This window comes from Aphidius gifuensis, linkage group LG2 (genome assembly GCF_014905175.1).
Source record: "Aphidius gifuensis isolate YNYX2018 linkage group LG2, ASM1490517v1, whole genome shotgun sequence".
Taxonomy (NCBI): Eukaryota; Metazoa; Arthropoda; class Insecta; order Hymenoptera; family Braconidae; genus Aphidius; species Aphidius gifuensis.
This window is the reverse complement of record NC_057789.1, coordinates 27823794-28648454: the sequence shown is the minus strand read 5'-3', so window position 1 is coordinate 28648454 and position 824661 is coordinate 27823794. Positions and strand designations below refer to the sequence as shown.

Below are 824661 nucleotides of genomic sequence, written 5' to 3'. Positions count from 1 at the left end.
TTCAGCGTTGTTATCCATGCATCCAGACCAATTTGACAAATTCAATTCAGTCAATGTATCAGCAACATTTAACAATGAATTGATTAAAGTAAGAGGTATATAAGTACTTGGAAAACCGGGACTTGGAAAACATTGAAATATAATTTTTAATACTTTTAGTTTGGGAAGACGTGTAAATGTATTATCGAATATTGCGTCATTCATATATTGAATTCTTATTCGAAGTTTCACGAGATTTGGACAAGATACATTGATAACTGGCACTATGATACAATGGTTATATGCTGTCAAGTCTAATTCTGCTAAATAATGACCAAATTTATTGAGCAGTGATTTTAAAAAATTATATTGTCTATAGATTGATGAATAATTTTTAACTAAATAATTTGGATACTCATCATATTCCCAATGAGTTAGTTCAAGTTTTTTGACATTAAACCAAGAAACATCAAGTGCTCTTTTCCATTGTTTGCATACTAAAAAAATAAATTAATTGTCATTACTAATTAATTTTTTTTAATTAAATAATTTATCTTATGTGTTAATATTACCCAATGCAATTTTTGGCCTTTCACATGCTGGAAGATACATGAATATTTCAGCCAGGCAATCATCATTAACATGGTCAATTGTCATTTTATTTTTGGCGTATGAATCATCATCATGTTGACAGTTTATCTAAAAAAAATAATCAATATTTATATTTAATAACAATAATTTAATATTGCAGTTATTTTAAACTAACCTTATTATTTATTTCGCTAAAAGCACGTGTTGAAACTTGACTTGTAACTTTATATTTTTTTACCAATTTTTTTTCCAACTCTGGTTCCCGAAATCTTTTCCATTGAGTCATATTTGATAAATGTGGTATGCACAATGACCAAATTATTGTTTAATATTTTTTTATTTTAATGTATATTAAAAAAGATTTATTTTTTTTTTTAGTTAGCTAATTTATTTTGCACTGCGAACTTGTTTGTTGACTGCAGACTGATTGACGTCGTCTAACGTTTTGACTGGTCTTGATGATTGCGACTGATATTTATAGTGATATATCGAGCGCTATATTTTTTTTTTGTTAGAAAATACTACTTCAAAATTTCAAAATTTTCAATGGTAATTATAAATTAACTTGAATAACTTTTTTAGGTACTTGTAAATAAATATTTTGAATATAAATATATTTTTTTTTTTTTTTTTAAAAAAAGTAATTATAAAGTATTTGAGTTTGTAAAAGAAATCTAAATATTCTTGAACGACAAAATGATAAATTAAATGTACTAATTATTTTTTGTTGAATAAGTATTATTTTTATTTGAAAATGAAATAATTTTTATACCAAGTTATTTAATAAGTGCTCCTTATATATTTGATCCAGTCGTGATGATTTAGAATGTCATTGTTTTATTTATTCTTATTGAAATAATACCATGTAGAGCTATTGCAAGAGGTAGCAAATAGGTAAATAATATAGGTAAATAATTTAGTAAATAATTCAAATTCTTTTTTTTTTTTTAATAGAAATGAAATTTATAATTATATATTGAATTAATATTATCTTTAGTAAAAATTAATTTAAAATAATTGTTGACGGTTGATAAAAATATGTAGTTAACGATAATTATGCACAAGGTTTTTTTTATAACAGTTACATTGTTGAAATTTTCAATTAATCTAGTATTATATAGAAGATTATTAGTCAGTGATTATTAATAGCTTACGAATTATCTATAATTTTTATTTCGTCGTTTCTTTATTATAAAATAAGATAGTGTTAAATATTCATATTTATCATTTTCGTTAGGCTTAACATCTCCAGCAGCTACTGTTAATTTTAATTTCAATTGTTTTTTTCGATTCTTCGATATCTCATCTGCTTTTTTGATTAATTCAGAAGTTACACCTGTGTTAACAACGCCAAGATAGTATAATCCTGGTGAATTTTCCAGAACTTGAATTGTTGATTTATCTGTAATTTTCTTGCAGAATGGTAAGTTTAATAGAAACAAATTTTTTAGCAATTTAATAGAAGAATCAGTGATGTTATTATTATGCCCGTGAAGATCAAGTATTTTTAAATGATTCATCTTTGAAAATGCTACTATACCAGCATCAGTTATCTCATCACAATGAACATGTATTGTGTGTAAATGTCTCATTTGATTGGCAACATTATATAAAAAATCATCAGTAACTCGGCGTTTTGTGTTATATAATTTCTTGATTTTTTCAAAAGTTCTTGCGCGTTCAATTTTATTTTCCTGATATTTACACTCGTCATAACGGTTTATCACTTCAGGACTTCTCGAAAGCAAATGATCGACGAAACGTTTGGAACAGTCTATGCCACCCATTTGAATTTTTTTCAAGGCCTTTAGTTCAGAAACCACCTGCAAAACAAATACTTCATAAATACCTATATATGTAAAGAATAAAGATAATATTTTTTTTTTTTTTTGTAACAGATATGAAGTTGAACTTACACTAGTGATTTCATCTGGAAATCTAGTATTGTCTGCCATGCATCCAGACCAATTTGATATATTTAATTCAGTCAATGTATCAGCAACGTTTAACAATGAATTGGTTAAAGTAACAGGTATATACGTACCGGGACTTGAAAAACATTGAAATATAATTTTCAATACTTTTAGTTTAGAAAGACCTGTAAATGCATTATCTAATATTGCATCGTCAATAAATTCAATTCTTATTCGAAGTTTTACGAGATTTGGACAAAATTCATTGATAACTGGAACTATGTTACAATGACCATATGCTGTCAAGTCTAACTCTTTCAAATAACTACCAAACTTATTAAGCAGTGATTTCAAAAAATTGAATTGTCCATCGATTGTTGGATAATGTTTCATTAAATAATTTGGATGCTCATCATATTCCCAAAGAGTTAGTTCAAGTTTTTTGACATTAAACCAAGAATAATCATCAAGGACTCTTTCCCATTTTTTGCAAACTAAAAAAAATAAATTAATTGTCATTACTAAATAATTTTTTTTAATTAAATAATTTATCTTATGTGTTGATATTATCATACCCAATGCAATTTTTGATCTTTCAAATGCTGGAACATGCATAAATATTTCGGCCAGGCAATCATCATTAACATCGTCAATTGTCATTTTATTTTTGGCGTATGAATCATCATCATGTTGACAGTTTATCTAAAAAAAATAATCAATATTTATATTTAATAACAATAATTTAATATTGCAGTTATTTTAAACTAACCTTATTATTTATTTTGCTAAAAGCACGTGTTGAAACTTGACTTGTAACTTTATATTTTTTTACCAAGTTTTTTTCCAACTCTGGTTCACGAAATTTTTTCCATTGAGTCATATTTGATAAATGTGGTATGCACAATGACCAAGTTATTGTTTAATATTTTTTTATTTTAATGTATATTAAAAAAGATCTATTTTTTTCTATTTAGATAAATTATTTTGCACTGCGAACTTGTTTGTCGAATGCAGACTGATTGACGTCGTCTAACGTTTTGACTGGTCTTGACGATTGCGGCTGATATTTATAGTGAATCGAGCGTTATATTTTTTTTTTTTTGGAAAATACTATAAGACTATAATAAAAAGTACTTATAAGTAGAGTAAAAATTTTATTTATATTACAGAATTAAAAGATGTCATTGAAAAATATTTGACGACTGGTGAAATTAATGCTAAAACTTGAATTTTTATTTTCAAACAAATCAACAAAAATAAATAATTATTTAAATATATATTTATAGAAAATGTTTTACAGTATTTATATATATATTATTTACATTTGGTTACATTTATCTTTCAGTTTGTTGACTCATTTATTCATTGTTTATTTGGTTATTTATTTATTTTTTTTTTTAAATTTTACAGTAGATTTTATTTTGTTTAGATAATGCTATAATTTTTTTATAATTTGGGGGCAGTCTTTTTTTTTTATAAAATGTTATTTTAAATTTTTCAATGATAATTAAATTAACTTGAATAAATTTTTTCGGTACTTGTAAATAAACATTTTGAATATAAATATATTTTTTTTTTTTAAAGTAATTATAAATTATTTGAGTTTGTAAAACAAATATAAATATTCTTGAATGACAGAATAATAAATTAAATGTACTAATTATTTTTTGTTGAATAAGTATTATTTTTATTTGAAAATGAAATAATTTTTATACAAAGTTATTTAATAAGTCCTCATCATATATCTGATCCAGTCACTGTAGTATGATACACGTGTAAAAACAAAAGTCTTTGTTTTATTTGGTATTCTTATCGAAACAATACCATATACTGTATTATGATAAATCATTCCACCACCACCATCACCCTGTTGTAAATAAAATACAGTTATAATTTCAAGTGTCATATTAATTTAAAGTTAAAAAAATTTTTAATAAAAATAATTTACATTTGAAACCCAGTTGGTTGGTGGAAGACCATTCGCACAGCTTTGTGAACTACTCATACGTAAACTAAAAGACTCCAAATGTTTTCGACATGTTTCGGAAGATAACACTCTTACATCAATAAAGTGTAAAAATCTTGTAAATTTTTTACCAGCTTTATCAGTTCCCCAGCCACTGACTTTGAATCTCGAATTTGTATGATAAAAAATCGGCAACTCAACACTCTCACGACTGCTTGAGTATTCAATTGCTTTTGTTAATTTTAAAATGCTAAATAATAAAATAATAAAATTAACAAATCAACAAAATAAACATCTAAAAATAAATAACTTGATGTATATATATTTTGTGTTAAATTAATTTTACCATATATCATTGATCCAAGTAGCTCGTGGATTATATTTTGGATGATAAATAATATAAGCAACTTCACTTATATAATCAGCATATTGTATATCATGTTGATCATTTGTACCACTTAAAATTTTGATATTTCCTATTGTACTACCCAGCTCAGGTACCACACAATTAGCTGCTGTTAAAATATGAGCTGGAGAAACGATTGTTCCACCACACAAACGTCCTCGTGCTGTGTACAATGATACTTGACTTGGATAATTTTCAATACCAGTTCTTAAACCTCCAGTTACTTTATTCATCTTCCTTCCATCAACAACTACACAATAATTTTAATTACATTTACAATTTTATTCAAAACATTATTACTTACCCAATATGTAGATCATCAACAGCATGTACAATAATTTCATCATTGTAATACGTTGTTTTATAAACTAAATTTCAATTTTACAACACGCTAATTTATATATCATTTTTTTTCTTGATATATACATATAATTTATTAATATACAAATATTTTACATTGATATTAGATTTAAAAAAAAATAATTTGTGATTAATTTATGACTATTTTTTGGGCTACATGCCATAAATAATAATTATCAAAAAAATTAATTTGTTTCATCATGTACAATCGTTTATTGACAATAAAACTATCATAAATTTTGAACAAATAAAATTTAAAAATTAGATAAGATAAATTACATATACAGCTAAATTTTGATGATAATTATAAAATCATTTTTTCAATCCAATCAACGTGTTTCCATACTTGTGTAAAAATAAACATGTCATTTTCAAATGGTATTCGTAATGAAATAATACCATAAACATCATCCATATCAATAATTCCACCACCTCCATCTCCATTTAAAATTCCTTCATTTTTTTCCGTCATACATGCACAACTTTGTGAATTTGTTAAATATAAAAAAAGCTGTTTTAAATATTTGATACATTTATCATAATTTAATACTTTTGCATGGCTGTATTTTAAGTATCTTGAACTTTGTTGATTACTTTGATCAACAGAGGTATCACCCCAGCCAGAAATTTTAAATACAATATTTGAACTGTGTCGTTTATATGGTAAATCACTGTTCAATCGAAATCGTGAATATACTATTGGCTTTGCCAATTTTAATATGCTAAAATTGTAAATTAATTAATAATTAATAATTTTTTAATTTTATTTTACATTTAGTAAATACCTGATGTCATCGATCCATGGTGTTCTTGGATCATAATCCGGATGATTTATCAGAAGTGAAACTTCACTTAAATAGCCAGGATTGTAGGCATCAAGTTGATCAGCAGTACCACTTAGAATTTCAACATTAGATGCGAATGTATTACGTTCAAAAATAATACAACTTGCTGCTGTTAAAATGTGCATTGTTGATATTATTGTTCCAGCACATAGATGTGTTTCTTGCCAACGCAATGAAACTTGACTATAAAACATTCCAATTGGAGCTCTTTTACCTCCAATTAATTTATTTTTTTTCTTTCCATCAACAGCTAATTTTGTAACAAGTTAATTTATTCAATTAATATTATTTTAAATTTGGTTTTTTTTTATTAAATAACTTACTGAAAATTATTAACATTGTTATCATTAATAATAAATTCATCTTGAATGCTTTTTTTTAAACTAGATAAAATTTTATTTTTCATGGCATTTTATATTTTTTTCAAATGAAAATATCATTGTGCAAATGTAAACTCTATTATCGGTCAATTTAAAATTGTTTTTTTTTTCTTTAAAATTACGAGATTTGATGATTTTTTATTTAATGTTTACATAATTATACTTGTGATATTAAAATTTATATTTTTTATTTCCGGTTTTGGTAGTTTTGTATTGTAACATTGTGTAAATGATAATTTTGATAAACATTTATTTGAGATTAAATTTTTCATGTCGAAATATTAACATCTTCTTGACTTTAAAAAAAAAAAAAAATCTATCATGTTATTTATTTTACACGTGTACAAATTAATTTATAAAATATAAATAAAAAATTTAATTTTATAAAAAGATAATTTAGTGATAAAAAAAAAATGTTTTTTATTAAAATATTATTTATTTTATAATCAATTATTTTTTAATAAAATAATAGAGATATATTTAAAATTATAGAGTGTTGATGATTGAATATAACATGATAAATAAACAATAAATGTGTAAAAAAATATTACAAGATTAAAAATGAAAATTCTCACTTGAGTAGTCACGTTTTTGCATAAAATTTTTCCGGGTGTGTGATTAAATTTTTCAACATATTTACGTGACTTAATTCACCTGATGGAAATAAACATGATTGCGCACGTTCAATATTGTTTACATATATATATAATTTTATTTTTTTTATTGACAATTTGTCCAATTGATATGTGATTTAAAAATTATTGAGAAATAGAAAATACATTGGCAAATAATTCAAACAACAAAAGAAATAAGAAAAAAAAAATAAATAAAATCTGCAATAATAAATTATCAAAAAAATATTAACACTCAATTTTGTGATGATAAAAATAGCTGTTAAATTTATTTATAATTTTGATAATTAAAAAAATTTACAAACTTTACATACGCATTTTTATAATGACGTTAAAATTACGAAATTAAATATTATTAAAATACAAACAATGTCACAAAGTAAGCAAAAAAAAAATTATAAATATTTATTGTTATTTAAAAATGAAAAAACAATTTGTAAATTAATTTTTTTATTTTATTTTTTAATAATATATTTTTTAAGAGATAAAAATATATCTGCAATGATTTTTATTACACTGCTAATAAAGAAAATTAAAAAGGAAATTTTTCATCGATGCGATAAACCATAAAGATAAAAAAAAAATTTCAAACTCCATTATGCGATATAGGTATAAAAAAAATTTAAAAAAAAATTGATGGAATATTCGTGAGAATAGTAAAGCTTGCTTGAGGGTTTTTTGTCTGTCAAGTTATTATATTTTTTATATTTTTAATGATAAATAAATGAAATGGAAAAAAGTAAAAAAAATATCAAGTGAAAGCGAGGATGGGTCATATCGTCTCAACAAGACTTCCATTTACGTTGATCTTACAATAAAAAAATTAAGTGTAAAAAAAAAAAAAAAACAAGTATATGTAAATTATGAGATGTAATTTTTAAGCCAGCAATCTGGAACGACATAAATATAATATATTTCCACCTACATGAATAGGTCATGCTATTATTTTCATCGAAATAACTATCAGCTTGTTTTGATATTTTTAAACTACAGGTGAAATTTTTTTTCCTCTTTGTTACTTTTTTTAAAGATTATAATAAACCGAGAAAAATATATATTATTAAATTTTTTTAAAAATTAATTATTATTATTAAAAATTTAATATGAAAAAAAATTTAATTTTAAATAATTTTTTTCTATTAATTATGAATAATTATTTAAATAATTAAGTTATTTAAATTTTTTAAATTTAATTATATTATTTATACTAAAGTATAAAGAAAAATAAAAATTTTTTTTTAAATAAATTATTATTTGTTTAATATTTTCAATGTCGCAATGTTAATTACATTTTTTTTTTTTTTTTTTTTTTAATACGTTTCGATTGGCAGAATTTTATTGTTTTATTTTTTTTTTTCATTGTCATTTTGCGGTTCCAATATTTTAGGTCATTTATAAATAAATAAATGAAAAAAAAATTAGTTTATTTATTATTTTATTCAATGGAAAGTAACAAATGCATTTCCGATTTTGTGTATATTTATTTTACCACTTTCGCTCGTGAAATAAATTAATAATTATTTATTTAACTGTTTTAAATAAATATATATTTTTTTTTATGAATATATTAATTTATAAACTATTTTCTGGATAGAATCAACTTAACACTAGACGATTTTAATCAATGAAAATAAATTAAAATGTAAAAATAAAATAAAATTACTATTTGTAAATTGAAAAAATATATTTCTACTTTTTTATTATTAATATTTAATAATTTAATATTGATGATTTTTATTATTTTTTTGTAATAAACAATTCAAATTATATTTTGTTTTAATTTCTCTGAGAATTCATCAAGAAGAAAGTCTAATGGAAATTATTTTCCAATTGATTAATTACGATTGTCAATGTGTCAGAAAATCGTGTTTAATTTTTTAATTTATTATAATTTTTCTTAGCTAAACAAACATAATATTGTTCATTGATAATTAATTATTTATTGTCCTTGAAATTTAATTCCCATGCGCTAGTTATTTAAATAATTCTCATGATATTTTTGCATTTTTTTAAAAATGAAATTAATAATTAAATAAATGTTATAATTATCATAATTAATTTTAAAAGATAATAAATAAAATACACTTGATAGACATTTAAAAAAATATATATCATTATTATTATTATTTGTTTAAAGAAAAAAATAATATAAATAAATATCACGATCTCGAAAAATAAATAAAAAACTTTTCCTGTTGTTTTGAATAAAAAAATTATTTAAAACAATAGCAAGGTTATTTTTTATTTAAAAAATAATTTTTATTTTAAATTTATTTATTATAATTTTTTTATAATAATACAATTATTATTTAAACAAAAAAAAAAACATAGATTTATAAATTTTTTTAAATCCAAAATCAAATGTGATTTTTCATAATTTTTTTTTCCATCAACAAATGATAATTATTTAAAAAAAAAAAAAAAAATATAAACTTCATAATAACAGCATAATAATAAGTAAAAGAGGATAATTATTAATATTATTTTTTAACTATAGAAAGTGTTTAAAAAATAATAAAAAGATGAGAAAAATAAAATAAAATATATTTTTTTTTTTTTTGCAAACAAAACTTTTTTTTTTATGTACGAAAAATATTTGCTTTCATGTACTTGTACCAATACTTAAGTATGGGACTTTTTAATTTTTTCCCCCTACTTAAACATTATTGATAAAAAAAATGAAAAAATTGTGGGGAGAAATAAACAGGCCAGCAGTCCCCGAGTCTCAATCGACATTCACTGCTAGCTCAATCGTCGAGCAATCGGCGTCATTATTTCGATTTAAAAAATTACTACTAGAAACAATAAATATAATTTAAAAATACAAAAAAAAAAGTGTTAAATATTGTTTATTAATTGTTTAATATATTTATACATTTGTTTATGGTAGATAATTAATTTCTCTAAATTAATTTATCAATTTCGTTTGAAAATGGAAAAAGAGCAACTTGATTCTCTAGCAACAGTTGCTGTTGGTTCTGAAAAAATACCATCTCATCATTATGCACCAAGTGAAGTTTATTCCTCATCAGAATCACCACCGGTAAGATTAATTACTAAATTACTAATTAATAATTATCATTTATTTTACTTTGTATTTTTTTTTTTCAAAACTTTCTTTCGGTTGTCTTTGTTCCATCAACATCCGCTTGACTTTCTATATTCTATGCACGATTGATTAACTTCCAGAAACTTCTATAAATTTAAAAAATAAAAAAAAAAAATTACGTAAAACAAAGTTAAGACTTGTTAACTGAAAAAAAAAAAAAATTCATCAAGATTAAAATCTCAAATCTACGCAGAAAAAAAAAGAAAAAAAAAAAAAAGTTGTTTATCCAGTTTTAGTAGCTTATATTTTTTTTTTTTAAGATAATAAAAATATCCTTTATGGTATTTTAACCTTGCTTAATGTTAATATGTAAAAAAAATAATATGACGCATTTGTGTTATTTTTAAAAAAATTATTTAAAATACATCGTAGAGGTCGAAAAAACATCGAGATTTTATCTCATCTTCCTAATCCGGCGTTGAAGTTACCTGTCTAACAATAACAAAATAATAATAATAATATTATAAATTTACCGTTTTTAAATATATCCATATGAAAATCATCCTACAAAAATATTACCTAATAATATAATATCACAATTTTATATTTTAAAAATTAATTTAAATGCTTTTTTAAATTGCTCATCAATTAACTCCAATTTACAAGTGTCCCAGCTAGTTAAAAATAAAAAAAAACAAATGGCAAAAATATATATTGCGTATGAAATGATACCTGTTTTGATGAAATAAAAAAAAAAAAATATAAAAAAAAATTTAAACAAGGAAATACGGGTCCTCTTACATAAAGCCAAACAACATTCCTCAATTTCATTAATTTTTCGAAATGATTAATCGTAGTAGAAAAAAAATAATAAATAAAAATTATATCTGGTTTTTATATGAATTTTTTAAAACAAGAAACAATGAGTATTAAAAAAAAAAAATGTAAATTTGATAATTTTGTTTAAATTGAGATGATTATCTATAAACAAATATAAAAAAATTAACTTGCGCATGGCAACAGTGTTTACTTTATTGTCGTTTATAATGAGAATTAAATATGTGTATCATCATGATGATGATGATCATCATACAGCAAATGAATATATGGCCTACTATCTCTTGATTTGAAAAAAAAAAAAAATAAAACACCTCTCACCAATGAAACCCATCGTGAACATCCAACATCGAGGTCATTTGAAATATCGCGTGCAAGCCTCACCCATTTTGCTACATCAACTATCTTCTAGCTATCATCCTCATCTTGAATCACAATGTTTCCATGCACCAGGTTCATTTAAACATTTAACCAATATTTATCAAAATTTTTCAATATTTTATATTTTTATTTAAATTATTTTAACCGTTGGGTTTAATTTAATTTTTCTTTTTTTCTTTTCTTTTTCTATTTGATTTTATTTATTGATTTATTTTATTTATTGCTTAGATAAAAAAATAAATAAATACAGTTACGGTACATAGTGAAATAAAACTGGAAATTTCATTTGAAGATTTAATTTTTTTTATTTTTTATTTTGTATACAAATGTTGTGGGAACATGAAGATAGAACCGCTATTTTAATTTTTTTTTTTTTCTATTGTAATTTAAAAATTATTATTTGCTGTTTAAAAAAAAAATTTATAATGTTTATAAAATGTTATTAAATTTACAGTAGTTTAACATGGAAATAATAAATACTTTTTGCTTTTTATTTTGAATTATATATAGAAGAAAAATATGTATGGAAAATTTTCGACTTTCATTTTGATAATTTTATTTTATTAGTGCTTATTTTTTTTATAATTTTTATTATTCATTGAGGATTTAGTTTTTTTTTTTTGTTAAGGTGTTATGAAGGTTTTTATAATTTGATGGAAAAAAAAAAAATATAATGAATGATGACAAAAGACCTCGACTTGGTTGGGTACCAAGCGTAAAGCTGGTACGAATGTGTGTATGTAAAAAATAAAATAAATATTGTTGGCTTTGTCGTGTGATTTTAGCTCGAATACATATGTTTAAACAATCACGTATACATAGGATATAGTGTTGTATTGACTTTATTAAAATGACACTATTAACTGTAAATATGAACAGGCACTATATTCATCAGCATAATAATTATCTACAAATAAAAATAACAAAAAAATTATACAACAGATGTATAGATAAATTTGAAATAAATTACAGAAAAAAGAAAAAAAAAAATATATTTTCCTCTAAAACACATCAATCTTTATCTTTAAATTAAATATCCATTAATAATTAAATTATTTTCAAAAAAGCTCCAATTTTTTTGTCTATTATTTTACATTAAAAAGCAAAAAAAAAAAAAAAAAATCCACAGAAATTTAAACAAACTGGTATTTCAATAATTAAATTACAATTTAAAAATTAATTTAAATAAATTATTTGTTTATTAAAATATGAAAGTTATACTTAAGGATATTATTAATAATAAATAGTTTTTTTTTAAACAGGCATACCGACCTTCAATGAAAAGTACTGCTGTTCAAATAACAAAAATAATAGCAATAACACTAATTGCTGTATCATTTATCATTGGAGGTTTTATTTTTGCTGGTGCTTGGATCCAAGCAAGATCATCATGCACACCAGAAGCAATTGCTTCAATGCAAGTTCAACATGAAATGTTCAAGAAATTACAACCAGAGGCCCTGATCCAGGTTAATAAATTAATTACATAAATTTTATTCTTTTATATTTCCTTTTACAATTTTTTTTTTCAACAATAATAATAAACAAACAAAAAACCATGACACTAATATACCACACAGATGTAAATTTGCATAGTACAACCTCCAAGAAATTCTCATATACACTTGGTTTTATTTACCTGCATTAAATCATCATCAACATTAGCAATATTTCAGCTATTTTTTCGTGACAATTTAAAGCTATTTTAATCCAAGGCAAACAACTTTAATATTAATAAAAGAAACTCAATGGCTATTATCCTCATTTTTTCGTTCTGTTAATAATTTTTATTATTTACTTTTTGTCAACGACCAAGTAATCATAATTATCCTTGATGGAAAGTTACATTAAAAATTCTGTAATTAATTTTTTTTTTTTTTTTCTTTATTTAGAGAAATTCAATTTGTTATTAATTTATAGAGAAAAAAAATATAAATACTAGTTAGATAATTTAATTATAATTTTTTTTTTTTTTTTTTCAACTATTATGATGTGTTTTTTTTTCTTTTAAATTTCTCTTTTTGGTAATAAATTAATCATCGACGACATAAACGCTTAGCTTGTAAATTTTCAATGAAACTTTGGTGATGATTTTTTTTTTTTTCTATTTAATTTTTTGTCACCAATAAATGTGTTTACTTTCTATAAACACGTAACAAATCAGGAAACGTGAATTGCACATGAATAGTCGTCTTCATGTTTATCTATATTTCTCACAGATATTATTATGTATTTTTTTTTTTTTTATTTTTATTCAACTATGAATCATGCTAGAATATAATTTACGCAAATAAAAAAATATCTGGAAAGTTGATCTATCTTATTAACTCGATTGAGTATATAATAAAAAATAGAAAAATATTGCACGAAAAAGATTGAGTGAGATCTTCAAATACGCTTGGCGATGACTTGATTTTCGCTTGTGGTGAAACGAAATAACACGTACAAAAACCACAACGGAAAGTGGGTTGCCGATGTCGGTGTTGCCATGAGGTGAATGTACGATATTTTAAGATTTTCTCTTTGTCGATTAACTGTATTGTCGCTGAACAATAATATCACAATATTGTCAACTAATCTCGTTTCGTTTTTGCCCCCTTTTTTTATTACTTTTTTAATTCTTTTTTTTTTTTTTTTTCACTCAATCTAGATTTATATTTATTAATCGATAAATTATTAAAATATAAAAATTTTTTTTCCATCAATTGATTAAGATTTAATTAAATTTTAATTGAATTTTTTTTTTTTTTTTAAATTAAATTAACACTTGGATGATTTTATATTTATTTTTATTTCCAACTGAAATAACAAACTTTCACGCGAGTTTATCGCATCACTAATAATTTTCCTCATTGCTCATCAAAAAAAAAATATATTCTTTTATTAAAAAACGTGTATAATTTTAATTGACATTTATTTATTATAAATTTTATATTTAAATATTTTATTTTCATATTTTTTTTGCATAAAAAAAAATCTTTTTTTCTTCGAGTTTTTATCAATTCAAGTGAGAAGTTAGAAAGTTGACAGAATGTACCAGTCACCATGATGCATTGAGGCAATAAAAAAATATTAAAAATTAAAAACAACAATAAAAATAAATACATTTAAATAATGACATTGAATTTTGCATTGTAATTTTTATATTTCGTAAATTGAATTTGTAAATAAATCTTTTTTTTTTTTTATGTAATTTATAAATATAGTACAAGTTATTATAAATTTTTATTTTTTTTATTTCGTATCAATTCAATGCACGTATTTATTTATATTTTTTATTGCATTTTTTTTAAATATTATTATTCCAAGTTGTTGATGTTTGACGTAGTGAAAGTGAAAACTGATGAAACGTTTATAAAAAAAAAAAAAAACTAATATGAAATGAAATTCAAGCGAGTGTTGTATCTTGTGATTAATTTAAAAAGCTGATATTAATTTTAATGTAAAATTACAAGTTTTCTATTTAAAAAAAAATAAACGGAAGTTTAGCAATTATATACAATTGATTATTTAAAAAAATTTATTTAATATTTAACAGACTCAGCCAGAGGCTAGAGATAGTCTTCAGAGTCTAGATGTTATCGAGCCAACAAAAGATCAACAGCCAGATACAAAAGATATTAAAATTCATAAAGATGATGATGATGATAATTCAAAAACTGACAATGAAAGTGGTGATGAGAATGAGAACGATGATGACTATGATGAACCAGAATACACACCAATTCATATTAAATTACCCCTACAACTTGATCTTGATGATCTTGCTGGTGTAAGTACTATTATTATTTTTCATCTATTAATTTTAATAATTAATAAGTGAAAGTTTTTAAAATACATTTCTTTTTTTTTCTTTTTTAATATTTAGACACTTATGCAGCAAGCAAAAAATCTTGTATCATGTGTTGTTGAACGTCGTAGATCTGATGATAAAGAACAATCAAAAAAACGTAATGGTGAACGTGTATCAATTATTTGTGAATCAAATGAACCACGTCGTCAAGAGTATGTATATTTTAAATTAAAGTAAAATGTATTTGTTAATTAATTATGATTAATAATATAATTAATTTAATTTTAATATAGACAACAAGAACAAGAAATGTTAACACCAATTATTGTACCACTTGGTTCAATGCATATGCCAATGCAACAACAAGATCATGATTATCACAGATATCAAACACATAATCAATATCCAATTGGTGATAATAATCATCGTCATAATTTTATTAATTCACGTGGTATTGTTAATGACATGGCATCACAAGTATTACAAAATATTCCACAAATGATGGAACAACGTATGAGAAGCCAAGGACCATTTAATCAACATCCAGTAAGTTATTATAATTTATATTATAAATTTTATTTAAAATAATAAATTAAATATATATATTATTATTAAATTAAAGATGGGAGGTATGAGACCAATTCCAATTGAACTTCGTCGTATGCCAATTGAAATGATACGTGGAATGAGACCACCAATGGATATGGATCAAGTTTATCAACAAGCTAAACAACAACAAGCATATCAAGAACATCAAAAACAACAAGCATTCCAACAACAACAACAACAACAACAGCAACAACAACAGCAACAAGCTTATGCACAAGAACAACAAGTCCAAGGAATGATGCATCCACCACCACCACCATCAGAATCACAAGAATTACCACAAGAAAATTCACAAGATGTACAAGTACCACGTATGATGACACCAATGGTTATACGTGCACAAATTGAATCAAGATTACCACAAACAGATGATAGCTCAGAAAGACAATCATTATTTCCATTTCAAGGAATACAAATAAGACGTCTTATACAATCAATACCAAGTGAATTAAAAAATATATTTCAACAAGGTAATGGTGGTGAGCCAAGACCAATGGTACCAGAAGGTGCAAGACGTGAACAAGTTGAAGAATTTAAACCATTTCCTGAAACACGTACAATATCATTAGACTCATTAATGTTACCAATTGAAATACGTAATGTTCTTGAACATGGTAATATTGAAGGTCGTCGTCAAGATGATTCTGAAGAACAACAAGAATCAATTAAACCAACAACACCACCAGCAACACCAGCACCAGCAACAGCTGATGAACAAAATAATAGCAATGATGATGAAGAAAAAAAATTACCAGCTGATATTAAAACATTTATACATCAAATTGTTGAAGGATTAGCATTTCCAGTACCAATGAATATAAGACCAATTGAATCAATGGAAATACCAATGGAAGTTAGAGCACGTGTTATGGGTACAGTTGAAAATGATGATAATAATAAAGAACATCAAGATGAACAAGAACAATCACATGCTGAAGAACCAATTGTTCAACAACAAGTATCACAACAAAATCAACCACAACCAATTCAACAAAATAATCAGCAAATAATGCAACAAATTCCACAACAAATTCAAGCTCGTGTTGTACCTGTTCAACATGATCAAGAAAGAAATCAATGTGAGTTAATTATTTATATACCTTTTTTTTTTGAATAATAAATTAAATTTTAACAATAATTAATATTTTTTTCTTTCATAGATATGCAGTCAATTCGTACAACTCGTCTTATGCCAGTAGCATAAGCCCAGAGCTGCTGATTTTTTAAAAATAAAAAGCAGAAAAAAAAAAAAAAAACGTATAATAAGAATCTTTTATATTTTCATTGAGGCAAATTAGGCTTAAATTTTGATTTTTTTTTTTTTTTTTTAAATGGTGAAAATAAATAATATTATAAATGATATTAATGTAATTTTTTTTTTTTTTTAAATGTCAAAATTTGAAAAATGTTGATCAGTTTCATATTTTACAAATAAAAAATATGTAAAAAAAAAAAACAAAATTAAATTTCTTGTCTGTTAATTTTTAAATTTAAGAACTGAAATAATTTTAAATCAACCTGATAATCCATCATGAAATTTATTAAAAGATGTAGGACAAACAACAAGTTTGATGAATCATCTGGGGATTACATCGCCTTAAAAAAATTATCCATTTGATTTATCAAAGTATATAAACTCATTATCATTTACTACCAATTAAAATAATGATTTTTAAATTCCAAAAATGATTTTCAAAATTATTGGCATCACTGAAATTCAATTTACATTAAAATAAAAATTCTAAAGTTAATTTCCAAAGCCCCCAATAAAATGTCAATATATAAAATTTAAAACACTTGTTCTTTTTTAATTTAATAATTTTTCTATATTTAAAAAATACGCGCCCAACGATTGTCGCGAAATCTATTTAAATTTTTACCAACTACATCAAAACCCACACACAATAAAAAACATCTCACACACATTCACGTACAGAATCTTTACCTTAAAAAAATAATAATCAGATAATCTCACCACTTGAATCATCATTTAAATAAACTTTGTAAACAATAATAATTACTATTTCTCAATTAAACACAATATAAAATAATCATCTGTAAGTATAAATAATAATTTCCCTGATAATAAATTATTAATTACTCCAAAAATATTTATAAATAAAATGAGATAAAAAATCATGCGAGACTGGAGACATAAAAAACATAACCTCAAGATGATGGAATTTTTTTTTTTTTTAATAATAATAAATATTCGATAAATAGATGAATTAATTTTCAAAATGGCGATTAACGTGTCTCGATAGGATGAGACGTAGTGAAAGCATTGTAGGAAAAATTAATTCAATATTTTTTGTTTTTTTAACTTTACCTGGTGACGTGGTCATTTAAAGTGCTTATGCAAAATTAATTTATTGTTAATTTATCAAAAAAAATTAATCATTATTTTACATATAAAAAAATATTAACAAACATTAAGTTTATAATTTAATTGACATAATTTAATTAAATAAATAATAATGCAAGAAATTGCACTTGCTGCTTTTTCTTTTGTCTCCAGTCTTGTTATTGTGATTGTCCTCGTCTTGCTGGGTATGTTTAATTAATAATTTATTATCAATGTTAATCAAGCAATTATTGTATTATTAATTAATAATAATTTGAATATTAATAGAGTACCGTTTTTAAATTACAGGATGGTTTTTAGTTTGGAAATTTTTCTTGTCGAGATTTAGATTTGTTCGTGAACTTCTTGGTGGCATGAGCGAATCATCATCAGTTAATGATTTAAAAAACGGTAGATCAAAAATTAAAAAAATAAGAAAAGATTAAAAATTCATATATTTAATCTATCATTATAATTAAATAAGATAATTTATCATTTTGTTGAATAAATTTCGATATAAAAATGGCGATAAATATACGTTGTGCAACAACAAATGATTTATTAAACATTCAACATTGTAATCTTCAATGTTTGCCTGAAAATTATCAAATGAAATATTATCTTTATCATGCATTATCATGGCCACAATTAAGTTATGTTGCTGAAGATGAAAAAGGTAGAATTGTTGGATATGTTTTGGCTAAAATGGAAGAAGATTGTGAAGAAAATCCACATGGACATATAACAAGTCTTGCTGTTAAACGTTCACATCGTAGACTTGGTATTGCACAAAAATTAATGAATCAAGCATCAAGAGCAATGGTACAATGTTTTGAAGCAAATTATGTATCATTACATGTACGTCGTAGTAATCGTGCTGCATTAAATTTATATACAAGTAGTTTAGGTTTTGAAGTATCTGAAATTGAACCAAAATATTATGCTGATGGTGAAGATGCATATGCTATGAAACGTGATCTAGGTAATTTTCTTAAAGAAAGAAAACCAGTTAAAAAAAGTATAACAAGTGATGCTAATACATCACAACATACACATACTGGAAGATGTTGTGATCATTCTTAAATTTAATCACAACAAAAAGTAAATTTATCAATTAAAATTGACAACAATAATAGTCCCACAACAACAGTCTCTATTTTTTTTTTTTTTTTTAAATCCAAATAATTATTTTGTCATGTGAAATTAAATTTCCTGATGTTAAACACACACTTTATCATGTAAAAAAAATAAATAAATAATAATAATCCAAAAGAATCATAAAAATAAAAATGTTTTTAGAAATGAAAACAGAAAAACAAATAAATTATTGTGTTATTTTATTTATTTATTTATTATTAATTATTGTTAATTGAGTATCGAATTTTTATTTAGTCATTAATTTTTTATACTTATTTTATTTTTTTGTTTGTTGATAATCTGTTGGTGGTGGAATTGGCTCGTCTAAATTATCAACATCAAATTGCTTGTAGAGATCACTTATTGACAAATCACTAGCTATAAATTGTTGAGAAGTAGATGGTAAATTATAACTATCAAATTGAAGGTGATAATTACTTGCTGATGAATTTGAATTTGTTTGTTGTAGTAGAGCAGTACCAGGTGGTACAACAACATGATTGCTTGATGAATTAAATTGTCCATAATCAGAATTTATTGGAAATATTATTTGTTGATTTTGATTCTGTTCTACTTGACTCATCATGTTGGCTTGATTATTTTGTAATTGATCAACTGCATAAACTTGTTGACTATGATCCTGACATTGTTGAGTAGATTGTCCTGGTAAATTGTTCATTTGACCACTTTGTGGTCTATGATGAATAACAACACTTGGCTTAGGTGATCTTGTACATAATGAACTTCGAATATTATCATCAAAGCTTATTGGTAATTCTACTTGTTGAATTTGATTGGGTACCACGTAATTTAATATGTTGGCTTGATTATTTTGTGTGTGATCAGCTGTATAAACTTGTTGACTGGGAGCTTGATAATAATTTTGATCCTGACTTTGTTGAGTAGATTGTCCTGGTAAATTGTTCATTTGATCACTTTGTGGTCCATGATGAATAACAACACTTGGCTTAGGTGATCTTGTACATAATGTACTCCGAATATATCCTTCACTATTAATATTATCATTAGAGCTCATTGGTAATTCTACTTGTTGAATTTGATTGGGTACCACGTAATTTAATATGCTGGCTTGATTATTTTGTGGTTGATTAGCTGTATAAACTTGTTGATTATGAGCTTGATGATGATTTTGATTTTGTTGAGTAGAATTTTCTGGTAAAGTTTTTATTTGATCACTTGGTGGTCTATGATGAATAACAACACTTGGCTTAGGTGATCTTGTACATAATGAACTTCGAATATTATCATCAAAGCTTATTGGTAATTCTACTTGTTGAATTTGATTGGGCACCACGTGATTTAATATGTTGACTTGATTATTTTGTGTGTGATCAGCTGTATAAACTTGCTGACTGGGAGCTTGATGATAATTTTGATCCTGACTTTGTTGAGTAGATTGTCCTGGTAAATTGCTCATTTGATCACTTTGTGGTCCATGATGAATAACAACACTTGGCTTTGGTGATCTTGTACATAATGTACTCCGAATATATCCTTCACTATTAATATTATCATCAGAGCTCATTGGCAATTTTACTTGTTGAATCTGATTGGGTACAGCATGATTTATTGAGCTGGCTTGATTATTTTGTGATTGATTAACTGTATAAACTTGTTGACTGGGAGCTTGATGATAATTTTGATCCTGATTTTGTTGAGTAGATTGTCCTGGTGAATTGTTCATTTGATCACTTTGTAAATCATGATGAATAACGACACTTGGTGGCTTTGGTGATCTTGTACATAGTGAACTCCGAATATATTCTTCACTCTCAATATCATCATCAGAATTCGCCATTTAACAATTAATTCTTGACCTTTTTAAAATAAAAATACTTGTTATTTATTTAAACTATTAATTTCATCTAAAATATTGTAATTATTTAACATTTGATTATTAATTTTATCAACGTACCTTGTGGTTCCAATAAAACTTTACAAACTGATAAAATAAATTTCAATATTTTATTCTTAAAATTTTAGAAAATAATTTTTCAAGTTTTCCCAATGACTATGTTATTGTTTTGTTTATTTTAACTTATCAAGAAAATATAATATTTCAAAAATATTATTAAAATAAAAACAAAATAAATTTTCATTCAAAAAAAATAACTATCATTTTATTTTTAAATATTAAATAGAAAATTATAAATTAAAATTTAATAAGGAATATTTTTCTTTATTTATTTATTTTTTTCTTTCTAATTATTTAATATTTTTTTTTATTTAATTACTACATGATAATAATTATTATAATATATGGTATATTGTTTTTTTTTTATGTATAAATAATATTTACATTGTATAATAATATTAATAATAATTTTAAGTTTTGTTTACCATTATTTTATAAACTATAATTTTCCATTGAAATTTTCATCAATTACATCAATTAAATTATTTTAAAATTATTTTTAAACATATTTTATAGTGAGTCGAAAAATCTACATTACATCACAATAAACGACTCTTTTTTTTGTTTAATTTAATTTGTTTTTAATGTAAATCAATTTTTAAAAAATAATTTTACTCAAATTATTATATTATCATCTCGAATACGAGATTTTATAATTAACATTTAAATAAAAGGCAAATTAATCAATTATTATTGTAAAATCAGTCGGCTGCAATTTTATAAAAATTCATGCAGATGTGCGTCATAGACTTCTTTTTATTCAAGTCTTTTTCCATAAAAAAAAAAAACAATAAAAAAAATTCAATTACTATTAATTCGACAATAAATTTTTATAAAAAAATTTTTCTTAATTTTGCATAATACGTTTGTGTTTTTAATTTAAATTCAAACATTTTTTTTCGTTTTTTTTTTTTGGTTCTTTTTATAATAAAAATTTAATATTATTTATCTATTAATTTTTTAAAAATTTATTATTTAATTATTTTTATATACTCCCAAACTATTATGCGATTTTATCACTTTTTTATATCGAAAATGATTACATTTTATAAATCTACCTAAAAAAAAAAAATAAAAAATACTAATTTAAAATTCAAAGCATTTGTTTTTCATAACTGCATTTAATAATAATTAATTTTTTAAATATATTTTAATTAAATTAATTTATACGCATAATATGCTTTGGCAGTATTTGACGCTGTAATTAAATATTAGTTCCTTTGGCCTCGTAAGAAGGACGAACCATAATCATCTTCGATGAGGTATAAATTTTATTAAAAAAAAAAAAAAAATAATTAAGGTTGTTGAGCAGCATGTATCATTGCAACTTTTAAATCTTTAGCAATATGTGATATATCAACAACACTATCAACCATTTCTTGTACAGCTGATACACTTGGAAAAAATTGAGCTGCTTGTTTTGTTTTAGCTACTGTCTGTGCAAGTGCTTCACTCAATAAATTTGCACATTGTAATATCCGTGTTCTAACATCATTACGTGTTACATTTCTATGTACAGTATCACCAATATGTACCAATCTATGTGCACTCAGTACAACAAATTTACCATGTGCCAAAAATACCTTAAAAAAAATTCAAACAATTATATAAATTATCATTTAAATTAAATTATATTATAGTAATGATTAATGACATACCTTTGGTGGTTGATTATGTTCAACTGTTTGTAAAAATGCATCAATAGCATGTGTTAAATGTGCACCATGTGTTATAACTTGAGCAGCATAAAATGCAAGTAATTGTTTGTCATTTGGATCCATTGGTGTTGGTGTTGTTTGTGGTATTTGTATTGCAGCATTATCAGCTTCAGCAACAAGAAGATCAAAATTACTACGAAATTCTTGTGGTAATGCTGCACGTAATTCTTCACGTTGTTTAACAACTGTCTCACGTGAATCAAGATTAACATAATCATAATCTTCAGTATTATTTGTATTTGTTGTTGATATTATTGATGATCTTTTAAATAATAATGTTGAATTACCCTGTATAAATAAATCAATATAGTAAATCAATAAAACTTGTTGATTTGCTTTGATTTGCTTTGTTTGTAGCTTACAATAAAATTACAATAAAATTTAAATACCTGAATAAAACTAGCAATTTGTCGTACATCTTCAGTTAGTGCTCTTGCACACGCAATCAATTGATCAAGTGGATCCGGTTGTAATGTTGGTGTTGTATTTGTTGGTGTTGTTGTATCACCTCTTGATAATTTAACAGCGTCCCATTCAATTTGATCTAATTCAGTTGCTGCTTCTTGTACAAGTTTATCAGAATCACGTAATGCTTTAACCAATGGACGAAATTTATTTGCTAATCCTTTGTCTTGTGCTTTACTTGCATTACCAAGTGTACCTATTACAAGTAAATAAATAAATAAATAAATAATAATTATTAAAAATATTTAAATATAAATACCTTCAGAAAATTCAGCAAGATCATGAAGTGATGTACGTAATCTTAATGCAGCAAGTCTTAAATCCATAAGTGTTGCATCAAGTTTAATTGGTGTTCTCCATCCAGGTGTTACAAAACCAAGTAATTTTGTTATTGCAAGTGATGCTTCATTTTGTAATTTTTGTAAACCTTCAAGTGCTGAATCAAGTTCTAATGGTAGCTCTTTATTACTTGGTACATCATATATTTGTTGTATTGGTGTTGGTGATGGTGTTGTTATTGGTGTTTCTAATATTGATGTTGTACTGTATCTTGATGATGATGATAATAAACGTGGACGTGGTATATCATAATCTGGTGCTGTTATACTTGATCTATTTGATCCACTTAATGAAGAGCCATCATTTGTAAGACTTGATGCTGAACTTGATGGTGTTAATGGTTGATGTGGACGTGGTACATCATAACAATCATTTGGTGTTATTATTGAATTTATTGAACAATTTAATACTGGTGTACATGATGTTGGTGGTCTTGGTATATCATAACATGATGGTGCTGGACTTGGACTATTTGTTGGTGATGTTATTATTGGTGTTGCACGTGGTGGTACATCATAACAATCATTGACATCTGAACCACTGTCAATTGAACTTTGTTGGCCTGATGAAAAACGTCCTTGAAAAATTTAATTATTATTTTTATTTATATAAATATACTTTAATATTATTTTTATCATTATATTTACCAGTATGAAGATGATCATTTGAATTTAATGGTGAATCATGTCTTAATGAGGGTGCTGGACTTCCTCTGTTTGCTGGTAAATCATAGAGATATACGTCGCCACATTTTTGTGGTGTTACCACCTGTAACAATAAAATAAACATAAATTAAAAATCAATAAATAAATATTTAAAAATTTATAAATTTAAATAATATATTGTTGAATATTATTTAGGACACAGTGACCACGCCTTGAAGATATTGAAATAAAAAAAACTCCAACAAGTCAATATCACTTGGTTTATCAACAAATTTTTTTGTTCTATTATTTCATTCGATAATTAACGCATTTGATAAATTAATTATGAAAAATTTTGTGGTAATTGGATAAAGTATTTTTGATAATAATTTTTAACATCATGAATTTATATTTTTTCATTTGTTTCATTCAAGTATCACTCAGTGGGGTCATGTGTACGAGAGAAATACTCATATTACCTTCGTGTTGAACAAAAGAAAAAGAGAAAAAAAATAAAATTAAAAAAGCCTTGACGTCACTGGGTAAAGAGAATGATGAAGAAGACAAGCGACCGTGAATTAAACACGCTATTTTACTATTTCATCAATATAATAGTAATAATAGTAGTAGTAGAAAAAATTAAAATGAAAAAAAAAAAAATTCTATATAGAAGTGGTTTTATATAAAGAGCACTTTCAATGAGAAAATGTGAGGGGTAAATTATTTTAGGCATATAGATGAAAAAAAAAAAAATAGAAAAAAGAGAAAAAAAAAAAAAAAGGAGTCGACGTACTACTACCACCCGGAAAAGTTTGCTGGGGGTTGAGGTCGGTCGATACGAAACGTCGCGACGTATATACTATCGCAAAAGGCGTATGACCTGAACGCAAATATTGCGTGGTAAAAAGAGATACATTGAATTGTATGAAAACGGAAAGTGTATATATACGAAAGAGAGAGAAACAAATTTTCAAATAGAAAAATAAAAAGAAAAAAAAAAAAATAAGAGCAGGGGAGATGATAGAGAATACAATAGATAAAGAGAAAATCAACAGTTTCCATGGAAACGAAAAGTACTCTCTCGTTTCTACAAGCACCAAGTTGAATCTTTCTAGCCTTGAGCATATTCACTACCTGTTATCGAAAAAAAAAAATCGTATTTTTAACACACGTAAAATAATTTATTAACTATCAAAAACAATTAATTAATTTATTTATATTTTACTCCAAAAAAAAAAAATAGAGAAAAATATTTATTCTATTTATTCGAATAGACAATTTTATATTGTTGTTATAAAAATATAATAATTTTTATTAATATCGAGGGCGATTAGAAAGTACAAAAATATTTGCAAAATTAAAAATTTATTATTACTGGAAATCGCCTACACAATGTCATCGATACATACGATTGGTTAATTAATAATATTTATTTTTTTAAAAAACGCAAAGTGGTATATCTCTCACGGATTTGAGTGTATTATACATACAGCTTCATGACAGACAAAGTCATCAAGTGTTTATTCAACTTGAAAAAAAAATATCCCACGCAAAACAAGTTACCAGTTCATTGATACTGTATTTTTAAAAAAATAATTTTTTCTTCCTACACATGAATTTATACCAAGTTTATCATTTATACAATGTATTTACGTATTTATTAACAATTGTTAGCTTAAACATATATTCAATTGTTACATTGACAGATCAATATGTGAAGAGGCGGTTTTAAAATAAGCATCTCAATTCATTTTTCAAAAAAATATTATCTGACACTCTTGTTGTAAATAAATTATTAAATAGAACTTTTTAATTTTTTCTACAATACAATGATGTGTGTATTTTTGTATTCTCTTTTAAATCATCAACTGTTGGATCTGTTGATGAATTTAACAACAGATGTACATGTTAGTTGATGCATTTTAATTCCCTGTTTCATTTATCAAAAACCAAGCGATGAAATTCCACATGAAAATGACTCTGCTGACTCTGCAAGTCTGTTGATCTTGTCATCTAATTGTTTTTTTTTTTTTAAATAAATTTATTTTTATTTATATATGCTTTTTTTTCATTTGAATTTGTTTCTGTATATGGAAAAGCAATAGTCAGGTATTTGTGGTTTTTTAAAACGTTTGGAAGAGACTGTCGCACGCTCTCCTGTCTCGACACTGTTGGCCTCAGATCCACTACTTATAAGGATGGTAAAAAAGTTAGACTCGTGATGGGTCGTAGTCGTTGCTGTTGTTGTTGTTGTTGTTGCTGTTGTTATTGTCGTTTTCTTGGCTTGAAGCAGAATGAGATTCTCTTCAACAAGTCCATAAAATTCCAGTTGCAAACATTCATCTCCAAGTTGGTCTCAAGTATTTTTTTTTTCATTTATATTTTGTTCAAATGTGTTTTATTTTTTTTTTCTTTCATCTTTACATATGAAATGAAAATAAAAATATTTTAAACATGCATAATTATCAGTTGATTCATATTTAGCTGTTTTTTTTCAAACACTTTTGAGTCATTCATGTTTCATTGACCTTTTGATGCTGAAATTTTTCACTTGGTTTTAAAATTAAAGCCAAGACAACATATCTTATTTCCGTCTCATCTTGATGTGTCATACATGCAGTGTTGAAAATTCCTCAGGAAATGTATACATTCATCAAGACAAATGATGAATGTACAAGTGAAAAATGATTTTCAAAATGAAAAATAATATAAAAATAGTTTAATTTATAATGTGGTAGTTGTTATTTAGTCTACAAAAAAAATATCAAGTATCTAATGAAGAGTAAAAGGCACCATTGAGTTGGAAATAAATTGCAAAGTTTAAAAGGACCCTAAGACTTCTCAATAAAGGATAACTCAAATGAGTCAGCTGACTTTTATTTTTTTTTATTTGTTTATTTACTTGCTGTTGGGGTCGATGTACAGAAAAACCAATTCTAGTGTATAATTTGTATATACAGAGAGAACGTCATATGGGTGTAAATAGTTTGAGGGTGATATTTGAAATTAAGCCAGAGCTATACACCACCAACGCACTTGGAATGAATAACGTCTGTATGTGGACACACAAACTAGCTAATAAAAATCACCCTGATATGTCCAATAATGTCATTCAATCCAATTGATTTGTTGCCATCAAAATTCAGATGGTATTAAATCCCATCTGTCATTTAATTTCCCTTTTTTTTTTTTCCAATCAAATTTTAATTTAAAAAAAAAGAACCAATTCAATCATCATTTAAAAACCGTGAAAATTTATTCTTTTAAAATTTTAATTAACTATAAAAATATAAATTGTCTATTTATTTTTCAAAATAACGGTCAGTTTAATAAATCAAAAATTCAATTTTAAAAAATATACATTTAAATAGTAAATAAAAAAAAAAAAGTCATTTTTAAAAAATCATAAAATTAATATTTTCTTGTGTACGCCTAATAATCACTCCCTAAAATTTAAATTTTTAGTGTTATTTAAAAATATATTACCTATTACCCTTTTGATTTTTATTTTCGTTAAATATTTTTTTTTTTTATTAATATAAAATATAAAATAAATTGTTCCACATATTAATCATGATCAATCGATTTTTGCCCGCAGTGTGTTTAATTTCAAAGTAAAAAAAATAAATAAAAAAAAAAAATAATAAACATAACGGTTTTGTGGTTCCATACACAATGATGAAAGTGAGTTTGTTGAAAAAGAATCGTTTTTATAAATATCCGAGTTCTTTGACTGAAAAATAATATATATAAAAGGATTTGTCAGGGTTTCAAAAAATGAAAAAAAAAAAAAAAATTATTTTCCCTATTTAGAGACCAACATGAGGGTGTGGCAATTCAATGCGGGCACGTGTAGACCTCTCTCTTCCTCCAGAGGAACACCCCACGAATATGATCAACTCAGCTGTTTCCTGCCTCGCCTTATTACTCCTCTCAACTCTTTTTGTTTAAATAATATTTTATACATGAGTATAAATTAATTTACCCAAAAATCAATTAATAATTTTTTAAAAAAACTGACCCTGTTTGGTTGTACATGCCAGCTACGTCGTTTTCCATGACGTTGCACTCCATCGTCATTCAGAGTAAGATCACCACGACTATTTCCAATGCTACCACCATTTCCATTGACTTCATATTGACCAATTAATAATCTCAATCGATTACCTGGACATATTCCCTGAAAAATATTATAACAAATAATAAATTATTTTGCTTTTTGATCACGTGTCAATAACACGAGTCATGAACAGATGCAGAAAGAGATAAATGAATGGAATATAAAATGTCAACAACAACGACGGCTTTGTAGATTTGTTGGCGACTGTTTATATAAAGGGTCAATGTGAACAATTGTACAAAGAAAGCTAAATGAGAATGCCAGATTGTTAAGAAAGGATAAATGAAATAAATGGTGAACAAAAAAAAGGGGAAAATTGAATGTAGATTCATTACCTGTCTACCCCTCAAGGCACATAGCCACCAACCCTCAAGACCAGAGGTATTTTGTTCGAGGACAGTCAGGATATCACCCTTGCGAAATGCCAATTCATCTGGGGCTTCAGCAATATTGTCATAAAGAGCACGTGCCTTAACACATTTCTGAAAAAAAATAATAAAATTTATAAATACATACAAACTTATATAAATGATATTTTTTAAATTGAAATTAATTGTTGAAGCTTGCAAAAGTGAGTCATTACAAGCAATTAAACAAGTGTATTTTTTAAATTGAAATAATAAAAATAGTATATGTTTTTTTTTTAGACAATTGAAGTCAATTGATTTGTTAAATAATTATTAATTTTATTTACTAAATTTATCATTAAAAATATTTTATATTTATTGTGTAATTATTCAAGAATTTTTATATTTAATTATTATCATTTTCGCAAGATGAAAGTTTATTTTTTTTATGTGATAATGAAATTAGCTGATGTTATTCAACGAAGAAAATTAGCAGCAAGTTATCTCAGTGATTGTTTAAATTTGTGCCTAATGTAGAAAAAAATTGAAATAATAATGAATAATTTTGTTGGAAATTTATTGGAGTAATGTTACAAAAATTTTGGATATTTTTTTAGAATGAGAAGAAATTTAGTTGGATTATTTATACGAAAGATTTTCTTTTGTAAAATTTACGATGAATGAGAACACCCTTGGTGGTAAAGCAGCAGCTGCGATTCAATAAATTTTCCTCAGCTGACAACCAAAAGTCTGATTAAAATTGAATAAATCTAATTTCCATAGTGGAATTACAAAAAGAGAGAAAAGAATAATAAAATTATACTAAAAATTGATGGAAATGTTACTAATATTTTAAAATTCCAAGAAGGTATTAACTCGGACACAAGATTAAAGTATCTTTTGATCTAGTCTTTTAGTTGATAGAAAAATTTTTTCTATTTTTTTTTTTCTACTGTATTGCATCTTGATGTATTTTTTTTATCTATGTCATTTTTAGTGTCACTGTCAAATCGTTTAAAAACATGAATAAAACATCAACTAAATTTTTAATAAAATATCAATTTGTTATTGATATAAATTAATAATTTAATAATAAATTTAAATTTTATCACTGTATGTTTAAAACATCATTTATTATCATTAACTAAATTTCTTTTTTATGAAAATATTTGTGACACTTTTGATTAATGTCTTTTTTTCATAAAATAATTTTTATCTCAATAATCTTATATGTGTATCAAATTTCTATAAAACTTTTATTAAAATTCATTTTATTCCCCTACAGAATTGAATAAATAAAAAGAGAATATTTATTCAAAAATATAAATCGACACTTGAATTTTTAAATTTAAATTTTTAAATTTTGTGTTTAAAAAATAACAAAATTAATTTGATTGATTAAATGTTAATTAATTATAAATAATTATTCATTTTGAATTTTTTAATATAAATTTAACTTGCTTATTTTTTAATCTTCTCGTTCATTATAACGAGCATCATCATCTTTTGAATCTTCAACACAACATGAAGATGAGGAGAGCTTCTTGTGAGGTCTCTCCCTTGCCAATTTTTCAATATTTAAATGATATTAATTCGAGAGACAGGTAATTAAAATATTTAATTAAATTAGTTTAATTAATAAAATGAAAAGCAAAAAAAAAATCACATCAAATCTGTTGATGACAACAAAATTAAAGGGTGTTTTTTATTTTCCTATGAATATTGACAACCAAGTGGCATTGTTTATCCTTCACTCACCCTTTAAGCTAAATATATGTTATGCTTGGACAACTATCATGACAACTAAAAAAAAAAACTAATTTATATTGTTGTTATAATAATAATAGTATTTTTTTTTTTTGAATTAATCCTCAACAAAGAGATTATGTTTATAATATCCGCTCGACATCAAATCTACCATGAAGAAATTACATTGACGCCCCTTTATATTTCTCGTTCAGTCTAGCGAAATATGAATATATATAAAAATATACATTTAGGGTTGTTGTACTGTGTTAAATGGGGTTGGCTTTGATAGTGGTCACATAAATCTAACACGTGTCTATTTTTTATTAAAAAAAAAATCTTTGTAATAGCTCTTTTTTTCTTGATATTTATTATTTAAATTTTAGTTTTTTTTTAATGACTGTTTTTATCATTTTTTTTATTAATAAATAATTGTTATTTGTTTATTAAAAATTAAATTTTAATAATGTTTAAATTAAACTAGTAAAATATTTTTTTTTTTCATTCTAATTTTTGTATTTTTAATGTATTTTAAATTTTAATTATCGATTTATATATTTTTGTATCTTTTTTTTTTTTATTTTTTGATAAATAAATATGTATAATTATTTATTTAAAAATATAATATAAATAATATTTATTTTTCAATTTTAAATTAAATTTAAATTTGATAATTGAAAATTTAAATCTCTGAATTTTTTGTTAAATAAGTATATACAATTTAATATTTAAAAATTCAACTAAAATAATATTTAAAATTTACATTTTTAAACCAACAATAAATGAATTATTTGGCGACAATATAAAAAAAAAAAATTTCTCAGAATACTTGACTTTACATAATAGCTCATTATACTTTCCTGTGTGAACAACAAATGACAGGGTATATTTAATACGTTGCAGTTATCTCAGTTCATAGAACATTTCCTGATATGGTAAATACCATATGCGATACAAAAAAAATGATAAAACAAAAAAAGCCAACTTAACTGTAATTTAGGTTAAACAAATTATCACACGCATATAAAATACTAAAAATTTGATTTAAAAAAACAAAAAAAAAATAAAAATAAATTATTTATCAAACCACGAATCAATTACAATCTAATCATTTCTGCGTAAAAAAAATATCTACTCAAATAAATAATTTCTTGCAACTGCAGTAGTGATACAAACTTAAAAATAAAAAAATATATTTATCAGTCTGACAATAAAGATAAAAAAAATATTTATTTATTTGAAGACCTACTTATAATCATGATCACCCTTTTTAAAAAAAAAATATATCCACTCTGGATTGAGTATATTTTCTAGTAAAAATAAAATACAGATATTTTCATATACAATAATCAGTACCACACCCACGTTGAAAGATAACTTGATATAAAAAAAATTAAATGAAAAAAATAGTATATTTTCTTTCGACATTTTTTTTTATATTGCCAGATGATGTTACTTTGTTATTTAATATTTAGTTATGTATATATTTTAGAAGTACATAGTGTTGATGATGATATTAAAGCGTGGGTAATCCAGTTATTTTGGATTACTCGTGTTCAGTGTAGTTTGCTGTTGGGGTTGACAGGTCATTCAGTCTCTTTACAGCATCATCAACAACATCAACAACAACATCAACCAACCCTGCTTCCAGTATTTTGTATAATGTCACTTGATTTAAATATACTAATGGGATTTCCATTTGTGCATCAAGCGCACAAGTACTTGTTCACAAAAAAAATATATAATATATATCTAATTATATTATCATCATGTTGAGAGTGTTCACTTGATTAGACACGATGAAATTTAGATGTCTGGATTTTTAATAATAGTGAGGGATTTATTGTTGATGTTAATAACACCTACGCTCATTCAAACAACAGTCTAGACTAGTGATGATGTATTGTATTTTTAAATATTATTTTAATCTTGTTGCTTTTTTTTTTTATTATTCATTGGTTATATTTTAATTTTTTTATGGAGCATAAATATTTAGAATATATTTAAATTATTTATTTAAAAAGCTACTTTTTTTTGGGAGGTTTTTAGTGTGTTTATAATCCAAGACATCTTTCAATTGGTTATGATATTTATACTATTTTTAATTGAGATTATATTTCAACACTCAGTCATCATTAAAACCGGATGCTTAATTTATAAACTTCCTGGTGCATAAGTTGTCATAAATTTTCTTATATTTAAAAAAATAAATAAAAGTTACAAAAATATTTAATAATAAATATAGCAAATTTTTAAATTTTAAATTAAAAAAAATTATTTAATTTATTTTTTTTATATATCTCTGTGCAATTGTTGATAAATAAATAAAATAAAATTTATTATAAATTCAAAAAAATAGCCTATAAAAAAAAAAGAAACATTCTATAAATTTTTTTAACTGTATTTTTCCTCTTTACTTTGATCAACCAATGACAATAAATTGATGGTCATGAACTGCATCCGGGTAATCCACTATAAACCACCAATAAAAAAAAAATCTCATTTCAATATCTGCCAAGTTGTTCGAAAGAAAATATACACACAGATATATCGACAATCATTATTAAACGTATTTTTTTTATCTCTCACCATATCGAGAGAAAATCCGCCTTGCAATATATAAAATTTGATATTTTTTTTTCCATTATTATTATTATCTCAATATGTGTTTCAAGATGTTTTTTTCATATAATAATGTTAACGTGTGTAGGTAGATGATGATGCTGATGGATCAAAAAGCAACCAGTGCAAAATGTGGCTCACAAATGGAAAACATATAAAATATCATGGAGACACCAAGGGACAGTAGAAAAAAAAAAATAAAATAATAATAATATATAGATTGGTTTAAATTTTAAAGGCTGTTGGATGTTGCTCACGTGTGCAAGCTAAATTTAACGATAAAAATGAAATAAATACTGACAAAACGATTTGCTGTTTAGTTGATTTTATATTTTTTTTTTGGATGGTTTATTTTAGTGACCATATTCATGTATTTATTTCAACATGCTGGTTGATACAAAATAAATATGACCAAGATGCAAGTTTTTGGAGTCGTTTATATTTATTCTTGGAAGGTTGCATATATGTATCATGGTGTCCTCGACAAAAGGCGGCCTACTGTTTCATCATTTAGATAAATCTTGTCGATGGAAAACTGGTCTTAAAAAATATTTTAAAATTATAAAAGTCACTCTATTTAATACACCACGTGCTCCATAAATAAAAAAAAAATATTAACTTTTTATTATTTCTTTTTTACCGCTTTTTTAAATGGTTTTTTTTTTTTTTTTTTTGAATTTTAAATTTGCAATTCAAATTTATATCTTTTTTTTTCTGTCGGGAGATTTTTTTTTTTTTTTAGACTATTTTGTTGTTGTGTGCTTTGTCTACCTTGAAAATTGCATTTTATATGTACTTGTTTATTTTATTTTTTTGCTGTCGTATATAAAAAAATATCAAGTAATTGTTTTTATTCATTTTTTTTTTTTAATGGTAATTATACAATTTTTTCTAGCGGAAAATATTAAGAGTATAATTATTTAAATTTATGGTAGATATTCGCTCGCTGTTTACTTTTTTTTTTAGACAGATAGGATTTATTTAAATAAAAAAAAAAATGATATTTGTATGAAAGAGATGTATCTTAATTTAAAAAAGAATATTTAGAATAAATAAATACCTAAATTGTTTAAATAAATTGCATAATTCAACAAGAAAAAAAATTTTTAAAAACGATCAAATAATAAAAAAAATAATACTATACATTTTTTAGCAATAAAAATAATAATATTATTTAAATGAAATAAATTGGTAAATTATCTTTGCAATATAGAAAATAATATTTTCCAATAAACGAGCATTAAATTTACTTCACTGGAAAAATAAAAATATATTTCAAATGATAATAAAAAAAATGTGGTCAAAAAAAATTATAATAGATAAAAATTTTTTATCTAAATTATTATTATGAATTTTTTTTTCCTAGAAAAACATAAAAATAAATAGATCAAAGTTTTAGAAATTCATGTTGAGACATCTAGGATTACAAATTGAAAAAAAGCCGACACTTTGATGCAACATGCCAGATGAAATTCTTTGACTGTAAAAAAAATATATAAAGTGAAAAAAAAATAGTAAAGTTACTTTCATGTAATTTGGTTGTGTAAATACGTGTTTATATGAATTTTATTCATGATGATAATACCAACATATGTAATGACTAAATGAGTAAATTATCCATGAGAAAATTCTCTTGTATAATCATCATAATTTCTATACAAAACATTTAATTTATAATATAAAAAACAATTAAACATATAATTCGACACGCGTGCGACTTTTTGTATATTTATTTTTATCTTGATTTTAATTCACCAAGTAAATTTATTGCTAGACAATAAAAAAAAAATCATGATAATGACGATGATGATGCGGGTTGCTATTTAATTATATAAAATAATATTACACAATATTTATTAAACAATAAATATTAATAATATCAAGTTACCATAATGACTATTTTTTTTTTTATCATTTTTTTATTTTTTTCAACATGATAAGTCGAATTTATAATAAAAAAAAAATTCTAAATTTAAATTTTTACTGAGAATTATTTAAAATTTATTAATATTTAATGATAAAATTTTGTTGTTCTATTTAATTTATTTTTTTTAAACTTGAAAATTAAAATAGAAAAATAATTAAAAAAGAAATTTTTAATTTTTTTATTTGCTTTATTTATTATTTATAATTTGGTTAATGTCAAAAAAAAAAAGAATTATAAATAATATTAAATTTCTATTGAAACAGTAAATAAATAAATAATAAAAATATCTTTTCTATTAATTTTTCAATTTGTTAAATATTCAAGATAATGAGAGAGAGATTATAATTACAAAAAACAATTTTTTTTTTTTTTTGGCTGTTGTGTTTTATCATTTAAAAAAACAAAAATATATTAATTATTAATTTGCAAATAATGTTTGTAAAGCAATCCAAGTATTTATAATGAATTAAATAAATTATTGTGAGAATGAATGTGACACAATTTTTAATATTTATCAATGATTCATAGATCATTAAATTTGATGAAATAAATTTTTAAATAGGTCAAACAATAAATGAACCAATAGCCTATATATTTTTAAACTTGAATAATATTTTTCATTTAATATTAATATTATTGTCGAGAGATGCCAAGAATCCAACCCTTTTTTTCATATAAAAATTCAAATGTAATCTCGAATTGCCTGAGGAAAGTCACGATCAACATTTCCTTCATCGTCATGCCAATTCAACCAAGAAAAGAAAAACAAAATTAATCAAGAAAAATGAATAAATAAATTTGCTTTTATTAAATTTTTTTATCACAATAATCATATTATTTTTATATCAAGATTTGAATTTATTTTTTTAGAAAAATAAAAACAAGTAAATTTTAAATGCAATAAAATGTGACACAAATAGCAATTAAATTCTCAGAATATCGTAGATAAAATTATATAACTGTATATAATTTAAATATAAAAAAATATATTTATAATAATAAAACAAGTTATTCAAGATTTAACATATGTTTGTATAGTGTTCAGAGAAAAATATTTTAGTGTGTATTTTTTACATTCTGACATTGACCACTTCACCATGTGCATTCCTGATGAAAACCATGTCTCAAGAGAGAGAGTCACCATGCATAAACATAATTTATATAATAATAATTTAATTCAAAGAAAAACACTTATGCTCTTTGCACCTTTTTTTTTAAATTTATTTCTCGGACTTGAGCTTAAGTGCGCTTGCATTTAACAAGTTGCACTATTATTTTTTTTTTAATATCGTAATGTTGGGTTGAATTTTGTGCTCTCATTTTGAGTCACCACTAACATCACTTGACTATTTATATGTGGATATACATTATACACACAGCCATATAATAATTTTATCAGAATATATTTTATATTTTTTTTTTTTATGTTTGCATGTGTAGGTTTAATGTGTCACCAAGACTTGAGTGTTTTATTTTGCCGACTGTTAATTGGTACTTTTGAAAGTTAAGTATTGTCTAAGTACTTTGTCAATATGTGCATTTAAATATTTTTCAAATGATTGTTTCTCAACACGATCGTGGTAAATTAAATTAAAAGTAAAAATTTGCTCTAATTATTTTATCATTAATAAAATGTTTTTTAAAAATTTAATTTTATACTCAATAATATTTTATTTTGATGTTTTCTTTTCATAGAAAAATATCGAAATAGTAAAAATATTTTTTAATAATTTAATAAAGAGAAAAAAAATTAAAATTGAGTAATTTTAATTGAATTTTTTTATCCCAATTCATAAATAATTGATTCAACAAAATAAAGAGAAAATGAATAAATAAATTTTCTTATTGAATTTGTTATAAAAAATTGAACTGTAAAAATTATTTTTAATTAAAAATTAATTAAACAATTTCTCTTAAATTAAAGTGGAAATTAATGAAGGATAAATTGTCGCTGAAATAATTGTTCCAAGGCTGGAAAAAGAGCGACAAATCGATACGACGATATGACAAAGTAATCTTATCAAATTGTCAATCGTGCCTGACGGGCTCTGTCTCTTCCCACCTCTTTCAGATAATAACTAACGATAGATTAAAAATAACACGTCGTTAAAAATAAAAACACCAATATACAAAATAAAAAATGTATTTTTAAAAAAATATTAAAGCCCTCTTCTCCATCATCATCATCATCATCATCGTAATAACAACTTTCAAAATTTATATATTATCATTAAATTCATAATTAAGATCAAATGAAAAAATAAACATAAAAAATTGATTGCATTTAAAACATTCAATACACATTAATAAATACATAAACGTTGTATATTTATAAAAAAAAAAAATATATATTCATATTATTTTTCGACATTTCGAATCATGCAATTTCACTGCATGTCCATCAGGTTTTAACCGTGAGAACCAGATGCAAAAATTGTGTGTGGTTAAAGTTGAATGGGACGAGTGGTAATTGTCTTTTAAAAATAAAAAAATGATCAAAATAAAAATGACAAGTAATAATAATAAATACATATATAAATAACAGACAAATTAAATAACCAAGTGCGTGTTAAAACGTTGTTATTATCAATACCATGTTGTCAGTATTTTTAAAATTTATAAAAAATTTATTTTTCATATTTAAATATATTTAAATATATAAAAGAAATCATTGATGTTTTATATAAAAGAGGTAATATATTATTATTATTAACTTTCATCTATACCGGTTGACACGGTAGCCATGTTACTGATTTGAAAAATAAAATTTTAATCAACAACAACCATATTAAATATTTATGTTATCAATGTTGATAAAATTTTAAATGCGCGTGAATTTTATGTTTTTTTAGATTTTTTTTATTGCTTTTTTAATCAAATAATATTGTACTGGTATTTAATTAACATTATCAATTATTTTTTTTACTTGAAAAATTAATTTTCAAGCTAAAAATTATATAACTTTTATTTTTAATTAATTATTTCTATTTGGTTTTTTTTTTTTTCGATTTCTTTGGATATTTTATTTCGAAATAATTAAGCTAGAAAATTACTAATTTTATAAAAAAATTAAAAATGAATATTATTAATTTTATTGTATTTTATTTTTTATTATATAATTGTTATTGTTATTTATATTTTTATGATAATAAAAAATGTAAAACAAAGCCAGTAAATATTTTTTTATCGTTTTTTTTTTTCTTGTAATTTATTTCTATGAAGGTCTTTATAATATTGCAAGACGATATATAATATGTACTCAACAATAGTCGGCGACACTTGTGATATCAGTAAAAGACATTTTGATTTTTTTTTTTTAATAAACATACAATACACCTGCTGTTGATATGTCACACTCAGTCGTTGTTGGTGGTTTCATTCCTCAGTCAAACACAAAAAACACCTTTTTTTTTTATACTTTCTTTCTATTCATTTTTCTATTTTTTTTTTTCACTTTTATCTTTCTCATTCAGCTCTTTTCTTTTTCTATATATCCCTTAGATATACATTTCTTTTTTTTTGTCTTTGTGTGATGTGGGGGGGCTCTGTCCCTCTTTGGCAAGAATAGAAAAAATAAAAAAACATAAAAAACAAAAAGCAGATCGAAAAAAAAAATTCCAAGAGAGCTGAAAGGAGGCATTGCATGTTGCATCAAGTTAAATCTTGCAGTTATTTTATTTTTTTTTTATTGTTATTATTATTTATTATTATAATTTCATCCCCCTTTGGATCAATTGATGACTGAATTTTTTCTATCGCCCTTTGATGATAATCGAAATGGCCAATGTCAGTCGTAAATTAAATCAAAAATATTTTCATTATTTTTAAATGACTGCAAAGATGTACTGTCATTGTCATTTAAAAATATAATTTTATATTTTTATTGTTAAATTAGAGTCAATTCACAAAGACGAAGAATTTTTTTTTTTTTAAATTTTCTATATAGTGAAAGTTTAACCCTGAGGAGTATCGTGAAATAATATTTAAAAATAAAATCAAGTACACAAGATAATGATAAATAAATAAAATAAATAAAATAAACAATAATGCAAGATGACGTATGGATGGAGAAACACAGTGATGGATCAACTTGGAAAGCGGAACAAATAAAAAAAAAATATATGAGACTTGTTTGCGACAAGAACTCGATTGCAAAACTTGATTGCCAAAAATGGTAGTGAATTTTGTATTTTATTTTTTTCTCTTGAAGAGAGAAGAAGAAGAGATTTGTAATAAAAAAAAGCCTGGAAATTTTTGAATTGTAATATGCTTTTGAGGGTTGAGTTGATGAATTTTTTTTTGAGCCAAGTAGTTGCCAAACTTTCTCCAATAATTTTGTAGATTCAAAAAAATAAATTAACATTCATTTAGTCTCACGTAAATTAGCAAATGAATAATAATTAATAATTTTTTTTTTTGAATAATGAATTTCGTCGTCATTTGTATTGTGATATTTTTTGAATTTTAAAAATTTTACATTCATCAAAAGTATCCTTACAAAGTCACAAAGATTTTTTTTTTTTTTCTGAGTAATTTACACTTTTGAAGAAGAACAATGTCATTTATATTATTTTTTTTTTGCAATTGTAACACTGTGTCAGTGTTTACAAATGACGCTAAAATAACTAAGATCAATTTACCTTTCTCTCAGGTAAATTGTAACTGTCGGTTAACGGTAAATTAGAACGTAATATTTTTTTTAAATAAATAACTTTCATGTAGATGCAAAATTTCTTGACCAATTCGTCTAAAAATAATCGGTCGAAATAAATTATTATCCCCAATTAATAAACAATAAAAAAATTAAAAATTAATAAAAATAAATTCTCTATATTTAAATTGAAATAAAAATATTATTTTTTTTTTTAAATGTCATGACAATTAAATTGACAGTAGCCAAACATGACAGCTAATGAAATTTTTATCTTTTTTTGTTTTATTTTCATTTCCATGTTTTATTTATTAATAATTAATATTTTTTTTGTTTATTTAATATTTTAAATTTGATATTATTTGGAGAATAAATCTCCAGGAATTTTCACCGATGACACACAGTGAACGTCACTGAAAAAAAATTGAGTCATGCGAGAAATATTCAAAGTAAAGAAAAAAAAACTTTGCTCAACGAACGGGAATTCCATTGATCATCCTAGCACATAATCCTTGGAAAATATTTTCACCTTTAAATTAGAAAATACCACGCTCCATTACACATTGAACAAATAAAAAAAACTAATTGTTTAAATAATTATTTATAATTTAATTTATCATTGACAAATGAAACGAAAAAAAAAGAAAATTTATTCAAAAAAAAAAAAAATTCCGTTAAAGTGAATCCGTGACAATCGTGGCATTTTATAGATTTACATGATTTTTTTTTTTTCTATAAATAAATAATAATAATAAATATTTCGTGAGAAAATTTAGTATTTTTGGATTAATTTTTAAAGATTATACGACCCTTTTAATAAAATTTACATTTTAAATATATCGTCTCACGAAGTTTACAATGTTTCGATTTGATCGATTAATCTGATCAATTTTATCTATCAATTTATTTATTTTTTACCTCAAAATATTAACCTTCAAATGTGTTATTTACAAATAAAATAAAATAAAATAAAACCACATGATGATGATGATCATCACATGGTCAAATAAAAATAACAAAAATACAAAAAAATTTTTAAAAATTTTTTATTTAATTGTTATTTTAATAACTTTTGGGTTGTTATTGTTATTATTATATAGGGTTTTTTAATCGATCTGTTTAATCATGAATAATAATTATGAATTTTTTTTTTTTTAAATATATATCACCTTGAGTCATCCTGCAAGTTACACGCGAGCATCATACAACATCACAAGGCGAGTTTAAATATTGATACAAGTCTCATCGTTATATTTTTTTTAATTTTTTTTTTTTGTGTACTCAACTAGGAAGTTCATTGTATTTAATGTTGATATTATTACAGCTACATACATACCAAAACGTCATTTAAAAAAATAAAAAATAAAAAAAATTTTATAAATATTTTTAACAAAAAAAAATTAATAGAAAGTTAAAATAATATTATTATACAGTTATTCATTATAATTTAAATTAATATATTATTTTTAAATATATAAATAGGTCAATAAATATGAAATTTAATCGACTTACTTGATTTAATGTTGTTGGAATTATTTCTGGTATTTGTGAGTGCATTTTAACACCAATCATCATTAATCCAAAATAAATCAACACAAAATAATTATCATAATAAATATAAATAATTTATAAAAATTAAAAAAAAATCACTTTACTCATAATTAAAAACACAAAGTACAAGATGCGAAAAATTTCATCAAAAAATATTAATTATAAATATTTTATTTTGATTTTTTAAAAAAAAAAATAAAATAAAAAAAATGTTTTTGTCTAAAAAGTAAATGGATAAACAACACAAATAAAAATAAATAAACACTAATTAAAAAATAAATTAATAATAAATATTGATAGTTATATTGTTAATGTATTTTTTTTTAATAATAAAAAATAATTTAATAAATATTATAACAACAACACAACCGAGAATATCCTTCCTCGACGAGATGGTGCGCGGGACTGGTTCCAATGGTCCGGGCGGTGTTGGTTTCTGAACGAGATTGTACGAATGATGACGAAGCCAACCGAACATATATTTCAACAAAAAAAAAAATAAATAAAATAGTACTATTTCACGTAACGTGATTCAATGTATTCTCCCACTATTAAACACACCTTACTTTACGCCATCAAATGTCACATGTAAACAATTATAATTTTTTCAAATTAATATCACGAGCTGGGGTCTCGAAATAATGCCTCAAAATATTCTTAATTTAAAAAAAAAAAAACCCCATTAATTAAAAAATTTTGGAGTAAATAAAATGAATATAATAGAAAAAAAAAAAATAATTTTTTTCAAGTACTTTTTAAAGGAGAAATTAATTTGTAATTTTTTTATTTTAAAATTATCAATGAAATTTTTGTAGATTGTGGACTCATCATCATCAGCTAAAAACGTGACGAAATTGATGATAAAAAAAATAACAGGATGATGACTCAAGTGTGAAAAATAATAAAAAAAATTATTTTAATATTTGTGAGATCATTGATGAGTAGAAAAATAGTGATTAAAAAAAAAATAGTGAGAATTTGTTGACTGGTTTTTAATGACCTTGATATTTATCATGTCTTTTGATGGTCCATCAAGTTGTCCATGTAAAAAAAAAATATATTCCACTTGTATTTTTATATTTTATAATAAATGGATAAAATTAAACGATACGTGTAATCGTTATTTCAATGATTTATTTATTGATTATTATCAATATTATTGGAAAGAATGTTTTTTAAAAAATTTGCAATATTGTGACCTCGGCGCCAGAAATTCTAGACGCTCATCAATAAAACATGATAGAATCTTCAATATAAAAAATAAAAAACCATCTAAAGATACTTCACACTTGTATATAATAAAATAATAATAATATCTCGATTATTTATTAACAAAAAAAATAAATAAATAATTAAAAAAATTTGTTAAATTTAAATTTAAAAAAAAAATATTTAAATATTTAATTTAAAACGTTTATATAATATTTATACAGCTTAATAAAAAAAAAAAGAAAAATTAAAAGTTTAAATTTAAATCATTCAGGTATATATTTAAATAATAATAATTTTATAATATATTTATATATCGGCAAAATAATTTGATGAAAAACAGCTGTTAAAATTCCAATGGAAAAAACCAGTTTAGTTATGATTGAAGAAAAAAATAAATTAAATATCTAAAAATAATAAAAAAAATATAGAGTGTAATTTTAAATGTCTGTTGATGATTCACCTGATAGTTTATTTGAAAATTTGTAAATTGCCTGAAGGACATAATTTGATACTTGTTAATTCTCATTTAGCTGACGTCAACTGGATTTTTTTTTAATAAAATTATTGAGATACAAGTCACGTGTATTTCGAATTTGTATGATACTGGTATTTCAAAGGCGCCATCGATATTGCATGCCGAAGTTATACTTCAAGTAAAATATATAACCAGTAGCAGGGTCGATGCTTGCAATATTCATTCTGAATTATTGAGGGGTAAATTATTTTCTTGATGGCAAGGTCGCGACTGTCTGGCGTCTCTTCACTACATTCTTCTTCAACTTGAATGTTGAAAAATACATTCCCCAAGACATAAACAATCAATAGGATTATTTAAAAATATTTTTTTTTCCTTATTTACTATCACACTTGAAATTAATTCAAACGAAAAAAAATACAGACACTTCTAACTGTCACATAAATTAATTTACATGATGACCAATTGTGTTGTTGTTTTTTTTTTTTCAATTGATATAATAAAATAAAATTTATCAACAAATGTTAAGGACAATATCAATAAAACAGCCACAAATTTATCAATTGTATTTTGTTTTTCTTTATTTTTAATATGTATTGTTAATTGGTAATAAAAAAAAATCATTTTTAAATTGAAAAGAAATTGTTTGTAAAAAAAAAAACAAAAAAAAAATTGTAGTGGTTATTTTATTTCGTAGGCTAATGAGTTTACAATTACAGTAAACTTCAAGTCTTCATAAATTCAAAGTGGCTTTATTTATTTTTTTTTTAAATTAGTCAATCATCATCATCATCATCATAAATTAAATATCGTATTGTTGATTATTACAATGAAGCTAATTTGTAGGGCTTATTGTGATTTTTTAAAAATGCATTATCACGATTTGCTTGATTATTTTTTGAACACAAGCAATTGTTGAAGCTAAATTTTAATTTACATGATTATTGAAGAATCAATGCACAATAATTAATACTCGGCAGTTTTTATTTTGTGTAAAATAAATTTGATTTTAAATTAATTATGTTTCATCAAATTTTTCAAGATCAATTGGTTTTATTTTTTAAAATTTAAATCAACGATTACTTCTTCTAGTTGTTCGTAAATTTTTTTCAATTTCAAATTGTCGTACATCAGTACGTTGTAAAAAATCTTGACGTTCTAAATATCCATCCTTACCTCTATTATGATTTGTTATTTCTTCATCAAGTTTTTCATCACGTTTAAAATTATCCCAATCTAGTTTTGTTTTTTCTAATGTACTTATTTTTGTTTTTTTACCAATGTTACTTAATATTGATGATAAACCACCAAGTCCACCACGTCTACCACCACATATTGTTGAATTATTACCAATTTTTTTAGCTGATGAATTTGATGTTAGCTCAGTTGTTGATAATTTTAAACGTGCCTCAGCTGAATCAATTGGTACCTCCTTTTCAACTTTTATTTCTTCACCAGCAAATTCAAATATTTTTGTTATTTTTACTTTTTTTTCTTCAACTTTTGGCTTTACTATTGGTGCTGATATTTTTTTTTCAACTGGTTTTGGTGTTGTTGTTGTTGTATCTTCTAATAAAATAACAACAATTATATTAAATCAGAAAAACATTTAATTTTATCAATAAAATAGCTTTGAATTTATAAACAAAATAATTACCTGAACCTTTCATAAAATCAGCCCACAATAAGTCTGCTCTTTTTTTCTCTTCTTCTTCAGTTAATTCTTTAGTTTCGTTGTCATTATCATCATCATCGTCATCATCAGCATCATTTGAATTAACTTCAATTTTTTTACGTTTTAAATTGTTACTTTTTTGTTTATTATTACGTCTTTTTTTAGTATTATTTTTAGTTAATTGTTTATTCTCGTTGTTCTCATCATCTGGACCACTTTCAACATCACCTTCCGATTCAGCTTCAGATACAGGTTCTTCTGCACCTTCTGGTACATAATCTTCATCATCATCATCATCAGTGTCTGATGGTAATTCGTGTTTTTCAGACATAACCTTATTTTTAAATTAAATTAGTTAATTATTTATTATTAAAAATTGTCATGTTTATTTATTGTTGTTAATTTTTACCTCAATATTTTTTTTATCAATATAATGTTTTTGCTCACCTTGAGATATTATTTTATTCCTATGGTTTTAATTGTAAAAAAAATAACAAATCGATAAGTTGTTATTCGTGGCGTCAATACTTAAATTTGAGTGAATTTTTTTTTTTTCTCTTTTTTTTGCTGTATTGATTAGTTGAGTCACACAAAAAATGGCAATATAATTATTAATATTTAAAGGTGTTTATATAATAATTTTAATTGAGTAAATTATTCAAGTATTTTTGTATTAACTGTGAATTTATTATTAGAAAATTAGGATCAAGTGTGGAATTTATTTTTTTGGCAATAAAATTATTAGATTTTTCATTTTTTTTTTTTTTGTCTCTTTTATTTTAGAGAGAGAAATGGTTGTTGTTGTGAAGTGTTTCATCATTTTAACACTGTAGCGTTAGTTGAATTATAATTGTGAGCAGCCATTTTGTGTCGATACAATTGTAAACAGATGTGACCGACTGACCCCCAAGTATATAAAGTATAAACAAAATATAATAATAAATAATATAACAAAAAAAAAAAAAAAAGAAAAAAAATAAAAAATATTGAATTTAAATTTTAAAATTTTTAGGATAATTATATTTATACGTTGTCTGAATACTAGAAGAGAAATTTCATGAAATTTATGCTTAGAACTATTTTTTTTTCAAGTGAAATCCATCGTCGAAATTATGGGATTTTTTCTATTGATCCGGAAAAATTTAAAATTGAACAAAAAATAAAAATAATTGAATTTAAATTCTAAAACTTTTAGGATAATTAAATTTACATGTTGTCTAAATTATAGAAGAAAAATTTTAATAAAAAATATGCTTAGAAATATTTTTTTTTCAAGTTAGATCAATCGTCGAAATCATGGAATTTCCTCTATTGATCCCAAAAAATGTAAAAACGAAAAAAAAATAGAAATAATTGAAATTAAATTCTAAAACTTTTAGGATAATTACATTTATGTGTTGTCTAAATTATAGAAGCATAATTTCATGAAATTTTTATTTAGAAATATTTTTTTTTAGCAAACATGAACATTTAAATTTCGAAAAAAAGTATCGAATTTTAGATATTGCAAAAAAAAAATAAAAATACCTAAATTTAAATTACAAAACATTTAGGAGAATTATATTCACACGTTTTGTTGAACTTCAACGGTCACATCATTAATCACTGACCAGCTCTCGTTGAGCGTACATCAGACGAGTTTTTTATTAATCAGGTGAGCTACAAATTATTTAATAATTTTCCAATAAAAAAAACTTGAGTTAAGTTATTTTTTAAGTAATTAAATTTTGATTTTTAGAATGTTTTTCGGTGGAACAACAGTTGTTGGATTGTTGTTAATTGTAACAACAATTCAAGTTGAATCAATTGACCTTGAACTTTCTTGTAAAAAATATAGTAAAGATGGAATTTGTTGTCAAGGCCAAAGTAACAATTGTATTATTAGAACTCCAACGAGAAATTGTTTTTGTGATGAGTACTGTTCAAATAAATTGAGATCTGATTGTTGTCCAGATTACAAAAAATATTGTCACTCAGGTAAGTTATTTAAATACCAAATAAAAACAATTAATTAATTAATTTAATTTTTAAAACAAGTTACTATATTGATATTTAATTTTTTTTATTACAGAAAAGTCAATTTGTATTTTTGAAGGTGTTACTTATAAAGCTGGAGAATCATTCTCAAAATCATGCAATAAATGGTAAAAAATTATCCATTAAAATTATTATTATAATATATATTTATAAATATTTCTATTTTAAATTCTATTTTCGTCTAAAAAAATATATAAATATATTGATAAATCATTGAGGTCAAGCTCATTAAATTGAATTCTATTTTCAACTAAAAAATATTATTAAAATATAAATATTATTTAAAAATAAAATTATTATTAATTATTAAATTTTCAGTATGTGTGTAAAAAAAGAAGGCAAAAATGCAGAAATAACATGTGAAGAAAATGATTGTTTGGAAAACTTGAAAAAAAAAAGTATTCATTCAATTGGAACAAAAGATCCAGAAGAATGGCTATCATCAGTACAAGAGCCTCTTTTAGTGACAGATTATGGTATTCCACCACCAGAAGAATTTGATCCAAGATTTGATGAGACAAGAATTGTTTCACCTATCAGGAATCAAGGACAATGTGGATCATCATGGGCTGTATCAGTTGCTGATGTTATTTCAGACAGGCTATCATTACAAATGAACAGCAATATTACACTGAGTGCTCAACAATTTATTGACTGTATTGATGAAGAGCCACAATGTGCTCCAGGCAATCCAGCTGATGCTTGGAATTATGCAACAATAGCAAAGTATGCTGCACTCATTTAAATTGATAAATATAATTGTTAATTAATGATACTATTTTTTCGTTTAGATTAATGAGTGAAGAACGTTATCCCTGGACTGGTTTAAATGACCAGTGTCAAGTTTCCACTAGACAATGCCAAGATGAAAATTGTCATTTGAATAAATTATATTCTATTGATAATGTCATTCATTTATCATCTCATCATATTGATCTTATGTATGAAATTCTTTTTAAAGGATCTGTTCAAGGTATAAAAATAAAGCTACACTTTTATTTATTTTTAAATTACATATTAATTTTTTGCTTTTGTTTCTAGCTACAATGAGAGTTGGTAAAGACTTTGCTCTTTATAATTCTGGAATTTACAAGTGCCCTAAAAATTCAAGTTCAATTGGGTATCATTCAGTGAGAATAGTTGGTTGGTCTGAGACAGATGACAGCGAGCAATACTGGGTAAATAATTTAAAATAAATTTAATTTTTCAATCAATACAATTTTATGTTTAATTAATTTTAGATTGCTGCTAATTCTTGGGGAACAGAATGGGGAGAAAATGGATATTTTAAAATCGCCAAAGGAATTAATGAGTGTGACATTGAATCATATGTCCTCGCTGCAAAAATAAGAAAAATTCAAACAGATAATCATAAAAAAAAGTTTTATGTTTTATTGTGATTTGTTTTTTTTTTTTTTTTAAATTAACTTTTATATAATACGAAGTGATTTCAAATAATAGGATTAGATTTTATTAATAAATATTTCAATTCATATATATTAAGATTAATTCAAAGATTAACTTTACAACTCTTTTTTATTATTAATATTACACAATAATTCATTTTTAGCTGCATCTTGTTCTGAATTCCTCTTCATCAACTGTAAAAAAAAAAAAGAAAGTTGCTAATATATTGTCAGTTGTTAAAAAGAAAAAAAAAAAAGTTAATAAATGCCATCAATATTTAATTTACCTCTTCAAAGTAAATGTACCAGACATAGCCAGCAATTGAGTTGAGTGCTACAATTGACCCAACACTCAAGACTAATTTTCCCCAGCGTTTTTGTTGAGGTGACAAATAATTCACGGGAGCTGCACGACGAAACTTTTGATGTCTTCCATATGATCTTTGGAGTACTCTTGGGATCGGTTGTGCAAATTTTTTAACACCAACTAAAACAATTAATAATTATCAAGTATTATTTTTAAAAATTTAAAATTAACCTGGACAATATTAATAAACTTACACTGTGTAAATTTTAGAAATGGCTGACGCAAAAGGTTCGACATATTTACTGATATGCAAACTCAATTCACAATAAATACGATGTAGCAACAAAGCAGTGCTAACTACGCTAACTACCCTACAATGCTACAATGCACCGCTGCGCAGGAGTGCAAGACGGAAACTTGAAAGCTTGAAAACAGGGAAAGCAGTGGATGATCTGATGATCTGCAATGATCTAGTGCAATCTGGTAGGTAAAGGCCGCAGTGTAGCGCTGTGGAAGGCCTTGGAAGCCATTTTAGATTTCATAGAAGGCCAAAAAAAGAGCTAAATTTAAATAATTAAAAAAAACAATAAAAATTTTTTGTATTTTATGTATATTTAATCTATTTATTATTATTATTATTATTATTATGGCCATGGCTTACAAGTTAGCGACTGATGTAACTAATCAATAAAAAAAAAGAAAAAAAAGTTTAAATTAAATGTTTTTTTATTTATTTAGAAAATTGTATTTTTTATGATAAAATTATTAGTTTATTGATGAATCGGTTTGACATGCTTGATGAATTTTTTTATCATCAATTAATTTTAATTGTTCGTTATTTAACAGCAATAATTTATTTACTAACATCAGCAATTTCTTGGGATCGTTTAACTTGATTTTTCATAATTTTTAATGAATTTTCAAGCTGAATTTTATCATTAATTGTTTCAGCTTATTTTAGATATTTTTTTTTTTGTGATTCAACTCGTTGTGTTAATGTACCAAGGCAATTTGATGTTTGATGTTGTTGTTGCTGTTGTTTTTAATGACTAAAAAAATAATAATTGGAATTAAAAATAGATGGAAATTGTTTTATAGATTTATAAATAATTTTGATATATAAATTTTAGAACAAACTTTTGATTTTAATTTACATTTTTCGTCTTCATGTTTGCTACATAATAATTCATAGCGATTTTGTAGAAATTCATTTTTAGTTTCTCCATCAACAATTTGAATTTCAGCATTTTTTTTTTGCCAATTTACATCTAATAAATAAAAATATCAACTCAATCAAATAATAATTTTAAAAGAAAATATTTTTTATTTACATTTCAAGGTCATTTATCGAATTTTCAGGATAATTAAATTCACATGTATCAATCATGAATATTTGAAAAAAATAACAAGCTTGAGAAATTGCAAAAAAAAAAAAAAAAATAATAATTAAATTTAAATTACAAAAAATTGGTGAGAATTATATTCACGTGTTGTGTAAATTATAGAAGCATAATTTCATGAATACATTTTAATTAAAAAATGATTATTATTGTTTATAATAATACATAGTTTTGCATATGAAATATTTATGAATATGAGTATGATGAGTCGTTTAAATGAATCACTGATGACAAAATTATTTTTAAATTACGACGTATAAATAGTAAATTAAAAAAAAAAAACCCACAGTGATTAATTTTTATTATAATTATCCTATAATCATAAATTTATCATTCCGGTTTTTTTTTATAAACATTTATTTATATTTTTTAATCGTTCTGGACATAATTAATGAAATCTGTATTTAAATATAAATTTTTCTCATCAATTTTATAATCATTATTTTATGTCTTTCTTTTTTTAGACAAAAAATTTTATATAAATTTTGAACTTCAACGGTCACATCATTAATCACTGACCAGTTCTCGTTGAGTGTACATCAGACGAGTTTTTTATTAATCAGGTGAGCTACAAATTATTTAATAATTTTCCAATAAAAAAAACTTGAGTTAAATTATTTCTTAAATAATTAAATTTTAATTTTTAGAATGTTTTTTGGTGGGACAACAATTGTTGGATTGTTGTTAATGGTAACAACAATTCAAGTTGAATCAATTGACCTTGAACTTTCTTGTAAAAAATATAGTAAAGATGGAATTTGTTGTCAAGGTCAAAGTAACAACTGTATTATTAGAACTCCAACGAGAAATTGTTTTTGTGATGAGTACTGTTCAAATAAATTAAGATCTGATTGTTGTCCGGATTACAAAAAATATTGTCAGCTAGGTGAGCTATTCAAAAGCCAAATAAAAATAATTAATTTAATTTTTAAAACAATTTACTATTGGTATTTAATTTTTTTTATTACAGAAAAGTCAATTTGTACTTTTGAAGGTGTTACTTACAAAGCTGGAGAATCATTCTTAAAATCATGCAATAAATGGTAAAAAATTATTCATCAAAATTAATATTACAATATATATTTATAAATATTTCTATTTTAATTTTTATATCAACTAGAGTTAATGGCTTTTTCGTCTAAAAAAATATATCAATATATTTATAAATCATTGAGGTCAAGCTCATTAAATCGAATTCTATTTTCAACTAAAAAATATCATTGAAATATAAATATTATTTAAAATTAAAATTATTATTAATTATTAAATTTTCAGTATGTGTGTAAAAAAAGAAGGCAAAAATGCAGAAATAACATGTGAAGAAAATGATTGTTTGGAAAACTTGAAAAAAAAAAATGTTCATTCAGTTGGAACAAAAGATCCAGTAGAATGGCTATCATCAGTACAAGAGCCTCTTTTAGTGACAGATTATGGTATTCCACCACCAGAAGAATTTGATCCAAGATTTGATGAGACAAGAATTGTTTCACCTATCAGGAATCAAGGACAATGTGGATCATCATGGGCTGTATCAGTTGCTGATGTTATTTCAGACAGGCTATCATTACAAATGAACAGCAATATTACACTGAGTGCTCAACAATTTATTGACTGTATTGATGAAGAGCCACAATGTGCTCCAGGCAATCCAGCTGATGCTTGGAATTATGCAACAATAGCAAAGTATGCTGCACTCATTTAAATTGATAAATATTTAATTTAATTTAATTTTTTTATTTAGATTAATGAGTGAAGAACGTTATCCCTGGACTGGTTTAAATGACCAGTGTCAAGTTTCCACTAGACAATGCCAAGATGAAAATTGTCATTTAAATAAATTATATTCTGTTAATAATGTCGTTCATTTATCATCTCATCATGTTGATCTTATGTATGAAATTCTTTTCAAAGGATCCGTTCAAGGTATTAAAATTAAGCTACACTTTTATTTATTTTTAAATTACATATTAATTTTTTGCTTTTGTTTCTAGCTACAATGAGAGTTGGCAAAGATTTTACTCTTTATAATTCTGGAATTTACAAGTGCCCTAAAAATTCAAGTTCAATTGGGTATCATTCAGTGAGAATAGTTGGTTGGTCTGAGACAGATGACGGCGAGCAATTCTGGGTAAATAATTTAAAATAAATTTAATTTTTCAATCAATACAATTTTATGTTTAATTAATTTTAGATTGCTGCTAATTCTTGGGGAACAGAATGGGGAGAAAATGGATATTTTAAAATTGCAAAAGGAATTAATGAGTGTGACATTGAATCATATGTCCTCGCTGCAAATGTAAGAAAAATTCAAACAGATGAAATAGAAACACCAATAGCTGAATTTGACAAAACTTTTGATAATAATAAAAATAATATAACAAATAATTATTGTTCACAATTATTTGATTATAAAAATTGTTGTGATGGACTTGATGGAAATTGCAGTGTTCAATATGAAAATAAATTTTGTTATTGTGACAATATGTGTAGTAATGAACCAGGTCATCCATTTGAATGTTGTCCAGATTACAAGACACACTGTGAACGTGATGATGCTCTCACAAATCCATCAGTAATTATACCTCAAAGCTGTAAGTAATCATCAACTCTGTATAACAATTTTTAACTAAATAAAAATAATTTAACTGATAATTTACATTATTTTTTTTAGCTGAAGATAATGTACCAAGTGTATTAACTAAAATTCGACTAATGGAAACACAGCCATTCATAAAGTTCATGGAATTTAAAAGCCAAGTTGATGATAAAAATTTACCAGAAGAATATATAATTCCAGAAAAATATTTACCACAAATAACTGGCAAATGGGCTGATGAATCATGGGCAGTTACAGCAGTGGATGTTGTGTCAAATCGTTTATCAATGAAGCATTTATTGGATCAACCAGTTGTCATCAGTGCTCAACAACTTGTATCTTGCTCAAAAATTTTTAGACTAACAGAAGGACAACCAAAAGATGCTTGGATATTTATGGAACAACACAAGTAATTAATTTTTATTTTTTAATTAACTTAAAATACATTATTTGGAATTGTATTTTTTTTATTTTTAGCATGGTTGATGATGACTGTTACCCATGGACTGGTGACAGTAATAAATGCGAATTTTATATTAAAGAAAATTATCTTGTTCGTTGTCAACAATCAAGTATTCTTCAACGACCAAAATTATATCAAATTGGACGTGCATATCGTGTTCCAGATAACGAAAATGATATTATGAATGAAATTATAAATTTTGGATCTGTTCAAGGTAACAATTAACAATGACTATTTACAAATTAACTTATTATAAATTCTTTTTTTTTAATTATTTTTTTTCTCCAGCAACAATGCAAGTTTATCAAGATTTTATGAATTATAAAAATGGAATTTATAATCAACCAAAAGATGCTGAATTTATTGGATTTTTGTCAGTCACAATCATCGGCTGGGGAGAGGAATCAAACGAAAAATTCTGGGTAAATAATTTAAAATAAATCTCCAAATTTTTCAGTCAATAATTTTATGTTTAATTAATTTTAGATTGCTGCTAATTCTTGGGGCACCAGCTGGGGAGAAAATGGATATTTTAAAATTGCCAGAGGAATTAATGCATGTGGCATTGAAAATTACGTGATTGGTGTTGAAGTTTAATGAAAATTTCGATTATAAATAAGACGAAAATTTCGAAAAGAAAAAAAATTAAATTAGAAATAATTATTATTAATTAAACAATTAAATATCAAGCATAATTACTAATTTTTATTTTAAATATTATTAAAATTTCTATCTGGTTCATTCGAACTTTATAATTGTATTTTTTTTTCTATACATTTATAATTTTTAGATTTTAATTTTTTCAACATGATATTTTAAATTGTTGTTATTCTTTAAGCAAAATAATTGTTTATTGGTTTTTTGCTTGTTTTAATTCAGAAAAAAACATAAACTAATTTTAGATTTTCCTGAGAAATAATTTAGTGTTAAGCTTTGTGTTAAACCATATATCTTGAGGTCAAAAAATGGGTTTCGATGACACGAGGATCATATTACCCTGCAATGGGAACATTCCAAGAATGTGTTTTACATAATTTTCAACTACTAGTATCGTTTTTTTTTTTTTTTTAAAATATTTGTATTGAAAAAGAGAAAAGATTTGTAGCATCCTCGGGTTACAGGATCATTCATGTAAATCCCCAAGATTAAAATTTCTACGAATAGATAAAATATATAACTTTCTTTGATACCAATAAATTTAAATATAAATAATTTATTTGAAAATCAATATAATATTTTTTAAATTGTATTTATTATTACTCTAAATAATTTATAAATTTATAATTAATATAAAATATCTTTGGTTAATTTTTTAATTGTAAAATACAATCCACTTAAAATTTATTTCAACAAAAAAAAAAAATACTCAAAATCAAGACCCTAACGTTTAAACGAAAAAAAAAAATTAATCTAAATAAATTCACCGAGTATAATTCAAATGACTATTTAAGTTATGATAAAATAATAAAGAAGATTTTTTTTTTTTCTCCTCTTAAGTACAAGAAAGAGATATTAAAAAATAAACATTTTGAAAAAAAAAAGTAAAACATCTAGGTTTGTTTTGAGATAGATAAAAAAAATATTCAAAATAAATTTAATTTTTTTTTTTTTCATGATGTCGGTATATGTATTTGGATATATTGTTTTTAAAAATACAAGACATCATTTTAAGACGACAAAACAAAAGGCCCTTAGTGTGTTTATTTAACTTGGCCTTTTTGGATCCTTCCGCGTTTCCGTTTCATTTTTTTCCTCTTCCGGATGTCAATCACCGTAAAATTAAAATAAAAAAAAAAAAAATAGACAACTAGACAAACACTAATAACTGCAGGATAAATATAAAATAATTATTGTTTTTAAAAAAAGGAGAAGATTCAATTAAATTAATAATACATTCGTTCGTGATGTTGATGATGTTGATGCTGAATCTCGTGATGATTAGACATGCTGTGATTAGCCTGATGATAATTTTGAAGCTCATGATGTACTTGATTGTGTGATTGATTGTACTGATTAATATCTGTTGAACTTGTTGATGATGTTGAAGACACAGCACAACTATTGTTCATGAAAACTGATTGATTTGTTGCTTGTATTGAAAATGGCCATGACTATTTGAAAATAAAAAAAAAAAATAATACAAATGATATATAATTATTCTAAAATAAATATGCTATTTGCGTATTTTATTATTTCGTTGTTCAGACTGTCTGTTATTCTTGAAAATTTTTCAGAGCCAACGGAAGAGCAAGAATAAAATTTAAGTGATTTTATCCACCTGGTTATACATAAACATTTTTAATGACGTATACTTTTAAGTTTGATGATTTAATTCACCTGGATTTATTAAATATCTATTTATTATTTAAAAAAAAAAAAGTAGGCAATATATTTTAATCGGGTATTTAATTTATAATTTGTTTTAAACTTTTTAATAATTGAAATAAATTTTTAGAAAAAAGAAATTTAAACAAGACAAATTTATAAACCTATTGTAAATAATTTTTCATTGTTGAAATTTATTTACAATATATAAAAAAAAAAAAAGAAGATAATCTTTTTATTAATTTTTACTTACAAATGAAAGTGATAATTGTTTTGTTGAATCTGGATGTTGATCACCATCATCATTAAGTTGTGAACGAAGTTGTGTAATATATGATAAAGCCAAACGAAGTGTATCAAGTTTACTTAGTTTGGTATCAGCTGGTACCCAGGGAATAGTTTTTTTAAGACGACAAAATGCTTTGCTAAGTACTCTCATTCTTGCTCTTTCTCTTGCATTTGCTGCATTTCTTGGTGCTCGTCCTTCAGATTGATCTTTGCTATATTTTTCTTCACAATAATCCTCATCATCATCATCATCATCATGTGATACCAATGATGATATTTTACGTTTTCTTGACATTTTTAAATTAACACTTTGCTTAATTATTTATTTTAAAAATTAAATAGAAAATATTTTATTGATTTTAATGGATTAGATCCAACAGGGTACACAGATAAATTGTAACTAATTGTCACAGGCGTTAAGTGGATACTGAATAGCTGCTGCAAAATGATTATGAGAAGACAAGACAGAAAAAAATAAAATATAAAATAAATATGAAAACAGAAAATTAGTCAATGGGGCGGGTTTTCGGGATGTTTCGGAGGCGGACTGAGGTTTAAGGCTCTTCCCACTTAACAAAATTTAAACTCATAACATAATATCATACAAACCATGTGTGTCCACCCGGTACACACTATAGTAATATTTTTTTTAAATTTTATTTATTTATTTTTCCGTAAAGTATTGTAAAATATATTTGCAAAAAATTGAAATTTTCATTTAAATAATTTTTTATTAATTAATTTTTAATATATTTTATCATTATTTTTATAAGAAATTAATAAAAAAAACAAAATTGTTAAACTGTTCTTTTAAATAAATAAAGAAAAATTGTTTTTGTTTAAAAAATATTAACAATATCATAAGATAATGTGATTTAATAATTTATTTATTAAAAAAAAAAAAATTAATTTATACAAAAATACATTTAAAAAATAATTATTTAATTGATAAATTATAAATAAATTTTTTTATTGTTTATTTTAATTTGAAAAAATAAAAAAATAGTATACTATTAAGGACGTAAATTGAGGGTTTATTAAAGGTGATATTCAGGTGCATCAGAGGTCTCTTGTCTGATGACAATAAATGCACTTTAAGCTGCTTTGCCTGCTTTGAACAAGAACTGATGAAAAACCGGCTATTATTCCACTGTATTCTACTCTACTCTCTACTCTCTAGTCTCTCCCCTTGATTTTTGCATTTTACCTTGAAGTGAAAAATGAAAATGCACTTCAAGGAAAAATACAAAAGGCGTCTAAGAAAAGAGACAGTCAAATAATAGCCAATTTTACCAACACCAATAAACCTCTGGGTATAGGAATATTGAATTTTTATTTATAATAAAAAGAAAAAAATTTAATTATCAAGTTGGTCCATTTCACGTATTATATATTCATCGATTTCAATTTTATTAGTTGCATTTTTATCGGTTTTATTTTTTGAGTCTTCACGATAAATTACTTCAAGATTATTCTCTGCATCAAAATAACCTTGTGCTCCAGCTGTAATAAATAAATAAATATTTATTAAAAAAAAAAAAAAATAAATATTTTAATATGATGATAATGATAACTTACGTGTTTGACAATAAGCTTGATAATCTTTGCAGCAATCATTTTCACGAGTACAATTATCATCACAATAACACTTTTTAGTTCTTTCTACATTATAAAGCATACATCTTACATTTTTACCTTGACAACAAGTTCCATTGTTACTAAGTACAGAACAAGATGGATCAACATTTTTTTCTAAAAATAAATTAATTAAATTTTATAAATGTATAATAAATTTTATAAATAATAAAATTCACTTACTTGGTCTACACCACTCTCTGTAATCTGGACAACAATCTGAACGTAATTCATCACCATCCAAACAAAATTGATCACAACTGCAAACTCTTTTTGATTTTTTACAAACTTTTTCGGGGTCACCTTGGCAACATAAACCATCAAAAGATCGTGATTCACAAGAGGTCGATTTTGATGGAATCATTGAAATTGTCATGAACAATCCAACAATTATCAATCCACCGAGTAATATTTTATTCGACATTTTTATTACTAAAAGTATAAAATTCAATTTATAAATTATTTTTAAATTAATAACTTTATCAATATTTATTTATTGTAAAATTAATCAACAATTTTGAGCTCACCAGAAGAAAACCCACAAAAAAATTCAACCTTCCCTCAACAACCTGTCCTCAACGTTTGACCATGTGATGATTTTTCTCTTCTCTCTAAGTCTCTCTAATCTTTTTCTAATAGAAAATACGCTTTTCTATGTATTAGTACATATATAAAAGAAAATAAAAAAAAATATTTATTCTTTATTTTATATAACTATATTGTATCAAATATAAAATTTATAAAATATAATATTAATTGATTTTTTTTAATTAAAAAAGTTTAAATAATAATGATACTATTTAACGAATAAAAAAAATAAAAATAATAGTCATTTTGTTTGACTATTTTTCCATATTTTTCAACGCAACCATAAAAATAAATAAAACATTTAAATATAGTAGCAAATTTTTTTAATACATTATCAAGTCTTTGAACTCATTGTTCGTAATAAATATATACAATTATTAATTATTTAAATTAAAAAGTTTTCTATTAATACGACAAATATGAAATATTTAAAATATCATCAAGATATGTACAATATTTATTTAAAATTAATAATAATAAACATTATGATATATAATTAAATAAACGATCAAGATATAACACATTTTTCATTATCTTTTTGTGATGATGATGATGGTGTTGTTGCACCACGTTTTTTAGCACATGCAACAGCATCATTAGGTACATAAGATATTCTAACACCTCCATATGCTCGTCTTGGTGGTAATGAATAAGCAGCAGCTTCATCTGAACTACTTGATGAACTACAAGTTGAACAGCAACTTTCTTCATCATCATGTCTACTTCTTGAATGACTTCCTGAATTAAAAAAACAAAAAGAAAAATTAATATATTATTTATAAAATTTTTATATAATTTTTTGTTTTAATTACCCCAAGAAGTACTGGCAACTTCTTCTGGTTGTAAACTACGTGATCTTGGTACATGAGATCTACTTGATGTAGATGGTGATTCAATTGTATTTAACAATGACGATGGCATTGGATTTGTTGATGATGATATGGCATGTGTTGTTTCATCTGATTGAAATCTAACACGTCTTGATGTTGGTGTTGGTGGATCATTCAATGTTAAGTTACAACATAAATCAGTTGTATCAGTTGTCATGTCATTTGGTACAGATTGTTGTGATAGTGGCGGTGGTAATGGTGGTGGTGGAGGAGGCGGAGGAGGTGGTGGAGGTGGTGGTGTTGTTGGAGGACTTGATAATAATGTTGTTGATGTTAATGGTGGCGGTGGTGGTGGTGGTGGTAGTTCAGGCATACTTGATGCGTGTGTTGGTGTATTATTTTGTATACAACGCAAAGGCTCACGATCTCTTGCTTGCATTAATCTGAAAATATAGATAGATTTTAATTAATTACAATCATTATAAATATCCACTTTTGTAATTTAATAGAAAGTTTTTTTTTTACAATCAATTATTCAAGATGAAAAAAAATAAATTTCTCATTTTTTTTTAAATTATTAATATTAGTCTTTCAATTAATATTAATAATTGTAAATTATTTTTTATTTTTGTAAATATTATTTTGATTTGAAAACAGGTTTAAATTATTATTTTTTTTTTTATTTGCAAATTGAATTTAAAAAAAAATTATTTTATCTGTTAAATCAATCAGAATTTATCGATTATTAATATAAAAATAAAATTTAATTTTTAAACAAAATATTTAATGATTAAATCACGTGATCATGTTGATTATAAAATTATTTCTTTTTAAAAATGTAATTTGATTAAATACTTTCGACATTGTTTTATTGTAAAAAATTAAAATTTATTACTACCAATATTTCGAAAAAAAAAAATTCAAGACAAAAATTCTAAAATACATTCATCAATAACAAAATAATTTATGCAAATATTTATATATTTTTTTTAAACATCCCACTCGTCAATTAAAAGAATTTATATTTATTTTTTTCTTTGATTTTTGTTCTTCAACACTTTCTAATTGATAAAAAAAAAAAAATAAATAAATATTATATTCATTGGCATTCATGACAAGACATATTCTCGATCTAGAATCTTCGCTTCTGATATGACTAAGCAAAAATAAATATCCCTGTCTCTCAACTAGACTTCAATATGAAGAAAAAAAAAATATATTTATCTGTTGATTCTTGAATGATTAATCAAAAAAAAAAAAAAATCAGCATAATAATAATCAATTTATATGATGAAAAATAAGAAGAGAATAATACCTTCCAAGTTCAGTTGGTGTTTCCTCCGGATGTGTATTTTTTTCTTGCAATAATCTTTCAAGATTACGCTCAAGAATAACACGATCTAATCCAGTACCACGTGATCCACAATTATTTAAATTATCACTACCAAAATCAATGCCTGTATTAATTTGTGTTGGTGTTGTTGCTAATGAAACAGATACTTGATGATGTTTTCTCGTCATACGTGGTGAATTTCTTGCTGATAATGGTGGATTAAGTGTATGATGTTTCAATGAAAGTGGTGGACTTGATGATCCTTCACTAGTTGTCATCATTTTCCTATTTTGTCTGTTGATAATTCAACAAAATAATGATAAATAATCAATATAATAAATAATGATCAGCTAGTAATTAAAAATATACCTGGGAAATGATGGTGGTGGTGGACCAGCTGATGAATCACTTGGTGTTGTTGGTGGCTCACCTTTACTACATGCAATACTACAATAAATAGCACCACGTCTTGGTAAAAAAGGACGACCAAGAAGTGATGTACGACAGGTGGCACAAGCAAAACAATTTTCAGTTGCATGCCAGTGTTGTCCTTCGTGTGACATTTGACCCTGATCAACACCAATTGGCTCACCACAACTATCACAATATTCAGCAAATGATGCATCAAAACAATGCAAACAATATGGACGTCCTTCACGCATAACATAACGTTGACCACCAAGCTAAAAACAAATTCAAACATATTTATAAATTTATTTCTTTTTTTTAATTATAATAAATTATTGCATAAAGCGCTTGATTTATTTTTACACTCAACTTGGAAAGTATAAAAATCTCATCACTGATTATAATTAGAGTTTTTTTTTTTCGTTTTTAAATAAATATTTTTATGATGATTGTAATAATAATATTAGTATAATAAAAATAATTAAACATCAGATGGAAAAATTTTGTTGATAAAAGAGAAAAAAAAAAAATCGAAATTTATTATTTTTATTGATAAAAAATATTTAAATTTAATCAATGAAAATATGATATTAATATTTCTCTGTTGAAAAAAAAAATTCATGAATAATATTATTTCATTGATAATTTAAAAATTAATTTTAAAGATAAAAAAAAATGATTGAGAAGATAATTGAGGAAGTTAAATTTACCATAATTATTTAAAAATAAATTTAAAAAAAAAAAAATAAAAAGGGTATCAGTTTGTCAATCAGAATGTTGAGTACATGTTTACCTGTCGATCGCATTCCAAACAAGCAAAATGTCTCATATGCCAAGCTCTACCCTCAGCTTCAGTGCATTCATCAGCAAGTATAATTTCATCACATGCACAACATCTTGGTTTAAGTGTTTCAGCATGATGTCTACCACAATATAATCTTCCATCACGCCAAAAATAAATAAGATCAACTAATAATTGACGACAAATACAACATACAAAACATGATGGATGCCATTGTGATGTTGTACCAGCTCTACTAGCACTTATTGATATTTCACCAATTAATATTTGTCTATTACATTCACGACAACCACTATTATTTTGACGTTCAATTTGTATTGCATGTCCTCTACCAAGTGCTTCACGTTTACGTTGTGCAGCAAATACACGTAACTCACGTTTTTCTTCTTCAGCAAGTCCACTACAATATCTTGCCTCATTATCATGTGGTGGTAATTGTTGCAATAATTGTTTAACTCTTTCTCTTTCACCTGCACTTCCAACATATGGAATTTTATCCTCAGGAAGTGAACTAAAATACAGGTGAACCTTTAACAAATATAAAAATTATAATTTAATATTTTTTTTTCTTATTTCTTTTTACCCTTTTCTTTTCTTTTGATATTATATTATGATAATTTTTAAATTTTATTTCACAAACATCTGTCTTTTAAAAAACATGAAATAATTTTTTTCAATAAATAAAAAAAAAAAAAATTACTAGTTACTTATATTTTTTCGTAAATTGTTTTTCTTTTTTTTTATATATAAATTTTTCTCAACTGTGTAATTTTACATTTTGATGATTGAGCATCTAGCTAATATTACATCTACTTTAATCGTTTTATGATTTCATTTTGTGCTTGTATTTCCGGTTTTATCAAGGCGTACATAAATTAATAAAAATAAAAGTGTTGACGTATTTTTATTATTATTTAAATAAATATACCTGATCAGGTCTTAGTCCTGGTGGTACCCATGTATATTCTTCAAGTGCACAACCACTGTCATCATCACTTTGTGATAAACGTTGATGATGAACAATTGGTTCTTGCATTTGTACTTGTTGCTGTTGTTGTTGTTGTTGTTGATGTTGTTGGTGTTGTTGTTGAACTGGAATTTTGTATGTTTCTTGATGTGGTATACCAACATTATCAGTATTTTGTATTGTTGAACTTTGATATGTCATTGCCATTGCCATTGATGATGTTGATGATATACCGAGACTTGAAGTTCCAGGTGCCTCGATGCTCGGACGATGATGATCTTCACGAGGACACCTGCAACTTCTGCACACCTTTCTAGAAAATAATATTAAAAAATAAAAAAATATTAATTTCAAGGTAATATTTATTATTTATATATTTTCTTGAAACTCAATGGTATATAACTTGAAGCAATATTGCCTCAATTTATACCCCCATGATTCCAATTAGGCTTCTTTCTTGGTAAAATAAAAAATAAAAAAAATATATTTATAATGCTTCAACGTTGGTTTTAGCCTAGGGGTATTAACATTCGGTAAATCAACTGCTCAGTGAATTTACCATGTGCATGTACACCTTGATAAATTCAATGGAGATTAAATGCCACAGTATGAATTGAAAATTAATGAAATCGAAACTTATAATATTCTTGTAATATATATTTTATTTTTTTAAATACAACTAGTCTCATCATCATTGCAATGTATTAATGTTTTAAAAAATAAAATGTAATATTGTCTGTCATAAAATTAAATCACCGAGTTACTATATATCGCTGGTACCCCTGGTACCCCTGGTACCCCTGGGTGTCTTTAATATTACAAGAGTGACATTGAACTCGTTAAGGATTAAAACAGCCTTTTTTTTCAAAATGATATTTAAAATTAATACCTTCATCAAAATACACCAATCACACCAAAAAAATAAATAACATCATTACCAAGTAAAACATCATTAAAATATAAAAAAAAATTAACAACAAATTGCAAGTGTGTAATTTAAATTCCACCAAATTTTTTTTTTTTGTACATTTAATTTTCGTGTTTTAATAATTAAATAAATAAATCAAATTACAATGAAAACGGTAAGATAACAGGTTGCCTGTTGAACGGAAGAAGATGCCTCTGAAAATATTCTCACGGTTAGGGAAAAAATAAAATAAAGAAAAGGGCGTCACGGTTTTGCTTTTGCAAAAATTTGTTAAATATTTTTCTTGCTGTTTTATATTTTTTTATATAATTTAAATCAAGCATAACAAATTTTTGATTAACTTACTCATCACGATAATTTGATTGTAATATACTATCCAAATTTTGTTCAGTTATTTCAATGGAATTTTTACATCCACGTATTTTATTATTGCAATTATATAAATCATCATCATGTTTATTTTTATGTGGAGCTAAATAATTATTACAAACACGTGAACCAGTAAGAAATTCAACACATTTTTCCGTCGGACTTGGACTTGGTAATGCTGGTCTTCCATCATTAATATCATTGACATGTTTATTTTTAAATAAATCATCTAAATAATTATCATTATCATAAACTTGTAATGTTCCTGTTGCTCCAGTTGTTCCTGTTGTTGTTGGTATTGTTGACCATGGTGTCACCTCATTAACATCAAGTGCATTGTTAATACTACCCTCAATATTTTTTCTCCCATATAATTTACGTAAATATGCTTCTTGATGTCCTCTTGTTGACCAACATCCAGTTGACCACCAACGTTTTGATCCAAACAATGAACTTGTTTGTCTTCTTCTAGCCAAACTTGACATATCGATTTGATAATTATCTCATTCATAAAGATCATCCTTTATTCATTTATTTTATTCTCTTCTTTTTTCTCTTTTTTTAAAACTAATTGTTTATATTATTTATTAATTATTTATCATGTTATTCAATATGAAAATTTGAATTCAGTATCAGTTTTCAAGCCACACGATCAGCTTTAACACAGACAAGAAGACAGTTTATATACATGAAAAATAAAATAAATAAAACATGTATATTTATAACTGGTAGTGTAAGTTGAAGTTTAACATTTTAATAAAACAAAACTGCACTGTTGACTGTACATATATCCACCAAAAAAAAAAAAAAGACACGATACTTTTTTAAATTAAAAAAAAAACAAAAACTGTTTTCTCTTTAGTAATAATTACTTATCCAATTCGAAATATATTTTTTATTTATTTGATAATTTTTTAACTATCCAATGATAATTTGATTGAAAACTATTTTTATTTTTTTATATCCATTAATTTATGTCAGACACATTCACCACAAATTGAGACAGCACCACTCAACTCATAAAGACACTTAAAATATTTTAATACTCCATTAACATTATGATTTAAAAAAGAAAAAAAAAAATGATGATGATCAATAGATTAAGTTAGCTTTAGTAAAAAAATATTTAATTAATTTTTTTGTATAGTTGTATAATGTGTGGTACCAGCACGATGTTGAACAGTCGCGCAGACACTGAGCCTTGGGTTTGTTTCTGTCGTTGGCAGGCCCCATCATGATGATGATGATGGTGGGGCCTGGAGAGAAAAAGTCAAGTTCCATATGCATAGGAATAGGGCCCCATTGGTTTTATAAGAGGGGAACAACAATTCCAGCTTGATACTGAAAAAGGTATAATAAAAACAAAACATGTTGGTGGCACCTATACAGAATGACAGTACAAGAAGAAGAAACCATTTCGAATCTTATTGAACTTTAGTCTTTTAAATATTTTTTTTTCAATTTTATTTATTGATGGTGGTGAAGAGCAACAAGTATTTTACACCCACTATCAGCTTTAATTTTCGATTTTATTTTTGAGTAATTTCTATAGAAATTAAAATCGAAAAATTGTTTAAATGATGATTTTTAATTTCGATTATGTTGGTGTATTTTTGGAGCCAAGTTATGGCAAGACCATGAAAGTGAATCTCCATTACACATTATTTATAATGTTATGTTTTAAAATGTACATGTTTCAGTTACTCATGAGATAAACAAATAAATATAAATAATATATAATCGAAGGTTGAATACATAAAGAAATAGATTCGAAAAAAAAAAAAATTTACACTGCGTTTCGGGATCTTTATCACGGAACTTGAGAATTTTTTAATATACAAAGATCATGACCCTGAAAAGGTTGATGTCATGCTGAGGATTTAAGATTGTAGCAGGTGTGTGCGGGAGTTTTTTTTTTTTTTTTTTTTATATCTTTTAACATATTTTATAGAATATGCAAAGATTTACAAAACCATACGCGCATATAGACAAACAAATGAATTATATATCTATAAAATAATTTATATTTCAATTTGAAATAAATAAAAAAAAATTCATATCTTTATATCAAAAGTAATAAAATTAAATTAAAAAAAAAAAAAATTAAATTTTCTTTAAAATAACAATAAAATATTGTATTTTTAAATCAATTTTTTTTTACATTATAAAATAAATATTATTACTTGTTTATATTATTGATTTTATTATTTTTTTATTTATTTATAAACTTTGTATTTATATTTTTAAATTTACAGTGTTACGCTGAGTACAATTATTTTATTTTTTTTAAAATTTAAAATATGACTTGTCGTGTTTATTCATAATAATAATCATTGTTTAAGTACATGCAAATACGCCTGGAAGCAACAGAGGCATCACTGTTATTCACCATAAATATTATATAAAAATAATAAATGTAAAAAAAAAAAATGAAAAGTGTGTGGTATGTTGTGTCCAGAAGCACAAGTGATGAATAAAAAATTGTGAATTGTATCTTATAAAATAACGCCTAAAGGTTTTTTTCAAAATTTCTTTTCCACAAAATTGTTAATGTGTATTGGTAGATTGATAAATATGTATTCATGTATATAAATTTTGCAAATGCACATAAAATACTTGCATGCATGTGAGAAATAAAAAATGAAAAAATAAACTGGAGAAAATGGATGAAGGATTCAGATGTAAATTATGCAGATTGCTTGGGCCCCGTATACACTCTGATGGGCCTTGATGGTTCTTCGGGGCCTATACGTGATTCTATATACTGTTGTGGCGACGTGCCAAGCATATATCCACTTCAATCGCAAGGACGATACAACAAAATACAAATTCTATATATGTATATCAACGCATTTAACAAAAAAATAATAATAAAAACAACTTTGGAAACGAAATCATTGGATTGCTGCAGTCAACACGCAATGGTCAAGTTGAAAGTATACCAGTTTTATTACTTTGATGATACTAAATTCAATATTTATTTATTTCATCAATAAATATTATTTATTTTTATAATCATCAAGTCATTTGACTCATTTCATTTCGAACTTGAAATCAAAAATTCAAACAATTTTTTCAACTTTTTTTAAGCTAATTTTAATAACAATAGGTACAATTTATTTTTATTTAATTTAATAAATTAATTTATCAATTTTTGTTGTATCTTCTTCAGCATCATGTATTATTTTTTTTATTTTTATTTTAGTTTATTAACATTTTTATTTATCGAAAATCCTTTAGCCCCCATGGTGCATTATTTTTATAACACATTTATTGCTTTGATTGTTGTTGTTATTTAAAATATATTTTTTAATTTTATTTTTAATCTTGTTTTTTATATGGGATGATAATAATTTATTTAAAAAGTTGGCTGATGAGTTGGCTGGTCAGTGTGTTGTAAAAACACGATCAGGTTTTATCTATCTTGTCCAATAAACATTAGAGGTGTTTGAGATTTAAAAGTAACAACTCTTTTTTCGTATCAAGTAATATGTCATCATCATCGTCGTCGTCATCTTTATCATCATCATATGACTCTCTTTTAAGACTTTATTTTGAATAATATGTAATGGGTCGTCGTGATGATGCCTGATAAGGATAACCCTCAATGACTCAAACACTCTCTCTTGTAAAATAATAATCTTCATTATAAAACTCACCAGGTGGTAAACTATTTATTAAACTATTTTTTAAATTTATTTATTTATTCATTGTGAGTACACTGATGGTACTGGTTTTATTTTTAAATTAAAAATATTATTAAGTAATTCATAAAACCATCAATGTAATTTAAATATTTTTTTTTCATTTTTATAAATTAATTTTTATTTGTTTATAAAATTATAATGTGGATTTTTTTTTTTATTTATTGTTATTGCGGAAAAAAGACTTTTAAAATTGGGCCTTATTTTTTTTTGCAAATTGCGATATTTAAATAGGATTTTTTTTTTTTTCAGAGATGGAGCTAGTTTCGTTGGCAGCCATTTTTTTTTTTTGGCAATAACAGCTGATTATTGCAATTTGCAACTCAAGTACGACATGTTCACATGTGCACCTCCATGTGCTTAAAGTCAACAAAATAAAAACAAGTTTTTAATTAATAATTAATATTTATTGTTGTTTATTTTATTGTTAACGTGTTGATAATAATTTTGTTGAATTAACAGTGTTTAATAGTGTTGTTTATTTGTGAAATAAATTGTTGATTGACATTAGTTATTTTTTTCTTTTGTTGATTTGGAGTTATTAGTAATTAACTTATTACTATAAAAAAAAATACTCTTCACAATTTGGTAACTATTTTATTTTAAATTTATTGTTTAAATACTTTGAAATATTTATAAATTAATTTATTTAAATTTTTATTTGTAGATTATTTAAATTAACACAGGTCGTGTGTTGAAAAATAAATTTAACCTCAATTTTCATTGTTAAAATAAATTAAAATGAATAATAATATTTCAAGTTCGAAAAATATAGTAAGTTCAGATTCAATATTAAAATATGATGATATAGAATACCCTGGGGAGTGTCCTAGTAGCTCAGATATTTTTTCTGATGAAAGTTTAATTGATGAAACATCAAATCCAGGTTGTTCAATAAACAATTCTATTTTGTCACCACGTTTAACAACTAAAGCTCCAAGCAATGATTCAATTGGCCAAAATATTTCTTCAATTTCTATCAAATTTAATGAATCCAGTACATCCATGTTAAAAAAAGAAACTGTAAATAATGATGAAGCTATTGATGTTTCAAATTTAAGCATCGAGAATAAAACTGACAATGATGAAAATAATAAAATCCATGAAAGTGATAAAGAAAAATTAGAAGAATCAATAGCAATCAATGACAAGACACCACAACGTAATTTAGCTAATGATTATCAAGCCAATGACATTGACGAATATGCTGATATATTGGAAAAAGTATATGGCTCTAATGTAAAAGATAAATTGATAAAAAATTTAGAAACACCACAACGTAATTTAGCTACTGTTGATCCAGTTAATGACATTGATGAGTATTCTGATTTATTAGAAAAATTATACGGCTCTAATGTGAAGGATAAATTAATAAAAAATATAAAAACAGATGAAAAAAGAAAAAAACTGGTTGTTAATACAAAACGATTAACACAAACAGAGCCAACAAAAAAAAATACTAGACGAGGTAAAATAGAATATTTGACTAGCTCGAGTAGTTCGCAAGATGACGATGACGATGACGATGATGATGATGATGATGATGATGATGATGATGATTTGATAAATAAAAAGACAAGGCAATATTTAAATATAACTCCAACTGAAAGTAAGACAAAAAAAATTACATTTGATGGATTTGAGGATAGTTTTATCAACGATTCATCTGAATCTGAAGGAGAAGACATAGACTACTTACCAATTACACCAATTTCAATTAAATCAGGTAAAAGACTTCCAAAAGAAACACCAATGTCAGAGTTAACTAGAAAAGCAAGGGCAATATGTGATTCAGACACTGAAGATGAAGATGCTAGTGATTCTGTTCACAATAAATGTTTGTCATTTAGTGATTTATCAAGTGAAGAAATTGAAAAAAAAACACCAAAAATTATTAAAAATATATCAAAAAAAACACCAAAAAAAAAAAATCATTTAAAAGCATCTGATAAACCTGTTAAGATCAAAAGTTTTTTAGCATCATTATCTGATTCAGTTCCAATTGAACGATGTCATCCTGATGCTAAAAAATACAAAGGAAATTTTAAAAATACAAAAGAAGAATTAACAAAAAAATTGTATGATTATTTTAATGAAAATGTTTTTGATAATTGTCTACCAGAAGACACAGAGCTTGTATGGAATCCAAGATTGCTAACAACTGCTGGTAGATGTGAATATAATTCTAAGAATATTGATGGAAAAATAATAAAATATTGTATAATTGAATCATCACCTAAAGTATTGGATAATGCAGAAAGACTTGCTAACACATTGATCCATGAAATGTGTCATGCTGCGACGTATTTAATTGATAATAAAAGTAATGAAAAACATGGTGTATTTTGGAAAAGATGGGGACGAAAAGTAAATAGAATATTTCCAGAACTTGAACCAGTTAAAAGATGTCATCAATATAAAATTATGAAAAAATATTTGTATCGTTGTGTTGGATGTGGAGCGAGGTAATTATCACATTTAAATTTCAATTTAAAAATTAATTTTGTTTGATATTTATTTAATTATTTTTCAGTTTTGGAAGACACTCAAAGTCTGTTGATGTCAATAGAAAATGTTGCGGTCGTTGTAGAGGAAAATTTGAAGTATTATTAATAAAAGTTAATAAAAATGGACTTGAGCTAAAAAAATCACAAGAAAGAGCTCCATCAGCATTTGCACTTTATGTCAAGAATAATTATGCAAAAATTAAAAAACAACATACTGGTGTACCACATAAAGATGTTATGAAAATTTTAGGACAAATGTATACAAATTTAAAAACTGATAATGCTGATTTGGAAAAAATTAGTCAACAAATTACAGCTATTAATATTAATGGTACATCAAATCAAGCTGTTGATGCAGATACTTTAACTTCTTCAAATAAAAATTAATTGTATTGACATGAATTATTCGAGTTATTAAAATTAATATTAAAATTAATAAACAGTAAGTTTTTTATTTTATCGTCTTCAATAAGTTATCATTAAATAAAATGCAAAAAAAAAATTAATTAACAACAATTCAAGTATTTTAAATAACATTTTCTTTAAAGATTAAATATTTTTTAAATAAATTAATTTTTAATTTACATTTAAATTAAAAAAATATAGTTTATTTTATCAAAAAAAAAATTTTTAATAAATCAATATGTAAATATTTTTAATCTAAAACTGGTTTTTTAAAAAATATCAACCCTCTAGCTCTAAAAAACTGACAATATTAAGCAGCATTTATTTTTTTTTCAAGGCCCTTTGGGGCGGATATTTTTTTTTGCTCATTCATTACATTGTTACAGGTTTTCACCTGTCTCGAAATACATATTTTTTTTTAAATCTCGAGCAAGATTGTATACGGTTTAATCAAAGTATTTATAAGACTCTAATATTTCACGTTTCATTTGGCTTTTAATGATCATGAACAAGATCAAACCAGTAAACACAGATTAACTTGAATAAAAAAATAAGAACAAATTTAATCGTCTATTGTAGTTGGATAATTAAAAATATTATTAACATATTTCCGTTATGTTATTATATTTTATAATTACAATAATATCTAACGTAGAATTGTAAAAAAAAATTAAATATTTAAATTTAAAATAATATATTTTCTTTTGTTAATTTACAAAACAAATTCTTCATTTCGAAATAACACAAATAATTTCGATCAAGTCATTCACAATTATAAATGCTTTACAAATAATTACAAAATATTTATTTAAAAAATGAACAAAAGAAAAACAAGATATGCAGTTTAAAAAAAAAAAAAAAAAGTCAAGTTGACGAAGGATGGGTAATTATGTTTTTACGATGTTGATGTCTGACGCCATGTTTTGAACATTCACAAATACCCATCACCCATCGTCACACTGATGGTTTCTCTGTGTTTAAAATTTTATCCCAAGACTGTCCAAGACTCAACACAAGAAGAGACAAAGATGTACTTGCTGTATACGAATACGAATAAGATGGTCAAAGTGTTGTTGAACCAGGCCACTTCCATGTGTCCATGAAAAGATATATAAATGAATAAAAAAAAGAGCCGCAAGCATCACACAATTTACGGGACATAACGTAAATCATTCAACATGACTATTGCCTTGCCATAGAATATAACATATATTTTTTTCTTATTTTATTGTCATTGGATATAGATGACCACAGAAATTTTCTGGACACGTGGTGTTACAATATTCATATATTAATTCACCACTGAAATAGAAAGTAAAAAAAGAAAATTTTTCTTATTTGATTGATGATTAATTGCAAGATAATTTATACTATTAAATATTGTTTAATATTTTTTTAAATAATATTCAATGGTGTGTTGAATGGTATAAAAATAATCATTGAAATACTTGGCATTCTAGAGAGTGTAGGTAGTTGTTGTGTGCTGATAAACTGGTCAGCCAATCCCTGGTAGAATGTCGGTTATAAAAATATATATATATTGAATTTTGTTCTGGTTTTAGCATGTTCTATAAGACTTTACAAAAGTACATGTAGTATGTTGTTTGTGGCTTTCACTATATATACAATACTAAAATTATTATTTTATTTTAGTTGGTCACAGTCAAACGAGCATACACCGATTAGATTCCAACACTATTAAAGACCACAGAGAAATCCCTGGAGGCTCAATTATCCTGAGCTTCTATTTCTACTCTTTTTTTTTTTCCATCTGATGTACAATGTGTTTATATATATACTATTGAATGAACTACATGTATAAAATCATCAAGATAAAAATAAAATTGATAAAAATCAATGCCCATATGTCGATCATGTCACTCATGTATGTCGTTCATGTTCATCTTGACTTTTTTATTTATTTTATCAACTTTATTTTCTTGTCTTTCTACTGGTTACCTCTGTGCTTGTAATTATCTTAAACTTGTTCAACCTCGAGCTTCTAAATCTCACGACAAATTGAATAATGAGCTTTGTGTTTATACTTGAAATAAATTCCACAGGTACTATGATAATCATCATGCTTTATTGAGAGTTAATCATTTTACTATATGTATTTTTATTATTTACAAACATTTGTTTGTTAATTTATTTTTTTATATTTTTTTCTTTGAATTATTTATACCAATTATTGACACGCAAAAATAAATTCGAAAAAAAAGAAGAAACAATTCACAATTCACAGAATATTAATCGAAAAAAATTTAAATAGTTTTTTTAAAATTTTCTAATGGTTAGTATAGTTTTTTTATAACTATTTTTTAAATTTTAATTTACTTTTTTTTTCTTGTGCTCTAGGGCATAGAGAGATGAGATTATTTCCAGGTAAAAAGGATCGAGGCTACAATTTTATTATCGAACAAGAAAGACAATGATGAAAGAAGAAAATAAAATGAGACAGAACAAATGATAATGATGGTAATGATGATGATGAAGAGAAGAAGAAGCAAAAAAAAATAAAAAATAAGAGTGTGGTAGTAGAGTATTCGGTGTTTTTCTTTGGAGGCCAAAGATGCCCAGAGGGTTTCGATATTTTGTGAGCTACCCTATACAAAACTGGTATACCAAACTGTCCATTTATCTTTTTCAACGTGTATACATGTGGTAACTCCAATGAGAAAAATTTTACAACGACAATCATCACTGTAAATTAAAAAAAAAAAAAAAAAAACAAACCCAACATCTTTAATAGCTTTGTTTGAAATTGTAAATGAGCAAGAACTTTTTCGGCTTGATTATGGGTTCAAAGTTATTCGACAAAAAAAAAGGTAATAATAATAAAAAAAAGGGATAAAAAAAAATAAATAAATAAACACCAAATCAGCCGTGGGTGAAAGGACAAATTACAGGAGCATCCGGGAAGCTAAAGATCACGAATTCTAATAGTCACGATGATCAATATCCAACAACAGCAGCATCTTTCTCACCGATTTTTTACAATGAAATTAAGTAAATTTTTTTTTATATTTTATTATTTATATTATTGTTGTTTATTGGAATTTTTACGTTTATTTATTTGTAAATTTTTGATGGACATGGTTGACTAGGTTGCAATATATCTTGGCGTGCCGAATTACGTTTATTCAGTTGCATGGTGGTCTCGAGTGAATGGTACGTTGTTTATAATGATAAAAAAAAAATAAATTATAAAAATAAATAATAATAAAATAAATGAATCACATGAATCACGAAGAAAACTATCTTTGATAATGGTGTCCCGACCCATTTTCAATTTGTTACGTGTCTCGGTTGATTCAATTCTCAGGATTAATAAAATAAAACAAAGACAATATCAAGAGTGCATCAAAAACAAGGGGACATCATGTCGTGTATATAAGTACTGTGTATATATCCTGTCTTCCAATTTGCAACAACTTAAAAAATAAAATAATAAAATTAAAATTAAAATATATATAGCTATGCCACATATAAAATATATAATAAAAAATAAAATAAAATAAAGAATGCAAAGTAGTGGCCTCAGGGTGCTCGTTCGTCCACCTTGTTTTTTTTTTTTTATTTGATTTTTTTATTATATATTTTTATTTCTTTTTCTGTTGCTGCAAATACACACATGTGAATTAATGGGAATGTGTATATGTATTACTAGAATGGTCATAGTATTATTTACCATAATAATAATATAACCATGCACATCGAATTCTGTAAATTCTGTTATAGGTAGCAAAAGTGAGCAAAAGTGAGCACATGGTTTAAGACTATATTTTTTTTTTTGTATGGCGTGAGTGTGAATTATGACTTTGAAATAAATTTCCATAGTGTTAAAGTTCCATTTGTTTTTTTATTATAGAATTTAGAATATAGCTTTTTAAATTTGATGAGTGAAAAAATATTCGAGAGGTGGGTTTATATTTTTTGCAGGGCAAAATAATACTCGGATCATGATAATAAATTTTTTGGGGATAGTTTAGGTATGTCTCTAATTACCTGACAAATTTAGAAAATTTCTATCGATTAGTTTTTTTAGAAGAATTTTTAGAAAAAAAAATAGATAAAAAAACTTGAAAATATAGGATCAATTTCTTTATCAAAAATAAATTAATTATAACATATAAAATAATATTAAATTAAATTAAAATAAATGCTAAATTTGAAAATAAAAATTAATTAATAATCTCAAATAAATTTAATTCACTTGTATATTTTTTATTGAGTTTAGAAAATACAGAAAATATAAATTAAATTTCAAAGATAGCTGTATAAACATGATATTATTTTGGAGATTAAGAATTTTCGTTAAGTAAATAATTGGTTAAAATATATATATCTAAAATAAGCTAGACACATTACTATCAATTAAGTAATGTTTTTTGTTCATTAAGGGAGTGTGATGCTGATTGTTAACCGTGAGGGAATATACTTTGGGATAAGAGAGCTTAACAGTAGAATGAGTAATCCAGTTTAATGGTCTAATGAGACTAGGTGAATGTCTTCAACTTATATTATCCATGTACATATAGATGTTTGCTAATTTTATCTAATGCTCTTTGATGGCAATATCTGCATTGATAACAATGTTGTTATATAATTTAAAAAAATTAACATCATCATTCACAACAAGTAGGATCAACAGACAAAAAAAAAAAAAACATTAAAAAAATTTTCTTAAATAAAAATTCATTTATAAAATTAAATAATTATTTTAAAAAATTTATTTTTATAAATTTATAAAATACATTTGCTCTTTAATAAACTAATCTTTTTTAAAAAAAATTATTTTACAAATTAAATAGAAATTCCTAATTTTTTCGGTACAAAAATTTTTCGAAATTTTTTTTTATAAAAAAAATAACTTTCACCCTTTTCCTCCCCCCTAGGCAATTAATTTTCAAGTAAAATTTTATAGAATTAAATAGAAGATTTTCATATAAATTTAAAAAAAAATTAATTAATTAATAATATTAATTTATTATTAATAAATTTATATGAAAAGTTTATATAATTTTTTTTTGATTAATCAACTTTGATATAATACAAGTTGTTGTTTTTATTGTGACAAAAATGAGGATGACGAGGTGGGTAATGTTCAGAGTGTCATGATGTTCTACTGTTGAGGATAAGAGGGATGTGTATGCTATATATATTTATGTTTAGCCCGGTTGCTTTGTAAATACAATCAGAAGCAAAAGTCTAAAGGGGAAAGTGCGAAAATGTCTCGACATCTGCTACCACTGACAGAGACTGCTTGAAATTATTAATTCTGTCAGAAATACTAAATCATATCTCACCAAGTCAAGGCAAAGGACACTCGAATTTAACAAAAAAAAAAAAATAATAATAAGAAGAACGACGAGGGCTTCTGTCCGCGATCTTGATTTAGCGTCTTTAAAGCCCTTTTATATATTTCTCTCACCCATACAGCAAAAAACTTATTTAAAATTTATTACAAAGCAAAAAAAAAAAAAAAATAAATAAAACTTTAAACTGACTTTTGTGCCAACTGAAAAATTTTCAAAAAAAAAATAAAAATTATATACACATATATTTTAAATACATTAAAAAAATTTTAATGATATTATTTTTCGTTATTTTAATATAATATAAAATTTTTTAACGGTTATTTTATGAGATGCATAGCAATGATGTTTGTTGGTTTAAAATATATTAAGTCTCAAGTGGCATGTTGATATTTGAAAAAGCCTTCCCAATGAAAACCACGAGTAGAAAATGTCTTGGTTAATTAATCCCAAAGACCAGTATACTGACCTCCTCTTAATGGAATTTCTGAACGAATAGGGGATACACATATATAAAATGCAGCATTCATGTATTATAATTCTGGAATGTTGAAGCACACATAAAGTGACAATACGTTGAAGGGTTAAAAAAAGCTGAAAAAAAAAATGCTTTAATTCTTTTTTTTTTCCATACGAAAGCATGGAATGAAAATAATATTATCGAATGATAAAAATGAGAGAGGGAAAAAAAAAGGTCCAAATAACATTTTATTTGGAGCTTATACATGGCTATGTACAGCTCTAGTTATGAAACTGTTTTATTGCAGCAGCATTGATGGAAATTTACCGATCAGGAATGACAGGTGGTAAGGGATGTGAATCCCATTTTGAATATATTACTCCCATGGCGAACGTTTTCACCATAACTATTTTATGTTTCGAAATTTCGGGTCAAGTCTAGTCTGCATATTAATTATTATATTTCAACTTTAATATATTATTATATGCTTAATATACCAAAAGAAATTATTCATTTATTTATTTTTTTAATGATAATTTATCAAAAAAAAAAAATTCGTAATTTTGTTTAAAAAATTATGTATTATTCATTGGCTCACTGAGATGATTTTATTTTTATAATTGGAAAATGAAATTTTATAAATTGAGTAATTAATATTTTTAGCTTGCTAATAAAAATAATTTAAAAATGATTTTTTGATAAATTATATTGTTGAGATATAATCGACAATAATGATGATACATTCATGAAAAAAAAGCACAGTGGATGGATAAAAATAAAATCATCTTTACTTGTCGTTGTAAGCATTTAAGAGCAAGTGAATGTGAGAAGAGAAAAGAGTATCGTCGTTACTTGAGAATATCTTTTAAACGTATACAATGTAGCGCCAAGAAATAGGGATAGTATTTTAGAGTGGTTTTTCGCCCTTCTTTAAAGTTTTTTTTTTTTATTTGTTCGTTGAACTATTTTCAACGTTACCTCATTCCAACTGACTGAGACAAATATCTCTTTTTTCACCATGGGCGATATTATGAATGCATAAAAAGTACCGTAAACTCTCGAGGTGAGAGGCACTTTTTTTTTCCCCGGGCGGTACTTACGAAAATCCAAAGTTATAAATACGATTTTTTTTATTTTTTTTATTATTCGTTTGGATGAGCAGGAGAAAAACAGATTTTAGAATACATTTTTCATGAAGAATATATATTTTTATTTTATTCTTTTTGTCTTTTTATTTATTTAAAAGATAAATCATAAGAAAATTAAATTTCATTCACATCCTGTTATTTAAAAAAAATTAAAAATCAATTAAAATTAATTAATAGAAAATTTAATTAATATGTGAATCGTTGTTTTCACTTTGGTCTTTGATTGATGTATTTTTAAAAAAATTGGATTGAAAGAAGGACAGTGGGTCGTTGTCAATTGAGCCAAGAAAATTTTATTAATTAAAAAGAAATTTTTTAACTAAAAAATAGACAACAAATTTACATTAATTAATTAATTAATTTATAGTACAAAAAAAAGTGTAAAGTTTCTTTTTAATTTCATTGAAATTATTTAATTATTTAATTAATTTTTTTTTTTGCAATGAATGAATGTTCCAAGTACGGTTATAAATTATTAAACAAAAATATTAAAAGTATGTTCAACTCTGCACAACAAGAGTGCGCCACCAGCTGGGCATCAAACTTGTTGTTTATTCGATGTTGATGATATTTTTTCTTTCACAAAATGCAGTACAATGAAACCTGTTTTTATTAACCTGAATGAAATTGAAAGTCGGTGCGTAAAGAACCTGCAACTACTACGCGAAATAAAACCGGTTTATCTGCTGGTAAACAGATCTGAATTCGCAACAAGATATCGGTATCAACTTGGCACCTTATCAAAGATTGCTAGATGGCGCCTTGTGTCGTCAAAATTATTCACCTCAAACATCGGTTGGCTGAATGGTCTAGGGGCATGATTCTCGCTTTGGGTGCGAGAGGTCCCGGGTTCAAATCCCGGTTCAGCCCGGCTTATTTTTTTTGATTTTTCAACTATAAAACAGGGCCTGTTAAACCTAGACAATTTCCCCAATATTTATATACATTTTTATCATTTTTTTTTTTTGAAATATAAATTACTACAGTACATGTTTATCTACGTGGTATTACTGAGGGCTTATAATATGCTAATATCAAAATCCCAATCCAAAACTCCCATTCACTCCCATTGGTATCGTTTGAAAATTTTATCTATTTTCGTTGTCAGACATTGGCATCACTTTGACAAACTCAAGATATAGATGAAAGTTTAGCTGATGTTTTTGTATACATATATATTTATATAAATGGGTTAGAGATATATCTGCACACCCTCAGGAAACCAAGGGACAAGTTGCGATCTTATCGAAAATTTAGGGATGTGGAGCCCTCTCCAAGCCACAGGAAATTGAACTCAAGTCGACAGGATTAAGAAGGGAGAAAAGGACATAAAATTTGAAAATTCAGTTGTCCTCCCTTCCAGTTTCAAATTGCATATAAGATTATTAACTTTGTCATTTTTCGATTATCTTTAAATTTCCAAAACATGCGCATCAATAGTAATACAGTAATCAATTAATCAAAAAATTATACTGACAACTTGACAAGTTTGTAATTGATTTGATTAAATGAAGCTAGAAATATTTGACCCATCAAAAAATGGTCACTATCGATTATCAGAAAAATATATATAATTTTCATCAATCAGATTTGGTGAATTTTTTTTTATATATATTGCCCAAGGGAAGTAGAAATATACATTGCAAAATAAGACTATATATATTCCAACGATGGCAGTTTTGTTGAATCTGGGTAAATATACATAAATTTATCTCAAAGTATATATCCGGATGCTTCCAAATAGGTGTAATGTAGAAGCAAGCGTTTAGCTTATCGTTTGTGACTATCTCTCCAGGGTTGGCATACGCTCTTTTCCCATTCACAACTTATATAAATATATATATATATTAACTTCTAGCTATAAACAGTATGGAGCTTGTTTTCGAGAGAAAGCCGCAGGCCTGCGGGAAAGTCAAACTCCTAAATCAGGGGTTGGCCCCGCGGCCGCCGTTTAAATTTAAACTAAAATTATCATCACTTTTTTTAAACACAAATTCTCTTTTGCTATCAGTATTTAAATCCCAATGCTAGATAACACAAATTTAAAGTTATAAAAAAAAAAAAATATACAAAAACAAAATGGATATTATTGGTCAAGCTAGATGGATCAACGAGATTTTATATTTTTTTTTTTCATTGTTATCGAATCAAGTGATTAGGGTGTATAAAAAAAATTAGAAATCTTCAAGGTAATCCTTCCCTCAACCACTATAATCTAAGGTTGTTTATTGTGCCGCAATAAGAGATAAGTAATACCTTGATGTTTTTTTTATTTTATTTTTTTTATTTTTATCAGTGATGTTACCCCTCGGCGGCAGTGCTGGTATTATCCATTTGGTTTAGGTTTTATTTATTTAATTCTTTTTTTCTTCTGTTACTTTCATGGTATATTGGAGTAATAAGTATTGCTAGGGCTTTTCGATCATCTTAATGTATACTTAACACAATTGCATTTGCAAGATATATACTTGAATTCAAGTGCCCCGACAGCAATAACATGAATCAACTATCTATTCATGCTGATGAAGATGATGTACATGTCTGACTTTTACGAAAATTGACTGACTATATACTAAAAAAAAAATGTTGCTGTTTTTGTGTGTGTGTTGGTGTATTTATTTTCTATACACATGATAGAATAAATATACACTCGTCTTTGAAGGGTCAAGATCTTTTACGATTTAAACATCTGCTCTTTGGAAATTAATTAGAGAAACACATCATCATCATCATTTTCCAAGTCTGGTATTTAATATATCTATTTCAAATTGACAAATATTATCTTGCTATATTTATTTCAATTTATATTTTATTTATTTTATTTATCACTTTCCTTTTACAAACACCGAATGGTTGTTTTTTTTTTTTTTTTGAAAATGTATAAAGAGTTATTTTTTTAAAGGAAAAATATGAATGTACTCTGGCATCATATTTGACAATAAAGAAAAAAAAAGGCACCCCCATGAAAGCCAGACTATTTTTCTGCTCTTTTTCAGATTCTGAACATGTGCGAATGCGTGCTATGAACTGTGGCTGACTCTGTATATATCACGATATCTCACTATGGAAAAAAGAGGATGTCATAAATACACCCAGCTGCACATGGCGCTCATATATATATACTTTTTTTTTTATTTTTCATTTTGTTATTACTAACGTAAAGAAAAAAAATAATAAAAAATTGTATACATGTTTATGTATAGAAAAAAAAAAGAGAAAAAAAAATGAAACAGGAACAAAATCTGTAGGAGATTTATGATTGTTTTAAAATCATTTTTTCGAAACAAGATCAAAAGAAAAATAGTGGATAAATTATGCAAGTATAACTATTTTAATTTATGTATTTAAAATAATTTTATTGGTGGATTTAAATGGTCACCGCGATGTTAGACCACAGTAGGAGGTATTTCATTTGAGTATTCACTATTCTCTTTTCCATTTATCGTATGGTTCGGTATGGTTGGTGTAATAAAAATATATAGAACGGGTAGAATAGTGATTTTGTCGATCGCATACACATGACCCAAAATGGATATATATATATTTATAAATAGACGATAGCAGAAAAGCTCTTTATAGGGGTTGAATGGAACAAAAAAAAAAGAATAAGACTAGAAATAAATAAAAAAAAAGGCAAATCTGAAACGGTTTTTGTATTGGACTTTGGTCGACGCCCTCGGATTCAATCATGATTTCTTATTGCTCCCTTTTGTATTTAGTTTTTTTTTATTTTTAAAATCAGAAAACGAACTGGACCTAAACTCACATTGTGAATACAAAATAGTTTCTTATATTGTTCAATTGTTTTTTTGTTTTTTATGCATGAAAAAATAATGACAAATGGGTAATCATTTTGCTGTAGATAAATTTCATGAATAGAAGCAAAAAAAAAGTTTAAATAAAAAAGTTTGAATGAAAAATTTAAAAGTTTTTTAAAATTATTTCGTGGAAAGTTTTTTAAAATTCAATTTTCTTTGTGACATATTTTAATGTGTGTACATATGAAACTACTTGAATGGTTAAAAAGTAAAATCGATAAATTCAATTTGCAAAAAAAAAAAAATTTATTTGTAATATAAAAAGTCAATTGGAAATAAATTAAATTTGTGGAATGAAAAATCATATAGAAAATATTATATTCTATGGAGTTTGTATATATTTTTATAGTATATGAAAGAGTATTTTAATATTTTCTAAACTGGGATATTACATAACGGGCATCATAAGTCATGGTGATAATGCAATATGCTGACGATGAAAATAAAAAAAAGACTGCGATTTTCATCGAAAGAGATGAGGCATGTGGCTTGAGAGGGTTTGATATGGGTTCTCGCCTGTAGGATTCTCTATTAAATCTGGATTTACTTCGATAGAAATTTTCTCCGCACTTCAGTCTACTTCATACATCAAACAATTTCAGCAAAAGAAAAAAAATTTATATATCTTTTTTTGTAACTTTTTCCAGTCAAGTGTGAAAACAAGTTTATAAAAAAAAATAAATAAAAAAAAAAAAAAAATAATACATACTAAAAATTCAAGAAATTATTAATAAAAAAAAAATTTATTTATTAATTTCTTTAATTGTTAATTAAAGATCATATACCATCATTATTATTACGACTATTTTTTGAGCTAAAAAATTTATAAATTCGTATTTTTATTTTCAAATAATTTGCATTTATAATAATTTTATTTTTCAATAAAAAATATGAAAATTAATTCATTGGGATTTAAAGAAATAAAAAAAAAAAAAAAAAAAGTTTGTACGTTGTTGAATACAGAATAGTCATGAATTGGATTTCCGTGTAATTAAGGCAAGCACACGGACCACCAACACCCAGTGGTGAGGAGACTATTAATGGTATACACAACAACCCCTCTTTCTATACACACTCTATTACATTTTCGTGATACACTCGTAGAATAAAATTTTTATTATTTTACCTTACTCAACATTTATCAGTGTCGTTGGCACGCCTACATTCTTTTTTTATATTATTTAATTTCCTCTTTTACAATTATTTATTTACATTTATTTTATATTTTTTTATTTTTCATTATAAACTTTTTATACTTCATCATGATTCATCACACTTGAAATATTTTTAAATTGTCTTGGCGTTAACCCTCATTTTAAACTGGACCTTCCAATTCAATGAACAATTTTTTTTCATATATCCAGGAGCTTTTTTTTCTATTTTCTTTTTCTACTCAAATATTATTCTTTGTTATATGATGGAAAAAAATGAGGGCCTTATCTTTTCTTCTGGTTCAGAAAATTCGACAATTTTTTAAAAATAAATTTTATAGATAAATTTAAAAAGCCCAAAGATTATAAAAATATATATCAATTTTTTTTTATTATGCCTAATAAAGAAATTTAAAAAAAAAAAAAAAATCTTTGATCAAGTATTAGGATTTTTTTTTTATGTCTTGATAAGAGTTTAATATCAAGTTTTGTAACTGGTAAAAATGAGGGGATGAATAAAAGTGTTGTCAGTGAAAGAAGAAGAAAAAAAAAAAAAAAAATGACCACTGAAGAATGTTTTAATATCAGGCAAAGATAGAAGTTTTAATACGCAAAAAAGTTTGTCAGTATGTTTGCATGAGAACGCCTTTAGCTTGTATTTTTCTTTATGATTTTTTATTATTTTTTTTTTTGATGTCTATAGTTATTTTTTACCAAGGTATATATAATTTGTCTGCCAGGTCAAAAGTATGCTTTTGTCATCCACTGGGAATTTTGATAAAAGGAAATGACAAAGTTGCCAAAGACGAACTAACAAGGGTTGAAAAATATATATACATTTTTTTTTTTTGTGAAAGAAATATTCAAGATTCGTTATCATGCATCGTTTGGTGAAAATAAGGCATCTTTGTGATACATAAAATTTTAATTGACACTTGTCTCTAGGTACTTGTACATCATCCACAAACATTTAATAACAAACTTGAATAAATATCCTTTTTTTATATATAAATGTCAACATTTAATTATAATTTTAATATTAAAAAATAAAAATCTAATTAATTCTTCAATTTTTTATAAATTAATAATTTTAATTTTATTTTTTAAACACTTTTTTAAATAACAAAAATAATTAAATATAATTTTGATATTTTATTTTGAATTTATTGTAAAATTTATTAATAAATATTTATAATTTTATAGAAAATATAAAATAAAAAAAAAATCTACAAAACTAAATTTATCAAAACAAGAAATGATATTATTTTTAGTTAAAATATCAAAATACCCTAGTTAAGATTAAGAGCCTGTTATTATCCCAAATATTATCCTGTGTTTCCAAAAATTAATACACGAATAGTATGATAATATTTAATAGAGCTTCGTTAACAAACATCCAAATTTTCTTACCCTGGTCAAACGAGATAATATTCAAGCCACGTTTTCATACGCATTGCTTTAATGTTTTTCTTCAAAAAAAAAAAATAAAATAAACACTAAATAAATTTATATATAAAAAAACATTATTAATAATTTATATTCCAACAATGTACAAACATCCCCACCAACACAAATAATATTTTATCTTCATATAAAAATGCAACAACATTGTAAATATATTTTTTTCCCCAACACACCCTACAATAATCCGCAAAATAAAACAAAGAAAATTAAGAAAATATACCTTATAGTGGCAAATTTAATTTGTGGACGATAAACATTGATCATCTGCCATCTTGGACAATCCAAAAAATAATGAACACCACCAACACCATCAGTATGACGCATTTTATATTATAAAAAATATTTATCCAATCACAAAAATAATTGTTTATTATTAAATTTAAAAACCACAAGTATCACATTCCGTAATATAATTTTAAAAAAATTCGAAAGTTAAAAATCCAACAACCCTTTGATAAATTGAATATAATTTTGATGAACATTGTTTCAAAATTGCGCGAAACAAATATTTATAAATGCACAAAATTAAAAAAAAATAAAAACAATACTAGTTAAGTAAACAAAATAATATTATTAAATAATATTTTTATAATAATTTTATTTCAGCATTATCGTGGCAAGTATAACCACGTCGAACGGAAGACTAGCGTCATAGGGCACAACCCCTCGAAAAACACTGTGAAGCCCCCCATACTTAAACACCAAGACATATAAATGTATATTGAACACAATTCATGTACATACAACAACGTGTTTAATTTTTTTTTATTTTTCATCAATGTGTTAGATAAATGAGGGGTGCAAAAGACAGGGTTAGAAGAGAGGTGGTGGTGGTGGTGGTTGAGCATATCCATTTTAACTCGAAACTATGACTAAGAAGCCGAAAGCACATGTCACATGTATAGATAATTTTTTGTCAATGTGTATTATTATTTTCTTTATGGTTTTTATTTTTTTACGTGTGTTTGTGTAAACTGCCCCTCAACTCTTTTTTTTTTTTTATTCTTTTTTACTCTTACAACTAATTAGGGTAGAAGGGTGGGTAAACCTACTGAGATAAATTTTTTTTTTATTTTTAAAAAAAGAAGAATCATTAGAGATAAAAAAAATAAGAAAAATTTTTTTTTAAAAAAGAAAGTAATGATTTTTAAAAATGATATAGAAATTTGTTGAAAATTTTTTTGTAACGAAAAGCAATTTTAATCCATGACACAGCTAGTTTGTTTAATTTAAAAAAAAAAAATCTTATCGTTTTTTTATTTTGAGGGAAGCCTTACTGATGTCACATAAAAACCACAAATTTAATTTTGCATTAAGGGGTTTTTTTTTAATTACCAAATTTATTAAATGGTATTATTACAAAATAAAAAATTAATATTTTAATTTTTTTTTTTTTTGTCTTTGCTCAACTGCTGAGTTAAAGTTTTATTTATTTTTATATTTATTTCGATTGGAAACTGTTGTCTTACATCTGGGTTTGATATATGTTACAAGGGAAAATAATCGATAAACCGAATGAAGCCTCTTCTATTCTATTGTGCGCAATCAAAAAAAAATAAAAAAATAAAAAAACGGGACGACCAGGTGCATACGCTCGGGATGACTCGATTCGTTTAAAATATTTCCAATAAATAATAATAATACATGAAATTGAGCGTACATATTATTCGTAAACATAAAAAAAAATTGATATAACAAATTTTAGCAAATATTTACTCTTAGGGTGAACGTAACATGAGTGATGAAAAAAAATTTATCATTTTCTTATTTTCCTGAGATAAATAACAATCGCAATAAGAAAAAATATTGAAAAAATCAATAAAAACATAAAACAATATTTAAATTAATTTATAAAAAAATATATTTTTTTATTTTTTTTAATTATAAATATATTATAGCAAGTGTATTTTTTTTTTTTTTTTTTTTGATCACACGTGCAGCTTTTAGTTTATTTTTGGCTGTATAATTTAAAACTCCAAGTGGTTAAATTATTTTTAAATAAACCTCACACTAAGTGAAAATAATTTAAAAATAAATCCTTTTTATTAACAAATTTATGATTTGTTTTTTAGTTATATAAAAAAAAAAAAAAATTTAAAAATTAAAATTAAGTGAGTGTGTTGGGTTAAATTTTTTATTTTGAAATATTGTGTTGAATAACAAATGTGATAGAAAGAGAATGTTGTATTTTATATAAGGCCTCTTGGGGACATCCCAGTTGCAACCTTAACCCTCAAACCTCATATGAGGATAATCATGTGAATAAAACTACTGTAGTCTTGGCACGTTTAATATTCATAACTCGAGCCGGTATTATTCGCGGGTGTTTTTCAACCCCTTTAGTATTAACTAGCCTCGACAAATTTCGATTAATTTCATTCAACAGAGAGAGATTAAAAAAAAATAATTTAAACTTTAAATAGCTTCAATTTTTTAAAATAATTTTTACGTGAAATTTAGAAAATAATAAATTAATTATTAACTAATAAAAATTATACTAAAAAAAATTGATTAAAGTTTGACTAAGAAGTTTGACATTGAAGAATCATTTAAGATCGATAAAATAAAAAAGTAACTATCAGGTTGGATAAAAATAAAAAGCCCCGAGGTATTAAAAGCCAGTACATCCTGAAACGCAAAAGCCAGCTCGTAATTCACGTTGAATACTTGTATCAGTGCGAAAGAAACAAAGCGGTAAAAGGAAGCTAAAAAGTAGCTGAAACACACAAAAAAATATAGAGATAGCATTTAAAAAAAAAATAGAAAAATAATAATAAAAAAGGTCGTTGCCTTGGTTTTCGCTGCACTCTTATAAACGAATAACTTGAGACAAAATAAACGTGAAAATGTCGACTGATGTTAACAACGATTTGTCCAGCGAACAAGATCCTAATGGCTAAGTAATCCTACTGGTCATAGGACAAAGAGATAAAATATATAAGATAACAGAAAAAAAGCTCTATTTTTTTTTCGACAAAAACTTGGAAAAGTAAACGGGGATTACTTAAAACCTGCATCTCTAAATTATTTTAATACTTTTTTAAAATTTTTTTTCATCGACAATTTATAAATGAAAAATTTATTTATAAAAAATATTTTTTATATATTTAATTAAAAATAAATTAATATTATCAATTTTAATTAATATAAAAAAAATAGTATATATATTTAATTAATTTTTAAAATATAAATTCATTTTTTTTTTTTTTTAATTAAATGATATATTATTCTATGAAAAAAAAATAATAATAATCCTTGCAAAATAGTAATTAAATTTAAAGCTAATGTGTTGCAAATTTATATTTTTTTAGCTGTTGGTTTGTGTATAAAATTAATGGTTAAATTAAAATTGTCATATCAGATTATTAGTGAATATAAATTGTTTCATGTGATTATAACGCAAAAATAATTAACATTATATATATTAATTAAAAATCACATGAGTGGTTTAATTTACAAATGCATTTTGGCATGAAAATAAGCGCATCATCAAGAGACTACTTTATAATATAAAAAAGTAAAACCACAGGAAAAACACCAGTTAAACTAATTGATGCGCTTTTGCATTAAATACACTCAACGAATTAACCAAGTTAAAAATAATTTTATACACTCAAAATGTTTCTGATGACTACTCGACTCTCTTATCATCTCATTTTATATTTTTCCTTTCATTTTTATGCTTGCATTGATGTTGTGTGTTTTTTTATAAACACTCAAGTGTATATTCAGATATTTGATAAGAAAAAATCAAGTTTCTCTTCTTCTAATTTAAAAGAATTTAGTGAATCTTATTTTAATATTTAACATGAAACTTGTGTCGCATAAAATTAAGAAAAGTATCAATAAAAATTTAGAAAATAAATTTAATTTTTTTCGTTAAAATATTATAGATAAAGCTCAAGTTAAAAAATTAATATTCAAATTATTTTAAACAACATTATCTTGATTTAAAAAATTAAATTAAAATTATTCTTGTAATTCATTTTTTAACCTGAAAATTTGACCAAAATAAATAATTTTTAAATGTCAAAGTTAAATGCATATACATTAATTTAAATGATAAATTAGAAAAAAAAATTTAAATATTCATTTTTATAAAAACCATTCCATCAAATTTTCAACCAGACGAAAAAAATAAAAAAATTTGTATCTTTAGATTTTTTTAGACAGGTTGTTATTTATTTTTAAAAAAAATATATATCATGTATTTATATAGATTAACATAGTTGATTTGATATTTAGGGGATGAAAATAACTGCGTTTTTTTTTGGTGAATATAAAGACTCGTTAACGGTGCGTTGTCACGCAAGAGCGTGCACAGATGTTAAACAAGGATTTCACATTTTCAAATACCATTCCTTCGGTACCATCTTGAGCGATTGTGATTTTTTTTTTTTATATTTTTTATTATTATTATTTGTCTTGAAGACAATCTGTTACTTGTCATTATTGTTTTTATCCTTTTTGCAAATTGTTTTTGTAAATACCACTGTACACGTGTACTAACATCGAAATGAAAAAAAAATTTCTATAAAAATTTTACCACAACACACAATAATAAGTACTAAAAATATGTACATGAAATTTAAAATAAAAAAAAAACACATTAAACAGTTATAACAAGCTCAATCATGATGAAGAAAAAAAATTAAATATCAACAATATAAAATAAAAAATAAAAATTCATCAACATTGAAAAAATTGTAATTGAATTTTACCTTTGATTGGAATTTTTACTGAGATGCCATAACACTTAATTTTAACGTTGCAATAATAAAATTAAATAAATATTTTTTCGTTGTAAAAAAAAATTATAAATTAAACAACTTAATATGAATTAATCGCAATTGAATAAGAGACGACAAATGTTGACGGCGCGCGCGACTGAACAACTGAGAGAATTTCTGTACAGTAGATTCTTCAAACTTGAATTTTATTTGTCGGTTTAACTCGGCAATCATCGTTTATTTACGTACATAAACACGTGGTGGTATTATCAACCCTCATTCAAGTATTATCACTAAAATTCCAATGCGCTCGCGTCAAATTTATCACCCCAATTGTCATTATTTTATTTTTCATCTTTTCCATTTACTGATTTTATTTATTTTTGACTTTTCATTAAACTCTGGTTATCTTTTATTTAATATCTATTTTTTTTTATCGAATTTAATTATAAAATTTAGTGACAATTTATTAAAGTCATTGAGAACAAGTGAATTTTTTTATTTCAAATTGAAAAAAAATTTGTAAAAATAATTTTAAAATGAAATTTACTTTGAAAATTAATTTAAATTATTTTTTTATTTATAATTTTATTATTATTATAAAAAAATAATAATTTTAGATGAAAAAATAATTAAACAAATGCCTATTTCTATGAAAATTTCGTAAAGAAAAACCAGCTGTTATTTTCTTAATTATTTATCATGAATAATTTACAAAAATTTAATAATATTTGTCAAAGAAAAAAATGACAATGGATAAATGATTAATATTAAATGACAAAGCATGCTGATAAATTTAACATTAATCAGAAAGGTGATTGATTGATTGATGACATAGAACCAAGCATGCCTAAATCAATTCGTTGTATTTGTAAATCAAACTCATTGAGACTTGTCATTTGATAAGCACTCAACTAAAATATCATCAAATAAATCATTATTAAAATCAAATGAACTCAATTATTGTCAATAATTTACATGAATAAATAATCAATCATTCACTGTATAACAAAAATTCATATGACAATTAAAAATTAAAAAATCAATAAATATTTTTCGAAATCAATTTAAATTACATTTTATTATTATTTTTTTTCCATCAATGTTCAAGTTAAAATGAACAACGACTGTCAAATATAGATTATTTTTTTATTTTGGATAAAGAATGGTAGATAAAGGATAGAAAATTTAGTTGAGCCATGTCGAGACTACGTCGAGACAATTGGTATTCAGACTGTTAACTCTGTGCTGATGAGCCAGCACCACCCTGACGTGTATTCTCTCATTCCCTACAACTTTTAATGTCTACGTGATCAAAAAAAAAAAAATATATATCTATATCAAATTTTTTAAATTATAATAAAACATATAATCATATTAAATATTATTATCACGAGGATCCTCGAGTGTATGAGGAAATAATAATAATATTATCATGAATATAATTTCTGATATTTTTATGATGTAAACATGATTTGAGTTTATTTATTGAACAATGAATTTTAACAAATGGCTGTGTATCTATACAGGTATCACCACCACCACCACCACCACCACCGACAATATTACCACCCTTAAATTTTGAGATAACGCGTCGATAATCGAACGATTAAACGCACCCTCTGGATGGATTCAGGAATCCAGTAATGCAAGATATGTCCACCACGTATATATACCATAATATAAAAATAAACTGCCATCAAGCGTGTTCTGGAATATATAATTATTTTAGCATTCGTGATTGTCCTGTATTCTCAATCATGGATTTATCAAATACCAATAGTATGATATCATTATTATAAATATTTATATGGAATAAATTATATTTTTATTTAAACTGATATAGTTGGATTAGATTTTTATTTTTATTTTAGAAATTGCGATTCTTCATATTCAAGTTTGTTTAAGTTTGTTCTTTGAGTTTAGCTTTGTTATATTTTTTTTTTTTTGTAAATAAATTGAGTTAATTTTATTCACTTTTTAAATATATTATATTAGAATAATTATTATTCAAAATTCAAAAATATAATAATTACAAATTGTAATGAATAACATTAAAAGTTATTATTACTTGAGGAATATATTTTGTTTGAAAAGGTTATGACTCTCATCAAGCTGTTACACCAATTAATTGTAATTAAAATTCCAAAGATATTAAAAAAGAAAAAAAAAAAAAAATTCTTTTGATTACTTTTTTGATAATAATAAATGTAAATTGTGAAATATAAAAAAAAAAAAAATTAAACTCTACAGAGAATCTTGATTGTAATTTTTGATTCAAGAAGACAATCAACATTATTTTTATATTTTATATACAATCAACTATCATGATTCATCTGATCTCCCTGAGAATGAAAAGAATAAATAAAAATTTTATTTCCAGGTATAAGACAAAAAAAAATTTGTGTAATGGATAATAAAAAAAATATATTGCAGTGTATATAGCAATAATAAAAAAGAGAAAAATAAATAAATAAATAAGAGTTAGTTGAATTTGTTGGATAGTCAGAATGATGTGGTATCAAAGGATTCAAAATGTCTGGACTTGACTTAAGCTCATTGGATTTTGTGGATTACAATTTACAAGAAGAATAAAAATGTTAAACGAAGCGTTAATAATTTTCCGGAGAGACAGTCGATAGAACGGACCCATATTTTTCTATTTTTTAATTTATTTAATTAACAACAAAAGCTGGAAAATTATGAAAATTTGTGAATATATAAAGGAAAACCCCCTGAATATTATCCACCATATAGATTTCCAATCGAAACGTTTGTTGTTGAATAAATAAATACGATAGCAGTCACCAATAGTACAGCCGATTGCATTTAGTTAAGAATTATAAATTAATTTTTTTCTTTACTCTAAAATTTTAATATTATATTTGACAATGGTATATTTATAAAATAAATATACCATTGTCCTTATTTCGTCTTGGGGCTGTCCCTGGTGACACCCACTTGCACCTTGATTTGTGTCCCCAAAGACAATATTGCACACACAATCGAGGGGTCATGTGAATGATACAAGGCACCACACACCTTGGACAGTCCAGATATGCTTCAACACATACATATATATACCAACAAAATACCCTACATCGTGTCAGGCATTGATCTATCGTTTCAATTGTCTTGAGGGTAGATACAAAAAAAAATAAAACAAAAAAATATAAAAAGGCAAAAGAGAAACTAATAAAAACTACCACCAGGAAATTCTATTATTTTCCAAAAACAACATACCCTTGTTCAAATAATAATAACAGCAATAATAATAAATTATTTATTTGATAATTAAATTAGGCCAAAAGATCCACTATCAAGTCTTTCAATAAAATTTTGCTAAATTTGAGTAATTTAACAAGAAATTTAACTGTTTGCATAAAATTTAAAATATATTTACTTGATTTATTTTTATGTTTGTTTATTTTGGACCTTGAGCAATTGAAAAAGTTTTATTTTGTTTGTTAGGGACGTTAGGGTCTCGTCTGATTTTAAACGATAATGATGAGTGATTTAAATGTAAACGAGACAATTTGGTGACTGGCCTTTGGCTATCCCAAATCTATAAACCCAACACCTGGCTGAACTTGAATCTAAAGAAAAATAAATTAAATAAATTAAATAAATTCATTTTTTTTTTCTTTTTGTTTATGTTGTTAAATAAAATTTTATTGTTTATATTTTTATTAGCTGAATTTGCGTTTATATAATTTTATTTTATGATTTTTTTTTTGGGTTGTGTTTGTACGCTGGGATGTGAATGTAAAATATTTTTTTATACAAGTTGGGGTTGAAAGCAGTTGAAAGCAAGACATGGATCAGGTTTTTTTTTTTTTTACACTAAAAATTCTATTTGAATTTTTTGTCGTGTATGGAAAATCGACCCGACGAATATCTCATCCCTTATTTCGACAATTTAAAATTGATGCTGAAGAGACTAAAAAAAAATATATAAAAAATAAAAATAACATCTCTACGTGATTGTCTATGAATTATTTTCATGAAAAGAAATATATTTTTTCTTGTTGAAATTTTATTTTTAACATCAACCCTTTTTCCAGATTGTAATTGACCTAATCTATCGGCTTTCAATTTATTTCTACTCTGAATGAATCACAAATAAGTATATAAAATAAAAAAGTTTCAAGATAATTGAATGCTAGCAGCTTTTACAGAATTTTATATAAAACTCATGTTTTTTTGTTTTATTTATATACGACCCCTTTTTTATTTATAATTATTATTATTATTTTTTATTATTTCTATGCTTTGTTTGCTTGCACGTAATGAATGACGGTGAGAAATGAAAACCCAGAAAGAAAAATGCATAGAATAATTTTTTTTTTATAATAAAAAGGTGACTTTCACTCTCGCTGCTCGTTTGCGAATAAAAGATTCATGTAAATGTAGGTTTTTCAGTACACGATGATGGTTAAAAAATAAAGAAAATTAAAAAGAAAAAAAATAGTTGAATTTTTAAAATTAAAATGACTTTTATTATTATTTTAAAAATGAAAAAAAAAAAAATTTAAAAAACCTTTTGATTTATATTTTTTTTTCTTTTGCAAATAAAATAATAAAATAATAAATAAATGGATATCAATAGATTTTAAAAAATCAGGCCATATAAAAAATTAAAAGTGGATAAAAATAAATAAAAATAAAAAAATATATATATCTCAATTCCCATGAGTACTTTTGGCTGATCGCGACGCCTCGTAAATTCCGCAGAACGTTTTAAAATGTCCCTATGGTTGGTTTGGTATGAACTCACTTCAAAAAAATAAAAAAATAAAAAAATAAAAGATACCATAACAGGAAACCACCCTCCATGAAAGTATGAACGACTTTTGTATATATACGTTCACATTAGCATTCCAAAATCGTACTGACTATTTTTCTTTTTCTTTGTCGTAGAAATAAAACAAAAAAAAAAAAAAAATAAGGTACAAGAATTCAAACAATTCTGATCGAATTTATTGTGAACATGTTGTTTTTTTAGATGTTTAATTTACGAGGTCAAAAAAATGCATAGTATACTCAGTACTCACTCAAAATCCCTCAAGGGAAAATTCAAAAAAATATATTATATAATAAGAATTGTTTAAATTTGTTTTCCCCAATGTCTAAAAAGTTTTTTTATTTTTTTTTAAATCGATTTATCAATTTATAGATAGAGGGGTTTATTTTACACTTTTTAATTTTAATTTTAAATTGACAGTCTTCAAGAACTCGCACGAAAAATTATTGGTTGTTGAAAAAAAAAATACTATTTTTGATATTTTGGGTTTATAAAAATTCTCATGGAAAAATGAATCGGTAGAAATTTTTCAAATTTGCACAGTAAATTGAGGAGGGTACAGACTATTTTCAAAAAAATTCTCGACTTAAGCCAATCATTATTTTTCGATACAGAAAATACTATCTATTTTTAAGATTTAATTTACTGGGATTAAATTTATTTTACTTTTTAATTCGAGTATTTATTAATTTTTTTTCGCTTAAATTTCTCTCTTTAAATGAAACATATTATTTTATGATTTAATTAACAACAAAATATATTAATTTATTTACTTAATAAAAATAAGATTAAATTGTTTTTTTTTTTATTTTTTATATTCATCTTTATTCAACGAATAAAAATATCTCAAGTCATATAAAAGTTTCTTTAATTACAATCTTCAGAAAAATGTATTTAATATTTTTTTTTTTTCTTTTTTAATGTCCTTAATGTGTTCTCTTAAGTCTAAAGAGCTTCAATAAGTCCAGATCACTTTTTTAAGCCTCAAGAATTATTTTTAATTGAAACTTTTCTCTTGAAAAGATTTTTTTTTCTAAAAAATTTCATCAAAAACATTCATTATATTTTAATATTTTTATTCACAGCCAATTTTCCATCCCTTCATATAAAAATATTATTTTTAATAATTTTTTTTCCCTATATAATAATAGAACAAGATCATTTTTTTATTTTAAAAATGATCAGACCTTCTAAAGACAATTTTCTTGCTCTTCTTTCTTCTTTTTTTAAGCCAAAAAAAAAATAAATAAAAATGATCAAGTAGATAAATTGACAAAAGGGGGTAAAATTCGAATAAAAAATATAAAAAAAAAAATAAAAATAAATGGTAATCCGCATGTGCTACCCCTGTTTGAAGTGCATATTCTAAAAAAATATAAAAACACCATGTATGATATTGTCGTTCACCAAGGTGTACAACAAAACCCCAAGAGAAAAAAAAAATAAAATAAAAATCACATGGGGTTTGACAATGACAGATAAAATAAAATCACATTTCATAATAACATCCCCCCAAACCCACCCCCATATAATAAAAAAAAAAAAAGCAAAATAAAAATATTTTTTTCCTCAAATAATACATGAAATCTCCTAAACATTTAAATAAAAAAAATACACAATAATATTCAATATGATTTTTCAATTTTTTAATTATTCATTAAACAACAGATGCTTGTAAAATTATTTTAACCAGTTTTACTAATTAGCTATACAATAAAGGACAAACCAACCACTAATTAAATTAATTTTCAAAAATTAAATTACCTCTTTTGTGTGTTTGAACAACTTGACATAAAAAAAAACTACCATCTATTAAATTTTCTCAACAGATAAATAATTAAAAATATAAAATCCATCAACAAGTAGAAAAAAAAAATTTTAATTGTAAAAATTAATAAAAAAAACTAAATGTAAAAAAAATAAAAAAACTTTTTCACTATTATAGAAGAGTAAGAGTTTGAGTATATAGAGTTTCGTTTCAATTAACGCCCTCTTTCTGTAAAATATATATATGTGAACCTTTGTTTGAGTGGTACGATGAAGCTCCTCCTCATCCTTATTCTCGGTGTAAATACAAAGAGGGAAGAAAAGCAAGAGATAGGTCTTTATCACCGTCTTGAAGTATTGTCTGATATTGTGTGTGTTTATATATATAGTATAGATGTTTGTGTTTGAAAATATTTACATTAAATAAATGTGAGATGTAGGTGTAACTAGAAATGGAGCTTTTCACTGTGGGTTTTCTCGTTTTTGAAATTTACATACAGAGCATCTGTCACCAGCCCCTTAGCTTTGGCCATTTTCGACTTGGGCTATCATCTACCTTGGATCTATAGAATAATGCTTTAACCATTCTTATGGTAAAATATCCAGCTTCAAAATCAAGGAGGTATATTTTTTTTTTTTTTTGTATATGTATACACTTGTGTAAAGCTCCATTTCATACACACTTGTGTTCGCTGTATTTTTAAAATCAAATGTTATTTTTTTTGTGAGATATATATTTTAGGGATATAGATTTATCGATATGTATTTTAAATATATTCATCGAAAATATATTATCAAACTAATCAGCTATAAATATCTTGTTTATTTTTGCATTTTAAAATATAATTTTTTCATTTGTTAATTTTATTTCTTCTTGTCATTGACGACGAAATGACACCAGTCTCAATCGAGATGGCTTTTTTTTTTTTTAATGAAATATGTTGATTAAAAGTGTCAACGACTTGAACGATAATTTATTTATAAAAATATATATATTAGAAACACGCAAAGGCATTTTCTTTGCCTGGGGCAAGTGATCTTTCTTGAATGTTTAAGCTGTAAATTCAACAAACATCTCAATCTTTATTTAAAAAAAAAATATTCATCTCGTTTGGTTTTATTTATTTTATTTTTTTTAAAAAAATTAAAGTGAAAAGTAAGACACAAAAGAAAATACAAAAAAACTTTAATATGATCCAATGGATTTTTCGCTGTACTAAAAGAGTTTTGAGGAAAAAAAAAAAAAGGATCATCGAAAGCGAGAGGATTGAAGTTTTCCAAGCACGAACACAGAGCACATTGAAATTCACCACGAATTTCGCTTTCCATTTCTATCCGCAGTATTCCTCATCCCTCAAAATATAAACTGGAATTTTGTCTTCCTCTGGGAGTGTATCCTCTCTACTCAATTTTCCGATCACATATTCCTTTGTTCACAAAAATATTTTCTATCTATATTCAAGCTTCTTGATTTGACATCTTCTTTTCAATATTTAAAAAATAATTTACAACATTAAAAACAATTTTTAATAAACAATAAAAATCCACAAAAATATTAAAAGTTAATTTAAAGTTAACAAAACGAAAATCGAAAAACCAGAATGCCATAAAAAGTAAACTTGATATTTTAAATTCAGCAATAAATGTTTTTTTATTTTTTAAAAACATTTATACCAATTATTATTACCAGAGGATCAATACACCTGTCATCCAAGCTCATCAACAACTTTAGCATCATCCAAAAAAGGAGTATAATAATAATAAATATTTTTTTTTAAAAATGTTTAATGTCATTTTGTGTCCGAATGAGGAAAGCCATAAGCCTCGTTACACCCTCTTTATTCATTTTCAAAAAGTCAATATCCCATTGAAGGAAAAAAAAATAATGAAAAATAGCATTTAACTTATTAAATACTTGAGTTACAACTAAAGTTAGCTAGTTTGATAAATTGACTTACAAAAATATCAAACTTTATTTTTCATTTTAACGTTATTGTCAAATTACCCTCAATTTTTCAGGCAACACTTGCCAAAAGTTTCTGAAAACCAAACGAAGAATAAGCTATTTGAACTCTACATTTTATATGATTTATAACATTATTTTTTTATATTTTATTTTTCATTTCTACCCTTGTATATATAAAAAAAAATATATATATATAAAATCGATAAGTTAACACTGTGCTTGATTTTCAAGAAATGATATTAACTCTCTGGTTTTTATTTACCTCAAGGCAATATTCAAACAAATAAAAAAATCAAGTGCAGAGAAAGAGAGAATATAATCTTAAAATATTGTTAATAAAATATATTAAATATATATATCGTTTGGTCCTTTCTGTTTTATGTAACTTTATTAACGGGATAACGGGATTGCAAGCATCGCATGGCAGTTATGAGGTGTAAGCCGATGTTTGACGATAAGCTATATATTTTATTAAAAAATAACATTGACTATGTTACACACTAAGAAAGCCTTGAGGACATGGAATATTTGATCATGATGCAAATCACCAACTGGCTCTTCATTCAATATTATCTTGTGTCTATAGTAAAATTATTTTAAATTTTTAACTCGATCGGTTTTATAAATACACGTGATCCAGTCATTCAAGAAATTGTAGAGCTAATACATTTTATGCAAGCTCATCCATTTTTAATTTTTTCATCTCTCTTTTTATCTCTTTTTTTAATTTTATTTATTTTTAATGACTGGGTATTGATGGTGCAGCTGTATGCTAAAAATATTTCAGTCAAAATATCCTGGCAATAAATTAACCACCTGGCGAAAATATTTCTAAAGATTCTTTTCTAATTTCTTTGTAATTTATTTTACAGTGGAATATTTTCTGAAAGATTTTTATTGTTTAGAATATATTTAGAAATATAAAAAGTAAAAAAAAATAATTGTTTAATTAATTTCTCTATCTTCTGGATAAAATTAGAGCAATTTTATAATTTTTTTTTTTTCATCAGCGTGTAGAAGATGACCGGGATAGCAGGGATACCTGCTGGTTCTTAATAATCTCTCATAAATTTACAATGTATTACAACTAAGAAATTTCTACAATAAAAATACTCTTTGTGAAATTTTTTTTCATGCATTTATGATACACAGAGAGAAAGAGAGAGAGAGAGAGATACAAAAAAATCCTTGGTAAAATTTTTATCTACTTGGATAAAAATATAAAATACTCAATCATCAATTCGACACGTTTCTTCACAATATTACTAAAAAAGAAAATAACAATGATAGTAATATAATTTTGTATATTAAAAATATAAAATTGCAGTATAACAGAACTTGACATCAAATGAATTGGTAGTGATGATGCAGTTATGCTTGATTAAAAATTTGCACAAGCAATATGATAATAATAGCAATTATTTTATTGTTATAAATATTATCATTAAATATTCCAATTGTTCCTCAATTTATAAATAAATAATATGCATTTATTTATTTAAATAATTAATACCAAGTTTTTTAAATTTTTTTAGATGAAAAAAGCTCGTGGATTCTCTACTTCAAGACGACAAGAATAGACTGATGAAAAAATAAAAAAAATAAAAAAAGGTTGAATATAATTTCAAGACCAAGGGCACAAAAGTTCATTTAATTTTCTACTTCATGGTCAAACTGAGTACATTTCCATCATCAGGTTAGAAATGTCCATTGAGACTTTGATATAAATTTTTTTTTTTTTACTTCTATTCAAGTGTATATATATATATATTTCTAACGTCTAGAAAATATATCCAACAGACGTTCTACAAAATAAATAAAAAAAAAAAAATAACTAACATGATAAAAAGGTTGAAGAAAATAAAATGAAGTCAGATATATATACGCGGGCGCTAAAGAATCCTTGGATGAATTCTCAGTCCTCCGGGAGTAACCTCCTCAGCTGTATAGGCACGAACACCTAACAAACTTATTCTCAAGTATAGCCTTTTTCTTTTCCTCCTCATTCTACTCCTCCTTGAGCTTGTCACTATCGTCTTGGATGTCGACGAAAAGTCTGTTGGAATAAAATGAAAAAAGATCTTCCAATGTCGTGAAAATAAACCCACAGGAATTCACCTACGCAAAAATAAATGAAACAAGAAATACAAATACAAGAGATAAAAAAAATATCAAGATGAATAAGAGAGAAGAAAATAAATATAGTCAGTGAGATCAATGATAGTATACATGTTACTTTTTTCAAGCCGGATATCAAGCTTATGATGTCGATGAAGCTGATGATGCATCAAAATTTTTCTGCAATTTTTAAATAAGGCTTTGAGTCACGTGTTTAAATAACATCCGGGGATAATTTACCTAGGGCTATATTATTTTTTTTTTTCAAGTTATAGACAGAAGAAAAGACATATTTTTATTTATTATAAATAAAATAAAATAAGTGTATTAAAATAATAAATCTAAACATATTTAAATGAAAAATGCTTGAGGCTTAACTTTCTTATTTACACGTTTGTATTTTCAGTGTCTTTAAATCCCTTCTACTTGAATTTATACATTATAAATACAGTACATTCATGATTGTACTATAAAAATATATATAGTCTCGACAAATGCAACTTGCAGAGTTCCATTATCGCTCAGCGAATCTTCACTCTCTGGTCTTGAAAGACCGGAAAGGATTCAAGACCTGTTTTTTTTTTTTTTTCTATTTATATATAGTTACTTTTTTTTTTTTTTAAATGGATATTTCAAATTGCCACTTCATTTATGGCTAATTATTCCGTCTATAGGTTTTTTTTTTAGCCTGGAATTTTTGTTTTCTTTTTTTATTTTTTGGTCATTTGAAAATTTTGAATTATGTTTGGGGATTAATTGAGAAAGATAATAATTTATTGACTGAAAATATTTGTCATTATTTGATAGTATTTTAATGAAACAAGTGTGGAATTTTTGATGAATTGAGAACAAAGATTATGACAAGGAAATTTAGCTGAATTTTTGGTGAGACACGCAAGACAAGGGATTCTTTTGAAGATTTAAAAATATAAAATTGATAAGGTATTTTTAATGGGAATATAAATTATCAAGTAGAAAAATATTTTAGCAAAATGACATTGTGTAAATCATATTTTAAATTCCAACACATTTACACTATTTATGCTTGAATTGTCCTTGAATTTTTCTAATATTTTTTTAATTTTAAATAATAAATTTAATATAATTAGAATTAAAATTTTATTAATTAATTTTATTTTTTTTATATAAAAAAAAATTTATTTTTGTTTAATTATTATTTAAGATGAGTTATTTATTTGTACATTATTTATTTTTTTTTTTATTTCAATTAAGTTACTTTGTTGGCTCGGCATTTCAAGATGATATTACATCTGATGGATTCAACAGAGGCAATAACTTTGGATCGATACAACTAGCCAACACCATCTCTCTAATTTCCAGCCAAGTAAATACAACTTAAAAGTTTCGTACTTAAAGTATATATTTACCAAGCAACTTTGTAAATACCGATTTTACCATGATAATAATTCAAACAACAAGAAAACAAGTTCAACCAGAAATTAAATTATTTTTTTTTTTTAAATAAAGTGACTTTATGTCTATAGTAAAGTATGTCTCGTTAAATTACATTCTCAATACAAAAAAAAAAAAAAAAAAGTTAAATAACAAGTGAACAATAAAATTTATCATAAAAAAAAAAAACGCCTTAATCGTAAAACAATTGTTCATATATAAAATAGTACAAAAAAATTTAAAGTGAAAGTTAAATTTTTTATGACATTTTATAACAATTTTATTACAACGAAAAATAAAAATGAAAATAAATAATTCCCATAACAACAATTATCCATTATTGTATAGTTAAAATGTTATAATAAAAGCCAAGTTTTTCCAATATCTGTAATTGCCAAAATGGCCATTTACAACATCAATATATTACATAATTTTTCATATCCATTATCCATATTATTGAGCCTCGTGTGTACGAGACATGAGTGTGAGGGATAATCTGTGTTTAACAGTAACAGCCGGAATGGCCAGAAAGTTGGACAAAGAATTTGATAACGATATGAAAAAAAATAATAATAATAAAATGAGTTAAATGAGAGTAAGAGAAAGAGAGAGGGAAAGGGAGAGACTAGTCCACAAGTATGATGTACTGCGTTAATAACCGAATCCGTACCACTGACACCCCTCGCCACCCTTAAAACCTAACGATGTTTTAAGCTGTAATTAATTTACTGATATGAATCCCTTTCAAGCAACCTTTACCCTTAAAATCCTTGCTCATATTAGTTACCACAATACAATAGTTTTTTTTTTTAAATAATAAATTGATGTATTATTTTTTTTGTTGAAAAATTTTTATCATAATTAAAACACCTGCTTTGATAAATTTATGTGATTTTTTTTATAAAGAAATGATTGAATTCTAGACAAGTATAAATATACTATTGATTTGAAAATAATTTTTTTCTATTATTTAAGTAAAAAAAATAAAGGAAATTTAGATGAAACTGATGAAATTAATTTAATTTTCTCGAGTTGATATTATTTTTTTTTTTGGGAAGCAAAAATAAAAAGAAAATTTATTCGGTCGACGAATTTTCATTTGGCTGAAAATATGGATGCAGGACATTGTGATAAAATGCTTGAAAAAGTTGAAAGTACAATATCACTAGGTGGTAGTGAAAGAGACGAAGCGTCGGGACGCCAGGGCGCCGAGGTGCCTAGACCGTATTTGCCCCCGGGACAATGCCCCGAGAGTAACCTATGCTGCAAAGATAAAAAAAATGGTAAAAATAAATAAATTAGAAAAAAAAATATAGAAAAACAGCATGAAGATAAAATAAATGACATACTTTGATTTTTTATTTTTTACTTGTATAAAAAATGTTGACTAATGAAAATTGAAGAGAAAAAATGCTTGAAAAAAAGAGAGATATAATTTTGAAATTGAATAGTTGTATTATTGATAATGTTATAATATATGGTGATAGTGATGAAATGTCAATCAATATTGATGATTATTAAAGTCCTTTCTCCCTTTTATACATATCATTCCCATCATCAACGCGTTTACCACCTGAATGTTGAGCTAAAACCACTACCATTATTTCAGTAAAATATCTTTGAATAATTTCGAATGTGACAGCATGAAATTTTGTGGTTTTAACATTAAACCAAGCTCAAACCAACCAAAGATTTTAAACAACTCGTAATATATACAAAGAAAAATTTTATATAAAAATATATTACACCAAAAATTAAAGCTCTTTATTTTATAAACAAATTTTTTTTTAATATTTATGCAAGCTCATACAAGCATCGAAAAATCACATTAGTAAAAAAAAAGTGTAAATACTATTTTCAAAATTTTACATTTTAAATAGTGCAATATTTATCGTTCAAATAAATTACCAAAAAAATTTCACTGTAGATAACCAATATTTAAATGAAAAAAAATAAAATAAAACAAAAAAAAAAAACGGTAATTCTATTAATATATATATTGAAAAGAGAAAAAAAATAATAATCAATTTTATATTTAATTTTTATTTTATCTTGGTGATAATTTAAAATGAAAAAAAAAAAAAAACAAAATATTTATAATACACTGTAGGCAACAGAAGTTTTAAAATTATCTATAAAATAATACTTTTCAATCAATTAATAATTTCAGGTATTATTTAAATAAACATAGCTTTTTTTTATATTTATATATTTTTTTAAAAATATTTATTGTATTTTAATGTTAAAAGTATTTAAATGTATTTGTGATGAAAGTCCAATAGCCCGACAATTCATGGCACAAGTCAAACTACATTTTTTCCCTAAACATTATCTATCCATAAACGAAAGCCATAAAAAAAAATCTACAATAAATTTGGAGATTGAATATATATTTTTTTTTTCAAGTTACACTTGTTTAAATTTAATGCTGACTGTCCCTCAAGATATATTCCATTCCAAAATATACAATACCATCTTGCAAAATGAATGTATCTTTTGCTGGGTAATTAGGCAGATTACTTTTCTTATACTCATTCAAACTTAAATTTTCCAACTCTCTTTTCCTCAACTTAAATAAACCTGTTTTAAAAATAAATAAAAAAAACCCCCATATCTGGATTGTACAATTAAAATCCACCACAAAATTCTCAAGTTCAAACACGCAAAAGTAATACAAAATTTTCAACTTAAATTCACATCAGCGAACTAATCGACTAAAAAGTACATCACTATTAACTGAAAATAAATTCTTTTATATAAAAAAAAAAACAAGTTTAAATTTTAGCAATCTTAAAAAAATTTAAAAAACCAAAAAAGCCGCACAACAAAGAGAACCAGTACAGAAGCGAAAATGAGTCAAGTCGAAATAATGGACACGACAAAAAATGAAGAATCAAAAGAAATAAATAAAATATATTTATAATAATAAATAAATAAAAAAAAAAAGTAATCAAAATGGATACCACAATGAATAAAAAGAAAGCAAGCCAAAAAGAAAGAATGAAATAATATAACAAAAAGAAAAAAATAAAAAAATTGTTACTTGTGTATATAGAACGCGACTTGGAAGGTTAAAGAGGAAATACCACTTTTTATTTACGACTTTCATGGGACTAAAGAAGAGAAGATGCCAAGGTCCAAAGTTCCAGGAGCCAGAGGAGAGACTATATCGTTAATTAAATAATATTTCTCTGGACTTTACCACACACATGTACTAAAATAATATAAATACTATACACGTTAATTCATGATAACGTTTTAACGCATCAAAATGTGTGGCCCATAATAAAAAAAAAAAAAAAAATGAAAAGATAAATAATAATAAAAAATATATATGAAGAATAACAAGGTCCAGGTTTCATTGAAAGCACTTATTACAGAGATCGTAACTTAGACACAGTCCTCAGTCATAAATGTCCCCAAGGCTTTTTTTTTTTTTTTTTCTAACTATATCCATTTTATTCTCATCCACCCTCTTTTCTTCTTCAGTCTTATATAATTCTTTGAAAGTACCAAAATACAATTCGTGAGATGATTCGAAATACCTATAAACCAATAGAAAAGTTGAAAAATAAAAAAAAAGTAAAATTGTTACTACATTTTGCACTCTCTTTCTCTCTGTGGTTATTTTATATTCATTTTCTTTTTTCGTCTGAAACTTTGGATTATTTTTTATCAAGACAATAGTATATATCGACAGTTGAAAAAATAATAAAGGGTTAAAAGGATAGAATAAAAAAAAAAGTGAATAAAGTTTAAAGGGTGATATTATTTTTTTACCTAAGAAAATAAAAATGATCATGATATTCATAATACTGGATTAAGTATGAGCATGAGAATAAAGAAAGGTGGAGCTGAATTGGATCACCAAACTAATCAAGAGTCAGCCCCATTTAATTTTCCACTGTTGCGTCGAGGGGTACTTGGTTATCATCATTTCTTTATTCTGCTTCTTCAACTTTATCTTCACCTTTATATATTCATCTAATTTTTTATTTTTTTTATTTTTTCTCATGAAAATTAAATAATAATAATAACAATAATCAACCTCTTTTTTTTTTATTTATTTTTAAAATTGTTTTAAAACTTTAATTGTATTTTATTTATATTGCGTATTGTTGTATTTTTTTTATTAAAAATTTAAGCTCACTTTTGAGAACAACACTGATGATGATGATGACAAAAAAAAGAGAAAAAAAATGATACATGAAGCAGCCACGTCATGGTTGATATCTAGGCGTCATTATCATTACACCAAGTAAAAAAAAAAAATTGACACAATTTTTGCCAGTATACGTAAGTAAAAAATAAAAAAAAATATAAAAAATAATTCACCGAGTGTCAAGATTAACGTAGCGAATAATGACACTATGCCTGTGACTTATTCGACCCTTCTTTTATAGGATTTTTTTCTTCATACTTTTGTCATTTTACAAAATTCATCGAAGCGTACTAATTAAGTCATCAAAAAATAAATTTCCCGTCAATTTGTTTCTATTTTTAAAAGCAAAAAAAATAAAATCATTACTTTATTTATTTATACCTATATAAAATGAAATTATTGTAGAACGAAAAAAAAAAAAATAATAAAAACTAAAAGCTACGAGTTGGAATTGTTTATCGTTGTTATCAGTAAATAAATAAATAAATAAATATATATTGGGGAGGATCGATTAATAGTGATATATACAGATAGATGAATGTGGACAAAAGCTTGTCTTCTCTCTTTCTCTCTTGTTTGGACCTCTCTCTGGTATGGAGCATTAAACCGATGAATTTGACCATAGGGCCATGTGCCATCTAGATATATATTTACACCAATCGATTACTTCAATGGCCGCATTTATGTGTCCTGTCTATTTTGTCGCGATGCATTGCTTTGGATTTACGTGAAAATTCATCCTCGAGGTTTATCTATCTCCTCCAATTGTGTCAAAATATATATAATCTCAATTGATCCACTTAATTTCAATGAGTCATATATACTTGGCTTTTTATTTTTAAAGCTCTCCTTTTTTTTCTCTGCAGATTAAGTGAAACTTGATACAGCAAAAATAGTGTATTATATGCAGAGTAAGTTTAAATATTTTTCATTAAGAAAAATAAATATTCACCGAGAGGAAAATCAAGATATGTATGAAAAGACATACGTTAAGATAATTTTATGCAAATTTATTCGACCACCTTGTGCTTAGGATTGTCGGGCTATTTGGACTTTCAATATTATCACAAATATATTTAAATACTTTTAACATTAAAATACAATAAATATTTAAGTATATATATTTTTAAAAAAATATATAAATAAAAAAAAAAGCTATGTTTATTTAAATAATACTTGAAATTATTAATTGATTGAAAAGTATTATTTTATAGATAATTTTAAAACTTCTGTTGCCTACAGTGTATTATAAATATTTTGTTTTTTTTTTTTTTTATATTAAATTATCACCAAGATAAAATAAAAATTAAATATAAAATTGATTATTATTTTTTTTCTCTTTTCAATATATATATTAATAGAATTACCGTTTTTTTTTTTTTGTTTTATTTTATTTTTTTTCATTCAAATATTGGTTATCTACAGTGAAATTTTTTTGGTAATTTATTTGAACGATAAATATTGTCACACATTGAAAAATCATTGATGCTAAAAAATGAAAAAAAAAAAGTCTATTTAAAATGTAAAATTTTGAAAATAGTATTTACACTTTTTTTTTACCAATGTGATAATATGAAAAATTGATTTTTCGATGCTCGTATGAGCTTGCATAAAAATTGATAAGATAAAAAAGATGAACGAAATATTGTTTATAAATTTAAGAGCTGTATAATTTTTAGAGTAATATATATAATATTAGAAAATTGATTGGTGCAATATGCAGTAAAGTACATGAAACAATGCAGCAACAATACAACTGTGAGAAAGAGGGTCCAGTTGTCGACAAGAGGTAAACATATATACATACAAAATATATATGAGGAATAAAATTATGTACATATATAGAGCTATGCGAGTTTGTTGGTCGGAGAGGGTGATGTCTCGTTAATCAAGAGGCACGGGCATCGCCACTGGGGGGTTGTGCGATAGGGTGAAAGATATACGCGTATTTTAGTTAAAGGGAAGAGAGTCAGTGAGGACCGGTGAGGGCCCCCTCCCCCCACACGCACAGTGTTTAACACTTGACAAACGAGCAAGGTACTATATGCGTAAACAGCATGTTCCCGCACATGTGACAAAAAAATGTAGACACTAATAAAAAGTATAAATAAAAATCAACCAAAGCTACAAAAAAATTTATATATATTTACAAAAAAAAAAAATATAAATCATGATATTTAATTTTGATAGATATACGATCAAAAGAGATGATTTTTTTTTTTTTTTTCAATCTCACAGTTCAATAAGACCAAAGATAAATAGATATAAAATAAACATAAAATTTATTGAATAAATAAAATAAAAAAAAAAATTATATAAACATTCAAGACTCATCATCACGTGCTGTTTATTTTTATATCGTTTTTTTTTTTATTTGAATTAACTATTATCGTTTGTACAATGTATTTGTGTGTGTCTCGTATAAATTTTATTTATTTTTTTTCATTTTGATTGGATGCTGTTGACGTGTACTCGTCCATCGTCACGTACAACAAGTTAAACCATCAAACATTTATGCCAAAGAAGCACCACGTACTTCTAAGAAAATTGTTAAATGTTTGCACAATTTATGAAATCTATTTGGCAACTTATAAATTAATATATTTTTATTATTTTTATTTTATTTGATAGCCTCAAAAAGTCTGATTGAATCTGAATATTTAATGGTATATTTTAAAATTGATTAATTTGTTTTTTTTTTCTGTTAAATAACTGTAGCAGCTTTTGATTTTTATTTATAAAATTAATGTTATATATGTTTTTTACAAGGTTTTATTAGCGACAATGTTACACTTGTTGCTGGATCCCGATAGGGCCACTTTCTCGTCCTGGAATGTCTCTCTGGAGAACACTTGGCATCAATAAAATTTACGATTCCCACAGACCTTATTTTCTTTATTCACACTGTCCAAACACTAAATATTTTTCTATATATATTATATCACTGAACGAGCTTTATTATAAAGCTTTATTTAGCTTTATATTTTCCATGATTTGTCTTTTCTAAAATACGTACTTGATAAATTTAACAAACCAAAAAATAGTAATAATTTTCGAGTAAATCAATTAATCATTTATTAATTATTGATTATTCAAGTAAATTAATCAATTATTAATTCGTGCTTTAAAGCTCAGTGTCTAACTTATAGCCACAAAAATGAAAAGCAAAATTAAATTTAAACAATTATTTATCAGCTCATTTCAACTTGATTAATATTTTTTTAATGATCAAAATTTAATTTGAAAAATTGGTTTATAATTTACAACAAATTCAGAGCTTTTTAAAAAATTATAAATAAAAATTTTTACAAGTAAATCACGAGTCAATTTAATAGCAGACTGTTATTTAAAATAATTTTTTGTTTTATTTATTATAACTTGCGTGAATATTGACGTGTATTATGATGGTTAAAAATAATAAAATTAAAAAAAATATATAAAATATATACTATTTAAAAAATAAAATAAAATCTCTGTGCTAATTAACAGACCTGGAGGCGGTATACTGTCTCATAAAGAGATGTGAGGAACGTAGAAAGGCCCTTCAAAAAAAATTTTTGTCGATATATACTTGTGAATGTTCTTTGACTCAACAACCACACACACAATTATATTTATATATTTTAATATTTACAACTGAGGCATAAATTGTCAGCCAAAAATATATACAACCATCGAGAATAAAAATTTACTCTTAATAATTATAATTAATATTAAAAATAAAATAACAAACACAAGGTTAAATCAACTGGTTTAAAAAAATTTCAAATGCCAATAAAATTTATGCAAAATAAAATAAAAAATTTACTATATATATAATAGTTTATATTTAATATTCAAATATGTCGAAAGAGAAGAAAAAAAAAAAAAAAAGAAATCAAATTTATCTAGAATTAATTTTGAATTTTTGATAATTAAAAATAAAAAAATTTATCCATGAAATTGTATTCTTCATTCCGTTGATTTTCGACAATCATTTGGGATTGTTTTTTTTTAATTCTGTGCACACAGACAATTTTTTATTTCGTCTTTTCTTTGATCAAAAAATATATATCTGAGAAGTTCAAGCGAAAAAGGGGTTCTGGTTTTTGTCGATGCCGAAATATACAAACGACATTCTTTCTTTCCCTCAAAGCGCGTATTCAACTCCCCATTAAAACCCCCCTACCATTATACAAACAACCTGTCGTAAGTATTCTGCGACCAATGACCAAGCTAGATGATGATGTGCTCAGTCAATTTATTTTATTCTCTTAATCTTTGAGTTAATATAAATACACACATATCAAAATTATTATATATAAATTTTTCAACTATAAAAAATCAAATTTATAATCAAAAAAAAATTAAAATATAATCACCAAATTTAGCAATGATTATCAAGATAAAGTCCATCAAGATAACCAGTATGGTATTAAATATTTTTCATAAATATTTTATCTATTAATTATATTTCGTTTTTATTTTTAAAAATATTTTTTTTTTAACGAAATGATTTTTTTTTTTGTTGAGAAAAATGATTTGTAATTATTTTTTTTCAAGCATCTATTTATTTTTTAAAGCTACAATAGATGATTTTTATTTAACCAGAAATATTGTTAATTAAAAATATAATAATAATATGAAAATTATTCTATGAGAATATCTGTATTTGATAATCACCAGATTCAGCAAAAATTATCAAGATACTCAAAAATAAGTCAAGTGTATAGACAGTGCACTCTACTTAACCACTTGAAAAAAAATATATATCGGTGATTAAAATACTCCAGATGATGAAAAGAAGAATAGAAAAAAGATGAATTGAACAGAAAAATTAAAAAAAAAATATATAATATATATAGATGAAGATGAAAGTCTGTAGGTTGAAAGTACCTATATACATATAAATTTATGGTCTTTGATTCAGAACAATGGTTATTTAGAATTTAAATTTTTGCATATATGTATAAACTTTTTGAAAGGATTTAAATCGAAATACAATGGCAATATGTGTCACTGTATTTGATGATACTCTTGAGGTATTATCAGTGAATTAAATGACGCTTAAATCAATCGAAAAAAAAAAAAAATTAAATCTACCTGACAAAAAAAAATTGAATGAAAAAAAAAGCATATTATTTATAAATTTTTAAATATTTAAAAACAAAAATCATAAACTATTATTCCTAATATTTTTAAAAAATAATAAATTTAAAAAAAAAATATAATTTGCATTTTTAAAAAAATTAAGAAAATCAGAATAAAAAAAATTTTAAAAATTCAAAAATTTATTTTTCAATTTATAAATTAAAATTCGTGAGGGATTTCAATTATTTATATTATTTTATCATTGATATTGTAATTATATAACAAATAAAAAGAAAAATTAAATTTTTCATAAATAATTTTTATAAAATATAATATAATTTTAATAATTTTTTTGCTAACCTTCTCTACATGAATTGCGGGCGCCAAAGAGTTTAAATTCAGTGTGTGAGTATCAGCACCAGGGAGGTTTGGTATGTTAATTACAGAGTTCAGTACTGTCTGGATAGCTATCTTATATTTTTCTCTCACTTTTATTTTTTTTCATTTAAAAATATATACAAAAATCCATGGTCAATTCGTCGTGGATGCTGCAAGAAAACCTCACAATATTCTCATCTCTCTCATTTGTTATTTAACATTATTATTTAATTTTTTTTTTTTTTTTTTTATTTGTTAATTTACCAATTCTTTTTTGTGTGCATTTATTTTCCTCGTCACACACGCACATTGTTTGTGATACTCGCGTGATACTCACATCGTACAAATTTGACCTTATGAACCTATGGGAAACGATCGTCCTACTCCTCTTTAATTTTCGTTTGTAAATTTTTAAATTTTTATTTTTTTTTTTTTTCACATATACCTGTATTATTTTTTATATTTTTTTTATCATTATCATTTTTATTTTCATCGTGCTTCAAACTTGGCATCTCTGTTTCTTGATCAATGTCTTCAGCTTGGTATATTTTTGCACACACAAAGATATATGTATGTGTATCGTTTGCTGTTTTTTTTTTGTTAAGTCTTGATTCTTTGAAAGGGAAAAATAAAATAAATAAAAGACAAGATAGTTGCAGGTTGCAAGAACACACGGCCTCGCTGGTTCATCCAAAGAAGAAGAAAGGTGAAGGGATATGTGTACCAGAAAAGAGATACCAAGTTGAGATACGCCTGATCGATTCCCTCGAGTGCCTCTCTATGAATCTTTTTATCATTTTTTTATATTATATTTTATATCGTTATATATTCTTTTAAATATAAATGCAAAAAAACAAAATAAATTTATAATAAATATTATTGTAAAACACCTTGATAAATTCCAATGAAAATTGGAAATTATTTTTTATATAAAAATAAATTTATATTTTAATATTTTTTTATTAATAATACTTTTTTTTAATTATTTAATTTATTGTTTATCAATTAATTTGTTATAAAAAATTTTTAAATTATTTTTTCGACTGTTTTATTATTTGAGAATTTTTTTTTCTTTCGAAATCTTTTGTCTAGACATTATTGCAAAATATTGGATATAATTATATATCTGTGAAGTTTTATTATTTTGAATAGTTGGAGATTTGATAATGATATGTTATTTAAAATATCTAACAATAATAATTCATAATTTTTATAAAATAAAATATTAAAAAATTTCTATTGTAAAATTTTCATATCCCTTGAATTTTAATTTATATAAAATAATTTCCAGGCTGTTTTAATTATTTCCATAGTATACGTAATTTAAATGAATAGTTGAATTTACACGTCATATATCGTAAGTATTTACCACACACGAGTGAATCTGTAACATGATATACCATCATGAAGAAAATGTTTAAAATTATTGGCAATGTGACTGAGCTACTTTGTACACGCCCAAGTCTTAAAAAATTTATTGAAAAATAATACAAGATATATACGTTATCATCCTTCATACCGATCATTTAAACGTGATCATTTTATTTTTTTAAAAATAATATATCTACCTATATATATTTTTTTTTAAAATAATAATAATAAAATATAAAAAAAATAATCGACCACATAAAAAACATCAAGTTACCAAAGCTGTCGTTCAGAAAATACTTGATAATTTTTTATGATTTTTTTTTCATTTTTTACTTGGCAATACATCTCATGATGTTTTATATAGTCTGCTTATTTGATACGGTAAACCGTGGATTTTATTTTGTACATGTATTTAATATCAATATATGCGTCATGCTGAAATACTTTTGATGGTAAAATCATTTAGCACAAGATAAACCGCATTAAGGTATGCCAACACGTGGCTTAAATGTCATGTTAATAATTAATGAGAAAGGATATTCAAAAAGACGTAACTAAAAAATGAAAAAAATAATTTTTAAATAATATTTAAACTGACCGCCAAAAGTGAGGCACATAGCCGGTTGAACAAAGCTCTCGGCATTGAGTGCATGGTGCACCATTTTGCACCATAGCTTGAACAAAAACTGTGGAGGTACTGATGTTGTGTCCGGTTGACAGCATTCTGTAAAAAAAAAAAATATTAAATAAAAATAATACTCTGAATTAGCCACAACATATTTAAAATTAAAAAAAACATGAAAAAAAAAAAATGACAAAAAAAATTTCAACGTTTTTTTATTTTTAGATTTCAAGCATTAATAATTGTCCGAAAAAAAAAATTTGATATACAAATTGTAGGTAATTTCAATACGCTTTTTTTGGTTCTATTATTGAATGTCTAGGTCTATTAGAAAATATTTTTTTTTCCGTAGACGAATGCAACACTACAGTGACGCGTATACGCTCTGCCTAAAATTATTAATAAATTCATAATTTTTTTTTAATTAATAAATAAAAATTATTAAAGCTATTATTTGAATATATAATAAAAGAAAATATATATCCATAAATTCTCATCAATTATTTGACTTTCAATTAACCGATATAATTTATTCGTTAAAAAAACCAAAAAAAAAAAAAAAAAAAGAAATAAATTTTACAAGTAAATGATGCAAGCAAAATTGATTATAAAAAAATAAATATAAATAACGATAATTCAATTTAAAAAATAAAAAAATTTATTAGAATATATATATAAAATTTTCAATGGACAATTAATAAAGATGCTGGTGCTAATGGAAAGGCAAGTGGTAGTTTTGCGTGGCCTTTTAAATTAATAATAATCAAAAGGGTATAATTAAAGTTCACACATTTGCACACCGACACTATAGATGTGTATGAGAGAATAAACTGGTAATAGTAAAATTCATGATGATAAATTTAAAATTTTATTTATAATGTTTATAGGATAAATTATCTCAACAGCAGAAGCGAAATTCACAAAGTCTTTTAACTCGACCTTCGTGCTCGATTAGCTGCGAGAAAACTTGAGGTATTACACTATTATTATAAACAAAATAATAAAAAATATAATTATCTATTTTTTTTTTTTATTATTTTCAATTCAGATACTCAAATCAACTATTTATTATTATTATTATTTTTACTTGAATTTAATCTTATTTTTTTTTTCATATACCAAATGGAAAATGTCTAACCAAGTTGTTCGATCGTTATCTCATCTCCACGCTATTCACTGACATCGACTGCGTGATACCATTCAATATAATTTTTTTTTTTATTTCATTATTTTATTTCCTCTTTTATACCCATCAATTTTGATTATGTTTTTACTTACTGGGTTTTTTTTTTTTTTTTTTCTATTTTGAAATAGATATATTTATTTTTTTTTTATTGGAAGTTAATATTGTTTCAATTTTATTTCGAGATTGTTAGGTATATTTTTTTATTGACGATTTAAATTTATGGAGAATTATTGTTGTATTTTTTATAATGTTTTATCATTGATTTTTAAAATTAAAAGAAAAATTAATTTTTATTTTTCGAAGATTTATGAGAGTCAAAGTGAAAAAAAATTAATAAGAAATTCAATAAATTATTTTTTTTTGACTATGACAGAGTTGAGCTATCCTTGAAATTTTCTTTTTATTAAATTGTCTAGGACCTAAGCTAGTTTAGGAAAAAAAATGGGAATTTTTGAAACCGTCAAAAAGGGTTAGGGGGTAGATTTTAATTTTTTAAAATTTTTTTGACTATCTAAAATCCACCTCCTAACCCTTTTTGACGGTTTCAAAAATTCCCATTTTTTTTCCTAAACTAGCTTAGGTCCTAGACAATTTAATAAAAAAAGAATTTCAAGGATAGCTCAACTCCCTCATAGTTAGAAAAATTTAAAACAATTAAAACAGTTTTTAAAATGGTCAAAGGGGGGTAGATTTTAATTGTTTTAAATTTTTCTAACGATGAGGGAGTTGAGCTATCCTCGAAATTTTTTTTTCATTAAATTGTCTAGGACCTAAGCTAGTTTATAAAAAAAAATGGGAATTTTTGAAACCGTCAAAAAGGGTTAAGAGGTGGATTTTAATTTTTTTTAATTTTTTTGACTATCTAAAATCTACCCCCTACCCCCTTTCGACCATTTCAAAAATTCCCATTTTTTTTTCTAAACTAGCTTAGGTCCTAGATAATTTAATAAAAAAAAAATTACGAGGATAGCTCTATTTTAATAATAATTGATTATAGGAGTTAAGGGCCAGGCTCATCAAAACCCCTATGTTCCCTGTACTATTAATTTCGAGACGCTGGTATAATTTTTTAACAACCTATTATCAATAAAAAATTAAACTACATAAAGAAATATCAAATATTAATCAAAAAAAAAATGATATAAGTTCCCCAAAAAAATTTACTGAATGCAGACAAAATAAATATTTATAATAAAAATAAAATAAAGAATTTATGCAAGACAATAAAAAAGAAAAAAAAAACCGTTAAATGACCAAAGGAAGATCGCTGCATGCAATAACCAAGATCTTTAACAATTTTACAATGTGCAACTGCAGGAACTTAACAAGCTTGTAAAATTCCGTGTTTTAGAATGATGTTAACACAATAAAAATACAAAAAGTTAAATATAATTTTTTTAAATATAAATTATAGCGAATACATAATAGATAAATATTAAAAAATCTTCTACGATGATTTGAGTAAAAAAAAAAAAAAAGGGGGAGATACAGGGTGAGAAAGTATATGTCGGTTGAAGAAAAAAATCATATAGAAAAGACAGAGGGATTTTGTAGGTGCTTATTAAGGTCTCTCCCGGCAAGATTAACGAGCAGTAATGACCGTGGCACCTATGTTACTTGTGTATATATTTATTTATATTTAATTTTTTTTTTTTTTATTTTTTTATTCAACGTTAGCTTATCACATGGTCCAGGGTTAAAGTCGTGCACGTGATTGCATCCTCCCTTTTTTTTACGTGTGCTTTACTGGTTATAAATTATTTTGATTATTATTTTATATTTTTATGCGGAGAATGTATAGACAAACGTGTTACAGTCAACATAGATTATTGTCTTTAATATTAATTTGATTTTATCACAAATTACTTTAGTTATTAACATGATTTTTCAATGTCATGTTGAATTGAAAAATTTTATTCCAAGCTGCATCAAAATTATACATTAAAATACTCTCATGGGGTTTATTTTTTATTTATTTTTTTTTTTTTGCTCTTTTTTTTCAAGTTGATTACGTACAGCTGTTATATGTAGCATTTTTTATTTTTGATTAATTTTGATTATTAAAGTTTGAATTTAAATTTTGTAATCATTTTTTTATAATGAGTTTAATTTTTTTTTTTTTCGATTTGGTTTATGAATGGATGGATTAATCTACCAGCTGTATGAATTTTTTTTTTTTTTTTTTTGTATTTTTAAAGATAATGTGTTTTTCGAATTTTAAAATAATAATTAATTTGGAATTTTTAAACAGATTATTTGGATTATTTTTTTCATTGAAAAAATAATTGATAAATAATCAATTTTTTTGTGCTATTTTATTTGAAAAATTATTGTTAATTATTTAAAATTAAAAATGCAAAATATGCTTCATAATATTTAATAGAAAATTTAAAAAAAAATTCGAAAATAATTTTATAATAATCGCAAGATATTGAAATATAAATTTAAAAAAATCTTCAAGTAGATTATTCAAAAGATTAACATCTAACGTGTCATTTAAAATGATTAAAAGAAAAAAAAAAAAAAATTGAAAACTCAATGTATATTTATAAAAACAGAAAAACCTTTTTTGTAATTTATTTATTTATAATAAAATAATTATCAGCTTCAAGTCAATTAAGCATCATTAGCGTTAAATTTATATATCGATTATTTTTTTTTTTAATATCAAACAACATAGATACAATTTACAAATTTATTTGCCTCGATAAATGAATATCAATCTTTACAAATATTCAATGAGTATAAATCAAAAAAAAAAAAAAAAATATCCGGATGACATTAATCTTAAATAAAAAATAAAAATAAAAATTACCAGCAACACTTATACTTGAATATATTTTATGATTTATTTATTTTTAAAACTTGAATGATTTAATAACACAACTTAATTCATTCTAAATAATATTTCATTTTTCAAAAAAAAAAATCTGTGAATTTTCAAGTTCATTAATAAATTGTTCATTAAAAATTTTCAAAACGACGGGGTGTCGTCATCAGCAATGACGATAAAACAAGTAAAAAAAAATCAGATACAAAATAAACTATCAGCTTATTAATACACACAGATTTTTTTTTTTAATTTTTATTAAAACCCACGCATTGATTTTTTTTTTTCGATTGCTTTAAATGGTAAATCAGAATACTCAAAATTCAAGTGACCCGTTTGCAATAAAAAAAAATGAATATGATTAAAAGTTTGCGTGTTAAAAATAATTTTTGAATTATTTATTTGTGTTTTTTTATTTGGTGAAAAAAAAAAATTATATAAATATTTTTTTTTCAGGTGAAAATGATTCTTGGAGAGTGTTCAATTATTTGTGTATAATTATGAGTATATTTATGTGTTTTTTGTATTTTTTTCTGGTTCATTAGTTCTTGGATGTATGGTGAGTGTGCAAAACCATCACCGATGGTATTTTAATGGATTATAATATGGTCCCTTTTTACTGACTGCATCATCCTCACGTGTGTCGTTTAAACAACTTCTCATATATATGTTTTGAAATTAAATACAAGAAATATATAAGGAAGAAATTTCAAGTCATAATCTTCTTATACTGTACTTGTTATTTTAAACAAAACACAACAAAAAAAATGAGTAATTAACATTCTCGGAATAATTTTTTATATTTTTCCTTGTTAAATATATATAAAAGAGTTTATTTTAAATTTTCTACACGTGCGGTTGTTTGTTATTATAATTATAATTTTAAAAAATAAATAAATAATAATTTTAACTAAATAAATATATATAATTTTTGTTGTAAATTGAAAATTGTGGTTTTTCTTTTTTTTTTTAAATACTAATATTTACAATAAATAAATTATTTTAAAAAATTTAAAATAACAACAAATATAAATAAATAAATTCAATTTTTAATAATAATTGTATCGAGTCAATAAAGTGACTGGTTAATTAATTTTCATGTTAATTAATTTTGAATGAATGAAAAATATGTGAAGATTTATAAGGAAAAAATAAATAAATAAATTGTAAAATTTAGTGTTAATTATTTATAATATAATTTTTTAAATATTATAAATATTTGTTAAATTTTTATGGCTGTATTTTAGAATGCTTGTATTATTTAAACAATGATTAATAAAAAATATTTCATGGATTTTATACAAACACACGAAACAGGATTTTTTTTTTTTTTTTTGAAAAATTATAAACCAGGATAATTTACTTCTAAATTATTTTGACAATAATAATTAATTCCTCCACTGTCATCAACAATTATAAACAAAATAAAAATTATAAATTTCCATCAATTATTATAAATAAATAATTAAAAAAACTATACCTGAATATGAAAAAGAAAAATAGAAAAAACAAAACAGTTATGTACACATAAATTTCGTCTAAAAAAAAAAAAAATTCGCTACTTAAATAATATTTAAATTCAATTATTTACAATTATAAATAAATAAAGCTGTAATATCAATATTATCAAGTTCATAAAATAAATATATTGCAGTTCTAGATATAACGATATGATTATATATTAAAAAAATAAATTAAATGGTATAATAAGTGTGTAATCAACATTTCCTAATTATAACTAACATTTAATAATCCTAACAACATATTTAAATAAATAAATGAATTATTATTTGAAAAAATATCCGGTTTATAAATTATAATTTAGAAATATATACGTTGAAAGTTTTGAAAACTTGACTAGTCACAGGTTGATCTAAAGATAATTCGCATCATCATCATCATCAACATAAATATATCCGAATGCAAAAAATAAAAAATCACCTGTATGTCCATTCACATTCGGATTATTCTCATTATATTATTATCCCTCAATTTAATATTTAAAAAAAAAACAAAAATAATAAAAAATGGTCATTGAAAATCATGAAATGCTTGTTATAAAAAAAAAACTTGCTCATGATAAAATGAGACTTTAAATTGTTATAATAAAAAATAATAATAATAACATAAATAAACTAAATTGTTTATGATTATTCAAAATTAAAATAATATTACCTGAAGGTTTTGCCTGATAAATAATACTTTCACCGATTATTGAGGTTTTAAACCGCAAAATTTATTTCTGATTATTATCGATGTAATCCAAAATTGCTGCACTTGTAAATAATCACAACACAATATAAAAAATAAAAAAAAGCCACTTCACAAATATTCACACAAAATAACTAAGCTAATTTTAAAAATATATAATTTATTTATAAAATAATTAATAATTAATAAATATTTAAAATGAAATTGTAACAAGGTTATATAATATTAATATAATATCCTTGTTAAAAAACAATAGCCAACACACAACCAACTAAAACAACCAATAACTAAAAAGTTTAAACATTTAAACACAGTTAAAACAAGTCGAGTGTCGCCGGCATTTATCTTCAGCTCCATGAAGCCGCCGTATTCGATCAGCTTGTCGTTCTATTGGTGTACCGCTTACAAGCGGCAACCTTTTCTCCGACATCCTCTGTCACATAAATATTTTTTTTTTTTTATGTCAAACGTAAAAACTCAAAAAAAAATACTTTTTTTTTTATTTTTACGTAATATTTTATTTATTTATTATAAAACACTATATTTTTAATATTTTTTTACACCTGTCTCGTCAAAAATGTCACGTGATTTAATTAAAAAAAAAAAAACAATTAATCTTAGTAAAAAAAACGTTTGAAATAAATCGAAAATGATGTTTTTAATTTTTTTGGAGTAAATCGTTTTGGAGCTCTACAATTACACTAAAAATAAAAAAAATAAATGAGTACTTGAAGAGGACGAAACAAGAGAGTATCATTTGTTGACTGCGTATTTAATATTGACCAATGAGAGTATGAGGAGAGGACCGAGAGAGTAACTTTATCGTGACGATCTACCAAGAGCATTAAAACACATCGTGCATTCCACACGGGTGGAGAACCTTCTTAGAAACTCACTCAGCACACACATGTACATCTATGTATATAAAATATTTATAAAAAAAAAAATATAAACAAAAAAAAAACCAAGTAGGTATTATCAACTTCCAGATACACAATACACACGAACAAAGGGCCTTAAGGGTGGTAAAACATGCTCAAATTTATTTCTTATCAATCATCAAAATTTTTAATCATTTTTTTTTTTAAATATAGAAAAATATCAAATGATTTATCAATGAAATAATTCGTTGATCTATTTTTGAATTGGAAAATTAATTAAAACTTGATTTTATTTTAAATTTAATTTTTTTTATTTGGTTTTTTGTTTATTTATAAAAATGTATTGTGTTTTTATGTTAAAGCCGACACGTAATGTAGATATTATTAAAAATATATTTATGTAGCAATTGAACATTCACCAAAGCTTGGAGAATTCGGACTGACTCTCAAGATCAGGCCCTTCTTCGCGATTCTCCTTCCACGAGATTTACTCCACCTCCACCTGCCGCGTAAGGCCCCGCAAATTCATTCGGTTATTCCCGTTTTTTTTTTTTTGTTTATTTTATTTCATTATTATTAATACTTGAATTTAAAAAAAAAAAATCATATCCCATGATCTTGAAAAAATATAACAAACAATTATTAATAAATAACAATAAATTAACTTTAACATTTGTAAATAAATTATTTCTAAAATCAATTAAAATGTCTAATCAATTTATCAATAAATCTTGAATAATTTACCGTCAAAACAACCAACAATTAATAAACAATTAAATTAAAAAACAATTAAATTTTATTGACCCACTTTTTTTCAAAAAAAAGAAAAACTTTTGCAGAAGTGATAGAAACTGAATTTTTCCTCAGTTGATAATATAGTTGGCAAAATAAATATATTTTAATAATAACAATAAAATAATAATAAATTGTTGCAAAAAAAAAAAATAATAATAATAATATTTAAAAAGAAGGGATACCAGTGTCAGGAAGCCACGTGATCTTAGTCGCGCGCGCAGTGTCCGCCAAAAACATGGCGTGACATGATCATGGCACTGTTGGATTACGAAAGACGAGAATATTTAACTAACCGGGGTAATAACCCGTTTAATGGTATTAAGCTCATCAGTAAACATCGTTCAATTGTTCAATTGATATTGTCAAGTGCATACTCAAGTAATAAAAGAACAATGGTGTACGATATAACCTGGATAATACCAAAATTACGACAACCACCATCAAGGCTATGGAGGTTTGCAAGCACACTCACATTTTTTGCTGTTGGTATATTCTCTAAAATTATTATACGTAAGTGTATTATATTCACATATATATATATGCAATTATATCATTATTGTGACATTTTTTATTTTTACAATTATTTTTGTTTGGTCATTTTGTAGTTTTGTTGTCATTGTCACAATATACTTTTTTTATTTTTTTTTTATCTATGTTAGTTACATGACAATATCATAAACAATGATTATATTTTTATCAATTTTATATATTTATTTTAGAATGGTTAAATAAAACAACTGTCTATAACAGACACATACTTGCCAACAATTTGGATACCAGACCAAAAAATAAACCACTTATTACTGTCTCAAATCATCACAGTTGCTTTGATGACCCAGGTATTTGGGGTAAGTTATGTCATAATTTTATTCAACTAAATATTAATAATAAACATTTTTTAAATTACTGTAATTAATAACAATTTATTTTTTATTTTTTTAATATTAATTATTATTGATATAAATTGTGAGTAGGTTGATAAATTAAAATTACATATTTAATTTATTTATTATTCAATTATTTATTTTAAAAAAAAATAGAAAAAAAAAAAAAACTATATTCAATGATTATTTATTTTTGAATTAATTATGACTTGCAGAATTTTTTATAGAGATTTTTTACACAAAAGAATATTGATTGTTTTGATTGATTTATTTATTTATTTATTTTTTTTATTTTTTATAATTGAATAATTTTTAAATGTAAGAAATTTTTTATAATTTAGATACGATTTTTCAGCAACCTTGAATATGCGACATTTGTTTAGAAAACAAAAAATGCGTTGGTCACTTGCTGCACATGATATTTGTTTTACAAATAAATGGCATTCATATTTTTTTATGTTTGGTAAATGTATACCAATTGTACGTGGTAATGGTGTGTATCAAGAAGCCATTAATTTTTGTATTGAAAAACTTGGATGTGGTGATTGGGTACATGTATTTCCAGAAGGTAAAGTCAACATGTACAAAGATCAAATAAGGTATGTCGTTATATCATTTAAATTATAAATTGTAAATATATTAATTGATAAAAGTTGATGGTTTTTTTTTAGATTAAAATGGGGCATTGGTCGTTTGATTATGGAATCACCAATTACACCAATTGTTATACCAATTTATCATTATGGATTTGATGAAGTATTACCAAATTTTCCACCTTATTATATTAGAACTGGTAAAAAAATTACATTAAATTATGGAGAGCCAATAGACTTTACTGATATTATTGCTAATTTAAAAAAATCAAATGCCACGGAAATTGAAATAAGAAAAACTATAACTGATAAAATTGATGATGAACTACAAAGGTAAATTAAAAAATTATTTTAGAAATTTAATAAACAAGATGCTGTATCAATAAAAATTATAAATTTTATTTTTTTAATTACAGGTTGAAAACTCAAACTGCAGCATTGCATGAACTTTGACCTAAAAGTGACGGTTATAACCGTCACTCGATTTAGCATACAATTGACTAATCAAAATGCAACATCATTGACAAAATATAAAATAAATAAACCAACAATCAGTATATAATGAAAAATAAAATATTGGCCTTTTTTTTATCGCTGTTAATTAATAATATCACTAAGTTTAATAAAATAATTAAATCAGCTTTTATAACTATAAATTATTTGCTAGATTTTTAATAACAAAATGTGAGAAAAAAAACAATCATAACATAAATTAATTATATTAATTATTTGTAATATGTGAAAATTAATTAGACTGCAAATATTGTATAAAAAAAAATTATCAACAAGGTAGATTATTTGGTAAATTACTGACCAAAAAGAAAAAAAAAAACAAAAAGAGAAATACGAATTGGAAAATTGTAAATAAAAACGTATTGTGTTTTACATATTAGTTGTAATTAAAAAAAATGTATGAGCACTAAATACGCTAGGTGATTTAAAAAAGAAAAAAAACAATTTAATTTAATTTAAAAAAAAAAATAATAATCCAAGTTTGATATTATAATTATTTTTTTTCAACGCAACAAATAAAAAATTTTGGATTTAAATTTAATTTATAATTAAATGAAGGTAAAAATTTGTTTAGCTTATTTATTCATAAATAATTATATAATGTAATCAATTACAAAAAAAAGAAAATTAATATTTTTTTAAAATCAATTTAATGTTTAATTTTAAAAAAATAATAATGCCATATAAATAACACATGTATTTCAATTTTTGTTTTATTTGGAATTACAATATTTTTTTCTTATACACAAAACACAAAATGTAATTTTGTAAATATTACAATTAATTACAGTATTTGTTTAATCTCGTGATTAATATTTTTATTTAATATATTATATCTTTTTTTTTGTTTTTAGTTTGGCTATTTAATTGTACACAATTATCAAGAGGCAATATAAATATTCAAGGAATTTTTAATTATAATATTAAGAAAATAATAATAAACTTAATAAAATTATTAATAACTTTACATGCATTCCAGTCGTTTGATTGGAAGATGAAAATATAACAACATAATAAATTATATCTTCTATAATACATTTACAAAAGAACAAGCTTTCATCTTAATATTTACAATATTGGCCACGATATTTTTAAACCACCGAGAGACAGAGAGAGGATAATTTATTTTAATCGAATAAAAATAGTTGAATAAATTACAACGCCAAAAGATTTTTCTTTTACACAAATTACACTCCATATTAATCTCATATATATATATTTTTTTTTACAGATAAACAATTATTTTATTTATTTATTTTTTTTAATCTCAGGTATTTTTTTATTTATTATTTTTCTATAAAATTAAATGATCAAAAATTAATCTTTGAATTTCTAGATATTTTCATTTGTAATCTGTTATTTTTTTTTTTGTTTTTGGCTATTTCAAAATATAAATGAATATTAATTTTTTTTTTTTCTTTTGAAAATTACATTTACTAAATTTCGAAATATAATAATCAATTTTTTATTTTACGAAGATTAGATTTATTAAAATCACATATACTACCAAGTAAGGCGGAGCGATCTTTCGTAGTGTTGGATGGGACATTTGATGACACTGATGATGATGATAATTGTTGTGGTGCTGGTGGTGGTAAGGGTGGAGCTGGTGGACATATATTTTTAATAATTTTACTATTCCTATTATTATTTTTATGTTTTTTATATCTGATCCCATGGTCTGTAGATCCTTCAAGGAAAAAATTTAAAACCAAAAAACATTAGATAAATAATTCACTGATAAAAATTCAACAATAAATTACATGCAATTAATTATATTTATATTTTTAATGACATCACAGCTAAATATGATGATCAAAAAATTCCAGGAATTAATATTCAGTATAAAATTATAAATTATCAATGTAATATAATTTTTTAATCATCATATTTAGCCATCAAATCATCCTTGATATAAAAAAATAAATAAAACACCTTTGAGGATGACCTACGTGTTACAATTTTACGCACAATGCGTCATCAACTTTTGTGTCCAGCTTCGAAATAACATTCGAAATTTCATATTATTTATAAATATTAATAATAAATAAATTATTTTATTATTTAATAAACTTACCAGATGGTGGTGTTGGTGTGCCAATACTTGTTGTTGTTGATGTACTTGTTGGACTATCTGAACGTTCAGAATTTTTTCCATTAATTTTTTTAATTTCATTTGTTCCAATTTTATTACTTGTAGAATTTTTTTCTTGTGCAAGTTTTTGTTCTTTTTTCTATATGAAAAATAAAATAATAAAATTAACACAATATAAATAAATTAATTAATATTATTTAAGAAATAAATTAATAAATAATAACCAATTTTTGTTTTCGTTTTTTCATTTCTTCTTCAGAGCTCATCATTTCTTGTACTTTAACAAGTTTTTTTTGATGTCTAGCAACTTTTTGTTCATCTTTTAAACGTTGTTCTGCTTTACTCGCAGCTTCTAGTAATACATCTTTAAGATGATTACTTAATTTAAAATATGGTTTTTCAATTGAACTACCAGCTAATGTAATTTTTTTAGCATTATCAAAAAATGGATGTTCAATTAATTTAGTAAATACTGGAAGATCTTGTTTAAGTGCTTCTGGTGATAATATTATTTCAAGTAAATTTTTTAATTTATCATCATAGTGTGATAAATCATTACATGTTGCTTCAAGTAATGGTCTACCAAATGTCATTTCATACAACACATGACCAAATGAATAAACATCAACTTGTGTTGTTGCATGTAGCCTACGTCTTTGTACAACATATGGACGATAAAATGCTGGTAAACCAAGTAATCCATTTTCAAGATCAAGTAACTTAATACCAGTTGATGTTAATAATATATTACCAGTATGTAAATGACCATAACGTAAACCTTTATCATAAATATAACATAGTGCTTGTAGGATTTGATAACCATACATTGATATTTCAGTTATTGTTAATGATTTTGTTTGTTTTGGATTACCATATTTTTTAATAAATGGTTGTTTTGGTTTAGTCATACATAATATATCTCTTAATGTACCATTTGGATAAAAATTTCTAATAGTTAATGCACCATTTTCAGTGACATGTTGATGTACCATACTTTCAATATTAATATGTTTTAAATTACCCAAACTTTTATATACATTTTGCATATCTTTATCTTGTAAATGTTTATCTGGACCAAATTCAACCCATGCTAAAATTAATTCTTGTTTTGGATTTTGACGATTTTTAACAGTATAATAATGTTTACGTAAACGCCAACCCATATCAACAATTGGTTTACCAATTTCGAAATTTGCATCACTACGAAGTGCCAGTGACACTTGTTGCAATGCTATTTCTGCAAATAGAAAAAGAAATGACATTTAATAATTCAATTCAATGAAAAATAACAACAACAACAACTTACCATGTAAGGGTGCTGTATAATTATTGGGATCAAGGAAATGTTTCATCGGTAACGATGAAGCTAATATGGGATTCATTAGTATTGTGTTTAAATAATTTTGTAATCCAATTTGTCGTTGAGCTACAAATTCAGCATCCATATTACCAATGATTTTTTTAGGTGGCAATGATAAATCAATGCCTGATATTGATAATGCATTATTGAGCTGGACGAAGTCATTGTAACGATGGCTAATACGCCAAGAATTATCTGGTAATGGACCTCTTTGTACTCTAATCACGTATTCCTATAAAAATAATAACAAAATAATTATTTATCAAATTTTCATTGACAATTTTACTCAACATTTTATCAACCAATTGTTTGAATGAAAAAAATTAGAAATTTTCATACCGTATGACCGTCAATTTTTCTAGCATTTTCAATGACACTTGTTAATTTAATAGTATCATCAAGCAATACTTTATTTGTATATTTTTTCTCAAATAAAGCCATTGATCATGAAAATATAAATTTTTTTATATTCATACAGGGTGTAGGTTGTTTTTCTACCGCGTAGTTTACTTGAGGCGCCATAAATGACGCGACTTGGTATCATTATCAAAACATCAGGTTTATTTTTTATTTATTTTTATAAATCACTTAATAGTTTTATTGATAAACTCATTATCAGTTACTATCATCAGTCATCACACAAGATTATCCACCATAACATCAATAAATCACAAATGAAAATTAAAAAAAAAAACAACAAAATTATACCAACATGAGAAAAATAATAAAGATAATCAATAAGTAATTATATTTTTTTTTGTATAATTTTTATATGAAATTTCAATTGATTTTGTAGATTATTAATTATATCATCACTTATTTTGACGTTTATGAATACCAATAGACGCCATTTTGTCATGTTGTCATGTTTGATTAAACACAATCATAATAAACATTTTTTATATTTTCCTTTTTTTTTTTTCATTCATCAACACAATGATTTATTAATGCACACATAAACACTGATGACATGTTATTTAATTTATCAATATACAAATTATATTGTTTAAAATAAACAAATAATTGTAAATTTATAATTAAACAATTGGATATAATTCTCAGAACTTGTTGTCTTGTTTTGTCTCTTTTATTTTGAGATTAAAATGTCACACACAAAATCGATTTCTCTCTCTGATAATTTTGTTGTTATTAAATAAAATCACAAGAGGCGCCATTGCAGGTGAATAACTTAATCAAAAAAAAAAAAAAAATATTAACAATTAGTGAGAATAATAAAAATAATAATTAAAAAAAAAATAGATTAACACGATGACAATAGTAGAAATTTTAAAATTTAAAAATTTTAATAGGAAACTTCGATAATTTATAACTCAATAAACAAAAAAAAAATATTATAGTAATTAAATAAAATATTTACGAAAAAATATTAACAGTTTTTTTTAGCCAAGTGTCAAAAACAATCACCACATGTTTTAAATTTGACAGAATGTAAACAATAATGGCGCCTAAAAAAGTTGTGAGTTGCGGTGAGTGAAAACCGACCCTTACGGCGACGAAAAAAAAAAATAAAGCGGTGTGTCCACCGTGCAATGAATTGGCAAAAAAAAAAAAGTGTAAATAAATAAATAATTATTAAACAAAATTAAAATACAATTAAAATTAATTATTATTACTTTTATAAATAATGATTATTTATAAATCTTAATGTCAATATTAATTAATTAATTTGTACAAGTTGTTATTTTATAATTTTTGTTTAGAAAAATAATAAACAAATATCAGCTGTGTGTTGTGTGTGTGTGTGAGTGTGTGTAGATCCATTGACATTTGACACCACCACCGGGAATCAAGTTAGCCAGGTGTAATAAAATAAATAAAATTAAAAAAATTATCAATAATTATATGACATTATTAAACAATACTCTGTTGACTACATGTCATTGATAAAATATTAGTAGTATATCTTAATTATAAAGCTACTACTCTGCCAATATTATTATCTTCAAGTCTTCATCAATCTGCGCGTGTCGTAAAATTAATAAATATAATAACAACATCACAAACAATAATAAAATGTCAAAAATAAATATTCCAATGTACTTAGACTAATTAAAAAACCAAAAAGTTAATTATTTAATTTATTAAATGACAAATAAATTGAATTAAAAATTAACAATTAAGTAAGTGATATAAAAATAGAATGAAATGAAAAGGTAAATATTTTATTTGTTATTTTTATCATCATCATCATTGATAATTAATTTTGTAATGATATTAATTAATTTACAGATTATTAAAATGAGTGGACAATCAAATGTAGTTATTGTTAGGCCAGAGGCACGATTTGATGCAAAATGGCTAAAAACAGATTTACAAAATTTTTTAAGACGTGATCGTCTTGCTGAATTATGGAATGGTATGGTACGTGATGGAGAAATTGTTGGTAGTTTTTTTGATGGTTTATTTAATTCAGCTGGTATTATATCAAAAAAAAGTCAAAATGGACATTATTACTGTCATCATTTAGCACTAACATGTCTCTGTTGCGATGGAATATGTGGTCCATCAAGTGGTTGTAATTGTTTACCATGTCAAAAGTTAGATGAAGAAGAAGCAACGAGAATGTCACTTGCTGATAAATCACAATTGATACCAGCACAAACAATAATTGATCGTTGGCTGTGGGAAGATAAACCATCAATTAAAGATTGGAATGATTGTATGGATTCATTAATAAAAGAACAAGCAATATTATCAAATCAAGTTGCTAATAGTACATTGTCATCAACAAGACTACGACAAAGATTAGTTATTGCTAGAAGATATTTCACTGCCTTATCTAGACAAAAAATACATGACAACAATAAAAAAAAAACAACTATTAATACAACTAAATCAGCAACTGTTGTTAATTCAATTTCAACATCATCTAAAGCACAAGCATCATCATCAACATCACCCCCATCATCAGCATCATCATCATCATTAACAAATAAAACATCTAAAATAACTAAAACAAATAATGAAGCAGCTGTTGGTCTTGCTAAAGTTGGTACACGTGCTGCCCTTAATTTTTCATTTGCTTATTTACGTCGTGCCTGGCGATCAGGTGAAGATATTGAATTTTGCAGTGAAATATTAACTGAATCATTAGAAACATTACAATCACTACCAGAAGCAACATTATTTGAAGAAAATAGTGTATCACAAGTATGGCTTGAAGTCGTTGATAAATCAACAAAATTTTTACGTCAAATTGTAACGGGTGATTTATCAAGTAATATATCATGGTGCCAAGTGCCAGTATCTGATCAACATACTGCACTTTGTTTATTACTTGAGCTTGTTATTCAACGTGGTACATTATCAAGTTTTCTTGATTCAGTTATTTTATTATTTCAAATTAATGAAAGAAATAATAAAAATCAAGATAATCGTGTTATACCATCTGGCTCATCAGCACCATTAGTACCATTATTAAAAAGACTAAATTCAATACCATCATTAAAAATTAAAAAATGTGATAGACAAATAATACCTGGTCCATGTGAAGTATTACTTAAATATTTAAATTTACCAGATGATGATATTATTGCTGTTGATTTACGTAAAGCAGCAATTATTATAATGTGTAATTTAAGTCGTTTATCAACACCATATTTACCACCAATACAAACTCATTCAAGTTATTTTAAAAATCAACAACAAAGTCAAACATATCAAGAGGTATTTGCCTGGGGTGGTGTTAAATTTGGCAATGGTACATCACCATTTTATTGTGATGCAATAAGTGATTTAGGTGTTAAACAATTGTGTTGTACTGAACGTGCATTAATGATTCTAACACAAAGTGGTCAAGTATACATGATGCATTATGGATCAGAGACACAATATCCACAAAAAATTGATACATTTGAGCATTATACTGTAAAAATGATTGCATCACATGCAGATGGTAAACATTATATGGCATTGACTGAAGAAGATATAACATTTTCATGGGGTAATGGTGATGGTGGTAGACTTGGCCATGGTGATACTGTTTCATATGATCAACCAAAAATAATTGAAGCATTAAATAAAAAATCTGTTGTATTTATTGCATGTGGTAGTACATATTCAGCGTGTTTAACTGCATCTGGTGAATTGTATACATGGGGAAGAGGTATTTATGGTAGACTTGGACATGGTAATTGTGATGACACATTGGTGCCAACACTTGTTGTTGAATTGAAGGGCTATGTTGTTGTTCATGTTGCTTGTGGATCTGGTGATTCACAAACATTATGTGTAACAGCACGGGGAATTGTATTTTCATGGGGTGATGGTGATTATGGAAAATTAGGAAGAGGTGGATCTGATGGTTCTAAAGTACCTAAAATGATTGAAGAATTGCTGGATATTAATGTCGTTAAGGTTTATTGTGGTGGTCAATTTTCAGCTGCATTAACTGCTGATGGTGAAGTTTATACTTGGGGAAAAGGAAGTACTTATCGTCTTGGTCATGGTGATGAAGAACACACGAGATATCCAAAGTTAGTTGAGGCACTTAAAGATAAAAAAATTAAAGAATTATCAGTTGGCAGTGTTTTGGTACTTGCTTTAACTGAAGATCAGCAAGTTTATGGTTGGGGTCGTAATGATTATGGTCAAATTGATCCAGCACTTGGTTTTACTGTGCCAAAACCATCACTGTGTGTTGCATTAACTAATAAAAATGTAATTGGTCTTGTTTGTGGACCAACACAAAGTTTTGCATGGTCATTGTCAACTTGGTCTGTTGCATCTCGAGTGCCATTTGTCGTTGATATTTGTGAAGAAACTTTTAAATTACTTGATGTACTTCTTACAAAATCATGTGAAGGTCTACCAAGTACTCGACCACCAACACAAGATCGTGAATGTCTTGCTGTTGCTACACTTAATCTTCTTCGACTACAATTACATGCTATTATTTCACAAAAAATTGATCCAAAAACTGTTGGATTATCAGCAACTTGTGGTATTCCAAGTCTACTTGATTCACTTAAAAATCAGTGTGTTAGTTTAGCAAGTGGAGCTGGTATTTTAGCAACAATTCAAGAAGCCGCACAAGCTGTATTACAAACTGGCTGGAGTGTATTATTACCAACAGCAAATGAAAGAGCTAAAACATTATCAGAATTTTTACCAAATTCAAAATTAAAAATTGATGAAACAACTGATAATAATAATCATCAATCTTATTACAATAAAGGTCAACAATTTATGGCTGATTTATTGGTATCAAGTTTAATGGCTGATGGTGGTCTTGAGCATGCATTAAAAGCAGCAATTGACATTGAAATTATTGATATATCAGATGAAAAAGAAACAGCAGTTTTACCAAAAACAAAACAAGTCAAAGAATTGAATTCAGAAAAACAACAACAACATAATATAACAATATCATTACTACAACTAGTCAAACAATTAATTAAAAATGGTTCTTGTATAACACAATCAAAACTTGAACAATTACGACATGACAATGATGATTTAATTGATGATAAAAATGATGATAATAAATCTGATACATATAATTCACCAAGTATTAATTTGTTGCTACGATGGCAACGATTATTAATAGCTCAAATGTATAAATCAACAAATGACAAAAATGATAGTGAATTAATTGGTGTTGAATCATTGTTTAAAAAATATATAACACAAATATGTGATCATGTTAATGAAACACTTAGAATTGCTTGTGATATATCTAGTATAAGTGTCAAGCATTTTGTCATGGTAACGACAATTTTAAAAAATGATATAATTAATAATTTATTTCCTGAACTTGTTGTATGCCTGGTATTATTGCAAATTGATATTCCAATTTTATTGGACAATATTAATTGGATGGATACACTTGCACCAGTTCTAGATGTACTTGATAAATTTAATCGTTTTGCACCGACAATTGAAAAAAATGATGCTGATGATTTATCATGGCCTGGTATAATTGCACCACAACAATCAACAAATATTAATTTATCAGGACAATGTAATTCAGCAACAATTGTAAATAGTTGTTGTACAAAACAAATTGTACAAAATGAAGAGCCAATATTAATACGTTGGGCTGATTTAGAAAATCATAATCGTGATGGTGGTTTATGGGTTGTTATTAATAATCGTGTTTATGATGTACAAGATTATTGTCATGAAGGTTCTTGTAATCTTGAAATGTTTCATCGTTATACACTTGGTCGAGATATATCTTGTAATTTAAGTAAAAATAATTTATCATCAACAAATTCACAGATAAATACAGCTGCAATGGAATCATGTTTTGTTGGTTATTATTGTCAATCAGAACCAGATAATTCAATACAATTTACAATACCAATAATTGATATATGTCTTTCGCTACTTGATACTGAAAGAGCATTAAGTTTTAGTCTTGGTTTTCATGCTAGAAGAATGCGTCAAAGTATGCCATTATTACCAGCTGAAGAAGAAGCACGTAAATGGCTTGATAGTCAATTTCTTCAAGGTGGTCTACAAATATTACAACCACCAAATCCATATGAAGAAGAAAAATGTGAAGCAAGAAGTAACAATTCAACACCAGCAAATTCACCAACTGATTCAGATATTTATTCACCGCTAATGCCAACAACAAAAGATTCACAATCGAAAAAATTTATTGCTGATAAATCAACAACATTTATTCAAGCATTAGCTGAGTATCATAAAACAAATACACATGTACAAACATTTTTATCAATTATTGATAAATATAGTAAATTAAATAATCTATTGTCACATGTTGATTTTAGTGGTGATCATCCAATTGGAGAAGTAAGTAGATTATTAATGGCTGTTATTATAAAACATCTTAATATTGGTGAACAAATAATTGGATTAATTGATCATGGATTACCAGAAGATGATGCTAAATGGTTTGTTGATATTATTAAATTAATTCATCAAACAAAATGGAATTTAATTAGAACACGTCAACAACAAAATAAAAGTTACAAAGAAATTTGTGCTCCTGTTTTAGAAAAATGTCATTTTTTATTGTACGAAGTTAGACCAGCTACGAGTAATGAAACAAAAGGTTTTCAAAAATTAAAATTATTATATACAGTACCAAGATTTAAGAGAGCTGTTATGAGTGTTATAAAAAATATTAGATTGAGTAAAAAAAATAAAGACACAATTGTACCAGCAAAACTTGATGATATTGTCAACACATCAATACAAAATAGTCGTAATAAAATCAATAAAAATATACAAGATACTGTACTTCCAAAAGAGCAATTAAATTTATCAACATCATCATCAGCAACGACATCATCATCGTCATCATCACAAGTTAATATTAGTAGTAAAAAAAATATTACAATTGATTCAATGATGATTAATTTAAAAACAAAAATATTACATCAAGATGAAAAAAAATTAATGAATGAAATTGTTAAATTTTGTGTCAGTGAAGAGGGTGGTAATGTTGAGAATTTAAGACGTGCTATGTACTGTCAAATTCAACGAGTTAAAATGCGTGAAAATGGAATAAATATGCTTTGTCAATTATTAAACAAAGAAAGCTTAATAACATCTGTTAAATATTCATTATTAAATGGTTGGCTTGGTTTGACACTTGACTATCATGATTTACAAAATAACAAAATAACAGCAACTCATTCATTGAGTAATATTCAACTGGTAACACCATATCAACGTGCTAAAATAATAATTGCAGAAGAAAAAATAACATCATGGGCAATTAAATCATTGAGAAAATATATTATTCAAGCAGAATCACCATACAAAGAGAGTAAAGTTAAAAGTAGTCTAAATCAGGGTACTTATACTTGGCTAAGAAAATTACCAAGAGCTAGATTTATCTTGGCAATACTTGGTATGTTGACAAATCATCATCATGCAAATGAAATGAGTCTTTTAATAAATTCTGGATTGATATCTAGTATTTTAACATTGCTACGACAAATTGGACCATTTGTTAATACAACAAGTAACACAACAAATACAACACCAGTTGCTGGTGAACCAGAAGATATTAAACAAGATGTTACAGCCATTTATGAAGATGTTATTGAAAAAAGTAGACCACCAGCAGTACAAATGAGTGGTGCTGAACTTGCTGCACTAATGAAAATTGGTACAAAAGTTGTACGTGGAAATGATTGGAAATGGGGTGAACAAGATGGTACACCACCTGGTAAAGGAAGAGTCATTGGTGAACTTGGTGAAGATGGATGGATCAGAGTACAGTGGGATAATTGTACGACAAATTCTTATAGAATGGGAAAAGAAGGTAAATATGATTTAAAATTAGCTGATACACCAACACCACCAGAAAATGATTCAGACATTGAAACACCAATAAATTCAAGTAAAATAAATCAACAATTTTCATGTGATGTACATCCAACAACTTATCTTAAAAATGCATCAACAAATTTATTAAAAATTTTACTACTTTCGTGTAATACAAATGCTGGTGGAATACAAAAATCAGCAGTTACAATTTTAACATCAACAATACGTGGAATAATATCAACATCATGTAGAAATAATGATTCAAGTATACAAACACAATTAGCAAAAGAATATCATGAAACTTGGGCAACACTTGGTTTATTAAAAACAATATCAAATTCATCAATTATTTGTCAAGCATTAAGTACAACAGCTTGGATTGATTTTTTATTAAGTATTGTTGCTGATGAAAAAGAAATTAATATTACAAAACAAATAATAGCTATTAGATTATTAAAAACAGTTGTCTGTTCATGGTCTGAAGATTCACAAAAAATGAGACAATTTTTATTGAAAATATTTAAATTACTTGGTCAAATATCATTGAGTTGTAGTGCTGGTTTAACTGGTGAATTACATGCAAATAAATGTCGTGTATCAATAACAGCATCACACAGTTCAACACTTGCTGAAGAACTAATTGGTCTTATAAGAGATTTACACATGTGTACAGAATGGCAAATTGAATTAAATTCATTTTTATCATCAAAATTATCACTTGCTTCAGATTTACTTAGTGATGGTCCACTTTTTCATATACAAATGAATGAAAATGGTGGCGAACACAGTACCAATATTCAACAAAATGTTATTGCAACACTTGTTGTTGTTGGTGGTCTTGATGAACGATTACGAATTGGTAAAACAGTAAAAATTGATGATGAAGCTGGTGTTGTTTGTAAATTTACAAATAATTCAAAATTAATATTACAAATGCAAAATCAATCTGGTGCACGTACTAAGGTACCATTTGCAAATGTTAATTGTATTGATAATAAATTTCATTTAGAAAGATTACCAATGACTGATCAATTATTGGGAGCATGGACAAATATATTATTAGGACACAGTAGAATGAATTATCGTCGTCCAGGTGGTATACCAGTTATTGCTGGTGTTGTTAATTCATCAATTTTACGTACACAACAAATACAACTTGCAGCATTAAATGCCGGTAAAACATTATTAAATTATCAAATGAGATTACGTCAAGTTTTACTTAGACAAATTGAAAGAAGTGATGATACTGCTGATGATACAGATGAAAATCATCATCCAAAAACACTATTTCAAGAACTTCTTTCACGAGCAATTAAACCACAACCATTAAAGCCAATATACAAACCTGAAGAACTTGAAAGAGTTGCACTTGCAATATCACAATATTTAGCATCTGAATTACGTCACATTCCAATTCATCAAAGTGGTGGTTCTGGACCAGTTACACCAAATTCAGATTATTCAATGGCATCAATGACATCAAGTCAAAAAAGACATTGTCGTCAAAATAATATTAATAAAAATATAAATCCAATAATTACACAACTCATTGAAATGGGTTTTAATAAAAAATCAGTTGAATATGCTATTAAAAATTTAGGTACTGATGATATAACACCAGAAACAGTTGTTGCTTGGTTACTTGAAAAAGCTGATGCTGTATTTTCTGAAATTGATGAAGTTCCACCAAGTTCAGATGATTCAGATAGTGATTCAGAATTTATAAGTGATGATCCTGAAGATGTTACATCAATTCAAGCACCAACAACACCACCAACAACAACATCATCAGCAGCAGCAGTTGTACCAGCTGCATCATTATTACAATCTTCACCACTAGCACCACTAGCACTACCACCACCGCCACCTCCACCACCACCAGTATATATGAAACGATCAGATTTTCTCTCATTTGACGAGTATGCTATTTATGTCAGAGACAATGTCACTGCAGGTATGCTTGTTAGATGCTGCAAAAGTTATGAAGAAGTTGAGTATGGTGATATTGGTCAAGTTGTTAAAATTGATGCAGAAGGTTTACATGATTTAAATGTTCAAGTTGCATGGCAACATAAAGACGGTACTTATTGGGTTAGATTTATTCATATTGAATTGTTGGGTCATCCACCATCATTGCCAGGACCACCAGCTTTAAAAGTTGGTGATAAAGTTAAAGTTAAAGCATCTGTTGCAATGCCAAAATATAAATGGGGCTCTGTAAATCATGCAAGTATTGGTATTATAACTGGAATAATAAATAATGATAAAGATGTTTCGGTTGATTTTCCACAACAAACAAATTGGACTGGTTGTATTATGGAAATGGAAAGATTACCATCTTGTCATCATGCTGTATCATGTAATTTTTGTAATTTATCACCAATATCTGGCTCAAGATTTAAATGTAAAATTTGTGATAATTATAATCTTTGTGAAAATTGTTTTTATACAAAACGTGGACATCGTCATGGTTTTAATCGTATTGCTGAGCCTGGTTCAGCAGCTGTATATGCTGGTAAACCAGGTAGATATCATCGACAAGATATTACTGAATCATCATTAATTGATGACTGGTCAAAATGCATAAGAACATTGAGTGTATCATCAAGAGACAGTTGGGCAACAAGACTCGTTGATAAATCAGATAAATACTGGCAAAGTTGTGGTTCACGTGGTAAACATTGGATAAGATTAGAAATGTTACCTTGTGTTCTTATTGAATCACTAAAAATTACAGTAAATCCACAAGACAGTAGCTACATGCCATCAGTTATTTCTGTAAATGCTGGTAATTCATTTAATAATTTAATTGAGCTAGCAACAATAACTGTTAAAAATACAGATGAAAATGTAACACTAATACAAAATATGCGTGAATATTATCCATGTATTGAAATTGCAATAAAACAATGTCGTAATGGTGGTATTGATTGTAAAATTCATAGTTTAGATATTATTGGAAAAAAAAAATTATTTGAAAATCAATTAGCAACGTCAGTGTCATTTTTAGCATCTGATTGGGAAACAGTACAAGAACAAATGATAACACAAAGAAATGGAAATGCTACTGGTAATACAACAAATCAATATCAACATACAGCTGTTTATGTTTGGGGTCTAAATGACAAAGATCAACTTGGTGGTTTAAAAGGTTCTAAAATTAAATTACCAGTATATAGTGATGTATTGACAAGATTAAAACCACTTCATATTGCTGGTGGTAGCAAGACACTATTTATTGTAACACAAGAAGGTAAATTATATGCATGTGGTGAAGGAACAAATGGACGTCTTGGTCTTGGTGATAATAATAATGTTTATGAGCCAAAATTAATACCATTTTTAAGTCAATATGTTATTAAAAAAGTTGCTGTTCATTCGGGTGGTACATATGCTCTTGCATTGACACAAGACAGTAAAGTATTTTCATGGGGTGAGGGTGAAGATGGTAAGCTTGGACATGGCAATAGACTGTCATTGGATAAACCACGTTTAATTGAGGCATTTAAATCAAAAAGAATTCGTGATATTGCTTGTGGATCTAGTCATTCTGCTGCAATATCAAGTAACGGACAATTGTATACATGGGGACTTGGTGAATATGGTCGTCTTGGTCATGGTGATACTGCAACACAATTAAAACCAAAGCTAGTTGAGGCATTGATTGGCCAAAGAGTCATACAAGTTGCATGTGGTAGTAAAGATGCACAAACACTTGCATTAACTGAAGATGGCTCAGTTTATTCATGGGGTGATGGTGATTTTGGTAAACTTGGAAGAGGTGGAAGTGGAGGATGTTATACACCACTTCTTGTTGATCGATTAAATGGACTTGGTGTTGTACGAATTGAATGTGGTGCACAATTTTCATTGGCATTAACTAAATATGGTGAAGTTTGGACATGGGGAAAAGGTGATTATTATCGTCTTGGTCATGGTAATGATCAACATGTTAGAAAACCAACAATTATCGAAGGTTTACGAGGTAAAAAAGTAACAGATGTTGCTGTTGGAGCACTACATTCATTGGCTGTAACTGATACTGGACAAGTATATGCCTGGGGTGATAATGATCATGGTCAACAAGGAAATGGAACAACAATTGTCAATAGAAAACCATCATTAGTTCATGGACTTGAAGATATTAAAGTTAATAGAGTTGCATGTGGCTCGAGTCACAGTGTTGCTTGGTTATTGATTGATCAACCAATTACAAATAATCAAGAACCAGTTACATTTACAACAGCTAAAGATCCACTTGGTCAAGCATTTCTTGGATTTAAAGATACAACTGATTCATCAAATAGTTCATCTGTTAATGATAAAATATCACGACCATCATTGTCAAGTATTATATTATCATTGGAGAGTAATGTTGCCAAACAACAAGCTCTTCAACATGTATTAAATGCTCTTTATATAATACAAGCAAGAAAAGCAATAGTTATGTCATTAAAAAGTCATACATCACTTGAAGATAAACAAGATATTATTACACCACAATCAGAAACTCCAACACCATCAGTCAATGAGGTTTATCAAAATGTCGGTGAAATTGCACAAGGTGGTGGTGAAGCACCAGCAAGTACATCAGAAGTTCAACCAATAGCAAGTCCAAGAGCAACACCAGCACTTGAAGATTATCCATCAGCTACAATATTTCCATCAATGTCAAGTTCAGCAAGTTTATCATCAAAAACATCTAAAATGTCAGCAAGTGCAGCAATGAGTGTTATTGCTGCAACATTAACATCAAATGCACAAGTTGTTGGTGAAGGAACAGGTAATGAACCTGGTCTTGATGAATTTACATCACAATTAACTGAAGAAGACGCAAGAATGCTTGCTGATTTATTAAAATTAGCTGTTGCCAATAGAATTGACGAAGGTGGAAAAGAAACAATATCATCAACTTTAATTTTATTAGCAAAATATAATTCAAAAATTAAAAATATGTTATTAGAATTATGTGTTACTGAACTTGAAGATACAACAACAAATTCAAATTGTACAAATAATGTACCACAATCAGTTGTTCAAGAAACACCACATCCATATATTGACGATACAACATTGACAGGACACGTTAAGATACCAGGTGCTGAAGCATTACGTATTGAATTTGATCGTCAATGTTCAACTGAAAGACGTCATGATTTATTGACAATAATGGATAGTGCAAGTAGAGTTGTTGCAATTAAATCTGGTCGTGAATGGAGTGAATGGGCAACTGAGCTTCGTATTCAAGGTGATGAAATATTTTGGAGATTTTCATCAGATGGTTCTGTTAATGGCTGGGGTTGGCGTTTTGCTGTTCATCCAATACTAGCAATACTATCACCACATGAACTTGGATCTGATCGTGCTGTTTTATCACAGCCATCAATTGCTCTTGCTGAGTGTCTTCTTGACAATAGTCTCATTATTAATTCAACAGATAAAAATATAATCAGTCGTCTTGCTTGTACACTTGCACAATGTAGTCAATTGTCAGTATTATCTGCACAACAAAGAATTTGGGCATTACAAAAATTACAAGTTGTTTATGCAAATGGTGCTCAAGGTATGCGAAATGATTGTCAAGCACTTGCTTCATTACTTGGCTCATTACCACAAGCATTATTACGACAATATGAGTATGAAGATCCAGCTGTACGTGGTGGTAAACAGCTAATGCATAGTGATTTTTTTAAAGTACTTGTTGCTCTTGCTTGTGATCTTGAACTAGACTCAATGCCATGTTGTTCAGAAATTCACAAATGGTCTTGGTTTAAAAGATATTGTGTAGCAGCTAGAGTTGCTAAGACACTTATTAATAGAACACAATTACCAAAATCATTTTGTACTGATGTTGCCAAGCGAATAAATGAAATGGTTATCACAGAAAATAATGAAAATGATGCAGTAGTAGAAAATATTTGTAACAGTAATACAAGCAGTAGTTGTAGTATAACAACAACTATAACAACAATTGCTAGTAATAATAATTCAAATAGTACAAGTATAACTGACATTGCAAAAGCTCATGAAAATCATAATTTTTTTAAACGTGAACATGATCAACAATTGTTAATGTGGTTAAATCGTAGACCAGAAGATTGGACATTATCTTGGGATGGTTCAGGTGCAATTTACGGCTGGGGACATAATCATCGTGGTCAATTAGGTGGTCTTGAAGGTGCAAAAGTTAAATTACCATCACCATGTGAAAGTTTATCAGCACTACGACCAATTCAACTTGCTGGTGGTGAACAAACATTATTTGCTGTAACAGCTGATGGTAAAATATATGCAACTGGTTATGGTGCTGTTGGTAGACTTGGTATTGGTGGAGTTGATTCAGTTATGGTACCAACTCTCATTGAATCAATTCAACATGTATTTATTAAAAAAATAGCTGTTAATTCTGGTGGTAAACATTGTCTAGCATTGTCATCAGAAGGACATGTTTATTCTTGGGGTGAAGGGGATGATGGTAAACTTGGACATGGTAATAGAGTATCTTATGATCGACCAAAACTCATTGAGACATTATTAGGAACTGATATTATTGATATTGCTTGTGGTGGACATCACAGTGCTGCAATAAGTTGTACTGGTTTATTATATATTTGGGGAAAAGGTAGATATGGTAGACTTGGACATGGTGATAGTGATGATCAAACAAAACCAAAAATAGTAACAGCATTACAAGATTATAAAGTTGTAGATGTTGCTTGTGGTAGTGGTGATGCACAAACACTTTGTGTCACTGATGATGATAATGTTTGGAGTTGGGGTGATGGTGATTATGGAAAATTAGGTCGTGGTGGAAGTGACGGTTGTAAAATACCAATGAAAATTGAATCACTTGCTGGACTTGGTGTATTTAAAGTCGAGTGTGGAAGTCAATTTTCAGTTGCATTAACAAGATCAGGTGCTGTTTATACATGGGGAAAAGGTGACTATCATCGATTGGGTCATGGTACAGATGATCATGTACGAAGACCAAGAAAAGTTGCTGCATTACAGGGTAAAAAAATTATATCAATTGCAACTGGCTCATTGCATTGTGTTGCTTGTTCAGATAAAGGTGAAGTATTTACTTGGGGTGATAATGATGAGGGTCAACTTGGTGATGGAACAACTAGTGCCCTTCAACGACCAAGACTTGTTCATGCACTTCAAGGTAAAAAAATAACTAGAGTTGCTTGTGGTAGTGCTCATACACTTGCATGGAGTACAACAAAAGCAACACAAAGTCGTTTACCAGCAACAACACCAATGGAATATGACATTGTCAAAGATTTACCATTTTCAGCATTGCATAATCGATTAGTTTTACTACATCATTTTGCTGAATTACTTTGTCCTTCACTTGTCATGTTTCCAGTATCTGGAAATATTGGCCTTAATAAATTAGCATCCCTGCTTGTCTACAGTATTAAAGAAGCAACATTTAGAAAAGTTGTACAAGCAACAATGATTCGTGATAGACAACATGGTCCAGTTATTGAATTAAATAGAATACAAGTTAAACGTGCAAGAAGCAAAGGTGGTCTTGCTGGACCTGATGGTATTAAATCTGTTTTTGGGCAAATGGTTAGTAAATTATCATTGTTAACACAAGATGTATTATTTTTACCACATCGTGTATGGAAAGTAAAATTTGTTGGTGAAAGTGTTGATGATTGTGGAGGTGGTTACAGTGAAAGTATTGCTGAAATGTGTGATGAATTACAAAATGGCTCATTGCCATTATTTATACCAACACCAAATGGTCGTGATGATAATGGTACAAATAGAGATTGCTTTTTATTAAATCCAATGGCTAAATCAACTTTACACTTGAATATGTTTCAATTTCTTGGTATTTTAATGGGTATTGCCATAAGAACAGGTAGTCCATTGAGTTTAAATTTAGCTGAACCAGTATGGAAACAACTTGCAGGTATACCAATGACACCAGCTGATTTAACTGAAGTTGATAGAGATTATGTACCTGGTTTACTTTGTATAAGAGACATGGATCCTGATGAAAAAGTATTTCAAACACTTGAAATGCCATTTTCAACACCATCAGCTGTTGGACATGATGTACCACTGTCAAATAGATATCGTAAAATAACATTAGACAATAGACATGAGTATGTTAAGCTTGCATTGAATTATCGTTTGTCTGAATTTGATACACAAATAAAATCAGTACGTGAGGGTATGTCAAAAGTAGTACCTGTTCCACTTTTGGCATTGTTCAGTGGTAGTGAATTGGAAACAATGGTTTGTGGAAGTCCTGATATTCCTTTGGGTCTTTTAAAATCAGTTGCCACTTACAAAGGCCTTGAGGCAACTTCTCCACTTGCCCAGTGGTTTTGGGAAGTCATGGAAGAATTTTCAAATCAAGAGAGATCATTGTTTCTTCGATTTGTCTGGGGACGAACACGTTTACCAAGAACAATTAATGATTTTCGTGGAAGAGATTTTGTTCTACAGGTTATTATCTATTATTTTAATTTTATATTTATTTATCTAGATTTTCTATAATACTTTAATGGTAATTTAATTAATTTTCTAGGTCATGGACAAGTACAATCCACCAGATCATTTTTTGCCAGAGAGTTACACTTGTTTTTTCCTACTGAAAATGCCAAGATACTCATGTAAATCAGTGTTACAACAAAAATTAAAATATGCAATTCATTTTTGTAAAAGTATTGATACTGATGAGTATGCCAGAGTTCAGGCTGCTACTAATTCTGATACTGATGACACTGATAGCTTGGCTAGTGAAGAGCACACGTCTCTCTAAATAAATTAATTAAATTTAAAAAAAAAATTACAAAATTTATATTATAAAATAATTAATGTCGCTTAAAAATAATTGTTACTCATTTATTATTTTATTTATTAATTTTTATCTAATTTTTCATAGTTCAAAAGCACGAAAAATAAAAAAATATTTATTGCGCTTGGAAAAATAATATTTCTATGATAAAGAAATTAAAAATAAGAAAAACACATTGTTCATATTTAATTATTATTTTGTTAACAATTTTTTACGATTAAGTATTTATAAACGTTTTTTTTTTTTTTTTGAAAATAAATGTACGAAGTAGGTGGCAATAGTAAAGAAAAAAAAAAAAAAAATGATTGAAATAAATATCTGTATATATATTACAACAACAATAAAGTTCTTTTTTTGGAATTATTGATTATTGTCGGTGGTCATTTAAAAAACTGGCGCCAATATTCAGCCATTTTCTTTTTAATGACGTTTCTACTGGAGCTCCAATGATGATTTTTAATGATGATGATGATTATTTTACCAAGGACAGTGCGCCAAGAGAGAGAGAGAGAGAAAACTTGCTTTAAATTTTAGTGGACACCACCCTTAAGAATGATTAAAATAACCAATTAACCATAAATAAATATACTCGATAAATAATTTTATTACACTCAATTAATCCCAAAACATTTAATAATAATAATGTTTAATTGAAAACAATCCACTCATTTTATATTTTTTTTCTCTTTATTTTATTAACATCAAAATAATAATAAATATATTATTTATTTTTATTTACAATTAATTAATTATTTTTCAAGTGTTATTTTGATAGATAAAAATTGAACTTATTTTGTGTGTGACAAATTGGTATTCATATGTGCAATATGCACTAGTTGCTGAATACTAAAATAAATAAAATAAAAAAAAAAAAAAGTAATCGAGACCATGTTAATTGATCGAACAAATCAAACGTCCAACAAAAAGTGAAATTTTTTCGTTTTATTATTATTATAAATTAACTTGGAAAATATAAGAGTAAAAAAAAATGGATAAAGAAGAAGAAAAAGTGGCAAGTGATAGTGTTGATGGTATTGATAAGAATATAAAATCTGATGATGAAGATAACGAGGTACCACATTATGGCTGCGATCATTACAAAAGAAAATCAAAATTTGTTGTAAGAATAATTAAAATATTGACTAAATAAATCATGAAAAAATCAATATATAATATAATTTTTAATCCTTTTTCTAGACACCATGCTGTAACAAAGTTTATACATGTAGATTTTGTCATGATGAACAAGAAACTCACAGTGTAAATCGTAAAGAAGTTACTGAATTAATTTGTGTTGTTTGTGATACACGTCAACCAGTACAAGCAACATGTCAAAATTGTAATGTACGTTTTGGTAATTACACATGTCTTGAATGTAATTTATTTGATGATGATGATAAAAGTCAATATCATTGTGATGGATGTGGTATATGTAGAGTTGGTGGACGTGATAGATTTTTTCATTGTGCAACATGTAACATGTGCCTGCCAGTACAACTTAAAAATGGACACAAAGTAAGACCCATGATGATGAATAATATTTAATCAATTAGCTAATTAATATTTAATTTTTTTTCAGTGTGTTGAAAATGTATCACACTCAAATTGTCCAGTGTGTCTTGATGATATACACACAAGTCGTATACCATGTCACATTCCTGATTGTGGACATTTGTTACATCGAATTTGTTTTGAGGAACTTTTACATTCTGGTCACTATGCTTGCCCAACATGTCAAGTCTCATTACTTGACATGACAGATCTGTAATTATTTAATTTTTTAATAATATTATTAACTTGTTTTTTGTGTTATTAATTGATGATAATTATTTATAAAATAGATGGAGATATCTTGATCAAGAAGTATCACTTACACCAATGCCACTTGAGTACAAACTGTATAAAGCTGAAATTTTATGCAAAGATTGCCACGAGGTAAATTGTTATAAATAAATAATTATTATTATCATTAAAATATAGATAGTATTAATGATATTTATATTGTTTTTTTATCTAGGAATCTACTGTGAAATTCCATGTTGTTGGTTTGAAGTGTTTACACTGTGGAAGTTATAATACTTGCAGAATCAAAGGATCACCATGTCCTGGTAATAATACTATTGATCAGTACGTGTTTAAAATTTTTAATTGATGATTGACTGGTGTTTTTTTTTTGTTAATTTTTAGCTGATTTAGATGCACAAGAAGCATCTGATTCAACAGAATCAACAGATGCTACAGAATCAATTGAAACAGCTGATCCAACAGAAGCAATTGAACCAACAGAACCAACAGATGAACAAGCTGCTGAAACGATTGATGAAGAAGTTGCTGGATGTAGTGGAGTTACAGACGATAATCAACAAACAGAATCTGATTAATTAACAATTTTTTTAGTTGATGATATCGAGACTGTCGCATTAAAACAAAATCATGAAATTTAAGACAAATACTCGCTTATCAAAGTATGTATTAGAAAATTTATAAATTAATAATTTTAATTAATTTTTTTTTTTTCTTCTATATTGACAATATCATTCACAATTTGTGTGATTATTATTATTATTTTTTTAATCATGTAATTCCAATAATATTAAAAAACTTTATTTCCTTTTAATTATTATTGAAAAATAAAAATAAAATGATCTTGTAGATTTTAAAAAGACGAATGTAAATAAGCTGATATTATTTTCTTTTTTGTTGATATTAAATATTGTTATAATTATTATTTAGAAAATTAAAAAGAGAAAGAGATTATCATTTTGTTATTAGTCTAAAAAAATAATTGACAAATGTGGCATGTTGATAAATGAAAAATAAATTTGATAAATTTATTATATTAATTTTCTTTTACAAAAAATAGTAATTGGTTTTTTTTAAAAATCAAATCAGCATTTATCAAAGCAGTTAATGCCATTTTTTTTTTTTTTTTTTTTGATAATGGTATATTTTTGTAACCATCATTCCTAATAATTATTGATAAAGGAAATTAATTAAAATATAAAAAGACAAATGTTTAAGGCACCTATTGTGTGTGACAATTTGATAAAAACACTTGTTGTTTTTTTTTTTATATTTAATCACTGTACAATAATTTTAAAAATCAAATTTTTGATTAAACTTCCGTTTGTAGATTTTTCTGCTACTTTATTGTCAACATTCTTTTTAAATATGTAAAAAAAAAAAAAATAAAAAAGATGTGCAATTGTGCTTTTAATTTTTTAGCACGAAAATTAATGAAATAAATTAATAATTAAGAATAATTAGTTTATATTTGAAAAAACTTATAAGTGATTTTGAGTCAATAATTAAAATTAAATAATCAAATTATTTGTATTTTGTTTATTTACCTTTAAAAATTTATACCATGGTTTTCCCTTCTTGATATACCATGCTACCAACGCTACCAATTGCTACCAATGCTACGGCTGGGGAGTGGGCATCGTAGACACGTTTTTTCTTGTTCATTCTCAACGTGGATTTTCTAACGATCACACACGATTTTATTAACGTGCAAAAAAAGAGGTATGCAGTGCAAACATTTTATCGATTATTTTTCATTCAATTTTCTATATTTATTTAAGGTTTTTAAAAGTTTAATGAACCTTTTATTAATTGAATGAAATAATAAATAATTAATAATTTGGTATTGATTGAATAATCCATTGATTTTTTTTTTTTCATAGAATAACCTGAGATATGGCAATTGAGACTCATTGGGTTGAAAAGTTCCAGGCGATTTCAAAAGAAGAAGTAAGTATTGCATATTAATAATGTTTTTTCATTATGGTGTTTTAGTTGCTGTAATTTTTTGTTATTAATTAAATAAAATAATTTATTAATGTTATTTTATAGAACAATTCATCAACCAAGATAACTAAAAATGATTTGCATCCACGTGGTCCAAGTTATGGTAATGATACGGAACGTAAACAAATGTTGAATGAAAGACGAAGACAATTTTTAGAACAGCGCAAAATGCGCATGATACGCATGCAGCCACTATTTGCAAGTCAACCAAGACTTGAAATAAGTAAGTAATAAAAGTCAATACAAATTAACAGTATAATTTTGAAAAAAAAAAAATTCTTAAATAATTTTATAATAATCATTTTTATTTTTTTAGTTTGCCAAAATTGGAATAATGATTTTGTTGATTCCGGCTTTACAACATATAATTTTTTTCGACAATCCACTGAATCATTTGAAAGTCGAGAAGATGATTTAAAATATATGATAAAACTCTGTGGATATAATTTGACGAAGCTTGATTTATATAGGTATCCTTCTTCTCGAATAATGCCATTGATTAAATCAAAATGTTTAAATCTGTCGTCACTTACAATAAGATTTAAAGAAGTGGAAAGTAAAGATTTTAATAATGTTTTTTCTAACATGAGTCATCTTGAAAAATTAGTAATTCGTTGGCAACGTGACAACTCATTTTTACCAATGACTTTGGTCAAGTCATTGGAACAAGTTCGTGAAACCTTGAAATTTTTAGTCATTTCATGTGATCCAGAAGACGAACGAGTTGGATCAATTTCTTCTGTAAGTATATAAATTTTACAACTATTACAATATAAAAAAAATGATTCTCAATAATTCATAATAAATTATTCATCTTTCAGACATTATCTCCAGAAACTGAAGCTCTAATGGCTGTCATTGGCAATATGAAGAATCTCGAGACTGCAACAATCGAATTGGATTATAGTGTTACAGATGAGTTAATCATAAATCTTGCCAATAATTCTAAAAATTTGAGATTTTTACATGTATATGGTTCAAAAATAACTGATAAAGGTTTAATTGCACTTAATAAGTTGAATCAATTAAAAGACTTTAATCTTGGCTTAAGGGCAACAGGTACAGAAAATAAATCCATCACTGATCAGTCAATTCAATGTTTGTCTAACAACACAATAGTATACTTGGACATATCAGAATGCATTCAAGTTACTAATAGCTCAGTCATTGAACTTGTTAAAAATTTACCAAATTTAAAAATTCTCCGTATTGAAAATACTAAAGCAACTATTGACGTTGTCAAAGAAATCATCGAATTGAAAAGAAACTCTGAACTGTTGTTAACTGTAATGGTTTCTTTTGAAATTAATGATGATATTACTGAATATTTCACGAACCGAACAGTATCGTTCGATAGTTCATTTGAAAAATAATATACTTTATATTAATTATTGTCTTTGCTTGTATTTTTCAATGCAGCATATTTTTTTTTCAAAAATTAAAAATTCACAGTTCAATTAATTTAATTGAAAATTAAATTAATTATATAATACATTGTACTAATTATTTTCAATAAATATTGGAAAATTATATTGTCATAATTTGATTGTTTTATTTAATGTAAAGAAAATAATTTTTTTTTTTTTTTTTTTCGAATAAATAATGTACTACTTTATCCATTTATTTTCATCCAGTTGTTATTTCTTGCCTTATAATATTAAAAAATACTTTGACTGGCTTTTAACTCAATTGTGCTTTTAATTTTTTTTGCACAAATATTAATAAAATAAATTAATAATTAAGAATAGTTTATAATTTACAAAAAACTATAAGTGATTTTGAGTCAATATAATTAAAACTTAAATAATCAAATTATTTAAAATTTATACCATGATTTTCCCTTCTTGATATACCATTATGCTACCAACGCTACCAATGCTACCAATGCTACCAATGCTACCAATACTACGGCTGAGTAGTGGGCATCGTAGACACGTTTTTTCTTGTTCATTCTCAACGTGGATTTTCTAGCGATCACACACGATCTTATCAACGTGCAAAGAAAAGAGGTATGCAGTGCAAACATTTTATCGATTATTTTTCATTCAATTTTCTATATTTATTTAAGGTTTTTAAAAGTTTAATGAACCTTTTATTAATTGAATGAAATAATAAATAATTAATAATTAATAATTTGGTATTGATTGAATAATCCATTAATTTTTTTTTTATAGAATAACCTGAAATATGGAGACTGTTGCAATTGAGAATCAATGGATTGAAAAGTTCCAGGCGATTTCAAAAGAAGAAGTAAGTACTGAATATTAATAATGTTTTTTTATAATGAAGTTTTAGTTGCTGTAATTTCTTGTTATTAATTAAATTAAATAATTAATTCATGTTATTTTATAGAACAACTCATCAACCAAAATAACTATAAATGATTTGCATCCACGTGGTGCAAGTAATGGTAAATATGATACGGAACGTAAACAAATGTTGAGTGAAAAACAAAGACAATTTTTAGAACAGCGCAAAATGCGCATGATACGCATGCAGCCACTATTTGCAAGTCAACCAAGACTTGAAATAAGTAAGTAATAAAAGTCAATACAAATTAACAGTATAATTTTGAAAAAAAAAAAAAATTCTTAAATAATTTTATAATAATAATTTTTATTTTTTTAGTTTGCCAAAATTGGAAAAATGATTTTGTTGATTCCGGCTTTACAACATATATTTTTTCTCGACAAACCACTGAATCATTTGAAAGTCGAGAAGATGATTTAAAATATATGATAAATCTCTGTGGATGTAATTTGACGGAGCTTGATTTATATAATTATCCTTCTTCTCGAATAATGCCATTGGTCAAATTTTATTGTTTAAATCTGACGTCACTTTTAATAAGATTGAACGAAGTGGAAAGTAAAGATTTTGATGATGTTTTTTCTAACATGAGTCATCTCGAAACATTAATCATTTATTGGCAACGTGACAACTCATCTTTACCAATGACTTTGGTTAAGTCATTGGAACAAGTTCGTGAAACCTTGAAAACTTTAGTCATTTCATGTGATCAAGAAGACAAACTAGTTGGATTAGTTTCTTCTGTAAGTATATAAATTTTACAACTATTACAATATAAAAACTTTTTTTTGGATTCTCAATAATTCATAACAAATTATTTATCTTTCAGATATTATCTCCAGAAACTGAAGCTCTAATGGCTGTCATTGGCAATATGAAGAATCTCGAGACTGCAACAATCGAATTGGATTATGGTGTTACAGATGAGTTAATCATAAATCTTACCAATAATTCTAAAAATTTAAAATTTTTACATGTATGTGGTTCAAATATAACGGATAAAGGTTTAATTGCACTTAATAAGTTGAATCAATTAGAAGACTTTAGTCTTGGTTTAATGGAAATGGATACAGAAAATAAATCCATCACTGATCAGTCAATTCAATGTTTGTCTAACAACACAATAGTAAACTTGAACATATCGAATTGCACTCAAATCACTAATAGCTCAGTGATTAAACTTGTTAAAAATTTACCAAATTTAAAAATTCTCCAGATTGAAAATACTAAAGCAACTGTTGAAGTTGTCAAAGAAGTCATCGAATTAAAAAGAAACTCTGAGCTATTGTTAACTGTATGGATTTCTTTTAAAGTTAATAATGATATTACTGAATTTTTCACGAACCCAACAGTATCGTTCGTTAGTTCATTTGAAGAATAATAACTTCATGATAATTATTTTCAATGCATCATATAAATATTCAGTTTAATATTATTATTACTTTAAAAAACTGTAAACCACATTTTTTTTTTTTCAAAAATTAAAAATTTACAGTTCAATTAATTTAATTGAAAATTAAATTAATTATATAATACATTGTACTAATTATTTTCAATAAATATTGGAAAATTTTATTGTCATAATTTGATTGTTTTATTTAATGTAAAAAAAATAATTTTTTTTTTTTTTTTTCGAATAAATAATGTACTACTTTCAATATGTTAAAACTTTATCAATTTATTTTCATCCAGTATTTTTTAACTTTTTTTCTTTTTTAAATCTTTTGGCTAGATGTAAAATTTAACATATCATTAATTTGTCAATTTTTACAAGAGATATAATATTTTGTAAAAATTTACTTTGCTAAGTCATGTACATTGTTGTAAATACTAGCAAAAATATAATAAATACTAGCAATTTACATATATAATTTAAAGTCATGTAAATTGTTGTAATATACAACAAAACACACCCACTTGTGTCATCTTGAATTAATAGGTCATGTTATCTAACTATTATCTATTTTGACTGAAAAAAAAAAAATAAATGTTTATTTTTAAAGAATTATTTGTTATTTTAAAAGATGACAATTGATTAATTAAATAACTTTATTAATAAGTTTTATAATTTATTTTTAAAATTATATTTTAATTTTAAAGTAAATAAAAATAAAATAATAAAATATTTCCAAATTATTTTGTCCTTGAATGATGTTTCTTGTTTTGATAGAAAAATTAAAAATATCATTCCATTTAAATTATTAAATATTATTATTTTTATATTACAAACTATTTTGAAATAGAAAATTTTGGGATGATTCCAACTTTCAAGGAAATCACGTCGTCATTCATCGACATTTTCTTGTTTAGTCAACAACGTTTTTATTTTCCATCTTCACTTGAGGCAAGTACTAAATTAAATACTTATTTTATAACGATAAATATTGAAGCTGATAATTGATAAAAAATTATAACAATTAAATTGTTTAATTAACTAAAACTAAAAGTATTCAAATAAATAAATAAATAGATTTTTGGTGTTGTATTTTAGCAAAATATTTAGTTTTATTCATTGGAAAAACTAATTATTTAATTATTATTATAATTAAAATAATTAAACTATTATGATTATTATAAAATAAATTAGTGAAAAAAATTATTATTATTTAAATATTACGTAAATTCAAGCAATTAATCAATTTAAATTAAAAATATAAATTTTTATTTTCCATTTTTCAGCAAAATGTTTAGGAATAATTTTGCTGGTGGAACAACAATTGCTGCATTGTTTATAATTATAATAGCAATTCAAGTTCAAGCAAAAAATATATATCCTTATGCTACTTGTCAAAAATTTGCCCATGATTATGGGATTTGTTGTGAGGGCAAAAATGATACTTGTTTTATGAACATAAATGAAAAACAAAAATGTTATTGTGATGAACATTGTATCAGCTCTGCTCGTAATTCATACAAAAATGATTGTTGTCCAGACTATGAAGAAAATTGTAAAAAAAGTGAGTTGATCTAAATTTTCATTTTAAATTTTATAATATTTATAATACATTAAATAATTTTGTTTATTAATTTTTATTTCAGATGAGTTTGCAATATGTTTTTTCACTGGAGCTTTTTCTAAAAATAGAAAAATAATTACACAATCTGGCAAAGAATGGTAATGATTTATTAAATTTTAAAAATCCATAAACAAAAATTCATTAAAATTATAAATTAAAAATGTTTATTTTAATTTCTAGTGAATGTCGTACTGTAAACGATGAACCAAGAATCTTTTGTTCAAAAATTAAATATTTATCATATGGTGAAATTTTAAAAACAAAGCAATCATCCTGGTCACCACGATTGTACTCAACATTTGAAGATAAAAAATTAAATGATGTAGTAAAATATTTAGGTACAAAAAATCCTAAAGAATGGCTATCATCTGTGCCAAGGCCAAGGTACATTGCAGATTACATTGATCATCCACCAAAAAAATTTGATCCAAGATCTGATAAGACAAGAAATGTATCACCAATCAAAGATCAAGGAGCATGTGGTACATCATGGGCTGTATCAGTTGCTGATGTTATTTCAGATAGATTATCACTTGAAATTGGTGATAAAAAAAATGTCAGTGCTCAACAATTTATTGACTGTGTTGATCAAGAAAAACAATGTGCTCCAGGAAATCCAGCTGATGCTTGGAATTATTCAAAAGAAAATAAATTAATAAGTGAAGAATTTTATCCCTCAACTGGTATCAAAGGCAAGTGCCAAAAGTTTGATATAAAATGTGAGGATGAAAAATGTCATTTGAATAAATTATACACTGTTAATGCTGTTGTTCATTTCTTCAATAATTATATTGATATTATGAATGAAGTTTATCGAATGGGACCAGTTCAAGGTAAATTAATTTAAATATTAACTGTTAATTTCAACTGTGATTTTATATATGTTTTTTATATTTTTTTAGCAACAATGAGAGTTTATGAAGATTTCTTTTTTTATGGCTCTGGAATATACAAGTGTCCAGAGATAAAAAATAAAAGACAAAAACCAGTTGGATATCATTCGGTGAGAATAATTGGTTGGTCTGAGACAGATGACAAGGAGCAATATTGGGTAAGAAAAATATATATAAAATTAAATAATTATTACAAGATGTGATTGTAATAATTACATGTATTAATGATGATTATATTTTTTAGATTGTTGCTAATTCTTGGGGAACCACGTGGGGTGATGCTGGTTATTTTAAAATTGCCAAAGGGGCAAACGAGTGTGACATTGAGGCAAATATTCTTGTTGCAAGTGTATGGAAAATTCAAACATACAAAATGGAATCACCAGAAGACAATGAAGTTGAAAATGAAATTTCAAGTTCTGAAATAAACTATTTAGATGATACTCAAGATGCAGAGTATATAGATTAATTTTAAAATTTATTTACGGTTCAAGTGAGCTTAAAAGCTTAAAAAAAAAATACATTTTTTACTTTAAGCAATTTTAAAATAAATTATCATTATTATTATTAGGTAATTAAAAAATAATCATGATGAAAAAAAATACACGTGACATTATTGATTTGACCTTGTATAATTTATAAAAAAAAAAATAAAATTTTAAACTGGGAATTTCCATTTTTTTTTTATTTAAAAAAGATAATACCTTATTTTATTTTTTTTCTATTTTAAAAATGTTTTGATAACACTGTTTCCTGAGAATTTAACACACTGGTTTTTCCAAAAAATTATTTATTTTTTTAATGATAAAAATAAAAATAAATTTAATTTTTATTTACTTATATGCTTATCTTTAAAATTTTGTTTATTATATTTATTTTAAACTACAAAAAAATAATATTTTTATTTTTTTCATAAAGAATGTTTTTTTGTTATTTAAATTTTTGTCTTAATTCCTAGAAAAAACTTGGAATATTAATACTTATCAATGTCGATAACAGATTATTTTTAAATATTAGAAAAATAAAAAAAATATATTATTTTTTAACAATCATAATCGTTGGTAAATTTCCATATTTGGGTTGATAATTTTGTATAAATACTGAGGTAAAATAGAGCTTTATTATCAGTCATCGTTTGATTCTCGTCAAGTTCGTAAGCATTTTTTACCTCAAGGTGAGTAATCAGAGTCGTTATAATATTAATTTTAGAACAAACATCATCTTAATTGATTATTATTATTAATAAGAATAAATTTAAACATGTAATTTTAATATTTTAGGAAATAATGTCTGCGAAATTTTGTTCTGGAAGTCTAACAATCTTTGGATTGTTTTTGATTGTTACAACAACTCAAGGTGTACAATTTGATTCTGAACTTTCTTGTCAGAAATTTAGTAAAAATGGAGTTTGTTGTCCAGGAAAAGATGATGATTGTGTTGTTTATTCTTCAAGTCGTAAATGTTACTGTGATGAATATTGTGTAACTAAAAATTATCTAAATAAAACTAGTTGTTGTTCTGACTATGAACAATATTGTAAATCACCTGGTAATTAATATCTTGATAATAATATTTTATTTTTTAAATATTTTACCATTTACTTATAATTAAATTTTTATTTAAGTGAATCATGAAATTTTTACACCTGAATTGACAGTCCAAAAGGAACTACCAAAAAACGATACAGTAAATATTGAAAAAAATCAAACAAACAAAACAAGTATGAGCATTAACTTTGAAGATGATGATGATGAACCTCATATAATTGTAACAAAAAGTACAAATGCTTCTAAAGTTAGTAGCCAAAATTGTAAGTAGCCTTTTTCTTCTTCTTTTATATTTTTATTTAAAAAATAAAAACAACACAATAATTTTACTAATTAATAAATATTATTTTTAACAGATAAACCAGTAACTACAGTTTTTCATCAGCCAAAAGAATTAAATGAATTAATTAAAAGTGGTCTAAGACATAGCCCACCATATTTATCATTTATGAAGCGTGAACTCCATGAAATTATTCCAAATTTACCAAGTTATTACGTAACACCAATCAAGTATTCACCACGAGTAAAAAATACATGGGCTGGTGAATCATGGGCAATTACAGCATCTGAAGTTTTATCAAATCGTTTTTCAATTAAATTAAATAAACCAATTGCTATCAGTTCTCAACAAATTATTTCTTGCTCCAAATCAAAAGAGCTAGAAGATGTTTGGACCTTCATCCAACAAAACAAGTAATTTTAATTTTTTTAATTTTATATAAATTATGATATATGTAAATAATTACAATTTGTTATTTAATTTTTAGTATGGTCAATGAAAGTTGTTATCCATTGACTGGTGACAACAACAAATGCCAAATTAATTTCAATGAAGATAATGATGTTCAATGCCAAAATTCAGATGTTTACCAACCAACAACATTGTACAAAGCTGGAGAAATGTATCGTGTGACAAATGCAAGTGATATAATGAACAATGAAGCTAATATTATGACAGAAATTTTAAAACATGGATCTGTTCAAGGTAACAATTGATAATGACTATCAGCATTTAAATAAATTTATTATAATTTAATTTTTTAAATTATTATTTCTCTCCAGCAACAATGCAAGTTTATTCAGATTTTATAAATTATAAATATGGAATTTATAAGCCATCACCAGGTGCTGAATTTCTTGGATATACTTCAGTAAGAATCAACGGCTGGAGAGAAGAATCAAACGGAAAATTCTGGGTAAATAATTTTAAAATAAATCTCCAAGTTTTTCAGTCAATAATTTTATGTTTAATTAATTTTAGATTGCTGCTAATTCTTGGGGCACCAGCTGGGGAGAAAATGGATATTTTAAAATTGCCAAAGGAATTAATGCATGTGCCATTGAATATTACGTTGTTGGTGTTAAAGTTTAATGTAAATTTCATTTATAAATAAGACCATACTTTTTAATTACTCATATCAATTTATGAATTAAACTTGAAACAAAACTACTTATGATTTTGTTAATAAAATTAACAATTTATTTTCAGAGAATAAAAACCAATTAATCAATTTACTTTGTGCGATTTTTTTTATTGTATTAAAATTTAAGTTGAATACCAGTTACAAAGGCTCTTTGTACGTATCGGCCGCAATAGTGTTTTTATATTATTATTTATTAATAATATATATTTATTTATATATTATCTATCAAATTAACCGGCTACAGTTATCAACCTATTAACTATTCATTTTTTTTTTCATTTTCAAATTCATTTTCTTAAATAGAAAAAAAAAAAACAAAAGAAAAAAAAAAATCTTAGTTTATCTAATATATATTTGTTTGTTTTTTATTTTAAATGAATAATTATTTCTCAAAAATACTAGATCCTCAATAAACTCATGTAATTTGTTGTAAATATTTTTTTTTTTGTGAAAATGATGCTTTTTTATTTTTAAAGACTCAAATAAGCTTTGTATTATTAAATTTAAATTTCATATTTAAAAATTGACTTAAAATATATAACTTTAAGTTTATTTAAATTAATTAAACAATTATTTTAATGAGGATCAAGCAAGAGTATATTAAAAACACGTTCAAATGAACGTGCCTAGACTAGTTGAAAATTCGTTCGAAAATAACAGAACGATCAAGCCACACATACATACAATACACACAATCACACATATACACAATCGAAGATTTTTAATTGAATTTTATTTATTTTATTATTTAAATTTTATATATTGTTTTTTGTTTTTTTAAAAATTGAGAGAGCGTGGTCGCAATGTGGTTACATAACTGTTTAAAAAATTACGTGCAGCATGTGTCATTTCAAGTTGATCTTGTGTTCCACCACAGGCAACCATAGTCCACTGATCTTCAAGATGTATCTAAAAATAATATTAAAAAAATACCAAATTAATAATCATGTTATTTTGAGTAAATTTAATATAATTATTTGCTTTGTAGTTGATTAATTTAACTCACCTTTGAGCGTTTAGCTGGTTTGATATCAGGACTGTAATTTTGACTCTCAAAACCTTCGAATGATATTGCTCTCTTTGCATTGGGCTTCCGGTATGTGGACGTTAAATCGTAGGAATTCTGGAAAGGATAGACACACACTAGCTACAGCCGGAAAATTTCATAGAATAATATAATTTAAATCTAAGAAAATATATATTTTTTGTTTTTTTTTTTTTCTTAAAAAAAAAATCCAATTATATTTTTGCTTAATTATTTGTTTTTTCATTTATCTGTTGATTATTTTTTAAACAAATCTTACTTGGTTTTGTTGTTGTTTTTTTAATGTTAAAAGGATCAGGAAATTGGAGGTCAAGGTCTTTGGGAAGATATAGGATCAGGTTATTCTCGATAATTTTTTTAATTAAAATAATCAAGTTAATATATTTTATTATTTTTTATAAATTTTAAAAAGACAACTGGTGAAGAAAAAAAAAATTTCAATGACTAGGCGAGCCTTTGTAATTTGGTAGCGTTAATTATTTAATGATTTTTTTTAAAATGACAATTCGCTTCGACTGTTGAGTCAAATGCTCAAATATCTTTGGATTGCTCTTTTTTAATAATTCAATTGATTTGTTTTTTTTTTTTTTCATCACCATGATTCCTTTTTTTAAAATTAGTTTTTAATTTATTGGAAAATGACTTTGGCGAAATAAGGTGATCGATTGGGAATGATAACAAAAGGTACTTTGGTACGCTAGGCCAGGCCTGTATACTAGTTTTGGACATTTGGAAGTTAGTGCATGCGGCAATGTATAACGAAACAAATTATTTACCAAAAAAAAAATGATATAAAAAAAAAAAACACTTATAAACAATATACAGACATGACAATAACTCGTACAAAAAAAAAGTTATAATAAATAGCAATAATAATAAATATATGTACAACAACTTTAGCCTAGTTATTATTTTTTTTTTTTTAACTTATCAATAATGGAATATTTTGAAAATAAACTCTTTGTACTACCGTAGGGGATGAACGAGCTCTCAATAAATTAAGTACAAGCAAAAATAAATTATAATTAATATTAAATTCCGGCGTCTTTGGCACCGGATAAGTCAAACCAAACATAATAAGCCAAAACTTGTTAGCTATTTTTTAAATTTTAAATTTTTAAATAAATTAATTCTCGCGTATCTATAAATAATTAACAGAAATGTGTTACTTAATTAACAAGATCGTTAGAATGAGTTAATATATAAATAATAATTTTTTCGAAAAAAAATAATAAAAAAAAACAATCTCACGATAATTTTTCTTTTTTTTTTCCACTCGAAATTAATCAATATATACTTTTTCTTTTTTATGCAAAAACAAAAAAAAAATAATAATAAATAAATATGTTAATATAAATTAAGCAATGAAAATAAAAAAAAAGAAAAAAAAAAAAATATCTTTGGGGATAGAGGACACAGGATTTCCTCAGGATTAACAATTATTTTTCTTTTTTTTTTTTTAATAAATTTTTTAACTTCATTTTTCATTGATGAATTTTGTCAAAATGAAAAAAGAAGAAAAAAAAAATATATAAATAAACAACGTGTAAAAAACAATTAAATAAATAATAAAAAAAAAAAAAAAAAATATAATCAAGCAATGGAAAAATGAATAAACAATATTAGAAAGCGAAAATAGAAATGAAAAAAAAAAAAAAAGAAATTTAGATTAATTACAAGAGGAAAAATAGGCCGGCTAGCGTGTCTACAGGCGATTGGAACGAGAATAAAACCAGGATAAGGCAGGTTGTTGGCTTTGGATATTATTTTGATTTTGGATATGTTGTTCTACCTTCAATGGACTTGGTCCTGCTCCCAAAAAACTGTCCTCAAGTGCTAATGATGCTGGTGAAAACAATACTGATGTATCAAGACTTTTACTCTGTAATTAAAATATAAAATAATTAAATAACAACAACAAAAACAATAAATAATAACAATAAATAAAAAAAAATATATTTACCGGTGTTTCAACAGCAAAACTCATATCAGTACCACTATCATGAGTACTTGCCCAAGCTTGACAAAGTGCTTTACGTGCACGTTTACCACCTGGTGCACTATTTTCTTTTCCACGTCTTCTACCAGTACCATAACCAGAATCTTGTAATAAATTACTACTATTATTACTATTATTTGTTGTTGTTGTTGTTGTTGTTGTTGTATTATTATTGCTACTACTAGCAAGACTACATTCACGATCTGTTTCTTGTTTTATTATTTCAGTAAGTGCATCTAAACGACTTGGTGTTGCTGGAAATTGTGCTGTTGCACCACTACGTCTTTCAAATTCAGCTAATGCATCTTTAAATGGTGTTGGTGTTCTTGGTGTATTACCATCAAAATTATTACGACGTAAACCAGATGGTTGTGGTGTTGTTAATGTACCAGGACTACCTTTTGGTGTACTAGCACGTGGCCATGATTGTTCTGGACTTGCAAGACTATTTAAAAATTGTGATGGACTAAATGGTAATTGTTTTATTGGTGTCACTGGTATATCATCATCATCATCGTCATTTGAATCATTTGAATTTTGACATATTAAATAATTATCTCCATTATTATTATCATTACGTATTGAATTTTGTTGTTGTTGATGTTGTTGTTGTTGATGATGTTGATGTTGTAGTTGTTGTTGTATTAAACCACGACGTCTACGTAATATTGGTGGTGGTCCTGTTTTATTTTTATCATCATCATCTTCCATATCTGGCATTGGTAATAAACGTATGTCTGTTGCATTTGAACTATTTGCTTCATGACTCAATTCCAAATTGAAATATCTGTATTAAAAAAAAATATATAAATTTAATATTAAAAAAAAAAAAAAACGATTTCAAGGTATAGCCTATAATTTTGTAATACATACTTTGAGAATGGAGATATTTCAGGTCTTGTTTCAATTTCTTGCCTGAGTGGTGAATCAACTCGATCATCATTTGAGCGTTCACTCATGCTCATCAAATTTTGATAATGATTGGTTTGCTGTTGTTGATGTTGATGTTGATGTTGATGTTGATGTTGATGCTGGTGTTGGTGGTGTTGTTGTTGATGCTGGTGTTGTTGTTGTTGTTGTTGTTGTTGATGATGATGATGAGAAATTGAATGTTGATGATGTTGTTGTTGTTGTTGCTGGAGTGATTGTTGTTGTTGATGAGGATGATGTGGATGATGATGATGTGATTGCTGTGTCCAACCACTGCTCCATTCCAAAGAATCCATATCCATACTATGTGAAGTAATTGTTGATTGGCTATCTTCAGTCTTAATGATCATTTTATTATTAATATTATTATCCTGACAGGAAGAATCATCTTGAATAAATAATGGCTCTTTTTTAACAAGCAATGAATCTGTTGCTTTTCTTCTACCACGACCACGTGAACCAGAATTTCTTCCATCTTCTGTTTCATATTTACGACGCATTGTACTATTCCAATGATTTTTAATAGCATTATCTGTTCTACCTGGTAATAATTTTGCTATTTTAGCCCATTGATTACCAACACGTCTGTGTGCATCAACAATAATTTTATCCTCAGCATCAGTCCATGCTGTTTTTTTAATTCCAGGATTTAAATGATTATGCCATCTTTCACGACATTGTTTACCAATTCTTCCTTTTAAATGTCTTGCAATTAGAGTCCATTTTTTTGGTCCATAACGTTCAACTAATTCAACAACTTTTTCATCCTCCTTTAAATAACAAAAAATAAAATAAATATTAAAAATCAATCAATTAAAATTTTTATTAACAATTTATTTAACTGTTACATATGTATTTTTTTATTTTTTATTTAAAAAAAAACAACACGGAAATTCTTTATAATCTTTATTGACCGTGAGAAAAAAATGAAAAAAAAAAATTATAACAATGTACCGGTGCAAAAGGGATTACCATTAGTATTTGAGTTAAAAATTCGCAGAATTTGATTATTCGTGATGCGTCTTTCCATCTTATAAGGCAGAAGAATTGCAAGTGAAAAAAATATAAAAAAAAATATACACAATACAAGAGAATTAAATAGAAGAAAAAAAAAAAACCAACAAAATATAAAGCCAAGAGATGAACAAGAATAAGAAGAATAAGAAGATTAATAAAAATAAATAAAAAAAAGAATTTTAAGGCCCCACGCAAACCACGAAAACCAAAGTATTGGTTGTCTCAACACGTACAATAAAAATAAATACCAAGTAAAGAAATAAATAATAAAAAAATAATAAAAGATGAAAAAAAAAATGTAAAGATAAACTGGAGCAAGAGAGATGAGATATTGCTTTTTTTATTTTTTTATTTTAATGCCCTTGGATTTGCTGTTGCTGAGTGCATTGGCACTGTAGGTGCAGCATTATCATCATCATCATGATCATGATCATGATGGCACACAACTGAGACAAGACTTTCTTACTGCATACTTGCATGGTTTATATGTGAAGAAAAAAATAGTGCCAACGATCAGGTATATGTATGTTCGTTTAAAGAATTTTTATTTATATATTTTTTTTCATTTATATTTTTGAGGTTTACAGAGGCTCATGTAGCAAACCATCGAGACTACTCAACAGAATGTAAAACTCAACATTGTTAAACAAACAAAGAACTCAAATTTTATTATTTTTTTTTCATTTACTTATTGTGTTAAGGAATTTTATATTGATTTAACAAAATATATATTTCTTTTTATGTTTAAATAAATTAATAAAAAATTAATTATTTAAAAAAATAATTGAGTAATTTAAATAGATGAGTGTATTTTTTTTTTTTTTTAAATAAAAATAAAATATAAATTTGCTTGATTTTAGAAAGAGAAGAAAGAGATGATTTAGAAGCAGGTCCTATTCTCAAGGACCACTTAAGATCCATGGTCGGAAAATTTACAAACGAAACCTGTTTCATCTTGGTTATATACCCACGTCTCATTATTGTTGCTTCAAAGAAGAGTAAAATAAAGAAAAATAAAAAAGAGAGCTCATAAGGGCACGAGAACACAAAAATGGCAATGATTAAATCCCCATCCCGGATATATAAAATTCTCAGCAACTACGTTATAAAATACCAAACAAAAAAAACTTGAATTAAAATTATTTAAAAAACAAAAAAAAAAAAATTAAGTGTTATTACCTCCTTTGTCCATGGACCTTTTACAAGTTCAGGATTGACAACTTTAGCCCAACGTTGTTGACATTGTACATCACTTCGATCAGGAAAATGTGAAGCCACTGTATCCCATCTTGGTCCAGTACCAATTTTTTCACCACCAACCAGCTGCTTTAATAATGAATCCTGTGGGAAAATATAAAAAAATATTAAACATATTAAAATTCCACATTTATGATCATTTGTCCCCATAAAAATTTTAACAAAATTCCGCTGATTTTTTGATGAAAAAAAAAGAAACGAATCCCTTAAAATGTTTTATTGAAAGGGAAAAGTATTTTTTTTGATTTTTATTATCTTCCCCTTCTTTAAATTGGTTTATCGAGCATGTATAAAAATTCACGTGGGACAGAGGTGTACAAACATTTCCCATGAGAAACTATACCTTGGGATTATTGCGTATTGTAGAAAACCATCAATTCATCAGTAGGACACACAAAAATAACAGGTAATAATCGCGGGGTCATCCCCATCTGTCCCTCTTGAAATTTTACTAGGGTACATATATAAATATGCAATAATCCCCTTTGCTTTAAATTATATATATTTATTATTATTGTTAAATTAAAACCGGACTTTTTATAAATAAAAATAATCATAAAAAATGTGATTTTTTTTTTATTTAACTTTTTGATCTTTTTGATCTTGATTTCAATGGTAAATTTAAACTTTTTAATTTTACAAAATTATTTTTTAATTATTTAATTATTAATGTTACCTCATCTTTTGTCCATCGGCCTTTATTAATATGTTTTCCTTGGGGTGCTGTTGTTGTATTGCTCGAAGATGTGACATTTGTATTTTGTGTATTGATTTGATAAGATTGAACATTGTAGTCTCCTTCAGAATCTTCAGCACTGCTTGAATCATAGCCAGATCTTGATCTAAAATAAATAATAAAAAATTCAATTAATTATTTAAATAAAATTACTAATTTCATCATCATTAATTAATATCTAAAATATTTATAAATTTATTTCTCTGATAAGATTGTATGTAATGAATTTTTTATTCAAATTTCGAATTATGTTAATTAATTTATATAATTTTTTTTTTGATTAACTGATAAATATATTAAAAATATAATGACAATTTAAAGTCATAAAAAAGAATTTGTCCCTAATTTTTTAACTGTCTTTCTTGACATCCATGCATCGTTGTACATCCTTCCTGTTAAAAACCAAAAATTTCGATTCTTTTGTTAATCGAATTTGCTTTCTTTAACGCGTCTTCATTTCTTCTTATACTATTTTTTTATATACATAATCTTTTTCGTCACGATGCTATTTTAGATATACACATATTTTTTTTTTTTTAACTGTCCAAGTATTTGCGCCCTTTTAAAACCCTCCGGATATAAAGAACCACATCCTGTATTCACTAAGACATAGCCACAAGTGTCTCCTCTTCTGTCATATAAGGCTTAATTAATTTCCTGTTCAACCGACACATTTTACCTTTAATATTTTACTCTATACTTGTTAATTTATTTACTATTATTATTGTTATAATTTCACCCCTCGTGTTTGTTGTTGTTGTTGTTCTTAAATTGTTTCAATCGAAAATCACTTCCTTTCATTTATTTCTAACGATAAGACTTTCTCTCCATCCATATTGAAACTGGTTATTTTAAAAATTTTTTTTACTTCATTATTCATCATCATCATATTCATTTATAAATATTTTTTTTCGTTTGCTATTTCTTTCACCCGTTTAAACATCAGACGAAAACAAGACAGGTTTTTAATTTTTTAAATCTACCTACTGTGTCTCTGTATTTATTCAAAGACATCTTCCAAGTTCCCACAATAATCATTTTTATCTTATTTTTTTTCTTTTCCATTCATGTTTTTTAACTTGTTCGAATGAAAAAAAAAAAAAATATATATATCTTCAGCATGTTGTTGCTAAGGTCTTGATGCTTGGATCATCATTGGGTGCGCGCGCGAGACAAGTTGGCATAATATCATCTGTCGTCTGGTGTGATTATCATTTACTTCCACGAATACTTTCATCACTGATAGACAAATATACACACTGATGCAATATAACCGTCACATTCCATTTAATTAATTTTGTAAATTAAATTTAATAACAAAGAAAAATTATCTAAAAAATTATTAATTCAACATCATCATCATGCGTTAATGACACAATTCAAGCTGTAAAAAAAATTACAAGCAATTAAAACAAGTCATTTTTAACTATACCCTTAAAAAGCCTTTTATTTAATTTAATAAAATTTTTTTATTTAAACAATGTAGCTCTTTTTTGTCATTGTGAAAATATTTAAAGACAAATTTTTGTTTTTTTCTTTGTTTAAGTTAAAAATTTGTTCTTTGTTCTACTGGTCTCTTGGGCCCCCCCATTTTTTTTTTTAAAATATTTTTTCGAGGGTAGACATAAGGGGGATGATAAGGATTTTTATTTTAATATTATATAAAAGATAGGCTTTTGGCCATCTGTGTGTATGATGAAGAGAGATGGCATATGTTGTATGAGAATCTTGGTGTGTGTTCTTGTTGTGTACAGTCATTGTTATTATCCTCCCTCAAATATTATAAATAAAAAAATATTTAAATGTGTGTGGTACAGACAAACAATGTGTATATGTGACAGAGAAACTTAATAAAATAGCAAAAATAAAATGGGGTGGATAGGTGGAGGTTTTTATATTGGGGGAGATTGGCAGACACAGCTGTCTGTGCAGGGGGCGAGACGAGCATTTTATTGAGCGGTTAACAAACACAACAAAATACGACAAAAAAAATATATATATTTAACAAAAAATAATAATAATTTAATGTAGATTTATTTTAACAACTTGTCATATTAATTTATGAATTTTTTTTTTTAGTATATCACGTTTTAAAGTCAAACACAAGCAAAAACAAGTGTCGAAATTTTGAGAGAAAAAAAAATTCGTTTTTAGGGTATAACATACTTTTTTTTTTTTTGCTGGTTTTTGCATTTAATTATAATGTGCAGCTATGATTATTTATATATTTTAATTTAATACAATAATTGTATGGTAAATTTGTGAATTATTAATTTTTTCTTTGCAAATTTTAGCGAGGAAGAAATTATTATGTAAAAAAAAAAATTGCTTTTTTTTTTACCCTGCTAATATATACATGACTATAGTGATTTAAAAAAATAAAAAAATTCCAACGGTCAACGGTATCCTTGGATTTGAATTTCGAGACACGTGTATGATATACAATTGATCATAAACAAAATCACACGAGAAAATTCTGCTTTGAAGGACAAGCTAAATAATGAATAAATAAATTTGTATTATTTTTATTTTTTTTTTAAATTATAAAATAATAAATAAACTTGTTTTTTTTAATAATAAAAAATATTGACAATAAATTTATAATAATTGAATATATAAAAAAAGAAAATTTAATAATAAAAATTTTGATTATTAATTTATTTTAATTGTCAATACAAAAATTTCAAAAATAAATTATTTTAAAAAATCGAAAAATACAAATTGATATATTAATTATTGTTTGTTTAAATAATAAATAAATAGAGTATTTGATTTTTATGTATATAATCTATATCCTTGTATATTATTTTTTGAAATTTAAATTATTTTTCACTTGACCTTCTCATAGTTTCGTGAATGAATAAAATAATGTTTTGACTTGGTTGGAATTTCGTGACGGTTAACTCAAAAAATATATTATATTATTTCACTCTGGCGTCTAAAAAATACATCTTGTTACATTTATTCAATCATTATTATATTTCAAAAAGACCATTATGATAATATACAAAAGTCAAGTGATAATTTTGATCTAACGCAAAAAATATATCACGTAATGATTTATCGATTGGCTTAGAAAAAAAAAATAAGAGCGAAAGAGAAAATAATGATTATTCTATAAGAGTAATTGTAAGAGGAAAAAAAAAAAAAATAGCCTGAGGCTGCTCGGTAACATAGACTCTCTTTGATGATGATGATGATGATGATGATGATGATGATGATGATGATGTTGATGACGATGATGATTATAATGATGGGAAAGAAAAAAAAAATATACTTGGTTATGCATAACGAGTAACAAAGTAAGTATCAGTAAAATAAAATTTATTAAAACCACGTGATGGTATTTCACATATATATTTATGCATATAGCATGCCAAGAGGTGAAGACACCGAATAAAAAAAATTAAATAAAAAAAAAACAGAGAGGGCAGGTGCCCAAGTTGAGTCGACAGCTGTCTCAATGACTACTGTAGGAGGCGGTGAACGATCGGCAATCATAAACTCTATTTCAAGACGACTTTTCACGTATATTAAAAAATAAAAAAATATTCACATTTATGCAGCTGGTATAACCTGGTGTCTATATGACGTTTGTCAAGACTCAAGACGCTGATGTGATCATGAACAAAGGGGCATAGGAGAGCTTGGCGCGAGCCAAAGTGATTTTTTTTTTTTTCCTTTTTTATTGATATTACCGATGAAGTAACTTTTGAACAGCCCGCATAGTCAAGTCATAAATAAAAAAAAGACACAGTAAAACATCTATCCTAAGAAAAAAAATAAATAAATGAAAAAAAAAAAAAAAATAGGGGTTGCATTTGGTAACTATCAAAATGCATCAAGGAAATGGATAAATGGATAAAAAAAAATTGAAAAAAAAACAACACAAATAGTCCACCAAGTGATTAGAAATTTTTCCAAGACTATTTTCAAATTTTTCTACCTGAGCCCTTTAAATTCTACGAACAGCTATGGTCAGCTGAGTTTTTTTTAAACATCATTCTTGTAAAATTACTATAGATTTGTTTGATTTTTTTTCAAGACAAGATTTAAAAAAAAAAAAAAAAAAATTTCTTGACCATTATGCAGGATGATTTAAAATTCATTAAATGCATGACAAATAAAAATTTTAATAAATATTTTCAATTTAAATGTCTGCAAATAAAATAATGCAATTTAAATTTTAGTTGAATAGTTAAATTTGAGTAGACTATCACGACCCTCTTGATAAAATGAAAAATAAAAAAAAATATATTTAAGAATTGGTGGACAGCCATCTGCGATCAAAGTTGGGCCCTTCTTGTATTATTTTTATATATATTTGACGCCCTATGTTGAGTCCACGTGCGTGCCCCTAAAGTCCCCTTTATCTTGGATTCTTCACATCTACTTACTTATACTACTTGGTGCTACAACTACTATCAACTTTTTCTTTATTATATTTCGAGTCATTTGTAGTTCCGCTCTTTTTTTTTTTTTTCCTTTAATGTTTTTATTTTTATATATCCACCACTTTTATTTTCAAAATCTACCTCCGGTCTTTTACCCCTCGGTTTCTTCTTCTTCTTTTTAATTTTTTTCTTCCTTCCTTTTACTTAACTTCCATACTAGGAATATTTATATATATATTTTTAGGGTCGGGGCGCCGTCTTGCAACAATAAACCCAAGGGTCTTTGCACCCCTCTTTATGATGCAACAGACAATATTACCCACCAAGTCAACACAAGCCCCGCTGCAATTTGCTGTCCTTATACATTTTTTTTTTTTTTTCAATTTTCCTCGAAGAAAGATGAGAAGACTCTCTTCTGTACTTCTCAGATTTTTTTATAGGTATATATCGTATGAATGAAAGACTCTTTCATTCAAGAGAAACCATCAAAAAATAACAAAAATAAAATAAAACGACAGTCTTGTTTGTATGAATCATCGTCACTCGATCTCAACATTTTTGCATCAATACATACTCCTTGATGGTGGTGCTTCTGACTATATATTAACGCACAAAATTTATTTTTTATCTTATTTGTTTTTTTGTTCTTTCGACTCATCTTCATTCAATTTTTAACGCGTGGGCAATTTATACCATCATCACGTGCTCGTGCAAAAATAACAAATTACTTTTTTTTTTTTTTTCATTTCTTATTCCTTTTTGCAACGATCCTGAATTTCATTCCCACGATCCCTTGTTTTTTGTCAAATGAAATTTAAAAAAAAATGCATATAATAAATAAATAATAATATTATTATAAATAGAGAATAATAAATTAATATTTTTTACATCAAATATAAATATTTATGTTTACATGCTATTCCAAGAAAATGACTAACTCAAGTTTCCTGTTACCATTTATGAGGGTTACAAAAATAAACATGAAAAAACAGCCAAGAAATTTAAAAAATAATAAAGTAATTTCTCGTCAAATTGTCTATTCATGTATATATAAATTATTGACTGACAGAAATGAGAAATACCATGCAAAAGGTTATCGCAAATTTTGATAAAAAAATAATTTTATCATTATCCGGATGTTGGAAGTAACTTTTATTATCAATTGATAAAAAAATGCTAGTGTTGAATAATTAATTACAATAAAAAATAAATTTTATAAATAAAAAAATTAAAAAGTTAGTCACACAAAGTGACACATATAAAAGATATCAAGAGGGGAAATTAAAATTTAAAAAAAAAAAACAAGTATGAACACGTACTGACATGCACGAAGTGGAGGGTCAGGGTAGAAGCCCTTACACCAAGACATCTGGCCACCACCTGCCTCAGTGCCCTTGCTAACAAAACTCTTACTCATTTTTTTTTTTTTTTTTTATTTAATTCTCCTCTTTTTTAATGCATTTAAAATTGTAATAAAAAATATATATATCAAGTACAATAACACGACAATGTTTATTAACCTCATTTTAAACAAAATTCAAGTATTTTTTGTTGAAATTTTTATGAGCTTTTTTTAGAAAAAAATAATAATTAGTAAAAAAAAAAGAAGAATACAATGATAAAAAATAATCATCATAATTATATCATTTAAATTAAAAAATAAATTAAAAAAAGCTTCAACTCCAAAAAAAAAAAAAAAAAGCTCCAATTCCAAAAAAAGCTCTAAACTATTTTTTGTTTTCAATTTGTAATATAATTTTTTTGTTCAATAATTATTGCAAATTAAAAAAATAAATAAATAAATAATTGCATTTGTTGAATACATTTGCATTTTTGTATTTTAAAAATGCAAAGTGAAATTGGTGATGGTGGTGATGATGGTACGATGGTGTTAAGGGGGATAAGTGAATTTACTTGTTTAAAATTAAACAATAATAATAACAACAACGCACCGATATGTGTAAAGAAAATAAAAATAAAATAAAAAAAGTAGGTATATATGTGAGCATGAAGAAGGGTCGAAGGGTGGCCTTTAGTTCATCATCCCCCTTGGGTGCACCTCACCTTATGTTACCACTCCTCTTTTCTCCCTATTTTTTTTTTTTTTTACCTTTTCTTTTCATTTCTTTCATTGTTATTATTATATATTATTTTTTTTTGCGCTATATATTATAGGTACATGTAGCTTGAACTGTGCTCGTTCCCATGACAAGTGCGATGGCATTTTTCCGTGTGAATCTTTAATTCAACCCCCGTGGGAATACATACATATATCCATAAACACCCTGCGAATAAAAACGCCATACGTTTTTAATAATTGACCACTTGCATCATCAAACTCTCAGCGTTTAATATTCAATATATTTACATTTTTTTTTTTGCTTTTAATAGTTGACGCCCACCATTATCCTACACCCATTCCATTTAACAAAAAAAATATATATATTAATGATTATTTAGATAAGGGTGAGATTCAAAAAATTAAATAAATTATTCTTTTTTTTTGTCAAGTTTTTCTTCTATTTTGAGTGGGAAAATTTTTTTTTTTTTTTAATCATCATCACTTGATTAATTATCATTGTTAAAATTATTTATATTTATTTTCATTCACGTGAATAATTAATAAATTTAAAATTTAATTTTTTTTTTTCATTTTTTAAATCAAGGCAGATGAATGCATCATGTGTCTTGTTGAACAACCAGTTCACAACAACCCCAAGAAGTCACAAGATTTTTTAAACACAATAATAATTTATATTTTTATTTTTTATAATTCTCTTTGAAAAATATACTCGTTTTCTTGAACATCTGAAAGCCATTTGTATTTGCAATTTGGCATTTAAGTATTTATTATTTCTTTTGATCCTGTTGTTAAAAAAAAATTTTTTATTTTCTTATCTTTCTTCTCTCTACACACGCAGTAATCATGATTTTTTTTTTTCCAAGGGATAATACACCCCAGTCAATGAAATCACATGAAAAAAAAATAAAATAATAATAGAAAAAAAAAAGGGGTCGCAGCTGCTATCAGTATCAAGATTTGAATAATCATTACGAAGGGTTGTGTCTACTTGCTGCTGTTGTTACCATCAATATAATTATTATTCAAAATAATAATAATAATTTTATTGTCTGATACGTTCACATGGTAACAAGTATTAAATTGATAAAAATTAAAACTTGACCCTGTCTTTAGAATTCCACAATATGTTAATTTTATTTTCATTGGAATTTTTTTTTTTTTTAAAGATACAATTCAGCGGTTCTCAAATGATTTTAAAGGTCCAATGATAAATTAATGTTAAATTTATAAAATTTACTTTCGACAGGTGAGAAAGTAATGTTTTTTAGTACGTGACTTAAATAATATTAAAGAGAAAAAAAAATATATGCTTATTTATTTTGCAATAAATTAATTGCTAAAAATGCAAAATTAAAAATTAAAATTACTATTTAATAAATTAATAAAAACTTTAATTTTTTTCTAAAATTCTTTGGCTATTTTTACAAAGAAAAATTCATAAATTACTCAAATTTCCATAGTAATTTTCCATCAACAATCTAAATAATTTTTAAAAACCCAAAAAATTGTGATACAAATAATTTAACCGTGTTAATTAAGTGGCTAATTATTAAACTGGGTGTCTTAAAAATTAATGAATCAAGTAATATAATTTATCAAAACTCTTCGAGTCACTATGTCGAGTGCTCTCTTGATAACGTCTACATCCTCTATACACACACACAAAACACACACACACTATCAAAAAAATATATCAGTATTAAACATCCGGTATTTTACCTTCAAGATAAATCAATAAAATTAATTTAAATAAATGTATATTAAATTGCAAGTAAATTTAAAAAAAACAATTAAAAAACAATGATTATTATTATTTTTTTTTTTTGTTAATTTAATAATAAAACTTACGCTTCAGTTGGTGGTGGTGAATAAAATGACGAATGATAAGTTGCAATATCCACTGTTTTACCAGGCACAAGTAAATTGTCAGGTCTATGTTCCATGTTTTTTTTTTTTTTTTTTTTCTAATAAATTTTTTTACCTCAATAATTGTTTATGATTACTCAGTAATAATAATAATAATAATATATAAAAATATAAATTTCCATACAAAGGTCAAGTATATTTTTTTGTAATTTAATTAATTTTTTTTTTTACACTATATCCATGATGTAATAGTCGTCTTGCAAACACTCAACATTAAATAAAATAATAAAAATTCATTTCAACTTTATACATTTTTAAAACACTTGAAAAATATTATAATTGTTAATTAATATTTAATTCAAGTACTTAACAAGTTGTTTTATATAAATATTTACTTTTTTTTGTTTAATTTTGTTTAATTATTATTATTATTTTGACACGCGAGCAACGTTGAAGCTATCAGTAATACACGAAAGAACACACTGATTCAAGTTTTTCACAACAACACAACAATCGTCGTCATCATCATCATGTCTCTCCCACTCTTTTTCAACATCGGCACATGTATATTCTATGTACACACACACACGCGGTCAAACGTTCTCTTTGTTTTTCTTGATAAATTTAAAAAAAAAAAAAAACTTCACTAATCTCTGATTATTTTTGTTGATGTTGTTGTTGTTTTTATTGTTGTAATATTTTATTGTTGATATTTGGAGTAATTTGTTGTATTAAAATTATGAGTATTTTTAGTAGATGTTGTATATTTTAGACGCCACATTCAACTATCGATTTTTATAAATTTTTTTTTTTTATTTCCAACAATGTATTTTGTTATCCACCCCTTGGCGTCAAATTGACGCGCTTGCGTATTTATGATAAATATAAAGGGAGATTAATATATAACTGTACAAAAATATAACATTAAATTTGTTCAGCTGCAATGGACCAATATACTCCAAAATGAATCACAAAAAAATATTGTATTTTTATCTTTCAACAGATTAAATTGATAGTGTTATTTAATCAACCCTCTTGGTTTTGTAAAATACTTAATTTGTTTAAATAAATTATGGAAATTATTGTTGTTAGGAAAAGAGGATAGTAAGGAATAAATGGAAAAAAAAAAATAATAAAAAAATAACAATAACTGAAGATGAGGAGTCGTTAGAACGCTAGCTCGTTTTCGACTAAGGGTTAGGAATCAACTGACTGATGAAATAGAAGTTGGGATATTGGGTGCCAGCCAAAGCCAGGGGAAACACACAAATTTAATACTTGTATAGTTGTATATGTACAACAACACAGATATATATTTAAAAAAAAAATAAAACGGGGTCTAAAGCCAAAGGGTGGGGGGCGGTATTCTGGCGGCGATAGCAAGGTCTGGGCCTGTCGACCGCATGGAGACTGTGAAACACTATAAAAAAAAATATTTAAAAAAAAATATAAAATGCAGGAAAAAGACCGATAGATATAGAGACAAAGAGACAGGCAATATGAAAAAGATAGTCATCTAAGTACATGTATTTTTTTTTTATATTTTTTCAAGAGGGTAAAATGTGGACGAATTTAACCGAGAATTTACCGAGCTTTAACGAAATTATGGAGGGATGATTTATGTACTTTTAGTTTGATTGAAAATAGAAAAATATTAACCCTTTATTCTAAATTATTTTTGGGGTTGTTTATGATTTTTTTTTATTTTTTTTTTTTTGGATTTTCTAATAGCGAGTGTGCTTGTTTTTTATTATTATTTTTTTTTATTTTTTTGAATTAAAGCTAGGGGGTCGATGGATAAATGCATGCTGTTTTTAATAAATTTTTATAAGTGTCTTATGGCTTTAAGGAGTTTGTTTGTGTCACAGGGGCGTATATTTTTTTATTTATATTTTGATAAAATGTGGTTGTTATAAGGCTAATTTATGGATAATATTTTGAAGTAATTTATAGATATTTTTTAAGTAAGATATTAAAAAGAAAATTATATATATAAAAATGTTTTTTTTTAATTATAAACAATTTTTTATAATTGTTGTTATTAATAATAAATTATTATTATTATATTATTATTATTAATAATATAATAATATAATATAATATTATATTATTATATTTAATAATATAATATAATAATTTAATATAATAATTTAATAATTTAATAATAATAACTTATTATATATTAATTTTTTTTTGTTTAAATAATGAATAATAATAATAGCAATTGAAAAAAAATAATTTTTGCTATTTTAAAATTAATCAATTATTTTTTTCTTTATAAAATTTATAAAATTCAAAAATTCACGAAGCTATTGAATATTTATAAATTAATTACAAATAAGAATAATTTAAAATATTTATCTTAAATAATTAAATTTGTATAAATTTAAATAGAAAAAAAATAAATTTTTATTTTTGAGTAAAAAAATTTTATATTCACTTGGGTAAAATATATTTTTAGCCAACAAAATAAAAGCAAGCAAGTTAAAAGTGCTAGTCCAAGAATAATCACAATTTTCATTTGCACTTGGTGATGTTGATGATGATGATGGTGGTGGTGTGCAAAGTCACCACCAACAACATCAACAACGCGTTGGTCTTATTCTCCTCATTAAATCTTCGTAGTTTATATAATTTTTTTTTTCAACTATTTTAATTCTCCCCATTTGTTTTCAATTAAATAATTACATGCACATTAATTTAATGAAAAAAAATTAAAAATTATCAACTTGGTTGATGATGATGTTGATAAAATTATTTGAGCAAGTAGATAAATTTTAAATAATATTATGTTATAGATTTAGCTGTATGGTATATATAAATTTGTTATTTATTTTGTTGTATTTTGGCTCACTGGTTTATTCGTTGGCCCAGCAACCAAAGTGTGTTTGTTGCTGCATCAGCCTCGAAACTCGATGGCTCTCGCGGAGGTCCCACTTGCATTCCAAACTTAAAAATCGCTGGGTTTCACAAGCTCACTCGATTCTTTTTCTCTCTTTATAATATTGTTGGTGGTGGTGGTTACTATGGTATACACAAAATCGCGGTTCTCGTGAACTTCAAAAGAACAAAACAAAAATAAAAAATACAAAAATATATTACAGCCCATGAAAAGCCGACAAGTACCATGTTATTTGACCGCAATTCACCAACATTAACGTTTAAATTTTTTTTCGTTAAAATACAACAATAAATGAACAATACAATTTTTTATTATTTATTGTTTTTAAATTTTCCTTTCAAATACTCCAAAATATTTTATCAAATTAAAAAATCAAAAATACATTTTAAATGTTATTTTTTATAAAAAAAAAAAAAAATTATCATTACAACAATTGGCTATGAATTGAAAAAAAAAATTTCTATAAAATTAAATAAATTAATAATCATGATAAATAGATTATTATATTTTTTTTCTAAATTTTTCTACCTCAAAGTGAGACCATTGAAAGAGAAGACCGCTCATTTCTAGGAATTGACACGAAATTAAGTTTAGTTATTTGTTGAATAGTTATTTTTAATATACACACATATAAATGATTAAAACCCATACACACAAAAAGAAAAAAAAATATATATTATGCATGTGATATATAGGAAGAGAACTGAAGAGACCACGGCGCCCCAGGACCAACACAAAAAACTCGCGAAATTCCTGCATACAATTATGTGATATGTATACGAAAAAATATATACTCGTGTAACCAAGCCAAGCCCATCCCATCATCAAGTCCAAATAAAAAAAAAAAATAATAATAATAATAAAATATAATAACAACAAATAATAAAAATCACTTATATACTTCTGAGACTCATTAAATCTCATCGAGTAGCGACAGCATTTCAATGACTTGTTGGGATTTATACACATGTATTTAATTTGTTGGTATATGTTAACACAGATAAAACCATCCGGCATTTTAAACCCCCTTCAAAAATCCATCAAATTAATATATATTAGCTAACTATCATATAAATATTATTATTATTAATATTATATAAAAAGAAAAATTAAATACAAAAATTTTTCCTTTTATTTTTAATTTCTTTATCTTGTCTTTTTATTTTTTTTCAAACTTTATTATTATTTATTTTTTTATTGTTATTTTTATAGTGTGGTCCACCACGTGCTACTTTAAACTCTTGTATTTTTTATCTGAATGTGTTGCTAGGCAGAATTTGCCGCCTAAAAAAATTGACGTCATCACAGCATATTTTACAGGGTTTTATTTTTTAAATTAATTAATCCTTTTTGTTTATAGATTTTTTTTTTTTTGTTAATCATTGGATCTTGTTGAAGCCACCATGTAATATGATCTACGACAACAATCAAAAATTTTTTTTTTTACAAGATTTTGTTACCATATAGCTGTGCGTTTATTATTTTATATAATAATTTTTTTTTTCTTTCAACACAAATATTAGGTACCATGTTATATTCGTGAGATTTTATTACTTTCAGGGAGGCCTAGAATTTTTTAACTCTTTTTTTTTTATTTCAAGTTTAAATTTTCGATGCGGGAAACCATGAGGTACCATAAGGATACTCTAGATGTATCAAAAAACTCAACTTCCTCAGGATACTCGATATTTCAAGGATAATTATTATTTTTTTTATTTTTTTTTTAAATAAAAATTCTTTGATGTACCCAGTTGCAATGACTGTCATATTTTTATTTCTAATGTAAATGATAAATTGTCATCACATGTAAAGGCTCTACTCGGTGTCTTATTTTATTTGCATTTTAAAGTAAAAAAAAAAAAAAATAGTGTAAAGAGACAACACATTGAATTTTTTTTTTTTTTTTGTATAGATTCATGGCTATTTATGTTATAGCTGCAGCTGTTGTTGGCAGCACGCGTTCAAATCCACCCCTGTATAAAATTTTCCAAGGATACTATCTTATTCTTGTAAAATATATGAATGTGATGTCAGTGGTGGTGGTGATGATGGGGTGGAATTGTAATACGTAAGAAAAATAATATTATACGGTTAAGACGAATAGCCCGGATGCTATTGAGTGAGCAAGAGAGTCAAGAAATAATATACCAGCAAGGCAATGATGAAGAAAAGGAGGACATGATGATCATCATCATCGTCATCATCATGATATTGATAATACATATATGTATTGGACTTCGTGTGCCACGTGTCTTTACCACCTGTCACATATCTAGGCTGCATCGATAGGACCCTCGAAGAAGGGAAAAATTTTTATACAACTTTTTGTAAGTTTCTTTTTTTTTTTTTTGAGAAAGTATTATACAGACGGCACGCGTGTATGTGGTTTATTGAAACATCGCCTTTTGTCAATTATTTTAATCTTAAATTATATACATCTCTTAAATAATTGTCATTTATTAAAAAAATTTTTTTATTATTAAATAATAAAAAACAAATGATTGTTGTTACTCCGTTTTTGTCATTTCGCTAATTTTTCATTATAGTTATTTAAATAAATTTTTTATTTATTAAAAAAAAAATATTTTCAATTGATTAGATAATTGTTGTTATAAGGGGGTTATTTAATTGTTGATAAATAAATTAAATTGTCAATAAACTTGTTAATTTATCTCCCGCCTGTTTTGTTGTTTTGTTGGAGGAGAAAAAACAGGTTGTCTGCTCTTTTTATTTATAATACATTTTTATAAAAATTATATTTTTTTATTTATTGCTAGGGGGAATAAATAACAACAATAATAATTCAATTGTTGAATGTAAAAAAAAAAAATTATTAATTATAAACAAATGACTTGAGGGAGCTTATTTTATAAATTTATATTTTTTCATGCAACAGGTTGTAATTTGTTTTTTTTTTTTTTTAATTATTGTTAATTTGTTACCTTTTTAATTTATTGATGTTGTCGGAGGAATATTGCCTTGACCAGTTACTTCTTGGTGACATCTTCAAAATCATTTAACAAAAAAATTTTAGTCAATTTTTTAACACAAAATGGCCCTTGGAGTGACTTTCTCTCTCTCTCTTTCATCAAACAATTTTTTTATTTTGCCGGTAGTATTACGATTTTTATTCAACAATTAAATATTTTTATCAACAATATGTAGGTTTTATTATTCACTTGAAAATACTGTTTAATTTTTATGGTTAATTTTATAAAAAAATAAAATGAGATGACAATAAATCAGAGGACAAAACTTGACAAAACTTTCTCATCATTGAAGATTAAAATTGGAGGGAACCACCAGCAACACCAGCAACCACAAGGTCGCAAGGGACTACAAGGGACCAACGACAATAATAATAATTTTTTACAATTTTTCCATAGTTCATCAGACCTCTAACGGTATTCTTAGATATTAATTTTAAAAATGTCGATAACACCAAATGCCGACAAAGCAATCAAAAAAAGCAATAAAATAAAATCAAAAACAAAATCAAAAAAATCAAAAATCATCAAAAAAAAAAAATAAAAAAACAAAAACAAAATCTCTCTCTCACTCTCTCAAAAAGACAGCTTGAAATCATAATAAACAAAAAGTGTAAACAAAATCTGGATATTAATTTGTTAATTAATTAATTAAAATTAATTTATAAAAATGAAATTTAAATGCAGAATGTCAGAGACATTGGCAATGCGAGATTTTACAAGTAAGTTTTTTATCAATTTTAATTTTATAACCTTTGACAAATTAAATAAATTATAAATAAATAATAATTATTTAATAATAATATTAAAATTTAATGTTTATTGTAGATGTCGTAAATGCAATATCAAAAATGTCAAAACTTTGTGTTATGATAATGAGTATTGATGAGATATGTTTTACTGTTTTGGATGACATGAATCCAATAGTATGGGCAGTATTATCAAAAAATCATTTTTTCAATCAATACTCATTGTCTGGTGCTGATGTAGAACAAAATTTGATATACCTTGAAGTTGATACATTGATGTTATCAAAAAGTTTAACAACATTAAAAACAGCAGCAACAAGTGTTACAATTAAATTGACAAATAAACAACAACCATGTTTAACATTGGACATTGAAATACCAGCAATAACTGATTGTTGGCAGTGTGTTCATGATGTACCAATAAGAGTGGTACCACGACAAGAATGGCCATCATATAAAACACCATCTGTACCAGCTTTTGATGTAAATTTACTTGACAAAGAAATAACAACAACAGTTGACTATTTATTCTGTTTAACTAATATATATTTTTCTGGTTTGTCTTTTAGATAACAATTGATTTACCACCAATGAAACACATACGTAATGTTGTTGAAAGAATGAAAAACATGAGTCCATATTTAGGTATTGTTGCTGATAATAATGGCATGTTGATACTTAAAAGTGAAACAAATAAAGCAACTGTTGCAACACATTTTCGTGATCTTCGTGTATGGAAAGACAATACAACTGATCAAGATAAAATAACAGCAACTATTGATATCAAAAGATTCATCATGTTTTTAGCTTGGGATGCTGTACGTCCTGATAGTGTACAATGTAATATATTACATGAACAAATGTTATACTTACATGTTAATTTACAAAATAATATTAAAATTAATTATTTTATACCAGGTATTAGTTTTTAAATAAATTTTATATATTTTAATATTTAATAAGTAAAAAAAAAAAGAAAAATTTATTTATTTAAAATACAAGATTGATGTTATAAACTAGATTTTGGAGTTTTTGTAATTAATTATATGCAAGACTAAAACTTCTTTCATTTTCTTGACGATAATTTTGATGTAATTGATCAATTTGTTGAATTTTTTGTCCAATTATTGATGTTTTTTGATCAAGCCATTGTAAACTATTCATATGTGCATTTAAAATTTTACCAATTTGTACCATTGGATCACTTGAATCTTGTCCACGATTAGCTTCATTTAAATGTTCAATAATTTCTTTTAAATCTTCTGACATTTGTTTTAATTGTGTATCAAGATTTTCAGCTAATCTATATGTTGAAACACGCTCTGAATCAGATACTGATAATGATGAATTTTCTTTTTCAAGTGGTATAAGACAATCTTGAAGTTCTTTTTGTTGTCCAACAACATAATCAAGTTCATGTTCTAATTTTTGTTGTTCAACTTTAACACGTTCAACTTCTTCATTTAATGTTACAATTTTTTCACCATTTGCTATTAATAATTTATCCCATGCATTTATTTGTGTGGCTTGATTAACAAATGCTCTTTCTTGTTCTTCTAATTCAAGTGTCCATTTATTTATTGATTCTTCAAGTTGACAAAAATTTATTGAATTACTTTGTCCACTATTTGATGATGGTGTAACACTAAAATAAATAAATAATAATTAATCATTTATAATTAATTTAAATTAATTAATAACCAACTTACGTTGTAACATTTCCAAGTGTTGTTGGTGGTGGTGCAGTATTAGCAGTACTTGGTAAAGTAACAGCTGCAGTACTTGTTGTAAATCCAGTTGAAGCTGCTGTTGATGCAGTATTACCAGTCAAAGAAAATCCAAGTGTTGCAGAAGTTGTTGTGGTTGTTGTTGTTGCTGCTGCTGTTGTTGTTGTTGTATTTGATAATAAACTAAATCCAGATGTAGCAGATGTTGGAGCAATTGAAGCTGGTGTACTTAATGTTAAACCAGTTGATGGTATACTTGTTGGTGCTATTGATGTATTTGTCATACCAAAACTAATACCACCACCAGTTGTTGCTGCTGGGGCTGGTGGATTTGTTGTTGTTAGTGTTGCACCACCACCAAGTGTAAAACCAGTTGATGCTGGTGTTGGTAAAGAGCCAAATGCTGGTGCTGGAGTTGTACCAGTATTTGTTGTTGTACCACCAAGTGTAAAACCACTTGTTGTTGATGTTTTTGGTGTACCAAATGACAATCCGCCTTGTGCTGTATTTGGTGTTGCTGTTGTTAAACTTGGCATTTTCATTGCTCCAAAACTTGTTGCTGGTGTATTTGTATTCATGCCAAATGATATACCACCAGTTGATGCTGCTGGTGTTGTGCCAAATGAAAGTGTAGATGGTTGATTCATTGGTGTAGCACCAAATGACAAAGCTCCAGGTGTTGATGTTGCTGGTGTGCCTAATGAACCAAATGTTGGTGCTGGTGTTGAACCAAATGCCGGTGCTGGTGTTGAACCCAATGTAAAACCACCAGGTTTTGCTTGATTTTGCATTGAAGGCATAGAAAATGCACCAAGTGGTTTATTTGGATCATTTGTACCAGCTCCAAATCCTAATTTAAACAACAATAATAACAACAAATATTTAATTTTAATTTATTGTTTATAAACTTAAATGTTTTTTTCATCTTTTTCTTTTTACCTGGTGTTGTGGATTGTATTCCACCTGGTTGACCAGTTTTTGAGGGATCAGAAAAATTCATTTTTATAATTATTATTCAATTAACAAATGTATACAACTGAATATAACCTCAAAAATTATAAATTTAAATTTTGTATTAATATATTTTGATAAATTTATAAATTTATTTTTTTTACACTGACTATTTAATACACGTTGTTTATATTTTTTAATGTTTTTTTATTTAGATTATTTGTATATTAATAAATATTATTATATGCGTCTTATTTAATCTTAAAATATGAACAACTCAACGTGACACAACAGTGACACACACTCTGACACTCACACAGTTAAAGGTGCATTGTTGTCGGTGGCCATCGGTAGTTGTCGGCTTTTTACAATAAAAAAAATAATAATAAAAAATATTTTGAAATTTTTGAAAAAAATAACTGTAAAATTGCAGTTATTATAAATAAATTTTCTAGACATTTAATAATAAATAATTAAACAAAAAAATTTTTAATCTCTTGAAAATTTAATATTAAAATATTTATAAAAAAATTGAAAATATTTTCTTTTGTCATCAAAGTGTATGAATAAAATTAGGGGAAGGGAGATTGAAGATTCCTCTGTGTTTTTGTTTTTTTTTTTTTTCATTGTGCCTGGACGTTCTTCTGTCTTGAAAAAAAAAAAAATTGAAAAGATAAAATTCCTTGTACAAAATTGTCATATTAATTTCATCAAACAATTGATAAATATATTATTGGTAAGTCAACAATTAATAATTAATAATTACATATTGTTTTGTTAAAATATATGAAACATTTTCGTAGGTTAAGATATTGATAAAAATCTCAAAATATTATTCATCAAAATGAATGAATAAATAAAATATTTGATATAAAATAATAATTGATTTATTTGATTATTTTTTTCAAGCTTAAAAATTGATTCATCAACAATGGAATTAAAACCAGCAGTTGAATTTGCAAATTGTTCATCAAGACGATCACCAGTACCACTTTTTGGTGAAAGTAAACCAACTTTTGCATCAACACCATTAAATCCAATAAATTCACCAATATTTGATTCAAAATTTTCAAATAAATCAACTCATCAACCTTTTATATCAACTACCACTGCAAATTTAACAAATGAAAATCCAAATTCTTCATCAACACATATATTTTTTGAATCATCAAAAAAAAGATCATCAACAACAAATTTATTTGATCCAACTTATGGATCACCTGCTAAAGAATCATTTTCAATGACTTCAAATACATTTGTTCCATCAAATATTGACAACTCACTACCAACAGTACCAGGTTTTGGTGATTTTTGTTTTTCAAAATATTTAAATTCAACTGATTCTGTACCATGGCGTATTTCTCCAACCGTAACATCACCAGAGTTTCAATATCTTTGGAATGGTTCATCAACAAGATACACATCAACTGCTTCATCATCAAAATTTGCATCAACAAATAATTCAAAGCTAAATACAGCAACTGTTGCCACGAATACACCAGTTATATCAAGTAAACTTACACCATCAATAAAAACAAATGATGATGCTGTTGTTGATAATGTTGATAATAATGATGATAATGATACTAACAACACCCAAAAAACATCAACAATTATTGAGCCAAAACTTTGGTGTGAGACTGATACAATTATTAAACAAGAAAGTTACATTTGGTCAATTAAAAATTTTAAATATCGTATTGAAAATGATGGACAACATCTTGAGTCATCAATATTTACATCTGATAATGAAGAAAAATATAATTGGCGTATTGATTTATCATCAAATTATCGTTATGATGCTGGTGCTGCTATGTTAACATTAAAAGTACATTTAATTGATTATAAAAAATCAGCAAATAATTCAAAACGTGTTACAATATCATTATCAATTTTAAATAATGATAATAAAAACCCAAAGGATGGAATACCAGATGATGGATATCAAAATTTGCAAAAATGATATATTTTATATTTTACCAGATGGTACATTGACAATATTATTAGAAGTTGGAATTATGACTGGTACATCAACAACATGTAAAAAAATTAAAACATTTAATTTTTAAAATGAAAATTTGAAGATGTTGAAGTAGTGATATTAGTTAAATACAATTAAAAGCACATAAGATGATATTGTCTGTTCATAGTCCAGTGTTTACAGCAATGTTTGATAAAGATATTATTAAAGAAGCTGATGCTGATGCTGATGCTGATGACAATGTCATTAAAATAAATGACATTGAACTTGATGTTGCATTACAAATATTAGAATTTGTATATACAAATAAAGCACCATCTAAAATTGATTTACATGTTGATGCATTGATGGCAGCATCACACAAATATCAAATTGATAGATTGAGAAATTTATGTGAAGAAATTTTATATAAAAATATTAAAATTGATAATGCTGTTAAAACATTGATCATTGCTGAGTTACATGGTACTGAAGAATTTAAAAAATTTATCATTGAATTTTTTAAAAATCATGGATCGTTGTTGAAGTCAAATGATTTTCGAAATTTGGAAAAGGATTATCCAAATTTGGCTATTGAAGTTCTTCGTGGTATTGCCATTGAAACAGCTAATGATAAGTAATTATTATTATTTTTTTTTTTTAATAATAAGATTAAAAATATTTATATTTTTATAAAAAAAAATATAGCTTTTTCATTAAGTAAAATTTAAATAATATTTTTGGTTTGCATTTGAGTATTGATAATTTATAGTTATCTTTTTTTTTTTTTTTTTTATTTTAATTTAATTATTGAGAATCATTGAATGATTGAGCTTTTTAATTTGATGATGAAAAGTAAAAGTAAAAAAAATAAGTGAGTTATGTCAAAAATATTTGAAAAATTTTTATATCAGGTCATGGAAAATTGAATGATTGAATTTTTTATTTAAATTTATTTATAAAATTTAAATTTGTTAATTTAAATAATACAAAAGCTAAAATAATATTTCGATTATTATTAATACATTATTATACCCATTAAAAATCATTGAATGATTAAATTTTATAATTTTAAATAGATTTAAGATTCAAGTTCAAAAAAATTAATAATTAACAAATATTAAATGAAAAAAAAAAAAAATCCATAAGCGCAAATTTAATGATTAAAAATCATTAAATAATTTCCAAGTTTCAACAAACTATAAAACTGTAAGTTGAAAAAAAAAAATATTAAAAGTTGTTCAATTTAAAAAAGAAAAAAGGTTAATAAATAAATAAATAAAACTCACAATATTGTAAAAATAAATGAAATTTATTACAGTTATAATTTAAAATAAAATAAATTATAAATTCAGCTATTATTTACATTTAAAAAATCATCATCATCCATCTGGCCATCTTTTATCATGGAATCAAACCCGTCCTCATCAATATCAGTTTTCCAACAACGAATGTCCATCCATCAACATGCAATCCAGAACAATCAAAGCTGGACAAAAATAATAACATAATATAAATCTATTCACCCACCAGGACCCCACCATGTAATACTCTTATATTATGAACAACATTATCAATACTTGTATCAATATTAATACGAACCCATAATCATCAATAAATAAAATCAATCAATCAATTGGCTATCATACCTCATATGTTAAATCATAAAAAACAATCATTTGTTTCTTTGGATGTATTAAATTATCAAAAACAATTATTGATAATTTATTTTCCACTCTAATAACACCCCATTTCATTTTATCATCATAAACTATTGATAATTCATTATACAATTTATCTAGATCCCATTTTTCTGGTTCATCAATTGTTTTAACTTTTTCAGTTTTTTTATGACTAAATCTTTTTCTAATATTAAATGTTATTGGTGCTGTTGCTGTTGCTGGTGTTGTTGATGTTGATGTTATTGGCATTGATATTGGTGTTGGTGTTGTTGTCATTGGTGTTGATGTTGGTGTTATTGTTATTGGTTTTGGTGTTGTTGTTATTGTTATTGGTTTTGGTGTTGTTGATGTTGGTGCTGGTTTTATTGTTATTGGCGTTACAGGTGTCAGTGTCACAGGCGTTGATGGTACTGGCAACTCATTTTGTTTATTAACTATTTTAGTTGGAGGTGTCAATTCTTTAGCAATTAAAAATGTTAACCCTGTTGTCATTGGTGTTATTGGTGTTAATGTTGCTGATGATATTTTTGTATTATTAGACTTATTATCAACAGGTAGTCGCCAAATAAGAGGTGGTGGATGTTGTTTCTGTTGAAAATAATAACAAATAACAGTTAAATATTATCAAGATAATAAATAAAAAATTAATACATACATCAACTTGTATCAGGGCAGGAATATTATTTTGTATTCCATTAACAATTTGTTGATTAATTTCAACATTTTTTAGATTATTTAAAATTATATTTTGTTGAACATTATTAATATTGTTTTGAGGTTTTACATTGACAATTGTATTTTCATTATCTTGTTTAATTGTTTCTGACTTTTTCTGTGCTAATTTTCAAAAACCATTTTGCATAATCATGTTCTCTGAAACCCAAAATGGAATCTGGTTGAAATGAGTAATGAAATCAACATTACCATTTGGTAAATAAATTTTATAATCTCTTACTATTTTATTAACGGGAAAATGATCTTCACATATTACTTCATTTTGCTTAAATATAATCTTTACTGTTTTCTTTTGTCCACAAATTTATAATAACACATAATTAAATTTTCAGAATAATAAATAAATATTATTTTTCGAAACATTTAAATAAGACTATTACAATGCATTGAATTAAAAATTTATCTAAACTTCAACAAACACATCACCATCTTGAATTAAAAATATATTATCTAAAATAAACATGTCCTTGCCCAAAAAATAATGTTCATCAAATTTAATTTTAACTGGAGAGAAAAAAAAAAAAAATACACATGTGTTATCATTGATTAAAGGAATCTACATGTTCCAATGGTAGTCTTGTAATAATAATAATAATTTTCATTTGTTTATTTACATTTGTTTACATTAAAAAAATTGTCAAATTAATTATCTCATTTGTTGTCAAAAAAAAAAAATACTGAAGGAATAAATTTTCTAAATTACGATTGTTTACAAGTTGCTTGTAGAAATATTAATTATTATTAAATTTAATAATTCAAACAATGTTGGTGGTATTATTTTTTTGTTTATAATGTAAATAATCAATATAAAAAAAAATAAATAAAGCCGGTTGTTTATTTTGATCTAGATGATAAGAGAAAAAAGTGGACAAATATTTTGATATCAGTTTCCATTTTGGGAAAAGTTTAAATGTATGAATCATCAACAAATTATTACCAAAAAAATTGCTACGCAGTTGATGGAAGTTGTTGGTTTCATCAGTATTATTACGCGGCTCCTGAATACAAAATAAAACAGTAAAAAAAAATCCAAAATTACATCAACAGTCTTCTACTGGCTTGATAGCTGAATAAATTCCAGAATAGTCATCAAAAGATATCTTGTTTTGCTAAATAAAACATGTTAAATAATAAATCCAACATGTTAATCATATTGATGATAAATTTATCATTAATATTTATTGATTTATCAAGTGCATCAAGTATGTTTCTTCCACCAAAAACAGCTCTAGTCATTGGTTTCGAAGAAACATATGATATTTCATTACTGGCAAATTCATTAACTGACAATGGAATTAGTTCAACACTAATAATTCCAAATGGCTATGATATTTATGAACATCTTGTTGAAGTTGATGTTATTAAACTCAATTTTACAATTGATAAAACTTCAACAATTGAAGCTAAAGCATTAAAAGCATGTGAAAGTTTAATAAGTGATGAAAAAATACTAAAAACAATTGGTGAAATTCAACCAACATTTGTTATATTTCCAGCCCTCAGGTAAATTATTTATCAATAATAAATTAAATTAAATAATTAAATATATATTATTATTTTACAGACATGATGGTTGTTTACTTCCTTGGACAAAATATATTGGCTCAATACCAGTTATCTGGTCACTTGGTATTGAAGAAGAACACTATGCTATGGAAAAAACAAAATTTGGTATTCCAATAAGTACTGATGGTATTTATGATCGTTTTTGGGAAAATATTCATCACAAAACAATTATTGGACGTTCAAAAAATAATTATATAACACCTGCAATGAATTTAATTAAAAAATATATTAAAAATTATGAAGCTAATCAAGATAATATTGATGATTTATATTCAAATGTTGAATTACTATTTTGGGCTGGTGATTCTATTTTAAGAAATAGCTTTGCATCATTAACACAAAGATTTGTTGAAGTAATTAATTTAACTGACACTATAAACAACCAAAAAAAAATAAGACAAGATATAATAATATAAATAATTTAATTTACAGACTGGTTGTCATCATTGTCGAGGACCAAAACCATTACCAGATGACTTACAAAAAAGTTTAATTGATTTTCGACTTGGTACAATTGTCGTGTTGCTAGATGAGACATATGCTGAATTAATAAAAGGTGTAGCACGTCAATTACCACAAGGTAGACAAGGCCAAGCAATAATATGGAAAACAAAATTGACAAAATTTCCAACAGAGAAACCGGATAATTTATTTTTACATTCAAATGTTGATCGTCAAGATCTTATTGGTAATTATCAAACAAATCAATATTGTCATGAGTTAAATTAATGTAATTTTTATTTTCATTTTATTCAGGATACAGTAGAACAAGAGTGCTACTTTGTCATTGTAAAGACACTGAATTTCTTGAAGCAATTTATCATGGTACTCCAATAATTTGTGTAGCTAAAAATCCATATGACATGTTGAATGACAAACGTGCTGTTAAACTTGGCATGGGAATATCACTAGCCAATGAATATACAGTTGAAAAAATAATTGACACAATAGCTAATATTCATGATAATAAAAATTATCGTGAAGCTGGAAGAATGGTGTCACAATCAATCAGAGACAGACCAATACCATCAACAGATAAATTAATATTTTGGCTTGATTGGATTGCTAGAAATGATAAAAATATCATTGAATTTTCAGCAATTGACAGAGCAACAAGTGTCAAAACATTTGCTGAAGATGTACAATTATATATTGGCATATTAATTGGAGCTTTGTTTGGTATTTTATTTGCTACAACAAGTGCATTGTCTTGGTATTTACAAAAAAAAACAAATAAACCAACTAGAATGAAATTAAAAAGACACAATAAATAAAACCTCATGTAAATGAAAAATAAAATTAATTAATCATTTTTTAAATTAACAACAGAGGTTTTGTTGTTTAATATATTTTTATTATTATTATTTTTTTTTGTTTTTTATAAATACACTTAAGGGCAGTACATATACAAATATATTTGAGCTAAAAAGCCTATGGCTATGCTGAAAAAATTGTGATTTATTAAAAATTACTATAATATTTTTTTAAATTAAATTTAGCTAATAATTATTTGACACATTTTTAAATAGCTTATATTCTAATATATAATATTAATGTGAATAAAATAAATTACAAATTTTCAATACTGCATATTTTTTTTTAAAATCAAGAACAAATTAATAACTTAATTGCAGTTAATTTACTTTTCTAATTTTTTTTTTGTTTTTCTTTTTCTAATTCATGATGATTTTGTATATAATTTTTATAAATATCTTAATTTACGACATTAATTATCTAATATATTGATGATAGCTATAATTTATTATGACATAATTTAATTATTATTTAAATTTTATATTTTTATAAGCACATTATAAATTTTATATTAAAATGAGCATAGTTTATGGACATAGCTCGGTCAAATTAATTTTTAAAATTGAATTAAAATTCATGGTAAAAGTTCATCATCAAGTCCATTAATTATATAAATATATACACGTTTAATTATTAATTTATAATAATAAAAGGTAAAAAAAGATTATATGTACATTCATTGGCAGATTAAGTTTTTTTTTTTTTTTATATAATTTTCGTTACGCAATCTTGATGGAATCTGGAGCAGACACTTGTTACTCACAAGATGCCATTATCAGGCTGCACAGATATAATATTATAATGTAGTTATTATTTATTTATTTTTTTTTTTTAAATAAAACAGCCATTGACATGCAACGTGACAAAAGACAGTCATATTAAAAATTTAATTTTCCCTTTGTTTTTCTTTTAAATAATTTTTTTGTTTGTTTAATTAAATTATTACATTAAGTTTATTATATTAATAAAATGTTTAAGCCTCTTGTTCTGATTGCAATCTACTTCTTCTTCTTCTTCTTATTGGATTTTTTAAATTTTAACAAACTTTGTTTGATTTAGATAAATTAATTGCATATATGCTCTTCACGTGTATGTCTACACATATCACATTGCACTTGACAACACCATACAAATCTGCATTTACATTTTTCTGTAACATCACGTATTCGTGTTTGATATCCTCTTCCACAACATAATAATGTACAGCCATCTAAACCTGGTGACGTTCTATTACATATTCGTCCTCTTGTACCTGGTATTCCAAGTCTAAAAATAATAAAAAAAATATTATTTATTTATTTTCAAATTGAATAGAATTATTTATTAATTTATGCTTTTTTTATATTAGAAATTTATTTACGTTTGTGCAATTTGATGCACATTGACATTTAAATATTACTAGTGGGTTTGAATCGTTAAATATTATTATTTATAAATTTTATATGAGATGAGATTTTATATTTTATTTACTACATGGAGAATTATTTATTTCACTTGGATAAAGATTATTATTTTAATGAAATAAATTTTATTATTAGGCTTAATTTATTTTATCAATGTTAAATCAATTTTTAAATTATTTATTTGTATAAAATAAATTCAATTTAATTTTACACGAAATAAATTATTAATTAATTTATCTGCCTTGAATTTTGTACTAATATATCAATTTTTTTTTCTAATTTAAATAAGCCATCTGTATGAAAAATATATTTATATTTCTGCGTATACAATAAGTTTAAATAATTATAAATAAATTTGTAATTCATTAAATTTATAGATGCAATTAGTGAACATGAGTAAACATGTTTTAATCTCAATATGGATCAACCAGTCTTGTGAAATTGTTTTTTTTTTTTTTTTCATTTAATAAAATGGAGAAAGTACCTGGTAAACGTTGTACTTAGGTATGTCCTATTAAACGGTATTTGTAATAAAAAAAAAAAAAATAAATATATAATAAAACGATCAAGAATCAAGATGTATAATTAAAATACAATTATGAAAACTTTTTTCAGGCAATTTAAAATTCATTATACAAAAAATACATAGTAAATTATCACTTTGAAAATATACAAGTTATTTTTTTTTTTTTACGACTCGTAAACTAAAAATAAAAAAAATATCAAATAAAATATATAAAATAAAAAACGACATGAAAAATATTTTTGTTAAATATATTCTTAAAGGGGGGGCTAATGATGATTCATATTCAATAATTTTAATCCAAAAAATTCATTAAACTGGTAATCAGAATTTAAACAGCTGATTTAATAAAAAAAAATAATTTTTTTTACCTTTTATTATAAGATTAAGTATAAATAAATTTAAGAAAATTATATTCTTTAAAAATACACGGTAGAATTATTTAATTTATAAATTTACTTTTTTTTTTTATTCGAAATTTATACCTTGACCTATTTTTAAAAGAAATATATTATTTTTTTTCAATTTAATATAACTAAGAATTTTTGTAAATTTTATTAACCATAATAAATTTGTCATTAGCATTTGTACAATCAATAAACACATGTGTGAACATGCATCAATATAAGTTTGAATTTTCAAACCCTATTAACAAAACAACCCCTTCAAATTTTTTGCATTAATGTGCTGTAACTCTGCGGGAGTTTATTATTTTTTTTGTAAAATAAATCAGCATAAATTTGTCACATGTAAAATTGAAATACAAAGATTATAATAAAATTAATTTAAAAAAAATACTAACGTTAAATTTCGTTCACAGTAATCAGGACTGTCTTCAAGATAGACAAGATCTGTTTTATTTGGTCGTTTAAGATCAGCTCTAGCTGGTCTAAGTCTAGCAGGTCTTTTTCCTCCACCCCGTTGTGCAAGACGTACCAATGCAGCACCCTCATGAAGAGCAGCCAGGGCTGTGCCAGCACCCCTAAATGCTGGTAGTCTTCGCCAGCAAACTCTCACACTGCATGAGCCAGACATACCTATAATTAACATTCGAAAAAAATAATATATATCATCATCTAGAATAAAAAATAAATTTTTTATTTTATTTATATTATTATAGATTTTTTGTTAATAACAAGGTCAGTGTTAAATTACTAACCGTGACATTTACAAACACGTTGCATTCGTGAACGAACAGCTCGTCTACCAGCTTCACTGTCATGTTTTCTCATAAGTTGTCCAGCCAATCCTTTTGATCCAACAATATCAACACCATCTTTAACTGGCTCCTCAGCACCGTCAGACCATTCTCTCGATAATTTTTCACCAAAATGAATATCCTGTGTTGAAAAAAAAAAGGTTAAATATATTTAAACATATAAATAAAAGAAAAATGAAAATTCTTCAAGTTGGGATTAACTTTGTATTTACTTTTTTTTATTTTATATTTTTTTGGTTTAAAATAAACATTGTTATCTCAACTTGTGCTCATATTCCCGCGGGACAATTTAGAAATTCAAATGTCGTCGTAATGTGAACAAATAGTATACTCAAGTTTACTTTAAACTAGCACACAACTTTTGACATATCTTGAACAAATATATACCAAGGTAACGACTAAAAATAATCATCAAAATAATATATCCAATAAATAAAAAAATTTTAAAACATTAGAAAAAATATTACATCAATTTGATAATAAAAAAATTTCGTAATTTTATATATTCAATTTTATATATTTTTTATATCTTTTAAAATATAATTATAATTTTTATTTTTTTCAAGTAAATTTAATTATAAACTAGTGTTGATATACAAACACTAAAAATACAATTTAAATTTAATTAAAAATTCAATCTAAATACAATTTAAAATACACCAACAAGTGTATTATACTTAATTTTTTTTACTTTTTAATAGAAAATTATTAACGAATTTAAATATTTTGTAATAATAAAATATAATATGTACGTGAAAATTATGATGAGATATTTATATATATACAAAGAAGACTTTGTGGGTAAGTTTTTAAAAGTAGTGGTAATATTGAAGTACTGGTCATGGATCTTGTGAAGGGTTGTTGCAACTTAACAAGCTTAGCTCACGTTAATCCTCTTGTAAACGCGCAATGTCTACAAGGGGTCATCTACTCACGTAAAAAAGAAAAAAAAAAAAAAATGTACATATCCCATTCACATGTAATAATACAGAGCTTTTTTTTTATAATTATTATGTGTTGTATATGTTATAAGATGTTTATTTTGACTTGTTAAAATGACAAATCTTGTCAAATAAAGTATATCAATTTTTTGATTTTACTAAATGAATTTGCAATTACCTCACTGCAACCACCCCATTGCCAGTTATTTGGATGACGTGCCCTAACACGATTGTCACAAGAACAGTCAGTTAGTTCGCCCCTGGAACATGCTCTTGTTACACTGAAAGCAACACCAGCTGCTGATATTGCATATACAAAAGCTGCCTCACGACTGTCTGAAAATTAAAGCACAAATATATTTATTTAAATTATAAAAATCCATGATTTCATTTTGCAAATTTTGTAGTTTTTTTTTTTTTAAATATAAGTATATACTTAAAATAATGCCAACGATTAATAAGCTTTTTTTTTTCTTTACACATACTTGTTTTTATTATATAAAAAAAAAAAAACGAAAATGATAAATTTAGATTTGATTGATTCACGATAAATTTAGAATGAAATTTTTCACGAGAATTTAAAACATATTTCGTTGAAGTGGGAGAAGGAAATTTATAAGTTTTATTTATATATATTATTGAAAAACTTGAGAATAAATTTATCGTGTTGTTTTTAATAATAATCTATTTATAAAATTTTTAATTGATATTATTAATTTTGAAAATAAGGAAATTTATGAAATAGTACTATACGTAAAATATTTTATTTGTGGTTTAAAGGTTTATAGGAGTACTTACTGACTAGCATAACACCACCAAATATATTTTCTGGATTTTCCATACTGATTGAACAATTCCATCTGGCTGAATGAAATTGATGCTGGCATTCTTCAATGGCCAATCTTGCCCCAGCACTTACAGCCTGTAAATGACAGAAAAAAAATGTTGAAAAAATTGTTGAATGAACATTTGAAAAATAACACAATGTACATTTACAAAAGGTAAATTGATTATTTTATATTATTTTTCAAATTTATTACTATTTATTTCATGTCATTTGACTTTTTTATTATTTTTATCGTCAATTTACCGCACACAGTGTGTGCATTTGACTTGAAACTTTAAATTAAATGCTTTTTTTTATTTTTTTTTTCAAATGTATATTTATAAATCGATTCTTCAGGATGTATATGACGATTCATAGTTGATTTTCTTCGCTTGAATTCATCACAAAACTAGCATAAATATAAATATTCATTTTTAAAAAAATACCTTTCATTTGAAATAATTTTATGTCGGTTTGTTACAAAAGACCAAAAATATATATACACTGGCTTGTCGTCATTCATAAGTATTCGAACGAGGTTTTTACATTAAGCAAACAAGCTTACATTTGTTCATCAAAGAATATATATTACTGCTTTTTTTATTTTTATTTTTTTTTTTGTCGTTATCGTGGGAAGAAAAATAAAAAATTTAATTTTTTAAATATCACTAAATTACAAAGATACAAGAGTTTTGTTTTTTTTTTTTTTTTCCATCTATTTTATTCATTCAAAATATTGTCAAATAAAAAAAAAAATTATACAGCAAAATAGAATCTATTTAAAGCTTTTAAAAGAGCTTTTAGATTTTTTTTTTTTGCCATTATTTTTCTAGTTATAAATTATTGAATGTTTTTTTTTTTTGAAAAAAATTTTAAAATTACATTTACGGTTTTTGTGCAATGATTACAAGTATTTAATAATTTTTTTGTTGAGTGTATATAATGTGCAAAAGCAAGAGGATGTAAAGAAAGCTAAAAAAAAATGAATATTGAGAAAGAAAGGAAAAAAATGTAATATATAAATGATCGTCGTTGCAATAAGAAGCGTCAAGTTTGTTACGCCCTGGCTTGTGTATTTTTTATTTTATGTGTTTTTTTTTTTTTAAATCTTTTTTTTCTTCTTTTATTCTCCTTTTTCTTTATTTCTTTTGATCAGATAAGGTATGGATAAAACTCACCTGGAGAATCTGAGGTGAGCGTGAACATATCCCCTGCTGTTTAACCGTCAAGTGTGAGTTCTTACAGTTTCTTTCGGCACTGGCTGGACCAATGACACCAGCACCAATCTGTGATACACTGTCAGCGGGACCACCTGGACTGTTTTCAGTACCTACTGCAAATCTTGGCTCAACTCCCAAGTACCTAAAATTAAAATTAACAATATCACCATTAATGATTAATTACAAAAAATGCCTTTCTTCATTTCTTTTTGTTGAAAATTTAAAATACTTCGATAGAATTTATGTAGATTTTAAATTTATATATAAATATTTAAATAATGTAAATTTTTTAATAATAATATTGTCAATGTTTAGTATTAATTGTAAATTAAATTAGCTATGTGCACAATTTATTTGGTATTATTTTTTAAAAATTAAATCATTTACATGAAAAATAATTTGGTAAATATTATCATGTTGCAATTTAAAAATATAAATGAATTTTAAATTTTAATAATTATTATTTTTTATTTTAATCTCAATCAGTGTATGATAGTTATTTATTTATAATAATTAAATGTAATATATTTTTTTTATTTTCATTTTATTTTTACACTGATAAAAGAATTTATTTCAAATTTTTATCATAAAAAAATTGTGAGTAATTTTTTTTGTTTTATATAAAATATATTACATTGAAAAATTGCTTATTTATTTATTTATTTATTGTGGAAAAATTAAATAAACTGTTATAAAAATAAATTTGCCGAAAAAAAAACAATTATTTCATTTAAATATTAATTTTCATTAATTTATAAATAAAATATTTAGGAAAAAATTTGAGGCTTTTTTTTCAAGTACAATTTTATATTATAAAAATGTGTGATGTATATTAAAATAATTTAAAATCCTTGTTCAGAATAATATATTATACTAGAGAAATATAAAAAACAAAAAAAAAAAAAATATATATATTTTATAATTTATCTGAAAGAAACTGCTCAAATGGGTCCCACTTTAAAAGTGAGAAAACCAATTAGATGATGGAATATATATTCAGGAGTGCGCCAAAAAAAAAAAAAAAAAAGCTGTATAATTAGAGCTGTTTTTTATTTTTTTTTATTTCAAGGGGTAAAAGATTACAGGTCGGTATATAAGAGGCTTTGAATTCTTGTAAATCGTTTGCGGGTATTTCTTTATGGAAAGACGAAGAAACTTTTTTAAAACATACGAAGAATTAAAATCGAAATGAGAGTAAAAAAAATATGAAAAAAAAACGATTAAATAATACAAAAAAATTCGAGACAGATGCATAAACTCATAACGTGTCTGTCCTATACAATACAAGTAAAAAAAAGTATATTATAAAGTATTTTATCGGAGTTTTAATGACTCAAAGATGGAAGTTTTATTCATGAAAACGACTACTTGTTGTTCAAGGATCAATTTTTTAATTTTTCCCGCAGCATATTTTATAAAAAATATTAAAATTCTTAATTCAACTGGAAAAAAATTGCATTTAATTTAAAAATAAATAACAAATATTCATTTTATCAAAATACAATTTTGTAAATGAATAAATATAATTTCGTTTTCGTGTAATTTTAGTGAAAAAAATTAATTAAAAAATAACATTGTAATTATTTTAAGCCAAAGAAAAAAAATATATATTTATAATGTAAATCGTGAAAGTATTTATCGTTCAGCTTTCTCTTAATTTTATGTATAACATATAAATAATAAATTAAAATTTATATCTTAATAAATAAATTACATATTGAATTTCTTATTCAAAAGTATTCCTTTTTTGATATTATTTTTCACTCGGTTAAATGGTCTCAATCGATAAGTAATATGTACAAGATTTCATGTCTTAATACGTAAAATCAACAAATATATATTTCCCCTTATTTTTAATATTCATTGAACACTATAAGCTCAATGTTTGTCGATGTGTATCGTGTCAAGTTTACATTATTGACATTTAAGCTCGGCTAAAAACAATATTCAAGTGGTACCATCATCGACATCATCATCATCATCATCATACAAAAGTCTGAGAGGTTTTCATCACGCAATATTAAAATCAATAATAATACTAAAATACGAAATACATGTTTACATTAATATACAAAACATATAAAAAAATAAAAAAAAAATAAAGAAGATACAGAATATTGCAGCAAGTGTATTTATTTATGCTAAAATATTAACTTAATAAAATTTATACACAATCATAAATATCACCTGGATAATACCTTGAATGTTTTTTATTTTTTAAATCAATTAATTTTCATCCCTGAATGCTTTGAAATTTTTTTTATCAAATAACAAGTAACAAGAAAAATTGAAACGAAAAACAATCGACTTTGGCTAATTATTGAATGTTTAAAAAGTTATAATAATTAAAAAAAAAATGAATGAAAATATATATAAAAAAAAAGGAAATAAGAGATCCAAGTTGCAGAGTTTGTTTATTTTTTTTTTTTAAATATGTAAGGGTTGAATTATAAGACAGCTTGACAAAGCGCCAAGTGGATGAAAAAGTTCATATTCAAATTCGATAATGCATATTATATTTAAATTCTCTATTCATTATTAACAAAAAAAAAAAAAAATAAAATTATATATAAGGGCTTTTTATTATCATCGTTATTACATTTAAATGACGATTATTGTTTGGAAAAAATTTACCCCAATGATAGACTCAAGGTATCCTGTTGCCGTCATAACCACGTCAGTCGCGTGCTTTGTTAAGACGACAGTGATAGGGCCCATTTGCCACTGAGCATTCATAATAATTTTTTTTCATAAATTAAAAATACAACACACATATAATAATAAATTCATAAGCCCAACAATATTATTCACATTCAATAGAGACCTAAATAAAAAGGAAAATAAACTTCACAAGAAATCAAATATATAAAAAAAATTTAAAAATTCATTAATAATTTTAATTTAGTTTTGAAAAAAATTAAAATATCAAAAAATTTATCTGGACATTAGATAGTTTATATCGATCAATCAATTTTTAAATCAATAATAATATTTCATTGAGGAAATAATTATTGTAAATGAAAAATTTCAAAAAAAAAAATTCATATTTATCGTTTGGGTTTTTTTAAATAATAATAATAATAATTATAAACATGTTTTTTCATATATTGAGTAATTAAAATACAAGCTACCAGGTGTGTATGATTAAAATCATGTTGATGTATATTTATAATAAATAATTTTATATAAATAAAAACACATTTTATATAGAATACTAACATATTCATAAAAATGAAAATAAAAAAAAATTAATTTAACGTGTTTTCTTATGTTGCAACTGGATGATAGAGAAGAAAAAGAAGAAGAAGAAGAAGATATAAATAAAAAAAAAAAAGAAGAAGCTAATTATGGATTGTGGAAATGTAGACAAGACACTTTAAATGTCCATAATCTCAGCTGGATATTCCAGATAAACATGATAGCATATTTTAATATAACAAAAAAAATATATAATATAAGTAAGTATATTTTGATGTTTAAAAATATTATATAAAAATAAAAATAATATTAAATCAAGGCCTCAGGATAGTCATCGTTATGAACAACGGGGTGGCCATCAAGTAAATTTTTATTTTAGCCCCTGGTCTTAAATTTACCATCAGGCACATATATTGAATTACCCTGGATGATAATACTCACTAACTCAACATGTTGTACATATGCATTTTAAAAATATTTTACATTTATCAAGCTAATTTTGTAGATTAATAAAAGGCCTATTAATAATTAATAATTTTATTTTTTACAAGTAATTATTATTAACAATTCCAATGAGTCAAAATAATAATCAATTAATTGTTTTTCATTGAAGAAAAATTTTAAAATTGTTTATTTATTTATCGTATGAAAAATTTAATTACTATTTTGTTAAATTATTATTATTAATTATAATTATACTATGTATTTATTAGAAAAAAAATGTAAATTGAATTGTAAAATAATCCTCAAGCTGGGTGTGAATATAAACTCCCACAAATTATAAAACATCTTAATCATTAGAATATATATACAACTTGTCACATTTAAATTCCGATGATTAAGTTAAAAATTTGTCATAGGGATATCATAAAATGCATGAAACGTTTATTTAATTTATTTATTATAACACATTATATAGCAAAGAAAATTTATCAGCTTGTATATATAAGTACATGCGTCTTGAGAAATATCATATTTATATTGCAAATAGTTTTAAATTGCACACGGATATATTAAATCTGACAAATAACACATGCACATTTAAACCAAAGTGTTATTTTGATATCCTTCGTCTATAAATTTATATATAAATCCATGTGAGTGTGTATGGTTTTTACTTTTTTTTTTAATTTTTTTTTATATACTCAGCACAAATGGCAAATGATAATTAAACTGAGAAAGTCACGTGGGAATGTCCTCTATGTTTATTCACATTTCAATAATACGAATTGAAATAAAAAATATATAAAAAAATATAAAATAAAAAAATACATTTTATATGTGGGTGTTACCCAAGGGATATCAAGTAAAGTGTATACCCAGTGTCCTATAATGGTTATCTCCGCACAACAAAAGTCACTATCTTATTCATCCTTTTTTTTTTTCATTTATTTAATTTTTTTTTCTTTTTTCTATTTTATTTTTTCATTTAAATATTTCACGTATGTATACAAATTTATTCTTTGTTATTATAATAGTTTTTAATTTAATTATTATCAACATTTTGTCATCAATTATCAATTCATCAAAGTTTTAAGTTTTTTTTTTTTTAAATAATTTTATGACCTACAACTATTCATCTCAATCAACACGGTTTTTATTGATATTATAATTTTTTTTTTTTATCAACACACAAAGTTATATTTATCTTTATTTACATAAAAAAATGTTGCAATTGTTTGATAGAAAAAATTTAGTGCATAATTAAGAAAAGGAGAGATTTTTTTATATTCTATTTTGGTATAGATTTTATGTGGTGGATTTTTAAATAAATAAATGAATAGTATTATTGATAGTTGAATATGATGAAGAGTGAAATTAAAAAAGCCACATGTCTTAAACACAAGTTTTATATAAATTTTATATACATTTTTTAAAAGTACATGAAGGGTATATTATTTGGTGTCAAATATGTATGTAACCAGCTATGCTCAAATATTTTTGGATATTGTATATGCAATAATACGAAGGAATAGGTATTTTTTTATTTTATTTTATTTATTTTTTTTTGTGTTTATTGTATGTACAGGACCCTTGTTGATTTAGTCTTTCATCGATGTATGTATACACCAAGAGCTTAAGTATCGTTCAGGCGTGAAAAATAAAAATTACTCGAGGTGTAATACCCGCAATTTTTCTACTTTTTTTTTTCAATTTTAACTTGTACTTGTTTGAGTGGTTATAATGCACATGTATGTACAATATTTGCATACATATCTCAGTATTTATATTTGCGTTAAATGCCAATGTAAGAAATTTTATTTTTTCAATTTAAACTTGCAATATATTTTGTATTATAAGCTACAATATTTTGATAGAATTTATGAATAGATTTTAAATTTATATATAAATATTTAAATAATGTAAATTTGTTAATAATAATATTGTCAATGTTTAGTATTAATTGTAAATTAAATTAGCTATGTGCACAATTTATTTGGTATTATTTTTTAAAAATTAAATCATTTACATGAAAAATAATTTGGTAAATATTATCATGTTGCAATTTAAAAATATAAATGAATTTGAAATTTTAATAATTATTATTTTTTATTTTAATCTCAATCAGTGTATGATAGTTATTTATTTATAATAATTAAATGTAATATATTTTTTTTATTTTCATTTTATTTTTACACTGATAAAAGAATTTATTTCAAATTTTTATCATAAAAAAATTGTGAGTAATTTTTTTTGTTTTATATAAAATATATTACATTGAAAAATTGCTTATTTATTTATTTATTTATTGTGGAAAAATTAAATAAACTGTTATAAAAATAAATTTGCCGAAAAAAAAACAATTATTTCATTTAAATATTAATTTTCATTAATTTATAAAAAAATATTTATGAAAAAATTTGAGGCTTTTTTTATGTATATATATTTTCAGTAGTTTTTATTTTTATAATATAATTTTTTTTCCTTCTTCAGTGTTAAGTTACGGAAGATTATGCGTCAGGCAAATTAACTGAAAATATAATGATGGGCTGATGATGGGTGAGGTTAATGTGATGCCAGGTGAGACCCTTTCAGTGTGTCCGGGTCGATCAAACAAGGATAAACTTATACATTTATAAACGAATTTAAAAAAGAAACAAATAACCCTTCACAAAGTTTATATATATAAAAAAATTATGGGGCCATTTAGAAGGATGGGGCACCAATTTCTCCGAAATAATCGAAGCCGCACCCGGTTGTTCAAAAGAGAAGATATAAAAAAAAAAGAGAAAAAAAAAATAGTTAAACCTAAAAAGAACCGCAATGAAAAACTTTTAGAAATTTTATATATATGAATAAGCCAATTTTGTTGTGTAATTTTCTGTCTACTTTGGACACTTCCAATTATAATATTTAGCTAATCACAGAAGCCACTATTTCTAATACCACTTAAAACAGTTTACATGTATAAATTTAATTTACCAAACTGCTAAATTATATTTCTAATCATTGTAAAAAAAAAAAATAATTTAAAATATTTAAATGACATGATAATTTGATATTTAATTTATAAACTTTCAACTCGTTATTTATAATCAATTTAAATAATTCAAAATCATGCTAATAAATTGTTGATAATTATATTTTTTTATTTCATTTTAACTATTATTTAAAAAGAAAATGTATATAATTTCATTAATTTTTTTTATTCAATTATAGTTTAATGAAATTAATGTTAATTTGTTTTTAAAAAATATAATAATTTTCGAGTATAATTTTAGATATATCTAACTATATAAAAGATAAATTTTTTGTATATTTTTTATTGAATTTTTATTGAAAGAGGGCATCGAACCATCTGCTCAATGAGGTGTAATCATTAACGTGTTTATTGACTCGTATTTTATTATTTTTTTTTTACAGATATTATCAAATATTTAAAAACCGGATGATTCATCATTAATAATGCTGATGAGTCAAAATAATAATCGATTGTGTGATTGAATATATTCAAAAAAAAAAAAGGAAATTTCAATATTATCATTTTTCGTTATTTTATTTATCAAAAATAACATGTGATTATTGACTGTAAATAATCTTTAAAATATCCACCTTTTAACAGATGAAATCTATTTTAATTTCAAATAAATATTATAGTTGTAAGTCGAAAAAATATTAATAAAATTAAATTTGTTAATAAATAAGAAAAATAAAAATGAATAAAAGAAATATTAAATTTAATAAATAAATTAAAATGATGAATCAATTTTCCGCAATATAATTTAGTTATTATAATGAATAAATCAATTACTATTTGTGTCTGCTATCAAGACTATTAAAATACATGTATATTTAAGCTTGCAGGGTGGCCCAAGTTGGAATAAAAAAATATATATCTACACAGAGAGATGCGAATTCTTGATCAACAACAACTTGAACATACACAAACAAACTTGATTTTACCATGAGTTAAAAAATAAAAATTAAATAAATAAATATATGGCCGTTGGCCTTCGACTATACAACTACTGCTACTGATTTTGCTGCTGTTGCATATTTTTTTTTATTTAAAAACCTCAACATATGTGTATCAAACACCCACACTATCATCAATTGCATCAGACATTTAAATATTGTAAATATAAAATTTTAATAAATGGCATTAAATTAAATTTTGACATTTACACAAAATTTAAAATATTATATTAAAACTTTGCAAGAATTATTTATTTTTTTTAGTGATAATATGCACAACTGGTGCTGCACCTTGTGTACTAATTTTTCTGCAAAATAGTTTAATAATTTAATATATTTATATCTTTGCAAAAGTAATAGGACAACGTGTCACGATGAATTGCATATTTGTAGAAATATATTTTATAATTTCAAACCAGTGTGACATGTAAACATGTTATTTAATTAATTGATAAACTCTAAATTATAAAAAAAAAATAATTAATATTTTTAAACAAATTAACAACATGGTAATTTATTTTTTAATTTAAATTTTTTTTGAATTTACAAAAAGAATTTTTAAAAAACACAAGTAAACTTTTCGTAAAATTATTAAAGAAAAAGCAACTTGAAAAATAACTATATATATAAACAAAATTTAATTAGATAGTATCATTAATTTTTTAATAAAAATTATTATTATTTTTGTATTTTTTTTAAAATATGGAACAAGAGGAGTTTTGAAGTTGGAAGTCGTTGGACACAGGATTGGAGGGTCGCAGGTATACATGGGCCATTGAGTGTATATATTTTTTTTTTTCTAGACACTTTTTCCCCTAATCCACAAAAGTCTGATTAAGTTTTTTCTATTATTTTTTTTTTTTTTTTAAACCACAATGTCTGCTTATTATATTCCAGAGGAAAACCGTTGTCTCGCAAACTCGGTGATTTCATCTCGATGGAAAGTGTTCAATTTACCAGAATATTCTTTTGCTGCTTTTTATTTTTTAGCTTAAATTTTTTTGTCTTTATTTATATATTCAACTTCAATTATTATGTTTGTTTGTATTTTTATTTAGCATATTTTAAGGTAAATAGTCAAAAATTTCATTTAAAAATTGACGAGTAAATTAAAATTTCAAAAGGTATTAGAATAGTTTGCTTGTTCAACTGATATAGATGTTTGTTAATAAATATATATATATGTATTTTTTAATGTTTAGAGTTTCCGGGAGTAGATGCAAATAGGAAAAAAAATTTATATATATATAAGTACACAGGGGGTTGGTTTTAGTCTTTGATGTTGTCAATCGTGACATCCGGTTAAAGAAGAGGCGCCTAACTTAAAATTTTTCATATGCCGCCAAACATCAAAGAATATATATACAAATCTTCCACATCTCATCTCTTTATTTTATTTAAACATATATATATTTATTTTCATTTTTACTTTTGAGAATAACACGCTTCGGCACCAAACTTGCCATCAAAATATTACGTATATATACCTCGTGCAAACATTTTCATATATCACCAAATAAAAATGAAAAATTATATATATTTTTTAGAAATTAAAAGACGAATAATGCTAGACGAGAATTTTTAATTTTTTAGATATGATATATCAATGTTCCAGTAGATAATCAAGTAATGAAAAGTTTAATAAAATTGATATTTTTATTATCAAATATTTTAATTTATAATTTTAAATTTTTCTATTTAAAAAATCACTTTATTTCAGCTAATTTCACACTAAAAGGTTTTTATTTTGTTATTATATTTTGTTTATTGTGAAGTTAGCTGAAATATAGTGATTTATTATTTTGTTATATTTTTATACAGAAAATTATTTTACAGAATTTTTATACAGAAAATTTGGTAAATCGTATTTAAGTAAAGTCAAGTTAGTCAAGTTAGTCACGGTCAGCCGTCAGAACGAGTAGAGAAAAAATTTTTTACAGGGATTACAAGTGATTTGGAAAAAAAAACAATAACAATAATTTTGTTTTTGACGGTATGTACCATCACAGATATTTAAATTTCCAATTATTCTGGTACAATTCAACTGCCGTTTAATTTTGCTGGACATATTTTTTTTTCTTAAATAATTTCTCAGATTTTCATTCATTTTTTTTTCACAATTCTACTTCGAGGGAATGCGGAGAAAATTAAAGAAAAATGAAAAAAATATCGGAGAGAAACAGAGGAATCATGGAGAAAGTCAGAGAAAAATATTGGAGAGAAACGAAGGAATAACGGAGAAAATCAGAGAAAACTTGTGTATATATAAAAAATTAATTAATATTGAAAATAAATTGTTTTTATATTTATCTTGAATAAGCAAAAAAAAAAATATTAATTAATTTGCTTTTGTTAAATAAATTTTATCAATTTGAAATTTAAAAAATCAATTTATTTGTATATAAAATAAAATTAAATATTTAAACAATAAATAAATAAATTAATTAAAAATTTTCATAATAAATAATAGCAATTTAAATTAATAAATAATCTCATTTAAAATAAAAAATTTATTTATCTAATTTTAACAACAAAATAATATCAAAATTTAAAAATAAAAATAAAAATTTTTATGTGATATTTTAAAAGTGTGTGGTGTAAAGATTTGTGCAGGTGGTAAAAAATACAAAGTTCCAATATGTAAAAAAAAAAAAAAAATAAAAAAATATAAATTTATTTAATAAGAGGTCAAACATTGAGTAAAAAACCACGACACCTCATTGATTATACTGCCTTATAACAATGGACTGTTATTACATATGTCTGAACGATAAAATGAATAGAGTGAAACTCGTAAAAAATAAATATAAAAAAATCGTAAATATAAAATTAAAAAAAAAACGAAATAACAAGAGAGATGTGTTGGTTATAAATATATAAAAAAAAAAAATAAATAAATAATATATATTTTAAAATGCATTACAGACGAAAAGCAGCAGGTCAACTGTATAATGCATCAGGTAATTTGTATTTTTTTAAAAAATTTTGCATACAGTAAAACGTCATTTTTGCAACTCGTAGTTCTTCTTTGGTTTGAGTCATGGGTTTAGCTTAATGGTAAATGTATTTTATTGGATGTATGATGCTTTGCCAAAGGACCAAAACGATCCTTGTCGTAATCGTCATATATATTGACGTTGTCGGCAAATTGTCAAAGACCAAAAAGCAAAATCGTAAAGACTATTTTAACGGTGCTAACAGTATTATTTTATTTTTCTTTTATTTGATATTTTTTTTTTTTATTTAATATAATATTTATTTATATTTCCTTTCACTTTATTTATTTAATTTTTTTTTTTTTCGATTTTTTCATCAACATTAATAATAATTTAATATTAAAAATTTACATTTAACTGTCAATATGTATAAATATTATAACCGTATAATAAAATATATGTAATTTACATGAGTATGTGAATTTTAATTAAATTTTTATATTCAAGTGTTTACATTTGAATGAGAATATTAAATGGATTTTGATGATATTTAGAGGTGAAAAGTGGATTTATATTAAAATCACACACAGTTGTGAGAAGAAATTTAATTTTTTTAATTTTTTAGATTAAATATATAATGAAAAATATTAAAAAGTTTGTGTATATAAAATTTTAGTTTATGTTTTTGTTAGTTTTCCCTGCGGAGGAAGTCTGGGGTTTTATAAATAAATTACATTTATATTTTTGTAGACATTTTCAATGAGCTGTAACATATAGCAGCCTCATCATCATCATCATGAAAATTGTCATGAAAAAAAAATAAAATATTAATAAATATTAATAAAATAATTTAAACAACAACAAAATATATTTACTTTAAATTTATAAAATAAATTGAACTTGAAATAAAAGTGAACTTAATGCGATAAAAGCAAAAAAAAGCTCAAGTAGTTATTACTATGAGTTAAATAAGTAAAAAAAAAATTGAATTTGTTTATAAAATTTTGCAAATATATAGCTTTCTTCCTGTTGATAGTAAATGAGTGTCTAATATACACAGCCAACAAAATTACTAAATACATTTGTATATAAAATGACGACTCTAATTCGTACATCTTCTTTGCAAAAATTTATTCTTAATGGTCGGCCACTTTCCAAAAATACCAACGATTTAACTCTCGTTTATTATAAAGTCAAAGCTTATTTTCATATATATGTACAAGCTGTATTTTAATTTTTAACATGAATGCCAACTTTAGTATATTAATTTTCATATATTTTTTATTTTAATGTTTTTTGTGTATATTGTTTTTTTTCAAAATACATTTTTACAAGTTTGTTACATTTTTATTTTTTTTATTTTTTTGTATATCGACAAAGTGATTAAAGCCGATCGTGTCGTGTCGATTTGCCGTCAAGAAATGCACCAAGCGTGTATGATTGACGGTGGCGTCCGATAAATGCTCGTCGGAATGGGAAACGGACCGTGAATGCAACATTATTGTGCTGAAGTACCTTAATTCGTTTCCTCTCTCAATTTGTAATTTTTTTTTTTTCATTTATTTTCTCTTTTCTTTTTATTCTCTGATGATGGCTATTTTTTTTTTTACAGAGCAACATTACCTCGAATTAATCATGCTGTTACTTTCAACTTGAGCTTGAGATTTTAACTCACAGATTGAGTGAAGGTTTTATTTTCTAAATGATAAGGATAAGGCATGCAGTTTATATTTTTTTTTTTTTTTTATTACTTAAAATGGTGAACGAGTCACTTTGCTTATACTTATGTAGCTGTAAGAATTTTTTTGTAGTTTTTATGATTATTTTTTAAAATGAAATTTTACGGGAGCTGTTTGGAGCAGTATATCGCTGGATGACGTGATGTTAAATCCATCGAGACTTGATGGAGATTGTCAGATACCCTTTTAAGAAAATTTTTTTTATTTTTATTTTTTATGTATATTTCTTTGTGTTATCACCAGATTGAGTATAACTGAACTCAATAAATTTGACGTTGTAAAATAGCCTTTTAAAAATAAAAAAAAATAATTTTGCAACAGATAAAATTTAAATTAACAATTCAAATATATTTACAATAAATAAATTGATAAAATTTTCTTTAAATAAAATTCGTAAAATTAGTTTAAATAAATTAATTGAAAATATTTATTAATGAAATTTAATTATTTGCAATAATTAAAAAAAAAAAATTATTCATTTTGAAAAATATCAATAATTGATTTCAATTTTGATAAATAAAATTTTACATCAAGATGCATTTAAATATCATCAGGACCAAGCATGTAAAATTTAATTAATTTTTTTATAAACAATCTCTTTTAATTTTTTTTTTTATTAATTTTTTTTTTTTACTCAATGCAAGGCAATGCAATTCTGTGGAATCCACTCAACGTAATCTGCGACACAGAACGCGGGAACCTCGTTTAAGAATGAGAGCTTCACAAGACTGCAGATATTTTTCCTTATCTTACTGTCGGAATACATTGGTGTTTCTTATACACAACCCTCACCTCACATCCTCACATGAACATAATATTATACACCAATATAAAAACATCTATGTACAAATGCTTTCACGTGAGTACAGCCACAAGGGCGCCGAGTTCCTTGGCTCTCTCAATTTTATTATATATATATATTTTTTTTTTTCTTTTATATTTTTTATATTTAAACATTTCTCCTTTTTTTATTTTTTTTATATTAAATGGTTTATATATATATCTAATGAGCCACGTCGATTGCAACTCTTGTCGGTTCTTCTTCCGCGAAATCATGTTATCCACGTACAAAATAAAAAAAAATAACTACATAAATGCCGCTTATAAATACACTGATATAATATCGAGTGAATTTTTTTTTTTTCTTTTTTCTATTTAAAAAATTTATTTTATCGATTTATATAGATTCTTTTATAATCATCCAGATCATTTTTATTTTTACAGTTATCCGGTTGACATTGTGTCACGTTTTGATATATAATAGACAGATGTGTTGATGTATACTATAAGAAAATATATATCCTCACATTAATAACAAACAATTTTTTTATAATCTTCATTTTGTCTAGAAAAGAGTAATTTTTTTATTTCGATTCAGAAATTTCTAAAAGCTTCACATGGATTTAAAGCATTCCCAATAAACAAAAAAAAAAATACACAACCAAAGCTGCAGTTATTAAAAAAATTTTTTCAAACTAATTAAATTAATTTTATTTAAGAAAAAAAAAGGCTTATCTTCAGGAAAATATTAACAATTAATTTTGAGTTTTTCCCGTTTGAATTTGAAGATTTTTTTTTGGGCACTCAAATTTTTTTTTGACTTCTAGAAAGTTAGCACACCACAATGGGCACAAACTAATAGAGTAAACAGTAAATTGTCATTAACTCAAAAATTAATTTCCCTTTTCGATAAATAAATTTTTTCTGTCCCAAAAAAAATTTCAACTATTATTATATTTAATTTTCATAAAAGACACAAGTATATATATATATATATATATATTTTTTTATTCATTTTTATTCATTTTTGCAGTTGACGACGATTATTTATTTATGTAAAAAAAAATTTGGTGTTTAGAACAAATACTTTCCAGCAAAGAACAAGAAAGTGTTGGTCTTCACTTGCTCTTTGCCAGGAGTTATTTGTTCTAACTATCGAACTCTGATTGAAAAAATCCCAGCTATGATATCACAACACAGATTTGAACTTAAGAAAAATAAGCACCATAGGCAGGGAGCTTGCCTCCTTAACCACTAGGCCAAGTGATCACAAGTACACATATAAACCATCATGACAAAAAGTAAAAAAAATTAATCACAAAAATAATAATAACAGTATAATAACAATAATAAAGATGAAAAAAATACACAACAAAAGCATTTCCTTGTGCAGTTATTAAAATAATTTTTTTCAAACTAAATAAATTAATTTTATTTCAGAAAAAAAAGGGCTTATCTTCATGGAAATATTAACAATCAATTTTGCTTTTTCTCATTTGAATTTGAAGATTTTTTTTTAGGCAGTCAAGCCTTGTTTTTGTTAGTTGGAAAAATAAAAAAAAAACATATGAATTTTTTAAAAAAATATATAAAAAGGAGAATGTTTATATTGATGGAAAATTATAATAGCCAAAGGCATTTCTAATAATTGGTTAATTAAAATACATTGTATATAAAAAATATGTGTATAATAATTTGAGTTGATATATATATAAAATTGGGGTGAAATTTTGTTATAAATATATGTATTTTGTTGTTTTGTTATACGAGCCTTGGGGCAGATAATAATATGTACGCAATGAATGAGATAAATAAAGTTTCATCGTTTTGCATTTTACTCGATGATGATGATAATGATGATGTTGTTGTTGTTGTTGTTGTTGTTGTTGATGATGATGTTGATGAGAAATGAAATAATACAATGGACCAGCCACCATCATCTCATCACCATCAGATTTATATCACGTATATGTATGTTTGGGGTATATATGAAGCCCGCAGCCCTTAAAAAACATGTTTGTGTTTAAAGCTTGCACAACTATAGCTGTAATTAGCAAAGAGGGTTAGTTAGCTGAGGGCGGAGCTTTAACAGACCAATACGAAACGAGGGTTTCCGGTTTCTCGTAAATGCATGTGCATGAAATTTGCCTGCATATATTTTATTTTTTTGTTTTTAAATTTTATTATTTATATTAATAAATAAATAAATTAATTGTTAAATTATCCAAGAAATTATTGAGAAATTAATTTCAACTATTTGTTATTTTTTTTGTCATTTTAATTTTTCAGGATCAATTGAGAAAATTCCATAATTTCGATGATTGATTTCACTTGAAAAAAAAAATATTTCATAAAGTTTTAATTATATAATTTAGACAACATTCAAAAATAATTATATTCTAAAAAATTATTCTAGCGATAATTATTGTAACGATAATTATTTTACAACGAAAAATAAAAACCTTTCAGTGCAAAATTGTCTACAATAAAGTGATTTTTTTATACATAAATAATTGAAAAATATTTGTTTCGTAAAAAATTCTTTAAAATGTAAATAATATTTGTATGAATGTATCCTCAAAATAGAGGCAATCTAAAAACGAGTATTCAAGATACACACAGCAAAAATTCAAAGTAATTTTTTTTTTTTTTTATTATGTTGTTTATTTTTCATTTTTTTTTTTTAAACGATGCATTTGTCAATGTTTGCTGAATATTATTCCGTATTTCATCTGTATGCACACGCATATTTTATTATTATTTTTTTTTTAAATTAAAAAAAACCATTGCATTTTTGAGACGAGATCAACGAGACCTATATCCTCAGTTATAAAATATGATTTTTTATTTTTTTTTTTTAAGACAAAAATACGCAAAAAAACATGTAAGCAAAATAAAAAAATAAAAAGTATAGCTTGAGGGTACACATACACACAAGTCTGACTCTAAATATTCTCGACCCTCTAGTTGGCTCATTAGGAGATCCTAGCGATTACAAAATTCATCCCCCTTCTACTGGGTCTTGTTCTTTTCAGATTTGCCCTCGAGGGAAAAATAAGGCAACTTCAATATACCCCCGATTTATTTTTATTTTTTATTTTTTTCATCCCTCACTTCTTATATTTACTTCTTGTACATAGTGCCTGCTCTTGTCTCTTTTTTTTTCTCGTTGCTTATTGCTATTTTTTTTTACTCATTTTTTACTCGGGGTTAATGACGCACACCCCGTGTATTCATATATATATTCAATACGTTGTTAACGGAAATGGAATTTGATCTTCGTTAAATTTGATATACATCATATAATAATATTTATAAATTTACCCCAATTTAATATACACCCAAAATTAAATTAAAAAAATGAAAGCTATTTTATTTTTTAATAATTTTCATTTTTTATTTTTCAAGACAACGCAAATTTACATGATAATAAATTAAATTTTCATATTAAAATCATGTTTAATATGATCATTTATATTTTAATTATACATTTAATTTGTTATTAAAATTACCATACCTCATTTGAAGGTATAACTTAATTAAGTCAAAGAAAAATAAAAAATACATTTTGCAGATTTTAATAACCGATAATAATAACATGTACAGCTTACAGTTAATTAAAAAAAAAAAAAAAACCAGAGAAAAATATATATTTTAATTTTAAATTAAACTCATTTATTTGTCATAAATAATGTTGAGTATATAAATATAAAATTGACGAGTGTTGTCTCTGTTGAAAATATAAAAAAAAATAGCAATATAAAATATTATATAAAAAGAGTTCACCATTGAGGTGAACATACGTGGTTTAATTGGGATACAGAATGATGATTGGCCAACTTTCAACAAATGAAAAAAAAATAATATAAAAAGGGTTGAATTTTGAAGTGAGTATATCGTTGTTGGTGAGTATCGTGATAGGGTGGAGCACCGCGGACAAGAGGACACTCAACAAACCGTACATAGAGCTGTTCAAATGACAAGAGGTAGGTTGTACATATTTATTAAATAGATGTAGGTGGTGCATTAAAAAGTAGGAGGATAAAATTATGTGAAAAAACAAAAAATATATATATCGGATAAAAAATGGTGGGGTTGATGCAAAAAAATAATAAGAGGTTGCTTGTTGATGCATCTCTTCAAGCTTCATACAACCGCGTTATCATCATGTGGTACCTCTCTTCATGTATATACCTACCTACTCGTACATCATTGCTTTTATAATTTATTTTTATTATTTTTATTTGTTGGCGCGCGACCGACCAACGGCACTCTGTACTACTATTTTTTTTTTCTTTCTTTTATATTTAATTTTTAAAAATTCTTTTTTTCTTTTTTTTTTTTTCTTCAAATACATATGTATATTCGAGCAGTTGGTTTCACATTGAGTGGCTCTTTGGTTTCATGAATTCTACTTATGCATATATAAAAAATATAAGAAAAATAAAAAAAAAAAAAAAAAAAGAGGTAGAGAGTAGCTTTGTTGAGTGGAAAGTAAAAAAAAAAAATTTCAAAAGCTTGTTAGTGAGTTTTCCTATTTTTTAACCGCACTCTTTTACTTACCCCTGATTTATTTTTGTCATTTTTACCCTTTTAATGTTAATAAAAAAATGAGATATATAAAAATAAAAATTTTTTATTATTATTGAAAAATCTAGGTAGAAAAAACAATAATTCAAGCTGTTCTAGTTAGCACAATTTATATTCATTGTTATTTTCCTTTGTTTATATTTGATATGTTTTTTTTTTTAATTGACTGATGGACTGAAGTTAAGAACCATTTGTTAATTAGCTTTCATATTATTCACTGAGTATGTATATCTTTACTTTTTTTTTTTCATTTTTTTCCATCAAATTAACTCAAAGTAAAGCTCAATTGACTTTTCAATTTTCAAGTATGTATTGCATTGCACTGCTTTACCCTGATGTTTTTTATTTTAAATTTTTTGTAAGAGTTATAAATTGATCTTGAAAAAAAAATATATATTATTTCAAACAATGCATTTTTGTGCAAATGGATATATATGACAAGAAATAAATAATAATAAATCCAACTGATCCGTAAAGCTTTGATAGAATTGAAAAAAATAATAAAAAATAAACTGATAAATGCAAAAAATTTAAACTTTGTGTATTGTTGATGTTGAAAAATATGAAAAACATGCTAAAAGATAAAAAATTCAGCGTGACGTATATGACTGAAATATATTTTGTAAAGTTTTAACTTTTAAGGTTCACGCCTGAGGCACAAAATCGCCATGAAAAATCCTAGCAATTCGTTCCAGGTAACCCCATGTATCCAGTAAGAATATATCCAGTGAAAAACTGTATGAATAAAATGAATAAAATAAATAAAATGGATAAAATAAATAGAATGTATAAAAAAAAAATAAAATAAAAGCAATAGAAAAAATGTAAAAAAATGTGAGTGATGTTATACTATATACAAAGTGGTGTCTTTGGAATGGAGCAGAACATTTAATCCCGTTGGTTGACATGTCATATAGTTGGATGATTAGTGTACAATTCTCCGAGTGCTTACCAAAGAAATGATATTTTTCACAAAAAAATAATGTGACTAAAGTTCAAAGAACAAGAAGACTAATCTTGAATGAAAAAAAAGCAAAAAGAAAAATAAAATACAAGCACAAAACCGGTAGTGCCTGCAAGTGGTACCAATACATTATGATGAATAAATATTACAGCTATGAGACAGTATTAGTCTCATTAAATAATTCATTATATTGAAATAATAAAATAATTTGTTTATATGTAAATTTTAATAACAATATAAATTATCTTGTTGAATAAATATTTTGAATTATTTTATCAATTATTTATGTCAAGTTTAATTAAATAAATAAAAATAATTTACACTTGATATAATGAAATATTATTTAATAATTTATAAATAAATAAATAAAATAATAATAAATAAATTTGTTTTTTATTGTTATTATTAATAATAAAATTTGTATTTAATTAAAATTGAAATTTTTTCTGTATAAAAATTATTATTTTGTGAATAGAGAATAATATTAATTTCAATTGTTATTAATAATTTAATTATTGATTTTTTTTTGTTTTGTGTATTAACAATTGACCAGTGTATCAAAATTATTCACTATGTACATGTACTATGTTGAATTTCATGTCCAGAGGGTGTTGAATGCACTAACTTGTTCGTTAATATTAAACTTCAATTGGGAATTGTTTGTGTATTTTCCCCGAGGGGTTGTATTTGTATATATAAATTTCATAAACTACCCTGATTTTTAAATATTAATTAAACATTTATTTTTATTATACGTGTATATATTTATTTATTATATATTTTATACTAAAACATAATAAAAAAATTCAACGAAAAATAATTAAAATTCCAAATTGCAAATTTTTAAAAATTCGCAATCATAAACATTCACGTTAAAATAACAATATAAATATGAATAAAAAAAATAATTTAAACAAAAGAAAAGTATATAAATGTACTTTTAAAATAAAAAAAAAAAAAAAAAAATGATAAATATGAATTTAATGCAGTTGTTGATGCAGTTGATGCAGTTGATGCAGTCAAAATGCATATATATATTTTTGATATAAATATAAACACAATGTGGCAAGACTTTGAAAAGCCCTACAACTATTTACAAAATATATATAAAGTTACAAAATATATACACGATATATTATATTGACAACTGTTTGTGTGGTATGTTATGTTCAACAGCACGCGTCGTTGTCGTCATCGTCGTCGTCGTTGTCCAAGCTTTGAGGAGGGTGTGTGTGGCCCAAACAGAGTGAGATAAAATAAAAAAATAAAAAAACAAATTTACTACAATCGTTTTGAAATAATTTAGGGGACGTTATAATATATCCCTGGTTTATATACAGCTACCATATACACAACAACACATCTGCAACGTGAGTTTAAATTTATGATAGATTAGCACAGAGGAGATTTAAACCAACGGCTAATTTATGCACAGAACCACCAGGCCATGACAGAACTCTTCTCAAAATTAAATACATTTATATATACATGTGTGTTATACTATTTTATTAAATGTCTTGAAAAATATAAATACCAAATTTATATTATTTATATTAATACTGTAAATTATTATTGAGCCAAGAGGTCAAGTTTAATAAGCTCAATTTTATTTATTTATATTTATAAATAAATGACAAAAAAAAAATTTATTTACTTGTGAACCAGATGGATATATCGACTATGTATTTTTTTTTTTATTATTATTCTTTCTAGGTCGAATTATCCACAGGCTTCTTTGCTTGGAAAAAAAAAAAATAAATAATGAAAAGAAAGAAAAAAAAAATAGTAAAACATCACCCTTAGCATTGAACAAGAGTCTTTGTTGAAAAATTTACATTATAAATGCATCTGTGGATCCTAATCCCAGTGAGTGAAGGAGAAAATTCTTGATCAACTTGATGGTACCAGTTGTTTATTTATTTATATAGCTTTTAATAAAAATTTTTATTTATTATGACAGCACATATGTGTTTGTAATAAAATAAATACAATAAATAAAATAAATAAATTGACTGTGATTGGTAATTGGTATTGCCATTTTTAAAATCAATATTCATTTGAATAAATTTGAATTTATTATTAGATAATATGCATTCAATTTCTATACTGTCTTATGTACGTTTTTAATTTGTTTATGTATTTTTTTTTTTTTCAAATGATTTTGGGGTCGGTGGATAAATGTCACTCTGACGCCTGTCATTCCGAGTAAAGAAGGGTTTGTTATATTTTTTTTTTTTTTTTTTATATGCAACCCTGTGTTCACCCCCTTTGTGGTGATCTATGGTGAAAGATAAACCACGCGTTCAACAAGTGTGCCTGTCGCTGATATATTTTTTATTTATTTTAAATTAAATTTTTATATATTTTATAAATAAAATAAACTTGCAAATGAAAAATCATTGGAAAATTTATTTTCTATTGTAGAATGAATTTTTACTAAATTGAAAAATAATTTTTAAATTATAGGAAATTTATTTTAGAAAAAAGAAACTTTTTTTTTTTTCCCTTTGAAGTTTTTTTTCGGTTCGTTTTCTCTGTAGTTTCTCTGGAGGGTTTTTTTTTTTTTTTTTTTTTTAAAATTCAAGGAACAATCCTTTCAGTGTAGTCAGTGATTAATTTTCATGTTTTTTTTTTTTTCTTTGTATAAACTATTAGTGGCAGTACGTCAATCAATTCTTGATTACGTTGAATATAAATTTTTTTTTTATTTTGTTCATTGTGTTAATAATTTTTTCTTATCCTTGTTGATAGTATAAAATTTATATTATAAACGTTTACATTAAGATTGCTTTGAAAATCAATCGACAATGATGTGATCATTAATTATTTTTGCGATCACATAACTCGAGTTACTCGGTATCCAAGCTCATGTTATATACAAAGTTAAAAAAATAAAATAAATACTATATAATGATACCGCAAAAGGCGGTGTTTACCCTTAACTTGTTAATGCCGTTAAATAATATACCATCTGTGGTATATGTTACAGTTACATTTCATCAAAGCCACAAAAGAAAATATTTATTATTATTTAATAACAACTTTTAATTACACCGATAAATATTATCATCAAAAATATATTTCATTTTAATAATTCACAAATTAAATATCCACGTTAAATAAATTTAATCTTTTTTAAATTTTTCGATAATTAATTTCAAACGAACATTTCGACATAAGAATTATTAATTTATATTTTTTTCTTCAATTAAAATTTTTTGAAAGAATTTTTTTAACTGCAATAAAAATAATCATTGATTTAAAGAAAAAAAAAATTAACACAAATATTTTCTAACCAATTTTTCTAACGATAGTAAATTGTCATTAACTCGAAAATTAATTTCCCTTCGCTAAATAAATTTTTCCTGTCCCAAAAAAAATTTCAACTATTATTATATTTAATTTTCATAAAAGACACAAGTACATATACTTATATATTTTTTTTTTTTTTATTAATTTTTGCAATTGACGACGATTATTTATTTATACAAAAAAGAATTTGGTATTTAGGACAAATACTTCCCAACAAAGAACAAGAAAGTGTTGGTCTTCACTTGCTCTTTGCCAGGAGTTATTTGTTCTAACTATCGAAAAAAGCAACCAAATGATCCATCGAATTCTTATCCATCTTCGAGAACTGTCCTAGGTACGATAATACTTTCATGCTCGCCGATTTATAGATTCGAACTCAAGACCACAAGCACCATAGGCAGGGAGCTTGCCTCCTTAACCACTAGGCCAAGTGATCCCAACCACATATATAAACCGTGATAACAAAAAGTAAAGAAAATTAATCACAAAAATAATAATAACAGTATTAACAATAATAAAGATGAAAAAAGTTTAAAAGAAAATAAAAACCAGACAAACAGCTCTTGTATGCATGCGACTTGTATAGTAATAGGGTCAGTTTTTCGTATTTTTCAGCTACTACCTGATGTCCAAGTGTATTGTTAATGTGTATTGTAATATATTTTGTAAAGTAGACAATGTATAGATTTACGCACTCATCTCCAGTGGAGATTTTGCTAGTATACTCATAGTAGGAGGCCGCATCAAATGCATTTTTCAAAAAAACCATTAATAAAAATTCATGCGGATAATTCATTTATTTATTTAACAACCATAAACAAATTAAATTAATTAAACTAAATATAAACAATAAATTTTATTATATTTTTTTTTTTTTTTGATATTAATCATAGACAGCTCAGGAGAGCAAGAGAGAGAGAAAAATTCAAGAAAACGCGAAACACTTAAAATTGTAACAAGACTTGAAATTTTACTAGCAGAGACATGGAAGATTGGCTGGATGAAAGAGCCGAGAAGAAGAGCAAGAAAGGATACAAGGAATTTAAAATAAAATTAAAAAAAAAAGGCCCTGGCCGCGGCTATTTTATTTTAAATATTTTTTTGATTCTTATACATGTATCTCTTGTGTGTGGATATGTATATCTTTATTTATTTTTCTCCTACTCGCACCCTTACTCTCTAAACTCGATTTTGTTCTTCTCTCGTCGAATCGTCGTTATGACAATATATATCTCAAACCCGGGGGAAACATTGCCCGATGGTCAGAAAAGAGAAGAGTCCCGCGGGCATCTAAAGCTCGCCGCCCTTCTTTGTCGGAGATTTTTCAAGCGCGAGAGTTTTTAAACCACAAGAGGATGAGACTTTTGATGCTGTATGTATTTATAAATATATATACACTTTTGTATATATATAACAACGCTATGATATCATATATTTATATACAACTTGGATTTATAATAAAATTTTCACTCGTGATATAAATAATTATTATTTTGCATTTATTAATTTTTTATTTTTATTTAAGATCTATTTGTTCAACTGTAATTACTATTGATTAGAAAATTAATTAACATGATGGAAAATTAATTTTATATTTTATCAATGACTGGAAAATTATATTTTCTTGTTTTGTTTTTCTTTTGATAAAAATGTGACTTTAATTATAATAATTTCTTATTATCATTTAAAATTTTTTTAAAAGATAATAAACTAATTGAAAAATAAATTTTATATTTAATTATTTTTGATAAAAAGTCATTAAAAGATTTTGCAAAAAGGATAATTAATCCAATGGAATAATTTAAATATAAAAAATATTTAATTTCATGGAAAATATAAATATAAATTAAATTATCTTAATTACAAAAAAGATATGATATATCAAAAAGCCCGATTTTAATGTTTATTCGATTAAAAAAAAATTAATCAAAGATTAAAGTAATTGAAATTAAAAGATACAATCAAAAATAACAATTATATTTTTTGTCGGGCTATATAAATAATTGGAATAAAAAAACCAAATGATAATTTTTTTATCCAAAAATACATGTCAAATATTTATCCGACAAAACAACCATAATATTTTATCAAAAAAAAAAAAAGCCAAACATTATATATAAATTTTAATAATTAAATAACAGCTGCTAAGCTTAATGATGGCAAAGAAAAAAAAAAAAAATCTTTAAAGTGCATTTATTATTTAACAATATAAAACATATATTTGAATATTCATAAATGATTTTTTTTCCCGCAAAAAAGTTAAGCTAAAAAGCTTTAAATAAATAAATAATGAAAAAGCTCGGTTTTAACGTCTCGTTAAATATTTCACATAGAGAAAAATTGCTTTTCCCAAGAAGGGATGCGATGTACATCATGAAAATAAAAAAAAAAAAAAGGCAAAATCCCTAAACGCTAAAACTGCGTACTATCAAGGACGACAATACGCAAAGTCCCCTATTTGATTTTCGTATATTCGTTTGCTTTATTATCATTATTATTTTATTATTATACAATTTTTTTTTTCTTATTTTTACGACATTACAAGGCGGCGTGACCACACATACATCCTCGGTTTAGTTTTTATAGGCCTAATATATTATGTATATACATAAAATCATATGTGTATATAGCATATATATATATAAAACTGCGGGAGTTTGGATCTACAAAAAGGGGAGGGAAGAATCACCGTGACCGAAACGTATATATTTGATATTGGAGCCAGGCAATGTCCCCATAAATGAGACCATGTGGAAAGGGCGTACAAATTCTTATTCAGACGCGACTCCGCCTTTTTATATTTTTATTTTTATTATTTTTTTTTTTTTTTCTCATTCATTTGATTTGATTCCATTATGTATATCATTTTTTTCCTTTACCTCTTATTATTTTCCTTTTTTTTTTTTCATAAAAATTTTCCTAAAAGTATTGTATTTTTTTAAATTTGAAAAAATTAATTTTCCTCCTTTTTTTTCGCTTCAAATTACTCCGAAAATATTAATTAAAAAAAAACAAATAAATTTATCAATAAAGATTTTTTAAATAGCTAAATTAAATATTCAATTTAAATATAAAAATTTCTCTTTTAAATGACATTTTTATTAGATTATAAATAAATTATTTCTTCTTCATTTAATGATTGCACTTTCACTGTAATGAAAAGCCATAAAACTTGCATATAAAATACCCAAAGAAAAAAAAAAAAATAATAATAAAATAGACACAAAATCGTAAAAGATAAATTTGAAAAGAAAAAAAAAAAAAAAAAAATTGCCATAGGTTGTGTTGTTGTGTTAAAAGCCAAAAGTATATTAGAGAGAAGGGTCACAATTATATGACCAATATAATATACAATCTATATTACACATTTACCAATAAGAAAAAAATAAAAAAAAAAGTTCAATACGAGGGTTGTGCAATAATGCTCTGAATAACTATTACATACTGGTCATATCACACAGGCACAAACAATATATATGTATAAGGGCGTTAATGTAATTTTTAATCGCCATCGTAAACTTGAACCAAAGCAACTATTCTTTTATTTTTACTCCCTATATAAATATATTATTATTTCATTTTATACATCCTCTTTTATTCTCTCTGTCATTCTTTAATATATATTTTTATTTTTACTTAATAATAAAGCTTTTACCATTTTTTATTATTATTAAAATTGCCTTACTATGATTTCATTTTTTACGACAATTTCGTGCGTATATCTATGTATTATGTATTAAATAAAAATAAATATATATATATTTTTTAATAGTCGTCTGTTAACAACAAAAGAACCTTGAAAATTATAAAAAAAACTTATCTATTATTATTTTTTTGACAGTGCAAAAGAAAATTAAATATTAATTAAATTATATTGTCAAAAATTTATTTAGAATTTTAGGGATTTAAGCCTTTATTATTCTCAAAATTTTATGTATTTTTTTTAAATTAATTCAAAGCACAGCTTTTAAAAATTTAGCTATTATTTTTTTTATTTTATTTCCATGAGAAATTATAGAAAAATTATTTAAAAAGGGGTATTTTTATGGACATGGGTCTTTTTGATTTTAACACATCAAGGCCATAATCATTTACATGGAAAAATAATTAAAAAATATTTTAATTATTGCTACATAATTTTTGTATATATTGAAAATAATTAATTAATTAATTTTGACTAATTTATTTCGTCGAAATTTATTATTTCGAAATTTATTTTATTAAAATTTATTTCGTCATAATTGACAAAATAAAAAAAAAAACACTTGCAGCCTTTTTTACTATATATCATTGCCAAATTGCATATGTAAATTAATAAATTTTCTATATAAAGTTTAAACTTAAATTTAATTATTATTATTATTTATTTAACATAACAATAGTTTAGTTAAATTTTCGATTGGTATTTAAGTTATTGATGTTAAAATTTATATGTGTATGTACAAAAGGCAACAAACATGGCATATACCGGATATAACATCTCTAAACGAATCTTTACGACACACCAATAGTTTATTCTTATTTATTCTCTTTAACGGCTTTGAGGCTAATGCTTTTCCTCTCTTAATAATTTATCCAAGTCTTTTGCAGACATTTTTACTTTTGTACTCTAATGTTGGCTCAAGCTTCAACTCTCAAAAGTTGAGATAAAAAATAAAAATAAATAAATACCGTAAATAAAATGAATATTAAAAATGCATTATTTTCGTATTTTTAAATTTTTAATAGTGCATTAATATCATGCATTTAAGTGCATCAAAAAAAATTCAAAGAAAAAAAAAAATTTTTAAAGGTTTAATTTACAAAAATAAATGAGTTAAATTTTTTTTATTTTTTCAAAATTAATTTAGAGTATTAGGTGCTTATATTAGTCATCAGAAAATAATCATTTCAAATTAATAAAATTATAATCTATCTATGTAACTTGATTTATCATATCATATTTTTTTTTTGTATTTAATTTTTTTTTTTAACACAGGTAGCAAAAGAATAAAGATAGATATTTTTGCAGGCAAAAAAAAAATAGAATAAATGTGTGGATGATGTTTAGATATATATTTGTAATATGTATATATTTTTTAGTGTATTAGAGTGGGAGCGATTAATCGACCAAGGGAACCAGTTTGTCAGAAATAAAATCTTCACAAACGATCGCTTGACCGTTCTTGCAAGAGCTCACGTATATACTTCTTGTTTTTCTATATGTATTAATATTATTTTTAATTTTATTTTTTTTTTTTTGCATGAATAGCTTTTCTATAAACTCATTCAACCGCAGATTTTAATCTATTTTATTTATTTTATTATATACTTTTTTTAAATTAATAAAATTTTAATTGAAAAATTATTTTTACAAAATGTAATTAAAATTTTTGCATAAAAATATCATTTAAAAAATTAACTTACCACCAATTTGCATTTGCACCATGATGACTGATGACAATTGTCAAAAAAATGATTTTAAAAATTTGATTCATTTTTAATCTTCAACTCACTTTTATACACAACACTAAATTTATTTTTTTTTTTTTTCAAATAAACAAATAATTTTACTCCAAAAAATTTAAACACCAAACTCCCTCCTTTTTTCACACTCTTAACTTTTCATCCTATATTTTTTTTTTTCACAGCTGATATATTGTTTTTGTCTTGGAATTTTATTTTTTTTTTATTTTAATATTTTGTTCTTTTAAATATTTTTTTTCTTTCCAATCAAGGTGATCGATATTCACGTCAGTCTTCGAGCACTTTTTGCGACTTCACTTTCGTTAACATTTTAAAAAATTTCTATTGTAGCATGATTGGAAAGAAAATAATTGGGTTAATGCAAAATAAAATTAAATTAATAAGTTAATTATATCAATCAGAAAATTGTTTAAATAATTTTTTTTTTAAATTTAAAAATACGCGGGTAGATTTTTGTGTACCTTGTGCTTCAACGTTCGCGTTCGTACTGTGGCAAGATGACACGAGGAAAAGGGCACCAAGTGACTCAAACAATATTTATTTTTTTTTATTTCATCTAAAGGCGGAGCTATGCGTGAACGTTTGGTGTATTCTCATTGGTCTGACGATGGAGGTGGTACTCCCTGACCAGTCATCTCCAAGTACCTCAATTTCCTCTTTTAAAAAAAATACAAAATTACCATCTAATTTCATCAATCTCATCAATAAACAATCATGCTTTGTCGAAATTAAAATCATATGACAATAAATTTCTATCAACAATCATTTTATTTATTTTTTTTTGCAATTTTAAATAACTTTATGAGATTATTTTCATAAATAAGCCAACATATTTACATTATACTTTCACCGAGAATTAAAAATATTTAAACATCAATGTAACATGTCTCAGGGATGATTAATGTATCAAACAAAAAAAAAATCTATTTAAAAAGTAAATAACATGTTGAAAATTTTTTTAAAATTCATTTCAATAGAATAATTTTTAGACTGTGTATAAATTCTAGTGCAATAACTGTAAAATTATTTTTAAAAAAAAATGCAAATGATAGCATGTACTAGCTAAACATTTAAAGATCATTTAAATAAATTTTTCATATTTAAAATAATGAAAGGAAAATATAATTATTTAATGATAAACAATTGTCCACTTGTCAAGATGAGTGCAACATGGGTGTCTCATGTTTACAATAAAAAAATATATATTTTTTTTCGAAAAAATACCAACCCCAATTTTCGAGTGGATGAACGACAAGCAAATGATGAGAAGAGTCTTCGAACAACGGCGTTCATACATACAAAAAAAAAAAAAAATCTATAATAAAAGAAAATAAAGAAAAAAAAAAAATTATTGTCAAGATTGTATAGGATCGATGTTGGTATTGTTGTTATTTTACCCTTGGTGAACTTATTCTTCATGGTTAATCAGGCATCCTCAATTCTTTGAATGAAAAAATAAAAAAAAAAAATAAAAATTCTAATAAAAATAACAATAGAAAAATTATAAACAAATGAAAGTATAAATTTTTCTTAAATTACAAAATAAATCATCAACTTGAACATGTATTATCCAAGGGCACATCAATATTAAAAGTGAAAAAAAAATTTTTTTAAAAAGGTACACATGAATCTCACGTAGTTGACTAATATTTGTTTTTCAAGTAAATAAAGTAAATACAAAAAAATAATACATAAAAAGAGCTATAATCAAACTTTATCTTGACATAAAAAATAAAAAGGAATTATTATTTAAAAACCAGGTGTGTTTTGTTAGCTCAGCCCTTTTTTTTTGCTTGATAAATCCATTGGAAAGAAGAAGAAAAATCTAATGAATTTTTAACGAATATTTTTATTTATTTAAATGTGTGTTAATTAATATCAAAATAAAATGGATAATATACACATCACAACAACATTGGTTCAGATCTTTGTGATGGATTATAATATAGACCAGCCATTGCATCTTGAAGAGCACGTAAACATGCAATTGTTGCTCTAAAACCACCAGCTCTTTCACTTGGTGTTTCTTTTCTAACATGTGTTATATAACCACGTGATGTTATTTTATGATAAACTGGTGCTTCTGGACCATCATTTTCTTGATGTGGTTTTTCATAATGATACAATGGTCCTTCTTCAATTTTAGGTATTGGTAAATATGTTGTTGTATTTTGTTGACCAAATTTAATACCAGTACTAAATTGTGTTTGTCTAACTGCTATTGATGATGATGATGTTGGTGGTGGTGGTGCTTTTAATTTTTCATTTGATGATTGTATTGTTGTTGCAAATGTATTAACAATATTTTTAGCATTACCATCAGTAAACATTAATTCATCAATTAATTTTTCTTTATGACGTATTTTTTGTTTTTTAATTAACATTTCTTCACGTAATAATTCAATTTTACGTTCTTCTTCTCTTTTTTTATCTAATTCAATTAATTCATGTAATTCAGCTTCAGTTCTACCAATTTTTGTTTTATTTTTCATTATTTGTTCTTTATTATCTTTTTTATATTGATCAATTTTTTTATTCATTTCATGTGTATCAATGTCATTTGATAAATTATATATTATTGTTTCAACTTCTTCAAGATAATCATTGTATTCTTTTAATGTATTAAAATCTTCTTCTTTTTTATTATAATCACGTAATATTCTTTTTCTAATATCAACTTCTTTTTCAACCATTGGATCTTCAAACATTTGTACACGAAAATTTGTACGTCTAAGTGGAATTTTACATTCTGGACATGAACCAGAGCCTAGAAATTTAATTAATAAATTAATATAATCCTAAATTTGTTTATGATTAATTTATCATTAACTATTATCAATTATTATTACCTTTTAAAAATAACATATCAACACAACTCTCACATAATGAATGTCCACAATTATTTACCATCAATTTTAGTGATGGATTTCGATATTTCGTTGTTTTACAACGAGGACAAGTTTGATCCTCCATCTTGGCAATTAAATTATAAACAATTATCTATTTTTTTATAACGAAAATTAAACCTGTAAAAATACAATTAATTTATAACATTGATTATTTTATTTTTTACAATATTAAAATTGGAATATTTACCTTTGACATAACCTCAAATATATTTTAAATTTATTAACTTGAATAAATTTTATATTTTATATTATTTTTCAACTTTAATTATTAATTAATAGTTTGATTATAATCCTTTTTGACTGAGTGATAAATTAATAACATACAATAATAAACAGATAAAATATTAGACGAATTAGACAGTTCAATTGACAATTCACTTCAAGCCTTGGTCATCTTGAATGTGTGTTCACTTTGCTGAGCTAGTCAAGCTTGGAGACACTAGTTTTTCAAGCATTTTATCAGGCAAACATGATACAACAACAGTCAACCATTTTTAATGATGATGATAATAATAATAATATGTGTGTACAGTTTACGAAAGTCAGCAAATCCTCAAACTGATTGATCAGGCAAACATGAAATTATAGCTGGTAAATGGTAATCTTGATCATTTTAAAATTCATATTGATGACTCTTTCCACTGTTTAGAGGAAAATCTTGCATTCTTGCAAGTGTCTAGATGCCTTGTTGTTGTTGTTGTTGTTGTTGGTGGTGTTCAATCTTTGATATTAGTACTAGTTTCAGTAACACAATATTAGACAAACATGAAATTGCAAGAGGTAACATTGACTGCTTCAAGAATTTACTCAATTCTCATTGGACAATCGAACGGAAAATTCATATAGATGGGGCTTTAGTCGTGTTTATATATTTTTTTTTAAATATATAATAGATAATGTTATCAATAAAATAATTTCATCTGGTTTAATTAATTTACATTAAAGTAATATTTACTGTTGAATTTCAACTGGAAAATTTAATTGTTAATATGTTTTTTTTTTTTTAATTGTAATAAAGAAAATAATTATAATTTTAATTGTTAATTTGAGTAATTAATTTATGGACAGGAAATTGTTTAAACTGACATATTTTTTCTCTGGAGAAATAAATAGTTGGATCATGTGAATTTTACAGCAAAGAGGTTTTTTTTTAATATTTATAAAATCATACCGAATATGGTTGTTGAATATGACGATTTTTTAAAGTAAAATAACAGGAGTACATGAATTTTAAAATGTTTAAACTGGTTTAAACTAATATTTTACTATTTATTAGTCATTCAAAATAGACACTTTGTAAAAATATTCATATGAAAGACAATTTTTTGTACACTTTTATCGGGATAACATGAAGCTGGTAAAACTTTACTACCAAATTTTATTTATTTTCAAAAATATACACATAGAAATAGATTTAAGCTAATATATATATATATATATATTTATTTATTTGCCTTAGATACCGGTATTTTCAAGTAATTCATCAAGAAAACATCACATAAAGAAAGTATTTATTTATTGTAAAAGTGGTTTGTTGTTGTTGTTGTAAATTTAATTCAAATATATTTTTGCTTACCTTCTGTCATGTTTGCCTAATAAAAACTCTTAAAATCGTCTATTTTCGGTGCTAGCGGCAATTGCCGATTCTACTATGAAAACTAATGGATATTTTTTATATTTTATTAGCAGAATATTATTAATTAAATTATTCTAAAAATTTACTAGGAATTAGGAAAAACAATGATTGATAGTTTAGAGCAAAAATCTCTCAGGAGAAATAATTTTTTCTACAGGAAAAATAAATTACAAGTTGGCCAACATTAAATTTTAACATAATTTTTAATTTATAGGAAATTATATTTTGGATAAATAAACTTGAATAAAATAAGTCAATAAATATTTTTTTATTATGAAATAAGGTCAAATATGGTAAAGAAAACGTTTTATGATAGATTAAAAAAAAAAAAAAAATTATTTTTTTGGGGTTGGTATTGCATTTTTCATAATGTAAAAATAATAGAACATCCTCCCCTCCACAACACTCTGAAACTGGTGTTGGACATCCCTAAACAACAATCCGATACCACATATTATCAAATATGAGTCAGATCAAAAGATTACATGAACCAGAGTGGAACAAAAACTTGGTAAAAAAAAAATGTAAAGTCACGCGTCAAATTATAACACGTTCGATAAGCAAAATAAATAATAAGGTAAGTTTAAACTAACGTTATACTCCATGCTTTCAAGCGATGCGTCCACACGCATGTTTTTTTATGCAAGTCTAATATGCAGTACTGATAACAATATTTGATAAACTAATAACATAAATTAATTGATAATAAATAAATTGATAATAAAGTGTGATTAGCAGACAAATTGTATCCCCTTTAAATACAACTCTTGTTTACACAGTCATACGGTTTTGTGCCAAAATTCGCACATGTACATAAAATACCTCGTGACTTTCTTCTGCCGGTTTCACACTCTAGCTGAAACTTACCGAAAGTCTAAATTCACTCTAGATCACACGTTATATTCATTCTAAATTGACGGAATAGGTGCCAATAGCCGCGTTAAGTTTAAATAATTAATAACAGTAATAAATATTGATTTTTTTTTTTCTAGATAAATTGTCATCATGATGATGATTTATACGCCAAAGATAAATTGTTAATTGAACGTGTTAATGAATATTGCCTGGCTGAAATATTCATGTATATTCCAGCATGTGAAAGACCAAAATTTGCATTGGGTATAATAATATTAACACATAAGATAAATTATTTAATTTAGAAAAATTATTTAATAATGACAATTAATTTATTTTTTTAGTATGCAAACAATGGAAAAGAGCCCTTGATTATTATTCTTGGTCTAATGTCACAAAACTTGAACTAACTCATTGGGAATTTGATGAGTATCCAAATTATTTAATTAAACATTATCCAACACTCGATAGACAATTCAATTTTTTGAAATCACTACTTGATAAATGTGGTCGTTATTTAACAGAATTAGATGCGACAGCTTATGGCCATTGTAACATAGTGCCAGTCATCAATGAATCTTGTCCAAATCTCGTAAAACTTCGAATAAGAATCAAGTATATTGAAGATGCAATATTAGATAATGCATTTACAAGTCTTTCTAAACTAAAAGTATTGAAAATTATATTTCAATGTTTTTCAAGTCCCGGTACAGATGTACCTCTTACTTTACTCAATTCATTGTTAAACGTTGCTGATACACTGACTGAACTGAGTTTGTCAAATTGGTCTAGATGCATAGCGGACAACGCTATAATTCCAGACGAGTTTACTAGTGTAAGTTATACTTTATATCTATTACAAAAAAAAAAAATATTATTTTTATTCTTTACATATATAGGTACTTAAAAATTATTTGTTTTGCAGGTGGTTACTGAACTAAAGGCCTTGAGACAAACTCAAATTGGCGGTATGATCTGTAGCAACACATTGGTCGATAATATGCTTGCGCTGGATCCTGCGATGATACGCCGTTATGACGAGTGTAAATATCGTGGAAATATAATTGATCGCACAAATGCTTTTGAATATATCAAGAGATTAACTATTCAAAGATTCCGAGTTGCTGATGATTTTTTATATAATATTGCCAATGTTATGAGACGATTACACACACTACAAATTTATTGTCACTGGGTAACCGATGCTGGTATAGTAGCAATTTCAAAGTTGAATTGTTTAAGAAGACTTGATTGTTACGGGCCTTATAAAGTCACTGATTCTTCAATTAAATTGCTCAAAAATCTGTTGGTATTGAACTTACCATTCAGCAGTAAAATCACAGATAAAACAGCCATGATAGCTCTTGAAAATTCACCAGAGTTGTACCATTTTGGCGTTTTTTTCACTAGTGTAACTTCTGATTTTATAAAAAAAGCAGAAGAAATATCGAGAAATCGTAAAAAAAAATTGAAAGTAGTCATGTCATGGAAATATGGTATGCCTAACACACCAATTGAATATGAATATTTAACAGTTAATTATGTTAAAAGACCAAAAAAAACAAAAATTAGACAATTCATAAGCTTCTAATGATAGCTGACTTCTAATCTTGTATATAATACAAAATTGATTGAAAATTTTAACAATGTAATCATATGCATAATATTATTGTTAACTTTATATTTTTATCAACCATCAAAAATTATTTTTAATCAATTAGAAGAAGAAAAAGATGAAGAAGAGGTCAGTCTATTAAAGTCATTAATGATCTCTTATTTTTATTTATTCTACCTATCAGTTAATAATATTACTTTAATTTCCATATCTCAAATACGTTCTAATTTTAAACAACTATAATATTTATTTTGAAAAGACAAAATTCAATAATTTATTATTAAAATTATTTATCTTCAAGTATTTCAAGTTTCAGGAAGTCTTGCAATTATCATCAACAGGGTAAATATGCGTTTGTAGTTTGTACATACAACTAGTGCAATCTGTAGAATAAAATTTGTACTTTCAAAAATTATTATTATGATTATATAGAAAATAAAAAATCAAATAAAAAAAAATATATTCTTCTGTTGTTTTTTTTTGGCAATAATTAAATAAATAATGTTGTCTTTAAAATTAACACGTAAGTTAATAATTGTGTTGTTTAAATAATTAAAATTACTAAAAAATTGAATGAATTATTATTTTGTTAAATAGATAAATAATTAAAATATATTAACAGTGCATAACCTATGTTTAATGTGTCAACAATATTTACGTTTTATCATAAATTTGTCAAAAATTATATAATTAAAAAAAAAAAAAAATCTATTTACAGGTAATTTAGGTATTGGATTAAAATATTTATCACGTGAGAATCCGAGTATATTGGCTCCAGCAATAAATAATGTAAAATGTATATCAACAACAGTTGAAAATAATAATAAAGTTGATGATGTACCAGTCAAAGCAACTAAAATTCCATACAGTCCATTTCAAAATACAAATAATGCTGCTGAATATGCACTTGCTCGTATGGATGATTTATTAAATTGGGGAAGAAAGGGTTCAATGTGGCCATTGACATTTGGTTTAGCTTGTTGTGCTGTTGAGATGATGCACATTGCTGCACCAAGATATGACATGGATAGATTTGGTGTTGTATTTAGAGCATCACCTCGTCAAGCTGATGTTATCATTGTTGCTGGTACATTGACTAATAAAATGGCACCAGCATTGAGAAAAGTTTATGATCAAATGCCAGAACCAAGATGGGTTATTTCAATGGGTAGTTGTGCTAATGGTGGTGGTTATTATCATTACAGTTATGCTGTTGTTAGAGGCTGTGATCGTGTTGTTCCAGTTGACATATACGTACCTGGTAAATTATTAAAGAAATATCAACAATTCATTTTTCATTTGGTGACAATGATATTTACTTTTTTTTTGTTTCAGGATGTCCACCAACTGCTGAAGCACTTCTTTATGGTGTATTGCAACTTCAAAAAAAAGTTAAAAGAATGCAATCTGCACAAGTTTGGTACAGAAAATAGTTACATTATCTTATAAAAAAATTTAATTTAAAAAAATAATTATCAGTGATTTATAAAGTTGTAAAAATAAATTAAAATTGATAAATTAAAAAATATGAATTATGTTTTTTTTGTAGTAATAAATATAGATCTTGTTTAATCATATTTTGCAAGATTAAAAATTAATGAAAATATCTTTATGCAGTTTTTATTTACTGTTATTATTTTTTTTTTGGATAAAAAATTAAATAAAAATACTTTTTTCTTTTTTTTTCTTAAATTTCTTTTTACTTAAAAAATACATATACATTTGTGATAAAACAGCCTGCACAATATTTATGAACATTTTGTATTTTCTACATATTTTTTTGTTGTTTTAAATTAAACCTAAAATTAATTATTAAAAATTCAAATTTTATTTTTTAAAGCCAATTATTTTATAAATTTAAAAGAAAATTTCTTTTTTTAATTCTGACATACAGAATGACATATTTTATTTTTCAAATTAAATTTAAATTATATATTAATGAAAAAAAAAAAATATATATATTTTTCTTTTTCTAATAAATGATATTTTAAATTATATTGAAATAATTTATTTACAGTACACCAGTGTAATTAAATGCTAGTGAAATTTTTCTTTAATTAAAAAAAAAAAAACAATCTTTTAAATTCACTTGGTGTTAAGGCCCCTGTGACGTTTTATTTTACGTCAGGCTATTCAATACTTAATTTTATATAATTTTATTGTTTTTTTTTCAATTTTGTTTTTTTCATTTAATTTTTAATAATATTATTTATATTAATTACACATTTTAAAACTATTATTGGCTCACTGGTAAAAATAACAATATTTAAATTTCTCCAGAAACTAAAAACTTGTTGTCCTTGCCAATTAATTAATTATAAAATTTGTACAAATTACCAAAATGAAAAAAAATTAAATAAATATTTGATTTTTCGCCCCATTGATTTTTGTTTGTCTTTTTTTTTTTTTTTTAAATTACCAAATTATGTAGTGACAAATGCAAAAAAACTAAGCTGCCTCATTTTTAAAAATTTGTTTTATTTTCAATCAGCTGACTTTTAAATACCTTAAGTAATTTTGCATTAATAAAAAAAAATAATAATAATAAATAAATAATCACTTGCACCAGTTAAATAATTGCTCGAGATGTTGATGGTGGTATATTGTTTTGTAATGCTGGTATTGGACCATCTGTCCATTGAATAAGAACGTGTTCATTCATTTGTGTACTTTGAAAATGATCTTTTAATAATGTTTGTGAAAAATTACAATGCATTTGATATGCATCATTCTCTCGTCCAGTATTACCATTACGATTGTGTAAATCTGTATTGTAGAAAAATATAAAAATTCATAATTAGAAATGATGATTTATTTTAATACCAATAATAAATAATAAATAATAATTACCCCTGAGAATTGCTGTTGCCCATAATTGTACATGTACATCTGGTATTTTAGATGCCAATTGCATTGCTGGTGTAACCATATTCATTGATTCTCTCTCATTACCAAGTGAAAGAAATATATGTCCAAGTAATACTAAACTACATGATGTTAGCCTATTTAAATCCTCTGAATTTGCCATTTTTAATGTTTCTCTCAGGTACCTCCTTTGATGACAAACAAAAAACAAATAAATAAATATTAATATCAACATTAATAATTATAAATAATTAATTCAAGTAAAAAATAAAAAACATACTTTGCTTCATTGTATCTTGCACCAAAAAATGCTTGTAAACCTTGTACATAATATGCAGCAGCTTTTAAAGAATGTGAATGTGGTGGTAATGTTTCTGGATTAATTCTATCTAATAAATCAGTTAAATCTTTATCTCTTTTAGTTCTTAAATAAACAATAGCTAAATTTAAACTAGCAAATGTAACAAGTTCACGTTCTTGTGATGTTCTAACAGTTGCTATAAATTGTGCTTCAGCTGAATCCATACAATTCATTGACATAGCATATAAACCAAGTAATGTATGTAATTGTGGTCCATGTCCTTGTAATAATTTACTTTGTTTTCTACATAATTGGCATGCTTGTGATATTTCAGCAAGTGCAACACTTTTATTACCCATAACAAGACGACACATAACAATATGTTCAAGTAACATTAATTGAAATACAGATAAAATTGGTTTATTATCTGTATTTTTTAATTTTTCAATATATGTTAATGCTTTATCAGTATATTTTTGTGCTTTTTCCATATAACCAGCTTGCATTGAATGCATTACAGTAACTAAATAAACAAGTACATATAAATGATCTTTTGGCATCCATATAAACATATCACCACTATTTGTACCAGCAACAATTTCATCTGATGGCCAATTTGGTGACATTATTGTTTGTATACTTTGTTGTAATTGTTTTAAACATGGTTTGACACTTTTAACTTGTCCAGCCATTAAATAATGACATACTTGTAATACTAAAAAGTATACTTTAAGATATTCTTTTTGATGTATACTACCTTCCCATGTATCAACACCACGTCCAGCAATATTAAGTAATTGATGTACTTCATTAAATTTTTTATCAATCAACAATAACATACATCTACTTAATGTAAATAATAATCTTGTATAACTTGCATTGTTATGTTGTGTAAATTCAATACCAACTTCTAATAAACCATCAGCTGCTGAGAAATCTCGTGCTGATGCATGCATTTGCTATTAACAAAAATCAATTAATTAATTAACATGTTGAATTAATGATTTTTAATTGGTAAAACAATGATGAAATCAATTGGACATTTACTTACAGCTAATTGAAATATAAGACGACAATGCCAATAGACATTATTTTGTGATAATTCAATTGCTTTTCTGAGTATTGGCATACTGAGATTTGGCTCAAGTTGTTCATACAACTCAGCAACAATACTTGCTGCCTCAAATCGTACATCATCAAATGAATTTATATTTTGACTTAGGCTCCACTAAAACAATAATAAATAACAGTTTATTTTGACAGTTAAATTATAATAATAATAATTAATAAAACAATAACAAACCGCTTGTTCAAGATGAGAGCGCGCGAGTGCAGTATTTTTAGTATGAGTCAATAAAATATTGCCAAGTTGTAGATGTGTCCTGGCTTCAACTCTTGGTGGTGGTTTAAAATGAAAAACTGCTTGTAAACACTGTATGCACGATTTAATATTTGGTGGATTTGAAGTACGAAAAGTTTCAGCTAATCCAAGAAGTGAAAGATACCAAGCGTCCTGTGATGACGCCATTTTGACATTTCTGGCCTGGCGGATCAGCAGCGAGAGAGAATATTGTGAATTGGGATGAGATCCAATAGACAAAGACAGCTGGTTAATAAAACAGAGAAATACAGAGAGAAAGGGAGAGAGACAGAGAAAGAGTTGGAAAAAAAAAAAAACATACATTTGTTATTATTAAGAGAGAGAAGGGATGTAATGCTTGCGTGCGCAACTTTTGTAATTATTATTTAAATAATTAACAGCAATATGTTGATATTACATTACATTATTTTTAATTTTTTAAATATATTTTTATTAACTAATCAAAGCTATGATAATATAAAATAAAAATTTAGAAAAAAAAAAAAATGTCTTAGCTCGGCTTTGAACCCGTGAAATTGCATTTTTAAAATTTTTATTTATTAATTTTTAAATTTACATGAGAAAATATAGTTTTTAATTTAATTTGATAGTAAAATAAAATTAATTTTATAATTGTTTAAATTTTTAAAATCAAATATTATTGTAAATGTTTTTATTTTTTTTTTTTTTTCGTATAAATAAATAAACATAAACAAAGTGATGCTCCGAAAAATTCAAAACAAACAGAAAAGTAGGGATAAGGTATTTACAAAACTCAAATACACATGTGTTTTTTTTTTTTCTTTTTTTCCAATTCAACACATGTTTTCATAAAAATATTATTGTCACTGAAAGGATTATTGTTTTTCATCACAAAAGTATATAACCTCAACTTGTCGAAAAAAATGTTGTTAAAAAAACAAAAAAGTTTATTTAAAATAGTAATATTTATATTGTTAATAAATCAAACAAAAAGTGATAAAACTGAAGATGATGATTATGAAGATAAAGAAGTAACTAATTCATATCAAACAGTTGGAAATTATATAAGTGAATATCTTGAATCAATCAAAATAAAACCATCAAATAATTTAAACAATATAAATTCATACAAAAAAAAAATACAATCATCAAAATATATGCTTGATATTTATCATAACAATAACACTGTAAATAAAAATGATACAATAATACGTTTTTCACCACGTGATCAAAATAATAAAAAAGCACAAAAAGTTAAAAGAATGTGGTTTGACATTAAAAATATAAGTGATAATTATGGAATTCTTATTGAAGCATCATTAAAATTATATCGTGATAATACATTTATAATTGATGATCATAATAGTTATAATTTTATTCTTAATATTTGGCTTAAATTAAAAAGTGAAGACAATGAACCACCTAAACATCAACTGGTTGATTCAACACATGTACCAGCAAAATTTTATGGCTGGATGAGTTTTAATGTGACAAAGTGTCTCAAAGCTTGGACTGATAATCCAAATGAAAATTATGGATTGTATGTTAATGTAACTGATGAATATAATAATTACAAGGATAAAATAACACCAGAAAGGTTTGGTGTAATTGGATTTGATGGTGACTTGGAATATCAGCCATTTGTAATAAGTTATTATAAAAAAACAATAAATGGTAAAATTAATAAAACAAAAAGTGATGAAATTAAAGAAGAAAAAGAAAAAGAAGAAAAAGAAGATGATGGTGATGATAATGACGATGATGATGATGATGATGATGATGAAGAATACATGACAGCTGAAAGTTATCTAGGTGGTTATCTTAAAAGATTGGGACTAAATCCAGAACACTCTTTAAACACAACATCATTGAAAAAAAAACAATCAGCATCAGAATATACACTAGGTATTTTAAAAGAAAAGAAAATGGTTGATCAAAATGTTACAATAAAAATTATACCACCAATTGATCATGATGGTGGAAAAGCTAAAGAAGTTAAAACAATGTGGTTTAATGTTGAAGATATAACTGATTATAATGGTATTATCATTGAAGCATCATTACACTTATATCGTGATAATACATTTATAATAAATGATAAGAATGATAATAATAAATATACATCTATGATAATTGATAATACTAATTATAAATTTATCCTTAGTATTTGGCTCAAATTAAAGACTGAAGACAATGAACAACCTAAATATCAATTGGTTGATTCAATACGTGTGCCACTAAATTATTATGGCTGGATAAGTTTTAATGTGACAAAGTGTCTCAAAGCTTGGACTGATGATCCAACTAGTAATTATGGATTGTTTATAAATGTAACTGATAAAAAAAAAAATTACAAAGACAGCATGACACCAGAAAAATTTGGTGTCATTGGATTCAATGGTGAATCAGAATATCAGCCATTTATTATAAGTTTCTATAAAAAAACAACAAGTAGCAAAATTAATAAAACAAAAAGTAATGAAATTAAATATGAAGAAGAAGAAGAAGATGATGAAGATGATGATGAAGAAGAAGAAGAAGAATATATAACAGTTGAAAGTTATTTAACTGATTTTTTTAAAAGAATGGGATTCAATCCACCAGCTAATTTAAACACAACATTTGAAAAAGAAATATCAGCATCAAAATTTATGCTAGATATTTATAATAAAAATAAAAATAATGATGTTGATGAAAATGACTCGTTAAGTAAAAGTGATACAATAATAGCATTTTCACCACTTGATGATGATGGTGAAAAAGCTAAAAAAGTTAAAAGAATGTGGTTTGATGTTGATAATGTAACTGATAAAAATGACATTCTCATTGAAGCAACATTAAAATTATATATTGATAATAGATTTAAAATAAATGATGGTAATAAACATAAATTTAATCTTAGTATTTGGCTTAGATTAAAAGCTGAAGACACTGATCAACCTAAACATCAATTGGTTGATTCAATACATGTGCTAAAAAATTTCTATGGTTGGATTGATTTTAATGTGACGAATTGTCTTGAAGCTTGGACTGATGATCCAAGTGAAAATTATGGATTGTATATAAATGTAACTGATGAGTATAAAAATTATAATGATAAAATGACACCAGAAAAATTTGGTGTCATTGGATTTGATGGTGACTTGGAATATCAGCCATTTATAATAAGTTATTATAAAAATACAATAAATAGTAGAATCCAATTACACTTTGAAGATGATTTTGAAATTTATACAAGAAGAAGAAAAAGAGACGTTAGTTCATTGAGTGATTTAATGAGTAAAATTAATGGTACGTTTCTTAATTCAAAATCAAAAAAAAAGAAACATTGTCGACTGGAAAAGCATCATGTTGATTTTGCAAAAATTGGATATCACAATTCAATTGTTGAACCACCTGGATATGAGTTTTCAGTTTGTCGTGGTGAGTGTAGCTTTGTCATGGGAACAAATGTTGGTATCACTAATCATGCTGTTGTACAAATGTTGATGAGTTATCATTATCCAGAAGTACCAAAGCCATGTTGTACACCAAGTAAATTGTCACCATTGTCAGTTTTATATATGGCCAAGGATAGTAGTCTTGTACTTCAAAATAAACTTGATATGATTGCTGATGAATGTGGCTGTCATTAAATTATATTATTTTTAAATTATATATATTTTTTTTTAGTACTAATTGTATCAGTGAGACAGTCGTTAAACAAACATAATGACAATGTAAATAAATAACAAAAAAACATGACGTGATTTAAAAAAAAAAAAAAGATAAATTTAATAATTAAAAATTGTTATTTAAAAAATAATTTATAAATGATTTGATTAAGTAAATAATTATATTGTAAATGTTTTCCATGAAAATTAGAATTTAAATTTAGATAAAAATATAAACAAAAAAAAAAAAATCTTGAAATATTTAATTTGATGAAGAATGTATGCTTGGATTTTTTTAGCTTCAAGAAATATTGTTGTGTAAAATAAAATATTATTATTTATTGAAAATGTGTGAATTTTTATTTTTAATATATAAATAAATATTTAATAATTTATAAATTGCAACTTACACATGTATTTTAGCTTAATACATATTTTATTTTTCTGCGCAACGCTAATGTATTGATTTTTCCTACTAGCACACTGACAAATGCAAATGCATACAATATTGTACTTTTCTTTCTCTATATTCTATTTTCTAAATAAAAATATTAATGAAAATGAAATGTACGAAAATTAATGAGTATTGCATAGTTTTACTTAATTGATGGCCCTGAAAAGGGCCGATTTGTTTTGTTAGCTGGTCATGTATGTTGAAATTAACCTCCGAATCCATAAAGAGTACGTCCTTGACGTTTCAATGCATAGACAACGTCCATGGCAGTGACTGTCTTCCTCTTGGCGTGCTCAGTGTATGTGACTGCATCACGAATAACGTTTTCTAGGAAAACCTTGAGAACACCACGAGTTTCTTCATAGATTAATCCGGAGATACGTTTAACACCACCACGACGAGCCAAACGACGGATAGCTGGCTTGGTGATACCTTGGATATTATCACGCAATACTTTACGATGACGTTTTGCGCCTCCTTTTCCAAGTCCTTTGCCTCCTTTACCACGGCCAGTCATATTGAATAGTTTGTGGATGTGTTTACTGTTTGACGAACAAGTCTAAACTGATGCTCAGAACGCCAAAAATCGCGGTTTTGTCGATTTTTTCGTGCACATTTTACCCTCACTTTTTGGCTCTGAGCCAATGAAAAAAAAATGTTCTTACAATTTCCAGTCAACAGCCAATAGAAAAATTGTGCTCTCCCGTTTTTCATCTAACAACCAATGAGCGTACAGCACACCAGCGCTCCAGAGTTGACAAAACTGTGGCCCCAAACTGCGAAAATCGCATTTCACTTGTGTTCATCGACCAAGCAACAACGCACAGCAACATTCGACATGGCTCGTACCAAGCAAACCGCTCGTAAATCAACTGGAGGCAAGGCTCCACGTAAACAACTCGCCACCAAGGCAGCTCGTAAGAGTGCACCAGCAACTGGAGGTGTAAAAAAACCACATCGTTATCGTCCAGGAACAGTTGCACTTCGTGAAATCCGTCGTTATCAAAAAAGTACTGAGCTTTTGATCCGCAAGTTGCCATTCCAGCGTCTTGTTCGTGAAATTGCTCAGGACTTCAAGACCGACTTGAGATTCCAGTCATCAGCTGTTATGGCACTCCAGGAAGCCAGTGAAGCATATCTTGTTGGTCTCTTTGAAGACACCAACTTGTGTGCAATCCACGCCAAACGTGTAACCATCATGCCCAAGGACATCCAGTTGGCTCGTCGTATCCGAGGAGAACGTGCTTAATTCATCACACAAACAAAAACAATCGGCCCTTTTCAGGGCCATAAATTATTTAAACTTGAAAACATTCTTCAATTGATTTTTTTCTTATTTTTCTCTAAATTAACCCTGATCAAATAAACCTTTAACATAGCATGCATTTATCCATCGTCGATTGGCTGTGGGTTGGCAACAACTGAATTTAAATTCACTTGCTTACATGATTAAATAATGAACTATTTATTGTTTTTCTTCCTCTATTCAACAAACTCGTGTTGCCTATTGACTTGTCTCAATAATAAATCAAATAAAATCTTTGTTTATATTGATGATTGATATTCAATTTATTTAAATTTAAATGTCTTGAAATTTAAATTTTAAAATCATGTAGAAATCCATAATATTTTAAATAGTTAATTTTTTAATTGTCATTGATTTTTTTTGTAGTGGAATTTGTCGTCTATTTATTTACTTTTTTATTTTTATTTAATATTATTTTTACTATTTGTCGTATTTTTACCAATTTAGTTAACCCTTATAGAGAGCAGAATTTTGAAATTCCCAGTATGCACTATTCACTATATAGATGTGAATTCTCAATTCACACATGCATAGATGTAAAACGGTATGCACAGGGATGCGTTTATAACGACAAAATATTTTTCCCTGGTACACCCTGGTATTTGTATGCATTTAATATTGAAATACGCCCGTGATCAAGGTAGTTGCACTTTTAATACCAGTACCAGTACATATTTATCGTACTAATACCCAAGACTAAAGACTACAGTCTCTGGTTTTTTTGGTTTTGAAGTATTTTTTGAATTACTCGACCAATCAAAACATCGAGAATAAAAAAAAAAAAAATTAATTTTTAAATTTTTAGATAATTTGATGAATAATAATATAAAAATAAATTACAAACGGGAAAACTTTTAAATATGAAAAAAAAAAAATCAATAAATTAAATATTTGAGGAAAAAAATTTATAATCTATTTATTTTACGAATTTGAAAATTATCTACCGACGCATTTTTTCTAGTAGAAATTTGAAGAAATTAAAAATTTTTCCGATGGGAATATTTCTCCATGATTACTCCGTTTGTGGCCCATTTCGGAGAAATATTTCCACTGCGTTTTTTTTTTCAATTTATCTTAAAACTTTCATGGTTTTTTTTAAAAAAATTTCTCTTTTTTTTAGTAGCCATTTTTGGGTATGGTCCGTTCTGTGAGTCTCAAATTTTTGTATAAAAAAAAGGTTTTTTGAAAAATTCAGTAGTTTTGTCTGTGAGGTCGAGGCTGGTTGATCCCCGTCGTGATTTTGAATTAGAGATCTACGCCCCACAGCCTACAAATTTTGTAAATTTTATTTTTGAAAAATATGGATTTCAACAAGAAAAAATATGTTGCAGCTTTTAATTTTCCCTACAGCACCAATGTTTCGGAAAATTATGAAAAAATTATTAAAATTGGTCAAGGAACATACGGGTAGGTTGAAATATTAAATTTTTTGATGACAAAATAATAGATTTGAGCCCGAACAAGTGTATAATTCATAATATTTTTATTTACAGAAAAGTTTTTAAAGCCAAGGATAAAAAAGATGGGAAATTTGTGGCAATTAAAAAAATTATGACTGAAAATGAAACGGAAGGGGTTAGTTGAAGCAAAAATAACATAGAATCATGGAAGATGTAAATTGCCGACAATATTAATGAAAATTATATTTTTTTTACAGTTTCCAATTACTGCTTTACGGGAAATCCAAATATTAAAATTATTGAAGCATGACAACGTTGTGAATCTCATCGAAGTTTGTTATAAACCAGGTAATTGTCATTTTCCATTGAATGAAAAATATTGTAAAAAAAATAATCATTAATATTGTTGTTTTATTTTCAGGATCAAAAAAATTGCTAAAAAATTATCTCATCATGGAATTTTGCGAGCATGATCTAGCTGGTTTATTGTCAAACAAAAATGTAAAATTCAATTTGGGAGAAATTAAAAAAATCATGCAACAGATGCTCAATGGACTATTCTTTATTCACACTAGCAAGGTAATTTAAATTTAAATTTTAAAAATAAAATACATTGACTCGGTAATTTATTAAATTTTTGTAAAACTAAAATATTTTTTTCCAGGTGTTACACAGAGATATGAAGGCATCAAATATTCTCATAACAAAAAATGGAACATTAAAATTGGCTGATTTTGGACTTTCAAGGGCATTCAGTACAGCTACATCATCAAGTAATTCAAACCGGTACACAAACGGAGTCGTGACATTGTGGTACCGACCACCGGAGCTATTACTCGGAGAAAAAAATTATGGAACATCGATTGATCTTTGGGGTGTTGGCTGTATCATGGCAGAAATGTGGACGAGGTTTGTTAATTTGCATATATTTTTAAAATTAAATGAACAAAAAAAAAATAATCTTCTAATAATTATTTGTTTTGTTTTTTTTTTTGTTGTTTCTATAGAATGCCAATATTGCAGGGTAAAACAGAGCAAGAACAATTAATAATAATATCAAAATTTTGCGGATCAATAACGACGGATGTGTGGCCTTCAGTTGTGGACTTGGAGCTGTTCAATAGGATCCAATTACCAAGAGGACAACAGCGAAGAGTTGTAGAAAAATTGAAGCCGTTTGTAAAAGATGAGTATGCATGTGATCTTATTGATAAATTATTAGCTCTAGATCCAAACACACGTTTGGACACTGATTCTGCACTTAATCATGATTTTTTTTGGACAGATCCAATGCCATGTGACCTGGGAAATATGATGGCCCAACATACACAGAGTATGTTTTCATCCATAACACCACCAGGACAAAGACATCATCAAGTTCCAGGTGGACACCTCAAACGAAATCATCTCCTGACTGATAGTGGATATCAAGATCGAATTTACTAATCGTACTTTTTTTTTAACAGCACCAAATTTATATACCAAATAATTTTTTTTAACTTTTTTACAGCAATTTTTAGTGTATATATTATTTAATATTTTTTATATTAATTTTTTATATTTAAATAAATTTTTTATTTACCTTTTTCTGTGATTTTTAAATTGTAAAATAAACAACAAATGGTCCATGTAAATTATACAAAATTTTTTTAACTTGTACTATAAATTATCCATATTTTTAAATAAACCCAACAAAAACAAAAAAAGTTTTTTAATTAAAAACAAATTCAAAATGACTATTTATTTTATTATTAGTATTATTAAATTTACAATAAATGAAAAAAAAAAAAAAAAGTATTAAAATTATAGAAAGAAAAATAAAAATCACATAATTCTAAAAAATAAAAATTATCGTAATTTTAAATTTAAAATTTTGAACACTAATTGAGCACCTTTTATGTCTCTTTCATGGTATTGGCTGTCTACATCCTTGGTATCGTATCGAATCATTGAGGAAACTTCGATAGATCGATTCTCTCAGTATTTATTTTACGATAGCTGTCAAGACTCAAGTCTGGGCTTGGCAAAAATCGATAGTTATTTGTCTCAAAGTAATTTGTATGGAGACGTTGTGCAGTCAATTTATTTTTGTTTTAGATAAACAGATAAAGACAATGTGAAATTGTTGATTACTATCAATGAATCATTAGCGTAGATTCGAAATTGGAGTTATTCGTAGATTAAAAATATTTGATGGCCCTGAAAAGGGCCGATTGGTTTTTTTTTTGTTGAAGTCGTTGTTGTTGCTTAAGCACTGCTTTTTTCAGTCTTTTTTGGCAAAAGAACAGCTTGGATATTTGGCAAGACACCACCTTGTGCAATTGTAACACCGGAGAGAAGTTTGTTCAACTCTTCGTCATTACGGATTGCCAATTGAAGATGACGTGGAATGATTCTTGTCTTCTTGTTGTCACGGGCGGCATTACCTGCCAACTCGAGAACTTCAGCAGCCAAGTATTCCATGACAGCTGCCAAGTAGACTGGTGCACCAGCACCAACACGTTCAGCGTAGTTACCCTTGCGAAGAAGACGATGAATACGTCCAACTGGGAATTGAAGTCCAGCACGGTTTGAACGTGTCTTTGACTTTCCCTTTGATTTGCCTCCTTTGCCACGGCCAGACATGATGTAATATGTGAGTTGAGTAGACTTGTAGAAAACGATACACACGACGTGTACAGTGGTCTGAATGAGAATAAAAAAAATGAGGCCCGACAGATACGTATTTATGCTCTTTCGAGGGGCGACTGCGCTCCAATCACATTGCGTCTGAGAAATTTTGTCCAATCACACGAGTCAAACAAGCAATAATCATGTTTCCTTGTCTAACTAAAGGATAGCATTAAATTGTAAAGAGCGCACCATTCACGTGAGAGAACAGAGCATTTGTAAGAATTGACGCAACGTGATTGGTGCGCTGTTTACAATTTTATTGAAGCAAACAAGGAAAAAAAAAAAAAAAACTGTCAACAGCGCCACAATCATGATGCGTGTAATCTCTGAACTGTCATATTTGCTCGTTCTGTCACGCTATTGGTGCGCAACCCAACCAAAAAAGTGTATATATAGGTTGCTAGGTAAAAAAAATTCAACTTTTACATGTGTAAGATACCATGTAAGATACCGCATCTTACAGCAGCGGTTTCAAAAATCGAGGTAACTCACATTGATGTCCAAGCCTTCTAAGAAGAAAAGAGGAACCTTCTTACTACAATTTTTTTTATTCGATAAATACATGTATCTCATTTATTAAATCATGAAAATTCCAAAACAAGTTTGAGCTATGAAAGATGTAGCATGAATTAATGCTGCTTAAAAAGAATCCACCATCACAACGGAAATCTTAGCTCCATCTTTTCCTTAGCTACTATTTTTCCTTGGGATTTTTAAGCAGTCAAAAATTATTCATTTAAATTAAAGTAATACACTTAAAAACATTACCCTTTTGGCAACATTAATTACATAAGATAAACCTTATTAATATTTTCCTTGGAAATTTTACCATTTAATAAATAAAATTACATGCATTTTATTTTTTAAAATATAAATATAAATAAATAAAAATCATGAAAATAGTAATTGACAAAAGATCCTCACCTAAGGAAATTTTTTTTTCCAAAGAAATTTTTTTAAGCAACATTAATTCCTTAGCTAAATCTTTCCCTTAGCTACTGGTTTTTCTTTTTGACATTTCATCTTTTTTAAAAATAAAATGACATGTATATTATTTATTTAATGAATAGAAAATGTCCGAGGAAAGCAGTAGCTAAAAATATGATGCATAAGAAATTAATTTTTATTCAAATTTTATGTTTCAATCAACATTAATTCCTTCAAACTGTAGCCCTCTTTGAAATTATATATACATTTAAATAACAAATAAATTACATGTACCAATATATTTCGAGCATAGAACTAATTGTCGAATTAAAAGCATCGACAGTAAACAAGAATTTTCAAAATGGCGTCAGAGGTATCTTACAATTTTCTTACAGTATCTTACAATATCTTACTGTAAATGTATGAAACCTCAAAAATCACCATTGCCCATCACTGGTGTATATATAGTTGCTCCAGACATCAAAAAATTTCAACTTTGACACTCGTCGAGTAAACATCGTACTCTGTCATCATGCCACCAAAAGCAAGCGGTAAAGCTGTCAAAAAAGCCAAAGGCTCATTAAACACCACCCACTCTGTTATGTCTTCATCATACCAAAACTTACGCAATTTACATCTACAAGGTGTTGAAGCAAGTTCATCCTGATACTGGTGTCTCATCAAAAGCCATGAGTATCATGAACAGCTTCGTCAACGACATCTTTGAGCGTATCGCAGCTGAAGCATCCCGTCTGGCTCACTACAACAAGAGATCCACCATCACATCACGGGAAATTCAAACAGCTGTTCGTCTTCTTCTTCCTGGTGAACTTGCCAAGCATGCTGTCAGTGAAGGCACCAAAGCAGTCACCAAGTACACCAGCTCCAAGTAAACAGTCAACAACGAAAAAAAAAAAACCAATCGGCCCTTTTCAGGGCCACTAATTAACTCAAACATAAGATAAACCTTCATTTAAAAAAAATATAAAACTAATTCAGAAAATGATTATCCATTTGACAACATTAAATTAATTTGACAATGTTGTCACTAAAAATATTCAATCAAACATCAAAATAATGATAATAAAATTAATTTTTAATGAAATTGACAAATTTATCTTATCCATCACCCTTAGCATTTTTTTTTTTTTTTTCTCAATCCAATTTTTTTACACTTTAAAAAACAATAAAAGTATATAAAAAATATCTTCATAAATATATGTAAGTACTTGGTTTTAAAAAACAATTAAAATTCAAATCAATATATTGCACACAAAAAAACAATAATTAAAATTCAAATATAAAATATTATCTAATTTGTATAATAAATTAATTATAAAAATTTTAAATGTCCAGATAAAAATATGATGCTACAAATACTCGAAATATTTTATTCAAATTTTCAATTGTATCGAGATCAATGTTACGTCTATTGTCTTGACTTGTATGCCAAACTTTTGGAAAAGGTCCTGGTATCACATGTAAAATTGGAACATCTACAACAAAAGCATTAGTTAATATAAATTTCATAGCATAGCTATTTTTATTATATTAATTAAAATACATTTAAATAATTAAACAAACCTCTTTCTAAAAATGGAAGATGATCATCTTCAATTCTTGCATTAATTGTATATCCTTTAAAATAATTACGACTAGAATCATAATTATATTTTTTGAATAATCTATTATCAGCCAGCACTTGTTCAGCACGCATCATTTGTTGGTACCAAGATTTAGTATTCTCAAAATAATTATAAAATCCAGGATCACGTGCACCAAGTAAATCCAACAACACCATAATATCCTTGATAAAAAAAATATCAAATACAATAACAACAATATTTATAAATTATCCAAAATTAATAAACTAAAATATTACAATTTTATCCAACTCTGTTAAATCTGTTTCATCATATCCATAATTAACCGATGTTGAATGCCATTTTTTAGCCAAATTTTTAGCTCCATATATTGAATCTCTTGATGACCATTCAACAAATGCTTCTTCACCATCAAAAAATATAAACATCAAACTGACATCTGTCTAAATAAACAAATCATAATATTATTAAATTAAATAATAATAATTAATTATTAATAATAAACCAACTTGTTTTAGAGGCTCCAAATATTTTTTCATGACAAATGCAAGATTAATCATCTGTGAACAAGGTACAGCACTGTCAGTAGCACCAACAAAATTATTCATAATTTTAGAATCATAATGACAGGCTAAAGTTAAATATCTTGATGCATCTTTATTTAATTTTGTTATGATGTTTTCAAACTGTTGATTACCAACTGGAGTAGTTGCTATAAATTTATCTGTCTCTATGTGCCAATCAAGGCTAGCCATTTTCTCTTTGATATACTGTTAAACAATTACAATAAATATAATAAATAAACAATGTTTATAATTGAGTTAAAAGATACTTACTTACATTATTAACTAATTTATGATTTTCACTTCCAACTGGTCTTTCAATACAAATGTTGTCAAGTAGCTCATTGATGTTTGTTAAATTTGTTAGCTCAGCTATTTTTTTAACTTCATCATTGTTCAATATTTTAGCCTGGTGATTGGCCTGGATAAAAAATTAATTAAGTTAATGAAAGTGGACAATATTGGAATAATTGTTATATAAAAAATAAACATATGGCAAATACCTTGAGATTGCGAAAATAAATTGGAGTATTATCATGTGTTCCCAGACAAAATATTGTTGTCAAAAATATTAGGGTTAATATTGTTATTGATATTTTTAATATATGACTCATTTTTTGTTTTTTTAATGATGATAATAACATTTGGATTTAATTAACTAACTACTGTTGCAACACTTTGTACTGGGTATTAAAAATTAATTAGTTAAAAAAAATATATATCTGTCATGACGTACGTATATAAACAAACTGGCGGCCATGTTTGTTGTTGATAATGCGCACGCATATTTATCCAGGTGTATTATGTAAAAAGGGTTTTTTAAAATGAAAATGAATGATTATCAACTGGTATTTATATTCAATAACAAAAAACTCAATGTTTAGTTTTTTTAAACTAGCCTTATCATTTATTTTTGTAAATAATTCAAATTCATTTTTTTTTTTTTAACAGAAATAAAATTTATATTTATGAAAATTGATTGAAAATAATTGTTGATAGTTGATAAAAATATGAAGTTAACAATAAATATGCATATGATTTTTTTATAATAGTTACATTGTTAAAATTTTCAATTAATGTAGTATTAGATAGATTATTGGTCAGTTATTATAAATAGCTGACGAATTATCTAATTTTTTTTCTTTTATTTAATATATAATCAACTGTCAAATATTCATACTTAATTTGTCTGTTGGACATACCATCTTCAAATGTCCTGAATACTCTTAATTGTTTTTTACGATTTCTTGATATTTCTTCTGCTTTTTTTATAAATTTAGAAGTAACACTTGTGTAAAAAATTCCAAATTGTCGCAACTCTGGTGAATTTTCAAGAACTTTTATGGCTGATTTATCTGTAATTTTATTGCTCATTGGTAAGTTCAATACTACCAGATTTTTGAGCAACATAATTGAAGAATCAGTGACCTCATTAACCCCGTAACAAAAAAGCGTTCTTAAACAATTCATCTTTGAAATTGCTACTATACCAGCATCGGTTATCAAATGGCCAAAAATGTGTAGTGTGTGTAATTGTCTCATGACATTGGCAGCATTATATAAAAAATCATCAGTAACCCGGTATTTTCTAATAGTCAATTTCTTGATATTGTCAGTCAATTCTGTGCGATCAATTTTACTTTCATCATACTTACACTCGTCATGACGGGCTATCACTTGAGGATTTCTCGAAAGGATGTGACTGATTAAACTTTCGGGACACCTTATACCACCAATTTGAATACTTTCCAAGGTCTTTAGTTTAGAAATCACCTGCAAATCAAATTGTTTATTAGTACCTACATTCAAAAAAATAAAAAGAATATTTATGCTTTTTTTTTTTTGTAATAGATATAAAGTTTAACTTACACTGATGAATTCTTCTGGAAATTTAGCGTTGTCCACCCTGCATTTAGGCCAATTGGACAGAGTCAGTTCAGTCAAGGTATCAGCAACGTTTAACAATGAATTGATTAAAGTAACAGGTATATATGTACCGGGATTTGGAAAACATTGAAATATAATTTTTAATACTTTTAGTTTAGAAAGACCTGTAAATGCATTATCTAATATTGCATCGTCAATATATTTGATTCTTATTCGAAGTTTTACGAGATTTGGACAACATTTATTGATGACTGGCACTATGTTACAATGGCCATAAGCTGTCGCATCTAATTCTGTTAAATAACGACCACATTTATCAAGCAGTGATTCCAAAAAATTAAATTGTCCATCGATTTTTGGATAATTTTTAATTAAATAATTTGGATACTCATCATATTCCCAATGAGTTAGTTCAAGTTTTTTGACATTAAGCCAAGAAACATCAAGGGCTCTTTTCCATTGTTTGCAAACTAAAAAAATAAATTAATTGTCATTACTAAATAATTTTTTTAAATTAAATAATTTATCTTATGTGTTAATATATTATCATACCCAATGCAATTTTTGGCCTTTCACATGCTGGAACATACATAAATATTTCAGCCAGGCAATCATCATTAACATGGTCAATTGTCATTTTATTTTCGACGTATGAATCATCATCATGATGACAGTATATCTAAAAAGAACAATCAATATTTATATTTAATAACAATAATTTAATATTGCAGTTATTTCAAACTAACCTTATTATTTATTTTGCTAGATAAACATATTGAAATTTGTTTTGTAATTTTATACTTTTTTAACAAGTTTATTTCCCACTCTGGTTCATGTAATCTTTTGATCTTAATCATATTGTTTTTTTGTATTAAGATAACTATATAAAATATTTATTATCAATTGTTTTGTTTTGATTTTTTTTTTTATATATCAATATTATTATTTTTGTTGAAAGCACGTGTTGAAATTTGACTTGTAACTTTTTTTTTTCTCCAGGCCATGTTTGTTGTGGTGATGCGCACGCATATTTACCCAGCTGTTTTATGACAACAAGTTTTAAAAACAAAAATAAATGATTATCTACTTTCTTACCTAAATCTATTAATTTCATGGTTTATTAGAAATCAGCATTGTCGCAAATTTGAAGTGGCTGAAATGAATTTGCGAAAAAAAAAATTCTATTTAATCAAGACATGAAAACTTTGTCAAATTAATTAACAAACAAAAAAAAAAAAATTAAAATCGTCGAAGAAAAATTATGTTGGATATAAAAAAAACAAGACAGCAAATTTATTTATTTATTTTTTATTTTATTGTAAAAATTCAGCCATATTTTTCCAATAATATTATTGCATAATATATAAATAATAATTACTCAAGCTTAATAATAAATCTAGATAATATATTAAATGAAAAATGATAATGTTTTTTAATTTTATTCAAAAAAAAAAAAAATAGAAAATGCAGATGACTTTGAAATGTAATTGAAAAAATTAAATTAACACTACATTATTATTAATTATAAAAAATATAATTGTGTGATTACTCACAACAATATTTAATTAATTAATTTTGAGCATTATTTTTTTCCAATAATATTTATTAATAATTTATCGTATTTTTAATTTTCAATAGACAAAAATTATTGAAAAGAAAAAAAAATATATATTGTTGTAAATAAATGGAAGAACAAAATAAAAAAAATTATTAATTAAATTAAAATATACAATTTAAGAAATTTAATAATCAAAAAAAAAAAAAAAATTATTAATTATTAATTGAAATATATTTTTATTAAATTAAAATATAAAAAAATTATTTAAAAATATATTTTTCTTATTATTTAATTATTTAATAATTAAGTTTATAATTATTTTTTAAAAATACAATTTTAAAATTTAAAAATGAAAATTGATTTATTCATCAATTTTTTAAATTATTTATTTATTAAATTTTTTTCTTTTTTTTTCTCCTAAATTCAAGTTCAATTTCTTTTTTTTTTTATAATTATTCATCGATTTAATAATCATGCTAATTTTTATTATTATTATTTTTTTTATTGCTTGTTATCATTTTCATTTATTGATTGCTATTTTATTGCTCTTTTTTAATTTGTTTATTTTAATTTACCAACAAGTCAAACATGATAAAAAACATTTAATTGCATTTCTATTTTATATCCACTTGAAATTTTCAATTCTGCATGTATTTTAAATTTAAATTTTTCAATAAAATGTTGTCTTTATCAGTAATTATATGGTCCATATTGTGAGCCATGATAGTATGGTCCTGGATAAGCTGCTGGAGCTGGATATGCTGGATATGCATACTGTTGTTTTTGTGGATAAACTGAAAATATGAAAAGAAAAAAATTAAATTAACAATTAATTTCATTAAACAATAATAAATAGATAAATAATATTTATTTAAATTTCTTCATCAATTATGATCAATAATTTTTAATATATTTATTTATCATTAGCATTTTAAATAGCTAGCTAATAAAATATCAAGCCAAAAAATTTTAAAGAAATATTTACAAATAAAATTAATTTATTCCTAAAAAATTGATTAATCTAGTTTAAATTAAAAAAATTAAATTACCAGATGAGTATATATTTAAATGAATATTATTATTTTACTATTTACCGGTTTCATTTTGTTGATCTACTGTATTATTTTTGTATCTAATCATGAAATAATATTAACCGTGACCGTATAGAAGTGAGTAATTTAATTCCGTGATTATGTCGGGCGTGGAATAACAAAATTATATATTTATTAATAATAATGTAAATTGCAGTAATATATTGCGAATAGATAAAATGATAAAATGTGCGTATTCAATACTCATTTGATGATTTTATTCAGGCAAGTATGCCACTTTCCATTTGAAGCAAATTTTCAAACTAAATGTTGTTTAAAATAACCAAGGGATTATTGTATTAATATTTTGTTTAAATAAACAGACAAATTTTTCTAAATAAATTATTTAAATTATCTAAAAAATATTGTTATTTAAGGCTGATTAGCTTAAACTGTTTCAAATGCATTTTTAAATATTTATAAATTGAAAATTAAATGTAAAATTGTTTTTTAAATTTAGGTAATTATTTTTTTTGAATCTGGGTATTGATTTGGATCGATCAAATGATATTCAAATATAAAAATGATGATTAATTCGAGGATGAACGAAGGGTAAATGTAGAAAGTCCATTTTCAGAGTCAGAGCGTGACAAAATTACGATGAATTGCGAAAATAAACAGACCGTGATTTGAAATATATATAAAACTAAAAAATAGATAAATTTATTTTTTAAAAAAAGTAAAAGTCACAAGGTCTAAACAAGTATTTCAATTTTTAAATTATCAATATTCTCATTTCTTATAAATTTAACTAAAAAAAAAAAAAGAAAAAAAGTTTTTTCAATTTTCTAATTCTAGTTTTTTTTTCTTTATTTTTCTTTCTGTCCTATGGATAATTAATTGTTGAGAAAATTTGCCGGAAATGTCGACACGGAAATAAAATAAATTCAATGCTCCAACTGTTACATGATAGTATGCAATAAAAAATATAAAAAAAAAAAAAAATGTTAACTAAGATTCATCAATGAATTATTTCTTGTTTATAAAAATATTTTAGTCTTTACATAACTAATGGTTAATAAATTTCTATAAAAAAAAAATGAGCCAATAAATTATCTACTACTATTCATAATAAAAAAAAAAAAAAAAAAATTATCAAAAATAATTATAAACAAACAATTAATTATAAATTAAAATTTCAACCAAAAAATTAAATAATTTCTATAAACAATATTTCATTCAAATAATTTAGCTATTTCTTTAAAAAAAAAAATGATAATTAAACAATAATTTCCGTAGTTTATTATTAACAAAAAATTGAATAAAAAAAATAATTAAAAAAACGATATAATACAACAATAATACCTCCAACAATGATAAATAAAAAATGTAAAATTATTGATCTTAAAAATCGATAATAAATAAATTTAAATAAATAAAAAAATATAGTTAGTAAAAGCAAATGTGTTATGTATATACCAGGCATAAGATACTGCATGTTCATGGCATCATCACGCGTTTTCTCGCTCCTCAAACAAATTGCAGCAGCACTAAATAGAATTGCACTGACGAGTGACCAACCAACTCCGACCCAAGCCACCACATACGACCAGTCGTATGTTATTATCGAGCTATCTTTCAGGATCTGATTATATTTTTTATTTTTTTTTTTTTATAATCCATGGTTGACCAAAAAGGAAATTTAAAAAAAAAGAAAAAAAAAAAAAACCCATATTAGTTTTATTTTGATATTAATTATTTATCACCTGGCATTATGTATTGTATATTTGCTGCTTGTTCACGACCACGTTCTTTTCTAAGATATGATGCAGCTATTAAAAATAATGTCATTGTACCAAGACACATTGCAACACCAAACCAGGCTAAATAAAATGACCAATCGTACCATTGTCCTGTGTAATTCTTCAATGGCTGTTAAATAAAATTATTACATTTTTTTTTTTAAACTATTTTTTTTTTTTATACATCGATGATTATTTATTTCCAGGTCATCAAACTTTTTCCTGTATAATTTTTTAAATTTTTTATTTTACAATTTAATTGACTATTTGCTTCGATAAATTTATTAAAATGTATAATTTTTTTTTTCTTTGATATAGGTAATATTTTATTGAAAAAAAAAATATATAAATTGTTTATTAATATGTCAAAATAATTGTAAAATAAAAATTTAAAAAAACATTTAAAAAAAACAATTGGTAGATTAATTAATTGCTGAAATAATAATTTTTAAATTTTAAAAACAAATTCAAGTAGTAATTTTTTTTTTATCAATCAAAAAATGAAATTTCTTTTAGAATTTTTTAAAATTATTTTTACGTTTGGCAATTACTTGTTTTTTAATGTATTATTATTATTTAGATTTTTTATAATTGATAAACATATTATTGAGTAACTTACATTGCTCCAGAGTTGGTAATATTCTTCACCAATAACTTTTTCTTTTTCGTAGTATTCAACACCATGCCAAAGTCCCATTCCAACAGCACTCAGTAAACCTGTTTAATTTTAAATTACCAAATTTATATTTGTTTGTGTAATTGTTATAAACAATTTGCATTATATTGTTATTTAAATTTTATAAATATTTACAGGCAAAGAACATGAGGATTGCTGTTGCAGTGATATTTCCAGGAGATCGTCGCCAACAGCCAACCACACCTGTCCAGAATGCAGAAAATATTGCAACAAATGCAAGAATAAACAGTCCAATCATTGCTCTTCCCATATCTATAAAAATAAAATATATATTGTAAAATTAAATTATATTTTTTGAGCATTTTTAAACATTTTATTTTTGTTTTTTTTTGACTTACTTATTCTTGCCATTGCATCCTCGGAAAATCCTCTAGTTTCATTATTTTCATCGGGAATAAAATAATCAATATTTGTACAGTATGTTTCTACTGGGCTCAAATAAGTTGAAACTGTAAATTTATCAAAAATAATAACATTAATAAAAGCTACTAGAATAATATAAAAAAAATTTTTTAAATTAATTTATTTCGATGATGAATTTAATTTTCAAATGAAAATTAATTTAAAAATATTTATTCAATATGAAATTTAAATTCATTATTTATTTATTAATGTATTTTTAAATAAATAAATTATTATGAAATTATATATTTACATTTATTTGTTATTAATTTTTTAAAAATTTCAATGACAAAAATATTATGAAATTAATAAAAAAAAAATTTGTTTGAAATATATTATTTATTTTTTGATTGTGTAATAAATTTTCAGAAGGTAAAAATATATTTGTCAAATTTAAAACAACTAAATAATTACAAGGATTGTTTTTTTTTTTAAATAACAATAATAATTTAAATAAATAAATAATGTAGGAGGTTTTTAAATTGAATGATCAATACTCCTCCAGGTTCCCACGCATTAATTCTTTGCATAACATATTATTTGAAAAAAAAATACAAAAAAAATATAAATAAATAGAAAATACAATCAGCCATGATTACAGTTGGTTTATCCTTTTTTTTTTTTTAAATATATATTTTTTATCATTTAAAATGTCACGTCTACAGTGTCATGAATTTTATTAAAAACGGAAGTGCCGTAAATGCCGGATGTCAAATAAGGAATTCAGTAAAACCAGATAAGGTGATACTCGGTCATCAAACGGTAAAAACAATATTTAATTTTATTAATTAATTAATTTATTATTAATATTTAATTTTGTTAATAATTTTTCAATCGAAAGAAAAAACCATTTACACAAAAAAAAGAGTAAAAATTTCTTTAAAGCAAATTAATGATTTTTATTTCGTTTAAAATTTAAATAATAAAAATTTACATTAATATATTTGATAAATAAATTTATTTATTTATTTAATTATAAATAAATTAATAATATATATATTTAATAAATAAATAAATAATTCATCATAAAAAATGTAAAACTATTTTAAAAAAATAAATTAAAGGTTTTTTTTCTTTTAAATAATTTTATCTTTTATTTGCATAAAATGTAAATATATTTTTTTTATTTTTAAATCAAAAACGGTTTAAATGATGACAGGAGATATTCTTCCTGGTTGACTGAATCCTGTTTGAATTCACAAGCTATCATTTGCAACCAACGACCTCTTTCCCACATAATTTTTATATTTTATTTAGAAAATTTTTTATGAAAGTGAAAAATTACAAGACTTTGTATATTTAAATTTTTTTAAAATAATTTAAATAATTAATAATTATAAAGGGTGTATTTTACACGTGTCAAATAATATATATTATATTTTTTAATTATTGTATTAATTTATATTCGTGATAACCGTTGTTATTTTTCTTGTCGTGCATACTGAATCAAATGTTAACGGATCAACTCAACTATTCATGGTTAAACCATTCAGAAAATTATAAAAATACATATTTTTTAAACAATAGATATTTTTTAAATAATTGTTATGTTTTTTTATTTATCATGATAATTTAACAATAAATTATTTATTTAAAAAAAAGAAAACAAAAAAAAAAGATTTAAATTTAAAAAAATACATTGATTCGGTTGATCTTTTTATTTTCAAATAAATAAAATATTTATAAATTATATTTCTATTTAAAATTATATCTATTTTTTTATAAATTAATCTAGTTAAATTTGTAATATTCTTACCAACTCCTGGTGGTGGACGTTCTTTTGGAAAACATATCCTAAATGGTCCCTGAGTTCTTGTGTAATAATAATACTTGGTATTCATCAAATTAATAAGATGACTTTGATCTGGATTTTTTGCTGCATATTGCTGTAAAAATAATCACCAAAAATAAGCAATTAATACTAAAAAAAAAATAAATACAATTTCCATGTTTATGTTTAAATAAAATAATGAAAAAAAAAAAAATCAATTATCCTTGAAAATATTTTTCACATGATATTCAGATAATAAAAAAAAATTTAAACAAATAACATAAATAAATAAACAATAAAATTCTTTCAATTGTTTATTTATTTTTATTTTTTTTTATTATCTCTTCCTCCACTTTCACATGATAATTTTTGCATGAATTTCTTTTTTTTTTTATTCAACAATTATTTCGTCAATCAGAATAATAAATAGAAATTGTTTATTATTTTTTTTTTTTTTTTATATCTAGATAAACAATCATGTACATTATTTTATTATTCAATTGATGCTAAATATAATCAAGTTAATCATAACGAAGGAATGAATCATCTACACTTGAAACTTTAATAATTTTAAATTTTATTTTTTGATCAATTATTATTTAATAAATATGATACTATTGTTATTTTATTAAATATATTTATTTATTAATAAATAATAAATAATATGATTTATTTGTAAAATATATTTCTTATTTTTTATAGATTTAAATGATCATAAATTTTATTTTTTCATATTGCAAAGAGGAATGTCATTTGACTGGCTTTGAGTGTCCTTGGCATGGCTTCGTGTCTTTATAATAACAACATTAATTTTTTTTAGCATCAATTTGAGAGATGAGTCGTCATACAAATTAAAAAAATAAACCTATCTTTCTGTCATGCTATTAAATTCAACAAATCAACAATTAAAAATATAAACAGAAAAAAAAACCCAACAAATCGAAAAATAATTTCGAAAAATTCGAAATTACCTAAAATTTATTTATTTAAATTAATAATTAATAAAATTATTATATTTCAATAATTTATAATAACAATTATCTAAAAAATATTATAAAATTAATTAAATAATTTTTTTTCTTCATAGAAATGGTTTTTCTTTAAAATAAAAATTATTAAATATTTATCGAATTTATCGAATTTTTTTTCTTTTCTTTTTCAGTTTAATTATTATTATTATTTATTAACCGGAAGTCATAAAAATATAGTTATTATTTAAAAAACATCTATATATTTTAATAAAAAAAAAATGTAAATCAAGTTTTTTCGAAAAAAATTTACTTCATAGAGAAAAAAAAATAATTATAATAATTTATAGAAATTTTTTTTTCTATATTTTTATCAGATAAGGAAATAGTTTATATTTTTGTATATTTAATTTTTTTTTTTTTAATTTATAATGGTATTTGGGTTACGGGGTGTTATTGCAATAGTTGAAATAATCATCTAGTTGTTTAATGACTGCAGTACATGTACAAAAATAAAAAGAAAAAAAAAAAAAAAAAGAGAGTTACATACAAGAAGGTAAAAGAGAACATATTACGACAGCTTTCACATTGAATTTTTTATGTTTATTTTGTTTCAATAATATATGTGACTGTGATTTCTTTGACATAAAAAGATGCAGCCCTTTTTTGAAAACCCAATTATTACTAGTAATTAAAATTACTTGATTAACAAAGCAACAAGTAGTTTTTTAATTTTACTATTTTTAATTTCAAAACAAAATAGATAATTAAATTTATCAACAACAAGTAGATATATTTAAAAATTAATTAATCCTTTTATTTAAAAAATTAAAAAATATATTTTTAATAAATAAAAAAGATAATAATAATAATCAAGGGTAAAATTACAGTGATGAGGAAAAATGTACACTTGCAGTTTGAAATAACTTCTGAGGAATTTTTTTTTTTATTTTCTGATACTCTTTTATCCACAAGATATGTATACAATTAAAGACACACACATATATAAACATTATATTCATAAAACATACATGAAGAAATATATATTCTTGTTTCTGATGATCATATGCTGTTTCAACTTGACGTGTGGGATTTTTTTTTTTTTTTATTATTTACAGGTGTTTCAAACATAACTGTATGATGAGACAAAAATCCCAACTTGAATTTATCTTTTGCTAAAGTTTAATATTTATAATATTTATAATAATTAATAAATAAATCTATGATTAATAATTTATTTTTAAATTATAGCTAAAAATAAAATTAATATTTTGAAAATTTTTTGAAGAAATTAATTAGCTTCATTTGATTGATTTGTTGACTGGAAAAAAAAAAATCAAATTTATGATTGATGATGCATTCTCACGGATATAATCAAGGCATCATTGTAAAATAATTTTTTTTTTTTTTGCAATAGTACAATCATAAGGAGACACAATGATCTAAACTCTCGGTTGAGTCAACACGTTCAAGTGGGCGCGGCATGGAATGCTGTTGATCGGTCAATCCGGATTTTATAATCGCGTAAAAATATTTTTTTAAAATCCACACTAAAAGTACATAGTACTAAAAAATTATTTAAAAAAAAAAATTATATTTATTATAGATATTTATTGAATAATTTTCTAATAATTTTTTGAGAAAAATATTGGTATTCAGTTGACCTCTTTGAGGGTCAAGTTTTCAAGAAATTAACGGTATTAAGAAAATGAAAAAAAAAATAATAAATAATTACGTGTGTTGGCAGAGAAATATATAATATAAAAATAAATTTGTATGAAAAAAAAATTAACAATAATAATGAGAAAATAAAAATTAAATATTGAAAGTAAAAAAAAAAAAGGGTCGTAATCGACATGATGAGGAGTATCCTCTCACAGCCCTCAGAATCAACAGGACATTAACCCGGTGCAAGGACGACAACCAGGAAAAAAATATAATACAACATAAATATACTATAGTTATTTTTTTTTTATTTTTTTTTTTTTACGCTCTCTTGAAAACTTTCCAACAAACTTCTTGTTCTCCATTTATTATATTTTTTATTTCAACAAATTTTTACCTATTTTACTCCGAAAAAAATTAAATAATTTACAAAAAATAAATTCTTTTAAAATTTAATTATTATTTATAGTTCGTAATTAAATACTTGATTTAAATAATTTTTAAAAAAATGTTTTATCAACAATTTTTGTTGGTATTTAAAAAAAAAGATAAAAAATGTCTTGAAATTAATGAATTTGTAAACTAACGGTTTCAAAATAATATTATAAAATAGAAAAAATAAACAAACCTGTATTTGGGCACGTTTTACATCAGTATATAGCCAATTATCCGATAAAAATGCAATTGTAAGTAAAGCTGTGGCAATGATGCCGGTTATAGTTGCCAACGAAAGCGTCACCGCGGAGCAAGGCATTTTAAATATATTTCACCCACAATTTATAAATTTAAATTTAAAAACACACAACACCTTTTCTTTGATAATAATTTTTCACTAATCCACTTAATCCAAAACAATAAAAAAACAATTGTAAATAATCACAAATTAATTAAAAAAAAAATAATAAATAATTTTAATTAAATATTAATAATAATAAATAAATAAAATTATTAATTATGATAAATAATAAATTGTTGTTTTATTAAATAATGAGTGTATGTTGCACATTATATTTATGCACTGACTATTGAAACAACACATGTAACTAGCACAAGATACAAATGCAGACTGGGGCCTCTTTACCAAGTAGAGTTGTGCTCCGATCACTTTGTATTATCCATGGCCATTTAGAAAAAAAATATATATAAAAAAACTTTAATGCGCTCTACACAACAACGTACTAAACAAGTGTGAGTTTTAAAAATATAAAAAATATAATATGAAGGTGTATTGTGTGCTGTTGTTGATGTGGTTGTATGTATTTTTTTATTTAAAAAAGAGAGAGGAATGGGAAATTGTTGTGAACGATTATCAGGTGTAGTGGTGGGGGATGATGGGCCTTATGGAATATAGATGGACCCTCATTGGTACCTGGAAAATGGTGCAGGTAGGTGTCTTGTTTAATCAAGGTTCTCAACTTGTACCCTACTCTGATCATGATGATCATGATGATTTTTAGATTTTTTTTTTACTTAGTCATCAATTTTTATTCTTAGATTTTTCTTTTATTCATTCATTCAACTTTTTAGTTGAAAAAAAAAAAGCTTAATTTATTTTTCATGAAAATAATACATGTTTTATATTTAATTTAATTTTATATATTTTTATGAATTTTATGGTTGTTTTTTTAATTATTATAATGAAGATTTTTTTAGGAGAAAATTTTTTAAAATGAGAACACTTGAGACGAGTATTTACTGGTGTAACCTGCTGCTCCTCTCTTGGCTCTTGTTTGAGGCCCCTCGTAAGGCCCATCGGTTTAATCCCTACTCTTTTGATCAACTATAAACTCACATGTTTTTTATACATATTATAAGAGAAAATATTAAAAAGTATCATGGAATTCCAATGATTTTCATAAGATATATGTGTCGTTTAAAAATTGGGTGAATGAAATTGACATTTTTTAATTTTGTTGATTGATGGCTTTCATCTGCATGATAAAATAAAGAAATTTATTTGTTTTTTTTTTTGTTTTTAAAAATACTTACCGAAAAAAAATTATTTGTAAACAAATTGCAAGCTTATAGTTACTGACAGAATTTACCGTAATATGAATACAAGCTAGTCATTCAAAAATAAATAAAAAATAATAATTTTTTTCATGTTTAACTACTTTTCTTAATACACAGGTCACGAGACAAGTTTGTGCAACTGTCCCGGTTTTCTTTTGGCATCAAATTGAAACTTGAAAATATATTTTGCTTTAAATAAATTAATTAATTTTCAATGAAAACATAGAAAAGCTTTGAAATAAATAAATACATTTTTTTGTTTTAAAATGAAATCAAAATGAAAGTTTAATAAATTAAATTAAATTATTTGTACTTGGATAAATATTTATCAAAGAATTTATTCAAGTGTACAAGAATGTTGAAGATAAAAAATTTAAAAAAGAAAATTAATTAAATGAAATATATTTGTTTAAAAAAATTAATAATAAAAAAAAAGTTATTACTTGAAAATTGAATTGTAAATTAAATTATTGACTTGATTGTAATTTTAATTTATTGGGGATTGTTTATGATAATTAATAATTAATTTTTTTATTGTAAATTTGAGGAAAAAATTTTTTAACATGTTGGGTGTCTGGGAAGAGTCTGCTGGTCCGTGTGATTGGTGAAATTTCATGATTGTCCAGCATGTCTTTTACTGGAAGACGTGACAACCGGTGTGGTTTACTTTCTTTCCTTTCTAATTTCAACGATATACATCGGTGAGATTGATCACTTATTTTTTTTTTTTTTTTCAAATAAGTGTAACAATTATTATTGACAACATATATTTATAGATATTTCTATTAATTTAAACAACACTTAAATATAATCGCCAATTATCTTTAAAGTTTATTAAAATTTATTTCGATTATTTTTATTTTTTATTTGCAGTTTTATATTTCCCATGACTTGCAGACAAAATTCGGTTTTATTTGCTGCAAGTCATATTTTTTTTTAAATATTTCTAAATGAAATTTTCATGAAATTATTTTTCTATTATTTAAACAATACTTAAATATTATTATCCTAAAAATTTCAAAGTTTAATTTTAATTATTTCTATTTTTTTTTCAATTTTATAATTTAAAATCAAAAAATTATCTCGTAATAAGCACCATAATATACTTTCTATATTAAAAAATAAAAAACCTCAATTTATCAAGTAAATAATTTAACAAAATAAAAGCAAATTGCATACATTTAATTTTTACAATATTTAAATAAACAATTGCACATACTCGCCTAAAGTCAAGATAAAGATAATCCAAATAAAAAAATAAAAAACATCTCAATTTACTGTATGTGTCTCAATATAAACACAACAACAAACATTGCTTTATCTAAAGTAAAAACTAGACTAAAATTTTAATTAAAATTACTATGAAACATAAATAATAATAATAACAATAAAAAAATAATAAACAAGTCAACAATTCAACATTATAGCTTGATGGTTTTGTATGAATAAACACAATGTCCATGTAATTATGAGAATGTAATTCATTGTACACCATCCATATACGAAATAATAAAGTAAAAATAAGTAAATATCAAGTAAACGTGTGAAAGGATAGCAAAATTGTAAATATTCAAGTTAAAAAATAACAAAAAAAAAAAAAGAGAGGGAGGCAATATGCAACTCTGATTCTTAAGATTATTATATTCTTCTTCATAGACTAGTTATTTCTACACAATGTCTTGCAAGTGATGGTTGTGTGTTTACTATATTTTTTTTTTTTTTAAATTTATTTATCTTCTTGTTAATCCAATTTTTATTTCTACAAAAATACTTTAATGTTATTTAAAAAATTCAAAAAGTCATCGAACAAAAATTAAAATATTTAACAAAAAATATTTACTGGGTTTTTTGTTTTTTTTTTTTTTTTGATGAAATTCATAAATAAAGTGTATTAATTAGTAATTTTTAAAAAAATGTATTTTTTAAATATTCAGTGAATTATTTATAAACACGTGAATAAAAAAAAATTAATATTTATAAATGTGTTGTATAAGTGAATTTAAATTTCCTCGTGGAAAAAATAATTTTAAAAATGTTAAAAAAATTTTTCTATTTTTATTTATTATTTTATTTATAATTTTTATTTTTTTAATAACAACAATGTACTTTAAAAGTATGTAAATTATTTTAATTATTTATTTTGAAATATTTTAAAATTGTTTTTAATTTTTTATTTTGATTTTAGATGAGTAGTAGTTTTTTTTTATGGTAAATTGAAAATTGAATTGTAAATTCAACTGGTTATTTGAAATGTGTACTTTTTTTTAATTGATTTTATTTTATTTTTTTTTTACATTGAAATATAAATTAACAATATCTCATCTTGACTAATTTTAATAATGTTGACCGTGACGCATTTTTACAGTTATATGAACATCATTACACGCCCCGAATGTTATAATCATATATTTATACGTAAACACGTGCTCAACACTGTATAATAAACTAAAAACAATGTAAAATTAAAATTACGTACTCATTTTTATATAATTAATTTTATCTCAATCAATAGACAGCACAAAAATGCTCTTAAAATTCAAATTTTTCATATAAAAATATTTAAAAAATTGATACAAAAATTCAAATAAATATATTTAAAAGTCATCTCATTGTTTAAATTAATTTTTTCTGATAAAAAAATTATAAAAATATATAAATAATATACAAAAGCATTTTCTTTTTTACATGAATGAATTTTTTTGACATAAAAATTAGGCAACAATTGTTGTGAACAATCGCTCATATTTATATACAATAACATATTGTTTAAAAATAATGAAAGTTGGAAAAAATCATCCATGTCTGCGCCTAATTTAAAGCAAAATTTATATATTTATTATTTTTAGAAATATATTTTTACCTAAATAAAATAAAAAGCTGCAAAGAAAAAAGTAAAATATGTTATTCATTATACTATCATGAACTACATCAGACAAATAATAAAAAAAAAAAAAACAATTTACAGAATTAATTAATTAACACTCTCCTTTTTTTATTAATGCAAAAAAAAAATTTTTTTTTTTTGTTTCTATACACAGATGTATCACCTGCAAGTGGGTCAGGATCATTAAAAAAATCCCAAGGTTTCCTAAAAAATTGGAAAAGTGAAAAAAATAATAAAACAAATAATAACGATCAAATAAATAATGTAACATTAAAATTATCCGAAATAAATAATTTAAATAATTCAATTAAAAATAATAATTATTTATTATTTAAATCAAACGACATTTGGAGTGCATCAAATACCATGTAAGATGAATTTATTTATACATAAATATATCGTTAAATATAATTTTTAAATTTAAATTTTTATAGATCGTCAGTTGGTGGATCAAGTAGAAGAAATAAAAGAAGTGTTGTTCATTTATTCAACATGGTTTTATGTGCAACTGGCTGTAATCCACTTGCATTCAAAGGATACGGTTGTTTTTGTGGTTTTTTAGGATCTGGTTATCCAGTCGACGGAATTGACAGGTAGATAATTAAGTCAACAATTAAATAATAATTATCATCAGTCATTACATAATAAAAAAGCAAAGAAAAATTTTTATGCATAAAAAATGTAAACACAAATTATTCTCCAACAAAAAATGATGAAATTTTTTTTACCTTTTTTTAATTTCATGTATTTTAACAATAAAAGAATATTGTTTTTTATTTGTTTATAAATTTTAGTCATGGTTTTTTAATTATTTATGAATAGACAAGAAAAAAAAAAATTTTTTAGTATTTAAAATTGCAATGATACTATTATTTTCTATCGTTATTATATTTTATGATAAAAAAAAAAATTATATAATAATGATGAATCGTACTTTCACGTACAAATTATTTATATATTTTTGTTTAAATATATTTATTATTATGTGTATTTTAATTTAATGTTTTTTTAGATGCTGTTGGATACATGATCGTTGTTATGATGCAACTGGATGCCCAACATTTATAGAATATTTTGTTCCTTACTATTGGAAATGTTATCGAGGATCACGACCAATTTGTGGTAATTTATTATTAATATTATAATAAAATTTATAAAATATCCTTTTTAATTATTAAAAAAATTAAATAAATTATTTTTAAATATTGCAACTTTCATTTAACATTTTTAAAATTTATTTATTATTTGCTTGAGAGAAATGTTGTGATATTTATATATAATAATTTTTAACTTTTTATTTTTATTATAGCAATAAGTCATGGAAGTTGGGGAGGGTCTGGATCATGCTCACAACGTCTTTGTGAATGTGATCGTGCTCTATCACAATGCCTCAGTAGATTTCCTTGTCCACAGACAAAAGCTGTTTGTACATCAGCACCATTTAGATTTATACAAAATATATTTATGATGCTTTAATTTGTCATTTTAAAAATTATCAATAAAATAAAAATATTATTCAATTGTCAACAGTATTTTCATCAACAAAAATTAATAAATAATATGAAGAAATTTAAATAACACTAAACAAAATATTTCGAATTATTTTAATAAATTTATTATTCAATTACGTTGTTGGAAAAAATGTTAATATTGTCAATTTAAAAATTACAAAATATAACATTTTTATAAAAGCTCAAAATTTTTTATTAATATCTAAAACAATAAATACACACACAAATAAATAAAATAAATAAATAAAATAACATCAACGAAATACAATTTTTTAAATTAAAAAAAAAAAAAAAAAAACAAAATTTCTATATCACATATTATAAATAATTTTTGCATATAATATTATTTCTAGGACGCAAATTATCAATGCCATAATTATAATTAAATGGAAGATAAAATTTAAAAATTTCGAAATAAAGACAAAAAAATACAAAATCTATTAATCTCTTATATTTAATTAGTAAATAAATATAAATCCTGACTTGACATTAAAAAAAAAAAAAAAAAAATCATCAATAAATTTAATTAAAGTGCCTCATTATAATTATGAATAATTAACGGTAAAAGTTATTTTATATAAATTTTTACTCCACATTACCCATAAATATTTAAATAAAAAATAATAATAACATTGAGGTTTTATTTTATTTTTTTTCAAAAAGCTAATTTATAAATATTAACTCTAAATATTTTGTTTGGCTGTCAACTGTATTAAACTATTTTATATTTGGACGTATTAAGAATTATTATTTAGTCTAATTTATGCAGCAGACCAATGTTCTGATCGCCAAATCAAAGTGTACATATTGTGTCTAAGATCATCATCAGCAAATAAACAATCAAGTGGATAATCAGTGTACCTTGATATTAAACTTCTGTATCCTTGTCCAACAGTAACAAGTGACAATTGTTTTTTATCAATTGATTTAAATGCAATGATTTGTGATACTTTACCCTCAAATGGTCTAAACACAGTTATTGGCCTCAATGAATCACATTCAGCAACAGCAATACAACCCCATGTTGTACCAATGTACAATTGATTACTGCATGTTTCTAATGATGTTACTTGGCATCTTTCACTCGTTAAATTTTCTTCAATTGATATTGATTTTAAACTTTCCGAGCATGGTACCAGCTTCGACATGTCTAATTTATTTATAATTAATCTTGTATCAATATCCCATTGATAAACAATACAACCAGGATAAGTATATGATAATACTGAATTATCAGATGATAATAAATATGTTGCAAATAAATTTTTACAATTTACATGATTTTTATCAATATGATATAGCTCACATGTATCAATTAATTGACCATTATCTTTAATAATATATATTTTAATTTTGCCGAAACTTTGACCAGTCCATAATTCAATAATTTTACGTTTACGATAAATTGATGTTATTGAATATGTTTTAATATTATTATCAATAATATTTGTATTTATAATTGTTTTACGTATATTTGTAAAATTATTTGTTAATAAATATATTTTACCAGAATGTAATGCAACAACAAATTGTTTAATTTGTTCAATGTATAATAAACCAATGACTTTTGATTCTGAATTATAATCATTTTCTAAATTAAAATTACCAACACATGCAAAATTTGTTCCTAAATAAATATGTATTTGTCCGGTATTATCACCAATCCATATATAACCATCAACACCACACATTGCATATGGTATTATTGGTGTTTCGATATTAACATGTTGTAGCCAACCTTTGTCATTTGATAGTAACATATCAATTTCACCATTATTATGTCCAAGCCATATTTCATTACCATAATTATTATCATCAAATATTTTTGTTGTTGTTGTTATTGCTGTAACATGTGTACGTTCATTTAATAATGTAACATCAATTAAATGTATAAATTCTGGTGCTGATGCTATTGATACAATTTGACTTGCATTTGGACGATTTTTTGGATTTTGTGACCAGCATATAACCATTAAATCTAGAATATAACATGGATATTGAGTTTCACGATATGTTAATGGTGGTCTACCACCATCTAGTATACATTCTTTAACAGCTTCATGTCCTTCAAATGGTTGTCTAAGTGTTATTAATTCATAAATAAACATACCAAATGAAAATGAATCAACTTTTTCAGTATATTCTTCTTCACCATTATATTTAATAATTTCTGGTGCCATAAAACCTTCAGTACCACCAAAACCTTTTGCACCAGATGGTAATGTTAAACGTGATATACCATAATCAGCAACTTTAACATGTACAACATGTAAATTATTATTATTATCATCATAATTATTATTTATATTAATTTTTGTTTGAAATGGTTGTGGTATACTCCATACTAATACATTTTCAGATTTAAGATCACGATAAATAACATGTTGTTGATGTAAATATTCAACAGCTTTAGCAACTTGTAATATTATTGATTGTAATGTAAATGAATCTAACTTTGTGCCTGATCTACGATAATTTTTTAATACAGTATCTAATGCACCCTCTGGTGCTAAATCAAGTACAAGTGCTAATGGACTTATGACAATACCAATAAGTGGTACAATATTTGTATGACGTAATGTTAATAATATATTTAATTCTTGTCTTGCTGTACAATATGCTTTACATGCATATTGTAATGGATCACGATCCCATTTACTTTGTGCTGCTTTATATGCTAATATTGCTGATTGTTTTGAATTTGGTCCTGGTGGTACTGGTTGTAACATTTTCATAGCAACATTTATTTTATTATTTGTTAATGGTTGTTTACATACACCTTTAAATACAAAACCAAATGCACCACGTCCAAGCATCTTGCCACGTTTAATATCATCTGTTTTTATTAAATTTTTTATTCCTAAATCCATAAATATTATATCTGGTGCAATATGTGATAATGGTATATCCATATGTTTTGGACATGTTATTGTTTTATTACTGTAGGCTGATAATATACATTCTTCAACCATCCATGAATATACAATTGTATCATCAATTAATTTTTGATGATAATTAACATCTGGATGTCCTTCTAATGATGGCATTCTACTTGATGTTGATGAATCATAACCAACACCAGAATCAACATCTGATTTATAACTATCTTGACTTTTTCTTTCATTATTTTTTAAATATATTTTTTGTATATCATCAATTTTATTAGTACTATTATTATCATCATCATCATAATCATTTGTTAATGTATATGAATTTTTTTCTTCATCATTATTATTAATCATATTTAATAAACATCTTGGACATGGTATTAATCTTGTAACTAATAATTTACCTTCAGATGTATGTACAAATCTAGTGCCCAATGTTGGATACCAATCTTCTAATAATATATCAATATGATCAACAATTAATGCAAGTAATTGTGGCATACTTTCTGGTTTTGGTTCAACAACAATTGCTTGATAACCCATTGGTTCATCATCATCTTCATCATCTTCTTCATCATCTTCATCTTGATCTTGATCTTTATCTTTATCTTTAGTATTTTTACCACATGTATTTGATAATATTGGTTGTTTTATAACTAATGTATCAACTGGAAACCATATTTCAAGTATTGCTGAATTTTTTAAATCAACTAAACACCATATACCATCTTGTTTTAATTTAAATTTTAATTGACGATAATCATATGGTGAATTTTTTATTTTACAATTAACTTCTTTAATACGTAATAATGTTATACCAGCATATTTTAATTCAAGACCAGTTTGCCATACAATCCATTCAGCATTAATATCTAATATACTTGCAAATATATTATCATCAACAAAATCTTTAAATGGTGTTATAAATGACATGACAATATCAACAATAGCATCATCAGCAAGTATTCTTGTTATTAAACGTGACCAAAAACCACTTGGAAAATATGACATAATAAGTAAACGTGTTATTGAACAATCCGATTGTGGTCTTGATGTTAATGAGCATTGTTGTTGATTTAATTTTGTCGTTGTTGTTGTTGTTGTATTAGCATTAGCATTAGCATTAACATTATCATTATTAAAATTAATAGTTATTGGTGATGTAATTTTTTTACTTCTAACATGCCAACTACGTGATTTTAATGGAATTTTAATATATTGATTATTACGTATTAAATCTTCTTCAGTTGGTAATAATGATGGTATTAATAATGTACGATAATCCCATGTTAATGCAACTTCAAATTTATTTAATAAACTAACAATATAACCTTGTGTATCTAGTGTTGATATTGTTGATGATTTAAATACATGTTGTATGTCATCCAACTTCATAATACCAGATCTTGCAAATGGATTAATTTCTCTTATTGTTACAACATGTGCCAACATATCACAAAGCCATTGTGGATCTAAAAAATATAAATCTTTAAGTGTTGCATCATCATAATGTAATATTATACCATTTTCATGAAGAAATAATGTTGCTTGATGTAATTCAGCTGGATCTCTAAATGAACGATTAATTTTTTTTAATTCATTATTAACACATGTATAATATTGTTCAGCACGTAATACTGGATCAAAACCAGCTAATTTTTTATCAATAGCAAGTTGTATTACAATATCTTCAAGTGCTAAATAACTTGCTGGTACACGTTGTTCTAATAATAATTCTTTACTACCTGGTGAACGTAAATTAAATACAATATCATATATTAAATTACATAACATTTTAATATTATGACGTGTTTTACATGATACTTCAATTGTTTCCATGACTTTTGGTAAACCACGTTTTTCAGCATCAACAATATTTATAAATTTATCTCTAATATATTGTTGTAATATTTCTGATTGTTCATTTGATATATCATAATGTGTACCAACAATAATAACTGGTGAATTTGGTGCACGACTTTGTATATTAATAAGCCATTGAAATATTTCATTAACACCTTTAAAACCATCAATTATTTTCCATACAACAATATATAAACTTCTTTTTGATAAAAAATATTGATGTGTTGCATAATATTCTTTTTGTCCACCAAAATCCCATGTACGAAAATAAACACAACCATGTGATGATTGTCCACGTATTTTTTTTTCATATAACCAATCACCAATATCAACACCAACTGTTGATATTGTTGTACCACGTGATGTTTTATTATTTATATTTTTATTACCCATACGTTTTGCCCAATGTTCTGTTGATTTTTTTTTACTTGGTACATCACCCTCTTGACGTAACTGTTCAAGTAAACTTGTTTTTCCAATACCCTGTATACCAACAATCATTAATTTCATTCTTGCATATGGTTTAGCATCTTCTAAAATTGATTTTAAATAACCAATAACATCCATTGTTTTATATTTTTTAGATTCAATCATTGTTTTAAGTGGTTCTTGTAAACGACAACCTTGTATATTTAAATTCCATAATCTTGATAATAAACCCATTTGTGGTGGTAACTCAGTTATATCATTATTACCACTTATATTTAATACTGATAAATTTGTTAATTCATTTATATTTAATGGTATGTCTTTTAAATTGTTATTTGATATATCCAACATGCTAACATTTGGAAATAATAAATTATATTTTGATTCATTATTTGTATTTGTTTTATTATCTTTATCATGTATTGTTGTATCATCATCAATATTTATCATTTCACCATCATCAATTGATGTTAGCTGTATTCTTGTTAATAAATTATTAGCAAGTACAAGTGTACGTAAATTTTCAAGACGTAAATGACGTCTATGTGTGCATACAGACATTAATACAATATCACGTAGTGATGTTGCTGTTTGACGATTTGATGAGGATGATGATGATGATGCTGCTGATGCTGATACTGCTACTGATGATGATGATGATGGTATCATTGGACTTTGTATATTTGTTGATGGAGAATAACATGCTGTTGTTGCTTGTTCCATTTTATCAGCATTACAATCAACTTGTGGTAAACTTGGCCAACATGATATTTGATTATTTGATAAATCCAATTGTTTTAATGATGATGGATATGATGTTATATGACCCATTGATCTTAATGAATTATATGACATATTTAAACGTAATAAACTAACAGCTAAACATGGTAATGCAACTGGTATTGATGTAAATAAATTATGAGCTAAATTTAATGATGATAATAATGAATTAACACCTGGTTCAATATCATCAATTATTTTTTCACTAACACGTATTGTTTTTGTCCATACATGTGGTCTATCAAGTTGTATTATTTCTGAATTTGTTAATTTTGTAAATGAATTAAATTCAATTGAATCATCATGTTTAATATTATTAATTGTTGTTAAATTATCATCATTTTGTTGTGATTGTTGTTTTATAAATACAATATTTTGTGATGATAAACTTGGTAAATCACGTAATAAATTAAATGATGCATTTAATTCTTTTAATTTTGGTGATCTCCATAAATTATCTGGTAAACATTGTAATTTATTATTTGATACATCAAGTATTTCAAGAGATGGCATATTCATTATAAATTCTGGTAATTTTTCAAGACGATTATCTTGTAAATAAAATTCTTCTAATACTGGTGCTAATTTATCTTTTATATTTTTATTATCAGCATTTAAATTATCAATTTTATTTTGTGCCATATTTAAATAACGTAAACTTTGTAAATAAAAAATTATTGATGGTACTGTTGTTATTGAATTTAATGATATATCAATTCTTGTTATAGCATATAAAGCTAAATCATTATTTTTATATGATAATTTTTTATTAATATTTAAAACAGCATCAATAAGCCATTTAACACGTATTTGTGATAAATGACATTTTTGATTATGCCAATTAATCATTGTTGGTGTATTTGGAAATAATGATGGATATGTTACATTACCAAAATTTGATAATGCTGAAAAATGTGATTGTTGTGTATTATCATTCATTGATTTTTTATTAATTTTATATTCAGAATCTGGATTTGATTTTATTGATAATAGTTTTGCTGTTAATATTTCATCACATTTTTTAGCTGATATTTTTAATGCATTACAATCATTATCAATAGCACCATTATTTAATAATACATCAACAATTTTATAATTACTATATTCACATGCAATTGTTAATAAATTTGTATTATTTATTGGTAAATTTGGATTTGCACCAGCTTTTATTAATGAAATAACAATATCAGTATGTTGTCCTCTAACAGCAGCATGTAATGCTGTTTCACTATTATTATTACAATAAATATCAATTAATAATGGACAAATCATATTATCATCTTTTTGATTATCTGTATTTTTACAACGAAAATTTAAACTTGACATTAATCTTTGTATACCACTTGATATACGTCTTTTTGTTATTGGCGCTGGTTGTTGTTGCTGTTGACTTGTCGTTGGATTTATTGTATCATCATCATCATTTATTTTACGTGCTTTAACTTTATATGACAACAAATAATCAACAATTTTATTATTACCAATCATACTTGCAATATAAAGTACATTATGTCCACTGACATCTTGTAAATTAATATCAAATGCCATTTCATATTCATACTCACCACTAGTGTCATTATATTTATCATATAAATATTGTGGATAATCATACCTGAGTAACATATCAACAATTGTCAAATGACCATTTATAACAGCACCATGTATTGGTAGCCATTTTTCAACACTTGTTAATTTTATTTGTTCTGGATTATTACGTAGTAGTATATCAATAATATCATGTTTACCATTACAACAAGCAATATATAATGGTGAATATTTTGTAACACTATGACAACGACAATCAGCACCATTATCTAGCAATAATTGTACAATATATTTATTTCCCATTTCACTTGCTATAAATAATAATGTATTACTTCCATCTGGTGACATATTTATTATAATATCAATATTATTATTAATACTTTGTATTATATTTTTCATCAATAATCCATCACCTTGTAAACACGCTGTTCTCAATGCATTATGACATGATAATTTTGTTATCTCATATTTTTCAATAGCATTATTTAATAACTTAATACAATCATTATCATTTTTTATCACTGCAATATCAAGTGCTGTTTGATTATTATTATCACGTTTTTGTATATCAACATTATGATCTAATAATTGCTTTATATTTTCACTGTGATTATGTTCAGTTGAAACATGCAATGGTGTACGTCCTTGTCCTCTTGGACCACATGGTATATTTGGATTAGCACCATGTGATAATAATACACCTAGACATCTTGATTTTTCAGTCATTGCTGCTGCATGAAGTGGTGTACGACCCCATGAATCTTGATTGTTGATATACTGTAAATGATCACCATGTAAAAGATCCTCCAAGAGTTCAGCATTATCCCATAATGCTGCTTGATGTAATAAACGACCAGGAAAATCCTCATCAACTGGTGTATAATCTTCCATGATTTATTGATACTAAATTATAAATTAAAAAATTAGTTTTATTATTTTATATTTAATTTGATTAATTATATTTTATATACTCACGTTTTAATGTTTAATTAATTATGGAAATTTAATTTTTTCATTGTTATAATTAGCAACAATTAATTACTATTTACCTTTAACAAAAAAAAAAACATAAATTAATAATTAGCTATGTATTTTGATATGATAAAATTATTGACAGTACCTGTCATTCAGCTTAAAAAATAAACACACCTTTAATTGATATTTAAAAAATAATTAATTATTTAACTTACTCATTTAAAATGATTGATAGATATTAATTAATTTTTATAATTAATTTAAAAACAAATATTATTAAAGCACTTGTTATTAAACATAGTATTGTTAATTTAATTCCAGTTATTTATTTATTTTTTTTTTGTGATAAGTCAATTGACTCCATTTTGGATTAATTTGAGCACATAGAAATTCGTTTTATCGACTCGAAAATAATTTGAATTTTTATTTCGTCGTACACAAAAGAGTGACACATATAAATACACATAAATAGATCAATTGTTGAAAATTAATTTTGTAATTTTATTATGTAATCTGTTATAAAAAATTCAATTTTATGTTTTCTAAAAAGATAAATAAATATTTAATTGCTCGTTTGAAAGTTTTTTTTTTTTTTATATTTTTTTTATTACTTGTTGTAATATGAGTTACTTGATCATTAAAACTATTGACCACTATTTTATTGGTCAATGGGGTATATAAAAACCAGTTGCTTACTATAAATTTTCTCAGAAGTATCAATTATCATTTTTTTTTTTTTTTTTTATAACAAGTAGTAATAGAATATTTAAAAAATAATAATTATGTTTTTCAAAAAGTTTAGAAAATTTATATAGTCAATCAAAACAATAATGAAATTTATTAATTATTATTTAATTAAGATTTAAATAAAAAAAAAAAAAAGAGTTATATTGTATTTTTTTTTCTTCTTCGTACATGGGTGTATTTATATAATTTTTGAGAGGGAAAATTTTGAATGACAACTCCATGTTTGATTGGTAATACAGATTGTTACTTGATTGATAAATTTAGTTGATGACCTAGTACAACCTGTTGTGACCTGTAGTAACGTGTGGTCTGGTGTGGTCCATGTGGTTTTTATTTATATAAAAGTTCTGATCAGTTTATTTTGATGATTTTATTTTTGTTTATATTATCAATAAGAACCTATAAATAACAAAAAGTGCAATGGTAAAATTTTGATTAAAGTATAAATATAAATATAAAAAAATATATATACAAAATAATAGTAATAATATTAATAATTCATGTTTATTTACAGACAATGAGTAATGAAAATAATATTGAAGTTTCATCACTATTGAGTTCAAGAAAAAAATGTCTCAATGATATAGAATATCATCAAGAAATGAATAATCCAATAATGAATCAAGGAAAAAAACCACGTTTATCTAGTAAAGAGTATTATCAATTAAAAAAACAATTACATGAAAGAAAAAAAATATTATCATCTACACCAATATTAAGTTTAAAAGCTGTTGGTGATAATGCCAGTTTGTGTATTGATGCTAAATCAAGAATACCAATATTTTTAAATGACATACAACATTTGTTGATATATTCATTGTTGGGTCAACATTCACCATACTCACCAGAACGTTGGTGTTGTCTTGAAAAATTCAACAAGGTTAGTCATACTGTTGTTTTGGTAGTTGAAGGTTTATCATTGTTACACTTTAATAATAACGAAACAGTATTTACAAATGTCAATAAAAATTTGGAACATCGTATGGAAATTGTAACACCAGCAACATATGGTGGTTCAATTGTTGAAGATTTAGCTGCTGTACCATTGACTGGAACAGAAAAAAATAAATTAATTAAAAAATTTGGCTCATTGGAAGCAGCTATGCAAAGTACTGGTGACTTGGTTAAATTATTAAAAATTGTATTTCCAATGAGACCACAAACAGCTCAAGATGGTAAACTTATTGATAGAAATATTCTATCTGAATTACCAAAAAATGATAAATTTCCAAGAACACAATTGCTACTTTCACCAATGCAACTTGTTGATCACGATTATCCATTGCCATTACAAGGTGGTCTTGCTGAAAAATATAAAGATTATGTATTAACCAAAGATGAGTATCTTGAAGCAACACCAAATTCACCAATGTTTGGCTTGGATTGTGAAATGTGTAGAACAACATTGGGCATACTTGAATTAACAAGAATATCAATTGTTGATGAAAATTTGGATCTTTTTTATGAGTCATTTGTTAAACCTGATAATGAAATTATTGATTATTTAACAAGATACAGTGGAATTACACCAAATATGCTTAAAAATGTAACAACAAAATTGTCAGATGTACAAAATGAATTACGTAAAATATTACCAGCTGATGCAATTCTCGTTGGACAAAGTTTAAATGCTGATCTTCATACATTGAAAATGATGCATCCATATGTCATTGATACATCAGTTATATTTAATTTAACTGGTGATCGTTATCGTAAATCAAAACTTCAATTATTATCACGTGTATTTTTATGTGAAACTATACAAGATAGCCGCAGTGGTCATTGCTCCATTGAAGATTCACAAGCATCAATGAAATTAGCTAAACTTAAATTACAAAATAATATTTATTATGGTGATGCTGTTATGATGGGCTATCTACAATTACAAGAAACATTAGATAATATTAGAAAAAACCATCAAAATAATATCAGAATAAATAATCAAGAAAAATATGGTGTATCAATATTTAATCATTTGACCAAGGTCAAAGATATGTCATCATCAATTATTGGCAATAAACAAGTTATGAATGAATATTCAATGTATTTAAAAAATACAAAACTCAATGTTATGGATGATGCTAATTTTGATAAAACTGATCCAGTCAGATTGGTATTAACAGACTCAAATAAACAATCAATAAAAAGAGCCTGTGAAATATCAATGAAACATGCATTGACATTTTGCCATGTTAAACTAGATAGTCAACAAACTAATGATGACAGTATTAAAAAAACATGTAAAAATGTTGACAAGTGGGTATCAAAATTATGGAATCATATTGCTGATAATGGATTACTTTGTGTTGTTTTTGGTGGTGAAAAAAATGCTGCAAATGGAGCATGTTTTTTAAATATTAAACGACAACAATTGTTATTTGAATGCAAGAAGACTAGAAATATTTCTAGTTTAAATATTTCTTGTTTAAATAATTAATAATTTTTCTATATAATTTTTGTATTATCATAAAAATATATAAATATTTATCTCATTGTTTTCATAATTATTTATTTATTTAATAATTACTAATAAAATTAAAAGTTTATTATATATAATTTGTTAAAAATTTTTTTTTATTACCTTACAATATAAAAACATAATTTTTAATTTTAACTATTTTTCAGTAATTGAAATAAATTAATAAATTTCTGTTTAAATAATTTATTGAATATAAATATTGTTTTTATTTTTATTTTTTCTATATTTTTATTCATATAAAAATTGATTTCAAAATGCAGTTTTAAAATTTTTTACCTGTTCGTTTTCTAGTTTTTTCAAAAGATCCAATTGGATCCAATAAATGACTTGCATAGTTGGTTTGCAAAACTTGAGGAAAAAAAAATAAAAGTCACTAAACAGATGCTGCATTTACAGTTTCATCTGGTTTCATCTCAGATTCCACCCCTTATTTTTTATATTATAATTATTGGAAAACTGGAATACAATATACATCTAAGCTGCATTTCCTGCAATTTCCATTTTCCTGGCATTTCACATTGGACTGTTAAACTGTCTAAAACACTCTATAAAAAATGGCTAACTCCGTGAACTTTTTATTGATATTTATTATAACAAATTGCATTATTATTTATGTAAGTACAAAAAAAATAAAAACGTCAATAATTTATAAAACTAAAATATTTATTTAATTCGTAAAATTAAGTTACGTTTATTAGTGCATATGCAAATGCATGTGGCATCGTGTCACAAATTTTAAAAGTATTTATTGTTTAAACAATGATAAATATTTTTCAAGAATTATAAATTAATTAGTTTAAAATCAGTTTAAAAAATATAATTTTTTAGATGAAAAAATAATTTAATTTACAAAAAAAAAAAAATAATTTATTTAATTAAATTTTCTGTACACGATTTACAAAGTTGTTTTTTTCTAATAAATTAATAATTTATGCGACAGAGTGGTGCTGCAGAAATATCTGTCAATGGTGAACCTCAGACTATCCCCAGTCATTGGAAAAATCCAGTACCTGATGGTAAGTCTACAATTTTAATTTTATTAATTTATATTTATTAATAGGGTTATCATATTGTCCCAAATCAAGACATTTTTTCTAGGACCTCAACTCCTCTCCCCCCTCGAAATTAATTAAATAAGTTTAATTAGAGTAAAAAAAAAAAAACAAGCTTGAAACAAAATTAAATTTAAATTTATTTATTTAAAAAATAGTAAAGAAATTATTATTAATTTTATTATTTATAAATTTTTAAATTGGATTTAATTTATTCTCGTATTTTTGAGTGAAAGTTTATCTTTTTTTTTAGTATTTTTAAACGCACCATGTAATTGTTAATAAATATTTTTTATTGACAATTGCATAGTGCCTTTAAAAATTAATATTTTTGAATAATTTTTTTTCTATCTTCAGGGGACAAATGAGACGTAATTTTTACTGATAAAAGTAAAATTTTTACCTCAATAATAATAACAAATTATTGTAATTTTAAATTTTGTAGTAAACTATTTTTATATTATTATTATTGGGTATGAATTTTGCTTTTATTAGCACACAATTAGTCTGATAAAATTTGGCATATGATAACCCTTTTTAATAACAATAAACCTGTACAAAAAATAAAATTAATAATAATATAAAATTGTTTAAATTATTGTTTTAGAAAATAACGATTACAAAAGACACCAGTACAGTTTTTTTTGTGATCCGGAGTCAACAATTTATTACGATGAAAACATTTGTGATTTACTTGAAACTGATTCAATTGACGAAAATTATAAGCTCAATATTTCCAATAAAGCTCAAGAGTTTTTGCCAGAAAATATATTTGATGGATTTGATAAGATAAAAGAACTCTATATACAAGAAAATAATTTGGATTACATAACACCTGGTGTTTTTAATAAATTATTAAACCTCACGTGGCTAGATTTGTCAGATAATAATTTAGCATTTTTACTTAAAAATACATTTTATGGACTTGAGTCTCTTAAAACATTGAATTTATCAAAAAATGATTTACAAATGTTTGATATTAATGCATTTGGAGATTTGAAAAATCTTGAAACATTATTACTGGATGAAAATAATATAGACATTTTATCAAGTGATATACTCAGTGGTCTAGAAAGTCTTGAAAAATTATCATTAGCATCAAATGAACTGGAAAATCTTCAAGATGATACATTCAGTAATTCAAAGAGGCTCACAGAACTTGACATTAGTAAGAATCATATAGAAAGCTTGCCAAATAATATTTTTCATGGTCTAAATGATCTTACAAAAATAAATATGTCCTCAAATAATTTGATGAATCTTGACGATCCATTCAAGGGTTTGATAAATCTTCGTTACCTTGATATGAGCTTCAATAAATTAAAGACACTATCAGTTGATATATTTTCAGACAATAAAAATCTTTGGCAGCTCAATTTCAGTTCAAATAAATTGATTCGTATTGAGCCTGCTTTATTTGATAGCGCAAAAGAACTTTTTTCAATTGATTTTAGCAATAATAGCTTGACAACAATTCCAGCAGATAGTTTAACACAACATGACTATCTGAGATATGTTTATTTTCAACACAATAATATTACAAAAGTAGAACGTGGAGCATTTACAAAACTACAATTGACTGTACTTAATATCGAATATAATTATATTCATAAACATGATATTGAATCAATTAGATTACACACTTGGGCTAATTATACATTATTTGGTCATCAATATCCACTTAAACTGTAATTCAAAAAAATCATTTAATTAATAAATTTGTTTTTTTTTTTAATATTTTACTGTAAATTTATTTATTCCCATTATTTATTTAATTAGTAATTTTTTATTTGCCAAATTAATTGATGGATATTTTTTATAAATTATGTAAAGGGAAAAAATTATGTTGAAAATAAATTAAAATTTATTTAATTTATCTAACTTTTAATAAATTAAAATCAACAAAAGTAAGTATATGATAAAATTTTTTCTCAATGTTAATTATAAATTTACTATTTGTGCATTTAAAAAAAATTAAATATTATTTTATGTGAATTTTATTTTAGCCAGAAATAATGACTGGATGCATTGGTTAATCAACTCTAAAATTATTTGAATAATACCAATTTTTAAAAATAATTTAACTAAAAAATAAAAAAAAAATATTTTATCGTTTTCATAACAAGTTTAATAAACGATTTTTAAATGTATTTATTTTTGTCTAATCAATGTATTTTTAAATTTCGAGTATTTTATTTATCACTTAAAAAAAAAATAAAAAAAAAAAAACTTTTGTTGAGATTAGTGACGCCACTAAAATAGCCACGAAACAAACAATGCTGATAACAAAAAAAAATAAATTTTTTTTTCTATTTTTAATGATTTATATAGTCATCATTCAACCTCAGCCAGGTGGACAGTAAAGTGAAAAATTTGTCAAGGTAATTAATGCCCAATATTTATAAATAAAATAAAAAATAATATCAATTGAAATTACACTCAATTTCAATTTCAATATTTGTTTTTTTTATGTAAATTTTTTTATATAAAAAACAATAAGCCAGGTCATTTAAAAATATAATTATCACAGTGTATCATCAAAGCTATAAATATATTTATTTAATTTCCATTTCTAGATGACAAGTTATCGAGTTGCTTGTTTTAGTTCCAAATATGAATCATTTATCATTGCTGCAATTTCAAATGTAAGTTAAAAAGAAAAAAAAAAATCTAAAAATTAAATTTAATGATTTAATGAATATTAAAGAATAATACATTTTTTTTTTTTTTAGTTTATTTCAACATTCTTGGTTGTTCAAACAACTTCAACAATAATTTTCAATCATTATTATAGAAAAAATGAAAATTTATCATCAGATTTATATGATGATGACGTTGATAATTGTTGGTCAATTGCATTGAATCATATAGTATTTCATACACTACCTTTTTTTGGATTTGTTTGTCAATGTATCGTTGTTGTTTCATCGATTCAAGTCTTGTATGGAATAGTTTTTGTAAGTAATAAAAAAAAAAAAATTTCCAGTATCATAAAACAATAATTAAATAATTTTTTAATCATTTATTGCTATTTAATTATCCAGAAAAAACCAAGTTATTTATCATTATGGTTGTTTATAACGAAAGTCATTATTTCATATTATTTTGTGATGGGAATTGTGGCAGTTTTTGGAATTGCACATGTTAATTGTCATCATAGAGACTTGACACCTTTATTTTTATGTGGAATAGCATTTTACGGTAAATTTTTTATTTTATATTAATTATTTTTTTTTATTTAGCAAGAAAGTATTGTTTTCATTTTTTATTTATTTATTTTTCGTTTATAGGTTCATTTATTTATGCAATACTCGTTGTTCATGGCTACAGAAAAGAATTACGAAAGGAAAATGAAAATTTGGCAAACTGGAATAATAATATATCACCAGAGGATAGAATTTTTAATCATCAGGGTGGAGTTATTGTTAATGTAAGTTTATTATTTAATTATTTAATTATTGAGTAATGCCAGCGTCAAGCCATTTGGATTATTAATTTTAAAAATTTAAAATAAATATATATTTAAAAAATGAATTTAAATTATGTAAAAGAAAAATTTATTTGTGGTGGTATTAAAAATATACATATTCAATTTTTATATTTTAAAATTATTGAATAGTTTATGGATATTATTATTGGTGATTTTAGGATGATCCAGATAGAATTTTTTATAGAATTCAAGCACCACCCTCATACGAACAACATATGGCAACAATATCGGCAGAAAATGTGAATAGTAACTCACAACATGAAACAGAATCAACAAGTACATCTGCAACAGGTGCTAGAATTTATCCTATTATTTATTTTGTAAATATAATTAATTTTTTTAGGTCTATTAATTAATTAAGCTAATATATTGTTTTTATTTTTTACAGATTTAACACAGCCACAATCATAAATTAATTTTAAGAAAATAAATTATTTTTTATTTTGTATGAAAGCAATTTAATAATTAAAAAAAAAAAAATTAAATTAATTTTGTCTTAATTAATAAATAATAACAATAGCAATTAAATGAGCAACAATAAAAAAAAAGTAAAATAAAAAATTTATTGTAAATAATTTTTAAATAAAAAAATTTATGTAAATTAATAATTATATATATATTATTTGAAATTATAAAATATAAATATTATATTTATAAAGTAATAGACAAATAAATATTCAACTATCATTGAAATAGAATTAAAAATATTTGCATTTTACAAAATTAATTAATTAATTTTATTTTACAATAATGTTGAAGCAATGATGTCAATATCCATCATCTTCATATAGAAAAATATATAGATTATTATTATCATCATTATCAAAAATATCGAACAATACTAAATTATTGTTAATTTAATTTTTTAAATATCCAACAAATGATATATTAGTCATAAATATTTTTGATATATATTAGTGATAAATATTTATCAATCAATTTTTGTTCCTTTACAGATCCAGCATTAATTTAAAATCACAACTGCTTAATTAATTAATTAATTTATATATAAATTAATATTTTCTCATTAAAATTAATAATAATTAATAATAATTTAATCTACTTACTAAATAATTTAATTTAAACGAATTACTTAATTTATTTTAATTAAAATAGCAAGTAATTTCGATAGAAAAAAAAAAAAAAAGCTAAAACAGCAACATATTGCTTCAAGCAAATAAATTTATAATTTTTTTACTTATTTAATTCAATTTTATTATACTCCTTTGTAAAGAATGCGACTTACTGAATATTTATAAATTTATTTTTTTTTTTTTCAAAGAATATTAACCCTAGATTTGAACCAATGATCAGAGCGAGTTTATTTTTCATCTCGCTTTACCACTAACATCACTTCCTCACAACAATTCTCTCCCAACACACACACACAAAAAAAAAAAAAAAAACCAATTGATAAGGTGAAGGTTGAATCACAACTCACGGGATTTTCCAATTTAATATATGTGTATGACTAAATTTAATTCATCATGAATTTATTGTGATTAGTGTTGTGAAATTATGATGTCGTTTAAATAAGCAAATTAAATAAACTTTTTAAACTAGTATTGTTTAAATAATCCAACAACGTCAAGGTGAGTCAACCTCAACAAATTTCTTTTGTCAAATATTTTTTGTTTAATAAATTATGTCCAAAAAATATCATTTAACAATAACAAATTAATATTATCAATTTTTATAAACAGCTTAATTATCACGCTCAAGTTTAGTAGAAAAAAAAAAGTAAAAAAAATTGTTGAAAAAAAAAAAAAAATGCCAGCATCTGTTTTGCTTGAAATAATTATTAAAATTTAAAATTTATATTTAATTATTTATACCGCCTTTTGACAATTAATTACCATAATCATTTTCATTATTTTCTATTAAAAATTTTACATCTTTTTTTTGGAGTCAATCATGCAAATGGAATTTTTTTTTTTTATATAAAATATTATCATTATGTATTTTTTTTTTCCATGGGAAAATATTGAGATAAAAAAAAATATAAAACATAGGGTTTAGAGGTTATGATTGTGTTATTTATTTATTATTATTATTATTATCCATCAAGTCAACAAATGCATATTTATTTTTAAAAAAATCATAATAATCTTATCAAAAAATTTTAATACAAATATTGATCTTTGATTTCTCTATTAAGTAATTTTAAAAGATAATAAAAAGTGTATATATAAATAATTTAAATTTTTCATTACAGATGAATACATTTTGCTGTTGTTTTAGTCTTCGATCAGGGACAATTTTAATTGCCCTTATTTCAATAGTAAGATTTAAAAAAATAATTAATTTTCTTTTAAAAATATTAATTAATTTTCTTTTATAAATATTAATTAATTTACATTTTTTTTTTAGATATGCTCATTGCCCTTTGTGAATGTTATATTTCAATTTTGGAATAATCCTGAGCTTCCATCACCAAGGCCAGCAAGAAAAGATGTACTAATAAAATGTTCATCAAATGAATCAGTTAGTTTCGAATTTTTTGTTCCTGCTGTTATGTCCATTGAGCTTGGAAATATAATTGTAGTTACATACTTTTTTTGTTCATTGTTATTACTTCATGGTGCACTTATGGTAACACAATTATTATCTAATAATATTATAAATTATCTAGACAATATAACAATAAATATATTTATTTTTTTTAACAGCGTAAACAAGTTACATGTCTTCCTTGGCTGTGGTTGACATCATTGTGTTTTTTTATACATTTTTGGACTGCAATTGTTGTCCTGGTGCAAGCAATGTTTTCTCGTTCATGTCATTTGTCATCAGAATTACATCGCCTCGTTGGTGTTTTACTAATTTACCGTATGTTTAATTAATTTAATAATTTATTATCAACAAATATTGTATTTTTTAAATTAATTTTCTATGTTTATTTGTTTAACAGTATTTGAGGTCCATTTAATTTCGACAATTGACAGTTTTTGTGAACAACTTGGTCGAGAAATAAGAATGACAGATCAATCAGATCAACAAAATTTTATTAACAATGTTAATCCAACCGTACAACCGCCAAATCATACTATTGTACCACCTGCTACTAATCCCCATGTAAGTTAAAAATTGTTTTTTAATATTTCGTTTTATTTATTGTTCAAAAATTTAATTGTTATAAATTATTTTTTACTTTTAGCTACAGAGTGTTCCAGAAGTTGTTATTTATCCAAATCCACATTTAGATTTACCACCAGCTTATGACGAGGTCATTAGACCAACAGCACCACCACCAGATTAATTTTAAACAATTAATGCAAAATCAATTTGTGAGCTAGAGTTAATTATCTTTTTTTTTTTTTTCTCTCAATCGGCAAGCCAACAACTAGATTATTTTGCTGATAAATTCCTAATGACTAAAAGAAATATTATTAATTTTTTATTATGTACTCTATTTTGTTTAATTTTTTTTTTTTTTTTTTCTACAACTTGTTGCCATGTAGGTAGATTATAAATATTGCTTTATTATGAAATGAACAAATAGCTTTCAGAAACAACCCAATTTATTCATTAAATATTAAAAAAAGTATAACGATAATTTTTTAAATATTTTTTTATATATTATTAAAATTATAAAAAAAGTATATATATAAAATTAAATAATTTTTGAAGACTTGAAAATTAAATATATGTAAAATTAGGATATTAAAAATTACCTTAGTTCCATTTTTTCTTACGTTTGTATAATAAACTCTTAAAAAATAAAAAAAAAAATCAAAAAATATGTGACATTAAAAATTGTTGATATTATTTTTAGTAAAAACAATTAAAAATTAATTTTTTTTTCATAGATAATTGATGTTTTTAATTAAAAAATTGATAAATAAATTAAATTTCATTCACTAAAATAATTAAAACTAAACATTTTTCTATCCAATTAATTTTTTTTAACAACAAATATACCGTTTAAATAAATTTATTAATAATATTGATTTCGAAATATCGAAATACCAAAAATTTCGATTTTTCTATTTCGAAATTTGATAGATATATCGACAAAAAAAATTCGAATTTTAAAAAAACTTAATTTACTTTTTCACTTGTACATTTATAAGTTTGTTTTTTTTTTTTTTTTTTTATTATTATATTATGAAATTGCTGGTATTTGAAAAATGAGTAAATATATTTATTAAATAATTTTTATTGTGTTGAACATCTGTACAAATATTAATAACCACTCGTATATTTTATTCATAAATATATTTTTATTAGTGAATATATTAAATTATATATTGCAAGATGACCCCGAAATTCCCTTTTTTTTTTTTCTTTTTCTTATTTTTTTTTCTAAACATGCAACAACAAACCACGCCTTTTTCCTTTCCGCTACATTTTAGTATCTTGCCAAACTTTGTCAACACAAAAAACAAATTCGAAAATGACTTGACTATTTAATCTGTGACTACACTCGGTGCTTATCGTATTAATTAATTATATTTTATTCAGTTATTAGTTTTAAAAATTGTTGTTTAAATAGTGATAGTAGTATTATTTACTTTTGCAATGCAACCTTGATATAAATTATTGTGGAAAAATAAAGAAAAAAAAAATACTCAAGGTGAGTTTATCAAGTGAATTTTATATTTTATTATTTTCTTTGTGTATTATTTTAAAAATTATATAATTTGTTACAGTTTATTAATTATTCTTCAACTTTTTTTAATTTAATTTTTAATTAAACTTACATTTATTTTTATTTTTATCCATTAAAAATCAAACAAAAACACAGTAAAATTTTATTAATTCGAAATTCAAATTTGCAAATATTTTGCAAATAGATAATTCCTTTTTTTAGAAACTAATATTATTTATAATTAAAAAAAAAAGTTAAATATTATTTAAAATCATTTTAAATAAATATATAATGTGTTTTTTATTTTTTTAAAGAGAATAAATTGTTCAAATAAACAAGATTTGTAAGAGAGAAGGTACGTGACATTGAGAGAGCTATAAAATTTTCATTTTAATTTTTTTATATTCAAGTTGTGTGATGTGAAAATAGCCACAGAATGATCAAATAATTTTATCGATCAATCGATCAAGAAAAGTCATTAAATGTATATTCAAAAATAGATTTTTTAAAATATAAACTGATTGATTTATAGATCATTTGTTATAACTAAATTTTTTATTTGTTTCAGATGAAATTGAATTTTTGTTTTAATCTTCAAACACAAACAATTATAATTGCCACAATTTCAATAGTAAAAAAAAATTTATTTAATTATTATTTAATTAATCATTTTAATTTATCAATATATTGTTAAATTTTTTATTTATCATTTTTCTTTCGTTTAAACTATTAGCATTAATTATTATTAATTTTTAGGGATACTCGTTGCTATCAGCAATTGGTACAATTCAAAGCTGGGCTTATCCAATTTTATTAGAAGAAAAATTTAATTTAAATGATTACAATGAAAACCATTGTCACAAAATATCAAGTTTTCCATTTTTTTTACCTCTAATATTTCCTGAAATTGTTGGAAATATATTTATTTTACTATACATGATATCTTCTGGATTTTTGTTACGTGGTGCAATACTGGTAAATATATAATAAACAAAATATTTATTTAAAAAAAATTCTAAATAATAGCTAATTTATATTTCTATTTTTAGTGTGAAAAATATTGTCTCATTCCTTGGCTTACTTTGACATCATTTTGTATTGTTTTACACGTTGGAAGTTCAATAATTGAATTCGCAGTATTTTTTTCAGTCAAATGTTCAACTCCAGATAAATTTACATCACTCATTGGATTATTATTTATTTGTGGTTTGTTTGAATAATTATTATATTCATAAAATGATATAAATTTTGGCTTTCAAGGCAATTGCTAATTTAATATTTAAATTATTTAAAAACACAATTTTTTGATGAATAAATAAAATAAATTAACCATCTAAATATATTCTAAATTAAATAAACATATTAAAATTATAAATAAAATATTAAATAATCAATTGAATAAATTTTAGCAATTTTTTTTCATGTTTTTAAAATTAATTTAAAAAATTCTACCGGAAGAGAAGTTACAAAATCATCGAAAAAAATTCTATTAAATTAATTTAAATAATAAATCATCGGTGACCTTGAGATGATCCAAAATTTATCATCATAAAAATAATAATTATTAAAAAATGTATTATTTATTAATTTTAGTTGTGGAGATGTATTTTATAGCGACAATTTATTTTTTTTACGACAAGCTAGATGATGATTTTTTGAATCAACAAAATGATAATTATTTGACTCATCATAGTCCAGTAACTAATAATCATATAAATGTATGTTTTATTAATTTTCATTTATCTATTATTATTATTATTATACTTTTAATAATTGTATATATTTTTTGTGTAGATTACACCAGGTGTTTATACACTTTCATCGACAATTACAAATGAATTACCACCTGCATATGATCAAATACCATCAAATAATCCACCACTATATGCAGATGCAATTGCACAAATTATTGTCAACAAATCTAATCAGTAAGAATAATTTATTTCCTATTGTAAATATTATTTAAATAATTTTGTAAAAATAAATTATAGCTTTTTTATTTTTATATTTAATATCGATTATAAAATAAATAATGTAAAAAAAAAAAAAAACAATACAAATAATAAATTTTAATTTTTAATATTTATTATTTTCACATTATGATTTTTTTTCTATCCTTTGCTATGACTTGTGGGAATTTTTTCGCGTACTACTTATTAGTGCGGCCTGTTCACCTGTGCTCACCTCAGTTCACCTGCTTGCACCTGTTGTTCAGGCATCGAGGTAAACACACATACAACACACTAATCAAGAAAAAAAAAAAAAACACAGAGCTTTTGACCTTTGGTAAAAAAAAAAAATAAAGCTAAAAAATCTAGATTTATTTACATATAATAAGTATATGAAAATAAAAAAATATTAAACCAAAATTTAATGAAATAGTGGATACTTAATTATTAATTCTATCAAATATATAATGTCTCATTTTACAAGAGAACGTAAGTGTAAAAAAAAATGTGGAAAAAAATCTAAGGTTACGAATCCAACTTCAACATGTGCTTTTAACAAAAAAGATAATAAGGTTTGTATAAAAATAACTACAGTCACCATGCTTGTAAATTAAATATTAAATTATTAACATGAACTATATATTCTTTTCAGGATTATGTTGATGTCACAGAAAATGCGATGATTGATATTCTTAATGATGATTGCCTGGCTGAAATATTCATGTATCTTTCAGCATGTGAAAGATCAAAAATTGCTTTAGGTATGATACTTATAACATAAAAATTATTTGATTTAAAAAAATCATTTTGTAATGATGATAAATTTTTTTTTTTTTTTTTAGTATGCAAAAAATGGAAAAAAGTCCTTAAATATTCTTGGCAGAATATTAAAAAACTTGAACTAATTCATTGGGAATATAACGATCAGTGTCCAGCTTACTCATACAAATATCCAACAATCAATGAACAATTAAGGTTTTTAAGATTACTGCTTGCTAAATGTGGTCGTTATATAACAGATTTAGATGTGACATCCTATGGTAATTATAACATAATACCAGTTATTAATGAATCTTGTCCAAGCCTTGTAAAACTTCGATTGAGATTCGAGGATGTTCAACCAATATTATTAGTTAATGCATTTTCACGTCTATCTAAATTGAAGGAATTAAAAATCATATTTCAACATATTAATGATTCTTATGATATATCTGTTGCTTTAATCGATTTATTGAAAAGCGTTGCTGGTACATTAACTGAACTGACTCTGTCAAATTGGAACAGACAAGATTATTATAAAAGGTGGAGAATTCCAGAAACATTCATTCACGTAAGTTAAACTTTATATAGGTATATATTAAAAAAATAAATAATTAAAAAATACTATTTTTATTCATGACATATACTTATGAATAATGTTTTTTTTTTTTTTTTGCAGGTGATTCCTAAACTAAAAGCCTTGAAATCAATTAAAACTGATGGCATACTAATTGATACTGACTTATCCCTGCATCTGAAACAGTTTGGAATATTGGATAGTCAGTGGCTTGACAATAATATTAAAAAAAAAATTCTGTATAAAAATATAAAAAAACTGAAGTTAACGGATTACCAAGCTACAGATGATTGTTTATATACTATAGCCAATTGCATGAAGAAATTACGAGATCTTACGATTATTTGTGAGCGGGTAACCGATGCTGGGATAGTAGCTATTTCGAAGATGGATAAATTGTCTTATCTTGAACTTCGTGGCCCTGGTCATGTAACTGACTCTTCAGTTGGATTACTTAAAAATTTATATTGTTTACATTTACCATACTGCAATAAAATTACTGATGTTTCAGTCACAAAAATTCTTGAAAATTCACCGACGATGAGGCTTTTTTACATGATAGGATCAGCTGTGACTTTTAAATTTTTGGAAAGAGCAAGAGAAGTTACAGCAAATCGTAAAACATATTTGGAGTTAGGTCTTTCATATTCACCTGGTATACAAAAATATGAATCACGATATTTGCAACAAGCTCTATTTAATTCATCAATAAAAATGATGTATTGGTCGACAAACAAACTGCTCGATTGCTAATTTAGCAATCATGATTCATAAATTATGTAATAATTTATGATAACTGACAAATGCTAAGATTAATTTTATATTATCTACAACAAATTTTCTTTAATAGATATCTCAAAAGATAAAAAATAATTTTTCCTTAATTTTTTTGGCATCTGTTTACCTATATTATAAAATTAAAAAAAAAAAAAATAAATAAATATTGTTATTGATTTATTATAAATAATTCATAAAAAAAATTTTTTTATCTTTTTTTTTAGTGAATAAATATTTAATACGTTTATTATTTTTAAGTGTAAATTTATTTTTTAGGATTTCTTATCAAATTTGTTATTTAATATATAAATAAATAAAAAAATTTATAATCTTGAAAAACCACGCCTTATTTGTTAGACTCGTAATAAAATTTGTTACCAAAAATTTCCATCCCACCTTGATGCAATTTAATTTAAAAAAAAATTAATTTAATTAGGTATAACAATGGAATTTTTGTGATCAAATTTGTTTTTAATTTATATTGTTTAAACAATATAGTAAGCATTTTTAATTTTTTTTTTTTGTTTAATAAACATTAAATAAGTGTGAGTAAATTTTATAAACAACGACGTCAATCAAGGTAGGTCATATCGAAATCCATTGAAATATATATAGATATATTATGTCATAATGATCATAATAATTAATCAAATAATAAAATTTAATTGTTTAACTTAAATATTAACCCATACACAAGTGTCTATTAAAAGTTATTCAAAATTAAATAAATAATATATAAAAAATATTTCAAATTTTCATATAAACATATGTTTTACAATTTTTTTTTTTTTTATCTTTTGATTAAATATTTATTATTTACAACAAAATAAATATAATATTATTAATATTTTATTTTAAAATAAAAAGTACGTAATTTATATTAATCCAATTAATTTACATTTTTGTTTTTTTTTTTAATGTTAAATATTATTGAGTATAAAGAAAATAAATAAATAAAAATTTGTAGGTTATGTTTTTGTTTTCCTGTCAAAAAAAGGGTTTTGTTTATTTTGAAAATAAAAAACACATGTTGTTGTCCTGTCGAAAAAAGGGTCTTGTTTATTTTGAAAATAAAAAACACATTTTGTTTTTTATCTTTTAATAATTAATATATTGTTAATTAATTATTATTATATAAAAAAAAAGAGTCAAAATTTTTGGAGTAAAAAATAATAAAGAATTTTATTGTTTTATTAAAAAAAATAATAATAAAAATACTATAATTAATTTTATTTTTCAGATGACAATTAAAACGTGTTGTTTTTGCTTCAGTATTCGAGGTGGTGTAATATTTATTGCAATACTTTCAATTAAAATTATTTATTTATTAGTTATTTAGTAATATGATATTGAATTGGAATTGAATACAATAGATCAATAATTGCCATTCCATGTCCAAAAAGTGAAACAATAAAATTCCAAATATTTATTCCTGCAGTATTTACTGATGACGTCAGAAAAATGTTTATATTTTTTTATTTTATAAGTTCTGGTCTATTATTATTAAGCACACTACAGGTGAATATTATTAAAAAATAATCTAATAAATATTAAAATTACTTGAATAATAATAATTTTTATTTAGAATGGAAGAAGTGGTTTTTTACCTTGGATTTTTTTATCAACAATTGGCATGATTTTTCACATTGAATCAATAATAAGTGGATTTTTAAAAATGCTTGCATATTGTGATTCATCATATGGATCACGTATTTTCATTCAGCTCATCATGATCTATGGTAATTAATTTTAAATAGCATTAAATATATAATTTTATAATTAATAAATTATATTTATATTTTAAACAGGCTTTGAAATTTATGCAATTATAATTGTCTATCATTATTATAAACAATTGGGTAAAGAAATTGTTAATCAAACAAATGGACGTGTATTTAGCTGTGAAGATAATGCCCAAAATTATGTTAATGTAAGATTACTTATTATCTATTACTAAAATTTAATAGTACATATTGTTTATTGATAATTTATTAATTTTAGAATATTCCTGATGTTGTTACGTGTCCAATGCCAAATGATTTACCACCTTCATATGATCAAGTTGTTGGAAATACACCACAACGTTATCCAGTTTATTAAATTTTCCTTTTTTTATTTGAATTTATTGTTATAATTTAATATTAACATGCTCCAAAAATTGTAAGTGATGTAACTTTTTTTTTATTATTGAATTACTTTTAATTTTTTTTATTTATTTATTCAGTAATTTCTAAGTCGATGTAAATCAATGAATTTAACGACTGATAAATTTTATAATTTAAAATTATTATTACTATGAATTAATGAAAAAAAATATTGAATAATGAAATATATTTTTTTACAAATTTTCATGAACTAAAATAATTTCACTGTAAATCCAAAAGTGAAATTTTTGTTTTTAAAAATTGTGATTAAATTCAATTTATATAAAAATTATAGTTAATTAAATTTTAAAAGAAATTAAAAACAGCACAATTTAAATATTACGTGTGATATATGTATATTTTTTTTTCATCTGTTAAATAGTTATAAATATTTAGTTTTATTTATAAATTGTCTCAAGCTTATCACCATTTTTTTTTTTGGTAGAATTCATTTGATTTTATTTCAACTCACAAATATTTTTCAATCAATAAATACTAAGATGAAATCTGTCATCATCCCTCTTGATACAAAATAAAAATAAAGAATTTTATTTGAAATATTTATAAGAAAATTTGTCATTAATTTAATTATTAATTTATAAATAAAATAATATTCATAATAGTTAAATAAAAATTATACAATTTATTTATAATAAAAATTAATATTTGTCAATTTTTATTTTTTCTAATACCAGCCAATCAAAGCCACGCCTATTTTTGATTTTTTTTTTATAACATTGTTATCAAACAGTCGTAATATATCAACACAAAATATCATATAGTGTAAAAATCATATTGTTTTAAATTATATGACAATTAAAAATTTTTAATTATTTTTTAGTGAAATAAATAAATAATTTAAAAGAAAAGTAAGTTGAAACATTTTTTTACGTTAAATAAACAATAACTTATTAGTAATTAATTATATTTAAATAATAAAATTTTAAATTATCTAAATTGCAATAATTAATACTGTTTTGTTTTTTTAATAAAAAAATCTGATGAATAATTTTTAATTTCCAGATGAGAATGAAACGTACCTGTTTTTTTTTTAGTCTCCGTACTGGCTGCATTGTTATTGCAATAATATCAATAGTAAGTTACAAAAAAATTAAGAAATAATTAAGAAAAAAATTTTAATTAATAATAAAACTTTAATTTACAGTTATTTCCATTATTCTCAGTAAGAGACATGATGATGTACGGTGATAAATCACATAGAATTGAAGTACCATGTAGTCGTAATAAAACAATAAATTATTCTCGTGGAAGAGTTCGTTTAGAAACGGATTATAACGATGAATTGATACACAATGGAAATATTATATTTGCATATTATGTACCATTAATATTTTCTGATTTAATTGGACATTTTTTTATATTTTTTCACTTGATATGTTCGGGTTTATTGCTTGGTGGAACATTTATGGTAAGATGATTTTTATTTTGAAGAAATCTAATAGATATTTCATAAAATCATCCAACAATAAAATATAATTACCAAGTAATTTTTAGACTGAAAAATCAAGTCTTCTTCCTTGGCTTGGACTTGGTGCTTGTTGTACACTTTTACATGTTGGATCAGCCATCAAGGAATTGACGAAATTACCATCACTAATATGTCCAACTAATTCTCTGTTAATTTCCATCATCCAAATATCAATAATTTACAGTTTGTTTATTTCAAAAAAAAAAATTATTAATTGTTTATAATTTAAGATAATAGAAAGTATAATAATAATGTTGATTTTTTTAACAGTACTTGAAATATATATTGTGATTCTGGTATACAGTTATTACAAACAACTGGATGAGGAAATAATATGTGATGAATCAGATGAATCAGTTATTAAAAATCAAATTAATAAAACAAATGATGATGCAAATGTAAGTGACTTTAATATACAACTATTATTATTGTAGAAAAATATATTTTTAAATTAATTTTACAGATGATTCCTGAAGTTGTAACGTGTACAGTTTTAAATCAGATGAATTACATTTGCGAGCCAATTGTTTAAATATATTTTTTATATATTATATTTATCATCAAATGACTAAAATAATAAATGACCAATTTATTTAAAAAAAAATTAATAATAATTTAAGCAATAATTTATATAATTATTATTAAATTTAATAAGTAAAAATTATGTATCAAAATTGAGTGTTTTTCATGTGGATTTAAATAAAATTTGAATATTCAAAATAAAAATTTATCAAATTATTTATTAATTATATTATTATTTAACAAATAATTACGATATAAAAAATACAAATTTTTAAATTTATCATGATTTTTATTGTAATTATTATAATTAAATTTGGCAACCTTCAAAATTCAAAGCTCTTGCTAAATTTCTTGCCACAGCATATCTAAATATTTCAAGTTTATCCTCAAATTTTGGATCATCACCATGTTCCTCAGCACAACTCATAAGTGTAAATGTATCATCACTTGATAAAATAATATCCTCGGCTTCCAAAAGAGGTATTGCATCAGTCAATAATATTGACCAAAAGCTAAAATCAATTAAATCAAATTAACCAACATTATAAAGCTAACAAAAAAAAACCAATAATAATTAATCAACATACTATTTTGGTGTAAGATTTGAGATAATCAGTGAAACTAAAAGTCTAGCTGCTTCTTTAAATTCTCCAATTTCATACATTTGATGAAACTCACAATATTTTCCTGCAAAAAAAATCCAATACAAATTAACAAAAAAAAAAAAAAAACTAAGCAATATTTAAATCATTAGCTTTAAAATTTACCAAGGAATGTTAATCTATCACTAGTCAACATTGAAGCTCCAAGATTTTCTAAAAGATCACGACATTCTAATTCTCCAGTTTCAGCATATTTATTTAAAAATTTATCAGCAATGTATGTTGCAAATGGACCATCTTGTGCTTTCAATGCCCATGCCAATGCATTACCCAATCTATTTTTTTTAATACATTTAATTCCTTGAATTTTACATATACTTGCAACTAAAAAAAAAGCAAACAAAAAACAATAATTAACATAGATGAATTACACATAATTTATAATAATATTTATAAAAATAAAAACAACAAAAAACTCACCAACATTATTCATATTATTTTTTTTAGCAAGATCAATAATTTTTTTAATTTTAGCTTCACTATCAAGTGGTATTGTTTGTAGCAATAATTCTAATCTTGTCATACCTTGATTTGGACAATATTCTAAATAACTAGCACCACATTGCCAAAGTGATGAATTATTCATGAGTGTTGTTGCATAATCAAGTATCAATGATTCATGCAATAAATCAGTAACATTTATTTGATTTTTATCAATGATATTTAATTGTTCACAATTATATAATAAATCAGTTAAATGAGCAGCAAACCATCCATTATCATTCATATATTGTATTTCTTTGATAACTTGATGTAAATCACTTTCCATAAGTGCTAATATTGTTTGATCTAAATTACGATTTGCTGGCCATTTATCAGCAATATTATTAGCATGTCTTGATAGCTCAGCTTGTTTACAACACGGTGATGAATATAATAATTTTGCTGCTAATAATTCATACCATGCTTCAGTATATTCAGATGCATAATCCCAAAGTACTGACTCATCACCAGAAACAAGCTATAAATTATAAAAAATTAAATTATCAAGATAAAAAGAAAAATAGATACTTGTAAATTAAAATTATTAAAATGTAAATAATAAATTACCATCATGAGTTTTTCTAAATTATGATCAACAATAAAAGTTTTACACTCGAGATTTGATGATAAATCCAACTGCCAATGTTTCCATCTCATTGTAAATTCATTAATTGAATAACCACCATAAACATTATAAATTGGCATTGTTCGTAGTATATTATCAGCAGTTATAAATGCTTGATCATCAGCTTTACTATGTAATAATAATAATGCACGTACTGCATCTAATTTACCATGTAATGCACAACCAATAACTGATTCCCAATAATTACTATTTGTTTCTTCAGCACCAATTGTTTTTTTAGCAAGTATTTTCATTGCCATTAAACCACGTGATGGAAAATGAAATCTAATCCATTCAACAAATTGTGGAACAATAACATCACCTGTTAAAATTAATTATTAATAAATTATAAATAATATTTTTTTTTTTATTTATGAAAATTAATTTTTTACCTGGTATTGTATTGACATAAAGTATCTCAGTTAAATGCCAAACACATTCAATATTATAAAAAATTGTTAAATAATTTTGTGTTATTAATTTTTGTTCTTGATTATTTATTTTTTCAATATCATCTTGTAAACTTTCAACACATGCACGTAATATTGATCTATATTGTTTACTGTGTTTAACTAATTCTGGTCTTATTTCACCAGTATTTAATGATTTTATTTTTCGAATTGATATAAATACTCCATTACTTTCATTAACTAATTTACGTAAAATTGGAGAAAATAGTATGACCTCAGGTTGTAAAAAATAAACTTGTGAATCACAAGGATGAAAATTACTTTTTTTATCATCTGAATTAACACTCATATGTTTGTGTGCAAATACTCCAAGTTTATTTCCACTTCTCCAAGTTGCAGACATTCCTGCTTTCATGCAAAGTTCATCAGGAATTCCCTTGAATAAACAATAACAAATAAATATATATATTTAAAAAATAAAAAAATACTCTATTATAAATAACAGTCAACAAAATTTAAATAATTATCTAATTATTTTAGGTTATATATTGTTTATTGTTGTTAATTTTAAAAATTTATTAGAATACTTACGATTATTTGAGCACTGTCTTCTTCGCCCATTGTTTATTTATTATTATTAACAATTAAAAATAATTATTATTTGTTTTTTAGTAAATATATAAGTGAAACAAATTTATTTTTTTATTTTTTGACACACCGCGTTGTGTATTTTTTTCTCCTAAAAAAAAACACAAACACGAAAAACCCGCGAGAGAATTATGACTGCCATTTTTTTTATTTTAAAATTAGACGATAGAGTTTAATTCCTATGTACAATTAATTCAAAAAATCAATATAAATTTTTTTTTTTTAAATTTATAAATATAGACAATATATAAAAATAATATAATAAAAATTTTAAACTCGATTTATTAGCTTGTTTCTATCTAAAAAACAAAAATTAAAAAGAAAAAAAAAAGAAAAAAAATATTTCGATTTACAATTAATTAGTCAATTAATTATAAAGAAAGACAAATGTTAATTTTCATTAGAAACAATTAAACGTCAATATATTTATTTATTTATTTAATCTATGAAAATTTAAAAGGGAATAATAATTAAGTCGCAATTGCCAATTTTTTTTTTTTTAGTGCAATTAAATTATTATTTACAAATTATCATCGATACCTCGTCTTTAATAGTATTACATCTGTTTTTTTTTGTTTTTTAAAACATTAAAATTACCTTTTCTTCTGTATTTTTAATAATTGTCATCAGTCTTCCATTGCGTATGCCAAAAAAGAACAAAACAATACATTATTCGTGGTTGTTCTGTACATTACACATTAACGAACGATGTCAAGGGGCTAGCATGAGATAATACATGCCAAAAAATCATGTCTATTCGAAATATTAATTTAAACATTTTTTTTTTCTATCAAAAAAGAAAATAATCAATTCCTTTTTTTTTTATATATAAATTACATAGATATTTTTTTGTTTGCTTTTATAAAAAAAATTCATTAAGAGATTAATTTATGTGATGTAAATTGCCAATAAATAATTATGCAATGTTGATATGACTCGTCAATTATTCGAAAACTATTTTTTTATTTTATTCAGGGTTTAGAAAATTTTTCTTTTTTTGTTTGTCGACTGCTCTGGTTTTTTGATTTTTCTATTTTCTCTTTTTCGAAGCAGACATACCATTTTTACATTGATCCTTTTGTTTTTATTTTTTTTTGAAAAAAAATTCTGATAATACATATTAACTATCTACACACAAAATCTATATATATATTTTTGTTTATTGAATGCCAAAATGCTTGTTGTATTTAATCTTTTTTGTATTTAATATTTTAAATTCTCGAATCTATAAAATCTAGGTAAAAAATGTTTTTAAAATTTTTTTTTTAATATATATTCTATGTATATTTTTTTTCGTTTGATTTTCCATTTTAGTCAGACTGTAATCATTTTTTTCTAAATGATATTTTTACTGATTATAAAATTAATATTCGGCTCTTTTTAATTATTTTTTTTATTATCAACAACATTCGACTATTTTTATTATTTTTTTTTTCTCATATATAACGAGCAAATTTTGACAAATTAATTTAATTTTTTTCTAAATAAATAACTTAATAATTATTACCGTGTGATTTTAAAAATATTTTATTTTTTTTAAATTAAACAATAAACATTATAAAATAAAATTCTAATGCTAATATTATGACTGATTTTTTTTTCTCAAATAAATGATTAGTCTTTTTTAATATTTTTTTAATTTTTAATTTAAAAAAAAAAGGAAAAAAAAATGTTTTAAATCATTGAGATCATATTTTAAATTAAAACTAAAAATATTTTTAAGTATATTAACAGATTCTCATTTTTTTAAAGTATAATTTATAATTTTTTTCAATAAAAATTCGCCTAAATTTGCTCGTTATAAATAATTTATCTTTTTAAATTTAATTTTAATTTAATTTCTCCTGTTTCCCCTTGTTTTTCGTTCATCATTCATTCATTAATCAATCTCTACAATAATATCTCACATTTTTTCACTCAATAAATGTTTATCTTCTTTTTTTTCTTTAAAAAAAAAATAAAAAAAAAAAATACACTAGTTTAATATATATAATTATTGAGAACTAATAATTCTATTTTTTTTTTTTTCCCACATAATTATTATCCCAAATACACTATTAATAATCATCAAAATAATATTTATAATATTGAATAATAATAATATTAATAATAATACATTTTAAATTATTATTTACAATTAGATCCAACAAATTTCATTGTTTTTCATTTTCTTTTAAATTTCATTATTAACCGTTTATGATTTTTAAAATTTTAATTATTTATAAACGGTATTAATTAATTGTTTGTTTGTTTTTAAATAGCTGCTTTTTACAAAATCACATTACAAACTTTTTTTTAAATTTACGTCTTCAATATTCGTTAAATAGTTTTACAATTAAAACTGGGTGAATAAATTGTTCTTACATAAATTTATTAATAATATATAGTAATTTAATGTTTTTTGTTTTTCTTTTTTTTTTTAAATAATTACTTTTTACAAAATTACATTACAAACTCAGTGAAATAATGATATTAAATTAATATATTTATTTCACCTAATCTAATCACATGTACATTATTTATCTCTGTTTAATTAATTATTTATTTCATCTATATAATTTTAATCTACGTGATGATGGCTTATTATTTATATAATTTTACTTAAATTCAATCGTTTTTTTTTTTTTTTTTTTTTGTTATTTTTTTTTTCTCTCATTTTTATACCATTTTTCTTTTATTTATTTTATCCCGTCTTTCAAAGTTGATTTCGTAATATCAATCGAAAAAAAAAAAAAATCAAAAAAACAAAATTAATTAAAATTATATTGGAAAGTTTATTAACTCGGCTTCAATTGATATTTTTTTTTCTATATAAATATAATAATTATTGCCATTGTGAATTATTGAAAAGAAAAAAATGAAAAAAAAATTTACCAAAAATTTTAAAATAACAATTATCATTCTTCTTTGATCCCATAAATAAGATTCATCAAGATATTATAAAAATAATCTATTTTTTAAATATATTTTTCAATTTATAAAAAAACCAAAAAATAATGATAGAAAAAAAAAAAAAAAAAAAAAGAAAAAAACAATTCAAAAAAAGTAAAATGCTAATATTACTTGTATATGTATAAAATAAAAAAAAAGAAAAAATAATTTAAATTCTAGTCTCTTGAAATTAAAAAAATAATAAAATCTAATTATTTATTAATAAGATTATTTAAAAAAATATATATATATATATTTATGTATATATTTATAATGTTTTTTATATTATTATTTTGTGTAGGATCAAGGATAAAATGTAAATGTATATTTTTATTATAAATATTGGCATGAAATAGTGGCATTTAATAAACTCTATTTGAAGAGGGTCACGAGCCCAAAATACTACGTACAGCTTGATCAAGCACAGAGTCTTTATTATCACTTGTTTGTGATGTTGTTGGATTTGTTGTATTATTACTATTAACACCACCAGTAACAGCACCAGCAACTGTTGGTCGTTGTTTTAAATTTAATATACTATCAATTGCTGATTGTACTTGTGCTGTTATATCATCATGTTCATTAACAATACCATCAGTAACAGTATTATTAATATCATTTATTGTTAATGATGCTGATGATGATGATAATAATTGATTTTGTGAATTTAATGCTAAACCATCTAAACTATCTGTATCTTCAAGTAAATCACGTTCTAAATCAGTTGCTGTACACCATTTTTTATCAATATCAATTGACATATTATTATCTGTTTCAAATATATTTTTAATATTATTATTTAATACACTTGCACTAACACTTGTATTTGTAATACGATATTCACAATTTGATGATCGCGTTCTTTCTTTATTTAATATATTTTTATCTTTTGACACAACACTTGTTATATTATTTTTACACTTTGTTGATGATTCTGTTGTTGGATAAACACCAAGTTCTTTTTGTATTTCAAGCCATTCATCATAATCACCACTGGTACAACTTGATGATTTAATTGATGTTAATTTTGTATCAATAACTTGACTATCAATACTTGTAAAATCATCTTCAAGTTCACGTTTTACTGATTTTATACTTTTTTTATTATCAATATCCATTTTTTCATCAGTCTCAATTTTAGGTATTAATAATTTTTCTTCTTCTATACTAAATTCAGCTGTAAAAAAATATAATAATCAATCAATAATTATCAATTATTAATTTATATAAATTTAAAAAATTAATTATTATCAATTTATTTACCACTAGCTTGAGCTTCTTTTTCACGTAATGCTTTTAATGAACATTCTTCATCAGAAACAAATGTTCTGTCAATCATCATGAGTTCTGATGTTCTAACTTCTCTCTAAAAAAATAATAATAATAATTATTATTATTAATTATAAACAATAAAATTAATATAAATAAATGAATAAATCTTACCATGCTTTCCATAATTAATAAATATGTATATTTATTCATCATTGAATTAAATTTACTCAATAAATGTTTAGCTGTTTCTTCAAATATTTCATCAGCTTTAGCAAGATCCTTGGCACTTAATACTTGTTCATTAAAACAATGATATCTAACAAGTCTTTTACATGCATCACGTTTACTCACAAATGGTGTATTAACATCTGGATTAATAGCACCATTTTGATCAATTTTAAGTTGTTGTTCCATAAGATCAGTACGATTAATTTGCCGGCAAATTGGACTCGTAGATGGCCTTTTAATACCTTGTCTTTGATTAACAATTGTTGTTATACAACTTGAACTTGAACTACCAGGATTTGATAATGTTTTATTAATATTAACTGGACTTTGATTACGCTGTGATTTTATTGTTACACGTGGTGATGTTATCTGACCAGCAGATGAATTTCCTTGTAACGTTAAATGTAATTGATTTGGTGTTTGTTGTAATTCTTGTTTTATTTGTGGTAATAAATGAATGTTTGGTTTAATATCTGGTAAATCTGTTTGACACTGAGTTGATTGTTGTTGAAGATGATGATGAAGATGCTGTTGTTGTTGTAGTTGTGGCTGTGGCTGTTGTAGTTGTTGTTGTAGCTGTTGTAATTGTTGTGGTTGTTGTTGTAATTGTTGTTGGCATATTTGAGTTGGTAAATTAAGTGATCCAGATTGTTGAATATTTGTTGTTTGTATTGTCGAAGTTTGTGAAAATGTTGTTGTTGTTGTTGTAGTTGATTTTTGAATTAAATTACGTGTATCTAATTGTCCATGAATAATTTTTTGATTTTGTTTTATTGGTATTGAATGCATTAAATTTGGCATTGATGGATCTGGACAATTAGAACCACTAATAACATTTGTTAAACCACTTGAACCACCAGAATTCATTAAACATTCTTGTACAATTGCTGGACTTGATAAACATCCACTTGGTATTAATGATGGTGGTGTTGATACTAGTGCTGATGGTACTGGTACTTGTGAGACTGCTTGTGGTTGAACTAGTTGTTGTTGTTGTTGTTGTTGTTGCTGTTGCTGTTGTTGTACTGGTAATGTTAATGGTAGTGATTGCTGTGAAAGTGGCAGTACTAATTGCTGTTGCTGTTGCTGTTGTTGCTGTTGTTGTTGGACTGGTGCTGATGTTTGTGTTTGTGCTGTTGATGTTTGATTTTTTGATATATTTACTGGATGTGATATTGTATATACTGTTGGTGATGATATACTAGCATTTGTTGTTGTTGAATTTGTTGAACTTGGTATTGTCATTTGTGGTGCACTAACAGCTTTACCACTAGCAATTATTTTATTATATTCTTCACTTAATTTTTCTAATATTGCTTGATCAGCTTGTGTACGTAATTTTTTATTATGAATTGTTGACATTTGTGATTGTATTGACATTAACATTTGTTGTTTTTGTAATGGTATTTGTATGTATTTTGGACGTGATACAACTTGACCATTTGATGGAATTGTTGATTGATTTGTTGATGCTGCGATTCTATTATTACCAGTTGTTTGTAATGAATCAGATTTATTTGTACATTGAAAGTTTTGAGTTTTATTTGTAATATCAATTTTTTGACCTACAGCATTTGATGCAACAGATGTTGTTGTTGTATTTGTTGAAATACCAGATAGCCTTTGAACAGTCTTTGCATTTTGTGCAGACGCCATTGCCTTTGTTCTTTTCACAGCCTTTGGCTTTTTTGGCGGAGCAGAAATTGGTTGAACTGTCTGTTGTTGTTGTATTTGTTGCACTTGTTGTACTTGCTGCACTTGCTGTACTTGTTGCACTTGTTGCTGTTGTAATTGTTGTTGTTGTTGATGTATTTGTTGCTGTTGATTACCACTTGTAAAATTACGTATTTGTTGTTGATTTAAATTATCAATAAATTGACTTGGAAAACCAGAATTTTGTATTTGAATTTGATGTGGCATTTGTGATGGAGCTGCTTGTACAACAATATTTTGTATATTATTTTGAATTGTTGGTGCACCACCAGAACTATTAACAATAATTTGACTTGTTGGTGTATGAATTTGTACACCCTGAAGATTTTGTGTATTCGTTGTATCTGCATCGCCAATAACAATTTTTTGTTGTTGATTTTGATTAATATTTTGTTGTTGCTGTTGCTGCTGCTGTTGTTGCTGTTGTTGTTGTTGCTGCTGTTGCTGCACTTGCTGTTGTTTTGATGCATTCAATTGTCCAGTAAATAATTGTTGTAATAATTGTTGACTAATAACTTGCCATCCATTTTCATTTGCAATTAATAATTGATCATTCGGATTTAATTTACTCAACGTTTGTAATATATCTGGTCCTAATTTTGGTGCATTATTTAAATTTAATATATTATTTGTTTGTGAATTTATTAATTCCGAATTTTGTATTTGTGGTTTTGGTGCTGATGATGTTATTGAATTTGTTTCTTGTTGATTTATGCATTGATATTCATTTGAATATATTGTATTCTGTTGTTGTTGCTGTTGCTGCGGTTGTTGCTGCTGCTGTGGCTGTTGTTGTTGTTGTTGTTGTTGTTGTTGTTGTTGTTGTTGTTGTTGTTGTTGTTGTTGTTGTGATTGTATTTTTTGATTAAGCATATTTATAGTTTGTGAATTTGTTGTAATTATTTGATGCTGCAGACTATCTTGAATTTCTTGATTTCGTGCATCAACAACAGCTTGTAACATATTTTGATCCATATTTGTTTGTTGTTGTTGTGATGGTATTGTGATATTTATCGTTTGTTGTTGCTGCTGTTGCTGTTGAGTTTCAGCTGATTGAATTATATGCAAATCATGTTGTGGTTGTTGAAAATTTTGTAATTGCGATGTAACATTACGTAAATTTTGTTGTTGCACACCACCAACACCAGTTTGTACATTTTGTACAGTAATTTTTTGTACATTTTGTTCATGTACTCTTTGTACATTTAATGATTGTGTTGATAATTGATTAATCTGTTCATTTTGTTGTTGAATTTGTTCTTGTACTTGATTTTTACGTTGAACATTTAATGTTCCTTTTGTTCCAATTTGTTGGACGGTTCTATTATTTGTTTGAATTGTTTTTTGATTTTGATTTGTTTTATTATAATTTTGTCTAGGATTATTTTTTGTATTTTGTACTAAAACAACACCACCACCTTTTTTTGATGTTGTTGTTGTTGTTGTTGTTGGAGTTGTTGGAGTTGCTGTCGTCGTTGATGTTTGTTGTTGCTGTGATGTAATACAATTTTGTTGATTTTTAATATTTTGTTCATTAAATTTATTAATTTGTGTTGTATTAAATATTTTTGGTGATGTCACATTTGTTGTTGTCATTTGTGCACCAGAATTATTATTTTGTATATTTTTATTAACAGATTGATTTGTTTTTTGTGTTATTGTTCTTTGATTAACAATATTAATACCAGTATTTTGTTGTGTATAATTAATTTTAACACCACCTTGTATTTGTTGTACATGAGTTTGTGTTGTACCACTTTGTATTAATTTAATACTACCAGTTTGATTTATTGTTCCACTTGGTACTGGTGATTTAGCAACATTCGATGTTGTTGTTGTTGTTGGTATATTTTTCATTCTATTTTGAGTATTTATTTGTATTTGTTGTTGTTGCTGCTGCTGCTGCTGCTGTTGTTGTTGCTGCTGTTGTTGCTGTTGTACTTGTTGAATTTGTTGTGCTTGCTGAGCATTTTGTTGTAATGTCTGTGCCTGACTTAATAATTGTGATATTATTTGTGAATTTTGTCCATTACCTTGTGTCAATGTTCTAATAACTGCTTGAGCAGTTGCTTGATCAATTTCTGGTTGATTTGGATCTGGTGTATGATGCAATATAACACGTCCATCTTCACCAACAGCAAGACGTAAATGTCCAGATATTGGATTTTGTACTGGTGTTTGAAGTTGTGCCACAAGTTGACTACCATAATTATTATCATTTGTTATTTGTGTTTCAGATGTTTGATTTATTTGATTATTATTATTAACAACTGTTTGTATTTGTTGATGTGGTGATATATGACCAATTTGTTGTTGTATTGTTTCAACATGTTGAATTTGTTGTTGTTGCTGCTGTTGTTGTTGTTGTTGCTGCTGTTGTTGTTGTTGTAATTGTGGTTGTAATGGCATTGGTTCTGGTTCAGGCATAATATCACTATCAAACATATCATCATCATCACCTATACCAGATATTTTCATAATACTTGCTAAATCAAGACGTGGTTGTTCATCTTCTTTTTTCTTAACTTTTTTCTTTTTTTTAGCTTTCTTTTTTGGTGGCGGTAATAAATTTTGGTCTGGTATTGTATTTTGTTGTTGTTGCTGTTGTTGTATTGTTGTTATATGATTTTGTGTTGTAGTTGTTGTTGTTGTATTTTGTTGTTGTTGATTTAATTGTGATTGTGGGCTTTGCACCATTGTATTTTGTATTAAAATTGAATTATTTCCTTGTTGATTACCTAAAAGTATTATTAATATTATTTAGTTTTCTATTATTATCATATATCTTGAAATATAATTTGAGTGTTTATTTATCTTACCAGACGATGGACTGGCTGTGTGTCTCAACACAGACTGTGGTGCTTGTGAAAAACCATTTGGAACAGCAAAAAATGTTGGAGCAATTCCTTGCAATTGCATACCTTGTGCTGTTACAACTCTCACCAGCTGCTGTTGAGTCACCTATAATAAATTTAATAAATAAAACAATGATTCTTCTTTTTTATTGAATTTAATATTTATTATTAATAAATATATAAATAATAAAAGCATTGTACGAGTGGATGAGACGATTAGCCGTGCCACAATGTACATGATGATATAAATTAATTTTCAAAAAATGAATTAATAATAATGAAATTATGAAATGAGTCGGACCATCACCTGTGCAGTGTGTGTTTGCTGTTGCGAATTCGTTGGCGCTCGAAGAATAAGTTGTACACCACCAGGTTGTTGTTGGACAATAACAGGTCCAGATGACGGTAATACCTATACATTTACCGAAAAACCCAGTGAAAAAAAAAATACAAATAAATAATGTTATATCGTGATGAATACAATTAAACAAATAAACAAAAATGATAAGCTTTGATGTTGTATTAGATGAATTTTTGATGACAACGATAAATGTTGCATTGTTAAAACATGCAAGTGTAATTTTTGTTAATTATTATTTAAAAATCATCACTTGATTTATAATTAAATTTTTTTTTATAATTAATTTACCTGATTTAAAACAAGTCCTTGAGCTGTAGGAATCATAGTTTGTTGATTTTGTTGATGACCAGCTAAAACAAGTTGAGGTTGTGATTGTTGTGTTATCTAAAATAAAAAAATAAATAATTATTGTAAAATTAAAATGTTAATAGTTAATAATAACGATAGATTAATGATATATATAAAAATAAAAATAACCTGATTGGTAATTGTTGTTGTTTGAACTCTTTGTTTTTGTGGTGCAGAAACACCCTGTTGATTTGGTGGTTTTGGTAATATTTGTGGTGGTTGTTTTGGTGGTTTAGCTTGTGCAATTTGTATTTGTTGATTACCAAATAATGCTGTACGTGTTACAAGTTGTGAATTTGTTTGTTGATGATGATAACCTTGTGGTGTACCAATAATTTGTAGTACTTGCATACCTTGTTGTAATATTGGTGTATTTGTACGTACTGGTGGTCCAGGACTACCACCAGGTGCTGGACTTCTATTATTTAAATTATTTTGTCCATTACCACTAGTACCAGTAACACCACCACCACCAACACCACCATTACCACCAGCACCAGCACCACCTCCACTAAGATGATGTGGACTTTTAGCTGGTGGATATGGACTTGGTGCTGGACTTTGTATTTGTCCAACACTCATTGGACTTTGCATTGGACTTTGCATTTGTTGTACACCAAAATTAATATTACCAGTTGTTATTGATACAGGACTTGGACTATTTCTATTTGATTGAATTGAATTTGATGCTGGTGAACGTAATAATAAACGATTTGGACTTGGACTTGGTGTTGGTGGTGCAATATTTGATGCTGGACTTTTCATTGGTATTGAAAATGGACTACCTGGTGAATTTATATTTTGTATTTGTGCATTTTTAACAATTGTATTTTGTTGTGAATGATTTATTGTATTTTGATTTTGTGAATATTGTCGTTGATAATTATTTATTGATTCATTTAAATTTGCTGATGTTTGTAATGTTGGTAAATTTGCTTGATTTTGCATTGTACCAATATGAATGTGATGTTGTTGTTGTTGTTGTTGATGATTATGCTGTTGTGATGATGTTATTATTCCCGATTGATGATGTTGAATTTGATTTGAATTATTTGATGTTGTTAATATTGGTGGTGTACTTGATGTACTTGTAAATATACTTGTTGAACAATTTAATGCTGTTGCAATATTTTGATTTGATAAACTTGTACCACCAACAATATGTGGTGATACATTGTGTATACTTTGTATTGTTTGAAATGGAAAATTAGCATTACTTGTTGCAAGTACATTTAATGATCTATTAAATGCTTGATTTAATGATTGACTTGTATTTATCGTTGATGTTGTTGTATTTTGACTATTATTATTTCCATTATTATTATTGTTTGAATTATTACTACTATTATTATTATTATTCATTGAATTTAAATGATTATTTCCATTATTATCATTAATTGTTGTTGTTGTAAAATTTTGATTAATATTACGATTAATCGTTGATGAATTAATTGTATTTAATGATGATATTGTATTGATATCTTGTCCAATACCATTGCTCATATTATTTGTATTTAATGTATTTATTGTATTGTTTATTGAATTTAAAGTTGCTGGATTAACAACACCAGGTAATCCAATATTAAGTAATGGATTTGATGTTGTTATAACATTTGATGTTAATGATGTTAAACTTGTATTTAATAATGATAATGGTAATCCCATATTAAGGCCAACCCCAAATGTGGGGGTGGCCGGGGGTAGTCCCATACCAGTCCCTGTTTGATTTATTGTATTTTGATTCAGTTGACTTAACTGATTCAAATAAACAATATGATTTCCTCCACTTGACGATCCTCCATTTCCCTGATCGGATACATTATTTGATGATTGTTGCAGGGCAAACGTCAATGGTTGACCACTTGAATTTTGAGCTTGCAATTGTTGTAACTGTTGTAACTATTTTAATTAAAATATAAAATAAAAAAAATTATTCATTTGTAATTGATTGATTGATGAATTTAAATATATAAAAATTAAATTTTGTTTTTAAATACCTGCTGATGTGTTAATACAGCAACAGGATTGTTACGTCTTGCTGTCGGGGATGTTGTGGAGGATACAGAGTCCCCGAGGAGAGGGCGTGTCTGAGGCTGCTGCATGCCCATGCAGCACCTCGTAATCTTAGGTAGCCACTTTTTCAGCCACCTTTAACAGCCACACTGTTATTTGGCTCTTATTTATTTTTTATTAAGTTATACTTTAATCCTAGCTGTTGAATAAAAATATTACAAATTAATTCTTCATTCAATTATTTATATTTTTATAATAAATAATAAATTGTCAATAAAATAAACAAGTGCAAAGCTAATGTTTACATTTTATAAATCATAAATTAAAGGTATGTTTTTGGCATGTTTAATTAGTTTTTTTGAATATTAATATTTACCATAAAATAATAAACAATTTGTTATTGTTGAATTTTTGCACTACGTCGCCACTCAACGTGTCTGCGACCAACGTCGCCTGCTCCTGACATTCATGTAACTTGCTATTTTACACTAAAACTTCAACTTTTTCATTATTTAAATAATAAACACTTTTATTTATCATAATTAGCTATCAACACAGTATGACATTGATGCACTTATTTATAAACTTTATCCTTGTTGTTGATTTTTGTTTTTACAATTATTATATCACCATTAATATGAGCAATATTATTATTTTTTCTTTTGATTAATCTCTTATGGAGAATCAACAAAATTTAGATGATAATAATAAATAAAAATCCTTAATAATCTTGTCAACAATTATCACACTTATAATATCAATTTGTTTGTGTTTTTTTTTCTCTTTTTTTTACGTTTTTTTATCATAACATTTGCAATAAAAAATTTTTCTCTTTGAAAAACAATAGCTTATCCTAAATCTAAAACTGAAAAATAATTAGCTGCCATTGTTTGACTAGTTCAACTGTCAATATCCTGATTTTTCATAATTCAAATGATATTTATATATTTTTTTCCTCTTTTTTCTTCTTCTTTTATGAATTTTTGTTTTATTATTTTTTCTTTTCACTCAATAATTATTCTCTCATGAAATTTAATTTCAATATTAAATCATCAATCATTATAATTCACCAACAATCTGCAACAAAAACAACAACAATGTATCGACAAAAAAACAAACAAAGAAATTATAAAAAAAATAACGGCAACAGTGAAACAATCTCATGGAGTAAATTTACCTGGACTCCAAAAGCAAAAAAAAAAAAAAACTCATTCAAGGTTAAACATCAACAAACAATAATCAACATATTAAACAATAAAAAAACCAAAACAACATAAAAACACAAACCATTATTAAAACTCCACAATTTAAATAACATAAATTAACACCAATTTACATTTTTTAACTTGAAAATAATGATTAAACTTAATAATAATAATAATTTTATAGATGAATTTGACGGAAACAGTTGGATTAATGTGTATTGTTGTTTTTGAGGTTATACAAGTAAAATATACCTATATAAAAAAAAGAGAGGTATCACAAAGTTTTAGTATAAAAAAAAAAAATGTAAAAAAAAGGACATAGGTGATATGGACCGTTTGGAGGAGAAATAATAAGAAGAAGAACAAGAAGAAGCGGGACACACAAATACATGAAAAAAAAAAGGAGAAAATTTTTTTTTTTATAAACCAACACAATTGATACACATATGCTTATATATTGATATACATATATATGTATATAAAATAATGAAGAAGACCCCAGCAGCAGTGAGCGGCGCGCGGTATAATACACACAACAAAAGCGCAAGTGACAAGGCGTAAACAAAAGAAGATGCCGCTTAAAATTATTAAATAAATAACACATAAAATATTATTATAATATTATAAATAATAATAAATAATTAATTAAAATTATATTTTTAATATATAATTATTATTATACCATTTTAGCGTACGCGCGTTTAGCCATATAATATTGTGTGTTTGTACCACCACCACTATACACTTATGTACACTTATTTTTTTTTTTTTTTTTTTTTTTTTTTAACCACACACAATATTTGATAAATGCTTTATATTTTCATTTAATAATATTATTATTTATATTTTATTTGACACTTTATTGTTGATGTTATTGTATTAATATGTTATTATGATATACAAATTTTTGGTATTGAGATTATTTAGGTGATAGACAGTTCCGTTTACGCGTTTTACAGTACGGTGGCAACGGCCATCATCGCCATTATGTATTTATCAGTATTACCAACTGATGATTTATTAATATTACCAGGTTTTTTTATTATTATTTTTATTTTTTATTTTTATTATTATTATTTTTATTACTGCCATTTTTAAAGTTACTATAGGTGTTTTTTTTTTTTTTACCATATTTTTGAATGTTGTTTTTGACATGAATAAATAACATGTTTAAATGAAAAAATATAAATAATATTTTTATTTATAAAAATTAATATAATTATTAATAAATTTATATATATTTTATTTTATTTATTGTCTTGAGTGATTTGATTTTTATTTTTAAAATATTTTAATTGAAATGATTGAGAATAATTTAGTGGAGGATGGAGTTGTTCAGGTGAATAATGATGGTGTAAAGAAAAAAGCTATTATTACGAAAATAAATGCTATTAAAAATATTGTTGGAAATTTGGAAAAAAATATTGGAGTTGATGATGGATTGAAGATGCAACAGTTGACGAGTGTTTCGTTGATGAAAAAGAAAATTGAGAAAATTGATAAAGAATTGAAGGATGCTGAAAAATTAAATGAAACAATGTTGAGTTGGTGTTTTAATTAAAATTATAATTGTAACTTTGGTAATTGTAAATTTGGTAGATAATTAAAAATGAAATTTTAATTTATATAGATTTGTTTAGACAGAATGTGACTATTGATAATTTTCCGGAAAAAATTCAAAGGGAAGTTCAAAGATCTTGGCATCAAAAGTATTTTAAAAATTCAATTAATTATCTAATAGATTTAATTATGAATAATTTCATGGTCAATAAGTTTATTTATTTATTTATTTATTTATTAAATTAAACAGATATGATGCATTGCTAAATTTAAATGAACAATCAAGAAAACAAATTCATGCTAAAAATGCAATCATCAAAGAAAAAGATTATCAGGTATTTAAAAATGAAGCTAATTATTTTCAAATGATAAAATACTATTTATTTATTATTTCAAGATTAACATGCTCCAAAAAAAATTAATAGACACTGAAAAAACTTTGATGGATCGTGATAAATTGACTCAACAAATTTTCGCCAAATATTTGAGTCTAAAAAATCATAACAAAAAGGATTTATTAATCATGTCCCTTAGTAAACAAAAAAATAATTATTATTCAAAAAAATAAAGCAAGATGTTAAGTTTAAATTTTAAATAAAAAGTAGACTATATTTATGTTAAATTGGATTTAAAAAAATTATACTCGTGAAGAGCTTCTCATTTAACAAAACGAGTTAAGAAAAAAAGGCTTCGTCAGTATTTTTACGTCTTATCATGTGACAATACATAAAAATAAAATATAAATTAAATTTTATTTAAATACAATTTCAGTGAGATTATTAATTTATTTATTTAATTATTATAAATAATATTTTTAAATAAAATTGTTTGTTAATTTATTCAGATGGAAATACGAAAAAGTGATTCACCAGACAACAGCAGCAACCAGTTGTTAAATTATTTCAAAAATAAATCATTAACATGTAATTCATCAAAAAATAATTTCAATAATTTGTTTTATAAAAATAATTACACCTCAGAAAATGCTGCGAAGCTTGGAATCGTTATTGTTTTATTGATCTTTTGGATTTTAATTATAAAAATTTTATCATTAAAGGTGAAAATTTAATTTATAAAAAATTAAAATTGAATAAATAGTTATTAATAAATTTTTTAATTTCAGAATAAAAATTATTTCAAATTTTTCAAGCTAAATTTAAAAAACATATTAATAACAATATTTAATATATTTATTTGGTTAACACTCGGACCTCCGTTTGTAATATTTTTATTAAATTTATTGATCTATCGAAAAATAATAAATATTTTATTAAAAATTAATTTGGGTGATAAATATCGTGGACTACTTGATGGAAGTGATTTCATTTGGTCAATTGAAGATGCAACTGCATTGTCAGTAATAAATGTACTATGTTTTTTAGAACTTGATTATATAAATGACGAGTATAATATTATAAATAATATAAAATTATTATTAAAAAAACGTTTATTATCGTCGAGAAAATATGATAAATTATTTTATCAAAGAATAAAGAAATATGGATATTATTATTGGAGGAAATATCATATAAATATTGATGATCATGTTAAATTTCTTGATGATAATCATGATGATAATTGTGATGGTAGCTGTGATGATATTAATGGTGAATATTTACGTAATATTATTAATGATAAATGTAATAATCAATTGCCAATTGATAATACAACAAATTGGGAAATTTATGTTGGTAATACAAAATGTTGCAAATTAATTGACAATAAAAATTTTCATGATAAAATTAATATACCATTGTTATTTCGTATTCATCATAGTGTTGGTGATGGAGTTGCTCTTTTGAGACTTCTCATTGAAGCCATATCAGATGCAAATAACACAATAAAATATGATGAATATTTTTTTAATTATGAAAAAATATTATCATCAAAAATACATTCAAATATTATTTATTATTCAAATAATTTATTAACAACAACAATGCCATTTTCACCAACATTTACTGAAATTATATTTATCATTAAATTTATATCAAAAATTATTGCTGAATTTATTGCTAAAATTTTAATCAGCCAAGATATTATATTTGATAAAATTCAAAATATTTTAAAATATTTTTTTATCATTATTTCAATTCCAAGCTGTGTGATTAATCAAACATTGAAAAATCAAAATAATAAAAAGTATATTTTCTATTTGAATTGATAAATTAATATTACAATAATTTTTATATTCAAATTTATTTTTTTTTAGGTATAAATTAAGTGGAGAAAAATTAATATCATGCTGGATGGAAAATCAAGATGATAATCTTATTTTAAAAATTCGAGATATTAAAAATATTAGTGGGACTAAATTTAGCGATGTTATTATCACTGCAATAACATCAAATATTCATAAATATTTTTATCAGGTATGTAAGAGTAATAAATTGATGATAAATTAATTTTTAAAATATATTAAATGATTTGTATAGGCTGGAGAAATTGTTTCGAAAAAATTGACAATTGTTGTTCCATTACCAATGTCACAAACAAGTAAACAATTAAATTTAAATAATAATTTTAGTGTTGGTATAATGCCCTTGTGCATATCTTCAATAAATAAAAATATGGAGTCATTCAATTTGGAGCTATTACTAAGAAGATTAAAAGACGTTTCCGAGTCATCAAAAAATTTGAAAAACAATTTCGATTATATTATAAATTACTGGATTTTAAAATGGCTAATAACTTTGCTTCCAGAATATTTATTACGTATTTTTATTCAAAGTAAAAGCTCCATGATATTCAGTAATTTACCAGGACCAATTGACGAGATTACTATCATGGGAAAACGTCTAAAAAAAATTGCATTTCTAGTACCAAACAGGTAACAACAAAAATTAAATATTTTATAAATAAAAGTATTGTTTTAATTTTTTTTTTCCAAGGGGATATACTGGAATTGGATTTTCCTGTTTAACATATAATGGAAATTTAAATCTTTCGGTGATTGTCGACAAGGCAATTATTTCTAACAATAAAATACTCGATGAAATTATTAGAGGATCTATCAATGACATCAAAAAACTTCACGAGTATTACAGTATTTAATTTGATAATTAAAAAAATTAAATAAATGTGTTGTTAAGACTGAAACACCCACGGACAAAAGTAAGCAATTTTTATATGCAATTAATTTGAGATTTTATTTATTAATAATAATATATTTTCAGGTAATACGGAGTGAAAAAAAAAAACAAGACACAATTTATTATTAAATAAAAATATTTTTATAATTTATATTAATTTATTTAGTTAAAAAAAAAATTTATTTACGATTATTTCGGGTAAATAAAAGAGGCCAAAAAACAATATCAAAAAGTGTTGTAAAAAATGAATGAATTAAATGTGGTTCTTTGGGTTTAATTTTTGATGTTGATGAATTATTTATTTTCATTTCTTTGGCTTTATTATTATATGAAGAATCAAAGTTATCACTTGATGCTGACAATTCATCATCAGTACTTGACGTAAACATTCTACGACTTTTGAATGTTCTCAATGAGCTATTATTGTTTCTTTTTAAATAAAAAAATATATAAATAAAATGTCAATGATTTAATTGTAAAAATGAAAATACTTACGTTGGCCAACTGGGACACTTGGTCATTTTTCTAGATGATTTTTGTAATGGAGAATTTTTATTTTCCCATAAATGAGAACAAGATGATACCTTTGAACCTGGAATAACTGACAAAGATGTTGCACTTTGTTCTGTTGGTAAATTTAATTTAACATCATGATTTTTAATGTAATTATTATCATGATTTGTTTGAAGATTAACATCTACTTGTTTACTATTTATATTTGTTGCAACTGTCTGGGTTTTAACAATTGGACGTTTTATATTTTTTATATTTTTGTTGTTAAATTTTGTCATCTAAAAAAAATATACTATTAATAATAAAAATAAGGATTCAATATTTAAATATTTTTTATTGCACTAACTGAGTATAATCTTGAGGCACGACCATTAACAACAAATCCAGGTTTTTTTGCTCTTGGAATTCGACTTATTGGTTTTTTTTTTTTCTTTTCAATTTGTAATATTTCATTGTTATTATTATTTTTCATAATTAATTTATCTGTATTTGTAATATCATCAATTTTATTAATTTTATTATCGTTATTGATAGTTTTTTCTTTTTCATTTATAAAATTTTGTATATCAGGTTGACTTAGCATTGCATTGTAATCGTAATAGTCAACATCTTGTTCACAATCTGATGAATCACTTGTATTTTTATTTTTTTGTTTTCCTTGACAATTTTTGACACGAGATGAATTTATTCTTGAACTTTTTAAACTCATTCTTTCATCTACATTATTTATTAATTTTATTTTATTTGAATAACCAATTTTTTTAACAAAATTTTTTTTTCTATATCGTAGCTTTGCCCAAAAACCCTCAATATTTTTTTTTGAGGGTAATATATTCAAGGCTAAATCATGAGATAATTTTTCATTTCGACTTTTACCCATCATCCATTTTTTTTTTTACACATTCCCTTGTTTAATAATAAATATTATTACAACCTCTAAATTATAATTTTATTATAAAATCTTAATTACACTATATTTCTTTTTTGGATTTTTATTATTTCTCTTAACATTTAATTTTTCATTTATATTAATTAAGCAGCTATTTGTTTTTATTATTTTCTTTTTTTTTTTTTAAATTAAATTTATTAATACTCCTATCGAACAGTTGGTCGATGCAATAAAATTCGAAAAACAAATCTTGATATTTTTTCATAAGCAAGGAACATAAGTGCTGCTGTTAAAACAGTTTGAAGTAATTTTGCTTCCATGCCTTTGTAAAGACCACCAATTCCATTTTTTCTATAAGAAAAAAATATAAATTAAAGCTATTAAATAATTTAAATAATTAAATTTAATACTTACTTTAATATGTATAGTAAAATTTGTAATGTTCCAGCATTTGGTGAAAGATTTTCATAATTATGTCCATGCTTAAAAATAAAATATATATAAATTATAGAACTTTAAATTAAATTAATATATAAAAAACTTTATTTAAAATTAAATTACCCGTAATTTAGTTTGTACCAATTGAAGTGGATAAGTTAAAATAGTTGCAACAGTTTTAGCAATAGCACCAATTGTAAAAAAAATCCATGCTGGTGTTTGTGCACCTCCAAGTGAACTACTAACTTTTCTTTTTATACTTTCATAGGTCATAAATTGAATTGCTGGATTTGCAACGAGTATTAAACTTGGTAATGTACCAGCCCATAATTTTCCAATTCCTTCGTATTTCCATATGTGAATTATTCCATCTATAAAGCAACAAAATAAATATAAAATTCAACTTAACAATATTTCATAAATTTGTATTTTTAAAAAATACCTGAATAAAAAAAAAAAATGTATAATTATCAAGTCCAAAGATCACGTTGATTTTACAAGATGCCAATAATGTTGACATTAAAAATTAAAAAAATTCTATTCCTTTTACTTCATTAAAAATTTTATAAATTTAAATAAATATTTTTATAAATTGTTACTCAATATTTAAAAGTATGTTATGAATATTAAAATATTATATTTAAATTTAAAAAAAAAAGTACTTGAAATATAAAATAAAAAATAATTGAATTATTGACTTTACTGTTGAGTTTTTTTTTTTTTTATTGAAATCTAAAAATAGCTAGTCTATTTACTTTTCATTATTGTCAAGTATTATCAAACTTATCAAACTTATATAGTCATTGTCAATTAAATTATTATCATGGAATAATAAACTTACCAAGAAGTGTTTCATATTCATTATTATTTCTCTCATGAATATCAGTTATTCCTTTCATCTTTAGTCTTGTATTGACAACCCAAAGTGGTGTTGTTACAAGTACATTTATAAAACCTTAAATAATAGCAATAAATAAATTATTATTCATCGATTAATTAATGCAAATTTTAAAAAATAATTACCAGCTATTGAAGCAACTAGAAGATCATTTTTTGCTGTTTGATTTCTAGAACTTCGTAGTAATTTCATTCCATGAAATGTATAAAAATATACGAAATTACTTGCACATAAACTTTCAAGTACAGGCACTATTCCTCGATACAATGTTGAACTAAAATTACAAAATTATTTAATCAATTTTAATAGTTTTATTTTGTTTATTAATTATTTTTTTAATTACAACTTACGGTCCTTCTTTAGACATCAACTCTTTTAATGTTGCTAGTGTATTTTTTGACTGTCTTCCTTCTTCCACTAATTGTTAATTAAAAAAATACATAAATTATTAATAAAGTAGCAAAAAATAATAATTATTTTTTTATGCTATTAATTAATTTTCTTATTTATTAAAATGTAGGTTAAAAATTTGATATTATATAAAAATAATTTGCATAATTACATTGCGTTATGTAAAATTAATGTAATTATTTATTTACAAAATTTTTTTTCATTTATTTTTTACTCACATTGGAGTCGGCTGCGTACTGTGTCAAGTGGAAAAAATGTTGCCATTGCAACGACACTTCCCTGCAAATTATAAAATCATTAATTTTTTTAGTAAAAAATATATTTAAATAATTTATTATTTATAAAATTTAATTACTCACAGCAGCACCGGATATAGCATGGACAAGTGTCTCATAAGTGAAAACACTTCCTCCATTACTTCCACCAGTCATTGTAATTTTTTTTTTATTTATTTATAAATAATATTAAATTTCTATTGTTATCAGTTGTCTTTTTATCATAAATTTATTTTTGTAGTAGTAGTTAAAATTTGACCTGTTAAATTTTTTAAAATTTAGATATAAATTATTTTTTTATCTCACATTGTTGTTGATAAACTAACATTAAAAAGTGATAATAAAAAAAAAAGAGATAAATTATTTAAAATGGAATAATAGCTTAACATAAATATAAAAAAATTATATAATTTTTCACAAAATTATTCGAAAAAAATGAAATTAAAATAATGAAATAAATTTATAAAATTATTTTGCTATATTAAAATGATAATTTTTATAATAAAAATTAATTATTGACTGTATTTAGACAATAATTACGTTAAAAAAAAAACTTACTGTAAATCAAGCTCCAAAATGTAAAAAGACTGAATTTATAAATTGAAGACTTGAAGCCAAACAACACACCAAGCCCCAACAGTCAGACTGACGTTTATGTATTTAATTTTTTATCACACAAACATTTCCACAACACCAATACAATCATAAATTTTCAGGTGTATTAGTTTGTCCATGTAATAATAAACATATGGCCTTCACAATTCTACTCGCTGGATAATTCAAAGTCCTAAATTTTAATTACCTAAAAAAATTTTATTTACAAGCAGGTATTAATATTTATTTATCATTTTAAAAAATATTTAAATGCATTTTTGGAGTTTACAAATATTACAAAATCAGTAAACATGAGTTAATGAGTTTTTATTTTATGAGAATGTCATGATTCATGAATGAACTGATCAAAAAAAAAAATACAAACAATAAACAAACAATACCTTGAACAGCTGATTTCATTCATCTCATCTTGTTTGTTAATAAATAATTTTTGAATTAAAAAAAACTGTCCTAAAATTAAAACAACAATATTATTAAAATGCCAAATTATTTATAAATATATTTAGATTTATACAAACAATTGTATATAATATTTATTAATTATTAATTTATTGATTGTAAATCATTTTGAGTAGCCAATTTTTATTGTTGTTTTTTTTTTGTTTATAAATGACACTATGTATATTTTTAAAAATAACAATTACTGTTTTATTAAATTTAATTAATTAACAATAAGAAAACGTAATTAGTTTGTTAATTAATGTTAATAATAATCGGTGTAATCAGTAAACTATTGTCAACATAATGGCGGAGTAAAAAAACACGTTGGTCTGATTTTAACGCCTGCGCCAGACTGTTTTTTATTTTTTTTTTATTTTTTAAAGTTATATTTATTATCGACTCTTAAAACAGCTCATGCGTCAAGAGTCGGTCTTGTTAGAAATTCTAATGTTGGAAAAAAAAATCCACAAAATATTTTCAAAACAATAATAATTAATGAACAAAAATGATGGAAACAAAAAAAAGGGAAAATCATTGATGTAGAATTTTCCAAAGATTGACTTTACTTGAGCAAAAAAAAATAATCGTCAGGGGTAAAAAAAAAGGGTAAAATATGACAATGGTAATGATGTCGATTCACATATTTCTTTGCTGGTTATTATTATTTTTTTTTTGTTTAACTTTTTGTATGAGAATGTTGAGAAAGAATGAGAAAAATTGGACTTTTTGGATGTCGGATTACCTCAGGGAATTTGCACAGATGTAGTTGCATATGTGTGTTGTAAGCCCGAGGGTATGTGCGAACTCAATATCAAGAAAAAAATAAAAAGGTTTTATTTATTTTCTTTTTTTTTGGCATAGTTTTACTACAAAGTTTAACGGACATATAGTTATCACTCGTGGGGATACATAGGTGAATTTTCTCTCTCGAAATTTTAGCCATATAAATTTTGGCGCTTTTGATTTTCTTGACAGGGGTCAGCTTTTCTTTCAAATAAATAATAGATATTATTTTAACAATTGAAAATACATAATTAAATATTTTTTTTAACAAAAGAAAATTTAAATAAATGCTTGAGTAATTTTGCTGATAGTATTTAATTATTTACAAAGCTATTTTTTGTTTTCTATTTCTTTTTTTATTTTGCGCTTTTCTTGACATCAAATTAACATTTTAATTTTTCATCTTATTTTTTATTTACAAAGAGTAATCTAATTTTTTAATTATTTTCTTTTCAAACAAGCAAAATTTTTAACGCTGTTTGATTTAGAAAAAAAATAATTTGAATGAAATATTTAACGAGGGAGAAGAGCTTTAAGTGTTTTTTATTATAAAAAAATACAAAGGGTCAAATCAACCCTTAAATAATATTACCCTTTAAAAATTTCAGATTGAGAATTAAATATTTTTACGATATTTTTGTATATAAAAAAAAAACTGCCAGAGAAAAACAATAAATGGTCATATTTTTAAATAAATAAAATAAATAAAATAAATAAAAATATAAGCTTAAATTATTTAAACAATAGACTAATAGATTATTATTTTTTTTTTTTAATTAAAATAAATATGCAAAAGTTTATAAAATGATAAATTACTGTATATAAAAAACTTTGAATAAAAAATTTATAAATACAGTTTAAGTTTTTCATCAAAAGTTACGTATATGCAGTGATAATGTTACTTTCACATAACATTTACGATGAGCTTGCAAAACTTTTAACACAAAATATACTTAAATTAATGACGTAAAATTAAATTATCAACGACAGTTAATAATTATCTTTGGAAAATAATGTCTTGGAATAAAATTAGTATTAATTATTACAAAAAAATAAAACAAGTTTAAAGCTATTATTAACAATTAAAATTATATATTTTATTGTTTCTAAATTAATGTATAATTAGACTGTCAATATTTATTTCTATAGGTAAAATATTTTTAAGAAAAAATTTACATATAATTTAACGGAGTGTAAAATTTCATCCAACTGGGCGTAATTATAGTTAAAATAATTTTCATGAATTTATTAAAATTATTATTATGTATATATTATTTATTTATGAGTTCATTAAACAAACAAAAAAAATGCTAATTATTATTTAAATTTTGATTACACTTTATAATAAATTTATAATTTTTTTTTTTAAATCAACTTTCCTCCATTTTTTTAATCTATAATTATAGTTTTATTTTTTTTTAATAATATTTATCTCTTTATACAATTGTCTCTTTTTTTTAAATTTTCTATTTACATATATATTTGTTATTTAATTATAATTGGTTCATCGTGAATTATTATTATTGAAAAATGTATTATTTTATTAAATAAATCCAATAAATTATTAGCTATTTAAAGTCAACAATATTTTTATTTTTGATTAATAGTATATCATAATTAAGGCGATTTAAATTGCAAATGATATTTATTAATCTTAAAATTATTATTATTTATAAACTACTGTTGTAATTATTATAAATTATTATCAATTTTATTTATTTTTAATATCAATGTAAATTAAAAAATTTATTAACTTTATAATTAAAATCAAATTATAATTTATTGTTTTTTTTATACACATAAATATGATAATAAATTATTAATAAATAATAATGAGTATTATAAAAATGTAATAAATATTTATCACAACATTATGGCTATAGTTTAAATAAATGTTAAATATTTTAAATAAATTATAAACAAAAAAAAAAAAAAACTGTTGATCAAAGAGGTCAAATACAATTTTTTTCATAACAAAATTTAAATAATTTATCATCGTGTGTTTTCATCGCGTGCAAATATACCATTTTGTTATTTTTTTTTTTCATTTTCTTCTCCATAATTATTTATTAATATTATTGTTATTATTATTTGTTTATTTTTAATTATATATTATGATTTTCTTTTCTTTGTTTTTGTATTTTATTATATTAAAATTATGATTTAGTAAAATTTATATAATAATTATTTATGAATTTAATTTTTATTTTGTTATTGTTATTATTAATTATTAAATTATATTTATCACTGTATTGTGCAGTTTTTGTTTGGATCAGATGATCTTAGTGTTATACGTGAACCCGGTGTTGTATTATCATTTCCAGCACCAAGGGAACATGTTTTGGTCCTCATTATCATCAAGTCTGTTCTTATACTTGGTCTTCTAACATTTGGTGCAACAACACCACATGCATCACTTAAACGTCTTTTAATACTCAATGTTGCTTTGTGTCTTGGCTATTTATTCAACAATAAAAAATTTATTAAATATTTCTAATAATTATTCAAAACGGTGTCTGAATTAAATGTTCATAGTTGGTTCTGAAAAATAATTTTGGTTTACTTTTATTATATGATTACGTCGATGCAACATGCAACTTTATCAATGTGGTTTACTGTTTATTAACTGAGTTATTAATTTTAACAACAAATTCGAGCTGCCGTTAGCTATTGATCGTCAGTCTTCGCGATCTATGTTATTTGTAATATAAATACAAACAGTATACGCGCAATTTATTGTTAAATTAATAACTCAGTAAATCCAAAAAAATATCTGAAAATTTTAAAACTCGATATACTGTCAACAAATGACTGAAGTTACTCAATTTTTAAATTTCTCCGACTCTTTTTCATTCAAAGTTAGACACATTGAATTTTTCCTCGACATTAAATAATATATAATAAAATTAAACAATATGAAATATGAGTTTATTATAATAAATAAATATAATGAAGCTACAGTTAAATTTAGGTCGATTATTTTAAAGAAGTTGTCTCGAGTTATATGATTAAAAGTATTTTTCAAAAAAATTTTTTTTATTTATCTCGTAAACTAATTCATCTAAGTTTATTTGGAGAAAAACATGTATTTTTAATTTTATCGACGACTGTATTTTTAATTTTTCAATTTTAATTTTTCTTAATTTCCACCCACAGCAACATAGCATTTTCTTGACTTTCGAGCGCTCGACGTGTTATTGCATCCAGACCCTCAATTAGTAGTAAGAATAATATTTAATTTCTATGAAAATTTTTTATATAATATTCTTTATTTTATTTATTCATCAAAGATAAATAAATAAAAAAATATATTAATAATTGATTTTTTTTTTAAATTGATTATTTGTTTAAAAAAAAAATATATTTTCTATTTTTTTAAAATAAAAATACGTTTTTTTTTTAAATAGAAATGTGATTTGTAAAAAATTTATGTGACATGAATAAATTTTCATTTGTAGGGTTGTCATCATGCAATGTTTATAGATTTTTTTTAATATTTATTATTTATTTATGGTTCGTGATGATGGGTGAATATATTAATATAAAATTAACCTGAGAGGGTGGCAGCATTGTTGGTGATCCAAATGTAAGTGGAACTTTTCTATGATGATTGGGTGCCATTTCAAGTGGTAAACCAGCAACAACAAATAGTTGATAAAATAATTCATCAACATGATAATTTCGTTTAGCTGATACTTCAACAAATACACAACACTCATCTTGACCAGAACAATATTGTTGTGCCTCTTCAATCGTAACAAGCCTTGAAATAAATTATTTATAAATAATATTGAATAAACATTAAACATTTATTTATAAAATAGTATCATTATTAATTAATTTTAATAATTTAATTTAACTTTTAATTAATGTAATTTATTTAAATAAATTTTATAATTTTAATTTAACTTTTTAATTGAAATATATATTATAAATTTTCAACTTTTGATTATATTAATTACATAGAAAATAATTTACATTTACCCAAGAGAATTTATATTATTAATTTTGTATAAATTTTATATACATTGTTTAATAATAAAATTAAATATACAATAGCTAATTTACATTTGTTGATTTTAATGAATTTAATATGTATCATTTGTGTAATTTACAACAAAAGAATAATTTAAATTTTGGTAATATGTATATTGATTTAATAAATGCTAAAACTTACTTTGTATCACGATCACATTTATTACCAACAATGACCATTGGTACTTTAATGCTGTGACTTTTTCTTCCTTTAGCACTTTGTGTTGCTGTTATTTTTGTTTCTAATATTGCTTCACGTAATCTAATTGCCTCTTCAAATGATTCACGACTGTCCATACTAAATACCACCACAAACAAATCACCTGTAAATTATATAAATATTTATTCAACTTAAAGTGTTTGAATTTGAATTTTTAATTATCATAAAAATTATTAAAAATTATAATATCTTATTGTTATTAAAAGTTTAAAATAAATTAAAATTTATAGTTTTATTTATTGTTGTATAAAAATCTTATGAAATTATTTTCTTTCATTGTTTGGGTTTTCTATTTAAAATCGAAATAATAGCTGTTTCGAATGAATCGAAATCGAAATTTTTTTTTAAATAAAAAATATGATTATCTTGTAGTTAAAAGTTTTAAAAATAGATAATGTTATTATGTCGTTTACATTGTAATGATATAAATACGTTTATAAAAATACAATCTATATAGAAAATCGAAATACAATGTTTACGTCTTGTATTGTTCACAATATCGGGGTCACCAACTTGAGTATATATATTTTTTCTTTCTTTTTTTTATCAATCTTTTATTTATTTTACAACAACGTCAATACAAATCTATAAATTTTAATCTATCTTTATTGTTTAAAACTTTGATTTTACTTAAAAATAATATTGATTTCTTATTTACACTATTATTTATATTTTATTTATATATTTGTTTTCTTTTCGTATATTATTCAAACAAAGATATTTATATATTTTTTTTAAGTCAATACTTTTACTTGTTTTATTTATAATAAAAACTTTATTTATTCATCTTTTTATATTTCTTTCTTCTCTTTTATTTATCCCTTTCAAAAGTTTTCATGTATATTTTCATCTGTCATTCATATCGGAGTAAAAAAAAAATTAAAAATATATATCGAAAAAATAGAAATGAAACAACACGAAAAAAATTCATAAAACAATAAATATAAATTCTGTAACTGACAGATAAATATTAACAAAAAAAAAAGAAAACAATTGAAAAAAAATTGGACAAAGTTTTGAAAATTAATTATTGTAATTTATCATTAATAAAAAAAAATAACAATAAAATTCACTCCTTTACTAATTAAAAAAAAACCCCAATTAAACAATTTTTTATATTTAATAATAGCACATTAATTAATAATTTTTTTTAATTAATTTAAAATCCATCATATTTAAATTCCATTAAAATTTTTTATAAATTAATTCAAGTTACATTTTAATTAATTAATAAAATTTGATATTAATTAAAAATGTGAGTATTCAAGATTTATAAATGATATTAATTAAATTTATTTGAGCTACATAAATTGACCATGAAATGAGCATAAAATTGATTATCGATTTTACGATATATCAATACAGTTATTAAGACTAGTTTTGTACAATTGGCCACATGAGTCATTTACTCTCACTTTAACTTGTTGAGTATATACTAAACTAATATACAATTTTAGTACATATATACATCAACAACTTTTGACCTCATCTCAAAACAAACTCACTGCTTTTCTCTACATCATATGTGCCAACATTTTGCCCGGGGATTTCATAAATTTCCGGGCAAAATATATTATACATCTACATATATTGTGTTGACACATCATAGAAAAACCACTTTATACATACTCATCACAAATTCAAGCTTAAAACTTTACGATTTAAAAGAAAATAAAATATATAAAAAATTTTAAAATAATTTTTTTATTTTAAATCATTGAAATTGTTTTTTAAAAAAAATTATAAAACGTTTTTTACATATTAAAAATAAAATTTTTTAAACAATTTTAATTTACGTAAAAAAGCATTAACATTGAAATAAAGTTTTTTTTTTTTTATTTATTTATATTAGTTTTGTAAAGTATTGATAAATTTTATCAATAAAATTTTATATTAAAAAAATTAATTTAATGTTGTAAATTTTTTTATAAAAAAAAATTTTGTATAAAATAATAATGGAAAATGTTTTTAATGAGAATATATTAAATTTTTAAATCTTTTTGTTGAAAAACATGGGGTTTAAGTTGAATATTTATGAATTTTTAAAAGTAGCTTTTGTTGGACGTTTATATTGATCTTGCATTTTATATACTGTAAAGAATTTAAATATAAAAAAAAAAATAAAATATATGTATTTTTTTTCAATAATTTTTAAATAATTAAATTTTAAGTTAAATAAATTTTTAATTTGAATTACCTGTTAAAAAAGAGAGTCGTCTCATCGCAGGAAATGGATGGTTACCACTGGTATCAAGTAAATCAAGTTGATGAACTTCACCTCTTATTCGGTACAATTTTCTATGAAAATCTTCAATTGTAGGTGTATAACTTTCCTCAAATTTATTTGACAAAAATCTATATTAAAAAAATAAATAATTATCATTTAATTAACATAATATTTTTCCATGTAAAAAAATTAAATAAACATTTTTATTTAAATTGTTTTGTAGGATTTATAACAGGTGATTTAAATGTACTCTTTAAGTTTACATTAAAATTAATGAAAAAAAGTTTTTTTTTTTGGTCAATGCTTGGATGAAATTAACTCTGGCTGAACTTTTACGTCAGCTACCTCTAAGGGAATTATACCACTACTTTTCATGAAGTAAAATTAAAAAAAAAATATATATACAAAAGTCTACTGAATCTGGAACAAGTTTTTTTTTTTTTTTTTTTTAATTTTCTGTCATTTGAAAATGCCTCATTTCTTTTTACAAAAGTTCTTTTACCACCTTCATATTTTCAACTTTAAAAAATCTGGTTTTTTTTTTTTCTCTTTCAAATATATTGTCTCTCTATTTAATTCTATAAATTGATTTAAAAAAAAATTAAAAGAAACTAAATAACTATTTAAAGAAAAATAATATAATAAAAATTGAAACAATAATTTTAAACTTTTATTTAACTTATTGAAGTATGAAAAAAAAAAAAAAAAATTAAATAACAGAAAATTATTAAATCAGATAAATTTTATTTGAAAAATCAACAATCGATTTTTTTTTTTTTTATTACTACTAAATTCTGTCATGAAGAACAAAATAAAAAAAAATTATTGATGTGAATTGAATAGAATTTAATCACTTGATTGTATAGAAAATTCTCACCTAGATTTAAAAATAAAATAAAATATTTCCATGAAGAAAAAATAGTAAAATAATCAATTTAAAAATGAAAAAAAAATTTGTAATCAATTTTTAGCATGCTTGGTTTGCTACTGAATAACTGCAATAATATTCGTGTGTATTTTCAAATATTTACAATACCATAAAGCTTGGTTTATTAATTTCAATTTACAATGAGCTATGTCAATACACTCTGGCTACAATAATGTTCATAAATATCTTGAAGCATTTATACACTGATGTAATATTATTATTGATATAAAGTATAATTAAAATTGATTTAAATTACAAGTAATATTCAATTTACGAATAATATTTCTAATATCCAACTAACTTTATGTAAAATCAAAAATATATAATTATCATTTAAACAAAGGTAAAAAATTAAAATTAATTATTTAAAAAAAAAGCAAAATGGATGTCAGAGAGCACCCGGCATTATCGTTTGGTCCTTCTTTTACCCGGGAATACAAACGACAAGATTTAAAACCCGGAGAAGCCCTGATGGGATGCTCTACTGAGTATAATATCACCTCAGTATGTCTCTGAAGCATCCCGCCGGATTGGACTTCTAACACACACAGAGTTGTGTGCTACCGAAGCAGTCCAGTTCTACATCTAGGTAGAACACCCTCCGACATCCGAGAGTGACACTTTTTATTGGTGTATATATACAAACGAGATTTCACATGACCACTTGCGAGAAAAACTACAAATGGCCATCTATCGGTTGAATAAAAAAACAAATAATAATACGTCTTATCAAGTGTTAATTAAATTAAAAAAAAATTAATTTTTATATATATATATATATTTTTTTTAAATACTTGTTGAATGCGTATTAATTATATATGTTACCGTGCTACAAGGGCAGTTTTTCCAACTCTTGCGGAACCAAGGACAATGAGACGGTAACAATTTCTGGGTGGTGGTTTGCATGAATCTTCCTGCGATGATGTTGAGGCAGGACTTGGACTGACTGGAACTGGTAAAATTCCATCTTCTGATCCAGATGGTCCTTCAAGATCTTGGGCACCTCTTCTTCCTCGTACACGACGAGGCTCGTTTTCGTCAAAAGTGTTTCTACTTTTGCAGAGTCGCTGGACGCAACCAAAAAATCTACCCCACGCCTCCAGCTAAAATTAATTAATTAAAAATAATTTTTTTTTTTTAAATTAATTTATACTCTTGAGAGAAATAAATAGAACTTGAAACGACTCTTGAGTGCTCTCAATGAGCTATTATTGTTTCTTTTTTTTAATTAAAAATATAAATAATTGTTATTATTAATTTTGTGATAAGATTAATGATTACGTAAAATTTTTGAGATAATATTTGAGGCATAAGTATTTGTAAAATTATATTTAAAATAATAATAATATTTATTTATTAAAATTCAATGACTAATTGATTAATTTCTAAATTAATTAATTAAAAATGTATATGAAAGTAAATTTAAAAATAATATAAATAAATTATTAAATAAAATTTATTCATAATAATTTTTTGAGATATTATTTATAATTATTATATCATTGTTTATATTTTTTTCTATGCTTGGATTATTTTTTTATTTTAAATATACTTTCTATACTGACAAACGTGACAGGATAAGTTTTTTTTATTTGAGGGAAATTATTAACCCAGATATTTTATTTAATTGGAAAATTTATATTGAAGATATTTTGATCATGATATTGAGTAATGATAACATCTCTATAAATAATAATTCATCTTAAAATCAATCTCTAATTTAAAATTTTTATTAATCAATAAATTCATTAATTAACAAGTCAAAAAAAAAAAAAAAATTAATTAAAAAACCCTCAAAGGTTTTAACTTTAATAATAATAAAAAAAAAATATATGATAATTCGATAAACCTCTGCCCTTGATAGAGATGAATAATAAATATATAATTTTTTTTTTTTTTTTTTATACTGTTTAATATAATAAATTAATTTTCATATAACTACAAAAACTTTTAATATTGAAGAATCGTTTCTCGAAGAATAAAAGGGTAAAAAAAAAAAGGGTAAAATAAAATAAGGGTATAATAGTTGGTCATGAAGTATAACTTTCTAGTTTTCCAACTTTTTTTTTTTTAGCTTTTAATCACCTACCCTTTGATATATATATTTTTTTTTATATATTTTTTTTACATTCCCATTTAACGTGGATGAGCTATTGTTACTTGTCAGCATTCTTCGTGAAATTTTCATCCTCCCATCTCGAGGATCAATTTTCAACAACTATATATATTCAAGATAATATTCAACTATAAAAACTCGTAATAGCTTTTCATCATGAATATAACTGGGGTGTGTTTTATACTGCTCATCTCGTTTGAAAATATAAAATTTAAAAAAATATACATACAAACATTGAATAAATATTTCGAGTCTTCTGTGCATTGGTGTGGTAATCTCCAACCTTTTTTTATATTAAAAAAAAAAAATCTATATGTATTTTTCAATAGTTTTTTATTTCACCCCAGTGGACATATCCAATATCACTCCATAAAAAGTGACGATGACAATTTTAGCCAAAGAAAAATATTGAATTTGATGTTTTTAAAATTTTAAAAATTCAGAAAAATAATTCACCGTTATTTTTCTATAAAAAAAAATCAAATTATAATAAATAAATAAGCTTAAAATGAGAAAAAAAATATATATCAAAATAAAAAATCAAGGTATTGGGGAGAAATAAAATAATAAAATATTGACGTGCGTGGTTGAACAATTCACATGGTCGTTCAGATTGAAAATTTTCTCAGGCATTTAATCCAAACAATCTATTAAAGACATGAAATTTATTTATTCGGGTGACCTTTACACATGGGGTGATTTCGATTTTATTATTTGATTTATTTTTCATGAAAAGTGTGAGTGTGACAGGAAGATAAGCTATACAAATACAAAAATTTTCCTTATGATAAAATTGATATTTCAATTGTTGATGTAAATTAAATTCTTCTTTGATTATAATTATTTTTTTATGTAAAAAATTGCAGCTGTAATTATGATGCTTATATTTTTACAAAAACTATATATATTTATTATAATTATTTATTTAAAAAAAAAAAAATGCAAAAAGACGGCGAGAACAAATCGGTAGGTGCTGTAGCGACAACTTCCAAGATTAAATTTCTTTTGCTTGCCGCCTTGCCTCGCCGCCCACTGATAACAATTTTATTTCGCGTATATATAGAAACAATTCGCGATATCACCACTTGTGAGAAATCTATAAATTCATTCTATCAAATAACTATTTTTAAAAATAAAAAAAATTAAAAAGAAAAAAATTTAAAAAATTTATTTTCATCGAAATAATATTTTTTTCTAATTTCTAATACTAATAATAATTAAATAAATAGAAGATTTTTATTTAACATAATACATAAATAAAATTCATGTAATTTTCATGACAAATATATTTCTTTATATAAAAAAAAAATTCAATACAAGAAACAGATGACATTAAATGAGCCTCAAATTGCTAAAAGCTTTTACGAATTTTTTTTTGTCTCTTACCCTATGCTGCTATAAATTTTTCCATATAATAAAATTCAAACTATTGCATTATTATTTTTTTTTTTCATTATCAATAATATATATTAAATACAAAAAGGATACACCCAGCTGTGTATCCATTAGAGAGACCATTGTGTTCAAGAGCAAAACTTGAGTTGGCACTTTTGTTTCATTTTTTTTTTTCTCATTTTTATTTATTTTTTCGTCTCAAAATAGATAAGCTGGTCAGCTGTCTTGGCACATTCATATTCGTGGGGTTTGAAATAATGGCTTGAACGTGTTACACCTCCCACTTTGCTACTTTAATCACCCTTTATAATACCATCCCTCCAATCATGAGTGTGTTTAAATAGACTATCATTTTCATCTTCACCACTTCACATTCGCTGTGATAAAAAAAAAAAAAAAAATACTATCCACATAAACCACAAAAATAAATCAACTCAAATTTAATACTGCAACCGTTGCTATTTTCTATCCTATTATCATTTTTTTTTTTTTTTCTATTTTAATAGTCTCTGTAATTTTCTTTTGTTTAATTATTTTTCATTTCAAATTATTCCAACCATTGTTCTACTTTTTTAACATACGAGCATGTGTCCATAATTTATAAAATGTTTGTTTATTATTGTTATAAAAAAAATGCATCAGAAAACCACAAAAAAATATGTTAATAGTAATATGTAAGGAATAGCTTAACACATTTTTTAAAAAATTTATTCATAAGCTCTATGCTGTTTTTTTGTTTGTTTATTTAAAATTTATGTAAGCTGATATTTAGATAAACAATTGTTGATAAATTATAATGGTAAATAACCGACATTACCAAAATTCAATTAAGTCGAGTTCTAGGATTAATTCAATGGGTCAATTGGCATTTAGGAAACTCACAAATGATCCAGAACTAATTCACATTCACCAACTCGATTACCATTTTGAATTGAAAATTTGTATATTTGTAGTTAGTATATAGTTTATATATGTACTTGGATGATAAAGGATCATATATTAAATCTTATTAACAATCACATCACGTTCATGTGAAATTTTTTTATTTATTTATATATTTTATCGAGTATTTTAAAGATAAAAAAATCTTATTATTTTTCACATACTCTCACATATAGACAACAATTTTCTTCTTTTCATATATGATCCTCGTCTTTTTTATCTTATAAAAATATAATAAATGTTTTATTTTATTTCACAATATTCTCACTTCATTTGTCTGCCAGATATTTTATGATCACAATAAGTTGAATTTTTTTTTTTTATTCCCTTTTTTCATTGTCATTTTTAATATTATTAAATAAAAAATTGGATTATTTATTTAAATATATATTGTTTAATCAAGTTGAAATATTTCGTATTTGTAAATTTTTATTTTGATTATTAAATATTAATCAAATCAATAAAGAAAATTTTTATTTAAAATTATTCTGTTCACAGAATTTTTCAATAAAATTATTTTAAAATTTTTATTTATTATTATTTTTTATAAAATTGTAATTAATTTATTTACTGCCAAATGGATATTTCAATTTTGTTTTCCTCTTATATTTAAAAATAAAAAAAAAAAAAATTACACGATATATAAAAGTTTGAAATTAAATTAAAATAAATATAAAGTTTTTAAATTTTCAAGGTTTATTTGTTATACGTGTGTATATAATTTTAGTATATAATAAAGTAAAATAATTGTTTATAAATTTATTTGACCTAGTTTTGTTATAATTATCAAGAGGTAAATAATATTAATACAACATTGATACGTTAATTGACTTTTACAGTTTGCCAGGTTTTCCTATTTATCAAAATTGATTTACAATTTAAGCACAGTGTATATATATCACATACGTCAAACCTGTCTATCAAAATTTTCATTTAAATTGTCTACTGTATTAAGCTCATTTTGATCCTCAACAAAAGCTATATAAACCTGTCTACATGGTAAACCTAAACCATGAAAAATTGATGAAAATAAAAATATAAAAAAACAAAGTATAGAAAAAAAAAAATAAAGAAACCAGCAAGCTAGAAAGATAGTGATACGAAATATTTTTTATTCACGTAAAAGCACTTTGCTTTAGATTCTCTTGGGACTAGTCAACGTCACTAAAATAAAACTATTACTATTAAATTCAAAAATGTCCAACTAACTTAACCAACAATTCGTCTTAATAATATATTTATTTTTTTTTTTCTATTATCTTTTTCTTTTGTTAAACTTCAAAAAAAGTTTACTTTGATGAGACAAAGTTTGTGCTTTTTTTTTCTTTATTCTACTAATAGCCATTAAATTGTTTTAAACTAAAGAAAAAAAAAAAATATATATAGAGTTTTTAAATTGTGTGTGAGTTTTAAAAAATACATATGATTATTTTCTTAATATATTCACAAAATTTTTAAAATTAAAAAGAGTAAATTAATTTTTCTAAATAAATATAGTTTTTTTTTTTTTCTATTAATTATTGCACATTTAAATTTTATATTTTTTTCATTTTAAATTTATAAAATTATCAAATAAAAATTTAAAAAAACAATTAAAAAATTCTATGTATTTTTAGAGTCTTAATTTTTTTTTTTTTAAATTAATTTTTTCTCAATAAATTAATCAATTTAAAATTCATTTTGATAAAATAATTTGTAAAATTATTAAACAGTCATATAAGCATTTTTTTAAATATAAAAATTAAATTAATAAATGAGTTGTAATATTGCACGCGATTGTGGTTTTTATTATATACAAGTAAATGTGATAGTGCAACAAGTCAACAGGGCAACAGCTGTTTTTGGCTATACACATAGTTTTAAATTCACAAGACAAAGACACATCAATTTGGCTTGATTCCAACAAGCCACAAAATAAATAATAAATTATATTTCTACTTTTTTTTTCCTTTTAAATAACTCATACACTACTGTAAAATGATTTTATTAATTTTTTATTAACTTGTAAACTTTTTTTTTTTTTTCTTTTTGCAATTGAAGTTTAGTGCATGTGTGACAATAAATTGAAGTTGTGGTTTTCAGTGAGTATTATATGCATTACAGTAGAAAATTTTGAAACATAATTTTCTTAATTACCATCTTGTTAATGTCATATTGGCCGCAGGCAAGGTGATTTTAGTTTATGTCTATGTACTCTCTATCATAAGGTGCTAAAGTGCTTTAAAATGATAGTCTATATATAGAAGACTAAAATTATTTTATATCCATTATTAATATCCTATCTTTTAAATGATTTTAAAATAATATTTACTTAAAATTTCTATTAATTTTTTTTTTTCATGTTTTTGAATTATTTAAAAGGAAAGTTTTAATTAAATGTGTTGGCTTTTAAAAAATTTTCATTGAAAATCCATTCAACTTTTATTTTACAATATTCATAAGTATTTTTATATTTTATTTCTTTTTTGTAATACATCAATCATGTAAATTTACTTTATTTTATTTAAAAAAAAAAATTTCAATGGTTACCTTTATGGTATTGAAACCTTTTTCGTGATAAAATATTGATACTATAAGTCTATCAAAAGCCTTAAAATTCCATTATACCGTAACAGCTTTTAACAAAAAAAAAAAAAAGAAAAGTAAATAACGTAAAGGGCACTGGTCAGTGTTAAAAAAAATGTTGATTATTGATCATGAAGTGGGTGTCTGGTTTTATTGCAACATGAGCCAGATGCCTCCCATTATTAAAATTAATACAGAAAACAGGTCAATCCAGACAAGGTATACACATGCTGATAAAACCAAATAAAATGAAATACATAAAAATATTTGAATAATTTTCATACAAAAAATAAAAAACCGCAAAAAATAATTCAAATTATCAAACACAATTTATCTTTTTTTTTTTTTTTTTATATAAAAAAATATAACGAACGAGTTGATTCGACCTCTGATAAGGCTGAAAAAAAAATTTCCATAAATTAACGATTACCTAGAAGGCTCGTGAGCTTTTTTTTTTTTTTTTCAAATTAAAATCAAATTATGCGTTGTTATTAATTTTTTTAAATGAAAAAAAAAAATGACAAATAATAGTGTTTCAATTTTAAGGGATGAAAATATAATAGAGCAAGTAGATTTATTTGTTTTTTTTTTTTTAGAAATAAAAATAGAATAAATAAATAAATTTACCTCAGGAATGTTGGCAAATCTTTGCAGGGCAAAAGTCTGTCTTCCAGGGGTTGAGACATGCACCGAGCCGATTGTAAGGACCAAACAGGTCCTTTATTTTAAAATATCCTCTTCTGATTTATCTTAATATCTCCTCACCCCTCACTTTTATCAGCAAAATAAATAAAAATAAAAAAAAAAGTAAAATAACTCTCGATAACACTTTATAAACTTTGATTTACAAAAAAAATAAAAAACACTAAATCAAAATTTAAATTATCTTAAAAAATAATAAACATCCCTTAAAAAAAATAAAAATTATAAAAATTTTATTTAAAATTATAACAAGCTATAATATTAATTATTTTTTCTTTTTAAATAAATTATTTATATACTTGTTTTTTTATTAAAAATTAATTTTAATTATTTTTTTGAATTATATTTTGTTTGAATTATACAAAAAAAAAAAAATATCAACGAGCAAATATATATAAAAAAAATAATTAAAAAACGTTGTGTCAATGATGTAGTATAAACGCTTACTGAACAACTGTAAAAATAAGGTCTTGAGGGTAGGTGGTTTAGAAATATACACCACGTCGTTCGTCCTATACGCCAGCGTGAAACCCACGTCTACTTTTTTACTTGATACACACAACACACATTGGATCCTACGATCCTGCGCGTTACTTAAAATATTCCAAATTTACCCCTATTATTTAACAAAAATTATACATTAAAATAATACACTAATTATTATTATTAAACGCCACAAAAAACCTCCAAAAAAAAAATACCTTAAAGAAAAAATAAAGTAATTTTTAAAAATTTATTTCTAATATTTATAATAAATTATTATAAATATTAAAAATATACTATTGTTATTATTATTAAATAAATAAATAAATGTATTTTTGATTTAAATTATTATTTCTAATTAATTATAATAACAGCTATAATTTTTTTAAAATTTAGTTTAATAAAATTTTTTATCTTTTTTTCTGTTTTTTGTTATTAATGTTTTTATTTTTTAAATCTGATAAAAAATGTTGGAAGATTTATTTTGCTTTATACTTTTTTTTTTTATATATATAATGTATTTTTTATTTTTTTTTTTTTTCATAGTGGTGGTTTGCCAGTTGAAGCATATATCCCCGAGGGGTCCAAAATGAAAGAAGCTTCAGAATCGATTGACTAGGTACAACGGATGAGAGAATTTCTGATACACAATATATATAGTTAAAAAATTTTTATTCGCTTTGACGATATTAAATAAATTACCCTCATTAATTTTAACATTATCATTATTTTTTAATACTATTTATTCACCCTTTATGTATATGTGCTATTTTTTTTTAGCCTCGAAGGGATAATCACTGGATGTATACAATTTGTATTCAAAAAATAAAAAATATAAAAACTATGCAACTATTTTTTTTTTTTTTTTTTTTATTTAAAACTTTACTCTATGTTTTATTTAGAACAAGAGATAGAACAATTGTCGAGGCAAAAATAGGGGTTGAAAAAATAGGTCACGTCAAAATTGATATTCAACAAGCTAAGAAATAAATAAAAAAAGTTTTTAAATTAGTTAAAGAAATGCGTTTGTAGATTTATTTTTCATTTGAATTATTATTATTTTTTTTATTTATTTAATAAATATCTTTTGAAAGATTTAATTAAAAATAAAATTTACTACTTGTTTCTAAATAATTCTATTAATAAAACCTATATATATTGTAGAATTTTTTAAACTGTCAATAATAATTCTACAATTTTGTCAATTACATAGAAATATAGCTCAATTAATTTCGAATAAGAAGCAATTTTTTTTTTAATTAAAAAAAAAAAATTCACGCATCACGCAATGCATTGAAATATTTCGAAATTACTTTAAAGTGCTGGGTGTTAATTAGAAATACACGCAACAACATCATTAAAATTATTCACATCAAAATAAAAAATAAAAATAATAATTATCAAGTTTGATGGGAATAAGAGATGTGCATCAATTTGTAAAATTGGAATTGACGAATCAATAAAGATAATCGTAATATTCCAAATGGATCTCCAAATAGCAAAACAAAAAAAAAAACCAGAATGAGAAAAATGGAAGTAACAACGGAAATCCTGCTTAACGATTCAATAAAAAAATTTAAAAAAAAGTAAAAAATCATTTTTAAGCTCAACGACAATTCTGTTGATACAATTTTCCAACAATAAAATATTTATTGTCACGATAATGTGAAAATTTTTATGATCCAAGTGATTTTAAAATATCAACTAAATGTAAAAAATAAAAAACCAATGATTAATTTGTTCTAGGTATTTAAATATAAAAATTCTACTCGAAATTATAATTGATTAATAATAAATATATATATATTTTGAATGATTATTATTACATTTTATTCAATTAAATAATAATCCAAGTTACCTGATGTTTCTGGACAATATAATTTTCCAATTAAAAAAGATTTTCTATCATCACTAATAATTATCAGAAGTGAATTTATTTACATTTCTATTTTAATAATCCATTCCAACTTTTCCTCGTTTGATCATTTTAACAGCTGGATCATCTGGTCGTATTACTAAAATAATTGTCAATATTATTACATAACCTAACAATTTGTTTTTTTATCTTAAATTGACTTACCAATATAATTTCTTCTGTATTTTTGTACAGTCATTAAATATGGATTTTCATGATATAATTTCCATGATTTGTATGACCAAAGAACTGTTAATACTGAGCCAAGAATTGCATATCCAGTTATCATTGGATGATGGGCATGATGAACTTTCATCCTGGCAATGAATTTCTCAACTATTTTACATAATAAATATAAATAATTAGTATTATTGTGAATTATATTTTTAATTTTATCATTCTTACAAGTTGTTCCTGTTGCTGAAGCCATGTTTGGTTGATTAATTGAGCTTGGAATTTATATAAACAAGCAGTATATTAATTGCAATTGATTGCAATTGTTGTTTGCAAAAGTAACAACAATTAGACAGCCATTTTGTTTTTGTTTATTGACTGGGAAGACGACAGTTGCGACATCAAGCAGCAGAAATCTTACCGACAGGAATTCAACAGCTGTTGTTGTTGTTGTTGTTGTTGATACTTGACAGTTGACATGTGATGACCTCAGAATAATCATCATCATCATGTCATAGCACTTGATGACAGTAATCAAATATTTATATTATTTATAAATAGGCCATTAATTTAATACACATAATTTTATAAATAACATAAATTGTTTAAAAGAATTTTTTATTCTCAATTATAATTAACATTATATATATTATTTTTATAAATATCACACTCAACAATATTTTTTAAATAGACGAAGACAAGGTAAATAAGTAACTTGATTAATTTTTAAATATAATTTTGTTTCTTTTTTTTTTTTTTATAATAACAAACATTAATAAAATTCAATTTTTCCTGAATAAATTTTATAAATATTTTCTCTCTTTTTGTATTTTTCATTTGCAAAACATCAGGTGGCCATTAATTATTTATTTGAACTTTTTTTTTTTCCATTAATAAATCAATATATTTAATTTATTATATCAGAATTAATAATTATTAATTTCTGGTATAAAAAATCATTGACATTGTAACAATTCGTAAGATTTCTTTGTTTTTTTTTTTCATATTAAATTTTGTAAAATTTGTTTTAATTTGTAAAAAATTGTCTAGAGAATATTTTAGATAAAATTGTTGAAATATTAATAAATGATAATTTTTATTTATGCTATTAATTTAGCTAGTTATTAAACAATAATCATATAGTCTCTCAACAACGATAAACACAATTAAATGTGTCACGTAATATCAACATTTAACACAATAATAGTGCAACATACAATTTTTCATATATTAAATATTTCACGTTATCTATCAACAAAATAAAAAAAAAACTACTAATAAATTCTACAACAAAAAAAAAAAAAAATAGCCTGTAGAAAAAAAAAAAAAAACAAAAAAAAAACTACTGCAATACAAGCTAATAAATAATAAAAATTCACAGGTCACAATAAACTGTAAAATTAAAAAATTAAAAAAAATTTCTATTCACTATAATGACACAATAAAATTCAACGTTATTAATAACATAAATTAAATAATAAAAGAGCCAAGGCATCAGTGATATTTAGCTAACAACTGCAACTCTATATCATCATAATTAATTTACCTACATATTTTTTCTTTATATAAATATTTTAAAAAAAAAAAATCAAGTCGAGACACAGTCAGTCTAAATAAAATTAACAGCAGAAAATCAACTGCATAAATAAATAATTAAAAAAATAACAATAATTTAGTTATTGAAATAAAAAAAAAATATAAAGCCTTTTTTGATGATGATGATGATGATTTGTTTGATCAATCAAAAACACAGGCAAGAACACGAATAATAATGTCTCCAACACGTGCACATGCACGTTGTCCCTGACTAGCACACTCTTTTCGTCTGTTTTTTTTATTATCATCACGTTCTTTTTTACCAGGTTTCATACAATATTTATATTTAACTGGAGATTTACGTTTTCTTGGCATTAATGACAGTCTGATGATACCTGATTGATTTTTCAACTGTCAAACAAAAAAAGAAATAAAGATAAATTTTTTGATGATAAATGAAATGAATGAATGAATATATTTACCATTTCATTTTGATGATTTTTATTATGACCAAGTATTTTAGCAACAATTGCTGCTGATTCACAACTTGATAATATACCACTTGTCATTGGTCCCTGTATAAATTCTTTATCACTCATTAATAAATATCTAACACTAAACCATGTGTCATCAGATAATACAGAACGTTTATTAAATGGTGTTGGTTCAATACCATTTCTTCGACATTCAGCACCTGACCATTTATCAAGTGCATTAAATAATATACTTTCTTTTGTTAATCTTAGCTCATCACGTGATGATAAATTAACAACTTCTTGTGCAGTTAACTCTTCAAATTTTTCTTGACTCAATACATCATCAGGATTTAAATCAATAACAGTTAAACATGCTGCAAGTAATGTTGTACATGCAACAGCTGTAAAAAAAAAAAAAAAATGTTAATCATATAAAATAAATATAAATAAATTAATTTATATTTACCAATTTCTCGTAAATCATCAGTTGGTGATGATAATAAATTTGTATTATTTTGATTGTTATAATCATTATCAATTGTATAAAAATTTAATCCATGATAAACTTCAAGTACAGTTGATGATGTTAAATTTTTAATTAAATAATCAGATGATATTTTAGCAACTTCTGGACATAAACAATAATGTGCTGCATCAAGTGTTGCACGTGCTGTTGTTACTGATGAAAATATAATTTTTTCACCATTAAAAAATTTAAATAAATAATCATAACCACGTTTATCAAGTTGATCAAGTATTATTATTGGTGGTGGATCACTTGGTGGTGGTGACCATGGTCCAATTAATCTTGCACGTAACCATTCAGATTTTTCAGCAAATATTTTTCTATCAACAATGTATTTCCATGTGTCACCTGGCCAGCCAACCTGTTCAATTTTTATTTAATCAACCAACAAATAACAATTATAAATATTTTAATGCAATTTTCATACCTCAAAAATTACTTTTCGTAATGGATCATCAATTGTCATCTTGATCTCTGCCTGGATAAATGATTCCTTTGATGACATGTCCTTGAAAATTAATCCCATCAACTGACACAAAATCCTCTTGAAAAAAAATTAAAAAAAAAAAAAACGTTTCCTCGATTTTTTTTTGTCGAGGTTCTAAATGTTACCCAGCCACATTTTAATTTTTTTTCTGTAAAATAAAATTGTTTAACATTAATTCACAATAAATATAAAAATTAAAAAAAATAATTAAATCATAAATATACACGGATAAATACAATCATAATCCAATTTTTTCTCATTTTTTTTTTATGATAAAATTATCGACATCTAGCTCTCGGTCCTTTGATACCTTTTTTTCATTTTTAAATTTAATCTATTAAATTCATTCGACACCGATGCACAATATCGCTGACGTTATTTTTTAAAATAAAAAGTACACGCTCTTTCATTTCGTATCTAAATCATACAAGGGTTTGGCAATGTTTACCACAGATAAAATTTTTTTTTCCTTTTTTTTTAAAAAACCATTAATATGTTTATTTATTTATTTATTTTTTTTATATTCACGTTGTTTAAATATGCAATATATCCCACATTGACACACAATATTTCAAATCAAATCACAATTTTTTTTTTTTTTTTTTCTATTTATTTAAAAATAATAATAATAAATTATTTGATGAATGAGACACATTGTTAATATACCTTGTCAAAATAAGTAAATAATATTATTTTTTTTTGATAAATAATTTGTCCGGTAAATTTTTAAATAATTGAATGTTAAAATTTTTTTTGTTCACCATTGAAATTTTTTTTTTTAAATGAATATTTATTGATAAATTTATAAACATAATTTATATATTATTATGATAATTAAAATAATAATATTTTAATTTATTGCACTGTTATTTAAAAATGTAAATAATTTTTTCTGTTTTTAAAGTTAATATTTTTTAATTGTCATCCCTCACACTCGAGTGCTCCCGTCAAACTGCCAAGACAAATCTATTCTTCAATCTTGTTCTTGTTCTGTGTCCCCCGCGACTTTTTTTTTTTTTTAAACTCCAATATGTGAGTCAGAGAAAACTGATGCCTCGTGTGTATATATCGATGATATGTGGTCTTTTTTTTTTTTTTTATGATTGTCGTATAATTTGTTTATAAACATCCTTAAAGGACCGTGACAAAAAAAACTTTTGTTTATTCCTCAATTTGTTTGTTATAAATTTTTTTTTTTTTTTTTAAATTATTATGGTATGCATTCTTAGTAAATTTAATAATAATTTTTATTATTCATGAAATTTAATTTAGTTGTCTTTTGAAATTTTTAAAAAGTTTTTAATAATTTTCTTTTTGAATAAATTAAATTTTTACGATTTTTAAAGCCTTTTTTTTTATGAAATTAAATATAAAAACAAAAAAAAGATGTAATAAAAATATACCGAGGTTTAGAAGTTGAAAAAAATAAAATAAAAATGCCTTAAATAAGGTAATAAAATATGAATTATGTGAAAATAAGATGTAACGTTCTGAGAAAACGGAGCAAAGGTCAAAATTGAATTTATATTTTGACTGGTTTTTAGGTGACGAATGATCGACTTAGTTGACTCTTAAAAAAAAAAATTTATTATGAATAGAGGCTTTGTACCAGGTCACTGTATTAAGGTGAAAAAAAAATTAGAAATATATATTATTTTACAAAACAGCTGTGTTTAGATTGAAAAAAAAAAAAAAAAAATCTATTATAAATTTTACAAGTTAATCCAATATATATTTGAAAATAAAAAAATTAAATTTTAAGATTTTTTAATTTTAAATTCAAATATTTCATAGATTAAAAAAAATTTAAAACAAATAAATAAATGTTTCGCAGTCTGTTGACAACCAGCCTTGGATTTCAAATATAATCAGGTACAAAAAAAAAAAAAAAGTATAATAATAATAAAATAAAAAGAGAGAGAAATAATAAATAAAAAAAATTAGCTACTTATACTTTTTATTGTTCTCCATTTAACATAATAAATAAAGATAAAAATAATTGATGAATATTCCATCAGTGATAATTGATCCGACAAACATTGTCTCATCTTGACAAAAATTCAAATATTATAAATAAAAAAAAGTACAATGAGTGTTAATTAATCAGTTAATTAACAAGCAAAACACTACTTTGCACTCATTGTTATTTTATTTATTTATAATAAATACATAATACTTAAAAAATTTCAATTTATTAATTTAATTTTTAAACAAAAAAAAAATATTAAACTTTGAAAAATCGCATTTTAAAAAATTTTCTTTTAATAAACAAATTCATTTTTTTAATTTTCATTTATATAATTATTATTTTCTAATTTTTGTATCTTAAATTCCATGAATTTTTATATTTTTTAGGTGAATTTTTTTACGTATTATTTATGAATAAAAAACAACTCTATTATTATTTCCGCGAAAAAAAAAAAATTGACCCTTTTTTATTACGAAAAAAATATCTCCAATTACTAAATTTTATTATTTCATTTTTTAATTAAATTAAATTTTTTTATTTTCAATTGATTTTGCTTATTATTATTATTATTAACTCAACGAAATTTTAAAATAGAAAATACCAACGCTTTGGCCCAAGCCATTTGGCAAAATTTATTTAAAGCATCGTCGAATTTTTCGAATAAAAAATAAATAAATAAAACATGATGTGTATAATTTGGTTTTGGAATGTCTGTAAAATATATTTCACAAATATACACACTTATATTATGTCTTTAAAAAAATAACAATAATAATATTATTTGATTGTGTGTTACAAATAAATTAGTCAATATTATGTGTAGTAAAATTTGAGTCATATTATTATTAAATACTACCGTATTCTGAATCAAGTTACAAAAATATAAACATTGTAAATAAATGATTCGTTCATCAGGTCATATATACAATTAAACTTGGCTGATTAAATTGATATTAATTTTATGACCCGCATTCATTAATCCGGTCATATGAAAAACCATAAAACAAATGATATTTTTATTTTAAAATCATATAAAAATTGATGATAAATATAGATAAATTTACATCAAAAAAATTAAATAATATTAAAGGTTTTAGAAAAACCTTGACACATGTAAAATTTAAACAGCTAATTAATTTTAATAATAATTTAAATATATTTTATTTATTTCAAATAGAATTTGAAAAAAATAAGTGATCTTGAATTACTCAGTCAATGCCGTTAAATGCACTCAGCTGCATATTTGAATTCTCACGGAATAACGATCGATTTGAATAAATCACTTGTCGAGGTTTTAACCGTATCACAATAAGAAAAATAAATGAAAAAATAATAAAATTTATATACGTATACTATAGTAAAAGGGAAATATGTCTAATTTATATTTAACATTGTAATATATAAATAATTATTATTTATTAACTAAAAAAATATATTAACAAATAGTCAAATTTATTTTTTTTCATTCTAAATTAATTTACAAGTTTTTATTTGTATTTTAAGTGACTTGGCATTATTTTGAAATGAAAAAAGAAAAAGGTTTTTTAAAAGAAAGGCAATTAAAAATTTAAAAAAAAATATATATATTGCATGTAGATGAAAACCTTGATACAGTGATTGAGTTGAAACCTTGGATAATAGATGAATTGTCTTTAGGAAAAAATCAGGGATGTTACAAGGTAAATATAATTTAAAATAAAATAAATAAAACTCTTTAATTTTATCTTAAAAATAATAATAAATTTGATTTTTTTTGTAAAAAATAAAAAGATAAATAAATTTCATAATATCAAAATGAAAAAAAAAATAGTAAATTTAATTTTTAAATAACAACAAAATAAATAAGGTTTAAAAAACTAAAAATTATAAAAAAATAAATTAATTTTCACAAGGAAATACCTTAAACAATAAAAAAAAAAAAATAATAATAAAAAAAAATATGTAAATAAAATAAAGTCTGTCATATTTATTTATATTCTTTTTTTTTTTTTTAAATATATTTTAAACAATTCTAAAGATGTGTTAAATAAGTAGCTTTTTGCTGCTAATAAATCTGGTCATTGGACATTATCCATCAAGGACATACACCTTCACCTTGACCATGCAAAAAAAAAAAAATATATTTCTTGTAAAACTAAATATGAATTTCCATCAAAATAATTATTTATGTTTGTTATTTAAATTTGAAAAAAATACCAACAAATTATTTATGGTACATTTAAATTTTTTTTTGTGAAAGTTCAATTAGAATTTTCCAGCTTTGTAAAATGTTATTTAAAAAAGGGTCATTAAACTCATGATACTCCACACCTACAATGTCACACAAAGTCCAGACAAAACCACAAAAGGAAGTTAAATAATAATAGGTCTATTGAACCATCATCTCATAATAAATAAATAATCAAATAAATTAAAAATTAGAAATGGATAATTTATCAAATGTACATCAAAACAATATATTTTAATAATTAATCATAATAATAGAAAACAACAATTCTATTTTGACTAGTATTTATGAATAATTCATGGTAATTTAAAAAAAAAGACATCCAACATTATCTATGCAATATGTCGAGCAAGGACATGAATAATTGTCGATAAATTTTTATTTAAAAGAAGCATATCGAAGACCAATTAACACGTTTTTTAAATTTTCATATACGTTTAAAATAAAAATGATATATACCAGAAGTAATTACAACTGAAGAATAAAATTGTATATTGAAAAAAAAAAAATAAAAAAATATGAATCATCAAGTGCGATCATAATATGCTAATTAATCATCGTAAAAATTATAAAAATTTAAAAAATAAATAATAACAATGATTAATTAGATGAAAAAAAAAAAAAAAGAATATTATTTTTTAAATTATTATGGTTTATTAATAAAACAATTAATTGTTAATAAAAAATTCTAAAAAAAAAAAAATTGTTATTTGATAAAAATTTGCAGGCACGTGTTGATAAAAAAAAAAAAAATGAATCATAAAATTTTATTGGCGGAGAAGTATATGTATATCATGATCAAGAGGAAGAGGAGGAATTTAAGTAAGTCAAAGAGGGGGAAATTTGAGGGGTAAATGAGGGATCAATACTCTATGTTTGCAAACGTTACTACCCTCAAGATATTTCAAGACAAATCCAATTTTTTTTTTATATTTTTAAATGAATAAAATTGTTGTTAAATAAAATTAATAAAATTAATTAATTATAATTTATAAATTTAGAATTAATTTTTATTAATATTGAAGAAATAATATGTTAAACTTGATGGGATTCGTTGACCTCGTTTTAATAATGAACGAGCTTGCAATGAGCTTTTTTTTATTTATCAATTTTTAGGTATTTCAAGTAGTTCAAGTCAACTATTGTCAGACTATTTTTATCCCTATTTATTTATAATAAATTGATGTTAATTTTAAATTAAATTAAAACATAATTTATTTGTTTAAAATTGAAACAAGTTGAAGTAAAAATTTGAAATTATTATTGATAAATTAATGGACTATTAGTGTTTGATAAGAAATACATTTTCTTGAAAAATTCATATAAATTTTTAAGGTTGAAATAAAAAAATTGTAATAGTGTGTGTATAGTCAACATGACTTTTGCTTTTGTTAGAATTTACTATTGTTCAAATGCAGGTCAACTGAAAATATAAAAAACGAAAGGATAATAATCAACAAAAGATGATGTTAAAAAAATTAAAAAAAAAAATTTATAAAATATTATTGAGTCTTGACAAAAGTACCAGACGATAAAAAATAATTAACTATCACCAGTTGTGCATATGGATAATTGTCATGATGATCTTTAAATAAAAAAAAAAAAAAAAAAAAAAAAAAACACCTGATTATCCATAAAGTTTATAAATAATTTATTAATAAATTTAATTTTTCACTTAAATAAATTTATTATTAAACACAGAGAACTATTTTGTCAGTGATAAATAAAAATTTCAAAGTAAAATATAAATAAACAATTTATAAACAATTATTTTATTTATATTTTTTCGTTGTTTTTTGTTGGTTAAAAAATATTTATCATTGTGTTACTCACTACTGTGTGTTTTTATTTAATGTTTGCCGAAATTTATTAAAAGCTTGTTTAGTAAATAAAAACATTTTTTTTTTTTTTAAATTAAAAATTATCTTTATGAATTATAATTTTCATGTGTTAATATTTATTTTACCTCAATTTAATATCATCATCACTTTGCACACTTGATTACACTACACTTTTATTTATTTATTTGTTTATTTATTTATTTTTGGTTATTTAAAATTCCCTTTTTGTTAAGCACTGATTTTATTTTTTTTAATTTTAAAATGATATTTTTAAATTGACAATTAATTAATTCAACACAAGATAAATAATTTATTTGAAAAAGTATGTAGATAATCGTAATCCATGTGAGTGTGCTGTGTATTTTTAAAAAAAAAATAAAAATAAAATAATAATGTGTGGCTGTGGCGATGACCGTTGCAGCAATGAGAATAATATTCGCACTGAGCATGGAACCGCACAAAAAGTCTTGTAACTATTTCATTGGCTATACATAGCCGAGGCGTCGCGACGCGCAGACGCCTTCCATCAAAAGCCCTTTTTTTATTTCAATATTTATTTATAATTTTTTATTAAATTTTTAACAACATGTGTAAGGTCAAAAAGAAATTAAAGCGAAAAAAAAAAAAAAAAAATTTTTTTCGAAAAAAAAATTATAAATAAATGCAAATATTTATAATTAATATTATAATTATTATTTAAATTTTTCGCGCTATTGTTTAGTATTTTAAAAGGAAATGAAAAAAATATTTACATAGTTTTTTGGAAGTCTTGGGATTGATTAATCATTCGATGAACTCGAGTTTAAAAAATAATAATTATTTTTTTTTGCTAGAAATAATATTGTAATTTTTAATATAAACAATTTATTTAAACAAATTTTTTTTTTTTTTATTCTAATGGATGGACTTGATAGTGTTTTGTGTAAGTTAATTTTTTTCGCACATTAATAGTCATCAAAATGATTAAATTTGTTTTTATTAAAAATTTTTTTTTTTTTTTTCTTTTTAGCTATGATGTGTCATAGGCTCGAAAGAGTTAATAAATTAATATAAACAACGAGGAAAATTTAATGAAAAACAAAAAAAGCAAATTCTAACTGATTTAGTTTTTAAGGCTTTTTTATTATTTTTTTCTTTTCCAGGTCCAAGAGTATTGTGCAAGGGGAACTTTTGACTCTTCGTAACGCCCACCCATAATCTATATATTTTTGACGAGAATAATAAAACTAGATCAAGGCCATAGGAAAACCTAAATTTTTCCAATTCCAAAAAAAACATAAAGTCAATAAATAAATAATAAAAAAAATATATTTTTATAAAAATAACTTGATTATTTTTGACATACTCAAAGTCAACCTTCATTCAAAAAAAAAAAAACAATCTAAATATTTTTATTTTTAAAATTAAATAAAATAAATAACTAATTAATAATAAAAAAAAAAAATATATACATATTTTTAAAGATAATTAAATGAATTTTCAAATTTCTAAATAAAAAATAAATGTAAATAAATATTTTTAAAATTAGATAAATAAACAATTAATAGTTTTTTTTTTTTTTTTAGAAAAAAACTAAACAAAAATATTTTCCACACGCATTTTTAATTTTTTTTTAGATAAACAAAATAATAAAAATATTTATTTATTGTTGCTTTGAGTTAGAAGAAATAAATTCACCCTTGTATTAAACTCGCCCTTTGTAACCATAGAGACCAAGAGCATATAAAACCCTCGTCTCTCTGACCTACTCAAATTGCACGAGATACCGCTACAGGTTTTTCAATGGAAATAAAAAAATTTTCAACATTAAAAGATGTTGCCCACTTGATAAAATATAAAAATTTACAAAAAAACGGATATTCCCTAAAAGCATATACATATATCTGACACTTCAATAGAATTATTATATTTTTTTTTCGAAAAAAAAATAAAATAAAAATGATCGTAAAGAGCGATGCGAGTTATATAGGGTTTCTTGGGAGAAAAATAAAAATGGGGTCGTTATTTGAACTTGCTGGGCCTGGCTCAATGTCGAAGGACAAACACGAGTATTTTACTGATGAAGGGTGCTAAAAGTAGGTCATTGAGGGTTAATTTAAATACCCATAATATATATTTTTTTATTATTAAACAATAGACCTGACACAACCATCAAAAACATTCAAAAAAAATATATAAAAAAAAACAAAAAACAAATAGTAATTTAAATAATTTATAAAAAGAAATAAATTTAATTAATTAATTGTCAATTTGACATGAATCTTTCAAGTACAATGTTTATTAAATTCAAAGAAAAAAAAAAGAAAAAAGTACCCGCACGAAAAACGTCTCAATTAAATGCATAAAATTAATTCAAAAAAAACACTTGGTTCTTAAAACTACTGCGGGTCTTATAAATATAAATTTCACTTAATTTAATAATAATAATAATAAATTTTTATTAATAATAATTAGTTATTATTATTATTTTAAACTTACCGAAATTTATTTTATTAAAAATTGTAAAATCGAAATTTTCAACACTTGTTGTATTGACATAGCAACGTTAATATTTTATAAAAATAAATAAATTTAAATTTTATAAACACATAAACACATTATTAAAATTAACTAATGAATTTTTTCTTGTTATTATATTTTCGAGGTCGACATCGATTGGCTTGTCTCTACACAATCCACTGAATTTCGTAAAAAAAAAAATGATTAAAATAAATAGTCATCGAATTGACGCAAAAAAAAATCACTCAGGCGAGATCAAAGGGAATAAAAAATATATATATATATTATAAACAAAAATAAAATAATAATAATAGTTGTAATAATTGACACAGTGTACGTGGGAATATTGCGATATAAGTAGAATAATTTTTTTATGTTTTTTTCCTTTCGCTCCTGTTTGCCCTCAAACACATAATAACTTGACTCAACACACAAATTGTTTTATCATCGTGATAAATAAAAAAAAAAAAAAATATATATAAAATAAATTATTTTTATGATAATATGTAACTTGTATTTAAAATGAATGAGATAGTTATTTTATTTTTCACTTATCGACGTTCAAAGGTTCGTAGTAGACTCATGGTCTCTTTGAAAATAAAAATGATTCTTTTCATGGGTGATGCCAGAACCATAAATTCATAAAGAATGAAATAAAATATATATATATATTTTAATAGACACATTGAAGGCTTTTTTTTTTGTTATTGAAAAGGATTTATTGAATTTTATTTTGACATTGATTGTTGAATTTGTTGAAAATTATTTTAACGGGTTTTTTATTTTTTTGAAATTGGGATCGATTTTTTGGTTGATAGATTTTTGGGTTTATAAAAAATTTCATTGTCAATTAATTGATGTGAATTTATGGTGAATTTTTTAGACATGAAGAGAATTTTAAATTAAATATTTCGGTTTGTTTAAAATATTGTTGGAAATATTTATCAATTGAACTAAGTTTTTTTAATTATTTTTATATTAATAGTTGAGATAACGTTGAAATAATTTATTAATTTTAATTATTTTTTTAATTTTATTTTCATAAAAACTCTTTTAATATTTAAATGAAAAAAAATATGCATAATTTTATAAATAATTGTTTTTAAATTCTACATTATTACGAGTAATTTTCTGGTTTATTATTATTTTAATTTTATGACTTTGTAAATGAGAGATAATTTTTTTACTTTATTATCAAGCTGATGGTATTTTTTTTTTTTTTTTCTTTTAGATATTCATTGGCTTATGATTTTCATAAATTGATTAAATACGTGAAAATTAAATAATACAAAAAAAAAATTATAGTAAATTGCAATTTTAATATTAAATAAATGAATAATTATATCGAGACATCTATTATATTTTCAAATTAATATTATTTATATAAATTGACAATAGAAAAAAAAAAAAATGATTAACTATTACAATAACAATTGTTGTCGTTTAATATTTAAAAAACATGCTCCATTTGCAGCATTTTTTTCACCACCAAAAACAACACAAAGTAATCCTTTATCAGCAGTACTCTTCCATAATTTTGATATCCACTTGTCAACTTTTTTACATGTTTTTTCAATATTGTCATCATTAGTTTGTTGACTATCTAGTTTAACATGGCAAAATGTCAATGCATGTTCCATTGATATTTCACTGGCTCTTTTAATTGATTGTTTATTTGAGTCTGTTAATACCAATCTGACTTGATCAGTTTTATCAAAATTAGCATCATCCATAACATTGAGTTTTGTATTTTTTAAATACATTGAATATTCATTCATAACTTCTTTATTGCCAATAATTGTTGATGACATATCTTTGACTTTGGTCATATGATTGAATATTGATACACCATATTTTTCTAGATCATCTAATTTAATATTTTTATTATTACCTTGATTGTTTTTTCTAATATCATCTATTGTTTGTTGTAATTCAAGAAAGTCCATCATGACAGCATCACCAAAATTAATATTATTTTTTAATTTAAGTTGAGCTAATTTCAATGATGCTCGTGAATCTTCAAGAGAACAATGACCACTCTGACTATCTTGTATAGTTTCACATAGAAATAGATCTGATAATACTTTAAGTTTTGATTTAATAAGACGTTTACCAGTTATATTAAATATAATTGATGTATCAATGATATATGGATGCATCATTTTTAATGATTGTAAATCGAAATTTAAACTTTGTCCAACGAGAATTGCATCAGCTGGTAATATTTTACGTAATTCATTTTGTACATCTGACAATCGTGTTGTTACATTTTTAAGTAATGCTGGTGTAATACCACTAAATCTTGTTAAATAATCAGTAATTTTATTATCAGGTTTAACAAATGATTCATAAAAAAGATTTAAATTTTCATCAACAATTGATATTCTTGTTAATTCAGGTATGCCCAATGTTGTTCTACACATTTCACAATCCAAGCCAAACATTGGTGATTTTGGTGTTGCTTCAAGATACTCATCTTTGGTTAATACATAATCTTTATATTTTTCAGCAAGACCACCTTGTAATGGCAATGGATAATTAAGTTCAACAAGTTGCTCTGGTGAAAGTAGCAATTGTGTTCTTGAAAATTTATCACTTTTTGGTAAATCAGATAAAATAGAAATTCTGTCAATAAGTTGACCATCTTGTGTTGTTTGTGGTTTCATTGGAAATACAATTTTTAATAATTTAACCAAATCACCAGTACTTTTCATAGCTGCTTCTAATGAGCCAAATTTTTTAATTAATTTATTTTTTTCTGTTCCAGTCAATGGTACAGCAGCTAAATCTTCAACAATTGAACCACCATATGTTGCTGGTGTTACAATTTCCATACGATGTTCCATATTTTTATTGATATTTGTAAATATTGATTCATTATTACTAAAGTGAAACAATGATAAACCTTCAACTATCAAAACAACAGTATGACTGACCTTGTTAAATTTTTCAAGATGACACCAACGTTCTGGTGAGTGTGGTGAATGATGTCCCAGCAATGAATACATCAACAAATGTTGTATGTCATTTAAAAATATTGGTATTCTTGATTTAGCATCAATACACAAACTGGCATTATCACCAACAGCTCTTAAACGTAATCTTGGTATAGATGTTAATATTTTTTTTCTTTCACGTAACTCTTGTTTCAATTGTAAATATTCATCACCAGATAAACGTGGTTTTTTATTTGCTAAATCATTTGACGTTTCTCCATTAGCTTCTGGTGTTACATCAACAACTGGTGAAGTTGGCTTTGTATCTTCTTGGGGATTGACACAAGGACGTTTTCTACTTGGACTCAATGGTGATGACATTTCAGTGCTTTTTTGATTATTTATTGTCTGCAAATAAACGTAAATTATTATTATCATTGTTGTTATTATTATCTTATTATTATATTAACATTAACATAATTATTATCTACAGATTCAGCTTTAGCCTTTCGATCTTTGTCGTTTAATCTTGTTGCTTCCACCAAAGCAACTATTTTTTTTAATTTTCTTTGAGCTCTTTGACGTTGTTTTTCTGTTTGTTGTTTCATTTTAATAGCTACGTTTTATTTATCTGCAAATATCAATTTATATTATTGATAATTAAATAAATACTCAAATAAATTAATGAGAAAAAAACAAAAAAAAACAATACAGTTTAAATAAATTTGACAATTTAGATAATTTATCAAACACAAAATTATAATTTCTTTATTGTAAAAAAAAAACAAATTGTTTATTTAAAAATCTAAAAATTTACTCTAAACTTTACCATGACTCGTTAATTTGGAGGTTAATATTTACAATAAACAAAATCAGAATAAAAAAAAATCCACATGGGACATGGCCACACATGGAAGAACGTCAATAAAAGAAACTAAATTTTTTTTTATCAACAGAGAAACCTTTTTTACCACTACAACATGGAGATTTGAATTCAATATATTTTTCCATGTTCCAGGAAAAATAAAAAAAAAACAATAAAAAAAACGGGCTAACTGGAATAACCCTGTTTAATAAAAAAATCTTTTGTCTTTTTCTAAAATAATATTATCAAACAATTAACTGTCATTGTTTTGATGGCAAATTAATTTTGGTAAGTATAAACAAAATGCAATAATACTTTCTTGCCTAAAACAAATTGATAAATAAAATGAGATTTCTTTTGTTTTTTTTTTTCAAGTATATTCATTTTTTTAACCGTTTTTTTTTATCCAGAAAAGCATTTCTTTTTATTATTTTACATTACATGTATTTTGTTTTTTTTTTTATTTTGATAAATAATTTACATACAGTTTTTATAATTAATTAATAATTAAAAATTGTTAGAATAATTCAATAAGTAAATTAAATTAGTATTTATTAACCCTTCTAAAATTTGATAACCAAAAGAATAAAAAAAAAATAAATAAAATGCCAACAAAAAAAAAATAACAACAAATAAGTTTTTTAAATATTAAATTTATTGTCAAAATTAAATCTCAAACATATCAAAAGAAAATATGTACAAAATATTATTGCCAATCAAAAAATATATAATTTAATAACCTGTTGATTGATTTAATTAGAAAAAACAAGAAGACAATTCAACATGGCACCAACATCATCATCATCATCAGCTATGACATCAAAAATTGATGAAAAAAAATTGGCCTTAAATCATAATAAAGTGTTAAAAAGTAGTAAGCTTAAAAAAATAATGAAGCCATGTGATATTTTTAAAGCAGTAATTCAATGTTTGAAGCTTTGTAAAAAAAAAAATTCTGATGATGATAATAGTGACAGTGACAATGATGATGATGACAACTGGCATGCTCGTATAAAAATAAACAAAAATCTTGGCTGGAAAATAAAGAATGAAATATATCATCCAGGTGCATTTGAAAATACACTTGAATATGAAAAATCAGATTGGAAAATTTTTTATACAGATGCATCATGGTCAGAGCATGATGATTACATGGGACTTGCTTGGGTATCTGATGGTCTAGGTTGTAATAAATATCAAGTAACATCAGACTGGACAAGTAGTCAAGGTGAAGCTATGATTATCAACATGGTACTTGAATATATTAGCAATGAAAATATTAAAAAATCAATTATTTGCTCCGATTCATTGAGTTCCCTTGAATCATTCAACAATCTTGAGTATAATTATTATGCTGATGAATTAATTCATGATATGCAAAGATGGATTGATAAAATATGTGAAAATGGACAGGAAATTGAATTATGGTGGTGTCCAGCTCATATGGGAATTGACGGCAATGAACATGCTGATTCTGCTGCACAATGTGCCAGGCATATTGGTAAACACATTATCTATAAAAAAACTGGTAATTATTAACTCAATTATATATTTATAAATTACAAAACAATTATACATTTTTTTATTTATAAAAAAAAAAAAAACACAAAATCACTAAAAAAAAAATTATTATTTTCAATTTAAAAAAAAAAAGAGTTAAAATAAATTTTTATATTAATTTAACAACCTGCAATAATTAATGTAAATATTTTATTTTTATTATTTAAATATTGCTATTATCTTTAAAAAATTATAAATGAATAAATTAACATCATTTGATGTAAAAAAAAAAAAAAAATTAAAAATCAGTACAAATTAAATTTTAAAAAAAAATATAATCTTATATTTTTAATTGATTAAATTAATACAGCCACGTGATAAAAATGTGACAATTTATATTAATAAAAATTCATCATAATGTGAAAGTAAAATGAAAAAAAAAAAATATATGACATTTTGTTTGTAAATGTTAATGACTTAAACAAGTTGACATAAAATAATTATTACAGACCCATTTATCAAGTCAAGTGCCTCAAAACAACCAGTTGTCAAATTGACATATTGTATATAAATGTTAAAAAACAATTTTATTGTCAAAAAGGATTTTTTTTATTTTATTAAACACACATACACTTTGTACTTGTTTGTTTTAATTATTTTTTTTCTGAATGTTTACATACCTGTCATGAATTTAATCTTTAAAAATTTGTTAATATTAAATTCATATGTAATAATTAAATATGTAGGTGTGTTTTTTAAAAAGACATATAGTTTATACATCGAAATTGTAGATACACATATTGTGTAGGTGTATTAACAAACCAACTTGTGAATACTTGTTGTGGCAAACTCTGTTCTTGGCACAGTTTCTTACCAACTCCTATTGCGAACGGAGTTATAACGTGGCCTACTCTTTTTTATAAAATTAATTTGTTTATTTATTCATCATCTCAATAATTAAATTTATAAAAATATATTTTACTTTACATATTTGAGATAATTTTTTAATAAATTTATCAATTTGAATTTAATCACTTAAAAATGGCTAAAAAGTAAGTAATTTTATATAAATTATCATATTGTTTATTATAAAATATAAAATTATAATATTTCTTTTAAATTCCATTAATACAATAACAATTAATTAATTATTTTTCATTTTTATATGCTAATAAATCAATTATAAAATTGACTTTAATTACAGTTTTTTAAAAAAACAATATTTTCAAGTAAATAATGATTTATTAAAAAATTTTTTTTTCATTATTATTTATTTATTTAAACGTATTTTTAAAACATGTTTATTTTTCATTGACTCAGAGTTTAAATTTAACGCTAAATCCGCGTTACGATCCATCGATTATTATAGATCTGTATGATGTAATGATCAAGAAAAAAAAAAAACAAAAACAAAATAAATATATTCATTTATCTTAGTGCCTAATTAAAAATTTGTTAATTTAAAAAATACATATATATCTTGGGGTTAATTAAAAAAAGTGCATGAATTTTTTAAATATCAAAACAAACAACTTGTTGTTGTCATTATTATTATTATTATTTAAATATTAAATGCACATGTGTTGTATTGCTCAAACGGCTGATGACGCAGTTTAATATTTAATTTTTTTCCTCGATGAAAGAGGAAAAAATAAAAAGCATCGTGTATCACTTTGTGTAGCTGCACTATGTGATAGTCAAAGAGAAAGTAGAAAGGGATTAATTTCATTAGATGAATAATAATAATGAAAATTTAAATATAAAAATTGATGAATTTTTATTTTGTAAAATTTAGTTTTTGTAATATACTTTCATTAATTTTTGTTGGATTTCCTTATAAGTTGATGAGTTCAATTAAGTAGACCTCGAGATGATGATTTTTCATGGTTACTTATCTTGGCCTTTGGTGAACGTCATGGTCATACTGCAAATCTACAATCTCATGATGAAAAAATTTTATTTTTTTAATACAATTTTTCATCATAGATCTATTGATTTTTTTAAATATGTAAAATGATGATTTTTTTCGACTTATCATTTTTATTTAATTAACTAAATTTTAATTCATCAGAAAATTTAATTACATATAATTGCATCTTTAAAACTTGAAGAAATAAAATAGAAAAAATTTCCTGTAAATATATTTTAATTGCTCCAATTATATATTATTTATTATATTGATTAAATCACACCTTGAAAAAAAAATAGAAAAATTCTAATCAATATTAGATAGTGATATTGATTTGACTTTTGAGTTAATAAATTTACCTCACCCATGTTAAAAATAAATAACATGTCATGTTAAAATACACCTAAATTTATGTTTTTATATATGAAAAATAAATTTTAATATAATTCGTGACATAATCGTAAATAAAATAATAATAGAAGGTCATCAACAGTGACTACAGTGAAGATTCATTCTTGAAAATTATTGAAAATAAACCGTGGGAGGGTCACGAGTTTGCCAATGACCTATATATTTTATATAAATCTATTCTAAGATCCTCTAAAATTGGCTTTTAAATTTTTTCAAAAAACTATAATCTTCATTTACAACATTGTTTTATTTATTTATATTTTAAATTTCAGCTGGCAACTTGGATCTTTTTGTGGATGTTCGACTCTAAAAACAGGAACAATATTTACAGGAATATGTGGAATTGTAAGTTAAAAAATTAAAACAATTATAAATTCTTATTAATAATATTATTTATTTTTTAGGTGCTGTCAATATTAACAATAATATTTATATTCATAACAGATATGCCATTACATACAATTATCATATCACTTGATAGATCAATTGTTAGAATTATTTATTTGATAAATCTTGTCATGACTATTTTCATATCAACTCTTCTAATAATTGGAGCACTCCAGGTGAGTCAACAATTTTTATTAAATTTAAAAATTGATAAATAAGCTGCTGACTTATTAATTAATTCATATAAAATTTCAACGAAGCGTTTAAGAGGTTTATTTCGACGGCAACATATATACGGTTGGCTGAATGGTCTAGGGGCATGATTCTCGCTTTGGGTGCGAGAGGTCCCGGGTTCAAATCCCGGTTCAGCCCGTTTTTTTTTGCTTTTATTGATCATTTATTTAATTTTACATAAGTTAATTAATCAATTGAGCTAATTAGTCAATTAATTTTGATTATTATTTTGATTATTCAAGGGAATTAGTAATTAATACTAATTAAAATTTATTTTTTGTAATTTTTTATAGAGAAAAACATTCATGATGCTACCATGGGTTGTCTTGGGAATTATTCTAGCAATTGGAGCATTGATTAGTGTCATCTACACAGCAGTAGCATATTTTTTAAATGGCTGGATGATGGCTGGTATTATCTTCTTAATATTTGGATTAATATTCGTTGGCAAGTATTTAAATAATTAATTTCAACATCAATTTAGAAATTTTAATAATGATTATTGTTATTTATTATTTTCAGCTGCTTTTACGTACCTGTGGTTTGTGGTTTACAGTTATTTTCAACAAGTTAAAGATGAAAAAGCAAGAAAAGGCATTGATCCATATGGTAGACCATATTCTTACAGACAACCATAAATTAAATTTATAATTTTTTCATAAATATTTTTAAAATTGATTATTGTAAACCACGAATGACCTCGATCATTATTTTCATTCATTTCATTCATATATAATTTCATCACTGATAAAAGAAAAAAAATAATTTCAATTGTTATAAATATTATTATATTATTATTATTGTTATATATATTTTTTTTATGCTTTTTGTGTAACGAAAAAGAAAAAAACCTGTACGATTTTTCTTTTTTTAAATATTTTATTTTTGACTGATAATAATTAACATGAATAAATTGAAAATTAATTAATATAACTAAAAAAAAAATTATTAGACTAATTGATTGTTTAAAAGAAAATAATTTAAATAAAAAAGAAGGGGAAAAATTATTTTTTTTTAATAGGAGTAAATTTTTTTTATTAAAAGTTTAAATAATTAAATGAATATAAATTGGATAAGTCGATTAATTGCAATATTATGTATAAATTCTTTGAAAGTCATTGTGATGATTTGATGATTTGATTGACTCATCAAACAAGCTCACAGATGTCAGAAGAATTTTAGTATTTAATTTAGAATTCTGGTGTCTCAATTGGTGCTATAAATCCATCATAATTTTCAACAAGTGCTCGAAGTAATAAACTCAATGTTGCTGCAGCAACACCAGATGCATGATTATCACATCCGTAATCCATTAAATTTGTTGATCGTGAATATCGTTGATGTTTAACATTATCAAATCTTTTACAAATAAAAAAGTATTATTAGAATAAATTTTTAAAACTCATCAACTATTTTTAAATTAATATTTACTTACCCATTTGATGAGTAACATCCAATTGAGCTTGGCCAACTTAATAACAACTTGGCATAATGAATATTAGCTATTTCTAAATATCCTTCCATGCCACATAAAAATACTGTGTTAAAAAAAAAACAAATGATAAATTAGGTTTGTATTTTTTAATTATATCAAAGCTTGATGAAAATATTTACTCTGTTCCATTGCAAGATCTTTTGATGACAATGGAAAATTTAAGGACTCCAATAATATTAAATCTTCAAATATATTTTCACAGTAATTGGTAATTAAAGTTGGTAAATTTATCATCGATATTTCTTTGCAGTTTAACTTGAAATTAATACACAAATTATTTATCAATTTTTTTTATTATAAAATATTTTTAATTTACAACTTACAGCAAGAGCAGTTTGAACAAAAAGAAGACGATGTGTCAGAGGATATCCTCTTGAATGATCATTTCTAACAAGCATTTCACTACAATTATTTGAAATTTTACAAAATTTATTTTGTCTTTTTAAATTTGATAATTCAATTAGACAATAATCACTTTCTTTTTCTTGTGGTGTTCCAGAAAACATTAATTTTTTAACATCAATATTATTTATTGTTGCATTTATAATTGGTCTCATTTTTAAATATCCTTTTTTCCATTCAATTGATCTAATCCAAATTTCTGGCTCAGTTAAAACTTTAACTACTAAAAAAAAATAAAATAAATAACAACTATTATTTTTGACGATGAAAAAATTAATTTAAAAATTAATATTCATTTATTTACACTCAGACATTTTATTTTTATTTTTATTTATAATTAATTTCGATTTTTCATCGTTTCGTGAGGCTGAAGACATTTCGATAATTTTTAGAATATCATAAACCATATCATCTGTTAAAATATCAGAATTTTTCGGTGACAAAATTGACATTAAATTAGCTGTAAAAATAATCATAAAAAATTTGATTTATTAATTTCATTTTATTTATTAATTTTCTAGTTTTTTTTTTTGTCTTACCTTCGGTCAATGCCAAGCCAAAAATGGCATCAATATTTAATTGTTCCAATCGAGCTGTCATAAATTGAACATTTTTATAAAGTGCCACTGCAAGTTTATCTTAAAAATAATTTAATTAAAAATTACAAAACATTGTAGATGAATAAATTATCTTATTTTTAATTTTACCAAAATATAAATATTGAAAATCTTCAGACGGTGAGATTTGTGCTTTAGAAATTTGTAAAAAAAAATTTAACACAATGAGTAACAGAAGATCCTGTCGTAGCTGCATCATTGAAATGTTTGAACAACTTGCTCAATGGATATCTAGAGTAAATAAATATATCCCCACCATGAAAATCTCATCCTCCACTGTTAAAATAATTACAGATATATATTTCAACTTGTGGAATAATGGGATAAATTTGTCGAGTGTTATTGGAAATCCCCATGAGACAATTTATTCTGAAAGACAGATCTAACTTAAAATTATTACTAGCAATTTATAAAAATACCTTTTTGTATTATTCTTCACTTTAATTTAATATTTGAATAATTTAATTTAAATAAATAATACAATTTAACATAATTTATTTATTTTTATTTGTAGAAAAAATTTTGCAATGCTTTTTTTTTCGATAAGTAAAATAGTAAATTTATTTCGAGTATTTTTCTTTTTGTAGATTTATTTGTTTGATCAGTTGTTTGACATTATTTGAAAATTAAAATTTTACAGACAATCAGGATTGAATGGGTCAATGAATGATCCAGCAACACAGCCTCTTGTATTTTGACCAAGTTGAATACATTGTCCAGGTCTTCTTTTAGTCTAAATAAAATAAATAAATTGATTAATTATTTTAAAATAAAATCTAAGAAGATGAGGTTTTTTTTTCTTACCACTTGGTACTCGACATAACAAGGAAACACATTGTCTTTTGGCAAAATATTATCAAACGAATTACTCTGAAAAAAACAATAAATAGATGAATAAATTGATTAATTAATTAAATTTTAATTTAACAATTTAAGTGGCTAATTACCATTACAGAAACTGGAGCACGTGGTAAAATTGTATCGAGATTACGATTCTCAATAGTATCAAGAAGCCCAGAGCAAAAAATTTGTCCAATAATTAACAAAATTGTTAATAAAAAAATACTCTTTTGATGATGATAAATATTGTACATTTTAAAATACAAAAAAGAAAATTGATTGAGTTGGTTTGGCTCAAAGTGAATTTAAAAAATATACTGATTGAAAGTCTTGACAATTTTCTTATTATATACTTGCTAGAAACACTTCAAGTTTATTCAATTTTTAATCAAAAGGACAAAGACTAGGCTTCATTTTTCAATTACCTCTATTATCTCACAAACAAAAATATATTTTTAACATTTTCAAATACGCATATTAGCCTTAAAATTTAATTTACACTATTATTTTTATTAAAAAATAAATATTAAATACCTCACAATATCAAATAATGATTAACATTTATTAGATAATTATTCAATTTATAAAAACAAATGAAAAAAACAAATTGTTTTTATACTTATTTATTTGTAATGATAAAATATTTAATACTGTTTTATTATAAAATTTTATTATTTTACAAGAAAGATAAATAAATTTAAAAAGTCATTAACATGATGTTTTTTTTTTTTAGGAATAATTATTAAGAAAAAAAATTATATGAAATAACAATTATATAAATTTTATTATTTTTTGTTACTAATATTAATTTTTTAAATTAATCATCATCATTGCGTGTGTTGACATCAATTTCAAGTTGCATTTTAATATCCATGACAATAAATGCAGCAATAATTAAAACAGGTAGTCGAAATCTTGATTTCCAGCCAAGTTTTAATAAAAACATTAATGTTTTATGAATTACACCACCATGAGGTAATAAAAAAATTGTTGACAAAACATACATTGTTATTGTTTAACAATAATATTTAGCTTTTTTTCTTGCAAGTTTTTCTATTGTTGTTTTTTTGTTTGACGTTTTAAAACCTAACCTCAAAATCAATAGTCATGTTTTATTTTTTATTTAACTGATGATGATTTTGATGATAACATTTAGCCACTACACAATTTTTAATTCAATTAGTAATATTAATTTTATATATCAAATGTTTATTGTTTATTTTTAATCACTTTTGTTAAAACCACTGAACGGAATTTCTAAATTATCCTGGCTTGATTTAATTTTTTTTTTTTTGATAATTAATTTTTTTTGTTTGAGCAACAATCACATTATTTTATTAACAATTTTACATTGAATTAAAATTTGTTGAATGATTGTAAACAGACAATTTTAGGTAAACACAAAATTGATAATAATAATAGTGTATTTTTTAGAGAGAGAAGAGAGAAAGAGATATGGATTTCATAAAGTTGATTGATCATACTTCGAGATGGCGATACTATTTAATTTAAAAACTGAAATTTAATATTTTCAATTGAGTTTAAATTTTAATATTTTATTTATCAACTAAAATAACAATTAACTATAAAGGATTAAATTATTATTAAATAAATAAACAAGTAAAATTATTTTTAAGTCTTTCGTTTGATTTTTTTTTTAATAAAAACTTGTATGATAATTAAAAAAGTCATCATCATTGTGTACATATTGTCCAACATCTGTATTCAAGACAATAATAAAATAAATATATACAATTATATAAAAGTCAAATCACAATGAAGCATTTTAATTATTTTTCATTGATTATAAATTATAAAATTAACAAGATGGCACAATTGTTTGTGAATGATTAGTTGAATGATTATTATTTCTACCAAATCCACGTGTTCCATCAGGTCCAGATGGCATTCTCGTAACATTTTCTGGTAAATGTGCCATTAAAACAAATCCACTATTACTACGTGAACGAAAACCAGAGCATGAATCAGATGATGATGAGCATGATGATGCTCTTCTTGTTCCATCATAACCAGAATCACGACTACAATTTGATAAACGTCGTAAAAATGGTCCACAATCAGCTGATGCACGTCTACCAGTTTGATAAAAAGGTGAATTATAATCAAAACCATAACCAGCTGGTATATTATTTGATAATCCAGTTGTTCCAGTTGTTGTACAACATGAAAATCTTCTTGGTGTTTGATTTGTCCAATAATTAAATGATGGATAAAGTGGATTTTGATGTGATTGTTGTTGTTGATGATGATGAAATAATGGTGATGAATAACCATTTTCTGAACTTGATGAACATGATGAAAATCTTCGTGTACCTGGATAAGAACCAGTATCAGAATTTGATCCTGAATTTGAACAACCAGATAAACGTCTTAATAATAAATTATTTGGATTATCTGCTGAGCCAATTGAACATGCTGAAAAACGACGTGGAAGCCAAACATCTGGTGATGGTGGACCTAATTAAAATAAAATATTTATATTATCAACAATTATCATTTTTTTCTTGATATGATTGTTTTTTACCTTGATATGGACTTGTTACTGGTGCAAATATATTTCTATTTTGTATTCTTGGATTTTTAGAAATTCTAAAATTTCTTATATCATCCTCAGAACCACTTGGACAACTTGATGAATTAATATATGATTTTTCTCTTGCTGTTGACATTCTAAGTGTTAAATTTTTTTTACCATTTTGTTGTTCTTTTTGTTGATTTAATTGTTGTTTTCTTTTTTTATCATTTGATGAAAATTGTTGAAGTTCATATATTTTAGCATTACCAATTATTAATTTTTGTGCATTTCTTGCTGATGATGAATCAGTAAATTCAATTAATGCACATTCATCATCATTTCCAAGCTCTGATTTTTTAGCAATTGCTTGTCTTACCTGTTGAATAAATAAATAAATAAATAAATAAATAATTAGTAAATACTGTAAACAAGTTGTTAATTAAATAAATAAATATGACTCAATAATAAATATAAATAATTAATTTATCAAGTTAATTTAATGTAATTCAACTTGATTTATTAGTCATTATTTATTATTATTTTATTTGCAAAAAAAGATAAACAAATGAGATTTAATTACCTCAGCTGGTACAGGATGTCCAGGTCTAAGTATTCTAATCAATGCAATTTCACCACATTTACGAAATATTTCAGCAACATTTTCAATTGTTAATTTATCAATTGGTAGCTTTGATACAATAATTGTTCTTGATGGTAATGTTTGATCATACTGTGGCAATGGATTTAGTCTTCTTAATTTAGTACCAAGTTCATTGACTTGTAATTTTTTAGATTTTAATCTCAAGGCTTTACCAACAACTCTCCAATCTCTACTTAAATGTTTAACTCTTTTAAAACTTGATATTAATTTTAATGATACATATCCTTCTTTATTTCTTTTAACATGTTTTAATAAAAATGCATCTTTTATTATATTATCATCAGAAAAATAAAATTCAACTTGACTTGTTATTTTTTCAGCTAATTCATCACTTATTATTATTTCTTCTTCATCTTCTTCTTCATCTTCATTTTTAATATTATTCGTTTCATTATTTATTGCTGAATTTTTTATTTCATTATTTATTATTAAATTTTTTAATTCATTATTAATTTTATCATTATTATTATCTGTTGTATTGTTACTTAATTTTTTAGTTGAATTTATTGTTATTTTTTTAATTTTTTTAGTATTTAATATTCTATCAGTTTCATCTGTACCACTTGCTGAATCAGATAAATCAGCTTCTTCATCTTTTGAACATCTACGATCAAATGAAATACTAATATCACTATCAATTGATGATATGCTATCTTTTGTATCTGATTTAATCATTGGTGGTGGTGAAAATATTAAACTACCAACTTCATCAAATGATTCATCTTGTATTTCCATTTGTTCATCCATTTTTTCCATTATGGACAATTATAAACAATTTAAATATTCGTTTATCAAACACTTTAAACAACAGCTATCATTATAAAAATATCACTTTTATTTATTATTAATTTATAAATAAAATAAAATAAAATAAAATAAATTAATTGTATTTTATATTTTTATATTTTTCAAAACTATTATTTAATAATCTGAGCGTAAATTTATTTTATAAGATATAAAAGTATTTAAAATATTGGCAATGAATTTATGTTTGATAAAAAAAAAAATGTATTATAAATTAAAACAATTATTATAAATTAACTGAATGGCAGTCAAGACAAGAATGGCCTCAGAATTAAATGTTCTCGAGACTTGGTTTAAGTACTTTCCCCGCTGGTTTTTTGCGCTTGCGCTTTTTGTATAGAATCGTTAATTTCCACCACTACCATCATCATCATCAACATCATCAACATCATCAGCAACATCAACAACATCATCATCATCATTGACAACAACTGATATTTTATACAAAATTGTTGGCAAGTTGATATATCGTCATGAGCATCATCATCATCATCATCATGAATAACTTGATTTCTCGTTTACTTCCTTGGGCTGCATACATGGAAGGGCCAATGCATGGTCACCAGGACCTCGATGGAGGTTGTGACCTTCTATAATGCCGGTCAAGAATCACTCTATCCTCGTAACACTGACTCTGACTTTTTACTTAATTAAAGTCACATTGAATGTTTTTTTTTTTTTTTACTCTTTTATTTATAGCAAGCAATATTTATTTATTTTTATTTTTATTACACTTTGATGGAAATTTTTAATATTGTTTTTCTTAAAAATTCAATAATACTATTATTAATTTTCATGATTACTATTACCTTGAATTTGGAAAACAAAAATACATTTAAAAATTCAAATAAATTATTCAAAAAATTCAATTTGAAATTAATTTAAAAAAAATTGTTTCAGGATATATTTATTTGATGATATAAAAATACACATGTAATTGAAAGAAGGATGTTTTAATTTGAAGGTCAATTGAATAATAATTGTGACTATTGATAATAAAACATGTGTTAATTAATTATTATTAATTTTATTCGTATTTAAGATTGTAAAAAATGTTAAGTTATATAAAAATTTGTCGGAAAAAAAAAAAAGCGCAAAATATAAGAAAATTTTTATATTTTAAAATCAAAGACAGTAAAAATCAATGACCTCCAAAAGATCAGTGTATTTTGTGTCGCATCCGGACGCTTTGAGCATAATAAGATATGGGTCAAGTGCGGCTGGTATCATGTAAGGAGTCAACGACGAGAAAGGACGCTATTTTTTTTATTTTTATTTATCAAAAATATATTTATTTATTTATATAAATGCTTAATAAATATTTGTATTTGTTTAATTTATTACTATTAAATTTATTTGATAAAATAAATCCAAAATAATTGCAACAACTTTTTTTTTATTTAAATTTATTTTTAAATATTTATGTTTTTTATCAATGTATTAATTTTAGATAGATGTATGTTTGATAAATAAATATTATGTAATTATATTTAATTAGAATAATAATTTTTATTTATTCTTAGAATTACTTTGTTTTTCTTGACAAATTGAATAATTGAATGGTCAAATTCATATCCGACAAAGTTGTTATTATTTTTTTTCATCTATTTTTTATTTGTTATTTATTTTTTTATTTTGTTTAATCTTTGATATGACTGTTTGCGTGCATATTTAAAACGTTTTATTATTGTAACTATGTTTAGCTCTTTGATGTATTTTTTTATTTATTGTTTTGCTTTTTTTTTTCAACTTTGTTCATGAAAATTTATAGGATTTAATTGTATTGATTGTAGAAGGCTGAAATCATAGAAAATTTTTTTATTTATTTATATATTATTGGCTGTTTATTATTATTTTTTTTAGTCGAGAAGATCCTGTTACATTTTTTCAATCATAAATGCATTATATAATTTAATTATTTTAATTATATTTTTTTATTTTTTTTCATGTTGCTTTATATAATTGATAAATTCATTTATTTATTTTTTTTTTTCAATTTAAAAATTAACAACATCAATGATATATTATTTTTTACAGAATTTAGATTTTATTTTTTTACATTTTGAATTTTAAATTAATACTAATAAATTCGTCAAGCTATTGGAATGCTATGATAAAAAATTTGAAAAATTTTAATTATAATTTTTTCATTGAACATTTATCAATTTATCAACTAAATAATTTTTCTTTTATAAAAAAATATACAGATTGTTTTTTTGCAAATTTAGAAAAAAATAAAAAATTAATTCCAGCATTTGAGGGATGTTCATGAAGCACGGAAATTTACTGGCACTCGTTTGTAAATTTATGAGATAAAATTAAACTGATATATACATATAAATGTACCAGAAGGTAAAAAAAAAAAAAATAAATAAAAAAATAATAATTGAAGGACACGTGTACAAGTTAAATGTTGTTTTTTTTTATTTATTTTTTTTATTGTAATACTCTGTACAGATAAATACAAGAAGAGGGCAGTACAAAGTGATTTTACCCTGGGGCAATATATCTCATTCGATGTTGGCGGTGAATGCGAGACAGGAATCATATATACCAGGGTAAAAAAACTGGGTCAGGGTAGCCCACCAAATATGCGAATTAATTTTGCCATATTTATATATCTATGAATTCATTATTCAATACAAATTACTCGAAAATAAAAATAAAATGAAATAAAAATAATACCATAATTACTCAATTTAAAAATAAAAAATTATTATTCAAATGATCATTAACCACAAAAAACAACCCTTAAAATTATCCCTAAATAAATTCATAAAATATATTTTTATTATAAATTTATTTAGATAAATAATTTAATTTTTAATTTTACCTGTTTTTTGTTAGATGAGTACCACTGGTTAAAATAAATAATTTGTGAGTCAGTATGATCGTATGTGTTATGTACACGATGAACTAACAATAAGTATAAGTGCGAGGCCCCCGGGGTGATTTGCCAGGATGACCATGACCATATTACCAGACAGTGGCTATATAAAAAAAAATTTAAATTTAAAAAAATAAAATTGCTAGCACATGGCAATGTCCACTACTTGCTTCAGCACTATATTTTCATAAAAAAAATAAAAAACATTAATTTATTTAAACAATAGTATAATATTTAAATAATTTATTGATCAATTTTCAATCGATTTCGATCATTTTTAATATGAAATTTTAATTAAGAATAAATCGATCGAAATAATAATTTTAAAAATATGAAAATTGAATTAATCGAGCTTGAACATATCCTGTGATAAATCCTTTGAAAAATCTTTTAAAAAAATAAAAATTATTGAACCAATTAATCGATATTAAATTGATCAATTCAAGAAAAGTTACGTGATATTAATAATCACTTGGCTCATAGCTAAATGTCTGTCAATAAATAAGTAAATTATTCATATTTTTTTTCCATTTTTATATACTCAATTAGACACACTCTAATATATATATTTTTTTTTTTCATAAACACAATTTCAATGGTGATTATAAAAGACACAAAAAACAATAATAATAAATGAAAGAAAAAAAAATATAGTTTGCGTAATATCAAGTCTTCGACCTGAGAGCCAAATGCTTCATTATTCTAATCTTGATCAGGCCCATTCAACAGACTCACTCTCTTTTTATTTATTTTTTTTTTTTGCCACACAAAATTTACTTGAGGGATTAGATCGCAAAAATATATGAATAAAAAATTTAAAAATAATCATAGTAATAAATTACGTAATAATTTTGAGACACGATTCTTTCACTCAGCAAAAGTTCAAGAACGTTCATGACATTTGTGATTTTATTTTTTGTCTAGTTAAATACTATAATATATTTTTTGAATATTTATTATTTTTAAAATGATCTATATATATTTAATTATTTTTTTTTGTTAAAAATTTCTATTACTTTCAATAAATAATAATTTACATTTTACCTTGAACTGGAACAAGTTAAAGGTTGATGGTACCATTCATGCAAAACTTTCATTCACACATTCTCTCTCAAAAAAAAAAAAAAATAATAATAGTTAATTGTTTAAATAAAATATTAAAATAATATTTTATATAGAAAAAATGAAATAATTAAATGTGTAATTTATTTGTATAGAAGTTTTTGTTGAAGACAACAACCCGGAATGATCTTGAGTTTATTTTTGGTATGCTGCATATTTGTTTTAAATATAAACAATTAAATAAACAATATGGGTAGTTGTTTAAGACTTTAAGAGTGCGTCGTACGGACAAACTTGAAAATCCCTTGACCCAGTATACAATGTATCATACACACCAGTTTGTCCTTCAATTTAAACCCGGAGACGTCTCTCTCGTTATTTTTTTTTTACTTGCTTTTTTCAAATAAATTTTTCAATTTGTTTTTTTTTTTTTCTTTATCTTTCCTCGTCTCAATATTATTACAAATTAAATTTACCTCAACTTGATATTACCTTTTAATTTATTAATCATTATTATTATCATCATCGTCATTTAATATTACATATTTTTTTTAAACCACCACAAAAACATGTGGAAATGTTGAAGAAAAAAATAATACATAATCACTTGATGATTTATTCAATAGTCTGATGGTTAGTCTAGTTATTTTTTTTTTTTTCATTTATTTTTATCTATTTTAATTTGTGTGGAATACTGGAATTATTAAGTTATTTATATATTTATTTTTTTTCTATTTATTATCTTCGCTGTTAATATTTCTTATTAAATGTTTTTATCATTTTTTTTTATAGTTGCAATTATTTTTTGTAATGGATATACTCGACCTCAATTACTTTTGTAAACTTGACTATTTTTCATAATATTATTATAATAATAAATTTAAACAATAAAAATTATAATCATGAATTTTAAATATATATTCAAATAAATCATCATTGTTTATATATTTTTTTTATTATTATTCTACATTCACTCCTGTGAATTTATTTATTTATATTCTGCACCATCCTGCAATGTTTATTTGTTTTTTTATTTTTAAATTTAATAAGAAAAAAGCTGTGATATTTTAAAAATAAATAATTAACATTTTCATAATAGCATATTTGTTTTTTTTTTTTAAATTAATTTTCATTTAATTAATAATAATATACAATCAAATTTTGAATTTTTTTTTTCATATCAATACAACAATTTCGAAAAAAAAAAAATTATTAAATTTAAGTTAATTTTAATGAGTAAATTTTTAATCTTTTACATTCACTTATAAATTATGCACTCTTTTTATTTTTATCATTCACACTAATTAACTATTTAACAGTTCCATAGTGTATTATTATTTTTAAAATTCAAACTGTTGATTTTATTTATTTATTTTGACTACTAATGTTTTTTTTTTTTTTCTTTAATAAATATGAATAACTTGGATATTTTGTTTATTGATATATAAATACGTTATGCAATTTAACATTATTACGTATATTAATATTAATATATATTTCGAATCTTAGAAATACACTCAGGTGAATATTTAATTTGTCAAAGATGATATTTATTTTATGTGTTAACTTGAACAATGTGTATGGTTTTTTGTATTTTTTTTATATATATATATTTATTTACCACAAAAATAATAATTTATTAACTTCAATGTTAAATTTGTGTAATTAATTGTTCAATAATGTTAATAATATTATCAACAATTATAATGAAAATAATAAAAATATAAAATTCAAATTTTAGTTAAAACTAGCAAAATAATTTTTGACTAGTTTTAATTGTTTCTTTTTTCGCTTGATATAAATAATTAATTTACTATTGAAGTTGTTATTTTATTTTTTTAACTATTGTTATTAATTTTATAAGTAATATCTGAATATGAAGTGAGGCACCGATTATATACAAGGTCTTAAACTTCAAGAAGGTCTGACAAAAAAAGTCATATACAAAATCGAAATAATTATAAATTGAAATTTAAAAAAAAAATACAGTGCACAGAAATAAACGAAAAAAAAATACATCAAATTAAAGATGATCATTATGATGATAAGAAAAAAAATAAAAAAAAACAATTTATAATTTACGACATATTCAGGTATCTTGTTGATGACAATAATTTATTTTTTCGTACCAAGATATTTTTTATTTATTTTTTGTTAATTAAGAGGTACAGTCGAGCATTAATTTTCTTCTTTTTTTTTAAATATTTTTATTTCATAAATATTTCTTTGGAACGTAACGAGTGTAACGTGAAAACAACTTATAAATTATTGTATTTTTTTTTTTTTTTTTTGCTAAATAAATAGAGCAGACATATTTAAAAATTAAATTATATTTTATTTTTACTTTTGAAAATATATAAACAAAAGGTACGAAGTTTTTTTTTTTATATTGAATGATAAATATATAATTATTTTTTATTGAAATGACTGCTCGTTACGTATATTAATTAATTAATCTCATCATGATATGACATTAACTTACACCTCTATTATTTTTATCAAATTATTGATTAATTCAACATTTTTATTATCTATAATATTCTGTGCTTTTTCGTTTAAATATTTAATTCAAAACGCAATATTAATAGTTTTTTTTTTTTAACTTGAGAATTAAAAGGCAATAATTAAAAAATAATAATTGTGTTTTTTTTTTTCGTCACAAAGTTAATTTAAATACAAATTCAATACTGTTAATAAACATTTTCTTAACAAGACAAAAAAAGAAAATTTTTGTATTTAGAAAATTATCATTTAATTAGTGCCAATAATTAAAAATTTTATAAATAAACAAAAGCGTTATTGCTAGTTTAATTTTAAATGAACTTTTCGCTTCTTAATGTTTTTTTTTTTATATTTTATTTTTAAATAAAAATATTATTATCTTTTTTTCATTTAAAAATTTGTTTAAATATATTTCTTTTTTTTTTTTATATTTGTTTCTTTTTTCCATCATATATATTATAAAATATTGTGATAAATAATGTTATTATAATTAATCATGTTTACTGAGTTCCAATGCAAGTGCTAAATCAGCTTCTTCTTGGGCTTTAATACGTCTACGTTCTTCTTCAGCTTTTAAACTTTGCTGTGCTGCCCATGCTAATTGTTGTTGTTCACTTAATCCAATTGTTGAATTTTTTTTCCATGTTAAATTACCATTTTTATTTTTATTATTTGAACCATGTTTTAAACTTAATTTATCTTTTAGTACTTGTGTTATACTGTGTTCTTTGTGTTTGTTTGGTTTTTCATTTTTATTAACTGAAAATGCTTCATCAAAATTAATTTGTTTTGTTGGTTGATTAATTGTATCAACAAATTCAATACTATTATTATTATTTGAATTTTTAAATGGATCATTATTATCAGTAAAAAAATTATTATTTTTTATTTTTGTTGTGTATGAAGAGTTTGTAAAATCTGATTCAAAACCACGACTAAATAGATCATTATTTTGTGTTGTTGTTGTGGTTGTTTCAAAGCCAAATGGATCAAGTACTTTGCTTTTTTTATTTCCATTATTATCATTAACTTCATCATCAGCAAATGGATCAGCAAAACTAAATGGATCTTCATAACGATAATTTCTAAATGGATCCTCAGTGAAGTCATCTAATTTTGGTGTTGGTGTTGATGATATTCTACCTCCAATTGTTGGCCTCGTTGTCATTGTTCGATTTGGAAATAGTTCCGGCTGAAGCAGGTTTTTTTGTTTTTCGTTTTCGATTGTTTTTTTTTTTTCAATTGTTTCAAACAGTTATTTTTTATTTTTGTTTATTAGGTGATATTTATTTTGATAATTTTTTATTTGTGGATTTTTTTGGGTTTATTAGTTTTATTTATGGTTTTTTTTTTTTTTAATTTACTGAAAAAGTCAAAAAGGAAATAAAGGCGGAAACCGCCGGTTATCCATCTGCTACATTTGGTTATCTGGTCACACATTGCTACATAAATTATATACATAAAAAATAATAAAGACAAACTAAAAATAAATAATAAATTAATCAAGTTTAAATCAAGAAAAAATTAAATATATTTAATTTTTACTTGAAATTAACTAGACTATTTTTTACTCAACAAAAATAATAATATAAAATCCAGGTGCTGAACATCATGCTGCAGGAAACAGGATATTGGAATAAACTGAAAATTATAATCTGCAATTACCTAAATAACTTAAAAAAAATAAATAATAAAAAACTTAAAATAAATTTGTGAATAAAAAAAAAAAACCATAAATGTTTGTCTAATTTTTTTTTGGTTTGTAATTTGTTATTAATATTTTAATTATATTTTATTTTATTTATGGCCTGTAAATTTTTAGGCAATTCCGTTTATTTTTTCAAAATTATCATATCGTTATTAATGTTAATCTAGATGAAGCAAATTTTCACTCAATTAAGCACGATTAAGCAATCTAAAAAAAAAAAAAGCTAAAGTGCTATTCACTCAGTTGGATAATAAATTTCAAAATGAAATTTGCAGATAAAAAATCATTCATTTAAATAATATAACCAGACAAAAAAAACAACACGTTTTTAACGCGATAAAAATATTTTTTTTACCGCGACACCATTAATTATTATTCTCATTGTTTGCATAATATTTATATTTAAAAAAAAAATGAATCATAAATCTCCAATAACCCGGAGACTATTACCAATAATTGCGTTCTCATATTTTTTTTTATACTCTGAATTAAAAATAAATAATAATGAAAATATATTGTAGCACTCCCCGTGTATGCAAATAAATAAAATATAATAAAAATATAATAAACATATTACATTGCGTGACTTAAAAGAAGGAAATTTAAAATAACCTTCTACATAAAAACTGGGAACAAGGATTCCAGCGAAAGGATAAATAAAAAAAAAAAATGATAATAAGTGTAAAAAATTAAAAAATCATAAAATAAATATCAACTAATAATATAACAACAATAAAACATTCAGCCATATTTAAAATGAATTAAAAAAAAATGATTTACCTTTGCATCAAAATTAGCAAAATCAGCAAAACCACTTCCAGAAGTTGTAAATCCACTATTACCATTTGTATTATCATTTTGTGATGAAAATGGATCTGTATTTGTATTTGTAAATGGATCTGGTGTTGGTGATGGTGTTGGTGGTGCTGGTGCAGCACGTAAATTTGGAGCAGCTGCTGGTCTTGGTGGTGCTGGTCTTGGTGGTGGTTGTTTAGCTTTTTTTGGTGGTAATGCTGGACTTGGACTTTCAGCACGTGTTGGAGCATGTAAATTTGCAAATGGATCATCACCAAATGCATCTTTGGACTGTTAAAAAATATATTAAATTAATTATTATATCATAAAGCATATTCCAAGGCAACTTAAACATCTTATATAAATAGAAAAAAAATACATACAGCTATGCTATCATTATTTTTATGATTTTTTTTATCACCAAATGGATCAAATGCTTCATCTTTTGATTTTGCTGCAAATGGATCACTTGTAAAGCCACTATTATCAGAATTATTTGTAGCATCAAAATTTGTAAATGGATCATTACTTGAATTATCAAATGTATCTTTATTTTTACTTGATGAAAATGGATCAGAATTTGTAAATCTATCTGATGAACCATTAACATCTGTAAAATCATTATTATGACCATTTGTTATTTTATTATTATCATTATTATCATCGTCATTATCAACAATTTCTAATTCAAGTTTTAAACTTGAATCTGGTACAATTGTTGGATCACCAGTTGCTAAAGCTGAATCATAAATTGCAATTGCATCAGACATTTGACGTTGTTGTTCTTCTAAATCTGTTATTTTAGCTTTGGCTTGACTTATTTGCAATTGTGTATTTTGTAAATTTTTAGTTAATTCATTCAATTGATCACGGCTTTTATTTTGTTTTTGTTCAAGTTGTTGTTCTTCTTGTCGTAAACCTTCAAGTTCTTGACGTTTTGAATTTAATTCTTCTTCTTGAGTACGTAATACTGATTCTTGTTCTTCAGCTTGTTGACGTAATTTATCGACCTATTGACAGACAAATATTTATCAATTAATTATTATATATTTTTTTTTCAATAATTAATTGTCATTTATATTTGTGCTGTTTATATTGTTTACATTTACATGCTTTAAACGTGTTTACCTTTTTTTTTTAACGTATAAATCCAATGAAAATAAATTATTATATTTAAAATAAAAAAAACTTACCTTTTCTTGTTCCTCACGAGTTGTCCTTTCGATTTCAGTCAATTCATTATCTACTTCGATTCGCTACAAGCCGATCATACATAAAATAATAAATAACAACAAAACAAAAATAAAATGATGAATAAAAAATAAACAAAAAGATTTTCCAGTTATATGTTTAATTTTTTTTTTTAAATAATTATAAAAAAATGAAAAATCTCTTTGCATAATAATTAAATAATAATGACATAACAATCATATTTAATAAATTAATTTTTAAAAATAAATAAATAAATAAATGAATCAATTAAATGATAATAATAATAATTGATATGGATAATTTAAATAATAATAATTTAAAAATATCTAAGCTTGCATTTTGATAATTACATGCTCAGGCACAGTCAACACTGCCTTTGATTTAAAATAATTATTAGCTAAGGCATTTCTATCGTTCAAATTTCAACAAAAAAAAAAAAAAACAATTGAATAAAACATTAAACATATCTCTCAAAAACAAAAAAACAATTAAGCTTGCTTTTTTTTTCTGGGTAAAAAAAATTTAACCTTACCTGAGCTTTTAAATCATTCAGTCGTTTTTGAGCCTCGCCTTTTTGTGTCTCCAATTGCTTCAATGTTGCTGCAAGTGTATCCAATTCACTCTGCAAACTTTTAATTTCACCAGTTTTAATTTTAATATCAGCCTCTTTTTGAGCAATATCCTGCTCCATAACTCTACGTTCTCTTGCTAAGTCTTGAATATCTTTGCTAATCATATCCAACTCTGGATTTGAATATCCCGATATATTATTATTTTCCTGTAAATAAATATACAAAATATAATTAAAATGTTAATCAACAAACTATTAATAATGACCCTAATATTATCAAGTTCAATTTATACAATAAATTGTGTAAAAATATATGATAAATTTAATAAAATTAAACAAAAAATGGGTAAATTATTAAAAATGAAGCAAGGTACAGAGTTATTATTAAATACAAATGATTATGAATATCCAAGGGCAAATAGTACACTACGTAAAGCTCATCGTGAACAATGGTATGAATATTATAATTGTTTAAAAAAATTAATTGATAATATTGATGATGAAAAAACACTTAAACCATCAATATTAACAGTTTTTGAAGGATCATCAATAACGTAAGTAAATTATAAAAATGGCTTTATCCTTGTATATTATTTTGAAGCTTATTATTCAATTGTAAAAATTAAATTAAAATATTATTCTAGACTAAAATGTCAAATATGTATATCACCAAATGATATTTATATAATTGAATCATCATTTGATTGGTATTACAATAGTACAATAAATAAAACACAATTTAATATACCAATTGATACAAGTGAACACATAATTATATCAACAACTGATGCATCATTAAATTTATTTGACGTTCAAACAGAACAAGAAGGTTTTTATTGGTGTCAATTTGAATCAACAATATCATCACCTTGGTATCTTAATATTGCTAATGATACAGAGCCAATTATTCAAGTTAAATCTGATAAAGCAATTAATGCACAACATGCCATACCTCCAGTATTTATTAAACATTTAAATATTAAAATTTATTCATACTGGAGTGATTGGACACCTTGTTCAAATTGTGATATTGTTGGTACTAAAAAAAGATTTGGTTATTGTACAATTTCATTGGATAATTATCAGCATATTCATAAAAAAAAACAAGGTAAAATATCAATAATAAAATTAGGTAAATTAATTTTAAATTAATTTATATTTTTTAGTTGAAGAAAATTCAAGTAATCTGACAAATCAATTGACAATTGGATTGACTGATGAATCAATTAAAAGTCAAGAAAAATTAAAAAGTTTAATTGAAACATTTTTATTATTTTTTAATAATAAAATACCATGTAGATCTCGTTATACACCAAAAGAAATACAAAATATAACAGAAATAAAATTTCGAAAAACAGAAATAATGACAAAATATTGTAAAATTAAATGTCAAAAAAATATTATATTTGAAGTTAGAGATGAAAAAGGTGATATACTAGAAAGTGCTAATAATAGTGCTGGAATATATTCAATGATTCAAGGTGTACCTGAGACACAGCCATCAATTAAAAGAATAACTTTGTATAAAAAACATGGCAAAAAAACAGATCTCCATTGTCCAGGGTATAATTTAAAGAAATAATTTAAACATTTAATTATTGTCATTATTATTAATTAAAGAAAAATGCTTCTAAATTTTTTTTTCAGTAATTTAAATAATGATATTCCAATAACTTGGCATATGGGAATGAAATTGATAAACCCATTGACAATAAATGACGATACAGATGGAAGAATAACAATTGATCCACGTCAACGTATATTATTTAAAAAATTACTTTATGCTGATTCAGGTATTTATAGTTGTTGGCAAAATGACGAACTTGTTGGAACAATAAGACTAGAAGTTGTATATGAAATTGAGCTTAAATTTGATCATAAAATAATGATGATTGGTGGACTATCAATAATTTTAGTATTTTCATTTGTATTTTTACGTGCTTATAAAGGAAGAAAACGTTATACAAAACATTAATATTAAAATGATAATGATAAATAAAATTATTTTTAATATTTACCACAATACTGCCATCTTTATTTTTTCTAAATGAAGGTGGTATCATTTCAGGTGTTAAAGTAATTGGTGGTTCAATACCACGCATTCTTTGTTTGATTAACCACATTGATAATGCAAATTGTTCTTTATTTAATTTTCCACTTTGTCCAATATCACAAAGACCCCAAATATGAGCAAGAACAGTTTGGGCAAGTCCACTTTGAAGAAATATATCTTTAATTTCATGTCCTGATACAAAACCATCCATATCCATATCAGCTTTAAGAAATAATTTATCGGCAGCTGCTTGATCATCAGGTAAAACAACCCAATTTAATTGTGGTTGTTGTTGTTGTTGTTTCACATCAATACCAACAAGATTATTAACACTACCAATATTTTGTGGTATTGTTGGAATTATTATTGGTGCTGCTGCTGTTATATCACCAAGAGAAATATCTTTTCTTTTACCTGGTGGCATTAATTCAGGTGGCAATACATTTGGTATTGCATATTTTTCCAGGGCTTTATAAACCAGGTGCATTGCCTGTTTAAATTAAGACAGATGCACAAACAGGTGCAACAAAAAAATACATTACATAAATTTAGGTCATTAAGGTCTTGATGTAAAAAAAATATAATTTTGTATTTTAAAAACTTACAATGACAAATTCATGACGATCAAGCATACCGTCTTTATCCATATCAGCAAGATCCCATATTTTTCCCAATGTATCTAGAGGTAATTTACTATCCATTAAAACTCCTTTGACTTTATTTCCTGGTATATAACCATTCATTGGTTGAAGATTATCAAATAACGCATCATATTTAACACGTTCTGTTGGTTTTATTGACCAGTCACCAGTTGCAACTGATGGTATCACTGGTGGTGGTGGAATTGCTGGACTCTTTCTTTGTGTAATTGGTATATCACCCTAAATAAAATCATAGCAATTAAACAAATCAATAATTTTGATAATAAATTAATAATAAATTTAATCAATATTAATTATTTACCATTTTAGGTGGTGCAATATCTTGACTTAAATTAGCAATTTTTAATTCACGTCCAGCTTGTGCAAATGCACATAATTTTAATGCAACAAACATTCCAGATTTATCAAGTGTACCACGTGATTGTGGATCTGACATATCCCAAATTTTGCTCAAAATAACATCACTCAATTGTGATTTTTTAAGAAATTTTGCAGCTTCCATTGCACCAATTGTACCATATCCATTTGGATCAACCTGATTGTAATAAGCCTCGTAAATAGCGGCATGGCTTCCAGCCACCTTGATAAAAAAAAAAATAAATCAAATAATTACTATTATATGCCAAAAAAAAATAAATATATACATTAATTATTTTATTTCTACCACTTGTGATACAAGAGATAAAAACAAGGCCATATAAATAATCACTCAATTTTCAATATAAAAAAAAAAAAAAAACAATACATGTTCAGATAAAACCGTTATAACGTATGTCCATGTTTATCATATCTAAAATGATAAGAGTTTGTATTGAGAGAAGCTGTCAAATGTCAAACAACTTCCTTCCTTAATATCCAAAAAAATAATAAAAATAATACTATTATTAAGAATAAACATTGACTCAATCAAAAAAAAAAAAAAAATCAAAAACCAAATTATCAATGTCAAAAATATAAATAAATCAATGAAAAATTAATTTTAGAAATAAATGAATTTTATAGAATATTAACCGAACTAATGATTAATTTTCGGTTACAATAATTTATACAATAATTAATAATTAATATTAATACCTGCGTGGGTGACGGTAGAGCAGCCATACTTGCATAGAATACTGGGTTTAACCAATCGGACGTTTCAATCGATAATACTAGTGTTCTTTTGTAATAACGATTTCGTCCCGCATATTTTTTTTATTTTTCTCAAAGTGTCACTTATGTCAATGTATATATTTTAAATATTATAAAATATATTATATAATGATATTTATTTATTATTAATCACTACCTAAAAATAAACAATCAATAATTAAATTATTAAAAAATAATAATAAAAAAAAATATATCGGCATCTGCGCCAGAAAATTATTATTTTTTTTTTTCAATGAAAATAATTATTTAATAAAATTTATAAATAATATAAATTATTAATAATAATAATATTAATAATTGTTATTATTTTATATTATTTATAAATTTATTTATCAAGTAAAAAGTTATTTAATAGACGCACCCAATTTTTGTTAAACTTTCAAGAGCTGTTGACGAATTATGAATTTTATTTTTTTTTTTTTACACTGATGTTCTTGAAAGGGCGATATTTTTTAATGATATATTTTTTTCTCTCTTGATTGTTGGGTGTCGACTGAAGTTGTTCCTTATCTTACACACACATACACACACACATGACATTTAAGTAAAAAAGCGCCCTCAAATGTATAAATTTTAAACCAAAGTAAGGTTAGGTTGGTTTGAGCACGTAGACAAGAAAGAGGGCTATGTGTCAAGTTAAAATTTGGAGTAATACATTTGGAGTGTATATAATTAATTAAAATTAAAAATAATAATTTTAAAAATGTCACCTGGTAATAAAAATGAAAAAACATTAAATGGAGGTAAAGGTGGCTCAAGTATTTGGAGTAGAGCTATAACAGCAAATTCAGAATGGCCAGATAAGGTTTGAAAAAAATATAAACAAACATTATTTAATTAATTAAATATATTGTTTGTAAAATTGAAATGATTAATTAAATATTTTAATTAATTTGATTATTCATTTATGGTGATTTTAGGAAGAATTTTTAGATGTTATTTATTGGAGTAGACAAGTGATTGGAATTATTATTGGTATTTGTTGGGGAATATTTCCATTGAAAGGATTAGTTGCTCTTATGTTGTAAGTAATTATAAAAATATTATTTATTGTTTTATTATTGAATAACTATTGTTTTATAATTATTTATAGATTTGCTCTTGTTAATGCTGGAATTATCTACATTTATATAAGTAGCTTTCAGCAAGTTGATGAAGAAGAGTTTGGTGGAATGTGGGAATTGACTAAAGAAGGATTTATGACTTCATTTGCTGGTTTTTTGGTAATTAATAATTTTTTAAAATTAATATTAATTGATAAATTAAATATATATATTTTTTTAATTTTAGGTGACTTGGATAATAATTTATTCAGGATTGCATTTTGATTGACACCAAAATAAAAAATATAGATGAAAAATTATTGAGATTAATCTCGTTCAGGTGGATAAATAACAATATCACTACCATTTTTTTTTTTTGTACATAATTTAACTGTTTAGTAATGTTTTTTTATTACAAAAAAAAATTTAAATTAAGTAATAATAATGAACAAAAGAAAAAAACATTCGTATGATTTTAAAACGAATTAAAATAAATAAAAAATTGTTAAATCAACCAATCATCAAACGTTTTCTTCCTCTTGCTCTGACATCTTCATATTTTTTGACAATTTCTTTACGTTGTTTAGCATCAGCTATTGATTGTTCATATTTATTTAAAATTATTGAAAATAATTTTGGTACTTGTGAGTGTGAACTCAATAATGAACGTTCTAAAACATATAAATCAACAGCTTTATCTTCAGCAGTTGAATCAACTCTTGCTAAACCAAAATCAATAAACACAAAAGCATCACTTATATTTTTATCATCATCCAATTTATAATTATCAAATATTTCATTGTTAACTAATATATTTGATGTTGTTAAATCACCATGAATTAAATTTTTCATATGTAATTTTGCTAAAAGTACACCAAGTGATTCACCAATCCAATCAAGCCATAATTTTTCATCAATATTATTCAACAACATACTTTCAATATAAAGTTTTAAAGTTTTTGCATTATTTATAAATTCCATGTAAATACTACGTTCATCAAGATCAACCAGATAAATTGTTGGTGTCACTATACCTGTTGATGAAAAAACATCAAAAATAAATACAATATTATTTATTAATTTACAATTAATTTATTTACCTGCACTTTTAGCTCTAACAATTGCTTTAACTTCATTTTTAATTCTTTCTTTTGTTAAATTTTCATCAAGCTCAGGATGTCTATATTTTTTGATAAATCTTTCTTTTAATAATGTCTCTTTTCCAAGATATTTACCCTTGTAAATTCTTGCCTCAGCACCTTGGCAAATTAATTCATATCCAGGTTTGTCAAACATAATTCTGTAAATTAAAATTACACAATGATTATTTATTAACAAATTATTTATATTATTAAATTTAAATCTACCTGAATATATTGTTTAATTGTTTAACAAAATATTATTTATTTAATTTATTGTCAGGATGAGATGATATTTTTTTGTTGTCATTTGTAGTTTTATTGTTTACCACATGATTTTACTTGACGCTAGCGTTTTTTTATAAACACACACACTAATGTTAAATTGTCAATGTATATGTGTATTGTGTATATGTACATAAATTCTTAGGAGAGAGTCGAGAAAGAACAATCGAACAATTTTATAAGAGAGAGCTCGCTTGGGGTTCGCCTGAGTAAATTTATAAAATTTTAATTATTTAATTACCACAATTTTCAAGTAAAAAAATTATTCATTTAAAATTCTAAACTAAAAATAAACATAATATTAATTAAAAATAATTTTTCTAATATACCTATAAATAGAAATGAAGACTAGAAAAATAGATCCAACTTGTTTGATTGCTGAAGTTTATAAACGACCGGCATTGTGGAATGCTGATCATCATATGCATTATAATCGTGATGCGGTTGATCGAATTTGGGAAGAATTATCAGTAGTATTACAAACACCATGTAAGTATAATTAATAATTAAAAAATTAATTTAAAAAATTTAAAATAATAATTTGATTAACAGTGGCAATGATAAAATCAAGATGGAAAGGTTTACGTGATACAATGCGTTTAGAAATGAAAAAAAGAAAAAGATATAAACAAAATAAACAAGCTCATCGTCCAGTATGGAGTTATTATAACGATTTAAAATTTTTAAGAAGTCAAATATTACGTCGTTCACAAACACTAGCATCAACATCAATATCTGATGAATCAAATTCAAGCTGTATAACTGATCCTGATAATTATGAATCATCTGATTTATCAGATGATAATTCATCAAATAATTTACACAACAACAAAAAGCATAAATCAATTAATAATGATTTAAATAATAAAAAAATTAATTCTACTATTGAAAATAAAAATAGCAAAGTCGATAAATTAATTAAAGAATCATCATCAAATTGTTGTCTTGATGGTGCACCAGGTACATCAGTTGATGATCCAACTGTAATCATGATTAAAGATGAACATTCAAGTTTAATAAGCTATGATTTACCTGATCCATTAAATAACAATAGACAAATAAATTTACAACAAATTGATAATACAAATTTAATTGATGATAATAAACATGATGATGATGATAATTATCACTTTCTCGTTAGTCTTTTACCACACATGAAAAAACTAACTGACGAAAGGAGAATGTTTTTAAGAATGAAAATTCAAGAACTTGTTTATCATCAAGTTTATAATAAATAACAAATTAAATTATTATTATTTTATAATTTAAAAAATGTAAATAATAGTTTTATTTATTGTTAATAAATATTTTTACTTCCAGTGATGTAATTTTGTTTTATTTCTAGAAATATTTGTTACACTTTTTGCATGATTAATTTACATGATTAATATCAAGTGTCATTTTTAATAACAAATATATTTAATAACATAATGAAAGTTTTAAATAATCTTAACATAGACATTTGGGGAAAGTTATATATATTTTTTTTTAATACTTTTTCCAAGAATATAAAGACCACTGGCCGTTAAATTCAATTCAATTTCTTCTTTTTATCTAAAACCTGTTTTTTTTTCTTTAAATAAAATGACAAATTTTTTTCATCATCAATATATATATAAATTAATTTTTTTTTTTTAAATTCAATATATTTTTTGTGTATATTTTTATATTTATCGATGAGGAGAGAAGATGAAAAAAAGCGCATGCGCATTTTTTTGAAACGCCTCGTTGATTATCGTCTTACATCGGCAATTTACGGTCAAATAAAAAATAAAAAAAAAAAATTAGGATACACTCTCTTACCACCTTGCTCGATTCAACACACATACATACGTATTTTTGAAAAAAAAAAAAAAATACAACTCCCACCAAAAGGACAATTCCACAAATACCTGCATGAAGCTATTGTTGAATTTGTACCGTTTTCTACCTGTTTATTTGTCTCGTCTGTGTGTGATGATGATCATCAAAGCCTCAAAGGTGTGTTGGAGAATGTCGAAGGCTGGTACCATACTCGTGATTCATAGCGACAGTACAACATTGCATTCCAATAAATAATAAACTTAATAATATATTTTTAACAATTAAAAATATTATTTAAATTTAATTGTTGTTGTTGTTTTTAAAAGTATACAGGTGATAGTTATTATTAGTTAATTGTGATGATTGATGTAAGATCAAATTGACAATGTTGTGATTTTTTTTATTATAATTTTTTTAATAAAAATAATAACAATAGACGTCATTATTGTTTGGAGTGTTTTTTATTTTTGGTGACAGTGCAAATGTATTATTTCATTCGGAGTTTAAATATATGCTGAGTTGAGAAAAAAAATTGAAAAAAAATCAGGTAACAAATCATGGCGTCAATTTTATATTGTTTTTTTTTTTTTTTTTTAATTATTATTATTTATTTTTGATATAATTAGAGTTAATAAAAAGTATTGTCATTCGTTGGATGACTTCCGTTTAAAAAAATATTGTGTGGGAAAATATACTTACTTGGTATTTTAACAAATGTTTTTTTTTGTTGTTTTTTTTTTTTTTTTTTATCTTCTTCAAGTGATGGGAAAGTAAAAAAATATAGGTATATTATTTTATTTTTTTTTTTTGAGGTCATATACCTACTGATATCGATTTGAATACAGGTTGTTGCAAAATATTTTTATTAGATATGGTAATTTTAAATGCATATATGTATGCTATTAAATTTATTTGTAGAGTTGATGTTGATTTATTATTTTGATGGTAAAATTATTATCAAGGATTTATTTTAATTTAATGTGGAGGTTTTTGGAAGGGAGGATAATGTTGGGGTAGGTTTTTTATGTACATCCAAAAGGTCATTTTTATTTTCAAAATTTATAACTAAACAAAAAGTACATTCACAGTAAAAAATAAAAGTAACAAAAAAAATTATTATTCTGCTCCGAAATTAAATTTAAAAAAAAAAAATTAAATTATCATAAATTTATTATTTAAAAAACTAGTAAAAAAATAATATAAATTTTATAAATTTATAAATAAACAATTAAAAAATATTTAAACAAAAAAAAGAGAAAAATTTATTACTATTTTGCTCCAAAATTAATTCAGAAAAAAAAAATAAATTATCACGAAATAATCATCTAAAAAACTAATATAAATTTATTAATAAACAATTAAAAATAATAAAAAAAAAATACTTTCTCAGTAGAAAATAAAATAAAAAAAAAAAAATATTATCTTGCTCGAAAACTAGTTTAAATAGAAAATAAAAAAAAAAAAGTTAAATATTGATATCTAAAAATAAATATTTATATAACAAACAAATCACGATGTTTTTGATAAATATTAATGTGTCATATTTAATTTTTCCATTTCAGATAATAATAATAAATTTTTTTAAAAAAAAAGAGGCGTTATTTGATTAAATATAGGATGGTAATCTCTCAATATACAACGGAACAATGTTCAGTGTCAAGCAGTGGTGTTTATGAAACAAATAGTACCAGTGACATTGACGAAATAAATCGTCAAAATATAACATCAACAAGTACTCAATTAACTAATAACAACAACGACAATAATGCATCAAGTGATAATTTGATAAAATCAATAAATGATGTTAATAAAATTGAAAACATCGAAACGACAAATATTGTTGGCCGTAAATTGGTCAACATTAAAATTCCCTCGACAGGATGCAAAAGTCAAAGTGGTCCACCCTCATTATCAACAACAAATGATGATTTAGAAAATAATAATAATTCATTAACTAAAAATACATCAACAAATAATAATAATAATTCAAATAAATTTCAAGAAGAAAGTTACGAGGGTTTTGGATACGCAAGAGTTGATGCTGATATTGATACTGAAATTGAAACTCCAAATGATGAAGCCAATTGTTCAACACCATCACCAACAAATGGTCTACAATCTTTTGGGTATATAATTTTAATTTTTTCTTATTTTTATTATTATTTTGCAGCTTACGTGTTGAACAAAAAAAATTAATAAGAATGACCTGGTATGATGCGACATATTTTTTTTTTTGATGTATAATTTATTTGGATAAAAATAGAATTGAATCGATTTTAATAAATAGTATTTTTAACTAATTTTGATGGCATGAATATGATAGTGGCTATAGAATCATAAAACATTGTCGTGTCTACTAGAAAAGTTGATAATAAAAATGTGTTATTGCTTTTTAATATTTTTTTTTTGTAAATATAATTTTCTTTGTTTGTTTTTTTTTTATTATTAACATGTTAAAAATAAATTATTTAAAATTTATATTTCCTGTGAATCATTGAGTATATGATGAGCTTTCTAAATTGATGATATTTATTATTTATTATTATTTTTTAAAATGATTTTTATTTTGTTTTTTTGTTGATGTAGAAAATTAAATAGTGCAGTTAGTCCAAGCTCAACTCTTGGTCGCCATACTTGGCTAAGAACTTCATTGAGAAAAGCTCCTTCTAGGTAAATAAATAAATAAATAATGTAATTAATTTAAAATAATAAATATTTAATTTTTTAATGATAGTTTGACCTCTGGAAGATCAGCAAGACAACTTGGATCCAACGCCTTAGCTAGGTATTAATAAATTTCATAGTATATATTTTTTTTTTTTAGATAAAAAAATAAGAAAATTAATTTTTTAATTATTATAGTCAACTTTATCGAAGTGGAAGCTTCAATAGTTCTGGCAGAGGTTCAACTTGTGACGCTACTGACGATATGTACAGTGACGTGTCACTTGAAGACGACGTTATGATTGATCTAAATCACCGGGTAGAATATTAAAAAATTTAACATAACAAATCATCATTGATTAAATAATTATTATCTAGAAAATTAATAATAAAATTATTATAATTTTAATTGTAGGTAAGAATGATTCAAGAACAAATGGATAATCTTGTTGACACTCAATCAGTTAGTGGTGAGCGTTATGCAAGGGTCAAAGAAGAAAATGCAACACTTCAAGCAAGAATATTGATGCTTGAAGAAGCTGCTAAAGATACAGAAGCTAGAGCTGATGAAAAACTTCAGGTTAATATAAAAAAAAAGCAATATACAATGAATGAATTAATTTATAAATTTATTTTATTTTAGTCTGAACAACGAAGACATCGTGAATGGACAAGTAGAATTGAACGTGAAAAACAATTACAACTTGAAAATTGTGCAATGAAAATACAAACACTTGAAATTGAAATAATAAATTTACGTGAACAATTAACAAGAATACGTGAACAATATGATAGTGAAAAAAAAGAAAAAATAAAATTAGAAAATTTATTAGATGATGCAAATACAGCATTACGTAATTCACAAGATAATGAAAAACAATTATTAATAAAAACAAATGAAATGAAAATATTACTTGATACTGCTAAAGATGAATTAACATTAAAAAATAATGATCGTCAAAGAATTGAAAGTTTATTATTAGAAGTTGCTAATTTAAATGTTAAAAATAAAAATTTAGAAGAATCAAGAGATGAATTACAAGCAGCAGCTGCTGCATTACATGCTGGTAGAGAATTATTAATGATGAATCCATTAATTGGATATGATAAAAATCCAAAAAGTCTTGCTGCTGAATTAACTGATGAGCTTGATGGTGAATTAAAAAATGACACAAGCACACCACGCACAATTGGTGAATTAGAAAAAGCATTAAAAGAACAACAAGATGTTAATGCACAGCTCAAAGGATATATTGATAATATTCTTTTGAATATTGTAGAAAATTATCCCCATTTACTTGAAGTTAAACAACCCAATTTATAAATTTTATTTTATCCACTTTGACTGTGCTCAAATAATTATTTTTATATTGAGTACATTAACTAGTTAATTGCCAACGTAAAAAAAAATAAACGAAAATCAAGCTAATCCGTCCTGAAACGATTAAAATAAAAAAAAAAAAATTGTGTGATTACTAATTTTATTGTCCAATTGTTTTGCTTTTTTTTTTTAGTTCAGTTTGGCACTGTATTATAGAAAAAAAGACAAATAACTTTAGCAGATTTAATGACTGACTTTATTGATGATCAAGCATGATCTGCCGATGGTCTTTCCAATATTAATTTAATTTTTAATTAACTCGACAATATTATTTCTTAATTAAATCATAAATATTAATAATTAAATATTTAATTAAACAATTAACAAACAATGATAAATTTGTTTTAATTTTCATGACATAATGTTTTTTTTTAATTAAAATTTTCATATGGTGATGGTGTCGAATTGCATAAAAAAATAATTATATTGTAATTTTTAAAATATAAAATGACAAGTATTTGTAATAAAAAAATTGGATATTATTAGTGATACAATGTAAATTTAAAATACTGCATTAAAATTTTAATTAAATATGGCTTATTTACAATTTACAATGATGATATTATAAATTTGTTTATATTAAATTATTATGATAAATAAATTATAGTATATTTTTAAATATTGTTTACTTTTTATTTATTTGTTTTCTATGGAAAAAAAAAAAAAATATTTCGATCAATTTAGATTGTTCCAATGGAGCCACTTGCTACATGATGTGACAGAGACAAAAATAAAAAAAAGAAACAATAATAAATTTTATCTGTCAAACTGTCAAACATTCTTCTATTTTGTAAATAAATAATATTGTTGTTTTATATAATATTAATAAAATGATGTCTGAAAAAGATTTTGCACCACTTAGTCCAGCTTGTGTACGTATGTTAAATGAAAAAGTATATGATAAAAGAAAACCAGCAGCACTTGAAATTGAAAAGTAAGGTTAAATAATAAATGAAATAATTAAATAAACAAATAAACTTGTAATATTAATTTTTGGTTTTAATTTAATATATAAAAATTTCAGAATGATTAAAGAATTTTCAGCAAGAAATAATACAGTACAAATAAAACGTTTATTAAAAGTACTTGGACAAGATTTTGCAGCATCACATAATGCAAATACACGTAAAGGTGGTTTAATTGGACTTGGTGCAATATCAGTTGGTTTAGGAAAAGACAGTGGTAAATATATTGATGATTTAATACATCCAATATTAACATGTTTTAGTGATCCAGATGTTAATGTACGTTATTATGCATGTGAAAGTCTTTATAATGTTGTTAAAATAGCAAGATGTGATGTATTACCATTATTTACTGATATATTTAGTGGTATAAGTAAATTATCATGTGATCCAGAACAACAAATTAAAAATGCAACAGAATTACTTGATAGATTAATGAAAGATATTGTAACTGATTCTGGTATGTTTGATTTACGTGCATTTATGCCAATATTACGTGAACAAATATATACTAAAAATCCATTTGGTAGACAATTTTTAATATCATGGGTATCAGTACTGGATGCTGTACCAGATATGGATTTTATAATTGAATTACCAGAAATTCTAGATGGTCTATATAAAATACTTGAAGATCCAACACCTGAAATTAAAAAAATAACTGATACTGTATTAAATGAATTTTTACGTAGTATTAGAGCAAATCCAACGAGAGTTGATTATTCTGGTATGATTAATATACTAATAACACATGCACAAAGTAATGATGAGTTATTACAATTAACAGCTGTAACATGGATCAAAGAATTTATTAATTTATCTGGTAAAAAAATGTTACCATATACATCTGGTATATTAACAGCAATATTACCATGTTTTGCATATGATGGTGATAATAGAAAATCAATAAAAGATACAGCAACACAAGTTAATCAATTATTAATGAAATTAATAACATCAAAAGATTATATTGTTGATAATAGTGATGATAAAGATGATGATAATAATAAACATAATGTTGTTGTTGTTGATGATGATGATGATGATACAATACTTGGTGAAAAATTAGATCTTGTTAGTGTTGTTGAAGTATTGACTAAAAATTTAATGCACACATCTGTACCAACAAAAGTTGTTGTACTTAAATGGATATATTGTTTGTTTATAAATATACCAGATAAAATGAATAATCATATTGAAGATTTATTTATTGTATTGATGAAAATACTTGGTGATTGTGCTGATGATGTTACACAACAAACACTTGTTGTATTTTCAGAAATTATTAAAACAGATAATATTAATTTATCATCTGGTAATAATAAATATTTTACAAAATTTATTATTAATTTATTAAGATTATTTTCTAAAAATAAAACTCTATTAGAAGAAAGAGGTGCATTTATTATTAGAGAATTATGTGTATTATTAAGTGCTGAAAAAATATATCGTATTATGGCGGAAATATTACTTGAAGAAAAAAATTTAAAATTTGCTTGTGTTATGATACAAGCATTGAATGTTATACTTTTAACAAGTTCAGAATTATTTGAGCTAAGAAATAAGCTTAAAGATTTAAATTCAAAGGTAAAAAAAATATTTAAATTATTTAATAAAGTTAAATTAATAAATGATAAATATTTTGTTTTAATTTTTAGGAAAGTCAAAGTTTATTTGTGTGTCTTTATGAATCATGGTGTCATAATCCAGTAGCAACAGTTGCACTATGTCTTCTTGGACAAAAATATTCTCATGCATGTGATCTTGTACGTTCATTTGCAAGTATTGAAGTAACTGTTGAATTTTTAACTGAAATTGACAAACTAGTACAATTAATTGAATCACCAATATTTACATATTTAAGACTTGAATTATTAGAACCAGAAAAAAATGAATATTTAGTTAGAACTTTATATGGTTTATTAATGATATTACCACAAAGTGATGCATTTTTAACATTACACAAAAGACTAGCTGCAATACCACCAACAAATTCATTAAGAAATAATAATAAAAATTCAATAATTGATCATAATTTTAAACAAAATAATGATATTGATTTTACAATGTTATTAAAACATTTTGAAAAAGTACAAGATATGCATAAAGAACATAAAAAAAGATTAAAAAAATTAAATTTACTTGTTGACAGAGATTCCATTGCAAATCAATTTAATGATGGTAATTAATTTTAATATTTAAACTATATTTTAATTTTATTTTAAAAAATTTTATTATATATTTAATAAATAAAATATTTAAATAACATTTTGTTTATCTACATTATCAAATTTATCATCTGTATTATTAATATTTAATTCATTATTTTTAAAACAATGATCATCATCAGTTAAACGATAAATACTATCAGCAAGTATTTTATTTTCATAAATAATTAAATTAATTTGTTGTTGTAAATCACAAATATTTCTCCATGTTTTAGCTCCATCATCACGTATTGAATCTGGAAGATTTGATGATTGTTCACTTGATTGACGATTTGGTAATCTTTCAATTAATTCTAATAATGATTCATGTCTTTCAGCACTTTCTTGATATAGCCTGTATGAATAATTTTCTAATATATCCTCATAATTATCAAGATCTTTATCTAGCAATTGACATTGTAAATATATTGTTTGTGCCATTTTATACCAATCAGCAAGTGATTCTGATCTTTGTATTATTGATGGTATACATTCATTTTCTAATAATAATTTCATTCTTCTTCCAGTTTCAGTAACTTTTATTCTTTCCAATACATGAAATTGTTCATCATTATATGTCAATGTTCTTGTTGCTCTATCACGTAATAAATGTTGCCAACCATCTCTTAATCTATCAACCAGTGTTGTTGCTCTTTGACTTGTTTTATTTTTCCATGGACATGATAATTGTCTTGTTGATGAATCCCATTCAGCTTTTAATATACCATCATGTACATATTTTTGATTTAATTGTCCAATTGCTGGTGCAATTTCACCAAACAACTGTTTACTTTTATCTTTTAATTCATTTTTCCAATCATGAATTTCTAAATCATTTAAAAATCTTGTTATTTCCATTGATTCTTGTTGTTTATCTATTTTTGAAAATTTATTTATTATTAATTTACCTAATGTTTCACATCTAACAACAGATATTGCTATTTTATTTATTGTATTTGTTAATTCTCTTAGTCTTTCAGTTTTTCCAACTAAACGTTTCAACTCAAATGACAATAAACCAATAAATGAATTAACTGAATCTTGTGATAATTTACTTGACAATGATAATCTATCAATTGTTCGTTTACATGAATGTCCAACAGAACATGTTAATTTTGCTTGACTTGCATCATTTTCAACTGATACAATATTTGCAAATACTGGAAATATTATTGGTGATTCACCAGTAAATTTATTTTTATCATTATTCATTGTTGATGATACAATTGATGTACCAGTTGTTGCTGTTGTTGATGTTGTTGTTGATGTTGAATCATTTGTTGGTACTGTTGTTGATGACGACGAAGTCAATGTTGATGATGATGACGTTGTTGTTGTTTGTAAATTTGTTGATAAATTATTACCATTAATAACAGCTGGTACAACATTATTATTATCTTTTGAAAATAATAATAATGGTGTATCAATAGTAATTTGTGATATTGGATAGCCTCTAACTGGTGTTGTGTCATTGATAATATTTGTAAATGGTATTTCACCAAGTAATATTATTTGTGTTGATGGTGATACATCAGTTTGTTCATGTATTGATGTACGTAGCACATGTAATTGATCATCTGGATGTAAATATATTTTAATTAGCTGCATTGTATGAATATTAAATATATGAAAATTTTTTCTACATAATATATCAGTAACTTGTGAAAAAAATCTATCAAAACTCCATATTCTTTGACGATCAACTTCAAGTAAACCAGCTAATAATGGTGTTACAATTTTTTTAATACCATAACTTAATCTACAATTATTTGGTAAATCACGATTCCATTCAATTGAACCATTTTCAGATGTTTGAATACCTGATATAACACCAGATGATTTTTTAGTTGTAATATAATACATTGTTTCTTTATTTCTTCTACCACCAAATGGACGAAATGGCAAATTACCAGTTGCAACATGATACAATGTTACACCAATACTCCAAAGATCAACTGTTGCACCAAATGTTTTACCAACTGGTTTACGTAATACAGCTCTTTCATACATATCAGGATGTAAATATTCTTCAGTACCATAAAGTGATACAAATTGTTGATCCTCTTGTAATTCTCTAGCAGCACCAAAATCAGTTAATTTATATATTGTTGAACCATCATCAGCAATATATTTCATAATATTACCTGGTTTTAAATCACGATGAACAAGATTATTATCTCTAAGATGTTTCATACCAGCACATAAATGTTCAAGTACTAATAAAAATTCATTTTCTGATAAACCATATGTATTTTCTGGATCATCCAAAATATTAAATAAACTACCACCAGTACATAACTCCATAACAATTACTTTACCACGTCCATCTTGTTCTTCTTCAATTGCTAATAATTTAACAATATTTTCATGTTTTACCTTTTTTAATACTTGAAATTCACGCATTTGTACATCCATTGGACGCATATGTGATAATTGATTAAATGTTTTAACAGCAACTGGTTGACCATTATTTTTATCAACACCTTGAAATACTGCTCCAGTTGCACCTTTACCAAGTACACTTGTTGTACACCAAACATAATTTGCAGAACCACGTAAATACGACATTTTATTATTTTTTTTTTCCACCCAAATTATCTAGAAAAATTAATTTAATTTTTGTATATTTATTTGTTATTTTATTTATATTTTTTTTAATACTTACATTTATAATATATTTTTTATTTTTAACACAGCCATTTATTAATCATTTATTTGTTAAACTTTCTTAATTTTTTTGTGTTGTAATATTTTAACAATAACGGTTTATTGCTCTATATTTTTTTGTTTTTGTTTATTTTTTTTATATTTGTTTTGACGTTTTTCTATGAGGTTATGTTATTGTTGTGTTTGACATGTTGACATTTTAATTCTGCATTAATAATATATAAATTAAATTGAATTATGTTTTATTTATTAAATCAATGCACATTTTCAACTGTATTAATTATTAATTGACGCAATTACACTTGTTGTTGTTGTTGTCAGTAAACAAGTGGATTAGTGGCGTTGTAAGCGGTGTAAAAAATAAAAAAAAACAACAAACATGTGTACTGAAAGTGGGTGAAATAATCATGCGATAAGAATGTGCAATATTTTATAATAATTATCTGTATGATTATATCTTTATAGTGCATAGCAACAGTTATGCTAAAAGTCTTGACTGGCTTGGACAGATTTTTTTAACACAATCACTATTCCCAAGTTGAATAATAAATACAACTGACAATATGTCAAAGAACGAAAACATTGGTATCATTGGCAGGTAAAAATATGATAATTAAATTTGTAAAAATATTTTCCTATTAATTAAATTTATATTTATTGGGTCTTTTAAATTTCAGTGGTCTCATTGGTAAAAGTTGGGCAATGTTATTTGCAAGTGTTGGCTACAACGTCACAATTTATGATGTTGTTCAAGAACAAATTGATAAAGCACTTGAAGACATTCAACAACAGCTTAAAAAACTTGAACAAGGTGGACTTTTACGTGGAAGCCTTAAAGCTGATCAACAATTTGCACTCATTAAAGGTAAAATTTTATTTAAAATAAATACATCAAGAAAATTAATAAACATAAATTATACATCAATTAGGTACATCAAGTATTACTGATGTATTAAAAAATGCAAAATTAATACAAGAATGTATACCGGAAAATTTGGATTTAAAAAAAAAACTTTATGCGGAAATTGATAAATATGTTGATGATAAAACAATTATATCATCATCAACTTCAACATTCAAGCCATCATTATTCTCAGAAAGTCTAAAGCATCGTTCACAAGTTATCGTTTCACATCCAGTAAGTTTTATCTGTTCTTTATTGATAAAAATATAGTCCAAGATAAGCAAGTAGTTCAGCATTGAAAAGCCAAGATGATAAGATATCTATAAATGATTTTTTCAATGATGAATAAAATTTTATATTATAACTTATAAGATGAATTTAATTTCAGGTGAATCCTCCTTATTATGTACCACTTGTTGAAATTGTACCAAGCCCATGGACAAAGCCAGAGATATCAGCAAAAACTAAAGAAATTATGACAGAAATTGGACAAAGTCCAGTTGTTTTTTCTCGTGAAATTGATGGATTTGCTCTTAATCGTTTACAGTATTAAATTATTTATTATTATTTAGCCTAATCAGTAATTAAATATGTTAAAAAATATAAATTATATTTTTTTAGATATGCAATTTTAAATGAAGCTTGGAGACTTGTAACTGATGGTGTTTTAAGTGTCAAAGACGTTGATACTGTTATGAGTGAAGGGCTTGGCATGCGTTACGCTTTTCTTGGTGCTTTTGAAGCAGCTCATTTAAATGCTGAAGGTACATTAATCATATAAGAACAAATATTATTAAAATAATTGTCAATATATTTTTTTTAGGTATGAAAAAATATTGCGAGACATATAATAAATCAATTTATGATGTCAGTGAAACATTTGGACCAACACCAAAATTTGTTGGACCACCAGCTGATGAAATATCAAAACAACTTGAAGAAATTTGTCCACTTGATAAACTTCAAGAACGTCGAGCATGGCGTGATCTTGCTCTTACAAAATTATCAATTCTCAAAAAAGAACTCAATTGATTTATTATTTTAAAAAAAAAATATATCAACTATAAATTTATCATGTGCAATTTAAATTTATCCAATAAATATAAATAAATATTTTTGATGAATAAATTATCAAGTTTTAGATTTTTTTTTTTGCAATAAATATTACTAGAAAAAATTTACACAGTTAAATTTTACATTTTTATTTCTTTAAACTGTGTGTGTTTCTGTGTGTTAAAAATAAATATAGAAAATTATATAAATTATTCATTTTAATATATGAATAATAAAAATACAATTGATTAATAATTATGTTTTTTTTTTTGTTTGTTTTAGTTAAATTATTTTTGATTAAATAATTGGTTTAACAGTTGTTATTTGTCGAGAAAATGACATAAGCATTGTTGGTTTAATTTTAACATTTTTTTGTAACCATGAATCAATAACTGGTATATTTTTTTCACTCCATTTTGATTCTTGATCAATATCATCAAGTACTTTTTCCATAAGTGAATCAGCTGAATCAAATTCACCTTGTTTATTTGCATATAATTCTGATACCATATCATATCCTTCTTGTGTACTAAATGATGATGTTGCTGAATTAACAATACCATTCCATAAATGTTTTTTATTTTCAAATTTTTGTTTAACTGTATCCCAATTATCAACAAGAAAATCAAATAATGTTGAATAACCAGCAGCACTACCAGTCAATGTACTGTATACTAAATGTATATCTGAATCAGTAAAATTTGTATTTTGACTTAATATTGTTATATTTAATAATTTTTCAATTTTTATTTTATCAACTGGACAACCAGCAAGTGTTTTTAATAAATATGTTCTTTCACTTTGTTTTCTTTCAAGTGTTTTTTGAGGAAAATTAATAACACGTTGAAGACCAAATTCCCATTCTTCCATTGTTCCCCATCGAAATACTGGACAAATAAATTCATTTGCCACTCTATATTTAAATGAAAAAAAACATTCATTAATTATTTTTTTTTATTTATTTATTAATGTCATTTAAACTTACGGATTTCCTTCATCAGGTTCATCATCTTTCATCCATTTTCTGTATTGTTCCTCTGCTTCTTTGACACAAGGAAGATAACCAGCACGACATAAAAAGTTTTTAACTAAACCACGCATATGAATTTTCCATGAAGGTTCATTTATTTGTGGTACTTCACCAAGTTGATTTTTATACAGTGGCTCAAGAAGACTAAATACATATGCCTGTTTAAATTTAAAAAAAACGAAAAGATATAATTCTATTTTAGAGGATTTGTTTTTTATAGAATATTTACTTCGAATTTTGCTGATACACTTCCAGAACCTTGTATTCTTCTTCCAACATGATCAATCATTGTAAAAAATGGCTCCCAAACAACATGGCTTGTTTCATTTTTTAAAAATAATGTCATATTCAAAGCAATGTCGAAACAAAAATTTCCAGCGTATGCCATGTTCCATGCATCGTGAAGTAATTTTGCACGTGTTAATACTGGTATCGATTCACGTTTTGGTCCTTGTAAAAATTCACTAATCATTGCCCAATTACACATGTCATAATTTACCGGAAACATACCTGTTAAAAAAATTTATAAATAATTATTTAATTTAACAAATAATCAATCGAAATATTTTTAAAAAATATTTTAATATTAATTTCGATTGACGAAATTAATTCAATAGCTACAACAAAATTTGTAATGCAAATTATTTAATTACCAATTTCTTCAGGATTAACAATAATAAATTCATTATTATCAATATCAGTTTCAATAGTTACAAATAAATCAGATTTTGTCATCCAAAAAGTTGGATATAGCTGGGTCAAATTTAAAGTATTTTCTGATATCATGACAATTGGAATATCCCAAGAATATGACATTTTTTCATTGGAAGGTGGTGCTGGTTCACGAAGATAAACATTCTATAATAAATAAATTAAAAATTTATTTACAAAATAAAAAAAAAAATAGTCAATCATTTTTTGCCTTGAAAGTATATTTAAAAAAAAAAAAAAACATATTACCTGTGTAAAATTTATGTTTCCGGTTTCGTAATTACGCGTTACCGTTACGAGTGGCACACGATCACGATTAATCCAAGGTGCTGCAATATTACTGATTGTCAGATCACTCGGTAATGTCAAATTATTTTCTAATCTCACTGTGTCAAGATGCATAAATATGTCATTTGCATAAAAACTTCGGCTAAAGAAAAATAAAAAAAAAAAAATGAAAAAACAACAAGTAATTATTTAAATTATTAATAATAATAATGATATTAATTAAAAAAAAAAAAAATCATATTGTATATTGTTTAAATAAATAAAAAAGGATATTGTATTTTTTTTTTTCTAGTTATGTGAATGGAGGTATTAAGAGGCTATTAAATGAGTAGTTTTATAGGAACATTTGTCAAGATAACAGTCGACTGTTAATGTTATTCAAGACCACAGGAAATCTTAATGTCTACTTTTATCAAAGCACATATGATCATAAATACACAAACAGTAAATTTTCTTGTGATATTTTATAAAATTATTTTTAAACATTACTTTGTTGCTGATTCATGAAGAAGTTTTTGAACACCTTTTCTAAATAATTCCTCGCTCATTGTGTAATTGAACATACGAAATATCAGCTCAGCTAATAAATTATAAATAAATAAATAAAATTGCATATAAATAATAAATAATAATTTATATTTTTACTTTTTGCTGATGCAGCCTCGTGTCTAATTCCAGCAACTCTTGAAAATGGAAATGTTTTTCCAAATTCATAATAAAGAGAATACAAAAGTGTCATTGGCCATTTACCCTCCATTTCATTTGGATCAATCTGTATAATATCAAAATTAAATTATAATTCAATAGATATATTTTTGTAAATTAAATATTAATATTAATCATCTACATCAACAGTTGTTTTTGATGCCAAAAATGAATTAAGAGCTTTGTTAACTTGAGCATCACTCCATCTAAATGGTGTAACTCTTTGTCCAATCCATTGATAAATCAACTCGTAGGCTGTGTTCCAAACAAGTGGACTACTAAGTTCACTTTCCCTTGAAAATAAAATTAATTAATTTTAGTTTGAATAATTTTTTTTTTCTCTATTAATTTATCAATGAAAAAAATTTATAATTAAATAAAAATATATAAATTACCTGAAAAACATTAGGCCCCAATTATCAGATGCTTTTGTTGCAGTATACATTGGCATTGCAACAAGATCAATTTTCGATATACCAATTGATATATTAAAATAATTTTGTAAATAATTAATAATTGTTACAATTTTATTTGGTACTTTTGATAATGTTGTTAAATATTCTTTTCTCCCCCATACTTTAATATCCAATGGATTACGACCTTCAATACGATTAACTGTTCTTGTTGGTGATAAACTCTCAAAGTCGGATATCATGAAGGCCAATTGATACGTCGACATTTCCGGTGTTTTTTCAAATATATCCATCAAGTAGTTGGGATCATTTGGTCTTTATTATTTAACAATCAATTTATATTAAAAATAATATTACAAAAAAAATTATTAAATAATTAATTAATATTCTTACACATCAGTTGTTATTTTAATTGGTGTATTTGCTCTGGCAATCATTGTTCTTGGTCTGATTATCGATAAATCAAATGTTGCTTTGTACTCAGGTTCATCAATACAAGGAAATAATTTTCTTGCATTATTGAGTCTTAAATGTGTTGCAACAAACACGCTAACAACAGTACGTCGTTTGAAAAATATAAACAATAATATTAATAAATAATTGATAATTATATTGTTATTGTAAAATTATTTTTTTTATAATATTTTAGATTATTTTTTGGTATAAACTTACTGTGCTTGCACCAGGGTATCCAAATATGAATTCATAAAAATTCCTGATGTTTCACTGGTACTTATATTACCAGTAAAATTAATATTTAATTGACATTTTCTTCCAACTGTATACCATTGTTGCAAGTCAATATTATATTCTGATTTTTTAGTATTATGTTCAAGACCAGCAATTGTTGCATTTTCCCATGTATCTCTTTAACGAATAATTTATTATTTAAATTTTAAAATAAATGAAAATATGATTTATTATTTGGAAAAATTTATAATTAATTGATGAAATTAACTCACGTGTTGTTAGTTAAACATTTTATATCAACTTCAGTAATATGCAGATCAGAATGTGCATCGAGTTTAATTCTTGAACCTTCAATAGACCATAATGCATCAATTTTAACTCGAGCTTTGAATATTGCATCTTTTGTTGATGGACGAATTTCCAATTGATAATTCAAAGGCTTCAAATCTCTTGGCATACGATATGCTGGTAATTTCAGGACATCATTAAAGTCAATACTACGTTTTGATTTTGTTCTATTCTGTAAGGAACAATACGTACATCCCTGAAATTTTTTATTTTATATTTTTACAATTATCATTAATTTATTTATCATTTATCTCTATATGATGATTTAATATTATTTACTATTTACTATCTAAATTAATTATTAAAAATACTCTTGTATATTTTATTTTGACAAAATAAATTTTTTTTTAATTATCCAAGTTTATAAATTTTTAATACAACCAATTAAAAACCATAATTTCACACTTACGTCAGCCAAGATAATTTGTAAAATCACAAACAACGCAATGTAAAATGCAAAAGAGGCAATTTGCCTCATTTTGATAAAACTTTTATAAAAAATAACCTACCACAAAGCTAACAACAACAACAATTAAATATTTATTTAAAAAATAAAATATAAAAAATATTAATATGTAACACTATTTTTACAACGTAATATTTGAAAATAAAATGAGTAGTGTAATACAAGGTAGCCCTTCGTCAACTGCCAATTTATCTTGTTACAATATTTAAATAATTTTTTCCTCTGTCTCTTCACTCCTCTGGACCAATTTCAACACCCCGGATTGAATTTATGCAACAGCTACATACAGGCAAGGTAAAAAAAAGCAAGTATTAACAAATATTATGAAAAAAAAAAAAAAAAACATGATGATGATGATTGTAGCCAGTGATTGGAGATTCACTTCAAGTACGGATTTGTCCCCTTAACGCCATCAGTATAATAACACATTTGTGGTACGAACACGTGGTTCAATCAGATGATTATCCAATTGGTTACATTTTATGTCAAATAGACGTCAATGGACCAATTCGTAAATGTTTTTAGTACAATAGGGAGACAAGATTTAACTCTAACTTATATTTTATCATTACATAAATAATATTTCATTTAAACTATTTTAAAATATATATTTAAATTATTTTTTTTACAATTGTTTTTTTTAACAATAATTATTATTATATTGATTTAAAATTAATTGCATTTTTTTTTAAATTTAATTTATTCATTTATATTAACAAAAAATATATTTTTAATTATTTATTTACAAATATCGATTTTGTTATTCACTTTAAATTGGTTTTTTTTTCAATTTTTTTTTTTTTATTTAAATCGATGAATAAAGTGCAGATCTATATTGATAATAAAAAAAAAAATAACCGATTGTTTGTTTATTGAAAAATTCTTTTTCAACAATTTTCTTTTTTTTTTTTTTCCTAATATAAAAGGACAAACATCATCGGTCTTCCGGACACTTGATTGGTCATTGTTTTTTTCTCACTTACTCTCATACGAATTTCTTTCTGTTTGCCTTTTTCTATTATTTTTTTATTTATTTCGTTAGCAACGAAAAAACAAAAAAAAAAAGCGAGTAAACAAAATTTATTTTGATATTTTTTATACTTTTTTTATTAAAATTGACTTAAGCTAGCACAACTTTTTTAATAATTATTAGATCTTGATGCAATTGGGCTTAAAATTTTGTGCGAATTATGTGTTTTTTATGTGTGAAGAAATAATTTAAAAACAAAAATTTTTAAAATATTTTTTATATTTTTTTTTAAAATTGACATATTGAGCTAGCACAACTTTTTCAATAATCATCGGATCTTAATGCAATTGGGCTCAAAATTTTGTGCGAATTATGTGTTTTTTATGTGTAAAGAAATAATTTAAAAACAAAATTTTTTTAAATATTTTTTACATTTTTTTTTAAAATTGACATATTAAGCTAGCACAACTTTCTCAATAATCATCGAATCTCGATGCAATTGGGCTTAAAATTTTAGGCGAATTATGTGTTTTTTATGTTTGAAGAAATAAATTTGAAAGAAAATTTTTTTTAATATTTTTTATATATTTTTTTTAAATTGACATATTAAGCTAGCACAACTTTTTTAATAATCATCGGATCTCGATGCAATTGGGCTTCAAATTTTGTGCGAATTATGTGTTTTTTATGTGTGAAAAAATAAATTTGAAAGAAAATTTTTTTTTTATTTTTTACATTTTTTTAAAAAATTCAGAATATTAAGCTAGCACAACTTTTTCAATAATCATCGGATCTCGATGCAATTGGGCTTAAAATTTTGTGCGAATTATGTGTTTTTTATGTGTGAAGAAATAAATTTGAAAGAAAATTTTTTTAAATATTTTCTATATTTTTTTTTAAAATTGACATATTAAGCTAGCACAACTTTTTTAATAATCATCGGATCTTGATGCAATTGGGCTTAAAATTTTAGGCGAATTATGTGTTTTTTATGTGTGAAGAAATAAATTTAAAAAAAATTTTTTTTTTTTATTTTTTACATTTTTTTAAAAAATTCATATATTAAGCTAGCACAACTTTCTCAATAATCATCGGATCTCAATGCACTTGGGCTCAAAATTTTGCACGATTTATGTGTTTTTTATGTGTGAAGAAATAAATTTGAAAGAAAATTTTTTAAAATATTTTTTACATTTTTTTAAAAAATTCACATATTAAGCTAGCACAACTTTTTTAATAATTATCGGATTTTGATGCAATTGGGCTTGAAATTTTGTGCGAATTATGTGTTTTTCATGTGTGAAGAAATAATTCAAAAACAAAATTTTTCTAAATATTTTTTATATTTTTTTTTAAAATTGACATATTAAGCTAGCACAACTTTTTCAGTAAACATTCAATCTTGACGTTTTTAGACTAAAAATTACGTGTGAATTATGTGTGATTTATGTGTAAATAAATAAATTGAAAAAATTTTTCGTCAATTTATTCATTCTTTTTTTTTTTTATGATAATACTTGTGTTTATAAAATCAATGAACAATGAACCTTTTAGAAGGTATAGATACAGGCGCGCGTAGCGCGCCAATGTGCTCGTTTTATATAAAAAGGACAAACATCATCGGTCTTCCGGACATTTGATTGGTCATTGTTTTTCTCTCAATTACTCATATAGGAATTTCTTTCTGTTTGCCTTTTTCTATTATTTTTTTATTTATTTCGTTAGCAAAAAAAAAATTAAAACAAAAAAGAGTGAGTGAGACATAGTTTGTTTTTTTGTTGCTAACGAAATGAATCAAATGAAAAAAGAGTGATCTTCGAAGGATTAAATCGGTAACATATACGAGCGCTTGATAGACCGCGGGACACATAAAATTTTTATTGTTTATTATTGTTATAAACAAATGCATCAGTAGAAATCTACAAAAAAATATATTTTACTTCTTCAAAATGTTCTTAATTTAATGGATTTTTCAGAAACTGTGCAACGAATATTTTATTGTAAAAAAAATTGTTTCAACTTTTAAAAAATTTCGATTTTATAATTTTCCAAATTTCCACTGGTCTTTTTATTTTCAATATTTTTTTTTACAATAAATATTTGTTGCAAAGTATTTATGAAATATCCATTAAATAAAGGACATTTTGAAGAAGTAAAATATACGATTTTGTGGTTTTCTACTGATGCATTTTTTTATAACAATAATAAACAATAAACATTTTAGAAATTATGGATACAAGCGCGTAGCGCGCCAATGTGCTCGTTAAAATAAAAAAAATTAATTTATATTTTTTAAACCTAAAGAAATTACCTAAATTAAAAATTTACATAAAATAATTAATATTAATTTAGTAAAATTTAAAAATTATTATTATTATTTAAGAAATGAATTTTATAAAATTTAAAAAAAAGAAATCACATATATATTTTGATAAAAAATCTTATCCTCAAATTTATTATATCACACTAAAAGCTGAATAAATAATAAGACTAAATTTAGCTCAAAATTAATCACACATGTAAAAATAAAAAAATAAAAAAAATGTAAATTAAACATTCGAAAAATTGAATATTAAATAAATAATAAAAATAAATAAATTGTCGATAGTGTATATGATGTTGCGGTTCAATATTAAAGAGGGGGATATTAACTCCAATGAATAACATCAGCATATACTGACCACAGGTGGAATACTGGCTAATTGCAATTTACCTGCCAACAATTGCGTATATAGACATAAGTTTTAAGGTCGCGCTTCGTCTATTATCATACTGTTATTATTATCATCACTATAATTATCATTATTATCATTATTTTTTGTTTGTTTAAATTTTAAAAAACAAAAAAATTATAATTAAATTGTTCGAGGTGTTTAATTAAAGTGGCTGAATTTACTGGAATATAATAATAATAAAAAATCATCGTATTGTTAATTTTTAAATTAATTAATTCTTTTTTAAAAAATTGCACATGAGACGAGGTTCAGTGAGCACCTGGGAACCATGGGCTCGAAGAAATTGTGAGTTTAAAAATTAATTTAATTAATTAACTTTAAATAGATGTATATTTTTTAAACTATAACAATATAATTTCATTTTCAAAATGAATTCAGTTACATAAAAATTTATACAATGTCTTATAAATTTTATAAGTTGATAAATTTTGCATCAAATTTTTTATGTACATTATTACGTATTATTGTTTGTCGTGTGTATATATTAAAAGCAAAAGAAGTGGGGAAAGCAAAAAGGATAAAATAAATTTATAAAAAAAAAAAAAAAATATACATAATCTGTGTATATAAAATATGGTTTAATCATGAGCATTGTTGATGTGTATGTATATAATACCATGGGCTCGCAACTGATTATGCATGGCAATTATAATCCCGTGGGTTATAAAATTGGATAACCCAGTTTGATATAACAACTCCAACACAGAAAGAGTGTCCGATTAAAAATTACTTTTAAAATACACAATAAAATATTTGTTCAAATTTTAAAATAATTAAGTATAATTTATTTATAAAAAAAAAAAAAAAACAAGCATAAAAAATGTGATGAAATTAAAAATATAATAATTGATTTAAAAAAATTAATAAAAAAAAAATGATGTCATCATTGGACTATCGTGTTGCTGTTGATAACTGTATGATTTAAAATAATTTTTTAAAAAACATTATTTAACAAAATAAATATTAATTATTTTCATTTAAATTATAAAAATTTTTTAAATTATTTAAATTTTTAATAACACGTGGATTTATCAAGGTGTATTATTTATTTTTTATATTTATTTTTTACATTTTATTTTTCCGGTTATTATCATTGACAATGTTATGTATAAATATGTATAAATATAAATATACATACAATGATTATTCTCACGAGACTTTCGTCACGCTTGTGAGTCTTGATGTTTCATATCTTCAGGTACATTGGATGATATTTGATTGTTCTGTACGTGATTAAGTGACTGTTGGACGCATCGTTGACGAGCATATTCATTATAAAAATTTTATATTTTATTTTTCAACTCTTTTTTTTTTTTTGTTATCATACACGATTTTTTTTTTAACATAATCGCACGTGTCCTTCAATGAATTTCCAATGAGCCACAAACTATAAATTAAATACAAGGAAAAATATTTATTAAAATATACAAGTCTTGTTTGTTAATGTGTGTTTGTTTATATTTTTTATATTTAAATGATTATAAATTTTAAAAATAACATAAGGATATAATAATTTAAATTTATCATCAATTTGTTATTTAAAAAATTCAGTCAAAGTAAATTTGAGTCAACAATTGGACAATTTGAAATTGATGATTTAATTTATGGAAAATTGATAGAGTGTTGTTTAATTGTTTAAAAATATATTAATAATTTTTTTTTTAATTATTATTTAGCTGCCAATATGGCCCAGTATGCAACAAGTAGACAAGAATTTATGACTAGTGAACCAGGAATTGAATATCAAAGAGGTGGTGGATTTTTTTTATCACATAGAAAAATTGCAATTTTTATAACAGTTATATTTCTTTCACTGGTTGCTGTTGGTTTTGTTGGTGCTTATGTTGGTGCAACACCACGAAAAAAGGTTGGTTAATATAATTAAATAAATAATTTAATATTGTAAATTTACTATTTTTTTTTTATAATTTACAAAGGTATTTGATGCAACAGCTTTGATTGCTGGAGATGCTGGATCAGAACCAGCTGATGCAGCAAAATATAAACTATCAAATTCAATATTTCCATCACATTATTTCATTGACTTGTTGCCAATTATTGATGACAATGGTATCACATGGGTACGTGGTAGAGTTGTCATTAATTTTCACTACAATGATACATCAAATTTATCAAAAATTATTCTCAATGCAAAAGGAATGAATGTGACAAATATTAAAATGACTTCTGGTTTTATTAAAAATCATACAAGACAACAAAGAGATGTGCAAAATACAACAGCTCAATTTTTAAATGAAACAACAATAAAAGGTAATTTAAAAAATTTATTTAAATAAAATTTACAATTTTAATTTTATCTATAATTTTTATTTTAAACAAGATGATAATTCTACAATTGAATCATCAACAATTCCAGCTAATATTTCAGACAGTCAAGGTATTAATAATTAATTTAAAAATAAAAAAAAAATTTATATTAAATCCTAATGACAATTTAAATAATTTTATTTGATTTATTTAGAAGAAATGCCAAGAACAATTGAAATAAAAAATAATGAAATTGATAATGAACATGGAATATTAACAATTGATCTAGCATCTGAAATTAATTCTGGATTATATACATTAGATATTAATTATGAAACTCATGTTGATAATCGTACACTATTAATTGCAAATTTTAGTGACGAAAGTGCAGACAGGTGAGTTAATAATAACTAAATACAAAAAAAAAATATATATTCTATTTTTAAAAATCAATGAATAAAAAATTGAATGATTAATTTGTTTTTATTTTAATTAGATGGCTAATGGCAAGTCAATTAAAGCCAATAAATGCTCGTCGTCTTTTTCCAGTCTTTGACGATGTTAAACTCAAAGCGAAATTCATTCTCTCTGTCAACCACTCTGCTGATACAACTGTATTATCAAATTCACCTCTAAAATCAAGAACCATCACGTAAATAAAATCATCATTCATTTAGATAAATTATCCTTCTAATAATTCATCATTGTTTTTTTTTTTTTTTCTTATTCAAACAAAAAAAAAAAATACACAAATTATAATTATCGTATAATTAATGTTGATTATAAGAACATGAGTTAATGCGAAACTAAAACGGTCAAGCAATTAGCTTCATTGGAATGCGTGTATTATTTTTTTTTTTTTTCATTGCGTCATTGTGAATTTATTATTCCAGCACGTATTCTGTCATTAAGAACAATTTTTTTATATTTATTTAAAACAAATATATTATTAATTTTTTTTCAAAATTACAGACCAACTGGTCTTGCTGTTGATGTGTTTGAAGAGACACCACCAATATCGCCTCACAATTTAGCATTCATTCAAGGCCAATTAATGCCACTTGGAAAAATCATGACAAATGATACAAAAAATTTAACAATAAATTTTTGGGGACAATGGAGTGAAAATTTAGATCCAAGTTATTTAAAAGATTCAATAATATTAGTTATAAATTATTTTGAAGAATTATTTAAAGTTAATTTAACAATGAATAAGCTAGATGTTGTTAGTGTTCCATTTTCAATTAATTCTGCAAATCCTGGTTTAATAACAATCAGGTAAAAAAATATAAGACAACAATTAAATAATTAATTGGATATTTTAATATTTAATTTATATTTTTTAGAGAACCATTTTTTAATGTGACTAAAGTATCACCAGGTGTTACAAGATACGAGACACTGAGAACATTGATACGTTTGATTGGACAACAATGGCTTGGTGGTTTAGTAAATTCACAAAATTGGACAGATGTTTGGATATTAGAAAGTTCATTAATTGACATTCAACATGAGATAATTCAAAAAGTAAATTATTCTGTAAAAAAAAATTAGCTATTTGCTTTAGTTTAAATTTTTTTTTTATAATTATTTATTTATAAAACAGATAGATCCATCATTTAATCATTCAACATTTTTACTTGATGTACAATTGGAAGCATTTGAAGCTGACGGATATAGTGTCTCTCAATCATTAGATACCAAGGTCAATCCAACTTACTTGGATGCATTTCATCCGGATGAATTGTATGACAGAGGTATGTTAATAAAAACAAATTAATAAGAATAATTCAATTTACAAATAGACAAGTTTTAATTTGATTTTGTTTATTTTTTTTATTAAAAAGAATATTATTATTTTTTTTTTTTTAAATTATAAATTGAGTTGTTTATTTATTTAGGTGCATGTCTTTTACGCATGATGCATGGTGCATTAAGACACAACGAAACAACAACTGGCTACCGGAAATTCGTATCTTCGTGGTGGGTAAAAAATAGAAAAATAAAAAAATAATTTATTTTTTTTTTTTTTACATTATTAGTTTAACCTTGATTTATATCCTGTAATTTAATTCTTTAGGTAGAAAAAATTGTTTGAAAAATAAAAATAAAATTGTTTTTATATTAGGATATATGATAATGCTGATGTTTCGTCATTCTTGGAAGCTATGACTGATAATTCAACTGCTCTTCCTGATGGTACAACACCAATTGAAGCAATTAATTCTTGGATTGGTGGACATGGTTATCCATTATTGACAATTGACAGAAATTATGATGAACAAACAGCAACAGTTAGACAGGTAAATAATTTTTAATCCGTCAATTTATGCATTTATTTTTATTTAAAATAAACCCAAAATTTCGAAAATACGATTTATTTTTTTTAACAAAAAATAATGCTTGGATAATAACGAAAATTTTTTTGAAAGTAGTCAAAGTCAGTCTCTACTTGCTCTAAAAATTTAAGAAAAATTTACTAACGCGTTTTCTCGGGAGAATTTTTATAAACCCAATAGAAAATTTAAAAAATAAAATTCTAAAAATATCGTAAATTAAAATATATATTTTTATTTCTATCTTATTAGAGTCGTTTCACTTTTGATAATTTAACAAATGACCATAAAAAACCTTGGTACTTACCTCTAACATGGATAAAAAATAATAACGACACATCATCACCATCATTCATGTGGATAAAGCCATCAGATGATCAGACGTTAATCAATGAAATGGGTGACAATAATACCTGGTTAATATTCAATATAAATTCAATTGGTAATAAAATAAATAATTTATAAATAATAATAAATCAATAACAAATTACAATAAATGTTTTTTTTTTTAAAAAAGGATATTATCGTATTAATTATGATAAATATAATTGGCAATTAATTGCAAATGCATTGATTGAAAATCCAACGATATTTCCATCATCAGTTAAAGCATCATTGATTGATGATGTTTTGAGTTTAGCATTTGTTGGTAAAACAACATACCTAACAGCATTTAGTATTATAAATTATTTACAAAATGAAAGTCAACCAGAACCTTGGTCAGCTTTAATGGGTCATGCTATTAAACTTAATCTTGTACTATCTGATACAGCAGCTTATCCAAGCTATCAGGTAATTAATATTATTTTATTACACAATAACAAAATTAAAAAAAATAAATTAATTAATTATTATTATCTAAATAAAGCAATTTATGAGAAAATTATCATCAAATCTTTTTAATGAATTTGGTCTGCAAATTGATGCTGGTAAAAGAATGACACTTATTGCTCATCAATTAGGAAGTGCATTTGAAAGTACAGAGTATGTTGATTGGGTTAAAAAAAATTCTGTTGATTTAAAAAATTCATATGGTTGGAAAAAACGTTATGTGTAAGTTGTAATTTAAATATTTAATATTGTTTTTTTTGTTGAATTAAAATTATTTGTTATTCAATTTTTAGTGTACCATCATATTTACGTGAAAGTTTACTTTGTACTTTGGCAAAACTTGAGGATGAACTTGGCTGGCAATGGTGGAAAGACAAATTAGGAAATATAACTAAACGCGACAATGATAGAAATTCGTTTTTGTCATCTTTGGCTTGTTTCCAAGTTTCATGGATGTTGCAAGCGTGAGTTTAAATAAATAATTTAATTAAAATTTTCATGATATATTAATATAAATTTATTGATTTTAACATTGAATTGATTTGAAAATGTCTGACGTAATATTGAGCCTAATCACTGATAAAAATTACATTTTATATTTTTAAAAATTATCTTATCACAGGGTCCTGAATGAAATTGTTGAAGGTTCATTTTTTGAAAATGATGAATCACTTGTTATACTCAAAGAATTTAATAAACATCCAGCAGCATCAGAAGTTGCATTTAAATATGTACAAACAAATTGGCCAAAAATACTTACAAGGTAAATCGAAATAAAACCAATAAACATTTAAATATAAAAACGATAAAAAAATATATATATATAAATTGTTTTTTCCTTTTTTTTTTTTATTCAAATAATAAATTTTAGATTCGAAAAATCCTATCCAATCCTCAGGGCATTTATAGGTACTTTAGGAAGTGGTTTTACAACTGAAAAAGATTTGATAGATGTAAGTATGAAAAATAAGGCAAAATAAAATTTAAATTAATAAAAAAAAAAAATTATTTTAACAGTTTCAGAATTTTAGAGAAAGTAATTACGACAGTCTTAAGCCAGTTGGTTATATAACAGCATTTGTCGAAGCCAAGGGTAACTCTTGGGTATCATTTTTAAATAATTCATTTGTTGATTTTGATAAGACAATTCGTAAAATAGTTGAAATAGTAAATTAACATTTAATTATCCTCATTTACATAAAATTCAATCATCAAATAAACAAAAATAAGTAACTTAATTAAACAATAATAATTAAAATTAAATAATTAATTTAGCATGATAATTAAATATCATTGTAAAATGATTTTTAAAATAAAAATTTTACTGTCAATTTATATTATTAATAGGATAATTTAATAAAGTCATATTAAAATGAAAAAAATAAATAAATATACAACACGCAATAAAATAATCATAATTTCTACGACAACAAATTTTTTTTTTTATTTTTTCATATGCTTTTCATTAAGCATGATTACAAAACCAAGCAACAATAATTACTTTTTTATTATTTTCTTTACTCTGTTTTTAAACTCTCAATAATGACGATAATATATTATTTATTATTAATTTTTTTTTTTATGTATATTATTAATACATATTTAACAAATTTTACGATATATAATTTTATTATTAACTTTTTAACTAACGACGAATTTAAGATGACTATTATAATTATATTCATCAATTTATAATAACATAAATAATTAAAAACTATTTGTTATTTCGTACTGTTACAGTTTATTATTATTATTATTATTTTCATTTAAATAGTTTTTTTATTTATTTCTACAAGTTACATTTTATCCAACCATAGTGTCGACGTTTTATTTACTTTTTTTAAATTCAATGTAATATCGATGTGTGTTTGGTGCTATAGTTGGGTTCGGTTGTCGTCAGAGGCAACGGGGTCATTGATCGTTATACACCTGGGATTTTTGAAGTAAAAATTTATTTACCACCCACAACTGACAATCTATCTATTCCTCATTCAACTATCCTATTTTAAACTCTTTTTTATTATTTTTTTTATTACTTTTTTTTTCAACCAAACAAGCACATCATCCTTTCCTCAAAGTATATTTTTATCAATCGGATGAATGTCACTCTCAATGTGACGAGACATTTTAACCGATAACCCAGCAAAAGGCAAGTCATTAAAAACAAAATTTTTATTATTTTTCTTTTACAGGTAATTTATCATAAGAAATTATATTTTGACAAAATACATTTTAAATAAAATATTAATAATATTCTTTTGTTTGTAATTATTCAAATTTCTATTATAAAATTTTGTGGGAATTTTAATTTTTTGTTCGTTAACTGATTTGAAAAATTAAAAATTATTTTGTAAATTTTTATTCCTTGGGTTTCTTTCTTTTCACTCAATTTAAATTTTGTATAATTTTTTTTTTAATTGAAATTTCGATTGATTAAATTAGATTTTTATATTTTTTTTTTTTACCGTTGTTATTTACAAAAATTTACAATTTATTTTCTAAGCAATTTCAAGTCGTTTTAATTGCTCAATTATTATTTATTTATATTAATATAATTTTATAATTTTATAATTTATTTATATTTTTTTTATTGTTGTTTTATATATGGGTATTTGTTAATTGGTTTTTTGGACGCGTTCATATTTGCTTCCAATTAATTAATATCTACAAAATATTTTATTATCATTTTAAAATAAATTTTCAGTGCCTACATATAAAATATGTGCGTTTTGTTGTTGCTTTTTATTAAATTTTTGTATTTTTTATTATTATAACTATTTTTTTTATTTTTTTAAATATATTTATCGTGATTTAACACGGTTGCGAGCACCTGAGGGCCTGAATTGAATTTTTTTTTAAATTTAAAATTTTTTTCTACATTGATTTCGTTTTCAAATGTCAATAAATTTATAACAATTTTTTTTTTGTATTTTATTTTGTTGAATTTTATCAAAGCAATGTATTTTTATTTGTCAATAAATATTATTTTAATAATTAATATTAATTTATATAAAATGACAATGATTATAAAACTAAAATGACATTTATTTTGTTAAAATTTTGTTGGCAGTAATTTATGAAAATCATTTATTTTAAAATGTAATTATCTACAGGCCATTATTAACAAATTAAATAATTTTTCAACTCACTCGATAAATAAACAACAATTAAAAAAAATAAATAAAAATCATAGAAATTAATAAAACGATAAAGAAAATTTTTTACTTTCAACTGTGACATGATTGGCACAGTTTAATTAAAAACAATAAAAATTATCTAATAAAAAATCAAACTATTATTATTCTTATAATAAATATCATACAATAATTTTATTTTTTTATCTAGAAAAATATGACAACGTAGACGACTCACAATGACATCGACTATTAACTACAAGCATTGAACAACAATTTTATTTTATTTTATTTAATTTCATTTTTTTGTTATCCAGTCGTTCAAAGCTTTCTAGAACTTTTTTTTTTTAGAATTTATATGCTTTACTTTTTCATATCTTAATAATTAATTCTTAATATTTAACATCAGCATAATAGCTGTTAAATATACTTACAAATTTTTTATATAATTATTTTTTATTTTATTCAAATTATTTAATTAACTTTCTTATGATTTAATTTTTTTTTACAAAATACATTGATCTCTGGTGGACGAGTGCAAAAATCTTTTAAAATTTAAATACTATTATTTACAAATTAATTATTTATCAATAATACAAATAAATATTAAAATTATTATTATATTTCTTAAAGATTTTCTGCATTTATTTTTAATTTTTTTTTTATATAATTTATTTAATTTACGAGACAATGTATTGTAAAACAATTGTACAGTCTATGTGCAAATAAAATTTTCATCTAAAATGTGATTTTACCCTACACCACATTGTTTTTTTTTTAAATCTTAAAATTCTAATAATTATTATTCTTACAATTTAAAATTTTACCATTTTATACCAACGAATATACAAAACTAATTAATAATAATAGTAACAATAATTTTGGACATGAATCAAAATAATTGTTTCATTAATTGCTTTAATAATTAATCATTATTTTATATTTCTTTCGAGTATTAATTAATTTTTTTTTCCTTTTCTATTTTTTTTTTTTAAACAATTAATTAAATTGTATGGCAGCATTGTTATATTATTATTAAATATTTGAGCACAGGCAAACACCTTATGAATTAATTATTAATTTAAATAAAATATTTATATTTTTAATAAATAATATTAATAATTATAAAAAAAAAAAAAAAAATATAATTAATTTATTTATTCATTTATTTAAAGTGCCCTTCAGCCACAATAATTTGCTAACCAATTATTAAACTATTTCCAATGGGGATACCTCAAGGGATGAATTTAATTTCCTTTTGTATTTTTATTGGTCCTATTGGATTATTTATTAATAATAATAATTAATTATTATTATTTGGGGTTAGCCTCTTACAATGGTGCAGGGCTCTGTTGACTATTGTTGTGGTGGACATCTAACAACAGTGTCTTTTGCGTATTCACTAAATTTCTTGTCAATTGGAATTCTATCGTCGTAAAGTGTTGGTGCTTGTAGGATTATACCAGCTGTACCAACCAATACAGCCAGTGTAAATATCCAAAGAAATAATCTGTCTAATACCATTGCAACATATTTCCAATCTTCTTTAACCTGAAATAATGTTTTTTTTTTTTTTAAACAATTAGTAGGGAGTCAATTGAAATGGTTAATTGAATTTTCTTATTTTTGATATATACTTTTGTTGAATCTTCAAGCATTTTAGTATGTTCAGCAATGAATCTAACACATAGACAAGATCTATGAATTTCTGGTGGACAATTTGAGTGTGAAAATAATGGTGCTGCTCGTAAAACTGGTGGACTTTTAATTTCATCAATACCAGCTGCTTCTTCAATGTCTTCATCACCAAGTGGTATTGATTGTATTGGACCATGAATCATGCAACTTCCACCAAACCTCGATGTACCAGCCAAACTTTAAATAATAATTAAATATAAATTTGTATTTTTAAAATTCACAAATTATATTATTTTTAAATTTAATTATCACCTTGATGGTGATAGATCCTCTTTTGAAACTGGAAGACTTGAAAATCTATTTGAGGCAAAATGATCTTCCACGTCTTCTTGACTTGATGAATGATATGGAAAATAACTTTTTTGTTTACCTCTTGCTGTTTTCATTAATACACGACTTGATGAAAATCTTGATGAAAAAATTTAAATAAATTTATCAATGAGCTTGAATAATTATATAGATATTTTTTTTTATGTTTTATGGAAAATAAAAAAAGGATGATACTTACTTGCTTGGCTCAAATTTATACTGTGGTCTTCGCATAACAAGTAATCTTGGTAATATATGAATAAATACTCTCTTTACCCATGGTGCCATTTTGTGTGTTTGTGGTGAACGAAAGTGTACATTCAACACAACAACTGTAACGCATATACTGAAAAATATAAAATATAGAAAATTATTATTATTGATAAAGCCAAAAAATAAATTACAATATATACTTCTATTATTTTTTTCCAGTTAATTATTATTTTTGACACTATGTTATGCAATTTTTGTAATAAAAATTACACTGCCTCGACAGTTTTATAGTTTTAAAAATGCAACGAAATTTAAATGTATTTTTTTTTATATAACCAAGATGAATGCATGCATTTATCATTGACAAAAATAATAAAAAAAAAGTATACTCAGCATAAATTTTTAATTCAATAATAATTTATTTAAAAAAAAAAATTTATAAAAGCTTTGAAGCTTTAAATACCATTAGGATTTTAATTTTTTTTTCTTTTTTGTAGCAAATAAAGTGACTAAGGAAAAAAATGATTCATAAACTGTTTGAGGTCAAGCACAGTTTTTTTTTCTTTTGATTTTATTTTTATAAATAGATATTTTTTTTTTTATATTTTACTTTCAAATAGAGTTGGGTGTTTTTTTTTTTTCGAGTTTTCTTTATTTTATTCAAGTAGAATTTTATTGGCTCTACTGTGCGCAGTGATCTCAATTTCCAATTCCATACGAATTTCCGGTTAAGTTCTTTTAAACTTGTGGAGGGAAAATAGTGAAAAAAAAAAGTAAAATTTTAAATTCGAATAATAAAAATAAATACATGGTCAAGAACGTTGATAGTTTTTACAATATATTTTGTATTTTAAATTAAAAATAAACTTGATCAATATTATTTTGAAAATTTAAAATAATAGGATAATGATTATAGTTAGAATATTGATTGACGTAGAAGTTTGCACGAAGAGATTCAAATTCAAACTCTCTTGGTCAACTGGTTTATGAACTTCATCAAATTCTCATGACAATCAATGGCTAACTATAACAGGTGTAAATTCAACAACTATCACAAGATATACTCAGACATAATTGACAATTAATCGATGCATAATTATATTTAAATTTCATTAAAACTTTCAACTATTATTCTTCAAATATTCAGTGATAAATAAAATATAAAAATTAATTTTTTTTCTAAAATATTATAAGCCTAAAAATAATTAATAAATATTGTATTTAACTATTTATTTATTTTTCTTGAATTCAATTTTAAAAACGTCTAATATTAATTAATTCAAATAATTATTTCAATTAGAAATTTTATAATAAAAATTTGGTATTATAAAATTTCAAATTTAATTTTTTTTTTTCAATATTCATATCTAAAATATTCAATGAATTGTTTATAAATTATTAAAAAAATTAATTATTATAAATAAATAAATAATATATATCCACTTGCAATTAATTTATTTTCCATTTCTGAAACTATTTTTCAATTTTATGAAATATTTTTTCTACGTTGTATTTTTTTTTTTGATATTATTTTTCACACTGATATTTTCTGCATACAATATTTTAATATTTAAAATTTTTTCCCGGATATTATGAGTATTTACTCATGTAATCATGATATTAATTAAAAAAAAAAATATCAACACCGAGAGAGTGTTATTGTTTTTGTGGCAAAAAAAAAACAACACAGTCTATATTTTTTCCTGAGCTATTTTTTTATTTAAAAAATTCATATTTTTTTATTAAATAACTCAGTGTCATTAGAAATGAAACATCGTGGAAGACTGTTGGATAATGTGAGTCCATTAAGGTGAACCCGTTAATTTTATAATACGTAAAAATGTATGTGAATTTTTTTAGCTGGTACTTGAAAGGTCATCCCGAGGTTTTGCATAAAAATGAAATTTTATTTATTTTTTTCCAGTCAGGATGGAACGTTGCTTTTAAGTGAATAAATTAATATCACATATATCTCATTAATTTTATTTTACATTTTTTTTTTTTTTTCTTTCATAACTGTCGGAAATTGTTAAATTAATTTTACAATTACTTTTTGAAATTAAAATTAATTGAAATTGTTAAAAAATAAAATTATTTAAAAATGTGTTTCAGTTGTAAATAACTTTTATAATTTTTTTTTTTGGTTTTTAAATTTTTTTTTAAGAACAATAGTGAAGTGTGCAATATAACATTTGAGTTTAAAAGTTTTTTGAAGTTTGATGCAGTTCTATCAATCGCCTGGAAAAGCCTCTCTTGCCACCTCAATAAATTCGTCTTGGATTTTTTCTTTTTTTTTATTTCTGATCCCCTTTATCGACCTATTTTAGGATACTTTTTATTTTTACATCAAAATTTCTTTAGCAAGTTGAACTTTAAAATTAACACATCGTCGGGATGTGAATAAAATTGATCAATATCAAAAAGATAATATCAGAAATAGGAAAAAAAATTCTAGAATTAATTTTCAGTGTGTAAATTTAATTATATAAATGTGAGATAATATTTTTTTTCTCAAGAAACACAAGTAGATAAATTATTTGTAATTTACTTTACTAATTTTTCCTTCTTTTTGATAAATTATTTTACTTTTTGATATGTAAAAAAAAGGCGAGAAAGAAAATCACGAAATATTTTTTGTTTAATTTATGAACGTGGCTAATATCCACATGAATTTTCATTATTAAATTTATAATTGTCAAATGACATGTAAATATGACATCTCAAGAGGGTTTGCGAATTTTAAAAAATTCATTCTTCATCGTGGTTTTAAAATTAACACTCATTTCATAGATTATTCACTAAAAAAAATGTTCATGTCACAGAAAAGAACAGCCTTGATCAATTTTTAAAATAAAATGATCACAAAAATATATATATATATATAAGATCACAGAAGCTTGAATAAAAAGTTTAAGAAAAATATAAAAAAAAAAATATTTATATAGCAATTTCATTTTATCCTATACAGTTCTCTGAAGAAATAAATTTTTTTTCATACGACTGCACAAATATACAATTTTATAGAAAAAAAAAAAAATATTTCAAGAACGACAAAATTGGTTTGGTACAATAAAAAATACATTATTAAATGTCCAAAGAGTTCAAGTTGAAATTAATTTCAAGCTTGTTTCAACGATAATTTTTCATTTCCGAGTTTAAATTTATTTATTTATTTTTTCATATAACTTTTTTAATAACAAAAAAATCATGCTTAATTTATTTATAACTCGATAAAAAATATATCGTGGAAATATTAAAAAATTTAATGGTAATTTAAAATATAGTTCATGTTAAATTGTCTATTTTTTTTTCATTTTATCTATTTAATTTATTATTTTAATTATTTTAAATTTATTTATATGTAATTTTGATTTTCCTTCGATTTTATTAATACACAGTTTTGTAATTTCTTCGAGGAATATTTCGGGATTATGTATGATTAAAATAAATAAATAAAAAATTTTACTATCCAGTGTAATTTTGTGAAAATATTTAAATGTTCTTTACGTGATGTATTTTCAGTATGGCAATGGTTTCTCTGAAGATATGGAAATTTAAAATAGCAAGTACATGAAAAGTACAAAAGAAAAAAAGTGTGAAAAATGTGACAGAAAGATTCCTTTTTGACTCTATTTTTTATATTTTTCTCGCAATAAAAAAATATAAAAAATACTTAATCTTAAATAAAGCAAAAAAAAATATAAAAATAAGAAATAAAAAATTTAAGAAAAATACAAAGACTGGCTTTTGCCCGCAATCCAAGATAAACCTCGATGGCTTCACTGTATAAGTCACGTGTTGAGTGGTCTGTAAATTCCCGTTGGAATATATCCATCAAGCTTTTATTTTTATTTTTTTATATATATAAAGCTTTGGAGATTGTAAAGTAACTAAAAAAAGAAGATTTTTCATAATTCAATTGATAAAAAATGACATTGCAATACGTCAAAAATTTATAAAAGCCTTGAAAGGCAAAAAATAAAATGATTTTTCTTTTTATAAAATTCACACTAGATAATTTGATGGATCTCTAAATACTAATAAATTTTATTTTATTATTTAAAAATTTAAAAACAATATCAATTAAGCTCTTTTATTATTGAGACAAAAATTATTTAAATATTTGTATTTATTTACAAATGAAATTGAATATTTTACATAATTTTTTTGTAATGAATTCTTAAAATACATAAACAAGTAGCTAAAAAAAATTTTTTTTCATTAATAATATCCAAGTACTTTGTATAATTTTATTCTACATGTGCCGACTGTTAAAAAATACATACACATATAAAAATTCAAGTAAAAAATTTGTAAAATGAATGGACCTTTGGTGCTTTAAATATTTACGCTTGAAATATCACAAAATTCATTAATACTTAAATTTTTAAAAGGTGGTTTGACATGAAAATTAAATTTCTTTTAATTTATTTTCAAGTAAATACTAAATGAAATTTTTTTTATAAATGCATCAACATATTTCTTTCATTATTTACTAATGAAAAATATCCTTACATAATAGTTTTGATAAATTTACAAAAAAAAATTCATTACTTATTGAAAAGATCCTAATTATAATCAATTAATTAATATTAAAAATTACTTGGTTGCTTTATTGTATTTTATTTTCATTAAATAATTATTCTATCATGTTTTCACTTATCTAAATTTTACATTAGAGCTCATTCTAAATTAAAATCGATTTAACAAAGATGTGGCCGAGTGGATACACCAGTCTGTTGAATATTTCATCAACAATTTACCCCAATAACAAGTCCAAAAAAAAATTTAATTTATACGCAAAACAAATTATAGATTATCTCCAAGTATCCACATGAAAAAATGATTAATAATTTTCAATTTGAACTTTGAAAATATCAAAAATAAAATGAAAAACAATATTATTACAAAATGATTAATGTAAAAGCTATATATTTTTTTATATATCTAGCATTGAAAGATTAATTTTCTCTATTGATTTTCATTGTCTATGTGTTTTTTCACGTTCTTTATTTAATTTTCATTGTTTTTGTGTTTCTATTTTTTTCCCTAGCACAACATTTAGCCCTGGAATTTTTAATTTAAATATTTTTTCTATTTAAAAAAAAAAAATACATAACATCTATCAGAAACAAATTAATTTGTATTTTTAAAAATAATATTTTATTATAGAATAAATTGAGTTTATTGTTTTTATTTTATTTTTTTTTAGCAGTAAAAATTTAATGACATTATTTGAATAATTTTAAAGTTGATTTGACACGTATATGCAAAGCATAAACTTGGATGATAAGCATACGTCAAACAATGATACGTGAGTGTTGGTAAAAGCTTTATTATTCCACTAAGTCAATCATGCTAAATTTTAAACTTGTCACTGATAACGTTTGTACAACTCATAAAAAAGTTAAAAATAAACATTCGAAAATATAGCAACATTATTAAGTGTTGATAATAAAAAATTTCATTACTAAAATAGTAAAATTATCAATAAAAATAGTAAATTTATCAATAAAAATAAACAAGTGTTTTTTTTTTGTAAAAAAAAAAATATAAATAATGATTTTTAAATAATATAATGTCAATTTTAATAAATAGATTTTATTATTTGTTTTTTTTTTTTTTGTAATTTTTGATCTTTATTGTTTTATTTTTTAGTTAATGAGGTGTTTATAACTTGCCACTACTGTATTCATAAAACAATTTAAAACAATAAAAAAAAAAAAATAAAAAAAATTATATAGGTACTTTGTGAATGTATACAGATGCCCAAGTAAATGCACTGTGCCAAGGTAAAACAAGACATTAGCTTTACGAGGTGGAAGTAAAATAAAATAAAAAAAAAAAAAAGTAAAATAAATAAATAAAAATATAGAGTTTCTGTTTGTTAAAAAGTTTTTTATTTTTTTTTCTTTTATCTAGATTTCTGGCAAAAATCCAATGAAAAAATTTACTTTTTTTTTTTTATTTTTCTATACCTACATTCAAGCCAACAATTTTTCTTATTTAACTTGAAATTTTAACTCTTCTTTTGGTGATATAGTAAAACCCAAGAAATTTTAAAAGACTTTGTCGATAAAATTTTATAAACCACCGAAATGTTTAACGTATAAATAGAGAAACAAGTTATAAATGATCCCAGCGATTTTCAAGCTTACAATTTAAGCAATTCATTCGTGAAACCGTAATAAATTAAATTTAAAAAAAGAAAATACCTCTACAATTTATATGAATTTTTTTTTTTTTATAAAACACGTATGGCTAAGTTTGTTGGTAAAGTATATATAAAAAGTTAATTTATATTTTTTATTTCATTTAATAGTTAAACTTTTAAAATAAAAATAAATTATTATTTCAATAAATTGTATCAACAATAAAATACCCTGAATAGAATTTTTTTTTTTGTTGAATATTCCATGCATCAAAATATCGTTTAATCTTCAAAATTTTATGTACAATGTATTTCAAGTGAAGTCAGTGGTTTCACATTGAGCTGTGGCTATAAATGTGTTTTGAAATTTAACCACATTTAAACAAGTATATATCGTTATCATTTTAATTATGAAAAACAATTTAATTTACCAGTAAATTAACCAATAAATAAAATATTTAAAAATAAATAAATTGTTTTTCTATGAAATTACGTGATTAAATTATTAATTAAAATTTTATTTAATTTTATTTTCTCAGTTTTAATTACTTGTTTTATCAATAGATCAATGATAATCAAAGTTTTATCAAACTAAAGTTTGTATAAACTTTTATAAGCATAAAACCAGTATTGTATTTAAATAGCTTTTATTTTTTTTTAACATTTAATTCAATTGCAATCACGTAATTTAAAAAACTTTTATTTCGGTTAAATATCATGTTGTATAATGTGTTTTGTTATACAAAAAAAAAAATTAAATAATAGTAAAAAGTATTTGATGTATATAAATACTCATCCGCATGTTAAGAATCAATTAAGCTCTGAAAACGGATTTGTTATTGCCTTTGCTCTATTTTTCAACAATAAAAATATACAAAAAAAAAGAAAGCTCGATAATGAGAATTTTCTTGTTTAATTTCTCACGAATTTTTATGCTTATAATTTTTTTTTTTTTACTTTTAACAAGCCTCTGTGGATGTACATTTTATCTTGAAATGAAAATATTTTTGTAATTTTTTTTTTCGTCTATTTTATAAAATAACATAAGAAAAAAAAATTTTTAAATAAATAATTTACTTTAATTTGTTTTTCAACTTGGATAATAAATTGTTTCTAAAATTATTTTCCTATTTTTATTATTTAAAATTCAATTTTAAATTGTGCTAGTTTTAATTGACTTATTTAATAAATTTATGAATTTTAATTAGAGTTAAATAAATAAAAAATTCAAGTAATCACAAACTGTCGATAACCACAATGTCATTCTGTTTATTATGCTGATTCGTTATATGACTTGACAGACTAAATGCCAACTGTCACAAATTTGTAATAAAATCAAAAATAGATAAACGATATGAGTCGATAGTTTATGAATACATAGATAAACCTCAAACGATTTTAAATTGCAAAAAAACCACTAAATAATAAAAAAATAAAAACCATAACTCAAAGCTGAATTGATTTAGTTTCAACTAATAATTGGTCCATATTTAATTGTTCTTGGAACTAGATATTTCATTCTTAAAATTAAATGTAAATTATTTCTTCGAAAGGTAATTTCAATAATTAATTAAATCTATTTTTATTATCATCAAAAAAAAAAAAAAATAAACAAATAAATAAATCAATAAATAACAACTCAATTACGAGCGTTGATTGATTGATTTGTTTTTTAATTAGACAACAGTTTGGATACTTTGGACTCTGACTAGTATTGCGCCAATTGGAACACTATCAATTGCATATGACAAAAAATGATCTATTATTTATTCAGCAATATTTACTGCATTGAACAGATCAATTTGGGCACTTGAAATGGATTATTATTGCTTGTACACAACCAGCCATGGTGGTATGATTCATTTAAAAATATTATCTATTTACATTTAATTAATATAAATTAATTGATTGTTTAAAGAATGGCTCAATATGATTTTATCATAGGCTGGTTACCACTCAGTCATCAAACAAATAATCAATTGACTCTAGTATTTAATTTACTATATTATAAAAAATATATATTAATTTGTATTTTGTTTATTTTGGTTTTAAAAAATTAATTATTTATATTTGAGAAAATTAAACTGTGTCACAATTTAATTATTAAACCTTAATTTTGAATTGAGTTATATTATTTAATCACCATGTGTAATATTTAATTTCACATCAAATTTACATCCACACATACATTAAATATAAAGAATTTTCTAATTACATTAAAATGTTGAAATAAAAAATAAAATGTGTTTTTTAATTTACATAAAAAAAAAATATGCTTTTATTGAATTATAAAAAATTACTTACCTTATTGAAACAAGTATCATTGCAAATATGAGATATTTTCCAAGTAGAGGTACGACTAGTGACGTTGGTGGTATTATTTCAACGACAAGTAGAAAAAACACGTGGAGACTGATGAGAATCGAAATCGATAATGTCACCTAAAACAATAGAAATAATTAATTAATTCTTTTTTTTTTTTTTTGGTAATTATAATTAAAATTATTATGTTTAAAAAAATATTATTATTTTTATTTTATTTATATTATTATTAAAGGGAAGAAACTTTTTAAACTGGAACATTAATCAACTTATTTTTTGATTTTTTATATTTTTAAACTTACAAACTTTATGAAAAATATTTTAAAAAAATTCTGATATATGTTCGACATGTTGTCGAAAACTCTTTACTTCAACTAAAAATATTATCAATTTTTTTTTTTTTATATTATTATATACACAAGAGGCACTCGTCTCTTGAGTATTTTTTGTATTTTTTTTTGTATTCTGAGAGAGGATGTTGAATGGTGTAGAAATTGAAAATTGATTTTAGTTATTTGATGGGATGATACAGATATATATTTTAGTAAATTACATTGTTGATGGAAATGTATATAAAATAATAAAACAAATGTGTAAATAAAGATAAATTAAATGAATAAATAAAGGTATTAAAAAAAAATTTAGTCTTCAGGTTGGAGTCACATGAAATCCCACCGGTTTGGAGGGTTAAAAAGAACGTAAATAACAAACCGAAGAATAGAATATCCATTTATTTTGATAAATGAGACAAATGGCTTGTGAGTTGTAAATCTATGTTTAAAATGTATGCCCATGGGTGAGAAAAGAAAAATTATCGCTTTCAAGACAAAATGTTTTTGACAAAAAATAAAAATATTTTTAAAAAAATTTTTTTAATATTTTATACTCCTATGTTTGAGGATTAAATTTTTATTTTTCACAAAATATTATTTATCTCTTATAAAAGAAATAAAAATTTAAATAAAATTGCAAAATTTTCGCACAAAAAAATTCGTTAATTAAAAATAAACAAATAAATATTTTTAGCAAAAATTAATCCATCAAAAAGTAAAATTGAATTTAATATTTTCATATTTTTTTTTGATTTTATTTTTCAAATAGAATAATATTTTTATAGTAAATTTAAAAATAGTATTTTACTTGAATTTGATTAGTTGAAATGAAGAGAAAATGATAAATGTATTCATCGAAATATATAGTCAATAGAAAAAAATATTTAAAATAGTAAAAAAAATATTTTTATCACTTGGAAATAAAAATAAATGAATAATTGTAATATTGAGTGTAAAAACTAAAATTTAAATATCGATGATAAGTTATAAAACTATACAATTGACATTTAAATTATATTTTCTTTTGTTCACTTTTTTTTTTAATTTATAAAATTGTCACTATGAATGTGGCCAACATTCATAAAGTGAGAATATTCCCCAGTGATAATATTTTTAACTCGAGAGTATTAAAGCCATTGTTTAATTTTGGTATTATAATTTTGCTTTTATTTTGTGTCCATGGAGTGAATATTTGCTGGTAAAAGAGACACTCAAAAACTTTACAAGCATGTTCTCACATTTTATTACCCCATGGATTTATTATTAATACAATAAATATCATTTTAGAATTTTTGGAATGTCCATTAATGCATACATCTCTTTTATAAATCCAAAAATTACCTCAACAAAAATTTAAAATTAATAAATAACAAAAATAACAAAGCCCAGTATTCCTACATTTATTTTTTCCACAATAAAAAAATAAATAAAAAATACAAAAATCCATGGATTATAAATTGTAATTCATTTTCAATATTTTTCAATTTATTTTAAATATTAAAAATTCAATAATTTGCATAGTCATGGAGAATAAAAATAATAACAACAACAGGCTGAATAAATATAGTAAATATAATAAATAAAATACATTAATAAAAAAAAAAAAAAAAATAATTTATACTTGGCATTGTGATAAAGAATAAAATTTTTCAATAAATCTAAAAAAAATTCAACTAAAATATTTGGCTCTTGACAAAGATAAATATAATTTTTAAAACTTTTTTATTTCAATACTTTTTATTTCTATATTATTTTTTAATTTTTTTAAAAAATGATTACTATGCAAATTATCTCTCCCTCTTTCTCTTTCAATGTAAAAAAAAAAAATGTTTAAAAAAAGTATAAAATAATAATGTCGTCATGATTTTATTATTATTATCATCGTTATGAAGTTGATGGTTTTTTCTTTTACTCAGTTTGAAAAACTGCAGGTGGCACGAGTTTTCCAGTTATTAATCTCTAGTTATATAAAATGGTATATATATAGTTGAGACACCCCATGGCACCATTGGGGGTTGAAAATAGTGGTGGGCGTACATCTTAACTCTCCATACTTGGATGCTTTTACTTTGGGTCACGATGAAAGATGGCTCAATATATTTTATTTTGTGGTTTCAACCCAACTATTTTACTCAGTCATCAAGAAAACTTGACGAGATTAAATTTGCCATTATTTTTAATATAACAAATTTTATATTTATGAAAAATATTTATTTATTTTTCAATATTTCTGTTGGATTGAATCATGTGTAAAATTTTTATCAAGGCTCTATTGGGTTAGTGAAGTAAAAAAATAATTATTAACAAATTAAGTTTACAAATTTTATACTCTGGATAGAATTATATAAAAAAAAAAATATAAGCTGGATAAATAGGAAAAAAAAAGTCGATATAATGGTAGCGTTGAAAATAATTGAAGTTGGTAAATTGTCAAGATGTTTTTTGTATGATTTGATTCAAGTTTTACATTTACTTTGTCACTTTCAAGGACGCTAACTTAACAATAAACATGTGAAAATAATGATATTTATATTGAAAATCGAGGTACAGCCAATAGAACGGACGCATTTTTTCCGCGTTATCAATTTATTTATTTAAAAACAAACGAGAAGCTGGAAAATTATGAAAATTTGTAAATATATAAAGCAAAACCCCCCGAATATTATCCGCCATATGGATTTCCAATCGAAATGTTTGTTGTTGAATAAATAAATACGGTAGCAGTCACCAATAGTAAAGCCCGAGTAGAAAATTTTCTAGTTTCCAATACTAAATCCAAACGTAAAAAAATTTCAAAAATTAATTATTAATTAGTGAAAAAAAAATTATATACTGAAACAATTTGTTTTCTAAAAAAAATTACCACAATGTTTATTGTATAAGTAAATAATTTTTTATCCCATTGACAAATTGATAAAAATAATAATTTTACTTTCTTCCACTACATTTATCAATTTTTTTTTTCATATTTTTTTTATTTCTCTTTGAAAATTTTTTATTTTTTATTCATTAATCTTTCAAGATAAAACATGATTGATATTTCCTCGTTATGATAAATTTTTTTTTCCATGACTTTACAATAATCTACGTTCAAAAAGAAAAAAAAAAAAAAAACCCTGAGGATATTTGCTGGACGTAAAACGACAGGACAAACGGTCAATAAAAATAGAAAAAAATAAATATTTTTTGAGCATAAAATTTTTAACGACTATTTGTTTTTATTACTTTTATTTCTCCACTTGTTAATCACACAACGTTTTTTTATTATATTTGAGATTATCATTGTCCTACTTGGCAATTATATAAATTTTTTCAAGTTAAATATCTATATTCAAGTGTCATCAGCTACGATATAGTTAAAAACAAGATCAAAATACATCCATTTAACCAACATGAATCTGTTCAATGACTCGAAGATTTGATAACAAAATTGATAGCAGCTCAACCATGAATTTCATTTACACAAAGTGTATACATTCAATGACATGGAAATTGGAGATCATCGTCAATGATTTGATTGAAAATTAAAAAATAAAATATAAAATTTAACATCATTTTATTGAATTGATTTTATCAATTTAAAAATAAATTTTCATTAATATCAACTAAATGGATTTTAAAAAAATTAATTATTAACTAAATTAAAAAATAAACCAGAAAAAAGCTCTTTATTTAAATTGTGATGGATATTCATTTGTCACATCCAAATGCAAAAAAATAATTTACTTTTAGTCGAAAATTCTATTGAAAATATAGGAGAAATAATTTAACAAAAATTGAGTTAATATATTGTTTAAATAAATATTAGTTTACCTTTTCACCACTATCACTTGGAAGATAAAATGTCAGTACAGTGAGAAAAGATATTCCCATGCATGGAATTATTATGTTGACTGTGTAAAACAAAGTTTTTCTTCTCAGTGTTATGTTAAATGTTATATCAAGATATGGCTCATCACAGCAAGTATAAAATTTTTCATTTCTGTAAACAAATATAAGTTTTAAAAATTAGTACTATCAAAGGATATTATTACCCTTTAAATCCCTTATATTAAAATTTCAAAAAAAAAAACTTTTACAGTTGAATATACTTTTATAATTTTAAGTTAAAAAAATTTTATGTTATTAGATTTTTACAATGTATATATATTCTTTTTTTTTTGTTATATTTTTATGTACTTTTTTTAAACTGTCAGATATATTCAATTTTAAAAGTATAAAGAATGCTTTATTAAAATTTCAAGCTTTTACTGAAACTACTTCAAAATAAAAATACTTTCTAAACTTTTTTTTTTTTTTTTCTTTCTTCCATCATATCGATTATTATTATTATTTCAAAGATATAAAAAAAAAAATCAAATTCCATGTCAATCAATATAGATTTACAGTAATATTATTTATTTTTTTAAAAATAAATATAATGAAAAACAAATAAAAAAGCTTTTTAAAAGTTGAGATAAATTTCTTACAATGTTGATAATAATTTGACATTTTAAAAATAAAAAAAATGACAAGTGCTTTAGTTTAAAAAAAAATTATAAAATAATATATTATTTTTAAAAAAAAAGAATGATAATTCTCTTTGATATATAATATAAAAGCTTTTCATATATATTGACAGAACTTTAATGGGAATTTGATAAAATGAAATGAAAATTTGATGAAGAAAAAAAAATAAAAAATACAATTTGTAATTAAACTATCGATTGTCTGAATTTAAATTAAGACTAGTGTATATAATGTATAAAAATAATTGAAAAAAAAAATAATAAAATGTTTATAAATATACCTGACTGCTGGTACCTCGAGGATATCCCACTCGACTGACATATAAAACTCGGACAAATCAACACCAACATCAACGACATTACTGCCAGTTTGTTCATCCATGTGTCTCAGGTCCACCTGCAGGAAAACATTCAATAATGCATGCTGTAATACAAATCAATTCATTACTTAATATCATTTTTAAAATTCATTATTTCTTCAATTTTAATTATTATCTCGAATATTTATCTCAATATATTTCGACACTTTTACAATACAAATAAAGCAATTTACATTTTCATTTTTTTTTTTTCAATTTAAATTCAATCCTCATTGAAGAAATAATTATTTATTCTAAAAACACATTAATTTTTTAAAAATTATTTCAATAAATTAAATTTTTATTATTTTATTGAAATAATTTTTTTTTTTTTTTTTTTTTTAATTAAAAAAAAAAAACTATTAACTATGCTCTAATTATTAAATCTACGCATATCAAACAACTAGTTTAAAAAGGGCATATGTATATAATTTATATGTAAATTTTTTCATCATATAAAAATTTGAATAAAAAAAACATTAAATAGTCAAAATAAAATCAATAAATATATGAGCTTTTTTTTGTTTTTTTTTTAATTAAAAAAATTCATTGCAACACATATAGAGTTTGAAAAAAAAAAAAAAAAATTTACAAAAAGTAAAACACATAGGCCCTTGTAGCAATAGTTGCATGATGACATTGATTATGATAAACATTAAAATGTTAATATATTAATTGTTAAAATTAAATTGACTCGAATGATAATTATTAAATATTAATAACAATAAATAAACAAGGCTGAACGACACTGAGATGTCCATGAAACAGCTTCCAGGCAATCTTGTTAAACAGTTGAAAAAGCATCGCATGGCACTATAAAAAATTATTAAATAAATTTATAAACAATTTATAGTTTTTTCCAATTTTATTTCATGGGTGTTTATGATAATGATACTAAATATACAGGTATTTTTGTAATTAAATTTTGTAAACACAAGGTAAATATTAAAAATTTTTTGATTGATGAATTTTTTGAAATAAATAAAGTTGATTTATCTATTTTTTGACTAGATGATATTGTGACGAAACTATATTACAGTCACATAATTGAGTGATGATTAAAACGGATGTGTATTGTGTTTGAGCTTCATAAAATAATTACCGGTTTACTCACACTATCGATCAACATAGCGCGAATATAACCGGATATTATGGGCGTGGATAAAATCAATTTTATTTAATTTATACAATATTATTTTATTTTATAAATCGATATTATATTCATGAGTTAATTCAACTAATCAATTAATTGTTATGTGCTTAATTAAATTCGGCAAAATTTTGTCAATAAAAAAATTATGAGAGCTTTCTTATAAACTGAAGAAATTTTATAAATTATATTGAGCATCAAAAGTAATAATAAAAATCAGTAAATGTATATTTTTTTTTTGGAGAATATAATTCTTTTTATTTGACAAAATGTTTGTTTTGACTTTTAAAACTTTTCTACTTGACATTTTAAGTGTAAATATGGCTTATAAAAATTTTTCAAAATAATATTTTTCACTTATTTTTAAAATATATGTTTGAAATGTCTACGTTGATCAAAGTGACAAAGCTGATATTTTTTAAATTTGTTTTTTTTATATTTTTTAACTTATCAAATACTCTGCAAGTTTAAGATTCTATCACAATATATTTTTTTTTCATGAATGCACATGCAATAAAGATAATGTATTCGACAAAGGGTACTTGACATTATATGTATATGTGTATTCCAATTCAGTGTGTGAACATATCGATCACCATTCGCATACACTGTGTTGCGAAGAAAATATATACACAAAAATAAAAAAAAAAAAAAGCTTCGAAAATAAATAGACAAAAAAAGGTTATATAGATAAAAAGAAATCACTCTTTTCCTCAATGATTTTAGAAAAAAATTCAAAATTCACCGACCTGATTCTTTCATGTGTGTTATATTTTTCAAACTACTGAATATTTTATGGAAGATCAACTTAAAAGACACAGTTAGAAAAATGAAAAAAAAAATGTACAAAAAAGAAAATAAAGACTGAAAAAAATAAAAAAAAATAAACAAAATATTCTATAGAATGTATTTACCATTGTCGATAATCGATAATGATAGAAAATTTTTGCGTCACTAGATGTTTCATCGACGATTACTGACATATTGAAAAAAAAAAAAAATTACTATTCTACCTTCCGGATTGATAAGGTCCAAGAATGAGTAGAGTGAAAAAAAAAAAGAAGAGATAAAAAAATACTGATAAAGAACGTTTAGGAATTTCATTTGTTGGCGGTAGCAATGTTTTTTTTTTTTTTTATTTTTATTTTCATTGATGTTTGAAGGGAATAAAGGTTCACTATGATGTTGATGCCAAGTAGATTTTTTTTTAACCGGAAATGTAAACAGTTAATATGGAAAAAAGCATGATATTTTATTTATTTTGATCAACAGGTATACGACAAATTAAAATAAGCCTAACGTGTCAATTAAATAATAAACTATTTAAAATTAACAATAAAATTGAATTTTAATTTAAGTTAATAAACAAAAATCTAAATATTTTATTTTTTTTATTTCAATAAAATTCAGGTAATTATACACAAAAAAATTATAAACTTTTATTTCAAAGCTAATATATTTAAAAAGAATTTTAAAAAATGATTTTTAGAATTATAAATTCACTAAAAAAAAAAGTATTTAAATTGAATTAATAAAAAATTAAAATAAATTATTGTAAAAGGTTTTTTATATTTTCAAGCATAAAGTAAAAAAGTTAAAGAGTGTTTTTACAAGTTGAGAGAGGCCAAGCTAGCAAAAATTAAACTTAAAAAGTAATTTAAAAAAAAAAAAAGGATCTTCATTAGTTTTGTAGTGATTTATTATTTAAAAAAATAACAAAAAATAGAAAAAAAATAGTTGAAATATAGATGTCACTTAGCTAATAAAATAAATTAAATAGTGCAAAAAAATATTGAATAAAATAAAATGAGAATAGATTTTTTTTTTGTATATTTTTTTGTATTTTTAGAAGATGGAAGAGAGTATCGACTTGAAGAGATCAATAGACGTGAAAATTGGTTGTCACAGACGCGAATATAAATATATATGTATTCTTGATATACACTATCACGTAGACAATCAATCTCAACGTCTTGGTGGTAAAAAGAGAATTGAGTCTGAGTCTTTATTTGTAATTCAAAGGTGAATATTAATTTACAATAAATGTCAATCTTGATTTAAAATTCCAGAAAAAATAAAATCAAACTAATAATTCAATTTATTTAATTATAACTGTTAATTAATTAATAATTAAATAATTTATTTAAAAAAATACATGGAAATTTTATAAAAATTAATTTGTCATTAATTTAAATAAAAAATAAATAAATCTGCTGGATGAATTTTATTTTTTTTGTTGAAATTGCAAATTATATTTTAACTCTCTCTCTATGTTATTATTATTTTTTATGACTTTTCTTGTGCTTAGATTTTTATGAGCATGCATACGTGTTTTTCAAGGGATTAATTTCTTTTGTTTTTTTTTTTTTTATATTTTTATTTTTACGATAGAAAATATTTCAAATCATCGTAAATTTTTTTTGCCATTTAATGAGAGTAATGGCAAACCTTTGGATGTTTTTATTTTTTTTTATTTTTTTTTTTTCATGTCGTTGAATTAAAGATAAGCGTAAGTAAAAACATGTTATGTGTGTTGTAGATTTTTTTTATTATTTAATACTGTAGAGGAAAAAAAATTATAACAGATTTGTTTTTGATTTAATTTAAAAAAAAAATTGAATATATGTTTTTGGCACTTTTTTTTTGTTTTAATTTTTTTTTATTACTGTGAGTTTCATTAAAAAGTTTTTGCAGATTGACAAAGAAAAAGGAAAGTTTTAAAATATCCTCATGAGAATTTGTGGGTTTTCTAACAGCAAACCTAGGTTACTTTTGTGAGTGTATATATTTCAAACTTTGAAATTCAAGTTGAAATAAAAAATAAATATAGCTAAAAAATAAAAAGATATCCATGTGACAGAAGGACCAGTTACAAACCTGTCTACAATATTTTTTTAGTAAAAAAAAAAATAGGAAATAATAAAATACTTGGATGTCAGTTTATTTCAGTCTATCAATTCAATTGAAACTTTATCCCAAGAGATATAAAATTTAGTAACAATAAAACTATCGTATCAATAACATTGAAATAAAGAATATAAAAAAATTTTAAAAACTTTTATATATAAAAAATTACCCAAAGTTATTTTGAAATAAGCAAAAAGATATTTTCCAAGATGAAAATTTTCATGTTGATTTAATAAATTTATTAAAAATAGAAAAATAAAAAAGGTTTTTGTTGATGGTTCATTTCGTCATTTCATCCCTTTTAACTTTTCAATTTACTATTTTATTGAAGTAATAAACAAAAAAAATATAATAAAAATCAAATAAACATTTTTTAATGTTAAAATAAAAAAAGCGAATGGAATTATATTCCATTCAAATGAAATATTATTATATGATTTTCAAAATAAATACTATCTCTATGTAAGAAATTTTTTTCGATATAAATTATTTCGTTATAAAAACTATTGAATTTTGACGAAAAAAAAAATGAACAAATAAAATTAAAATAATAAAAAATGTCGTATCAGTTTTCGATAAATCGATGCGACCTATTTTTTTTTTTTATTTGTAAAATGTACTTTGTAAAAAACGTGCAGTTTTATCGTTCGGTGAATGTAAAGAGAGATTTTACAAAAATGAAAAAATATAGTTGAAAAAAAAAATTAAAAAAGTTTAATTACATCATTCAATCAAAAAATACGTCATTCAGACAATATGTTTTTTTTTTTTTTCATTTGTAATGTTATTATTTATCTGTGAAGTAAAAAATAAAAAAAAAAATTGATTGGTATGTCCACACACTTGATAGAAAGTACTCGTTTTATATATTATTGTTAAAAAAATATTTTTTTTTTTCCCTTTTTTTCCTTCTCATGAGGGATTTATATTCGAAAAAAAATATATTTAAAAAAAAAAGGCTGAAATAAGCCAAGAAGATGAGTAAACAACACGAGAAGAAATATGATTTTTTTTTTTTTTCTTTTTTTTACGTCTGTTTGGGAAAAGCACCGCACAGTGTTTCTACCTTGGTAAAAACCCTTGAGAGATTTAACGAGACGATGATGGAGCTTTTGGATTATGAATCACATCAGTTAGTGATAAAAAAAATAATAAAAAAAAATATAAAAAAGCCAAAGATTTTATCGTAAATTCATTCATTATATATAAAAGCTACTGAAATTATATTTCTTTTAATTAATAATAAAAAATATTTATCATGTAAATAACGAATGAATTAAAATTTTCATAGCTAGTTTGAATTTTTTTAATATAAAAACAAAAAAACAATAAAATAATTTTCAATGATTAATCTATCTATAGTGTATTTTAAAAATTCATCAGCGCTAAAAATAAATCGATATTAACTAATAGTAATTTTGTTTAGAAAAAATAAATGAATAAAAAGTTGAAAAAAAAAAAAAATGAAAAACTACTTGAAGGGTAAAAAAAAACCATTGTTTTTTAAATTAAAAAAAAAAAAAAAAAATCTTGTCTGAGCAATATGAAACCCTTATAATTTTATAATTAAATTAGTTCTTTCATTGGCTATGCACCTGTGATTTTCAATGATATATTACATAAGCGAAGATAATTATAATTTCAAATCAATATGAAAATATCGAATTAATGTCAATTTTAATTTTTAAATAATTATATATATTTCATATTAAAAATTTTTGTAATAAAATTCTAATTTACTCACCCACCAAAATTTCACACATCAAAATTATATATAAATAATTAAAAAGAAATATTTTTTAAATTGAATTTAAATCAAATTTGATATTAAAAATTAAAAATCAAATTTGTTTTTTAAATAATTAATTTATATTCTAAATGATATTGAAATAATTTTTTTTTTTTTCAATTATAATGAGGCAATTTTCTCAGCATTTCTAAACACAAAGCTTTGCTAGCACATTGATGCTTTTTATTTTTCTATAATGCTTAATATAAACAACACCGATACCACTTGTTCTTTACTATATTTATAAAACAAGAATTTAACTAATAAACAATTAAATATACAACAATAAAACATACATATACATGTTGTGCAATGTTGCAAAATATTAACAATTGTGTTTGTTTTTTTTATTTAAAATATGATTCAATATAACGTTTGTGTGCTGATTCGTGTTTAACAAATATGCGTTCAATTATTTCTGATTTTGTTATTGTTTTTAAAATTACCATTAATAGAAAAATAATTTTAATAAAAAATTTGTGCAACAGCAAAATTAAAATTGGCTAAATTAAAAATTTTTAATATATGTTTTATAAATAAATGTAATAAATACATCAAAAGCTCGATTAAACCGCAAATATTTTTTTTATTTTTAATAAATTCGTATCTCCATATGGAAAAGGTATAAAATTGTGTGCTATTCGTGATAAATATAATGTTTCACCTGGCTAATAAATATCATGTTTATTTAATTAAAAAAAATAATATTAAATAAATTATTAAATTTGTTTACGTGTTAATAATTTAATTGAAAAATAAAATTTACCATGTGCAAATTGACAGTGCAATATAAAAAGCTTGTATAATATTTAATTAAAAATTTAATAATAATAATAAAATAATATAGATAATATAATTTTACAATATATATTTTTTTTAATTTTATAACTTTAAATATTTATTTGACAGATATATAAGTTTTTGAAAGTTGCATTAATGTGTTAAGTGTTAAAACCAGACTAATGAGTTTCAAAAACTTCAAGATATGTTGGTTGGATATATAAACAACATATATATACTTGAATTTTAGTTTGCATAATTTATAATCATGCGCAATACGAGCTTTTATATTTACTATGTCATTTCCATTACTTTAAAATCAAGTGTTAAACAACAAACACACATAACTTTTTAATTTTTTAATTTTTTGTTTATTCAAATATGATAATTTATGCTTGTATCAATTTTAAATATTTATTTGCATAAGTCAATAAAAAAAAAATCGTTTCATAAAAGCTCAATTAATTTCAAAATGAAAAAAATAAATATAATAAAATTGAATAAATTAAAAATAATATTTTTTTTTTTATTTTTTAATTTATTATTTAAATAATAAGCAATTTATTTAACATTAAAAATATTAATTTTAATTTTTTAACTAAACAAATATATATAATTAAATTTTTATTTAATTTTTTTTAACTACGTTAAATTTTTTTTCTATTTATGTTTTCTATGTTTGTCCTTTTTATATAAGGATAATAACAGTAATAATAGTTAAAGTATGAAGGAAAAAAAATGAAAAATTTTAAACAAAAAATAATATAATTAAAGAATTAAATATGATTAAAAAAAATTTTTACATTAAATTGTAGTTTGAATTTTGTTACAATAGAGAAAAAAATATATAGAAAAAATAAAAATGAGAGAGAAGGAAAAGGAGGAAGATTAAAGTAGCTTTGCTAAACTTGCAAGCTTCCGTAACGGAAGTCCGTAATGACGTCTGTGTCGTTGTAATTAACGTAGAAACTTCAATAGTAAAATGGACATAACTAAAGTCCAAAGTTAGTACAATACAAACATTCATACTGTAACAAATTTATATTCTATAGACTCTATTCTCGAAAATTGTCATTCCGGCATATGTTTTTGAATTGAAATTTTAAGTTTCCTTATTATTTCTACATTTATCGATTTACTGACAATATTAAATATCATATTTTCACACTAAATTGAATTAAAATATATTTAAAAATTTTAGACGAGTCATCTACTTTGTGATCTTAAATATTTCAGTAGTACAAGTCAAACAGTGTCAGACCGAATCATTTATTTTTAAATTTTACATGTACACCAAGTGTTTAATATTGATAATTATAATTAATAATTTTATTTGATTAAAATTTATATATTTCAAATTAATAATTTATAATAAAATTATTTTTATTTATATAATTTAATAGTTAAAATGAATTTATTATGAAAATAACAGTTAAATTTATTTTTCATATTTATTGAATTTTTTTAGATAAAGATAATGTCAATGGATTTGAATTGAATCATGAACAAAAGACATTTGAGAATAATATATTGAGAATCTGGGAAAATTTGCAGTACCATTTGAGGATTACTTGATCCCTATTTTCTTCTCGAGTACCATCAAATTGTTCAGGAAACGACGCTGTGAAATAATCGTTCGTTACCATTTTGTTCTCACGGGGATTTCATTGTCACAAGAGAACTAACGTGTAATAAAAAAATAAAATAGAAAAAAAAGGTAATTCAGTAAAATAAAAAAACTTCAAAAAGAACAGTGGGAATTTTTTTTTTTTTGTAAAATAATAATCAGTTGAATAAATTCGGTAAAATTAAAATATACAAAACAAAAAAAATCCAATAATCTTTGAAGGAATAAAACAGCAAAAAAAAAAATTTAACAAATCGAATTTACAAGTGCTTTCCAATTACAAAAGAAAATTCAAAAAGAGAAAATAATAAAAATTGCACTTGAAATGAAACAACATTGGTTAAAATAAATAAAAAAAAAATAAAAATGTTGTGGCAATACGATTACGTTTTATATGTTGTCAGGCAACACCAGCAAAAGGTAATGAAAAAAAAAAAAAAAAAAGGAAAAATAGGATAAAGAGAAAAGATAAAATGAAAGTTAATTAAAGCATCAATTACATTGTGTACATTCATTCGATTGCATATGGTTCCATCAGATAGCAATGCTGATAAATCATTGAATTATTTTCCACATTTCAATCATACAGAATGCAACTCATGCAAAATTTTTTCATTAAAAAAAAATATATATATTAATATGCAAATATGAAAATAAAAAATAATAGTCTACATGCATCAGTTAATTCATATAAAAAAAAAAAGAAACAAGAAATTCCAGATTGTATGTAAAAAAATTTCTAATATTAATTTTATGCTCATATTTTTAATTAATATTTCTGCAAGATAATAATAAAATTAATGATAGATATGTAGATGAGTGAATTTGATAATTATTCAACTATAAATTACAATACTTTGTAGGAAATTAAATTTACAAAAAAAAATATAAATAATAATTGAAATTATGAAGATCCATTCGAACAAAGTGTTCATTCAATCGGTTGAATTTTTTTTTTTTTCCTTGTAGAATTTAATAAAAAAAAAAAATCATAAAACGCAAATTTCATTGATGATACTGCCAAGTGACATTGGCATGCATAAATTGGACATCAGAAAATCCAATACATCATATAATATTTTCTATTAAACTTGGGTTTTTTCGCGTTCAACAATCTACTCTATTTTTTTTTATTTTTTTTTCTCTTGATGTGTCTGCTTACATATTGAAAATTTAAAAAAAATCCCACTTGAAATAGCATGACATTTTAAAGAAGGATGATATACTTTTTATTATTTTTTATTTTTATCAGTAAAAATAGATAAAAAAATATCAAGTTATATAAAAAAGGAAATAGAAATAATATAAATGTAGCCATTCAATATCAAAGAATAAAATATCGCAACTAACAATAACTGGCTTTTTTTTTTTTGTAATACTAGTATTATTATTGACTCTTTCTTATTTATATATTATATCCCTTTTCTATTGTTATAGTTTTTATATATAAATTCATATTGCCAATTGTGATTTGGAATAAATAAATAATAATAAAATCAATAACTTAAAGAATAAATGAAATGAAAATTTATAACGAATAAATTTCCCAATCAAGTCATTTGGCTATAAAATATTCTAAATAATTTTACTTCTAAAGAAAAGAAACAGCATTGTTGTAGGTATGAAAAGAGAAATAAGAAATTTATAATAAATAAAAATAAATTATTAGCATAATGATACAATTATATTTCCAAATTGTGTTGTCGTATTTTTAAATTTACTTTTAGTCATTTTCCACCAGATTTTTCTCATTTTTCGCTTTAAAAAATTATGCTAACGTAATTATTACTATTTAAAATTGAAAATATATATAATGTATTATTGAATTAAATAACTTTAATCACAGTATGAATTTAAAATTAAATAAAAATTAGGAAAAAATAAGAATAATGAAACTTGTGTGTAGAGAGATTTGGTGGTACGATTCACTGAATTTGTATTCAGTATGGAGAATATAAAATAATAATAAAAAGAATAGAATAAAATGAAACGAAATGAGAAAAAAGATTAAAAAAAAAGAAAAAAAAAAAAAAAATAGAAATTCCCGGAAGCTTGCAATGCGGAGTCGCTAGTTTCAACGAAATGGTAAAATGCAAATGGTTGTGGTGGTACCATCAGGATGATCTCTCAACTGTTCTATATATTCTCTATATACACACAACAATAGACATTTGTATTGTCATATATATTATATATAATTAAATTGCGCATGTGCACATATATTATATTCAAGATGAATTTAATGAGACATCTAATTATCACCCACGAGAAATTAACCTATAACTTTTGATTAAAATTAAAACATTAATTTGTTGATAATCCATCATAATCCAAAAAATAATAAATAATAATCAATTAAATAAAAAAGAAAAAAATTATTAATTAATTAAAAATAAAGTAATGAATAAAATTAAAAATAAAAAACAAAAAAAAATTATAAAACTTTACTTGTCATAATTTAATAATTAAAAAAAAAAATTTTAAACTTTTTTTTCAACAAGCTAATTATATAATTAATTGAAAATTTATTTATATTTTTTTTTTTTTTAGTTAAAATAAATTATTTATATTTTTATTTAAAAAAAATAATAACAATATTTGACGTATTTATTTTATACCTTTCCCACGTGGTTCGAGACGCATATATAATCCAAAATAACGTCCATAAATTTTGTTATTTATAATTAATTATTAATACATAATACAAGTGCCATTATCATAAACAATCAGAAATAACGATCATCATATTGGATCCATTATGATCCATGCCAGAAAATAATTTGTTTACGTGACGATCAAAAATATACATCATAAAGTATTTTTCCATACGTAAAATAAATTCAAATTTAAATGAAAAAAAAAAAAATAATAATTCAATAAACAAATAAATAAAAAACAAAAATTATAAATTAAAAAAAAATTGATATATATATCAGATCATCACGCAAACAATCAATAAAAAAAATTAACGAATAACGCGATTTGCAGCGTTTTTTAAATTTTGTTTTTTAAATTTTTATGTTGTTAACTCGAACAACACACTGTTGAAAAAAAAAAAAAAAATACACTGTATAAAAACTGCAAGAAAATTAAAAAACATAAATCAAACATTCGGCAAACAACTGTGTTAAAAAAAAAAAAAATAATAACATTAAAAATTATTTTTATTAATATTTATATATGTATAGATATTAACTATGAATTTTAATTATTAAAAATTCAATATATATAATTAATATATTAATTTATCATATTTTAATTAATTTTTAAATACATATATATATATGTAAATATACATAAACATGAGACGTCCAACAGCGCATCGCACGAGCTTTTTAATGAGACGATGATCACATTCCTAAAGACTCATTTAAATATAATTCAAGTCAAGAAAAATAATCAATAAATTAAAAGATAAAACATTTATTATTCGTTGATGTATCAAAAATATATTTATGTTTTTTATATATTTTTTTTTGAATGAAACATAATTATATTTATTGATAAATTCGGCACCTTAAAACCGTCATAGGTCCATGAGCCTAACTTCAAAACACAGGTTTGTACGTCGTATGGAAAGAAAGAAACATCAATGGCACATGAACTCTTGTATACTGCTGGTGGTTGCCATACGACTAGTCCAGAATAGTAGACCAATGCCTTTGTCATCAGTGTCACCTCGTAGTTGCCATCAGCACTGGAATCACCGAAGAAAGAAACCCCAAACGTGATCGCGATTTATCCTGAAAGAGGTGCTACCAAGATTGCTGCCTTTTTTTTTCTTTCAATTATTTTATAATTTTTTTTTTATCATTTATTTATATTTTTTCTTTAATTATTTTAATTTATTTATATGAATTTATTCTTATGTACAACAGGCAGCAACCTTGTATATTTGCATAGCCAATCTTTATGCTTGATAAATTTTGTTATTTAAATTTTCTTCATTTTTAGAAATTCATATTCAATTGGTATGGAATTTTTTTTACATTATAATTTAGACTGTTAATCATTTAGATAAATCAAGCATATAGATTTTATATTTTTTCATTTTGTTTTGAACAACACAATGCAGAATGACGAATTAAATTTTCTGAAGCTCGAGGGGATAATTTGGAGAAAAAAATTAAAAACAAAATGCATTGTCTTTGTGACAATCTATGTATATTATAAAACACAACAAATAATATTTAAATTAAATATATATTATATATATAATTATTGTAAGATATTGTTATTATAATTAGAGTTATTATTTTTTAAAAAAATGTTGATTTATTCATGCAAATTTACCTTGAAACCATCGTAGGTCCATGAGCCAAATTTGAGAACGCAGGTCTGCTCATCAAATGGAAAATATTCAACGTCAATTTCACATGAACTCTTGTATATAGCTGGTGGTTTCCATTCGACCAAGCCTTGATGATAGATTGTTGCCTTCGTGGCCAAGGTCACCTCGAAGTTTCCGTCCGCGCTGCGAGCGAGCACATTAGTGGTTCTGGGCGCTGCGGCGGTCGAGCTTACTTTGTACTTACGATTCAATATCGAAGCCCACGATTCGTTTTTTTAATTTTATTTAATTCAAAATATTTTTTGTATTTATTTTTTTTTTATATTCTTTAATTAATCATTAATATCCGATTGATTATTTAGAATTTTTAGACAAATTTTATATTCAAAATAAATTTTTTTTATTTTTTTTTGTTTTAAAAATGACTGTCATGATTTAATTTATGATTTATTTTTGCATATAAATTATTTCACTTGAATAAATTTATTAAATTTTTTATTATTTTTATTTTAAGTGTTTTGATAAAGTGGTTAAAACGACTACGCCTCGTTGAATGGTCAACAAAATATTTATATTTTTTTTATATTTAAATAATCAATTATTATTGTAGAAAAAAAAATAAAAGTCTTGTGCATATTTTAATATAAAATTAAATTATTGGTTAATATTAATTTTATACAATTTATTGTATTTGAATTTTAGTGTTTATATGAAAATAGGATCAAGTAGATCATCAAGACAAAGTAATGATTCATAACTCAAAAAACTTCAAATATATTTTTGTGAATTTTAATAATTTGTAAAAGAAAAAAAATACATCGTATAAATGATTATTTTGCAATTAATTGAATACTGTACCGTATGAATTTTTTGCTGTGCTTTTAATTGGTGACTTCGAAATTTTTTACTGTACTGAAATTTTGGATTGACTTAGTATTTAAAATTAAGTAAAAAAAAACGAATTAAACTAATCAGTTTTTATTTCATAAATTTGTTGAATCGACAATAGAAAAATAAATTGATCAATTAAACACTTGCACATTTTTTTTTTATAATAAATTTCCACGAGGTAGTCTACACGTGGCAATTTAAAATAATTCTAACCAAATTTTAAATTGCCACTACCTCGTAAAAGATGCAAGTGTTTAATTGATCATTTTTATTTTTCGATTGTCGATTCAACAAATTTATAAAATAAAAACTGATTAGTTTAATTTGTTTTTTTTTACTTAATTTTAAATACTAAGTGTCAAAATAATTTTTCTGTAAAATTTCCAAGTCACCAGTGAAAAGCAACAGCAAGAAAAGTTCATCAGTCAAAATTTTAATTTGCAAATTGTTCTAATTAATTTTAAAATAATCGGTATATACATTTATGTATTTTTTTTCTTTTACAAATTATTAAAATTCACAAAAATATATTTTTGCAATTTTTTTTTGCACGTGTTTTTTTTTAGGTTCGAGAGCATGGCATCCACGTATTGATTTTTCTTTCACCTGGCGCGAAACGTGTTTTTCAAAAAATTTTGCCTGATGTTAGCCAATGGCTGATCTGCAGAGGGCGAAACTAGACAGTAATTCCTAGAAAAAGCGACCTCTAGAACTTCTAGGAACTCTAGTTTTCGTCTAGGATTGTCGAGGATATATAAAGGGCGTCCTAAACGAATTGCAGTCAGTTCTTCTTCGGTTTCGTCGGGTTAATATCATCTTAAAATTTTCCATCTCTTAAATTCGTGGTTAGAAATATTTTCAATTACCTCGTGGTTGCTCGGTGTTAAAAAAAAAAAAGTGCAGGTTAAAATAGTAGAATAGTTTTTTAGATTTTCGTCAGTTCGTCTTAGTTTTCGTGGAGTGTATATCGTTTAGTTTGAAATCACCACGTGCTGATCGTCTCGTGGTCATAAAAAAAAAATGAAAGTGTTTGTGCAAGTGCTAGTGATTATAATTAAAAAAGAAATATATAAAAAAAATTAAGTGATATAATAAAAGTGAAATAAGTGTTCAAGTGTATAAAAAGTGCCTGTTGCTGTTTTGGGATTATTATTATTGCTGAGAGGATTTAACCGCAAATTTAAATGGATTATTGGAGATAACCTTGACAATTTCTACATGGCTTCGCTGAGAGGATGGAACGGAATTTTTTTGGATTATTGGAGACTACCTGGACAACTTCTTCATGGATTTGCTAAAAGGATATGATGGGATTTAATTGGATTATTGGAGAATACCTGGACAACTTCTACTTGGATGTTTACTCGCAAAAGGTAGGTTCCTCTAGATCAAGATTGACTAGTTGTAATTTTTAACCTATCCCGGAAAAGTGCTTAAATATCCTTGAAGTTTTAAAAAATTGTTGCTATATTTTTTGAAACTTCTTGTCGTTCCAAATTATTATTTTATGTATAGATTTATTTTGACTGATTTTTACAATAATTTGCATTCAATTTTATAATGTTAAATTAAATAGTCGTAGTGTGAAAGTCAAAATGAATCGACCTTGTCTATCTCAAACAGAGTAGACGAGGGTGATTAGGTCATTATTATCTATCGTGAAAATTTATAATAGATAAATTTTCACCCTATTTTCCATTCGCGATGTATGTTTATATTTTTGATATTAAATGCACTTTTCCAAAAACAATAATCAAATTTAAAGTATGTTTCAGGATTTTTTCTGTTTCAGGTTTTTGTATGTTTCAGCTTTTTTATGATTTCAGGAGTTCGAGTTATTCAGGATTTTAATATAAAATTTTTTTAATGTTTCAGGATTTTTTTGTTTCAGGATTTGTATAATTTAAAATTTTTTTTGTTTTAGATTTTTATAATTTTCAAGAGATTTGATATTTGCTGTATTTGAAGATTTTATAAATAGTGAAATAGTAGGCATAGAAATGTCCTATCACAACAAGTGATAGTGGCATAGTGAAATGAGCCTAGAAATGTCCTATCACAAGTGATAGTGGCATAGTGAAATGAGCCTAGAAATGTCCTATCACAAGTGATAGTGGCATAGTGAAATAAGCCTAGAAATGTCCTATCACAACAAGTGATAGTGGCATAGTGAAATAAACCAAGAAATGTTCCATCATATTGAATAATAAAAAATATACCTGCAGCTATGAGCGCGGGTATATAGTGATGATATTTATTTTTTAAACCCGCGTGCGTCCGTACTTGCTGCTTTGAGCGCAATCGAAAAATTTAAAAATCCGATCGAAATAATTCTAGCTGCAGCTAGAAAATGCGCGCGAAAAGTGGAATAGGTCTACTGGAGAAACCACTTGATAAAAAAAACGAGTCATGTGTCTTACCTCCTGGGTGACTAGGAAAAGACACATTTTAAAATTTACCTGTTTAATTATTTATTTATTTATTATTTTTCAGCTACTATAATTTAATCAACACCTAAATTAATATCACATAATATAATTTTCACTTGAAATAATTATCAATGAAAAATTAAATAAAATAATTTATAACTTTGTATAAATACAAAATGACAATTAAAATAAATTATTTTAATATTTATTAGTAATACTACTAATGAATATACAGAGAATTAAAAAAAAAAAATAATTAAAAATATTCTTGCAACGAGTGACAGACAAGAAACAGAATTCTCGTGTTTATACATTGAATCGAAGTGGTCCTTTCATCCCTTGAATTTCAATGATGAATATATACACTTAGAGACATGTAGTATATTACCTTTTGATAATATTTTATCAAGTACTTGAATTAATTTTATTATTTCTTGGAAATTCATTTGACAAATGACAGCTATTATTTCAACAAATTGATAGTCAAAAAATATCTTAAAAAAATATAATGATCAATGTTAATTATTATCGAAAAAAAACATTAAAAATAAATGTTGAATATTTTAATTTTATATTATAAATTTCAGCTTGTTAAATATTTATTTTTTTGCTCTATTAATTAAAGTTTGTTTCCGGCTTTATCAAAAGCTGTTGAACAAAAGTTTTCAAAAACTTTTTGGTCAATATAATTGTTCTAAGCTTCATCAATTTTGTAAAAAAGTTATTATTATACTTTTGGTCATGCTCAATTACAGTGAAAAGCGATAAGTAAATGAAAATTTGTCTTTAAATGTTCCAATGAGTTTCCAAGTCATTTGGGAGTATTGAAAATTTTACAATTAATTTCCTTTGATTGAAAAAAATAGAAGACCAATAATTTTCAATGAATTTTGATGGTCTGTTTAATTTTAAAAATATATAAACATGAAATGTAAAATATTGTAGGCTGTATGTGATTAATAAACCACATGGAAAATCGATAATCAGTGGTTGATGTATACAGCTTGTTGAATTACCCAAGACAATACACATGTCAACTGTATTTGTCAAACACAATGAAACATCAACTTGAGCATTCAAAGTAAATTGAAAAAAACAAACCATTACAAAATAAATAAACAAAAAACTTGTGTTTGAATAATTGAGACAAAGATTCAATGTCAATTTGTCTTATAATTTACTATTTACTTGTAACACTCAACAGACAGGTCAATAAAAAGATCAAAAATAAAAAGAAGCTAAAACAAGATACAAAAAATGTAATTAAACAAATAAAAAGTTTATTATTTTTTTTATGAAAGAATAGAAATACTAGCGAACTAGTCATTGGTAAATTTAAAAAAAAAGATTTTTATTTCTAATCAATATCGATTTTTAAATGTAAATTATTTGTAAAATATACTTTGACAATTATTATTTCTCATGAAAATAAATTCAATACAAAGTTGATTTAATCTGGCTCTTTATCTTGTGTTATTTATTTTTTTTTTTTTATATATTTTTCAACAAAGCCATTTTATGTTTTCGATGTAGAAATTTTTCGAGTATTTTAAAGTATTGAAATATCAGATCAATTGAACCACAAAGTGTGTGCAATGAACATCAGTTCATCTTTTTTTGTCAGTCAATATAGACCATTACAATGTCGATGAATCGTTTATATTTTTTTATATTTCAGAGTATGTTGTTAGCGGAAATTGTTGAAAAATAAACCACAGTATATTTGTAATTATTATTTCATTTTTTTTTTATCTGGCAATTGTATTTTTGTGCCAGGAAGTTTAAATTATATTGTAGCATTGATTTTAAAAATGTCTGAATATTAAAATTTAAAAATTGATTATTTTGTAATTAAAATTTTAATGATACAATTTATTTGCCATTATTTTTATTTGCAATGTTCGATATGTGTATTTTTATTCTTGGATATAAGGTTGTATTTTTTGAAGAAGAATAAAAATTATATACACATGAATTGCAGTTGAAGATATAAATTCATCAGAGCGTATAAAAATAAAAATGTAGCAAGACTATTGTTGGATAAAAATAGAAAAAAAAATTCAACAATAAACCATCAGTGGTATATTTTTGCGTAGTCATGCCGAAAGTGAATTTGTTGCCAAGATTAAAAGCAAAATATATAAAAAGTTAGTTTGTAATGGTAAACCGGACTAACAGATATATATCCAAGTCTTGGAGTCTCGTTTCTAAGAGCAGTTTTCATTAACGAGCAATCTTCAATTTCACTTAAACTTAACTGGCTCATTGCAGCAACCATTTTTATTATTTCCTTTTTTTTTTTTTCTTCCTTTTTATCTATATATATTTTAACTTTTTTATCATGATTGTATTTTACAGTCTATCTACAGGATGTTTGATTAAACTTGAAGAATAATTGTATGCTTGAAAATAATTTAAAAAATAATACTAATCAAATTATTCTGGGAAAAAAAAAATTTACAGTTGTTTTAATTTTTATTTAAAAAAAAATATTTCTAAACAAAGATTTTATAAAATTATGGTTCTATAATTTAAATAACACTTGAACGTAATTATCCTGAAGATTTTGAGAATTAATTTTAATTATTTCTATTTTTTTATAATTTTATATTTCCAGTGATGTCTTGTTTATTTTTAAAAAATATTCAACACAAATTATGCACTAAAAAGTTGTATATATATTTTTTTAACTGTGATAATATTATCTAAATTTAATTATATTATGTAATATATTAATTTTGAATAAACCACTTTACAATGAGTAAAATTTTCAAGTTCAAAATTGAATAGAACACTTGGTGTATTAATTCAAACGAGCAGCTTTTCTATCTCTGGATTGATAAAGGGAGATGCAAATTAATCAAAATATTTTTCTATTTATTCAATCTCGTAATTGCATGTTTATATGTATAAATAAATTATCAAATTTTCCTTTGACATGTCATACTAAAATTATATTTTAATTATAATATTCATGAATTTACCTTAGAAAAATATTATCTTTAAAAATGTTTTTGTTTTGAAAAAAAAAAAATAAATTTTTAAAGTAAAGTATTTTAAAAATTGTTAAAAAAATATCTTTCTATTCTCATTTGTCATTATACTCTTTTTATTTTCTTCAAATTGGATAAGGTTTTTTTTTTTTCCTTTATTTTTTTATTTTCTTTGAAGCTCAGTTACTGAGCTGATCCTCCGGAAGGATATTGTCGTGAAATTGAATTTTCAAGAAATAATAATAAAAATAAAACCAATAAAAAAATTGATTGATTCAAAGTAAAAATAAAATAGTGTGAATTTGTTCGTTATAACAAAATGAGGTTAATAATTTTTACCTTTCAAATATCACTAGTTCCTTAAAACAAAAAAAAAAAAAAAATTATTTCTCTAATTTTTAAACTGATTAAATTCGAAAAACTGTGTTGAAAAAATTTTATTTCAAGTTAAAATTGTTTGAGGATAAAATAACAAAAATATAAGTAATATATAAATAACAATTCATTAGATTTTATAAAGTCGGATGTAAAACAAGAAAACTTAAGAAAATGGTATATGAAAGTGACAGAATGGTTGATTTAGCTGAGAGCTCTCTTTACTCATCGCTTTGAACGAGAGTCAGCACTATTCTTGAGAATTTCAAGCCTTTATTCTCTTTTTTCTTTGTCATTTTTTCAAGTATTATTTCTAAAAAAAAAAAAGGAATGTCTTTTAGATCATACGAAAAAAATATATGTATACCTACTGCATCCATGATTTTTTCATCATTATTTTTTCCTCGTTGTTAAGGAAACAAATTTTATTTACTAAAATCAATATCAGTAACCGAATAAATTTTTTTACCACTCGTACAATAGTGTTTTTTTTTTGTTATTTCTTAGGATTCTTTAGTGAATCCATAGTAAAAAATTTTCACTTCTTTTATTATTATATTTGTAAAATATGCATAGTATTCATACTTGATATTTATCAACATTTTATAAATGAATTTAAAGAAAAAAAATATCTCATTCAAGCACAATCAATACCAAGTTTTAGTGAATAAAATTGTGTTTTTTTATTTGTAAATTAAAATACAGAAATTTAATGTACTTTTATTATTTATTATATTTTTTTTTGCTTTATTTGTTACCACATAATATTTTATTTATTTTTCATTTCTATGGTATCCATGGGGTAAGCAACTTTGCAAGCTTGTATTCATTATACAAGAAAAAAAATAAAAAGGGGTAGAAATTACGACTTGCACGCGAGTATTTCTCAGAGATAAGCAAGCCTTGAATTATTATTATTTTTTTTTTTCTTTATTAAAAAATGATACAGCTGAGAATTATATGAAAAAGAATTTTGCAAGTATTTTTTTTATTATAAAGCCACTTGTTTAATAAAAAAAATCAAGTCACCCAAAAAGTGCAGAAAAATTAAGTATGCAATTTATACTCAAGGACAAACTCTGTAGAATAAATTGAAAAAAAAAAAAACTAGATGAAAACAATGAGAGATTTTTAAAAGAAAAAAAAAAAAAATTTTCACTCGGATCCAATTACATTTGAATATTTTTTATTTATTTTAATGATGCCTACAAATAAATTGTTTTTACTTGTATAATTTTGTTTTATTTCATCATTAAATTTTTTATATAAATATATATATTTTAATAAATTGTTAATGAGATACTTTTTTATTTCCTGTAAAGGAAAAAATAATAAATATATTTTAAATTTAAAAATATTTTAGTGATGAAAAAAAATTGAATAAGTTTAAATGAATTGTCAATTGGCAATTGAGTATTGTCATTAGATGAACGACTAATTAATTTTCGAAGCGAGAATATAGCTTAAGAGACCCAAGAGGTTTTTGATGGTGAGTGGTAAGCCTAGTTGATTACTTCGAGAATTTAATAGGTAGACTTAATTGTCGTCGTCACCGAGCAGTATCTCAAGTGGCATCCAAAAGAAGGGTTGCCCAAGTCATTTAATCGTTTATACTACCTTCAAGTAACTCCAAGATCCACCAAAAATAACCCAAAAATAAATTAAACTAAAAAAAAATTAATATAATAATATAAAAGATAGATTATATTCACGAAAACACAATAAGGGAGGATTTTATATATCTCAGTTTTAACTCATGCAAAAAGTTTTATTACTCAATGAAGTTGAATTTTATGTTTTTAATCAATAAATGTTCAAGATGAGCATTTAATCATCAAGATTTTATACACGAACTAATAAAAGTACCCTTCAGAATATATTGTACTATGCAAAAGAGAAAAAAAATATATATATTTCTCATCTTTTTAAATGGAAATTTTTAAAAAATCAATTGACATAAAAAAAAAAAAACCATCTGATTTCCATATCAACTGGATAATACAATGGCGTGCGCACATAGTAAAATATAAAAATTTAAATCAATATGATACCTAATTATTACAGTTTTAATTACTAAATATATAATCAAATTTAATTTAATTTTATCATTTAATTATACATGTTTTTTAATCAATCAATTATTAAAAACCAAAATAATTCCATCAAACAGATTCAATATGGCTTTATATAAAATTAAATTGACATAAAAACAGCAGCAAATTTATCATTTATTTTTTGTATGCAATTAATGTCAAAGGTTTGTTAATCCAAAAAAAAATACCATTAATTAATTAATTAATGAATTTGTTATAAAATTATCCTAGAAAAAAAAAATCATTTATCAAAATTTTACAGTGCGATTAAATAAGTTTTTCAAATCGAAAAAAAAATAATTTCAATACAAAAAAAATGACTGATAGTGTTGACAAGTGTTTTGATTTAATGTAAATAAATTTTAATACGTGATTTTGTAAAAATACATGTAATCAGTGCAACAGAATTACTTGAAAGTCGAAATGATTGGCCAGTTGATGATTTACAAGAGAGGCTAGCTGGCAGACACCCAGGAATGATGCCAATTTAGAAATTCAAACAGTAGAAATTTACAATTTTGTATATAAAATAGTAAAATAGATAAAGCCATTATTTACTATATGATGGTATTAATGCCATCGTATTGCAGTAGACAAGTGTTTCCGTGATTGAGACACCTGAGATTGGATTTCGTAGCATGAGAGATATGGCCTGACCGCTTTGCATTCCAATTCAATGAGTTTTGTCAAATTCCACTTGTCATTGTACATTATACAGATACACAACTATAACTATATTTATTTGTTTAAAATACTACATAAACTTTTAATGGATTAACACTTGAATCTTTGTATTCTCTTGATATTTCATTAAAAACAACTTAAAATTTATACTGTTTACTAGAAATTTTATTATTTCTTCGTTTTTTTATTTTTTATAAAGTTTTATTTGGTAAAAAATATGTAATAAATATCAGTGTTGTTGTGATCGCTACTATTTTATTTGTTTGGAATGAAAATTCATAAAAAACAAAAAAAAAAAAAAAAAAGGAGAATCTATAAATCCTTGGAATAGTTTTTCAGTGACAAATGTAACCGAATTGTTATATATTCGATACGGAATCCAACATCAGTAAACTTTTGGTCACATTTGTTTCATAATGTTTTTTGTTGTAATTTGGCAGTGGCATAGATTTTAAACCTCGTAAATTCTGATGTTTCCTTGAGGTATATTTTTATTTATTTTTACCGTGTATTCAATTCATTGAACATGTAGTTTTTCCATTTGATATATTGATTATTATTACTTTTTTTTTCATTTTGATATAAAGCCAGATAAAATAAGAACTGATTATATCAGCCAACAGCTATGAGTGACAATTTTTTTGCCCGGAAAGAGGAGAAAAACAGAATTCAATTGTTTCCATGTGGTGAATAAAAGTTTGTAAATTTTTTTAAAAATCCCTGAGGGTTTAAATGTGCCAAATCTCATCATTTTACATGGTCCAGAGTTAAAACAGAACATGACACTATAAAATAAATAAAAGCTCTTGCTTATTGCAGCGAATCGTGACCAGAAAATAAAGATGATTGCAGATATTTTTTTTTTTTTCATATTGAAAGATCTTTTAAATTAAATTTTTACTCTGAATTTGAAATTCATCTGGCAATCTTAAATTATTCTACATCTATCATATGTTAAATTTGAACACATACTTTGAAAAAACCTTTGAGAATTAAATAAGCAATCTAAAATTGGCAATTTTAAATTTAAAATAAATTACGTTTGGCTATGTTTAATAATATATATTAATTAATAACAAATAAACTTACAAAATAATAATTTATTTGTGTGTATACACACTCAATTATGTATATTATTATTTTTATTATTATTCAGTAAATACAATCACTAAAATAAACCATGAATCCGATATGCGTTTCAATCGTAAAATTTTTAATTTATGCACAAACGAATTTATCTGTTACCTGATTTATCCTCAAAATACAACTAATTTATAGCGAATACAAACAACCAGTGATTACTGATTACATCATATGTTTGTTATTAATTATTTTACATTTTTTTTATACAATCTAATTCATTTTTTATATATTTTTTTTATTTATTTGATAATGAAAATGTTTTTTATAATTTAAATATACTGGAGCTTTTGTGGAGCTTAATTTGATAAATTTATGAATTTATTATGTGAATTTTGATACTATTGAAAGAACCAAAGTTGGGATGGTTTTTTACAATTTATTTGAACTGTAATTTTTATGTTTTTTTGTAAGTATAAGCTGGCAGTGTATCTCAACAAAGAAACCTCACGTATATTCGTTGATGTTCATGATGAACGAGTATCGAGCTTAGTCAAAGAAGGGTGAAATAAATAAAAATAAAAATAGTCTGAAGGTTTTATGAAATATCGAATTGAAAGAGTAAAAAGTAGAAAAATGGATAGAGTGGTATTTGTGAAAACAAAAAAAAAAACAACAAAATAGAAAAGAGAAACTCTAGACAGTATAGAGCTGGTTTGTGGGGTTCAAAAAAAAAAAAAAACGTCGAGTTGAAGACGAGTAACATTATACTCATATTACTCACAATATAAAAAATAAATAAAAAATTTTACTCACATGTTACTGCGTGACTTGAATAAATAAAAAATCACGCAAAAAATTACTAAAAAATAAACGTATTGTCAAAGATATGACAACCAATGATAAATCAAAAATTTAACAAATAATATATGTAATAAATTTTAGTTATAAAATTAGTATATTCCTGTTGTAAAAAGAACGATAATTGCGAAAGAGAGATAGATAAAATATGTGTAAGTATGTTACATTATATTTTAAAAAAATAAATAAAAAGGAGTGTCCAGTGTTTAAGGCAGATATATCCTGGCGTAGACTAAGTGCGTAGTTCACATGGTCTATGCTAGATTATATTTGCCCCAACCTCTTGCCGGCGGAAACATTTTTAGATTATCAAACTTTCGGGGTTTGAACCCATACTCTTATAATTACAAAAATGGGGCTTTTGCCGACTTAACCACCAGCTCATTCGATCAATCAAGAAAAATAATTATACTTTATTATTGATTTGAAAAAATAATTCAACTTAAATTTAAATTATTCATTATGTCACTGCATTTACTCTTGTAGAATAAATTGAATTATTAATTGTCAAGAAAATTTGAATTCCAATTTTAGCTGTTATTTTAGATTTTTTTGATATTTTTAAATCTAATTTGAATATTCTTTTTGAACCGAGTCATTGGAAAATCATGGGAAAACCAAATTAAATATAACAAGCTGGATATTTTTTTTTTTGGATATACCTGTATTAAATAAATTAAATTTAACAATTAAATTATAGCTTGCAATATTTTTGCAACAATATAATTTTTATTATTAACTTTTAAGATTTAGACTTTTTATCATGAAAAAATTGTTTCTGTTATTTTAAATTGACTTGAAATTTCATCTTAAATAATTTCAGTATTGTGGTGACATTAATATCATGTATAATTTCTATAAAATTACAAGATAAACCACTCATGTCATAGTGCACTTGGCACTTTAACCACAAGTGCATAAATAATTAAATATTAAAATGATAAATAATTTAGCTATAACTATTTAAATCGAGGCGTAATCGTTTTAAAATTATCATCATAAAATACACAAAAATTAACATAATCAAATAATCAAGATAGACATTAATAAATATAAATATTTTATATGAATTTAATAAATATATATCAGGGCAAAATATACCCACCGCAGCGCCCGTGTATCATGCGACATGAATGACAATCTATCCCGTTAACAACAAGAACATTATTTTTTTTTTCTTTATATGGGATCGCGAATATCACGAATAATAATCACAATGAAAATAATAAATAGTCAAATAAAAACTACATATACAAACACCCGATAAAATAAAAAAGAAAAATCATATAAAACATTGAAGTTTTTTTTTTTTTTTATTATTATGCTAACAGCAAGTACTAAAAATAAATAATAAGCTACGTAAATATGAGGAAAGCTTGTGCGAAAGAAAAATGTCTTATGTGAAAATATAAAAAATAAAAAACCAAAAAAAAAATTTAAATAATAACAATAACAAATAAAAAAAAAATGAAAAAAAATTTTAGAATAATAATAAAACAGCAGTTGTCATACACGTTTGTCCTACATTTTTACGTAACTTAAAAAATAAAAAATAAAATATATATATAAATAAAAATGTGCGACTTTTCATATGTATGATCGCGCCCGAAGACATTGAGCATTTTTGCAATATATATTTTTCATAAAAACATGTAACACAAAAACTTGACGAATGTTTTATTTTCTCTTTTTTTCTTCTCGAAAAAAATGTAAATTTTTCTTTTTCAAAACTCTTGTCAACGAAATATATATATATAGATAAATTTTTAAATATTAAAAAAAGATATTTATATATATGAATTTGAGTTTTGAAAAAAAAAGGTTTGAAATTTAATTTTTAACAACATGCATTGTTACTAAATTTTAACGGACATATACTTATTAAAATAACACGATAAACGAACAATTGGGATTTATTGAAAATAATGTTTTTAAAAATAATGACTCACTTGTTATAGAGGACAATATCAGGTCGCCAAATATGATCTGAAGGTACGTGTAGCATGTGAACACCACCGTATTCTTTTGGCTCCCATCGAAGTTTGTAGTCGTACCATGACTTGAAACAAAAAAAATAAAAAATCAACAATAATAATAACCAAATAAATCAATTGATTCTTATTTCATTTCAAAATTTATCATTTGTCAATGAGAAAATACCTGTAGAAAAAATGACCAGTAGCTTGTGGTTAATTAATTTTTTTTTACTACAAAAAAATATGTCGCTCGGTGTTTTATTGCATCAAACTTGTTCTAATTTATTTTTTCAACTTTTTAAGTAATTTATTTTTTCCGTTGAGTTGTTGGAAAAAAAATAATGCAAAATTCAAAATACACCGACAAATAACTTTGGTTTAATTAATTTTTTTTACAATATAAAAAAAAACAAATCGGAATTTCAATTTACCAAATTATTTTCAAATTATTTATTTTTTACATTCAAAAAAAATAATCAATTGACATAATAAAAAATAGATTCTACAGACTTTAGATTAATTAATTAAATAAAAAAAAAATAAATTATATTTGTAATTTTAATAGTTAATTATATACTTTACTTTTTCCAATTTTTAAATTTTTTTTCATGCAAATTAAACTACAAATTTTCTTGAATCTCAAAATATATACATATGCATGTAAAAAAATTTATGTATGTCTGTGTTTAATGCAGTGACATGATTCTAATATATACATATATTTTGATTCATATTTATAAAAAAAAATATATATAAAAGCGGAAAGACTGCAGACGAAAAAATAAAGCACGACATAAAAATGAACGTTGGACACGCAGAGAGAGATGAATTGTGAATGTGCATTGTTCATATGCTGTATGTATATTATACATGTATTGAGCTGAAAAAAAAATTTTACAACAAACCAAGCAGAAGAAATTTTATGAAGTTGAACAGTCGTTGTACACATGACCTAGCACTATATTTTGGCACGCGGTACTGCGCACTCTTTTGGGAAAAATGTATTACCATCTGATATTGTTGTTAAAAAATTTTTTTTTTATATTCTACATAACACAGCAATAATTAAATTTTAATATTAAGTAATTGTTACTATTTCTAGATAAATAAATCACTTGTTTTAAAATTAATTTCATTGAAAGTTTTTACACCTACTTGATTGAAAAAATATATTAATTTTATATTTAAATTATTTATTTTTAATTACCATTTATTTGAGATAAAATTTTAAAAGGATAATAAAATTTTTCAGGACATTTTTATTATGTTAAACATTTCTTACGTAATTTTAAAAGTTTAGAATTTTTTATATTTTGACAATGTTGGTGTGGGTTAAAAGTTTTTCATGCATATAATATTTGTTTGAAAATTTGAAATTCGTCCTAGATGTGATAGTCAAATATATATGAAAAAATTATTAACAATTTTTTTAAATATTTCAAGAAAGAATAGACAAAAGATGAAAAGAAAAATTTGTACTTTTTTAGCCAATAATAAAGAAGGCGCGAATCTAGGATTTTTTTTTTTTATCGATTTTATCATGACTATCAAAGGCTCTTTCATTGTTCTAAATATACTTTTTTTTTTTGCTATAAATCATACGACCCTTGTCTCATCTCTCAACAATTTTTTTTATTTTTTTCGTTGAAAACTTTTTGTATATTATTTGGCACAAGTAGGTCTTTGACATTTTGACAATTACTTAAATTACATACACACGAAGAATAAATTATTTGGAAATTTATCCAGCCAATTTAAGCTGATTAGAATATAATTTTTCAATTGATAAAAATAAAATAGTAAAATAGTAAAAAAAATAGAAAAAAAAAAATGAAAAGAAATGTTTTTCGTAAAGATTTCGTAGCTTGTTTTTTTATTTTTGTTCGATTTTTATTTTCGATGTCTTTTTGAAAACAGAATTAAGTTTGGATTTATGTGTTTGTTGGTTTGAACAACTGTGTATATTTAATGGAACACGAGAATCATCCCCGATTTTCAACACATACACACATGATTTATCAGTGCGAGCACAAAATTCACATAGACGACAACTAATACATTTCAAACATCCATTCATTTTTTTTTTTAAAAACTATATACATTGTTTTTTTGAAACTAGGACGATTAAATTATTTTGTTGCATCTCTTGGCCAACTTGTGATAACATTAACTAGAAAAAAAAAAAAGTTCCATTCTATCCAAAGTTTAATCATCATGACATAGTGCTAAAAAACAGCTGAGAGCATATAAATTAAACAAAAAACAAAAAATAGAGTCTATCCACACAGTATATATATTTTCCTTTTTATTTTTTACTTTAATTTATTTTCAAATTATCAAATGTCTATTACGGAAAAAGTGTCGTATCGATGAAGAAATTTATCCTGGCAAGTCACTCAGTTGAACTGACACATGATGCGTCTTTTATTGGACAAAAAAAAATTCCACTTAATATTGAGTTAGAGGAGAATATCGATTGCACAAGAAAATGATGAATGAGAAATAATTATACAATCAGTTTGAAAGAGAGAAAAAAAATACGACAAGAAAATTTTGAATAACAGATTGAAATAAACGAATTTTTAAATGGATAATATTAAAATTGATAAGAAATTAATTGATGTGAATTTAATTTAGGGTTTTAAAATTTATTTAAAGGTAAAATTAATGACCGACATGTTCAAGATAAACAGACAAGTTATTTGAAAATAATTGGCAATGATTTACTGACAAAATTATGCATGGTCAAGAATTAGATTATAGCAACTACAAATTTATTAGAAATGTGGTTGTACTTGGTACGTAATAATACTGTAACAAGATGAAAATTCTACTTTGTTGAAGAGGTTCTTATAACGTGGATAGAATACTTGATATTGTAGAGAATTTGAAGACCATAAGTTGAATATAAATATCCATTTTATCTCCGGTAAAATTAAAATAAAAATAACGAGAAATTACAGATTAAAAAATGAATTTTAAATAATTATAAATATTAAAATAACGGAATAAAATTTATAATAAAAATTTATTTAAAATATAAAACAAAAAGCATAAATATCAAAACCATAAAACATTTATTTTTTAACTTAGAAATTAATTTAAAAATTAATAAAGATCAGCTAAAAATAAATTTAAATTTAAAAAAAATTAAAATTCACATATAAATTTAAATAATAATAAAATACGTTTTCTTGTTATAAAAAGAACAGTCGTCATCGATAATTGTGAAAGCGAGATAGATAAAATATGTGTTAGTATGTTACATTATGTTTTTTTCAAAAAAGATAAAAAGTATATGGTGTTTGAGGCAGATATATCCTGGCGTAGACTAAGTGCGTAGTTCACATGGTCTATGCTAGATTATATTTGCCTCAAACACAGAAAGTCTGTCCAATCAACGTATTAGAAGCCGTTTATTGTGGATAGTGTTGGGATTTGAACCCGTGTCGAGGATAACGACGTTAATAGAGCTCTTGCCGACTTAACCATCAGCTCACTCGATGAACCAAGAAAAATAATTAAAATTTATAATTGATTTGAAAAAATAATTCAACTTAAATTTAAATTATTCATTATGTCATTGCATTTACTCTTGTTTAAATTAAAAAAAAATTAAAATTCACATATAAATTCAAATAATAATAATAATGATAATAATATACGTTTGAAATAAAAAATCAATACAAGTCTAGATTAATGTAAATATTAAAGATTAAAATATAAATTGGCTTGATTTTTTAATTATCATTTTATTTGCGTTTGTTAATCTTTGATTAGCCCATGTAAATATTTGTTTTGTATGAAAAAAAATTAGCCAGTGAATTTTAGTGTTTGGTCTTTCTAATATTTTCAATGATACTTGTTCATAAAGGGTTATTTCTTGATATACAATGTCGAGTGCATACATACATATGAGTGCATTTACTTTGAAATGCAAGCTACTGTATTGCTTTAAGCATGAAAAGCACTGGGTAATGGCGCGATACAAATGCCATTGTATTCACTTTTAGATATTAAGAATCACAATGTGTAGAATATTCATGTATTATATTTGAATAATACATTTTCAATTTATACAATTTAAATATTCAAAATGTTTCAGCATGATGTATTTAAGCATGGATTTATAATTCTATTGAATTTATTATAAAAATTATTTCAATATACATGAGTTAATTGTAAATTTTTTTTTTTAATTACCTGTTCAACCCAGAGATTAGTCGTCATAATTTGGTTCTTAAGATTCTGCAACAAATAAAAATATTAATTAATTAAAAACAATTTATAAATTATAAAACAAAAATGTTCATTGATAATATAAATTTTTGTATTTATAATGAAAAAAAAAATTTTTTATCTGGTGTTTAAGGCAGATATATCCTGGCGTAGACTAAGTGCGTAGTTCACATGGTCTATGCTAGATTATATTTGCCCCAAACACGGGAATACACTAACTTGACTCTACAAATATTCAAGATTTATGAGAGTTATTTAGACTTTGGTAGTTCCGGGAGTTGAACCTGCACACTTCGTAGTAATTACTGGACTCTTGCCGACTTAACCATCAGCTCACCATCGATGAACCAAAAAAAATAATTATACTTTATTATTGATTCGAAAAAAAATTAAACTTAAATTTAAATTATTCATTATGTCATTGCATTTATTCTCATAAAATAAATTAAATAATTCAATTATTTGTATTTATAATGAAAAAAAATTTGATGATTGCTTTTACTAGATATTAAATACTCAATGAATTTTAAAACAAAAAAAAAAAAACTTTATTTTTCTATATTTATCAAAATACAGATGAAAAATAAAATCAATAAAAACGATTTGAAAGCATGCCAATATATAATTTATCGGTTAACACCCTCAAATTTTGATAAATGATTTTATCAAATAGATGGTGCTGGGTCACATTCAATATGATCATAAATATGAATAAATTTTCCATTCAAAGGAAACTTGAGAAAATCGAAAACCCTTTGCTCAAGATGACCAGTATTCATATGTAAAATTAAAAACTTTTTGCAACAAATATATTGCGTAAAATATAATATTATTTAAACGAATATTTTCATTAAAAATATTTTATATTTTTAAATTTATTTTACATTTTATTAGATATCATTTATTTCAACTTTTGTATGGTATAAATTTCCAAAACAAGTTTTAACAAGTTGGTCTTTTAACTTGTACGTTCATTCACAACTTCAATCTGAAAGTGACACGGTTCCTGGATCTGGATTAGTCATGAAATAATATACAATTGAACATAGTTTGTGTCCACATATGGAAATTATCGTGTAAAGTTACAAGGACCAAGACATAAATTCAATATGCAAATAGATATACTGCTCCAACAAATAATTCTGTAAATTTATAATTGCAATAGTATCAAATCCGTAGAATATATTTTTATAATTTTTTTTTTAAAAACAATTTATACAAAAATAATAATAGATTGTTTTGAAAAAAAATAATTTTCTAGCTTTTATTCTTTTAATTTTTTTTTTCATGTTACTTGTAATAATATTAAAAATATTTTCAAGAAATTTATTTAAAGAAGGAGCAAGTAAATAAAGTAAACTATTATCAGCATAAAATTTTGATGATGATAATACGTTAGAGCATTTACACTGAGCCAAGTCGAATGATCAATTTCCGAGATTTGTTTAGTGTCATGGTCACGGTACATCACTCATTCTGTCATGGTTTATATAAAGAGAATAGAGAATAAGGTAACACTGAAACTTTGAATTAAGGGAAAACCCTCTACACATACACAACAACAGTTACACAACTAAGATCGATAGATTTAACCCAAAGTAAATTGCACATCTTATCATGAATATATAAGGATAGAATATAAATTTATTTCATTTCAACAATTTAAATATTTATAATATATATTCAAGTGACTTTTAAAATTTAAATTATCTAAATAAAATTAAAGAATCCGAGCTTTTAAATAAAACAGAAAAATAATTATTAATTAATTAACAATTAAAAAATGAGGAAAAAATTGACAAGTGTATAATAAATATTTTGTCTCATTGATTTAAATTTTATATAAAAAAAAAAATAATAATCAAGGCTTTGTGGTGGTTGAGAAGAAAATTCAAAAAACTTTTCTTGATAAAATTCCAGGATATGTGTACAATAGCGTTAATGATTTAGTGGCTGAATATTCAACGAGGCATGTGGCAGTGGAATGTTTATACGAGACACTAAAAGACACAGAGAAATGTGCTTCAAGTTATACTGGACAAAACAAAAAAAAATTATATAAAAAATATTTTAAAATTAAAAAAAAAATATACTCTTGGGAAATATAATTTATATTGTTGTCCAGTAGCGTGGAGCCAACCATCCAGCCAACTTTGTACTGTCCAAAATAGTACATGCAGAAAAAATTCATGTTGCCAACATTCCAGTTGCTTTACACACACATATATTTAAAAAAAAAAAATATGGTTAGTTAGAATTATCTTCTTATTTTACTAGTAATATATTTTTTATAAATAAAAATAATTTTGGAAATATAAAAAAGATGATTTTTATTTTTAGATAACTTGACCGGATAATTAACTGATAAAGAATTTTTTTTTATCAAGATATATGATAACTGGGCTATATTTAATCATGGATATAATTCTAAAATTATCAGGTTTTAAAAATATAAATATTAATAAATACTAATGTCAAAATTTTGATGATTTAAAAATACCTAAAAATGAAAAAGCAAATGTCATTTGTATTTATATAAAAATATAATTAAGTATTCAATGTAAATTGAAGGGTTCATGAAAGTTTGCAATGTTTTGTCAATTCAAAATTAAGATAGATTTTATACTTGAATATCAAAACACATGTGTCGTGTGCACAAAACACCCTGATATTCACCAAGTATACTGTCATGAATAATTCAACAATAATATTAATATACAACTGACACAAACACACATAATTTCCAACTAAAATCTTATATGAATTTTTTTGTTTTCATGTCGGGCAGTAATAAAAAACAATTACCTTTATGACAAAAAATTTAATTAATCAAATGGTAATTGTATTTATTCATAAGTTAATAATTGAAATTATATTTATTACTTTGAGAAAATTTGTATTTTTTTATTTATACAATACAGTTGTTTGAGAAATAATTATAAAATTATTAAATTTAACAACGTAAATAAAATATACTTTGCAATGATATACCTTTTTTTTTTCGTTGAACTTTTAAACTGCTTTTTATGTTTATTTTATTTTTTTTTTTTTGTAAACATCATTACGACTTATTTACTTATTTATAAAAAAAGCCCCAAAGCATAAAGTAGGAATTTATAAAATATTTTTTTCACTGTTTTTAAATTATAACAAAGTAGTTTTTTTTTTTTTTTAAGTTTTATTTGTATTTTTAATTTATTTTTTTTTAATGAAAGAATCAATTTTTAATAAATTGCATAAAGTTGTGAATGATAGTGGAAATAAGAAAATAAAAACAAAAATGATATGATGGTCGTGTGGTGAAAGGGGTTAATCGAAAATTGATGAAAAAGCAAGGGTTGATAGAAATTGGTGAACCGATATAACCAGAGTGTTTTCATATAATATATATAAAGTTATCAATGTATACATTTTGTTTATTATTAAAAATATAAATAACTTTTTTTTTCCTTTATTATAATTATTAATTAAATACTTTTATTAATTTTTTTGATAATGAAACGAATATATTAGCTTCAATATTTTATCATTTTATCATGCTATTGAAGCAAAAAAGTATTGACACTATGAGACTCTATGAAAATTAAAATATTCATGAAAAAAAAAAAATTATAATATCAAGCTGAAATTTAGGATTTTCTTGTCACTTGGTAAATTTATTTTATATAAAAGTAATTTAATCATAATTGCCAATTTTCTATGGGCTTTTTTATTTTCATTTTTGCCATCTAATTTTCTATAAAAATCTCAACTGCTTGATCTTCTCTCAATGCCCCCATGATAAAAACTTCAAACGATAATTATAAATAATTTAAAATCAATGAACAATTATAGACAATTTTTTTTGTAAAAAATAAAAATAGAAAAAAAGTACGACTTTTAAATAAAAAATGAATACTTTTTATTTAAACTGAAATTCGAACGAATAATTCAAACTTTCTAGTAAAAATATACCAAATGAAAATCCCAGTAAAACGTTTATACAATCAGTGTGAAATTTTTTTGTGAGTATTTGTTTGATTGAAGATTTTTTTTTCAGTATTTTTTTTCAATTTTAATTTGTCTCTTTTAGTGGCTTTTTTGGTTTAAAGTAAATGTGGTTGTTTACTGTAGTAGTCGATGAATATGGATAGAGGTAAACATTGCTTAAACTAGTGAAAAAAAACTATATTGAATAATAACAAAAAAACAATAAAAGAACTTCGACTATCGAAAAAATAAAAAAATAATTTTAATAAATAAATTAATATAAGTATATATAAAATAATAATAATAATAAATATTTTAATACAAAAAAAATAACAAAGCTATATTTAAAAATCTCCTTGACATGATAATGATTTAAAATTAATTTTTCTTTTTTGTTAAATAAAAAATTCATCATTTAAAAAAAAAAAAAAAATCATCATTTTCTATTCACTGTGCAAGCTTGACAAAAGCTCAATCGACGACAAAAGCTTCAGGAATGCATGCCTTAACAAAAAAAAAAAAATTAATCGTGCCACTGGATTCGCCATGAATATTAATTTTTAATATTTATATTTTATTGCAATTTCAGGCTGACATTAATTTTTAAAAATTTACAAAAATCAATAATCAATAATTAAATTTGTAAAATTATTAAATCAATATTTTTTTAAATATTATTTTATAAAATTATATTTTTAATTAAATAGTAATTAGATTGATTAAGAAGGACTTATGCAACGCTTAAAAAAAAAAAGGGTGGAATTTATGTAAAAAAAAAATATATATAATATAGACAGCTGAGAAAGATGAGAATTAATATCACAGCGAGAAGAAAATTTTGTAATAGTTATCTGATTTTGACGTAAATTTCATTGTCATTCAGAGGAGGATGATAAGCACAGACGGAAAATTCTAAAATGACAAGAACGCAGTGAAATTTTCATCAAATTTTCCCGTAATTTCTCCCTTGGTGAACACAAACTTTAATTTCATACGATCAAGTTTTATCTTAATTTTAAAATCCGTTTTGTTATAATACAAAATGTCTCATGAGTGTCATTTAAAAACTTTGAGTTATGAAAAATAAATATGATATATAAAATATTACAGGATTATACCTCAGATCAACCCAGAAATTATATATGAAAAATGATGGTTGCTTATTTTATAATACGAAAATAATAAAAAAAAAAAAAAATAGAAAAATAAAAGTAACATAGAAAAGCAAAATCATATTATTTTCTAAGCCTCATACGCATTGCTGTGAATTTTTCGAGTTTCGTACGTACTGCTTGTAACATTGGGCTACCAAAGGGGTTGTTTTTATGTCTATAATATAAAATAATAATTAAACGAACACTTGACAGTGTAAAATACAATCTATTGATGGAAATAATTTTGTCAGGTGCCAATCGACTGAGTAAATAATATTTGAAAAGTTCAATTAAACTGTCTGCCATTAATTCAGAATATTTTCATCTAAATTAGTTTAATTAATTCAAATTTATATTTTATATAAAACATAAAAATTCGATTTACATATTCTATTAATTTATTTCATTATTACTTTTAGTATTTTTCTTTATTATTTTATAAAGGAAAATAAATTAAAAAAAATTCTTTCATGTTTATAAATTTGTTTTTTTTTTTTTTCTTCTTTTTTTTTACAAAGCGATCTAGATAAACATCATTATTGTGTAAATTTATAGAAATGTAAATCTTTACCATTTGCATGGCAAAATATAATTGAGAATATTCAACGCTTGATATAACGCAAAACTTTTGAGAAAAAAAAATATATGAAAATGAATTTTTTTTAAAAATTTTTAAAATTCAAATAGAGCTTAAAGCTTGAGATTAATTGAATGTCAACATGTTTAAAATAAATATGTAATTGAGTGTCTATTTGTATGAAAAATAATGTAAAAAAAATAATTTAAAATTTTAATTATTAAAAAAAAAAAAAATAGAATGAAAAGAGGATTAATTACAAGTAGGTTAACAAATTTTTTTTCCTACAAATAAATTTAAATAATTTTGGTATATACTAATTAAGATTATCAAAGAATATATTATACGAATATAGAGACAATTCTGTAATTTTTTAGTATTAAGTTTATAGGATAGTCCCAGACCAGATATCACGTTAATCCAATCTAATCTGACTAGCCCTACAGTACGGAAATTGCTGCACCGTGAGATAGGTATTAAACTCTTCATGAATCGTAAACGGATTTTAAATATTCTGGTTTCTCTATTTTGTATTTGTAGCCTATATTCTTAAGATTATTTTAACTTAAATTTTAATTTATTAAAAATAAACAAGCTAAACAAAAAAAATTAAATAAATAAATAAAAAACAAGTAGATAAAAAAATAGCACAAAATAATTACATAAATTAATAAATTAATTAAATAAATAGACAAACAAACCAATCAATAATTCATTTACCTAATTAATTAAATTAGTTAATAATAATAAAAATAAAAAAGAAGAAATTAAAACAATAAATAAAAAATAAATAAAAAAAAAAGACAAATTCACAGAAGAAAAATTATTTTAAAATTAAAAACAATACTTAAATAAATTTATAATAGATATATATATTTTTCAATTAATTTATGTCTTATTTTATGTTATGAAAAATATCCAATAGTAAATTTTCATCATAGATAATCTAAATAAACAAGCCTCCGGTCGTTAAAATCATATTCAAAATATTCAAATTTCCTATACAACTAATTAGGCAGTAATATTACATCAAGTACTAGGCAAACCACATGAAACATCTCATCATCTTGTCACAAATACAATGAAAAGAAAAAAGAAAAAAAAAAATTTCAAATGTTTTATTTAACATCTTAATTACCATCATTAAAATTAAAAAAATTATTCATTTAATTTTACAGTTCAAAAAATTTTCACTACTAAATAAAAATATAATTTATCTCTTATATATATTTTTTTTTTAAAATTTAATATAAAGCTGAGTGTTGAAAGTACATGAGTAAAGAATTGAATGAGTGAAATTATAATAAATATGTATATATAACAAGCCGACAAGTCAACATGTACATACAGAGTAATTAAATTTTCCTGGAGAGCAACCAAAAGTTGCGGTTATAAATGAAATAATCAGTACAAAACATGCTTGTATGAATAATAAATATACCAATGAAAATATATTTATGATATATAATTGTAAAATACAAATACAGTATGAACAATTGTCTTTTGTTGTTGCTCAAGACTCGGTTAAATAGTATGATAAATTTAATAAACATAATGTTCAAGTAGAAACACTTTTGAAATAATATTATAATACACAAGTATTTGTAAATTTATATTTATTCATGTGTAATTTATCATTTTGACAAGTTTTTCAAAATTAAATTAATAAATGAGCTGTATTTAATATACAAGGATACATATGTTTTTAAATAAAAGACAACATGTATTATGGCTAAGTTTTCTGGATAGAGAAAAGCTTGAAAAGATAAAAAGTTAATAAAACAAAATAAAAACAATGACGTACGAGTAAAAATAAATAAGATGATGTTAAAAGTGATGAAAAAAGTGAGTGAGTTATATTTGAAATAAAATGGTTGAAAAATAAAATAGGAAAAAATGAAAAGAAAAAAAAAGCAACGTACTTGACTGTGTATTGTAAATTTTTTTTTTTTTTTTTTTTTTTATGAAATTCAGAACTTGCTGTGTGTCATTTAGGTCAAGATGATATGGAAAAACTCAACTGGGTTTGATTACTCCTGAAGGACATTTTAAGGAATTTAAATTTAATAATAATATTGATTTAATAATTTATTTTTTATATTAAAAATAATAACAATAATTAATCTATGCTTGGAATATTTAAATAAAAAAAAAATGAAAAGACGATGAAATTTAAAATATGAAATATATATTTTTAAAATGAAAAATTAAATTATAAAATTGTAATTTAAATTGTTAGCTGTTTATTTATTTATTTATATTTGTATAAAATGATTTTATTTATTTTATAAATTATTTATCAAACAATAATATTGATTTATGTAATTTTTTTAAAAATATTTTTAAATGTATGAATGTTTTACTTGTTTTAAAAATTATTTATTAAAGTAATATTTATATTTTTTTAAATTAATTTTTTTTGATGAATTGTTTAATATTGATTTTGAAAAAAAATATAATTTACAACACCTGGATGATCAATGAATCTTGATGACAAAAATTAAAAAAAAAAAAAAAAAATGGAATCAGCAGTATATTTTAAATTGTGAGAAAAAAAAAAAAAATGGTTCTTCCAGCAAGGTGGCTCACATTGTGCCAAGTTTATAAAGTATTTTATCGAGGTTGAGAGTACAGTAGTTTCAAAGAAAAATTTCTTCAGCATCGAGTCTGACTATCTTGAGATTTATTGAGAACTTTTCAGGTATTGATCGGTTGTACACGAGATTTACTTATCGTTTATGATACTTTTAATAATATTTCAAATAACTAAACTACAATTTTTACTTCATTGTTAAAAATTTTAAAATAAATAAAAAATAATAAAACAATTTTTAAAATAATACAAAAAATTATTATATAACATTAAAAAAAAAAATTTACAACTTTATTGTGATTTTATCTTTGTTTAAAAAAACCCTCAAATAGAGTTTATATATTTTTTTTTATTTTTATTATTTATTCTTTTGATATAGATGAAAAAAAATATTTTTATTACTAAAAAGTTTTTTTTACGTAACGAGAACAACCTGACGTTGTGTATTTTTTTTTTTTATCATTATCTTGAGCGAGCTTCTTACAGAAAATACACTGTGTCATTGAATAAAAAACTAAAAAAAATAAATAAAAATGAATAAATACTTTTTGAATAATTTTCCATAAATGAATACATCACAATGCATTGAAAGCTCATCATACATTTTCATGTTGACTATAAAAAACAGACAAAATAAAATTAAAAAATGTCGAGCTTTTACGATTTTTAATATTCAACTAAATTGATAAATTAAATTGCACAATAATTTAATCAAATAAAATCATTACTTGCGAATAAAAAGAGAAAATAAATTTATTTAAATTTAATAACTGATTGATAAATTAAAAAACAATATGTCGAAATTAAAAAAAAGTTATTTCTATGACACAACAGACTGTTTTTCATTCATTTTATATTTTTTTTTTTGATTGTTGATATTGTCGTTTTTTATTCTACTGATATTGGCTTGAAAAATATACTAAAATAAGGATAAATACAAGTTTTTCTTGAGATATAAAAAATAAAAGTTTTACGAATATCCCCAGGGATATTGTCAAAGTTTTTACGTATAGAAAATACATTTATATACGTCGACAGATATATAAAAGAAAATGATTATATATATTTATTTTTAAAATATAATGGTATGTCTATATGTTTGAAAAATAAAACAAGAGTGAAGATGATCGTGAACAGAATGTCCAATTCAAGCATATCAATAAATCAATGTATCGGTTTTATTCTTATCTTGTCTTCAATTTCGTTGCATATTGTTTTTTATTTTTTTATTTTTTTTATTTGGGCCATGTTCAGATCTTGGGCAATCGTATAGACTAAAAAAATTTCTCATATCTTTAAACCGATTAGATACAATAATATGCAGTTGAAAAAAAAAAAAAATTATAATACATATTGAAGAAGAAATATTATTTGATTTATATAAAATTTTGTTCTGGAATTTTTTAAATTAAAAATTTTATCTTTTTTTCCATTTAAATTTATTTTGATTTGACAAAAACTTTTTTCACTTTCGTGGATGATTTAATGAATATTTTAGAAAATTGGGTCATGTTTAAAAAATGTAAAATAATTAAATTGAAATTATTTTATATACAGCATAAATTAATTGTCGTATTATTTATCTCATAATTTTTAAAACTCCAGTTTTACCCAGTTTTTAAATAATTCATCTAATAATATTTTAACAATGACGAGTATTATTTACTTTTTATAATAAAAAAATAATTTTATCAATGTTTGTAAAGTCATATATCTCATTTTCAGACGAATTAAAAAATGTTCAATTTATAAAATTAAACGCAAATGAGATTATAAAAATAATAAATAAATTAAAAATTTCATATTGAAATATATATTATTCAAATTTAATAATTGTTAGTTATTGTTTATTGTGGTTTTTACAAAGATATTTATTGCTTTTTTATATATTTTATAACTCAGAAAATATAACTCTACTAAATAAAATTTTAGTTTATTAAAACCACACGTGTATATAACTTGTAGTCACGAAACAAGAAAATTTAATATTTAAAAATACTAAAAAACTAAAAATAAAAACAAAATTACATTGAAATAAATTTTTTCTCTATTTCAATTATTTAATTCAATTCAAGCAGATAAAAACAATAAAAAGATTGAATATTTTTTTCCAGCGTAAAAGCATTTTATAATTATGCTAAAAAAATATTTTAAAATAATTTTATAATTTCTTTTTACTTTGAAATATTTTAATTGGTATTAATAATTAATAATAATTTAAATTACATCGATGTAAATTTTCGAGCTCATTGTAAAATATAACCTTGATAAAAATTATCCTCAAATTTATTTGATAATTATTTTATAATTGTGATAAAGAATTAAAAAATTTTATTTTTTTGTCGGAACAAGATAATTTATCAGAGGTGTGAAATTACGCAAGACATTAATTATGATCTTCACTGTGTCTTTCAACAGTTTCCGTGTAGAACTTAAGTACATATTATTTACAAAAAAAAAAAAATAGATACATATATTTTTTTATTATAAAGATAAGTCGGTCCATTGTAACCGTTATGTGACATTGACGCTTAAACAACACGTCGAAAACATGTGTCTCAATGTTTGCCATTAAACATTATTTATGATTTTATTTTGATAATTTATATTTTCTGCGTCTTGAAAACGTAATCATGTCAGTATATTTTTTAGATTTGGCAAACAATTAAATTATACGTCACCATATTTTTGATGTATATTATTTGTACAAACGATATTTAGATAATTTTTTATATTTACATTTTATTTTAGACTAAATAAAAAATTGTATATAAAGGGATTTTAAATACTTTATTTCACATTCTGGCTGATAAATATATTCAAGAAAAAATAATATTTTTCAAAATGTTTTACAAAGTATTTTTTGTAGTTTTAATTGCAGTTATTTTTGTTGAGGTAAATATTTTTTTTTAAATAATTTTTTTAGTTATTTTATTTTGACGTAATTAATGTTTTTTTTGTTTGTTATTATTACAGTCAAAACCAACTCTTTTTGATAAAGACGGTAACCGTACACCGGTAAGTTAATAATTTTAAAAATTTATGTATTTATTTTTTTTTTGTTAATCATTATTATGAAATATTTAAAAATTGATTTAATAAAAATGATAAATTTTCTCAACAGCTTGGTCAAACTGTAGAAAATGCTGAAAAATCTGCAAGTGGTTTTTTTCACCGAGCAATAGAAGTAAGAATATAATTGTTTTTAAATTAAAAATAAAACAATGAGATTGATTATTGTTTTTGTTTTTTTTATATGAACAAATGAAATATAGTAACATGTGTTTTCAGAGAGTTCAAAAGGCAGGAAGTGCAGTTGGAGAATCATTCAAAGAAGTAGTGAATGAAGATATTAAGGCAACTCAAAATGCAATCGACGCTACACGAGCTGCTGGTAAACAAGTAGCTGAAGCTGTTAAAGATAAAATCGCAGCTGCACGCGCTATAGTAGAAACAATACCAAGAGCTGTTATCAAAGCTGCTGATAGACTTGCATCAACCGAAAAACCATAAAAAAAAAAAAACTTGATAATCTATTAAATATAAATGTGTATTTCAAGTATATGAACTATGTCAAATTTTTAAATATAAAAAAAATAACGATTGTCAATGTATATCGTAAATTATTGTCACAAAATTAAGAAAGAAAAAAATAAAAATGAATTTTAGACATGAAAAAATTTAGAAAAAAAAAAAACAAGTGTTTTTTTTCTTCATAAAATAATTAATTCAAAGTTTAATTATTTTCTTGTTTTTAGTTTTCAATAAATTATTCATAATTTAACATGTCACATCATAAGAATATTATATTTTTATTAAACTCAAATCTATCAATTTTTTTTTCGTAAAATATTCTCAATCAAAGTCAAATATTTTTCAATAATCGATCATGTTTTAATACTATTTAGATACAACATTTTTATCTTGACACAACAGTCGTTATCCAGCTCTTAAATCTCATGATTTATAGGTGTATATAAAAAAAGCTTTTATTTCCGTTTAAAAAAAATAAAATACATTGAAAAAAAAAACACACACACACAGTTTTTTTTATTAACATATAAAACAATGTTATAAAGTTTTTTTTAAAAATAAATATATATATTCAAACTCTATTTTTATTATTCTACATAGAAAATAAAAAAGAAAAAAAAAGAAAACTGTTATCCGAAGGAGAAAAAATAAATAAATAAAAATAAATTTATATTGAAATGTCAGAAAAATAAGAATTGAATGAACCAAGTGGGTTGAATGTTATCACAAATATCTTAGTTATCAGTGGTTAGAAATTGGAATCCATATCTTCTCTAAAGTTAGCATCGTGTTGCAAAAAAATAAAATAAAAACTATTATTTTTATCCACTGTACAAAGTGCATTTTGATGAGCTCAAAGAACCCTGAGGCATTCGAGCTTACTGATAAACCTTTCTCTCAACCATAATATATTAAACTTTACCACGTGAAATTTTGTAATGTTTAATTTTATCTTGAAAATAATATTAAAGTTTAATTTTTTTTTTTTCCTTTTACATAACACATATACAAATAAAAAATTTAATAAATTTTACAATTTTACAATTTACTCATTATTCTCATTATTGAATTAGCTGAATAAATTTTTTATCATTTTAAAATACCATGTAAAAAATTGACGTTGTTAAATCGATTTTATTTAAAAATAAAAATATAAATTCTATTAAATTATTATTATAAAAAAAAAAAGATACTAAATTATTAGAATTATCTTAATTCAAATTTAATATTCAATATGAATTTTAAATTCATTTCAATTGTGAATTCATTGTCAATTTAAAAAAAAAAAATTCATTTCTAAATATTTCTTTTTTTCTTTTATTTTTAAATTTTTTAAAGATTTTTTCATCTAATTTAGTGTTGCAAATATAAACTTGTATAAATTTGTAAAATACATGATTAATTATAAAAATAAAAAAATCTAAAATTCAATCAATCTTATCAGGAAAATTAGCATTGTGAATTGTCGTTCTAATCAAATTCATAGACCAGTTGTAACAATCTAATGCTCGTGTAGCACGATTTACAAAATTAATTGTTCATGTAAAGATTGCGGCAGGTTGTCAGAGTGCCTCATTTATCATGATGATCGTGACTATTGTTAAGAGAAAGAGTGTTGAATCACGCGTATGTTACACGATACATATATAACATCAACAATTAATTGTTTGTCTTGTATATTTTTTACTTTTTATCTATATAAAAATGATAAATTATTTTACCTCATTTCTATCTGTTTTTTTTAATTCTTCCTTTTTCCGTTTTACTTGATAATACAGGATAAACTTGAAAATTTTTTAAGCTTCAAGTAATGAGAATTTATGAAACAGTATAATAATTATAAGTTGAATCATTGTTGAACATTATATATATGGTTTTACTTGAATTGACTTGAGACCAATCGATTCGTGACCACTGTAATTTATGGAGCGACTTCAATTGACCTAGTTTAATTATAATTTGTGAGAGATTTCACAGCAATTACAATTGTATGATAATGTATATCATTGATCATTATGATGAAAATTATTTTAATGAAAGCGTGACTAGAATATTACATAATGTCATGTCATCTTCAATATTGAATTTATTTGAGGCAAAAAAAAATAAATAATAAATTCAACAGTTGGAAAAATAAATAAATAATTTTGTTATTTTATTATTAAAAATATGCTCATATTATTTTGCTTGAATTTTGTGGAAGTATTATTTATCCAAATCATAAAAATGAAAATTGCAAATATATACTTGCAGGCTGAAATGAAAAATTAAATTACAAAAATCAGCGAATAATGACAGAGTGTATAATTAAACGGAAATCAAATAATAAAAAAAAAAACTACTTCAAGATCAATTAGTTTCAATTTTAAAATAATTGCGTCAATTTGATTCTAATTGGAAAAAAAAAAATAGAAAAATAAAAAGTACATTGTCCAATTATCTGTGTATCATTTTAAAAATTAAAAAACTTTGAAAATTTTCTAAGCAAGTATATTGGCAATTTCATGAAATTTTAAATAACTTAATCGATACTATATTTTCATCTGAATTTTATTCACATTTCTGCAAGTGACGTCAATCACTCACTCATACTCTATTGCCTTTATAAATTTTCTCTTTACCAAGAGCTTTTTATTCTCACCAAGAAAATTATCACTCCATTTGAGTTCCATCCAATCTTTCTTCTTTTGTTTTTACATTGTCGTTTTTTTTTTTTTTTTTCTTTTTTAATTTTTTTTTTTTCATAAGCTATATATTACTGTAGATAAAAAACATACGCTTGACATTATATCTTCAAAAAAAGCTCAAGAATAATAAACAGTAAAAAAAATTTTAAATAAAACTAAAAAATTATATTTAAATCAAAATTTGATGTAGTACTTTTCATATTATTTTTTCACATAAAATATTAAAGATTTTTTTTATTTTTAAAAAACTTTTAATTTTATTTTTAAAACCCTTTTTTTTTTTTTTTTTATTTTAAGAATTGTGAAAATAGCAGAAAACAAAATTTAATATGTTAACTTTTTTATAATAATAATTATTATTGTTTTTTCTTTTATTTATTATTTTAAAAAAATAAAAAATTTTAATTTAGACACGAGAGTGAGTGATGTTTTGAAACGTTAGCGTGATGACTCGACAGGTAATGCTTAAAAAATCACAAAGGTATAATATATAACAACTCATAGAAGAAGAAAGTAGTGGGTTCTTTTGAAAGCACTACTTTGTAATATTTTTTTTACATTTTTTTATTATTTTTTTTATCTTCACCCACTACCCCTTTATTCTTTAGCTTGATATTGCCTGTGCAGATGTGCTTTGTGGATCGAGTTATAAAAATCACTGGAGGAGATTCATGGAATTTTAATTTTATCGTAAAAAGAAAAATCATCTTTGAATATTCAACAATTTCATGACAAGCATATTTTTTTTTTTATCTTGTTACAAAATATATCATCATTGATTATAAAATATATACCAACAATGAGATATAAATTTCATTAAGCTAAATAACTTGAACTGAAAGAAAAAATAAATAAACAAACACTGTGTAATTTATAAAATAAAGAAAAAAATAGTACAATATTTCGCTTGAATTTATTCATGATTTTTAGTTAAACAATACTTTTGAAATTATGAATTTTTTTTGGATTCATTCAGCGTGTATTTGTATTGATGAAAAACACAACTAAGCGTATTTTCACAAAGAAAATCGAGGCTAATTTATCCACCAAATACGGGCTGACGATTACAAAAAAAAAAATTATTATCTCTTTTTTTTTACAAATATTTATTCTCATTGTAATTTGAAAAATTATCGAAGCAAATATTTCGATATTCTGATCAAAAAATATGTTACAATGTTCATGGATGCTTGTGGTAATGATCCTGGAGATTTACAAAATTTTTGTGGTAATTAATAGAGCAAGGTGTGTTTGATGATACTGACTATAGACTATGATTTTATTTATTTTAAAACATAATGATAGATAAAAAATTTTCAATGTAATTTTATAATTTATTCGTCATTTAATCATTCATCATTTTACATTACTCATATTTATTCAAATTTATTTTATTGAATTTAACAGTTCGTATATTTGTAAAAGTAATTATTGTTTGCAATTTCATTTACAGTGAATAAATATTTTAACAATTTTAATTTTTTTTTTTTTCAATAAATAATAATGAAATTGAAATTTAAAAAATGACCTATTATATTTACGATGATAAATGAATTTAAAAATACGTAAATAAAATAGAGAGAAAAAGGAAAAAAATTGAATAGCATGTGACAGAGGTGTTTGTAGCACGAAGGTGGTATGTTTGGCAATTAACAAAGGGTAATAATTAACGATGAAACAAACTGGGTAAAACACATTGGCAAGCTGACTAGCACACGCTGATTTAGGAGTCTAAATTAAGCGAACCAAATTCACGATTAACCTAAAATTCCAATCGTGAATTTCTCTGGACAAATTTTCCATGGTATAAACAAGATATATTGTCCTTTGTTGTTACACTCTTGTTCAATCAATACACATATTTATTGTTCAATACTAAAACCTCGTATATAATTTATTTTTATAATTTTCATATTACATTTTAAAATTAAATCTCAATTGTTTTATTTATCCTTTTTTTTTTCTACTGAAAATATATTTGTTTTAATGATTAAATAATTATTAAAAAACAAACAAACATGTTAAAAAAATTCAACTAAAAATTTATATAAATATATCATCAAATTAAATGTGAAAAAAATTAAATTAAATTAAAGTTAATCGGATTTAAAGGGTCATCGTTCGAATAAGAATAAAAATCATTAATTTAATTATTTTATATTTAATATATTGTTAAACAAAATATTTAGTTATGTAATCCTGTAAATTAATTTGTACTTAGATTTAACTATTCAATAATATTCATCGACATTTTAATGGCAACAATTCCCAACTGATATATAAAAAACAAAAAAAAAACAACTCATAAATTAAATGAAAAATTTTTTTCAATAAATTTTACAATTTTATAATTCTGCGATATCATATCCTAATAAATATGGCTTTTCAATTTATTTCACAACCGATAAATTTTTTTTCTTTTTTTGTTTTTCATTAAACTGTCAAATGAGCACAATCAATCGATTTATAAACTCAATCAAAACAGCCAATCAAGTGTATTAATTTACCAAACAATTGTACAAAATTTGAAAATAAATAAAATACATGATTATCTAGAGAAATTTGTTTATTTTTTTTAAAACCGGAACTGTCCAAATGTCCTCACTCTTCACACAAATGCTGGTGAAGCTGATGTGTCGATGTTGAGTTCATTTATTGCTTGCTTAATAGCATAGACTACCAATAATTCAAAAATTTACCGGAAATTGATTTTTAATTTTTCCTCAACAGTACATCATCATAGTTTAAAAAAAAAAATAAAATAAACCTTTAAAAGAAAAATACAGTTCAACTAAAATGAACGTTAAAAAAAAAATATTAAATTTTTCAATAATATATTTTTAACATTTATATTATTCACAATTTTTCTTCCGGCAATTTTTCATTTTGACAAGTATACTGTTGACAAATTTCTTTTCACAATATCACAATGCACAATTACCTCGAAAACGACAAAACATTGTGAGGCAAATTATCGTCTTTCTGCACTGAAAAATACGCAAATGTATATTATGTACAATACATTCATATAAGTATATATTTCGCGTACTTTATAGTCAAAGTACAGAGGATAAAAACTTTAGCAATAATTTTGCAGTATTTTTGTTTTTTCTTGTTTTACATGTTCTGGGAAATATCCAGTTGTTTGCTTTTATTTACTTTGTTTTTAAGGTATGTCTTTCAAGAAATTGTGTGCTCATTTATCGATGCATATTTGTACTATAATATTTTATAGATCTATGCATATTAAGGTAGCTCGTTTTATGATTATCGAAATCATCAGTTAACTGAAATTTCTACGTGAGTGGTTGCATTTTAAAAAAACAAAAATTTTCATTGAAATTATTTTTTATTTTACTTGTGGCTATATAAGGAATCACATGAAAATTTTATTCGACAGAAACAACGTATGTTGGTGTTTAAGAGATCTTGTAATCAAAATTGTATCAGACATAAATTTGGAATGAGTTTTGTACTGTTGCCAAGTTATACAATATATAACTAAACGAAAAAAAAATATCCTAGATATCGTAAAAGAAAATTTATTTAAATATATTTTTAACGATTGTATAATTTTATTTTTTTTATACATATGATACTGTTGAGTAGATGTAAGAAATATCTTTGGAAAAATTTAACAGATTGACGTATCCTCTTAAATATTAATAATACAAATAATTTTATACGTTTTTCAAGTTTTAACGTTTATTGTGGTTGATGGATTACTACTGTGCCAGAGGCAAGTTGTAAATGGTGTATAAGTTATTATCAAAATGAAGAAACTTTTCACAATATAAAAACTCGTTTTGTACATTCAACAATACAGCTATACCCCGAGAGAGTTTAAAAAGTATAAACGAGTTCTATTTTTTTTTTTGCTATAGTTTTAATGAAAAATTTATTTTAAAAAATTAAATTTTTCTTTAAATATTTTTAATTTATATATTTTTAAATAAATAAATAAATTGGCCAAGTAAATTTTTAAAATAAATAAATTAATTTAAATTTAAAAGAATATATACAAAATAAAATTTAATTAATTGATAGATCACATTTAAAAACAAAAATTTTATATGAAAAATTTAAAAAAAGAAAAAAAAAAGAGTTTTTGCAATTTGATTTTTATAGTGACATAAAAATGTTAATACTAAATTTAATATTTTTAAATTTTATGGATATTTAATGATTATTATAAAAATACGTATAGATGAAGAATGAAATTTTAGATGGTGTATACTTATTTGCATCTTTCATGATGTGAATGTTAGAGACGTGGAGAATTCATTAATGTAGATGAATCGGAAGGGTGAGCACAGGCTGATTTATCCTTTGATGCTTAAAAACAATTCATGCAAATGTGGCATGTTATATATAAAGTATATATATATTCTGTGCTTGACTGCTATAGTATTTTAGTATTTATGTGGATGTGCAATGAAGAGAATATCCGGTTTATGTGTACGTTGTATGCGTGTTTGTATACATATATGAGCAATGAAAATTTTGTAGATACACATAAACGTACTAATAAATTATATACCATCAAAAAAATCATATATTTTTAGTTTGACATTTTGAATTATATACATAGAAAAAAAATCATTAGATTATTATATGGTTGAGAGAAAATAAAAAAATAAAAATTTAATAATGTTTGAGTATTAATTTATTGTATTGCAAATAAAGGTAGGTAATTTTTATTTATTAATTTACGAAGGAAGATTAAAGTCTTGATGATTGATTGTAAATAAATTAATTAATAAATGTAATTTAATTTAAATTTAATTTATGAAAATATTGATTTTGTGTGTTATTTTAAATGACAATTGAAAAAAAAATAATAAATATTAAACTACAGATAAATAAATATATAAAATGATGATAAAATAACAAAAAGAATAGAATGAATATTAAATTTCTTTTTATTTTCACGATTAATGGGTGTAATTTATTTTTCTACAGTTAAACCTTTCGAGTTTCAAGCTTTAAAATTACCAGTAAAATTTAATTCTTGATGAAATGTAATATAAAATCAAGATTGTAAAATCCACATAAAAATGTACAACGATAAAACGAATAAAATAAATTTACGAATTGATATATCAAATTTTTATATATATTTCAATTTAAAAATTATTTTATTTTTTTGTAAAACTAATCTTGTTAGTAAAATAATTTTTGTTTTAAAATTTCATAATGAAAATTCAATAAATTCTAGACAAAATCCAATCAGTAGAGAAAAGTTTACTCGACAAATTTGACGGACTTTTTTCCACAGTAGAAAAAAAAAAAAAAAAAAACCATAAGACTCATACACACACCCACAATATGTGAAATGTACGTATACGCATGACATCGACATTTGGAAGGATTCTCCAGAGTAGAGTACGCAAACACAAGTCGATATTCTATGTACACTGTGAGATATGAAATTTTAGACAAGTATTGAGAGAATTCAACACGAAAATACTATGCAGTTATACACTTGCTGATATTTATTTGAAGAGAGAAAACTAGAGTACCTAGACAAACACAAAACACAATGACATTGTGTATTCAGTTTAAGGGACAATACATGACCCGTGTTGTGACGCATCATTTTCACATTGTATCCAACAGAACATCCCAATATCATGATAAATATAATTTACTTGAGGCAATATACACTTGAGTCTATATAAGAAATTTAATTATTCACGTAGCTAAGATATTAACAAAAAAAAAAAGCTCTGTCAATTGAAATATATTCACTTTATTATTTAGATTTTAGAGAGAGGTTAGTGATACACTTGATGATGCTACTGCCAGAAGGAAAATCTAATAAATAATCAACTCAAGAAGACTATAGTGAGTAGAGGACTTTATGAATCAACTATATAAAGTTTCATAATAATTTTCGTCTTATGTTTGTTTGTTAAAGATATACAGACAAACAACAATTGTCTAGTTTTGATATTCAAATAACTTTTGAAAATCTGCGTATAACATCAATGACCTGAAACTATATACAAGATTATAATGTCAATTCTATTGTTATGGTATGTCTACTTTGTCGTTGACTCTTTGCAAAATTATTTAAATATTTTAATTACGTAACAAACAATGTACAATTGATATTTATTTAAAAATCATTTTGAATATTTCTCTTTATTTTAATTTATAATTATTTAATCCAACAATAAAGTTGAAGGTATGTATTGCAGAGAGAAAAAGTATATTAACTAATAAAATCTCAGAGTATTATGATGAACAGATGTGGATATAATAAAACATATATATTATATTCAAACGACCAGTATTTTGAGAAGAGCATTAAATTAAAAATGGACAATATGTATATGTAATAATAACAAAACTTTGTAATATGATATTTTACTTGAAAATTACCATAAATTCATACAAGTCTTGTCTAAAATGGAAATAAAATAAATCAAATTTGAATGATATATTTATATACAATTTATAACAATTTAAAATGAAATATGTATATCGAAATATATTATTTATATTTTTTATAAATAAATAATTAACAAATTTAAATATAAAAAAATTAATAATTACAAAATAATAATAATATAATTATAGATAAATTTATTTGTTATAATTATCAGCTATAAATCAAGATATTAATATTCAAAAAGCTTTTGAGAATTGAGCTTTTCTATCTGTATAACATTTATCGATTGTTAATACTCTGTTACACCATCGTTACATTTACTGGATTAAACAGATCTGAAGAGTCACTACACATTCTAAAATGAGGGTAAATTCAACAACTGATTAGGGTCTTGAGGCTTATGCTAATTAAAATAAAATCAATTTATTTTAATTACCTTTTTTTTTTTTGTTAAAAAGAAGAAAAAAAATAATTTTTAAAACATTTAAAAAATTATATTTTCATTGTTTATAAAATTTTTTATTTAAATATATATAAAAAAGCTTTTTTTTATTTTTTAAATAGCTTTTTATATATAGTACTAGAATATAAACAACTTGAAAAAAAAATAAAAATAAAAATATAACAACTGGTGCATTGTAGCTTATATTTTTTGAAGATCTTTGTGATATTGCCTGCAGGGTTTGAGTCTGCTAAAATTTTAGTATTATTACAATCCAAGTTTTTTAGTTTCTATTTTAATCTCTCATTTTTTGTCTGTCTTTTTTTCTCAACAACTATAGTTGATGTGTATAAGAGAAAACAAGGCTTTTGCAAAGCTGGATTGCGTGGTTGCACTGATGCCACTTGGCATCATCGCGCACAAGGCCAAAGGTCTCACACTAACACTTGCCAACCACTAACGCCACCCTAGCTATCAACTTTAACCACTGTACTTGACACACCCTTTCTCTGTGACGATGCTGGTCAGATTGGCAGAGATACAAGTGAAAGAAAAGAAATAATAAAAATTATATAAAACTTAAATCTCCATATTATCTCTTCTTTTTTTTTTTGCAAAATTTATTTTTATGCTTTACAGCAATTTTAAAATAGTAATGTATTTTAAAAATTAACTATTGTTTGTTTATTAAATTTAATTGGAAATAATAAAATTAGAAAATTATTTTAGTTAAATTGTAAACTTACCACATCGATGAGCTGTGATAATTTGAGCTTGATACAAACACGTAATACATCTGATGTATTAACAACTGGTCGCACAAGTTTATTGTAATTTGATAATAAATCGTCATAGAGACGTTTTGCATCTGGATTACCGGCAACTACACCGTGTATAACTAATGCCGAGAAAAACCATATACGTAGAGTTTCCCCAATTATTGGGGGCATTATGAAACTTATTTTTCCCCACTGTGATGATTATTTTTATTCCTTTTATTAAAAGTTTATTTTATATTTACTTAATTATTCTATTGATAAATTTCAATGATAAAAATTTATATTAAACAATCTGTGTATAGAAAATAAATTAAAATAAAAAAAAATTTTACTTTATGATTGGATTAGGATTAAAGCTCCAAGTGCCATCAAAAGCTACAACCCTTATCCAGTTAAAAATTAAAAAATATATATTATATTTAAGTTTTAAAAAAAATAATAAAAAATATTTTCTTTTTATTTTAATTTTTAAAAGTCAATAAAGCAGTAATAGAAAAACTTTTTAATGCAATTGAAAAAAAAAAAAAAAAGAAAATAATTTTTTCCAAGTTAAAAATTAAAATAAAGAAAATAAAATAAACAAATTATTGGCATGAAAAAATCGTATCGAATTACAAATGCACTTGAATTTAAAATTTTTTTATTATTGTGTTTACATAAAGGGGTGTAGCTATTATGAAATAAAATAATCATTAAAATAAATATACTGAATAAAAAATTTATCTCTTCATTGAGGTAGTAAGTGTATCACCTCACGACAATGCATTAACAATTGAAAACATTTTCCCAAGAGTGATAAGTTTTTTCTTTTTCATTTTATGTTTAGATTTGAACAAAAAAAAAAAAAAATAAATAACTACGTATAAATGACGAAGCTATTCCACTTTTCAGACGCCTCATAGCTCGTCCTACTTTTCTGAAAACGGCTCTTCAATGTACAAGCGTGTGGTAGAGACACGACCCTTAGAAATACTCGAGTAGCAAAAAATAAAAGAAAGAAAAAAAAAAAGAAGAAGTTCGCTGGTGAAAAATAAAAAAAAAAATTGAAAATGAAGCAGCCATTCTACACAGTTGAAGAAAGCGCTTTCAAAGCTTTTCCTGTGAACACTATGAGTCATAAATTTTTGTCAAAAAATTGCGGTATTCATGATGATTATATATTCAGATAATTTAAATAAACTAACCTATTTTATATGCTCATATAAAAGAAAATAATTATAATCAATGAAAAAAATAAATAAAAAATTTGTTTCCTATTTAAATTTTTTTTTTTTCAAGGATAATTAGTTGGGTCAGCATCAATTTGGTTTTAAAGATAACAAAGTTTAAACTAAATTATACAGTAAAAGTTTCAATGAAACTATGTGCTTTGAAATCGATAATGTCCCAGTGCTGATAGAAACTTTGAAAATCTAACATAGACAAAATACAATTAACAAGATTTTCTATACATATATAATAAAATTTTATGATTAAAAAAATTTTTCAACTAGATTAAATTTTTTTAAATGAAAAATAAAAATATTAAAAGTATTTTGTTAATAAAAAAAAGTATATATTTATTTGATATATATCAAGGACATTCATGGAAAAGTTTATTGTACACCAACTTGAATGACGGTATAGAGCTTTATGCGAATGAAACATATTGAGTAAAAAAAAAATTAGAAAAAAATAAACTCAACGTGGCTAGAGATAAGCTAGGCTATTTTATTTTTTTTCCTTCAGATATATAGCTATAATTTATCTACAATGTATATCTCGAAAGAAATCATTGGATCGTTAGTTAAAATGATCGAGAAAGGTTGGCCCACATTGTATTTCAGCTGGTGATTTGTATTAAATCTGATATGTTAGATGTACCCTCATTTGCAGTAACTCGTTTGTACTGACAGTAATATCTACTCATATTTCAAATTAATGTCAAAAATTTACAGTCAATTTTTAAAACAATATCAATAAAATTAAATATATATTTTGAAATTATAATTATTATAAAATTTACCATTATTTAAAATTTATCTATAAAATTTTTTTTTAATTTAAAAAATATATTTAAATTTAGTAAAATTTTCATACACAGTTTGTTTAAAATAAATGATAAATAAAATTAAAAAAAAATAAATTAATTAAAATATTTATTTATGTAAAATTATTGTTAATTTAATTTATTTATTAATTTTAAAATACACTTAATAAACAACACGCACTTTTGTTAAATACACGACGTTTAAAAAATAATTAAATTTTTTTTTAAGTTAATATAGCAGTGTTCTCTCACGCACTTCACTCGAGACTGATATTGGGTTGAAATTACCAACGAGCTTTTTTAAAGTTTAATATTAAAATCGCTAGACGGCAGCACTGTTTGAACAAGTACATATATTTGCCACTCTAAGCCTTGGTAACCACCCTCATCTAGGGGGTGGTTTGGTGTTGGCGAGGTCAAACTGAGGGCGCTAGATATAAATGAAAGGGGTTTTCTCTCTGGACCGTTTTTGCGCGCGCAAGATTCAGACAATGTCTTTTTTTTTTTTTTTTTGGAGAAGAGAATGACAAAGGTTTTGGATAAGCCAGAGAAAGAACAAAAATTTAGTGAGATAGGTTGTGGGTAGGAGATTGGAGAAAAATTGAAAGGGAGAAAAAGCATAGGGTAAAAGAAAAAGAAACAAAAAAAATATGTAAAATTGAAAAAAGAAAAAAAAGAAAAATTAAATTGAAGCCACAAAGGTGCGGCAAGTCGACGTTGAGTTTCCAATATTAACGATCCAATATGAACCGCTTATTATGGTCAAGTAGTAAAAGTCAGCTATTGGTCAGACATGCAATAATTTTTTATTAATTATTAACTATTGGCATTAATAATTGTACAGTTAAAAAATAAATTAAAAAAATAGTAGAAATGTTTTATTATTCATTTGCATTCATTACAGACAAGATAAATTATAGACAATATTTTATTTTCTTTGTATATAGATTAATTTTTGAAATTTTATTTAAACGTATTCAACTTTTATACAGCAAACTTTTATCTTTTTTATTTTTTCTATTTTTAAACTGTGATTAAGTTTCTACTACTTTTACAACGTGAAAGTTGACCCTTTGTAAGACCAAAGCGTATATCCAAGAAACTTTTCAAGAGATGTTCTCGCGTTGGGAATGATAAATTTCAAATTTCTTTTTTTTTTTTTTTTCTCTTGGATATTTGTCATTTTTTTTTCTGGACACGTGAAAAGGAAAAAAAAAAACTTTGATAATACTTGATGTTGGTCAAAAGAGTAATGATCCAATGATTAAATGACTTCAAGTAAAAAGAAAAACTTTTGAAATTTATTTAAAACAAAATTGATGATTAATTTTTCAAAGGTAATTTCTTGATGGATTATTATTAAAATTTAACTAGTTTCTAGATAATATTGATAAGGTGAATGACGATGTGGTGTGCAATAACGAGTTTCTACATAAATTCATGTTTGCTTTAATTTACCAAACTTGCTAAGTAAAATCACAAAGCTTGGAAACACAGTAAGAAAATCACATGAACAAGTAAGAGTTTATAATTTAATTACAATATTCAAAGAGTAACTTTACATATCATGGTGTGATTTTTAATTTTACCATTGTTATAATTAGATTCAATGAAAATTTATGAAAAAAAAAAAATAATAATAATTGGCTAATTTATGCTTATATTAAAAAAATGTAAATTTTATATTTTTAAAAATAAAAATGCAAACTATTATTTTTTAAATATAAAAAAAATTAAAATATAAAATTAAATTAATGATAAGTTTAAAAATAAAAAAATTAATTAAATATTACTTAAGTTAATGTTAATAAGAAAAATTTATATAAAAAAAATTAACAATTAACTTTTTCAAAAATAAACTTTATAAAATTTCTATATTATTTACAATAACTAATAACAAAAAAAAAATGAATCTAAAAATTTTATTCTACTTGGAAATTAGATATATATATTAAATCTGTAAAATGGATTAAAAAAAAAAAATAAATAATAATGATCAGGCTGTAAAAGCTCGATCGAAATACTTGTTTCAAGTATCCGGTTCAGAACGAAATTCTAGATTGACGATGTCCATTAATCTCTTCTTTTTTTTTTTTATTTTTTCATTGACTTCACACGAATCTAACTCGTCTACAAATCAGAAGAGTTCTTTCAAGATAATTTATCGAAATAAAAAAAAACCATTTCAATAAATTGACCTCATCTCTAGTAATTAAAAAAAAAAAAAAATAATACAAAAATAACATCAAAGCTTTTATACTTATTATGATTTTAATAATAATATTATTATTGATCCTGACATTTTCTGAAAATTTTCATAACTGAAATAAAAAATGAATAAAAAATTATATCATGATAAGAATAAGTAATTTTTTTTTCTTCCACATCTTCCAAGCATATTCGGTTGTGATATTAATACCACACTCGACATCAGTAAGCTATATTATTTCGTTCTATTTTTTTGCAATAAAAAAACATAACAATAAATTTCATATGTATATATATTTTTTTTTTTGATATTTATTTAAATAAAAAGTTTGCATTTGTCAGTGATATTTACCACAACCTGGACCTTGGATAGACGACATTTTAGGTTGAGTGGATTCGATAAATGTTACGGAAATTTGAAAAGGAGATATGTCATATATATTTAAGAACGACTTGGCAAAATACCAATCTTTTATAACCCAAAAGTGTCCAACAGACACAAAAATCGTCGCTTGTCTGATTTAACCGACACTCATACATAAACCCTCATTCGTCTATTTCTCACAGCTCCTATATCTAATAATCAAAAATGATTTGTCATCAGCCATAAATTCATAAAATTTACAAGATAAAAAATAAACACAAAAAGTAACAAAATTTAGTAATAAATAATTCAAGTAAAAAAAAATGAAAAAGTAATAAATTCTTGTACAAGAGATAAGTAAATAAATATTCATTCATTTTTTTCGCCTATTTTTTTTGTTTTTTGGGTTACATACTCAAGAGAATTTAGACAAGACACGTAATAGTTCAAAAACACAAATGTACATGTGCTTGTACTTTGCAGTTGGAGTATATATATGCTGTTTCTTGTGACAACGTGACAGTGTTTGAATATTGGCAAAGTTTATGGAAATTATAGTCAAGATGAGTCTAAGAGCTTGAAGAATATGTTGTGATAAAATATAATGGCTTTTGTGGTGTTATAGGTAAGCATTTTATCCCTCGAGAAAAATTACTATGCGCAAATAATAATTATTAATATTTTCAAAAAACTTTTCATATAGCTTTTTACATTTCCTATGATCCATGTTACCCACAACGATACTTTTTTTTTTTTTTGCTCTAGTTTTATCCAATGTTTTTTAGTTTTACAAGTACTTTGAAACTTGGATAAATTGTTTAACAGTGAGTCTACCATTAGTTTTTTTTTTTTTTTTTTTTTAGACATGATTATTAATTTTTTTCTAATCACATCAGAGTCAAGAGTCAAGACTAAATATCATAGTTAAAATATTTGTTAAAAAACAAATTATTCAGTCAAATTATTTCATAATATCCAGGATATTTAAAAATTATGCCAAAAGTCAATGTACGATTAATAAATAAATGCTTTAAAAATTTGATTAAATAATTATCGTAGCATAATGCATTTTTTTAACAATTATTTTTGTTTATCTCGTTGATGGAAATTGAGTTAAATAAAAAATTAAATCAAAGCACTCTTGAGATTTAAACAACAACAGAGCTTTCGGTGGTGGATATGGATAACGAATCGATCATTAAATTTTCAGTGATATTCAACGTGGTAGATATCCTATATATGATTACTCCGGAAAATTTACCGGAAGGAATTTTAAACCTATATCATAAATTAATTAAATATTCAAATGAAAATATCAAAAATAAATTAATAATTTATAAAACCAAGATAACCAAATTCTGGATATATTTTTTTTTCTTTTCTTTTTGAATTATTTAATAATAAATAATATTTGTTGGTGTATTTTATTCTCGATTGCACATGTGTAAATGAATTTCAAAAATGACCCAGATTGCCAATAAAAATTGTTGAGTCTTATCGACTGAATCACCTAGCGAATATATAACGTCTCAAACCAAGAGAGAGAGAAAGAGAGAGAGAGATGATACCAGTATCAAAAATCAAAGTGGCACTGAAGAGCACTGAGCAGCTGAACAGTCGAGAATTTAAAGCAGCCTGGACCAGTCTGGTCTGGTCTGGACCATTTATCTAGAATACAGTAGAATATTCTCTTTTTATTATTTTATTTTTTTCTGGAACCATAGTGCTTCAGTCTTCATGCCTGGAACATAAATTTAAAAAAGAAAAATTTAAATATGAAATTTCTCCATGTTGGAGTGATAATACAGATTTCTCAGTTGATAAAATAAATTTCAGCTTTAGCAGTGGCCAATTTACATTTTTAATCATAAAAAAAAAAATAATAATAATAATAAAAACAAGAAACAATTATTTAAAAACACAGAGTTTATTTATTCATCTATTTGTTGAATTAAAAAAATGTTGATAATTAAAAAATGAATAAATATAATTTTTAATAGTTATTGCTAAAAAAATAAGCTTAAATATTTTGTTATTGTCGTCATAAATGTTGACATGCTTATTGCTTACTTGCTCTTACGTCACAAGCCTACAATTATTAACACGAGGTATTTATAATAAAAATAGATACATAACAGTGTTATAAATATATTCATTTAATTAACAAAATAATGAAAATTATTATTTAGTTAAAAATTAATTTACCAACAGTTTAATAGTATATAAAAATTTTGTTAAATCAAGTTATATTTTCATCAATATAACCTAAGTTTTAACTTGTTTTTAAATTTATGTTGTGTGTAGCAATGGGAAATGGATTTAAAAGTAATAACAAATTATGGGAACCTTCGAGATTATTTGATAAATCAACAAATGAAAAATATGCTGTAATAATATTAAATCAACCAATTTTATTTAGTCCCAATGTAATGCTACCAATTTGGAAACGAGGTAATGATTAATATATAATTTAAATTGCTAAATAAATTCAAGGACATTATTATCAAATTATTATGTCATAATGTTATATAAATATTAATAATATTATTTTACAGCTGAAATGACAATGACAGTTGATGGAGGAACAGATCGTTGGTTAAATTATATATCATCAATAAATAATGTCAATGATATTACTCCAAAAACAAATTTAATACCACAATTAATTGTTGGTGACTTGGACAGTGTATCACCAAATGTACTTGATAAATATGAAAAACTTGGTGTTAAAATTATCAAGACACCAAATCAAAATTTAACTGATTATTCAAAAGCTTTAATGGAAATATCAGCTGAATGTAAAAAACGAAATACACTGGTAATAAATTATAAACAATTGATTGATTATTGAGCTATTAATATAAATTAATAAATTTAGATTGATGCTGTTTATACATTTGTTGAAACAAGTGGAAGATTTGATCACATTATGGGAATAATAAATACACTTTACAAAAGTGATAAGCTCATAAATGAAACAGAAGTATGAAAATACAATTTAAAATATAATTCACATGATTATATTTGTATAAATATATTTTTTTTTTATATTACAGACAATTATAAATGTTGCTAGTAATTCATTGACCTGGCTATTAAAACCTGGCACACATACAATAAAAATTCCAGAGGTTTTGTATAATAGTAATTCTTGGGTTGGCTTGATACCATTTGAATCGAAAAGAAATATTGTATCAACAGCTGGACTCAAATGGAATCTTGGTAAATTAATTAACACACAATTATTTAAAGAAAAAAAAAAAACTATATCAATATTTGTTTTGTTATTTTTAGATAATTCAGAATTAGAATTTGGTGGTATGGTTAGTACATCAAATTCTTATGATGGCTCACCAGAAGTTATTGTAACAACAGACACTAAAATAATTTGGTCGATGGGAATTGAAGCTCTTGTTGATTCTCTAGAAACTTCCTAGCATTATATATTTTTTTTTTTTAATTTTTGAATCTTCATAAATAATAATTTAATTATTTAGATTTACCGGTGATAAAACAAACTAAAATTGTTTTAGATTATTTTAATAATTAATGGGTTGTACATATAATTAATTATTCCATTTTAAATAGATGATTTATTTTTTATTTTTAGAAAAAAAAAAGATTACTCGAATTATATGCTTATATTATTGATTGATTGTGTTGTACTTAATTTATTAGATTTTTTTTTATATTTTATTTTTGTTGTCAAGGTTTATATTTATAAATTTTTCATTGTTATATTGTCTTGTAAAAAAAAGGCTTCTTTGATTATTTACACAGCCATCGAGCACTGTTTGTTTTCGTCTATTTTAGTCATGTTTTACGAAAAATAAAAAAAAAATTATATATAATAACTGTCTGAGAGAATGTAGGCAAAACGAATGACTATTTTTTTTTTTTTTTTCTACAAGAAAATATCGACTTTTTATAGTATCATGTTATTTTTTTTTTTGGTAAGTTGCCTCATCATATCATTCCTACCATTATTGTAAATTAAAAAGATTAAATCGCTAGTATCAAATAGAAAAAAAAAAAAAAATATTAAATTTATTCTACTTAATTAAATTCTTAGAAAATTGATTAAACGGTAAAAATTTAAAAATAAAAAACTATTAAATACATTTGTCTAGATTTGAATTGACGATAAAAAATATTTCTCACCCCAACGAAAATAATTTTTTTCATCGAAATAAAGGATGTAGTAATAACGAAACTAAATAGAAATAATTATGTCAACCAAATAAAACCTCCCACTTGATTTTAAAAAAATTAAAAAATAATAAGTATCATTAACACCGATAAATAACTAAATATTTAAAATTAAAATAAAAATATTTATTTATACATTTTGTGTTCATCAAATATATATAAAACTCAGGTTTTTTTTTATATATTATCCCCCTCTTGACATGCTTACATTTTATTGATTATAAAAATAAAAAAAAAATAAAAAAAAGTAATATTGTAACGATGTTTCTATGGAGTTGAAAAACCGGGCACAATAAGGATGAACCTATTTAAAAAAAAAAGCTTTTACAGTTGTGTGTTGTATATATACATATGTATACACAACATTCTCTCTCGACACATTAATTCGATCAGCTGTCGTAGTGTTTACATTTGTCGGCAACTACCATCAGCATGGTGGGGTGATGGCCTAGTACAACAGTCTTTAACCGCCCGTCGAACGGTTGAAACAACCACGCGTGTTGTTCGCCACCGGCAAGTGAGTAAAAAACGTAAAAAAAAAATACGCGTGTGTAAATTATCACTTCATTCGGCATCATCAAGTGTTACTTAATAAAAAAAAATATATATATAAATTATTATATTTGCTATCAATCAAATTATTAATAATAATTTATCAAAAGTTATTATTGACAAGTGCAACAGGTTTTTTTTCAAATGCCACGTCGGCCATTCTGGCTTTTGGGCCAACGGTTTTGGAGCAAGGCGTAAGCAATATATAAAAAAAAAAAATTTTTAAAAACTAAAAGATTATATTTTAAAGTGTGTTGAAAAGTTTATGTTGAATTAAAAAAAAAAAAAGGGAATAGATCAACGAGTTTGACACTCTTACTGAATGGATGCCAAAACACTAAAAAATCACTGTAAATATTAATTTATTTTTTATTTGTTTAAAATTTATTATTTAATTTTAGAAATTTATTATTTTTTCAATACTATTATTTACGTTAAAAACTTTTCTCTTTTTTTACATGAGAATATAAACACGCAGTCGCGTGAATATTTTGTATATATTTTTTTTTATGAATTTTTTTTACTATAGGATCTTCTTTATACATTGTAGATGTCCCCAATGAAAATTACATTATTTAAAAATCAATGAGTATTAATTTGCATGAACGACAATATTACTAAATTTTAAAAAATGTTTATTTCACAGTTAAATTAATAAATAAGAGATATTTTTCTTTTTAAACTTGGTCAAGTCAATTATGATTAACCGTCATGTAGTAATATTTTTTTGTTTATTATAATATCAATGTATTTTATTTTTACCTCGATAACGCGTTTGAGGTATTAAATTTGAGGTAAAAATACACGGGGACATTGTATCGATTATTGTTAGACTGTGAAGGAAGTCAAACGGAAGGGTGACCATACAATAGATTCCAATCGATAGTCTTATCAAATTAAGTACACACTTTTTTTATTTATTTATTATTATTATTTATATGACATTGGATTAATCAAGGAAAAAAAAAAAAAAACAAAATAGGATTTAATTTTAATCAGATAAGTAATTATTATTTTTAAAATATATTTTTTTTTTAATTTAGTAATTAGATTATTTATATTTTTATCAAAATAATCTTGAAATTTGTAATATATATTTTTTAATTAATTAAACAAGTGGGTAATTACTTGAATATTTTTTTAATAAATAAAAATTTATATTATTAATGTAAATTGTTCAAGAGTTAAAAAAACAAATAAAAATAAATTCTTGATCATGCACATGTGACAATCTTAACATTTACAAATGCATTATGCAATGGCCCCAATTCACATTGAATTGCTATCGATATACCAACTTGACTTTTACGTAATATATCACATTGGTGATCGCATTTACTTGTTGGCATTAAAATTGTCATTCAATCAATTCAAGTCCATTGAACTGTTGAAAAAAAAAAAAACACATTTATTTTCTAATTTTTATCGGTGTAAAGTTTATTTTCATCGAAAAATAAAATACTTTATTCATCAACTGCACATTACTCTATTAATATTTTATTTAATAAATCCGTTGATGGAAAAATTTATCAATCGTTTTATTTTGCTAAATTACTATCAATTGATCGCAAATTTTGTTAGTGTTTAATTTATTTACTGTTTGATTGGCCTGATTTTTATATTTATTTAATTTTTTTTTCAATCACACATTGTTGTCATAATGATAAAGCCATATCGATATTAATTATCAACTATATTTACATTTTTTTTGTCTCTTTTTATTCCTCATATTTCTATGTTAATTGTAAAATTATTTAAAACATTTTTTCCTGTATTATTATTAATTATTCTTCATTGAGAATATTGACAAGATTAATGTACTTTTTAAATTTGATTTATTACTAGTTAGAAGATATTTTTATTTATTCTCTTTATTAGTATTTAGTAGTAAAAAAATATGAAATTCATAATTAAGAAAGCCCAATTATATAAGAAAAAAATATATAATAATTTAGTATAAAAAAAAAAAAGTACATTTATAATAATCACGAAATTATATTGAAAATATTTTATTTTTCTTTTCTCAATTATTGATTAGATAATATTTTAATTATTTATTTATTTGCATGTATGATAAATGATTAAAATAGTAAAAATAAAAATTTTATAATTAAGAAAATTTAATTATATTATTTTTGAAAAAAATGTGGATGTATTGAGACCAGTTGTACCGGATTTAACTGATAGAAACTTGCATGTATAAACTCCTTTCAATTATTTCCTTGACCCAACTATCAGATTGAACTTCCTGAGATTCGTGATTAAACTGTCTCTTGCTCGGTCTCATGTATTCAATGAAAATTTTTATATTTTTATTTTCATATCAATGTAACTATTATGGTTGATATATATATTTATTTATATACTTTATGCGTGGTTGATATTTAATACTATTAAATATCAATTGATTATTATTTATTGAAGCGGGTAAACTAGCTTTAAAGAAAGTAACATTTGCATAAATGTATATCCACATGTTGCAATATACACTCGTTCATTCTAAAAAAAATAAAGAAAAAAAATTATTGTGTTATAGAAATAATATATCAACACTTTGATTTTTTTATTTTCTAAATTTCTATACAGTAATATTCGATCTTATTGTTTTTTTTTAAATAATTTTTTTCAAATAAAATAGTATATTTATTTTAATAAACGGAAATAAAAAATTAGAAATTTAATTAGAAAATTAAATAAATTTTTTTTTATTTTTCAAGTATGCTAATTAAGGTTAAAAAAAAAAAAAATTAATATAATACTTTGACAACTGTTTTTGTGTTGAAAAAAAATACATCAGCTTTTTTTTTTTTTTATAAATTATAATTGTTATTAAAATAAAATAAAAAAAAAACAATTTAATTAATGCTGACGTGTATTACAAGTTGAAAAATACTTATAAATTTTTGTCAGCTGAATTTTATTATATTTTCTTGATTGATCCGCTTTAAGAAAAATAAAAACTAAAAAAACAAATCAACAAACAACTAAAATGATTCATCAGCAACTATCAATTTTTATTTTTATTATTTTATCAGTGATGATGATGATGATGCTGAGGTTTTAACATTATATTCTCCATTTTCCCCTTTATTTATTCGGGTGTGTTCACGACATATCCATCATTTACAAGAGGATGTAGAATATCCATGACGTCATCGACAAAAAAATTCACTAAAAAAAATAAATTACTCATTTTTTCTTTTTTTTTTTTTTCAATTAAAAAAATTTTTTTTTCATATTTTTTTAAATCTATAAATATTTGCTCATGAAACTTGAATGAAAAACACAGTTATTATATAATTCTAATTAATAAAACTAATTTTTCGATAATCGAAATTTTATATTAATTAATCAATTAATTTTTTTATAAATTTTCCAAGTAAATAGAAACGAGAAAAAAAAAATTCTGCGACCTTTTAACGGTGTAAATTTATGTCTCTAATTTATCCCAGTTAATAATAATAAATAATAATAATAAAAATAATAAAAAATAAGTGTTTATAAAATTTTTAAGTAGAAGAAAAGGGAAGAGTGAAATTGAAGGCACGTGAGTAGACTGACAGACTCGATACTCTTAGCCATCATGAATAGTTTTGTTTATCACAAGGAGGTTCTCATTTTGTTACGAGGCCACTGTGAGTATGATCATCATTTATTTAAAAGTTTAATGCATCCTACAGTATTAACTATCACACATAAATAATGTTTTTTCTATTTTTTTTCTATTTTACAAGTAAAAAAATTTATTTGAAAATTCGATGGATTTTTACAAAATGATTTTAGAATTTTTTTTTTTACATTTAACAATTTTTATAATTTAACATTGTCAATTGCGAATGCTTAACAGCTGTCGTTGTGGTTATTAGGGTCACTCAAGCCAGAGATTGCTGTCCAAGGTTCTTGCTGTTTAGGAATTTTGTAAACGAACCATCCGTCTGGTCACCAATAAAACTCGTGATTTTCGAAGCTTTCTTTTTTTCATATAATGTAATTTTTTTTTTTTTTATTTATTCAATTTCGTTTAAAATATCTTGAAAGCAACCATATTATTAATTAAGTATAATATTTATTCAAGTAAATTTATAGCTAAATATTGAGTAAGTAAAAGAAAAAAAAAAATTCAAATCTAAATATTTTATCATAATTAATTGAATATTTTTAAAATTATTTTCTTGTTATTTATAAAATTAAATTTAACTATGCTTTATTTATCAATTGAATGTGTGTTTTGTGTTAAAATAATAATCGTGGGAATATATATATATATTTTTTTCAAATGCCCTTTAATCCGCTCTCAACTAGATTGTTAACTGGTTGAAATTATTTTTCATTTAAAATATAATAAACATTGTATTTTTCATATCAAACATCATGGATTAATTTTATAAAATTTGTCATTTTATTTTTTATTTATATACACGAATGAAAATTCCAGGCGCGTGTATATAAAATGAAAAAAAAAATTAAATAAATAAAATACATTCCTCGCATGAAATGGCCTTTACTCATTCATCTCTGTCTCTCTTCTCAGTGTAAATCATTATTTCTCCATCAGGCATTGTTTTTTCTTCCTCTTGTATATACATACACAGTCAATCACAAATGCAGTCAATAAACATTACCCACTGTAATAAACTTCGTCCGGTGTCGATTGTCCAACAAATAAAAATATTAAAAATTTACAATTCTATCGCACCTGATGATTTCACATGACTTTCTATTTCATCAATATAAATCAAAATATTAATATTCATAAGCTCATATTACCTAAAATAATAAAATATAATATTTTTTTAAATAATTTGAATTTATACATTTAAAAAAATTAAATTAAATATGCATTTTAAATTTATTATTTATTGGTTCAAAGAAAAATAATTATAATTCATTTAAAAAAATTGTTTTTCGTTTGAAAAAAATTATAATTCATTTTTAAAAAATTATAATTTGTTTAAATAAATTTACATTCTTTTGAAAAAAAATTATTATCAGTTAGAAAAAAATTTAAAGAAGATGTTTTAATTATTAATCGAAGAGCTAATCGAATACAGTGTTGGTAATTACTTTTAATTTAATAATTTAATAAATATATAATTAAAAATATATGGTTCCTTGTAAAGTAAAGGAACCTTTCAAAAATTGCAACACATGTATTTTAATATAAATACACGGATGCGATAATAATTATTGTAATGGGTTTCAGCATCAGTACCCTCACTATACGTTCATTGAATACTATGCTCCCCGAAGACAAGGACATCGAACCCTACAATTCAGCTCAAATTTATCAAATCGAAATAACAACACTCAAGAGAAAAATATTTGCCATCTGTTGACAGTAAAATGAATTATTATGCAAGTAATATTATTATACTTTTTTTAAACAATTTTAATAAACAAAAAATTTGAAAAAAAAAAAAAAATAAATCGTTATCTTATTATGGTGCAATTTGCATGTCATAATTTATCATTCAAAAATCGAGATAAGCTGGAGGTCACAAATGCATAAATAAATAATAATAAATTTTTATTTTAAAATTTAAATTTTTCAATAAACACTATGAATTAAATGGCTTGATTTTTTTTTATATATAAATTATCTATTAGACATTCGAAACCTTGATAAATATATTCATTTTTTTTCGATTTTTTTTTACGTGCGTAATGAGACGAGAGTAATTATAATTTGTTTGTCTTGTCATTGACAGTTTATATATAATTTTATTTATTATTTATTTTTATCGTCGTGACGTGTTATTTGTTGAGGATTTAAATGATGTATAATTGATTAATTCAAATCCTCACACTGATAAATTAACCATCCTTTTGTATTTTTTCGAATTTTTAAAAATCCTTGTAATTAATTTTTTTTTGTTACATAACAAATTTATATTTTTATAATAATCCATATATTAAAAGCAAATTGTTTATATGATAATTATAATTTTTACCTTGAGTTTAATTTATATGAAATTTCAAAAATCATAAAATAAACAGTTATAAATAAATTAGAGATAAAAATTTTTTTTCATGACAATATTATCATCATTTTGCGATGATTTACAAATAAATTTTGTATATTTTACTTATGTTCAAATCAAAAGAAAAAAAAAAAAAATTTATTGTTTAATTTTTTAAATTTATTTATTTCATTGTAATAATAATTATTGTCAACGTGACACTTGATGATGGGTGTGTGACATCATTCAAATGACACGGAAAATAACCGGATAAACGAAATTTGTGTTCGAGTGTATTAAAAACTTGCTGAGGTCTTTTTATTGTGACATGTTACAAAGCAGACAATAAGGTCCAATTTTTTTTTTTTTTTTTTGAATAAATATAGAGGGGTTTAATTGACAGGGTAGATGACATCATTGTAATAATCTTTACAGTGACAAAGTTCAAGCTTTTAAATTTATATCTAATAATTTATTGAAAATAATTACTTTTATTATATATTCAAATTATAAAATTTAAAATATCAAAAATCAAATATCATTATCAGCAATAAATAAATATTTTAACAATAATAATTAATAATTTATAATAAATACATAATTAATAATAATGGAAATTTTTTAAAATAAATTTCATTACTTTTAAAATTTTTAAAATCATATTTTTTTCTCATTTTATAAAATCAGGTCTGACGGAAGTTTTACAAGTACATAATGAATATATCTTATCAGTATGAGTATATAACAGAAAAAAAAAAAAAAATACAGAGAGGGAAATTTTTTTTTTTTATATATTGTGTTTTTTCATTATTATTATTATTATTTTTTGTCACCAAGACCTGAACAGTCAGAGTCAGTAATTGCCTAGTGAGATATGCCCCACTTTACAATAGGTTTACATTTTATAGTCGTAGTCATTGGTGTAAACTGAACGCCACTGTGTTTCTTGGTTTGTCATTAGTGTCTTCACTCACCTGCTGTAAGGTTGTAAATTTTTTTCCCCCAACAAATTCGTGTGTCAGTGTCCTTTGACGTGTGAGGTGAGCTTAGAAAGAGAGAGATATCTAAAATTTTTCATCGTGTCACGTGGGTAATTTATTAATTTATTTTAATATCGGATGGGCATGTTAAACTTGTTCTGTTGAAATTATTGTAAGTACTATCAAAAAATTTATAAATTAAAGTTTATTATTTATTTTTTTTTTTTTTTACAAATAGTTATAATTTTTAATTTTTTTTTTCTAAATAGTATGGTTTTTCTTTGCATTTTCTAATGAATGGAAAACCGGTTTAGTTGTTCAAACGTTCAAGCAGGTTAGAATATATATTTTGTTTTGAAAATTATTTATTTATTTATTTATTTACAATAATAATTATTGGTTTTTTTTTTTTTTTAATTTTCAACGCAAATGGATAATTTTTGTTTAGACACTTGTTGATTATTTTAAAAGTTTGTTTGTTTTTTTTTTTTTAAATTGTGGAATGGAGTATTTTTATAAAATGAAACTGAGTAAAATGTTATCAGTCTTGACCACGCGGACTGCCATAGAAAAAAAGGAAAAACATTTTCTGAAAAATTAATGTTTTTTTTCTAAAATAAGTATTAGAACAATTTTTTTTTTTTATATAATCATTTGAATAATATTTTATGAAGTCTATAATTTTTATAAAATAGATATCATCAAGGTTATTTTTAAATATAAAATTAAAATATTATAATTTCGTATTAAAAAAAAAAAAAACAGTAAGTCATTAAGCTTGTCCGACATTGATAAAAATTTATTCTTACAACATTGGTTTTTCGTAGAAAATATTATTCCTCGATAAGACTAAATAATGAAAAGATAATAGAAAATAAAAAAAAAAAATTCTACGAAATGGAAAATTTTATAAATAAACAAAATCTAAAAATTAAATATTAAAAAATAAAACAAGTATATGTTAAAATTATTTATAAATAAATAATAGTCAATACAAAAACTAGTCCATCATCATCATCAGTGATTTTATTATTAAGATAATAATATTTAAAAAAAAAAAAAAAATTGTCTGATCTCTTTATCTTTCAATTTAATGTTAACACCTCGTCTTAAATTTTATTTAACCATATATTATTTACCTCGTCTTATCACTCGCAATTTACAAGGACACCTGCAAAAAATAAAAAGAAAAAGAAACACAATCAAGAAATCATCATCATTTTTATATAATTATTTTCATATCTCTTTATATTGTTAAAATAATAATAAAAATTTCAAAATAATAAATTTACTAAATCATTTGTTGATAACGTATTTTACCTTTTTAAAAAATTCATATATTTTATTTTTTTTTATCATCAAAATACTCGACCTCGTAATTCAACACAACATCCTGCTGTAGAAAATTATTTCCGACTATTATTTTATAGCTCTGTTAATTTTATTACGTTGTACCTTCTAATTTTGTTGTCAATTATTCTCAATAAATATTCAAACAAAAAAAAAATATATATATTTCTATTCACAAAAGTAAATAAACAAACACTATCATAAATTTCAAGCAAAATATTTTAATTTATCATCAAGTAAGTAATCGAAAAAAAACAACTAGATACCACTGAGATTAGATAACAACTCTCAGTTATTTTAAAAATTTAGAAATAAATAAAAAAAACATAAAATCAATGATCAAAATAATTTCTTCGTCATTTAAAATTAGCTGTGACAGTCATTAAATCATCACCAACACATGCTCATCCACTTAAAACATCGTTCATATATAACCTCGTGATTTTAATCAAAAATAATAATAACAATTATTTTTTTTTTTTTACACGTTGTATTGTAAATCAACAATTTTTTATCGACGTGTATTAGAAACATTTATAAATGAGTGAAAAAAAAAAAATCGAAAAACAATTCGAAAAAATTATTTTCTTCACTTTTATTAGCTTCTATTTTTATTCAAGTATTAATTGAATTTTCTTATTATTTTTTTTTACAGAATAATTGGTAAATACCAAAATGGGAAGCATGTTTAGAAGTGAAGAGATGGGCTTATGCCAGTTGTTCATTCAGCCGGAAGCAGCCTATCTCTCTGTATCAGAGCTTGGGGAGACTGGAACAGTTCAATTTCGTGATGTAAGTATATATTTTATTTTCGTATATTGTATTAATTATTATCATATCAATGTCATTAATAAATTATCAATAAATATAATTATATTCTTTATTTTCACACACCAGACATTTCACATTAATAATTTTGTGTAAAAGAAATAAATAAAAAAAATATATATTCAAATGATTAATGATAAATTTATTTATAGCTAAATGCTGATGTAAATTATTTTCAACGTAAATTTGTCAATGAAGTACGTCGTTGTGATGAAATGGAAAGAAAACTTCGTTATATCGAGGCTGAAGTTAAAAAAGATGGTGTACCAATATCAGATATTCTCAATGATTTACCAAGAGCACCAAATCCACGTGAAGTCATTGATCTTGAAGTAAATATTTTTTTTTTTTTTTATTATAAATTTTATACGGGTAATTATTTAATTAAATTGATTGTTGTATTATTTTTTTATACAGGCTCATATTGAAAAAACAGAAAATGATATTCTTGAGTTGAGTCACAATGCTGTTAATTTAAAAAGTAATTATTTGGAATTAACTGAATTACGTCATGTACTTGAAAAAACACAAGTATTTTTTACTGAGGTATTATTATATTTATAATTATTTATTTAAAATTATATATTATTTTTATCGTATTATCGATATTATTATTTAGTCGAAGAATCAAGGTTCTTTTCTGCTTCTCTATCAGCAGGAGGAAGCCAATGAATCCCTCACCAGGGCATTAATCAATGATGAACAGCAGTATGGAGCAGCTGGTCGTGGACGTCTTGAGTAAATTAACAATTATTATTATTTATTATTATAATTAATAATCAGGTATTTTGTTAATTTTGAAAAATATGCTTTTTCGAAAAAAAAAAAATTAAATTCATTTTTTAATTTTACTTTAGCTGGTTTAATAAATTTTTAATATAAAAAAAAAAACAAATTTAATTAATTAAATTAATTATTTTATGACACACCTCTGTGGTCATCATTTAAATAATTAATTAAATATTTTTTTTTTTTTTGTTTTATTAAATTTAATAGAATTATTTTTGAAGAAATAATTTAACAAGGTCTTTAGAAACATCAAGGAAAAATTTATTTATTAAATTTATAATTTAATTGTCGTTGAAATAATTATTTATATGGTTTTTTTTTTTTTTTTTTTTTTTAATAAATTAATTTAGATTTGTTGCTGGAGTTATTTGTCGTGAAAGAGTACCAGCATTTGAAAGAATGTTGTGGAGAATTTCACGTGGAAATGTTTTTTTACGACAAGTTGAACTTGATGCACCACTTGAAGATCCAAATACAGTGAGTCATATATTTTATTATTGAAAAATTAATACAATATTTAAATAAATATATATCTTGTTTTTAATATTAGGGAAATCAAATATACAAAACTGTATTTGTTGCATTTTTCCAAGGAGAACAATTGAAAAGCCGTTTGAAAAAAGTTTGTACTGGTTTTCACGCATCATTATATCCATGTCCAAATAGTAATTCTGAACGTTTGGAAATGGTCAAGGGTGTTTGCACTCGCCTTGAAGATTTAAATTTGGTAAATATTAATATCACCAAAATTTATCTAAATTATTTAACATAAATCATTAATGATATTTCATTGCTTAGGTTTTAAATCAAACTCAAGATCATAGACAACGTGTTCTTCACAGTGTTGCTAAAGAATTACCAAATTGGAATATCATGGTAAGAAAAATGAAGGCAATTTATCATACAATGAATTTATTTAATATGGATGTATCAAAAAAATGTCTCATTGGTGAGTGTTGGGTACCAATGGCAGATATGGCAGTAGTTAGAAATTGTCTTGAAGAAGGATCAGTAAGTTTAATTATTTTCTACAATTTTAAATCATCAAAAATTAGTACAAATAAATATCATTTTATAAATTATTTTAGCGACTTTGTGGAGGTTCAATACCATCATTCATGAATCTCATTCATACTGATGAAAATCCACCGACATTTAATCGTACAAATAAATTTACAAAAGGTTTTCAAACTCTCGTTGATGCATATGGTGTTGCATCTTATCGTGAAGCTAATCCTGCACTTTATACAATCATTACATTTCCATTTTTATTTGGTGTAATGTTTGGAGACATTGGACATGGTAAATATATTAATTATAACAATAATAAATAAATAATAAATATTACTATTTTTTTATTTAGGATTATTATTGACATTATTTGCTGGATGGATGGTGATGTATGAAAAAAGTTTAAGTGCCAAAAAATCAACAAATGAAATATGGAATATTTTCTTTGGTGGTCGTTATATAATACTTTTAATGGGTTTCTTTTCAATGTATACTGGTTTTATATACAATGATATATTTTCAAAATCAATAAATGTATTTGGATCAACATGGAGCAATCCATATGATTATCAAACACTAATTGCTTCAAAAGATTTTAACTTGGATCCACCTAGAAGTCACAATGACACATATTACGTTGGACTTGATCCAGTATGGGCACTTTCTAAAAATAAAATAATTTTTTTAAATTCATATAAAATGAAATTATCAATAATATTTGGTGTTGTACATATGATATTTGGTGTTTGTGTTAGTATTGCAAATATTATACACAAAAAAAAATATTCAAGTTTAATTCTAGAATTTTTACCTCAATTATTATTATTAATATTTTTATTTGGATATTTAACAGTATTGGTTATGGTTAAATGGTATTTATACTATTCAACTGATACTAAAACTGATCCACGTGATTCACAATGTGCACCATCTGTATTAATAACATTTATTAATATGATGTTATTTAATGAACCAAAAAATGAAACTTGTAGTGGTTATATGTTTGGTGGTCAAGCAATATTACAAAAAGTATTTATATTTGCTGCATTATTATGCATTCCAGTAATGTTATTGGGTAAACCACTTTGGATGTTATATACAAAAAATAAAAGAACTAAAAATCATCAACAACAACCACAACAAAATAATGGTGTTACACAAACACAAGATATTGAGCTACAAGATAGTGTATCAATACCATCAAATGGTGGTAATGTTGAAGTTATTAATGATGCTGATAAACATTCATCTGAACATGATGAAGAAGATTTTGGTGATTTAATGGTACATCAAGCAATTCATACAATTGAATATACATTATCAACAGTATCACATACTGCATCATATTTACGTCTTTGGGCATTATCATTGGCTCATGCACAATTGTCTGATGTACTTTGGACAATGTTATTTAGAAAAGGAATGGGAGTATCAGTATCTGTTTTTGAAGATCCAGTCTGGGGTGCTGTTCGGGGTTTTGCACTATTTGTTGTATTTTTCTTTTGGTCAACATTTACTGTTGCTATTCTTGTTATGATGGAAGGTCTATCAGCATTTCTTCACACACTACGATTACACTGGTATTTAACATTTTTTTTTACGTAATTTTTATTTTATTTAAATTACAAAATTATTGAGAGTATTTTTATTGTTACAGGGTTGAATTTATGAGCAAATTTTATGAAGGACATGGATATTTATTCCAGCCGTTTTGTTTCAAGAACATTATTGATACTGAAGAAGTTGAAGAATAATTTTTTTAATTAATATTACAATTTAAAGTTATCGTTGGCAATAATATTGTTATACTCATATTTTTTTTTCGATTTTTTTTTTTTTTTTTTTTCTTCTTTTTAATAGCCACTGATTTTTTTGTGTTTATAAAAAAAAAAAAAATAATAAATACATTCTTTAATTTGTTAAAAATAAAATAATTAGTTAATTTTTTTTTTTCTTTTTTGAATATATTTTTTTTGAGAATTTAAAGTTAGCTAGGATATAATAAACACCAAATCATAATGAAAAAATAAATTGTAAATGCAGTAAGAAGAAGATGAAAAAAAAAATATTTTCTTAAAAAGCTCAAATGAGAATAATTTTTAATTTTTCATAAATGTTATACATGTTATAGATATAATAATCATGTGATGTATAAATTTTTTTTCGACATTTTGCATGAAAATATACAGTATAAAAGAAATAAAATAGTTAAACTATTATTAATTTTTAAATATATTTACAATTATTAATTGAAAAAAAAAAAAAAAAAAAAAAAAAATGTTTTTTATACTTGTTTTTATTTTAATTATTAATCAAGTGTCTTTGATAGTCATGCATGATTTTTTCATCAGGATATTTCATGGTAAATTACCAACTTTCTATCTCGTTTATTTACAGTAAAAAAAAAAATTAAACTCATGACGAAGGGAGATTATTCAAGGTCAAATTAATAAAAAGAATGACAAAAAAAAAACTAAAGGATATTTTAAAATCTAATACAATCAACAGGAGGTAAATTGTTTAATTAAAAAAAAAAAAATGTACATTGTTTTTATTAGAATTAATTCAAGATAAAAATTAAAAACAAAAATATATATATTTTTAAATAATTAACACTGAAAATCCATTATACTGTAACATTATTTTCAAAAGTTTTTCATGTAGCAAGTTTTAGAAACTAGAAAATGTACAAAAGCAAAATAAAAAATTGTAAAGTTGACTCATATCACAATGAGTATAAATTACATTTAAAAAAAAACAAAATGAGTAATTTACAATAGTTTAAATGTTTATATAAATTGCAATTTTTATAACAAAATTATTAAGCTACATCCTGATGAAAAAGAAAAAGAATAACAACATCAACAACAAGCATGAATAAATAAATAAATAAATTACATGCATGGAAATTTCTATTGTTGGAAATTGATAAATAAAAAAATTCAAATCATTTTTATCGTAGGAGATGTTATTGCTTTTTTTTGGAGCAAGTGGATTTTTTTGCCAATCTTGCGCGCGCTTCATGGTGTTTTTTGTTATTTGTTTGTAAGGTTTTACAGGCTTCCGAGACACTTGAGAGTTGAGATCAGTCGACAAAGCGCGTTCTTCAATGAAACACGTTTTTTACATTTAAAATAATACAATACATACTTGGTGATATTGTTTGTGGTTAATCCTGATAATTTTAATCAAGGTAAGACTCATTTAACAATACCATATGAATTTATTTAAATTAAATTAACCGATATTAAAAAAAAAACACAAGTTACTTAATAAATATCAAAAATATCAAGGTCAATTTGTTGCCCAATTTGTAAAACAACCGGTTTTTTTTAATTTGAATCTTTGCGAATCCGACAAGAGGATTGATGAACAGATTCTTTCTCATCTTTGAAAAATTTATAAAAGAAATTTTTTTATATATATCTCTCTATTTTATTTTTACTTTTTATTGAATTTAATAATATATATTTATTTTTTTCCGTAGCGAGTTGTTGATAAAAGAAATCTAAGTTGTTGATTTACTTTTTTTTTTTCCTTGTTTGATAATAATATTTATAAATGTACCTGCTTTGTTCAAAAATTCCAAGTGTTTTATTTATTTATCCTTAAATGATTAAAATATATTATACAATTTTTAAATGTATCGAGTAATTGAGACTCGAAATTTTGATAGTTTGAATTATTAAAAAATTAATTCAATAATGTAAAAAATATTCAGATTTTATGGAAAAATAAAAGGAAAATAATAAATTTATTATTTTTTCATGATAAATTTTCTTATTATTGATGCATTTGACAATCACCAATGAATTTAAATTTTTATAAAGACAAACTGTCAATGTTTTGGCGCGATACTCAATATTTTTATAAATTTATTTTCAATTTATGTTTAAATTTATCATTCCAAACAAAAATAATAATATTAGGTCACTGTAGCAAAAAACCTTCTAGTACTTAAAACTTTATGATTAAAAAAAAAAAACTATATGGTCACTTTGAAACTTTTTCCATTAAAGTGAACTGTAAATATCCATTCTTACATTTAATTTTCCGTATCTGTAAAAAGAGCTGTATAAAATTTACAAAGTTAAAAAGAGATAATATTTTTTTTTTCAAATTGATTGATTTAATAATTGGAATATAAAATATCTTGAAATTTATTTATTTTATTTATTTCTTTGATTCGTCAGGACACATGCTTCATGGTATTATATGTATAAACTGGAGGTGTGTCCTGATGAATCCATCATTTGAATGGCCAAAACAACAGCTGGTATACATGGATCATCAAATATAATTATTAAGACAATGAGTTGACATATGTTGCATTGCCATTATCAGACATTTCCATATTATTTTTATTTTATCTAAAAAAACAAAATACAATTGTTCCATTTTAATATCCAGATTAATTTCCCATTATGATAATTAATTTCATGATGATTACATAATTAGTTAAAAGTACAAATAAAAATACTCACTTATTACGGAAGTGTGTTGTCTCTCGTCAAGGGCATCAACACACAATGCCATGTTTATTTTTTTTTTGTGTATTAAATATTTTACTTTTGACTATTTGAAATAATAAAAGCTTGATAATTACCGAGGTAGAGCCAGGTTAGGCACTCTTCCAATCAGTCAATCACCAAAAAAATAAATACACTTGTTATTTTTTTTTAAACAAAGCAAAATATAATTAATTAATTGTCCAAATATTTTTAATTTATTATTAAAAATACATGCTATTTAAATTTTAATAGAAAATTTGAAAATAATAAATTTAAATTGAGAAAGTCTATTTAAAAAATGACATTATATATTTTTAAATGGAAAATATTTTTTAATGAGAATAAAAAAATATTAAAATTTATTATAAATGAATAAATTTTATTAATAATAGTCTTGGCTATAATTTTAAATATAAATGGAATTTATATAATAACTTATTTTCTACGTAATTGACGTGAACATTTCCCTCGTGGCTCTTTTTTTTTTTTTTTTTTTCTCATTATTATGTTTTTTATTCATATTTTTCATATAAAAAAATAAGTAGTCTTTTTTTTTTGTTGTTATTAATATTTTTGCAAAGATTTAATTTTTTTTTTTTTAGTATGAATTTATTTATTTATTGAAGACTCGATTAGTTTTTTCAATTTGACTTAATACTTGGTCATTTTAATAAATAAAATGGCAATTTTCATTTCATCAATCTAATTTATGATAATATCTTGTTATTTGACAATTATGAAGAATAATGATAGAGGTGGAAAAAAGATTAATTCAATGACTTGCCAGTTTATGAATAATTGCATCATTAATTTAATTAACTTGATTGATTTGAGAATTTATTTTCAAGTATTTATTTTCAAATAATTTAGCAATGACCTTCGTTGTATTTTTATATTTATTTTATTTTTCAATTATTCAAAGTGAAATCATGACATTTTGGCAAATTTTCAAATGATATTTTATCACTTTTTACAAATTAAATAATGAAAAACATTTCGTGCTAGAAATAAAAATAATAAAATGATTAAAAAATTAACTATTATTTATTTCAATTTTTTATTTATATTTTTTTATCAGTGACATAAAGTAAATTAAAACATCTATTTTTTTTCGAGTATATCAGTTTGATAAATCCACTATCATTACATCATCACATAAATTTAATAAAATAATTATTAATCATATTAAAAAAAAAAAATCAGCACCCTGTTTAGCACCATCATTTTAATAGCCCCTTTTTCTTAAAACCAATAAAAAAAAAAAAAAAACAAAATACATTAAATAAAATTAATTTTTTAGATTCTCATCACTGTCACTTGATTTTTCAGTCTCATTAACATTCATAGGTTTCAATGCAACATCATAAACATCATCAGTATTTTTTCTTCCAAGACAAGTTGTAAAACACGTATCACCAATACCAAATTTTTCACCATCTTCAAGTGTCTCTGGCATTTGTTGTCCCGCAGTTTCAGGTAAAAATAAAGTTAAAAAACCTGACAACAATGCAATGATACCAAAAATAGTTGATGGTATACTTTTATCTAAATCATCAAGTAATAATAACAAAGGTGTTAATGCACCACTAAAACGACAACACATTGAACCAATACCAACAGCAGTATTTCTCAATACAGTTGGAAATAATTCAGCAGTATAATTATAAATAACAGCAAATGATAATGCAATACATGCTTTTCCAATAAGTGATATTAATATTGGAAATGTTGTTATAAAACCAGCAAGTATACAACATGTACCACCAATCAATAAAAATGTACTTGATAAACATCTTCTTCCTAATTTATCCATTGTATAACTAGCAAATATATAACTTGGTACTTCAACAAGTGCATTTAATGCTAAATTCCAATATGGATTACCATGACCTTTTGCTGAACTCAATGTAAGACCATAATAACTAATAGCACATGCAATCCAATTTAAGCAAACATTTAAAAATTTTTTTCTTAAATTTGGAGTTTTTAATAAATCAATTGCACTATAAGTTTTATTAATCTTATCATCGTCATCATTATTAATTTGATTTTTAGATTGTTTATTGTTTTTAATGTAATTATTAATATCAAGTTTAACATTACTACCATTAATAACAAGTGCATTTTTAACAATTTTAAATGCTTCTTGATAACGTCCTTGTGCCCATAACCAACGTGGTGATTCATCCATAATCCACCAATGTGGTAATAATAATATTGCATGTAGTGCATATGTTATTTGTAGCCACATTGAATCTTTAATAAATGATGCCCAAAATGCAACAAGTACAATACCAAATGCAAATGTCATTTGAAACATCATACCACATACTGTACGTTTTGTTGGACCAACCATTTCCATGGTCAATACAAAACCAGGTATATAAGCACCAGCTGAACCAAATATACCAAATAAAAATCTAACAATAACCCATGTATAATAATCACCATAAACACCAATAAATGCAACACATAAACCAATTATTAATTGTGCTGTACCTGATATACAAAATATAATTTTTCTACCATATTTATCAGCCATTGATCCAAGGCTTACAGCACCAGCAAGTACACCAAGCATATATGCTGATTTTGCAATAGCACCCTTCCATCTATTTGAACATACAAAATTCCAATCCATTCCAATACTTGATTTATAATAACTTGTATCATAATTCCATTCAATACAATCATATGTTTTATTATTATTTATATAATTACATGTTGTTTTTTCAATAATATCATTTATTGTTGGTTCAATTATGTATTTTGTACAATTAAAATTTGGCACTGCTGCTATTGTTTCAAGGCTAACCATATGAAGACCAGCTGTTAAACCTGATAACACATGTAGCAAGTATTGTAATAATTGATATTTTCCAAACTCACCGAGATGAGACATTAAATCTTCCAAGTTTGAATCAACACTTGCCATTATTGTATATTATTTTATCATTAATAATATCAATAAATTTTCATTTATTTGTATATTTTTAAATTATTTATTTTAAATAATATTCTTGAGTCAATGATTTTTTTTTTTTAATTAAATTTTTGTGTGTTGATGATGATGAATATATTTTTTGATCATTCGCGCACACTGTTCACCACTGAACTGAATGTTATAACTGTCTTGCTTACCTCACACACAAGTGAATAACGTTCACTCCCGTTTGGTTGTTGTTGTAATATTGAAAGAATCTGGGAACCAAGTTTAGCACAAGTTTACTTTTTCGAGAACCGGCTATTATATATTAACGATATCTTCGCTCTTGCTATCTTATTTTATTTTTTTTTTTTTTCTTCTTTTTTTTTTTCTCTTTCCAGTTATACACATTAATACACACTCGCATAAGAGTACACCCAGTATTTAAACTTGGTATGCTTTTATGTTCTATTTTCTCAACAAGAATTGCATGTGGTCTTTTGATCAGTTGACGTCTATGCAGCTTTTGGAATAGTAGAGCATAACTTCCTGTCTGCAATTCAACTGGAAAAATTATTTTTATAAATTATTCAATTAATTTTTTTTCATTTTCAACAGCAATTATTTTATCAAATGTTGATACACTCTATTAGTGAGGAAATTTTTTTTATCTCAAATTATCGTTATCTAGCTTATTTTATTTTTTATATTATATCTTAAATTTTTTATTAAAAATAATATTATAAATTGAATTGTTTTTATTTTAAATCAATCATTTAAATTGTTAGTGAATATTTGTAAATATTTTTTTAAATTCAATGATTGTTCTAATTTTAGCTTATAAAATATATCCGATTATTTATTCATTTTCGCAAAGGCATAAATTAATAATAATTTAACAAACAGTATATTTATTTTAAATCAAGTGTCATTGACATATTCAAATGTGTTTCTTTTTTTTCTTTACACTATTAATTATTGATTTTTTATATTTTAAAAATGAGCATTGGTTAATTTAAACTGTAGAATTATTTTTTAAAATTATTTAAATTCAAATTTTTGTTTCTTAAAACAGATGGTAGTTGTGTAAATAGTAGATGTACCTTTATGTGCGTTGTTGGATTGAAAAAAAACGAAAAAAAAAAAATGAGTCCAATGACTTGTTTGACTTGTGTACACTGTGTGTTTTTATGAAATTAAAATTCAGTGACAGTTACGATAAGCTTATACTCTATTTAAAGCTCAACTCTAATTTACTGCGTAAGACAATATCCCGCTTTATGAGGGTGTTTATAAATTAAAAAATCTAATTTCATTTCAATTATTTAATTTATCATTTGTTTTACAAAAAAAAGAAAAATAAATTTTAATAATTTACATACTATTTTACATATAATAATTCGAAAAATTAAATCATCAAATATAATTTATATCACGTTACTTTGACGTATATTTATAAAAAAAAAAATTATTTAAATTCAAAAGTTGATTAACACAGTGATAAATTATTGCACTTGAATTTGTGAAGTAAAATAATAGTGACATTTATTGACATCAATTAGATATGACTTTTAAAAATTAATAATCCGCAAAAAAAAAAAAATCATTTATTCATTCAAAAAGATTTTGTATCTAAAAATTTTTGATTATTAAAAATAAATTAATGATTAAAATAATAATACAAGTTTATTGACTTGTCGTTCTTGTTAAAAAAGTATAAAAAAAGAAAATAATTATAATAAATATATCGGGTCATTAAAAATTGATTTATTAATAGCAGATATTTTTTTTTTTATATATATTATCACTTTATATTCACGAGATAACTTTAATAAATAAAAAAAATTTTCTATATCTATATTTTAACAATTCAATTTAAAATTTTATAATACAAATTTGATTATATAAACTCAACGATAAAAAACAAAGGGCGTTTATTGACTTGGTTTATATAAAAATTATTATTATTCCATATGTACCCTTGGTATAATATTAATTACTCATGCTCTATTTAATATCACCGTTAATAATACTGTCGAGAAAAAATCCTTTCAGCAATGTACACAGTCAAGCACACATGTTAAATAATTAAAAAAAAAAAAAAAGAATTTATGGTAAAATCTTAATGACAGTTTTATCATCAAAAGATTCTACCTCGCTATGTGTCATTAACATTTTATCAAGAGCAACTGTTTCATAATTTAAATACTTAAATCATTTTTAAATTATTTCAACATTCATTATCACCGCAAAAATAAAAAACTTTGATTAATATTTTAAACAAGATTTTTATTAAAAAAAAAAATTATTTTACTTGTTATTTATTTATTTATTAATTAATTTTTTTTTTTCAACTCACGATTTACTGCTGCTGTAATAATCCCATTGGAGGTGTCCACGTCCAAGTTTAATGTTCAAATGGATACTGAAAAAAATATATATATATTTTTTAGCATGACACAAATTAAAAGCAGAAATTATTTGTTGTCCATTTTAAATAATTATATAAATAGTATCTAAAAATAGCTACGACAAGTGATTGATCATTTTTTTAATTTTAATTATTAATCTATTTAAATGTTTTTTAATTTTTCAACTGATTATACAATGTGTTGTTGATATTTATAAAATACGTATTATTTTTGAAACATGAAAGTTTACCTACTTGATTTAATTTTGAAGAGTATTTTTAATTTTTTAAATAGTATTTTATTTATTTTGTTTGGTGACCCAGGTCAAAAGTCAACTAATAAAACCAGGCGCCTTGTGATGAAGTCTCGTCACAATTTAATATGACCTCTGGTCGTTTAAAACTGGTCATCATTTCCATTGATTTTCCATTGTATGGATTCTCTCCATCAATCACTAAAAATATTATTGTTGATTATTTATTTATTTATTATTATACAAGGTTAAAAAAAAAACAAATTAATTTATATATTGGCAAATTAAATAATAAAATAATGTATAAATTAATTTTCTTTTAATTTTTTTTAATTTAGATCTTATGAACAAAAGAAAAAAGAGTTTAAATTGGTAATGCAAAAAAAAAAAAAAAAATATGTAATCAAGCTAGTTGATTTATACCTAATGAATTGTTTTTTTTTTTTTTTTTTTTTTATCTTAATATTTATGTAAACATTTAGAAGTGTGTCATCACATAATTTTTGAGAAAGTTATTTTTTAAAAAAACTAGTCCAAGGTCATTGTTAAATTATTCCTTTAAAAATTTAAAAGCTAATGTAACTTTTTATTTTTTTAAATATTAATTTAATATTTAAATTTATCATCTCCATGATTTTTTATTATACTATTTTAATCCTACGAATTTAAATTTTTAAAAAACAGGTTTTTTCAAATATAATAATTCATTTTTATCATCAAGGTAATGCAGTCATTAAAATGACCTTATTAAAAAATTTTCTTACCCAAGTTCAGTGACTTTTCTCATAATCAGTAAAAATAAGAAGAAATAAGAGAAAAAAAAAAAATTTATAACAGTTTATAAATGATAAATAAAGTATTAAAAAAAAACAATAAACAACCATAAATTTATAACTCATTTTAAAATTGATAAACCTGATAATATCTCTTACAAAATTCCAAACGCAAATAAAAAAAATATATCAATCTGATTCCGTTATAAAAAATGAAAATAAATCAACAATTATTAAAATAATTAAACAAAATTATATAATAATTGCCAGGATTTTAAATTCCCTATGTAAAATATTTTTATTTTTTTTTTTCTCTTGATGGCTTGAATATAAACAAGCTTAAGTGGATTCTCGTTTGACCTAACGTCTATGTAAATGTTCATTACATGTGCATGTAATGCACATATTACTATATACATCAAAATGTTCATGTGCACTTGAGCTTCTGGTTTTCAATATGATTATTAATCAATTTATAATTAAACTGAAAATTTAATCACTGCCACACAATTTATTTATAAAACTAATTTAAAAAATTAAATATTAAATTATTTTTAAATTCATTTTGCATTATTTATATTTTTTAAATTTTAAATGAATATTTTTCCGGAACAAGATCGTTTTTTAAATTGCATTTTTTTATCATTCAAAAAAAAAAAAAAAATAATGATAAATTTAATTATTTGAATATATATAATCTCATGAAAAAAAATGCTGTTAAATAATTTTAAAATAAAAATATAAATATAATGTACCGTTAGAGTTTTAATATAAAATTATTTATTTATTTTTTTAAATTTCAAACTTATTTCCCCGGAAATTAACTTGTATTATTTGGAAAAAAATTTATATAGCTAATTTTTTTTAAAATGATTATTTAAAAAAAAAAATATATATGTGAATAAACATGTCGTTTGAATTTATCATGCGTATGAAAATATATTCGAGTTCCTTCATCCAGGAAGAGAAGCCGAGTAAGTAGGCGGACGAGTTTTCAGCTGTGTAAAATGTGCAAATTGCCATCGGCAAAACATAACGCCCGGTTTAATCGATGTGTATGCAATATTATTATGTACATATAAAACTTTGAATTGCACAAAATTTAAAAATAAAATAAAAGATGTTATATCCTGTTTTTGTAAGGGTACACCACAATGAGAAATACAAGCTGTCTTCTCCAAGTTGTGAGCACCAAGAATAAGGCGAATAATTTTTTAAATAATCATATTTACATAGACTGGTGCACACATGATGCTCCTCCGGTGATCTACATCAAGATCAAATGACAAGCTTCTTCCGGATTCATCAACAACTACCCCTATATTTTTTTTCAATTATTTTTATTGTTTAAAATCATCTCTTTGCTAAATATTCTATTAATTTTTTATCAACGATGAAAGAAATAAATTTATATGTAAAAAAAAAGTTACCAAAGAAAAATGTTAATACAACTTTTTAATAAATTTAGATTAATAAAAAAATTAAATTAAATTACAGTGACACATCTGTGTACCTGAGGAAAAATAATATAAAAAAAGGAGGAAATTAAATATTCTTAATTATTGTATATGAGTCATGTTGAATTTTAATTAAATTAATTTTTACATTTATTAAAATTTATAAATTATTATTATATTTTTTATTTCTTGGTAATTAATTAAAATTATATTTTAAAAATGGCTAAATGTATTTTTAAAAAATTATAATAAATATAGTATGTTTTTTTTCTTTTTTTTTTTGTAAAATAATGTCGAGATAATTGAGTTGATTTTTGAATTGAAACTTCCGTTTTGATAATTTTTAATTTGTGACTCATCATTAAGTACAATCATCCTTGAAAAATAATTTTTTTTTTTTTCAACAATTCGTTGAAATCAGCACATACTTGTTGCTTGACAATTGAATTTATATTTGTTGATGAATCTGTCATGAATTTTTAACATATTTTTTATTTTCCATTAATATATTCATGTGATTCACAACATGGTACATCATCCTGGCATTTCATTACTCAAATAATTAAAAAAAAAAAAAACTTAATATAATTTTTTATAAACTGACTCGTTTTTTTAATTGACAAATACTATTTTTATATGAAAAACAAACATTTTAAATTAATTAATTATTATTAGCATTACTTTTAATTAAAATTTTATATTTTATTTTTTAAAATTTATCTATGATATTATTCTTAACAATTTAAAAAAATTTCTATAATTTTTTTTTTTTTCGTGCATTCTATTACGACAAATTATCGTCTTCAAAAAATTTATCTTTTCAATAAAAATAACACGTATATTTCCATTGATTAAGTGTGCACGTACAGGATCGATTTCACAAGTAGCATCAATTGTTTGTGTATATATACACAATTGTACGTGATTTCATTGTGGTAAAAAAAAATTATATATTCTTTTAGTGAAAGTCATTTTTTTATAAATTTAAAAAATATAAAAAAAAATTAATATTGTAATAAAAATTGATAGAAAAAATTATTCCAAATTTATAAATAAAAATTAAAAGTGCTAAAAATATTTATGAATAATTAGATTTTTGATTTATTTATTTTTTTTGGTTTCAATAAATAGATACTGAATATTTTTGGTGGTTTTTATTTAAAAAAAAATGTTTTTTTTTTTCGTAATATTTGTAATATTTGTGATATTGGATACCGGAAGATACAGAGAAGGGGTTAGAGGGAATGTATATGGTGGGTGAAGCATCCCATAACCGCATAAAATTGTCCAAAGCTGAAAGAGCTTGTCTGCGTGTTGAGAGAGGTACTTGGTTGTCACAGTTCTCTCCTAACTGTTCAACCGAGTAGAGGTGTATTCAAGCATCACAAGATAACTTTTCCCGGTCATATATTTTAAATATATAATTTATCATATCAAAATTTTATCCACTATAAAATCAGATATTTAAATTAATTTCATAATCAATTTGAGCATCAACTGTGAGTTTAAATATTATTTATAAAATTCATTTATTAAAAATTTATAAAAGTTTTCTAAAAAATAGATAAAGAAGTGATTTAAATATAAAAATTATTTACCTAACACCAAGTGACAGTGAATTAAATAAATGAAAATAAATCGAAATTCAAATTCTGTTATTTCGAAAATATAAAAATTAATTTTATTTTAATTTTCATATTTATTTCAATACTTTCTAACGTTTTTTTTTTTTTATTTTTTTAAAAACTAAATTAACTATGGAATTTTCGAGTAAATAATAATTTTAATAATTAAAAATAAATTTATTGCGTATAACAAATAAAAAAATTAAATAGCTTGTGTCAGTACGTGTCATTTTGATATTATTGAAGCAATTTATAAAATGCCATATACATTAATACAAACACCCCTGTATTTACGAGATCAAGATTGACTAATACACAATCGTCATGCATTCCGCGATATACAAATATAAACTTGAAATAAATTATACAAAGCATTGTCATGCTTTTAATAATAAAAATTATATAATTATATTTTTTATTGTCATTTAAAAATGCCAACTAATTATAAATAATTTTGTCATGTCAATTTTTTAAATGTAAATATTATTTATAATTTAAACAACAAAAATAATAATAATAATTATTTTTATTAACAGATTTTTTTCATGATATGACACAGTCTCGTGAGGTGTTGGCTATGATGGATGCTCATACAACGACATTCGGTCGTAAACGTGGTTGCACAATATCAAAATGTTGTGGTTTTTTATTAACAGTATTATTTATACTTGGTATTGTATTAACTGGTCTACTTGTTTATCACTTTGCACCTTGTGTTGATGAGCGATTAGCAAGATCATTTGGTAACTCTGATGATAATGAAATTTTAAATTCAGCAAGATCATTTGCAGCTCATGGAAGTGTTAAAAAAAGAATTGATGTTAGATTACCAAAATCAATAATACCAAATTCTTATGAAATTAAATTAATGCCATTTATTTGGGAAAAAAATTTTACATTCAACGGTGAGGTAAGATTATCCATATGTTAAAAAAAAAATTAATAATTAATAATATTAATAATATTAAGATTCAAAATTAAAATCATTAAACATAATCATTTGAATAAAATTAGGTAAGAATCAACATCAGTGTTTTGAGTGATACTAAAAATATAACTCTACATGCTGTTGATATGGATATTGATAATAAATTAACAACAGTTAAAGAAATTAATAACAAAAAAAATAATATCACAAAATCATTGAGGATTGTTGAACAATTGAATGACACTGCCAGACAATTTCATATTATTCAAACAGATGAAACACTTGAAGCTGGCAAGCAGTACATAGTTTATCTTAAATTCATTGGATATCTCAATGATTATCTTCAAGGTTTCTATCGGAGTTCATACACCGTTGGAAATCAAACGAGGTAATTTTTTTTTTCACCATTTATATTTTATTACAATGTTTTCTAATGAAATAAAAAAAAAGCTTTGCCTTGGTAACTAGTAATAAAATTTTTATTTATTTATGTTTATAATATATTTAATAATATTTATTGAAATTTATTTTTTATTTTTCTTGAGAAAGCAATAAACTAGCAGAACTTGTAGTTTAAAGTTTTGATATATGTGCTGAGTGTGTATAATACTTGTTCAACTAGCATTGAGTGTCTTTGTGTTTGTTTATAATTTATGTAAAATTTATTAATAGTTACACAGTTAAACTTTAAGTTTAATAATTTATTTATATTATATAAATTTAAGATGGATAGCAACAACTCAATTTCAAGCAACTGATGCACGTCGTGCTTTTCCATGTTTTGACGAGCCTTCATTAAAATCGAAATTTAAAATTTCGATTGCTCGTCCTAATAATATGACATCAATATCAAATATGCCAAGAGTTGGTGAACCACAACCAGCGTAAGTTTAAAAAATACCTTTTAATTTGCCAAGATTTTAATAATTGTTTTTTTTTTATTTATTGTAGACGTGAAATATCAACATATGTTTGGGATCATTATGAACAATCTGTTCCAATGTCAACGTACCTTGTTGCATTTATTGTTTCTGATTTTGAATATTTAAAATCACCGAATAATAATTTTACTGTTTGGGCAAGAAAAGAGGCAATTAATCAAGCACAATATTCACTTGATATTGGACCAAAAATATTAAAATACTATGAAGAATTTTTTCAAATTAAATTTCCACTTGAAAAAATTGATATGGTTGCATTGCCTGATTTTTCAGCTGGTGCTATGGAAAATTGGGGTAAATAATAAAAAAAAATAAAAGACTATATAATTATTTTAAATAAATAAATAAATAAATATATATTGTTTTTATTTTTTAAAGGTCTTATAACGTATCGTGAGACAGCAATGCTTTTTGAAAAAGGTATATCAACAAGCAGCAGTCAACAGCGTGTTGCAACTGTTGTTGCCCATGAGTTAGCTCATCAATGGTTTGGTAATTTGGTAACACCAAGTTGGTGGTCTGATTTATGGCTGAATGAAGGATTTGCAAGTTACGTTGAATATATTGGAATGGATTCAGTTGAACCAGAATGGAAAGTACTTGAACAATTTGTCATTCATGAATTACACAATGTATTTACACTCGATGCTTTGGCATCATCACATCCAATATCAATTGAAGTTGGTCATCCAGATGAAATTAGTGAAATTTTCGACAGAATATCATATGGAAAAGGTAATTTTTTAAACTCATATTTGCTTGAATAAATTTTTTATTGATCTTGACTCGAAAAGTCACTGAACTGAGTTGAAAAAAAAAAACATTAAATAAGGTCATTTTGAATATAAATTTTAATGACTTTTTCCGCATTACCTTGACTTGAAAAGATGTGAAAGAAAAAAGAAATAAAATTACGTGAGAAACCAGTTTGCAGAATATGTAAATGACATTATACTTAATTTTTTATTTATTTTTAAAAATGTAATATAATTTTTTAAAGCAATTATTTATGATGATGATGATTAATTTTCTCATTTTTAATAAAAATAAAAATTGATAATATTATAATTTATAGGAGCTTCTATAATACGAATGATGGATCATTTTTTAACAACAAAAGTTTTCAAACAAGGACTGACAAATTATTTAAAATCAAAGTATGTATTTATTTATAATAAATTGTAGCAATAATATAAAATAAAAAATAAATTAAATTATATTTTTTTTCAAGAGCTTATCAAAGTGCTGAGCAAAATGATTTGTGGAATTCTTTAACTGAACAAGCTCACAAAGATGATGTATTACCAAAAGATGTTACAATAAAAAATATTATGGATACATGGACTCTACAAACTGGTTTTCCAGTTATAACAGTTGTCAGAGATTATATCAAAGGAGGAGCAAAACTGACACAAGATAGATTTATGATACAAAATACAACATTAAATAAAGATTCTGAATCACTTTGGTGGGTACCAATTAGTTATACAACTGAGGAAATTAAAGATTTTACAAATACAAGACCATCATACTGGATGAAAGCTGAAAAAAGTTTGAACATTGATAATATTAAAGCAACTTCAAATCAATGGGCTATATTTAATATCCAAGAAACTGGTAATTAATTATATTTAAAATTTTATTTATCATATTTTATTGAGCTTTTTTTACTTCTTCATGATTAAACGTTATTTATTTCAGGTTTTTATCGAGTTAATTATGATAAAACAAATTGGAAAATGATTATTAGACAATTGAATGGAACAAATTATAATGACATATCAACTATCAATCGAGGACAATTAATTGATGATGCATTAAATTTAGCTAGAGCTGGAAGACTTGATTATACAACAGCTCTAGATGTGACATCTTATCTTGCTCATGAAACTGAATATGTACCATGGAAATCAGCTTTAACAGCAATGAGTTATCTTGATAATATGCTTAGCAAATATCAGGGCTATGATAGATTTAGAGTTTATATATTAAAATTATTAGATAATGTTTATAGAAAAGTTGGTTTTAAAGATACATATGGTGATCCACAATTGACTGTATTTACACGTATTGATGTATTATCATGGGCTTGTACATTTAGTCATGATGATTGTGTTAGAAATGCTGTTGCACAATTTCAAAATTGGAGAAATCAACCAGATCCTGATGCAGTTAATCCGTAAGTTAATTTAATTAATTTATTTATTTATTGAATAATATTATTAATATTTTAATTTTTATTATTCAAGAATTTCAGCAAATTTAAAGAGTGTTGTATATTGTACTGCAATTCGTGTTGGTGGCCAATCTGAATGGGACTTTGCTTGGGATCGATATCTCAAAACAAATGTTGGCTCAGAAAAAGAATTATTATTATATGCTCTTGGCTGTAGTAGAGAACCTTGGATATTAAGTCGTTATCTTGAATGGGCAACAACAGACAATACGGGAATTAGAAAACAAGATTCAGCTCGTGTATTTGCTGCTGTTGCCAATAATGCTGTTGGCCAACCACTTGTATTTAGTTTTCTACGTAATCAGTGGTCACGTTTACGAAAATAGTGAGTATAATTTATTATTATAATAAATAAACCTTTTAGAAGAAAAAAAATTACATTTAATATAAATTTTCCTTTTTTTTTTTAGCTGTGGTACTTCACTTGTTTCAATAAATAATATTGTTAAATCAGCAACAAGAAAAATAAGCACAAAATATGAATTAAAAGATGTAAGTCTTTTTTTTTTTTGTTTTATATATGACTTGAAATATTTTTTATTAATTTAATTAATTTAATTAGTTGTTGGAGTTTGCTGAGGAGCACAGTGAAGAACTTGGAAGTGCAACAAGATCAGTCCAACAATCAGTTGAACAAGCTGAAGCAAATATTCGTTGGTTAGATAGAAATTACATGGCCATTCGTAATTGGCTTCTTAAAAATACAGCATAATTTTATTTATATTATTAATTTAATCAAGTCACAAAATAGATTTATATTGATAAGAAAATTTAATTTAATTGTAAAATTCAATGAGTGTCTTATTCGATCGGTTTTTAATTATAAAAAAATTTCCATCAAGCACATGATGTTTATATACGTTCGTGATTATTATCAAGTATTTTTTTTTGTTTTTTTTTTTATAATGTAAATATCATTATAAGAGTGATATAATAATTAAGAAATTCAAGTTGTTGTTTCATTAAATATAGTCTGATAAACGAAAGCGTTGTCGTACTAAAATTGCTTATTAAAATGTTCATTTTCTATTAAATTAAATTCAATTATATATGTGGAATAATTATTGTTTCATAAAATAATATAAATTATTTTTTAATTTAATATTTACGTACTTATTTTTGAAGCATAAATATTATTATTAATTTTTATTTAAATAATAATTACTATTTTGTCTTTTTATTGTAAAATTAGTTTAAATAACAATATTATTTTTTTAACTGTAATTTTTTTATCTTATTGTTTTATTTTTAATTTTATCATTTTTCAGGAAAATTGGATTTATTAATTTCTTACCATTGAAATTTACCATTTTATCTCAAAAAAAAAAAATAATATTTCATCTGTAAATTTTTAAACAGTATTAATATTCAATCCTTTTTTTTTTTTTTTATTCTGCAGTAATATTTTTTATTTTATTATTCAAAATACAAGATGATAGCTTAATTAAAAAAAAAAAAAAAAACATGATCAATTACAACTTTAATAATATAATATTAATATCGTATAATTATTAAATTTAAATTTTTAAATATTTAAAAAGTCACATTTAATATGATTAAAAATATAAAAGATACTCCAGTTAAAAATAGTCCAGTAACATGGATGGAATTTGAGCCAGATGGTTTTGGCTCAGTTGGTCCATTCAACCATGATAAAATAATTGTAGAATGATTGTTGTACCATTCTAAATTATCACGTGCAATCATCAATGAAGAATTTAATGATTTAGATATTTCTATTATTCCTGGTGTTTCTAATATGAAATTTTCCAATTTATCAATTTGAATTTGTGTAGATATTTTACCAGCAACACCGTTAAATATACTTGCTACATCATTCCAACTGCCATAATAATCGTACAATTTTTTATAATTACTCATTAAATATTCAAGTGTTATATTAACACCAAAACCATCAGCTTTGTATACCGACGAAATAATAAGATCAACATTTTGATCTCTAATTGCAGTATCACGTGACAAAAGAATATTAAAATAATAATCAATTGCTGTTTTATTTCTTGAACATCCTAGTGAATTTAATATTGTAATTTTTTCTGATTCTAAATTTGATTTTTTATATTCTTCCCACAAAAATATCCAGTCATTATAATCACCATACTTCAATGCAGTGCAGTACAATGCTGGTCTTGCATCACGATCAATTTTTGTTTTATTTTCTTTCAATTGATTAAATAAACTTCTTGATTGATCAACACAATGAATATGATCAAATTTACAAGCCCATGATAATATTACTTGTCTTTTTAATCCATCCATATGACTATCAAGTGGTGATCTAACAAAGCCAACTTCTTTATAAACATTTTCAATTAATTTTAGAATATAATTTTTGAAAATTGGCTCAATTGCTTGTCCCTCAAATCTGTCAATTAAATATGCAACACCATTGAAGAATGATCTCCATGGTAATAGATCAATTTCATTTTCTAAATATTTGGTAGCATCTAAAGCCAATTCATATGATACCCATTTACCCTGTGCCATATTTAAAAGATCATCAATAATTTGAGCACGATTTATCTCATGTATTCCATCAAAGTTATCATGCTTTAATGCTTCAATTAAATTTTCCCAATTTTCTAAATTATAGTTGACTCGATAGAAACCTGATTGTTTGACATTTACAATGTACCATTCATCATGTACAATGTCAGGATTGTCAAATGACTCATTTCGTTTACCAAACCAAAATACTGGAGATGTACGATTAAAATTTGGTTCAGATTTTGTTGCATATGATATTGGTATCCAGTAGGGTTTAGTTTCTAACGACTCATTTTTACCAGTAATCAAAAAACGTTCCTAAAATAAATTAGTATTATAAATTATTATAAATATATTATTTTAATTTATATTTAAATTATTACCTGAGAAAGTTCAATAGATTTTTCTGTCACTGACACACTGAGAAGTGGATAACCAGGTTGACTTGCCCATGAGTTCATCAAATCTTCAACGTCTTCATCGACAGAAGAAATTCCACCAACAGAATCAGCACTTTCTTGAAGAGCTGACCATAATTTTTCTGATGTTCCAGTGTCATATTGATTATTGCTCAGATAAATATTTAATCCTTTTTGGAAAATTTTTTCTCCAAATCCACAACGCATCATATGAATAACACTTGCAGCTATCAATGAAAATTCATATAATAAAATTAATTTTGTTTGTTATTTTAAATAAAAATAATATAATATTTTTACCTTTTCCATAAATAATTGCATTGTTTCCTTCACCAGAATCATATGGTGTTTGCATTATATTATTCATTGGCCTCATTGTTGCATCTGAATCTTTTGCTAATGCAACTTGTAATTCATAAACAGCAAATTGATCCATTATTTTCCATTCAGGAGTAATCTAAGTATAAAAAAAAAATATTAAATTAGTATTTTAACTTGAATAAAGTATTTAATTTTGAGAAATAAATTATTTACCCCGTCAATTACGACCCATTCTAAGTATTCAGCAAAACCTTCGTTCAGCCAAAGGCGATCCCACCATTGACAAGTTACCAAATCGCCAAACCAAAAGTGAACAAGTTCATGAGCAATTGTTGTGGCCATGTATCTCAAGTACAATGATGAAGTTACATCCTCTTGGACCAACAAACCATATTCCCTGATTAAAAAAATATATTAATAAAAAATTAATTAGAAGAAAATATTATTGATGATTTAAAATTTCTGGCAAAAAAAAATTTAGTTACCGGAACGTAACAAGACCATAATTTTCCATGGCACCAGCTGCAAAATCTGGTATAGCTACCATGTCAACCTTTGAAAGTGGATATTCAATGCCAGTGTAATTTTCAAGAAAACTCAGAGACTTTTCACCATAATATAATGAAATTTGTGCATCTTCAATGGCATTTGGACGAGCCCAGACACTAAAATTGCCATGTTCGTTGGATATGTTAACAAAATCTGACACGACAAAAGCTACGAGGTAGGAAGACATTGGTACACTTTCTTCATAGGTATCCCATGTGAAATTCTCCAATCTGTAAAATATAAGTAAATTTAGATTTTTTTTTCTCAATGTAAATTGTTGTTTTATCTTACAATGATGCAATGGAAGATTTAAGAGCCATATTGCTGCGTGTATGATATTCATTAGGCCTTTCAATATTCACTGTGAAATTAGCTTTAAATTCAGGCTCATCGAAACAGGGAAATGCTTGTCTTGCACCGAATTTTTCAAACTGAGTACTGGCAAGCCAACTGTAAAATAATAAAAATAAATAAATGAAAAATATAGCTTTTATAAATTTTTAATTATACTAAATACTAACTGTGTTTTTCCAGTATTGTCTTCATAAGAGCTTCTATAAAATCCTTCCATTTTATTATTCAATATTCCAGTATAATGTATTGTAACATAAAATTTAGTATCTGCTTGTACAAATTTATTGAAATAAATCGTTAATTTTTGAGTAGTAGAATTGAGCTGGTAACTTGAGACTTCTAAAAGTTTAACAGAATCTATTCTTGTTGTAATTTTTTGTATAGTCAATTTATCTGCATGAAGAACAACACTGGATACATTTGTTTTTGCCTGCATCTTAATTTCAACTTCACCATTAAATGTAAAATTTTTTTCAACCAAAAATGGTGTTAAATAAATTTTGTATTTCAGTGGTTTAACTGTTGTTGGAAGTCGATAATCTTTGCTTGGATATTTTTTATCAAGCCATTCGAAAATACGAGGACCATGAAGATCATACCAATCATCTTCATCTTTTCCTCTTGTCATATTTTTGTCTACAATTATTTCATTTTTATCATTCAGCACAGAAATTAATGAATTTTTTGTACATTTTAGTGAACTTGTTATCAAATCTTTTTCGGTATTAACATTAGTTGAATTAATTTTTCCATTAAGAAATTCCCAATCTTCAACTGTTCCATATTTCATGGCAACACAGTAAACAGTATTTCGTAAATTAACTGGAACTCTACAAAAAAAAAAATAAATAAATATACATTAAAAAATAAAAAATAAAAAATAAATTAAAATAATTACAATTGTGTTTCATTTGCTCTCCAGGCAGCAAATAGCTCCATGGATTTATCAATACAATCTTGATCATTAAATTCACAAGCCCAATTGAAAATATATCTTCTCAATATTTTATCAACATGAGACTCTCCTTTAATTTCATTTGATCCTAATTTTTTGTAAATTGGCTTCAAGCTTGTCAGTATGTGTGTCTAAAATTATAAAGCAAATTTATATACCAAAAACTTGTCAAATCATAAATTAATTAACATTGAAGATATTTACTTTGTACAAATTGTAGATATCTTTTCCAGCAAACACTTTATTCAAGTAAGTAAAACCATTAAAAGCAGCTCTCCAAGGTATATAATCAGTTTCTTGTATTAAATATTCAGTTGCTGATAATGCAACTGAATAATCAACGTAATTTGCTCTTGCAAGATTTAATAAATCATCAATAATTGCTGCACGATTAATTTCATGTATATCTTTGAATTTATCACTCTTCAGAACATCGATTATTGACTTCCAAGAATCACTGTCATAATTAACACGATAATACCCTAAAAAAATAAAATAAACATTAATTAGTTAATTATTATTATTAATTAATTATAATTCATCTTTTTTCATTACCAGATTGCTGAACGTTTAGAATGAACCATTCATTTTTAGGATTGTTAATTGTAATTGATGCAGTTGATGAACTCAGCCAATTTGTTGGTGCAGTTTTTGAAAAATCAGGATTTGATTTTGATGCCCAAGTTATTGGAATCCACCATGTATTATTAACATCAATATTATCAGGATTTTTTAATAAGAAACGTTCTTGTTTAAGATTAATTATTTTATCAGTTCTTTCAACATGTACCACAGGAAATCCTGCTTGTGTTGTCCATGTATTCATAATTTTTGTTATATTTAATTTTGTAATATCAACTTGTTTTTGCATAGCATCAAAAAGATTATCAGGAACCACTGAGTTATATTTTCTATAAATTATTTAAAGTATTAAAATAAGGAAATATTAATTAGTAAAAGAAAAAAAATAATCATTACCTATCTTCAAGATAAGAAGTCAACGATTTGTTAAAAAGTTCAGGACCAATAACTTTTTCAATCATTCTCAAAACACTGGCTCCTTTGGCATATGATATGTCATCAAATATTGCACTTATTTCAGATGGAGTATTAACATCATGAGTCATTGGATGACTTGAAGGTAAACCATCAGTTTCAAAAGATTTTTGTAATTGTTCAACAATAAATTGTGACTCAAGTTGCCAAGATGATTCAATCTATTTAATAAAAAAATTATTAATTATATTTATTAAATTTTTATAAATTTAATCAACATACTTTTGCTGTTGTGTGATACTGATAATATCTAGCAAATCCTTCACTGAGCCACACAACACTCCACCATTTTGGTGAGACCAAATTGCCAAACCTAAAATAAATGATTAACAATTATTTCGAATGAAATAAAAATATTATAAGCTTTATCTTACCATTGATGTGCAATTTCATGGGCAATAACATTTATAATTGATTGTTTTGATGTTATTGGTGTGTGATTTTCATGATAAAGCATATTTGTTTCTTTGTATGTTATTAAACCCCAATTTTCCATAGCTCCAGATGCAAAATCAGGTATTGCAGCCATGTCTAGCTTTGACAATTGATACGTATGTCCGAGTGATTTTTCAAAATAATTTATTACTGGTGAAATAACAGACACAGCATAATTTGCTTGATCAATAACATTTGGTCTTGCCCAAGCTGAATAAATTTTTTTATCAGTTATTTTTTTAAAATCTGACACTATCAAAGCCAACAAGTATGAAGACATCACTGGAGTTTTTTCAAAGGAATCCAGAATACGATCTCCACTATTTAATAAAAAAAAAAAAACAATTTAACATTTGTAGATTAAAATAGAAATATTTATTTATTGATATTTTTGTTGACACTTACTTTGTAATACTGCCAATGAGTTTTGTATTGCTTACAGCAACATAATCTTTTAATCTGCCAACACTTAGCTCAAATGTTGCTTTAAATCCAGGCTCATCAAAACAGGGAAGCATTCTTCTGGCACCAACTGGTTCAAGATGAGTTGAAGCTAGCCATCTTGAATCACGATATTATATTTAATTTTATAAATTTATAGCAAGTTTATTTCCTAATTAATTATAATTTAGTCTTACCTGGTATTATTCTTATCATCAACGTATGAACTTCTATAAAAACCCCTCATCTCTGTATTTAATTGGCCTTTGTAAGAAATATTTATCAAAAGTTCAGATTCTTTTGGTACTGAATTAGCCAAAGTAATAATCATCACTTGGTATAACTTGTCTTCTGTTTGGTTGATGATTTTTAAAGGTGTGTCATTTACACTCAAATCAATATTTATAAATTCAATTTCTTTTGTATGAAAAACTACAATTTCTGTTTCTTCAACAACAGTTGTTACTATTTCGACAGTTCCATTGAATGTAAATGTAGGATACAACTCAGGAATAACCTGGATTTTATAACTCTTTGGAATTATACTTGTTGGAAGACGATACTTGTTACTATTATCATAATTATTATTACGAATCCATTTTAAAATAGTGTATGAATTTTTTTTGTACCAATCAAGCTCGAATTTTGCCAGCTCTAAAGAATCATTCAGCTGATCAATAATACTCTCAAAGCTTTTTTTATTTTTTATTATAAATTGTGAAAATTTATCAACTAGTTTTTGTGTTGAAAATCTTTCTGATGCTGTTGCAACTATTTCAGCTACATTTTCATAACTACCATAGCTATAAATAAATTATAAATTAAGTGAAATTTATTTTTTTTAATATTATAATTTCATTCAGATAAATTTACTTACTATGCTTTCATTTTTAAATGATATTTATCGACAAAATTTAATATATATTCTGCACCAAATAATCCAGAATTTGATACAGCTGCAAATATTGAAACACTATCTTGTCTACGGACATGAGTGATCTCAAAATCACCGATTGCAGACAGTAGATAACTGAAAAACATTTAAAATAATTTTAAAATTATTATTATCAAGATATTAATTTATTATCAATTTATGTTTCTCTTTAAATTGCAGAGTCAAAATATTAATTTTTTTTTATTATTCATTTTTTTATTTACTTTTCAAGGGTTGTTTCATTTCGTGAACATCCAAGGCTTTGCAAAATGACTGTTTTTTCAGCAGCAGAATCTGATGATAGATAACGATCCCACAGCTTTGTCCAATCTGAGTGTGATCCATGTCTTATCGATGAACAATAAACAGTTGCTCTTTGATTCTTTGGAACTCTGAAAAAAAATATATTTTCAATTGATTATTCCTTATTTTTTTTACCTTATGAATTTTATTAATTTAATTAATCAACACACGGTTTTTCAGCAGATGTAAATGATGAAAAATGTTTTATTGATTTATCAATACATGCTTTGTGATTTAATTTACAAGCCCAACGATTGACCTCTGCTCGTAAAAGTATATCAAATTTATTATCAAGAATCTTATCATCAAAATCCAATGTCACGGTGATCCGGGAAATTAAATTGAGAATATGATTCTGTAAATAAAGATAACCGATAAGATATAAAATTATTACAAATTTATTTATAAAACTTACAGCAAAAAGTTCGTAATTTGGTTGTCCAGCAAAACGTTTTTCCAAATAATCCAAACCAACAAATGCCGATTTTAAAGGAATATAATTATCTTCATGAACAATATATTGAAGTCCATCCAATGCAATGTCATAACTAATATAACCAGCTCTAGCTAAATTCAACAAGTCATCAATAATTGCAGCACGATTTATCTCATGTATATCTTTAAATGATGAACCTTTGAGAACATTTATTATCTGATACCACATATCCCGATCATAATTTACACGGTAAAAACCTTTGAAAAAAAAATTAAATTATCAATAAACAATCTCATAAATATAATACTTGTGTAAATAATAAAATTTACCTGTTTGTTGAATATTTAAAATAAACAAATCATCATTATTTATTGCAAGATTAATTTTATCTGTTTTTTTTTCAAACCATTTTTTTGGCGCTGTTGATTTAAAGTCCATTTGTGATTTTGTTGTCCATGTTAGTGGTATCCACCAGGTTTTATTTTTTGATATATTTTTTGGATTTCTGATGAAAAAACGTTCTTGATTTATTTTAATAATATTTTTATTTTTTGTTACATTTACAACTGGATATCCAGATTGTGTTGTCCATGAATCCATGATAGTTTTAACTTGTATTGGAATAATTATTTTATCAGTAATTATTTGTTTTTGAATTTCATTCCAAAGATCATCTGGTACTGTAGATCCATAACGACTATTTAAATAAAATAACAAGTTATAATAAATGACAATTTTTCATTCGAATAAATGATAAACTTACTTATTTTTTAAATAAGCTACCACTGCTTTGTTGAATGTTGACGAACCAAAAGTTTGATCCATCATTCTGATAATACTTGCACCCTTGTCATACGTTATTTTATCACCACTTTTACCAATATCTGAAGTTGTTTTTACACTTCTTGTCATTGGTTTTGAATGGTCCAATCCATCAAGATTAAAAATATTTTGTAATACATTAACAACAAATTGTTGATCATATTTCCATGTTGATTCAATCTGTAAATTAAATTTAATTATTTTTAATTTATTTTTCCAATATTCTTTTTGATTTTTTTAATTGTATTTTAAATTATAAACCTTAGCTGTTGCGAAATATTCATAGTATCTAGCAAAACCTTCACTCAACCAAAGTGTGTCCCACCATTGTGGTGTCACTAAATTGCCAAACCTTGCAACAAAAAAAATGAACAATTTAATTAATAATATTAAATGATTTATACATTTTTTTGTATATTAATTAATAAAATTACCAATTGTGGGCTAATTCATGGGCTATGACAGATGCAACTGTTTGCTGGGCTGAATCTGATGACTCATCTGGGCTATATAACATTCGAGATTCCTTGTATGTTACGAGACCTGTAACAAAACAATATAATAAAAAAAAAAATCAAGTAATTTAAAAATTATAATGATAATATCAATAATAATTACCCCAATTTTCCATTGCACCAGCAGCAAAATCTGGAAGAGCAATCATATCCAATTTTTCTAGATGATAAGGCTCATCAAAAAGTTTATTAAAATAATCAAGACTTTTATTTCCAATATCTAAAGCATAGCTTGCTTGTTTTATATATTCTGGTCGTGTCCAAACACTTATACTTCCATTTTTTGAATTAACAAAATCAGCTATTATAAATGCACACAAGTACGTTGACATGGGTTTACTAATTTCATAAAAATCCCAATATATTTTGTCTTCCTTACTGAAAATTAATTCAATTTAAAATTTATATAAATTATTAAAAACAATAATAATTAAATTAACATCGAAAAAATATACTTACATATATTTTTCATCAGCTTTAGGCATGTTGCTCAATGATTTATATTTTTCAGTTCGAGATATTTCAACTTTAAAAGTTGCTTTAAATCCAGGCTCATCAAAACATGGAAATGCATGTCTTGCATGAGTTGCCTGAAATTGTGTTGCAGCTAACCATCTTTTTAATGAAAAAAAAAAAATTAAAATGAATTAATAAATTAATTAGTTAAAAATTAAATTTGAAACTTACTTGATATTTCCTTTGTCATCGAAGTATGAACTTTTATAAAAACCAATCATATTGTCAGACAAAGTTCCATTGGAATTAATTGCAATGATAATTTTAGAATCTTTCTCTAATATTTTTTTTAAAAAAATTGTATATTTTTCAGTTTTTTTATCATATGTGGTATTTAATATTGAAACTTTTGTTGTTACATTATTTTTTAATAATTTTACACTGTATGATTGTATTTCGATATTTCCATGATGCAAAATAATTTTGTCTGTTTCATTTTTAATTAGTGCTTCTATTTTAACATCTCCAGTAAATTCTAAATTTTCCATATCTGTTACCATTCTAATTTCGTATGATTTTGGTATCACGGAATTTGGTAAACGATAATCAATTTCTTCATTTTCAATTGGTATTTCATTTGCATAATTTTTACAAATAAAAAAAATTAAAACCACTATATTTAGCAGTAAATTTTTTAATCTAGAACCCATTGTCTGCAATTGATAAAAAACGACTGATTTAATATTTATTCAATTGATAATATATATACTACAAGTTATCTTAAATTAAAAAATAGCTTATCAATTTTTATCTACCTTACGTTTTGTTTAAATAATTTTTTTTTTACTTTTTTCTATAAATATATTACAGAATGAATTTTATTATTATTTTTTTTAAAGTGTAATTTTATGTTTCGGCGCATTAATATTACTGATATCAATCAGGATTGATACATTGATAGGCTATATCTTTTTAAGATAAAATAAAATGTGCGTAATGTTTATTTATTTATTTTTTTAAAATATATTTTTAACGAAAAAATTATTGCAAATATTTGATAAGATTAATTGTTAAATTATTGATAATAAATTATTGAAAATTAATATTAATCAAATCGTTGGAAAATAAATACAATAATGCGTTTTATGGTAGAAGATAATGAGGTTAATAATAAATGCTTCATATTGACTTTTGGATTAATGATATAATCTCTCGTGGATGTTTGATTTCATAAAGAATTTATATGATAAAAGATATTTAAAAAAAAAAAAAGAAAATTTTTCATTTAAATAATAATTATTATTCAATGTTTAATCAATTATTTAATTAAATTATTTTGTTACCTTTTGTGATGAATTACTTCATGCAAATTAATGACAAATTAATTTTTCTAGTCTTGAATTTATTTTTGAAATATTAAAAATAATATCAGTTATTTTTCGTTGATTTATTTTATTTTTCTTCAATGATTTTCTTCATTTTCAAATAATATTATTTTATTTATTAATAATCAATAATCAATATTCTATACTCGAGAATGTCGTTGATCGTACTGACTTAAATTTAATAATGGTTTTAGTGAGATGTATTTTATTTTCGGTTAATCATTCAATTTTATCTCGTTGAGATTATGGCATATCAATATTGTGATACAGAAAACCACACCAGATGGTCATTCAAGATTAGCCAGATATTTAAAAAAATTATTATCATGTAAATAATAAAACTTGAAAAAGAAAATTAAGTATTAAAAAAAATTAAAAATGGTTACAATGTTTTTTTTTTTTTTGTATTAGATAGTAAATATATTATTTTTATTGTTCATTAAACAACTACAGAATATCATATTGTTATTATTATTATTAATATTTAATGAAGTATATCATTCAATTTGATAAATTAAATATATAATTTATGAAGCCTTTATCATTTCCATTGTTGCAATTTGTTTTTTCAACCATTCATTTAGAACTGGAGAATTTTTTTGTGACCATTCTAATTTTTTTAACTGCTGTGGAATTGCTGTTTTAACCCAGGGTGTGAGATGATCATAATTTTGATCGACAAAATCACTTATCTAAAAATATGAAAATTAATTAATTGTATATCTAAAAAGAGGATAAATATTTTTGCTTTTTACTTTTTTCATGTGAGTGCGAGATGGAGTTCGCCAGATATAATCATTCAATGTTGAAGACGTAAAAGTTGTGTTATTAAAACTGTGAAAAAAAAATAATTAATAAAGAAATAATCACAATATTAATTTCTAATTAAAGTAACTTACTATTTTGTTATTTGATCGAAATTTTTTGTGAAATAATCAACAGCATAGTCCCAATTTTCTGGGCCATCATTTGAAATAAAACCAAGTGCCATACGTGTATTATTTTTAGGCAGTGTAGAATTTACAAGTGCTTTATCAATATACTCACGTAAATATGTTTTATTTTTTAAACACCCTAAATATTTGAAATACTTGTATTCACCATTTTCAATTTTTTTACTTAGCATATTTTTATTTTCACCAGCTGATACTCCAGAACAAAATATCCATGACTCAAGATTCGGTGAAATTCTGTAATTATTTTTCATTTTTAATATTTTAATTATTTTAAAATTTAATTTATAAATTTATTTTTTAATATTAAACTCACGGATTAGCTGTTGAATTTTCAATGTATGCAGATAATTTTTTTTCAGCAATTTTTTTACACTCTGTGTGATTAAATTCACACAAAAATGGTAAAAATTCAATTCTTTTTTTCTTTAATATATATGAATCTGTTGGTTTTTCCTCATAGCCAATTTCAGCTGATAATTTTTTCATAAGACTCAATACGTATTTCTAAAATAACAAATAAATTATTAAATTGAAAATTAATATTTATTTTTTTTACTTACATTTAGATTATCCTGAAATTCTTTATCAATAATTTTTCGTTTTATGGATCTAAAAGCAATCGTAGCATGTCGCCATGGAATTAAATCAATTTCTCTTGATAAATATTTTGTAAGTTCCAAAAATGTTGTATAATTCTTCAAATCATTTTGTGCAAAATATGACAAATCATTAATTAATTGGCCACGATTTAATACATGAATATTTGTGTAATTATCAGAGTTTAAATATTCTGTTATTTTTTTCCAATTTTCCAAGTCATAATCAACTCGATAATATCCTGAAAAAAATATATAATATAATAATAATAAAAAGAAAATATAAATATGCATATTACATATTAATTTAAAAAATATCTCACCAGATTGTTGGACATTTAAAATAATCCAATCATTCTTATCAATAGCATCAATACTTAAATTAACATCATGAGGTTTTAGCCAATTAATTGGTTGAGTTTTATTAAAATTTAAATTTGTTTTTGTTGCATAATTAATTGGAACACACCAACGATTAAATTGTTCACTCAAAAGATTACAAGTTTGATTTATCAAAACTGTACCAATTGTGTAATTTCTATTGACTTTAATTATTGGATAACCTTTTTGTTCAGTCCAGGGTTTCATCAGGCTTTTAACACAAATTGAAGGTTTTTTATTTGTTTTATTATATGCTTCTTGCATTGCTTTCCAAAAATCATCAGATGTTGCAACACCATTTTTACTGTGAATATAAATATCATATATTTTTTTTTAATAAAAAATAAACAAATTATAATATTATTTAATAATTTAATAAATTTAACAAACTGTTTTTGAAGATAAATACGAATTCCTTGTTGAAATATTTCTTCAGATAATATATTATTTAGCATGTGCATGATAACAGCACCTTTGTGATATGTCATTGATGAGAATTGTGATTTTATTTCTGTTGGTGATTTTGGTTCCCAATTTAAATAATTATATTGAGTTGTTGAGTCCATTGTGAATGCACTTGTTTGTAGTATACGAACAACAAACATATTCATCAAATCCCAGTCTGGATAAACCTTTAAATAAATATTTATTAAATTTATAAATAATAAAAGTTAAATATATTTTTAATTATTTACTTTATTTCCAATGTAAAATTGAAAATAACGTGCAAGACCCTCTTTGAGCCAGAGATATTTCCACCAGGCTGGACTGACAAGGTTTCCAAACCATTGATGGCTCAATTCGTGTATAACAAGTTCAGCTGTTGCTTCTTTAGCTGCACATGTCGTTTCATTATCAATCACAACATTTGATTCACTGAAAATAAAAATAATTAATATCAATAAAAAAGAAAAAAAAAAGAATATTATATTCTTACCGATAAATTATGAGACCATAATTTTCCATATTTGATTTAGCATCAATAATTGCAAAATTATCTAGTTTCGGTAATGAATATGGTATCCCAGTGTATTCAGCAAGATGTGGAAATGCTTTATCACCAACTTCCTTGATATATTTCATTTGAGAAATAATATTTTTTCTAGCACAAATATTAAATGTTGCATTGTCATTTTTTAAACAATCAAAATTTGAAATAACAAATGCAAATATATAAGTTGATATTGGTGGTGTTGTTTCAAATGTTGTCCAAATTTTATCATTTTCAATTAATGATTTATTTTTTACTGGCATATTTGAGGTAGCAGTATAATTTGGAAAATGATTTATTGAAAGATTAAATGTTGCTTTAAATGCTGGCTCATCCCAGCAAGGAAAAGCTCTTCTAGCTTTTATTGGTGACAAGTGTGTAGCAACAATATAACTAAAAAAAAAAAAATTAATAAATGAAAAAATTAATATTATAAACATTAAATATAATAATAATGTTTTTTGAAATTTACACTTTATCATTTTTATCATTGATATATGATGATCGATAAATTCCAATTGGCTCTTTGCTTATATTTCCAATGAATGAAAATTTTAATTTATAAAAACCAGGCTGTATTTTATTATCAAAATAAATTTTTAAAAAATCAGTTGTATTAATACGTTCATGACATTTTGGTTTTATTATTGTACCATTTGAATATATTAAATAAGTTGATGTTTCAATGATTTTTAGTCCTTCATGTGCATGTAATATTATACTTGATGTTTCATTTATTACTTTAATGTCAATTGTAATATTACCATTGTATGTAAAATTATTTTCAATAATATGAGGTATTAATTTAATGTCATATGATATTGGAATAGTTTTATTTGGTAAACGATAATCAATTGTGTCATCAATTGTTGAAGCTTCAACGTTTTTATCAAGCAGTAAAAGCAACAAAAGTGCAATCCATCCTCCTGCCTTGTTGGCCCGCATTCTGTAAGTGAATTATAAAAGCCATTATCAAACAATTTAAGTTAAAGCCCTGACCTGACAGGGTCAAAATAATCATTTCAATAACAAATGACTAAGTAAAAAATAAAAAGGATTAATTTTTTTTTATTTTCCAATAGATTTTTTTATATTCTATTCACACCTTGTCGAGTCAATCTATTTACGTTATCATTTATATTTCAATTAACAAATATTAATACTACATAAAGAAAAAAAAAATTAATTAAATAATTTAAAAATACATTGATTACAATATTTAAAATTAATTTCTATTTACACATGCAAATAATAATTTTTAAAAAAATTAAACAACAAAAATAAAACAATTATAATTTATAAAATTTTAATTTAATTAAATTTTCAATGTTTAATAATAAAGTTTTAAATAAAAAAAAAACAAAAAAAACCTGTTGAAAATAATTAACATAGAGTGTCTTAAATTAAATTATAATTTTAAAATTTTTTTTACGCATTTAAATAATATATTTTTTTTTTGGTTATTTAGTTAATTTATTTTTGTATTTGGATTTATTAAAATTATTAGTGTATAATTATTAATTATTAATTAATAACAACAACTGTTAATATTTACCTTCGAAAATATTTTTTTGTACGTTTCCAAGCTGATTCACGCATGCTTGTTAATATTCAAATGATTCAAACGACGACTGAGAGAAGAACTGGCACAGTAACTGGCATTTATTATCATCATCATCATCATCATCATCGTCAATGGCTCACTTGGAATAAACTTAAGATATACATGTATACATTGTAAAATCAATTTGCATGAATAAAAATTTTACAAACTGTAATTTTTATTTTTTTATCATTACATTTATAATTTAATTTAATATTTTTTATTTCAATTGTATTTATAAATCTAATTTTACATATTGTTAATAAAATTTGAAAATATAGCTTTTCCATTTATTTTATTACGAAATTTTGAAGCTATTTTTTCACTAAGTGCAATCACATTTCTTGCTGTAGTTATCATTTCGTTTGTGCGTGACATTTTTCCCTCAACTTCCTGTTGTGCCAAGAATTTACTAAACTAAATTTAAATTATTAATATTATTTAAAATGTTTATTATTATTATATTAATTTTAATTTTAATACAAATACCTTTTCAAGTTGATCATTATTTTTTATTTTACTACTGATCATTTCAGTTATTATCTTTACACTTCCAGGCTTCTTTCTTTCATTGTAACTTGAAAAAATAAATTTATTGTTATTGTAATTTAATTAAAATAAGGTTATTAAAATAACAACTTACAATTGACGTATTTTTTCTATATTTTCAATGAAATAGTCGATAATAAAATCAACATTTTGTTGATCACCTGATATCACTGATGATAGAGCATCAATCAGTGTATAACCTGATGCATTTTTATGTTGAATAATTAAGTCAATATATTTTTTAATAAAACCATGATTATTTAAACATCCAATATAAATAATATGTGGTTCTAATGATGGGTTTTCAAAATAACCACCAATAAAATTTTCCCATACTGTCTCGTTCATTTTTTTTAACCCATTACAATAAATCCATGAATCTTTTTGTGAATGATGTCTAAAAAAATATATAATTAATATTTATTCATATAATTCAAATTAATTTATACGTACAAATCAATTGTTGAATTTTGAAGTTTTTCAGCGAGTTTTTCTCTGGCTGCATTTCGACATTCAACATGTCCAAAATCAGCAGCCCATGGTAAAATATAATATTTAGCTAGTGCAATCAAGTGTTCGTCATTTGGATCATTATCATATCCAATATAATTAACAATATTATCCATAATATATAATGAAAATTTTTCAAAAACATTATAAATCGGTGTGTTTATTAATACAGTTGAAAATTTTTCAATAACATTGATTGCTGGTATCCATGGTAAATAATTAGTCTCACGATGTAAATAAAATAAAACATCAATTAATATATCAAAATAGCGTTCGTCATTTAAAAAAAAATATTGTAAATCCCATAATAATTGTGCACGATTAATAACATGAATATTATGGTAATCATCACTGTTTAAATATTCAGCAATTCGTTTCCAATTTTCAAAGTCATAATTAACACGATAAAATCCTATGAATAAAAATTAAAAAATAACAATTAATAAAAGATTTTTAAATATTATTTTTGTTGATCAAAAAAAATAATACTAACCAGTTTGTTGTATGTTTAAAATAATCCAATCAGTATTATTAATTCCATCAATATTAAAACTATCATTTGATTTATTTAGCCAAATTGTTGGTTCAGTTGAATTAAAATTTTTCGTTAAACTCGTTGCAATGTTTATGGGAATTGTCCATGTATTTTTTGAATTTGAATTTAAATAATCATTTTGAGAAATATTTATCAAATTTGTTTTATAATCTCTTGTAATGTTTAACAATGGATAGCCTGTTTGATTCACCCATGGATCCATAATTTTTTTAATATCAAGATGTGTATTATTGTTGTTATTTTTTTCATTGTAAGTTTCTTGAAGTGCTTGCCAAAGATCATCAGTTTCTACTGTCCCCATTTGGCTAATTTTAAATTGATTAATTAGTTGTGATAATTAGCTTTTAAATTGGATAATTTATTTAAATTACTTACTGTTTTTTGAGATAATTTGTTAGGCCTTGTTGAAAAATCTCTTCTGAAATTATATGCTCCAACATACGAACAATCGCAGCACCTGTAAATATTATTTATTAGATTATTTATTCATTTAAAAATTTTATTAAAATTATTTACCTTTTCTATAGGTTATTGATGTAAATAAATCACGAATTTCTGATGATCTTTTTGGCATAAATATAATAGGACGTGGTATTCTTGTTGATTTTTCTGCAGTGAATGAAATTTTATTCATTGCACTAACAACAAAAGTATCCATATAATTTTGTGTTACAAGAGCCTATAATTATGATAAATTAAAAAAAACAATAAATAAGTAAATTAATAATAACGAAATATGAAATTACCTGGTCTGATATTTTATAGGAAAAATAAACTGCAAATGCTTCACTCAACCATAAGTTATTCCACCACTTTGGTGTTACCAAATTACCAAACCTAATGAAAAATAAAAAATAAAAACTTGTTATTCATTTTTGTTGAATGATTAATTAAAAATTAATATTAATAAATTTTAATAATTACCATTGATGAGCTATTTCGTGGGCAACAAGAAGAGTAACTTGATCTTGGATTACTCTGTCACATTCTTTTATATTGTATGATATTGGTCTTGATTAAAAAAAAATAAAAACAATAATTATTTTAATTACTATGATTTTTTAATAATTGAATTTTTATTTTACCCATAGCTTATCATTCCATAATGCTCAGTTCCACCTGCTGGAAAAAATGGTACTGTGATCTGATCTAATTTTGGGAGAGCATATTTAATACCAGTATATTTTTCTAATGCTGGTAAAATATATTGACTGACATTGAATGCATGAAATATTTGTTCCATATTATTTTTTGGTGCCCAAAATGTTATATTATTGTCACCTGCATAATGATAATAATTTGACAATATAAAAGTTACTAAATAAGTTGACATTGCTGGTGTTGTTTCAAAATTTGTCCATAATTTTTTATCATCACTTTCAAATTGATTTTTAATTGGCATATTTGATAATGCAGTATAATTTGAAAAATGTTTTATTGAAATTTCAAATGGCGTTCGATAACCAGGCTCGTCCCAGCATGGAAAAACTTTTCGTGCTGAAGAATCTTGAAAATGAGTTGCAACAATAATTCTAAACAAAAATAAAAAATATTATTCAATAATTATAATTAACAATTAATAATAAAACAATGTTCTTACGATGATTCATTTCCATTTGTTTTTGGAGTTGAACGACGAAAAAATCCATCATGTTTAGCATCATGACCAAACCATTTTAAACCAAGTGAATAATTTCCAGTGTCAAGTGTAAAATTAAAACGTATGAAAAAAAATTCATAAAAATAACTCCATCTTTGTATAATTGGCTTGAATTTACTTGTCTTATTTCCAATGAGCTCTGTATAACTTTTATCAATTGTTATGTAATATGAAGAATGAAAGACAATATCTTTTGTTGGTTCAACAACACTAAATTCAATAACACTTGTTCCATTGAATGTAAAAGTAGCATCATCAACATGTGGCTCTAATTGAATTTTGTAATATTTTGGAATTATATTGTCAGGTAAACGAAAGCTTGGTTTTACTAATAAATGTGCATAATTTCTATCTGACGATGATACAATAACAAAAATATAAAGCGAAAAAAAAATGAAGACTAATTTTTTTAATGGCAACATTGTTAATTAATAAATATATATAAAAAAAATAAAATATAAATAATTAAATGAATGGCATACTTTCAGTACAACTATTCAACTGAGACTGTTATAAAAATTTCTTGAGGTTTTTATTCTCATTGACCTTACAAAATTCAATCAATAAATATTCATCAAATAATTTACAATTGGAATTATGTTTATGTGACGGCCTTGGACCTGCCAGTGAAATTCATAATCATATACACTTTTTTCTAGGAAGTTACCTTGTCATCAAATGTTAAAGTGCAAAATAAAAATTTAAAAATAAATAATAACAATCAATGAGAATATTTTTGAAGCTAGAAATTTTAATTTATGCTAAAATTTTAATTTAAACTGTTCATTATAATAATTTATTTAGAAAAAAGAAAAAAAAAAGTACAAAATTGATTAATTATAGATAACTTGTTTATAATTTTTCAATGATAATTTTAATTCTATTTTTTTATTTCCATCAAATGAAAATTAATTATTAATACAAAATAATATTAATGATAAAATTTAGAAATAATAAATGATGTGACTAATAAAATTGTTGACGCTGTAAATATTGTACTATTATTTTTATCTGATGTTGAATCTTTATTTTCTTTTTCCTCAAATACTTTACTAATTGTCGGTTCAGTTTTTCTAATCCATTTAATATTGGCTTTGGCTTTTAATATACTTTCGTGTACAGCTTGTGTTACTTCTTTAGAAAAATCACGGAGATTTGCTTCAATATGCCTGGCAAATTCTTCCAACTGAAAAAAAATTTTAATTAATTTTAATAAATAGCAAGTCTTTTTTTTTCTCCCTCATTTTTTACAAACCTTATTCTGATGTTCTTTGGTAGTTATATAATCTCCAACACTTATAAAATAACTTTTCAAAGTTGCAGTGTCAGTTGTTCTGGTAAAATAAAAAATGTATATTATTATTATACACGTTGTGAATAAAATTATTTAAAAAGAAAATATATATATTTAAATTTTCTTACATGTTGTTAACAATGAGATTTTTATCGGTAAGAAAAGTAAGAGCTACATCAAGACCCTCTGGACTACCTGAATAAATAGCTGAAAAAACAAGTTCACGATTTTTTAAATCAATTGATTTGTTTGCAGCACTGTGTAAATAATGATTAAGAATTTCTTTGTTTGAAGAACATCCAAGAGCTCCTAGCAGATCATTATCATGGCTTTCAATATATTTATCGAATAGTTTATGCCATTTATCGTGATTTACACTGCGTATGCCAGCACAGAGAACTACTGTTTTTTGATCAGCTGTTATTCTAAAAAAAAATATATATAAATTTAATAACTATATGCTAGCATGAAGATAAATTAAGATCATAAAAAAAAAAATAACATACGATGATGGATCAGCTAGCCATTTATCTAATTTTGCAGATGCATCATCTCTGCAAGGTTTTGATCCAAGTTTACAGGCCAATGATTGTGTAAGAACTCTCCAGTAATTTGTCAAATGATCATCTTTATCAGTTGAATCGTATTTTAATTTTTGTTCAACATCAGCAAGAAGATTCAACACGTATTTCTGTAACAAAATTGTAGTATTTTTTTATTCTATTGATTTTATTCAATCCTTGTAAAATTATTATAAAAAGAAAAACAATTAAATTTACTTGATAGCCTTTGTAAAATTCAGAAGATGATAACATTTTATTTAAAAATTCAAATCCAACGAATGCTGGATACCAAGGAACATAATCTTCTTCATGTTTAATATATGATATCAAATCAAATACAATTTGATAATCAAGTTTACCAACTCTGGCTAGATTCAATGAATCATCAACAAGTTGAGCACGATTCAAAACATGAATATTTGTGTAATTTTTACTTTTCAATGTTTTGATAATTAATTGCCAATTTTTTTCGTCATAATTAACACGGTAATAACCTGGAAAAAAAAATATAATTTATTAATTATTAGAACAATTAGAAAAAAAAAAAAGAAAATATTATTAAAAGCTAGATGACTATTTAAAAATACTTTACCATATTGATGTTTGTTGAAGATTACCCAAGCATCATTATTCTCAATTGGAATAGTTATATTCTGTTCATCTGGTTTTAACCAGTGTGTTATTTTTGTCCAATTAAAATCGCCTGGTGATTGTGCCATATTGAGTGCCACATAATATTTGTCGCTGTTATCTTTTTTATCTACTAATAAAAATCTTTCTTGTGTTACAACTGATATATTTTTAACATAATCTCTTTCAACATTTATAACTGGAAAGCCTGGAGTCTCAGCCCAATTAACAAGTGCTTCTCCAAAATTTTTCTGTGTAAATTTATTACTTTCGTATACATTTTCAAATTGTTTAAAAAGATCACTAGATTCTGCTGATTTTCCTTTCCTTTAAATTAAATAATTAAATATCATTAATAAATATTCAATAAAAAATATTATTAATTTTTTTCATAACTTACATTTCTGTGAGGTATGCCTTCAATGCATCTTGAAATTTCTTCTCACCAAGAATATTTGCAATCATACGAATGACCGATCCAGCTATGAAAAAAAAAATTAATCTGTTTATTAAAAATTAAATATAAAATATAGTATATTGTTACCTTTTGAATAAGAAATACTGTCAAATTTATTGCTTATTTCTGTTGGACTTTCAACTTGATAATTCATTGGTACGGCTTCAACATCACTATCTGAAACGAAAGCAGTTTGTTGTAGACTTTCAATTAATTCTAGATCCTTAATTCTCCAAGATGGTTCAGTCTAAAATAAAAAAAAATAAATTAAAAAAATTATTTAATTTGGTTATTTAAATTTAATAGTTGAATGTATTGTAAATTTACTTCGTGTGTTATTATATATTGGAAGTAATTTGCAAATCCTTCATTTAGCCAAACGTATGTCCACCATTTTGGGCTTACTAAATTGCCAAACCATTGATGAGCAAATTCATGTGCAATTACAGTGGCAACACTCTCTTTGGCTCTAGGTTCTGTTTTATTTGTTTCAACAAGCAAAGCATTTTCTTTGTATGTTACTAGACCCCAATTTTCCATTGCACCAGCAGCAAATTGTGGAATAGCAATATTTTCCATTTTTTCAAAACCCATTTGATTCATTGTAATACCAGTATAATTTTCAAGTGCTTTCAAAGCATGCTGCCCAATATCAAGAGCATATTTTCCATTTTTAATGACATTTTTTCTTGCCCATATTTTAAATGTTAGTTCTTCATTTTCTAAATAATCAAAATCTGATACAACAAATGCAACTAAATACGTTGACATTGCTGGAGTTTCAGCAAATGTTGTTAATACATCTTTTGTCTTTTCGATAACATCTCTATGAATGTAATGCATATTTGAGATAGCTTCATAATTTGCTCTGTGTTTAATTTGAATTGTGAATTTTGCTTTTAGTGCTGGTTCATCAAAACATGGAAATGCTTGACGAGCACCAACTGGTTCAAAATGAGTTGCAGCAAGCCATCTTTAAAAACAAAAATAAAAAAAAGTATTAGTATAGATAATAAAATAAATAAATGACTAAAATTTAAAAAATTTATTTTATTTTTAATATTTTTAGTTATACAATAATTTACTTACATTTTTTTTCCATCACTGTTTGTATATTGTGAACGATAGAAACCTCTTAATCCATCATTGAGTTCACCACGAAACTTTAATGATAATTTATAAGGGGTCTTGCTGCTTACTACTGGTTTAGGAAATGCAATTATCAAAAAGTCTCTCTTTGTGTCAAAGGTATGTGTTCCCACTTGATTTAGAGAAGAGGAACCATCTGAACTTGGCCACTGTATATATGGTTTTTCTGTGACATTCAAATTCTTCGAATGCAGAGTTATGGTTGGTAAATCAGCCTTGACTATAAAATCAATATCCACATCACCGTCGAAAGTAAAGTCTTCAAAATTTGGACTGAATTTCAAATTATAGGAAATTATTTCAATATTTTTAACATCGGGTAGTCTATACTTTGTATCGTCTAGAATTTTTTTAAATGTATCTTTTTTTTCATTCCGAGGTGGACTAGCTTTCACAAGAGCCACAAACAAAAACAACAATATTGCCCAGCGCATTGCCATTTTGCCTGGCTAAAACTTGGTATTATTTATTCAATTGAATTGAAATTCGTTTTTTTTTTTTTAAACTGAAACAACCATTAACTTTTGTTAGTAAAACACATGCTTTTTTATTTAACGTATCAAGATTATTATAATTTACCTGAGAAAAAAAAAAAATCTATATAATATCACTGTTCACAGTCGAGCAGTTGGTAACCATCAAGCCTATCACCAAGTCTATTCGATCTTATAAAGCTTACAGGTCTATGGCTATCAGCAAATAAAATACCGAAAGATTAAATACTAATCTTATCAATCAAAATTCTGGCTATCATCACAATGACGCTTTGACTTGTCGAAATCTGTTTGATCAAATGACTAAATTTTGTCAAAACTTAAAATATTACTTGCTATATGATTTATCATTTGAAATTAAATTTAATCTTTAAATTTTATTTTTTTATTGATAAATATTGTTACAGTTGAAATTGAAAAAAATTATTTCTATTTTGTATAATTATTTTTTTACATGTTTGACAAATTTTTGTAGAATAAATATTTTGTTATCATTAGAATTAATATTTTAGATAAAATAATTTATAGACAAATAATATCTCAATAGGAAAAACCTGGTTTTAAATGTACACAATTTTTATCAACGATAATTTATGTCTCAATTATTTTACACCCGCGGACATTATTACTTTCGAATAAAAACATTAAAATATATTATTTATTTTTTTAAATAGCACATGACCATGAGACAATTTTATTTATAAAATTTTTTATTTATTTAAAATCATTCCATGAGTCACAAAAATTAAAAAACAATATCGAGAGATATTTATTGAATGATTAGATAATTTAAAAAATAAAATTATTAATCAAGTCAATTATTTTTAAGATTTATAATTTTATTTAATTTTTCTTCGTTCCTTTGTAATTAGTCTTGAGATTTTTCAACAAAATAAACCTTATCAGTTATTTATTTTTTAAGGATGGACAAATGATTAAAAAAATATACATTTTTTCAGTGGAAATTTGTTATGATTATTTGATAATAGATAATTCTGTAATTCGACCCAAATATAATTTTTTGATGGTAAGATTAAATTTAACATGGCAATCGACTTTGAGTCCAATTTATTATATCAAGTCGTATATTGATTAAAAAAAATGGTTTGTTATCATATTTTACTAATAACACACTTCTTTGTGTTATCTGGGTTTACAGATTTTATCATATTAATCAATTTAAACGAAAAAAAAATATATATTATTTAAAAAATAAAAACATGTTATCTGATACATTGTAAAGTGAATTTCATCCAAATTTTTTATTGTTTGTTATTTTTATGAAATTATTTTTAATAAATCAATAGAAAAAATGAATTTATAAATATTAAAATATTATTATTATGACAAGTCATTTATATTCACTGGATGATTTTTTTTTAAATGTTAATAAAATGATAGCTCGAATTAAAAGTATTTATATCGATGATTAAATTTAAAATTCACAGAAAATAACTTAAACCGAAAGATCTTATCATGATGATTTCATCAATGACAAAGTTTGGATTTGACAAAATAATTAAAAAAGGTTTTAAAAATAATAAAAAGATAATACTAAAAATTTGACGAATAAATATTTTTTTTTCCAAGTAAATTAATTCTGGAATAAAAATAAATAAACAATTCCAACAGGCTTTAGAATTAAGCAATTAAATTGTAAAATTGTTTGGAAATATTTTTTTTTTTTTTCAATTATAAAAATAATAGTATTGATTTTTAGATTAAATATGGGTCTTTTAATTAATAATAATAAAATTAAATTCATATATTATTTTAAAGAATAAAATAAAAATTCTAGCTTACCAGCAAATGATTTTACTTATCGTTTGTAGAAACAAAAGATATTCTATGATAAATATGCAACATGATAAATGCAAATTTATAATTTAGTAATTAATAATTCAGCGAAAACAGGGGAATACCTTTTTATCCATGAAATTGTTTCTTCTGCAAACTTAATTGCATTGTCAGCTGTTTTTAAAGATTTGCCCAGATTATTTTTATTAGAATCAATTAAATTTTTAAGCTAAAAAAAATATTAAAAATTTTATACAAATTGAATAAAAAAATTAATTAAATATTTATATGATTTTCTTACTATTTGAAGATTTTCCATTGAAGTAATTTCTTTCTTAATACTATTGATCATTTTTTGTAGAAACGTATGTCTACGTCTGAAATAAATATATTTAATAACAATGATAAATTTTTTTTTAAATATTAAAAAGTGAAATTAATTATACTTACAATTGAATAATATTATTAATATTTTTACTGAAATAATTTAAAACAATTTTCACATTTTCAGGATTTCCAGTTAAAGCTGCATTGAAAATATTAATTTGATACTGCTTTGGGATTTCATATCCAGCATAAATTGAATAATTCAATAATCTGCATTTAAATAAATTAATGAAAATATTTTAAACAACAATAATAAGAATAAAAAATAACTCACTTGTTGATTTTTGTTTCGTTTTTAGTACAGCCAAGGCCATTAATCAATAATTCTTTTTCAGAATGTAACTCAGTATTATTCAATCGGCTGAAAACATTTTCCCAATCGGATTCATTGCCATGTCTAATTCCCACACAATAAACAAAGCTTTTCACATCCGGATTGATGCTAAAAAATAATATAAATATGAAAAAAAAATTATTAAAATAAAAAAAATATTCTCTAAACTTACAATTTATTATTCATCCAATTTTCAAACGTAAGCTTAGCATTTTTAAGACAATCTGTATTATTCATCAAACAAGAAGTTGATAAAATTAAATTGCGTAAAAGTTTAGTACGAAGTTGTTCGTCTCTCGTTCCATTGAATGTTAAAAATTGATAAATTACTTCAGTAAGTCGTTTAACATGATTCTAAAATTTAAAATTTAAATAATTATGTTACTTTTAAAATCACAAATAAAAATAAAATAAATTTTACCTCTAAATTTGTACGAATTGTCGATGAACCTCGAAACATTTTATGTAAAAAATTAAATGAATTTATTGCTGAATACCATGGTTCATATTCTGTTTCTCGAACAAGATAATTACTCAAATTTAAAGGTATTTTGTAATTTAAATAACCAGCTCGTGCTAAATTAAATGAATCATCAATCAATGTTGCTCTAGTCACCTGATGAAGTGTTTTAAATTTATTAAACATCATGTAATTAATTAGTATGTCCCAGTTATGATTGTCATAATTAACACGATAATAACCAGCCTTGTCAATATCACAAATAATCCATTCAGAAGAATTAACATTGATGCTTGTGTTGATGACTTTGTCAGATGGTTTTAACCACAAAGAACCAAAATTTGACATGTTCATATTATTGGTTGAATTTGTTGCAAAATTCAGTGGAATCCACCATTTGGAATTGTTAAATTTATCAATAGTTAAATTTGCATTTTGATAGAAACGTTGTTGAGTTATTTCAATTGAATTTGTCAAATAGTTTCGTGTTACTGTGACCATTGGAAAACCTGGTTGTGTCGCATAAGTTTCAATAACTTGTCCAATATTTATATCATCAAGTACATGTGTATTTGTAAAATTATTTAGATGATGATACAATACTGCAGGTGTTGCAAAACTAAATGATTTATTTTTTAAATAAGATCTTAAGGCTAGTTGAAAATTATTTGCATTCATTAATTGTTCAATCATTCTAATAACTGATGCACCTTTTTTGTATGTTACAAAATCAAGACATTCAAAGGCACTTTCTACTTCATCAATACCAACACCATTCATTGTTCTTTTATGTTTAACAGAATCATCTAACAATGCATCTTGCTGTACTTCAATGACAAATAAATCCATCATACGATTATCATTAATTTTATTTACTCTTGTGGAATGAATAAAGTATGAAAAAAATGTTGCAAAACCTTCTTTTAACCATGCGACATTCCAAAATTCTGGTGTAACTAAATTACCAAACCACGTATGAGCATATTCATGTGCCATTGTATTTCTTCCTGAGTGAATTTTCAATGTTGGTGTTTGATTTATTTCATGAAGAAAAACTGATTCCCTCATTGTTATAGAACCCCAATTTTCCATTGCTTGAAAATTAAAATCTGGTATTGCAATGTGGTCAAATTTTTCAATTGGATTTTTTATTTTCATCCATGATTCTAGTGCAAGATATGTTTGTCGTCCTTCCATCAGTGACTGGATGCCTCTTCCAGTCATTGATCGTCTTGCCCATATACGAAATGATGAATTTATTAAATTATCTTGGGTAAAATCATGAATCACCCAACCAACAAGATACGTTGACATTAATGGTGTTGTTTCCATTGTTGTAATACAGTAATCTTCATCACTGAAATAGTAATTTTTTAAAAAAATATAATAGTACATTTTTAATTTTTAAATAATTTTTACAATTTATATTTGATTAAATTTACTTACGTTTTTTTGATACTCTCGGCTTTTGTGTTTGATGTTACTTTTTGATTACTATAATGGCCTATGTGCAATTTAAAATGAGCCTTCATGTATGGCTCATCAAAACAGGGGAAGGCACGTCTTGCAAATGTTGATGAAAATTGTGTCACGCCAATCCATCTTGAATATTCAAAACATGAGTCACATTGCAGTAGATATATGTATTTTTACTTTATTACTTTAAACATACCTTGTTTCATTTCCAACTTTACTTGAACTTCGATAAAATCCAAAAACATCATCACGAATTTCACCTATGAAAAATAAATCAAGCAAATATTTTCCAGCTTGAATAATATTCAATAATGTTATAGTGTAAAATTGTTTTTCAATATCGAATTTTTGATTAATTATTTCGACTGATTTATTATCAAAAGTTTTTAGTATTGTTTTATTTTTAATAATATTTAATCCATCAACATTTAAAACAATTGAATTTGTTTTTGTTAAAACATTCATATCAATTTTTACATGTCCATTGTAGGTGAAATTTTCTGATGATTTTAATTGAGTCAACAGATGTAATTCGTAAAATTTTGGTTCAATATTTTTTGGTAATCTGTTCATTGTACTTTTTGGATAATCACTAATGTCACTAGAACATTTTCCGCGTGTTGGAAAAATTATCACAATTAGTAATAACAATATTTTCACAACGTAAATGCTTTCCATGTTTTTTTTTTTTGTAACTGATTTGATGGAATTAAAAAAATTGTGTTCACTGATTTAATTTATTTGTCACAAGAAAATAAAAAAATTTATTTATTTATTTATTTGTTCTGGTTACAATCTCAGTTTTAGTATATCGATGAAGATAATCAGTTTGACACTCAACAAGAAACGTATTTAAAAAATTTAATTAAATTAGCAACTGAAATGAGATATAAATTGTCGCGAAGAATCAATTCAATACAGTGAATAATTTTTTTATTTTTCCAGCAGTATCTTTTTAATTCCCCCTCTGATATTTATTAGGCGTTCTTTGACCTTGATTCTCAATCGCAAATATATACAATCATAAATGAACCAGCTCTATAATTAAATCAAAACCAGTTTTGTAATTTTCAACAACTTTTTAATTCTCCAGTTTAAAAATATAACGTTTATCAGATTTAATTAAATGATTTATTATTCAAAACGAATTGAAAAATCTTTTATAGAAAAAAAAAAAAAAGATACACTTTAAACAATTTTCTTTTGTAACTGACGTAATTTTGACAATGACATGTTGGGGTTTACAATGGGTAATTTGCATTTGTGTTTAGAGCAAGTGTTGACAATGTCATGTATGTTACCACATGGTTTACTCAATAACTATACATCCTGATATTGGACACCACACTTGTGACAGTCATGCCACACTATAGGTAGGGTAGTTTTTTTTTTGTCTTTTTTTTTTTATTTTTCTACTTGTTTTTTTTTACTAAAAGATGCCACGTCATTTTTGTCATCCATAAAATGGAAGTCATTCAAGAGGGATTTTATTAATTTATTTTTATTTTTTCAATATAAAAACGTAAATTGAAGACAGAAACGATACGGATGTTTGTTATAACAAAATGATTGAATGATGAAGATGTAGAGAGTTCACGTGTTGATCGATCATTGTCAATGATAAGATTAAAAAAAAATTTTTTTTCTTTTTTTAATGTTTATTTATTTAGTATCTGTATTTCTACAAGTAGATAAATACAATTCAGATCAAGAGCCAAGTTTTCAATTATATATTTTAGTAAATTAAATTTAAATATGAAAAGTTTAATTTGAGTTGTATTATAAACAATGAAAATTTAGTACAATGAATTTAAGTTTTGGGATGATTTTAATTACAAGCAAACAAGTTGTCTTGATTAATTTAAAGTCAGTTTTTCTTAATTAATTCTTTTAAATTTATTTATTTAATTTTCATTATATTTTTTTTTCTGGAAATTAATAAAACATATAAAAATATATTTTAGAAGTATATAAAAGTATTTTTAAACTAATATCGTGAAACGACGTTATTAACTTACAATTTATATGACCTTTAAAAGTCAAATCACGTCTCTTCATTGATTGATATGATATCTTGTGATTTTTTTTTTTTTTTTGTTATTTTTTTGCGCATGAGTTTAATGGCCTGATGTCTCGATCATTATATATGATGATTATTCTTTAAACGTTTTATAACACCAAGCTGGAATATAAATTTTAAGCTATAGCTGTTATTTTATTTTTTTTTATTAAAATTTCTTTGTCAATTATTTTTTTCTTTATTATTTATTCTTTCTTTTTAGTCGTAGTATATTTTCTTATTTATTTATCAAACTAATCGAATATGTACAGACTTTTAAAAAACGATTTTAGATTTATTAAATATGTCAAGGTCTTGTAGACAATTTCAAAAATATCGCAACACACGTTCGAGCTATAAAATTTTTTTTATCATCAGAAATACACTAGTCATTTGCTTTTATGACTCAAAAAAAAAAAAAAAAAATACTATAATATTATGGAAATATTTAAAAGAGTGATATACAATTTTATAACTTTCTTAACTGTATTTTTCTTATTTTTTTTTATCAATTTCCGGGAATGTTAAAATGCAATAAATTATTATTTTAATATTGAATATTCAAAATTTAAATATTGTTGAATTCTTTAGACAATATATAGATGAATAAAAATAATGAATTTTAAATAACGAGAAAATTTTTCTATGAAGATAAAAAAGAAAAAAAAAAAACAATCGACCGAGCTTATATGAATTACTTTTTTAAATTTTTATGAAGCTGAAAGACAGAGAGCCAGGCCAATGAAAAAAAAATCTTTTATTTTTATTTTTTTTTCTTGTTTGAATGAAGATGATCTTGAGCTTTGAATGGACAGCCCTCCGGCAAATTTTTCAGCGGGACCACAATCATCCAAGTGATGGTCGAGAGAATATATGATAAAGGCAAAAGAAAGGTGACGAGTTTCGCGAACGACATGATGCCGGCGGCGTCGTAGAAACGATTCAACTACTGTTTTTCCCCACATCGTTTCACAGTGAAATTCAACTTGAACGAACAACGAATACAAAATGAAAATGCGTATAGGTATATATTTTTATCAAGAAAAATAATAATAAAAAAAACCACAACATCAGCTAGTTTTTTTTATTTTTTCTTTTTTAATTATTTTTTTTTTGTGAAAAAAAAAAATGATAATAATAATTATTTTTTTCTTTTCATTTCATCTCTCAGTAAATTTCCGCTCTACTTTTTATATTAAAATATTGAAAAAGAAATAAAAATTGTATGAATATTATAGATATTTACTGTAAATAATTTATGAAAAAAAAATTTATAAATTTAATAAATTTAAAATTGAATTATAATTTATTGTAAAAAAGATAATATATTAATAATTAATTAATAATACTCTTTTGTTAAATTTTTAAATCAAATTTATCATTTTAATTATTTTAAATTTATTATTAGAGTAATTAAGATTGTACTCTATATGTTGTTAATGTTGATAATTCACTTGTTTCAAGCGCAATATGTAATTTGTGGTATTACATGGACTGTGTGTTTTGATGCAACAAATATAATATATAGATTTACACAATGTGGTACATCATCATGAAGCTATCAAAGCCAACCAGCCTGCCTAGATTATGGTACCAAAGAGCTTTCAAACCACCAATATTTTGATGCATATAATTAACTGTGCTTTCTAAATACGTAAACATACTTAGAATGCCATTTAAAAAAAAAGCTCTAAAAATATAATTTACATTGTAAATAAATTGAAAAGAATATTAAATATAAAGAATAATAGAAAATTTGTTAGTTTATAAATTATTTTGAAGGACATCAGGAACAGATGGTGTATATGAAAGTTTGACCTCGGGTCTTTGCAAACTGTCATCTACTATGTTTCGCGCCCACGGCAACCAATGACATTGGTAATTTAATTATGACATCGTTTGAAAGCTTCGATGCACTCTCAACTCTCTCATCATATTTTCAACTATATATATAATGTTTTTCTAAATTTACTATGTCTTATTTTTAATTTTATTTTCTTGTTATTAATTTTCATCTCATGAGTTTTATAATATCATATTGAAATTTGATATACAAGATGAAAATATTTATTTAATAATTAAATATACTATATTAAATATTAATTTTTTTAAAATATAAAATTGCAATTTTTTTATAAATTAAATATTAACTAGTTATTTCATTTAGAAAAAAAAATTAAAATAATGAAAATAGTTTTTAAGAATGTTGACGTTATCTGTAGTATGCAAGATTACATATTTTTTTTTTTTTTGTAAAAATAAAAACAGCCAGGTCATAAGAGACATGCGAGTTTTTCACTGACTTTCGTAAATTTTTATCACAGAGACTTCTTTGTATCACCATAAGTAAATATTAGCGGAGGATGATGAGGCACAGCTATTGCCACAATTTTTTTTTTTCTTTTTTAAATTTTCTTTTTTTCTATTCACCTGTCGTCATCTCACATCATCTCTATTCTAAAATACCTTTTGCCCTCTCTCATATGGATGAACCCTTTTACATTCATTCCCTCAACCCTCGTAAGCCCCAACAGTCTGCTGCAATACAGCTTTTTTTATTTTTTTATAAACCATTCTCTCTCTCTCTCTCTCTCAAAATAGAATATAAAATTTCTTTAGAAATAAAAATAATAAAAGACAATAAATACTTTGTTGGAAAATTAAATATTCAATAAAGCATTTTTATAAATTTCATATTTACAATATTTATATTAAAAAAATAAAATACAATAGCAAAGCAATTTTTTATAAATTTTTTTAGCCATTAAAAATGTCTCGTCCACGATGGGTATAAATTTTAATACTCCCCGGAGATTGGAATATACTTTAAGATTTACTTTTCTCAAGGAAAATAAAATTAAAAAGAAAATATAAATTTATATGATATAAAAAATTTAAAGAAAATTGTTTATTAGTTTATTTATTATTTTTATATATTAAAAATGAGAAATAATAATATAAAAATAAATAAAGGGGTCACATAAATAGATGTTAAGTGAACATGTAATGTGAATGTATATCGAATAATATATATATATTTAAATGTGACTATTATTTTCAATATATATTTTCCACTTTATGTCATATGAGAATATGTATTTGAAAGAGTGTAATACACATTTGTAATGCCGTTGGCGTCGAATCGTATTATCGACTACACACCAAGAATTGAAATCTTCTTCAATGTATCTCTCAACTTGACGACAATACAAAGAAAGTACATCAAGCTTTTATTTTATTTTTATTATAAAAGAAGTAAATCTAAAAATAAATGAAAAAAATAAAATAAAAACCTGTTTAATTAACTTTTTTTTTTTTTTTCTTATTAATTTTATTTAACTTTTTATATTTAAACTCACAATTAATTTGTAACTGAATTTAAGAAAAAGACAAATATTTTATGCAATTATTTATATTTCATTGACAATACCGTCAATTTATAAAGTAAATTTAATTTTTTTTAATCCTTATTTATCTTTAAATATTTTAAAATAAATATTGATAAATTTCAAAAAGTTTTAAATATATATTCAAGGCTTTTGAGTATCCTTGTTAAAAATAAATGAAAAAAATAATTAAATGATTTATTATTAAACAAGGATTTAAATTAAAACATTCATATTTATTTATAAATCTAAATGTTAATTTATAAATTTATGTTTATATCTATTTAATCGATAATTATTAAATACTTACCTTTGTTTATTTTTTTTTAAATTTATTTAACTTTTATATTTATAAAAAAATAAAAATATATATTTAACATGTCAATGTTTGTATTTAATATGTATTTTAATACAATAACCATTGTGACATGACCTACCTCGAGTTATGATGACCTACACTTTGTAGTCTATCTCATGTTTTGGTTAATATTCTCAAATGAATGAACTACAAACATCAGTACGTCATAATGTCGCCTGGAGCGTTAATTATAATTCCCCTTAACCCTGTACCCCTAAATAGTTAATATATTTCAAAACTTTAAACTAGTCCAATTCGTCATTCAATAAAACAATTTTAAATTATTAAAATAATTTATATTAATATTGTAATTAAATAAATAAAATAATAAACATGAGAAAAATATTTAATATTAACACTGTGAACAAAAAAATTCATCATTCTCATCAATTTATTTATTTATTTATTAATAAAAAAATTTAATGATAAATAAATTGTACTATTTTTATTTAAATTATATATACTTTTCTTATATACATCTTGTTGAATGAAAAAATAAACAAGAAAATATGTATAAATCATCACTTGTTGAGAAAATATTTGCTCTCTGTTAAAACGAGTAATTTGATCGACTTTAACATAATCAAGTCGATAAACGATGAATATTTTTTTTTTTTACCATAATAAAGTAAAGAAGCGCGATGATGGATTATATTATCGAAAATAAATGATGGCCAAAAGTGATGAAAATAAAAAAAAATAAAACAAATAATAATAGTGCAAATAGAGTAGCTGATGAAAAAGAGGTGGAAAAAAAATTGTGATATTAGTGGTGGTCGTTTTAGCAAGGGTTGTCGTTGTGTATATACAAATTTAAAAAAAAAAAAAAAATCCACCACCATTGTTATTGTTAATATGCGCAAGCGCAAAATCATCTATATCTGGTCGACTTTGCTTTTAGCCTGGCGCTCACTTCAATTCTCGCCGCGTGTCTGTCGCACCATTGAAAAAAAAAAAAAAAAAAAATTCGTTGAGTGATAATACGATATAAACTATCGGTAAATGCACATCGAAAATACTTAATCAAATCATTGCTTTATTTATGCCATAATAAAAAAAAAATTTCATCTTAATAATTTATTTAAAATTCATAAAATAATAGAAAGAAATTTTTTTTTATTTTATTTATTTAAAAAAATATATAATTACTAGATGTAATCTAGTAAATGTAAAAATTAAAAAAAAATAAAACAATGTATATTCTTTATTGAAATAAAAAAATAAAGATATAATTTAGGTGAAAATTAAATTTAATAAACAAGTTCAGTGTTCAACTGTGTCAGGACTTTTTGCGGCTGACCAAATATTGGTTAGCATCACTTGTTGTGACCTAAGTAAAATTAGAACTAAAAAAAAAATTTTTTTTTCAACAATTCAATCAATTTATCAATTAACACATGGTTGAAGATTAAAAAAAAATATAAAATTTTAATATCTCTACTTGTGAAAGGTAAGATAAAATTTTTTTAAAATAATTTTTAATTTTTTTTTTTTTTTCGTGACCTTTGGTCATACCACTGCTGTTGCATGAAAATTTGTGGTTAAAATGAATAAACGATTTTGGTAAATTTTTGACACGCGATCAAAATTTAATATGATTAAATTTGGTTTTGCGTAAATTTGATGAAAATGTGACATACAATTTTATGAAAAAATATTTGATTTTGATGAGATAATTAATAACTGATTAATAATCAATATATTTTATAATTTATGCATGTCATGAATAAAATTCAACAATACCATTCTCACCTCTTAATCATAATTACATTAAATTTTTATTTATTTTGATTCATGTTTAATGATGATTGATGAATCAAATAAAATAATTTGACACTGATCCTTTCAAGGGTTCTTTTTTTATTTTGTTAAATTTAATTATGGTTTATGTTTTCAAGCACATGGGTTATTTTTTTTTTTTGGATTGTATGTGATCCATTTAAAGAACTTTCAGCCAAATACTTTAAGCAGTTAATTTTAATCATAATATATATACGTGTGAATTTTTTTTTTATATTGCATGAGTTGTGAAATTGGTACAACTGTTGGAAATAATAACATATAATAAAAACTTTTTTGTTTAATTTTATGAAAAAAAGTTATTTTTTTTTTCTATTGAGAATAAAAATAAAAGTGGGGCATACAAAAAAAAATTAATAATAATAATAAAAATCCTTGTTTGTTCAATTGAAATAGAATATTTTCAATTTTTTTATTTTTTTATACAGACAATTGTTGTATTGAATAATTTATTTATTTATTTATTTAGTAATTTTTTCATTCCACCTTGTTTCGCTTGGTAACAAAAAATAATTTGAAAAAAATTTCCAATAAAATTTAATAATATATTATTTCAATAATTTAATTAAATAAAAAATCAAAGAAAACTTGTATTTTGTAAAAAATTTAATGATTTATGAGAAAGAGATTTATTTATTTATTTATCTTTTGACAAAGACCTTCGTTATTTTTTTCTTTTACAGATCGATGAGCATCGATCGAGTCCTTTAGTTCATATTATTATTATTATTTTAGAAGGTTACGATTGCCAATTTCATGGTTGTACTAAGCCCTTTTTTGATGTATAAAATACTTTTTATATTTCTTTTTGACACTATCTGACATTGAGTCACGTAATAAGCTTTGAAACCGTCATGTATCAAAAAATATATATATTTTTAATAACTCAAGATGTAGAATATTTATTCGAGGATATTGTGACCGAGTTATTTAGTCATACAATTATTAATTAATTAAATACAGCATAGACGTTGCATAATAAAATCTATAACCACCGTAATAATGATATTTTTTTAAATTATATCAAACGATAATATTTCAATCAATTAAAGTAGCCTTAAAATATTTATCATAAAAGAAATAATCATCTAGAGACCCATTTAAATAACGCGAAATTGATTTTTCAACTTATTTAATTTATATATATATTTTTTTAATTATTATTATAGAATTTCTAAAGTATTCAAGCACTTTGTATTATTATCGTGCTTATTCATCTTTAAAACTATATGCTGCTGTGCACTTTACGACACAAATAATTGTTCACGCTTTTTGTATATAAAAAAAAGAAAAAAAAAAAAAAACTCGATGGCAAATGTTGGCTATATGAAATAAATATCGTCATGTATATTGATACATAACATAGGCATATTTATTGTGAACTAAAACATGCATCAACTTTTTTTTATTATTATATAAAACTTACGAGAGCGATACCTGTAGCATGATGAAAATAAACCTGACATAAAAACATGCCAACAATTTTTACCCACAATATGTACTATTTTTCAGATATTTCAACAATGTATATAAAAAGAAAAAATATGTATACTCTATATATGAATTAACATCGTGACCTAATTTATATACTTATTATTTTTCTCCTAACAAATAAATATAATGATAAATATAAAAAAAAACTTAAAATTATTTAAAATAATATAAATTACGTTTGTTTGATTAAAGAAATAAAGCAAGTTAACTTGAAATAAATCAAAAGAAGATGAAAAGTTATTCAGTTACTTACAATTGTGGGTAGAAAATGAAAAAAAAACAAGCAAAAATTTAAAACGTAGAAAAAAAGTTATTTCAAAGTAATTAAGCATTGTATTTCAATGAAATTTATTTTATATTTAAGCAAAGTGGATATTATAACTTTGTAACAAACGAATTGCATGAGAAAAATAATAAAAAAATATACATTTATTCGTTGTTGAAATAAGAGTTGGCATTTAACAGGGTACAATCGATGATACACACGAAAGGGTAAAGTTAAGACAAAAAATAATTAGTGCTTAAATTGTGTACAAATATTTATCAACACATGTAAATTATTTCGGTTTTTTATATCGAGTGAATTTTAATTGTGTATTTATGATTGCGATTCCAAGAATTGATATATATGAATTTTAATAATTAAATTAGTGCTAAAACGTGAGCAAAAATTAAAATTCAAGTAAGCAGAAAAGAAATTTTTTTTTTTTTTTCAATATTCATGTCACTATTAACGATACAACAATTTGTAATTTTTTTTTTTAATTTTATTATAGATTTTATCGATGAGTAAGCTTGTTTTTTAATCGAATAATTTTTGCATATGAAAAACAATTGAAAGCTTTTGTTGATTTAATTTTATTAAAAATTATAATAGTGATTTAGAATTTTTTTTTTTTATTGTTGTTAAAATTTATAATGTAAAAAAAGAAATTAGAAAAAAAAAAATATTAATATCAGTTGAAATTATTTATAAAGTAATTAATTTTACATTAAAGGTGAAAAATAATAATAATAACGAGTTGATAGATAGATAAAAAAATAATTTTTATAAATTTTATAAATTTTTACTGTCATAGTTATTTTATTTTCTTCACTGTAAATAATACTTGCTCTTATTTATTTATTTGTTTATTTTTTTATAAAATAAAGTCTCATATCAATATTTGTTTAAAAAACGCTGTTTTTTTTTTTCAAATAACTGAAATGTTTAAATAAGCTTTTCGTTATATGAAAAAGCTTGCATGTCATGACTTCAAGATAAGGATTATACCAGCATATTAAATAATGCTTCAGATAAATATATGTTTATCTTTTTCCTCGTATTCTCATATATAATATAAATAGTTTAGATTGTCAACGGTCAAATACTGCATGTACGAAATGTCAATGAAATTCAATAAACATTTTTTCATTATAATTATGGAAAATAATCATTAGAAATTGTTGAAATGAAAATTTGAGAATGAAAAAAATATAACCATTCTAATAATAAAAAATTTTACTATTTTTTATTTTTTTTTTATTCACCAGTGTTGAAGGTTAGTGTTGAAATTTATTCGCTACAAAAAATAAAATAAATAGTATCATTTTTTATCATCACAATTGGCAAGATATTTTTTTCAACTGTTTTTATTTAACAATATGTTTTTGTTTGAAAAAAAAATATAAAAAATACCAGTTTAGATGACAGTATTTTTTTTTTTTCATAATAATTATTAATAAGTTGTTTTTTAATCAAACTTTTTTTTAACTCGTATTTTTAATTTTTCAAGAGATGAAATTCTCATGGATCTTTAGCAATTTTTTTTTTTCATGAAAGTCCTTAAAAAACAATATATTTATTTTTCATGTATATCGATCGATGTAATTTTTTTTCTGCACGTGAATATCTTGATTTTTTTTTTGTTGAAATAATCCAAACAATCGTATCTCTGTAAAAAAATCTCAAAAGCTTTTTGAGATTTTTTTCTAAACTTAAATACGTTTTGCAGTTTTTGTTTTTTCTTTTTTTTTTTAACAATATAAAAATACATGATTTTTTATTCTTTATATTTTCCAGTATTTTTTTCATTTTACGTGACTTGAATGGGTGTTTTTTTTTCATTTACATAAACATGTAATTTGTTTATTTTAAAAAAGATAAATATATTTAAAAATTGACATAGATAAATAACATTATTGCATTATTAAATTCCTCAACAACTGGTAAGTTAAATTTTATAATATAAAGTTTAAAAAAAAAAAAATAATAAATGCTTATTAACAATAAATTTAATTGCAAGAAATTTAATTTTTAACAAAATTACTTGTACTTCTGATTTATTTTTTCTTACTAAAAAAACTTGAAACATCAACTTTTTTTTTATCAAATCGGAAGCGGTAACTGCATAAAAGTCATTACTGATTCTTGGTAAATAAAAATAAGAAAATCTTAAAAAAATGCGATAACAAATAAATATATAAATAAAAACGATAATTGACTTTTTCAACTTAATCTAATAATGAATTTAATTTATTTTATATTTAATTTTTGTCTTTACCAAGTCATTAATTTATTTTTCTTTTTAATTCTCCAGTTTTTTTTTATCAGAAATAACTCTAGGCAACAAAAAAAAAATATATTGTCAATGCCATTGATAGTTACTTGTAAATATTTATACAAAAAAAAAAGTTAACCATCAATTTAAAAACTTGAAATACCAATTTAAATTTAAAATTAAATTATATAAGAAAAAAAAAAAAAAAAAAAATTATTTTTATATAAATTTTAATGTATTATTTAAAATGAAAATTAAATGTATTATTTTTTGAATTTAATGGATTTTATGTAATATGCTAAAGTTAACATTCAATGACTGAAAATCATTTGATCAAAAAACTGACCTACTTTTATTCATCACTAATGAATGCAGAACGAGTTGAAGTGAGTTTTTCATTGGAAAAAATTTATACGAAAAAGCCAATGGATTTCGCATGTTATATCGATTTTTTTTTTTTACTTTTTGAAATATTTATATATATTTTTTTCCTTTTTATCAATGTGTGAAAGGTAATTGATCTTTTAATCATTTGGTCGTTGCTGTTGAATGTTGATTGACAGATTTTAAAGATTTATATATAATTAGGAAAATTTGCACCTTTTTACAATCAAATTTCAATTTATCGAATTTATAATTTCTCCAATTATTTAACAATGGTTAATTAGCACGTATCAAAAATGTAATTAACACTGTATCAATTTTTTTTTTTTTTAAATACATTTGTTATTATTTTTTCATATTAAAATATGCAATGAAAAAAAAAAAAATAAAACTAAAAAATATTGTAGATTTACTTGAACCTTTATACAGAGCGAAATAAAAAAAAAAAAGTTCTAAAATATGATAAGGTTAAAGTCAAATGCGGAAGGAAACATACTATTCATGAGAAAAAATTTTTATTCAGTTTCATTTTTATGTCACTGAAACTTTTTTATTTTTATTTTTTTTTTTTTTATCACAAAAGATATACTAATGTGTCGATCCATTCAACAACCGATGATGGGGTCACTGATGAAGAGGGTGAAAAAAGAAAAAATAAATAATAATCGCGTAAGAAAAATCCACATTTTATAAAACGACAAAATAAACTTGGAAAAAGTGTTTTTTTTTTTTTCAAATGTGTGATTTTTGAAAATGATAAAGTTAAGGGAGTATATAAAAAGCGAATATAAAAAAACTCATTGAGTCGGCTCTTGGTTGATAACTCTCGGCTGATGAGATGAGAATGAGTTGTTTAAGAGCAAAATGCGGCAATTGTGAAGGGTAAAAAAAAAAAGAGGGTAGATGATCGAAACAAGAACAAACTTGAAATACCCAAGCACAAGATAAATTATAAAAAAAATAAATAAATATTTATCATTTATTTTTAATTGTATATGAATAAAAAAAATTCAATTTTCATTTGATATAAATTTTTTCAAGTAAATTAAAAAATTGAAAATTTTACATGAAAGTTTAAAAAATTCCCATTAAATTAGATGAATTTTAAAAGTATTTGAAAAGAGATAATATAAAGGATATATTTGACGAGGATGTGGATTAAGTTTTGCAGGAAAAAAAATATATATATATAAAAGCATGGACTTTAAAAAGCTTTCAAGCTAATGTCAAGCTGATCTCATTGGAGTCGTTATTTTTTCAAAAAACTACCTTAATGTTTTTTAAATTTATTTTTTTTCTACTTTTTAAATCAAACATAGACAAATAAAGCTCTCTTGTTATGTATATTATTTTAATTTTAATCTGGTGTAGTTTTAAAAATTTTAACAATGCATGGATATAACCATAATTAACAACGTTTTATTAAAAAAAAAAAATTAAAAAATATTATTTAGCTTACAGCTTATTTGTATTTTTTTTAAATTTAATAAATAAATAAATGAAATTATTTTTTATTTCAGTATGACTTGATGACTTGAAGACGAGAATGTAAGTAAGGAGTTTTAAAATTATTGATATTTTTGGTAAGAAGAGTCATTAAATTCAGAAGTGGCGGGACTGAAAAAAAAAATTTGACATGGAAATTATCAACGAGACGGATATCAACAGTCTCAATGAGACCGATGACAATCGTACGGATACACCAGTCTACTCAATCGGCTCGGATTTCATGACAAAATGGCGAGTAACGTGAGTTTAATCTCTCCTCATTTTTAAAATTAAAATAATTAAATGTAATGTATAGAAAAAATAAAAAAAAAATTAAGTGATACTGCTTGACTTGTTTGAAATATGTTTTAATTTTTCATTCCAAAATTTTTCCAAAGAAAAATGATCAAATATTAATTCTAATACGAGCGTGTGACCCAAGATGTTTAACGTTTATAATTGTTATAAAGTAATGCATCAGTAGAAAATTGAAAAAAAAAAATATATTTTACTTCTTAAAGATGTCCTTTATTCAATGGACATTACAAAAATACTGTGCAACAATTATTGATTGTGAAAAAAATTATTTAAACTTTTAAAAATTTTTTGCTTTATAATTTTCCACACGTCTTTTGATTTTCAATATTTTTTTTTACAATAAATATTAGTATTTTTGTAATGTCCAATAAATAAAGGATAATACAATAAATAATAAGCTTATTATTTATTCTACATAATAAATTATTTAAATTAATTTTGTTTTTGATTATTGATAATAATATCACGAGAATAATTTGAGGTAAATTTTTTAACTTTGTTCAAATATAAAATACAAGTGTTGTAATAAAAACAATGATTAATCGATAAATCTACTCATATGACAATTTTCATCAATCAACTGATAAATGAACACACAGATCAGTCACGTTATTAAAATTTGCTAATTGTCAAATGTGTATATCAAAAGCGTCATGCGCATTTCAATTATCTACCGGCGATTGGTATAATCACGTATACCGGATCAAATTATTCAATAGTAAAATTTTTTAATCAATACTATGTTATATTTTATTTTGTATTTTTTTTTAAATTTGAAAAGGAAAAATAATTCGCTGCTCTGCATTTTGTGTAAAAATTTTTAAAATTCCATCTATCAAACGATAAATAAATAAAGCTTTTTTTTTTTATTAAATATATATCATATTATTTTGCAAGTTTTTTCATGATTTTGTTGGGATTTTTTTTCTATGGAAATTCCTGTATGACAAGTATGTAGAAAAAAAATAAAAAAAAAAAACTAAAAAATTTTTTCTACCATTTTATATGTATTGATGTTTCATATCATGAATTTGACCAGGTCACTCCAAGTGGTTATAAAAAATTTTTTTAATAAAAAAAAAAAAAGCAAATTCATGTTCAAAGTTTTATTTAAATTATCGTGGCTTATTGTTTTTTTAATATTTTTTATCCTACAATTAAACAAAAGGATATATGAAATATTAAAAAACAAAGTTGGAAATTTTTTTATAATATCAAAGTTGACATAATCTTATTTCAACAAAATTTTATCCTTGACCCATTTAAAAAAATTTCATATCTATGTATAATCTATATATCGATTTTTCAAGTTAATATGGTGTAGAAAACTATCAGCAAGCAGGTTTTGCCATTGGCCAATATGAAAATAAAAATTATAAATCCCGTGACACATTATATTTTATTTCTAGTTATTTGATTTAAAAAGTGTGTTAAAAAAAAAATTAAAATAAAGAAAATATTGTAAACTATGCTACATGAAATTATCACGCAACAGCATGCAATTTGAATTGTTGTAACATGTTTAAATGTAATTCTTCACCACGCGATATAATTTTATTTTGTGTATACATACTTCAAACAACTATATTTATATTGACGTTTTAATTATTTTTCTATTTTTTATTTATCAAAATTTATCACGAAATTCACTTGACATATTTAAATTAATAAATGAATTACTTTTTCTATTTTTTTTTATTTTAGCAATGAAAATCATTTTAAAAATATTCTAGTAAAATTAATTTTTGCAAATGAATTTTATTAATAATTTTTGGTATTCGATTATATTATTATTTAAATTTTAATACTAGTCATAAATTCACGTTGCAATTAAACAATTATTTACTCGTTAATGTTTTTTTTTCGATTTATTAATACTTTTATTTTTTATTAAATTGTTTGTATATATCGATAATTTTTGGCCAAAGTACGAAGAACCGTAATAGCTAAAAAGGTTTTGACATAGTAACCACTTGTGCATTGGCATTTAATTTTCCAGTGGGTCACCACTGCCCTTTGTTGAGGTTTTTCAAAGCCGAGGGTCAACTCCTGTCCATTAACACACTTGTTATTATCATTGGTAATATCTAAACACCAGAATACAGCATTTTTTTTTTTTATTTTTCAAGTTCTAAAGGTTTACAATAAAATACTGATGAAAATATATTTTTTAAGATTTTTTATTATTATTATTTTTTGTTTTGTTAAAAAATTCGACAAAGGAAAATATTGTATATTTTATTGATGTTGTTATTCAATGAAAAAACTTAAATGTTATCAGTGTGACTGTTGTTTGCTTGAATAACCTGAATCTACAAAGACTTTTGCCAGTAAAAATCAGTTGACTTGGCTCGAACAATATTCCAGCCTGTTGCGGTACAAATCTACTCGGTATACTCAAAAACCCCTTTCTCAATTTAAAATTGTATATAAAAGAAAAATATAAATAAAACCATGACTAGAAAATTTTAATTCACCTCACAAAAATTTAATTAATTAAAGCTATTATTATTATTTTTTCGTTGAGAGTAAAATTAATATTGTTTTATTTTATTTTGTAAAAAAAAATTCACGGCAAAAAATTGTAGGGTTTTTTATATATTTATTTTAAAACAAATGAATATTTGGTATTCCAAGTATTGAAAAATATGAAATACAATTTTCATGCTCTCTTTTGGGTAATATAAAGTTGTTTGTTTTCAAATTCAGTATATGTTGCTTTCAACCTCAATATCTAGAAGCACTGACACAAATTGGGTTACTATGTACATATGTGTATAAGTGCAGATTCTCTGAGATACAAACAGTAATGTAGAAAACAGTAATAACATCAATATGCTTGTATCTAGCTATCTGTGAAAGTCAAGATGTAATTTTTTTTTTTTATTTCATAATAAGATTACACGTTTCATGCAAGCGTAGCACATGCTTACAGATAAAAAGAAAAAAGAAAATTAATTAATTTTTCCACAAGTTTATAAATAAAAATTTATTAATCCATTTTTTAATGATAGAAAAATATAATTAATTTTATTTATTCAGTATCTATTACTTATTGTATGAAGATATTTTTTATAATTATTTTTTATCCAATATTATTTGTATTAAAAAAAAAATGTCTAAAAAAAAAACATCATACTGAAATGCACAGATATATATTTGAAAATTTTATTCCTTACTTTGCCGAATACTCAAAAGAAACAAATATAGAAATAATCTTGGTGGAATCATCTTGTTGAAAAGAGTAAAAAAAAATAAAAAATAGAAAAGGTTGAAAATGAGAATTTCTAGATGGATGAAGTCTTAGTGCCTGCAGGGCACAACATTTTCAAAACTACTGGCTGAACATCGACTTGATTGTGCAATAAAAAAATGAAATAAAAAAACCTCAAAAAAGCCATTAATATAAACTAAAATTGTATAGCTTAATTTTCAGATTGATCCTACTTTTTATATAAAAATATATTGATTCAAAATAATAAAAAAAGTATACGTAATTTGTAGTTGAGTATAGTAAGATAATTATTTCGTAAATTGTATACACTTGTTACGGATAGGCTGATCGACATCCAAAGTGACCAGGCCAACTTTGACCCGATGAGATTTCTGCATGACTGAATATATTGCTTTACCGGGTGACCATGTTCTAACCGCGTTTGATCTTGTTAAACAAGTCTCAAGCGCATCACAATTTGAATGGTTAAAGAAAACAAAAATAAAACAAGGAAATGACAAAATCTATTCAGCCAAAAAAATACCAAAAACTTTAAAATATATAAAAATATAAAATTAAACCAATTTTCCATATATATATTTTTGAAAATTTTATCAAGCAATATACATGTTTTTTTCTATGCTACATTGAGAATAAAATTGCTTGGTGAAGATCATAATAATGATACAAAAAAAATAAAACATCGGAAGATAAATTTGAGACAGAAAGAAATGTTTTTTTTTAACAACCTTGGATCATGTTCACCTTGTTACATCAAAATAATATCATCAATTCCCATGAAATCTATATTATTATATATTTTTTATGTAATTATTATTGTAGAAAAAATATAAAACAATTTAATTTAAATTAATGAAAGTAAAAAAAATTGAAACATAATGACAATTTAATGTTTGTGAAATCACAGTATTTATATCATATTAAATATAGAATAAATATGATATTCTCATTCAATCTTTTCAACAAGTCTCTCGAGAGTTTCCTATGTCTTTTCTCCTTACTATAACGACACCCACCACTTTTTCTATAATCAATAAAATCTTTCAGGCTTTTTCTTTAACCACTGCAAACCAATATCCGAAAAAAAAAAAAAACATTACCTTTTTTTAAATAAAAAATAAAATATATCTGTAAAATGGAAAAGTGATTTTATCACTTGAATTGCATTAGACAAACGACAAGAATAAAAAATATAAAATTAGACTGCCTTTAAATTTTTTCATTAAATACTGTTAATAAAGAAAATAATTATTACAAGTAGTATAATTTAGTTAAAATTCATGTTAAATAAAATTAAACAAGTCCTATAATAAATAATTATAAATTCAAGCTTGAATAACAAAGTGAATTGTTTCATGTTGATGGAAAATCCAATTAAAAACTACCCCCATTTGGCTCATAGTAACAAGATGGTCTACCACATTTTATCAAGTCACACTGATATTTCTCGTCATATTTAAAGGGATAATTAATTTTTTTTTTTCAATTTACGAATTAATAGAGTATGAATAATTATCATTGAAAAAAAAAAAATATATAGGTATATATCAAGTATTTATACATGTATTTATTGTACCATCTCAATTTTTTTGTTGTTGATAAAACCTTGAAAAATTTATCAAAGTCAGTTATTTTCCATTGACCCATTGTTCAATTATTTTTTATATTTATTATTCATTAACACAAAGCACATCAATCTTTTTAAATTAAAACTATCTTACAAAATCTATTATGCTCTAATTAAAATCCTTCAATCTCATTGTTCAATTAAAAATCTTGACAATACAATTGTGTATTATATGAAATAAAATGACATTGAATTATTTAAAAGTTATTTTAAAAAATAATAAACTACTACTAGATAGACAAGCAAAATAAAAAATAATATTTTGACAACAAAAAAATATGTTGTATTTCAAGAAAAAATCATTAAATAAAAAATAGCTTATTATAAATATATATGAAAATAGTAAATTATATTTTTTATATCGAGTCCTTGAACTAGTTAGACTTTCACCTGTTAAACCGTCTCGTATTTAAGGTCACAGTGACATTCAAAATTTTTTATTTCTTATCAATTAATTTATACGGAATAAAATGAATTTAAAAAAATTATTGGCTCACCTACGTAAAATAAATAACGTCTTTAGAATTTTATAATGGTTCGATAATAATTATTGGAGGGACTATGGTTAATAATTTAAAATCTACTTACCATTGTATTTTGATGGGCAACACTTGTGGCTCAATCGATCGTTCTTCTTTTTAGTTTCAACTTTCCTGCTGACCTCATTCTTGTTATCCTGAAACACACGATATATTCTATATTAATTTAAATAATAAAAAAAAATTACTATTGTTTTGTTAACCCAAAATATTGATAAACATTTTAGTAATAATTTTAATAAAATACAATATAATATTTTGAGAGGTAAATTACTAAAATTTTATTCATTTAGATTGAAGAAATTTAATTTAAAAAATATTATAATTGTTATATTAATAATTTATAATGACTGACACTATCAAAGCTCAGAATAATACAGATTGAAAATAAAATAATATTTTTCTGTCAGTTTTATAATAATGATTGTATTCTTTTGAAAAATATAATTTTGGAATTTTTTGTGATGCGTGTAGTCGATGACAATGAAAAGAAAAAAGAATAAAAAGATATTAATTAACATAAAAAGGTGGTGATTTTTAACAATATAGATTTCAGTAAAATTCATTGAGTTTTTTTAATTCCCTCGAGGGATTTATATTTTCTCATCATCAATGTATTTTTTCAAGTTTTCATATCGATGTTAACCTTGCTACTTTCAATACTCAACAGTGGATAAATTTAATTATTCATCATCGTTATTAATTTTATATATTCAAGTATCAATTAAATAAAATATTATATGAATGACAATTTTTAGATTAATTTATAAGTACACGAGATAATAATATTTTAATGCAATTTATATTTATTTCAAAATTTATTTAAAAATTTATTTAAATATATGAATAATAATTTATCAATTATAATATTTATCTTTGCATACAAGTGACTATAAATCTGATAAATCATATTGAAAATATTATGTTTTAATAATTTTTTAAATTGCAAATTATATACCAAAATTTATTAAAAATATAATTTTTTCTTTTATTTAATTTTTCACATAAATTTAGAATAAAAATAAAAAAAAAAATTTAAATCAAATGAAAAATATAATAATATTATTTGGAGTTAATCAAATAATAATATTTTTGTTATGCCACGACCACATTTTTTTCAAAGAACATTGCACTGAAAAAAAACCACTTAAAAAAAAAAAAAAGAGCCCAACTTTTTCTTTGTACTTTGTCATCTCTTTTTCATGTGAAAGGATTTGTTCTTTTTTTTTTTCCTTTTTCCCTCAACCTTTCAACAACGTTTGAAAATTTTTTTATCGACATTTGTGATTTCCGATAAAGGTCTTTGATAACATTGGTCTTAAGACTTGTCTCAAAAGTAGTTGAATTTCTTTATTTTATTGACCTACACAATTTAACTTGAAAAAAAAAAAAATACTATTACGTGGACATCAAGATAAATATTCTAATATTTTTTTTTAACCTTGAAAAAAGTCAGTCAAGAAATATTAATTTTTACTACTCGATATGATCTTTATATCCAATAAAAGTGTAATATTATGAAAATCATTATTATAAAATCTTGGCAAAGAATAATGATAATTTGAAATTAAAAAAAAATCATTTATAATCGCGTGTTGGTAAAATTTTAAATTTAATTATACTCAGGCAAATATTAAATATTAAAAAATAATTAACTACTTAAGTTAAATTGATTTTTAAAACACACATAAACTTTTTTCTAATATGAGAAAAAAAAATAAAGTAATTTACTGATAGTCATAAAATAAATTAAATGTATTTTTTTAATTATTAATTCTTAAAAATATATATACATATAGATAAAGTTTGAGAAAGTAAATAAATAAAAGTATCTAAAAACTAAAAAAAACCACAGAATTTTTTAAAACTAAAAAGGATCGGAACTGACTGAATACATAAGAGCTTTTTTGACTTTCATGTTTCATTTCAACTCGAGACGGCCTCATGTCTGCCTATCTAGATGGAATAAAAAAATAAAAAGTATTCAAATTAACGTAAAAGTGTGCAGTATTATTTAAAATAATAATAATAACCAATGTTGAATAAATTATATTGCATATATAAAATTCAAAAGCTTTAACAAATTAAAAGATAGAAGAAAAAAAAAATGTAAAAATTAAAAATATAATTTTTAATTCTACTGTTATTTAGATTTTTTTTTTTTTGCCATGATATTTGCTTCATTTACACAAATTCCATTATCATTTATTTGTACCCAAAGGTAGTATTTTTTTTTTTTCTTTCATACCCAGTTAGATTACTTCAGAGAATGATGACAAAAGAAAAAGGTCAAAATAAAAAAAACGTAACAAAATAAAACAAGAAAAAAAAAATCATTCTACCTGAAAATGTGTAGTCTTTTTTTTTATTTTTATATTTTCAGTTTATGTTTTTTTTTATATACAATTTTTTTTTTCTTTATATCGTGTGAATCGAAGTGATAGTCTTGACACTCTCACAACTATTGTGCTGAGGGTTATATCCCTTGAAATTTTTGTGGTAGAAAAAATAAAGAAAAAAACTTGACAAGAAAGTCCCTCTATCAGCTGAGGGCTATGGTCAAATAAATTACATAAAAAAAAAAAAATAAATAAATAAAATAAATAAGTAAAAAAAATAGCAACCTCAAGTCCTCAAAGTATTTTTTTTTTTTTCATATTTAGAAAAAATATATAAAATATATGTACTACTTTTTGCAATTAAAAAAAAATTTTTTGTTTATTAATAAATAAAAAAAAAAACATTATAAATGCATTACAAAATTATTGTATATTGTCATATTACTATTATTATTTTTATTATTATTAAAGCACATTTTTCAAGTATGTATTCAACAATAGTTTGAAAACAAATGGAGGGTGAAAATCAATATTTAGCAAGAAGTTACTTTGCTCAGTTTCATACTTTACTTACTGATTACAATACAACTTTTATAATAATAAAAATGATAATAATAATTGAAGGAAAAAAAAGTTGTAAAATTCTACGGATCGTTGGAATGTTGCCGAGTACTTGTTGCCTCTTGAAATGCTTTTTTTTTTTTTTATTATATCTAGTAGGTACTACTTGTAGTGGTATAATATATTTGCCGTTATATATATACTGGATATATAAAATCATCCCTTTATCTGTCTTTCATCGTATGGATTTTTCTACTCGTTTATTTTCATGATATATATTTTAAAATATTGCTGCATGTTTAAGCTTTACATTTTATTCTTTTCTTTTTTTTTTTTTTTTACATGAAAATTTACACTGTAGAAAACATTTTTTTTTATATTGTTGATCCGTTCATGTTATTTTATTTTTTATATATATTTAAATTTATATTTATTCAGAATTTTAATTTTTGTTGAAAATTTTACGTGTCAAAATATAAATACATATAATGAATATGAAAATTCATTTAAAAAAAAATTATTAATTCTATATACTTGATGTTTGTTAAGTATTTTATTTATGAAATTGTATTTAATTTGTTTAAATTATTTTTCGAAGAATAGTAAAAAAATTAAATTCTGCACAGTGAAAATAGTTTAAATTGAAAAAATAATTAATTTTTTAAACATTAAACTGGTTATCAATCAAGACACAAAAAAATACACCACCTGTGCAAAAATAAAGTTTAAAAATATTGATATAATTAAACGCCAGTTTTTATAAGTAATTGATAAAAGTATATGTTCATTTTTTTATTAACATAATCTATCTATAAATTTTCAAATTAAAAAAAAATAAAAAATTGAAATTAAAATATTTACAAGAGGTAATATAAAATTTTATTTAAATAAATAAAAACTTCAACATTGCTAAAATATTATTTTAAACGAAAGATTGAATAATACTCTGACAGTTTAATTTAACTAACTTTATATTTATATTAATATAAAACTTGATCAAGATGAAATTTATATACCTTTTTGAGTTGTCAGTTTATTTATATTTACTGTATAAATATAAAATATTAATATTGAGAAAAATTTCCACGTTAAACTTGTCTTTCATATTTAAAAAAAAAAATGAATTATCTATCCTGACATATTTTAAACAATTTTTTATAATTCAAATAGAAAATAAAAAAAAAAAAAAATTAAACTAAAGAAAAATACATAACGGTAAAATTTAAATAGCGAGTAGTTGGTAGACCATCGAGAGCTTGAATGTATTTCCATTCATGCTTATTTCAAGCTCATTGTATTCAATGAATGTATTCAGCCTTTGACTCAGTGCACTCATGTGTCACTATACTACCTCAATAACTTGCATACACAGTGCATATACATATTATATAATTGTAAATAGTGTGAACCCATACATACACACAAAAATAGATATACATTTTTTAACTGTTAAAACAGTGTGCAAACGGGAAATACATTGGGGTCGGTATTTTATTCCTTCAGTCATTTGTTTTTCTCGTTGTATTCTCGTGAGAGTAGCTATAATAGACTCTAGTTATAACGAACTTTCAAGTATCGCAATATCCCCGTGATAAGCGCTCAGAGAGTCTCCAGTTATTATTTTTTTTTTTATTACTATTTTCTATCTGCTTCTGATGAAACTCACTTTCCTTGTCAAAAATAAACTTGACGAAAAAAAAGTTCATAAAATTTACCAAAATAAAAGATGCTAAAAATTGTTAACGAGTTTTAACAAATTGTATATTAAAAAATTTATATTAAAATAAATAATAAAATAAATTTAATGTATTTTTATTTTTAAAAATTTTTTAGGCAATTACAAAAACAACCGAAACAAGTTTGTCGTTATGTTTATGATCTTTTGAGTGCTGAATGTACACCACTGAATGGTTCTTGGCTTGATCCAACTGATTCACGAATGTATAATGCCGAGTACAATGAACTTCTCACAGATTGGTCAAATAATTTTACCAATGCTACTAATTCATCGAGAGGTAAATTAAAATTTCATTCAAATAAATATAATCCTAACGTTGCTAAAATCAGTAAATATTTAAAAAAAAAAAAGAAAAGAAAATTTTTCAAAATTCAAGCTATAAGGTGTAAGGTGATTTCAGATTGGCTGACTATTCAGTATTTATACTACTTGAATTATTAATTTATAATTATTGTCATTGTCTAATTTTTTTTTTTTGGAATATTTAAAATAGATGATGTCTTTGGCCCAACTGAAAGTCCTCCTCCTTTTGAACTTTGGCAATCGATACTTATTGGAATGGGTTTGGCTGTATGTATAGTGTTAACAATTTGTGGTAACATCTTGGTATTATTGGCTTTTATTGTGGACAGAACAATTAGACAGCCAAGTAATTATTTTATTGCATCATTGGCTGCGACAGATATGCTAATTGGTAATATGAATTTCAATAAAATTATTGTTACTGCTATTTTTTATTAAATTTTAAATTTTTATATTTTTATATTTTGTGTATTAAAAAAATTTTAATTAAATTCTATTTGTTTAGGATCAATATCAATGCCATTTTATACAGTTTATGTATTAAAAGGATCTTGGAATTTAGGACCATTACTATGTGATCTTTGGTTATCAGTTGATTATACTGTTTGTTTAGTATCACAATATACTGTATTATTAATAACAATTGATCGTTTTTGTTCAGTTAAAATAGCAGCAAAATATCGTAGTTGGAGAACTAAAAATCGTGTTATTTATATGGTTACAATAACATGGATAATACCAGCATTATTATTTTTTACAAGTATATTTGGATGGGAATATTTTATTGGTTATCGTGATTTAAAACCACATGAATGTGCTGTACAATTTTTAAAAGATCCAGTATTTAATACAGCATTAATAATTGGTTATTATTGGACAACACTTGTTGTATTATTTATACTTTATGGTGGTATATATAAAACAGCATATGATATGCAAAAAAAAAGTGAAGCTAAACAAAGAAAAATGCAATCAATGGTTGCATTAAGTGCTGGTGCAATGTCTGGTATGGCTGGACGTGCTGCTGGTATTGGTATATCAAAAACTCAAAGTTCAATATTAAGTGTTGAAAAACCATCAACTGATAGTACCATTGGTGGTACTATAACAGCTGCAACTGATATTAATACACAAGATAATAATAATAAAAATGATAATAATAATTTAAAAACAACAGCATCAGCAACAACAACAACACCAAATAAAAAAACAACATTAACTTTAAATCAAAATAAAGATAATGTTAATAAATTAACATCAGAAATGGAAAAATCAGAACGTTCAAGTAGTCCAGCATTTGATTCAGATGAAGAAAGTACTGTTGGTCCAACAACAACAACAACAAAAACAACAGTAACATTAACATCACCATCACCAACAACAAGTGGTGTTAAAAAAAAATCAACACTTGCTGGTTTAATGGTACAAACTGGTGCATTACATTTTTCAGCAAATGGTCGTTTAAATGGTATGGTACCAGTTAATATGGAAGCTAATAATCAAAATGCTAAACAGCCTTTATCAACAAGTCCATTGCCAGATATAACAGCTACAAAAAATCAAACACTGCCAAAAATACAAGAAACTAGTATTATTGAAAGTGAAATACAATATGAAATTAATAATCATGAATATGATAGATCAAGTTGTACTTTAACACCTGAACAATCATTACGTTCAACTGATAATATTGAATTGGAGCAAAAAAATATAAATAGTAATAATAATAATAATATTACTAATGATAATAGTAACAATAATTGTAATAATAATAATAACAATAGCAATAGTAATAATAATAGTAACAACAACAACAACAACAATAGTAATAATAGTAATAAAATATTAAATAATCAAAAAAATAATATAATACCACCACCAACACAATTTCGTGGTTGTTCACCAGGCTCAGATAGTGCATCAACAACATCATCAATTGATAGAACAAGATCAACAATTGGACAAGGTACGTACGATATATTGACTGGTCTTGATGGTGCTGATTTTCGATATATGGATGAAAGTTCTGTGATCGTACCCAGTCCATCATACGAGAGTCCACCATCTTCATTTTCCTGTAGTCTTGCTAATCCATTATCAACAGCTCCATCATCACCAATAATGGCACATACTGGTCAAACTGGATTAAATACTAGTTTGTTGCAAGCAGCTTTAATACGTGCAACTGCACAACAAACTGGTACAATACAATCATATCCTAATGTAATATATCCCAATGTTAATCATGCATCATGTCAAACAAATTCACCTTGTGTATTTGTTAAAAATAAAACTAATACTGCATCACAAACTTCACCCACAGTAAGCAAAGTCAACACTGAAGTTATATTAAAAACAGCTGATAATAATAAAAATTTACAACCAATAACAACTGTCGTTAATAAAACTGTTAATGATTCAACAACAATTATTAATAATAAAATTAATGATGAAAAATTAAGTATGTCAGTTCAACAAACATCTTCAAGTAGTAATCAACAAATAATAACAACAACAACAACAACAAATGATACAACAATTTCTAATACAAAACGACAATCAAGTAAAAAAAATAATAATGATGATGAAGAAGGTGGTAGTGGTTCAAGACGTGATTTTGTTAAATCAATTGGTAAAAGATTAAAAGCTAAAACAGCTAAAAAAGATTTATTATTTGGTAGACAAAAATCAAGAACTGAAAATCGTGCTAGAAAAGCATTTCGTACAATATCATTTATATTGGGTGCATTTGTTGCATGTTGGACACCATATCATATATTAGCATTGGTTGAAGGTTTTTGTTCAAATCGACCATGTACAAATGAACATCTTTATATGTTTTCATATTTTTTATGTTATGCTAATAGTCCAATGAATCCATTTTGCTATGCAATGGCAAATCAACAATTTAAAAAAACATTTACAAGAATATTAAAGGGTGATTTGCACATGACATAAAATTTATAATTAAAATAATATTTAAAATTAATTAAATAGAATAATTGTTAATTTAAAAAATATATTAATGGATTTATAAATTATTTGCCACAAAAAATTAAAATTATGTTTTTTAAAAAAACAAACAAAACATGCTAACATAAATAGTCTGAGGACAATAATTTAATTGAATATTTTTACCATGATGATGATAATTATAAGTAGCATTCATATAAGTATTAATTTTGTTTTTTTTTTTTTTTTTATTAATTTTGTTTACACTGCAACAACAATGACAAAAATGTTCGATGGCCATTTTATGTGTAAATAGATAATATTATATAACATTTCCAAGACCTAATAAATTATGTAAATTGATATAAAAATTATTATTTAAAAATAATTCATAAATAATAGAAAAATTTAATATAATTAATAATAGTAATAAAAAATAGCAAAAAATAATTATCTCTCTTGAAATTATTTTATAAATATTTGAAAAAAAAAAATATTATGTATTTATAAATACATTTAATATTTAAAAAACATTTATTTGACATTTGAGGTATATTGTATATTGTAGAAAAAAAAAAAAAAAAATGAGTTATTAGAACTTAAAAAAAAGAAAGACAAAAAAGTGAAAATGTCATATTATCATGAGTAAAATTTCAAGTATTAATATTGATAAAAATGGATTATCTTTTTTTGATTTATAAATAACTTTGTAAAAATAGTAATATATAAAAATATGTATAATTTAAGAAATTATTTACTGAAAGAGTGGCCTACTTTAAATCAAGTTTTAACAACAAAAGAATTTGTAGAAATTCATGCTAATCTCTTAATACAATAACACAAATGTTCCAGACGACAAAACAATATATACTCGTGATTATTATTTAAAAAAAAAAAATATAACATTACATTATATAATAGTATGTTCATTTATTTAAATTGATTTTCATGTAAAACATTTGTGTTGTCATCAGTGTGTATATTTAATCAATAAATTGATAACTTGTTTAGAAATGACAATTGTTAAAATTATCAATGGTGTGTAAATGCTTTTATGCGTTGTAATAAGTGAAGTAGTATTACGATGATATTACATAAACGAAAATAAATTGTTAATTTAACTGTATGAATTATGGATGAATGCTTCGTCATGAGTATAATGTTGACTGGATAGTATTAATCTCATTATATTTTTTCTGTACACATGGAAAACACAATAATAACTTTGAAATAAATATAGAAATAATCAATAGTAAATGTTAAATACCATTGGAACATATCCATAAAATTACATCTAGACTATCACAATTAATTTATTCAATTTTACACTTATTTTATTTATTTATTGTTTTTTAAAGAAAAAAAAATTTATAATGAAAATGGACACTTTGCTGGTCAAAGTAAATCTATTTAATTTTTTTTTTTCTTTCATTATATTAAGGTTTAAAATCTCTGTTAATTTATAGCTGATTTGTTTTATTATTTTTTACAATAATAAAAAAAATAATTAATTAAATTTTAGTATTATAAAATTATAATATGATGATATTGAAAAAATATAATGATGATTGTTTATTACTAGAATGAAAAAATAATAAGTAAATTAATTTATAAATAATATCATTTTACTGATGAAATTTATATTTATTTATTAACTTTTGAATTGAAAGCCTATAATGTATTTAGGCTATTGGATAATATGAAATATTGTTCGTTTAATTGTGGTAACCAGAATGATGATCTAGTAGAAAATATTTATTTCTAATTATAACAATACTAAAAAAAATACTAAGAAAAATTATTTATTCAATAAAATCATCATGAATTTGAACACACAATTTTTTTATACTTTTAAAACACTACCTCAAGATAATACTCTTATAAAAAGAAAAAAAAAATAAATGAATGATTATTAATTGACAACTGTAAAGATAATTAAGAATGCAAAAAAAATTTTTAAACAAATTTAAATTATAAAAACTATCAACGGCCCAGTGAGATATATATATCATAAAAATAATGAATTTATTGTAGACATTCAAAGTATATTAAAAAAGAAGTATATTCAAGAACTCATTGAATACAGTTAGAGTTAAAAAAAAAAATCACAAACATAACGAAAATTTATAAATAAATTGAGAATCAAAATATAATAATTTGAAAAAATAATACAGAAGTAATTGAAAAATAAAATAATTCAAATGTGTGTAAATACAAAAAAGGTATATAAAAAAAGCTGATTTCATCGGAGGGCTATTCATTGGTGTGGTCATGGTGTCACTCTGGGTGTAGTCACGTGTAGTTATGGAGTATTTGTACTTTTTTATTTAAAATATTAAGTTTTTTGTTTATTTATTTAACAACAAACGCAAAGCTGGAAAATTATGAAAATTTAGGAATACAATATATAAAGCAAAACCCCCTGAATATTATCCACTATATGAATTTCCAACCGAAACGTTTGTTGATGAATAAATAAATATAGCAGGTCAATCTCTTATAGTACAGTTATTATTATCAATATGTATCACTATTGATAATAATAAGAAACTTAAAATTGTAGTTGAAATCTAGTAAATAGTGTAGTCATTGTCGTTATGTATAAGATGTAGTAGGTGTAGTACTTGTGTTTTTCGACTACATTCCAATAACTATGGTGTCACTAAATCTGGCCATGAATAGCCTTTCGTATTCAGTCAAAAACTACTTTGCCCGACAATCTAAAAGAATTAAAAAAATATAGAAAAACTAGATCAATTATTAAATATACAAGAAAAAAATAAAAATAAAAATACATTTATGATTCCAGTTGTTAAAAAGTGTATCAACATTTGTAGTAATTTGTCGAAAAAAAAGGGGAAAATAAAATCCAAGTAGATGTAATAAGCTGTAATAATGGATGAAGCATATATATATTAAATGATAACAATTATCAGTAGCGAGTAGTAGTTTTTTTTTATTTGTAATCGTTTAACTAGCATTAATTTTAATTTCAGTCAATTATTCAGTCTTTTTTGTGCTGAGCGTTTTTCGAAAAATTTGAGACCTACATGCGAAAACTGGCATAGTACAATGACTTCCCTTCAAGTATATTTAATTGTGACCATTTTTTTATGTATAATAATTTATCAAGTACAGTTATTAGGTAGACATAAGACTTGTTTTTAATACACGTTGAAGTGTCGTTATTATGTTATTGCTCATTGGAAAAAGCCGTGGACGTGTGGCAATCAAATCTTGTCATCCAATCAATTGACATAATCACACGAATATTTAACGGAAATGATTTATAATTATTCTTTGCTTCAAGTATATTGACGTGATTCTTAATTAACTATTTATTTTCTTTTGACGTGGTTATGAATTTTATTTTATTTTGTTTTAAATATACTTTCGAGGTCACTAGTCATAATTTTAGACAAGTTATTTTATAAATAAACTAAAAAATTGAATTTATAAAATTTGAATTGATTTTTTATCAATAAATACGATCGACGTTTAATTTTTTATTTTAAATTTTAGACTTGATGTTTGGCAGTCATCCCAATATGATTATATAAAATATTTCAATCACTCAAGTTATAAAAATTTTCGCTAAGTTATAACCTTCAGAAATTTTAGCTAGAATTAAATCATCACGATGAGCGATAAAATTAAATTAAAGTTAAATGTTTTAATTAATTTCCAAAGAATCATCTTGATTTAATTAACAATCTGTTTATAATAAACCAAAGCATTATTATTTTTTTTTTTTTTGAAAGTCAAAGTTTTATTTCTAGATGATACATAGGAAAGTCCCTTTATGAATTTCTCCTACCACAATATATTTATTCCCTGGTAACAACAACGTCACAACAAAAAGAATTTATCCCTGCTCTGTAAGTGACCGTCAGTCATGAAACAACTACCATTCGTGTTACATTAAAAGTGTAAAAAAAAACAAATCTAATTGTCGTAAAAATAATCCTCATTGTTGTATTTTTATTTACCAAATTAAAAACAATTTTTTTTTTGTCTCAATAAAAATTTAATTCCTATTTTAATTTGTGAGTTAAGTGATAATTAAAAATTATATTATATTATATTATTATAAATAAATGAAAATTTATTTAAAAAAAAAGAAAAATAATCAGCGAAAAAATAACAAACTGATACTGAAATTGATAAAGACACTCAAACTCTAATTTATTCTCATGAAAATAAAATATTTATAATTTAAATCAAAAAACCAAAAATTAATATAAAAACATGTTTGCTCATATTGATGATTATGTGGATGAAAATGATTTAAAAAAAAAATATAATACAAGATATTTTAAATTAAAACGTGAAATTTTAAAATGTATTCGTACAAAAATATCACCTAAAACAATGAATGGGTAAGTTGATATAATAATTATTATTCATTATAGCTTATAATGTTTATCAAAAATAAAAAAATAAAATAAATACACACGTGGTTAGTCAGTGAGTTTAAAGACCCCCGCCGGAAATGTACAGTGGTTGTTAGAGAGTATTGAATTTTTCCTTTAAATGTGGGGAAGTCAGGTGAGTCAGCCAAACAAACGATAGCTTCGAAAGCATAAAATTGTGTATTTTTTTTTATACTCATTGTCGACTGTACACGTGCGTGTATTTACCCGTATATATAGACAATAATTTTTCAGTAATATCTGTGTATTAAACTGCGTGTCTACTTGTCCATCTCCAACCGTGTGAATCCATACAATCATACTAGTTGAATTTTTTTTTAATGGACTTCCTTTGGAAGCACCGGACCTTAACGTATAGGAGGGACTATCTGTGATTTCATTGTCGTATCTTTAGCAACCTCCAGTAGACTTTTTATTTTTTTTTGTTACGATAGTCTGATGATACAAGTCTTAGATAAAAAAAATATTCAAGGATCTTTGAGATTTAACTTTCCTTGTTATGAAAAAAAAAAAAAATAAAAGATATGCGCACATGTAGAAAAAAAAAAATATACATTTACGTAAAATGCCTTTGGATTTTAAATAAAAATGCTAAATTCATATATTTATATTTATTTTGTTTCAATTGTAAAAAGAAATATTATTTTCTTTTAGGGTTTTTTTTGTGAATTACCTTTTTTTGGTAATATTGTTTGTAAAATCCATTTTATATAGTGTGATACTTTTACATAGACACCAGGATTAACGCCACATTTAATACCAAATGATACTATTCCATGAATTTTTAATTTATTTGTCAATGGTCCACCTGAATCACCATTACAAGAATCACGATTTCTTTGTCCATAACATAAATGTGAAATGTTATTTATAATTCCATTATACAATGGCATTTTTTCAATGCATTTATCAATATTCACTTTATTAACACGAACTGTTCTTAGATATTTTGGATTAAGCTGAAATATTTTTATAATTAAATAAATAAATAAAAAATTTATTTATCAAACTAATTTTTTAATAAATAATTTAATTTTTAAAAATGTTACCTCATTGTATGATATTCCCCATCCAGAAACCCATAGATTTTTCGGAGGTATTTCATTGAATTTTGGTAATTTTGCTGGGTATAATTTTTTTGAAAAAATAAATTTTGGTGTTACTCTTATTAAAATAATATCATGAATTGGTAAAAATGGAATATCTTCATGCATGGTATCATTATAAATTACTAATTTTCTTATCGAACGAACTGATCCAGCTCTATTTGAAAATGATGTTCCAGCTCGAAGATAATAATTTTTTAAATCATCTGAATCTGTGCTGTAATAATAAAAAATATTTTAAAAATTCATATTAATATTATTTATATTGTTTTTTGTATTTATCTAAGATAGTTACAAACAATGAAGAGCTGTCAATACCCATCGTGGTGATAATACAGTACCACCACATATTAATTCACCATTTTTTTCATGGATAGATACCTGAAAAAAAAAAGAAGTTTATAATCAAGTTAATATCAAAAAATAATTAAATAAAAATATTGTAATCATAAAAACCATATATGGTCTTGATGAAATTCGAATTCTTCGTCCTCCAACAATTTTTAAATTTGTCGAATTTGTAAAATTCATCCAATAACATAAACAACCTGTTATATAAAAAATATAAATTATTATTAATTCATTTTTTATTTATTTAATATTTATAAACTTATTTACTCACCAAAAAGGCATATAATTTTTTCAATCCTGATGTTCATTGTTAACAGAATCAACTTCAACTAAATTTATTTAAATTACACATTAGCCTATATTCGCTTCTTTTTTTACTTTTTAAAATCTTGATGGTCATAAAAATAGTACATAAATAAAAGAAATAATAAAAATTCATTATCACAAGAATACAAAAAAATTAAAAACCAAACTGACAGCTTTTATGTAGAGTTTATTAATTTATGTTGACAAAAATAATGTGACAATAATTCAATTTTATTTTTAAAATAACATAAATATTTTTTATTTAATTTCTACATGAAGAATATAATTATTTATCTTTTGTGACTACGTAACCTTGATCAAGTGCTGATTAAATATTTTTTTTTTAACGAAATATTAGCTGGGGGATATTATTCTTCTTCATCAGCATTGGGTTCAATCTGATGAGTCCATGGTCTTTGAGTTGTATAATAATTATCAACTGGTTTAATCTGAAAATTAATTAAATTATTAAATTTATTAAAAATGAATTATAATTTTTATTTTGTTGATTTTTAATACCGTTTGTGTTTCAAGAGATCCAATAGTTTCAGGACGATACATTGCAACAGCCAATATAGACATACATTCATAAAATATAGTTGCCAATAAAAATGTATTGGCAAGTTTTGAAATTGTACTCGGTTTTCTCATCATCTGTGTTTGAGTAATTCGCTTGAGTGAATTAGTTAAATTATTCAATGGATAAACATACACTTTAGACATATTTCCTGTTAAAAAATAAATGAAGAAAAAAAAAAAACCTATTAATAAATCATGTAGATCTAAAATTGAATAAATAAATATAAAATTACCGTTTGATTTTCGTTGACTATGTTGATTCCAAAAATTATCAACATCTTGATTATCATATGAATAATTTTGAGTATAAGGTTCCATTGATTGTTCATCAAATACAGCTGTCAAAAGAGGAACAATACATTTCATTGTAATTACATATTCTGTTAAATTATTTCCTGGCAATTCAGTTGCACTATCAACCAATGATTTTTCAACAGTCATTGCTGTTGAATGTAAATTTATTGCCGAACGCAAACTTACATCAAGCAAATTCTTTTTATAATTATTTAATGATTTTTCATGTTTTTTATATTTACTTAAATTATTTGATTTAGATTTTGACATTTTTAGTAGACGTGTATTTTCAATAAATCCTTTATTATAAACGTGAATTAATGATTCAATTTCATGTAAAATACTTGAACTTAATTGACCTCTGTCAAGATAATTATAAAGTGATTTAGCATACTGTTTTATTATTGGTGATTTTGGAGTATACTTATTTATTTCATTGACAAATGATGTATTTGATTTTTTAACACAAACAATATTTGTATTTTCATTCAACTTTTTAACGTGACATCCAGAATCCAATTTATTTATTTGTCCAAGTATTTTTTTAGATGTTCGTAGCATTGATTTATCTGAATATCGTGCTTCCATAAATTTTCGTTTAATACAATCATCAATTCGCTCAGTTTCAGTTAGACAAGATTGAAAATTTTTTACATTTGTATTGTTAACTAGTAGATGACATATTGATGCTTTAAATTCAGAATAATTTAGTGTATTATTTGCATAATTATTACGTGGAATATTTTTATTAAAACGTCTTTGTGCAATTTTTGATAATTTAGTTGGTGAATTTTTTAATAAATCACTAGCAGCTTTTTTTATATCAAAATATTTCATTTCTGATTTCATGCATTCTGATAAAGATTTAATATACATTTGAAAATGATTTATTGATTCAACACTTTCTAAATTATCTGATTTTTTATTTTTAATATATTCAAGTTTAAAATTTGATTTTTTATAACCTTTTTTTTGATAATTTTTTTGCTGATAGAAATTTCCAAATTTTTTAACAATTGTATCACTTATTTTCATGAGCTTGTATGGAAATGAAAATAATTCATGATACACTGCATTTTTAGGATTTATTCTCAAGCTCGAATCATATGAATTGAATAAATTTTTTCTTAAATTATCATCAACAAGTATATTCCATTTTTTTAATAATACTATTACTTCATTGCAAATTGCGTCTCCAATTTTCGGTGTTGATAGCAACAAATTTTCTTGTGGTGATAAATTTTTATTTTTATGGGAACGTGTTATCAATGAATAGCTTGATGGACTGAGAAATATTTTTAAAACATCATTGATGAGCTTTTCAGTGTCAGCTGAAGATTTTAAATAAGCATTGTTCAAGGGGAGTTGTTTTTCATTAACATTTGCATCAACAATTCCTCGATGAGAAATATCTGTATGATATTAATTAATTTTTGTAAAATATAAAATGATAATTATTTAATGCAATTAATTTTTGAATTATTTACAATTTTCAATTTAAAAAACAATAATTATTATTATTCTACTTACCAATAAAGAAAATAGCCACAATTAAATATAAATAATACATTTTTTATTTTTTTTTCCAAGCACTGAATATCATTGTTTAACATTCTCTATTTATATCAAATTTTTTGATTACTTAACAGCTAAAAAGATAAAAATTATTACAAATAGAAAAAAATAATAAAAAATATATATTTAATTTATTATAACAAGCTGACAATGACATGTCGTATTTTTTTTTTTTTATTTTAAATGTTTTTTATTTTTTCAAACAATTATCTCAAATGTTTTGATAAAAATTTTTTTTAATAGCTCAAGAAATATATTTCAAGTCGTTATTATCATTTATGAGCAATAATTGTATTAGAGTAAATATATTGTATTACGTGTCTTAACGACGTTTACGTAAATATTAAATTTAAATAAAAAAAAAAATTAATTATCATATACTTGAATCTGAATCACATATCGCAATTTACTTGGACTGAGTCACATTGTATGATGGTGCCATCTGGGCAGAATAATTTTGTTTTATAATCTCGATTGTCTAACCAATACAAGCTGTTACTACTTGCTGCAATAAAAACATTCTAGTGAGAGTCTGACAGCCGGCATCCTTGGCCCAAAATTCACAACTTATAAACACAAAATAAATATATCACTACTCAGTACGTTTTCGCGAACAAACTGTTTATTTTTTTTTTTTTATTAAAAACAAACAATAATAAATTAAGTAAATTTAAAATTATTAACACACAAGTGAAATCATCAATTATTTTTTTGTATCCAAAAAAATAAATATAATTGATTAATTATTTTTCTCAATTTATCGCTGTAAATATTATATTTAAAAAAAATATATCAAAAATGGATGAAGATGCAATGTGGAAAGGATTTTATCAAAAAATAATTGAAGATAAAGAATTGAAAGAAAAAAATAATACAGAAAAAACTGAACATGAAAAAAGGTAATGAATTTTAATTTTTTGAAATTAAATATTATTTAATTTTTGTATTGATAAAATAATTATTTATTGTAAATTAAATTGAAGTAAATAATAAATTTTGATAAGATTCTTGACAATAAATAAAAAATTTGGTGATGATATCATCTGCGAATATATCATATTGATGACATGATTTCATACATGACTACGTCAGATATTTATGAAGACAATACAATGTTAGACTGATGGTGTTAGGTACAAAATGTTGTATATGTAAAAGTTAATTTATAAGCGTAACTTGTATAGTCGTTCAATTCTAAATTTAGATAGATATATATACAAGAGAATATACAGTCCCGAAACATTCTAAAAGTATCCAGATGTAAAAAAATTCACTCACACTTTTTAAATGAGTAATCGTTTTAATTCTCAAAGATAGACGATTGAAGGTCATTGCATCATGTGATTCATTGAATTGCGAATTACTGTCAGTTTACTTTATGCCATGCATATAAAATCAAAAACACCTTTATTAATTTATTTATCATAATAAAACATAAAATAAATATTTTCCATCTAATAAATGTCGACGAAAAAATTAAAAGAAAAATAGATGGCTTGTAACTTTTCCTAGGAGTTATTATTTCATGATAATAATTTATTTTTTTTTGATAGCCATGTATTATATTGCTTACGTAGACTGGAAAAAAAATATTATATCCATAAAGAATATTCATGACTAATTAGTAATTGTTTTGTTGATGATATACAATGATGTACGTACATTAAAAATATAGTTGTAATTATTGTTAGCGGAATTTCTGATTTTCAAATAAAATTATCATTTTACGAACAAGTGTTATTATATATCAGTAAATATGAATAATAATTGTATCAATAATTTAAATTTAAATGAACAATATTAGCGAATAACAATTCGCGCTGTTTATTCATTTATTTATCAATTATTATTATATATTTATTTATTAATTTATTTACTCATTTTCTATCAGCTGGTTTTTCATTTTAATAATTTTTTTAATCACATGCAGAGTGGTTGTTCACAAGTCGAGGGGTTGTATTATCAACAAGGAAAAAAAATACAAAACATGTAAATAAATTTACAATGTATTTTTAACATGATGATTATAGTAATTAAAATGACAATAATTTATTTTAATCAATTAAATAAATTAGACAAAATTTATTTACTCTGAATCGGTATTCATTTATGATTTTTTGTAAATTTTTTAATTAATAAATTCAGCATAATATTATATTTTATGTATTTATAATTTTTTTAAAATTTAATATTTGTCTTCTTTTTCCCCATTTACTATCAGAATGCGTCACTGACATAAAACCCCTCTTTTTTTTTTTAGAATAGGCAGATTTTAAAATGTTGAAATATTAGTCAGTCTGTCCAAAACTTTCTCAGCAACTATTTGTCTTTTTTATAACCGATCAAGTAGTTTTAGTGAAATTAAAAATTATAAAAATTACAAAAATCAAAAGAAATTTAGTAATTGTTTTGAATACAGTCTTGACTTTTAAAATTACAGTGATAAAATGATTAATAATAACGAAAAATTAGATGCCAAGCATCCTTATTCAATGATTACTGTTGGGGCACTTCGTATGACCCAAAAACGTGAAAATAAACCGGTTACTGTTGGTAAAATGTTTTGGGAATTCGCTGCTCATAACTTTATTCATAAAAGGTGACTAGTTTTGAAAAAAAAAAAATAAAGCAACAGAATTAAATTTGTTATTTATGAAAATTTGTGTTTAGGTTATAAATATAGTACACGCTTAATAATGCTGTTCAAATTTTTTTTTTTTTTTAAATGCCTCAAGTAGATTTATTTGGCTTTGAATTTTATTCTATTATTGTTTTTTTATCAGTTTGTTTAAAATTAACATTTGTGTGCTGAAAAATATTCCAACATCACGAATAAACTCGATGAAATTATTGAATCATAAACTTTTAATAATAAATTTTAAATTTAGATAAATGGGTTATAATTAGAATGTATTTTTATATATATATCTAATTTACTCGTCTCATACATTAAAAATTTCTAAATATAAAAATAAAATTTTTATTCTTTTATCTTTAACACTTATCTCCATCAAGAAATGTCTGTCGGGGAATCTGTTTATTTTTTGATATGACAATGACATAATAATTTAAATATTAGAGAAAATAAAGCAAAAAAAAATTAAAATTATTAAAAATTATGTTGTCTTACATATTATTCATATTTATTTTGAAAAAAATTCATACAAAACAAATAAGCTTTTAATTAAAATCCAACATATTGTAGTCACTGATTCATTGTTTTTCACTTGATAATGAATTCAATTAGTCACAATCAAACAAATTGACTGAAGATAAAAATTTTTTCATATCAACAACCGCTATTAGTAATTTGAATGTTTTTAAAAATAATTAAAATTTGTTATTATTGTCAAAGCTTTTATTAAAAAAATATATTATTTAAATAATTGTTTTTTTATTTTTTTTTCTTGTCTAGAATACAAGAATCTGATGGAGGTTTTTTTGAAAATTTGGGTACATTATTGGCAGAAAAAGCTCGAGCTTTGGAAGAAGTTGAAGGTAAAAAATTGACATTACCAATTCTTTATGGTCAATGTCAAAATGAAAAAAAATATGCTGATGATAAAGAAGAAAAAGATGAAGAAAATGAAACTATTGTAACTGAGGCGCTGCTAGAATCAGACAGTGATAGAGATGAAAATGAAGAAGCTATAGAACTTTTAAATGACTCTGTCGGTTGGAACGTAAGTATATCTATTTATATAATAATAATAAATAAAATATTCTTTATCAATATATTAAAACAGTAGTATTTATATCATCAAAATTGATGTCATTAAAATCTAGGTCAAAAGATCAAATATATATTTCGTATATAATTATTAATTTATTATCAATGCAAATAAAAAAGCATCATGTGTTTTAAACACAATGCAATGATTGTTAAATAAACAATTTAAATTAATGCCAATTAACAGGGTATAAACATTAGCTTGTATAAAAAAAAAATATTGATAAATTTACATTTTGATTGATAACAGTACCATTTGATCTCAATAAAATTAAATAAAATGAATGCATCAAATTGATGATATAAATGATTTATAAATGTTTGTTTTCATTACTCAAATATATTATATGTTTATTGAAAACAAAGAATTAAAACATCTGTGATGATATAAAATTATAAAATAGTACAAAAATGTAAAAGTGTTTCAAGGGTGGTCTATTCCAAGATGTAACTGAATGAGAGTATAAATTTATATAAATCATTATTACGAGACCAAGGGTACTAGGTCAAAATAGATGTGAAAAACATGACCTTTGTATAATCATATACAAAGAAAAATAGTATAAAATTTAAAAAAATAAAAAGATAAAATAGTAGCAAGTATTTTTTTGATAAATATAATTGTGATTAAAGTTTAAACGCATTTTATTTGTGCGCTTGCGTTTGTATATTATTGGTTGTGACGTGGTGAAACGACACCACGAGGATTCATCAGACAGATTTTTAACTCGGTCTTTCTATTCCTGGCAGTCTTAAGTTTGTCTTCGTTACGTCTTGTCCGTATTCGATTGAACATTTATTATTTATTTTCATTTACTTTTTTTTTTTTTTCTTCTTCTTTAACAGTATGATTAAAATATTGCAAAATATTGAGATTAAAAATAAAAAAAAAAAAAAACATAACAAATTATAAACAAAAAGATTTGTTATTATAATTAATTTTATTGTTTATTAATCAGTGCTCAGTGTGATAATAATATTTGTGATATATATATTTTATATTTTTAAAATGTTAAAATTATTTTTATATTTTTTTTTCAAGTGAAACATTTTTTTTTTTTTTAGTTTCGTTGATTTACGCTAGTGGTTGATTATTATTCCAATGCCACTAGTTTGAATATATATTTTTTTTTGGCATATTGACAATTTAAATAATTCAGAATGAAGAGAGGCTTTAATATATAGATATTATACTTTGTTATATTCTTTTTGTCCTCCAAACTACCACTGATTGTCATTTCCTCTGTAATATTCTTTCATAATCACTCAACTAAACTACTTCCACTTTGTCATTTGTAAGACGAGTTCATTGGTAGTATTAAACACCTGTTCAAATCAACAATCAGTGTATTTATAAAAATAAAATTATGCTGTATATATATTTAATTTTATTATAAATTGCATAATAAGTGTGAGAAAAATGTTTCTTTTTTTTTAATTGACATAAATATGTTTTCTAAAAAATAAAAATAAAACATTTTAACGCTCAAGTCAATTCATACTTGATACAGAATGCCTTGATGTTCAATCAGCTAATTGTCAGTGTATCAACTTTCATTGGATGCAATTGTTGAAACGTATGGATGCGACATGATTATGTTTAATATTTTCAACGAGTTTAAACGGGATGCAGTCTAGTTATAACTATCTCAAGATTCAAGAAAATTTTAAATCATATAAATATATCACCTGGATATTTAAAAATAACATTTATAAAATTATCAAACTAATTTTTAAACAAACGTAAATTAAAGCAATTAAAGCTGGAAAATAAATAATTTTTTTTCTTTCGATTCTTATTTTTATCATGACAATGGCAAGTTGTCAACTATTTAAATAAAAAAAAAATTACTGCCGCATTGTGAAGCTTCAATTACAACTCATCGAATGAAATTTATATAATTTTCGCTTTTTTTTTTTTTGAGTTTTTAAAATAACTACAAATTAAAATATAAAAATACAATAATAATAATTAATTTTTATACTTGTTTAAATACAAATAAATGAATATTTGATTAAAACTTTGTATTTTGATAACAATAATATATAAATAAAATTAATTAATTCAATTGAGAATTCGTGAATGTATCGGATATGCGAGCAGTGAGTGACAAAGGTGGTTGTTAATATCGTCTTTATTATCGGTGAAAAAAAAGGTCGTCATTTGAGTTCATGATTGCTTTGAAAATATTAATATAAATCACTCGTTATTGAACAGTCGACAACAACGCATTGCAATTTTCCTGTAATTCTCACAAATATATATATCAACTAATTCAATGGTCAAAGTTGAATCTCAATAATATTTATAAAACAAAAACATTTTATATCATCAAAAAGTAATTAATTTCAATATTATAATTATTTATTTTCTACTGTTGGTCTTGAATTAACCACGTGTTTAATATTAAATTAAAAAAAAAAAAAAGTGTCGTGGTTAAAAAAAAAAATGCTGTGATTGTTATAGTAAAAACAAATTTAAAAAATAAAAAAGTATAAAAGTGATGATAAAATATTTGATAAATTATAAAAGTAATTTGATGAATAAAAAAATAATAAATAAATCAACGAAAACAAAGAAAATTTGTGTGTCAATTATGAATTATTGAGTAAATATTTTTTTTATTTTTCATTATGGTTGTAACAAAAAGATTAGGATCAATGCGTAAAATAAAACAAAATAGAAATACCTTTAGGGGTATTTCAAAAGCAGAACTTGAACGTAAAACAGATGCAATTCTTCGTGCAATGACAGTGAGTTTATATAGTTGTCAGGTTTTAAAAATAAAATTAATTGAAGATTGTTTAATATTTATTTTATCATTGATATTGTGTCCTTGATAATATTTACAATTAATTTAATCTGTATATTGGCATTAATATATACATTAAAAAATAAAATCAAAATGATATAATTATTAATTTTCATTAAATATGTTTATGCAATATTTGTTTTTGCTTTTTCAGATTGAAGAATTATATACTGCATTAGTTTATATGACCCATCATCAAATTGGCTATGATGACGGAGAGTGTGGAAATGAAGTTTTGCTTAACCATCTTCAACAAGCATTCAAGGTTGACAATGAAATGCATTTACAAATTGTTGAAGAAACTCAAAAAATGGAGGTAAAAATAATCATCAATATGTCTTTTTTTTTACCTCTAGGAAGTTAGCATACCACAAAGCTATTTTTGTGTGGAACTCGCGATTTTTGTGTTTTTATATATTTTTTTTATGGAATGTTGTGCTAGCTTAATATTAAGTTAACACAACTTCTTTAATAATCAACTTATCCTGGTGAACTCTTGACCAAAATTATGTGCTTTTTATGTGTTTTTATTCTACGTTTGAATTAATTTTTTATTTCAATTACTTTTCTTTTAAATAATTTTTTTTCTAACAATGTTGTGCTAGCTTAATATTAAGTTAGCACAACTTCTTTAATAATCAACTTATCCTGGTGAACTCTTGACCAAAATTATGTGCTTTTTATGTGTTTTTATTCTACCTTTGAAATAATTTTTTATTTCAATTATTTTTTTTTTAAATAATTTTTTTTTTTATTAAAAAAATTATTAAATAAATAATGAACAAAAATTTATTTAGCGTAGAATAGCACATAAAAGCACATAATGATCAAAATAAGTATTAAAAAGTTGTGCTAACTTAATAAAACTAACTTTTAAAAAATATTTAAAAAAAGTAAATAAAAATAATTCAACACAAAATAAACTGCACTACATATAATTCAAAAATTCATTAGAATAAGTTAATTATTAAAAAAGTTGTGTTAACTTAATATTAAGCTAGCACAACATTGCATAAAAAAAATATACAAAAATGCAAAATTAGTTCTAACTATATTAGTTTGTGCCCATTGTAATGTGCTAACTTTCTAGAGGTCTTTTTTTTATGTCTTTAAATTTTATGTTTTATTTTAATTGTTTTCCAAGGCTCCTGTTATGCATTTAAATGTTGAAGTTATTGAAGCTAAAGAATTAGTATCAAAAGATTCAAATGGTAAAAGTGATCCATTTTGTGCATTATATCTGGAATCAGCTCCAACAAGACGTTACAATACAGCTGTTAAATCCGCAACATTAACACCAGTATGGGAAGAACATTTTGAATTGTAAATACTTAAATTTTTTGATATTTAAAAATAATTAAAGCACTAAATTCAATTGGCAATTAATTAACTAATTTATTTTTCAATAGGCCATTAGAAGATACCGAGAATGATACACTTTGTCTTGAAGTATGGTAAGTCCAAAAAATTATTATATTATTATCAAGTATATTTAATGAATTTTATTATTTTTAAATAGGGATTTTGATGCTGCTGAAACAGTACCAGAAAAAATGAGTAAAGTTAAAGATATAAAAGGTGTACGTGGATTTGTTAAATTAGCTAAGGAAATAGCAGTTACAGCAACATCTGGAAGTCATGATAATGAATTTATTGGACGTTGTAGAATATCATTAAAAGATATACCAGTAACTGGTCATACAACATGGTATTCACTTGAAAAAAAAAATAAAACAAAACGTCGTGGTGTTGTTAAATTAAAATTAATATTTAGTGCTGAACATAATACACAAGTTGCAGCACAAGAACATCGTCATTTAATTAGAATATTATTACTTCATGAAATTGATATAAATAAAATTGAAAAATATTGTTGGTCTGGTTGTTGGTCATCACCAGCTGAAGTATTAATACAACAACATATTGTACAACGTGGTTTATTATTACGTAATGTATCACTTGCACAATGGATTGAATATTCAAAAATTCATCAACAGCATCCACTTAATTATTCAATATTTAATAAACTTGCTATTGAATTATTGAGACCATTGGAAAATGGATTATTTTCAAATGATGAAATTAAATTATTTTGGGATTCAACTAAAAAAATTATATACTCATGTTTAAATAGTATAAGAAAAATAAGAAGATTAACTGGTGGTGATAGAAATGCTGTATCACAAGTTGGTTCAATACTTGGTATATTATCATCAGTATCATCAATTGAAATACCACAAGATTTTGATTTATTTCCACGTAAAATGTTTGGCTGGTTACCACAACCAGATGGTACTGATATTGATATTATTAAAGCACTAGAATATACTGTTATACAAGGTGGCATTGAATGGTTTGATGATATTATGAATAAAAATTTACCACAATTAGATAGTGATGATAATGCCTTAAAATATTATATTAAAATAATACAATTAATAAGAGCTGATTTACAAAATGCCATTGAAACATATGATAAATTATTTATTAAAAAAATTAATTTTCCATATGCAAGAACGCTATATGTTATGTATGAAAAAAGAATAAGTGATATGTGTAAAATAATAATTGGTGATGTTTGTTTAAGATTAAAATCAATAAAAGTTAAAAATGATGAAATAAATGCATCAAATAATAATGATAGCAATAATGATTCTGATAATAATGATGATTTAACACTTGGTACAATATTATTTGAGCTTTATTTAACGCTACAACGTTATGCTGTACTTAGTTCTGTATTTTGTTTAGATGGTTTAGATGAAATGTCAATACAAAAATATCATGAATGGTTTGATGATGGTGTATCACATTGGCTTGATATTGCTGTTTATAAAGCAATTAAAAGAATTAAAAAGGCTGTTGAATTTGATACACTTAAATCATATGATACAATTGTACAATATAGCTCAAGTGCTGTTGATACACTGACAATATTTTATCAAATTAAAGTTTTTTGGACACAATTAGCATGGCCAGATGTTGAAGGTTCATATGCATTTATTATGAAAATATTATCAGATATTGGTGAATGTTCAAAGCTATATGCTGGTATGATGGAAGAAAAAGCTGAAAAAGTACATCAACAAATTCAACAAAATGAAAAAAATACAAATACAATTTATGATAAAAAATTTCAAGTATCAATTGCATGGTGTTATGCTATAAATAATATTGATTATATTAAAACATCAATTGAACCATTGGCAAATGATTTAGGTTTTCGTAATATTATTAATTCACTTGATGAAATTAAAACAAAACAAGAAAGTGATAGATGTCGTGAATCATTACAAAGAATTATTGATGAAGCTAAGGATAATGTTAATCATAGAATTGATCAATTGCTAGAAGTTGTTGCATATAAAATGCAGCCATCAATTGAAAGATATTTAATGACTGGTGCTGAAATTATTGATACTAAAAATAATACACTTGAACAATTATTAATGTATTTAAATTCAAATCTTGATACATTATATAAAAATCTTAATGATGATAATTTTAATAGAATACTCGATATAATATTAGATGTTATATCACAAACAGTTGATAAATTAATTGATAATAATATAGAAAAAAGAAGACCACCATCATTTTTTTCAAATCTTCATCGTGCACTTACAACACTACTGGAATTTTTTAAAGGTGGTGCTAATGAACAATCTAAAATTCCAGTTCTTGAAAAAAATGAACCATTTTTACAATTACTTGGAATGGAAACATCTGAGCTTATTCATCTTTATTATTTACAAAGACTTGAACAACAAAATGACAATCAAAAATCTTCATCAGATGAGAGTGATAGTATTGAAAAATCATCAGATGAACAAGATAAAACTCAAATATTTTCTGATGAATCATATAAAAATAGAAAATTAAGTGATGAACAAAATAAAAATAAAATATCTTCACATGGACAACTTGCTGTTAATGTTTACATTATTCAAAATACACTGGTTGTACAAATATTCAGTGTGTTTCAACTAAATCCCAATGATTGCAATGGTAAGATAATTTAAAATATTTAAAAACAAAAAAAATACTAATAAATTCAAAAATGAAAATGTGCGGAAATTAAAATTTAAATTAAAAAATTTAAATGATTTTCAGCGAAATATATATGAAATTTAATCTAGTTAAAATTATTATTATAAATTATTTAATTGTTCCATTTTTGTAGGAGATTTTATAGGCAAGCTGTCAACAATTGAACGAAAACTACATTTAAAATCAAAACAAAGTTCTAAAAAAAAACTGAAAGATGTCAAGACAAGTATGTAAATTAATAGAAATCGAGCCTGTCTATATCATCTCAATTTTAATTGCTCGTAAACATGCTTGGCGATTTTTTTTTTTATATCTATTAATCAGGGAAAAAACTTGCACGAAATTGCATGTCAATGATGAGCAACAAACACTGGCCAAGCATTAAATTAAATTTTTTTTTTTCACAATTCTGGGCAGTTGGAAAATTATGAATCATTATAAAATTAAATATCATTTATAGTCCAGAGCATGATTTAAAATATTTCGATCCCATGGTGAATGTAGATAATAATTTTATTGATTTTGTAATTAATATAAATGTTTTTTTTCTTTTTTTCAGGAAAATGTGATCCCTATGTGAAAATTAGATTGATGCCAGAGGAAAAGTTTTGTGACTTGACAATGCCAAAAACTCACGTTGAAAATAATACATTTTGTCCAATTTATGACAAGACTTTTAACATGTAAGTTGTTATTTATAATTAGCTATTAAATTAAAATTAAATTTATGTTGTTTATTTTATTTTTTTACAGTCCTTTGAGTGACGATCAAAAAAATACAAAAGATGCAATATTGATTTTTGAAGTTAAAGATAAAGAAGGATTATTAACACGACCAAAATTTATGGCTGAAGCATTTTTACGATTCAGCGAAATTCCTAATTACGAGCATGAGAGTGAAATTGAAAGAGAACAAGTTCGATTGCCATTATCTCGACCTGTTCATAAAAGTACGTAATTTTTTAAAAATAAATTTTTCTCTTTTTTAATGCCAGTAATTTATAATAATTTTTGTTAATTTTTTTTTCTTAGACACTGATGTTATACGAACCTTGGAATATCGTAAGGGAGACACCCAAGCCATGGGTTTTATTTCTAAGCTTAATTCAAGAATTTCAAACTCAAAATAATTATTTAAAAAGATTAATTATAATTGAAAAAAAATTTTCTATATAGTTTTTTTTTTTTTCAATATTATTGTTGAGAAAAAAAAATCTTATTGAGATTAATTTGTGAAAGATATTTGTTGTATATGTTCAAGGCTGTGTCAAATTTTTGAGATAATTTTTCTTTTTGATTGGGAAAAAAATTATTTCTTAAAGTTAAAAATAAGTGCCAGTTTAATCGAAACATTAGGCCTTCAAAAGAATATTCATTATGCTAAAGTCTTATAGTTTTTTGCTATTAAAATAAAATTTAAAAAAAATTATAATGAAATCACATTAACTGTGTCGGTATAAGAATACAAAAAATTTGTTCATCTAAAAATTAAAATAAATAAAAAAAAAAACTCACTCTTATTGCAGTCGATGATATTATTGGCTCGTCCCATTGAAGTGTGTGTAATCTGGAAAATAAATAAAATAACAAATTAAACTATGTAATTAAAAGTAAAAATATGCTTTTATGTAAAAGTAAATATTTTTGCTAATATACTAAATTTTCTATAAATCAATTGTATCTTTTTTTTGAAAATAAATGCTTATATATTTATAAAACCCATGATTCACATAAAAATTATTTTTTTATATTCAATCAAAATTATTTAACTAAAAGTATTTGCGTTCAAATAAATGCCTGGTAATGCAGAAAATTTCTTTATGGAAATACTTCACTAAATCAGCTGTCAATAAAAGTAAAATATAATTTCAACTTTACCAGACATTGGTAAGTAATATCGTAAGATAAATATAATGATGATAAATTAATTATTTATTTTAACATTGTTCCATAAAGAAAACAATATGCTAAATATTAATAATATTTAAATTATTAAAATACCAATTTGAATATAAATAATTGTTATCATGTTTAATTAATAAATTCAGTTGGAAAAAATTTTTTCAACATTAAAAAAAAAAAAACACCATAACATTTATATAAAAACAAATATGTACATACTCATTACTGGCTTGAATGAGATTTCACGAAATAAATTTTAATTTTAAAAACTCAATTAATATAAAACAAGCCATGTTGTCAGAAAATTATTGTATTACATGGACAAAATGTTGTTGCCTGAATGAACGTCATTAAATTATCTAATTTTCCTTCACCCGTTGCAAACGCAAGTGTTCAATTTAAAACTTTATTTGCCAATTTATTCAGCTTTATATTATTTAAAATAATATTTAAAAAATAAATATATTTTCTATTTTTTTAGTATACATATAAAATTGCTAGCAAAAATATTTATAAAATTAGTTAAACTTTTTACTATACAAGTATTTTTGACGATGGCAATTTTAATTATTTCATTAATATAATATAAATATTTAAAAAATAAAAGTTTAAAAGTTTTAATGATACAAATAGTTTTTGTTAAATTGTTGACAGCTGCATCAAATTTCTCTTGGAAATAAAACAATTTAATAATTTATATTCTTTCTATTTTTGTTTACTGAATAATTTTTCCAGCCAAATTAAATTTGACATTAAGCTCAAAAATTATTTAATAATTTATATACTTTATAAGAATGTTAAATACTTCTGAATGTCATTTATTTTTTTAAATCTTAGCAAAGTAAAATACCAAGCAGAAGCTGATATATAATTTGATCATAAAAGAGCATTATGTCTCGGCAATAATTCTAAATTCAATGGAAATATATACACAGACATGTGCGGATATGCGGTATTTCGTACAGACAATACGTAATTACGATTTGAGTTGATCGATACCTCATGATCATCCAGAAACGATGCAGCTATACCAATGGCTCTTCAACTAATGATTATGGCTTTTGTCCTTGGACGATTTGACCAACCATTGCAAATAATCTGTTTCCATTTAAATCATGAATCCATCAAATTCATCAACTAAATTCAATATAAGTTAATATATATTTACATGTACACTCTCGCATATCTCGTTATTAAACTTTTCATCATAATTTGTCAAATGAAAATTTGAAATACAAACATAATTATATCATAAATTTAAAAACAAAAATCACATATCAATTTATATATTGTTTATACAAAAAATAACAAGTTTTAGCATCTTGTTTTGAACCCGCACTAATATCATCCATTCATTCATACATTCATTCATAAAAAAAAAAAAAAAAAAAATATTATTTCAGACGAGCATGGTAATCCCTCCCCTAGACAACTCTCCGGATGTTTGAAGTGACACCCGTGTCATTATTTCGATCACCACCCTGCGTACATAGCTGAATAGCCGAATAAAAAAATAAAATAAAATAGAGTGAGTGAGAAAAAACTGGATTTAAATCCTGTTTGACAGTGACGAGATGGTGACACGATTATATTTATTTAACACCCAAACGAACCCCTCTAAAATTTCTATTTTCATTCAATAGAACAATAAATGAAAAATAAAAAAATTAACATAAGTGCAAATAATAATTCATACAACTATAGACTGATACAATAGTTATTATCATAACTACTTTTGTATATTTAAAAACATATATATGATAGACTCAATGTCACTTTCAACTCAATATTAAAATGTATCTATATACATTTATGAGAATAAAGAATTGAGATAAATAATTTTTTCAACAATATATTATTACAAAATCAACTCGAAATTTAATGCATACACACGTTGTATATTTATTCAACAAAGTGTGAATTAAATATTGAAAAAAAAAATATAATATGAAATTCAAATGAATTTACCAATTTGCTTTTTTTTAATCGTGAATTATTGACCAGTGCAAAAATAGTTTTAAGCAATGATACAATGTGTATTGTGTGACTGTGATATGGTTCAACGATTGGCAGATATACAGTAGTAAAAAGGTGGACAGCCACAGATGCTTATAAAAAAAAAAAAAAAAGAAACACCCATAAGCCGTGTCTGGTTTGTGTAGACACGCGCCAAAAACTACCAGTATTTATAATACGATTGTAATACAAATTTAATTCCAATTTATCGTTTTATACAATTTTTAATACACACACATATAAATATAAATATGTTTTGCACAAGATAAAAATATATTTGTATTATCTAAATATTAGAATTTAATTTTTTTTGTTTTATTGGTATTTAATTTTTAATTTTATATATTTATTTTCTCACGTATACATTCAAGTATAAAGTTTTAAATTTAAATTGATCTACTGGTAATAGTGGCAACAGTAACACGGTCACGTACACCTTATGAATTCGACAAACTTTTTTAGCACATGCCCCAGACTGAATTGTCTCATTGTTGAATTAAAGTGTGTGTTTTTTAAGTTGATCGTGATTATGAGACAAACTGACGGATCAAAATAATACACGTTAAAGATTTATGCATTGCTTAAATAATAATCATACTGTCTGGATGATACAAATTGTTGATTTACTAAAGGGTTAACTTTTTTATTTTCCATCTTTATTTTTTCATGTTTTTTGCACTTTTAATTTAAATATTAAATTAATTAAATTATTTGAAATTTTATAAATTTATGGTTGAAAATTAAAGAACAATAAAATATTTAAATGCGAAACAAATTTAACTCTAGTCTCTACCCTTTCAGTAATGTAAGTAATGGTAAAATTTTATGGCATGTGACACATACGTATTGCTTTCTTGAAATGTTATAAATGATTTAGAAAAAAACAGTAATTGATTCATTTTACAAAATGAATTTGTATAATTAAAAATAATGATTACAATAAAAATAACAAGTTGTTAATTTATTTTATTTTTTTTACACATTATCAATAATGATGAAAGGTACAAAAAACGAAAAAAAAAAATAAGGAAACTCTATTGTATTTCAAAATGAAGAGAAGTTATTGGTCTGGACTACAGACGAACAACTTTTTGCAACTCGTTTAGTGAGTTTAAGACAAGTTCTTAACGCTGACTGCATTAAAAAAGTAAAAGTCTAGATATATAAAAGTATATATATATACATTTGAACTTGAGTTGAATCTAATCTAAAACTTCTATTTAACAGATCTTGTAAGATGGGCAATTCATTCACAGTGTGCGTTTGCATTAAACACGATCAGCAGACGATGGTCATTAATAGTCGTTCAGTTAGTATTACAAATTATTTAAATGAGAAAAATTTTATAAATAAATAAAACAACCAGAATTGGTAAATGTCATTAAATGAAAATAATATTTCATCAATGATAAATTTGATAATAATATTTTTATCAATCCTTGATGGTTAAGAAAGTTTCTTTTATTTCGAATGGCCGGAAGCCAAGTAGAACAAACATATAATACAAGATGAATCAGATAAAATATAAATTGAATGAAGAAAGAAGATATTATAAAGACACATATCTTAAAAATTGGTATGGATGATCACGTAGAGGATATGGAACGTGTCATGTATCATCATATTTTCTTTTGCAAATTTCCATGATAAAGAAAGTCAAAAGTAGCTACTTAAAAGTGTTATAAAAAATTATTATTTTATTTATTTATTATTTGTCTATATAATCAATGTTCGTGTGCAACCTGAATTGACTTTTTTTTTTTTATTTTATTATTATTTAATTTTTTTATATCATCATCATCATCGTCATCATCTTAAATTTTTATTTATTATTTTGTACTGAGTACTGTGTGCACGTAAAAATTCCCCTTGATGGTATTAACATACCAAGGGGAATTTTTTTTAAATTGTGTATGTGTGTATGACAATGGCTGTGTGGCGCGCGCGCCGCGCAGTCTCGACCCTCATTGGTCGACATCAAAGCCGCGCCAAGCATCAGAGACCAGTTGAGCGCGAGTTCTCGAGCTGCACAGTTGCAAGTTATAAGCCGTCGTTGAATTTAACTTGTCGTAATAATTTTATAGACATATATTTCGATTAATATTTTGTCATAATAATAACAATAATGTTTAATTGTTTATATTAATGTTTTTTTCAAATTAATTAATTCTGTGATTTTTGAACAAATTAATATTTAATTTTTTTTTTTTTTCTTCATTAAGACTGTTTGTGAAATTATATACTGAATTTTTTTTTTCATTTATAGTTTGTTTGTTAATGTAAAACGTTTCAAAGTGTTTATAAAATTGGATAAAAAATAAATAATAATTGAAAATAATTTAAATGTGAATGAGTTGTTTTTTTTTTTGTTTCTGTTTTAAAACAAATTTGTGCATCGATTTTTTCAATTATTTGTTATACTATTTTGTGATTATTAAATAGCTGATTGGACTGACTATTTGATAATAATTTTTATTTTTCAAAGTTTGGTAAGTTTTAAAAAAATTACATATATATAACTGTGTTAAGAATAGAATTCATCAACTGGATTTACTCAGTAAATGAGAAAAAAGAAATAAAAAAAAATTTCACCAATTATTTGAGCTCGTATAAAATTGTCAAGTATCCAAGAGTCTATTGCAATTGAATCGTTATCAGAAAATTGTATTTGTCTTAACTAACTAACCACAAGAAAAAAAAGTTTAAAGCACGTGCAGTTTTCAAATTGACGAATTTTTTTCGTTTTTTTTTTTTTTTATATTTTAGTCGATTGCAGTAGCAAATTTAGTAAAAATCGACGTGAATAAATATAAATATCGGAAGAAATAAAATAAGAAAGCAACAAAATAACATTTAAAAAAAAAAAAAAAAGGAAACATATATAAATAAATAAAAAATAAAAAAAAAAACCGTAGGATACAGCGTTCAACGAACTCGGCAATGGCAAGTCGAAGGGTTTCGTTCTTGGGACATCGGTAAAATGTGAACGAAAGGTAAAGGTAAAAAAAAAAAAATATAAAATGAAATAATAAAAAGAGTTAAAAAAATCTCTCTTTGCCTTGGATGAGGAACCTGCCTTGCTTCATTTCTCCTTCTACAAACTTCAGCATCATTTTGTCCTTATTTATCATCACATTTACTATCATCTTTGCGAACCGCATACACATTCGTGGGGCACGTATGTACCTATATACTATATTCATTCGATGAATGGATCGAGGGGAAATAAATATAAAAAAACCAAACCAAATAATATATATAAAAAAAAAAAAGAAGTCTGAGTGAGTAAGACCGGATCAGAAATGAACACAATGCCCAGGTCCATGTTGTGTTAACCCATCGTATACGCATACATACACTCTTCGTTTTTAAATATATATTTTCAAGTACTTTTTATACATATTCCCTCATGCAGCAACAATTTTTAAAATCATCCCTAGGCGATTTTAATATTTTTTTTTTTATTTCAACTGACAATTCAAATTAAAGCATTCACTAATATTTAACTCGGCCCCTCGCGTTCTTCCAATTGTTGTATGTAGATAAAAAAAAAAAAATAATAAATAAATAAATTCGAGTAATTGTGAGTAATTTTTTAAATATAAATTTTGTTTTTTAATTTATTTATCATACTAGTTCTTGACATTTTACCGATAATTTCAAAGCAATTTTATATATAATTTTTTTTTTTTTGTATTTGCAATTGCAACAGACACATATATGCCCTTGGGTGCCGCATCAGGGTACATTCGTTTATAAACCAGGATCGATTATCTTTCAGTGTACACGTTGGTTGTATATATGTGTCTACTTAATAAGTTACACACAGATATCAGATAGCAATTTCTTGATATATCGAAAGATCGGTTATCAGTGTATGAGATTACCTATGGAAGAGTTAGCTTTCAAACATTTTACGTTGTTGTTTTTTTTAATTTTTTGATAAACGACAAGTTAACACTGTGATGTTACTATTATAAAGATGAGTTGAAAAATAAAATTGTTGATTACACTTAAAGGTTGAGGTTGAAAATAAAAAGATGGGTAAAATGAGAGATAAATTAAAATTGTAAAAAAATTAAAAAATGACTAAAGATTCATCGTTATGATGTCTTGGATGATGGAACGAAATCCATTCGTCTCGCACATATATTAACACAAATATATTATATACTTGTGTGTCTATGATATATTTTTATATGAGTATTTGTGCATTTGCAGCCTCAGGGAAACTTTTTAACTTTTTTAACTCACTACACACTTTATTTTTATAAACATATATATAAATACGTATTATATTTCCTTTTATTTTAATTATTTTTATTTATTTTTTTTCTGACTCACTGTTCCATGGCCCACCGTCCAACGAAAAATTACGCGTAACAAGATTTATTTCATTTAAATGAGGATGTGCGCTAGGCGCTAGTGGCCACATTACTCGTTAAAGAATTTTTTTTCTTGTTTTTTTTTTCAACCGAATACATCAACGAGAAGAAAAAAATTAAAAATAAACATGTGGAAGAAATTTTTGAACAGTAAAAAAGCCGGGTGTCCGATCACATTACGACATAAAAGTACATAATTTTAAATAATTTGTTTATTTTTTATTTCTAATATCAATTTCGACTTGTAATTTAATTATTAAAATTAAAGATTGAAATTTACATAAAATAATTACTGTTTTTTTTTTTTTGATTATTTATTTATTTTTTCTAAATGAATTTTATGATAATAATCTGGAATTTTTTAAATGCCACAAGATTTTTCTATTTCGAAGAATTATTAGATGAGAATTATTTATCGTTAACATTTCGAAGAATTTTATTTTTTATTTCATTTCAATTGCAAGCCTTTTTTGGTTTTTTTTTTTTAATTTAAGAGAGGCGTGGACAGTAACATTATTGACGTGCATTTATATTGACATGTGGTCGATGTGAAAAAGGGTATTAAGAATGTTAAAGATGAGGTGACACGTGTCACTGACATGTCATGGCATTTATGTTCACTAAACTCATCATCAGAAATTTTTATCTTGTTATGTGTTTCGTGTCATTGTTCCTTAATTATTCAATTCAATAATATTAATATTAACTTAACATCTTGATTTTTATTTTCCCTATTTTCTATTCAACTTTATTTTAATATTCAGAATATACTTTAGTTATTCGTGTTTGACTTGACATAAATTCAATTATTCTGTCACTGAAATTAAATTACTTTGAATGAAATGAATTTTTTTCTTTTTTTTTTTTTTCTATTGTTTTCTAGTAGAGAAATAAATTTTTCGTGTCAAATTTCAAAACTTTAATTTTTCCAGCTTATTGTTTATGTATTTATGAAATAAATCTTTCAAATGAAATAGTAAATTTTTATTTTTGATTGATAAATTGAAAATTTTTGTTAAATTATTTTCTTTTTTTTATATATATTTGTTTGAATAAATAATAATAATAATAAAATACATGTTTAAGTAGAGCACAAGTCAATCTGTCATTTGATAAAATAAACAAACACACTGTGTGTTGACTTGTTACGACAAATTGCACCCTCGATTTTATAACTCGGCAATACAAAATGAAATATATAATGATGCAACATCAGCCAGTTCAAGTGTAACACAAGAATAAATGTAAAAAAGTATATATACTCAGAAGAGTTAAAAAAAAAAAAAACAAAAATAAATAAAATAAAAAAAATATCTTGTTCTCATTATTTCAAGTTGGAATCTAATTATTTCAGATTCACAAAAAAAAAATTGTATCTCTTTTTCATCACTAGATTTTTTTAATTCATTAAAATTCATCTCTTATTTTTTAATTTAAAATTACATTATTATTTTTATACATCTGATTTTGCTATTGATTTTAAAATGTAAGACACGTGAATTTTTAAAACCATTTTTTTTTTTTTTTTTTCTTATAAAACACCCTTTTCACTTTAAACTAGTTTTTGGCCACACATATACATGTTTAAAAATCCATAACACACAAATAGAATATGGACTCTAATTTCACTCACCGAGAGTTGTAAAAAATGAAAAAAAAAAAAAATTATAATAAAAGACAAAATTCCGAAAAGGAAGTTTAGGACTGAATTATTCATGGGGACCTGACGGATGTCGCATGCGGAAAGGGTTTCGAGTCGAGGGAACCTGGTTACATCGTAAATTTTCATTTATTAAACTGTTTAACACCTGAAACTTCACTCTTCCGTTCCCAACGCTCTCATTTAATTGGGACACTTGAGATTTATAGATAAACAAAAAACATTTTTTCAAATTTATATATATATATATAAAATTTTAAACTTTTTTAATTTATTCGCATCATAACAAATATATATTTATTATTTATAATAAACTTTAAATGATATTTGAAAAAAAAATTCTTTGTTTGAAAAAAAAAAAAAAAAAATATTTATACAATTCGCATTGTCATAATATTTTACATAATTTATTAGGTTTTTTTATTCCGAGTATACGTTGATATGTTTCTGCTTCGTCGAGACTATATTGATTTAAAAATGTGAATATAAAAAAAATATATATATTATATAAGGGGAATATAACGCGATGTAAAATGCGTGCATGCAAGAGATGGAACGCCCGATTTCACCTGTTTATTTCTTTGTCGTATACCATGTCTAATACCCTTACTTACAAACACATACACACACATATATATTCATACAGTACAACTGATATAATACTGTAAATATTCTCCATTTTTTTTTTATGAATATTTGCCGTTTTATATTCAATGAATATTCAAATATACCTGTCTGGATTGAAAATGAAATAAATATTTTTTATCTTTTTTTTTTTTAAATTACATATTTTTTTAAATACTATTATAATTATTAATATAATATATATATAATAATAATAATAATTAAAAAAGAATTAAAAAATTAAACAAAACAACAATGAAAGGATTATTCTGAAAACAACCGATTTTTAATTCCAACTGGGTCTATAGCCCCCAACGTAACATGTTGTAACCCCATAAAAACCTCTTTCCATTTTTTTTTTTTTTTCTTTTTTTTCTCTCCCAGGGGAAATGGTGTCAGAAAGGGGTTTTCGTGAGTAACATGGAATACATTGTGCTTGCTCATACATTTAATACACGTACCATATTTTCTTTCATATATACATTTATGTGTTGTGTGTGTGTGTGTGTACTTTGCAAATGTATACAAAAAATGAAAAAATGAAATAAAATAAAAATGGCCAAATAAAAAATAAAAAATAAGTAAAGAATTTATATACCTCAAGGGGTGGTTTGCGTCTTCCCACGTTTCAGAATATACAGGGGTGAAAACGTGGTTGAAAACTAAGGGTAGGGTAATTGTTTCTTCCCCATTCGTCATTTTCTCTTTCCCTAATAGTGTCTTTGTCATTTTCGTCTTTTCATCTCGTGTGTTCATCTTTGTTACTGACTTTGTGACCCTCTGTTTTGCAATATATTCAAGCAAAGATGACAAGAGTCATGAAGTTGAATATTTATATATATATATATATATATATATGGATAAGGGGAAAATATAATATGCCAAGTCGTTACGTGGTGTTGTAATTACGCTGTAAAAATCACGATGAACACAATGTTTGAGTATAATACGTAACTATAGACTGTTAAAGTAGAGATATTTTGTTGAGATATTACATACTTTGCAATGTACAAGGAAATAGTAAAATATTTTTTATTTTATATTTTTATTATAGCCACTTGTTCTGTATTTTATTGTTAAATATTTATTCATTTAACGAGTTAATGTACATTTAATTTTACATATTTTATTTTTTCTTTTAAGAGTCAATTTTATTTTAAAAATAAAATATATAAATTAATAATAAATTTTAAAATATTCTTAAAATTATTTGACATTAAAATCTTGGATATTTTAAATAGTCCAGTCGTTTACTGGAATATTCCACGTATATGTGATTCATCAAAAAAGACCACACATATTCTTTAAAATATAAAAATATATAAAATGACTCAAAAGTTTTAAACTTCCGTGACGTCGTTGTACCCTTTTTGCCTACACTTGTATATTGAGTTGAGAATTTTTTCGGTAAAAACAAGATAAAAAAAAAAAAAATGAAAAAATGAAAAAATGAGTGGCTCAAGGATATATTTCAGAGGGTCATAAAAATCCGTAGTCATGGCATTTATCATAATTCACGAAAAGCTCCAAAAGTCTTTTAAAATCTTTTTCTTCCAAGTTTTCACACATTTTCATTTTCTGTCACTATATACTCTTTAATTTTAAATCCAAATGGACATACTGTACAGCATCCAACACAAAAAATAAAATACCTTGCAACTACTAAAATACATGCAGGGTATCAAGTACTTTTTTATACACTAATGAAATATCATGTAGACACACACATGCACACATTTAACTTTGATAAAAAACAAAGAAAAAAAAAGAGAAGTAAATAAAAGAATAGAGAGTTGAAAAATGGTAAGGGAGTAGAGTGACTTTAAATTCCATGTCTGGTACCAAGGGCCTCCGTGCACCGGATCCTTTCCCGACTGATCCGTGCCTGTGTGGAATAAAGAATCGAACTCGTGCCACGATCACTATCTTATACGTAAAAACACGTCGCCGACGGTCGTTTTTCTATGGCCACCCGGCACGTTTACGTTGTACTGTATGTATTATGACTACCTGTATATATGTATATGTGTGTATGTGACAATGTAACCAATATTATTGTGTATTAATTTTTATATAACGTTGCATCAAAAATAAAAAAAATATAAGAGCCAAAAACAACGTCTTTTTCAAACGTCAAAAAATTTTAAATTTAGTTATTTATTTTTTTATCAATTACGTGACGAATTTATCAAAAAAAAAAAGGGAAAACATGAGCACCAAAGTTGCCACATCAGGATTGTAGATAAAATTTTTTTGCTAAACTTACCCTTATTGCAGTTGATGATGAAAATTCCAAATTGATTTTGTTGTCTCTTGTCCCACTGGAATTAAAAAAAAATATATTTTTATTAATACTAAATTTTATTATTTTATTTGACATAAATACAAAAATGTTTATAATTTTTTATGGAAAATATTAATTCAATTGACTAGTCCAATTATTTATTTTTAATTTTATCAATTTGTAATAAATTTCAATTGACACTGAGTAATATTGGAATATTAAAGAAAATAATAAATGTTATAAGATAAAATCATGCACTCACTTGAGTCATTTTAAAATGATAAAATTTATCAGATTTATATATGAATGAAATTAATAATGGCAATAAGATAATTTAATTTTTTTTTTAAATAATTTTTCTTATATCCATTTCAAATATATACTTGAATATAATTTTTCATTATTTTAATTGAAAAGTGATTAGATTAAATTGAATTATTAATATCAATACAGCTGTCATTGGTAATTATATTGGGTTTTAATAATTTCTATAAATGCATAAGATGAAAATTAGTTAAATTGATGATAATAATTATTAATGATTTTAATCTGCAGACATATAATTAATCCCAATAAAAAAATAACATTATACCATATATGAAAACTTAAATGAAATTTTTAAATAAATGTGATGAATAAATTTTAAAAATACACAAAAAATAAATTTACTTGAATCTGGGTTAGTACTTTTTTTTATAATATGAAAACTCATAAACTTTTTAGTCTATCCAATTTCATATAATAGTTATAATTTTTTTAAATAAAAAATATTGCAAGACTTGTTGTTGATTCAATACCTGAGGTGAGAAGGTGAAAATATATAAATCTACTTGCAATTTTCAACGATGATATATAAAGACATTTGGTATTCGTCCTGATTCACGTATATCATAAATGTGATTTCAAGAACTGTTATTCATATAACTAGATAACGGTCTTGTGCATATAGCCTATCTTGGATGGTTGACGTGTTTAACGTATACATGACTTTAATGTGTATATGAATTTCGATATTAGTTTTGATGAGATAAGAAACAACCAAGATCAAGTATAATCAAGAAAAAAAAAGAAGAAAAAAAATTTATATTAAATTTTTAAATGTAAAAGAGAAGGATCAAATATACATTACACTCAAGTGGGCTTATATACTGACGTGTAATCAAAGATCCATCAAATACACTTGTGACGTGTCAATATTGGCTCGATGACACCGTATATTGCAGACATAAACTTCAATGCGTCAACTGCATTTTTTTATTTTAAAATATAAAAAATTCTCTTTAAAAATATATTTGAAAATTCAATCATTATATTGACTACAGATATTTAAGGGTTGTAAAATATTCAGCTATTGGAATATATTGATTTTTATTAAAGATTAGATCATTTTTTTTTTTTTATATATTTTATACAACAAAAGTGAGATTATCACCTTGGGTAGATCGTTCAATCGGTGATGACAACTGGAAGAAAGACTGATGGCAACGATCTGAAATTTTCCCGTGGGATTGTTTTCACCATGGTTCTACTACTAAAAGAAATCGAGATAGAATGAAAACTTGCCTCACACTCTATACCATCACCCAGAGAATCAAAGTTAAGCTTGAAAGAACAAAAAATAAAATAAACAAAGAAAGTACATTGGAAAAAGGATTGTGGCTGCAGAGACGAAAGAGGCCAAAAGCCAGTGAAATAGTGACAGTAAAAACAGGACGAAACAGAGATGAAAAAGTAGAGCTACGTTTCAGATGAGGTGGAGAAAGGATAAAAAAAAAAAAAAATTCTCTAGACTGCTACGAATCACCAACGAGGTTGTGGAGGCGAGCTATTATAGATTTTGCCATCAAGAACATTGTGAATGGATGACATTATCAGCAGTCACTGTTAAAAAAAAAAAAATTATATGTACACTCGACAGGATAGAAAAAAAAAACGATTGATTCGTGGTTGCTAGACTTGTCTTACTCTTCTTTTAAAATTTAATTCCAAACTAGATAAAAAAAATGTGGAGCTGTCAATTTATATAAATATATTTAATTTTAAATTAAAAAAAATATAATTTCCTCTCTGATTTTATATAGATAATTATACTATTCATTTTTTTTTCATCTATATAATTTTAAAAAGTTTTTTTTTTTATAAAATATTTCAAGCTGCTTGTTATCTTGTTATTTGCAAAGTCATATAAACGCATATATATATATAAAAAGATTGATATGAAAAAAAAAAAAAAAAAAAAAAAGGTATTCATCAAAGTTCGTTTTTATCTAGTTCAAAAAATATAGAGTGGTTAGTCCATCAGAGAAAAGCCAGAGCTGGAGATTAATTGTAAGATAGTTTAAGTGTGTATAGTCAGTAATGTAAAAGCAAAGAAAAATTTTTAAAAGTATTTAAAATAAAAAAAAAAAAACCAAGAAGAAGAAAAAAAAAATTCATTACGTGGTTGTAGTTGTATGTGTGCATAATAATCTTAGGCTGAATATACATATAAAAAGAGGAAGGAACTTCTTTGCACTTGAGCCGTTAGTTTTGTACTTGAGACAACGAACTAAGTAAAATAAAAATTTAAGAAAAAATAAGTTTTAAATGAAAAAAAAAACACAAAAAATTATGAATAAAAAGAAAAAAAAAAAAAAAAAGAGTTTGTTACTTTATAAAGAGGGAAACTGTAGTCTAGACCGATTAGTGTTTGGTCCCCGGAACTTCGAACGAATGGTCGCGACTCGATCCGGTCCAAACTCACTCTCTCAAAAGCACAAAATATCTACTGTAGCACAAGACGGCGCCGGAAGTGGCCGGGTTTGGCATAGCATAGCATATATATATATGTACTAAATTGAGAAAATGAATGTGACAGTCTAGGTGGGCGGGTGTGTACAAAGACAAATAGAATTCTCTATAAAACTTTTTTGTCTATATAAAAGCAAGAAAATTTAATAGCCCATGGAACTTTAAATCGGAAGTGAAGTAAAATTAACAAAGAAAAATTATATAATTTCATATACAAATATAATACTTATTAAATTTATAGTTTTCTCTTTTTTTTTTGTCAATTATTAAGCAGAGAAATAAAATAAAATCTAAAATGTCGATAATGAAAATTATTAAACGCTTGATGGAACGGCTTGATAGCCATCTTCAAAGACGCCGAGTTTGATAAGAATAAAAAAAAAAAAAAATATTCAGTATAAAATAAAGGGAGAATATAATTTGATATACTCTGACAATTTTTTTTATATTTTTAAATTGAAAAAGAAAATTACTAATCAATATAGCGCTCACTTAATATTTATAAAAATTTATTTTCCAGTCATTTTAACTCAATTTTTTATCAATCACTAATATAATAATAAATCAAAGAAATAAAAAATAATAATAATGATGATGAATAAAGAAATTCGTAATTTTATTTATTTTTTTTTTTTTTTATTATGATGAGTTCCACGTGATTTTGCTGGATATAGACTTTTATTTACTGACATTATAATAACATTACATTCCCCGCATGTTCCAACTCACCCTAGATTTTATTTTTTTTACTCTTATTTTTTATCTTCAATGAATAAAAAAAATACACTGTAGACTTCTCACTATTGACTATCATCTATATCTCCACGCAGATAAATTGATTTTCACAAATTTGCTGTTGAAGATTTTTATTTCTGTCAATTCACAACGACAAAAAATAAACCAATAAAAAAAAACACTTGTCGTTTTCAGTGATTCCCTCCGCTATCTTCTGACAAAAGAATTGCGTCAAACAAAAAAACCAAATAATAATAATAACAACAACGATATAATATTAATAAAAAAATAAAAAATAAAAAAAAAAGATATTGAATAAAGAGAATTGAGAAGTAGAAAAAAATATAAAATGAAATTAATATGCATCATCTTACTGGATGGTATTTTCTCATATAAAATCTCACTTAATCTCGATCAAATTCTCCGTTGTCTTGAGCATTAAATTGGCACACAGTGGTATTATATTTTCAAAGTCATTTTGACCAAGAAAAAAAAAAAAAAAAACAAAAAGTACCAGGTGAAATACTAAGACAAACGTTTGACACAAAGCTTGAAAACGTTTTGAGTTTGATTGTGTATGTGATAATATATATATATAAAAAAAGAAAAAGAAATGACACTTTATACATATATATAAGAAAAAAAAGGAAGTGAAAGAGCCGTATCTATGTGTGATTTCCCCAAGGCAAAGACGACCGATCAGACGATCGAGTGGGTGGTTGAAAACCGCACTGGGAAACCTAATATCCCGGGATAACTATCCCAAGGGTGTTGGCAAAAAGTAAGCAAGTGAGAAGAATATATATATAAAAAAATAAGACGTGCTAGTGTATAGAAATTGAAAGGGAAAAAACCAACTCAACATGTACGATTCTAATGTATATATATAAAAAAAAAATAAGTAAGAATGCTGAGTGAGAACGACCAACTTCATTGGAGTTTGTGAGTGAGCCAAGTCTCGTTCTGTGTGTCGTTCGGTAGCTCGCTTAATCGACGATATCCACTCTTCTCATTCCACATCTAAACCCACACCACCACCCATTTTATCTTCTTTTCGTTCTCTTTTCAAAATGTCTCTTTTACCATATACGTATATGTATTAAAGGTATATTAAATGCGGTATGTATGTACGCAATTTCTACTGGTATTTTCATTCCCTTCTAATCGATCGTGTCACACAGAGTACATTGAGCCACAGCGATACACTCAACTTACTCAGAAAATCAACCCCTCTGCGTGTATATACCACCCCAATTCAACTTGCGTCTCAGCAATTCGCGTGTTGAAATATTTCTTAATGCCAACAACAAAAAAAAAACCTCGAAATAATAATAATGTTAAAAATAAAAAATATATTTTTGCTTGCACCATTAGATGGCTATAGGATGTTGAACAAACATACTTTATATCCAATGTAAAACTTTCTATTTTTCAAGCAAATTGATTTTTTTTATTCTTTTGATTAATTTTTTTTTTTTTTTTTTTTAAATTGAATTTCATGCCTTGTTACGAGTCTTGTGGGTGAGTTAGTGTTAATGTTGCAGTATAGGAAAGAGAAAAAGAGTAGGTATACAGTTAAAATAAATGAATGAAGAAGAAAAGGGAAAAAAATAAAAATGTTTATAATAGTGAGTTGGGCGGTGAAAGAATGTAAGAAATATTATTTTTTTTTTCTGTTTTTGCACTTATATATACATAAAAAGAAAAATAAATAAAATTTTTTTAAAAAGTTAGGGCAAGAGGTGAGGGGGCGTTATGTATATGCAGCTCATTTTGGACGTTGCCTTTGGCATGTGCGTGCACTGAACTGACCGATCATTTTGCCAGACAACTGGATACATGATTCTCATTATCATCTTTTTTATAAATTTTTTTTTCATCATTATTTTTGTTTCATCTTTATTTTTTTTTGTTTTTTCAAATCATACTGATAAGAAAAAGCAAAAAAAAAAAAACGTAAAAAATAATTTGACTGACTGAATTTTTTTTTCAAGATGAACGAAAAAATTCTCACGTTTGATTTTTAAATTTTTAATATATGATATAAAATTTAGCTGAAAGAAAATTATTTAATTTTTAATAACATGTAAATTTACTATTTAGACTTGAGTTGGCAAATATAATTAACATGTTCATTTTGATAAATGATTATCACAAATAACATTGTCAAAATTTATAAATTAAATTTGTAATACTGATATTAATAATAATATCGAAGCGTAAATTGATAAACAATTTAAATTACGTTATTATAACTTATTTACTATTGAATTTTGTATATTATAGTATAAACTGATTAATATAATAAACTGATAAATCCATTAGTACAATGAAATGAATTTCTAGATTATAGTTCATCTACTCTCAGTTAATAATATTCAAACAAAACTTTATTATACAACAATTCATATGAAAATATATATATTATCATAATATTTTGTAAATTATCAGTCTTATTATTGTGTTCATTATAATATCACTGAACAAATAAATTCCATAATAATATTATTTCAAATATACTGTCATTAAACAAATAAATTGTTTCAAAAAAAAAAACTTTAATTTATTTACAATATCACTATCTCTGATTATATCTGTCTCATATCAAAAAATAAATATATAAAAAAATTTATTTTCTTGAAAATTATCAGTACTTTATAATGATGATAACAATAATCATTATTATTTGTTTAAATTTATTTTAAAAAGAAATGTTTAAGTTCTCGAAAAATTAGAATGTAATATCAAAAAAAAAAAAAATAAATAGACATATAAAAAAAAGGTAAAGATAGATGTTTAAAAATTCGAAACTTAATGACTTTGGTGCATGTCTGTCGATAGGACACGTGTATATATATTACATATGTATACCTGAAATGGAAAATGGTGAGAGTTCTTATCCCGTGTATATAGTTGTTATCTTGACTCTTCCAACTGGGAAAATTCTTGTCCCAAGTGGTTTACAAATGTATGTGTGATAAGGGATACAATATTGCTTCAAAAAATAAAATAAAAAAAAAAAAAAAGGTCGTATTGGCTACTCAAGATTCGTTGGTTGGCTCTAAAACATATATTATTACCTTTTTTTTTATTTTTTTTTATTACTACTTATGTATATGAGTTTTGTCTTACATGTATAAAACAGAAACAAAAATTTTGTAACTTTAACACTACCTTTTTTTAAATTCACTCATATTGGGGAATCAAATTTGTACTTTATTATTCTCAAAGGCCACTTAAGCATCTTTCATTTTCATAAAAAAAAAAAAAAAAAAAAAAAAAAAAATGGATTATAAATAAATATTCTATAGTTTTTTTAAAACTATTTTTTAACTTGAATTTTTTTTTTTTTCATGTCACTTTGATTTTTAGCTAAATTTAAACCATATACTTTTATCCTCCTGAAAATTCTACTATTATAGAATGAAAAAGATAAAAATAATAAAAAAAAAAAAAAAAAGAAAATTCGAGTAGCTAGATTCCAACGACGAAGAGACAATTCCCTGGACGGTCGACTTTTTACAAATTAGGTTTTTCATTGAATCCAGCCCAAGGAGTGAGTTTTCCTTTGAAACTTTTGAACTTGCCACTCCCCTCCTCAATCGTGAGATCTACTTTATTTTATTTTATTTTTTTTCTCATTTTTTTTTCCGTTATCAGATGAATTCTGGCACACACACACACACAAGAGCCTTAGACTCACCCACTGTTAAAGAAATCGAATTTCTTCTTATTTATTTATTTTTTTTTTTTTCAAGTCTATACCATTTTTGGACATATGTGTGTGAAGGTATCACGAAGTACATACCTTCTGATAGCTTTTTTTTCCTTTTTTATCACCACAAAAAATTCTATTGGCTTTTTAAAAATTGTCAATAAAAAAAAAACACGTAGAAAATTATGCAACGTTGTCTCTATTAGTATTCGCCAACGTTTATGTAATTAATATAATGCAAATGACAATATACGTTGATGAAGGTTGATGACAAGGCATCATAAAATATTCCACAGCACTCATCTCGTAGCACACATATGCTACCACAATCTCTTTAATTTTTTCCTTCATCCATCTCTTTTATCTATTATACTCTTACTTCTCTTCATCTTGCTCGATATATTTTATAAAATTTTACTGAGTATATACAAACGCCTACAGCTTGTACATCACAGCAATATTTTCTATATTTCATCCATATACAGCATAAGTCGGTTTTAGTTATATATATACAGACAAATCATGAGCATATATTTTGCTCTTTGAAAATTTCAACTAACAGTATATGCCAACAGCAACGAGTGCATTTTAGCAACGAGTAACTGCTAATCGAGTTATCGATTCGAGCCAACTTGATACTTCAAATATGTATACGTGTATGAATTTCTGCACTTAATGCATTTCAACATGTTTTTAATCAGTCAAGATAAAATAAGATATAAAACAAATAAATAAAATTAATATATACCGAATGTGACAAATATATAGAAAATATATTTTCTAAAACTCGAGAAATTTGTTTCTATTTTTGCTGACAGAAATAATTTTCTATTATTATTATTTTTTACTATATTTAATGCAAGTTCAAATGTTGAATATTTTGATAAAAATAAAATCAAAAATATATTTTTATTTCTTTGAAAAATAAATATGCATTTGTGTGTGATGTTTTTGTTCATGGGACATTTGTCAAAAAGTATATGTACAAGAATAAAAAAATAAAAGTAAAAAATAATTTTAAAAATGCTGAAAGTATGTATGGAACATTGGTATACAGATATGGATAAGATGTAAGGGTTGGAAGGTATAGGAGAGGGTTGAATATGTACCATTGAAAAATTCCAATATGCCTCGAAAGTCTTGAGCGTGCTTGGAATGCATTCTTATATAGCTTTGATTGTGCCACGAAAGCATATTTTCCTACTTTCACGTATATTTTGAACAAAAGAATTTATTTTTTTTTTTTTCAAATATATCTAAAAGATTATATACATATTATACTTTTTTATGTACTCTTATATATATTCAGTTGTTTTCTTATTTTTTTATGACTTTAAATAAATAGATAAATTTCATTATTTTGTTGTGAGGTTTATTTTTGCATTTAAAAAATACTACGTTGACCACCAACGAATATTATCTTTAGACTGTTGTTTAATACACGTGAAGACATCTGCATACCGCAAAATCACGAGTACTGCATCTTACACCTTCGTAAAAACCACACGTTCATTTAACCGTAATTTGCGGTTTTTATATTGCAGTAATAAACTTTGTTTAATGTATATTTATTTTTTTCTGATTTCAGGTAATATGTGCAGTGTACCAAGTAAATAAAGATCCAAAGAAGCCAAATAAATTTTTAAATGCAATGTTGTTATAGAAAAAATTCAATACCGAAACCAACCAAGTGCAAGTGGGTAAAGTGACAAAATACAATAAATAAAAAAAATTAAAATTTATATACAATATATCCGGCAATTAATAAAGTAAAAAAAAAAAAATAAAAAAAAATTGTATATAAATAAAATTTGACGTACCCTGAAATTGGGTACGTTTGTTAATTTGAAATAAAACAGCATCAAGATAAAGTCACCGGCTTTGTCGAATTGGGATGAGCAGGATCGGGTATTGGCGTTAGTGGTGGACACCGTTGTTGGCACTAACGGGTCAACCGGTGGAGAAGGGGGCCCCATATTTGGCCCCCCAACGGGCCAAGTAGATGAAATAAATGCATCATTACACACGGCATCAACAGCCGTTTCATCATCAATTATAAATTCAAATAATATAATTAAAAAAAATAAAACAACAACAAGAAATTTAAATTTAACAAATGAAATTAATAATACAACAATAATAAATCCACTTTGTCATAGTGATAATTTGTTAGAAACAGTTATTGATAATTCAAGTACAGGTGTTATACGTAGATTTGATTGTGCAACTGGTTTTAGTGAATATTATAATATTTATACTAGAGTTGTAATACCACCTGGTAATATACAACGAAATAATAATAATAAAAATAAGCGTAAATTTATTGATATCCTTGAGGGTTCAAATAAAAAAATTAAAAATATTAACGATAAACTTATTAAAATTTTTAAAGCCATGACACCAACTTGGTCAATGCGTTTGTTAAGTGTAAGTTGTGGTTCGGTGGTATGTGCCTGGGGACTATTACTTGTTCTATCAGTACTTGGTGGTGGTGCATCACATGGTACTGGTGAACATGAATATGGTGGCTTTGATAATGTTGGTAATATGGAAGATCTTAATGGTGCTAAATGCCCATGGGCATGCTCATGTACTGGACAGGATCTTGATTGTTCGGAAAGAGGTCTTACTCAGGTGCCTGGGGATCTTGCTGTTCTCGCCGAAAAATTGTAAGTTTTATTATTTTTTAAATTAATTAATTTAAATTATTTTTTCTAATTCGCTTAAAATCTTTTGTTTTTTTTTTAATATTTAAAAAATTCATTTATATTTTCACGTGTTATAATTTGACATTATACTTGTATATTTTGCTAAAGCATTGTGATTAACATAAATGTCTGAAAGCGCGTCATTGCGTGTATATATATGTATACACCTAAAGCGATATTGAGTTTGTATGAAAAGTACACAAGAGGCGAGAAGCAATGAGTATATTTACTGAGTGTATTGCACTCAGCTCATACACTATATATATATACATGAAAATTCAAGTTTACACTTAATGGATGGAGGAATAATCAATGATACACTGATCGAGATGAAACTAATAAATTTACCATACAAGTGTACCTATATATATACATAAAGTGTAACTGAGAATAAAATATTAACCATGTTTCACAACATTACCATACGATTAATAAACATAATCAACTAAAATATTAACAAGTGTTGAAAAAAATAAATAATAATTAAAATCTTTGCACATCTTTGCTGATCAATAGTTGTTCTTATATCGGAAATTGATCTCGTTTAACATGTCATCATCTACTTTATAATTATTAATGTACTTTAATTGAAAAATTAAAATAAGAAAAAAACCAAAAATTAAATTAAAACTACGAAGAAAAAAAAATATATATAAAAAAAAAGACTTGATCTTGTCTGATGATGGGGACATGGTTAACTTGGGTAAATATATATAACTAGAGAGAAAATCTCGTATCATTAATACCTAATGCCTCATTAAGCGTGTATATGAATATTTTAATAATTTCTGTAGACTCCTTGTTTGTATAACCCCGTGAGTTTTGTATACCACAGGGGAATTTTAAATATATACATACTTTCTATCGATCTCTACCAGAAGTTTAACTTGTAAATCGCTCTACTGTGCCATCAAACATATACACAAACATAAAAATATCATATAACACATGCACACACACACACGTATACATAGATTCGTTACCGTACTATATTTAATTAAGCCCCTTGTGGTACCTTCTCTCCTCTTTTACCCCCCTACTACTGCTACACTACTACTACTTTTATACTCATGTACAACCCCATCTGTCTTGCCACCCGTTAATTGGCACGTGATTAACTGATGTGCATAAAATATATATATTATTTTCTTATTATTTTTAAAACCTCGATCCCTTTAATTTTTAAATTTTATTTTATTTTTTTTTTCATTAATTTTGATATATATATTTGAAAAAAAAAAATATATATATTGTGTTTATATAAATTTAATGACAGGAGAATTTATTATTTACAACGTGTATAGATTATTTTTAAAATATAAAAAAAAGAAAAAAAAAAGTTAAAATGAATTATGACATACGTTTTAAGTCTTGCATGTTAATGAAAAAAATTTTCGCCCATGATATCAACATACACATACATTAAAATGCTAATTGACGAGCAGATTAACACGTACGATAAGAAAATGTCGTAAAATTAACGGCATTAACATGAGAATTTTCAAACGCAGAAATAACAAAAAGACCTTGCCTAGTTTTTAACGATCTGGTATGTGTATATTTTATTTAATTTTACATTTATTCTATTGCTAGATATTTTTTTTATTTATTTATATGTTATTTTGTTATTTAAAAAAATTATATAAAAATAAAAAATATTTTTATTTTATACTCGACGATTTTTGAAGATCACTCGGTTCGATTGAAACCCTCATATACCTGTTCAGACATTTTTCGATACCGAGATAACGGACAAAATGAAAAAATAATAAAAAAAAAAAAAAATATGATCAAGTCGATGAACAAATGGTTTGTATGTTTCTATATCTGATTTGTCCCTTCAATTTTTCTTTCATAATATTTTTTTTTTTTTATAACATGTCAAACGTATGTCAGAATAAAAAAAATAATTTCAAGTATTTGATGTCAAAGTGAACTGAAAAAATTTCTTTAACGTGTATAATATTTTAAAAGAATTTTTTCAAATTTACAAATCAAAAATCTATTTACTTTTTCAACCAACCTATCAACCTTCTTGATTTTCACGATTCTCTTCTATATTATCCATCGTGTTTAATATGTTCAAGAGACTATATACATACATGTGCCACACAGACAATTCCCAACTCGAATGTAACGTACTATATGTTTCTGTTCGCGGTTGCATACCAAACCCAAGTGGATTAATGAAACACTCAGATTTATGATCACATTGCCTCTGGATATATATGCACGCAGAAACTTTGCGGTTGACCCTGATTCTCCTTTTCGGCAAAACCAATTCATATATATTTAACTCAAATTTTCCAAAAAAAAAACTTTTTTTTTTAAATTAAACTTTCGAATTATAAATATCTATATTTTCAAATTTAAATATTTATTTTAAGTATGAACGAATTTAAAATAACTCGACGCTTTATCAATACAACCAGACATGTAAAAATATATTTAAATTTAAATTCAACTAGTATTTAAAATATCAATATTATTTTTGACTGAGAATATGCAAAAAAAAAAAAAAAAACGAGAAATTCTGTCCATCAGTGATTTAAAAATTGATTATTTAATCTGTTAACAGTATTGCCAGTATTTGAATGAATATCAGCAAATTTATATTTCATAATTCAAATAAAACAAGCTAATCCTCTTGAAAATTGGATATTTAGAATTCAATAAAAAGAGTGATTTAGTAGGCACATAAAATGAGCATATCTGATGTACAATCAAGATTGGAAGCATTTCAATTTCGAACGTGCCGGAACTCAATGGTAGTATGAGTTTAACTCAAAACTTGAACTTAGTCACGTGCAGTATTTAACCCTTTTTGTTTTTTTTTTTTTCTTTCATCCTCTCATAAACGCACTGTTCATTTTATTTATTTATTTATACAAATTATTTTTTTTTTATCAATATATTTATAGAAACTTTAAGCTTCTGGTTTGAGTTGAGTAAACCCGCGTGAAATAACCACTCACAAATATTTCGATTAACTTGCGTAAACATTCGTTTAAAAAACAAACAACTCTATGTTTGCATATCAAAGAAGATAGGTTATTGAATTTTGCATAAAGTAAATTTTAATATTTAAACTAAAATAATTACATATATAAATTTTGCATTTGCCAAAAATTAAATTTACAAAATATAAATATTTTTGGGTTTTTTTTTTACCAAAGTTATGATACTTATCTAATATATAAAATTTCTATGATATATATACATCACATATGCGAATATATGTATTTTTTTTTCTCATTTTAACCATTAAAAAATGAATGGATTGCGATTATAAACGACCTCGGGAATCCTTGGCGCGCCCGGGCGACCGTAAAATTCAAACAAAAGCATTCATGCATTGTACGTTTCAACGAATATGCGTATAGTTTATATATATGTACATGTTAATACATGATATATGTATATACACATATTACAATTTGAGGGTGGATGAAATAGAAGCTCAACGTAGCGCAAGCATACACGCACGTACAAACTCGTGGCATGCTCGGCTCGATTTTGAAAGTTATATGGTTGTCCCAGGGAGAAGCGCGTCGAAATGCATTAAATATTTATGCCTCCCTATATGAAATAATATATATACCTGATATCGTCTTTTTAAAACTCCTGACGAAGCCGACGAAATATATATTCTTGCGTGTATAAATTTCATAAAAAAACATTTTTGCATTTAAAAATTAAAATAAAATTTTTTCAGCAACATTAAAAAAAATGTTATAGCTCAAATGATTGATCAATCAATCAATTGTAATTAAAATATATATAAAAATTAATTATTTACATATTAAATTTCAATGTGTGTATAAACTTATTGTTGTATATAAATAAAATAAATGTATTAAGCATCAATAAGTATCAAGTAGATACATGTATATATTTACGAATTAATCAGACTGGAACGTAACTGTCTAGGATAATGAACAAGTTCTAAACAACATTTGCAAATCGATTGTACATCTACATATATACATGACATATAGACATGCAATAAGTTTGGACATATATCGTGTATATATGAACAAGACATTTTTTTTTTTTTTAAATATATTAAAAAATAGCAATCTCCGTTATAAAAAATTGGTGAAAAAAAATATATATAAATATGTGTATTACTTAGTAATTCACGACACGAGTTGAAGACTGATACGGTTCAATGAAAACGTTTCTCGTCACTTTAAAATGTGATTAAATGCGTGTGTGTCAGTGTGTAGATGAAGGTACAACTAATACTTCAATCGTCAGTGTATATAAATACCATTAAAGATCGAAATTGACATGATGGAATTAATGATCCAAGTTTTCCAGTTACGCACTCGGGTCAAACAAAGAATTCAAGGGGTTGGAATTTTTCCATTTTTTTATATTATTTATATATATTTTTTTTCTATTTCTACATCTGCTCCGCCTCGTTGTCAATTTTTCTATCGTCTCGAGACAACCCTGGGCGTGGTTCGCTAACAGATATTTTTATTTAATTTTTTTTGGAAGCTGAACCATGTCGTCATCATTGATGTTGTGCACCAGAAAAATAAATAAAAAAAAAACCAACAACCACCACACGTTGAGAATTAATTTAATCTCAGGTAGAAATTTTCTATAGAGCATTTTATATATAGATATATTTGTTACAAAACGTGATCGCGCATTGCGTTTAACTGTTCACGATTTTTGACAATTACACACTGTCGGTCTGGAATCTCCCCAGGGGGTGTATGCATGGCACGGTACCCGTTTGTAGATATATATGTATGTGTGCTTATTCGAAAAGCGAGCTAAAGAGAGAAATAAAAAAAAAAAAAAATAACTCGTGTGTGCTTATGCGCCGACATGACCCCCGGGGGCACAGACACACCGAGACAGGCAAAATTGTGAAATAAAATCAGAATAAAAAAATAAATAAATAAACTATTATTGAGAGGGTGAATGAAAAAAATCTAAATAATAAGAGAATATATAAAAATTGGGAAAATATTTTCGTGACCATACACACTGGTCAACTAGTTTAAAATATATTTTTCTTTTTTTTTTTATAACAAATTTATTTAAATCTGCACAAAATAATAATAATAATCTACTTTTGTGTATTGGTTTTTTATTTAACAATAAAAATTCCACAACTGTAATAAATAATTCAGGATAGTTTTTGTAAAAAAAAATTTAATAGTAAATAACTTTGAAAAAAAATGTTCTCGTACGATTGAAAGAAAATTTTTTAAACATTAAATTATTTTAATTTAAATAATGCTTGACCGGCGTTGAGAATTTTTTTAAGAATAGTTAATGTATGTCTCTATTTGTTTGACAAATTTTAGCGATATCTACCAATGAATTTTCTCTTGAGAATTGTTAGAAAAATAAAAAACTCGAACATAGAAAAAAAAAAAGGAAAAAAAAAAAAATGTATTAAGTGAAACTAACAACCGTTGATATTTTGCAGATAAATAATTCATCAAACAGTAAATCAAATATAATTATTATCAAGAAACAACTGTATATATGTTTAATATACGTAAACTGGAATTATAATCATGCTTGTTAATGCACAAGGACAAGTTGGTACTGGGCCAAATACGATTAAGACTTTTTACTGGTAGCACATATAGCTGTGAGCAGATTGGTGATAAATCAGCATTAAGACTTTCTTTGGGTCACTGTATGGCGCCATGCGACAAATTTTTATTTTAAAAATTATTATTATTATTATAGTTATGTATATTGCCACAAAAGCCACATCGTATTAGGCATTATATTATACTGAATTGTAAACGTCAATCTTCTTGATTGTCAACGTACAAATCTCCCAGTTTGCACTCAATCCCCAGCACACATATATATATTTATTGTTAACGGATCATGACCTACAAATTCCATAGAAATAAAAATAAAATAAAAACGATTTGAATGTAACAATGAATATTATTGAATTGCCATTGCGCTCTTCCAGAAAATAAATATGTATATATAAAGTTTGTGCTCATCAGAAAATTCCAAGTACAATATTATCGTTCAATATTTATTTCATTATTTGATATATAGAATCGGTACTATATATTTAAAAGAAAAAAAAAACTTTACTTTTATATATATTTATCTTGTAAATTCATGAATTAAGAAGCTAAAAGTTCAGATATAAAATTAAATTTATTTTGTTATTTGAAAAAAACTTTTAAATTTATATTTTAAATAGCAAAATTTGATAGATAAATATTGAATTAATATTTTTTACAGTGTATATTTACAGGGAATAAATTTGAGTAATGAAAAATAATTTTTTTTCACGGTTATATTAAATTTTTTCTCATAGAAAAATCATAAACACTGTGTAATATTTATTTAATCGCTAGTGTTTCTGTATATTATTAATTTATCTACCATAACAGTGGGATATATGTACTTGATATTACCAATCAGCCAATAAAGATAATAATCAGTCATTAAATTATCACTCAATATCTCCATGTGTCTCGTATATACAATGTTTAACCGTCAACATTCAGATGATTTAAAAATTAAAAAAACGACTATTATTTATGATTCAACTCAAGTGGAACCACATTTAAAAAATATAATATATTTTAATAAGGAATAAATAAAATATAAATAAACGGTACAAATTTAAATTTAAAAAATAAACAAAAAATATGCACAGTGAAATGTTTAAAAAGGGTGTAAAAACGTCGTGTACAAGAGAGAGTTGTAAGAATTATTGTTTCAAGCATCGTTGCTTACAAAAAACATTAAAAATATTATTACTTGAAAAAATAAGAATAAAAAAACAAATGTATAACTATAACAATTATTTAAATTTGAAAATTTAATAATAAATAAAAATATATTTAAAATTTTCTATGAATTTTATTTGCTGTTTTTCACTCGTAATTTTCACGTCAACATCAATATTTTTAAGGCCGGATCTATTGACACCACGCAATATTAACATTTATATTACCCTTTTATTTTTTTTAATTTTTAGTTTTATTAAAATCTTTTTTTTTCTTTTTATTATGTTGTTTATTTTCTTTTTTTTTTACCCACCCATTTTATTCGTTCCGGGGGCGCCGCTCTAAATTTTTTGGACAATACAAGTATCCCGCTGAGCACGCGGTCACCACCTCTATCAAAAAAAAATTTTTTTTTTTTTATTTATTTGTTATTTATTATTTTATTTTTTTATCGCGGTGTCTTTCTTTTCAGGATCGATCCCAAGGGTCGACTACTTGTGTCTGGACCTCCATGGTGACTCGATCGAGCAAAGTAATAAACCAAAAAATAAAATATAAAAGAAAAAATAAATTTTTTATTAAAAAGCGATAGAGCATAATTTTGACTATAGGGTAAAAAATAAATGGTATAAATATTTCGTGTGAATAATTGATAAAGTTAAGAAATAATAATAATAAATTAAAAAAGGGTAAAAATAAAAGCACCAAGGGTTAAGCACAATTATTTGGCATCCTGAATTACGTAAATATTTTATATCGTTGCAAGAGACTTCGATCAACACGACCATCATCTAGAATAATTTTATTTTTTAAATTTACAGAGTGCATAATAAATGTTGTGTTGAACATGAATAATAATTTTTCATTGGTGAAAGTTAACTTGATGGAAAATCAATTTACAATACATGTAGAATATACACGTTGTGTGTATACATGTATATTTTATTTAAATCTATTTGATAATCAAGATTGACTTGAAATTTGTACGCCAATTAATTTAAACTTACTCATTTATTTATTTGAAAACCATCACTACTCTATATATATATGGTAAATTTTCTTTTCACTCAAATTATTAATGCTAAGTTATGCTATAGAGTATATAAACACTGATATCTCATTTTCATTATCAAACTTGTTGAAAATGAGAAATTTAATAAGCATCAGAGGCAATTAATATGAAAGTTTGGGCGGCATGTTGAATTAAAGTTTCATTAATATTATAACGAATACAATAATTGTTAAAATTAAATTTAAAAAAAATATAAATTCATTATTATCATCATGTGACAACAAGTGACTTAGTTGGTGCCAATAAAAAAAAAGACAGCACAATAAAAAATTATAAACATTTTATGTAAAATAATATAAAAAAAAAAAAATTAAAATAAAAATATAGCACCACAACGACTATTTACACGAAAAAAACACACCGAATCTATTAATTTGATGTTTTGTTGTTTTTTTGACCTTCCCCAATTTATTTTTATAACCCACGTTGGTGTTAATTTTACTCGATTATTTTTTTCCACGCAAAAAAAATCAATAGACAAAAAATTATGTGTAAAAATTTTAAAAATAAAATAAAATTATTTACCTCGTGTATCGAAGCAAGTCTGTACAAGTTCAAGGACGCCCAACAAATTTCGCCATGATAATTCTTGACCAACTCCAAAAAAAAAATGTGACTAGAAAAATATGTAAATTCTAGTACCCACTGCAATTGTTATAAGTCACTACATGTCCAAAAAAATGGCTGACGATCATAGTCATTTTTTTTTTTTTTTTTATTCCGCGAAGAAAGGGAACCATGGAGTGGGATAAAAAAAAAACCACACGAAAAGGACGCCATTATAAATTTACAATGATGATGATATATAAAAATAATTGTTAATTAAAAATCACTTTTGTTTGATCAATTTTATAATGAATAATATTAAAATAATAATTATAAATATATTACAAAGTTATAAACTCCAAAAAAACAACGCGATCGCGATGAAATGATTCTTTTTTTTTTTTTTTTCTCACCGACTCCAACGACTATATACACGAAAAATACACCGAATATATTAATTTCATAAATGGAATCGTATTCCTCACTATCAAAACTATAAAATGAAAATATTTTTATAAATAATTTGCAATTATTATTTACAGTAAAAAACAATTAAACGGAGTTGATGCGTACACGTCTGATTACACACGCAAACTAAATTGTTTTTTTTTTTTCTCGGAAATGCTTGAACAACAAAAAAGTGAGAAAGAGAGTAAAGTGACAAAGAAAGAAACTAAAAAATCAATAAAAATAATAATAATAATTTAATAATTTTTTAAATAATAAATAGATATAATTAGTAATAAATAAATAAATAAACAATTTATAATAAATAAACAGATAAAAAATTAAAATTAGCAACAATGTCTCTTGATTCATTTAATAATTATTAGTTTATTGAATTTTAATATTTATAATGTTTTTTTATCATTTCCGCTCATGCTTTTTTTTCATTGGCTCTCGTCGTTTTAGTCGCTCGCACAGAAAAAAAAAAAAAAAAAAAAAGAAAATTTAGTTTGTGAGTGTGATCAGACGTGTACGCATCAGCTCCGTTTAATTGTTTTTTACTGTTAATAATAATTGCAAATTATTTATAAAAATATTTTCATTTTATAGTTTTGATAGTGAGGAATACGATTCCGTTTATGAAATTAATAAATTCGGTGTATTTTTCGTGTATATAGTCGTTGGAGTCGGTGAAAAAAAAAAAAAAAAGAATCATTTCATCGCGATCGCGTGGTTTTTGGAGTATATAACTTTGTAATATATTTATAATTATTATTTTAATATTATTCATCATAAAATTGATCAAACAAAAGTGATTTTTAATTAACAATTATTTTTATATATCATCATCATTGTGAATTTGTAATGGCGTCCTTTTCGTGTGGTTTTTTTTTTATCCCACCCCATGGTGCCCTTTCTTCGCGAAAAAAAAAAAAAAAAAAAATGACTATGATCGTCAGCCATTTTGTTGGACATGTAGTGACTTATAACAATTGCAGTGGGTACTAGAATTTACATATTTTTCTAGTCACATTTTTTTTTTGGAGTTGGTCAAGAATTATCATGGCGAAATTTGTTAACCGTCCTTGAACTTGTATACAGATCCACTTCGATACACGAGGTAAATAATTTTATTTTATTTTTAAAATTTTTACACATAATTTTTTGTCTATTGATTTTTTTTTCGTGGAAAAAAATAATCGAGTAAAATTAATACCAACGTCGGTTAAAAAAAATTGAGGAAGGTCAAAAAACAAAACAAACAGAGAGAATCTCGGCAGGGTAACTCTTGTGTCTGTCAAAATATATATATATATTTTTTTTTTATTTTGCTTTATTGCTATTATTATTTTTTTTTAAATTATCCTGCAACAATCATACAATGTTATTTCTTGTTGTTTTTTTAAATATTTTTTTTCGATTGTCAGTACGTTTGTAAGCTATGACACAAGATGGTCAAACTTGTCCATGGTCAATTTGTCTTTCTTGTGTTTCTTTTCACATGACATTCGAGTGAACCCTTACGTGTACCCTTTACATTGTTATTTCTCCACGAGGAGTCCTCAAGAGTGTGACAAATAACAGTTAGTTGCTCCCAAAGACTGTCAGCGAATATTTTTTTATTTTTACCCACAATTTTTCATTGTCTTGGTTTTATTTTTTTTTTTAACATCAAGAATGAATAATACATCATCTACATTTATATATATATAAATTATACATTAAATATTAAGATGTCTAATGGATTTCAAAATTTCCAATCACAATTTATTGAACATATAATTTATTAATAAACATAAATTTCTTTATAGAGAAAAAAATAATTTAAAGTTCTAAAATTTATAGCCTTCTTAGACTTGTACATATTAACTATTAAATATAAAATTAAACAAAAATAAGTATGGATTTTAATGGTTGATATTGTATAAATTTATTCAATTAATTATTCATAATAAAATTTTTTTAACCTCCAATTATCCAAAATGAACAAGACCCTCGTTTCAAGCTCGTTTAGTACTGTTTAATTATTCAACGTGGGCGACATTGGATATTTGAAATATCTTAATTTACAAAACATGCTATTATTAATCATTTAATTGAACAAATAATAATAATTTATTATTTTAAATTGACAAACAAATATTATTTATTTTATTAATTCAATCTTGAAAGTTTGACTTGTTTATTTTTTTTCTTCTTTTTAGTCTGTCAGATGAATAATTAATAAAAAAAAAAAAAATTATCATTAAATTTTGATGGATAAAATTATGAAAATAACAAAGCTGTTAGCGTATATATTTTTTTATTTTTATTTTATTGAATAAATAAAATTATAAAATAAAAAAAAAACATTTTGTTTAATAATGAAATGAGAATATTGTATAGTTATTATACAAATTATTTTGGAGTAATAATTTTAGTTAATTAATTACGTCAGATTTTTAAGTTTATTTTTGTCTAACGTTAATTCATTGAGATGTTTTGTTTTATTTTTTAATAATTTACTTGGTCGTGATGATGAGGCAAAATATCAACGCCAGATTTAATGTTTAAGAAGAAGAAAAGATAAAAATAAAAAAATATATATTATAGTCTAAAGAAAACCAGTTTCTTACCAGCAATTCAGTTCTTGTTTTTATTTTTTTTTTGTTATTGTTTCTCTCACGAACACGTTCACACGAAATAAGTAATGGATAGAAAATTACTAGCAAGGGCCAAATTTTAAGACTGGGATATTTGAAAGAGAGAATAAAATATAATCAAAGTGTGAAATGTAGTGTAGTCAAGGTTTTTAAAATAATGTAATAATACTGAAATCGAAAAACAACATATTCTTTTTTTTTTTTTCTTTTATTTTCAAGGAGTATATTAATGGTTTCCTTTAGTTACTTGCTTTGAGCATCAAAGATATATACACTTTTTTATTTATTTATTTTATTTTTACTCTTTTTTGTCTGCTGATGACGATATAAAAGTTTTCAAGTTAAGGAAACTGTATCTTGTACGTATAAAAAGAAAAACCCCTGTATAAAATTCTCGTTATATTGTTGTTGATAGTATTTAACATTTTTCAAGTTGCTTTGAAAAAAAATAAAATTATTTTATCTATTTTAAACACATTTTGAAATTATAATAGTACAAAAAAATATGTGGACAATTTAATTTATTTTAAATATTGCTTTTATTATTATTTGTTTATTAATATATTTGCTGCTAATTTTAATTCTTAAAATTGACCTTTTTATATTTTTTATTCCGTCAAGTTTGGTGATACTTCATCGTCGTGCTTTCTCATGCAATATATATTATTTTACCCGCATGAAGGAAGTGTGTGCCAACAGTAACGCCATTTCTATTCCCGTCAGCCGGCGCCGTCGAGACGTAAATCTCGTTTTCCGCCCATCTTCAAACATCCCTTTCTTGTCTTTATAATCTCTTTTTTTTTTTCTCGCTTTCCCGTACTTTTAACTTTTCGATTTACTGAATTTAGGAAATTAACTAACGAAAAAGAAAAAAATTAATGTAGAAAATTTTTTACGTTCATTATGGAACATTTAATTATCACATTAAAATATACAAATTTTACTCAAGTATATAAAAGAAAAAAGTAGAAAAAAAAAATTAATTCTTACTCTAATAAATTGTCTATTAATTTAACTATTTTATTTTTATTTATTATTTATACAAATTAAATTTATAAAAGCCAATTAAAATTATAAAAATTTTCTTTTTAAATAAACTTGAGGATTGAACTTAGTTTATAAATTCTTGAAATATCCAACAATTTATTCACATACGTACAAACGAGTTTGTTAGTGGTCACATAGTGCTGTAAAACTATGCAAAATATTATATATGTACACCGAGAAAAATACACAAGTGTAGAGCGATGCAAACCAGGAGATTATGAAAGTTGTAAAAGACCAACTGAATGATCCCTTGAAATACGCTCAAACAATTTTTTTTTCTTTCTTTATTTTCTTTTTTTTTTTTTTGGCGCTTGAAGCAAAAGCTCTTGTGTCCATATTACATGCAAGCTCAAATTGAAAAATACCATTTATGACACACTGATTAATTGTAACATACTTGTATCCTTTTATAGAAATAGTATACACACATTCGTTCAACTTAATGCATAAAATATTTCATCTTCATTTGTTTATTTTGAAAAAAAATAAATAAAATATTGTACATGTTATTTTTAACACTGTACAGTATATAACACGCACGTTAGTCTCGTAATAGAATTTTTTTTAAAATTTTATATATAGTTTGTTTTTCAGTAACGATGATAATCGAGTAATTTTTTTTTACAACTGATATTTCATAAGATAACCATAAAAAATAATCGCCTTTGAGTCACATAAATATAGATTGATACAAAAATATTTTCATTTCTGTGTTAGAAAAAAAAAAAAATAAATTAAAATCTAGGACAAGGATTAAAGGATAATGATCGAGTAAAAATTATATACATATATTGAAACAATAATATAAAATATAAAAATAGCAGCTCATAATTATAATGGTCTATTGATATATACTAAAAGTACACGACAAAGTCTCAAGTATCAATGTTCGCAATCTAAAGGCGTAACCAACATGTCAATGTAGCTTGTTGAAACAATCGATTTAAAAATTGAATATAAACTTTAAAGTAAAAAAATCAAAAACAAGATTAAAGTTCCCTATAAACCACAAAAGTTTAAAATACCTTGTCGACCTAGTTTACACTTTTTTACTCGGTTCGTTGAATCTTTAAAATCTGCAATATGACACATGCTACATCGACTCACATTTTTTTTTTTATTTATTATATTTATTTTTTTAACTGTCCTCCACGTTTCTTTCAAATATTTGATGCACAAATAGCAAACATACAAGCTTTTGGCAACATCCAGTACCAAATGCATATGGACATTAAAATACACAATAGCAAATGGTGAAAATTTTGAGAACGTGATGAGAATTGAATATATATAAAAATAAAAAAATGTACAAAACTCGGTAAACAAGAACACCGCTTGTTTAAAATTGTCGATTAACGTTGTTTTTTATTTGTTGGTTTATTCAGGTATAAATGCACATACGTGAATCGAGTTTTCAGATTGAATAAATAAATATATATAAAAACAAACATGAATTAAATCGAAAAAATACAAGTATATAATTATATAGTTGATAAATTTATTGGATATATCACGACTAAACAATTTATTTATTTATTTATTTATTTTTAATTTTTTTTTTCATATCTTGTGCTGTATGAGTTTGAATGGTTGAATGTAATGATACGTTGCGACATAATAAAACGTCGTTAAACGTAACCAGTTATCTTTGGGGTAGTTAATTGAAGAAAAATCATACGATATGCTAAAGTGGTTGAATCGTTATTACCATTCATTTCGAAACGATGTGTTTATATGTAGCTTTTTTATTTTTCCCTTCAAGGTAATTTTTAATTTTTTTTTTTTTTTTTACATCTTAAAGTTTCTCACTGCAACACATGTCGATTGAAGAGATCGATTTGTTGAGAAACGCCTTTACAATTCTCCATGTATCATACTCAATACTTATCCAATCGACTTTTGTGCGCCAAAAAAAAAAAATTGACCTTTTGTATTTACTAAATTTATATACATATATTACAAAAATTCACCTTGCGGCTGAAGAGATAATACTTGTTTTGCACTTTTAATATACAATTTTATTTATATTATTTTCCCACGAATTATATACCAATCGTCAAAATTAATTGTAATTTTATTAACCTTGAATATGTTTTTTTTTTAAACATAAATTTATTCTGAAATATAAATTTACTTTCAATGCGAAAAATATTCAATTTAAATGTCAAATAAATAAATTAAACTAACTAACAAATAGCTTTATTCAAATATCAACATGAAAGCTTTAAAATTTACGTTAAAATGTTTTTTTTTTTCTTTATACATTTTTATATAATTATTTTATTCATTTACTTAATGTTGATTAATTTTTTTTTTATTTTTTAAATTTAATCTTGAGGAAAAAAAAAATATAAAAATAGTATGAAAAGCAAAATTTAACCGTTGATATTGAATAACATAAGGTAAAAAAAGTGGGCGCTTTAAAGACTCAACGGGCGTGCATATTATTGCATGAATAAAAACCAACAGATCAAAAAGCAAGGAAAAAAAAAACAAGTATAAGAGAGAATATACTATAGTAGCAAACGTTTATTTGATAATGGGTAATTTGCTCATTTAATTAGGCATGCAATGAGAATTTGTAACGCGTATATGATTTTGTGATTTGTGTTTTTTATAAATTCATTTAAATAATAATATGTCAATGTTAATTTTACTATTGATTTTTAAAATAAAATAGCCTTGATGATTTTGTTAGCCTGAGAAAATTTTTATTAAAAAAGAAAATAATAAATAACAAAAATCAAACAAAGTAAAATAAAACAAAAAAAGCAAAATACGTATTTGAATTTTACATATAGATATAGATATAGACTATGTATGCAATCACGTTTCATCTCATCCAACATACTCATAAATTTACATGTTACACACCTTGCGTTAAAATATTTCATTGCATATATCCAAGTGTCAACATTATACCAGTGGCATATTCCCTTCATTTTCATTTCATCTCACGTGCAAATTCAAATGATATTTGTAGCTGAAATGTTGACAAATATTTAAAATATTTATTCGTGGAATTAAAAGCTGCTTAAAAATACTGACACTACTAAAATCATTTGAAAAATAAATATAAATAAATAAATCATAAATATATACATCAAGTTTTTAGTAAGTCATTTATTATATTGTAAATTAAATTTATTATAAATATAGAAAGTCTTTATTTTTGAATGATTGAAAATAATGCATGGTCGAGCTCAAGAAGTGTTCACAAATAATACACATGAGCTTGTTAAATTAAAAAAATTCCAATTTACGTTTAGGGAGAGAAAGAAAATATCTACTAATAATAACGAAATATTTGTGGGACAAGTATATATCTGAGTATAAATTGCACACATGTGGCAAAATATGCACAAATTAGAGGGTTTGATGTGCACGTTAGTGAAAATGCAATGTGTATACTTGTTGTGTTGAATTATATTTTATCGGGGGGTCTAAATAGAAATGAGATAAAATGAAGCTATAACCCATTCTCAGCGTCAATCAACCCTGTTTTGTTATATACACTAGTCAACCGAGTATAAATCACATCCGACTAAGTGCATACTAAATTAATAATTTTGACCCTCACTATATAACTCGAAACATAGAATTCAACATTGTTCAAATTTTCATAGTAAAATAAAATTTAAAATATCATTTTAAAATTATTTAAATTTTATTTTAACATTAATTGATAATAAAATTTAAAAAAAAAATTCTTTTATGACAACTATTGCGTTAAATTATTTAAAAAAAAAAAAAGCAAGCATTACGCTTGTCTTGCTATCTTATATACAAAACGAAAATAAAAAAAAATAATAATATAAATAAAAAATGTAAAACGAAATTTCGCTTAATTCTCAGAGCGCTATCTATTTCTCTCACCTTTTATTTTTTTTCTTTCTCGGTCAATTGCCAGCGTCTTATCCCCAGTTGCATATTTTCTCGTTTGCCAGACGACCAAGATAAAAAATTCTAAAAATAAAAAAAATAACCTCACAGTTGCAATACCTAGCCTGTGAATATATTTACATAAAAAAAAATACCACCACAAACTTTTCTTACTCCTTTTCTCACTATTCACCCTCAAGAATCCAACTCAAAATTTATAATTTTTCTTTTTCACAAAATTTTCAACTGAATATATATTTTACAAGTTTTATTACACTTCCACCTTATTTTCATCTAGTTAATGAAAATAATGAGAATTTCTTGATGAAATTAAATTGCTAAAATATACATAAAATTGTGTTTGTATTCTAGATAAAAAAAAAAATTGAATATATCTATTAATAATGGAATAATATTTATTTAAAAAAAAATGATGGGTTGAAAAAACAGATTTATATTAATCAGTATTAGGGTAGCAAAGATTCCACGCTGTGAGGTTGTTCCATTGTGAGAAGGGTAATGGAAGACTTCCTTGCTCATTTCATAAGACATTCGTCTTCTTATAGTTGGACAGATCGTACCCGCCCCATACCTGTCTCTGTATATACGTATTACGAACATTGGCCATATCTCAATTACAAAAAAATGAAAAAAATTGAAAATTAAAAAACCTGCGTTTAATCATTGAAATTTTTTTTTCAAAAAAATACATAAATTATATATGTATATATAAGTTAACTGTTAATATTCACGCCTCAAGTTATTTTTGTATATTTTTTTTTTTCTCATTAATATATGATTTTTTACTCGTCAACATTAAAAAAAAATATTTTAACATTTCTGTAATTAGCTTCTCGTTAACACAATATTGTAGATGAGATGCGAGTTAGAGACGACAACAAAAAAAAAAGAAAAACAAATTACAGAATAGCCAGGAAATCTGATTGTACAAAAAAAAAAAAAAGTTTAAAAGAGAACAAGAGCGTAGATAGTAGATGATGATGGGAATAAAAATATACATGTATATATTTATATTTTGGTACGTAAAATGTTTGAAATTATGCGTTGTCTCGGCTACGTGACAAGAATATATATAATTGCTGTTCGCAGCTCGTTGCTTTACGATTATTTTTTAATTGCAACAATTAAAACAACGACTTTTTTCTTGTGTCATTATTATCTGTCTCAGTGGATTCGAAAAAGCATACTTGGGGAAAAAAAAAAACTCTTGAATAATAGTTATAAAATTACAAAGTAACTCAACCATTTGCATGAAAAATCATTAATTAAATCACAAGCAAGAAAACTATTTGACATTTAATTAATTTACAATGTAACTATATAAAATTGAAGGGACATTTTTTTTTTTTTATTTAATGATTTCTCGGTTCAATTACAATAATGATAGCACATGCAGGTCAAATTATTTATATTTTTTTTTTTTAAATAATACTGCAGTGATTTGAGAAAACTAAATAACCGGGTAATAAGTTGAATGATGATTTCTTAGAGGCTCATATTGCCTGCTACTTCATGCATGTCACGCACTTTGTAAAATCACATAATACGTGTGGGTGCTAGTATGAAACCTGTGCGTGACGATTATATATATATGCAATAATTAATATCAGAGACGCTTGTCTTTGATGCCAGATGGTTCAACGAATCATCTTCAAGACACATCAATTTACTACTATAATATTTTCTTCAATAATAAAATAAAATTCATTCAACGTATAAATAAATTATCATTTTTTAAATTTAATTAAATTTTTCAATCAAAAAAAATGATAATCAATTTTTTTTAAATAATAAGATTTTTTATTTGTTATTTATCTATTTTTTTTTTTTATTATTTTAAACATGACCCTGAAAATTAAAATAATATAATTTTTTAAAATATACTTTTATTTTTATGGGTTTTTTATTTTTATTTTTACAACTATAAAATATTGCGACAGTGTTGAGCTCGTTCTGCGTCATAATTTTATATTTTAGAGCTGAATAAAAAACCCTTTTATACATTTAAATCTTTAAAACTCATTGATCACGTTTTCGAAGAAGCTAAAAGGTAAAAAAAAAAAAACTTATTATTATTATATATCGTAGTTCAAAGTCACACGTCTTTGAGGTCGTATATAACCCATGAAATCAGTTGTCGCGAGTCGTAACGAAACCCAAGAATTACGATCGTCTGGTATATAAAAAACGAAAGGTTTGGTAAGCCACAAAATATGTGTTCTATGTGTGAGGTCTTCCCATGAACTTCTAAGCAATATGATGCTGGTAACACATTACTCTTTCTATTATTCATTAAATTCATTGTGTTAGTTTGACATCATTTGTTTATACTTATATACGTGCATCTATGTAGGTGGTGGCAAGTATAATAGCAAAAGAAATGATAAATGTTAAAATTCAAAAACTAACTGTTTCAATTCAGTAAATCTTGCTCTCTTAAAGTTAACTTGATTATTTTTTTAAACTACAAAAATAAATTTTCCATTGATTTTCAAAATGTAGATTATAAAATTTTACCAAAAGAGAAAACGAAAAAAAAAAAATATATAAACTTTATCTAAGACATATACGTATTGGTGATTTTAGATATACAATGTTTCGCTTTTTGTTGTGAAAAAGCTTTAGATACTTTGAAAAAAATTTGTGAACCACTTCCTGCCATCCTTTTTCCCAATTTTATTCTATATATATACCTTTGCCCTGAAGCCACTCAGATTGTCCAAGTGTTATCCTTTTTTTTTATTTTTTTATCTTATACTCTCTGTCGTTTTTTTTTTCTTTTTTTATCATTGCTTTTATTATTGTCTTTTGTAGTAGTATACTATACCCCTTGTGTATGTGTGCATTTCCCTTTCTTTCATCTAAACACACACACATGTAAAATATCAAGTATTTCTCTTTTATTCATCGGTCCATGATTCCCCCGGTGCTCCAATTACGAGAAGGAATGCTCATTTGAAAAAACAACAGGGGACTTGGTAATGGTCAGCGAACCACTCCAAACCATTATCGACCCGGGTCTGTTGGCTGCGTGTCCTTTGGGACCTTATTTATACTTTTTTTTGTTATTTTTTTTTTTTTTATCATGCGAATACACCCAGCCTAACAAAAGCTAATCTTTTGTAAAAGCAAACTTTATAACAAAATGTCAACAAAATACATATAGATTTATGCGGTTATCGTTTATAATCAGTTTCAAGACTTTTGACTGTTTTTTTTTTTTCTTTTCTTTTGTTCATATTTTATTTGAATATATTTTATCATGCAACCCGCGCAATATGTACACTTCAATCTTTAAAAATAATAAAAAAAAGCTTTTGTATTTTTATGTGTGTGTGTGTGTGGTTAGTTGCAAGTGTTGAGTCACGATTAGCATCCGGAATATGTATATATGTATCCAAATAGATTCTTGTATTACAGTGTAGAATGTAGATTCATAGTCATCGTGATAATGATGATCAAGGCTTGGCCCATTTGACAACAGGAAAAGACAAATTTTGTAATGAATAAAGAGGAGTTGACAAATATTTTTTGTTTCCTGTCACTATTTGATCTTTTGGTATTATTAATACCTTCTATTAGCGGTGAGATTGGGTCCTGAGTGCGCAATAATGAGTGTCAACAAACTACTGTTCTAACTGACGATATAAATATTGCATTTCGTGTAATTTTAAATGTGCTGACGCCTTCGGGGATAGCATTTATTAATAAAACGGTATGTTTTATAAGCTACCCTTGTTGGTATTCTTTAGGGAGATTGGCATCACTGCTGCTTTGTTTGTATGCTTTTGGCTGGAACATCACGCTTGTTTTGCTTTACATCAGAGGCTATTTTATATACCGGGCTGATATGGATCGATTCGTTAATGTTCTTTTTTCGTTAGTATTATTATTTTTTAACCCTTCTGCGATCATTTTTTGCCGAAATGCAATAAAGACAATGTGTCTTATGTGTTGGGGTTTGAGTGGGTTTGTTCGTTGAGACTTTGCACTGACAGTTTCAATTTCTTTCCACAACTAAACCAACTTTACTCAAAGTGAAGCAAAAAAAAAAAAAATCTGAACACACTTTTAAAGTATTTTTTGTTGGGTCATGTGTGTTTGACGAAATAGGTCATGACATGGTTAAGAATATTGAGATTTCCTTAAACTTTTTTTTCCTTCTTTCTCTTTTTATTTTATAAATATTTTTTTTTTTTTCTTCACTTTACACGTGACAATGTCCTAAAGTATGATCAATGTTTATATATATATGTATTTTAACTTCCTTCCTTCGTACAGAGTTTGAAAATAATTTTTTTTATTCAATATTTATTTTGATGTTTATTATTGTCGAGTATTAAATTGATTTTTTTTTTCCTTCAAATTTTATATCAATCTGTAAAACGTAGTGACATGTGAAAATGCATTTTCTACAATATTGATCATCACCTGGAGATATAATTTTTTTCACTTTTTATTCTTGTATATATTTATTTTTCCGTTGACGCATTTTCAAAAGACATGATTTTTTATCTGATGCCACACTTGCCTCTCTTTATACCTATATATATATAATTTTTTTTTTTTGTCTTTTTATGTTCTCATTCTCCATCCCCTTAAAACTATTTACGGTATAAAATAGAATGAGGAGATGCACACCCTGGTCTCCTTCACTCGCTGAAGCACATGTCCCCTCTTGTGGTCTCCACTTTACTTCTTTCGCACTCGAGACAGTTTAGGTTCAGTCACTGGCCTTTTAAACACCCTCGATGTCTCCAGTTTGGTACTATATACCTTGTCCTGATGCTTTTTTCCTTTTTTTCAATTTTTTTTTTCTTTTTTTTTTTTATTCCCTTCCTTGTTCTTGTCATCTCTTACTATCATATTACGAGTTATGATATTGAACGCGCGTGCGTGTCTTAAACAGCTACCGGATTTAATATATATTTTTCTCTTTTTATCATCTATTTTTATATATATTTTTTATTTTATTTTATTATTGCTTCTTTCAACACTCAGACAATGTATAACAAAAGAAAAGATCCACGTACAATCGGCCCGCAGTGATTGAGGCATTCGGGGCGTGGGCCAAACTTGGCTGCTTCACACACTTGTGCACGTTGAATTTTATTTCTCACGCTTTGACGGTTAACTTCGATGAGTGACGATATTTCGAGGGGATTTTTATGTTCCAAAAAAAAAAATCTAAAAAAATTACATACGTATAAATAATCATTAGAGACATTTTTTTACACTTATCCCATTAATCAAATGGAAATAATATTTCCATTGAAAATTTAATTGAATATTTTTTTTTTTTATAATTTATCAGTCATCTAAAAAATTAATTTTTATAATTTTTTTCTTTTTTATTCTTTTATATATTTTTTTTTTTTCAAATTCACTAATGACTTTGTCAGTCACCACACGAACCTTTGCAAATACATAATGAAATGCATTAAAAACTTTTAAAATTATAAATATGAAAAAAACTTTTTTACGTTGTATAACAAGTGTGAAAAAAAAAAAAAAAATCATATTTACATTATAAAATTGGATGGACAAAAAAAAAAAAAAAATTAAAATCGTGAGTTTGTTAAATTAATTTACGTTGATAAATCGTTATAAGGAAAAAAAAAAATATAAATATTAAATTCATTGTTTTGCAACGTGTTTCATCCGAGTGGTTAGTCTATGAACAATATAGATTTTCTGTAGTGTGGTAAAGTTTTGGTCTGATGTTTGGATGATGAGGATCCATGAAAGAGGGAATATGTATAAAATGGAATGAGGGAGGTTCGTTTGTTTGAGTGCCGTTGAACGGATATTACACCGTGGCGACAGCAGGAAGCCGAGATATGGAAGACTGGCCACACGTTCATACCGCCTTGTTGGTATATATGACTGCTAGATGCCCCGGGGTGAACGTGACGTTGCCACTTCACAAACTTGTTACACTTCGTGACGTGAAACACGTGTAAATTGTAGCCCTTTTTTTTCTTTATTGTTTTTTTGTCTGTTCTATATTTTTTTTTTGTTTTGTTTCCTTGTCACTATTCACTTGTCAATTTCAAATTTCAACCACAAAATAATATATGAAAAATTATGAATTTTTTTCTTCTTATTTCCTTTCAACCAATTATTTTAAATTCAAACCTCCTTTTTTTTTTTTTTGTTACATGGTGTTGATTTTTTTTTTTTTTTTCGCTTGCAACAAATTTACTAAAATAACTAATTTTTTTTCTTTTTTTTCGAAGCTTAAAAATGAATCTCGTTAATGCTCTAATAACGTTTTATCTCGTCTAACCACACACCATGCTGGGATTCACGATACGCTGAGATTTTTTTATTATATCTATTTTGTATTTTTTTTTCTGCATGGTTAAATTGAATTTTTTTGTTTTTTTTTTTTCTTATAAAAATATTAAAAATAATTATGGTTTACAAAATAGATTATTTTAGGATTAGTTATTGTTGGGTTATATTGAATTTGAAATGTTGAATGTATCTAGTTTAATGGCTGTAAGAGTAGAAGCTGAGTCAAAGTATTTTGAAACCAATTATTATAGGAGTTTTGATTGGCTCGTTATGGTCAAAGGATAAATTTTAACAGCTGTTTCCCTGCGGTTATGATGTACACGTATTGAACTCACATGTGTCCAAGAGTTTCTATATAATCGAATTTACTTGTGACTACCTTTTCATCTCATATACGGCTTCAACTTTTACTATTAAAATTCAATTTACAAAATTTTTTAAATATGTAAATTAATTTATTTAATATTTCCTTTGTCGTATTTTGTAATTTAATTTTAATTTTTTCAATTTTTTCTGTTTCAGGTGAGTACTCGATTTCCATCTGGTCTATATAATATATTAATATTTCATTGAACAACAAATGTAAGTAAAGCAATAACAATAAATATCCCAAAAGTCAACAGCGACATTAAATAAATATTATAATGAGTCTTAAAATACGCGCATACATATATTTATTTTTTTTCTTAAGATTTTTTTTTTAAGTGCTATAAACATTTTAATCAGAGTTACTTTTGACATATATTTTATCTATATTTTATCTATTAAAATGTCAAAATAAATGTTGTTTAATGTTTGTTTCGTCATTTATGATGATATTTTTCTAAAAGCTCTATAACCTTAATTGGCCACGCAAGAGGTGTACCTCACCTCTAACTTCCTGCCAGTTCTTCCCACCGTGCGTTGTAAACAAGCAATAAAAATAATAATAAAAAATAAAAAAAATACATAAGAATAAATGTCTATCGTCGACAAAGTCTAATGTCTTTCTTGTTCTATAAATGGCCAAGTCATTATGAAAATAATAATAATAGAATAAACCCTTGATTGAATATAATTTTAGTCAGTTTAGTAATTTTTAATAATTTTTTATCCAAATAAAATATCAAAAATATAAATAATCACTGCAAACATCAAACTATCAAAAAACGAAAAAAAATTGGTGGTTTTTTTTTTTTGTTTTAAATTAATTTATTTAGTTTTTTTTCTCGACTTCCAACGTTACTTTGACAAATATCATCTGACTGGTCGTGTCAAATTACTTTATAGATGATAGCGTGGGTTTTTGAACACGTCAACAAATTCGTCAAAGGTGGTCCAAATTATTATCATATACCAAACGAATATGAGAGAAACACATCAACGAAAGAGTCAAGTTACCCATTTATTTAATGCTGTACGATATTTTACAAGATTTTATATATTTGATCTCTCGAAGATATGTTTCATTGCTTTAATAAATTTATACATACCTGCATATTGAGAATATACATCATAATGATTTGATAGTCTTCAGATCATGTAATATGCATCACTGGTTTTGGTGCTTTTACTCATGATAATTATTATCTCATTATATATTATTGCATGTATATTTTCATCAGTCGATTGTCAGCTAAAGACATATCGATGATTAGTCTCATCATATAAATTGTTGTCTATATCATATTTATCAGATCCAATTCAATCAAATTTATATCACTAATTATTTTTAAGAGTAATTGATTTGAATAATTAACCCAATTATTTATGGAAATGAAAATTTATCATCTCAGACTGTCATCAAAATACATTATTTAAAAATAATTTTTAATTTTTTTCATTTGATAAATATTTTTAGTAACTCTATTTTCGGTCAAGTAATCAATGAAAAATTTTTAAAATCATTTTTAGTAGTCTAGATTAATTTTTTAATTTTTTTTTTCCATATAAAAAACAATTTTACTGTAAAAAAAAAAAAAATTGCAAACACCAATCAGAGTAAACATGATTTTATCCCGTAAGCCACTGGGCAATTTTGTAGTGCAAACGACAATTTTTATATTTTCCATTTATTTCAGGTGTTTCATTCATTTATCGCTACTTATATTTGACAAAAAAAAAAAAATACATATACAATTTTCTCATTATTTTTTTTCTCTAAAAGCTGCGTTATAGAAATTAAAAAAAATAAATATAAATGAATATATAAATTCTGAATGAAAATATATACGAGTAGAAAAGTGAAAAATAAAAAAAATCAGTGAAAAACATAAAGATGACAGAGAATAAATGGTGGAGAAAAAAAAAAAAATAAGAGAGAGGTATTTGTCGCTTTGTTGACGGGGCTGTAAGTCGAAAGACTTGCAAACTTGACAAGCAATCCTCTTGTGGTGGGCTGTAAACAAATTAAACAGCTTACCTACCTTACATACCTGCAAGTGTAAGCTATATACATGAAACTTGAAAACTCTCCTCTATATTTCTCAGTCTTTCATCTGACAAACTCATGTATATATACTTGGAGAAAAGTAGTCTCTTTAAGAGTTTCTTCTTATATAGGAGTAAATAAGTCGTGAGACCAATTCTATATACACATTTTATTCGTATATGTATATTTATTCTACAGCTATTCATTGTGATCATTGTCTTTTCTCTTTTAGTCTTTCACAGTTTAGTTGTTCACTAATATTCTACAAAATTTATATCAAGTCCTGAACAAACCCACAGCAAATAGTGTAGAGAATTAATTCAAATACACAATTAAACTTTCTACAATATTTTTTAAAATTTGAAAGTATAATTTTTATTGAAAAAAAAATTAAACGTTTTTAATTAGTTTGATGTTTTTTTTTTTTTCATCTTTAATTATAAATTTTTTCAAATACTAGATAAAAAAAAATCTAGTTTTTATCATTTTGCTAGATCAGCGATAGTAAAATTCGTTCAATTTTTATCATGTATATCTGCAATGAAGCCTGGGATTCTTAGCTCGCGCAATGTTTGAATCTTATCGTTTATAACTGGACCTTCTATATTGCTTTTCATCTAATCGAACTAGCCAAGTCGGCCGTGATAATGACAGTTGGATACACGTTACCAGTATACATGTATAACTGAAAATTGCCAATAGGTGAGCAGCTTTTTTTTTTTTTTTTATTTTTATTCCATCGAAGCCATTTTCTCTTTACCATTGATTTGGTGAAGCAAAAGCAAGTCACGCTGCACTGAGCTGTTCCTATAATAAAAGAAATTTGTATCAGAAAAAAAAAGTATACACATTATATTGAAAAGTGTAAAAAAAAGAGGGTTCAAAGGTTGAAATGAAATAGAAAAAAATCTCCCTTGAGTGTGGTGATGGTAGTGGTGGATACAATAAAACTTGAATAAAACTTATTGAGGGCTCATATAGTCAACTAAGCTAGAATCAAGACTGGACCGAAAATCAGTACTTGTAGATCCGTTTTAAGCCGAAAACAATGAAGCTTCTCTTGTCTCTACTCTTGTTCACATAGTTGGTTTCTCGTAAATACTTTGATAATTCCACAAGGGTGAAGTACATGTATGTGACTGAAATGAATTTCTCATATTCGACAATTATATCAACCCCTATAAGTAAGTGAGAAATATAATCGTTCAAGTGATCAGAACATGGAAACACAACTAGTTACTGATTCAACTGTTTTCAAATAGAATAATCAGTTTCTATATATTAATTCAAACCACACATTCATATGTGCATTATTATTCGATATTATAAATACAATTCACAACTATCACTATATAAAACCCTTTGTTATTATATTCTCAGTGTACACTGTTCATGAATCTATCTACGACTGATTTGTCTGTTTTCATTTTTTTTTTTATTTGTTTTTATCTTTCTCAAACATCTCTTTATTCACTTTTTTATTTTGTTAGCATAGAAAACGATACACAAATATTATTTCATGTTCATAACACCGAATAATTCAATTTTATTTGATAAAAACTTTTGTTTGTTTTGTATAGTTTCTTTTTTTTTTTTTGAAAGATTTAAATTGTGGTTTAGTTGATGTATCACGTTGATATGTTTTCAGCATTTATTAAATGTTGCAAAAAGCTGGTTTTTTATATACAGAAAATAATAAAATATAAATAATCGGTGGTTTTTAAAAAAAAAGTATTTATTTCATATCTTATTGTTGTTATTTTTCGTTAAATAAATATGAAAAAGTCGCGTTAAAATGAATGAGTAAACCTATTTGAAAAAAAAAAAATATAATAAAAATTTTAATTTGACAGATGACATTGCAGCAGGCTCCAAATCAGTCATTTACTTTTTTATTAATTTTTTTTTTTTTTTAATACTTTAATATAATAAAAGTTTTGAATTTTTTTCAAGTGCATAATGAGTAAAACCAAGCGACATGCTAACTCGACAATATAACGAAAAATATTTTCAAGAGTTAAAAAAGAAAATATACAGAAATGAGAAAAGTAAAAGAAAAAAAGAAAAATCGTTATGGCAAAAAAATTTTCGACCCTTGTGTGATTTGCTCTCTGCAAAAACTAGAGTCACGGTTGTACTGTTCCACGCTTCGTCGAATTGCTTCGAGCTTCGTCGAGTTCCAAAATTCCACTCAGCCACTCTCATTCTCTCATATTCATTTCCCCTCTCAACCCGATTTATATTTTTCATTCACCGCCTTCTTCCGGTGTGTGATTCCATGATTTTTCTTTTTCATTATATATACGCTTCTGACTCAAAAAAATAAAAAAAAAAAAAGGAAGCTGGAAAAAAATGCTCATGTAATGCTTTTCCATATAATACATGTATATAATTTTTTTTTATTTTTCTATATATCTATATATAAATTTTTTCAATACATCAGAAGGCTGCAAGTATAACAAAATTGCTTCATCAGCTGTTTTCAATTTATCTTATTCCAGTTTCTCCACACACTTGGTAAAATTATTTTTTTTATTTAAAATTTAATATAATTTTTCAAGTCTATAATTTGTATAATTTAATTTAATTATTTTTATATACTATATTAATTATTATTTGATTGACTTGATATTGTAGTTTTATTTTTATATATAAATATAGATTAAAATATTTATTATAATTATAATAAATAAAAAAAAAATAATAATACAGATATAATTATGTAATTGATGTTGTTGGAACACAACTTGTTGTTGGTGACCCTTACCTTCTTCAGGTTATATAAAATACCGGCTTCATGTTATATTGATATAATGACAAAAATTATACTTTCGCAGTAATGACAGGAGATTGGCCGTACATATTGCAGGAGTGTCCTGCCACGTTGATCGTGCGACGTGCCCGTGTCATTATACTGTTTTCATTATTAAAAATGATTATCTTTTCCCCGTGAATTAAAAATTTTTTTTTTTTTCTTTTTATATATAAAATATCATCTTGTGTGTGTGGTAAAAAAAAAAACTTGTACAATTATATGCTCATCATATTTAAAAAAATATTAATTTATTTTAAATATATTTATTAGGGTATTTTTAAATCGCGTGTCCTTTGAATAAAGTTACTACAATGTTGTATATATTTTAAACAAAAATGTTGGTATATAAACATGTATGGTCGTCGTCGTCAGGATGAGTTGAAAAAATTGCACGAAATAAGGGTGGTAAAGGCAAGGGAGTGGCAACACGGCAAAAGATAAAAATATATATATGACAAAAGAAAAATAAAATAACCAGGCTTGTTTTAACGATCGGTCTTGAGTTTGTTGGCTTCAAATAGTCAAGCAAATAACCCTCAAGTTTTTAAAATTATTTTTAAAATTAATCATTTAATTTTAACAGAAAAAAAAATATATTTTAGTATAAAATTGACAGTTTAAATTAATTTCTGCGGGTGTTATTTAATTGAACATGGATGACATTTTCTTGACATATGTTACAAAATTAATAACGACTAAATGTACATGATTTTACTTTACCTGTTATTTACTACGTGTATGTGAATGAAAAGCTAGAATATAGGGAATCGAAAATAATGAGATAAGTCAGCCCATATATGTGTCACTCATGTCAACTATTTTGTATTTAATTACAAAGACTAGGTCACAAGAATTTTCAGGGATTATGTTGATGATGATGCTGGAACGTTGTCCAACCAAAATTATGGTGGCTATTTTCATTTTATTTGATTATACTCGGAACACTGCATCGACTAATCTACCAAGGACAAATCGTAGAAATCAAATTAAGCTTCAAAATGAACCTTGACTGTTGCATTATGTAGATTTGTTTTGTTATATATATTACGCCAAGTTTTGGACAACAATGTCATCTGACTTTTGCTTAGCATTTTGGTTTAAACTTCTTTAACTTATATTAAACAATATATATATATATTTTGTCTTGTTAATTCCAGTAGCTCTTTTCCTCGAATTTTCGCATGTATGTGTTTGGTACATCAACCGAGAAAATACAATTATAAATTTAACTGATAAAGTTTTAAAACCTACTTGTCTTAATGAAAGAAAAATTTCTTAATTTAAAAAAAAAAATAATAAAATATTCCATAGCCAAGAATTAATCACAAAGTCAAAAGTAATATAAGTTTCTAAAAATTATTAAACTCAATCAACAAAAAATAAAAAATTTGACATTTAAATAACAAATTTAAATAGATAAAAAATAAACTATTAAATTTTTTTTTACTATAAAAAATATAAATTACACAAAATAATTAAAATTACAATTAAAAAAAAAAAAAAAAAACTATACAGACGCTTTTAGATTTAAAAAATAAATGACTAGACAACATCAAACATCTAAAACTTTTCTGCAAAAAATATGATGACATTAATATTAATAATGACAATAATTTTATATCTTTTTTTTTTTAATTTTAAATGTAATATTTAAGTCAAGTCTTGAAACAAATTAATTATGCATGTCGGCTTGTAGTGAATAAGTAAAATGAGGTACATGTTTAAAGAGTCATTACATGTATATGCGGTCGTTGACATTGAGCCTAGAATTTCAAAGTGTACATATAAACACACACAAATAATCATTGTCAGCTATACTTGTATATAATATAGAAAATAAATTTGTGTAAAGTCTTTTGGCACATAAGTGCAGCAAGTTGGTACACAGTGAAAGTAGTTCACCACCAAGGGTGGTTAAAGTTAAATATTTCTCTCTATATATAACACATATACATAATATCAGAGCAATAAATTTTAAGTATACGGTGTGTGTGTGTGGTTTTGCACAATAAACCAGAAGCGCCAACTCTTGGACTGTATGTGGTAGTTGTCTTGATGATGGTAGTGTGGTGCACAACAAGATTAGCATCCAAGTGCAAAAAAATAAAATAAAAATATATATACACAAGACAAGACGAAAATTCCAACAAAGTCAACGTAAAACGTCACTGAGGGTAACTGGTGGGTGGAAGAGATAGGACACAACGTTGTGGCTGAATACCACATAGTGAAAGATGACCCTATTCATTCGTATTTACTTTTGTTCACATTTCCATGTATTCATGTGTGTGTTTACATTATTATTTTTATTATTTTTGTTTTTATATTTATTTATTTTGTGATTTGAATGAATGCGTGTGTCGTAAGATTTCTTTGTAACACACGAGGGACTGTGAGAGACGAGATCTATTCCTTTCAATTCAATTTAACACACAGACACATTTTGCCTCGCCTCTATAAATCACAATATTATTATGCTCGTATCATATAATCCAGAATATAGCACGCATAAATTATTTATTTTATATATATGAATAGAACGAAAAAAAAAAATTAATAAACTTTCCAATTGAATGAAGCACCAATCATCTATGTTTATAATTAATATTGAAGACCGATTATTAGTCAGTGTGACACCTGCCGGAAAAGATTTGACATACTGTTGGGTTAATCGATTTTCAATGCTTGTCAAATGCATCATTGAATTTGTGGTTATTGTGGACTACATTTACAACATTAACATACACATATATATTGATGTTTTGTATTATTATTATCATCAGAAATTTTGTGGGTTGATGATGATGATATGCAAAACGTTTTGGTATAACATGAAGAAATTTTAATTCATGATTGAATATTATTTTATTTTTCTGTACCAAGTTTAAAAAATTCATGAAAAAAAAAATTTAATTGTGCTTTTAATTTGCAATCAAGTTTTTTTTTTTTTTTTATTTTTAAAATGCTATATAATTTTTTTTTTTTTTTTCTTTATGGCTTGTGGTTGTTTTTAAAATTCAAAAAAAATTTATTCAGTAAATTATTTTAAATTTTGTATTCGCATGCTAACAAACTATCCTTTTTTTTTTTTGTTTTTTCTCATTAAATAATTAAAAAATTGAATAAGAAAATTAGAATGCAATTTCATAATGAAAATAGTTAATATAATAGAAACTTTTTGCGAAATAATTTAGTCAATTTGACGAATAATTTAATGCATAAGATTGAAACAATGAGTATACCTATAATGATGACTCTAATTATAATGTATTGGTATTCATCGATAATAGCATGTGCTGCAGAAAAAAATAGCAAGTATACATATATATATTTGCTGAATGCGCAAAATTCAAAATCGATATTTCCACTCGGTAGTAAGTACGTATCAAATATGCAAATACAAAAATTCGTTTGCTATGTAACATATAACTATCCTACTCACTCTTTCAAAAAGGATTGCGCACGATGAGATTAATGTAGATACAGCTGTGACCATCAAGAAAGACGGCTGCAATAGAGATTGAATACCAATTTTATATTTATCTATATAAATCTACACAATATAATAATATATCTATATTGTATACTATTGACATTATTGCATTGCATAAAACCAAGAATATCTTAATGACAAGTATCTTTTAAATTAGATTTATATATTCTTTATAAGATTGTGATTAACGATGGTCAAAAATAAAAAAAGAAAAAAAAAACTGTTAACTGACTGTTGAAAGAAGCATGATATGCATGGGTATAATAAAATATACCATCGAAATTTTCATTGAAAAATGAATAAAAGTATTTTTTTTTTTACTCAGTGAGATCACAGAAAGAGAGTTCTAGTTTTTTATAAAAGAGCTTTTTCGATTTCTCTTGATCACTTTAACGTGTGAGTTTGTATACAGAACACATTTATAGAAATATATAGGTTTTATTTTATTTTACTCATTCTCATTTTTACATTACATTTATAAACGTAAGAGGCACATAGTTTTTTTTATTTTTTTGGGCTACCAGATCGAGTCACGCATCTGTTGCGTCTCACGGCATTAATCACGGTATAATCCTTTTGATGTAAAACCCCACTTCTCATTCATTTTACGAAGCATAATTCCCTTGATGGTGGTGATTCCCTTGAAATCATCATACACGCACGAGATCCCTCAGTTGGTGAAGGGCGCGTCATTCGGAAGCAAAAAAGTATAAATGTCTGTCGGCGATTTTTAAATTCAATTTTTAATATTTTTTTTTTTTATAATAATTTGCTGCAGGCGTGTATACCTGTGTGTAAAATACCCTTTAAAGGCTATCAAAAAAAATTCCCTTTTTTTTCGGACCCCACAAGATATTATAAATTCTTTCAATATATATGAAATTTTTTTCGAGATATGTGTATGTATATATATGGGCAAGGTAAATATGACTACCTGATAAAGACCAAGATGTGTGCTGATATTTACAACAGGATGTGTAATGTCAGCACCATCATGTACAAAGAAAAAAAAAATAAAGTCGTTAAACTTTTTAGTTTACTCAACATAAAGTAGCTGAAAGTGTAATGGAAAATAAAAATAAATATTAAATATTAAAGAAACTTAAGATGACAAAAAAAAAAAAAAAAAGAATAATTAAAAGAAAATTTATACAAGTGAATGATTTTATAATTGCATACATGTATTTTTAAATTAAATGTAGGAAAAAAAAAAAATAAAAAAGGATCAATGATTGAATAATTTTTGTGTAGAGCCGATTGTAATTACCAACGTGGTAAAAAAGTCGAGTTAAGAATCGATAAAAGTCAGACAATTTATTGTGGTGATTACAAAACGATTAAAACTTGTATTGCTTGAACATTCGACCCCTAATTGCCAACCTGTGTCGAATAAAAGCCAACGGCTTGCTTCCGAAAATTATAGTCTTCTGATTGTAAAATATATTTTTTTTCTTTTTTTTAATTCTTTTACATTTTGCATCGTTACAAGAAATTGAATACAATTTGTAGAAGAAATAGCATCAATGAAATTGTGCTTTAGAATTTTGATGGAGGAAAAAAATAATTGGATTTTTTGAAGCATGAAAATATCTGATAATAATGTCATGGATTTTCATCTTTCTTTGGTCATTTTTGTCTTCTATTTAACTTGGGTTGAAATGAACAAGCTGTACATGTATATATTTTTTTTATTTTTTATATATCGTTAGAACTTATTTTGCATCTTGTCTTTGAAAAAAAAAAAAAAAAAAAAAAATTACTTGCACTGGCAAACTCAGACTTGAAATAAACTCAACCGGAAGGAAATAACCTATAAATAATAAGTATGAATCACAAAATAAATTAAAAGATTTCTTTTAAATTTTTTTATTCACTATACATGGGATATTTAAATTATTGACGTTAGTTATTTGTTGACATGAAAAAAAATATCAAAATTATCTTTTGTGGTGGTGTAAAAAATTTTACCTTCAATTTAAAAAAAAAAAAACTAATTTTTAACGTACAGTGCATTGAAAATATATATAACCCAACAAATTGCATTTGAAATTGGTTTAGAGATGAGTTTTATATTTCCCATTTAAAAAAAAATAAAATAAAACTATAATTTTCATATGATGCAGTAAACAAATTTGAAACTAAAGTTATATTAAAAAAAGTGATTCAATTTCAATGTGTATGTCATGTTTGCAAGTGACATAAAAATTTAAAAGTAATTTTTTTTATCTTTTCAGACTTGAATGTCTCAGATTAAAATTCACACAGTTCATAGTTTTTTTTTATTTTTTAAATGGATAAATTTTTATTTTTTATTATTTATATGTCATAGTGAATAAGTTGTCAGATTCTTATATAATGATCTTCAAAAGTTGTCATGATATAGTGTACACGATGCGAAATCGTGTCAATAAATAACGAGATCTCGTTATCCACTGACCATTTCTATTATATATACTGTATGAAAAGCAATATTCTATCAATCGAATAGTGAGCGTATGCTCAATGTCAGACAATCTCTTGACATATATATATAACTTGCATTTGAAGTGAGTTCGTATGAATGCGTCTATTCCATTCGTTATATACTAAAGATATAAACTTGAAACCCTCAATGTCCATTTTCCCGACAGCTTCAAACTGGACTTGTGGCCCAAGTCCACCAATCAGAGACTGTTATAATATACTATGTTCAAAATGTTCGGCTAGTTCTGCTATATTATTTTCAATGACAAAATTTGACACGTGTTAACACCCGGCATGTTGCCATCAAATTTTTGACACCTCCATATTATCACTGCTTGTTGCCATCGTCAGCATTGCCAATTTAAATTTTGTCTATACCAACACAAATACACACAGACATCATAAATTTGATACATTGAATTATAGTTGTGTTCATTCTTTGAAAATACCTACATACTCTTTGTGCACAAATTCAAATTGAGTTAAACTTAGTCGTTAACGGTATATCCGTTAATGAGATAAACTTTCTCAGATTCTTGTCAGATTAAATATTGAGAGTCAGCTATAAAATTAAATTGACACAATAGTCTATTGCTCCTGTCAATAGTTTAAATTTTGACGGAAATTCAATTTAAACACAAAGCTCTTATCAATGAATTTCATCGAACTAAAACATTTGATTATCTATAGCATCATTTTGAAGATTTTAACTTGGTACATTTCAAGATTAACTTTTGAGTAAAATAAATCTGAAAAAATTTAGTGATACAAAAACGATGATTGCATTGGATATGGTTGTCGATTCAAAAAATATATTAACATATTTAAAATTGAAAAAAAAATAATATCAAACATCGGCATCATCAGTGAGTTATATTTAGATATAATAAATATTTCTTTGTCAGACGATGAGCATCATTCATTCCCTTCATAAATACAGTTGCCATATTTAAAAGCTTTTGTATATAAACTGTGATTTTTTTTTTTTCATTTCATATATTTATTATTCATATTTTTTTTTATACGAAAAATTGCCCCAAGTATATTACGATGTTATAGGCCCTCAAAAAATTTACGAGTATTTTTCATTGTGATTACAAAATTCCACACTTCGTTAAGAACACGCAAATCTTATAGTCCTTCAAAATCACCAAGTCGTTAATACTGCGTCCTTTATATTTTTTATATATAACCCTTTGGTGGAAAAAAAAAAAAATAATAACAACAACTCTTCACGACTAAACTGCAGAATAATAAAATTAAAAAATTTTGAAAAAGAAAAAAAATAAATATACATATGAAAAATGGGTAAAAAAAAAAAAAGCACGCAACGTATGCCCTTAATCCAAAGATTTATGCGACTGGAATGAACTCATGCTCAGCCCTAAAGTGTTTTTTTATTTTTTTTTCTTCAAATTCATTTGTATAAGTAAAAAAAAAAATATAATATCAGCTGCTGCAACTGGTGAGCTTTATGCAACGTCAACTTTTCTATGAGTGGTTACTCAAATGAATATGTATTGTGTATTATACTTGCGTACTTGCTAAGAAAGTTCATATATACATAGAAATACTTTTATCAAGAGCCCTGGCATCCTTGATAATCGGAGCGTTAAAATGCAAGGATGCCAAGTGCCTTTCCCTTTCCTGAAAGTTAAGTCACCTTCAAAGTCCCTTCCGGTAGCACGATGAAAAACACAAAGATCATAAGAGAAGAACACAGAGAAATACCATTCTGTGCCCTTTACAAGATCCCTACAAGCTTCATTGTTAGCTGGAGGTAGCATTAGTATATACACATTAGAATTTAGATTCATAAAATGAACTCTTTCCTTTCTTTTCAATTTTTCTTTATTTTTTTTTTGGTCAATGACAGTTCCACCCAATTACCAATTGGACTCAAAATTTTTCCTGTAAAAATAAAAGCTCTATGATAGTTTAGCATATTATACAGAGAAATATTTTCTTCAATAATATTTTTTTTCTTTATAATTTTATACCGACTATATTAAATTTAAAAAATCTATAATTTACATATTTAATTTTTTTTTTTTATACACATCTATATTTATTTTTTGTTCATTTCCTATATTTTTTTTTTTTTTACCACTGGTGTGAAAGCATCGAAAAGTTTTATAAATTGAGATTTTTCAATTAACTCAGCACAATGAAATGTAAATTAATTGTCAGAATATATTGTTGACGTATCGATGAAAATAAGAAAAAAAAAATTATACGAAAGAATATGAGAATGATATATACTTTTGGATTTTATTTTATTATTTTTTTCATTTTTAAAGTGAAAAAAAGGTTTTGTTCTCTTTGGTAGAAATTCGTTGTGGTATATAGATTTTTGCAGTAGAAAATTGAGAGATTTCTCTCGCTACATCGACTATCTTGCATATTGAACACCCGTTGCATCACCTCCAACCACAAACTGAAGTGATTGCTTTTCTATGTATCGTCTCTGCGCCTCATTCTTCCTTCACTGCAAAATATTTTTTATATTGTTGAAAAAATATAAAAAAAATTCTCCTTTATTTGTGTGACGCTGGAAAAAGAAAATTAAATGCAAAGAATATAAAAAAAAACTAAATATATCTTGAGTTTATTATGAAGATTGAGTGGTTGGTGTTGCATATACCATGGCAGGTGAATACGCTTAATATGAAATAGATAAATAAAAATGTTGAAAAAGAAAATAAAAGAAGAAAAAAAAAACCGAGTGATCGATCAAATTGTGATATGGGTCCCCTACTCTGCTCAACTTGATATGGTCTATCAAAATCACTTTTGTTTGCAACTTTTTATCAACGCAAATGCATTAATTCCAAAAAAAAAAAAAACTTTTCTTCTACACATATTACAATTAATTATTTTCACTTTCAAAAACTTTTAAAATATCATTGTTTGTATCCATACACATTCAATCATGTTATTCACATTTTATTGTCTTGTGTCATTTACTTTTGTTTGTTTGTTTTTTTTTTTTTTTCCAACACCCCAAAAACAATCAAATATTCGTGTTTCCATTCCCTTCTTGTCTGTGTGTACCTCATACCTCACATCACATCACACATTTATCCTGAACATTGGTGTATCAAACGACAGTAACCGCGTGTGACCACTTTCACCCTGTCTCTCATTTCCCGCATGCTGACAATAGCAAACCACCCTTGCCATCACCTTTTTCATCACCCTCTCATCCCACAAGGTAGACTAAAATTTACTGAAATTTCAACGGATGTTTCTCGTCGCGTGGGCTTTAGCAATTCGTAAAATTCAACGATCCATGAGATCACACACACGTGCTAGTGAACATAACACAGACTGTAGATATTTTTGAGTTTGATTAACCCTTATGCTCCTTTGACACCAAACAGCATTAATTCAAAAATTCAAAAAATATATATCGCTATTTTTTTTTTAATATTTAAATTGAATACAAAAAAAGTAAACTAAGTTATATTTTTAAACATCAACTGTTAATCATTTACACCTGTGTCAGTTTGTGAAAAAATAAAAAATATTTTATTTATTTTAAGCTGAATGATAGATAAAAAAAAATCAAATAAACTTTATATTTCCGCACAGATAGTTAATTTAACAAACACATTCAAAGCTGTAGAATTTATTTTACTTTATTATTATTTAAAAAAAAAATTTATAACAATAGTAAAATGATAAATCTCGATTTTATACATTGATAAGTCCAAATAATCGGTGCGAAGCTTTAAAATGTACAAGCCTTTACGTGTTCACAAGTAATAATGAACAATTTCACTTTATTTTTTTCTGTTAATCTATTATTTTTTTATTTTTTTTTCATCTCGATTTGATGTAAATACAAACTGTCTAATAAAATAAAATAATCATGAATATGCTGACCTGCATTCATATAGATTCATACACTTGAAGGCAATTCTTTTATTTCATTTTTTTTTTATTTTTGATCTGCTAGATGCGATTTATCGATTTTCAGCAACTGAACAGTTACACTAGGAATTTATCAAGCGTCGAGATCTCACCGACAATAAAAGTCTCTGCAAATCATGTGACACGCTATCACGTCGCTTTTGCAACTGGCTCTAATTTTTCATTCTTTTTTTTTAAACCTCCTATCCGCTGTATAATTTTTTTTTTTTTTTTTTGACCACCGTTATAACCAACACATTTTGCGTTAATTTAAACATGTACTTAAACATTATACTATACAATCTTTTAGTCACTCTATTTTTTAAACGTTGTGATTAGTATATTTTCTTTATAACTTTATAATAAATAAATGAAAAATCATTACAAAGATAATTAATGGTAATACAAAAAAAAACCTTAGAAAAATAATTAAATAAAACTTGGTATATTTGGATAAATAATTTTGTTTGTATGTATGAAAAAGAAAAAGCATCATAATTTTTTATTTTCTTTTTTCAATTGCTATTATCCAGTAAAAAATTTTCCTAGTGTTGATTTTCCTGTGCATTAAATATACTGCAAAGTGGTAGTTGTTATTGTTAATGCTTTGCTTATACACACGTACATTGAATTTGAGTACAATTGCATTTATATATTTTTTCTGAATTTATATATATAGACAACATTATACTCTCCATCACAATAACCATAATGTCCGACGAGTATTTATTTTTATTTATCATCGTGTATAACGATTTTTATTGTTTAAAAAAAAATAAAAAATATCAACAATTATTTAGTCTTTTTTTTTTTGTTAAAACAAGTAGAAGTATTTTTGTATATTAAAGATATTAATTTTGCCTGTGGCTATGTAACAATTGTAATTGAATTTGAGGCTTTTAAATGTTTCGATGAAGCTTATACAAAAGCAGCCGGGTGTATCACAGTGTTGCTAACATTTTATTAACAAAAGTTGTATATATACTCTATGAAATATATATATAGCAGAGTTGAAACTAATTATATCGAGAAATCGTTTGATGGCATGGGGTTTATATGGGTTATAACCTTACTTTTCTCACCCCGGAGGGAAAATGTTGTTGATGTGGGGTGTATTCATTGAGGGATGAGAGGAAAAAACGAGGGATAAAATGAGGCTTAGAATTAACGTAAATGGCAAGTCCAAAAGAGGGTACAATACAAAACAAAGAAAAAAAAAAAAATGATGGAGCTGCTAGGCCTTCACGATTCCAATAATCACTATTGCGCATTCTCGGAATATAGCGGGCTCACATAGCCGTCACTAATGCTAGAAAAATATTGAAAATTACTACCTCGTGATTACTCACGACTATAGGGGGATCACATACAAGTCTTTTTTTAAAATATTTATATATATGAATGTGGCTAATGAACTTTTGACTGTTTATATATCAACCTCAATTTTATAATTAAATCAGTTTACGTCAATTTTATTTTAAAGTATTAATTATAAATACATTATCATTTAGAATTTTATTAAATTAAAATTTTATATTGTCAATCATAATAAATGAATAAATTTCACATTGTAAATCATGTTTAATTTATTTTTTTATTGTTTTGTTCCTCGTTATCTTTTGTTTGCAAATTATTATATTTAAATATGATAATGTAAATAGAAAATTAATTAATTAATTAGTAAACTTTATAAGTCACGGTTTTTTTTTTTTAATTTAAAAATTAATTTATATATAATTTTATTTAGTTATTTTCTTTTTTTGTTTATTATAATTTTTGTTTGGCTTGATATTTTTTTTTTCACTCAACTTGTATTTTATTTATTTATTAAAACTTCGCGATTCAATCAGCGATCACGATTTTGCAAAAAGATCGTGGTTGTTACGTTGGCATATCTGTGCAGTCTCGATATAAATTATTAATGCGCCCTGGGGAGTTGCGATCGCGCGACCCCCACAGTGGTTGTATGTACACCCAGTTGGGATTCTAAAAACACTTGGAAACCCTATTTGATAAAACACATGTATACTGTATATATGAAAAAAAAATTAATGTATACCAATAGGTAACCATAATATAAATTCACCATTATATACATAAAATGTAGTGCAATTTACCTGTGTTTGTAAATAAAAGATAGAACAAGTAATACCATATATATAAGTACACAAAATGAAATAATAAAAAAAGCTAAATTTTTTATTTAATGTAAAAAATCCAATGTCCGATTACAAAAGCGGAAAGAAACGAGAGCTCGGGAGTTTTGTGTGTATAATGGTGACGCAGAGATACATGCGGTAAACCAGTGACAGCCGATAAAATCTTATCGGCCATTAGCGCTTCCACATCTAGCATAGACACACACACACACATGTTTTGTTGGTAAATTTGTAACTCTAGCATGATATTTCTCATCGTGAAACATGCTTATATTGTTTATCTTTTTCGGAATAACATCACGAGTCTGTCTATATTCTAAATAATTTAGAGCTTTAATTTTTATTATTTTTTTTGTTATAAAATTGTGGCTTTATTCATGATTCAACAATACACGTGATAATTATTTATTAATTTTGTTTTTATTTTCTTGTTTTTCTGTTGCACAATTATTATTATTTCAATGCGGTTTTTACTATATATAAATATACAACTAGAGATAGTGAAAAAATAAATAAATAAAATATCGAAATACGTTTGTTTCAAGTACATCTTTTATTTATTTATTTATCTCATCATTTATCCGTCAATATTGCAATTGATATTTTCTCTTTTACTTTGTGAATAATGTTTTTTTTTTTTTTTTTCCTATTAATTTCTTCAAATTTAATATGATTTTTTATATAGTTGAGACATCACAGAAAAATAAAATATATTTTTTTTTTCAAATAATTTTCTTACTTTTTTTTACTGTTTATTTTTTTTATACTTTATCCGTTTGCAAAAAAATAAATAAATAATAAAAAAAACCTGTACTTGATTCATGTTTTACCGTAAATTTTTCAATCGCATTATATATATATATATTGAAAAGCTTCAATTCCATTCAACAATACTTTTATTTATTTATTTTTATTATTTTTTATTTATTTTTATTTTGTCAAATAAAATAAGTGGTTTTTCTGTGGTCAACATTACGAGATATTCTGCTAAAATGGTTTCAAATTTTATAGCATTTATTTATTTTTTTTTTTTTTAATGTTCACTTTTTTTTTTGAAACGAGTGCCTTTGAAATTGACGAATCGTCGAAGCAGCATTTTTCCACGTGATTTATCATAAATTTTCATCTTGTTGTATATTTCCTTTGTCAGTCATCAATGCAATCGGATTTTTCACAAAATTTATTCAATGACACACAATCAAATAACATGTCGTATAAATGCCGAAGACCTCACACATTTTTTTATTCATTTAATTTAATTTATTTTTATTTTTTTTTATCTATCTCTTTAACTTACATTTTCATTGAATTGATTCTATTTTTTTTCAAGTACCTTATTTCTTGTATATATATTTTTTTCTTTACTTTATTTAACCGGAAATGAGACATTTCAGTTGTAACTACAATGACGACATTGATGTTAAAGCAAGTGGAACGATACGACATTGAGTGCAACTTGCAATTAAGATTTTCTTGCTTCTAATAATTGAAATAAAATTCAACGGTAGAATAATTTAGAAGCTTGAGAACATAACGTTAATGAATATACTTCTGGTTTTTTTTGAAAATGAAGAAAAAAAAAATTAATTGAAAAAGAAAATTAAATATACAAAAGAAATCTTGAAATAAAACAAAAATAAAAATATACAAGAACAATTATCAATGATTAATCGTTTCACCGATTAAAAAACTCATCAGAATTTTTATTGTACTCAAGAATTTTTAATCAATTTCTATCTTTCATTATTATATTAGAGACTCATCACAAAAGGTTTTCCATAATTTCTCATTTAATAATTTAATAAGCAAAAATAAATGAAGGAAAAAAATTAGTCCATTTTAAATACTGAAAGCTAAATAATATATTTTAATATTATTTAAATTTATATTATTTTTCTTTTTGCTAGTACATGTTATTATATATATTTTGTGAATGAATTTTCAATTAAATATATATCTATAATAACAAACATAATTAAATATATAACAGATGAAACAAATTTTGCTTCAGTATGTTCTCATAAAGTTCAGATATTAGCTTCGGGCAAGTTCGATTGCCACTGTTGAATTTGCTGTTATTGCCCTGAAGCCAAGCACGTTTCGAGGATAATACTTCTCTAGGCCGGAAGAAGGGGACAGCAAGAGACTTGCAAGAAAGTGAAAAAGATAAAAAAATAAATAAATAAAAAGAGTAAGTACACAGTGCAGAAAAACTGAGAAGGTAAAATGTGCGTATATATATGAAGAAAAAATAAAGAGGGATGATTTTATATAGTTTCCGTCTCGATTTACTTTTTGTATCGACTAAAGTAGGGTGTATAAGTTTCCAGAAGACTGCAAGGGCAAATAATTGACGACAATATATATATATATATCGTCAGACGAATGGAATACACACAAAAGCAATATTATAAAGAAGAAAAAATAAAAAAAATAAAAAAATGATAATAATAAAAAATAAAAGAAACACTATTGAGACGATATTTTCACCCTCGTGGTCGTTCGTGCGGTATTCAATTGTTTTATTATACAAAGTCATCATAGATTTCAAACTTTTCATACTTCCGGTTTTTATTCCCTCGAGTACAATAGTTGTCTTTTTTTTTTTTTTTTTTTTCATATATATATCTCTATCGAAATTCATATTTTTATTGGAACGCCTTTGGTTTGTTATTTTTCTTGTTTTTTATTTTTTATTTATTTATATTTATCTCGTGTTGTTAAGGAACATAACTTTATATTAACCCTTAGGCATGTTAAATGTAAATTTAACATCACTATTATATAGTAATAGTTTTTTCTTTTTATACGTCAATAATTTTTTTTATTATAATAATTATTATTACGGTATAAAGACAATTTTCGAAATAAAAAAAATCATAAATATGTATTTAGTATTTTTGATTAAATGCCAAGTGTTTTTTACATTCAATAATAAAATTATTTATTTCATTTAATTATTATTATATTTTATTTTATATTAATTAATTTTCTGTTTTAACAAAAATAGAAAAAAATTTAATTCATAGTTCATTTGTAATTGCAATTATTTGTTCACTGTCTATTTGTTTCCATATATATTTCTGGCGGAAACAACGTAAACGTCTGTTAGTCATTTGTAAATTATAAACTTTGTATATACATATCCGGCTATTAAATTCAGTACTAATTAACAAACTGTTAATTAATGCACAAAAATATTTATATCAGTTGAAATTGTATATAGATTAATATTTTGATTGTTTATATATAATTTACATGGATTATTTATTACCTCTAGCTAAATATCTGATGAAATTATTTTCATTTATCTATTAATATGATTTTTTTTTTTTCGTGATATTAAATTGTACAGTGACTTGTATTAATATTTAGGCCAAATAGTTATATAATGGAGGATGATTGTGGGTAAATTTAGATGTGTCATTCATTGTTAATGAATCAAATCATCAAGCCACGAACAATAGAAAGACAAGAGAGTATGCCTAGATGGTCAGAGAATTGTCAGAGTCAGGATCTCATTATGCTCAAATATAGAGAGATAGTAATATAGTAACTGTTGTATCTATATCTATATATATATATTACTAAGTCTAACAAAAGATTTTCACAAGACCCTAATATATAGTGAACTAGCCGGAAGTTCTTGGGGCATGCAAAAGACTACCATCGAACCCTAACTTCCGGTGACTGATAACTTTACTTGCCCAATGAAGAAAATCCTCAATTTTTTTGCATACAATATATTGCAAATTAAAATTAATAAGCTCAACAAAAAATATATATCCTTGGGGTATTTAAAAGAAAATAAATATTATATTTTTTAGTTTATTAGTTTTACAGCCATCTTCATTTTTCACTGCGACTTTTCTGAATAATTAAATAAATAATTGAGCTATTTTATATTTTCATTTTTCATTCAACTGTCTGTTTATTTGATAAATATTTTTGACAGGCAGTTTTTTAATAATGATAAAACGAAAGAGTTGTTGTTGTGGTTTTATTTTATTTTCGTTATTTTTTTTTTAATCATTATATGTCATATTTCAATCGATTATCTATGACTTGATCAGATATTTTATCGATTTTATTATAACGACTAGAACAACCAACAAACAAAAGAAAATATTATTACAAAGTCATTGTCTATTGAGTTGTTAAATTTTTAAGTCATGTTAATTTTATTCAAAAATTTTCATATATAATAATTATGATCTTGAAGCTATAATAAATTTTAAATCTTTATTTAAAATCTTTAACTTTCTTGTAACTTGTGATACAAATCTCTCTATAAAAGTTACTTAATAATTAATCTCATAAATTTTTTCACTTTATATATATTTTATGATTATCAAATATACATTTTTATGATGTCTTTTTTATTTCTATCAAAAGTAAAAGGACACTGTATAGAGTAATTTTCTTTTTTTTTTTTTTCTGTTACGTAATAACAACATTGAAACTCGTAAAAGTATCTAAAGCCAGTCGAGTCGTTTGCACGCATTTTGTGAGGTCATTCGACAGCATCTATACACACCCTTGTAAATGCGTCTTTAGAAAATCCCATGGAGAAAAAAAATTTATATATATAAAACTGTATGATAAAAAAATAACAAGATAAAAAAGAAAATGAAAGAAGAAAAAAAATATATAACATAGGAAATATCCGTACTCGTACGTGGTTGAAGTACCTATGTTTTTTTTTCTTTTTTTTTTTTGCTACAAAAATGGCGACACTTGGATCGTAAAACCACACACGTGAAGGGTATATTTCCAAGTCATATATAGAAATGTAGAATGAGAAAGATCGTAAAGGTTCTCATAGCGAATGTTTCCCTCGTGTATTTTTGTGCAAATCAATTATTTCATGACGACTATCATGTTAACCGTACTTTTATATATATTTTTTTTTTCAATTTTATTTATTTGATTATAAACATAAACTCAAGAATATTTTAAATAGCACATTTATTATCTACTTGTTGTTAGTAGAATAAATAAAATTATATTTTTTAGTTTATGTAAATTTTTTTTTTTTTTTTTATTTCTAAATTGATAATTTAATTTAAAATAAATTGAGATTGTAAATTGACACAGAAATTTCTTAATTACATTCTTGAAAATTGATGCGTAAACATCTTATCAACAATATATGCGCAAGAGTGAACATGAAATTTGTATTTTCAATGCTTGATATAATTCTTGTCTCGAAGTGCAGATATTGTTGTACATTGAGTCTGACACGTTTATACTAGTAGTCTTTAGAATTCTAAAAGTTGACGGGATATACTTGCTGAGTACAAAATGACAAAAGTGATGATGAAGACACGAAGAACCTGGATAAATTAAAATGAAGTAAGGTTGACTGATGATGCAGTTGGTAGAACATTTGCATTATCTAAAATAAAAATAATGATAGAGTGATATTAGGCATGTCTAATGTTACTTCAGTAAAAATTCTACATACATGATTGTTTTGTTGTTCAGTCAAGTGTTCCAAGTACAAAGACTTGTATTCTACAGTAATTTTCATATTTCTTTGTTAAAATTTCAAAATTCTTTTTTGTCGTTCATAAACTACAATTTCAATATTATGGAAAATATTTAAATTTACATATTCATTTATTATTCAAACTATACATTTTAATATTACAAATTTGCTTTTTTTTTTTAATTTTTTACAAATGGTAAATCAATTATTATGAAAATAAATAAAATAAAAAAAGACCAGTTACATTTTATATATATTTTTTTATCGATATTCTCATAAAAAATTGAAATAAAATAAAATAGTTATGAGGGGTTTTTTTTATTTATTTTTATAAAACTCTTGCCAAAATAAAGAAAAGTGAAAAAAATATAATAAGAAAAAGTTCTTGAAATGAATACATTCCAAGCATCTCGAAGGGACGGTTCCATCTACCTTGGAATTTCTTGTCATTGAAAAGCCAACGTCACCCTTATTCGCATCTTGTATCACGCATACCCAAAAAACAAAAAAAACCACCCTTCACTTCATTTTCTTTTATTTTACAACTGGGACTCGTCCATCGTGTTACTGACTCGAAAAAAAAAAAGAAAAAAAATACTCTTCGCCTTTTCACTCGATCTCCATTTCAATGTTACACCAGTCAAGTTTATATATGTGTATATACATTAAGCCTTACACTCTGGTGTCTGAGACCACATCAAGATCTTTTTTTTTATTTTTCTACCCTCGTTGCTAAGACACCCTATAACACCATGAAAATTTTACCCTTCGTCCAGGCAAGCCTCAGATGCGAGGGAGCGTACACTAGCAAATTGATATTAAATGCCTTGGCTTGGTCACCTTGTATATTTCTTTATTAACTTCGAACAGCGGGACCATCTCAGAAGCTCGTTTCTTACGGTTTAACGCGAAACCACCATCCAGCTACTTGATTCTTCCCTTTTTTTATTTTTATTTATTTTTTTCTTATACATTTTATTTATCCGCATAATTCTTTTTTTTCGCCTCTTTTACTCTGTCAGCATTATGTTCACTACCAAGATTAAAATAAAAAAAAAAAAATACCATGATAATTATTGTTGTATAATACATAAAATACTAAATAAAATTTAAATCCTTAAATTTTTTAAAAAACTCCGTTACAATCCTCTATTTATATATGTGTTTAATTTTTTATTTTTCAAATAAACCATCTGACATAAAACACCACATATTGAAGTCATCAGGAATTTTTTATTTATTGTAATGGGTATTCTTGTGTCATATTTCACCTGATACCGTTGTTGATAATTCACCTCTCACGCAATTGCCCACACATGTTTAAATGTCTTTGGTTAAATATGTTACACATAGAGAATATATAAGTTTGCGGAAGCATCTTATATCGATATTCAGGGTGGAGTCACTTCCGGTTAATTAATATGACACGTGTGTCTCATTATATAATAAAAAAAAATATATATTTATTATTTATATGCTTGGATGATTTTTTATTTAAACCATTAATATAGTGCTTGTAATCTATGGTGATCTTGAATTTTACTTGGATATATTGTTTTGTTGGAAAATTTGATTTAAAATAATTTTTATTATAACCGAGTGACCGAGTTTTTATTTGTTGATTAAAAATAACTTTAAATTCTTTTTCAAAATAGGTTTTTTATCAAGGATTTATAAGTAACCATAGAAATTTGATATGTGTTGCATTGAGTGGTCTAATGCCTCTAAGAGCCCATTTTATTTTTCATTTTATTTTTTCTTTGTGGATAACATTTTTCAATTTAGCTTTTATCGAGTGCCCAGAGGGGAAAATAAAAGAACCATCCAAAAACATTTTAGACAAAAAAAAATATATACAGTCAGGTTTTATTTTTTATTTTTATAGAAAAAAAAACCCACATACGTGGTTTGAAATTCTTTGAACCTTGATAGGGTGTTTTGTGATTTGAATTGAAAATGTTTTTTATAGTATTATTTTGAAAACAAAAAAATGTCACAAAGAATTGATCATTAACGTTGAAACAAAAATATATGAATAAATTCTTTTTTATATTTAATTTTCATGATTGAGTGTAAACTGTAGTAACTTGAATAAAATTTAACGAGTAAAAATAAAAATCTATAAGTAATGACAAAGTAGGTGGGTAGTTGTCAGTTGTCAGTAAGACACATGATAAAAAACTTCAAGTACCACTATCACTGTGCACCTTGTTTAAGCAATAATTCATGTTTAACACGATCACAAGCTCTTGAAAAATTTAATACAACCATATCAGAGTTTTTCACACCTGTCTCATATATATTTTCCAAATCCAATACTAATAAAATATCGATGTACCCAATAATCAATGACACTAAAAAAAAAAAAAACTAAATAAAATTAAACCCTTTACATTATACCTCAATTTTAAAAAATGATTTAATAATTTTTTTTCAAAATTGAATCTTTCAATAGTTAACCACTAAAATCCATGGAAAAAAAAAATGAAAAATTCTAAAAAAGAAACAAAATTCGATAATGACAATAAATCGTTATTGAAAAAAAAAAAATTGAAATTGAATATTCAATACTTTAGGGATGTAAAAAACTTAATAAAGCTGGAAAAAAATTTAAAAAAATAGAAAGCTGATAGGCTCGATTAGAATAGCATGGGAAAATATAAATTAATTATCGCACCTTTATCGTGTAGTGTTGTAAATTACAAAAGCTAAATGTACAATGACTATGGAATTTATTAACACAATTTACCTAACGTAAAAGGCACTGCAAGCCAATTACCGGTTAGTATAGTACTTGGTGTGTGTATACTCGAAGAGAGTAGGAGTCCAACAGAGGGAAGAAAGGGGAGTGAAGGTGTACCTTCAACACATAGTCAACAGAGAAAAGACAAAAAATTTATGCTTATATATATTTGCTTCGACAAGCACACGCTCAAATTAAACACATGCAACATACTAAAACACTATATAACATAATCCACATGAGACAAACACTAGCCAACAATAAATAATTTTTTTTTAAATATAAAAACTCATATATATTTAAAAATTTATAATCAACTTGTCTCTTTTGTAAATTAACATGAAAAAAATGTATTAACTGTTGCAGAGCTTTTTCTAAATTTTACTATATAATACAAAGCTTTTTTTTTTCAAACTTTTATCATTTTAAAGGTCAAAAAAATATGGGTGTATAGTGTATGTATCTGTAGAAACTTCAGAGCCCTCAAGAGAAGGCATTAGCCTGATTCACAAATCACATTCAAGCATCCATTACTGATTAAGTCTTGGAACAAGAGTAACTTCACCCATATAGCTTTTACAGGCTTTTGGATGTGTTGTTATGTGTGCAGGTGTATACATATGCAAGAAGAAAGTCACGATTTGTATTCAAAGATTTTAAGAAAACTAATATTAAGAGTTTAATCGACACGAATATTGTGTAAAAGCTTTTTATATTTTTTTGTACATTTAAAAAAAAATTCAGCAACATTATAAAAATTATTTATAAAAGCTCAGTTGTTTTTAAATTATTTAAAAATTATAATATTAATAAAAAATTATTACACTGTGAGTTTGAATGTAAATTGCCAATTGATTTTACTTTTTTATCTTTTCCATAAAAAAAAAAAATGAATTTATTGGGCTCCAATATTTTGTTGGCATATAAAAAAAAGAATAAAAAAATAAAAAGAATAAGTACATATTGCGTAGAATCAAATATTAAATAACTTTGTATGAATAGGGAGTGCATATAATACAAGTTTTTGATGGGGTTATGGTAAGATCCGGAGTTGGTATCCAAATACTGAGTGTATATTCATTTTTATGAAGAGTAGATCAACTATATATAAGGAAAAAAAAGTTTGAAAGAACAGTAAGAGATGGTGAAGAAGGGAAATGTATATACCCTGTGTAGAAAGTGAACGAACAACCCCTCTGATATCAAGAGAAATGGCAACTTTTACCCAAGGGATATTTTGACTTGGGGAAAAAAAAAAAAAATTCTTTATTTAATATCCTCGGGCTCGTTGTGTCAAGCATTATGTAAAAGTCTATTTGTGTGTGTGTTACATGATTTTCCTTTTTTGGTCATTTACACTTTTTCAAAATTAAATAATAGCTTTGCAAAATTTTAGAGAGAATTTTATGAAATTTAAATAAAATTTACTGGTGATCGATAAAATTTATTGTTGAGATAAAAAAAATTATTCAAACTTTGAAACAAAAAATAAAATGTTTTTAGAAAAGTCAATTTTCTTTTGTTTTTTTTTTTTTTTATTGGCCAAGGAAACCTCTGGTGCTACTGAAACAAATTTACACAAAGAATCTTCGTTAGTTCAAAGTTTTAAACTAATGATCTTGCTATGCCAAGCTTTTTTTTTATTTTTTCAAACAATTTTTTTTTATTTTCTGCTTGGTAGGATGAGTGTCTGACGAATTCTCAAAGTTTATGATTTAAGAAACTTGCACCATGGCTAGACGCATTGGTTTATTTTTACATATATTCAAAAGTCAATAGAAAGTTGAATAAAATATATGAATGTGCAATAAGTATACATATATAAAAAAGCCCAGGGCAACCATTTTTACTTTTTTTTTTTTTTTCTTTTTTTATTATTCAAAATACTTGAAAAATTTTTACGCAGAATAATACTATTTTTATTCACAATGTACATATAGTTGCTCACTTGTTGGATAAAAAATAAGCTCAGGAAACGTTTTTCTTGTAAATCAAAAGATAAAAAAAAAAAAAAAAGTTGATAAAGTTTTTTTGAAAGTTGAAAACACTTTAGTCTGTCACATTTTTTATCAGATGGAATAATCCACTGAATTTTTTTTTTTTACTTTCTTATAATACAAAATTTTTTAGAAAAAAAAATTATTTATAAAATTGAATTATTATTTAGAAAACAAAATATTAAATATGGATATTTGTATTTTATTTTGTAAAACTTTTATCCAACTTTGTAAGTATTTTAAAGTTTTTCTTAAGTACTTTAGTTAAAGTCCTTTATTTATAGTTAAAAATTATACAAAATATTCAAAGTTAAAATTAATTTTTTGTCTCAAGTAATTATTTAAAAGTTAAAATACAAAATAAACAAATATCTATGTGTTTACAGGAATGTTGTATTTACAAAACAACATTGAAAATATATGCTTGAGTGAAAATCCAATAGAAATTTAGTTCTATCTTTTATACAGTATAGTTTTACGTGATTATTTGTACGCACGGTTTGTCGACAAATAAAAAGAGCATTGTAACATACACGTTGAAAATTACCTGACGCGTGTAATGCGGTTTTTATTAAATCTCTCTCCTTGTTTTTAGTAAACACATGTCACCCTTTTCCACACAACAAAACTACCAATACTTTTTATTTATATTTTTTCATTATTTTTTCACTGGATTCTTGTATATATGTGTACACCAGAAAACATCTTTAATCTACTCTCACTGTGTCACATCAGTCATTTTCATTTCCGCGATGTTGAGCACAAAATTTATTTACATACTTGTAAACAAAAACTTTATTGCAATTTTAATTTGGTATAAAAATAAAGTTCTCACCTATTTTCAACTATGATTATTTAAATAAAACATGTATTTGTAAATTATATTTTTTAATGATTTTTGTTACTAATGTTTTTTCTTTTTTATTATGTTTCAGGTAAGTACCAGAATTCAACATAATATGGATTCACGACATATGCCATTCGTAACTAATCGTAAGTCTATGAATCATTTTTTTTTTTGTTTGTATCAACTCTTACAGGTTCTAAAGTATAAATAAATTACTATTTTTTAATTTGTTACTTGATCAGGATGTATGAATGGGGCTTCTTTTATTTTATTTTTTTTTTTAAACAACTTCCTGTGAGTATATTAAAGCAGACATTGTGTCAAATACACTTGAGTGTAGTCTGTCTCATTGGTTGTGTGTTGTCTCTACGAGTTGAGAAACGAGACTTTGCCATTAGCCGACACCCGTCGTGCCCTGTAAATATACAAGCCTCCGCTTGCTAATTGGCAAACATCGGGACCGTTTCTTATCGCGATTGACGAACGATTTTTGCAAATTATAACTGTCCGAACAGACCAAATGGACATCATGTCTTTTTTTTTATTTTTATTCTGATCTTCTCTATCTTCTTCAGCCTCACCTTGATGTTTCTACAGGTATACTGTTTATATATCGATAAAATCTTGGAGCATTGTCGCATGCAATTGAAAATAGCATTGTAGTAACTTTTCTTTTGTAAATAATGCCACACAATTCAACTTTGATCCTTGGTCATTTTTTTTCTCCAATATCAAAGACTGTAATCAACTTAGTAGAAAAATAAAATAAGAAGTAATTAAAAATAGTAATTATTCATTTCTTTTTGATTGATAATTTGTCTGTATTATATCCACTTGAATTTTCCATCAAAGAGCTAAAATAATATTACATGATTACTGACTGTAGTAGTGTCACCATGTAACCACAGACATTGGGGTTGCCTTTTGACTAAAGTCGAGCAAATGTTTCTCATCAAAGTTAGTACACATAGAGAAGGTGTAATTATGTGTACTTTAAAGTCAAGCGAAATCAGTTCAGTTATATACATATAGAAGGTCAGCAATAAGTGATTCTCAGTAACAGTCAAATGACGAGGTCAAAATTGCTTTTATAAATGACTGCTGGTTTTAAGTGATGGACTTACACTCTAATAATAATATTATAAATCAAATTACATTCAAAATCTGTGAGTCATAAATTATATTTTTAACTACTAAAATGTAGATAAAATAAATGTCCTATGATAAATATTTAAATAATTAATTATAAACAAAATGAATATAATATTAAATTTTTAAAAAATTTGCATATAATGAAATTTATCGAGTTAGTGTATGAAAACCAAGCACAATAGGTCAAAACTATTTAATTTATAATTCTCAGGCCAACTAAAGGGACAACGGGTTCCTTTGTGACAATCATTAACGATCAACAATCTTCAATTTAATTAACAAATATATATTACACACATACACATACAGAATATTTTTAAATAAAATTATAAGTTATTATTAAAAGACCTCTTGATAATACTATGTCAATTTATATTCATGAAAAGTTTTTATTAGTTTTTTTTTCTTTTATATTATGAATGTATGTCCACTCTTTGTCGAAACGGAAATGGTGCGAGTAACAAGTATTTTTTATTTATTTTTTTTTTTTTTCAAATCCCATTTCATGTTTTATTTGTTATTATGTATTATTCACATGTACCAAGGTCATATGAGCAACCAAAATTTACACACACATCTATGTCATGATAAATTATTTTTTTTCGACTGTGCAGAGACTATTCGTTTGCCACCCTCTATTTGTTCCAACCCGTTAACCCGAGTTTTATATATAAATAAAAATATTGTTGTTATTAAATAAATAAAAATAAATAAATAAATGTACCTGTGATGGCAGGCAGTGGTGCTTTTGACTAGTATAGAAGAGTGCATAGAAAATACAAGCAACGATCTGACATCCTGTGACATCAAAATTTTCATCCAATAACTTTGCATGTTTATATGTTCATATTTTATATTTATATGACAACATAAGCAAAATCATTGAACCAACTGGTCAATGATTCAGGTACATATACCCACAGTATATAATATGTACTTGGCAATTGTTGTTGCTGCTATGTTGGTATATACTTATCTCGCTATATAAACTGGAGGGACTTGTCTCCACACCCTCCCACATACGCACATATACATAGACACATGTAAAATAAAAACATGCTTTTATCTTTCGTTAAGAAGTAAAGAGTCCACTGTATATAAAAAATAATAAAAAATAATAAAAAATAAACCAAGAAGAAGACATCCTGATTCTTGCACACTTCTCTTGTATTTTTCTCGTATTTTCTTGATCCTATTATCTCGTTGTTGTGAAACTACTCTTGTCCTTTTATAAACATTTTTTTTTCAAATTTTATTTATTTATTAAATCTTTCTTTCTTTTCTTTTTTCTTGTGGCTTTTTCTATATATGTTTTGTTGTTTTGTCACTGGAAGTTTATAAGTATGTATAGTGAAAAAATAAATGGGATGATTCTTAAGACACAGCTGAATTGAAGCTGATAGTAGTAGTGGTTTTTTTTTTTAAATATATATGTATGAATGAGAGACTAGTGATAGGCAAGTCTAAAGTCTACATTTTTTTTTTTGTTATCTTTCTTTTGTAATTGTTCCTGTTTTATATTTATTTTATTTTATTCTTTTAGTTTTATAGCAGTTGACATGTTCGAGTCACAAAATTTATGTATCTACTCGATAAAAATTCCCTCTTTCGTAAATTTGGGGAAAGATATATATATTTTTTTTTTCTCAGTTTTCTTTAAATTCAGTAGATGTAAAAATGGTATAGTCAAGTTGGTATTTGTGTGGTATATAAACTTGTGTTGAATATAAGCCTGATAGAATGAAAGATAGAAATATATATATATTTTTTTTTTTATAAAAATTGAAGATTCCAGTGTGAGTTGTATTATTTATTTTATTTTTTTTTGTTCTTTATGGTTTTTGTAGCTGTGTATTTTTACTTCGCCCACATGCTACTAACACTACCTGTCTTATGATGTTTTTTTTTTTTTTTTTTTTGTATTTTATTATTTACATATACGCAAAGAAAAAGACAAGTTTTTTTTACGATATATTTACACGAAAGATGTACTGATTTTTTATGTATATTGGAGGACGCGTGGCTGATTGAATAAATGGCTCGTAATACATGAGAATATAATGCGTATGGTATATGGTTTGTCTGGATCGCGCATTCCACTTTTTTGCTCCCTCAATGCAGATACCAACAACAATATCCCTTCAGATTTGCGATACACATATATGCATTAAAACGCCTACATAATATAAGTTTGCACAGTTTGTGAGCTGTGAACTTTTCTTATCTGTATATTCACATTGAAATTGTTATGATTTTTTTTCTCTTTTACTTTTTCTTGTTTTATATTTATTAATTTACAATATTCAAATAAAATATAAACAAATGATGAAAAAAAAACCATAACAAATCTAGTTAAATATTTCAATTGTATTTAAACAATTAAAATTTTGATTGGCTTTTTTTTTAAACTTCAAAAGAGTTCATATGAAAAATTTATGTGCTCTTTTCCTCATTTTTTATTTATATTAAATCCGATTATCTGTATTGACAATGTTAAATATTCACAATGATAAAAAAAAAAATAACAACACAATTATTCTTTTAAACATTTAAATTGAAAAAAAAAACTTCATATTCACTAAAATAATTATAATTAAAATTGAAAAATTACAATAAAAATAAAAATTAAAAACTTCAATACTTGAAAATTTATTTAGAAATAAAAAAATTTAAAAAACTTTTATATATTTTTCATATATTACAAAAGTTTTTTTTTTTTTTTTTTACAACTCATAAAAATATTTTTATATCAATCTAAAAATTTATTATGATAAACAAACTTTTTTTACACCTCAATAGTTTTCATTACATAAAAAAAAAAAACGAAAAAAAAAAAAGTTTTCCAAACAAGGGTATTATTTAACAATGAATAAAATATAAAAAAAATTAATAAAATTTGATTGAAAAACAAGAGTAAAAATAATTTTCTTGAGATTTGATTTATAGTATAAGGTCAACATGAAAATAGTGTTCCAGCAAACACGGTTGAGTTGCACCACAGGATAAAATATACGGGACCACTGGTCAAGAGTAACGAGTTCGACCCCGAATGCACTGGGCAGGTGTGTTTTGCCTTAAGGCTGAACAAGCTTGCTATAGAACAAAAAAAAAAAAAAAACAAAAGAGTATATAAGCTTGGCGTTCAGCCGAAGTACCTTCTTGCCATATATATATAAATATACATACGAATGCAAGCACGTAACTGACCCCTGACCCTTGCTACACTCGACCGCAGACTCCCTGCCATGTTTTCTTTCGTTCTTGCATTTGCCTCTTCTCACCACCTTCCAATATATAAACTCAAATATTCAAACTATACAGCATATCTTGAAACCTTCTTCTCACTTCCTCCATAAATATATATATATAATATCCAATCGTCATTATTACATATCTCTTTTTAACATCTTTCATACTAAATCTGAAATCATAATCATCCGTAAAGAACCGCGAAAAGGTTTTATTATAAGCGTGAAGTTTAAGGTTAAATTTATATATTACATACACCGACAAATAAAATAGACTACATATAAATTATTTTGAAAAATATATTAAAATTAAACAAAACGAAAAAGGTTGAGGATAAAGTTATAGGTTATATTATTTATTTATAAATATTTTTTAGAAAAAGGTTGACGATAAATATATTTTCTTCTTATTTTTATATATTTTTTTTTATATTTAGTTTTGCAAGTGCAGATGATATATATATATTTCCATCAAGTTGGCTACGGCTGACTCAAATGCAATGAGCCACAGGTACTTTGGATAATATACATCTGCAAGGCAAAGATATAAGTAAAAGAGAAATATATAAAAAAAAAGCAATGACATTGGTTAAGATGATGTGGATACAGTCGGGAAACTAATACCCATGATTTGCGTGATCTATAGAATGAATATATCCTGAAGGTGTGAAAACCAATGAATAATAAAATAACTTTTATCATTCAATAAATTTCAATTTTCTATATGATCGAAAAAAAAATAAAGGAAAAACAATTTTAAATTGCTATGCAAAATTATTTTGTCATTTAAATAAAATAAAGAGTAGAAAATTTTATTGTTTAATAAAAAAAGAAAAAAAAAATTATACTATGGGTCTTTTGATGAGTGTCATTCTACTTTAAAACGTTTAAATAATTTTTTTTTTTTAAATTGATTATTTATTTGAGAAATACAAGCAAGTACGTTTTTATTTTTTTTTATTTTTTTTTTAAATTTTGAAATGAACTTGGTGGATAAGTTGAAGAAATACATGTATGTCGAGGTCATTCGGTTGAAATTCATACTCACGATTGTAAAATCGCGATGAACCACGCGGAAAATTAAATAATATAAAAAAAAATAAATGTGTGTGTGTGTATATGTGAAGAAGAGAAAGCATTTCCGTCACGAGCATAGATTCCATGGCACGAATTGGCCTGGCTGGACCATGCACGCCTTCCATATACTTTAAACTGTTTTTATTTATTTATTTTTTTTTTTTTAATGCCTTAGTCGCACTTGAGGCTTGAATTAAATAAAGAAAATAGACACACGCGTGCTGATTGTAAATGCACGCGATCTTTTTCACATCGAAACACGTTATAAAATGAATCCATGCTAGATCGATAATTTAATTCATTTTTTTCTTGTTTATTTTATTCACTTATTTACAAGAAAATAAATAATACAAAAAGAAAAAATGATTGATTTCTAAAAGCAGAGTAATGTATAATTTTATCAATAAAACTTGACTGTCATAAAATTTATTCAATTGATTTTTATCAACTTTCAATGAGTTATTTATTTTATTGTTGTTCCAAGTGTTGAAAATAATTATCAGTAAATTTAACATCACAATTGTTTCATTTGTCTTGTTGCATTAATTACATCACTGATAATTCATTCATAAATGATAAAAATTAATTGACTGAATTTTTCATTGAAAAACTAAATTACGAATTATTAAATTTAACTAAAAATCCATCTCTCTTTTGTTTGATAATCTAGTTTTGATTTTTCTTTTTATTCTTTTAATGATACTTGAAATTCTTTTGTTGTCAAATTAATTCAATCTTTGATTGTTTTAGCCTTTTCTATTTTTCTTATAAACTTTCAGCACAGAAAATATTTTGTCTGTACCTGGTTAAAATCAAATATTCAAAATTCTTTGTCTTTTTTTTTTTTTTTTTGTATATTCACTCACATATTATGATACGCTATATTTTTTTACAGTCTATATATTTGATACAGTGCATCAACGAAAAAAAAAGGAAAATACATATTATAAGTCATCTTGAACGTAGAGATTTTTTCTTTGTTTGCAGGTTTATTTCATCTTGCTTTCTTTGTTTTTTGACTTGTCTTATTTTTGTAAAGTAGTTTGCCTGTTTTAGCTCTGAAACACACCGACACTTTTCAACTCAGTCTAATCTTCCTCAGCAATACCTTTCTTATAATTTTTTTTTTTTATTTTCTCCAGATATATTCATTCTTTTTATCGGCATTTTATTTTTCTTCTCAATTTTTATTTTTACCTTTTTTTTTTTCTTTCACGACGAAGCCGTTCACTTTAACGACGCCAATAAAAAGATTACACTCAAGTCACCATCCATGGATATACAGTAGAAAAAAAAAAAAAATGAATATATACCTGCCGAAAAAAATTAACGCTCGCGGCATTAAAACTGAGAAGTGTTATTTTCTCTTTTCTTGTATTTTTATATTTTGTTATATTACAATTATGATAAACCGCATAATTTTGATTCAGCGGAAAAATCATGTAAAATTCTATTTCACCAGTATGTTTTTACTTGTTTATATGTACTTGTATTTTTATATATTCATATGGAGATATAAAAGTACATGTTTTATTTATTTTGTACCAATAAACCATCGTCTTCGCGACCTCAATGTTTATCGCGGAAGTGGGCGTTACAACTAACACACTCGACATCTAACTGTGACCATAGTAAATCGATCCTCTAGATTATACAAGTGATTCTTAAAAATTTCACCTGGACTGTATATTAAACTTTGAAGGTCAATCCTATTAAAAAAAATATTTATAAATTTTTTAAACAAATAAAAATTAAAAAATCAACAGCTAAAAGAGTTTAGCACTTTTTTTTTTATCGCACTTTTCATTAATGCACTGATATAAAATTTAAAAATCATTTTTTTAATAATATTAATTACAAATCATACAGAAAACATGACAATTAAAATTAATGGCAATTCATTTCATGTTAAATGATAATTAATTTTTGAATATTAAAAAATTTCCATGATAATTATTATTTATCGTATTTATAAATATACTCAGTTGGATTGAATTTTTAATTAAAAACAAAATGAATAGTTAATTATTAAAATTTAATATTTTCTGGATTGAATGATTTTATTTATTTATCAATATTAATAATATTTTTTCAAACAGTTATTTAACATGCATCAATTTTGTAATCAATTATTATCAGTGCAACTTCACACCGGGTATATAATTTCATTGTATATATTTTTTTCTGCTGCCAATGGCCTCACACACAGTGTGCAAGACATCACACAAGAAATTTATATGGTCTCTCGTCAGCTTTGAATTACAAACAAACGTGATTACGTTACACCGACAGTTATACTACAGGGAGCTCTTGTCTGTGCTTTGAGTCACGTCAGATTAAATAAAAACAAAAAAAAAAAAAATACATATATTGAATAAATAATATAATCATAAAAATAAAATCAAATAATAATCTGACATAAGTAAGATTTGTTTGTTTTTTGATTTTTTTTTATTTCTCACTTTCTCAAATTGTGGATGATGATACCGATCAAATGATTAAATCAATGATCACCAGGTTGAATTAAAAAACATGCCAAGAATATTTATTTTTTAAAAGTAAATTAAATGAACGGATAGTCAATTTTTTTTCTTTTTTTTTTCGAGACCACCCCAGTTGTTTCACGACATGTAAAAAATAAAAAAAAACCTTCTAAAATTTAAAAAATAATGACGAATGAATTTAAACAAGTACTCATTAAAAAATAAAAATAATCAAACATTCATTTTGTTTTTAATTTTATTTTAAATTTAAAAAAAAAAATATATTATAAAATTTTTGAAAAATACAAAAGTTCTTTTATGAAAGTTTTTAATTTACTTTTTTATTCTAAGCAATATGAAAATATCTGAATGAATTTTGGAATCTCTAGTGGCTGCTTCAACAACATCATCATCATTATGTTGTTTTTATTTTTAAATTATGCTGATGCATTGTTTTAAATTATGAATAAAACTACGTCAGCAATCAAGTTATCAATAAAAATTTTTTTGATTATTTATTTCTATTACTTGGATAATATAATTTGATACAACAGATACATATAAACATTTATTATTTTCAAGATGTTGTAATATATACTCTGAATATTTAAAATTATTAAACCTGCTTTGTGCTCATTTTCATTTTTACAAACGTTGAACATTTGACCATCAGTTAAAATATGCCCTTGAGTGTTTTTATAAATTTTATATATATTTTTTTTTCTAAACAAAATATTTATGTATACTGCCAAATATTTTTTTAACATATTATTCTTAGAATAGTTTGTGTGTTTATTATTCTAAAGATAAATGTATGAATTTAGAAAATTAAAATTTATTAAATATAAAATTAAATTTATATGCAGTTGCAGTTGAAAATAATTTCTACATTGAATTAAAGATGCATTTTATTTTTTTTTTATTATTCATCTTTTTCATATATATATTTCCTTGTTGGATTAACTTAAGCCTCAATGAGACATTCTGTCTGTCTGCCTTCATCTGAATACATTTACTTGCAAAAATATTTTATCATAAATTCTTTATACCCCTGCATTAATAACAATGTACTCCACTTAGCACACCCATTTTTTTTTTCTTTGGTTTAATCATTTTAATGGAAATGAAAGTATATTGTTTCACGATTGTAATCGATAGATTTATGTATTTTTTTTTTACTTGGATAACTATTGAATATTGTCAATAGATGCATTACCTTATTCTCACCTTTTTTTGCCAACAATTATCAATTGTTATATGGAAAAAAAAAATAACAATTTAAAAAACTAGGATTAGGATATTTACATCAATGTTCAAACAATTATTATTTTTATTAGATGAAAATTTTGTAAACTTTTTTTTTATTATTCTCTTTTTTCTTTTATTTTCGTAATTTTTTATTTTATTTTATCTTCTCTGACTGTCAACTTCACTCGCGTGTATACAAGCAAAAGAATTTACTAATAAAAAAAAAAATCTTGCCCCCTTTTCTACCAACTTATGTCTGGATAATGAAGGAAAAAATATATATATATTATTTTTAATTTAAAATTAAATGTCAGGATGAGTCGCCTCTATATTTTTTCCTGTATATTTTAAATAATATACAATTCGCACTTTTAATTAACGCCACTTCAAGATCTTTTTCCCATTAGTTTTATATTTTTTTCATAAACGTAAAACTTGATTATGTTTATTTTATATTACTAACATAATAAAATACAGAAAAAAAAAAAAAAAAAATCTAAATGTGCTGACACATGACAAAAAATTAAATAAGAAAAAAATCAATAATTTTTTTAGCAAAATATATTTTCTTTGAGAAGGAATTTCAATTTTTTTTTTTATTATTTTGACATATTGCTGTGGTGTTTGTATGTACTCCCACGTTAAAAATCTTTGAATGAGGAGTACTGCTTGCTTGGGTATTGTTTCTTACGAGGTCTCAACAAGAGGCATTATCATTATTCATAAATATCCACCATGTGACTGTCTATGTGTATTTTATTATTGCATTTGTAAGACAAGCGAAACGAATATTGGTTCCAATACATACATATCAAAATAATAATAAAAAATTTTTTTGTCTGACCATTCATATATACATACTTAAATTCATATAACGTATATATCTTGAAAATTATTTTCTACATTGCCTCAAGAGATAGTTGCAAAGTCGGCCCCCTTGCAGTTTCAAAGTCATACACCATATGGAACAACAACGTGATGAAATAACATTGTATAATAATTTTAAATATTACAATTGAATTTACGATACTTGAACAAATCTATATATCTCTATGTATAATTATTTTATTTTTTTAAATACACTATTATTGAAAATTATTTACAGGCAATTTCGTTGAAATAATTTACAATATATTTTTAATATTAATTTTATTTACTTACTTTATTTTAAAAAAAAAAATGCCCTTTAAATAAAAAATAAACTTTTTGATTTGTTTTTTACATTTTCATTTTTTTTTTTCTGTATTATTTTTTATTATATTTTTTTTTTTAACACACTTTTCCTTTGTTGTCCTTCGTAACCGAGGATAAAAGCCGTCTGTAAAATTGTTCCGGAGATTCGCAACGGGGCACGTACGCTCTTAAATCGCCCACACACTTACAATCCCTGAGGCCCCTTCAACGAGAGCGCGAGCGTATTTGTTGGTGAGAGGTTGCAAATACTGTTGCAAATAATCGTCGTTGTGTCTTTTTGTATATATATATGAAATAATGAATTTGTGTGCTAGATATTACTTGAATTTATATATATACAATTTACACTGACGCGTTTATTCTCGCACAAAATGGGGAGGCACGAAAGAAGTCATCTTGATAAATGTTAAATTTATTGCAGAAACAACAAATATGTATATATTTCTTTGTTTTTTTCTGTTCATCCCTCGTGATTCTTCTTATACGAAATTTACAAGTTTTTAAAAAAATTATATAACTTATATTTAACTTCGAAAAAATTTCATTCAAAGTTATTCTTATTTTTTTTTTAAACTCTACATCATGAAGTTTTTTTGTGACCTTTCAGTGACCCATAAACTTCTTTTTTTTTTTTACACTGTTCAGCAAACTTTACAATGTACATAAAAAAAAAAAACATTCTATACTGCATGCGACTGCGTTTTAAAATATTAAAAAAAATTAAACGTAATTTTTTAATTTTCACATAATTTTTCCAAGGAAAAAGCATAGATACTAAACTAAATTTTTTAATGATTATAGCTTGACAATTATTGATTCAATTTATTATGATAATTTATTGAATTAATGTGAGTGATTAAGCAAGTATATTTGCAGGAATTCAAGACGACGATCGTTAGTTAGATCAACAGTATTGTCGTTAAATATATTCAGTATCAGTCAAAGTGTTGTGCCATGATATCCTATATGTTTGTCGTGAATATACACCAGGTATATTCTCTTCAATGCCATGATACTTGTGATATTGTTGAGAATGATCTCTCGGTTATAGCCTTGCTCATCATCAGTTTAGCACATAACCGACCGTCAACAGAAACAGTTGATACATGTACAGCATGTACGTTAGCATCCAAAAGGGAATTTATCCAAGATAACCAGATGGCTTTATGCGTTTGGGATATTTGAACTTGTGTTGCATCATTTCTATGTGCTTAATTTACGTAACTATATCTATGTTCATGTGGACTTTGGTGTATGTGTGTGTCCTCTGATATTAAAAGAGGAAGAAAAAATAAACAAAATGAAAATTAAATTATTCTAATTATTACTGTCAATATTTTAATGATATATTTTTTTTATGATTTAAAAAAAAAATATATTGATAAATATTATAACGTATGTTTTTTATTATACATGGTTTTCAATTTTGCCTCGCACATTTTCCGTTCAACACCATGTTTGACTGTCGAAATGGAAAAAAACAAAAAGGCAAAATTGAAAAAAAAAAATATAAGGGACAAAACATACATGATAAATTACATTGCACGCTCAACGATTCAACCCCAGTAACATCGTCGCATTAAAAGTGATAATTTTCCATAATGCCAAAATGGTCTATACTCGTTATTATTAATTGGCTGTTACATCTATATAAATATAACCAGAATTCTGTGAACCATGATCATACCAATTGTCGTTGATATTGCCCACGCAAATAATTTATATCTATTCTATACAATATTCATCCCACTCAGCTTTTTACATTTTTTAACATTTTAAAAAATTTTTAAAATGAATAATAATAAAATAATAAATAATTGTGAACAGTATCCAATTAAATTTTATTATTTTTATAGAAAATTAATTTAAATTTCATTTTTTTTTTTTTCTTCTACAAGAAAAACATGTTTTTGATTCCCTGTGGATTGTATCTTGACACATACCAACTGTCAAACACCTTTAGCTTGATATTTAATTTTTTTTTTTTTTGTTCTTTAAGGTTTTTTTTTCCTGGATTATTTTAATCTATACAGTTAAAACTTGTTTATCCTGATTTTGATAATTTTCATTTACAGACAAGTTGGTTACAGCTTTGACATTTGTTGATTTAATATTTTATTTATATTTTTTTTTAAGCTCAATATGTGTAGGGTTGTCATAATCACGTTTGCCAAAATAAAAAATAAAAAATATCTAGTTTGTATAGTTAATAATTATTTATACAAATGGTTGAACGATTAACTGGGTGTTGTAAAAAATATGAAAAAAAAAAAAAATAAAGAAAACTTATTAGAGTTTGTAAGTTGGGTAATTTCATGAAGAACTTTGACATGGTCAACGATATCATCGATCATTTACATTCTCAAAGATTCATAAGTAACTATAGCCTTTGACTATTAGAACACTGTGGGAAAACAGCAACCCGTTCATTTGTCATTCACCTTGACTATATACCTAAAAAATTATGTGAAAATTTATTTATTTTTTTTCTTGGAAATAAACTTTAAAACATTTAAAAAAAAAAAATAAATAAATAATTAAATTTTAAAGAGATCAATTTCTGCATCATGTTGTCAAATAGCAATGTTAAAAATTGATAGTAAACTGAGACTTCCATTGAAAAATTCAATTGTGTAAATTGAGCAACAACTTGAAATTTAAACGCATGTCATTTTGGTATTCAATTACAGCATAAAAATTACATAGATACTTTTTTATTTAATCAAGAGATTTATTTTGCATCAAAGTTTCTATTTTCTATCAATCATAAATAGCCCAAATAAAAAATAGTCTAAATATTTTTATCTTTTAAATAAAATCAAAATTTAAAGCTGATCGTTAATCCTAATGTGTCGGATGAAAGTGGCGCCAACATCTAGACCACACATGTGTATGCAACCCATAAAAATAAAAATAAATAATCTCACTCATAATACTGTGATAATACTAAACGTTGATAATCAATCAATTTTATATTTTCATAATATAAAACACTAAAAACACTTTAAACATTAATCAAATATAACCCAAAAGTTGTGTAACAAATCTTTTTATAAATTCTAATACCTTTGATCCATTTTAAGAAGTTGAAAAATAATCATAAATTTATCATCGATATTTAACATGTTACGACACACATTTATACAGTAAAAGATTTAAATAATTATGATAAAATTTTAAATAATAATCTAATGAAAAATAAATAAATAAATATTGAAAAAAAAAAAATAAAAATTAGACAAGAAGTAGCTTTAATGATAAAGCCATTTGATGAGACGAAAAAAAAATAATATGACACAATGAATTGACTTGATTTGATGTTTCATGTATAGAAAAAAAAAAAAAAATAAATAATAGACAGGTATCCCAAAACCGACATGTTAAAGATGGGGTCCTTTGGAAGAGCTGTCATAATATTACACTTAAACAGGGGCTTATTACCATCAGCAATCAACGCGTGTCGAGATAATAGAGGTAAAAAAAAATAAAAATAAAAAAACATGAAGGTATACCGGACCTTCCCATTCACCACAACACCAATCCAATTGCTTATGCCTGCGTGGGTTTATCTCGTTAACTTGAACTCATTAAACTCCGAGTTAAATTAAAGTTAAAAAATTGTCAATTTATTTTTAAAATTATAAAAAAATTATGATAAAATTTTATATTCGTATATCATACTCAACTTGTATATATATATCAATTGTTAATGCAATAAAAAAAAAAAAAACTATATATATGAAAAATTGCTGGTGGTAGTTTTTCTTGGGATTCATCGTTTTGACGTTGCTAGGGTGTTAATGGTACTCTTGAATCTCTGGTAATTCATCATATTACGTGCTTCTGCATACGTATGACATGTCCATGTATTTATATATATATATACTTATCATAGCCAGTTTCGTCTGGGTCCTACTCTTGGCTGTCTCCGGTTAGGCAAATGTTCAGGACAATGCCCTTCTATGCTCTGATGCATATAGAATATACACCTTGTGAATCTATTAAGATGACTGATGGTATATTCAGAAAGCTAAAATTAAATGCTTTTTTGTCTGGACCATTCAAGCACTGAGATTTTTTAAAATAATCATATTTTTTTTTATATTATTAATGCTGTATATAATTTTTTTTTCATACATACAAATCTTTGAGATTTTTTTTCTTATTTTTGATTTCATCAAATATTTCATTTGTAGGTTTTTTTTTATTTTCTATTTTATTTTTAATCAAAAAAATATATGTTTCTTTGATATTTATCTTTATCCGATTTTAACTCGAGAAAACTAAAAGAGCATGTTGATACCACCACTTTATATCTGCTTCACTATAAAGCATACCTTTCGCAGTAAGAGTAGCTGGAAAAATAATAATAAAAAAAAAAAAGAGCTAAAGTAAAATCAAAAGAGGAAAAAAAAATATATACAAAAAAAAATAAAAGGTATGTCTGTTTCTCGATCAAAGTATCTCCATCGATTGAATTTCTCTTCAACATTTTACCTTTTTCATTTTGTTTTTTTTTTCTCAGAAGCAACTAGAGGTAGCTCTAGTTATTTTATTTATTTATTTTTTTCTTTTTCTTGTTTTGTGGTTGTTGTTGGTATCACGCAGAGAAAAACTTTTTATATTCATTTAAATCAGAGTCACTGTGTTTCTCCTAAGTGGCCAACACGCCTATAGTCTTTTAGCCTTAACAATAACTTGCACCAGATTAACTATTGCACAGTTGCTCCAATTTTCATTATGATAATTTGTCCATAGTCTCATTTTGTATCTATTATATTATTTTTAAATATAAAACATGTCTGCATGATAGATATGTAAATAAACAAATAGATACATAGATAAAAAACACTAATAAAAATTTATAAAAAAAAAGCTGAATAATTGACTTGAGAAAATAATTCTAGTAGGCGGTAAAGAGGTTCTTTTTCTAGGTACAATAAATTAATGTAATTTCATTCTCATATACCTGCTTCGTATTATAATCACTATATATATTTTTAATAAATAAAAATATCATTATAATAATTTATGTAGTCAAGTGTATAATTGTTCATTAATTTTTTATTTTATTTTAAATAAATAAATTAAAGATTGCTCAAACTCACTAGAACAACTTTCTCAACATTATTATTATAATTAATAAAGGTTATTTAAAATAAAACACATAATTTTATCTTTTATATTTTTTAAAAAACACAATGATTTTATAAACAGATAAAAGTAAATTAAATTGAGATGATGATAAATATAAAAATAAATAAAATTAAATAAAAATCGATTTGAAAAAATAAAAGCATGAAGCTTTTTTTTTAAAAAAAAAACTCACGTGACCTGGCTTTATTACATGTCTAATAAATATGCCAAATTTTTTTTCTTTTTTTATTTTTATAAATATATTTACAATACATATTAAATTGATATTTTTTTTTTCCAATCACTAGAACTTTTCTGTGTCATTAGAATAACTTGGCTGCATGTCAAATATATTTTCACTGATACGATCATTCTTCGCTTATGCCTGGAGAAAGAAAAAATGTTCTGAACATTTGAGAAATAAAAAAAAAAATAAGAATATATGTTTTTTTTTATTTTATTTCTTTAGCTACTTGTGTGTACTTTACTCGTGTGCAGACAGCTATAAAATTAGTCTGTCCGAGCACCGTTTATATAGGATCCTTATCAGCCAGTTTGGTCTGACAATGTGAATTCATGGGTTAATGGATCGGCATATACATACAGAGTTTAATTTTTTTTTATAATGTGTTAAATTGATCTACCTTACTTGCAAATTTTAATCTTAAATGAACATTATAAATGTTGAACTTTAAATTTTCTTATTTATATTTTAAACTTTTCATCAACTCATTCACTAATTTTTTTTATTTATTTAAAAGCTCATCAAACAATTTGTGAGCAAGTTAATTTTTTTTCAAGAAAAATAAAATAGAAAATTAAAATATAGACTGCATAGAGTTACATATACGCAAGTTAAAGTCAGCACTAGTTCATGTTTGTCAGTTTATTGTATTTGACCTCATATCTTTACATGCATCATTCGTAAAAATTTTTTAGCATAGAAATGAAAAGACCTAAGGCATGTCCACAAGCGTTTTCTTGACTCTTACTGACGAATACATGTTTGCCACGTTCAAACATAGTCTCGTTTTTATTTTTTTATTTTTTATTTTCCAGTTATTCTACACGCTAGTTTCAGTTTTTTTCTTGAACATTCGTATTTTATTCTTTGGCATTTACCCTGTTTTTTTTTTTTATTATTTATTTTGTTTCTTTTTTTTTTTTGATGTTATATTTTTTTAGTTTTATTTAACTGTGGTTTATCTATTACTTTGGTGTATAACACGCTCACTGAAATAGCAAAACTTTTGCAAAATGTTGATAAATAAAGAAAAAAAATAAATTTGCCTTGCATGTATTTACTATCAACCACAAATATTTACAAAACACAAATATATAAAATTATAATTTTTTTTATTTGTTCATTTTTCATATAAAACTATGCTACATTTTTTTTTTTTTTTTTATAAACTTTATAACGATATTTTTATTGAATTTTATTTGAATTCACTTTTGAATAATGAATTGTTCTTTATTGTTTAAAAAGTTTTTTTTTTTTTCTTATTTTATTGATAGGCTATTAAATTTTTGGTATAAACATTATTCTGGTAACTCGATAAAATAAAAAAAAAAAAAGTTTTAAAGTTATTGGTAATGCAGACTATATAATTCATAGTGTAAGACGAGGGAGTAGAAAAAGTTTGTCAGTGTGAAAATGGCACGTGGGAAATCACGCATCCCATCGTTGATGCATCGGCTATACCTGCAATATTTTCTTGTGCATAGACGAATAGGCTAAAGAAAAAGTGGGTGTATTTTTTTCTCGTCTGTTGAAACCATTGAAAATTTTATGCTTCATATTAAATGTGATTTTTTATATAGCCTTCCTAAAGATTTCCCAGGTGATTTTGAAAATTCAAAGATATACTTTGTTCAACATTTTATTAATAAATACCATCAGAATGCAAATATTTAAATTACTTAAATAATTTATTATTTCATTTTAAATTTGTATAATTATATTGAGAAGAAATTTCATCGATCCAAAGTAGAAAAAAAATATAATAAAGAATAATAAAATGGTGTATCTTTTCATTAGAATTTTCATGCGAAAAGTCTGAGTACTGTGTTTGAACAATTTTTAATTAGCAACCCCTCATGAGTAAGCCCCAATGGTAACAATAGAATTAAAAAATGAAAAAAAAAATAGTTTAAAATTGCGAAAACTTTTTTTAGCTTTAATTATATATACATAATTAAATTTTAGGCATAAAAGTCAAATTGGTATTTAAAAAGTTTTATCGAATTTTATCATTAGCGGAATGTTTAATTTAATTGATCATTGTCAACACCCGAAATTCCTCGATAAATTATGCAGACAGGATTTTTTTAATATTTAGTAATAGTTTTTATATATTTATATACAATTGTCAGGAAAAATTTTTTATTTTATTTTTTTGAATAAAAAACTTTAATATAGAAACGTGAATTTGACATTAGCTGTACACGAGGTTGCACTTTTACATTTGTCTCTTGACCCAAAAGAATCTTGAACTTTAATCTTTGTAATTTTTTTTTTTTTATTTTTTTATTTGACGAAGGTCAACAACTCGTTGCTCAACAGTAGTTTATATATTTACAAAAGTTTTCAGAAATGCAAAACTAGAAAGCAAGTAAACAAGAAAAAAAAAATAAATAATTCGTTTGAAATAAATACATGAAAAAGAAAGAAAAAAACATTACTAAAAAATTATGCTTACTGAACTTTGTTCTGTAATTAAAAAATTGGATGAAAAAAAATAAAATATAAGATAATTATTTAAATATTTATTGACTGATTGATTTAAATGAATTGGAGAATTTTTAAAATAAAATTTTCCATTCATAATTTTCCTTTTCATAAAGTTTATAAATTTATATCAAAGTAGACATCATATATATATAGTAAATACCGTGAATAAAAACAAAAAAGAGAGAAAAAAATATATAACCACAATTATTGATGTAAAATAGCTTTTCGTATAAACATCAAAAGGAATTGCATACACTGAAAATCATTGAAGAAGCACCGCACTATGGCAATCTTCTTTGGCTGATTCTCTTTAGCCATAGAGAAACGCATCCAATTAAGAGAAGCGATCGTCGAAGAGATTCTAAACGGAATATATACTATATATATACTCAAAGTAACCAAGACTATCAAATGCTATGTAGAGTCAGTAAAGCAAAGAGTATATATAAGTTTAAATCGAAAAATACTGAGAATATCCGATCAAACGTTTTTGCATGATGATGAAAACTATACAGATATACAAACACACTTGAATATCTTTTGTTATAATAAAAATTTATAATATCTTGGGGTATTCTTGACTAATATTATCCGAATTGTTTATCTTTAATTTATAGTACCGGTAAAATTTTAAAATTGAAATAAAACAAGTTGATGCTACAAATGAATTCAATGTTTTACAGTATTTAATAAAGTTTTGACTAAGTACCATTAAAACAAAAATGGTAGGCTATTGATATGTTACTTTGTGAATAAAAAAAAAAAGAACCATGAAAGTAAATATAATTGAATTTTTAAAGCTCACAATTCGCTGTGCAGCATTGAATGACCTACTCTCGAATATAAAATAAATGAAATAGTCGACAAATTGGATAAGTAAAAAAAAAAAAAAACATGAAAACTCTATCAAGCCAATATTCATTAACCTAAAATTAAAAAATAAAAAAAATGAAAAACTGAGTTATTAATAAAATCCAATTTCATATTGACTTTTTGTTTCAAAAAGCAATAATTTTTTCCATTAAACAAAGTGTTTAATTTTCTATAGAAAATATTTAATTTTATAAGCTCAAAAAAAAGGAAAAAAAAAATTTTTTTTAATTTCAAATTTTACAAAATTAAATATTAAATTTTTTAAAAATCTAATTTTTTATATTTTTTTTTAATCACTTAAAATACATACGTGACATGGAATTTTTTAATGAATTTTTTTTTCAGTAAAATTTTTAGGGAAAATAATTATTCATACAATTCTTTTTTTTTTTTTTTTGAATATATTTTTTATTGTCTCATTAGTAGTAGTATTGACCGGAATGTGATTCAAGTGACAAAGTATTATTATTTTCGATGAACCAACCAATTAATTTTCATCCAATCCAACTACATATCAATACTCATTTTCAATATTTCAATGCGTAATCTAGTATTCTTTATTACGTTTCCATTTGGAAAATAGTGCTGACATAATTGTCCAATCATGCGTGTTAACCAAATTTTCACTCGACCATTTTATTTAATAATATATTCATAAATATATTATTCAAATTATCATCATAATAATTATTTATTTAAAAAAAAGAAGCTTGAATATATATATTTTATGATTTTATCAACGTATGTTTTCATTTCAACGATTTATATATATTATAAAGTACCTGTCAAACAGAATGACAAGGCAAGTGGTAAATTTTAATTAAATAAAATAAGAATAATAGAAATTATATTGAAAAAAAAAGTAAATAAAAAACAAGAATAATTCATTTTTTTAATTATTATATTATTTATTTGAGGGAATATCAATGAGCTGAACACAAGTGTGCTCTTTATTTATAAAAAAATTTAATTAAAATTTATCAAATACATATAATTTTTTAATCATCGGCTGTCGTTAATTTAGTGTTGCCGCGATACGATACGATACGATAATCCAGTCATTAAACAATACATTAAACAAACACTTAAAATCATTGACAAAAAAATCAAAAACCCTTAAAATCGACTCCCTACCCTCTTTTGACGGTTTCAAAAATTCCCATTTTTTTTTCTAGACTTGCTGGGGTCCTACACAATTTAATAAAAAAAAAATTACGAGGATAGCTCAATTCCGCCATAGGCAAAAAAATTAAAAACACTTAAAATCTTTGACAAAAAAATTAAAAACCCTTAAAATCGACTCCCTACCCTCTTTTGACGGTTTCAAAAATTCCCATTTTTTTTTCTAGACTTGCTGGGGCCCTACACAATTTAATAAAAAAAAAATTACGAGGATAGCTCATTTCAAATTTTTGACGCTATTATCGCATTATCGTAATTATCGTGAGGAAATTCTAGTATCGTCTTGCCATATCGTCACAATAAAAATTTGGATTATCGTATCGCGGCAACATTAGTCGTTATCATAATAATTCAATGACAGGGTAAATTATATTTCTTATTCGAATAAATAATAACATTTGAAAAATTTAAATAATAGCTAAAAATATTTTCGAAATATTTATTTATTTAAGGAAAAATTTATTCTTTGAAATTAAGTTTTATCTTTTTGTTTAATAATTCGTATATTACTGTACAACTTTTTCAAGAATATATACGTAAAGTTTTTAACAAAATGATGAATAAAAAAAATTTATAATAAAACTTGACAATTGAAATATTTAACTGTTATGATTTCATAAAAATAATATTCGTACTGTTTAAACGAGACAATTTTAACTTTTTTTTTTTTACATGGATATATATAAATTGTGGTAAAGAAAAATGGTTTAATGTAAAAAAAAAAAAAAAAAAACGATGTATATACTAAAAGAGTTGATGGCAAATGAATTGATAAATTATGAGAATTTTTTTTCGTAGATATCTTGTTGAATAATAGTAAAAGTATATAAAATAATTTGAATATTATGGAAAATAATAAGATTGAAATAAGCAGACCGTAAAAAATAATATAAAAAAAATATGACATGATTGTGAATGATGATTTTAAATTATCAAATATAACTGAAAGATTATTCGTAGATTTAACCGGGGTAAATAGATTTTTTTTATTTTTTATCAATTTAAACTCAATTCATCTATTTAAGGGGGATGAAATATAGGGTGAGAGTGAATCTTATATAGACATTTACAAAACGGGTTCACGTTTCATACTTAATATATATACACCAAAAGATTCTGACAGAGAAAAAACATGGGAGAGAGAGCTTTGTGAGTGCATTATGGGTCTCGACCCTTTTTGTTTACTCAGCAATACTGGACTTCAAGTTGGGCGCCATGTGATAAAATATATAACACATATATATGTGACAACAATTTTAGCGACAATGGATATATAAACGTAGCAAGCTTATATAATAGTGTCTTGTCTTTCATCCATATTTCATAAAGTGCACGAAAAAAACAAAATAAAATAAAAAATAAAGATAAAAGCTTCAGAGAAAGAGTGTTGCATAAAAATTCTAAATTTTTTTTTTTTGTTTTTTACATATTTATTTTATCAAAAAGCACTTTTGAATAATCGAATTGAATTTGAATTTTGGGCCATTGACCCTTATTGAGTTGAGTTGGTTATAGCGTGAAGGGTAAATTCTTGATAAATCGATTCACGCATTTATTTAACTCACTCTCTTTCTCTCAACAAAAGCTGTGCAAACTACATGAACAAGTAAATGAACAAAAGACCCACGTGAGGGCCGCAGACACAAGTGAGGAAGATGTATATACTATATGGATTTTAGCCAGTTGAATTTGAAGCTAAGTTGTACAGTATGCCTGAACTAGCCTTCTTGTACAAAAGACAATCATAGTGAAACCCTTTGAGCCAATATTGATCCAAGCTGCTATCGTAATAATGGACGGGTGTGTTGGCATAACGAATAACGATTGACGAACATGCGTAGGTATATGTACATATACGTATACACATTTGCACAACATATAGATTTGAGTAATATTTTATTTCACTTCATAATAGTATCAGAGGCTTTTATGATTTTATTATTTTTTTTATTTTTCAACTATTGTTGCACTATATACTGTCATTTACATCCTGATGAGTTTGGGGAATGGGTCAAAGCTTGATCAACTTTATATATATGAAAGTAACATGAGTCAATGTTTTCATTACTCGTGATTGACACACAATTCAAGTGTCTTCTTAATTTCATTATTGTCACTCGTGATTTTATATTTATAAAAAAAAAAAGATGTCTATTTGTGATGAAAAAAGAAACCCAACAATCTCATGTTTCTTTTTTTTTTTTTGTATAATGCATACAGCTTTTAATCAGCTGGACATATGGCAGTTTTAAAATTGTGATTGGTATACCTTTTTTTTTTTTTTTCTTTTTTACTCTACTTTTTAACCAGGTGGCATGTTGAATATATAAGAATAGCTTGGATAAAGGGAAAAAGATTGGAAAATAAAATAAATAAATGAAAAAACAAAAAAAAATTTAAAAAGACTGGAAAAATTGAACAAATGTCGATGAAAAAAAAAAATAAATAAAATGGTAAATATATTTCCGACGTCTGGAAGCTGTGCTATATGGTTATCGTTGATTGTCAATCGTTTTTTGTCTACCAAAAGAATATAGAGTATTTTATTTTTATCTTACTTGCTGCGTTTACTGATTTCCTTTTGGTGGTTTACATTAAATTGCATTTTTTTTTTTTCAATTATTTATTTTAAACTAAAAATAGAATTTAGTTTTTTTTTTTTTTAAAAATAAATGAATATTCATTTTATATTTTACATATTCAATAGCTGTTTTTATTTTTTTTATTTTTAATAAAAATAGAACTTTGAAAAGGTCATTATGACTTGATGAATTTTTTATTTCGATTTTTAATAAAAGTAGACCACTGTGTAATTCGAAATCACATGTAAAGACTCTCATGTTCAGCTTCATTTGTTTTTGAAAATTTTTTTTATTTTCCATGTATACATTTTTTTTTATTTTTATCATTTATAAACAATAAAATAAAAAGTATCTATTTTTTTTTTTTATTTTTATTCTTTTTTTTTATCAACGAAAAACTTGCTCGAATTTTTCGATTCTCAGTTGGTTCAGCACGAGCGCGTTGTAGAAACTGAAACAAGTTGAGTTAAAAAAAAAAAACAAAAAATCAACGAAAACAAGAGAGCCAATCCAACTGTTGTACACACGGACTTCCTCGGAGTGCTATTTGCAAGTTTATTTATTTTTTTTTTCCCATTTTTTTTCTATTCTTTTAAATTGCATGTATGTGTTTATATAAAGAAAAGTCTATGTATACCAACACACAGAGAAATTCGTCCAAATAGTGATTAAAAGTGGCCTGCGTTCGATCTACGCTTGAGTGGCTAGCCAATGCATAGTAACGAACTGCAGTTGTACGAGTTGGAAACTCGATATACATCGTAATTCACACTCAACCCACGCTTTAATTTTTTTTCTTTTAATTTCATTTTACATACAAGTATATACAAGACATATCTTGTCTCTAAAATGATTTCTAGTTCACTTGTCAAATTGATTTTTCTCATACATTCATCTTATTTTATATAAATAAATTTCGAGTTTGACATTTTCATATGAAATATTATATCAAATTTATTTATCTTTCATACATACTATATTTTATTTTGATGATTCATGACGATAAATATTATACTTGAGATGTACTCTTCAATCAACACATGAATCATTATAAAATAATTATTTTTTTTTTAATCGTTACCAAGCTTTTCGTCAGATTTTACAGATTTATTTATTTTTTTTATTTTTCAAGAGATTCTCAGCTTTATAAAAATCAGGGCTTCAGTATGCTATAATATTGGATAATCCTGTATTAAATCATATATGCATAAGCGATAAGCTGTGTTCTCAATTTTGTTGACTTGAAACAAACTGCTTTCTTTTTTCACACAAAAAAAAAAAAACATCAATACAAAATTGTATGCAAGAAAATTCTTCTGATATACAAAAGTGTCATGTTTTTTTTTCTTTTGTTTATTTGATCATTATAAATTTTTTTATCAAAAAAATCTATGTCATTATGTTGTTTACCTGGTGAACCGTACAATATGCACATGTTGCATGTACTTGAACAAGAGTAGAGCTACTCAAGATATATATTTTGTAGAAGAGACCAACTTGCTTTGGGTATTGCAGACCACTTCTATTGTAATGAATGAGAACTTAATGGATGGTGCCTTGTTTACGTTCCAAGTTTAACCGATTAATTATCAACGACAAGCAAAGACCGAGTAAAGCACTTACACACTGTACTTTGGCAATGCGTTTATAATATTATAGGCTAAAACTTTTTTTTACTAATACACTTGCAAAACTTTAATATCCACTTTTAACTCAACTTTTATTAAGACTTTTATTTTCATTTTTTTTCATCTTGTCCTCTATAAAAATATTAAATAACCAATAAAAATTGTATAAGTCATGAAAATAAAATTTAATAAAAAATATATAAAAGTCATAAAAATAATAATAATAAAAAAACATTTTAGGTCAATTTTTATTCGCACTTGTTAGTTTCATTTCACAGTGAATAAAATTGCCATGAATTCAAAAAACTTTGGTAATGGTTAAAGTGATCCTCTCTTTTGAAATCAAGAATAATACGTCTCTACGTGAAATATCGACAATTCTTTTAAATTTTTTATATTTTATTATAGAATAAGAGGTTATAGAGAAAAATAAAAAAAGGTAGAGAGAATAAAATAGTAAAAGAGAAGATCATGATTCCGCAAATTCGGAGATAACGATATCCGCCGGAGACTAAGATAAAGATATATATAGAAATAAATATATATAGATGAAACTTGAAGGGTTTTCAATGACTAGAGGAGTATATGCATTGTCGTATTTTATTTTCCAATGTGAATAACAGAGAAAAAAAGTTTTAGCCGTAAGGTAAGGCTTCTAACAATCTGATGAAGAGAAAGGGGGATGGCTTTAGAATGGTTCTAGCACGAATAATAAAAATGAACAAAGCCGATATCAGCTAATATGAAAAAGACAGAATTTCCATTGGTATATAGTTGGCCTTTTTTGATTCCTTACAACTGACGATATTCTTTTTTTTTTTTTATGCTTTTATTTATTCATAGCGTGAAAAAAAAAAAAAAAAAACAAATTAATTCTTATTTTGTATTATATCTTTGATCAATTTAAAATGAATTAAATGAAAATTAAGCTGTTAAAACATAACAATAAGATAAATTCTTGGCTTCTTGTCTAGTCTTTAGAATCAAACTAAACTGAGAAAATTAGACATGTACATTTATATAGAATTGAATATAACAACTTGTGTCGCTTTTCCATCATTGGTCTCACTGTACGTTTGTACATGAATTGCGATGTTGTTTTCAGTATTCAGAATGGACGAGAAAATCCATTGTCTCAGTTTAGCTTGTTTCTATGCAGATGAGATATACGCACGGACTGTCGAACTACCACCGACAAGTCACCATCATCAAGCACCCTTTTGCCATTCCTTTAGCAACTTGCTGGATTACATATACAGCTTTGTGCATATATATATATATGTATTGTCTGGTTTTTGTGTTCGCCTACCTCTATATACTTCGCATCTCTTTGTAGAACCACGAGTATTTTCAACGTGTGCTTTCGTATACAAGGCCTGCTCTGAATTTTCTGCCAGTACTGCGTTTCTCATTTTTTTTTCTTTTCATGAGATAGAAACGCCAGAGAATATATATAAAAAAAAAACAACAATATAAAAGAAATAAAAACAAAAGAAACCCCAGTGGAAAATAACCCGCAAAAGTGCGAGTTTGTTTTTGGATTTTACATTTTTCATGAACATCGTAAATATGAGAAAAATATACATGTGGTTGTTTTTTTTTTTTTAATAATTTTTTATGTATACTGTAGATTTAAAAAAAAGAAGAAAAACCTATATATTTTATTTGTGTTGTAGCTTTTTTTTTTTTTTTTTCTTTTCTTGTAGATAGATGCTATTAGTGGCATTAAAAATTTGATGGATAAGACACGTATAATATTATCCCCTCAAGTCACCAATGTGTGTATACATATATATAATAATAGTCAATCATTCATGGGAAACAAACTTGCACATATAGAAATTCAACAACGTACTTATTGAATACCATTCACACGATCATCTCCCTATCTCTTTTAGACTTGAATGATTATTTTATTATTATATACAAACTGACTATTTGTTAAGATATTACATATCTTTTTATAATTTTTATTATTATTTTTTTTTTTTTTCTACAAATATATTTAAAAATTAAAATTCAATTTACCTGTCTCTGTACTCAACGAGAAACATAAAATTCTTTTTTTTAATTTTTTTTTTTTCTCGTGTATGAAACACTTGCTGAGGTCGTTGATGAAACTCTTATACTAAAAAAGCGGAAGTTAACTTATGCTACGTAGGTACTTGAATAAGAAAATATATTTGCACGCTCAACTATATTTTTGCTGATCTTTTTTTCATTTTTGTGTTAGTTTCAAGTTGAAGTACACGCAGAATTCATCGCGTGAATATACATATATACATCTGTTATTTATTTTATTATTATTTTTTTTTTGGCATAAATCTCAGCAGGTATCATATTCTTCTTGACTTTAAAAAGAAAGAAAACCTTCGAAATAATGAAACAACAACAAGTTTATTTTTGCGGTAAAAATATTTAAAAACATGTAGTTATATATTTTACAATGACGTGGGTGCTGAAGGTTCAAAAGGCCATCTTAAACACATGCCAGTTTTATAAATAAAAATAACATCATCTAATTATTTTAAACAGAAAGCTAATTTAGCAACTTGTAAAATTTTATAGGCCATTTTCAATCATACCATCTATATAAATTTAAAATAATTAAAACAATATATAATTATAATTTTAATTAATTTTTCATAATTTTTAACATATCAGTTATTCTAATCGCATTGTTTTTTATTTTTTTGTTACAGGTGAGTAGCCTCGATGTCACAAGTATACTTTTAAATGAATGGTGTATATATAGTGAGTGTAATCATTATCATAATTTTCAACAAGAAACTTTTCTACCATAAGCGTTCATTCAACCATGCCAATCGCTTTCAATGCATTATAAATATTTTATTATCAATTTTTCTTTTTTTTTTTTTCTTTTCATTCTTATACTATTTCAATAATGATCAATACTGCAAACTATAGAACAACTTGATGTGTCTCCTGCCCGTCGTCATGTCGCCGTCTCTTTACAAAATTTTTTTTTTTTTTTTTTAACCCCTTATATTATTTTTTCTTTTAATACTCATATCATATATGTTTTGAAAGTCTGTTACTATAAATTAAGTCTCTCAATCGACAACCGGATGGTAATAAAGAAAATTCTTGCTTAATCAGTATCTCTATACATTCAATGTCGAGAAACATTTATTTTAAAACATTATATGTATTTTATATATCCACTTAATCATCTGAACATTAATTCTCTCTTGTTTTTTATTTTTATTCGCGATATATATATTGCAGTTGGTATTTCTTCATTAAATATCACATAATCATAAACAACAACTTTGTATTACGGTATTGTTTAAAAATATATATGTTTAAATTATTTTATGAGATAATAATTAATTTTTGTGACGCAATAATATAGTGTTAATTATCATATATCAATAATGTCCAAAGGTGGATATTTTTCATTAACCTGTGTAGACAAAACAATTATATTTATTTTAAATTTTTAAATGTTAAAAACAGCCAGTCATACGTGTGTTTATTAAAAGTTTTTTTGAAATTTAAACTCAATATAAAATTACAAATGTTAAATATTATTTTGTTAATATATATTTATGTCAAATGTAATTTTACCCTGAGTATATTAATGCGGTATAAGCTTTCGAGAATTCTAAAGGTGTTGGATATTTTGTTGGTTGTGGCATTTGCTCTGACAAGCTTGTTGAGTATAACAAACTCAGTATGGCAGTGGTGAAACGCTTATCGTGCTCCAGTTGGTCTTTAATTTAATTATCAAAGAGGTTATACCACTGAGTTTGTGGTTAACTTATACTTGGCTATCGGTATATAATTGTTTTTTATTTTTTTATTGCTTGAATGAAAATTGGCAAAGTCAGTGTAAAACCTGAGATGTTAATGACATGTGTACAAAGGTAAATATCAAGTACCCTGGCAATGAAACTTGTTGTACGTGAGTTAACAATTTACATTCAACTCGTACATATTAAATTATATTTTTATTTATTTTTTTTTTTAAATTACAGAACAAAATTAATTACCTATAATTTTTTCTAAATTATCTTGAATTAAATTAAATATATTTTATTTTTTCTTTTTAAATTTGGAACTGTTAATTTAGTAAAAAATAATCACCATATTATTTACAGCTGGTTTTACTCTTTAATGAGCCAGTAATTATATTTTTGTTTTTTATTTTAAACTGTGTGGTTAATTTTTTAAATTTAAAATATATGCAGTTTAAATAGAGTTGTTTTTTTTTATCTTTAAAGACAAGCCAATTGTATTTATTTATATATATCAATTTAGATGATGAATGATATTCTTATAAAAATATATAAACTATATATTTGAATACTTGGCATTCCATCGGCACCACGTGAATAAATTTAAATATATTTTTCAAGACTGAATTTTTATATAGATATTTTTTTATATTTCAAAGTATATATTGAGGAACATTTTACCTGACATCTTTGTTTCGCTGATGTGACATATAAAATCGATGTACCCTTATCCAGATGGTTAAGATATGTCGATGTAATGTTACGAGAGAGAAAAATAAAACTTCAATACATTATAGTGTGTATATATTTTTTTTTTATTTGTCTTTTGATGAAAAATGATATCGATGTCTTGGCTGTGGCGTATGAGATTCTACTCTCTGTCATTTTATGGTTAAAAAGAAAAATAAATATAAAAAAAAAATTCCAAGAGAGAGAGACAAGTTAAAATAATAAAAAAGAGGTTGAAGACGACATCAGCTACTTGTGACAACGATCGTAAACACAATTAGTGTCATACTGAGGCAATGGTGTGCGCGCGTGGGTTCCAACATTTTATTTTTATTCATTTTTTTATTTTGTGTTACTTATATTCATATATATGGGTTTTTTTTTTTTACCTTGTCTCATTTCTTTTTTACTTGTATTTAACAGAAATTTAGGGTCCATAATGCCATGCCTAATTCTACTAATTAAAATTCTGAATAGTCGTAACCACACACGTTGGAGTCTCGGGCCTGAAATAAAACGTTAAGACTTAACTACATATACCTGCTACACAAACACATACTGCAACAGTCTCTATATACTGTAGAACTCATTAATTTTATTTTTTATTTTTTGTTCATTTTTTTTTATCATATAATTATTCGTTAAAATTTTTAATTTGTGACATACAATCTTTGGATTTTTTTTTTTTTAAATAATTAATTCTATTTTTACTAGGAAGTAAACAATTTTTTTATTGTCACAAGTTTTCTAGTTTGTTGAATTTAATTATTTTTATATATATAAAATTATGAATACAAGTTTTTCCTTTTAACATTATTTTTAATTTGAAAAAATTATTAAATAATAAGAAAATTTTATTGTTAAAACTTTTTACTTTATGATTCTATTTTTTTCGAAAAGAAAAAATAATCAATAATTTTATTTATTATTTAATTTATCATATATTTCAATATGATTATTATTATTATTATTTTGTCATTGTTCATTGAGTGAAACTGATGGAAATTTAATTTTATTAAATGGAAAATTCAATGTCTAAAATTGAGTACAACTGATACAGTAACAATTTTAAAATTGACGATCCATTAATTTAATAATGAAAACATTAAAGTCTTTGTAAAATTTAAATTATTTCCTATGAATAAAATGAAAATAAAAAAAAGCTTTTCAAATAATTATTGCGTATCAATTGGTTTGTTTCACGCAAATTTCCAATGACACAATTCGAATTTCATTTACAAAAAAAAAATCATAGTTAATGAATGCATATAATATATAATAATTACTCTTTGAAACATGTTTCGAAAGCGAGATAAAATATGAAAAATATATTTTTTATATAAAACGAAATTCCAATTAAACGTGGTAGGCAAAGAACATAATATTTGCTGAAAATAAATGTAAAAAAAAAATAAATAAAAATAAAATACAAGAGAATATGTTTTGACAAAAATCTGGGTGGCTGAAAAGTTTAAGAATCACGATAGATATTTCAGTAAAAATTTTCCGGTAAATTCTTTTGATATTTATATTTACATACTACATCAGTTGTTAAACATTTTGCATTAAATTATTTTTATATATGTATGCGCAAACGCTTTACTAAATAATACCCAAAAAAAAGCTATCAAATTTTTTTATTATTTTTTTTTTTTCGAAAATCAGACTAAAAATAAATGCAATGAAATAATTAACAGTTAAAAAATAGAGTAAAAAAAAAAGAGTATCCAACACAAAACTACTTGACATAAAATCCTTCAACAAAATGATAAAATTGAGTTATGTAAAAAATAAATTGAATAGCATTTCCTCTTCGGTCATTCAATTCGTTGCTCAATCTATATCAATTGTCAATAGATGCATCGTATTTCAATAAAAAAAAAAAACAACATTTCTTTTTTATGTCATTGTTCACTTATTTATCTCGAAACTGTTCATTGTTACTTTACAATTAATTCAGGATAATTTTATTTTTTAAACTATTCTTCTTTACTTTTTTTTAACCCACTAGTTTTTACTATAAATAAAAGATATATTTTTGTTCTCAAAAAATATAAATAATTTCAAAGCTGCAAGTTGAAAAATTAATGTTTTTTCTACTTGATGAATATTTTTTTTTTTCTTCATTTTATTATTAATTTATATTTTTTTAAATCCATCATTTATCTTATTTTCTTTTTTACCATTATTATCAGTTATCACCTAAAAAGTTGGAATAAAATTTATCTTTCATGTGTGTTTTCACTTGATATGAATAATCCACTTTTCATGACTGGATGAGACCAACTTTCAGTGGTTCAGTTTATCAACTCAATTTTACATTCAAGTCATATAACATTATATTTTTTTTCAATATACACTAGTTTGTAAAACTTGATTATATTCTAGGAAATGAATATAATTATCATTCAATGCCTTATTACTTGGTTCATAAACTTTTCATATATATAATCTTTAATTTTTTAAATTCCAAGTTGGTCTATTGAACGGAAGTAATGACTGATGTGCTGATGATGTGTTTTATTTTATTTTATCGTAAAATTCAACTGGCGAAAATATGAGTGTGTATTTTCTTTCAGTCAATAAAATTTAAGACTTTTGCTTTCTTCATTGTGTCAGTTGAATTTTTACTATTTCAAGGAAAAAATAAAAACTATAATTTATAACAACTATGAAAGTAATGGCCAATGGGTTTGGTTATTGAATTGAGCAAATGCCAAAAGTTCAAAAAAAAAAGAGCGAAACGTATCTTGCACATACACACACGTATTATTCCAGCCCTTATTTTTTTTTTTTTTTCTATTTTTTGTTCAAATCACTCAGAGTCGATTGGTCTTTTTGTCAAATTTAAATTTCGACCCTCTTTTTTTTTTTTTGTATATTTGTACAGAAATGAATCGTCAAGCCTAAAAGAACAAATAAAATAAAAAAAAAAAAAATAGAAAGAGAAAAAACAATACAGTCGAAAAACAAAGGGACAAATTTTTTAACTTCTATACGTACTTTTATCACTGCATCACTTTTATTAACTTTTACAAATATATATATATATTTTTTTTTTATTTTCTGTTGTTATTTTACCCGACAATTTTTCCAATAGACTGGAATTCATATATATTTTTTATTTTTCTACAATTTTTGAATGAAAAAACATGAATTTAATTTGTCAAGCTAAAAAACAATTTTTATTTATGAAAAATAACTTTTTTTTTTTCTCCTAAATTTTTGATATTTCACGTATCTCAGGGGAATCATAACTGTGATTTGTGTTTTTGAAAAAAAAAAATGTTTTTAAACAAATATAGATAGTTGAATATATTTTTTTATTTTTTATGATATTTTTTTGTGCATTCAGAATAATGTCCTCATCAGGTGAGTACAAAAAAATCAAAATAAAGTAAAATGAATCAACAAAATGTAAATGAAAAATTACATATAAAAAAATAAAATAATATGATTGCTTGTTGTTGAACGTTAATAGTTGTTGAAATAAATTTTCTTTACATTTTCACCATTACCAATCACTGAAAACGTATGCTGTGAATATTCCTCGTATGTTAAATTCTCGATATGCTTCAATTCAATTTATTCACAATTACAAATACAATATCACAATTACAGATACATGTACAAATATATACATGTATTTTCATATCAAGAGAAAAGGGTAAAAATATTTACTCTCAAAAATATTCTCTCTCGTTTGAACAATTATGAACGTTCAGCAACAAATTCTACTCCCTTTATAAAGTGCTTTTCATTTTCAATATTATCAATAATAATAATAATAATAATAATTTTCACTAGTCGAGAAATCATTTATTTAATTAATAAAAATCATTTTCGCTACACTGTATTTTAGTAATTGAAATAATAATATTTTAGCTTTTTATTTCAAAATAAAAATTAATTAAATATAAATTTTCTAAATTGACATTTATGCTTTTTTACCTTTAATAGAAATATCTTTTATAAATTATTCTGTAATTATAAATGATAAATTTAATGATCATTTTATTTTTTTTTTAATATATAGAGCAACTCGTAAAATAAATAAATCTTTGGATTCAATTACAAGTGAGTTAATATATTGCAACATGTGTTCTACTGTTCATCATAAAAAAAAAACTGTAAAAAATTATTTTACTCGGCTGAAATTTGAGATCCAAGTATATAAAATGTAACATCAAGTTTACTATAACGGTGTATATTTTAAAAAATTACAAACAAAATATTTATTTCCCGATGGAGTTACATGTGTGCATAAAAGTAAGCTGAGAATATGAGGATCATCCTCTTTTTCCTGAGGGTCAAAAAAGCTTTTTTTTTTTCTTTTTTTTTAGATATAACTCTCAGTGGCCCTTAAAGAAACTTGACCAATGTCTACATTTTTATATATATTTTTTTTATCTCTTATTTTTTTTTTCTTTTTTCAACCAGATTCTATCATATCCACTTTTACAATCTTCTTCGTCTGTACTTTAAAGCTCTCTCTTCGTCTGTACTTTAAAGATTTTACTTGGCAGATCGATGCATAACATGATTTTCCTATTTCTTCAAAATGTATCTTAAAAACCCCAATGTGAATTTTTTTTCTTACGATGTATTAAACTTTGAATATTTTATTTTTACTATTACAATAGACTGGAAAAATTATTTATTAATTATATTAAAAATTAAAAGTACATATTTATGTTAGAATAAAATTTAAAAAAATAGAGTAAAGATATTTATAGAAAAAAAAAGGTTTAAGGATAGATTAAATTTAATTTTCTTTTGGTGACATAGTATCGTCTATTTATTTTGAAGAGACATATGCATCGGATGCATAAACACGTATGCGAAGCTTCATTGCAATTACCAAGACCAGTCAGCCGATAGTATCCGAACAGATTGCGTTGCCGTAACAGATGAGGCACCGATAATTGCCATTAATTAGCACACTGCCACCAATACAAACTAAAGACCTTCATTAATCCATATAAATATTCATATGCATTACTAAATTATTATTTTTTTTTGTAATAAATATTTATTTTCATGTGATACTATCATTGATATTACGAATAGAAATTAAAAATAGAAAATTAAACAAATGATAATCAATTGTAATTATTTTAAATTGATTTAATAGATTTTTTTTAAATGTCAATTTAAATTTGTTAAGTTTAATAAATTTGTCTGACAAAAACAAGTTTTTACTACTTAAAAAAAAAAGAAAGAGTTTCAGAGATTATTTTTAGTTTTAATTTTATTTAGTAAATTTAATTATGAAAATCATAAAATTTAATTCAATTTTCAAATTATGATATTTAAAACTTGAGATGGATATTTTGATTTTATTTAAAATTCGAAAATTTTCTAAAAAAATGTATGGAATAATAAATTTAAAAAATTTCACTGTATGCTTATTTTTGGTTCCGGCAGACGATCGTAATTAATAATTAAATTACAATTGAAAAAAAATTTAAAAATATATCCATATGATGAATGATGAATTTATTTTTAATATCAGTATAAACCTATATATCTTTGAGCTGTCTACATGAAGATTTTGATTATTTTGGTTCTTCCTTTGAGCTCAAATATGTCACACTGATATACAAAATCAAGAGATGAAAATGTTGATATATATAAATAGAATCACAGAGATACGTATTTACTAAATATTTGACTACCATGACATATTAACAAACATATTTAGACATCATGAACTTTGAAATATTAATAGCTCTGTACAAACGTCAATTGCACTTTGTCGATACACACTCGGAATTTTTCATATCATATATAACCCAAGATATATTTTTTTTTCTTTTTAATAAATAGTTAAAGAAAAACTACAAAAAATAAAATATGTCAAGTACATTATCAAAGAGCAGCTATTGAAGTGAATAACGATAAATTATAAGCATTTTTCATTTAAACAACAAAATGAAAAATAATTAAATATTATTCCATTCGATATTTTCAATATTCATATAGGGGTTCCATTCTTTTATTTATGTTCTCTTTATTTTTTTCATTTAAAATAAAAAAATAACAAATAGCATATCTGTAGAATTTTCATTGACCTACATTTTTAATATTGAACAAAAGAAAAAGATTGCTCTGGTGGTCTGTCTAATACAGATGAAATTTCTTTGCATTCACAATTATCAGTAAAAATAAAAAAAAAAATAATAATAATGAAAAATTGAGATTTATATCAATACAGCAAAACATAAAACATATACCAGCATCATTGACTCTTTTTCATTTTAAAAATTATCAAACAATGTGAACAGTTATTATTATATCGTCATGTTTCTTTGGTCTTTTGATATTTATAATTGCTTATGAAAATTAGATTGTATTTTATCGTCACTTTTTTTTTTATATAAATATTGCAAGTAATTATTCACGTCCCATATTTTTTGTAGACTATCTTCACCTTGCAATTGGGTACTTGAAAATAACAAGTAAAAAAAAAAAAAATCCTGAAAGTCATCTTCTCGTTTGTAGCGATGATCAGATAAATTTATTCTTTCGCACTGTTGGACGATAGTTCGACAATGACGTCATTGAGCATGAAAAAATTCTTGGAATATCTTCTTCACTGAATCTTTAGCCTATATTTTTTTTTTTCTTATTTTTTTTTTTAAATACAAATATCGTAAAACTCGGAAAGTAATAAGCTCGGATAACGCTGATGCTTCGAGTCATCTATTCATTCTCCGATAGTTTACAAAATAAAAAAAAAAAATCTTTACAGTAAAATGTTAAAAATCTTCGATAAAATTGATACGTTAAATTAAATTTTTTTTTAAACTCATTCCTCAACAAGATTATTAAATTATAAAATACCAAGTATATTTAAATTCTTCATCTTTATTATTTCTAGAAAATTGAAATATTTAATAATGAATATTTTGAGTTTACAGATGTTAAAATTAAAATGGCTAATTAATTTTATTAGTAGCCGACAGTTTGATAAGTTTTAAATATTTGAAAATTTGTTTATTAATATTTAGATCAGCGAAATATTGATACATCCTCGATACGTGAATAATAAAAAAATTTGAAAAAATAAAATTGCCAATGCTATTTATTTTTATGAAAACATATCCTCTCGGTTTGACTGAAAATAATTATATTATCTAGTACAAAAATAAATCGTGCTGAATTATTTACAATTGGTATTATCGTATAAATTGATTTAAAGGATTATTTATACAACCTTATTTATAATTTTTTTAAAATATATAAATAATTTAAAATTTAAAACAACAAAGATGAATGCAATTTTTATTGTATAAAATGAACGTCAAATAGTGAACGTTGTCTGTTATGAAGTGTGTGTGTGTATTTTAAGAATCTCATTAAAAAAATGCACGTCAAGAGAGTGAATGTCTATAGCTCAGGTAACAGGGTATACACAAAGCAATTGAGCCAGAACTGACGTGACGTAGTAGATATATTTCGACTCGTTCATGAACACAGAGAGAGACTAGAAAGATTTTTACTCGGGGGATTAGGGAAATAAAAAAAAATATATATAAAAAAATGAAAGAAGAAAAGAGAACTAAAAGAATCTATGATGTGGAAGAGCAAAAAAAAAAAAAAAATAGTTGGATAAAAATGGAAGAGAGGATCATTAGGATGTAAAAAGACAAAAAACAAAATATACTGGAAAACCAGATAAAAATTCTTTTGGTATCATTATTTATACGTAAAAAAAAAAAAAAAAATTAATGTAAAGTTTGCTTGAAATCTTTTGAACATGAATTTATGGTTCACAAAATTTCTTCAACATCAATACCGTGTATGAAATTCCAATAGACACTTGTACAGTAGTTTTTTTATTTTTTATTTTTGACTCTACCGGAAGTTGCTATATTTTGCTTTATTTCAAAGAACCACTTGACTTATTTACAAGTCGATGATTCAAAAATATAAAATATATATTCATCTTGGTATCTTCAATACTTTTAAAAATAAAATATTAAAATATTTTCTATATTATTTAAAAGAGCAGATATTTTGAGGTTAATGTAAATAGTTTTTTTTTTTTTTAAATATTTTAACATATTTTTATTTTTATATATTTTTATGTATCACGAAAATCGTGAGAATCATAAACGAATAAAAATCTATTTTTTTTTTTTTTTCATTTTATATTCGAAATATATATGTAGTTTCAAATGCGGTTTGAGAAATGGATTTACAGACGGACGAACTCGTGTGCAGTCAACGTATATCGTACAATAAGATCCGTAATACATCGAGATTATAGCACCGTTCGTGCGAACTTTTTCATTGAAATTATTTTTTATTATTTTTATTATTTTTCATTCAATTTTTATTTTTAACTCTTCACGATCAACGATCATCACGCTTTCAACCCTGAATTCAATAATTTTTTTACTTTTCTCTTCAACTACTTTATATATCAATATAAAAAAATCTATAATTTTCAATTTAATAGTCAGGTAATTTATTTTTGTATCTTACAGTGTTCTACGTAAATTAGTTTTTAATTAAAAAAAAAATAAATTAAGTGATTATCATGGCTTAATACAAATGAAAAAGGTAAACTTATCAAATCCTTGATCAAAGTCATCCCTCGTTCGTTTAGCACATGATGTGGTTAACCATGAAACCCAACACGGAACCAAAGGGCACTTGAACATTTCCACATACCACTTGAAATTCCTCAACAACTGATTGCATATAATGACTTAAGCTCATGCCAATCTTGTTTCTTTCAAGTTTCATCATACATACTGATGATCCATATCTACTATCATCTCCATACACAAACTCCATTGAGTGTGTATGTTTAACCCGGTATCTTTCAACAAGAGGCTATATCCAGTCTACTCTTGGATATTCTGATTGGCAGGATATTACAAGAGAATTGCACTTTCCAGGATGTTTGACTTGCTAAACAAACCATTTTCTCTCTTACATATTTGTCCTTTTTCTTATCTAATATTATAACACATACAAATATATAATATTAGTTTTGAAAATTTCAACAAGATATTAACCCCCTTTTACTTTACTTGTTTAGTTTTTCCCATATATTATACTTGTAAGCTCTTGCTTTTCTAATAAGCCATATTATATATGCTGTGTTGAGAATCAAGTGAGATTTACCACGAAGCGTAAAAGCAACTTTGTAACTGAACTTGATTTTCCGCACGCGGTATAACGTAAATGCTAAATTGCTACTTCTAATTAATTTTAGGTTTAAGAAGGTGATGGAAGAGCAAAACGCTTATTGTAAATTTAATTTACAGTTTAATTTTACAACGATATAATAATAAACTAATATTTACTATTATTTTGTATTTTATTTTTTTAAATCGTGATGAATTTGAAATGCTATTGATGTTTGAAATATAATAAATAATATTTAACATTTTATGAATTTATTTTGTTATGAAATATCAGACAGTGTTGTCGGAAATATCACACTGAGAATATATATTTTTTTTTACCAGTAGAAATTTAAAAGTATATATAAAATTGTACAATATCAGTGTCGTACATTTTTAAGAAATATAAAATGTCACGTGTCTAAAAGCGGAAGCAGGTAAAAGCGTTTTGATTTCCTCTTTCTTCCGGTGTAGTCACTGTACTACTATTTTTCATTTTTATTTTTTTTTTCATTTTTCTACGTGAATCCTAAACATTGAAAGGTATATACACACATACACATATAAATATTTTGTATAAATAATATTACCACTATTTCCCAAGAGAATTTTCACCCTATTACATTATCTTCTGTAGTTTTTGCTGTCAATTCAATGTGAATTCTCCATTTCATATATATTTTCATCATAATAAAAAAATTACTTATAAAGCTTTATAAATATTTAACTAAAATTTTTTTTTTTCAATTATTTAAATTATAAAATAAGAAACATTTTAAACAAATTAAAATGATTTTTTCTACAACAAAGAATCGTTTAATTTTTTTCTATAATTTGATTAAATTAATTTAGTACTAAATTATTTATATATATAAATTTCCATATGTGATTTCATATATTGTATATTAAATTTTCTAAGCATTAATACACGTGTGTATATTGAAAATGTGTTGGTATATAATGTCGCCTCCAGTCTCAAGCAATTCAATAGTGCACCAAAGGATGTGATTCATGTCAAGCATAGAATCGACTTGGTTGTGCAATGCTACCGTCGTAAGGGAGGTACAACAACAACACTGAATCCCCAAAGCAATTATAGTACAAAGCATGCCTATAATAGAACTGTACTCAAATCATGTCACTTGAAAAACCATTTCATATTTAAACGTCTGAATAATATTCAATATATTTGTCATATTAGTTGAATAATTATATTCAAAATTATCAATATTATATTCAGATAAAAATATGCACAATTAAAAATCTTTTTTTTTTTTTTTTCTTTTTATCAAGTCATGTCATGTCTTATGCTCAGTAATTATTTTTAAATTTTATATAAAATATGACATGTGACAAAGTGAATTTACAAGATTATAATTACGTTCGTTATAATATGTAAAAAAAAAAAGAAAAAAAAATACTCAACTTGAAAATTTACCTCAGTTGTTTTTGTCATGTGAAATTTAGTTTTTCACACGTTGAACATTCTTCTCAGTGACATCGTACAAGTATGCTAGCTGGAAGTGGTTCAGAAGAGATGAATGTATTTTATTTTTACCTTGATTACAACCAAGACCACAACACGCGTAACTCGCACACAGAAAATAAAAAAATAAATAAATAAAAAACCGACACTGATTGCAATAAATTGCCAGGTGGTTTATATTCTCGCGTGTACATCACATGAATAAGAGTGCGTGTCTGGTAGTCACCAAAGACCGTTATAAATATAAACTTATACTTTTCTTAAATCTCATTTCACACTTATTTTACAAAGTCAATATGAAAAAAAAAACGCTCTTAAAAGACTTAATTTTATATATCATATAAAATTTACATGAATCAATTAAATTATCAGATTAATTGCAAATTAAATCATATTTATAAAGAAAATATAAATTTCCATTTAAATATTTTAATAATGAATTGAGAATAATTATATATTTACTTTTTAAAATAGCTCAAATTTTCATAATTAATTTTTAATTCATAATCGTCTCAATAATTTTTATAAATATTATATTTTCCATCAATAAATTATTAAATTATTTTTTTTTATTTATAAATTTTCTGTCTGACTGATATATTTAATTTTCATTTAAAAATTATTAATACACTTGATTTAATTATTATTCATACTGGTTGGAAAATAATTCTCGAAATTTCATCTTGGCAAGCAGATGAATATATATACATAAGTCTGCAATGTGTACAGTGAGTTTAAATAAAATTAAAAAACAAAAATATATATGAGAGAAAGAAGAGGAAAATTTTAAATGTGACTCCCTAGTAAAACTGTAAATGTAAGCTTAACGATGCGACGCACGGTTACGATGGCACCATCGTAATGCGATTAGATTCGCGCCCTGGTGTATGGCATATGGTAGTTTTAGTATAAATTTTGTGTCTTGTTTGTCTATCTATATAAATACACAATATACATTTATTACGTACATATATATATTCTAAAACATTTATGATAATAGCACCATTTGAAAACCATATGCCAGTAATTTCGATATATCGATTTACTACTACGCCCTGCCACAATGAGAATTCCAAATGGTAATTTAAATAATTTTTATTATAATTTCATATAAAATTTAATTTTCTATTTTATAATTAAATTTTTTATATTAATCAATTTTAAATGATATTTAAAAAAAAATCAAACATTTGTGCTTCTTCATTCTGGGCTTATTAATTTAGTTGAAATTAATTGATATATACTCTTTATGTATGAATGAATAATTAACGACTAAAGAAGCTAATATATATATTTTTTTTTATTTTTAAATATATTTGATAAGTATCTATATAGAATGTATATATTAATTTTATATATACTGCTACTGTTGTGTGTATTCACCTGCGCATGGAATGTAAATATGTGATGATCAAAATGATAGTATTGGAGAAACAAAGTAACAAAGAACAAGAAAATAAAGGATAGCATGATAAACCATGTAATTTTAGTTTTCTTGATGTATTTGCCCTGAAGGATTGTATCGTTGTTCGTGGCTAAAGCAACTTCGCTACTGTGTTGACTTTGCCACTTGCTTTTGTAAAGTCATGAAATCCTTTAAAGAAAATAAATCATAATAAATAATTTTGAATAGTTTTAAAGATATTCAAACTACAAAAATTTTATATTGCATAATAGAATCATATTGGAGTCATTAATTAAAACCTCCAGGCAATAGATTTTCAACAATGTTTTTTTATTTTTTTTTTTTGTTTAATCAGTTCTATATTTTATTTGTTTGTGATGGATTTTTTTATTTTTTTATTTCAACAGTGGACACTGTATATGAAAAAAAAAACATTCAAAATAAATGAAATAAAAAACGAAACATATATGTTATATAAAAACAACGACATTGGAAAAAATAAAAAAAAGTTTTGTCACGTTTTTTGCAAACAAAAAAGCCTCATGAATTTCTACAGTAAATAATATTTATAAAAAGTATTGTGTTGAATAAATAATTTCAAATAATATTTAAAAAAAAAAAAAAAAACAGTTTTGAATTTGTTTTCTTTTTTGTCATCTACTCGGCTGTCAATTTATTGAATAAAATTTATCGTCAAATGCAGGTCAGTAAAATAAGAACATATTGTGAATAAAAAAAAAAAATACATCTCGACTGAATTTATGTATTCACAGTGACCTTTATTTTGTCGACCATCGATTGGATAATAAAATAAAAAAAATAGAAAAAAACTAGGTGTACAAAAAATAAGATTACTATAGTCGCGTGACCTATGCAATAATCGATGCTCATTTGGAATAAAATAATTTAACGATATAATACGAGGAAAAACGAGAGGTACATTAGAAAAAAAAATAAAAAAACGTATCCACAAATTTTATTGGCTATAAAAAAAATTTTTTTTACACAATTTTCCACTTTTAGATAGATAAAAACGATTATTTCAAATCGTAATAAAATTCTGAATTTTTTATGACAAATTTTTATTCTTATTATATTATTTTTTTATTTACAAAAAAAAAAAAATAAAAAAGAGACTAAGAGAATTTTTTTACAGAGCCACTAACAATCTAACAATTTTACCTTATTGATAAACGATAAAATTTTTTTTGGAAAGGTAGCGCAAGCTATAAATCTTTTGGCACTTCCTGGCAATGTGAATCACTTGACAAACCATCCACCCACACATATTTATTTATTTCTTTTCAATATTCTTCAATATATTTTCATGCGTGCTGATAAATCACGTAAAAGCTGATATGAAAATGTTTGCTCAGCCATAACGCAATCATTCGTAAATTAGGAAATTCAATTTGTATTAACAAAAAAAAAAAAAAAAAAATATTATACAAAAATAATCTTCAAATATATAATAAGTTATTAACAAATTATTTTTTATTATACATTAAAAAAATTCAAGCATAATTAAAAGATGAAAAATTAATATTTTTAATTCAAACTAAAACAATTGGATTTTAAAATTTTTTTCATTTGTTAAAAATAAAATAAAAAAAAAAATATCAAAGTGATGACGAGTTGTATTTATCTCAATTTATTTGAGTGAAATATTTTTATTATTTATTTCTACACTCAAATAATAACTTTTATAAATTTGTTTTTTTTTTTTTATTTTTTAAATTATATATTTGTAAATTTTTTTTTTTATTTTCTGCAAATAAAGTTGAAAGAGAATTTTTTTTTTAGTCATAGAAAATGGCATTTGTGGGTTCAAATGAAAATGGTATGTTGAATATTTGGATATAGAAAAGACAAAGTAGCGCGGGAATACAAATGTGTATTTCGAGGGTTGTCTTGAGGGATTTCCCTTACAGTTACTCGCCCTTAATATTATATATTTGAAAGACGCATGTTTTACCAAATGGAAGATTGAAAAGACGTTGGATTACTTACTCCATGGTCTTCATATTCTAAAATAAAATAATACTCTTGTATACACGTACTTATCTTTATACCCTCTTCTTGAAAAACATTTTTTTTTCTTTTTTTTCTTGTTTATGGGGATATTTTTATTATGATTATTTTATATGTGATATCCTCTTATGTATCAACTATCAGACGATATATTTTCATCTCCTTTTTTCACAGTATATCATGCAAATGATAAAAATTATTCAACTTAAGTCAAAAAAAAAAAAATATAAATTAAAAATAAAAAACCACATAACCAAGTAAAATTATAAATAGAAATTTTTAAATTAGCAAATTAATTATTAATATTTCAAATTAAAAAATTTTAAATTATATTTAAAAAAAAGCTAAAGTACATTTTTATAAATCTCAGTGAAAATAGGTTGGTTATTTTTTTCAAATCATAATTAAAAATCAACTAAAAAAAATACAAAAAAAAAAAATTAATAAAAAATTTTTGGTCAGTTGCATAGCCATGAATTGTTAAAATTTCTCTGTCAGTTTGAATTTGTCACGATGAATGCATAGTGTAACACGATGTATACAATTTACAAAGGGTTCGAGGTGGTTGCTGATGGGTGGCTTGATGTGTCAAGATAATCTAATTAAACCACACTGATATACCAAGCATAGAATCGAGTTCAATGTTTGTTGTATCTATATATATGTAAATATATATTACGCACGATTGTTCGATTGTGCAACGCACCCTCTCATGATTATCAACGAAAATACATAAACTAAAATTTTATTTTGTTACACGTATGTGATATCTCGTGTTTGATAAAACAATGTTTTATTACTTCAATAATTCTAACAGTTTATGGAAATGATTTGATCATTCTAAATGAAAAAGAAAATAAATAAATAATCTCTAAAATGTATCTATCTCTAAATCTCATTATAAAATATTCTTTGAATTTTTTGTTTTTTTTTATACACAAGACTTTGTATACTTTGTATATGAGAGAAAGTATATACTCAAAAAAAAAAATAATCAAGTTAAAATATTAACAGTACAATTCAAGTGTATATCTATTTTCAAAAGATTATTAACTTTTTATTTTATTTTTTGTTATATTATTGTATTTCCATTTATTGCAAGACATTTATTATATTTTAACAAAAAAATAAAACTTGTCTGAATGATTTATTTTGTACTTTTATTACCTGTCTTTATTTTTTTCAAATAATAAACTCCAATCCTACCAGTTCTTCATCTAAATCTTCTTACAAACGCTTGTGTGTATTTGCTCTAACTTTTTTTATTTTTGTACCTCAAACTACTGTATATTTTTTTTTTTTCCTCATTGCGTTGCTCGATCTACATTTATATATATATTTTCATTTTATTTATTTATTTTTTTTTTTGTCATATAAATAAAATAAAGTACTAGCTATTGTATGAAACAAATGTTTGATATAAAAAAAAAAAAAAAAAAGTTTTAAACTCATAAAATAAAATGAATAGAAAGATTTATGAAAAAAATAAATATATTAGTTTTATTTAAATATATTTTTTAAATATTATTGAAAATATTTTACAGTAGATACTTAAGCTAAGTATATTTTACTTGTCGGCTTTCTCTGGTTTCACTGTACTTGGTGCCAAGTGATGGACGAGCACAGGTCGAATTGGTCGTAATTTTTTATTTTTTTCTCATGTGAGTAAATCGCACTAGGGACTGCAGTTATGCAGACTATGCTTATGCGTCATTCACATGGGAATAATGCAGCCTTTGGTTTGCATTGTATATATGTATATCTTGGGAATAATATTACCCATGAGACACTTGTTTATTCACCGATGTGTGTATGCGCCTCCAACTGCAACAAGACATATCATTCACTTATTCACACCAAGACAATATATTTATATAAATTTGGATATCATATTTTTTATTTATTATATATTATATTATATTGTCATGGAAAATATGATATTTCATTTTATCTATTGGCAGATTTTATAGACGATAACTTTATTCATATACTTATATGTATACTCAATCGTCACAACGTCTTATATAAAACTTATATTCTCATATGACATTTTCAAGTACTCTTTTATATTATTTGAAAATGAAAAAAATAAAAAATATAAAAAATGAGTTATATATCGTCGTATTAAATATAAAAAAGTGCCAAAATAAAAAACTCTGTTTTCAAAGTTAAAGAAAAAAGGGTATCTCTTTTTTTTTTTTTTTTTTTTATTTGCCATGCTATTATGTTTTAGTTGTTATTTTTTTTTACATTTTTGAATAATGAAAATTCTTGTGAAAGGGTTGAATAAATTTTGAAGATACTCTTTATCTTTCAAATGAAAAATAAAAATTCAAAAAATGACAGTTTTGTTTTTTTCTATTTAGAATGATATGTAAATATATAATTTTTTTTTTAAATATAATTTTGCAGGTAAATTATTATGTATAATAATTACATTAAATGATGGATCTATAAAAATGTTTTGAGCCACGTGTGAGTGACATTTATGAACAAAATAAAGCCGATTAATCATGCGTATAATTAAAGGATAGGGTGTCTAACGTCAGGCTGTTCTACGAATAACCAATAATCGGTATATAACTCTACGTCCAGAAGAGTGTATATGCAATTCAAAATAAAAAAAAAAAATTTATATGACTTTATAGATATTATATAACGATGCGTGTATTCGCTTTGAGTATAGAGGGTGAAAAATGAGAGAAAAAAATAGAGAAAAAAAAAAAAACAAAGATAGATGGATAATCCTGTGGATTATTTCAACGAGGGTCTCATAAATTTTCTGCGTATGACTCACATACGTGCCACACAGCTGGGATTACATGGTAAAGCTCGTAGAGTTTGTGCAAGAATAAAATGACAACAACAAAAATATTTAAACGTGAAAGAAACTGGTGTATATTTTTTTCATAAAAAATTTCATTTAAATAGTGTAAAATGAGACATGAAGTATACAAATATTTTACTTAAAGATATTTTATTAGTGAAAAAGGTGAATACTACAAAGTTACAAGTAAAATACTTGAGACAGAAAAAAATAAATAGAAACAACAGCAAAAAAAAAAAAATAATTCAATGAGAAAAGTAGAAAGATAAGTAGTTCAACTCGTTTTTAGTCGGACGTAAAGATTTACGCTTCAGTTGAGACTTTTACCTTGAATATTTAAATGAAAATAAAAAATCAGTCGAGACAAAATGAAGCTAAAATATATTTTACAAAATGTAGCTGAATAACTTCATCTTTAAAAAATCTTTCAATATATACTTTGATATCTTTTTTTCAAATCTACAAATAAATAAACTCTTTTATAAAACCATATCTCTTTTTAAATATTTTTTTCCTCTATTTAAATTGCAATGGTAAAGTAGAAATAATACATTACTCTTGAGAGCAATAATAAAATATTAAATTTAGCTAGAATAAAAAAAAAAATGATATATAATATTCTGAAAATAATAATTTGCATTGCAATATCTTTTTATGACACTTGACAATAGATATCAACATCACCAAGGGAAATGAATAATCTCGTTTCTGACTGAGATTGCGATAAGAAAATGAAAAAATAAATTTAAAAAAAAAAACAGGATCACGTTTCATAAAAAGGGGAAGAAATGTTTGTAATTAAAATGCAAGTGGACCACCTTGACAAATTGGTTGAACACTGGAAGTATTGTAAATCAGTCTTGATGCTTCATTATATTCTCAAGTTTATTTTCAATTTTTTTTTATTTTGTATACACTGCCAACGTGTCTCACACTAACAACAAATAATTTTTTTTTTCTCAATAATAATAACTCGAAAAAATAACTTGAAAAAATTCCACAAAATAATTTTATATTAAAACTAAAATATGTAATTATAATTAAATAAATTACAAAATAATATTTATTTATTTAGTGTTTATAAATTTAAAAGAAAAAAATATCTTTTTTTTTTTAAATTCATAAAAATATTTTAATGGAAAGACTGAAGTAGATTGAAATCTGGATAAAAAGCATAGAAAAAAAATAGTGGACGAAGTCTCCCGTTGAGTTGTTTGTGATAAAATCTCAAGATTGCAGACGGCTTTAACCAAAAGGATTTCAACGCATTTTACCATATCTCGTAAAAGTATAAATACAATAAACATTCGAATAAATAAAAAATTATTCACATTTAAAAAATCAAAATATATAAATTCATTGATAGATGTAAAAAAAAAAAAAAAGCTTGATTTACTTGGTTCAAAATAAGGACAATAAATACAATGTGTTCTTATTGACAATGAGAAAAAATAAAAAAATAGTGAATGTTGTGTTTTAGATGTCAAAAAAAAAAAAAAAAAAGAAAAGAAAGAACAAAGAAATAAAAAAAAAATTATCACAGAGGGGTTGAAGTAAAATAAAGGTAATAGATTTTACAATATAGCAAGGAAAACGTACATTGAGTGGCTTCTTAGCATTTGAGATTGCATTAGTCAAATTTTTATTTTTACTCGGCTTCATTTGTGAGTTGCCTGAAGGTGAATTGGGCTTGAGAATAGTCGAGTTAAAATGATGGTATTGGTAATACATATATACATGTTAAACAAGTAGATGAGACTTTTCAACAAGTTCAAGTGACGAAGAAAAGGAAATACTGTTTGAGTTTCTTATGTATATTATGGAGAATATAGTTAAGTTTATATATATAATATATGTACAGGGTGTATAAGACTAAAACTGGTCTCCATACTATGCCATTTTATCTCATTCCTCTTTTATTTTTTTTCCTTTTTTTTTCTTCAGTCTTTCAACGTCTATCGAAATGTAATGCGAAACTAAAACAGAATTATCCTGGCACTCCCTAGCCCCCGGGAGCACTACCAGACAACTACGAATATACGACGAAAACGACGACAGCCACTGTAGGGTGTGCTTACACCCCATCATTCGTTGGGGTGCATTTTAACGTGGACGTATAAAATGTAAAAGCAAAAAAATAAAATATGTACAAAAAAGAAAAAAAAAAAAAAAAACGAATCAACAATCCGGATAAAGTTTGACTATCTGACCGTATCGAGTTTCTAAAATAAAATAAATAAAATCAAATAATAATTTTAAATCATTTTATGCTTTTAATCTCACCCCCTATATTTTTTTTTTTTTTTTTTGTTTCATTTTTCAATGGTTATTTTTATTTCCCTCGTATTTAATTAAAAAATGCTTAAAAGTGATTACTATTTTAAATGAATTCATCCAAAATTTCGAAGCTAAAATCAAATATTATTTAAAATAATCATAAAAATCATAAAAAAAAAAAAAAATAAAATATATATATATCGTTATTGGAGTGTGGAGTGAAAGCATGCATTTTTTATTCGTTTTTTATTATTTTTTAAATTTTATCTGTATACTTGAACAAATAAAAAAAAAAAAAAATCGTCGCAGCGTATATGACATTTTGAAATTATTGCATCTGTCAGAATACGCACTAGTTGGATTGACAACAGTGGTCGTTCGTTTTTGGCGTCTATCAAATTACCCTTCTCTGCTTCAAACATACCCCACTCAATGCCAATTCATTGACGACATGTAAAAAACACGCGTGATATGAGAAATGAAAATAAAAAATTTTATTATTTAATAAATCAATCGTGAAAAAAAATAATAAAAAATAAAATTACAGATATGCTTGATTCATACTCAAATATATATTCTCAAGTTTTTTAACAATATTCAATATTTGAAATTTACATTGACATGTGTTTGATGTACGACTATGATATGAACCCTCTTCACAAATCCTATCACACTCGTGAAATCAACGCTCTAAATTCAACGATTGTATCAATTCAACACTCTCAAATTTCAATACTATCATAATCATCATCAAATTCATTTTCATAATAAATTTATTCTCTTTATAAAAATAAAACTGAAATGATTAAATTTTAAATTAATATTTAAACAGTTTACACAATATTAAATTTAAAAAATTACTTGCAAAACCATGCTCATAAAAATATCAAATAATGTGTTTATTAATGATTTATTTAAATGCATGTTTGTTTATTAAATATAAATACAATATTAAATAAATATTGTATAAAATATATATCTTCATAAATACATGGAGTACTTTTATGTATACACGATAATGAACTTATCGATGTGTAAAAATATACACGAGTTGTATAAAGATAGATATAGAAGGGAGAATTGTGAACGCGAATAATATAACAAGCACATTGAATACCACCTTGATTGGAGCCTCAGGATACATCTTCAGCAAGGGTAATATACATCCAATGAATTCTACACTCATTTTATTGATGTTTAGCAAAAAGCTTTAAATTCAATTATCTATTTATACTAAAGGATAATTGAAGTTACAATGACAGACACTTGATTGAACAACACACATTTAAAATAGCAATAATAATATTTTAAAATAAAATACATGTCGATGGTTATCATTGGACAAAGTGCCAATAGCTTTGTTGATTTATCTATGTATAAATCATTCTCAACTACATCTTAATAATAATTTTTTTTAATTATCTCACATGGTCTACGAGCTATTTATTTTATTATTACACATGACGTTGTTGATTATAGTTTATTACTATAATTTATTCATGATAATTTGTCAACAAAATAGAAAAAAAAATGTATGTATTTGTGGAAACGCCCTTCTTTTTTTTTTTTTTACTTTTCAACAATCATATACTAACGATGAAGTAATATTTTAAATATTTCTTTTTCCTTTTTTGTTTACTGACGTTGTGAAGTTTTTAATTTTTTTAATGGTGTGTACAGTTGTATTAACTTGAAGATAATATACTCGTTCTTTGGTATTGTATATGTATATGACATTATGATACATTGTGGCTTATTACAACAACCCCCACACGCATTCTATTTACACGGTTTGAAAGTTTTGCTGTGTAAATCTATAGTATATTACATACACTCCCTATGATCGTTAAGTAAAATGATTTATGAGTACACATTTATTCATGACATATTGTACAAGTGAGCCACGAAAAATAATACACTAGTTAAATAAAACAAGTGTACTAATTTTTACAAATTCATTTTGATGGATTCATTTATTTTTTTAAAAATTTTATTTAATATTTATTCAACTTTATGTAAAAACTTTTTTTTTTTTTTTTGAATGACAAGTTTTAAAAGATTTATGATTTTTATAAAATTGATATTAATTTAAACGATATGATTTTTTTTATTTTTATTTTGAAAAAAAAATTATTTAATACTTCATCTATATCGTTTAGCTATCTGAATTTATCCAGTGACTTTTTATACTCACGTGCTGACAGAAACAAATTTCCTCTGATATTCATCCCAAGGCTTAACCTGCAAAGAAAAATTCAATCTCCTTCATCTTTTTTATGTCACTCTTCTTAATACTTTATATACCCTTCTTTTTTTTTTTTTTCTTAATTTTTTTATCTTCAGTTTTTATACACAGTTAATCATTTACATAAGTCATTTGTAAAAATCTCGAGCTCTCGTAAGATTAACCAGCCAACTTTGTCGACATATAATTGATGATGTAATATGCTCTCAATAAAAATACATTTTTAAAACTAATAAATAATTAAATTTAATATCCAATGAATTGTGTCAATGATTTTGACACGTAAATTTTTTCCTGTTAGTTTTTTATTTGTGCTTCTCATTAATATCATAAATTAATTATATTCAATTGACCACTTCAACTCAGTTAAATTAATTTTATATTTTGTTTAACCAAGTTCATAAATTTTACAGACCAATTGTCGTTCGTCATTCTGAAGTGTCTAACACATAAATGTATGAGTGAAAAATAATATATATATTTTCCCCCTTTTGTCTGATATGATGTATCGTATGTGAACTTGCACTAAACTCTCCAATAAATGTTGAGAATTATATTTTGGGCAAGCAACTTTAATTTATTACGACACAATAATAATGCTCTTCATATACAAAATAATACATATAGCCTTGTTGTTTTTTTGATATATTTTATTATTTATTTTAATGTGACACATTTTATGATATTTTAAAAAACACAATTCAGTTTAATAATGTATATTATGTGTCATTATAATATTGATAATAATTATTTTGAAAAAATATTATTTCATTGGTTAGATATATTCAAGATAAGACATTTGAAATTGCTGAATGATTAATGTCTTTAACTTTCCACAATGTTATAGCTTTAAATGTTGAGCAGATATTTTCAACGTTCATACTTTAAGCATTATAAACAAAAGCAACAAGAGTACAAGACGCTTGCTTTTGCCTGCAGTGACGCCAAGATGGATAACGAGAAAATTTGCATAATCCTTATACCATAATGACATTAACTTATTGAAAATGTTGTCTCGTGGCGCTTCAGCTTCTTGACAAAATTCATGCATACATTTCAGCATTGAAAATATTTGATGTATATAAATATATTGTGCTTGATAATATATACATCAAAGAAAAACCTGATTTATAATTTAAATAATTACAAATAATTATAACAATTGGCATTTTTAAAAACTTTATTTATACAAAGACATAGACCACCTGTGTGTGTTTTTATAACATCATTTTTAAATCTTTACAATTATATGCATATAAGATGTATATATTTTTGTAGTGGTTATAAAGCTTTTCATTCGTATAAAAGATGCGATTAAATCAAAGATCGCTTCACAAATTTCAAACGGAAGAAGATTTTATATATTTTTTTTTTTTTTTTAGATGTGTGTTTGTGGAAGAGATAGTGTGAAAATTCATGAGAAAACATTTAAATGTATATGTTAACATACACAAACTGTGTATGTATGAGACAAAATTTTTCCTCAGGGCCTCATCTTTCTATGCATGTGTGGTCGAAGTGGAATAAAAGATGCTATCTGAAACGGTAGCTTGAATCCTTGACGGTTGTGGTGGTGTGGTGGTTGTGTTGTTGCCGCGAATGAAGCAGCCACATAGAGCAACCGAGTGGTTTTTATTTTTATTTTTTGCACACCAACTGTTCACTTAGCCTCCGGAGAAAACGACAAAGATAGAATATAAAAGATCTAGGGGGGAGATTGGTTTTCAACCCCATTCACAGTATAAACTCGAGTATATAAAAGTAATGGTGTGTACCTCTTTTTTTTTCTTCTTTTCGTTTTTCAATGCACAGAGAGGCAAATTCACAGAGAGAACAAAATATACATCAGCAAAAAAAAAAACAAAAAAAAAGTTTAAAAATCAGGAAAGAATTCAGCTTTGGTGCATATAATAGATAAGCGCCATGAGAAAATAAATATATACGAACGAATGAAATCTCGTGTATATGAGATCAATCAGTTTTTACATTTTCAACCGAGACTCAATTTCCTGGTGTGTATTCATATGAAAATCATAAATACGCTTTAGTTATATTTTTCTTTTTTTTTTTTTATTTTAAATGCTTCATATAACGTCCCAAAAGTTAGCAAACCAATATGAGCACAAACGATTATAAATAGCACTGGAATTTTATGCTCTTTTTGTGTTATTTTTGAGTGCAACTCGCGATTTTTGTGCTCTTATATATTTTTTTTTATGCAATGTTGTGCCAGTTAAACTTGTCATCAACTTTTCAATAATTAACCGATCGACACGTAATATGGCTCAAAATTTCTGGTTTTTATGTGTTTTATTCTATGTATAAATATATTTTTATTAACCCTTTTTAATTAATTTTTTATTTTATGCAATGTTGTGCCAGCTTTAATTCATCAGCACAACTTTTAATAATAACCGATTGACATGTAATGCTTTAAAATTATGTGCTTTTTGTGTTTTTAGTCTACGAATAATTTTTCAACCCTTTAATAATTTTATTTTTTATGTGTGTTGTACAGCAAATTTAAGCACAACTCTTTTAATAATCAACCGATTGACATGCATATGGCCCAAAATTATGTGCTTTTTAGTGTTTTTATTCTATGTATATAAATAATTTTTTCTTTTTTTAACCCTTTTAATTAATTTTATTTTTATGCAATGTGCACAGCTTTAACTCAAGTCAGCACAACTTTTTTTAATAAACAAGGATTGATATGTAATATAGCCCAAAATTATGTGCTTTTTATGTGTTTCATTCTACCTATATCAATAATTTTTTTTTTCATTAACCCTTTTAATTAATTTTATATTTTTGTGAGTGTTGTGCCAGTTTAATTTTATCACACAACTTTTGATAATATTATTGACATAGATGGGATTTTAAAAATATGTTTTTTATTCTATGTATATGAATAATTTTTTATTAATTAACCTTTAATATTTTGATTTTATTGTCAGCTATGTGCTAGCAAATAATACTTAACCGATCGATATAAATATAGTCTCGTAAATGAGTTATGTTTTTTATTCTATGTATAAAATTTTTTATAACTTTTAATTTTTATGTAACTGAAATAAATTGCTGAAGCTTTTCATATTTTAATATCAACCAATTACAATGAAGCTTAGAATTATGTGTTATTTATGTGTTTTTATTCTACGTATATAATAAAAATTGTTTACATTGAACGAGTAACTTTAGCCTATTCGGGTTTTTTTTTTAATCTTTATTCCACTATAACAAATATATTCACAGCACCATATCAAAAGTCAGTCATATATCGTAGATTTTTTCGTCAATCGGTTGATTATTATTGGTTGTGCTGACTTGAGTTAAAGCTGGCACAATGATTACAAAATAAAAAAATTAATTAAAAAGATAATTTAAAAAATATATATATTTATAGCATAGAATAAAAAACATCAAACGAATTCGAGCGTCATTTCATGTTGATCGGTTGATTATTAAAGTTGTGCGACTTGAATTTGCTGGCAAATACTGCATAAAAAAAAATAATTTGGGTTAATGAAAAATTATTTATATATACTAAAATAAAAGCACATAATCTGAGCGTCATCATGTCAATCGTTGATTATTGAAAAGTTGTGTTGACTAAATTTAAACAAACACACAAAAATAAAAATTAATTAAGGGTTAATAAAAAATTATATATACATACAAAATAAACACATAAATAGCTCATAATTTTGAGCCATATAAGATGTCAATGGGTTAATTATTAAAAAGTTGTGCTGACTTGTTAAAAGCAAGGTACAACACTGCATAAAAAAATAAAAAATTAATTAAAAGGGTTATAAAAATATTTATATATTTATATACATGAATAAAACACATAAAAGTACATATAATTTGAGCCATATTACGTGTCAATCGGTTGATTATTCAAAGTTTAATTGAGTTAAAGTTCAATAACATTACATAAAAAAAATATATAAGAGCACGGAAATCGCGGGTTGCACTGAAAAATAACTCAGAAAAAAAGGATAAAATTTCAGTACTATTTACAATCGTTTGTGCCTATATTGGTTTGCTAACTTTTGGGACGTCTTCATATATATTTATTCATTTTATTTTTTTTCCACGTTGTTCTTTTTAATTTTACATTTTTGTTTATTTATTTCTGTATTTTATCGGTTTTTTATTTTTTTTCATGGTCGTATTTATGCATAGTAAATATTTGTGGTTTTTTAAAAATCAAATATAGGGAAAATTCAAATGTCTGTTGAAGTTATAGCTGTGATTTTTTTTTTCTAAATGTAACTGAATATAAATATTGAATATCTGGTATGTAACATAGGTGTTGTTATTCTGAATTTTTTTATTTTATTTGACGAAAAATATATACTGAATTTTTATTCTCTATACAAACAAGAAAATTAAATTTAAAAAATAACAAAATAGCTTTATAAATTTGATGGAAAATTATCAGGATAATTATCTAGAGATTAAATAATATTTGAATAAAAAAAAGAGCATGAAGGCTTGAAAATTGAAATCAATACTTCTATAGATTATTCTCGAAATCTTTTTCTCATTTTTATTTTTTTATATTTAATTTTTTTTCAACTAAAAAAAAGAGTAAAAATAAAAAAAAGTAAAGCTATATATATAGAGAGATAGGGGTAGATACTCTAGATGTACTCTTCACGACACAAGAGCTTGCTCGACATATAGAACTAGCAAGTTTTCCACCCTCAGTTTGCTAATGGATTCGTAAAGCGCCCGTGTTCACTAACACTTTAATTTAAGTAGTGCACAAGGTATACATACTCCCGTGTGCAATGCCCAGTGCATACTCTATATAAACGGGGTCCAACTTCCCTTTCTTTATTTTAATTTAACGTTACTTGAAATTCCCTTTTTCAACGTGTACAGTATATACACGCTGTAATCAATGAGCGTAAGTGAAACCCTCGAGCAATTTAAACCATGAGTAGAAATTAACAGCTGAATTTCAAGCTGACAACGAATTTCCTCGGGCAGCTTGATCTCTCATTTATATATATGTATTACAAAAACCTATTCACATACTATTATAACACTCACACGTAAAATAATATATACATTCAAATAGAGATAGACATTATTTTAGTTTTTATTTTATTTTTTTTTTATTTCACTTCTTTCAAGAAAGGAAAATCCTCTTAATGTAAGGTCGAATCGTGTGACATTGTTCATGCACTTTATTCGAAATATATTTGGTCGGAAGCTTTCATGAAAATTGGTTATACAGTTGAGTGCAATTTTCATACAATAAAAAAATATATTTCACATTGAAATAATTTTAAAATAACAGTTTAAATCATAAATTTTATTGAACAATATATTTTACAATAATAATAAATAAATAAATAAATTTGTATATCATTTACAAATTAAGATTAAACGAAAAAAATAAAAAATTATTAAAGTATAATAAAAACAAAAAAAAAAAAAAAAGGATTCATTTAAATAATTGTTTGATGTATATATAATAAAAAGAATAAAAAAATTGTTATTTATTATTGTAAGATATTTATTGTTATTACAATTTTTTAATCAGCAAATGTTATTTGATTTTTGGGTATATATAAACACACGTGCCATGGGTATACATATAGGGTTGTATATTATATATATTTTGATGTTGATGTCGTGTTTGTATATTCACAAGCAAGCTTGTTGAGTATGTATATATGTGTTACTAACCGATAACGGGCGTAGACGTAAAATACTCATCTATATGATAATGTAATGCTGGAATCTAAATTAACGTGCGATTGTGAAACTTGTGATAAAGCTCATTATGTCATCTTATTTTGTATATGTGCACAGAATCATGATTGTTTCAATCATAAACACTGATTGTTTTTGTAAAATTTTATCTATAGTTATTAAAAGTTTTATTAATATTTTAATAAACTATATAATATCATCTGGATATAAATTAATATTAATAAAAATATATCTTGTAATTTATACAATCAGTATTTAATTTGTCATTAATTTTACTAATGAAATTTATTTTTTATTTTTCAGGTGAGTACAAACAAGGAGTTACAATTATTTTATATGTAATTTAATTGAAAATATTGAGTGAGTAATAGGTTTAAAAAAATATTTCTTTTTAACAGTTTGTTGATGTTTAAAATTTACTTTTTTATTTAAATTAAAAACAATTTAGTAGACACTGTAAAGTGCGAATCAGTATAAAGTATATCGTTTTATTAAATCGATCATAAAGATCGAAATCATGAATATCCATTCAGCTAAGGGTCCTCTCGTTTGATCGATAATAATAATAATTAACTTTAACGTAACTGGCAGCTCGATTGATCCTATCAAAATGATAACTTTCAAGATTAAAAGTGGCGATATATATTTCTAGCTACAGTATATATATACACATAAACACGTGACCTTTGTGTAAACCCTGGATAGAAACTCGAGTATTTTCATAGATTTATTCATACATTTTTTTTTTCATTTGCTTGTAATAATCTTCAATAATATTTTCAAATGAAAAAATAAATTTTTATTGAAACAAAACAACAGTTAGAAATTATGGGCGTGTACGTCATTATATATTTTTTTTTTTTAATCACATAGATTCATCGTATAATTTTTTTTTATGATTATGTGTTAGTTGTGCAACTATATACGATTTAACATATCCTACAATTATTCAATGAATAAATGAATAAAATACACACCCCTTGCGTCTCAAGATACATAATGTAGTGTAACACAATCACAGTCTACAACAATACAAGCTGAATATAATTTTTGTTTTTTTTTTTATTTGATAACCTGCTATCTTCACAGTAAATCAAAATGATAACTTGTGTCTAATATTTACACATGCATATAAAGTCTACAATTATCTCAACTAAATATATAATCTCTACGTCACAGTTTGTTTTCTTTTGTTGAATAATTTAAAATAAACAAAGACACAATATTTTCCCCAACTTATCATAAACAAATAATTCTTAAAAATTCAAAAATTAACATTAATAAATTTTTATCACCAAAAAATTAATTAATTTTTATTAATAATAATAATAATAATAAGAAATATATTTTTTTCTTTTTATTATTTTTCTATTTTACGAGCGATAAAAATCGGTTGAACCTGTTCGATTATATATTTGAAGGGTTCCCTTACAATATTTCAAGAGGGTACCACAGTACCATTAACGACACCCCCCGCGCTTAATCCCTGGGCGTATGTCACGTTATTTCCACTTTATTTGGGGGGAAGGGCGCCTTGGTCGGTTGCGCACCCCCAAGAAAATTACTCTGGACCCTTTCGATTATACGGAAAGAAAAAAAAAAAAAAAATTATTATTATATATACAGGCATAATGTGAACCCTCATTGTCCATCTACCCCGTCATACTTGGTATATATATGAAAGAGGGTACATCTTCGGTAGCGGAAAATAGTTACAAAACAGACGTCATCTAAAGAAGGGAACTGTAAAAAAAAAAAAAAAAAAGGGGACAAAAAACAGTATGATCACAGGGCGGGGGTGTGAAAATATTTTGGGGCGCCATGAACACCCCTTAAAATTTTTATACTGTATTTCCCGGGTGCATAAATGCGCTACGTAATGTTTGAATCCCATGGGGTGTGATGGTCTGGATTAAGAACACTTGCGAGATGGTTTTATCATTTTTTTTTTCTTTTTTTTCTTGCTCACCAATGTGTGCCCTATTCTGGTCTGCATATATCACATAATCTTTCTTGTTTTTCGAGACTATCGATTGATGTTTATAAACGTGTGTCATATATACCGCGTGTGGTATTACGAAGATATATATACGAATGCATTGTATATTACTGGCGCCATATGGACAATGTATGAATATTCTTCAGACGCATTGACATTAACGTGGGTAACGTGTGGCCTTGTATAACCCTCATACTGCAAGTATTAAATTGATAGCCGATTTTACGGGGCCATGATCAACGAAACCATTTATAATTTATGATAAAATCTCATTTAAAATATATGAATTATTTTAAAATATAAAATATAATTATTTTTTTATTTTAATATTAATTTTTTAATATATTAAATTAATGTTAATTGTGTATTATAATTTTTTATAATTTTTAAAATTTTAAAATCATGCTGTAATATAAAAAAAAAATATTTACATAATTTTTTATTTAAAAAAAAAATCAATTTACAAATAAAAACAATAACTATAATTTAAAAAAAAAAAAAAACGATATTTCTTTTACTATTTTTTAAAAATAAAATAACCATATTTTTTCATGTTACAAAATGAATTTTATAAGTGCAGTGAAACAAATATTTTATCGTCGTTTTAACTAAATTAAAAAATAGCAAAAAAAAACTTTAAAATAAAAAGCACAAATTGCATAGTTAAAAAAAGGAAATAAAAAATAGAGAAAATGCATATGTAAAATTGCTTTAAATTTAATGAATAACTACATTTGTTAATTTGTTCTGTGGTGCAAATATTTGGTCATATATTTTACACTTTACTAAAATGGCAATTGACATTAGCAAACTTGTATAAATGTGTGAAAATAGAGTTTGTCTAATTTTTTTTTTTCCTCAGCTGTAATTAAAAAGAGACCTAAAATCCAGAAAAAAATAAAAGCGGGGGTCATGGTGGTTCAATGTCTGTATAGATGCATTATTTTTAAAAATAAAATTTAAAAAAAAACAAAAAAAGAGTATGGTATGCACATATAAACTCACACAAGTGTAACAGACAAGGGGTGACTTTAATGTTTTTAATCTAATTCCCGGGGTGAATTCGAAACTTGTCCCTGGGGTATGTCAACCCCCCTTCCCCCTCAGTTTTTAGCATCGAAATGTAGGCATATATGTAGTCTTTTGAAACCCCACGTGCCTGATGGTTTTCACTGGATGACACAAATTCACATATACAGTTACAAGATGAAGTAAAAAAAAAATCAAATAAAATTAAAAAGTTTTATTTATTTTTTTTTTTTTTCATTTTGCATTTAATATATACATAGATATATATTCACATTTGACACGTGCAATGGTGTTTCTTACACGACCCCTTGTCGATACAATATCAGAGTGACTAGAGTTTTATTTTATTTTTTTATTTAGATGATTGTCTACGCAATATTGATATAGACAAGTGTGACGTTCACTAGACACATGCACGTTATTATTTCCGGATTGAAAGAATGATTACTTTTTGTTTGTTTGTTCAATTTTATATATTTATCTTTTCCCTTTTTTTATTTTTAATATTATATTTTATTATCTTTTATTGATTTTATTTATTTTTAATCGAAAAAAAAAATTACACAAATTTTAAAAGCACTTGTGTTCTACTTATTTGAATTGAAAAAAAAAAAAAGGGTTCATTTTTTAATTAAGGAAACTAATAATCACCTTCTGTTTTTATAAATTAATTAATGGTTAAAATAAAATTTAAAAAAAAAAAGCGTAAATACTTTTCGAGCTCTTTTAATTTTAATATTAATATTTTTTTTTGCGGTTAAATTTTTTTTATCAGTAAGACGACAATAAAATTACTGTAATAAAATTATATTAATGTAAGAAGAAAGAAAAAAATGAAAAAGGCATTTTAAGTACGTGAGTTTTAATTTTTCGATTAAAAAAAAAAAAAAAAATATGATGGTGAATGTAAAGTGCTTTCTCTGTATACTACGATTCAGTAATTAATAATTACATCCTGAGTGCGCGCACAGGTCCTGGCTAAAGTTTTAATTACACTGAGAACAATCAACAACTAAGTCATAGTGTGCAACTCGACTTTAGTATTGGAGTCAAGTCGAAGCTCACTCGTGTGTCTCGATGTCTCGACCATCATTTTTCTCTTTTCATCAATTTTCTCTACTTCAATGTATATATATATATTTTCTGTGTAGTCACTTTTGTGTATATACATCTTTTGATCATAAAACTTATTCAAGTTTATTTCTCACCTCGATAAATCAGCTCGCAGTAGTAAAGCTTTTCTTCATCAATTTATTTTTTTTCTAATTTTTTATTTCTAACATCAATTAAAATATATTTAAAATACATTCTTTAAAAAATTTTTTTTCAATTTTTTATTATTTTTTTATTAATCATAATTTCAATTATATAAATAAAATATTTTCATAATTTTTTTGTATGGTCAAATAGAAAAATATTAGTGGTTAACTTTTGATTATTTACACTAACCACAGCACACTCACATACACTTGCATATTTAGAAATTTACAAATTCTTTAGACGTCTATCTAACTTTGTGAATCTGCCGCATATTTTATGGTTGCAAAGTCAACTGTAGTTATTTTATTTGCAATATCTTTAACGTTTATATTTTTTGCATACCTTGTATATACAAAAAAATGTATTCATAGTACATGTTGTTTGATATTGGTAATGAAACTTACTGTATGATATGAAAATATATATATAAATGTGTTTATATATTTCTTCAAGTAAACAGTGAAATCCGGGTGAGGGCAAAACCTGGTAGATACATATCTTTTTTCTTTGCAACGACACGAAACCGACCGTGAACTTTAACGCCCTCCAACTTCATCTCTGTGTTTTCTGTTTTTTTTTTATATCCCCTCTACTCTTTTTGACATTAAAAAAAAAAAAATAATAATAAAAAGGATATAACCCTACCATGATTACACGCTTCCACCTTCAATCCTGATAATCTTAACTGTCTGGTCTGAAAATCCGCACACCAGTCACCCTTGGTATTTCATTTCATATTATAAATTTCTCTCTGTTTGTTAAAAAATATATATATATACATTTTCTTGTACTCTACTTTGTAAATCCTACTGAGATATCCTCATTCATATTATACGATTTATAAAATAAATAAAATAAAAATATATATATTTGATAATATCATGTTGTTGATGAAAATTGCACATTTTTTTAAATTTATTTTTACCGTTTTGAAATATAAATTTATATAACTCTAAACTGTAAACAAGACTGCTCTTTAAATTTTATTCATTTGTTTATTTAGAGTCATGAAAATATATATATATATTTACACGTCGATTGAATAAAGCAGAGAAAATAAAATTTGTTTTTCAAATATCACTTGATATATATATTTACGCTTTTTTTTTTTTTTTCATTACATTTCCATACAACTGAATATTTCAATTAAAAATTTTCACATATTTATTATTATTATTATTAATATTATTTTTTTTTATTATTGGTTTTATGTAGCAGTTGATAACTTTTAAATAAAAACGAAAAACCAAATAATATTCTGCAGTTTATGGATATTTAGAATTTTTTTTTTAATAGTTATTAATTTAGTTGTTTGAAATTTCTAATTTAACAAGTTGATAATATTTGTGGACTAATCAATGGTACATCCCAGTTTCCAAATCAGCAATATATATTTACAATTTAAATTGGCTGATTGGTAGATCAATACAAGACATACAATAAACCTGGAAGTGCTAATTTTTTTTTTAAAAAACTGTATACATGTTTACCTGATATACCATGAACAAAAATATAAAATTAATCGCTGAATGCCTACGGCAGTATAACTTACACGCCCATAAATCAGTTTACTATACTCTCTCGTCGTTCTTGTTAATAGGTGATCTTTAAAAAATACCCTCCAATCGATCATCATGAAAACAGGGCCCGTCACATAATCTCACCTTCAACAAAGACCCACCTTTCTCACTGATCCAATAATAATAATAAATAAAAATTATAAATTTAAAAAAATTACATAATAATAATATCCTGATGAGAAAAAAAAAATTTGTTTTGCCTAAACCCATCTTATGAAAAATTAACCAACACCTTATTTTTTTTAATCGATAAATTATTAAGTGTATTGGATAGTATAAAAAAAATAGAGATCGGCAATATTAGATTATTTTTTTTTTTTTTCATTTTAGCAATGTTTTAAATGAGATAAAAAAAAATAAAATAAATGAATAAATTAACACACTATTACGATATGATTTTATGACCATACCGGTGTCTTTGATATAGAACAAAAATCGATGATTAGATTTATTATTATTGCTATCGTAAATGGTATCATTCAAGTGCAAATAGTTTATGACAAAATGAAAGTTATATATATTTATATATTTCTTGTGGATACATGGGTCCACTCCGCACCCACCAACAATTTTTATTACCAAGTAGCTGGCAAACACCCGTTATATTATTCATCTCACGTTAATATCTATCTTCCACTGTCTTGTCTCTCATTGTATATATATTTATAAATACATGACCATGTGAAAACTCATAACGTCTCTTTTGTCTATATACAACAATTCCATTTTCACTTATAAAATATACGTGATCTGTACTAAAATAATAAAATTCAATTTTTATTTTCACAAAAAATCATCATGATTTATTAATTTTAATTTATCTTCTTTTTACTTGTTATTATATATTTTTTAGAAATAAAAATATGTATTTTTTTTTTTTTTTTTGTATAATTTGGATAATAAACATGTAAATTATATATTTTTTTTTTAGCTTGATTAATTTTGATGTATTGCCTGAATATTAATAGGATAAAAAATTTAATAATTTTATAAAAGACACATGCACTGTCATCAAGGCAATTTAAAATTTAATTTTTAATCAAAAAGACAAGAAAGATATTTATTTGATTATTATCTGTCAATGAATTAATTTAAATGATATTTTATTTCGAATTTTCATTTTTAATCAAGTGACTTGTGAGTTGAAATAAAATATGAAAAAAAAAATTGTTGATAATTGAGCTTTCTCCAAATGAAAAATAAATTAATATGCGAAACACGTCTCGTAAGTAATTTGCCGACCATATTAATATATACATATACATTATGGTGAATAGAGTACAAAGTTAACCACTCATCTATCACAAATTCAGCAATTCACTGAGCTAGCACACAATCGACCCTGACATACACACACTAGATACATCATTATATGCACACACAAACTCCTCGACAAACCGTAAAATCATCTACCGAGAATATTTATATTAATTAATGTCAAAATTATTATTTATATCATCGATATAAAAAAAAAAAAAAAATACTTTAAAGCTATCATTAAATATCCGCGTGAACAATTCTAAATATTTATAAAATATGAAATTTCTTATTTTATTTTTAATCACTCTCCATATTTATTTGTGTCGGCAAGACATAAATAATTTATGAAATTTCGTTTTTTTTTTTAAATAAAATATTGAAGCGGTCGTTTTTTAAGACTACTGATTTATCCTGTGCTACTCACATAATCTGGGTTTTAAAAATAAAAAAAATATATATCTTAAATAATCAACGGTGTAAATTTAAAGGTGAAAGGAAAAAAAAAAAAAATAAAAAAAAATAGCCTGAAGTTATATTCATCCTTTCCACGAATAATAATAAATAATGCTATTTGATAATATATATCTATTTTGACGTTTTATTTCCTCATTTATAATCTATCCACATTAGTCCCATATGCACTTGTGCACGTATTTATTCATCATTCATGATATTATATATAAATACGTCGTCGTAGTAGTTGGTTGTAGTAGTTTTATATTTTTTTTATACTTTTTTTCATGTACCTTATAGGTAATGGATACTTGATCGCATACACGCGACATTTGCCACTAATACTACCATATATAAAATTGTATCTTCTAAATGTGTATACATATATTTAAATATCTAGTTGAGAATTTCAATGAGTAAGTATGTGTACACATATATTATACATACTCAATATATATGTACCAACTTTTGACCCATGTAATATCGGAAATTCTCTTACAATATAATCAATGGGCTATTTAACTAAACTGATTCTATCTGCCCATCAACATTTTGTAAATGATTGATGAGTTGGCATAACTTGAAATATATATCATTAGTATATCCACTTGGTAAATTGTCTGATATATTGGTTAGCAAAAAAAAAAAAAAAACAAAATAAATATGATATTGTGTGTCAATGTGATTGTGATTTGTGTATCATATATTGCTTGTTAATGTCAGTGTTAAATTGTAAAAATAATAAAACATGTTTTGACAATGAGTGAACAGAAAAAAGAAGAAAATAAATAAATAAAAGGTGAGAAGGAAACTGTGTGTATCAAGTAATCGTTTAATATATATGTTGTATATTCTCATTGAAGAGACAAGGCAATCGGGGAATTGCTTTACTGTCTGAAACTGCTCTGGACACAATCGGGACATTCTGATTCGAGACGACGGGTGGTCGATTATCCACAGGTCTCGAACTCTCTCAGTCCCCAATGGGATATACGAGAGTTTACGCCAAACTCAAATCCCACTTGAATTCAATGAAAGACAATAGACTTGAAAAGAGATATTTACTATTACCACCAATCCACTTTTCATTATTGTTCCATACATATTATCATTATAATTATTAATTTAATTGTTGTATATAAATTCATAATAATAATAATTAAAAAAGCTCTCAATAGTAGCTGTTAGTTTTTTGTTTATTTTTATCTTAAAATTGTCAAAAAATATTTTTGCTATATTTTTTTTTTAACAGACAGTTTGATAAAAAAAAAAAAAATTGATACAGCCATGTGTCACTGATATGAATCAAGGGGTGTAACAGTAAAATTTATTTCATTTATCAGAAAAAAAAAAATTGCTCAATCTCATGTACAAAAGCAATAAATTTAAATATCGTATTTCATTAACCAAAATTTTGAAATGTAATCGTTTGTGAATTTACAAATACATATACTGATTGAACATAAAAGCTCAATTTTCCAATAGATCTACTGTGACAATAAAATACAAATGTAAACATCAATATTATTTTGTTGATAAACCATTTGAATCTTGTTTTACACAATTTTTTTTTTTTTCACTTAACAAAACACAATATATAACTATTAATCATTTTCATTAATTTGCATTTTAATTTGATTACAATAAATGTATAATTAATGATAACATCAATTTAATTTAACAACAACTAAACGGAAATGATAAATAAACATTATTGAAAATAAAAATTAAAAAGAAAGTCTAAAACAAAATAAAAAACAATATTATATTTAAATGAAATTAAAATCTTGTAAACCAGATAACTTATCAAAAATAATCATAATTAAAATAATAACACCACGATAATTATGATAATAAAAATTTACTATTTATTAATAGTGTTATTATGTTATTATGTTATTATTGTTATTATTTATTTATGAATTTTTAATGTTTTTTTTTTTTGCTGTAAATAAAAAAATTAAAATGATAAAAATTTATGTAGAACACGTATACATGAACGATTACTGTGAGCATACCATTAATTTATTTTTCAGTATATATAAATATAATATAAGTTGAATAAACTATTGCCCTGTGTATAATAATCAATATAAAAAATATGCAAATTACCAAGTGAACGTCTAATTATTGTAATTGCCATATATCGAACGGTTTAACGGAAAAGTGGGTAATACAACAACAGTGGCTTCTACAAGCTTGTGATACCCTAGGGAATTATTTTGCATTTACTATAATATACACTGTTCTCACTCTTTGAGAAAATATACATGCAATATCTAATCGATATATCCCATCGTTTTTATTTAAAAAAAAAAGATTGTGAGTAGCATATGGCAAACGGCGATTTATCCTTATCAAGTTATCAAGAATACATATATTACTATTTTCAGTGGCAGATGATTAAAATTGAATATAAATGAATGCCCACACACAGACACAGATTGCTACTGATATAAAAAAAAAAAATATAATTGAAATGATAATAATAAATTTCTGTACGGTAATGCTGATCAAAACTGATGTACAAATTGATGAACGTGATTTTAATATTTGACATTAATTAATGGATTTTTAATTTTGATGTAGAGTATTTGAAAAATAATTTTCGTATTTTTGGCATGTCAGATATTTATTTATCTGTAGATATAAATTGTTGTTATTTTATTAATGCTTTAATATTTTTTCTTTGAAGTTTAAAGTGTGTCTGCATACCGGTTAGACAAGCTAGCCTTTGGCACTTGTGCACGATTCTCTTAAACTTCAGGCAGGTGCAAACATTCTTGAATTTATAAACAATTTTTATTATATTGTTGTGTTTTTTTTTGCTTTTTATATTGCCATAAGGTGTTTTATTTAAACTTCAGTTTGACTTGGTTTTTATTGAGTTGTCTATTGGATGAATGAAGACATCACATTGATTTATGAATTTAAATACATATTGACATGTATAAATTGTTGTATGTATGTAAAAAATATGCACTTTGCATTTAAAAATTATTTTTAGTTGTATTTTAAAATTGAGACAGCATTTATAAAATAAAAAAAAATATTTTTTTTATGACGAGGAACATTAAGTATTGTGAAAATATAAATAAAAAGTTTTAAATAAAAGAAAGGAAAAATAATGTTCGGATTGGAAAAAATAACGTTAGTATATGTAGACAAATATTATGTGTATGTATTTTTTGGCAGACGTATATGTTTCTATGAATTTTGTAAGCTAAATTCAATTGCAGTCAATCCGACTTCTCGCTTCGAAAGACGTTTTTTTTTTATTTTATTTCTTCTGTCTGCTGGGACTCACCACTTTAAAGCACATCACGGACGAACGCATTTTGAAGAGCATAGATGTGAAACTTTTGAGACACGTAGCAACTTGGCATGAGTAAAACATCAATATACACTATGTGTATGTATAAAATTATATATATAGTATAGGTAAAAAGTTAGTGAATCATATTATACTTGGAAAAAAAAATAAAAAGAAAATACGAATCGTATAAAATTTATCTACTCATTACGTTGTGAATAAAATTTAATTTAAATAAAGATGAAAAATAAAACTTTTTCTATAAAAAAAAAAAAATAAACTTAAAATAAATAGGTGTGATTTCAGCAAAATTTATATATATACTAAAGAAAAATATAAATTAAATTTTAAATGAAAAAAAAAATATTAAATTAAAAGAGAAAAATAAATATTTTTAGTTGAAAAAAAAAACATCTAAATTAAATGTAATTCATTAAAATTTACTAATTGAGTTGGTTTTTTCATAACACATATTTTATTTTTTTAAATACAATTCTCAAGTATTTTAAACTGATAGATAGAATTTCATGAGTTTAGTAAAGCTTGTACGCTTTGGCGCGTTAAAGCAAAATTTACCGCTCTACTGCGGCTAAATGTGGTTATACCTTGTGGGCTGTTTTCACAAAGGGCAAATCAACTAAAACGTGTGTATGTGTGTGTTCAATTATATAACAAGTGTGCGTACGTGCTAATAACTTTTGAATGTGCTTCAGGTCGTGACCTAACTATAATCTTTATTTAAAAAATCTTAATCTAGATATTTCCCAGTTAGGTCAACGATTAAACAGAAAATATCTTTGATATCATAAATTTACGACTTAATGCAAAATTAACACTGTTATAAAGATCATTTAATAAAAAAAATTTGATCTCTTGACATTTCCACATGTCGTTTTGATAGGAAAGTTTTATTTTTAAAAAACTTAATGAATAAAATAGTAGCTTTATTTTGAGCTTAAAAAAAAAGACATTTAGAAAAATCTAATTATTTTTCAATTAACATTTCTAATTATATATCAAAATAAATATAGATTAATCAACAAACAATAATATTTTTTTATATTTAAAATACTTTTTTATTATTTTAATTATATTTAGTAATAATAACATTTTAAATCGACAACAGCGATCATAAAAAATTTCGACACATTTCAAAATATATGATGCTTTTAAAAAAATTTAAAAAAAAAAACGTACAAAGTCATCTTTGATAGGATCAAAGTAATTTATACATCCGCCAGATACTGATGAAATTTTATTTATAAATTTATTTGAAATAGAAATAATAAAAAAAAAAAAACGTTATTGCAACTGGCAAAAGTCAAAGAGATATAGTATAAAAAAAAAATAAAAAAGAAAATGAAGCATCTGGTTACGATGAAAATGAAACTATCGATAATGATAATATAAATTATATTATTATCAGGCAGACTTGTCTGATATTTTCTTTGAATATTATCTTGATGTTTTTATTTTTTTTTTCATTTTTTTATGGTCAAATTCAGAAGGGTACTTTGAACTCGGTAGTGCAAGTAATAAATGCCATTTTTTCCTGATAACCTATGGACCCATAATAAGTGCAGAAAAAAAATTTCTTTGAAGCAACATTTCTATTTTCTGCAATTACCTCCAAAACTCGATCAACACCCTTCGCATTTTATATGCTTCGATCTTTCTCAAACGCTTGGTCCATGAGTACATAATTTTTTTATCTTTTTAAATTTTTTTCTTTTTTTTTTTATGTAACCATATACTCGATAATATATATATCCTATCTTCCAGACACGTTCCATTACCGTTCAGATAGCCACTCAGCTATATCCCCAAGAATCTTAATGCCGGAAAGTCTTTGGCTTAGAGAAAACGCCAAGGATCGCGTTACACCACCTCTTTTTTTTTTTTTAATTTTTTTTTTATACCTTAACTCGATGAAAAAAAATGAAAATACCTGCTGAGGAATATCTTTACTTTTCTAAAAGTTTCCTTGAAAAAAAAAATAAAATAAGCTACTTTTTTTAACAACTTGGAAACGAGAGTTGATAAAAAAAAAAATATAATAAAATGAGACGAAGAAAAAGTGTAAAGCAAATTTAAAGTGAAAAAGTTGATGCGGTCGAAAATCAAAACCAAAGGATTGTTAGTGATCCATGAGTGAGTGAATATTTTTACAGTTCGATACACTTTTTTATTTGAAATAAAAAAAAAAAGCAACTAAAATGTAAATATATATATTCCAATTTCAGTTTTACAAGCATAAAGTTTTTTTTTTTTTTTTTTTTAATTTCTTTTATTTAAAAATAATGATTCGAAACTTTTTTCTTTTTCGACAATTTTCTTTTGTTTCAACTTCTCATGAATTTTTAATGATTTGATAAAGGTTTATTTGATTTTTTTTTTTTTTTTGCATAAAAGTTTAAAGTGTGTATGCAAAAGCGTGGTAGATGAAATGGCAGATTAAAGGGTATATATGAACACGTGCCTGAAAGATGATCTCTCAGTTGTTCCATTACTCTGATTAGCATTATGACACGTAGTTATAGAGAAAGGTATACTCTGACCAAGATATATATATACTACATTTGGCACTGGGTCGAGATATAACTTTACCTAAAACTTAATTTACTCATTTACTCATTCACTGTATTCACTAATCTACCTAGTATTTTCAAACTACTTAATTTATGACCTCATTGCTCTAGACAAGAACATGGATTATTCAAATTAAAATTGTCTCATTATTTGAATATGTTTCTAGCCAAACAAATATTTTTACTTAAACTCTCATAAAGAGAATAATTATAATATCAAATTTTCTAATTACAAATAGGAAAAATTATAATTTAAAAAAAAAATAAATTTAATTTTTTTCAAGCTAAAAATAGAAAATAATTTTTATATTTAATTATGGATTTCATCGGTACTTGAAAAATTGATGAGATTTCATGTTATATTTTTGTGAAAAAAAATTCAAGAGTTCACCTGAAGATGAGAGGCATAAGGACAAGTCTACCAATGCTGCACTTACAACATGATTATGTTCTTGTGAATGATGAGACAAAAGAGTATGATTGTATATTCAACTAGAGATTGTCAAGTGAATATGTGTTCCAATAATTACATTGCGATATCTCAATTCAACTTGAATATATAGGTTACGTAGTATAAAAAAAAAAAAAATAATATATATTTATAATTTAAGAATGAAAACACATGTATGAAATAATGTTTTTGATATTTGAGTATTGTATTTTAGTATTAAATTTGTGATATCTGTCTTGTGTGTATTTATACACTGTGAAATGTGACAAGTGACATTGAAAAGTTGCACCCGTCTGACGGCTCTGTCATCTTAAATGAGTATAACTATGGGTCGTTATACAAAACACGGTCTACCGACTATCAAAACAAAAACTTTACGTTGTATATATATTTTAGCATAACATCCGTTCACTCAGGTAAACTCTTCAACTGATGAGTAGATGACATATTTATTGCGTGGGAGATATCATTATAAATTCAAACATATATTGATAAAAGTTTTTTTTTTTTTTAATTTTTTCAAGTGTTATTACTTATCAATCAATAAAAAAAAATTATATTTATTCTTCTTTATTAGATTCACCGTAATTTACAGATAGGAATTTAAATTAAATATTTTTTTCTTTTATAAGAAAAAAACTAAAGAAAAAAATTAAATATTATATAAAAATAAGGTTTTTTTATTTTTTACTTTGAATTAGTTTGAGTTAAGTATATATTGTGAGTTAAATTAGAAGCATGTTTTATTTCCGCTTCAATGGTAAAGAATAATTTATTGCAGTATTTCAGCAATTTTCTCAAGATTTTTTTTTTCTTTACTTTTATAAATTAATGAATTCCTATAATTTACTTGAATCTTTTTTTTTTTCCGACTATTTTTTCTACAAGAGATAAAAAAAAAATCAACAAGTATTAAATAGTAATTTATTATTTATTGAAAAATAAATTTAAAATCAATGATATTATTTTATCGAGTTGATATTATATGTAAAAAGCATGTTATCGTCAATGAACCACTGGGTGACTTTAGTATCACCACTTATTCAGTTTATGTTTACATTTTTAAAATAAAAAATACAAAACACAAAGTATCTATGTGTTTGAGTGTATGCTCTCATAAATATATTTTTTTTCAGAGACATTTCAACGTGGCAATCTTTAAAACAGCCTATATACATTTTAAATCTAAATGGGATTCACACCTTATTATATTACACACTTTGTTAACTTAAACAATAAACTTGCCTCTTGAAAACTCGACAATTTAGCTAAAACATTCCAACATTTTATACTTTTTTTTTTTTATTATTATTTTGTCAATTTTTATTTTTACTTGTCTCTTGGATTTGTTAAAAATTTTTTCTATTTTATTTTTATACTTCAAGGTGGCTGAACTTTTGCCGGAAAAAGTCACAAACAAGCTATGTATTTTTTTTTGACTCAAGTGTACAAGTTACAATGAGTTACAAGTCAACTGATTCACGTGGTGCAAAACTGCTCAGATAGTTAGTATTGCAATTTCAGTACTGTGGTTATTTGTTCGATAGAATTTTCATGGAACCTTATACTTGATTCTTGAAGCATCACATTATTTGACCACGTAATACGATCATATGTATGTGTGTATATTTATCTATCCATGTACATCGATTTATTTATTATTATTTTCAAAAGTATCCAAGGGACAAAATAGCAAACAACAAACTATTTAAAGATTTGTATAAAATAATCCAAAAGGCAGTGTTGAAAACAATGAAAATAAAATACCCAAACACCCACATATATACCAATTAATTTAATTCAATTTATTTATTTAAAAATATACAAAAATAATGATCAAATAGATATAATAATTATACTATTATATAAACATTGTATTACCGTTTTAATTAATAATTAATTACGTAATATTTTTTTTAATATAAAAACTGTATTAATCATTGAATCGTTATTCAACAAAACTCTAGAGATAATATTAAATTTAATCATAAATTGATAAAACTAATTGGCATTAAAAAATAAAAAAAAAAAATGCTTTGCAATATCACTGTAAGTCAAAAAATAAAAAAAACATGAAAATGTGGCGAAAAACAAATTAAATTTATTCATCGATGTGAAAGTTTGCTGAAATTACATTTTGCGGATGCAAATGTCAGCGTTAATTGCCCCACCATTTATGTCACCACATAGTCTCTCTCACTCTCTTTTTAAAAGCTTCCTTTTTTTTTTTTTTTTTAAATATTTTTCATTGCAAGTTTAACCCTCATTCTACCCTTGTATTCCCGGCGCATTTATACCTCATGAATTAACGCTCTATCGCGGTTTATAAATACCTAGTCGCATCTCTCGTTCATTGAAGCGAATTGCAAACGACAGGAGACGTTGTCAAGCCAAACTCTAAATTGCAACTGTGTGCATTCGCTTGCAATGTTAAATACGTGTATATCATCAAATATACAATTCAAACATTTATATTTTCCATTGGTTTAGATATTGAAACTATGGATTATTACTCTTGCACACTGATCACCATTCATTATAGTTTATGTTTGTACAAGGAAAATATTATTATACAACAATCTATCAGAGCATATCATTACACTTAATAAAACAATTATCAAAAAATATATATTTCAAATTATTTGACAAAATATTACAGCCATTTTTTTTGTCTAAAAATATTTAACATTAATTTACTGCTACACTAACATGAACATGTTGAACTCAAATTTCAAAAAATATATATAACTCAAAAGAGAGAATATAATGTGTATTTTTTTTTTTTCTTTTTTAACAAGTTAATTTAGAATGTTTTAGAGAGTGTGTCATAAATGGCAATATTATTCATAAGAATATAAATTTAGTTGTAAGTTGTATGGAGGTTTTTTTTTTAATGAACATGACTAGACCGTGTCATCAATTAAATCATCAAAGTAGTTGTCATAAAATTAAAAAAAAAAATATCAGCAGACACTATACATGAGAGATAAATATTTTACAAGTTTAGAAAGAAAGGGATGATATGTTATTAACGTGACATAATGCTATAACCGTCTGCTAGTCGTATCGTTCTCATGTTTCCATATACACAAGGTACACAGAGTCCACAATATAAACTCCCTTTTGATGTGTGTATTTTTTTTAAAATATATTTTAAGATTCAAACAACCTCCCCTCATAAAAAACAGAAAATTATAATAAAAATAACAAACTTATTATATTCATAATAAAATTTAAAATACTTGAACATTTTTTTATATTAATATTTCAATTATATATTAAATGAAACATTTGAAAATTATTGGTACAGTTAAATTTTAAATTTACAAATGTTCTACTTTTTAATATGAAATATATTTTTCTATTTTTCATAAATATATATTAAATTGATGAAAATGAAATTTTTTATATATTAAAAAAAGAAAATATACATCGTTTTGAAATTTTGGTTTACATTGTGTCCAATAAATGCATTCTAGGAAAGCTTTTAAGCTCGAGTATGCGGATATTTGTATTTTATATTTCATGTATGTTATACATTTTGCACTTTTATTGTTAGCATATTCAGTATGTATGTATGTGTGTGTATACATATATATATATATTTTTTTAGTGAACAAACCACGAGTGACGCTGAGCACGTTCCTCGGTTTACGACATTGGTGGTTTGTATAGGGCATCATCATGGACGAGCGCCTCACATGAATGTAGCTATAAACCACAGTGTGGTTGAGAGCCAGTTGCCAGTTAACATTGTTAAATGTAGGTCTTCGTCTCTCGATCAGTAAAATAACAAACAATAAATTTTTTATTAAATTTAACATATAAAAATATTATTTTTAAAATTCAAAACACATCAATAAATATATCTCATTTTAATTATTATTAAATAGCCTATTAAAATTGATCAGCGAAATAATAAAAAAAAATAATATAATGTTGATAAATAAATAATAAAAAAAAGTACCTGTCAAGTAACATACTGAGATGACTCTTGGGACTTTCTCTGTTATATTTTCAAGGAGAGTTTGTCGGAGGAATATTAGAGCACGCTTTATATTAAATTGAGGGAAGGCACGCGAGCCTTAAGATTATGAATCCATTAGCGAGTTTGCTGGGGTCGAAACGTTTTTTTTTTTTTACTGTGTTCAACGATGAAAAACGTTTATTTTTTTTTTATTTTTCGCATTGCTTTATCCACTTATTTATGTATTTTACATTTAATTTAATTTTTTATTATTTATCGATAAATTTATTTAACGTTTTATGCCTTAATAGGCTTGCTATATAGTTGTGCCAATACCACCTGAGCCCAGATTCCAAATGGAATGAAAATGTTAAGGATCTATTGGATGATCAATATCATCATTAATAGTATTATTATCATATTTAATCACCCATTATATCGAAACTATATATAGACCAGGCAATTAAGACAAATACAGACTCGAGTTAATCACCCCAAAGTACTCACATTAATGTCAATTAAATTTATATTATGTATTTACGTTTTTTTTTTTTTTCATTTATGAAAGTTGGAATTTTATATCATGATCCTGATCTCCAGGGTAATAATAATTTTTTTTTTTTTTTTAATTTATTTATTTAATATCAAAGTTTATATTAATCGTATATATTTGTATTTTATTTATTTTCTTATTTTGCTGATTGGCTTGTTTCAAAGTTGTCGTTTTATTAAATGTTTAAAAATATGAAAATATAATCGATAAAGTTATTATACAAGAGCAACTTGAATTATTTTTTTATCACGCAATGTCAACTAGCATGAAAAGTCAAACTCGTGAATTGTTGTTGCATATATATATTTATTTTGTTTATTATTGTAAATTCTCTTGTGCAAAATTTACAAGTTTGACACATGTATAAAAACTTCAATTGGTATTGGGTATACAATTTTTATACCAACAAATTCATGATGTACCAGTAGCAACATTTAAGACTAAGCGACTTCAATCACGCAAGAATTGAACACGATTGTGTTGCTGATTCTTATTATTCGATTAGATTATTAATCAACAGTCACGAATATACACTTTCATGAATTATACTGTCACATATTATCCACTTTTTATTTTTTGTCCTATTAATTTTAATAAAAGATTTTTGCAATTAAATTTTTATATTTTTTTCAATTGGTTTTATTTTTATCTAATTAAAAGCAAATTTTTGAAATTTATAAATATAAAACCCCTTTTTTTTTAAGTTTAATTATCAATAAAAATTTAGCTTCAATTTGTCTGACTAAAACAATTTTTTTCTACTAAAAAAAAAAATTATTTTCATATTTATTCAGGAGATTTTCGCTATTTAAAATTCGAAATTTATATTACAAATATTTTTCGAATACTGTTAGACTATAAAATAAAAATAAAAAAGCATAGAAAAAATCAGTATAGCAATTGTATTTAATTTTTATTTCTTTTTATTTTTATATCAAATAAAAGAAAAATAAAGAAATAAATGTTTATTTACTTTTAGTTTAAAATTTTTTTCTTGTTCGCCTCGTTAGATAGTGTCATTGGTGATTACGACAACTAGTTGAAAACAGACAGCAAATGATCCCAGTGGGCAGAAATTGAGTAAATTACCTACGGGTAATTTTACCCCCTCGTTATTCCAACATCAAATAGATGAGTTTGTGTATTTCCCAACGACAAACTTGCACACACGACTAAACTCTTACTCGTGCTTAACGAATTTTATTTTTTTTTCTCACTTTATTTTATTTGTTTTCTTGTGTACATTTTGTATAATAGCTTTATAAAAAGTGCGGGCGTGCGGTTTACGATTCACGTTCAACTTGTGATCAAGTGTTTTACAAAAATTTACTATTTTTTTTCTTTTTCATTCTATTATTTTTGCTAGTGTATTTTTTTTTTTTTCTTATACACACAATTACCTCTAGCATATTAACCCAAAAGAAAAAATAAATATTAAATTTTCCAACATTATAAATACCATTATTTAATTACTGAAAATAATTTAAACTAAAAAACAAATTAATTTCATTATAAAAAATAATAATAACCAAAAAATTATCTTGTAAATATTTCTCAATTTAATTAGAAAATATAAAACCACAATATTCATGTTAAAAATTTAAATACCATTTTGTAATTACTGTCTTTCGTTTGGCTCATTTTTCACCCTCGCTTATATTAATGATTCTTTGTGTGTGCGTGAATATACATATATATTTCTTTCACTTGAATTCACTGATGAGATATATTTGCATAGAAATCGGTGATTGCCAGGTTTAAAATTTTTTAATTTAACACCTGTTTCAAATTCGATGAAAGTGTTGATACAAAGAGATGGAAATTTGTGCTTTTTTTATGAGTGCCTCTTTGTGTGTATTTTTATTTTAGTATAACCAATCAGCAATGTCATTTATAAATTCTGCTTTATTACGAGCATCGCCTCATCGGTTTTTATTATCATCTAGATAAATTGCCAAATGATGTATGGATACACTGGTTTATATTACAATGTCAGGTCATCAGTGTATTTTATCGACGAGATTTTATGAAGGCGTTGTTGTAGTATTGAACCAATTTTTTTCCTATTTGTTTTTTATTATATCGTATTTTTACATAGTCATTATCGTTTATGAATTATAAAATGACTTTATTCTGCCAACCATGCTGCATTAATTGACACTTTTTTATATGAAAAAACAAAAAACAAAATTTGAAAATAATTGTTACGAGAATTTGCATACGTCCATGAATTTTATTATGACAACAATTATGTGTGTTGGAGGCTTGGTGATGCCAGGGTAATAAATAAATTTTTTTTTTATTTATACAATGCAAAAAAAAAATAATAATAATATAGTAAAAGGGATATTTATGTTATACATGCGTATGTATTTAAAAATAATTATTGTGCACCTGTGTGTATATTGGAAATATTGTGAAGATGTATATACGAAGAAGTCTAAAGGGTTCGTGTGAAATTGCCAGCGGCATAATTTCATGACTCGAAAATCAGGCGTCTAAATCTAAACGATTCAGCGACACGATGTCTTTTTTTTTTTTTTAAACTCTCAGCTAATTACCGTTAACGCAAAACTTGCCTCATTAAAGTCTCATTTAATCATATATTTTATTTTTATTATATCGTATTTAATATCACAAATTTTCATTGACACTTTTAAAATATTTTCTTTTTCCACTTCAATATATATAAAAATATTGAAAGTTTTAAAATATTTAAAAACTTGAGCTATATTTATGTCGACAATTTTTATTTATATTAATTAATTAAAAGATTGAATTTCTACTTTTTTTTTTTGATTCATTAAATTAAGTATGCAGTCTTTTTTTTTTAACATTTTTTCTTAGAGAAATATTTAGTATGATTTTTTTTATTTCATCCTTTACTCTTAATAAACTGTCATACTCAAAAGAATTTTTTTTTCCGTATAAATCCAAGCAACAAAAAAATATATATAGTATTTTCTTTCATCTTTTTTACTTGTCGTCTATTTCAATTTTTATTTTCTCATTTTGCACGTACGAATAATAAAAAATTTAATATTAAGTCTGATTATTATTATTCTATTATTAACTGTACTTTGTGTATCATTTTCTTTTTTTTTTTTTTACTATCAACAATCTATCTCTTTTGAGTATAAATTTTTAATGAAATAAATCTAAATATTGACTATGAAAAATACATTTTATTCGGTTGAAATTTAAAAAAATTGAGCTCGTATTATTTATTTTATTATTTATTTATATTAAATTTTATACGTAGATATGTATTAATAAATTAATCAGTAAAACTAACACCCACTCTGTAATTCAATTCCAATTATAAAATTAATTAATTTCCCTAGTCAATACGATACTCATTTAAATTCAAACAAAGTTCTTCTCTTCTCGATACATTATTTTTTATTCATTTAAAAAAATTTCTTTTTCCCATTATTTATTTTACACAATTGTATGGTTTTTTTTTTTTATATCAGTCGACAACCACCTACTTGCAAAAGACGATGCATTTTTTTTTTTTTTTTTATTTCGGACATCTACGTAGGTAGAAATACCAAACACAAATGTCACGTTTTTTTCTCTTTTCTCTTAAAAAAAAACCTGTATGTAATTTTCTCGTTTGCATAAATACATTTACACCAAGAAATAATAAAAGAAGATATCGAAATAAAATAAGTATAAAATTATAGAAAAAATGAAAATGTAATCGTCATAATATGACCGTTATATGAGTAAAAAGTATTCGATTCAAAATTGCATAGTTTGTACGTAACATTTACCCACGTATGTGACCTCACATTGTAAAAGTTCACGTTGATTTTACAAACATTTTGTTATATAAAATAAAAAATACAAATATTTTATATTATACTAGCATGAAATTCTCAACTATAGGTTATAGCATTTTATTTTTTATTCTATTGACTACCCTAGAATTGACTTTGAATCATCTTCAATTTTAAAAAAGCCATGCAATTTTATTTTTCTTAATATTTGAAAATTCTTTTTCATATTTTTTCTTATAAAAGAAAATTTTTAAACTTAATACTTTTCAATGATATATATAAAATATTAATATTATTTGATTGGATACTTGAAAATAATAATAATAAAAATATATTTTTTATTATTAATATTTTCTAGTTGAATTTATTAACAATATGAAAATTTTTTTCTTCAAATTATTTTGATATTATTATGGATATTTTGTGTGGAAATTAAATTGGCCTTGAGGGTTTATTCGATGGGTTTAAGGACTTGGTGTACTGAGGGATACAAGTGAGTATAGTCAATTCCTTTTGCGTTGACGAGGGTACAAATGAATATCCGGGTGGTTTTGACGTGACCTCCTTCACCAAGAAGAAGAGTCTGAGTGAGCTTTGTCTGGAAACTTTGATTACACATAAGCATTGATCTCACTTTTTTATTTATTTTTTTATTTTTTCACTTTGTCTTTCTTATTACTTTGAATATATATCTTTAGTAGTTATATATTGAAAAAAAAAATTTATTTTAATTAAATTTTTTTTTTACATCAAAGAAAAATCAGTAGAAAAAAAAATTCATTTAATTATTTTTTTTTTACAAAACTTTTGTTCTTAATTTACTGTATTAATAGATTGTTATTAAAATTTACATTTAATTTATTTTCCATGCTGTAATTGTCTGAGTTTTTTTTTTTTTTTTTATTCTGACGATTATCATGATTGTTTTTCCTCAAAATGCCAAGTTATTTTAATTGACCGTTGCGGTATGGTCTACAGTTATAACGCTGCCAACGTGAAAAGCTCATCTTTTTTTTCTTTTCAAATTTTTTACTTTTGTTTTATTATTTTAGTACTAGTGTGTGTGTGTTCTCGGAAGCACAAATCCGTCCAACTCAGCTTGCATTTTCTCGTATATATATTTTTTTGTTCTATTCTAATTTTTGTTTCAAGGAGTCCAATGAGAGTGAGATTGCAAGCCAAGTGGCCATGCATTTCTAAAAGATTTTCGTTAAATTTTCCTATACATTCTTAAAATTTAAATTTACTATAAACTCTTGACCCATAAGTTCACATAATAAAGCTTCCAGTAGATTTATTACCTCTCAAATTATATAATAACTTTTTTATACTTATTCATTTTATTTTTTTAATATTCGAAAATAGAACTCTTGGAAAATATTATATAAAAGCTTTCAATTAATTTATAATAAAATTAACTTGGAGTTTAATATAATATTTAGTTTGTTGGATGTATACAGTTGATATATATTGTGCAAATAAAAATTGATATTGTATAAACAAAATTAATATAAAATGATCTTTATTTTATGATATTGACATTTTGTATGATAGAGTCACGATCAGTAGATGAACAAGCGACCTTGGAAAATAATATTAACACTTGATGAGAATAAAGTGTACGTGTCTTGAATATTGTGGCAAAGATCAACACACAAGTGTGTACGATAACGTTCATAGACGAAAGACAAGGTGTCACGTTTATGTCATCGAAGAAATGTCAGGGGACATTTTGCCATAAAGCTCGTCTGGCAATTTGTTTCTAGTTTCCTTCATTCGGTTTCCTCTTTTTCTTTTTTTTTTTCATTATATTTGTTTGCCTTGTTTTTTTTATTTATTTTTTTTTTCTATTTTAACCACCGCGATATTCCGTTGGGAAGTCAAATCTCGTTAACTCTTCAAAACTCATTTTTTTTAATTTCTTTTTTTCTTTTTTTTTTCTATTTTTAACCTTTTTTTTTTTATTATTTTATCAAGTATAAAAATGCTAGAGTAAGAACCAGTTTAATAAGACCTTAATAATAACTTCTTTTCCACCTTGAAATATAACGGACGTTGGTACTCGACTCGACGGCTGCATCTGACGGCAGGCCAACGCTTCCTCCGTCATCGCTTCTTATTTTTTTATTTTTTTTCTTTGAACACTTTTTCATGACTTTTTTTTTTTTTTTTTTATCTGTACATCACGGAAGTTAACTTTTATTTTTCTTGACACTTAAAAAAAAATTTCTTTTTTTCATCAACGAGCCGACTGAGATGGCTTCGTATATTTTCTTAGGCTTCAAGTTTACTATAAAAGTATTTTAAAAAAATTTTTCAAAGAAAAAAAAGTATTTTTGTTTTTATGTAATAATATTTTATTTAGTTTATAAATAATATTTATTTTTATATTATATGAATACTTAATTTTTTTATGGAAATTAAAGCTCATGCATTTTCTAATTGAGAATATTTTTTTTTTGTTACAGAGATTTGCAGGGTAACAATATATCGGTTATCTTTAAAACTGACTTTGAAGACATGGCAGCACTTCATGTTTTGTAAGTATATATTTGATAATTACAGATCAAATAATGTATTAAATATAATAATAGAAATTAAAATGTTAAAAATAAATAATTTAATTTTTTTTCAGGCAACTGTCAAGTAATCAGATTCATACTATTGAAAGAGGTGCCTTCAAGGATTTAGTAGCTGTTGAAAAACTTCGTCTGAACAACAATCAAATTCGCTATCTACCAGACACTCTTTTTAGCAATATGATGAATCTACGAAGATTGTAAGTTTAATATAAATTATAAACAAAAACTTTTATATAACTTTGCTCTACTTAACCATTATCATTATTCAATTTTATGTTATCATTTACAAGCAACATAAAATAGAACAAATTTCTTTCTTTTTTTTCTTTTACCTTTTCATTCAAAAATAAAAAATAAAAAATTATCCCTTTGTATTATTATTTTTATCGCAAGAAAAAAAGTCGAAACAATTACCTCTCACAAACGACCCAAGGTATTCATAAAAATAATTCTATGTACCCTGCATTTGACTATATACCATTCACAAAAATCTTGGCGAAAAAAAAAATTACATTATGCTATTTTATTAAAATTGAGAATATAAAAAATATATAAAATAAAAAAAGCTAGAGTATTTGAAGAGCAACTTAGTAGTAGAATTTTTTTAAAAAATGTTTTATGATTAGTTTATATAAATTGTTGAGAAGAATTTTTTTAAAAAGTCTCTGTCACCCTCGAAAAGAAAAAAAAAAAATTCATATGAAAAATGAGAAATTCCATTTAGCACTTGAAACAAATTAGGCAAATGAGAAAAATTACAAATCTAGTTTTACAAATTTAAAAATATCTCAATGTAAAAAAATTTTTCCATGAAATTTAACAGCTCATATTTTTTTTCTTTTTCTCAAATGAATTTTTTAACTGCTCACCGACAAAAGATTTATAAACTTGACACATGAGAATGACCTACAATTTATACGCAAAGTATATGCATGTATATACATGTGCATTTATCTAACTTTCACATGCATAAAAGAAAAATAAAGTGGATTGTTTGTTACACATATGACAAGTGGCATATTGAACTCATGTACATATCAACCTTTAGCAACTATAGCTCTTCAACTTTATTAACTATTTAATGAGAAATTATTGATGCTAAGAACACAAAAGTTCATTGTTTTCAAATATTAACTATACCAGAATTAATTACATAAATACTTGAAGAAAATAAATACTTATTTTACAATAAATAAATAATTGCATTTTTACACTTTACAATTCTCAATCAGTTAAATTCAATTTAAAATATTAAATTAAGTTTTTATATTATTTTTTTTTTGTTAAAACAATTCAGCTGTAGACAAATTATTTTAAATAGTTTATAAAGAACTTTTTTGCAAATAAATCAAATTATTATACTTTAATAGAAAGTACTTAATTAAACTCAATTTAAAAAAATTAAATTTTTATATTGTATTCAATTGTTTTCAATTAACGGGATAAAAAAAACAAAATCATTTTACCTCGATTGTAAATTATTTATGATATACAAAATGAAGTAAATTTATTTAATTTTTTAATTCAAAAATATTGATTTGCCAAGTATACATTCAACATCATAAATACCGTTTGAAATTATTTATTTTTATTATTGCATTCCATTGAATGAAATACTTGATGAATGCTTATCATGATGATGATATTTTTTTTGTTTTGTTATTTTTAATCTGTTGTATTTTGTTTCTCAAAAATATATATGCCAGAATGATTTAACATTCCACAAATCGTCTTGAACACTTAAAATCAAAAAATGCACATACAAACATGCGGCTCTCTTCAAAATATCATCATACAGAGTTTGTTAAAGTAAAAAAATAAATAAACAGACAAGTCGAGGTTACAAATATCACAAGTGTATGTGTGTGTGTGTATAGCTGTGGATTTATTGTATGTTGGCACTGAATATAACCAGCTCGAGATCCATCATCCAGCAAACTGGCCAGACATATGATCGTCTCTAAAAATTGCTGAGGCACAATAATAATATTAAACTGACAAGAACAACGACCAACTTGCCTTTCAATCTCTTGTCCTTTCAAATTTTATATACATTTTTTATGATCATCTCGCAGGTGCACTCAAAAATATATATATCATAAAAATAAATCATCAAAGTATACATTTAATAAATAATAATACAATGAAAATCAATAAGTCTTATTTTAAATTAAAAAAGATATAAATTATTTTGAATCATTAAAATGTCATATTAAAATAAGCAATTAAACAGGAGAAAAACAATTTGGCTTATTTCAATAATCTTGATCATGAAAACCAATAGACTTAAATCATATTTGAGTGGAAAAAAATAATTCATTAAAATCATATTTGTTTTTATTCATTCAAAGCTATTATTTACATCAATTTTGGGATCAACATTAAAGTGATTTGTTGAAGACTTTTGTGGTTTTATTTTGTGGACCAGTGCCAAACGGATTTTAAGATAATCATGAAACTTCTACAAGACTTAAGTTATCTATAGGCTTTTTTTTTTTTTAAGGATATATAAAAACTTTTTTTCTGTAACTTTAATTGGTACATGAAATTTTTTTCTATTATTTTTCATACAGATGATAATGAGTAGATAAAATAAATAATAATAAAATTTTTAAATTCTAAAAAAATTAGATAGGAAATTTTTAGTATATTTTCGTTTATAAATTATATAAAAATTTAAATAAATATTCGGTTGTTTTTCTGAAAATTCTCCCACATCGATTTCATCAAAATTTTAAATAATAAAATAAATTATTCCTGATAATTCATTCAAAAATTTGTTAATTCATTAAAATTCAGAATTTTGAATTCCATGAAACTATTTTTAATTCTCGAAATAAATAATAAAATAAGCTCTAAAAATTATCTATATTATTTTATTATTTAAAAAAAAATTTACCAATCAATACAACCGTAATTGAAAATTAAAAAAATCATATAATTGAATTACAAGTTGAATTAAACAGTGGTCAAACAACAATGAAAATTCCATAAATTTTCGTTGAATAAAAAGTTCAAATTTCTAGCTCCAAAGATATCTCTTATCCAAATTCCATTTAAATGTTCATATGTTTTAAATCTATATGTATAAATATAATATCATGATAGTGTGAAACTTTAGAAGTGGTCTTCCATCATTGTATGCAGTGCCAAAGTCGAAATACGGTAATTGCTTTCTGGATTGGGTCGAGCGAACTGGGACTTCAATCCACTATACTATAAGTTTGTCTTATAACATTTTATATATATATTGGACTTATACAGTCTGAGAGGCTTATAATACCAAGTGCAAGTGAGACAAATACATAGAAGAATAGATTAATCTATATGTTAGTATATAGTCATAACTATATGTACGATGAAGAGAGAGGGAAAAATGCTGGGGTTGCAGTGGTGACTGAGCTCAATCCGTTCCCTCCGGCATATAGCCCCCAATGCCGAACATAATTACAGATTGCGAGAGTGCAGAGCAAATGGACGGTCAATGATGCCCTAGCGGCCTTATAACCTATCATCACCCTGGTCTAGTTAGTACCCTCTTGGCTAGCCAACTGTGGAATGGACATTATTTTTTTTTTTTATAACTTTTTTTAAAATATTCTTTTTTTTTTTCTCATTCATAAAATATAATGAACAAAAAAAAAAGCTCATTTACATTATATCTTATCTTAAAATCATAATAAATATAACTGTATAATTTAATTTTATCAAAAATATAATTTTTGAATTATTAAATAACTCTCAATTGAGTTTTATAAAATATTAATTTTTAAATTTTATCAATAATTAATATTTTAATATTGAGATAATTATTTTACAAATTAAATATTCAGGATATTTTTATAAAAATAAATTGTTGGTTTATTTAAAAATTTAATTTTTGGTTATATTGATTGATGGGTTTTTTTTTAATTTTATTTTTATTTCATTTCGTGGCCAGACAAAAAAATGTCAAAGTTTAGTTGGTTCAAGTATAAATGACCTTGTTCTCAATTCAGTTCAACACTCTGACCAGACCAATTGATCTCGTTTTTTTTATATTTTTTTTTAATTTTGTATATGATGATGAGATTTTATGTTCAAAGAGTTTAAATTTACAGCATCATTTTTTATGGATTCAAGTATTCAAATGACTTCTGTGTTGTCAAGCTTCACAGAGCCACCCTTAAAAAAAAAGCAAAAAGAAAAGAACAAAGAACAGGTTGTTCCTCCTTTTTTTGCGCAGTCAAGTGGACGATTTTATTGTGACACATTGTGTGGTAAAAGACGAAAATACTTGAGGGTCCTTCAACAAATAGTCCATGTATAATAAAAAAGAAAATAAAGACATGACTTTTTCATTTCCTACCTTTGACATAAAGGTATTTTTTTTATTGTACAATACTATGTGTTTGTATTTACCGTGATTATATACAAATGTATATTGGTTTTTTTTTTTTCTATCATGCTGTAGAGCTTTTAGGTCTAGAGCAAAAGTTGTACGACACTTTGTAATAAGTACCTAGTGATCGTGTCTCTCTCACAATGCTACCACACACAAAATATTGAATAATGTATCAAATATGTAGGCTGAACTCGCGACCACGTGTGCAAAACTATACCGGAGGTAATATATTCAACCTGTCATGACATGACCTCGCCATCAGTATATGTCCCCACCAACATTTACCCAACTCCCTTTGAAAAAAAAGTAATATTTTTTTTTTACAGTTCAATGACTTGAATACAACCCATGACTTTGCAAATACATGTTTATTTTTTTGTTAAAAAAATTTTTATTATTGTACCTGTGTTTTTGTTTTTTCTTTTGACCACTCTTTTAATTTATTTTTTTTTTTGTTATGATTACAGAGACCTCAGTCACAATCAAATTGCCATGATTGGACCAAAAACACTTCGTGGAGTTTCAGCACTTAAACATCTGTAAGTTTTTATTTTTTTTCTTGATATTTTTTTTTTTATAAATAATTTATTATAATTTGTGATTATTTAGACTGCTTGATAATAATGTGCTGACCTGCATTGATGAAGGTGCAATCAGAGAACTTAAAGATCTTGAAATTTTGTAAGTAAAAATATATTTGATTTACATGGAAAATTATATAGACTGATTGTGAATATAATATTAAAAATGAAAAATATTTATTTATACTTGTCAACAGAACACTAAACAACAACAAACTTACAACCCTTGGGAAAGAAATGCTTTTTGGTTTATCGCGTCTACGTACACTAAAACTTCTTGATAACTTTCTATCATGTGATTGTCATCTTGCTTGGTTGTCACGTCATTTGAAGAGCATTCCTCGACTTGGACAGCATACAAAATGTGCATCACCAGCTCATCTCAAGGGACAAAATCTTGTCGATTTGCAAGTAAGTCTCGTAGGAATATTTCTTGTTTGATGTTGAGTTACTTTAAAATTCCATTAACAGTCATAAAAATTTTTTATTTGTTTATTTTTTTATTTTTTTTTCAAAATGAATAATAATATTCAAATAAAAAAAATATGAAAACCAGTTTTATATTATATTATCCTATTTAAAAAAAAAAAAAATTTATGTTTAATACAAACTTAAGAAATTGACTCATATAAAATAATCATCTTGTGATAAAATTTTATTTGTTTTATTTTTTATAATAATACATATCAATGTATTAACAAAAATTTATTCATAAAATATCAATTTTTTTATTTTTCTCTTTAATGTGGGTGGTCAACATGATAAATTTCCTTAAAAAACATGTATGCATTATATAAATCAACACTGATGGTACACAAGATATTCATTAAATTATTTAAAAAATAAAATTATATTTATTTTTGAAATTTCTCATTAAATTTATTGCGCATATATATTTTTTTTATTTTTGTCATTAACAAGCTAACAACAGATTTATTTATTTATACGAGAATTTTCTTGCAAAAAGTTGGAGCCTGTCTCTAATTGCCTAAAAAAAAATTTAAAAAATATAATGAAAATTAATTCTTTATTATTTTTCAAGGAGCATGAATTCAAATGTTCTGGTCTTGTTGAACCTCGTACTGGATCAGAATGCACATCGGAGCCACAATGTCCACACCCATGCAGATGTGCTAATAGTATTGTTAATTGTCGAAGTCAATCCTTGGAAAAAGTACCAACACATTTACCGGAAGATACCACAGAACTGTAATGAAAAATTATTATCATTTTATATAACTAAATTTTCTTTTTTTTATATACTCTAATTAATTTATATTTTCAGACGATTGGAACAAAATGGTATAACAGAAATACCACCAAAAGCATTTTCACCCTACCGAAAATTACTACGAATGTAAGAATAATTACTTAAATATTTTATTAAATTAATTTTATAGTAAATTAATTGTTTAAAAATATTTTTCAGTGATCTCAGTAATAATAAAATAAAAAAAGTAGCTGCTGATGCATTTCATGGTTTAAAAGCACTTGAATCATTGTAAGTATTTAATTAAAATAATTATATTATCATGAAAATCAATCAATTAAAATATATAATTTACTTTCAGAGTATTGTATGGAAATAAAATAACAGAACTACCGGGTGGAGTTTTTCAAGGACTATCAAGTTTACAATTACTGTAATTATATTGGCTTTTTAAAATTAATCTGTTAATAAAATATTTATTTAAATAATAATTTATTTAATTTTTATTTTAGACTACTCAATGCAAATGATATATCCTGTATTCGAACTGATCTGTTTCGTGATCTGACCAGTTTAACACTGTTGTCATTGTATGATAATAATATCAAATCACTTGCAAATGGAACATTTACAAATCTTCGAAGCATCAAAACACTGTTTGTATTATTAAATTATTTAAAATAAATAAATAAATAACAAGTTATAATATAACTTTTCTTTTTGTTGTATATTAAATAGACATTTGGCTAAAAATCCATTCATCTGTGATTGTAATCTTCGCTGGTTGAGTCTTTATCTTCATGAGCATCCAATCGAAACATCCGGGGCTAAATGTGAATCACCAAAGAGAGCTGCTAAACGAAAAATTGACGTGATGCGGGATGAAAAGTTCAAATGTAAGGGTAAGCACGATTCGACTTCCGGTATCTCTTACTTCGACAGGATTGTTCAGGTCGGTAACCTCACATCCTCAATTCCCAATCCTTAAATATGCTTTTTTTTATTTTATTTTATTTTCTAATATCAAAATCATCATCGACAACTGAAAAGCCAAGGAATCATCATATAAATATTTTTTTTTTTTTTACTTCTCTTTCCCACAATATCTTTTAATTTCGATTTAAAAATTTTTTTTTCTTTTGCTCTTGTTCACACTACCAAGCATGTAAATATTCAATATATTTATTTTAAATATTTTATTTATTTATAATTTATTATAATTAATTGTGGGAAAAAAAAAAAATAATATTTCATTTCATAATCATCATGGTACGTATGCATGAAAAATGTAACATATTCACAATCATAAAAAAAAAATAAAATAACAAAAATATCGAATGAAAAATATAATGCATGTTTTAGAATAAAAAAAAAATTAATTAATTATTATAAATAATATCATTGTTGTAAAAGTAATGATATAATTTTTTAATAAAAAATTAAATATGACTTTTACAGCTGGTGTTACTGGTGATGCATGGATATCACTTCCCAATGTGTTTCATAATAACCAATAATATCATCGAAAGGATCTAACATAATATTTCATCTCATTTTCAAATCCATTGTTCCATTTAACGTGAGAATATTCCTGAACAATATATTGTTCAATGAATGTTAAAAAAATTTCAAAAAAAATTCAAATCAAATGTAGAACAGGCATATTTATTTGATACAAAATTTATAGGTTTTTTTTTGTTTCAATTATTTGCAGGTGATGAAAAATTATTGACAAAAAGAGCTGGTGAATGTGTATTACCTGGTGCATGTCCATCACCATGTACATGTAATGGTGCAACAGTTGATTGTTCAGATAAAAAATTAACAGCGATACCAAAAGAATTACCAATTTACACATCAACACTGTAATTATCATTGATTATATTTTTTTATATTTACAATAACAATTGAATGGTTATTTAAATTATAATTTTATTTTATTTCAGTCTATTGGGTAATAACGATATTGAAAAAATAAAAGCAGATAGTTTCTTTGAAAAATTACCAGAACTACAACATCTTGATTTACGAAGAAATAAAATAAGTCGAATTGAAGCTGGTGCATTTAAAGGTGCTCATAAATTAACTGAATTATTATTGTCAGATAATAAATTACGTGAAGTACACAACAAAATGTTTATTGGTCTCGCTAATATAAAAACACTGTGAGTATTCAAAAGGAAACTATATGAAATTATATTAAAAATATATAATGACAATTGGAAAAATTTAATCAACGATGATTTATATTTTATTATAGAAATTTAACTGGAAATGCAATAACATGTGTGATGACTGAATCATTTGACAATTTACCACACCTTCGAAATATGTAAGTTTTAATTATATTTATTTAGTTTTATGATAAATTTGATAATTAGTAGAATATTTTTTTGATTATTTTGATATTTTGTTGTTACAGTAATATGCAGGGTAATCCATTATCTTGCAATTGTCATTTGGCATGGTTTGCTGAGTGGTTGAGAACTCATGACATACCTGGAATTATTGGACGTTGCCATGATCCTCCAAGATTGAAGGATGCTCATGTTAAGGACATTCCACGTCATGAATTCAAGTGTACAAGTGAGTTTAACTTGAATTTATAAATACCATTTTTCAAGTATTTTTAAAAATTTTTATATAAATAAATATTATTCTATGGAAAATATAATTTTATTAAATTTAATTGAATCAAAAATTTTATCTGATATAAAATATTCAAGATTATTATTTGTTTATTCTTTTTTATTTTTTTTTTTGAAATGAAAATATTATATTTATCTTAAAGACAATCATCTGTATTACTTGGAATAAATTTTTCAACGTTTTAAAATAATTTTTTTTATTTTTTAAAGATGATAGTGTTGGTTGTCTTGGAGATGATTATTGTCCGCCTCGTTGTCATTGTGCTGGATCAGTTGTGAGCTGTTCTAGATCACATCTAACTGAAATACCTCGTGGAATTCCACCTGAAACAACTGAACTTTATCTTGACGTTAATGATATTAAAACAATTCAGCCAGAAAGACTGAGTCATTTGAGACTACTAACAAGACTGTGAGTATCATATTTCTAGTCATAAATTTATATTTTTTTTTATATAAATTTATTATCATAACATTAAATATTTATTATTTGATACTTGCAGAGATTTGAGTAATAATCAAATTGTTATGTTGGCGAATGATACATTTAGCAATTTAACAAAATTGTCACATCTGTAAGTACCCGTTAATAACAATAATGTAAATGAATTAATGAGTTAATATTAATTGCAAATTGTATTTGCTTTTTTTTATGTTTACAGAATTATTAGTTACAACAAATTGCAGTGTGTTCAAAAAAATTCATTAGCTGGACTAAAATCTTTACGAATAATGTAAGATATTTAATTTAATTTTATATTCAACAGACCACATGTCAAACTTGTGTATTGATTTTTATTTTTATTTTTTTTCGTAATAGCTCTCTCCATGGTAACGACATTTCAACAATTCCAGAAGGAGCATTTGACGATTTAGAATCAATAACACACTTGTAAGTATAAAAGCCCATCAAAACATCAGAGTGATCACTAAATTCAACTATATAAATTCAATTTTTATTACAGAGCACTGGGTTCAAATCCACTTTACTGTGATTGCCACATGCAATGGCTCGCTGAATGGGTAAAAAAAGACTTGGATGTTGAACCGGGAATAGCAAGATGTATGGAACCACCAGCAATGAAAGAAAAACTTCTTTTAACTGCTCCATCAACTGCATTTCAATGCAAAAGTAAGTATCAAAATACAAATTACTTAACTTTATTATTATTATTATTTAAAAAATTAAATATATAAATAAAATAAATTCAATAATAATAAAATCAAATAAATAAAAAAATTAAATAAATAAATAAAAAGTAGCTTTTAATTTAAACAAAAATCAGAAATATATAATTGTCTGTTTAGTTTAATTATTTTTTGGCCCGCTCTCTCAGAACGGTACTAAAATTGCTCATTAATCGTAGACATTTCTTCCGTGCAGCCAAGCAACAACCTGCCGAGGTCATGGCCAAATGCGATGTGTGCTACACTTACCCATGTCAAAACGGAGGAACATGTGAGACATTACAGAATTGGCAATTCAATTGCCAGTGCACGCCAGGATATCACGGGGACAGGTGTCAACATAAAATTGACGCGTGCTATGGAAATCCTTGCCGGAACACCGGAACTTGCAAAGTACTGGAAGAAGGCAGATTCAGGTAACTATAAATATACATTGTGTTGACTGAAGGCCTGCAGTTTATTTCTTACAAATAAATATCAAAATTTAATTTAATTTACAAAAATATATAATGACTATTAATGACTTGAAAAATTTTTTTAAAATAAAATAAAAAACATTTGATATTTATTTGAAAGAAAAAAAAAAAAAAAAAACAAACTTGGGCCTGAGGAATGATAAGCATCTTCGTAGAATCGGGTTGGATCGAGCTCGGCTCCCCAACTTTTTTTTTTGTAGATATTTTAATTGGCACGTTAAAAATGATATTAAAAAAATAAAAAAAATAATTTATAATAGAATTGGAATGCTTGATAATAGCACGTATATATTTGTTGTATATTTGAAAAAATATTCAAACACATATAGTAGCAATAACGTGAATGCACTTTGATATTGATTGAAAAAAAAATTAAATTAAATTAAATGTTATACAAAATTATTTTGCTATGTGTTGGTGGATCAATCTACGATCCAATCCATCGAGCTTTTATATATAAATTTACGTTAAGTCAATGTGTAACAGTTGCGACTGTGCCCCCGGTTACGAGGGTCTCAGATGTGAAAACAATGTCAACGATTGTGCAACAAACAAATGCACAAACAACGCAACCTGCGTGGACCTCATTCAGGCCTACAGATGCGACTGTACCCCAGGATTCATGGGAGAATACTGCGAGAAGAAAATACCCTTCTGTTCAAAAGGACACAATCCATGTGAAAACGATGGAAGATGTGTCGACCACAAGACCCACTACAGCTGCGAGTGCCCGATCGGCTTCTCCGGCTTCAATTGTTCTACCAACTTGGATGACTGTATTAATCATCTGTGCCAGGTAATAATAATAATAATAATTCCATTTACCTTTATACAATATAATATAAATATATATTAAATTTTATTTATTTATTTTTTTCTAGAACGGTGCTCCTTGCATCGACGGCATAAACAATTATGAATGTAAATGCCCAGCAGATTACACGGGAAGGTTTTGTGAAACAGCACCGTCAACAGCAATGCTGTATCCACAAACATCACCATGTGCACATCATGATTGTCAACACGGTGCCTGTTATCAACCTACCCCTGATTCTGCTGCTGGTTATTTGTGCCAGTGCCATCCCGGTTATACTGGTAAATATATAAATTAAAATATTTTTATAGCTACTATTAGATACACTAATAAATTATTAATATTTAGGAAAACGATGCGAGTACCTGACGAGTCTGAGCTTCGTGGATAATAGCTCGCTGGTCGAGCTTGAGCCGCTTCGAACGAAGCCTGAGGCTAATGTGACCATCGAATTTAAAACAACACATGAAAATGGTGTATTACTTTATAATGGAATGGAACAAAGTGGTGAACATATTGCAGTTGAATTATTTAATGGTCGTTTAAGAATATCATATGATGTTGGTAATTATCCAACATCAACAATGTACAGTTATGAAATGGTATCTGATGGTAAAAAACATATTGCTGAATTTATTGCAATTAAAAAAAATTTTACATTACGTGTTGATGATAATCCAGCAAGAAGTATTATTAATGAAGGTACACGTGAATATCTTAAATTAAATACACCAATGTTTGTTGGTGGTATTTCATCAGAAGTTGCAGCAACAGCATTTTCACAATTTCATTTACGAAATGTTACAAGTTTCAGAGGTAAAATTATTATTAAATAAATTTTATTTTTCATTTTATATTTATGCATTTGAATTTTTTTTTAATTTAATTTATTTAATTTATAGGTTCCATTTTAAATATGTGGATCAATCATAAGCTTGTAGACTTTAGTAATGCTGCAAAAAGATTTCGAGTTACTCCTGGTGCATTTGGGGAAGAAGAAGCTGATGAAGCAGAAAAAGAACCCAGTGAAATTATCGCACCACAAGAAGATAACATGGATGATCTTTTGCAGCATGAAGATGTTGTCCAACATCCATCTGGTAATTAACAAAATACATAATAAAAAATAAAATTTATCATGTTATTTTCATTTTTTAATGATTAATTTATTTAATAGAAATAGTGGCTGTTCAAAGTGCAAGTATTATTGATCCCTGTACCGGCAATGAGTGTCACAAAGGTTCTGAATGTGTTACTTCACAATTTGGCACTAGTTACACTTGTCGTTGTCAAACCGGTTGGCAGGGACAATACTGCGAAAAAGGTAAAAATTTTACAAGTTTTTTTCATTTATATATCCAACGAAAAAAAATAAAAATACGTATAGTTCTAACATATTTATTTATCAAACAGCACCGACATGCCGAAAAGAACACACACGAGAATATTACAGCGAAAACGGATGCCGCAGTAGACGACCAGTTAAATTGGCAAAATGCTGGGGAAGCTGTGGTAATTCATGCTGCTTACCAAGAAAAACAAAACGTCGTAAGGTGTGTAAAAATTTTCTAAATTAAACTAGTATTATAATAACAATTTTTTTAATTAAAAATGATAATTAAATTTAATTGTGTGTAATATAATTTGATTTTTTATTATTTTTGTAGGTTCGTCTTATTTGCAATGATGGCAGAAGATACACTAAAGACGTTGATCTCGTTCGTAAATGTACATGCACAAAAAAATGCTACTAGACTGGATTCAAACTGATAAAAAGAAAAAAAAAGAAAAAAAACATAATAATAATAAAAATAATAATAATACTACTACAAATTAATTAACCATTTAAATGTCGCCACATCTCGTCATATTCCATTTTATAAAATAAACTTAATAACAATAAATAAGTTACGATACATATATAATGTCAACTGATAAACCCCATATTATAATATCAAGCAGCACTGCCGAAAATAAAGAAAATTAAAAAAAAAAAAAAAGTGTCAAATTTATAAATTGTTTGGCACAAGAGTGAGTGAACAAGTGCGCGCTAAATTGAGTAAAAAATAAAATCGATGGACACACACAGCCGGCTCAGTGTGATATGTATTATTAAGAATATTAATAAAAATAATAACTGATAATATAGAATATATAAACAATTAATATCGAGCATTTATATGCATACTTGAATATTTAAATAAGCTAGTTATATAAATATTTTAGAATCGAAACGATTCAGCGAGCATCAGTGAAATTTAATTTCGAAAATATTGCATCGATGCTTGCGTATAAAAAAAAAATAAATAAAAAAAAAAAAAGAAAAGTTAATTAAACACGTGCAGATGTGTTTTAATATATTCATTAATAATAATCATTCGATAAAATCAGTGGCAATTATTTAAAACAATTATTCCGATATAGTTTTCAATTATTAAAAATTAATTTGAATAGAAATTCTTTTTTTTTTCCATTTGGAAAATACAATGATAAAAATTTTATTGGAGTATTCAGTGTATTTTAAAATTGAGCAATTAATTATCTTAGATAAAGATTTTAAAATCAAAAAAAAATAAACAAATATTAACAATGGAAATAATATTTTGTATTTTTTAATTGTCAATTTTTTAAATTTTTTTATTTATTAATTTTAATTGTGCGTATTATATTCACTGCCGATATTAACAGTTTTTTATTTATTCATCATAAAGATGGCTTTTTTATTTTATTCAATAATAAAAAATAGTTATTTTACTATTTTCATTGTATACCGTATTTTTTCAGTCAAGCTGTAATCCTTTTATGTTTTTTTTTTTTTTTTGTTTATTTATGCAAAATACTAATTTAATTATAATATTTTAATTATTTTATAAACATAAATTATATAAATGACCAGTGAAAAAGTACTCTCTGATAAAAACATGAAAATCAATAAAAAATTGATTTAAAAAAACGTTTTTATATATTTTATTTTTACATCATAAAAAAAGAAAAAAATAAGGAAAAAAAAAATTAAAAAAAAAAAAACAAAAATAGATGTATTATAATCGTATAAAATTATAATTGTACAATATAATTATTTGTCATGGTATTAATAGTTATTTAAGGTGTTTAAATATTTTTTTAAAATCTCAATTTCTACGTAAGTTTTTTAATATATTTAAAAATGAAATTTTTTATTTTATAACAAAATTAATATTTTTATTCACACAGCTGGCTCCATTTAAATTAAATTAAAACTTACGAAAAAAAAAAAAAATTAAAAAACAAATTATTAATTATTATAAAATGTCAATGTTATTTTTATCGTCAAAGAAAAAAAATTAAAAATAATATTTAATAAAAAATTATGTAATCTATTAAAAAATGAAAAATTTAAAAAACTGAATTTGACGATATAGATAAAAATATACAAAAAATAATCATTTTAAATTAATTAACAATTATAAACGAATTACATGATGAATTAATCAACAAAAGGAAAAGATGTTTACTCACAATTTGAGTGATGATAAAATCGTCTTTGTGGACAATAATAAAAAAATTAAAAATATAAAAAAAAATGAGGAATTAGTTAATGCCAAATTGAAAATTATGGCATCAAGGATTGTGCTTCCTTTTTTTTTGTTTTTTAAAATTCTAAATAATTAGATGAAAAATATAATTTGCAATCAGAATTCGCTGTAAATGAGTCATTTTCACTGAAAATAATGTCATATTGAAAAAGTATATAATAAAAAAAAACAAAAATGATTTTTTCACAAATAATAAATTAAAAATATTCATGATTATCTGTCATTGTATTTTGTCAATAATAAAAACTGATAATGGATTTTAAAAAATGATTGTCATTGACGTTAGAAATAGAAATACAGATACAAGCCTTAAAAAGGTAATGAAAGTTTGAAATTTTTAAGTAGATAACATTACAAAATAAACAATTATAATAAAGCAAAAAAAAAATATAAAAAATACCAATAGAAAAGAATTTTTAATTGCGAGAGTAAGATTGCACGAATGTAAAAATAAAAAAAAAAATGTATGAAAGTACGTATGAAATTTTCTTAAAGGATAATGCACATGAAAGAAGCTGAAAAAAAAAATAACAAAACAATTTGAATACAGAAATAAAAAGTGTATTTAATACAAGCACGTTTTACCAAATAACGATGGAATACTTGCATGCATATATAGAAAATATCTGATATAGACATAATAATATTCAAAAATAACAATTAGAATTGCGTAAATAAATGAAATTCAAAAAAATAAATACAAAAATGTCTATGTTTATATAATGTAATAATAATAAACCTCAAAATATGAACGCTATTAAAATAAATGTATGTAAAGTTTATTCTAATTTAGTAATTGTTAATTAATTGTTGTTTATTTTTTAAGGTCAATCAACACATTCAAACTGATCCTATTCAAAAATAAAAAATCGAAATATCTAAATTAAAATTTCAAATGTCAATTACTAATTAGTAATTGTTGTTTAATTATTTTTATTTTTCATAGGAAATTATTGAAATTAATTACACGATTATTTTAGCATTCTGACTGACACGTTGTAAAAAAAAAAATCAAGCAAAAAACCCTTTTGGCAGATGTAAAAATGAATTTTGAATTTTCGAAATATCATTGGATGGTATTGCCATCTTGCCTTTGGGATCCAAACTGTAGGCTATCCTGCTGATGATAATTGATACATACTAGCTCTGACATTATATCACAATAACAATACCTCACAATAAAATATTATATTGTTTATGTCGACAAACGTGGTTGAAATTAAATAAATTAATAACAAACAGGCAAGTAGATAATTATTAAAATTCAATGATTAATATTGTCAAACAATAATCAACAATAATAATTATTAAAAATGTTTTTATTTTAGATTATATATTTGTAATAAAAATGACAGCAATACTTGGTGGAGGTATTGGAGGTCTATCAGCAGCTTATTATGCTCTAGAAAATCCAAAACTTGGTCCACTAATAATTTATGAAGCATCTGACAGAATTGGTGGATGGATAAAAAGTAATAGATCACAAAAAGGTATATTATTTGAAAAAGGACCACGAACAGTTAGAACACATGGTCCACCTGGTGCAAATACACTTCGTATGATTGATGATATTGGATTAACTGATAAAATATTACCAATATCATCAAAACATCCAATAGCAAAAAATAGATTAATATATGTTGATAATAAATTACATATTTTACCAAATTCAGTTGGTAGTTTTTTCAAAGTTAAATCACCATTCAAACGTCCATTAATAACTATGTTATGGAATGATTTTAAAGCACCAAAAGTCATTAAAAATGATGAAAGTATTTATAGTTTTGTTGAAAGACGTTTTGGTAAAGATGCTGCTGATTATTTAATAAGTCCAATGCTGTGTGGTATTTGTGCTGGTGATGCTAAAAAAATAAGTGTTAATTTTTTAATGGAAGCATTATTTGAAGCTGAACAAGAACATGGATCAATCATGAAAGGTTTATTAAAAACTACATTTAATAATAAAAAAAACAATGATAATGTTTTTAAAAAAAATAATAAACCAATAAATTTTAATGTTAATTCTGTGGCACGATCTGGAAAAGAACGTTGGGTTGCTTGGGGATTACAAGGTGGTTTAGAACAATTACCAAGAGCACTTGCTGAAAATTTATTAGAAAAAAATGTTGACATATCATTATTAAGTAAATGTGAAAATATAACATTTAAATCTGATCATGTTGAACTTAATACAAATGGTGATACTAAAAAATTTAAACATATTATATCAAGTTTACCATCAAGTGGCCTTAGTAAATTAATTGAACATCAACATCCAGAACTTGCTAAAGAATTAAATGATATACCAACAGTTAATGTTACTGTTGTTAATTTACAATTTCCAAAAAATAATATTTTACCAATAAATGGATTTGGTGTTCTTGTTCCACCAAGTGAAAAAATTCCAATATTAGGAATAATATTTGATTCTTGTATTTATCCACAAAAAACATCTACTGTAAGTATCACGTCACATTATTTTATTATATAAAAGAAAAGAAAAAATTTATACAAATTAATTATTTGGTAATCTCACAATTGTAGTAATAATAAATTGATAATTATTATTTTTGTTTATTTGTTTCTTCAGGTACTGACAGTAATGATGGGTGGAGCCTGGTTTGATGAATATTTTGGTAAAAATTCTTCAGATGAATTTTTTTTGAATACAGCAGTTGAACATGTGAAGAAAATGTTGAACATAAAAATTGATCCAACAGATTTTCATGTTGGAATACTCAATAACTGCATACCTCAATATGTTGTTGGCCATAAAGATAGAATCAAACGAATCCATAATTATATTAATCAACATGGTCTTCCTCTGTCATTATGTGGCTCGGCATATCAAGGTGTTGGTCTTAACGATGTTATTCTATCAGCAAAAAATGCCGTTCAAAATATTTGTTGAATTATTTTTGTAAAGACATAATAAATATCATAACAATCTTTATTCGCTTAAGCTTTTAAGCCATGCTTTATTGATACATGCATAGTTTCATTGATTAAAAATAATAATATCAAATTGCAGAAAAAAAAAAACATTAATAAATACACAAGTTAAAAAACGAAATAATATTTTGATATATAAATAATATAAATTTGTTGAACATTGATTTCTTTTTTTTTTTTTCTCGTTAAATTATCTTACCAGAATAACTAAGTAATTAAGTCAAACTTTTCTAGTACATCTTTCATCAAAATTTGATCATTGCACATTATCTAAAATAGAAATTGTTTTTTTTTTTGTTCGATGAAAATGAAAAAAATATAAATCATGAATAGCTAAGCAGATTTGATGTTTTATTAAAAAAAAAATTAAAAAAAAAGAGATAAAAAAATTGATAATCATAGACATGCTGATGGAAAAATAAGTAATAACAATAATAATCAAAATGCAAATATAAAAATGATGATTTTCATTTAGGGTTTACCTGCATATTTAACTTCATCAAAGGCTTTTCTTGCTTTTTTCAACTCTTCATTCATTGTCAGTAGGTCTTTGACTCTAGCATATTTACGAGCATCTTTCCTCACTGTCAAAAAGTAAAATCACATCAAGTAAATGACAACAAATAAAATAACAATTCGTTGATTAATAATAATTACCTAAAAAAATTATATCCTCAACTTGTACACGACCAGTACGACCAATTTCCATAGCACGATGTGTCATTTCAGTAATATATTCAATAACAAGATCTTCTAATAAATCAACACTCTCAGTGTAGGGATTTTGATCATCACCAAAACCATACATCATACATCTTAATTCTTTTGAAAATAAACGTTTTCTTCCACCAGGTAATGTACCTCCAATTTGTAATTCTGTTTCTTCATCTTCAAACTAAAATAATAAACAATATTCTTAATTTTTACATGTAAAATTTAGGTTAGAATGACAAAATAATTTAATAATAAATATATTACCTGCTCAAAACCTTCTTCTGCAGCCATTTTTATTATTTTTTACTTTAAGGAAATAATATTATTTATGTAATAAAAAAAATAATTATTTCTTCCGGGTATAATTAGTAAACAAATGTTTTTTTTATTATCAAAAAATTGTTAATGCACACACGAATGCAATCAAATGCAATCATGCATAATTTTCTCTCTCTCTCTCTTTCTTTATATTTAGTTCAAAAAAAATACGCTAGAGAGAGCTAATTGTATAAACATGAAACTATGAAAGGGAAAACATTTTTGTGTTTACCTGTGTTCACCTGTGTTTACATTATTTCCATGCAACAAAAAATAATTAATAAAAAGAGAGAGAAAAAACTAGGAAATAATTTAAAAAGAAAACTGAAAAGAAAAGTTTGGGAAAGGTTAGATTTCATATCTATTATATCATGCAAACTTTGTAAACATAAGTCAAAAACAGCTTGAAAATTATCGAATAAATTGCGTTGATGTCCTTGAATAATAAAAAATCAAGATTATCGTTTTTGATAGACACAATAACAAAATGAATAAAATATCACGCGCAGGCTCAAATAAGTTGGCTTGTTTTGAGCCAGTGAAATAATCCCAGGACCCAGTTTGAGCAGCCAACGTGTACATAAAGTAGTTGAAACCGAAGACTAGAAAGAACAAATAAACACCCTTAAATATATATTTTTTTTAATCCAATAACAAACACAAAAAAACAAAAAAAAAAAAGAGTAAATAATAATCACATTACAATTAGATACTATGAAAAAATTAAATATAATTTTATTAAATTTTAATTTGAAATATTATAAATTATATTCTTGATGTCATACAAAATACGTCCGGTTAATCGATAATAACCTTAACAACTTTGTGTGTGGAACAGTGAATAAATATGATAATATAAATTGTTATATTTATAAAAAAATTAGATTTCAATTGATACACTTATTTTATTATTTATTGTAAATTTTTTATTAATTTTGAGGTTTACAATCAGCTGGTTATTCATACATAATGAAATGTATAACAGAAAATCAAAAATTACGTATGTATAAATAATTCATTTACATAATTACTCTATAATAAAAACATTATCATAATAATAGATTTGTTATTGATAAATAACATAATTTATTGGATTTAAAATAGCATAATTACATCATTAATATTTGCTGTTTAAAATATCGAAAGAAAAAAAAAATTAAATAACAATATCAAAATTATTATTAAATATATTATTATAATATAAAAATAATAATTAATTAAATTATTTTAAATTATTTAGAGACTCATCAGGAAAAAAATTAAGTGTTGATGAAAAAATAAAAAACATGACAGTACAAAATAGAAATGATGTTAGAAAGAAAAAAAAATTTCCTGAACAAAGTCCAGTTAAAAAAAAAACATTACAAAATTGTATTGAAAATGAAATATCAAGTTGTAATGGTGATGGTAGAGCAACATCTTCATCATCATCATCATCATCATGGCCTGAGGATATTGAAGAAGCAGCAACTCGAAAAGTTTTTGATCTTTGGTATATCGTTGAAAGAACTTTGTATAATGAGGATGACCAAGTGCCCTTGGGTAATATCATGGATGAATGTATTCAATGGAGAACACAAATTCCACATTTACGTCTTGTTGGTAAATCTATGAAACTTGAAATTGCTGATGAAGACAGTGATTATAAAACAAGTGGTGAAATAAAAAATTCAACTGAAAAATTTAAAACTGTAAAAAATCAAGAAAATGAATTAAAGCAAGATAAAAAAGTGAGTAATATTAATTTAAATAATTTTATTTATTTTTATCAATGCATGATAGTTATCAAAATTCAATTTAAGACAATATAGGTGTTGAGTTACATATAAATTCATATAATCAAGCGATAAAGTACATGAAAAAGTTTATGTATTTTTTTATAATTTTCATTATTTATTTATTTATTTTTCTTATATTTTTAAATGGTATATCAGACTATTTTTTTAACACGAAACAATAGTTTTACTTTATTAATTGGCTTTAATCACGAAAACATGTTGAAAAAAAATAAATAAATAAAATATATATTTATACTTTTTATATCAAAATTATTTGTAATAATTTATTTTAGGATGTTGATGATTAACTAAAAAAATCATTTTATATCAAAATTATTTGTAATAATTTATTTTAGGATGTTGATGATTAACTAAAAAAATCAATGATTTAATCTTTTATTATTACCCTCTGATTCAAGCCTATAAATTATAAAATTACTTATAAAAACATAATAGAAAATGTCAAGTTATTAAATTGATTACATGTATTAACTATTTTTTTTTTTTATTTCTTACCAAGTCAATCAGTCAAATTATTTTGATTTACTACCGCGACTATTTTATTCGTGTAATTTTTATTTCCATTATCTGATATTAAAAAACCCAAAAAAATTAATAACAATACTTTAATTTGATGATAATAATAATAAATTAAATTAATCACAGAAACCAATTACACTATCGCCATATCAATTGAAAGTGCGTGATGAAGTTATTGACCTTATTGTGGATTACATATCTGATGAATTAAAAAAACAATCTGATAATAATTCAAGTGTTGAAAATTTGGATAAAGTATTGAGGATAACACCAGCTCCAACTTGTGCTAAAAATAATAACAGTAATAATAAAAATAAAAATAAATTAAATAATAATAATACAAGTAGTAGAATGAGTAGTGCCAATAGAATAAAAACGTTTGAATTGACTGAACGTAGTGCTTTAAATAAATTATCTAAAAATGCCAAAAACGCAATTAACAATTATGATGATAATGCTGATGATGATGATGAATCAGATAGTGTTGAAATACAGATTGGTAGAAATAAACTTGGTACTGTATTTAATAAAAAAACTGTTGTCAGTCCAGTACCATTTGCTGTAACGACACGTGAAAGTTTTTGCACATTAAAAACAACACCAATTAAATATGCTGGACATCTATTAGAGCTTTCAACACCCCACGGTGAGAATGATAATTTTTATTTTTATTTTTCATCTTTGAAATTGTCATTTAATAATAAACGGTATTTAAAATTTTAATTTTACCGTAGTGCTTTTAAGCATCCAATTTATTTCTAACAAATAAAATTATTTTGTTTTTATTTTTTTATTTTAATAATAGGAACAAATAGACATGTAAATTCAATGTCAAAATTAAATTCTGGTAGTCGAGTATCACTACTTAGAAATACAGATAAATACTACTCATGGCAAACACCAGTACGATCAGCTGTTTATCCAAAAAATATACGTCTTGCTCCAATTGATCCTGCCAGATTGTCTAGCAATAAAAATCGGTATGATAATAAATAAAGTTTCATATATTTTAAGTTTTTTATATTTTAAATTTATCAATTTTTCATAGGTCATCGATTATTTCAACTGCCATTCCTTCTCGACAGAGAAATTCACTGAGTCCAATATCGCGTAAAATAAAAACAACAACATCAGCTGACAGCAATAATAATGATAGTTTAAAAATTGAAGGTAAAAAAATAACAAGACAATTGATTAAATCAAATCAATTGAAAAATGGATGGGAACATAATCCAATAACACATAAAAATATTAGAAAAAATAGTAAAATTAATAATGACAGGTAGCTATTATTTTTTATGGCAATAAAAATTATATATTTTTCATTATTTTCTATTTTATTTTTTGTAAATTTTTTATTAAATTAATTTCCATTAATTGTTAATGATAATTGTCTGTGATTATTTTCACTAACGATTATTTAATTGTTTTTATTACATGTAGCACTGAACTGTTCATGCAATAAAAAAAAAAAAAAAAATTTATATATAGATAAAATACGATGTTGTGTTGCACTCGACAATCGTTATTAATTATTATTACGCTTCATAAAATACGTTCGATATACTTGGGTCCAGAAAAACTCAATGAAAATAGCAACTCATTTTTTTTTTAATCAGAGTTAAATGTAGTAATTTGAACATCACTGAATTGTCTACCTCACTTTTTTTTATTTATAAAAAAAAAAATTAATTACTAAATGTATAAATTATAATTAAAAAATAAAAATTAATTCAGAGTGTTTGCGTATTTTGCTAATGGGAAAAAAAATTAATATTATAAAAATAAAAAACAGTAAATTTAAAAACAAGTGTAGTTTTTATGAATTTTTTTACCTTCAAAACAATATGTTTTTTTTTTTCAACATAAAATTATTCAGTTTGAAAGAAAAATCATGCATAATTTGTGATGACATCGTTATTCTAATGAGGATAATTATGATGCAAACGAGAGCTGCGGATAATTAATCGGTAAAATTTTAGTATCAGGGCAAACAAGAGCAACTTGAAACACGCGGCGCCTGTCTCAATGTTCACATTTGTAAAAAAACGATAAAAAAAAAACATGAAAAATAAAAAAACAACCACCATCAGAGACAAGCGCAGAATCGAACTTTCATCATCACAGGGATGCTGTGAAGCACCCTTGCTACTCTCAGTACAGCGCGATCTTGCCAAGGAAAAACAGTTCAGTTTAATATTTATTTTGTCAAATAAAAAATTAATAATAAAATTTTAATAAATTAATAAAGACAATATATTAGTTACTAATAACAATAATCAAATAAAAAATAATTTAAAAAATAGCTAAATAAATTTTGTTATTATTTCTTTGTTTTTTTTTTTTTAAATGAAATAAAAAAATTTTAAAAAAACAATTTTACTTTTGATCATACTGGATTCTGAAGATTGCTTTGTGATACTGATATCGTCTGTTGACACATTTGACAATGGCTAGTTACGCTAAGGATTTTGGAGTCACGTCGGATCATCCCAATGGGAATCCTGTCAACTTTGTCAGTCCCCTTGAGAACAGTCTCACTCTTTTGACAAGGATTTTGGGAGTTTGTTCGGCTATCGGTAAGTTTTTTTTATCTATTAAACTCTAATTCAATTAAATTATTAAGCCTTCCACAAGTTTTCTAATTTCATCAACTTTTTTTTATCGAAATGTAAATTGAAATAAAATATAAAATCATTGAGCTTTGTAGGTTTTTTTTTTTTTTCTCAAGTTATTGAAAAAATTTGCTAGATTATATTTAAATACTTTTATTAGAAATTTAAATTAAATATTATCGAACATTTTTTTGTTTAAATTAAAAATAACAAGCTTTGATTTTTATTGAAAGAAAAAAATCTCATCCTTGCACAATTAATTTCTATCAAGGGTAAATAATAATGCAAATAAAAATACATAACAGGTGTTTTTATTTTAAACAAAAAAATAAAATACATAAATAATAAAAATAAAAAAAAATTATTAAATCCATATTTATTAGTTGGTTTTAAATTGGAAAAACAATTTATCTTTGAAATAATAAATTCGTCAATAGATTTATATGTAATTTAAAAACAAATATATAATTTATCAAATGAATTATAAAACGAACGCTAGTATAAAATTATTCTTTGAGTAAATCTTTAATTTCGAGTGCCTATTTTTTTTTAAATTTTTTTATCGATAATTTTTGAATTTTAAGGAATGTTTTAGTTCAACATAGCATGATAAATTGAATTTTATCAATGTACCTTGTGCATAACTGAACACTAGCCTTATGAAATATTAATATGTTGCTTGATATGCAAAATTCTAAATCAGTAGAATTAGTCTATAAAATTAATTGGGAAAACTTGATGAGTATGATGTACACTGTACAGTGTCAATTCAATCTCAAAAGTGATATAAATTAAATACACCATATAAAATAATAAAACTGTATGTAACATTGACTGCAAAATTAAATCACTTGAATGTTTACTCTCGTAGATCTTTCTTGACATTGTCACTGATAAATTATCCACACAAAGATACTTCAATTTTAAATAAAAAATAAATACTCATTTACAATTTATTTTTAATTAATTTTTTTATCCAATTAAATTTTCACTAGTCACTAGAATGATTTCAGCAAAAAAATTACAATGAAAATATAAAGTCAATAATATTGACATTACAAAGTAGAAAAAAAAAAAAAAATTTCACAAGTTAATTACATTAGTTTGAATATAATTTTATTATTATCAAAAGAAATATTTAAAAAAATTTTAATGTAATGATTTTTAAATAATTGCCAATCCATTAAATAAAATATATATTTTTTTTTTGTAGAAATAAATTATTTCTTGTAATTTAATTTAATAAAAAGCATGAATTTAGGTTTTTTAACGACATCCCCTTTAATGTTGAAAAAGTTTTGGCCAGCTCAAGGCAAAACTTGCAACCACAATGACACTTTAATAAGTTCATCCCCATTTTTTTTTTTATTTTCTTTTTTACCTTTCTATATATAATAAAAAAAAAAGAGGTAATCGTTGATGGAACTGTGGCCGTGTGGTTTGTTAAAAAATATATTACTATTCTTAACAGAAATTTCTTCCAAACAAATAAAAAAATAAAATAAAACAATGAACCCGAAATGAATGAAAATTCGTTGTTAAATTTTTGATTACATGGCTAAATATTCTGATCACAATGCTGATAAAACATATTCACAAAATAAAAACAAAATTGGTAGAAATTTATATTCATTTGCAAAAATAAAGATATAATTAATAATGCTTAAAATATTTTGACCATGTTATTTAGTCACAAAGCTTTCTCGCTAAAATTGTACGCGTAAATTACAAAGTAGCATTTGAAGATCTCTTAAAGGAAATTGAATCATTTATTTTATAAACTCCATGTGTTTATTTATCATTAAGTAAAACAAACATTCGTGGTTAGAAACAGAATCGTATCATAAATATATTTCAAAATAAATTCCCATTGTAATATATATCAAAGTAATTTCATTATTTCAAAAAATCATAAGCTATTTGTTTGGTAGGTTATTTCATCTATAAATAATTCAATTAAGAATTAAAATTTTGATATTTTTTTGATACTTGATTATCTGCCATAACAAGCTTTAAATAACCAAATAAATATGTATCAGGAAATGTTATCGACATTTGCCTTATCGTATATACGATTTTCTGTAAATCCGTTTACCAAATAAAAATCCACCCTCACATATTTTTTCTACGAGACACTCTGCTTTATGCATTCACATATACATATGATACCATTGTTTTTTTTTTTTTTGTTTTTTCATCCAACAATATCATATTGTTCTACTGAATTTTATTTAATTTATTTTTATTATACCTATTGTTTTTTTTTTTTTTTAAATGAAAAAAAAAAAAAATAAAAGTATTACAACAGTACAAAATAAACTAGAATTTATTTTTACAACAAATACTATTTAATTTAATTTTTTATTTTTTCATTAAACATGTTTATATTGCAATATACTTTTTATATATAAGCCTTTGACCACCTGATCTCATGGAAAAATGTGATTTATAATATTTCGATACAAGCAAAAATAAAACGATTGCAAAAAAAAAAAAAAAATACAAGTGTGGTTGGAAAAGCCTCCACTTACAACATGTGTAAACGGATGAAGCGTTCAGAACCTCTGCATCGAATTCTGTATCGACATGCGACACATTCCAATGACAGAGGGCAAATCTACCTATGAACAGGTTAAGGAGATTTAAGCAGACTTTCGTGTTCTGACTTACCCGGATAACCTACCGCCGTACGCACTGTAAACTGGGTTTATTGGTTACCTAGGTTGTCCTTAGCCACAAAGGTGGTAGTGACTATGTAGTGACTCCGTATAGTGAATATATACCATGCCACACACTACCACCTATCAGGACGTGTATCATATACTTTCGTATCTACCATACAGTCAGAACACAGGGTACAAACGTAAAATTGGAACTTGTATATATAGTTACGATCATCTACATGACCACATGCGAGAAACAATCTGCCATCTTATGTAAAGCGCCGCATAGCGGTGGCAAAATATATGATTATGTTAAAGTCGATCAAATTACTCGTTTTAACAAAAAGCAAATATTTTCTCAACAAGTGATGATTTATATACATATTTTCTTGTTTATTTTTTCATTCAACAAGATGTATATAAGAAAAAAAATAACAATATATTGAATATTTTCGTTAAAGTCAAAAACCACAAAAGGTTGGAAAAGATAAAACGCTGTTAAAAATAAATAATAAAAAAAATTCAATAATACTCTTTAAAATTTTATCACAATATTTTCATTGAATTTATCTTTAAATAAAAAAAAAAAAAAGATCAAAATATCAAGTAGTATTGGTATAACGTCAATATTTTTGAAGTAACTTTTGATATTGCTCACATGTGTGTTCTCTTTTTCACCATTATGATTTATATTCAAGTCGTGACGACAAGCTGATCCCAATATCCTGGATTTTCAAAAATAAACTAACAATATATATTGCGATACATTTTTATAGAGACGTATATATATTTTTATTTAAAATATTCAAATATTATTCATTATATATAAATGTATATATATTGTTGCATTAAAGATAAAAGATCAAAAGTGTTTTTAAATTGTCTTGTATTTATTTGTGAATAACTTGAGTATGGTTAATGTTGATAAGACACAAAGGATTTAATTATATATATATAGAAAAATAATTATAGTAATATTGAAATTATAAAGATCCAATTCAAGCTGAGTGAATGAGGAAATTATTCAGAAAGTTGAAATCGAGATTGAGTGCAAGTACAGAGATGAATAACACTGTAGGACTGGTCTGTGTGTACCACTTGGTATAAAGTTTGTAAACTACTGTTGGCTCAATAAGACGTGCTTTGGTTCTTGCTACAGATGGCTAAAAGTTTATTCTTGTTTTAAAAAAAATATTGAATATAATAAAAACATCAAAATAAAATAAATAACATCAAGCTTTTTAAAAATGACATTAAATATTATACTTTTTTATTTTTAATATTAAAATTTTACTATTTATCTTTATCCAAAGATAAATATTTATTTTATTTTGTTTAAATAGCAGTTAATTAAACATTGATAAAAATAGTTTTTATTTTTAAATTGTCAAATAATGAAAAAGAAAATAATAAGAGAAAAAAAATAAAAAATTTGTTCACCTTAATTTTTTATTCCTCACGAGTCATTCATTTTAGATAGAAAAGGTTTCAACATTTTATTTTAGCCATGAAATATATATAGATATCTCAGCACTTTTCCCCGAGGACCAATGTATTTAGAGGTGAGATTTTACTCAAAGCCAGTCGTTCAATGAGCTCGTTATTCTTTCCTCTTCTTCAACATTTACTCTTCAATGTACATAAAAAGACATATCTCAATTTTTTTTTTTTTTTTTTTTATTTAAAACTTTTTATTTAACTTTTTTGTTTTCCCAAAGATCCACAAATTTCTTTTTTTTTTTTTTTTTGACAAATTTTTTCCAAACAATTGAACTAAAGTAAAAACAATGAAAAACACTATATTTATTAAGTTATTATTATACGACAAATTATCATAGCGACATAAGACATAAATAATTTTCTATTAAAAAAAAATAATTCTAACAATTAAAGGGTAAATTTAATTTTTTTCAAATTATTTTGCAATATTTAATTTATGATGAAAATTATTGGATGTTTATTTTTATTTTAAATATGCGAATCAATATTTGAGTTAGAATAATTTTAACACTAATTTTTTTAATAAATTAGCTATAGAAAAAAAATATTCTGATTAATTGATTAACTATATGTAAGAATATATATATATCATAAATAACAAAATCCTGTTAACCTGGCAAGTGGTCAAGTTGGTAAAGCGCTTGATTTGCTTTAGATTTTTGGAAGTGCGTGATCGAATCCTGGTTTTTGCATTCTAAATAGTGCTATAATTTTTAAGCGTTATATCTCCGGGTATAGAACAAGTTGCGTCGAAGTCGTCACTTGTTCTACACCAGGATGTATTTAGCTCCAAATGCTCTGGATTCTCAAACTGATTATTGGTTTTTTTTTTATTATTAATTTAAATTTATTTAATTATTTATTTTTTAAATTCAATTATTCTATTTTGAAATATTGATGATATATATTTATAATACCTGCTAATTTGTAAATAATAGTTGTCAATTTATAAAGCTGATTTTTGATAAAAAAAAAATATTTTTTTAATTTAAATTGTATTGAATAATGATTGGCAATAGACTTTCGATTACAATATAAATTTGTAAACACTGCAATCTCATTGACAATGACACTCAAAAATGTAATTAGCAAAGTATACCTAAAATACGTATGTTGTTCGTATAAAATTCGTTGAAATTGAGTACAATTCATTGAGTTATTCAAGCACTTCTATTCTCTTCAACGAAAGCATGCAATTAATTACAGTTTCACAATTACTACAAAATTCAATTGAATATATTTCTTTTCATCAATATACTTTTAATTAAAATGAACAAAAAAAAAAAGAAAATACAAAACTCGGTTAACTAGCTTAATTAGAAATTTTCATCCTCTTATGTAATGAAAAAAAAAACAAAAAAAATAGATCCTTTAATATTTCGTTATTGCGAAACTTTACTCGCTTATGTCGGATCATAAAATAATAAAATTAGACAAAAAAAAATATAATAATTTCGATGATGCTCATCGACATGTATTGAGCATTGTTTGATCATAATTTTTTATAACAAGCTTGTTTAACTATTTATCTTTTTTTTTTTGCAATTTTATTAAGGTCAAAACCATTAAACTCATGAGTATTTGAGTTAAATTAAAATGCATTAATATACATTGTTTATCTTTGCTGATTTACATTTACAACATCAATCGCATGACGACATATTACACTCGTATAATAAATTAAATGTGATATTTTAATTTTTTTTTAATTTAAAAAACTTGAAATAGAAAAAAAAAAAGTTAAATAAAATTGTGCATAATTTCAATATTGACTTTCAGCTTGATTGATATATTTAAAAATAATATTTGCTATTGATTGTAAATTATATTTTATATTTTTTAATGAATTTATAAAATTGACAATTAAAAAAAAATAAAATCAATAGAAAATATGTAAATAAAAAGTTGGAATAGTATTGATAAGAAAACGATGAAAAGATAAATTTATATGACTCATTATTTTCAAAACTTTTTATTGTTAAACTTTGTTGAAACACGTAAATCTATCGTAAAATTTAAATATTTATGTAATATTATTAAAGAATTTTCATGTAAATTTTCGTTAAAGCCTCCACTTACAACATGTGTAAACGGATGAAGCGTTCAGAACCTCTGCATCGAATTCTGTATCGACATGCGACACATTCCAATGACAGAGGGCAAATCTACCTATGAACAGGTTAAGGAGATTTAAGCAGACTTTCGTGTTCTGACTTACCCGGATAACCTACCGCCGTACGCACTGTAAACTGGGTTTATTGGTTACCTAGGTTGTCCTTAGCCACAAAGGTGGTAGTGACTATGTAGTGACTCCGTATAGTGAATATATACCATGCCACACACTACCACCTATCAGGACGTGTATCATATACTTTCGTATCTACCATACAGTCAGAACACAGGGTACAAACGTAAAATTGGAACTTGTATATATAGTTACGATCATCTACATGACCACATGCGAGAAACAATCTGCCATCTTATGTAAAGCGCCGCATAGCGGTGGCAAAATATATTATTTGTATATAAAAAAGATATTAAAGTTTAAAATTCCACAGACTTTCAAAATAAAATAATAGCTAGAAAAAAAGACTGCATGAGTGATAATTCCAGCGATGAAACACAGGAATTAATTGATGCTATTCATACTTTTTTTACAAATGTCGGTATTCTTGAATTAAAAATACCATTTTGGAAAATATTTAATACACAATCAAACAGTTAATTAATTCAATTTTCAATTAATAAACAGTTATCAAAGTTAATAAAAACTAGATTAACAAAGTATTTAAAACTTTGATTTATTAGAGTTTTAAAATATATACTTTATAGTAATATAACACTTAAGTTAAAGTCAAAAACCTTCCGGTGCAATGTTCAACCGTGGAGACAATTTATTGTCTCCACTTGTTTAAGGTTAGCACATTTGCCAACCCTTATGCACCCTCTTTTGACCTGGCATGTTTCTTTAGGCTCCATTGTGCATTTTATTCTGACATGTACTATATATACTCTTACATAAATTTTTTATTATTTTATTTTTAAAATATTATACTTTTAAAAAACTTTTTCAACAATTTGAAATATAATATTTTATATTTTCATCATTTATTTTAGAAAATATAAAAAAGAAAAATGTTTTCAACTGTTTGTCAAATAATAATAGAAAAAGAAAATAATTCATCAATCAATTTTCGACGGTATAATCTTGATATTATACCATCGAGATTACCATGACAAATTCATCAATCATAAAAATAAAAAAAAAAATTCATTAGTTATTTTCTTTTATATTTTTTTTTTTTTTCAAAGAATAGAGTAGCAATAAAATGTTCTACTTTTTGAAAATTCAATCATGGATTAAAAACGAAAAAAAAAAAAAAAAAATCACTTTGTGTCAAGCTTGATTTGAATTTGATAGCCGTTTTATAAATTAAACATTATCTCAAAATCTAGAAGAAAAAATACAATAAAAGAAAATAAAAATCAGATGAATCAAATGTTTAAAAGATCAAGAACTTGCACAGTGGCTGTACTTTGAAACTGTAAATTTTAACCTTTGAAGCTCTGTTAACGAAAACAGCTGCATTGAAACGGATTATTTTATATAGCACAAAGGCAAGTGAACAAACACCATCGTAATCAACATTCCAACCATAACAAAAATAAAAAAAAAATAAAAAAATAGCCTAATTTAACTTTCTATATTGTTAATTAGTTTTTTATTTATTTTTTATATTTAAAAAAATCAGAGTTAATTAAAAAAAGGATAATTAAAGTATAGTAATAGCCATAATTTCTAGTTAATTAAATTGGTTTGTTGATCCTTTGTCAATCGTTAAAAATATATATATAGTATGATAATGCAAATATTAAAATTTTCATAAATAAATTGTAACAATCATGAGATAAAATATATATGTATATAAAATTAAAGATGAATTCAACCGGTGAATAAAGATAATTTGTATCACGTTGTTGATAATGGAATAATGACGCGACACTAGACATAATTACCAGTGGTTTTGTACGAATATATATATACAGCAAAACATGTTAAATATTATAGTATGTTTTGTATTTCATATGTTAACATTTCAAACTCTATAGCCATGTAATTATATACCCTTGTGTGTTATTTTTTTTTATTATTGAAAATTCAAACCACATACTGCCTCTTAAAATCAACAATACTTGTGATTAACAAATTCATTTTATCATGAGTTATTAAAGTAAATAAAAATTTAATTTAAATAATAAAATAAAAGCTAATTAAAAAACTCGTTTAATTAAATTAATTTTAATATTATTTTTTCATCAGTTATTTAAATTGTAATATTATATTTATTAAATTTTTTTTTTTCTATTGAAAATTTATTTAATTCTCATTTATTTTATTTATATTTATTTGAAATATAATATTAAATAATCGGTTGGTTTGTGAAAATGATAATATGTATTTGTAAATTGGGCTGATTCTATTGCTCTTTGTATAATCAAGGTTGCTGATGAGTTCTTGTAAATTCACATAATCCCAGAGTTAAATTAAGCACATTGTGTGAGGCTCTTATATAATATTATGTATCTCACTATTAGATTAACTATATTGCGATATGATATCAAATTGCAAATTTGATTCTGGTCATGGTCAAATACAGAAATTAATTATAATACTAGATTAGATAGTTTGAATATTATTTCTGTCATATTTCTATTTTCTCATATTTGATTTGTATTAATTTGTGTTAATTTTAATATCAATACAATATTCCATAAATAATTTGTATTCAACATCGAATTATAATAGTTTAAATTTCATTTAAAAAAATTAATATAAACCAAAGCTTGGGTTTAGTATTTACCATTAATTTATTGATTATATATTTTCATTATATTTTCATTCAGTTGCGAACAGATAAAATTATTAAAATAAAATTATCCTGTAAATAATAATTTTTTAATTTTATAATTCAATGTCATTTGAATGTTATTAATCTAACAATATTCTCACGAACTTAGCAGGTATTAAGTTGACGCTATAATAGAAAAAAATAAAACCGAATAATAGCTAGATCTTATTTCGATTATAATAAATACTTTGATCCAGTTGAATTACACCTTCAATTTGATATATGATCAAACCCAAATCTTTTATTTTCCTTTATTATCTTTAGTGTAATTATTTTATTTATTATTATTTTTTTTGGTGTGTTGAGATTTTTTTTTCCGTGATCTATTCTTCAGTCTGAAGTCAGAGCCAAGACCATTACCACAAATGCAATAGATACAAGAGGGATCATGAGAGTTTCTGGTTCATGTCATCTTGTTGTGAAATGGGTATACCAACATGGATATCACTGTAATGACCAAGGTTTTATCAACGTGTCTTACATTGTATATTTTTTTTTCTTATTATTTTTTCTTTTATATATTATATAAAGAAATTTTTTTTTTTCCTTCATTCTTTTATTAACAAAATATCTAAATAGGTTGTTATTTTTATATTGTCAATTCTACTTAACTTTTTTGATTTTTCTTTTTTATATAAAAATATTTATTATGAAGAATATTAAATTTCTTTTTTACTAGAAAAACCATTATCATACATCTCAATTGTTCTTTGGGATAATTATTTAATGGACATAAAAGTGCTGTTAAATAATCAAGTGAATTTTAGTTGAAATTATTTTTTAATTTTTTCGTTAAATATTTCAGTAGATATATCACTCGAAAATTTTGTAAGCCCATGTAACGATACAACGTCAAGCGCATATTTGTGTTACACAGAAAGTTTATAATGTGGATGTCTTTGACATTGTCGAAACATAAACGAGACTATATTAGAAATTAATGAAATTCATAAATAATTTAAATTGAAACATGCATGTGACATATTTCTCAATAAAATTCCTAAAACTTAATTTTTGTTTTTCTTTATACTTTATCGTTATTTGTTTTATCCCGTTTGAATTTTAAACTTGTCAATTTTGAGGATTTATGTTTCGAAAATAATAATCTGGTGTTGTAAAAAAAACGTGGATAGAATATTTGTATTTTTTTATATCGATGGGTGACCTCCATCTTATGGTTTAATGTTCGATCAACTACGAAAAGTTTTATACTATGTTGAAGCCTTGAAGGACTTTTTTCATCACATTATACTTGCTTCTTTTTATTTGCTGATTTATGTGAACACGGAAATATTTTTTTCATATATATATTTTATATCGTTTATTTATTTATATTTTTATCCGTCAATAAATTGTGACAATGTATCATTCACATTTTTATTTCATCTCAAAAGCTTCAGAATAATCTCACGCAATTTGATAAACACAAATGTTATATTTTGATGTTTCGTGTTTTCTCCAAAATAAATGTATTTTTATTTTTATATATTTATCAAAAGAGATTTGTTGACGCAACAACATTCTATCTTGTTATGTTCACCGGACGAAACATGATTTATGATGCTGATTTATAAATATCACATATATATGTATGTACTTTATTAACTTTATTTTTTTTTACTTCCCATAAAGTTAGTTCAAAATGAAATAGCGTTAATTAATATTGAATAATCAATGGTACTATAGAAAAACTTTTTAAATAAAAGCGAAAAAATTGAATAGGTAAAAATAATTAACTTAAAAAATTATAATTAAAAGTTTTTATAATTTTTATATTAAAGCAAATAAAAAAATTTTATTCTTATTTTGAATTAAAAATTTACTAAAACGAGTAATATTCTTTGTTGTCATATGTACGTTTTTTTTTTATGTGGTTTAAATTATTACATTAATTGTGGTTATTGTGGGTTTAAAAAAAAAGCTCAATGCTTCAGTGTAAAATATTTTTAAGTTGATATATATTCCGGTGTGCTTTAAACTTGTTAGGTAGAATAAAAAAATTCAAAGTTGCAATTGAATTGAAGATTTTGATATAGACAGAATGCTAAAAAGCTTTATTCATTTTTATTATATTTTTTTTTTCCTTCTTGTAATAATGAATTTTTGTCTGACAGGAATTTTTTATTTTTTCTCATAAAAAGTAAATGGCTCGGAAGAGGATGCGCTATAGTCGCGTTTGTAAGCCAACTTCCGGTCGGATATGGTGGTTGAGGTAAAGATTTGAAGAATTTGTTGAACGTAATCAACGGTTTTCATCACAGTAACTCTAGTTACGTAGTAAAAAAATAAATATAAAAAATACGAAACAGTCAAAAAAAAAAAAAAAAAACGTAAAGAAAAAATAAATAAAAAAAAGCTTTACTTTGATTTTTGATGAAAAATAAAAATTGATTTGCTTTGTTTTTCAGAAATACCATTGAAAAACAATGCTGCTTTTTTTTTTCTCTACTGTATTTCTATTGTTTCGATTGGAAATATTTCGACAACAACACTTGCCTTTTTTTTTCTTTTTAATAATGTCTCGGCATTTTATTTTCTTTTAATTACTTTTTATATTTTTAGACAAAGTTGAATTTAAAAACGACTGATTGGAAAAGCTTATAGATATTATAATACAGACTATTCTTTTATTATAATTTTTTTTTTTTTTCGATTAATCATTACCTTAATAACATGATAAATTTATCATTAAATAATAAATTTCAATTACCAGAAATTTCAATTATTTTGACAGTTCATTATTCAATTTATAATTATCTCATCAATATTAAAAAATATATATTATATATCTGCATGTATTATAATTTTTATTTTTTCATGTAACCATGTATTTCAAAATTTTACTCACGTGTATATTATACATGAAATTTATGTATATCATGTTCTACTTGACATTTTTTTTCCTAATTAGTCATGCATGCGACTATGTCAACTTGACTTGTCTAATGACATCGTATACATAAACCAAGTACATATACTTTAAATTAGTCAAGTCAATTACCACCCTCAGTACAACCTCAACAACAACAATACATAATCAAAATTATCGCAAAGTAATAAATCACAATTAATTATCTTCATTTTCACCACAATTTTTTTATTTATCTATTATCATCTCATTGAAAACAAAAGATACTTAAAAAAAAAAGCAATTTCGAATGCAAAAAAAATTACATCAGTGAATAAAAAATCGAAAATTAAATGATTATATTTTTTATAACGTAAAAAAATTAATTAACTTGACTTGAAAAAACTTTAATTGCAATTTCTAGTACAATTTTGTCATGACACAAATAAAATAAGCGATATTATCATTATATTGTCTACTCACGTTTTTTATTGTCTTTATATATTGTACTTTGTCGTTTTTATATATAATATTTATCGTAAAACATATAATATGTTCAGTTAATATGTGTATAGCTACTTTTATCTTCTTTTTACTTTTGCAGTTATTATTAACATTATCGAAAAAAATTATATCGATTATAAAAGCTTATAACTTTTTTTTTTCATTTTTATTTTTTATTGTTTTTTTTCCAATTGACAGTTATTATCTTGACATGATATTTGTCAAGTTAATGTGTAAATTACATAGATAGTTTTTATATTATATAAGTTTTATCTCTTTAAAAACTTTCAAGAAAAAATTTAAAAAAATAAATAGAAAACAAAAAAAACATAAAGTATAAAATACTACGTCAAAGTAATAAAAAAAATATAATTCTATTTTTATTTTTTAATCTAAGTTTTCTCTATTATTTTTTGTATTAAGATTATAAATATTATAATACAAGTGGATAGATTGAAGAATAAAAAAAAATTGAATTTATAACAACAATGTTGGATAAATAATGTAATTCGATTTTCAATAGTGTATCAATTTAGTTTTATCTACTGTACGAAAAAACCTTACGCTTTAAAATGAAACATAAAAAAAAAAAAAAATGCTGACTCAAAATTTTTTGTATCCAAACACACGAGTCAAATTGAAGTATATAAATTTTTTATATTTATATATATCATAAAATTCAACTGTTTTATTTGACATTTTTAAAAAAATATATTTTTCATTTATTATTATCATTATCATTATATCATTTCAGAGCTTTTTGTTAGACGAAGTTTTAAAACAAGTTCTTATTGTATTTGATAAACTCTTCTTGAATTGTCATCATAGAAAAAAAAAATGATAAAAAAATAAAATAAATCTATAAATCTAACATCATCATAACTTTCAAACAATAAAAGTTTAACTCGCTCTTATATAATCACAATAAAAGTATAAAAACAACTAAAAATAATAATAAAACATCAAAATAAAATGTCAATTTAAAAAATAAAAACTGATAAAAAAAAATTACTCAAAGTATAAATAAAAATATATAATGTAAAAAATATATTCAACAATAAAGCAATAAACTGATAAAATACACAGGATAATATTATGCACTGTATATTTTTTTTTTATAACCAAAATATAGTACATATAAATTCGACAAGGATAATAAAAATGTTAAAAGTACATATCGATATATAAAAAAAAAAAAAAAAACTGGACAAATTTTCATCGAAACCCGATTCAACGAGTGAAAATGAAAAAAAAAAAAAAAAAAAAAAATAGTATACTTATTTCATCTACCGTACATGAGCAATTGAAAAGCCAGGCTTGATAGGGGGTGGTTTGAGGGTGTTGGTAGCGGATTGGATAGCAACCCGTGGCCACATGAATTTTAACAGAATGTTTGTCGAGTCTCTCGGCAGACTGAAAACATATCTCGTATACATATAGTACACTTTCCATAAATTCCAAATTAAGACCCTATATCTACCTAGCCAGTATGATAAAATTTTCTTTTTGGACTTATTGTATTAAAGCCTTCAAAAAAAAAGCACCGTATGGCCGAAATAGCCTCAAAATGAAATCAAAAGAAATGGGCACTCAGCTCAAATTTTCATATACTATTAAATATATATAGTGGATAAAATGTTACGCTTTACAACGAGCTTACAAACTAGTGGATAGGTTAAAGGAATATTTTGTAAATTCTCGAGAAATATTTTAGTGAATGTTTATACGTTTATTTTATTTTTTATTTTATATATGTGGTTTGAGGGTGATATATATATTTAATATTTTATCTCTGTATTATTAATGTCAACATTTTTAGTTGAGAGATGAAAAAAAAAATAAATAAATTGCTAAACATATATTGACATTGACAACGGGAAAATTCCAGATGTTTTGCAGGACAAATATAATAAAACGCCACGTAATCAAATAAACAGAAATGAAACAATAAAGGAAAAAAGCCATGGAAAAAATAGGAAAATAAAATATATATGTAAAATAAAAAAGAAATTGAGATTTAAAAAAAAAATATTTTTACAGCTGATAAACACGTTATGTGGTATAAATTAATTCGACATATTACGCCCATTTATAATTGAACAAAAGTGAAGTGTCATATGGTAGAATGAAACGTTAATTACATCAGCAAACGTGGTCACATCTCTACAGACAACCCAACTCGATTTTCTTGCTTTAACTTTAAAAAGTATTATTCTGGCTTTTTGCCAACGCCAAACATATGAAAAGAAATATAAAAAAAAAAGACACTACTCAGGAAATTAATAAAAAAAAAAATACACCAACTTAATAAGCGAGTTAAATTTTATCATGAAAATAAAGTTGAGTTTTCACTTTTCTTTTTTTAAATAAAAATTGTGAATAAATTGATATTTTCAATTGCAAAATGATGTAGAAAATTTTAAGACAATTTTAAACGGAAGTTGACGGTGGTAAAAAAAAGAAAAAATAATAATAATGTATAGTGCCAACTGGAAATATGCAGATTGAGTTATGTATGTCTTTCTCGAGAATTCGATTTGGCCTCTTAGTCAACCCATAATTTAAAAATTTTTCCATTGGTTTTCTTTCATTCTTCATTTTATTTTTATTATTATTATATTATTTTTATTAGATTTTTTTTTTAACAAACTTTTTTTGAACTTCCTGGCTTGGTAAACTTGCTGGCAGAGCTTTATTTTTCTTATCGATGGCCACGAACAGTGAGAAGGAATGTTGAGAAAAATGTTGGATGGTAAAAAAAAAAAAAAAAAAATGAGTAAATGCATTACTTCGTGAATAGATTTGAAAGTATAGGAGAAATAAAATCCACTTTTCATTCGAGGCAAGGACAATTCGTTAGCGAAATAAAAAAATGACATAATAGCATCGTACGTTTGTAGATTTCCTTTTTTTTTTTTTTTACCTGACGCACGTATTGTGTGAAGAATAATAATAAAAAATAAAATAGTTAAAACCATTTGCACAAAAATGACAAAGTAGAGTTGTGTATTACTCAACAGAAAAACAAAATTAAAATGAAAAAATAAAAATAACATGAAAATTGTATATTTTTTTAGGAAATAAAAAAATATATATATATCAAAACTTTATATCACACAGACCTTTTACTTTTCAAGCTGAATTGTCTATATTTTTTTTTGTTTTATTTGTTTCTAGTTTTTTTATTTATTATTATTTTTTTTTTTCTATGCAGTGACGATGTTGGCCCATTTGTTATTTCCGGCAGTAGTCTCTTGCAATGCAAAAGGCGTTGCTCAATGAAAAAAATTTTTAAAAAGCAAAAAAAAATTTAAAACAAAATACAAGAAGTCTTTAATTTCTACAGTGACTATTATGAAAACATTTTTTTTTTTTCTAGCATTGAAAATGATACCATTCATAATATTTTAATAAAAAAAAATGTATTTAAAAAAGAAAAAAAAAATAGATTTTTGTTTTATAATTAGCACTCAAAATTTGAAAAGTAAATGAAAATATTATTATTTAATATTTTTTTGTATTTTTTATAATTTATATATTCAAGTGTAAATTATAAAATATATTCAAATTAATTTAACGGATGTAAAATTAAAATATTATAATGATATTCATTCACGAGAAAATAAAAAAATTTAAATAATAAAATCAATAGGTTGATAAACATATAAATTTGATTTAACAAAAAAAAAATTTAAATAAAGTTATTTTTTATATTTATTGAGAGTTAAAATATTTAAATAAGTATGTTTTATTTTTATCGGGTGATTTTAATATTCAGTGCTACCCTAAATTCAATATTTTATGTCTTTATTTATTCGTGAGACCATTGGCCTCAGTGTTTTCTTTTATTTTTTCTTGTCCTTGCCCTTAATTGATATTTACTTTCTTTATAAGGTTCAATGTAGCTTGTAATTTATACAACGAGAACATAAATAAATAGTGTGTAACTGAATAATATTAATGATTGATCAGATAAATCTACTCACACTTGAAAGATCAGATGACTGATCAAATTCACAATTTATCCAAATCTCATAATTCTTTTATCAATAAAAAAAAATTCCGAAAACAGAACTTACGACTCTTGAACATTTTTATATTAAATTATAAAAATCATTAAATTTAATTTATTCATGCAACGAGGAACAATAGTAAATTTTTAAAATCAAAAAAAAAAAAATAAGAATAAAATATAAAATTTTGCTAAACTCACCCTCACTGCAATTGATGATGGAAATTTTAGATTGATGGCATTTTCAAAATTTATATCATCTGCTAAAATAATTAAAAAATAAATTATACATTTATTTATAAGAATTATAAATTTAAAAAATTAATTATATAATATTTAAAATTATTTTAATTTATTTGTTTAGATTTTCTAAATTTTCTACTGATGCATTCGTTTATAACGATAATAATTTATTATCATTGATAATAAAAATAAAAATTATAATAAAGTAGAGAATTCGTAGATGGACCATAGAAATTGCATTGTAGCATATCGTCTCTGGAGATATTTCCCAGCTCGTTGATTCTGTTCCCAAGGAGCCAATATTCTTCATGTTCAATATCAAAGGTATATGTGCAACTTTTGATAAGGATAAAAAAAAATCCAAGTTTCTCATTCTTTCCATAATAAATATAACTGTAAGTCAATAATATATATATGTAAAACTTAATTTACAATTATTTTTTTTTCTTTTAATTTTATTTGATTATTCCATTGCTTTTTTTTTATCTGAGTTTATTTATTCATTCATTCATTTATTTATTCATTTTTTCTAGATGATTTTTTTGTTGAAAAAAAATTATTTTTTATCCCTCATGGTCGAGTTATATTTGAATCAACATTTCCCTCGAGTTCACATACTAAATTGACCTTATTTTATTTTTTACATTCATTTTGCACTGAATTTTTTTTTTACGAGTTTATATATAAACTTACCATCAATAAAAAAAATTTACAATGCATTGTGTAACAATATTAAAAACCTTAAAAATCCACGTCTTACTATTGAAGCTTTTTTTTGTTTTTATTTTTTATTAGAACGAATAAAGTAGATTAAAAAAATAAATTAAAAAAAGTAGTCTTAAAAGATGGTATCACTTGTATTGAATCAAAGGTTTTGCGGTTCGTATAAAATAGTATATCTCGAATTTATCCAATAGAAAACGTTTAGATCTTCGTGAAGAAAAGCTTTTTTCATTGGTTCAACTGAATAGCCCGTTCGATTGCAGTTAGATATTTTCAACTCAGAGTTGGATATATTTTTATTCAAGAAAAAAAAAAATTGTTGAATAGAAAAAAAATAAATAAATATATTAATCATAATAATTAATTTAAAAATCCAATATTCCATGTTATTTTTCTTTATTAATATTTATTTAATAACGTAGAAAATTGTTTTTTATAATTGAATTTTTTTTTTCTACCACCTACAAAGAACGAGCTTATAAGAAACAAAATAAAAACATGAAAAATAAGTTTTCTGAATTTATTCTTCGCTCTATTTTTTTTTTTTTTGTTTAATTTGATTTTTTTTTCTGTTAAAAAACTTGTTAACTCGTGTTTATTTTTTTTTTTTCTACTTTTTTATTCAATAACATGATAGAAGGTAAATTTGACTTCAGTCAAAAAAAAGTTTAAACTCTTGACGAAACTTGACGAAACTCAATTTTCAGTAGCTTGGATATTTCTCTGACAGGTTTGATGCGTTTTGGTCGAGTTGTATTGTGGTTATTATTATTATTTGTAAAATTTAAAATAGACATAGTTTGGAAATAAAAAATATTGAGATTTTTTAAGGCCACAGGGAAATCATGTAAAAATTTTTTCGACATTTCGTGTCAAATGTATCAACAATAATATCGCAACCGAATAATATTTGTTTTATATTTTCATTTTTATCTGAACCCACATATTGTCTCATCGTAAAAAAAAAAATAAATAAAATTTATATATTTTTATGCTGAATTTAAAATCAGTAAAATTTTTATGGAATTTTCAAATTAATTCTGCTCGTGACACTTGATGTTATATTATCTACATAAATATTTAACAAAAAAAATAATTTAATTTTAAGCTTATAATGATCCATTTAAATACAATTGAATAAACAGCTTTAATTTGATAAATCCCTGATGACATTATTTTCATTTGAGTGACTTTAAAGAATTGTCGAAATTTTTTATTTTTTACTCATGCATAGTTTTTGAAAGAATGAAATTGAATTTTTCAATTTCATAAATTTACAAAAGTTTAACCAACAGCTTCACTTTCTGCACCATGTGTCACTAGTAAAAATTTAGAATAGATTTTGTGCACAAGTGCAGTATGCTTGTAAAAATTTAAAAAATATAAAAAAACAATTTTTAGTTTTTAAAACTTTTGTATTTAAATGATGCTCCAGTTTTTACAGATAAAACTTGCTAAGTAAAATGAAAATGGAATGCTTAAAAATCCTCAAATGAAAATGTATACTTGAAAAAATAATTAAATTACTTAATGGATGCAAAAAAGAAAAACTAATTTTGTTGTAAAAATATTTCCATTGTCAATACAGTAAAATTTATTTTCTATTGATTCATTATTTAAAAATATATACCCCGATTGAAAATACATGTACTAAATGAGAAATAAAAGTGTTATTTTTGTACTTAAAAAAAATCGATCTACTTTTTTTTATTTTTCATTTTTTTTTTCAATGATAAAAGTGTAATTATACGTTGTTGGACTGAGTTTATCATAGTAGAGTATCATTCCAAAAGCGGAACAACTATGTAATATACTGCCACTTTTTTTTTTGTATGAAATTTTTTCATTTCAAGACGTCACTATTAAGTGCAAGGTTATCTCGATAAAATGAGAATATAAAAATTAAAGTTTAAAAATAAAAAATTTCAAATAAATATATCTTAGATTTTATCATTTTGAAATAATCATTACGTGTCATTGATTAATAGTAATGAGTAATTTAAAAATGAAACCCATATTAAAAAAAAAAAATTACAAAGCTCACTGTATTTTTAATTTTGATAAAATTAAAATAATTACACCATAAGGGTTGTAAAAAAAAAAAAAATAATAAATAAAGGAAATTAAGATGATAAAACTATTTTTTAATTATAAACTTGTCGGGTATATATACTTGTAATTAAATATAAATTACACTCGTGATATAAATTTTATAAAATTTAATTTTTTACAGTGGTCAGTGGAGTTGGTGCTGATGTGGCTTATCATCAACATGTCATGGGTTATTACGTCACGTGAGGATAATTCAACATGCACTTGTAAATCGATTTAAGCACTCCAATATCAAAATTTATTGTTAACAATTTAATATACACTTCAAATATAATAAATTGATATATTAAATTATTTTTATATATCATTGATATTGCCCAGGTTGAAGTTAATAATGAATTTCAATCTTTAATTACGGTTTCACATCGAAATAGAGTTTAGTTCAATTGACAAATGAATGACGGAATTTTTTAGTATGTGAAAAATTAATTGACAAACGAATTTGCTCGTCTTAAAATAAAAATAAAATAAATAAAAAAAAATTGCTAAACTCACCCTTACTGCAGTTGATAATGAAAATATTAGATTGTTGTCTTATTGTCATCAGCTTGTCTCTTTGAAACCCATGCATTATCTACAACAATAATCAAAAAATAATTAAAATAAAAAATACATTTTTATATTTTTGTTAATTTTGAATTTGACTATCCACTTTAATTCGAGCTTGAGAATCAACTTTGAATTTCTATATCTGGGATGTAATTAAATTATTCTTTTACTAAATATAATTTTTCGATATCGTTTATATTATAATTAATTTATCGTGTTTATCTGACCTCTAATAATTGATTAATTTTATTTATAACTTCAATATGACTCACAATGAAGATTCAAATTTTTTTTTTAAATATATTTATTATTTGATTCATTTAAAATAGCTTTAATATAAAACAAAAATAAATGCACTATATTCTGAACTCGTAGATTTAAAATGAGCAAGGCAAAGACACTTGATTCGTCGTCTAACATATAACTCACTCTTGTATTTCAGTGTGGCATCGACAATGATTTTCTTCCTCGAAATTACCTGGGCTATCACGCTGTTCGTGCAGATTTGTCTCAGGTACGTGATGTGGATTTTCATCTGTACTATAACTCAACTATTTAAAAAAATAAAATAATACTAAAATACGGTTTTTTTTAAAAAATACATTTGACATCACCACGCACGTTCAAAACTTTTAGAGTATTTGCTTTTTAAAGTAAACTCAATAAACTTTAAATTATCATTCGGCAATGAGTTTTGAGTATGTGTTATAAAGTTTTAAATACACATGGAATAGTTATTCTCATTGGGTATATACTTGAAAAAAAAAAGTTACGTATTTTAATAATGTAAATATATTTTAAATTAATTTAAAATATATGTAATTAAATATTTTTTTTTTTTTCTGGATTAAAGTGATAATTATTTCCAAGTAATAAAACCACAGAAGGAAAAAAAAATTTATATAATAAGTAAAGTAAAGCAGCAACATCAGGGGAATACAGAAAATCCGACTGGTCGTATTTAATTCTTCATATTTTAAAAAATAAAAATCCACTCTGCGGTAATGTATTTTTATTTTTTTTTTCGTTTTTATAAAAATTTAATTTAAATCTCAGCTCAAAATGTATAGAGTTTTCTTTTTTTTTTTTTCGCTACGTCTATTGTTTAATTATTACTTTTTCAAGTAGCCACTAAAAAAAAAAAATTTCATTATTATAAAACAAATAGAATTAAATTTGAAATAAATAGTATAAATAAATAAAAATATATCTACTTTCAGAAATGACGAGTCTCATTGTTGGCGATGCTGGTCGTTTGTTCTCATGTTAACGAAAGGATGGCGAAGGTCTTTGTTTTACATTCCACTTTCTTGTATTTTAGTATGGAAACCGCACAACTTGTGGCTTTCCTTTGTTGCTGGTAAGAGCTTAATAATAAGAAAATATAAATATGATAATTTAAAATAATAATTTTAAACCTCAACATAATATTCTTTTCCTTAATTATTAATCTGACATTTATTTAAATAAAAAAATACTATTAAACTGTATATAATAAAATTAAATTCCAGGATTTAATTTTAAAAACAATTTGATAGATTTGAATAAAAATAATTAGAAAAATGTCTTGAATGTTTTACGTACTATCATTTAAATAAAATAACATTTAAATTTAATTAAAATAAATTGTTTTTCAGCTGGTCTACTGGCAGTTTTATCATTGTTACATATTACTTCGAGTATATTGAGTAAAAAAAATCATCCAGATGGTGATACATTGGGTGAAAGTCTTCTTCATACACGTCCTGATATTTATGATAGATTTGAAGAAGTTCTGGTAAACAAAATCATAAAAATACTTTTCGTTTTTAGATAAATAATTTGCATATAACATAATTCATATATAAAATAAATTTAAAAAATTATTATTGATACTAACTTTATATTGTTCGGTAAATCAATAGGTGACGGATGTATTTGATGACATTGCTGGTGGACCAATGGGAAGAATGGGTGATAGTGATATGGAAATATGACAAGAAAAGCAGCCCTCTTGGGCTAGTGAAACAGACGAAGACAGTGAAGTTGAACAAAGAACTTGTCAAATTGCAACGTTATCCTAGGACAAAATTTCTTTGTCTATACCAACATCCATTAAAAAGAAAAAAAAAACATCATTAAAATCACTCAATCATTCAATAAACGACGTAACAAAAAAAAATTTTTAAAATACGATTGCAGAATATTTTTCATGTCAATCAATAATTTTTATCCGCTAATGTACATAAATATTCAACCAAAGTTTAGCTCAATGAGCATTAAAATATTATTTCATTTTTTAAAAAAAACTTACTATATATAAAATTATTATATCAAAAAATAATATTCACTGTAAATTATTGTAGAGTTAAATGATTCGATAATTGTAAATTTTTAACAGATTTTGATGACACAGAATCTTTATGATAACAATTTTATACCTGATGCATTTTTATTAATTATTATCAATCCACATTTAATTAAACTACAATATAGTCTAAAAAAAAAAAAAAAGAAAAAAATCTTATTATTATTATTTATAAAGGTATATATTAAATTATTGTTAACTATGTTTTTTAATGCATTAAGAAAATAATAATTATAATTATTCAAAATTATTATTCTATGACTTCGATATGCACGAATGTTTTTTTTTTTTTTTTCAATAAATGAAAATAAATTTTATATAAAAAATTGCAGATTTAATTGTTGGCTAATATTAAATCTTAAATTATTAAGTTAAACAAGCTTGTGACTTGCTATTAAATAAAAAAAAAATATACGTAACAAAATTAAAGTAACAAATGCCACTTTTATATAATTAAACAAAATTGATATTTTTTTTTTTCTTCTAGGCCTTATTGTATATTATTGTCAAAGTTAAATTGGCACTATGACAAATTTAAATTATCTTTTGTAAAAAGATTTAACTATTTTTTGTTTTTCATAATTATATTTAAGACTGTTGCATTTCAACTTCATCATTCTTTGTCCAATTAAGAAGATCATCTAAAACTTTAATTAAAAGTGGATTACCACCAAGTCTTTCAACTTCATCACGTGCTTTTTTATCCAATTCAGCTAATATTGTTCTTGTATAATCAAATGAACCAAATTTTTCAAGAAGTGTTACACAATATTTTTTAACTTCAACATCTTTAGTTCTTTGGCGTAAAATATCTTTAATTATTTTATATTAAGGAAATTATGTAAATTATTTTAAACTATGTAAACTTTCTAAATTCATATAAATAGATAAATATATATATTAATATTATTCCTGTTCGTTTATTTAATATTATATAAAAAAAAAATAAATAAATAAAATAATTAATGATAGTTATTTTAAAAAAGGATACTCATAACTTGTCTGTCATCTGGTTTACTCTGAATAGCATGAATTATGGGAAAGCTAAATTTTCCCTCAGATAAATCTTCACAGTAGCTTTTATTTTCCGAATACTTGACATGAAAATTAAATCAAAAAATTAATCAAAATTAAATTATGGTAATAATAAAAATTATTTATCATACCTCTTGCATGCATAAATTACAATAATCATCTCTTATTTGAAAATACAATCCCAGTATACCAGCCAACATTGAAAAATCTTCTTTGCAATCAGAAAATAATTGCATAAGTCTAACAGCTAAATTGAAAAGTCCACCAGTTTCTTAAAAAAAAAAATGGAAAAAATTATAATTAGATATTAAATTTCTGTTTTTTATAAATAATATAAATAAATTTAATTGTTACTTTTCATTGTCATGTGTCGATATTCAGCTTCAGTTGGACATATATAATTATCACGCCAATAAATTTCGATTCCTTGTCCTCTGTGTAATTCTAATAATTGTTCAGTGTAAACTTGAGTGGCCTAAAAGTAATAGCATAAATTTATAACTCTTGTCAGTGTGATCATTAATAATACAGCGAAATTTAGAATATTTAAATGAACCTCAGGATGATTGAGTGCCAACACTCGTTCAAGTGCAATAAATAATACATAATTTGCAGCATTTATTGTACTTGCAACACCGTAGATTGAATGTGCCACTGGTATACCACGTCGTAATATTGAATTATCTTGAATATCATCTATTCTAAAAAATTAAAAGTTTAATTATAATATTGATACAACGGTTTATATAAAATATATATTATAAATTATATAATTAATAAATACTCACAATAAACTTGAATTGTGAAGCATTTGTGTTATATCACCAACAGCAAAAAGTTTTTCCATCGGTATTTTTAACCAATAATTCATGGCGTATGCCAATTTAGCTCTTATTTGTTTTCCAGGAACTTGGAGAATATATGTAAATGGCTGAAGTAATTTCTAGAAATGAAATTTTAAAATTAGTACTGTTTATTTATTTAACAATTTTATTTTTTTTAAATATCAAAACTGGTCTGTGTATTTTTGATACACAATAATATCTTTCGTTTTTTTTTTTAAATCATGTTGAATTTTAGTAACCGGAATTTTGATGAGTCATTGAATTTTAATGAATAAAAATTTAAAAGATAAATTTAAAAATAATTAAATGAATATTCATGACACTTTGAAATATGCTTTTTTTTTTTGATAATAAAAATTACAAATGATTATTTTGGCAGAGTGTTATTATCAATATTTTAATATCATTTTTTTTTAATTTATGTGTCTCGTTGAATACTGATAATTTTGGATATTTTTTAATTAAATTAAAAAAAAAAAAAAACAGATATAAAGATCAGAAATAAAGGTAGTAATTTTTAAATAATTTTTTTTCATTTTGGGTTATCGCTTGTTTCTTGCAGCATAAGTTTGAGATTAGAAAGTTATTCGAGTCAACTTTTATTACCCAAGTCAATAGCATACTTTGAAATAATACGTATTGTCATGTTATTGAAAAAAAAATGTTGTTTTTTTTTGGGTATCATTTATTATTTAGAAAATATTTAAATATTATAATTTCCATGAATATTTATTATCGAATTGAATACTAAAATAGAACGGAATGAGTTATAAAATTTTCTTAATGTTTTTATTTATTTTGTGTTAGAATAAATTCGATAACAAAAAATAAAAAAATTCTAATTTTATTTCAGAGTTTAATGTCTGGGGAGCTAACTCATGGACACTATACTACTTAAAAAAATAATTATATTTTCGTTTTATTTTTCCAGTTGGTATAATTAAAAATCAAATATATTAATTCAAAAAAAAAAAAAAAAAAAAATAGTATGTCAATGCCACCAAGTGTTACATGAAAAAAAATCGTCTTTGAAAAAAGAAGGTTTTTTTAATAGCTCAATAATTTATTTGTACATCAATTGATCATGAATTCAAAAGTCGTTGGATCAAATTCTCTTGTAGACAGATTATTTATTTATTTTTATTAAATCATTAAGTCAATTAAAAAGATGATGTTCAAGCTTTATGGCTTGGAGTTTATCTTAAAAATGTTACTCGTCTTTTAAATGTTTTAAAAAACCAAGTAACAATTATTCTACAATTTCAATAACTATTTTATTTATTTAAACTTCAATGCCAATACTTTTTATTCATCATTAAGCTTAAATAAAATTTCCTGATACCTAAAAAATTAAATTAAGCGATTAAAAAAAAATAATTATTATAATTGCAACAACTAAAATGATTCAGTCATGAATAAAAAAAAAGTTTAAAATTAAATAATTATACAAAAATAATTATTTTAAATAAAATCATAAAATTTGGAGTAAATTTAAAATGAATAATTTATTGTTTGAATATTATTGTTTGATAAATTGAAATTTCAAATAAATAAATAATAATAATAGTAATAAGTGACATGACTAACCTCATCTTGATCTTTATCTCCACTTTCTGAATATGGAACACAGTTTTTTTCTGATGACATTATCAGCTTAATTATTCACTAGATAATTTTTTTTTGTGTGACAAATAATTAAATCAATATTACAGATGATATTATAATTTTTTTTCCGGCTCAAACAACCACCGTATTTGACGTTTATGACTGCAATGGCAATAATGCGGGTATCAATACGTTCCACGCAGTCGCAGTTGTGTCAACGACGGCTGTCAGGTCGAAATTATTTTTTGACAGATACCTGACGTACTGAGTGTTGATAAAATAATTTATAGATGGCGTTAGAATTTTGAAAATTGACGAAATATTTTTTTTTTTTTTAATTTACAAAAGTCAATATAAAATCCAATAGAAATTTAATAGCAGAAAGATTAATTTTTTTCTAGAGAAATAAATTAATTAAGAGAGAAGAAAAGAAGAATTTTATTAGTGAAAAAAGTTTAATTAAGATATCAACAATAACATTTGTTATTGACGAGAAAACTAGATTGAAAAATATTAACATAAACATGGATCATGCAAGAAAAATTGGTAAAAAAAAACCAACATCAATTTGGGACATAAAAAATGAGCCACCACCCTTGGCAACTGATGTTTATCAAAAAATTGGACCAAAATCACCAGACTACATTGAGGATAAACGGTTAACAAATTGGAAAAAATGGTTAGAAATAAATAAAAAAACAAAAAAACATTTACAATCATTAACAAATCGTAAAAATGAAGATTTAGTTTTAAATTCATATGAAAATTATCGTAAAAAAATTGAAAAACAATGTTTAATTGAAACTGCATCATCTCCATTGGATTTAGAAAAATCTACAAGTAATATAAATTTTTGGAAAATACCAGAATATTTAAAAGATAATAAAAATTCATTAACAGAAATTGGAGCAACAGTAACAAATAAAAAATCATTTATTCATATTGATATACCAGATTTAATAAAATCTGAAAAATCAATAAATAATTTAATTGATAATAAAAAACCAAATAATTACTTTGAAAAAAGAAAAAAAGAATTGATTAAAAATATAAAAATATTACAATCAAAAGAACCAGAAATAAATGAATTAATTATAAAAGGTACAGCAATTAAAAATATTAAAAATAGAAAAACAAAATTTTTACGAATTCCAGTTATCACGATTACAACAGCTGAAGAATTTGAAGATAATATTTTAAATACTAAAAATTTAGATGAAGATAATGCCTTGATATTAAAAATATTTGATAAAGAAATTATTTTTGATGAATTATCATCACCAAAAAATAATGAAAACCCATTAATTTTCAATATGACATTTGTATCGAATATTTTTGATGAAATTGAACAAACTATTCAATTGGAAAACAAAGGTGTCTATGCAATAAAATATGATCTATATAAATCTTGCAAAAAATCAAAATTAATATCACCATTGACTAAATCAATAAATTGTTTTTTTATAAAAAAAAATTGTGATATAATATTGCCAGGTCAAATAGTTTATATTCCAGTTTTATTCATTGCAAAATCCCCAGGAGCTTTTATTGAATACTGGACATTTAATACGGATCCATCGATAAGCCCCATTGAATTCAAGTTTCAGGGATTTTGTAATGCAGTAAAAGAAATATATGTAAAAAACTATGACAAAAATCATCCTAGGTCAATTGATGAATATTTAAATCTTCAAATTCGTGATAAAAATATACACGATGTTATTGAAATGCTCATGAATAATGTTATACAATATAAAGAATTTAATAATAAAAATCCATTATTATTTTATTATCCAAGGGTTGTTAAAGAACTCGAAAAAATTTATAATGATGTAAGGGTAAATAAATTACCATGGAATTTATCATTAAATGAACTACGACAACTTTTATATAAAATAAATGATCCAAGTAAAAAATACAATATGTTAATTAAATTTCGTAAATATCATCGTAAATTATTACTACCAAATTTTTCTGGCTATTTTATGAAAAAAAAATATGACATTGTGTATAATTTATTTACAATATTTTTCAATAGTTTTGAAGAATTAAGTGAATATAAAAATAATGAATCAAAAAGTAATAAAAATTCAATGGAAGCTTTAGAAATTCAAAAATTATCGTTTAAAAATTTTAATAAAATTGAATCAGATAATAAAATTAACGAGCTTGGCTCTTGTCCAAATTTTTTTAACGATAAAATATATCAAAGTTTAAGTGATACTGTGATGAAAATTTGTATTTCAATTGATGAAATTAATGAACTGTTAAATTCCAAAAAATAAATTCTTTTTTTTTTTTTTTTTATTTCTATATTTTTTTAAACGTGAAGCCAACTGCAATCGTTTATCATTTTTTATTATTAAAATATTTTTAAAATTTGGTTATCCTCAAAATTAATTTACATTTAACCCAAAATTTTCTGTATTTATATAACGAATTTAAAATAATTAAAATAAAAAAAATAAAATTAATTTCATCATGAATATATCATTACCTGATTTCTTGATTATGTGTGGAAGCCTCTTGTTGATAGGTACTTACCAATAAATTTTTCTGATTGTGACTAATAAACAAGATATATAATCAAACGTTTAATCGCAGCTCTACTAATATTGGAAATTGTTGACTGGACAAAGCTACTTGCACCTCTGACCAATAATCATCCCACACAAATCCCTCGAGATAATTCTACACACAAAGATGAGGCTCGTACAATTATTTTCCATGAACAAGTTGTTAATGAGTATTGTATGAATATCATAACACATGATGCTGTTGTGATGGAACTATCAAAGCCATTAAATTGGCATGGATACTCATCTCATCCAATGTCCATGACAATGAAAAATAATAAAAATACAAGTAACATTAAAATTGTTATTAATAATATAAATATTTAATTAAATAATAATAAATTAAATTACAGTTGTTATATATGGTGTATGGCCTGAAGACAGTGTTCCAGTTATTAAAGGTGGTCCTCTAATGAATTCTCACAAGTTCCACTCGATCTCATTCCACTGGGGTGAAAATGACAATGTTGGTTGTGGCCATACAATCGACAATGTCAAGTATCCTCTTCAAATACAATTGATCCATATTAACAAAGACATTGATTCTTTAAATTCTTATTTTATTTCCAAGAATAACAATAATAAATATAATGATAATAATAATATTTCAATTGTAACATATCTTTTTAAGGTAAATTTAAAAAAATTAGTAAATAAATTAAAATATATATTTTTTTCTTGGAATATTATATTTGATGGAATTAAATTTATTTTTTTTTTTCAAATTAATTTAACTAATTGTAGATTAGAGACAATGACAATTCTCAATTAGAGCCAATTGTTAGAAGTTTGTGTAGAGTTGTAGAGCCTGAATCACAAGTATATATAAAGCCATTTCAGTTGGATTCTTTATTTTCCACTTTTGAAAATAAATTCTACAGCTATTGTGGAAATTTAATTCAACCACTATTCAATGAATCTGTAACTTGGATTGTCAATCCAGAGTCAATGAATATTTCAGCTAGACAAGTGAGTAATTTTCCTTTTAAAAAATATTATTTTTTAAATAAATAAAATATAAAATGAAAATATTTTGTTACTTTCAGATGAAAGAATTTCGTAAAATCTATTCACATACATTACAACAAACTCAAGATACTCAAAATCTTGATATTTATTATTACGAATAATAAAAATTATTGGCTTTCTTATTAATCTATTTTTTTTCTGTTAATTAAAAATAAAGTTAGCACATATGTTGCTACCATTGAGGATAATTATATATTAATATATATATTTTTTTTCCAATCGTACCTTTGTTACATGTATTTTTTTCACAGGTCGATTTATAATAATAATAACAATAATTATTAATATAATAATAATTTACCTATAGTTAATATACTATCATCACTGTACAATTAATTTTTTAATTTTTTTATATTTAATTATAATAATAATTCAATGAATATCAATTGATAATTTATTGTTTTGATTGAATAATGAATTTTGACAAGCAAATAATTAATTAAAATAAATCGCCAAAAAATATCGTAATATTATAGAAAATATATACGCCAATTACGTTGTTTTTAAATATATTTTCTTAAGTAGATATTAAAAATAAATTTATCTTTGAACTTTGTCCATATTTTTTTTTTTTATTTTTCATTTTAAAATAATGAGTTTTATGCAGCGCAGATGAATGCGAAATTATTTTATTTCTCTCTCAGAAAGAATTTTTATTTACAAATTAATATTATTTTTTTATTTTTTGTTATAAAGAGCAATTAAGTATTGTACTTTTTTATTTATTTTTTTTTCTTTTAATAAATAAAATAATATAATTATTATAATATATATTAGATTCGTAATTTTATCATTATTTTTATTAATAATTTAATATATTTTTTTTATATATAATTTATTTTAAGTTAAATATTTATTTTAATTTTATCGAATTTTTTATAAATTATATTGATTTTGTTTAAATAATATTTAAATAAAACCTAAAAAATATATTTTAATATCATATAATTACATAGAACACATCGATTTCATATTTTTTTTATTATTTTTTTTTCTTTTTGACGTAACGTAGTTTTATTTTCTTATTTTTCTACATAAATTTTTTCACTCATACATGCATAATGTTGTTTGTTTCTGTTGGGAAAAAAAATTACATAAGTATTAGATAAACAAATATTGAATTAATCAATTTATTCTTATACTCAATTACTTACATTTTTGTGTTTTATTTTTTTTTTTTTTTTTACTAATTTATATTAGGACGGCAGTGATGGGTTTTTTAATGTCAGTCACCCTCAGCATCTCTGATATTTCTATACAGTATCGTTGAAGCCACAATACCGATAGTCTACAATTAGAAAAATAAATAAATAATAAACTTTTCAAGAATATTATATATTAAATGAAGCTTGATTAAAATATAATTTTTCGTAATTTTATTTTTAACGATACCTGAACAACTGCCATTCCCATTCCTATGAATACAAGTTTTAAACTTTCAAAACGTAGCCAAACACGAACTCTATCCATACATCCCTGATTAAAAAAAAAATAATAATAAAATTAAAGTGAATAAATTATAGTTTGAATAACTCAATTTAGAAAAAAATAAACAACTTACAACTTTATTTCGATAATCTCGATGTGCTTCAACACTCAATGCTTGACAAGCCATTTCATCTCGAGGTTCAGGGCGTAACCATGGTATTTCATTCTATTAATAAATAAATTAATGAATATTATTTTTTTTTTTAAATACATATTTTTTATCGTAAAATGTTGAACAAGTACTTACGTCTTTATGAAAAACTCGTGATACTACACTCATAGGACTACCAGCATTTTTTACCTTGAAAAAAGTTTAAAAACATACGATTAATAATTAGCCAAAAAAAAAACAAAACAAATATTAATCAATATCAATTATTAAAATAATTAATATTTAATTTTAAAAATGTTTTATATTTTTTTTGTAAATCTAGATTCTCCAGTATTTTTATAATTTTTTTTTTCAACGTACATCATGATTTTTCAAAACACAACAAGTTAGTGGAACTTGTCTTTTGGTTCCAGACAAAACTCCATCTCTCCACCATGCTGTACCATTATAATCATCGTCACTGTATATTCCACAACAATTAAACTAAAAAAATAATAATTTAAAATATTAAAAAATTAATTAAATAATATATTAATATACCTTAAGAAATTAATCAAATAATAATTATCACGTTTTTATTAAACTAACACAATGACTATTAATAATTACCAATCTTGATAAAATTAAAATTAGTTAATTATTTTTCAACATTTTCATTTTACACGTAACACGTATAAACTGTAACACTGTTTATATAAAACGTTTCATTATTTAAATTAAATTTTCTTTGTGCTACTTTATAATATAATTACAATTATTATTTCCTATGACTATCATATTATTTTTATTATTATTATTACATTATAATAATAGATAAATATCTTCAATGGGATTAAATTTACAAAGCACATTGAAACTTTTGAAGTATAAATGACAAATAATATTTTTGATATATTTTTAATTTAATTTAAAAATGTAATAAACAAATTAATTAAGTTATTCAATTTTACCTTGTATTGTGCATAATCAAGACTTTGTGTAAAATCACCATCACTTGTTCTGTCATGCCCATAATGATCAGCCAATCTTTCTAATAATCTTGTTTCAAGACCAGACAGACCACGATAAGCCATGAAGCCACCAACAGCGGCTGTTGTTAACTCAGTACCAATTAAACCGACAAGCAAAAATATATACTAAAACAAATAATTTAAAAATCATTATATCAACAAGTTTAAATATTGATTTTTAATAATTTAACTCACTGAAATAAGAACACACTGAGTTGCATAGAGTGATACACGACATCCTAAAAATCCAACAATTAATATTGCAAAACCAAGACCTAGAAAACTGTAAGCAAGTGTGTTTATTGTATCATGAGGTGTTGAACTATTAACAAATAGATTTAAAAGATGGCCATTGCTTGGTTCTAATAAAAGCCAAGCACCAACTCCAACAACCATAAATCCAGCCAACTAGAAATAACAAAAAAAAAAAAAAAGTCCACTGATAAATAGAATATTTGTGATACTTCAATTTGATAATCAAAAGAATATGTATTTTTTTTTTTAAAATATTGACTTTTTAGAAACTAAACATAGCTCAACTTAATATTATATTATTTTTTTTTTGTTATGTTTTTTCTCCAAGTCTTTTGTAAAGTAAATTCATTTGATTTATAAATTATTCTCTTTGAAGAGTTTCAAAATTTACATAAAATGTTTTTTCCCTGATTTTTAAGCTATTTTAAGTTTCAATCAATATGAAGTTTGATATTTTATTATTTAAAAAATATTATTTACCCATATTACAAGATTAAAGAGAAAAATAGCAACTCTCAAGTGCTTCATGATGATTTTTTTTTAATGTCATCCACAGCACATTGATCTGTAAGTGTAGTAAATATTATTTATTACGATATATCTCCTTTAAAAAATTCTCATCTTTGCTATTCTCATTTGAAAAAAAAAAAAAAAAAACGCAAAAGAATTTTATAAATTAATTGTCGAGCTATTTGACAAACAAAAGAAATATAAATTTTTTAATAAAGAAAAATTGCTTGAATAATTATTATTCATATTAAATTTTACTATGATAAATATGTTCCATTTAAAAGCCACTTTTTGCTGTATAAATTTGGATCGATTCGTTCCTTTTAACTTTGACATTTTGTCTGATGAATCTAATATTCGTCCTCCCCATATTTAAATTACCTAAATCAATTTAGGGATACAAAAATTTAACATCTATTTTTATCTTGATATTTTTTAAAATTAGAACTGTTGTTGTACATTAAAAATTGCAATAAATAAATTAGCAAAAATACTTGTTCAACATATACATGGAGATGGTGAGCAGTGTCCAGTTACTAAATAGCTTTTTCCCCCTTTTTTAATATACTTTACGAGTTTTTAACTTCCTTGTAATTAAACTATCATGATAAATATAAAAATAATCTCACTGACACGAAATATCTATTCACAAACAATTTGTTTTCTTGAATATAAAATATTAATTATTACAACTAATTAGATATAATGAAAAAAAAAAAAATAATTTTCTTTTCAATTTAATAAATTACACTCATAGGCAATTGATTTTGTCGTTTATACACGTTCACAGGTGGTTGGTTTTAGCCGAGCGTGACACAGTTCACGAACCAAAATACCAAGGTTTGACCCCTGAAGAAAGCAAAACACTCACTTATTTTTAAAAACAATAAAAATAATAAAATTTAAAAAACTTAAAATATCCTTTTGCGTATGAATTTAATATTGCAATAATAATAAATATTCAACTTATTGATTTTTCAAGTTGTTTCAATTGAAAATATAAAATAAATAGTTAATTATTTACTCTGCTTACACCCTTTTTGAGTTTATAAAAATTGTCGGAGTACTTGCTTCCGTAAAATCTCAGAACAAACTACAAAAGCGAACTGTTCGTGTTTGCGTTGATATATCATCTGCCCGGGTACAGTACATATTCACTTCGTCCCACTTGCTCCTGTTTCCCCTAGTCACCTTATTACCCGTTTACGTCATAGTGGTCCAGATGCGACTGCGTAACAATAAACTTGCGCCAACGTTTTCTGCACATTGGAAAATAAATAAAAAAATATTTTTTATAATATTTGCAAGTTTTTTAAAAATATTTTTCCCTCAATATTTTACTTACCCTTATCTGTAACTTTATGCTACTAACATAAATACATTTATCCAACAGGCGTTGAATCAATATTTACAAGATATAAAAAATTTTGATACATGATATTGATACTAATGAGTGTTAAGGAAATTATTTTATAAAAAAATAATAATAAATAAATAACACACTTTTTAATTGTTAACAAATTTATACAATTCTATTTGACTTTTTTAATTATTTTTTTTTTTTTCACCGACATCTTAAACATTATTCAACCATCATTATAATTATTAAAGTTTTTTTTTTGTTTTAATTTATTTTTTCTTAAAAAACTGTGTCACAGATTGTCAATTTCGTGGCTTTTCGAATGAGATGTAATCAAGGTTTCTATGTTAGCCACTATTTGTGACCTGGATTTTTTTTTTTTTTTCCTTTTTTTTAATTCATACATACACATGTTCTACAAGGAACACAAAATTATACAAAATAAAAAAAAAATAAAACAAATTAAATTCTACATGGTCGATAGAATTTAAAAATTTATTATAAAATTATTATAAGACAAGCATTCAAGAAGACAAATTTAATTAATTATGACTGTGATATGATCAGTCGGTTTATTGATCGAGGTATAAAAAAAAAAAATATAATTGAACTCATCAATGTGGCTTTTTTTTTTTTACCTCAAACACTCGACAATCATTGTTTGAGTTATATTTAAAACTCAAATTATTATAAATAAGAAAAAATAATAATCGAAAGTATAATACAAAATAAAAATAATAATAAAATTAACATTCACAATTAATAATATTGCTGTTTTACACACTATTATAAAATTGAAAAAAAAAAAAATAATATTTATCTATTAAGTGCACATAATTAGTCACTTTTCTCTCACACTTAATAAACTATTGGATGGTAGCTGACTTGGCACATCTTTCGCATCATAAAAATAATAATAATTATATTAAAAATAAAATATACTTTTACATGGAATTAAAGAAAAAAAAAAACAAAAAAGTGAAAAGAAGAAGAAAAAAAATGTACAATACCTATCGAGTATTTGATTTTTTGCATTAAATCCTCTTATAAATTGTTAAATCCTGGTTTTACATATATTTATTTTTTCCACATCGATAAACTGAATTTTCAATTTAGAATCGATTTTACAAAATATAAGAGTTCAAGATGAATTTAAAAAAAATTCATATTTATAACTCGGTGGTTGTTTCCACTGGGCTTTGTTCACCTAAATATGTAAAACCAAGATGAGAATAGTCTTTTCTTTCTCTGAATGTAACATTGTCATTTGATAGACTTGTATTGAGCAGTTCATTATGATTGAATAGTGGATTTAACACTGGAGTATCAATTGTATTAATTGTATTTAAATTATTTGTTTTTTTTCTACCTAATGTTGTTGATTTTCTAAGTGTTTGCATATTTAAATCTTGATGATTATCTGTTATACTTGATGCACGTACGGTTGTTGCTGCTTCTGAACTTACTGGACTTTGTTGACCTTCAATAAAAAATTTTTAATAAAATTTAATAACAATAACAATTATAAAATTATAAAATAAAATAATGATTCAATCTTACCAGTGCTGTCACCATGATCTTTTGTAATATAACTAACATTGTCAAGACTAAATGCATGATTTTTATTACTAAAATCCAATTGTAAATCATTGTAACTATCATTGTCATCATTTGGTACACTCATTCGTAGTACTTGTGTTTCATATTCTTTTAAATCTGTTTCAACAAATACTGGATCATAGCGTGGTACAACATACAATCTTTGCATTCTATCTTTGTATGCTTTGTATCTAAAAATAAATTAATAATTTTTATTTTGTATAGTTGATTATGTAAATACTTCAATTGAGAGTTAATTGGTACTGTTTCATGAATATTGCAACATGCGTAATATACTCGAGGGACAAAATTTTACAAACTCATTTTGAAATGTTTAATTGGTCTGAAACTATATAATAAAGAGCGTTTGAAACACCCATTGAATTTTCAAACAAGTACACGATAAATTTGTCACATGAAAGACCGAGTAATTTTAAAAGAAAATCAAATTAAAATATCCATTTAATTTTCATTATATATTTTCATTATTAATGATCTAATAATTATTATGTAAAATTTTTAGTAAAAAAGAAACAAAAAATAAAAGATAAATTATGTAATTTGATAATATAAATTTTGATGATAATACAAATTTAAAGAAAAAAATTGAAAACATTATCAGGTTGGCAAATAATAGAGTTGTACAAATCGAAATCTGATAATCAAAATTTCGTTTTGAATATAGAGATAAGTTTAATAATTTATGTATTATGTTTAATTTTAATTGTGCTTACCTTGACCACGATATACAGATGTAAATTATACCAGCAATACCCAGTACAAATATTATACATGCAATGATAATTAGTGCATATGGAAAAACTTCACCACTAAATGCAGCAACTGCAGTTTGTGTTCGAATTGGTTCTGGTGCTGTCACTGGTGCATGAATATCGATTGCATTTGCACGTACAACTGTTGATACGTCAAATATTATAGATGACATTGTTGTCTTGTCAGAAATTACTCTGGAAAAAAAATAATTTACATATAATTATTAATTTGCATGAATAATAATTTATTTATTAACTAAAAGTGTCTAAAATAAATATTTTACGTTATGTAAATTATAATTGAAACAATGTAATTAAAAGTTTTCTATTTTTTTTTTTAATTTACAGTTTGTACTTAAATGCAAAATTATATAATATAAAAAATATATATATACCTTTGTAGACGTGTTGTATTTCGACTCAATATTCGTTCAGTTTTTGGATCAATCATATAAAACCAAACATCAGAATCTTGTGGATGACTTTCAACTGTATTATTTTTATTAACTGTTTTTCTAACAGCAATTCTATCAATGGCAACAATAAGATTTGTTTTTTCTTCAAGTATATTTATTATTTTTGATGCATCTTTTTGTACAATATCTGGTGATGCATCACGAATAACAAGAACAAGTAAATTTTCTTCATTTATTAAATTAATAATAACTGTTGCTTCATCAATATTATAATTAGTTGTTGAATTTGGATTATCTCTAACTTGTACATTAAATTTAAATGGTAGTTCGTCACTTTTAACATTATCAAATGTACTAATTGTCTTGATGATTCCTGATGATCCATCTAAATTTAAATATTGATTTCCTCTACCATCTAACATTTTATATTCTAATTTACCAAATTTTCCATTATCTTTATCTTGTGCTTTTAATTGAAGTACAGTCGATGAAAAATGTGCACCTGTTGGAATTGCTGTAAAATAACGATTTTTACGTAGACCAAGTGGATCTTCCGGAAATATAAATTCTGGCTTATTGTCATTCACATCAATCACTTGTATTTTTACCTGTAAAATAAAAAATAATATATTTTCGTGGAAAAATTCATTATTTGATATTCATAGATTCTCAATATTATTTCCAATAATTTTAGAATAAATTTAAATAATTGAAATTCAAAGAACTTTTTGTTATTAATTTTAATATTAAAAAAAAATAAATTAATCTTACCATTGTTGTATTTCGATGGGAATTTAAAATTCCCATTGATGATTCAAGTTTAATTTTAATTTGATATGATTCGGTATTTTCATAATCAAGTTTTCCATATTTTAATTTTAATGCACAATTTTTTTCTTCAGTTATACTTGACTGAAATAAATTATTTTCATTACCGCTATATATTTCACACTTGAGAAAATTTGACTCATGGATATGTGAATTTATAATGGTCAGAATTTTAATGAGTGTATTATCACGTGCATTTTCAGGTATATCAACATTATAAGAATCCTCGGCAAATCCTAGACCAACTTCTGGTGAAACTGTTGCTACGTGACGTACGTAAATTGGAACTGTTGTCACTGAAGAAAGTTGAGGATCACCAAGATCATAAGCCCTTACATCGACCTTAAAATAAAGTGAGCACGTTTTCTTTGTTAATTTTTCGTGTTTTTTTTTTTTTCTCTTGTCTCTTATAATTAAACATATTTATTATTATGTAAAAAATAAAAAAATATATTCATTAGATAAAAAAGATAAAAAATAATACCTGATATTCAGAATCTGTTTCTTTTCTTAAATCATCACGAATTGAAAGAGTTCCAGTGTCAGAGTCAATAACAAAATATTTACTTGCAATTCCTCGACCAATTATTTCATATCGAATCTATAAAAAAAAAAAATTTGTTCAAGGAAATATATTTTTAATTTAAAATAAAATAAAACCTTATTATAACAGATAAAAAAAAAATTATATTCAATGCCATTTTTTAATTATTTATAAAGGTCTTTTATAAAAATTTTTTCTTCTTCAATTTTTTGAATAACCTTTTAAATCATTCCTGACAATAAATTTAATACAAAAAAAAAAATACAGACAACTCAGACTAAAGTAATGCGTTATTACCTGATTACCCGGTGAAGTGCCATCAGAATCTTGGGCAACAAGATTGATCACCGTCATTCCAATTGGAACATTATCATCAAGTGTGATGGGTTGTGGAACTGTTGTAAAGACTGGAGGAATATCATTCATATCCTTCAAATGAAATTAAATTTTTTAATGATAAAATTAATTTTTTTACATAGAAAAAAGTAATTGAAATAATAAAATTATTTAAATATATATTTTACCTGAACGTTGATTATTACACGAGTAGTTGAACCAGGCAAGCCAGTTGTATTTTCAATAATACCAATAATTAATATATGCTGATTTTCACGTTCATAATCAAGACCTCTTTTTGTTTTTATTACACCAGTTTTTGAATCAATACTGAATAAATCATTGTCACCTTCTTTTATAAAATACGTTATTTGTTTTTTTGTATCTGGATCATTAGCCTGAAATTAATTACAAATATTTTTTAACTAACTATAAATATATTTTTTTTATTTTTTAATTAATCAAAAACACAAGTTTATTTTTCGTGATTAAGATCAAATTAATAACTTGTTAATTTTTAACTTTCAACTTTTTTTTTTTTTTTATTCTCATTAAAATAATAGAAGATCTAGAAATTTAATTAACTTTTATTTTAATATTAATTGTATTTATGGATTCTACACAAAACATTAACAAAATATATTTTATAAAAAAAATCCACCGTTTCAAACAATGGTTTCTCTTTCTTATTTTATATTGAGAAAATAAAAGAACTTTTGAAAAAAAAAAAAAAAAAAACACTTTAATAATGAATAAAGTTATCCAGAGGCCAGACACAAAAAAAAAAAAAAAAAAGAAAAAAGAAATTAAAGAAAGAATAAAAAAAATAATTTTACCATAACTTGTATAACCATGTAATCTGGAACATTTTCCTTGACCTGGGCTTCGTAACTACTCTGATGAAATATCGGTACTTCATCTTCAACATCGATAACTTTCACCGTAACAGTGGCTGTTGCCAAGCGTTGATCAGGAGCACCATCTCTTGCAGTAACCACAAATTTGTATTCCTATCGAAATAAAAAAAAAAAAAAGAAAAGTGGTGATACGTGATAATAAAAGTCTCAAAGAGTATTTTTTTTTTTGAATATTTTAAATTATCATTTTTTATATAGACATACATGTATAATTTTAAACTTACGTGATTTTGTTCATAATCAAGAGCAACTTTTGTTAAAACATCACCAGTTTCTGGATCAACAGTGAAAGGTATATCATCTGGTGCAAAATATGTTACTTCAGCATTGATACCCTCATCAGCATCTTCAGCATGTACATGACCAATAAGTTTTCTTGCTTCACCTTCTTTAACATCAAATTCATATGGTTGACTAACAAATTCTGGATTTTTGTCATTAATATCAGTAACTCTTATGTTGACTGTTGCTGAGCTTGATAAACCACCACTGTCTTCTGCTTTTATAAGCTAAAATAAACAAAATAAATTCAAAAAAAAATACAATTATAATAATAATAATAAAATTAGAAAAAAATACGGCTATAAAACTAAATTCAAATAAATTAAAGTTGCAACTTTAGATAGTAATGAAATAAAAAGAAAATATAAAATAAAAATTTTAACTGACAATAAAAATAAATTAAAGTTGGAAGTTTTGATATGGCTATGTAGATAACTGGATATCGAATAAAAAAGCTGAATCGACTTGCTTAAAAAAAAAAAATTAAGTGAAGATGATGATTACCATAATAAATAGGTATATAAAAATATTTTTTGTTTAAATAATTATGACACTTACCAGTTCGTAACGCGTCAAATCTTCTCTATCCAATTTTCTTATAACAGTTATGATTCCTGATCTGTCACCAATTGAAAATTGTCGTAAATCATTACCCGAAACTATCGCATATGACACTGGATCATTTTCAGGGTCTAATGCCTGTAATAAAAATTTTAATAAACATCTAGTACATGAAAATAAAATAAGTACTTAAAAAGAATTCAAAAAAAAAAAAAAAATATTCAACTTGTTTACAAGTTTTTGCAACATTAATTTCTTCTTCTTCTTCTTGTTGAAAAAAAAAAAATAAAACCAAGTTAAAATGTCATTTTTACGAATATAATTTTTTAATGTTAAAAATATTAAAAAGTGCTTAATGTAATTAGTTTTTATATTTATTCATAAAATAAAATGATTAAATCATAAACTTTTCAACAAGATATTATGTTAAAAAAATAAAATTAAAATGTAAATATTATAAAACTGATGTTTTAATATTAAATAAAACAATTTTTATCTGATTTTATTTGAAAATTCATAAGCAAAATGTTAATTAAATTTTAATAAATATATATACATGTATGCAATTATATGTTAATTAAAAATCAATTATACTTACAGTAATTGTAGCTACAGTTGAGTTGATTGAAGCTCCTTCACTAACTTGTACTTCATATACTTGTTGATTGAAAATGGGACTTCGTGTATTTGGTCCAGGCATAACATTAACTTCAACAATTGTATGTGAATACTTGCCACCCTTGTCAGTTGCCTGTACAGTTATACTATACTGTTCACCAGCATTTAATTTTCTAATTGATTCCATAACACCAGTTACTGGATCAATCTTAAATTTCTGCAGTCCATTATTTGATACATGATATATGCTATAAGTTATTTCAGCATTTTCACCTTCATCATTATCTGTAGCCTCAACCTGATATAAAAAATAATAATAATAAAATAAAAAGACATTACATTATGTTTTTTTTTTTTTTTTTTATAACTGTAAAATGTATATCTCGACACATAAAGTAATTAATATTCGTTGTACTAAATGTCAAATAAAAATAAATTATAAATAAATAAAAATAAAAAAAAATATAGTAATTGCAATTTCGCTTGGTTAGGCAATGCAGTGTAGTGGCATATTGATGAGTCAGAATGATATGTAATGAAAGATTTTAAATTCTGTTATATTGCAACATGATAAAATGAAATTTCATTATGTTATTTATCATAATCTATATATGTAACACAGATAAAATACAATTAGGTTTATATAAACTTACTTTAACAACTTCTCGTCTTGTTTCACCAGCTTGAACAGTTATTGCTGGTAACATTGGTAATTGTGGTGCATTATCATTAACATCATTTAGTGTTACAACAAATGACAATGGTGATGATGCAGCATGACCAACTTTTTCACGTGCAACAACTTGAAATGTAAAACGTCCTGGACTTGGTGGATCACGATCTAAATTTTCTTCATTTACAATTAATATACCAGTTTGATCAATTGAAAAAAATTTTGTTGTTAATTCAAAATTATAATTAGGTTTTGGATCTTCAGGACTCTGTAAAGTAAATAAAATTTAAATAATTATAATAGTTTTTTTTTTTATTTATTTATTTAAAAAGTATAACTGTTTATTTATATTTAAACTCACCAAGTCTGCATCAGAAACTAAAAGTTTTATTGGATTTCCATTCGCATCAATGACTTTAGTACCAGTTGGTGCATTTTCATCAACAAATCCTTCAACTGAAGAAGCTGTTATTGCTGGTGGATTACTATCAACTGGTTTAACAGTTATACTCAATTTCGCTGTTGCTGATCTTTTAGCTTCTGATACTTCAACAGCCTATTAACAATAAATATTAATTAATTCAAAAATTTTATAATAAATTGAAGCATTGAAATATCAATTAATAATAATGAATATAAATACCTTAATAATAATATCAAATTTTTTAGTAACAGTTGTATCAACAGCTTTAATTTGTCTTACTGCACCAGTGTCATGATTAATTTCAAAAAATTCATGATAATTTACTGGATTACCACTTAAAAAAGAATAATGAATTGGTGCATTTATACTGTCCATATCGATTGCCTGAATTTTCTCTGGGGATATATTGAGTATTCCTGATAATACACCACTGGATACCTGATAAATTATATTAATTTAATTTTAAAAAATTAAATGGATTTTTTTTATACGCTCTAATGCTTATGTAATTTATTTTTTAATATATTATTTTATTTATGAATACTCACACTGCTGAAATATTCAGTGTTAATACAAGCTCCATCAAGTAGCATACAGCCTTTATAAATAAATGAAGGATCTTGATCGTCATCGTCTTTGATATTAACTGTTAATGTTGTCGTTGATGTAAATCTTTCAGCCACATTTCTCGCTCGATCCTGTTGTCGACAAATTGATTGAGTCAATTTAACCATGAAGAATATTTTTTTTTTTATTATATTTATTTAAAATAAAATAACAATATTTGCCAAGTCAAAAACTAACATATAAAAATATATTGTAATATAAAAAATAATAAAATAATAATGAATAATAATTAATTTTTTTTTTTTTCTACCGACAAGTTGAATTATTGAAAATATACAACTAATGACAAATGTGGTTCATAAGAAAATATTATAAATTAAGGGTATCTTAATGATTGAAAATATAAAAAAATCATAATGGTCTCGTGCGGTAGTGTTTGTCAAAGAGAAAGAGAGAAAAAGATTCATCAAAAAATTCTCCATTATGAGAACTCAATCATCTGATGTCTTGGCTCTGGTAATTCCATGTTATTTTGATTCACTGTCGGCGCGGTTGAAAATTATTGGGTAATCTAGTTAGACTGAATGAAATTCTCAATTTATCCTGATGCTTTGTGCAAATCGAAACGAGTATTATTGTATTATATTATTATACTATAATATACTTTTTTCTTTCATTTATTTTTTTCCAAGTTTCATTTTAATTTTATTGTCATCTTTGAAATAAACATTTTATCGGATATCAAGTTATTTTATTTAACAAGTTATTTGATATGATTCAATATTGATTCAATTTTCTGTTGATTCAGAGAAAGTTGATACAACTAGTTGATAAAAATAATTGTATTTTATTTATTTATTTTTTTTATTTTCAATTAATTTTATTCATAGGATATTCAGTTAACTTTGGAAAATAATATGACAGAGTTATCCAACTATTGATGTAGAAAAAATATTATTTTTGCTTCTTAAAATTTCTTAGTATATATCTTCTACAAATCATAAACTTAGAAACTCTGAATCATTTGCAAATGCAAGTTTCTGGATGAAATATTTTTAGAATAATACATGAAGCATTTAGCATTTCAACTTTGACATGTTATATATAAAAAAATAATAACATTCAACAATAAAGTAAATATTCAACATGCTACACTTGAATTTTAGTGAATTTTTTATTATTTTTATACTCGTCATAATATAAAATCTTGTTGAATTTCTTTATGTACCGTTTATAAATGTCTTTCGAAAAAAAATAAAAATAAATATACTTGTATAGAAAACATACCGACATATAGACACTTTGATTCGCTAGACACGTGAGACAAAAAAAAAATATTAAGTTGATCATACGTATACACGAGGATTTTTTGTTTTTTATTTTTTTTCCAAAGAAATGAACGGGTTCTTTGTCACTGAAGCGTGCGAACTGCTATATATATTTATATGTATATACTGATAAAAGTCAATCTCAATATAATCTTGAGGTATCATCAGATTCTCCGATTGATCTTATGCGCGTTTAGAAGATGATACTTAAAAGTTTTTTGCTTATCAACATTCATGACAATTTCCGCAATTGTTTTTTAAAAACTGATCAGCTGATGGATGATAGGTTTATATAGATATACCGTTTGACGATTCAAGTGTGATAAAATCAACTCAATATATAATTGCAAAAAATAGATAATTTTCTTTCTAAATGGGCTATTATTTTTATTGTTTAAATGTATATTAAAATAATATATAATGATAGTTACTATACACAAGTTTTGATTAGCACGTGGGACGAAAGTTATAACCAGTAGCAATTTATACCAGACAATTTGTCTTGAACAAGTTTCACAAGAAGTTTTACAACGCAAAAATCAAATGTACGTCTCAAATGAAACTTTCATATGGTATATTTATCAGTGCAATATTTTTTTTTCATCATTTAACTGTCATTGCAACACTATAATGAAAAGTAAATGATTTAAATTGACATAAATTCTGTGATTAAACAAGATCCTCGATTTGAAACTTGTTCAAATTACATAAAAACAATGTCTCATCTTGCTCAGGATTATATCAACTTACAGAGCAAGATAATATAATTTGTAAAAACTTTGTCACAGTATTTTATTTTATTTTTAATCTAAAATAATATTATTTTTCATTTTAACCAAAAAACTCATGTCAGCATTATTTAAATTACAAAAGTTTGAGTTTTAAAATAAAATCAGTGATTCAAAAAAATATAAAACAAAAAAAGAATTATTACAAAGTATAAAAGTATTGATATTTTTAATGTCAAAAGTAAATATAGTTTTTTTTATCCATAATGCTGAATACTGACTTAGCAATTTTATAAAAAAAAAAAATAAAAAATGAAAGGAAAGCACATCTTTGATGCCTGACATGAACAGAATAATCATGCGATAAGAAAGCCTTTTATTTATCTTCAAATAACTATGCCAATATAGTTTTAAATTTTACAAAAGATTATATATATTATTGTTGTCTTTTGTTTTATTCTTTTTCTTTTAATAAATTTTTTATTCAAACTTATATAATTTTCTTTTTTTTCAGTATAAAATTAAAAAAATAAATTTCAAATTTATATTTAAACGGTCAGTGCACATTTATTAAGCAGTGATATTTAAATATATGTGCATGAAAAGCTAGAAAAAAAAAATAGAAAAAGTATAAGATTATTAAAAATAAAAAAATAAAAAAAATTGTATTTCTATACATGAGTAGGCAAGATATAAAATATCGAGGGTAAGCGATATGCAAATGTCTCTAGTGCGTGCATAATATGTACGATAAAAAAAAAATATATACTCCTTTAATTATTGAAAAGTCGTAAAGTAAAAAAAATAAAATGAAACGTTATTAAATAAAAAAAAAAATATAAAAGTTAAAATTAAAAAAATCTAAAATATATATTTAGTTAAAATTAAATACTAAATACACCTGTGTATTTGAATAATAAAATAATATTCAGAGTATGAATAAATGGCAATGCAAAGTGTGAGTCATACTGAGAGATTACAACCCACATGGATTTGACCAGTGTCACCAGTTATAACATAAACTGGCTCTTCACAACCTCGCCTTGAATAACGTCAATTTTAAATCGTTTTTTTTTCTATTTTTTTATCTTTCCTTTAGTTGATGATTTACGAAAGATAGCATCACATTGAAAAATGCTCAACATTTCAAATCTGATGCATAATTCAAACTATTTTCCAATGTAAAATTCTTCCGTGAGCAAAATAACAGATAAAAAAAAAATAAAAAAAATAAATGAATCATTAATGTGTCACCTTGTTGAAGTCAAGTTCTTTGATCAAACAACTTGGCTTGTAATAAAAATCATTTAAAATAAAATTATATCTTTTTAAATTTATCTAGTAAAAAATATACCTGATAAATCATTTTAATATTTAAAATTAATCTAAATATTTAATTATTAATAACAAGTTTTTTTTTTTTAAATTAATTTGAATTTAAAAAAAAAAAAAAAGATAGATAAAACTGGTCATACTTTATTAGCCAAAATGATCATTATTATATCAGATAAGTTTACATTAAAACAAATTCAAAAGATAATAATCATTAAAATATATTTAAATGTGTTTAATTTAAGTTAATAAAATAAACTTTATATAAATTATATTAATAATATAAAAAAATACTTACAGATGCCAAAATTGTAACAAGATAACGTTGAGTTTTTTCATAATCAAGTGTACGATTAACAGTCACCTGTCCTTGATGTGGTAAATTAATACTAAAATAGCCATATCCATCAGCAGTTGTAATTCTATCTCTACCAACACCATTACTGTTACCAATTTGTGATCCATCACCAGGTGCTATTGAATACTCAACAAGTCCATTGACACCAGCATCAGCATCAGCCGCAACTACATTTTGGAATATTGTTGATCCAACTGGTGTTAACTACAATAAACAAATATAATTATTTACAAAATATCAAGAAAATTTAAACGAAACTATTGTTATCATATTTTACAAAATAATAGGAAATGGCGAAAAAAAAAAAGGAAAAAAATTGCAAACAGTTGAAGAAACATAATGTATAACGTAACAGTCAACAGACGTGTATAAAATATTTCATCTAATTGCATTATGACGTACAAAGTATGGAATAAAATATTTATGAAATAATAATATTAAAAAATTTGAAAAATAATTGTGGAATGCGCGTCAAATTGTGGCAAGTTAAACCGGTATATATAGCTAACGTATCAACATTAATGACGCGAAACCCGTCGCAATTCTATCATAACGGTTTTGAGATGTGGATAAATGAAAAAAAAAAAAAAAAGAATCATCATAATATATATATTTTTTTTTGTCTTTACGGCTTTTATCCAGCTCTATAGACTATATAAAATGGTATTGCTTGTTAAAATCATTCAACGCGCCAACGACAAGATCTCCTGATGGATCCCGCAATTACGCGCCTTCGGCTAATTAAATTCCCTCGCAGACGACGTTAAAGACATTTATACAACATAACGAAACAAATATATATGAAATAAAAAAAAAGGAAAAAAAAAATTCAAGAAATAATGATAATAAATGAACAAACGAAAGTAAGAAAAACATGGAAAAAAAAAAAATACAATTTAGCGTTATGTCAAGTGTTTTTTGATGGTGAAATTTTGTTGTACAAAAAAAAAATCTAGCTAACTGCTAGAAAAGTATTTTATTATGAGTTTACCGCAGTTTAAAAAATAGTTAATTGTTATTTTACAAAAAAAGCTGAGTAACTGTTTTTAAAATTTTGAGGTAAATACCAGTAGTTAATAAAAATTTTTTAATAAATCAAGCTTGGTAATTTTTATCAGTGTAGTGTTAATTCATTATCAATGTAAAAATTAATGATTTAAAATCTCTTTTTTCTTCCAATTAAAAAACTTTAAATGTTTGGTTTTTTTTTCCTAATTATAAAATGTTTTAATTACTTTTAAAAATAACGAAAAATTAAAAATATTACATGAATATTAAAATTGAAATTAAATTTTGACTGATTATAAAAATATTAAATAATAATGTAAAATCTGTTTTAATCAAAAATTTTTTTAATAATTATTGTTTGACAATCAACGCCTGAACGGAAGTCATTTATACTTTCAAATGGCAAAAAAAGCAAAGTCCGGATGTTAAAATAGTAGCTACATTTTATACTAAATGTTGTAACAGACACTAGACGCCAGTAGTAAATATCATTAAATTTAAAAACAGGTGCATATTGCTTTCAATGTTACACTATTACTGCATCATAAATGATGATATAAAAATGATAAAAAAAAAGAAACACCATCAAATAAATAACAGTTTCATTGGAAGCTGTAAATTATTATTTTATATATATTTTTATGATGTTTTTGTTTTTTTTTTTTCAATACAAACCTCAGGTACTGTTGTTTCATACGGTGTGTTGATAAACTTTGGTCTATTGTCATTTATGTCAGACACCCTGACAATCACTGGTATGATTCGTCTTTTGTTTGTTGACCTCACTGTACATGCAAGCTGAAAAATTAAAAATTAATAAAATATTTAAATGACAATACCAAAACGGTACTCATGTCGCAATTGTATTGAAAAATTTATCAAGAATTTATTTATTTTTTTTTAAAATCAAGGTACAATTCATGTGTAGGAATTTTGATCAAGCTTTAAAAATTTTATGTTGTTAACAATGAATTATAAACATATAGAAATATTCGAAAATAAGGAAGTTACATTTTCATTGCCAAACAGCAGACCTTTTCAAATTCAATTCCACCTACCTGCTGTTTGTCTCGAGAGAATAATGCTGAGTCAAAAAAAAAAAAACAAAAAAAAATACCAAGAAGATAAAAAGAAAATAGAATAAAAATTCTTTAAAGAAATAAAATAACGAGATTTAAACCGTTAGATGAATTAACAGCGAAAGAAAAAATGAAAAATGTATTGCAAAAAAAAAAAAAAATTCAATTAGCTTTGTGTAAATATGCATGAAAAAAAAAAATAATTATTGATTATAATTTAAATTATATTAAAATAATAATGAACTAAAAAGTTGTAAAATAAAAATAAATTAAAATTATTTTACCTGAAATACAAGATGTGATAAATTTTCCTTGTCTCTATCCAGGGGTTTTATTAATTTTAATTTTTTACCATCCAAAGTAAATATTTTAATTCTGTTGGGAAATGTAAGATCCAAGGTGGTCTCATTGTATGGATTTCCAACTACCGGAAGTTCTTCTGGTACGGTTGGCTGATCGAATGCTGTGTAAAAAAAAAAAAAAAATTAAACATAATTAAAATAATAATAAAAAATAAAATATAATTCATCAGAAATAATTTACAATTCTGTCTACGTGAAATTGAAAAAAAAAAGTCAATAATAAATAAATAATAAAATAACACTGAGTTTAAAGAAGATAGATTCATCATCATTATTGAAAATAACTCTAGCTTTTTATAATTGATTTTTGTATTGATGATGTGCATTGATTATTGTCGATATTGTTGCACCACAATATTAATAAAACAGATATAATAAGTTAAGGGTTAATGATCATCATGAACTTGAACTTTGTTTTTATAAAAAAAAAAAAAAATGAAAATAAATCATGATTATCATCAAGTGTGTTGTGGTGGCTATATTACGAGGATGATTTTTTTTTTTCAATGTATATGTAGCCATCATCAATGTATAAAATAAAATTTTGTTGAAGCGTATGAGCATGGAAAATTACTTCCTCATATATATGAAGCATCATCAAATCGAGTATAGAGATAATTGATGTGGCTTGTACGTTAATATTACCTAACACTTTGCAAATGATTGTAGGATGTACTAGCTCGTTAGTGACACCTCAGTTATTTAATTGGTGTACAAAGAATATATACATGTACACTATTATCATCACTAGATCATAACACCTCTACACGACACTCGCATGATAAATAATAATTATTATTATAATAATACACTGTGTAAAATGAGATTAATATTGTATTTTAATGTTTAAAATGACTACAGAATTTATTAGATCATTATAAAAATTTAGTTGGTATATATGATTTTCATATTAATATGAAACAAAGTTTTGAATTAATAAATAATTCATGATTTTTTGTTGGCAAGATTCATATTTTTATGTCTTTTATAAAAGTTTGCCAAGAAATTTTTATTTTTAATTTAAAATTGATTTTTCATTTTATTTATTTATTTATTTTTGTTATTATGGAAAATATAAATTTCTAATGTATTGATAAAAATATAAAAACAAGTACTTACCATCACCACGACTTTCTTCAATGTCCAGAATGATGTTTGATTGACCAGTTGACTCTTCACACAGGCCTATAAATGATAAATTCAACGTGTCAAATAAACAAGTGGAGAAATATATAAAAAAATAATTTATAGTGTGAAAAGTGAAACTACTTGATGATTTATTTTTACAAATTGTTGAAAAGCTGATATTGACAAATTGAGTCTCGATTGAAAGTAAAAAAAAATTAGTGACAAAGTTGTAGCAAGATATTTTATTTTAATGGGAAATTTACACTCATGATATTTTTTGACCATAATATCCAGTCGTGATTCCACATCAGAGTAAATTTATTTGTCGTCATATATTACATACAAGGTGCGAACTTTTTTAAATTGAATAATAAAATACAATGCACCTGTAGATATGCCCCATGATATTTATTTAATTTATAGTTTGTTTGAAAGCTGTCTTTTTGTTGTACTGGGTCGTACAACAAATCAAAATTTAAACATCAATTTTTTTATATAAAAAAATATTTAATATATTTTTCAATTTTCATTGGGATAAAATATAATATATTATATGGCTTTGATAGAGATGAATTTTCATTCAGAATTATGATGGATATAAAATTCCTCGAAATATCAATAAACACAAATAAGTATATGTAAATTTCATTTTTACAAAAATGAATTGACAATTTTTCGTATCCGATGATTCAATCATTCATGTCAAAAGCTTTTATTTAGAAATATAGATATTTTTTTATTTGATTTATTTTGATAATAAAAATATAAATTTTAAAAAATATTACCGAATTAAGAAGTCTCAGTATGAATGGTATTGATGGAAGAGTATTTGGAAATGGAAAATACATTTTTATATGAAATTTAACAAAAATATATGATGCAAAAATCTATAAAATCCAAGCTAAAAAAATATGCGTCCGTTCAATCGGCTATAATATAAGAGACTGCTACTGTATATTTATTTCAGGGGGTTTTGTTTTATATATTCACAAATTTTCATAATTTTTCAGCTTTGCGTTTGTTGTTAAATAACTAAATTAGAAAACTAGGAAAATATAGGCGTCTGTTCCACTGGCTATACCCCGATCCAAGCCATAGAACAATGAGACAGAGAGATATTAGATATGTAATGAAAAATATGACTCAAAATGTCAAATAAGAATGAATAAAATGACGAGTAAATTTACTTGTTATTATTTTTAGTAGTCTATAAAAAAAAATATATAAATATATGGCTACATATATATTCTCAAGAATTTAACCTTTTAACTAGTCAGAGGCGTTTATTTTTTCAGCATCAATAATATTTTCTCTTCTATTTATTTTTTCTACCTATTTAATCATTGATTTATAAATAAATAAAAAAATCATAATAAATAATAATTTTATTATTAAAAAATAAAAAATAAAATTTTAAAAAATATGAAAATAAAATTTTAGAAATCATTTAAATAAATTAGAAATTCAAAAAAAAAAAAAAAAAAATTCATAAATATCGTTTTATAAATGCTTTTTTTTTTTTGTTAACTTATACGCTTACATCATGACGTTATAGCGGTAAAACTAGTGTAATATATAAATATTATTTTATATGAGTCATTTCAATTCAATATGAGAAAAAAAAAAATTACACACGCGATAACACGATACTTTTAACACAAGTAATAAAAATTTTACGATGTAATAAGCTAACACTTTTCAAAAGATGAAAAAAAAAAATAAAATATATATATCTGACTTATAGTCTATTTGAAATGTCTAATATATATATTTATTTTTTTTTTATAAAAGATTGCATACTTTCCACCCCATGCACATGTATTTTTGTTGCAATTTTTTTTTATCACCAAAAGTTATCCTTTGATTTAAAACTTACAGAGTGAAAAAAAAAAAAAAAAAAAAATTAAAAAATTACATTTTAAAATTTACTTTTGATGTGCACGTCTTGAATCAAGTTCCTTTTTTAAATTAAAAGAGAAATTTTTTTTCCGCATTCTTTGATGCAGTGGTAACCATTTGACTTTCTTTCTAATAATCAAGTTTATTATGAAGAAAAAAAAAGTTAAAAAAAAAAAAAACCACAATAAAAAATAAACCTACAACTATTCTCATATTATATTTGTGCCTGTATAGTATTACTATTTTTTTTTATTTTAGTTTAACCAGAATGAGTATATTTTTGTGGATATAAGGACGAGTAATTCTGTATGTGGTTTGGACGCATTTTAGCAGTAAAAATGAAAAACATTTCTCACGATATATCCTTAGGCCAAAAACATTATACATTATATATATATTCACATGTAATATATACATAAAGAGTAAATAAAGAAGAAGAAAAAGAAGAGAGGGAACAATTTTATGTGGTGATTTTGTGTGTTCACCGCAGTCAGACTTCTTGTCTAACCCATGTAAAGCCCCAGAATAAATATCGGGCAATTGCGCAAAGAGTAAATCAGCTGGGGCGTGTTAAGTTCCAATGGAGAATGGGCACTCTCGTTACATTACGCGTTGTATATAAGGATATCACTTGAATATAACACCGTGACCTGGTGAGCGTTTATGTTTAATATCAACATCTAGCCTCAATCCTATCACAAATCCCTTGTGCCAATCTGACAATAGCGAAAACCAATCTACGAGCTTAATACAAAATATATTGTATGCACAGAAATAAATTTTAATCTTTTTTTTTTTTTTGTAATAGGCTCAATGTATTTGCACTTGATGCTTTTTTTTTTTTTATTTTTTTTTGCATGTCAATTGTAAATTAAAATTGATCCATCCTTTTGTTTTATTTTTTATAATTCTATATATTTTATTTATTTTAATTTTTATTTGACTATTGGTTACTTATTCATTTTTTTATTTTTTTTTTATAGGTATAATCAAAATACACAATGGACATTAAGTATCTATCGAGTGGGTGTAAAATTATCAAGTTTATTGAATAAAATTATATTGACAGAAAAAATTTATTTGTTTATGATAATTTTTTAGTTGAGTTTTGTTATTGTTTTTTTTTTTTTTTTTTTTTTTGAATGTTATGATTGTTTATTTATTTATCTATTTAGTTATTTATATTTTGTGTTGTGGTAAATATAAAAAAAAATCAATCGGAAGAAAAATATATTTCATATAACAATTGATTTTTTTTTGTCATCTGTTATTAAATCTTGGATTTATTTAATAAAAAAAAAAAAGTTATGAGAAAATAGAATTTGTATTTACCTGGTTTGGAAGTGACATTTTCAGGTATCAGAATGAAACACAATGAAGAAAAAAATATCCAGCCAATAGTCGAAGAAACCTGTGAAAAAAAAAAACAAACATTAGCTTGATTTATAAATTTATTTATAAATAAATTGTTTCAGTTGAAGATGTTTTTCATATTTTTGTAGTTTAATAATACCAATTGAAACAAATCACAACGTTTTTCCCTATTTATTATAAAAAATTTTGAATTTAATTTATGTTATATTATCATCAATATTAATTTTAATATTTACGTAATTCTATTTGTCAGAAAAATTTAATTACAATTTATTAATATACAAATTGAGAATACAAATGAATTGTATAATATTGTTATATTAGTTACACTTGAATAAGCTTCGTTTGTTCACTCGGTTAAATGACAATTTCATCGCAATATTTAATTTTTATATTAAATTCAAATGAATCATACGTAACAGTTATATATAGTCAATTAATTTACTTAATTAATATAGCGTAAAATTATTATTTACTTTTTTTTTTATGAAAAAATAATGGCGGGTTCGTCAATGCCAGATTGCCAGTACTGCGTCAGATCAAAGCAGAGGGTTTACCACGATCACAATTGAATTTTAATTAATAATCTGTTAAACTATTTATACAGTTCATTTTTTAAAAATTGTTTCTATTTTTATTTTTTAATATCATTGATCAACCAATTAAAATTATATATTGGTATTTATTTATGAAGATGTTTTTGATAGGTAATTAAGTCTTATTAAAATTTGAAAAGTCTTAATTGAAAAAAATAAAAACCCTGTCAACTGCAGTATGACAAGAAACAGTTTTAATTTTAAACGTGAAAATTACATGTCTCGATTATTTTTTTTCTATGTATTTTATTAAAAGTAATCAATTTATTGATAAAAATATATTTTCAATTTTAAAATACATTTTCTCTAATGAGTAATTTAATATTGAATT

At 24.2% G+C, this 824661-nt stretch overlaps 88 protein-coding genes, 3 non-coding genes and 2 pseudogenes across 143 annotated transcripts; 49 read left to right on the top strand and 44 right to left on the bottom strand.

Moving 5' to 3' along the window:
- Window positions 1-5512: 5512 nt before the first annotated feature.
- On the bottom strand, window positions 5513-6297 carry LOC122850180 (trypsin-4-like). The gene is made up of 2 exons (XM_044149256.1): window positions 6001-6297; window positions 5513-5937 (listed from the first exon to the last, which is right to left on the bottom strand). The coding sequence occupies exons 1-2, from the start codon at window positions 6252-6254 to the stop codon at window positions 5520-5522; spliced, it is 672 nt and encodes a 223-aa protein (XP_044005191.1). The 5' UTR covers window positions 6255-6297; the 3' UTR covers window positions 5513-5519.
- A 3476-nt stretch (window positions 6298-9773) lies between these two features.
- LOC122850094 (transcription factor SPT20 homolog) lies at window positions 9774-16997 on the top strand. 2 transcript variants are annotated; one of them, XM_044149107.1, is made up of 7 exons: window positions 9774-10115; window positions 12602-12808; window positions 14878-15111; window positions 15208-15344; window positions 15426-15678; window positions 15755-16820; window positions 16902-16997. In XM_044149107.1, exons 1-7 carry the CDS (start codon window positions 10005-10007, stop codon window positions 16943-16945), a joined length of 2052 nt encoding a protein of 683 aa, XP_044005042.1. In that variant the 5' UTR covers window positions 9774-10004; the 3' UTR covers window positions 16946-16997. The 2 variants fall into 2 exon arrangements, with proteins under 2 accessions (XP_044005042.1, XP_044005041.1); XM_044149106.1 differs by having other exon boundaries at window positions 9793-10115; window positions 12587-12808.
- Window positions 16998-17689: 692 nt separating this feature from the next.
- On the top strand, window positions 17690-19410 carry LOC122850188 (N-alpha-acetyltransferase 11). Of its 2 annotated transcripts, none has more exons than XM_044149267.1 (2): window positions 17690-17798; window positions 18395-19353. In XM_044149267.1, exon 2 carries the CDS (start codon window positions 18608-18610, stop codon window positions 19166-19168), a length of 561 nt encoding a protein of 186 aa, XP_044005202.1. In that variant the 5' UTR covers window positions 17690-17798; window positions 18395-18607; the 3' UTR covers window positions 19169-19353. The 2 variants fall into 2 exon arrangements, with proteins under 2 accessions (XP_044005202.1, XP_044005203.1); XM_044149268.1 differs by lacking the exon at window positions 17690-17798 and adding an exon at window positions 17961-18291 and having other exon boundaries at window positions 18395-19410.
- Window positions 19411-21862: 2452 nt separating this feature from the next.
- Window positions 21863-41695, bottom strand: LOC122850095 (breast cancer anti-estrogen resistance protein 1). 2 transcript variants are annotated; one of them, XM_044149108.1, is made up of 8 exons: window positions 41250-41695; window positions 28780-28926; window positions 28346-28504; window positions 24328-24448; window positions 23601-24257; window positions 23266-23537; window positions 22817-23164; window positions 21863-22741 (listed from the first exon to the last, which is right to left on the bottom strand). In XM_044149108.1, exons 1-8 carry the CDS (start codon window positions 41310-41312, stop codon window positions 22454-22456), a joined length of 2055 nt encoding a protein of 684 aa, XP_044005043.1. In that variant the 5' UTR covers window positions 41313-41695; the 3' UTR covers window positions 21863-22453. The 2 variants fall into 2 exon arrangements, with proteins under 2 accessions (XP_044005043.1, XP_044005045.1); XM_044149110.1 differs by having other exon boundaries at window positions 23601-24242; window positions 41250-41693.
- A 963-nt stretch (window positions 41696-42658) lies between these two features.
- LOC122850169 (craniofacial development protein 1) lies at window positions 42659-45419 on the bottom strand. 2 transcript variants are annotated; one of them, XM_044149241.1, is made up of 3 exons: window positions 45098-45419; window positions 44633-44984; window positions 42659-44544 (listed from the first exon to the last, which is right to left on the bottom strand). In XM_044149241.1, the coding sequence occupies exons 2-3, from the start codon at window positions 44979-44981 to the stop codon at window positions 44048-44050; spliced, it is 846 nt and encodes a 281-aa protein (XP_044005176.1). In that variant the 5' UTR covers window positions 44982-44984; window positions 45098-45419; the 3' UTR covers window positions 42659-44047. The 2 variants fall into 2 exon arrangements, with proteins under 2 accessions (XP_044005176.1, XP_044005178.1); XM_044149243.1 differs by having other exon boundaries at window positions 44002-44541.
- A 741-nt stretch (window positions 45420-46160) lies between these two features.
- Window positions 46161-48154, top strand: LOC122850691 (zingipain-1-like). Its single transcript, XM_044149824.1, has 8 exons — window positions 46161-46304; window positions 46389-46627; window positions 46722-46794; window positions 47006-47413; window positions 47479-47660; window positions 47729-47865; window positions 47929-48027; window positions 48149-48154. The coding sequence occupies exons 2-8, from the start codon at window positions 46390-46392 to the stop codon at window positions 48152-48154; spliced, it is 1143 nt and encodes a 380-aa protein (XP_044005759.1). The 5' UTR covers window positions 46161-46304; window position 46389.
- Window positions 48155-50776: 2622 nt separating this feature from the next.
- LOC122850103 (tubulointerstitial nephritis antigen-like) lies at window positions 50777-54051 on the top strand. The gene is made up of 9 exons (XM_044149123.1): window positions 50777-50843; window positions 51076-51483; window positions 51542-51723; window positions 51792-51928; window positions 51992-52391; window positions 52472-52805; window positions 52874-53073; window positions 53148-53281; window positions 53346-54051. The coding sequence occupies exons 2-9, from the start codon at window positions 51077-51079 to the stop codon at window positions 53454-53456; spliced, it is 1905 nt and encodes a 634-aa protein (XP_044005058.1). The 5' UTR covers window positions 50777-50843; window position 51076; the 3' UTR covers window positions 53457-54051.
- LOC122850189 (transcription factor 21) lies at window positions 53930-56017 on the bottom strand. The gene is made up of 2 exons (XM_044149269.1): window positions 55438-56017; window positions 53930-54970 (listed from the first exon to the last, which is right to left on the bottom strand). The coding sequence occupies exons 1-2, from the start codon at window positions 55765-55767 to the stop codon at window positions 54743-54745; spliced, it is 558 nt and encodes a 185-aa protein (XP_044005204.1). The 5' UTR covers window positions 55768-56017; the 3' UTR covers window positions 53930-54742.
- A 479-nt stretch (window positions 56018-56496) lies between these two features.
- Window positions 56497-57529, bottom strand: LOC122850197 (poly(U)-specific endoribonuclease-like). Its single transcript, XM_044149277.1, has 3 exons — window positions 57291-57529; window positions 57051-57224; window positions 56497-56975 (listed from the first exon to the last, which is right to left on the bottom strand). The coding sequence occupies exons 1-3, from the start codon at window positions 57481-57483 to the stop codon at window positions 56830-56832; spliced, it is 513 nt and encodes a 170-aa protein (XP_044005212.1). The 5' UTR covers window positions 57484-57529; the 3' UTR covers window positions 56497-56829.
- Window positions 57530-58003: 474 nt separating this feature from the next.
- Window positions 58004-119257, bottom strand: LOC122850086 (protein prickle-like). 3 transcript variants are annotated; one of them, XM_044149097.1, is made up of 8 exons: window positions 117900-119257; window positions 111685-111810; window positions 61997-62348; window positions 61060-61596; window positions 60228-60541; window positions 59841-60152; window positions 58508-58968; window positions 58163-58433 (listed from the first exon to the last, which is right to left on the bottom strand). In XM_044149097.1, exons 2-8 carry the CDS (start codon window positions 111807-111809, stop codon window positions 58204-58206), a joined length of 2331 nt encoding a protein of 776 aa, XP_044005032.1. In that variant the 5' UTR covers window position 111810; window positions 117900-119257; the 3' UTR covers window positions 58163-58203. The 3 variants fall into 3 exon arrangements, with proteins under 3 accessions (XP_044005031.1, XP_044005032.1, XP_044005033.1); XM_044149096.1 differs by lacking the exons at window positions 111685-111810; window positions 117900-119257 and adding an exon at window positions 63309-65084 and having other exon boundaries at window positions 58004-58433; XM_044149098.1 differs by lacking the exons at window positions 111685-111810; window positions 117900-119257 and adding an exon at window positions 88029-88188 and having other exon boundaries at window positions 58164-58433.
- Window positions 67739-69946, top strand: LOC122850093 (acidic repeat-containing protein-like). The gene is made up of 2 exons (XM_044149105.1): window positions 67739-69501; window positions 69570-69946. The coding sequence occupies exons 1-2, from the start codon at window positions 67778-67780 to the stop codon at window positions 69928-69930; spliced, it is 2085 nt and encodes a 694-aa protein (XP_044005040.1). The 5' UTR covers window positions 67739-67777; the 3' UTR covers window positions 69931-69946.
- Trnap-ugg lies at window positions 77673-77744 on the top strand. Its single transcript has one exon. It is a non-coding gene; the product is annotated as a tRNA-Pro (tRNA).
- Window positions 119258-119818: 561 nt separating the features above from the next.
- On the top strand, window positions 119819-122647 carry LOC122850163 (tafazzin). The gene is made up of 5 exons (XM_044149235.1): window positions 119819-120121; window positions 120331-120459; window positions 120851-121094; window positions 121167-121421; window positions 121505-122647. Exons 1-5 carry the CDS (start codon window positions 119857-119859, stop codon window positions 121539-121541), a joined length of 930 nt encoding a protein of 309 aa, XP_044005170.1. The 5' UTR covers window positions 119819-119856; the 3' UTR covers window positions 121542-122647.
- LOC122850109 (PX domain-containing protein kinase-like protein) lies at window positions 122297-126237 on the bottom strand. 3 transcript variants are annotated; one of them, XM_044149133.1, is made up of 6 exons: window positions 125396-126237; window positions 125003-125288; window positions 123921-124933; window positions 123679-123835; window positions 123554-123598; window positions 123177-123291 (listed from the first exon to the last, which is right to left on the bottom strand). In XM_044149133.1, exons 1-5 carry the CDS (start codon window positions 125495-125497, stop codon window positions 123582-123584), a joined length of 1575 nt encoding a protein of 524 aa, XP_044005068.1. In that variant the 5' UTR covers window positions 125498-126237; the 3' UTR covers window positions 123177-123291; window positions 123554-123581. The 3 variants fall into 3 exon arrangements, with proteins under 3 accessions (XP_044005067.1, XP_044005068.1, XP_044005069.1); XM_044149134.1 differs by having other exon boundaries at window positions 123196-123291; window positions 123537-123598; XM_044149132.1 differs by lacking the exon at window positions 123554-123598 and having other exon boundaries at window positions 122297-123291.
- Window positions 126238-126800: 563 nt separating this feature from the next.
- Window positions 126801-142131, top strand: LOC122850074 (E3 ubiquitin-protein ligase HERC2). Its single transcript, XM_044149077.1, has 3 exons — window positions 126801-127230; window positions 127307-141799; window positions 141882-142131. The coding sequence occupies exons 2-3, from the start codon at window positions 127316-127318 to the stop codon at window positions 142113-142115; spliced, it is 14718 nt and encodes a 4905-aa protein (XP_044005012.1). The 5' UTR covers window positions 126801-127230; window positions 127307-127315; the 3' UTR covers window positions 142116-142131.
- Window positions 142132-142642: 511 nt separating this feature from the next.
- Window positions 142643-145473, top strand: LOC122850157 (RING finger and CHY zinc finger domain-containing protein 1). The gene is made up of 6 exons (XM_044149228.1): window positions 142643-143271; window positions 143349-143666; window positions 143731-143915; window positions 143993-144086; window positions 144169-144259; window positions 144339-145473. Exons 1-6 carry the CDS (start codon window positions 143140-143142, stop codon window positions 144530-144532), a joined length of 1014 nt encoding a protein of 337 aa, XP_044005163.1. The 5' UTR covers window positions 142643-143139; the 3' UTR covers window positions 144533-145473.
- Window positions 145474-145485: 12 nt separating this feature from the next.
- Window positions 145486-149852, top strand: LOC122850142. Of its 3 annotated transcripts, XR_006373625.1 has the most exons (6): window positions 145561-145676; window positions 145838-145904; window positions 146007-146184; window positions 146278-146702; window positions 146783-147970; window positions 148136-148205. XR_006373625.1 is itself a non-coding variant. In XM_044149213.1 (5 exons), the coding sequence occupies exons 2-5, from the start codon at window positions 148149-148151 to the stop codon at window positions 149650-149652; spliced, it is 1221 nt and encodes a 406-aa protein (XP_044005148.1). In that variant the 5' UTR covers window positions 145486-145676; window positions 148136-148148; the 3' UTR covers window positions 149653-149852. The 3 variants fall into 3 exon arrangements, 2 of the variants coding, with proteins under 2 accessions (XP_044005148.1, XP_044005147.1); XM_044149213.1 differs by lacking the exons at window positions 145838-145904; window positions 146007-146184; window positions 146278-146702; window positions 146783-147970 and adding exons at window positions 148314-148494; window positions 148590-149014; window positions 149101-149852 and having other exon boundaries at window positions 145486-145676; window positions 148136-148211; XM_044149212.1 differs by lacking the exons at window positions 145561-145676; window positions 145838-145904; window positions 146007-146184; window positions 146278-146702 and adding exons at window positions 148314-148494; window positions 148590-149014; window positions 149101-149852 and having other exon boundaries at window positions 148136-148211.
- Window positions 149853-150929: 1077 nt separating this feature from the next.
- LOC122850690 lies at window positions 150930-155122 on the top strand. Its single transcript, XM_044149823.1, has 10 exons — window positions 150930-151228; window positions 151311-151386; window positions 151469-152121; window positions 152191-152339; window positions 152426-152641; window positions 153462-153729; window positions 153806-153991; window positions 154085-154421; window positions 154496-154713; window positions 154791-155122. Exons 1-10 carry the CDS (start codon window positions 150955-150957, stop codon window positions 155120-155122), a joined length of 2709 nt encoding a protein of 902 aa, XP_044005758.1. The 5' UTR covers window positions 150930-150954.
- Window positions 154953-176437, bottom strand: LOC122850091 (myb-like protein Q). 2 transcript variants are annotated; one of them, XM_044149102.1, is made up of 8 exons: window positions 170462-171797; window positions 162077-162242; window positions 161323-161484; window positions 159070-159896; window positions 158161-158983; window positions 157990-158079; window positions 156159-156275; window positions 154953-156061 (listed from the first exon to the last, which is right to left on the bottom strand). In XM_044149102.1, exons 1-8 carry the CDS (start codon window positions 170554-170556, stop codon window positions 155930-155932), a joined length of 2412 nt encoding a protein of 803 aa, XP_044005037.1. In that variant the 5' UTR covers window positions 170557-171797; the 3' UTR covers window positions 154953-155929. The 2 variants fall into 2 exon arrangements, with proteins under 2 accessions (XP_044005037.1, XP_044005038.1); XM_044149103.1 differs by lacking the exon at window positions 170462-171797 and adding an exon at window positions 176324-176437 and having other exon boundaries at window positions 155245-156061.
- A 277-nt stretch (window positions 176438-176714) lies between these two features.
- Window positions 176715-178098, top strand: LOC122850172 (checkpoint protein HUS1). The gene is made up of 3 exons (XM_044149246.1): window positions 176715-177090; window positions 177197-177600; window positions 177687-178098. Exons 1-3 carry the CDS (start codon window positions 177039-177041, stop codon window positions 178047-178049), a joined length of 819 nt encoding a protein of 272 aa, XP_044005181.1. The 5' UTR covers window positions 176715-177038; the 3' UTR covers window positions 178050-178098.
- On the bottom strand, window positions 178033-180123 carry LOC122850121 (nuclear pore glycoprotein p62). The gene is made up of 3 exons (XM_044149150.1): window positions 179784-180123; window positions 178827-179694; window positions 178033-178762 (listed from the first exon to the last, which is right to left on the bottom strand). Exons 1-3 carry the CDS (start codon window positions 179842-179844, stop codon window positions 178156-178158), a joined length of 1536 nt encoding a protein of 511 aa, XP_044005085.1. The 5' UTR covers window positions 179845-180123; the 3' UTR covers window positions 178033-178155.
- Window positions 180124-180427: 304 nt separating this feature from the next.
- Window positions 180428-181758, top strand: LOC122850689 (protein roadkill-like). Its single transcript, XM_044149822.1, has 2 exons — window positions 180428-180531; window positions 180705-181758. Exon 2 carries the CDS (start codon window positions 180727-180729, stop codon window positions 181756-181758), a length of 1032 nt encoding a protein of 343 aa, XP_044005757.1. The 5' UTR covers window positions 180428-180531; window positions 180705-180726.
- A 167-nt stretch (window positions 181759-181925) lies between these two features.
- On the top strand, window positions 181926-182396 carry LOC122850688 (speckle-type POZ protein-like). Its single transcript, XM_044149821.1, has one exon. The coding sequence runs from the start codon at window positions 181926-181928 to the stop codon at window positions 182394-182396; it is 471 nt and encodes a 156-aa protein (XP_044005756.1).
- A 2591-nt stretch (window positions 182397-184987) lies between these two features.
- LOC122850125 (UDP-glucuronosyltransferase 1A9-like) lies at window positions 184988-187084 on the top strand. Its single transcript, XM_044149155.1, has 4 exons — window positions 184988-185675; window positions 185737-186091; window positions 186171-186426; window positions 186495-187084. The coding sequence occupies exons 1-4, from the start codon at window positions 185293-185295 to the stop codon at window positions 187010-187012; spliced, it is 1512 nt and encodes a 503-aa protein (XP_044005090.1). The 5' UTR covers window positions 184988-185292; the 3' UTR covers window positions 187013-187084.
- Window positions 187085-187261: 177 nt separating this feature from the next.
- Window positions 187262-221079, bottom strand: LOC122850147 (protein Wnt-1-like). Its single transcript, XM_044149217.1, has 7 exons — window positions 220526-221079; window positions 193143-193326; window positions 191937-192060; window positions 191317-191474; window positions 190138-190318; window positions 189781-190015; window positions 187262-188318 (listed from the first exon to the last, which is right to left on the bottom strand). The coding sequence occupies exons 1-7, from the start codon at window positions 220594-220596 to the stop codon at window positions 188117-188119; spliced, it is 1155 nt and encodes a 384-aa protein (XP_044005152.1). The 5' UTR covers window positions 220597-221079; the 3' UTR covers window positions 187262-188116.
- Window positions 221080-222414: 1335 nt separating this feature from the next.
- Window positions 222415-224161, bottom strand: LOC122850159 (CDK-activating kinase assembly factor MAT1). The gene is made up of 3 exons (XM_044149230.1): window positions 223682-224161; window positions 223435-223611; window positions 222415-223352 (listed from the first exon to the last, which is right to left on the bottom strand). The coding sequence occupies exons 2-3, from the start codon at window positions 223556-223558 to the stop codon at window positions 222490-222492; spliced, it is 987 nt and encodes a 328-aa protein (XP_044005165.1). The 5' UTR covers window positions 223559-223611; window positions 223682-224161; the 3' UTR covers window positions 222415-222489.
- A 1363-nt stretch (window positions 224162-225524) lies between these two features.
- Window positions 225525-227960, top strand: LOC122850687. The gene is made up of 5 exons (XM_044149820.1): window positions 225525-225707; window positions 226123-226249; window positions 226330-226820; window positions 226911-227193; window positions 227902-227960. The coding sequence occupies exons 1-5, from the start codon at window positions 225594-225596 to the stop codon at window positions 227958-227960; spliced, it is 1074 nt and encodes a 357-aa protein (XP_044005755.1). The 5' UTR covers window positions 225525-225593.
- Window positions 227961-228026: 66 nt separating this feature from the next.
- Window positions 228027-229128, top strand: LOC122850181 (NADH-quinone oxidoreductase subunit B). Its single transcript, XM_044149258.1, has 3 exons — window positions 228027-228123; window positions 228319-228861; window positions 228936-229128. Exons 1-3 carry the CDS (start codon window positions 228102-228104, stop codon window positions 229031-229033), a joined length of 663 nt encoding a protein of 220 aa, XP_044005193.1. The 5' UTR covers window positions 228027-228101; the 3' UTR covers window positions 229034-229128.
- Window positions 229129-229844: 716 nt separating this feature from the next.
- LOC122850111 (MAU2 chromatid cohesion factor homolog) lies at window positions 229845-232357 on the bottom strand. Its single transcript, XM_044149136.1, has 5 exons — window positions 232070-232357; window positions 231818-231994; window positions 230746-231725; window positions 230451-230653; window positions 229845-230366 (listed from the first exon to the last, which is right to left on the bottom strand). Exons 1-5 carry the CDS (start codon window positions 232292-232294, stop codon window positions 230170-230172), a joined length of 1782 nt encoding a protein of 593 aa, XP_044005071.1. The 5' UTR covers window positions 232295-232357; the 3' UTR covers window positions 229845-230169.
- Window positions 232358-232423: 66 nt separating this feature from the next.
- Window positions 232424-237464, top strand: LOC122850205 (histone H3). Of its 2 annotated transcripts, XM_044149289.1 has the most exons (2): window positions 232424-232441; window positions 237054-237464. In XM_044149289.1, exon 2 carries the CDS (start codon window positions 237054-237056, stop codon window positions 237462-237464), a length of 411 nt encoding a protein of 136 aa, XP_044005224.1. In that variant the 5' UTR covers window positions 232424-232441. The 2 variants fall into 2 exon arrangements, with proteins under 2 accessions (XP_044005224.1, XP_044005223.1); XM_044149288.1 differs by lacking the exon at window positions 232424-232441 and having other exon boundaries at window positions 237028-237464.
- On the top strand, window positions 232995-235841 carry LOC122850686. Its single transcript, XM_044149819.1, has 2 exons — window positions 232995-233821; window positions 233861-235841. Exons 1-2 carry the CDS (start codon window positions 233032-233034, stop codon window positions 235741-235743), a joined length of 2673 nt encoding a protein of 890 aa, XP_044005754.1. The 5' UTR covers window positions 232995-233031; the 3' UTR covers window positions 235744-235841.
- LOC122850218 (histone H4) lies at window positions 236362-236760 on the bottom strand. The gene has a single exon (XM_044149300.1). The coding sequence runs from the start codon at window positions 236730-236732 to the stop codon at window positions 236421-236423; it is 312 nt and encodes a 103-aa protein (XP_044005235.1). The 5' UTR covers window positions 236733-236760; the 3' UTR covers window positions 236362-236420.
- Window positions 237465-238821: 1357 nt separating the features above from the next.
- LOC122850154 lies at window positions 238822-240367 on the top strand (annotated as a pseudogene).
- Window positions 240368-241118: 751 nt separating this feature from the next.
- On the bottom strand, window positions 241119-241594 carry LOC122850207 (histone H2A-like). Its single transcript, XM_044149291.1, has one exon. The coding sequence runs from the start codon at window positions 241544-241546 to the stop codon at window positions 241169-241171; it is 378 nt and encodes a 125-aa protein (XP_044005226.1). The 5' UTR covers window positions 241547-241594; the 3' UTR covers window positions 241119-241168.
- A 1459-nt stretch (window positions 241595-243053) lies between these two features.
- On the top strand, window positions 243054-243414 carry LOC122850215 (annotated as a pseudogene).
- Window positions 243415-243596: 182 nt separating this feature from the next.
- Window positions 243597-245438, bottom strand: LOC122850152 (glutaminyl-peptide cyclotransferase-like). Its single transcript, XM_044149224.1, has 6 exons — window positions 245192-245438; window positions 244966-245109; window positions 244635-244895; window positions 244404-244568; window positions 244106-244328; window positions 243597-244017 (listed from the first exon to the last, which is right to left on the bottom strand). The coding sequence occupies exons 1-6, from the start codon at window positions 245330-245332 to the stop codon at window positions 243866-243868; spliced, it is 1086 nt and encodes a 361-aa protein (XP_044005159.1). The 5' UTR covers window positions 245333-245438; the 3' UTR covers window positions 243597-243865.
- A 416-nt stretch (window positions 245439-245854) lies between these two features.
- On the bottom strand, window positions 245855-247433 carry LOC122850073. Its single transcript, XM_044149075.1, has 5 exons — window positions 247322-247433; window positions 247128-247254; window positions 246558-247045; window positions 246344-246461; window positions 245855-246276 (listed from the first exon to the last, which is right to left on the bottom strand). Coding segments are annotated over exons 1-5 (846 nt in total). The 5' UTR covers window position 247433; the 3' UTR covers window positions 245855-246274.
- A 1317-nt stretch (window positions 247434-248750) lies between these two features.
- LOC122850072 lies at window positions 248751-257722 on the bottom strand. 2 transcript variants are annotated; one of them, XM_044149074.1, is made up of 7 exons: window positions 257098-257722; window positions 253822-253951; window positions 252002-252112; window positions 251778-251915; window positions 251586-251683; window positions 250931-251096; window positions 248751-248927 (listed from the first exon to the last, which is right to left on the bottom strand). In XM_044149074.1, the coding sequence occupies exons 1-7, from the start codon at window positions 257221-257223 to the stop codon at window positions 248824-248826; spliced, it is 873 nt and encodes a 290-aa protein (XP_044005009.1). In that variant the 5' UTR covers window positions 257224-257722; the 3' UTR covers window positions 248751-248823. The 2 variants fall into 2 exon arrangements, with proteins under 2 accessions (XP_044005009.1, XP_044005008.1); XM_044149073.1 differs by lacking the exon at window positions 250931-251096 and adding an exon at window positions 250644-250809 and having other exon boundaries at window positions 257098-257717.
- Window positions 257723-260553: 2831 nt separating this feature from the next.
- LOC122850071 (acidic phospholipase A2 2) lies at window positions 260554-262897 on the top strand. Of its 2 annotated transcripts, XM_044149072.1 has the most exons (5): window positions 260554-260595; window positions 261521-261734; window positions 261801-261959; window positions 262379-262488; window positions 262676-262897. In XM_044149072.1, the coding sequence occupies exons 1-5, from the start codon at window positions 260583-260585 to the stop codon at window positions 262840-262842; spliced, it is 663 nt and encodes a 220-aa protein (XP_044005007.1). In that variant the 5' UTR covers window positions 260554-260582; the 3' UTR covers window positions 262843-262897. The 2 variants fall into 2 exon arrangements, with proteins under 2 accessions (XP_044005007.1, XP_044005006.1); XM_044149071.1 differs by lacking the exon at window positions 260554-260595 and having other exon boundaries at window positions 261478-261734.
- A 649-nt stretch (window positions 262898-263546) lies between these two features.
- Window positions 263547-271390, bottom strand: LOC122850070 (leucine-rich repeat serine/threonine-protein kinase 1). Its single transcript, XM_044149070.1, has 2 exons — window positions 271358-271390; window positions 263547-271285 (listed from the first exon to the last, which is right to left on the bottom strand). Exon 2 carries the CDS (start codon window positions 271271-271273, stop codon window positions 263639-263641), a length of 7635 nt encoding a protein of 2544 aa, XP_044005005.1. The 5' UTR covers window positions 271274-271285; window positions 271358-271390; the 3' UTR covers window positions 263547-263638.
- Window positions 271391-272621: 1231 nt separating this feature from the next.
- Window positions 272622-277327, top strand: LOC122850685. The gene is made up of 3 exons (XM_044149818.1): window positions 272622-274469; window positions 275524-275599; window positions 276243-277327. Exons 1-3 carry the CDS (start codon window positions 272622-272624, stop codon window positions 277325-277327), a joined length of 3009 nt encoding a protein of 1002 aa, XP_044005753.1.
- Window positions 277328-280508: 3181 nt separating this feature from the next.
- Window positions 280509-284084, top strand: LOC122850069. Its single transcript, XM_044149069.1, has 6 exons — window positions 280509-280717; window positions 281341-281406; window positions 281496-281717; window positions 281795-281954; window positions 282037-282200; window positions 282283-284084. The coding sequence occupies exons 2-6, from the start codon at window positions 281341-281343 to the stop codon at window positions 282382-282384; spliced, it is 714 nt and encodes a 237-aa protein (XP_044005004.1). The 5' UTR covers window positions 280509-280717; the 3' UTR covers window positions 282385-284084.
- Window positions 284085-284303: 219 nt separating this feature from the next.
- Window positions 284304-285696, top strand: LOC122850068. Its single transcript, XM_044149068.1, has 5 exons — window positions 284304-284347; window positions 284473-284691; window positions 284766-284922; window positions 285310-285434; window positions 285511-285696. Exons 2-5 carry the CDS (start codon window positions 284653-284655, stop codon window positions 285646-285648), a joined length of 459 nt encoding a protein of 152 aa, XP_044005003.1. The 5' UTR covers window positions 284304-284347; window positions 284473-284652; the 3' UTR covers window positions 285649-285696.
- Window positions 285697-286121: 425 nt separating this feature from the next.
- LOC122850067 lies at window positions 286122-287756 on the top strand. Its single transcript, XM_044149066.1, has 4 exons — window positions 286122-286237; window positions 286318-286426; window positions 286508-286995; window positions 287104-287756. The coding sequence occupies exons 1-4, from the start codon at window positions 286133-286135 to the stop codon at window positions 287752-287754; spliced, it is 1353 nt and encodes a 450-aa protein (XP_044005001.1). The 5' UTR covers window positions 286122-286132; the 3' UTR covers window positions 287755-287756.
- Window positions 287757-288341: 585 nt separating this feature from the next.
- Window positions 288342-290582, top strand: LOC122850066. The gene is made up of 5 exons (XM_044149065.1): window positions 288342-288358; window positions 289019-289296; window positions 289364-289517; window positions 289587-289708; window positions 289780-290582. The coding sequence occupies exons 2-5, from the start codon at window positions 289240-289242 to the stop codon at window positions 289876-289878; spliced, it is 432 nt and encodes a 143-aa protein (XP_044005000.1). The 5' UTR covers window positions 288342-288358; window positions 289019-289239; the 3' UTR covers window positions 289879-290582.
- Window positions 290583-290905: 323 nt separating this feature from the next.
- Window positions 290906-291986, top strand: LOC122850065. The gene is made up of 5 exons (XM_044149064.1): window positions 290906-291017; window positions 291088-291351; window positions 291438-291594; window positions 291682-291809; window positions 291875-291986. The coding sequence occupies exons 1-5, from the start codon at window positions 290946-290948 to the stop codon at window positions 291941-291943; spliced, it is 690 nt and encodes a 229-aa protein (XP_044004999.1). The 5' UTR covers window positions 290906-290945; the 3' UTR covers window positions 291944-291986.
- A 148-nt stretch (window positions 291987-292134) lies between these two features.
- On the bottom strand, window positions 292135-294841 carry LOC122850064 (nuclear pore complex protein Nup85). Its single transcript, XM_044149063.1, has 7 exons — window positions 294705-294841; window positions 294096-294549; window positions 293646-294025; window positions 293016-293556; window positions 292701-292919; window positions 292521-292620; window positions 292135-292445 (listed from the first exon to the last, which is right to left on the bottom strand). The coding sequence occupies exons 1-7, from the start codon at window positions 294732-294734 to the stop codon at window positions 292241-292243; spliced, it is 1929 nt and encodes a 642-aa protein (XP_044004998.1). The 5' UTR covers window positions 294735-294841; the 3' UTR covers window positions 292135-292240.
- A 1017-nt stretch (window positions 294842-295858) lies between these two features.
- LOC122850063 (transcription factor SPT20 homolog) lies at window positions 295859-308687 on the bottom strand. 3 transcript variants are annotated; one of them, XM_044149060.1, is made up of 10 exons: window positions 308370-308687; window positions 306859-307559; window positions 306467-306681; window positions 304599-306368; window positions 304410-304505; window positions 304062-304172; window positions 303725-303866; window positions 299136-303643; window positions 298956-299058; window positions 295859-298869 (listed from the first exon to the last, which is right to left on the bottom strand). In XM_044149060.1, the coding sequence occupies exons 3-10, from the start codon at window positions 306575-306577 to the stop codon at window positions 298079-298081; spliced, it is 7632 nt and encodes a 2543-aa protein (XP_044004995.1). In that variant the 5' UTR covers window positions 306578-306681; window positions 306859-307559; window positions 308370-308687; the 3' UTR covers window positions 295859-298078. The 3 variants fall into 3 exon arrangements, with proteins under 3 accessions (XP_044004995.1, XP_044004996.1, XP_044004997.1); XM_044149061.1 differs by having other exon boundaries at window positions 304068-304172; XM_044149062.1 differs by lacking the exon at window positions 304062-304172.
- A 326-nt stretch (window positions 308688-309013) lies between these two features.
- Window positions 309014-313171, top strand: LOC122850061 (wax ester synthase/diacylglycerol acyltransferase 4-like). 4 transcript variants are annotated; one of them, XM_044149054.1, is made up of 8 exons: window positions 309244-309396; window positions 309498-309582; window positions 310092-310304; window positions 310371-311389; window positions 311460-311619; window positions 311683-312077; window positions 312139-312361; window positions 312424-313171. In XM_044149054.1, the coding sequence occupies exons 3-7, from the start codon at window positions 310092-310094 to the stop codon at window positions 312299-312301; spliced, it is 1950 nt and encodes a 649-aa protein (XP_044004989.1). In that variant the 5' UTR covers window positions 309244-309396; window positions 309498-309582; the 3' UTR covers window positions 312302-312361; window positions 312424-313171. The 4 variants fall into 4 exon arrangements, with proteins under 4 accessions (XP_044004990.1, XP_044004989.1, XP_044004991.1 ...); XM_044149055.1 differs by lacking the exons at window positions 309244-309396; window positions 309498-309582 and adding an exon at window positions 309014-309231; XM_044149056.1 differs by lacking the exons at window positions 309244-309396; window positions 309498-309582 and adding an exon at window positions 309807-309920.
- Window positions 313172-313899: 728 nt separating this feature from the next.
- On the bottom strand, window positions 313900-317171 carry LOC122850062 (peroxisomal membrane protein PMP34). 2 transcript variants are annotated; one of them, XM_044149057.1, is made up of 11 exons: window positions 316897-317171; window positions 316759-316828; window positions 316322-316565; window positions 315848-316022; window positions 315707-315767; window positions 315428-315494; window positions 315203-315351; window positions 315021-315134; window positions 314303-314550; window positions 314156-314223; window positions 313900-314092 (listed from the first exon to the last, which is right to left on the bottom strand). In XM_044149057.1, exons 4-11 carry the CDS (start codon window positions 315917-315919, stop codon window positions 313948-313950), a joined length of 924 nt encoding a protein of 307 aa, XP_044004992.1. In that variant the 5' UTR covers window positions 315920-316022; window positions 316322-316565; window positions 316759-316828; window positions 316897-317171; the 3' UTR covers window positions 313900-313947. The 2 variants fall into 2 exon arrangements, with proteins under 2 accessions (XP_044004992.1, XP_044004993.1); XM_044149058.1 differs by lacking the exon at window positions 316897-317171 and having other exon boundaries at window positions 316759-316865.
- A 2648-nt stretch (window positions 317172-319819) lies between these two features.
- On the bottom strand, window positions 319820-326323 carry LOC122850684 (GTP-binding protein Rhes). Its single transcript, XM_044149816.1, has 6 exons — window positions 326294-326323; window positions 325838-326115; window positions 324055-324212; window positions 321780-321960; window positions 321155-321365; window positions 319820-320059 (listed from the first exon to the last, which is right to left on the bottom strand). The coding sequence occupies exons 1-6, from the start codon at window positions 326321-326323 to the stop codon at window positions 319847-319849; spliced, it is 1071 nt and encodes a 356-aa protein (XP_044005751.1). The 3' UTR covers window positions 319820-319846.
- A 10697-nt stretch (window positions 326324-337020) lies between these two features.
- On the bottom strand, window positions 337021-338842 carry LOC122850060 (BTB/POZ domain-containing protein 6). The gene is made up of 5 exons (XM_044149052.1): window positions 338566-338842; window positions 338270-338477; window positions 337783-338203; window positions 337323-337717; window positions 337021-337251 (listed from the first exon to the last, which is right to left on the bottom strand). Exons 2-5 carry the CDS (start codon window positions 338366-338368, stop codon window positions 337042-337044), a joined length of 1125 nt encoding a protein of 374 aa, XP_044004987.1. The 5' UTR covers window positions 338369-338477; window positions 338566-338842; the 3' UTR covers window positions 337021-337041.
- A 9229-nt stretch (window positions 338843-348071) lies between these two features.
- LOC122850058 (RNA exonuclease 1-like) lies at window positions 348072-350708 on the bottom strand. Of its 5 annotated transcripts, none has more exons than XM_044149049.1 (3): window positions 350631-350708; window positions 350293-350432; window positions 348072-350209 (listed from the first exon to the last, which is right to left on the bottom strand). In XM_044149049.1, exons 2-3 carry the CDS (start codon window positions 350407-350409, stop codon window positions 348287-348289), a joined length of 2040 nt encoding a protein of 679 aa, XP_044004984.1. In that variant the 5' UTR covers window positions 350410-350432; window positions 350631-350708; the 3' UTR covers window positions 348072-348286. The 5 variants fall into 5 exon arrangements, with proteins under 5 accessions (XP_044004984.1, XP_044004985.1, XP_044004981.1 ...); XM_044149050.1 differs by lacking the exon at window positions 350631-350708 and adding an exon at window positions 350514-350596 and having other exon boundaries at window positions 348074-350209; XM_044149046.1 differs by having other exon boundaries at window positions 348256-350209; window positions 350278-350432.
- Window positions 350709-350848: 140 nt separating this feature from the next.
- LOC122850057 lies at window positions 350849-356111 on the top strand. 3 transcript variants are annotated; one of them, XM_044149045.1, is made up of 5 exons: window positions 353020-353218; window positions 354759-354831; window positions 354891-355049; window positions 355401-355554; window positions 355630-356111. In XM_044149045.1, exons 1-5 carry the CDS (start codon window positions 353208-353210, stop codon window positions 355743-355745), a joined length of 513 nt encoding a protein of 170 aa, XP_044004980.1. In that variant the 5' UTR covers window positions 353020-353207; the 3' UTR covers window positions 355746-356111. The 3 variants fall into 3 exon arrangements, with proteins under 3 accessions (XP_044004978.1, XP_044004979.1, XP_044004980.1); XM_044149043.1 differs by lacking the exons at window positions 353020-353218; window positions 355401-355554; window positions 355630-356111 and adding exons at window positions 350849-350954; window positions 351427-352194 and having other exon boundaries at window positions 354891-354930; XM_044149044.1 differs by lacking the exons at window positions 353020-353218; window positions 355401-355554; window positions 355630-356111 and adding an exon at window positions 351386-352194 and having other exon boundaries at window positions 354891-354930.
- Window positions 355174-355245, top strand: Trnap-ugg. The gene has a single exon. It is a non-coding gene; the product is annotated as a tRNA-Pro (tRNA).
- A 45-nt stretch (window positions 356112-356156) lies between the features above and the next one.
- LOC122850056 lies at window positions 356157-357958 on the bottom strand. 2 transcript variants are annotated; one of them, XM_044149041.1, is made up of 7 exons: window positions 357712-357958; window positions 357544-357642; window positions 357309-357464; window positions 356926-357227; window positions 356722-356857; window positions 356543-356645; window positions 356157-356466 (listed from the first exon to the last, which is right to left on the bottom strand). In XM_044149041.1, the coding sequence occupies exons 1-7, from the start codon at window positions 357818-357820 to the stop codon at window positions 356298-356300; spliced, it is 1074 nt and encodes a 357-aa protein (XP_044004976.1). In that variant the 5' UTR covers window positions 357821-357958; the 3' UTR covers window positions 356157-356297. The 2 variants fall into 2 exon arrangements, with proteins under 2 accessions (XP_044004976.1, XP_044004977.1); XM_044149042.1 differs by having other exon boundaries at window positions 356926-357224.
- Window positions 357959-358173: 215 nt separating this feature from the next.
- On the bottom strand, window positions 358174-358920 carry LOC122850055. Its single transcript, XM_044149040.1, has 3 exons — window positions 358569-358920; window positions 358426-358491; window positions 358174-358354 (listed from the first exon to the last, which is right to left on the bottom strand). Exons 1-3 carry the CDS (start codon window positions 358713-358715, stop codon window positions 358256-358258), a joined length of 312 nt encoding a protein of 103 aa, XP_044004975.1. The 5' UTR covers window positions 358716-358920; the 3' UTR covers window positions 358174-358255.
- A 1175-nt stretch (window positions 358921-360095) lies between these two features.
- Window positions 360096-363224, bottom strand: LOC122850054 (la-related protein 6). Its single transcript, XM_044149039.1, has 3 exons — window positions 361578-363224; window positions 361007-361373; window positions 360096-360939 (listed from the first exon to the last, which is right to left on the bottom strand). The coding sequence occupies exons 1-3, from the start codon at window positions 362412-362414 to the stop codon at window positions 360281-360283; spliced, it is 1863 nt and encodes a 620-aa protein (XP_044004974.1). The 5' UTR covers window positions 362415-363224; the 3' UTR covers window positions 360096-360280.
- A 4956-nt stretch (window positions 363225-368180) lies between these two features.
- Window positions 368181-377574, bottom strand: LOC122850049 (epidermal growth factor receptor substrate 15-like 1). Of its 3 annotated transcripts, none has more exons than XM_044149028.1 (10): window positions 377428-377569; window positions 376989-377202; window positions 376216-376494; window positions 375858-376133; window positions 375218-375742; window positions 373161-373406; window positions 372610-372672; window positions 371800-372426; window positions 371402-371707; window positions 368181-370105 (listed from the first exon to the last, which is right to left on the bottom strand). In XM_044149028.1, the coding sequence occupies exons 2-10, from the start codon at window positions 377013-377015 to the stop codon at window positions 369404-369406; spliced, it is 3051 nt and encodes a 1016-aa protein (XP_044004963.1). In that variant the 5' UTR covers window positions 377016-377202; window positions 377428-377569; the 3' UTR covers window positions 368181-369403. The 3 variants fall into 3 exon arrangements, with proteins under 3 accessions (XP_044004963.1, XP_044004965.1, XP_044004966.1); XM_044149030.1 differs by having other exon boundaries at window positions 376989-377198; window positions 377428-377556; XM_044149031.1 differs by lacking the exon at window positions 372610-372672 and having other exon boundaries at window positions 377428-377574.
- Window positions 377575-377653: 79 nt separating this feature from the next.
- On the top strand, window positions 377654-378493 carry LOC122850053 (respirasome Complex Assembly Factor 1). The gene is made up of 4 exons (XM_044149037.1): window positions 377654-377871; window positions 377987-378090; window positions 378160-378289; window positions 378357-378493. The coding sequence occupies exons 1-4, from the start codon at window positions 377770-377772 to the stop codon at window positions 378396-378398; spliced, it is 378 nt and encodes a 125-aa protein (XP_044004972.1). The 5' UTR covers window positions 377654-377769; the 3' UTR covers window positions 378399-378493.
- A 27-nt stretch (window positions 378494-378520) lies between these two features.
- LOC122850052 (EKC/KEOPS complex subunit Tp53rk) lies at window positions 378521-381540 on the bottom strand. 3 transcript variants are annotated; one of them, XM_044149036.1, is made up of 3 exons: window positions 381464-381540; window positions 379210-379409; window positions 378521-379143 (listed from the first exon to the last, which is right to left on the bottom strand). In XM_044149036.1, the coding sequence occupies exons 2-3, from the start codon at window positions 379403-379405 to the stop codon at window positions 378620-378622; spliced, it is 720 nt and encodes a 239-aa protein (XP_044004971.1). In that variant the 5' UTR covers window positions 379406-379409; window positions 381464-381540; the 3' UTR covers window positions 378521-378619. The 3 variants fall into 3 exon arrangements, with proteins under 3 accessions (XP_044004971.1, XP_044004970.1, XP_044004969.1); XM_044149035.1 differs by lacking the exon at window positions 381464-381540 and adding an exon at window positions 379863-379970; XM_044149034.1 differs by lacking the exon at window positions 381464-381540 and adding an exon at window positions 379477-379610.
- On the top strand, window positions 379683-380794 carry LOC122850051 (putative uncharacterized protein DDB_G0292292). The gene is made up of 3 exons (XM_044149033.1): window positions 379683-379786; window positions 379873-380022; window positions 380086-380794. Exons 2-3 carry the CDS (start codon window positions 379875-379877, stop codon window positions 380769-380771), a joined length of 834 nt encoding a protein of 277 aa, XP_044004968.1. The 5' UTR covers window positions 379683-379786; window positions 379873-379874; the 3' UTR covers window positions 380772-380794.
- LOC122850050 (rab11 family-interacting protein 4) lies at window positions 381470-386004 on the top strand. Its single transcript, XM_044149032.1, has 7 exons — window positions 381470-381883; window positions 382899-383462; window positions 383923-384006; window positions 384071-384121; window positions 384199-384319; window positions 384416-384580; window positions 384644-386004. The coding sequence occupies exons 2-7, from the start codon at window positions 382954-382956 to the stop codon at window positions 385322-385324; spliced, it is 1611 nt and encodes a 536-aa protein (XP_044004967.1). The 5' UTR covers window positions 381470-381883; window positions 382899-382953; the 3' UTR covers window positions 385325-386004.
- A 56-nt stretch (window positions 386005-386060) lies between these two features.
- LOC122850048 (protein VAC14 homolog) lies at window positions 386061-388614 on the top strand. The gene is made up of 3 exons (XM_044149027.1): window positions 386061-386315; window positions 386406-387933; window positions 388005-388614. Exons 1-3 carry the CDS (start codon window positions 386212-386214, stop codon window positions 388533-388535), a joined length of 2163 nt encoding a protein of 720 aa, XP_044004962.1. The 5' UTR covers window positions 386061-386211; the 3' UTR covers window positions 388536-388614.
- Window positions 388545-391121, bottom strand: LOC122850683 (serine/threonine-protein kinase TBK1). The gene is made up of 4 exons (XM_044149815.1): window positions 390953-391121; window positions 389918-390898; window positions 388769-389839; window positions 388545-388549 (listed from the first exon to the last, which is right to left on the bottom strand). Exons 1-4 carry the CDS (start codon window positions 391119-391121, stop codon window positions 388545-388547), a joined length of 2226 nt encoding a protein of 741 aa, XP_044005750.1.
- On the top strand, window positions 391093-393216 carry LOC122850047 (lambda-crystallin homolog). The gene is made up of 7 exons (XM_044149026.1): window positions 391093-391108; window positions 391686-391818; window positions 391898-392085; window positions 392150-392358; window positions 392513-392670; window positions 392746-392888; window positions 392948-393216. Exons 2-7 carry the CDS (start codon window positions 391784-391786, stop codon window positions 393154-393156), a joined length of 942 nt encoding a protein of 313 aa, XP_044004961.1. The 5' UTR covers window positions 391093-391108; window positions 391686-391783; the 3' UTR covers window positions 393157-393216.
- LOC122850046 (aminopeptidase N) lies at window positions 392178-398102 on the bottom strand. 2 transcript variants are annotated; one of them, XM_044149025.1, is made up of 13 exons: window positions 397772-398102; window positions 397287-397534; window positions 396997-397191; window positions 396718-396873; window positions 396307-396639; window positions 396054-396204; window positions 395852-395978; window positions 395696-395786; window positions 395168-395348; window positions 394861-395065; window positions 394437-394717; window positions 394163-394365; window positions 392178-394090 (listed from the first exon to the last, which is right to left on the bottom strand). In XM_044149025.1, the coding sequence occupies exons 1-13, from the start codon at window positions 397838-397840 to the stop codon at window positions 393475-393477; spliced, it is 2856 nt and encodes a 951-aa protein (XP_044004960.1). In that variant the 5' UTR covers window positions 397841-398102; the 3' UTR covers window positions 392178-393474. The 2 variants fall into 2 exon arrangements, with proteins under 2 accessions (XP_044004960.1, XP_044004959.1); XM_044149024.1 differs by having other exon boundaries at window positions 397287-397558; window positions 397772-398021.
- Window positions 398103-401482: 3380 nt separating this feature from the next.
- LOC122850041 (aminopeptidase N-like) lies at window positions 401483-409149 on the top strand. 2 transcript variants are annotated; one of them, XM_044149016.1, is made up of 18 exons: window positions 401483-401818; window positions 403210-403400; window positions 403471-403804; window positions 403875-403931; window positions 404016-404196; window positions 404298-404453; window positions 404774-405079; window positions 405148-405328; window positions 405408-405558; window positions 405703-405784; window positions 405930-406104; window positions 406390-406579; window positions 406655-406929; window positions 407006-407190; window positions 407262-407432; window positions 407591-407731; window positions 407840-407921; window positions 407986-409149. In XM_044149016.1, the coding sequence occupies exons 1-18, from the start codon at window positions 401770-401772 to the stop codon at window positions 408142-408144; spliced, it is 3066 nt and encodes a 1021-aa protein (XP_044004951.1). In that variant the 5' UTR covers window positions 401483-401769; the 3' UTR covers window positions 408145-409149. The 2 variants fall into 2 exon arrangements, with proteins under 2 accessions (XP_044004951.1, XP_044004952.1); XM_044149017.1 differs by lacking the exon at window positions 401483-401818 and adding an exon at window positions 402402-402447.
- A 975-nt stretch (window positions 409150-410124) lies between these two features.
- On the bottom strand, window positions 410125-480589 carry LOC122850043 (acetylcholine receptor subunit alpha-like). Of its 3 annotated transcripts, none has more exons than XM_044149018.1 (11): window positions 478259-480589; window positions 456124-456168; window positions 451894-452003; window positions 438541-438721; window positions 425917-426059; window positions 424941-425109; window positions 420778-420914; window positions 412309-412455; window positions 412053-412208; window positions 411740-411977; window positions 410125-411653 (listed from the first exon to the last, which is right to left on the bottom strand). In XM_044149018.1, exons 1-11 carry the CDS (start codon window positions 478460-478462, stop codon window positions 411459-411461), a joined length of 1725 nt encoding a protein of 574 aa, XP_044004953.1. In that variant the 5' UTR covers window positions 478463-480589; the 3' UTR covers window positions 410125-411458. The 3 variants fall into 3 exon arrangements, with proteins under 3 accessions (XP_044004953.1, XP_044004954.1, XP_044004955.1); XM_044149019.1 differs by having other exon boundaries at window positions 425917-426032; XM_044149020.1 differs by lacking the exon at window positions 438541-438721 and adding an exon at window positions 437764-437944 and having other exon boundaries at window positions 425917-426032.
- Window positions 467256-468273, top strand: LOC122850045. Its single transcript, XM_044149023.1, has 4 exons — window positions 467256-467347; window positions 467429-467470; window positions 467577-467639; window positions 467744-468273. Exons 1-4 carry the CDS (start codon window positions 467297-467299, stop codon window positions 467963-467965), a joined length of 378 nt encoding a protein of 125 aa, XP_044004958.1. The 5' UTR covers window positions 467256-467296; the 3' UTR covers window positions 467966-468273.
- A 4282-nt stretch (window positions 480590-484871) lies between the features above and the next one.
- Window positions 484872-487236, top strand: LOC122850044 (thiamin pyrophosphokinase 1). The gene is made up of 6 exons (XM_044149022.1): window positions 484872-485000; window positions 485197-485343; window positions 485448-485710; window positions 485771-485875; window positions 485949-486114; window positions 486187-487236. Exons 1-6 carry the CDS (start codon window positions 484940-484942, stop codon window positions 486327-486329), a joined length of 885 nt encoding a protein of 294 aa, XP_044004957.1. The 5' UTR covers window positions 484872-484939; the 3' UTR covers window positions 486330-487236.
- A 319-nt stretch (window positions 487237-487555) lies between these two features.
- On the top strand, window positions 487556-501006 carry LOC122850039 (V-type proton ATPase 116 kDa subunit a1). Of its 5 annotated transcripts, none has more exons than XM_044149014.1 (11): window positions 487556-488003; window positions 496599-496735; window positions 496924-497103; window positions 497189-497317; window positions 497427-497509; window positions 497911-498037; window positions 498111-498287; window positions 498359-498571; window positions 498649-498862; window positions 498924-500151; window positions 500229-500621. In XM_044149014.1, exons 2-11 carry the CDS (start codon window positions 496619-496621, stop codon window positions 500323-500325), a joined length of 2565 nt encoding a protein of 854 aa, XP_044004949.1. In that variant the 5' UTR covers window positions 487556-488003; window positions 496599-496618; the 3' UTR covers window positions 500326-500621. The 5 variants fall into 5 exon arrangements, with proteins under 5 accessions (XP_044004949.1, XP_044004945.1, XP_044004947.1 ...); XM_044149010.1 differs by having other exon boundaries at window positions 497391-497509; XM_044149012.1 differs by lacking the exon at window positions 487556-488003 and adding an exon at window positions 494461-494653 and having other exon boundaries at window positions 497391-497509.
- On the bottom strand, window positions 492782-492914 carry LOC122850752. The gene has a single exon (XR_006373659.1). It is a non-coding gene; the product is annotated as a U4atac minor spliceosomal RNA (small nuclear RNA).
- A 639-nt stretch (window positions 501007-501645) lies between the features above and the next one.
- Window positions 501646-517857, top strand: LOC122850038 (aminopeptidase N). 2 transcript variants are annotated; one of them, XM_044149007.1, is made up of 12 exons: window positions 501646-501764; window positions 513064-513437; window positions 513542-513843; window positions 514181-514339; window positions 514407-514690; window positions 514775-515131; window positions 515472-515553; window positions 515628-516013; window positions 516098-516575; window positions 516646-516957; window positions 517043-517124; window positions 517195-517634. In XM_044149007.1, the coding sequence occupies exons 2-12, from the start codon at window positions 513078-513080 to the stop codon at window positions 517342-517344; spliced, it is 2952 nt and encodes a 983-aa protein (XP_044004942.1). In that variant the 5' UTR covers window positions 501646-501764; window positions 513064-513077; the 3' UTR covers window positions 517345-517634. The 2 variants fall into 2 exon arrangements, with proteins under 2 accessions (XP_044004942.1, XP_044004943.1); XM_044149008.1 differs by lacking the exon at window positions 501646-501764 and adding an exon at window positions 512202-512401 and having other exon boundaries at window positions 517195-517857.
- Window positions 504215-508806, bottom strand: LOC122850040 (organic cation transporter protein). The gene is made up of 3 exons (XM_044149015.1): window positions 508674-508806; window positions 508368-508433; window positions 504215-506572 (listed from the first exon to the last, which is right to left on the bottom strand). The coding sequence occupies exon 3, from the start codon at window positions 506015-506017 to the stop codon at window positions 504371-504373; it is 1647 nt and encodes a 548-aa protein (XP_044004950.1). The 5' UTR covers window positions 506018-506572; window positions 508368-508433; window positions 508674-508806; the 3' UTR covers window positions 504215-504370.
- A 150-nt stretch (window positions 517858-518007) lies between the features above and the next one.
- Window positions 518008-528602, bottom strand: LOC122850036. Of its 2 annotated transcripts, XM_044149004.1 has the most exons (27): window positions 528480-528601; window positions 527368-527849; window positions 527140-527295; window positions 526784-527058; window positions 526600-526708; window positions 526427-526517; window positions 526107-526345; window positions 525673-526040; window positions 525323-525600; window positions 525078-525262; window positions 524829-524996; window positions 524548-524700; window positions 523868-524473; window positions 523635-523790; window positions 523169-523549; window positions 523017-523107; window positions 522717-522955; window positions 522294-522649; window positions 521943-522220; window positions 521682-521869; window positions 520951-521613; window positions 520721-520879; window positions 520366-520659; window positions 520094-520277; window positions 519860-520016; window positions 519524-519786; window positions 518117-519458 (listed from the first exon to the last, which is right to left on the bottom strand). In XM_044149004.1, the coding sequence occupies exons 2-27, from the start codon at window positions 527844-527846 to the stop codon at window positions 518166-518168; spliced, it is 7809 nt and encodes a 2602-aa protein (XP_044004939.1). In that variant the 5' UTR covers window positions 527847-527849; window positions 528480-528601; the 3' UTR covers window positions 518117-518165. The 2 variants fall into 2 exon arrangements, with proteins under 2 accessions (XP_044004938.1, XP_044004939.1); XM_044149003.1 differs by having other exon boundaries at window positions 518008-519458; window positions 525078-525600; window positions 528480-528602.
- A 301-nt stretch (window positions 528603-528903) lies between these two features.
- LOC122850037 (aminopeptidase N-like) lies at window positions 528904-533130 on the bottom strand. The gene is made up of 11 exons (XM_044149005.1): window positions 533001-533130; window positions 531918-532391; window positions 531392-531838; window positions 531150-531330; window positions 530845-531086; window positions 530397-530758; window positions 530038-530315; window positions 529791-529981; window positions 529421-529711; window positions 529277-529355; window positions 528904-529213 (listed from the first exon to the last, which is right to left on the bottom strand). Exons 1-11 carry the CDS (start codon window positions 533042-533044, stop codon window positions 529049-529051), a joined length of 2754 nt encoding a protein of 917 aa, XP_044004940.1. The 5' UTR covers window positions 533045-533130; the 3' UTR covers window positions 528904-529048.
- A 65-nt stretch (window positions 533131-533195) lies between these two features.
- Window positions 533196-541203, bottom strand: LOC122850682 (aminopeptidase N-like). The gene is made up of 22 exons (XM_044149814.1): window positions 540357-541203; window positions 539595-540240; window positions 539355-539514; window positions 539211-539292; window positions 538773-539137; window positions 538397-538674; window positions 538124-538308; window positions 537746-538042; window positions 537579-537657; window positions 537291-537509; window positions 536806-536830; window positions 536264-536675; window positions 535749-536195; window positions 535588-535674; window positions 535410-535500; window positions 535180-535342; window positions 535039-535120; window positions 534601-534968; window positions 534051-534519; window positions 533692-533994; window positions 533538-533625; window positions 533196-533465 (listed from the first exon to the last, which is right to left on the bottom strand). The coding sequence occupies exons 1-22, from the start codon at window positions 540854-540856 to the stop codon at window positions 533298-533300; spliced, it is 5514 nt and encodes a 1837-aa protein (XP_044005749.1). The 5' UTR covers window positions 540857-541203; the 3' UTR covers window positions 533196-533297.
- A 1493-nt stretch (window positions 541204-542696) lies between these two features.
- On the bottom strand, window positions 542697-545849 carry LOC122850680 (membrane alanyl aminopeptidase-like). Its single transcript, XM_044149813.1, has 9 exons — window positions 545842-545849; window positions 545561-545707; window positions 545335-545490; window positions 543850-545245; window positions 543601-543782; window positions 543369-543536; window positions 543158-543304; window positions 543009-543084; window positions 542697-542936 (listed from the first exon to the last, which is right to left on the bottom strand). The coding sequence occupies exons 1-9, from the start codon at window positions 545847-545849 to the stop codon at window positions 542790-542792; spliced, it is 2427 nt and encodes an 808-aa protein (XP_044005748.1). The 3' UTR covers window positions 542697-542789.
- A 6229-nt stretch (window positions 545850-552078) lies between these two features.
- LOC122850034 (muscarinic acetylcholine receptor gar-2) lies at window positions 552079-575387 on the top strand. Of its 3 annotated transcripts, XM_044149001.1 has the most exons (6): window positions 552084-552617; window positions 558906-559134; window positions 569326-569507; window positions 569724-569924; window positions 570039-571499; window positions 571857-573070. In XM_044149001.1, the coding sequence occupies exons 2-6, from the start codon at window positions 559022-559024 to the stop codon at window positions 572489-572491; spliced, it is 2592 nt and encodes an 863-aa protein (XP_044004936.1). In that variant the 5' UTR covers window positions 552084-552617; window positions 558906-559021; the 3' UTR covers window positions 572492-573070. The 3 variants fall into 3 exon arrangements, with proteins under 3 accessions (XP_044004934.1, XP_044004936.1, XP_044004935.1); XM_044148999.1 differs by having other exon boundaries at window positions 552079-552617; window positions 570039-575387; XM_044149000.1 differs by having other exon boundaries at window positions 558906-559125; window positions 570039-575387.
- Window positions 575388-577568: 2181 nt separating this feature from the next.
- On the bottom strand, window positions 577569-578683 carry LOC122850679 (trypsin-4-like). The gene is made up of 5 exons (XM_044149812.1): window positions 578647-578683; window positions 578481-578572; window positions 578320-578405; window positions 578082-578241; window positions 577569-577877 (listed from the first exon to the last, which is right to left on the bottom strand). The coding sequence occupies exons 1-5, from the start codon at window positions 578681-578683 to the stop codon at window positions 577569-577571; spliced, it is 684 nt and encodes a 227-aa protein (XP_044005747.1).
- A 315-nt stretch (window positions 578684-578998) lies between these two features.
- Window positions 578999-580323, bottom strand: LOC122850035. Its single transcript, XM_044149002.1, has 3 exons — window positions 579494-580323; window positions 579201-579409; window positions 578999-579130 (listed from the first exon to the last, which is right to left on the bottom strand). The coding sequence occupies exons 1-3, from the start codon at window positions 580140-580142 to the stop codon at window positions 579050-579052; spliced, it is 939 nt and encodes a 312-aa protein (XP_044004937.1). The 5' UTR covers window positions 580143-580323; the 3' UTR covers window positions 578999-579049.
- Window positions 580324-581642: 1319 nt separating this feature from the next.
- On the top strand, window positions 581643-593051 carry LOC122850033 (protein unc-13 homolog 4B). Of its 4 annotated transcripts, XM_044148994.1 has the most exons (10): window positions 581643-582028; window positions 584545-584812; window positions 587827-587988; window positions 588817-588995; window positions 589082-589126; window positions 589192-591680; window positions 591856-591948; window positions 592282-592405; window positions 592476-592672; window positions 592755-593051. In XM_044148994.1, the coding sequence occupies exons 1-10, from the start codon at window positions 581928-581930 to the stop codon at window positions 592850-592852; spliced, it is 3756 nt and encodes a 1251-aa protein (XP_044004929.1). In that variant the 5' UTR covers window positions 581643-581927; the 3' UTR covers window positions 592853-593051. The 4 variants fall into 4 exon arrangements, with proteins under 4 accessions (XP_044004929.1, XP_044004930.1, XP_044004931.1 ...); XM_044148995.1 differs by lacking the exon at window positions 591856-591948; XM_044148996.1 differs by lacking the exons at window positions 581643-582028; window positions 584545-584812 and adding an exon at window positions 585608-587613.
- A 4592-nt stretch (window positions 593052-597643) lies between these two features.
- LOC122850032 (protein slit) lies at window positions 597644-759905 on the top strand. 2 transcript variants are annotated; one of them, XM_044148993.1, is made up of 30 exons: window positions 597644-598129; window positions 613422-614502; window positions 746458-746529; window positions 746625-746768; window positions 751423-751494; window positions 751565-751636; window positions 751734-751947; window positions 752579-752745; window positions 752822-752893; window positions 752966-753037; window positions 753108-753179; window positions 753259-753402; window positions 753485-753642; window positions 754461-754611; window positions 754693-754911; window positions 755007-755078; window positions 755169-755332; window positions 755605-755806; window positions 755898-755969; window positions 756057-756128; window positions 756215-756286; window positions 756360-756526; window positions 756779-756998; window positions 757545-757854; window positions 757940-758153; window positions 758221-758688; window positions 758775-758972; window positions 759050-759196; window positions 759286-759425; window positions 759540-759905. In XM_044148993.1, exons 2-30 carry the CDS (start codon window positions 614228-614230, stop codon window positions 759624-759626), a joined length of 4509 nt encoding a protein of 1502 aa, XP_044004928.1. In that variant the 5' UTR covers window positions 597644-598129; window positions 613422-614227; the 3' UTR covers window positions 759627-759905. The 2 variants fall into 2 exon arrangements, with proteins under 2 accessions (XP_044004928.1, XP_044004927.1); XM_044148992.1 differs by having other exon boundaries at window positions 753485-753648.
- A 2686-nt stretch (window positions 759906-762591) lies between these two features.
- LOC122850030 (protoporphyrinogen oxidase) lies at window positions 762592-764398 on the top strand. The gene is made up of 3 exons (XM_044148987.1): window positions 762592-762689; window positions 762776-763905; window positions 764038-764398. Exons 2-3 carry the CDS (start codon window positions 762796-762798, stop codon window positions 764356-764358), a joined length of 1431 nt encoding a protein of 476 aa, XP_044004922.1. The 5' UTR covers window positions 762592-762689; window positions 762776-762795; the 3' UTR covers window positions 764359-764398.
- Window positions 764045-765559, bottom strand: LOC122850031 (transcription initiation factor TFIID subunit 13). 3 transcript variants are annotated; one of them, XM_044148991.1, is made up of 4 exons: window positions 765378-765557; window positions 765057-765294; window positions 764882-764983; window positions 764045-764322 (listed from the first exon to the last, which is right to left on the bottom strand). In XM_044148991.1, exons 1-4 carry the CDS (start codon window positions 765402-765404, stop codon window positions 764318-764320), a joined length of 372 nt encoding a protein of 123 aa, XP_044004926.1. In that variant the 5' UTR covers window positions 765405-765557; the 3' UTR covers window positions 764045-764317. The 3 variants fall into 3 exon arrangements, with proteins under 3 accessions (XP_044004926.1, XP_044004924.1, XP_044004925.1); XM_044148989.1 differs by lacking the exon at window positions 764045-764322 and adding an exon at window positions 764537-764669 and having other exon boundaries at window positions 765378-765559; XM_044148990.1 differs by lacking the exon at window positions 764045-764322 and having other exon boundaries at window positions 764731-764983; window positions 765378-765558.
- A 424-nt stretch (window positions 765560-765983) lies between these two features.
- Window positions 765984-769505, top strand: LOC122850029 (serine/threonine-protein kinase pakD-like). Of its 2 annotated transcripts, none has more exons than XM_044148985.1 (5): window positions 765984-766431; window positions 766672-767161; window positions 767876-768395; window positions 768555-768729; window positions 768798-769505. In XM_044148985.1, exons 1-5 carry the CDS (start codon window positions 766406-766408, stop codon window positions 769033-769035), a joined length of 1449 nt encoding a protein of 482 aa, XP_044004920.1. In that variant the 5' UTR covers window positions 765984-766405; the 3' UTR covers window positions 769036-769505. The 2 variants fall into 2 exon arrangements, with proteins under 2 accessions (XP_044004920.1, XP_044004921.1); XM_044148986.1 differs by having other exon boundaries at window positions 768835-768962.
- Window positions 769506-769904: 399 nt separating this feature from the next.
- On the top strand, window positions 769905-792929 carry LOC122850028. Its single transcript, XM_044148984.1, has 6 exons — window positions 769905-770328; window positions 790001-790061; window positions 790871-790942; window positions 791649-791788; window positions 792066-792205; window positions 792333-792929. Exons 1-6 carry the CDS (start codon window positions 770199-770201, stop codon window positions 792402-792404), a joined length of 615 nt encoding a protein of 204 aa, XP_044004919.1. The 5' UTR covers window positions 769905-770198; the 3' UTR covers window positions 792405-792929.
- On the bottom strand, window positions 792837-796466 carry LOC122850027 (geranylgeranyl pyrophosphate synthase). Its single transcript, XM_044148983.1, has 7 exons — window positions 796243-796466; window positions 794599-794753; window positions 794367-794511; window positions 794165-794285; window positions 793942-794081; window positions 793767-793869; window positions 792837-793587 (listed from the first exon to the last, which is right to left on the bottom strand). Exons 1-7 carry the CDS (start codon window positions 796300-796302, stop codon window positions 793364-793366), a joined length of 948 nt encoding a protein of 315 aa, XP_044004918.1. The 5' UTR covers window positions 796303-796466; the 3' UTR covers window positions 792837-793363.
- Window positions 796467-796784: 318 nt separating this feature from the next.
- LOC122850678 lies at window positions 796785-798312 on the top strand. The gene is made up of 4 exons (XM_044149811.1): window positions 796785-797100; window positions 797161-797174; window positions 797286-798210; window positions 798299-798312. Exons 1-4 carry the CDS (start codon window positions 796785-796787, stop codon window positions 798310-798312), a joined length of 1269 nt encoding a protein of 422 aa, XP_044005746.1.
- Window positions 798313-798618: 306 nt separating this feature from the next.
- LOC122850026 (carbonic anhydrase 1-like) lies at window positions 798619-800095 on the top strand. The gene is made up of 5 exons (XM_044148982.1): window positions 798619-798796; window positions 798865-799125; window positions 799190-799467; window positions 799581-799805; window positions 799883-800095. The coding sequence occupies exons 1-5, from the start codon at window positions 798742-798744 to the stop codon at window positions 799964-799966; spliced, it is 903 nt and encodes a 300-aa protein (XP_044004917.1). The 5' UTR covers window positions 798619-798741; the 3' UTR covers window positions 799967-800095.
- Window positions 800096-801059: 964 nt separating this feature from the next.
- On the bottom strand, window positions 801060-804850 carry LOC122850024 (tetraspanin-11-like). Of its 3 annotated transcripts, none has more exons than XM_044148979.1 (10): window positions 804586-804850; window positions 803990-804499; window positions 803211-803295; window positions 802671-802883; window positions 802416-802601; window positions 801826-801948; window positions 801601-801654; window positions 801427-801519; window positions 801258-801341; window positions 801060-801153 (listed from the first exon to the last, which is right to left on the bottom strand). In XM_044148979.1, exons 3-10 carry the CDS (start codon window positions 803256-803258, stop codon window positions 801091-801093), a joined length of 864 nt encoding a protein of 287 aa, XP_044004914.1. In that variant the 5' UTR covers window positions 803259-803295; window positions 803990-804499; window positions 804586-804850; the 3' UTR covers window positions 801060-801090. The 3 variants fall into 3 exon arrangements, with proteins under 3 accessions (XP_044004914.1, XP_044004912.1, XP_044004913.1); XM_044148977.1 differs by having other exon boundaries at window positions 804274-804499; XM_044148978.1 differs by having other exon boundaries at window positions 803211-804499.
- Window positions 804851-804970: 120 nt separating this feature from the next.
- LOC122850021 (cadherin-99C) lies at window positions 804971-823771 on the bottom strand. The gene is made up of 21 exons (XM_044148975.1): window positions 823693-823771; window positions 820453-820518; window positions 819256-819434; window positions 818568-818690; window positions 816825-817088; window positions 813120-813269; window positions 812791-813009; window positions 812509-812703; window positions 812128-812415; window positions 811455-811772; window positions 810854-810994; window positions 810238-810522; window positions 809933-810106; window positions 809285-809494; window positions 809058-809189; window positions 808701-808817; window positions 808160-808558; window positions 807368-807996; window positions 806934-807167; window positions 806161-806390; window positions 804971-806080 (listed from the first exon to the last, which is right to left on the bottom strand). The coding sequence occupies exons 6-21, from the start codon at window positions 813162-813164 to the stop codon at window positions 805770-805772; spliced, it is 3927 nt and encodes a 1308-aa protein (XP_044004910.1). The 5' UTR covers window positions 813165-813269; window positions 816825-817088; window positions 818568-818690; window positions 819256-819434; window positions 820453-820518; window positions 823693-823771; the 3' UTR covers window positions 804971-805769.
- Between the last annotated feature and the right edge of the window lie 890 nt (window positions 823772-824661).

Excerpts from the sequence above, each read along its gene's own strand:
- LOC122850041 (XM_044149016.1), top strand. The coding sequence starts at position 401,770 with ATGAGACGAGGTTCAGTGAGCACCTGGGAACCATGGGCTCGAAGAAAT. Across the intron at positions 406,580-406,654 it reads ATTCAATATAAATTCAATTG|GATATTATCGTATTAATTAT; the intron begins GTAATAAAATAA and ends TTTTTAAAAAAG. Across the intron at positions 407,732-407,839 it reads TGGCCAAAAATACTTACAAG|ATTCGAAAAATCCTATCCAA; the intron begins GTAAATCGAAAT and ends AATAAATTTTAG.
- LOC122850086 (XM_044149096.1), bottom strand. The coding sequence starts at position 63,817 with ATGTCAAGTTTGGCTAGAAGAAGACAAACAAGTTCATTGTTTGGATCA. Across the intron at positions 60,153-60,227 it reads CCACCACCATCATTTCCCAG|ACAAAATAGGAAAATGATGA; the intron begins GTATATTTTTAA and ends AATTATCAACAG. Across the intron at positions 58,434-58,507 it reads AGTTGCCAGTACTTCTTGGG|GAAGTCATTCAAGAAGTAGA; the intron begins GTAATTAAAACA and ends TTTTTAATTCAG.
- LOC122850691 (XM_044149824.1), top strand. The coding sequence starts at position 46,390 with ATGTTTTTCGGTGGAACAACAGTTGTTGGATTGTTGTTAATTGTAACA. Across the intron at positions 46,795-47,005 it reads TCAAAATCATGCAATAAATG|TATGTGTGTAAAAAAAGAAG; the intron begins GTAAAAAATTAT and ends TTAAATTTTCAG. Across the intron at positions 47,414-47,478 it reads AATTATGCAACAATAGCAAA|ATTAATGAGTGAAGAACGTT; the intron begins GTATGCTGCACT and ends TTTTTCGTTTAG.
- LOC122850094 (XM_044149106.1), top strand. The coding sequence starts at position 10,005 with ATGGAAAAAGAGCAACTTGATTCTCTAGCAACAGTTGCTGTTGGTTCT. Across the intron at positions 12,809-14,877 it reads AACCAGAGGCCCTGATCCAG|ACTCAGCCAGAGGCTAGAGA; the intron begins GTTAATAAATTA and ends AATATTTAACAG. Across the intron at positions 15,112-15,207 it reads ATCTTGATGATCTTGCTGGT|ACACTTATGCAGCAAGCAAA; the intron begins GTAAGTACTATT and ends TTTAATATTTAG.
- LOC122850067 (XM_044149066.1), top strand. The coding sequence starts at position 286,133 with ATGTCTCATTTTACAAGAGAACGTAAGTGTAAAAAAAAATGTGGAAAA. Across the intron at positions 286,238-286,317 it reads TTAACAAAAAAGATAATAAG|GATTATGTTGATGTCACAGA; the intron begins GTTTGTATAAAA and ends TATTCTTTTCAG. Across the intron at positions 286,427-286,507 it reads AAGATCAAAAATTGCTTTAG|TATGCAAAAAATGGAAAAAA; the intron begins GTATGATACTTA and ends TTTTTTTTTTAG.
- LOC122850685 (XM_044149818.1), top strand. The coding sequence starts at position 272,622 with ATGAGTAATGAAAATAATATTGAAGTTTCATCACTATTGAGTTCAAGA. Across the intron at positions 274,470-275,523 it reads GTTTTTTAAATATTAAACGA|AGTGGTGCTGCAGAAATATC; the intron begins CAACAATTGTTA and ends TTTATGCGACAG. Across the intron at positions 275,600-276,242 it reads GAAAAATCCAGTACCTGATG|AAAATAACGATTACAAAAGA; the intron begins GTAAGTCTACAA and ends TTATTGTTTTAG.
- LOC122850030 (XM_044148987.1), top strand. The coding sequence starts at position 762,796 with ATGACAGCAATACTTGGTGGAGGTATTGGAGGTCTATCAGCAGCTTAT. Across the intron at positions 763,906-764,037 it reads ATCCACAAAAAACATCTACT|GTACTGACAGTAATGATGGG; the intron begins GTAAGTATCACG and ends TTGTTTCTTCAG.
- LOC122850689 (XM_044149822.1), top strand. The coding sequence starts at position 180,727 with ATGGAATTAAAACCAGCAGTTGAATTTGCAAATTGTTCATCAAGACGA.
- LOC122850035 (XM_044149002.1), bottom strand. The coding sequence starts at position 580,142 with ATGGAAGCACGATATTCAGATAAATCAATGCTACGAACATCTAAAAAA. Across the intron at positions 579,410-579,493 it reads TAGTCAACGAAAATCAAACG|GAAATATGTCTAAAGTGTAT; the intron begins GTAATTTTATAT and ends ATTTTTTAACAG. Across the intron at positions 579,131-579,200 it reads GATCTCTTGAAACACAAACG|ATTAAACCAGTTGATAATTA; the intron begins GTATTAAAAATC and ends ATTAATTTTCAG.
- LOC122850678 (XM_044149811.1), top strand. The coding sequence starts at position 796,785 with ATGGATCATGCAAGAAAAATTGGTAAAAAAAAACCAACATCAATTTGG.
- LOC122850103 (XM_044149123.1), top strand. The coding sequence starts at position 51,077 with ATGTGTGTAAAAAAAGAAGGCAAAAATGCAGAAATAACATGTGAAGAA. Across the intron at positions 52,392-52,471 it reads AGTAATTATACCTCAAAGCT|CTGAAGATAATGTACCAAGT; the intron begins GTAAGTAATCAT and ends TATTTTTTTTAG. Across the intron at positions 52,806-52,873 it reads ATATTTATGGAACAACACAA|CATGGTTGATGATGACTGTT; the intron begins GTAATTAATTTT and ends TTTTATTTTTAG.
- LOC122850095 (XM_044149108.1), bottom strand. The coding sequence starts at position 41,312 with ATGATGATTGGTGTTAAAATGCACTCACAAATACCAGAAATAATTCCA. Across the intron at positions 28,927-41,249 it reads TTCCAACAACATTAAATCAA|AAATGTGTTAAGGCACGTGC; the intron begins GTAAGTCGATTA and ends ATTTTTTTTCAG. Across the intron at positions 24,449-28,345 it reads GGCATGTACAACCAAACAGG|GTGGTAACACCACAAAAATG; the intron begins GTCAGTTTTTTT and ends TTATTGTTACAG.
- LOC122850121 (XM_044149150.1), bottom strand. The coding sequence starts at position 179,844 with ATGAATTTTTCTGATCCCTCAAAAACTGGTCAACCAGGTGGAATACAA. Across the intron at positions 179,695-179,783 it reads AATACAATCCACAACACCAG|GATTTGGAGCTGGTACAAAT; the intron begins GTAAAAAGAAAA and ends TGTTTAAATTAG. Across the intron at positions 178,763-178,826 it reads ACACTTGGAAATGTTACAAC|TGTTACACCATCATCAAATA; the intron begins GTAAGTTGGTTA and ends TATTTATTTTAG.
- LOC122850679 (XM_044149812.1), bottom strand. The coding sequence starts at position 578,683 with ATGAACATCAGGATTGAAAAAATTATATGCCTTTTTG. Across the intron at positions 578,406-578,480 it reads TTTCATCAAGACCATATATG|GTATCTATCCATGAAAAAAA; the intron begins GTTTTTATGATT and ends TTTTTTTTTCAG. Across the intron at positions 577,878-578,081 it reads ATGATATTATTTTAATAAGA|CTTAATCCAAAATATCTAAG; the intron begins GTAACACCAAAA and ends AAAATATTTCAG.
- LOC122850032 (XM_044148992.1), top strand. The coding sequence starts at position 614,228 with ATGACACCAACTTGGTCAATGCGTTTGTTAAGTGTAAGTTGTGGTTCG. Across the intron at positions 614,503-746,457 it reads GCTGTTCTCGCCGAAAAATT|AGATTTGCAGGGTAACAATA; the intron begins GTAAGTTTTATT and ends TTTTTGTTACAG. Across the intron at positions 755,970-756,056 it reads TTAACAAAATTGTCACATCT|AATTATTAGTTACAACAAAT; the intron begins GTAAGTACCCGT and ends TTATGTTTACAG.
- LOC122850180 (XM_044149256.1), bottom strand. The coding sequence starts at position 6,254 with ATGTTTTATAGTCAAGTTTCATTGCGTTGGCAAGAAACACATCTATGT. Across the intron at positions 5,938-6,000 it reads CCATGGATCGATGACATCAG|CATATTAAAATTGGCAAAGC; the intron begins GTATTTACTAAA and ends TTACAATTTTAG.
- LOC122850065 (XM_044149064.1), top strand. The coding sequence starts at position 290,946 with ATGAGAATGAAACGTACCTGTTTTTTTTTTAGTCTCCGTACTGGCTGC. Across the intron at positions 291,018-291,087 it reads TTATTGCAATAATATCAATA|TTATTTCCATTATTCTCAGT; the intron begins GTAAGTTACAAA and ends TTTAATTTACAG. Across the intron at positions 291,810-291,874 it reads AAACAAATGATGATGCAAAT|ATGATTCCTGAAGTTGTAAC; the intron begins GTAAGTGACTTT and ends TTAATTTTACAG.
- LOC122850062 (XM_044149057.1), bottom strand. The coding sequence starts at position 315,919 with ATGACTGGTGGAAGTAATGGAGGAAGTGTTTTCACTTATGAGACACTT. Across the intron at positions 314,224-314,302 it reads TGGTACAAACTAAATTACGG|CATGGACATAATTATGAAAA; the intron begins GTAATTTAATTT and ends TTTATTTTTAAG. Across the intron at positions 314,093-314,155 it reads ATTTTACTATACATATTAAA|AAAAAATGGAATTGGTGGTC; the intron begins GTAAGTATTAAA and ends TTTTTCTTATAG.
- LOC122850054 (XM_044149039.1), bottom strand. The coding sequence starts at position 362,414 with ATGGAAAAAATGGATGAACAAATGGAAATACAAGATGAATCATTTGAT. Across the intron at positions 361,374-361,577 it reads GACATCCTGTACCAGCTGAG|GTAAGACAAGCAATTGCTAA; the intron begins GTAATTAAATCT and ends TTTATTCAACAG. Across the intron at positions 360,940-361,006 it reads AGTAACAAGTCCATATCAAG|GTCCACCATCACCAGATGTT; the intron begins GTAAAAAACAAT and ends TATTTTAATTAG.
- LOC122850197 (XM_044149277.1), bottom strand. The coding sequence starts at position 57,483 with ATGACAATTTCAATGATTCCATCAAAATCGACCTCTTGTGAATCACGA. Across the intron at positions 57,225-57,290 it reads CAGAGAGTGGTGTAGACCAA|AAAAAAATGTTGATCCATCT; the intron begins GTAAGTGAATTT and ends ATTTATTTTTAG. Across the intron at positions 56,976-57,050 it reads TCAAGCTTATTGTCAAACAC|CTGGAGCACAAGGTTATTTT; the intron begins GTAAGTTATCAT and ends TATTTATTACAG.
- LOC122850066 (XM_044149065.1), top strand. The coding sequence starts at position 289,240 with ATGTTTATATTTTTTTATTTTATAAGTTCTGGTCTATTATTATTAAGC. Across the intron at positions 289,518-289,586 it reads TCAGCTCATCATGATCTATG|GCTTTGAAATTTATGCAATT; the intron begins GTAATTAATTTT and ends TATTTTAAACAG. Across the intron at positions 289,709-289,779 it reads ATGCCCAAAATTATGTTAAT|AATATTCCTGATGTTGTTAC; the intron begins GTAAGATTACTT and ends TATTAATTTTAG.
- LOC122850207 (XM_044149291.1), bottom strand. The coding sequence starts at position 241,546 with ATGTCTGGCCGTGGCAAAGGAGGCAAATCAAAGGGAAAGTCAAAGACA.
- LOC122850070 (XM_044149070.1), bottom strand. The coding sequence starts at position 271,273 with ATGGAAGATTATACACCAGTTGATGAGGATTTTCCTGGTCGTTTATTA.
- LOC122850073 (XM_044149075.1), bottom strand. The coding sequence starts at position 247,432 with ATGATTAAGATCAAAAGATTACATGAACCAGAGTGGGAAATAAACTTG. Across the intron at positions 247,255-247,321 it reads CTAGCAAAATAAATAATAAG|ATATACTGTCATCATGATGA; the intron begins GTTAGTTTGAAA and ends TGTTCTTTTTAG. Across the intron at positions 247,046-247,127 it reads AAGGCCAAAAATTGCATTGG|TTTGCAAACAATGGAAAAGA; the intron begins GTATGATAATAT and ends TTATTTTTTTAG.
- LOC122850159 (XM_044149230.1), bottom strand. The coding sequence starts at position 223,558 with ATGGAGGATCAAACTTGTCCTCGTTGTAAAACAACGAAATATCGAAAT. Across the intron at positions 223,353-223,434 it reads TGATATGTTATTTTTAAAAG|GCTCTGGTTCATGTCCAGAA; the intron begins GTAATAATAATT and ends TTAAATTTCTAG.
- LOC122850687 (XM_044149820.1), top strand. The coding sequence starts at position 225,594 with ATGAGTCAGATCAAAAGATTACATGAACCAGAGTGGAACAAAAACTTG. Across the intron at positions 225,708-226,122 it reads TAAGCAAAATAAATAATAAG|ATAAATTGTCATCATGATGA; the intron begins GTAAGTTTAAAC and ends TTTTTTTTCTAG. Across the intron at positions 226,821-226,910 it reads TTCCAGACGAGTTTACTAGT|GTGGTTACTGAACTAAAGGC; the intron begins GTAAGTTATACT and ends TTTGTTTTGCAG.
- LOC122850058 (XM_044149046.1), bottom strand. The coding sequence starts at position 350,409 with ATGAAACAACAAACAGAAAAACAACGTCAAAGAGCTCAAAGAAAATTA. Across the intron at positions 350,210-350,277 it reads AATCTGTAGATAATAATTAT|ACAATAAATAATCAAAAAAG; the intron begins GTTAATGTTAAT and ends GTTTATTTGCAG.
- LOC122850048 (XM_044149027.1), top strand. The coding sequence starts at position 386,212 with ATGATGTCTGAAAAAGATTTTGCACCACTTAGTCCAGCTTGTGTACGT. Across the intron at positions 386,316-386,405 it reads GCAGCACTTGAAATTGAAAA|AATGATTAAAGAATTTTCAG; the intron begins GTAAGGTTAAAT and ends TAAAAATTTCAG. Across the intron at positions 387,934-388,004 it reads TTAAAGATTTAAATTCAAAG|GAAAGTCAAAGTTTATTTGT; the intron begins GTAAAAAAAATA and ends TTTAATTTTTAG.
- LOC122850038 (XM_044149008.1), top strand. The coding sequence starts at position 513,078 with ATGACACAGTCTCGTGAGGTGTTGGCTATGATGGATGCTCATACAACG. Across the intron at positions 513,438-513,541 it reads ATTTTACATTCAACGGTGAG|GTAAGAATCAACATCAGTGT; the intron begins GTAAGATTATCC and ends GAATAAAATTAG. Across the intron at positions 514,340-514,406 it reads GTTGGTGAACCACAACCAGC|ACGTGAAATATCAACATATG; the intron begins GTAAGTTTAAAA and ends TATTTATTGTAG.
- LOC122850055 (XM_044149040.1), bottom strand. The coding sequence starts at position 358,715 with ATGTACAATATTTATCATCATCAAAAGAGTATTTTTTTATTAACAATT. Across the intron at positions 358,492-358,568 it reads GTGCTCCAGTTTCTGTAATG|AGTAATTCGTTTGATAATAT; the intron begins GTAATTAGCCAC and ends TGTTTTTTTCAG. Across the intron at positions 358,355-358,425 it reads GTTATGTCGAGTACCAAGTG|ACTAAAAGAAGACCTGGACA; the intron begins GTAAGAAAAAAA and ends TATTTTATTTAG.
- LOC122850040 (XM_044149015.1), bottom strand. The coding sequence starts at position 506,017 with ATGGCAAGTGTTGATTCAAACTTGGAAGATTTAATGTCTCATCTCGGT.
- LOC122850061 (XM_044149055.1), top strand. The coding sequence starts at position 310,092 with ATGGAAATACGAAAAAGTGATTCACCAGACAACAGCAGCAACCAGTTG. Across the intron at positions 311,620-311,682 it reads TTCATAAATATTTTTATCAG|GCTGGAGAAATTGTTTCGAA; the intron begins GTATGTAAGAGT and ends TGATTTGTATAG. Across the intron at positions 312,078-312,138 it reads GCATTTCTAGTACCAAACAG|GGGATATACTGGAATTGGAT; the intron begins GTAACAACAAAA and ends TTTTTTTCCAAG.
- LOC122850147 (XM_044149217.1), bottom strand. The coding sequence starts at position 220,596 with ATGAATCAAATTTTTAAAATCATTTTTTTGACAATTGTCATCAGTCAT. Across the intron at positions 192,061-193,142 it reads GCTCACCTCAGATTCTCCAG|GCTGTAAGTGCTGGGGCAAG; the intron begins GTGAGTTTTATC and ends TGTCATTTACAG. Across the intron at positions 188,319-189,780 it reads TACTGTGAACGAAATTTAAC|ACTTGGAATACCAGGTACAA; the intron begins GTTAGTATTTTT and ends TATTATTTTTAG.
- LOC122850072 (XM_044149074.1), bottom strand. The coding sequence starts at position 257,223 with ATGCCTTGCTCCGCGGTGACGCTTTCGTTGGCAACTATAACCGGCATC. Across the intron at positions 252,113-253,821 it reads ACGTCCACCACCAGGAGTTG|TTTCAACTTATTTGAGCCCA; the intron begins GTAAGAATATTA and ends ATAAATTTACAG. Across the intron at positions 251,684-251,777 it reads AATCCTCATGTTCTTTGCCT|GTTTACTGAGTGCTGTTGGA; the intron begins GTAAATATTTAT and ends AAAATTAAACAG.
- LOC122850056 (XM_044149041.1), bottom strand. The coding sequence starts at position 357,820 with ATGATGCAGCTACGACAGGATCTTCTGTTACTCATTGTGTTAAATTTT. Across the intron at positions 357,643-357,711 it reads TTTTCAATATTTATATTTTG|ATAAACTTGCAGTGGCACTT; the intron begins GTAAAATTAAAA and ends ATTATTTTTAAG. Across the intron at positions 356,858-356,925 it reads TTGTTCAAACTGCTCTTGCT|TTAAACTGCAAAGAAATATC; the intron begins GTAAGTTGTAAA and ends ATTAATTTCAAG.
- LOC122850188 (XM_044149268.1), top strand. The coding sequence starts at position 18,608 with ATGGCGATAAATATACGTTGTGCAACAACAAATGATTTATTAAACATT.
- LOC122850028 (XM_044148984.1), top strand. The coding sequence starts at position 770,199 with ATGGCTAGTTACGCTAAGGATTTTGGAGTCACGTCGGATCATCCCAAT. Across the intron at positions 770,329-790,000 it reads GGGAGTTTGTTCGGCTATCG|TGGTCAGTGGAGTTGGTGCT; the intron begins GTAAGTTTTTTT and ends AATTTTTTACAG. Across the intron at positions 792,206-792,332 it reads ATAGATTTGAAGAAGTTCTG|GTGACGGATGTATTTGATGA; the intron begins GTAAACAAAATC and ends GTAAATCAATAG.
- LOC122850181 (XM_044149258.1), top strand. The coding sequence starts at position 228,102 with ATGTTGTCTTTAAAATTAACAC. Across the intron at positions 228,124-228,318 it reads GTTGTCTTTAAAATTAACAC|GTAATTTAGGTATTGGATTA; the intron begins GTAAGTTAATAA and ends ATCTATTTACAG. Across the intron at positions 228,862-228,935 it reads AGTTGACATATACGTACCTG|GATGTCCACCAACTGCTGAA; the intron begins GTAAATTATTAA and ends TTTTTGTTTCAG.
- LOC122850047 (XM_044149026.1), top strand. The coding sequence starts at position 391,784 with ATGTCAAAGAACGAAAACATTGGTATCATTGGCAG. Across the intron at positions 392,086-392,149 it reads ACAATTTGCACTCATTAAAG|GTACATCAAGTATTACTGAT; the intron begins GTAAAATTTTAT and ends TACATCAATTAG. Across the intron at positions 392,359-392,512 it reads AAGTTATCGTTTCACATCCA|GTGAATCCTCCTTATTATGT; the intron begins GTAAGTTTTATC and ends ATTTAATTTCAG.
- LOC122850045 (XM_044149023.1), top strand. The coding sequence starts at position 467,297 with ATGTTTTACAAAGTATTTTTTGTAGTTTTAATTGCAGTTATTTTTGTT. Across the intron at positions 467,348-467,428 it reads TTGCAGTTATTTTTGTTGAG|TCAAAACCAACTCTTTTTGA; the intron begins GTAAATATTTTT and ends TTATTATTACAG. Across the intron at positions 467,471-467,576 it reads AAGACGGTAACCGTACACCG|CTTGGTCAAACTGTAGAAAA; the intron begins GTAAGTTAATAA and ends TTTTCTCAACAG.
- LOC122850157 (XM_044149228.1), top strand. The coding sequence starts at position 143,140 with ATGGATAAAGAAGAAGAAAAAGTGGCAAGTGATAGTGTTGATGGTATT. Across the intron at positions 143,916-143,992 it reads TTACTTGACATGACAGATCT|ATGGAGATATCTTGATCAAG; the intron begins GTAATTATTTAA and ends TTTATAAAATAG. Across the intron at positions 144,260-144,338 it reads CAAAGGATCACCATGTCCTG|CTGATTTAGATGCACAAGAA; the intron begins GTAATAATACTA and ends GTTAATTTTTAG.
- LOC122850682 (XM_044149814.1), bottom strand. The coding sequence starts at position 540,856 with ATGGCAATGCGCTGGGCAATATTGTTGTTTTTGTTTGTGGCTCTTGTG. Across the intron at positions 538,309-538,396 it reads AATTTTACAAAGGCTATCAA|AAATACGTGTTGAATCTTCT; the intron begins GTAAATTTAATT and ends ATTTTGTTACAG. Across the intron at positions 534,520-534,600 it reads TTTAAACATACAACAAACTG|GATTTTATCGTGTTAATTAT; the intron begins GTTAGTATTATT and ends TTTTATTCATAG.
- LOC122850064 (XM_044149063.1), bottom strand. The coding sequence starts at position 294,734 with ATGGGCGAAGAAGACAGTGCTCAAATAATC. Across the intron at positions 294,550-294,704 it reads AAGACAGTGCTCAAATAATC|GGAATTCCTGATGAACTTTG; the intron begins GTAAGTATTCTA and ends TGTTTATTCAAG. Across the intron at positions 294,026-294,095 it reads TTATGTCAATACAATACCAG|GTGATGTTATTGTTCCACAA; the intron begins GTAAAAAATTAA and ends TAATTTTAACAG.
- LOC122850039 (XM_044149009.1), top strand. The coding sequence starts at position 496,619 with ATGGGAAGCATGTTTAGAAGTGAAGAGATGGGCTTATGCCAGTTGTTC. Across the intron at positions 497,104-497,188 it reads GTGAAGTCATTGATCTTGAA|GCTCATATTGAAAAAACAGA; the intron begins GTAAATATTTTT and ends TTTTTTATACAG. Across the intron at positions 497,510-497,910 it reads GCTGGTCGTGGACGTCTTGA|ATTTGTTGCTGGAGTTATTT; the intron begins GTAAATTAACAA and ends AAATTAATTTAG.
- LOC122850163 (XM_044149235.1), top strand. The coding sequence starts at position 119,857 with ATGATCATGGCACTGTTGGATTACGAAAGACGAGAATATTTAACTAAC. Across the intron at positions 120,122-120,330 it reads ATTCTCTAAAATTATTATAC|AATGGTTAAATAAAACAACT; the intron begins GTAAGTGTATTA and ends TATTTATTTTAG. Across the intron at positions 121,422-121,504 it reads ATTGATGATGAACTACAAAG|GTTGAAAACTCAAACTGCAG; the intron begins GTAAATTAAAAA and ends TTTTAATTACAG.
- LOC122850024 (XM_044148978.1), bottom strand. The coding sequence starts at position 803,258 with ATGAAGCACTTGAGAGTTGCTATTTTTCTCTTTAATCTTGTAATATGG. Across the intron at positions 801,949-802,415 it reads TTGATTATGCACAATACAAG|TTTAATTGTTGTGGAATATA; the intron begins GTAAAATTGAAT and ends TTATTTTTTTAG. Across the intron at positions 801,655-801,825 it reads GTGTTTTGAAAAATCATGAT|GTAAAAAATGCTGGTAGTCC; the intron begins GTACGTTGAAAA and ends ACTTTTTTCAAG.
- LOC122850033 (XM_044148994.1), top strand. The coding sequence starts at position 581,928 with ATGGATGAAGATGCAATGTGGAAAGGATTTTATCAAAAAATAATTGAA. Across the intron at positions 582,029-584,544 it reads AAAACTGAACATGAAAAAAG|AATACAAGAATCTGATGGAG; the intron begins GTAATGAATTTT and ends TTTCTTGTCTAG. Across the intron at positions 591,949-592,281 it reads ACTGAAAGATGTCAAGACAA|GAAAATGTGATCCCTATGTG; the intron begins GTATGTAAATTA and ends TCTTTTTTTCAG.
- LOC122850063 (XM_044149060.1), bottom strand. The coding sequence starts at position 306,577 with ATGGGCATGCAGCAGCCTCAGACACGCCCTCTCCTCGGGGACTCTGTA. Across the intron at positions 304,173-304,409 it reads AAGGACTTGTTTTAAATCAG|GTATTACCGTCATCTGGACC; the intron begins GTAAATTAATTA and ends GTAAATGTATAG. Across the intron at positions 303,644-303,724 it reads CACAGCCAGTCCATCGTCTG|GTAATCAACAAGGAAATAAT; the intron begins GTAAGATAAATA and ends TAATACTTTTAG.
- LOC122850152 (XM_044149224.1), bottom strand. The coding sequence starts at position 245,332 with ATGTTATTATCATCATTAAAAAAACAAAAAATGAGTCATATATTAAAA. Across the intron at positions 244,896-244,965 it reads ATCATAAATTAGTTAATAAT|TATATCAAAGAGAAAATGGC; the intron begins GTAAGTAAGTAT and ends ATTGTTTAACAG. Across the intron at positions 244,018-244,105 it reads TCTTCCATTTTTAGAAAGAG|ATGTTCCAATTTTACATGTG; the intron begins GTTTGTTTAATT and ends CTTTTGTTGTAG.
- LOC122850027 (XM_044148983.1), bottom strand. The coding sequence starts at position 796,302 with ATGTCATCAGAAAAAAACTGTGTTCCATATTCAGAAAGTGGAGATAAA. Across the intron at positions 794,286-794,366 it reads TGGCACTCAATCATCCTGAG|GCCACTCAAGTTTACACTGA; the intron begins GTTCATTTAAAT and ends TATTACTTTTAG. Across the intron at positions 793,870-793,941 it reads GTAATTTATGCATGCAAGAG|TATTCGGAAAATAAAAGCTA; the intron begins GTATGATAAATA and ends TTTCATGTCAAG.
- LOC122850049 (XM_044149028.1), bottom strand. The coding sequence starts at position 377,015 with ATGGCTGCTCTACCGTCACCCACGCAG. Across the intron at positions 375,743-375,857 it reads ATCGTCATGAATTTGTCATT|GCAATGCACCTGGTTTATAA; the intron begins GTAAGTTTTTAA and ends TAATTTAAACAG. Across the intron at positions 370,106-371,401 it reads TTGCTAATTTTGATGCAAAG|CCGGAACTATTTCCAAATCG; the intron begins GTAAATCATTTT and ends AACCTGCTTCAG.
- LOC122850071 (XM_044149071.1), top strand. The coding sequence starts at position 261,481 with ATGCAAAAAAAAAATTTTTTTTTTTTGTTTCTATACACAGATGTATCA. Across the intron at positions 261,735-261,800 it reads TGGAGTGCATCAAATACCAT|ATCGTCAGTTGGTGGATCAA; the intron begins GTAAGATGAATT and ends AAATTTTTATAG. Across the intron at positions 262,489-262,675 it reads AGGATCACGACCAATTTGTG|CAATAAGTCATGGAAGTTGG; the intron begins GTAATTTATTAT and ends TTTTTATTATAG.
- LOC122850034 (XM_044148999.1), top strand. The coding sequence starts at position 559,022 with ATGGAAATTATCAACGAGACGGATATCAACAGTCTCAATGAGACCGAT. Across the intron at positions 559,135-569,325 it reads ATGACAAAATGGCGAGTAAC|GCAATTACAAAAACAACCGA; the intron begins GTGAGTTTAATC and ends AAAATTTTTTAG. Across the intron at positions 569,925-570,038 it reads TGCGACAGATATGCTAATTG|GATCAATATCAATGCCATTT; the intron begins GTAATATGAATT and ends CTATTTGTTTAG.
- LOC122850690 (XM_044149823.1), top strand. The coding sequence starts at position 150,955 with ATGTTTAGGAATAATTTTGCTGGTGGAACAACAATTGCTGCATTGTTT. Across the intron at positions 152,642-153,461 it reads ATACTCAAGATGCAGAGTAT|GAAATAATGTCTGCGAAATT; the intron begins ATAGATTAATTT and ends TTAATATTTTAG. Across the intron at positions 154,422-154,495 it reads ACCTTCATCCAACAAAACAA|TATGGTCAATGAAAGTTGTT; the intron begins GTAATTTTAATT and ends TTTAATTTTTAG.
- LOC122850205 (XM_044149289.1), top strand. The coding sequence starts at position 237,054 with ATGGCTCGTACCAAGCAAACCGCTCGTAAATCAACTGGAGGCAAGGCT.
- LOC122850043 (XM_044149018.1), bottom strand. The coding sequence starts at position 478,462 with ATGCCCCCAATAATTGGGGAAACTCTACGTATATGGTTTTTCTCGGCA. Across the intron at positions 411,978-412,052 it reads GAGGATCTATCACCATCAAG|TTTGGCTGGTACATCGAGGT; the intron begins GTGATAATTAAA and ends TATTATTTAAAG. Across the intron at positions 411,654-411,739 it reads TGCTTGAAGATTCAACAAAA|GTTAAAGAAGATTGGAAATA; the intron begins GTATATATCAAA and ends ACATTATTTCAG.
- LOC122850046 (XM_044149024.1), bottom strand. The coding sequence starts at position 397,840 with ATGAGGCAAATTGCCTCTTTTGCATTTTACATTGCGTTGTTTGTGATT. Across the intron at positions 396,205-396,306 it reads TGGGGCCTAATGTTTTTCAG|GGAAAGTGAACTTAGTAGTC; the intron begins GTAATTTATATA and ends TTTATTTTCAAG. Across the intron at positions 394,718-394,860 it reads TGTTAATCCTGAAGAAATTG|GTATGTTTCCGGTAAATTAT; the intron begins GTAATTAAATAA and ends TTTTTTTAACAG.
- LOC122850683 (XM_044149815.1), bottom strand. The coding sequence starts at position 391,121 with ATGTCGTATTTACGTGGTTCTGCAAATTATGTTTGGTGTACAACAAGT. Across the intron at positions 390,899-390,952 it reads TCCAATGGATGTACAAATGC|CAATTGAAGAAGAACAAGAT; the intron begins GTGAATTTCAAG and ends TTAAATTATTAG. Across the intron at positions 389,840-389,917 it reads TGTACCAGCTGTTATTAATG|TACCAACAAATGATTCAACA; the intron begins GTAATAATTTAT and ends CATCAACAACAG.
- LOC122850125 (XM_044149155.1), top strand. The coding sequence starts at position 185,293 with ATGTTAAATAATAAATCCAACATGTTAATCATATTGATGATAAATTTA. Across the intron at positions 185,676-185,736 it reads GTTATATTTCCAGCCCTCAG|ACATGATGGTTGTTTACTTC; the intron begins GTAAATTATTTA and ends ATTATTTTACAG. Across the intron at positions 186,427-186,494 it reads TGATCGTCAAGATCTTATTG|GATACAGTAGAACAAGAGTG; the intron begins GTAATTATCAAA and ends CATTTTATTCAG.
- LOC122850036 (XM_044149003.1), bottom strand. The coding sequence starts at position 527,846 with ATGGGTTCTAGATTAAAAAATTTACTGCTAAATATAGTGGTTTTAATT. Across the intron at positions 523,550-523,634 it reads CTCATTGGCAGTATTACAAA|TGGAGATCGTATTCTGGATT; the intron begins GTAAGTGTCAAC and ends TTTATTAAATAG. Across the intron at positions 523,108-523,168 it reads CATGAAATTGCACATCAATG|GTTTGGCAATTTGGTCTCAC; the intron begins GTAAGATAAAGC and ends CATTTATTTTAG.
- LOC122850074 (XM_044149077.1), top strand. The coding sequence starts at position 127,316 with ATGAGTGGACAATCAAATGTAGTTATTGTTAGGCCAGAGGCACGATTT. Across the intron at positions 141,800-141,881 it reads GAAGAGATTTTGTTCTACAG|GTCATGGACAAGTACAATCC; the intron begins GTTATTATCTAT and ends TTAATTTTCTAG.
- LOC122850109 (XM_044149132.1), bottom strand. The coding sequence starts at position 125,497 with ATGGCTTTATTTGAGAAAAAATATACAAATAAAGTATTGCTTGATGAT. Across the intron at positions 123,836-123,920 it reads AAAAACGAAAACAAAAATTG|AAAAAAGAACAAAAACTTGC; the intron begins GTTATTATTTAT and ends TTTTTCATATAG. Across the intron at positions 123,292-123,678 it reads CACACCAACACCACCATCTG|GATCTACAGACCATGGGATC; the intron begins GTAAGTTTATTA and ends TTTTCCTTGAAG.
- LOC122850680 (XM_044149813.1), bottom strand. Across the intron at positions 543,783-543,849 it reads CAATTCGTACAAATTTAGAG|AATCATGTTAAACGACTTAC; the intron begins GTAAAATTTATT and ends TTTAAATTTTAG. Across the intron at positions 543,085-543,157 it reads ATTAATAATATTATTCAATT|ACGTAGACATACGTTTCTAC; the intron begins GTAAGTATAATT and ends TATTTATTTCAG.
- LOC122850031 (XM_044148989.1), bottom strand. The coding sequence starts at position 765,404 with ATGGCTGCAGAAGAAGGTTTTGAGCAG. Across the intron at positions 765,295-765,377 it reads CAGAAGAAGGTTTTGAGCAG|TTTGAAGATGAAGAAACAGA; the intron begins GTAATATATTTA and ends TTATTATTTTAG. Across the intron at positions 764,984-765,056 it reads TGAGGATATAATTTTTTTAG|TGAGGAAAGATGCTCGTAAA; the intron begins GTAATTATTATT and ends ACTTTTTGACAG.
- LOC122850044 (XM_044149022.1), top strand. The coding sequence starts at position 484,940 with ATGTTGACATGCTTATTGCTTACTTGCTCTTACGTCACAAGCCTACAA. Across the intron at positions 485,344-485,447 it reads GCTACCAATTTGGAAACGAG|CTGAAATGACAATGACAGTT; the intron begins GTAATGATTAAT and ends ATTATTTTACAG. Across the intron at positions 486,115-486,186 it reads TGGACTCAAATGGAATCTTG|ATAATTCAGAATTAGAATTT; the intron begins GTAAATTAATTA and ends TGTTATTTTTAG.
- LOC122850684 (XM_044149816.1), bottom strand. The coding sequence starts at position 326,323 with ATGCCTCAAATATTATCTCAAAAATTTTAC. Across the intron at positions 326,116-326,293 it reads TATTATCTCAAAAATTTTAC|CTGGAGGCGTGGGGTAGATT; the intron begins GTAATCATTAAT and ends AATTAATTTTAG. Across the intron at positions 321,961-324,054 it reads ACGACTCTCTTTTTTAACAG|GTGATTTGTTTGTGGTGGTA; the intron begins GTAATTCAAATT and ends TATAATTTACAG.
- LOC122850051 (XM_044149033.1), top strand. The coding sequence starts at position 379,875 with ATGAAGACTAGAAAAATAGATCCAACTTGTTTGATTGCTGAAGTTTAT. Across the intron at positions 380,023-380,085 it reads AGTAGTATTACAAACACCAT|TGGCAATGATAAAATCAAGA; the intron begins GTAAGTATAATT and ends TTTGATTAACAG.
- LOC122850029 (XM_044148985.1), top strand. The coding sequence starts at position 766,406 with ATGTATAACAGAAAATCAAAAATTAC. Across the intron at positions 767,162-767,875 it reads AATTAAAGCAAGATAAAAAA|AAACCAATTACACTATCGCC; the intron begins GTGAGTAATATT and ends AATTAATCACAG. Across the intron at positions 768,396-768,554 it reads AGAGCTTTCAACACCCCACG|GAACAAATAGACATGTAAAT; the intron begins GTGAGAATGATA and ends TTTTAATAATAG.
- LOC122850688 (XM_044149821.1), top strand. The coding sequence starts at position 181,926 with ATGATATTGTCTGTTCATAGTCCAGTGTTTACAGCAATGTTTGATAAA.
- LOC122850111 (XM_044149136.1), bottom strand. The coding sequence starts at position 232,294 with ATGGCGTCATCACAGGACGCTTGGTATCTTTCACTTCTTGGATTAGCT. Across the intron at positions 231,995-232,069 it reads GCTCTCATCTTGAACAAGCG|TGGAGCCTAAGTCAAAATAT; the intron begins GTTTGTTATTGT and ends TTATTGTTTTAG. Across the intron at positions 230,654-230,745 it reads GCAAGATACAATGAAGCAAA|GAGGTACCTGAGAGAAACAT; the intron begins GTATGTTTTTTA and ends TTGTCATCAAAG.
- LOC122850053 (XM_044149037.1), top strand. The coding sequence starts at position 377,770 with ATGTCACCTGGTAATAAAAATGAAAAAACATTAAATGGAGGTAAAGGT. Across the intron at positions 378,091-378,159 it reads GGATTAGTTGCTCTTATGTT|ATTTGCTCTTGTTAATGCTG; the intron begins GTAAGTAATTAT and ends AATTATTTATAG. Across the intron at positions 378,290-378,356 it reads CTTCATTTGCTGGTTTTTTG|GTGACTTGGATAATAATTTA; the intron begins GTAATTAATAAT and ends TTTTAATTTTAG.
- LOC122850057 (XM_044149043.1), top strand. The coding sequence starts at position 351,450 with ATGGCACCAACATCATCATCATCATCAGCTATGACATCAAAAATTGAT. Across the intron at positions 352,195-354,758 it reads CATTATCTATAAAAAAACTG|CTGGCAACTTGGATCTTTTT; the intron begins GTAATTATTAAC and ends TTTAAATTTCAG.
- LOC122850172 (XM_044149246.1), top strand. The coding sequence starts at position 177,039 with ATGAAATTTAAATGCAGAATGTCAGAGACATTGGCAATGCGAGATTTT. Across the intron at positions 177,091-177,196 it reads GGCAATGCGAGATTTTACAA|ATGTCGTAAATGCAATATCA; the intron begins GTAAGTTTTTTA and ends TGTTTATTGTAG. Across the intron at positions 177,601-177,686 it reads CATCTGTACCAGCTTTTGAT|ATAACAATTGATTTACCACC; the intron begins GTAAATTTACTT and ends TTTGTCTTTTAG.
- LOC122850069 (XM_044149069.1), top strand. The coding sequence starts at position 281,341 with ATGAATACATTTTGCTGTTGTTTTAGTCTTCGATCAGGGACAATTTTA. Across the intron at positions 281,407-281,495 it reads TAATTGCCCTTATTTCAATA|ATATGCTCATTGCCCTTTGT; the intron begins GTAAGATTTAAA and ends TTTTTTTTTTAG. Across the intron at positions 281,718-281,794 it reads TACTTCATGGTGCACTTATG|CGTAAACAAGTTACATGTCT; the intron begins GTAACACAATTA and ends TTTTTTTAACAG.
- LOC122850021 (XM_044148975.1), bottom strand. The coding sequence starts at position 813,164 with ATGCTACTTGATGGAGCTTGTATTAACACTGAATATTTCAGCAGT. Across the intron at positions 810,995-811,454 it reads CAACTGTAGCTACAATTACT|GCATTAGACCCTGAAAATGA; the intron begins GTAAGTATAATT and ends TTTTTATTACAG. Across the intron at positions 806,391-806,933 it reads ATCTGTATATCGTGGTCAAG|ATACAAAGCATACAAAGATA; the intron begins GTAAGCACAATT and ends ATTTATTTTTAG.
- LOC122850050 (XM_044149032.1), top strand. The coding sequence starts at position 382,954 with ATGGTAATCTCTCAATATACAACGGAACAATGTTCAGTGTCAAGCAGT. Across the intron at positions 384,122-384,198 it reads GGATCCAACGCCTTAGCTAG|TCAACTTTATCGAAGTGGAA; the intron begins GTATTAATAAAT and ends TAATTATTATAG. Across the intron at positions 384,581-384,643 it reads GAGCTGATGAAAAACTTCAG|TCTGAACAACGAAGACATCG; the intron begins GTTAATATAAAA and ends ATTTTATTTTAG.
- LOC122850169 (XM_044149241.1), bottom strand. The coding sequence starts at position 44,981 with ATGTCTGAAAAACACGAATTACCATCAGACACTGATGATGATGATGAT. Across the intron at positions 44,545-44,632 it reads TGATTTTATGAAAGGTTCAG|AAGATACAACAACAACAACA; the intron begins GTAATTATTTTG and ends TTATTTTATTAG.
- LOC122850093 (XM_044149105.1), top strand. The coding sequence starts at position 67,778 with ATGAATAATAATATTTCAAGTTCGAAAAATATAGTAAGTTCAGATTCA. Across the intron at positions 69,502-69,569 it reads TGTGTTGGATGTGGAGCGAG|TTTTGGAAGACACTCAAAGT; the intron begins GTAATTATCACA and ends ATTATTTTTCAG.
- LOC122850060 (XM_044149052.1), bottom strand. The coding sequence starts at position 338,368 with ATGGGATTAATTTTCAAGGACATGTCATCAAAGGAATCATTTATCCAG. Across the intron at positions 337,718-337,782 it reads TGATGATTTACGAGAAATTG|CTGTTGCATGTACAACATTA; the intron begins GTAAATATAAAT and ends TTTTTTTTACAG. Across the intron at positions 337,252-337,322 it reads AAAATCATCAAAATGAAATG|TTGAAAAATCAATCAGGTAT; the intron begins GTAAATATATTC and ends TTTGTTTGACAG.
- LOC122850091 (XM_044149102.1), bottom strand. The coding sequence starts at position 170,556 with ATGGAACATAGACCTGACAATTTACTTGTGCCTGGTAAAACAGTGGAT. Across the intron at positions 161,485-162,076 it reads GCCGATGGACAAAAGATGAG|GATTCATTATTAAAGCAGCT; the intron begins GTAACATTAATA and ends ATTTTCCCACAG. Across the intron at positions 159,897-161,322 it reads AAGGTCCATGGACAAAGGAG|GAGGATGAAAAAGTTGTTGA; the intron begins GTAATAACACTT and ends TGTTATTTAAAG.
- LOC122850052 (XM_044149036.1), bottom strand. The coding sequence starts at position 379,405 with ATGTTTGACAAACCTGGATATGAATTAATTTGCCAAGGTGCTGAGGCA. Across the intron at positions 379,144-379,209 it reads TGTTAGAGCTAAAAGTGCAG|GTATAGTGACACCAACAATT; the intron begins GTAAATAAATTA and ends TTTCATCAACAG.
- LOC122850026 (XM_044148982.1), top strand. The coding sequence starts at position 798,742 with ATGAATATATCATTACCTGATTTCTTGATTATGTGTGGAAGCCTCTTG. Across the intron at positions 799,126-799,189 it reads GAAAAATAATAAAAATACAA|TTGTTATATATGGTGTATGG; the intron begins GTAACATTAAAA and ends ATTAAATTACAG. Across the intron at positions 799,806-799,882 it reads TGAATATTTCAGCTAGACAA|ATGAAAGAATTTCGTAAAAT; the intron begins GTGAGTAATTTT and ends TGTTACTTTCAG.
- LOC122850189 (XM_044149269.1), bottom strand. The coding sequence starts at position 55,767 with ATGTCAAGAAAACGTAAAATATCATCATTGGTATCACATGATGATGAT. Across the intron at positions 54,971-55,437 it reads AACAATTATCACTTTCATTT|TCATGGCCATTTTCAATACA; the intron begins GTAAGTAAAAAT and ends ATTTTCAAATAG.
- LOC122850037 (XM_044149005.1), bottom strand. The coding sequence starts at position 533,044 with ATGCGTGAATCAGCTTGGAAACGTACAAAAAAATATTTTCGAAG. Across the intron at positions 531,331-531,391 it reads TATGGTCTCATAATTTATCG|TGAATCAAATGTTGTGATTG; the intron begins GTAAGAATATAA and ends TTTTATTTTCAG. Across the intron at positions 529,712-529,790 it reads GAAAATTCAACAGCTAATCC|AATTTCACCGAATCTTGAGT; the intron begins GTGAGTTTAATA and ends AAATAATTACAG.
- LOC122850686 (XM_044149819.1), top strand. The coding sequence starts at position 233,032 with ATGTTGTTAAAAAAACAAAAAAGTTTATTTAAAATAGTAATATTTATA. Across the intron at positions 233,822-233,860 it reads AAGTGATGAAATTAAAGAAG|ATGACGATGATGATGATGAT; the intron begins AAAAAGAAAAAG and ends ATGGTGATGATA.
- LOC122850218 (XM_044149300.1), bottom strand. The coding sequence starts at position 236,732 with ATGACTGGCCGTGGTAAAGGAGGCAAAGGACTTGGAAAAGGAGGCGCA.
- LOC122850142 (XM_044149213.1), top strand. The coding sequence starts at position 148,149 with ATGGAGACTGTTGCAATTGAGAATCAATGGATTGAAAAGTTCCAGGCG. Across the intron at positions 148,495-148,589 it reads TCAACCAAGACTTGAAATAA|TTTGCCAAAATTGGAAAAAT; the intron begins GTAAGTAATAAA and ends TTATTTTTTTAG. Across the intron at positions 149,015-149,100 it reads TAGTTGGATTAGTTTCTTCT|ATATTATCTCCAGAAACTGA; the intron begins GTAAGTATATAA and ends TTTATCTTTCAG.
- LOC122850068 (XM_044149068.1), top strand. The coding sequence starts at position 284,653 with ATGATATCTTCTGGATTTTTGTTACGTGGTGCAATACTG. Across the intron at positions 284,692-284,765 it reads TGTTACGTGGTGCAATACTG|TGTGAAAAATATTGTCTCAT; the intron begins GTAAATATATAA and ends TTCTATTTTTAG. Across the intron at positions 285,435-285,510 it reads TAACTAATAATCATATAAAT|ATTACACCAGGTGTTTATAC; the intron begins GTATGTTTTATT and ends TTTTTTGTGTAG.